At 43.1% G+C, this 1,153,433-nt stretch overlaps 6 protein-coding genes and 1 long non-coding RNA gene across 30 annotated transcripts in view; 4 read left to right on the forward strand and 3 right to left on the reverse strand.

The window, feature by feature from the left end:
• Positions 1-3,136: 3,136 nt before the first annotated feature.
• Positions 3,137-64,127, forward strand: ABCA12 (ATP binding cassette subfamily A member 12). Its single transcript, XM_069021454.1, has 52 exons — positions 3,137-3,159; positions 3,351-3,439; positions 4,472-4,581; positions 5,314-5,499; positions 6,343-6,521; positions 9,472-9,584; positions 10,672-10,768; positions 10,897-15,045; positions 15,663-15,778; positions 16,411-16,517; positions 17,976-18,229; positions 18,343-18,455; positions 18,894-19,018; positions 19,823-19,996; positions 20,885-21,049; positions 22,064-22,265; positions 22,853-22,992; positions 23,551-23,670; positions 24,805-24,895; positions 26,222-26,401; positions 27,306-27,612; positions 29,589-29,703; positions 31,010-31,339; positions 32,217-32,286; positions 32,387-32,521; positions 33,202-33,357; positions 34,088-34,265; positions 35,775-35,993; positions 36,637-36,833; positions 37,448-37,608; positions 38,362-38,586; positions 39,382-39,520; positions 40,825-41,077; positions 42,151-42,237; positions 43,044-43,137; positions 44,642-44,769; positions 45,650-45,737; positions 46,195-46,300; positions 49,721-49,775; positions 50,504-50,681; positions 52,447-52,562; positions 53,340-53,499; positions 54,767-55,035; positions 55,639-55,849; positions 57,401-57,510; positions 58,085-58,229; positions 58,341-58,475; positions 59,705-59,808; positions 60,057-60,149; positions 60,597-60,702; positions 61,342-61,479; positions 62,694-64,127. Exons 1-52 carry the CDS (start codon positions 3,137-3,139, stop codon positions 62,811-62,813), a joined length of 11,661 nt encoding a protein of 3,886 aa, XP_068877555.1. The 3' UTR covers positions 62,814-64,127.
• Positions 64,128-67,327: 3,200 nt separating this feature from the next.
• On the reverse strand, positions 67,328-68,237 carry LOC138113617 (uncharacterized). The gene is made up of 3 exons (XR_011152289.1): positions 68,094-68,237; positions 67,786-67,992; positions 67,328-67,688 (listed from the first exon to the last, which is right to left on the reverse strand). It is a non-coding gene; the product is annotated as an uncharacterized lncRNA (long non-coding RNA).
• Positions 68,238-78,852: 10,615 nt separating this feature from the next.
• BARD1 (BRCA1 associated RING domain 1) lies at positions 78,853-119,999 on the forward strand. Of its 2 annotated transcripts, XM_069021762.1 has the most exons (11): positions 78,853-79,129; positions 79,237-79,293; positions 82,647-82,792; positions 89,471-90,465; positions 97,864-97,944; positions 98,632-98,804; positions 105,924-106,032; positions 107,563-107,698; positions 108,598-108,690; positions 117,788-117,885; positions 118,586-119,999. In XM_069021762.1, exons 1-11 carry the CDS (start codon positions 78,975-78,977, stop codon positions 118,913-118,915), a joined length of 2,373 nt encoding a protein of 790 aa, XP_068877863.1. In that variant the 5' UTR covers positions 78,853-78,974; the 3' UTR covers positions 118,916-119,999. The 2 variants fall into 2 exon arrangements, with proteins under 2 accessions (XP_068877863.1, XP_068877864.1); XM_069021763.1 differs by lacking the exons at positions 78,853-79,129; positions 79,237-79,293 and adding an exon at positions 80,262-80,277 and having other exon boundaries at positions 118,586-119,997.
• Positions 120,000-138,014: 18,015 nt separating this feature from the next.
• On the reverse strand, positions 138,015-186,290 carry VWC2L (von Willebrand factor C domain containing 2 like). 2 transcript variants are annotated; one of them, XM_069021774.1, is made up of 4 exons: positions 185,897-186,290; positions 183,317-183,783; positions 166,436-166,565; positions 138,015-140,036 (listed from the first exon to the last, which is right to left on the reverse strand). In XM_069021774.1, exons 2-4 carry the CDS (start codon positions 183,725-183,727, stop codon positions 139,888-139,890), a joined length of 690 nt encoding a protein of 229 aa, XP_068877875.1. In that variant the 5' UTR covers positions 183,728-183,783; positions 185,897-186,290; the 3' UTR covers positions 138,015-139,887. The 2 variants fall into 2 exon arrangements, with proteins under 2 accessions (XP_068877875.1, XP_068877876.1); XM_069021775.1 differs by lacking the exon at positions 166,436-166,565 and having other exon boundaries at positions 139,920-140,036.
• Positions 186,291-187,028: 738 nt separating this feature from the next.
• On the reverse strand, positions 187,029-568,296 carry SPAG16 (sperm associated antigen 16). 9 transcript variants are annotated; one of them, XM_069021764.1, is made up of 16 exons: positions 547,215-547,509; positions 544,408-544,439; positions 543,877-543,975; positions 539,172-539,299; positions 534,947-535,084; positions 528,329-528,436; positions 526,933-527,050; positions 525,501-525,570; positions 520,424-520,572; positions 495,540-495,670; positions 378,016-378,159; positions 357,618-357,803; positions 335,588-335,714; positions 305,547-305,612; positions 289,940-290,066; positions 187,029-187,495 (listed from the first exon to the last, which is right to left on the reverse strand). In XM_069021764.1, exons 1-16 carry the CDS (start codon positions 547,270-547,272, stop codon positions 187,314-187,316), a joined length of 1,863 nt encoding a protein of 620 aa, XP_068877865.1. In that variant the 5' UTR covers positions 547,273-547,509; the 3' UTR covers positions 187,029-187,313. The 9 variants fall into 9 exon arrangements, with proteins under 9 accessions (XP_068877865.1, XP_068877868.1, XP_068877867.1 ...); XM_069021767.1 differs by lacking the exon at positions 547,215-547,509 and adding an exon at positions 545,279-545,352 and having other exon boundaries at positions 187,030-187,495; positions 544,408-544,481; XM_069021766.1 differs by lacking the exon at positions 547,215-547,509 and adding an exon at positions 545,255-545,291 and having other exon boundaries at positions 187,030-187,495; positions 544,408-544,504.
• A 375-nt stretch (positions 568,297-568,671) lies between these two features.
• IKZF2 (IKAROS family zinc finger 2) lies at positions 568,672-716,234 on the forward strand. Of its 12 annotated transcripts, none has more exons than XM_069021777.1 (10): positions 568,672-568,761; positions 572,885-573,153; positions 573,246-573,622; positions 601,177-601,225; positions 601,943-602,047; positions 659,743-660,009; positions 669,853-670,020; positions 693,195-693,332; positions 700,989-701,132; positions 706,114-716,234. In XM_069021777.1, the coding sequence occupies exons 3-10, from the start codon at positions 573,566-573,568 to the stop codon at positions 706,836-706,838; spliced, it is 1,653 nt and encodes a 550-aa protein (XP_068877878.1). In that variant the 5' UTR covers positions 568,672-568,761; positions 572,885-573,153; positions 573,246-573,565; the 3' UTR covers positions 706,839-716,234. The 12 variants fall into 12 exon arrangements, with proteins under 12 accessions (XP_068877878.1, XP_068877877.1, XP_068877880.1 ...); XM_069021776.1 differs by lacking the exon at positions 568,672-568,761 and adding an exon at positions 570,110-572,647; XM_069021779.1 differs by lacking the exon at positions 568,672-568,761 and having other exon boundaries at positions 572,768-573,153; positions 601,943-602,044.
• Positions 716,235-807,633: 91,399 nt separating this feature from the next.
• The window catches only part of ERBB4 (erb-b2 receptor tyrosine kinase 4), a 574,516-nt gene continuing 228,716 nt past the window's right edge, over positions 807,634-1,153,433 (forward strand). For all 3 annotated transcript variants that reach the window (XM_069021790.1, XM_069021791.1, XM_069021792.1), the window contains exons 1-3: positions 807,634-807,791; positions 1,029,412-1,029,563; positions 1,109,899-1,110,085. In XM_069021790.1, the coding sequence (XP_068877891.1) occupies positions 807,698-807,791; positions 1,029,412-1,029,563; positions 1,109,899-1,110,085 (433 nt within the window). In that variant the 5' untranslated portion in view covers positions 807,634-807,697. The remainder of the gene's footprint in view (positions 807,792-1,029,411; positions 1,029,564-1,109,898; positions 1,110,086-1,153,433) is intronic.

Raw genomic sequence — 1,153,433 nt, forward strand, 5'->3', positions numbered from 1 at the left:
TTTATGGGAGCGTTTGTCTCCGAGAGGAAGAGCAGCCATGAACTCTGCGGGCTGGCAGCAAGCAGCACGGGGCAAGTGGCACATAAAACACTCGAGTGTCTCATTGCTCAGGTCCACTCTCTGTCTGGAGAAACAGGAGACAGGGACACAGAGCTCATCCCTCAGCACTGGCTGCCAGCATCCCAGGTCACCAGGCAGATGGTGCTGGAGCTGCTCTGAGCTGGGCGGTGGTGATGGATTGCTCCTCTGCCTTCCCAGGGCAGCTCTGCACAAAAGGCAAAGGATGTTTGTTGGTCCTGGATCCTCTGCCCCTTCCTGTGGTAAAAGCTGAGACAAAGCCCGGTTTTAACAGCCTGGCTTGGAAATAAAGATTGTGGTGTTGCATAGGAGCCAATCCAACAAGTGTTGGAGAACACATTCTCATGGGTGCTTCAGGTTACTCTGGCCATGTGCCTGCTTTTATTTTACTTCACTTTTTAAAGACAGAATTAGGATATCTTAATCTAAGGGGGGTTTTTGTCATTTCTTGCCTGTTCTTGGATTGTGGAGTGGAGGGGGGAATCTGCAGTTGCTTCAGGACCGACAGGTATCCTATGAACAAATAGCTTGGCTCTTCTTCTTATTAACTGGGACCCTGAACAACTGGGTCTAGTGGAAGGTGTCCCTGCCCATGGCAGGCATGTTGGAACTGGACAACCTTCAAGGTTTCTTCCAAGCCAAACCATTCTATAATTCTATGATTAAATAGCCTGTGATGGCTTTGTCAGTGTTGTGGAGGTGCTTCTAGTGGGATTTGGCAGATGACACTGCCTGGGTGGAGTCAGTGAAAGGACCCTCAGTGAAACTGAGAATCTCTCCTGTCGTTTAGGAAGGGAAAATAGCACATCCTGACAGAAACATATGGCCAAAAAGTGCACGTCCTCATCATCATAATGGCATTTTCTCTCTCTTTCTTCCTCCAGGTTATCTTGCACCCCGAAACCTTCCCAGTGCAGGCTTCTTCCCGTTCCTGCAAACAGTGCTGTGTGATTCCGATGCCAGGTGTAAGGGCACACCATACACACCAGAAGATCTGCTGCCAAGACTCAATGACATCTCATCCCTCAGACTGTAAGGGAATCTGAATATTTCCAGGTGTTAGGAACTGTAAAACAAAGCCTGTTTTGAGGGGGAGGGAGCATCCATGCATGTCTGCATGTATGTACAAGTTTGTCCATGACAGATATACCTCAACTACCTGTTCTAACAGATGTCTGACACTTAGAAAAGAGAATATCAGCTGCAACATGGACACTTCAGAAATAATCACCTTAGGGAAAGCTCTCAGGAATATGTCCACTGATTCAGGCTTGAATCTTCTGCTGAAGAGAATTTTGCTCCCTGAGAAAGCTCTTCAGCTCACCCAGATCAAAGCAAAGGAACATTTTTTTTTTGCATGACTGTGGGTCAGGTCAGTGATAAGACTTGCCCCCAGAGCAGCCCAGAGTGCTGATCTGCCACTGGGAGGGATCAGTTCAGGATGCTTTGGCTGTAAGTCTGGATGTTAGTTCTGGAGCAGCTGCTCTTTGAGCAGGCCCTCCAGGTGCCAGCCAGAACAGGTGTCCTCTCTGGAGGCCGTCAGATGTGTTGGGAAACACACGAAAAAGGAGAAACAACTTTTGCCCACAAAAGCACAGAGATTTGCTGTGTGGAGCTGGCTGGGCATGTTTTGTTGGAATGTCAGTTTGCTGAAATGGAAATGTTCAGCAGGAGCATTTCAATTTCTTGATGTTCCAATTGAAGCCAAGTAACATTTGCTTTGAGGCATGCCAGCCAGGGTGGTTTCTATGCCTTAGCTGCCCAGTTCTGACACACCCCCAGGGAACATGCCATGCTGAGGCCTGGCTGGTTCATGGAGAGCTGAACATCTGGGCATCTCACAATGGCCCTTGTTGCTTGTCTTTGCTCTCAGGTGAGAGGCTGCTCCATAGTGGTTGTGTCAGAGCCTGAAAATCCCTCTTGGCCAGAGCTTGAGAGTCTGAAGAGCTAAAATGGGCCTCACCAGAGAGCACATCAGGCAGGATGGGACATCCTGGGGTTGGTGGCTCCTTAAGGATCCTCCTTAGTGCAGAGAGAGTGTAATTTCCTAGGCCAAGTCAGAATCTCTCCATGGGTGGGAAGGATGACTGAGGATGTGGGCGACTGAAGTTGCGCAAGGTGAATCCTAATCAAATTCAAGGTCACGCAGCAGAAGAGAGGAGGGAAGGCAAAGCCACATGGAGACTGGATGCCTGGATTCACAGCTCCTTTCCTCAGTGTCATTGATTTTTCCTGGGCATGTTAAACAATGGTTCATTTGGGGTATTGAAATGAAGAAATGGGAGCTTCTAGTGCCAAAGCTGGAGGTCTTCCATGGGTTTCAGTAGCTACACATCCTTCTTGCTTTCTGTTTTTTGTTTCTGAAAAGCTGTTTAGGAAATAAGTGGTTTTTCCTGCCAAATGAAAATCAAAGAATTTGGCCAAATTTTAGATCAAGAGTGTGAGTCATTAACAGGCATCTTGACCACTCTTGATGCTCGAAGTTGTCTGTGTGAAGTATCATTATAGATATGTGGCCATACCTACCCTTGTATGGTCAGTGTCAGCCTTACAAGGGAAAACACCTACTGTTAAGTAGCCACAGCAAAACTAGCAGGAGAGACCAGAGTCTAAAACCTCAGGAAAAGATTCCTTGGGAAGGGGAAGGCTCCAGATGAATAGGAGCAGGCTCCCCATGGGTGAGTTTGTCACAAAGTGTTTGAGCTGTGGCCCTTTACTACCTGGATAGATTATTTTGTAATACTCAGCTAATCGAGGCTGTTTTTCTCCTCTCCCATTGTGCAACTTACTGAAGCTCTTGTTAAACTGTTGTATAACTTTCCCTAAAACTGTGTATAACCAGTGGTCAGCAGAGAAAATGGGTGAGGTTCTCACCTTTGATTCTGTTCCTTAGAGGCATTTACCAAAGTGTGCAAGGTGTTACTTGAAATTTCCCTTAATAAAAGGGAAGTCCAAAAGCCAAGCTCAATAACGACTTCTTCCACCCTTTTCTCCTGTAGTGAAATGTTTGGGAAGGATGAACAGGTCCTGTTGCCTGGAAGGATTTCTTGGTAAGGCCATGTACTTTGTAGCCATGGTTCTGTACTTTTGCTTCCCCAAGATACGTGCCAGGCCTCCAGAAGGAACCAGGCTTTTGCATAACCCAGATGTCAACACACCTGCCACGAAATCCAGCCATAGACACATTCTGAGTTAAGGCAGTAAAGTGTAAGTTAAATATAAGAAATTCTGGGAGTTGTTACAGGTGTCTCTTTCATTCTTCTTTCCCTCAGCAAGCACAGGAGCTCATCCAGTGGAGCCAAGGACAGGCAGCCATCATCATGGAGTGTGGAGGGTCCGGAAAGCAGGAATGCTTCACTGGGTAGGTTACTTGCTGCTCTGGGAAGGCTGACCTTTTGAAACTCTCTGGACAGAGCTGCAATTCTTAGAGCACTGCTGAAATGATTCATATGTTTCATAGAGGCACGTGGCCATGGCCACGACATTAGTGTAAATTCTTGGGAACAGCTACAAGTAACTGTCTGTAGAAAAGACGTTGGAATTTGGCCAAGAAACTGGGATTAAAAGGTTGTGCTTCACAGGAGCAATGCAAGATCACAGATTGATTGGACATTAATTAGAGACCTGGCTATTTGTGGAATATTGCCCTTTTACTGCCCACAAATTCTCCATAAACAGCTTATGATTTCTTTTCAAATGTGTTTTTATCCATGGTTATCCAGCAAATAAGTTGTCTTCTGTGCCAGAGTGGATATTTATTGTTGGTGATATTCTCCTCTGATGTGATTCTCTTTCCTGAAGGAACTTTCAGACTGAAAGTTACCATGAAATCATTACAATTATTATTTATTGATGGTAATGGCTGGTACAATCTGCAAGCCATCATGATGGATAGTCCTTTCTGCAGGGAGCTCACGATGAAGTGAATGATTACAGATTTGCATTTGCCTGTTCTGCTCCAGCCATTCACTGTTCCAATTAGCATTCCTGCCAGCACCCTCTGTGGTGCACAGACAGAAAAAGGCTGAATGCAAAAGGGACCAAGTGCAGAGGCGTGGGGGTGGAGGGGGAAGTAAATCAATGAACAGTTATGGGAGCTACTGACTCATGTTGATGCTCAGCAAGGATCTCAGTTCTACGTTTTATTAAAAAAAAAAAATTAAAAATGATAGGTCATGGCCCCATGTAGCAAGTTACAGTGACATCCAGAATGTAATTGTATCAGAAAAAAACCTGAAGTACTTACAGGATGCCACTGGCTGTACCTTTGGAAACAGATTAATAACAATGGTGCACCCAAAGCCGTGTGTAGCTGTCCTCTGCAAGAGTTTTATGTAGCAAAGAGGTTTTAAAAGACATAAGTAAAATACAGTGTTTCAAACTGTTATTGCAGCATTTGGGGATTTGGTATCACATGGAGAGAAAAACCTTCAGAACATTTCATCACCATCCAACTTGACTTCCAGCACCAACATGTTCAACAGGATCCTCAGTTTTGGGAAGGTAAGTCTGTATTTGCATAGTAGCTGAGTGTGAACATTTATGTATCCTCATATTTAAAGAATAAGAAGCTCCAAGTACCAACACACAGCTTTTATTGCTTTAGGATCTCTCCTATTATGTGAATGAGCTTTATTTTGGAAACATAGTGATTGTGGGTGGATTTTTAAGCTTTGTGGAAAGTTTTTTATCCTCTAGGCAGAAACCAGGCAAACCTTGGGACATAATACTATGAAATATAAAATATAGTCACACACAATACCCTGAGATACTTTGTTCAGAACTTGTGTGAGTTAAGGTGTTTGCAGTATATTTTCTTTCTTATGAAATTAAAGATATGATGTCACAGGCTTTGACATTCAGGTATTTATTTGCCCATGACAGTCATGCAGTGGCATCAGAGGCACTGTGTTTATTATGTAGGTATTGAATATTTACAGGATCAATTCCTTTGTGACAGAAATTTGGTACAATGTAATGGACACTTTCAGTGTTTTGGTATCAAGGCCTACGAACACTTATATACACATTTCTCTGTATAATATATGAGGAGTTTGAGAGGATTTAGTGACACTGTTCAGCTGTTAGAATTCTGCCTATGTGTAAGTGCTTGTAACCACAATGCTTTTCACATGTCACTGCTGTCCCTTAAAAAAAGCCTCATCACTGCATTTAAAACCATCCCAAGTACACTGTTGCTTTACAGCTGCCCTGAATGTTTTGTTGTTCTTTCAGAACCAGCCCCAACACTCCACTGCAGGGAATCTCAGGGCCCTGCTGTGTGAGGTCTTGTCACGGTACCTGGCACATCCCGGTGCCACCGGAGGGAGCATGGCAGCCAATATCCACCACACCTTCTGCTTCACCAACTCGTCACTTCTGGAGTCGTTTGCCCAGGAGTTCAGGAGCCAGCTCTCCCAGGTGGGTGCCTGGGACCTTCCCTGGGGACTGCAGCTGGGAGTTGTTCCTTCCCTGGGAACCGCTGCAGCAGTTCAGACACGTCAGGCAGTGTTTGGGAGCTACCGCACGGCCCCTCGTGGGCAGGAGTTGCTCATCTCTGTACCCAAGTGCAAGTAGGGCACAGTGAGGCTGAATTAATTCTTGTGCATGGAGTTAGCCCAAAGACCTCCAAGCTGAGTATGTGGCTTGAAAGCCAAGGATCATCCAGCCATCAGCTCGTGGCCACTGAGGGTTCTCACCACACCTGGGCCTTGCTTCTCCTCTTTGTTTGCCCTGCTGCAGTGACAGGTCAATAGAACAGCATGAGGATGTGGTGTAAATAAGAATGTTTAAAGCTTGGGAAGGCAATAAATTTAATTGTGTATTACCTCAGCTGTATAACTTCATCCAGTGACTCCTGCATCTGATCCAACAATTCATGATTGAAGCAGTAGTTGTCTTTGGAAAGCAATATAATTAAAGCAAATTAATCCTTTAAAGGTGAAGCCTTCTTTTTTTTTTTATTCTTTGCCAAGGTTAGGATTGATATTAATTTTCTTGTATTCCTAGTCTTTGGTTTCTTCAGGACATTGTGAATCGTAGGGCTTGTCTGAACAGAGAATTTATTGTACAACCTGGGGTGGAAGGTAAAGCACAGTCACACTCTCAGTTATTGCCTGTCCTTTGAATGTATTGTTTGCAGACTTGCATGCAAGTGCAGTGCCAGCTGAAAGACATAAAAAGGACCCCCCAGCAGCAAGGCTTGTGGTTATTAAACAATTTCTTCTGGTTCTTAAGTAATTTCATACATTTTTATTTGTTAAGGTGCAGCACAACCCACAGTACCAGGAGACCTTTGTCAACGAAATGGTCTCGTTTCTGACACTCATCTCCCAAGTGCAGAATGACACCTCCCTGTGGCACCTGCTTTTGCTGGCCCCAGATGTGTTCCAGGACAACATGCAACTGCGAGACATAACTGATTTTCTTCAGAATCCAAGCAGGTAAAATAGAGAAAATGGCAGGAGAAGCCCTGAAAGTTGGTGGGTTTGTATATTGGCCTCTAAGGACATCACCTCTCCTCTTGAAGGAAGGGTGTTACCTTAAAAGTGTGATTTGTTTGGGGAATGATGCAGCTCCACACTAATGCATCTCTGAAGGTGTCCGTGGACTGTGAGCAGTGTGTTGTTTTTCAGTGACTCTTGTGTCATTCTTTTAATGGGAACTTGATATAAACTCTTGAGTTTTCTCCCAGCCTGCTTAGAGGCACTGTCATGCCCTTGTGCAGATAAAAAGCTGGTGAGTCACAGCCACTGCCTTTGGTGGAAGAAAAGCCCTCCTGGCTGGGTGAAGAAAGCAGCCGGCTGCTTCTTTCCAGAAAACCTCAGAGCCAAGGTCAGGTTGCTTTGGAACACCTCAGGCACTTCTAGGGGAGCCATAATGTTGTTTTTTAAAACTGACTACCTAATCTGCTGCTGGTTTAATCTTTCAGGACTGGTCCCAAGAGAGCAGAGAGGAGAGGGAGCCTAGTTCTCTAACATATGGGCTTTAACATGTCTGACTTGGAGAAGAAAGTCCCAGTTATGCACTTGCTCAATGGTTATAGTTAACCATCATATATATGATATTATATGATATGATATTTATTATATGTATTATATTTAAGGCACAGCTGGCTTAACTGCATTATTTAACTGTGCTGAAATATTTGATGCACCTAGGACAATACAAATTTCTAAAATAGGCTTAGGCTTGAAATCCCTTTCCTGGTCTGTACTTGGGCTAAACTCTCCCTGATCTCCAGAAGACTTGAATTACTCAAGATTAAGGGACTCTGTTTCAAGTCATCTTCTGGATGTGTGACTGACCCTGCTATAAAATATTCTGGATAGTCCAGTTGTTGCAGCACATGGAGGACACCAAGAAACAGCATTTTCAGACTGCTTTTTGTTTTTATCTTGCATACATGAGTAGTTGGGTAAAGATGTCAAAAGAAGTTGTAGAAACTTTGCCACTTTGATTGCACCCAGGCTTAGAGGGACTCACTTCTGATCACTGGTGTGTTGCCAAGGCACTTAAAAACCTGTACATTTAATATCAAGGTAATTTTCCATGCTGCATTGTGAGACCCATGTGTAAGTTGTAATGTCCTTATCCTTAAAGGAGTCAGTAGCAGTGTGGCAAGAATTGTAATTTCATTCAGAAACGTTTTGTTCATGCTGCTGTTTCAGTCACAGGATTATTGCATTTGTTTGCATTTACTGGCTCCCAGAACCCAGGCTGAGAACCAGCCCTGTTTGAGTGCCCAGGGAGAATTAATATTTGCTGTGCTGCTCTGCTGTGCTCTACAGCTGCAGAACTGGGCGAAGTTGTCATAGGCACGACAAAGAGGCACATAGAATTTCATCACCAGAACTGTGCAGTGCTTTTATGCCTGGCATCTGGCACTGTAAATGCATGAGCAAAGAGTTATTGCACAAATAGTACTTTTAATGATGCTTACAAAAGCACATCTTAGCGAGCCTGGCCACGTCTCTTACTCAGGCAGGACCAAACTCCTAAAGAAGTGCTGCACATGGAATTTTTTTTTTGTGGTAGAAATATGAAGGTATAGAAGAAAAGAACTTTTGCTCGTCGTGGCATCTGTATTAACCAAGTGATAAACACCACCACTGTGAAACAGTAACTTCCAAGTCATGAATCCTATAGAAAGTTTAGCAGCCAGTTTTATTACTCACAAAAACCTGTTTTGCAGACTGATTTTACTAATGTTCCTGTTTGTTGCTGTAAGATAGTTTTTCAGCTAAGCACATAGCTGAGCTTTTTCTCCACAGCCAAAGTCTGCAGAAGTCCTGCAAGACTGAAATAAAAGGGCAGCAACAGCACTTGTTTCCATGTTTGCTGCCTTCTGATCTGCGTGATATGCATCTTCTTTTGGCAGCCTGTGCCTGCCTCCTCCTTGGCTCTGCCATTGCTCAGCTAAATATGTCATTTACAACTGAGCTTCTTCCCCTCTAAGACTCTTACAAGCACATCTGCAGAATGAAAATACTGAGCACCAAGCCTACGAAACCTGCATGGAGACGTTATGTTAAATTAGGAGAGAAGAGATCCCCAGTGCTCTGTCCTCAGTAGCAGCCTGTTCCCACAGATCAGTATGTATTTATTCATGCCACTGACATCAGCCCAGCCAGGTTCTTTATGTATTATGTGCAGAACTTCAGGCAGGTGAGAGAGAGATGGTGCATTTCAGCGACCCCATGCCTACAGTGAAGAGCTACTCTTTATACAGGAGAAGCAAAAGGGACGAATAATCACAGTGAAGTTTTCAGTAACCTGCACACCTGAGCAGGGAGTCCTGTAAATGAGTTCCTCTGTGCTACAATATGCCTGATTATCAGCTTATTCCTTCCTAAGACTGAAAAACATTCCTTGCTTCCCTGTCAGCCCAGCTATTACAGCATAAAAGAGGAAAGAAGGAGAACTGGAAACGGCAACAGTTATTTGTAATTGCTTCTTCCTCCCACAGATGTGTTTCCCCTCGGGATCCCTGCACTCTGTGGAGCCTTGTCTCCTTGGTTCTTGGGTTTTTTAGGAGGAAATTCACCCACATCAGTGAATGACATGGCTGGTGTGTCACCTGGGTGTTTTCTGAGACCTGCTGGCAGAATTTAAGTGGCCTGCAGATTGTACATAACTCTCTGAACAAGTGCACCTAGTGAGTGCCACACGTGTTTGTGCTAATATGCTGCCATGGCCTTCCCATCAAAGCCCCTGGTGTTTGTATCCTGTGCATGATCAAACAAATAATTAAAAATAGGGGCGATGTCTTGTCTGTCAGACATTTTAAGAATGGTAGGCTGTACTCCAGCTGTTTCCTATTAGAACATTTGTTCTATTTCTTCTCATAAACCTGTAACCACAATTCATTTTTCTTTCCCCCCCCGCCTTTAGTGTTGTGCTGGCAGCTCAGAATGTCTCTGCATCTCTTGTGGGTGATGATGGATTCAAAACTGTTCAGAATGGGGCTACAGATTCTCCACATACCCTGAACTGCTTGGAGCAAGGTAAGACTCCTCCATTGAGTCATATCTCTGCTGAAAACCTGTGGTGCTGAGGAGAAGCAAACTGCAGGCTAATAAGTAACCATACAGATTGCACACATTATGCTGAGTTCAGGGCTCAGCGTAATGGATTCTTCTTTCAGCTTTTTACAAATGCGAATAAAATGCCTCATTTCAAATGGAAAGGTAAAAAAGCTTGGTTTTGTCAGTAGACAATGAATTAACATGAGCTTGCAGCCTCAGTGGAAATAGGGAGCAGTAATGTTTTACCTTGATTCGCTTTTTGGGGGGGTGATGTCAAAATCTGCCTCTGGTTGTGGGCTCTGTCAAACTCAGCTTGATGTGTCAAGGCAGGGGGTGGGGCTGGGCTGCAAAACAAGCTTAAATTAGCCCTTCCTTTAAATCCCTGTCCCTTCCAGCAGAGACAGTACTGGATATCCCCCTCTAACTGGGGATCTGTGAACAGGCAGGGGAAAGGAACAGCAGCTAAATGCTACAAGGGACAGATTGGTAATGCTGTCTGTCCTCTACTTGTTTCATGGAGATTGTGGAAGTTGAGGTGGATAAGAAGAAAGATTAGATGTGCAAGTAGGGAAAACATGGAGAAGTAGCTGGTGAGAGGACTGGACACATGGGGATATCAAGATGAGTGTAAATGCTGTGGGAGACATAAATGATGCTGCAGACAGAGCTTATGTGTGAGCAGTAAAAAGCAACCCTAAATGAAGGGAAGGAAACCCTAATAAATACCTGGCCACCTTACCCTGCATTACTGATAGCAAAGTGCTCCTAAAGCAGGAGGAGACCTCTGTTAGCATCCAGATCACAGGAGCAGTGAATTGTTCCTGAGTGATTTTCAGCATGGAAAGTAATTTCTCGGATGCCAGGCAGCATCCCCACTTCCCTTGAAAGGCCAGGAAGAGTTACACCCCAAAAGAACACTCAGATTTGTAACCAGCATATTGTGGTTTGTGGTAGGAGCCTAACTTCGTATGTGCATGTTATCCCAGATAGATTTGCCATTATAGCACTTCTCAGGTACCAAAATTACATGATCTTTACTAATACACTTTTCACATTTTTGTTGTAGATAAAGAAAGCAGTTGGCTGACCAGATCTATTTGTAATTCCTTTGTTCACTGGAAAGACAATCACACTTTAGTATCTGAATTGGAGGAAGTTCTAAGGTGAGACATTAGCTAAAGGGATATTACTAACAGTGTAATTCAAATCTACGATCTTTGCTCTAAATCACCTTACATTTCCACTTGCATTGATTTCATATTCACTAAAACACTTTTTTGTTCCCCTCCAGAAAAATAAGGTCACCAGAGATTGGTGGAAAGCACTCCAAGAGGTCCATTAATTCAGATGATTTAGAAGCCATACAAAAGCATCTACATCGTTTAAAAGGCTTTGAGGAAAAAATGAATAGAAGTGAATTAAAAAGCTTAGATCTATTCAGAAATTTGAAGAATGAAACATTACAGAAATTGTATGCATTTCTTGAACTGGGAATGAATCCACATCATTATTATAAATTAAAGGAACCATATAATAAGGAAATAATTGATGAAATCTATAACTTCACATCACTGCAATTACAGAGTGACTTTAATGGGACTTCCATTTTCAATACAATGACCCAGTGGAAAGAAATTCAGAGGGCTTTAAAATTAGCTACAATGCTTTGGAATCCAGCTCTGCTAAATAATTCTAATTTTAGTACACTGCAGACTAAGGATGCTCTCAAAATGTTGCTCTCCACAAGCATGCCATCACTTCTGGAAGGTGTCAGAGACCGTTTGGGTGGAATGCAAGAAATCCCATCTGTGTTTTCTGATGATCTGCTTGAGCCTGAGTCCTACAGAAACTTCCCAGAGCAGCTCCTAGCTCTCCAGAAGATGTTTTTTAGAATGACAGGCACAAATGTAGGTTATCAGTACCTCCTGCTGCCTGTGTTTGAGCTGATGAGGGCTGTAGAGAAGTCCATGGGTGAGACCTGGTGGGATGAGTTGAACGTCTACTGGCGCATTGGGGAGAAACTGAGATCCATGAAGTGGAATAACACAGCCATTGTTGCCTATGGGCAGTTTTTGGAGGTGTTAAACAGCCATTTGCAAAAGCTGAACAACAATTCAAGTGGTGTCCTCGGTGAGGAATTGGATCAGCTGTCAGAATTTATAACAGCCGTGTTTAAAGAGTTTGGGGAAAGCTCTGGAGTAGCCAATATCTCACAAGTCACTCAAGCTGTCCAAAAGACGTTGGACGTGTTAAAAGACCTACAGCTGCGTTATAATGTCAGTAAATTAAAATCTATAGATCTTTTCTTTAATTTTGACAACAAAACCTTCGAGAGCTTGTCTGAACTTCTGAGAACAGGAATGAAAATCCTTCATTCTACAAGTGCCAGTGAAGGTACCAGTGAAGACATAATTAACCCTATCTATAATTTAACGCATCTTCTACTGCAGGAGTTCAGCCAGTCTCCCTCACAGCACAATACCTCACTACAGGCAAAAATTTGGGAGTTCCTGCATTTAGCCTTGGGTCCTTTCCTTGAGAACAGCAGCAATGGCTATAGGACACTCCAGAATTGCTCCTTTGAAGATGTGCTCCACGTAGCCCTTGAGGTGCTGTTTGAAAATGCCACTCTAAGGGAGTCCTCAGCCAGGAGCCCCTGCAAGCTGCTCTTGGATTCCTTGGGTGTGGAGGGTGGGACAGGGAGCAATGACACCTTTGCCAGGGTGTTCCAGCTGGCCATAACCAACCTGGAACTGTCCCCAGAGTTTGCTGCTGCCTACAAGAACAGCAGGGAGCGCTTTTTCAAGGAGCTGTCGTGCCTCACCCGAGCTCTGCGTTTTTCTCTGAGTTTCCTTTCCAAGTTAAACCTTGTCTCCGAGCTGGGAAACTCCTGGCTCCAGGAGAAGGCGAGAGCTCTGAGTGCAGCCACGGAGGGGCTGGTGCAGGGTGATGCCTCGTGCCCCATCCCAGCCCAGGATGTGGGTGATGTGCTCCCATCCCAGCTTTTGAAGGTGCTCCTTCCTACCCTGCTGAATGACACAGTGCTGAGCTCCCTGAATTTCTCTGACAGCTCAGCAGACTGGGATGGGCTGCCTTTGTTTTCCCATCTGTCACCATCTGCTTCCATGAGGAACAGCAGTCTATACGAGCTGCTGCAAGTGGGCAGAGCTGCCTCCAGCCAGCCCGAGTGGGGACACTTCTCCCGGCTGTGGCATGCCACTGGCAGCCTGCTGACCTCCAAATGGAGCCTAACAGAAGTGGCTGAATATGTGGAACTCCTGCACATTATGAAGAAAGCCCTAATCCTCGTGGACTTTGGGGTAGCTCCTGGAAAAGCATTGGTGCATCAGATCTTTCATAATTCTACTGAAGCAATTAAATCCTCAGATCTGAGTGATTTGTATACTTCATTAAAACTCTTTTTCAGTTCAACTTCTGCCACAGACAGCACACTGGACTTGGAAAGAATATTTCAAGAAATACTTCCTCTGTATGAAGGGGGTGGTGAAGGATTGTTCTACTCTAATCCCTATGGAAAAGAAAATCAAGATATTCTGACTATGGCTGCAGTGATTTGGAACAAGATAATTTTAAACAGGACTCATTTTAGTACAGAGAATGCATGGGAGGTTATCAAAATGATTGCACTCGATGCAATCTCGCTTGAAGACATTGAAAATTATCTCAGCACAAATGAAGAAGTGTCATCATTATTTTCTGACTTCCTGTTGACCCCTGGAACTTCTGAAAATGTTGCAGAACACCTCTTGTCCCTTGAGCAGCTTCTTGGTGCGATGGCAAAGGTGAATACCAGTGATCATTATCTGCTGATCACTTCTTTGTCTAAGCTAATGCAGAAACTCCAGAGTGGCCCTCCTGGAAGGCAGGAAAATGAACTTGGTGCTTTCTGGCATATTGCTGAAGGTCTCCAGTCCTTGAACTGGAATAGTACAGACAGTCTCACTGCCCAGTCACTTCTAGACATGGTAAAAAATCTGCTAAATACCATGCAAAATGACTCCAGTCTTCCTTTCAGTAAGGAACTGAAGCAGCTGCTAAACATTGCATCCTCCATCTTTGAGCTGTATGATGGTGAAGACTCCAGGGGAACCAACATCTCCATGTACTTGCAGGCCATGCAAAGGGGTATCTTAACTTTGAAAGGTTTGCAGAAAAGGTATAACATCGGTGAGCTTGAGACTATCAGCCTGTTACTTGATTCTTACAGTAACCATACCCAGAGACTGATGGAAATGTGGAGAGCAGGAATGAAAGCTCTTCATGACACCAACTTAAACAAAACACTTGAGGAAAAGATGGATGTTGTCTATAATTTCTCTCATTTCCTGCTGCAGGAGTTCAGCCAGTCTCCCTCACAGCACAATACCTCACTACAGGCAAAAATTTGGGAGTTCCTGCATTTAGCCTTGGGTCCTTTCCTTGAGAACAGCAGCAATGGCTATAGGACACTCCAGAATTGCTCCTTTGAAGATGTGCTCCACGTAGCCCTTGAGGTGCTGTTTGAAAATGCCACTCTAAGGGAGTCCTCAGCCAGGAGCCCCTGCAAGCTGCTCTTGGATTCCTTGGGTGTGGAGGGTGGGACAGGGAGCAATGACACCTTTGCCAGGGTGTTCCAGCTGGCCATAACCAACCTGGAACTGTCCCCAGAGTTTGCTGCTGCCTACAAGAACAGCAGGGAGCGCTTTTTCAAGGAGCTGTCGTGCCTCACCCGAGCTCTGCGTTTTTCTCTGAGTTTCCTTTCCAAGTTAAACCTTGTCTCCGAGCTGGGAAACTCCTGGCTCCAGGAGAAGGCGAGAGCTCTGAGTGCAGCCACGGAGGGGCTGGTGCAGGGTGATGCCTCGTGCCCCATCCCAGCCCAGGATGTGGGTGATGTGCTCCCATCCCAGCTTTTGAAGGTGCTCCTTCCTGCCCTGCTGAATGACACAGTGCTGAGCTCCCTGAATTTCTCAGACAGCTCAGCAGACTGGAATAACCTGTCTGTGCTCTCCAGTGTGGCACAGGATGCGCTCCACAACCTGCTGCAGAGACTCCACAGCACCTTCAACCTCACTAAAGGGAGTTACTACACAAGTGTCTGGGATGTGTTTGACAGCTTCCTCAGCACCAAAAGGAATCCAGCCAAAGGAGCTTCCCTTGCAAGGCTGTTGGAGGCAGCGGCAAGCGACTCTGCCAGCAATCTGTCAGCTCTAGAAATCACAGAAGCCACCCTCTACATTCTCAAGGGCCTGAACATCTCTGGCCTGCTAAACGAATTCAATATAAGTTCCAGCTCAGCTTTTCTCTCCAACACAACCAGTTTTGACAGTGTGATTGATATCGTTGCTCATCACTTCATTGTCGTGGCAGAAACCCTTTACAACAAGACCCTGCCTTGGACTCAGAGTGACCACACTCTGTCCCCAACCAGCTTGATCACACGGTGAGTTTGGGTTTTGGGTAGTGCAATTCCATGGATGGATTGTGATTACTGCTCTCATTCTGGCCTGAGAAGTATGGAATTTTCTTCCAGTGGAACAACCTAAGCCTGCAATCACCATAATTTAGGACACGAGGTATAATGTGGGTTAAATTGAAGAAGAGGAAACTTCTCCTTGAGCTGAGCATACAGCTAAAAGTCAGACTTTCAAAATATTTTGTGTGTTGGCACGTATCAATTCACAGCAGATCAGGGTCCTGAAGGACTCTTACCACCAGTGGTAGGCTCTTTGGAAAACCTTCCTTTGTGGGATGACTCTCTAATTTTTGATCCTCGGTCTCTCCTAGGTGTGCCTTTCCATCTATATCATGCATCCATCACATAGATGTGAACCTTTCAAGTGTGTTTTCTTATTTTGAGAGTGAATGACAGCTTTGGGAAATAACAGCAAAAAGAACTGATGGTATAAAACTGGGAGAGTACCCACTTAGGAGAGGTGGCTTTCATCTGGAATTCTTATTTACTCTGCCAAGGAACAGCATCCACAGCTGACATGTTGCTCACTAATATACCTTGTTTTTGAAAGAGAAGCTGATTTAAATTCCTATCTTATTTTTCAGATTTCTGTTTTTAGAATTTGAAAACACCATCTTGCAGGTGACAGCGAATAACAGCTATAACCCTTACCTGATGTGTTTAATAAATGCCACAGAAGCTGGAGACGGGGAATTGACAGGTGATCATGATTTCATTAAAGCTGAGAGGCTTCAGCTGGAACGTGTCCTGCCTGGTTTTTGTCTAATGGTGTGAAGGAATGGTGCTACGTGGTTTTGTCTGCTGGCAATTAACTGGAGCTGTGAGACCTGGGGAAGCCAGACTCGGGTTTTGTTTGAGTTATGTCACACTGCGATTTTAGGTTTCCATCCCAGTCTCTCCAGAAGGCACATCTCCTCCTCTCTGTGTGATGACAGGTTGCTGACACTCAGACAAAGCAATCTTACAAATAGAAACCTCTTTCCCTTCACAGCTTTATGTAGCTGTGAGATGACAACAGTTATTTCTGAGAGTTAACATGGTATTTCACATAGATACTCATCATTTGTGCTTATTGTAACACCTGAGAGGTTTTACCTGTTACCAGGATGGGGTGCATTTCACTAGGAGCAGAGCACCTACTTGAACTGGATTCATTACAGTCCAGATTACAACCTAGGCCGTGCTCTGTGATTTCAGAGGTCCTCAGCCATGGGAGTTTGGTGGAAAGTAGCAATGATCAGTTGGCCTCAGAATAAAAGTGCTGATATTCCCATTTGTGAAGTTTCTGGCATTTTTGTCTGGAATAACTATTGTTTTTTTTCCCCTGCACAGAAAACATCACACTGCTTTTGAAGCAAACTCATCTGAAAAAGAACTCTTTTATGCAAAATAATACCTCTGAGAAACATTCATCCATACCAGAGCTCCTGAAGCTAAAAGTGAGTCTGCTTAAAATGCTGACTTGAAGGACATCCTGCAGTGATACATGAATGTGCAATGGTGGTTTTGAAAACAGCATATGGAAAAAAGTTTTCTTAAAAGAACAGCTGATAAAAACTAGGACTGAAACTCTGTGTTCTGCCTGCTGCCTGTATTTGAAGGTCACCTGTAAACTGGGTTGAGGAACTTGTTCTTTTATCTGTCCCTAGTGAGTGTGCACCCGTTTTTTGGAGGAGGTAGAGGTGTTCCTGTCCTCCTGTGTGCTGGATAGGATGGCTCTGTTTTCCACCAGCCATCCCAGAAGGATGAGCACTGCAGAGATGGCCAGTAGCAGCATATTCCTCAGTGCACCAGTAGTTTTGAAGTTCAGTACATTGAGACTTGCTGAAGCACCTTGCAGAGCTGAGATCATTCTGGGATGCCTCAGCTTCACTTGAGGAGGAGGTAGGGAGGAGTTCTCAAAGGCACAGATAGGGATTAGATGCCTCTGCCCTGCTGAAAATCCACAGAATTGTGAATTCCTGATTGGCAGCTGGAAGCATGACTAACTGGGTTACTGCTGTGCCTAAGGAACTCTACCAACACCAGCGGGGCTGGAGTCAAGTCCCCACATGCTCCCCTAGCCCCAGATGTCTCACAACACCAGAATGGCTTCTGAGATTAAGCACCAGTATTGATTCACTGAGTTCCCTCCCCAGCTTTGGGTTTGGCAATGCCTCGTTTGAATAAAATGCTTCTTAGCCCATACATTCATGACTGCACTAATAGCATGCATGCACTTTAGACTATTGCTCCAGATGAAAAATAGCATTTAAAAGTCCTTTTAGAAAAATACAGCAGTATGCAATGTTGTTGCTGTGTAATATATCTGTAACAATAATATGACGAGCCTCAGTGTGACAGGTACTTAGAAGCATAAACCTGAAAATAATTCTTCCCATAAGAGCCTGATAATGTAAATAATGATGTCAAACAAGAGGGAAGCCCATGATAGCAAAGGACTATAATTTTATATGGGTTGGCAGATGAGGAAGCTCTGAGTTCTGGCCAAGTCTCTTTCCTGTGCTGCAGTAGATGACCAGGTGGTGTTTGAAAGGCTAAACTTGTTGTGCAAGGTAGATTTACTTGGTCTCTGGGAAGATTAATGAGTAAACAGCCAAGTCCAATGGAGTATTGCTATCTGTGTGTGTTGGGCAGGGGAAATGATATGTGAAGGTTTCCAAGGTTTTTTAGATCCAGCCAGGTCTGCCAGAAGGTCACATAATGATTGTTACAAGCTGTTTTTTGGAGACCTTTTGAATGAACTAAATATATATATATTTTAAAATCTTAGTCCTAAAGAGAAACAGAAAGGGACAGCTGGACTCTTCAAAGCTTGCCTTTTGTAATTCCGTCATCTAACCTCAAACCCTGGTGTTTGTGCATTTGTCTTCCTTTTTTCAAAATGTCCTTTGAAGATCTCTCACCTCCGGGGTCTGACAGCCCTTCTGTGTGACTACGAGAGCTTCAAGTCAATCCAGCACCTCTGCCGCCTCCCTGAGGTTCCCTTTGGGGAGCTGTGTGAGCGAGGCCAGTCTCAGGAGCAGCTCCTCCGTGCTGCTGAGCTGAGCAGCCAACTTGTGAGCAACGTACTGAATCACAGGAGGATCTCCCAGGAGCTCCAAAAAGTACTCATTGGGGATGCCACAGACATCCAGGCACAGCTGAAGTGGTGAGGCTCTCCCTCTGTTAGAGTTAGACTCTTTTGGTATTCTGGTTATGAAATGACTCTTGCTTTCTCTTTATATTCTCAGTTTTGTTTGTTATTCTGTTTTTCCAATTCAGGCTTCAAGAAAATGTACCAGAAATTGCTTTCTTTCAAGAGATTCCTCAGTATATGGCTACTTTGAATTCCATGTTGAACGTCACTGAGAGTTTAACAGACTCAAGCAAGCAAGGTACTCTTCTCTATTTTCTTTATGATGTTGGTAAACATCACCACTGGTACCACACTTTCTGCTGGCAATCCCAAGAATTGCCTAGCTGCCAGGAAGAAGTGATATTAATGGAATAACCATACACCATGACCTTGGGATCCTTTATCTGGGGTGCTTCTAGAGCCTGTTCAAGACCACCCTTTGTTTTCTTTACAAAGAAAGCACCAAGTCTTTCAATCTGAGCAAATTTTGCTATCCTGAGACATGGTAGCTCACAAGCCAGACTGTAAAACCTAGGAAATAGTGACTGTATATTCCAAGTTCCTGTTGGAATTTTTCTTATCAGCGGTGAGGTACCACACTTCCATACTTCACATAAAGTCTTCTCTGTGTGCTTGAGATTTGCTGTGTGTCTGGAGAAAGCCATTACATCAATTGCTCTTTGACTGTTTGTTACAGAAAAGTTAAGAGATGTGTTTAAAAATGTGGACCAGCTCAAAGAGGACCTCAGAAACACAACAGGAATGTCCACAGCCAGCATTGATGCTCTTCTGGAAGCATCTTTCCCAGAAAACAGCAGTCAGGTAAGTTTGCTGTTATCCTGTTGGGAGATCTTGTTGCTTTCTACTGCTCAGACCATTAAAGCCAGTGTTTGTTAGTGAATGCAGCTGAGCAGATCACTGGGTGTGTGACAGCACAGATGACCCCACAGGGAGAGACAGCAGAGCACGTTATGGATTGGAATAGCCACCAGGAATGCAGCAGGAGCATCACTGATGTCAGCCCAGCCATTGGAGACCAGGAGCCATATGGTCCCTTTGGCTGCTACTGGCAGCTGGTCGGCAGCCAGGCACTGCCTGGAGAGGGATCTGGAGCAGGGCATGGCTCTCTGGGACACACTAATGGGGGCTGAGCAGGGTCTTCAGTCAGATCCTGGTCACTGAGAAGTTGTCCCAGGCCAGGAGGAAAAGTACATTTGTAACCACAACTTGTGAGGGCACTCAGGGTCCAGAATCATCTCCCAGAATGAGAGATGAGCTTCCCTTTCTCAGCCTCCTGCTCCTGCAAGCAGAGCTCCAGATGCTTTCCCCCTCCCAGCCATCTTGTCTGGACTGGGCCCCAAAGAGCATACTCTTTTCCAAACTTCACATGCATCGGTCAATGAGAAATGGAAGCCACAAAAGCTTTTACTACTGTGCAAGCTGGGTAGTAAAACAGTCCTTAGGATTTGTCCCTGGGAGTGGGAGTAATGGGCAGGCATTTTCTGGTTCTTGGGAGGTTGAAATACAGTGCTGTGGAAGGAACAACAGCAAGGCAAGGTTAATCCACGTGTGGTGGAGCGTGCAGTGCACCCCTAACAAATCTCTCTTCCCTTGCTGCACGCCCAGCTCATCTCTCAGGTGCTGCAGCTGGAGTCCTGCAGCGCCCGTCCCGCTGACCTGCAGCTGCGAGCGGTGGCGCGGGAGCTGTGCAGCCTCCCTCTGCCAGAGAGGACTCGCAGCACCTACATCCTTGGGGTCACCCTGTTGAGACACTTGGACATTTACAATTTCTTGTACAAGGTTAGTGCTGGATTTTTAGAGTGGTTTCTCCATTCTTTGCTGCACGCAGTGGCTGAAAGGTCATAAAATATCATTGCAGTGGCCAGAAGCTACACTGATTTGCACAAGCCAAAGATCAGGCTTTGCTCATGCAGCAATTTTTACTGCATATCCATGCTGTGACAGTGTGGATATAAATGAGAATCCCAGCTGGTGTTAAGCAGCAAACCTCATTTAAAGGCACTCTAAATGCCTCCCTATCTGCTAGTATCCTTTATGTGCTGTCACAACCTCTTGAACACTCCCAGCTGACCCAAAAATAAGGTACTGAGCTAAATTTTTTGATTGCTTGAAAAGGGAAGCCCTGGAAAAAGTCCTGTAAAATACCTTTTCCCTATCTATCTGGAAATACAAAGTTATTAAATGATTCAAATTCCACCCCCCCCAACTACAGAAACAGCATCTAAGAAAACATTCACAGAGACGTGAATACTGAGCATGTATTTAAAAATACAGGAGTGACCCTGGGCAAAAAAAGTTGTTAAATGACAATGCCAGTGAATTTGGGCTCAGGTCAAAAGTCACCCATGGTGTTTGACACCTGTGCTGTGTGAAATGAGAGACTTGATCATATCCCAGCCAGTATCTGACACACATTTCCCAGCTGTAGGTGTTTGGAAACACACTGTTAGATTATGTAATGTTCAGGGCTGTGGCTTGCAAAAGCGCTTGGGGATTTAGGAATACAAATCCCATTCATTTCCCATGGGACACCCACTCTGTAAAGCCTCCTAACTGTTCTGAAAATCCCCCAGTGCTCATGTTTGAGTTAACGCAATATGGGAGTGTACATGCCTGTGCACGCAGATTCCTGCTCATCATAATTGATTTCCTTCCCGACTCTTGCAGATGTTTTTCCCCAAGGAACTTCAGAAACCCATGGACAAGATGTTAGGCCTTCTGACAAAAATGAAATCTTTCAGACACCAGGTTGAATCTGGTGCTGATCCATTACTACAAGCTATTCATTCCCTGAAAAAGCTCCGGCAGTCCAGGAAAATGCCACTGACTAAGGTATGTGTAGTCTGCAGTAATTTCCTACCCTAGAAGCCACAGGTGCATTAAACCATAGATTCTGTTTCAAAGCAACAGTGTTCTGAGAAGAATCTCTGTCAAACTTATCCCTGGAAGTGTTCAAGGCCAGGCTGGATGGGGCTTCTGGAAGGTGTCCCTGCCCATGGCAGGGGGTTGGAATGAGATGAGCTTTGAGGTCCTTTCCAACCCAAACCATTCTGTGATTCTGTGTTGCCTTCCTGGGTGGGTTTTGATTTGGAGCAGTGGGACCATCATATGTTCGTGAGTGGGGAACACGTGCTGTGGGAGGGACACTTGGAGCAAGAATCCTCCTCTTGAAGGAGGGAGGACTTCCAGCAAAATACTGGAAGGATCAGCTGGTGAAAACAACTGGAGAACTGCCCATTAAAGGCAGACTCACCAAAGTCAACAGCAAAAACTTGCTTTAGCTTTAGTGTGCATTAGATCACACCCAAAGCCTCGAGAGTGCCCGAAACATTCAGTACAAACCCATTACTGCTGTGACAGCTGCAGTAACTCCAGGGTGCACTGCCTTCATCCAGCACAGTGTCCAATCCATCTCTGATCCACAGTCGAGGAGAGCACAGATGACAGGAGTTGTTCCTGGTCATCATTCTGCCTGCACATTGCAGAGCCACGTGCAGCCACGGACTGGATGGGGACAGTGATGTGCACATCCATGTGACAAATCCTGTGTTGTAACCCAGGTGTGTGAATGTCACCAGGCACACCTTATAGGGAATTTCTCTGCATGGATTGTAGGCACTTCCACTTTGGCTCTCATACCAGGAAATAAATGTGCCACCTCTGTCATAGCAGAGATTAGCCAAAAAATGCATGATTTCCATGGAAACTTCCTATTTTTGTAGAGGCTAACTTCTCATAAGAAAGCAGTATAAAAATGTTCAGTCCTTGCCTTCTCATTCTGTTATTTCTCTCAGAGTGGGGTGCTTGCAGCATGCAGGATTTGTTTGTGTTTTGTCTTTTCTGCAGGCGTTGTTTAAACCAAACAACTTCCAGATAACACATGGCACATTTAAATCCATGTCAAAAGTCCTCTGCAACCAGGAGATCACACCCCTGTTTTTTGAGTCTTTGCTTCCAGACTTTGGAGAGCCCGTAAGCAACAGTTCTTATGCAGAGGACGCCTATGTCCAAAAGCTGATGAGAAAATACGGGATTCCTCAGGATTCCAGTAAGTCTGGCTTCTCCCTAGGGCACAAACATTTCAGAGCCAAACTCTGCTATTTCCAGACAGATCTAGTGCTGAGCTATTCCCCGTATGTCTCTGAGGGCTGTAAGTACTCATTATTTATGGTAGCTGAAGATCTGCACTGCCCTAATTATTGGTGGTTTATTTCCATAAATGTTCAAAGGGAAACTGCCTGTGCAGCAGACCAGTGCTTGGCACTGCCCTGGCTCCCATTGGTTGATGATCTGGTCCTAGGGCTCGACAGGTCACTGCTTTTTCTTGATGTGTAGTTTTTCTGACTCTACTGACATTATTAGCTCCTCTGAGTTCACAAAACTCCGTTTAACCTTCAAGCAGATAATGTTGGCTCGAACAGCGAGCCTCTTGTTGTCTTGAGTTCAGCAACAGGAGATCTTGGGGGTGGATTGCTTTTGTCAAGATGCATTAGATCAGTCAGTGAAGAGGGCCCTGAAGTCATTCACTGGACACAGCAACAAACTGGACAGATGGGAGAGAAAACACACTGGTAGCTTTCTTGTGTCTGGTCTGTTTGCTCTCTGTGCAATTTGTTTGCTTTTCTCCCCTTGCAGCCCCGTTTTGCTTATCCTTTTACCTGGACCTGGTCAAGACCCCGACCGGAGCTTTGATTTGGTCTTTTTTAAAACCAATGGTGCTTGGGAAGATCCTTTTTACACCAGACACCCCAGAAACTCGAGCAATCATGGGAAAGGTATGGCTCTATTCCAGGACATCAAGATACACCCACTCCAAAGGGTTGTAATTTATCTAGCACAGGCTTGTTTCTCTGGGAAGCAGAGGGCTGCTTTCTCACTGTTTGGAGTATTAATCAAATTATCTTTTTCTACTTGCCTTGCTGGCTATATGAGTCATCTTTTGTCTTTGATTGAATCTTCCCTCCAGAAGCTGCTGTTGGTCTAATATTTCTAGGACAGTTGTTTAGGGCCTTCAGTTTATGAAGTTTCACCCCCGTATTTTCAGCCAGTAGGAGAGATTTGTCTCCCAGGACATATGCTGTAACCAGTGCTCTTCACAAGCAGGCCAATGGTAGAAGGAAAGCTGATACTCAAGACATACTCTAAATATCATCTTTTTAAGTATTGCATAATTCAGTGTGTTAAGGGGCATTTTGCCAAACAGTGAGAGGATGCTAGGAAAAATCCTAAGGAAAACAAATTTGGTCTCAGCTGTTTTATTAATTTATTTATTGGTTAAAATCTGTAAGGTAATGAATAAATGAATCCTTATATGCTGTGGGCTTCTTTTGTAGTCGAATGAAACCCTGGAGCAGATGGCTGATTTAGCCCTGAAGTCCCAGGAGTGGCTGGACCAGTCTCCTGTCATCATGAGTTCACTGACTAAGTTAAACCAGACAGTTCCAGTGATCAAGGTATGACTTCCTACCTTCCCTCTCTCTCTTGCCAGAAGGGAAGTGGGAGGATGGATTTGTTCACTGAAGTAAACTGGGGTTCCAGGGACATCTTAGGTCAGCTGGGGCGACCCTTCTCAGGATGTCCTGGACTTCACAGTTTCTGTGCCTGCCTGTTCCCATAACAGAAATGCTCCTGACTCACCTCTCCCTGCAAATTCTCTTTCTCAAATGAACTGTTTGTAACATGCTCCCTGACCCTGGCCGTGCTGGGGCCTGCTGGAGGGTTAAGATGAGCAAGGAACGCTCTTCAGTTTGCAAATTAACTTTCTGCTTGATGGAGTGATCCAGCCAGCCAAGACCAGGCAAGAAATGACTTTTTCAGAAAATGAAACAGTATCTATAATAAGCATGTAGTTCTGGGTGCACACATAAGAGCTAGGAGATGTTTTGTACCTCAGTGAATGTAAATAAAATTTCTTTTTCCCCCCTCCTAAGGAGCCTAGCCTTGCTTGGATACAGAAAGCAGTAGACTGTAATGTTACACACACTTGTTTCCCATTCTCTCCAGTAAAAATTGTCTCCTTTTCTTACAAAAACGAGATCCCTGAAACCCAAAAGCATTTGCAGGTAATTTTAGGGGCTGGAATTCATTCTAATTTCCATGGCACCAAGAGAAAATCTAGAGCAGAATATGCAAAAGTGAAATTAAATATTCTCTGCTGATTGCACTCATTGGTGGAATAATAAAATATTCAGCCAAACAAAAACCTGTGCTCATCTCCAAGTTAAGTTTTGGTTGCCTGCCCATTGTGCACTGGCTGTGTTCAGGGGACTGAAAGCAGACACAAGGGAAATTTACTTCTAGAATAACTAAAACTATCCATAATTTTCTTGATGGGACTCTAGTGCCTGGTGGAGGCTCAGTAGGCATCCTTTCTTGACTCAAAAAAGCACTAACTTGGACTCAGAGAGCTCTCTATGTCTCTCATTGCTGGCATTTCCCCATCCTGATACAGACTGAAGGGAGTAGGAAGGGGTCTGTACAGATGCTCAGTGAAGGCAGCTGCTCTGTTGTGTTTTAGAACTCACATTGAGTGAGCTCAGGAGACTTCTGGTCAAACTGATGCTTTTTCTTTCTCTGCTTGTTGATAGAATGCCCTGCAGAACCCCTTTGTGCAGGTTTTTATCAAGCTGATGGTGGATCTGGATGCAGCTGAGCTCCTGAGTCAGATAAATGAACTGGGTAAGCGTGTCTGTATGTGCTGCCCTCTTTATGTCTGGGAGCTCCAGAGTCACCCAGCTGCAGCCATCCCCTAGTTGTGCTCTTCCCTGGCCCACGTTGGAGGCTCCAGGGCAAGGCAATCCCAGCTGTGATCCAGAGATCTTCCATGGAAAAGACTCTTAGAGAGCAAAGGGCTGGTGTGAAGAGCTGTTTCTCCTGGGTGTTGAGGGGTAGAGGGATGGGAGGCTCTGCCGCGGTCTGTGGCCACTGGAGGACACTGTTTAGCCGTAATTACGACTTCAAATGAGCTACCTGGGATTCTGCTGGGAAATGTGGAGAGCCCCCTTGCATCGCAGCAAGGTTCAGATGAAAAGTTCTCCAGAGCAGAAAAGCCAGGGATCAGATAAAGATACCCAGGCTGATGGAGCCAGAGGCATCAATGCAGGAGATGCTCTGCTGCAGTTCTCTGGTTGGCTTGCAAGGCCCTTCAAGGTGACATTTGCTGCTGTGCACTGTGAGAATCGCCAGCTAACAGTGGTGGTGGGTACATCCCTGTGAGTGCACAGCGTGGGGATCACAGTCCCTTCCTGCCTGGCCTTGCTGTCCCTACCTGCTTTTGCCATGAGTGGCCAGGCATGTCACCATAAATCTGGACTGTGCCAGCGAAGCCCAGCAGCAGCCAAGAGCGATTATGGTCTGTTGCAGTCATTTACATCCAGTTGGTGATGACCCCTGTGTTATTCATGAGCAGCAGCTCCTGCCTTAACTCCCCATAAAGCCACGGTGCCTGCAGCAGCTGTTCCATATTAGTTACCTTGCATTATGCAGCCACCTTTGAAAGCTGCCAGCAAACAGCAGCATCTTTATTAACTGCAGTATCAGGTTCAGTCCACACATCAGCACAGCACACACAGCTCTGCCTTGATGTGCTTGGATAAAGCACGTCCTCCCCTGAGACACGGCAGCTCAACAGGCGCGTTGATTGCATCCTAAACCAGAGGGTGTGGAAGGAATGGTGAGCACCGTGTGTGAGCCTAAAACCTCAGCAGGTTAGTGGGGACTTCTGATTTGGGACGGCTGTCACATCCCATTGCTGGCATCCTCCCAAAGGCAAACTCACGAGCATATTACAGATGATTAACATAAAAACTGGGTCAACACCATGCCTTCATTGCACTGCTGAGTGCAGAAATGTATTTCACACTTCATGTTTAGTATGCTGGCTTTTGGTTTGTTTTCTTTCCTCCTTTGCAGTGCCACTGTTAGTGTAAAGGGGTGGAACGATGGGGTGGATTTTGTGCCGGGTGTAGTGATGCTGGTGGGTCTGTTTGTGGGGTTTTGCCCTAGATGATATCCGGCTGGAGCTGCAGAACAATGCCGACGTTGTCGATCAGCTGAGCACTTTGGCTGCCCTGGCTGTGAATGTGTCCTCCTGCGTCTCCTTTAACCGCATTCAGGCAGTGCAGGACTTGGATGAAATGGAAGCGGTGGCTAAGGAGCTCTTCCTGAAGAACGAGCTGTTTGCAAGTATGTGACAGTCTCAAATCCCCCTGTCAATTAAATTTAGCCTGATAGGGTGTGGGAATGCAGCAGAAAATATTTGGCTTTTCACCAGTGACTGTTTTGGTCACAGCTCCCACCACACAGCCGTCGATTTGGAGCCAGGGTGTGTGGGACCTGCACACTGAGATCTCCTTTTTATAACTCCTCTTCCCTTACACCTCCACTGTCTGTGGTCAGCTGGTGATTTCTCTTTCTTAAGTCTCAGTTTGAACAAAATCCCACTGCCCCAAGGTGATCTTTGTGCAGCCACTTTCTTTCAGGGTCCCATGGGAAAAGGTGCCTTAATCAAGAAAGGTATCACAGAATCATTCAGGTTGGAAAAGACCTTTAAGATCCTCAAGTCCAAATATGAGACAATTCAATTTATTAGAAGGTCATAAAGCACTTGAGATATTTCAGCCAAGCACTGTAATGTTACACTGGGTCTTCTCAGTCACACTTTTCACATTTGTGGGATTGGATTGTGGGATCAGACTGCAGAGAGGGGTGGAGGGAGCAGGGAATAGGACCTACATTTGTATCATTAATATATCTTAGTATTTAAAGAAGGATCTCAATCAGGATTTACTCATAAGTCCTGTGACCTGTTTGGTTTTATACTTCATAATTGAAGGGTCAATAGAAACTTCTGCTTCTCTTGGAGCTTCAAACCCTGGTAATATTTGTCCTTTCCCATAGAGACAGTTTCCTTTCCTGTTTGTCCTCCATTCTATCATGTCTTTTATATATAGAATAATCAGGAAAAATGTTCTGGATAGAAAAATGTCTGTGAAGAAGCCTTGTAAAAATGAGGAGTTCCTATGTATCTGTGTGTGCTGCTCCTGTGCTGTCAATGCCAAAGGAAAGCCTTTTACCTTTCTTTTCCCAGGTATCATTTTCAAGCTGCCTTCAAGCCCTGGACACTCAGTTCATGGGGGCCTGTCCCTCCCTCCTGTGCTCAACTACACCATCCGAATGAGCAGCAGGATAACCCAAACCACCAACAGGATCCGGGAGCGCATCTGGACCGTGGGCCCGCACAACTCCACCTCCCAGAGCCAGATCTACAGCCGGGCCTTTATTTACATCCAGGACAGCATTGAGAGGGCCATTATTGAACTGCAGACTGGCAAGAAACCAGAGGAAATAGCTGTTCAGGTCCAGGCCATGCCTTACCCCTGCTACAACAAGGATATGTAAGTTTGGGTGGCTTTTGTCTTCATGCTTTGTGTCAGCTCATCTTGTCTGACTGGTGGAGTTCACCAGCTGTGCTGGTTTCCTTAATACCATGCTCACATAGCATAAAAATAATTTAATTCTGTTTGATCAGAGTTTTTTCCCAAGGGAAAAGAGGGAATTTTTGACTCTAAGATGGCCTGTTTAGTTTGCTTGATCTTTTGTTTTCGGTGCTCTGTTGATACCTGGATTGTGATGGTAACTGTAGGTTTTATAGCAGGTAGAACTCCCTGTCCCTGTTTTACTACACATGGAGGGATTGAGGGTTGGCAGGACTTGGGTTAAGTACGAGTCCTGGCTTGTTCTGCAGGTGTTCACATGCAGACAATGCAGCAGAACTTAGAAAATGGATTTATTGGGAAAAAAGGATCCCTAGGTTTATGAGCTTTATGGTGGCCAAACTGAGTGGAAAACACACAGGGAAGGGATTTCAGTGTCCATCAGGGAGCACTGGAGGATGTTCTGCAAGAAGTATTGGTAGGTGTGGGGGTCACTCTGCCCTGATTGAGGGTCTCTGTTGGAGCAAAAGGACAGGCTGGACCTAGGAGCTTTTTCTACCCAAAAACCTCCATGCCAACTGCATGAGCCAAAAGATTATTTGAGAGCTATAAGATATCAACTTAGAAGCCATAGTGGACCTGTTAATCTCCTGTGTCAGCTGTCATTTAAGAGAGCTGGGGACCTATAACCTCTCCTCGGGGCAGCAGCATGTGAGGTGCCTGCCAGGACACAGGCAGGAAGCATCCAAACCCAGTTCTGCAGCAAATTCCTGGATTATTGCTGAGAGAGAGTTTTGTACAGTGATTAACTGGCTGCTGGAGGCACTTACTCCAGTGCTGTCTGCTCTTTTTTGTTCTTGGGCTGCTGGGAAAACCACTTGCTTTTGGGTTTCCCTCCCCACCCCGGGTTCAGAGGGACACGTTTGCTCAATTATTAAAATACCTCAAGGCTTTGGATTTGTATCCAGCAGAAGTCATCACAAAATGCCTGCTTATTGGTTGTTATTGCACAGTTATCACCTTGTAGAGAAAAAGATATATATATATATATACACACCAGCACACAAAAAGTGTTGGGATATGCTGAATTTTTAGGAGCCTGAAAGACCTTTTCCTGATTCTTTAAAAATAAGGCTTCATTTGCATGGAAGCACTGGTTTATAGGAAGTTTTCAGCTTTACAGGTAAAAAAAAATTAAAAACAAATACAATGTTAATTTCTCACTGTTATTGTTAAATATTAATGTTACATTAAAGATTTTACAGGAATAACATCGATTATGGGTTTTAAGCCAGGCTTAGAAATTAAGAAGAAAAGGACAAGCCCTGCAGATGCAATGAAGGGAATCTCCTGCTATAAAAACTTGCTTTCCATGGCAAAAGGAGAAAATTATTGTTGGCCATTGTTATTTTTTTTTCTTCACACATTTGGCACTGGAAGAAGGTTTTAATTAAAGTGAGGAGCCAGGAAATGTGACCTGGATGTGCAGTACCTGTCCTGTGGGGTGGTAGGACAGACAATCTGTAGGAAAGCACCCATATCCAGACTCCAACACCAGGAATTATGGCCTGACAACGAAATTGGGCCATTCTATCTGTGAACAGAACTGGGAATTATGGCTGGTTGCTGTGATGTTTCCAAATGGAATGCAGCCCATCACAGAGCCAGGAGATGCCACTGCCAGTGGTGCTGCTGAGCAGGGAAATCCCTCTGCAACTTGAAAAAAGATTCTGAGCAGTCAGGAGTTTGATGAGTAGAAAATCCAATGCAATGGCAAAGGAGCCTTTTTTTGTAATTATTAATTTTACTCCACATTTTGAAATATAAGCATGTCTTTTCTTGTGCCAGAGTATTGTTCTGAAAAATATATTCTTGTATAAAGCCTTAATCCCCAGAACATTTTGTATTCAGCTAAAGCCTGCTTTTGCCTTTTACAGGTTCTTAACCAGCGTGACATACTCTCTTCCATTTGCTCTGATGGCTGCCTGGGTGCTGTTTATAGCTGATTTTGTTAAAACACTTGTTCAGGAGAAAGATCTGAGGCTTTATGAGGTATGGGGAAACTTCCTGGGGCGTGCAGAATTATAAACAGATTTTCCTTATTAGTGGCTAGTGTGTCTGATGTTCAGTATTAAATGGAGCAAAACAAGCATTAAGGAAAATATTCCAGATACCTTTTGTTTGACCTGCAGTGTGTGAATTCTGACATTGTAACCAAGCTCAAAGCCATGGAAATGCAGGGTGTTTGCCTTTCAAGTGGAGGGAATATTGCTTTGCAGTGCTGAACACAGGAAACATGGGCACCTCACAAAATTACAGGGTTTCTGAAGATTTAAAGCTCTCTAAAAATTGACTTTGAGTCATACCTACTGGGGACAAAGACATGAAAAGTGACTTATTTCCTATCCTTGAAGTTATTATACTTAATATTTCAGAAGGTGCTACATATTACATCAGCTCCTCTGAAATGAAGTTCTTCATTCAGGTTGCCTGTTGGAAAAGAAATGACATTGAGACATTGGGAATTTATTAAATTAACTCAGGTTTTCAGTGTGATCACTGTCAACAGAGATGAACAGCAAAGAACTTTTGTCAAACTAAGCTTCAGCAAGTAACAAGAGCTTTGAGCAGATTTGTTTTTTATCCAACACCATGGAAACAAATACTGATTCACCAAAAACGTTTCCAAGAAAGGACATTCTGACCTGTGATGAGGTGGAAAATGAGTGAGCCCCTGGCAGCCCCTTACTCTAATTTAGGCAACCATTTTCACTGTCTCCAAGGACCAGGGCATCAGTAATCTTTTTAGCTGTGTAATAATCCACAAGAAGACACCAGCATCTGTAATTTTTCTGGGTTTACCAATACAAATTTACAGTCTTATGCATGTATGGGGAATTAATCATCAGCTAATATAAATTAATATTTCTTCCTTGTAACCATAGTAATTTAGCTATTATTTGGTGTCTTGGGCTTGTGTGAGAAAGGTCTGGTTTCAAAGAAATTTGAGAGCTTTTGCGCTTAAGCCACTGGATCAATTATCATTATTTAAAGAAATAAGCAAAATGCTTTAGAAAAGTTACCAATTTAAGGCCAGAAGCTGCTTTGCAGCTTGTGGGCTGTGACACTTGATCCTTGCAGGTCCTCTCTGTGCTGTTCTTTTCCAACAGACTGCTTTGCAAACCTTGGGCATTCCTGAAATGGGAATGCGTGGTTTGTCCCTGGATAGAATGAGCATGGTCTGGTTGCAGGCCCTGTCCAGAAGCTGGAAAAAGAAATCATTCAATAACAGCAGAAAGATCTCTTCATTTCTCTCAAATGCCAGCTGTGATTGTTTTCCTCACCTTCCTCTCTGCAGTACATGAAGATGATGGGTGTCAACGCCAGCAGCCATTTCATCGCCTGGTTCATCGAGTGTGCCATCTTCCTGCTGATTACTGTCACCTTCCTCATTGTTGTTCTAAAAGTGGGGGAGATCCTTCCCAAAACAGACACAGCACTCCTGTTCCTGTACCTGATGGACTACAGCCTGTCCATCATAGCCATGAGCTACTTCATCAGCGTTTTCTTCAACAACACCAACATTGCGGCCTTGGTGGGCAGCCTCGTGTACATCCTCACCTTCTTCCCCTTCATCGTGCTGCTCGTCATCGAGAACCACTTGAGCTTCTCTGTCAAGAGCCTCCTGGTGAGTTCTGCTTCTTCATATTTCCAGGCATTGTGTGGAGGCAGGGACTTCAGTACACTCCAGCTCTTATTGTATCTCCTGTCCTAAATATACGGGAATTTGGTGCCTTTCTGAATTCCATCAGTGGGTGTTGACAGGCATGGCAGGAGAGTTGGCCAGGGCCTGTTTGAGGGACACCTGGAATTAGCTGTGTCCTGTGACTGAAGGCACTACTTGTGGAATTTTAGTGAGTTCCCACCTGCCAGCTGAATCACAGTAGTTTGAGCTATGTACTTTCCCCTTTGGAATTGCAAAGGAAAATGGGAAAATTCACCCACTGTGAAAAAACAGGCTGTCTCAGTAAGAGTTTTGGTAACAGGGCTGGGTCTGCTTATTGCTGCCTCAGATCATCCTTTGGCTTCCTGCATCTCAAATTCCTACCCATGGGAATAGATGTAAAGCCTTGTTTCTTACCAAGGGGCAGAGTAGGTAGGCGTTAGGTTCCAGAAGCCAGACCTGTTTTCTTTGAGTCACCAAATTCAGGAAATGACATCTGTTAATGCAAATGCTAAAATAATTAACCACATGGCTCCATGAGGTAATTCTCAAGCACTGTTGTATTTCAAAAGCCTGAAATAAAGCCCTGTATGAGGGAGGAAGATGCGTCCTGGGTGTAGAAGCAAAAGAAAGTCAAGCTCTAAGGAGACATTTCAGCCTCTCACCAGGTAGCATTTCCCATCACAGGCCTGGTCCAGTGCTCCTTGACTGCTGGGAAAAAAACCAAACCAAACACTTATTTTTCTGGCTATTGGAATAAGCCAGTGATTGGTTGACTGACCCGACTTCTCTTTGAGACTAATTCATATGTTCCTTGTTTTCAATTTTGTTTATTCCCCAGAGTCTGTTGTCTCCAACTGCCTTCAGTTATGCAAGTCAGTACATTGCTCGCTACGAGGCACAGGGCATAGGTGAGTTTATTGCAGACAAAGCCAGGCTTTGAGCTCTCCTGGGGTGACATTTCACTGGCTGAGATGGATTCTGATTGTATTTCTCAATTCCTCTCTGCAGGTCTGCAGTGGGACAACATGTACAAGTCCCCAATGATTGGAGACAACACTTCCTTTGGCTGGATGTGCTGGCTCATTCTGATAGACTCCTTCATTTACTTCATCCTGGGGTGGTACATAAGGAATGTTTTCCCAGGTAAGGATGCAAAGCATTGAGGGTGGTGTTGTAGCATCTTTTTTGGGGAACAACGAACACAGAGCTGGCTGATTCAGTGGCTCAGGCAGTGAGACAGTGCACACACTCTGTCCCAGACCAAAGGGAGCATGACTTTGTGGGTGTCTGAGCCTATTAATGGCACTGAGAGAGAGCAGTGCACGGGAGAATTAGGGTTTCTCAGCCTATCACATGGGTAGGTAGATCTCCTGAAGAAGCTGAAGCCAAGGACACAGGAGGGTGTGATTGCAGTCTGGTGGGCGAGTGAGAGCGGAGCATGTTAGCCTGCATTTGTCAGCTGAGTGATTTCGAGCTGTGTTACTTACATCATTTGGTTTCAAAAAGTAATTCCTGCCTTGGGCAAGAGCCAGTACATTTGTCTTTTGCTTTTCTTCCCCACCTAATGAAGCAGTCCACGGGCATACAGAAATCTACCCAGTGGAAAATGTAAAGTTCTTCTGCCCTCCAGCTATGGAGTTACTCGGAATAACAAACTAGCGAGTGCTTCCTATTGTGCCAATCAGAAAACTCCCTACCAAGTCCTGGTAGTATATGAGCATATCAAGAGATCTCTGCAAAGTTAATTTTTGCTATTCTGAGTGCACCCCAGCAGTGACACTTCCTGAGGAACAGATAGCTGAACGAGACTCCTGTTCCTGCAGGTAGATACGGCATGGCTGCTCCCTGGTACTTCCCACTGCTTCCATCTTACTGGATCGAATACAACAGCTACCTGCCCTTCTGGGATGAGAAACAGAGAGGCCTGCTCTTCTCCAAGCTGATGTTAAGGAAAGAAGTCACCCTCCCCAATAAGATATGTATGTGGATACTAGATGGGGTAGCAATAATAACTTATATTTTGGGTAAACAAAGCCAAATTTGTAAAGGGGCACCATACATAGAAAACACCATTGATCCTTACTTTGAAGCACAGGAAAAATGGAAAACTGGTATTCACATGAATGGAGATTTGGCTCTTTAAATTATATTTATTCTTCCTATTTGTTGTGGAGAGTCAGTACTGATTTTCACATGAATATTCGTGTGTGTTGTAGTTGGGCAGCTACCTTCCATGCCTGTCTCTCTGTGTAGAAATACTTTTGTTTGGGCAAGCAGATACAGGCTTCCACTTGGCAAAGGGCACGTGTGCTTCTTTGCTTTAAATGTTTAGCCAGTAAAATATTGAGATCACACACAAAAGTTTGCTGGTTCCACATAACTGAAAATAACTCAGTAGTTTTGCTGCACGTCCTCTAATTTTCTGTGCTTGTTTAGTATAAATAAAGGTAGGTGCTCTGAAACACCTAAATATGAGACCTTTTCAGAAGTGATTAATGCCTGTTGTCAGGAGTTATTAGAAGCTGCAGAAGTAAAAAGGAGAAATCCCAGAGAGCTCAAAATGATACGGAGCCGGTGACATGTTCTCAACATTCCTAGCTGAAAGGCACCTGCTTTTGCTGTATTTTGGTTTTCTCTGGGATGAGAAAAGTAGCACAACACCTGCTGCACTGCAGGAACTGTCCCTGACCCTTCTCTTTGGTGTCAAAGGTGCCCCCCACCCTCACGTGGAACCGGAACCCACTGACCTCACCTTGGGAGTCTCCCTCCACGGCATAACAAAGGTTTATGGATCCAAAGCTGCAGTGGACAACCTCAGCCTCAACTTTTATGAAGGGAATATCACTTCCCTGCTGGGACACAATGGAGCTGGGAAAACCACAACCATGTGTGTATCCTTTAAAGCAGCTCTTTTTTATTGTGTGGGGTGTGATTGGGTGAGCAAGAGGGCAAGTGGGGCTGTGCAGCAGTGGGAGACTGAGGAAGGTGCTTCACTAGGCCAAATCCCTCATGTAAGTTTGATCTTGTTCAGGGGTGACCTCGGGAGTTCCTTCATCTGTTAGAATTCTTTAGGCTCCAGAAAGTCCTTTTCTCCTTAGGAACATGCTTTTTAATCTGGTGAGATACCTGGGATACACAGCACAGCAACTGTTCAGGTGTTTTGTTCCATGGCCTGGGGTTAGGATGTTCTGGAAGCTGTGGGGAGCTCATGCACACACCAAAGCTGAAGTGATACTAGCAAGAAAAATAAAGATAGACTTCAGCTGTACAGGCTCATGTGTTGTCTGGGCTGGAGTGGCAGGGGATTAATGCATTGGCCTTTCAGCCTTGCTGTTTATAAATTATTATTTGACTTGTTAGATAACAGCACTAACACAGACCTGTAGAACTTGATTTCTCCACTGATATATATGTGCATATCTCTGAGAGCAATATTAAGCTGATAAATAGAAGCCTCAGAAGAGCCAAAACCAGTAAGACAGATGTGTGCTTCACCTCAGCTTATTATCAATTCACCTCATATTCTGTTTGCAAAGTGTAGCAAAGGTGATATGCAGGAAAGTATAAAACCTTCTTGAAACTTAACACAGGCTTCAAATCCTGAGTAAGGTCACAAGTTACTGCTTTTTAATGATGGTTAAAAGTCCCAGGAGAGAGGAAAACTCAGTGAAGGTGAAGGGCGGTCTGAGATGCATCTTTTCCCTTGAGTCCCTGCAGGACAGCACCAAAAATGAGCTGTAATGTGCAAGTCATTATTCTGAGCAGAGGGAGTTTGACTCAGCTGTTGCTTGGTGGGTGATTATTTCCTTGAACTAGATGAAAGTGCTGCCCACTGTGAGGTGTCTCATCCAGAAGTCCTCTCCTATTTCTCATGAATAATGGCAGTGAAATCAGGTTTCCACGCTCTGCTGTGGTTAGTCAGATGAAGAGGTGGTTTTCAGTCTCAGCTGTGGTTACAATATGAGGCTGTCTGGGTGCTGCAGGCAAACCTCAAAGAATAAAGAGTAACTGCAGTATACGAATTCCCAGTAATTAAGCTGGAAGTCAAGGGCATTCCTGAGTATTGACGTGTGGGATATGCAGTGGTCTGACCTAGGGAGAGGGGGGCTGAAGAAGATAAAAGTACAGGTGAGGAGTAGCCAGGGTGAGCTTGGAGCTTGCCCTTGCAATCCCACAGAGGGGAACAAGGATGTCCATGGATGTTAATTGGCCTCTGCTCTGCCAGAGCACGGCTGGGCAGCAGGACACACAGTGGGCAGTGGTGTCTGGCTGGAAGGAGTGGGAGGGTGACACAAGGAAACCTTGGAAGTGGTGACAGCTACAGGGCCACATGAAAAAAACTACCCATGGCTTTCTCCTTTTTCTAACTTCCCCTTTGTGTTTATTTTTCCTTCAGATCGATTTTGACGGGGTTGTTCCCTACCTCGTCAGGCACAATCTTCGTGTATGGCAAAGACATCAGGACTGACCAGGAGGTGATCAGGAAGAACATGGGGGTGTGCATGCAGCACAACGTGCTCTTCAACTACCTCACCACCAAGGAGCACCTGCTGCTCTATGGCTACATCAAAGTCCCTCACTGCAGCAAACACGAGCTCTATGAAGAAGTGAAGAGGTATAAAAACAGCAGCTTGGGAGAAGGGAGAGAGGGCTGTCAAAATTGTTGTCTGGTGGTGCCAGTGCCCCTGCAAAGCTCAAAGTCATGGATTGGAGGACTTGTTGCAGCTTCAGCTTAGGGTTCAAATGGTGCCTTGCTCTGACTAGAGGAATATATTGATACCTATGGCTGTAAGAAAACAATATCTCTTCTCCAGGGGGTTTACAAGCTGCTGTGGCAATTATTTGGAGATGAATTTATAGGCCTAAGGGTCTACTCCTTGCTGCTTTACAGTTTTCCCCGGAAAGAGATTTAATCAACCAGTCAGAAAGATGATGTTGGCTTTATTGGTTTTGCAGAAAAATGAAGCAGCCAGAACATCCCAGGGAGTTTGGATCTTGGTGTCTCAGTTGATGGGGTTGAGCCTTTAACCTTGACTTGTCAGATGAAAGCTTTGAAAACATCCTCAAAAATGTTTTAAATTAAAATCCCAACGACTGAGCTGCAGGGTGACTCTACAGTGTGACCACTCAGCAGAGCAGTCCATACTTGAGCAGTTTTTCATTTGCAGTTACAGTTTTTCTGGGTATTTTCAGATTTCCTGCTTGGAAAAGATGCCTGAAGGACAACTTTTGGGGGTTGTTTTCCCTCTGTTTTCCAGGACTTTGAAGGAGACTGGGCTTTACAGCCATCGTCACAAGCTGGCTGGCACCCTCTCCGGGGGGATGAAGAGGAAGTTATCCATAGCTATTGCTCTCCTGGGGGGATCCAGGGTGGTGATTCTGGATGAACCAACCACAGGGGTGGATCCGTGCTCCCGGAGGAGTATTTGGGAAATTATCTCCAAGAATAAGAAAGGTACTGTGATGAGAGGAGATGTTGCCCAGAGGCAAAGGTGATTCGTGTCACTTTTGCAAAGATGGTACCAGTGGCTTTGAACCGGGGGTTTCGGAGGCCACAGAGAAAAAATTGTGGGAGCCTGGGATTTTGCAGGTCCAGAGGGTGCATCCTGGTTGGTTTCTGTAAATTCAAAGTGCCATTTGAAAAATAACTTTACCATAGTACACAGCTATTTACAATATTGTAAAATTCATCTCTTGTTGCCTTTCATCCAATTTCACTAATAATTACCAAAAAATGCAGTCGATTTTCACCTGATACTCTGTGTCCTCTCATTCAGCAAGGCTTTCACCTGTCTCACTGTTGAGATAAGGACAGATCTGACCAGAATGTGATAAAGAAAATTGTCATAAACATTCATGGTGTTGGTTTAACAATGTGGACTTACTTGCCATGGACTGATCCAGAACAAGGGGAAGCTCTGGAACCCCTGCAATTATATTGATGATATCATTGTGTGGGGAAATAGAGGAAGAAGTTTTTGAGAAAGGAAAGAAAAGAACCCAAATCCTTCTAAAATCCAGTTTTGCCATAAAACCACATGTTCATTCTGTGGTGACTGTGTTTTCCAGGCAGAACCATCATTCTCTCCACACATCACCTGGATGAAGCAGAAGTTCTGAGCGACCGGATCGCCTTCCTAGAGCATGGAGGGCTCAAGTGTTGTGGCTCACCATTCTACCTCAAGGAAACCTTTGGGGATGGCTACCACCTGACACTCACAAAAAAGAAGGTTTGTGTCTGAGCTGGTCCTAGAGCTCCTGGCAGCTCTGTCTCCAAGGGAGTCATCAAGGCTGGGTGAGGGATGTATTGGCAGGAGCTGAGTGACCTCCATGGCCTTCTGAAAACAGGAATGTCAGTGCTCTGCTTTGTGGAAAAAGAACAGGGTTTCCTTGAAGGGTTAAAGCAAGGCTGGGTGCAGAGTGTGAACTCTGGAGTTCAGAGGAATAAAGCAGATGGAAGGAGCTCCTCCGTGGTGTCTGGCCTGAGGCAAAGTGTTCTGCTTGCAAGGAGTGGGGAACTCTGCCCTTGACAGCATTTATTGCAGTGCTGTTGGTAGTCCCATGAGAGATCAGCCTCTCTTCCAGAGTGCTAGCACTGGAGACACAGAAAATGAAAAAAGACCCATGAGTAAGCCCCGTTTTTTATGGGAAAAAGAGTGAGTTTGTGCTGGCAGCCAAGTTCAGCTCTCTGGTGGCCAGGCTTTTTCTCTGTTGTAATACAAACTTCTAGGTAGGGCAAAGTGGTTGATTCAGCCCAACCTGGTGAGGTTTTGGATGGACCAAGACAGGACAGTGTCACGTATCCCTTCTTCAAGGGCAAAAAACACAGTTTCACCTGCTTTTGATGTTTACACTGACATGTTGGATAGCTGGACTGAAATCACCATTTATGCTCTGGGACAGGATTTGGGCTACATCCTGCAGGAGGAAGGTTGACCTCGCAACCTTTTCAGTGACCACAGAACGTTTTGTTCCTCTTTCAGAACATGATAGAGGAATGTGACACCACAGCAGTGACTTCCTTGATTCAGTCCTATCTCCCAGAGGCTTATCTCAAGGAGGATATTGGTGGAGAGCTCGTGTATGTGCTTCCCCCCTTCAAGTCGACAGTGTCAGGGGCCTACCAGGCCCTTCTCAGAGCCCTGGACACCAGCTTGAATGATCTCCACCTGGGTTGCTACGGGATTTCCAACACAACTGTGGAAGAGGTATGAGCTCAGGAGCTGCTGGATTTACTGAAATGTCACAGAGATTATTTTCACAGCACTGTGTGGCTCTGCTCTCTGGGCATGTTAGGAATTACGTGAGGGGTTCAGGCAGGGAAGAAGGGCTTACACTTAGGTACACACAAATGTGTAGATGTATCCAGAAATCTATACATATACTAATACACAGTCTCACCTTGCTGACAGCCTTTTGATGTTTTACCCAGAAAATGAGGCACTGGAGACAGACTAAGGAGAGAATAACACAGGCACCTTTCTGCCCAAGGGAAATCTCTGGTCAAATAAACACATTTAATTGCATCAGAAGTAAAAAGTAAATGATGAGCAGTGATGATGCTTGTCTTGCTGAAAGGAGGGAGGGAGGTTGTTACCTTCCTGCTCAGAATTTCTTGCTTTCTTTTAAGGTGCTTTCCTAAGGCAGCAAGAATAAGTTGTACATCGTGTCCCCCATGCAGCTTGGGTGCCATGGCTGCACACTCCCAGCAATGGAGGCAGTGGGATTGTCAGGAGCTAGAGGGTGAATATTCCAAGGAAACAGGTTTGAGTTTCCACTGCTGCAGCAGAACAGAGACAGGAGGTGACAAGGAGCTGGGCAACAATTTTATACTGAAAAAAAAGTGAATTTCTCTCACGGAGCACAAAGGGAATAGAAAGAGGATTATAGTGCATAAGTGCTGCACCAACTACAGCTACAAAGCAGGAGAGTGGATTCTGGTAATTGTTTTGGTAAATGGTGTCATTTGGACAAATTTTCCCCCATATTTTCTTGCTCCATAGGTGTTCCTCAATCTGACAAAAGAGCTAGTGAAGGACCAGCAAGAAGATGCTGCACTGCCCCATCAGCTGCCTGGAGTCAGTGGTCACACTGGTGGTGACGAAATGTCTCTGAGCACAGACACCTTCACAGAAAGAGACGGTACTCAATCACCTACAGGGTTTATTCCAGATTTACTGCAGATGCAAATGCTGACAGATGGACTGATTTGAGTTCCCCATCTTCTTTCTTTGTTGAAAAGCACATTTCACCCAGCCAGGAATCACAAACCCTATAAATCACTGGAAATACAGCACTCATCGGTCATTTAGATCCCTTGGTTTGGAATAGTCTGAATCACAGGATAAATTGCTAAAGGGGTTTTGTTTGCATCTGCCTTCCTTTAAATTGATCCAGGTTTTAATCTAATCAAATACAGCGCGTGGGTGAAAATGTGTACTCTGAAAGTAATTGCCCTAATAGATGCAGAGGATTATTTCTCCATAACTACTAGAATTGGAAAGAAACTTTCCAATCCCTTTGTCTGTTGGAAAAGCAGCACAGCTCTGAGCTGGGTCCTCCTTGCTGCTTTTTGCTGTGCCCCAGACATTGCAGTTTGGCAAAGGAGCCCAAGCGACCAGGCGGTGGGGTAAATTCTCATTCAGAAGAGAACCAAGCTACACCACTATCCCTGAGGGCCAGAGACCTGCCAAAGGTGGCCCAACCCAGAAATGAGAAGTGCCTGGCTGCAATGCTTTCTTGGGTTAGAAACATTGCTTTGTACTTGCAAACATACTGTTTATAGTTAGGGAGGCATCCCAGGGACAACAGAGAGGTGTTTGTGTACTTCTCAAAGCTGACCTGCACTGTAAATGTTACTGTAAACAGTCACTCATGTAGAGAAGTGTTTTATTTCATCCTTAAAAAAAGGCTGAAAAGGATTTGCTTCATGGTATATTATATGGGCTAATATTTCATAAAGAAGAATAGGTGGCACAGGATTTGGCTCTGCTTTTAGTATACCACAAAACCCGTCCATGCAAGAGGTCCAGTGGCTTGTGCTTGTTTCCTTATTTTTTTATTTATTTGTCTGAGGACCTGCTTTGTAAATTATGCAAGATTTCAGCTTGCAAATCTAAAAGAAAAATATGTTTCCTCTGTAGGCTGCAGCTGGGTAGGTAGGATGTAGATAACTTACTTCATATCTGGAAGCCTGTGTTCCTCTTGCAAGGTCTCACACTGAAAGTCCCTACACATACACATTTGAAATTTAACAGAAGAAACTGGTGTTACATGAGCTTATGGCTGGAGTCCTGTCCCAGATCCTTTGTTCCACCTTAGTAGTCTTGATTTGCCATCTGTATAGGTGTGCAGGAAGTGAAATAACCTCCCAGAGTGCTCTAACCATGGCTTGCCTTCACGGCACAAATGCTGAGCCATGACCAAATGCCGTCCTTTGTGCCCAGACCAGCTCCTGATCAGGTCCAAGAGCCTGCGGGGTTTGCCGCTGCTGCTGAAGAAAACCTCAGCGCTGTTCATCAAGAGGTCCCACCACACCCGCCGGGACGTGCGCGGCTTCATCGCCCAGGTCATCCTCCCTGTGCTCTTCGTGATGGCTGCCATGGGCCTGGGGACACTGAGGACCAAGGAGACCGAGTACCCCGAGCTGCTGCTGTCCCCCTCGCTGTACGGCACAGCCGACCAGGCAGACTTCTTTGGGTGAGAGCTGCTCCTTGGGACCCTGACTCCTACACGTAGGACACGTAGTTCTATTGTGCAGACAACACAGAGAAACCATGTTCCTAAGGGATCTCTGAGGAGATGGCTTGGCTCCGACCAGAAAGCCTCAGAAAAACAACATTTTTTGTTGTGTGAGGAATTTTGAAGTGTGTGAGGAATACTCTTGGTGTTTCCCATTGGAGCCCTCCAGCCCTATAACAGCCATAGGGATTTTCTTAATATATACATATCTACTCCTCCCCCAGTGTGAAATGAGGTAGCCATGTGTGTTACCTCCAACATTACAACTCTGAGATCAAATTCTGTCCATCTTGTGAGCATTGCCCAGCTCTCTGTCAGTGCAGGATGTGCTTTCCTGGCCAGGGCCTGCTGGTCCAAGGCACACAGGCAATTGGGGCTTTTCCAGTGTGATTAGGGTGTCTGAATTATTTGATTCTCCTTAAAAATCCTGTTACCAAAAGGATTATGATTTGTATCACTTGGTTTTCATTTTGTGAACCTCTTTCTTTCTCCAGTGATTCTCAACTCTAAAGCCATCTGCTCTAGGTGTTCTTCCCAGGATTCCTGATGCCTTTCCCTTTCAGTCCTGCTAGATGAGGGAATGAGCCAGAGCTGCATGTCCAAGTCCTCTGTTCCTAATGTTCCCTGCTTCTCCTGGTAGATCATTGCTGGAGAGATGGGGCAGAACCAAGGACAATCTTTCTGAATGGTCAAAACCAAGTAGATGTCACAGATGAGAGAGTTGATTGAGACAGGGCTGCAAGCAGTGCCTGAAAATTGCAGTAGATTTGTTTTCCTCAGAAAAAGAATTTTGATTGTCCAAAAGTATCTAGAGGCAGCAAATCCCTGGAGTAGCTGAGGTTATGAGGACTCCTTTTAAACCTGTGGGACTGTCCTCATGTACTGCGTGTCCTTCGGTGCGGCTTCCACAAATACTCAATTATTTAACATCTTAAATCCTGTTTGATTCAAAGACAGTTTTCCTCCTCACAGTGGTAGTGGAAGTTCTTTGAACCGTTTCCTGTTTTCTGTTTTTCTTTGTTCATTCTTAGGAATTTTAATGAAACCACAGCTGGTTTAGTTGCTTCGATGCTGGCTTTCCCTGGGACAGATAACACGTGCATGAACGAAAGCAATTCGTAAGTAGTTCTTGGGGTTTTTTCCACTTAAGCTCCAAACCTGCAGGACAACTGGCATGACACTATTAGCCATTAGACCTTAATAACCATCTTTGATCATCTGCAGAATTCTCATGCATTGGACTCCTGCATTATTAGCAGTGATAAGGAAGCAGCTTTGGTGGTGGCAGGATGCCAGGATGAAAACAAGCAATTCTCCTCTCTGGGAAGTGGTCCTTGCCACCCCAGTAATTCCAATTATAACGTGAGCCCTCACAGCAAGTCCTCAGCACAGCCTTTATTAGCTCTATCTAAAAGCTGTGCCATGAGGGCTGGTTTGTTTTGGGCTTTGCAGATAAATTCTCAGGGAATTGGTGGTAAAATCCTGGGCAGACTTGAATGCTTGTGCAGGCAAATATTTATCCTGAGTGTTTGCAGTGACTGCCCAGGCAATACAGCCCATCACAGGAGTGCCCAGGGATTGCCACAACAATAGCCCTTATTTCTGGGCTGGTTTCAGATGCTTTTGACCTATGAGTGCCTATTCCTTGCACTGTCTACTGGAGGAATGAAGTGGTGCCTGGATTCCATCTGGTCAGCTGAGTGAATCCAGGCACAGGGAGCAGCAGGGAGGGCTCTGTGCCAGAGGGCATGGGAGGCAGCAGGAGGCTGGGGATTCCCTAAACCACCCAGAGCTGACAAGAAGGTCTGCTTTCCTGCTGAAGCTGCTCAACTGCCAGCCTTGCTGTCATTAAACATGACAGCAATTAGCTTCGCTTGCACACCTGAGCACAGAGAGCCTCAGAGGAAAATGTGTTCCTTTTCAGGCAGTGTTTAACAGAGGACATGCTTGGCCAGTGGATTACCAGTGGAAACCAGAGAACCAAGTATTCTGCCTGCAACTGCACAGATGGCATCCAGGTAACTTGGATAAACCCAAAAGTGAGCAGGCTTGGGGGATAACTGAGGGCCTTGTTTGTTGGGAGAGGTTTTATGGGCTGGCATGATGCTAACTCAGTGTTCCAAGTCCTCCTATCTCTTTTTGGCCTTGTTGAATTTGTACACTGGATAACCACTCTCTGCACCAGTTTGGGGATACGAAAGGAAACAGCATCCTCAGAAGATTCACACTCTAACATCCCTGCCTTGCTCCCCGTGGTAGGAAGAGGTTTAATGGTGGTTTTGAGGGTTGTATGATTGTCCCTTTTGACAGAGGTGAGCATGTGTTCAAGAGGAAGATTCCACTTTATACAAGCACTGTCACTGTATAAGAACACAGCTATTTTTGCTGCTTGCACTTCAGAATTCGACTTTATGCAAAGTCTAGAACTGCTCCTTGTTCTAAATATTAATGATTAACAATATTAATTATTTGCATTACAGTGGTACCTACAGAGCCAGATGTGGGCACTGCTTAGTGTCTTTGCATGCACACAGGGAAAAGGCAGATTCTGCCCCAAGGGTGTTAGAGTTTTACAGTTCAGTTTGGGGTTGAGCTCTCCTCCCTCCAGTGCTGTTCACCTGTCCTCAGCTTTTTTTCCATAGCAAATAAACTAATAGCCCAATGTGATGCCATTTTAACATATGTACTTAGTTGAATGTTTCTAGTCATTCTTTAACATGCAGCTATTTTGTGCAGTTTTCTGGACATACACTTAATTTCACATCACTGAAAGCATTGGCATAATTTCTCTAGTAAGTTGGGATAATGTTCAAAGCTGATTCTCACCTCTAGCAGGCACAGGCAGGTGTTCCTCAGCATGGAGGAAGCTGTTTTGTGTATTCAGATGAACAGATCCACAGTGGGGGAGTCCAGGGCTTTTGTTATGGATGAGCTGAAGGAAGCAGCCAACATGCTGTCTGGGAGAACACTTCAACCTCATGGAACAGTGATGTGACTTTGGCCCTCAGCATGTTAAATTATATATTCAGGACTGATTCAAGGTTTCTCTGAAGCCCAGGAAAACATTTCCAGTGACTGACAGTAAAGCAGAAATGTAAGAGTGTAGCTGCTGTGAAATGGAAGATGAGAGTTTGAGGCCACCACAGAGTTTTCTGCTCTGTGAGTTGTTTTGCCCTCTGCAGTTGTCAGTGCAGTCACTCTGTTAAGTAGGATCAGCCTTAATTCAGCCAAAATCTTCCTCCGTAGCATGAAGCACGTTTCAAGGTCCCACTGATGCCAGTAGAGCCGAAGGGTAGATTTAAGCAGAGGTTGTTTTTAAGCACCTCCCAGGATGTGTTGGGGACAGTGTGCAGGGATGTGTGCTGTGGTGTCCCTGCACCCTGGCTTGGGAAGGAGCAGCCTCTGCAGCAATGAGCCTCAGGACCAGAATGCTGTCATTGCCTGCTCTTGATCTTGTCCTGATGTGGTAGTTTTTAGTTAAAACACAAACACTAAAGTTTTTCTTCATTTGTCTCCCCTCAGACATGTCCACAGACAAACTATACACCCCCTCACAGAAGGACCTTCTCCACAAGGACACTTTACAACCTGACAGGGCACAATGTGGAGACCTACATCCTGGCAACCACCAAAGACTTCCTGCAGAAACGGTACGGCACAAACTCGCCTCCCTCTCCTCTGAATGGCACTGGGAGCAACGCAGGACATCCTACACCTGTCACATCCCCTCTGCCTGAAGAGGTGGCAGTGCCATAGGGGTTTAGGGCCTGGTGAAAGGAGCTGAAGTGTCCTGCAATCATGGATAAAAGATAAAGGCTCGTGCAAGTGCTCTGCTTGATCATAGCAGAGATAGCCTGGGGATAACGTGTCAATCATCTGGCATGTTGGGGCTGGATCTGCAGACAAGCCTTTGTCTGACTCAGAAGTCTTGAAAAAGAGGAAAATCTGACACAGCCTGTCATGAAGTAAACCCTGGGGAGAGATTTTCCTCCAGGTTTGATTCTCTGAAGAGTCTCAGCGTGTGCTTCACTTGAAGGAGCGCATCCATTCCAGTGAGAGCAGAGTCTGAGCATTTTCTTGTGCCACGGGGCTCTCAGAGCTGTTGGAGGGTCTGGGCTCTGCCAGGCAGCTGCGCAGCAAGGCTTGGGGCAGAGGTAGCCTGCCCCTAAGGCTGGCAGGAAATGTGTTCATCTGCCACTGATGAACTGAACTGCTCATCTCCTGGGTCAGAAGCAGCATCTCACCCTTGAGTGGCAGGCACACAGCTCAGGAGCCCACACAGCTCCAGGATCTTGCTCAAAAGGAGGTTTTCAGCACAGTTTTGTGACAGTGTTGCCAAGCTCCTGTTTCTCTTTTTTCCCCCCAAACAGCCAGCTGCAGCAGTGGTGGCTTGGCCCCACACTGGGATAAGCTCTCTGAAGTCAGGCTGGAATTCCCTGGCATGGCAGTGGCACATTGACATGGCCCATCCAAGGGAATCAGAGCTTTGGGATGAGGGTAGCAGTGCATTTCCCTCTGGTTTTCACTTAGGTATGGTGGCTGGAGCTTCGGGCTGCCTTTGACAGCAGATCTGCAGTTTGACATCAGGCCAGTGCCCCCCAACAGAACACTGACTAAGGTAACCAACCTCCACCTGCTCATCCTGGCATGGGAAGTGTGGGACTCGGGAGAAGCCATGCTGAATTCATGGATATTCCAGAAAAGAAAGCAAAACCCCCTGAAATCTTCAGCTTGGCATGACAGGGATGACTTGCAGTTCATTTCCATTTCTCTCTCCATTCTTCTTTATTGGTCTCACTTCTCTTGCTAGCAGGAGGCAATTTTTCTGCTGTCATAATTTTATTATACAGAGGTGAAAAGATCAATTAGTAGCACCTTTATCTCATGAGGGAATGTAGGTACCATAACGAGGGCTGGCTGGTGCATTCTGATATGCCAGTTTCTCTGGTTCTGCTCTGTGAAAATGTTGTAAAGCACCAGAGCTGAAATCTGAGGTAGTTTGCACAAGTGAAGCAGGACAAACCAACACGTCAGTAACAACTCCCAAATTGTTTCAATTTCTCAATTGTGTGCAGGTGTGGTACAATCCTGAGGGTTATCACAGCCTCCCAGCCTATCTCAACAGCTTGAACAACTTCATTCTTCGAGCCAACTTGCCAAAAAATGAGACCTCCAGATATGGTAAGTGTCCCTTTACATAAGCAGATAACTTCTCCCCTTTGGAGGGATATCCTGGTTCTGCTGAAATCAATGACAACACTTATCTTGACTTCAATGAGGCCATTTCTTTATTCACTGTTCTGCAATTCCTTTCAAAACAGAATTGAAAAGCATGAATAAATCACCAAGTTCATTAGTCTTAGTCAGAGGCTCAGGGGAGCTGGACAGAGAGGACCCCAGCTCCTACGTAAAACGCTTCATCCAGGAAATGCCAGCAGTTGGTGTTTGATTTATTGCCTCTCATGTGGCACAGGAAGAGCTGTCTCTTGATAGGTGCCCATTAGTTATGCAGAGAAGAGCTCCTCTAGGTCATCTCTGGGGGTGGGTTAGATTAGGAAATTTTAATGTCACCCTTCTGCTGAGAGCAGCCCGGGGTGTGTGGGCATGAGTGTGTTTGGGTTTGAGTGAGAGTGGGGAGAGCGAGATTAATAAGAAACATAATTTTCAACTGTATTTTCCCTCTGACACATGACATACAGAGATCCAAGGAGTGCTGATGGCCCATTTGGGGTCCTCATAGCTTCTCCTTGATAACGTACTGCAGCATCCCAAATTCCTGCTGGTAAACCAGGGCACCCTGCCTTTCCCTTGGCAGTTTAGCCTCTTTCGAAGTGCAGTGTGGGCACAGTCTGTATGTGTGTCTGTCTCCAGAGAGGGCCAGGGTGCAGAGAGAGATTGATACTGAGAAATCTTATACAGGGATTTTTGGGCTGTGCTCTGCCAAGAGCAGCAATTGTGTGCAGAAACGCCCTCCTGATTGACTTCCTTGGACAAGCGGTGCCCTTCCAGCCATGTCCTGGTCAGGCCTAGCCCTGCTCACCTCAGAGGGCTGCTGCCCCTGGTGACACAGGGACAGGTGGCAGTGTCTCTTGGCTCATAGGACATGTCTGAATTGAGCTATAATGGAACCAGGCATGTGGCCTGAAGCTTTGAGTGTGACACCCTGAATTCAAGCAGCAGCAGATGCCGATCACAAGTGGCCCCGGCGTGTCTCTTCCTACCTCACACCACTGCACCAAGACTCCCCTCCCAGCCAGCTCAGCTCACAGAGAGTGACACCAGAGCCTTGTCCTGGCCACCCCCTCAAACAGGCCCTGGCTGTCCCCTCTGGGGTTTGCAGTGTGCCCTCAGCTCACACATCACAGAGCTGCAGCCCGGCTGCCAAGATAGGAGACCCCAACCAGGCACTTCCAGCAGCAGGAACATCCCAGAGCAGCTGAATTATTCAGCAGTGAAGCTCCTTGCTCTGTCTCTGTATTCCCAACACATGCTGTAGCAAGAGCAAAGACAGGAAGCTCATGTGAACAGCCAGAAAGTTTTCATGGGGAAAGTTTTATACCAGCAAAACAGCAATTTTCAGAGGGAAAGAATAGCAGCAGTTTTTGTTCTGTCTGTCCCCCCGCTTATGTGTTTTTGGAAAGAAATGCTTAGTAGTAAATGACCAGACAGATAATTCTCTGCTTCCCACTAATCATCCAAGCCAGAGAAGGGGAGAAATAGAATGAATGGATGAGGCTGGTTCCCCCGAGGCAGAGTAAATCCAGTCTGAAATACAGCTGAAGGGACGTTCTGTGGGGTGTGCTCCCAGCAGCTCAATCGAGTTGTTGCTGTGACAAATAAATGACGGTTTAAGAACCATTGAAGTGGCCAGATAAAAGTGTGTTGTCACTTCAGCAGTCAGAAAGAGGTGCCAGTTCTGCTTTAGAGGTTTGACTTAGGGTATATTTTTAAAAAAAATACATAAAAAGCTTTTTACCCTGCCACTAAGCTAGTCATAATAGCTTTTGACTTATGTATATTGTGCTTTTTCTTCTCTTAATCCCAGCTAACAAAAAAGGAGAAAGCATTGAAATGGAAATTTTGTCTTCTAGCCTAAGCTCCAGTAAAGGAAAATGGTTTTATAGTGAAGTATTAACAGATTAGACAGTCGGTATCTTTCTTTCTCTCTCTCCCTTTTGGAGAAGGAAAACATTTCCTGGCTGTTTGTATGGCTTTATCAGCAGTCCAAGATTTTAATCCCATTTCTCTCACTGATGACAAGACTGAGGTTTGGTTGGGTTTTTTTTCTCCAAAATAAATTTCCATTGAAATCCTTCCTTTCAAATTCATTTGCTCAGGATAGCATTTGGTCAGCTAAACCCACAGGCTCCTCCCTTCTGATTCCCCTGTCAGAGTGCCCATTCTTAGGGAAAATTACTCAAAATAGTTCTTCATCACATCATTCCTAAAGTCTGGCACCTGGCTATGAGGAGTTTAAATTTCAGAGGTGGCATGTTCTAGAAAATCTCTGCATTTAACAGCAGCTGGAGGTCCCCCAGCACTCCCTGAGGCATTTACTGAGGTGTCAGAATATGAATTGGGAACCTCATTTTTAGGCACATAAACATGGGAACCCTTTCTCAGGCACTGGAGTCTTAGAGACTGGGCTGTTATCCTGGGGGGCCAAGGCAGAGACCTGCCCTGGAGGTTGGAACTGGCCCCCCGTGTTCTTCCTTTTGCTTTTGTGGGCACAGATTGCCTCCAGACATGGCAAAAGCACTGTGGTGAACAATACCAGTGTATTTTGGGCTAGGTGTTCTCCTTGGAAAAGAAGTACTTAAACCACATGTGAAGATACCTGCACATGAGCAGGGAATTTCTCTGCTGCAGTTTGAGCCTGATACAAACTCATTTTTTAATGGATTTTTTTGGAAAACATTGCAGGGGACTTACTTACCAGTGTGGCAATTAGATTTTTGCTAGTAACTTTGAACAAAACACTCTCTTTTTTTGTTTGGTTTTTTTTTTCTAGTTTCTTAAGACAGAATAGTTCAGCATTAACTCACTGCCACTCTGGGGGCAGAAGTGGCTGTAGCTTGCCTGGGTTTCTGCTCTCACCTCCCCAGATCCCTTATGGAGAAAGACATCTATCACAGGCAGGTAGCAGTTGTGGAGAAGGGCAGCAGGGAAAGACTTGTTCCTGGTGATAAAAGAACAAATGGAATAAGGTGGGATCATCAGACAGCAGCTTTGAAACAGAACATATTCATCAGTTTTGAAGGTGTCAGTGCTGAGGAATCTGAGCTGGAATACACAGGCCCACAGGCACGTGCCTGATTTGAGGTGTGGGAAGGGAATGGTGCTGTCAGCCAGACAGATGTAGGAACAAGGCCTATGGTTTGAATTTCAGATCTGCTGTGCAGCCAAGTGAAGTCACAGGAAAAATGAGGATGCTCAAAATTCTGCCCAAGATCATACAGAGATGACAGAGCAGAAACACACTTCTCATCTGCTTTTCTGCTCTTCTCTCTCAGTTTTCTATATTATTTCAATATCAGGAGCTGGTGAAGGAAGCTTTAATTTGGACACATTTTCAATTTTTTTTTTTTCTTTTCCCTGTAGGTATTTTCTTATCAGCTCACCCATATCCTGGAGGACAGAGTCAAGAACAAGTAATGTAAGAGGATTCATTTGGATGATGCCTGAATTTTTTAGCTTTAAAAGGAGCAAGCCAGCTTCTTGGAAACCATAAACCAGTCTAAATTACTGGATGTCTTTCTCTAAGTGATGAAACTGTTCTCACTTGTCTTTGTTCCCTCTATGCATGAATAGTGTCCTGCTTGCCACCAGAGCTGGGGATTCCTGTGAGGGTTTATTTGCAGGATCCCTTGGAGATCTGGAGGTCACAGTTACAGCCTCACACATTAGTGTGCTTGGGCATAATATTATTATTATTATTATTATTATTAATAATAATAATAATAATAATAATAATAATAATGACATCATTTTCCTTTTGGCCCTTCCACTCCATGCTGGGGTCCAGCACTACAGCTCAGTGCTGTGAGTCCCTTTTGCTGGGCATCACTGCCGTCAGCAAAGGGAGCAAAGAAAGAAGGAAGAAATCCTCTACTGTGAGGGTGGTGAGGCCATCCCTGGAAGTGTCCAAGGCCAGGCTGGATGAGGCTTGGAGCAGCTTGGGATAGTGGAAGATGTCTGTGCTCATGGCAGGGGGTGGAAGGGGATGGGCTTTGAGGTCCTTTCTAGTCTCAAACCAGTTCAGGATTATAAAGATGCTGGCCCAGAATCAGGACCTTGTTGCTTCTAAGCTCTGACCAATCCTCCCGGTGAGGGAAATCTGCCACTCTCACTCACCAAATGCATCTTTCTCCCCTTCTCTCCCAGGCTCAACAGCTTACTGGACATCATAGTGTCAATGTCTGTTTTGGTGGGCTACTCCATCACCACAGCAAGCTTTGTGCTCTACATGGTCAAGGAGCACCAAACAAAAGCCAAGCAGCTGCAGCACATTTCAGGCATTGGGATGACAACCTACTGGGTGACCAACTTCGTTTATGATCTGGTAAATAATTCACATTCCTAAATGCACCAGGAGGAGCATCACACAGCACGGGGGGAAAAGACATTCTTTATTTAGAGTTGGTTGCCTAGACTTCTTATTGCTATCAAGAGTGTTCTGTAGTAATTGTTCTCCAAGGCACTGGGGACGATTAAATGTGAACTGCAACACTGGATTCTGCTAAGCAGAGGCATTCCTGCTCTCTGGAGTGTATGCAAAGCACCCGGCACATTTATATGGGAGCAGGCTGCAGCTTGATTTCCATTCCAGCAGCCAGCTGCTCCTCTGACAGCTTGCAGGGCTGGATCTGCTGTCACCCAGGCTCCACAAATCAGGGGTGAGGCTTCGGGGCTCAAGGCTACAGCCAGTCTGGGAACCCTGGCTGGGACAGCAGCAGGCATCCCACAGCTGACACAACCCTGCTGGGCAAAACCCCATCACTGGCTTGAATGCTGTCTGTAAGATTCTATGTTCTAAAGTTTTTAAGCCAAGGAAGGCTACAAATGCAGCCCTGTAGGACCTGAGCAGGTTCCTTTTCACAGTGCTGTATAGATGTACCTTGTTGAGCTCCCAGCACTGTGCTGCATTCCCTGGCATGGGCGTGTCCTCGTTGCCCCTGAAGTTGTTTCCTCCTGGTGCAGAGCGTTAATGGAAATCGTTGTTGGAAAGCACTGCTGAGCCAAGAGGACAAATGTTTGCAGTGTCTGCAGGCTGAAGTGCTTTGTGTCTCCTGCATTCCCTGTGTGCAGGGTGTCAGACCCTCACACAGGGAATGGGCAGTGCAGCCAAGCGCAGCTCCTGAGCCTGGCATTGCCAGCTGGGCTGCAGTGCTGACCAGCTCCACCTATCCCACACATTTCTGTTGATGCAGATCTGCAAGAACCTAAAATCCCAGTGATTCTATCACTTCCTGGAAACAGGAAATCTTCATTTGGGTGACCAGTCCCCAACTAAGGGCTGAAATCCCATGGGGAATGTGAGCCAGAAGTGCCTGCCTGGAGGGGCTGATGTGGGCAGGCAGCAGCACAAGGATCCCCTGCCCTGCAGGAGGGGCTGGGAGGGGTCCCAAGGCAGCAGCACAAGGATCCCCTGCTCTGCAGGAGGGGCTGGAAGGGGTCCCAAGGCAGCGTGGCCGCAGCCTGGCTCAGCAGTGCAGCCCTGAGCTGCAGCACAGCAGGGAGGGTGGAGCAGGCCTGTGCCTGCCTCCCTGATCCAGGCCCTCACTCCAGCACTGCCTATTTGTAAGTCAGCCTGTGGAAAAATCCCCGGAGTCCTTGCACAGTCAGTATTCAGCAGGCTGAAACTAATCCAGAGCTCTCAGCAACTTGATATTTCTCAGTGAATCCCTGCCAGTAAATTCTGCTAAATCCCAGCACTGGGGAAGAGAGGAGCTCTCCAGGCAGACGTTTGGTAGGTCTCTGGCTTGACTCAACACTATAAAGACTAGATTTACAGGGCACAATGAAGTGGTCTGACTGCAAGGCTAACAGAAAACCCAAAGGCATATTTTTCATTCACAACCTTTTTTTAAGGTACTTTCTGCCCACAGTCCTCAATGCTGAGGCTTTGCCTACTCAAAGAGGCTTTGTGGGAATTCATCTGCAAGCCTGGGGAGGACTGAAAGCCCACCTGTGTTTGGTTTCCCTTAGAAAAACCAAGCTGCATTTGTGGGACCAGATTCAGTCCTGGTGTTGGTGCTTCTGTATCGTTGTAGGAAAGTGTTTCAGAACTGTTGTCCTAGTAACATCTTTTTAATATCATTTTGCAGGTACTTTTTATGGTCCCTATTGGACTCTCAGTGGGAGTTATTTCAGCCTTCCAGATCCCAGCTTTCTGCAACAACAGTAACTTAGTGGCAGTATTTCTTCTGCTGTTACTGTTCGGGTAAGTGTGGGGCTTAGTTATTTAAATATCACTGCACAGGGTAAGGCACTGGATTTTGCAGGCTGCTGGAGTCTGAGATCCAGGGGGGGATACATGGACTTTTCCCTTCAACACTCACTCCACAAACATGGATTAAGTTGCTCCTTCCAGGGGCAGGGAGGTAAATCCCAAAGCTGGGGAAGAGAGCTGTTGTTGTTCCTGCTTTATTCAAAGCAAACCCTACTTGAGAATATGGAAGTATTCAAGGTCCCAGCAACAGCTCAAGCTGTAAGCAAATGCTTGCTGACCTATTGCAAAGTTCAAGAACATTTTAATATCAGAAAGCAAAATAAACAGCAGTAGCATAATTCAGGAAAACTTCGACAAACTCCCCCTGGTTTTGAATCCTCCAGGTCCAGTCTCTTTGTTTCAGGTGGGGTTCTGTGTTCAAAGTATGTATCATAAACCTTTTCTCCAAATTCTAACAGACACAAAGGCATTTTTCCTTTCTTTAAGCTCTGTAATGTGGAAATGTAGTTACATGCCAAAACAGAGCTGTTATGTTATGTTATATTCCAATCCTGGAAGTGTTCAAAGCCAAGTTGGACAGGGCTTGGAGCAACCTGACCTAATGGAAGGTGTCCCTGTCCATGGCAGGGGGTGGAATGGGATGGGCTTTAAGATCTCTTCCAACTCATAGCATCCAATGATTCTATGTTGTCTGATGTCTTCAGTGGTTTGTTTTCAAAGTAGCCCTTTGAGTTACCATGGTTTTCTCTGCACTGTTGGTATGTATAGATATGCATCATTTTCCTGGATGTACCTGCTGGCTGGATTTTTCAAGGAAACAGGGATGGCCTTCATTGTTTACGTCTGTGTTAACTTGTTCTTCGGCATCAACACCATTATCACTCACTCGGTTGTGTTCCTGCTCTCCCAGGAAAAGGCCACAGACCAGGTAGGAGCCCCACTAATACTGACCCTGTGGTGACACAGCAGGAGGCTTCTTGTGGGCTTGGTGGCTTTGATCAGGTCCATAGCAGCTGGACACAGTCACAGGATTTCACGGGGTTCCCTACACACAGGACATGAATCACGTATGGAGCTTGCTTGTCTGTAAATCTGCACCCCCAGCAAAGAAGGAAACAGTGGTGGCAGAGGGGAGAACATGAAAGAGAGGGAGAAAACTGAGGACCCTCTTTATAACCACCCTGGTGATGGAAGATGAAGGGCAGGAGGTGGGTGGAGATGTTTGATAGAAAGTTGTTGATGAACACTTCAAACCATTGCTGAGTTCTCACAGCACGAACTGTGGGGAGTGACAGCTGAATGTCACTGCCCTGAGTCTGACATGTGCTGCAGTAAGCCCAGCACCAGCTGTCTGTCATCCAGGTCTGTAATGCAGTCATCTTCTCCCTGCAAGGATGACAACCCAGAGACAGTGATGATTCCCTAAAGTAAAGCCTTCTCTTAAACGGAGATCTCCCTGGGAATGGCTGGGATTAAATGCATGCCTTACACTTAGATTTCTTTTTTTATGGAGGGCAATTACAATAGCTGGGTTGCATTTTTCTCTCTATCTGGACAGAGTTTGTTCAGCAGCCCCTTGGGTTTTAGGGATATGCAATTATGATCACCTTTCATCCCTCTGTGCCCCAGTGGCAGGGAGTCAGTTTCTTTCCATGCTAATTTAGTGCCTCTCCAGTTTGCTTTGTGCACTAATCCTTTCTTCTGCTAGAAATGTACCAGAGTTCTTTACTGTGAGACCGTGCACTGGGCTGTTCTGCTGTGAACTAGCTGGAAAAGCCCTTCCATGTCTAGAAAAGCCAAATCTTGTGTTTTATGGAGCTGTTTGTCCAAGGAGAACAGACAGGACAGTGCTCCAGGGGAGCAGGCTGTGCTGGACAGATTTGGGGGGCACAGTGGCAGAACTCAGCTCTGGCTCATGGGCAGGTTCTGGGTGCTGGAGCAGCAGCAGGGACCATCCTGGGAGCTGGCTGTGTTTACTATGGGTGATCACAACCTCAGAGCTGCCTGTTGACTTTTATGACCTTGTGCCTGTGAAACGAGCTGTCTCCAGAGCTCTTTGCTCTCAATTTATCTCTGCTCTGAGACACAGGCAAATCCCAATGTAATTGTTACACTTCAGTCCCACAGTAAACCCTTTGAATTTATTCCATGAATAAAAGCAGTGACTGACTGTGCTGCTCTTTGTTTTTTTCCAGGGTTTGCGTGATCTTGCTGAAAATTTAAGGCATGTGTTCCTTCTGTTCCCACAATTTTGCTTTGGCTACGGCTTGATCGAACTGTCACAGGATCAGGCACTGCTGGGCTTCTTAAAAGCCTATGGAGTGGATTACCCTGACAAAACCTTTGAGCTGGACAAGACCACGTCCAAGCTGTTGGCCATGTTCATCCAGGGCACCGTGTTCTTTGCCATTCGTCTCACAGTTCACGACAGGATGATTCAGAGAGTCTGGAACAACGTCCTGGAGTAAGTAACATCTGGAGCCTTGCAGGGGAAGCAGCCCCAGCCAGAGCTCCGTGGTTGCATTCCGGGCTCCCGCACCATCATTGTCAATTATGAAGCCCATCAATTTCCAGGACAATTTGTGAATATGGAGTGAGTTTTCTCTGGCAGGAGTCCCAGTAATCAGAGTATTAACTAACAGAGGTGTAGTTTACAGAGTCCCCTGGCAGTCGGTGCTGGCTGGGACTGCAGCCCTGGGCTCAGGGTTTGGTGGGCGGGTGCTCAGCTGTTGGTCGGGGGCAGTCATTCCACTGGCAACCTCCTCTGTTTGGCTCTCCCCGTCTCCTCTGCCCTGGGTGCACACAGAGAGGAGTGAGAACATTCCTGTCACCTTCGTTAGGGGCTTGTCCACAAGGCAGGACCTGCTCCAGCCCAGAATATTTGCTGAAAAAGAGGGAAAAACAATAGGCAGGAAGAGACCCCTGGGTGGAGCAAATACCAGGAGAGAATAGAAGCTGTATATCTGAGTATTTTGTGCATGCCCTGGGGTCTCACAGAAGGCTCCCTGGGATCTATCCCAACTGCTGGCTGTTGCTGGAGGGTAAGTCCCTCTCTGCCCTCCCCCAGGTTCCTGTTTGACAGAGTCCATGGCAAAGCCTCCCTCCTGCCACCCGCAGCCACAGAGGACGGGGATGTCCAGGCAGAGAGGATCCGGGTGGAGTCTGGCAAAGCTGACTTCGATGTGGTGCAGCTCCAGAACCTGACCAAGATCTACCACCTCCCTCACAAACGCATCACAGCAGTGAAAAACATCAGCCTCGGGATCCCTGCTGGGGAGGTGAGCGAGGGGAGAAGGCTGTGGGCACCTTCCAGTCTCATTGTCATCTTCTGTAGTGGTTTGTTCTGCTCTGGCCTCTTCCTTCCTTTGCCCCATTTATTGATTCTTGCAGTTACAGCAGTGACAAGAGGCTCCTGGTAGATTTGGGACACCAACTGACAGTTTGAAGGCCCTAGAAAGAGGGAAGGTGGATGGGAATTGATGGAGCTGTATTCAGAGCAAAATGTCTGCATGCTCTGTCTGCACAGTGCAGTCTTGGGGGGGGTCACTGGGGATCACCAGGTGGTGAATGAAGACAGCAGAATGTGTCCAGCTGAAATTATTCACCTGAATTGCACGGGAGATGGTGAGTCAGGCTTATCTGCTTGTGTTTCCCATCAGGGGAAGACAAGTCACTTCAGCTGAAAACACATTTTCATGAATCAGGACCTAAAATTAACTCCAAAGAAAAAAACATTCTTTGGTCATGTCAGTGCAGTTGCCTCCCTGAGAAGCGAAAAGACAGGAGTAAACAGAGCACCTCTGAGATCCAGAGGAAACTGGATACCAGATTCTACCTCATGCTGTGCACCTGACTTGTGGGGAAGCTTGGACTTAATCCTTGGCACCTGGTTTATTGTAATTGCCTGGATCCCACTGAGATGAAATGATGTAGGGTGCTGGGCTGGACAGCATCCTCATGTGGAGACTGGTGCTGGTCTTTATGGCAGAGGATTTTTTCTAAGCCAGGACTGGCATTGAGGTCTCTGACTTCTGGCAAAATTCACCCTGATGCTGGTGGGATTTAGGGCACCATTCCCCACCTGTCAGCAGAAGCTGTGGCCCTGAACTGCAGACTGTGCACAGATTCTGTCCCTGTATGGACCAAGGTGGGGAAGAGCCATGGATTGCTGTGCATCTGCAGCGGGCCCAGCACAGGAGGACTCTCACGTCAGCTGGTCTGTACTAATGAGAGCAAAATAACAATTTTAATTAAATAATAATTTAAAATTATCAGCACAATGGTGATGACTGATGCAACACACAACTGCCTATCTCCAACCTTAGCGATAAAATGTGGATTTTACCATGAGATACTGGAACTGCACTACAGGGAGCCGGTTCTTCCTCTTACTAATGGAGACCTTTAGTGACATTATGGGACAAAAACCTTGTGTTGCATTAAGGCTTTACCAGTGCCAGCCCAAACCTCACTCACCCCATTCCCATGAGCAGCTCTGTCCCTGCCAAGGGGAGGCTTTGCACAAATGAGCCAATGGGGATTTGGCCTGAGCTCCTGCAGGAACGTACCTCACAGTAAAAGGAATGACTCTACTGGAGGCACATCCTTGATTCTTCACCATATTAAACAAATGGTCCTAATATAAGCTGGAGTATATTGCACCATAAACAACCTCCATTATAACACTGGGATGTGCTGAGTTCCTCTGGCAATTCATCTTGCTCAAGGGGCTGGACAAAGAAGGGACAAGGTGCACTGAGCACCCATCTCAGAGCAATATTTCTGCATTACAAGTACAGCACTCTTTCATTCTGACTTTTCTTTCCCAGTGCTTTGGCTTGCTTGGTGTGAACGGAGCTGGAAAGACAACAATCTTTAAGATGCTGACGGGGGACATCGGAGCATCCAGCGGAAGGCTGCGGGTCCAGGATCATTCTGGGTATGGTGGATGTGATTTCCAGGGAAGCAAATCAACCTGAGAAAAGTTTTTAAGGCTGGGTGGCAAAGGAGAAGAAATGTAAAAGTCTGAAATAAAACATTCAAACCAGAGCAAAAATAAACAAGGTGGGGAATTCGTCCTTTGAAAGTGGCATGGTTGCTTCCTAGGGGGTTGCATTTTGCTCCTGGATCTCTGCTGTTCTCAGAGGTGTTTCTTCCACTTCAGTCCATTGCAAATAGAATCAGGCTCAGATCCTCAGCAGTGTGATCCCACTTCTGAGCTAGACCTGGAGACCAGTAGGGCTCACCTCAAAGCTTTCTTTAACAGGTGTAGGCCTGGTGGCAGCTGTGCCATCTGAGGTGCTGGCAGTAACTGGAGAGCTACATACTGGACACACAGCCTCTGCAGAACTGGGGCCCTGAAAGCTGGAGCTCTGCAGATCCACTGCATTTTCCTTCAAGGGCTGGGGAAGGGGGTAGGAAATAGGAGAAAGGGATTTTTCTCCCTCCTGTTGATTCCAGGGTGCGCTTGCAATTCAGTGTCTCTATACTGATGTGCCAACTTCCTTACACAGGTCCTTGAATGACATCAGTGAGGCCCACTGGTCACTCTTTGGCTACTGTCCTCAAGAAGATGCCTTGGATGACCTGCTGACAGTGGAAGAGCACATGTATTACTATGCTCGGCTGCACGGCATCCCAGAGGGGGACATCAAGGGAGTGAGTAACAAGGGCTTGGCTTGCATCCTTTTTGTAATTTGGAGCCTTTAAATGAGTCTTTCAATAGATAGATGTATGGTAATCCATGGCTGGACAACTCTTGCTCCCTAGGTTGTACTCCAGCTCCTCCACCGGCTGAACCTGATGGCCTACAAGGACAGAGTCACCTCTATGTGCAGTTATGGCACCAACAGGAAACTGTCAACTGCTCTGGCTCTCATTGGGAATCCATCCATTCTGCTGCTGGTGAGAAATGGGGGCCTTGGTGGGGGAAGAGGGGCAGGTCTTTGGGCTGGCAGGAGAACTTGGACAGTCTCACAAAACCTCCTCAGGCACAGCTTACAGGACACTCCCCACATGCCCGTGCTTGGCCTGACAACAGAAACCATCACAGGAAAGTTTAGGTTCCAGCAAACACTCATATTTTCTTTAAGGGCGTAAGAGAGTGGCAAATCTTTCAGTTTCTCTGATAGCATCTTCCAGAGGTCAAAAATAGACTCTTTTTTTGCCAATTAAACTCTCCTAGTTCCCAGCTCTATCTTGTTTGATAACTCTATCAACTAACCTGCACAGCCTTGCAAGAAAAGCAGCATCTAAGGCTCCAAAACTGTAGGAGAGCAAAGGGGCCACTTCCCTCAGGATTAGAACATAACTGCTTTTCTAGGTTTGGCTTCCTGTCTTGTCTTTCACTTTGAATTTCCAGTTCTTCCATGGGCTTACACCATTGCTAAAACATACCTTTTTGTGAAGTTTTCCCACTTGCTATGATGCCTTAGGTTTTAACTTTTATATTTTTCAAATCCTGTACTGCCTAGTGTATAACTCTGAAGTTTCTTGTAGCCTGTTAACTTCTGCTCTCTCAAATAACAAAGCTTCTCTGGGCCTGCTCTTCAAGGACCCAGACCATCCTAGGCCCAAAAAGTATAAACCAAAAACCCACTAAAGGGGGGGGCAAGCTGAGGGGAATTACATCATTAAACTGAAGCTTTGATTAGAGAATTTATGCTGATATGCAAATGAACCAAACTTACAAAACTGTGAAGAACTCGTGACCTGTTGCCCATCTTGGGGTCCTTCCTGGCAGTAGCCTCTAGCTCCCCAGGGTGTGCCTTTGAAGGCCTTTCAAATAAATACCGACCTTTATTCCCTTATTCTTGTCAAGCTTCTGTTTTTAGGAGGCCTCTCAAGGCATCAGCTCTGTATTGAAGGTGTGCAGAGCTCTATGAGCACGGTTCCCAATATTAAGCTGGATACCTAGTGGACATAAATATCCCTTGTCCCAACTTGTATCAAGCCCAGCACTGCTGCCTTTACTTCTGATCACCTGCTGGTGCTCCAGCTGCTTTTGTGAGATAAAAAATCTCAATAAAAAGAGGAGGAGGTGGGGGAATTCCCTCTATACTAACTGCTGCCTGAGCCCAGGCTTGTTTACTTTTTAAGTGCAAATTTCCAATCAGTCCTGTCTTTCCCAATAGGATGAACCGAGCTCTGGAATGGACCCGAATGCCAAACGCCACCTTTGGAAAATCATCAGTGAGGAAGTGCAGAACAAATGCTCAGTGATACTCACATCTCACAGGTAGGGCTGGGCTGGCTCTGCCTCCTATTTTGGGGTCAGCAGAGGTGTGAAGAGCCCATCCCTCACACCCCCCACTGGTCCTGGCACAGTTTCAGGGCACCGAGCTGTGACAGGTTTGGGTTGTGGCTGAATGTGGTGTCCACAGAGACCCACAACACTTTAGGGAAGATCAGTGATGTTCTCCAGTTACTTAACTATTTTTTATACCTTCTCAATGGCTTATTAGAGTTTCTGGGTTGGTTTTGTAGCATGGAGGAGTGTGAAGCCCTCTGTACCAGGCTGGCCATCATGGTGAACGGGAGTTTCCAGTGCATTGGCTCTCTGCAGCACATCAAGAGCAGGTCAGTAAAATGAACCTATTTCACTTTTACTGAACAGTCTCTGGAGTTACTGACCTACAGCTTTGAGTGCTCAGAACATGAGACCTGTGTCATCAAAACAATGACTTTTCCTGGTTTATGTCCCTTATTCACCACTGAAATTCTGTGTTAACTAATGCACTTTCTACTCCCTCACAGCCTGTCTTCCCAGAATGTGTCCCCGAAAGTAATCTGTTGACTGCTACAAATGAGAAATGCATATTAGGGTTGAGCTTTGGTTCTGTTAGTTATAACAATAGCTCAGCTTCTTATTAAGTTTCACTCCAGGTTAACAACCCTGACCCCATTCAAGCTGCACCATGCCTGGATTAGATTTCCCCAAAGAGCCTGTGCAGCACTCGCAAAGGAGTTTCTTCATCAGATTTTCTCTTTTCTACAGTGCTAATGGTGATTTTCTTTTTCCCCTAGATTTGGAAGAGGATTCACTGTGAAGATGCACTTAAACAGCAGCACGGTTTGCACTGAGATGCTGACAGAGTTCATGAAGTCACATTTCCCAAATACATGCCTGAAGGTAAGCAGGGCAAATGCTTTCAGGAGAGGCTTTCAAAATCCCTTCAAACTGACCAAGAAAATCTCTGCAAGGTGGACATCTTATAACATGCTGTGCACACAGACCTGAGCTCTCAGAGTCATACTTGTCACTGCCTTCAGCTACACTGTCTGAGGGCTGGAGCACTCCTGTTCCTTGGTGGCTGAAGTAACATCAGCCAAAAAGCTGCAGTGGCCCTGCAAGGCAGCTGTTAGGTGACCCCCTGCCCTGGGAATGCCCTTCCCGCTGAAGGCTGGAATGCATGGAGACCCACTTCAGGTTCAGTGGGAATGAGATGCTTCCAGTGCTTCCAGTAACTGAGTAATTGTAAAACCAGAGTAACTGAGTCACAAATCCCCTCCATTGTCTGTAACCCAATCTCTGCATGAATCAAAACTGCACACTTGGAGCTGGAAAATGCCATGGCCACCCTGGATCTTCCAGCCTTGCAGTTTAGTTGTCCTCTCCCATTCACAAACCCCCACAAGAACTCCCAGTGGGGAAACACTACCAGACAGTGTCATTCAGAAGACACCACAGCCCCTGCTCCTTCCTCCTCCCATGGTCCAGCTGTTGGATCTGTTGGCTCTTGGCTTTCCCCCACCACTCCTGTCCCCACAGGATCGGCATTTCAACATGGTGGAGTACCACGTCCCAGTCTCTGCGGGAGGAGTAGCGAATATATTTGATCTCCTGGAAGGCAGCAAAGCAGCCTTCAACATCAGGCACTTCTCTGTGAGTCAGACAACATTGGAGGAGGTAAGGAATTAAAATGTGAGGCCATTCATTTAAAACTGCTAACGGGAGCAGACTGATGGTTGCACATAATGGACTGCTGCACACAATAGACTACAGTTTGAAAGGGATTTCCATCTATATTCCTCTTGGGGGTACTTTATCAGTGCTGCTGCCTCCAGGTACCTCTGCTGGTGCTAGGGAAACACACCGAGAAAGCTGCCTGGAGCATAAAGGATCTGTTCTTCCCTCTGTCACTGCTGATTTCAGCAGCCTCGTGGGTGTGGGTGAAGGGCAGGGCTATGAATCACCCCCAAGTCCAGGGCTAGGATTTATACCGGTACTGAAAATATGCTCAATTTCACTTTTTGGGTTGGAAGTTCATTTAGCATTACTCCAAACTTAGCTTTGGGGTTCATTCCATTTTCCCTTGGAAGAATATTCCCACTGGCAACAAAATCTTGTAGGGAGCACATCAGCCGAAGGGATTGCCACAAGGACTATCCAGAAGAAATCACCCTGTTCAGCATCAGCACCTGGAATATTAGGTTGGTCCCAGAGAGAGGAGCAGAGCTGCAGCCCTGTAGTGCTATGGATTGTGACACAGCAGTCTGGGAGGAGAGTTCCTCAGTGCTGTTTCATTGAGGGGCAGTGGTTGTGAGAGAAACAGGCGGGCAAAGCTCAGGAAGCCCCAGCTCAGGTTTTGTGGGAGGACAGCTCGGATTTTTGAATATGCAAATATGATTGCGGGGAGTGTTCTGGTAAGAATCCTTTCTGTATTCATTAGCTGCTGTTGAAAGGAAGGCTGTTACATGTGATTTTATACACCTCTCTCTACACTCTGCAGTTGTGCGTGCACAGATGTCAATTACACAGAGACAGATGGGTTTATGAAGTAATAACAGGACTGTATTACAGTGGGATCGAAATGAGTCACTGCATGGGCATTGCCTCGCTGGTGCCTCGGGAACCTGAGCTGCAGGACAATTAGGTTCTGTGCAGGAATGTCTGCCTTCGGGTCCCGGGTGTCGATTCTGCAGGACAGGAGTGCACATCCATTTATTTACATTAGCCCATAGAAGCCCAACAATTTGCAATTCTCAAATTCAGCGTGAATCCATCCCTGAGCGCGCTCTCCAGGCTCACAGTCAAATGAACAGCCATGCCTTTTTCATATTCATTCATATCATAAATTATTTATGCTGTCACATACTGAGTGTTTTCCTTTAAACTTCTAGGTTTTCATCAACTTTGCTAAAGATCAAGCAGATCCCGACGGCACGGATGCAGGCCCTGATGTGACACTGGACAGCTCTGACACAAGCAGCCAAGCTAGCACCATAAGCTCCATCTATTGAAGGGATCCACCCACACAGGATCATAGAATCTGGGGAAAAGACCTGACAGCCCCTCCAACCCTGTTTTCAGTGATTTTAGGGTGATGAGGATAAGCAGTCCCGTTTTCTTAAAGTATTTTGTTTTTTGATATGCACTTAATTTGTCACTAGGAACATGGTAGGTGTTTGAGACTTGCACTTGGTTACAAATCAGATTGGTCTTTCCACTGGTTCTTTTCCCCCCCCAGTTCTTGTTTTATGATCACTGTAATAGCTGTGAGGATTTAGGTAACAGCACCTGCTGCTCGTGGCCGTTTGTTTACAGCAGACATGGCTGTGCTGGAGCAGAGGAGCTGTGGGCAGTGCAGGGTGTTTGACCACAAAGCAGCCCCTGGCTGCAGAGGAAAAACCACGCTCCACTTCCTGCTCAGCAAGACTTCCTGGGTGACTGAGTGAAAGTGGCTCAGTTTTGACAGGCTCCCCCCTGGGGAGATGGGGCTGGTGGCCTTGCCCCTCCTCACAGGGGGTTGTGAGGGAGTAGGTGTTCCATACTGACAGTCGCAAAGGCCACTGCTGGGGGCCACCTTTGGTAATGACATAGAGCTTATCTGGTTATGTCAGGACAAATATAACGATTTTAAACGTTAGTGCTTCCAGTGGTTTTGGTTTGTTCCTGTAGCTTATTCCAGCTCTGTGTAACTCCTCAAGTGAGTCCTCTGGTCCCAGGCAGTTCCTGGCTCCTGGTACCCAGTGGAAGATGATTCCCCCACAAGCCCCTTTCTCCTTCTGGCTGGAGTTCAGGGCTGCTCGGGTATAGCCAAGGAGTGGTACAGGGCAGGTCTGTTGGTTGAATGCTCTGACAAGAAGAAGCTCTCTGCTTCCTAAGATTGTATTTCCCTGAGCACAGCAGAAGCAAGGAGCATCTCCCTTGCTCATAAACCCTCTATCTCCAGCAGCTCTGCCTCTTTGTGTCCTCTGCAGTGACCTTCCTCCTCAACCCCACATGCTGGCTGCCCCTGTGACTCCGGAGCTGTGTTTTCCCACATAACAAGGCATCATTAGCTCCTGCTTCAAAGACTCTGCCTGCTGGCTTTAAAGGAGTTCTCTGCCCACCTCTGAGAGCAGCCCCCAGCAGCTGAGTTCAGCACACCACCACACACATCCTGCTCTCCTCCCCCAGAATGATTAATAGATAGAATAGTTTAATATGATTCTTTATTATATGTATCAGCATAAGGGCCCAAAGACTCGGGTTTGGGTCAGGGCACTGATGTACATTCAAGCACAAAATGAACTTAAACTCTGAGCTCAATAAACTTGCTGTTGCTGGTAAAAGAGATTGCAGATAAAGCCTTACCTTGTGAGACCTGGGGTGGCCCATACAACTTGCCTGGGTTCACCTACACAATTCCAGCCAGGTGGTTTCTTTTCCCTTTTTTTTTTTTTTTTTTTTTTGCCTTCTCCCAAAACTAATTTGAGTCAAAGGAGCCTTTGATGAAAGCTTCAATGACAGATCTTTCTTACCCGGATCATGAGTTTGACTAGGTCAGCTCCTATGTGATGCCAAGGTTTGCTGAGAAAATCGTGCAAGGAATAAGTACTTTGTGAAATCCCAAACACCCTTGATATCCAGTGGGATACTGAAGTTCAAGGTTTAGCTGCTGCAAGGAGGTCACATCCTCTCCTCGGTGTTGGTGTAAACTTCTTACTGATAGCAGGAGGAGTTTTATTATGGATTGAAAGTATTATTGAGCTTTGAATTATGCCTCAACCTGCTGACTGTAATTAAAACTGGGATTCAGCTTCTTTCCAGAACACATTTGACACCTGCAGTTTATAAGTAACTGAAAAAGCTGCCCAGACATCCATTGTAGCTTCTATTATTATGTCTCCAGCTCTGCAAAAGCTCTTTTTTCTCATTTTCATTGCACATCTTACACAGATCACAGTATAAAATTAAGCTTTTCTCTAATGGAGGGCTTGTGCTCCCTGCAAAGGACTCGGAGCATGAATGCCAATGATTTAAATGCAGCCTTGTAATACCAATCAGAGTATTATTTTATTATGTCGATGGCTTTGCAACTGCCAGTGAAAGATGGATCTCCAGACTCTGTCCAGATGTACTTTACATGTAATTGAGGGAGACTGATACAAAACTATTCTTTTGTCCCTTTAGAGCCTACTAATCAAACAGGAAAAAAAAAAAAAGGGAAGTGATTCATTGGAATACTTCATTAAGTTGCAATTTAATTGTGTGAAATAGAGTTTTGAGGGGAAAAAAAAGCAAAAAGCATCCTTTGAATTTCCACCCAATTCTGGCATTAATAGAAACATCTGCTCCATGTGAAATGTGTCACGGCCATGATACATGCTCCCCGCTCTCACTTGCAGGTAAAAATAAACCATCTGCTACTGCAATCAAGGCTGTGGGTATTGGTCCAAGCAATCCAGAGTTTATATCCTGGGGGGAATTTAACTGAGGCCCGTGGAGAAGCAGTTACAACTGTTTGGGGGCTTGAAGCATCTGGCAAGGAGGTTGTATATAACGTCACCAGTGGCTGAATTACCTTTTGTGCTGCATTACAAACATCCCCATTCCCTGCAGAGCCTCAGATTCATCCTGTCCCTTTTGGAGGTAGGACATGCTCCAAGCTCAATTCCAAGGCAAAAATCTTGGAAGCCAGTACTCTCCTGCCTCTGAACACCAGCTCCATGCCTCTCATCACCTCTTGGTCGCCCTGAGAAGGTTCCAGGGGTGGCCAGGAACATGGAGCACTGACTGAGAAACCACTGATAAGAATCTGAAAGGTTTTGAGCAGGGTCTACAGGGCAGGAGAAGGATGGGGTCACTCCTCCATCCTCACCCGTGGTTGTAGTAGTGGGTGCCCCCCACTGTCAGCCCTCTCTGAATCCGCTCAGAAATGTTGGCTTTATATGACTCTGCTTTCAAAATGAGCCACCAAGCTGCCTCCTTCCTCTGGCCTGAGCAGGGAGCTGAGATTGCTGCCCCTCGAGCACTGCGTACCACAGCACATCACCTCTCCAGGAGCCAGAGATGAGTGCTGCAGTCCAGGGGAAACAAACTTCTCATCTTCCTCCTTTAATGCACCCTCGCCTCCGTCACCCCAGTAGCCCTCCTGGAGGCAGCAGTGCCAGGGTGAGCCCTTCCAGCGCGGCCACACGGCCCCGGTGTGTTAATTGGAACGGGCTCGCCCCGGCTTCATTTAAAATGCTCTGGCACATCACACACACACGGGAGAGGCAGTGCAGGCACTAAACAGGGACAGGGAGTCAAGGAGGAATTTCAGAATTAGTTGTGTGCATCGCAAGGCTGATTGAAGGCAGGTTTGTAATTGGAGCTGTGGACTTGGAGACAATGATTCAAATCTCCATCCTGGCTCTCCTTCATTTATCACTCTGTGTTGTTGATGAGAGCACGGTGCTGTTCCAGCCTGATCCTTGCTTAGCTTCTCTCTCCGTGCAAATAGCCACTGAGGGTTGGCTTTGCAGGATCAGAAAGGGTCTGGCAGGGGCTGAGGAAAACTGTCCAGAGGAGCCAGTGTTAAGTAAAATATTGCAAATATAAATTCAAGGTCTCTAATGGGATTTTTTGGTCCTTTCATGAGAGCTGCAGGAGTGGTTTTGTTACTGGGTCAGTTCAGAAAACATGTTTACGGTCAAATTAACACATCCAGGTAAACAAAATTCAGTGACTAGTAAAGCTCAGGAGCTGGTGGTGCCCACAGACCTGCAGCTTGTGAGGAGTCACTCCTGGGATCCAGAAATTGCAGGATCCAGCCTCCTAACAGGCTCAGTATGGGGCTCTAGGCTGTTGTAGGAGCTTCAGCTTCCTTCCATTGCTGCAGCTTCACTGAAGCTGCTGTGAGGGTTTTTGGCTTTTTACAAGCCAAGAAAAATATCTGTCTCTTCACTTAATAGGGGAAGGGTTATTTTGTGAGCTGGTGGAGAAAGAAAAATGGGTTTTGGATGGCAACAGCACATAGTATGATTTTACTCTTCTTTTTTTGCGGACAACAGCTGTGATCTTGCATAGCTCTAACAAAGTATCAACAGCATATTAAAACTGAGCACAACACAGAAAAGCAGCAGTGGGGAATGACAAAAAAAAAGTTGAATTCACCAGAATTATTATTCCATGGCAGTATTTAAATTTAAAAAAATCACTCTAATTAATTTAGTTGTTCAGGGAGAGGATGGAGAGAAGGAAGATGGCTGTAAAATAATAAGAGCAACATTAGTAAGGGACACAGCCAGCGCTTGCTGTTGGCTCTGCTCCTCATGCTACTCACATACACAGCAGTGGGAAGGAGGGAGCATGATGGGGAGCAGACAGGGGAGTGCAGCCCTTTTTGGGCCAGACCAGACTCCTGAAAATATCTGCAGAATGCACAAGATCGCCCCAGGGAGTATCAGAGTTCTGGGACTGGAGGCTGCCCCACATCATGGTACAATCCTGCGGCACCTGGATGCTGGCCCATGCCAGAATGGGAGAGTCCCACTGGTTGAGCCTGGGATGAAGGACACAGATCCTTGGGCCTGCAACCCATGGAGCAACACTTGGAACCAGTCCCCTCTCCCAAGTGCTCATCCTGGGGGGTGCAGCCCCCACTTCATTGCTCACTGCTGCTGGAGGGCACTTCTGGAAACAAGGCCTTCGCCAGGGAGAGCAATCCTGAGGGCCCCGTGCCGGGGGTGAGACAAGTAGATGGCAGCACTCCCATGAGCTGTAGGGCTCAAAGCAACAATCCCACCATCTCCCCAGCCTCCAGAGTAATGGAGGTACTTCAGTTTTAAGCAGTGAGTCTTTCAGTAGACCAGCATGTTGGGTAGAAATGAAGCATCTCTTAGAAAGAGGTCAGGTCTTCACTGACTTCACTGACAAAGAAAAAAACAAAGGACGGCCACGACAATTTATGGTGACGCACATGAGATGAAATCCAGGTGAAGACAGGGTAATAATTGAGGCTCTTACCTCCATTAGCAGGTCAAGGTGAACTCTCAGCCCTCTATTCTCCATGTTCTGGCTGCCAGCTGAAGAGTTTTTGCCCAGCCCTCTCCTTGAGTGTGCACTGCCTGTTTCCCAGCCAGAGACAAAAAAATTGAAGCACATCCAGTGTGTGACAGGGAGAAGGAAGGAGGATGATCTGCCTCTCCATAACCAGACCCAGCTGGGTTATTCCTGCACAAGACAGCAATGAATTTAAGTTAAAATGATACCAACCAGATTGAAATGCAATTAAAGGAGTTCCCTTAGGGTTGCACATCCAATTAGTAACGTACCTTTAATTACACCAGTGCAGTTTCAAACAGACACGTGCTGAGAGAGCCATCAGCACAGAGCTGAAGCCTGCCTGGTGACCCATATCCGTGGGGCCCCAGAGGAGTTACACGTGGGTTTGGCATCACCAAGAGTGGCCTGCTCCTTCCCTGGGGAAGAGCTTCGGGGGTGGCCCAGCCTGGCCTGGAAGCAAGGCAGAGGAGAAACACAAAAAACCTTTTTCAGCTGTGTAAGAGCAGTTTTCTCCAACAGACAATTGCTGGAAAACAATTAAGATCCAGGTGCTTCTAAAAGGTAAGAATTTTTCACACTTTTTTTGTACATGACATTTCCCTCTTGCGTTGCCAGAACGTGCCCTGCCTCCAAGAACCGTGAAAGTTAAAGCACTGGAGTTGACTTTGATATGAAAACTCATTAAAAATTAAAAATGCAAACATTAAGAATTGCTAGAAACACCAGAGCACTTCCAGATGTCCCTCAGCCATCTCTGTGGAGTTACATGAGGTAAAAGAACTCAAAATACCTCCCCACCTTTAACCTTGAGCATAATGCCAGCCCCAAAGCAGCCAGATGCAGTGGCTGTGAGTCTGGAGTATGGTCTTTGGTCTGGAGCATGGTCCTTGGTCTGGAGCCTTAGTTGAAGTCCCTGTCAAAGCCTGTAGTCAGGCTGCTCTGGACAGCAGCAGGCTGTGCAACCATGCCTTGCTCCCCCAGGTTCTTGTTTAAAATCCTGTCTAAGAAAAAAGCTGAAGGAGACTCTCCTTTGCCCACTGAAGCCTGAGGGCTGGCGTGTGTCAATAACCCAGGTACCCCATTTTAATGCAAACTCGCATCACCTTGCACCACACCGCACCCCAGGATCAGTTCAGAGAGGTGCATGAAGCAGGTGCTTCATCCATCTTCACAAGCTCCTCCTCAGTGTTTCTTTAAGTACCTTCAACGTCAGTAAAGTGAGCAAAAGTTGAGACCAAAGGCTTAATCACATTAACAATTATAATCATTCCCATCCATCACCACAAAGCAGCTGCGGTGCCGCTGAATCCGTTCTGCTCCAGGAACCCGGGGAATCAGAGCCGTACCTGATCAGCCAGACAAGGGCAGCTCCAGGCTTGCTATAAAAAGGAAGAGAGCACTTGCTCAGCCTGACTCCTTTATTCATTGTTTTTATGAGCCTTCAGAGCCTCCCCAGAAATTATTAAAGCCTCTCCAAGGAGCGCAGAGCTGCAAAGGGAGCGTTTCCTCCTGGGCTGGTGCTCACACTGTGATAACGCCCTCCTGGGCTTGGGCAGTGAGGCCTCTCCTTTCACCTGCTTCCTGCAACTTCAGCATTTGACCATCCTCATTACAGACTCAGCAAGTGGCTTTTTTCCCCCCATAATCAGCTCTTTGCCACACATGAGTGGATGGCAGCAAAGGCAAAGCTGGGATGTTTGTTATAAACCACCCTGGCTGTCTGTTTGAGGGAGCCTCCTGCTCCTCGGGGTCGGGTTATAAACTGGGATGTGCGAAATTGGGCAGGATTAGGGAATACCATGATATTGCAGCAATGGGGACCTTCACTGGGAGGATTTGGGCTGAAGACCAGGCAGTGTACAAGCATGTGCAACCTTTAAAGGTCCTAGAGCTAGAGCTGGGCCCCCAGACTCCTGCAAGGGTGGAGATGTTTGAGGAGGAACGGGATACTTTACTCCGTGCCTGCTGCCCTGCCTTCCCTGACAGTAGGGTAGCAGAGCAGAGGGATGCAGCTTCAGACCGAGTTCATATTTCAGCCATTCCAGAAATCCCATGTGCCAGAACAACATAACTGTGCCGGCCGACAGGAAAATGTCATTACTGGGTGAGTGTCAGTGACCCGTGAGAGCAAAAAACCTTCACAGCTCCCTTGGAGAGTCTGGATGTTATAGGGGTTATTTTTCCACTGTGAATATCCTCCATGGGGTGATTTCAGGGCTTGGAATCAGCTCGTATATGATACTAATATAGTGCCCCTGTGAATAATATAGCACCGCTTCTCCTGTCAAGTGAAATGGGAGAGGCAAGTGTCCCCCCAGGACTGCGAAGTTTCTGTATTACTCACCAGCCTCATCCTGATAAATCAAAGCTGCTGTGTTGTACTTCCCTCCCACCCCCTTTGGCATTTTTGAGCTCTGGCTCAAGGCAGGGTGAGCTGGCTTGGGCTGTGTAAGGGAGCACTCCGGCCTATGTGGCTATGTAAGTCCTTGAAATCACCTTAGGATGTGGGAAGCTGTTTTCCCATCCACCCAGGCTGTGACATGCAGAGGTGCTCAGCACCCATCTAGTGAAAACAGGAGGGTCTGTGCCAGGGCTTTCCCATCCCCATGGGCCTGTTTGCAGAGCGGGGCAGGAAAAAGGAGCCTGTCCAAAGGGTTTGGATGGCTCAAGGCTGGGGCGTCCCAGGAGCAGGATGGGGCAGTGTGGGTGCAGGGCTGGGGATGTGTGCTGGCTCTGGGAGTGCAGGGGAGCTCACAAACCATCCTGCTTCCCTCAGAGATGGATCAAGAGGATGGATTATAGGAAAACCAGAGCACAAAAATAGGGGTTGTGCTTTCGGCATGGTACATTTGAGTGACAGACCCTGATAACCCAGAGGGGAGGGTGCAATGGTGTCATCCAGTGTAATGGTTTGGCTCTCTTCCCTGCAGAGGCTGGAGAAGCCAGACTGCTCCCAGGCCAAAGGGAAACAGCCCCCATGGCTCACGGGTCAGACCACTGTTTCTTCTGGAAGTTTAGAGCAATCCTATTTGTGGATTAAAATGCAGCTGCCGAGGCTGCTCGTACAGGATTTACGACGTGGCCTCAAAATACAGGGGAGAAGGAAAGCTGAACTCTCCTTTGATGTTTGCAAGTGTAAACTGCAGACCTGAGCTGAACACACTGTAAATAAGGACCATTAATCATCAGCTAAGTGCCGTGCAGTTGCTGTTATTTATTATAACAACATAAATCATCAGGACCTGCTATCATGTTAATTTGGATTTAGTATGGATTAGTATGGAAAAAAGAATATCCTCACCTATTTACAAAATACATAGCTTTACTTGTAAACACATACAGATGTGCTGTGGCTTTTGTTCCGTAGTTTCCTCCAGCTAGGAAGCAAGTCAGGAAAATGCTCTGGGAGCTCTGTATGTGAGGGATTGCCAACAGTTCAGGCCAGGCTGCAGCCCAACAAAATCTGTCTTGTGATGACACAGTAAATCAGCACTGAGGGGGAAGCAAGACCAGGAGGTGTTGGACCTGTTTTGCCACCCCCAGCCCTCCTTCCAGCCCTGTGCGGGGCACAGTGCTGGCACTTCCCACCTGCTGCATTGCATCCATGGATCTCAGCAGTAATTCCACGGGTTTCCTTATTTTTTTATCTGCAGCTCAGCTCTGGCTTTCACACTGAAGAAGCACCAGGCGTGGGTTTTGTGGGATGCTGGAGCCTGCTGCTCCTGCCTTTGGAAGGAAGGCTTAGCAGGGAAGGAGCATTTTATTTTAAAGTAAGGGAGCATTACCCACATATTTCATATTCTCCAGAAATGCCAGCTGTACTCCTTGCTGGTATATTATGTTTTCCCCCTGATTTGACTTTATTCAGGCTCAAAGGTGGGGCTGAGACATTCATGCACCAGAGCAAGGCTGGCAGGACACCAACGTGACCGTACCTGGTGTTTTGGGTGTGGAGCTCATGCCATACTGGCTCCAACCCTCTCCACAGATAATTTCTAAATTTGGTGGTGACACAGCTTCACTGCCCAGGGATCCTCACCTTGATGCTTGGGCACAGCATCTGTCTCTGCCCTCAAACACTCAGGTGTAGCTGGGGGGGTCTGCTCTAGCACTCAAAATAACTTGAATTTTTTTAAGTTGTTAAGAAATCAACAATTTCTACAAAATCAACAACAAATTTCTTCCCAAAGTCAGTCCACAATCCTGGTTATCTGCTTTATCCTGGTGGAACTGGAGGTGCTGAGCGCTGACTGAGGGCATGGAGATCCCTGACCAACCTCATGGAGGTCACCAGTGCTGCTTTAGCTGGCGGTTAGTCCTGATTAAGAAATAGGCCTTGATATCTGGGAAACAATTATGGTTTGCATTTTTAAAATGTAACTGGAAGGGAAATAAAAAGGATTTGATTTTTTAGGGTGGCCCAAAGATTTCCCTTAGACTTGAAGCTGCAATGATACATTTAAAAACAGTCACAGGTAAAAAGAACAAAAGCAATGTTGCACCTGCACTTTGACTCCAACGGGTCCAAACCCGCAAGTAATTGCCTTTAATGGTCTCTGTCATTTTTAACCTGTGTTTTGTGAGTGCCAGATGAACAGACATCAGACCAGGGTGAATTTCTCCAAGCACTGAGCCAGAGCTGAGGTTTGCATAAATTAAAACTGGGTTAATTATAATAACTCTAGCACAATAGGGATAGTATAATAAGATTAATTAGGGGAGGGCTAATAAGAGGGTTCAAGAACCTGCACCCAGGTTCTTCAGCCATTTCCTTGGACTTGTATCCCACTCAACTCAAGGACAACCCAACATTTAAAAGCTGCTGCAGAGCCCTGACAGTGTTTTCCCGGAGCATCCAGGCTCGCCTCACACCGACCATATGTCTGTCTCTGTCTGCTAGCAGATTGCACCAAATATTTTCCTTTTTTATGGTGGCTGAGCAAACAAACACCATCTGTGGGGCTCGCCGAGGGAAATCCTGGCCCCCTCAGTGCCAACGGGAAGGCAGCCACACATGTCCATGGGGCTGACACTTCTGACATCCACAGCCTGAGACAAGAACTTCCCTCTGCTCCTCCTCTATGCCCATCCGCACAGTTGAGTCAGGACCTGGCATTTTGCAAGCAGATTTAAACTCAGATTTTATTAAAGAAAAGTTGGGTCCCATCAAAGCAGACTGCCTAGCCTGACCCAGGTTAGTGGGACTGCCTTGTAGCTGGAAGAAGGCGAGAAGGCTGTTTTTTTGGTTGGCTCTGTCTTGGATGTATCCATCCTGCCAAGGGCTTTGGGCATTTTCCAGCCATGCTGAAATCCCTCAAATCCCAGGACTGATGGGGATCTTTGGTCTTGTTTGATCTGCTTAAAGCCAGAGTTCTGGTAGGGCAGGTGATGGGGGATGCAAATTATTCCCTGCTCAAACCTCATTTCCTTTGGTAGTTAAAGCTCTAGGGGGCACCACTTGGTAGGGAGGGTCTGTGCCATCCATCAGTGCACCCCAGCACTGGAGCAGGGGAGCATCAGCAGTCAGTGCAGCAAAGGTGTGAACGTGGTCCCCGGCTGGGCACAGGGTTTTCTCATGTTTCGCTGTTCTCTGTTACTTGTCTTTCTGCAGGAAATCCCTTTTCTGGTCAAATCAGAAGGGTAATTTAAATTTTGTAAAATCCCCCACAGTTTTGACCCATGTGGGTATTGACAGAGATCAGCTGCCGGGCAGGTGGAAATTACCTGTCACCTCTGCTGCTTTTCCGCTTGTGCTTCTGCAGCGCTGGGTCCAGAGCTTGTGCTCTGACCAAATCTTTTCTACAAGTGCCCTTTGGATTTAGCAATTCGCACGGTGAAAGCAGAACCAATGAACCACAGGCTTCTCTGCTGCTGCCTTTAATTAAAAATGCCATGTCTAACACCAGCAGATGTTCCTGCTATCGAGACTCGAGGAATAATTTAATGCCATGTAATGCAATGCTGACTGTGCTGCTTAGTCAGAAAGTGTAATAGACTTTTTTATTATTATTATTATTTCCTTTTGGGGATCAAATCCCTCAGTATCTGAAATCTCAAAACTTGGTAGTCTAACAGCCCTAATCAATTACTGCACTGAATGATCTCAGCAGCCCCATGTCTGTCAAACCAGTGCTGCAGCCCACGATGCCTCTGCGACCGCGGTGAGCTCACAGGGCTTTGGGTGTGGAGCAAAACTGGCCTCAGAGGGGTGGCCTGAGGAGCAAATGAAGCCTCAGTTAAAGCCTTTGATTCAGACATTTGGGGAGAGAGGGAATTCAAAGATGAGGCTGTACCTCCTCCAATCTTTTCTTTAGTCTTCTGATGAAGAGGATCCATCCTGTCGCTTTCTGTGGGTGCTCAGCACGTCGAGCTGAGCACCCCTTCCTGGCAGCGTGCAGTGGTTTCAGAATGTGCTCTGTATTCAGGTGGATGAGAGCAGAGGAATCCCTCGTCACAGAGCTTTGGCTCTTTTAACCCCTGGGAAAACAACTGATTTACAAAACTCAATGGAACTGCTTCTCTCTGCATGCTCCTTCCTGTTACACAATGAATCACGTAATAATTGTATATTTGTTGAGAAACAGCTGGGGAACTTCACTAAATGAATAAAATATCAGGTAGCAATGTATTTCCATAAAGAAGTCTTTACCAGATGGGCAATTCTTTGAAACGAAGCACGAGGTCAACTAGGATTTTTTACCTTCCTCGTCAGCCAGGCAGCTGAGCCATCCTTCAGCACGGGTTTGGCTCCAGAGGTTGGCATTGTTTGGAAATCACATTTCCAGTCCAGCACGGTGAGGATGAGCCTTGCCTCAGCGGGGCACAGAGCTGCTGATTCATGCACGCACCAAACGCCTCTGCCTCACTATATCACACCACTGCTGAAACCCTTTTACTGGCTCTCTGTCATGTGACAAATATATTTTAAAGTGTGCGGGCCTTATACTGCCTGGAATGGCTTTACTTGTACTTTAAATACTGCATAAACCAAATTTAGAGATATATTTCTTGCTTCCCTCTGTTCCCCACATCACTTTTTTTGCTTCTGACTGTCCAATTGGTTGCAGTAATTCACTGCTGAAGAAGACATTTCTTAGATTTCCAAGAGCGCCAGCTCCTTAACCTTTATAAAATTAAGGAGAATGAATCATTTGTGACTTTTACATCTTTCTTGAACGCAAGTATTTGTTAGATGCAGGCTGCCCAGGGCAGTGCTTTGCTTCAGTTTAACTTAGTTGTAAATGTTTGTAAATTCCCACATAATGTCTCAGCACAATGGAAACTATGCGAGCATCCGTGGATTTATTGAGAGAGACACCAACCATATTTCAGCTGGAGGAAAGGAAGAGGAGGCACTTATCTGGTTTACTGTCCTATACAGTATATATCGGCATCTCATATTTTGTGAACATAAATGCCAGGTTGACTCAAGAGATCTATGGATCAAGTGTTGTTTGTAACCTGCTCTGAGTGCTTCAAATTGTGTTAAAGTTTCATCTCAGCAGTGAGGCCTTTTGCCATCTTTCAGGATCCCTGGTGCACTGGGAGATGCTGGGAGCTGGGTTTTTGGAGCAGAGGATTAGCACACAACAGCCAAGTAAGAGGGAGTAGGATGTTAAGGTTGCACCTGGCAACTCTTCATTTCTAAGGGAAAAATGACAGGCTTAGCTTATTTTGTGAGTTTATCCTGATTCTGGCAACGTGAGGAGCAGGTCCCCGCCCCAGCTCCATCCCCTGCAGCCCAAGGAAAGGGGTGAGGGTGCCTTGTCCAGCTGTGTCCCTTACTGTCATCCCCCTCCTGCATCCAGCTGTGCTGGTGCATGCACACAGGATGGGAAGAGGCACCGTGGGACATGCCAGTCCCCCAGCTTGCAGGGCTTGGGGACAAGGTCCTCTTCGGGCAGCACAGGCCCAGGGCACCTGTGCCTGCCCCTTTCCCTCCCCCAAGACAGGCAAGGAGGATGCTGTGCCCTGAAGCAGCTCGCTGCAGTCACCCTGACAGACACACATCCGAGCTCCGCCTGCTGTCCGCGAGCATCCGACACCTCCACGTGTCCCTTACAAGGTGTGCTTTTAACACAAAGGGGTTTTTGTTGCACTTCCACGCTCGCCTCCGTGGCTGCTGTTCTTTCCCCAGCGCCGCTTCCCTGGCGGATCCGCGCCGCCGGGGGTGCCGGGCTGTCGGCAGAGGGGACACCGCGCCGTGTTATTAACGCAGCGGGGCTTGCCTGAGCTCCAGCGAACAACAGCCCATTACAGAGACACAGCCACACTTTTCACAGCGGGATCCGGGCGCGCTGATGCAGCTCCTGCACTGTCGACGGCAGCAAACAGCCCCGCTCTCTGCGCCGGGGAAACGAGGCGTGTGAGGATCGGGGGGCCGGCACCCATCCCGCCCTGGCTCTGGTTCTGTGACGACAGTGTCAGCTTCAAAGGCTGCTGTTTGACTTTCCAGCCCCTCCATGGACTCCTCTCTCACCGACAGGGATTAGGAGTTATCATGAATGCAGAGAGCACGATGCTGCTTCACCTTGTGATGTGTCAGCTTGCCCCAGACAACAGCAGCAAATGTCCTCAGATCCAAAGAGCTGAGAGATTTCACAATTCCACATCCCGTGTGGAGCTCGCTTCCCTGCACCTCTGGCTCATATTAGTGAAAAAGATAAATATTTAGCCTTCCATAAGTAAAGAAAAAAAAATTCACAATCTAAACCATCCCTGGCGTTCAGGAATCATGGCGGGAACCAGCTATGAAAGCAGAGGAGTGTGACACTTGAAAACTGGAGAACCACCTTCTTAGAAGACATTAATAACTTATTAAGAAATACCTCCAGCCCTGATTTAACACCCATTTAAGTAGAACTCCCTCTGTCTAGATAAGGTAAGGCTGGGACACCCCCTGATGTCTGTTTCCTATGACTATCACCAACCAAATTTTGCAGCTCCATGCTGCCATGTTGTTTTATGATGAAGTTCTCTCAAAGAATAACTTGCTCACTTTAATCATGTTTTGTCCGAGATTTATGGCTTGATGCTTATTCACTGGCGGAGCTTCTCCACGTGAAATGTCAGTAAGCCTGTTATAAATTGCTCCTGGCATTCCTGCTCTATCTTTTACTTGGCCAGGAGTATTTCTACCTGAAAGTGATAAATTCCTGCTATAACTGCTTTATGTGCTCCAGTAATTACACTATAGAGGGATGGCGGGGGCTGCATCTCTGTGGAGGTACCGCCTAAAAAACATCAACCTGCAAAAGTGGGAGATTGGGCTGAAGCCTGGGGTGCTGCAGGACACACAGGCTGAGGGAAAATCCACCCTGGAAACCCGAAATAATGGTGACTGGTTAGGTATCTCTGTCAGAGGAAGCTGAGGAATGGGCAGAAGAGAGGGGGAAGAAAATGAAATGTTTAAAGTCAGGGTGGAATAGCATTGGCATGGGGCAGGTGACGTGCCTGGGCTGGGTGCCAGATGTGAGGGGTGGGTGCCCTCAGCACCACGATGTCGTGCCCACCCACCTGTCTCAGGCCCTGTTTGCATAGGGGATATTTATGCAGTGTTAGACATGTTTGTCATAGATACACAAACACTGGAAAGACGCATGTAGGAGCATCAGGTTTGGGTATGTGATAGATTTGGATGCTGTTGTGGTATCGAGATGGGCTGAGACCAACAGCACGAGGTTCAACAAGGCCAAGTGGGTCCTGCACTTTGGCCTCAGTAATGCCCTGCAGCTCCAGGCTGGGGCAGAGGGGCTGGAAAGCTGGGAAAAGGTCTGGGGATGCCAGTGGCAGTGGCTGAACATAAGCCCAGGTAGGCAAAAAGGCCAATGGCACCTGGCCTGTATCAGGAATAGTGTGGCCACGGGACCAGGGAAGTGATTTTTCCCCCATGCTGGCCACTGGTGAGGCCACACCTCAAGCGTTTGTGTCTGGTTCTGGGCACTTCAGGACACCATGGACATTGAGAGGCTGGAGCAGATCAAAAGAAGGGCAGTGGATCTGGGGGAGGGTCTGGAGCACCAGGAATGGCTGAGGGAGTTGGGGGCGCTCAGCCTGGAGAAAAGGAGGCTCACAGGACACATTCTGGCTCTGCACAGCTCCCTGACAGGAGGGGGCAACCAGGGGGTTCAGGCTCTGCTCCCAGGGAACAAGGGATGGGACAAGAGGAAATGGTTTCAAGCTGCACCAGGGGAGGTTCAGGTTGGACATCAGAAGAATTTCTTCACGTGATTAGACATTGGGAGGGGCTGCCCAGGGAGATGGTGGAGTCGCTGTGCCTGGAGGTGTTCAAGGAATGACTGGACGTGGCACTCAGTGCTCCGCTCTGGTTTACACAGTGGGGATCGGTTACAGGTTGAACTCGATGGTCTCAGAGGTCTTTTCCACCTGTGTGGAAAATCACGCTGTGAAAAGCCAGTGTGCATAAAGGAGACAGGCAGTCCTGCAACTTTATTCAAATAAAGGGGGAGAGTCCACTGGCATATACCCGCGTGGGGTTTCAGATGGACGCAGCCTCCTTTTATCCTGAACTCCTGGCCATATGTTGCCCTTTTCCTTTCCCCGTCAGCTGAGGTACTAGGAAGGTACAGCCTTTCCAAAGAGGCTACTACATATTCTCCGTTGAACACGTACGGCCATTTGCCCCTAAAGTTTGGAAGTTCAGATGCTCTGGGTTCTGCAATAGGCTTGTGCAGACCCATTTCTCCTGTTACCCTAACATTCAGAAGTTTAAACTGTCTGGGTTCTGTAACAAACTTGGGCAGTTTGATGCTCCTAGAGACAAAAAGACCCATTTTTCCTCAAGACTCTGAAGCCATTTTTTCAGACCTAGTCGTTCTTGAAGACATTAACAGCCTATTTTTCCTATCATTACTGAAGACCCCCACCCATCGAGTCGTACGTGAAGACGTTAGCACCCGTTTTTCGTACCACACCCTAACTGACCCTGTGTTTCTGGGATCTCCGCCCGGAATTTCGCCCAGCCCGCCCCTTCCCCAGCCCGCCCCTCACGGGCGGCCCCGCCCCGCTCCCGGAGCGCGGGAAACGCTGAGGGCGGGGAGCGCGCGCGCGGCTCCGGCGCCTGCGCGGTGGCGGCGGGCGGGGGATTCGGAGCGGCGGCGGGAAGCGCTAAGGAGCTGCTGAGGGAAGCGATGAGGGAGGCGCTGCGCGGACGCTCGGGCAACCAGCCGGCCCCGGGCAGCCCCCTACGCTCGGCCGCCCCCTCCATGGCGCCGCCCGGGCACCCCTGGCCCCACACCCGCGCCGCGCTGGGGCGGCTGGAGAGGGCGCTGAGCTGCTCCCGCTGGTAATGGATGTCCTCCTTCCCCCTTCCCCCCGCCGTTTTCCCCCACGCCTCCTGCCGTATGGCCGCGCGTGTTAAAAGTGCCGCGTTTCTCCTTCCTCTGCCCACAGCGCCGGCGTCCTGCGGGAGCCCGTGTCCCTGGGGCAGTGCGAGCACGTCTTCTGCCTGTAAGTACCGGGGCTCGCCCGCCCGCCGCCCCCCTCGCCGCCGTGCTGTGGAGACAGGACAGGGAAGTGGGCACCGGTGGTGCCTTCTGGCCCTCCGGGGGACTGAGGGGGAGAGGAAAGCGGGAGCTGCTGTTCCCCTGTGGGTCTCCTCCCGGAATGCTGATTTAGGCTTCAGGATGCTGGCCAGGTGTGAAGGGAACCCTCGGTCTGATGGAGGGAATTGTCCGCTTGTAGTGGCGTAGAATTCCAGAACAACTTGCAGTTCTCATCATCCTCAACTCCTTTCTCTTTCTCCTCACATGAAGAAAAAAGAGCAGCTTGCAAAGGTGTTTCCTGTTTCCAAGGGGCTTTTTCTCTGCCCCAGAGGGTTGGGTGGTGCTTGTTGGTTTGGCCTTCTACCAAGACTTAGCTCCTTCAGATCTGCATCTGTTCCTGTTTTCATGCACATCCAAACACGTTGGGATAGGGAGGATTACCTCTGCTTAGAGTTGGTCAAATAATCTGAGTGCTTCAAAAAACTGACTTAAATTAGAAACATTCGGCCAACAGGGCACTTCAGAGGGGGTGGTGGTCACGTCGCCTGTCGTAGGACAACTCACTGCATCGTCAATACAGGCAGAGACTGAAATGTTTGTGCCCCAGAATCGCATGTGGGTGAGGTGGTGGAAGCTTTTGGCTGCCCTGTGTGTCACTGCTCTTCACGGCATGCACATGCAAACAGGGGGAGTTAAAAGGTCTGCTCCGTGTTTTAAACAGTTTCTCTGCACAGCACAGGTGTAAGCAGTCTGATAAAATCCCACTTTTGTTAGGGTGGAGAGGAGGGATACTTTCTAACCTCTGCTTGTAAGCCAGCATAGATACTCAGCTTTGCTTCCTGTTAATCTACAAGTCAATATGTCAATAAAAGTTGAGGAAAACCCTCCCCTCTCCCTGTCTTCAGCTGCACTTACCTCATAGGAGTTTACAGTGGTGAAGGCCTGAAGGGTAAAATACAAGCAGACTATTTCCTTGCTTTTTATTAAGGAGTAACTGATTATGGGACAGATGCCCTCAGCATCTCTGCCCCTAGTATGGATGTATTCAAAGATGCACAAATGATTTATTTCTCTCCAGACATGTGTGTTCTTTCCCAGCTGTGGCCATTAATTGCTGTAGAAGATTCTTGAAGAGGGAGCTTTTACATGGGCACACAGGGATGGGACAAGGGGGAATGGCTTCAAATTGAAAGAGATAAGGTTTACATTGGATATTAGAAAGAAAATCTTCCCTGTGAGAGAGTATGAGGCCCTGGCACAGGTTGCCCAGAGAAATGGCTGCCCCATCCCTGGAAGTGTCCAAGGCCAGGTTGGACGGGGCTTGGAGCAACCTGGGATAGTGGAGGTGCCCCTGCCCATGGCAGGAGGTGGAATGAGATGGGCTTTAAAGTCCCCCTTCCAAGCTGAACCACTCTATGATTCTGCTGTCTAAAGGAATTTTTAAAATTCTTTGTTTCATTGATATGACCTGTCTACAGATTACTTGGTTAAATATCTCCGAGGAGCTTGTACAAGTTATTTATAACTATGAACATGTGGCTTAATAAATGTAATTGTTTGGGTGTTGGGCATCTGAGGCCTTCTGGTTTTATTTTGGATAACCCCTGGTGTATTCTAGGTGGTAGGTTTCAAATACCCAGTTTGTTGAAGTTTTGTGGGGTTTTTAAGAAAAATTTTCCACACATCAAGAAGACAATGCAGTTTGTATTGATGAGGCTGGAAAGAATAGCTAACAGTAGCTATGAGCACTCATTAGCAGCTATTTCTTGCTCCAGAAAAATGAGTTCATTTGCTATTATCTGAGTTATTGTTGTGCTTGATCTTTTCTTCTTTGTATGCCTGACCTTTTAGCAGCATTTCATCTGTCCTTTGATGACTGAGTCTTGGGCAGTGGCTATTTTTTAAAATAAACCTAAGGAAATTCAGATTAATTTGTTTAGAAGCAAATTAGGTAGGGCACGGAGCCAGTCTGCAGTACTCTGATGTGGAGTGATTCTGGTCCCCTGCTGAAGACAGACGTTTATTAACACACCCGGGGAGGGTTGGGGCAAATGGCTGGAGCTGGCTTCTGAAGTGAAATATGTGAAACTAATGAACTGCAGTACTCAGGTCACACATGAAACAACTGGTTCTCCCTCACCATGGTTTTGTTATGGACAGGGATATTTATCAAGATCAGTTTCTGCAGTTTTGTCAGAGTAGCTGTGCTAGGTTACCTGCAGTCATTATCAGTTGACTACAAAACCCCAACAGCTACATGTAATTAAGACACATGTTGTGGTATAAAAGCCATTCTGCATTTCCTTTGCAGTGCTATTTACAGGGGTGGGAAACCTGAGGCCAGCTTCCCTAGAGGAGACCTGGTTGGCCCTTCCCTTTGCTCCAAGTGATTTGTCAATATCTAGAATACGTTGGAGCCAAGAGCTGTGCTTCAGTCTCTCAAACACAGCAGTGCCTCAGCCACGAGGGCCTTTGCCTGTTTAAAGCACAAAACACACCTAGGCAGCAATTTTTACATGAGTAGTGAGACTTTGGAAATTAATTCACTGTTGGCCATGTGAAACTATAACCTGTATTTAATAGGATAGATTGGAGACGAGACGTAACAATGGCCCTTGAATGTTGCAGCTCAGGTGGCAAATCATAAGGTCTTCTCACTGGCCTAATCAAAAGAATAAAAGACTTTAGGCTGATATGGGGACAGTAGTATTACTGAGTAAATCTGTTTCCCCACCCATCCCACCATGATCATCTGACATAAATGCTCTGAAAGACAGCAGTGACAAAATACTTGGAGCACCTAGAGATCCTCATGGGACTTTATAGAGAGACGTGTTCACACAGGCGAAACTTCTTCACAGCATCAAGCAAATTTTAACTAGGAGAAAGTGGAAATGATGGTTTACTATGGGTTGGCTTTCTGGCACTTGTTTAAAAATGGAAGGCTGCCGAATAGCAGGTGTGTAGAAACGTATAGTTTTAACTGTTTGAGCCTAGTTGTTACTTGGAGACAAACATCAGTGGAGCTTTTGAAAATTTGGGTCAGCCTGTGAGTGTGGAAGTCACGAGGCACCCTGTTTTTCATGACAGTGTCCTGACGAGGCTCTGGAAGTGGGTTGCTTAATGATGTTCGGCTTGTCACTTGCCATGATAGATATGTCCTGTCCTGCATTTGTGACTAACTCGTGTGGGCTTTACAACAGCGGTTTGTCAGTGCTAAAATAAGAGATTCTCGCTGAGCGCTTGGCTGGGAAACGGTTGATGGGCGGGTACAGTAGAAAACTTACACTGGATAATGATTTTCCATTTGCCTTTCAGATCCTGTGTGGGTGACTGTGTTGGCACTGAGTGCCCCGTGTGCCACATGCCAGCCTGGGTGCAGGACGCACAGATCAACCGGCAGCTGGATAACATGATCCAGCTCTGCAGCAAGCTGCGGCAGCTCCTGGGCGCCGACGCCTCAGGTGAGACTCACCTGGATCCCTGGTGGCTGCAGAGTCCAGGCTGCTCCATTCCATCTCCCAGGCTTTACAGGGAATGAGCAGTGCAGCCCTGCTTAAAATTCCGAGAGGCTGTTCCAAATCATGTTTGGAAAATTTGATTTGAAGAGAACTGTCTGTATGGATTGCTCGTTCTTTGAATCTGTTTTACTAAGAAATCCGCATGAGCGGGTTAGTCCATAATTCATTAGAATCCGTCTTCCAAAATTAGATGAAAGTGGGAGAGATTGCCAAGTCACGTGGCACAAACCAGGGGCACAGGTTGTCATATCCTATGGGAGCCCTAGTGTGTAATGTTCTGCATTGTGTTAGGGGGGCCCTATTAAAGAATTAATGCAGATCTTCTCCTGCCTCTTGGGTTTCTGTGCACTGAGTCGTGCCTGCTGTCCCAGTAATTTTCAGTTTAGGGTTTTTGCACATGGGAAAGATTATCTATGGTCCTTGCCTAAAAGGGGAAGGAAGCAAGTCTTAATTAATTTATTTTCTGGTCCCTAACAATCAGCTAGTCTACTGCAGTGAAGCTTTGTCATTGCTGACTGTGCTAGAAGATTGCAGAGAATGTACTCTGGGAATTCATCTCTATCAAATTTTAGGCTGTTTGTCAAAGTAGGAAAAACTGTAGTGAAATAAGCGTAGGTGATTGTGTGTATCTTCTGCAAGCTCAGAGAGGAGCATTTATGTAACACCAAGTTTTAGAAAACATTCATTTAGTTGTCAGATACAGAATAGGTAACTTTTCCTTCATTGTTGATTCCTAATATGTTTGTCTAAATTAAAGATTCTTTTTCTATGTCTAATCCCATCAGCACCTTCATTCACTTATGGAATAGTTCTTTATTGACACCAAAATGCATTTAAAGTGAGGAGGCTGGAAGCCTGTGTCCAAATGTAAAGGAATGCATTTTATATAGATATAAAATCTTATGGTGATTAAATCTTCTGGAGCATAGAAAACAGATGATGGCTTAAATAGGATTTCAGGGAAAGATTTTAAGTGATGAAGGCTTTTAAAAGCACACTTGGAGGAGAATCATTCTGAGAGGAACTATTTGTGATGCTATAAATAAAGCATTTAAAATACAACATGGGAGCATTATTGACACTGTTTAGATGTTTTGGAGAACTCTTAGAGATGGATTAATTCTTAAAAAAAATTGGTCTGATGTTTAACTGTACTAAAAATTGAATAACACATTTAATCCCATAGTTCTTCTAAAATAAAGTCTTCATGGTGTGGCTAGGCTGCAGAACTAAATGAGGTTCTTTTTATCATCCCTTGTTCTGACTTAAAGGCAGACACAAAATAGAAGTTTACAAGAGTGTTTTATATTAAATGATTCGGGAGGTGCCTTTCTGTCACTTGTAATCTTTACAGTGTGCTAAGGATTAGTACAGTGGCCTTTTGGATGTTTGATACTGAGGTTGGGAGAAAAACCTCCTGAGCTGGTAACAGTTCACTCTCAGGAATGGCTTGAATTTGTAAGTAAATGAGCACACCTCTAAGAACAACCAATTATGTGTTGAAAAGGAAGAAAAAAAGTATGGTTGAAAATCACAGGATATTGTAGCTTTAGAGATTTTGAGAGCCGTTTCTTCAGGTTGTTTTGTCCCTCATCTCTGGCAAATCCGTCACCTCCCGTAGATGTCTGGATACATTAAGTTCTGCCTTGAACTTAACGTACCCAAAGTGAAATATGTTTGAGTTTGGAGAATCGTGGGTTCTCTTCTCTTGTTAAGGACTTTCTTTCGTGTTCCTACAGCACTGTACTTCTGTCAACAATATTTTCTTCTGTTTTGTGTTAGAAGGTCAGAAATAGTACTTTATGTTCAAGTAAAGGAAATAGACCGAAAAATCAATCTTTCAGTGCAGGAAAGGAAGAGAAGCAGTTGAAAAAAAGAATATTTCCATATATTTGTTTTATGTCCCTTTTGCATATTTGCTGTGTATGCCTTGTTTTGAGACAGTTGTGGCTTCTCTTAAGTCTTCTGTTTGAGATCCTTGTTGACACTGAAATTTCTAAGTGCATCCTACTGCTCATTGTTTTAGTCTCTGACAGAGCTAGTGCATGCAGCAAGTTGTGTGTTTTTCTTTTAAAAAGCCCCACAGAACTGCTGTGACTGAAAAGGATAGGGTTAAGCTCACACTGAATATTTCAAATACAAAATCTCTGTACCCTGAGGTTCCACAGTAGACATGAGAGGGATCTCACTTTGTATTCCACTGGGATAGGAATAGCTTTTGCCAAACAGCATGTGTATTGTAAGAAGCAGCAGCAAATAATTCAGGAAAGACTGCACAAAATAGCTAATACTTCCCTTTTAAATTAGAGGGAAACACAGCAAATGACACTCCTGGGGTGACTGAAAATGAATTGACAGGCAACAAACCTGAAACTGGCTAGAAAATGCAAATTATAGGTGGAAAATTCAAGCTATAGGTAGGAAATGCTGAGCCTCCAAATTAATTCACTTGTTAGAGATTTTATATCCTTAGTCCATGGCAAGGTAAGGAGAGCTGCCTGACCTTTTCCTGCCCTGTGTTGCACCTTCCTAAGGGTGATGGGAAGCTGGCTGGAAGGCACCAGAGATGGGGATGTCTGCAGCTCAAGCTCTTTAGCTCTAACGTTGCAGTCCAAGACATCTTGAGAACTGATGATGGGGTTCACGGGTGGGTAATTAGTAAGAGCTTGTTGAATCATGGGCATAGTGTATATAAAACACGAGAGATGTTGATTTACGGTGATCATTTTGAAGGAAGTTCTAAATACTTAGGCAGACTTTCCTGTGTAATGTTCTTTAAAAAGAAGAGATTGCTGTAAATTTTCAGAACCATCACCAACCATTTACAGTCAATTTTACCTTATTCTTTGTAGAAATCTGCTTCACTCCTAACACATCAAACAGAAAGTCTTCCTCCCCTCTCATGCAGAGCTACACCTCGCAGGTGTTGGTCAAAGCTTCCTAAGCTCATGCTGATGCTGGTGGACAGTCAGAGAGATCAACTTTCAATCAGCCTTTCTAGTATCATGACTTTGTTTCACATTTACTGGACAAAAAGATGTTGAACTCCTGTTTTAACAGATAACACAGCATTTCATGGTTGCTGTGACATTTTTCGTAATATCTAAAGGTGAGGTTTTGAATAGCTGGAATTTCTCCCTTTCCCCCTCAGTGTTGAATACTTAACTTGCAAAATAATCATTCTTCAGTGAAGGCCCTAATGTTGCACAGATGGTACCAAAGCGCTTCCCTTTGATTTTTAATAAGGGACTAGTTTGTCAAAGAGATTTCTCAACTTCTGTTCTGAAACCCGTAATAGAGAATAATTTGAAAGGCACACAATGTGCATCATTATATTCCTTTGATGCAGATTAATGATAGCTAAACCACATTTCCTAATTGCTCCTTTTTTTCCCCCTGCACTAGCCTGCTATTGCACTACAGCAGAATTTGGAGAGGGAGCTCTAGTTGCAAGGCACTGACTATCTCCTAGTATTTTAGTGTATTTTCAACCCTTTTGACACTTAAGAAATCCAGCTCTATTAAATGTCAGCATTGAGAAACTTGGGCTTATTATGTGCAAATAACTCTAATTTAGAAATAATTCAGTTACTATATCGTGTATCTGAATGTTACATTTAATAGGTAATGGAGACTAAATTTACTGCATTTATTATAGGCTGGTTCTATTACTGTTATTGTGGATGCTCTTTATGCCATTGCAGCTGTTTAAAATCTAGGATTAGTAAGGCATGCTCTACTGATTCACCTTGTCTAAATACATCTCTAAAAATTTTTGGGAGGACACTTATGTATTAAAAAGATAATTAAATCAAAATCATAATAGTGTTTTTTTTCAATCCTGTTGAGATCTGAGCTCTGGCTTGAAACTCGGAGACAGCAGAGAATTCATTTGGATTGATTTTATTGTCAGCAATTTTCTCTGAAGGTACTTTAACTGAATGAACTTAGCCACCAGATAATAGCCTCTTTATATAAATTAACATTTACATATTAAACCATAAGAACTTCCTTTCAGCTTCTTGGCACTGGGTCTCCCCTCTTTCTTTCTCCCTCTCACAGCTCTCGGTCCATCAAAAGATTCGATTTTCAGGAAAGGTGGATTGGCCATTTGTCCAGATTACTTTTGCTCCCTGCCTTGTACACTTCAGAAACGGAGGAGGGGGTAGCAGAATCTAAGAAAAACCAGAAAATGAATAAAAATGCAGTTTCCTCCCCAGCAGGCTGTGGAGATGCCCTGGGTGTGCAGGACTGGCCTCTGGATGGGGTGGGTCTCCTTGTCAGGATACGGGGATCTTTTAATCATGTCCACGAGTGCCTCCCTGTTCTAAAACGTGCAACATGCTCTTTTACACCTCAAGTCGTTGCAGGTGAGGAAAAATAATCCTGGGAAAGTATTTATTTGGCACGTTGTTACACTTTCAGCAGTGTTTTAATAACCTGACTAGTAAGTCCCTGCTGAGCAACCAATTATGAACAGATCAGTTCAGGAAGCCTCGTGGTGGATTTTTTGCAGGCTTTCCTGCTGCCAGAAGTGGTACATCCAGTGTAAATGCTTCATGGTGTTATGCTGCTTCAGATCATACTTCTGAAGGACAGTGCCTTTGATTGAATTTGTCACTTGGACTTTAAAGTCTTGCTGTGCTATACACATCAAAAAGAATTCTGGCCATCATAAAATTGTTGTACAAATTACTTCTGCAAGCCGATTTTATTCTTTCTCTTTACTTGGGGATGACTGATAGTTTTAGCAAGGTAAATATTTTAGAAGGAAATCTGCTAGTTTGTGTAAACACTGAAGGCAAGGCAAGTAAATAGTAACTTGTGTTTTATATTTTGCATCTGTTTGCAATCAAGCTCCTGCTTTTTTTAGATGTTATTGTCAGAATGAGTTTGGATACGATCTCAAGGCTAGCTAGTTCTGAGATTTTGGTCTCAATTTCAGTGTTTTTTTTCTTGTTTGCACCAAGCCCAGCCTTAAAGGAAAACCAAATAGCTGCAGTTCTGTACTTGATGATTATCTTTAGATGCCTAAATGATTGATTAACTAGCCTCAAGCTGTATTCTTAATGACACTTTTGGTCTGATGGCTTACATATTCCTCTAGCTAAATCTAATATGTAACATGATTTAATTCAAGGGGTAAGTAGGGTAATTGAATCAAGACTAAGGAAACATTTAACTTTGCAATATTGCTTTAAAAGAAATCTGTGAATGTCTGTTTAATTGTTGAATTACACTCTCTTTTAAGTGGAGTTTCAAATGCTTTTTTTATGACTAAGGGATTGGAACCAGTGTGTTTGCTGCTGAGAGTTTATCCCAGCTTGCTGTGAAAAACGGGCTGTAGTTACTAACACCAAAAATAAAAGAGAAGGTATGCAGAAAATAAATTATCCATAGAAAGTTAATGCTCTGAAATGAAAGTGATAGATTGTTGCAGTGAGTGTCTGTCACTTTTAATAATTGAGACTTTGTATAGTTTATTCCAAGAATGCTTAAAACCCTCCCCTCCCTTCTAATCTTGGTCTTAGTGCTGCTTCAAAAAAAAAATAGAAATAACAAAATTCATATTGGTTTTGTGTTTGCTTGCTATAAATCACCAAGACTTTTGTGAGTGGTAGTCCCTGAGGTATGAGGCAACAGAAGGAATGAGTTGTGCATTTACTTTGGAGGACTTGTCCAAATAACCTAAAATACCTTGGGTTCCCATGAAGGAATTGGTACAAAATCTGCTATAGTTCTTTTGTGTCAAAAGACCTGTCAAATTAAATTAGTGTCTAACTTTGAGGTCACTTTATACTCCTTAATTTATTCTTAAGCCATTGAGGACAGTATTTATAGTCCTTGTTCTCACCTGTTATTTCATGTGCTGGGAGTACAGGATATTCCTCCATCATCTTGCTCATTGATTTGTAATGTGATGTACGAATTGATTTATAAAATTGCTCCACTGCATATTTTTAAAGAAATGTTTGAGATCATCAGAATGCTTAGCTTCCTTGAAATTATTTACTACCAAGGGGTAAAGGATCAAATGACAGGACATGATTTCTTACAGATTTTCTATATATTCCTCTGATTCATCTGCTGTATCTGTGGAATCAGTCAAGATTTCTCAGCAATGCTCAACATTTTTATAAGGATATTATTTTTGCTTGCTTACAGCTATTCTTCCTTTTCATCTTCAGATGAACTGTAATATCTCTTTAGAAAATTGTTGTGCTCTTTTGTGTATTCACATGCCTCTTTGTTAAACCTATTTCCAAGGAAAACTCAGTGCGAGAACCAACTTCTGTCCTTTTCTGACCTGGCCGGAACTCTTCTGTGCACGTGCTGTGTTGTGAACCCAGACTGCTGAGGAATTTCTCTGCCAGGATGCTCACTTGCCTGATGGATAGCTGTAGCTGCACTGGGATCTCTGAACTCCAGAGTGGCATGTGACCTTGCCAGGTCTTTTAAAGTCACTACATGTGTCTTCTCAGAAGGAATGAAAGCACTCATAGATTGTATTTAGTAACACTTCATCAGTTACTGCAGTTACTGTTAAGATTTTTTTTTTTTGCTTTGTGAGGTTGTGAAGAGTACTCCATAATTTTTTTTACTCTTCCCTGATGCACTTAGATTCAGCAGAAGATACATCCACACCGACTGACTCAGACTTGGGAAAAAAGAGCAAGAAGGAACAGATAAAAATGTGGTTCAGCCCAAGAAGCAGGAAGATTCGATGTGTTGTGAAGAGGAGTCAGGCTGAGACTAAAAGCAATGACCTTGGTCAAGACACATCTTCAGTTTATGATTTCTTTCCTTCCCCTCCTCACGAGAAGCCCTCCAAGCCGACAAAGAGACCAACCCAGAGACAGAGGAAGAAGATGAAAAAGAAACATCTAGCAGACATTAACAAAGAGTGGAGCTTAGAGAAACCTGAGCAGAAAGGAGTCGAGGAGAAGACTCCCAAGGAAAAGTGTGTGACCATCTGCAGTCAGCCAGTAGTGCTGTGCACTCCAGAACCAGAGAGTCCTGAAGAAAGACCTCAGCAGGAGTCTGTAAAGGAAGCTGACTCCAGCAACAATACAGGAGGTATGGAAGTTCTACCACAGGCAGAATCCCCAGAGAAGAAAGATAATGGTGAGGTTGTGTGCTCTGCACGAGATAGCAAGGAAAAATATTGTGCTGCAGAGACAACACCCTCAATAGAAAAAGCAGTTATGCCTTTGAAACGTGGAAGGCAGCAATCCAGACATCAGGGTACTCCTCAGTCTAAAAGAGCAAGAAGTGAGAGGGACGTTCCTGGGAAGTCAGGCAGGCAGGCCGATGGCTTGGAGGAGTCACTGCAGGGCTCCCCCATCTCCCCAGTGACTGAACACCAGCCACCAGTTCAGATTTCTTCCTCTGCATCCAATCTCACTGACACTGGAATGAAGACAAGAAGATCTGCAGCCCTTCAAGTGATAAACAGTCCTTCACTTTCAGAATCTCCCTCTACCCCATCCACTTCCAAGACTTGCAGCCAAGTAGCAACACCACTCAGTCCTTCTGTGTTGAAATCCCCTGGTGGCAACACAATTGCCAGAAGGAATTACAAGGGAGAGACTTTGCTCCATGTTGCTTCCATCAAGGTAGGACCATCATCTTCTAGTTCAGCTTTAAACAGAAGTTTACGAAGACAATGTTGTTTTAAAAATATTCTGGAAACCAGTTACTTTAGAACACTGTGTTTTGGGGAGGGAAATCTCATTTTGTGATCTTTTTCTTCTAGGTTTATTGGGAAGTTTCCAATCTGATTCTCTGATTTCATAAAGAAATGGCTGTTGGAATGATCAAAGATGATTATACTTGGAAACTCAAAGCATTACAGTTTCAGTTATACCTGTGAGTTCTAGGAAGTGATAAGCATTTAAATGTTTTGGCCTTGTGTGCCAGAAAGCTGTCTCTGATTTGTCATAAGGAGTTTAGGAACGGTTTCAGATCTCTGATCTTGATCAGTTCAGTCTGAGCTGGTAACTCAGCCAGGACAAGATCTGAGTTATCTACATAACGATAACTGTGAGACATTATTTAACTATTATGTAAGCTTGGATCCACCACCTGATGCAAGTGTTGGCTCAAGGGGAGTGAGGTGCTGCACCCTGTGATTCCCATGCTGAGCCCTATGCTCTGAAGGAAAGGGACAGAGCTGGGATGTTCTCAGTTTTATGTAAGGTCAGTGTTAGTCATGGAATGACACCTAACACTCATTATGTTATTATCTTAACCGGTTCCTGGTGTGGTAGAACTTCATGGCTTTGCTCTTTGCAGGGGCTGTCCTTGCCCATTGCTTTGTAAAAGCTGGGTAAAACATGTCCCACTCATCAGATGCACTCATGGCAGCTCCCTTCTGAGAGGTCATTTCAAAGAGTTTGTGGTCTGGCAATTTAAATGCACTTTGTGCTAAATCATAAAATACAAATGCTGTGTGATTAATAAACTGCATATACTGGAAGCATTGATTGCTCTATAAGCACCTGACATTTATACAGCACTTCTCCCTGGTGAGACAGAGGCTGTTCTTGATAAATAACTGTGTCCTCTTTCAAAGGCATTCTAATAAGCCACTCCTGCTGCACAAGACCTTTTTAAATGGAAGTGTCAGCTGAGCTGAGTCGAGTTCAAATCTCGTATTTGATGTCATTAATATGGAATTAGGGGGGAGAAAATGAAATGTTGTCCTCACAGGACTCAAGAGCTTTGAAGGAGGGGGTCTCCTGTTACTTCTCGTCCTAAGTCCCACATGTTCCTCTTTATTAGAACACTGTTTACAAATTACCCTTCTGTGATTTTCTGGGGATTTGTAATGAATACAGTCGTGACTGACTGGTTCTGAAAAAAATGGATCTGCCTTGGCAAGTTTACACACAGGTACGGTTTCCAGCAATATGCCTGATGCTTCTTCGGAACGCAGGTATTTCATCTAAGAAAACAGCACCCCTGCAGCTTGTTGAGATGTGGAGTATTGGCATATTGGTGATATGCCAATAAGGTGGTTTTTCATTGCAAAGCATTTTGAAAATAAATGAGGAAAAATTAAACAGTTCATGCTGTAGGCAGAAAGGATAAACATGTTTTGATTATCGAAGTTCAGTGGTGTTGCTGGCACTCCTTACTGGTGTTGGTACAGCCAAAAAAAAGCTGACTTCCAGCTGGAGTGTGGGCAGTGGGATGGGCTTTTTCAGTCCTGTGTGTGAATTCCTTTTGGTGTTGTCTTCTGATGTTTATAATTATTGAGCTAAAATGGGAAATGGCTTCTGTTCCTCATTAGTTCTGCTGTGGTTTTTATCCAGCAGCTCCATATTCATTGAGGTGCTCATTAGCAAAGGCTTGTGTAGCTAGGTAGGGCTTCAGGGTGATCCCAAAGTTTGCTTTGAAATGGAACTAAAATAACACGAGGGAAGTGATCTCTCGGTTATGATCTTTTAACTTGCAGGAACCCTGTATGGAGCTGATAAAAGTATTTTCTCAGACTGGTCTTGAAAGTACCAGGCTTTATGCCCTTTGTATATTCTCAATGTGGGGTTTAGATTTGTTGGGTTGGGTTTTTGTTGTGGCTTTTTGTGTTGTTTTTTTTTTTTTCCAAATTAGTTCTGGGTTTTTTTTTCTGTTTCTGAAAGACGCATTTCTCTTCCAGTTTTGTTTTATAGGCAGGTTTTTTTTCTTGTTATTTTCACAGCCAATAATGTTTTTCCATGTGTGTAAAGGGAAACAGACTTGTAGCTGCCACCCTCCCCCAAAGTAAAATGAAGTCTTAATTCTGTGGGACTTCATTAATTATAAAAATAAATCTGTATTATTTTCATTTGCTGTTAGGGTCTAATACCCAGATTTTAATTGAAGCTAATTGAATTCTCCCTTTTTTCTTATTTAAAATAGATTATGCCCAATGTTAGCAGGCATGAAGAGTGTTGTGCTGTTTCTAATGATTCTGAAGGATTGAGCCCATTTACTACTACTCCTAGTAGTTATTATTTTACTGAAATCAAAATGGTTCTCAAGAAAGGTTCTAGTGTGGATGAACCTAATGCTGAGTTAAACTAATAAATGAAAATAAATGTGACTCTTCTTGTAGCAAACAGCAGATGTGTTTATCTTCACAGTCATTAAAGGTAAAATCCTAATTAGTTAAGATACAAAATGTGACCTATTCAACTCTGAGTATTCCAGACTAGTGGAAAATTGCCCAATCAACAGCCCTTCCACACGGGAGTTTTTTACAGTAAGAGAGCAAATTGTTCACAGGACCAGCTCTTCCGTGGCAATTAAATCACAGCACAGCGCCACTTAACGAGTTTGTGTGGAGTCCTAAATCTTCTGTGGAGAGAAGAACCCCCCAGTTCCTTGGCACTGCATTTCAGGTCTGGGTAGTGCCTGTGCTTCTCCTGCTTTGCCAAGGGAGGTGATGGGGCAGAGCACAGTGGGATTGTGCCACTATGGATTCCAGGGAGAGGGACAGAGAACTGCAGCACAGAAGGGTGTCAGAGGATCTTGGCAGCAGCTGCACTGTTACAGGGAGTGGGTGGGAAAGAGCTGGGAGAAGGCTTGTTCATGCTTCAAGTTAGAGGGAAATGGGGAGTTGCTCCTGCTCTGAGGAAAGAAGAATTTGCCTCTATGCAGAGCATCTACTTAGTTTGAAGAGAGAGATGGTGTATTGGGACCAGATTTGGTTACGTCCTGTCCCAGGTACCCTTTAGTTTTGACAGCTCAGGATGGCTTTCCCTCCTTGCTGTCACTCTAAGGAGGGCTCACAGAAAGGCTTCACCCATGGCTAGCCTGCTGTGCTGGACTCTTCATGGTCTTTATAATTAACAGAGTAAAATAACTGTGAGATAATTCCTTGAGCCCGTGAGAGTGCTCCTTTTACTGCTTTATTACCAGTTAATGACACATTAGGAAGGAGAGCAGAGAAGATGTTGTGGTTTTGTGAGCATGTGATGGCCAACATCATGGCTTTTAAATCTTGTTTTCAGGTGTCTGACCTAGTCAGCTGAGACCTTCCTGCTTTTGGTACTGGATCTTTTGTGTGCCATGGTTGAGAGCTGTGTCACAGAAGAACATCTCCCCTCCTGGAGAAATGAGGTCAAGGCAAATATGAAATAGTGCAATAGTTTCAAATGCAGGACTTGAGAATATGGAAACTGGCCATGAGTCAAAGCAATCCATCTTCCGAAGTGCTGATTTGGAAGCTTGGAAACAAATTACCGTTGCTTTTTCAATAATGCTTGGTTGTTACTTGTCTTGTTTCTGAGGCAGGTTAACTTCTTGCATGTTTTCTCTTTATTGAAGGTTAAGCATAGTTTCTTGTATGTTTGTTATTAGGGAGCGGTCTGCTGTGTAGGGAATTAATTTGGAGGATTTTGAGGTGAGGAACTTGCAGGTTCCTGGAAAGAGTTCACAATTCCTGTAAAACACTTTAATTCATATTTGTCCTCCCTGACCATTTATGAGTTGTAAATAATCTAGTTCCCCCCCAGCTTAAATGAGCAAATGTCATTGTGTTTGAAAGGTGGCTTTTTTGGTTCATTTGCTTGACCTAAAGACTGAAGTGGCCTGATTAAATTTGTAAATGAAGGAGCAAGTATTTGGTTGAAGGGGTACAGGTTTTTAGCTTCATCTTCATGTCCTGTCCTAATTCTTTGCATCTCTCTCTTAACTGGTAGAATAGGTTTTCTTGTAGAATATGTTCACATTTATTTAATAATTTGACTTTTTCGGTGAAAAATGCCTTGATTAATGGAAATTGTAAAAGGCAAAATGAAAAAAAAAACCTGTAAAATGCGACTGAAAGGACACGTGCAGTTCTTAACCATATGTAATAAAATCAGGACTTGAGGGAGAAGGAAAAGAAAAACCCAACAGCCTTGTGTAAGCCAAGCAGAGGTAGTTTTCTGGGCTTGAGCCAGCCGTGGCTGCAGGAACTAAATTCTCATTGGGAGGAGGAAGTGCTTGTAAAGCCGAGTAAATGCTCTTCCCTGTCTAAGCTACTGCCGGCTCCAGGTCTGCCAACAGATGGCCCCAGCGCTTTTCCTGCTTCTCTGGTTTCCCGAGCTCCCGTGAGCTGCCTTGCCGAGGAAGAGCAAACCCATGGCTTTACTGTCTTGTCACTACAGCTGAGCTTTGTTATGAGCATGAAATGTCCTGAGCTTTGTTTGTTCCGAATGGATAATTCTGCATTCTGCAGTAGCTCCTGCCTCTTCAAGAGCTGGATGTAATCCTTCATTGATAATTAGATTTCAAAATAAACACTTGCCTGTGAATTCTTAATGGTAGGAGCATTTTTCTAGCTGGTGTTTGCCTTGTTCTCCTTTTCTGAACAAGAAGTGTTTCCACTTAACACTTCCCCTCTGTTGCTGCAGACAGCCAAGAGGGTCTCTCCTTGTGTCACTTGGTTATAGCTTCTTAGTGGAGACTGGTGATTTTCCTGCTGCATCAAGTAAACTCAAGGAACTAAATGTACAAAATTAATTTCGGCATTAGTCAAAGCACATGTTTATGCAGCATGTTGGAATTAGTCATTCCATACTAACAGGTGTAGTTTCTTCTGCTCTCTTGTGGAGGAAACACATGGAATTGACATATTTGTGTCTGGGACTTGCACCTATGTGGTGCTTACTCTTTCTTGTTTAGAGTTTAGCTAAGCATTTATAAGCTTATAAATGTTAGTAATTCCATCAACTTTGATAGAAGTGGCCAATGTAAAAAAGAAAACACACTTTTTTTTTTTACCCTTGGATCACAGTTATTTGGCTTGACTTGTCATCTAAACCTGTTATCAGCCTCTGGAAAATCCAGTCCAAAGCTCAGAGGCACCTATGGTTGGATGTGATGATCTTATAGGTCTTTTCTAACCAAAATGATTCTGTGATTGTGGTCCTGCTTGCAGGAGGGACTTGGTAATGTGCCTGTTAATGATCTGCGACTTGAAATTGAGTCTTCTGCTTTTTTTAGCTAAATGTTCACGTTATGGTGACTGACTGAAGAGCCTCTGAGGACACAAAAGGCACATTCTCCTGGCTGTTTTGTTAAAATCTCTTTTGTAATCCTGATTGGCAGCGCCCATCCAGTCACTGCGCAGCTCATGACAGCTTTCCCTCCTTGCTGTCACTCTCAGTGCTCAGTACTGGTTGTAGGGAGCAGGTTCCATTTACAGATGACATGATGACAATATTTATCTTCTGTAAGCAGCAAAACACCAATTTTCTAATTCTGACGTGGGCCTGGATTTAAGTCAGTGGATGTTGTCAGTCCTGGTGTCCACACCATCAACGTTTCCTTTGATAAAGCCACAGTGATGTTTTACAAATCAATGCTAACATAACTGATCTGAAAGGCTGTGATAGTATCTGATGCCCACACAAATTATTAGCTGTGCTTCCTGCTTTAAAGCAGTACTCCTGAAATGTCAAACCCTTGCAGTACATGTTTGCAAACTGAACTTTAAATGATAAGCTCAGCTCTCGCTCATTATAGATAATTGTGTGTTCTCTCTGTTGGGAAGGATCTTTATGCTGAACGCTGTCTTGGCTGCCTCTGAATAACTCCTCAGGTTTGATGTATGTCTGTTACCTTGCAACCATAAAGAATATGCTGCTGCTAGAATCCTTTAATTGCTTTGAAAGGTAACATTTTGCTGGGACATCCAGGTTGTGAATATAATGCATGAAATTTATCTCTGATGTGTTAATTTCCTTGATGGTTGTAAAGCCAGTGAGTCTCAGCATTATTTCAGTGAATTTTGAGTTTACTGTTGTTGCTTGCTGGATTTATTTTTGCAGAGCAGTCTGTCTTAACATATTTTCTAACTTAAAGAGTGAAGATTAAAGCTGTTTTGTTTTTTCAAAGTGCTTCTTGGTAACAAAATCGGATTAAGTTTGTTTTTATTGTATTTAAAGCTTAATTTAATATTCTCTTACCTTTTCTAAGGCATGCTGTGAGTAGTACCTAGAAATTCCTTGACTTTCCACAACTTAAGGCATTGAACTTGATGTATATAATGGATTAAATTTCTCTCCTTCAGATCTTTTTTTGTATTGTATATTTGGCCTTGACAAGAGCTACATACCAGTTTGTATATTTGTATCTTCATTTGGGATCACAGTACCCTGGCCTAGGCAAAGTGTCAGCAGTTGTCTTGAAACACTTGATTTTGCCTAAAATAATAAGAATTGAGGCCTGCACTGCAGAGATCTCCTTGCCTCAGCTTCCACAGCTGAGCTCCTTACCTATTTATAGCTGCATCTGGATATGCTCCAATCTTATTACCAACTTTGCTTTTCAGGGTGTCAAAACCTCTGATTCGCAAATTCTGCCCTTCTGCTTCCTTTGCCTCATCTCTATTCAGCCTCTTTTCTGTAGCCTCTTCATCAGTTTCTACCCTTTCCACACCTCCTTGCTTACAGTAAAAACTGAATATAGCATTTTTCCAAAAAGCAAATTAAAATTGTTTGGTAGATAACTGTCAGAGAAAGTGTCAGTGAGATTCAACATAAAGTAGTAATTGCAGTGTTAAATAAAACTCTTTTCCTTTCATGGAAAACCAATTTCTAGAAGCTTGTCAGGCTTATTAATTTATTTTACCTATGTTTTCAGTCAGTTATTTAGATTAGCTTGAAAAAAATCCAGTCTGAAGGATGAGGAAATTCTCAATAAGTGTTCTTGTCTTTAATCCTTGCAGTTGACTGTAGTGGACAGATTGCAATTAGCACAAACTTTTCCATTTATTTTGAATTAACTCTGTTACATGCATTGTTTTTGTCTAGAAATATGTAATTGTGTAAAATGTGTGGGTGGTTCTAAATGAGCAGCAATGATTAAGTGTGGTCTCCAGATCAGTTGAGCTTTTGTTATCATGACAATATCTACATGGAAGGCTTGTATCATTACATTTTTATTGCAGCTAAATTTTTAATTGGGCATCTCTCAAGTTTGTGTTGTATCTGTGTATTTTCTTCATTACTTTCTCATGACTATGGCTTTTTCCTATGTAGGGTGACTTAGCAGCTGTGGAGGAGCTGCTGAAAAACGGGGCAGATCCCAATGTCAAAGATAATGCTGGCTGGACACCACTGGTGAGTGCTGAAGGCTTCTTTCATCTGTCTGCTAATCAGATTTCACTTCATCCCTCCTTTCCTCTCCCATATTTTAGTTCCCTTCACGCACATTTAGGTGACAGAGAATTATGCAAAGTGAAGAAGTGATGATAAACAAGGTTAAAAGAATTCATTAGCAAGCACTGACCTGCCCAGGTGTAATTCTCCTTTGCTGGGGTGTAGGGCAGGCGATGAAATCGATCAGCCTGTGACTCTGCAAATGCAGAAAATACAGCTACGATAACTTGAAAATGATGAATTCCAAACAATGTTTGTATTTAATGGGTTCCTAATGTCCTCAGTGGTTTGGAAATATATCAAGTAGTGGAGTGAAAAAATTGCTCACTAGAATTACAGAAAATAAACAAAAGGTTCTTTTCAACCATGACTTCTTCCTCTCCTGCAGAATACTCCTGATAGCCTGTAATGTGGGGGGTTTTGTTCCCTGTAGTCTAATTTGCACACAGTTGGCCTTTATTCAGTTCTTCTCAGGGCTTTTTGTTAGTGCTGGGTTCCCAGTAATTCCTGTCAGGAGTGTAATGCAGTAGCCTTGCATCATCTTCCCTGGCCATCTGCAGAGTGCTGGAAAGTGGAACTGCCGTGAGAGGAGTCCTTCTGTGAATTCTGTTTCACCTGAGTTTCCCCGCCGTGCCTTTTCCCCCCCAGCACGAGGCGTGTAACCACGGGCACCGGGAGGTGGTGGAGCTGCTGCTGCAGCACCGGGCGCTGGTGAACACCACGGGCTACCAGAACGACTCCCCGCTCCACGACGCTGCCAGGAACGGGCACGTGGCCATCGTGGAGCTGCTGCTCCTGCACGGCGCCTCCCAGGATGCAGTGTGAGTACATGGGGAATCTTGCTGGCATTAACCACAGCTACAACATCCAGAGTGGATGTTAAGTGAGTATGAAGCAGAGCTAGTAATAAATGTGATTGGTATGAAGTGAGGGGGTGGGTGTTAAATGTGTGCTCTGCTGTGCTTATATCTTCTTTTTCCAGGTAGGTGTTTCTTTTCCATTTGGCTTTGTCCTAAGCTTTTCTCAGGACGCCTGAGTCATAGATAGCTGGAGTACTGGAGACTCTACTAGGAAAGTAACAACATATGCTCACCCTAATCTTACACTTTCCTGTTGGCATCTTGTTATAGCTGCTGTCAGCTCTAAGATGCTGAGCTAGATGAGTTTGGAACTGCTACAGCTGTTTTTTGTCTCGTTACTTTTACTACACTACTTGCTAGCAGAAGGCATTTTGCTCCAGTCTCTTCGCTTTTCACAAATGGCATAGACACAGGCGGAGATTTGGGAATTCTCATTTTTGCCTTTTTTGATCAAAGCACTAATCCCTGGTACACCTTTTAATTTAAAAAAAAAATAAAGCAAAAAAGCTAAGTAATATTTTCAGTTGACTCTTCTATACAGTTAAGTCTCCTGAAGATTTTGACATTTGTGTATAGGAGGTGCTAAATCTTTCAGTCTGTGAATAACCCTGCAGCCTATTAGTATTTCAGACACTAAATGTAATTCTAGGTGTTGTATTGTTGTTGTGCCAGGGCCTGTGTGTATAAATTTGAGTCCAGTTCAAGTTGTCAGTAGATGTGTGTGTATGGTAACACAACAGGATGAAGTCTAGCATGATACAAGTTTCCTTGGCAGCCACATGAAGAAGCATAAACAAGTTCAGCTTAATCACTTCAGCTCTCAATATTCACACTCTTGGAAGCATACAGAATTAAGGTGCTTTGTGGGAAAGCATAGGGTTTTCATAAAGTCCTAATCTTGAATATATTAGAGTTTAAAAAACAACAAGAAAAAGCCAAAACAAATCAACAAGCTCTCAAGACTTCAGCATGAAAAAGTAAAAGAAGGATCAATTTTGTCTTCACTTTGTTCTTGAGCAACAGAGACCCGTGCACCTGGAAAAGCTGACAGCTTCAGAGATTTTTAAGCCTTTTGTATATGAGGAACTGGTGGTGTCATGCTTATCATTTGTTTGTCTGGTGTTTGAAAGCATATCACAGTCAACAGCTTTGCTGCAAGGTTGTGACAGGGTTTCAGCTCTGGTGGGTTTGCACAGCCCAGGCTCCAAATGTCAGCAGTGGACTCTGCAGGTCTCCTGTTAGCCTTGGTCTCTGCTGCATGTGCTCACACAAACAGAGTGAAGCTGAACCTCTTTCAGCTCATTCTACATGAGCAAACATGGCTCTGTTGAAACAGAAGCTTTTTAATCAGGGAAGGAGAGATTTATGTAAACCTTAAGCCCTGCTTTAACTTTTCACTGACTGTAGATAATGTTTAGTAAAAGTCTCTGAGAACAAATTTAGCTGCCATTAATCTTTGTGTGATTTGTCTGACAAAAGCAACCATGGGTGCTGTGGCACAAATTCAGTCCTGTCCATCCCTCCTGTAAGAACTGAGGCTTCCAGATCTTCTGTAGGCTCTCTATCTCTGGTTGAAATGCCGCTGTGTGTGTTGATGGAAAGGGGTTGGGGTTTCCCCTCCCCTATTTTTACAGAGAGGATTAGAGCCACAGAGAAATAGATGTACAAGCAAAGTGTTCAGGCTTGAATAGTAAGACACTGCTGACCTATTCCAAGCACTGTCAAGAAACGATGGAAACAGGAACAGTGTGTGTGAGACTCCTAAGAATGCCTCGTGCCTCCCTTCCCTCCTGTGCCCTCATAGCTTCCAGCAATGAATTGTGCTGTGATCTTTCCCTGGATCATGACTTTGCAAATCTTACAGGGTGTTTTTGCTGCCACTGCCTCTGGTAGCTGTGGTCCTAATAAAGCAGTGGTTGGATTTGCCTAGGTAAGCGGACTCGAATCTTCTTTTGTGTAGAAGGTTTAGTTAATTCTTTCTTCCTAGTGGATGCAGCTACTCTTATAATGGAGTCCCATCTGACAAGAAGCTTGTTTTTCTTCAGTGACATTTTTTCCTAGATCCCTGAAATCAGCAGACCACAGTTTTAAAAACAGGAGATGAGAACAGGCTGATCACTTAAAATGGTGCAATTATAGTTCATTTCATTATGGCTAATTATAATTGGTGTCTTTGTACTTAATGCTCACCTTCACATTATTATTTTAGGGTCTTAACAGTAGAAATTGAAGCAGTGATGAGTAGAACTTACAGCTCTTCTCCAAGGTTTATTTTCCTGGAGTGCCTTAACTTGAGAGGTGTTCAGTATGTGAGCTAAGACTATACCAAACCAATTTTGTCAAATGGATAAATTGGTCTAATTTTAGTTCACTTTTTTTTTTCTTTTTGGTGTTTAAAACCCTTTCTAGTCCTTTTGTAGGCTCTTCAGGCCTATTCTCAATGAATTAACTTTCAGCCAAGGAGAGGGCCCTCCTTAATGTGATGGGATAAAGTGATTCTTCTTTATCTTACCGGAGCGGGGAGGAAGGTTTGATTAGTTCGCTGTGGTTACTTAAGTGTTTTACTTTAGCTAAGCTAAGTAAAATGTGAACATGACAAATGTGTTCAAATGTTACTTGGGACACCATGAAATATGTAGCATGAAGCCTCACAGAAGTGACTGATGTCTTGCTGCTGTCTTAGCAGTAGAATTAACTCAGTTTTGTGTCTTAATATCCCTTGTGTGTTGGAGAGTTAATCTACTGGAATAAAAACAGAGCTTGCATTGAACAGCCTGCTTAGAGCAGTAGTTTCGAAATTTAGCATGATACTCAATTGTGCCAGATGAAATATATTTTAAAGTTGTGCAGTAATGACTAACAGCAGGTCCAAAGGCAGGTAAGACCCACTGGTCTGTGGAGGGATGTAGGATATGTCTGGAAGCAAATACAGCTGGTTCCTGAGGGACCTCAGTGGGTGAGGTACAACCCTATCCAAAGAGCTGAGACTTTGCAGTTTTGGATTTAGATATCAGATATTCACAAACCCATCAAGTGCATCTCATTCCAAGTGCCTTTCAGGCTATGTTTTTGTCCTTTCATGTTAACTCATAGTGCATTAAGAAATAGCTCTATATAACAGGAAGCAGCCACGTATCTTTTGGACCAAGCAAAAACAGATAAGGGCTTCCTCTTTTGGCAGAAAGTAATCCTGGGATTTCCTAATTCCTTGGCAAATTTTTTTTTTTTTTTTTGAAATCTCTGAGATTTAATAGTTGTGGCACTTCATTTGTCCACAACTTCATTGAAGTTTTCACTGACTGGGAGAGATACAAACTACAGACGAAAAATATTATATGGACCAGTGGACCTATTAATTGTCCTACTGGTCCTGTTAATTTTTTAAAGTTAATCTCCTACACATAACTAATTTTTATTTTTATGGCTTTTTAAAACGTGCTTGAATTCTGTCTTTTTTCCTTGCTTCACAGCAAGCCAAGTGATTTGAAAAATTAGATCTCTGCATTTGCAATTTCACAGTACTTCCTAAATGCTTTCACTCAAATGGGCTGCCTTTCCAGTTCTTCATGCACAGTAAGTTCAGCATTAGTAAAAACTGTCATCTTGCTCTATTTTTTTAGGTGTAGTTGTGAGTCTGACTGAACAAACCTGTGGGAATGCTTGGGGGTGGGTAGACCATGGTCCTCAATCATGAATGGCACAGGGACAAAAATGATTATAACCCGCAGTCATTCCAGGAGGCATTGGACCCATGAGTCTGATATCTTTTTGTCTGCTTGTTCTGAGTCAAGATAGTGCAGGTCTTTGCTGTCTAAGTGCAAGACACTGGTAGCTGTGGTCCTAATAAAGCAGTGGTTGGATTTGCCTAGGTAAGTGGACTCGAATCTTCTCGAATCTTCTTCAAGACAGTATGTTGAACTTGCTGCTGACAGCAGGTTAATTAAAACCCTGGCTCTATTTGGATATCTCAGATGGTCTTCCTGGCTACACAGATTAGGTTTTCTCCCCTCTGTCAGGTTCAGGAAAGGTTTCTATTTAGCACATTCTCAAAATCCAGGTGCTGCCTGGAGAGCCCTGAGCCACTCAGATTTCCAGGTGGGAGTGAGTGGCTACTGCACTGAGACCTGGCTGCAGGATTTCCATTCAATACTGAACTCTTTTGTGGGGCTGGGGCAAAACTTGGTTTATGGAGCAGCTTAAAACTCCTGATTACAAAGAATTACAAAGTATTATCTCGTGGAAAGTCATACTCAGAAGATTTGGTTGAGTTGCTCTTCACTGGGCTCATCTTTGTTCTCAGCACAGCCATCCTAGTCTTGGATTGGATTTCTTCCAGCTGTAACAGTCCTCTGCTGACTATTCAGTACCTTGATGGCTAATAGATGGCTGCTTGCACCCAAGGGTACATCTGACTCTTGAATGTTTTAAAAAAGCTTCCAGAAAGCCCACTTGCATTCTGGTAGAAAGAAGGATGCCTTGGAGACCTTGTATTCCAGCTTAAGCACCTCACTGATTTCTCTCTAGCAGAAACAGTTGTGTCTGCCTGCTGAGTGTGGAACTCATCATGTGCACTGGACCCTTTCCCAACAAACCCAGATTTGTAGGAGGAGCACACAGAGTTATTGGTATTTCTGAAAACACTCTTTGTGTGTTAGGGTGGACGAAATGTGCATGTCTAATTTGGTTTTGCATATTGGATTAAAATTCATCTTTTACTCGGAACAAGGTGGATGATTTCCCTTGTTCAGCTGGTTTGGATAAAGATGGATGTGGGCACCATTGGCCTAAAGCTTCTGTTTCCCATTCCTCTGCCTTACTTAAAAACTACAAATACAGTTTTTATCCTTTCTCTTTGAAAAGTAAATTACAACACTATCCTACTTAAAAATCTGTTGTTAGGTTGTGTTCCTTGTACTTTTTTTTTATGTAAACCCTCTTTTCCCCTGTTTCAGCTACATTTGCTCACTCTCCTTAAGCTCAACAATCTGCTTAGTTGCAAATATTCAAAACTTTTAAACCGTCTCTTGTGCTGGTGTTCCTTTTTCAGACCTCAGCTCCCAAGTTTGTCACAACTTAACTGTGCCACCTTAGCATGCTATAAATAGCCCTTCATTCTTCAATGCTGCCTAATGATGGGACAGCATATCACAATGGTCTAGTAAGAAGCAACTGAAACAAGCTTAAAACTGTAAGAAAAAATTGCAAGTGAATACAGAAGGGGTAGCTGGAGCTCTTATTTATACAGTTTAATTGGCAAAAGATTTTCTATATTTAACTGGGATGGTCTATATATTTATCTATGGTAAATATTCATGAGGTTTTTTTCCAACAGTCAAGAATCTCACTGTGCCTTTGGAGGGAAAAGCAGTCCCAAATCTCTACTACTGACATGCAGTGATTTCCTCCCTCTGCTTAGCTCTCAGTGAAAGGTCAGCCAACTAGCCTCAAAGTGATTTTTAGTGTGTGTGATTATATATATATATATATCTCCCCTCTCTGGATGCATTGTTCAAAGGAACTTTATCTTGCAGCAGTTTGAGTCGAATGTTGGCCTTATTTCAAGGAAGGGCAAGAGCCACCCTGATGATGCATGACAAAGCAGGAACAGCATGACAATATTTAATGGGCTGCAACTCCCAGGACTGGGCAGAGATTTAACCAATTATCTTTTAGTCTGCAGAGTTTTTCTGTCTTATCCCTGCACCATGCTCATTAGTAGCATGGAAGAGCTTGGGATTTGTAATAGTGTAAAATACCATCCTGGACTCTTCTGTGGGGGATTTTTGTGGATTGTTGTTTTCCTAAGGGGCTGTGCTAGTGAGCAGTGCTCAGCCAGTGGCACAGAAGGGTGCTGAGGTCAGACATCCCTTTCAGCTTAGTGCTGGCCAAAGCCCCCCAGTTAAGTCAGAGTGGAGACTTAATAATTTGAGCTTCTCTTTGGGCTGGATTGGGTTATGGCCTCATGTGGAATTACCTGTAAAGCTTCCTGGATTCCTACTTTGCACAGGAATTCGTGGCTGAGTGAGCGCTCTTCAAAGCTGCAGTGGTTTTGTGACCTCTTTAAATGTTTCATTGTTTGATGACTAAGCTTGCCAGATTTCAGACACTGAGTCAGGGCTTTGTTCTCGGTGACAAGCTTCCCCTCCATAACGAGCTCTTATTGTGCCTTTGGAGAGCCAGAGCTAAGTGTGTTGGGGAGAAGAGGATCAGCTGCAACAGCCATTAATCTCAAAAAGGGCAAAGCAAGCAGAATATTCCCCAGAGTGCTGGTAGAAGCTCCTGTTTGCTGATGGCAATTATACCTGTTCTGCAATTTCAGGCTTCCCTCCCCTCACTACTGTCCTGCAGCAGCAAAGTTGTGTGAAGAAGGAATTGAAGCCATGGCTGAGCTTGATGTGTTTATAGCAAATCACCTCTGTCTGAGGAGTGCTAAAAGAGGAAATCAGTCTTGAAGCACAACTAATAACTATGAGGTGCCACATACAATCAATAGTTTTCGACAGAATTGGCAAACTGACTAAAATCTGACTGAATTGGCTATAATGTGCTGTTGTGTGGAACAGCACACTGAGGGAAAATGAGATGCATACTCAGATTTTGGAAGTGCAGGGGAGCCGGGGTTCCCAAGTAGGAAGCAGATAGCTTTTTCTGTAAAAGCACAGCCACATCAAGCTCCCATGTTTAATACACTACGGAGAATCTTCTGACATGTCTTTTATGCCAAACGGATAAGCCAAAAATACATTTTTTGGTTACATGACTGCAATGAAAGATTAAAACTGAAATTTCTGGGTCTTGCAAATGATATCAAAGTGCATCTTGAAACAGTTTAACAAGGATGTGGTTTATTTAACTGAACATTCTGCTCTGAACATCCCTTACTCCTCAGCTGAATGCAACAGCTTGTAATTCTGTATCCATCTGTCTTGGATGCAATTCTTACTTTAAGCTTTGTGCTTTTAGCTGAAATTACATATTAATAAGAAAGTGGGAGGGAAAGCTACCCAACTAATATGCATGGTTAGTTAAGAATCAAGTCACATTTTATTTACTTAAACCCATCTGTGCTTGTTTTGCCAGTAATATATTTGGTCTGCGGCCTGTGGACTATGCAGAAAGTGAAAAGATGAAATCTGTGCTAATGTCACCAGTGAAGAATGAATCATTTTCACTTAACCAGCCCTCTGAGGTAAATGTCTGTGTGGGTTTGTTTTTGTGTTTTGCTTTTTAACAAAAAAAACAGGCCATGTGTTCTTCGTTGAAGTATTGAAGGCTTGGCTGTAAGTACGGTACGTCACCTGCTTTACAGGGAGATTTAAAATAGGCTGGGAAACTGTCTTGGACAGTATTTCTAGGATGTATGTGGAGCACTGACAAGCTATGAAGTTCTGTGTTAGAGCTTTATCTGGGAAAACAAAGGATATTTCTTGTAATGTGGTTTTATTATAGGAGAACAAGCCTGTGCTATTCCTCAAGTATCACTGCTTGAACTTTACTATTGGTGTTGTTTTTCTGCATACCTAAATTTGTTCTACTTACCAAACTGTCTGCAAGCAGCAGCAGTCTTTGTTCCAGGTGCTTTTTGTGTCCCCTTAAAAGGCTGTTCTACCATCGTCCTTTGTCCAACAATGAAAGTACCAGCTCAGCAGCTGAAAATAACTTTTGGGAGATTGTTTTGGGTTTGGTTTTTTTTTTTCCTCCTCTTTTGGACAAAGACTTCTCAGGACTTGTATCCAGAATCAGGTACTCAGACCTAACAAGTTACTGCATTATGAAATGCTTTGTGCTTCCTAATGAATGAGGATTAAGCTGACATGGTTGATAGAAGCAGCCCTAATCTACTCCAGCCTATGTAGCCTGCTATAATCCCTCCTCATTGAGGGCACAATATACCCAGTGGCCAAAAGTAAACTGTTGCAGCTAAACCAGGACTAATGTGGCTGTTCCTCCTACCTGTAGCAAATGTGAGATGTAGCTCTTCTGTGTCAAACCATTTTGGTATTTGCATTTGCTTTGGGGTGAGAGTGTGTGCCAGGGGATGGCTGCTGGCTCACTTGGATGATTTGATCCAGAGCCTGAGGCTGTTGGGTAACTGGATCCTAAAGATGTCTGTGCTATGGAATCTGGAGTATTTAGGAAAATCCAGGAGCTAAAGTATCCTACCCTTGTGAGCATAAAGCTCCTCTTACTTTGCATTAGTACTATCTGCATCAAAAACCCCACTTAAGCATTCATTGCTTACAGGGCAGAGTATTAGGGATCTTGACTAAAAGGAAATGCAGATATTAATTATAAAGGTTGCTCAATACCATATCTGTTGTTAATACTTTGCTAGAAGTAGGTGGTTTTACTACTTAATTAGGAAATTTTTTCTCTTTCAACACTGCAGTCTGCCAAGCTGTATACATGGTGTTCAGCCAGCTCTATGTGTGCACCTCAGTGTATTTAGAAAGCACCAGAAAGGGCAAGGGAGGAAAAACTGATCCCTGAGGTGTTTTGGTACCTTGCATAAGCTAAATGAAGTACCTCTAATGTGAAGCTTTTTTCCTGTGGAGCTGATTTGTTACAGGGAGATTTATTCATGGACCCTGTCCACTAAGCTTGCCATGAATTGTGTTTCAAAATGCTTATTCTTGAAAAAGAAAGCTGTCCAGTAAGTAAGTTGCTTTCCTTATGTTCCCAAACATTCAGCTTATTGCAGAATTTTCTGTTCACGCAGGCACTGAGCTCCAGCCAGCCAAGAAATGGACCTCTTGGTGTACTGGGGAGCAATCTTAGTGCAGAGCAGCAGAAATTGCTGAACAAATTAGCAACAGTCCTGAAGGCCCAGAGGTGCACTGAATTTAACAGCAGAGGTATGGAGTCTTGTTGAAATGTCTCTGTCCAAATATAAGTAATTACAGTTCTGCACTTTATCCGTTAAGATACTACCTGCAACAGGGTTTTTTATCACTCCTGGGAAGTGCAGTTTCTGAAATCCCTGAGTTGTAGCTATAGTGGAGTGATGGTGTGTTTTGCATGTAAACACATATAAAGCTTGTCTGTCTACTAAGTTTCTGGGGGAGCCACAGTTTGGCAGTTTATTGTCTGTTATTTAAAATCCCAAAGGCTCCTCAGAGACCTCTTTTCTTTACACCTCTTTTACCAACTTTAAGGTCTTTGCTCTGTGTGAGACATCCTGTAAAGTTTATACTCTCCAGAAGTGAGCCTTGGGCAAATGGTGCCTTGAGAAAAGAGCATGGCATTGACTAAAAGTTGACATGTCTTCTCACATGCTACCCTCCTTCAGACTTTGTTCTTCATTAAATTGGTGAAGCCAGACTATGGGGTTTGGTTGAGTTCTTTTCCCCTCTTTGAGAACAGGAACATTATCTTAATCCCTCGTTAGTTTTTCTTTGGAGTGCTTGGGAACAAAATGCTAAGGTAATTTCCCCCTACCATCTTTCACTTCTGGGTTACTACTCCAGAATTTTAAGTGGAGTTGTGTTAGCTCATCTGAAGATTTAAGTGTTAGCGTAGAACTATAAAACCATCCCTTTTTCACAGCAAGTGTATGTTGAAACCCACAAAATTTCTAATAGCTCTTCTACTAACTCAGATCATAGTGTCAAAAATCACCTACTTGCGCTGGAAAGAGTGGCTGATAAATTATTATAGTCTGGTTATTCTTTAAATAATGATTGATTGCTTTTCAGCCAGGCATGGTCCTGATTTTCCTGTGCTTTTAGTCTTACTGATGTAATCTTTCTCCTAGTAACTCATCTTGTTATCCCCGAAGTTCCGATGCCAAGTACTGTCAAATGCATGATGGCTGTTCTGACTGGATGTTGGGTCCTCAAGTTTGAGTGTAAGTATAAAATATGTGGGATTCCTTGGGGTTTTTAACCAGAAATTGTAGATGGGATTCCAAGGAAACTTTTTTTTTTTTTTAAACTGCCCTAATATCAATGCTATCTTAACACAAAGTGCAAGGGATTGTTTTCAAATCTCGTGAACAGCCAGAAATTTAACTGAATGTATTTAATTAAATGTAGCTACTACTTCCTTGGTAAATGAGTGCATTTCATTGTTAGGTGTGTTGGATAGGTCACAGTCTAAGTATCAGTAGGGAGTGAATTTCTTCCTTGCTACGTTAAGACTGATTTGGAAGATTATGGAAGGTATGCTGGGAGACAAGGAAAGATTTTATTGAATTCTAGGATTTGTTATGAGCAGTTTGCATTGAAATTGAGAGGAGACTTTGGCTTGTTTGGGATATATGCTCCAGGCCTGTAGGAAGTAAGCTTATGTTTACATACAAGCAGAGATCTATTGAAGGTTGTAACTTCTAACCCAAGTTAGTATGCAAGTCATCTTTCATGCAGTCTGTAATTAATGTTTATAACAGTGCATGCTTTTTTATACAGCTGTTCTGTGGACTTAGACCCTAAATTTTGATTTTTTAATTTATTCTTTCGGATGTATTTCTTAGTATGTGCTTTCACAGTAGTTGCAAAACCCATCTTCTTCCCCTTGACCTTTATGGCTAAGTCCCTTTAGCTAATAAGTACACTACAAATGAGTTAATTACCCGTGGAAAACTCACAGACAGATTTCATCCCAGTTTTCCACTGTGTGACTAAACATCAGAACATAAGGATTCTTTAATGATCTGGGTTTTCTGCTCACTAATGTTCACGAAGACACTGTGCAAAGCCTCAGAAGGTGCAAACTAAAGCACAGCATCAGGTTGAACACTGGACTCAGGGTGTTCATTTGGCTTCCAGACAGTTTGTTCCATGCTGGTTTTTTTAAGACTGAATACAGTGTTTCTGTGGTGAATCCCTTGGCAGGTGCTTGGCTTCACTCAGCCCAGAAGGTTTGCATGTGTTCTCTCCTACATGCTGCCTTTATTTCATTTCATCTCCCTGCTAGTCAGATGCTTAGAAAACTTCTGAGTGGAAGGGAGATTTCATTAGTGAGACCTGAATTTAAATCTTCATGGAAGAACTTTTATGTTTAGAAGTGATTGGAAAAGAAAAAAAGAATTAATGAAATAGTCTGGGGGTTATTCAGGGAATATTTTTATGGGTTTTTTTCGCAGCTGTGTTTTATTTTATGTTGTTGGTACTGATTAGTACAATCCTGACTGCTAATGCTCCCAGCTTAGTAAGCAACATACTACTTAAAAGCGAGTGATTCTCCTCCCTAGTGGGAAATGTTAGCAATAACTCATGGGGTCTGATGCAGCTAAGTGCCTATAATTAACAGCACCACTCCATCTGTTCCCACCAGTCTGTTATCAGTCTTCTTCAGAGTCATTACAAGTTAAAGATTGTTATAACAAATAATGGGACTCCTGCTGATGGAACATTTGTCTAGGAAAAAGAGGTCCTTGCTTTTCTTTTCCATTTCCATTTATCGTGGCTTTTTGACTTCAATTTGGATAAGTTTCCTTAAATGTGATGCAAATAAACTTCCAGAAGTATGTGCATGTTCTGGTTATATAATAAATTTAAGAAGTTGTTTACGGTTCACTGTTCTAAACCATTCACTTAAAGTGAATTCATGTTGAAAAAATTCACTAAAATATTTGAAAAAACAAAGCTCAGTGAGGCACTTAATGAAATGCTGACTATGCATAAATGAGTGTGAATTTTTTTTTTACTACAAGGTAAACTGCATTTGACTGTTATCCCTAAAGTTGTATTTATAGCCTACACATTATACCACTTCTTAAAGAAACATCACAAGCTTGCAAAAACAGTATTTCATTTGAGAGTCTCTTATGTTAACTCTTTTGTTACAGCAGGCTGGGAATCTGTTTCTCTCATAAAAAGCAGTTTTCTTCTCTTGGATGATTCTAGGATACTCCTGTTTCCATGTGTCTGTACACACAGCTACAGCATCCATTAGTATTGGTAGAAAGGTAATGTGGAATTTTCCAGCAGAGTTTGAGCTGAGTCTTGGAGAGCCAAGATTCAAGTACATATCCTCAGTTTTGGGGTTCCCTTTTGTCTTCAGGTGGGAGATTAGGATGAAAGGATGTCATCACTGAGCAATAGTAGATCTTCACAGAAGAAAAATTGCATGTTACCAGTTGCTTTTCCACCTTTTCTGTAAATGACACAGTGTCAGCAGTGCATCCACTTCCCAGGCACCAGAGAATTGAATTGAGGCAGTGTTGTCACTGTGCTCCTTGCCCTTGGCCATATCTTTCACTGGTTTCATTATTTTATTGCCTTTATTATTTCTGGGATGGTAATAGGGCACGAAGTGGCGAGTCATTATCCTTCTGCGAGTGGGCTGAGACAAAGATTCAAGTACCACTGTATTTCCTCTAAGCTTTATGTGGAGCATAGAACAGTGTAATTAAAACCAGCAGAAGTCTTTAATAGCTTTTCAGCTTGCTTTTTTCTTAAAAGTTACTGTCATCTGTTAAAGCAGGGAATGAAAAATGATCTCGGTAACGATATGCATTGAAACAAGCTTGTGTCAGTCCTGGCAGTGAAGTGTCTGGCAGAATTCTAAGCATCTGATTGCTCATTCCTTCCTCTGCTTTGCTTACCTGGAGCAGCAATGATTCAGCTCTGATCATTATAAGGAGGCAGAAAAAACTGCTTTTCCTGTAAGGACTCGCAACTACAGGGAGTTGACTGGAAGAGCTAGAGGACTGCATGACTGACATTTCAAGGTGAAAACATCTTTTTGAATTTTCTGTGCCCATCCTTGTTTAGGCTGTTAGAGCAGAGGAGTGCAAAGCTGCTTGAGCTGACTGCTCCTCAGGCTGGACTGTCTCTCTTTCATGCATAAAGATCTTGTAGGTAACTGGCTGATTCTCAGCAAAGCCCTCCCTCCTTAAAACACCCCAAATTTTTGATCACTGGAGTTTACGTTCTTTTTGCACTTGGAAACTTACTTCAGCTGCCTCCTGCAAAAGGACTCATAGCTCTGAGAGGCTTTAGAACTCTCCAAAGTGCAGGCTCTGGTTGTCTTGGGTGTGCAGCTGAGGGCAGTGCTTCAAACCAGCAGGGGCTGAACTTCTGCACTCCCACAGTGTCTGCACCTGCTGGAAAGGAGCTCACAGTTTTACACTGTGCTGGGGTTTGCAGAGGAGAAAATGGGCGTGAGAATATCTTGAATGTGGTGTCTGCTGAGATTGGAAATAGGTTGGTTTGAAATAAGGTCTAGAAGAAAAGGAAAGCTTGGTGTTTCCAAAGCTCCCTCCATTCTGTGTCATCCAGGTACTCAGTTTTTCATATTTGTGGCAGTCCTTTGTTCTAGCTCACTTCTGGTTTGGAGAAAACATTGCATTATGGAAGCCCTTTGTAAGGAAGAGGATGGGAAATACAACCTCATTCATTAAAAAGCCTGTGATGGGATCCAGAGGATGAGCACTCCTGGTGGAATTTAACCTGCCCTTAGGATGGGCTACCTTCAGACACTTTGATCACTCTAGGAAACAGCTGTGGCCAGTAGGGTTTCTTTCCAAAGAAAATATGACACCTGAGGCTTCAAGAGAAGGAATGATTTTCATATCACATGCTCCCAGCTTCTGGGAATGTTTCAGGACTTCCTAAGCATCTGTTCCATTGTGTTCAATAAATGTCACCTGGATTAACTTGTAAACTACCATTCTTAAGTAGATTCACTTCAGTCTCTGCAGATCTTGTGTCATTTCCATGTGATGAAAAAACAGGCTGCTTTTGTTTCACCAATGAGATCTTTACCTCATGCCATGAAAATCTGTGAATCTGAAGTCACTCTATAAGCATGTAAGAGATAGTATAAAAATTCTTTCCTGTGCTGTAGCAGAGGCCAATAATGCTGTTTATGAAAACAAATTGAAGCCAGCCATGCCAAATTCCCCTAAAGCTTTCTCTCAGTCCAGATTTCTTCCTTCTCTAGGAAAACAAAATCTTTACTTAATTTGCATGTAAGTTTTAAAACCCCCAATGCAGACTGAGCTAAGGAAGTATCAGTTGCAGACTCTACTAGATCTTGGACGTGTAGTATTTCATCTTCTTTGTTGCTATCATGTATTCCTAAATTACCTTCAGCCATTTTAAGGGATTTTTGGGACTAACCTCTGCTCTTTGCTTTATTAATGCAAATCCAACAAAACTCCACTAAGGCTAATTGAGTTACTGAGAGATACCCCTGGGTATCTGTGGGTGATTACAACTTGTTCTTGGCAACCAGGTTCTTTTTGTACTTCATTCTCTTCAAATTGTTTTTGCTGATGCAGTTAGTTTCATTACAAACCAATAAGACTTACATGAATAAGGATTAGAGGGCTCTGATCTTAAATTTTGCAAATAATGATTTCTTTTATTTCCAGTACTAGCAGCTGCACTTGTATCAAAGGTCAATTAGAGTGGACACCCTGTTAACCTGCTTGCTCCTTAGATCTGGAAGGTGAGAAGGCAGGGGCAGCTGCTCAGTGAGGTAATAAGGATCAGTGTAAGTAGGGATGCTTTACTGATCTTGTTAATGAGGGGGAAAAATGAGCGGTGCTCTGCTTGCCAAGTGTGGTGGCACCAAGCTAAATGAGGACGCATTAAGCTAAAACTTCTTTCTGCCACGTTTTCTAGGGACTTTAATGCAGGCCTGGGTTTTGCTAAAATTTGGTGCAAATGACCTTGTTTATACGTAAAACTTGCAAGTTTGAAATCAGCTCTTCAAGAGGCTCTGAGGCTTGTGATGTTCTGTATTTCTAGGGCAGAACTCTGCATGACCCCTGTGCCCATGGGATCTGGCCCCACAATGGTGTTGTGTCAGGCCAGCTTCATTCATCAGTGCTTGCACACTGAAGTTGGCACTGCAAGGCAGCTCTAGTCCATGAGAATTGAAATGCCATTTGCCTTCATACAAGTCCTGCCCTTTATTGATCCAACTACTGAGATTAAACTAAAGGGCCATTAACACATGGTTGTAATAATCACCCTCTTCTCTTCAAGGAAGAGAACGTGGATAAACCTGAACAACCTCACATTTAGATGGTCCAAACTTATCGGCAGTAGTATTAGGGAATAAGTCAAGATTGGCTGAGACCCTGTGCAAGTTGAATTGGTCTTATTTTAGAACAGAACAGACTCGATTTTTAGTCAGGCTTGCTGGTCAAGAAAGCACAGACTGCAAATGTGTGGAGGAAAAGAACACAACCCTAATCTCCACCTCCTCCTAAAACTACAGGTGTCTTCTCAAAAGACAGTTAGGTTCCCTTCCATTTTAGGAGACCTTCTTTAGGGCTGTCCTTGTCCTTCTGAGATTCAGTCCTGTTCTGAACATTTTTTTGCATAAGTACTTAAGGTGTCCATCTCAGTTTCAGAAGGGAGATGGTGTCCTGATCATTTTTTAAATTAGGATAATAGCAATTATTTTTCAGTCCATTCATTTGACCAGTGCCTTGGCATCAAGTCCTCACTGGTGGCTTTTCAATATAGTGTTAAAGAAATGAGTCTGATCTCAGGACTTTTGGGAGTCAATTAAACATGGCTTCTATTTGAAATCAAAGGGAGATTTTTACTTAAGTGATATAATGTCAAAAGAGCTTCTGGAAAAGTCCCTGTAGAAGTAGCAGACTGATACACCTGTGGGTAAAGTATGGAGTTTTATTTCCTTTTATACATTATCTTAATCAGTATGATACTCAGTTGGGTGAAGAGACCATTAAAAGGGAACTGTCTTGTTATCCAGCCACTTATACACATTAGCAGCTTTAAAGTGAATAATGCCTGCTGAAGGAAGTGACCTGGGCTATACTGAATGGACTCAGCTTAGCACTCAGTTTTCACAGAAACTAAAATCCCTAGCAGTGGAAAAAAAAAAAACAGGTTGGAATGGCCTGCAGTGTGTTCTAATCTTCTGTTTGTATCCCTGCTCTCAAGTGTGAAATTGGGATATTATTGTTTTAAGCACAAGATCATTTTGTGGTGGTCGATACCATCTCCTGGAAGAATGGTAAAACTTGGCAATTCCTGCTGCTTCCAAATGACACCATAACACAGCCAGAGCTGATTATGCTGTCTTTGAGAACCTCACTTGTCCTATTTCATCCATTAGGATTCACTGCACCTGAAAATGATAATGGAGATTTAGAGACCTAGAAGCAAGTGGTGGCTTGACACTACATTTTGTGTGGAGAGGGGGGAAAACAAACAGGAAAATAATCTTTTGTTAAAACAAATGAATAATGAATTAGGTAGAAAAACAGCTTAAGCCCTCTCTCATTTTATCTCAAATATGAGAACAGGGGCATGTTTCCCTTTTGTTTCTTTTTTTGTTATGATATTTGACTTCTTTAATGCAAACTTTGTAGCATGCAGGAGTAGTTGAACAGAAAGGAGCCACTTGGCAACAAATCAGTCTGAACAAAATCTGCAGTCAAAGGACATACTGGTATCCATCACTTAGAGTATTTTGCTTTCCTTCCTCTAGTCAGGAATCCTTCCTCCATGGATAGATAATCCTTGACTGTTCACCTCAGTGTTGTAAGCACCTTCCCCAAACACTGCTTGCTACTGCATCAGTTTTTCTGGCCCATGTGTCAGAGCAAATTCTCCTTCTAGATCTTGTGTGAAAAGTATGTTCATTAATTGAAAACGTACTATTTTTCCATCACCAAAAAACCCCAGAGAGTCTGTTGCTCCATGAAGGGGTGTGTGTGTGTGTGTGTGTGTGTAGGCCTAACAGTGTAGCCTTTTAAAATATTTATGTCAAGGGAAAATACCTGGGCACTGAGAATGCATGCTCTTGGGTTTTTATGCAATGTGGAAAACATAGCTTTTGTGTCACAAACCTGTTAAGACACAGATTTGGCCTGTTTCTAGCTGAGAAAGGAAAGTTAAAATTAATGAGAATGCTGATCATGCAGACACTTGGCTGTTTGCATGCTTCCAGTTTCTCCAGGAAACAGATGTCTGTCTTGTGATTCTTGTGGGCACAGTGAAAACAGGACACAGGTGGATGAGTCTCTCTTCTGGCCCTGTTGGAGGATTATAATTACGTGTGACAAGGAACTTTGGGGCTTTCAGGCACCTTGGAGGACCTGGCAGTGTGAAATGGACTGATGTATGTATGTGAAGCAGACCTCACTGATTTTGCATTCTATGACATCAACACTCCACTAACATTAGTCACTTCCCTGACTTCATTTTTTTTTTTTTCCAGGCAAGCAGCAATTCAAAAAGACATTGTAGTCTTTTGTATTCATTCAATCTTTTATTACTTTTGTATCACATTTGCTTCATTTACTGATGCTGGCACTGGATGCTCAATTTGTGATGTACTTACTGTATAAAAACCTCATCTCTGTAGTGAAAGTCCTTGAAATCGAGCTTTTGATGGTGGATTGAAATAAAGCATGCTCTTAATGAAAGGACAGTTCTATTCTTGAGATTAAATGAGACTTCTTCCTTTATTGTAAGTGGCATCCATTAATATCTGTATTTCCTTGGAGGGAAAGGATAGCAGTGTAAGTTAGAGGCACATGGACGCAGGAAGTCTTGTTGAATTGTGGTGATTTAAAATAAATAAATAAAATGTGAAATAGCTTTTAGATTTATTTTTGAGTTATGAGTACTGAAATTAAGTTATCAGTATTCATAGCTGTTATCAATAATGAATATGTGAGTTGCCTTTCTGGAAAATCCATGACTAGGTTTGCCCTTCTAGTTCATGTTAATTTTCCTTGAAGGAATGAACAAGTGCAAATAATCAATCTGATACTTGTACAGGGAGGGAGATATTTGCTGCAATATTCAGCCAGTAGTAATTTTCTGTAGGGGTTTATCTTTTTTGATGTAAGCACTTTGAAGGACTCCTACTACCCAAAATGTGAATTCCCATTGCATTTTGTGAGTTTGTATGAACTGACAGCAAATTACTGAGAGTTTCTTTCAAGATCTCTCTGGATTAGATATTCCTGTCCATTGGCTACTTACTGCCATGGCATCCAAGTACCTTTGTCAGTTATATTTCTCTTCATAGCCTTGGACTTCCTTCCTTTTTAGGGTCAATCCCCCACATTTCTCTTTTGATTTTGTTCAGTTTATATTTTTTATGTACTGTGGGTTTCCTATTTTCCCAGTTGCCTGAATTAGAAACACTGTACAAGGAGTGAGGTGCTAGAAAAGTTACAGCCTCAGCCACATTGTAAATCCTTGTGCAACCGTTTTCAAAATCAGCTTTGCAAACTTTTTCCTGGGTAATTCTTATTAATGACTGCAATGTACATGCAGGCAAAATGTTCCATCCTTGAATGGGTGACCACAGCAATTCCTCTCCCCCGAGTGAGGTCAGGCAGTACGCTTTATGGACGTTAGCAATGCATTACCATCAGTGCATTCTCCATTGGAAAAAATAACTGGCCTTAAAACAAGGTAAAAACATGTTGACTCTAAAAGACAATCTCATTATGCAGCAGTGCTAACAGAAATGAATGCCACTGTTAAACCCCAGCATAAATCTCCAGTTCGTGCTGATCCTGGAGACCTTGAAATCCCATCTGATTTGTTATTTGAGGCCGTAGCTGCTCAGAAGCAGCTTTGTGCTTGCCTTGTAATTGCTCTTCATCAGGCAATTGTGTCCATTTCATAACTGCCGTGTTGGCTCTGCATGCTGGCTTTGAGCTTCCCAACGATCAGCAGTTTGACATTTGACATTAAGTGGTTGACCTTTAGAGGGTAAGAGGAAGAGCTAATAATTTCTGGTGTTTATAGCACTGATTTTAGTGCTATATTACTTCTCTCCATCTCACTTTGCATCTTCAGGCACTGTTGTAAATTTTTTCGGGTTTTAAAAGCAAATTGCTAAAGCACACAAGCTTTGGTGCTGTGTGGATGTAATGTCTTGCGCTGTAATAATTTTGTCTTAGCGCAGCTCTTGATTCCCTAAAATGACATGCACGCCTCTCTTGAAGCCTGGGGTCTCTAATTTTTGCCTCCTTATTGTGGTTTTTGTAGGGGTACAAGCCTGTCTGCAGAGCTCTGTTCGAGAACAAGAAGAGAAGTACGAAGTCCAAGGTGGCCCCCAGCGAGGGCGGCTCAACCGGGAGCAGCTGGTGGGTTTTATTGCTCCAGACAGCCTGGATTAATGACCTGGGGCTTGGGCAGCTCTGCCCTTTGCCACACGCAAAGGTGCAGGAGATGTAAAATTTTAATGTGGTCTTGTACAGAAATTTGATTATGTGCAAGGTGATCCAAAGAGCCGTGAACACCCATAAAGCTGTCATTTTTCTCCATTAGTGGAGATGTTGCTGTAACCTTGTCAGGGGAACACTGTATTGCACTCACTGTATTACACCTGATGGCACAGGAAGTGATGTGCTTCTGCCTTCTCTGCTCAGCTTTAGAACACAGTTTGGAAAGTTGAAAGAAAAATGTTTTTATTACTATTTGTTTCCATTTAGGGCCACTTTTATATTTAACTGGGTTCATTCCTGGTTACTTGCTGGATTACACTGGAGAATTTATTAACTTCATTGTAACAGTAGCTGTAAATTTTCCTAACTCATAGTTCAAACCCCATTGTGCTGGAAAGTATTTAAACAGAAGCGAGGATTTACCACATAAACAAGCTTTTCTTGGTTGCATACTTACCCTTAGAACTTTGCATGTTACTGTTCTAGTGTCCAGTGGTGCTTATTTTAAATTGTAGGCGTTTTGTATGCTCTTGATTTTTCCTTTCCACTTTCTTCCTCTCTGTTCAGTTCTGAAGTCCTGTATTTATGCTTGTTTGTTTTTTTTTTTTCCCCCACATAGCTGCCTAAGTTGTTTGATGGATGCTACTTCTATTTTTTGGGATCTTTCAAACATCACCAGAAGAGTGATCTGCTGGAGCTGGTGAAAGCAGCAGGAGGCCAGGTCCTGGTTAGGCAGCCCAAACCAGACAGTGATGTGACACAGACCATCAACACAGTGGCCTACCATGCAGAGCCCACCTCTGACCAGAGGCTCTGCACCCAATATGTCATCTATGACGTGGCTTCCAAGTTCCAGCCGGAGAAGATCCGGCAGGGCAAGGTGTGGATGGCCCCCTCCAGCTGGCTCATAGACTGTGTGATGTCATTTCAGCTCCTGCCTGTGAAGTGAATATCAAATAGCAGCATCTCGAGAGCAAGGCTTTAAAATGGGCTGAATCTTGAGCAGCTGGGACACGCTGGCAAATGCTGCTCTGAAGCTGTGATTTGGATTCAGGAGAGCTTTGAGCATTTAAGTGAGTGACTAAGATAACTGATATGCTGGAATAAATGAATGTACAATGGAGGAGAGGATTGTAAAGTGTGCCTTGGCTTATTTAGTATGTTTTATTTTTGCACCAAACTTAATAAATGCTTAATAAATCCCTGACTTAATAGATCACTGACTTTTTGTAACTGGGATTTTGCAAAATGAAACCTTTTACTTTCTTGATTTGAACCAGCCCTTTGTAGGCAATTGAGCATGACCCCTTTTATGTTGTGTTTAACATCCATGGATAAAGATCTACTGTATTTATCAAGATTTCCCAGGCCAGAATGTGTATTTTTTAAAAAAAGGACTCCATGCATTTGACCCTGTGCCGACATGTCAGGTGATATGTGACATTTATTATAACTTCTTACAACTGAATTTTGCTGGAAATTTTTGGCATGGGATAAGTCTTGGAGAAATCAGAGTTAAATTAATGGCCTGAACTCATCTGGAAGTAGACAATTTGAGAACACTGTATTTAAAAATCTTGGTCCAAAATTTACTTATTTGTAAAACGGTGAATGCTTTACTCACTTCTGTCCTCATTCATGTTTGTAAATGTGTAGCTAGAATTCAGTTCTATTTTCTGAAGGCTTTGAAGCATCAGGTTCCATATTAAATTATTATAATAAATATTTTTGTAAATTTGGATGGTTGCTCTCATGGCTACTTTAAAGAAAAAAAAATAGTGATCACGAAAGAATTAGGCTTCACTTTGCACAGCTAGCTACACTGGATCAATATTTGATTATTTCATATTTATTACAATATTTCTCATAATGGCTCAGAAGTTATTGTCAGAATCTTACTTCCTTACTCTGTGCTCTTGTGTAATGTTTTGTATCTTAGTTTGTGAATTTGTAATTGAAAAATGGTGTCTTGGAATAATACACAATAAGAATGATGGTTGTGGGATAGAACAAAAGTTGTGTGTGTTTGTTTTTGTATTGTTTGTAATAAGGAAAGCTTTGTGTGCAGTAAGTTGGGAGCATCTGTTGCATGAGCTTGGCTGCAGAATAAGTGCATGTCCCATACATATCTCAACAGGTAAATGGAAGTGCTTTTCTGTGAGCTCAGTACAGCTGTGGAGATGGTGTACCACACCCAAGAGCTGCTTTGGCAGAGGAAGAGAGCTGTTTTCTGTAACCATTGCTGCTGGAGGTGCTGTGCTCTGTAGAACTCTTAGAACTGTACACAGCAGGTAGAACAGGTACAGTTTTCAATAGCATCTGCTGGATTTGAGTAGCTGGGGTATCTTGATCTATCACTTATGCTAGACTGAGTGATTGCTCTTCAGTAAATGCAGGGCTCATTAATTAGTGGAACAGCCCCTGGGATAAATGTGGTTTGGAGTTTTGTGCAGATAAACACTGGCAGAGAATGAGGTACCAAGTCGATACCGCATGGGCTTGGGCATTTGTCTTAACAGTTATGGCACATTTTAACTTGGCATTTCACAGTACATCAATCTACCTAATGCAGTGTTCTTTGCAAAAGTAGCAGTGAATCTCTGCAAAATTCTTAAGAATGGAGATTTTCTGCCCTGTATCAGAAAGAAATTCGACCCATCAGTAATGCTGCTCTGTGTCCTAAAGTAGAGGCAGCACTTTTACAGATTTAGCCATTGTTCTTGGCAGATGCAAAGAAACTCAAGTTAGAAAATTGCTATGAATGTTTTGGGTTTTTTTTAAGCCAAAACAGTTTTTCTGAACCTCGTCCGTGTTCCCTTGAATCCAGTTGTGTTATCAAGCAGCATTTCTCTCCAGTCACATTAAGAATCACTCCATATCATACTGAGGAGAGATCCTTACCCAAGATTAACTCTGGCCCATCTGCTTCAGGTCTCTGCAGGAATTCAGAGTGTGATCAGCTTAAGTAGATGTAGCCTTGAAGAGCCTCACAGTAGACTTGGATGCCAGAGATACAGCAGGTGCCAAACACTACTGAAGCACTGCAAGTACACAAAACTTAGAGGTCAGTGACACAGAGGCTGCGTAATTTGCTCTTGCTCATTGTTGAAAGGAGAGGGATAGCACTTGATAAAAGAGCCTTGTAGTAAGCATAGATCAAGTGCCTTAATCCACTGGATGGATTTTGGCTCCTGAAAGCAAGGCTCTAAACTCCTGAGGCATGTGGTCCTGTGGCATGGGTGTAGGGATCGTTTTTCACTGTCTCTTCTAGTCCAAAACCCAGGCAGGGTGCACTAAAGGAAAGTACTAGGAGGCAGGCTGAAAATGGAAGAGGTATTTCAGGAAGTGTGAGAGACTTGTGGCCCTGATGGCCATAGTAGTCTGGCTTAGTCAGAAGCCGTGAGTAGATGAGTTTATCAAAGAAAATCTTTTAAAAGGTAATAAAGAACCTTAGCTGTAACATGTATTTATAGTGGTATTCTCCTGATAACCTGCATATACTTAATGTGCACAGATGATTGGGGCATCTCATAGAAATATATTTTGGGTTGGAAGGGACTTTAAAGATTATCTAGTGGTCATTACCTCATGTGAGGAGATAGAATTCCAAGACTTGCATTCCAGATTATAAATGTTTTTATTGCTCTTGATCAAAAATACTGTGAATCACAGAATGGCTTGGGCTGGGAGGGACCCTAAAGCTCATCTCATCCCACCTCCTGCCATGGGCAGGGACACCTTCCACTATCCCAGGCTGCTCCACGGCCTGTCCAGCCTGGCCTTGGACACTTCAGGGATGGGGCAGCCACAGCTTCTCTGGGCAACCTGTGCCAGGGCTTCATGCCCCTCACAGGCAAGAAGTTCTTCTTCAGGTTAATGATTTTCAAGCATCTTCCCTTGAAAATGATCTGTTACTCATAATTAATTAGTTCATTTGGGACACCTGATAACACCTTCAATAGCAAAGTCTGGGGTTCAGTGACAGCATCAGTTTAATACCGCTAATAGTTAACAGAAGGTAACATTTTTAGTAAATACTGTGAGATCTTTTTGAGTGATGTTTTCAATATTTCTGCAAGTGGTTCAGGGAAACAACAGGCAACCAAGTAGTACCAAGCAGCAGTAGCTGCTTTTGCTCTCAAATCAGAGATGGCATAGCTGGGAGGTGCTGTGGCTCTGTTGTCTCACAGCCCTCTTGTAATGATAACAAGCACAGGAGTGTCCAAAGGTGCATCTCTCTGGTAAAAGAGATGTCAGCAAATGCTGGCACCTACACCGCCTTTAGGGGGATAAAGCCCCTCTCTTATGTGCTGTCCTAAGCTCTTGACCTGAGGTTGAGCCTGACTGGCTCTATTAGGCCCAACATGGTTATCCCTGATCAGCCTGGGCAAGGCTCATGGAAGGAGCGAGTGACTGAAGGGAATTCAAGGAAGGCAATAATTCTAGGCAGGGGATTGAAGCTGGTTCTATTTCCTCCAGAAGTCCAGTGTCTTAAGACCAAACTTACTCTGGAGCAGTTATTTTGTGTGGCAGTCTTCCAGGAGAATTGGGTCTTGGCTAATGAAATTCCTGCACACATTCTGCTCAGGACAAAGCTGTCTGCATGGAAGCTGCAGCCTGGTAGGACTGCACATTGGTGTGGGTTATTTGGGGGAAATGTATAAACACAGGGATCATCTGGTCCCCCTGCCTGTGCTTGCTGTGCTGCTTCCAACTCCTGTGGGCTAGCTTTGCTGCCAGCATGGCAGAGGGAAGGGAAACATCAGCTCTTCACTGCCAGCCCTGTGGTGCTGACAGAGCTGCTGGGCAGGAACTGTTCTGGCCTGGCCTGCCCTGTCCATTGGGTGAACTACCAGCAAAGTCTGGGTAGCAGCATCTTGGCATCTTGTTGAGGTCAAGTCTGTGAAACACAGTAGAACAAAGCTTTTCCTTTCTCCTCCTTAGGCTATTTTGTACCTCAGTGCTGGAAGATCACCTGGAAATGGGGTGGATTTGATGTCACATTCATTGGTATTAATTGGTTTGGTCCCATGACCTTTTTCTGCCATTACTCCCATAAGAAGTTTGATGGAAAGGTTTGAATCTTTGATACCTACGGGGACTGCTTTGTGTTTAGAGAGCCAACAAAGCAGGCTTAAATACCAGCTTAAAAACTACAGCAAGAGGTCTTTGGACAGCCAGATAGTATTGGCTTGGAAATGGGCAGCAGTGTCTCAATGGAACAAATGAAGATTCAGTTGTTTTTAATAGCAGTGCAGCATGTTCTATCTTTTCAGACTTGTTTGATTTAAATTAATGGTAGTTTAACTAGTGTTAAATTGCCCTTAAAAGCAGAAGAACATTTTGTGTGTAATCAGATAGAAGAAGGGGAGGAAGCTTCCCCACCTTTATTTATTTTTTTTCCTTTTTTTCCTACGGAGAAAATACACTTTGTGTGCTTCAATTTAATTCCTGGCAGGAGGTCTGGTCTGATGAAGTAGCAGAGAGCCGTCAGCTCCCGCTGCGTGTGTGAGACCCTGCTGTCGTTCCCTGCTCTGAGATGCTGAGGCCGCGGGGTGGCTGCTGCGCAGGGCTTGTTGTGCAGCAGGAATTGGGATGGCTGGCTCCAGCGGGTGTGGGAAGAGCTCTGCTCCACAGCTGGGAGGAGCTACAGAGCAGCACCGGCCGTGGCTGCCTTACAGTGCCTGCCCTGGGTGTCCAAGGGTGTCCCAAGGGTGTCCCAGAGGCCGGGAGGCTCCTTCCCTGTTGGGCACAGCTGGCAAGCACAGCTCTAGAGTTCTGAGCTCCCTTCGGGGCTGTGCCTGCCCAGTGACGGTCACTGCAGCAGTAGTGGCTCTGCCAGCAGAGCGGTGCTGCCGCGGGGGCTGCACCAGAGCAGGGCTTCCCTCCACAAGCCCCGCAGCTAAACAGGGTACCCAGTGATAAAAGGGTTAAAATGGGGATTAAGAAATGGAATGTGAAGCAGCAGCTAAGCTGGCTGTCTTGCTCAGCTTGCTGAACTGATAAAAATTTACTTATTTCTTCAGCTAGTGTGGGGCTGGGTTAATTTCCTGCTAGTTTGGTGAACTGCTAATTCTCAGAAGAGCCGGACTCTTTGGTGGCGGGAGCAGGGGTGAGGCTGCCTCTTATGCTGGCTCAATTGCAACAGGAAGGCCCCTGAACTGAGGTTTTTGGATTGCCATGCACAACTGTGTGCTTCCCAATCACCTTAGGGGGGTCCCAGTCTCTGCAGGGTTTGTGCTGAGTGCTACTGGCAGCCTGACCAGGGAAATGGTTTTCTCCTGCTCTGCTGGAAGTGTCAGCTTTGAACAGCTGGTGCCAGGAGAAACCCAGATCAGCTATAGTTTGGGTCTAGCTGGAATTCATGGTCTAGCAAAATTTAATTCTGCAGCATAAAAGATCTAAAAGAACGTTTAAAAAAAAAAGTGGGCCTTTTAATTGAATTAAATATTAATATGGATAATGCAATCAATGCTTTATTGATTGCATTAGCCACAATAATGTTTAATTCAATAAGTCTGCAGTGCTGGATCTTTTTCTCCTCTTGTGCAGCAGGGGAATGCCATATGCTCTGCCTGGCTGTGTCCCTCAGGCTTGTTCTAGGAGAGCAGGACATGATAGGATTGGGAGAGGGCAAGGGAGCCAGGCTGTGCTCTGGATTGAACTGCTTTGTGTGCCCTCAGATTGGCTGTGTAAAGCCAGGGTCACCTGCATGGCTGGATTCAAACCAGCTACTCTTAGTGGCATGCATCATTTTTAAAGCCCTCCCACAAACAATATTGTTATTCATGCAAATACTGCCCCTGACCCCTGTGTGCTTTGCTTCTGGAGCCCATGCCCGATGCAATGCTTCATTCCTGCTCTCAGCAGTTGAGTCCCAGCAGCTTGTGTCTGTTAGAATGGGAAGATTTTCTACCCTAAGCTCACTAACGTGCTTCTGAAGAGGTGCCAGGTTCTGGTTTTAAACCCAGCCAAGCTTGAACAATTTTATCTGTGGTTGTAGGCAGAAGGCTTTTATTAAATTAAAGTCACAGTTTTGTTTAACTGCAAAATTGGAGGCAGATGTTCTCTCCAGCTCAGTCCGCTCACAGTACAAGGTTTCTGGTCTCTGGTTCTTTTCTCGCTGTGTACCTGTTGCACAAGGTGTGGTAAAAACATCTGGGAAGAGCCTGGAATAAACATTGGGGGGTTTTCCACTGAGGGCTTTTTGTTGCCTCTTTCAAGAGTGCTTGATGAAAGAGACCTTGACTCAATAAGGAGAGATGGAGTTCGAATTAGCCTACACAGAATTAGCAGCTGCTGCAGTGTCTGGGGCTCAGAAGTAGCCTGTCCCTACCTAGGCTCAGGTCTTGGAAGCTACAGATTTGGTGTCCCAGCCATCAGCAGCACACCAGCCTTGCCCACGGAGCTGGCTGGGTGTTTGGGCCTACCCTGCACCCTGGGACAGCATGAGACACGCAGGCTTTTAGCAATCTCTGTGGCCACTGAGGAGATCCTCACCAACAGGCAGAGAAAGTGGGGGGGGAGAAAGGGTCAGGATTTGATTTGGTCTTGTTGCATTCCATTTACATTTGTCAAATCCCAGGAAAAGCCCATAACCTTGCTCCTTACAGGGCCCGTGTGTTTCAGTATGAAGCCTTATTAGTGTGCAGGGAATGTGGGTGCAGAAAGGATGGGCACAGTGAGCTCAGCTGCAGTCAGCCATCCATCAGGACCAGGTTTGGACACAGCCTTGTATTTTCCCTTGGTTTTGAGAGCCTGCAGTCAGGTGATCTAAGGAGGATTTGGACTGAAAGACAGGCTGTGAATGCAAAATGCATTTGTAGCTCCCAAACTCACCTGTAAATGAGTAAGTGACCAGATGCAGCAGCTCCTGCTGTGGTTGAGCTGCTGCAGTTGTGGCACACTAAGATCCACAAGTTGGAAGGAGCCACAGTTCCTACTGAAGGCCAGGCAAGGCAGTTCTGGCTCTGGATCAGTCTCTGGATGGCACCACAGTGATCTGTTAAATTGGGGATGGCGCTTGCACTACAGGCATGAGCAGTAACATTTGACCACGGTAGGTAAACATACCTGAGTGCAGCAGGGAGAGAGGCTCTAAGCAGGCCTGGAGATGTGCTGCCTAGTCCCACACATAATTAATGCACATTAATGTAACTATTTCAACTGTCTTTGTGTATTAAATGACGATATTCACTTCTGGTCTCATTCTTTCCCTTTTTCCCTCACATCACTGAAGGAAAAACACTTGAGTCTTGACAATTCTAAAGCAGAACACACAGCAAGTGAAGAAATCCTCAAATAAAGGCATTTAAGGCTGTTTTGTCTCTCCATTGCCATGGTCATCCTCACCTTCTCTGTTCCTGCTCTATGCTGTGTCCAGGCTGCTCCTGGTATTTCTTTCATCTTCAAACAGATGATCTTAAAAAAAGATAATTTTGTACCTGCTGGAGGAGGGAAATCATTGTTTTGGTGCTGCCTAGGTCAGCACAAGAACTTGGGAAGGAGCTCATGTGTTGCACTGCCCATCAGCATTTGTGTGGCAGTGGAAGAGGTTTTATACAGGGGTTTCACAGCTCTGCTCTTGGGATGAGCAACAAAATTCCCCTGCTAAGGGGCAGCTGCAAACTCACTCTCTGAATCATCCCCTCTCCAGACCCTATTTTGCAGGGTTTCTCTGCCCAAAGCAGATTGGAGAGCTCTCTTTGATCATCTTGCAACCACCTTTGCATGGGTCCCTGCTGTGCCCACTTCAGGATTTTAGACTCATTCCCTGCATTACAGCAGTTCCACAGTCGGGTTCCCAAGTGTTTCCCTCTAATGCATTTTGCATTAGTAGCTAGTATCAGGAAATCTAGTACCAAAAGGTTAATGTACATCCATTAGTCCTCTTTCCCCCCTTCTTTATGTGCTAGTAGAAGACAACCAATTTCATTAAATACATTAGGTCTGGAAAGGGTCTGGAAGCACTTGAAATTCTGTATGTGCAGAGCTGTGGGGCTATTAATATTGTCTTGTCTAAGCACTGTGGGTGAAGTGGGATTTGCAGATGTTGAATGATACCTTTCAGGTGTTTTCCAGCCTCCACAACCTTTCTCCTCCTCTTAAAAAGAGTTGGGGTTTTTGAGACCTTCTCAATTGCTTGCTTGGCATCTCCTCCTTCTGTGTGCTCTCTCAGCTGTGGGCAGGATAAAGGAGGAGGGATGTCAGGGAAGTTGGGATGGTTGTGTGGGCAGCTGAGCTGGCTTGGACAGCCAGACTGTTCCTCCAGCTGCAGCAAGTGGTTTTCTCCCTCCTCCCCCTGAAGCCAGCATGACAATTTCTGTCCCACTAATTAGAGTGAAGCTGAACCCTGTGAGTATCTCATTGCATTCTCTGACCTGCATTTTAGACAAGGTCAAGCTGTTTCAGTGAAAAAAATCTATTACTCTAACAATCCCAAGCGGCAAGTGGGAGGGCTGGAGGGGGACTGGCTGTTTTGCCTCCTAATGTGTTTATGATTTGAGGAGCTTGCCACATTCTTTAACTGAAACCTTATGTTTAGCACAGCAGACCTTTGAAAGTCAGTAATTTGGGTTGTGATGCTGTAATGTCCCCTGTCTCTGTGTATATTGGGTTTTCTCAGCAAGGCTTTGGGAGCAGGAGAAGCTGCTGGAAGCCCCCCCCAGCAAGGAGCAGCAGAGACAGCGTGTGATGCACTGATTGCAGCCCCCATTCCCTGGCCCCCTTTGCTGCTGGGGGAGAGGAGGTAGACAAAAAAAGTATCTCTACTGAAGGCTCAGTGACACGAAGATTTTTAGGTGAAATGGGGGCATCCAAAGCAGGGTGCATGAGCAGCTCTGGGTGTTCGAGTTCAAACGTAGCAGAATCATGGCCGAAAGAAAAGAAAAAAAAAATCTCATGGGCTTTAATTTCACTTAATGAGAAACCATTCACAGTGTTCCATTTCTGATCCATATCTTTCCATTCCTATTCTAATGGTAATTACTGTAGCAGTTTATTAACAAAGAAATCATTTGATAGCTTTCACATGATCCCATACTTCAAGTATCTAACAACCTATTGATTCGATAGCTTGGCAGCACTCCTGATTGAGGAGCTGGAGTTAGATTTTTTTTAAGCACTTTGATCATCTCACATGCAAAGGATAATTATTTTTCTGGTTGAAACATAGGCTGGATTGCAGAATGATGGAGTCTGCAGCACGTCCTTGTGTGAGATCCCTGCTGTACCCACAGTCAGAACAAGCAATGTCTGTGCTCTTATAGAGGGCTGGATTTCTGATCCCTGAGTCACTGCAATCAGGTGTGCAACACACCTGCAGAGAGGTAATTGCAATATTTGTCACTGCTGAGTGTAATTATGCTGCCTAGAGAGCTGTGGATTCCCCACGCCTGGAAGTGTCCAAGGCCAGCTTGCATGAGGCTTGGAGCAACCTGGTCTAGGGGAAGGTGTCCCTGCCCATGGCAGAGGGTGGAACAAGATGGGCTTTCAGTTCCCTTTCAGCCCAAACAATTCTATGGTGATTCTTTGATATCTTTACGGAGGGTTTTGTGTTGCACCTGTATGCCCTGCTCTCCTGGGCCCAGGTGCTGCATGGAACAGGTTTTGCAGTGACAATGCATTTTGGTAGCCCTCGCTCATGCTGCAGGCTCATGGCACTGCTGGGTCATTCTCTCCCCTCTGCTCTCACTTTCTGGATGGTTCCTCACTCTTTCAAGATGAGTGGGGAAGTTTCCCTGGACAGCAGATCACACTGGGAAAGAAGACCAGGACACTGCAGGAGCTCCTGGAGGGCTGTGCAATTTGTGAGGGGGGAGTCTGCCCGAGCACACAAGCCCAGAACCGTGGTCCAGTCCCTCAGAGACAACCAGCAGCCAATCTGCCACTGTACAAATAAGGTTGTGTTTCTGGGAGCAGTGTGTGGCATAGGCTGCTTGTGCACGTTGCTGTCATGCTTTTTGAGGACTTCTTGAGATTGTTCCAAATTTTATTGGAAGCCAATGTGGGAACTGTGTTTCTGCTGTTTGATGGGGAAGCTTGCCTAGAAAGAGGCCCAGCTAATTCAGCAGGTAGATTTGGACCAAATGCCTTTAGTCACATCATGAGCCCTTCTGAAAGGAATGAGGGGAACAAAATACATGGAAGCAATTTGCTGGAAGTTTTCTCATGCAGGTTTGAAAAGAACAGAAACATTTGACCTCCAAGAGGAGAACCTGCCACCTGTGTCCTCTCAGGGCATTTTATGCACATGACCCAGATGGGTCCCTGAACTGGCTGGTTAATAATTCACATACTTCTGGAGCAGCCTGGATTGATCATGCAATGCCCAGGTGACTCTACAACCTGTTGGGAATAAGGTGCTGGGAGAACTTGAATTACATGTTGGTCATTTTCTCATCTCATATATCACAGACTGAAAGCTTTATGACTTCAGAGCTTACTGTATTAATTTTATGCATGAGTGCTTTATTTTTGCCATATGAGATATATCACTGGCTTACTAGAGCAAAATATCATTAGACCTGGAAGAGGATTTGGTCACTTAAACTTTGTCACCAAGGATCATTGCACACAGATTATGTAGGGCTGTACTGTGCCATTTCTCATGTGTTTATTAAGTGATTATAAATATCCAACTGCGTGCCTTCAGGGACAGTTGAGATCTGTGACTGCAGTAACATTTCATTTAGAAAGGTGGCACACAAGCAGTGATTTGTGCCTTGGCAGGGCCCATCAAAGGGTTTGCCTGGTGAGAAGGTCTGTTCCACCATAGGGAGCTCTCCACTGTTTTTAAGGATCAGTCATAGGTTGGACTCGATGGTCTCAGAGGTCCTTTCCAACCAAAATGATTCTGTGATCCTGTTACTATTGTGCATTTTCTGACATCCTGGTGACTGGCCAGGACCCTGAGGCACCCAGCCTGCAGCCCATGCCAGAGCCCTAGAGTTAATCACATTGAAGTACTTTGGCTGCCTTGTTTTCCTCCATCTCAGTTCAGGATGTCAGTCTTGAAAACACCACAAAACAAGCCTACAGTGTTCATCGTTTCAATAATAATGAGTGGAATTTTAATATGAACCCATAAAATATAGTTGTTCACCCTGAACATTCAAACCACTTCTGCAGAAGCCATTTACTGGCATGAGGTGATAGGGCAAGGGGTGGTGGCTTCAAACTGACAGAGGGCAGGTTTAGATGAGAGTCAGGAAGAAATTCTTTTCTGGTGAGGCCCTGGCACAGGTTGCCCAGAGAAGAAGCTGTGGCTGCCCCATCCCTGGAAGTGTCCAAGGCCACTGGGATGGGGCTTGGAGCAAGGTGGGCTAATGGAAGGTGTCCCTGCCCATGGCAGGGGGTGGAACAAGATGGGTTTTAAGGTCCCTTCCAAGCCAGGCCATTCCATTTCCCAGAGTCCGAAGCTGTGCGGGACCACAGCTGTCCAGCCCAGAGCTCTTCCACTCCTCCGTCACCAAGACCAAAGAGCAGCCCACATCTCCAGACTTCTCTTTCCATTTGCTGCCAAGACTCCCAGCAACCTGATGCCTTGAGCCAGGTTTTCCAAAGCACTCTGGCCTCTTCACTCACTGCAGTAGGTTTTATTTTCCACAAAAATTAACTTGTAAAGCATTTGCAGGAGAGCTGGTAAAGGCTGGGCCTATTTGGAAATGGATGCTTCTTTAGGTCCCTTCTTTTCATGTAAAATTTTATATTAAAATGTTTCCTGCTGGGCATGTAAAGCACAACCTGGAAATGTAGCTGTTCTCCATTTCTGGATTTCCGCTTACAAGTGGACAACTCAGGCCCACCTTTGATTCAGTGATCCACAGAAGAAGAAACAAACCTGCTATCTGCCTCTTAAAAGTTAATTAATGCTTCCATGATTCACTAATGAAAAAGACAGAAATGAGAAATAGGTGAGCAGTAAAGAGCTGCATAAATTCACCAACAAAGCTGAAGCCTGCAATTGTGTTCTGAGCCTGAAAACATGAAGAAATGGGGTTAAAATGATTTGTGACCAGGAGAAGGAAGAATTTCCTTCTGTTACACGACTTCATGTAACTTTTATTAGTTTGATGATGTACAGAGGGACTATTTCTCTTGGAAATGGCTTTTTGGTTAACATTTAATTTTCCTCCCCAAAGTTAGCTCTCTTGCAGTGATATGAAACACAGCTTCCTGTGATTTCCTAGCCCCCAGCTTTATTAACAGCACTTGCTGTCATTGCAAATGATCTATTTCAGGCCAGGCCATAAAGCTCTTGTCTTGCAGGTGAGCGAGCCCTTGCCCTTTATCGCGCAGCATTTCCACAGCGGGGCAAGGATGAAAAATTGGTTAATAAAAAATAGCAAGAATAAAACTCATAATAGGTTGCATTGATAGTTGCATCACTTTAATACTGGCTGCTTCTCTTCAGGAATCTGAGGCTGTGCACTAATTTAGTATCACTAAATTGCCCTGGTATTTGGCGTGATCTGTCCCGATATTGCACTTCCAGCCGTTGTCACTTTGGTATTACTCAGTGCACCCAAATAACACCTGGAAAAGTACCAAGGTCACTTCTACTTGTAAAAAGCACAGGTTTCCAGGGTCTTAGAGGTGGTGCAGATTACCTGGCAGTGGATTAAGATACATTTATCACCAAATAGATATGAGAAAATCAGATGGAGCGGCCTCTTGCCATGGGAATAATTTCCTGTGGGGAATGGAGCTTTTAAGATCATGTCTTGGGAATGGGGAGAGATTCCTGGTGTTGTTGGTGCTGAATGTAGCATCTTCTCATGAGGCCAGTTTTTACCCCTGCATTCTCTCCCAGGAGTAGGTTCTGGTCCAAATTTCTGTTCGTTTGAAGGGAATGTGGCTCAGTTGTTCTTTTCACATTTTCTAGCCTGCTTGGTTTCTCTTTCAGAGGTAACAGAAAGGCTGTGATGCCTCACGGCTTCCCTCCTGTGCTGTTGCCCACTGGTGGCCCCTGCACATGGAGGCTGCAGAATCTTTGCTATGTGTTATGTTCTACAGGTGTTTTTATTCTCAAAAGAGTGGTTTTAGTCTCAAAAGCTAAAGCCAAATGCCCTTGTTGGGTAACACTACTTGAAGAGTGTGTCTGACAAAATGACAGAACCAGTCTGTGATGTGGGTGGATTTCTCAAGGCCTCTCTGTGCCCTGCTCAAGGTTAGAGCTGCAATGGGCCAAGCCTGGGCAGTGGCACTTCCCTTGCTGGGGCAACTCCTTCAGAGGATGCTTCAGTGGTCAGGAATTCAGGTGTGCATCCACCTAAACTTCTATTTCTATGTGGACCTAACCTGCAGGATCTTGTCTCCCACTTGGGAATTTCTTATTTCTGCTCTTAACATGATTTCACAGAAAAAAAATCCTGTATTTCTGCTCCAAGGCATCACACACTCATAGGTAACAGACAAACACTGGGGGGGAGTTTTGGCCTAGGAAATGATGGCTTTGGTGATCCACTTTCTCAAATCCAGAAGGATGCAGAGAGGTGGGACTGCAAATGGTGCTTTGGTCCCCACGCGAGACCAGCCTTGGATCTTCTCAGAAGCACCCAAGAGGAGCAGGCAGGGAAACTCCGTGGTCTCATGGCATTTGTGCCATGATTTTAAGGATTGTCTTTCCCTAAGTGCCTCCTGTTCCCTTGCCTGAGGCACCTGTGCTTCCTTCCATTTATTATTTTTCTTGCTGCTGACAAAAGCAGTGGGATTTAGGATGTTTTTTAGGAGGGCTTAAATATCCCATGGAGCTTCAGAGCATGATAACAAACACACTTTATGATCCAGGCACGTCTCCATCTGCTTTCCTTTGACCCTGGCGGGGCAGGGAGGGGCAGTGCTGCTGTTGGTTTGGAAATGCAATTAGCCCACGTGCGCAGGCCCGCGGCCAGCCGGGAGGATAACCTTGAATCCAGGCAAAGTTAGGGGAAATTTAAAGCCATCTGCAGCTCCAATGGGTCCCCACACGCCCCTTTGGCTCACAGCTTCTATTCGTGCCAATAAAGTGCGAGGAGATCCGCGATACAATGGGAAATTGCTTCTTTGGGTAGCACAGTATCTTGACTTAGAAGTGCTTTAACCTTGGCCTCATGCTTCCTGCGGGGCCTGTTTGCTGTGCTGCACAAGTGCCGACACCAGCCAGGAACGTATAGGATTTTCCATCTGAGTAAAATTAAACCCCGAAACCTTTACCATCCTCTCGATGCCAGACATGCTCTACCTGCATTAAGTTGAGCTTAATGGACTGCAAAATGAGCCTTTCAGCATGTATGGGAGTGGATTATTTGCAGGAGAGTAACTTCCTCACATTTTTATCTCTTCCCTTTCCCAAAGCTTTTGTCCTTTGGAAAAAAAAAAAAAGAGAAAAGGCAAATACAGCCAAATTATAGGAAGAGAGTCGGGCCCTAGGAAGTCCAGAAAACTGTTTGGGCAAGGCAGAGGGTGCATCCACCAAGTCGGGTAAGTAATGAAAAGAGCAATGACCACTGCTCCCAGTCTCTTAAACAAAACTGATGTTCATTAGCCAAGTTCTTGGTGGCAGTGTTGGGGATGGTACAAACATTCCAGGCCACACTTTTCAGCACGCCAGCTGAACTCCTCCCCCTGGCTTTATTGCAGCCTTTCCCAAAGTCCTCCAGGGTAGGACCTGAGGCTGCAAAAGACAGAGCCTGCTGGTGGTGGGATGCTCCTGTCTGCAGTCTCCACTCATCATCTCACTCTGTTGCACCAGGGGTGGTGGTTTTACACTGAGGAGGGTCAGTTTATGCTGGATATAAGGAAGATGGTTTTTGCACAGGTTGACCAGAGAGGTAGTGGCTGCCCCATCCCTGGAAACATTCAAGGCCAGGTTGGATGGAGCTCTGAGGAGCTTGGTCTAATGGAAAGTGTCCCTGTGCATTGCAGGGGGGTTGGATTAGATGGACTTTAAAGGTCCCTTCCAACCCACACTATTCTGTGAGTCCATGACCATCACACACCATTCGGAAAGACAATATAAAGCCTGGTGAGCCCCCTTTTTCATCTGCTTCCTTGGAGTTTTGCCTTCCAGATTCACAAGATTTTTTTCCCAGACTCCCTAGGCTTGGATTTGGCTGTTTCTCCAAATACAGAGCCAAGCCACTGCTGGAATACCCAAAGAGACAATCCCTATGGGCAACAGGATAATCCCTATGCACAACCAGGAGGGAGAGTGGGCTGGTGGTTTCTCTTCAAGCTTTCATGGGTTATCACTGTCAGGAGAACAGCAGTGTGGAACATTGTGTGTTTAATGACCAAAAGTACCTTCACTGTGTCCTTCCTGGTGCCAGATGCCTTACAGTCTAAATTAGGATCTTTAATAGTGGCATTAATTATTACTGAAATCCTGCTTTGTCCCACTGAAACAAGTCTAATAGCTCACACTCATTCTTCCTCTCTCCCCGTCCTTTCCCCAGATCACTGTCTGCTGTATCTGATGCCAGCATCAGAAAGGCTCCTTTCACCTGACTGGTTGGGGCACCAGCATGGGGTGATGTGCAGAAAAGGTCAGGCACAGGTCCCAGTGCCAGGACTGCTCTGTGAGCTGAGGATCAGGAAGGCTGTGTTGGGAAGGATGCCCTGAAACTGTCAGAGGGTGTCACTTGGTGCTACCATACCCATGCTCTTGCCTTCTTTTGTGGGAAGCCCAGTGCCAAGAAAATACCAGCTCACAGCTCCCAGGGATGCAGATAACTAACTGAAATAATTAATTAATTAAATGCAGACATTTAATTAATGTCCCTGTGAGGGAGGTGAGGCCCTGGCACAGGGTGCCCAGAGCAGCTGTGGCTGCCCCATCCCTGGAAGTGTCCAAGGCCAGGTTGGACACTGGGGCCTGGAGCAACCTGGTCTGGTGGAAGGTGTCCCTGCCCATGGCAGGGGGTGGGATGGGATAATTTCTAAGGTCCCTTCCAACCCATGCCATTCCCTGATTCTATGAAATAGTGGCCCCAGGGGAGCCAGCATAGCCAGAGGACAAGAACTCCTGAGAAAGGAGAGGCTTTGTCTGTCTCTTGAGCAGCCATGGATAAGACCCAGCTGCCTGCCCAAAAGATGAGGCCACCTCTGCAGATGGGTGCAACCATCACCTGTCCTGTCCCCAGGGACGAGACCAGTCAGTTCTGGCAGGGACACCATTTCCTTCTGTGCCATCCCAAAGGAGCCTAGCTTAGCTTTCTGGTTGGGTTTTGTTTTTCCTTCTGATTTCCTAGAGCATAATTATCCCTTTGTCTGTGTGGGGCTGAGTGCGGGCATGAACTGGCATCTTCTGAGAGCAGAGCTCTTTTAGGTAATGGAGTTAGTAATGGTAAAAAGATTCTCTTAAAAAAAAAAGGAACTATACCTGCAAATACAAATAAATCCATATGGTATATTAGATGGTCATTTAAAGGTTCCAACCCAAACCATTCTAACATCCTAAATATATAAATACAGGCACCTCCTTTCCATGCCTTCCATCCCCTGTGTTTTAAAAGCTAAGCTTCCACACCGCAAGGAAGGTGGATTCTTGATAAATTTTTCATTTTCTCTATTGACTTGCTATTACAAACCCATGTCCTTTTGCTATGTAAAGGGCATTCATTTGCCATATACCCCCATGGGCCCTCTCTCCCCTTTAACAACCACCAAAGAGAAACACTTTATTGCTCTTGCTGTGCTGGAATCCTGGAATTTGCTCTTTGCTTTCACCTCTAGCAGAGCTGTGGCTGGATAGGGGTTGCTGCAGTGGATTTGGCATCCAGGGGATGGTCACCAGGGCACTCAGCTCACTATTGCCACAGAAGCCGTTATCTGCTGCTGCCTCAGGAGCACTGGTAGGATGGAGAGTACCCAAAATTCAGGATTTTCCCAGTCTTAGCCTGGTTTGGAGTGTGCTTTGCAGCTTCCTGGGGGAGAAAGACATTGCCCTGCTGTGCTCCGGAGCTGAGTCAGTCCCCCTGGGGTGTGCAGGAAATAATTCTGTAATTATAAAACAATCTTGACTAATGGCATATTAATGAGGAGAGGGAAAGGTGATGCTCCTGGGATGGGCTTCCCCACTGCTAGGAGGAGGAGGAGGGAGCTGTACACAGCTGCTGCATTTGGGGGGCAAAAGATGGCATCACATCAGGGAGGCTTGGGTGTACCAACCCCAAGAGGAAGGGCTTTTTCTGACTCTGGGTCTGTTTCTTCTGCAAAATTCACTGTTGCTCCTGTTGAAGGTGTTGCCTCTGAGCTGTCTCCTCTCTGACCTGCTCTTTTGCTCCAGTTCAAGTCCTTTTGGCTCCTTTTGATTTTCTAGCCACATTTCCTAGGCTGTCCCATTTCTATCTCCCCTCATTTTTCCAACCCATAACTCTACCTTCCCCTACTTTCTGCCCTACCAAGCCCCCTGCTCTTCTCTACCCCTCAGCATCTTCCCTCACCTTTATCCACCTTCTCCATCTCCCACAAGTACCTGTTGTATTTTCAGGAGTGCTAGCCCGGGGGCATGGGGAGGATGGTGTCCACGGAGGAGGTCGTGCTCCCCCATCTGATAACACATGTATCAGGCACCTTTCCCTTTAGCTAGCAGCCTCTGGAAACCCAAGATGAACCTTTCAACAAGATTAAAGAGATGGTATTAATTGCTATCGATCACGGGTCAACAAATTAAATTGCATCTGCAACTGCATCTCTGAGAGGTCTAAATGAGAAGAGTAGTTAATGGGTCTGGCTGGCCCAGAGCTGTGATTAATTAAAAGCAGAAATGAACTACAACATTTAAAAAAAAAAAAAAAAAAGAAGAGAGATTATTGGGATGAGGATGAAATTCTGTAGGGTATTTGGAGAGCGCCTGATGGGATTTCAGCTCTGGATCCACCCTGGCCTGACAGAGGCTGATGGGAAGTGGAGCTGGTGGCAATGATTTTTGGGGCTACTGGCACCCCAGTGCTGTGGAAACACTGCCCACCTATGACTGGCAACTCTTCCACACCAGCAGTGCAAGTTTTCTTAGAAAATGATCTGTGCCCTTCGCTTCTCCCTGTGGTCCCAGACCGTGTCCCACTGATGCCTTGGTGCCTGGGGAGAGCTGTGGGATCCCTCAGTGGGACTGTGTCTCACACTGCTGGATTTGGGGGAATCAGACCCCTTCTACAGTCTGAGCCATGGAGACCTTGCAGACACATCCATGATGGGATCTGCAGGGCTTTCCCTCATGTGACCCAGAGCTTGCTCCAGCTCCCTGTGCAGGGTCAAGGGGTCCCCCTCCATCTGCCTTTTCCCCATTTGGTTTTAGACACAGTGCCCTGAAAGAGTGAAGGGCAAAAACCCGAGCATTCCCATGTTCCTCAGCAACCCCACTGCTCTTCCCATGCCAATCCAGCATCACAGCATCCCAGTGGCAGCTGGGGGAAAAGTACTCCTGGGTGGGAATAAGGGCGCTACTGTGACTCCTTGGGAAATAATGAAGTAGCACAGCACGGAATGGAGATGGTGCTTAATTAATAATGAAGAAAATAATAATACGTGGCACATATAGTGCTGTACTTGTTCCAAGCACTGTACAAACATTAACTACAGTAATTAAGCTGTAATTAATTAGAGTAACTACTAATCAGTGTAAATAATGATGCATCTGGAGGTACCAAATGGGGTTTGTGAACTGAAAGCAAATTTCCATGTTCAGGAAATGGCATCAAATATAAAATGGCACCAGTAAAAGGCAAAAGCAGATGGAGGTTAAAGTGAGAGACCATGGCAGCTCCCCAAATGGGAATCCTGGTTTGGCACAGCAAAGCTGGTGTACTGAGTTACTGCTGAGACACTCCATGAGCAACCCATCCCATCCATGGGATTCTCATGGCCACTTCCAGGCTCCAAGCCTGCTCTTCCCACCCCAGCTGCACTCACCAATGCTGTGAAGAGACAGGGACTGGAGCAAGGGAGGAGATAGGGAACTGGGAGCTTGAGGGGCTGATGATCAGCAGAGTAAAATACACCACAAATATATAATTTTGGGGTTTTTTTGCTGGTTCACACACTTTATATTTAACAAAATAATTTTTTAATAATATAGTCTTTTACACATCAAATATTGTTTCTAGGACCCCTCCCTTTCATTTTTACAGATTTTCTTTTTTTCTCACTAGTTTCAGGCACACTATTGTTTGAAAGTTTTGAAACTGGATAGTCATTGACAGGCAACAGCTTACGAAGAAATGTGGCGATGACATCTCTAATGGTACCAGCTCGGCCTGCAGGGAGCCAATGCTCAGCCACAGGACAGCAGTTGCTGTGCTAAGTGCTCCTCCCACCCCTGCCCTCCAGGAAAACACCAAAACAGGGAAGAAATAAAAGTATAAAGGCAACAGTGTGTATAAACTGAGCCTGATGTGCTGATCTGCTTCGGTGAGGATGCTGTGGGGAGGATCTGCTGCTGTCGCTGTCGAGAGCAGGTGCTGGACTGGAGTCTGAACTCTGAACAAAAGAAGCACCACCACCCTCATGGCCTTGACCAAAAAGCAGGGAACCAAGCGTGGACAGTGATGGGAAAGGCCCCTGCCCTCGCCTGCGCAGACAGGGCAGGGAGATGACATTGGTGGCTTTTCTTTCACAGTATCGCTTGGAAACCGCAGCCTGAGAAAGCAGGAGGTACCAGTGCTGGAAAGCCAAATGGGGACCCTTGGCTGCTGGGGTCCATGGGGACCTCTGCTCTGACAGGCAGGCACAGAGAGCAGCTGCTCTCTGCTGGGTGCAGCCCAGCCCTGCTGCACCGTGGCTTGCTTTATCCCCGGCTGTGTGGATGCTCCCAGGGAGAGCCAGGGCAGCTCCCTCCCGCTGTAGCAAAGGGTCTTACCTGCCAGCTGAGCCACTTTAGTACTGCCACAGCCGTGGGACATTCCTGGAAACCTCCAGAGTGGGGTGATCCCATATTTTAACCGTGACCTGCTGTTGCTGAAGGCAATGGAACACTGCCCTTGGCTCCAGCGAGAGCAGCCTCGGGATGGGACAAGGCAGGTGAGCACACATGCTCAGCCCAAGAAACAGGAACAGGTGGGGCCCTCTTCCCTCTGCTCCACCACTGCTGCCCCAGCCAGGAATCACACACAGACAAACCAGGTCAGATGTTGCTTTCATGGAGCACCTTCTGGTTGGCTGCCCCAGCCTGCCCATGCACCTGCTGTGGGCTCTGCTCCCATCAAGGTCACGGTGACTGTGTAGGTGTCTTCAACTTTATTGTCCCCACTCAGTGGAGAAAGTGTAACACAGATACAGCTTTGTGTCTTGGCTGTCCAGTCTATACCTGTGCATCTACCTCAGTCCTGCTGCAGGTTACATTCCAGTTGGGTTTTTTTTTAGCCCCCCATCCCTTTCAGTTTCTACCTCCCTCCTGTCCTTAGTGCCACCTGCGCTTACAGACACAATAAAAATGCTCCATCTATTGCTCCACTCATAGCTGTATTGTCCCGATGATCCCAGCTTAAGAAGAGGCTTAAAAAAAAAAAATCACAATAGCAAAAAACCCTCAAATAAATAAATGTGAAAAACCCCACGATCCACACTGTAGAAAGTGAGAGCAGTGAATCGATCGGTGCCTCGGAGGCATTGCCAGGCCAAGAACGTGCGCGGGCCGTTTTCCTGCTGTCCTCCCCCAGTCCGAGCAGCGCGTCCCCACCAAGCACTGGCGATTACAACAGCACAGCAGGCACCTGCACCCCCGGTACGGAGCAACTAAAGCGGGAGAGGAGCTGCAGGGGGCACAGGGAGACCCTTCCCCACAGGTACCGATCTCTGCTTGTGTGGCACCCTCGCAGGGCTTGCTGGTGACCCTGCTGCAGCTGGCGGGAGGTCGGACGCGTGGGCAGCATTGAAGCCGTTCCTTTGTCACCATCACCGTCATCACCATCACCATGAGTGGGTTGTTGGCCGGGGGTGCTGCTACAGAGCCTGCTTGCCCTGGCACTCGCGCTTGGAGCACTGCGCCGGCTTCCACCAGTCCCCGTTGTGGCAGTGGCAGATGTTGCAGTCGTCCACCTTCACCTCGATGCCCGCGGGAATTATCGTGGTGCCCGCAAAGCAGTTGGGACCTGTGGAAACACACGGGGGTGACAGGATAAATACTCTGTGTTTGGATTGGGGGCAGCAGCTCTGCTCTAAGCCTGGGACAGGTAGGCCAGCCCCTTGCTGTGCTCTGGCCACGCCACCACTGCTGCCGAAATCTGCAGCGATGCTCCCACCTTGCTCAGTGCTGAGCCTTGGACCCACGGCAATCCCTTCTCTCATATTTTGGTTGCCCTCAGGCACTAAAGGGAAAAAAAAAACCTTGAAACTTTCCTCTCTGTTTCTGCACCCAGCCCCTAGAACAAATGGCATTTGCACTCAGCTTTTTCTGCTTGGCTGACCACTAATTTAGTACCTCTTTCTCCTTAAATTTTGGCTGCAAGATGGACAAGACCGCAAGGACAAGCATGAGGACACAGCCCAGCCTTCACTGCTCCAGCCTGGTGAGCCTGTAGGGAGCTGCAGGGGCTGGAGCCAGTTCATCCCCTAGGGCCATTGGCAGTCATGCTCCAACACCACATAACCCCAAGAACCTCCACCAGCTTGGAGCTATTAACCATAAATGATTTATTGCATCACCTCTCAAATAAGCTTTCTGATAAAAGCTGGGGTTTTTTCCTCAAAGATAATTCCTTTAATCTGCTTATTATTGCTTTGGGTCCTTTTTTTTTTGGCTTTATTACACAATATCAAAGCTGAGCAGCAAGTCAGCAAGGATCTTATTTCCCAGTCACAGAATGGTCGGGTTGGAAGGGATCTTAAAGCCCTTTCCTCCTCATAAAAGCCCCACAAATATCCACTGCCCATCTGTCCCTCTGCAAGCTCTCTCCTCTTTCCCTCCTACTCCTCCACCGCTTAGTGCCAGGAATTAATGTCAGAGCCAGCAGCACACACAGAAAATTCAAGGCACTCGCATTGGTGGCATTGGGGAAGCATAAAGACATTTGAGAAGTGTTTAATGGCTCGAGTGCTGCTCCGAAATGCTGGCCACTGGTTTTAATCTATGCCTCCAGTGCACGAGGTGCATTCCAAAGGCGAGAGCATGTACAGACATGGAATTATGGGCAAGTTGTTCCTTAAGTCTCTATGAGGCTGGAAAAGGCTGAGCTGTAGCCAGCCCAGTGCCAGGCTGCGATGTTTTATAGTCTCAGAGAGCTATTTATGAGTGCCCTGGCTTCAGTAAGATGCTCCTCAGGACCCTTTGTTGAACAGGCCACAGGTTTGGCAGGGTTGGGCTTACCCAGACAATTCAGGGTGCCTGAGTGTTGTGTTTCAACACTCTCCCACCTTCATTAAGGGCCACTTCAAATGTGGCTCTACAGCAACATTCCACATCCATCTTCATGAGGCCACAACAGAAGGGCCTGAGAAAGATGCCTTGGATGGCTCCTGTACAGAATTTGGGGTGACAGGGTGTACCCCAGGGCTGCTGCTTCCTTCCATGGGCAGCTTCCATGGGCAGCACCTGGGAAGGCAGGCTGCAGCACTGGGAAAGGTCTGTGCCGCTCCATGCTGCCTCCTCCTTGGCCTAGCCAGCACGTGAATTCCATCAAGATTCCAGGAAGAAGCAGGCTTTTGCTCCAGACAAGGAGATTCAACTGCACTTGTTGAGCCAGAGCACAGGTGACACAGGGCTGCTGGCAGTGGAGGAGCCTTGGGAGTGGGGATGTTTTAAGGCTGCTTTGAGCTGGGCTTTGAGCTGGACAAGCTCCAAAGAGCCCCTCCAACCTCAGCCATTCCAAACTGCAAAGAACTTTAAAGCCAGGAGCTACCAGCCAAGAGTATGAACAGCCAAATCCTACATAAGCACATGTGGTATCTGTGTTTTTCCTTGCAGGCATGAGCCTGTTTTGGTCATGGGCGGCTGAAGACTTCCCAAGTTGACGTCTTGAATACACCTTCCTGGTTCAAAAGGCTGTGATCCCAACTGTGGTATGTCTCTGGCAACCCACTGAAGTTGTCACACTTTCCCAGAGTCTTTGAGTCCCTGTGCTGCCTGTGCCACTGCCTGTGCTCTTCACTGCTGGTTTAATTCTCTGTTTCCTGGAGCCCGGAGGGTGGGGGTGTGTTACGAGCCAGCGTGGGCCTTGCTGTCAGGTCATCTGCTGCTGTTAAATGCCCAGGGTTCAAATGCCATGGAAATTCCTGTAACTGCAGCTAGCTGTATTGGAAGTTGAAGTAAATGCCTGGGATGGCACTGTTAATGGGATACTCTGACTGCCTGCTGATGTCAGGAATGCCCAGGGTGGGCAGCCTCCACACAACAGCCTGCTCTGTGCTCCCAGAGCAAACAAAACCCTTTTCATTGTACTATAAACAAGAAGCTTCCTCTGGAGATGAGGGTGGCAAGGAAAAGGGATGATAATCTTCCCTTTTGTTGTCCTGCCCGTTAAGCACCTCATTTGAGAGGCCAGTGCTGCCTCGACACCCACACATGTCTCCAGACACAGCTTTCTCCAGATTTATAGCACTGCCAGCCCATTCCGGGGGCTGAGAACAGGTGGGAGGCTGGCAGTGAGTGGCGCCAGCAGATTTGCTCACTCACAGGTGAGTCACCTTCGCCTTCCAGACAGGGTTTGGGGACCCAACACCTCCCTCATGGGATTTTGGCACCCCAGTGGTGCAGGGATCATGATCAACCACGAGTGGTGGTGTTGGGACTGGCTGATAGGGTGCTGCCAACTGGGCAAAAGCTTCTTTTTCCTTCTTCCTGCTTATCTGTCCATTCCTTGGCTGCCCTTCCTCCTCCCAGCAACCCCAGGTCTCTTCTCCCTCCTGAGCTCCCCCAGGGGGTCATATGGAAAAAAAAATAAATCAGCAAATACCCCTCATTAATGTCCCTGTCCCAGGACAGGGAGGAGCAGAAAGCAGATACTGTGATGAAAAGAGGAGACAGATGAGGGGCATGTGCTAAAAACATCACTTGTGCCTCTGAGGTCCAGGTTGGAGAGGGGATCCCTTATTCTGGGGACAGCAGCACAGCAACGTCCCTGCCCCGGCCAAGGACACGGGGAAACTCTGCAAATCTGTAATTAAACACTAATGATCTGCTCCTCTGTAATTAAACACTAATGATCTGCACCCCTGATTCCTGTTGAGCCTGGAAGGACCTGGCAAGCACCTCTGTGTCTAACAGAAAATCCTTGGGATACTGCCACCACCCCAAAGGAGCTGGGCAAGGGAAAGGGGGAAAATGACAGCTATTTGGGATAAATCCCAGGGACTGCCAAACCAGCCCTCACTGGAGCAGCACCGAGCATCCCTGGGCTGGCCAGGATCACCTGGGCACACCCAAGGAAGGAGCTGTAGTCAGAGGCTGAACCGAGGGAAAAGTCACAGCAATTGGGTTTGTTTTCTATGTTCTTGGCTTTTAGCAAAATGGAGGAAAACATGGCTTGAGGCTCTACTGACATCTGCCCTCCTGTGGGATGTTCTGCCTCTCTCCTGTCAGGCTTTAGTACTTTTAATTTGGGCCAACATTGTCACTGCTCTGGACCTTTTATTTCCCAGCACTCTCTCAAAATAGCCCTCTCTGCACTGCCTGAGTGAAATGTTTCTCTCGCTCACCACAGTGAGCTGGATGGAGCTTTACTGCATCCTCCCTCTCTCACTGCTATCCCCATCCCTATAGAAACATGGATTTCTAACGGAAGGCAAAATTTCCACACTGCATTTGTGATAATTCAACTTAAATTCCCATTGCTTGAAATCCAGTTTTCCAGCACAATCACTATCAACCAGCCTCTCCCCCACCCCTTTTTTTTCCTCATTTAAACTTCTGCCACCTTCACACTGGAAAAGTGGATCCTGTTTGTCCAAACTGGGATGCAGTCAGCATCGCACCCGTGGCGGAGGCATGAGAGAGGCACTCAGAGAGGGACCCTGCACTGCTGGAATTGAGGTGAAAATATGCTCCAGCCAAGTGGCATTTTCTGTGCCATGGCACCAGTCACCAGGGAGTTTTCCAGAAGCTTTGGGATTTATAGAGCTGGCAGCTCCTGGTGGAGATAACCTCCATCACCAGGGGATCTGCATGGCTGTGCCATGTGCATTGGAGGGGCTGCAGCCCCTAAAGCCACAACCAGAGCCCACAGCAAGAAACCCAAGTCCTATTGTTTTTGCTCTGCAGCAGAATTAAACAGACTCTTTTAAATTTTCTAATATTCTTTTTCCCTCCCAACATTTCAAGAGCTCAGGGCCCCACCCAGTGCTGAGCTTTTCCCACCGCAGCTGCTTGGAGGAACTGGATGAGACCAGGGTCTGCCAAATCAATGCCAAAACAAGCCCCCAGAGAATGACACAGAACAGCAATGTGGGGTTTTTAAATTGTTATTCTAAGGAAGATGCTGCTCGGAAACATTTGATGACATGTCAAGCACATCAGGTTACTTATGATAATAGCAGCAGGAACAAGAAGCTGCTTTGGGCAAGGGCTGTCGTCCTGCTCTTGGTAAAAGCATCTTAAACCATGACTGTGATGATAACAGGACACTAATCACCCTTTTTCCCTGCTCAGGGAGACTGATGGGAGAAGTTTGCTGCTCCCACAGACAGTGTAATTGTGAGATTTGCTTTGCTTAACATAGTTAATACTCATAAAAGCCCACAGCACTCCAGGCTGTTTGCTAGAACAGCTGTGAAGATTTTTATGGAGATATATTAGGGACATTCAGATGCTGGTTTGATGGGAGAGATGTAAAAAAATCATATTTTGTTTGTTGTTTGGGGAGAATGACAGAAAATTCTGCAACCATCTGCTGAAGATCAGGTACTTGGATGATGCCCCTGCTCCACTGCACCCCTGTTCTGGAGGGAATTTGGGGGTCAGGCTCTCCCCAACACCATGAGCTGATGCCTTGGAGCCACTCGGTGCTGAACAGCAGCGTCCCCCCAGCTCCTTGTGACTGCTCAGATGGGTTTTACTGAACTCAGCAGCTCTGCCCGTGGCTTTCAGCAGCTCTGAATTTAGCTTTGTGTGTGCAGAGAAGCAATAAAAGGAAATCAAATGTTAATCAAACAGCAAGCACGGATCACTTCAGGCCAACTGTGATATTCAGATGTGCCCTGAATAGCATCTTGCCCCAGACAAAGCTCATCATCTCCAGCAGAACTTCTCATTGTGCAACCTCTGATTTCAGCAAGAGTGGTAGTTTCCCCTCAGTTAAATATGTCTCCTGCCACTTCTTTGAGAGCCTCCCCATCCCTTTAGGAAATATTAAAGCTGACTCCAGGAGAATTTAACTTATTCAGTCAATGGATTCCATCAAGGAGAGAGGTGCTGATGGCTACGCTTATCTGCCTAGTTAAGACAGCTGCTAAACAGCAGCTCAATTCAGCAGCCATCCTTCAGGCTCCCAAGTGGTGTGCCCCACAATTAAAGTTGCAAGGGCTAAGTGGAAAACGGTGGTATTTCCTGACAGTATTTAGGAATGGATACATCCTGAAACATCCCCGTGGACACTCACTCAGCTGAATGAGGCTCAATGACTTTGCTTTTGGAGCTTGACCATGAAAACAACTGGGCATGGGGATTTTCTGCTGGCAGTGTGTGTTGGCACCTGGGAGAGGTCTGTTTTGTGGAGACATGCAGAGGAAGATCTGCCTACCCACTGGGAAGACACTTGGCCATGCTTGGTAGAAACACCTCCCCCAGGCTTCACATGACCATCCCACACCACAAGCCATGCAGTCTCCAGCACTGGTGTCTGGTGCTGAAACAACCCCTTGCAAAGCAGCAACCAAATGAGGATGACACTTGGAATCCACACAAGGATGCTCATGGATCCCCAACAGAGAAAGAGGAAAAACACAGCAGAATCCCCAGGCTCTGTCACAGAGGCAAGAAATTGCCCATTGCCTGCATCTTGGGACTTTTTCCATGTCCAGGCTGAACTCTGTGCTCAGAAGGGAAGGAAACCCAGCATCTTGTTTTTAATGATGGCCTCTGTTTCTGGAGGTTAACACCATTCCTCTCTGCTGATCCTGCAGGATCTTTTCAAATGTTCATTTAGCTCTGCCAATGCTGTTTATGTGATCACTTCAGATTGCAAGAAAAGAGCTCAATTTGTGGCTTTAATTAATGAGTTGGGGAGGGAAGAAGTCTTATTTTCAGCGCCTGGTATGGAGAGTGCCAGCCCCCCTCTCTGGGGGAAGGAGGAGGCAGTGGGTGAAACTGGAGGTGAGACATAAAGAAATCAGGTGGAGATGCTGAACTTTGGCTTGCTGAAAATTAAATTTGGCAATGCTCTGCAGGGGCAGCTGAAAGAAAACAACCCTTGAGCTTTATTGTGTTAGAAAGAGGCCAGAGCTGGAGATCCTGGCTCGGAGCATGGCTGAAGCCTGAGGGTGCACTGGAAATGGGGCTGCCATGACCCCGCGATGTGGAGCGGTGAGTTCACACCCTGTGAACTCGCCCAGCTCTGGTCCCTGTCTGCCACTTCTCAGTGGTGGCAGGGGGGACAGCACTGTGCTGTGGCTCTGCTGCTCCCTGCTCCTGCAGGTGATGTCCATGTCCTCCAGCCGCCGGCGGACAAAGCTCCTCCCAGTACGAACACCAGGGGAAAAGAACCCCCTGGACTCCAAAGTGCACCCAAACACCCAGACTGCACAGAGACTCCTGCAGGGCTGCAGATGGGACTGCTTCAGGTCTGTGTCCCCATCCCAATCACTACCAAGTCTGGAAGCCCCTTCTCAGCCTGCTCACTCCCTCAGGCAGCAGAGAGCTCTCTTGTGATGCAGAGGCTGCATCAATGCATCATCTGCCCCTTCAATAACATCTGGATGCTGCTCCATTTTCAGGAGGAACTAGGAACTGAATCTACCAACCCACACCAGCCCAAGTGCCACAAATTAAACCTCCCTCTAGAGGGCCAGTGGTGGCTCCAGCAGCCTTCCAACCCCCTGCCATTTAAAAGCTCAGGGATTGCTCTCTCCCCCTTTTTGGACTGCTGTTGATATTTTAAAAAACCAAAAGGAAATCTTGTCGTCTGTCAGTTTAACACCATTTCCCCTTGTCCTTTCAGTCTGTGGCTCCCAGCTGTGGTAACAAGTGTCTCCTCCTCGAGGTGACCCCAAGATGGAAGGTTCACTCTTCCTTTGCCACTTTGTCTAGCCACCCACGGAGAGATGGCACCTCCAATAAATGCCCTCAGTTTATTCTGTAAAATGTTGCAAAATTAGAGCCTCTTCTCTTCTAATTTGTGGACAAACCCTCTGGCTCTGGCTAATGACTCCTGGAGTCATCTGGTGGTACCTTCTAGACATCCATCAGCTTTCAATTGTGTGCACCACTGCCCCAAAGTATTACTCTCCTCTGAAGCTGATCTGCAGCTCTTTTCCACACTTCCTGCATTTTTCACTGCTCACAAGACAATGTTAACAGCCCTTCTCAAGTACTGCCTATTTACGGGAGAGATTTTTCCAGCCATAATTCACATTATTGGGTGCCTGAAGATGCCTAAAAGTTATTTAATCTCTGCATTAGAAAACAGATATGTATCTGCAGTATCCTTGTCCAAATTAAATCCAAGCTGCTCACTCCAAGCCAGCCCTCCATCATTAGAAGGAATGCATTAAAAAGGTGAGGGGGAGGTGAAAAGCTCAATTCAGGGCAATGGGAGCTGTTCCACTGATTTCTGCCAGCGATGCAGCTGCACAATAAAGGAATTACAACACACCAGCAGCTCCCACCCAGCCCAGTGGGACAGGGATCTCCTGGTGGCCCCACATCCCCTCCTGGCTCTTCTCACACCGAGATGGTCACATCATCCAGGCTTTGCTCAGGCAATCCCAAGTATCTGCTGCCTTGGAGTCTAATGAATGCAGGGGCTCCACTCGAGTTCCCTAAATTATGAGCTGGCACCCAGTGACAGAGACTGATTTAGGCCTCACTGTTTTGCACCACAGTTAGAAAAATACTGATGGCTCGTTATCCGTCTTAATCAGCAGCAGCAAACAAATGAGGGACAGGGAGACATCCAGAAGGGAACACACCGCATTACTCCTCCTTATTGATAGCACAGTTACTTAATTTGATGTGGAGACATAACTTCAGGCATCACTAAATACTGGAGCAGGGATGGTTTGGTGCAGGGAAGATCTATGGGTGCAATTTAAAAGCCGTCTGTTTGGGAGCGGTGACGTCCATGGGCGCCGATACCGATCCGAGCTCCGCAGACAGGCCGGACACCATCCCTCACCAAGACAAATGATGACAGTGGCCCTTCCACAGCTACAATGTACCAGCTGAAAATTACAGCCCCACTCCACTCTTCATCCTCTGTGCTTGTGGGATGAGCAGGACAACAGGGAACCAAGCCCAAGGTTGAGCAGAGTCCCACAATGGTCTGGGTTGGAAGGGACTTTAAAGCTCATCCAGCTCCACCCTCTGCCATGGACAGGGACACCTTCTGCTGGACCAGACTGCTCCAAGCCCCATCCAACCTGGCCTTGGACAATTCCAGGGATGGAGCAGCCGCAGCTTCCAATCTCTGATGGCTTCTGCATGGTCATGTCCAACCTGCCCTTCCCTGGGCACTGCCCGTGCCAGGGCAGCAGAGCTCTGGATCGGACCTTTGGCACAGCTCACTCGGGGAAGGCAGCATGGAAATGGTGGAGGCAAAGCTCATGATCTGGGCACACTGCAGAAACATGTACGGTTCCCACTGCTTTAAATGATGGTATCTGCCTCCCCACGTGGACATTCTCCCCAGTCCTGTGCACCCAGCCCCTCTGTTTCTGATCCCAAGTGCACCAAAATCAAAACTGGGAGCATATCCCAATGCACTGTGAGCTCCCTGCAAAACCTCCAGCCCCAGTTTGCCCATTTTACCAGGTTTCTAACCCATTTGTGGCTTATGGACTGTTGGCCCGCAGGGTTAGGCATTGCTGCAGGGCAAATTAATAGATATCGAATTCATAACCCTTTATTCACTCTGCTGACTCAAACACCCAAATGGAGGCAGCCCTGAAGTGAAACCAAGTAGGTTTCACCTAGCTGGAGGAGCCAGCACATGGATCAGCTCCCAGACAGCAGAAGAGCAACTCCCTCCCAGGGCTTCAGACTCAGCTGTAAATTCAGGGCTTTCCCCCTCCTTTTGGTGTAAAATGCAGGTTGGCATTTTCAAAGTGACCTATGGGATTTACATACCAAATTCCTCTTCATTTTAAAAGGATCTATGTGTGCAAATACCTTGATCAGCACTGGAAAGTTTAGCAAGTTTTGCAAAGGCAAAGGGCCCAGCATTGCACAGGCAGGAACTGTGCATCCAAAGCAGGTTTTCTGAATCAGATTTTACTGTGCACACTCTGGGCTGGAGAAGAAAAACAGGAACACCTCAAAGCCAGCAGTAACCATCTATTAAGGGAGAAATGTGTCTTTCAACATTTACCTGAGCAAACAAACAGAATTTGCTCTTAAAAGTCTTTTTGCAGACAGCGTAAAGCTCTGGGAGCACACCATAGATTTTTTTTCTTAAATACATGTAGATTGTAATTGTGGGCAATGAAAGCTACTCAGAGGTAATTTTAACCTTTCAGGTAAGTAAAAGGCTTTCAGAAAGTTGTCTAAATAGGTATTTCCCAAAATGAATTCCAACAGTGCTGAAGGCACATTCATTTTTTTAATGGTTCAAACATGGCAAATTAGGTGAGGTGTTTCTTTCTGAGCTGGTATCAAATTGATTAATTTAAAATAAATCAGTTAATAAAACTACCATTAAACTACTGCATCAATTAACAATGTTATCAGTAAAATCAACAGCCAAAGGGAGGAAAAGTTGGACCTTTCAGAGACTAAACCTTTAAGTGAAGAAAAAAAACCAAAATGCCTGTACAATGTGCTGTTGTGTTTGTGCTGCCTTCACCTCGCTGGAACAACGCATGCCACGGGACAGGCTCAGTCCCAGTGACTGTGCCCTTGTGTCCAGTATTTCCCAAAAAAGGAACTGGGATGCAGAGCAACAAACTCATCCAGGGACTTGGCTGGGTGTTCAGCCTGCAGCGGTCTGGGCACCTCCCAGGGACACTCCCACAGGCAGCTACAGCTCCTGGTCCATGCAGGCGTGGGAGGACACCCTAATCTAGGGAAGTACAGGCCCAAACAGCCCCTGGATGCCAAAGCACCAGGCCTGTGGTCCCTGCCCAGGTATCCCCATTCAAAGGCAAAGGTTAACAACGAAAGAATAACAAGCAGGACTTTTTCTCTGGGTCTTGTGAGCTTTTAGCCAACTTATTCACCTATTGGTTGCGCTTCATGTGAAAATATAATGATTTTTATGGCCCACTTTAACATTTTTATATCTTTTTTTCTTCAGAGAAAAAACCCCACATTTGGTGTAAGAATTAAAACAGTATTTCATGCTTAACTGCAATCACAGATGATGTATGGAAGAGAGCTGGCTGCATGTCAACTCAATATAAAGCCAGAATTGAATCTAACTTGGTCACTACAGCTGTGGGATGTTTTATGGGGTGAGGGGATTTTTTCAGATCAGTCATAAATGAAATGGAAACTATGACTGGGCTCATTTTGTATCAAACAGGAACAAAAAAATGCAGGGAAGAACCAGGATTGCTACACATTTGTCTGAGTTGTTCCTTTAGAGGTGGAGTGTGCTGCAGACCCAGCGCAGCGCCGGACGATGCTGCAGGGGCGATGGGTGCCCGCTGGCACACAGCCCCTACCAAGGGAATGGGGTTCTCCTGAGCTGTGGGAACCACATGCTCGGGATCAACCTCCAGCTCCTGTCTGGAAAACAGCTTCACTGCAGTCCAGATCCCCGTGGGATGGGGTCAATTGATGGAAAAATGCCCTCACGCCTTTCTGCCATCGTGGCATGAAGGTGATGCTTTGAGGGCAGCAGCACAGTCCCACTTGTGTTTCCCACCTGGTGACAGATTTTTCTGATCACAGCTTTGAATGTGGGATTGTGTTAGAAATGGGATTTTAGAGCAAAGATAAAACTTTCCCTGGAAGGAAGGAGCTGCTGTGGAAACCAGTTCTTCCTGCTCTGCTCTTGGCTTGTGTTTGAGTTGTTGGTTTTCTGCTGCTGACTTTGAGCAGAACCCATCTCCTGCTGCCTTTACCACCATTCCCATCTCCCTGGCCTCCCCAGTCTCCACCACTATTCCCATCCTCCTGGCCTCTGTGATGATGGACACAGAAATGATGGCCATGGGCAGGTAAGACCCAAGTGAAAGGGGAATTTAATGTCAAAAATCTAAGTCAGTCAGCAAAGGTTTCCCTTCCATTCAAAGGATGGATCTTCTGGAGGGTGTTTAACAGTATCAGCCTTTGGATTTGCCTGTTTTCATCCCTATAAATTTAGGTCAGGCTGCAGTGGCAAAGCTCCCATTTCTATGCAAATCCATACAAATGATTGATTACCTGCAGAAAGGGAATAACTGCAATGGCAGAAACACAACTTCTTAGTTTATGTGGGGAATTTAATCACCTGCCTGTGGCACAGAAAAGGAAAATCAGGAAAACATCTTTTCTGACCCCACCCCAACCATTAAGCCTGATGTTAGAGAGACAGGATGTGGCACTGTTGTGCCAAAATCTGCATCTCCTGAGGAAAGAGGAGGAGGAGGAGCAGGGGATGGAACAGGCAGGGCAGGATGGGTGAATGGATCTTGAGGGTAGAGAGCAAAGCACTGCACATGGGGTAGAGCAAAGCACTGCAAGGATGGGCACACCTCGGTCTGATGGACACAAGAGACAAGCAGAGGTTGGTGCTTCTGGAACAAAGAGGCTCCTGAACACTTCTGCTGGGACCTGTCCTGATTTCTCCAGCAGCTGCAGAAGCAGCTGCAATCCATGTTTTGTCCCAGGTTTTGCTCTTCCTATTCCACTACCTGAATTTAACAGTATCCATGGCATTTCCAGGATGCTTTCAGATGGTGCTGTGAGAAGGAAGATGAGCGGTGCAGGTTTTGCATGGGAACAGTTGCATTTAATGAAATCATCCAATGGAAAAAGGATGGTCCTTTCCTGTGCTAGGGATTCTGGGTGTCACCACAAAAGGCATAACCACAGTGCACGTGGGCTTTATACTCTGGCAGATGTGGTATTGTGCTGATGTGCTGGGACAGGACAGTTATTCTGTGAGGTAACAGCTGGGAATGATGAAAGGCTGGAGAAAAATTATGGTGGATATACATAGTTCTGCATCCTTCCTGGCCAAACTTCCCAAATGCTTCCTTATCCCTCACTCTGCATCTGGTTATTACTTAATTCCTGGATGAAACTCTTGCTCACCCTCTGGTCTCAGTGGCACCACAGGATCTGAAGGGCTCACAATCTGTTATCCTCACACAGTCCCCTGGGACAGGGAAGTGTGCTGGGGAAACTGAGGCACAGAGGCAGTGGGGACTCCTGAGAGGATGCAGGTTATTCAAACTAAACCCAGCAGAAAACTATTCAACTTGCAGCAACAGGAAGGTTTGAGGCTGCAAACTGCCTTCTCAAGTGTGATGGGAATTGGTTCACACCTTATTGGCAGAGGGAAGGAACTGTGGGAAAGAATGGCAAAGTGATGGACAATGACTTCCAAAAGTTCCCCATTTCTGAGTGTTCCCACACTCTTCAGCTAGTATTCCCTGCCTTGTTTTTCCTGCATTCATTTTGTGCTTTAGAAATCTTTTTTAAAGCCAGAAGGGAGATTTAGACATTAGAACAAGCTACTGACCTGATACGAGTTAATGATTTTATAAAACCCCTAAAAAATGCTTTACTTTAAAAGATTGATGTTTCTTATTGTATTTTTTCAATGCCAATTAATTACTTAATTCATTAGCAATGTAACACAAGAATAGTCTTTGAAAATCTGCTGCTTTGTGTAGATGCCTTTAATTATGGATAATTAAATACTGTGGAAGGACCTGATTATACCTCTGAGCATTTTCTAATCTGGAAAATGAAACACACTCCTGTACTCCTGAACACATAAAACAAAAGCTGAGCTCAACAGCCACAGGAAGTAAAAAAAAAAATGGGAAAACAAACACCCCAAAAGCCAGAACCACCCCAAACCCTGCAACTAACAGAGACTGGGAATTCCTGGGGAGGCTCAAAGGCTTCGTGCACGCCCTGATACAGGGTTGGACCCAGACCCTGCCTTGTTGGGGATATGAGGGGGGCCCACGTGTGCTCAACGTGGAGCTGCTGCAGCCAGCAAGCAAACATGGGCCCAGCGAACAGAACTCCCTGTTAACACTTGCTGAAGCTGGGAACAGATTTCCAGATGCCCTTGTACGTATGGCAGCAATGGCCAAAACTGCCAAAAAGAGCAAAGCACTCTCCAAACGTAATCACAGCTGACCCTGGAAGAGGAAAATCTGCCAGTGGCAGAAGTTACGCTGTTGGTTTCCTTCTGTCTCAGAGTTTTAGCCCCAGGAGAAAGCCTGGGAAATGCTTGTTTTGAAGACAGCATTGCCCCAGTGCCTCTGAGAGAGATCCCCTCCCTGACTCTTACTTTGTGTCCTTCCTCCCTGGGCCATGAAATGATTGCCAGACTCAGGGAATAAACTCTCTTGTCTTTATTTATTTCTCAGCTGCCAAATTCTGGGAGAAAAATTAGGACAGGTCTTGTAAAACGTTAGGGGCCGGATGACATGAGGGGGACAAATGTATGTCTGGCACAGATTGGAGACACTAAAAGAAGGAAAATGTCACCCCTAACACGTGGGCTGCCTGCCTGCCTTAAGTCAAAGCAGCAATGTGGCATGTTGCTACTGCATCCTTGCCCATGGCAAGGGCTGGAACTGGATGATCTTTAAGGTCCCTTCCAACCCAAACTGTTCTGTGATGATTTGTGGGTACTGCTGTCCAGGTGTGGGATGGTGCCCTGCCCCAGAGATCCCCTCCTAGGGTGCACTGCCAAAATCCTCGACATAGCAACTGATTTCAGCAGAGAAATGCAGAAACTCTGTGGACGTGCAGTGAAATGCACAAAGAGACACTGCAGCACACGGGACACGTGGCAGACCTGTAGCAGTGCAGGCAGCTCCAGCCACTCTGACCACTGGAGATCTCACCGACACCAAAGTGCAGTCCGCAGGCACCGAGATCTAAAGCAGCTCCCTCGTGGTGAGGGTGAGAACCCACAATCCCGCAGTTCTATGATTTACATCTTTCCCTATGACTGGTTCATGTTTCCCCCCCCGCCCAGTTCTACATATATGTATATTCATTTTCCCTAGTTAATATGTATTAGCTCTAGAAAATGCTGTGTACGCGACACCCCATTGGCTCCTTCCCCAAGTCCCTCCCATGTTATTCCCGTTGGTTCCTTCACTGCTACCCCGCCTACTTGTCCTTATCTCATTGGCTGGAATCCCTTTCCCCGCCTTCCCTATCCCCACTATAGAATCCCCTGGACCCTGTCAAATACTCGGCTTTGTCCCTGTCCCTTCACGGGAATAAATCTCACCGTGGAATGCATATGGGGAGTCCCCTCTCTTCTTCTTCTTCCCCTCCGCCTGCGTGCCCTCACAGCTGCCTCAGAGGAGATTGCTCCCTCGGGTGAGGAGCTCTTCCCCTCCTTTGTGTGTGCCGCCTTCCAGAGGGGCTGCAGCCTGGACCTCCGGGCTCCTCTTTGTTGGCACGCTGGGTGCAAAGCCCCTCACAGACCCTCTGCTGCTTCCACCTCACCAGCTGGGGAAGTTTGTGACACGATGAGCTTACGTGGGGAATTTTTTTTAGTTTTTTTTCTCAAAAGAATTAGTGGAAAACAAAAAGCCAGTGATGTCTTGCTGACCCCCACTGCCGTGACCCATTAATGCACACAGTGATGAGAACCCTTGGGCTGGCCCCACCTCGGAGCCAACATTCAACGAGCCCATGTGATCCCTGGGTTACTGCAGCCTTCCCTGTGCCAACACTTCTGTACCAGAGCACTGTGTCTAGAAAGCCCAGACCTGAGTCAGGAGCAAAACACACACATTTCCTCGCACTTTGAGCCTCACCTCCACATCTGGCAAACCCTACTGCAGCAAGGAAAAGCTTTCACACAGAGCTTTGGAATGCTGGTGCATCCATGGGTGGAAGAGCCCAGCCTGCTTGGCGCAGGCTGTCCCAGGCAGTCTGACAGTGCCTTCAGCATCCCACGTGAACCTGTCAAGCACCAACACTGCCACTGCTCTTAATTAGCTGATGCTCTCCTTTCATCTCTGGCTACTTTAACCCTCGGTTAGAAGAGGAGCTTGGGCACATGAACCCAAGAGGGAGAGCGCAGGCAGCACTTCCCTGAGATGGAGAAAACGAGCAGAGGAGAAGGGGCAGTGCACACTGCAAAAACACTATGCACACAACACAGGAGCAAGGAAGGCCCTGGGTGTTTTTTGCTGGGGGCTTGAAATGCCTTCCGTGGAGGCCATCCCCCTTTCAGCAGCTCTCCTCCAGCCTTTAGATCCATAGATACAAGTTAGGCTAAATCTGCAATGAAAAGTAGCCACCTTTATTTCCGGGGTTGACCCAACTGGGAAACCCAAATAAGCACTTGGGCAGGTGTGTCTCTCCAGTCTGGGTGAAACTGTCCAAGAAGGGGCTTATACAGGCACAGGAACTGGCCCTGACTCTTTTGCATGTGAAACCTTCACTGTCGAGCTCTTAGGATGGATGAGAGAGTGGGCAGATCCTCAGCTGCACACCAAGCATGGATGTTTCCCTCGGAGCAAGGCAGTCAGGCCCGTTAACACCAGCCTCAGGAACTGGATCACAGCGTATTCACTCTCTGGGGAGGGTATGATGTAGCCCAGACAAAAAGTGGTTTCTGTACAAAACACAGCAAATATATCTAATTGTTGCTATCGTGGGCAGGTTTTCATTTTTATCACAGTTTCCCACTTAATTTCCGATTTAACAATTACAGTTTGACGTTGCCTGTAATAAATTTCTTTTTTGTTTGGCACAGCTTGAGAAGTTAACCAGAAATTCCCTCTTGCCGCGTTCCTTGTAGCACAGAGAGGGTCCCGGAGCCTGGCGGGCACCAAGTGAAGAAAAGCGAGCTAAATGCCCTCCTCCGCAGCCGCTGCCCCGGCCCGTGACCCCGCGGGAAGGGCTGCGAGAGACGCGCCCCGGGAAGGGTCCGCGCACAGCGCGGCCGCTGCTCCCGGCGGGATCGGGGATGACGCAGGCCGGGCAAGCGATGATCCTCATGCGGGAGGAGCCCCTCGGACGTCAGCGGGGGGAGATGAGTCACAGACCAGCGAGCGAGGCTGTGCTGGGAGGAGACCCAGCGGCGGCTCAGCCTCAGGAAAGCGGAGCCTTTGGCAAACTGGGCTGGCTGCGCCCGAGCGGCTGCCGGGGATCGGTCACTGCCTGGGTGTTGTAGCCCTTCCTGTACGTGGTGAGAGCTTCCAGGGATGCGGCAGCTGCAGCTTCTCCGGGCGGTCTGTGCCAGGGCCTCCCCACCCTCACAGGGAAGAATTTCTTCCGAATGTCTAACCCTGCTCTCTGTCAGTGGGAAGCCATTCCCCCTTGCCCTGTCACTCCAGCCCTTTGTAAATAGTCCCTTTCCATTTTTCTTGTCAGCTTCCGTCAATCCTGGACGCGGTTACTTACCCAGTTGAGAGGGAGAGCCAAGAAGGAAGGACATTTCCCATCACAGTCGGAGCTATTTCTCCTATTCCTCTCCCACTCATATGGGGAAAAAAGGTCAAAGGTGTGAACACTTTCTGGTTTTAGTAAAAATCAGAGCAGGCTGTCTGAAATAATAGGGCAAAAAGCCCCTTCGATTCTGTCTTCTCCACTGAAATATTCCAAAGTATAAAATAAAGGTCTACATCTAAAACCATGTCATGCCTTCTACCCTCACAGATTTGAGGGAGTTTGTTCTGAAAGCATTAAATAGGGCATCTCATCACTTCCAGCTTTTTCCCAACCCTTTTTAATGTACAAACAGTGAGTTTGCTTTAACTGGCCTTTTTCCCACGGAGGTTTCAGTGAGTCAGCATTTTCTGACCAACACATTCCCATCTTCTTCAAATACTTTCAGGTGGCTGCAGTGAAAAAGTCTGAGCTTTGTCAGGCTGGGGAGAATGTTGTGTGCTCATCTTCACACAGATCCACTGCTCTCAGCAGATCCCCAGGCACGACATCAACGCTTCTCTTTTTCGTACATCAGCTCCTGCTCCATTTATTCTAACAAACTGCTTCCCTACCAGCACTACCTGGCACAAAACATTTGTAACTGGGACAAATTGTGTTTTACTTGGTGTAAAATGAGTTACACCAGTTGGCATCCATCGTGGGACCAGTCCATAACTACTCCTTTTTCTTTGAACTCCTCAGGGAATTCCTTGAGGGGATTATGATTTCAGAAGCAGGTACAAGTGGAAAATGGACATCCTGGAGTTCACCTCCAATTATAAAGTGCTGATAGGGTCCATGGGCGACTCCTCTGCCCAGTCTCTTTCCTTGAGCTGCATCAACACAGACAGAGCTGCAAAGAACTGACTGAGGCCAACCCCACCAGCCACAGCAAAGAAAGCAACATCCTCTCCTCGTTCCCATCAGGCTTTTATTTCCTCATGACCAAGCCTAAGCTCTTCTGCCTTGGTAGTAATTCAGATCAACTCTGCAGAAGGGTTTTTGAAACACGAACAAGGGGAGCAAGAAAGAAACCCCTGCAGCAGCCAAGCTCTTTGCAGCCTGTGCTGCAGGGATGGAGCCAAGGGAAGGCTCGTGCTGCAGGAGCAGTGCCCTGGTGCTGGGCTTGGTGACCTGCACTGAGAGCTGAAAGCGTCTGCGCAAAGCCAGCGTGTGAAGAGAGGCAGCTGAGAGTGAGGGAGTGGGCCAAGGGGGTGGAAGGAAATGGATGCTGATGTTTGTGGACAGAAGAGCACCTTGCACAACAGGGAGTTATGGGATGGCTGGCACTGTCCCAGCCTCTCCCTGTCCTACAGAAACCTCCCACAGGCAGCACAGTTCCACCACTGTCACACAGCAGCACCACTGCCACCCATGAACCATGTCCTTGCACCCTCACCTGGTTGTACTGCACCAAATTATGGCTCCCTCTGACAAACGGCTCCATCAGAATTGCATTTATTTTTGTTCTGCCCAGGTGATGCACTTCACCAGCAAATCAGGGAGAGAGATGAAGAAAACACACCTTCAACCCACTTTCTAGTCTCTCCAGCCAAAGTGATGGGTGAGTTGGCAAGTGATAGGCTGGGGTTGTGTATGGCCACACAGTAACACCCAGGCTGAGGTTCCTGCCCTGCTGTCCTTCACAGAGCTGTGCCCGTGTGGGAGGGACAGAAGGCTGCCCTGAAATGCAGCACCCTGCCAAAGGAGAGGGGATGGAGATGTAGGAAAGGTGGAGGGAAGGAAAGGAAGCAGGAGAAGAAAACTTCTAAGCGCCTTTTCTTAATTCTAAGTGTTCTCAGACTTGCTTAGCTCTAATCTTTAATTCATATTTTCATTAGAGTCTCTTTGCTCTATAAAGTCTGCATTTCATGTAAAAGGAGCAGCTCAAACATAAATTATTTGACATAAGTCAACCCCTTGTTAAAATCCTCTACTCTACATACGTGTAGGCTCCAATAAAGAAGCATTAAACATTCATTAAATTAGAAATACATGAAGACAGTGTCTGCCCCTCTTCTCATACAGATATGCTTCATAATCCCAACCTTCTAGAGCAGCCAAAGCAAACCCTCTCTAATCCTTTCAGAAACCCTGACCATGCAAAACACCCCAGCCTCCTGCAATGTGCCACTGAGCCACCCAGAGGCATCAGCAGGTCAGATCCTCAGCTGGAGTAAGTCAGAGTAAAACAATGCTGTGTGTTACACCAAGTGACACCGACACAGGATTTGGCTGTAGGCTTCTGTTGCAGCAAAGTGGTTTACAGCAATGTCACTGGATCATAATGTCACTTTTGGTATTTTAAAGTCACACCAAGAATCAGGTGGGGAACAGCAACACGATGCCTGCTTTAATTTCAGTAGTGCCCAGGCTCCTTGTGTTCTGCAAAGGAACCTGGCTTCCCAACCTGAATCTAGGAACTCTTCCCCTCCAAAAAACCCCTAACCCGCCCCTTCTCTGCAAGATACTACCATGGTGATAGTGAATCTTGAACTACCACTCTCACATGCCAGTGCACACAAACTTCAGCAACATTTCCCCAAGGGAAAACAATCACTATGAGCAAAAGCTTCTTGATAAATATTTCTGAGTTTGAAGAGTAATGAAGGTAAAGTGTTTCCCACATCTCTGAGAGCCGTGTCCGCTGAAAGAGAGCTTTGGAGCTGGTCCCATCCCACAAATGGCTTCTCATGATCCTCCCTGACCCTTCTCTTCAGGGTGCTTGTTACATTCATTTGAACTCTGCTTCATTTGCACGGAAGCATGGTTAGGACCTGGGGTACAAATTCAGGAGCTTTCAGCTCCTGCCTGGCCTTCAGCAGTTGGGCAGAGCCTTTTCCTGTCGTGTTTAATTTGTGAATTATCCCTTTCTTGCTTGCTGGGCAGAGGCAGAGCACACAGGCTCGGGAAGCAGCAGGTGACCTGTGCAGGTGAACATGCTGGGTTCAGGGGCTGCTGTCCCACTGGCTCCAGGCTGCAGCTCCCTGGGCACGGAGCTCTTCCAGCAGCATCCCTGTCACTGCACAGCCCAGCACCCCGGTTTTGTGCGGGCACTGAGCTGTGGGATGGAGCTGATCACATTAAGTGCTGCTCAGTTCAGGGCTTTTTTGTTCTCTAAAGGCTTTTCCTCCCCCTTGTTGCTCTCAGTCTCACTTCATCTGAAACATTAGGAGGTGGCAGATTCAACTCAGCTCTCCCTGATGCTGTCCAGCACCAGGATGGCTGATTTTGCAAGTTTTAACTTTTCCAAAGCTTTTCACTGTTATAGAGGCCTCTTCCAACAGCTGTGACCATGGGGAGCAGATCGGTCTTGACTCAGCAGGGCATTTAAGCATCTGGATAATCCAAGTGCTGGAGATTTCCCAAGCAATGGAGGATCTAACTCTTGACAGATGCTTGCATGTCTAATAATTCTCACTGGCAAGTTCAGCATCTACGTGCCTTTAACCCCTTGGCCTGAAGCGATCAGAGGGACGAGCTCCACTGAAAATCAGTTTCAGGGAAATGGCTTCTCACGGAACAGTAAAGCACAAGTACTGGAGTATTTTGTCAGCTTGGTGTCTGCCTGGCCCAAATACACCTTCTTTTCAGTCTTGATCTTCTACCAGCTTTCAAATCAATCCTTTCTTTCCTCTGCTGGTAATCACATCACTGCTTTAATCGAGCTAATAGGGCACCACAGTTCACACTCCTGCTGGTCATCACAGAGAACATTATCCAGTCCTTCCCGTGGCCCCTTGGGCTGACACCTGAAGGGAATGGTGGCCGTGGGGGTGACCAGGTGCCCCAAAAGTTGGCTGCCATCAGTAATTCACAGCCATGGAGGGTGAGGTGGCTACACTATGCTACTGCCTTCAGCTGCCAGGACCTGGGGAGAGGATGGTGGAGTCCAGCAAAATCCGGCATGGGCAACACTTCTTCTCCTTGGCTGGGCACATTCCCTTGCATCTGCACAACCAACCAGCACATTGCATAGACTGTGACTGAAGGGGGTTTAAGTGCAATCTTAAAATCTGGCCATTTCAGGAATTTCTGAAATAAATTAGAAATGGAATTTTATTTAGTCGTTGGTTTGGGTTTTTATTTTTTCTAAAGGGATCTCTCCATGGCTCCAAATCACTGTTTTCCACAAAGTAAATGAATATGAAGTCTTCTCTCATCCTCTTGCCACATTTTCTGTGTCATCTTTATCCTCCAACAGTTGTATATAATCAAATGGCAGACAAAACTTCCTGTCCCCAAATCCTTCCCTCTTTTTTTCCTCAAACTTTTAGTAATTTTTTTCCATGCTTCCTTGTCTTTTTTGTCACTGATCAAGTTGGAAGCAGAAGCTTTCCAAAACAATGACCTGGAGCTTCAGCGATCCACATCTTGCAGATAAATAACAAGCTATATTTATGCAATAAAGCACTGGCACTGGATTATTCCATATTAAAATCTTGGCACTTTTCAAGACAGTGATAATTTGGAACAACAGAGACCACGTGGGGAAGGGTTTTTGTCAGCATTGGTTACCAACACGCACTGTTAATCCACTACCTTCACCTGAAAGAATTTATATTGAGATGGAGCCTTTTGTCCTGCAAAATCCCAAAGGGTTTTGCAAAATGAGCAGCTCCCACTGCCCTCCCAGGGCAGTACCTGGGCAGTGGCTTGGCTGCATCCCTGGTTGGGAAGGAAGAGCCCCCTGCTCCATGACTGCATCACCAGTGCCTCCTTCTGTGGCACCCACACGTTCCTGCCCTGTTCATGGACCAACTCTGAACTGGCTGGGCAGGACAGGAATAGCCTGGCCCATGTCCAGACACCAACTGCCCCACTGCCCATGGCACAGCTTTTCCAAAGGGACACCCCCTGGGGACTCCCAAAAATCTCCCACTTAGAAAAAAATGCATTTCTTCACAGCACTTGCTAAGAAAAGGCAGCCTCAAAGGTCTGCCCCCGGGTGTTGTTCTACACAGAGACATGGAAAACTCACTCAGGGACATGTGCAACACCGATTTGTTTGCCAAAGGAAAGGTTTCAAGGGGCTGGGAAAATCCTTGGGGGTTTCCTGAGCACGCAGTGTTACAGCAGGATCAGGCTGGGGTGCAGAATGCTTATTTCAAATTAACTCCAACAGAGAAATAATGAGCAACGAGTTTTTATTTCAGTAAATTAAGAGAGAAGCTTAGGGAAAATACGGGTTTATATGCACGGAAATAAATTATTATTTACTGACTTTTGTGCTCATGCCCTCAAATATGAAGACATTTGTAGGGATTTATTAATATTTATAGCACATTATAATAAATACCCACAAGAGCTTTGCCTGAAGACACGCTATTTTAGCAATGTAAAATCTGTTGAAGGTCAAAGGGATCTTTTACTTGTGTGTGGATGGCAGGATCAGCCTCTTTACTTGGAAATCTGTATCAACTGTGATAATTTAAAACTTTAATTAAAGACTCAGTGACAGATTATCTACGAAATGTCTTCCTCCTGCCCAGTATTCCATCACGAGTGTCTCCAGAAGCCCAGGCTGAGTAAGCACACTCGCCAGGAAATATTTCACTGTGGACATGTTAGCTTTTATCTGCCTCATTGGGTAACAAATTCTTTTGTTGAGGATTGGCGACAACAAAAATTAAATTAGAGTCAAAACCAGACCCCAACCCAAAAATTTATAGTATTTGCTTAGTTCATACCTCAAGAAAATGAAACACAGGGAATTTCTCCCTCTGTGCACTGCAGTAGGTGAGAGTTGCTTGGAGTTGGCAAAGCAGAGGAACCCATTTAAGCTGGATCACAGATTAAACCAGATTAAGCCATGTGAGGGATGACACACGGGGGATGCCCCCCCTCCCAGCATCCCGCACTGTTCCCAGACCGCATCCAAAGGGTTGAAGGAAATGGGAAGAGCAACCTCCAAGTGATGCATAGAAAGGGAGCTAAAACACACACATCCCACCAATAGCAGGGCTCACCCCACAGCAGTGGGTGGGTTTATGGGGAGGGACAAGCAGAGGTCTGGGAACGAAGAGTGCAGGGTCAGGAGAGAAGGGCCCAGTAACACCACACAGGCACCTCGACAGCCCTGGCCACAGGAGCATGCGGACCTCACTGGGAATATTTGCCCGGAAAGGCTCCGGCACAGGTGGAGTGGGTGGATGTTGTCACTGAGCTGCAGCAGAACCTGAGGCAGGAGGGACACAATGGTGGCACCACGAGCTGGACTCTACCAGTGACAGGCAACTTTGAGATCCCGCAGAGGAGAGAGTTAACAACAGTGACACACTTTTGTGTGTCTGGAGAAGTCACAGTGAGTGGAAATAACAACTCGGGGCCATAATTCTGTGGTCTGTCACTACCAGGAAACGTGAAATCCAGTGACCTTTCATTTCTGTGACAGAAATGCTGCACAGCACCTGGAGCCATCGCCCTTAAAATCCACTCTGACAAATTGGATGATAGGACACGAAGGAGAAAACGTCCTCTCCCTCCCTCACCCCTAAATCTGAGCCTCCCAGTGAAGTCCGCATGCTCCGTGTGGAATGTGGTATCCCTTGCCAGGAACAGCCAGCCTTGCATGAGCTGCTGTGTTTAGTGAAGCACGAGATAACAATTTCATTTCTATAGCCAAGAAGGAACAAATCTCCAAAGCCATTTGTTCACACTGCTCTTAAATGATGGGAGGGAAATCGGTATTGGCTTTCTATGAATCTTCCGGTCAGGAATGTTAAAATCAATGGATTTTTGCATTATCACAGAATCATAGAATTCCAGACTGGTTTGGGTTGTAAGGGATCTTAAAGCTCATCCCTTTCCACCCCCTGCCATGGGCAGGGACACCTTCCACTATCCCAGGCTGCTCCAAGTCCCATCCAACCTGGCCTTGGACACTTCCAGGGATGGGGCAGCCACAGCTTCTCTGTGCAGTCTGTTCCAGTGCTCACCAAAACCCAGCACTTCTGTTCTTGGCAAAATGTAATTAATAGAGTTATGAAAATCTACCTGACTGTATGGAAAGAAAATTATTCTCTCATTAATAGCAGCAACAGCTAAACAAGCAGGCAAGCCATGCTCCTAGCAGAGTACAGCAAATGATGCAGGGCTGTGTTTTACCTAAAATGAGGATTTTCCTTACCAAAATTTTAAGGTGTAGCTTTTGAGTTGAGGATTTGCACCACAGAGATTAACTTCCCCCCCAACAACGTATCCCTTGAGCTCTTCTGTTTGTCAGTCTGAAATTATGACCACAGGGACTAAAATCTTTTCATCACACCAGAACATGGCACTGTGTCTTCACCACTTTGACAGAAAACAAAAGCTACTGAATGGAAGGAAAAAACAAAATAAATTTTAAAAGGGGCGTTTCAGTCATTTAAGTGGGTCTGTCAGCTTGTGTTATCTTCATGCATTTGTGAAACTGAGCTTTAAATGACTGGCTGAAGTGGAGAGCTGAAAGACAAAACTTTGGTCTCAAGACAAACACAGAGCTGAAAACACTGTGCTCCTTATTCATTAGGATGTGTCAGAGAGATTCAATGGGAAGAGACACAGGAATGGCTGCTACTTCCACTTGAATCTCCCAAACTGTAAGAGAAAGGTGAATGGTGTGTGCCACACTCAGCACATCCAAGAGCAGTGACAAACCCTGATCATCAGATTCCCCACGACACAGGAGACTGCCCTGGTGCCTACTAATTCCTATCACTGTGGGAATTACTTCATTACATTTGTGAAGGACGCAGCCAAAACTGCAAGCTTGGGCCAACTATAAGCCAGCCAGCCCCAGCTGCAGCAGGAGGAGCAGAAAGCCCTTCCAGCTGAGGGGTCTCCATCCCTACAGCCAGGCTGGGACACCAGGAGGGGTTCAGCTCCCCCCGCAGCACCCCCATGCAGATGTGCTCCTCAATCCCGAGGGAACAGCCACAACCCTCCACTGGCTGAGCTGTGCTGTGAGCCACAGAGACCAGGATCGCCAAAGCACTCCCTGCTCTGAAAGGGATGGTGAGAAATACACCCCTGCCTAAAACGGGTTTCAGCTGCAGAGCTTTATGTGTATCCCCAACAGACGAGTGAAGAGAGGAGGGGGGAGATTTGGTACAACCATGGATGAAGCCTCCTGGCTTCTCCATGAGGGTTCCAATCACTTCACTGTGTTCCACAGTCCGTTCAGCAAGCAGCCTTCCTTCTGTCGTCCTGTCCTTGTCCCCACCAGCAGGAGCTGCTCTTTCCCTTTCCCCCTTGTGTTGTGGGAACAAAGATGCTTCTCAGCCCTGGTCACCAGGGATGTCGGGGACTGCAACACAGAAGGTAACCAAGCCCCAAAGTGGGAATGTGGTTCTTGGGGGAATTGTTCAATGGTGGTGAAGAGCTGGGAGGAAAATCCAGCAGCTCCTGGACCTTTGTGAAGGCCCCTCTGAGACTGCACTCCTGGGAAGCATGAGGGATGCTCATGGGTTGGATTCATGTGATGCAAACCAGATGGGATGTGCTGCCACTTGTAAATGAGGGGATCTGGGATGGTGCCCTACATGCGATGGGAACACAGAGGCCACACACACTCCAGAGGTGTTTGCTGGGGTGGGAATGAGTCTGAGCTTGGTGACAGGCCCGGTGACAGCCAGTGGTACCCCCGAGTCACCAACCCAGGACACCGATCTTGGTGAGTGTGATGGGAAACCTCACACCCCAGCACAGCGGGCTGTACACAAAGGTGATGCGCAGAGCTGGTAACACACCCCTCCTCTGAACTTTGTCAATAAAAACAAACCAATGAGACTTCCTATGTACATTTTCTGCTTTCCATAGAAACACAAAACTCAATGAGAATCTGACAAAGTATTTTTGAACCAAAATACAGATACAAACCTCAGGATTTCAAGTAATATTGATGGCATAATTTTCCGAACATTTTTTAATTTTTCAAGTTCCTTCAGTAAAAATATTTTATGTTTCCAATTCTGTGCCTTTACTCTGTCTTAAAGAGCAGAAAATGTCTTGAAAATGTTATTTCTTTACCAACATTTTCATTTAGGTACAAAAGCAACCATTACTCTTATCCAGCAGTGGTGATGTATGTGAGAGCAAATATACACGGATAGTGAATTCTAAACACGAGGAGATGAATCCAAGTAGCCATTTCTTACATGTTCAGAAAGCTGTGAAGAGGTTTATGTGCAGCTGCCTTACCTTTTAATCTGTCTTCACATCAGAGACATATGTGAGTACAGGCTGTGGTACAAGACCAGGGAGACCTTTTTGGAAACAGATTTATTTTCCAAAGAGGTACTTTTGGTCATTGCAAAACATTTCTTGGAAGTATTGATGAATCTACTAATTCAGACTCTAATTCATGAAATCACCTCAGCAGGACAATGAGGGCCAGAGCTACACACCGACTCCAGCACACAGCTAATGATGTTCTGGGCTTGGTGGGCATCTTACTGGCCACAGAAAAAGTTCTGCTATTGATTTTGGTGAGTTTTCCCTTGGTCTTAGATAATAACCATTGGTTTCTTACTGTAGGGACAATGACCCTCTCTTTTCTCATGTATTTGAGTCTCTGTTAGACTAATTTTGAGAAAAAAGCAGAGACATGAAACAATAATCACTGATATCAGGACTCAAGCCTATAAAACCTTTGTCAAGTCGGCCATTCCATCTGCTTCAAGTAGAAGACACAGGCCAGGAAGGGCAGCTTTAATTTTTACCCCATAACTGAAGCACCAGGAGAAAGACCAGCCCCAACGCCAGCCCGTGCAGATGGAACCAAACCTCAGTAACAGCATTTCAATAAAATGTTTCCTTTATATCTCTGTTAAAGCCAACACAGTTCTTTCTTACCATTTTTGCAGACAGGACAACACTGCTCTGGTTCATAGACTGGGTTGACACACTCGGGGACTGCGCAGTCTGCTACAACACAGTGAACTTCATTGCTGGGCTCGCAGCGACACCATTCGCATGGCGAGGGCTAGGAACAAATCTCAAATTAGCCCATTGCCTCCCGCAGCTCACAAGTTTGCAACATTCCCATCTTGCCACAAGATAAACACATCAGCGTTCAATACCCCCTGACGGAGTCATTCATCATGGGTGATACAAGTTAACCTCTGGCACGAGAGAGCACCAGCTGAAGTATGCAACCACAACATCACAAAAACCAGCGAGCGTCAGCCTTGTTTTCCCACACAGAGTGAGGGGTCCTTTAGGGCCTTAGGTCCCTTTGCCAAAAAAGCTGAGCTGCAGTCACTAGGTTGTACCTTTCTCTACCCATCTGTTTTATGTTACACATCTGGCCAGAAGAAGAGCAGGATTCGTGGAAGGTCACGAGTGGTGGTTCATTCCAGGAAGGAAGGACAGGCTGATTTTCCAGGCCATACCCATCTCTCATGCAGACCACCACTGCCAGCCACCCCCAAGCTGTTGGAAAGGGGCTGCTGGGATGGCCTGTCCATCCCCCAGCCTCCTGGGGTACTTTCATTCCCACTCTTCAGGGCAGAGGGGAATAGGGTTGGTCTTGGAGGGGCAAACCCATTTTATTCTGTGTTTGTGCAGCACCTGCATCAGGGGTCTGTGAACACTCCCATAACACAACCATGAGATCTCAACCTGGCCCCTCTTGTGCTTGCTTCAACAAGGCTTGTGAGCAACAGGCTCACATAAAATACGTAAATAATTAAGAGACTGAGTAATTCTGCTGAGTAAGGGAATTCTGGATTAAAGCACCCAGCTAAATGGTTTTGTTTCAGCACCATCAATTCAGCCAGGAATCTCTCTATCCACCTCCAAATTGCACAGTTGTTACTGTCTCAACCTTTAAAAAGCTGCGAAAATCTGTTGAAAACATAGAAAGGTCAGTGTTTTAAGGTTCCCAGTGACTTATGAGTGTGCAAGCATCATGAAAGCATGGCAACTGAGCTAAGAAAGCAGAGTAAGAGGAGAATTGAAAGGAAAGTAACTTCCTTTCAGTACCAGCAGGTTCGATATGTAACTCCCAATTTCTCAGCATCCATCACTAACATTTCAATGAGTAAATGTAGGTATCGGAAAAAAATTCTGGTTTATGTGAACCTGCAGCTGTGGGAATTCCTCAAAATTAAAGAATTAAGTGGGATGCAAAGAAAGAAAGATTCATCCTGATGTGTTTCAGACCCCAGTGATAGGTCACTCATTTCTACAAGACAGATACAACCTGCGAGCCCTGGTTCTGGTGTGTAAAAAGCTTTTCAGTTCACCTCCAAGAAGCTCTGTGTGTCTTGAGTCTAGTAATTTATTCCCAGGAAATTCGTTTCTACCTTAAAATGCACTAATTAAACCTTCCCTTGCTTTGTCTCAGCATCTGCAGTCTATAATTCCCATCACCTCTCATTTGCTCACGGCTTTGGCAATTTAGATAAAATCAGCACTCCTTGAGCAAGGGAAGAAGTGTGTGGAGGTGGAATTCCTCTCTCTAATTATCGTTCCTCTTTCAATCCTGCTTTGATTTCTGTCTGAAGCACCAGGAATCTAAATCTAAATTTGACTGACATTTCTTATTCAAGGCTATTTAATAAGAAGAAACAATACAAAAGAAAATAGACAGAGATATTTGCTGAGGGATCAATAAGAAAATTGCTGCTTTGTTTTTACTCATTTTAATCACTAATTACATGAGCAGCAGAACTAGATCTTGTGATTTGTGGAAGCTTTCACTGGTGTCTCCTCCAGGGCTTGCACCCATCCTCACTACCCCAGTGGCTGCAACGCTAAGAAATAGGTGATGCTTTTCCAGGGCTGCAGCCCAATCTACAGCTCAACGAGGATCAGCACAAGCAGAAGCTGCCCCTGAATGACTCTGCGACTGAGCGAATGAGACATGACACACACATCTTCTGCCTCAGCGTTGGTGGTGCAGCCTGAAAATGACACTGTAATAAACCAGGATGTTGCCTGACGCTGGGAGCAGCTTTCCAAGCAGGAAGAGCTGCACACCATCAGAGAAGGAAAGCACACCCCGGCGGAACACGGAGCGAGCAGCCACCAATGAAAAGGCTGCTTTGGCATGAGCCAGACCTTTCTCTGCCACCTCCTCCTCCCCGCTGTATCAAGGTCAAGCCACTTGGTCTTGCCACCAGGATCTTCCTCTATCTGACCACTCAGCTCACTCGTCAGTGCTGCTTACCATGGGGGACTCCAGCCCTCCTGTCCACTTGGTTTATGAGTGTCTTGCCACTTTCTTCCATGGGATGTGCTTTGGGATGCAATCTGCAAATCCCTGCCCATTCAGAAAGGACTTTGCCCCAAGCACACTGATTGAGCATTTTGAAACTGTGGTCTGTAGGCTCTGCATCTGAGCTATTCTTTCCCTGGTGCTACCCTTCTTGTGGAAAAACTATGGGACACTGGCCAAAAAGTCCTCTATCTACTGGTACAGGCAGCAGGAAGACCAAGCAGCAAAATGACAAATTGGGAACCAATGAAGAACAGGGAACCAGCAGAAAATCTCCTGAAGTTTTGTCTCCTGTTTCCTGATTTATCCCCCATGAAAGAGGGGTGGTTTACACTTTCATGGTCACTGAAGTTCAAACAACAGTTCCAGAAAAGGAACTCTCATCCCTATTGAAGGAGGATACTGAAAAAATACATCAGGTTTTCTGGAGCAGGAAGGAGAGAGGACACCGTCCTGTAGGACAGTGCAAATGCTTTATCCATGTCCCTTAAACTGATGTTCTGGAAACAGTGCTAAGATTAAAGGATCACAAAAGGTGGTAATTTATTCACTCCCCTGTCCAAGGCAGAATAATCTCTTAGAAAACTCTCTAGGGAAGGATTTATTAGCCAGGATTTCAAGAGCTGTTGGTGAAGAAACATTCTTCTGACCCTTGCCCAAAAGAAAAGGGTGCTCATGATGCCCAGCCACAACATGGATACACGTCTGCACCATTCCATAGTCCTGTACTGCTCAAGGTATGATTCCAGAAATGGCTCTATCAGGAGCAAACTGGGTCCTTCTGCAGAAGGATCAGTCAGCAGAGCAGTTTGACTTGGCCAAACCAGTGCAAAGCACTGAAATTCTTTTTACCCCATCTCTACTTCTAAAGGGGCTGAGAGCGCTGACCCTAAGAGCCAGTGGGGTAATACGTTCTTGGATGTTGTTGTCAGTGTAGTGGCTAAGTCAAGGCAAGCTGGTGGGAAGCAGATGTGGCCAACATCTATCCACCACTCAAGGGCTTTTAACAGCAGCTGAAATGGGACACAGAGCACGAAGGACCTTCTCAGTCTCAGCACTGACCCTGATGCCCCTCTCCTTCAGCCAGTCAGTTCAAAGAGACCGGAGCAGCACAACCCATTCCTAACCACCCCTGAGATCACAGCCCAATTTCTTGTTCTCTTCTGTTCTACTGATCTCAAGGAGGACTGCGAGCCCCCTGCTCCTGTGTGGGATGGCCCCATCACACAGCTCAGTACGGCCAGAGGAGGGAGCTAGCATTCGTTCTGCTGTGTGGCTGGAAAACCTGAGTCTCAGGTGCTGTCAAACGGGAAACATCTGCCATCAGCAGAGTTTGCTAACAAAGAAAGAAGGAAGGAAAATTAGAACAGAGAATAGAAAATACACACGGCTAATAAAGATTTTATGTGTGTGAGCACATAATGATAAACTTGACAGATGATATAAACAAACACATGAAAAAGGCAGCAAAGGAAACAGAATGAAAAACAAGGTACACCCTGGGCAGGGGAAATCGGGAAGCCAAACAGGATATGGGTGCCCTACCTCCTAATCTTCACTCTCACACCCATACACACCAGCTCTGCATTGCTTTCACCCTCTTTTTGGAAGCAAATGCCAGCACACGTAGGAACTATGACTGCTAACATCATCCAGCTACTCCTCTCAGTGATAAAGCTACTCTTCTCTTACAGGGTTGGGCACCAAGTGGGTCCTTCTTTAGTCAGCTACAAGGTTCCAAAAACACACAGAAATTTCATACCTCTGAGAGGTCTATTTTGTGAGCAGGCCCTCAAGTCCTCTAAAAGGACTGGTGGACAGCCAGAGAGATCGCTTGATCTAACAATTCTTGAGGAAATGGCCTACAAACCTGATTATCCCCAAACCTAAGGGAAGGGTGGAGAAAAGAAAATTAAAATCTGGATACAGAACTCAACGTTTAAATCTACTCTTTTATGCTTTTCTACAGCAGAAGAGATCTGAATCAAACATTGTTTTTAGACCAAGGCAGCTGGTACAATCACACTAATAACTGACACACAAAACTTCAAGATTTTTGGCAAGATCTTGCAAGAAGCTTCTGCAAGAAGCACCTCAGTCATCTCATTTAGTCATAGGAATTCTCTTGTTGCAAGTACTTACTGCACCTCATCTTCATATTTCTCCCTTAGCTCATGCCTTGCCCACAACTACAGCACCTAAGCCACCTCTCTGCTGCCCTGAACATGTGAAAGGCTTTCCTGTAACATGTACATTGCCCTGCAAACACTCATCACAGAGTGGGGAATATTCTCCCTGAGAGAATGGAGGAAGTGTATCTGTATCTATAAACCATCCTTTTGCAGCCCTCCTCCTGCCTGCCTGCAATCAGGATTTCTCTGTGTGTATGTCTGCTTGTCCGTCACTCTGAGCTGCTTCTACACAAACAACTCTGGAGAGGGGGAAAGGGAGGGATTTACCTAAGACAAACTAAAAACCCTGAAGATGACATCTGACTGACACTTTTTCTTCACCTGTCTGTTCTGTCAATCAATAAGAACCAGTTTTCCTCACTTTTTTGTTCTGCTGCCACACTGACAAGGCTAACTAGTTTTCATGTCACCCAGGCTCAGGAGATGTCTCAGACCAAGTTTCAAGGCTGCAGATCCCTGTGATCAGTTGGGATTCTTCCAGCTGGCTTCACTCATATTTGGGGTTTGACACTCATACCCCTCCAGGAGCTGAGAAAATGCTGCTCATTTTCCAAGCAGCCTTCCAAGACTAAAGTGCTATTTGGCACCTGAGTATTTCAAGAGCCAGTGGATCTTGCATCAATAAAACTGACTGTACAGAGACCTGTTACTCCTGGAGACTTTCCACTCCATGAATTTAGATGCCAGCTCCTCCAGGCATGTTTAGCACAGCCATTTCCTAACACTTTGGACCTCTCCTCACTTTTACAAGAAAAGGCCTTGAATTGTGTGGCATTTTCTTTGTACCTGGGTTTTCAGCCTCATGGAAGAAGGTTTACATCTTTGCGGGAGCCAGGCTGCTCAAAGCCTGAGATCCAGTTATCAGGATTTGTTGCGCTGCTCTCTTCCCCTTCCTTCCTACAGTTAAGCCTGAAAAGGGTTTTTGTACAAGCATGTCCCATAATCCCATCCTGGAAGGCTTCATCTCATTGACAAGGTCCCATGAAGTGGTATGTAAGGACCATATTCTCTTGCTGCCTGACACACAACAGCCCTTCACCAGTCACACACAGCTCTACCAGACAGGTAGAGAGCAATACAGACTTCACAACTATTGTATCATGGAATCCTGGACTTTTCTTTTGGGGAATGAAGTAGAAAAGCTACATGTAAGGGTTTACAACCATCTAATCATGTTGCAATGCACCTACTGATCATCTTGCAGGGGCTGTCCAAGTCAGGGGAAGACAATCCAAGTATTTCCACTGAATTGAGTATACCTGGTTTTGGGGCCTTTTCAGAGTCACAGGTGAATTTACAACATGGTCAGAATGACTGGAGAAATCTGCTTGGTTGACTGGCACTTGAAGAGGGGTATAAGCACAAAATTAAGCCAGTGGGCTTGTTAGAATTCTGAGTCCTGGGGAAACCCAAGGAGCCATCACATCAGAGCAAAGGCAGAGGAGATGCCGGGACTCTTGGTACCACTGCAAACCAAATCAAGCATGCCAGCTCCCAGCTCCTTCAAACACCAAAAAGGACATGGTGTGTAAGGATGTGCCTCTTCTAGGTGATACTGCAAAGGGAAAAAAATGCTTCTCATGGCAGTTTTACTGAATATGGAGTTGAAATGCTTTCTCCCCCTTCGAGAACACATTAGAAAAAGAAGTGCCAACCCCTTAAAAACGAGGTGCCAGCCTCTGCATTTCTGCTGATGCCAAGGTGGCTTGGGATGCAATGGATCTCACCTGGCACTTCTGCACACCCTGCCATAGATTCAGATCCGCGAGCTGTATCCACACACACCTCCTGCCTACACGTCCGGATGTGTCCCATCCCCTGCAAGTGCTGGGCTCCAAGGAAAGGAAAACTGAAAACCATCGCTGCTGTCAATCTCTCCCTCTTTTAGTTTCCAAGAGACTTGCAGAGATAATCCCCTCAGACAGGCTGGACTGATGGCATCCTGCTCAATGCAGACAAAACAGCAGGAAAAGCAGAGCGATGCAGAGTGACGTCTGTCAAATTGGGCACTTACATCTTAAGAGGAGCTGTAACTTTTAATGATACTAAGGACAATGGCAATTCTGATGGAAATTATCTCTGTAGCTACAGTTTCCGGTGGGGAATGTATTGGCAGGAAGCAAGAAAGGAAAGAAAGTTTCAAAGAACCTGATGAATAAATTTGGAGGCAAAAACGGCTTCCGCATTACGGCTGAGGTGGGAAGTCATAAACCAGGGGAGAGGAATAAAAAAGGAACTGGGATAGCATTCATCAGAGATACTCCTGGAGGAGAAATTAGAATCATTTTCATTGTTATTGAAATTGCCTGTGATCTCAGGCAGATTAGCAGAAGATTGCAGGAAAATTCAGAGAGCTTTCAGCTGAGAAATTTTGCAGGTGCCAAACTTGTGGAGAAGGAGCTGGTGAACAAGTCCCACCTGAAGAAAAGACTGAAACCTGCCCACTTCTCTTTTGGGCTGCTCACTTGGCTTTCACTATTAGCAGCACATAAATAACCATCTAATTTGTGTTAAAAGTTTGGTAAATGGCACTTCTGTATGTGCCAATACAAAAACTTGCAAAGGGCAAAACTTTCTCTCATTTTTGTCACTTACTTAATAAAATAAAAATCATCCAGCCAGCTAGTGGAGATACAGTATCAATTATAGTACAGAAACTGTAACCACTTGGATTTTCCATAGGTGGAAAGTTGCTCAAATAAACAATCTGTTGAGTAATCATAGACAAGCACACTCACTGAAAACACCATCAGGTTGCAAATGACTTTGCAACAGGAAAAAACTACTAAGTCATTAGATAATTTATCTGCAATGAAAAAATTGGAGCTGTATCCTACTTATATGGAGCACTAGCAATACAAATGAACTTTGCCATCCAAAAATTGAAAAATGCTTGCACCACACTGCAGATTGGCTAAACCAAGGACCTGGCTTTCAAGAAGCAGAAGAATCAGATGCTGAAATCCTGTTTTTAACGGAGCCCTCAACACACACACAAATATTACTAACATAAAAGTCTTTCCATATGCTGGTGACCAGGCTTGGATTCTGGAGATGGAAAGGCAGAGGGATGCTCTAATCACCCCAGATCGTGTATTCCTCTCCTCCCCTCATTCCCAGGCCATGCCTGTCCACAACCAGAAACAACATTATCCTTGCCATTCTTTTGTAAACATTCCTGGGGTACTCTACAGATCAGTAAGGCAGGCAACGGGCACAAAAGATGTGCCTCATCCTGGGTATGCTGAGCCCACATCTGATGAGTCAGGATTGTGACGGCTTTAGGAGCTTTTTACTCATAGATTTGATCTGTGCCACACAATTTGATGAGTTTAAAAGGCTCCTGGAACCATGTCTGGATCTGAAGAGTGACTCCTCCATTAGCTGATGAGAGAGACAACCTTGAGCCAAGTGCTGGCCCCTTTTCCACCATAGCCCTGTATCTGCAATCTCGTGGTTGCTTTTCTCTCCCAAGAGCAGTAGCAAAGCTCTCTGTAAAACATGACTTTGCACTTCTTCCATAAGAACTCTCTCTTTGCTTTGATATAGGTCTCATTTTATTCCTTACAATAGTTGCACCTCACCTACCCTGGGGCTGAGAGGACTGGAGCTCTCTATCACTTTGGTGATAATTTTTATGACTAGATTACAATAGTTTTTAGTTCAGACATGCCCAGTGCCCAGGGAAGGGGACTCCTTCTGAAAGGTTACGGATATGACAGAGGGGACTGTGGCTCCAACGTGCGAAGCGCAGCCCTGTTCAGACACAGACAAAATGTCTGTGTGTGCTTCATATTTGTTAAGCTCCTTTTAATGTCAGCAGGGAAAGTGAGCCCAGCTGGCAGCTTTCTGCTCTCCACTCCCTCCTAGTTGGCTTTTGCAATGAAGGAGCTGTATGTAGCAGAAAGCCTCCAGGAGCAGGGAGAAAGGAACCGAGGACCCGGTCAGAAAGGTGATCCCTTTTACATGTGTTTTCCCTATACCTGAGTCTGCTTTTTCCTCCTTTGTCCACAATGAGAGATGGGAGAAGGTGGCGAGATCAGCTCTGGGTATTGATAAAACACTGAATTTCTATTATGGAGGTAGGTATAACACAATCAGTCATCACTGGGGAGATTTGGACCTTGGTCCCATTCCTTCTCCTCTGTTTCCCACCTGGCTTGTCAGATAGCCACAATACTGGCCAGGCTACAGATTTACAACGGTGATGGACTGTTTTACTCACAAGATACCCAGGTGATGGCTATTCAGCCCAGCTGAACACAAACCTTGAGCCACTGTGCTTTGCTCCAAGACAAGCTCCACACTCAGGCAGCTGGAAATCAGCAGGGTGATGGACTGGTGGGCGACTCCTGGCTGGAGCAGCAGCCAAGGGCACATGGGAGCTCCTCCTGCCCCACACCACAGACTGCAGTGCTCCATCACCCTCAGCTTTGGCCTTGCCTGTGGTGTTGCACCTCTCGTGCCCTAAGGGAAGCTGCTCCCTGGTACTACAGCAGGAGCTCCTGCATCCCCCTGGCATCCCAACATGCTGCCTCCTTCCCCTTGGAGGAGCAGCTCCCTCTTGAACGCTTGCCTCAGCTCAGCAGCACGCAAACTCCACAGAGAAGTATCTCACTGGTACTAAACTTCACACCAATGCAACATCCCAGTGCATCACTTGGGATCCACAGAGATGCAGCAGTTCAGGGCAGCAGAGAACCTGCAGCTCTTTACAAGCTGGCACCAAGGAGAAGGCATTTTCCAAATCATCCTGTCTGCCCCTTGCATCCAGTGCCTCATGCCAATGCTTAAACCCTCAGGAGAGGAGCCAGCAAGGTCTGGAAGGTTTCTGTCCCTCAGGGGATGTCATCATTTGGTTATGAGCACAAGCTGGGAAGGATGTGAACTGAAAATAGGTTTGAATGGGTTATCTGTGATGAAAAAATACACTGGGGTCTGCTTACACAGGGAGCACACTGGGCTAACCCTCAGTCAGAAAGGTTTTGTTGACTGGGATGACCACAGTTAGCAGACTGAAAGATTCCCTGCTTTCAGGACCTGTTTCAAACCCTATTGCTTCTCCAAGCATACTGATTTTACTGTAATTCCCAAAGATTTACCTCTGAAATTACCACAGAACAGAGTAAAGAAGTCTCACGTATCCTTATTTTGCAAGTAGACTGAGCATTGTCACTACATAACTTATCTAATTACAGTTTTTAAAACAGTAACTAGAATAATTGGCTGATTGAGCATTATTTCTAATGAATACAATTCTGCATAGAGCACATTCCAGTGGCAACAACACATACCTGCACTTCCCCACGCTCTGGTAGGAAACAGTTTCCTAAAACCTTCTCACCAATGAGCTGTGAATGTTTCTAAAGATGACATCCTTCTTCCTAAGCTGATGACCTGAGGATCACCTGCTCACCAGCCCCACAGAAACACCCAGAGTGACAGAGATGAACAGTTTAGGAGAGCTAAGGGATGAGCAGTTCTCTCCTTGGCCACACTAAGCATTATCTGGCACAATAATAAAGCCTCAGACTTGATTTTACCACTCTTGGAAGGATTTGGTAACACCTGCACATCCTACATATTCTATTTTCTTAACAGCAAGGCTCCAGCAGCAATGGAGGGAGGGCAGGGGAAGTGCCAGAGCTTCTCCTCTGGCTGTGCACAGATATCCCCTCTCCTTTGGTAGCTCCCTGGCCAGCCTCTACTCTAGAAGCAAGCAGAGCTCATGGGCTGTTTCCTAGAGTGAATAACTGAAAGCCCAGCCACAGCTCTGGCAGTACAAATGCTGGGCACACATTAATTCCTGTGTCATATTTACTGGAAAAATACCAATCCTTTGGGATTGCACGTACAGGCTGAATTCTGCACTGGGCTGCTGCCCCGTGACTAAAACAGGGGGCTTGTGCTCAGTTCCTGCTGATTCTGAATTGTGGGGATGCTCAAGTTTTGGGTCTCACCCACTTCAGCACCACTGAGCTCTGAGCTTTTGGGGCCTCCCATGTATTGCTGTGATCCAGGGTGTGGATGGTATCTTTTCAGCTTTATACCGGCTAGCGCTTGTATTTCAATGCCTTAGAAAGCCTCGAGCAGCCCAGAGAGGCAGCACAGGCGATCTAGCACCTTAATAGCTCTAAAATCGGTACCTGTATCAGCTGCAGAGCAAATACCATCAGCAGAAGCAAAGAGGGAGAAATATAGCTCCCTGCCCGCTCAATTCCCTGCAGTTAGAAGCCTTAAGAAAGAGAGAGACAACCACAGATGTTCACAGGAAGATAGCTGAGCTGAGAGAGGGCGGAGCCTCCCCTCGACTATCCTTTATTCGGAGAAGAGGGAAGGGGAGGACCTGGGGTGAGTGGCCAATCAGACACTGCTGAAGAGTTTGAGTTACATTTGGTTTTGCCCGCGCTTCGAACAAAGGAGCTCGGAGCACGTGGCCGGAGCACGTGTCTTTGGGAGGGGGAGGGGAAGTTCAGAACAGGCAGCAACACCAGGGAAGAAAATTCCATGGATTTTTTTAGCCGAATTCTGAATAAAGCCCATCTTCTTTCACCTACTGTAATGACATATTTGCATAATGTGATATATATGTTACAAAATCAGTAGCTAAGTACATAGCATAATTTTTAAAACAGGTTTCACTATAGATCAATATGTGACAGACCTATCTATTTTAGTATGTTTTCTTGCTACCAATTATGACAGAAATACAGTAAGTCAGTAATTTTAGATTCCTTTGCATAGACATTGTCACTGTAATTTTGCCAGGAGGAAGATAATAAATCATACTTTTCCATCTGACTGATGTTCTGTTTCCCCTGTCCGATTTCAATGGCTGTATGCTATCTTCAGAACTGGCATTGTTCATGCCTCCTTTTATTAAAGCACAGGCACGTTATTGAATTTCTTTTGTATTATGATTTTCTAGCCATATGTGAAATTGCAGAACACACAAGAAGAAGAAGGGAAAAAAAAAAAAGAAAAAGCCCCACTTGTTTGAGTCATAGTAGAAAAAAATGCTGCTGCACACATCTAGGAGAGAAAAATGCCAATATTAAAACAGAGGCCACGTGCTGGCCCTCTCCACCCAGGGCTGCCACACTCTTGTTTCTCACCTAAGAGCACCACCCCATCAGTAACACTCTGGAACATCTCAAGTGCTCCATTCATATTTGATAAGCTTGCACTCCTAGGCTGGGTACCTGGTGGTCTGAGCCAGGCTGTTGTTTATACCACTTAGTTTCTATTTCTGGCATAGTTCTGGGGGTGGGGAATCACTTTTTGCTTTCACTGCCTTCTTTTCTCCAGCATCAGGATGGACACACTGAGATTCAGGGGAGATCTGCTGGGATAGCAGCTGCATACCTGCCTGCATGTGCCTTTTGATGAGAGGCCTTGCTTTGTTCAGTTATATTCAGATAATTGCATTAATAAAACATTTTAAAGAGCATTAACAAAGGAGAAGGAGGTACCACTACTCTGAAGTAAAGGTTTCCATAATGAGCTGAGAATTAGTGTATGGTAATGCTGTGCTTATACAGTCCCTCATATATTTTGGCTTCTGATTACACCCTGAAGAACCCTGCTAGAGCTGTGTCCCCACTGTGCAGAGCACTGCTCGAGAAGACATAAAGTCAGCAAGATACAAAAACCATCACGGAAGGATTACAGGTGATTTGTGGACAAAACAAAGCAATGAACTTAAGATATAGTGGCAGGGAACAGGGGAAAGAAAAATAAAGCAAAACTTTAGCAACAAAATCCTGGCTTTTTTCAAGTCAGCAGAGATTTTGCCCTAGAAGCAAAAATTTCACCCTTCCTGCTTTTTTGTCGTTTTTTTTTTTTTTTTTCTCAGTGTGGAGGAAAAGGCAAGGGCAAGAGCAAGGGCTGTTTTCCCATCTCTCCACACTTGTGCTGATGCAAAGGACAAATATTTGGGCATCATCTAGGGGCTTTTTCAGTGAGGATAGGTTTGGGAGGAGCAAAGGTGGGAGAGGACAAGAAATTGGAGAAGTCATTGGGAAGGGCAGGCAAATAAAGTCAGCAGCAGAGGACAATCACTGGCAGAGCCAATGGCTGGATTAAATTGCTGCTCTGTGCTTGGCAGAAAGGAGGACAGCCACTGAAGAGCACCCGAAAGATGTCCAGAGTGTTTCCCAAGTCCAAGTTCACAACTGCAGGGTGAAGCTGCTCTTCTCACTGGAACATCATCAGGAAGGCCAAAACCTCTTGTGTTCCCACCCAAAGGATAACTCACCCACTGTTCTGCCAGGCCAACACAGATATTTTAGTATCTGTGCTTAGGAAATTTCTGCCACTGCCTTGGAGGAGGATGGCACCATGCTCACCCTCCTGCAGGGACAGGGAACAGTTCCTGCCTGTCAGTCTAACATGGAAACAATATATCAAGATGTCAGCTTGACAATCTCTTGTGAGCTGACCATTTATCTCCCAGCAATGGCATTTTGCTACATACCCAGAGGTCTGCAGAAGGTTATTCTGGATGTGCCTCTGTTGGGTGATAAGAGACCTAGGAAGTTTCAGAGCTGATTATGGACTTTCCAAACTGACAGCCCAATCCTCTTCCAGTGGCTCCTCACAAATACACCGTAACCACTCCATAATTCCACTTCCCAAAGATGTGTGCTTTTCTCAGCAAGTCGTGCAAGAGAGCAAAAACTAATCAGCACTTAGTGACTTAATCTTGCCTCAGTGACATTTGCAGGATTTCTCCCATCAGCTGCCAATGAACATCCGTCACACTGGTGGAACACTGTCTCCTTAACTTTACATCAGCTGCTGGCTGGGAACATTCATTTAAGACACAACCATGTGTACTTAAAATAACCAAGACCAATCTCTATTTGCTTGTTTTGTCTCTCACAACCTCCCCAAAGATCTCTGCTCCTACAGGTGAGTGCAGAGCACTCAGAACTCAGACTTTACCCTCCAGGACTGAAATCAAAGCAAGGATGATGCATGGGAGAAAAAACAGCTGCCAAGTGACCTCGAGAGTTCCTGCCAAATCCCTCTGGGGAAAACAGCCTGGGACTTCCAACATCCTTCACACCTTCCCTGCAGCCACCACAGCTGCCTCCACCCCTGCCCTGAGAGGGGCCAGTGGGAACCTGAGCGATCCCATTAGAGTCCAACAAAGAGAAAAGCAGAAAACAGGATGGGAAAGAGAGAGAGGGATCCCAGCAAAACCCACCAGACCTACCCTCTCTCCTGCCCACAGGTATCAAAATCCTGACCACAGGGTATCAATCTGTATTTTAGACACATTTGAATCACACCATGATTAACATTAGAGAGACTGTGCTGGCCTCTCCTGCAGGGGTTTCCAGGTGGGACCACAGTCTCAGCCAAAGCTGGGGAAAAGCCCCACTGAAACCAGGGGGTGAGGCAGGCTCTCTATGGGCAGCTGGGGCCCCAAACCCACCAACATCTCCCAGGACCCATAACAGACCTATGAAGATGCTACATGGGTTACTAAGCCATCTGTCAAGGGACACAAAATTTTACAAAAGGATACAAGAAAAACTCTTAATGGGTTTAGATTTACAACTGAACTTCAGTTCAGCATTTCAGCTGTACATGTTAATGATTGAGGGCACAAGTATAAATATTTGGACAGCTGTCTAAGCTACATGGCTTGTTGTCATGTTTGTGTTTTGTGCTTATGACTGTTATGACTCAAAAAATCAGAGGTACAAAATCTGTTCACTAGAAGAAAGCTAAATATTCAAGAAATGGGCCTTTGTAACTACTCCTTTACCCTGAGAGCATCACAGTTACTGCCAGTGATAAGAAAAAAAGATTAAATCACATCTGGATTTCTCACCCCAAACCTAAGAAAAAATCTAGAAACAATACAGGTAAATTCACCCAACTGGAAGCCTCTCATAGATTTTGATATCCTAGAAAAAAAAATCCAAGAGAAAAAAATTAATCCCAATTTGTGAAAGATCAGGCAGCTGAAATTTCTACAAGATGAGTCATTCCTGGCACACACACACAGACACACACTTGCAGAAGATTTTTAAATAGAGGCTAATTTCAGCTGAAACTCAGCAGTGACAAGCACTTCTATAGATGACGATTTGGAATCTACATACCAGCAAAAGTAAATCAAGTGGGTGAAAGGGTTCTGAGACCACATAAAACAGTGCCTCTGTTTCCACTGAAAGCAGCCCGGGTTTGAGTCAGAACAGCCTCTCGTCTTTGACTTCAGTGTGTGTACAACGGATGTCAGAAAGTTTGCAGACCTTATAAATTCAACGGGATGAGGGAAGGGAAGAACTCAGACCCTGTAAAACCTATAAACTGCTCAGGATTTCATCTCCAGGGATAGCAGGTAAAATATTCTGTTGAAATAAACAACAAAATGGTTGGGTGCCTCATAAAGTCAAGACTTCAGAGCAGCAGCTTCCTCAATCTTGAAGTTCTGTCTTTCCTATAGAATTTATAAAGTTATAGTTCACAGCTGCTTCTTTTTTTCCCACCAAACACCCCTGGGAATGTTCTTCCATTGTCTGACTCTCCTACAGTACTTTGAGTAAAAAAGCAATTCACTGTTTATTCTAGGTAAACACAGAGATTTCGAAACATTGGTTTCTGCCCTATTCCACAACATATTGAGCTCTCAGCAAAACACAGGTCTAGGTCAAAAGTTTGACTGTCAGCTAAATTAAGTGTGAAGGATCTGTTCTGGACAGAAGGTTACTGTGTGTGAGAGTGGTGTGACACCACCTACTTTGTGCTTCTCAGAGGGTACTGGAACTTTGCTTGCCACACAATACCCCAAGTATTTGAATACAGCAAGCAATGAACCAGATGGCTCCTAACCTCTCCAATAGCCTTCCCCCTTTGTATTCTGCTTCCCTAGAGTTTAAGCTGTTATCAGGATGAAATTATTTCTTTCAGGAAAAGTGATTACTACTTTTCCCCTTGATTCACATGCAAGAGACTTTAATGACACTGAAATCCCTTCAAAGAGTCCTTACAAATTTCTGCTTCCTAAAAACACGTCCTTGTACCTCTCACATAAAAACATGACCACCTAGGTGGGATATCTCACCACCTGACAACACAGCAGTCAAAATGGGACCACTGAAATGTGATCATGGGATGAACTTGGGCTAGGCCTTCTCAGGAGAAGAAGAAACTTATCTGAACAGTTCACAAGATCAGCATCTTCACATCCCTCAGAGAAGCAAAGCAGGTTGATCAGGGTGGCCCCCAGGGAGATGTTCCTCATACATTTGCTTTACCTTGTTTGTGACATTAAACTGTCTCGTCCCGACTCAGTGGCTGCAGTTTCAGATGGACAGAAAAAGATAAACATACACCACACATGATAGAAGAAAGGAACTACTAGCTGCTACCTTCCCTGAAAATGACAATTTCTGTGAAACAGGGAATTGCCGCCTATGTTACCAAGAACTGGTGAAGTGCACAGACTTATATGAAATTATTTTCATTGCAGGAAAGACAATAAACTGGCCAAGTGTATAATAAGATCAGGCACACAGCCATGAACAGTTATAGGCTGTTGTCAATTATGGAGGTTCAACTCTTAAAGCCACGTGAGCTGAAGAACAAACTTGTGTACCTACAGCTTTTCCAGCCCCTGTTCTTCATTGTGAAATGCTGTTTTTCTTAGCAGAATTGAAAGCACGGGATCAAACTCATTAGAATGAGAACTGCAGGTTGTGTAATGGTTTTGGAAAATACCATCTTGTTTTTAAGATCTATTTCAGGATTTGTTTATGACATTCCTTACATGAACTCAACCATTACAATGAAACCCCACGCTTCTCATTGCCTGAGATGCTCATCTGCCTAGGAGTTCATCTTCTCCATTCTAGACAGCCTTATCACAGTTGAAATGAAAAAATTAAATAGAGTTTACCATCTACTTATTTGCATGCTCATACAGTTATGAGTAACAACTCTCAGCACTGTGCCATCAATATTTTGTTATCCAAATTGCAAAAGGGGTTCTTAAAAAGCACTCAGTACTGGTTTACACACCCTTGGGTAGTCCAGCATGATCCATGCTATGAGCAAAGGAGGCAGATGGAGAGGACTGGCAATTCCCACAGGGGCTTTTGACTGACCACTGGCCCTCAGGGAGTGCACGTAAGGGGTAGGTGACAGCTTTTACATGAGCCAGATCTGCATCACAGCTAAAAATGACTTCAACGTCAGCATTCATCAATGGCAGTAAGCAAATACTGAGTGCCTTTGAGAGCTCCCAACAAAAATACAATTCCTAAAGCATACTAATCATGAAATACTGAAGAAAGGGTTCCATACCTTAAATTCCTCCAAGATTTTGTAATTTTTCCCATGATATTCACAAAAGTTTTTCACTTCTTTGCATTCTGGACAGCATCCATTGTGTTCCACTTTTGTGCACTTTGGGTGGATTTTAGGGCATTCTGGTTGATCGCAAACAGGTCCATCCTCAGTACAGACACAGGGACAGTTGGAATGTCCTGGGAAAAAGCGTTCTCCCAGTTTGTACACAAAGCCACTGTCATCCACACAGCCCTTCCCCCGGTAATCATCAAAGATCAGATTGTCATTACTGGAGGTCTGGTCCCCTTCATCAGCAGGGTAGTCTTCATGATTGATGGCAGCTGGAGTGACCAAACCAGGGAGCACAAACAGAAGTATCCAGGCTTCATGGATATGAAGAGCCATCCCCCTCCTCAGCTTCTCCATGGGACCTTAATGCCAGATACAAATAGTTGCTTCCATAGGGAGACCAGTGTTGTGGTCTGAAAACAAACAGTTTTAAGTGAGAATGAACTCAAAATTCAAGGAATATTGACTTGTAAAGGTAATTGTTTCAATCAGCACCGAAAATAAATACGAGTTTTTAAACGGCACAGACAGCTATCACTGTTTCACTTGAATTAAACCTCTTCTTAACTATTGCTAAAGAGAACAAAACATGTGAAATACCTAAATTAGACACACACGCCTGGACGCGTATGACCACAAAATATCTCTGAAGGAATGGTGGCTCACAGAATCATCTAATTTCTACTTTCCTCATTTTTGCAGTTGTGTTTTTGGATGTACCAGAAATTAAACCAGCTGCCTGAAATTGCATGATGATAGGCAGCTCGGAGGGTTTTGAAGCCAAGTTTAAGAATGGTCTAAACCTCCTGTGGTGGCCACTGTTCCTTAGTGCTACGTATGGAGCACAGCCCACTTCATTAAACCGAGGTGGGAAACCTGAGCTGAAAAAAGAGTTAAACATAATCTGTTGTCAGAACTGTGTCTGATCTGAAAGATGGTGCTGAGTTAAACTTGGGCTGTGAGAGGTGGAATACTACAGAATCTTATTTACAGCATTTCTGAAGACAGACTTCCTGGGCTACCAACACAGCCCAGCCTGCAGCAGGTACATTTAATCCCGACAGAAGCAAAGATGCAATTCACTTTCTCCATTATTCAGCATTTCAGTAATTCCCAGCAAAAAACGTGGAGCGCAGGATGTTAAATGCCTGCATAATGCATGGAGCCGCTGAAATGTGCCTGCCTGATTAAGCTGGAGCCTTTCTAAAACTTTGGGAGCGATGCAGCACGGCCTGACCTTCGGTGAGCTGTGCTGAAGCGGTGGAGCCCGGGAGGGAGAGGGGCTTTGGGTGACCCACCCCCGGGAGAGTCGACGCCAGGAGAAGGCTCCGTGCCGGTGTCTTGGGAGCACTTCTGGCTGCCCACGGTGCCACATCACTGCCACCAACCTGCCCACACACCAGCCAACAGCCAGTGCAACCCTGGCAGCAAACTGGTTTCTGACCTCTCTTAAAAAACCTGGGCAAAGTATTACAGGAAACTTTTAAATGAGATGAAATATCAGCATTACATGGACTGCAGAACTACGGAGGTAGATCCTGGCACAAATCAAAGAAAAAAGGAACGTTGGGGTGTGTGTGCCATCCCTTCTTTTCCTCCATTCCCAGAGCATGCACACACAGGCACACAGAGTCTACACAAACATGCATTAACATACACACGCAGGCAAACACGCACTCCCCCGCACCCCTCGGGGAGACATTTTTTATATATTGGCATTTTTGGTGGACTGCAGATGTTCAGCAATTAATTCTCCCTTAATTGAAGCAAAAAAGCAGCAGCAGGAGGAGAAAGCTTTAATCCCAGAGAAGCGGCTAAGGGATCCTGTTGACAAAGCAGTTTTTCCGAAGCCACAACAGAGGGAGACACCGGATATTACACAAGCTTTATCAAATTCGAAAAGATATCTTCTTAATTGAAGTACTAGCTGTGTTTCCATCACAAGGACTATGCACCCTCTTGTTACTCCTATCAGCAGTATCTACTGTAACATGCTGTTCAGAAATCCAGCGATTCATGCAGATACGGCTGCTTTACATATCTACAGAGCAGAGAATCTCCCCACCTAACGCTACAGGTAGGTTGCAACACTGCAGATTTGTGGGCATTTAGGGTAAAAAAAAAAAAAAAGCAGCAAACAAAGTAATTCATATCTGAGGAAATGTGAAACAATTTTGAGAATCTGTTGGATTTTGATGAAGAAGCTCTCGAAACAAACGTGTGTGTCTATATACGTATACAAAAGTTCTCCCCAGATCATAAATAAGAGCACTAGATTTTGCTACAGCAGCTGAGATGTCCCACAGCAACTCACAGACACTCGGCTCGATCCTGGAAATGAGACAGACTGCAGACGTCTTGCACGGACACATTTCAACAAGTAAACAAATGCTGCTTGGCTCAGAATTAGTTTATATCTTGAACTTTCTCATAATTTCTCATCCTGAGAGAGGCCAGGATCGTAGGTAAGTCTCTGAAACGTTTCCATCCGCCTTCCCTCACCCCAAGTAAATAATTCACACCTACCTGATCAGGCTGGATGTGAAAGCTGAGACAGGTCACAGGCCAACATGGACTGAAAGGTCAGAAACAGATCAGTGAAAGCAGTTCCTCCTAATCACGTTTTCGGTGTTGACTCACGGACAATCCCTTTTCCTCCACCTCCCATCGCAAAACAGGGGAGCGCGGCAGCCCAGCAACCACAACATGAGAACTGAGCTTTAACCCGCCGCCGAGGATTCAGAGGGAGCAGGATTCAGGCGGTCCGGAGACTGCGATGCCGCGCAGAAACCCCGGTGCCAGCAGCAGAGTCATCGCGGCGAACTTGGGCTGCATCTCCTCAGGTCTCGGGGCGGGCGGGGGAGAGAAAACAACCCATCCCTGTCCCCTCCCTGTGCCCAGCGGATCTCCTGCGGCTCCAGCTTCGCCTCGGCGGGGGAAGGGGGGGAGCGATCGCGGGTTAGGCGGGAAGCAGGCGGGGGAGGGCGGGCGGAGGAGCCCCGCGCCCGGCGGGCGGGCAGCCCCCGCGCCCCTCCGGGGACTCCCCGGCCCGGGCGTCGGCCATGCCCGCGCCGCGCAGCTCCGCGCTCCCTGCCTGCTCTTATTGGGATTAATTTTTTTTTTTTTTGGGGGGGGTGGTGGTAAAAAAAAAAAAAAGAGAGAAGAGCCGGGGGAAAAATCCAAAAAATAATGCAGGGCGGGGCGCCCCCGCCCCGGCCGCTGCTCCGCCTGCCGCTGGTTGGGGCGACGGCTCTCCTCAGAGCTGCCCCTCAGATCCACCGGCTCCCGTCAGATGCACTGGCTGGGGCTGCCGTCAGCGCGGCTTTCCTCAGCCCGCTTCCCCTCAGATCCACCGGCTGGGGCTCCCTTCAGCCCAGCTCCTCTCGGCCCCGCGCCCCCCTTAGATCCACCGGCTGGGGCTCCCCTCAGCCCGGCTCCCCTCGGATCCACGGGTTGGAGCTCCTCTCAGCCCGGTTCCCCTCGGATCCGCGGGTTGGCGCTTCCCTCAGCCCCTCCGCGCTCTCCAGCTCCGGCTCATCGCCGCTGCCCTGGTGGTGTCCGGGAAAACATTCCCCATGGCCGCACTGTGGAAACTTCGCCTCATCTTCCTACAGGGCTCCGCCGGGGAAGGGGCGCCCCGGCTCCTGTGGCTCGTGCTGCGCTACATTAAAAATCAATCTCCTTGCAATTCGGCTGCGCTGGCATTAGGCGTCATTGTAAAGCTGTTTCTCCAGAAACCACCAAAAGAGAGATTCTTGGTGTTGGGGAAAACACGGTGACAACAGAAAGAGGGAGAAATTGAGGGGTTTATTTGGATAAAATGCTAAATAATGCTCCGTTTGGGCAAATATTCCCCGAACAGTGCAAACACAAGCTATGAACCTATAAGCCGGCGTTGCTGTTGTCGAACCGCTCTTGTGGAAGGCGATGAAGGCCACGTGTGTCACTGTGCTCGGGTCCAGAGGCAAACCCTGCCATCGGTGCCTGCGGAGAGCAGGTGATCCTGGCCATGGAAGCGCACGCAGCGCACCTCGACCCTGGGGCCTTGCAGGACGGAGAGCTGGCCCACGGCCAGGCACAGCACCTTGACGGAGGCCTCGCTGCTGGCCAGAGCCACCAGGCCACCTGAAACACAGAGCAAAGGCATCGAGGTTGGCAAAGGCTACACAAGAGAGCAGTGCTGGAAGTTTTGAGATGGTGGCTTTAAAGCCACACGTGTGTCTACTCCTGTTTCCTGAGATAAATTAACAGAAAGTTGGACAGATCAGTCACAATGAGATTGGATTTTGGAGCGATTAAGCCAGTCTGCAGACCTCATGTTCTCCTCACAAGGAGCCTGGCTATTTTGATAGAATCACAGAATCTGCTGAGTTGGAAGGGATCCACAAGTATCATCGAATCCAACTCCTGGCCCTGCACAGAACACCCCAAGGGTCACACCATGTGCTCAAGAATGTTGTCCAAATGCTTCTTGACTTCTTGTCAGGTTTGGTGCTGTGACCATTCCCTGGGGAGCCTGTGCTAGTGCCCAACCACCCTATGGAGGAAGAACCTTTTCCTAATATCGAACCTAAACCTCCCCTGACACAGCTCCAGACCATTCCCTCAGGTCCTGTCACTGGTCTCCACAGAGCAGAGATCAGCAGAGATCCTCTTCTCCTCACAAAGAAGTTGCAGACCGCGATGAGTCTCCCCTCAGTCTCCTCCAGCTGAACAGACCAGATGCCCTCACCCACTCCTCACACAGCTTCCCCTCAAAGCCCTTCAGCATCTTTGTTGCCCTTTGGATGCTCTCTGATAGCTTAATAAATCTTTTATGTTACAGTAACCAAAACCGCACACAATACTCAAGGCGGGGCTGCCCCAGTGCAGACCAGAGCAGGACAATCCCTGATATCCGGATACAATTATTCAGGGACAGATTCTGACACACAACTGAACACCAGAGGAGTAGATGCTCTCCTAATACCTGGAGGTATCAACATCAGACCATGTTTTTGATGAAGATGTGAGTTTTCAGGTGAATTTCCAGAAGGTCAGGCATCTAACTGAACCAAGTGCTTGCTCCCTTATATCCTTATGGAAAAAAATGACTATAATTAAATCCTTAGTATAGAACAGGGTTTAAGAGTAGAAAAAATAAAGGAAAACCTAAAAAAGATTCTAAGGAGTTCTCAGTTTCCATGTGCTTTTTTGCAAATCAAATGGACTCAGTTTTCAACACTCCTAAGGAAGCAGGATGTGTTTATAAGTTTATTATTATTCCTGCTTAAATAAAAGCAGAGGTAATAGCTGGTGATATGTTTGAAGCGCCTCTTACTTACCCAGCCTCCAGATAAAGATTGTCCTTTAGAAATTAACTATAATAATCATGAGTTTCACATACAAAAAAACCAAAAAAAACAAAACAAAACAAAAAATCAATACATTCATTTCAAAGCTGATGTGGCCCTAACAACAACGGGATCACTGTACTGTCAGTCGTGATCTTGTTCAAACACCTTTTTCTATTTGGAGCAAGTTCAATATAGCCTCCAAATGATTACAGCTTTTCTTACATATCGAGATTTTCTCTCTGAAAGCAAAGACATCACCAGCAGAAGAATAATTAATATTGACACTGACAAAGTCAACCTGGCACCAAGGTCATCATTTTTTGGGAAGATGATGAAAAACAGGAGATATTTTACTATTTTTAATAACTCAGGTGATTCACCAAATAGCCAGTGGGAACATACTGCCCAACACACATGAGCATGGAGGAATTTATCTGTTTTAACAATTTAGGGCCCTGGATGTGCCTATGTGATGTACAGTTTATCCAGGGAATATATTGTCCCTCCGTTCAAACTAGGTCATAACAATGATGTTCTCTGTTCTGCTCATGAAGATCTGATGGCTTCATTTCTCCATTTATCAAAAGAAACACGTAGTCTAAAACAGCTTACAAATGCACCAAGAATATTTAACCACAACTTATGCTTAGTGTGGTCATGGATATTTGTGTAAGAAGGCAACTAGGAAGTAGAGCTAACCATGATAAATATGCTCTATTTGCAAACCTTTATAACTACCCGGCTTCTTCATCTAGAACAAAGCCTGACACAGCAAAGATCTGTAGGATGGATTAGAGTGTCCAAAGCAGCAGATGTGAATATTTATTATAAACTCCCCTCCAGCAAGTCTTTGCTGACAGAAGCATTGCATATAGATTGCACTTGCAGCGAGACTCTCCAGGCAATCGCTGGATGACTTCTCCAGGAGCCAAACAAATGCCATTTCTCCAGCAGCCCTGACACCACAACAGCTGGGCAGGGGGTTAATGTCACTTCCATCTTCTCAAAACCACTGATGAACCCAGTTGTTACAGAGAGGGACAGGCAGGAGAAAAGGTTTGGACAGCTGCAGTCCACTTCCAGAAAGTAAGGGCAGGACAGAGTGACAACTGAGACAAAGCTTCAGCTCGTTCACTCTCTGGGTTGAGCAGGGCAGGGGCAGACCCCCACCCTGCATTTTTCTAAATGCTTTGCTAGGTAAGTCACATGCTTGAAGCAAAACCAGAGCACTCATCCTGTCAGTCCATGCCAGTATTCCAACAGTCCTGGGAAATGACAAAGCCAACAGGAAGATAGAGAGGGTCAATAAAAAACAACCAGCTAGGAGGTGCAGCAGTAAACTGCACTGCCTTCATTGCTAGCGCTCACTGGGGAAAGGATGGAGGTGCTCTAGGCAGCCCTGGTGAAGAATGATTCATTTCAGAGGAATTTCTCCCTGAGTTAGGATGTGTTACTATCGCTGACCACGAGTACAGCCACTTCCTGGCTCAGGAGCAGCAGGATGCGCAGGCAGATGCATGTGAGGGGGAATGCACAAAATGACAACATCTCATTTCTGTCACCCTTTATGTCAGCACTGATCTATGGGCTCATAACAATTTGCTCATTATAATGTAAATTTACTCCCTCCTTCCTTCCAAAAGGAGATGTTTCATTTTGGGAAGAGGGAACAAATTGTGTTTTATTGCTCTTTCAAAATGTTCTCCAATTAGGAAAGCAAACAAAAACTACTACATAATTGTGATGCAAAGCTGTATTTTAATGAAGGATACTTACTTGTCACTAACAAAGGCACTTTGATATAACACTGGAAGAAGATAAAAGCCAGAAGATAGGTTGTTCTTCATACCTTTGACCCAGCTGTCAGGTGGGGCTGGTCTGTGCAAACCCACTGAACCCAGCAGTTAGGCTGATTTGCATTGGAATGAACAGATTCTGCTTAGAAGATGCAAAGTCTCCAAGACCTTGACCTCTAGATCTCCCAGCCTCTAGATCTCCAGCTCACAAGGCTCCCAGAACCTGCTTTGGATCTGTTGGTGCACTTGGCAACACGGGGAGCTTACGGGGAGCTTACGGGGAGCTTTGCTCTGGCTGGCCCCATGCCAACCCTGAGCTCAGCCTTCTTCCTCAACCTGGCAGACAAGGAGTGATGACAAAGCACATTGCCACCACAAAGAGACCCTACAGTAGCAGCCTTTGTACTAATCACAGCTGAGTTGCTGTTGCCCATTGCTAGAACACAAGTACTAATTTTTCTGATGTACCCCTATTATGTCCTTAGAATAACATAAGCTCTGACCATCTGGCCACTTGCTTCAAATAGGATGCAGTGAGTTGGAAAAGGTAAAGAAAGGTAGCAAAGCCAATTAAAGGTACAAACAACTTCTGTGCAAGGAATCCTTATGAGGGATGACAACTTAGCTGAGAAAAAACTATTTGTGCACTAAAATGTATTTGGCTGATGGTGCTTACTCCATATGTAAACCTCAGGCTTCCGTCCTTCCTGGGACCCACAGAGAAATGTGGAGCCAAGCCAGACCCCAAACTACCCCCCAGGGGATGGTGAAACACAGGGTTTCCATGAAAATGCTCATCTGAATCCCATTTCAGCCAGGAGCTGCAGGGCAGCCAGAATCTGCAATCTCTAGACAGTCACCTTCTTGGACCAGACTGAATTTACTCTGAGGAATCACTGCACTTTCAGTTCCCTTTTTTTCCCCAGCACTGGAGTTAAGTACTGCTGCAGGTTTCCAGTCCCAGTGTCCTACAAAAAAAAGCTCTGTTCTTGTCTCCAGACTGGCAATGCTCTTGGATTTTGGCATTGATTAATGACAAATGCAGTGCAGTTGTTTGGGTTGGAAACACGTTTGTACTTAGAACAATAAAAATCATCCATGCCCTTCTAGAAGAACTATTCATGCTACTAAAACTGTATCTCTACATTTTTTTTGAGACCAGAACTGAACCCTAAAATCATTTAGTACCTCAGAGATAGTAGTATTTTAATTTTTTTTTTTTTTTTTTTTTTTTTTTTTTTTTTTTTTTTTTTACTTTTAGGACACATAGCCCACTCTGGAGAAAATGAATTATCTTGTTTGAAAATCTGTTCTTGTAAATTTTCCAAATGTACATAAAGTTATGGGCTTGATAAGGGCCATAGCCATAAAGTGCCAAAAGCGGGAATCTAGCAAAGAACTCACCAAATTTACTGGAGTGTCTGCACTGACCTAAACGTGAACTTAAAAGCAAAGTTCTTGCATCCAGTGAGGCTCGGTTGTGTTGGATATAAGTAAGCATCCTGCTTCTTCTCATCTGCAAGGAACTTTGTGTACCTACACCACTGTGTAAATCCTAAAGAACCAAAGGCCCTCCTGTGAATACAGTATGAAATCCATCTCCTAATTTGAACTGGTGGATAAATTTAAAATAGTGCAGGCGTGTTGAAGCAATCTAATTTGTTACTGCATTTCTTCAAAAGACAGAACTAGACAAGATTAATTTGCTGGGTTGATGGCTCCAAATTACTTGGGGTAAAAGGAACAAAACCTGTACTTGTCAAAAGACAGTTTGACAATTTATATTTCATAAGAGCCTAAGAGAAATCACAGCCACGATTACTGTCTTTGTACAATGAATTTTGAGTGAAACCTTGCCAGGACCACGCTACATACTGCTTTACATGTCCAAAAAGCTGGAAACTGTGACATCTTTGGAGCAAACCACCACCACTCCTCACTGGTGAGCCCTTTTATATGCCCATTAAAGCATTTAACTTTTCTTTGGGCAAATTAATTTACTAATTCTGTAACATTCCATTATCAAAATACTCTGAAAAGTTCTGGTTTAGCCTGCCAGTACTTCATGTTTCTGGAGTAGTCTAGCAGCTTCAGTGCTAATAAAATAGTGTTGTAACCAAAGTCACAAACTCCACAGCTCCCCAGGCACATCAGGCTGAGACATTCTTCCTGATAACTGGCACTGTTTGCTTGCTTCCAGTAACATTTTCCATAGACTCAGCAACTCAGGCCACCTCTTCTTCTCCAGCAGAACAAGGACAGTGACAGATCAAAACCTCTCTTCACTGCTCCAGCAGCTCCTCCTCTCACAGACAACAGAGTAGTCGAGGAGCAGGATTTGGGCAGTTGCTTCTAGTAACAGTACAGCAGTTACTTTAGACTTCCTTGAAAATAATTCCGATGTGATCGCTTCCCCAATTTAAAAATTAATTGCACTGCCTAACTGTAAGCAAAGCATCCACCTTCAAAGACAAACCCAGCTACTTCTGGGTTTAAATAAAAAAAAAAAAACCTTGTGTGGCTTGAAGAAATTCTGTTTATCAGAACTGCATGAAACCATTCCTGATGGCAGAGATGAAATAACATATCAAAGAAAGAAAGCAAGAAAAGCTTTGATCAATAGGGAAATGGTTTTTATACACATCAGAACCAATTTAAAGAATTCTCTAGGATCAATTTGGATAGACAGAAATGCTTCTCAGCATTTATTACCTGTGGAGGGAATATTGATCCCATCCATTGATTTCTCCTATGCATGTAGAGCAGCATCTGCTTTTGTTGTGTGGGTTTTTTCCAAAGAGAGATGACCCAAAGTGGAAGGTATCAAGAAACTACTTGTATTTTAAGGACTTACATTAATGGTTCAACCAATGTCATTACTCAGAACTTTTAAACTCTGTTCAAGAATTGTCAGAATGTAATTTACCTTAATTTTGGTACATGATTGTTAGTCAATGGAATATATTTTAGAAGTGGGTTTTTTTGAACCTTACTTACCAAAGGCTGCCAGTTCCTTACGTAACACATTGCATCAAACATGTTTTCTCTCCTGTTCCCTTTTCAAAAGAATGTCTCTTCATAATAATGTTTTAAATTGCACAGCCCTAATGGATTACATTCCCTCTGAATTAAGGTCTTTTGTCATTATTGGAGTTGCAACCATTTGCATCATCATCAGGATCCCTCAGCCTGAAGTCTCCTATGAACTGGGCACCTCTCAGGTGAGGTGTGAAAGGTAAAAATACCCAGTCCCTCTGTACAGTAGTCTGGCTAACACTTAGTTAATGTGCTTGGCTACATAAAAGTAGATGGAATATTTACAAGGGCTGCAAACTATGATTGCAGTGGCTGTAGATAAAATTCTTCATTACTGTCACACTAAGCAGAACATTATTTACCAGGCAACTGATTTCAACATATGATAGATGGCGGACAGTTGTTTTTTGTTCTATAAACAGCTTTCAGCAAATATAACAACTATTTCTTGTACACTACGTTTTGCTTAGGAATGCACGTTTTAGATGTTATTATAAGTCCTCTGTTCTCAAGTGTGAGTAAAACCTCCTAAATATTCTCGTGGAAATAATGGTGGCCCCCCTCCTCCCTTTGTCTTCACACTCTAGATCTTTCAAGGGAGAGGGCATAGAAGAATAATCTTGAGCAGTTTGTAATTCACTTGCAGCAATTCACTAAATATTCTCAGTAATGGAGGCCAAAAGGCAAGATGGGAAAGAGAGGAGATGTCCAAGAATCTGCTGATACAGATGTTTAATAGACTGCTACCAAAATAAAATCCTTTTGCCATTCTCTCTAGTGACTTTTTTTCTTTCCCCCTTCTCAGAAGTATTTAAATAGACATAGATTTGGCAAAGTATATTAGGGAAAATTAGCTCATCTCAGAGTGCACTTAAGCTCGTGACTCACCTTATGCATGTGAAGTCATTCAACTCAGTGCAATCATGTGCTCAAATGAGGCAGGATCAGGGCATCACAAAGAGTCACTACTGCAACAAGGACTTACAGCACAAGATCTTAGAATGAGCCAACTCACTTCTGTTTGGCTTTCAGCAGGACAGCAACAGTCAGGCCTCCTAAACAGGAAGGCAGCTTTTCAGGCTGAGTACGGCCATATAGTACAGGTGTCCTAGATCCAAGGATCGTGAAAAGGTATAACAAGAAAGTCAGTGCAGAGAAGCTTCTCAGACAAATTATGCAATAGACATTTACAGAGGTAAAAAGCGATTCAGAAAGCGATTCTCCTGGAACACAGAAAAACCTCAAATTACCCAAAGAGTGTGTTAGCAGAAATTCAATTCACATCTTTAAAAATCAGCATGTAGACATTTGGCCTGGCTGATAACTGAGTGTGGAGAGGGATGTGGCCTGATGCACTTCCCTCCGAAGTGTAAAGGCGTGGAGTAATGTCTGGCTGATGGAAAAAGAGGACTTCTCTTAACTTCCTGCTCTGTGGAACTGTGACCTAGATGAAGGGGCATTATTCCCAGAGCTTAAACAGATCTCAGAACTTGACAAATCCTTTTTCAAGCAAGAAATCACCAGAAAGTTACTCTGAGCAAAGAAAGCATTTATCTGATAGAAGAAAATCCTTTATAGAAAAGAACTTTAATCCTTTTTATAAGGATTTCTAGACTCAGACCATTACTGTAAAGCTCCCTTTCAGCTGGACTTGAGCTTGTTTATATTACATTTTAGTTGGCCTTTTTGGTAGCATTTTGGATTTTTAAAGTAGTTTCAAAACAAAGCAAAAAGTATTAAAGCAGAAACTTTTGAAGCAGAGTCTTCAAGATGTTAAAACCTTTCTGGATGTGTTAATGAGGCATGTTGAATATATTAAAAATAATGTATTGAGAATAAAAGGAAAATACCTTCTGTCTAGGACTGGATTTTTGAAATGAAAATGTCTGTCAAAGAAGAATATTTTTATGCATATAATAGGAAGGCACTTGTCTAGCTCTCAGTGTTACCTAGAATACCTGTATGTGGGCACATGTGTAGGTCTGTGTTTCCAAGGGAATCTACCTTGAGGTAAAAAATGGATGAGGAAGAACCAAGCCATCCTGGCAAAAATCCTTGGATTGCTACCGAGTGCGGGACCTCGGGCCCACCCAGCTGTTCTGAAATCAAAAATTCTGAAAGGCAGCATTTGGTTTTTAAATCACCAGTAAAGGGGAGGTGTTGAGTGACACTGCATCCACAGGGAGCTGCCAGGAGCCCCGGCAGGGCAGTAACAGGTTGGCTGAGAAACTCCCGAGAAGGTGACATCAGTACTGGAGCTGCTGCAGTTGTGCTTGTGCTGCCCAGGGCAACAACATGACAAAAATGTCACATTTTAAGAAAGCAACAGAGGAAAAGAGGAAAGATCAGTATCATCTGATGCTCTTCAAAAAGGAATAAATCACCATAAAATTATCTGCAGGAGTTGCCAAGCTGAACCTCTGCTTGCAAAGGAAGTTTCTGAAAGACTTTTTATGTGATGGCAAATGCTCCAGAGCATGGTTACAGTTCACATTCAGATCTTGTTCTGAAGAACAAGCTTTCCTCTTCTGTTAAACTTACATATTGGAAGCAGCATGCCAAGTACTGTACTGCACTGCAAGTAACACTATCTCCAGGACACATTAGCTGTTTTCTTGGTGTTTGAAGAGTCACACTTACAATAAATAAAAACTTTCATTAAGACAAATAATACTTACTGATGAGAAAATGAGAAAAATTAAGTCACAGCAAATTTCTGCCACCACAAATTGAAAATTATTCTAGTTTCTGCTACAGGTGAGGTCCCTGAATACAGATTTGGGTGCAAAAACATGCTTTGCTCTGAATTTCTTACTTGGCTGCAGGTGTATGTGTTTTAGGCATTGCTATATCTCACTTTTAATAATTCAGTGAAGGTGAGTGGTGTATAGAGATGAAAAATTTCAGGTGTGCAGGAACATAGCTCTGACTAATGGAAACACTGGTTTAAAAACATTCAGAGAATAGAAGATAACCTTTGTATTAATGCTCTGCTCCTTCTCCTTTCCCCACTTTGAGATGCCTGCAGTCATTCAGTTAAAGCCTCCCTGATCCTCCTCCCTTTCTCAAGTGGTAAGATGGATATGCTTGTGTTACAGAAGATGAGACTGGGATGTGAACACTGATTTATTTTTCCCTTGGACAGCATATGCATCATCCTTTCCATTAACTCTAAGGGAATGACCAGATGTGTAATCGCTTTTTGACACGGAGTGGGATTCATTTCATCTGACCTTGCCATCCCACAGTGGATTCAGTTCATCCAGGCTCCTCCTGCAGCTACCAGGGAGGAAAAATTCCCTTTTCCCAGGAGCTCCCTGCCTCTCTGGGACAGCAGGTGGCACGCTCTGTGTGCTGACTACAGAAGGATCTCCACAGCTCCTTCTCAGACAGCTCAAGCAGGGTGACACTCAATCCCATGCAGGACTTCCAAGCAGGCACCTCAAAGACATTTTTAAAGAAAATTCCCTAACTTGCACTGCTGGCAGACATGTAAACCTGAGCATCTGCAAATGAACCTAGACACCTGTATCCATCCAGGGGCTTAAATACCATCAAAAGCCAGACTTACATAGGCAATGACCTCTATTAAACCCAAGTCTTAATCATTTGGTGCAACTCTCATGCTGTGGCAACAATCCATAATTTCAGTAGCATTTGATAGCAAAGCAGATCGTGTGCATCGTCAACATTTTGTAACCCTATTAACTCTGAGATAATGGACTTGTCTCTGCTATATTTCTAAGCTTATTGGAATGGACTGTAATTAGCACTTTCTTTTCTTTATACAAATCTCTTGACCCCCAGAGCCAGTTCTTACACCACAGCTAATAACTGCTGCAGGTGATCAAAGCCTGAAATGGAGGTGGACGCAGACCTCGAAGCCAAACTTCAGTTTCTTTCCAGAGTTTAAGCAGGAGTCATGAAAAATACTGCTTCAGAGAAAAAGCACTTTTGAGGGAAAGTAATATTTATTTTGCCTTGCCTCAAAATGTCCTGCTTAAGTGTTTTACCTCTGAATATGCTCCTTAAAGAGGTTCAGTGTTGTTACGAGCCCAGATGAGAGCAGCTCTGGCTAAACATTGTGTATTCCTAATGCTTTTTGCACTCATCAGTCTTTCCTAGCAAATAAGATCAGAAAACACTTCTGTTTTGTCCTTAAAGCTAGTTTCTTGTTAGCATTATTATTTCAAGCTTAGATGATGATCTAATGTACGTGGATTCTGGTTTCTGTCAAGCCAAGCCCTTTGCTACGCTCCTGGGAGATGGAGGCTCATGTGGTGTGGGCCCTGCTGAGGTGGCTGGAAAGCCAGGCTTGGCTTGTGCTGTGTGTGCCTCCAGCTTAGCCTGAGGTTCCCCTCCTGACTGCGCTGTATCTCATCTGTTGTAGCTGTCTGGGCTTCTTCTCTGGTGACTGGAAAGAGATGAGTGGGATAAAATGTGCCGTGCATGTCCCTACTCTCTGTTTACTCCATGACTAGCTTGAACAAATTATCTCATTTTTAGGGAGTCAAATAGATGGGGCTCAATGCCACCCTTAATCTCAAACTTCAGCTCTCCCAACTCAAGTTGGGGTTTTTTTGTTTGTTTGTAAAACTTCCAGGATAAAAAAAATTGGAGATTTTAAATCTTAATCAGTGCAGCCTTCAGATGTTGCCTACACTGTCACGATGATACCAACATTGCAGAGTGACTTTTATCTTTCTTCCACATTACAACTAAATAGTATTTCACCATGGTAGTAAAACCAGACAGACAGACACACAGGAAGACTCTGAAAACAAAACAAAAACCCAGAAGTAGAAAACTGGGCTTAATAAAATCTTCTCCAAGTACAAGCTCCAAGAGTCTCCCTTTAACTTAAACATGTTATTGTCAACAGTGGCATCTCTGTTCGGCTGTTCCCTTAACTAAACATTCCTATTACTGTCATTCCTTGGGCTGTCATATTCACTGCTGTGACAGCACAAACACTGTGCTGTAAAATCTGTCAGAGAGGCCAGTTGATTTCCTACATCTTCTGACACTTGCAGGTCTTTAATATCAGGCTGTCAGAACACCTAAGAGAAAGGCGGGTGCTTCCCTGTTCGGGGTTGTTACTGTGACTACCATCACACATACTTTAATCATTAGCCTTATACTACTGTGAAATCCTGACTTTTATGCCCTTGGAGTCCCATGCCAGAAAATGCTGTTGGTATAAATCTATCGTAGAGGTTAGCTGGCTCACTTACCCATGGAGTTCTGTACATAAAATGAAGCCTTTATGTTTTACAAAGCTTATATAGTGTTTTCTTAAACTGTCTTCTGTGAGATTTTTTGTTGGTTTTTTTTTTTTCAGAGGGGAGCTGTAGTAGGTGTAACAATTACTCAGTGATAGGCGTAGGTGAAACTCAGCTGCTTAAAATAAACCTCTCTGTGCCAGGACCCTTTTGTCTTTAGGTGTACTCATGGAGCAGATGAGCTTGGTGGGCAGTGAGTTTTCTGTAATGCAAAACTCTTTTGATTCAATATTAAAATGAAACTGAGAGAAGAACAAGAGTAAATCAGACCAGAACAGTCCCTGGTCTTCAACTGCTTATGGCACTCCCTTCACAAGGAGGAGAGCATCTGTAATCCTGCTCCTGCTTGGCTGTTGTCCCCAGTGACAGTGAACAAAGTGCTCCTGGGCAAATAATTATCCTGGGATAGGCCTTTTTGTATCTCTCCTGTTCTAGCATTCCACTTGGATGCAAAGAAAAATAAATGAAGAGCTGTTAAAGAAGATTTTATAGCCCCCAGATCAGGGTGCTGCTGATAGGTAGAAGTCTCTGCTACTAGCAGCAGTCCAATTGATCACACGGTGTGACAGAAGCCACACGGTCGATGGATTTAGGAAACCCCATTCCAAGAACAAAGAGTGTGATAAGCAAAGCATGTACTTCCAGGTGGTATGAGTCAGGTAAGCCACCAGGAACCATAGATGAATGTTGTGTAGCTTTAAGTGACTGTATTGATGCTCCCAGAGTTTCTGCTCACAGAGAGGAGAACAAAAATTTAGGTCTTTAGTGCTTTAATTGCCAAAGAACATTTGCTGCAGGAACCTAATAACTTTTTAATGTGTGAATCCATGAACAGCCTGCAAGAGCATTACTGGAGAATCAACAGAGTTGTGGCTGAGGCAGAGGTAGGACAAGTTTGGAGATCAGTTCCAATAAGTGCCTTGCTGCCTGACAGCACAGTTCATTTAATTTCCCTGGGCCTCAGCTCCCCATCCACAACAGAAACCTGCATCACCACTTTGTTCAGCTCCTCTCTTTAGGCTGACTGGGGTGGGAACTCGTACAGCTTGTCCATTCTTAAAAAAATCATAAAGAATCACAGAATGGGTTAGGTTGGAAGAGACCTCAGAAGCGATGTAAGGCAGCAGCAGATCTGCTGGCTCTGTGTGCACACAAGGCATTGACTGAACCTTGGGGGATAACACACAGTATCACCCCCCTGGATACAAAATCCCCTCACCTGTCCTCAGGGAATGGCCAAACCGAGCAGGGAGTGTGGGCTGGCTGCTCCTGCTGCCTGGAATGGATGCTGCTGTCGGGGTAACAAACGCCGTCTGTCATCGCGGTATTTATGACACTAATGCTGAACCGCTGGACAGCATCCAATAAAAATCTATGGTGAGGTAATGGGACGGAGCTAGAGAGTGCTGAAAAGGAATCCCCAGCTAATACAGCTCTGATGGCTTTGAGTATACACAGAATATCTTGTCATACTACAGCTAAGTGATAGTTAAATAAACAACAAAGGTAATTGTAGGGTACTTCAGTCACTTTGCAGATTTATGGTGCTTTGAAGGCAGCTCCTTGCAGTGGTCTCTGCCAAGGTTTTCATCAGGGTTAATGCTTTTGACTCCTGTACTTTAAGTGTCTGAAAGATATGAATTGTGTTTCACTTGCTGTCCTGGACTGACTGGGACATTGCTGCTTTTATTCACAGCCAAAAAATATTTTTAATTCTTTATGGATTATTCATCCCTTGCCTGAGAAGCCAGCATAGGTCAAGTCTGAATGAGTTTGTCTCAGACCTTGCAGACTTGCTGCTCTTTCAAGCCTAAGTCTATGACGTGCAACGGTTTCCAAAATTAAAATGTCCTGTTAGACCCAAGTAGTTTCTGATATATTAGATTAAGATACAAAATCTAACTGCAAACCCCTTGAACTGTGTTCCTTTTCCTTGAACTTGCCATTTGCAATCTTACTGATTGCTTGGACACGTTAGTTGCTCTTTCCTGTGCTCACAGAGCCCGTTACACACGAAAATTGTGGAGGTAGGGCTTTGTAAGTCCAATCTATCCCTTTCCTAGGACTGCATAAGCATGGGTAGATTAAATTATTCTCATTTAAATCCAGGTTTCCGAAGCAACCCTGTCAAATAGAGGCATCCACCTTTTTCATCTGCTGGATTACTCTGGCTAATACGTAGGCTGTCATGGTCTCCAAAAGAAGGAAGACTGCAGTTCTCCTCCACCACTGTATTATCTTTTCTCATTGCTTTTATATTTTGGCAAACCTACAGTGATAGGAGGTAATACTAGCTTGTAAGGTCTGAGAAGAATTGAATGCAAATCCCAATGCACAGCTTTCATATCTAAATATGTAATTTTCTGCAACCTCCCTGTCTCCTCCTGATTTACCCAAAAAGCTGGTGAATACTTTGCTGTTCTCCCTTTCTTTGGAAACATATGCTGTGCTCTAATAGCTCTTTTCCTTCTCCAGCAATAATTTTCCTTCTTCTTGTACTGGAGCTCAGCACCTTCCTGCAGATGTTGTTCTCAGTCTAGCCTGATTCTTCTATGTCCTCTTCTGCATCACTCCAGTTCTTTAATTCATGCTCCTCATTCCTCACTTTCTCACCTGTGCCTCAGGTAGTCCCATGGCCATCCATCCATCCATCCATCCATCCATCCATCCATCCATCCATCCATCCAGATAACACATCCTTTCTCTGCTTCCAGCTCCACACTAAGCCTGCTCTTTTCCTGACACATTTCCAACTTGAAGAACTGGTTTGAAGGTTTTTTTGTGAGTTGCATGTTCTTTTGACAACTTCCAAATAACATCTTTGTCATTTAGCTTCCTAACCAGCATATCAATGCAGCCAGGCTCCTGTAACTCCTGGATTACTAAATCATGTACATGACTGTTCTGATGAGACAAAAAAAGGATAGTACAGAAAACCACTTGCAAAGTCCATCCTCCACCCAGAATTTAAATGCCTTCTGTATTATTCTTAATTGGAAGTTGCTTATTACTACTGTCCTGACATAGTCCTGTGAGGAATTACAGGAATTAACCTGAGCTATTTAAATGCACAATTTTCGTTGTCAGAACACAAGCCTTACTCTCGCAGTGCCATGTGTTTTGGGCCAGCACAGACCCAGGCCCTGCCCAAGAAAATCTTTGGCCACATGGTGGGACAGGATTATCAGCCACGTCTCAAGAAAGAAACCTCAGCCTTTGTATTTCTTCTCATTAATACACAAAGAATTCAAACAGTGATCTGAGGGCAGAATCCCAGGATCTTACTTTGTGTACAAGGAAGTTGTGGGTTACGTTGTGTTCCTCCTTATTGGGAGAGCCTTTGTTTCAAATATGACCTTGTACTCCTGTGATTCTATTTCCCTGGATAAAGATCTCTTTCATCTGTATGCTCCAGGTGAATGGATGATTGCCTAATAGTGTTAATGTTTGTTATTAACTTTTAATAACCTCTATGATTCAATTAATTTGACATTTCCATTAGACAATTGTGTCTGTTCTTTCTTTCCACTGTGAGTCCAGATATGCCTTTGAGTTAAAGCTGCAATTTTATGCAGCTTCAATAAATGACATTTGTTTTAAAACGGGGCTCCCATCTGGTTCTAGAGTTTCTCAAAGCTGGAAATGCTCGATTGAATTTCTGATTGCAGCAACTACTGACAGAAAAACCAGGCTCCACTTCCATATCCAACCTCTCTGAATCCCATTATCTATCTATCTATCTATCTATCTATCTATCTATCTATCTATCTATCTATCTATCTGTTTCTCCAAAGGTTTGATTCAGATTCAGCCCCTGATTTCTTCATGTAATACATTTGCCATGGAGTTGGTTTGGTTTCACAGGGGCTTTAGCAACATAACCAAAGCAACCATGCCAGGCTGCATAAATGGAATTTCAGCAAGTACTTCTGAACAGAACCTCTTCCCCAAATTGTTTTTCTGTAATTGAAAAATGTCTTTCAAATGGAACCACTTAGCATAGCTCTGAACTCTATCCAGGATGGTCATAAACTGCTGCTCACAGGCTAAGGGCCAAGATTTTAACATCAGATACAAATGCAGTAGCAGATGCCAATACTGCCAACACCAAAATTTGGCCTGATGAGCTCCATTTTCAAGGGTTTGTTTCTTTGTTCTCATTTCTGCTTGCAAAATCAAGGAGTGCAATGAAAGCAGAGCTCAAATGAAATATTCTTTGGGAAAACTCAGCATGAAAACTCTTTCCAAGCCAGGCTTCTGGTCTGCCTCAATCTTATCCCAAATAACCTAAATAGCTTGTGATGGAGCCTTCTCCAGAATTTCATATTCTTTATGAGCAATAAGCAGGCCAAAAGCCTCAGTATCAGCTTCAATTCTTTTCATCAAAACATCCCAGACATACATAGTTTCAGCACTTCTTCCCTGATGTCTGTAGTGAATCACCTTTAGCTTCTGCCTGTACCCTTCAATGGTCTCCATTCCCCAGCTACACCAATTCAAACTTCTTTCTCCAAAGACATCTTATTCCTTTAGGTATTTTATCTTCTCCATTCCACCTGTTTACCTTTCAATGTCTCATTTCCTGATTCACCCAGCAGTCTTTACACCCAAAAGTTCCACAACCCAAATATTGACACTGTCTTCAAAAACATGGAAGACTTGAACAAGATCAACTGAAACCACTGATGTCAAATTTCCTCAATCTGAAACCTGTTCAGCAGGGTTCCTTCTGCTCCAGCAAAGGCACCTGCACTTTAACGTTCTTCATACCCTTGGTAATGGCTGTTGAGAGAACAGCCTTTCAAGGGACTGACTGCAAATTCAGACATCTGAACAGCACATACACTGCAGTGGCTTCACAGGTAGAGATGTGTCAGCAGTGAGTCAAGAAGGCACGAGAGAGGGGAAAAATGCCTCTTGTATCAAACAGATCGTTCTTGTTTTATCCCAACACCTCTGTAGGCAGCCACCATGCCACCATCTTTACCTTCACTCCATCCTCATTACTGGAGTACAACTCAGGCTTTCACAATTACTTGGGGCACCGAAGGCTCAGCTTCTGCTGAAAGCTGTTTCCATTTGGCATCCAGCCCTCGATTACATTTCTGGTTAATACCCCTAGTGCACTAAGAACTGCCCCAATTCCATTTCACAAGCAATGATTAATTGGAAAGATGAACCACTGGCCTGTCCTAGACAACAAACAAACAAAGGACTTTGGTGCCTTGCAGCTGGTAATCAAGTAGGAAAGAAATGGAAGTTTTAAAAAGGGATCCAGCCCCAGGAAAATCCTAGCTTCTGTATTTACTGCAGCTGTTCCTGAGCTAGTATGTCTGGGATAACAAGGAAGAGAAGTCCAGCAGACAGATGATAATGACTAGAAATAATTTGGTATTATCTGCTTCTCTATCCCTACTGGTGGAGTAGTTTGTTTCTTACAATTTTGGTTTTGCACCACAAGAAATAATGGGAAAATTAGTGATTAAATCTGAGGTCTTAAAGACATGAAGTATTTGTAATAATGTCATAGGTTAGCAAGCATAGTCCCGGAAGGGATGTCCTTGCTCAGGGGTGCTTACAGCTTCCTCTGGGACCTGACAGAACCTATCAGCAGCCAGTTTGAATATGGACAATTCTTTAAGCCACTTAAAGTTGTGACCGCCTCTGTGATCCACACTTAAGAATAGCAAACCCCGGGGCAGAGCCTCTCTGTCTCGTTTCCAGTGCTGAGACAGGTGGCTGTGGGGCCCATGCGGGGGCCAGCGGGCCCAGCCCAGGCCCTGCTCGGGCCAGGCCGGGCTGGGCCACGGCCATCCTGGAGTCGATGGGCCCTGTTCCACACGCAGAACCCCCCTGCCCCCTCCTCCCCCCACATCCCTGCTCTGTGCAGACGGAGCGTCCCGGCTCCCCCTCTCCAGTGCGGCCAAGATTCAGCTGAAGCTGCCCTGCTGTCCAGCAAAAGATCATGTGACCAACAGCGATAAGCAGCATTCCAGCTGCAAGGCCTAGGTGAGATTAACCCTTTTAGTGCTGTGAAGAGCTGAAAACCTGAGGGAGAAGAAAGAGGAGATGCTTAAAGCTGAAATTCTGTTGTAAAGCTATGATGTATCAGAGTACCCGTTGTAATTCCATGAAGGCATGGGGGGTGGAGCGTTCAACTCGTACTTGTGAGCAAAAGCACCTGCGCTGAGATAGACAGATGCTGACGCAGCTGTAATTTCATGAGAAGTTTGAACAGGGAGAGATGGAAGCGATGAGGACTTGTGCTCCAAACGGGAAAGGAGAAAACCTCAGTTCCTAGAGATGCTCCCAGAGATAGTCCTAAAGATGAAGATGAGGAAGACCCTTTGCTCCCAGGGAAGGAGAAGGGCCTCTGTTCTTAGAGATGAAATGCTCCCAGAGATGGGTGAAGAGAACTTTTGTTTCTGAACGGCTCAACCTTAAAATTGTACCCCAAAAACCTTTCAAGAGTGGACCCTTGAAAGCAGTTGCGGGAAAAGCTGCAAGTCGGGGAAGGGACTCACATGCAAGCAGAGAACCAACCCGGGTGGCTGTCTTGTTGTGAAAATGTTTTCACAGCATGGGCAAGAGAGACTCCTCTTCCTAAATGGACTGAACAAGGTTATTATGGAAGTGGTAAACAGACTGAACATCTCAAGGGTTGTCTTTTTACATTGTCACTTGGAGAAGGGAGAAAGGTGGGGGGAGGAGAAGTGTTCTGAACGTGTGGTATGATTTTTTTTTTCCCCCGTATTTTAGGTCTGTTAATAAACTTCTTTATATTCTTTCAAGTTTGGTGCCTGCTTTGCGTTTCTCCTAATTCTTATCTCACAGAAGGTAAACAGTAATGAGTATTTTGGACCAAACCACTACAAATAACTAGTATGAGAAAATCATTTAACTCTTAGAATCTCCTGATTAACATATAATTCATGTGATTCTTTTTATTGTTAAAAATACAGTTTAATTTAAAGATAATCTTCTAATCCACTGTATTAAAAAGCAATTATGGCAAGAGCGCATTAACTAAGAATCAGTTGGGCATCCCAGAGACACAACAGATCCAGGACTTTATTAGAACACACTCATGTGGAGGTGACTGAACAACTGGGAAGGCATCACTTAATCCACTTAATTATTTAATGCAACAGGATTTAATTTGCTAATGAAATTAATGAAATCCTTGGATACTGAAAACAGGCTGGCTTATGCACGCCCACCATGGCATCACGGATACTCCTCCCTCTGTTTGCAGACACTGCAGGGGTGAGGGGGTGGTGTGCAGCATCAACATTGAGAAAGCCTTCCCAGAAACCTTTAGGAATTTAGAATTCCACTTTAGGAATTTAGAAACTGAGATGCAGAAGGAAGAAGCATCTGTAATCAAGCCATCCTGTGCACAACACCACAGAGCTTCTGCATGCACCTCTGGCCTGTGTGGGATACACAGATACATTTAAAGAAGGGTGGGATCCTTAAGTGTAAAGTTTTAGACAGAAGGGTGGAATCTCTTAATTAAAGAAACCACGAAAAAAAAACCAAAAGAGAAGTGCACACAGACTGAACTCCATTGTTTTGGATGCTAAAGAGAGATTCTACTTAAAAATTAAAATCACATTTTCCCTTAGTACCCAAATATCAATAATTCAAATACTTAAGTCAGCGAAAACGGTAGAGTATTGGATCTGCATGAACAGAAGAAGTCAATGGCACATTCAGGATTAGAACTTGAATCTGTTTCTCAGAACATCTCCTTTTGAAATTCTCTTTGTGCTACATGGATCAGTTCCCATCACTCTGGCTGCCTCAATAGGATGTGTAGAGTAAGACTTTAATTCCCCTGAAAGACCCAGGCATATTACAAATTGTTAGCATCCTCCACTGTCTGTATATGAAATTCACATACCTATTTGTCTTCTGCACAACTGTATTTCAATCTTGATTTCATTGGTAACTTGTACTGTATTTGGATTAATTATTAAGTGAAAATGAACATCATTATGTGTGGCAAAGATGAAAAGCTTATCAATGGAGAAGTAGAATTCCCTTGTTGAGGGAATTGTAGTCACTGCCTCTCTGAGTGTATTATGAATGCACACATGATTAACTGAAGTTTTTCACCTGTATCTCAGGTAAACCAATGCCCCTCTTTGCTATATTCAAGCTGCAAGCTTTAGGTGCTCTGAAAACAGATTATGGCCCCTGCAGCTTTATATTATTTATTGATATTAGCTGCATCTTGGTAATCTGCCCCATGCAAAGAGAGAAGCTTCCTTATTTCAAAGTCAGATTTATGTGGACAGCTGATTCCAGACTGTTTAAAAGTCTGGCTAGGTTTGAAATATGACAGTACTTAAAAGAAATCCAGCCTGAGTAGATATTTGTTTGTGTATAGTAATGATTGTTTCTTAAACTTCAACTTACCGTGGTTTTATGGCAAAGGCAAGCACAGAAACCTGAAACTATCTCAGATTAACCTGGTTTTAATTGGACTAGCTCACTCACTTGTGAAAAAATGAAATACAGGCAATATTAAAAAAATAAACCATAATTAAGTGAGTTGAGGCTACATAGGGGCTGGGCAGGAAACAGCAAGAAGAGAGGCAGGAATACAATGGGAAAAATCCCTTACTGGATGAAACCACTATTTCTTTCTTGGTGGATGCCCCACAACATTGTGGCTATGAACACTGTTGACACCAAAGGATGTCAAAAAAATTAAGCAAATAAACAAGAAAAAAGAGAAAGAGTATTTGATGATAAGTGTTTGTAGGAGGAGGAACGACTGACTGGCTTGAAACAACCAGGTGGGAAGAGGAGGAAGAACAGGGCAAGCTCTGTGTAGGTGGACCCAAAATGGACCCCAAGTTCTTGGTACAATCTGTTTTGCTGTCTCTGGGACTCACTGGGTGGGGAGCGTGGTTAGTGAAAATAAGAATGTCATTGATTACTGCGTTTGTATTTTTAATGGTGTAGCTGCTGTCCATTGTGATCACCCATCACATCTCTTCCCTTTCTTCCCTCTTTTCTTCCTCTGTCCTCTGTGTGAAAATCACCACCATGGAAGAAGATTTGGAGTGAGCAGCAGCAGAAGAGGAATTATGGAGTGTCTGAGCCATGGGGTGGTATCAGACTGAAATGTTGCTGGTTCATGGCTCAAATCAGCCACTTGCAGAAGCAGAGGCTGCTCTGCTGACCATGTGCCTGGGAACAGTCCAGGGAATGTGCCACAGGGAAAGAGAGGAGAAAGATACAAATGACAGTCCCTGGAATCACCCATGGGGGACAGAGCACTGGGAATCCTCCAAAGACAATGGATAATTCCCACTCCCTTGCATTTCTGGAGTGGAATGAGAAACTTCATTTCTGCTGATAGGTCCTAAGCATTATAAAAGCAGCTAAACAGAATTTCCAGAGTTAGGAAAAGCAGCTTCCCAAGTAAGCACAATGATATCCTGAGATGAACTGTGAATGGGTTTGCCATATGTTCTTGCCATTACTTCATGAGTCAGCATTCCTGTTTCCCTCCCATCTCTTCCCATTTCAAGACAAAACAAAGCTAAGGCAATGTTGTGAACACATCTGACTTGCTTGAAGAACAGAGGTTTTCTCAGCCTGTTTGTGTGTGACTGAACTCGAGCTGCATTTCTGTTGCTCCGTTTGCACAGTCTGGGGCCAAGCTGGGCGTTTCTCAGTAAGAGTTACTCATTTAGCAGAACAGGTAATTCACTGATGAGCTGAACTGTTCAGGCAAATTCTCTGCACTAGCCAGGCTTTTGCTTCTCATATGCACATGCAGCTGATCTGTTACTCTTTGCAATGCACACATGAATCTTTCCCTGCATTCTCACCAACGGCTGGATTCCAAAATTTTGACATCAGAGGCAAATACCAAAATCGAATCCTCCAAGTCAGCTCGCTCTGTTCCCACTACTGTTGAGCTCCAGATTTCTGATCTTAGAACCTGAAGGAGAATAAATGTATGGTTTGTATTTGATTTATTTCTATGTTATTAAATTTTGCTTGTGCTTCACCCAGGTACAAGCAACAGCGTGAGCTTATTTCATGCCACAATGGATCATGTCTTCAGAAGTCGTTATTCCCATTGGAAATACTGCAGTTGCTTGCAGGCATGGGAGCATATGATATTCATGACTCCAGATTCTGTGATGGGAATGAAATTCATAGTAAGCTGGTAATTACATCTGGTCCTATCTGTGAAGATACAGGTGCTCAGAGACAAGCATGTCAATACTCTGTGTTTATATTTTTGCAAGATAGGAGAAATTCAATTTTATTCAGCTTTTTCCGAGTGACTTTCTGCAACTATGTATCAGCAGAACTTTTTTCACTTTTTATTTTAAAGATAAATTGCTTGGTGCACTATCAAGGATACTTAGAATTTAAGAATAGAACCTATTAGGCTGTCACTCTTCCAGAGACACAGACCTTCAAGAGTCTGAAGAAGTAGTCTTCATGTGACAGTATAATAAGGATGTCAGGCCCCCTCCCTCCTCCCCCAGTCTTCTTGAATGACACTTTCCCCAGCAGGGAAAATTAATACACTTCAAAAGTTATAACATGCCAGAAAACACACATCAGCCATCAGCATGATTTTCTAAAATGAAGCAGTGTGGAAACCACATTCTTAATCAACTTTCATGAACCAGCTCTCTTCCTTTACTAAAAAAAAAAAAAAAAAAAAAAAATTAAAAAAAAGCAGCTTCATAATGCTTTCAGTGTGTAGCATTAGATTTGCTAGTGAAGTGTGGAATATTTTTCTTCTTATGTTATTAAATTTCAAAGACACACTCCTTAGGGCTTGTCTTAAGTCTGTCATCTGTGCTGCAAGTAAAGACTCTTAACAGCTGGACAGCTCCATCCCTGCCCTTGGATCCCACCAGCAAATCCATCCAAGTGGCTGCCCCTCTCCTCGATGCAGCCATTCAGCAGCGTGCCAGGAGTGCTGCCATTTCATCTCAGCTCAGCTGGCCCCTGGCCCCTCTGCGAGGTGTCAGTGTCACTTTGCAAGGAGGGGACGTGCACCTGGGGGTCCCTCAGTGGGGCTGGATCACAGCCAGGAGAGGCTGGTGCCTCACAAGGGGTGGAAAACAGAAGAAAAGCCAGGGAATTTAACTACGGCAAAATAATCAGAGGAAAGAAAAGAGAACAAATACAGAGAAAAAGGAAATGAATATAAATAAGAGGAAGATGACAAAGGATTAAGGAATATGAATCAAGAAAATATTATGTCAACTGGAAAAGCAAACATGCTAGGAAAATAAATTCAGATAAGAGGAAACAATATGAAACAAACCCAGCAGATTCAACTATAAAATAAGAAGCAAGGTATCATTATTGATGTTCTCCTCTCTGCCAGAACGTTTTGTACCTTTCTTCTAAGGGTGTGCCGAGAGCTGTGTGTGCAGAGAGCTGTGTGTGCAGAGAGCTGTGTGTGCAGTGCTGCCCATCAGCAGGAAACGAGACAAACATGAGCTCTGGGAGAAGAGTGTACGACTTTGTGAAGGTGGGAGGCTTCACTTTCTGGTACTTCTTACAACCTCAGCAGAACTTCAAGGTACAGAGCAAGCTGAAAACAGATGTCCTTGACAACAATTCATGGCAACAAAAAGGGAACATATGCAAAGCCCCTTGGTGTTCATGTCACTGACCTGCCGGTGGTCAGGGAAATATTAAAACTATCTGTCAAACCATTTCCCCCATTAGCATCAAACATGTGATGGAGAATCAAAAATGAGTTAGGAAATCCATGAGCAATGCAAGAGTCCAGAATTATATCCAGGGCATGCAATGCAAGAGCTGAATGCACGTTGTGAGTCTTGCAAGTGAAATGGGAAGGTCTAGAATGGTGTTAAAGTAAATATAAATCTGAGTTGCAATGTCCCAGAGCCAACCCAGCAGAACAAGATGACTGCAGCATCCCCTAAGGACTTTAAAATCCCAGAGACTGAAGCAGGGCTGTCACTTACACACGTTTCAGAAGAACTGATCAGTCACAGGGAAAACAAACACTGGCTTTGCACCGTGTTTGCCACTGAGGAGGCAACTGGTGGTCGGCAGCAGTTTACAGCACTGCCAGTTTCCTGATTAGCTCCCTTAGAAATAAAACAAGCAGAGATGACAGATGATGATGTCCCTATCACTGAGCAATAGCTTTTGCTACACAAATCATGTTATTTTCTGTTTAGAGGAGGCAGCGTGGTTATATCATTAAAGGAATTGCTGACAGCTTCTGCTATTAATGCTCCCAAATGTGCCTCCTGCCATCTGTGATGGGCAAACGATAGAAGCAGGCAATGATTGGCTTCCTGAACTACATTTAATGAAAAAGCAGATTTTTTTGAAGCACAGATCTGTTTCTTAGTGGCCCTTAAGAAAGCTCTTGATATGAGTCGTCTGCTTTGTAAAGTGTGGTAATTTCACAGGGAAGAGCCACAAATTTAAGGAGTACGTAAGTTTGCACTTAGGAATGTATTTTCATTCTAAGCAAGTTTGGTGGGAATTGCCTTTGCTGTCAGGACAGTAAACCAGAACCAGGGGGGTTTGGCAACCTGACTCTGAGGCAATGCTGTGTCAGTTTGTACAGTCTCTGTTCATTTTGCTATAACTGCAGCTATGGGGGGCACTGCTGGGGTTAAACATTTTGATTAATTTTCTTTTCTTTTGCAACGTCAGTGTGTTTTTTTGGTTTTTTTGTTTCCTAGAGGGATGTGTTAGTCAACCAAGTTGGGGCTACGATGGCAGTCCCAGATTTCTTGCATCAGCTGTTGAAAAATTTCAATGGATCATCTTGAAAAACAGAGCAAGCTGCAAAATGGCTTGGTTGGTTTGTGGGTTTTTCTAATAAATCAACAGAACCCAACTGACTTAATGCTTGATGATTACTCTGAGCATTTCTGCAAGCACAATGGAAAGGAAAAACCCATACAGGACTGAATTTCACCAACTGGTCAAGTGCTAGCAAATGTGGCTTTGCTGGCAGGCAAGTTAGGTCTCCAATTTATCCTACATAATAAACATATATTACCTTTTTATTCAAAACTGAAATTATAATCTACTTCTGAATAGAAAAGTTTCTCAGCTCTCTAATATACAGTCCACTAAATACACAGACCTTATAAAGCTTTGTAAGGATCATAATGAGGTTCTAGACATGCTAAAAATTGAAACCTTCTGTTGCAGCATTGCAAGCTGGATTTGCATCTGCTTCGGCTGTTCTCAGAACAAGCATTAAAGAAACTTGCCCTGGAATAGAAATAGATGAATGTCAAACTTTTCTTAAATAAAAAGAAAGTGAAGATGAAAAAGTTGTCCATTTTTTCCCCTTCTCAAGTAAACAATGCAAATAGAAATATTTTTCTCTGCTTATGATGGAAGGATAAAAACATCGCGTTAGGGTCAAGTACAGGACACAGAAGTGAACTGCTGATGTTGCAGGAAATCCTGCATCATCAGTTGCAGCAGCCAGCACTCAAAAGACAGACCTTTTCTTGAATTACATTATGCTATTCATTTTTCCAAGAAAAGTTAGGGGGGTGAGACTTGCTATGAAAAAAACCCTGTAAGCTGTAAACAGTTTCTGTACTGATACACTCTGACCCAGGAAAGAGCAGAAAACAAGGTGGGTGAGGGGCAGAAAAGGCAGCACAGCTGTAAATGTTGCTTGAATCAAGCTCAATCTACAGTTCTACCACAGCATTTGCATACCATGTTATTTTCATCATGAGTAATTACTGAGAAAGAAAAGCAACTCATGGTGGGATAAGAAGTGTAATAAAGAAATCAGTAAAACCATCAGGTGATGTCTATTAAGACCAGATTTAAGAGGGTCATTCTTTTAATTTTAATATTGCCAGCATAAAAAATAATTTAATGCAACAGAGCCCAGCTTTTATTTAGGCAGTTACCCTACTGGATTAATATCATAGTAAAAAAAAAAAAAAAAAAGGAAGGTCAATATCTGTATTTAACATTTCTAGTGCCGTATTAATTTAAGAGTGCTCGTGCTCAGCCCATCTTGGGGGAGGGGAAGAATCTCTGGGACAGATCTTTGATTTCAGGATCCAGTCATAGGATCCCAGAAGGGGTTGGGTTGGAAAGGACCTTAAAGCTCATCTCATTCCACCCACTGCCATTGCCAGGACACCTCCCACTGTACCAGCTTGCTCCAAACCCTGTCCAACCTGGCAGCAGGATAAGAGACGTCTTGTGCTGTCCCAGAAGGATCCTTGAGCTTGGAGCCTCATCCCAGAGACTCAGTGATGAGCACATGTCATCCCATCCCATGTCCATGTGCAGAGACTCAGTTCTTCCATCAGCACACTTCTGATCTTCAGCAGTGTCACACCAGGGTAATTAAGGAGGAGAATCCACCCCTGATCCCTCTCTCGTGTGTGTCTCAGCTCTCATCTGGAGCCTCACAGACAGGAATCAGAAAGCCAAGGGTTTCCTCCCAAGGAAGAAAAGGCAAAGTGCTGCTGCACAGCCAGTGCTTTGTCATTAGATCCTCCTTACAACCACCAGAAGTGGCAGAGGAGATAAGAGAAGGGAGAGATCAAGTTCCTGCATATTCTCCTTCATTTACATTAAGTAACTTTGTATCTGAGCAGAAAGCTGGCTGCAGAATACTCGAGGAAAAATCAGTGGAAGGCAGATTTGCTCACAGTTCTCATCTCGGTGTCCTTTTGCACACAAAATTCCCATTAACTTGTGCATTTGAAACAGCATTCTACACAAATTTGCCTAGCATCCTCAATGTATATTGATTTAGATACCAGAACAAAAAACCAGTCAGTCACTGCATACTGCTCTGTGAAGACACCTCAAAAACACAACCAAAATTCTCTTTTAATTTGATATTTGAAATTTTGTGTCCACACTGGGAGAGTGGGAGATTTCGAGGGAATTTTGAACTACTACTACTTCCAGGTAGATAGGGGGTGGGACTAAATGATATTTAAGGTCCCTTCCAACCCAAACCATTCTGTGATTCTGTGATCCTGCCATCCATCCAAATATTACAGGGAAGAGCTGGGTCTGTGATAGCTGCAGATCAAGGAGGCTGTGCAAGAGCTGTCATTCCCAAGAGATTTATGTCCTGTAGTGCCCTGGCAGCAGCTGCTGTGGTCGCTGACAGGATCTACTGGGGAGGGATGTGGGTGCCTTTTCCTTCTGCTGGGGCACTGCACAGACTTGTCAGGTGCTCCAAAGCCTCTGCAGGAAGCTGCCAGACAGAAGATTGGTTCTTATTCAAATGGGCATAAACCCCACGTGGAGACAGAGAGAAAAACGTGGCCAGAGAAGACATGTACAGGGTAAATAATTAAGAAAGCACAATGCTGAGAATATGAAGCTTTGGAGAAAGCAGCAGAAATCCATGTGCTCATTGGAATGAGAAATGTGACATTTAAATGGCTCACAAAGTTTCTAGGAGCAGTCAAGGCAGGCGTGCTGTTACAGTGTTTAAGGGATTTCAGCCCTTGTGCTTCAGGCCATAAGGCAGTGGCACCTGCCTGAGGCTGGCCAGAACCATGTTCCCCCCTGCCACATTATTGCTGAATTGTCCATTATAGGGGTTTTAAAGCATTTTCTGAAGCATCTGCTCTTGGCTCCTGTCAAAGGCAAGGCACTTTAGCAACTCCAGATGAACCATTGCTCTGATGTGTTATGACAATTTCTCTATTCCTACAAATGCCTAGATTAAACTCCATTTTCATTTCAGCTAAATGGTTCACTTTACAAAAATAGCTCCTGGAAATACTTGGCGGAAAAAAGAGAGGACAGTCACCTGAATATCTTGCCACTATGATAATTAAAATGTAGTATCAAGGGCTTTGCCTAGAAATTATTTTAATCAGAATTGTATTATACTGTGCAGTGTAATGGTAGGCCATAGATACTCCCAGTCAATTGACAACCCATCACGGTGGATGCAGGAGCTTAGTTTGATGCCTGTTTAGTTACTCTGTGGCACACTGTGACAAACCCTCTGAAAGGTGAACCTGGATTGCAGCAGTCCTTGAAAGTAAAGAAAACATTAACTAGAAAGCCGGGACGAATTTAGCAAGGCTGACAGTGCCAAAAGAGTTCCTTGCAAGAACAATGAAAAATTATCCCTGGGGTTTAAGCTAAAAAAGGGCACTGAATGATTTCCGAAAAAGTGGAAACTCTTTTGATTTTAAATCCTTGTAAAGCAAAGTCAAGTTGAAGCTGTCACTGTAATCTGAATGGAAGTTTCATTTCAAATCCCTCACAGCCTATAATGTTCTGATTTTAAAGGTTAAACAAGCAGTAGAAGCACAAGTTTATTAACCCTTGTCTTCCCCTCTCCCAAACCCCAAACCAACTAAACATAAGCCAGCCTAACTAGCTGGAGGCCAAATTTAACTTGGTTGCTGACAGCTGGTGGAAACACTGTAGAGCAAGAAAACAGGAGCTCTACCAAAATGAAAAATGATGTCTAAGAAGATTTAGTTCATCTTAAACTCCTGGCATCAGCTGCTTCATAAAGGAGAGAGAGAGAGAGAGAAGGAAAAGTTCTCTTTGGAGCACTTTAACAGACACGAACATAAGGAAAATGTCTTGTTCCTCTTTCCCAGTCTGATTTGTCAGAATGAACAATTCCCAATCCAAATCAATCTCCTCCTTACACTTTATCAAAATACTTTGTTTTACAACATGCTGGCTAAGATCATTTACAGCTCTCCTGAGTCCTTTTTTCCCCCTACAAAACCTGGGAGATACATCTCTCTTCCCTCCAGAAGAGGGAGGACTTATGCTAATTAAATTGATTCCCCTTTACAATGGGGGAATGTTCTTCTCTGCTGTTGTTTTCATTACAGTATTACAAGCTCTCCTCTTCTACACAAAGCAAGAAACACAAATGAACACAAATTACCTTTTCCATGTACGTGAGAATTGCCAGGCAGCAGGGATAAAGATCCACAGGGTTGGAAAGACACACAGGACATATAGAGAGGGAGGAGGAAATATTTCACTATAAGTAAGGGTATAAAAATTCTCAGTATGTGACTGTTTTTATGGGCTCCCAGCGAAGGAATGGCTTCCAAGAAGCTATCCAGAAGTGAAAAGTTAAGCATCACTGTATCAAGATATACCTGTTATTGCTCTGGGTTTATTATTTACTTCCCTGACAGCTGCCACTCTCTTTTATCAAGGCAGCCACTCACTGGCAGGCAGCCTCTCTCTTGATTTACATCATCTCTAAATCTGTGTCACATGGAGCTGAATGACAGCTTCACATCTATTACCAACCTGACCCATTTCCCTCTTCTGCAGAGGAAGGGCCATACAATAAGGGGAACGTCACAAAACTACTGCTCTTCAGCCCTGAGAAAGGAATGAAGCTTTTCTCAGAGAGCTGAGGGTCAACATGGCATCCATCCAAGGCAGATCTTCTGCTCAAGGAGATTCATGGGTTTGTCATCAAAAAAGGAAGGCAAATTGACTTGCTCTGGTCCGAATCTTTCCCCCCAGGTGCTCTCCCTAAGGAATGCACCAGGAATCACTGCATAAAAAGAAATGACCTCTGCAAGACATCTCAGTTTTGGACAAGAAAATGTTGGGTGGTTCTGCATGAAGTTTGCTCAAGTTGCTTATCTAAAGCTCTGGGCACCTTCAGCATCCCAGTCTAAATAACCAGAAACCACAGCCACAACTGAAGGGCCAACAGCATAGAAATACTTCCCAGAAGACTTCAACACTCTTCATTCCAGCTGAGAACTCTGAAAAATATGTTGGTTTAAGCTGGCTAACACTGGAAAATCAAATCCTAAGGAATGAAAGTGTTGATACATGATGTCTCAATAGGGTTCCAGGTTCAAAACTAAACTTTTGAGTGGATTTGTGTTGGGACAGAAAGCAATGTGACACATGGGAGAGTGAAGCACTCCACTTTTGTTGCAGACAACCAGCAAGAGGCAAGAGGCAGAAGACAGAATTATCAACACCATCTTGGCAATTCAAGAAAAAATACCTCAAAGGGGATCCCCAGTATTTTAAGCTCCACTGAGAATATGTTGGAAATCTCATTACATCAAGCCTTTAAGATCCTGTGATATATCCATAGTTAAGCCCCGTGTTTGCCACTGGGGAAGCACAGCTACAGCACTGAGGGGTTCTGTGTCTGTAACTGTTTGTAATTAGGGAGTTTTTGTATAGAACAGAGATTTTCTGCGTTTTTTGACCAAGCTGACCAGAACAGCAATGGGAGTAAGAGAAAGGAGCACAACTTCACAAATCTATGAGGAGGAAAAGTGATGCCAACAGCCGTAACCTGACTGAAAGGAGCAATCACATAGCCCTGGAGGCAAGAGAGAAGCCTCAGGATGTGTCAGGAGGCCTGAAGCCAAGGTGCCCTTGCATCTGTCACATGCATTCCCCTCGTGTGAATCTGCTCCAAAATGTCCTTCAGCAGAAGTAACTTATCTGGTACTGAGGACACCCCTTCGCTCTTATTGCTGCAAAAACATTTCCATTAGAAATGCAAAGCCGATGTCAAAAACCAGTTATTTACATCACAAGAAGCAATTCCACACCATTTGAAATTTTCTGTCCGCATTTTGTCTTATGTCCTGGAATTGAAGCTGTTAAATTAGGTTAGAATCCTGTCCACTGACTGCAGAACTACTCACAATTTAATGTCCCTAATAACATTAAGAGTGCAGCAGGATCCTTCCAAAAGGGTAGGATGATCTATTAGCATTTCAAGTGTGTTTTCAGGCAGGGTGACTGATAATAATATAAACAAATTCTATAAAGTATGGGTACTTTTGATTATTTACTGAAACCTGAAAACAGAACCACTGCTTCACCAAAGGTACAGTTTAGGCTGTTCAGGAGACTTCTGCAGGATTTATTAGAGATGAAATTAAAAATATTATATCAGGAAATGTAAACTCTTGGGAACACACTCTTCTGAAATAGAAGGATACAACTCTTCCAAGGGATGTCTGAAGTGCCTTTTTTGGTGCACTGTTTGTAAGGCTCTTGCATAAGTATAAAACCAGAACAACTTTTTCTGCCTTTTAAGATGTTTCTATGCCAGAGTAACCCCACAGGTGAAGCCACGTGCATTTAAAAGGCTGCTGTGTGTTGGAATCAATGTGCACAGTAAATATTAAAGAACAGTGAAAATGAGTTGGGAGTTAGCATGAGATATAGGTAGAAGTTTTTAAATTAGTTGGTTCTAGGAGTTACAGCCCATCAAGAGAAAATAAGCAGAAGAGCACCATGTAGTTAGATGTAGGATGAGGACTAAGCACAGGTTTTACTTTTCATGTGGTCTCAAACACTCCTATTTAAAGTACATGAAAAAATCCGTCCATGTCTTATCACTTGCAACAGAAAACAAAATCCACGGCTCCACTTCAAGACGGAAATTACATATGTGAAAATTTGTTTTTCCATAAATGACTCCTAAAATGTTTGAAACAATCAATCATCTCCCTTTTTTCAGCTATTTCCACCTCCTTTTAATGTTTTAGTTAGTTATCTTAGCAATAATTGGGTTTTTTTAACCCAGGCTGAGGAAGAGTCCAGGATTGATGAATTTAAGAAGTTTTTCTGGCTCTGCTGGCAGCCCTCAGGCCCCACTGAGGGCAGAAGGGGATGAGCAGGCAGTCAGGAGTGATAACCCTTCTCCTATGACCTCCAGTTTTCCTGACAGACAAAACACCTCACAGAGTTGTAAGATAAAGGTGTGGGATGATTTTTGAGGCCACAAAGACTCTGGAAGTCATTTTTATATTCTTTATAATGGTATAAAAAAGGGACAGTAGCAATACTAGCGCTATGAAATGACTTTGTGAAGAATCTCCCCTGATCTTCACACTCCAGACTCTGTCACAAGCACAAGTCTAATGTTTTCATTCATCATCTCAGCCTAGATAAAAATGATCCTTTTTTTGAGGAGCTTATTGTCTTTGGATTACTTCTTCTAAACACAGAGCCTTATCTCTTCAAGGTGGATGCCTGGCTCAACCATGACCTTGTCAATCTCATTAAGTCTTGAATGAATTTTCTCAAATTTTCTTATCAATCAAGGTAATTGTTTCTTGCAGGAAATCCAATCTTCTGTTAACCACATCATTACCTTGTGATCGAAGTCCTCAAACTCTGTGTAAGCTGGAATCACTCAAATTACCCAAGAGAGAAGCCTAAATTCATAAAAATCTCCACAGGTCATTTCCATTTCAGCAACTATTCCAGAGTTTGTCAAGTATCTTGAAATATTTCTAAGAATTAAAAGTACTTTCACATCACAGTTTTACATCAGGCTTTAGAGTCATAAAAGATGACACTATCCTTGTAAAAGCTGTGTAAGATGAAAACAGGAAAAGAAGGAATTAAAAAAAAACCTCTAGAAGAAGGGGATTTTTACCAGGGATCTGAAGACTAAAGTAGATAAAAGCCTAAGAATACAAGAGAAGTCACACAGATGGGGCAAAAGGTCCTTTTAACCTAAAGCCTCCCTACCTGGGAGAGAGTGTAAGAACAGGAATGCAGTGATCCCTCCTCAGAGCAGCTCCCTGGCCATCAGCAGCTTTCCTGAGCCAGGGCAGCCCTGTTAGATTTAACAGCCCACACTGGATTTTTCTGTTGTGATTCCACCCAGCTGATTTGAACCTACAGAAGCTTTTAGCACATGCAGTATCTCCATCTCTACTTTAGCCACGAGTGGCTTGGATGCTGCACTACTTCAGGCCACAGATGAAACACTTAACTTTGAAATACAGGAATATAATTAAGAAGGAAGGTTTGGGGACGGCAGGAAGCAAGTAAAGAAACTTGCTCTTCTGTTGATACAGATCACAGACACATTTACCAAGAGGTACCCTACTTTCAGAGACACTGCATGTGTTTTTTTCCTACCAACTCAACAGCAAGTGCTGGGGAGACTGGTGTTGTGTGCTTATAATTGAGCTTCTATGAATCAAAAATATTTATTTCACAGGCAAAAATAAGTAAGTGCTTCCAGTACCAATTAATATTTTTTATTTTCAATTACAGCTCTGATCTTTATTTTCAGTATTTGAGAAGAGATATATTAATACAGAGATTTGTCCTATCCTCTCTCCTAAGGATCTAGGCAGGCATCCTTGTCCTATTGAGTTGGTGGGAATGTCATCATTGCCTTCAGTTCAGCCAAGATACCTGCTAATGGTGTGTGAATCTGTTTCAAGTCCCTGAAGAAAACCACTAAATTCCTACTCATGTGCAAATCTCATGTGATTAAGCACACAAACAAATGTATGCTTTAAGTAAATCCCATAATAGCTTTATGTAGATATGGTCTTTCTACAAACTTTAATGTAAGAAAATATGCAATCCAGCCAGCCTCCTGAATGCCTCCCAGTTCATCCAGTCAACAGGGACACGGGTGCTGGGGGCACTGATGTTCTCTATGGAGGAACAATTCATACTCATTCATAAAACTGTTTGGGCAATACTGAGTTCCGACACAGAGCTGCCACAGACACACTTCCAGAGGATGTGAGAAGCCACTGCCTGGAGGCATCTCTGTCCAGAAGGACTGGGCATTTACATGCTGAGCAGAGGCATCCACAGCCTGGAGACAATGTGGGATTTAGCTGGTTCGGGAGAATTACAACCTCGAGTTTTCTGGAAAAGACTCAGAACAGACCTATGACAGACCTGGGAGCTAAGGCAGATCTGGGACCTAAAGCAGATTGAGGAGCTAAGGCAGATTGGGGAAGTTAGGGAAAATCTGGGAGCTAAGGAACAAAGGCAGACTGAGGAGCTAAGGCTGATCTGGGAACTAAGGCAGGCCTGGGAGCTAAGGCAGGTCTGGGAGCTAAGGCAGATTGAGGAGCTAAGGCTGACCTGGGAACTAAGGCTGACCTGAAAGCTAAGGCAGATTGAGGAGCTAAGGCAGACCTGGGAGCTAAGGCTGACTTAGGAGCTAAGGCAGACCTGGGAGCTAAGGCTGACCTGGAAGCTAAGGCAGACCTGGGAGCTAAGGCTGACCTGGGAGCTAAGGCTGACCTGGGAGCTAAGGCAGACTGAGGAGCTAAGGCAGACCTGGGAGCTAAGGCTGACTTGGGAGCTAAGGCAGACCTGGGAGCTAAGGCTGACCTGGGAGCTAAGGCTGACCTGGAAGCTAAGGCAGACTGAGGAGCTAAGGCTGACCTGGGAGCTAAGGCTGACCTGGAAGCTAAGGCAGACTGAGGAGCTAAGGCGGACCTGGGAGCTAAGGCTGACCTGGAAGCTAAGGCAGACCTGGGAGCTAAGGCTGACCTGGAAGCTAAGGCAGACCTGGAAGCTAAGGCAGACCTGGGAGCTAAGGCTGACCTGAGAGCTAAGGCTGACCTGGAAGCCAAGGCAGATTGAGGAGCTAAGGTAGGCCTGGGAGCTAAGGCAGGCCTGGAAGCTAAGGCAGATTGAGGAGCTAAGGCAGGCCTGGAAGCTAAGGCAGGCCTGGGAGCTAAGGCAGATTGAGGAGCTAAGGCAGGCCTGGGAGCTAAGGCAGATTGAGGAGCTAAGGCAGATTGAGGAGCTAAGGCAGACTCTCGTGGTGTGAAGTGGGAAGGTATTTTCCCTCTTGTGAGGCCCATCTGGAACAACACTTGTCCAGTGCCTAGGGCCACTCCACATCACCAGTGGGATCTCAGCACACCCAGATCCAGACCCCAGCTCCACTCTGGAAAGCTGCTGCATTGTGATTACAGTCAGAGTCGTGGTATTTCCTTCCCCTTCCCCCTGCAGCAACCTCAGGCTGTGGCTGAAACAGAATAATGACTTTTATGAAGGCTTTTGTAGACAGATCACTGAGGAGAACGGTTTTCACCAGAGAATTGCAGCTCTGTGCCCAAGGACACAGGAACAAGAAAATGACTGTGATAGTACCTTACAGTTCACCTTAGACAAACACAAGGAGCACGAGGAACCCAAGGACACAGGCAGGAGACACACGAGTGAGTGACACAGAGTCACCAGCCACTTTATTTTCCCTTTCACCTGACCTTTTATATCTCCTGCTCTGTTCTCATAAGGAAAATAAATGCTGGATATCCAGATAGCCTGCACTTGCACAATGACTATATTTAAGCCTGAAAAAGATTTTGGTCTGACTGCAAAATTTCAAGACATGTTTTGCATTAAAAATAAGACAAAGGCAACCAGAAGGTTTTCAGCTTTTCAGAGGCAGAATTCAGTGCCCATCTAAGGCAGGAAAGGAAGACTTTCCACTTGCAAACTCCAAGGCAGCTCTGCAGAACCTGGGGAGTCCTTACAGGATTAATTTCAAAACTATTAACCATGAGGAGCCAATCATTGGCAATAAACTAAACCTGAGATAAACAGCAGACGGAAAAATCTGAATAAAGATCCCAAAATGCAATAAAGCAGCAGCTTCTCTTTTAAGTGGAAGGAAAGGATGATGTGGGTGCATAAGTGCCCTGAAGAAGGCTGCAGAAATGAGTATGTCTAGACTTAAAGCTGCCTGTTCAGAGAAAGATTCCCAAATTATTGTTACATAGAAGATACTCACAAAAGGAGCTTCGTGCATCTCTCTCCCCTCTGTGTCTCGCTGAAGGTGAGAGCTGGGCCTCTCCTGAGCACACAGTTCTGAGCTCGGGGCGTTGGATGGCATCCAGCAAACCCCATCTCCCTCCACCAGCCTAAAGAGGGATTGAAGAGAGCCTGGCCTCCCAAACCCAGCTTATTATATGGAGTGGAAGCCTATAAAAGCTCCTTCTGGGGATGCTTAATCCAGTCTGACAGGCATCTCACATGCCTGCAATAATGACAGGATCTCAAGAAATGACATTATTATACAGTGAGAGCTTTATTTTATCAGTTTTTATTAGCCCAGTCTAAGAGCTGGTATCCCCCCAGGGACCTCAATCAATGATCAGGTTCTATTCAGCACCAAAGTGTATTTTTACATAGCGAGTAGGATCCCAATAAGCTGTCACACCATTTCTGTGTGCTAAGAACATACTGCTGACATTTGAGATTGGTTTATTAATATCTTAATTTTTTAAAACTCCTATAGCAGTGTGTTTACAGATGCAGAATTCAACTTTTGCTTTAATTATTGATGAACACTGTTGCTACTTTTGTGTCTCATATTTTTGGATTATAGAAGTCAAGCATTAAAAATATTCACTTGAAATTTCCTTTTTCTAATGCTTAATGTTCTTTGTCTGTAGGTATGGAATTACCTGTAAAGCTAATTCCAAAGTAAAACTAATTATAAAATTATTGCTAAATAAATGATTGCATCTTTGTTGCTCATGCATCGTATAATTAATACCATGATGTGATCTAACATATTAAGGAAATAAGAATTTGCCATCAGCAGGCTGAAAGAAATTTGTTTATTAGTTTACTGTGATTCAATTTATGAGAATGTGCTTCAGTGATCTTTGCAAAAGAACTTTAATTGGAAATGAGTATCACAATCTATTTACCACACCACTAAACCCAGTCTGCTACAGTTCATTTAAACTACACCTGCTACTTAATTTTCCAGTAAGAGAAAAACTTTGAATTAATACAATAAGGAGCAGTTAGAAAGCAGGCCCAGTATGCTGCTGTTGCAATCAGGGTGTTGCTTGTGTGCCCTTATGAAATTCTGTGAGGAGCTGTGTGCAGAGTTTGCCTCAGAGCCTGGATTCAGCCACTGTGCACTTGGCTACTTTCAACGTGCAGAGTCTGTGCCTGCAAGGTCTGAAATCCACACCCAGTGTGCACATTCAGAAAAAATATTTCCATGCTTGGGACCATGGATGCTGCTGCCCTAAAGCAAGGGCAAAAAACCCAAACCAGCTTTTTCCATCTATGTGATCTCTGGACAGTTAAACTGGGGAGCAACCTCATGCCTTCCTAGAGAGGAGAGTCAAGGAAGAAGACAGAGTGTAATACCCTCATGGCCTAATCCCTACATTTAAGCAAGAGTCAGAGCAGTCCTGAAGGTCTTGGAGTCACTGGAAACTGCATTAGTTGGGAGCTTTTCCCAAGGACATACACTTTTGGTGGGCAAGGGGTCCCTTTTAGGTGGCTGACCAGGGATGAAGAATGAGCTGGGTCGGTGTATTGTGATAACACTGCCAGGGAATTGAGGAGAGCAGCCCCTCCTGCCAACAGATGGGGGGAAAATGCCTTGCCAGGTTCACCTGGCTCAAGGCAGGTCTAAGCCACAGCACCCCAGGGCTCAGCTCAGCAAGAACCCCCCACCTGGGCTAGGACTGGGAGGTTTTTCCCCCCCGTAACCATCACATGAGCAGCCCCCATCCCCCTTTTCCCACTTGTCAGTCAGTTCCGTGCAGTGCTCTTATTTACTCTTGATTTAGTGAAGTTCCTCAACAGTGAGCCTGCTAAAAACACATATATATCCTGATGTAACATGTTTATCCTGAGTAAAGAACAGGACTGCAGTGCAATGCTGTAGTTTCCTTCATAAAGCCATTTCCATTTTAACATGACTAATTACTAGGGTTCTTTTAACATGATTACCCTTTGTGTAATGCTTTAAGAGATTCTGAAAAATTAATTCTTTCACAGGTTATACTCACATCATTATAATTTTTTATTAAAGATGTTTTGTGGGATCAACTTCTGACCCTGCATTGTGGAAAAATGGAAGGCATTAACTACTGCAGAGTTATCACAGATTTATCACATCAAGGAAAGCTGGTATTGCACAGCCTCAGTGGGAGCTTTGCCCTCTGGCTAGTCACACTGCCTCTGACACAATTATTTTTTTCTTCTAGAAACACTGATTTGTCAAAATTGAAACTTCTCTTCCAAATGAAGAGATTTCAGGTGATTTTCCAGACCTGGAAAAATGTTGGAAAAAATTTAGGAATTGCTGGAATGTTCCTTCTGATTTCTTTGTGGTGAGAAATGTTAAAGGGAGGTTTGCATAAAACTGCTTTTCATTTTGAAATTTAATTTCATGTCTATTTCCAAAAAGGCGAACTATAAAATGAAAAAGAATAAAGATTGTAAGGAGATACTTTGAAAATATCATAAAAGTAAATATTTCACTGCCACATGATTTTTTCCCCTGCTCTCTGTGAATGTATGAAGACTGTCAGATCACCTTTAACTCAAGTGGGGATACCCTGGAAGTGTCCAAGGCCAGCTTGGACAGTACTTGGAGCAAGCTGGGATAGTGGAAGGCATCCCTGCCCATGGCAGGGGGTGGAACTGGGTGGGCTTTGAGGTCCCTTCCAACCCCAACCATCCTGTGATTCTGGGATATTCTTACAGGAAGGGGTGGATGGTTTCCACTGAACCTTGCCTCTGTCCTGTGGCTTTTCAGGGAGTGCAGGAAGGGCAGGAGTGCTGCCAGCAGAGCCAGGCACTTGCGAGGGCTGGGATGTGCTGAGGATGGAGCAGCTCCGTGATGAGTTGCGCCAGTGCTCCCCCGCATCAGAGATGAAGGAAAGCCCTTTGCCAGGGCCCATTTCCCCCTGACTTTGTGCATGGGCTATGAGTTGGACTGTTGCATTACTTTTCCTGCTCTTCAGTTGTTCCCTGCTGGCTTGTGAAAGTATGATTAATATTCTTCAGGAGTCTGTTATTAATTCTTCATTACAGTGTAGTCGCACAAAAGGCAAGGGGAATATTATGTCTGGCTTGTTGCACCTCACCAACCATTTCAATAAATATCTTAAAGAACAGAGGGTGTGCAGAGAATGAAGAGTACCAGGGACTGCTTACATTTTCCACTGCAAAACAGATCACCAATCTGTCTGTTTTAATAAAAAAATAGTACAGAGCAGAGTTAAATCATAGAGTTGCATAGAGTTGGAAGTACAGTAGTGTGAATGTGCCTTAATATATTCAGCACTGAGATGGATATGTATTATATATGTTATTTATTTTAGCTGCACAAAGGCAAAAAGGTGGCTTTTATATGCTATACTGTTCTAATAAATATCGTGGTTCCAAAACTAAATTATGAACAGCATTAAAAATGAAGTGCACCCAAAACATACAACCTGTACATAAAGAATATCCTATGGGGAGAAAAAGGGCGAAAAGAATTCACCAGTGAATAAATACAGCACAGCATAATTACAGGCTCCTGTGTTTCCCAGCCAGGGTACAATCATACAGTTTACTCTAAAGTCTTCTAATAGCCTCTGGGTACATACTGCATTTAGGAGAAAGCTTTCTGTTGTGAGCTCTTTTCCCTCCCTGCCTGGCCCTCCATGCTCTTTAAACATACTTTTGGGAAAAAGTCTGCACTTGAAAGGGGATGGAGCAGATTCTGGGAGAAATAATTGGCTTTTCTGAAGTTCTAATTTTGACCATTCTCCCTTTCTCAGATCCTCCCAAGTCCGAATTCCACTGACACTCATAGCTATTTTTCACTTGACTCTGACTGACCTTGGACCACATATGTTTTTTGCTACGTCCAAAATTTAATTATTTATTTATTATCTTTCCCTGGCTATTAAAAAGAGGAAAATATTAATAATTAATTTATTCTAAGCTGTCACCTTACTATTTTTAGTTAAGGCAATTTAGCAAATCAGTCCCTTTAAAGACACTGTACTACCATGGTGATCCAATATGTGATCACACACATTTAGTGCCACGTGGGCCCCCTTCCCCCCATTTTCTACCTCCTGGTGACACAGGAAGAGCAAGGATACAAAGGACCAATTCTGCAAAGTTCTAATTGTTATTCCCAACTTTTAGGGAGGAATAATTCGGAAGTAATGTGACATTCTGAGTGCAGCTCTATCTGTTAATGCCAATTAATTAGGGTTTCAGCTATTCCACCATCAAGCCCAATGAGAGCAGGTCCTGTTAATATTTTCCCTGCAGTTCACAGATATTCCCAAAACCACTGTCAGTTTTGGGAGGTATGTAAGCATTTATAAACACTACTTCAACTCTTTATTTTGAGACTTCTACGACACAGGAAAAAATCATATTGGAAATCCAGTCAGAAAGATCTTTTATAGAGATTATTGACTTTAAAAAGACCCAAATAGAGTATTTTAAATCCATTTGTCATTGATACAAATGGATTTCCCTTTTTCTTGCTTTGATCAATGGGAATTTGGTAGTTTGTGAGGGAGTTAAGCTTTCCAAAGCTCTCCAAAGGCAAAAAAAAAAAAAAAAAAAAAAAGCTGCTACAGGTTGTGTTTGTGGAGGCACCAACTGGCAAGAATGATAAAATGTGACTGATTTCCTAAAGCATGAAATCAAAGCTTGCTTTGTTCAGAGCATTAGCACATTTTCTTTTGACTGTGTATTTATTATAGAAGGTGCACTTTAAAAAAAAGGATAGATAGAATAAAGCTATTGGAATTGAGATCATGGGGATACTGAATCAAACCCAGGTTCACCCAGTTAACCACTAACAGAGGTTTGTATTAAGATACATTTTAAAGCAGTCTTGGGATCTGAAAATAAACTGTCTAGATAATAATCTGAATGGGCTCAAGAATACTGTTATTTTTTTATGAATGCAGGCAGAGTGGCTCATTCCAAGTGCAGGACTGGCCATGGATAAAGCCAGTTTGCTCCCCTGACAGAAGTGGATTACAGAGGACACACATTCTAATGAGAAGTGCTGCAGATGAACACTCCTGAGGTGACAATGAGACGAGAGCTTGCTCTCCAAACCCCACTCTCTCTCCCAACCCCTCTCCCTCCCTGTGCCTTGGCACTCCTAAGAGCTCTCAATCCCTCTTTTCTGTTAAGTACTTGCTGTCTCATTTCCCTCCTGCTCATCCTTTTCCTACCTCAGCTCCTCTTTGTTCCCTTAGCAGCGGATTAAACGTTTCCCTCAACAACCAACCTCATCTCCAAACATGACCTTCAGTTTTTGCCATCCCTCCCGTGGCATCCTGGCAGCTCCAAGTGCTGCCTTCAGAGGAGGTGCAGCATTGCAGTGTTTATTGATGCACAATTTCCTGTGCCCAGGGAAGCAGCACAGCCAGGCTGAACCAGGACAAGGGGAAAGGGTCCTTCCAGAAGGAACAAGACACCCCAACTTCTCCTTCCAGGCTCTTGCCATCATATTACTTTGCCATGGAAGGTAAAAGCTCAGGATTAAACTGTGCAAACATGAACAATGGCCATGGACTACTCCCGAACATGCAAGTATCTATGTAATACATCATCTTAAACAAGTCCTCAATCTTCATGAGCACATCTGAGAACTCTTCCAGTCTCACATCTCAAAGGTGAGGTACATCTCACCCCACATGACCTACCTACAGGTTATATGTCCAGGTTTTACTTGGGTTTTTTTTAAAACAATTTTGGGATGAGATGAGTAATTATTCAGAAAATAGCTCTTTATCTCTCCAGAGACCACATGGGGAGCAACTTCCAGATGATTAGAGTCAGCTGAGATGGAATCTTTCACAGACAGATGAACAAATTGTATGAAGCAGAAAGATTTAATGGAATATTTTGCCTGATTCTCAACTGAAACATGTTAATTGGCTATTATTTGCAAACCTCTGAATTGTTTAAATGTAGCTAAATAACAGAATGTAGTTAGAGAAGCAATTTCTGTTTTACTTTGAAGCACTGATGTTCATTTGGTAAATTCTGCAGAAGTCAGACATAAGTTGGAACTGTCTCTTAACATAAAGATACACCTTTAATACTGTTCTTTCCCACAAGATGTATGGTTCACAGGAAAGATTTCTTTTGTTAGCAATAACCAGTTCAGTCTTAAATGACTGATCCTCATACCACAGAATAACCTCTTCACATTCAATGTAACAGGCAAACCCAGCAGAGAAAAATACTGAGGAAATGTAGTTACAGCTGACATGAAAATATAAAAGAGATCCAACAATATAAAATAAGCAATAGAGCTTTGATAAAGGAGTGTGGTGAACACAATTCAGAAATATTCATTCATCAGATAGGTCTGGAGGAATCTGCAGTGACATTCTGAATTTGGATTAACTGCACAGGTTTTGATCTTGCTACTTCACCCAGGATATTTACCAGAGAAGGTTTCCATATAACTCAAATGAGCACATAGGATAGAGAAAGAGTAAGAAAATTCTGATTGAAAAATCAAATGTGAACGGATACACAGGCTATGAAAGTTTGGATTGATATTGCATATCCTGGGTCTGAAAAGATGTAACTTAGAGATTCAAACAAACTCCAGCTACAGCTCATCTGCAGGAATATGCTGAATTTGTTACTTTACTCATACTGAGATAACAGTCTTCTTTTACAAAAGTCCCTCTTAAATTAATGAGTCTGCTCCAGAGGTAACAACATCACACCAGTGTTCCTCCTGAGGAGATACAAACACATCACAGATGTCTGGTACAGATAATCCCCACTATCTGCAGTGCACAGTGGTGAGCACTGGTCATCCTGATATTGATCCTTGGTTAGATGACAGATGCAGATGACAGATGCATGTCAATGACAGATTACCATGACATGCCAAAGTGGAATTAGTGTTCTCATGAAATCAAAGTAGCTAAAAAAGCTACTTTGCTTGGATTAAACATTGATATGCCTTGACATCTTAAAGATTTACTGCATGTTTATTGAAATCAAACTCCCCACACAAACAGAGGTAAGTTCTGAACAAGGGAAGCCTCTTCTCTGTCAGGCCAGCCAGAAACACTTCACCTTTTGGAGTATGAGAACACTACTGCAGAGTATTTCTTGAACTCTGAACTTATTTCTTTTGCACTGATCATTACAATTCCCCACTCAGGAACATGTTGCAAAGGATCTGCTCTTCTCCTCTTTTTTTGGGGGGACAACCTTAAACACAGAAGAAATCCTCTGTAGAATGGCTCATCAGGGATTTCAGAGCAACTCACTGCACTGATCACAGGCAGGATTCCCTGGTCATGATCTTCCTCTCCTGCTTCCAACACATCAGGCCTGAGAAAGATGCCTTTGATCACAGGCTAAATCATAGAACGGTTTGGGTAGGAAGAGACTCTAAAGCCCATCTTGTTCTACCCCCTGCCATGGCTCCCACTACCCCAGGTTGTTCCAAGCCCTGTCCAACCTGGCCTTGAACACTTCCAGGGATGGAGAATCCACAGCTTCTCTGGGCAACCTGTGCCACGGCCTCACCACCCTCAAATGGGGATACACACACAAGTGAAGGAGTATCAATGCTCTTTTCAAAGTTCCTCATGCAACTTCATCTGGAATACTGTAAACTGTAGTTTAACAGCTTAGTCTAAGTGCAATAGCTGGTAAATCCAAGAGGAAGATCTAAGAAATGAGGAGCTTGGAAGATGTAATGTAGCAGATCCAAACTAGGGAGGATGAGTCTGATGTGATAATGAAAGCTGCAAGAGAAAATGTGATGTTTTAAGTGAAAGAATTTAAGTGAAAGTATGAATTGACCAATTATGAATAAATGTAGCCTAGAAATGAAAAGCATTAGACACATGAAGACTTTAAACAACCTTCCAGTACAAATCATGGGGAGCAAAAAGAAAAAAAAAGCGGAATTTTTGTTCTAAAAAGAGCTTGAAACTTTATGCTTGAGGAACAAAACCATCTGTGATTGCTACCCTAAGAATGACAACACAATATCTGTGGTTTAGGACATCAATTGATTTTCAGTGGGAGTCAAGGTGAAACCAGTCCACTAAACAAACCTCTGAAGAGTAGAGAATGATGGAGCACAGGAAAGGTCAGTCTGTTCCAAGAAGGTGGGAAGCATTACAGCCTCTTTCAGAGGCCAGCTGAACCTAGTGGTTTTCCAATCCTTTCAGTGGAATATGAAACCCTCAGTATGGCATTCAGCTTTTCACTCACACGTGTTTAGGCAGTTCTCAGTGACTGAGAATTGCCAGGCACACCAGGAGTCACTTGCCACTCAGCCTTTCTAAAGGTCAGTAAGTCAATGGATCTAACATTTAGAGACGTGTTTTACCCTTTCTACATTCCTGTTAACTTCCACAGAGTAGCAACAGGCAAGATTGCTGCAAACCTCCCTCCTTTGGTTAATTTATCTGCAGAAAGACTTAGAAAAACTTGCAATACCAAAAGCATTTCATTTGACAGCGAGAGGCAATGGACACAGACATTATATGCAGAGAAGATGGAAAGGCAAATAGGAAGGGAAAGACATGAAATAGAAATGTTTTGGTAATAAATGCCAGCCTACCTGAATTGGAAGGCAATGAAAAGAAAAAGCAGATTTAAAAAAGATGCAAATAAAAATATTTTGAATTGCTAAAGATATTGTTTTCTCTTTGAAATAACTGTTTTATCATACACGTTAAAATGTGTGATTTGCTTCATTAATCACACTCATTTCCCTTCCAGAGGTAGGCATATGATCACAACTTGTTCCGCAGGACTGAGATAAAAAGGTTGAGCTTTTATTTTCCTTGATTTGAATGTTCATTCTGACTACTGTGAAAAACATTTCCACCCCAAAAAGTTTAAATGCTTTGTATCTGAATGCACAGGCTGCAATAGCCAGCAGCATCTTTTGCCTATCTGTAGTTGCAATTCCAAATACCCTTTCTCTCTTGGGAAAGAGAGATCAGTGGTTTATTACTCTACAGGTTACCAAGAATAAAGGCTCTGATTCTAGATTTTTTGGCTTGGAGAGAGCAAAACCAGCTGCAGCATGAGTTAAAAGGGGAATAAGAAGAGCAAAACCCAAGGCAGGCCCACAGAAATGCTTTTAGTTAAAACAACATTTACTAATGGAGGGATTAATGAGGACTCAAAAATCCCCTTCTGGACAAACTGAATGGAGCCCAGCATTAAGGGTCAGAAACCACAGGGACATTACTTACTGAATTATCAAAGGAAAGGAATGGCAGGTCATTCTAACAAAGAAACTGAGAAAGGTAAAGTTCAGCAATTCTACAGTTTAAATGCTTCTCCCTAAGATGCATTAAGTGAAATTCATTTAATATGAAGAAAGCTTCTGAATTTATGGGTAGAATTTGTCTTTGTGTAGCTCCCAAGGAGAAAAGGCAAGCAAGATCGCACTGAATAACAATCAAGATGAGAAGGGGAGAATTTTCAAGACAAAAGAAGTCGGTGGAGGCCTGACTGGAAAAGGGGGTTATTCTCTCTGCAAACAAGAACTCTGGATGAACAACAGGCAGAGCTTCAAAATATTTCTCAGTCAATGTTAGTCAATCTAGCCAGAACTGTTTTTACAAAGGCAAATGAGTTTAGTGGTATTTATCACTGCAAGTACTGCTTGAGTGTGAAATTACACAGGATTCATTAAAACTGTGCTCTTGGGCAGGTGTTTTTCCTGGGAACTAAAAGGAGACAAGATAAATCTTCAACAAAAAAAAGAAGAAAAAAACCTCTACAAAACTAAGAAACAGAAGTCAGATTCACAGCTGGTATAGCCTGGAAGGATTCTTTGTCTTCCCACTGAGGACACACTTGCCCAATGAGAGCAGTGCCCTTCTTTTTCTCACCTATTCATCATTTCTACTTTCCTCCAGTCCTCGTTTCATTCCACTGCAGAAATAAGCAGAAGAGAAAGGGAGAAAAAGGTACTTGTCTCTCTCAAGTTTTCCCATTGTTCCCTACCCATCAGCCACAAAGCCAACGCTACTGGACTGTTTTTGGATTTTACTTTTTTCCACAAATGATATCCCAGTAGCAAAATCCCCACTTTCCACAGGAAGAATGTTTGTGACAAGCCCCTGGCAGAGCTGCAGCTGGGACACAGCTCCTGGCTCAGCACAGGAATTACCTCCACACAGCAGCCATGGGTCATGTACACTGAGCACGACCTGCCTGCTGAGGCAAGGGCTCTTTCTTGGTGTGTTCAAAAAATCCCAACCTGGATCTCCAGCCCTTGCACAACAGTAGACATGCTCTGGAGTTACACAAATATCAACTCTCCAAGGAAGAAAACGACACAGAAAAACAGGACACAGCTTTTCAGCATGAGAAAACTGAAATTCACATCTCCGAATCAAGTGACCTCAGCTGAGGTTCTTGTTTATTGTTTTAAATGTCTTTCTTTGAAAGGTCAAGCCTGCATGTACCTGATTTCTTCAGTATCAGCTACAGCATCCCTTGGGTTGTGTATATTTAGTCCTGCAAAGCAGAGGTGACACCCTCTTTGCCACTTGTTTCCAGAAGTCAGATGAGCTCTAAGCTCAAAGGGTGAGCTCTAGAGCTCCTAAACCAAGAGGAAGTGTTCTTATTAGCACTGGGTGTAATGAACCTGCATTTTAGTAAACTCCAGCTAAGCCTTATAGTCATTTTGCCTGACTAAATTTCTTCTCTTCCCTCTGATAATTTGTGTGTCTGCCTGCTTCTCTAAAAGCTCCAGGTGCAACATTTTATTTATGTTAACTTAAACTGCTGTTTAAAGGAAAAGGATAGGATTGGAATGTTCACAAATGGGAACAGTCTTCTCAAATATCTCCACCCTCTGTGCCACAAGGGTTTGTGTGCACTTAGAGCATTTTTCTCATTAAACACCAAGTGTTGGAGCAATATAGAATGCTGCTGACATTTTTCTAATGCACTGTTGCTCTGGAATACAGCTTTTTATTCCACTGGAGCTCAAGTGGCTGGGTGCATGTGAATAATTAAAAAAAGTAGCAGCAAAACAAATTTACCTAGGTTTGCTGGGGGAAAAAAGAATCCTGCAATTTAGCAGGCCAAGAGGAAAGAGAAACATGGCCATCCAAACTCAAGGAAAGTCCAAGGCAGTAACTGGATCACAACAACAACATCAGATCATATCTGATAACATATGACCTGGTTTGGGAGAGCTCCATCTGCATCTCCAAACACGTAGTGGCACTGACCTTCACCAGCATCCCTTCATCCCCTTCGTTGAGTTTTCATCCATTCTGCACACACGGGAGCCCTCAGCCCCAAGGAGAGCTGCTCCCTCCATTACAGAGAGTGTTTCTCTGTCCAATTGCTGTTACACAATACATGAAGATGAAAGGCAGAAAACCAACCTCGGTCCTTCACCCCCCCCTCAAAAGCTGCCATGTCCTCTCTACCTTTCTCTGGGACCAAATTTAAATTCTTAAAATAGCTCAGAAACATCTCCTGTGTAGCAACAGAACACTCTTAAGTCCTTATGCAACGTGAACACCCAGTAACCCATGGGTAGAGCAAATAACCCAAGACTTTTAATGTAATAATCTGAAGAGCTTCTCAGAATTCATTCTGGTGAAAAAAATGTTGTTTGTTATCTAGGAATGGCCACATTATTCTAGTTCTTATGATCAGCATATATGAAAAGCAGTGCCAAGTGCACAGAAACCAGCTGTTCAGGGGTATTCCTGCCAGAAACAGCTGCTTGTGTTGATCCAGTTGTATTTCCTGAGCACTGGTATCAGTCACACTCGGTTCAAACTCACCCCTTCCCAAGTTTCTCTTTACTGAGGCACACATTGGGCTAAAAGAGTGGTTATCTGATAGGGGAGAAATGAAGACACGGGGCCAGAAGGGTAGTGTGGAAGATAATCGATATTCTCAGTGCAGGCAGTCACACTAAATGCAGATGATATGCACTATATGATCCCATTGACGGGCTGCGGGCCGCTCGGGGGCACGCTGGATTCACTCCTCTCGACGGTCAGACATGGATTATCGTTATTGCTGCTTATTTTGCAGCCCACAAATAGTGAGCTAAGCCCTTCAGAGGAGTGCAAAGATATAGGCCCCATATCCCAGGAGCTGTGTTAATTCATGGAATAAAACCCGGGGCTTAGGAACTCGCCTTACTCTCCTGCACACTGACCGAGTTCAGCTTTCACTGCTTCTAAACTAGAGAAGTGAAGGGGGATATGAAAGAATAATTCAGATTGTTACAGCGTGAAGGCCTAAGGCAATTAATGCTTCAATCGACAAAGTACTGCGTGCATTTCCCTAACAACCAGAGATATGCTAATTTAGGGAAGGGAAAAAAACCCACAAACACAATGACTTCTAAAATTTGAACCTGAGAAGTTCAGACACAAAAATATTAAAACTTTTAAATGGCACATTTATATGCAGGCATGGCAAGATGTTTGTCTCCTTCATTTGCATGCACACGTCTGGGAGAGACAGGTACAGCCTCCCCACTGAGACCTGGCTCGAGGACACAGCTCACCCTCCCTGAATCTGGCTCCTCCCCGCAGAAGCAGAGGTGCACAGTAATTTCCTGCTGCCCCTCAGAGGCCAAATCATCGCTCTTACAAGAGAGTGGCTCCTTCACTCCAGCAAGAATTGTACACAGCTGTAGACTGTTTATCCTTTTCCACAAAGGATTTAACATCATGATCAGGAGATCTTCCTGGAGAATTGCAGGAAGCATCTGGGATAACTCACGTGCACCTGCCACTGTTACTAGCTTTAAGTACCCACGTACCCATCTCCTAGGTCAGCAAGTATGTCTGAGTAAACATAGTTGTTTTTTTGCCAGGAAGTAAATGCAGTTATTGTGCATCTGATTCAGGAAGGACTTCCCACACCTGCAACAGGTTGGCAGTCGAACAGTAGCTACACATGTACCATTCCCTCTAGGAAAAGAATACACTGGGAGAGCACTAACTGTAGTTACCTGGGAATGCTCAGTCCCAGTTTCTGCTCCCAGCAGCTCCGAAGCTGCACACAGCACTAGGCTGCTGTGCACAGTGGCCCCAAGCCCAGGCTGTCAGTGCTGGTAGAACAACAGCTAGTCCAGATATTCATATTTCCAGATTTATTGTGCATCACACACATACCTGTGAGGCTGCAACAGGGGAACGGCACTCAAGAGTCACAAGGCTGAGAGCATTACCTTGACAGAGAGTCTTTTTTCATTTGTTCAGCAGACACAACCTTTGTACTGCCAAGGGGGAGCTTCTGAGGGGATCTACGATGCTACCCCATAAACGACCTGTGATCCAAACCCTGTCCCTTCACTGCTCAGCGTCACTGATGGGGCAACTGTCCAACGAAACACAGAAATCAGCAGAACACGACACAGATATTCAATGCATGTCAGTGAAACGTGACAGTTCTGAGGGGGGTTTGCTACTGCAGACAGCTTGTGCTATTACATTATTATTCTCTTTAGCTGTGACAGACCAGACAGAGGGCTGCCTTGACTGGCCTGAATTTGCCAGTGTCCTCTGTAACATCATGGGAGCTCATCAGCTCCACACACAAACATCTTTGATCCTCCTCCCTTGCAGTCTGCACACGTGGCACAGCCATCCTCAATTACTTTGTGAAACACCACATTGTCTTTTTCATCCTTCTCCTAGACCTACCTATTCCAAAATTACTGCAAGAAAATGATTAATAATAACATTTACAATATCAGGGAAAAAAACCTGATATATTTGCATGATATTTTTCTCATACAGACATTAAACAGCTGCTTTTCTGAAGAAATAGCAGGAACACAACAGGATTTAATTCACTTGGAGTGTAGAGCTGTCTGCAATAATCACAAAATAAAGACCTGCCAATGGAGAAATCATTTAAGGCATCTTGAAGAAACATAAAACATAAGACACTAACAGCAATATCCTGCACATATGGTTTTCTTGAGTTTTATTCCTGTGCACAGGTTATAGATGGCTTTTCAAAATTAAAAGCAATAACAGAGCTTCTCAATAAATCACAATACAGAAGTTGCTGGTGAACACATTATGGCAAAATCTGTCTTGATTTCAGCAAATAACTTCTCCTAGGAGTTCTTGCACTAAGCCTCTCTCTTATGGATATATACATATATATATATACACTTTCTATACTATACTATACCCCAGTGGTATATATTAGACTGTACTTCTTCCACTCCCATACTTCACACGTCTCCTGTTTATGCTTATATAAATCCTGGGGCTTACATAAGTTCTTGGGAAGAAAGAAGAGGCCTGTGTGGATTCCAGCAGCATGATGCCAATGCTGACTGCAGCCTGTGACACAAACACCACCTGGCTGTTCCTGGGGCAGGGATGCAGCAATTTTCTGCCCTTCAGAAGATGCTTTCAGCTCTTACACTGGACTTTGTTTTGCATCAACCTGCAGGAAATTACAACTTCAGCTCTTTCTTGTCAGATCCCCTCTGAGCCGATACGAATTCAAGGTTCGGATTTCTTAAACTGTGTCATTCTTCCTGAAAAACTGCTTGACAGTGACCCTAAGAAGAAAAATGTATTTCCCACTATGCAGTGCCACATTTCTCTTTTTATTAATCACTTCTTGATCTTAATAATACAAAAAGTAGTGTCAGAACAGCTGACAACTTCCACAGCTTTGGCACGGATGTTACTCAGATGATGAAAGACCTGTCCAGTGGCAACACCTGAAAGGTTCAATATATTGTATTTCCACAAATCCTGCAGACTTCGTGAAAAACCCACTGTCCACAGTGTAACCAGAGCTCCCATTAAACCTCACAGATTCTTCTGATTCCTCTCTTTTAAGGAACTGCAATTTTCAGAAGTTGTCACATGTGTTTCAAAGTTTAGGAGAGAATAAACTGGCCTGAATGCTTCCTTTTAATTTTAATTAAATTCAAGCTTCTATCTACTTACATTTTCTTTAAAAATGCATTAAAATATGAATTAAATATATGCATTATTACTCATCAAATTGTTTATCCCTGTACTGGTTTTATATATACACACAGGTTAAATATTCATGTGCTCCTTCTCCCTTTCAGAATATCATAACTCTTAGTTCCCTACTCTCCTGCACTGGTGTTTCCACTTGCACTGTAGAAGTTGAAGATCATTTAGGTAAAAGCAGCCCTAGGGACCTCTGCCTAAAAGCTCCAAATTAAGTGGGTTTTTTCCTATATTAGTAGTGGAGAGCTGTCCATATGCTTACGTTAAGCCTGACAGATCTTTGATTACCCCTTAGCTTGTAGTTATGCAGCTCTAATGCAGTTTAGATACATTCCATAGTTGTTAATGGCTCGACACACTGAGACCTTGAAGAATAACAGCCAAGGTTATTTAGTAACGTAACACAGTAAAATAAAATAGACTTCACCATGTGTGCAAAAGTAGTAAATGCTTTGCTGATTTCAAGGCATATGTTTCTTTAAAGTTCTCAGAACATAAATGATTTAACTGCTACAAACACAAAATCACAAGCCAAATTTACTGCAAACTTCGCAAGCTGCAATAAATAGGTGAAGGCATAAATTGCTGGCAATTAGGAGTTTACTGAAGAGGGTATTTTAGGGGAATTGCGCTGATTCAGAGAAATGAAATGCAAATCTCTGGTGCTTACATGCACAGGGCACTGCACCTGTGCCCAGGCTGAAGAACAGCATCAGCAAGTCCTGTCCAACACCCAGAGCCGAGGGTGCTGGAGCACAGCAGGGAAACCCTGGACACGCTGATGTTAGTTATTAGGAGCTGCGTTTGTGTGGCACCTCTGAGGTCCTCCCACGCTGCATTCATAAAACAAAACCACACAAGCCAAAACTGTGCTGATTGCACCAGTTCTGCTTCCAGCTGCAGACCTGAGGCACTGGCAAACTGGGAATGGCAGCTGGGTGCTGGGAGTCCTTTACTCAGAGAGTATCCCACTGCCTCCGTGTGTCCTGTGTTAATTCATGGAATAAAACCCGGGGCTTAGGAACTCGCCTTACTCTCCCGCACACTGACCGAGTTCAGCTTTCACTGCTTCTAAACTAGAGAACTGAAGGGGGATATGAAAGAATAATTCAGATTGTTACAGCGTGAAGGCCTAAGGCACTGCAGGATGACAGTGGTTACCTGAAGGAATGCCCAGCACTGCAAGGAGTGCCGGGCTACAGCTGAATTAGGAGCATCATTTCAGCTCCTGGAGATTTACACGGCCCAGTGAGGGTGTTCATGGATGGGCATGGATCAAAATGTCCTGTGTGTTAGGAAACCTCGAGATCTACTGAGTTACTTCTCAACGAATGTATTCAGATTTTAACAAATCCTTGTGGAGTAGTATAAGCTGTGGCCAAGGGTTGGGGGCTTTAGTGAGATACCTCTGCCAGGATCACAGTGCCGCTTCCGTAGGGGCACGCTGGAACTGAGGGGTGATGACTTACAAGCCAAAGGGAATCACAGAATCCCAGAATCGTTAGGGCTGGAAGGGACCTCTGGAAATCATCTAGTTCAATCCCAAGTCCAATACAGGAGGGAAGGAGCAACACTTGAAGGTCTACAGTGCACAGCACACAGGAATCCTACACAGACTCAGTGGAGCTAACACACAAATGGAACACGGTAGCTGTCCCAGCCTTGGCAGGCAGGAATGCCAACCCCTTACCCTGCCAGCCCTGTCAGCAGTCCTGGTCTCAGGACAGGCATACTTCAAATCCCAAATTGCTGTGCAAGTGGCAGATGAACTTCCTTACAGAATCACACAACCTCCTGGGTTGGGAGGCACACACAAAGATCACTGAGTCCTACTCCCAGCCCTGCTCAGACACTCCAGGAGTCACACACTGTGCCTGAGACTGTCGTCCAAACGCTCCTGGACCTCTGGTGGCCTTGGGGCTGTGACCGTTCCCTAGTCAGTGCCCAACCACCCTCTGGGGGAAGAACCTTTCCCTAATATCCAACTTAAACCTCCCCAGCACAACTTCAGGCCATTCCCTCAGGTCCTGTCACTGGTCCCCACAGTGAAGAGATCAGTGTCTGCCCCTCCTCTTCCCCTCGTGAGGAAGTCTGCGATGAGTCTCCCCTCAGTCTCCTCCAGCTGAACAAACCAAGTGGCCTCAGCTATTCCTCACGTGGCTTCCTCTCAAAGCCCTTCACCATCCTCATGGCCTCCTTTGGATGCTCTCTGATAGCTTAATGTTGTTCTTATGTTGCAGTCACCAAAACTGCACACAACACTCGAGGTGAGGCCAGCCCAGAGAAGAGCACCTCTCCCTCACCTGGCCAGCCATGCTGATGTGTCCTAGAAGTTGCCTTTACCAAAATCTAAGCCATGAGAAGCCTTTTTCTTTCTGTTCCAAGTACGTGGTTGATAAGCCAGGACTGCACTTAGCATCCAGTTGTTGGTGTTCATGACTGCTTGAGCCTCTGTGCTGTGCATGCAACATTCTCTGCCCTCAGAGCAAGGGGGGTTCGTCGGCCACTGGCAGGAAGAATAACTATTGTTGGGATTCAGTCTATAGCTAAAATAAGCTGCAACACAAGCCAGGCTCAAGGGAAATCCATTCAATGAGCAGCTTGAACAAATCTATGTTCAATTAATGTAGCTTTTCAAACACTGTGACAGTGTTTGTGCTCTGAGAAGATAGTTAAGACATTGCTGCCACCAATCATTACGGCTGTTCTCCTTCCTCTCGGGAAGCAGTGTCAGTCCAGGAAGGGAGCACAATTAGCAGTAACAAGAGAGTATGTGGGGGAGTGCAGGATGAAAGGCAAAACTGAAATTGCTGTTGAGGCATTCCTTCGGAGAAAAGGAACTTATGAAGAGAGAATGAGGACACAGAGGTGAAAGATGGAAAAAGGAAGGAATGATGAAACCTTCAGAAAGAAGAGGAGGTGGCGAAGGGAAAAGAAAGAGGAAAAAATATGGAGGGAAATCAAACAGAACATGGAACTTGAAGAAGGAAAAACGTTATTCTGTGATCCATGGTCTTAATGTTGAGTTGTTTTAGGTAGATTTGTGTATCCTGTTGCATTGCCCTACCCTCCTTGCCCCAACTGCCCACCTATGCCATTTGGTCAGCACAGATGAGAAACAGAACCAAGGCACAGAATGGATATTACTGAACAGCCATTTTCTGCCAGACATAATGTGCCAGGACTGAACTCTGCTCCATTTTCCTTGATGCACTACTCACACTCTCTGTCCTGTCCCCAGACACTTGTTTTCACAAAACCTTAGGGAGTTTGCCCTCTCAAACTGTGCTGCCCCTCCCTCTGCTTTAGCTGCAATTAGCAAACAGGTTCCAGGTTATTAAAGGAGGATTGACAAACACACAGAGGGTGTGACAGATGGACTAATTATATAAACCTTATTTCCTTAGGTATCCAGGCTGAAAAAAGGACAAACCATGAGCAACGCGAATCATACTGGGAGCAAAGAGAAAGTGTGTGGGTAGGTGGCTGAAGGGATGTGGGAGCAGGGGATTACGAGAAGAAAGAAATTGCTGTAAGGGAGTTGAAAGGGATGGGAATGAGCAATAGAAAGTGGTGATGTTACTGGAAGGGGTCTGGAGTTACGTGTCAGGAAAGGCAGCTGGTTTTGAAAGGAAAGTGTGTTACCTGGAGCTGTAAAGATGCTCTGTAACAACAGGAGAGCCCTGGGAGAAAGAGTTTGCTGGGAACGTGATCCAGGAAGTAATAAAGGGAGCACAAGAAGTTGGAGGATGAGGTAAAGGACAGAGAAGCTGTAAATAACTGTTGAAGTCTTCAAGGGATGAAGAAAAAATGAAGAATAGAATAGATCTCTCCTTTGTGCAAAGTGAGAGTCACCAAATTTGATGTTGCTATGGTGATTTAGACCACCTGAGGACCCAGGTTCAACTGTTTAGGCAATGCATATAATTATTCTTTTTATTTTCACAAATAAGTACTTTCAGCCTCTTGCTTATATATAATGTGTTTTATAATTCAGAATTCTGCCACAGTTTGACAGCCGGCTGATGTACTTGCATCACCAAAAGTAGTAGCAGCCTTGACTGGAAAGGTGCAAGTAAGAAGTGTGTTATGAAACAAAGGCCCTTTACAACTTAAATAGTATCTGAAAAAAAAAAAGTGGTTAATTGAACAGATAAGTATAAAAGAGAAGTAAAGTCTTTAGAAGATTGGTTTCATTTGAAAATTAAAGAAGGGACAGTAACAAAGGCTAGTGCTTCAAGGCTGACAGAAAGCTATGTTATCCTCCATAGACAGCAGGGATCCATGAATCCAGCATTACTACAAACTTCTCCTACAACTTCTGATAAGTTATTTAAACCCCTATGCTTCTGTTTCGCAACTTGCATAATTGCTGGAACTAAACTTACCCTAAGGATGCATTTTGAGACTTCAGTAATAATTCCTAAGTGCTTTGAAAAGTGCTACATCATGTAAGTGAGGAATGTAATTATTAAAATTGTGCTTCAGAAATCATCACTAACAAGGGTTTGTTCTATAGCTAAAACTGCACCAAAGACATTATTAGCTTGCAAATCACAGAGCTCCCATCGACACAGGAGAGCAGCAGTGACAGAGCTGTGCTGCAAGGGGAGGGTAGGGACACCCAGCATGAAACCAGAGGAGCCATTGCTGGGCTGAGCTGGAACAGGGGGCACTGCTGGGCAGGGGCAGTGTGGCCATGCTGAGGTGTCACGGGCTTGGTGCCTCTTCTGGGACCTCACAGTCACAGTTACTCTGTTCTGAGGTGGTGTTTCTAGAAGAGGAATTTGCATCAGTTTAGAGTTCTGGGACTCCTTCCTTTGCATGGATGTTGCTTTGGTACAGCTTTGTATGATTGAAAAAGTAAGATGTGATATTCACATGAAAAACCTGTCAGGATGCATTTCAGAAGACAGCCTGAGACAATATAGAGAGGGAGCTTTATTTAGGAACAATGAGGAGTGTATGTAAAATTTAGCAGAAATGTCATGTGAAAAGCAAGCCTGCCTCCACCCCACTTTGCAGAGAAAGTAATTAAGCTAAGGCTATTAGAAAACGTGCCATTGTCTTAGAGAACACCGTTAGTTTCCTGTAAACTCTAAATACTCTGAAATCCTAGGAAAGCTGCTTGTGAGCTGGAACAGCTCTACACAAGTTGTTACCTGTCTCTAACATGCTTGTCCCACATGCAGGACAAATGTTCCTGTAATCTGGTATCAGCTTTATGTAAACACTGAGGTGACGGACTGTGCAATACAATGAGGTTACTCGATGCCACGAGCGCCTGCTAATGTGAAAAGCTTGTTAGCTGTCTAGCTGTCTGGCAATGCTTAACCAGCTTTGTCTACCAGCTCAGACAGAAAAATCATCACCTTTCCAAAAAAAATTTAAGAAGAGAAAAGGCAATGTCTTCTGCAATAGATAAGTAATGATTGTCTCTCAAGATTTTATTTAAAAAACCCAGTATTTTGAAGCATCAAAAGTGTGTTATACAAAGGTTAAGCTTCAAACTTGGCCCAATCTTTTTTAAACTTCTTTCATACCCAAGTAGGGCAAAGAGAGTATTTTGGAAAATAATAATGAAAAGATTTAAAATCCTTCCTCTGGTCTGCAAGTTTCATCAACAAGAACAGATGCAACTAAGCCTGAGTTGTATTTGTAGGGCACATATTACGTATGCATGAACTGAAAAGCTCACCAAGACACATGACAGTGCTGAGCCAGCTGAAGGGTAAAAGTTGATTCTGAATCCAGACATAGTTAAAAATCTAAGTTTTCCCACCTTCTATGAAAGGTGTTATGAGCATCCTTCAACTCAAAAGCTGAAGTTGTTGGTTCAGCACTCTGCAGTGCAGTACGTGCCAAACCTTCACAGCCAGGATGCCTCCTGAGGGACATGCATCGCTCTGCCTAAGAACCAGTGCCTTAGACCACGTATTCCTGCAGACAAGACAGTTATATCCTTGATTTACCTGTTCCAGGACAGCTTTTTGGAGCAAATGACAAATACTTGCCCTGTGTTCATAAATCTGATCTGAGTTTACTCCAATTGGTCACAATGGAAGTACATAAACTGCTTCATTTAACCATGATGTATTGAACACAGCCACGATACAAAGCCAATTTGGTGGTGTTCCACAAACTACTTATTTACCTGTGGTATAGATAAAAATGGGACACTCTACAGAGACTCACTGCTGCTGTTGGGACACTTCTACCCCCTTCAAGAACGAGCCTACTGACTAAGGTGAAACATAAACTAAAGAGGAGATACAGAATGGACTGTGAACACAGTGACTGGAATTAGGTTGAAGTTTTACTTTCACAGAATCATAGAGTAACTTGAGTTGGAAGAAACCCAAAAAGATCATTGAGTCCAACCCCTGGCCCTGCACCGACACCCAACAATCCTGCCCTATGCCTGAGTGTTGTCCAAATGCTCCTGGAGCTCTGGCAGCCATGGGGCCATGACCTGGGGAGCCTGTAATTCAAGACCTGGAACGCTTCTGTCTCAGACAAACCAGCACCCATTCCTCATCACTGCTTGTTTTTGGCAGTGATGTCCCTTACAAAGCCATAAAGATCAAGCACTTCTGCACAAGAAATTATCTGAAGCCTCTATTTTTTGTGCAGAGACAAGTCTTGAGGGTTAGTGGGAAGAAACAAAAGCTGATTTCAGGGTGTATTTTAGATAAAATACATCAGTATTCAGTAACTCAGAACAGCTCCTCTTGCCTCAGCCTAGGCCACAGCTCCACTGATGAGGCTCTGCCCTGGTCTAATGCTGGCTGGGCTCTGTGCCCACTGTGTCACTCCAGTGGCTCCATGCCTCCCTTTAAATCTCATACCACCTCCCTGTCCCTTCCCACCTGCCCCAGCTGCTGCCCCTCAGCCTCTCCATGCACTGCACAGCACACCAGGGCATCAGCACTGGTTGAGCATCAGAGCATAATGCCAGAACACTACTAAGGAAGGTGCATAAATAGTTGGCAAGTTTGGCCAAATGCTCTCTCATAGTGCCCCTTCACAGAATCTTTCAGGATTTGATAAGACATCTTTAAAGCTAGATAGTTAAGTTTAAAATAAAAAGCATTCATTGTGTTCTGGAAAAAACAAGGCATGTGAAAGTCACTGCAATCAATCCGAACTCCTTCCTGTTAAAATCTAACCCTGTCTTACAGCTTTGTTTTGTTATTTTTGTCAGATCCCCAGATTCATCTTGCAATAATGTGCTCTCTCCCCAGAGAGCGAGTCAGTGCCTTTCATCAGCAACAGACTTCCAGAAGTTCCACTTAGCTCACAAAGCAAACACAATGTTTGGCATAATATTTCAGAAAGGTCATACTGTGCTTCCTAACTTAATGGCCATTTATATTGCTTTACAATGTTCAGATTCACACTCCGCTATCAACAGGAGCCACGCCATCTAAAAATAAATGCTTAAAAGCTAAAAAAAAAAAAAAATGCCCTAGATACCTGGGTTTGGAAATGTTTTCTGCTTATCTGAAGACAAGTTCGGATGCCCTTCTTGAGTCCTTTAACTCCAGGGCAGGTCCACTGAAAACAGCAGGATTGATGCTGAGGCTGTTACTCACAGATAGTGCCACAGGTTCCAAAATACCCATCATCACCCTCACATGATGTCTTGGGGTGACTTTATGATGCTGTATCCCATATCGCTGTTCTATGCCCAGAAATTAATTTTGTGCCTTTCTATGCCTTTAAACTGAGCCTGAGAGGGGGGAGAGGAGAAACCGAGCAAACTCTTCAAAGCAGTTTTGCAGTTTGTTTTCATGTTTCAAGGACTCAGAGATAGGGATGGTTCTCTGTGTTCAGCTGCAGCAGAAGGAGCAGAGGGAAGCACCCTGCTTGCTTTCTTTTCCAGCCAGCTTTCGGCCAGTTTTCAGCTCCTTTTCCTCCAGAGAGTTGAACTTTGTTTTCCTGGGACTCCGATTTTTTCCCTTCTTCTCTGCTGGACAGTTCCAACATCAGAATACATTGGGAGGACCTTCCACCGAGGCCTTGGCCCTGGAGGTGGGCCCACCACCCCATCCCAGCTCCAAGGAGAGGGAGAGAGAGACTACAGAAGGACTGAAATTTTCCCAGGTTTCTCTCAGCAGAGCAAGAGGTTTGATTATTTAGCATTATTATCCTTTTCCTGTGTGTTTGTTAAATAAATAGTTTTTATCTCTTTCACTTTCCTTCAAGGAAAATTCATTTTTCCCCGAACCTGGTAAGGGAAGGCTGGTTGTAACCTGCCTTCTCTCAGAGGATATACTTCCAAATTTGCCCAAACTGGCACACATGACCACCAGCAGAGGATCTACTCACAAAACCTGAATTGAGTTTTTGTTTTCACAACTCCCCATTGAAAGAAGGAAAGGGTATCAATGCCACAGGACAGTGATGCAGAGAGAAATCTAAAGCACACCTATGCCATGTGCCACATGCCAGAACTGCCCTGCACAGACAGGAACTGGTTCCAATCCACACGTCTGAACACCACACCACTTCCATACAGGCTCTAAAGCTGGCACAGGTACCTGGGCACAAACAGTTTAAACACTGACATTTCCCACCTCACAGTGTTTACTTTACCTGTAGTATTGGCAGTGACTCCCTATCCTTCGGGAGGGAATCACTCCAAATGCCACTGACTCAATTTTTGCTTCCTAATTTGCATTGCTCGTACATATTTCACTTTACTGCCTTTCAAGCTCCGCCAAATCTTTGAAAATTGCAGTGTGCCAAAATTGTAGGCAATCCACAGTGACAATTTCACAGGTCTGGGGATCCTCCCTTGTTCATTTGTTTCCAGTTATTCAAACTACAGGTTTTCACTCACTTGCATATGAAGATAAAGCAATCCAATTATTTCAAATATGCACATTCACCATTAGGCTTTCCAGGGGATGTTAAAAACCCCCTCTATTTTATGAAGAAGTACAATATAAAGCTGTGAATTGGCACATCAATACCACAGTAGATCAGAAAAGGGCACCCAAAATGAAAAAGCATAATTTTTCTCTTTTTATATGCTATGCTACGTAATTGTCAGTTATTTTAAAAACCTCCATTTACCACCAAAAGATGATAAAGGTTAGATTAATGCAAAAGTGTTATTGTGAGTCCATATTGTAATTAGCAATGCCCAAATTTACCCTGCCATTCCGTTACTTCTGTATTTCTTATCTCCTATGAAGCCTGAACTTTGGTTTTGCTGATATCACAATGGATTCTGTATGAAATCTGTGTTAGATTTAACATGTTTTACTCTAATTTCAGGTCTCCATTTTCCTTACCATAATTACAGAATGGTGATGAAGGAATGCATACAAAAGGCTATGAGAACATTTATCCTAAATCCGGAAGCAACAGGAGCCATGTGGAATTTTTCTGCTGGAGGTGCACTCGTGACCATGAGACAGATCTCAGGCAGCTCCACTCAGCATTTTTCCCTCTGCATCACTATTCAGACTTCCTTAATTTCTGACACTTTGATCTCCCCTAAAAACATAGTCTGAATTTAATGACAGCCAAATCTGCCAGGGGGATTTGACTTCCAAAGGCTTTCTCAGGTGGTGGCTCCCTCCTCACACTACATCAAGAGCCATTCCATTAACTTGGTCTGCACAGCACTGGGGGTGGAAGACAAAACTGGAACTGTTTCTCCTCCTTCCTCTAAACAGCAGTGGTAAAAACCACAACAAATTTCTCCAAGGGTTGTTCTTCCAGAGAGAGAAGGGACAGCAGTTGCCCCACCACTGGCTGTGCAGTGACTGGGTGATGTTCTACTCAAAACACAGACTGTCTGCCCTGAGACAGAACAAATAAGTATTTTCAAATAAAATAACCTTTTCCCTGCTATGAACAAAGAGACAAACACTGAAACATTCCCAAGTTAGTTGCACAAATCAGGGAAGTAACAGTTGTGCTAAATTATTTCATCCCATAAATTCTCTTCCTTCGGGCACAAACTACTTTCAGTATTTACGATTTAAATAACTAGATTATATTTTTCCATGAACAGTGAGAATAAACTAGAAATTAGATGCATGGCCATCCCCTGTCACATTTTTGCAGATCCATAATGAAACATTTGAGAAGTTGTATTCGCTGCCTCTGATCACAGTTGTTCTGTTCATTAGTGACACGTTCACAAGTAAACTCTCAGTCACACTGCCAATTAAATCTACTTACTTGTGTTTGGGAGCTAATTAATAGCAAATTAACGTTCTGAATTCCATGCATATTTCTAATCCATACATTAAATTTATCTCATGGCTGGCATTTCAGAAGAATTTTTTGTTAAATTATTTTCATCTAGCAAAGGAAGCTACTAAAATGGCCTTTGTGCTTCATTTCATGGTGGCACTGAAAGGCATCCTTCAGGATATTTTGCCAAATATTTTCAAGGAACACTTTCTCCCTCCTCATATTTGTAGTAGCTGTCTACACTGCACTAGCATTAATAGAAGTGTTGTCAAAAACTGGAAAAATAACCCCTTCAAGTTCCTAATTCATCTCACCCTTGCCTGTTCCACTCATGGGCTGGTGTTTCTCCTTTCCACCTCCCAGGCTGCCAGATGTGATAAAAGGAAGCCAAATGAAATCACCTATGCATCAGATAAATAGCTGTACCTAAGACAGATTTTTTGTTTGTCCTATTAAAACATTTACATGGTAAAAATGAATTAAAACAGTTACTCTTGACATGCAAGAGTAAAAACAAGTTGAAGAACAGCTCCGGAAAAAACAAAAAAGGGTCATAATTATGTGTCAGGCTTTCATGCTAATTAATTGATAGACCCCTTGTTCCCCAAGCTTTCTGCTCACCAGTATTTTTCCATATTTTTTTACAGATATTTAGCTAGTTCCTTCATCAGTTTGCTTCTATATTGTTGTGGGCTATGTAATATTTCCAGGTCCAGGCTGAGGTCCAGGTTCCAGCCGGCCGTGGGTCCCTGAGATATCTCACCAAGGAGCACATGGTGACTCCCTTTTGTGAGGGGAAATTCTGCAGCAGGGCCAAGCTAACTGTGCCATTTTCCTTGCCCAAGAAAAGCAAGGGCCATGCAGGAATTGGCTGCTGGAAACAGGGAGAATCCAAAGTGGGGCCTGGTGAAATTAGTGGTGAAAGGTGCTTTTTTGACTTGGTGCTGAACTGTACATGGGGGCAGTGACTGAGCTACAGACCCAAGCCATACTGATGGCAGAGCAGCCTAATTAGGCTGATTAGTGCTGGGACTTCCTCAAGGACAGAGCCAAAGTTTACACAGTTACTTCTGTGTCAGCAGCACACAAGGAAGGAAGACTGCCATCCTCCAGATCAAACCAGTAAGGCTGCAGGGCTCTGGGTGCATTCCCCTCCTCGTGCATCTCAACTGGAACAGAAGTCAACAGCCCAAAGCTGTCTCACTGAATCTCTAGGACCACGGACTTCAGAGGAGTTGGAAGAGACACGAGACCTCCAGTGACCACAATATCCAATCCAAGATTGCAAATTGCTTGTTCAGGAGCACATCATGATTTCAGAAGTCAGGAGGAAGAACAAGGAGCCACTAGAAATGAAACATAATCAATCCTTTTTTGATAACAGCTATTTGAAAGAACGGTTGAGGTCAGCTGTAAAATATAACTGCAATTGTACAGCTGAGCCTGTAAAATCACCCTCTGCTAATACAGCTATGGCAGCTTACACTGAGCAGCCTGTGCCATGGAGCTTATGGAAACATTACATTTGCTTAAAATTCCTCTCTGTTTCCTGAGGATGACACTCAGAAGGATGTCTGGAGGGAGTGTCTATATGTACTGCACGGTTCTGAGTCACCAGGCAGCTCTGTGATATAATTGTCTATGTAACTCTAATGGTGACCTGCTGAATAGAGGCTAGAACCAGACAGGAACCATCAAATTACTAGCAATTCTGAAATAAAATGTGTTTGAAGTGGGTTTGTGGTGACCAGATCCTTTAGGAATGCTCCACTGCATGTTATCCTGTCAGAAGACATGACAAAAAAAGAGATCACAAATCTCTGAAATAAGGAGATTACAAATCTCTGTAGTTTCTTCCACTATCACTTTAAAATAATGCTTCATCTGATCTTCCAACTATATTTAAATTAATTAAAACACATTTATCACCACATGTTCTCTGAAGTACTTGGGGATTCAAAGTCAGTTTTTCTTGCTCTATCAAATATCCTGGTTTTCTAAGTGGGTAGGACGTGACCTATAAATTACCATGATGAATAACTTTGTGAGTAAGAACGTGGGTCAGTTTTTCATTAAAATTAAAAGGTCCTCATTCTCTGTTGTCAGATTCTCAAGTGCTGCTGCAAAGGGAAACAAAGAGCTGTCAAACAGAGTGATGATATTTTACACCCAGTTTGCCCTGCTGTAAGGAACACGTCATGTTACAGGACACTGCGTAGGCACAACCATTACACTCTGATTTCAAGGACAGCAAGTAAATTCTGATTTATTCATGGAGAAGAAATTTCTTGCTGGTTGAAACTTGCTTCCCTGAACACACAGGGTCAATGTACCACTTAATTCCTATATAAATCTTCTGAAGATGAAAAAATTTCAGGCAGCACAATCTTGTATCATTTCTGGCAGTCTGAAGGAAAACCAGCATTACTGGAAAATCCTTCTTCCCATCCAAGGGTTTTGAAAGTCAGAGGAATGTGAGCAGGCTGTCAAGTTATGGAGACTGCAGGTGAAAGACAGATTTTTAGGGTATTTTTGAAAATGCAGCAATGAAGCCTCCTGGCATTATTGTGCATTTTATACAGACAGAAACTACCAAGAGTACAAGATGCAGCTGAGAACCCTTAAAGAAACAGTTGAAGGTAACCCAAAAAAAAAGTTCAGAAGCAGCTTGAATAGTCTCAGGACACAAGTTCACAAGTTCAAATTTTAACTTTTCAGGATGGGGACAGTTGCTTCCAAGCAAAGTGCTGGTGGATGCCATGTAGGAAGAGAGAAATTGCTTACACACCAAGAACCAAGTGCCTCAATGAACCTGTACGGAGAACAGAAATACATTTCTCTAAAATATGGTAATGGGCATTTGTAAGAATCATGAAGGAGTAAAGCTCCACTGGAGACATGGTGTTTTTCCATTTGTACTGGCACCTCTCTGGTCTGCACATGCCCTCACTCCTAGATGGCAGGAGGCACTGGAGGGAACTCTCTGCCCTGCCAAGGGGTTGCTTTAATGCTCAGAAAGGTGCTGGAAGGGACAGCAGGGCTCTGCTCTTGCCATCCCTGTCACAGACAGGAGGCACCTATGCATCTCCAGCCAACCTGCCTCTTCTCCAAAGCAGTCAGCTCCCACTTGAGAAGGGAATGGATCTGACAGGGCTGACATTTTCCATCTAAGCCAGTTTTCTGATGGCAAACTCTTGTCCTAGAAAGAGAGCTGTCACCTACACAATGTCTCCCAAACTCTGAGGCCAGGAGGGAACCACAGGTGAGGCTCTGCAGCTCAGCTCCACAGTCAGCTCTGCCAGCAGATGCTTTTTGAATTTGGTGGTTTATTTACTGATTTATAACAGTGCCCTTCACAGAGATTTTCAGGATTGTATAAAGCAGAACAAAGAAATGCTCCAAGTGTCTCATCTCAAGCGAGCAGGTAGAAGGAATTTCTAATGTTTGACCTTAAACATATTGAAAGTATAATATGGTTTCATCTGTTTTCTCAAGTGAGCAAAACATCTATACCAAGAAACTGCAGAGAACATAAACAGAACATGAAGTGAATTACCTGGCCTGAAAAATAAGGCTTTGGGCAAAGATGTGAACATTAATCAGCACACAAAGATAAGGAATGAGCCAACAAATGAGGAGTTTTCACTAGAAATAATGAAAATTTGTCTTCTAATCATGCTTTTGTGCTAAAAGGGAGCTAAGGAAGCCTCCTGAATAAAGATGTGAGAAAGATGGATGGCAGAGAAATATATCAGATATGTTACTGAACTCTGAACAGGTCAAAATAGGTAATGAACAACACAAAAACATAATACAGACATACTGTAAATAATAAAAAATACCACATCTAGAATCACATAGAATGATAATTTACATAAAGCACACTGTGACAAAAATCATAATCAGATATGTGAAGGCAAAAAAATGAATCAGTTTCTTATTGGTTGAATTCATGCAGCTTTAAACAGTAAATTACTTAGAAGCACCTTATAATGATTTTATATTCTCCCTAAAAACATGGGGTGGTTCAGCCCAACAGCAGCCAGAAGAGCAAAACAGGATGTTCAGAACAGTATTGTCAGGCAGCCCCAAGCTTTGACACTCAGTAGGATTTGCACAGGTGTATTCCCCGTGCCAAAGGTGAGATCCAATTGCCCAACCCATACCCTATTGTCTCTGCAAACCCACACAAGATCCAAGGTTGTACAACGTCCCCCAGAGAAAAGGAACTCTGTGTGTTACTGGTGGGAACGTGAGCGCTGGAGAGGCTGTTGAGAAGGGGAGGAGTGTGCAGCCTCTGATTCAGTGAAGATGGCTGAGGTGTCCCTGGTGATGCTGGTTGAAGGTGTTTCCCCAGGGCAGCCCAGGGGATCCATCCTGATCTGCAGGAAGGCACAACTTGGCAGCGCCAGGAGCTCAGCAAACAAACGCAAGTGAACAAGGTGTTGTCTCTTTTATCCTTTAAAGAAAAAAGGGAACAGCCTCCCTCCTCAAGGACAGGCATCAGCCCCCCAAGCACATGAATTTCAGCTCTGTGGATTTCAGAGACCTGAAATACAAGTTCTCAGAGACACAATGTGACTCTTTTGAACCTACACGCTCCATCTTACTACAAAGATATGTTTTTAAAGAGAGGATTTTATAGTGAGCAGCAAAGCATAATAATGATTAATCCCCTGATTGCCAGCAAGTGCCCTGAACAGCTTTTACTCTGCAGACAGTGACATTCTCTTGCTAAAGTGAAAACACAGTGGCATTTCAAGTTAAAAAAAACAACGTTCACTGAAATAGAAAAAGCAGTAGCTGGCACTGAGAGTAACAAATGAGAAGGTCAGCTGAACAGACACAAACAGTACAGAACATAGATGCAACGTACCGTGTGCAGGATTCATTCTAGCAGTATTGATAAAGCTTACATTAGCTCAACAAAAAGAAAAATGTATTACATTGCATTACATTACATTTTTTGATTAAATGCAAATAACTCTTAACCAGCATCTTCTAGCAGGGTTGCTAATGGAAATGCATTAATTAATGCTGGACACCTATTATTTTGTTCTGGTTTGAAGAGTCACTGTTATTTGCAGTTCTGTTATCCAGAAGAACACCTGTAATTTTCAGAAAACCCAATCAAAGCTTCATAATAGAGTTTTAAACTGTGATTCAGCGAAGACTCATATGCTTAAAGTCCTATCAGAATAAAATCCGAAGTAAGCACCCATCAAATCTTGTTGTAGGGATGAAACAACAAAAAAAAAATACACCTCCTTTCCCTTTATCTGATGTATCTATCTGAAATCAAGGAGAGCCACTGCTCCTTCCGTGCACTTCCCGAGGGTTTATGGCACTCCTGACAGGTAAGTCAAGCTCAGGCTGGGAGTTAAGGCAGGTCTTGAGCTTTGCTCAGCCTGCATATATTGCTGTGTGCTTGGAGGTTTGTAAATAAGGTGACAGTGGCCTGGCCCTAAAGGCCAAATTCAGCTCAAAATAGATAACCAACATCTGTAGAAAAAAGGCTGTGAAGAGCAAAAACTACACCTATGCAAAATCTGTGTACACAGAGATGCAGGTATGCAGGAGTGTTAAGTGATCAAAATGAGGGAAGGAATGTACAAATTAAAGATTTTCTCTAGGCTGCGGCAGCAACCCACAGCTACAATTGTTTTCTGATAATAAACAGAAATACAAGTCAAATTTGTATCAAAACAGTAGTTGCTGAAACAATTTTTTAGACTTTTTAAAGTCAGGCTTTATCTTGTAAAGAAAATTTGTAAATGATGAGAAATACAGTAGCTGGACCAAACTCCTGGCTCCCTACACCAAGCTCACTTTGTGTAGATATAAAACAAGCAAAGAAAATGGGAAATGCTTTGGATTCTTGTGAAATAAATTCAACTTCCAAACATTTTCTGATGGTTTGTTTTTTAAAAAAATCATTATGGGAGAGAGAGCAGAAGACAGAATAATGATGATATTTATGCAATAGGAATCAAACAAATCTACAGATTTTAAAATGAAGCTTATCTCTCAAGATAAACTAAGACTGGTTAAACACAATGCTGACTAGGAAACAAGCAGTATTTTTTGCTTCACTGAATTTGAAAAGCTTTTGGAAAAAGACATCTGATCCTCACCAAACTTTCACGAGATGGAAAAAGTAGCTGCAATTTGCACATTCAGTTATTTCTGTCCACTGAAGGAAGATTAGATAATTGTAATATTCAAACAGATCCCATACTGACTGACTCTTCCATCTGGGAGCACTACCTGGATGCAGCCACGTGAAGGAATCTTGCCCAGTATCAAGTTTCCCAGCTGGAGTCTCACAGGCACAGCAGCACCCTGGGAGAGCGAGTGGCTCCAGAGCAGGAAGGGGACATGGAAGGGGTTCCTTGGGCTCACACACTGGGGTGCTGGACTTGGGGCACATTGCACATATGTGATGAAAAAATGAAAAAATCACCACGAGAATGGCACAGGCAGAGGCCAACAACACTCAACTGGAAAACAGGCAGAACAGACAGAAGAGGCCACTTTGTGATCACCCAAACCAAGGCTCTTTCTCCAAAGCAAGGCTTTGGATGCAGCCACACACTTACACAAAACCTACCCCAGCAGGGAGCTAGGTTATAATGCACCACACTTTCTGTTTGTTTGTTTGTTTGCTCTTAGAAGAGTCTGACTAATTGCATGGATTTGGGGAGGCTGGTGCCCTTGCACAGCACACAAAAAGATCCTGTCTGCTCTAAGCAATGTACATCCTCCTCCCAAAAGGAATGGGCGGTGTGTGCTCTCCTTCTGTGCAGATGTATCCTCAGAAAGAACCCCTGGTAGCTTATACATAAAGGATATATTGGTAATTAAAGGTTTGTCATAAAAAGCTTTGATACACCTGAAGGGAACTGGAATGTATCTGGATTAAACCAGTGAAATAAGCTGGTCAAACACCTTTGAAAGTATATTTGGACAGAAACAGTTTATTATAAGGTTGGTGTTTTCACACAATGAGGGGCTCTGCTGTCCTGCTGTAGGAGCCACAGTGAACAAAATATTTTTAATTAGGGATTTGTGTTTTGTTTTTAAAAGCACAAACCTTAGAAATAAACATTTTCACCCATATACTTGACATTACCTAAAATCAAAATGGAACAGGAGTGAATCAGCCCTCATCACACATCATACAAGTTCAAAAGCCCCTGAAAACCTGGAGTGCAGGGAAAACTGAGCACTGTATGGAGTGGCTTTACCATCACAACAATAGAGACTCCACCCTTTTGTGAAAAGACTACTGCTTTTTTTTTTGACCAAAAGAAAACTTTGACTAAAGATAAACTTTACCTGTATTCCTGTAAGGTACCAAATTAACTGCTACAGGGGGAAATTATTAAGCTCAAAAATATTGGAATGAGCACCAAAACATACTTCAAAAAAACCCCCAAACAAACTGGCTGAAGGGGATGAAATAAGATGTGGTAAAAGAGAAATGATCAAATGGGGAGAAGCTTATTAATGCAATACCTCCAGGACTGGTCCCAAGACTCATTTTATTTAGCATCTTCATCAGTTATCTTGGCATGAAATAGAAGAACCAAACTAATTAAACATTAATAGCACAAAGTTAGATGGCAGTGACCATCCTAATGAGGATCCCAATCAAATAGAAGAGCTGGATGGCATTAAGGACTGAAGAAACAAAACCCACATAAATTATGACAGTAAGAAGTGTAAGGTCCTGTCCTGGAGATTAATACAAATTTCTGCTATAAACTGAGGGCACGGGAGGTGTGTTGGACAGGGCAGTGTGATGGAACCCAAGGAGATATTCAGGGAGCTGGAAGACTGGTTCTTTAGTGTGGGGGACATCAGGGAACTGGAGAGATGATCTTATTAGAGATCTTATTTCAACACCCTCGTTATGCATCCCCACAGAGCAAAGCTGGCAGAGGGTACCACTGCTCAGTGAACTTCTGCTGAACACTCAATACCTATGAGGAGAGAAGGGCCAACACACACAGGAGAAAAAGAGGTGCTTCAGGATTGGAACTCAGAATAAAATTTTCAGCTTTTCAGGGACTAAAGTTCCAAACTAGTCTTTTAAATGTTAATAATTTTTAAGGCCAGTTCTGTAAAAAAAGGATTAGCTGCCATGTTTGCCTGCAGTTACAGAGCAGTGAACATGCTCACCCAGGAGAGCTGCCTTTTGCTTCTACATTCTCTGTTCCTAATGGCCAAAACCAGCTCAGTAACACAGATGGTGCTTCATTTCTCCTGCCAAGCCTTGATCTGAACTTACAGATCTCAGAGATCTCAGTCAGGGACAAAGGGAATGCAGCCCATACCCTGTCCCACGGTGCTCTATTTCATCTCCAGCAGCACTGTGGGTTGTAACTCTCTTGGGAGACCTCTCAGAAACTGGTTAAAATAAGGCAAGCATTTTCTATTTTTCTGAGTATTTTGGCAGTTGTCTTCATGTGATTTCCCATAATATTTGAGTGAAGGTTTTTTGAAGCCTTCATAAAATCCAAGCATGCATTACAAGAAATTACTAAGTTTACGACCTGACATTATGTCATGTAATTACGTATTAATGTAATTTTTAAAAAGACAATTTTTCTTCTGATTGCAGCAGAAATGCTGCCACACATATAAATCCAGCAAAGCTGTGTCTTGCTCTGGAATATATTAGTGTACAAGAGTGGACTTTTTTCTCTGACTTTGAGAAGTGAGCCCCTGCTCGGCACTTGCTGTTCTCACAGAGGCTGCTCAGCATTCTGGGCAGTGGAGAGGGTTACCCATGTCACCAGAAAATGTTACACAGCAGCCTCTGAGACATTCCCAGCTCCACAGGTTCACTGATGGTTTAGTGACTGGAATCCAACAGCAGTTTTGTTGTACAGCGTGGAAAGAAACCTACCCAAGCATGGAGCTTTTCAAAAAAGATTTCAGATGCACTGTTTCAAATATACATTTTGGTGATGGAACCATGCATTTTAAGTGGTCTAGTTTTAGCTTCTCTTTACCAGAAACTCTTAAAGAAAACTTAGCTTTCATCATTCATTCTTGTCAGTTCTTGGTGTTCATAAGCAAAATGAAAGACATGAAATAGTGTTTAGTAATAACAAGTAAACATTATCATTTTAGCTTTTCTGTTGATTTATCAAGAATTTTTGCCTTATTTGCCACTAGGCAGTGAGTGTTCACTGATCTGTTATGGAGACAGAATTATTAAAATTGTCCTGACCTTATTTCCCCATTTATGAATGGCTATTCCCTAAAATTACACTAAAATACTCCAAACTTGGCTTTTATATATCAGAAGAGAGCAAGGCAAATCTTCAAAATGCTGAGTAATGCCTTTGCTCCATCGATCTTTTACTCTGTCAAAATACAAACTTTTTACTCCACCACATTTCCATGCCATATACAGCAATTACGAGGTGACTGAGAGAAGGGAGCCTGGCAGGTTGTGCTCCTGTGCAGTCTCCAGATTTTAATGGGGCTGACGAGCCTCAAGGACTCTCCTGCTGCAACGGGGGTGTTGTTCTGCACAGTATTTCCACAATGCAGTATTTCTGCAAATATTTCCACATAATGCTTAAAAAAAAGAAAGAAGCAGCAAGGAGAAAAGGCAGAAAGCTGCAGAGAGCTTAAGGGCAAAGTATAAATCTCACTGGATATTTGCCAGTAAGTGTTTATTTATTTGAACTGGCACATGCAGAACTGTCTAGTCCTTCCTTATCTATGCAATGATACAAAATCTAAACTCCCTTGCCATTGCATCGGGCAGTGATACAGGCCCAGCATCGTCGCCGACACGGAGCTGCTTGAGCCCTGGCCCTGCCTGATGGGGAGTGGCCCGAGGCACTGCAGGATGCATGGCTGGAGTTCCTGCCGTGATTCTGTTATCTCACCAAGGAAAATGGACTGCAAAAGGCTCGGACAAAAGCACTGTTACAACTACTCATTGATGGGAAATCTCAGCTTCTGTCAGCTCCTTACTTTGAATCTTTCTGTTCCCGTTCCTCTTCACAAGTGCTGCAGCATCCACAGAGACCTGGGTGTACCCAGAGTAAGACCCAGTTGTGCCTGGTGGCACAGCTCAGAGAGCAGCAGCTCTGGAGCTCTGAATCCATCTGCAGCACCCCGTTCAGTGCTCAGCTTTCAGGAAATGCTGGCCTGGGAGTGCTGGACTCCTGGGCTGGGCTCCCAGTCCTCTCCTGGGAAAACAGCATCACCCTACAGTGCAGTCACAATTCACCCCGAGCATTTTGCTTTTTCTGTAATTTCAGGGAAGATGATATGACACGAATTCCTCATCTCATTGGCCTCATTTGCCATCTTTTTAGCAGAAAGAGAACTAACACAGCATGTTCCATCTGCTGCCATGAATCATGAGCTTCCACTGGCTGCAGATGGGTCTGGGGCCAGGCAGCATTAATACAAGGCAGCAGCCCTCCAGCCGGAGCTCTGGGAGCTGAAGTGATCTAGCCACTCGAGATGTCTTTTCAATAGCTCCTGGAAAGCCAGCGGGCATTTCAGATCCTCAGAATGCAGGGCTGGAGGGATGCTTAAGAGGTCATCCCTCTTTCTGCCATCTCAAGGCAAGATCAACTTTACTGCAACTCTTCATGACAGATCTTTGGTCTTGGAGCTGTAAAAGGCTGGAGCTCCCTCCCACAGCTCTTCTCAGAACTGTTTTTCAGCAATAGTTAAGGTTAATAGTTAAGGTTAATAGTAAAGGTTAAGTTAATAGTTAATTTCTTCTTAGAAATTCACTTACATGAAGAAGCTTGCACCTCCGAAGACTTAGGAAAAGACAGAGGTACTTAATTCACGACAACACAAATGCTGCAGACAAAGCTGGTGAGGGGAACTTGAGCTTGAGATGTCAGAGGGCCATTACTATCCTGACCCTTACAGCTATAATTCCTACTCTTTCTCATGGTAAAAAGCCCCAAGTGAATTTTTCATTCATGGCCTTCCTGCTTCTTAAACTGGTAAAAAGAGAGATCTTTCTCTGATAAAGTCAGATCAATATCTAACAGAAGAATTGCTGGAAACATATTTTTTGTGTTTCGGAAGATTACAATGCAGACTGGAATAATTTACATTACAATTACCTGCCCTGTTGCTGGAGAGAAGAGCTGCAGAAAGCACAGTGCAGGGAAACATGGGAGTCCCCATGCTGAGTGTGAGCAATCCGTAAGGAGTTACTGGGGAGGGCTGGGAATGCCCAGCTGCAGCAGCGTGTGCTAAAAATAGAGCACTCTGGAATGGGGGAAAGGAGAAACACAGCAACCAAAACTCACGTCCACATTTTTCATTTTTCTGTCTTACCCGAAAAGGTAATCTGCACAAACAAAAGGGAAGATGTGATCTCATCCCCTCAGACCCTGCCAGCCGGGGAGGGACACCCAGCTGGTTCATTAGTTCTGTTACAGCTGGTGTTGTATAACCTTGGCCAAGTCACCTGCACCTGTTCCTCTGACCACCTTCCTTTGTATTGTTTACTTAGATTATGCAGTTTAGGTTCCTAAAGGCACTTGGGGCACCTAAAGCCTCCGTGGACACATTTTCAAGCCCAACATGTTAGGCACTATCTTTCACACCATGCACAGCCCAGCTTTGATCTCATCTGCCACACGTCACTCCTGATTCCAAAATTACCATCACAGCTCAGCTCTGAGCTCTTCTGTTCTACATATGAACATCAACCACAGGGCCCTGCAGGAGTTAACAAGTGAATTCACTTCTTTCATATACTCACAAATGTTGGGATAAGGATTCAAACAGAAGGAAGAGCAGATTGAGGATCCATGTCACAAAACCACTGTATGAAATCATACCCACAACAATGACAGCTTGACTTTAACTGTAAATTTCATACAGAAGAAAATGTATGGAAACATCAGTTATTCTGAGAACAGAAACCTCCTCCAGTATTTGCTGCTCAGCAGAGCAGGCTCAGGACACCTTGACTTTCCTGAGCTTTAGCAGCCTCATGTGGCCACGTCCAGAGCAAGGGGACCAAGGGGAAATTCTGGACAGTTAAAAGGACGCTCCAACTTGGACCAGGAGCTGAGCAGCTGCAAACATGCTCAGAGTCACAAAATAGATTTTTTTCTTACGAAAACAGAGGCTGAAAGGTGACCTTAGTGCATGTGTGAGCTTACACACAGCAGCCAAGGGAGCTCCTCAGCCTTATTAGATAAAGGTACCATCAACTCCATCCTCTGGAAGCTTGAGAAACTCGGTTCTCTAAAAGCTGCAGTCTCATGGTGGTGTGTTCTTAAATGCTGGTGGTGCACCACCTGAATTTTTTAGATGCTTTGCAGAAGAACTCCTGGGAAAAACCCTTGTGTCTGTAATACACTGCTGTGGTCACATGCTGGGCACAGGATGATCTATCTCCTGATGCCTCAAGACCTCTTTAAAAATGTTAATATTTTTTATTATTTCTGTGTTTCTATAGGGGCTCTTCTGGCCTCAGAAGATCGAATCTGCCCTAGCTGAGCATCGCTGCGGTGTCCTTATCCCATCCCTGAATAGAGGCCAATGAATAACATGCCCCATTTGGCAAGTGCTTTCTCAAGTGTAAATAAGTGCATTTTTAAAAGGCCCCTCCCCACTCCTTCTTACAAAAATAAACCAAACTCACCATATTAACTGATAAACTGTGTACTAAAGTACTGACAAACCCCAGCAATAAATAATAAAAGCACAATTCTGCATTTTAAAAGAAGTCTTGCAGCAGAAAGAGAGGTTATTTCTTTAGCTCCCAAGAAGAACAAGGATAAAACAGCAATAACATTGTGCACTATGTTTTAAAACCTTGGTGAGGTCAGGAGGAAAGGCTTTGTAAGAGTTCAAATTATTACATGCTATAGTATAAGTTCTATAGGGATTGAAATGCTCATGTCTTTTTAAGCACTTACATCCTTCAGGTAATTTTTCTATTACATGCAGTAAAGAAAAAAGTACCCAGACACATGTTTTCCTTGCTCATGTTAAGGAATTTCTGGAAAAAAATCAAAGCCTGTATTCTGGGTTTTTCTTATACATCTTGTACATTTAGGGGGAAAAAAACCCCAAATCAAAATGAGCAGTAAATATAGTAATTAAAAGCAGATCTTTGAAATAAAAGATGTTGATAATCTGCAGTGAGTTTGGGTGAGGGTCTCCAAGACCAAGGGCTGGAGCACTTGCTCAGGGAGGTGGTGGATGGTGGACGGGAGACAGAAGAACAACAGGCATAAACTGAAACAAGAGGTTTACACTGGGTAACAGGCAACTTTTGCACAATGAGGAAATGAGGAGAGCTGAGCAGTGGAAGTGGCTGCCCAGAGAGGATGCACACTCTCCATGCTTGGAGGTTTTCAGGAGCAAGTTGGATAAAGCCCCCAGTGGTCTGACATCGTATCTGCCCCTGCTTTGGGCAGAAGGGCAACTAGAGACCTCCTGCAGTGTCTCCCAGTCTGAGCTGCTTTATGATCCTCCCTTCCCCACAGTGCTCAAGGGAATTCTGAGGACGATGGGAAAGCAACCAGGTATATGAGCTAGTAGAGAAGAAGAAAGAGGGATGAGAAATCTTTCCCTGTCATTCTTCAAGGTGACCCTTCTGCAGTTTCATATGTAACATTTTGGACATTGTCTGCTATGAAAGCAGAACAATTTGCAGTGTAATCAGGGCAAAAAGGATGTGATAAAATTGCTTTCCCAAAGCAAACAACTCATTCACATAGAAACAGGTGCTATATTTGAAAGGGACGTAGGAAGAGGTGGATATGAAACTTTAGATCTCTGAGCATCAGGTAAAAGAGCAAACATTCTCTGGTGCTGGTCTTGCAGCACTGAGTTCTCTGAACAGAAAACAAGAAGCTCCAAAACCGCAGGCTCTGCATCTCAAGAGCTGTTCCAGTGAGATTCTAATCCCTTCCTGAACAGGATGAGATGAAAAAATAAAACTTCAAGGATTTCAAAGTGGGTTTATAGTCAATCCCTGCTCAGTCAGATGTGCGCCTTTCCAATGGTGAAGGTACTGTTCCAATAATTTATTTGAGACTTTCCTCAAGGAACTCAATTTTAGGGGGAGGTAATTCATGTTTAATTCAGAGAATTAAGAGGCACAGAGAAACTTGGCCAATACATAGAGGTTTTTTTAAAATTCTCTGTATTCCCTGATGTAGAGACAATTTATGATTCTGTTAGGGTTGTCTTTGAGAGAAGGAAAAACATTGGATTTAAATAAGACTTCAGATTCAAGAAAAAAAAAAACAACAAACATTTGGAGAGATCACTTCAAATGAAGGCGTCTCCAGTGTTAAGGCAGACTCCCATCTTGTACAAACCCACACCAATAACACAAACCATCAGAGACCCTGACATCAAACAGGCACAGCAACAGATTCAATTGATGGAACTACTCCTGCAGCCTTGAAATGGTGCTGTGGCTGGATCCTCTAATTACTGCAAGCTGATTGTTGCAATCCTCACATCAAAACTTCATTTTCTCTCTCACTTCAAAAGTTTCCAAAATCCACGGGAGCTTCTGCTTTGCCCTACATATAGAAAGGGCCTTCACCAGGAGGAAATCTCAGTTTCAGGCACAGAGATTTCAAAGTAAATGGAAGTTTAAGAGATCTGTGTGCCCATCCCTATGGGCCCGAGGCAGGGACACAGGCTGTTTGGAGAAATAGCTTTTTGGGGGATACACTGAGCTGCAGGAAAGGTACTTCACTCTGGGAAGATAGACAGCAAAGGGCTGTAATTAAGTCAGGTTTTAGGAGAACAAACAGAATTTAAAACAGTGGAAAGACAGAAATGGCAATGTCACAGCTGGGGGGTTTCCATCCCTGATGTGTCCCATAATCTGTGTCTGCACAATGTCTCTAAGAAATCTAACCTACAAAAGTGCTAGCACTGAGGAAAAAATTCTTAACATATAAAAACCCCTGTCCTCTGCACTCAGTACAGAGATATTTAATATTAGTGAGTGTGGAAAGGAGATGTCAGCTGGCAGAACAAAATCTATCTGTATTAATAAACACCTCAATAGAAATCTGCCTTCAGGCTTGTTACACAAACTTGAGGATGAAAAAACTTATTCACAGTTCTTGGGATGATTTTCCACTTTTCTTTCTATTAAGGTACACATTTGCAGTGTATAAAATTATGGTTATGAAAGAATATTGTGGGAATTCAAAATACATTCTAGTTTAAATATGGAAAAATGGTTAGTGGAACATTTAAGAACAAGGCTTGTATCATACTGCACAGATTAAGATTCACCAATATCTCCAGACAAATTACATTAAGAACCAGCATTTCCATCAGAAAGAAGAAGTTACAGAAACTATTTGCCTTTGGAGACTGATTCTGGTGTTTTTCTTATCTTAAAGTCAGGTCCCTATTAAGTCTTTGGATTTACTGTGAATGTGTCCTAAATCTTGGGAAATGCCAATATTTTCCCCCCTTTCTTTCCCATTTATTGCAGCATACTTCTGCTTTCTGTCAGCCTCCATAATTGGTGGAAAGTAAGAGAAAAGCCCAGCATGGTGCTGAATCAATCTAATAGTGAGTTACAGTGATTGCTGGAGGATCTGAACTCCTGCAGGGAACGGGCTGGATCTTCGCAGAAGGCAGTAATCTTTTATTTTGCCCTCAGGGGCTTGGGAGGAACCTGTGCACCCATGGAAGGGGTAACACTTAGCACAGCTCAGCACAGAACCCCAGGTGCCCGTGCCAGGTCCAGGGGCTGCCGTGGCACACAAGGTAAGCAGGTGGTTTTGAGGGATTTCTACAACTTCTTCCTTTTAATATGCACCAGACCTTTTAATTCCATGCTTTTAGCCAGCTAACTTCCATCTTTGCTGAATAAGGAATTAGAGGGAGGTAACCTGCCCAGGATAAGCTTCTGCTGTGTACTATTAATAGAGCAGAGGAACCACTCTGAGCTTCAAGCTCAGAGCCCAAATCCACTCTCACCCCACAGTGGCTTAGACAGTATTTAAACTTTGCAGGGCACAGACATACATTAACACCAGGGCTGAGAAAAAAGAAACCACCTGAAAGGTTTCCCTTTGGAGTTACCATTCAGTTACTGATAAGTGTGAGTTCCTTTTTTGGTGCTCTATTCACACTTTTTAAATAGCATTTGTTTGGTTTGCTACCTGTTGTCATACATTCCTACTGAAGAGGAAAACTAAGCAAATCATAGAGTGAACAAAAAAAAAAGATAACAGCTTGAGAATTCTAGCAAGAAAGGATGTAATTCCATCTAGTAAGATGCACTTAAAATTTAAAAGCAAACCGAACAAATTTATAGCTATATAGATACACATCATCTAAATAAAACATATCAGTTCAATTATTCTTGCTTAAGTTCAATCACCCTATCCACACATTTTAAAAATAACATGAAACAATGCTTACTAAGCCATCTGAAATATATCCTTGGATGTGAATTTAAACTTTTGAAGCAATTTATATAAAATTCAGATTTAACTCCTTTAGGAAAATACATTAATGAATTTTATGCTCATTTAAGACAGACACTTTCTTCCTGATAGATTCAAGTGCTAAACAGAAATTTGTTTAGATGATTTCAAGCATTATTGCTCTCTAATAGTAATGCAGCAGCAAAGGAATAAATAAAATGAAGTAAGTTCTTCCTATGGAATTCACTTAAACAACAATATTCTGAAGTTACCCTCAATTCTACTTAAAAAGCAGGGTGAACTTGTTAATTTCTTTTAGAAGCAAAGCAAAAGGTACTTATCAAAATGATGCAAATCAATCAGGAAGCTCTGCCTGTGCCTCTATTTCATGAGCTGTTGCATTAATATATACAATCATAGAATCCTTTAGGTTGTAAAAGCCCTCTCAGATCATCGAGTCCAACTCTTAACCTAATACTGCCAAGCCCACCACTAAGCCACTTCCTTAAGCACCACATGCACATTCTTTGAACACTTCCAGGACTGATGACCCCACCACTTCCCTGGGCAGCCTGTTCCACTGCTTGACCACCCTTTCAGTGAAGGAATTTTTCCTGATATCCAGTCTATATTCCAGCAGAGTTGTTCCTTGTGCTGACTGGCCAGGCTTTGATTGGATTCCACACCCTCTCTGTGTTTGTCAAAGCAAAGGGAGACTGGAGCCCCAGTCCATCAGGGAATGCACAGAAATCCCTGCCACAAGAGGTGGGGAGCCAGCAGCTCCCCATGCATCTTACTGAGCCTCCAGGGATCCAACTTGGCCTCCCCTGCCTGAATAACACCAGGCTTTCCTTTTTCTAAGCATAACCGGGTATTTTGCTCCAGTCACTTCTACTCCCCAGACTTGGACAACCCGAGGAAAGTGTTTTATATTTGAAGACCCTTTGTCAGTTCATCTGTAGCTCTCCCTTTCAGCAGAGATCTGTGAATATAAACAGCCATTTGATGCAAAAGTCTCCCATTCGACCCAACACACAAACCTATACAAGCTCATTATTTTTAGCATAAAATAAATCTATTCCCTCCACCTGGAGTTGGAGAGCCTCCCACTCATGCTTTGAGAACAAAATATGACAGGGAGGGAAGAAAAGAGCTGATGTATTACACTTTACTCAGTCCAAATCGAAAGCCTACACGCCCTAATGGCATTTTGGTTTCCGAATGAGTTCTTTGAATAATATTCCCTTCCCCTCTTTCCATTAGAATATCCAGAAATTAATAATTTAGTCTAGTCATACTGTAGGCCACATGAGTGGTAACTTCTGAATAAAACAATAACCATTCATACCCACACTTAAATTGCTGGAAGGCTTTTGAGGCTCAGTGCCAAATAACTCACCCATCTCAAGCGTTTGGGACTTTGGAAAAGCAGCTGCAGCCCAGTCAGCATTAGCTTCAGTTTAGGAGTTCAGGTTTAATTTGTTATGTTGACTTGTGTGAGACTTTATATGCACAGGGAAAGGGATGCCCAGAGAAAGAACATGTCCATGGCTTCTACAGCTCAGTGGAGCTGCCCTGGGACTTCTCGTATTGCGATGTTACACGGTCCCTGGGCTCTGACCCTCTGTCAGCCTTTCAGGAAGATCTACGATCAGGATGCTCCTGTCAGGCAATGCAGTATCCTGACAGGATCACCATGTCTGGGAATCCTGCATTTAAGAGATTCATCCAAGTCTGTGCCAGGATCCAACGTTTACAGGGATCACCAGTATGTCTTGCAATCAGGGTATACAGTAGATGAAAGGGAAGGGGAAAAAAAGAGGAAGAAAGACAAAATGTTTCTGTAGGGCACATCAGTGTAGAAAACTCAAGATCTACATTGGTGATCCATATATTGCCAGGTCAATTCCCTATGAGCTGGGGCTCAAAGGTTACAAACCATGGGGGCACAAGTACAATTGTGGAGGCTCAACCCGTTCACCCGAGAGGGTTTAACCATCAGTGGTGAAGGTCTAACCCTCTGTGGTGAAGGTTTAGCACCTTAGTGGTGAAAGTTTAGCACCTCAGTGGTGAAAGCTTAACGCCTCAGCGGTGTCCTTGGAGCCAGGGAAATCTGCTTAGCACTGATGGCCTCACCTCTGCCGGCACCTTCCCTCTGCTGTTGCCTCTGCTCCTCTGGCTTGATATTAATTAAATTCTCCACTTTAGCATGCTGGCTTGGAATACAGGCAGGGCTTAGTGACTGTAATTCCAGACTCCAACTGTGACATTAGCACTGCAACATGCACAGAGCACATCCAGAATTAAAAAGGCTGCTTCCCCCTCGTTTAAATGATGAGATGAGAAGGATTCAGCTGCCTCAGACACGGGTGTACCAGAAGCAGGGGCTTATGGCACTGAGAAGGAGTCTGTTACATGCCTGTTATATGCTTTCAGCTTCTCAAAAGCATTACTTCAATTTTGCCATTTACTTCCACTATTCTCTTCCTACTTATTCCCAAAGCCAATTAAAATGCAAACAGGAGATTCTAAAGGCTTCAGTTTGATAACAGGCAGCAAGACAAGCAAGGCATAGGACAGCACTGAAATATGTCTTTTTAAGGCAAGCATATATATAGAAATAATTGGATTCCTAAAGGCTCACAATTGCAAGCGTTGCCTCTTATTGTCCATTAAACCAATTGACATCCTGCATTTGTTATTGCAAAAGTGTGATTCTGATTTCATGAAGAGTGCTAAACACACTCTGTTTGCTCTAATGAAAGCTGTGGAGTTTTATTCTGAAGTACACCTGAACCTCATAGCATGTAAGAGAGCCAATGGATTTCTCAAAGCCAGCACGGTAAATGCCAGCCTTGGAGAAGTTAAACTCTCAATTTTTTCTTTAGTGAGGTTGGAATTTCATGCCAAACACATAACGTGTTATTAAGCTTTTAGTAGTTATAATAAAAGAGTTAAAGAATTTAATCTCAACTTTTCAAAAGAGACGATGGGAAGAAGATGCTGGAGCTCATCAGATTTGCAGTGAGAGGCTTCGCACTGAACATCCTCAGGAAATCCCTGCCTTACCCTACAGTTGATTTCTGAATTTAGCATCATCTGGTTTTCCAGTTTATATGTTCAATTCAAATTGTTTCCCCTGGCTATGGCTGCTGTCAGGTGATGTAGATAACACAATCTTTAAGCCCACCCATAAGGCAGTGCCCAGTCCACCTTACAACCCCCTGTTTCTGCCCCTTCTCTTACACCACATCCATGCTTAGGGGGCCAACAGCAGAGGAACTTAAGCATCCCCCCCCCCACCTTTTTGTTTGTAGGGCTAGTTTTCTGTAGAATTAGCTCCCTGAACTTCATTGAGATGTCAGGTAAGAGCAGAGACAGCTCAAGGAGGCAGAAGGGAAGCACGACAAGGTCCCAGGGGAGCAGAGGAAACAGGAGGGCAGAATCGCCTCCCCCAGTTACAATTAGCCACTAAACTTCACTTTCTTGTCAGACCACGTGCTGCCTGTGGCCACAAAGGATTAAGCTTTCCCTCACATCTGATGGTATAATTTCCAGTTTATTTATCCCAGAAGCAAGCATGCTGCCAACACAAGTGTTGGTTCTGCTCTCCTGCCTGCTCCCAGGAACGCGTTGCTGCTCCGCTCCTTTCTGTCAGCTCAAACATCACTGTGACTGTGCTGAGACCTGAAGTGGGAAACAAATACAGCTGAAAAGTACCTTCCATTGCTCAGAGTGGGTTTTGTCTGAAGTGGTTCCCTGGTTGGAGCAGCACTGTGAACTTCTCCCAGAGCAGAAGAGTCCGTGGAGCTCCAGCTGGGTTCCAAGAGCTGAAAGTTGACCCTTCCAAACTAGGAAAGGCAAGGTAGCTCACAGAACATAGCACAACATGCATCCAGCCCAGGGAATAGCTTAGGAATGAAGTTCCACTGATGAGAAATTAGAATTACACACCAGTCAGGTATGGTTATAGATCCAACTCCAAATTTAAAAACATAAATTAATACTAAAAAGACACACATTTTTTATACTTATTAATTTTCTATTACTTATTCCAACATGAATATTTCCACATCTATAGCATGATAAATGAACATCTTTTAAGTCTTCCTACAAGGAAGATTTCCGTTTTCAGCTCCTTCAGATAGTACCTTCTAGAGAATGGTTCAAGTGCCATGTTTTTATTACCACTAAATGCAGAATAAGTCATTCTTCCAGTTGACATAACTATGTCACAAAGAGAAGCAAGAGCAAAAATGTGTCTGTTTCTTCTTTAATGGTTAAAAAAAAAAAATTCCACTTTTGTTGCAGATCCTGGAATAACTCAGGAGAAGCTGAAGAGCACTTAACATACACCTCGTGGTCTTGAACACTAATAACTTCAACAAAGGGCTGATAGTGAAATTGCTTTTCACCTCAAGGTAAAAAGACAAAAACCTGTGTTAGGGGATTGAGGATTTACCCAACAGAAAACAAAGTATCTCAATTAAAAATTTGAATTACTTTTTTTTTTAAGCAAATGAACAGAGAAAATAGTGTCAGAATTCATGTCTAACAGTTTTATCCTCAGTTCTGGATCTCTTAATTTATTTACTTAAACTTATTGCGTTGAGTATTTTACACACAAACATAGAGAAAATAATGAAACGTAAAGGTTAAAAGATAGAAATCAGCCCCACAAATGATCAGCCCTCAAATAATGAGCAAAGAAAAACGCAGAGACCAAGTTCACCATCGTAATCCCTCTGCTCTGGGCCACTCCTGTCAAGTTCTGAATGCAGGCTGAGCATCTCACTTCCTTCACTGAAGTGGCATCACATAGAGAAAAAGCATCTTTAAAAATTCTACTAATTTGAGGCCACAAACAGGAAAATGTCTTAATCGTAATTTTATAGCAGACTTTTATGTCAGTACATATTTTTTTAGATGCCTTAAACTGCTAATTTCCACAAATTAACATGCCTGGGTCTCTTTTAATAGTAAACATAACTTTGCATTTCCTGCTCGTAATGCTTGGCTTTAGCATAATTACAGTATGTTCCTGGTTTTCAGCCCCATGAGGATCCCCCCTCACTGCTCTCTCCCCAGCCACGCTCTGCTCAACAGAGTTTTGTATCAACAGAGGCACAAAATGAACCTGCAAAATTTACTCAGAGATTTGCTGCGTGCAGAACACTTGCACATGTATATGCAAACTCACATTTGCATACTCCAAATGCCTGCTGTTGCCTGCAAACATGTTTTATTTTGGCATGCTATGGCTGTACATGTAAATTCCCTTCCAGCATCAATTACCTACTCCCCCACAGTCGATATGTCCCTTTTCCTAAAACAATCTATTTCAGACTCTATATTACTTTGCTTTCCTGTAAGTCAATAAATACTGCCACATTCCCCTACAGAAATGCCTTTGCCCAATTCTTTTTATGGATTCTGTCAATTCTGTGCTGGTCCCTGTTTTCTTTCCTAAATCTTCAGCTTGCTCTCCTTTTGCCCAGACCCTGCTTTTGCTCTCTCCATGCAGAGAAAGAGAAGCAGCTCTACCAGTTCTGCTGCCCTGCTCCTCACCTGTCTGACCCAGAGGCACCTACTGTTCCCTTTGCTAAAGAAACAGCATCCCCAAAAGGTTTCAAAAGGATTCAATAGGATCCAGGTAAGGGACTGTGACTAGGACTTGATAGGCCTAAATTTACTTTTAATTTTCCCCCATGTACAAAGCCTATTTGCCTAATTTAATGTTTTTCAGCTATCTTTAATGTGCAAATACTTTCCACAGTGAATATGCAATATATAAAAAACAATCAGAAACTCTCACTCTGAAGTTGGGCTATTTATTTCCTTCCTGAAAACTCAACTGAGTGAAGTCAGGTTAATTGCCTCTAAGTCACTATGAATAATGTTGCAGAGCCTTGCACTGACAGTCACACCATTCTTCTGCCGGTTGTGTATCCCAGAGCTATTTCAATGGCTAACTGTAATTCATTTTGGCTGCTTGATCTGCATGTAAAGATAAAAGCTGGTAGCAAACTTCCTTTAGCTTCCCTCTGGTTCTCCTTAACTTTCTACCCAGTAGGGGTAATTCTGGAGATGTTACAAGCTCCAAAATAAAGGAAGTCTTTGCTGCCCTTACTGTATTCCCTGCACATTGCCATCATTCATGGTGGCAGCAGCCGTCCGTTGGCTCATTATGTTGAACTAATCTTGCTACCTGATATTCTTTTCACCAATCAATCTGTCGATTACAGCCAGTTTAAATCGTAGCCATAAACAGGATTCTGAGGTTTTTCGAAGGACAATGGAATCTGAATTAATTAGCATCCAGCAGAGGAAAACCAAAATCCTCCTTCAAATAGAACTGAGAAACCTCAGAGCCCACAAGGACACCGTTTATGGAGCGGTGGATGGGCCCTCACACACTTGCAGATCAGGAGAGCGTGGCATCCTCAGCTCCCAGACAGCTCCCAGGCTACAGAGGAGCTAATTCCCACACAGGAATTTATTAATTACACCTTGAAACTCTACCAAGTTAGCCTGTTATTGATGCCAGCACTCAGACTGTGCTCATGCATAACTCATCTTTACAACTTACAAGCATGAAGATTTGAAGCTTCTGTCAGAAGTAATTCCAGGTTACACTTACTAGTCTATCACACACACCTCACAGAGGCAAAAACTCTCCCAGTCTGACATTTACATGGATAACCTGGGGAAATTCATATAAAAAGGGGAGAAAAAATATACCTATTTTCTTCAAACTGTCTTTACAGTATTGTTCCACAGTTGACAACATAGCAAAAGAGGAGGTATAGATTGGATATTGGGAAGGAATTCTTCCCTGTGAGGGTGGTGAGGCCCTGGCACAGGATGCCCAGAGAAGCTGTGGCTGCCCCATCCCTGGAAGTGTCCAAGGGCAGGTTGGACAGGGCTTGGAGCAACCTGGGGTAGTAGAAGGTGTCCCTGCCCATGGCAGGGGGTGGAGCTGGATGAGCTTTAAGGTCCCTTCCAATCCAAACCCTTCTGTGATTCTATGATTAACCAATTCTCACAGAGGGAATGCCTTTCAGAGAATGCTAATATACATCACCTTTGAAAAAGAGGTAAAATCCCCATGAGACATTCTTTACATGGCTGGCATTTAAAGAAATAACAATAATAATTCTTGCTTTTATGGACAACAGCAACATTTGCAGTCCAAGAAACCATAAATGTCCTGTAACAGATGATGATCACCTCACTGACATGACAAATAAGAGGCATTTAGTTTTTAATGGCTTTCGTAATTTCTTTTTTCCTTATGAGAGCACCACTTTGTGTAAATGTAAGACTAAAATGTATTTCAGTCTTCAGTACTTGGAAGCAAGTTCAAACATTATTATTCTACATTAGCTTCATTTGTCAATTTGATGACTAAAGACCTACTGGCCAGATGCAAATGCTGCTTCCTAATCTTGATCCATCACGCACAGCAGCCGTGGGATGTCATTCCCCACGAAGGAGGATGAATCAGGAGAGCCGTTCCGTAAGGGAAGGGGCAGAGATAAACCAGATGTATTCATTAGCTGGAGCAAGTTCTGGTTTCCTTGTGAGAACATTTAGTTACAGTGAAAAACCCCAACCAAAGTACCCCAGGTGCAAGATAAGCCCTGTCAGAAGTGCAGGGTTTCCCAGTCAGAAGGTGCTGGCACTGGCCTTGGCTCTGTGTGTTGAGGAGCTCTTTGCCCTTCACCAGCCACATGTGAACAGTCTGGAGAAGTCAACATGAATTTGATGCTTTACTGGATCAAGGGCAGGAAATGTAATATACTTTACTTCTCATTTCCATCATGTGTGCATAAGATGATATCCTCAAATTCAGGCATACATAAAATAATTAACTTCTTTTTCTTCAAGTAAGCATCAGGTGAAAATAGTGAGATGTGTTAAGGGTTTGCTAATTGATGATATATTGCCTTAAATTAATTTTCTACTATTAATGTTACTTAATGGAATTTCATATTTCTTATTTGAAAAATGAGGGTCAAAGGAAGCAATGATGAGAGACAATTACAATTACCACTTAGGACCATTAATATGTAAATATATGTGTAAGTTAAGATTGTTAATTAAAGTTTCATAATTGCTGGGTATTTTTGAAGTTAGAGCCTAATAGGTTCTGCCATTATTCGTGTCTGCTTTATGCATACAGTGTCAATGATTCTTACTCTTAACATACCATGAATAACAGCATGGCATTTATTTTATTAACTGATACGGCCATTAATGTCTCATTATGCCATTCAAACATTTTATTCCTTTCTAAAAATACAACTTGTTAAAAAATTATATCCCTTACACACCTTCATGCATCAGCTCATCAGTCAACCCCAAGAACATCCAGTGGGTAGATCTCTCCATAATCATCCAGTGAGGTTTTTCCTACCAACTTTAAAACACAGATATTTTTAAAAGGTCAAGATAGAAAATGGACTTGATTCAAAGATCCCCAGCTACAGCAATCCAAAAATCAAGAGAAGTCTATCAAATGTCAAGAGAAACTGGAAAAGACTTTGAGAAATCATTTCTGCAATACTTCTCATTTATGCCATGTGTACACAAGAGAAATATTTAATCAGTTCTAATTCAATGATATTTCACAAATTTCATCTTATTTCAAACAAGTAAAGTATGAACAATGAGAATTTCCTCAGTTATGGGGGTTTTTTTCATGAATTTTACACCTTTACCGAAAAATTTGAAAGCAACACTGTTCTTCAAAAAATATAATCCTAAATTATGGCCTGTATTACACAGACCATGAAAATAAAAATCAGAAATAAAACACTGCAGCCTACTTATAATCCCAGAGCATTATTCACTTTAATTTAAAATAAAGTATGTGTTCTCGGAAGAATGCCATGCATCCGTCTCACAGAAGTGTGAAAAAATGATGATGGATGTAGGAATTCTTTTATATATGATTTGAAGAAATTTTTGAAAATATGGGGGTTTTTTTCCTTAAGGTACATATCTAGTGCAAATATTCAGTGTCTCACAGTAAAATAACAGTTTTCAGTTTCCAAAAGTGCAAGGAATTTTCAGTTCTAAGCAAATTTGATAAGATATAACCAAACTAAAATCATTAAGATCTTCCTTTGCCTTGCCTTGCATGATTTAAATTAATGCTTGATTTAAATTAATGCCTGATAGTTTTAGGAAGGCATCAAATAAAATCAAACACTACCATCAGATGAAGCAACTTTCTTTGGCATGTATAAAGACATTTATGTAAACTATCCTCAAGCACATCCTAAGCATAAATAACTGTGTTGATAACTTGCTGCAACAACCTAAAAAGAATCTCCTTTTATGTCTGCATTCTCTCTTCTGCTGCAAATGGAAGAAATGTTTTGGGCCCATGAAGAAGCAGCTCCCTTTCCAATATGCCTTTACTCTGTAATAAGTATGATGTGGCCTTTCTGTAGACAATTCACTCATGTCACTACAGAAGATATGAAAAATAAATCAAGCCCAATATCTGAGCCATCTGTAATAAAGTTTTAACTACTGATTCCAGAGATATTTTCCTCATAAATTGACTCACCGTACAATTGGGATTGCTCCAAGCCTTTAAGGCTTTATCTGCTAACTGTTTGGAAATAGAGACGATAACTCTCCATAGCTGATAGAGCCAAGCAGTTAAAAAGTGGTTTAGACAGTATCTTCAAAGGCCTTGACAGAGAATCCCATAATACTCTACATTTCTTTAGCTGTGATCTATTCTTAAATATAAACCTCTCCTTTAATCCATGCTTTGGACTGCTGGAATCACTGGATGGGTTGGAAAAGGTATTTTGTTACAGCTAAACAGCTGAAGAATACTATGCCCAAATTCCTAGAGAGATGGAGAACTCTGTGTAAAATCCCAGAATCCCAGAATCATTAAGGTTGGAAAAGCCCTCCAAGGTCATTGAGTCCAACCTGTGACTGATCCCCACCTTGTCACCCAGCCCAGAGCACTGAGTGCCACATCCAGGAGATCCTTGGACACCACCAGGGATGGGGACTCCAACACTTCCTGGGCAGCCTCTTCCAATGCCTGACAACCCCATCTGGGAAGAAATTCTTACTTACCTAAAACACAGCTAGCCACTGTTTACAACAAAGAGAATAAATATTAGGTAAAAAGTTCATCCTCGCAAGTGACACAAAAACTCTCTTTTCACCTTGGCAATGAAGACTGGAAGTTCATGGAAAGTCTCTGCTAGGAAATGCTGGGGTGGGAAGCCTGAAGTGTAAGGAAAGTTTTGGTGGTCAGAATGGAATTACCTATCTGGGAAGAAAGAAGCATTCTCCCAAGCACCTGAACCACTAAAGTTGGTTGGGAAGTCACTGTTAGAAGTGAGATGAATTCACAAATTTCAGTTCCACAGAAGCTGACAAGGAGAAAACCCACCCTCATTCTAAATCTGTAATTCAAAACTTGAAATCAAGTCCAGATTTCTTTGAAGGGGCTAATTGAATTTGCTCCTTTTTTGACTTGACCTAATTTATTTTTTATTTGCTGTGTCACTAAAGTTTATGTAAAGAATTTACAGTTTGATAATTAAATCAGAAGTCAGAACTCCTTAGAAATTTTTTTGTTCTAAGAATTCTAAAGCAATTTACAGAAGTTCAATAGAGTAGGAAGAAGATCAGGCCACCAAATGAAAGAAATGCAAATGATCTTCAAAAGCTGGCCTCCCCCCATCTTATCTTTGAGAGTGGATAAATCCACTTTGATACCAGGATTTAATAAAGAGATCAAAAAAGTCCACATGCTTAGATCTGACATTATTCAGGCAATATTGTTGCTGAAGTAGTTCTGAGGATGGAACCTCAGCCAGGGAATGCACATCATTAGCTCTACATTTGCAGAACTCCTGGGACTGAGGGACATAGGGAAACACAAAGTTTGGAGCTCCTGAATTCCTCTTTCTTTTTTAAGAATAAGTTTTACAATAAAAGAAGTTTAGACCCCACAAAAAGCAAACAGCCTTTCCACATGATCAATTAGATATAAAATAACCTATACCTTAGGTTTGACAAGAGATGGTCTGAGGGTCTCCAGATGAAAATAAAGAAGTGGGAGGGGAAAGATAAACAGGAGACAAGACACTGAGCAACTGTGATTCAAAGGTATGTGCACATGGCTTGCAAGCATTTGTACTCATTATGAAATCAGAAGAGAACAAACTCTTTTAATTTTAATGCTAAGTCCAGCATTTGTCTTGCAAATGTTCTACAACAACACACTGAAAATATTCATTCTACAGTTTCTTATACAGGAAAGAGAGAGAATAAACAGGAAGAACATTCTTGAATAATAAAATGTCGGGGTCTGGTGGGAATTCTTCACATAAGATCTATTCTTCTTTAGGGAACAGGTGTAGATGTAAACAGATGGGCTTATATAAGTACAACTGGCAGCTCCACAGATAGCTGCTTTCTTTTCTATATGATTTTTCAGACTCCCCAGGGTATTTAGGACCACTCTGCTTAATTATTCTTAACATTTTGCCCATTTCATATACTCACAATATAATGTGCAAATATAAAAATAACTTAAGCAAACTGCAGTTTAAATCTCAATAGAAACAATACATTTTATTCCAACAAAACATTTAAAGAGGGAACTGCCTATTTTATGAATGTTAGTCCATCTGTTCGCAATAGCTCCTTTGGAAGTATTTGTTTTGCTTAGAAATACCCAAACTGATTATGTATGTGGCAGTAGATGGGCTGAGCTGTGTTTGCTGCTTTTAAATCACTGAGCATATGAAGGTGTTTTTACTTTTGTTGGGCCAGGACAACAGAAGACATGAAATGCTTGAATCCTAGACCAGAGCACCTCCTCTGTGAAATCAGGCTGAGAAATTTGGGGCTATTCAGAAGAGAAAGCTGTGTGGAGACCTCAGAACCCCTTTCAGTATCTGAAGGGGCTACAGGGAAGCTGGATAAGGACTCTGTGTCAGGAACTGGAGTGGCAGGACAAGGAGGGATGGGTTCAAACCAACAGAGAGTAGGTTTAGATTGGATATTAGGAAGAAATTCTTCCCTGTGAGGGTGGTGAGGCCCTGGCACAGGTTGCCCACAGAAGCTGTGGCTGCCCCTGCATCCCTGGAAGCGTCCAAGACCAGGCTGGATGGGGCTTGGAGCCACCTGAGACAGTGGAAGGTGTCCCTGCCCATGGCAGGGTTTGGAATCAGATGACCTTTAAGGTCCCAACCCAAACCAGTGTGTGATTCAGTGATTCTGTGTTCCTCTTCTGGGGAGGCTGTACCCACCGGTGTGTTTCCATGGTGATGGCCACGCTGTACTGAGGTACAGTTCTCCTCCACCAATGGAAAGAGAAGAACAATTCAGACCACACAAGAGAGAAGCCCAGTGCAGGACACTTTGAATTCATGCACACATGGTGCAACAGCACAGGTGACAGAATCACACAAGTGTAATTTGACCGGGAGCATGGGATCTATCATTTCCTAGGGGCACGATCCTAACAGCCACTCTTCCAAATCTTTACACAAAGACCATCCCCACACACCTACAGGTAATTTATGGAAATAAAATTTCTGGAAATAAAACCTACTTGTCCAGCCTTTAGTACATCATTCCAAAGAGCCCAAACAGACTGAGAAGACGACTGTTAAGTGCAAAACTGTGCAGAGCCACAGGACCATAACCCACACATACTTGTACACAAGGTGGATGTCAGCTCTGTGTTATGGGTGTGATTGTGCTCTCAGCTACGGAGCAACCCAATCTGTGTCATTTTGGATTCCCTAAATTATTCATTCACCTCAGTACTACTCAAACTTATAATCATAGAGAACATTAGGACAAATCACAGAAGTGAACATTGAATGTAAGAGCTTTTACAGCAGCAAAAAGAAAGTAACAACAGAAAACAAATGAGCAAGGAATGAAAGTAATTATTTTAAAATATGTACCAGAGCCTTGGTTAGTGTAAGAGTTGGAAGCAGGCAGTCCCAGGAGCCCTTGGGCCAGCAGCAGGCATGTGCAGAGATTTAAACTCTCCAGGCTCTCACTGAAGCTGTGTTTGGAAAACTTCACAGAGCCGGGATGAGTGTGCTAACCAACCCCTACCAGACAGAGCAGCCTGCTGCAGGTTCAGGCTGCATCTTCCCAGCTGGGTGCCCTGCAGTGAGACAGGAGATGCCCTACACACACAGCACAGTGCCTGCTGGAAGGGGCTGGCTTGGTTGGATTACAGAACAGCCACCCAGGGCATGCTGCAGTTTCACAGAAGTGAAGAAGGGGAGGTCACAGGCTCAGACTTCTCTTCCCTTGAAAGGACCAAAATTGAGACTCAAGGCATCCTCCACCTTGGCCCATGAAGTCCAAGGTTGCCACAGAGAACCTGCTGCCCAAGGTATACGATGCCATGAGGATGCTCAGCACTTCCCAGCAAAGAGCGTCAGCCTTCTCTCCAAATATCATGTGTACCTGCCAGCTAAGGCTGTGGGCAATATTTCAGGGGAGCATCTTTTTTTCATTAGCTGAGGGGTTCTGAATGAGGTGATGCTTAATAATTTCTGTGGGCTTGGCTCTTCTTATTGATTTCCTTTCCCATTTTCTTTCCCTATGATTTGCTCCAGTGCCAGGGAAGAAGTGTTCATTATACTCAATAACCTTGTGTTCACTATGCCTGCACTATCCCAGCAACTATCAGAGTTGTCTAGCAATTTACTCAAATAAATGTGTTAATTAATAAATAAAAATTATCAGAATATTCCATCAATCACAATACCTGCATCATAAAGCTCAGCAGTCCCAGATTCAACCACTCCACATCAGATGCAGGAGCTGGAACAGGAAGGTTGTGAGTTTCTCAAGCCAGGTTGTTCATTCATTCCTGGCATTTGGAGCTGCTCAGGGAAGAAGGTGGAGGAGCCCCTCAGCCACAGTGCTGAGCGAGGCCAGCACTGGCACAGACCTGCCTTGCTTGGGGTTTGACTCAGAGGCTTCATCTGCTTAAATTAAGCCCATTATTTTGCTGGTCCATCAGCCAATGACTCCTAATTGTGCCAGTGCCTAAACTTAGCTTGCAAGCACAGCTAAAACACTAATCATTAATTTCAGTCACTTATGAACACCTGTTTTGCTACCAGATATATTCCAAATGCCACTCAGGCTGACTGGCTAGGGCAAGGAATTGAAGGAAAAAGAATACACAATAGAAAATAAACCCCCTCAATACTGGACACAAAATGGAGAGGGATATTTCCACTGATGTAAGGAAAGACCCATTTGGCCAAATACACATAATTGTGTATCAGAGTATTAAGTAGCCAGTTGTGACTGCAGTCTGGAACACAGAAAGGGATGATCCTGAATAAAAGGCTGTTATCAACTACTACTACTACAGTTCTGGAAAGGAAGCCAGGGAAGGCAATGGATTTAACAGACTATGTTTTAAGTTACTCTTTTTTTCATGGACTGCAGAGGAAAATTCTCAGTTTCAGTGAACCTTGCACTCCAGGGACAGTGTTAACAATTTAACCCCTAATTTTAACATCCAACTTCATATGTGTATCAGCTGAGCAACCAAAACACTTTCTTTTATAGAGACAGATGTCTTTGTTTGAAGGAATTGCTGACTCATTCCTTTAGTGGGAATAGCCATCCATCCCTTTAAATATGAGGTCATGCAAAGTAAGCCATGTAGCAATAGCTTAAATCCCTCTCGTCTGTGATGGATTCCACCTTGTTCCAACCATCCCCAAGCAGCTGCAATCCCACCAGGCAGAGCAGTGCAGAGAGCTGACTGCTTTTGTAACTCCTGAGATGCACCCTGGACAGGCTGGCTTGGCTTCTTAACAGGAAACAGAAGTCCAAAATCTTAGAATGAGGTGATTAAATATTTGTCAGAAGCAGAAAGTATTCATAATAAAACATTAAGTACGAAATTAACTTAAATTGCCTTTGAAGCAACTGCTTAACCTGGTCCAAGGAGCAGAGGAATGGAAGGTGGCAAATGTGACGGCAACTTCTGAAAAGAGCCTGAGAAACTGCCAGCTGGTACCTGGGATTTATTTACAGGTCTAATAAACTCAGTTGTATAATAAGGAACAGATTTAGCTGATACATGGAGAAATGCAATACCACAGTGAGGAGTTATCACAGCTGTTACAGCACAAACCACAGATCAGAAATTGGCTCTTTGATGGTGCTGAGAAGCACAGGTGTAAGGGTGACCTGACTGACATAAGATACTTGAATTCCCAACAGTTTTGATGACCAAAGTTGGGAGGGGGAAAAATGGAATCTTTCCAATAAGACAGTGAGAAAAATACAGATTACCAGAAGAATGTGACATTTATTCTGGGACCTATGCTAGTCAGCACATCAATAATTTCTTTTTCTTAAAGGATGTGAAGGGGAACACTGAGAATATAAAATTATTCATGTTTTTCAAGACAACAGCACATTTCACACAGTGACTGAAGAATCTCAAGATGCTACTGGATTAAGTAATAGAAAGGCAGATGAAACTGAATTCTGATAAACATTGAATGATTCAAACAAACAAAAGTATTCTTAATTATACAAATCCAGTGACAGACAGTAAACTAGCCTTTGTCATTCAGGACAGAGATCTCACAGCCACCACGGATACTTCTTTGAAAACATCAGCTTGTTATAATGTCAAGATTTAAGACTGGGGGGAGAAGAACCCAAAAGTTAGAGAAGAAAATCAAAAAACCTCATTAGGCCTCTATTTAAAACCCTGATTTAAGCACATCTTGGAAACATCATACCAAACTCATCCCTCTTCTCCACTTTTAAAAGAAGTACCCAAAATAAGATTTACAGAAGGGCAACAAATGAAGAAAGAGGAGGAATGGCTTATGTATTCAGAAGATTAAATAGACACAGACCCTTCAGCTCCACAAAGAGAGCAGGAAGACATGCCAGCAGGAAGAGGCTGAACAAGGAACAATTATTCAATAATTCCCATAGTATGAGAATCAGAATGTATCATTAAGAGATTTAAAGCAGAGGCAGGGAGGTGCTTCCTCATGGCTATGGGATCTGTTGGAAATACAAAGAAGTGCCAAAGCAGAAGTTTACCAGAGCAGAGATCCATGAACACTGAAGTGCGTGAGGACCCAGTTCTGGGAGCCCAGATCCACAGGAGAGGGGCAGGGAAACTGCAGCATCTCCTCACTCTGGGTTTATCTGTTTGCCCTCAGCATCACCTCCTGCCCAGTGCCAGAGCTGGGACACTGCCACAGCAGACCAGAACTGCTCTGCTTTTGATCTTCTGTGTTTCCAGGCAGGTCACTGAGGTATTGCACACATACTCACTTGCAATATAAAATGTGAAAGGAAGAAATGATGTTTGACATGAAGCCAGTATTAAAGAATTCACTGTCATCACCACCTCTTTGGCTTTATTCTAGAAGGGTAAAAAAGGGATTAAGATAGTTCCTTTTTTCACTCAATTTAGTTTAGGAAGACTGAAAGTAAGGAGATTTAACCCTACTCCCCAAGAGCATCCTATCTCCAAGAGATAGCATCTCTACATAAAAGGTATTTTCATGAGTTGAAAGACAGGCAAATAAATAAAGGAAGTTCATTCCAGAGGAAAAACCCCCAGAATAAACAAACAGCTCAAATATGCAAGTCAGGCATTGGAGGCTGTTTATAAAACTTCTTTCTATGCTTATTTTCCCATTCATCATTATGTATAATATTTTGCCACAGAAAAAGAACGGGAATTAAAATACTTTCTTTAGTCGCCCAAAAGTTTCAATACAAAAACTCTTTCTGCCCAGGAAATGACCATGGGCTTGCTGGTGGGAGCCTTTACAAAAGGACAGGCAATATTTATGAGCAGTTTGAAGGTTTCCTAGTGAATATCCATCTGGAAAAAGTGGATGTGCAAGCTTTGCACTCTTTCTCTCTCTCTCATTCCTAGGTCAGTTATCTAATCCTAAAATTACATCCAATTTTCTCTGAGGAATAGCTCTGCATAAGTGTAAGTTAAATGCCTCAAAGGCACCTAAATCAGGATTTTCTTAGTAGTGGAACAGCCTTAAAACAAATTTAAATCATGCTTTCATGACAAAGGGGATTTTGTCTCAGGCTTCAAATTCCTTTCAAGGAAATGGGTTTATTTTGTACCCATGCAGTCTTGATAAAAGGAGGCTGCACATCCTGTGGTGGGAGCAATTGGTAGCATTTTTCCTTTTCAGCAAAGACGCTGCCAGGCAACTGCAGAGATGCCCTGAACTTTGTCTCGCTCACCTTCCTCCACCTGCACCTTGAAATGCAAGCAGGACTCCCAGATTGGCCCATAGAAAATAACAAGCACTGCTAGGACATCTGTATGGAGATTATATTGTTAATCAATACATTTTGCATAGCCCCATGGATCACTTGTTATTGATGATTATGCATTTTAGCTCCTGTGACAATTTGTCGATGAAATAAAAATAAAAAAAGGCTAAGGACAGCATACTTTTAAGTCAAAGATGATCTCTTTCTTGAAAAGAGGTGCCACTTTCCAAGCTCTGAAAAGACCTAGCTCATGAATATATTCCATTTACCAAGTGGAAGAACTGTTCAAGGAATCAAAACTTTCTTGGTAATCACAATACAGGTATCTGCAGGTGAATAATTTTATTTTAGACTTTGGTTGCTTTTAAAAATGAATGTTGGAAAAGGAGCAAGTTTGCTAAAAAGGTAAGTTTTGAGTTATTGAAAGTGTGTTATTCGAACTCAGCACAGACAGGCATAGTTTCTACCTCCACAAAGAAGAAAGTGAAATGCTGGTTATGGACAGTTTTAAAGATTTCTTTTTTTTTTACGAAACTGTCTGACATTTCATTTCCAAGTTTTAATCCAAAATATGAAATACTTTGCTTTTTAGGAGGGAAAAGAACAGTGGGTGAACAGACCAAATCCCCTAAATTATCCTTAAGTTTGAAACAACATACTTGAGTTATTTAGGCAGTCACAAGAACGACTTCTTTCTCCAAAGCATCCCAGCCCCTATGGACTCCTCCTTCTCTCTAAGTGTTTGCTTCCCTTAAACAGAACTGTCCAGTTCTTTGTTTTCCTAAGGGTGTTTTCTACACTCCCAACACAATTCTGCCCACAAAGCTCCCAGCTAACTAATGATTCTTGATTACTGATGAACTTACGTTTAATTTCGGCAGTGACAAAGGTGCAAATGGCTGTCCCCCTGCAGATTCCCCGACCTATCCAGTCCTTGGCAGAGAATGCCACAGCCACTCCATCTTCCATATTTACCACATAGAAAGGACACACAAATACTAAAGCAATATTCCAAAAATCCCTTTCTTTTATTACAGGATATGAATGATGAATGCAGTATTGACCCACTCTTTACATACAGATGCTGTAGTCAAAACACAGGACCTGGAGAGCTGTCGATATCTAAAAGGAGCTTTCATGGAAGAAAGGCTGTGATGACTTTCAGAGGTCCTTCGTCCCTGACTGTCTGCAGGAGTAAGTTAATCAGGAGATGAAGCTCTTGTATCTAAGCCAGGCTTGGGATGGAGCTGTGCAGTCTGAGTGAAAGCAAGGAGTTCTATTCTATCACTGTAAATACATTCAAAGGAGGAATCTGCTAATTGCAGTATTCTGTGAGCTGAAATTAATATAAACAATAAATATAAAATCGAATCCATGAATCTGGTAAAGTTATAAAAGCAAGAGATGAGATGTTAAATACATTATTATTTTAAGACCTGTGCCTAGTTAAAATGAGATTAGAAAAAAGCCAACTTCTTGCAAGCCATTTTTATTCAGTTTGTGGATAGCTGCTGGAGAATCAAAATTTTGGTCAGTTATGCCCCACTTGGGATGCATAAAGCTCCAGTTTTCAGCTCCTGTTAGTTTAATTCAATGATGGCAAAAATCATGTGGACATTCCCTTCATTTACTCTTGGAACAAACAATTTGCTCATCACCATCTTTTGGCTGTCTGCCTGAACTGCTGAAACTGTTGCTTCTCCTTGAAGAATAATATTTAACCAGTCAGATAATAACCCAGTCAACCTGGGGTCCTCAAAAAAACCCCTATCAGGTCAATATATTGCTCTAATGAGGAACAACCCTGGCTTCCAGAACATTGTTTTGACATGGGGTGTCTGCAGTCAAGGGAGATGGGAATATTCAGGACTACAGCCTGTACTTGAAAAAGGCTGGCTCTATTAAATAGCTGTCCATCTCCTGGCACTCCAGGGAAGGAAGCATGCCCCTCTAACAAAGATGAAGGGAATATCAATGGGGCTAATCTCTTCAAAGTGCTCGGCGCTCAAAGCAATCGCCTGCAGTAGCACAGTCCCCACCCTCATTAGCTCAGCAAACACAGCCAGAGACAAAACACTATCTGCAACCAGGGCAGAAAATGTAAAATGCAGGGGTTCCAAGCCACCTCCCTTTCCTTTCCAAAGGACAAATATTTCATACATTTAAAATTATGTCTGTACTGAAAATAAAGTCGTATATTTTAAGAATCCCTTTCCTTTCCCTTCCAGCACATTTAAATATTGTGGTGTTTGCTAGTATTGAAAAATGGTTATGACACAACAGAAATACTGCACAGCACAACTCTTCTCCTGATCAACAAAGGGGGAAAATTCATTGCCAGCTTTTTCCCTTTGGCAAACTGCAACAGTCAGAAATAAGGAGTGATAGTTTTATACCCCCACGAAACCAGGAGACAAAACGATCTGTCAATCAGCTTGTATTTGTGTAAGTCCAATCTACCCATTGCCTACAAATTAAAGAATTTTTACGGTCAGGAAAACAGATGTTGTGAATGAGAAAAAATGGCATACAACAGCAGAGAGGGAAGGAGTGAGAATTATGAGACAAGGAATTACTGTTGAATAATTCAGTCTTCCAGCACATCCTTTTATTCCCATGATGACCATAGGAGTAATTAAGGATGGTCAACAGACGCTGTAAGCACTCCTCAGGGAAAGAGGCTGACAGGGACATCTTGTTGATGCGACTTCCCAGGCTAAGCAGCATGATCAGGGCTGGAAAATAGGTCATGGGTTGTGTAAACCGACTCACACCACGCTGGAATCTCTCCAGGGAGCTCACTAATGGATTCACCAGTGCAAACACATGGGCTGGGCAGGCTACCTAGGGACAAAACATCAATAATGGGGCAGTGTCGAAGAGCACACAGTTGGGGCAACAGCATTTGCTCTGCCAAAGCAGGGATTTCAGCTTGAGGCACAAAGGACAAAACCTTTTTCCCAGTGTGGCTGAGGTGGACCAGCCCACCAGTACTCCCTCTATCCAAGGTATCACTTTTGAAAATCTTTGGCTTGTATAAAAACACCGTGATCAACAAATGGATCTGAAAGTTTATCTCCCACCCATCAGTTTAAAGTTGGGATGCACATTCAGACATGGATCAAACATGTATCACAGGCTTTAAAAAGAAGTTTTATAAAGGGATACTCAAGTTCAGACTGAAGAGAAATACAAAAAGAGAGGGATGGAAAAGACAAAGGAGAAATGGAGAGCCATCACTGCTTGAAACTTGCCAGTGTAAAGCAAAAGGCCTGACTTTGGTGGTCAGCCCTCTCCCCTTTTGGAAGGAAGGGGAGTGTTCCCTGACTACTATTTGGCCAGTTTCTGCTGGGGACAGAGGAGGCACACACAGATCAGACACACAGCCCTGACACAGCACTTGAACATGAGCTGAAGCCAAGAAGAAAGTGAAGATGAACTAAAAGTGCTGATTACCAAATAATAAATGGGGAAGTAAGATATGCAGGTGGCTGCATTTGTGCTCATTAAGCAAAACCTGTGAGAATGTGGATCAATTATATTTAAAAGAAACAGACCATGTGAATCTTTGGTTTGTACAGAAAAGGGTGTGTAGGGATGCAGGGAAAACACCCAGATCTTGGGAGTGCTGACCATAGCAAAGCAAACGGTTCTGAACAGACATGAAGCAATTACTGATGGGAGCAAGGACAGGAACAAGTGATGTACCAGTACAAATGGACCTGAGAAAAGCCTGAATGAGAAGCAAAGCAGGCAGCAAAATAAGTCTCAATTCTCTATGTAAAGAGCAAACATTTCCAAGACTTGAAAGATGTGCTCCAAAACCAGGGCTTGGTCACCTTGCTGTCCTGTCAGGAGGAGCTATAGCACCGTAGCAAGTCTGAACTGATTAGCAACCAGAACTGGGAGTTATCTGAGTGAAAAGGCAAGTGCCAGGACAAATCCAAAGAATTATACTCCTCCTTGCATCCCCTGTTGTTGAACCAAAGGAACTGGGATAATGGGGCACAGCCCGCAGTGAAAACAAGGCAAGAAGAAACCAGGAAGGGGGAAGGAGACGTGTTTGGCTCATGCTGAGACTGGGGAAGGGGGAGAAAAAGCACTTACTTTGACAATTGTTTAATTCTTCATGTGTTGTTTTTTCTCAATTCCCAGAATCAGAAGGTTGTGTTAATTGGCAAGAACTTCAATCAAGTAAAAATTACCCAAGTTGAGGCTGGATTGCCTGTGACAGCATATACATAGTCAGAATTGAGGCAGGAACTCAGGCATTGAACCACAAGGGGAAAAGCACCCTAAGGAATCAATTGATGTTATCAAGTAATCTGCCTTGGAGATTAAAGAACACAGAGCAATAAAGTGTTGTAATGAAAAAAGCTTTTGAGTCAGAAATGGGAGGCATAGGGAAAAACACACATTAATGTCAGCACATAATTGCTCTATGTGGACAAAATCAGATGTCTCTAAAAAGATTACTGCTAAATTCTGTGCTAGAGGATTCTTCTCCCGTCAAGCGTGACTTTAACTGTAATCAAAAGGGAGACAAATACAAACAGCAAGTTCCAGAAGCTGCAAAACAAGCGGGATAAAGGGTAAAGATCTTGTCATGCTCCAGTTCTATTCATACGACGCCACAGTGGCAATAGTCACCTCCTGAGATCTGCAAGCTGCAGGTGCACCCACTGCCAATTCAGCCTCTCACTCCAAGATACACTGTAGGCTTCCCAGCAAAGGAGAGCTTCTTCCATCCTAGCAAACTCTCCACCCTACCAAGATGAAGCTTTATCTCCTCAGTGCCACTTGAGGGGTATCAATTAACCAAAAATGTGAAGGAAAGGAGGAAAGAAGGAGAAAGGACAGACACCTGGCTCTGTCATCTTAACACCAGCTTGTCTTTGCAGTCAATACACCAACCAAAAATTGAGGAAATTAAAGACAAAACTGAGAGGGCACCCCACTGCAAGATCGATTTGCAAGGACTACATCTGCCAGTTCTGTTCTGAGCACATAAATTGTTACCAGATTAGGGATGTGAAAACTGTAATTTTGGAACTTTACCTGATGTCTCAATATCAGTGGAAATTCTAACCATCTGAGCTCTAACGTCCATGCCCCCATCCCTATGGGGATTGCTTGTGGCTTTAACATTATCAGTTATAGTCCACATAATGTCAAGTGCAAATATTAACAATGCTCCAGCAATGACATCCCAGAAATCCTGTCAATAATTCTGTGTTCAGTAAAAGGGTGGGTAATGAAGAGAAGAGAATTCGTCTCTGCTATTTCACACCAAAAACAACTGCAGAGGAACAGCAAACAACTGCCACCCATTGGACCATTGTCCGTCTCGTGATAATGGTCCTGGGTGATGTCATGTGATGTGTAATTAAGCAAATCAAGCTTGCTTTTAGAGATCAACACTGAGCAGTTGCCCTGACCCCACCGTGGCTGACAGTGGTACCATCTGTTCACTGTCACTGTGTCTCCTGCATCCCTAGAATTGTTGTCTCCTAAAATAAACCACTTGTATCACAAGATAATCTTGATCCTGCCATTTCTCAACTTTCACATTCATTTACAGCTTTTATATTCTTTTAAACTACTTTTCCTCAGAGTAAGACATGCACCTCTAGCCTTTGGGGATGGTCAGAGGTATGGTAAGGTTATTTGTTCATGCTGAGAGCAACACAGCCCAGTGTGGATGGAAGCAGCTTAAATGTTAACACCTCATTGTATCTCCAGAGCTCAGAATAAAGCAGTGCATTTTTCCAAATATTATTTGCTTGCCCTCAGCCTTACTGTAACTGCTCTTGATTTTGGATTATTGCTGTGAAGTGGGGCTTGTTCGGTTTGTTTGTTTTAATGTGCTGTGATAACAAATAAATACATCATAGCATATACGATGGAATCTTCTGCACCTTCTCTTACATATGCAATGCTGTGTTATGATTAATCTTATTTACATTTTCTAAACAGCAACTGGAAACACAAAAGGTGATGACAAGAGGGTGCTCCAGGGATGCATGAATGCTACCCAGGAATATATGCACATGGAGATGCTGGTTAACTTGTACATAAAAAAGTAAAAGTGAATTTAGTTTAAGAATCAGTTATGCTGTGGTCCATGTTGCAGAGTAACTCTGGTCAGGCATTCACAACATGCAGAATTCAAAGGACATGTTATTTGTGTACAATATCAGAAAAATTTCTGATATTGAACACAATATTGAAGAGCATTACCCCCAGTAGGCTGAGTCCCAGGCAGGTCCATCACCACCTCTCACTGAAAGATCATGAGCTTGTTTCAGAAAGAGCAGGGCAAAGCAGAAAATCCCCATGAAGTGCAATGGTAATTACTAACGTAGTTATTTTCTCCCCATTCACAAGTATGGAAAAGTCCACCTTTCAGCTGAGCTAAAGAGAAGCTGAGGCAGAGTGCAGCTAAAGCAGAAAGATTCATACACAACTTTTGTCACTAACATCCGAGTGTGGCTCTGATAAAGCAGGAAATGGCTTTAGACTGCTATTTAACTAACAATGCTGGTCAGGCATTTAGGCCCCGAAGAGCAATCGGATCACTGGAGCCAGCAAGGCCCATCCCCAAAAATGCCATCGGGAGAGTCCCAGTAACTCACAAACTCCTCCTTTGGGAAGCACCTCCTACCTGGTGCATGTCATACCCACAAAGGTAGCAGCACTTAGAAACAAAAGGTAAGATGTGCTTGTCTACACTACATTTGCAAAAATAATTACTTGAAAACAATACAAAGGAAAGCAAAACAAATTCTTCCATTAGCCGGGGCCTTCTTATCTCCGACCTCAATCTCGTTTGCTGATACCACCAAACTTTTCATAAACCTCTTCTATCATTATTAGCTTTAATTTAAATAATTATTGGGCAGAAGAAGAAAACCTGCTCAACCATGGCTCTCTAATCTAGTAATTAAATCCACCTGTAAGAGCTGAACAATTTGTGTCTCTGACCATTAATGCAGTCAAGTATTTTGCACTGGCTGGTGTAACATCAGCTGGAGACACTGAGGTAAACAGCTGGAAATTGAGCCATGTTGTGATAAGGAAAATCAACCCAAGCTGCTCCACCGGCAGAGGTCCTGACTGAGGCAGATGTCCCATTCCCAACAGGCTGTTAAACACAGGATATATTTTATCTAGTCTATCCCTCTTGCAGCAGGTACTGCATGTCTCAGCCAGGTATTTGCCTATCTTCAGCCAGCTGGAATTCCACCCTGTTGCATTCTGCCTCTCTGTGATCATCCACCCCAATTTGATATCTCTGTTGTGTGGTGACTCCTGCAGAGAAAATTCTGGATTTTGTCCAAGGGATGGAAAAATGTGCCCATTTAGATTACCTGAAGCTGATAACCTTTCTAATGGAAAGTTCCCATCTGGCAGAAACACTGCAACTGCATTTTTCAGGGATGTGGTTCCTCTGCAAATGGCCCAACATTATACACCAGAAACTAAGATGCAAAACTTCTTCAAAACCTCCTGAACAAAAAAATGAGCTCTTATTCCAAATTACACACATAAATACAATAGTGGTTAAACTTGTCTTTGGGAAACTGTCCAAAAATGGACAGTGTCAATGCATTTTTTCTCCCTTGGAAAATGAAAGTACTTTATTTAATGATACAGCAGAGAGATCCATGAAATCACTACACAAATAATATGGAATTTGATGTGAAGTTTTCTGCCAAGTGACTCAATATATTGATTCTATGCATTCCACAGTATGTAGGTCATTATGACAAAACACCATCCTATTATTTCTCTTTAATGATTCCTTATTATCTCTCATATTCTATCAAAGATTTATGTTTTATGAACATATAATGCAAATGTATACTTATTTTTCAATGTGCCTATATATATTATGTTATATATTACTGCATTATATCATGTTACACTAGCTTTGAGTAAAACCATTTCCTAAGATAGGATCTAATTCTGTGCTGCAACATGAATGCTTGTCTGTGCTTTGGAAATGAAGATTGTTTTAAAACAAAAATGTTTTAGAATAGCTCCTCTTCAAATGAAAATGCAGTGTGCACTCATGGTATTGCTGACATGGTAGTACATGGTTGATGATGAAAAATAACTGGTCAATTCAGTTCCTGGTGCCTAGTAAGCCACCCTGTCAGCACAATGAAATTCTGAGGCAATTATAAGAGGACTTTGTAAGACTGGTTATGAAATGCAACTCCGGAATTAGCAAATAAAAGAACAAACAGTAATGGAGAATAAACATCACTGGAACACAGGCACTCTCACTAAGCTTTTTACCCGCAATGATCACTTCTGTATTTGATGTAATACTGTTGCAATTAATTGTATTCTTTGTTATCGTGCATTTTTCATTTTATATAAATGGAGCAGCAGTCCAGTTTGGCAGTTTAGCCCACAGAAAACAAATGTATTGATCACTGGCACAACCAGGCATTTCTTCGAAATTAACACATCTGCATTGCTTTACACATGTTATCTGGCTTCAGGACTAGAGAGAGATAAGAGATTTCAAAACAAACCTCAAACCTTGTCTTAGGGGGGGAAAAGTTGTTTTAGAACCCTACCAGAGCGATCAAAGGCGACCTGGTTGGCAGGATGGGGACCTGCATCGATGGATAGAATAGGGACCAACTTCCGCATGTCCCAGAGCTTCATCACGCCGGAGGAGTCACAGGAAGCAATCGTATCCCCCTGCCAAAGATGGAAACAAAATCAAGGCATTGCTCTGTACTTCTGCCAACATCAAAGCCTCTGGTACAGGGCTGGGCAGCCAGACACAGCAACTGTATTTAACTAAACAAATAAATAAGCTGTTAAGTGTGAGGTTATCACAGCCTCTTATCAGCTCTGTTGGCTTGAATAGCCACAAGACAACATGACTTCTAATGAGACCAGTTCAGGAGAAACTGCAAGTACAGAAAGAGAAAAGAGGTCATCTTGAATTCTGATACCAGTGTCCCCTAAGAATATGCCTTGTGGGTCTTTTCTTCTCACGCAGCCACAGGATTGGCCCTTTAGCCCTGATTTGAAATTTCTCTACTCCTGTTTTCCATGTGAAGCATAAGATGAGAGCAGAACAGACACTCCTTCCCTGCCGTGTTTTCCGGAGCCACCCTAAGGGCAACTCCCCATTCACTTAAGAGTTGCACTGGATGATCCTTCTGGGTCCTTCCAGCTCAAAATATTCTGTGATTCTGTGAGAAACTCCCTCCTTTCAGTGAGCCAGAAGCATGCAGGGACTATGCACGGAAAGACAGCAGGACCATGTTCCCCATGCCTCTGCTAAATATTAACTAAAACAAACAAACAAACAAACAAAAAAAACCCCCAACCCTAAAAAGAGTTCTTTTAACATGTAACATATAAATAAATGCAAAAATCAAAGAAGACAGGGTAAAGGATGCCCAAACATAACTTTTTTTAGCTAATTCCTCCCACTAGAACAGAATGAACCACCCAGCTACCCATGTAGAAACATTTATTTTTCATTTTAACCTCCTAAATAAAGATTCAAATCCCTAAAGCAGCTCAGCTGGTGTGCACTCAGTCATCAACGTCTTTTCCAATTTATGCCAGTGCAAGATTAGATTAAAGAATATTGTTTGGAAGGGGAATCACAATGGTATGGGACTGAAAATTAGGTGAAACACGGGTCAGATACTGCATCCATGATTTTAAAAAAAATTTGATTTATTTTTTTATATCTTCCACATAAATAGTACCTACAATAATATGTGTGGTGTTTTCTAGCAAATAGAGGATTTAAGATCTTAAAATATCCATCAGCTTCTCAACTAGAAACTAATGGCTTGCAAAACACTGCCCTGGTGTAAGTATAATGAAATCTTTGGGTTAATTTGGAGGAGATCTAAATGTCAAAACTCCATTCTAGCTTGTTACAGGGACTAATACAGAGTTAACACCAAGAAACAAAGTAATCATTGCTTGGAGAATTCAGCAGCCAGGCTCTCAGCACCTGCTGTTTTGCAGAAAAATGTCAGTAACCAGAACTACACCCTGCCCAATACAGTGGTGCTGAGCATCATGGCTCTGCCAAACTGTCTCACCACCTGTGCCCACTGAATTCCCCTTCACTTCATCTGGCTCCTCCCAGCAAATTCAGCCTGTACAAAGGATGAGGGCAGGCAGGCTGGTCGGGAAACAAACAACAAAAAACTCCAAAATAAAACAACTACACTCCAAATTGTTGTATGGCTTGAATTGGATCTCAAGAAAGCAAATTTTTAATGGGTAGGAAAAAAACCCCCATCATCATGGATATAAGACTTGAAGAGTCATCAAATTCAGTCCCTTACTCTTACAAGCAGTGTTTTCATACACTTGCTGTGTTACAAGTACTAAATTCCACATTAACAGCAATTCCCCCATCCACCCCATGCTGCTGATCTAAAGCAGCCCATGAGTACAATAGGAGTATAAAACTCCTTGTTCACACGCAATCTGTATGCTTTAGGTTAAATACAAGTGGGTTTTTGCAGCAAAACTCCTCCCTTCTTGCCTGTCCCTGATGCATTTTGATTAGTGTGCCATCCACATCCCACCTGAACACTATTTTCTTGGACTATAAAAAATCAGTTCTTCCTTCTCTCCCCCCCACCCTTTCCAGATAGCATTGAGCCTGGATTAACTACGCACGTACCCATTGCTGATGTGTATAAAGCAACTCCTGCCAAACTGATCACCAATTTAGGAATGATCTGACTTTCAGAGGAGTTAGAGATGCACATCTCAGCTGAGCAGAGGTGTTGGTGGAGCTGGCACACAGGAGTAATTACAGACTGGGATGTCTCCTTTCCTTAGGTCATTACCTATCACTCCAGTAAAGAGAAGAGGAAATGAGTATGTGTGTACAAAGATCCCTCCATTCCCCAGCATAAATACTTGGCTTCTGGACCAGCTCTTCACACTTCACTAGCCTCTCTCTTTCCACCTTCTTCTGCAATGATTTTATCCATCTCCATCAATGGCCCACTTAGGACATCACCAGCATCCTTTATACCTGTTATTTCATGTCCTTTAATATGACTTTGATACATGATTGCATTTTACTCTGGATTTCTTTCTATCCAGAGAGACATTTTAACAAAAAATTTGGAGTGTGAGTGTGTGAGTGGTATTTTTGGTTTGGTTTAGAGCATGTGTACCTTCACACTTGTTTTGTATGTGCTCAGTACACTTCAGTTCAATAAATGCTGCTTAATTACAGCTTTGGTAGCTCAGCAGTTCTGACCCAGATCAATGGCCAGCCCACCTGGGTGAGACTGGACATAATCCACTCAGGGTAGTTACACAAGACACTCCCAGTGGGTGCTCTCTGACTCCTCCTTGTGTCATCTACAGTTGCACCCATGGATTTTCAATATGACATTTCTCTTTTAAGTAACAGCATGGCCCAGCTGATAGATCATAACAGCACTGAGAATGCATCCCTGGAACAGGTATTATGCAAACATTGATCAGAGACAGTCCCTGCTGCAAAGTGACTGAGACTGTAGAGCTGACTTTGACCTTCCACTGGCCCTGACTCGGGGATCGTTACTAGTGGCATAATTTTCAGGAAAACACTCTAATGTATGACAGGTTTTCCCTTCTATTCATTAATTTTGCTGCAGTAGCCAGCACACCATAAGAAAAGACCCATTCCCCACTTTCTCGCAACCTTGCCACCCCATTTTCTGCCATGTTTATTTTCCCCCATTGCTACTACAGACCCCTAAGGTAAACAAACCTCCTCTCTGGCAGGAATTTGTGTAAAATCCAACTGTTTGTAGGTGCCAGATACACTGAACCACCCTAACTCGTTCTGGGCTCAGGTAGTCAGAGCCTGGTGCTAATAACACCAAGGTTGTGCTTCAATCCCTGCATAGGCCACTCACTGAAGAGCTGATCCTTGTTGGTCCCTTCCAATCCAGATTATTCTGTGATTTGGTGATTTGTGGCCACACCAGAAAGGATGAACCCCTGATCCTTGAATAGCAGTGCTAGAGAAACCTGCTCTGGCAGTACCACCCCATGTGCCACATCCTGGGTGACCTAGAGAAGATGCTCCTGCTCCAAAGGGTTGGGACATTCTCTTAATGGCAAATATCAACCAGTTCTTGCTGTCACAAGTCTGCAGACGTTTTAACAATTTCCTCCCAGAGGCCTGGTAAAATGTAACACCCAGCAGTGTATTTGGCCTGATTTCTGTGATTAGACAGCACACCTCATCTGGAAACAGAAGGAAGAAAACACAGGGTTCTGGTGGCAACATGTCAACACACACAAACAAGTATTTGATCAGCCTCGACACACTCTGCCCACAGACTTATTACTAAATGCATTAATTATCACTGATCCCAAGGCAGCTGCTACACTAAGAACATCACATAATGATTTTGTTAGTGAGCTGGCTATCACACTTCATCACTCCTTCATTCTATTCCACACCTTATCCAAATCAAGTGAGCTGGAGATGGGGGATAACAACTTTTCAATAGGAAGAAATAAACCAGGAATGTAACCAAGCTGAAAGATTATTTGGAGCTACACACCATTCAAAGAAAAATAAAAGGATAAGTCATATGTTAAATGAACTCATTTCCATCTGGCCATGGGCCATTTTCAAAAGCTTTTAAGGCGGAATCACTTTGAATTCTCCTGTGAGCTTTTGGCTTTTTCATCCCTGTTTACAGTTATTATTTTAGTCATTCATAGAAGAACCCCCTGCCTTGCTCATGGTTTTCTTCTTCTTGTTTCTTGCCACACTAAAGTCTTTTTTACAATGTGTTTTGGATGCTGTATTTTACTGAACAGCATGGTGGACCATCCAGGCTTGACTGATTTCCTACATATAAAAGGAGGAGACAATGAGTCGCAAGGAGAAGAGAAGCAGAATCTGCAAAAGCAGATTCCCCTTGTTCTGATTTGCATTTACACCACATTTGCTGCTGCTCAACCCGGTTCCATTAGCTCCTTTAATGAGAGAGCATGATTCTATAAAGCTGGTCAGACTTGCTGCCTACTCTACAGAATCACGCTGGTACTGTTTCAGGTGTGCACGCTGGAGTAATTGAAGAATTTATACAAGGATTCAATTAGTTTGCATTCAAAGACTGGCTCTGTTCCAGGCTCCACTTAAAGGACTTTGCAAGTCCTTTAATTGCCTTCACAGTTCCACTCTCCACTCTTTACCTTCCTGCCAACTTAATGAACAGCTTTATATTCCAGAATACCTCCCATTAAAATGGACACGCTCAGCTCCATATACATCACAATCCCAATCTCAACTGGCACTTGCAAACAAACCAAATAATTGTTACATCAGAAATTAACAAATTTATTTAGTTTCCAGGAAGTTTTTAAAATCGATTTCCTTCTGCTCTTTTTTAAAAAAATATGTTTTTTCTTCTGAATATTAATGATTAGCAGTGGGACTAATCACCAGGTACACTTTAGGTAAATATTCCCTGAAAACTGCTGTTTCACACCAGTGAGAAGGATAAAAATCTCTGTAATGATGTCTCTTGCTTATAAACACACCGCTGGATTTATTGCTGGAAGATCAATAATACATGAACCACATGAAGTTGCTTTATCTAATTTAGACTGCAGTAAACTCCTCCCATGAGTATCCTCTTTACAGTTTATTTCTGAAGGCAGGTCAGTCATTGTTTCATCACCTTTTGCACATATTTTTAAACAGGTAAAATAGTGACTGAGCAGCAACTCATTTTCACTAGGACAAGTTCACTGCTTTGCAATCCTTTCTTTTCAGGACAGATGCAGCTGGATGAGGTGTATTTTAGGGGACTCCTACAACAACTTTGACATTTTCATCAGCCCAAGCGGCAACCCCTTGGCAGATCCAAGGTATGACCCTTCCCAGCTAGAAAGAAGCTTGATTACTTCCCCTTTCCACTCCTGGGAATCTGGCTGAGCTCTGGCATGACAAAGGGTGGATGAGTTTCTTACTGCTTTCACCAGTCTCATTCCCAGTCTCTGAACCCAGCAATAGGAGTTTGTTCTGTGTACACAAAGCTGGTGGGAACCCCTCGCCATTAAGTGCCAGGAGGCAAAGTGGCCACATGAGGAGCAGCTGCCTCAAACGCAGAGGCTCCAATAATCTGCATTTCTAAGGTGCTCCCTGTGGGACACATCCTAAATCACTTAACTGTACCCCCATTTTATACCCATTCAAGTGAATGTTATTAAGAGGAGTCATTACCTCCCACATTTACAGCGTGAAGCACATCAGAAACCTGAGGAGAGTTATTACCTCAAGCCTTGTTGCAATGCAAAAACTAGATACACTCAATAAAAATAATGACACACAGAGGCAAGGCATTCAGAGCCCTGTCCCTGTGCTACCCCATCCCACTTTGGAGCAGCAGTGAGCAGGGGTAGAGGGATCCCAAGAGAATCCAGGTAGGGGTGGGTGAATCTGCTGTAGTGGTTACAGGGAAAAAGACTTTAATGTCCAATTAATCCAAATGAATTATGTAAAATATGATAAAGATGGAGGAAAAAATATGCAGATGCAGTCCATTATTAGACTAATGACTAATCAATCACCACCCATTTTTGAAACATCATGCTTAAATCATCCCAGTTTCAAATGAAAATAGCATCTTCTTAGAAAGACATGGAATCACTTAGCCTGGCAAAAGTACAGAGCGACACTGATTACACTTTCAAAGTACAGTGGTCTATTTTTAACAATTATTTTCATCAAGAGTGGGGGAAAGCAGTGATTAAGGGTTATTAACAGGCAGAGCCAGCGCTTTCCCATCTGCTTTTTTCCTACCTTTGTCCTTTTATAGTTTTGAGATCTGCATTGTGATCAAAGTTGCAAAGGACCATTTTTATTTCAGAGCAACTGAAAACCCAGAGCTCATTAAACTGGGGTTTGGCCCTCACACCCAGTGACATTTTTTACAGCTTTGAATAGACAGGAACTGGTGAGACACCAGCTCTTGTGGGGGAAAGGAGAATCCAAGGTATGGATGCAAAAACAATTATCTCAAAGCTTCATTGTTTGCTCCTACAGAACTCCTCCAACTTTCTTAGCAGTGGTCAATGAACAGCTGATTTTGCACTGAGTAGAACTGGTGAAACTTGACCCAAGAAGGTGGCTCTTGTTGCTTTCAGAGCATATGGAGACTCAGAACATCCCTTGTGTCCTCCAAAGGAGGAGCTCCACTAAAAGTAATCCATGGCAATGGCAGAACTTTGTTGCAGCAGAGTTTCCAATTCTACTGGCTTTCAAAATAATCCATGGATCACGGGTCTCTAGTTAGTGTACATGCACTCTGCAGGCTTTCCTCTTGCTGCGTGAAATGGGGGGAATCTCTCTTCCCTTTGTCACATCAAGTAGCAGGAAGTGCCTGGTGGTGTGTTTGAGGAGCACAACACATGCTAGGATTGCAGAAACCCTTTGCATAAATTTACATAAGAAACCACTGCACTCCCTGCAGAGTTACTGCTCACAGTAGTTGACATTGCACTTGAAACAGTGCTGCAAAGGGAGCAATAGCTTTTACAGAGAAGCTTAAAATAATCAATTTTGTTTTTTCCTTTCTAACCATCAAAGAAGAGTCTGAATTCTGGGAGCTGTGCAGTGAGAGGAGGTGAATGATAATTGCCATTACTGCCTCTTCTCTGCATTTTTGAGAGACACCATGACTGAAGTGAAGTTAGGGCCATCATTACCTGATTAGACACTCCTGAGAGCAATAAGCATAAAAAATTCCTGGGCTACACCGTGTTTGTGCACAGGGATTTTATCGTCATTCAGTTCCAAATGTGAAAAACTCGGTACTATTCACTGCAGTAATGTTAAAATACAGATGTAATACTTACTTTCTTAAATTCATAAATTAGAATTAGTGGCAAGAGATCTATTGCTGAAATGAAAAACAGTTCATTTTAAAATGCAGAACATCTAAGTCACTGAAAGAAAATGAGTGTCAGTAAAGTACATGTGCTTTTTTTAAAGAGAAACCACCAAAGGAACATGTAAAATCATGGAATCATTTAGGTTGAAACAGACCTCTAAGATCATCGAGTCCAACACAATATTTGGCTCTTTATCTTGTCTTTGGGTGTTTAGTAAGGGGAACCAAATGCATAAAGAAAAAATATCAACAATATTAGAAATCTATTCACAGAAGCTTACCCAATTCTTAACTCCAGTAAGTGTAAGAATCTTTCTCACAGTTTCAGTGTATTTCAGGTGAAAGAATGATCAGACAAAGCAGACTTGACTGGGGAAAAAAAATAATTTAATTTACGTAGAAGACCAAAGGAATGGTTAACAGGCTCAAAACAACCAGGTGGGAAGTGGGGGGGTAACAAGATAAGCTCCGTCTCCTTCTTCTCAAGATATACTGTAAGCCAGACTGTAAAATTCCAGTCAATGCCTTCTGAAGTGCCTTGTTGTGACTGGGTAAGTTAAAGTTTGTGAAGTGCCCTCTCAGTCTAGCTGTTGTTTTAAAATTTGCCAAGTACCTTATTCTACCTTAATGTTCTAAAGTTTGCAAGTCAAAGTTTGTTATTGCACCTCCTGAGAATTTTGTTGTTTCTCCCATGCACTGCCCAGATTAAATCCAACCACCTTTCACTGAGCCCATGGAGCGGGACAGAACATTAAACCCTCACCGTCCCCACTGCCCTCAAAGCCCTCACGGTCCCCATTGCTCTCACAGACCCCACAGCCTTCACCACCCCACAGCCCTCACAGCCCCCACTGCTCTCACAGACCCCACAGCCTTCACCACCCCACAGCCCTCACAGCCCCCACAGCCCCCATAGCCCTCACAGTCCCTACAGGCCCACATCCACCACAGCCCTCACAGACCCCACAGCCCTCAAAGCCTTCATAGCCCTCATAGCCTTGACAGCCCTCACAGCCCCCACAGTCCCTACAGGCCCACACCCACCACAGCCATCATAGATGACACAGCCCCCACAGCCTTCACAGCCCCCACAGCCCCCACAGGCCACACAGCCCTCAGAGCCCCCCCTCAGTCCTCGCAGCCCCCACGGCCTTCACTGACCTCAGAGTTCTCACAGACCCCACAGCCCTCTGTAGGAGACCAGAGAGATGACTGACTGGCTCAAAACAACCAGGATGGCCACTGCTCCATGCCCCCATCCCCTTGAGTCTTAGTCAGCCTCTGTGTCACACCAAAATGGCAGTGGCCGACCTATGGCCTGCCCCAAATGGCAGTGACTGACCCATGGCCTGGCCCAAAATGGCAGCAGCTGATCCATGGCCTGCTGAGAACCCTGAAATGGCCATGACTGACCCACGGCCTGCCCTGAAATGGCGCTGTCTGTCCACATGGCAACCCTTGGCCCGCAAACCCAGTACAGCACCAAAACAATCTGCATTCCTACCCCTGATGGCCTTCAGCTGCACGTTCTCAATTATTTTCAGATTAAATCAGTCTGATATTCAAGTACCTTCTAACAGTGATATTTATTCAACCACAGATTAATTGCATTTTCATAACAGAGAAGCCTTTCCAAAGTTGGTTCTACTTTCATGCTTGCATAAATTCATTTTAAATCCAGCTTGGTATTCTATAAAGCCACATCCTTTGCACCACAGATACAGCACTGTCCTAGGCATGCTGCTTCCCTTTGGCCATGATTTGATAAGCAGTAAAGGTTCAAGAGTCCTCTTACCAAATACAAACCACTGGTGTAAACTAATCCCATTTTTCTACCCAAGTTTAGTTTAAGCCCTTTTGAAGAGACAGCTTTGCACAAACATTGCTGGAAGAGCTGTTCCCTGTCTGTTGGTAACCAATGCAAACCCAATAGCACCTATTTTAAGAGGTGTCCAGGCTAATGCAATGTGAGCCCCCACCAACACCTGCCCAGAAAGAACTGGGAGCACTGGGAGAGCTGGCAGGGAGCAGACCCAGTGCGAGCAGTGATGTCTAGAACCCTGGCCTCACAGCTCAATGGTTCCCAGTCCAGGCAGTGACAGCAATGGCAGAGCAGGCAACACTCTCACCGTTTGTCAAAAACGTGACTGTCACATGAGAGAGTCACAAGGTAGAAGGTGGGGATGCTGTGCTGCTTTCTCATGTGTTTTAAAACATAATTTCCCGTGAAATGCCACAAAGAGAGGCAGGTTGGACTGTACTGCACATGGCAAGCTGCATTTTAAAGACTCTGGGTGGATCTTTGCATTCTGATTTTGTTTGTTTTGCAAAAGATGAGTTTAAGAAACAGCTGTTAAAAAATGAGTTATGCAGGGGTCTGGACCCACGGTGTACATCTGCCACAGGAAAGGCTGGCATTCTGGGCCAGGAGATGCAATTTAAAAAAAATCCTCATTCCATAGGATACACAAATTAATTCTTCTCCTCTAAGAAAGAAGGGCAAAGTTTTCCACAGTGCTTGTGGTTCTGCATGCTAAACAGTGCTTGCTTCATGTACTGTATACACAGAGGGTCACATTCACTGCAGAACACAGAAATAAGCAAACAAAATCACATTAAAGGAGATAATCTCTGTTTCTTTTAGTTAGCAGCAAACGGACATAACAATATGTTTATATTTGTAAATAGGAAGTCTGAAAACAGAAAAGAAAATACTGTATAGTCAGTTATTATCACTTTCTGCTGAGGATCTTTCAAGGGCCAATCTGACCTAGAATACACAGGGCTTTTAAAGTTACTCAAACTGAAGTTATGTCAAAGCCATCTAAAATGATGTCACATTTTTTCTTCTTGGGCTCTACAGAGCGGTCTGAATCCAAATGTCAGTATATTACCCCAAATTTTTATCATGAAGAGTTGAGACAAAGCTTCATCATATGCAAATATTTAAACAAGAGCAAAATCTGATTAAAAGCTTCAATTAGAAAAGCTAAATATTTAAATATTTCATTTACTGCTGGTTCAAAACAAATGAATGAGACAGCGTGATGGCAGACACCTGCCTTGCTTCCTACCCCACATTCCACATCTACCATCATCGTGTGGATTTCTTCCCAATATCCAGTCTAACCCTACTGTCAGTTTGAAGCCATTCCCTCTTGTCCTGTCACTCCAGGCTTTTGTGTCTCTCCATCTTTCCTGCAGGCTCCCTTCAGCTACTGAATTTCTTGATGGTACTGAATTAATTTCTTGATGGGTTTGAAATACTCTCCTAGAACCTGCCATGAGGAAGAGCAAAAGAAGGTCTTCTAAAATCTAAGTTTCCCCACATTTGTTTGAGTCAATTTTATAAGATACTTCATGGTTTACTGTGAGTCCCTGCATGGTGACAACAAAGAGCACCAGAAGGGGTTGTAGAAAAAGAACTAAAAATCAACGCTGTGGTACATCATACAATCCCAGAATATCCTGGGTTGGAAGGGACCCACAAGGCTCATCAAAGTCCAACTCCTGGCCTGCACAGGACAGCCCCAAATCCCACCCTGTGCCTGAGATCGTTGTCCAAACAAAAGAGGGATACAAACCCTGAGGATGGAGGAGAGAGGTCCTGTGGCAGAATGAGCTCATCTCACATCTCATAATGCAAAGGCTTGAAACAAAAGAAGGTGGATTTTCTTGAGCTGTGATTATTTTTAGAGTTAGTAAACTTGACAGGATTGGGTTCAAAATCTTCAAACAGGTTTATGTTTATTTATATATAATGTATTTATATATGTTAGAGAGAACAGAAAAAACAGGTAATGCCAACTTTTCCAAGGCAACTTGTGCCTTGATTAAACAAACTGCTAGACTAAGAGATTTTTTAATGATTTTTTCCCCAGAAGAAATTATAACTGGGATTTAGATCCAAAAATAACCCAGGAAGACAAAACAAACAGAGAGTGAAGGAACTGCATTTTGTCTGAATTAGGAGTGCAGAGGCAAACTCCAGCAGCAGCTGGTGCATTTACTGACACCTAAGGTTTCTCAGCCACCATCATCTGCTGCACGTGGCTTTTCTCTGCCCTTGGCTTATTGAGGTGTGTGACACCTATTACAAAGTTTTTCTTTGCAAATGATCTCTGATGGGAAGCCTGAAATGGTGATGGGAAACGGAATGATACAAACAAGGTGTGACATTTAAAAATCAGTCCTGGATTTGTTTTTTTTTGATCCCACTGAAGGGCCTTGGCTGTGAGACTGTCTCTTTTCTCAAGGACACAGGGATACAGCAACTCGGGAGAGCCACCCCCTTCCAAATCAATGCATCCTGAATTTCCTTGGCCTTCAACAGTTAAATAAGTCCCTACATATTGCAGCTTCCTCACAGTAAGATCTGGAGGAATATTTTTAGTTCTAGGCTATCTGCTAGACATATTTATCCAGACTTCTACATTAAGAGTATCAGGGTTGGAGAGCAAAAATATTCAAACTGATCAAAATAAAGATGGATTGACCCAATTCTACTCGAGTAGCCTCAGAACGTGTTATCTGGTCTGCATATAATGTGTAAAGCAGGCCCAGTGCTAACTGCAGGGTCTGTGGGTAACACAGGGAGGATGGCCAAGGGAAGGGAGCACTCCAGGAAACTTCCAAAACTAGGGAATAACATGACTATGTCAGAGAATGGATGTAGAAGTGAATTCCAGCACAATTTCCAGAGAGTTTCCCTATTATCAGAAAGAGCTGTTTGCCAACAAATGAAATGGGGGTATTTTGACACAGATTTTATTCCTTGCCACGACAGAGAGATGGAATCAAATTTTTTTTTACTTCTAACAATGTTTAATGGCCTGAAATGGTTAAGTAATGATAATAAAATCTGTATTTTAAATGTAATTCAGTTCTGTAATTATATTTCTTATGCATGGAGACAGAAATAAACTAGAGGAAGAACCTATTAGCCCTTTTGCATGTATAATTGAACACACTTGATATTACTGGGTAACCTTTGTAAGCAACTGGCTTTGAGTTTATGCAAAGAGGTGAACACTTAGAATACATAAATAACAATAAGAGCAGATAGGTTTTTGATTTTGTATTCTGTTCTTTTCTTGTTTGTGTCTGTTAGATGCAGTCAGACATCCCTGGCTTTATCTGGCTATCCATAGAAACATCTGAGAGATCTGATTTTTGCATCATTTGGGTGCAGTAATGAATAAGAACTGACATCAAATATCAATATTATTGGCCCAGCTAAATGGTAGCTGACATGCAACTGGACTGCTGAGGAGGTAAACAAAATTGAAATTTTGTTTTTGTTTAAAAACTGTCTGACATTATTTGCCCTTCAGTAAATCAATGGAAGAATGACCTAGATGCTGCTTGCATTTTGGCTTGGGGAGGTAAAACTGGGCAGTTGCTCTCAAGCATATTTTTATAGTCTTTTAGGTTTTCCTAATATAACCAGTAATTCTAAAAATACTTCTTTTTGTTTTAGGGAAACTTCCTAACCTCTGTAATGACTCCTAAACCTGCAGATATGACACAAACACAGCATGGCAGACTCTTGGCATACTTTTATTTGGACACAAATGCATATATACACACACATAAGGGAGCAAACGTTGTTCTACTTTAAATTCACGACTCAACCAAGCATCTGTAGTCTTTATACTTCATTAGCATAGGTGATTTACCATTGCAAAGGAGCTACAGAGCTTACCTGAAAGGCTGTTTGGGCCATACCCCAGTGCAAAATAAATATCTGAAACATTTTTCTCTACAAAGTTGCTGTGTTATGGGAATGTGGGATTAAAAGGGATGGTAACAATAACTTTTAGGAAGAAAGATCCATTTTTCTAGGTCCTCAATTCAAAAGCAGCTATGTGAGTTTTGCTCAAATTTTCTCAAATGTTCCACAGGCAGAGAACCAGCTCGAAAAACTGCAAGATTTAAATGCTGCTGGAAGTATTATCTGTTAAGTCCTGACATAATCACAAGGGCAGAAGTTTCTCCAGGGCACTGTGACTCCTGTGTCCCAGCAAGGCAGGACCCAACAAATGGGTACATTCCAGGTGCCAAGCTGGCAGCTCTATTCCATAGAGAATAGGCTAATTAGGGAATCGCAGCACTAATGAGTTCTGGCTTCAAGCCTTGCCCACTTAACAAAAAAACCATTAACTACAGTTTCAGAAGCATGGTGTAGTAAATAACTCAGATTTAATCAGTTTCACAGAGCTTAATGAGGATTTATTCAATTTTTATAAATGCATTATTCTTTTTTAGCTTCTTCTTCACACAATACTCTTCCCTAAAAGTGTCCCTTAATATTTGGTATTCTGATCTAACTAGAAAATTTGTTCCTTGTTCTTGTGTAATCAGAATTTCATGTTCTTTCTGAACTCCTTTTGGCACCAAGCAGCCCGAGACAGGATTACCACAAGCCCACTGAAGTGATGTAGGAGCCACTCAAACTGACCTATGTCCAAGCAGAAAATAGAGGGAATCCCTTGGGATCTCTCACCATTACAGCTCTGCACCCACACAGTACGACTCTGTAGGGAACACTTCTCACAAAGCATGGGATGTGCAGATCCATGACATTAGGATAGAAAAAAATATAACAAAAAAACCCATCTAAGTAGGGTTTTTTCAGCAATCAGCCTTCAGTTTTGTCATTGCAGACTTCCTGGACCAGGTATAACCATTAGGCTGGACACTCTGGAAGTAATGCTGCAACTTTGTCCAAACAGTCCATGATCAATGTGCAAAATCTTTTCCATGAAAGTATTGTTGAAAATATGACTGTTTCTATAAAAACATTTTTTCCTCATAAAATATGCTTTTTTTAACAAAAATATTGATGCTCAAAACACCTTAATCAGCTTGCTTAGGGTGGAATACTTTAATTTTTTGGTGAGCAAGCAGTGGAGTGTACAAAAATAGTTCTCAAAGTCTATATTTGGCTGAAATATAGCACTTGCTTTGCTAGCCAGCCAGTGGGACAACTGTTATGTGTACAACTCAGGGCCACTACTTAAATTTTTTCAGTAGTAGAGTTAACTTACACAACTGCAATCACAGCTTCTGAAGTTATATTCCTCCCTCATTTTGATCAATGCTGCACCAAATGTTTCCATTTTCACTAATTCAATCACTGAGAATGTCAACCAATGATTCTAGTCTAGAGTTAATGCCAACTGTAATATTCCTTACCAAAACAACCTTATCTGGAAGGTTATCAGCACGTGGTCTTTCAGCTTCCTGTTAATCATTATAGGTCACATGAGGCCCTTTGTAAATTAATACCACTTTAAAGACAGTGCTGTGGTATCTCTACAGTATTTCCCTCACCACTCTTGCTCCTGTTAAATACTCTTTGTTCCCCACCACAGTGTCTCAGAGCACTGAGAGGCAGGCTGTGCCTGTCAAATACAGATAGATGCACATGGCCAAGAAAGAATTAAGATGTCTTGGGAATTCCTATTCCCCTCCCTGACATCAGCTTATCCCACACCTTCTGCTGTTCCAGCCCCTGGGGTTTGCCCTACAAACACACAGGGCTGGCAGAGCAGTTGGCAAAGCAGCAGCTGATACTGAGCAAGAAGAGAATATTCAGGATCTCCTGCAGGAAAAATTAGTACCTTGCTCTGCCTGTAATGAAAGTGTCAGTGGGAGCACAGGGAGCAAGAACACCACAAAGTTATTTTTCAGGAAAGATGGTCTCTGAGAGAAAAGGCTGCTAGCAGCAGCAGAAACCAGCACATGCCTCAGCACTTCCACACCAGTTTTAAAGAGCAGTGTGGCCAGGAGAGCTGCACAAATCATACATCACAAACACTTGGGTCATTTCAGAGTATTTCATACAGCCTCTAAGAACCATTCAGGAGAAATTCCTCCCCTTCCAAAGTTACCAGTCATTCAGACAGCAGTCTGTCACCAATCCCAGTCAAAATGATTCCTTTTAGACAATGACTATAAACTAACAAGCCAGGGAAAAGACCTAACAGCAAATTTCATTTAAATAAAGTAACTAAATGAACCCAACAGAAGAGAATGGCTTAGACATCATGCACTGATCAAAGGAGGGAGAACCAAGGAGGGGGCAGCTCTATTGTGGCAGGCACTGGAGCTCTGGTCTGGCTGGCAGGTGGAGACACTCTGAGCCACCACTGATTTTGAATCCAGCCCCAGAGGTCTCTGTGTCACCAAGGAGCAGGACAGAACAGGCCAGAGCAAGGAACGTGATGGTTAACAGGGGAAACAAAAGAGAAAATTCACATGCAGGACGTACCTTCTTGTTGAATGTAGCATGATTACAGGAATGCACGTGACCCTGGAACGTGTAAACACGGAGACCCTAGGTATGAAACAAAAAGAGAGCATTTAAATACGTTACAGCAATATAAATTATTCTGTAGCCTTGGTGTAAACAGAAGGACCTTGATTTTATGGCTGTGTGAAAATCAAGACACATTGTGTGCTAAAAAGCCAGCTCCTGGTTGCTAGAACAGGAACACATTTCTCACCATTACTAAGGATGGATCTCCTTACTTCACGTAATAGCCACCAGAAAAGGTGCATTCAAATATCACCAGGCAAAGCCATCTCCCTGGCTGGAGGGCTGGAATTAGAAGGTGTAATTGCTCCTTCCAAAAGACTGAGCTCTTGCTCTCAGGCAGTGAGTCAGGACATGTCTCTTGATACTCCACACACAGCATTAAAGGCTTCCTTAAGGAATCACAGGCATGAAATCCAAGTTAATTATCTTTTGTCATCTCCCACATTAGGCCATAACTGACCTACATAGTGCAGCAACATATGTCAGATGTCATCACTGATACGTAGCTTGTTCTCCCAGTACAGGAGCCATCCAACCACAGTATCTCCTGCTAAAAAACCTGAATTTTTCAGGATGGCAAGACAGGGTACTTAAAAGAGATGCCCTTCTCTGTTTTCATAGCAACCACTGGCTTCATGGGTTAAAAAATACTTCCTATTAAAAGTGAAGCCCAGCTCTGAGCAGTGTAATCCTATGCTGAAGAACAAATTTTCCCTCTAAGAAAGCATTTTATTAACACTGCAATTGAAAGACAGTTTGTTGCATTTTTCTGGAGAGTTGAAAAGACCCAAACACAAAATCTGAAATTCCACTACTCATCCTGGTCTTGAATCAGTCTCGCAGGAGCAGGGTTAACATAGGTTAACCATACCTCTGTCATGCTTTTAGAGTTTATATCATCAGCTTAGTCCCATTTTTATTTTCCTGATTTAAAAAAAAAAAAATCCCTCCTACTCTGACATAAGAAATTTGAATTCTCTTTTTCACTGACAAAACCTCCTACATTTTATCATCAGCATTAGCAGCATATTCTCAGTGTTTGCAACATGCCCTTTCAGAAAGTAGTTTATGAGTTTTGACCACAAAGTAATTCTGGAGGGACAGTCCTCGATAATGGTCTGTGGTTCACATTATATCTCTGAACCACTTAGGAGAACTCAGCCCAACAAAGCAGCAGTTGAAGGGGATTACATTGTTGTTGTAAATATCTCAGGGGTTAAGAGCAAGGAGGGAAAGGAGCTATTGAGGCTGAAGAGCAGTGTTGATGCAGGAAAATACGGGGATTCATTATCTGCAGATAAATTCCAGTGGAAAAGCAGAAGACAGTTCTCAAACACTGAGATACAAAAACTTACTCCAAGTAGTGGGGATAAAAAAATTCTCATTACTGTAAGAAGCTGCTTGAAAAGCCTGGAAATAAATGACCTTCTCCTGCATGTGATCTTTTGCCTACACTTGGAGACCAAGGAGGCTCTTTCCAGTCTTGGTCATATGGCATTAGAATACGAATCTCTCATAAAGCCTAGCACTTAATGCTGCACAGAATTCATTTTGTTTAAAAAAAAAAAGTCACCAAAAAATGTCACCCAAAAAAGGGAGCAGGCAACTTTGGCAAGTGCCATTTTGTATCTCATTGTATTTTTCATTTACCCTTCTGTGTTGAAGTAATTTCTGCTCCAAGGCCACATATGCTCTTGTGACTACACTAGGAAATTGGTATTACTCCCATAAAAGGATTGCAAGGCAACAAGAGAAAAAAAAGGCTCTGAACTATCAAAAGCTCTATATTTAAAGAGCACACCATCCACTTAAAGCATAAAAAGGTTGCCAGAGCACAGTTCTTGAGTCCTCCACAGTTTATAACAGAGTTACAAGGGGAAATAGTGCTAAAAACTCACTCTAAACCCCTATATATTTTAAAGTTAGATATTAGATATAGGGTGGATATCAGAGAAAGGTTCTTCCCCCAGAGGGTGCTGGGGCACTCAACAGGCTCCCCAGGGAATGGGCATGGCCCCAAGGCAGCCAGAGCCCAAGGAGTATCTGGAAACTCTTCTCAGGGACATGGTAGGAGTGCTGGGGTGTCTGTACAGGGCCAGCAGCTGGATTGATGATCCCAACGGGTCCCTTCCAGCTTGGCAAATTCTGTGATTCTATGATTTCTAAGTAATAAAATATGAACCAATAAATGCTCATAAAAGTAAAACTTAAACGATTGCTATTCAATTATAAATTCACTGCTGGAATAGAAATGTGATTACACAAAATTCCCTAAGACTGACAGGCAAATTAACTTGATAAAGATAACAGGATAGGAGACAAAGATAACCAAACACACATAAGCAGTCTAGCAAGAAAAAATGTCAAGGACATAAGATGTACCTTGTGGGCCAGCAGCGATATCGACTGCGCCCAGCCCATGGTAACAAACCAAGAGTCGGTGCCTGTTTTGCATGTAAAAAGTAGCCCTTGTAAAAAACTGCTGCTGCTCAGCTGGGTGTAGTATTTACCCTCAGACACTCTCAGATACCAATACACACACAGTAACCTTTCCACAAACACAGAAAATGCATGCTCTACCAAACCAGTGGAAAAAAGAAAACCACATGGATGCTGCACAAAATGGACGTCAACTTTCAGCTTTCCCTCCGTAAGTCAATTCAGTATAAGCCCTCTGAAAAGGATTTTAATAAAAGTAATAATAATGATAATAAAAGTGAGACAAAGAGACAAAGGCAATAGTTCTGCAAAGTGTTTCTCAATACTATCGAAACTTAATTTTCAAACTGCCACTTTATTTTTATTCAATGCACAGCTCGGGTTTTCTTTACCAACACCAGGAAATCTGAGTTTTGCAGACATAAAAACAAAACTGGAAAGCTATTGCTGAGCTGTAATAGCTCCAGCAAGAAACAAATAATAATAGATATTCTGTGGATCACAATTCAAGTTAGCACTGAGTTTTCAGCACCAGGAGCTCAGCAGTAAGTTAATGAAATCACTTTTGCACATGCATTCTGTTTTTCAAGCTTTAATCACAAAATAATCCACTATAGCACCACCAGTGCTTCATGCAGTGTGGAACTGAACAGGGTGCCCACAAGCACCTGGGTGCATCTGCCATTTCAATTAATTTCTTTAAGGTTCAAGTTGAGCAAGAGCAAACATTTGGGACTTGTACCACAAGGAAAAGAGCAGGGGAAAAAGAAGGAGATTGACATTAGGGCAGTTTTTTCCTAGGGCAGAATTACGGTCCTTTGCTGTACCCTGAAGGTCTCACTGACCATCACCCCTCACAGAGGGAACAATCACGAACTGAGAGCAGGAGAAGCAACAAAACATCAGAGCAGAACTCTGAAGCTGGAAAAAGGCCCATTTCCCCCACCTTTAACCCTTGGGGTCTATCCAGTCTCACTGCATGTCACACTCCAGCAGTATAAATCATGGAAAATACATTATTATTGTCAACTGGATCTTGACTGAAATATTAATGGAGGAAGTCGGAGTTCCATTCCCTCCTTGAGCTATTGCCCCATTACATTAATAACCATACATTCTTCCTCTGCAGGAAACACACAGATAACAGCCACATTCAAAGAAAACAAAATATGAAGTGTTCTGCACTGCTGAGGTTTTGGGGTTTTTTAATTATTATTCACACATGCACACACACATATAATTTTCCAGTCTGAAATCCAGAAATTAACATTAGAATCAGTGGTTAGAAACACCCTGGCATTATTCTATGGAGCCTATCAACCTCTCACCTTCCACTGAACACAGGCATTAATTGCCTGCCTTGGACTGGAGCTACCTAAAAGACTCCTGAGAGAGAAAACATTCCTTTGCTAAAATGAAATGTGGTATTGTGGAAAAGCAGCCTGATCTTCGGAGCTATGGATCTGTGAACAGTAATCTCCTGCTGCAAAAGTAGTTAAACAAGGTTTCTAAATTCAAATTATGTTTTTGTTCCTACTTTCACAGGATAAAACCCCAAGATTCTGCTGTAAATCCTCCCTATTGTGTATCCACATAGATATAGGAATAGCAGAGTAAGACAAGACAGGCTAAAGACAATCATAATTAATTTGCTTCTTTGCATTGTAATAATTAAGTTCAACCTTTATGTAAGACAGCAGCTGAATCTTCCTATACTTATTTTAATTACCATTTCAGCAGCAACAAAATAGAACTCCCAAACTTAACAAGCCATACTGCAAGCACCTCTGGAGAAAACACATAGCCAAAATCGGTAGAGTGTCGTTTGGAAGCGACTCACGTTTCTCAAACTCTGCTCTTTTGGTTTTCTTTCTGGATTTTGAATGCCTTGCTATACATGAACATCTGACACGAACAAACTTACTTTGCAAGTCCAGAATCAAGATAACAAATCCATTAGATCAAGCTGGGTGTAATATCCTAGTTACAATAGGTAATTATCTTTATGAGTTTGATACGAGTGTTTAGACAACAACATTTGAGTATGAGATTTATCTAAACACTGTTCAGATAGGAGATTTATTTGTAATTTCTTGGTTCATTTAGAAATTAACTCTAAGAAATAATGTTCATTCAGAAAGACTAAACTAAGAAAAGTGTTCAAACCATGAAGCACTCAGCTGTGGAAATGTTCACCTCATTCTCTTTATTAAAAACAAACAAAACCTCCCAACAGTTCTTCATGAAAGGTTTAATTGTATTTAGGGGAAAATGAAAGTTCTGAGCTTACATAGCTAGAACTTTCTCAGCAAATCAAACAGTGTAATGCTTTAGAAGCTCCCTTGGCTGGACCTGAACTTTTCCAAAAGCAAGGAATGTTCAGTGTACTGTGATTTCTGCCTACAGACTCACTGGGAAGCTCTAACCCTCCTCTCAATCTTCCTTGCTGGAGTTGTCCAAGGGCTTCCGTTTTCACAGCAAAGTGCAAAACTAAAAGTGTGCATCCTTCTCATTCCCATGCCTTATTCACAACGTGGTCTGCCAGCACTGGAGAGCTCCACAGGGAATGTGGCAGATCCAGCAGAGCTGTGGCTCTGCCATCCCTCCGTGCTGCAGGGAATCATTGCCTGTGTCATTGCCATGAAGTGGGTGCATGGAGACATCAAAAGGGACTTGGATCCCTTCACAAGAGAAAAAGGTAATTTTTAGGAGAGAGAAAACTCATTTTCATGGGATGTGATGGGTAAGCACAAAAACTGGAGGAAAGAGCCCCTTCTACTTTTGCAAGACGTCTCCACTCTTTCCTAGCCCACACCAACCCTATGAGGTTCAACAAGGGAAAGTGCACCTGGGGATGGGGCAGCCCTGGGTGTATGGACAGACTGGGGAATGAGATGCTGGAAAGCAGCACCACAGAAAGGGACCTGGTCCATGGCCAGCTGGATCTGAGTCAGCAGTGACCCGGAGCCAGGAGGGACATCCCTGTCCTGGGGGATCAGGCCCAGCATGGCCAGGCAGGCCCGGGAGGGGATTGTCCCACTCTGCTCTGGGCTGGGGCAGCCTCGCCTCGAGTGCTGGGGGCAGTTTTGGGTGCCACAATATAAGAAAGATATTAAGCTGTCAGAAAGCATCCAAAGGAGGGCAACAAAGATGGTGAAGGGCCGTGAGGGAAAGCCATGTGAGGAGTGGCTGAGGGCACCTGGTCTGTTCAGCTGGAGGAGACCGAGGGGAGACTCATCGGGGTCTGCAATGTGAGGAGAAGAGGAGGGGCAGACACTGATCTCTGCTCTGTGGGGACCAGTGACGGGACCCAATGGAATGGCCTGAAGTTGTGCCAGGGAGATTTGGGTTGGATATTTGGGGAAGGTCGTTCCCCCAGCAGGTGCTGGGGCACTGAGCAGGCTCCCCAGAGAACAGTCATGGCCCCAAGGCTGCCAGAGCTTCAGGAGTGTTTGGACAATGCTCTCAGGGACAGGGTGGGATTGTTGGAGTGTCTGTGCAGGGCCAGGAGCTGGATTGATGATCCCAGTGGGTCCCTTCTAGCTCAGGATATTCTGTGTTTCTGTATTAACTCATTCCAGCAGTCCCCTGCAAGCCCCAGGCTCTGTGTGTCCACCCTCAGGCCAGCCTTGCTTGCAGCCAGGGCCGCTCTCCATCTGCCCCATCCTGTCCCATCCAGAGGGCTCCACTCCCAGAAGGGCAGAACCACATCCATCTCCCAGTTCCACTCGGAGGCTTCACGGGCACAGCAGTGCAGTGTCTGAGCAGTGAGCACTGAGCAAATCTGGAGAACAGTTTTACCATCTGTCAGCACAGGGTTTACTCAAGAAACTCGAGCACAGAACCTTCAGTGCAAAGTTTGCTTCTGTTCTCCTTGCTTGGAATAGACCCTGAGGGGAGGAATCACACAGAAAAGGTTTCTCTATGTTAGACCAGGGCATTACTAAGATGTTTTGTAATCCCTTCTCTGGGGAATAAAATTAACTTGCCACCATTTGTGTGCTCTGTTACATGGGAATTCATAGAGGCAGGTGGATGCACCAAAACGGAAGTACATCAGCTGATAGACTCTTTTTTTTTAAAAAAACCACTTTACTCACTACATCCTCCCAAAGAAACAAAAAAGAATTTTGAACCTCTTTAAAATGCATGAACTTCTATAACAACTTTCATACTGTGAAACATTAAAAACTCAAGAGGCAGCATTTTTCTAAATCTGGTAGGTAATAAAAACTAGAAAGAGAGCTCTGCCTGCCAGCTAAGCCCAACACCATGCTTTTCATCACAGTGCAGCCTTCCTTTCACTTCACAGTTCGTAACACCTGCTATTAAATATATCAAAAAAACTTAATTAACCTTGCTCTGGAATACCCCTGAATTACCTCATTTGTGTAGGTCTGAACTTTCACCTGAATGTAGTATTAATATACCTTTTGCACTGATGATGCAGGCATATTCATTTGTCTTAACTGGGATATGAAATATGTTTCTAGGCCAAGACCTTGTGTGCTAAATGTGTTCAAAGTGAACCTCTAAGGCTCTCCTAAAAAACCTAAAAAACAGGAGTTTATAGTAGAAATGCTGACAGATTATATTCTTGCCAGCATAATATAACCTGACTCAAAGATAAATGTTTCATGAATTAAAAAAGTTGAAAAAAGCTCCTCTGTTCAGCTTTGTTCTCGAGATGAAAGTGAATTATCTTTTTGTCTTTTACTGACACTTGGATTTTTGTACTGCAGTCTGCGGAAAACTGTAACCACAGGCAGTATTTAAACAGACATGACCGTGTGGGATTCTCTCCTCACTCAACTCCTGTAAGAGACATCAAACTTCCAGCTGCATAAGGAGGAACAAAGGTCTTATGGGAAGCAGATCCTTTCCTGTACCTGCTTCTGTGAGAAGAGAGAAATGTCACCTCCAGTTGATGAGATCACACACGAGCACAGTCCCACCTGCACGGCCCCGACAGGCCAGCCAGGGAGGGCAGGGAGAAATGCCTTTGCTGGACCCATCATTCCTCTACAAGAAAATAAACAGTAAAAAGAAATGCCTCTAAGATATGGAAATTCTTTCAGTGAGAGCAGAGCTGTGTATTACTGCCCTGGTTGGTATTAGCAGATGGGTTCATTAGCAGAAGCTGCTGTGTTGTCCTAAGGATCCGTAAGGCAGCTGAACAGACACCACCCTGCCAGCACCAGAAAAGCCAAATTCCATAACTGCATTCCTCCTATCCTGCATAACTCCAGGAGTTTCAATGTTCCAGGGAGGGAACACTCAGCAGTGCATGGGCAGGGATGGCCAGGGAAATCCTGCTGTGAGTAATGTGCTGGAGCTTGTGAGTTGCAGATTAACCCAGGAACTATGCAGCAGTTTCAATTAACTTGGCATTCCATTGCTTTGCAAAACAGAGCAGCAGTTTTCAGGACAGCAATGGCTGAATGACAGGAACCTGGTAGGGCTGTCTAACATTAAACACCACGAGCTCTATTACTTTAATGTAAAAAAGATCAAAAAGATGAATTATAAATGAGCAGAAGTTTCTGGTGGAATATAACTGGAAAAGTTATGAGTGTAGCGCAAGCATAGAAAAAATACAAAATCATTTCTGTTGGCTTTGAAAATTAAATTATATGAAGGCAGAATAAAACAATGAATACATAATTTAATTATATATAAGAAAAAGTGAGAGCACTACATGTGGGAAATAATTTCCTCCTTATCTATGAGAATAGAGAGAATATGAGAAGTTGTGTATGAGTCTGAAGGGCTTTCGTGCTCTAAAAAACTGAAGTTAAATTTTGGCCAAAATGCCAAATTTTTGCCTTCTGTGAATTCCTATCAGAACAATGGAATTTTTTTTCATAGCAGCAGAAAGGAAAAACTAAGTGGCTTTAACTGGAAAAGACAGTATAGAGACAAAAGCAGGTACATACACAACCATGTTTATCAAGTAAGACAAGCTGGCCCAAATGTTTAAAAAAAAAAGGAAAAAGAAAAAGTTAAAGGATTTCTTCCCTTCAAAGAGTCAGCATAAATCAAGAGTAAGCCAGTAAGATCAAAGTTCTTACTTGTCTGACAGCCATTGGGAGAGGGTTTACTTCTATTGGAATAAAAATTTGTAAGCCTGCTGCATTCACGGTGTGAATTTTGTTCTGGCAGTCACAATACACCAAATGCATCTCAGTCAGATTTCAAATGGCAGAAGCACAGCAAAAAATACCGAAATAAGAACAACAAAAAAGGGCAAACCTAACAGAACATGGCTGCAGTTCTCCTCCACCAACCAACACTGCTGATCAGCTCTGCAAAGGCAGGCTCTTCTTTGATCTCTGTTTCTCCATTAACCAACAGCAAGGGAATGACCTCCCCAACAACGGGGCTTGGCAAAGAAACCAGGATCTAAATGGAAGTGGAAAGCACACCACTTGCTCACCATGATCTGCTTTTCCCAACTAATGCTGCTTTGGCGATAACAGGACTGTTGACCTGAATAACCAGAGAAGAGAATCCAGACTATTTGGCTAGAAAAGTTATTCATTGGAAAAAGAAGTCACTGCAAGAAAAAATAAAAAAAAGAAAAAAAGTGACTGTGTAATTTTTAAAAAGTCTTTAGATATCAAAATTAAAATGAAAGAATCACCTGTGGAAGAGGAGAAAACATTGCAATCAGCTCTTACGAATACACTGTCCACAGATTCTCTACACCAGATCCTGCTTACACCATCTACAGATTCTGAGTGAAAGGAGAAAAAGGATTGTAAAAGCCCATCAAAAATATTCCTAACCTTCTGCAATTTCAAATTCAGAATTTTGTACGTATTTGAAACCAAATTCATGCCAACATTTTCAACAGTAGGATTTCCTAGAGAAAAAAGAAAGTATTGCTGGAAGGTCTGGGTAGTGAGGGGAGTAGTTCTATTTCTTAGTTAGTCTGCTGGACATCTAAGCTTTATTTTTCATCATAGTGCTGCTCCCAGTAAAAACCTGTATTCAGTCCTGATACAAATGGAATTAGGCAAAACACCAATTTTGAAAATCCTACCTGCTTTAAAGAGTTTATTGGTCACTCCACAGCATAATTATTTTAATCATTAAAAATATACTCTAGTGGTTTAGCTTTGTTAAGTGTATTAATGTTCCCCAATAAACTTAATGACTGAAAAGACATAGGAATAAATATAGTTTTAATCCATTAATACTGACACCAGAACTGGTGACTGGACTCTTGGGACCAGAGCATGCAACTATTTATGTCACGTTCAAACAAGCAGGAGTAGAGAATTGAAACCTGAAAATCTTTACTGGGAATACCCCACAACAAAACAGGTGTCATTAAAAAGTTATACATATGTACATAAATACATAATCCTTCATGTGCAAGAAGCTGTCAAAAATCAAAAAAACCTGAAAAAAATCATTCCAAAGCAACGTGAAATTTTCCCAGAATGCTTTTATCAGGGATGATAACAACATTTAGCAACTTAGAAGCAAGAGCTCTTCACCTGTTTTAGCACCTTTTTCCCAAGATATTCACATCCTGGCAAAAGATTGCAGTGATATTGAAGAGAGGCAAAACTCCTGGAGGCCTTTTCTGAGGCCTCTTGTAAAATTACGCCATGATTACATTACCTCTTAAATTAAAAAAAGTTTCTCACAAAGTTCAGCCTGTCAGAGTTGCCAGGATTAGATCTGGGACCAAATGTATTATGACTGAGCTCAACGCTGTATAAATATTAGATCCATTATTCAAACAGCTCACAGGACACTGCCAGCTTGATTTTACAGTCACAAAATCTCCCCGTGAAATCTTTGCCCTAGGATTTTCCCCAGGAAAGGAAGGGCTGTGGCATGGGCCCTTGTCTGAGCAGCAAGGAAATGTAAACAGCAGGGTCCCACTAAAGGAGCCTCAGACAAAAGAATTCCAGCCTTGGGGTTGGTGAGTTATTAACAGCAGCTGGCTCTGTAATTGTCGGTGAAATAATCTCATTGACACATACAAGTTAGGAAATAGAGGGCTCATTAACAAAGCCTCCAGCCTTTATTAGATCATATAAATAACCAAGAGTGCCTGCAAAAGATCGATTACAGCCTTTAAACGTTTACTGAATCAGTGTTTAATTAAGACAATTTTAATATGCAAATCAAGCCTAATTATCATCATTTGTTAATGTTAGTCTGCCTGAGCTCTAAACAACTACAGCTGCAAATATGGTAACGCCATCATATTTCTCCTGCTTTTTCTTCCCCTATGAAGAACTGCAGAGGAAACGATCGAGTTGCACTCCCGGTGTGTATGAATGCTTTCAACACCACATTTCCATCTACTGTTTGAAGGTCAAAAAAGTGCTCAGCATAGCATAAAATGGAGTGGAAATGTTATGCATTTCTTCACCCACTATTTTGCAGAGAGCTTTAATGAATGTATTTCCTACCCCAACTCCTCTGGGAGCTTCTTTTCCTGAAAATCTGCCCTTGTTCCATGCAGCAATTGAATGGGTGGGTTTCTAACACAGACCTTTGTCACTCAGAAGCTGATATTGGGACTTTTTTCCCTTCCTGTTTCCTCTGCCCTGGGAATGATAACCTTCCTGTGCCAAGAAGCTGTAGCATCATGGCAAAGCCCCTGGAAAATAAAGCGTGAAGCAACCAAGAGAACAGCACAGCCCTCAGCATTGTCATGGCAGGAGCAGCGCAGGAGCAGCCAGGGAGAATAACAAATGTCTGCGTTCTGATTCTCGAAGAAGTAAAATTAAAGCCTCAAAACCCCCAGGAATTTGTTTTGGGAAAGAGGGTGGGGCAGCTGCAATACAATCCTGGTAGAAATCATTCCCTTCTCCCAGCACTGCTGCTCTCCTGATGCCACAATGAGCTGTACAGATTAAAATGAAGGAAGGGAACCACTCCCTGCTGGGCACTATTGATTTGTTGTTGAATGCTTACACTGGCAGCGGGGGAAATATGAAACATTCCTGTTTGCAACATTTCACAATATAGAAAGTCACTTCTTTGTTTTCCTTTGCCATTATGTTTTCTCTCCTCACATTCCTGCCGCTTTGGAGCCTGTAGCTGCCAAGCCCTTAGCTGGTTGAGGGCAAAAGGAAAGCTTTCTGCTCTTACTTCTGTAATATATTCCGTATTTTTAAGGAAAAGAAGTCCTCACGGAAGGGAAAAAAGGACATGCAGTTACAAAAGGCCATGAGTCTTTCAAGACAGAATGAATAAAAATGTAATAATCAGAGGAGAAATGAAATACAAGAGACAACTTGAAAAGCCCCCAGTTCAAACGGGAGCCGAATGGCTTTCACCAGCATCTGGACTGACTGGTGGATGAAACATTTGGGTACATCTGGGTAGAGACCTGTCAGGCAGTCACCTCCCAGCTCCTTTTTGAAAAGTCTTCTCTGCAGGCAGCCTTGGAGAACAGGGCATGTCCAATAAAATCTGGGCATGTTATTGCCCACACAGCAAGTCCACACAGAAGTTGGGTCAGGCTAGGACACAAATTTGGGCTGGGGGACAAACCCTTAAGCAGGAGGAGCCCCTGGCCTGTGTGAACTGCAGGCAATGAAGAGCCAAGGCTCGAGAAGTGGCTCCAAGACAGAAGCAGGTGCATTCCCTGCATTTCCTGTGTGTGGCCATGGGCAACTGTGCAGGGGCACGGGGCTCCCACACGGACTAACAACAGTGGTGGGAGCTGTGGGTGCTTCTGGTGAATACCTGAACCTGAGGAAACCACAGGAATTTGAAGTGAATCATGTGAGGAAGAGCCTGCAAAGTTTAGTCTTCTAAGGTTCTCCACCAGCTGTTATAAAAGATGTTGACACTTTCCTATCCTTCATTAGGGAAAATGGCCAGCATTTTTAGAGCTGGAATTCCAGTGGAACTGTGTGTAACGAGTAAAACAAGTACACTTTCAGGAAATACCTGCAAATCCAAGAGCAGGGAAGAAAGACTGGAAATCAAGTGCAAGCTTGGGCACATGTAATAGGCTTAGTGGAGAAGTTCCATGCTCAGACACAGAAAACATACACTTGCACCGTGGAGCTATTCCACCAGGACTAGGGCAGGGAAGGGAAAACCAGAGAAGCACTTCACAAGTTCAGTTCATTCAGACATTCACTCAGCACTGCAGTGCTGCCTTGGCTGGTTTTGCCCAGGGGATGTTTCCCTAAGAGTCACCAGCCCTGATGTGTCTCAAGCACACAAGAACTGATAGGATTCATGGCAAAGAGTTCTCATCTTCCTGGTCACCTTCAGGCTACTCAGTAACACTGGACAAGAGACCATCCTTTCTGTCCCAGCTGCAACTTCCTAGACCATGGGAAGGAAATGCTGTGCCCTGGTACACACACCTGCTCCAGTTTTCCCATCCAGTTACACACAAAACCAGCTACAAGTGAGGAAAGTTTTCTTACAGAACAGTTACTCTGCTGTCCCCACTACGATTTCCTGTTCTCCAGTCTAAACTTGCTATTCATATCAAAAATACATGGAATGCACTTTGACATCATGTATGGTCCCATTATTAGCAGTCGGATGTCCATCCACTTTGTAGCCTGTTAAAGGTGATGGAAAGTTAACAACATTCCCAAACTCCCCCCTCTCTCAGCAAGATGAAACAGTTCCTGAGTCAGACGTGGAGCTGACAAGTTCCTAAGATACACAGACATATCTCAAAGTTGCTATTACGGTCAAAACCCAAAGAGTTTTAAAAATTAATTCAGAAAAGAAATGATCTGCATTAGACATGCACATCAACTCTGCTCCATAGCAATGGTCAGGCATCTTCCAAATTAAATGGTACTTCTTATGCAGAGATCTTCTCTGGGTTCAGTCATTTGAACATCCAAGTTCAAGAACACTGTTACAAGAATTGTCATAAATAAAAAGCACTACTTCAACAGCATTTACAGCCTGAACAGGTTAAGCCTCTCTTGAAGTCTGACTCTCCAATGACAGTGGAATCGGTGCCCATTTTGCAATGTGGAGCAAAGGAAGTCCACTGGCATATGTGGCTGAAAGCTGTGGGAGGAACCCTGACACTGCATTCAAGCAGGGCAGGGCAAGGCAACCCCAGGTTTCATTCCATCCCTCACACAGTGAGCACTCAGCTCCATTCTTGGACTATTTACATGTGCTTTGCAGATGAACATTTTCAACACATGATTTTGATTAGCAAAGAATGAAGTACAACCTAAACGTTGTCTTTTCAGAAGGCAAAGGCAAAAAATTATCTTTTTTAAATGACAAGTGCCTTCTTTGATAAAATGTTTTCATTTGGGTTTGATTACAACCCCCAAACATACTATTTTCATTTTTGCTCATTCTCCTTTCTTGTCTCCCTCATCACTAGGGTCAGCACACACAGTTTTCTCCTGATCTGAGAAGTAAAGCTCTTTCATTAATTTTATTGGTTTTATACTTATTCAATTTAAGTCAGAGCTTTCCTGATTACTGAAAGACAGACAAGTCTTTTTTCTTAAATTAGAAAAAATTTAACATAACAAAAATATTTAACAGAAAGAAGCTCAAAAGGAAAGCACATAAAGCCCTTTAAAAATGCACACGACCTGTAAATTGCATTCCAGTTCTGTAAATTTTCATATCAAATTCTAAAATCTCATGGTGTTGCATGGTACAAGACAAGATGGCACAAGAAGCTCTGTGCTACGAGACACCATATTCTGTTCATTTTCTCTTCAGTGAACTGAACTGCAGATAAATGACCCAGAAACCAGCAGGAAATGAGGACATATCACCAATATGAATATTATTTGTTAGAAGACGTAACTCTCTTAACAATACCTGACCCGTGACTAATTTCAGGGGGTCAAGGTGATCTTTGCCCTCCACTGTGTAGGGTATTATTCTTCTCCAGAGAAGTTCAGAGGTTAATGAATAAAGTGCCAGCAAAGAAGAAATGAAACTAAGCAAGAAAATGCTTGTTCTTGGTCTCTGCTATAAATAATGCTCTCATTAAAATTCTGCCTTGGAAGAAAGGCAAGTCCATTAGTCTAGAAGCTAATTTTTACTGGCTCCTTAGATGTATGCATATTAAAAATTCAGCGTTTATAATTGCCAGCCATCAACCACCTAGTCAGTGCTGTTCTTGGAGTTTTTAATTATTTACTTCATTTGCATAGACACTCCAATTTATGATCAACCATTTGGTTATCAAGGGACAGTTTTAGTAATTCCTTTTTTGCATTTTTATTTATTCCCTCTGTATCCCCAGCTGAGAGGACCTTTGCCAAGGTAGGTGGCAGTGGGATGGGCTCATCCCCAGCCTCCCGACCTACCTCATGGCCAGGTTCCATGGACACCTGCTGAACACCTGTATCCCACCTTGGAACATCACAGCAGGGTAAAAGGACAGCCCTCCTACCCAATGCCTTCACCTCCTCTTCCTCAGCTCTTGCTGAAGGCCCTCTCCTGGTTCCTTGGCCCCAGAAGAGGAGGGAGGAGCTCACACCTGGGAATGCGCTCCCTCTTTGCTGCAGGTGCTCTGGCATGTTGTCCTAAAGCTGTTCTCCTTTGGGATTTCAGTCTGGGGCTCTGTTCCTTCCTCTGCTCCCTGAGGATACAACTGCTGTGACACGTCCTCCAGTCCTGCCCTCCCTCGGGACCAGCAGCCTCTGCTGGTCCTGCTCCTAAGCAGACACTCCATGTTTCCCCTCAAAATGCTGCCTGCCCAGTGCCTTGGGCACACAAAAAGGAGAGAAACCCTTGGGAGTTCTCCAGTGGCACAGGAGCTCACCCCAAGCATGTGCCCTGGGCAGTCCAGCTGCAACTCCTGCTGCCAACACAGTCTCCAGGTGGACACTGTCCCCTCAGGGACCACCAGTCCAGGGGCAGCACTGAGTCCCGAAAAGCCACCCAATTTTTGGTTAATCCTGAAAAAACAACTGAGTTACTGAACTCAAGATATGCTGTCTGTCGTCAGCATTCCCTGGTGGGCTCCAGCAGCAATGGGAATGATTGATTTTCCATCCTGGTATCCCTGTGTCCTCCCTGGGCACCATGGCTGGCGGCTTTTTGCAGACAGGATACCACGCAGCAAATGTGATGGGAGGGAGCAGCCCTGCCTGGCAGGAAGGGAATTGATTACCAATCCCTCTTTTTGCCAGGAACCATTTCTTTGCTGCAATTCATACTTTTCAACAGCCAGCCTCCAGAAGGCTTTGGGGGAAGCGAGGGCAATGACACCAGAGATTACAAATCAATCACTATTATACAGCCTTTTATTTGGTAGAAGCTTCTGAGCAGAAAACAGATACCAAAAATATATAATATATCCCAATTTTCTGCTAGCTGTTTCCTTTCCTTAAGCTCTTTTATGCCCTGTTTTTCTCTTGACACCACTGCTTACTTTGCTTTCACATCCATCTTTACTACTTATTTTTCATTTATCCTTCATTTTATCTTTCTATCATCTTTCTCCCTCTTAACCTACACCATCCATAGTTATCTGGGAGGGAAGTATAACATGATTTATCTACTCTACACTGTCATCTTCCCTCCTGTTCCATCCCACATCCCTCTCAAAAGATTTGGCACAGTAGGATCCATGCAATAAGGAGAAACTTCTGGCATGAAATGGGGCACCCCTCGCTTGTGGGACACTTCTCACCAGGGCAGGAATTTTATGAGGGCCACTACAGGTGCAGGCAGAAGAAACCAGAACACATGGTTACTCCAGAGCTGGGAACAGTCCTGAGCACCCAGCACCCAGCTCTGATTTTACTCACATTTCATCTTTCTCTCATGATTTAATTTGTGTCCTGTTATTAACAGAAGTGTTGTCAACAAGTATTGACAATGTGGGAAATAGACCTCTGCTAACAATAAACCTGGCATAGGAACAGGTCAGTTTAAATAAATCAGTTGACACAAATCTGGTAAAATAATACCAGCAGTGCTGAAAAACACCTTTTGGAAAGTTTAGGCTTACTGAATCAAAGCAATTTTCTGTTCTAAAATATTAGTAAGCTAAGACTTAAGTATATTGTTAGAAACTGAAAAACAGATCAAAATTGTCAAAGGGGAATATCCAAAATTCTGTAGATACTACAGCCTGGTTTTGCAGAACACAGGTTTCCTCCAAGAATTGATACACAGGAAGTTTTAAACCTATTGACTTTTCTTGCTAATCCAATCATCCCAATCTTGCAGATGGCAGGACACAGCTCATGGGGGGTCGCAAGTGCCCGGGTGACACAGTTCATACACCTAATACAAGATATGGGATCCAAGCTCTGTTTCTACAGCTATTCTAGGATAAAATTGTTGACAGAACCAGTCAGCCATCACTGGGCTGCCCAGGCCCTTGGCAGCAGAGCAGCTGCTTTGCCAGGCACTGCACACTCTGAGCTCTGAGCTCTGCCCACCCCAGAAATCCTTCCTGGGCACCTGCACTGAACCCTCCCTGCTCCCCCCAGGGCATGGAGAAAATTTCCACTGGGATGCTACCCTGAATGTGAGAGAAGCTTGCAAATAAAGATGTTTCCACAGAAATAATTGGGTCAATCAGGTTTTTATGATTAAATTCTCTTCCATCAGATAATTTTCAAACAATGTTAAGAGTGATTTTGTGTTTAGGTCTGTAACATATCCTTAGCCTCTATAATTATTTGGAAAACTATATTGTGTTTACTGTATTGATTCAACTATTGGAAATCTTGAGATTGCCACTAAATATTTCTTTTTATTAGGCCATTTTTGAAGCTGAATATTGCTAAAAATAAATAGCAGGCAATTATTTTAATACCTTCTTACTGCACATTACTTATGAAGATTGTTCTAAATTGCTAAAGACAGAACCAATTTATCTAAATAGAGTTATTTAACACCAGTATGGATTAACTTTATATAGTCAGGTAGGCAGGAACCATGGAACTCTTTCCTTTCCTGGTCTTAAATTAAGGAAAAGAGGGCTGCTCCAGAACAAGTCAAAATATTGACTTTTATACCAGAAAGATGTCCTCCATCTCTGAAACTTTGGTGATGCTCATAGAGCAGTTTGGTACTATTCAGAAAGTTTATATTTTATATATATATATAATATAAGCACCATTTGCAATCCATGTTACCTGCACCTAAAGAATTGATCATTTCCTCTAAGCTCATATACACAAGGGAGGAAGATTTACAGAAATGGAAAACAATTTTTTTTTTTTTTTTTTTTTTTTTTTTTTTTTTTTTTTTTTTGTCTGTGGATGCTGGCAGAAAGCCACTGTTTTTCTGAATGCTTTTTATGCCCCTGTGTTCAGCAGATGTTTATCTAAATAATTTAAATCTGTCTTTTCTGTTTCAGACACATTTAGTATTAAGGAATGATCCCTGAGTAACAGCATACATTAAAAGTTAATTAAGAGGAAGTTAAAGAAGAAAGAATTATTTTTTTCATATCCCCAGTAGACATTTATTTCATTTTGGCAGGTTAAAAAATGAGAAAATTTGGAATAAGGAGTGAAAACTGGCAATGCGTATTTTTTGGGGAAAGCTTTATTATCCATTTCCTTACATGCTAATTAGGGAATGCAATCCTCTTGCAAATGTTGAGTGAGTAAGAAATGTAAATTGCTCCATTAATTTGTTTAATAACCAAACTCTCAAAAGTGGTAAGTCAGACAGCAGATGGGGGCTGTCCCCACAAACCCAGCCCATTTCTGAACATTACACCAGTACACACAATTTACTGCCTTCTTACTTATCATCAGTGCCACGTAATGTCTTTATTGTTTTAGATTTAATACACATATTTACTCTTGACTACTTGTAAGTGTTTCTGGGGAGCAAAATATCTCTAGAAAAGGTGTGCAGCCCCATACTCCTAGACACACACTTTTGCAGGTGAGTGTTCAGCAGTTATTTACAGCAAGTCACACTCCCCTGGAAACACCAGGGTCTAAATTAAAAGCATTATGTGCATTTTCCTCCAGAAAAAGAGTACTTCTTGGATTTAAAAAAAAATGAAAATGAATACTCTGTAAATTCATAGCTCTTGCAAACTCCATTTGCTAGATTAGAGAAAGACAGGTTTTAGACGGACCCAATTTCACCAAAAAATCTGCCCCTAAACCAAAATTATTCAAATATGTTACACATTTTTTCCCAGAATAAAACCGCTTAACATTTTTCCCTCACAGTATCTTGCATTGTCTATCCCATTTTCTATGAACCTGACTTTTTATAAACTCCAATTACACTCATACAAATAAAACTGACACTTATTTGTACTTTTACTGGGTCAAATAAATTCTACCTGCATTTCCAAATGCAGTGAGTTTCAAACTCAACTTTCCATCTGAACCAGTAAAACCAGTTGCATGGCACTACTGGATGGAGCTGGGAAGTGGGACAGCTTTGGCACACGTCCTGACCACTCCTGCACTTCCATAACTTTTTTCCTCAAGCAACTCTTTGTTGCTTTTGCACAAATCTCATATAAACCAGGAGAGATTTAAATCAGAAGTAGGCCTTGGCACAGCTGTATCAACATCCACCACTGAGTAACCTCCTTTCCTGTGGTTTGCTCTCAGTGCAGAATTGGGCCATTGATGCTGGACCATTGTCACCAGCAGGGGAAGATCATACACACAGGCTTTGTCACATTGCTGAATTCTGCTTCCTGCCTACCAGCTTTGTCCCAGTGCTTCCAATATGAGTGAGATGTCTTATTTCTGAAAGATTATTGCTTCTCAATAAAACGTTTTCTGAGGGGAAAGAAACAATCAGCTGAGTAAGGGACTGGCATGTAAAATACTATCATTTGCAAAACACTGGCCTGAAACCCACTTGGAGGCAGAGAAGCTGGGCTTGAGCCACAGAAGAGGGAAAACAGGAATGCAATAATCACATATTTATTTTTAGAGAAAATGAGAAGCTAAATAAACTGTAAAACCAGTCTTTACCGGTAATTCCTTTCTGTCCTGAAAACCCCGCTGAGCAGAGTGGGAACAGCCAGTTCCCAGGGGATCAACTGGTGGTACCTTTTTGGCAGCTCCTCATTCTGCCTGTGTTGGTGCCAGGACACTTTGAGTCCTAAAACAATTCATTTCAGTAGTGCCACAGTGAACCACTGCCAGGAATCTGAACTTGAGAGACAATGACGCTGCTGCTGAAGATATTTTTCTACTCTAGGTCTGAAATCACCCTGCAATCAAGAGGGGCTCTGGGACTGCTCTCCTGAAAAGAAGCTCACAGACCTCAGCCTGCCAGGAAAGCAGGACACAAACCATCCAAATATAACATTTGAGAGGGGATTAGTGCACTCACAGTTGGATTTGTCATGGGATGGTGTGGGACACTGGAATTTACGGCAGGGATGAGCAATTGCATGCTGACTGCCTTGATAAATGTGTGTCTTTGAGGTATGTCTAATTGTTCCAAGAAAATCAAGGAGATGCCAGTACACACAGGAGGCGAAAACACGCAGAAGAAATTCTGTGAGCAATCCCAGGGTACTCAGAGGAGAAGCCTGTCCTCAGCTGAAGAGCCTGGCAAATGTCACCATGCAAGAAAACCTGGCTGTCAACTGCAATGACACAGCAAGTCACACCTCTGACTGGAACATTGTCTCCTTGATGGGAAATTCCAGATGGGCCCAGTGATGGAGACAGATGTCTTTCCATTGCTCACATAAATTTCAGCATCCAATTAGCATTAGGATTCTTTGCTGCTGAGGGAGGCACACTCGGGGCTCTCAGGATACCAGAAGGGACAGCTCTCCAGAGTCACTTCTAGCTCTGACAACCTCACAGTTTCAATGCCATGACATCACCTCATCTGCAAGGCAGCAAACCCACATGTGCTCCCATTTCTAGGGGCAATATGAAATCCTGTCAGGATTGTCTCCTGGAACACTTTTAAATACAACTGTACAACACAAATGCTCCTCGTTGGGTCTCCTCTCCTGCAGCCCATGCCAATGTCTTCCAATCCACATTGATACTGTTCAATACCTGAAGCTCCTTCTCAGGACATCTGTCATATTCTTCATCCCACCTCCACCATTTTAGCAACCAGGTCTGTCTCTCATTTGCATCAAATTAATCCTTTCTACAGAACAACCCCAAAAAACACGAGTGGAGAAAAAGACTCCAGAAAGAGAGAACTGAACGTGCTGTATTTTAGCATATCAGTTGAAACATCATGATGATCCTTGGAGGTCCCTTCCAACTCAGCATATTCCATGATCTGCAGGTTGTTATTACAGCATACCAATAAGGCAGGACTCCCTTTTTAATGTGCTTTTCTCATGCCCAACACTGCAGTCCAAGGGTGACAGGAGAGATGGAAGAGAGGTGAAGTGATATGGTGAGGTGCTATGCCTTCCACTCACATGCAAATCCCTGGGATTGTGAGGAAGACACAAAGCACCTCCCAGATTCCCTATCAGTATTTTAATAGACCAACCAGGCTGCCCCTTAACATAAAATATCCTCAACTACTAAGCATGCTTCTAAATGGGGCAGATGAATTCAGCTGTAATCAAAGGGCTGCATTTTGGCCTTGGACCATAGCATGTGAACACCTCCCCGTGCTGTTGCCTGCAGGGTGTTGGAGCACAGAACTGTTGAACACCTGTGAGTGCCTGGCAGTTCCCTGTACATTAAATATGCACCACAAAAATTCCATCCTAAGGGCAACGTTTGAAGTGTGAATTCCCACTGCAAACCTTCACCATCCATCAGCGCTGCATGGGGTGCTCTACCCAAAACCAGTTTGGCAGCCTACAGCTTTTCCTTCAAAACCAGGGCCTACAGCTATTCTGCACATGACAAAACTGGCTACTTAAGCTTTCTTGAAGCAACAAGAAAATATTTTTATGCAAATACCTTACAAGGTCTGAAATTCCATTTGTCTGAACACAACACAGCTGAAGTCAACCCAAAGGTCTGCCTGCTTCTCAGTTCAAGCCATTTCCCAGGCAGTATCTTGTTGCTCTTACGAAAAGGACGTGAAGTCCAAAGCAGCCACCCCATAAGGCTGTGGGGAGCCAGAGTGGGAATAAATGTATCCACAAGCAGTTATAGAAGGGAATAATCTATACAAACACATCGAGTCATCACCAATACTTTGATTCAGTTTTTACCAAAATGAAAACCTAGTCATTGAAAATATCTTACTTACTTCACATTATTGTTAGAAGAAAGGAAATTGATTTGTAAGGTTTGGAGTTTGTTTGGGTTTTAATAACTCTTCTTGAGAATGTGAAGCCACAGTCACCATGGCCTTTAACTTCACAGACTAACAGATTTATCTATTTCTCTTACAACCTGAACTGCACAGGAATTTCCCCCCCACTGCCTCATCAAGAAGGGGATTTGGTTTAGAGCAGATGTGTTGAAGCAGAATCCAACTGCAGCCAGCACAACAATCACTACCCAAAGCAACAGTGTTAAGTGGTCTTTTGAAATTTTTCTGGCAAACACCTTCGTGCTGCCCTCCCTGCCACTGTTCACACCTGTAAACATCCATGGACCAACCTGACTGGCTTCTAAACCCTTACTTCTCATGCCTATAAAAATAATTATAAAAATAAATGCTCACTGTAGTACAAAGCATTGTTTATGATATTAAACATTAACATAATATTTCCAGTGAAATTCTGTGCTCTTTGGCTGAAGTTTCTGGCTTCTGCCCTGGGCTCTCAGCTGTCCAGAATAGAAACATGCTCTCTATCTTCTACTGCACTTCACACACCAGAGGCCTGGTCTGGAAGAGATGTGTTAATATAATACCAACTAAGTAAATTTAGCCATTATTTTAAATTAATTTAGGTATTGTGTGGTCAGTGGTCATCTGGTAGAAACATTATTACACACATGCACACACCAAATTGCTTTTTTGCTAATGACTCATTTGTTTTATTCCTGCCTCTTTAAAAAAGGCGATTAAGTTGAAAATGACCTTTTCAAGATCGTACTTGTGGACCAATCTTTTCATTTTTAATTACTTACTTTGGTTTAATTGTTACATTAGGAACTATTAAGAAATCAGCCAGCTTCATAATCAATAATTTAATTAGAGTTTTAGGACCAAGAAGTCAATGCAAATGTTATTCTGCAGCCAGGCCTTTCCCAAAGCCTTTGAAAGAACTTTATTCCCATTTTGTTTCAAAGTGACATTGGCGACATAGAAATTAAATTCATCCTTACTGCAGTATATCCTGCCCACACATTATGGATGGACACAGGCAGCTGGTAAGAAGTTCAGATTCAGGTCAATCTGCTCCCTGCCCAGGCAGGAGCACAACCTGCTTCCCTCACTCCATTTCCCTCATTTTCATTTCATCCTGCATTCCCCGAGACCTCGCGCCAGGATCCACACAGTGTTTACTGGAACCCATGGCCAGACTTCCAGTATGTTAGATTTATCCATTTATAGCTCTCTGATTACTACTGATACTCTAAAACAAGCAGCAAGTGAAAACAGATGATATCTGCCTCAATGGGTGGTGAAGTGTGCCCCCCTTCCCTCCACTGCTTCCCTCCGCCCGCCCTTCCCTTCGAAGTTTGCGACCTGTCAGTGCCAGTGACCCATCACAGGGAGCTGCCAGTGCAGTGGGAAATGCAGGGCCTGCTGCCTGGAATGCAGGTGTCCCTCATTTGTCATTACAGACACGTGGATCACATGGCTCCATCACTCCACAGTTCCTTGCCCAGCAGCAACCCTCTGGCTGACTGCTGGGAACACCTCCCCATCATCTATTCTGGAGATCGAGGGAAACAGCACAGGGATGAAAGGGAGCCTTGAACCACAGCAGCAGCTTTGGTGAAAGGCACTGAGCCCTGCAGGGCTGCAGCAGAGGAGGCAATCCGTGTGCTGGGAGCTTTGGGAGCAGGGCAGCAAACAGGGATTCCAAGACAGGCATGGCTATGCCTTGCTAGGGATGGATCACAGGGCTGCTCCAGCCCAGGGAAAGGCAGTGACGTGAGGAAGGAGCCAAGACACCAGTAAGTTAACGCCAGGCTGGGCTGGACTGCAAGGAGCCTGGTCTGGAGGGTGCAAACTTTGGAGGAAACTCCTGCAGAGCCCCCAGGGAAACCAGGACTGCACAGGAAGGAAAGCATCCAGCTGCAGAGGATCCTGGGGCTCTTGGAACTGGCTCGCCAGGGAATGGTCACAGCCCCAAGGCTGCCAGAGCTCTAGGAGTGTTTGGACAATGCTCTCAGGGACAGGGTGGGATTGCTGGGGCTGGTGTTGGCAGAGCCAGGAGTTGGACTGGATGGTCCTCATGGGTCCCTTCCATCTCAGCAGATTCTGTGACTCTCCAGCAGCAGCTTAAGTGACTGTGAATATCATGATGGAAGGCGTTACTTTAATCTGACCTCATTGCCATTTATACATTTCACATGATTGCAAGTCAAGCTGGTGATTTAATCTTTAACACAAGAACTGTCCTGTCTTCTCAAAGACTTCCCCTTGAAATTAAAAATGTAGCTTTTCTATGTTGTTGGGACAAGACAGAGGAAGACAACTCGTTAATGGGCTGAATTCCCACTGGCAAAAGGACTCTGACATCCACTGAACAGGACTGGGCATATCAGTGAATAGGAACAGCTTAATAAAACACTTATAACCTTTTAAGGGCCACTAATTCACCTGGAGCTTTAGAATCATGGAATCATTTAGGCTGGAAAAGACCTTCATGATCATCAAGTCCAACTGTTGAGCTCTGCAGAACAACCTGATCTAAAAGGTTTAGTCTAATTTAAACCTAGTTGAACAGGGGGAGAAAGCCTGTGGGATCAGCTGATGATACAGTTTGTTAAACTGTTGATTTAATGGTTTGATTTTGAAGACAAGACAAAGGAGGAACTTTTCCAAAGGAAAGGCATAGTTCCAGTCTGAGGGTGATCCTGGGGACAGCAGCCACAGAGTTTGAAGCACAGTGGTTTTCCTAACTCTCAGGAAGAAGAAAAACCCACAACAAAACAAGAACATCAGATATTTTCTTGCTTGCATCTGAGTCAACTGACCCAGGGTGCACTTCTGTGTTCATTATTTGAAATATTTTATTTCAATCTGCCTTTTTTACTGAAGTTGTTTTGATACAAAGTCTGAATGTAGCATTTTTAAGAACTACAGTGACCAAATCAAGCTTTTTTCCCCCAATTATTTTTCATTATTAGAAAGAGATCTTGACTTTTTTCCTCAGCCATATTTCTGGTTTTGAAAAAACTGGCAGTAACTCTCTAGGAAAGTGTCCCAAACAGATTTAACATAAACCTTTTAAAGTTTTACTTTTGTGATACTACTTCTGGGAGAAAACATAATCTGTATTCACAACTATTTGTTCTTGATTTCATATTTCACTGTGACTCAAATTCCTTTTCATGTTTAGACAGGGAGTTTTAAAATATGAACCCATAATTTACAAATGCACAGAATCAGGAACACAGAATTTGTTACACTTCATGCCAGGAACTGGACTTATCCTTGCACATCCCTTATTTACAGCAAAATAACTCAATTGCACTGGGAGATTTGCATGGAAGAGCTCTTTGTCTCCAGTACTGACAACTTCAATCTTTGACCTACTTTTGAAGAGGATTGATTTGGACCTTAAACTGCCTGTCAGATGTTTTTTAAATGACCCATCCTGTCTATCCACTCAGCTCATGAATTCATTCCTCAGGAGTTCAAAAGAGTTCAAATAAAACTGACAAATCCAATACTCTGAGGAGATTCTGACTGATAATTTTGTGTTAAGGTGTTTAACTTGGGGAAAAATCAACTGGAATAGGCCAAAAAGTATAAAGACAACCAGACTGATTTTCAGAATCACTCCCTTTTGGCTGCTCAGTGCTTTTCTTACACACCTGATCCTTAAATACTCTGTCATTTTTCCTGAATTTGCTTCATGAATGCCCATTCCAAAGGGACACAGGCACAGAACCCCCCACCACAGACAGGCAGAATCCTTGCAGAGATCTGAGTGTTCCCATGTGCCTTAAGTCTACTGACAAAAAGGTTCTGACAAAATCCATATTGAAAAACAAAACATCTACAAGCTAATTTATATTTCACGGGAAGGAACAAAACTACAGTGAGGTATGTCAGGGAATTACTAATTTAAAAATTACTCAATAGTGATAAACACTGGAAAATAAGTGGTCTAAAAGATAATCTCATTAGAAGAAAATAAATAAAAAAGGTTATCTAAGGAAATGATAAATTTGGAACAATTTCCCTGAATTTAACCAGAAGTTAAGCAGCTTTGAGCTACAACAGGAACCACAGCACGGCTGTCCCAGGCTGAAGGCATCACAGGGTGGGAGAGGATGGGCTGTATTGTGAAGGAGAAAATTGCAAGGCTGCAGCTTAGATCAGCATCCTTGTAATTATTCTACATCCATATGAAACACACAGGCAGCCAAGTGCTCATCATTAAAATGCTGCAGCACAGCTGGAAACCTCAGCCAACAGCTCAGAAACTGCCCTGTGCATGGATTTATTTATTCTCTGTTAGGACATGGAGTGCAAAGCCCTTAGAAATGGCCATTGTCCTCAAATGACCCACATGCCTTCAGCCAGAGCTTTTACAAAGGCAAAAATGCAAATGCCCACCTCCAAATTCTTGGGGTTTACTCTGCTATTTCTTTGGATGCACAGATGGATCATTTTGGGACCTCTGTGGGGCGGATCATGAAAAGCCAAGGAGAACAGAGCAGGCAGAACCTCGATTTAACACTCTCAGAATGTGGTGCTGGGCTTGCTGAGTGTTGCTGCTTCACCTACCAGGTGGGACATCCATTTGGGTTTCCCTGCTGTTTCCCACAGACCTAAATGTGTGGGAACTCTATCAAACTCAGCTAATGTTCAAGAGCCATTAGCAGACCTTGATAAGCAGATGCTGGAGCACAGAAGCTGCAATTTATTAGCAACTACTGCTCTAAAAAGGGCTGTGTCTGAGAACCTCTTTTATCCAATGCCACATTTGAAGACAAAATGCTGCCCTACAGAAGCCCCCAGCAGCCTCTCCCTCTTTTCCCTGACTGCTTCTTCCTAATGAATTCCTCCGGGTGTGGTGCAGCCCTAGAGCCCCAGCCTGCCCTGCTGTATGGAGTGTGGTGCCCCACACTCAGGAACCATTCCCAGGGGCTGAGAGATCCAGTTTCTCCAGAGCCATGCACAGATCTCCCTGCAGGAGCCTGAAAGGAGGCTCTGCCTGCATTCCCACTGCCCTCTCTCGCCCTGGAGCACGGGAAACTGTGGGAGTCTCTGAGGAGGAAAATGGCCAGAGCCAGGTTATCACTGGGAGCCTCTTGCTGCTGTTCAGGCAGGATTTTGGGCAATTTCATTCTGTTTTTTCCCTTTTTCCTACGAGATTGGTGCCTGCATTATTCATCAAGGAGCTTCTAACTTTTGATTCTGCTGTTCAGCCCACAAATTACTGACAAGGACACAATGTGATGTGCAGAGCCAGAACTGGCATCTGGTCACTGTTCTGCTGCGCTGCTTTACCCCTGCTCAAGTCATCTTTGACCCAAATATGAAAACGTTGACATCTTGATGCCTTCCTGCCTGAATGTCAGAGGTATTAGTTTGATAGTGGGGTGGGAATGGGGTCCTTTTATTTGTGTTATGCAACAATCTTCTGCAAAAGGAATGCAGAAAAAACAGGTCTTAACTTAAATCACTGAGCTGCTCTGCATAAAGAAACATATCCCAGATAACTGAAATACTAATTTGAATATCAGTGAGCAGTAGAGACCAAAATGGACAAGAATTATCAAACACTATCTCAAATGCTTGTTATTTCACAAAATTGAATAGAAAAAGAGCATTGTATGACTGTGACTTTTTACAGAGCTCTGTGTGTGCTGAACTTTGTTCACAAGAACAGGGTCACTGACGTGAATGGGCCTGTCCCGTTAAGGACACACAGAATTCTTCCCAAATCCTTGCTGGACACAATTCTCAGGGCATTACTACTGGAAGCTGCCTTTTAAATTGCAGTCTCTCCACAACATTTTCAAAAATGAAATATCCAGTTATAGAACCTGACATTTCAAAAGTCAGAAAGCAGATGAGATAGTTACTAAATCAATATGTTTCAAACATGTAGAATGAAAAATGTGAGTCTTTCTTTCCCCCCTTCTATTTAATTATTTAAGTGTATAAATATTTGGTATCTCATCTGTCTGAAAAAAGAGCAGAGGTTCAGCCTGGCTCAAATGGTGTTGAGACAGATGTGAGCAGCCCCAAGCAATGGCTCCTGAGGCTGTGGGAGATGCAGAGGAGTGGCAGGTCCCTCATCGTGGGAGGAATTAACCCAGGCAGGGGAACTTGTACTCAGGGGGGCACGGGCTCTTTTGCACCTCTCACATTCATCACTGGACACACCTTGCAATTCACAGTGGAGATGCTTTCCCTGATGTGTTGGCAAGGAAATGTTCTGGTGAAAAGCCAGAACATGCTTGCCTTTCTATGAAACTGGCACAAAGAGGAATAAATTCTGCAGCTTATCTTGGCACCAGAGCCATCAGCTTCACTGGCAAGAAATTCCCAGCAGTGAACTGCAGCCTGGGTCTCCACATCTGATCTCCTGCATATCTGGCACAGCACGAGCGTGGTTCCTGCCCAAATCCAACACCAAACCCGTCATTCTCCCTCAGTGTTTGGAAAGAGCCACAAGTGCAATTCATCTTTCTCTGGTCTCATTTTCCTATAGGGAACGTATCTTAGGTTTAAAATAAGAGTCATTATGATGCAGATTTTTTTTTTAACCACTGGATGGATCTCACTTTCTGTTACCCAGGAAAAAAAAAAAGAGGAAAAAGTAATGCCCTGCATTTCCAAAGTCTGCAGGCTGCATTAGAGTTCAGGCTTAGTAATTACAAAGATTTATGTCCCATCCTGCCCCAAATGCAGAGCTCATTGTCCATTCAACTTACACTGCTCTGACTTACAGTTCTCTGTATCCATTATCCTTAATAATAAAGAGCTGACTGCACTTAATGATTGAAGAGCAAGATGTGATTAGCAATAGGAATCTGATTTATGAGAAAACAAACCTGAGCGTGGTTTTCATGTTTCATTAAAAGTATCTTAAATGTACTCCTTAATGCTAATTGATCTCACAGAGGTGAGAAAATACTCTATTCCCAATTAATGGGACCAAATAATTCATCTTCTTTCTGGAGGGAACATTTAATATCATTCAGCATTTAGAGGGAGGTGGAATCTTCACAGGGATTTCACCACCTCAAGTGATGTTTCACTGTGGGCATTTATCCCAAATCTGCAAGATTTCCCACTGAACATGGAAAAAATTCAACAGCATAAATACACAACAAAATGCCATATACAACATTTTCTTTTCACAAAAGGTCTTTCCTATCTCAGCAAAATTACTCAAACTTGAATAACAATATTGGTGAGAAAATATAGAGGCTTTTTCCTTATGTTTGTCAAAGGAAAACTCCTTGATGACTCTGTTAATTTACTATGAGCAGGAGATTACCGAGATATTTGCAAGATAAAGTTCCTTGCAGGATTTATTGAAAACAAAACAAAGCAGAAATCTATTTTTCCATTAAGCATTTCACTTTTGTTTGTATTTCAATACTTTTTCCCCTCTTTTTGAATTATTCATATTTGGGTATCAAATATTCCTGCAAACCAATGCATTTAGGGATAATGAGTCTTGACTAGTTTCATTTTAACTCATTGTGCTTTCTGACCAGGATTATTATTATATTATTATTATTATTATTATTATTATTATTATTATTATTATTATTATTATTATTATATGACCTTCTGTTAAGTCTGTTTCTATGATCCATAAATAGAAATTGCCTAATGAGCATCTCAAGTACTCCACCGTCATTTCCATGGCAGTTTTTCCGACCCTGTGTTTGTATATCTCTGATGACAACACCATTTAATCCACAGCAATAGCTCTGCCTGCTTCCTCTCAAATCCCTTCCATGAATACAGCCCTCTTCCTTCACTCGAGGCTGGAGTCTTGTACCTTTACACTGCCTGAGAAATGCAGAGTGGCTGTAACACCAACTGAAGGAACAATTTGAGAACTTCTAAAGTTGCTCCATACCAGAGAAACAGCAATAATGATTAGATTTTCTGATGACAGAGGAAAAAAATTCCTCTTGCCTTGTTCTCACATTCTACTCGAAGAGGATTTGCATATTTGGTGTGCAAAGCAGCAGGGACAAATACACTCTCCAGTGTACTCAATGCATTTTTACCCATTCCAAAGAAAAAAGGTAGAGAACAGCAAAGGAAGAGACGCAGAATTTCTGTCACTACCTACAGTGATTTATTACGGAGAAAATAACACATATTCCCTGAGGAATCAGCAGAGTTCAGGAGGAGGGAAGATCCCTTCTGGAGGAAGTGCTATACGGTGTCATTTTTGGTCAATGTTAGTGAATTAACACATTGTGTTAGTGAATATTTTACTGCCACATCACCCTTACTTTCTGTTCTGATTTCACACTGGGTTTCATTCTCCTCATGCCCCAGACGTCACTATTTGCCTGAATTCAAGGAAGACCAAGGCAAAGCCTGCTTACCATTCTGACATCCCAGAGAGACAAGGTCTTGTCAGCAGAGCTGGTGAGCGCGGTGCTGGAGAAGGGCAGGAACTCGATGCTGTTGACTGACTCCTTGTGGCCACGCAGGGTGTATCTGCACCTCTCACTGCAGAAGAGAACAGGAATGCAGCACCCGCCACGCAGGGCAATATGAACAACAGACAACTTTAAGGTAAATGAAGAACACATTTCATGCATCTCCCCAGCTACTCTCTAGAAAAATGAACATTGACAGTGGTTCCTCATGCGAGCACTGCACCACGGAGACAGTTACAAAACCCAACCCATTGCTGTTTGCTTCCCAGTAACGAAAGCTGGAGCAGGAAGGTACAAAGAAATGAGAGGTGAGTTTTAAAAGACTGAATCCTAAGCAGCAACAATGAAAGCACAACTTTGTGTTCCCTGGGTGCATCCTCAAAAACCTTGTTGATGCAGAACTAAAAGGGAACGTGGATGAAAAGGTAGGATACCATTTCCTTTTTAAGGATATCAAATTCCTTCTTTTCAAAGGGTCTGAGAGATCTATTGGACTGTGCCCACGTGCACCCTAAAGAAAGCCAGTGAGTGCTGGCAACCTGGTTTTCCTCTCAAGCTCTGTGAAAAGGCTTAGAGAAAGCAAGTGATGCCTGGGAGCTCTTCACTGAGGGTGAACTCTTGTCCCTGTGGATACCCAAAACCCTCTTCACTGAAGGAGAGGTCTCTGGCTATGGATGAACCACAGCACTGGCCATTGTAAGCTCCAAATTCTTAAAGCAGAGGTGAGGGAACAGAGGTTCACTCCAACAGTCGAGGTGTTCATCATGAAGTGACAACAGCTCAGATGGAATTACCTGTGAAGTGGTTCTGAAAGTTCTTTCAAGGCTGAGGACAGCCAGCCACTACACCTTCTCCCAGATGAGCAGCTGTGGAGTACCACTGGAGAGCTTCTGGGTTGGCCTTCTCACCTCTTTGCTTTGTTTTCTTTGAATGAGTTAATTTCTGAGAACACTACTGGTCCTTCTCAGCTGAGGGGACGGATCTGATATAGATGGACCTCAAGACAGGAAGCTTTTCCCATTGTAGGAAACTGGACACAACCACAATGACACTGCTGTGGAGAATCAGTTCTCTCACCAAACAGCCTGACCATGGCTGTACAGCTGTAATCTCATGGAAGCTTTCTGGGTTTTGCTTTGCCTTCTATGTACATACCAGAGCAGAATATTCATTACCGAGGAGAGGGAAGAGCCCAAGGATGCCTCATCCAGACAACACAGAAGGTAACAGACAAATCTGGGATTACTTAAACTCAGCAGACTGGCAAAGGCTTAACTCCTTCAGGAGCATGTCAATAGGGGGGACAATTGAAATGATCCAGGATCCATTGCTCATTATTATTCAAGGATATCAATCCATGATTTCTTTAGATATACGTAAAATGTAAATGTGCAGTATTTGTATTGTTATATCCTGTGAAAACACACGGATATGGGAGCATACTGTGGAAAAAACGAATCAATGTAAACTCAGTAGCAGTTTTATCCTCTTTGTTCAGCTGAGTCAAAAATAGTATGAAAAAGTAAAAGCCAACAACTCATCATAAATTACTGCAGCTTTCAGCGACAGCTCAGAATTTTATTCCTTGCTCATGTGATTCTGACAGTAGAAACACACCTCCCCTGAGCTGGCTGCTGAATATATCACTGGGGCTTGCAAATTAGATTACTGGGTGGCTCTTAACAGAGAAATTTCTTACAATATTTATTAAGGAAGCTGTCAGCAGGGGGGAATTAAAGATGTGATTTTTCTTCCATTTTTTTCCCTGCCTATATGTCCCCAGAAGGCTCTCAGAGCTCTTGCAGGTTCTTTATCACCAACACAGGAGAGCAGTGTCTGCAGTGAGGTGCAGGCCAGGAGAGCTACAAGGTTTGGATGGACACTCCCTTGAGCACGGATCTAACACAGGGACTCCTCAGATCTGTTTTAGTGCCTCTCCATTTCCCAGACTGGAATGATATCCTGTGCTGAACACCATGCCTGTCCCCACAAAGGGAGAGCAGAAGGGAGATAAGCAGCTTCTGACGAGAAATATTATCCAGGAAATAGATTTCAAAGAAATATTAGATTCCACTGGCATCATTTTACAGAATCTATGTTTTTCTATTATAAGTAATACATTATACCACCCAGTGTTATCTGTTATGTAGCCTACATGTGTTATTTTATCACAAGGACTCATTTTAAACTAGACATAAAGTGTTTGGCTGTTGGAACTCGGTGCACAAGGTATCTGATATTCACGATCACTTGATATACGACAGTAAAATAACTTCAATAACATAATTCTTTTGTCTCACAGTCTCATGGCAATGTTTTACACCACAAAATATGCCTTTTCCATCTCAGATATTACACTTTTATGTGTGCCTAGGTATGCCATTTTTTAACGGTGCCCAATGATTTCCTGTTTGCCTGTTCCACTGTAGAGGCTCTGAGCTGAACAGTTTCTGAGAAGCAAAATCCTGCTGCATTTTTTGGTGGGCACTCAGCGTTTTTGAAAACACAGACAGCTTTCCATACCACAGTGTGAGAGTGGTTCCATTGGAAGAAAGGGGATATTTTCCTGTAATAACAGGGTGTGTCTCTGCCCTCTTCAAAGGCTGGGGGAGAACAATGTCTTCAACCTGCTTGACCGGGCCTGGGGTGAAAGAACACAGGAAAAGGAAGGAAGGTAAAGGAAAAAAAAAGGTATTTTGTTTGTCAGGCACTGATGAAAGATCTGGACCATCTCAGGCAGCCAGGCTGCAAGAACAGGCTTGTGAGAGATTAATTAGGTGCCAAAACAGGAAGGCCCATTCAGCATCCCTTAGCAAGGTGAAAATGGACTAAAGTGATGGACCATGACAGCAGCAGAAGGGAAGGAAATGATTTGCACTTTTCCATCAGGAACACAAACACCCAGCCCTGATGCAGCCTCTCTCCTTCCCACTTCCCTATCACTGCACACTGATGAGCTCTGGCTCTTGAGATCTCATTTACCACTCTGGTAACTGACTGACTGAATATTGCTGAGAACCTTCCCCCAGTGCTACATAAAATAAACTCATCTTTCCTTCCAGCTGAGACATAATTTCGGCAAGATCGTCTTGTACCAGCTATCTTCTCTTTGGAAAGGGCAACTATTTATCTAGATGTTCTTTTTCCACAAAAAAATAAGTTGATATGAAGGGTAGAGTATCACCCTGTTTTTTCATGGAAGCTCATGTTTCTACCCTTGGTACAAGTTTATCTACATTAGAATAAATCTGTAGCTGCATTCACTGTCTGAGGGTTTTTCTCATTATGAGCACAGAGCCTCATGGCTATAAGCCTCACAACCTCTGAGTATCCTCGTTCCAACGACAAAGGGGATCATGTATGAACAGCAGGTTAGACACTTGCACAACTCTTGATGCCTCAAGAGGCTCTCAGTAAATGATGCCACAGGAGAAATGCTGCTCAGTAGCTCAGTATTTTGCAGACTGGATTCTAAACCTCACTCAAGACACCAGTCCAACCCTCATCCTTTCCCTGTGTTAGTACAGGACTAATTATCCTCAGTGTTCTCTTTTTCTCTGCAGAATCAATTCCTCTCCCTTAAATTCAGGTGAGGTAATGATGTCCCATCAATCAATCAATCAATCAATCAGCCTTCATTCTACTGCACCAGGTTTGGATGTTTCCTAAGAGTTTCCAACAAACATGGACAGATACTTATCTAGAAGCACACCTATTCCAGGAATGGTGATTCAATTAGCCATACCAATATTGATATCATTATCTTAACAGATTGGAAAGATTTTTAGAGACTTATTTTTTGAAAACCACATTCTGCAATGGTTCATTCAAATTCAGTAAAACTGCATTGAAAACAGAAGATATGAAACATTTCCACTTACATAAGACATCCATGAATATTCCCAGGCTCTGCACTAATTTAAAACACCAGCCAAAAAATGCACCAGTCAGATATTCCATTGGCTGTGCAGAAATTAAAAGGAAATACAGGTAGTGGGTAGATTCCTCTTTCCCTGCATACTTTGCCAGTAAAACTCAGGAAGAGCAGAGCAGTGCCCAGCCTGCCCTCACTTCCAGACACGCAGCAAACCATAGCCACGAGGCAGATGTGATGTGGCCAATTCTTCTGCTACTTAAGTGTTTCAAAAAACCACCCCACGCATGCATGCTGGCAATCCTATGGAATCAGGATGTTTTCACCCCCTTTCTTGGAATTTTTTTTTAAGCATGTGGGTTCTATGTCAGCTCTAGTTGGAAAAATTGGGGCAGGGTGGCACCATTTCAGTGAGTACTTAGGTAGTCATAATTAGTTATTTTATTTCTGTGCCATATTGAATCTCAGTTCAAGCATGGTAATTAAAAGTACCTACAGAGCCAATCAAAATTAATGAGATTTTGAGCTTGCTCTTTGGAGTCCATGCCTCTCCCAACCACCCTTTTCCAGGCTTTCAGAGGAATTCAATAAATGCACAGACATTCCCAAACTGTACTATCTTTCCCAAAAACTGCTCTCTCAAATCATCCCATGGAGGGAACACTAAACTAAACTCTCTCTCATGTCTATTGAGAATCATTCTCCTGTGTGACCTGCAATCACAATTTTCAGGGTAAGTTACACCAGAAAGTGACCTGCTGGGAAGGTGGACACAGCATTTCTGAGGAAGATTTGTAAGGACACACCACAACCAGCCTCCAGTGCTCTTATTGGGCTGTAATTGTAACAGTGAAAAGGAGAATCCTTTTAACAAAACCAAATTCTATCACTTTCTCATCATAAGGCTCTACCTCCAAAATGGGTTGAAATTCGGCATACGACTTTCCCAGCCAAGATCAATGGCCAAGGATAGCAAATGGGCTGGCTTAAGACATTAAAATGCCAGCTTGGTTTATGCTGTTATAAATGCATCCTATCATGTCTTTACATTTTATGACCTCTATTTTATTTCTAGGTAGCTTCACATATGACACATCCAATTATTCATGTCAAGAATGTAAAACCACCAGTATTTCAGTAAAAAAGTGCCTGCCATCATTTATGACAGTGATTTTTTTTTGACCCATTATTTCACTAAATGTAACACATTTTCTGAGACATTGACATGTGAGGACACTTACTCTGTAAAGTACATTTGTCTCTGAAAAGATACATGACAGTATGATGCTGTCAATATGAAACACTTTGTTCAATTATTACTTATCTTCAATAAAATGGAGCTCTCTTCCAATTGTGAACATTCATTTGTGCCCTCTTTCAAACCAGCGTTTGACACTTGGAAAAAGCAGTGCTAAAGATGTTACTGCAGTTTCTGTGACAATGCAAACATTTCTCCTCCAGTATTTAGAAACATTTAGAAAGAAAATACAAATTTAATCCTTTTCTGTGTAATTTATCTTCATATTTAGCACCTGTGGAACGTTTTAATCTCTGCAATCTGAGTGCTCTGCAAAACAAGGAGCAATCCCCTGATTGAAACAAAGCTCCGAGTCAGGGTTTCTCTGGCAAGGGTCAATTTGCAGAGCTACTCATGAGTTACTCAATCTGGTGAAATCTGGTGTCAGATAATTTTAATTTTTACACTTTTTAAGTTCACTCTGAGCAGAAGCAGGATTAAGTATTAAACCCTGCTGTCATCACTCCCATCAGGGGCTGCTTTGAGCTCGGGCACGAAGGGCTGAACCGCCCAGGCACCGTGAGCATGTCCCACCCCTGCTGGAAGCAGCACGAGCTGTGCCACTGATGTCAGGAGGAGCAGGATTAGATCCAGGTCTATCACCACAGGAGCCTGACAGCTCACACTTTGCTCTGGTGCACAGTAAATTGAGCATGTAAAAGGAAACTGATCTCTGAAGGGGGATGGATTTAACTGGTAAGTACAAGGGGGCGATTTTTCCCCTTCCTCTGTCCTTGTCTTCCTCCTTCTGCCAAAAGCAAAGCAAAAGCTTCCCAACTAGGAAGGCTGAGCCAAGGAAGAAAGAATCCCAATGATATAAATGTTTTATTAGTGTTTTCTAGGTATATAAACAAACATTACTCATCTGACTCAGCACGTTTGTAAGTCTGCTATAAAATCCTGTAACATCCTTTTCTCAGACCTCCTTGAAAACAGTTGTACTGTTAAAACACAGAGGTTCTGAATAGGATCAAATTGTGTCCTTCCACGGACAGGACATAAGTCAACGTCAGCAGTTACATTTTTGTCTTGCTTGGTAAGTTTTGAAAGGCTGCAGCAGTTTATTTTTGAGTGCAGATTTCCTCTCTGAGATCAAGCAAGGCTCTTTTCCCCTCCGTTTACGGCAGCCAAACTGAGCACGGCAGCTTTCCTCTAACACCAGTTTGTAAAGACTCAACACAACCCTCAGCAGCCCTGCCTCAGCTCCTGCTGAAAACAGCAATAAAAGCCACCAGGATTTAGCAGGCAAAGAGATTCCACCTGCTGCAAGAGGCAACTGCAGTCCCAACCCTCTCCTGGCCCTGCTGGTGTAAGGAACACCCTGAGCTTTGTGCTCACACAGGATGCACCTACACCTCCAGGTACCCCCCCAGTCTGCTCCAAATTTGTCTCACACATATTGCAAACCCCACTTTCAGCAAAGCTCTAAGAGAAGACTGAAAGGCAGTGCCTGGGCATGACAGTCCTTAAATGTGGGTCTTGTTTGATGAGGTGTGAGCACACCGAGTGCTCCCAGCCCAGCCCAGCCCCACGCACTGTGGGGTTCACTCTTGAGAGCACCTCAGGAGTGTTAAAGCCTTCCCACAGCAGGGAGGTGGCCCAAAGCACTTCAGTGTGGCCATAAGCTTGTCTCATCCTTCCCTTCCCTCTCCACATGCTCCCACTCTGTGATGCTCCCTCCACACCCTCCTCCTACTCCTGAGGCATTTGTGTGCTGTTAACAAGATACTCTGTCAACAGCAACACCCAAACAGGACAGGAAAGCTATTTTATTGTGTTGGAAATTCATTTCATCTCCAGGGACCTTGCCTCCTTACATATTTTGCTGTTCTAAAAATTACTTCGTCCCATTTCTATAACTTGAAAGAGCCTCTTTGGCAAATAATACACAGAAAGGGAAAATTGAACGTACCTGAGAACAAAAAAATACAAAAAAGCACACGCAGAACAGAAAAAGAGGGCAATGCATTACGTTAAATGAAGTCTGATAGCTTGAACTTCAGATTCAGTAAGGTCTAATAGTGAGGGACATTTGGCAAAATTCCCCTAATAAATTTATAATTAACCAGCAGAAAGCAATGCTCCAGTCAGATTTCTCTTCTGCAGTGAAATTAGGTAACAGCCAAATAACCACAGTACTTGAAAGAGAGTTCTGTGAATGCAGGAGAAAGGCTGCAAAACTTCATGCCTTACCTTTGGGATTAGAGTGCTTATTTGCCTCAATTCCTGATAATTTATGTAACACAGTATGTATTACTGGAAAAGTAGCCAATTATAACACTGTATTTATTTTTCTGGCAGAGCTCTAATGTGTGTATTTAAGCAGAAGCTGTGTGTTTATTGAGCCTGTGGAAACTCCCACTACCAGGCAGACACTGATCAGTACACAAAGATGCAGCACTGAGTTAAAAAATACTGTCAGAGAAAAAAGCCCAAAGTTTTGACACCATCATTCGTTGCTGTGGTGTTGGACACTGACCTGGCTGCCTGATGCCAGCCTGGGAAATAACCTTATTTTTTTACCATGTTTCTGTATCAAATGCACAGAGATAGTGGTAGGGTGGGCTTTACAGAACAAAGACTCTCCCTGGTGCCATGGCTGGCTAGAACTCTCTGGCACAAACAGACAAAAAAAGAAATATAATCAATTGCCTTTTGGTGCTTGATTGATTCCAAAACTACTCAAACTCAGGATCTATTTTGATAAACATTGAGAATACTAAATATGATTGACAATAGCTTTTTATGTTTTTGTGAGTGAAAAGCTGAAGTTACTGAATTAATAATATTCTACTTAGGCTTTCATTAGAAGGTGTGAAAACTTTGCCAATAATCTGTCTCCTTTTTTATTGGCTTGAAACATGAATAATGAATCTGCTCATTATTACACTGAAGATTCAGCCTCTTAATGTCTTACATTTGTTTGAACAAATGGAGTGTTCCATGAGAAGTATTATTGTTTGTATTATTTTCTGATTCCAGATAAAGGGGTTTTGGTGTAAAGCTTTAATTTTTTTAAAAGGAAAGAGAAAACAGTAAGACATAAAATCTCTACTTAAGAATGGTTTATGGTCTTTTTGTAAGATTGTAATATATTCTTCATTCCCTTGTACTATGTAGGCTTGGCTGTACCTTTAAAATCTCACTGTTCAACACGTGATTGTTGGCAGCACAGAGCATGTTCCAGCTCATGGTGAGAGCTGTTGCAAAAGCTCACTTTCCACTGAAATTGGGCTCTAAATAAATTCTGATAACTTATTTCAGCAACTTTAGTTTGAAGAGAAGTGTTAACTTACAATCCAAATTTTTCAGAAGTGACATGCATTTTCATATGTTTCGAATTTGGGTTATGTTTCATTTGACAAGGATTGCTCTTCCCCAAGGTTAGAGTTAGGTCAATAAAAATTACTTTGAAAGTCATGGAATTGAAGAAGATTTAGGCTTTTATATCCAAAATGTAGATCTGAAGTGCCTTTTTCACCAGCTTGGGCAAAACAGACCAAGTTGTTTACAAGGTCTTGCTTGTAACCGTGTGTAAAAGAGTTGTGTCAGGGAATGATCCAAAGTAATCCTGATTAAATTAGCAATTCTCACCCCAGCAGCCAGTCAGCAATGATACATTTGTTAACACTAATGGGAATGTTCTGGGCATTCCCAGAACACCTGTAACACACCAGTGGGCTTTGGACCCACACTGGGACCCACTCTGAGCACCATGCAGGAGCACACACCCTACATTCCGTATTTCAAAATTCAGGTTTCCTCTGCCTCAGGAAAATCACCACCCACGTATCAAACCATCCGTTTGTGGCTATGGCTTCTAACTTTTCCATCAAGTGTATCTGCATGCAGAACATAAATTCCATCAGCCAAAGGAAAAGCTTTGTGCAGCCCAGTGCTCCCAGCACTCAGAGCAACAGGATCTGAAGTGGTTCCCATCCAGGGTCAGCTCTTGTATTTCTATTATTGAATAAAATGCTGCTGCAGTCCTTTGGCCAGGAACTAGAACACAAACTTCTCCGCCTTCAAAATGCCTGTGTCTCCCTTGCAACATATGGAAAGCAGAGCCATCTATCTCAGAATTCCTAACTTCAGTCCAGGAGCAAGGTGCACTCGGGTTCAGAAAGGTAAGTGGTGATTCTTAGATTATTTTTCGACTCTTACCCTTGCTAAACACTTTCTGCAAATTAAGTTTCTTCAGGGGATTTTTTTGTTGGACAGGTGAAGACAGGAGCACCAGGAATCATTTACTGAAGAGCAGAGCCTTGTTTTATGAAACAATTATCTCCTCCCCCCTCCAGGCACAGGGGTACGAGCTAATCAGATCAGCACAGGCTCAGTAATCATGAAATAGCTGTAACCCATTTAAGCAGACAATAAACAGTGCAGGACAAGGAGTGTGCTTGCTGCTCAGCAGTTCTGCCACTGGAGAAGCAAAGCCTCTCCCCAGTGACAGTGGGTTCTCCTCAATTCCCATCAGCTGACATCAGCATGGAGCTCCCGGCCTGTTCACGCTGCGTATGAAGCTGCCATGATCTTATTATTTGTGTCTTGTTTTCTTTAATTACAAAAATCTTTACCTGTAAAATTACTGCCTTTTCGGGTAACCCTGAACAAGTAAACGCAGATGTCTCAATCCCTCCTTGCTTCTGAAAGACAACAGCACATGTGCTTTGATACATCACTGTCAAGTGATTTAACTTTTTCTGTCCATATATTAAGGCTTATGTGAGAACTATTCAAAAAGCTTATTTTACAGTTGTAGGCTTTTGCTGTTCAAATAAAATATTCTGGAGAAGAGGAGCCATCTAAACTCCACATTCAGATCCCCTTTATGGTGCATTCCAACCACCCTGAAGAATTTCTTTGTTATTTCTTTCATTCTCTTCCTTGTCATCATTTATTTCACTCTTCTACACAACCGTGTTAATAAATAAAGAATATGGCATTATATGCACAACTACTGACTGGTGAGACGTAACACAGAAAATAACAAATGTGACAATGAAAAACAAAATATGAAGTATCTTTATGCCAGAAGACCAGGTAAACTTACTACGTTATGCTGAAACACACATATTCTTTGGAGTCCCAGCATTTTACTGTGAGGTTCATCTGATCTATTTCTTCTGACAACTCACAGACAATGTAAGAAATAATTGGTTTTTACAGGAGTTTGAGTCTGTAACAGTGGATAACAGCACACTTTAAAAAAATGCCACTCCTGTAACACTAACCCCTAAAATACCTTGCCAAAGCCTACAAGTTCATCCCATAAAGCTCCATCATATAATATTCTCTACAAATTTACATATTTAAGATGAGATTTCCAAACTGCCTGGACAAGGCAGAGTCTGAGATTCCTACAGCTGCTGGGTGCCCGAATAATGGGATTTTCCTGGGTGACACTGTGGCCGTGCAAACATATCTTCAAACAACCCTTGGGGCTCTTTGAATGATCCAACTCTGTGTGAATTAAATGAAGGGTTAGGGTGGAGCAGCTTCTGGGGGAGAACTTTGTTCTGTGCAGCCACCAGAGTAAGGGAGCAGCTGATGAGGAGAACAAGAAGTGGCTCTCAGGATTCTGTTTGCCAGGAGTTGCATTAAATTGCCCGATGGATGACCCAGGTCTGCACTTTTTCTAGCACAAAATTCTTGTCTTTCTTTAAAAAAAAAAAAAAATCCACTGTTTGAAAACTACCAACAAAAGGGAAAAACTGAAACAAGAACTATACAGGAGGCCAGCAGAATAAATCTAGAGATCTCAACTACATCTATACAGTTACCATAAAACTAACTCAAATCAGCTTTCAGCTCTCCAAAAAACCACCAAACCCAAATCCAGCAAACCCCCTGTGCTCCAAAAAAACCCCAAAACAAACCAAAAGCCCACCATTATTTTACCTTAGGATCCACTTGCTGGTCTAGCTTTATAGTGATGAAATTCTATAGAGGATAGAGAAGGCAGTACTGGCACGTCATCACTTAATTCCCCCACCTTTTAAATTTTTATTGTTTACTAATTTAGTAAGTTTTAATTTATTTTTAATATATTTCTATTATGTCTTTAATCCCAACCCTTATGCAGGAAGACTCCTGCAAGCAGCATGGGTAACTCCCACGTAAAGGGAGTTCTGCCAGCTCTGCCTGCCCTGAGCATCCCCTACAAACGCACTGGGCTCCAAAACCACCCCCACACCACCAATGACCCTACCAGGAGCTGGCTTACTGCTTTCTGACATAGAAAACAAAATGCCTTTACCAAAGAAGTCAGATAAAGAAACACCTACAATCTCAAATTCAAAAATGCAATGACAAGTGAAAGTTGGAGGCCCCACTTTTATTACTGTTGTATTGCAAACCAGGAACTTTAGTCCTTGTTTTTTTTCAATTTTTTTTTCTTTTTTCTTAAAAGGAACAGTCAGTTGCAATAGTGCAGGGAACCACGAGAACCTGGGCCAGTCCTGTGTACTGTAAATTAGCATGGAGTTACACAGAATATTAATGGATGGGTTTAATCTGCAGCATGCAGATTCACTGCATAAAAAGCACTGTGACTCTTGTCGGATGTTAGTTTATTTTCTTCCACATTTTAAATTTACTGAAACTTCTTGAGACCTATTAAAGAAACAAATCCTTTTTGAAAACAGTACAACAAGGCTGAGATGCAATAAATATAAGCACTTAAATATTAAAGTGAGGAAAATGAATTTCAGTGTGCTTTCAAATTGGTTTTCTTCAGTGCAGACTTTCTTTATTTGTCCAAATAAAATGGATTTGAGTGGGTGGCAGCTTTAAGGAGTTATGCAGCACTATTCAATGGCTTTGTGAACTTGGGAAGGTATATGAATAATGGATTTGCTGTGCTCTTAGACACAGAGCCACAACAAAAACAGTGTCATTGGAGGTTCTCTAACAAGCAGCTGCTGGAGTGAAGAATAAAGAGCCTGGTCCACCCACTGAAGCTACAGGTGCGGGAATGTTTGTTCAGATCAGTGACTGAACACAGAATGGGAAAAGCTAAATTCCCAAGGATACCTCCCACCACTTTGATCTACTACTTTCTCACCATTTTTAGATTGTGCACCACCCCCGCTCTCCCCAAACAGAGCTGGAAAAGGGCTGGATTTCCCTTTGCCAGCAGCTGGAGGAAAAGATTCACTTGAAACACATGCACAAAATATAAGCGTAGTGATTTAGTCTCCTCCTTTCCTAGCTGTGAACAGTTTGGTTTACATTCCTTTTTGTTCTAACTTTCCCTGTTAGCAGTGTGATTTTATATCAATGTAATTACACCTGTCTCATCCCAGTGTGCACCCAAAATAAGTGTCATTGGATGAGAAGAGTATCCACTGCTCTCCAGGGGAAGAGAGGCCTTTGCAAATCACTCCTAAAATCTTCAGCTGCACATAGCAAAGCTCAGTTTGCAATTGTTGAAGGTGCTGAATATGCAATCAAAGTACTGTCAAGCCATGACTGATAACCTGATATGGATCACTTAGAAGGCTGACACACTCAGAATTAGGTTTTCATCAATCGCCAGTGCCAGCTGCTAACTTCACTCCTAGTATTGCACAGTGTCCCCAAACCCTCATTTCAGTCTTAACCTTCCAAAATCAGCGAAGATCTGCATTACTATGAAACAAAACCTGATATTAAAACAAACAAACAAACAAACAAAAACTAAAGAAGGGGCTTTTTAAGGGGCAGAATGTAACTGCAGAAGACCACACACAGTATTTTTTCTTTTTTCTTCAAATTTCAGAGCAGGGATACAAGTCTGACTCCAACTATGTTCCCAGCGTGCAGCAAACTCGTGTGCCCTTTATGGCACCGAAACACTCCACGACCGTCTGCTCTGTATTAAATAATTCACAAATATCATTGACATTTTACTGCAGCCTCCATATGAAGATTCCATTATCTAGAATGTTTGTGTTGGTGACAGAAATATGCTTGAAAGAGACACTAAAATATAAAGAAATTCACTGGGTTTGCATCAAGTGGATAATTCCAATACATATTTAATAGGTTTCCCACAGACACACATGCCTTTACAGGCTCTGAGTTCAGTAAATAGATGCATAAAAATTGTCTTGCAGATGGTGAATTGATTCCTAGCTGGGAAAGATATCGGTCAGCCTACAACAAGATTTTTGTGTGATGATGTGTCTCAATTCGCATCAGAAAACCTACAAATATCAAAGTGCAGAAGGGAAATTGCCAACATTTTTGTTTGCTTCATCCTGATCTTTGCCTCCATCAAGGCAAAACCCCTCCCTTATTTTCCTGGGAAGTGTCAGAGTGGTTGTGTCTGCTGTATACACAGGCTTAACCACTTGGATCATGTGGGAACAGACTTTATAGCTCTAAGTCTGCTTGAGGATTTGGAGATGTGTCTCAAAGAATAACCCACACAGGGCACCAAAGAAGCTGTGTTACCTGTACCAGGTCCAACCACTTAGGGAAATGTAAAGACTGAGGAGAGAAACAAGCCCCAAATTTTTGAAAGCTGCCACAGACAAAAGAAATCATTACTGGGCTGAAAACAGTATTTATCCACATTTTAAGGAGGTACAAACACAATTCAGTGTCTTCCAATGTCAATAAGAGACACAGGGCACATTTTTTTATGTAAGAATTAATTGTTAGAGGACTAAGATGTGACTTGTTTTCGTTTTCCAGCTGAGGCTAATCAAAGATGAATAGAGTTTGCTCTAACAGGATACACAACTGGAGTTCCAGCACTTGAGAGAGAAAATGATCTTGTGTAACATCTGAACCCTTAAAAGAAAACAATAAAAAGGAAGAAAAATAAACCCCAAAAGCATCACAGACAGACACAGACACACACACATATCTGAAGACTGCCTGGAGCCAGAGGACAAGAACTGAAAAAATTCCAAGAGGAATTTACATGTTAAGGCATCCACTACAGCAGACTTTTACTTTGAAATCAAATGACCGACTCATCTAATTCCAAACCAGGAGACATCAGCAGCTAAAAATAGTTCACATTCAGGTGGATATGTGGCTATGCCTGTCAGAGTATTGTTACTTATAAATAGTAAGATGTATTCGTGTTCATTTTAGTTCACTGGGAGACAAGCAGGGAAACAACCTGCAATTACCTGTGCTGCAGCACATGGGGATTTTGGGTGACAGTGCTCCACTTGAACGTGGACCACAGACTGTGTGTGTAACATTTGCTCTAACTGGTACTGACAGGATATGGGTGTGATGATGGAAATACATCATTTTAATGAGCTGTTGTCTTCACTGAGTTCTGTAATAATATCTGACAGTTTTCACTGCTCTATGAATTGCTCTGTTGGTACAATTCATTTTTGGTTTGGTGGAGATACTGTAAGTCAGTATTTCCAGGAAAACAGCTTAGGTAAAGAAAAGCCTGCCAGTAATGAGTGAATGTAATGTGAGGGAGAAAGAAAACAACTGGATAATGAGCCTGGATATGGAGTAGAAAACTATACTCTGACTTACATTGTGCAGAATGCCTGCAGTGTTGATCCTCTGCATTTGAGTTCTGAACGCAGGAGAGTGGAAACACCCTGTCCAGATCTGACTAACATTTTGCAGAAGCCATGGTTACAGGACCTGCACAGTTACAAATTAAGACAAAGAATTCATCTTGGCACATTGTCAAAGAGAGAAAAAAAGCAGCGCCTGAGCCTCCTCCAGTGCACATAATCCAAGTGGACTCAGCTTTGCAGACCTGCCAGCTGCTCTGGTTAGGATTTGGTGGAAGGAAGCCTCAGTTTTACCTCCCTCATTCCTCCTGCTCCTGAAGCACCTGCCAGGGAATCGAGGAGGTGTTTGGACAAGGGAGGGACACCAAGCACAAAGGTGTTCAACTTCAGAGGAGCACATTTCCTTACCAGCTCAAATAAAGCTTCCTGCTGTCCAACAGGAGCCTCTCAGCCAACGACACAGAATTTAGGGAGTCTGGGCTAAAGGAGGACAGCTAGAACATAAAAACCCACTAACAATTGCATCTAGTATGTTTTTTCCAAGCCATATTGGATGCTGAAATAATGGAAGCAGGGAAACTTCTGAGATCAGAAAATGAGACACCCATTTATGTAAATCAAGTGCAACTTTCTCCACTATCTTTCCATAAAAGAAATACTATGTAGCTAACTCTGGTAGAGTTCGGGTAAGCCTACCTAGAAATATCTGCAGAACTCAGACACTTTAGAAAGCAGCTCCATTTTCAGCCTCAGTTTTTTAAAAAATAAAGTAGTAACTTGATTTTTTCCCCCTCCATTAATCAAAAACTGCTGTGCAGTTCAAGACCAGCAGAAGAAATCAGAAAGCAAAGCACTTACATTTCTGTGTGTTTAATGCTTTAGGAAAAAACGGAAAAATATTCTGAATTTTAAAAAAAATTATCACTTTAACTACTAAGATCTTCAAATATGTTTCCTGTGCACAGGCTAAATTGCCACAGATGGTTCCAGTAAAAGCCAGAGAGAACATGGATTTATCTAGACCAGTAGCCAACAGCCACCAGTACAAATATTTCAGCAGACGTCACACAACTCCTGTCATGTTTTACAGAGTCATTAATAATCACATAAACATCTATTTCTCATGGATCTGTATTATTACTGAAAATCCAATTCTGATTTTAGTTCCTCTCACCCAGTAGGAAGATTTGAAGAAAACTTAATTTTGCCATATTGTTGATGTCCCCAAGGAATGGAAAGTCAGGGGTTTAATGATGGCTTCAGTAGTAACTCACCCTGTGGCCTCGAGTAAAGCCCTTCCCCTCTTTGTTTACTTTCACCAGATGTAAATAATGGTATGGCTTGCCCAGCTTAGGCATTCCATGGCAATCAGCTAAGATTCTTCTGGCCTTTGGGACCTGCAATTTCTCATTACTGAGGCATGTTGCCTCATACTAAATCCACAATTTGATTTAAGTTTACAACATGGAGTTCAAGCTACACGTCCTGTAAAGTTTTGTACTTCAAGCTTCATCTTGTCCAGGATTCTGTTGATTTAGCCATATCTTCCCCTTAACTGAATAGCTCTGCTTTGAATGTAATTTTTTCCCTGATAATTCGCATTTTCAAATTGATTTTTTACAACTGGCTCTCTGGGAATTGTAACAACTAGGTTTTAGACTTTCCTGATCCTGAAAAATGTGTTATGGAATTGTAGCATAATTATAAATTTGGAGACTTGGGCATAGGCCTGGCTTTGATTTGAAGGATTAATAGCAGCTTGTCTCTGCAGTGCTCCTTGGAGGATTCCAAAGGGAATTCTCCTTTATCAAAATGGCAAGCATTTCCTGCTGTGCTGTCAGGAGAGACATTACAAACTACCCAAAAATGGTCCTTCCACATTTCCTCTGAGTTCTTCTACCTGCCTTCTAATTTCCTGGAGGACATTTGTCTTCTCTGAAAATAGATTAGCTCCACTTTTACTGGAATCAATTAAACATGGGATCTGGCCAGAAGAGCTTGTGGCTTCTGTCCCACTGAGCAGCCAGTCAGACAAGCGTAACCTCAAATGGGGTATTTGGACAAGGACTGGCTATGCACACTCATCCTGATTCAAAATGTGAAAATATAGCTCCATTCTGAGACTAGAAAAATCTCTGAGTTCCTTCAGAGGAGATTTTACAGGATCCTGATACGGATGCATTTGGTGTGGTGAAAAAGCCCTACAAATCTGAGAGTAAATATTGCATTTCAAAGCTGTCCATCACCTAAGGGAAAAGGAAGAAAAAGAAACAAGAGTATGAATGTCAAGGATGGCAGGAGAAGCCAGGCTAAACCCTGGGATCTGATGATACAAAGCAAAGAGTTTGACCAGTCCACTTGGCAACTCCAGGAACATTAAATTATTAATTTAGTGAAACTAGAGAAAAAACTACTCCACCCCAAAGTATAACTGCAGTTTAAAATCAGCTTAACCATGCCTTGCAGTACACACACTCAAGATGTGTATTAATAAAACACATGCAGTATTTGCATGGTGTCATTCCATGGTGTCACTCCAAGGAAAGCTGTAGCTGACGAGGGACTTCTAATTAAACAAAATCCATCCCTGCTTGATTTCTTTAAATACTAACCCTAAATTTTCCAAAATTAAATGCTTCTTATGAGAAGAAACAAAACTATAAACAGCAGTTACCAAGTGGAGAGAAGTCACAACACGAGATAAGAATTTTAATAGAGGCTTAGGAGCAAAAGAAGGAATTATTTATATAAACTAGTAATTAACGTCAGACACATCTGACACTTGGGCAAAGAAGTGAAAATGTCCACTTGTTGCAAAGAAGCAAAAGGTGTCAGCAATTTTTTTTGTGTATTTGAAAATAAGTAAAAGAATATATTAACACCTCAGTAACAGGACACTATCCTAGAGGTACAGGAGAATTAACAATAATCACAATTAGTTACTTCTAAAATTGGCACCTGAACAAATGCACCAACGAAAACTAGAAATGACTGAAGATTGAGGTAAATACATGTTTTAAATTTTTAAAATAAAATTTGATTATGGGAGAAATTTCCGTGAGTAGACAAAAATTGCCCTGTTAATGGAAAAGGAAAACAAATGAGTGATGGATCATGGAACAGCAACCAGAAACAGCTCCAATTCACAAACACTTCCTCACCCTGGGCTCTGCTGCAGGACAGCACAATTGCATTTCTTGGTGGCCTAATTCCACATATTTTGTACTAGTGAAAGAAAGTAGAGAAAAATGGAGAACTGCTCAATGAGCACAGAATGATCAACTGGAGAAAACCAATTCTGACTGTTCTGACTGCTGCAAACAATTTCTCAAGCTCAAAACAACGTTTGCCTTTAACATTCAGTGTAGAGCATATGTTTGCAAAGCTAAACAAGCGCCTGTGTTTACATGAGATATATGATGCTCAGTTTGATTTGCATATCAGAGATCAGGCTGTAAATCTCTGATGATATTTACCACTGGATAATTAAAATTAATCCTGCCAAAATGACTTTGACAGTGTTGAATTTATGGTTTGAGAAAATACCCCTGCAACTGCCTGCTGAGCTAGAACATAACTGGCTGTATATTTTCAACCTGAGCTATGCTACTGAATAAGATCCTGGTCACAAATTACAAACCTCTCCCTTTCTTCTCCAATTTCCTATTTCCATAATCATTAAGAAGTGGGGATAATTTTGAAGGTACAAGATATGCCCGTTTTGCTGTTTTGTTTTTGGTTTAAAGTTTTCTAGCCATGGCAGGCACATGAGTTACTTTTCTTCCCTGCACTCCCCTTCCCGATGTTATACCGTTTTCTTTTTCATTTCCTTTAAAAGCAACCAATTCCCCCAGCAAAGAAAGCATCAGGAAGTTCCAACTCCAGAACTCAGACTCCCTCAAGTCCTTCAGTAGCTTGGATCATGGCTGTGTCTCAGCATGTGTCTGTGTTTCCAGGGAGAAGGAAGTGGCTTGGATTTTCGTTTGTTTGCTTTCTGTTTTATTTCTTAAACTCAGATTGTATCTTTAAATAGAAGGCACCTAACTTGTCCAGAAGAACATTGTTTACTAAAAGCTACCTCATATTATCCTCCTGGTAGAAATGTCATTTGTGGCTTGATACATGACTGAAACTTCCAGTATACACAGAAGAAAAACATTTGTGAATAATAAAAAACCCCAAACAGAACAAAAACCCCAGGCATAATTTCATGTTCTAATAAAATAAAATTCAAATAAGGCAGAATTTTCTTATCATTGGCAAAGAATTATGTAATTTATCAAAACTGCTGGCAACATTTTCCTATTGAAGAGATGTTGCATCTTGTATTCTTTGGACTCCAATAACAGATTTGATGACTGTGCAAATTGCATCTTGGATTTTGGTGCTAAAAGATAGCAAATAGCCTCCCCAGCTTCTTGACACCAAGCTTACAACTACGGAGAATGATGTATATTTTTCAAATGCAACATTTATAGAAAAGTATGTTTCTAATGTATAAAAATGGCCTTTTTGAAAGCTGGAAATAAGAAGATAACTGTCATCCACTACAGAAATGGATGTATTTTTATTTATAGCATTTATTTACAACATATCTCTTTCAGAGAGGTGGCAGTGATAGCTTTGATATCCTTCTTGCTTTTCTTCCCCTACAATCTGCTGCTTTCCAGGCCCATTCAATTTGAAAGCAGGCATCCATCCAAATATGTAATATTAAGGAAGAAAGACAGCTCTCATTTATAAAATCTTAATTCCTTGTTAGTGGAAAGAATAAAACCACTAGATTAACTGTGATCACTGATTATTATCCTCCCACAAAGACGTTATCTTGGGCTCTGTCCCCTGCTCAGAGCTTGTGGCACCTGGAGAGGGAGAACGCTGACGATGGCACCTGGATGAGCACCTGTTCTGCAGGGGTGGGGAGAAAAATAACTTTCCAAGCATCCTAAACCACGGAAAGCCTGCTCCACATTCCTATTGTCACACAGCCCCAGGCTGGCAGGGCGGCTGAGGAGGGCACACATTCCTGGGGTGCCCAGCCCAGTTGGCCAAGCTTGTGGCACATTTACAGGGGACACCCTGAAACAGCTGGATTAGTGCTGCAAACTCGGCCAGGTAGCTCAGCAATCAGCACTGCCAAGCCCAAGCTCACTGCAGGCTCTTTTGTAGCACAGCTCCAAATATAACAGCAGCAATTTAACAAGCCAGTGGAAACCACCAGCTCATTCATCTGTCCATAGCCTTCCCTTATTTCCAAATCTTGCCGTACATCCTGCACAGGCTGATTTTCCACTTGAATGAGCCAGCACGGGCACAATGCCCAACTGCAGCTGAGTGTTCTGCAGAACCAGGATGGATTAAGCTTGAAACAGCCACATCTTGTCACCAAACCCATTATAGAGAAGTTCTTCAAATGTCTGTCATTTCTGCAGTCCTCCTTTCATACGACATACAGCTCTACAAGCTCACCTGAACCGACCGCAGCAGAACTCACCTGGCCTTTGCACTGAGGCAGTGCAGCAGCACCCAGCACATGGCTTTTACTGGCAACACATCAAAAACCCAGCAGTGAGAACTCCCAAGAGGGCTTTTTTTTCCTACTCTGAATACACCTTATTTTAATCAGACTATGTCACATTTTTATGCCACTTCCTGCTGCCTTTAGCCACTGAGATTTTGCATAATTTTTGACGTTTCAATAATTCTACATGGATAGTCAGCCTTTCACATCATGGCTGGGATGTTACTCTCTTATTTTCACATCCAAAGCACAGCTCAGATAGACTGGAGGCAGAAATGGGAGTTGGTGATGAGTGTGAGTGGGAGGCACCATGGGTTGGTGGTGAAGGTTTGCTTTGATTCCTCTGACTACAAAAGCTTCCTCAGTAGGGAAGGCATTTTCAAATGTCTAAACAAACCTTTGTCTATGCAAATTCAAACCCATTCTGACATCAAATTAAAGCTATTCTTAGTATTATTTCTTAAAGGTCATGAATATGCCAGAAAAGATGATCAAAGCATTAAAAATCTACAACAGGTTAAGAAAAGAGGCAACAATACGTTAGATTTCTGCTGTTCATGTTCAAGGAAAACACTGACCATTAATGCTTATTACTGCGATGGTGGAAGCATCATCTGTTCTCAGAACTGGCTGACAATTTCTGTTCTAAAACCCACCACTCTGCTGGCTTGAACTTTGTCAAACCTTAACTAGTTTTTTTTTTTAGCCAAAATAATTTGGAATAATTCATGAAAGGATAGGTTAGTTATCCCATTTTGAAAACAATATTTTGAGTATCATTTAATGCTTCCTCAATTCATGGTTTGAAAGCAAAACTGGAAATCCAATACAGTTTTAATTAACTCTCAGTGAAATCTGGATGAATTACAACAGTTTGAAAAGTCTCCACTAAGGGCTCACTGCAATTGCAGCAGGCTGGGAGGGATTTAGGAAAAAGGAACGAAAGATGAAATTTTCCCTTGCTTTTTGAGTGAAGCTTCTTCCCCTGCAGTGGCCAACAATCTTGAAGGAGTATTTCATCTCATTCAAATGCAAGGGAAGAAAAAGAAATGGAAAAATCCATTAGGACTGGATAATAAAGAACCAGGGAAAACACCTATAGGAGTCTGTGGACGGATGACATCCAGCTGTTAAAAATCAGACCTAGTACAGTACAGTAATTCAGGAGTCTAGAGGAGATAGTTTGAAAAGAGATAAATCCATCCAATTTCTTTAAGGTGTTAAGTTAATCAAAACTGAAGACAACTGGAGAGAGTTAAGGAACTAATTAATAAGTAAACACAAATTCACTGATATTCTAAAAGCACCTTCATAAAAATGCACTTGCCTGGATAATAAAGAAGGTATATGATGATTTATTAATCAGGAGTCACCTTGCTGAAACACAGATAATGACTAAAATAAATTTCCACTTGGCTAACCTTAAACTGGGTTGTGTACTTACGAGCTTGACACAGTATATAGAAAACTTACTGAAAGTCTTATTCAGTTACTTATTCAAATTACATATTGAAGTTCCACGAAGCTCTTACCTTAAAAAAAGCCAGCAATGAAGAATAACGGATGCCAAGTGAAAGCAAATACTTCCATTTTGGCACTGTGCTAATTGAAGTCCTTCCCAGCTCCCTGTTTAGTAAAGCCTTTATCTAGTAATCCCATCAGAGGCAGTTTTTTCCAGCATTGCCTTTAATTTCCCTGTGTTCTCCGAGTGAACTCCACGAATCGACAGGGAGCTAAAACACAACGCTGGTTATTAATGAAGGTATCAATTAGTGAACACAGAGCCTCCATACCTGTTAACATCCCAGATCTTGCTGGTGCCATCCATGGAGGCAGAGGCCACGAAGTCCCCGCAGGAGTGCCAGAAGCAGGCCCGCACAGCGCGGGAATGGCCCCGCAGCGTCAGGATGCAGCCGCGCCTGGACAGGTCCCAGATCCGCACCGTGGTGTCACCGCTCGATGTCACCAGCTGGGTGCCACTGCTCAAGGAACAAGAAACAGGTTTGAGCCAGGAGAGAGGTGAGGAATTTTCAAGCAAAATAATTTAACTCTGTTTAGAAAGACGGGTTAAGTTGCAGTTGTTGATTTTCCCTTAAAATACACATGAACAAAAGGAACCTTTGGAAACATTCATATTTTTACTGTGCACAGTTTTCCGACACATTATAGATGAAGTGTCCATGTATTAATACTCTATCAAAGGAAAAGGAGATAGGAAGTAGCTATCCCCCACACGAAAGTAAATACAGCTTTCAAATAAATTCCTACTTTTTGTAGCCTATTATGAGCTCATCAATAAAATAACGTAAGCCCAGAGGACTGCTTTCAAAATACACTAAGATAGATTAAGGGAAGAGTATTTTCTAATTTCCCAAATTCATACCATTTTCAACATATAATTTATTTTTAAAAAGCATCCTAATTTTGTTTTTTCTAAATCTGTATAAACACTTCAACACATTCACCATCTCTTGGGGTCATTGATACATTACATAAATGAAACATACAGAGTTCAGCTCAGATTTTTTTTGCCAAATCTCAGATATAAACTAGTATAATTCTGTTTCCTTTAAGCATGGACATATGGCTTCAGACTAAGAGTCCATCTGTAACATTTTATATAACTAGTAGGGAATTCTTAATAAAATAATAAGAAAAAGCATGTGGACTGATTCTCATATTAAACCCTCCCAGACCTAGCCTGTGGCTCAGGATTTCTTTGTGCTCAAGAAGAATCCATGGATTTTTTTTTCCCCTAAGAGTAATTGATTTTTGAACATATGCAAACCTTTGGCACTCGCAATCTCTTATGTCAATGAATTCCAAAATTTAATTATGCCTTGTGTGAAAAGCTCTTCTGGGGTCTTAAATACCTTACTTCATTTCATTTCATGCTTCTAATTCTACTACTGTGATTAAAAGCAAACACTGAGTACACCTTCACCATGTCTAAGTGTGCCACCAGCCGTGGTGGGACAGGGCCCTGTCCTGTTCCACTGCCAGGATGAAGACCCCGACTCATTCCTTTTGCAGAGGTGATTCCAGCCCTTGGAGCACATTTCCCATCTCTCTCAGCACCCTTTCAGCTGAAAGGGAAGGAACAGGTACCCAAGGAAGGTATGCAGTGGCACTGTTTCCTGGTTTATTCTCTGTTCTTTCAATTTAATTACCATCTTTGGCACTACTGTAGAGAAATTTTCAGCAAACTGGCCACAGTAGCTGCAAGATTTCCTTCCTCAGTACTGATAATTAGACACATTCTTACCTATTATCAGTTCTTATCTCAGGACCATTTCTTCCCATGTGTTTTACTTTGTGTTCACCTGCACAGATTTTCAGCTGCTGCTTCACATCAAGTCAATTGTTGAGACTGGAATCTTTTCCTGTCCTTCTTCACATGCTCCTTTTCACTGCCCTGGCTAATTAGCAAACTCATCCACCTCATTCCCTTCCCCAATTTCCAAGATCATCTTAATAACTCAGGTCCCAGCACAGATCCCTGTGGGACTCAGAAATTAATTTCTCCATTCTGAAAGTGGCATTTGATTCCTATCCTTTTTTTATTCAGGACAGTTCTGCTTCCTTGGGAGTTTTTGTCAAATGACCTCAAGAAGAATTTGCTGAAAATCCAAGTGTAGGAAGTTCATGAATCTCCCTTGATCAAATGTTCAATAAGCCCTTCAGAGAATTCCCAACCGATTTCTGAGGCTTAATTTCCAAAGCCATGCTCACAGCTCCCAGGGCTTCACTGCCATAAATGTATCCATGTATCCTGTAATTTGGCTTCCTAATATAATTCCTGTCAAGCTATGAAAATTAGATGAATCCATCTAGAATGCCTTCATCCTAAACTCTTTTAAAATATTGAAAAAATTGATGCAGCCCTCCTAGGAATAAGGGAGGTTTTCATTTTCTAAGCAAAAATTTGTTTCAATTGTTTTCATACTAAACAAAACCAAACCAAACCAAAAAAAAACCCACAGGAAAAATACTTGGGGATAACACACAAAAATACAGGTCAAAAATAGTTGAGCTGTAGGTTTTCAGACCAATTTCTGCCATTATCTGAACAACACCAATAAGATGACCTTGCCTTTGGGACCCAATAAACTCTTTTATTTGAATAAGGGCAAAGGTCCTATCACAGGCAGTGGAAATCCTTCTAGCAAATCTCTGGATATAAAATTGTGGGGACTGAAAACAGCTCAAGGGTTGATCCTAAGCACTATTGTAAAACTTCAAGTAAGAGTACACTCAGAGATATTTAATTCACTGCTGCAGTTTATTAAAAAAAAAAGGTCTGAGACCTGTGGTGTCAACCCTTTTATTTTATATTCTCCCTTTCCTCCTTTTCCAATAGATGTCCACCAAATTGCTTGGTAAAAGTTGCTACTACGACAGCTTGAAATATGTGCATCATTTACCTGATAGATCTTAAGGGGGAGCTTGCCACTATGAAAGATCACCTACCCAAGTTTTTGACTATTTTTAACACTTGTGGTTTAGGTTGCTATTTTTTGTGAAAATATCATTATAATATTCATTAAGGCAGTTACACCCCCATGCCTAAGACAAAGATCTGAGAGATTAATCTCTCAACATTTTTTTATAACATTGCACAGGTATAATTCTGAAGCTTTTGTCACATATACCAGAGCATAAAGGCTTGAAGTCTGAGTAGGGGTTTGGAGGAGACCCTAATTTTGTTGAGCTGTCAGGAATAAATGTGCTTCTGTTAACGAAACACTTACACTTTTAATAAGCCAGATCTCACTTCTGGAGATAGATAAAATTAGAGAAATGACAAATTATCACAGCCCTTATACATTTATGAAATAAGAGCTTAAAATAAATTCAGAGTCAGGTATAAAGTGGGACTGATGAAATCTGCAATTGATTCAGAGGGAAACATTCACTGCCACTGTTGTGAATCACAAAAAGAGATTTATGGCTTATGCATTTTTTAATATATAATCCCCAAAATGCTACATGAAGAACTGGTTCCTTGGGCTGAATTTCAAGAATACACCATCCAGGCAGTGATGAAAATCTTTCAGAAAACAGATATGAGCAGGAAGGTAGTTCAAATGGATTCAATTTGGCAATCTGCAGCAGGGGAAGGAGTTACAAGTGAGGTTTAGCACTCCTTACAGATCAAAGGAGAAAAAATAGTGGAGATTGGAAACAAAAGAGCATCAGGAAACAGTTTTGAGGGAGAGAATGACAGCAGAAGTAAGGGCAAAAATACTCAGGAACAGAGGGACCCAGTGCCCCAGTCCCCTGCAAAACAAGTTTCCTCATAACTCCCTGTGCATAAAAAAGCATCAGGTCATTAAAGGAAGGGGATCTGCAATTATCCATGTAAGAACTTAACACCAGCATTTCTGGGAAGCACAAGTGGTGCTGGTGGGAATGCTGGCTGTCAGGGCTGCTTCAGCACAGGGGCTGCACTCTGTGCTCAGGGAACTCTCGGCACACACGAGGGAGGATTCAGACCAGACACACACATAATGAACAGGAAAGTGCTGTGTCAAGCCAAGTCAGACATCTAAATCAAAATGCTGCTGTTAAGAAAAAGCCCTATCTACTTAATAGCTGATCAATAATGACACACTTTGTCTGATTTGCAGCATTTTTCAGTCCTGGGAGATAAAAAGAAACACACCAAATTCTGAGGTAATGTTTTGTTACCCACAGCTGCAACATTTTTTTTTACCGTGCTATTTTTCCTTGTAAGAGCATGTGGGGGGAAGAAACAAGTATATCAGAAAAAGCAACTGTTTTTAATGATTTATGCTGTCAGTTTAACCATGTATGGTACCCACACAGTCCTCTATCATATGACTGATTTTCAAACAAAATGCATGCTGGTTATGATATTAAAAACATGAAATTTGACATTGGAACCTCCGCCTTAATTCTCAGCAGCTATATACATAAACTCCATTTGAATTCAAGACTGATCACTAACAGGGAAAGCTCCAACAAATCCTGTGCAGTGTGCATATATCTAACTCAGAGGAGAATAAAACACCTTAATTGTTTTTTAACGAACACATCAAAGAACTACGCAAGATATTAGGAGACAAGAAAAAGGTAAATCCTATCTTGTTCTGTCACTTCAAACACATTCACATAAATGCAAATAACTTTGCCAGCTTCTAGAAATATGGGGCTTTTCTAAAGAAGCAGCACCTTTGTGCATGGTGCTCTGTGGATCCCAGTCAGTTGGGTTTGTATGGTCTTGTTTGGTTTGGTTTGGGGTGATTTCTGTTTAAACTTTCTAGGAGACCAAAGGACTACATGGGATGAAACATGCCTGCATTGATTAAAGTATTCTTACAGAAGAATCTTTTCAAAGTTCTAGGCAATGGAGAGCCCATGGCACCTGTAACCCCTGTTCTCCCTCTATGGATAGACCATTTTTTAAACATTAAATGCACGTAAAGTTCTACCTTTCAGCTGATTTCTGGTATTCCTAATTTATACTGTAAACCTGCTCTTCCAGGAACACTTAAGAGTGGAAAAACTTTGGAAACATTAATTCCACCTTCCACAAAAAGGGATGGAACATTAACTTCTCAAGCCTTAAACCTTTCCTCCCTCATATTCTAAACACACACACACACATTTCCTTTCATTACACATTCCTGCTCCTTCCAGCTTCACTGTTCTCACTACAAGACACCTCTCCATTAACATTTCCCAAGGTGTAGACACGTTAATAGTTAAGACTTATATTCAGCAACAACATGAGCCTTTGGCACAGAGTCACTTCACAGCATTTCAGGAGTCTGACTGCCTTTGTGGAGTGCCAGTCAAGTGAAGGCAACAGCTACACTGAGAGTGCTCCCCTGTAAATGTGTCACTCCTAACGCAAACAGCCCAAGCAGCTTCAAGTACTGCTCCTGGTTCAAATATTTCAGGACAGTAGACTTAGATCTGAATCTCAAGCTGCTCCAGGGGATTGATTGCTCAGGTTCCCTCTGAAGACCCTGTGGACACTGAGGTAGAAAAGCTCTTCTACTCTATGACATCAGCTGCCAAGCAGGACCACGCATCCCATCCTTCAACATTTACAAGGATTGTCATATTGAATTAAGCAAAATAAATAAATCTATCTGTATCATTAGCTCTGTGATAAACCCCAGAGAGGGAGCCTCCATGCCATCTCCAGGTATGGAGACATCTCCTGTCCAGGGCTCCACCACCCTCCATGGAATGAAGTTCTTCCTCATGTTGAGAGGGAATTTGTGTTTTAGTTTATGGCCATTGTTTTCCTGTCGCTGGGCACTGCTGAAGTGTCCGGCAGCACCCTCTGACACCCACCTTTGAGATATTTATATGTGTTGATGAGATCAACACACACACACACAGATATAAATACACAAATTATATAAAATATATATTATTGTATCTATTATGTATTATATGCATTTTTTATATATATTATTTCTATAGGGCTGTGGACACAGCCAGTGTTCTGCATACAAACTGAGACACAGCTCCTTCCCTCAGACAACTCCAGCCCAAACCAAAAGGTGGTGAGCAAAGCCTTACACACAGTGCTGGCCAACAACAGTTCTCAAAGCAAAACCAAGCCAAACACAACTTGTGTTCAAGTTGTTTATCCTAAAAGAGTTGCAGCAAGAGGCAGCTTCTAACTGGAGCTTAAACAACACAAGCATCAGCAACGTAACAGCAAATTTTAAATATATGGTCCAAAACATTACAGGGGTAAGCTCTTTCACCATGACAACTGAAAATCATTTTTAAATCAATATTCCAATCAGTTAATTGGAAAAATGATGTCTCTTTTATTTACCTCTATTCATGCAACTATTCTAAAGCAAAATTCTAAAAGCCTCTATGTTATTTGCAATATCAGCACAGGCTGACAGTAGGCACAGTAAAGTACAAGGGAAGAACTGCAAATCCTGCTAAAGTTTACTTGAATTTTGCTGACATTTTATGCTAGGTCAAAGAGGAAAGAAAAAGAAAGAAAATGCCTAGGAAAAAAAGTTGTTCCATGAAGAACAGAACTAATGAACACCAAATACCTATGGAAGCATCTTTTGCCTACTTCTTTCATCATCTTAGCTGTTGATAAAATAAATACATCAAGAATTGACTGATCTGTTAGACTTCTGTCTTCCAATTTTTGCCAGATTTACCCTGCAAGTTAAAAGTTACCAGAGGCAGTGGAAGAGAGCAGAAGGAACATGTGCAAGGGAGTTGGGAGAAATACATCCTTGTAAACTTCATTTACTTGGAAACAAGGTTAAAAGCAGGGATCCAGACAACTCCACTTAGGAAAGTAGACATCTACTAATGGAGTCCCACCTTTGGTTATGAGAGCTGTATTTAAACACTCCATTTTCCAGTTGGTACTGAGAACAATGTAAGGGATGGAAATGCCAAACATCAGTTCAGCTCTGCAGTCATTGCAACTCTTCTTTGTTCTCCTACGTTGTCACTGCTCCTCATTTTCCTCTCACCAGAGAAGGTGAAAATTGGGATGAATTTTAAAAATGCTGGAGTCAGTTTATTATTTAAAAGATCTCCATTAAAATGATTGAAAAGAAAACAGGTGATTTTCTGCCTCACCAGGCAGGATGCTTGCACAGTTCCTTTATAAAGGATGATGTGGATCCAACTCTCTGTGGGTCCAAAGGAAGATGGGACAAAGATTTGGAAGAGGAATACACCAAGGATTACATGGAAACAGCATCTGGCTCAAGATACTTTGAAGTAAGGTGTAGAGTCCAGCGGGGAGCTAAGACCAAGCCTCACAAATGCCTTTCCTATTCTTAGCCATTCTGAGGCATCTGCTGGTACTCACTGCTGGGAACAGGATGTTGGTCCAGAAAAATCTGGCACGGGGAGCCACCCTTATGTTCTTAGTTTGTGTTTGAACAAAACACTCAGCAGCAAAGGTTTTGTTTCGAAGATTTTGTAACCTTGAAACAGACTTGAGATATGGTTCACTTTTTTGTTGCTGCAGTTCTGAGCCTCATTAATTATTTACAATGACACTTCTTATTAGGAACCTCAAGGGTTTTTTTTGGATCTATGGTTCATTTTGGGTGTTGCTTTAATTATCCTGGTGGACTATGTGTCTAAGACCCATTTTATGTAGTAATTGTAATATGTTTCATCCCTCAGAATAATCTTAAGCCCAATTTTACTCACTTTAATAATAGACATGAAATGTTCATTTATACAGGTGATGCCAGAATACTCAGCAGTAGAAATATAAAAATACCTTCTCTCATTTATCATCAAAGGTAAGGAGAAAAATAAATTAAATTTCAAAAATGCAAAATCAATTATAAACTGACATTCTACAAGCTAAGGAAGCAGTTCCAAAGGCAGGAAGCAAGGCGGTAACCAGCAGATGGTGGATGGCACATGGCTTTTTGTCAGAGAGGAAAAATGCAACCATCCTGCAAAATCCTTTGCCATAAGGCTGTTGGCTGGAAATCCTCAGAATCCTGTCAATGTGTACTATGCCAAGTGCAAAACTTGAGGTGATTTTTCACTCTGCATTACCTAATTGTGAGACCTTTCTGTGATGTTTCCTGCTCATACATTGACCTGTGTCAGGAGAAGTGTTTCCCCTTGTGCTGCCTGGCTGGCAGCTGGCTGTGACAACAAGGGCAAACAGGAAAGCAAGCTTTTGGCACCAAACTGCTCCTGGATAGACAGACACCAGGACTGGGCACCACAAAAGCAGTAAACTTTTGTTTTAATGAAGTTCACCTTCTCGATGAAAACTTCCTTGAGGCCACTTCCCACTTCAATGGTGACAGTTTCACATGTGCAAACATTTAAACACAACATGCTCCTAACCAGAAAGAGTCCTGGTGTGGTATATATGAACTCCAAGGTAACATTCAAGCCATTTATTAACAAGTTTCAACTTAGCAAGTCCTCCATACTTTAAATCATCTTCCCTTTCTGAACTGAGTACTGCTAGCAGAAGCTGCCGTGTCTGACCACACAAATCCACAGAGAAATCCTGTTTCACCTGAGGCCTTTCCCACTGCTCTTACCTGCACATCTTCCTGTGCTCAAGTACTCCTTTTTTTCCAAGGTTTTGGCCCACACAAACACAGCCTTTAGTTCTACATTCAGGATCATGATAATGATTTTTAGTCATTTTGTTAGAATGATTTCTTGTTATTTTCCAGATTGCTCCAATGCAGGTTACAAACCACAAAGACCCCACTCAGGCATGCCCCATTCAAATCCAGTAGCTGAGCTTGGTACCCCCCAAAAAATATTGAGTGTGGTCCTATTCACTGCAGGCTAGACTCTTTAATGTATAAAAAATGGGTTAGCTGCCACCCAGTATCATGTAATTAGAGGTGGTTAAATGAGAATCTAAAATGATTTAGGCTCCTGGTAGAAAGCAGTTTTTAGTATTTGTAAAATTGGCTTTTAGAAGGCTTGGGAAGTGTACCAGGTAAGGAATACAAATGAAAGGACAAACTAGTTACAATACTTGGAGATTAGATGTAGCAAAATATGTGTCAGCAAGACAGCAGGGCACTACAGAATGCAGGGCTCTAGGCAAAAATTAGACAGCAATGAATTACCTTTTAACAATTATTTTGCATTGAAAAAAATGATGCCTTTTCTAAAAGCTTCCTGCCAATGCGTATCTAGCACCCCACAGCAAAATCAGACACCTGTTTAGCAAGGGGTAGGAGCATCCTGGCCTCCAGCTCGGAGCAGGGAGCTTGTGGGAGCCTGGCCAGTGATATCTCCAACAATTATGAAGGCTTCTTATGCTGAAGGCAAACAGTGTTCCTGGGTCCAGTTGTGCCACCTTCCTGTAGCCTACTGCCAAATAAATTTTCCTCCATTAACCTCATGAGAAATAACTATTTTACCTGAAATCAAATATAATGAGCAAACATTGCAAAACTACCGTATTTTCCAGAAATGAGATCCATTCTGTCCCATTCCAACACCTTTTCTCAAGCGACCCAGTGTAAGTTAAAGTCTTTCTATACACTGCTAAATTTTTAAAATAATGTATTTAGCCCACATAAAATCATGCATAGTACCAATCAATATCCCTGACATACATTAAACAGTGTGCCATTACAGTGTGATACTTCATCTCAACACCCACCCCATCCAGCTGGGTCATTTTTCCTCCATTGGAATGACTCCAAATCCTCAAATTTTAATGAAGGGCTGTTGAAGTAGTTTGGAAGGAGTTCAGATACATGAATTCCATGTACAGAAAAGATTTATGACCTATATTAACAGCAATAATCCTGTGTCTCAGTTCCTCTGAAAGGCAAAGTTGTGGCTCAGTCATTTTAAATCCATTATCATCCCCCAACGGTGGTCCAGTGATGTCTAATCACAATCAATAGCCAGTAAAAGACCACAGTCATTAATCCCATTTGCATGTTTGTACAAAGCATCATTTTTAAGCTGCATATTCATGTGCAGAGAGAGTTCAGTGAGTGCACAGAGATTTTGCAGCCTGGGAAGTTCTGCACTGGGATTTGAGCATTCCCAGGCCCCTGGAAGGATATTTAACTTGCACTGTGTAATGATCCTGACAGTGAAGGCCAAGAAAACACACAGGACATTGCATGAGCCCAGTGTTTGTACTTGGGGCAAGGGATGGACTCACTGAGCCATGCCCTGGGGGAGGGAGTGAGTTAATGGAGACAGTGATCAATCACAATCTAACTTCAAGAGGGGAGGAGGAATGGAAATGCTGAATATGAGCAGAATCCTGGGCTGGTACAAAAGAAAACAGAATAGCAAAGTGAATATAAATTTCCACCCTTTCTGTGAAAGGCTTTGCATGAAAACTGAACTTTCATCCACGAGGCCATGCAGCCTAAACACTGACTGCTCAAGAGCTGTGGGACACCAGAAAACCCTTCAAACCCAACAACTCTCAGAGGTGATCTAAACCATGGACACAAACACAACACGGCAGCCTTCTCCCTCTGTTCCCCATTTCTTTCATATACACACTACTCAGATGCAAAGGAAGTAACTACCACAAACTAAGAACTTGGTTCCACATCCATGTCCCTCAGCAAACAAGTCCTGATCCTCATTCCCAGCAGGACAACTTCTCCTGCTACCTGTGCATGGCAACTGTTTTTACCTGGAATTCCCCAGATTACTGCAGCCACACAGCTTGAGGGGAAACAAAAACACAATAAATGACTGTGATTCATACCTGGAGTTTGTGTTCCAGACAAAATCTTGTAAACACTCTAAATATTTGGGGGTTATTTCCAATTCAAATATCTTAGATATTGCCTCAATTGAATTGCCATTCTCTAGTCAACTCTAACACTAATGTTTGTTATTTTAACAGCTGCACTTTAGGAAAGGCTCATTTTAGCAATATAACAAACCCAGATATCGCCTCAGCCACTCCACTAGAACCCTTGCAGCAGACTTGAGGGAAAATACAATTGCCTTTATTGCACAGAAGAAAGCAATAATGAACCAAGGATGTTAAAGGCATCAAGATTATAATTGCACTCAGAGAAACATAACACAAGAGATTCTATTAAGAGAGATGTTTTGACGTGTATAACGACTCTGAACAGAGTGAGAGCAACACGTTCAGGATCAGAGCAGTGAACTGAGACTCCCCAGCCCTGGAGAGATGGCAGCTCCCTCTGCAACTCCAGCTCCCCGGCACAAAATGCTGATGAAGCCAGAAGAAAACCTAAACTATTCAAAATCTGAACCCACCACAGTAAACAACAGTTTTTTCTCACAGCCTAAATAAATGATCAGCAAAACTGAACTGCTTCTGGTGACTCCCAGGCAGCAAGAGCTGCAGGAACTGAAAATGAGGGAGATGTGCAGGAAGAGAAACCAAGAACTCCTTGTAGAGCAGAGAAATTTCTGCAATACTTTCAGAGAACAAACTCAAGGCTTCACTGAAGCTGAACTAATAGGTTTAGAAATATCCCGTTTTATTGATACTCTATAAAGAGATTTCAACTGCCTATTCCTCCACCCTTTCTCTATCAAAGTGGTTATCAGAGAGAAATTTCTTTCTTTCTTTCAAGTAAACACCAAATCTAATTACCCACACAGCTGATCAGAAAGTTTCCTTGCAATTTCTAAGTCAAAACAATTACATCAAAATAGTGATTCTGAATAACTAAATAAACTTTTGTCAGAAAGAGAAAGATTAAACTTGACACCTGTTTTGTGAAATTGATAATCACAGTGTTTTTTCAAGCTGATACCAGATTGGTTTAAAGCTCCCCAAATTAAATATGTCTGTTTTCAGGTCTAAAATTCAGATAATGGGAGAATGTAGCACACAAGATCATCACTTAAGAAAAATATAATTTCTATGTAAGCTAAGAATTCAGTACGTTTGAAAACCTTACCTTATAGGCAAGCATAACATATAAATGATAAATCATGGAGATAAGGTAATTAAATAATAAATTAAATAATACTACACAAAGACTAGCTAACTTTTTATCCCCATTAGGATTTCTACTGTATCCAAGGTCACACATTGTGGGTATGAAGATTGAGGCATTTTTTAAAGAGCCTTTAAAGAGATGTTTTGCACCTGTGATGGAGGGGCTGCAAATTAATCAGTAGAAATGGCATTAGTTTATCAACAGGTTTTCAACCATGGATGTTGAAGTTCAGTGTGTGTGTAAAGCCACCTGTGAAAGCACCTACAGAGTGCTTTCAGCAAAGGGCAGCATTTTATTACAATGGATTTTCTTCCTGTAGTTATTTCAAATACACATTTGAATTGCTCAATAGGAGGACTGCAGCTCCTGCCAACCGCTTCCTCCCTCTCCTCTCTCCAACTGTCCTCAGCACTTCTCTCTCCAGCTGCTTGCTGAATTATTGTAATGGAGATATTATTAGTGAATCACTAACTCAGAGTGGTCAGTATTTCCACCAACTAAGAAATACAAGCCGAAGGTAGTTTTTCATCAAAGCCTGGTCATTCTGGCTGAAAAGTGAAGCCTATTCAGTAACCACACTATAGAATTGCACACTGTTTGCTTTCTAAAATCAATATAATGATAGACTCTTAAGGTTCCATGCAATAGGAACATTTTTTGATCTCTCTATTGACAGGGGAAACTACTTCTTTCAAGCAGAGGTAACATCCTTAGAGAACACTAATGGAGAACATAATTAATGGCCTAATTATGAAATGTTTCTGAAGGCAAACCTTCTAGACGGCACGTGGGCTGCCACTGCAACCACTTCAGAGCCAGAAGATGAGAAGCACTGGGGTAAAGCAGACAGCTGAGGGTTTGGCAACAAAGAAAATCTCCAGAAGTTTGGACATCTGGGAACCCCAGTCGGTGTGAGGAAATTCTCCTCAGCATGGCAGGAATCGCAGAAAAAAAGGCAACTTCTGGATAACAAATCAGGATCTAAATCTGTAGAAAGTTACAGTTGTTATCAGTCCATATTTCCAAAAGCATGTTGCAGAACTGAGCTCTCTAAAGAAAATTAAAATGAGATACACACTCTTTTTTCTTGAAATAGATACCAATAGTTAACAGAGCTCTCTGAAATGAAAACATACTTTATGTATATATTTACATCTCAAAAGCCCACAGAGAATAACCAACAGTTCTACGTGCCAGAAGAGATTAGTATGGGTAGAAACATTTGGCTTGTAGGAGTGGGTGGAAGGGGAAAAATTTTAATCAAATCCATTACCTGGTTATTGATTTCTCTTTGCCAGACTGATCCTGTAGAATACTTATAAAGCCTTTGACATTGAGACGTTTGGCCAAAGATATTGGATTAGACTAAGCAAAGCTGAGCTTCTCATGTAATCTCTCATATTTCATTTATATGTGATTTATTCCTTTGTCCAGCAGAGGCTTTTTATTGATAAAAATAATGAGATTGAGAATCCCAAAGGAAATCTAATGCCCACCCAAACATATTTGTGAGGTAAAAATAGTAGGCTTTGTAAGCTTGAGAGAATGATGTTAAGACTGCTTCCTTGTATAAAAAATATGAAGCTTATCAAAGATTTTGAAATAAATAAAGCTATTTTTGAAATTAAAATTTTGCTATACTTGAAAACACCACGCACACAGTGAACACTGTACACAGGGGAACTGAATGAAAGACTTCTGAAATAGTTCTTTTCCTTGCAGAATAAATGAATACAACTTTTTTTCTTTTGACTCCTGTATTAGCTCAGTTTGATAAAACACCTTAACAGCTGCTAAATATGATGTGTTACATAAAGCCAGTTAGATGACTGAAAATTAATTGTGCCACTCAAAAGAAGTTTCTTACCACTGGCAAATTTAATATGTAATCTGGTAACTAAAGGCTTTATTGAACTACACAGGAATTCAACATCCTCTAAAAAATTAAATCATTACGCCTTTTCACTAAATAAGTGTTCAAAAGTCCTAAGTAGAACATACAGACTCTCTCATGTTTCTTTCATAGCTATCAATAGTAGTAAAAGCATAAATAAAACTCATTTGTTTCTGCAGTGAGGCCTGAATTAGGTTTTAAAGACTATTTCAAGGAACAAAACAAAATAATTCTATTCCACTGATAGCCAACAGAGGCCTTCATGATTAACACGAGTCTTACAACTCTTTTTTTATGTTAATGCTTAGAGGGGAGTTGGTGGCTTTCGAGTCTCAGCCTCGTTTAATGTATAGTGTGAAGCTCAGCATTTACAACTCCAAAGGCAGCAGAAAAAGTGTTCTGTAGCTCAGTGTCCATGGACCTTTTATTACCAGTAATCTCCAAATCCCTTCTCTGGGAGGACTGTTGGTCTGGCTGGCTCAGTGGCCAGGCAGAGGGTGAAGGCTGACATTCTCCTTCTCCTCCTCCCTGGCTCCCAGGTGAGCACAGCAGCTCCCTGAGCAGCCTCACCCACTGAGTTCTGCCTTGCTTCAGCTCCTCGCTCTCCAGATGAAAGTTGCAATTAATGGAACCCTCTAATCTAAACACTGACTGAGATAAAACCACTTCCAAGATTTCTGTGCTGTCCATAATGAATCCAGCAGTTTCCAGAATATGCAGACAGAACACATCCCTGTGATGTGCTGCACATCTCCTGCCCACCTGTGCTCAGTATTCGACTCCTCTAGAGGTACCTGACCAGCTGGAAGTGCATTGCAGAGCCATACAGTGCCTGCACAGTGAATTATCTGGGAGGCCCAGGGCCTGTGTAACTTTTGTAGGATTGGGCAGTAATCCCACAAAAGCACACACAGCTCTAATGCCACCAGAAAAACAATGTGGAGCACGGCAAACAGGAGGGCCCCTGAGCATATCACTGCGGAAACTTTTCCATAACAGGATTTGAAACAGTCCCTGACAAAGCTGAATTTCCAGCCTGCTCCTTCCTCGATATCTCCAGGAGCTTCCTTTGATCCTGCTGGTTTACATGTACAGTGTCACCTTGGTGTGACTGCTGACCCAGCCTGGGCAGGGGCTCTAATGGATGGGTGATACCAAAACCCAGCACTTTAAAATCACTGACTCCAAACCTTTACTCATTTCTTCCTGTGGACAGATTTTTTACAGAGCCCAGAAGTATATGTGAAGGTCTCTAATAAGAAAGAGCCTGCAGTAGTGTAGTCAAATCCCACTGCTCAATGTTAAATTACAGTTTCTGTGCAGACAAATGCTGCTGCATTTCACTAAAACAAACATCAGATTGTAGCAACATCTTGTAGATCCTGGAATCGTAACTGCAGCAGTGACTGTTTGTTCTGTAAGTCCCCCTAGTTTCACCAACTAACTACAGCATCAAATCTTGGAAGCCAGTGCATTAAACAAAATGGCGTAATAGATAATTCCTGCTTCTTCTCATAGAAATAAAAATGAATCTAGGACTGGCATTAGGAATTACTAAAGTATGAGGAGAAATATATTTGATGTTAGTAGAATTTTTTATATTATCTTGCTACTGTGACTAAAGAACCTACTCTTCTCAGTATGGCATCAAGTGCTTTACATTTGCTGAGGCTTCGTGGGCCCTGTTCCATATTAGTTATTCAAAAAATATTATTTGCAATTTGTAACAAGAAAGCAGTCACTTATCATTAGTAGCAGATTTTGTGTGACTCTCTTCATACCATGCAGCTGTTTCTCACCACACACTGATACCTGAGGAGATTATGATTGTCAAGAAGATTGGTGTGGATTGATGCATCTGCACCTCCCAGGACTGGGACCCTCCTCAGCAGCACAGTCTGTGGGGAGCCAAGAGCAGCAGAGGTGGGGGATGAATAAAGAAGCACACCTTGTAATTCACCTTGATAATCAAAGCACTTTGGGCTCTCAAACTACAAAAGCATGTCCACTGAGAAATTCTGCAGTGGTGCCTGGACCTGCCAAGCTGTCAAGTCTGATTTTTGCTCCTCAATGTTTCCCTCCATGCACCGAGTCCTGTGAGACGCAGCGAGCAAGGAGCAGTGTCAGCCTGTGCCTGCTGCCTCAGAACATCTGAGCCTGGCTGGATCAAACCCAGCTGCCTCTCCTTTCTGGGACTGCCTTCCCTCCTGAATTTTGGCCCTTGGTTCCATCACTCCTCAGAAGTTTCTTCACACCCTCCCTCCCTTCCTCAATTAACTGTTCTTTTCAGTCTATCCTTTTTCACACAAAGTCATCTCTGGATAGCTTCTTCACAAATGATAAGATAAAAAAAGAAATTAAAGTAATATAAAAAATAAAATTAGGGACTTACCTGAGTAAGAATTAATTTCAGTTTCAAAGTTTATTCTGACTTCAATTCTGCTCGGGAATTTGCTTTTCAAAAAGATTTTATAAAAACTTTTCTAAGAGTTTTTGCATGATGAGAAAATAATTTCCACTCTGATCAAGTCTTACATACACAATTCCATATTTATCAGTCACTGCTCTTGAAAACTTTGGGCAAATATCATTATCCTGGTCCCTTTTCCCCACACTGGATTGTCAGTAACGTTTTGTACTTGGTCTTGAGAGGCCAGCACAATGCTCAGTCACCCACAGCCTGATCCCATGTGCTACAGAATTCCCCTAAAAGCTTCTTGTGTGAATTCAAGCCCACCTGGAGTTGCCATCCAATCTCTCTCCAATTCCTCATACCCATCCTCAATATATTCTGCAAATTCTCTCTCTACAAGGTTGTCTTTCTCCTCTATCCATGCACAGGCTTCCAACTGAGTAACATCACCTCCTTCAGCTTCAAGAAACACCACCCAGGAAGAACATGGGTTGTTCTTTCAGTCCAACACCTCATCTTTCTCTTGCTTCCCCTCACTGGCACATTTTTCTGGGGTATCAAACATGACATGCCTTTATTTGCATGCTTGATGCATGAATCTACTTATTCTATCTCTTCTTTAATTTCTTTTATTAATTACTGAGGAGGCAATACCTGCCTCCAGGTTTTCCAATAGCAATAGAACTTACAGAAAATCCACACAGTAAAGGTAATTGCTGTAGCAATTGTTATATAATAATAAATTGGTAACAGTTTTGATTTCTTTCCTCAGTAACTGTGGGAGTTGCAATAGCAATAGAAAGGACAGCAGAAGCTCTGCCTCTTTCTTAGGGGAACAGGGCATTACAAAGGACTTGACAATGTGACAACTTTCAGAGCAAGTTTTAAATAGCTTTTAGAACCTACAGTTTGTACTTCAATTCAGAAATTCATTGTATTCCACAGAACCAGACAATGTTTGCATGAAAAAGGCTACAAACATTTTAGAAGAGTTGACTTGATTAATATTTATGAATATATTAAGGACATTACATGCAGGGCAAGAATACAGTATTTTACTGCTCACTGGGATTTTATCAGACATTAACACACACCTCGGCTATGCTGCAGAGCTTGATTCTTAAGCCACCCAGGAAGGTTAGTAACAAAGATAAATAAATCTAGTACATGCCATGAAATATCTTAGTGCAATTACAGTATGGTCCTTAAAGGTACAGCATTAACATCCTCAGCTTATTCTGGAAACTGGCAGAAGATACAGATTTTTGTCTGTTATTTCAACTATTTGAGTCACTTGGCACCCACAGGTGCACTACAACAGCTCTTCCCCAGCTCTCCAGATTCTGACCACGAAGTCTCTGTGTATGACTGTGACAGGGGACATTCTGACTCCCTCATTCCTTCACATCTAGAAAAGGCAAGCTGAAAAATATTAAATTTTTCAACAGTGACAGAAGCTTGAAACAGCTAATTCATCTGCAAAGCAGTGTTCAGCCAGACCAGAGTAAAAACACTGTTTGTTTTTGAAGTTTGACCAGGTGTCACCTGAGTTTCAAAGAAGGAAGCACTGTTCTCCTCCCTCCTCCCAGCTGCTGCATGCTGCAGATGACAGGACCTGTTTGAAGTTTTATTTTAAAAGCTTAAGGCAGTGTTTTACTCTCAGATCTGCAGAGAGCTGCTCTGCTCTCCTCACATGCACAAAGCCAGGCTGCTGCCCTTCATCTCCTGTCCTGGGAGGCACTGCAGGGAGAACACATGGGGCATTGGACCCTTCGTGCCAACCCAGGAGTGACACAGTGGCAGCCTCAGAGCCTCAGCACACTCTCACCTCACCCTGCTTTGATCACAAGTGAAAGAGAGGTGGCTTTCAGCAAAAAATCATTGTGGAATGAAGCACCTTGTCAGTGGGGGGAGGAAAACTCCTCCATCCAACAACTCTTTGCCCCTAAGGCTCCATGATGATCCTTAAGGACACTGCAGTACATCAGTACTGAGAAAGCTTCAAAGGACAATCCTCATTTCTGTAACATCTGGTCCAGAGCCTAAAACACACATTTACCTTCTTATTGCTACTTCCTAGAACCACATTCTCTCATGGCTCTTGGAGACACTGAGGACATGTAAACCCAACAGCACCTTAGCTCCAAGTTTCTACATCTTCCCAGCTACCAGTGAGACTGGCAGCTTTACCCCTGTTTACACGGTGGTGGCACAGAGACAACCATGAGAAGGACCCTTGCTCAAATAATACTCTGTGAGCACATAAAACCCCAGATTTCTGGGATTTTAAGTCACTTGCATGTGCAGAAGCATCAGGTAAATGCACATCACAGCTCTACAGTGGATTCTCCTCAAATCATTAGTGCCTGGCTGTCAGGGTGTGTGTGGGTTATCGTATGATGCTGTACCAAGATGATCTGACAGCAAACTCGTGTGTGGCTGCATGCAGAACACTTCTCACACCAGCAGTGGAGATTGCTCTAGACCTGATTTTGCACAGAGAGAAGAAACACAGTGGACAAATGATCTCACAGAGGACAAACATGAAAAACTGTAGAACTCTGGAAGTTCTACCCAGATCACCATTTAATAGCCCAGTGGCACAAAAACATTTTTCTTTTCCACTTCTGGGGTGAACATCATTTTAAATCTTTAATGGGAACAAAACTAGAGGTTATCTACATTTGATTCCAGAAAAAGAACAAAAAATCTGTTAAGACTCTTCATTTTTACTTAATTGGTTTTACTTCCGGAAAAAACAGATAGATGAGTCTCATATCCCCAAAAAAACCAACCCCAAAACCAAACAAAAAAACCCCAAAAAACTATGATTAAATGTATTCTGCCACATTATATATTTTATGCAGTAACAGAAGACAATATTTTAACAGCACTGCTTTTGAATCACTCCAGAGCATTCAGCAGGAGTCAATTTATACTGCAAGAGAATAATGATGTACCTCAACTCATTTTAATTTCAATAATTGAATGAGAAATAGGAAAGCCTATTGAAAGGACTGTATTCTGGTCAAAGACTAATGAGAAAATAGTTTTGAGTCTCTGAGTCAGCGGGTGTCATGGTAACAATGCATTATCGAAATCTGATTAGTATGCCCAGCAGCTTTATAAATGATAACATGCTCTTCTAATTGTATTTCCCTTTCTTCCCCTGTGCTAAGTTTTATATTCACAACAGGTAAGAGGTAAAGGCAGCATTCTGTTTATCTGCAAGTTTAAACCGTGTCCCCCGCTCACAAACTGAAATCTGTCATGCAGCAATAGACAAATTTTCCTACCACCTTAAAACAAGAAGCTGAGCCTTCCATTTCCCTCCTCCTGTATTATATGAAATGATTTAAGTTAAATATTATCCTCTTCTTTTAAGTGTAATTATTTCTAAGGACATACACATGAAAAAGAGAACACTGTGAAACACAAGCTTCTTAAGAAAAAGCCTGTTTCTCATAGGAGAAAGTGATGCAAGAGAAGAGTAAGTGCATGTTTAATTCATCCCAGAAAGCGTGACTCCTTGTTCTTGAGGTTTTGAAAAGAAGGAGGGGATTTTCTTGTGTTTAGATGACTGTGTGTGCCTTTGGTAGCTCATTACAAACTCAGAAATCAGGAGGAACCATGAAATTAAATAGGATACATTTCCTCCTCATGAAGAAGAGAGCTAATATTGCTTCATAAAATAAACACAATGAAAATACAAGGTTGAAGGCTTAATAATGCTCCTTTTATAACTGAGCCTCAGGTGAATAGCCTGGCAGACCTTTATTATATTAACAGTAAAGAACTCTATTTAAACTGCTGCCTCACAAATCTGATGCAAAGTAATTTCAACATATAGAAGCTCAGCCTTATCAAATGGATTTTAGTTTTGAGAGTAAAATGGTGTCCTATTTTTCAACAGAAAGGCCAAAAAATCTAATCCATGTTTGCCCTATTTCCATGACCCTTGTAACTTAAATATTTAATTTTTATTTTCAGTGTTCACTTTCATTTATTAATTCAGCTTCAAATCCATATGATGAAAGAGCAGGAAAGCTCATATTCTTATTCTCTAGGTACTCCAAATACTCTTAGTCATATGACAAATAATGCCTAATACAAGAAGTCAACTTTTCCGTATTATTAATAATGGGACTGTGTTTGCCATAGTGCACCAACAGGGAGAAAATGAATACAGCAAGACCTGAAAAGCTTATTACTCCTTGTTATGTGCACTGGCACGGGGACAGAGTTTAAGATGTACAAAATACTAAAAGCAATCAGTCTTAAGTCAACACTGTGAAAGGCAGAGGAACATTTTATCTACACGTTTGGGAGTTCAGCAGGGAGTGCGGGGCCCCCTGAGAACAGAGAGGCAGCAGAGCAGCCCAGCGAATGAAGGAGCTCCAGGAGGGAGCAGGGCCGGTTCAGGGACTCTGGGCACTGACCTGGGCCTGAAGCAGCAGCCTGAGAGCCAATCCGTGTGACCTTCCCCTGTCATGAGGATGTTCCCATCAGGGAAGCCCCACGTCTTCCACAGGCGGTCATCGCCGCCAGTGAGCACGATGTTTTTTCGGGGGTGTAAAGCCAAGCTGCAGGAAAAAAGAAAGGCAGGTTATGTTCTGTACCAGTTCCATTTTCTCTGAAATACGTAAGATCCATTTAACTCAGGGCAACAGCCCCAGGAGTCTGATTCTGGATGGACTGAGCAAGCGGTGATGTTTTCTAAGCTCAAGAGAATTCAAAACACATGCTGTGGAGATGAGGAGCTGCTGCTGCTGCTGAAGAAAACAGAACAGGACTGATTTCTGTGAAACTGGAATTGTTTTCACAGTCTCCTGAAGTTCCAGTGAACAGTCAAAAAATGCTTTGAAATACTTTGTTAGGTTATGTTCTAACAAACATGCAACAGGGTAACAAGCTGCACCAATGTGATTAACTTTCCCACTTATCCAAAATAATTTCAAAAAGCACTGGTGTCAGCCTGCCCCCACTTATGCCCACAGGTGTAAAGTCTCCTACCACTGTGAAATAACTCAAATGATAATTACAGTCCAGGAGCTACAGTTGTTGCCAGCACTTTAGAGCCCATTCACTGGGACTAGGTCAGAAAATCCGTTTCAATTCTGTACTCAAGATGTGTTCCATGTTTTCATTTTTTAATATGCAGCACGCTGCGATGTAATAGAAATCACAGACTTAACACACCCCTAGACTGAAAACTCAGTTTATTTTTGATTTAGCAACTGCAGTGCAGCTTAAAATGGATCCAGGGAAGAAAATCAATCTGTTGGAAAGATAACAAGTAGTGTATTTCATATGGATTTGGTTATTTGATTTAAATCATTGTAATGCCTTACTATTTGTTGAACATCAAAAAGTTCTAGTAGTTGACTTTAGTCCCAGGAGTGGATTATTTAGACAGATTAAATCTGGAGTTCAGAATCAAAATGCAATAATGGGGAAAGGAATCACAACCTGTGTGTGCACCTATTTCAGCTGTGCATCAGAGCCAACAGCTTGGAGAGAAAAACGCTTATTAAAGCAGAATGAGAGGAGAGAGAGACAATGCTAAGCACCCAAATGGGAAGAAAAGAGAGGACTTAGAAGGCACAATGTCATAAAAATCTCTTTTTTTTATTAGTACCTTTCTCCTACACTCAAATTATTTCATAAAATTCCTAAACCAGAACCACAGCATCTACTATATAGGGAAAAATAATTCCCTCTATCAAATCCATGCTAAAAATATATTTATGTCAACTAGAATTTCATCAGAAAACATCTATTCTTGCAGTTTAATGCCCAGCCTAGGAAGATTCCTACAGACTCATCAGTTGAATCCATCTGCTCGAGTGAGGAGCCTGGGATTTACTCATTCTCTAGTTTCTTAGAAAAAAATGCTTTCTATCTTTTCCTAAAGAGGATAAACTTCCTCTGCATTAATAGGAAAAAAGAGAAGGAGGGAATGATGCTATTTAAATTCTGCAGAAATACACAGAGAGCAGTTGTATCACTTAGATTGGCCACAACAGATATCTAGAAGAGCAAGGGGGGAATAGAGATAAAAGGAGAGAACTAAAGGCTGAGAGGAGGTACCAGTGGCCTGCAAATTACAGGATGAGAAGAGCTGTCCCAGAATCCCTCTGCTACGGAGACCTCTGAAGCACCAACAACCCCATTGCTGCTATCTGCCTATGAATACAGCTGACATTATTCTCTTACCCTGCTTCAGATGGTTCAGATCCCCTCCAGTTTTTCAGCTCATAGTGGGGGCTGTTGTGAAGCCTTTCCATTAGCACACTTAGATTCTGCCTAAAGATCTGCCTTCTCAGTTCCAAGGTGCATTATACAGCCTCAGATAACCTTCAGTTCACCTTTCATGCAGAGAAAATTTAACCTGGTGGCTTTCTCTAGACACTGACTCTCCTCCCAAATAACCCTTATGCCCTGGCCAGGCTGCAGCTGTGCTCTCATCCATCCTGCCTCAGCTCCCAGGAACATTCTGCCTACCCTCAACCCTTCCAACACACTTCCAGTCCAACTTCTGAAATGCTCAAAATTCTGCAGTGACCAGACATTCCTTCTGGAGCTTTGAGAAAATCCATATGGAAGAAAATATCCTGCTATCCGTATGAAGGCTGCAAATTTCTTTTTCACAGTCTTTCCTTTTAATTGCAGAGCTTTTGTAAGATGCTGCTGCTGTCCAATGTTTTTCTTCCTCAATGCCATTTTTACAGGCACACAGTGAACACCATTTAATTAACAGCAAATTTGTGATACGACTGCTGTTGAGCTGCTTCTGAGAAAGGGAAGCCCATTCATCCAAAAGGCATTCTATATGCAACATTAATTAGGCACCCTTGTCTTCATTTCTGGCAATCCAGCATTGTATAGATTTTTGCTTCATCTCTGTTCACAGAGTCTAATTATTTCCAGCACAGAAGACTTTGGGTGGATTGGAATGGAAATCAATAATGGAACATGTGTGATAGGAACATTCGTTTTCTCCTCCTCCTCCTCCTCCTTTGGGATAAAGTGGGATCAGTGGAGACTCAGCCAAGAAAAAAACCAAACCCAACAAAAAACCCTCTCAGAGATTTGCTGCTGTTGAGTATATAAATACCCTTGTTTACACAACTCACTCTGGCATTATAAGACATTCTCATCTCTTCAGCACTTGCCATGGTAGATATATAGTACTCCCAGTAATTTGCTTTCAAAACAATCATCGATTATTTTAATTTATTTTGCCTGAGCCATAAATAAAAATACAGTATCTTCAGATGCAAAATACTTTCAGTCTCAGCACATTCCACACTTGACCACTTCACACACATAAAAACCAACCTTCAGGTCAAAAAGTGCTGCACCCAAAGCTGCCTGGGGAACCTTAGCTGGGTGTTTAGTACAGCCAATAACCTGAGAGAGGGCAGATCTCAGACCTATGTGAAGGAAAACTTCCTGGCAACAGGGTTTCTGAAACACTGGAACCAATGTGCCATGATCAGCCTGTTCTCCTGGCTCTTAGCACACCCTCAGGTATTACCCAGGTAGATGGTTTCCATCATGGTTAGGAGAAGGAACTGGTCATTCCACACAGAAAACTGACAGTGCTTGTAAGTGAAAGAAAAATCTGACCTAAATTGTCTCAAAATTAGGCACTCAGAGAATGAAAAACACAAAATTAATTACCAATTTAGTACTCCTAAATGACTTATCCAGCCTCACCCAGTTTCTCTGTGCCAGAAACAAAGACAAAATCCACTTTTCTATGGTTTCACATATAGGAGTTATACAGAAAAGTATGTTCTCAATATAGACAGCATTCAGCTGCCAAATTCTAATACAGCATTGTACTCAATATTGCTTGTGATACATAATTTTTAGAACTTCATGATTTGATCAAATTTATTTGCATTCCCGGGTACTGGCAAAGACGTTTGTTGCTAATGCCAGTAGCTGCTTTCAGACCAGAAAGCTCTCTGCTGCATTTCTTGCTCCAAAATATGAGAGCAGCAGAGTTCCTCCAAGATTAAAAAAAAACCCAAATGCATTTTTCCTAGTGACAGAAACATTTCAGCCAAGATTTTCTTACACAAAAAATCAGCCTTACTCACCATACCTAGCACAGGAAATCTGGGGCTGAGCAATTACATTTGGGTGAAGTTACAACTGGCTGAAAACCTTGGTTTTATAACTGTTGGGAAATTGCTGATATTTCTTTCTTTGCCATCAGGGCGGGTTTTGGAAGCAAGGACATGACATGCACTGAATTCCAGAGGATGGATACTGGTTACAGCCTCAGACAAGAACAAATCTATATAAATAAGAAAGCATCAACAGCCCTGCTGAAATCAGTGATATTGTTCACATGCACACACTCAGTTATATTGCTGGACTGCACCCTAAAAATCTACAGAGCTTGTAAGAGCCGAAATTTTATTCCAGGCCCAATTTTGCTGGACCTGAGCCAGTTGTGCTGAGACAAAGGACAAATTAACCAAAGCATTAGGAACAGTTCCTGTGGCAATGGATGTGTGAACTGCACAACCTAACCACGTTTTCCCACCTCTGAGTTGCCACCCAGCTGCCGCCCAGCTTGGTCCCAGGAACAGCTGCTGGGTGTGTGTGGGATGGCCACTGCTCCCTCACCCCCCCACACGCCAAGAATCTCATTGCAAACAGGGGCAACCTATACATTTATCAGGGTAAACAAGTAGGGCCCACACAACGAAAATCAGATCAAGGGAAGGCCCATTTTCACCTCATGGTGGACTGAGGGGTGGCAGTGGCACTCATGGAAATTCCCTCGCTTCCAGAGGGGAAAGGGAGTGACAGTAAACACAGAGGTTGCCCTTTTGCTGCAGCACATCCCTTATTTCCCTCCTTACCTACATGAGGGTGGATGGGGACGAGGAAAACCAAGGCAAACAGCAGCACTCCGAGGGCAGCAGGGGCAGCTCCAGCCGCTGCCCACACAGACCCACAGAGCCCCTCGGCCACAGCAAGAGGCCTTGGGGAAAACAAAGACCAAAGACAGGACACAAACTGCCAGACAAATGCTTTCAGCTAAGATTAACCTGCCAATAAATTAAAACTAAACATATCGCAACAGCCTAATCAATCATTTTGCCTGCTACAACTCACCCTAACATGCCTTCTTGCCTTCTTTGAACATCATCTCTAATATAGTCATTTCTATATAGTCATTTGTACCTTTTTTATCCTGGCTTGAGTTACCTGGTCTCATCTGACAGCATTCTTCAGTAATAATTATAACTCTGACATTTAATTCAGGGTTTTATTATGCAACCGTAGCATAACTGAATAGCTTGCGTTCCTGTTCGAGGTCTTAAAATTTATCTTTTCTTGACAAAATGGAAGAGGGGAATAATGCTTTCAGTAAAGAAAATAAGAGCTAAAACAGACCAAAAAAAAAAAAAAGGATAAAGCAAAAAAAAAAAAAAAACACAAACCATAAAAGAACATAAGAAGGGGAAAATACTCAGAGCACAAAGCTCCTATCTTTTGTTTCATTTATGTAAATGCCCGTCTGGAAGTCAGTGATAGATCTCAGTCACAGCAATGCTTAAAAAACTCTATCCTGTCTGGTGAAATTCCTGGCTGCTTCCCAAGCTCCTATGACTCAGGATTTAGGAGGGAGAAAACTTGCTAGAATCTCAGCGTACCTGAAGTTAACCTTCTAGACTGCCCAGCAGACCTTGGTGCACCCTAGAAAATAATGAGAAAACAGTTTTCCAGAGACTTGAACTTCTACCTCTAGAGACCAAGCAACTTCCTCATTCACAGTCGAGTTTATGTACTTATTCTAGTCCCCAGGCACACAGAATCTTCACTCTCAGCTTTAGAGCAGCAGCAAACATATTTATTTCTCTGAAGTGGAATAAATACACACACTTTCTAACTTGGTGAACCCAGTTCCCCTCTCAAAAAGAAACAACTTCAGGAAGTGGACACTCCGTACAATATACAGTGCCTCCAAAAATAATTGTATTCAACACATCACTGTAAGTCCCTGATACAGACACAGTAGTGATAAATTCAGAACATCCATTTTGTGGTGTTCTCTGATCACTCCCTGTTTATCCACTCCATGTGCAATTACCAAAATGCATTAATTTGTATTAACTGAGTGTTGTAACCTAACCAGGTTTTACTGTATTAGATCTGACTGTGTACATGCTCTGCCAATATAAATTCATTTTCTTCGTAACAACAAAGTTTGGCCCTGGATCAAATCTGAGAAAAAGTCAAAACTATCCTGTTGATCTGCATGTGTTTTCAGAGGTCTCATCCTTTGAAGACACATGCATATTCCTGAATTGTGCAGTACTAGGAGCACTGCTGATTTCACAGCATATTAACTTAAAAACATCCATAGTCCTGTTCAAGATTGAGTCCTTAACAAGATTGGGGCAAGGAGATTTTTCTAGAACCTATGTAATAACATGCAAAGTGTTTCTGCCATTATAGTCTCATGTACTGTGAACCTCTGCAACTTAACATTAAGCCTCTTCTCTAGAATGCCTGTAAATAACAACAGACATGAATCTAAATTACTTCTTAGAGAATCTTTACTTATTCATTCCTTTTATTGTGCTTACAAGGTTGTTGATAATAACTGCTGGCCAAAGGGAAAAAAAAAATCACTTGGTCTTCAGCATCAGCTGTTACACATTACAGAAACAGCTCCTTTCTAACCTGCCTTAAGCCAGAGCAGCAGGCAAGGAACAAACTACCTTCCTCCACACACAGAACCACTGTTTATTTTCAGTGCAAAATTTGGGGAGGTTGGCTTGTTTTTTAAATTTATTTAAATTGTCATAAAGTTTAGATGCTGACAAAGCTGTGAACAGAACAACAGACAGATCAAATAGCTGGAGTATTTTTGGTAAGACAGGGTGCTATTAAAGAAACCAACTACTCAGGAGTTGCCTGCTGTGACTGTAGCTCTTATTTAGTATGTATTTGAATCAATTTTTCAAGCTTAGTCAACTTATTAGGTAAGCAGCATACTTTAGGGAGAAATAATTGAGCCAAAAGCAAAAAGAATAAGAGCAGCAACAAACAAGTAGATGCAATTAAAAAGTTAAAACATTGACATCCTTTCCTAATATCTTTCCTCTGGAGTGAAAGCTGCACTTTTGTGCCTGAAATGATTTATGCCATGATTCACACTGCCCGTCACTCACCTTTTACTACCCCTTTATGAAAAATGCTACATCACTTCTTTTAGGGAAAGGCAGCCCCACAGGAGTATTAAATCACAGCATCCAAAATAGCACTGTAACGAGATTAGTGCAGACCTGCAGCCTCTGGAAGCCAGCTCTGGAAGGGATCGCAGCTCTCAGGACAACTCTCCAGAGCAGCAGGGGAGAGGCACGGAAAACCAGGGTCAGACCACGGGCAAAGCTTGGCAGAGGAAGTGCCCTGGGTTTTCACACTGCATCTCTGCTTGTGAAGCACTTCACAGGCAGAGAAGCAAAGGGAAAGGCAATGTTGGCCAACTTGGCTAAAACTTTCCCTACCCAATAGGCCACTGTTGCCTCCTTTTTTGTCCTGTGCATTAGGTACCTGTTGGGTACAGAGATAACTGGCTGGGCTTCCTCTGGAATGAAAGAGACTGCTTTTCTAAAAGACTATTCTAGCCTGACCAGCTTGAAAAGATGCAGATTGCTTTCACAAAAGCTTCTACCTGTGGCCTGGTTTGAATTAGTTTCCATCATTACTGTTAGCAATTCCCAGTCTTCTGTTGCATGGCAGCTTTTTCACAGATGATTAGGAGCAGTGTTGTGGTATAAAAGGGTTGGAAGAGAAAGTACTTGAAGCTTGCCAGTTGGTAAATTTTGTTAAATTATCAAGGTCGATAAAGGAAAATATTAAAAAATATAATTTGTAATTAGAGCATCAAACTAACTCAGATTTCTAAATTAATAAGAAACCAAAGCATTGCCTTTTCAAGGTCAGTTTCCTGCCAGTGTTCCTTTCTCGCCTTTGGAGGCAGAGAAGGGCTTAAAGCTCTGTGCTTTATTTCACTGTCGTAATGCTGAAAAATGCTTCCATCAACAGAATTAATGGAAACTCTTGTGGGAAGAAAGTTACATAAATAAATAGTTTCTTCACAGTTAGGACTAAGAGGCAAAGTCAGTAGCTATGAATCACATTCTTCTTCTGGTGATCTCTGTAACCAGGTGCATGTGCATGAGAGAGAAATGGATTTTGGGTTCAGAAATTCTCTAGTCCCACAATCCCAAGTTGTAGCTGCAGCTCCATAAGGCTCTGTTGAGTCTCCCCCATAGGGGTGTGCAGCTTTTCCCACTAAAAGTGGCCATTCCACATTTCCAGGACATTTCCAGAGAAAAAAATTTCAAGCTATTTATTCTACTCCCATCTCCTGCACAGACTTACAGACACATGTGCTATGTGGCACAGCATCACCTACCCACCTTGGGCTGAGGAGGGTACACCCAGCACAGATGTGTATAACTTCTCCTTGAAAAGTAGGTTCTACAACACCTCTAAGGTGGCTTTTTCTGGGGTTCAGGCTTCAAAAAGTGTTTTGTAAACACAACCCTCATCACTGTGAGTACAAATAGCAAAAATTTAACTTAATTCTTCACTCAGGAATATGGAGAAAATGTCCCTCTCCCTTTTGCCTTAAAATCTTTATATATCAGAGGGTTGTTACTAACATTGTCTTAACTTAGGCAAACTCAATTCTCTAAGTGATGCCATTTTCCAGAGGCTTTTTAGAAGCCATAACCAAACATGGATACGCCATGTCAACTCAGACCTCACCAGCCATAATTTGGAGTAATTACCCAACATTACAGACACAGCATCCCTCTTCACACATTCCAGAATTACATGTTCTTAGTTTGTAACAGCAGTGTACTGTAAACCTTGTTACCTGTTGTTCCTCTTAACAGGTATTGCCTGTCTTGAATTTGTGTATCTAAATTATTTCTCCTAAATATATCATGTGGCACTTCACTTAATTTGAGTTCATCTCACTGATTTCAGACCATCTCTGCAATCTGCCAAGTTTATTTTGAATTCTGATCTGATACAGAAAAGCATTTTCAGATCCTCACAGCTTGGTGTCATCTGCATACTTTATAAGCTATTCTGTATTCAGACCTCCTCACTGCTAATGAAAACACTGAACGGAACTGATTTCCTAAGCAAATTCCCAAACTGAAATGCAGCCCTTGGAGTTCAACCAAGAGGCTCCTGGCCCAAGCCATTAAACTGGTTTGTACTAAAACTCACCCTTTAGAAAGGAACACAATACATTTTAAAACCCTAAATACAAGAAAAGCCACAGTTTCCTCTGCTAAATTGTTGTGATAGTTAATTATCCTGGTTTATTTTTGTAGAATTTTACTTTAAAATCAGGCCAGCTGCATATTACACTGTAGTTACTACATCCGAGAAAATATCCATAGGAAACACTGACTTAGAGAATTATAGCCTGACTCTTCCATATTCTGCCGTTTCATTCCTTAGAACTCCTATGGATTCACCTTCACAGGCAGTAAGAGGTTAAGAATTTCTGAATATTTGGTGTGACTTCAACAAAGCAATGCTGTTTTAGGAGAATAAAGTCATATTGTTGTTTGCAGTTCCTGGCTCTGCTATGGAATTATGTACAATCACTCACAGAAAGTTATTATCATCCTGGGCAAAGCCAAGCCCTTGGAGACCGTGGAATTTCTAGAATGTTTGCTACACAATATTTGGCGTATCTGGCAAATTCTCTTCCCATCTTTCCTCCCCATTTGGTGTCCGTAGGCATTACACGGAAGAAAGTAGAAAGCAAAGCTCTTCAAAACTGGAAAACAACCTTAGAGGGGCCCAGATCCACATAACTTTATGAAAACTAGAAACAGGTCTCAGAATTTCCTTCAACTTCCAGCATGCACAGCGAAAAAGAAGTTGGAATAGAAGAAATGAGAGACTCATTTTCTGGGATACTCATAGAAAGAAAAAAAAATGCTGAAGACATATTCCAAGTGTTACTTAGAGATTTACATTTTGACAAAGCCCTGAAAATATTCCTTGTAATGAACACTGACCACACACAGAACAATCTTCATGGTTGACTCTCCCAGCTGCCACATATTCCTTTACCTCTTCCTAGACCCAAAAATTACAACACACCAGCCCCTGGAAATGCTTAAGGTAGTTCTAGCCTTTATAAAGATGCATTAAAGAAGACTGACAGAAGAGTTTGGATTAATAAAAACACATACATATTAAAAATGACTGCTGATACTCATGAGTTTCTGTGATACATATGGGAGTTTTATAGCCAAGTTGCAGGAGTTACCTGAAAGGAGTTACCTGAAAGGTATCTTCATTCTGTTTAAAATGTAATGTTTTTCATGACTTACTGATATCTACAAAACAACCCCCTGAAGACTCAAAGTCATGCAAGCTACAAATTTTCAATTCCAAGCATATTTGGAATAAAACGCCTTTTCCCGAGTCATATCCAAATGAAAATGATGGGATTCCAGATTTCAATTTTTCACCTTTGTTAGCATTTTCACCATCTGCTGCCATTGGCACCATCTCCTGCCATTTACAGACCCCAGATTCATGTTCCAAAGTGGTTCTAAATCTTAGGATGGTCCCAGCAACCTAAATGTTCTGCTGCGCCATGGATTTAGCCTATTTAGCAGCTGGGCTGCTGCCAGCCAAGAATCATTAAGTATCCAGAGCTGGGACCCACCAGGATCATGGAGTCCAACCCTGGCCTTGCCCAGGACACCCCAACAATCCCACCCTGTGCCTGAGAGCGGTGTCCAAATGCTCCTGGAGCTCTGGCAGCCTTGGGGTCAGGACCATTCCCTGGGGAGCCTGGGCAGTGCCCAACCACCACCTCTTCCTAACATCCAGCCTGAACTTCCCCTGGCAGAGCTTCATAAACCTCCTGGAACACACAATTGCACAGTACCAAGACTTCCCAACCCTTCACACGACCATTTTGCTCAGTGGTGTTGTCTGTGCTGAACATCCAAACTCCTGCAAAGATGATGTTTATTAAAACCAGAGGACCACGCACACAACTGAGAAGCTACAGCAATATTAACCTCAAGGGCTGCCATTTATCCTGCTTCCAAATTAGTCTTCATTCATTTCACATGGGGCTATAGAGAGGGATAAAGATCAGTCTCAACAAATACATACTTTTAGAACAAAATACAGTCCTGCTTCCAGAGCAGGAAAAAGAGGGACAAAGTTGCTGTGAGACTTCAAGTCATCACTCCCATGGAAAGAAATGTAGAGCCCATTTATAAACAGATGTATGGTTTTCTCATATCCTGTGGGAGACTCAAAAAAGCTGAAAACATCTCAGTTTCATTTTGCCGCCACCACCACTTTGTGTCCCACTGCGTGTGCATCACGTGCCTGTTTATGGAAGAGAAAAAGCCCATATTCCTAAATTCTGGTCTGGAGACAAATACTAGCCCACAGAAAGTGAAGGACCTCTGAGAATCTGGCCAAATACTACCAAAACCCTACACAGTAACATGTCTAAAGTAATTTTTTTACACATTTAAGCATTAGTGTTTCATTTAAGATGCCAGAGAGCTATGAATGAGAAGAGGGGTGCCTGCTTATTTTTGACACGAGAGAGATTAGACTTACAGAAAATGATGTTGTTAGGCCATCTATTCTAAAAAAAAGCTAATGATGTCTTCCAGAAAGAGATGGATGAACTGGGGCACTGCAGCTTGCACCAGTCAGTCAACAAGGTCTCATGGACAGAGCTGCAAGATTTGCTTCTGATAAGGCACAGGTATGAAGCACAACTCAAATAAGAGTTTCCTTTTGAGGGTAAGCACATCTGCATTGCTGCATGTCTCTACCAAGGCAGTGGCTATTTAGTGACCAGGATCTGGCATGCTGGGGGTGGAAGGTCGCCAACAGCTGCTGCAGAGATGAAATCTCTGGATGAAATGTTGGGATGACCACTGATTACCTGCACAGGTGATGACAAACCTGTGAACTTTCCAGCAGTACCTCTCCAGCACAATATCAACAGAAAGACCATAAAAGTTGTTTGTTGGGCTTTTTTTCTCTTTAAGTACAAGCTCAAGTCACTCTAAACTCAAAATATCGGAATATTCTCTACCACTAAAGATAACCCCTTTGTAGTAACTAAAACCCAGCAACCTAAAAGCCAATCCTTAATCAGCTTTACCAAAATAGCTGATCAAGTGTAGTTGCACGTGGCTCTCTCACACATTCTAATTTTAACATCTGTATAACACCATTCACATCTGACCAATATACACTGCAGACCAAATCCCCCATCACGTCTATTAGAGCTCACTATTACTGCAAAATTAAGAACTGCTAGGATGTAGAGAGCAACAGAACTCCATAGTCTATTTGTCATTGGAAAAACAATCATCAATATGGTAATTGCAGAAGTGCAAAATGCACTTTAAAGACCAATGCGGGTAATTTTTTTATTCCATGGAGTAGGAAAACTAATGAGGGACATCTTAGATTAGTTTAGGGTAATCCTAAAAGCAGTAAATTAATGCCTACGATGTAAGTACTTTAAAGTAGATTGCCTAAAGTGAAAAACAGACAAGATTCCACTCTAATGTTACAGATGCAGAAACACAAGAATTTAAATCACCATTAAATGGACTATTTTTATTACCATCAATTACTCCAATTTGGCAGAATACTTCACATCACATTAACTCCAATTTTAATATGATCCATTTTCTAATTAAAAAAAAATCTATGGTTTTGGGTTTTTTTTAAAAACCACAAATAATAATGTCCACTGAATGGAAACACAGGGTTTTAGGAGAGCCACTTTATAAAGCTGTAGTCATCTAAAAGGAGCCTTGTCTGTTCCCCCAGCATGTGGAGTTAAAAGGGCAGGAATCTCAGCATGAACGGCTTAAGCTCTGTATCTTCAAGTGGCAACAGTACAGACAAAAAGTGCCCAGAGAGCTGGAGCAGAGTCTGGGCAGTCCTTGGTGTGCCAGGGTTCTCCTGCTTGGCTCCCAAAGCGTGGGGGAGAGGCACCTGAGCTCTCCCTGGAATTTGTAACGCCAGAAAGGACACACTGAACTCCTTTGTTCCACAGGCCACACCAAAAACATATAAAGGAACCTCCAGAGCAGCTCCAGGGCTCAGTTTTGCAAACCTACGTGGCTTGGAAAAAGAACCAATTCTCACAGTTCTGTGCTGTCACACAGCCACACCTGTAACATGCAGCATCTGCCCTGGAACGTGCTCCTCTCCAGGTCTGCTCCAACACACTCATTTTCATCCACCAGCATCATTTATGAACGATCTTCAAGGTCCCCTCCAACCCTAACCTCTGTCTGATTCTCTGATTCCAGTTCCAAAGTGGCCAGCAAGAAGCACACTTTCAAAGGGCTGCTTGGGATTTCTTTACCACCAAGAGATTTCTCCACATCCCATCACATTATTTTCTTTTGCATGTAACAGGGATAGAGTTTCGCAGTGTTCACGCTTGAATCCTCCCAGCCAGGTGTTAAAGTTAACGTAATCAATAGAAATCCTTTCTTCATTTAATGAGGCTTGTACAGAGAATTGCTTAGAAGAAAAAAAAATACCATTAAAGTTCATGGGAATTTGGACTGACTTAGTATTTCAGCATATAGCACTGTGCAAACAGTTGCTTAATGTGCTTGATTCTCCCTCTGTAAATGCCACTGATCAGCTGTGTGTGTCTTCCAGCACCAAAAAAAGGAAACAATACCCCATGTCCTATTCCATGAAATAGCTGCACTTCCAGTAATAAAATAGGGATTTATAGAAACATCTACTTTAAACTGTTTTTAAAGCTTCTAAAATATATCTGGTCTAGTTTATTTTACCCTTGCAAACACCTACAAATAAATGCACTCTGGCCATTAAGGCTTTACAAGTAAGAAAATGCAGAAGGCAGCTGTACCAAAATATGTCAGTCTGTTAAACCACACCTAAAATCTCTCTTAAAAATAATAAATAAAGCAGATATTATGTGTGTACATGAGTATAAAACAGCAGAGCTTTATAATGCTCTATTTAATACTTAATCCTGCACATATAACAAGCTGAATAGAGGTATTTGGGCTCTTCCTACAAATCCAAGTGTTCCAAACATGAGCAAATATGGAAGAACATGGATAATTGAGGGGGATACAGAAATGGAGCGTCACTATGCTACTCTAAAGTATGATCCTGAATTGTGCTTTAACTTTTGACTGTAAGTAAGCCAAAAGCTTAAGTTGGCCCCACAATTAGCCCGACAAAGCAGAGCTGGACATCGAACTACACCAATTTATTTTGATGTCAGTAGGATTAATTACATCCTTCAGCTTAACTACTGCCTTGTGTACTTGTCACTTGTGCAGAGAGCAGTTGATATCCACCCTACCACTCAGGAACCCCCATCCCCAGCTTCCTTCTGTCCAGGGAGAAGATATTCCAGGTGTTGTCTGAGTCATACACTGTGAAGAAAAAAAGAGACATTTTAAGAACCTGGAAAATCATTCATCTTGCCCTTGTTATTCTGTGTGTTTATATATTAGCAGAGCTTGCTACTGCAGCTGGCCTTCATATTTCTATATAATAAAGTAGAATATTGAGAACAAGTATCTGCGTAATTAGCGTATCAATCATGTCGCTCTTTAATATAAACCAAGTATTAACTCACTTCTCCATAGATCCTCTCACTGTAACTAACACAAATTATTAACAGCTAACCACAAGCACAAAAAAAAATGCAGGAAGCCACTGGAGGTACAGAAATTGCAGCAGTTATGGCTCAGGGAGCACCCACAGGAGTGCCCCTCCCAGCCCAGGTGTGGCAGGGAATTTGCCTAGCATTTCTCACAGGCACACTAAAAAATTTAAATCTCTTTGTTCATATCCACACTGCACACAAACTATATAAATGTATTTTTCACAATACTTATAGCCAGAGACAGCAATAGAAGACCATCCTTCCAGTTTTTCCCTGAACTATGTAGTGACCTTGTTTAGAGGCCATAAGAACCTCAAGAGAATTACTGTAAAACCAAAAACTGGATACCATGCTGAGACAAATCCCTCTGAACACTACAGCACAGATATCTCTTCCCTAAGGGACATTACAATCTTAAATGTCATTTTCTTACTTTTCTTTCCAAAAACAACCATAAACCATCTCCCTCTTTCTGTATCCATTACAGCAAATAAAAATTTGAATTTCAAGGAAATTGAGGAGCCAGCTCATGAGAAACCATGCAACTTTCCCCCCTGGATCAGAGTATGATCAATTCACCAAACTTCCCTGTCACATGGAGGTGACACAGCTCATCCTACAGGATTCAAGCAAGTACATTGACCCATTCCCCTCTGTACGTTTGAAAGAGCTTTCTACTGCATTCAGCTTTTAACTCTAAATGCAACACTTTCTAAAATTTTGCTAAGGTTTTTAGCTCTTAGAAAATTTTATGCCTACATGTGACTCAAAGGACACACTGGACATGTCTTTCTTTTCCTTTTATACCTGCTACCGTCCCCTGATCACTAAGCTATGGAACCATATTTTTCTTCTTCTCAAAATATATTGTAAGGTAGACCAAAAATGCAGTGCCATCCAGTCAGCTATACAGAAAAAGAATGGAAAAATTCAGTTTCTAAGAAAAGCATAAATACTTCTTTGAGAGAAGGAAGGTGAAATCGTTTCTATTGATTCAGCCAGCATGATTTAGCCAAATATCCTTCCAAAACTTATTTATACTAGGAGGATGACAAGTGATTAAACTCTTCCCCTTGAAGCATTTATCTGCAATAGCCAATCAAGCTCAGTGGCTCTGGGTGCACAGGTACAGAATCCCCTCCCTCCCTTCCCATGTGCCATGGCAGAGTCCTGGAGCTGGCTGTGGCCCTGGCATGTGCAGGTGAATTTGGGACTCCAGGCCTTTTCCAGGTGCAGGCACCTGGTTTGGTTCACTCCACAGGGGAAAGTCAGGACCATTTTTAACATTTCAATGCCCTTGATGTTGAATTAAGCAGCTACTTCTCTGCCTGAGAGATGTTAAAGCCATCTGGGGGTTCAAGGAAAGCGATTCCAGCTTGCCTGAGCTTCTGCTCCTTGTGTCATTCCCCAAAACCAAACCAAACAAATGAGTGCAGCTGAGCACACTGAGCACTTCCAGGGGCACTGGAGACACGAGCCATCCCTGCTGGCACTCTGGGCTTACCTCAGACTTCCACAGCTCTGCATGGCATATTAGGGCAGGGAGACACAAGGAGGAGCAGGAATGCTGGTGCAGAAGCAGTGGTAAAAGGCTGGTTGGCTTAAGGGATCCTTATCCACCATTGCACAGGAAAAATTAGCATCGATTTGTATTCATTGGGAATCCTACCCTGGATCAAACATTCCTGCCAGTCAGCAGCAGCTGCTGTGCAGTTCCCATGTCAGTGCAGTCCAATGCAGCTGGCTGAGGGCAAGGGGAGGTGGCCACTGCAGGAGGGGCACCGGGAGAATGGGGCACCAGGAGTGGCACTCGGGTGGGCACACGAGAGAGAAACAGAGTTCATGCCTAGAGAGAAAAAGGAACCAGGGAGAGAAAGGATGAGGTGGGGGCAGCAAGTTTTCACTGTAATGAGATTCCAAGGCTGTGAGCCAGGGGGCTGCAGTTCACGGGCATCACAAATACACACCGGGAGCAAAGGATGAGCTGTAAGGACCTGGCAGGGCTCATCCTGAGGCTGCTCCCTGTCCTTCCAGGTGTTGAGGCTGCTGTAAGGCATGAGTTGCCTTCACCAACTTCCTCAAGGATGTGTCAAAAAGCAAATCAGTAAGTGCAGGATAATGTACAAAGAAGCTCCTATCGCTGAAAAAAGGAGCACAGGTAAAGCAGCAGTAGGAAATTCCCTTTCAACGGGCCAAATTCCACCCAAGCAACAACCCCACAGGTGCACAAGCAATCACCAGATGGCAGGATTTGCCTACTAAACTCAGAACTATTCCCACACCTCCCAAAGGCAGCAAGGGAGTGGGTAACACCCAGCTTGCTCACCTACCTACCACAGTTAACAGGCAGGGACAGAAGAGAGGCCAGAAAGGAACAAACTAGAGATGCAGCCTGTGCTATCATTGCTGCTAACACACCTTTAGCTCAGTAACTTTTGTCTATTGATCTTCATTTTTCTCCTCCCTGAGGGCTTCTAGATCATGCTTCCATGGAAGGAGTGAAGCAGGAATATATAACATATATAACACAAATCAATTTCCAAAATACTTACATTTTTTATCCTTTTCAGATGTGCAAAGAAATCAGTAGTGAAATATTTTATATTTTTACCTCGGATTGGTTGTCAGAGATTCTAAAAAGCCTCCTAATGCAGTTTTGCAAGCCAGGTCTTTTCTGCTGTTTGCCTTCAAATTATCAAATGATGAAGGGGTTGGCTGGTTGGTTTACAATTCCCTTTGAAGTGAAAAGGCTCAGCATAAAGAATCCTATGAATAAAAAATGCTGCAGTTTCCCTCTGCCATTTTACTGTATGGATCAAACATTTTTCACGTTTTCCCATGTCCTAATGGCTAAGCTGGGAAGAAATGTTGGAGAGTAAGAGTTTTCTGCACCATACCCCAAAGGGTCAGAGTGGTGAAACATTCTTTTTCCAATGACTCTGTGATGCAGAAGTGGCAGCTACAACACACATCAGGGCAGAGAAGACAAAGTACATTCCAAATCCAGAATGAAATCTGCGTGCAATCAATGCAGAAAGGACACACTGACAGATGCTCGAGCAGAGAGTCTCTGTAAGATAAGGAATGTGAAAAGGGCATTCATTCAAATAAACAAAACCATGACAGCTCTCTTTATACAAGAAAGAATTGAGGAACAGGTAGGCCTAACAGAAAAACATTGGAAAGTTGGAATCATGTTTCACAGCAATTGACACACGTGATAAACGAGCCCAGGAGGGAAAGACCTCAGAATGAGAAACAGGGCTCTGTCTGCTGTGCTCTGACACTGCTGCAGCAGCTCATAACTCTGATTAAATGATCTGGTATGTATATGCACATATACACACCATACCCACCCAAGGAACAATCTATTTTCTAGCAAGCCTTGCCTGAATCCAGGCAAAACACAGCACCAGTGTTCAGTTCAGCCACCAACACCAGCCTCAGCAAGCCCAGAGAGCTGCCCTCCTCTTGTCTCAGCTCTACACTTGTTCTGCCATGTCCTTCAGGGGAAAGAATTAAAATATGTCAGTTGTGCATACAGTGCAGCTTGTTACAATCTCACCATTCTAAACACATGAATACTCTTCAAATTGACATGTTTCTGTCAGAGAAAAAGAAAGAGAAATGTGGAGTTTTGGATTCTGCATTGGAATATTTCTTTTAGCAAGGTGCATACACACATATGGGTCATTTCCAGCCCCTAAAGGGCCTCCTGGGCATTTTTTCCTCATCATTTATTGATTCCTGATATGTGATCACTGACACAGTTAAGCCAGGGCTTGACAAAGGTGTCACAGAGATCCTGACACACAAACTCCCTCGACACTACTTAGAGGAAACAGTTTGACTACACGTGACATGCTGGGAGAGTATTCCCTGCAGGCTGAAGATGAGGAAGAGAATGCAGAAGGCTGTGTAACCACACAGCATAGTGGTAGCAGAACTCTGCAGGGCAAGAAACCTGCTGTGTCACACGAAATCTGCTACACTGGTGAGAAACATCCTCGTATTTCACACCAGTTAGACACAGTTCCTTCTGGCCAGTGCTTGGAGGTTTCCAGTGCCAGGCTTCCTGCAACTGGCTATGGCAGGAGAGAACAGACCCACAGCATCTCCAGTTTCTTGTTAATTTGTAAACTTCTAAAAAAATTCAGTTGCAAGTTGGACAGGAGACGTTTAACATACAGAAATTTGTGTTTTAAAACTATTCCCCAGTACCTAGAGCTATGCGCTGGTGTCCTAAATATTCAATAAATATATAAAAAACCTCAAATGCTTAATTTCCACAAAACTTACTTCTCAGCTTAACACAGTAAATTTTCATTAATTTTTTCCCCTAGGTTAATATGAAACAAATTACATTTCAGAAAATGTTAATGGAATTTCCCTACAGTTTCTCTCTTATGTACTTATACCTGCAAATGCTTAAATATTATAAAAATATAGAAGTAGGGCGAGACAATGGACAATTTATTCTATTGTAAGCACAGTACTGCGTAGGATGGATTGAAAACATGAGAGGAAAAAAAATCCTAACTGAAAGGTCTGGCTGCAACAGTTTGTTCTGTCCTTAAAAGAATCCTGAGAGCAATGAAAGCATTAGATGGAGCAGCACCAGGGAACAAATGGGTGGGGATGTGAGGTTCAGTGGAGAGGAACAAGTGGTATCAGGTACAGAAATCAGGTCAGGAAGACAAGAGAAATAAAGTTTGGGGTGATTCATCTATAGCAGGGTAAGCAGAAAACGTCAGTGACAGCAAATCAAGAAGCCCAGCTGACATTCACTGCCATAAAGGGGTAACAGTACAGGACTTCACATTACACTTGCACAGGATCTGCTGCTGTTCTTCCAAACATCAGGATAAACACTACTGAGTCAAGGCACCCTTCCAAATCAGCTCTATGTGTTGTGAGCATACTGTTACGCATTTTTAAATGTCTCTGTTTTGACATATCCACCCACAAGGACCATTTCTAGCAGACAGTTCAATGAAATAGTAATGCAAGTATTTACAAATGCACATTGTGCTCCTTTCTGACACTGATTCCAAAGGAAAAAGATCCCCATTTCCACTGGTGATTCCCACAGGACAGTCAGCAGCAGAGCTGCCTCAGCCCATTCCCCCAGTCCATCTCCCAAGTGCAAGGCTGCAGATCAAATTCACACTGGTGTCAGGCTTCCAGAAGGATTCTTCCCTGTATGCATCAATGGCAGAGGATCCAGCAGCATTTCACATGGCCAGGATGAGGAGTCTTCTGCTAAAGGGGTAGGTCCCAAGGGAATGTGTAGGATTCTGTTGTAAATGGCACCTATTTTCCCTGGTATTCCAGGAGGCAGAATTTCCTGTAAGGATCCCTAAGGGGCAGCACAGCTCCACAAAAATGCAACCCATGTTTTACAGGGATCACACACTTTTCATTCTGAACCTCAAGTGCCAGGCAATTCCTAGAAAGCTGCTGCTATGGTTCCCATCGACAAAGTAAGGTTTGAGAACCTCCACGTGTTTCCACATTCAGAGAGGGAGGAGTTTAGAAATCCAGTGTCAGCCCAGGCTTTTACAGTAAAGGACAATCAGTTTTTCCATCTGAGCCTCTGCAGGTCAGGGCAAACCTCCTCTATTTGTACAGCCAGAAGTGAGAGATATGGTCAATAAAGCAGGACAAAAAATTATGTGGTCCAAGGGTTCTCCCAAGTTCAAGGGCTCGGATCAGCAGCATCAAGTCCAGCTGGCATGGAGTTAGAAGGGCACTCCCAGGGTTAGTGCTGGGGCTGAGGCTGTTTACCATCTTTTAGGAAAGACAATCATATGATTAATATCTTATCTGGAAAACAGTACTAACACTAAACCAGAACATTTCTGTAAGTTTTCTGCTAACTAAAATAAGAATTATGGGAATCCAATTCTCACTTCATTGCAAACCAGAAGCCACTTCACTGGTTTTAGATTCTGATGCCAGTACTCATAAAAGGAAAGCTCCATCAATTCAAGAGCTGTTACCTTCCAGAAAGACAAAGCTTCTAATAACTTTCTCAGGGTGTAAAGTATGATGATGACTCCAGTGTTTTCTTGATGGCCAAACTTCAGTCACCCTTAAGAAACAATTGAGACCATTTCCTCAAACTCACTTAGAGCAACATATAGGATAGGACATGGTTATCACAGCTCTTCACTTTCCCTGCCTCACCACATCCCTTCATGTTGGTGTACTGTTAATGACTCAGGCAAAGGAACTGCAGCCACTCCCTGTGTAAAAATGGCATTTCCAGCTCACTGAGAAACCACCCAACTGCTATAAATTTAGGTTTCATCTTGGCTAATGGTTGCTTGGCAGGTGGTTTGTCTTAAAGTAAAAAAACTATGTCCCTCCTGCTCCTTGTTTCACTCAGAGTAGAACGTTCTTGGTACCCCAGACTTCACTGAGGGAGGGTCTCTCCCTGCAAAGTGATGCACAAAGTGCAAAACTACTCAGGGTTGTTGGTGTATCTGTTCATTGATGTTTGCACACAGAGCCACATTCACTGCTTTCAAAACCAGGACTGGTCCTGTATACAACAACAAAACCTAATAGACTCAGAAAGCAGAATTCTCACTGGAGCTTTATTTTCAGTTCTGATATTCTGGTTCCCCCTACAAGCACCCACATTTCAATAGTGAATGTATTGCAGGCAGAACACATTTTACAATTCAAAGAGATGGGCCTGGAACCTGCTTCCATTTCAAAGAAAAAAGGCACAAGTAAATTGATTGTCAAGCAAAATCATTTTACTGATGTAGAAAACAAAACTACTTAAATTTTTATTTCCTTTTTGTGTGGTCTGTAGAGAGAATCCATGAAAGAGAAAGGTATTTTAAGAAAGAATGAATTAGCATAGTTTACAAAAGCCAATTAAACTATTGAAAAACACTCAGCATGCCACATTTTAAAGAAACTGTGTTAATTCATTAAGAGAAAGCTACTGGCTTATTTATGGTTCAATTCCCTTCCCTTTATACTGGGGTATTTTCTGTCTTTCATAACACTGACACATAAATGACATGAGGTTTATTTCTGACCTAAAATAACACAACTCAAGTAGGACACTGCACTTTTGTATGGCAGAAAAGAAAAACATGTATTCAGAAGCTTCACACCTACAAATGTTAACACTTCTTACACCACCTTATTCAAATAAAATTATGGATTACAAGTGCTATGGTCTGTTTCATTAATATTGAAGTTCAGCTAAATTCATCAGACTTTCGGAGGTATCTCAAAATGGTAAATAAAAATTATACTCCATCATAATGGAAATAACTTGCAAGATATAATTACACAGGATGTGGATGGAGTATGGAATCATACCATGCCATGGGCAGGGGTGCCACTCAGTGATTAGGGTTAAAAAGACTTTGTGCTGCTTTCAACCATCACCCTTACAATAGTGTGGCTGAGCCTTGGCTAAATCTAAATAAAAATCTTTGGAGATAAATTTGTGAGTCTTCTCAAATGACTATAAAGAAACACAGGGTGTGAAATTGTGCCTCAGCTCCCACTGACTACACTGCAATCAGAATTTCCTTCCAACTGCATCTGGTTAGGGACTGGGTAGTTCTGATTTTTTAAAACTTTGAATTAAATCCTAATCCTTTAAGAACTTGATTCATACAGGTGATGATTTTGTTCTTACAAATATTTATTAGCACAAATCTTCCTGCTCACATAGATAATCCCCTCAGGTTCAGAACCAGAAACAAATATGCTGTACTAAGGGAAAAAGAGGGGAAAAGTCTGCAAAAAGAACGAACAAAAGATGGTCACAAATACTCACAGAGGCAATGGGAACAGAGGAGAGTTTGGTGAAAACAAAAGAGCAGAACACAAGTGCTGGAGGGAAGAGATGAAAGCCTGGAATCCCTGCAGAATAGGTGACACAGCCCCAAGAGTGGGACAAAAGGGCACCTCTGACAGCAGTGATTTCCTGAGACAACAAACTGGGAGAGTGTGAATGAGATGAAGGGAAACCAGGAAGGTGGAGGTTTAAATCTGGGCAAGTCTGAGTATTGGAGACCCTTAAACACTGAAAACCATCAGCAACCCTTTGTCAATAAAGAGGAAAGAGGACAGAGTAAAGGAACAGAATATGAAACACAAGATGCCAAGACTGGAAATAAAAGTGGAAGAGTAATGTAAGATTAACTAAAAAAAAAGCCAAACCCAAGCTTGTATTTAATATAATTAAAAACATAATCATTTTCTGATAGATACTGATGCCATGAAGATATTTTGCCTTTTCTTTCATACCCCTGTTGTACCTTTTTACAACTTCTGTATTCCTAGTGCTTTTTGCCTACATTCTTGGACTTGTTTGTCAAGCTAAGAGACTAAACATTTTAGAAGCTTTGTAGCTAGGGATCAGTGTGCCCCAGACCCCAGGGTCCTCTCCAGAACACATTCTGTAAACTAAGATAGAACCATCCAGGGGAAGGCTCCTTGGGGAGGGGGGCTCACTTGAGCCTCTCATTGGGGAATCTTTGATAGATATGCTAATTAGTAAGACCTATAATGTTATAGGTCTTTTGGGGTGGGCATTTGGCGTGGTGCATTTCAATGCATATGACCTGGCCATGTGCACCTAAGGATCCTTAAAATAAATACCAAGGTAAAATCCTTTTTTCCCTTCTAACCGTGTTTGACTCCTGATTTTAAGACCAGGAAAAGGCATCACTACAGGCTCTTCATCTGAGTCTGTGAGAGTTAAAACAATTCACATCACAATGCCAGTACCACAAGGAGCAATCTTGAACTGGGATGAGCAAAGCCATACACTATCATTTCCACCTCTAATTTCTCTGTTTTCCAACACAGTTATAAACCCCTGAAACACTACTGAAACACTACCTAGGTTCTGGTCATGGGTATGACAAAGCAAAAAATAGACATGAATCCTGTTCTGAGGTCCTGCTTTTCCAGCAGGCAGGTATCAAACAGACATACGTGGAAGAACGTAAATGTTTTAAGTTAATTATGTCCTATGGATGGTATTTCAGAAGAGATCTCAGTAACAAAAAACCAAACCAAACCAAATAAATAAATAAATAAATAAATAAATAAGGACGGGCTCAGTAAGACTCAGAATATTTGGTTACCAGAGAAATGCAAGGTTATGTGTTACAGTGCAAGGAAAACTTACTTAGATACTTCAAGGAAAACATGAAAATTATCAAAAGGCAACTAAATGCTACAGTATAGACTACCTATATTTAAATCCTTGTCTGATATAGATTGAAGACAACAATAAAATTAAGACTTTCCAGTCAATGTTTAAGTGTTTCAGTCAATCAGGTTAAAACTGGAGCCTTGTTTTTCTCCCCTGTGACTCCTAAGTATCTTGTTAGATGCCATTACCAGCTAGTTAATAGCAGCACTTCAAGTGGATGACAAAATTAATTCTTAGTAGAATGAAAAATGGCAGCTATTTCATTATAAAATGTACAAGCAGTGTCACACCCAAGTATGAGCCCTCTGGATGGCCAGGATGTTCAGATCCTGACCCACCTCTGGATGGCTGGATCAATTCTACATCCCTGCCCTGCCAGCAGCACAGCACACCTGGGACAAATCAGTGCCTGGGGGCACATGAGATTAGCAGCCACTGAACCCATTACTCTGTAATGAAACAGGTTGGTCATTGTGTTCAGCCACATGAATCTGAGTCCTACCCTGTTCCACACCATTCCTGGTATTCCCAGTCAAGCATCTCCCAGTGGGTGCCATATAAACATGTATAAACAATCTAAACATGGAGTATTTCAGAAATGAAAAAGGACAAACCTGTCTTCTGGAAGTGCCAAGGCAAACAGAGATGCAGCTACATTACAGCCATTGCAGAGGGTACCTTGCTGTGGTGGGCACAGACCTCCTAAGTGGAAAAGGGTGATAATGAGGAACAGGGGGATAGGGAGGAGAAATGGGAACTGGTTGCTTAGAAAGCACAAAGTATGAGCTGCCCATGTTCCCTGTGATACCCAAGGTTAATTAAAAGAGGGGCACAGAGTTAGTACCGGGACATGCAGCTTCTAGAGTGTGATTGCTAAACTGGGAGCTCCAGCTTGATTTCACAGACTTTTGATTTCACAGCATAATCTGAGTTGAAAGGGACCCACAAGGATCATCCAGGGATGAACCCATGGCCCATCCAGGGACTGCAGCCACAACCCTGGCATTCTTAGCACCAGGCTCCGACCAAGCCAATCTCAGTTTTTCCACCTGGAAAATAGTCATCAGAACTGTCTCAAGTTTTTTAAAGTTCCATGAGCTCCATGCTGGGGGCTAAGAAAGTTCAGTGAGATCTGGGTCTCAACCATGGTATTCTGAAAAATATATATATGTATATTAAATCCTACAGCAGTTGTATCTCCTCCTTCAGAGTGCAAAGTTATCGTTGAAATCTTGTTATTCCAAATTGACTTGGCAAGTACAAAATTTGACAATTCTTCCTCGTATATCCACGGGGCACAAGAGATAATCTCAAAGCAAAACCTTTGAAGCAGGTTTATTAAGATGCTACGTATTCCAACTGCTAATAAGCTAATGAGAAAAAAAATTACTTAAAAATATTTTTTTCTATAGCAGAAATTAGTGATAAAAGCGCCCAAAGGAACAACATCACATTCATCACGATGCAACAACAGCCACACACTGGGATGAACACGGCTTGGAGGCTCAAGTGTTTATAGAGCTGTGTGTCGATTGAGGAAAGGCTTCCCAATGCAGTCTCCTTCCCACAACATAGGCAGAGTTATAGCTTTGCTTAGAGCCAAACTGTCATAAAATAGTTCATCCTAACACACAACCATTTGGCGACAGAATTACGGCTTGTTCCAGACCACAGCATAAGAAAAGAGCATCAACTTCTCACCGGGAGACTGCTGAATCAATCTTACATTTTACACCTGAGCTGTCTGGCTTTAATTAGAGCCTTGCAGTACCTCAACATTGCTGCTAACAGCAGTATTACCAGCAAACAGGTACTGATATTACAGGGCCTGGAAAAATCCCACTATTTACTCTTTCTAACTCATCCTGATGCAGGACATATGTGATTTAATCAGCATGGAAGAGACAATTTTCACTGAGAGGCAGCAATCAGTTACTGCTCACTCAGACACAGAATGTCACAGGCCTGAGTTTGTTCCCAACTTTTTGTTCTTCCCTGAAGAGCTGGAAGAGATTTGTGCTTTTCAAAGAAATGATCATCAATTCTTTATAAAATAATTACAAACAACTCCTTATAGGATAATTACCATCTCACTTCTCTCCTCAGTGCTTTCAGCAATACTTACTTTCTGAAATGCACATTCTAAATGTGACTGGTGTTGAGAGGTGACATTTCTGAGGGGCCCATCCTCAAATACCTTCAACAGTTTAATTTGCAAAATCATGGCTTTGAAATCCTCTCCCAGCTGTCACTACCTCAAACCGGATATTAATCACCAGCTTTAAAAAGAAAACATGTCATTCATCTAAATAAAGCAGCATTTTGTAAATAATTAATAAGGAAATTAATAGCAGAGTGACAACAGTAGCAGAGAACTTCCTGATTTATTTTCCTTCAAACCCATCCACCTTTCAAGCAAAGCCTAAGTAGCGGTGCCATGCTATTAGCTTAATAATACTTAGGTTAATATTTGTACTAAGCCTCAGAATCTTCCACTGTAAACATGGCTTTGCCTAAATCTGCAACAAGTTCATAATCTCCTCTTGATAAACCTGACTCCAGAGTTCTTATTAGGGCTCTATAACACATTTCTTTTACTCATGATTACTGTGCCTACTCAAAAAAATCCAGGTGCAATCTCCCCTTTCTCCAAGTGTTTTTTGTGTAAATGGCTAATGTAAAGGAACCCTTTAAACCCAGCATCATCTACTGACGATTTTAACAGGGGCCTGATTAACTTTACCACAGCTGACACCATGCATCTGTCAGTAACAGAATATTAACAAGGGTGGAAGCCGTGTAATTAAAAGGAAAGGGAACACACCTGCTGTAACACCCAAATACTGCTGGCTGCACATTAGCATTTCAACATACTCCTGGCTCCAAGTCTGTAAGGTCAATTTTATGTAGGATGGGCTTCAAGTTCCTTTGCCACTCATGACAACCACAACTAAATATTCACGTCAAACAGTCCTTGAATTTCTCTAGGCTTATGGTCAAAGCAGGTCAATCACATCCCTTTTTGTAGACAAGTTCTTCTCCTGAATAACCATTAATTTTTGAATATTAAAAGTGAGGTTTCCTTGGGTTTTGTGTTTTGCTGACATAAGAGAACCAAAGCCACAAGTTTCAGTCATACACCTGGATGCCATTCTGCCTTTTTTATATGAAAAGTACTACTGTAAAGATGATGGTCCCACTGCTGCTGGCTTCGGGCTGAGCCACAGCAAAGCCCTTTTTGTCTGGCTCCACAGAGAGGAACAGCATAAGGAAGTCTCATGTCAAGCAGGAGTGATGACAGAACAGAAAGAAAAATCTTTTGGTTTTAAGGAAAAACCTGAGGAGATAGTGGAGGAAAGGTCCTTGGGCTTTTACATCGGTGTAAAGAAAAATACTTCTTTTTTGGTGGAAACTGGACATGGTTTATTCATCTTACCAGCTCACTCCAGCCAACGTTTACAACAGCACCACACTGCAGGAAGTAAGCACACATGAAAATGAAAATTTAAACAAGTGGGATCCGAGTAAAGGGCTAAAGACAAAGTAGTGAAATAACATTACTGTTCTTTAGCATAAAACCCTCACTATGTTACCAGACTCAAAGCATGCACTCCTGCAGGAAACAGACAGATAAATAACAAGAAAATAAAGAAATATTCTGAATGAATGTTCCACTCAGCTCTCACTCTTACTTAGGAGAGTCGAGAAAGTCACAGGTAATAATCATTCCACTCATATTTCAATACACAGGGAGAAAATCAGACTCTTTGTTGTTTACAGAACATTCTAGATTTCTCAGGGATAATGACTGTCAAATTTTAGTTGGACAAACTGCAGTAAACTTGCAGGAAGAACTGAAATTTGCACAGCAAAAAAAACCCCCAAAACAACAATCTAGGTTTTTTTCTTTAGGTTTTCAATAGTAATAATTATAATGATTTATTGCTGAATATAAAACCTTTGTACCTCTTGTGCTGCAACATATACTTAAATTAATGTGAAACCTACATTCACCTTTCCCTTCACCTGCCCTTCTCATTTAAAAAGCAAAGATAGCATTGGAAATCCATCCTAATAATGACACATTAATTATCATATCAAGAATCCTATTTTGGCCCCAGTATCACTGACTTTGTGCAGACCACAAATTAACACTCCCAGACTGCAATTTCTCATCTCCCAGCCTGTTCCTGTGTGTATATAATTTTAAATCCAGACCAAATTCCACCGTGTAACTTTGGCCACAAAGGAATACAGAAACTGAAAGAGATGGAAACAATTGACTATCACTTAGCAGCCAGCAATCCGCCAGCTCAACAGTCTGGTTTGCAAATAGGCATAAAACAGCACATAAAAATCATAGTAAGCTTTTGACTTCAGAGACATTAGCTTTCATCCTTTCTGATACAAATAAAGGGAATCACAGAATGATTTGGGCTGGAAGGGATCTTAAAGCTCATCCAATTCCACCCCTCCCCTGGGCAGGGACACCTTCCACCAGACCAGGTTGCTCCAAGCCCCGTCCAGCCTGGCCTTGGACACTTCCAAGGATCCAGGGTTAGCCACAGCTTCTCTGGGCAACCTGTGCCAGGGTCTCACCACCCTCACAGGAAAGAATCCCATCTCAATATTCCATCTATCCCTGACCTCTGGCAGTTTGAAGCCATTCCCTGTGTCCTGTCCCTCCATCCCTTGTCCCAAGTCCCTCTCCAGCTCTCCTGGAGCCTCTTTAGGCACTAGAAGGGCTCTACAGTGTCCCTGGAGCCTTCTCTCCTCCAGATGAACACCCCCAGCTGTCCCAGCCTGGCTCCAGAGCAGAGAGGCTCCAGCTCACTGACCAATTCCATATCCTAATGTTGGGAGCCCCAGGGCTGGAGGCAGCTCTGTAGATGGGGTCTCACCTGAGCGGGACAGAGGGACAGAATCCCCCCTCCCCTGCTGCCCGCACTGTGGGATCAGCCCAGGCCATGTCTGGTTTCTGGGCTGTGAGTGCAGCTCATGTCCAGCCTTTCACCCAGCACACCCCCAGGTCCTTCCCAGATATGAGCACTGTTTAAGGGACAGGCCAAAATTAGTCCTCAGTCAAATCAACTAATAATTTGCTTATGTATAATAATTTGCTTTGTATAAGCAGTAGTTACAACTATTACTAGTATATGGTAGTAATACTGTTATAAGATTTCTCCTGAATTGCTACTTGCAAGGAATAACAGAATTATTCCAGGAGGAGCAACTCCATTCTTGGAGTGAGTCCTGGGCTTGTGTACAGATAAAATTTGGATCTCCTTGATTGAATTATAAAAACCCCAGTACCACTCTGCAGCTCTGAGAGGTGTTTTTTCTGCTTTCCTGCTGCCGAGGGAACGCTCCATCAGATGCTCTGAGGCATACAAATTGCTACACGCTGCAGCAAATGGACCTTGTTCAAAACCTGCCATTGAAAGAAACACTCCAGAGCAGAATGGAAAAATTTAGCTTTGATCAAAGCCTTTAACAGACATCATCTTTAATGTGGTCACTCGGGTGAGCAGAGCTTTCTGTGGTGCTCATCCTGGGATTTATTTGTGCATACCCTGCACACACCTGTGACCTTTGGTATTTGACACTTCTCTTTCTCCCCTTGCAATTTCAGTTTCAATTTCCTAATCCTCCCTCTTTTTTTAAGAGCACACAAACTGCTTCTCAATTATGTTTTTCCTTTTATGGAGGGGTGTGATGCTTTTATTATTTTTAGGGGTATTATTCTTCTTATTATTCTCTCTCTCCAGAGAGCATCACAGATATTACCTCGTGTGGATCTCTCCCCGGTGTACAGCCTACAACAGTACTAAGAGTGTAAATAGAAGTATCTGACCTCTTTTCACACTGAGGAGCCAGCAGTCTTCTGTTTTGTCCTGTTTCACTTGAAAAGGAAAACATTATTGCTTAAAAGTCCAGCTCCTTCTTGCTTACTGTAATGGCTCTCACTTCCTCAGATCCAGCTCTGTTGGATCCCATCACACCAAGGAACACTCCTAGCTGTAGACATCTTTTACACATAGTTTTTTCTTCTTCTTCTCTAACTCTGTATAGCACTGTGCCTTTTTCATTAAGTTTCAGAAAATACATCATTTCTATTCTGACTTTTTAGGGGAACAATATGAACATAAACGACACATATCCTTAATGACATCAAAAGCAATCTAAAATCCTCAGTGAAAAATCTTTCTAGCCAGGACTAGAGGAAGCCTGTTATGTGCTGACCTTCACTGATATCCTTTTGAAATGTCCACATGGTTGCAGCTGCCGTGGTTTCTTTTATGGGCCAACAATCTTGTCTGATTAAGTGTTAACCCTTCTCATTACTTTTGGAAGGCAATATTTCTCCAAGGGTTGTTACTTTAAATGAACATTTGAGTTTCTGTCTTTTAAAGGCTGTTATTTGCTACATCCCTTTTCTGTACTTAGAACAGAAGATCCCTTTAACTCCTTTAATCTCCTTGTTAGCCATACCCATCTGTCCTTGCAAGAATCTCACAGGGCAGCAAGGAACACAGCTGGCAATTGGAAACCAACCAGTGATTAGCTTCAAAGTCACATTTTAGCATCCTCAGCTTGAGAGAAAACACAGCTTTTCACCCTTGACTTTTGAAACTTACTTTAATTCTGACAACACTGGAAACTGTGATTATACTAAAAACATCTAAAAACTTGAAATTAATTTTCAGGTATGTATTAAGAGGGGTGCTAGCCCAAAGAGAATCTCCAATTAGAAATGAGTTTCTGAAGGGAACACACAGCCATGGGTGGACAACAGGAGGCAGGAGCACATTACACAGGCAAACTCAAAACAGGAGTTTTCCTGGTATTCATCTCATTGCAAACAAGAAAAAAGAAAGTGTCCTGGCACAGCACCCACTACTTAATTTAGCAACACCAACACTTTCAGATTCATTCCTACTGACCCACAAAACTTGCTAATATAGACAGAGGCACCAAAACTGAGCTGAATCCACTGGCTTTGCTTGCTTGCAGTTCAGAGTATCCTCACCTGCACTACAGGTTATGTTTTAGATAAAAAATGGCATGTTGCATCAGGCCATATCAGTCACAAGGAGAAAGCTCCACACTGGTAAAAAGAAAGCAGAAACAGCAGAGCAGCATGGAACCCCTCTGCAATTGTGACACTCAGTGCTCCTGAGAGGGCTCAAGCCACTGAGGGGGAGGTATTTATCAGGCAGCAAAGAAGTTAAACACCAAGGAAAGAGACTTTTGTCCCCAAGAAGTCTGTGGTGGGGAGGCTGAGCTGAGTGAAGGACTCGGTGCATAATCCAGGCAACAGGAGAGAAAGGCATGGATTGGAATTTACTAATTAGGGAGCAGCTGATGTGGTTGGACCCCCAGAGTGCCAGCCTGGACCAGAGCACCAGAAGCCACCCTGGGTGGCCAGGGCTGGCAAGGGACCCGGCACAACACGAGGAGACTCGGGATCCTGCTCTCTGCTGAGAGGGCAAATACAGGCAGCCAAGTGTGAGAAAACAGGAATAACATGGAGGCATGTACAGCACATTCAGCACAAGTTCATGCACTGTGTGCTTGAGTTTGTACTTGCCACATGCTTTGCACCCTAAGGACTTTTATACTAAAACAATGAGCTTGTCATGTTTTGTCTTGATGTTTTCTTAATAAATGCATAACTAGGTGAAGCACTCTACTGATTCCACGGTTCCAACACAGCAGCAAATTCCCTGTAAACTGATGAATCCCCAAGAATGAGCGAAGTTTGCCTCTACTTCCCCACTGCCTCACAAGAATCAAGCTGTTAAGCAAAGACCAAACCCCTTGAAGATGTGCAAATTCCCAGTCAGTCAGGCAGCCAGTTGTATTTTGGCTTAGGACAAGCCAGCACAAACTCTGGGATGGTTTACAAACAACATACAACTATATGAACATGAGTGAAAACCTATTTAACATGATGCTTATCTAGCAATTACTTCTCTTCCAACCTTGGAGTGAAAGTGATATATAAATTGAAGTATCTTCAATGCTTCTTTTCCCTCCGCAGGATTACTCAAAAAGCTGTTGAATACACTGTATGAATTCTACAGAATTTAACTAAACAATAAGATAAAGCAAGATGTGAAGAAAAAACAGGCACTGACATTCAAAATAAGAAGTAGTAATGTACTCAGCTGAAGAAATTACACCAGAAAGTACTATGGGCTTGGTAGTTGGACTCTTGGCTTGCACTACAACATCCTAAATTGGATGGTGCAGACACTGAAAGATCTGAATGATGATGATGCTACTTCAAACCCACCTACAGAGAAATAATTCTGAAAGCAGAAATACTGATAGCACTTGTACTTGGAGAAACTTACTAAAGCCAAACAGCTGTGCTCCTTGAAAAAGATCCTCCCTTCACTCAGATACACTGAAATATTCAGAACTGCACAAATTAGATTACAAAATTAATTGAAGTACAAATGCAAATGAAGGAATAATATGCTGATACAGTTACCAGCAATTTGCAAAGCTTCAGCTGTGAGCTGTATACACAGAGGAAAGATGTTCTTTGCCCTGTTTTTCTGCTGATGCCCTTACTGAGATTTGTCTTTATATACACATTGTTAGATTTGATCAGTTGCTAAGTAATGAAATAAATTTAACTTCTTTTTTTTTTCTTCTTAGCATCACAGAAAGCTTTTAGAAATACACCTTGTAACAGCACTACTGTGGCCAGCAGGACCAGGGCGATGCCCATGCCCTGTGCTGGGCACTGCTGAGGCACCTCCCATCGTGCATCCAGTTCTGGGCTCCTGAACTCAGGAAGGACATTGAGGGGCTGGAGTACGTCCAGGGAAGGATCTGTGAAAGGGGCTGGAGCACCAGGAGCAGCTGAGGGAGTTCAGAAAAGGAGGCTCAGAGGGGACCTTCTCACTCTCTACAACTCCCTGACAGGAGGGTGCAGCCAGATGGGGGTCAGTTGGGGTCTGCTCCCAAATAACAAGCAGCAGGATGAGAGGAAATGTCCTCTTTCCTATATTAGGGAAGATTCCTTCACTGAAGGGTGCCTGGCAAGGGGTGGAATCGCCATCCCTGCAAGTCTTTAAAAGATGAGCAGATGTGCAGCTCCCCTGTCCCATGCGATTCCATAACACATTGTTTTCAAGAGCCTCAGCTGCAAATTCCCACCTGAGCAACTTTGGACATCCAGAAAGATGATGGAAATGCATCAAGCCAGGCAAGGAATCAGTTTGTAGCTTCAAGTGTCTCTGAACACTGAGATTCCTGACTCCATAAAAGTGAGAGTTGGTGTATATTCATCATACAAGTTACCTGGAAACCGTCACTGATCACTTCAGGAGCTTGTTCTACCTGCCCGAGCCAGCACTGAAACACTGACTGATGGGTCAGTAAGTGCTTTTTATTGACTACTACTATTGTACATTCTTCCCATGACCTCCAGCTCTACAGTACCTATATGGAATATAAAATAGTGCGTTTTGTCACTATTTCAATTGAATATAAGCATGTCTTCCTGAAAACTAAAAAAAAAAAAACAAACCCAAATCTAAAACTGACAGCTAGAAGGATATTTAGGATAACAAGGCAGAAATCTACAGATAGGATATTCACAAAAAAATGATAATAATAAAAAAAAGTTCCAAATTTCTTACTCCACAGGTTTTTGGACTTTCTACTTCAGGATTCAAAATCAATACTCCAATAAACACCACAAAGCCTATGAGACTGAAGTCATCATTCTATGGCTCGAGCATAGGTTTTATTTTGTAATTTCATAGATGCTTTGCAACTTGCTGAGAGGTTCATGTTCTTATCATGGAAGAAATAAATTCATCCAGCTAGCTGAGTTTCCATCACAGTATCTGGGTGAAGTACTATTAAATCTGAGCTCAAGAGAAAGGTAATGATTATTTGTAAGACACTAGACCAGTGATCATCTTTACTAAGCAAAGCAGATACATCAGAAATATGTCCTGAAATATGGCAGGGAACAAGCAGGTCTTGTATTCCAGCTACAATCCACCTTTAGCACAGGTCTCATCACTCTGAGATAAGGCACTGGAGCAGCTTGATGCTGTGAAGGTTCCAGTATCCAAGTGCAATTATTAATGGCCTCTATGGCTGTCCACCACTGGAGCTGTCTGGAATAGTGGAGCTCAGCAGTAGCACACAGGCTGTGACCCACTGTGGTGCATTCCATGATTCCACGTTTTCCACAGGACCTGCATGACTCCTGCTGACCTTGCAGAGGTTTAGGATTTCAAGATCAAAGAGCTGTTGATGCTCACAGAAGCACCTGCAAGAGCAGCATGATTTATATGGAGAATGCTGGGGGTGCAGGGGGAGGAGGTACAAGAGACACTGATGCTGCATCTGGAGCGGCCTCCATTGATGAGCTTTTGCAAGACTAACTATCCCTTCACTGTTATTCCATGTTGGAAGTTTTGTTGGTTTCTTTAGTGCTTCTGCTTCCTGCAGTTTGAGGAAATGTACCCTCCCTTGTCTCCTTACCTCTCCCAGACTACAGAGACAACACTTCTCACAGAATCATGGAATGGGTCAGGCTGGAAGGGACCACACTGACTCCTCTGGTCCCACCTCCCTGCTCAGACAGGGTCATCCCAGAGCACAGGGCACAGAATTGTGTCCAGACACGTCTGGATTATCCCCAGTGAGGGAGACTCCACAGCCTCTCTGGACAATCTGGTCACTGCTCAGTCACTGCACAGGAAACAAATTCTGTCTCATGTTCAGGTGGAACTCCTGGGCATGAGTTCTCATGTGACATTTTCAACACAGGCACTTACAACTGCAGTGCTGAGAAAGCTGCTTCCCTCCCAAGAGGAAAGGGCTCTGAAGGAAAAGGATCAATTCCTATAATGCCTTCTGCATGGAAAGATTCACTGGGATAAATTATGCCACTTTATAGCAGAGAGTAGAAGTCTGGAGAAAGGCAAACTACCCAAAATGCCCAGAGAGTCTAGAAATATTTAACTAAGATACCTCCATTTACTGTACAACTATTTTAAGCATCACTGGGAAAATTTAATAACATCTTACAGTAAACCAACAGAAACCCAGACATTTTGATCATTAAACTGTCTGCAACATTCACTCTGTGATCTTGACATTACGATTAAGAAGGAAAATACTTAAGTTTTTGTTTAGCACTTATGAGGCTGAGAACACAAACATCACAAAAGGAAGATCCTGTGAGAACTCGATTTCCATATTCAATTTGCTGCAGTGAGATCACCAAAGTCCAACACTTCCATTAAAAACTGAAAGCTATTCCTGCATAACCAGAGACAAAACCTCCACCATGGGAATCAGCTGGGACATCTGCAAGGTTTGGAAGCAGGACGAGAGCTGCAATTTGCATTTACAAGGGAAAAAAAGCATCTTTCCCTTACTTTGATGTGCTAAGTGAGAAGTTAACAAGACAGTCACTTCAAAGATATCTTATTTCACTGAAGGACCCTCAATTATGCTCTCCACTGGACAAGGATTCCTCATCCCAGAAATCTCAAGTTATTGGGTGGCACAACTTCAAGGCCATCTGTGCTCAGAAAAACCACAGAGCCCTTCGTGTGAAAAAAAACCCAACGAAGACAAACATGTTGCCCATGGAATAGATCCTGTAATATGTGTTTTTCCTCCTCTATTTAATGCACTCTTTTGCATCTGTAGGTTTCTGTAGAGAACAAGACACTTTTTTTACTACTGCTGTTGCAGTTTATTTCATGGTTATTAAATGGATGCAGCACTTGGGGACAAGGTTCGGTGGTGGCCTTGGCAGTGCTGTGTCAAGGGTTGGAGTGATGATCCTTAAGGCCTTTTCTAACCTGAATGATTCGATGATTCTATTTAAAACTTACAAGATACAGTTAATTTAACCTCACAGACTGAGTAGAGCATAGAAACCATGTGCTACATGGTTTCCCTAATTTTTTTTTCTCCTGTGGTCAGGGAAGCCAAGGGAATCCATGGGCCAGTTCTAAGGAGTCACAAAAAAAGTCTGAAAATTACAGTTTTGGGAAAGGAAAAGCAGAGTTATACAACTGCACCCTAAGGGATAAACATTAAGAGGTGACATAAATCTCATTTTTTAATTTGTAAAGAACACAAAATGTTGAAAGCAGACTCTAAAAGGTCTTTTTTAAAAAACATAAAAACCAGCCCAAATGCCAAGTTTGGCGTGGTGAGTTCTGTTACACACTACATCCATAATTCAAATATCTCATGAGTAAACATTTTGCCTATTCACCTCAAAAAACTACTTTTCACCCAGGTAGGAGTCCTGAAATTATTCATTCAGACTGAAATGTGGGTTTTCAGACAGAATTCTTTTTGAGGAAACAATAAGAACATTTTAGTTAGAATCATAAAATCATTAAGGTTGGAAAAGCCTTTTAATATCATCAAGCCTAAACACCAACCCAGCACCACCACGTTCATCACTAAACCATGTCCCCAGGCACCACATCCATGTGTTTTTGGTCTCTTCCAGGGATCACTTCCCCTTCCAACACTTCACAAACCTTTCCATGAAAATTATTTTCCCTAATATCCAATCTAAATCTAAACTAGCTTACAGCTCATCTAATAATTATTTACAAAGCTAACAGAATAAAAATGGTTTTAGAAAATCTTAAAATAACTGAATTTTGATTTAAAAAGGTTGTATTATTAATTATTGCTTTAGCCTTTACTCACACAAGTAAATGCAAGAACAGGAAATAATTTGTTCTTATAAAATAAAAGGGGATTTATTAACATCTTTTCAGGATTCTTCCACATTCCAGACTTCCTTAAAAACAAAACCCAAGAGACTAAGCCTGATCTTTACAGCAAGACATTTTTCCTGGAAGCAATTTCTATATTCCTAGATACTATAATGGGAAAGGTAAAAATGTTCTTTATGTCTTTGTTTTAAAACCCCCCATTTTTCAAGCAGCACGTATTTCTTTTACTCTAAGAAGTGAGGAAAACTTGTAACGAAGTTTGTAAGAAAACCAGCTGTAAAAATAAAACAAATTTCACCTGCTCTGCAACGGGCTATTTTTCATTTTCAGCACTATGTACTAATGTAAGTCTACATGCTGTAATTTAACTAGCAACAAGTTTTACATCAATCTGACAGCCTTATTGGCCTCTGTGGAAAAGGGAAACAAGGAGGAGGCAGCTAACAGAATGTATTCAAGCTTCCTGCATCTCTCCCCTGTCTTTTCAAACTTCATCTTTGTGTTGAAAGGGCCTCTGGACTTGTAAGAAAATCTCGTTAACTCTTTATAGCTTATCACTCATTAATTGTGTCCATTCAAAAGCCTTTTTTAAATTAGTCAAGTTCTTAATCGAATGCTCTGGTTTTAGAAAAACTAGTAGAATAACCAGGATGACAGGTTCTTCTCCTCATGTAATCTCATTTTGCTCTGTTCTGATAGTAAGAAAACAAGTACAAACCTGATAAAAGAAAATGGACAAGGGAACTTCCTGCTCATAGATTAGTTTCTTTGTTAATTTGTATAAAACAAACAGCTGCTTCATTGACTTTTACAGGCAAACTCAGATGCAATGCTATAGGCTGTTTTCTGCTGGTAGCTAAATAACAGAAAAAAAGCATTTTGATTGCCAGGAAAAAGAACCCCACCACGGGGTCATTGTAAAGTGCAAGCCTGAAAGTGAAAACCTGTAAAAATTCAGTCTTGGGATTAGCTCCCAGGAAAAAAGGTTAGTTGACTTACCACGCCAGCCAATTGTCTTTATATAGCAACAATTTCCCCAGAATTGCTAAAGGTAGGGAGTTTTTAATATGAAAAATTACAAAAAATAACAATTTTCAGTATTTGCAGCAGGTTGTTTCTCTAGTTTTGTCTCTCCATTCAATCAACCCGACAGGTCTTTGGGATGTATTACAACTTTCAGGGATACTGTGTCATCCACTGGGATAGCACAGACCAGCCAAGTCCAGATTAAATTCCCAGCCCACCTCTGGAATGATGAGGACCTCCATAGCTGTTCATCACCAGACACATTTTCATGGCCTCAGTTCATTCAGGACTTACAGCATTTATTTTAATTTTACTTCCAAAGAAACAGACCATATTTCTTACACATACAAGAAGAGGAGAACTATGTCTAAAATATGACAATCCCAGAAATGAAAACAAAAAGCTATTTTCAGGCTAATAGTAATAGAATCTCTGAAATCACGTTCACAAAAGCTAAGCAGAAGTGCTAGCCAGCTAGAGAGCAGAGACAAAATACAACCTTAACTCCTTTAACTGAGTGGTGCAGGAAAACAAACTATAAACACAAATGTAAGAGCTGTCGTGAATTGTCATAGCTCCATTAATTTTCACTTTCCACCTGAAAATGTTCTTACCCTGATGCTTAGATATGAATATCTGCTTTGTCTCTCTTCTGCTGAATTTAAAGTAGCTGTGCTGCTAGTTCAGGCATTAAAGTTAATGTAAATTTACTTATTCTCATTTGATCTGTGAAAAATGAGTGTAAGCTTCTATACTACAATGCCAATCTGTTTTGGGCTTGTTTGCTTTTTAAAAAATGTAACTATAATGCAACACTTTGCAAATTCCTGAGCTCTCCCTTTTCTTACAAATAAAAGAGGCACCACCTGAATTAAACATCCTGCTGGAAAACCCTGATGTCTGTTACAACACAGGGAACATACAGCTTTCAATCAGTGGGTTATGAAGACAATTAAGCAAAAATAGTGAACCTTCAACCTTCAAGTTCATCATGAAGAAAGCCTCAGATTACTTAGTAAGGCAGATTATGCCAGACAAAGAAAGTAAGATGATCAGCATTAATTTGATTATTAAGACCTTGTTATTTAGAAGGAATGTGAAGCAGCCACACAGCCTGTGATGGATTGATGAAAAATATAACAAGTGGAGTGTTACTGCTTTAAAGAAAACCTGTTAGAGTGAAAAATGATCCCACCATTCTACTCTCACAGAGGAAAATAAAATACATCTTCCCCGTCTTCACCACAGTGCCTGTGGTGAAATGAAAACGTGCTACCCGTGCAGTGTCCAAAGAATAGAACAGTCATTTTTAAATATTAAAACTCATTACTGATCATAACCAAATGGATTCTTCAAATTTAGTCTTAATAAAAATACTACTGCCCATAATGCCTGAATGTACTGGCAAACCAGTGTTGGCAAAGCACTGGTACTGCTCTGCTCAAAGAGCCACATAACCTCTATCCTATTTCTGACTGCTGCCAGGAGTGGGTGTCCAGGGGAGAATGGGAACTGTTAGCCCCCAGCTGTCAGGCACTGGCACCTCAGAGACTTCCTGAGCTGGATACACATTCTGGGAACTCCAGAAACCTCTGTTTCACGAGCATTGTCTGATCTCCTCTTGAGCCTCTGCAAATAGCCACAATACAAGAATGATCAGTCTTTTATGTTTGCTTTCAACATGCCTCTGGTTTAATTTCATCCCTTCTACTTCTTCTGTTAGAAGAGACAGCAAAAAAGAATCAAACCAATCCTTCTCCCCCAAAAAAACCACCAACAAAACCAAACCAACCAACCAAAAACAACACCAACAAAAAAATTTAACAAAACAAAAATGCCACTGAAAAAGCCCCCAAGCCCTCTTCAGTCCTCTTAATGAATTCTAGAGCCACCTGTATTTCAGGCTGAAAACCCCTGGCTTACATGGTTGTTCCACATAAAGCAGCATTTGACCAGCCCTGTTGCTCCTCTCTGGGCAGCTTATGGATCCAATGGATTGTCCTGGAGGTGTGGGGACCAAAACTGTACAAACTAATTCCAGCTGTTGGCAAAGCATGGATGTATCCAGTGATGTCACTGCTTTATCCTCTATTCCTTTATTAAGAATTCTTCATGTTTGATTTACATTTTTTTACCACCAGAAAGTGTTGAGCTGATGTTGTCACACAGCCCCTTATCACAATCTCAAAAACATTACTCTGAGCAGTAACGGCCAGCTCAGAGCTCAGAGTTCCTACCTGAAGTCCTGAAGTACTGAGGAAAATTAAGGAAGACATTATGCATCACAATTCATAATTAAGCTGCTTTGGATCCAGTTTTTGAGTCAATATGAGCTGATCTTGGTGACTCAGTACTATTCCTTTCCTCCATTTATTCTTTACTCCCAAACAACATAATCTCCAAGGAGACATTTAGACTTGAGACAGATCTTATGCTAAATCCCTCACAAGGAAGGATTCCTATGTGAGGACTATATGGACACAGGTAAAAGTAATTATCACAACAAAATTATTCTTGTTAGGAAGGGTGAGGAGGCCCTGGCACAGGTTGCCCAGAAAAGCTGTGGCTGCCCCTGGATCCTTGGAAGTGTTCAAGGCCAGCTTGGACAGGGCTTGGAGCAGCCTGGGATAGTGGAAGGTGTCCCTGCCCCGAGGGTGGGACTGGATGGGCTTTAAGGCCGTGTTCCTTGTCTCATTACCTATATATCATATCTAGTATTGGCTTTCTTGTTCTTAAGTGACCTTGCCAGCTTCCCAAAGCCACGGGCACAGTCTGCCTACACAACCAGGGTTTGCAATTGCTTCCCATTCACAGATCTCTGTGCAATTTAATTGCAGCAGGTGATTTTATTTCTAGTATGTTATCATCTTCTTTTTAACAATTATGCCTAAAACCCATTAAAGTGTATTTGAAAAGAGAAAAGAAAACCTATGAGGTATTACTGATAATGGTTTAAATATCTGCAGTGCCTTAATAGCATTAAAAATCCCAATAAAAGAGGACAGTAAAAAGTAAGTTCTTGGCCTTATCTTATTAAAAAGATTAGACAAATGCTGCACAGATGAAAAACTAAAGAGATATTTATGCAAGGATATGTGAAAAAGTCTCAAAGCCACAAGATTAAGAAATTAAATTTGAAGGGAGAGAGTAGGGGTGTTTGAGAAAGCATGAAAGCATAAAGAAAGAAATACTGGGAACAGAACAGTTAGGAAAACTTCCTAGAGAACTAGAGGAAATTGAGGTAGACTCCCAGCTATATAAGAGATGTCTCAACAGCTTTATAGATGAAAAGAGCATGAAATCACTCATTGGTAACTTGAAGCAAACAAAAATTCTACTCCAATGAGCCCAACGGAGTCAGATAAAGATGATCCCATCAGGAGCGGAGCAGCCCCTTTCCGGTTATGGCAAGGAAGGCAATTAAATAATCAAAGTGTAACTTTGAAAATGCAGGATGCCTTTCTGTGCACAGCTGAAGGTAGTGAGAGCTAGAAAGAATCTAAATGGAAGCCAGGAAAAAATAACACTGAGGATAACCATTGTAGATGATGGGACAGATAATGGTGACACTACAACTGAGCAGAAGAATTCATAACTGAACATGCCTGGATAACAAACATCACTGGCCGTGGATGGTAATATGCTGAAGGCGGGATAAGAAGTGAGGGACATGAGAGAGTTTTTCAGGGGAGATACAGAGCTCTGCTTTGCCTTTGTTATCAGCAGCTGTCAGGCCTGAAGTGCTGGAGATGCGAGATGAAATACACGCCTGAACAGAGGCAAAAAAACCCCGGGCTGACAAACAGATTTGCAACTCATCTGCTTAAAAATAGCACCTGATCTTGTCTGAGGAGACGAGGTCACCCAGTGATCTGATTCACAGAGATAAGACAGTCAAAAGCAACACAGCATTCCTACAAACTACAGAAAGAGCAAGGAAAATACCTACAAAAATGAAGATACAAGGAGGTGGGACAGTAACTGCAGAGACAGGGGACTGTGCAATAACAAGAGACTAGAAACTATGATAGAAGGGTGAAGGACTGATCAGCTTTACCTATGAGAAAGCATGGGTCAAAGGCTGCAATCTTTGATCAAAACATCTTATTTTAGGCTTGCTGAAGTACTTTCTGTTGTTAAAAACAGAAGGAAACCAAACTATGGTGCACTTTGGAGTAAATTTGAGGAACACAATATATTTTTAGACTATATTAATATGGAGGGGAAGTCAAAAAAAAAAAAAAAAGGAGAAATGTGGACTAAGTCTCAATGAGAAAAGGAAGAAGCTGGACAGGATGAAGAGATGAATCTGAGCAGTGAGTGGCTAAACCTTAAAGAAAACTAGCAGCAGTAGCTGTTCCCGAGAAAAGACAGGAAAAAGAAATCTCCTCCAGTGAGCTGTAAAAGAAAATAGATGCAGAGGGAGACCCTGGCACTCAGCTGGGTTTGGCAGGCTGATGGAAGCACATAAACCATAAATGAAGTACTTGACTGTGAAGGAAGAATAACAAAAATTGAAATGAAGGGATTAGGGAGTCTGTATGTTAAGAATACAAACTCACCTGTATAAGGAAAACAGCGGTGCTGGCACACCAGTGCCAGTCAGGAGCCTGAGGGAGAAGGGTTACACAGCAGGAAGAAAGGAGGAGAAACCAGAGTTAACAGTATTGGATACCAAATCATTGAAGGTACTGGGCAAGGTGAGGCAGAAGGAACTATGAGACACCCTGAAATTAAAAAAGATTAGTGAGTCACTAAAAGATACTCTGTACATTATAAATTAGGGAGAGGAATAATTCTGAAAAATGTGAATCATGAAGAGAAATCTCTCAGAGCAAGCAGGTGAAACCATGAAAGAATCTGCTGCATGTGAAAAATCCAAATTACAAGGTCAATCAAGGAAGGTTGGAGCAAAGGGCTAAATACCAAGGAGTCAAGATGAGGGACTAAGGACTCATATGGAAGCTAAAAACTTGGTGGGTCCTCAGATGATGTCCCAAGTGCCCTCTGGAGATGTACATCAAGATTTCTACATCAGAAATGGGGAGAGCCCAAGAACAGCCTCAAATCAGAGTGGCTCTCACTTCATCAGCCTACAAGAGGCAAAACAATCAATGTCCCTCACTAAAGAGTCTTCTTTGTCTTTAGGAATATGCAAGAACTCGTGTGCTAGTCCTGGCATGGCTGATGAAATTAGGGAAGCTGTGCAGTTTACACGAGGCAACGTCCAGCTCTTTGTCTCCAAACTCATTGTCCTGTCATTCAGTTGTTCACTTTCCTGCTCAAATCATGTGTCCTGTCCTGGACTGCAAAATGAGCCTTCTTCCTTCTTCAGAGTGAAATGTATTGTTGGTCCCAAACACATTCTGCTAGGAATAATGAACCTGGAATTTACAGGTGTTTTCCAATCCCAGAATGGCCTGGGTTGGAAGGGATCTTAAAGCTCATCCAGCTCCATCTCCTGCCATGGGCAGGGACACCTTCCACTATCCCAGCTTGCTCCAAGCCCCATCCAACCTGGCCTGGAACACTTCCAGGGATCCAGGGGCAGCCACAGCTTCTCTGGGCAACCTGTGCCAGGGCCTCAGCACCCCCACAGGGAAGAATTCCTTCCCAATATCCCATCTAACCCTGTCCTCTGTCAATTTGAAGCTGTTACCCCTTGTTCTAACACTACAGTCCCTGAACTGAATGTATTTTCTCATTACCAAAGCAAGATTTATTACAATAGCACTTCATTAGCAAGTTTAGAGAAGAAATGCAGCATTGCAAGTCAGAAAGCCCTAAGCTCAAGATCCTTCAGCCATTCTCTTGAATGTCTTTGTGACTTATTAGTCCAAATTCCCAAACCACACTGGGCCACACCACATCCTTACTGAGTTACCTACAAGTTTTCTTGAGGAATAGTCCCATAAAAATCAATAATCCCTATGAAGTAAGATGTATTCAGCCTGAAAAGGGGCCAAATAATATTACAATACCTGTATTAGTATCCTACTGCAGTCCCCTTGCACCAGTGGGATACCAAATAAAGTTTAAGAACAAATGTGGTTTTAAATACCTGATTGCTTGTAATTCCAACCCGAAACCCATCAGGTTAGTGATAGCTCTTGTGGAGCAATTCAGGGAAAACTTTCTATTATTGGTTCTAAAATGAATTCAAATTCACACTGGTATTGAAAGATAACTTCTCTATCACACTTTTCTTACTTGGTAACAGACAATCTCTCTTACCACTATCTTTTAAAGAATTTTTTAAAATTAGCCTCTTGGATGATTTGCTGTAAGCTGATACACCATTTTTATATCCTCCAGGAATAAAATCTAAAAAAATCTCTTGGATTTTTCTCCCATTTCACTAAATGGATAAAGCTCATCCCTGAGGTCCACAAACAACAGCATTTAAAAGGAGTGATGAATAGCTTGATAAATAAAACTTTAATCAAAAAACAGAAGCTGTAGATTTACACTGGTGTAAATGAACTTCATCAGTCACTCCCAGAATTGTTGTTTAAATCACTTATCTATAGAGCAAGGCCATACTAATCTACACTAACAAGTAGGAGAATAATTGAGGTCTTGGTGGCTGTTTAAACTGTATTTACAGCTGTTCTGCATGACTAGAGCAGTAGAAAACAAGTGGTGCACACCAGCTAATCTGCCTCATTCATTCCTTCTTTATTTTGACCACTGTAATTTGTTTCACAACATTTCTGCTTTAACATAATTCTGTAGTGAATGTGATACAGAATGCTCCATCGAGTCACTAAAGTCATCTGGAATCTGAGCCCTGGGTACAGCATCCTGCTGGTGAGCAGTGGGAGGAGAGGGCACATTTCCTCTATGGAATTTTATGTGTAATTACAACGTGCGAGGATTAGCAAGGGACAGGCACACAAAGCTCCGCAGCTCCTGGGGGTTTCTTCCAGCTTCTCCAGGTTTTGTTTCCATCAAGTCAAGCCTGCTTCCCTTCCAGCATCCTGCTTTTCTACCCTACTTGTGGTCTGCTCACTTAAAATAAAAAACTGCTGCGAATCTACTAGACATTCTGGTTTTCTTTCTTTTTATTACAGCAGTGGTACTCTATATTTAAAATCAGTTAAGCGCTGCCTGCCTTCTGTTCACCAGCAGGGCTTCTCCTCTGAGACTACTGCTAAACTCCCTCAGTAAAGCAACTGGCTCCAAGAACATATGGGAACAGGGTATTGAGCACTACCTCTCTCTCTCTCTCTCTTTGAAGTCCACTGGAGCAATCAGCACTATTTACTCATGTTTGCTCTGCTCTGGAGCCAGGCTGGGACAGCTGGGGGTGTCCAGGCTGGAGAAGAGAAAGCTCTAGGGAGAACTTAGAGCCCCTCCAGTACCTAAAGGGGCTCCAGGAGAGCTGGAGAGGGGGCCTGGGATGGAATGACAGGACAAGGGGGAATGGTTTCAAACTGCCAGAGGACAGGGTTAGATGGGATATTAGGAAGGAATTCTTCCCTTGTGGGGGTGCTGAGGCCCTGGCACAGGGTGCCCACAGCAGCTGTGGCTGCCCCTGGATCCTTGGAAGTGTCCCAGGCCAGGCTGGACAGGGCTTGGAGCAACCTGGTCTGGTGGAAGGTGTCCCTGACCAGGGCAGGTCCCTTTAAGGTCCCTTCCATGATTTTACCACTGTCTTCTGCTCAGTATCAACTGCCCTGCAAAGACCTTCTCACTGCAGTACCAGAGCAAGGAAGTACATGATTATCACATGTAACTATGCCAAGGCTTTCTTCTTATTCCTATGACAGCAGAAGTCATGAGACTTACCTGGATACTGTTTTCTTACAGACTCCTCTTTTACAGGTGGCAAAGAAATTCCCATCACATTTAAACTCTTTGAGGTGAAAAATGAAAATGTATCACTATGAAAAAAGAATCCTTCCATAATGCTTTGGGTATTAAGTGATCAAGACATTCAGATCAAATTACTTCCATCTCTTACAAAAAATTGTACAGACGGCTGATGCTTTCCCTGCCCTGACCAAATGCACACTACAGCTGTGTAAAGAAAGACAGTGAAATCAGAGGGAAGCTGCAAAATTAAATAAACCAAATGACATAACTGAAATGACATACTACAATTAACCTTGTTGAAAGTTATCACATACCTTATAAAAAAACCTTTTGGTTATAATTTCAATGATTTGGAAATTGTTTTGTTGAAATACCAACGCTCCATTTAACAATAAATTACTAACTTACTTGGGAAGCACTAAGAGATTTTTTCAAAGCAGGTTTTATTATTGATTAATGGAAAGTTCTGCTCAAAACTGATGTGGTAATACAGTCCAGAGACCTGGCTACTGGCAAACTGCTGTGTAAAGACAAACACTGCATCCTAATGGCTTCAAAAGGAAGGAGTATTCTCAGAACTGTGATTACAGAATCAGGGCCTACAACACTCCCAGTTGTTTTCAGTGAAATAGTACAACATTTCTAATGGCTGCATGATGTAAAATGGCATTCTATATTTATATTTTAATAAAGTGGTATGTTAATTAATCTTTTATTGTACTTTTTTTCCTTCCTTTTCCCCCTCTACCTCCCTTTTTAAAAATTCATGGCTTTATTCTTCATATATTCTAAGCAGCTCTGCAGTCAAAGTTTTATAATTATTACCAAACAGTTACAAGAGATGTCTTCTGGTTTAAGTACAGCATAAAGCCAGGCAATTTCAGATGCTATCTTATGGCAAACAGTATGAAAAAAAAAATTCCTTTTAAATATGCACTAGTATATATGAATGGAAATTCTAGGGAGTTTAAAGCTGCTGGGTTAGTGACCTGGATGAGCAGCACACTCTGTGTATCAGAGATGCAAATCCTGTGCAACAGCTGTGCTTCTTTGGGAGGTTTTCAATAGCAACCCCATAGCAGAAATTAAATCCCAAAGATATTTAGAGGCATCTGTGGCCACACTTGGCAGACTGGCAGTGGCAGTATCCATATGGCTCCCCATAGGTCTGGCAGTACCAACTTTTCCCACACAAACACCTCCCGTCCCCAGCTCTCCTCAGTTCTGCACCAAAGATTACAAAAACCCTCTACAGGGAACTTGACTTACACTCATCCAGAAGTCTGTGGGGTATTTCACACACTCCTCTTGCACTAAGCAGTGGAAGAAGCAAAGTGAGCCCAGCCTGGCTGAAGCCCAGCTTAGCCCTGACCCCTTGAAACACCAAGTGCAATTTGTTTTGGTGCCTGCTGGAAAAGAAGCGATTTCTCATCTTCTTTTGTTCCAAAGACCTTTACAGCAGGCCAGTAATTTCTTCCAACTGTAGTTTAATTGTAACTGGAGCTCAAGGTAATTGAGGGCCTAATCTTTAATAAAACTGGGGTGTTTGAGGTTGTGCTGCTGGTAAAGCACTACCTACCAATTTAAAAAACAAGTTCCACACGGAGCTGATAAATCAGAATTTTGTGGGCTAGATTATCACTTGACAGCTGCAAAGACTTCACTTTCAAAATAATTATTTAAGTGTAACACCAACATATGTTTCCTGGTAACGAAGCAAGAATTATGAGGAGATGAATCAAAAATGCTGCATAATTAAATAACTCACCTCCCTAACAGAAGAGACAGGGAGGTGGAAGAGAGAAAAGCCCATTATTAACAGTTGTTGTAGGTACATTGGAATAGCAAGCAAGCAGAAATTGCTGTGCTATTTTAAGTCTGTAAATTAAAAAAAAAAAAAAAAATCATTACTCTCAGGTTATCATTTTGCCTACTCTCCTGTAGGTTGCTGAAAACCAGTAATAAACCACTGCCAAAGCATTTCAGCAAAGTTTGAAGTGTAAACTGTAATAGCCATGCTGAACATTAATGTGGAAATATTTAACTGAAGACACCTTTTGCCCCTCTTCACTTCTAGTCCATTGAGATCTCCAGGTTCTGGCAGACACTACAAATATATCCCATTAATTGTACACATCATGACATATTGCAATAATAATAATTCTCTGTCCTTCCCCCAACATCCCCACTGCCGTTTCAGCAAGCTCTGTACTCTTGACAAGAAAGTTCTTATGAAAAATGCACTGATCTTTTTTTCTCTCTTTTCTAATTGCTTTAAAAAATGTGAGGTGGCTTAATATTAAGTATACACACAATAGAAATTATTATCTAGATGTCAAGCTGAAACCACAGCTTTCCAGAGAGCAGTAACAGAGAGACATTGTACAAGACCAGAATAGATCAGTCCATTCTCTCTGGTATCCTGAGCTCCATTTAACCTTTTGGTTCCATTGGCATATGAGCAACATTCCAGCAAAGAAACTGCACAGTTTACTGGCATTTTGACATTTCCTGCCTGTTTTCTCCAGCCTGGAATTGCTGACCACTGTGCATGGAGAGCATCCATGGTCAGACTGTTGGGTTGGGGAGATCAGCATGGAGTCAGGGACAGGATTTTACTGCCTTATACAAACAAAAAAGGAAAAATGGCCCAGAGAGTTATAATGCCTTTGACCTGTAACCCTGTTACATCTTTAATCACTCAAGACAACCCAGTTGGGTGTTGAAAACTTCCAAGGATAGAGACTGACAGGTTCTCCGGACATTCTGTCCCAGTGCTTGGCTGCCCTAGAGGGTATAAAAAGTCTCTCCTTACAACCAGCCTTCGACCTCCAACTACAGAGGTGTTCTTCATGGCCTGTATGAGGGAATGCTTTAACACAAAAACACATGAATGCTTTCTCCCTGGTTCACAGGCCAAAATATACTTTGTTGGCTGGGACCTCAAGACCCAGGTTTCCAATTACTTCCATAGGGGTTTCAAAGGGAAAAATTCCATGCTCAAGAGCAGAATATAACTGGAAATTGCTAACTCTATTTGACATTACCATCACAATTACAGTTCATGCACTGTAGCTAGTCAATTCTCTCAGCTAAATTACTTCATCTTATTTACTAATCATCTGGAGTAGGATTCAGGATTTTATGATGATGGCAAAATGGAGATACAAGTGTGTCATTAACTCTGCCTCCATTTCTACATGCTTTTGATGAAGCATGCTCGAATATGGAAGAAAAAAATGAACTTGGCAACAGACTTGATTAAAAAAATCCTAGGCATTAAATTACTAAATTGCTACAAAAAAAGAGAGATGGATTTTAAACTAAACACTTTCAAGGTTCATAATGTTACCCTCTCGTGGAGATGTTATTTCCTATACTTCATGGAAATGTTTGAACATTTTACACGGAACACACATAGTGCAGACAACAGCTAAGAAAGAAACCCAGAAGAGGAAAGGGTGGTACTGCCTGTCCGAGCTGGAAAAGTTCAGGCTGTGCTGACATTCATTTCTCTACGATGGCCTCCCCCCAGAATGTCTCATTGCTCCCTGTAAGCACCATCCATGCATCCTGCACACCTGGATTCTCTCCACTGAGCACCATCTCTGCCCTTTTCATTTCCCTGTGATACATCTCCACAATTCTGCCTTTGTATCGCTCCCAATTCCAACTGTGTCAGGCTTTCACTCACTTTGAAAAAATATGAAGAAAATGAGTTAAAAACGTCAATACAAATTTATGGAGGTGGCACTGCAATGTCAAATCAAGAATATGGTATCAAGATGAAATACAACAGTGTCAGGATAAATGTACCAAGCTGACAGCACAAAGTCAAAATGGAGCAATGTCAATGCGGATCTACAGAAACAACATTCATCTGTCAAAACAAAATCATGTCATTACACATTAAAGAATAGCTTAAATAAACTGAAAAGCATACCTACTTGTTCAGATTAGCAAATTCCACCCACACTCTCTTCCCAGCAGGGAAAAAAATACAAGTGTTTGGCAGATGTGGGGAAGTAAATACTGTGATGGGACTTAATACTTCAAACCCAGTTAGACTGGGAGCAGAAAAGCCTGATTGTGCAAGGAAACTTCCAAGTGAGGACCAACAACCAGTAGTGAAAGAGGTAAAGTGATCACCAAGGAATGACCCCAGCAGGAGCAGTGACTATTCGCACAGGAGCAAGCTCAGCCACCAACTCATTTGCAGCTCTTCACTTTCATGCAGCTGAGGCAGAGGAAAGGCTGGGAGAAATGGCCTTGTTCAGAGTGGAAAAGAGAAGCTTTGGGGTGACCTAATTGTGGCCTTCCAGTACCGGAAGAGAGCTTGCAAGAAAGATGGGCACTTTGGATAAGGACCTGGAGTCACAGGACAAGGGGGAATGGCTTCAAACTGCCAGAGGGCAGGGTTATATTGGACTGGGAAGAAATTCTCCCCTGTGAGGGGGGTGAGGCCCTGGCACAGGGTGCCCTGAGAAGCTGTGGCTGCCCCATCCCTGGACGTGTCCAAGGCCAGGCTGGATGGGGCTTGGAGCAACCTGGGATAGCGGAAGGTGTCCCTGCCCACAGCAAGGAGTGAAACAAGATGAGTTTTAAGGTCTCTTCCAACCCAGGCCATTCCATGGCTATGTGTTTCCATGTCTATGCATTTCCTGACCTGTTACAGCTCAGTCCCAAACATGCCATATCTTTCCTTCTTTTCCTGATTAGTGTTGCCCCTCCTCGTCACTTACTATGAAGTGGACACTGTGTAGCCCACAACAAAATGTCTTAAGAAACCCCTCACAGCCACAGACCTGCACTAATCCTATTCCTGGGACTAAGGTCCTCATTAAACAAAATGTCAGTCACTATTTTAAAGCTGTGTCTTGAACTCAGGGCTGCTAATTTTAAACTGCACACAGCTAAACTCGCAGCTGTTTCTCAGAATTAACAGATTATATGATGCCACTTGATCAGATACAAAAACCCCCACTTTTAAAGTAGCTTTCCCAATGCTAACAGCTGTATCCATCAACACATCTTCACATCTTCAAAAGTGGAGATGAAACTATCAACATTAGGAGCATATGTGCAGAAACAAATGCATTAATCAAATTCTTTGGAAGGGACGATTTTGTGTCTGGGTGTCTAGGTTTCTAGTGAATTAGAAAAGAAAATAATGCAAACATGAAAAATGCATTCTCTCTTCCCTGCCATAGCTTTAGTATAGAAGGGAACTATGATCAGTGGAAAACTGTAAATAAAATAATCACACTTAAGGAAAAGATTTCCTATTACTAAGGGGATAAAAATAGATAAATACCACATATCATTTAGGAATGCCTAACATTGGTGCTTACTCCAGTCTTCGGGAAACCAGTGCAAGTATTCATGTATGGTTCTAGCCAGGAAGAACTTGTACTGCAATGTACCGTCTTTCATTTGGCACTTCCCCGAAATAACTTTCTGGCAAACTAGGTTTTTATTTTCTATTAAAAAACCTTAAAAATAGAGAGAGGAAAATAACCCACATCAGGAGAACAAAAGGTCAATTGGTTTTTCCCTGAGGAAGCTCCACGCACAGAAGTCACTGAGTGCCACATTCACCAGATGAGACACTGGCTGGTGTGTTAAATGTAGGGACACCTCGGTGAAGGCCACACCCCCACAAGCTGAGAGGTAAATGCATGTTGTGTAGCTTTGCTGCAGAGCACACCACTTAACCAAGCATAACCCTTACCCCTGTCCATGGCCCTGTTTTCTGACTGCAGCTGTTAAGGACTCGCACAAACACCTGCACTACTCAGCTGTCTCCAGTGGAAGTGTTACTAATTTTGTTCTGGTCAATATTTAACTGGATTCTCAACCTGAGACTGTGAACACACAGTAGAAACGTATCCCCTCACACAACCTTTCAGAGTAGTGAATGGTAATTTAGGAGCAGGTATGAAGTGACTGAGGCTGAACTCTGCTGTGCCATTTCTGAGGCAGGACAAACCAAGATTCTCCACAGGGCTGGATACAGCCCTAGAGATTAACACTCAGTCTTCCCTTCCTCAAAACATCAGAGATTTGAAGTGGAAGTAAAGTGTGATTTGGATTCTCTCTTTGGAAGGGCTGCCTCAAGAGTTTTCTCAAGCAGCATTGATATGAATCATGCTACGTTCCTTTAATAAGGCAGCATTATTCCTTCCTCCTCTATTAACTTAATCCAAAAGGATTAAGTTAATAGAAAATTCATTATCATATTCTAACAGGGAATACTTAAAATCTCCTGGCCAGGTAAGAAAAGGTGTACAAACAGAATATTTTGCAAGCACAAGTCCATACATCCTCTGCCAACTGAACCATGAGCACAGAGCAAACAAGAAGGCTCTTCTGAGGCTGACTGTTCCTTTGATTATCTACCCCTCTGTTGATGAAACATCACTGGGGATAATTTATTTTGTGAATTCTTTCAGACACTACTTGACTGAGTGCTACACATAACCAAAGACAAGGTAACTTATTTTATAAAATATGGGATTTTTCTTCCTCCTTTATAACACTCTCTTTTTAAGTAACAATATTCAGCTCTCACCCAACTTCCTCCCTGATTTTGGGACAGAGATGAGGTTTTCACCACAAAAGCACAGAAAGCACTTCCATGACATGGAAGTAGGAACAATGCACATACACAAACACATGCTGTTGAGACCCAGAAATCCTGTTTTCACATGCCCTTTCTGATAGAGAGGATAGCAAAGCCACAAGCTTGGCTCCAAATACATTCCTTTGCTTTGCCTGAAGTTGGGGTTATTATCCAGCCCATCCCACCTACAAACCCAAAAATTACCTCCCAGGGTATGCCATGTCCTAAGCCTGTTCATTGTGCTGGATCTCCAGACTCCAGGGAAGTCATTACAATCACCACTTTGTGCAGGGGATTGCTGGAGTTCAGTGACTCCGTAAGACACAGGACCAGAAGCTTCCCCCAGCTGGTATCAATCCTCAGACCCTGAAATCTTTCCTGAGAGGAAACTGCAGTTCCCCCCCCACCATGGCCTGCATCTTCTAGGGCTGGATTTTGGTGCACAGCATTCCTGGTAGCTATTATGAAGAATGATAATATTAAATTTCCAGAACTGTTGGCTCCCAAAGCTAAAACTGCCCATAAATTTTAGTGTTACACCAGATGTTAATACACACATTCACATTATCTAAACCATTACTTATAAAATAATCTGGCTGGAAAGATTTCTCTGTGTTTGCCAGTTCAAGGATACAGGATGTCAGGCTAACCAAGCAGCTCTGATTCATGCAGAGCCTTTGCAGTTTGCCTTGATATGACACTGTGAAACAGCTATTTAATACCTTAAAGTTACATATTACTGGAATTCTGCCCACGTGTAGCAAGCACAAAAGTAAAGAGGCTGCTACTTAGACTCAGGAAGGTATTTGTAATTAAGTTGTGCTTAAAGACTAATTCAAACTAGCTCAAGCTGCCATGTCTGCTTTTTCTCTATGTCAGCCCGTGGATGGCCCAATTACACCAGGTAGCCCAGTTTGCAAGGGGCTGTGGAAACAAGTAAGAAAGAACCCCCATCTTCAGGTTCTGAAAAGACACAAAAGACTTTGTGCAGAGAGAAGGAAGAAGCAGCAGCAAGATGAACATCGTGTGCATAATAAGCAATTCCCCCAGTGCTACCAACACAGCTACTGAGAGGAATTACGATGAGCTCTTCCACACAAGTCAAGAGCTAAGCACTGAAAGGAAAGAAAATGCCTCTCCTTCAAAAAGGAATGCTCGTATTTGCTGAGAAAAATGTATTTTTTCATTTTATCCCAGCTTCTCGAACTCTAAACACACCATGGAAGCAATATCAATTCAGCAAAGTGCTGATGAAAGGCAGGAAAAATCCTTCATGGATTTTCAGTTGTCTCTCCCTGCCTTGCCCACTCAGTTCCTCGGTGCCCTGCCTACCTGCTGAATCACTCTGGAGCCAATCTGCACTTCCACAGCAGCTCAGCTGGCTTTCACTTCACAGTGAATTCCATAAACTTGGATTTCTCCTCAGAAAGAGTTCATCTAAAATCCTGAAATACTGACATCCTTCATGGATCATAATTTCACTTTATTTCTTAACTCCAAACTGCATGATCATGGTGTCGCCACATAAATCATAACTACCAGAATTCCACTTGAGAAATAGGGAAGAGTGCTGAATTTAAATTCCTGTATTGCAAATCATTCAAAGAGTTTAACTCCAGATCCAACAGTGGTGGGCTCTCTTTTCCAATGTAAAAGAAAAAGGTACAGCTATGAAATTTAAAGAGAATTTTTCTAAGATAACGGCCACTCTAAGATTTATAATGGTTTGTACAATAAATATTTGTTCATATGAATATCTCCATTAACCCAAGCCAAACTGCCACTTCCCAAATTCATTTACCAATGCATCCAGCCCAAATTCACAACGTTTAGCTGACTTTGAATGTAGATTTTTGTACTTAGTCTCCCTCTTGAGGCAGCTGTGCTGCTGAAACAAGCCTGAGCTTCTGCATGACCACGTGTTCCTCACAAAAATAGATTGGCAAGGAAGGAGGAAAGGACCCTCCAGGGAAGGCCTCAGCTGTGCCTAAACCTGCCCCAGTGATGGGAAGCACTGGAAGGACTCCCAGGCCATGAAGATGGGCAGTGGGGTGGCACCAAGGGGGGAGGAAAGAAAGAGGCTTCTGTGCTGTTGACAATTTATAAATCAACTCCAAATTCAGGACTTCCAAATGAGGAAGACAGCAAACTGAATAGATCACTACCAAAACTAGAGTGAAAGAACCCTGTATTCATATTGTATACTGAAAAATACTGCCACACACTCCCAAGGTGTCACTGTGCTTCATCTGCCTCACTGCAATGCTTTGGGTTGGAAGGGACCTTGAAGACCATCCAGTTCCACCCCCTGCCATGAGCAGGGACACCTTCCATTAGTCAGGTTGCTCCAAGCCCCATCCAAACTGGCCTTGTACATCAAGCATTATTTATTTAAATCCTGGAATTTCTCCTGGACAACTAATACAGGGGCAATAGAGGACTGGTCTGCCACCAGGTCTCCTGCATAGTTCACAGACACATCAAAAATATCTTTAGGGAGGTTTATATCACAATAAACCACCTGCTAAATAGCCCATACAACAAAAGAACTGACTTCAGCTCTTGATAACATAGTATCAAAAAGGCTTAAACTGCAGCAGTTTTTTTTTACTTGTACTTGATACAAGAAAAACAATTAAATTACACTGCTCTTAATAAAGAACATCTGCACATTTTGTTATCATGACTGATAGGAGCCTCTCATTTAAAGTGTTACTGCTTCTCCTCTCATTAAGATCAAGTTCAGACTCTGCAGAACTGCCAGCTCTGTAAAACGCTTTACACAGGGGAGGAAACAAAATATGAGAGGCCAACTGTTCATAAGATAATGTCTTCACATTGTGCTTTAGCTGTCTACAGTAATTAGGAGAACTTTGATATGTATCTCACATTTGGGTGACTTGCTTTCAGTTCTGCAGTGGTGTGAACAACTACATAGATATGAAAAGTGCAAGTCAGTTATAATCATTTAAAAATGTGTTAACTGCTGTAAAAAAACTAGCCTGTGGTTTATTTGTCATATGAAGTGCTGGGGTGTTGATGTTTAAAATTACAGCCTGAAGTTATAAGAAGTCCAGCTGAAACCATTTTCTTGACTGGGAGATTTATCCTGGACTATGTAGTAATGATTCTGGACTAAGCGTCAGTGACCCTAGACTAACACATAGTTTAAAAACTGCAACGCAATACAGTGAGTTAACATCACTTAAACCACATCACCTAGATTTTAATGCCTTCTTCAGTACACCATAAAAGGTTCCTGAGAAATGCCTCAACTCCCTGCAAACAGGCCAGGGTTACTCTGCTGAGTGTGCAAGAAGAGTGGAAGTTGGAATCGTTACTGGTTGGGTTCCAGTGCTCACCTGAGCCCAAGCACTACTTATGAGATGCCAGATATCCAGGAGGACTGGTAGAAGCCATGCACTCCATTATCTGCCATGTCTGGTTATTGCAGAGCAGCTCTGGCCAAAATCTGACACACTAACACAAAACACACAATCTCACACCATCTGTGGCCCATTTATATTTATTATCCACATTTAAACTGCACACTCAACACAGGTGAGCACACTAAGACTGTCCATGCTCAGAGGAGTTATCAGACACTCAGCAATTCAGCTGAAATGCCAGTATTTGAGAGCCAGAATTAAGCCAATGTAAACATTAAGATAGTTGGGTGGGGCTTGGGGCAATCTGGTCTAGTGGAAGGTGTCCCTGCCCTTGTCAAAACAAGGTGGTCTTTAAGGTCCCTCCCAACCAAAACCTGCCTGTGATACTACACACTGGAAGTATGGACAGTTTTGAGAGAAATGAAATGACAAATACATTTTAAAGCCAACATTCTACTGTTAAAGGAGATCCCTTATCTTATTACTTGCTTTGAAGAAATGGGACCCAAGTGAGTAAAGCACAGTGGATCTGGGAGATGCTGCTCCTAAGAGCTTGGAGCTTTAGTCACTGAAGTCTCTGTGCCTGCTAGAAACCCTGGCAAGCATTAAATGATGTTTACATATTCCACTGGAAGATAAGGTAATGTCAATACAAAACTGAGGTAACTTTCAAAGATCATGCAAACGATCATGAAACTCATTAATAATCTTTTAAAGTCTAGGCAAAGTCTCTATATTTTAAGTGATTAAAAGATGAGCAAGAACTTGGTTTTGCAACACCTCAGAAATCAATTAGCTTGCAAGGAGATTATGTCAATGATGAATATTGTTAATATATTTATTTGGCCTACAGATTATCTCTGTATAGTCTTATGTAAAAATGACCATAAAAAGGAACCCGAACACTGTAGAAATGTACCCACATGTACCAGACATTACTCTGGACACTGAAACCTGCAAACCTGGACCTGAAAAAGTATGGTGTCAGAGGCATAGTTATGTCAAAGTAAATTATGCCCTCAGAGTGAAGGCACTGAGAGGTCACAGGACTGACAGACAGAATGCTGGCAGCAGGGTCACGAACAGCAATCAGAGTCATAAATCCTTGTCATGGACATCAACCTCTGGAACACTGAACGAGATCTTTTTAAGTAACAGTTTTACACTTAATTAGCAGAGTAATTAGAAGCAAAAATCTATGAAAATTTAATATTTCGAATTTATGGTTTTTAAGTTGTCCTTCATGCCTGCACTACCTGTTGCCACTCTCTGCTCTCCTTAGCTGTACTTTGCCAGCTCTTTTTGGCTTAAGCAATACATAAAACAGGGAGAGGCTGAAGAACTAAGTGCACAGATTGCAACATCCTAAAAACATCCAGGAGAGCTTACAAATAAAGAGGCAGAGCTAGAAATAAACCATGGAATGAAAACCTAAGCCCCTTGTGTTGGCAGTAGAACATTGCCCATACAGAGCTTTTACAAATATTTGTGTGTGTCAGCATCACACTTAGCTTGAAACACTCAGTTTATTAATTCTCTTCTAAGCTAAGTGTATGTGTGCACACAGGGACAACCACATGGGCTTAATGACCTCAACAAGCCTGGCTTACAGGCAAGCTCTAGGCCAGCACAGGGCTCTCACTGTCAGGTTTGCAAAGGTTTTCCTGCTTCACTACCTGCTTTAATGGGGCAATAGTACTGCCAGGGTCTTACCAGGCTTCATAACACAGAGATTATTCCCTTACTAAATCAATGCTGTCATGGCATCAGTGTCCTGATTAAACCACTAAAGAACATGTTCATCCTTTCAAATCAGAGAAACACAACCCATCAACATACCAGTTACGAGATATTGCACACGGGCTAGATACCAACAGACACGCTTTCAAGAGCTGTTAAATAGGAAATAAAGTGAAAATAAAAGAGTTACACTATCTGAGACAGACTATGGCATGTAGCAACAGATCCTTACTGCTTTTTTACATCTTTAACCCACATGAGCCCATGTTCCTGCTCTTGCAAACCCGCTCCTCTCCAATCCTGCTCCCTGCCCAAGCACAAGCACCAACCTCACTCTGCTCCTTCAGAGGCTCCTTTTTCCTCAGCTGATCATTAGGTCAGGCTGGATGGGGCTTGGAACAACCTGGTCGAGTGGACTCAGACTATTCTGAGTATTCCAAGACCCAAAATGCACCACAAGAATAGCTGGTGAAAACACTGGATAAAGAGGCATTCTCTTTGACATATTAAAACCACTAAGAAAACAGCCAACCCCCCAGATGTAATACAGATACACAGCTGATGGATCCATGGCTTCAGCATAATTCAGGGCTTTTAGGATGTTCTCCCAACCATTTCTAGGTATACCTTATGCCAGAATCAGCCAGTACTTTCTGAGAACACAGCAGCCCCATTTTTACTTTTCCACCCCAAGTCCTCCTTCTGTATAAACCTTGTTTGGTATAAGATCTGTACAGGACACCAGGGGCAGTGAACTCTCCTGTGTTAAAACAACTGAACTCCATTTGACTGGGCTGATTTTAATCTCCATCAGCCTTCAGACCCAGTTCACAGTGCAGCTGTACTAAAGGAGTGTGAGGGCAGTGAAGAGGCTGGAAAAAGGGACTGAGAAAGAAATAAGAGGTTTGTTCCTTTTGGCAGCCAACACCAGTTAATACTTCCCTAAGCTGCCCCCAGGCACTGGGATCCTCGTATTTTGCCCAAGGTTTTTGCTTGTTTGTATTTTATGTTTTTAACTGAAGTTACCTACCTTGGATTTTTGGAAGATCACTGGTTTATTTTTTTCCCCCCAAAGCTTTTCCTTCTATTTATGTCGTTCTGCCTTTGAACAATGATATATGTATACAAGAAGAGAGAAGAAGAGAGAATGCTTTTCAAGAAAGGAAATATTCACAGTCCATTACAACAATGAGGTTGAGGCCATTTAATTCACCCCACCTGCTTTCTTTGAGATGTTCATTTTTGCAGAAAGGAGAATTTGGACAGATAACAGGCTTTCAGAAGATTTCTTGGTACACTAATAATTCTAAAATTTCCTCAAACCGCAAATTTGATGTACATGTTTCATGGGACATAACAGAGAGGCTCTTCAAATGTTGTCTTCCAGAAATGAAAATGAATAAAAGCACTGAGAAAATAGCTGTGAGATCTGAGAGTGAGGTGCAAAAACCACCAAGACACTGAGGACTCAATCCAGCATCAAACCCCTGTATCTGATCTTGTCCCATCACGACAACATAAATAGATTACTGCTGTTCAATCAGTCCTCTGAAAATTGCTTCCCTCCACAGCTTTTGTACTATCTTTTAGCAGCACAGTTTTTAGGGGTCTGGTGCCACAAGAAAACTTCTAAAGTTTCTTGTTTTTTTGCAGCAGGGCATTTCAGAAACAAGCCTGAAAGCGGAAAGGGGCACCTGGATTTGCAGATGTCCTGGCCTCACCCAGCACCACAAAAGGATCATCTCTGGAGCAGAAATTACTCATTTCACCTAAGAGGTGGACATGACTTTTTCCTGCTAAGAAGCAGGTTCTGTAGTGTCAGCACTATGCTGCCAAATTATGACAAGTAAATCAACTGCAAATAAATGCCTCCACAATCCTTCCAGTTGAGAGTGTGAACCAAGCCACGTTACAGTATTAAAATATAAGTTATATTCATCAGTACAGAGAAAGAAATAAAAAACTTTCTATTCTCAAGTGTGATCCTGCAGAAGTTGCTGCTTGGAAAGCGACTTTCCAGTAAATCCATTCATCAAAATTCCAAACCAGCATGAATTTTTTTTTTTTTTCAGAGAATAGTTCTGCATCAGGACACCCCCAATTCCCTTCCAGTATAAAGATATTTTTATATTCTACACATGCAAGATGCTGGGAATTATGGAGTACAGTAAAGCTGCCCTATAAACTCTTACCTTAGGTGTGGTTTGGATTTGGATGGCTCAGGGCAAAGGCATTATACCAAAAATGAAAAAACCCCCCATGATTTGTAACAAAGGATGCTTTTAGCAGATACAGATTGAACTCAGCAAAGTGCATACATGTGGACAGCAAAAATACCAAGTTACCTAGAAATACCTCCACATGCTGACCTCAGCCTGCCAGGAGTATGCAGTGTAAAGGCCAGGAGCAGGAAGCTGAAGAACAAGCAGCCCTCCAGTGCAGCAGGCTTAGCAGGATTTAGCTTTTGCTCAAGCACATTTTCCTACTCTGCAGGAGGATAGTAGGTAATTGCTGTCTACATAATAATTAACAAACCCCTCCTTCCTGTTCTTCATCAATATAGAAAAAGACCCACTGCCAGCTCAAAGGAGGTAGGACTCCTGGAACAGCCACAGCAGATGACACTTTAGTTAGTGGTGGCACTAAGGAGGATGAAAACCCCTGTGCAGGCACAGGAAGGCCCTGACAGGCTGGATTATACCTTTCTTTCCCACACCTTTCTCACCCTAACCTAACGCAGTGGGTTCTTTGGATCAATCTGTTTGGAGATACCTCCCTTTATCCCAAGCCCTGGCAGCAGTGGGGGTTCCACAAAACCTATTCCTAATCACTTAATGAGCCTTGTTCCTGCAGCCCTGTTTAATTTCTCCAGAATACACCTCCTAGCAACCAACACCACCACAAGGATTTTACCTGTGCACCTTCTGGAGCTCTCATTAATTTATATTTCATATTTCTGTTAAACAATTGCCCTCTCACACCCTTCCTGTAAAGCTGTTTTATGGGTATAAAAGATAAGGTGCCAGATTCCAAAAATTATGGCTGTGTAATGTTTCATCATCACATAGCTACAGTTCCTGATAAATATCTTTTTTCCCTAGGAGATTTTAAGTGATAATAATATTTGGCACTTACATACTACTTTACATCTTGAAAGCACTGTACAAACGTGTACCTAATTAGTCTTCTCAATTTCTCCATGAAAATAAAACCTACAAGGAATTAAGATTATCAATAATCATTACTCTATTTATTTGTTAAATCCTGATGGCCTACTTGGCCCTGAGCATGAAGAAAAATCTATCTGCCTCAAGGACTTCACAATCTGAACTGGGAAGAACCTGTTGAAGAACTGCCAAAGGCACATATTATATTGACAGTAGAATTTGCCCCCACCCCCCCCAAAATTCAGATGAAATCAAAAACCAAAGTCAATTTTCTGATGGAAAAATCAAGTAATTTCCACACTAAAACAAAAAATGTAACTCCCAAACCTTAAAGTTTGTACTGGAAACAAGAACAGCAGGGCCACTGGGTGCTCTATTTCACATGACATACGACCATTCAGGGAACACAGTAAATGCATAAATTCGATTTAAAAAAGAAAAAAAAAAACCAAACAAATCCCACTAACAAAGAAGACAAACCTTATCCAAGGTCCTGAAAAATCAGGCATCAAAATAACCAAGGCTCTCTGATAGTTTTATTTACAAACTTGGTTATTGTTTTTATTTTATTTTTCTAACAAATGCTGATGCAACACAGAGGGTGTTTTATTAGTACTATCACAGGACCTTCTCCTGGGGCTGGATGAGAACCAAATACTGCACCTCTCAGCAACCTTTAATGCAGTAGCTGCATGCACACTAAATTAGACACCACAGTTTCAGGAATCCATCTGAAACCAGGATAAGTAATTCTCAAACTTGCAGGCATCATGTGAGACATTTATGCATCAGAGTTAAAATTTATACTCTGTGTTTTGTTTGCTAAACCTTATAAATGAAACAGATTTGTGCCATTCACACAAGCAGCATGAAGTGTCAGACCTCCTCTCTGTACAAGGATTGTAACAACAGAGGAAAAATAATGGGATCTCCTTCCTGGAAAAGTCAATATTCCAGCCTCAGGTGGGGAACAGGGCTGGAGGAGAAGTATCATTTACAGGCAGATGAGATGCAGAGCTCCACATCAGGGTGGAATTATCCCACTCTAGAAGTCAATGAATGATCTCTTTGGGGCACATCCCTGCAGCTGTTCAGCTGAACATTTCAGAACAGATTTCCAGAGTTCAGCCTAAAGAAAATTTCCAGGAGCTAAATCCTAACAAAAAAAATCCAGCTTTATTACCATTTGTTATCTTCCCACTTCTGCTGATATTTGAATCCTAGTGATTTCAAGTGAAAGCTAACCCGAAGACACAAATTCATCTGAATGGCACATAGCTGAGTATCCCACACCCTCCCTGAGAGGATTTGCCAGTGACAACAAGGTGGGATATTAATTTAGGAACTGCAGCCTGTGCTGCTCTAATACCTATCCCTATCACTGGGACAAATGCATTCCAACATATCACTTTAATATCTAGTCTGAACACGGCCTTGGGAGAGTAAGAAAATAGAGAGAAGATTATGTGCCCTCAGGAGGAAAACCAGGACCACAGTAAAACCAGAAGTGTGTATTTTGAGTCACCATCCCTGGAGGGAATTAAAGGTGTGCAGACGTGGCACTCGGGGACATGGTTTAGTGGTGGGCTTGGCAGCATTGGGTTAATGGTTGGATTTGATCTTAAGGGTCTTTTCCAGCCCAAATGATTCTACAACTCAATGATTCTGTATTTCTTGAAAATAAAAAAAACCAAACCCAAGTCATCAGAAAAAACTGCAAAATAATGGAAACTTCCAAATGAGATATAGTAGCCTCCTAGAGCACAGAGTCCTAAGGCACACCAGCATGTTTTATCTGAAGGCAAGTTTCCTAACAGCTATCACAGTTCACCATCTCCTGCAAAATACTTTGTACATTTTTCCCCATGTTAAAAATCCTGAGAGATGTAACAGATTGAAATAGCTTAAGCTAATATTTAAAAATTGATTATTAATTTCCTAATGAAATCACTGAGCTCTTAAATTTGTTCTGCTCTGCCTCTTCCAAAACACATAATGAAAAGAAAGCAGCACCATCTGAAACAGTGGGTTAGCTTAAAACAGCAATTGTCACTTTCCTTCATATGACAGGTTCACTTATACAAAAACAACTGATGTGTTCTCAAAGTAAAATAGCACTTAAGAAAATAGCAGGACAGCCCTTGTACACAAAAAGTAATTTGAGCTAAGCACAGGCAACTATTGAGAAGAAAATGGTAACTGTTTAATAAATATTCCTCTCAGATTAACAGTTTCCTACTTATTTCCATTTTGTAGCTTGAATATGGTGATTCACTACTAAAGAATTTAATTTAAATATTACTACTGGATTAATTCAAAAGAACCAACCCTAGAATTACTTGTGAAGAGAGTTAATACAAAAGTTCAAGGGATACCAATTCTTTTGTTGTGTGTGAATCATCACACAAGCTGAGCTAAATTGAAAATACTACTTCAAGTAGTTTGACTTTGATCTCAGTAAAACCAGCTAGGCCTCAGACATGGAATTTCATTGAGAAAAAGCTTCCACTTGCAACACCAAGTTCAATGGACCTCTGGGATGTAGGGAGTTGATCCCATTATGTTCTTATGTGATCTGCAGAGAGGGTTTTGCAGGCACTATTTTAATTACTAAACTTGGAAGACATAGAGAATTTCCCGTGGAAGCTGATGAAGAGGAAAAATTCCCCTCTTCTCATAGCATAGGAAAGGGATTGTAGGAGACAGAGAGGCCTCCTCTCCACAGGAGAGATTTAGGAAGAAATTAGACCACTGAATTGGCCTAGCTTCAGGTTAATCACTTCACCAGTGACCTTCCAAAGTACACAGCAGGGAGGGTGGGTTGGCAGTTCTCTTTCCTGCTCCTGCAAATCCATTTCCCACATTGCTTGGCTGCAGTTCCACTATGCCAGTGCAACGTCTTGCCAACCATGAGGAACTTCAGTAGCTTAGCAGTTTTCATCAGGAGATGGATAATCTTCCTCTCTTAACCCACAGTGGTGGTTAAATTGGATCCTAACATGATGCTGTGGGTATAACTCCATAGAAAGGGTAAAACAAAAGAATTTTGTCTTCAGAAAAGGTTACTAAGACCACCCCTCTATTGGAGACTGCAGAGAAAAGCCAGTGTCTTCCATCCCATGGAGAATATCAACCTTCCAGTTTCAGCTGCAAGGCTGCAGCAGAAGATTCTCACCCTCCTTATCCTATCAACCCCTTCTGCTCCCTAAATCTTAACACAGCACTGCATGGCAGGTGTCTGGAATTCTTTCTTGTGGTTTTAATCCAGGCAAACACAACAGATCCCGATTTAGAAGCCTTCCTAAGTCTCATAATACCCTGCCTGATAACTGAACAGGAAACCTCAGCCACCACGGACAAACTGAGCACTGAAAACCAATGCCTGGTACTAAAGTGGGTCACAGACTTCTCTCTTCCACTTAGGAACTCTCCTCTCCACCTACACATTGTAGGGCAGTAACTGATACTTCAAACTCGGGCATTTTCTGCACTGTAGCTTTAAACATCACTAATGCCTCCTTCCTCTCAACATGGTGCAGGGAACGACAGGAGGATGGAGAGGTTTGGGGTTTGAGAAGGATAAAAGTGGAGGTGGCATCACAAAGCCCTTGAGGTATTTGTGATCCTTGTATGGTCATGTCCTCATTGACACCCAGCTCCAAAGGAAATCCCCCAAGTCATGTAGGCTGGACAACCATTCCTCTTCAAAAGGATCCATTTTCCTTGAGATTTCCTCATGACATGACTCAGGCAGGTCCACAGAGGTGTGGAAACCAGACCTTCTGCTGGAAGGGTTAACTGCCTTCAACAGAAGTGTGCTGATTTACATCAACTTGGAATCTGCAGTCTCAGTTAAGGGCTGTTTTTCCTCTTTGTTACAAAAGTAAAAAACAGAGAGAGACAGAGAAAATCAGATCCTGCTTCTAAAAATTCAGTATGCAATACATCTACTTGGACACAGACTCAGGCTTTTATTTCCCCAAACAATAATAGTTTAAAACATCCCAGCTACACCAAGCAGATACATTGGCACATACTGTTCATAACTTTCAGTTCTTCCTCACTCTGTCCTCCTGACACTGTTTCTCCTAACTCATTATTTCAGATCTAAAATAATGTTGGAAACCCTTCTGAACATAGCAAGCACCCTTTGCTGCATCTGTAGAGGACAAGATATTTTAAATAATAATAAAACAAAGAAATCCTCAGTTCAACAGAGGAGGCACATCAACTGATGGAGGAGGAAGAGGAGTAAGCAAAGCTATCTGGGTCTAAAAGGCATTTAATTTGATTTCTTTAGTCCTACCATTTCTTGCATATAGACTATGTAGACTACACAGAAACATTTAGACTTAAGGCTGGTGTGGACATATGGCTCTGGGAATCTAAAATGTAGGTTGGCACCTCAGCTTTATCCTGGGGAGGCAGTTCCACGCAGAAACTGTTTCTTCAAGGCAGTTCTGAGAAGGGAAGCAAAGGATATTTCTGTTGCTGCTAAGCTTGGAACCACCACCACATTCAAAGAAATAACAAAGGACATGACATTCCCATTTCCTGTGCAGCAGTCTACCTCTCCTAGACATTTTCCAAGTACTAACACATGCCCTTGGGAGTGTGGACACAGGCACATAAAAATGTAACTCCTATGACATTAAGAAATAAACCAAAAAAATGCTCCCAGCTTTTATTTAGTGAGTAAGACACATTACTTGAGGTATCTATGGGAGAGAGAGCTAAGAAAATAGCTCATTCATTATTTAAATTGGGGAATGAAGTCAGAGAGGTTTTATTAATGTTCAAAGAAGTGAAAAGCCAGAATCTCCTTATGCAGACTGTATCTGTCTAAATCCTGTTTACAGCACAGACATTTGACAACACTTTTGAAGTTCTAAATTATTTCTGTAGTGTAGCAGCACTTTGGGTAATTTTTTTTCCCCTTATGTATTAAAAACAATCATGAAAATATCCTTCCAAGGTCACTTTACCCAATTCCTCATATAAGATAAAATGACAAGTCCATAAATCATTGTAACAGTGAAGTATTGTAAAGTATATCTTGAGTTCAGTACCACAACTTGCAGTGAATCATCTTCAATCAATTAACAGATTACCTTAATTCAACAAAATCCAATACCTGCACTTTCCTGATTAATACCTTTTACACATCTAGAGTTCTGGTAATTACATACAGAAATTAAAGATGGATTGTACATTCGTGGATACAGAATGCAAGGGCCTGTGTGACTGGCAGAAATCTCCCTTAAAGAGAGAATTGTCATAGCCGGACTTGTGCGTATTATATACAAAATTAGGATTCCTGATTCACCTGGATTCATCGTGGCCTAAATGCTGTCAGAATAAAAGGCTTAGCATCAAGATTTCTAAAATACAGACATGCTGGGCATATATTAGCATGTTGTCACAGGTTTCTGTCTGGGATAGGGCACTGCAATGCAAACATCCCTACATCTTTGCTGACCTGCCCAGCAGTCCAATGGGATTCGTTTGGAGGCACCAATTTTAGCAGAAACCGCTAAAATTCAACCCAAAGAGCAGCTGCCTCCACCAGCTCAGGACAGATGATGGGTTCTGCCAAACAAACTGAGCACTCACACACATCTTGGGATGAGAAAGAGCTGGAGCCTCCTGCTGGAGTGACTGCTGCACTTTAGAGCCAGTTCTATGCCAAAGCCTTCCAAGTGCTAAGGATGAACCTGACTGCTGCCCAGGAAAGGAAACAATGGCTGTAAATTCTCCAAGGAAGTGCCAATTAGCCCAGCCTGAAGATGGCATGATGAGAGCTGAAAGCATCCAAGTGTTTAGGGCAGGAGAGCCAGAAGCAAGATGAACACATGGAAGTGGAAAGTCCAGGCAGCAGGAGAAGAGAGGGAGCTGGCAGAGAGCAGGAGGGGAGCACTCGGAGCTGCCCGTGCCAGAGGATGAAGACACACACAGATGAGCCTTTGTCCTGCAGCAACAGAGCCCTGACTTGAACTGAGTGGACTTCCATTTGTGGACTGATTAAATCCCACTACAATGAAATTCAGGAAAACTCAGCAGCACTCAGAGAATGATCCAGCAGACTGGAAATGACAGCTCTGCCTGACACTGGACCTTTCAATGCTGGGCAGCAGCAGGAGTTGGGGCACTGGAAAACACTGCTATAATGGCAGCGCTACGTGTAAAGGCTGGGGCCAGTTTTAAACTTGATTGTACAATCAGGGACTTTGCTTTGGCAGATTAGAGTCCAGAAGAGCTGCAGTGTAAAGGATTCATGGTAGGGTACCCAAGAAAATGGGCACCAATCAAACACTTACCCCAATCTAAAGTTCACACTGCTGGTATTCGAACCACCCTCTTCCACACAGGCTTCCTTCAGTGTACCCAAGCCAGCAATCACTGGAGGCAAGGCACATGTATTTCTAGTTATCTCTGACTAAAGCCATACATTTAACTGGTGAAAGCATAGTAATTTGAAACTATACACCAAAATACACAAGAATTGCTACAGAGTGAACACACAGAGGGCTAAACAGACCTGGGGAAACTCCAGCTCGTGCATCTCAGGTATTTCACGGCAAAAATCCTTCAGTGTTACTAAGATTCAGAACAGAGGGCAGATTCAAGATAACATTAACATGGACAGGAGCTCAAATTTACCAGAAAAAACCCAAACTAGAGATTTAGACAAAAAACTTCAGTGTACCTCCGAAGTTAATGAGAAGGATAAAACCAAGGTTATAGAGTGTACTACAGAAACTATTTTCTTCACTCTCATGCATGCAAATGTTTTTCTTGGGCAAGTAACTGACTTCCAAGTAAACACAGTCTACCAAAATAAACAGAATTTTTCTAATTGATTAGACTTTCAGATTTTCCACATTTTCCTACCCCAACAAAACTCGCATTAACAAGGCAATGTACTATCAAAATAGCCATATCAATATTAATAACATGAAAATGAAAAGGAAATTTAACATTCTAAAGTCTTAGAATTATCTAATCAGTAAGTAAAATTCTATTATCCTGCTTTAATGAAGATATTATACACTCATTTTCCTTGGATGCACACAATCCTAATTACTGCATGCATGGGTGAGCCCTGGAACTATTTTTAATAGACGTTAGTATATGTATTGGTTCCCCACAGGCAATAGCATATTAATAAAAAAGCCACCTCCCATCAGCAGAAAAAGAAAAGTAGAGATAGAAGCTATTGAAACAAAACAAAGCAACTCTGAAGACAGAATTTTAACAGAACTTAAATCTAATTCTTTTTTCTAAGCCCCTTGGGAATATTACCATCACAGACCTTTTCTAATTTAGCTACCAAAGTGTATAAACTCCACTCTTGGCAAATGCTACTCATATGACAGGTTCAAGTCTTTTAAGCCACTCCTTATTCTTGGAAATACATAATTTTTTCAATTTCTGAGGAGCTTCACAAACTTACAAACTGAGACAACTGCAAGGCAGTTGGTAAAATACGACATCAGTTTCTTTAACACCTGCAAAGCAACTCGGACAGGATCTTACAGAACACTTTATGCCTTTACATCTTCTGTTGAAACAGCCACCAAGAGGAGTAGGTGATTAAAGGCCATTATTCACATTATTACTATTTAAAGGAAAGCCAGCAGGAATTACAGCACTGAACCCCTCAGCAGAGTATATATAATAGACTGCTATCATTCTATACATAGGGACGTGGCAGTAAGTCAATTGTATATTGAGAAGTATGCAGAATATGTATTTATACACACATGGAAGCACAAAGATGTAAACAGTGTCAGCAAAAGTCTCCCAGCTCAGCCCCAGATGAGGAATTCTGCTGGCTTCAAAGGCACAGGAGCAGCAGGCACGACTGACCTCATACCAGAGCTGAAAGGGGATGCAAGAAAAAACCAAAGCAAGTGCAAGGCTGTCTTTCCTTCCCATGTTCCCTCTGGTTTACAAAGGAACTCTCCACACAGATATGAGAGCGATGGTTTTCAAAGGCAGTCAGGAATGTGGAGTGAAAGCTCTGCAGACAGGCTTACAGATCTGGCAGAATAAGTCATCAAAGGTTTCAGTCCCGGTGACATCTGCGTAGTTCTTCCGCCTCTTCTACCCTGAGTTGTGTCACCTCGCTCCGTGCGTGCTGAGCTGTGTATTCATTCCAGTGCCTTGCTGGCTGTGTCAGACCTCTCCTGGTTACTGCTGGTCTCTGAAAGCACAGCTTATTCCCTGGCTCTCTCCAATAATAGATTTAACACTTATCCATCACACTTTTAACATCCTTTAGAACCTCTTTAGGGAGCTCGGATATTTAACTCTCTGGATCCCGATTTTAAAATGTCGAAGTACAGGTTACACCTAGTTTAAATCTGTGTTAAAGAAACTTAATTGTTAAAACACAGAAAGACTTAAAGAATAAATAACATTGACTTTACATAGCGCAGTTGTACAACATCTCACATGGGCCACAGGAACTCTGTAACACATTCGATGTCTCCAGTCCACAAGAGGACACCGAGCGATCAAAGGGATGGAGCACCTCTCCTATGAGGAAAGGCTGGGAGAACTGGGACTGTTCAGACTGGGGAAGAAAAGGCTTTGGGATGAACTAATCGGGGCCTCCTAGTGCCTAAAAGGAGCCCACAGGAAAAATGGAGAGACTATTTAGAAAGGCCTGGAGTGACAGGACAAGGAGGAATAGTGGGAAGGAACTGTCCCCTGTGTGGGTGGGGAGGCCCTGGCACAAGGTTGCCCAGAGAAGCTGTGGCTGCCCCACCCCTGGAAGTGTCCAAGGCCAGGTTAAACAGAGCTTGGAGCAACCTGGGAGAGGGGAAGGTGTCCCTGTGAGATTTAAGGTCTCTTCTTAAGGTCCCTTCTTTGGACCTTTTAAGGTCCCAAACCATTCCAGGATTCTATATCCTTGTAGTTACATAACAGGTAGATAATAAAATAAAAGTTACTAATAAAAACCTGTAAGTCAAGCATAATTTTTTATATGAACAGCAAATCTAGTTGAGAAATATACAGAGCAGAAATAAACTTCTAAGCCTCCCTGCTCCTCACTTTCCAAGTAGACTCTACCCCACATTTTTCACAATGCTTGTGAGTTAGAACTCTTTTAACACCAGCCCCCACTTCACTTCTCTGCTACCACATTACAAGAGTCTTGCAAGCTTAGGTACTGTTTTGTTAGATGCAGAGTAGTTTACATGTGGGTAATTTATCATTTAATTACTCAGTAATAATTGGAAAAAGATCAAATGATTTCTCCCTTTATAGATCAGATAATTAATGGTTATTTCTATGGTAATTTGTCAAGGCACAGCTGGAAGAATTAGACAACTATTCAGCTGAAGTGCACATAATCATTTTAGCATTAACATAATCTGAGTGATACAAGTATTTCTGCAATTATACACAGCTCCAAGAGCCCTCACCCCTCATCTACAAGGACCTAAGTGAGTACACATTTTTTAAGCTGTCCCAGTAGGCACATGGAGGGAGGGGAGGGGTTAGCAGTTTAGCAAACCAGAAAATAAGTAAAACTAATCCTGTAATATATTATTGCATTTGAAAATTGAAACTGCAGTTCTGCAGGAAGGGGAGAAGGGCAGACTGCAGAACTGGTGAGCTGTGGGGGCTCAAGAGCACCTCAGGCTCCAACGTGTGGATCAGTAGATCTTCCGCAGCGGGAGGGTTTTTCTTCTACTACACGTAAGTCTTGAAAAGAAAGCCTTCTGTCTATTCATGTTTGTGACAAATGTATTTGGCAGAAAGATAAATTCTATGAATTCCTCCCTTGGTTCATTTTATCTTCTTTTTTGTTGCTGTTGTTTTTAACTGCACTGTCTACTTAGCAGAATAGATTTAAAAAGAGAGGTGCATTTGTTTGCTCTGCTCTGCCAAAGACAAATATATTCAGGCAACAAGAAGTTACCTTCAGGTAAATAAAATTTTTTAAAAAAGAAACAAAGAAAGACAACACCAGAATCATGAAAACTACAAACACAAACTGAATGCAAGATTCCAGCCTAGTCACGTAAACCCAGTAAACTCAGCTCAGTTCTGCCCAGGCCACAAACACACAGGTCAAAACACATAAAAACCATACTGTCAAAACTACTGTCACACTTCTCCATACATCCCTGCTGAATATATGGCTTTTATAGTCACAGTTCGATTCATTTTGAAACTACTTTCTAGAAAGCTGAAGATTATTATTCATGTTTCTCATGCAACAAGATTCCCAGTATTCCACTACGAACAGAGGAGAAAGGCTGCATATTCAAACTCAGTTTTACAGGAGTGAACTTACAGCACCAAACCTTGGACTTTGCCCTTGCAGAGAATTCAGTAAAGTCCTGCAAAAGGTCAGCGTTGATCTCTTAAGTTTGTCCTGGAACAACAAGCCAGGTACGAGCATCAGATGCATTTAAACTCCACCTAAATACATTATTTACAACTTTCTGCTACTGTAAGCAGTGAGATGCAGAATTCACCAGTTCATCTTCTGTGAACTGCACTCCAGCAATCAACTTCTACCTTTCTTTCTTTCTTACCAGTCATTTCTCTTCATTAAAAACATGCAAGAGATATGATTAAGAGTTTGTGTATGAACTAGACAATGTACAAGAAAAAGCTGAGTAAAACAATTATGTTGCCTTTTCACTTTTACAGAGGCCCAGATAAATGGTTGTAATTTGATCTTCAAAATGAGCATCCCATTTTTAAAAAGGGAAGAGTTATAATAATTTAATTTTTTATGCATGAAAAGCAATTCATACTGGCACAATATCAGTACAAACCGGTCATCAGTATCCTAAATCTATACAAGCTCCTGTACCGGTGTCTGTTTATAATACTAGTAATTTAGAATACAGCAGGCCACTTACACTTCTAAAGTGTGTAAATAAAAACCTGTCAAGCAAAAAACACCAAGTTAAAAAACAAATCCACTCACATTACGCAATTCCTCAGGCCCTTCACAAGCAAAGGCATTTTATCAAAACAACAATGATCACTATATTGCTTTTCCATGCACATTTGCAGCAGAACTACAGAGGAAAGACCTCCTGAGTGCTGAATGCCAGCTGCTGGATTTGTGGGAATCCAAGGGCCACTTGGACCACCAGATCTGTCAAGAACAGACACAGCCCTAAGGTCCCCCCATCCTGTTTTCATTTCACCAGGATTAGAGGCTTTCAGCCCCATTCCTACAGACTCTTATCTAAGTGAGTACAATTAAATACACACTGGGAAGATTTTATGAAACAACTTCAGGATGTGTTTGAATGCCACACTATGTAAAAAACTTAAACCAGAACCTGCTAGTCAGAGAAATTTCAAAGGAACTGGATGAGGGAAGACAGACACTGGGTTGTACTAGTCATTCCTCTCATAAATGAAAGAGATCACCATAAGAATATTTTTTCCTTCTTTCCTGGAGCCCCAGCTCTGTAAATTCTCATTCAGAGTAGAGCAAGGCCCATTAAAAGAAACAAGACTGAGGAAATGTTCCACAGAATCACAGGCCACGGGAGGCTGGACAGGAACTACTGGAAGTCACCAACACCCCCTGCTCAAGCAGGGCCAGCTGACCAGGACCATCTCCAGAAGGCTTTTGAAAAATCCCTGAGGATGGAGACTACACAATCTCTGTAGGAAACCAAGCACTGGTCACCCTCACAATTGAAAAAGATTTCCTTAAGTGTTTATCCCTTGTCCTGGGTTAGTCCGTTGAACAGCCCCACAAAAACAGGATCAATGGAAGATAAACAGAAAGAGACAAGTAGGACCTTCCTCTGTCACCAGCAGAGAGCTACTAAATTGCCTCTTAACATCTGTGAAAATAAAGCTTGGAAATGGATCAGATGAGAAGAGAAAGTATCACTTATACAGCATTAAAATCTCTTAAAATATATATAAAATACCAGTTAAATAAATCTGAGGAGGAGGAACCCATACTGAACAGGGAAAAAAGGAAAAAAATGGTAAAATGCACTATGCAATGGATAGCTAAAAAGTTAGTCTCACAAAAGGAGACTGACTTATTTAACTAGATCAATCAAATGAAGGAGATATGAATGCTTACAGTGTTATGTGGATTAAATTATAAAAGCAAGACAACAACACTGCGAAAACAATCATGGCTATCTCTCATGATTAAACCTGAAATCTGAAAGACTGACGAATAACAGCCATGAAAGGTTTTATACATTAATTGGACTTAAAATTGAAAAGACAAACCCCTGTTTTTTGAAGGAAATGAATTGCTCAGATGCAACAGAGATGTACCAAACTGTGGGTGCCTGTGCTGATCAATTTCTCTCCCTCTACTGTTCCTCACCATAAGACAGCTTTTTGAATGTGATTACCATTCCATGGTAAGGCTGCAGTCCTGAATGCCTGAATGCCTGATACCCCTAAGTGAAACATTCAGTGAGATCCACTGCTCTTTCTCTCCTTGCTGAATAATGTGTTCTCTGTGCACTCAGAGAGAGTGAGATCAGATACTCCTTCCACAGAACTCAGCATCCAATTACCAAAAAGAACAAGGACTGGAGTCCAGGCTTCTCTCCAACATTAATCTCTCGAGATAACAGCAGCTGTGGGAAAAGCAACAAGGGAAAACGTGGGGATCTGAAGCAGCTTCTTTTCACAAAGGAGAGAGCTGGAATTTCCTTGAGGTTGTAAACTTCAAGGTTCAGTGTATCTTTTGTAAATGGGTGTATTCTGCAGTAGAACTGCAGACCTAGTGTGCTGTAAAGCATGCTAAGTTCTTTGGGGAACAGAGTTACACAAATATAAAACTTGTCCACTAGCAGGATAGGCCTGGATGTTGTTGGCATGTTCGGCTGAAGCCATCAGATTTAGGAGATGGGGGTACAAACATAGAATTGTGAAGGTTCACCAACATCATGTCCTAAAAAAGCTTAACTAGTAGACACAGAAGTAACTCCACAGCATTGCTGAAAATTTTCTAAATAAAAAAAATACACAGCTAACACCAAATCTAAGTTCATTTTATCTACTATCACTGAATATAAATAAATTCATTCCTTTTGTAAGCCAATTGCTGAGCAATACCAGAGAGCTTACTCTTACAAGTGTACACCTAAGTAATTCTTTAGACAATATTTAAGCATTACATGACACACAGTTAATGAGATTGTATTTCCATGGAAAACTCCTCAAATTTTATTTAGCTTGCAAATCCCCCTTTTTTTTTTTAATAGAAGAAGGAGCCAACAAATCAAGAAATTCAGCATTCACTTGCAAACCTTTTGTGGTTCCTTTCATTGTAAAAGGAGAGTGAATTCCTAGTGTCTAGATACCAGCATCACATTAATTTTGTGGGGATCAGAGACTTGTACCAAACTTCCACAAATCCTCCAGACACTTTATCAACACAAGGCAGGCACCCAGAAGAACTCTCATCAAGCACGCCGGTGAGATAACAGACCTGCACAGGCTGGTCAAGCAGAACTGATGCAACTTGAGAGCCTTATTTAATCCTAGCTCTACCAGAGTTAGACATTCAACAGCTCAAATAGCTCCTGGCTGAGGCTGCAGTTTTGCACGGCTGGCTTTCACCTCCTTGCCTCATACTTCAGATGAAATATGAAGTCCTGATGCACGAGAACATCAAGAAAACCTGACTCCAGCCTGGCTGAGAGAAGTTAGGTCCAACACATCAGTATGTGGATTTGCCTGCTGAAACAGAACTGGAATACTTTTGGAAGGTAGAAGTGGATCTATCACAGAATTTATGGATGATGTGATAATCTGATCAGCACAAAATACTGATCTCAGTCGCCTCATCCTCCCAAAGCTAAAAATAATAACGATTACACATAATTCAAGTGAAATGTTTCCCAAACTGTGGTAGCTTGACAGGAAATGAGCATTTCCCATTCAATAATGAATGGCTGGGTACCTCACTCCCTGTCAGAGAAAACATGCCTTCATGGAAATATTAAGCAGTTCTTTGGATCCATTTAAACTCCTAATTGATTTTCCTTGCTCAGTAAGAGCTGTAAAAGACGATCCATTCATCCATGCCTGAACTTGCTGAGAGTGTCACAAACAGAACAGCTCTTGCTTCGGCAGTGAGACCTCCAGAGTTCAGCAATCTTTCTCAAAACCTGTTTTAGTCAGGAGGGATTAATTCTGTGGGACTCAACCCTGAACTTCAGAATACCTAATTTTTCTGTATCCGAAGGAAAGCTATCCCCTGGGAACTCCACTTGTGCAGCCAGTTAGCTGACAAACTTCTTTTTCATTCTAATAACCCATCATTAAATGCGAGATGGAATATTTCATATAGTACTTTGTATCCAAAATGCAGAGCTCACCAGATGCCCCCTCATCCTGCCTAAGTTAAATATCCATTTTTCTCCAGAGTAAATCATAGAAACAAGCTCAAAGATTGCCAAAGGTTTGCCTTTTTCATACTAACCAAGGGAAAGAATCAGAGACATTCTGAATCCTAATAAAATATTTGTTCATTAAATTCCACTTGCAGGGTAACTTCTATTTAACCTAAAATAAAGCTGTTATTGCAGATACCTTAATGACTTCATCTGCACAGTACTTATGATGCAAAAAAATAAAATTTCCTCCCTCATTTTCAGCTCTTCCACAGAGAACTGCAGTTTGGGTATTTTAGGGTGAATGCTTTTCCCTTAAAGTATTTAGTGAATCCTGTTTCCTGACATGGAAAGATTTCTTAGTTTTATTTATATCCTAACTGTGAGAACTCAGGAAAATTACCAAGTTCGTTAAGCTCGCACACTTTCTGTGTATTAATTAGGTTTTCCGCTTGGTTTGAGGATTTAAAACACGAGCATGTTCCACAGCAAAAACACAGTGTCAAATTAGTGTGTTTAAGACTTGCAGTCAGTATCAATTATAGGATATGAGAACTAACAGCATCTTTATTAATATATTAATGTACTCTGATGCATTAATGTATTTTGATGGAAAACTATCAAAGGCCTGAACTGATTCATGTAGCTTTCAAATACAGCCTCAAGCTCACTTTGAAATTTGAATAAAGAACTTGTAGGAGGCTTCCTGGACTGATGAACAGTACTTTTTCATTTCTGTGGTCAAGTTCAGGGGGATCTGTTGCTCTCAGAATGACTGAATAACTGACAATCATAACTGAGCTTGAAAGGAGACCTTGGAGACCATTCCAGCCCAAGCCTCTGCTCACAGCAGAGTCATCCAGAAAAGAATGCTCAGGGCATTTTCTGTCACATACTGAGTATCTCCAAAGTCCATGGGGACTCTGCAGCCTCTCTGGGCCACCACCTCAACATGCAAAGGTTTCAACTGATTGCCTTCTATTTCCACTTGCAGCCAGGTTCCCAAGCCTGTCTGTAATTCAACTCAGCTGCCTTTTTTAACAGTTTCTGCCACAACTCAATTCATATCCTATTGCTGATTTTCAGTGCAATAAGGTAAATTTGGTCAAAGTTTCTTCTGTAGTGCTTGTGAAATTAGAGTATGTTGGGCTCATATCAGTAAGTCTTAGATATGTATTTAGCCTCAGAACAATGGTATTTATCATCAGATATAGCCTAGAAACTGCCACAACTTGGAAACACCAGTTAATTAGCAGAAAGACTTCACACAGTAACCCTGAGCACTGTCAGAGCCCATATTTCAACACAGCCAAGTACCAAAATGAAACGTTTTAAATGCCTGCTGACCCTCAGAGCTGCCATTTTCCCCACCTCCATGTTAAAAACCCCAATGATAGAAGTCTCTTTCTTTTGCACCTTCACAATGAAGCAACTAATACAAGAACTTACACAAATAATTTACACAGTATCCATGCCTATTAATGCAATCTCTATCTAAACCCCAGTCAGTTAAAATGGCTCTTCAAAGTAATTTAAGATTTTCTGCCCTTCCTCCAGATCTGCGGGTTGGAAACCAAGCCAAAACTTTTTAAAACCCTATCTGTCAATCATCTTTAAAAAATAAAGCATCTGGAGATTTTGCTGTACCTATTACCACCATCTGGGTCAAAATGAAGTCCTCCATCAGCTTCTGAACTGCAAAGCATTCAAAGAAATCTCTTGGTTCACTATTAGGGACACCAAGTTCTGCAGTTCACAAAGAATATTTCAATAGTCACTGTGAAGCATAAGGAATTGGACAAGTAACCCTAATTTTCATGAAAATATAGATGATAACTTTGTCAAAACAGTTCCAGTGCAGTAACTAATATAGAAGTTGAAAGCCTAATTTGTAATATGCTTTCACTGCATATTAAAAAAGCCAGTCTTTCAAACAAAACACTTTTTCTTATAAATCATACTTTCAAACATTCAGAATGTTTTATATAGCAGCGCAAACATCCCATGGTAATATTGCATTCCTGTAGCAAGCTAAGTATTTCATCAATAAAAATCACAGAACTTTATCTCAAATTTCATTACACTTAAATGTCTCAACATATTGAATTTGTCTACAGAAATATTCCTCCAATCTCCACTCCTTGCATTCAACTAGAAGCACTGTCCTTCAAGTGCTGACTTTCCTGCAATAAAAAGAGATTTTATTTCTCCCTTACTTTGCTTCCTTGCAGTACATCAGGGCAGGAGACAATAGGTATGCTGCTATAATTTGATTTTTGTTTGATTCACAGCATACTTAGGTCAGATGTTGAAAGCTCAAAAGTAAGGACACATTAGAAAGTTGACAATCCTATTTTTAAATCTCTCCTGTGAGCGTTGTACTTCTCCCTAGACATACTGCAGTCTGCATTAAAAATAAATGTATTTGGACTACAAAGACAACAATCCTGGCTTGGTAGAAAACTCCTTGGTATGAGTCTTTCTTTCCTGACAGGTAAATGCCTTCAAACTTTCATCAGCAAATGAAGCAAGAGCAGTGCAAAGTCTCCCATTTGTGCAGAGAACGGCTCAGCCTCTCCATTCTGTTTGCTCGCATGTTCTGTAAAGAGATCTATATTATACCTCAAACAGAATTTGTAACTCTGTCTGGAGAGAACTGTTTTTTTTTATACAGACACATGCTAGGGAAAGCAAAAGGCATTGTATTCCAGTTGCAGTTAAGAATGCTTTGGGCAACTATCGTCCTCATAATATCATTTCATAAACTAAAAAAAAGAACAGAAAAGAAATCTGAGTACCACAAAAACCCCAAGCCAAAACACCTAAACCTCAACCACCCCCACCCCAGACAGAGAAAAAGATAACAGCCAGATAGAAGGCAGGATGGTTAGTTTTATCTGCAAGCAGGTAAATTAAACAGCTTGAAATCAAATTATTTTTATGCAACTGTATTGCAAAGCTTCATATGGCCACGCACCAATGCACATCAGCTACTCTGAGGCACAGAAGATTCAATACTGGACACTGACCAGGACTGGGATCATAATACACAGTTTAATTACACAGATTACACAGAACCATGTAGGACTCAATCTCACCAGCCACAGATGTACGAACCACACTTGGACTTCAAGGAAAAGACAAACCAATGTGCCTCAATTTAGTGGCTTGTGACTCTTCTTTAAAAAGTCATAATTTGGAATTAAATATAAACTTAAGCATGAACCTTGCCACTTCAAGACAGTGATGACCAGACTCAGATCAAGTTAATTTTTTTGAACACTATGCCTCAATTAATGCAGCAGAAACCTTAGACCTTTATGCAGAACAGAAAAAACCCAACCACCTTTTTCAGGGACCACAATGAACCTTGTGTCTCTCAGAACAGCTTCTCCAAATTCCAAAAGTAAAAGCAGCCATGTTTCAGAGATCCTGATTTGAGTTGTAGCAAATACTTTGCATTAAAGCAAAGCAGTCTTTCTGAACTCTTACCTCCTAATTCTCAACAAACATGCTGCTGTACAACTACAAATGAAGAAAGGTAAAATATTAAGACAAGATGGAATGGAAGAAGTTTCCTGTTCTGCATTCCTCCCTACCCAGCAGATGTTAGGCATTACGTGAAGGAGAAGAGCAAATGAAACAAGTAATCCAATAAAAAGTGGAAAGTCCTGTGGCAATTCACACAAAATTCTTCTGGTTCTGCCATCTAAAAGTTATTTTATCGACTCCTTCAGCATTCTGTGTTAAATGTAAAGGAAATCTCAAATCACTAAGACCATTCAGGCTCTAAAAAAGCACAACAAAATCACAACAGAACTACTGAGGAGTGATCAAGGCAGCTCCCTGCAACCTTGTACATACAATAGATGAACACAGCCAACAATGACAATCTCTCCTTGCCTGGAGGCTTTCCAGCCTCACACCTCGCTTATTTTCTAAGTTGTATTGGGAAATGAGACCCCTCTGTGACAATTACTCCCTGCAGAGAGTTATTGAAACAGAACAGTGTTTGAGAAACTCAATTATAAAGCAACAACAGTTATATTTATATTGCACCCATTGATTACTTTGCAAACCGATGAACTTTGGCTGCTGAAAAGCACCACCACTGAAGCCATTCAAAATGATATAACAGACCCTAAAATACTGCATATTCTTCCTTCTTACTACACAGAAGGACAAAGAACAGATACAAAATTAAAAGCAGGAAGTGATCCTATTTTTAAATCACTGACACAATCACTAATATCAGACATACATGAGCAACTGTATTCCCATTAGCCAAGATACTCAGAAACAGGTGAGAAAATAATACCCAATTACTTAAATATCCTTCATAGTTGAGGGGGTGAGAGGATTTAATCAGGTGAATCACACAGTAGCACTATAAACCATCGATTAAAATGAGTCTCAGTGATCAGAGGTACTTAAGGAAAATATCTCTTCCCTGACATGCCCTAAGTGGATCATGGGAAAGGCGACAGTGCCTGTCTGAACACAGCCTGGAAAAAAGGCCAGAGGATGAAACAGCTTCTCAGTGATTCTGAGAAACCCTGCTCTCTTCTGAAGGCACAGCTATATAACTGAACTTGAAAAAATATTGTTCTCATCACTGAGCCTTTTGGGCTGGGTTTGTTTCCCCCTTTGCTTTTGCTACCCCAAGAAAGATCTGTATCTTGTAGCAGGTGAAAATGGCATTAAAGTTTATGATCTCAAGTAGATAGAGAACAAGACTAAAAAAGAAAAAGGGTGAAAGATTTTCTTTATGCTACCCTTTTAAAGAGATCCTACTCCTGCTGTATGCACATTGGCATTTTCTTTCTTATTTGAAGAAATAACCACTGCTAATTTAGTACTTCCTCATTTCAGAACCTGCCAATTAAAATAATGCAAGTTATTACTTTAAGTTTACAGCAAACAGCTGTAGGCACTTAGAGTTCTTAAAAACACTCCACACAGGTATTAATAGCAGAAGTTTCCATTAGGTTAACCTCATGCCACCATTCACATAGAGAATTAATAAATGCACCAGGAAATTCCTAACCACTTGTATTTTGCAGACATAAATAGCATAACAAGTGACACTTTATCTTGAACCACCCTAACACAGGACTCTCAGCAGAAAGTTCATTTCAGTCAAAAGCACTGACTGAAATGTAAATTTTGAAACACTAAGTACAAGAATTTTGTATTTTAAATCTATTCCAGCCATGTAGAATGACTGGAATATTTGCTGCAGAACAGTTACAGCACTATGACTGTTCCACTTGGCTCAATGTGTTCCAAAAACAAAAAGACCCTCAAGATCCCTTTGATACTGCACAATATTATTAAGTGCTTAATTCTAAATATGCACCAGTGTGAGTATCTGCAGGTAAAAAGTGACCAAGGAATTAAATAAAGTGATCAGTTTTGGACAAGGGGTTGGAAAAAATATTGGATGAACAGAGTACATTATTCAAAAAAGAAGAAAACAAACCCACAAAAAAACCCCCCAAAACACAAACAGAAACAAACAAACCACACCCAAACCCCACCAAATTAATTAAAGTTGTTAAAAATAAATTATTAAACACTACATATATATACATATATATATGTATTAAGTAATGCATATTTAATAAAGACTTTTAAAGTTTGAGAAAAGAAAAAGCCTTTTGGCAATGTTTTGGGGTATAGGACACCAAAAGTACTTTCCTGGGGAGGGTGGGTGGACACAGTTAAACAAAATCAGTTTATTCCCAATGTATACACAATAAAATGGATCTTTTTAATTGGGAATTTTTTCTCTTTTAAAAGAAAAAATTGGAAACTCATTCTGAAGATCTATCAAAGAAATCATGACAAAGTTACCAGATGGATGCAAAAATATACATGTATACATTATGATGGATTTCTAGATCTGTGTCCAAACTAAACAATCATTTTGTATCCTGAAAATAAAACATTGGCACCTTATCTTGTTAAATGCAAAAAAGCTGTTGTAGTCACTATATTTCTTCCAGCAAAGCCTGTCACATTTCATTAAACAATATCATACCATGATACGCTCAGTAATAAAAAAGCAATAAAACTTCATAGCTTAATTTCTTCTGGGAAAGACACTCCTGATTTATGTAGCCTTCCCTACAAAAAAGTGACACCTAATGGAGCACACAATTGATGTACATTTGATGGCCAAAGATGGCCAAATTGTTTGGTTTTAAGAAGAGCTTATTTGTGTAAGGCTGTATCTTAAAATCATCAGTTTCCTTAAGACCAAGAGTTCCAGAAGGTTGAAAAGCAATTTTTTTTGTGCAAATAAAGGATATCATGAATCTTAAATATAAATCTTGTTGTGGGATTTTGTTTGTGGTTCAAGCTTTTGTTTTTTAATAACACTCCATTAAACAACTTAATAGACATGAGGAAAGTTGAATCCACAAATATGTTCTGACTCTTTTTCTACACACAGCCAAAATATAAATGCACGAGGTCCAAAACAAACCCTACTGACCAGCAACACCTCAATTACTTGTGTCTTTCATACTTCTCTGCATAATTACCATTTTATTACCATTTTTAAAGAACATTTTTGAAGTACTGGATTTCTAAACTATAATCCCAAATATGGAGCTAAGTCTGAAACAATCTTCATAGAAATAGAAAATACTTTATAAAACATCAAAGTGGACTTGAAATCCACCCCATTAAAAACAGGCTGAGTGATTTCAGAATGAAAATCTGCTATCAGTTTTGCTATTACAAGCATTTCCTTTTTTGTTGAAAAAAAAAACCCCAGTAAAATGGGAAAATCTGACACAAAGGAAAACAGGTAAATTCATCCCTTTTGTCCTTGACAGACAATCACGAAATTACTTGGGCTAGAAGGAACCTTAAAACTCACCTTATTCTACCCCCTGCCATGGGCAGGGACACCTTCCACTATCCCAGGCTGCTCCAAAGCCCCATCCAACCTGGCCTTGGACACTTCCAGGGATGGGGCAGCCACAGCTTCTCTGGGCACCCTGTGCCAGGGCCTCAGCACCCTCACAGAGAAGGTTCTCTTCCCAATATCCAATACTCCTCTAACACCTGATCTTTCTAATATCTAATCTTGTCCCTTTACCATGTCCAGTCCCATCAGGATTTGTGGGACACAGCAGGGCTGCTAAGAAGCAGACCATGGAATTCTGGAACCTGACAGCCTGTGGGCCCAGGGGAGGAACCTTTTGGTGTATTGTTCTTGGAGTCAATCACTTTTTCTGAACAAAATTTCAGTCTGACTTTCAAATACAGCTGGAAACTGCCAAAATCAGTGGTTGTGGGAAGAGGAGGAGAACAGACAGTATGGACCAAGGCACAATACCCCCTAAGCCTTTTTCCCAAAGGCTACAGATCAGTCATCTCTCATGGGATTTGTCTTAATGATCTGGAAAAGTAGGAAACTGCTGGGATTGTGTACTTACACTGAAGGTCTAAGTCTGCTTTAAGTGGAAAACAATACTGAGCAACCTTAGAAAAGAAAGATCTGCTGCAATTCCGTAAGTGAATGCCTAATGTAGCACTTAGTGTTCTCTCCCCAGGCATTCCAAAAAGCCTACATCCCAATCAAGCCTTTTTGCTTCAAACTGTGATGAAAACATTTTTGAAGATGTCACCAAAAAAATGGAAAATATTAAAAGCATCAAAAAGTTGCAGTTAAGTAACTTACATGTATTTTAGTCATTATTGCTGTTATAATCTCACCATCCCAGCTTTCTGGGTAGTTCTTTGAGCACATTAAGCACCCGATTAGAGGAGATGCAGATGCTTTCTATTTCAAAGGCATTTCAGGGAAGGACTGGAACAACATTTAGAAATCTTTCTGAAAAAGAGATTTTTTTTTTCCCCCCAATTTGAGAAAAGCAGATTTCTCAATTTGAGAAGAGCAAAATATTAACAAAAGGTATTGGAGAAAGAAAGAACTGCAGTCATGTGATAAACCTGCTTTATTCTTAACACAGATCTGGTACTTCAGTCTGTATTGATTTTAATGAAATTCTCAGTCTTTAAGGTGCCAGAAACAAAAATGTGAAACACTGATGAGTTCAGACTATAGATTATCAATACAAGTGCAATGCTCATCTTCCTTGAATGTTTCTTAACGTAGGAAAATTCTAGCAGTATTTTACTTGTTTATTATCATGGGGGTTGTATAAAGATGTAGCTAAAAGGTACATAACTAAAAAGTCCATTGCAAAAATAGTCTTTAATCAGAAGCAAAACGTAGAAGCTCACTCTACTTTTGCTGTAGAAATTCTTTTTTCCAAGCTCTCCCACAAAAAAAAAAGCCACTCATTTTTAGTGAAAAGCTCTGAATTCTGATAGTTGATGCATCACCCAGAGTCACTGATACAAGATAAAAGAATCAGAAAATACATCAATAAATACCATAGATCAAAAACTACAATTACAGCAACTACTTTAAACAGCTCACTGCACCTCTGGACCAGTCACCATACTCTTTAAATAATTTGGAAGTGCATCATGCAGGAATGTTTAGAACTAAATCAATTTGGCCACACATGTAATAGGTGGATATTTTTGCTTAAAAGAGTGTTCTGGTATCACTACAAGCACAGATTGCTACCCACCACACTGGTTGTGCAGCTGTAAGATCCTGCTGTCTGGATACTACATTTCACCTGGGAAATTTTGGAAATACATACCTCAGGCACAGTGAGTGCCAGAGAATGAAAGCATGGCTACAGCAATACTTTCTAACTTCCATTTTCTAACATCTTCTCATTGTGTGGTGAACAGAGTAGAAGGAGATTCATATTCCACAGTGCAAAGAAAAAAAACTGAACTCAAAACAACCCTGAATTGAAATTACTGAAGTAGCAAAATTGAGCATCAAAGGCTAAATGTGCCCACAACTCCCTTTCAGGTTTCATGCACATAACGACAGTTTTCAAGAACAGAACCACTTGGTTCTTCCAGCTGGACTTTGCTCAATCATCAAGTGATTAATCAGTATTTAATCTGCATAATGAAAGGAATGAAAGTTACTCCTGTTATTATTAGTCATATTAATAAACTCCAGTAGCACCCCCCAGTGAAGACAAAATTAAAGTCTTCAGTTATGGGGTTTTTGGGGTATTCTCACAGCACTTTTACTGACAACATTTCAGTCTTTCAGAACCAGTAAGTAATTCTCTCAGCCCCAAAATCTCATGAGCAAAACATGAACATTTTAAAAGAGTCGCAAGAAGATTCCAAAGTGTTTAAGTGAGGAGCTGTAGGACCCAACCTGCCCAAACCCTCCCCGTCACAGATATTCACACCTGGCTCCAGGGACACCCACTCTCACCAAGGGCTCACCCTAGAACTGGGCATCTCCTAAACCCAAAGTGTGCATTTTGGAGCAAGGGAAACAGTCTGCATTGTCCCACAACTGCCACAAGCAAATTCCTGCAGAAATGCCACGCATGGACCATCTCTGCTCCTAACTCTTTCCAATACTCTTAACAGAGAAAGCACAAGTATTTTCACTTCTGTGCATTTGTGCAATACTTCTGTAAGCAAGTATCAAAGAAAAACTTTGACTGAGGTGTTCTTAATCATTTAAAGAACATTTATTAGCATTATTATTTTATTTTAAAATACTGTTTTCACTGTTTTTCTCAGGAGCAGTACTAGTTAACAAGGATAAATGTCCACACTGCAAAGTGCAATGTTTGCTTGTCAATCACCTATTCAGATGAAAAAGAGGGATTTTCCAGTATTCTGGTAGTACACAACTATCAGAACTCACTATATACTCCTTAACTTTAGCAAAAAAACAGAGTATAGGTTTTCAGTTTTACAAAACTTGGTCACTATCATGTTATTTTTCAAAGCAAATTTGTGCTTACCATAGGCAAGATACCATATGATAAAAACAAATTCCTGTGCTCTGCTGCAGCCGAGACATCCTTCCCTTAGTGTAACCCTGAAGACAGGTAATGTTGAAAAAAATTAATAATAGAAATCCTTATCAAGAGGGACATCAGCTTCACCAGTTCTTGCAGATTTTCTCTCTACTGCACACCTGGGCTGGGTCAAACACAGCCACTTGTTTGGTGTTCCTCCCACTGCACATTAATCCAAGACAGGCAGCAGTTCATACTCCAGTGAAGCCAACATCTCACAGTCCCTATTGCTTCCCATCCTAGTCAGTGCCATTTCTTCTGACAAGCTATTAATAAACATTAATTTTGTTACTACAAAGCATCTGAATACTATTCAGTGAGCAAGAAAAAAAAAGTCAGTTTTACTGTGCCCTTTTGGAAAGTGCTACTTGACAGTGATTATATTTTGAACTGAGAATTATCTCTTCTTGGAGATAATATAGTGTCAGTTCCCACAGCCCCACACAGACAAGGAAGTGTGGGGGCTTTTACTCTACCAACTTACAATCAAGACCAAGTAAATTATAGGGCAAAGAAAAGCTCCTGAAGACAAAACTTAAAAGCAGTGAAAGCACTATGGCACTCAGAAAGGAGTAGCCCCAAATTCAAGTCAATTCCTTGCCTAAGAATGAATGCAACAAGGCAGGCAGGAATTCTGCCCAGGCACTGCAGAACTATCAAATGATGACAAGGAAATTTGACACTTCCTTAATTGCACAGAACATCTGCCCAGTAGAGAACAGACAACCAAGCTTCATGATTCCTGGCTGCTCTGTATCCTGTACACTGAGGAATGCCTTGAGATCATCCTAATCAATGCCAAATTGTGTAATACACAGCCCAGCTTTGCTTCATCTGAAACAAGAGAGTTACAGCAAGACTCAGGATGCCAAGTATCACCTCTGAATTCTCACCTCTGCCCCTAGAAACGGGGATCTTGGCAGAATTAACTACCTAAGAACTCTTGGTATGTCACGAACAATTTTTTTTGCACTAACAAAAAATCCACTTTTTTCCTAATAATACAGCCATGTACCTACATGCAGACAATCAAATGGGTTGGGACCACCTCCTTGGCCTCAGAGAGTTAAATTTGCCATGTGCAGGGATGTGGCACTCTGGGTAGGGTCGACAACAACCCATCCTGACATGAAGAAAGCCTACAAGAAAGATGGAGAAACACTATTTACAAGGGTCTGGAGTGACACGTGGGAAGGGCTTCCCACTGCCACAGGGCAGGGTTAGATGGCATACTGGGAAGAAATTCTTTTCCCTGTGAGGGAGGTGAGGCCCTGGCACAGGATGCCCAGAGAAGCTGTGGCTGCCCCATCCCTGGAAGTGTTCAAGGTCAGGTTGGATGGGGCTTGGAGCAACCTGGGATAGTGGAAGGTGTCCCTGCCCATGGCAGGAGGTGGAACAGGATGGGCTTCAAGATCCCTTCCAACCCAAACCATTCTATGGTTCTGTGATTTTAGTTCATGGTTCCCTTGATACTCCTTCCACTGCTTTACCTCAAAATAATTTGTTTCCATCAGTGTGTTGATGTCCAGCACTGTTGAAAACATTAGCATTCATTTTCACCGAACACACTGTTATGATTACTCAGATCACTGGGATCTCCCTCCCCTTTGTGCCCGTGACTGCTGCTGAGAAACTGCACCGAACAAGCTCACCCTTAATAGAGAAAACCCTCTTTAAAAAGGCTTCTTTCAAGACCTTTCTGTCCCTTTGAAGAGCTGAAATTGCTCACCACCACCATTCAAGATGTATTACCCATCCCACACACAAAGAACACACAAAATGCTGAATATCAGGGAACAGAACTACAGCCACCACACTGGAGCCATCAGCAAAGCAATCACTCCCTTGCTGCCTTCCAGATTATAACTAAACATTGCTATTAAACAGCTGTCATTTAACTTAATCAAAACACTAGATGCCAAAAGAATGAGGAAACGATGAAAATAATTTCCAATCACTTCCTAATCTGGCAGTGAAGAGCAAACCAATGCATCTTTGTGGAGATTGACACCTGATACCATTTGCTTCCAGGCAATTACTATTTAATGAAGCACAAAACCACAATGATGGAACACACCCGGGTGATTGCAAAGTACATTTTCAATATCATTATTGAATAATTAACGCTAAGATGACTTACAGAACAATTTCAGCCTGAGGAAACAAAGGTAACCAGGACTTTCAATAACACAATGCCTGCTTGGGGCATAATAATGATGGATTGGCTTTGCTCCAGTGATCAGCGTTTAACCAGCATTCCTCATCCCCCAGTAACTCTCAAACACACTTTCCTGGGAAGCTCTGATTGCCAAGGGATGCACTGACACGCCTGCTGACATTATTTATCACTTCACAGTTAGGAGACTAAAATTATACTAACACCCTAATTAACAGGATGGTGTTCAAAGCCCTGTTGTAGATATAAATTTTAAGAATTTATCACAGAATCCAAGAAAAGAATACAATTCTTGCTTAAACGTTTTGCCAAATATTAATTGTGATCTCAATTTTCCCTTTCATTTCTAGCTCTTTTAAGTTGCCAAGATATCTATCTTTACAGCAAGATAAAACCCCAAACCAGTAGCCCCCCATTAAGTGACATCCATGGTCCTCCACAACTACCTCTTCATTCCATTAGCCAAACTTCTGACAGCATCCACATAGAGAGTTTGTAAAGTGAACCCAAAAAGTGAATAAAATGTCAGGTTTGATATATTTTAAAACGCAAACCTGCATTTCTTTTAAGTCAATTGACACTACACAGACTTGCCTGTCTATCTGTCTTTGTCTAACTTTTTCCAGCTGGATAAACCCAATTGCTATTAAAGTTGACAAAAGACAATGATATTATTAATGAAAGCAGCTACATGATGTTAGACTTTTATTACAGGCTCCTAGTGAACTTCAATTAATTGCATGGCTGCTATGCCTAAAAAGGCTGCTGAGGGAAAGGAGGCTTCAGGGGTGGGGGGAAGGAGGTATTTTTAACTTCTCACTCTGAGGTGCTCAATCCATCATTTTCCTCCTCAATTTTAAATAAAATATTGCTTCAGAAAAGCCCTCTTTAGATTAGCTGTATGGTTTTTTTTTTCCTCTAAGCACAACCTATATTAAACCACACATCTGTATTTGCCTTTGTAGACAGCTTCTGATACAACACAGGTTCATATCCTGTCTCTGCTGCTGTGGTATTTGGTTAACTGATGCCATTTTAGCTGAACAGAACACAGAAATAGCAATGCCATCACAGCCCCCTGCCTAGGACCCTTTGTCCTGCCCTGCTGCTCTCCCTCCTCCACCCAAACCCAGCCTGTGCAGCTGAGGGAAACGTCTCCAAGGACTCCAAAGGATTCGACTCCCTCCCTGGCTTTCTGACCACTTTCTCTTGATCTGAAACTGCAAATACCTTGTTAGCAATAGAGATGCAAATGAGAGCTGGGCTTGACTGAGCTGTTCATAAACTATCAATAATTCACACTCTAACCCAGAGAGGCAGCAGGGATACCTCGCTATGAATGCTTTCCACACACTGAGCTTTGTGCTTCCCATGAACCCCTACAAGCAGGCATGGAAATGGAATTAGTTGTTGCACTTCATTAGACTCTTCATTACTGCCAGACTCAAACCCAAGTGCCCTTTGAAACAGCTGCCCTTCTGTCCCAGCTTTGAGACTCAGCACGAGATGCCCAGGACAAACCCCAGCTTTGCCCAGCACAGGGGTGACATGCCTTTATAAGCAGTTCAGTTCCTGACCTGCACAAGCTTGCTGTCTCTCAGCAAAACTAAAGTAAAGGCTGAAGAAACTCCAGTTGGTTTTCTGGTCACCCTTTGTAAAAAGTGTCCCAGTTATTCCACCTCATAACATTAACTCCAATTTTTTCTTAATTACAGTAAAGCAGGGAAGCTTCAGTCACTTCCCAAAGCTCTATTTCCTCCTTCACTTCACCTCACGGGTAGGTTTTGCTTATTCAGAAAACTTTGGCTGAATTTTGCTTTTTCTGCCACTATGTTCTAATCCCTCATGATCCTGCCATGACCTCACACCATCTTCTCAATTGTATTATTAGAAGAATTTTACATTTGTATTATCTTTGATTGTTTCAGGCCTCAACCAATTTATTGATAGAAATACAGGTTCTGCCCCAAATGAGCAAGTCATTAACTCTGGCTTTCCTTTTCTATCTCTTTTAATATTCATTCATAATAAATCACTTAGAGAAGGCCTTTTCTCCCTCACAGTATTTTCATGATGGTCCTGCTGAAAGGAGTATAAAAAGGTATTACAAACATCCCCAAATGCAAAACTGTGCTGTCTCTTGGGCTTCCTGCTTAACTTGTTTACTGTTCTCTCCTCTGCACCCTTCATTTTAATTGATTTCTCTATTTTTAGGAACAGGTAAGAGGCAGCAGTCCAGAGTTCTGTACGTGTCTTTTGCCATCATATGCATTTATGCAGCTGTATTAGTTTCTGTTCCTGGGCTAAATATCTCTAACTGGTTTTAATTATTCTTGCAAAAAAGCTCCAAAACATCAACTAAACTTTTCAGTGGATAATCCCCAAACTGGCAACACAAACTGGAAGTCAGCAGCAGGTTGGTCCTGCATTGAAGACAAGAGATTTCAGACTGAAGCCTTCAGGAGTCCTTAAGAAAATATTTTTTCAAATGCCTTAGAAATGCATTGAAATATTTAAACTGTGGATGAAGTCTAGAAAAATAAAGGTCTCTCTGCATGTTTGACAGCCAACAGCTTTCAAATTTTGATTTATCTCTCTGCTTTCAGAGACCCATAGGAGCACTCACAGCACACAGTGACATGAGCAGCTCTTTTTTTTTTTTTTTAATGAAGTGTTTTCCTAATTTCCTCTTGACTCTCCCATTTATGCCAGAAATGCTGCTCCAGTCAGACAGAAAGCACAAAACCCAAGGCACCTAACAAGGACAGCTCTACCCTCTTACTGATTTTATTATTCACTGCAAACCCAGCTGGAAATAGCAAAGTTATTGACATGTTCCAGCAGGAGCTTCTGCACACACTCCCCCAACAGTTCCCAGCATCAGAATTCCCAGAATTTTCACTTTTGCCTATATTTTTCATTAAAAAATCACTAGTAAATTGCAGTGTTGCCATGGCAAGCAGGTAATGTTTAGCAAAAATGCCAAGACAAAAAATATTGTTTCTCATGTCTTTAACTAGCATTTTGAGCTTGTTGTTCCATGAGAGTTTCCTCCCTTAACTTTGCAATCTTGGGACTTCGCAGAGAATGGCAGCTCTAATTTTGGACAGTTTGAGCCAGCACACTTCATCCTGAGCATCTTAAAGTCGAAAAAGCCAATACTGGAAATGGAATAAGCAATTGATTTGGCTGGCTTTTAATACTGACTCACATTAAATACTCCCATATTCACACTTCCTATCACAAACCTATTTCCAGTCCATAATACAGAGCACTCAACTAGGTGTATCACCATAGCTAGAGCAGGCATCAGAAATTCAATCTGGATCCAATAAGCAATGGAATGTAAAACTTCCCGTAATCTACAGAAAGAACAGTTTCCAGCCTCCTCACTGGACATGATTTTGATATTTCAGAGACAATTTTTAAGGGCATTTAACTGCATTTTTTGAGGAAGGATCCTGAGCAACCTGATATAACTTCAAAACTGGATTTTCTAGAACAGGTTGGACTGAACAACCTCTTTAGTCCTTTCTAGTCTAAATTATTCTGTGATTCAGTAACACCATCATGGCCACAACAGAGGGCCTTTGGATAGCAATAACCACATTTTTTACATAAACTGGGTGAAATTGAACATTATAAACATGGTTATTTTCTTACACAGGTAAGCTTTATTAATTTTACTGCATGCACAGCTGCTCTTTATTATTTCTCTGTGCTTCCTTAAAACAGGCTATCTACTTAATGAACTAAAAACAACATTAAAAGCACCTCAAAATAAAATATTTCATTCTAGTAATTGAGAAAAACAAAACCTTTCCAAGCCACAATTTGCAGTTATTACACCTTAAAATTCAGACACATTAAATTATGAACTTTACCCTCTTCTTAACAAAGCTGCAATACACAGAACACTTGAATAGAGTATCACATTTGGTCCTCCAATTTTATTAGCTTTTGGAAATGTGAATTTTACATATTACACATATACTTACATCACACCAGCACTCCTTGCATAGTAAAAGTAGCTTTCATAATCAGCTTTGTGATGAGTGATTCTGTGTCCTGAGCTGTTCCAATGGAATGCAGGGAGAACAGAAAGCATTGCCACAAAGTCATCTTTGTGCACTTTTGGATTTGATTATGGAAAGTCTTCATGACTGTTGGATGAGGACAGCACACTGCAGAAATGTCGGTAAAAGTTTTCAAACTGTCCGAATTGCAGTGTTAATAAATGTTAGCAAAGTTCTACATTCTGGTGGGCTACATTCAATTTCTTGTTAAACAAGCATTATATTACTGGGAGGAAGCCATCCTTTTGCAATAAGTAGTGGAAGACACATCAACCGTCTATTAAAGGATAAAAGAGGAAATGAATTACTGAAGGTCTTTTAAATCACTTGTGTGCCATTTTGATGCATTCAATGTGGTACTTACTTTAAATTCTTTATTTCATAAAGTACAGGAAGTTCATGATTTAAAACAAATTTCCTAAGAGACTGATTTGCTCCTTTTCCTCTGACCCATTTCAGGATTAAAAGCAGCAAAGCTGTAGGATCATAAAAGGATGTGTTATCTGAAACTTGGTACCTTTGCATATCCTTTACATTAAATGAATTCATTAGTGAAATTTCTATTCACAATCACAAATATACTTTGCTTAACAGTTGTAATGACTGCAGGATTGAATGAATGGATTTTAAAAATTGGCACTTAATAAAAATTCCAAGTGTTCCCTAAGGTCCACAACATTACTGAACACAGATTTACTCAGAAAAGACTCATTAAGAAATATTATATATTCTATAGGCAATTTGTTAATCCATTTAAAAGTGCACACATACGTAGGTATCAGTTTGCCAAAAATCCCTCTTTTCATCTTGCTTTGGGGAGTTTCATTTTCAGAAAAGACAGAAATCGGCATCTCTTTCCTGCCAGTATAGCACTTGAGCTGACGATTAGTGGAAATCAAACTTATGCAAGAATACTTTAAAAACTAATTTATTGAGCTGTAAAAGAGTGTTTTACCTATCTCAGACTGCGATTTCATTATTTCAGATTTCATAAAATTACAATCAGAACACCATCCTTCTCAAAGGTGGCCACAGTGCTCTCTAACAATAAACTTCTGCATTAACCCTCCATAAAACTTTGAAATATACTTTTAAGGAAAGGGCAGATACTTTTTTATTCGATTCAGTTACTAAAGTAGTTACTAAGACAGACTGAAAATGTGCTAAACTGTAACAGCCTGTTCAGAGGCAATTCCAGGGGGAACTAGAGAAGAGGGGAACTAGAGAAGCAGCCTTACTTCCCCCTCTTCAGTCACACACCTTGAAATGTGCTGGTATTTAGAATATAAACCAGCTCCACACTGGTACTGCATCAGTCAACTTTCATATTCCATTCATCAGAAAACTCCCACCAAAAAAAAACCAAAACAAACCCAACAAAAACAAACAAACAAAAATATCCATAAGCATCTATGATGAGAAACAGATGAAAGAACAAGCTCCAGGAGGTACAGCAAGGAAAAACCTCTGCCTTTGACCCAGCCAAGAATTCTGCTTATTCAATTCCTCAATAGTATTTTATTTGGGGGGGTTTTTTTACCCTCAAAATCATATAAACAGTATTAATTATTATTGCCATTCCTCTGTTTTCATTAGGTTTTCATTAATTGCTTTTTTGGAGTCCAAAATACCACTTGAAAAAAGAACAACTGTATTTTACCATGTATACCTTAATGCTCTCAAAATTTACTGCACATCTTAATTTATTGTACTTTCTACAGAAAACTTGGGGGTTTTTAAAGAAATATTAATGGCCATTGCAGAACAGGAGAAAATACTGAATCCTGGAGTGTAAATTAAATTGATTCTCCAACATGTTCAAGACTAGTGGCACACCAGCTCCAACGGTGAAAGCAGAATTCCAACTCCAGCTTGTGCTTCAAAAGCCAGATGAATGTTTGCTGCCTTTGCCTACTCTTCACTACTGAAATAATCATAAAATCATCATAAAATGATTACCAAATTACCAATGCTGACTTGCTGCTGATAACTGCAGGTTACTGACAGCTACACATTAGTAACATAAAGGTAAATGTATCTTGTTTTCATTATTTTATTTTTACATCTGAAACTCTTGAAAGTGTTCCTATAATTGAAATCAAGTATCTTCTCCCACAGCAAAAAAATTTAACAAGTGTGTGACTAATAAAAGCCAAATACACATCCCTAGCATTCATTTTAATGTTTAAATTATTTCAAGAGTGTGAAGTTGTTTATACCTTCTTACATCAATATATATAGAATCCTGAGCTTCTGCATACACCAAATTCTTGCTACTTAGCTGAAAACATGAGATATGTAAATTTAAACAAAATTAAAACAAAAAAATACACATGAAAGCCAAGACCAATTAACTTCTCAGCACTGACTGAAGTGACATTTTTCAGTTCATTTATCCATAGCCTGCCAAATTAAACCCGTAAGTCATGGTCACTGGAAACACCTGTTATTCAAGTACAGCATTTCCCAGCCCTTGTAGCCTCTTTATGTTCTCAGCTCAAGACACTTGTGTAGAGGCTAATAGGAAATCACTTTATTTTACAATTTAAGAGGAAGTAAAAGAGAAAATGTTTTCAGTTACTTCACTCTAATGATACAAAAGTGCAGATGCATTGAAAACTACAAAGCTTCTGAACTGAGAGAATTGTTCCTGACAACTGGGGAACACTCAGAGCTTCACAAAAATACTTGCTTGGGACACCACAGTGAATTCACAAGTTCCCTTAAAATATGGTTAAAAAATGCATCTTGTACAAACCAAATTACCTCTGCCTTGCCTTGCCTCCCCCTCCCCAGCCTCACCTCTCCTGCTACCCTCAGAACTGAACTCCTGACTTTGAAGGTGAAAAAAGGAAAGTCCTTAAACCTCACTATGACCATGAAAATTTTGCTGGCACTGATGAAAATCTATAAAATAAAAAAAAAAAAGGAGCAGACAGATGCTGCTACAAGTGAAACTACAGGTGCAAAACATAAGCCGTTTTCTTAGCATGAAAATATTATAAATTCACCTGCCACTGGGTCAGGATGTAGAGCTGATCAATAAATAACTCAGATTTTGCAAGCCAACTTGTGAGCAGGCACTGCTTTTCCACAGGTGCAGGCTTTGCTGGTTACAGCACTGTACTCGGGAATCAAGGACTTCACCTGCTGTAATTTGCTTATCAGATAGAAAAGCAATGAAAATTAAAAAGGAACTGGCCTGATGGAATAAAACACAAGAAGAAAATTGAAAACATGATACCACTGTTGCAGAATTCAAGAGACTTCCACTCATGTGGGGTCGTTCTGCCCTGAAAAGAGGAGCTACAGAATAGAGGATAGAGTAGATACAGATGGCAATTAAAGCAGGACAAAGATTCCATTTTTAAGCCATTTTTAAGTCTGTGGGGCACTATTACCAATGACAGCACAGAGTAACACAGATTTGAAATGAGCTTTGCCATTTTCAAAAATTACCCCCCTGGGCCCAGTTCTGAGGTAAGAAAAACACCAGTGATGAAGAAACAGAAAAAGAAGGTGCAGCTATACTACTGCAAAGAAAAAACTCTATCTTTGGATCTAGTTCCTAAGGAGAAGCTCTGCTCTATACACCCAATTTCCTCCCATGAGAAAGCAATGGAATACCCATGGAGAATAACAAGTGACAAAAGCAACTTTTAACAGTAAAGTTTTACAACACAATTTCTATAAACCAGCTGTTGAAACTGCAGGAGCAGATTTGTGTGGTGCTAGTAGTTACAAGCACTGCTGTTGTTCCAGAACAGATAAAGCCACCTCAGCCCAGCCAAGCTGTATTTTTACTTTTCAAGACCCAAAAGACCAAGAACAGAGCAGCTACTCCCTGTCTGCTCTCCCTGATTGCTCTGTGCACACATGGCCCTGGCCAGAGGAGCATCCCAAGGGCTATGCTGGTACCAGACAGCACTCAGGGCTGCCTCACCCTCAATCCCTGTGGTCTTGCACCAGACAGGGGATAGAGATGCAGCTTTAAGCCATCATCTATTACCCAGAAATCCTCACATTTCTGAGTTTTGGCAACAACTGCCATTCATAGATCAAACTCTCCCAGGACATCAGTCTGTCCAACTCTTTTACCATTGCCATGAAGGCATCACTGTACTACACAACGCAGCACAACACCCAGTTTTATTCACACATCATCATTCAAAAGCTGCACAAAAATAAGTCAAGATTCTAATTGATTTTCTGTCAATACAGAACAGCCTAAGTGTTTTGTACTGAGTCAAGGTCACTACTCTTTTGTCAAAAATTATGTGAAGAATAGTAATTTGCTCATAATTATTACACACATGGAGTTACAGAACTGAATTTAGAGAACTGGCATGTTCAACATACAGATGAACTCTCATCATGCCATTTCTTTCCTTAAAACAAGTGTTCTCTAATCAAATAAGCCCTTAAAGCATACTTAAAGTGAACTAAGCAACGCTACTTTAGGACTCCAGGAAGGATTACATGGGTCTACACATAAAACCTCCAGACAACATTTTAATGTACACACATCAGCATGAAAGAAAGAAAATACTTTCACCCTGGGACAGTTACATTCCTCAAGCGATGTTCCTCAAGATCACTGTTTCAAGCTGACATTTTACACCTTGTAGTAATTTTGCAGGTACTCAGGCTTTTTAACTACAGACAAGTGTAACACCAGCAAAACCACCACTCACTTTCACTAAACTCTCTGGTGTTCAGAACTTGGGCTCTGGATCACCAGCAACTCCCAAGCTACCTCCATTAGGCCACGCTGCAGGTGTGTCCACATCTCACCTCCCTGGTTCTCATTTCTAAAGGAGCAACAGAACAAACAGCTTTGGGTTGAAAGGAAATTGCTGACACCTTGTGCAAATGGATTTCCACTGGTTTGCTTAATCCTAATGAGTGGAACAACTTTGGAAGTGATAGCTGGAAAACTACTTCCAGTCAAACATCTAAGCACCACTAAAGCATTAATGCATGTTTTGCCACATTTAGTAATGATCACTTTTTCAAAAGTCGGCCTTTAGTCTGGAAGGAACATTTGTATACCATGCCAGGTCCACAAGTGCCTTTGTGTCTGTCTGATCTATACAACTGTAGCATAGCCTAACATTTGGATCTAACTCAGCTGGATCTCATAGATACAAGAAGAGCAACACTAAAATTTTCATATCTGAAAGATTAGGTAGTCTGGGCATATTATTATAAGCAAGCAAGAAAGGCTGCCTTAAAAATCCATAGAAAGCAACCTTAAATATAGCAGCAAATACAGCAAAACACCCCCCCCCCCCCCCGCTTCTGAACCTCGGCAGCCATACTAAAAGTGGAGAGCAAAAGGGAGGATAAAACCTTGTTCCCCCACCTCCTTGGAAAACTAAGTGTCAGTCTGAGAAGGAAATCAGCTTAAAGGTGCTTTTTCTAACCAGCCTTCACCTAGTTTTTTTATTATTCTACAGCACACACCAGATTTTGCCACCTTTATTCCTCACACATTGAAATGCCTCAGATACAGAGCTGGGGCTGGAGTAACAGCAGTGACTTTTGTCGAGTTATTACCGATTAACGTGCCTACTTCTAAGGAATGTTCATGTTCCCTTCCCTCTTTAATTGGTGTCTTTTTCGTCAGAACATTTAATCTCTGGCCCTTCAGAGTGGTTGTACATGGCTTTATCATCCACTGTTAAGTAATTCCATTCCATGCACTTTCCACTGTTAGGATTGTTCAAAACCAGAAATTTCATCTTTTATGTGACCTTAGCAGATGCGCTTTGGTTATTATTCCCTTAAGCCTTTGAATGTAAAGCACACTCAGGCTCATTTTCATCACTCACCTTTGCAGCAGCTGAAGTGACAGGCTGCTCTTTTAATCCCACAAAAGGCCTTTTTCATGTTTTTTATAGACAAAGTCCATGGCACTGACCAAGAAACAAGACTGAAGGAAGAAGCAGGGCTGCCGATCCCCCCGATGGAGTTCCTGTGCTCTGCAGGACCAGGAACTCTGGCTCTGGAGGTCGGGGTTCCCAGCAGGAAAGCCCTGCAGGGCTGACAATTCTGGATGCTGTTTCATGCCACAGGCCTGCTGTACCCTAAATTTTAGTGTACAAATTTCTTCTTCCCTGGCTCACTGCTACCAAAAGATTGTTAAATGCTAACAGCTTGAAGTATGACTCAGCTTGGCTTTTTTTTGGTTTAATTTAAAATAAAATCAAGTCGTTGAGTCACCTCAAGGTAGGTGAAAATAATTACATTTCGCAGCTGATAAAACCCTCATGGTAATTGAATCCAATTTTCAAGAAAATATTAATGCCACAGATGCTGTATTTATGTTGTAACACCAAAACCTTCAAATACATCTTTATAAGTTCCAGTTTATAGTGTTCCTGCAGTTTTTACTTACTGCATAAAATTTAAAGAATGTTGCATGATGTGAAGGTATGGAAAGGAAACCACATCTCTTCTGTAAGTGAATGCCCATAAATTCAAAATACCCATTTCAACAGTTAGGAGATGTCAAATGGAAGCTTCAGAAAATTCCAGCTCAAGTCCCTGAAGTAACTGGAAATTAGATGCACTGGTACTGAAATGCAGATTTTGCACATTTACAGCAAAATCCATCATTTCAGATGTAAGCTCTGAAGACATCCAAGATAGAGCCACACATGCTGTAGATTTTGAGCCAGCAACTCTGATTAGTTCTCAATCCTAGACACAAGACAGCAAAGGGAGCTAGAAAGAAATTATTTTCAAAACTAAACTTCCACAAGGTATCACTTGACTTTCCTAGTACAGCAACACAATTTTTTACCATGGCACAAGAAACAGAAATACCTGATTTTTTAAAAAACTAACCCTGAGTGGGTCAACCTGGCATGCTCTGCCAAAAACTAAAAAAGCCAACATGACATGCTTTTCATCAAAATACATCAATAGAAGCATTCACAGGTACAGGGCAGAAACTGCTAAAGTTCTTGAAGGTAGGTCACCTTTACTCGCTGGAATTTAGTAAATTGTTTCCTTTCTATTACTTTAAAGTTCTACTTCAGAAAGCTTATAAAAATTCCTGTATTTGAAACATAAAGATACCATTACTTCCAATAAGAATGTGGTACCTGTGAAAACACAAGCCCTTCCAGGAGCAGAGGAATATACAAAGACCCGTTCCCTACAAATACTAATCTTGTCATTGACTGAAAAGTGACTCCAGTTCCTTCCAATGTTTCTGACAGCAATAAAAATCACTTAATCCCATGGATCCTCCAGCATCAATAAATGTGGGATTCACAGACCAACCTCTCCCTATTTATGCACTTTACATCATCTCTTTTTTCTCACTAATCTCATTTTTAGGTGGCCACTGATTTATAAAGTGAGTGCAGTAACAAATATGTGTAAGTATCACACACATCAAATAATTTCCTAAGTCTCTATTTCTCTGGGAAATAAAATTAATAAGTATGAATACTGCCAACAGAATCCTATTACTCATCATGAACAAGTTTCTTTCACCTTCCCTCCCAGCTTCTTTCCTTCACTGCTTTCTTGATGGGGGAAGGAAGCCCTTCATAAGGTAAGGCCACACTGCAGAGTAGTGGAAGATCTGTTCATGCTCCATTCCCCAAGTTTAAGAGAAACACAGAAAACCACACTTCAGCTATAAGAAATGTATTGTGAATTAAGACCAGACTGTGACTTCAATTTAATGCAATTACTCCTTAATTTAATATCCCCTAATCATTATTGCTCTGGGGCTTTTGCCTGTGACTCCATTAATTCTTCCCATCCTATTCTGCTTGGAGTGAACTGAGCAAGGCCATGCTAATGGAGAAGTTGCAATTATTTATTTTGTGCATTTCCTGCTGACTGAGTTTATTGCACCATGCAAGAAATGTCAACGGGTTTGAATAAAATACTGATAATGGCAGGACATAAAGAAAGAAGAGACTGCAGTGCCATCATTTGTCATTGAGGTTTTGCCTTTTGGGTGAGCAGAAAGGCATTAAGCTGTTAAGTGAAAGCATGGCATTACTGAAACCTATCTTCAATTTTCAACCAGAATTGGATGATTTTTCCATTAGTGAAGTATTCCAAATTCCATTTAATTTACTTAACTGTGAAATGTATACAGTCAAGTTCTTACTGTTCAATCCAGCAACAGCTGTCAAAAAAGGTCATTATAAACATGTTAAAAAAATTTGAATGCACAGAGGTTTACATGAGAAATAAGTGATTTCTCTAAAAAAAACTAAATTACACTGTATTTTTTGTATGACTGTGTTATTTAAACACCAGCACTACAAAGAATAATTAATGAAGGAAAGGGTCACACTGCCAAGCTCTGCAGGACCTTTATCCATGTTCTGTAAAACAGTATGAATGAAAACAGAATTTTAAAAAGCAGTTAAAAGGTAAATAAATTTTCACATATCCACTTACTAGCATATGAAATTCATCATCTGAAGCCTAAGGTAACAGTGCTGCAATAGAGTCATGGGACTGGGTCACTCTCTGAGAAGTCATGGGGTTTACAACACACCAGTGTTCTGGCAATCTGCTCCAAACTGCAATTACACTGATTTTTGAGTGCTAGGGAGCACTGCTGGGGTTTATACTCAGTAGCCTTTATGAAACACATCAATACATCAACATAATCTTATAAAACTCAAAAGCCTCCAACCTAGAAAAGGTAAAGCAAACTCACCCCAACACCTTCACAGATTAAAACACAACATGAATTCATAAGAAAGTAAAAAATGTTTACACACATGGAAGGAAAAGAAGAAAAAAAATACATAAAATGTTTAAAGAAATCAATAGAGCAAAAAAGCAAAAGCCAAAGGAGATGTCAGCTCAACATGAAAGACTGCTAAAGTGTCAAATGCAGGTCTGAATTTCAAGCACAGTGAAGAGCCCTTAGCTAAAGTGAATTGCTGGCAGAAGTGCTCTCTGGTTCTACAAACAAAAGTCAATACTAAAATAATAGATTTTAAAAGCAAACAGGAGAAATAAAGACCACAAACATTCTCCTGGTTTTGAATGGCTCTCCATAGCAGATTTCTTTTGTTAGTTGCATTTGTTGTTGATTTTTTACTAAAGAAAAGGATTCTCCTGTATTTGGTCACATATTCAGTCACACAAAGTAAGACTTAAACCAACAAGAAGGGAAGAAACCCAAGGTAATTCCCTGAAGCTTGTCATAGCATTATAAGACTCACCAACACTGGAATTGGCTTACTGCAAATAATCTCTGGTATTTAAAGAGTTTATAGGTTATAAGTGAGAGAGCAATTCCTAGAGGATTGCATATTCCCAATATTCCTGCTGACTGATAGAACAAACTCTTCTGCTTCTTAAAGCTGCTGTCACCATCTCAAAAGTAACAGGGACCTGCAAGAGGTCTCCAGGTACAAAACTCGGGATTACTTACATTTTAATGAACTTACATATCAGTGTGTATTACAATGCCTTTATCAAACATTTTTCTCCTCCAAACAAACACTCCCATTATATGGGCAAGATATTCCTTGCAGAAAGTCTGTATAAATCAGAAAGCAAAACCTAACGTCTGTACAGCCTAAGCCATCTTGTTAACAGGTATTTTATCACCTGAATTTTGTGAGCTTTTCCATTTTCTCAGGACAAGAAGCTGAGATTTCTGAACTCATGTACCTTTCGTGCCACTTAATTCACATGAGCTCCTAAATGCCTTGAACATCCAATTTTTACAATGAAAGACCTTTCATCTACCATCCAATCACCGTCCACTAACACTGTTCTATTACTTTCAAATGCAATAAGAAGTGTAAGACACTCTGTGGGGCTTGTAACAGCATAGAATGAAAACCGTATTAAAGCTGCTGCCTTTTGACCCAGAAAAAAGTACCCCTTGATTGTCCCTTTCACGTTGGTTAAGAACTGTCAGTCAGTCACTCAGCAAAAGAACACATCACTCAGAAAGCAGCAGGTTTTTGAGACTTGCAAAAGGGTTGGAAACGTGAATTTCACAGCAAATTAACATCTTAAATCAAGCTTAAGACTGGGGTCATTATTTTGAAATCCTTCACTCGACTCAAAGGTTCTGCTGATGGTATGAGTGGGTCACAAAATCAAAGTTAACACACAAATTAAATTCTAAATTTGGCAATAAAAGCTAGACCACAGTTCTAAATTAAAGGAGTAATGAGTGTTACTGACAGCACCCGAGAGGAGCCTCATGTGACTTCATTCCCACAAACGTAGCGTTTGCTGAGCTATCTTTTGCCTAGAAAGGATAACTTTCAAACTGAAAGCATCCATCAATGTGTGCTCTAAAGCATAGCAAAAAAAAATAATTTCAAAGGCAGAAAGGCCACAGCAAAGAGCAACTCCCAGTGTAAAATTAATGCTGAGGTGCTCAAAATCCCCTCAAACCTCTCTCTGTTTTTAATAAGGTGCTTATACTGGCTATGGGCACCTATAGCTCTGCTCCTTGTCCTTCTCTGAGGAACAGCACCATGCTGTCTCAGAACTGGTCTGACCTCAGCAACAGAAGCACTTGATCACAAAGGAAGGATGTGGGTAAATGAAACTCTTCAAGTTCCTCTACCTGTTCAACAGTAGCTTCCCCCAAACAGGACAGACCCAACAAAAACAAGCCAACCAACCAAGCCCACAAAACCCCTAAGCAAACAGAAAAGGCCATAGAAAGAGGTTTTACCCAACAGAAAAGTCATCAGCAGGTCGAAAGGCAGAAAGAAGAGGGGTGAGTATCTTCAAAGGTCATTCTGAGTTAGACTAGAATGGACTGAAGTGCATGACACATATCCCATACAAAAACTGGAGTCGTCAGGAATGAAAACCAAACCACCTCTGCAGACTACAAACAGCAAGACTCAGCTAAAAACTTCCATATCACATTCACTTCTACACACAGAGTAGAAGACTAGGAGAACTGATATATCAGCTTGACAATGTTGTAAGATGTGCCTCACAGCACTGCTCAGATAAGGTCTGTGTGTCAAAAATCTGAGCTTACACTACACAACAGATTTCTCCAAAGACAACAGCAATGAGCTACTGGAAGTGATGAGAGCACAGATCAAGGCACAATTACAGTAATGGGGATCGTTTTAAAGATCACATCAACAATTCACAATCTATTTAATCACATAAACCCAGACAGGGTCAGGCTGGAAGGGACCACACTGGCTCATCTGGTCCCACCTCCCTGCTCCAACAGGGTCATCCCAGAGCCCACAGCACAGGATCATGTCCAGATGGGTCTTCCAGGGCCTCTCTGGTCTCTGTTTCACTGTTCAGTCAGTGCACAGGAAAGACATTCTGTCCCCTGTCCAGGCAGAACTTCCTGAGCATCAGTTCCTGCCCATTCATTCCTCTTGTGCTTGCTGGGCCCCACAGAGCAGAGCATTTCTGGAGCCTCCTCTGGCCCTGCTCCAGAAGCTCCACGTCCCTCCTGTCCTGAAGAGCCCAGAGCAGGACACAGAACTCCAGAGGTGCCTCCCAGGGCTGAGGAGAGGGGCAAGATCACTCCCTGACCTGCTGGCAATGCTCTTCCTCATGCACCCCAGGACTGCTGAATTGATGGCTGGTAAAGAAAACTAATTCATGCTATGGTTCAAACCAAGCACCTTCCTGCAAAGACATTGATTCAACACAGAGGTCAAAGAAATCTACACCGTTAAATTTCCTAAAAGTGAGGGGGAAAAAACTCAGTTCTCCCAAGCCAACATAGACCCAGTTTCGTGGTTAAAACACCTCCAGTGTCAGTGTGCTCAAAACCAGGGCAGATCCTTACCTGTGAGTAAGGTATGAAGGCTCCCAGATGTACAGATAGGGGCAAGACAACTCTTCAAGTGATTCATGGAATGCTTCTCTTCTTGGGAAAATTGTTCCTCTTTGTCTTTATTTTGAAATGTTCCCCTCCCACTTAGTTATTTCTAAATCTTCATGTTATCTAAAAATTCTTTAATTTATATATTTTGCATAATAAGGGGGGAAAAGTATAAATGGGTGGTTTATCTTTAGCATGCCTCTTGTGAATTTCTGTCCTTCTCACACCAACAGATAATGTCTAAGCTAGTAAACTTCGGCATAATTTAAAATAGCACTCATCTCCAAAGTCTTGCAGATCTCCAGCATTTAGAATGCTATTCTTCAGGGAACCCATTAATTTTCACAAAAAGGTCTCAAAAGGCTGTATTAATTAACAGATCCAAGTAATCTACAAAAACTGAAATACTGCCAAACCACTCTGCACGTACTCCCAGCTCATTAAAAATGCCAAAATCCTCAGTTTAACATTAAATAATTCCCACAGGACTTACAAAAAAGCTTACACAAGTATGGTATTTAAAAATCATTTTAAATGCTAGGGAAATTTACTATGATTTATTATCACAATTACACATAATAAACCTTTCAGAGCTATGGCTCTAACGTAAGCTATAACTGTTACTGTGTGATAAAGTGCTCCATCAGTATGTCCTTTCCATATGGACTTTGTGCTCCCATTCCCTCCTTCCCTGCTTTTTAGAGAGCATTTTGTTCAATCTGTCTAAATTACTACAGAAACAGAGTCAACCTTACACCATGACTGATCTAAAGAGGATGAAGAGCTGAAGAAGTGATATTAAAGGATGATAAAATCCAACCCTAAGGAGATGAGGAAGCAAACAAGGGCAAGTAGTGCGTTGTTTAAACATTGTTGAGGACGCTCATGGATTAGAAATTATTTGTAAAGACTTGGCACCTACTGTTTAACTCATCAAAAAATGCCCTCAGAAAGTTTCAGCGACTGTCCAGGTTATGCCACCACAGTCCCATCTTTGTTCTACTCAATCTGTACCAACTGACATATTTTATTCTGTCTTCTCCTCCTTTGTCCTTCTCCCCACCTGCCTCCAAGCACAACCCAGCTCCATTTGTGTCCAAAGTCCCCAACTGCAAGGTCAGAGAATTCTAAGCTCAAGGCAAAATTCAGGCACAAAACCTGGAGACTTAAAATCCTTGAATACTCTCACAACATTACATTCAACTTTCTATTTCTTGGACTCTCTTGTGACCTCACTTTTCTATAAAGTATTTGCAGTACCTCTTTATCTACCTTTGAAAAGTCTTTGTGTTTGTCCTTTCCCCAAATGTACACTTCAACTTGCATAATGGAACTATAATGGCAGAAGTGCAGACCTTGGCACAGATACTCACATGAAAAGCATGTTGAAGCACTTCATTGTCTGGTAAGTTTAAAGCCCACAGAGTATCACACCTGTTGGAGTGCTCCATTATGTCAGGAACGACACACATTGTGCTGTACAATATGGAATACCTCAAATGCCTGAACCATCCACCACAGTGGTTTTTGATATATAACCACATGCAACACAAAATGGGGTTGAAGGACATTTCGGTATCAAAGGCACCAATTTTCATGTAAGCAATGCTAACCCATGTGTCATTATTAGCTAGTGAATTAAAGTCAGTCCCCAAAAACTATTAAAGCAAGCATTACTGCTTCATTTTTTGAGGCACACTGAGTTCCATGGATGTTTCCTTGCCACTAGATCAGGATACAGCATTAAAACAACGTATTTTGTTTTTATTTTTGCCCTGAATGCTCAGAAACACAGGGAAGTCAGTTTTAGACAGAAAACTCTCCCTCATCTCAGTGGCCATCAATCTTCCTTCATTTACTGTTGTCTCATTTGTCCTTCCCCTGCCACTGTCTCTCTCCTGAGAGGTAACTGATCCATTTAAGCACTGTTCACAGCACAGAAAGAATTTTTTGGCCTCCCTGCCTCCCACAAATGCCAGCCAGGAACGATGCAATTACTACTGTGGAGTATCTAAAGGATGCTACATAATTCCCATCTCTGGAAGTGTCCAAGGCCAGGTTGGACAGGGCTTGGAGCAACCTGGGATAGTGGAAGGTTCCCTGTCCATGGCAGGGGTTGGAACAAGATGGGCTTTAAGGTCCCTTCCAACCCAAACCATTCTGTGATTCTATGATATGAATCTAGCTTGAAAAACCACAGAAAACTACACTAGAAAAATTTCCCATCATGTAAAATAAGTAGTGCTGCTCATTTCTGCCTGATGGTACTTTTGCTTTTGAAAGTAGTGACATAAATATGCACATATTTTACTAAGACATTTGTATAAGAAGACCATGTTAAAATAGCAGTACTTGGAGAAGCACTATAGCATTTGGCAGTATCAATTCCCGTAAAGGTTTACTGAACATCTTACAGTTGTCTTAGAAGTTGATTTACAGTTGGTTAACAGAATTATGAGGCTTGATTTCCCAGTACTTTCAATCCATAACTCAAACATAAGAAAAACCAAACAAATACCAAACAGAAGCATGGGGACTTCATTGATTTTAAGTTTAAAAACTCAAACATATTTCAATTCAAAGAAGCTCAAAAAGAAACTGCAACTACTCTACAAAAGAGATCAATAAATAAATCTGAATGGGTTCATTTGCTGGGGTTACACGAGGGATACCACACACCATTTAATAGCAATTTCATTCTATCAAAATCCAGCATTGCCACAATGAGCAGGAAAACAAGGGAAGCAACACACTGACCCTAACCCACATTACCCAAACACCAAGAACAAAAGACAAAATTTTAACTGGTAGCAAAACACCAACTGCTAACACCCTAGAAGAGGGTGTTAAAAAACAATCAGCATTCATACACCCACAAAATAATTTAGAATTATGGAATCATTAGTGTTGAAAAGACCTCTAAGATCAAGTCCAACATCAACCCAGCACTGTCAAGGCCACCACTACACCATGTCTCCATGTACCACACCCACACATCTTTTAAAGGGAGATAGTGATGGTGTGGGATGGTGACTCCACCAGTTCTCTGTCCACTGCATGGCAACCTTTCAATAAAGGAAGTTCCCCTCACAGCAAAGCACAAGTTTGCTCTTTTTAATACAAGAAATTAGTGAAAAGTATTCAAAATAACCTCTATTTCCGAATGAATTTTAAAATCAGAATATTAAAAAAAAGCAAGATAAAAAACTGTCTGCAGCTATATGGACAACTATAAACTATAAATTTTAATAAAACAAACTTGTTTTGTTTTGGACACCCTGTGCCTAAAACATGCCATTTCACACACAGATGGTTTTATTTTTAAGGGAAAAAACAAACCCAAACAAATATCAACAGAAGCTCAGTCTGGAAATAGCCCTGATAAATGTAGAAACAGTTTCCAGCGTTGCAGTCCATTACCTTCCATGACTCTGAGCTCTCACAAGGAAACAAGGATGATCACAACCTTAGACAGATGTTCACCTGGGTGACGTTTTTATTTCAAATGCCAACATTTACATCCCAGAGCCTGGGAATTGCAATCTCCATCAGTTTTGTTTTGATTATAAATTAGAGTTATAAATCTAATTGTTTTGAAACAAGGAAAGAAAGAGATCCAAGAAAATCTGACAAGTATTATTCTAGCATTTAGTATCAATTAGTGTAAAATCAAAATCAAGACGTTCTTTTGTCTGGCTTGACAGAAGCAGCTTGTAATTCACTTACCTCATCTGTTCTAAACTGATAATAGAAAAATCTTAACATGCATTTAATGATTTAGTTTAAGACTGAAGTGAAAACTCCACAGATTTTCAAATTTTAGCAACATCTACAATTGGGATGAAGTTCTCAGAAAATGCTGAGCATCCCCAAGGAAACGTAGTCATTTTGTCTGAGTCTCTACAGGAGAACTGGTCTCTTCTGCAATATGGATGTTTGTTTATACACTTGCAGAGCAGCTGCTGAAAGCTGGATCTGAATTGGAATTTGAGCACTTACATGATATAGAAAGTTTGTCCCTGAAGTTGAGCACAGCCCCTGAAAATTTGTGCATTAGTGAAAATATTCAAGTAACATTATTGCTGCCATACATCTGCTCCCTTTCATAGCTCCCAAATCCCTAGTTAGGGATCCCTTACTCCTTAGCTGATCTGCAGAGAACTTAGTGCAGGCAGAAAACCACAAACCAACATGATCTAATTATGGTGCTCACATGGTTTTACACCAGTCCTAATTAATTATAACAGCAGCAATTAAAGTCTATCCAGTAAATAAACCCATAACCATAGATCACCACTGCCGTGCATCTTCCAGCAGCTCCTAAGGACTTGCTCCAGAGCACAAGGACACACCCTCCTGGCATCCAGGAGGAACAGAACAAAAGCACCACTACAGACATTGCACAGCCTCTTGGTTTTATGGCATCTCCATCAAAACCAAGGGTTAAAACTCTGTCACTGAATTCTTGGTACTGGTATGCCATTCCAAGCTCTGTTAACTATAGCAAGAAATAGGTATCCTGGCCTAAAATACTGCTAGAGAAATGAGTATCAGGTACAGAAGTGAAGCTACTGGAAAGTTTTTTTTAAATAAAGGCAGACATTGGCAAAGCACTCCAAATATACAGGATTTTCTATTGCTTGATTTCTTGACCAATTCTATTTGGACATTTTTTTGTGCTGGAAATTCTCCAGGGAGACAGTTCTGAAAGATTAAGAACTGAAATCACAAGTAGAGGAACATGGAGGGAATTGTGGTAGGAACAGGCCAACAAACCTCTAAAATTCAGCTTCAGCATTTCAAGGGAAACCCACGGGAATTCACTCTCTTCCCATGGGACTTGAACATGCTTTTCAACATTTTCAAAACTTCACCTTTCAAACTGAGTTCAAGTTTTACTTTTTCTGTCAATCCTGTCATTTGCATAGCTCCAAGTGTGTCACTACTGACGTTTTCAGAATTTACCATGAAGAAAATACTGAAATCAGAATGGAATAAACTGGAAATCATCACTAGGAGGGTCAGTATCATTCTTGTAGTTTTCACAGGTATTTCTCCTTATTGCTCTTTTGTACTTAGGAACTTTTATTCAACAATGCAGCAAGTCTGTCCACAACCTAATAATTCCTTTCCTTCTGGCCAGCTGTGCAGTTACTCACTCAAACAAGAGTAAATTCACCTACTTTCTTCTTTAAATTTCTTACATTTGTCTTGCTTTCTTTCAGAGACACTGCAGCTACTATAGTTCAAGTACTACGCTCACTTTAATAATTGAAAATCTCACTTAAAAATATTTATATAGCAAAAAATCAACAGAGGATTTTTTTTTTTAAACTGCAGCTATTAACATCCTGGAAGATAAAGCACTGATATGAGATTTCCCAAACCACAGGGATTAGGAAATAGAGCTACACAAATGGAAACTGCCACCTTTATGAACCTCTGTGTTAGTGTTCTATCTCTAAATCACTGCAACCATAAATACCCGAAACCTTCAGTAATTTTACATCTGGGTTATGGAACTGGTCTACAAACGAGTGGCAGGTGATTTCAGTTTCCATTACCCCAGACAATAAAGAATCATTAGTACAGCAGGTTTGTAATACATGCACAACTTATCATAGGCCAGACTGAGAATAAGGGAAGATCACAAGCATTAATAGGTCAATTTACAATTTCTACAAGATAGTATCAATCAAAGAATGAAAAGTGCCTTATGGTATTAATTGCAATGTATTAAATGCTTTGGCAAATAAAATTTCTCATTAAAACACAGCAAGAGCAACCTTACATATTCCTTCAAATGATTTTTGGACATTATGCATTATTCTTGTATTTATGTAAGTTACTTCTATTTAGAATATCTTTTCAATTTGGCCTTATATTTTTATTAGGTTCCTCTTCCTTTTTCTCTACCACAACATATTATGCCCTGAACACTCTCTGGTTCTCAGAAAAACCACTCCACAATGCTCCTCACCCTCCCAGAAAACGAACTACTTATCTATGGGCTAATTGTATACATACCTTGCTGTGACTGCTTACAAACGCTACTTTGTAAAAAATTTACTTTTCCCAAAGATATGTATTTCTTTATGTGTAAAAATTCATTGCTAAATACCAAAAAATGTAAAAACTGGTGTATGAAATCAAAACCATCCTAAAGAAAGCATTTTTTTCTTGACAAATAATAGTTCTGAATGTGTGTTAAATATACAATGAAAATGTAAATGGCTTTTCAATTTACAAGAAAAATTCAGTATTGCAACTTCAATGAGGATCTTTTTGTGGATAATTATTTAGAATTGTATCAGAGTGAAAGAAGTGTCATAACATGTATTAGTCACCTTCTAGAAATCCTAAAGTTTAGCCTTTTTCCTTTCTATAAAAATAAAACATTTACAAAACCTCCCATATTAATTCCCTCATGCAAATTAATATCTTTTTAAAGCTCACAAATATACTTCATTTCAAGAAAATCTCAACATCTTGTTGACACTTAATGAGATATCTTTACAAGCTAACTTATTTTCAAACTGTCTTTAGTTAGCATATCAGCCCATGTGACAAGTGTCAAAACCATTTCTTTTATTTTTGCTAAAATACTTCTGTTCAGGATAGAATTACAGAATTATAGAACATCCTGAGTTGGATGAGACCCACCAGGATCCTCCAGCCCAGCTCCTGGCCCTGCCCAGGACACCCCAACAATCCCACCCTGAGAGCATTGCTCACGTCAATTAAATACTGAGGTTTCACTGCATTTGGAGTCCAGAATAGTCAGATCACCACAGGGTGATTGCTTTCAGTTAAACACGTATCAGAAAATTACTAACCCAATCTCTTCAACCCTTTTCTGTCTACAGACTATTGGGAATAACAAGAAAAAGCCAAGCAATTTAGCAGAGCTGACAGTGTCCAGGCATCTCACCTTTTGCTCTATGGAGAATACACAAAAGCCTCAATAAAGTTACAACCATATCTTTTTACAATTATTTTTTTTGCAAACAAGTACTTCTTCTGCAAAATCTGCTCAATAACTATGAAGAGAGCTAGTAAAAAGAAAATATATTGTATGCCTTCCCTCTGTTGACCCTGCCTAAAAATTGTCCTTTTTTCCCGGTAAAGATGCTCGTTCACTAATAAAATTACAGAGATACCCAGCTCTTTTCATGTGTGCACCATAAAAACACAACATGCCCTGAGATTATCCCTCAGATTAATGGTGCTAGGGGTTCAAAGTGCCTGTTCCAGCCACAGCCAAGGCCTTCCCTCAGGAGCCATTGCTCGTGGCCAGAGCTGCACACAGAGCTAATGAGAAACAGAAAGGCTTCTAAAGTCTCTGACACCCCAAAGCTTTAGAGATGAACAGGAAAGCACATTTACCAGGGAAACAGCCCGTGGGGGAAGAGGGAAAGGTGGAGCCAAGGGAACCATTCACTTCTCTTCTTATTGCTCTGTTAGACAGAAAAAGCTCCAAAGGAGGATGAGAGGGTCGGAGCCAGGAGCTCTGCATTCCTACTGCCACAGCAGAAAGGCCTCTCAGAGCTTATCCAAGTGTGATCCACACAGTTCTCACTGATTATTCACGGCAAGCTCACTTTTCCTCTCTATTAAACTGCATTACAGGGAGCTAAACTACATCTGACATTTTCCTCTTGAGTGCTCCCTCCACATAAACTGTGCCCAAGCTGAGCCTGTACAATAAGTCCATGGAACAATCTCTCCATTACAACATGGGCCTTAATGCAGACAGAAGTTAAGAACTTGATTGGCATAGAAAACAGTGATACTCTTGACATCGAGGGTCAAAGCACTGAACTGTGACTCAGAAGACATGAATTTAATTTCTGGATCTTCCACTCAGGCAATCTTGCAGGAATGATTTCACAATGATGCCTCACAGGACTGCTGGCGACATAAGGACATGCACGAGGCTGGCAGGGCACACACACAGTGTATTCTTCCCAACCTCTGCAAGTGATGTGGAGTGTACCCACACTTGCAGGCTTTAGAGTTATTTGTCACTTGTTCTTTGCAGAAGGGTAAGAACTTCATGAGCAGTTTAAACATACATTCATACTACTCATAAAGGCCAGTCATGGGGGGAAAAAAGGCATTAATGCAAGAATTTTTCAAAGGAAAGTACCTGAATTTTCTATATTGCAAAGAGAGATATAAAAATTTTATTAACAACATTAATTTGATGCTAAAATACTTGACAGGCTTACCTGGGAAAGTTAAGTGTTTAAAACATCACAAAAAACCCTTACTGCAAGTGTACAGACTGATGTGCCAGAGTGACCCAGGCTGAGCTGCTGGGTTTTTTCCCTTGTGTCATGGAAAATGCACCAAGTGACTTGTTAATTTTACATTTAACCATCTCTAACATTAGCTTCTTCAAATATATTCAAAGGCTGATCAAATGGAGAGATGAAAATAAAACATGAGAATTAGGAATTTCTTGTCATATATACAAGGAGAGAAAGATTAACTCAAGCTTCTACTCATATTGCTTTTATTTTTGAAAAGCCACAGAACTTGAATATTTCAAAAGACCCCAAATTGAGTATTTGAATATTTCAGCACACATAAAAATCTAATCCTGCAACTCACTGTCTACACTTCTTCAGCAGATGTGAAAATTAATAGCACATATATACTTGTGTTATTAGATTTAATTTATACACACTAATTTATGGGCACCTTTCAGCATCCTCTCTTCAATATTTGTTCACACTGATGGATGAGATCTGCCCCTGAGCCTTCTCTTCTCCTGGCTGAAAAGCCCCAGCTCTCGCTGACTTTCCTCATACAAGAGATGCCTGTATGTCATATTCCTTTAAAAGCAGGTATAATTTCTGTAGGAAAATTAAGCAGCAGCTCATGTTGCTAATGCAAATCTCCAATTCACTCTGGCTACTCATGCAAGAAATCAGCACATGATGGCACAATTAAAAAGTTTTACTGTTAATGGGAAAATGTAATTTCATTTAAAAAATCTTTTCTAATGCCCTAGGAGGCAAGAAGAGGATTTAAATAATTAGTAAGGATTTTTTTACCTCAGTAAATTCTTCAACAGGAAATCTCCTCATGAACTTTGGACTTTGAATCCTCTTTCCTGCCTTGTGTTACACAAGGTCACAAAGATTAATATGACTGATCGCCTCTTGGTAGACAGACCCTATTTTGCTTGGCATTGTTCAGACACAGAATCAAATGACATTACTTCACCAGCTCTAAGGCAACAGAGAGATGGAAACAAATGGGCAAAACACAAGAAAAAGGGAGAGAACATTTGTCAGTCTGACAGGCAGCAGCCTCAGCAAACCATCAGGGTGACTGTTGTCAGAACTCTACAGGTATCACAGAGAAGTATATCAAGGGTAGTGACAAGACAGACCATGACAAAGCTGCTCTGAGATGTTAATGCAGAGCTCTTGGCAAATAGGAGCAGCAACAAAAAGAACTATCAAGATGTTTGCTTGAAAGTCATCTATGCTACTTTTGCTACTTCATTTACACACAACACAATTTCAATGTCCTGCTCTTCCCACAAGTAACTCTTAAGAAAGCCAGAGTTTGGGAATGAAAAAGGAAACCGGGAGCTATGTCTAGAAAGGACCAAAACATAGCACAGAGCAGGTGTGAAATCTGACTGAGAGAACAGAACACCTTGTTCTTCCCACACTGCCAACTTCCCTGTGCCCTGCTGGGGTTCCTCCCCCCTGCCATGTGGTCCTGGGAGAGGGGCCCCGGGGTAGAGGCAGGATATATGGGGCTTCCCTACTCCCTGGTCAACCTCGTTCCCCCTTGGCTGTTTTGTGTTCCCCTGCTCAGGAAGGACCCTCTGGTCCTGTGATTGTTCAGTTCCTGGCCAAGTCACCGACCAGACAGCTGGAAAAATAAACATCTCTGAAAATATCTACCAAGAATCAGTCCATATAATCTTTTCCACGAGCCTCGTTGTCTGATACATGTGTTGCAAGAATCCCCACTACAACAGTGCCCCACCACCTTACCAAGTAAATGGAAAACCTGGAACTCTGAAAGACAGTGCACACCAATACCAACCATTTTACAGCAAACTTCAGGCTATAATCTATTTCAAAAGAATTTCCTCATGTCAACACTCAAAGGACTCTCTTCCCTTCAAAGCTGGCTCCTCTGTGTGTTGTGGATGTGCATCCTGCTCAAGTGTTAAGGAGAAAAAGTGGTAAATGTGAACTAAAGAGGGAGAGTCCAAGGTTCTGCAGTACTTTCTTACCTCCATCTCTTGGCACAAGGCTCTACAAGCTTGTACCTTTAATTGCAATTACACGATTTTATGCTGCAAGTCAATTTGCATGGTTCCCAAGGAGATAAGTTTTCAAAATCTTCTCTGGAATCCACTGATAAAAAATTGGGGAAACTAGTATAGTAAGATAGAATGATGAATTAAACCCTATTGAAAAGTTATCTTTTACTTGGCCAATCAGGAAAAGCAAGATAATCACTAAACATTTTGTATTTGCTTTTCTTTACTATTATCTCCACATTCTGATTTTTATTGTGCTTAGGCAGAGCATCAGCAATTTTCTATCTTTTTCTTTTACAAACTATCAAATAAGGATAAAGGATTTGAGAACATCAGGTTACATGTAAACAAGAACAACATACATTTCCTATTTATGCAAGTACACTTAGTAGGTAAAAGATCCATTTAAAACATAGAATCATAGAATCTCTATGTTTGGAAAAGACCTCTAAAGATCAGCAAGTCCAACCCAGCTCCACTGTGGTTCATCACTACTCCATGTCCCCAAGTGCTACATCAACACTCCTTTTGAACACTTCCAGGGACACTTCCAGTGATACTACCACTGCCCTGGGCAACCTGTGCCAGTGCCTGACCACCCTGTCAGTGAACAAATTTTTCCTAATACCTAATGCAAACATCTCCTGGCACCGATATTAGGCCATATATTTACAAACTCTATGGCACTTCTGATTGTGAGTAATTGCATCAAAGCAGAGACCGCCAGTGATAAACAGGAAATAAGATTTAAATGGAGGAGTGTAACCTCCAGTTGGGGGGGGGGGGGCAGGAGGCAGGAAAGAAGGCAGGCAGGAAGGAAGGCAGGCAGGCAGGAAGGCAGGCAGGAAGGCAGGCAGGAAGGCAGGCAGGCAGGCAGGCAGGCAGGCAGGCAGGCAGGAAGGCAGGAAGGCAGGAAGGCAGGAAGGCAGGAAGGCAGGCAGGAAGGCAGGCAGGCAGGCAGGAAGGCAGGAAGGCAGGCAGGAAGGCAGGCAGGAAGGCAGGCAGGAAGGCAGGAAGGCAGGCAGGCAGGCAGGCAGGAAGGCAGGAAGGCAGGCAGGAAGGCAGGCAGGCAGGCAGGAAGGCAGGCAGGAAGGCAGGCAGGAAGGCAGGCAGGAAGGCAGGCAGGCAGGCAGGCAGGCAGGCAGGAAGGCAGGAAGGCAGGAAGGCAGGAAGGCAGGCAGGAAGGCAGGCAGGCAGGCAGGAAGGCAGGAAGGCAGGAAGGCAGGCAGGAAGGCAGGCAGGAAGGCAGGCAGGAAGGCAGGCAGGCAGGCAGGCAGGCAGGAAGGCAGGAAGGCAGGAAGGCAGGAAGGCAGGCAGGAAGGCAGGCAGGCAGGCAGGCAGGCAGGCAGGCAGGCAGGAAGGCAGGCAGGCAGGCAGGAAGGCAGGAAGGCAGGCAGGAAGGCAGGCAGGCAGGCAGGAAGGCAGGAAGGCAGGCAGGAAGGCAGGCAGGGAGGCAGGCAGGGAGGCAGGCAGGGAGGCAGGCAGGGAGGCAGGCAGGGAGGAAGGCAGGGAGGAAGGCAGGGAGGCAAGACCATGACATCTTAAAAAATTACCAAAAAAGGCAAGATGATTACTGCTTATTTTTTCAGTTTCATCTTGGGTAATCATCTCTCCACAATAATATCTGGCATTTTCCTGGTTTCCAATGCTGTGCTAAACATTCAAAATGCACTGAACACTGTTTGTGTGTGCATCTTTCTCTTCCCAAGTGAAGACAAGATAAACCACGACTGATGTAGCACTGCATGTGGTGACTGCAGAGGTACTTTCTGTGGGAAACCATACAAAAGGTTACAGCAAAGATGCAGAAAGCAAGTGAGGGGAAAGTGGACAAGTAAGATTAGGAAGATCCTTTAGCCACTGTAGATCTTATTACCGTGCTTCTTGTAGGCACAGTAAGATTCACCAGGATATTAAAAAGGACACTGGAGCAATGTGAATTTAATGCAGAAAAAGGAATGCCCATGTGATGATTTGAAAAGTGGGAATCATTCTGCTTAGCAGCAAATAAACATGGTTTCCTAAGGGTTTTTCCTCCCCCTCCACCAACATGCATTTCAATGAATACTGATGAAGGTCTGAAGAACTAATCTATGTGAGCTTGTGTAAACTGTGAATTTGGATTTGCAGGTGCTCCAGTTCCTAAGGAAATGTTAAAGAACCCAGTAATACCCATACACAAACCAGATTCTGTTCTGTCCTTCTGATATACTCATTCTGGTGAGAAAAATCTGATCTCGTAAGTCAACAGAATGTTTTCCATCTATCCTATGAACTACAAGAAAAAATTAATTTTCATCGAGTGCATATGGATTTTCCCTTGTGTCTGTAAACTCAGACAGACAATTATAGTTACCAGAAATACATTTAGTGAAAGTTCAGAATTTCTTTAGCTGGGCTATTTTTACTTAATTCCCTACACAGATAATTTAATCTGAGTCATTCTTCTCTGAAAAATCTTGATTAATGCATTTAATAACCTCTTGGAAAACCAGATTCAGAACTGAATAGCTGCTGTGTCAAACTAAAAACCCAGGCTCTGTGTGCATTACCTGTGTGCCTTGAGACTGGATCCTATAGCAATTAATAAGGTATTTTGCAGCTCTTCCCCCAAAAAATTTGCAACTTCTCTTTTCTCTGAGTTCTCAGTCACCTGCAGCCACCACAGTCCTAAAAGTGACCCTTTCTTCAACAGAAATCTGTTCTCTTGAAACACATGGGAGCCTCAGGACTTCCTGAGTCTGTTGTTCTTCTGTCAAACTTGCTTGAAATTGAGTAGGGTGTTAAAAAAAATACTCGTAGGAAACACTGTCAAAAAAAGGCAAAGCAGGCTATCACAGAACCTTTAGCATTAACAAGAAAAACAAGACAGACTCTCTTTTCCATCACTTAAAAAGGCTGATTTGAAGTAGCAGTATTCAGATAGGAAAAAAAATTTTGTTAACTGAAATATGTTTTAAGTGTGTTTTTTTCAGACATAGAAAAATGTGTAGAAACTGCCCCCCCCCATACACAGAGACTTTTTAAAGCAAAGTTCAATTGGTTTGTTTACATTGTTTCAACCACACCTTAAAGTTCTTTTATTCTTTACTTACTTTTTATACAACCACATTTTTAAAAGAAGCATTTTAGTTAATTTCAGAGCATTATCCCAGACTCTCATTTTCTTTAAAGGAACATCTTTACATGAAAGTCAATGTCATATTTTCAGTATATAAAATTAAATACACATCCTCTCTGGCAGCTTCCTTTCAGTGTAGTTGCTGTTTCTCCAAGCAAGTTCTGAAGTGTTTCCAAATAAGTTTAAAGACATCCAATTTATTTTCATTTTAGAAAATTGCTTACTGAAGTGGCACTGTGTCCTTAAGGTGTGATATCCAGCTATCAATTGCAAACTATACTTAGAATTTCCCAGCACATTAAGTATCTCTGCTAGCAATAACTAGAAGCACTGGATATAAGGATCTACAGAAATGATATAAAACTATAATTCAAGAAAGATAAAGAAAACAAGGAATAGTTTTACATGACCATATTTACCTGTTGTTGTTCAGCTACAAAATAATGGAAAAACTTTGCTAGAGATGTCCTTTCCTGACTAGATCAGAGCTTCTGATACTTTCAATTACATATTAAATAGTTTAAGATTCACAAGTAGTTTGTAACAACATTCAGAAGTACTTTGCATTCCAAACTGGGCTTTCTCTACAGGTAGAGGCAGACTTAACAAGGCAAACAGTAACAAGGGAATGATGACTTGAGCCTTGCCTTCTGCAGCCTGTGATACATGAACAGCACGTGCTGCTGCAGCCTGGAAGGGTCACAGTTGGATATTTATTCCAGCTGATTCACCAAAAATCTTCCCCAGTGTGGAAGTGTCTTCCTTCTCCAGACTGGTTTTCTTTCTGGTTTGTATTTTTTTAAACACACACTATTCATGAACCTGGTGTCCTTCAGAGAAGCCAAAGAACCAACGAATATTTGGGTGGATTTGCTACTGCCTCCTCCGAGTAGCAGCACAGAGACACCAGTTGCAAGCTCTCTTTCATACTTAGACCAATATGACAATACAATTTGGGAAAAAGTTATGCAAAACCAGAAAAAAATCCAAAATTGAGCATCTGGGAGACTAAGCAGAATCTTGTTCAGGGAGGCCAAAGCTCACAGCACTATGGTGGTTCTTTACCACAAAATATGGGCAGTGACCAAAAGCAAGTGTCTGCAACCTTTGCACTACAATTATTAAATGTGTAAAGATTTTTTTAAAATTAATTTTAAAATGTATTTCAAGCTAGTCAACGTGTCAGAATTGTCAGAACTTTGCTATGAACTTTTACTTTTTTTTTAAAATATTTTTAGGTTTGTTCTTCCTCAGCTGCAGCTATCAAGCCCGGAAATGTCATTGCTTACAAGCCAATCTAAATTTAAACTCTTCTGATTTTTGACCCAGGGGAATAAACTGCAATCAAATACAAATTACAAAAATATTCAGCACTATAATTCAGTTTCCTGGAACCCGAGTTTACACTCATCTCTGGTTTCTGTTTTTGTATCTATTAACCAAATCCCATCCTTCCCACATAAAAGACGAATCTCAATCTGTAAACAGTTCTGCCCAGGGGTTTTACTGTATTTATGCTCCCGCTGCATGTCATGATCAGTTCTTCCACTTTCACATCCTTCAGAGAGGAAGTCCCCCTGACTGCTGCCAGTAATTTTTCAGATATTTACTTACAACAAATGCTTCTCAATGACCTGCTGAAAAATCAAACTCCACACGTACATATAAAATTAATGTACTGTTCATGGTTCCTACCAGCTCACTGCAAAGTTGTGCACCTTCACAACGCTGCTCAGTTGATACTGTCCAGATTTCAGGGGTTGAGTGTGTTCCTTAGCATGCTCAAAGTCTGGGGTCCCTTCAGGATCAACAGGAAACTCTGAATCCTGCAGAAAACCAAAATCATTAATTCTCAGAAATGCTGCATAACTTCACGCAATGTATCTCTTACATTACTATTTTGAAAAAATAAATTTATCTTATTTTTCCACTCTGTTTTTTCTCCTCTATTCAATTTTCATATTTTTTTTCATTGCTGCTGTCCTGATTTTATTAATTTTGCATACATATTGTTAAAGCTGACTGCAGGCAGAACAATTGAACATTAATAATTAGTTCTTTTCAAATTATATTCCTCCTATTTAACATAACTGGCCTGATGTAAAACACAGGACTAGAACTGGGAAGGAAGGTTTGTATCAATCCCCTCTGCAAGACTACTGGTATGGGTTATTTTCCATTTTTCCATGACCTATTTGTTTTCTATCCCTATTTTCCATGGGAGGTTAGCTCCATGAGTTGCATCCAGAGGCAAAGCTGCTGTATTCTTCAAAACACCTTTCTTGTAAGTATAATGCCAATAAAAAGTCAAAATATGTGTAGCTAATCTTGCAGCCCCATTTTTCATTGGTGTGGTCTAAGATATTTCCTAAGATTAATCAGCAGATTAGGAGGTTTATTACTAAATCTAATTAACCAAGCTAAATAGCTTTATTTAAAATAGACTGTCATTAGAGAATGTAAGGATGGTAACTGTGCACAATATATTTTAAGGACTGCACCAGTCATTACAGAACCACTTCCCAAGACACCACAGTTGGCTGAAGACCCACCTGATGGTTTCTGTTTGCAACATTTTAGGACATCCTACTGTGAGAAGCTTTAAAGGAGACTGAAACCGTGGTACTCTTTAAAATGCCCACCAAACACAAAGATTAAGGAGGGAATAAAATCACCATATTTTAATCTGAAAACGCACACACCCAGCAGGGATAACCACTAAGTCTTTCTAGTATTTGTTTGCACTAAACTTGATAGCAGCCATCCTGTTTCCTGATAATTTGTAGGAATGTGCATACAGCAAAGTTCACAACTACAAAGTAGCAAAAGAATATCTGTTTGTCTTCCATTTCAGAAGCTCTACCCACTGCATTGTCCTACAAGGGTGCTAGTAACCCAAGCCAAATTTATGAAGATCGTTAAGCTAATGACTTAATGATCAGTGTGAGCACATCTATTCCAGACCCAAGACCTGGAAGATATTTTCAGTGGACTGTGGCTTCAATCACAGGCACAGCCTAAAAACAACCACTCCAAAATCCATGGAACAGTAGGGACTTTCAATATTGACTAGTATCAGACAACAGTCTTTCCTCTCTGACTGGGAAGGAAGACAGAATCTGAAAATCATGGAGAGCAAATGATCAAAATCGTCCTTTGCTTAACACAGATACTAGCAAAATCTGGAACATTCAGAATTAGGAAATAAGTATGTCAAGTACAAATACATAAAGAATAAAGATTAAAGTAATCTGGCATTGTTAATCCAGCTAGGAATGTGTTTGTGGCTAAAGTTCTGCATTTTTATACAACTGTATATCAAGTTCTGATTGTGTCTCAGCCATAATATTCTTGAAGGTCTCTGAAGCCAGTTTCAAGAAAAATCCATAGGTTTTCCAAATTTAGGAACAATTAAGATAAGTCTGCAGTATTTATTATACACACACACCAAGAAGATGAGTAAAGATATTAACTAAAGGTAAGTATAGTCCCAGTATGTGTGCAACTCTTAGAAAGCTTTCTGTACTCCTTGTCCTACAAAATTCTACCTTTCAAGATTTACAAGTTTGAACAACTAGGATTATAACTTAAAGGCAGAGAATCAGCACGCTTTTTGCAAATTGTTCTCATTCACTTCATGGAACACAAGCAATTAGTAAATGCTACCAGACCTACTCATTTCAGAGTGAAACAAGCCTAGGAAAGACAACGCTCTCTGAATAGAAGTGACAGAAAGTCTTGCATTTTTCAGTAAGAAAAAATCCCCAGATACTACTTCAGGAGATAGTGCTGTAAACGATTGCTGTAACATTCAAAAAATAAAGTACAAAGAGAATAATATAAAAATATTAGGTTTTCTATAACTCTATTGTGAGGATCTGAAATATTTCTGAAACTGTAGCTTTTCCACCCTCTGCAGTGGTAATCCTGTGTTCAACTAGAGCAGGAGACTTGGCCTCAGTTGAGATAATTCATACCTATGGTTCCCACCAGCGTGAACAGTGGTATCACTTGTCATGGCCAGATGAAATGCTGATTTCAGCAGCTCCCCAGCACACACCATGTAGAAGTCACAGTGTGACTTTTTCCCCAGATACAAATATTCCTCACTGGGGAATAAATGGGGTATTTTTGTCCTAAAAACTTGCTAGAACAGAAGTGTTCAATAAGGCTTATATGAAGACATCTCCTCTCCCCTAACAAATTTCGGTAACCAAGCTTCATTATTTAATCCTTATTCTATTACTTCCAATTGCTAAATCCTAAGGGTAGAAGAGAATCCATTACACAAGATGAGACCTTGCATAACTAGGCTTGTGAAACTTTTGCAAGCATTGACTGCAAAGTCTGAGGGTCTTTCAGCATTGGCAAGGGCCATGTGCAAGCCAAAATTCAGGGAAATATCCTGAGTGCTAAGGAGCCAAAGCAATATCCTGGGGTTTTGTTCACTCCTTTTCCTGCTATGTACGAGACATTTGTTCTACGACAAAAAATAAAAACCTACCAAGCTTCTCTCTCACATCCATATAAAAGAGGCAGTACTGCCCTTCCTGCCTGTGACATTAAATATCCTATTACTCTATCACCAAAGGCAAGGAACAGAACATTCAAAAGAGTGTCCTAGGAAGGATCTCCGTGAACCAAAACCTTTCTGAATGCAAGTGCTCAGTCACTGACAATGGTAAGTGGTACCTGGTCCCTGACCAAACGGTCCCTTTGACAGTTCGCTCCCCCTGTTATCTAAAATTACAGCTGCAGCAATCAGACACTCATAAAAAGTTGCCATGACTCTTGGGCCATTTACACACAGCATTTCCACAGCTGTCTAAAATATCAGAAGACAGAAGGCTACAGAAGTCAGGATTGTGTGAAGTCATAAAGGCATTTCATGCCTTAAGACCTCACCTGTTCATATACAAAAAACAAACCAGAAGAGAAGAGCTTGCCTTTCTTTTGTTTGGGATTTTTTGGTTGTTTTTTTTCCCCTTTTAATTTAAGAGCCTGAACCATAAGAGGATTCAGTGATTTACCCCAGATCAAGCTAAATTTCTATAGGACAGCTTGTAAACTGAACTCCTATCCTCTGAGTCTCAAACCATTTCTCAATTTTCCCTTATAGGATAAAAAAAACTCATCTTGATGCAAACTGTCAAGCAATTAAGAAAATTTACCCTTAAAGCTATTAGAAATATCACATTTCTGTCCTGTCCTGAATTTTTCCAGTAAGACTGCCTTTTCTATTCCAACAGCAGGGCTCTTCAGAGCAAGTCTACAGCTTTCTTTTTCCTCGAGAAAGACACAAGAGACTCATTTGTCAAAACATACAGAAGGCAATGAATAGATAAGTGGAACTGATCTAAATCATCTCACAGCTGAGAAAAATGTAGTAGAGTTTAATAGAAAACATCCAAATCAGTTTGTCTAAATCACAGCTTGGCCTTGTCTATATCATTATTACAGCTAGTGTTAAGTTTCTCCTTACTCAGATGTTAAAAACTGAAGTCAATCGAAGCAGCAGCTTCAATCCATAACCATGAACAAGCTCAAACCTTGCTACTTTAATTCTGAAAGAAAAGAGTGCAATCTTAAGTGAGGCAAAGCCCATCAGACAACAAATTAGTGATTCAAAGTCTTCCAGTGAGGGAGGAGAAGGAGCAACCTTTTCTTTTTGCAAAAATTAATGACCATTATCATCAGCAGCTCCAATCTGAAAGCTGTCAAGGTCATTCTACAACTGCAGTTCAGACATGCACAAGGAGCCCAGTCACAGGTGCTGGTGTATCCATACATTCAATTTAAAAAGCAAATACTAGACATTTATTCAGGAATGGGAAGTAATGAAAATTTAATTCCTCTTAGGGCACAGCTACTGTCTATGTCCAAGACTCAGAAAGACAGCCTAACTTGTATCACTAAATAGTTTCAAGGAAATATTCTGTTCTCAATTCTCACCCAAGAGTCAGCATTGTCTCTTATTCTGTAGTTAGAAAGAGTACTGCACTAATAACTGATAGCTGTACTGACATACCACTGAAATTCTCTTTTTATTCAAAGTTACAGAGAATGTTAGTAATTGTTTGCTTATTCTTCCTGAAAAATCTGATACACTTACATTATGGAGAACATGTTTTGTCTATTTTCATTTTAAACATGTTTCAATATATTAAAATTTCCATATTTTAGTTTTTAAATATCAAAGCAGTCCCACGGAAATCAGTTGGTGTACTCAGAAACTACTTATTAAATACACAGTTTTCACAACAGGGCTTGAGTTTTACACTCAGTTTTTGTCCCAACTTTCAAAACCACTTAAGGATTACTAAGAATCCATACATTCAAAAAGGGAAAATAAACAAGGCATTCCTAAAACACAAACATATAAATAAGAATGAAAATACTCTTGGCTGTAATTGCTGACAATGAATGAATCTTGCTCCTCAGACTACCAGAAATAAAGTGTATCAAATAAGAAAAAACACTTAAGCAGCAAACTGTAGTATGAGATTTTCAAACCCCATTTTACTTTTTGTTGACTATACTTAAAATTATTTAAAGTTTCAAAGTAAATTAAGAAAGAGTCAAATCTGTTCCTGTTTACCTCTTTCCTCAAGAAAATCCTGACAGTCTGTTCTCTGAGTAGCTCAGCTTTGGGGCACTAGAGGTAGGTGGCTTCAGAAGGAACCAAATGCTAAGCAAGAAAGTATTAAATTAATATTAAAAGTTTTGCTGCAACAGTGACAGAAAATAGACATCTAATATAGTAGCTGAGCATGATTTTACTTTGTTTTCATATTTTCTCCAGTTGAAGGGACAGGGTATCCTTTTCTAGCAGAGTATGAAAGAAATGAAGGTATTTAGTGCACCCACTGAGGATAATGCATCAGTGAAATAGTCAGTAGGCACTGTTGTACAATTAATACTGAAACAACTCCATTTCAAAATGCTCCAGGTGTCTATAGTAACCATAATACAACACATTTGCACATTATTTTACTATGTTAATCATGACCACAATTATTCTATAAGCATCTGAAATGTAAGGAAAGGAAGTTGAAAGCAATAGCAGGAGAGTGTAGTAAAACTTTTATTGCCTGCTCCATCTTGCTTGGCTTGCTAATAAAAATCCATAAAACTCGGCTACAAAGGTTGTGGCCACATAACTCCTCCTTATTCAGTTTATAACCCTGACAGTTTTTCCTTTTTTAATAAAATAAACATGAAGATAATATGTAATAGGTAGTAAAAGCCTGATTAATTAAAAAAGTAATGGTAAAACTGTTCTGTCTTCAAACTCAGGGCTAGTGTAGCTCCTCAGACAGTTTGTGAACTGGTGCTAACAGTAAATTTGCACTTGAAATTGCTCCTGACAATGTCAGTTTTAAGGCTCTCCCACATCAAGTCAAGCCATTGCCTATGCAATAAAAAAATAGAAAGCTCTACTACTCGATATCTAACTGTGCCACAGACACTTAATCACTTTTGGACAAGAGCTCTCATTAGCACTCATGGATAAATACACTGCAATTATTTCCTACTATCAAAAGGATAAACTTAAAGCTGCTGCACTTCACTAGTTTTGTTTCTTTTACTGCAGCTGTTAAAACCAGATTTGATTAGCCAGATATGATTAATAATCAGAGAGGTTTGAAAAAGTAAGAGGAAGATAACAATTATAGAAAGATTCATCACTGAAATGCAACAGCCTTCTTCCAGTTTACAGCACTAGGGCTTGTTTAACTTTATCACCACTATTTCAGAAAGTAACAGTATAAAATGAAAAAACTTACTCTATGCCAAGCATACTGCCCAACACTACAGAAATAAAAGTACTGCAATGTTTTAGCTTCTGCTAAAACTTTTAACACTTCCTCGCAATTGCCCAAGTAAATCACATTTCTCAGTTTAAAGCAACACAGCTGTGGCTGATGCTGTAAAGGATGAACACAACACTCCAGTGTGGGGACTGGAACATAATCTGTGCACTGGAGGCAGCTGCCCAGTGAGCTGCACGGCTGCCCAGAGGACTGAGAGCTTGGAGTCATAGGACAAGCCTGGAAGTATCCAAGGCCAGGCTGGATGGGTCTTGGGGCAACCTGGGATAGTGGAAGGTGTCCCTGCCCATGGCAGGGGGTAGAATGAGATGAGCTCTAAGATCCCTTCCAACCCAAACCATTCTGGGACTCTGTGACCAGAGAAACACAAAACAGCTCCTTGAGCCTTGCTCAAGACTGACCGTAGAACAAGGAGTAGGTTTAAGATGCTCTGCACTCACAGAGAGTGGAAGACAAATCCTTAAGCTTTATAAACATGAACAGGTAATTTCTCCAGAGAAGGAACAATCCTTAAAAAACCTCCCACATTCCTTGAGGACCTGTTCTATGTTCAAAAGGATATCTATGCTGTGCAGAAATACCCCATGCAGCCTTCTTCCAACACTTCTACCATCCCAGCTACATCATCACCATCAGTATTTTAACTCCTTCTTTTGATTACTCCTCTCTGTCACTGCAAATTGCATGACCAACAGTCTCTGAAGAGACAACAAGGTGAATGAAGAGTCACAGTAAATTATTCCAGAACATGAATGTACATTAATTCTGAGTGCTAAGTTCAGCTACAGTCTCAAGAAAGTGATATAATGATCATCCAACTTTTAATTTACTACTCCCTCACGGTGGGAATTGAGCTTAACATGTACAATTGAAATTAATTTCTTTATTTAAAATTATTACAACTCTAAGACACAAAGTCTATACTGGTACTGATATGCCCAGATTTTACATATCTACTTCTGGTTACCATTAACAGCAGTTATGAATATAAGTTTATCACATGTGAAAGAATAAATTCAGTATTATTTTACTGGTGGTAATTTCCAGTGTGTTGCCCTGATTCTTGTCATCATCTCATCACCCCATCATAACAACAGCACATGTTCCTGTTTGTTTTTCAAAACAGTATTATATGTCTCACAGATAATTAAACAATATGTTCATACAACAGAGATGTACACACAGCTATGTATATAACTTAATCTTGCATAAACAACTGCAAACACTGTTACAAAACTCAGCTTGATCATTTCCCAAGGAGAAGTAAAAGAACATCTAGGAACATGGTTAAATAAATTATCATGATATGAGGCATGCAATCGATTTTCATGGCTTTTTTCTAAGTCACAAATAACCAAATGCTATTCCCAAAGACGTTCCCTATCCCTTCCTTTAACAGGTTTATGTTTGAAAAGCAACTACATTTATGATCAATGTTAAAATAAACAACAGTGCAATAAAATATAGAAACCTCTTCCAATTATAATTTTATTTTGTAGATTTAAATTTTGATTATGGTGCAATTAAACGTCAGCAATATTTTAAGCTACAGCAGCACATTCTGCATATGCCACACAATTCATCACGTTAAAGAGGCAATGCTGATTAAATGACAGACATCAAGCTACTTCAGTTTTCTGACATACTCCAAAATATGTTGTGATATTGTCTTTTTTTATATATATTTTTTAATTTTCATAGCGATTAATATGAATTTCTCTACCACAGAAGTATCCTTCTGTAGAATCAACTAAAAAATCTAGATGCTTTCTTGATTTTCTCCAAGCAAACTTCAGTACAAGCAATACAAGACTATCCATTCACCTACAGATGTTCCAGAGGACAGCTCATCTGCATTCATTTTGATTTTATCCCTAGAATACGTACTGTGAAAGACTGTGGCAGAACTCTTTTTTTTTAATGATTTATTTTGACATGATCTCACCTGCACTTCTAACAAGAAAAAAGTATCTGCTCCCAAAGGCTCTCCCTACCATTAGTAATATCCAAACATAGATGCTAGAGGTGCAAGTTCTGTATTTTGCCATTCTTTCATTAACTTCCCAAATATTAACAAACAAGTTTTGTTTTTCCTCAAATTACTATTCTGCTTCTCAGGCACTGTCAGAAAGCTCAGAAACTGTGTGTACATTCTCAGTAGCCTGGATACACTTAATTTCTGCCAAGGCCAAAGCACCCGCTGTAATCATCTCAATAACTGTTATAAGGCACACAGGGTTTACAGAGGTCCATACATCACTACAATGAACTGGTAAACACATTCAGCAGCCATTAGTTATTGATTTATTTGCAATTATGCGTTACAGTTGCCATCCACGTTCCTCCCCCTTGGCAGTTCATCATCCTGACTCCATTTCAGGACAGCCAGTAACCATTATCCCAAGCTCCACATAATGAGAAATAATGAAAACAAAGCTGTAAGAGTACTCTGACATGCAGGTACAAAGCTCTCAGCTTGTCAATACTGCAGAGGAACTGATTCTTTATAATAAAGAGCTAATTAATTGATTACTGGACTTGTAAGCAATAAGTACTTTATCAAACAGTGATAGAGCTGGTGATCTATCACTGAATCACCATAAATATTTTCAGCACTGCAGGAAGTGGATACAACAGAATATGAAAGAGATACTGCCAGGCTGACTTCACAAACATGCCAGCAGTGAAACTGAAACTGCTAAAAAGTGCCTTAAGGTGTGAGGAAGTCAGTCTGCTCTAGATCCAGCAAGGCAGATTATGAAACCAGACCCAAAATTTCTGTAATTGTTTCTGGACCACATAAAACCCAGGCCTCTCCACATCCTTGAATTACATTTCTACTTTAGCTAGACACAACTTTAAAAAAATCCATTATTTAGAAATTGTCGGTTTTTGCAAGACTGAAGGATTGACTGTAACTGCCAGTGCATTTGTGAAATGCCTAACTACATTCTCTATTAAAAAGCAACTCTATTTCTAACCCAGAATGTCTTTAGATTCAATTTCCATCTACTAAATTCTATTCTGCTTCTATCTGCTAAGTAAACACTGCTATTAAGAGTACATTTTGTCCCCTTTGTCACAGGCAATGATGAAGAATGCCCTAAATAAGCCTGTTCCATCAAAGATTACCCTGCTCATTATAGGGGGGTTGAACTAAATGGCCTTTAAAGGTCCCTTCAAAGCCAAACTATTCTATGATTCTCTGAACTTTAAAAGTAATAGTAAAAAAGTATATTTTTACTTTTATTTCGTTTACCAAGTGATCCAGACTTCCCCTCCTCATTTTCCTGGTCTCTTCATGGAATAAAACCTCACCAGTGTGTCACTTGATAAATTTACCAGTAACTCTAAATCAAACACAAATCAGATTTTTGAGATTCTTTTTTTCCTCCAAGTCACATATAAAAACGCTGAATAGTTTATTATTAAAAAAAAAAAATCTCTGAATAATTTGATTATTCTCCATTTAAGGCTTCATGTCAGACTTGAACATATTAGTAACATTATTTACACTGATTTTGTACAATTCCACAACTGTATCTTCCACAATCATAGGATAATTTGCATTAATATTAGTACTAATTATATATAGTTTTCAGTTCTCCCTATTATTTTGTTTCTCCATTTCTTGAGTCATGTTTTACTTTTAAATACAGTCTTGAAAGTAACCACAGATTCCTGGCACAATCACGCTGAGACAATTTCTCACAACAGGAGACGAAAAAACAGAGTTAAGTTTATCACCACCTGACTCCCAAGTTACAAAACTGAAACACTGAGCTTTCAAGTGGGATAGCAGAAACTACAAGATTTTATTCAATTCTTGAAACCTAGTCCATGTACTCTCAATAGAACAGCAATTTGTTCATGTGGGTTAGGACATATGGCATGGGGACCTAAAATGAATTTTACTCTGAAAACCAGCATTTTTTTACCCAATTGATCTGTTCTTTTTCTGTATTCAAAATCATATATCCTTAGTAAGAAAGTAAGTAGTGGGTTTATTGCTTTTTTATTACCATTAGCCCCTCAAACCCACACAATTCTCAGATGGGGCTATTTTGTCTTTTTTTTGGTCTCTCTCCAAACCTGTTCATACACAGCAGTTCCCTGCTCCATCCTCTCTGGCCAAGTCAGAGGGAAATTCTGAAACCAATTCTCCCCAGCCGTCCATCCATGGACAGATTCAAGACAACTTGCAATTTCATTCTAAATTGAGGCACTTGGCCACTGCCATAACAGCTACAAAGCTTTTATTGGAGATGTCAAATTTCACTCACCAGTAGCTACAGCACAGGATGAGTGTGAAGAACATGCTTTATTAATTTTTAAGACTGCTATGTATCAATATTTCTATGTGGACTCACAGAGCGATGGGACAGTCAGGATGGAGACACAAGTGGGTAAAACCCCACAGCATTCATTGACCACAGTTTTGAGCCTGATGCTTGAAGAGACACCACCAGAAGTCTACAACAGAAAGGGACATAGCCCAACAACACCCCAAAAAAATTGACCATTTGTCTGATCACAGGCTGCACCCACCCATTCTAATTCATTACTAGAGATAACTCTGGATAAAAATTGTTTTAGGAAAACTAAAGACCATCTGGAGGTAAGAGGAATGAGATGCTAGTGGGAAGAAGCAGCCTTAGAAGCAAACACTCCAAGGAATTCTGCAGCAGACCACACAGGGCCTAGCAGCACACAAAATCAGTTGAAAGAAAAATCAAACAAGTAAATGGTGAGAAGAGGGCATGTCTCCCACCTTTTTAGGAAAGCACCCTTTCAATTTATTTTAACTATCCTTATATCTTAAATTATTACTTTTGTTTCCTCCATCTAATCCTCTAGCAAAGGCTTTTTCTTTAACCTTCCCAATTCTTGAGAACCTACAGAGGCTCAAATCCTCCCTTGATCCCTGATTCCCTGCCCATACAATTATGGCTAAGTGCCCTTTGAATGTGCCTGAGCAGGGAGGACTCTCACTTATCCACTGCAATAACACACACAGAAATGTAATTAATTCTAAATCTGAATTTCACTCCAACTTGTACTGCATGAAATAACCTATTTTAGTAAATGTCCAGCTCCTGCCTCATCTTCTTGGCACCCTTCTCTGTGACTTTAGTAAAAGCTTCAGGATAACAAGCCACCTTAACACATTTCTCTTTAGAGCAAACCCAAGTGGACAGGAGTAGGCAAATTACATTTCCCTTGTCAACGTTCTCCCTGTATGAGAAATCCTATCATTCTTCGCTTATTTCACAACACACAAATTCCACTACCCCTTTCCACTCACAAATTAACTTGCCTTTTTTCCCCTCTACTTTCTGTCCTCTAAAATTCTAAATCATCATCTTCTCTCCCCTTATTTATCATCTATAATCTGTATCATTGCCTCATTCTTTCTTTACTTGCAGTTCACAGTCACCTGAGATGTTCTTGCCAAACTTTCACTCTGACTTCCTTTCCAGCTTCCATGCATTCCTAGGTACTTATATGCTATGTGCAAAATTCTGTGGAACATAAGTATTCCAGTTATGCACAAAGAGACTAACCTGCACTGCCACCTTTCCCATTTTCAGTCCCACTCCCACTAACATGCATTTCAAAGTGTTCTGCCTCACCTGCAGTTCTTTCTTTTATCTTTCATTTCTACCCTCAGCTGTCACATCAACACCTCATTTGTTGTTCCTGTGCTTCTGCCTCCCCTCTGCAGGTATTGAAGGCAGTATTTGGCAAGAGTAAAACTGGAAAACCATCATCACATTTTCTACTCAAAGGAACTGCAGTTACTGAAAGTATTTAAAGTTGCTTTTAAACAATTACTTTCCTATGTGATCACAACCATTACTGCACATCAGATACAAGGCCTGTAATGTTTAAGCCATAAACTGCACCACTCCCTTTGTACTTGCCCTGAAGGAAATCCTAATAAAGTCTCCAACTTCCAGTTCCTAACTAAAATTCAGTAATACTCTGCCTGCAGACCAGGCTGAGAATTTGACTGGAATTACACTGGCAATTTCTCAGATATTAAAGATCTTTTTTTTTTTTGTGCTATGGAAGAAAACAGAGGGCGCATTCATGACTTCAGTTCAACTACATAAACTAATGCTCCCAAACACATCAGACATCATTCCTCTCAATTTCTATTATTCCCACAATTAAAGGCAAACATCTCTTTTCAGGAGTGGAAAAAAACTTACATTTAATATACACCGGGTAATTCATTTCAAAAAAGGGATTATGGCATCTCTGACCATTCTCTCAGGATTATATTCTGACCAATAGCTCCTTAAAACTATTTTATTTACTCAGAACAAAAACATTTAAAATAAAACACATTTTAAAATTAAGAAACCTCTTATAAAAATACCTATTCTACATTCAATTACTAACACACCATCCAGAAAGACTATCAAGACTAAAATTCTTCTAGTTCTTTCCCTGGTACCAAGTCTTAACACTGAAAGTCAGACATGTTACTGCACTGAGGGGAACCTATAGTGAAATGCAAGGAGTTTGATGCCTCTTTTGAGTCAGAAACTATTAAAATATATATATATATATATATATATATATATATATATATATATATAAATGTTGCAAGAGCATAATTAATAGAGGTTGCTTAATCACATTTGAAAAGTGGGGTCCTAACTCTACATTTCTATGCTTAAATTAAGCTATGTTGGATTTTTTTCATCCAAGATATTACTGCTAATACAAACTCACACTATTTGTGTGTGCCTGCAACCTCAGGACTGCTTAGCCACATTTTTGGAGGCTTCTCTCAAACTGATGTATACAGTCTCTCCAAAAATTTCCTTTTCTAACTCAGAATCCGAAGAAAATGTAAAGAACAAAGCAAAAGATGCATTCCTATAATCACAGAAAATCAAAATCACTTGAAAATTTCAGGGTTTTTTCCTCTTAATTTAAGGATTAAAACATTTCAGTTGTAACACTGCACAAAGGATGTGGGGATGAAACGGCACAGATTGACCTGGATATTTCCTGAGGGCTGGGGGGGGAAGAAACAACCACAAAGAGCAGACTTCAAAGTAACAGCTGAGAGCAGCAGTTCAAATTTCTACAGAAAACACACTGCATGGAAGGTCTAAATATATAACCAACTTTTTTGCACTGAAACCTACTGTATATATATATATATATTTACATATATATATGTATATGTATTTGCAGCTTGCATGCACACTTCAGCAGAAAGGTAAAATGCACCTATTCACAGAGCAGTAAGTATTTACCACAGCAGTAGAATTACAGCTTTCTCAAACCCAAACCCCGCAAACACAGCCTTACTGTATTTATTACCTGAGAAGGACTGGAGAAAACCCTTCAACACAATATTCAGAGGATAACTGTAGAAGAAACACAAAGTATGAAAGTCCTCTGTAGAGGCAGACAAATTCTGACCATTGTTCAATAAGCCTACATTACTGAACTTATTAATTCCTCTACAATTCCAGCAGCATTCTGTCTCAGATGTAGAAAGGCTGTGAGGATTCTGTAAGAATCATCACAAACTTGAAATTTCTCCCAGAAATTGTCATCTACTCTGGAGTGAATGGGAAAAGATTTCATGGAACATGCTGATCTAAGAGCCAGCAGATCCTGTGTCTCACACATGCTAATGCAGATCCAGCTGCCCCAGCTTCAGATGGCACTGAAGATGGATTTGAACCCATGGCCATCCTACCCACCTCATCATCCCAGAAGAAAACAAGTACCACCAGAAAAATGGATTCTCTTCTGCAAAGAATGAAAGGGGAAGGGAGAAAAGAAAATAGGGACAGGAAATTGGAACCTTGTCATTGGCAACAAGACATCAGATCTGTTTAACTGATTATTATGATACTAATTACCAGAGAAAATTAACCTTTACAGTGCAACAGTATGTAAGGATAGCTGACTCTAAACAGAAGCTTGCTATTTACGCTTAGAAAATTTATCAGACAATAATATCAACCCAATCTCATCGTATAAACCTTAAATTCTCAAAGGCATTTAAGGCATCTAATGTCCCTTCCAACTCAAACCACTCAATGATTCCATGACCTATTCCTACTAACTTCAATGACAGGGAACCTGGACACCTTTGCACAGCTTGAAATACTTATCACTGCTAAATGTATGGACCTATTTTGAGAAAAAAACCTGAAAGGTTAAAACCCCTTGGTAAATGGCCTTCAGGGATTGAGTGCACAGCTGTAAGAAGCCAATGCAGACTACAAGTACATCAACCTCTCACAGGCACAAATGCATGTAGCTAAAAATAATAGCCAAATTAGAGTTGATACTGACTCACCAGAAAGACATCACTAATAAAATCAAATCTCAGCTGCGCCATGACTGGAACAATCCAATGACATACTAAAGTGATGTGCAAATACATTTGGCTGCAAAGAGGGACAAAAAGGTTACCCTTTTCTTGTTTCCTCTCATTACCTTTGTTGCAATAATTTACTTCTGACAGGAAATTCACAATGAATCAATTCAATTAGTAAAAATATCTTTAAAAGTAAAAATCCAGGATTTGTAATGCCAGGAACAACACTGATGGCTCCAAATCTCTATTTTAAAAGCTTTCCTAATGTTTATAAATTATTTAAAAACCCAAACTTTCTATTACAAAGAAACAGAAAAGAACCACCTCAAAAGGTATAAAACGTGAGCCAGTCTGGAGCCTTGCAGAGTAGCTGACACAGCTGATAAGAACAGTCCCCTGCACAGGTGTTGGCATGTTCTGATTAAGCTCCCAGTCCCAGCCTTGGCACAGCCAGCCTCTTTTACTGCTACTGAGGCTCTCTACTCACACGCATTACCAGATGGTGGCTGGAAGCTTACTCGGTGTGTATCCTGACAAAAACAGAAATAAACTACACAGCTTGGAAAGAGCTCCTTGCTATGACTCCCAGACCAAAAATCAGTTAACTTAGCACCAAGGTTAACAATGTATGTGAGTGTATTAGCTTGTGCAGCTGTTTTTAAAAACAACAAATCAAGTATCAAATACAACACAGGACCTTTCCAATTATCCTTAAGTGTGCTCCAAATATTGTCAGCCTTCCCCCTCTCATTCTTTTTATAAACTGTGTAATAAGATACTTAATTAGTACATAATAGGCTGTCTTCCATTAAAACAGAACAAAACTCTATAAATAAACAATTATGCCAACAAAGCCCTGTCAGCTTCTCTTCATTGTTATTTCCCAAATTATTTTAGCCTGGATGGATTTTCAAGATCAAAGCAAGCCTGCACACACTGTTCTTCAAAGCTTTGGTGGCAGGCAGGAATTGGTCATGAACTATGAGTTTGCAAAACAGAACAGAACCTGGAGGGGCAGGATCAGAGCAAGGGAAGTTTAGTCAACAACAGAACAGGAGCAGTAGAATAAAGAGCTGCCAAAGCCTTCTAGCCTGAACTGAAGAGAGTATCTCTTTGCAATTACTATTGTTTGGACAAAACGAATTGCTCAACGAGTGACCGTACATCAAAAAATCTGGGTAAAATGTACTCAGAATGAGGATTCCTCTCCCAAAGGATTTTTTAAAAGTAAAGATTCCTCCTATTTCATCTCTATCTTAATTACTATTTTTCTCATTTGCATTATTGAAAAACCACGGACAATATCTTCCCATTAACCAACCCTGTGATCTATGTCAAAACATATAATTGGGGTATTCTCTCTAAGTATTACATTACCATGGCTGTGTGCTGCTCTTTGATTATTTATCTGCTGCATTCAAGCCAGGGCATGTACATCTTATAGCACAGAACAATTTCTACACCAAGTGTGAAGGAGGCCTGCCAATTCCTCTGCTACTGCTAACATCCTTTCCAGACTAAGATGTCACAACTACATGCATTGTTCCTACATTACCTACAAAAGTTAAGTAATCTAAACAGACTGTTTAAAAAATTATAATTATTATGCACCAGAAGTGTGGAAATACAGTGTAGATATTTTCACATTAACAAGTACCACTGGTAAACTAAATTTTTTTAATGACTAAATATTTTTAAAATACTATGAACTGTGATTTTGCATAGTGATTTTTTTCTTATCTCTTTTTTTTTGTGGGAATGAACTCTTCAGAGATTTACATCACAGCAAATCTCAGTTTTTGCTGAACTGCTTCAAGAGAACAATTTCTTCGCAGGTGCTACAGAAACATGGGGAAGGTTTTTTCTCTACCACGAGTGAAGCATTCCTGCAAAAATAGAAACGGCTTCAGATTTCTAGTAAATTATGAATGGCTGATTGGCTGATCTGCTTTGGTTAATTTAAGGTATATAGCACATTTTCTGAACTATATATACACGGTAAAAACTTGGAAACAATAAATAGAGAACTGTGGTGTAAAACATACAAAAGAAATGCAAACTGAAACTGTCCACTGAGTATCTGGTGCTCTGCTGTCACTTCAGCATGGTCTAGCCTTTGTTCTAAGTAACAGAATTCTCTAACTAGGCTTTCAAACTCATGTGTTCAAATTTTGTAATTCAGCACCTTAGCTGAAAGGATTTAGAGAATTTACAAAGAGAGCAGAAGTAGGAAAGAGAAGGGGAGCTGCCAGGGAGGAGAGAGGACTTTGGAAACAGGAAAAAAAGCACTCTTTTAAATGAGCTGTGAAAACACTTGACTCATTCTGTTTTCAGCCCCCAAAACCAACCTTGGAGATCACGGCCAAACTCCACAGTAAGATATTCAACTGCACTATGAAAAGATTCCTAATGTGTCCACAAAATTGTTTAGCAGTTGTGCTTTACAAAGTGGTTGCATGTAGTGGAAACAAATTGAGTTGCCTTCATTATCTGAGCATCACATGAATTATTTCTGTTCTTCTGGTGTAAAACCCCACCTGTACAGACATTCCAGGCTGGGTTCCAGCAGAAATCTGCCCAGCCTCAGCCTCCCTGCTGACAGAGGTTGCACTTCGCTTACTGCATGTAAGAGCAGGTAAGATCAACTAATCCATGATTACACAACAACTAGTTTTAATCATGATCAAACCTGTCAGGCCTAGATTCAAACTGGAAATCCAATTACAAAAAGACCTGTGACCCATTAACATCATCCTCATGGTATGTGACACTCCAATGAAACAGTGTCACATTTTCTGGAGGAAATGCTCTGATTATTAATTCATAAATTGTTTGGAGTAAAGGACTTAGTATTTTATTTCATTTCCTTGTATTCAAACAGAAACAATTAAGATTTTACTTTCTACTCCCAGAAGTGCTGTTTGAATATACAAGACAAACAACCCTGAACACTGTGAGCAGTGCCAGAGCTCTCAGGGTATGTTAGAGATTTGTTACCATGAAAACTAAACGCTAATGTTGAATTTCATTTTCCTTAAAGTGATGTTGACATATGCAAAGGCTTTGTTTAAATATTGGAAAAAAAGATTGAAACACCAAAATCCATAACTTACTACAGAATAGTTAATTTAAAATATAAATACCACAGTCAGCACCTGAGCCTCTCCCTCCAGATTTCAGGGGTCTAAGCACTTATTTCATATTTCAATAACATTTCACTAATTTGAAAGAGATCTAGTTTTATCCATGAATAACTTTAGCTGAACTACATTAAAATGGAAAAAAAAACAAAACAAAAAACCCAATTAGTATTAAGTTTGGCCTTATTTAATCTACTTTTTTTGTGTAAGCATATCAAGCAGTAGTTCATATATTACCTTTTTAGCCACACCAAGCTAAGGTTAACCACCAAATTGTAGACTGCAAATACTTCTGGAAGAATACTCCTTTAAAAATAGTGGTGATTATTTACCCAGTTCAAATACAATTACCGTTCTGAATATTGTGAGTTGAAGTTGTGTATCAATTACAAGGAACACTTCTATGTGTCTTATCAATACCCAAAACCAACAAGCAGATCACTGATTTGTTGTATTGAAAACTAAAACTCAGTATACAGCGTTCCTAAATTAATACAAAAATCTTCCCAACTCTCGCATCATAAATTTTTCATTATGAAACAGACCTTGAAAAAAATAGAGGAATTATAATTGGAAATAGACTTCTGTGGAACTTTTTCCTCTCACACAAGAAAAAGCCCTTTGTAAAAACCACTGACATTTTTCAAGTGAAATGAAGTTTGCACCAATAACACTGTAACTAAGGTACCCAACACTCACTACTCATGCCTTGTGTAGTGCATTCTACTGCTAGTTAGTGCCTCTCCTTCCTTGAAAGAAATGGGGATCTTGGCAGAAGTTTAACATTCCAAAGAGCATTGGAATTGCACAGTTAGAGACATTGCATTGGCAGAATTCCCTTCGGGCGCTGTAAGCACCAAACATCTGTTCCTGAACAAACAAGCACAACTAAACCATTCTCCTCCTCTTCCCCCCACAACTCCCAAACGGCTTCCAAGAGAAATGTTAAGGTCTGTGACACTTTAATGAAAGGGAAAACAAAGTGTTAGTCGTGAGTTAATGAAATTGCTCAATCATGGTCTCAAAGGCCAACACTGCTGACGTGACCAACAGCTGTGCAAGCACCATCCCACCTCCTGCTGTGGCTGTTTTGTAGGGAGCCTCTGGTGCTCCTGGAAAGTTCTCTCTTAACTCAGGCAAAGTCAAATCCTATCCTGCAGCCCAACATGAACGAGGGTAAGCACTGCAGGAACTCTGAGGGATAAAGGAAACCCTCATGCACAACACAATTCCTAACTCTCTCCATTTGTCTGTCCCGAGGAAGACAGCAACAGCTATTTGTAAAAGCAAAGAAAGCCAAACATTTCAAAGCCTTTATGTCGTTTCTTTTATATCTATTACATCTTCTCTGCAAAGAGAACTCAAAGGTTTTTTCTTCAATTCAATACAGTTTCAGTACATCCCTCTTCCAGGAAATCAAAGCATTTGCATATAAAAACCAGTAATTTCATTATCAGCAGTTTTTGCAAGTGACTATAGCACGAGTGAGATTCATGGTCTCACTGAAGACAGCCTGTTACTCTAAAATCTGTCATTATTGACACTCAAATACAGAAAGAAATAGATGAATATGCAAAGCCTATGTACAATTAGAATTAGGATCAAATGCATCTTACTTCCCAACAGCTTTCTGCATTGGTTCTCAGTCTTTGGGACCTGTTACTTTATTTTTCTCGGCAGCATGCATTGATTCAAAATAAGCCTTGTTCTTTAGCATAAAGAAAACCCTCTGGATGCTCTGTGAGGTAATTTTGTGAAGTACCAATGGCTTTAAGAATCAATCTACTACTAAAAATGCAAGGCATTGCATGTCTCGATTCAACAAAGCTGCAAACGTAGATGGACAATTATATAATAAGTTGTCTTTTATAATCTGGTCTTGCAACTGCAGGAATATTTCCTCTACAGCTTTATTTGTAGCTAACATTCTTAAGCATTTTCTCATTTCCTTCATGTAGACCTGAAATCTTTAAACATGTTTGAGAAAATCCTAAAACTAAAGCCATCATCACGTTATCTATTACATTACAGAATATAATAGACAAGTTTTTTAAAAAACATGAATTTCACCTAAAAAGCAGCTTTTTCTTTTTACCATTTCCAAGTCCATAGCAAAAGCGTTTTTTAAAAAATACAGAATTGCCTAACAAAAAATGTAATTCTTTTAAATTGAATTCCATCAAAACCAACTAAAGGACACATTTTAGATTACACACAGTTAATCTTGGATCATACTCTTAACATTGGAGTCACAGAACATTAATCCTGTAAGTAAAAGGAAAGAAGCATCATATTCTAAGGATATACATTTTCTTTGCTGCTTAACACCCACTGTACTCTCAATGATTCTTATTGAATTTGTACTTTATTACTACTTGTTCTAAGAAGTTGTTTTGTAATTTGGGATTTGCTTTTGGTTTTATTTCTGGGGTTTTTTAACAGAATTCTTTTCTATTTTAAGGATGCATGCTGTCTCCCCTTAGGGTTCTTTTCTGTAGACTACCCAATTTCACTTTTCACCTTTTCTTTGACAGTTTCATAGACTTCTAATCATTCTTACTGCTCTGGTGTAGATGCTCCACTTGTCTCCTGAAGAGCTGTGATCAGACTGCACACAAAACCACAGCCAAAGCCACATGCCATGTGAAATTAGCAAGAGGAATATTCCACGTGGTCCAGGCCATATTCCTGGTTTACACTGCAGCACAATGTTCAGCTATTCCACCATATTATGCGGTTTTCAACTCATGTTAAGCTTGTTTTACACAACATACCCTAGGGCCTAGTCTAATTAAAAGCCAATGATCAACTCTTTCTAATCTTTTTGATCTCTATTTTTTCATTGGATCATTTTTTAAAGGTAGAGTTTTGTACCTCTTCTTACATTGTCTGTTATTTTTTTTAGATCAATTCTCCAATAGGTCAGGTTTGGAATTCCACTCCTGTCCTCAGCTGCACTTGCTGTTCCAGCCCCACCAAACCCAGGCCACTTGGTCTGCAAGTTCTGTCAGCTTATTTTCTGTTCTATTTTCCAGATCATTAAGGACAATACATCACTGCAAAAAAGCCTCTTCAGTATATCTGCATGCTCCCACTCTATTTTCCATTAATTTAGAAAAAATTATGTCAGGCCAAATTTCCACAGTTGTTCACGGGAATTAATCTGTGAGACAGTATCCAAAGCCTTTTTAAAATCTAAGTGCACTTGCATCTTATCCATGGTACCTCCTATCCTTCCATGGATGCAATACAGACTGGATTGAAACATTTTTCCTTGCAAATCCATTTTCCCAGTTACTTCTTTCCCTGGTTTCTTGCAGATATCAAGTAAAATTTCAGTTATACACTGCCATCTTCCTTAGGAATGTAAGTTATACTGTCTAGTCTATGATTTCTTGGCCTATATTTTTTATCTCATTTGAAACACAGACATTGTATTTTCCTTTCTCTAGGCTGCAGTCTTATATTTGGGTAACTTGTATTAATTTTCTTAGCTCAGTGTCTGGAGTTTTATTGTCCCAGGGAAGGACTGTAGAAATAAGCATTCCCAGTATTATCTGTCAGTCACCCACTCTCTTCTGAATATCAAATCAGTGCTTTCTTACCCACATTATTACAAACACAAAGTGATTGTCTGTTTCATTTATGACCCCTCCTAACTACTTTGGGGCCATCTTTCCAATTCTGTCCCCAATACACCTGTGCTAATTTATATTCAAACTCAATAATCTGATTAAGTAATCACTTGGTCTCATCTTCCCTTCTGCTTGAAAGCACAGAAACAGCAGTTCTTGTAAATTTTGTACTCTTTTTTCCATAGAACTGAGGAGAAACCTCAGTGTAATACATGTACCCATGTGATACTTCAACCCAAAGTCTTATTAATTACAAAAGCCATATCTGTATGATCACTGGATTTTACTTCTCTATTTTTAATATACACAATGGCCATAATTGCAAAATCTGTTCCACAGAAACAGATAATTCCTCAACTCCAGAAATGTCCAACACACCTTTAGATAAAGTTTTACACCAAGTAAAACTGCAGAAATTTAAATTGGGTTGTAATATATGTAGAAATCTAATTTAGTGAACATAAAGAAGCTGCAATTGTCCTGCTAATAACTTATAAAAGCAATCAAACATAGAATGTATTCTGAAAGGAACCTGAGAGAATAAAAATAGGAAAGTTTTCAAGAGGATAATGAAATTCACATTATCAAAGGTTCTCTACAATTTTAATGACCTGTGAGTGCATTTTAATTAATTTAAATGTTTAAAATAGTACTCTATGCACATTCTTAATCTAGGACTATTTATGCTATTGATACTGGCTTATTAAGGGCCAGATATGTAAATAGTTTAGACTAATTGTCTGTTACTACAACTTGAGTCTCATAACAAAGATTGTAAAATCAGGATAATGCATTCTCTTAGAACAAAAATCCAGTTGCTTTCTCACTCACTGTTTCAGTGATAAACTTCACATCAAAGGAACCCTGTGTTTTAAATTATGTGTCAGCTTTTACAGGATATTGCAATAACACAATATATGTCTGTCCTTGAAGTAAATGTTCTAGCTCAACTATGAATCATATTTGCATCCACTTAAAACCACAGGCATTTGTTAGATCACTATTTAGCTACCAGACACAGAAGAGATGTTAAATCATTTCCATCTCCATAGTTCACTGCTATGTAACAGTACAGTTAATACAAACATTTATAATTTTATCTCAAGGATACAATCTCATGACAATATAGTGGCTTTTTACTGAATGAGATATAATCCAAATGCCTGAACTTTTGAATTGCATAATGCGTTCACTCTGAACTTTTGTAAGCTTTAAATGTTCATTTACATTTGCTGAAACAGGCTTGACAATACTAACAGTGAATTTTACCTAGATTTTTCGTATCTTCTGTTCTCTTTTTCTCTATTTTGTTGTAAATGCACATGCAAATACAGGATTTTAATTACATTTATTTCTTCTATATATTCCTCCCCTGAACTCCATGGAACTGACCAAATTCATGCTCTAACTCCTACTTCCTTTGTGGTATAAAGAGAATTTAAATGAATCATAATCTCAGTAAGTATAAATTAATTTTACCCTTCCCAATAAAACATTTAAAGTATTATTTTCATTATTGTAAAGGAGAACAAGACTGACTCATGGAACGCTTTTCGGTAGATGTTCATGTTCACTCATGTTGAATCACTGTAAGAAAGAATGTAAGTCACACAACACACAGCAGAACTTAAAAGATCTTTTGATATAGGTCAGAGGAGATGAGACACCACACAAGCTTGACTCCAAGTATCACAGAAATCGACCTAAGGAAGAAGGCAAGGCTCTCATTTATACCTCATCCTTTTGATGGAAACAAACACTTAGACACCTAAACACTTGAATAAGAACACAGTATTTTAATTAAATACTTTGGATTAGAACTGTAGTTCAGTAAGTGTGCACTACAGGACAGAGCTCTGCCTCTTCTGTTTTAAAGAATTTTAACTCACCTCTTTGCACTCTACACATTCATCATTCCCTCTGCCTTTTATTTCTAACATCCTAAGCAGTAATTCACATGCACTATCCAAGCTGGAATCCTTTATTAGGGGAAAGGAAATATTTAGAAATAATGGATCCAGGAAATGTGAAGTGAAAAAGAACTATAGCATCTCTTCCAACAATGGAACTAATCTCACACCTACAGTTTTAGATTATTGCTCAGCCATGGAAAATTCTAGTACATTCAAACACACTCATATTTTCTGATGCCTTATTTCTGGAACTAATCCAGTTTCTAATTAATTGATTAAGTAAAGACATCAGGGCCTCTGGTGGGACTCATTTGGGAAACATAAGATCTGTAGAAACACAGATGCTTGCCAGAACCAGTCAACTAACTGTGCTCATGAATTTCAAAGAACAGGAGCCAGACAGGCCCACTAACTGTGCAGAGTTTATATTCTGGGGGTGAAGCATAACTCTACTGAAGTTTTCCATAAAAATCTTGATGACTTCAGTAGAAACAGAAACACAAAAATGATTGCTTCTTGGATTATGGAATTTTATCTGTTCACAAGTCAAAATGAAGAGAGGAGATACCTGTGAGAGTCTAGCATGGAAGTTTTTAACCACTGAATGAAAAACAGGGGAAGTGGAGGTGGACCGACTGGCACGTGCCTCAGGTACTAACAGGTGTGAGGACAGAAAGGAGGAGTATTTGCTGTATATGGTGATAAATGTTTCAGTAAGCAATAGAAGAGATACAGACAGGTATAGATATAGATTAGATATAGATATAGAGGGCTTAGGAGCAGAAAAAAGAATGAAAACAGAACTAAAATGGTATGTTTGTCTGTGGAGAGGTGAACTGCCAAAGTCAAACAGAAGAAATGCTCTTGCAAAGCCAGGCAGAAACCTACAAAAAGTTAATTAACATGGATATATTATTGTGGGGACAGGGAGAAGAAAGACTGAGGCCACTTTTGACTATATCATCATCAAATAAAGCTTTTTCCTTCTCAAAAAACACAGTTTAAACTCTAACTGTAGTTCTCAAACAAAAATAGACCAGTGTAACAGTTTTAGGAGCTTATGAAATTTTATATATTACAATGTTTACTCTGATTTGGAAAAACAAAGAGCATTGTTATGTAGTCCCAAAATGCAACCTCAATAAATAAAATAATTGGAATAAAGTAAACATTCTTTTTCATAATTAAAAAAAACCTCAATAATTGATTTTGATTTTTCGCAACCTCCAAACTGAAGCAGTAACACACCTCTCGTATACTCAGGTTCAGAAGCTCTGACTATTACAAAATTACCATTTTTTTTCCCCTTAGTCTTGCATATGTTTTCCCTCTTAGACCCAGCTGGAACAGTCTGAAATGCTGGGAAAGTTTGTAAGCATTATGGAACAGATCAGGATTTCTCAAGTTACAAAAGAAACACAACAGAGCAAGAAGCAATTACAGCCAGTGCTCCTCCTCTGCTAGGTGATTACACTGGATTCTCAAAAAGTAGACTGCTAGCTTCAATTAATCAGAGTTCCTGTAATTCCCTGAAAATTTAATTGCAATAGAAACTCGTATTAAAAATAAAAATCTTGTTACCTACCTGTCCTATTTACTTCAACTAAGCAGGATGTCTTTTAATCCCATTGGACAGGTGTCTTTCACCACAGCTTAGTATAAAGAGGATTGATACTGTACAGCTGGAAAGAGCACTTTACCTTTAGATCTCTCTTGCCCTTTTTCTCCACATCTTCGGCTGGATCACATGAAGAGCTTGCAACAACAAGGAACTTTTGCTGCCTGGCTTCCCGAAGAGCTTTCTGGGTGGGACCTTCAAACCCTTTCTTCCTTGTACAATCATGGCCTACTTTAAAATAAAACCAACAAAAATACCATCAGAACACTTTTTATTTACTCTTCTGGAAGCTATCTCCTTACTTAACATTAGCCAGACATGTGAAATTCTCCAAGAAACACCACTTTAATTAAAAAGATATTCAGGTTACTGTGCCATCCATAAAAAGTATTCCAGGGCTACATGTATCTCTGCTCCACGAATAATTTCATCTTATCTAAAAGGCACCCTAGACCTGGCCCCAAAAATGCAATAGTCTTGCAGTACAGGGAGAGTCACAGGGAAATGGATGCATTCTTTTGCATCCCTCAGAGCCAGAGGAAACATCAGCTCACTCCATCCTAACCAGTATCCACCACCAATGCAATATTCTGATTTAAAGCCCACAATCCTTTTGTTTCCCTGCACTTTCTGCCAACCCACCTTTCAAACAAGGAATTACTGATAAATAGGTAACTCAGCAAAGAAATCCTAAGCAGGTAACACAGCTTTAAACCATCAAAGGTTGAAAGGAATAGGAGAAGAAGTACAGCACACATGGACTGTAGCACAATGCATCTGCCATGACCTGGAAGAAAGGACACTGCTCTCTGACAGCCTTTGCACTGGCAGCTTACACAAATCCAAACACAGTCCTTTGTGATCCCTGTATCTTGTTGCAGTGCTCTGTTGGATGTACATGGGTCTGCATGAAAAACAAAGTAATACTGATTTCCAACAGGATTTGGGCACTTACATCCCTCCAGTTCTTTGAAAAAAAATCTCTGATCAAAAAAAACATTATACAGCTAAAATCCAGACTGAAACAAATGTACTTCACATTACCCACTGCTAAATGATTGCTCTTATAAAATGGTTTTATTAAGACCTTTACACCAAAATGCAAACCTGATTACTTAAAGCAGGGGAAAAGCCCCAAATACTCCCTCTACTCTTGAGACAAAAAAAGTCAGATCAAGCAAACACAAAACCTTCCTGCATACCCAGTCTGAGTACAACTGGAACTGGTGGAAAGAACTGTGCCTGGATTAAAAATACTCACAATTTTAAAAATTGAAGCTACTGTCACAGATATCCTGAATAACAACTTTCTCTGAGGAACAGCAAGCAGCAAAATTGGTTTATATGCCTAACACCTTTACTCACTCAGTAACTGTTATCCACTAGCATGTTGCTCACAGAGCATTTGGTTTGTTGGTCCTTTTGAGATACACATACCTGTTAAGCAACAGTGTTATGACAGTTCCAGAGCTTTAAGTCAGCAACTATTAAAAAAGGAAAGAACGAGTTCCAAAGAACTGTTGCACTGAGATGTCAACAGCTTAGGTTTAAAGATTTGCCATTCTGACTGCATTGCACATGGAATGGGCACAACCAGACTCAGGTACTTCAACTGGTGCATTTTAAATTTCTTTCTGCATGACCTTCTAACTGCAGTCGCATCAGATCAAGGAAAGGAAAAGCACAGTTAACAGTCTTAGCAATGAGTTAATTCAACCATGAGTAAAGAAACTCATTAAGTTCAACTTTTGAATATAATTGGGTAATAAATAAATAGCTGTTGTTTTTAGAAAATACAAGAAGAGTACTGAGCAAGGAGCAGTTTTATAATGTGTTTAGAGCCAGCTGCTATAGCACTGTTCGCTTAGGTTTATAAGCAAGCCACAATCAACACTGCTTAATTCCTGCAGGCAAAAGGGGTCTTTTTTCAGAGCACCACTTAACACTGTGTTTTGATCCATAAGGAAGAGAGCAAGCATTGTGAATATACACCAATCCCCTAAATAAAATATCAGCTCTCTCTCTTTGATAATTAGGTTCCTCTATGTATGATCTTGCTACCATATCAGGAAGGACCAGATTTAAAACACAACCAGTTTTTCAAGTAATCTCCTTAAAAAAAAAAATCCATTACTTTTTAAAAAGCAATCTGAACTCAAAACACAATAATTTTTCAGAGATTATTTCTGAGTGGGCATCAGAGAGAGAGAACCAGCCCACAGTATGACCAAGTCCTAACAATAATTGCTAATTAGTTCTCAAACAAATTTTTTCCTCTCCAACTACTACATGTCCTTCATATCAATTTGAAACAAGCAGGGCAAGAATTAGGAAATAAAAACTTAGGTTTCTTTAGGTGTCTTAAAAATTATTAGAAGCTCTTCTCTTGAAGGATTTCTGTACAAAGCTGAACAGCAGCCTGACAGTGAGACAGCAAAAAACTGCTAGTAAATAAATTACACACTCTGTATTCTGGATGCTATCTTCAATTGTTTGAAATGCAGCAGGCTGAAAGCTCCTACATCAAATGCCTGAGTAATAAAGTCCAGAATAGTTGCCCTAAAATTAACATTAAGTACCGTTAGTTTTTTCTACCTAGCTGCCAGATACAAATTTACAATGCAAACTCATGGTGAATACGAAGAGGTTCCCCTTTGTTCTTTATTGTGCACTCTATGACTCAAAAAACAGCAACCCCAAACTAAAACCAAACCCACGATCACTGAATGGTTTGGGTTGCAAGGTGCCTTAAAGCCCATGCAGTTCCACCCCCCTGCCATGAACAGGGACACCTTCCACTATCCCAGGTTGCTCCAAGCCTCATCCAACCTGGCCTTGGACACTTCCAGGGATGGGGCAGCCACAGCTGCTCTGGGCACCCTGTGCCAGGGCCTCAGGACCCTCACAGGGAAGAATTTCCTTCTAGTGTCTAATTTAAACCTTCTCTCTCTCAGCTTAAAGCCATTCCCCCTTGTCCTGTCACTACATGCCCTTGTAAAAAGTTCCCCTCCCACTTTCTTGAAGTGGATGATGTGCAGAACCTCACAGTTCAGCAAATCCAAAACTAATTAAAAGCCACTCTCAGTGCCCTCTATCCAAGCCAGCATTCCAGGTGTTCCACGGTCAAGTCAGGCTGTGGGACAAATGCAGCCTCAGGAGCAGTGAAGGGCAATGCCCTGCTGCTGGGTAGAGCCCTTCTCCTTCCTTCAGGCTCTGCACTGCAGTGAAAGCAGACACCTGGCCAGGAGAGGCAGCTCAGCTTGGCCAAGGATCACTTCCCACTCTGGCTGTGCATTGTCCTCTAACTCAAAAATCCCAATGCACAGAAGTCAGCCCAGAAGACTGAGAAGTGCAGCTGGAAGTCTCCTTATAGCCCAGATTTCCAACTCCAACAACACTGGTTCCTTCCAAACTAAAAATCTGAATTTTGAGAATAATGAAGCAAACATTTCTCCAGTATCCATGCACTGCTTGTTTCTCAGGGCTGTACTCATACTCTCAGGAATGAGAAATCAAGAGGGAACAGAATATGATCACCTTTCAAGAGGCAGCAGAAAATATTTTAAAAAGATACAATATTACCCACTGAGACATGAGTATGCCCTACAGAGGGCAATAAAAATTATGTAGCATTAGAGGACAAAGCACTGAAACAAAATGAATTGAAATACTGATTAATTTATGATACCCAAGGTATGAAGCAAATTAAGACTTGTAGAAGCATGTGGGTGGCTGATGAGCTTAATTTGTGTTGGAGAGACTGACAAGGGGTTTTTTATATAATTATTTATCAAATGGCTCCCTTGCTTGTCACTTCTTGGTATTACAAAGTGCTCTCAAGATTTCTGGAGAATAAACAAGACTGAACAGCCAGAGAATGGTTTTTAGAATCAAACTACAAATGAAAGTATGTTTAACATGAAAAGGAGACAGATGGGGCATCCACACTGTAAAACACGAGCACGGGGAAGATCCCACACATATCCTTAAACCAGAGTGTATCTTAATAGGAAAGGAAGGCAATGCGTCCTAGCCTCTTCACTCAACTACAAACACAAAAAAAAAAAAACCCCAAATACATTTATGTGGCTACTGTTCTTTTTCCCAGACTCGTTTTCAAGAGGAACTTTACACAATGGAAAAAATGCCACGAACGTGGGAACTAATGAAGCTTGATTGTCAAAGGCTGGCGTAGCTCAGTGGCTTTTTACCTGGGGTATGTTACCAGTGCCAAAGGAGATTTAGGCTTTAACACGCTAAAAAAACCAAACAACAAAAGAACCCCAAAACCACAAAACAAACAGATACTGAAATTGCCATAATTGGAACAAATTCTTCACCTGGAAGTTGTATAATATTTGTAGGATTCTCTAATTTCAAGTAAACAGTTATCTCTGATGGGAATCCTGCTCATGACTAAGGCAGGTGCAACATCCCCTTCACATGTGACTACTCTGTTGTCAGAGGATGGAGCTCACCATTTCCCTTTTGCACCATCTCACTTTCAAGAGAATTTAAGAAACCTGGTTTCTATGAAACTGATCTTACTATCAAATGTAGCTGCAAGTGAAAAATAGGTTCAAAATTACTATGGGATTGATGCTCTCAGAGAATGTGACAGCATGAGCTTCACTGACTTAAGAAAGCAGAGGTGCAAGGGTTTTCCTGACAGAGGTAGAAAAAATAATGCAAAAATTACAGAGGGAAGTAGTGTGGTACCATACAGATACTATTCCAGCAGCTATTATATCATCTTAGCAATCTTCTGTAAAAATGAAAGTCTGGATTTCATAATACCAGTATTTTCAAAATGTTTGCAGACCACACTGTATGCTTTCTGAAGGGTGAGCGGAGAAAGAACACATGCACACAGACAAAAAACGGAGTTATCAGCAGATACAGTAACAAATCAGTCACAAAATAGATTTCTATTCCAAGTTACTCACATATTCCATATTGCCTGCAGCAGTCTCACTCTCCTTAGTGAATACACTTCAGAATAAAATATTCAAATGATAAAACTGCTGCTCAGACACCAGGTCAGCTGATAAAACATAGTGCAAGTATTTTTGATTTACTGTTACACCAGATATTGAGATGCATCACAACAATAAAAAAAATACACAAACAGTCTGAGCCCGATGATGGGAATATTTTACCTTTTGTCTCAGGAATCTGCTTAGTATATCCGAACTCTAAACTTTCTAATGCAGCCTGCAAACCTGTAACCTAATTTTAAAAAGAGGAAAGAACAAGAGGAAGCAACATGAAAACATTACTTTGGAAGTGTCAGTTCACAACATGCAGCATTCATACTGGTGTACTTCATAAATTCCATCTATAATTTTTTTACTTTTGATTATTGTCTCTAAGTTATGAACATAACTCCTAATTCAAGATTTTGGAAAGACCCAGAGCAACAATGCAATAAAAGGCAAGCCACCCAGAATCTCTCAAAACACTTCTACAACTCTGTTAAAACAATGCAGACATACAGAATACCAGGGTTCTGACTACACCAACAACTTTTAGCAACTGCTGTCACTGCACTGATCTTGATTTTAATGGCACAATGTGACTTACAGCTTTGTCATAACAAAATGTCACAAAATAATGATGTTATGCATTACAAAAAACTCATTGCTCTGGAACGAGTACAGTTCATAACTGCAGAGGTCCTACATATATATATGTCCCTGAAATTTCACAGCATTGGAACTGCTCCATGTTTTGTACTCCTGATTCAGCATAACTCCATATGGGCAGTAAACTCCCATTTTCTGTAGGGCATTTTGTTTTCCTTATTGAAATTTCAAACATATAATCCTCAGTGTTTTATAAGTAAGCCCTGAGGTGACCTGAGAAAAACTGGAGGCAGAGGAAAGGAGGAAATGAGAGATGAAGACTGTCAGAAGACAGTGTGAGCACGGTAAATTCCTTTCATTTTACCCACATATAATTGATGCTACTGCTGAAATGCACTTGGGTAGGGTTTTGTCTTTTTGTTTTCCTACTTCTTTTCTTAAACACATGCAAGGTAATTTTCTGTCTATCATCCCTCCTACCTGTGCTCATACTGCTTTCTGCCAAAGGGGCAGAATATCTTGTATACATCACGTAAGATTAGAGGAGTAAAGATACTATTCAAATATTCCACTCAAGACATAAAACTGTCTCTGATCTCTTCATGTATTTTTTTCTAAACTAGCAGGTCATTCCTGGATATATTTAGGAAAAAATATAACAATAAACAGTAATAAAGGAAGTTAAAATAAGCAATTTCCAAAGGCATAGATGGAAGCATGGGAAATCTGTGTGAATATCCTACCCTTCCTTAAGCTGTTGGCACTGAAGGTGTACCAGGGTCTGCACATTGCTGACTCCTGTAGAGCAGCATTGAGCATTACACACTGACAAATATTACTATGTGGCACCAAGTTTCACTGCTAATTCACCTAATCACAAAACTCAAAAATATTCTGCTTCAGGCTACTGCATAAGTGAGTTGCTTTACCAGAAATACCCTATGTAGTAAACAAAGTAAAAACCAGGAGCATTCCTTACAGCTGTGCAAGTTCACCACAGTTTTACCTGCCCCATTGCTTTGTCTCTCTCCAAACTGGTTAACATTTTCTGTGTCAGCGTATTCTGGTATTTTTCTGACAGCTCCTTCAGCACTGGTTCATAGGATGCATAATGTGCCTTCAGCCTGTGAGCAAGAGGAGTAAAAATGATTCCTCACAGACAAGTTAAATCAGAGATTTATATCTGCATAACTTTTTCCCTCCACAAACAAACAAGTAAAATTACCAAAAGGTCAACACAGTGGAGACAGCAAAGCTGTTCAGTATGTAACCAACCAACTGGAATATCATAAGGAAAGAGGAAAAAAAATAAAAGTCAGATGAATGAGTAAGAAGATTCATAGCTTGTTTGGTCACATCTTAAAACAATCCATCCAGTTTTGTCCTGTTCTTAATCCTTCATACACATACTGCATGTTAATTTTGGCTAATTCGTCTTCTTACACAGGGATTGTACTTCACCGGAAGGAAGAGAACTACAGCTGTTATCTGACTACCAAATAAGATCCTCATCTGGAAAAAACAGTCACAATATGATCATGATTTCTTTCTTCACTACACATTACACTGAGAATACTTAAGCACTTTAATTCTTCAGACAACCTAAGACTCAGACATGTAATCTCTCAAGAGAAACACATGACACCAACAGCTCCAGAAGCACTGCATCCTGCAAAACGCTGAGTCACAAAGCACAAATCTGTGCAGTGCTCTCCTCCATGAGCATGTGTGCATTCCAAGAGTGAGGCTGTAGAACACGGAGCTGCTATTACATGCACTGATTGGTAACAATACCAACAAAACTCAGGGAATTCATGGAGCTGCAGATGTAAGCCTCTCCTCAGTGTTATGTTAAAACAAGTGCTGGCATAAATATGTACAAAGAAGAGATTCTGAACTCGGCTCCCATCTAGAAATTACGTTACTATAAGTCAGCAGCAATGGACTAGTTTGGGCTTATCTGCAACCAAAGCAACATAGCAAGTTTCTTACTGAAGTTCAAGATTACAGAAAATGCCAACTATGAGAATCAGGAATGTAAAGGTTCTGAATTTGGTGTGACACCAGTTACCCTTAAAATGGGCAAAGGTTCTAAACAGAAATCACTACCTATTTATGGCAAAATATCTGGGTAGAAAAAAAATCTCATTATTGTTTCCAACTATTAGAAATACTGTGTATTCATTAATGCCATACTGCATCATAGAAAATTCACCAAAAACAAATCACTGGAAATTCTTTGACCTGTGTGGCACAATGGTCACATAGAGCTGCTGTTTACCAGGACATAACTAAAGGCAGCTAGACTCACTTCAGATTCCATAGTGTTATCTCATTATCAGGCAACAATTAAAAACATTATATTTAATGCTACATGTATAGCAACTAAAATTATTTTGTACCTTTTCATATCACAAATCAGCCTGTTTTTCTCCTGCACCACTCGCTTATGATGCATTCGGTGGAAGTCTCGTTCTTTCTGCATTTTTAGGAGAGCCTGTTCTGTTTTACTGTGTGCAAAAACAGAAAATGCATGGCAGTTAGTCTCCTCCTGTGAACTGCATCAAGGTATGCTGAACACATATGGAATTAATTTTCAGATATGTACATGCCTACTGTATCTAAGCTGGAAGTTCTTAGTAGTACAACCTGTGCTTGAGAATATGTACTTTTGAGGCCTTTTTGCTGCCAGCTGAGGTGCAAAACCATGGGCACTTTTCCTCTTCCCTCAGATACTTTAGACAGAATCTGTAAGAATTCTGGCATCATAAATCTCAGAGCTGAGGTCAATTTTATGTTAAGCACAAGGAGTTTCATGGAGGTACAAAAACCAATCCTCTTGTCTGAAATTCTGTGTAAAAGATTGATAATACTGATAATATACTGAAAATGCTGATTTTTTTTTTTTAAATATTTACATCACATCTGTATTGTTGCCTTGCAAATTAATTTGGAGAGTGTTCAAAAAAAAAAGTTGGGCCAGAAATATTTTAGGCTGTCTTCAATCATGTTTGTAACTTGTCCCCAGGTGTTCCCTGGATGTGAGAGCAGGCAGCAAAAGGACTCCATTTCAAAATTAATTGTAAACATACTGATAACCTGTTATTCTCTGAGTGCATTCTACACACAGCCATGGGACACCCTGAGAAGCTCTGCTGTGGATACAAAAATGCTGCTAGCAAGAATTTTCTTGCTTCTTTCTAAGCTCGTGGGATACTTTTCTCTCTCACAAAGAGATTAGCAGAAGTTCTATAAACTATGAACACCTATGACCTTGTAGAACTATGGTTATGGTACAGCAGAAAAATATTTTGACAGTGGATGTTTAGGATTTCTAGCCAATCCACCCAGAGGGTGGCTGATCCTTTGTCCAATTAGACTATGAAGAATAAGTCTATAAAAGAGTTTATAAGATAATTAAACAAATCAATCTTGCTGCACAATTCCAGCCTGCTGGATCTTCTCTGTCCTCCCTACGGCTGCAGGATACAGTAATATTTGGTGACCCTGACGTGATCTGCGCTGTGACGTGATCCCGCATGCTGAGAGCCAAGCCACATTTCTCTGGAGCTACACTGTTTCCATCCCCACCCCGGACCGGGATGTCCGATGGGACTGAGAAAATGGTGAACAGTGGTTTAAAAACCAAAAACCAGTGCTGTGCTAATGGTCTGGGAAGGTGTTTTCAGTACAACGCACACCTCCATTCCTGAGAGCTCACTTTGTGAGTTACTAGACTGGGCTGCCCTGCATGGCATTTCCCTGGGCAGAGACACTAAGATTCTTGCTTCTTTCTAAGCCCGTGGGATACTTTTCTCTCTCACAAAGAGATTAGCAGAAGTTCTATAAACTATGAACACCTATGACCTTGTAGAACTATGGTTATGGTACAGCAGAAAAATATTTTGACAATGGATGTTTAGGATTTCTAGCCAATCCACCCAGGGGGTGGCTGATCCTTTGTCCAACTAGACTATGAAGAAAAAGTCTATAAAAGAGTTTGTAAGATAATTAAATAAATCAATCTTGCTGCACAATTCCTGCCTGTTGGATCTTCTCTCTCCTCCTCCCTAAGGCTGAAGGATACAGTAATACTCTGCTCCATAAACTTAAAAAGAAAATACTCTGCATATATTCAGTACATTTTCTCCTTGCCTTTACTGATATGGGTTTGGCAGTGAAGATTAGTAGATGAATTGTTTAATTGCAAAGGAAGCTTGAAATTACCTTGCACTGAAATCAGATATTTGCTTCTTGCAGAAATAAAGCTCATTTCCTCTGCAAGAGGAGCTGAAGAATGAGGTAAAACCAAAATGAAAACTGAGTATGCCAAAATCAGAGCTCCAGGAAGAAGATCCGTAACTGCCAGTGCATTATATTTAATAATTTAAAATACCAATAATTTACTAATACAAATTATTTATATTTGTTGTATATGCAAGCACTCCGTTTGTTACCTACACAAACTACCATACTGACACATGTACATTTGTATGCGAATTGGTGCTTGCAGCAGAGGCCTGAAGGAGAGCCCAGTGAATTAATGCCAGCAGCTCTCAGTGAAAGCTGGCAGGGCCATGGAACCAGGCAGGGCTGCCCCTCCCACTGGAGCCCCAGGCACGCACATCACGCTGTGTGCGCAAACACCACGAGCTGGGAAACAGAGAAACTCGGGATATTGGTATGGGATACAAAGCCCACATTAATTATTCTGGCTCAGGCTTCTACAAACATTTGAGAGGTAAATGAATCAGTGGTCTCAGGACAGTTCTGGGAAACAACTCTCTCATGACACCACACTCAAAATCTGACTTGCCATAAAGACCTTGAATGCAAACCCTGGCCCTTCAGAGCTCAGCAGATGGCTTGTTCTGAGCATAAAAAATGTTTCTACAGCCATAGAAAAGCCAATATTCATTTCTTTAAGGGAAGATATATGTCAAAGTCTGCAGGTCTCTCCATTTACACTTTTCTCAAGCAAGTACGTCTGTTAGAATAGCAGAATAGGACAGGGTGCAACAAACCTAAGTAGGGATTTTCAGAGTCGAGTTACATGCCCTGATCACACTGAATTTAGGTGGGACTACATCCCCCAAGATGCTGCAAGTTGTAGCCCTAACATTTTAATTGAAATAAAGACAGTTTTAGAAAACATGTACTTTCAGGCTTTTACTTTATCTAGTTCACATGGCTCTTAGCAGCAAAGATGCTAAATGCACCATGTAATTAAAGAGCTGCATTTAAATATCGTGCACAACACAAAAAGTGTGCACTTTATTTTTTTCCATGGGGTAAGTGGAAAAATATGTGCAGGAATAGATTTTGGTACAGAAAGACGAGATGAACTAAGAATTTTGTTGCTAATGTTGTCACTAACAAAAATAATAAATATGACTTCCAGGATTACTTTATATTTTGACCATTACTTTGGCTGTAAGCTGGGTGTGTATTTGTGAGCATGCTTCCAAAAGGGACAGAGGGGTACCTGCAAATGTTTACACTTCCTAACTGATGCTGTGAACTCAACTACAAACCTCAGGCAAAAGCTTGACATAACTTTCATTCTATCTACATAAGAAACCCCTAAACATTTGAAGAGCTTTTAAATACCACAGTTCACAGTCCCCGTGACCAACACCATCTTAAACCTGAAACAACATTTTTCTGACTGCATGTTTAAATAAATAGGCAACAGACAGAATCTGGCCATAGGAAAACACAAAAATAGCTGGTATTCAAACTATTTTATATCATCAAATAGGAAGAGTTTAACATGCCTATGAAATTGCAATCTATTTTCAATTCAGAAAAATGTTACTAGAACATTAAGTGACCAGACACTACTGAAGACGATGAAAGAGAATTAACTAGTCTTGTTTAACAGTTAACAATTTTCAGTGGTTTTTTACGAATTTTTCCTGCATATTGGAAGGAAAGCCCATGCTTCCATTAGGGAAGCAATCAGCAGGTAACAACATCCCTTAGCAACCAACTGGGGCTCAACTGTAGCCTTCAAGATAAAAGAAGGGAAGCACATTTGAGGTACCCTTTAACTACAGTCACATGGCAAACCAATGTAAAATTAGTTTTGCTTTCTATCACCACACAATGGTCATTTTTAGAAATCATTTAAATAAAGATTAGTAGTGTGTCTAAACCTTAAGGTAATAACTATATTTAGCTTTGGAGTAAAAGGATTATGCCGATATTTATTTCTTTTAATGTCTGCAGAGACATCAAGATGCCTTCAGACATTGCACAAGCTATAAAAAATACATGCTCACTATACAGAGGAAATACAGCTAACTGTAATTTTCTCTTTAAACACAGAAACACCACAGTGAAATCTAACCAACAGCCTGCAATCTACTCGATCTGCCCCCCTGCTTGCATGCAATCATGTAAATACTGTATTAAAATACCCAAAATACAATTACAGTTAGCTTCTAGACACTAAATGTCTTCCACCAATTGCTAAACAACATTAAAGTAGGAGGTAATTGGTTTACAGTCATTTATCCTGGGCCCCCATACTGCGTAAGTCCCAAATAACATCTCTTTTCTGCAAGATGGCCATCAGGACTACCAAGCTCAGAAATACCAAATGTAATTAAAAGCTTTCCTCAAACACATTTCACAGCACTGTAGCTCTCAATCAATGCTTTCTGGCTAATCCACAGAGCAAAACACAGGACTTTCCTTGCTCCCACACCCTTGCTTTCTAACCAGCCAAATCAGCATTTCTCCAGTGCTCTCAGGCATTCTGCTTTCTGAGTCATTCCTTCTGAAAACCTGAAAACTCACATTGTCCTCCAGGTAATTTTAGCTCCTGCTGGAATATTTACTTTACTACAGCAAAGGCAGTGGTTCAAGTTACTGAATATATGAACAAGAAAAAATGCTGTTAACAGTCACTACACTAAATGGATTTAGTATAAACTATTATGACCAGGGTTTATCCAAAAGACATAAAAGAACACTGTAGCCCGTGTAAGTACAGCAAAAATGCTCAGTTTCACACATTTCAATTATTTCAGAAACAGTACTGCTTTAATTCATAGATTATTCAAAACAATTTACATGAACTGAATGTCACAAATGCTGAACTTTTAACATTAGTACCAGTGAAATCTTTGAAAGCTATTTGAAATGAAAAGGCTGAAAAATGCAGTAGTGACAAACTACTGTTAGCACAGACTTACACCTGCCTATACTGCATTCCAGCAATAGCTGAGAGACTGTGGAAATAAAGCTCTCCCTTCAAGTGGACAAACGTGGGGGTCTGGTTTCAGCAGTGTTTTAACAAGGCACGCGTGGAGTACCTGCAGCATGTAACAGGCAATGCCAGTGAATAAGATGTGGTCACACAGAATTCGTGTCACACAGAACTGCCCTGAATCTCAGTGCCCTCTCTGGAACACCAAACCAGTGATGTGACCCATTTGTTTGCCACCAGAGTGTTGCTACTTTAGGTTCCAACAAACACCAGAGTGTGAAAAAGCGTGCTGGGACTTTTGCTTAACAGAGAGCCTGTAGCAACCCAATATACTGGCACTCTTTTCCCTCTCCTGCTTGCTCCCTGTTGCACATTATCATGTCATCTTTCAGACTTCTACTCAGACAGCTGCTATAAAAACTTTTCTGGCACCCCATGGAGTAAAAAGATGTTCTTAATGAAAAAAACCCAGCTTATTCAGACCATGGTGAAATGAGTTTGAGCTTTATATTGTTAAATAATCATGTAGCAATACAATGAACCCAGGAAAACTCTTACCAAGTCATAATCCACTCAGATTATTTTGTTACAGCATGTTCTGCTACATACAGGGGGTGAAGAGGGGAAGGAAGAGAGAAAAGAGGTGGGGAAAAAAGAAAATAAAGCTCATTGAAATTACTACTGTCAAGGATAAATTTCATGAGGGCCACATTTTGTCCTTCCTTCTTTTACTTTGCATCGCTGCTTCTTACTCTCCCCCACTCATATGAGACACAATCTTTGAGTACCCATTGTCCAAAGAAGCTGCAGATTAAAAAAGGAAATGTTTTCTCTATGGTCTGTCTCCCAGTGCATCGTTATATTTAGACTATGCAATATCTGACTTGACTGTTGCCACTGTTTATTAAACTACTTGACTGTGGCAAATTAATTCCTTAATTTAAAATGTAATAAATCATTAAAATCAGAAAATAATTTAATTACCATTATCAGCAGAAATTATTATTAAACATCTGAATAGGATTTTTTTCACAGAAAGGAACAACCTAAATGAAAATTAGCAACTTGAGCAATTCTGAGGAAAATCAAAGAGATGGAATTAACTTTACAGCTCCATGTTTTAAAACCACACACTGGCAAATCTGAAGTGAGTGCATCATTAAGTCTCACGGTACATTCTCAATGAATAACACGTGTGCAAACACACCATTCTCCAGAAAACGCCACGTGACGTGCAGTTCATTACCACATCTCTCCATTTTATAGGCTAAATATTTTAACTCTCATGACTCAAGTTCTGCAGGCTTGTGAAATAAACTACCACAACGTACACGAGTGTAATCAATGATGGTAATTTACACTGACACACCATTACCACTAAGCCCAGAGTGACAGATTCTTTGTAATTAAAAAAATGAAGAATAAATGTATAGTGATTTTTTTCCCCTATGTTGAAGGTTTGTGGTAGCTGTAATTTATAGAACTGTAATACAAAATGCACATAACGATTTATTTTTTAGTTCTACATATTAGACTCACATGATTCTCTGTAGTAATTTGTTATGATTAAGGGATATTGAAAATTATTTTTAGCCTAGTAAATACAAATAAAAGAAATTAAGATTTACGTTTCTAACAGAACTCAGAGAAACTTGAACTTTAATTATAAATGTCATCTAGAAGTAAAAGTCTGTGCAGCCAGCATAAAAAACAGGAACTTACATTTTTCACTAAGTACTTGGGTTTACTTTATCTGGCCATCTACTACCATATATAAAAGCTTCAAGAAAACCAAGTAACATACTCAACAGAGCGTTTGTAGTTCTCCAAATCTTTCTTCAAGCTCAGATTCTCAGTCTCGAGTTGCTGGTTGCGGGTGTACACGTCTGGAACCAGCCCAGCGTCGTCAACGGTGAGCACACCTCTCTCAATGAGTTCGTACCTGGTAGAAAAGAAACAGATTGATTTTATTTATTTTATTCCATGTTTCCATTTCCTCACTTCACTCATGTTTTCCTTCTCATGCTACCATTTACCTAAACAAGAATCACAGTGGTATTTATCATCTTGAAGAATTTACCTTCTATGATCATTAAGAATTCACAGCACACTGTTCTATTCTACTGCTTTTCATTCTAAAATGTGTATTGCTCATAATAGTCAACACATAGAACATAGTCCTTCATAGTGAACAATTTTCTTCCTTCCTTTCTTCTAAATAGCTTGATTAAATGGCAGAAACAAATATTCTTGTTCAAATAGCATTTGTATATACTCAGTCCTTTTTATCTCACATGCTCAAATATATCAAGATTTTTTTTTCTGAGGACCCAAATAAGCTGCAGATAATAAGGATGAATGATTCTGAGCCATCTTCAACAAGGAATACAGAGCTCACCTAGGGAAATTTCTTAATTCCTTCCTGTTTATTTTCCCTATCCTTACTTAATTGTATTTACCAATATTTATTTACCTATTTTACCAGCCCTGAGAACACTTGATTCTGTGATGTAGAAGGCTGAAGGTTGTTTTAGTTAAATACTTGCACAGACTGACTTGGATTTTAAGAAGAATGTGAAGCAGCCTGGAATGCTGGGTAGCATCCCAGGAACCTCTACAGCCCCAGTAATAACATCTACTCATTCAGTATCCTATTTTAGGACTACCCACCTTTTGGTGCTTTGTCAGTAAAACCTAAGAATACAGTATAGACAGAAGAGTGAGACCTCAGCCATGACATCAGCTCACCAGAAGCTGAATGGACTTGTAACTAACTTAAATCAGCTAAAAACCATAACCCCACAAGCACCTTCCCTGATGGGAAGATGTTCTGGGTGGGAGCTCCCTAGAAGGCGAGATATGAACATTATTTGCCTTTTCAGGTGAAAAATATATTGAATCTGTGCACTGTTTTGTTTCCAAGTAATAGGGAAGCATGAAAAGAACAGAAGTAAATAGAAATACAAATTATAATAAACACTATCTCCCACACATAGATACAAGCAGCAGATCTGAAACCTGAAGACAGTAATCACCAATATCATTCATCAGTAATCATGTTGCAGAAACAAAAAAGCATTTTCTCAAATAAAAGCAACCTTTGCTGAACATCATCCAAAAAACTTAAGGGGAATGTTAGTAGCTCTGTCCAAATGACCTCCTACAGTCAGCTATGTATTTGCATTCTGAGGATATTTCTTGGAATACTCATCCCTATGAATTAAGCTGTCACATTCACCACCAGTAGATGAAAGGTTTTTGAAAAATTCATCTGAACATGTCCACAATAAAATTCATTCTATCATCACTTTGTTTTCTTAAGTAAATTACTGTAAGAACAGGCTTTAACACTAAGAAAGAAGCTTAGGGATTTTTTTCTTTCCTCCAAACAGTGACTGATGTACAAATACAATTCCTATCAAAAATATTGCAAATAAGGGGACCTTGATGGCAGAAAATGACAACTCTGTGTGCTCCTTTACTTGCTGGAAGTGTTTCTCCACTGAATGCCCTAACTACACTTCATGAAAACCATCAAACATCTGCACAGACTCATCAAACATGGATAACTGATGAACCTCAACTCCAGCAGAGCTAAAAAACTCTGAAAGACAATTTGCATGAAACACAATTAATACCAATAAATCCACTACACCCTTTTCTAAGAACAGTACTAAAGATTAATGTTTTTGTACATGTAGCAGAAATTGAAAACCACACAACAAATTGCACTGAGAAATCTCATTATCTCTCATCAACCTGGTCCTGTAAATCTCATAGACCTCCTCCATACTGAGCTGACTGCCAAAGAGCCGCTCTTCTCAATTCTTTCATTACAGATGGAAATTAAATTAGTTCCATGCACACACAGGTATTTACTAAGCTTTTCAGACCTACTGAGTTGTAATTCTTAAATCACTATTAAAAATTAACCAAGAATCTGGAAACCTAAGGAACAGATGGTTAACTATGATTTTGCCATCAAAGCCCAGTGCAGACAGACTGAAAAAAATAAAATATTATTATATATTTTACATTATAGCTCCTAGAAACTGAATTCCAAAGGAATCAATTTGCAGAGATGCTCTGCAATAAACTGATAGCTCAGGATGACCTGGGCTCTTGGGCATTAGGAGGGAAGAGACTGGCAGATGCAGGAATTTACAGCTGATCAGCCTCTGCACTTCATACTTAAAAGCTGTCAATCCAGTATCTTCAATAAACAACAAAAGTGCTATCAAATCTTGTATAGCAAATGGATGGAAAATTTAATGGAAAATTAGATATTAAAAAAATAATTTAACTGTAAAGTTCGTTAAAGTATAATTGGAATAAAAGTTTTATGTGTAAAAACCCCTAAATAATTAAAGGAAAAAAATCACTACAACTGCTATAAAATTATTCATTACTTCATTGAAAAATAAGGGGTTTGGCATAAAATAAACCATAATCAAATCACGGCATTTTATACAGCTGGATAGAATAACAGTGTTTTCCCAAACTCCAAAATAAACACAGATAATTTGGTCCAATTTAAGTGACCTTTAGATCTCAGACAGACAATAATTTCAAAGCCAGCCTTTTGATAAATTTTCTCTACGTTAATTAATTTCTCATTTTAAATTCCATTAGTACTTGGATCACCACAGCATGAGAGCAAGAGTGTCGTCCCAATACATAATGAGGAACCCGAGTACACTAATCTGCTCTCACTTTCATTAATATTGTAAATTATCCATTTCAAACCAACATGAAACATTTTGAAATAAGGTATTAATGCAGAAAGTCTCTATACAGTAAGATTAGATACTGACATGCTGAGCTCATTTGTAAAGCTACTGAAATTAAAAGTACTACTTACAGAGAAAAAATATATGTACAGCTAAGAATTTAAAAGATAGGGCCTGTTAAATCCTGCACTTTCTGTTAAAAAGCAATCTGAATTTTGCCACTGATATAAATTCAGACTCTAAGTGCTTCAAAGAAAGCCATAGCTTCATAAAAAGGTCGCTATTTATATCTGTCTAGTGTTAATTATCTTTTAGCATAAAAACTATTAGACTTCAAACTTAATGCTATTCATATCAGTTCTGTTGTTGAGAAAGAATACAGAACTGTAGTGCTCCTTCTCCAAGGAATCATTTAAGTCCATCGTTATGCTATCAAAAAGCAGATCATTATTCATTCCAAAGGCAATGCCTGATTGATGAGTAAGACCAGAGCTTTGCAAATGACAGCACAGATTCCACACCTGAGAATACTTCTAAGAAAATTTAAAAGCTTCAATGCTTTTGTATGAAAAAGTAAAATGTTCCTAACTTCTTCTAATTTTCAAATTTTGCAATTTCACATTATGCAATTTTATTTAAAAAAAACCCTCTGAACTTCTCACATTTAAAACTGAGAACAAGGTTAATTAAACAGGGGTGTTTCCACTTTTCAGAACTTCTCCAACATAACCTGCTTATTCAAAGCAAGCCTGTAACTTCATGTATTTCAACAGAACTTTATGGCAAGTGTCATCTTTTGCTCCAAAGTAATTCAGCTCTCCTCCAAAGCTTTGCAGAATTCCTAACATATAGTTTTTAATCAATATTTTTAAAAGTATACATCCTGAAGGATGTATGAAGAGAGTGGTGTATTTAATCAAAGCTGCACCTTTAAACTTCTGCATAAAGCATGGACAAAATCCCTGCAATCTACAAAAGATTTGGAAAAAGAAGATAGCAACAGCTCAAGAGTTTATTCTTCTGATTACTGTATAAGCTAAATCTTAAAAAATAAAAACCATACATATTTACTAACTGCTGTACCAAAAATTACAAAGTAATAAATATTCTGATTATTCTATTTAAACAGGGGTTTGCATCCTCATTCTCACCAGGAATGTATTGTTTGTTAAAAAACGACATATTTAAGAATGACTTGTACTCAGGAGAGTATTCTGAAAAAATACCTTGAAATACCAAAAATACTTGAATCCTGAGCACCTAATTCCCAAAGTAACATGGTCACTTAAATTATTTTACCATTCAGTCTGGAAGCAGTCAAGGGTTCTAGACATTCCCAGTCTGTCCAGGAAATTGCAGAAGAAGTCATCCATTGCTTCACGTACTTCTGAAACTGATTTCCCAGAAGTCAGAATCGACTGCGAAGCCTGAAATTAAATTTTGATAACTGTTCAACTTACAAGAGAAATGCCATTATCATACTTTCTATTTCTAAAGTCATCTGAAGTCACACCTACTAGAGTACCGCTGAATGTTTCCCTTGTCTTTACCCATCACATGTGTAACCAGTGATCCTTCTAATGGCAAGGTTTGTGAAAGGTTGTAAAGAAATAACTCAAACCCCACCTTATTTAAGCAGGTATTCCAAACCTGATACCATCTGGTAGAGACTTGAAAGTATTAAAACTGATGGACCATCTTTTTAACCAGAGAGAAAAAGGAGTCCTTACCTAATGAAAAATGTAGCAGTCCAAGGTGCCAGTATGGCTTGTATGCTTTTTGTAATGGTGCATGCAGTGGAGGGACAGACAGAATCTCATCTCCATCACCTGATCCCTCAGGAATAAGCCTCACAAAGATCAAGTGTCCCTTTCCTTTCAGCATGCTCTGAAGGAAGCTGCCAGACAACACTGCTACAAGTGTTAGCAGAAGACAGATGGTGCACCAGGGCTTCATGTACAGCTCCCCCAGTGCCACCCAGACAGACAGCTCTGCAGAGAAGGTCAGCTCATGGGGCAAGCACATTGCCAAATGAAGAATAAAAACAGAACAGAGCAATCCTACTACAGAGAAAAATAAAAAAACCCTTTCACAGCTTTCTGATGCAATGCAAATCTCTTCCCTGCACCCAACTCCATTCAGCCCACTCAGCTCACAGTTCAGTGTTTAGCTCTCCTACAGAGAATTCAACATGCAAGAAGGTATGGAAAAAAAAGGAAAATACCCAGACTGAGACTAGTCCCCCCAAAAAAGCATTTAAAGACAATGAGATGAGAGAGACTGCCACAACTCAGCAGCCAAGGAGGTGGCCTTATTTCACTCAGATATCAATATTGCAGTGACTTGACATACCTAAATATGAGGGTCTTGGCTTTTGGGAACTCCACACGGGCACAGTGCCACAATGGACCTGCTAACAATGCATGACAAGCTACTGCACTGCACATGCATCTTGGCGAAAGATTATAAAAATACCACAAAACTGAAAAAAACCCACTGAGAGATTTATTAAGCCATGCTAAAGACTGTGACTGCAAATCATTTCCTCCACCCATTTATTAAAGAATCTTTAAGGCCAGGGATTTCTGATAACTCCATTCATTTATGGCTTATTCATGCCCTTAGTGGCAGCTCTCTCACCACAAGTGCATAAATTACCTGGAGATAAAGGCATTTCTCTCAATAAAATAAAAACACTGGAAAAATCTCTTGGCCATTTTGTGTAACACAGAAAATGTTGTCTTCAATCCAAGCAGCCTACCTAATATAACCAGAAAGAATTGCACATGTCTGATGGAGGCCATGTAACAAGGCTTTATGACTAACACAATATGCCAAGTGCAATGCAATATTTAGCACATTTTCATTACTAGAGCTCCAGTACATCAGGCAGGTCTATTTTCTAATTGTGATAATGCAGGAACCAAAGGGTACACGGGCAGACATGCAGCTGCATCCCTTGGCTTGCTTCTTTCTTTACTCCAAGTGAGGCAAACATCTAATATTGTTGCTTGTAGTTTTCCAAACACATCTATAAAGCCAGTCTTCGGAAGAAGTGACACAGCTTGATTCCCTCAATAAATGGAAATATGATAGGAATTCATTTCATCTGTGCAGAAAATAATTTATTAGCGAGATGCCAGCTCTGAGCATCATTCCAGGAACCAAAGCTCGAGCAGGGAACAATCTAGGGAGAAATTAATCCAGTCTAACAGGCACAGAATCACAAGGGGGCCTCGGGAAATCAGAACTGAATTCCCAGCTCTTTCCCGGCTTTGGGAGTGATATTAGGCCAGCCACTTGCCTCAGCTTCATTGTAACCATGGATGACTACCAGTAGAATAGCATAACAAGAATTTTGTTGTAAGCATTTGCTTGTTTGGAAATGAAGACAATACCATCAAATTAACATGATGCAAACAGACATCCTATAGCAGTTCTACAGACAAAACCATCTTATTAAAAGAGTCTGACCATGGAGTCAAAAGAAATTCATTATCTGCTTTGTTAAGTATTTTTTTGTGTTAATTAAAATACTCAAAACACTGTGGGTGTAAAGATTATAAATATAGCCAGTAAAATAAATTAATTTCTAAGAGCTTAACCTTAGGAACTTCCACAACACTCCTGAGAATTTCCGTCCTTGCAAGAATTTCTGTCCAATGAAGAAATATAAACACCAAATAAATTCATAATTTCTCTAGAAAACAAGGTAAAATGTTCTTGAAAAAAGGGAAATCAAGGATTTTAACGTGTTCAAACAAACTGAAAATCAAGCATACCTAAATTGCAAGATTACTGAATATCAATGTTACTTTAGATTATAATTTAAAATATTAAGAAGACAAAGAACCTTGAAGGAAAGTCTAAGAGCTGTAACTACTGAAGAAAGTTTTTCAGCCAGCTTTCATTTGTGTGTGGGTTTCCAGTTCTGCATCCTTTACTTACGGTCCCTATCAGCTGGATCATTTCTTCCATATGCAGAATACTTTTTGCTTGTGTTGAAAAATAATTTATATTACCTAAAAATGTCTCAGAAAAGAAGAAAACCAGAAAAAAAAAAAAAAAGAGAGAGATGTGCTTATGAAGGACAAATGATGTTACTCAGCTTAGAAACTCTGGATAGTTTTAGTATCTGCAGTTGGAAAATACCAAATTTGTAATTTTTTTTTGATGATCACTGATCTGTGCCTTTTCTATATAATTTATCCAACATAAAGATTTGCACCTAGCATTGAAATGAAACTTTTAACATGGGATTATGTACACAAGTAAACAGCAAGTTTAGCAGCAAATACACACTATCACTTGAAACTATCATCCAGGATATGGTTATTACATAAGTTAATTTATTTTAACCAAGATTACAAGCTAATAATTTTTAAAAATGGGCCAATTATTTATCATGTGAAGAAAACAACCTTCTACTTTGCTTCCCAGCTCAGAGTTTGGATGTTGATTCAATATTAATTTACAGGAAGCACTGCTTCTAACTCAGGTCACCAGAAGCACATGGCTTTTGCAGGGAATAAGTATCAAACAATCGAGTCTGTGCACCTCACAAATATACAGTAAATCGTTATGAAAGCTGTCAGGGAACTAGCAAGTATATTAGAACATTTCTCTATCCATGTCTTTCTGTCCAAAGGCTGAAAATATTACTTCAGTTTCAAAATTATGGAAAAAATGAAGCCTCCAAGTAACAAATCAAGCAGAAAGAAGGCAGACAACTCTTAGCATAAGCTTAAAATCAAAGAGAATTTGAGTTTAAGCACACATTCTCTGCCAGTTCTAAGGAAAGGTAACAGTTTCTTCAGTTTGATTAACTGGGATAGACATTAACATACTGTCTCCTACCACTCCAAGTTCAACAATCAATGAAGAGGTAAAAGATTATTTAAGTACAGCACTGTCAAAAGATCCATAGGTTAAAAATATTCTCCCCTTTTTCACTCTATTTTAACATCAACTCCCCCAGTAAAACAATCATAACCTCAGCTATCCCTAAGGAACAAGAAGAATTTCCACTACTTCCTTAGCATTAAGCATTTGCCATCTCAAACACTTCTGTGATCTCTCACTTAAATTTCTGGCATATTCAATTTTAATACACATAAAGCCCTGGTACTGTCAGTTTCCACTCAAAGTTTGATCTAAAATACAAAACTGATCTGTTGATAAGCACAAGTGCAGAAGAAAATGCATATTTTCCCTCCATTTCGAGGTTAAGTATCATTCACATCATCTTTTCACTATTAATCATTTACTTTTGCAAAACAAAGACTATGACTGTACCCTTCTGATGAGGCTACAAGATAGTGTTGATGTTGGAAAAACAGCAGGGAAAAGCACTTTTCCATTAGATTGTTAAAAACATGTAAATTCAGGTAAATCCTATTTTGAAAAATGCAATACAACAATACTATTGTGTAACTCTAAGCTATTACACAACTGCTTTGAAAATAAACTGTAAATGTAAGCAATGTCAAAACTAATGGCGTGGAATGATTGATAATTTCATGAATATTTTAGTTTACCATAGTGTAACAGTCCATTCTTTATTTTCAATATATGAACAATCCCTTTTAGCAAAGTACTCAAACACAACCTTTTGTGGGTGTTAAGCACATGCAATTTCTTTCCTGTGCCAGGGATCACACTCTCATTTAATCTGCTCAGATAAAGAACAAACTCTAAAATATTGATGCATTGCAATAATATTAATATATTTTAAATAATCTAGCTAAATGTTTGCTATGTGTGTTTGAAATATCAGGTTGTTTACAGAACATGAAATGAACACAAATTAAAGGAAAATGAAACCGAGGAAACATAAATTGTCTTTTCACTATGGCATATGTTTACTCCTAGAACCTTGTAAGAAAACAAGAGACAATCTTTCCCACACAAATATTTCATAATTAGTATAAATTATTGTGTGTAAATTTCAAGCCACTAATGCCAACTGAATTAGAGACTCTTAGAATGTTTAGGAAGCTCTTACTGAAATTTGGGCATCTTCAGTCTGCTCTTGAATACTCTGCAACACTTTGGACAGATCGTCATCATCTTCTTGAAGGCTGAACTCATCATCTGTTGAAATCTAAATGAAATTATGTAAAGTTTGGTATCAACACATTTTATACATCTTTCTTTCACAATACAACTGTTCCCACTCCCATTACAACTGCTGAAAATAATCCCCTCCTTGTTAAAATACCATTTTGCCATATTTAAATAGAAATCGTATTACTGAAATATTTTTATAAATAAGCTGAAATATCTAAATAGATGTTTTATCTAAATAGAAATACTTATACCTTTAAAAAAGTATTTAATATTCAAATAAAGGTAATACACAACAATTCAACTAACACTAAATCTTCTCATTAATAGATATGCCCTCTATTATCACTTTAAAGAAGGAGATTCATGTCATTTCTCCTAGGATGTCTACGTGACTGATGAAGTAAAAAGAATGAAACATGAACACTATACCAAAATATATCAGAAGATTATCAATTTAGTAAGTTACCTCCTCATACTGATAATCATCTTTACAGTCATCTGTTATGGTCATGTCGGCAGGTTTAGTTAAGTCTGAAACAGCTGGTGCACGTGAGGAGTTCCAACTTAGAAAAAATCATCATAAAATAACCATCTATAAATCTGTTATCACCACCTCCACCCTTCTTCTTTTTGACTCAAGACTTTCAACTTTCAAGGTTTCCTTCAGCCTCGAGGTGAACAAGCCCAGTTCGGTGCACAGAGACAGAATTTAGGTTTAAGTTTTTACAGCAGGTTTGATCACCATTAAAAACTGACTCATCAGACCTCAGAAGCCAAGCACTAATTCCAAATTAAATCAGCAGCTAAACTGTGCTCTCAGCCAACCAGTTTTGAGAGGGGTCTTTTTGCACTAGGATTTCCATAACTAGCTTCATGCTCTCAGAAAACAGCATTTTTTTAGCAAATTCAGATGTATGAGTTCAAACAGGAACACCTGAGGTCAAACCCTGAACACCACAGGGCCATTTACCAGAGCAGATACAAATGCCTTAGTAATCACAACACAGTTACAATAAAAAGATGAGGAACTTTCAAAACACAAGAATTCATTTGGAAATTATCTACAGTTCCTTGAAATGCTTTAGAGTCAAACTTTTGATTAAACATAACTACAAACAAGTCCAAAATGAAAGCCAAATAAACATCTTTTCATCCACTAGCCTCACAACCCATGAAAGAATAATGAAATGGTTTTAGCAGATGCTGTTGACAGTTTCCCTAGAAAATCAGTTAGCCTACAAGTGACCCATGTAAATAAACCAGGAATTAACTACCAAAGAAAAGAAAAGCTGGAAATTCAGTACTTCACACACAGAGAAGAAGAAAAAAACCCCAACCATTTTCCAGCTTTGCATCAAGTTGCCCAAATCTGAATTATTCTCCTAAAACCAGGCCTTTTGCCACAGTTTTCACAGCACAGTATACATGTAAAAGTAAAAAATACAGGTAAAAGTATCATCTGCATTCAAGACCACAGCATCAGAAAAACTCAGACAAATTGTATCCATCTGGAAGACTAACAGCTGAACACCATAACCCCCTGATAAGTAATAAACTTTCAAAAACTGGGGATTATTTTCTTCAATTCTCTATTGACCTGACTGTCCTTGTGATCCACTATGGTCTAAACTAGTGTGTCATTGCAAACACTATGCCCAGACTAAATTATTACTTAAAAAATCCTGCAGTTTTCCTTATTATTTTTTTTTCTTCCAACTAGGTGCACTATAAAACAGATAAATTGATTTTTAAAACTACAGTATTTCTCAACAGTGTTAAATCTGCTAAGGCAGTGCTTTCATAAGCACACCACGCTGAAAACAGCTGTGCAGATTCACTAAGGCAGAAATTGAGGCACGAGCTGGAAAATGACATTCCTCCACATTTTTAAATTGGCTTTATATTGCCTTACAATTTAATTCCAGCAAGGCAGGAAAAATTAAGGTATGGTAGGGTCTATGACACTAAAGTATGATTGTTTAGCCTCTAAAAGCATAAAAAAAGCTTCATTTGCAGCTCACAGCTAGAAAAGAGAACAGGTACAGCTCATCTGACCTAGTGACAAAAGTAGAATTTGGGTCATCTGACCAAAAAATTACACATTTAAAAGCCATAAACTTCCAATATAATTTGCTACAATTAAAATGTGGAAAGAACTGGGTGAGGTTTTTTGCTCTAAACCCACAGCAAAGTTAAGTCTAGGTTATGTATCACAACCCTTATACTCGGTCATACTCAGTACAAACCAAAAGCCATGACTATCCCAGCAGTTATTCTGCAGTGGGAAATTAAAGGAGCACCTTTTCCAGCAGCACATTGGGACTGTGAGTCTTAATAACAAACCTTGTCACTCCTCCATAGGTATTCAGCATTTACTGCTCAAAAGCTAACACAGGAGAGGTGACAAGAGCCTTTCCTGCCAGGATTTTAACTCTTGCTCAGGCTGCCCCACCAGCAGTGAAGGATTCAATTCCCCCCTCTTTTCCAAGGGGCACTCAGGAACCCCGACCTTCAGCCAGGAGAGCAAACACCACATTACAGTGAGCAAGACCGCACTGCCTCTACAGGGCCAAAACCCCCCGTCGTATTCACGGAATTGCTTAGGTTGAGGAAGACCTCTAAGACCAGCTAACATAGCACCACATCCGTGCTCAGTGCTAAACGACGTCCTCGAGTGCCATATCCACACAGGGCTTTTTAACACCTCCAGGGATGGTGTGGCCACTGCTTCCCTGGGCAGCCTGTTCCATTGCTTGGCCACCCATTAAACGAAGAATTTTTTCCTGGTATCTCAACCTCCCCTGGAACAGCTTGAGGCTGTTCCCTCTCATCCTGTCCCTGTTCCCTGGGAGCAGAGCCCGGATTCCCCCCGGCTGCCCCCTCCTGTCAGGGAGTTCTGCAGAGCCAGAATGTCTCCTTCTGAGCCTCTTCTGCAGGCTGAGCCCCTTTCCCAGCTCCCTCAGCTGCTCCTGGTGCTCCAGCCCCTTCCCCAGCTCCGCTGCCCTTCTCTGGACAGGCTTCAGCCGCTTTTCAGTCTCGAGGGCCAACAACCCACAAAAAGAACAAACAAGTCTGGGGGATTTTTGACTTTCCCCCCCTACTCTCAACGCTGCCCTCGCCCCACCCGACCCCCGCTCCAGCAGGTGCCGGGGCCGCCTCGAGTGAGGCCGGAGGAGCGCTGAGGAGACGGAGCCCTGAGGCGGGGAACCGGCACCCGCAGCCGAGCAGGGGGACGAGGATGGAGGGGGAAAGACTGGGGAGGAAGAAGGATACTCTGCAGGCTGAACGCCGCCCCAGAGACCGCAGCCGCCGCCGCCTCCTCCTCCGCCATGGCCGCGGCGTTGCCGGGGGCGACCTCTCGCGAGGAGAAGCACCCGCGCCGTGGCGGGAAGAGACCCGGCTTTAATTTAACTTAAATGAATTTAGTTTTAATTCAATTCAGTTTAAAGTAATTCAGCGTTTGTAACTCGAGGCGAAGCTCCTCGCGCATTTGGGAGCGGTGCCGTGAGGAGCGCGGTGTAAGGGCGAGGAGTCTCCCGATGTTTCCAGGGCGTCCCCTCAGGGCCGGCACCTGAGGCTCCTCCGCTAAACACACACCGCCCTTCCTGAAATGGAAGGAAAAACAGCAGGAAATGAGACGGGAAACCCCTTCAAACTCCTAAGAACGGACTAATTTCCTCCGCAGATGGAACATTTTTGTAGCTGGAAACTAAGTCCTGTGAGACTTATTGCTTAAATCCCTTCAGAACCCAAACTCTCCTATGTGATTCTATATTCGCGTTTAAAAGCAGGAGTTTTCCCGGGCAAAAGTTTGGGAGAGTAACTTATATTTGTGGAGAACACACGTCATGGTTCCTAGGAGTTTGAAATAAAGTTTCAGGACTCGACAGAAAAATTTCTGTTGCTTTTTCTTATTTTAAAGCAAGCTTAGTGGTCCCAGTCCTAAATTTCCATTGAGTTAAGGAGCTTTACAGAACTCAGAATCAGTGCTTGAATTAATGTAAAATAACAGAAAATAAGTGCCCAAAGTATCGGGGGGGGGGGGGGGGAAGAAGTAGTCCAAAAAGTGCTAATAGTTGGGTTGAAAGGAGAGGCAGTAGTTTTGCTTGCAGGGTTAACAAAGAAAAGCTAAGCATTGAAATACAGCCTGAAGATCGGAGAAGATGTAAGTGGAGGAAACTAAATTATATCATTCAATTAAGAATTTAGCCTGAAGAAATACAGTCCTGCAAGAGGACCTGATGCCTGTGAAACTATTGGTTTAGCACTTTGCAGAGACTGTCACACAAGATTGCCATTCCTCTCCCATGGCAGACACATTCTTGAGAAATGACAAGTACTTTGGCACTGTCAAAGTCTCCAAATTGTAATAAAAGAACAGTGTTTTGGCACGAGATTGTCACAACACTGCGAAGGTGACAAAAACTGTTGTATTCCCTCAAATTCTGTCAAACACTGTTGTTGAGTTTAATACATGTCAGAGCTTGAACTCAGCTGGTTTCAAGAGGTAGAGAGCAAATGCTGACATACCTTTCTTGATCTTTGATGGCTGGGGTTTTTTTCCCCTTCAGATTGTGACCAGAACAATGTTCTTTCATCATATCCAACCCAACAGAGGCATCCTGAACTCCAGCAGAGTATCTCAAAAAAGAATAAGCAGAAGTGACATCATAAAGCACAACGTCCACCACTCAGCACTCCTAAACTGCAGATTGAAAAGGGGATAGCGCAGTTGGGATGGCTACAAATGAAGGCATCATTCTCTTAGGGAAGTTTCCAATTCCACCACAAATCACAGAGCAAGTGTAACTTTATGTCATACAGGCAACCACAGCTGATTAATCTAAGCTAATACCACTCAGCTCTCCAGCAACGTTTGCTGGTAGCCTTTACACAAAGAGTTGAACAAACAATATGCTGAGCAATACCCTTCTCTGAGTTCTCTCTCTCTGAGAGAGGCCTAACTTCTCCCTACAAATTTTTCATAGGACTTCTCTATCTCACTAAACTATGGAAATATATGGCATTCACAATTGAAGAAGACTGATGAAAGCTTAAAAAGGGCTCAGAAGGGTACTTCGAGGAAGATTATGATTAGAAAACAATTAATAGTGAAGGACAAAAGGATCTCAGTCTTCTTGGTTTATTAAAGGAATCATTAAAGAGCTTTGATCCATGTCAGCGGGTAATGGATTTGGTAAGAAAGGCTATGTGAAGATAGAACCATATCAAGAGAGTATATCTAGGTTAGATATTAGGAAGAAATTCTTCCCTGTGAGGATGGTGAGGTCCTGGCGCAGGTTGCCCAGAGAAGCTGTGGCTGCCCCATCCCTGGAAGTGTCCAAGGCCAGGTTGGACAGGGCTTGGAACGACCTGTGATAGTGGAAGGTGTCCCTGCCCATGGCAAGGGGGAGGACTGGATGAGCTTTAAGGTCTCTTCCAACCTAAACCATTTTGGGGTTCTATAATTTCCAATAATACTGAAAATTAGCTAAAAGTAAGTCATAACTAAAAGCAAAGAGCAATTTTTTTTAGCAAATCCAACTGATTTCAAGTATCCAGAAGGATTTTAAGAACCACGGAGTTCTTTTTTAGAAATTACATTCCCCATGCAGATACCAGCTAGTTCAGGACATCTTAGGGCTCCCATTTTCAAAAGTCAGATATGGTCAGTGCACATTCTATGAAAAAAAGTTGAAGCAAAAAGATAACCATTTCTACCATATATGGAGGTTTGCCAGTACTGTAAAGGACCCATGGAGTTTATCTGATTACTTTTAAATAAAAGTCAATTGGTCAAAGATTGTTATTTCCCAAAGATTTAAAGCTTTGTTTGGAAACAGTGTTTGGTCGGCAACTTCTGAACTCTTTTTGTCATCCCACTGTGACCATATAAATGGCCTCATCATACTGACATTTTCCTTCAAAAGGCAAAACAAGCAAACCAGTTTCTCTCTACCTTGTTCAGAGCCACCTGCCATAAATACTTTGTATTTGATTATTGCTAAGCTGAATTCCAAGCACCCAATTCACCCTGGTTTATAGCCTCATAACAGTCTGGGTTATAAATGATTATCATCTCCCAAATAGCAGCAACCAGTGCTGTTACTGTATCCCATAACTTCTCGTGAGAAAGACATGGAAGCAGCATCTGCTGTAGCTTGAGCATTTCATTAGACAGGCTGTTTGCTTTTCTCACAGAGCAAAGACTGAGGCATGTACCTTGGCCAGATCTATCAGGCAGATAGATCAGCCAGACAAGGTAGAGGATTTGAAAGAGATCATTTATGAAAACTGGACAAACTGGAATGCTCCAGAAGCATTTCCTGTGCTCCCAATCCCTAAGGGCCACCTTTATTACCACCACCTGAAAGATTGAGAGATTCTCCTTGCATTCAGAGCAAAATATCCCCTCCTGCTGAATTCAACAATCACAGTGACCACAATTTTGACAAGTTGAGTTAAAAAAAACCAGAACAACCATGTGAGCTACTTTCAGTGACTTTCCCTCCCCTGCAGGAACACATCCAAAAGGTTCAGTATATGCACTTCATCATAGCAGACAAGCAGCCAACAAAGAATTATCTGCCCCACTGACTTTCACACACCCATTTCTAATTGTTCTTCAACGCAGCTTTTGGGGAGAAAGGACAAGGCAATGTCAGCAACTGAGCTTTCTGAATGAGCACAAAGCATGGCCAGGAACACTCTAACTATCACGATGATAGCCAAGAGGCCATTGTCCACACGGTCATGGTGGAGCACGGGACCACAGCTGGAAGCCAGAACGAGCTGGCAAACATCTTGTTCCAACTTCTGCTGTGCCATCTGGCTTCCAGTGAGGTGACTGACGTTAAATGTATTTTCTCTGTATTACCATCTGGCAGCTGCTTGTACAACAACAGAGTAACATGCAGAATTTGGCTAAGAGTTATCCCAAGAATCACATCAAGGATACTTGTAACACAGACTCTGAAATGGAAAAAGCTTACAAGGAAAGTTTTGTTAGCTGCGGGCATTACAGGCACAGACTATTGCAGGTGGGTAAGAGGGAGTGGGAATTATATATCCCTATGTTTTTCATGTGTTTATTTTACAGAGTTCCCATAGAAGTTTCTACAGGGAAGGAAGGGACATGCACGCAGGTTTCCTAAGGACCCAAATATTGTATCCAGTGAAATGTCTGTTCTTGAGAAACATCAGCACATTTGCCATGCTGTAGTAACACAATCACTATCCCAACTTTAGAAAAGCAGGACTTTTCTTTTCTTGCTGTAATGTTGTATGCCAAAGGTACTTCTGAAAAAGGAAGGAGATTTAAGGGGTTGATCAGTACAAACACAGTCTCAAAAATATGCTACTTTAACAGAAATTTCCTCTAAAAATATCAGGATTGCCAAATGCAGTGTAACTACAGTGTAATAATAGCTGTAATGCCAGGTCGTCTTTATAAAGGTCCCATTTGCAAAGTGTAGGGTCCATAGTAACCTTGCTGAGCTTTAAATGTAACAGAATAGGGTGCTTCAAAAAACAGAGTAGGATTTTTAATAAATATGATCCCATGATAGCTTAAATCAATCAGCGTTCTACTTTACCTCCTGCTGTGCACTCCTGCTTTTTCCCTTGCTCCTACGTTGGTGCTCATATGATTCTCAAATAATTTAAACCTGAAAAAGCTAGTCCAGATGAAATTTAAAAAAAATAATAAAGGTGGGGGACTGTTAGCTTTTTTCTATTTGGTTACCTTTTTTTTTTTTTTTATGAGGAAAAGTAACACTAAAATACTAGAGGTTTGGCATTCAGAGTTAAGCTGAAGTGACTAAAAGTATTTTGTCTCTACTCTGTAAGAAGAACATTAAATATATAAGGCTCTGCTATGTTTCCAGGTATTTCTATAGATTAGATGTAGAGTACACTAAGTCTCTTAAAAAGGGATTTGAGTGGCGATCATTTGAAAACAAAAAACGTCTGTTTTCCAATGCATCAGCAGTTCTGCTGATGGTCATTCTCCTAAGCATTTTATTGAAGCCCAATGAGCATTAGGTGGAATACTAGTTACACTATTTAATCACCTAATGCAAAAGATTGCTTGCTTTAATAAATTTCAAAAATCCAGTCTGATTTCTGGCTTTGATCTCACACAGCTCTTTCACAGGAAACAAAGAGACAATAATCTGCTCAAAACCCAACAATATAAGTGCAAACAGAAGTATGAAGAGTTTTGACTGCACTTAGAGAAAAAATTGAGAGTCAACAGTCAAGCATTTTGTCAATAATACAGCAAAGAGATCAGTACAACATGAGCACAGGGCACGGCTCTGTGGAGTGCAGTTTTCCCACTGCAGACCCTGGCAGGGTAATATATATAGTCCAGTCTGTACACTGTGATGTATAATAGAAGAGTTATCCTATCCTCACTCATGCTGCTCTTGCCAAGAACTACGGCCTCCACACCTCTGGCTGGTGTTGCCCTTGAAAATGATCAGGAGCATTGGACAGACCGATTATGTTGGCTCTCCCTGTTATAAATTTAGGAGCATTTCTGCATCACAGATAGAATAAATTGTGCTAAAAGACAAGAGAGGTGCCATATAGTACCTTTTTTATTTTAGAAGTGTAGACTGAGCAGTTAGAGCAGTTCTCTCCAAACTCCAGTTTTACAAACACAAGTATTTATACAGCTTATAGGGACTAATGATCATTGCTTCCTGATAATTAGAGGCTTTTCCCTTAGTATGTTCTTCTCCTCTTGGAAATTAAGTTTAGTTAATATGCTCTTCAGGGCAACTGTGACCACAACGCAGCTTATACACTTCTACTACAAGCTAAGAAAAAAATTAACTCCATGTGGCTGTTGTAAAAGGAAAAGCCACTACCCTTAGCACAAAAGACCAGAGAAAACAAAGGGCTGTATTTTTTCCTAGTCTGTACTTAGCAAGAGAGGCAAGAATTGAGACACCACCATGTCAGAAAACACGAGCCAAAGGACAAGCAACACAAAAGCTTACAGAAACTCTTCTTTTTTCTTATTTTACCATGCTTCCAAGGGCTTCACTACTTGTTACCCAAGTGATGCATCTTCCCATTGGAATTCTAAGTCTCATAGTAATAATTAGCACATGCCAGAGTCATTTTAGGTGGTTTCCTGCTCATTTTTTTGGTTTTTGGAGATCATGTATGTACATGCTCACATTAAAACCAGACATGACAAAGTTTTCTCTGTCAAAATCAGATTAAAAATTTACATAAAGGAATACATCTACCAAAACCATAAATTATTCAAAAGGATTGGGTGCTTCAACAAAATTTTCTCCTTGCACCCAATCCTGTCTTTATCTGTATGTTAGTAAGATAGAGGGCAGTCTCCTTCACTTTTTTTCCTTCTTGTTGCCCCAAAAACACTTGCCTGCTCTTTGCTGCTTTCCTTGCTTGGGCTCATTCCTTCCTTTTTTGCTCTAGCTTTCCCTATTCTGACCAACCATTTCAATTTCTGTTTTTAGCAACTTTGACAACCCTTGGCTATTTCTTCAACCTGTGTTTTCAGAGATAGGCCTAAAATAAACTGCTTTTTCTTGTTCTAAAAGAACCAGGAAATTATACCAAGAAAATGGTCCAAGAGGTCACAGAATTTGGTGCAAAATAGGCAAAGAGTAGCAGGGGACTTGTAACCAAAAGCAACGTTTGCTAGCAGAGCTTTTAGCCAAGCCTTTTCTCATCTGCTTAAAGTTTGTTGCCTTGATGAGAGAGAGACCAAGCATGGAATTTTAAGTTTCTCTGGCATTTTGGGGGTTTTTATTGCAGTGTCATTTTTTTCACATAGAGAATATGAAAATATAAGTATTTCAAATTGTCTACCTCTAATCTGTCTTAGCTCTGCTGAGAGTGGCAATGTGTACCGGTTTCTCTAGATTAATGTGTAATGAGGACTGCCCTGTCTTTATGTCCATCTCTTTGCTTTGCTATTATTGACAGAAATATAGAACTTTGGGCAACAAGTCTATAAAAATGAGCCATTTTGAATAATTTCTTAGAAAAACCTAAACTCTTCTGTATCCAATACTGATTGCCCTTTGTGGTGTGAATGAAGCATTTCATGGCTTCCATTTTCACATGCCTCTGATGAAAGCAATAGTACAATATTGGCACCCTATACCTAAATGTCAAAGCTTTGCTTTGTGAGGTTTTTAATATTTTGTTTAAATATTGAAGTGCCACAAAATTGAAATCTGGAAATGCTATGTTTAAGTTCTTTCCTTTTACCTTCATACTGCTTATAGCACAGCCATAACTTTTGCTGTCAAGCCATTTGCGCATTTTTGTATAGAATAGAGTGAGCAAATATTGGTAATTCAGCTTCTCAAACTAGACCTAAATCTTGGGCACCCTGTGTTGCATTTGAAGGTGCCCAAAGAGGTTTGAAATGGACTAGCTCACACACTGGAAGCTTACCTTAATATAAATTCTTCTTATATTTATACTTCAGGTGTGTTCCCAGTAACTTAGAGCCAAATCTAAAGAGGCCTGCAGGAACACAGGAACCTGAACCCAAGAGGCTTTCACTGACTCTGAATCCTTAAAATCGGCTCTGCCAACTTATCCCCTTTCTGAAAATGGCAATTGCAGTGCCCGTGTCCAGGAGAGACTTTCTGCTTCTGGGCCCCCACTGGTCTCCAGTCCACCTCCTGAAACCAGGGCTGAGGGACCCAAGCCCCCAAGCAGGATGTCCTTTCAGATAAACTCTTTCCAGTGCTGTTTAGAGCAGAGGAAGCAGCTCCTTGCTCCGTGTTGATTTCTGTCTTCCCCTCCCGAGGCTGTGAGCTGTCCAAAACAGGCATTTACAAGGCAGTGCTGATTCCTCTCCACTCAGGCACAGAGAGAAATGTAGCCCTACTTTTAATAGCAGCTTACTCCACTGGAAGTTAAGATGATATAGCTATTTAAGGAATACAAAATTTATCCATTTAAATTAACCTGACTTTAAAACAAATACATCCCTGTAAAGGCATTTCTGACCCTTTAAAATATACAGCTGAGTTCAGAAGAGAAAATTCAGAATTTCCTCACCTAAATTCACCTTTAAACTTCTGAACACTTATTCAAACATTACTGGGACATAATGTATCTTCACAGGCCAGCATGACCCTCCGTTTGACCATCTTTTCTTTCACACAAGAACCTCATCTCACCTTGCTGGGCTTTGTAGGGTTGATCACTCTTGGTATGGTTCTGTTCAGAAGTGACTGTTCAGTGCCAGCTAGGTAAGGTGTGGTTCCCTATCTACTGCCCTTCCCCAGTTCAAATCCAACATCAAAGCATAGCTCCTTATAGTCCATTTCTTTTGGCAGTGAGAAATCTAAAATAAAGCATGGAGAGAAAAGCAAAATATGTGGGAGTAACCTATCCATATCCCTTTTGACAATTCCATCAGAGATGTGCAATTTTCACTTCACATTCTTTATCAAGTGTTTTAAAGCACAGCTAACATTAAACCTTTACAAGCTAGGGACTACAAATCAGTTATGTCTGAACATACCACAGGTGGCTATAGTTGCAATTCCCACTCTTGCAGAAGGCAAGATCTCTTGCTTGAGAAAAAAAATAAATCAACCAAACAACCAAAAACCAATGAAAAACAAGCCCCAAAAAACCAAAACCAAGCCAACCTTATGGACAAAAGCATCTTTACACATGAAGTTGGGGTTCTGAGTGAGCCAGAATTTTTGAAGGAGTACCTATTTATCCAGACCCCAATTCCGTCTCCCTCTCTCCATCCCTCTGTTCAGGAGGGAGCATGCCTGTATGGCACAAAAAATGCAAAGCACATGTGTGTCTTCAGCTGCCCTGGGAGACTTCACATGATGTCAGACCCCTGGTGAGCCATCAGCTGGAGCACTTCTGAGCCTGGACAGCCTTTCTTTTGCACTTCAGTTGGCAAGGCAGAGCATCTTGCCAAGTCTTCACCCTCCTTACCTCCTTAGCCCATGCTGGGTGATTTCACAGTGAGCCACCAATTACTCAGACTGGCATGCGGTCAGGTCATGTGTCAGATACATTTATCTCATTTAGAAGCAGAAGATTCTCCGATGAATAATTCAGAAAGAAATAATCACCTTCATGGTCCATTTTCCCAACCCCAGGCTCTGTCTCTAACAAGCACCTGCTGAACCTAGCGAGACATGTCAACTACAGAAGGAGCAATTTAAAAATCATTGTGTACACATGCAGACATCACCCCATGATTTTACTTACTGCTAAAGGCAAACAGCAATCTGTTGGCCCAACCCTCAGTGAAATCACGTAAGGTTTTCCTATCAACTTAAAATGGAGCTGGACTGAATCTAATAATCTGCACTCATAAAGTCCATCGTTCACAGGGAAAATGATCTGCCTTTTGGAAGCTACTTGTTATTTTCTACTCACCAGCCTCAAGGCACACTGGTTTCTACAAAGCATATAAAAATAGCAATACACTATGATATTGCCCAGCAAATCTAAGGCTAAAGGAAGTAAAGTTATGTCAGCAATGTTTCCTTGATCCCTCCTTTTTTAAATGAGATTTGCCATACTTCATAAATCCATGGCTAAGTCTGTTATCTCCTCATTGGTGCATGAATCTCAATTATAAAACTATTAAGATGGTGCAGAGAACCCATTTCTTCATCTGTGTAATATCCCATGGGTTACCTTACTTCGTGCAAACAAATCAGCAGAAATTTTGCTAATTAGATTACACAGGATAAAGATAATTTGTGCTAAATAGCAACTCTGATGAACCCATTCCCCCAGTGTGTTTTCTCACGCTGAGAATGGCTGGTGAGATCAGTGTGATTGTGACGTCCAGCCCAAATCCCAATATCTGAAGGAAGATGTACAGGAGCAAACACCAGTCCATTTTTTTTTTTTTCTAACTACATCAGCTAGTCCAATTCAAAAATATTATCATTCCTCCCAAACTGTGTGTGAAGAACAGCAATTTTAAACACAGGAGGAATGCAGGAATAACCTCTAAACTTCGCACACTAAATTATGTTGCAGACAAAATAGACCTAGAGATTTTGCCTTTACAGCAAGAGGCACAACAGAGGATTGGTTTTCTGTTTGACTCTAAGCTGCCTAACTGGACATTTTCAGACTTGACATCTCACTTGCTTCAATTTCCAGAATCCACCACGAGACTCCCTGAAGGAAACTGGGCTCAGAGCAGGATGGCACCTGAACTGAACAAAATCTGCCGGCATCTCCAGCTGCAACCCTGTCCGTACTGTCATTCACCTGTGAGATGAAGGTGAGTGCCCTCCAGCCAACTGGAGCTATTCCCAGTAAGCCCAAGTGAAGAGTTCAGTCTGTATATGAAAAGTCTTATGACCATTAAACACTTTGCCTGTTCCATCATTACACAGAACACAATGCTTAATGAGCTTTTCATTATCACTCCCATTACTGTAAATTAATATTAACAAGTAGCAATGATTCTCAGTGTTGATGAAATTGGTCCCCTTATCTGGGTATGATAACAATACCCATACACACAGACCAAAAGCCTCACTGTGAAAATCCAGAATGAACTGGAACTGGGAGCTGGAAACCAGTTCTGGGTCCAGGGTCATAGATGGACTTTGTAAAGTCAGCCAAAGCCTCAGTGTCTGAGTGTTTATTCTTGCACATATATGTAAATGTAGATCTCAGTTCTGCAGTTTTAGTCCACCTTGGAGTTACCAAGCATGATGGCATTTCATTGCCAATATAATTTTATAGAGGCACTGGTTGTTAGGATACAGCTTTGTTCACCACAGTTAACCATACTGTCTCAATTCATCATGCACCCACCAGACCATAAATCTGCTAATTAAAGAGAGACACATCTCCAGCTACAGTATTTGGACAGCACTTTCCTCCCAGGCATGGATTCAGTGATGTTTCTCTCACTGCACTGTGTCAGCTTGATGCTGTCACTGGTCACAGCTAATTAGGACTGAGTGAGCTGTGCTATTGTAGCTCTAAAATGCTGATGTTATAAGCAGCTCATACCCAGCACAGGAGGCTGAGAGGAGCCTCCTGAAGGCACAGCAGTCTCCATAGCAGCCTCACTGCTTCCCTGACCACAGTCACTGCTTTATACATCCCCCTTAGAGTTGTCCAGTACAAAAGACGAAGCCCAACTTGGACCAGGCTCAGATGGTTTCAATTCCAAGACTCATACCCATCTTCTGCAAAGTGCAGTGGATCAGATATGAAAACTTGGTAGGACAGGAGGTCTCTATCTGAACCTTACAGAAGGGGCCATTTGACTTGGTCACCATTAAGCCATGTACCATTATCAGTGCTGAAGGCCTGTATGAGGACTTCAGCTCTGCCCATAAAAGTTCCCTGCTTTTCTGTAATTATATCAGTGATAATAAGAGCCCTTAATGGGGATATTTATAATCTTTGTCCCATCCATCCTCTTTACTCCTTACCCATTACCACATAAAGATCCTTACTTCTGCACAGGGAATTTATATTCCAACCATGTCAGTTCCTCTAATAGTGCATTGTCTGATCCTTTATTAGAGGGAAAATTCAAGATCTGTTAAATTCAAGGAAAAGATCCTATGGGTGTCAATGGTCTTTGTATTAGAACCCCATGAAAACTTTTTCCTCCTGACAAAGCCGAGTAAATTTCCACAGACCAAGAATTATTGAGGGAACCTGTTAATACTGAAAAATCAGACATTTACAATTCCTTCCCCTTCCATCCTCTCAGGTGTTGGCACATCAACTTTTCCCCTGTGGCAGTGATAAACCCTGGCAGTAAGAACATGTGCATGTTGTCTACAGCCGAAGGACTTCTACAAAAGTCAGGTCATTTCAAAACTTCTCCAGGCATCCCAGAATGTCCTCTTATTGAGCAGCAAAAATTATTCTTTTTTAATATTTGAAAACTTTTAAACTAAAAAGCACTTTTAAATTATCAGATATTTGGGCCTTGAGTGAGGCCATCTTGCAAGCTCACAACTTCCATTCATTGTGATGTTTCCCCAAGGATGTGTTGTGCTACCCAGTTTCTCTCCCAACCAGCAACTTCACAAATTGACAAACTATAAGAAGGGCTTCTTCTACAGAACAAAGAATCGATAGCTGTCTACTTGGATAGCCTCAAAAAGTGCTTAACTTTTAATTGAATGCTGGAAAAGAAAATGCAAAGCACAAGAGCTCAAAACAGCATGAAGCCTGCATAATTATCTTTCTCCTTGCAGTTCCTCATGTGGGCTGGAGACTAATTAAACACATGTGCAGGCTACAAAATGATTTGCACAGATACATCTTTTGTCAGTTTGCAGGGGGACGTAAGCAGAAGGAGAGTACCAGCAAGGAGCAGGAGCCACAGCCAGCTGTCTGATACTGTCATTTTCACCCATACCTTTGCTTTAATTTCAACCATCTAGAGAAAAGACAAATTAGATTTTGCATCTGCTTTGCAAAGAGACAAATAAAGTTTAAGACAACGGTGAACTCGGGCTTCTAGAGTGGTATAAACACATACAGAAGTTTTAAAGCATTTTGATGCTGACTTCATGCACTGTAAGGATGTATTTTCATTATAAAGCTACCTTCCCTAACATGACCCATTGTATAACACAGAAATAAATTAAAATTAGCATTTTTCTTCCTTCTGGTGCAGAAACACAAAACCAAGTAAAGCTTTTAATCTTAAAATTCCTTCTTTACCTTTTATCATGTTAACAAACATGATAAAACATCCATTAAAAAACATACCTTTTTTTTTAATGTAATACTTTTCAATGTAATACTTTTGTAAAGTATTTCTCCAACATACAAGCACTATCTCCCTCTTCTCCCTCCTTTCTAGAAGAAAAAATATTTCAGCCTGTTCACCAGGGCCTTAAATCATGTCTTTTTTCACATCCAAAATAAAAGCACCTGCCCAGGCTGGCTCTCAGCTGGTAGGATTGAATTAGAGCCCAGCAACCATTGCCCTAATAGGAGGCAATATTATTAACTTTAATTCATTCACATCAGCATTGATCAGAAGCAGTTTCTGAGTACCAGGAAGATGCTGGGATGTCAGTACATGGCACTCAAGGCCAGTGTAATTACCACAGAAATGAAGGATGCTGTGATCAGTCCAAACAGTTGCGTGTAATTATAATGGAAAGTTCTGATCTTCTGTGAATTTCACCCCGTGTGCACTCTGTGAAGGCTCTCACATCCAAAGGCTTGTGGTTTCTGTCAGTCTGCAGTCCCCAAAAAATTGTCAGCTACTCCATAAACTGTAGCTGGCAAGTACATTTTTAAGGTGATGATGAAAATCTTCAAATGATATTTCCCACCAGTGAAGCACCGCAGGGCAAGATAAAGAAGACAGCACTGCTTGTAAATGGTGCTGCTCCAGGGCGTGCATACTAAAATGAAACTTTCAGATATGGCAGCAGAATGTGGCTCTGGCAGTGTAGTTCAATGCCACTCTAGGATCCCAAGAGCTCTGGTGGAGCGAGACTGGAAGACTTTGGATGTGTCAGTCTCTCTAAAAGCCATTAAACTTTTAGACACCCACAAGTCTAAAATCCCCCCAGCAGAGGGATGCCTTCCTCAAAATGTTTGCTATGAGAGGAGCTGTGGTGGAAGTTAGGATGGGTAAAGTCTTCCAAGATAAATGATCCTTTCTCATCTTTACCATCATTTGCACTCCATTTTAAAACCTCCAACGTAACTAAATGCACCACTGAATCCTGTCTCCTGTTCTCCTTCATTTTGCCACTCCTCTTCTTCTGCCGCACATTCCCTTTCTCTCTCCGTGCCTGGGGAAGCACAGAAGGGGTTGTGGGAACAACAGCATAGGTGTATGACTGGTTTCTTTCGCTCTCACTCAAATGCTCTCTGGATGAAGCTCCTTTCATCAGCATCACTGCCCCACACCCCAGCAGGAACTTTCTGTTACCAAACTCCTTCTCTCCCCTTTCCAAGCCACTGAAAGCAGGAGGGGGCAGCGGTGACAAGAAGGCTGGCTGCTCACACGTGTCCTCACCGTGGCAAACACCGCGCTCAGATTCAGCTCAGCGAATGCCAGCTAAATACATGAGAGCTGCCTGAGGCCACTTCAGGCCATAAACTATTCCAGAGCTGTCCGGGAGTAGTTCTAATTTGAGGTGTCCCCAAGCACAGTTTTCCCTGAGCGGTCCCCCGCGTGCCCAGCCTTTATATCGGCTCCCATGGGATGCACAGCTCCTGCGAGCGCATCCGGGGCCGCCGCCAGTCCCCATAGCGCGGCCAATGCTGCCACCCTAATGCAAAGCAAAGAATAATCTGCAGAGAGAAGAGCCTCTGTCCCTGTCCCTGCACTGAGTGCCCACAGGGAACCAAGCTGAGGGCATGGCTGGAGGGTATTTTGTCCGCTCGTTTGCAGAGATTTAAGAATAGGCATCAGCAGCCCCCTGCAAGGCACGGGAGTTCCTCGGAAAGGCATCCCAGGCTGGGGAAAGGGATGCACAGTGCTAGAGGTAGAGTCCTGGCTGATGGGGAGCACGGAGAAGAGAGGCCACTCACCCTTCTCAGCCCTTGAGTGGCCAAACGAAGAATTATTAATTTCTTATATGCTCTTTCTCACAGTAAAAAGGTGTGAAAAATCGTTGAAGAGAAAACTTCAAAGCACATCTGGCAGAGCATTAAACTGATGGGGAAAGACCAGTGTCATTTTTATCCATCCTAAATCATTAGGTAACATGATTTTTTTGTTTAAAAAAAAAAAAAAAGCCTAAAAATATGCAGAATAGCTGAAATAAATGCTGCTGCCTATTAGTTGAGTATTTCGTCTCCCTGAGTGTCTCGGTAATTGGTGCCCGGAGCAGCGGGGAGGCACAAGGCAATGCTGACATCTACTGTCGGCAGCCCCGAACCGCCCGCACCTCCCGCCCGCAGCCGCACCAGCTCCCGGGAATCCCGGCTCTAGCTGGGGCCGAGCACACGCATCAATAAACCAAGGAAATATAACCCCGGCCATGATGTTACAACCCCAGAGAACGAATGATCTGAAGCGCAAATATTTATAGAAGGGTGTCTTGCACTGCTCTCAATTTTGTTACTGGGCTAAGGCACCTTCAAAGTACATCTTCTCAGAGCAGGTAAACATTTGCTTTCTTTAGGACATCCACAGGACTTTGGAGCATTAATTCTCTCCCCCTTCTGGATATATTTTCTCCATTAAGCTTTACACTGTTCCTTTCATCCAATTAGTACTAAAATCTTCCCTTTTTTTCATCATGGCGCAGATAGAAAACATGTTTTATTCCCTGCAGAAAGAAAGAATAAACTGCCAAAAAAAGCCCTGAAGATTACAAATGAAGCTTATAAAGGTGTTTGTACTTCTGCTACAGTGCTTGAACGCTGTGTCTGTAGTAACAAGTGACATCCAGGAATCCCTTGGATTGTACCTTACAGGAACCACCAATGGGGGGAGGAATAAACCTTGGAGCTGCAAACCGACTGCAATACTGAGAGGCACTGGGAATTAATAGAAGCAGAGAAATTGTGTATGGCTGTGCATCTGTTAGGGAGAATAAGCAGCACCCACCCCTTCCATGCACAGCAAAGCAGGCAAAGTGGCTTTCAGCTATGTGTCAAAAGGTTGTAAAAGTTTATTGCAAGATGAGCTATTCCTGCTTATATCTTAGTGGAGCAGTCTAATTAGAAGCAATTAATTTACTTATAAAGTGGTATTACAACCATTCCTGCTGGCATCTTCTCGACTCACTGTGCACAACAAGCAGCTATTGTTGCAGAGTAGGACGGACATTGGAAAAGATCCCGCTATTTGTGACATAGCTCATCAAAAGTCACTTGAAAATGAAAGAGGCTTTGGGCTTGTCTTTCCTCCCCCATCCTTATCCATATTCTGTGCTGGTATGCATGAGGCCCAGCTGGGGTGCATTGGCACAAAACTCTGTAAGATCAACACCCCACGAGCATTTTAACTAAAATACAAGGTGTATTTGAACAGGGGTGGTGGCTTTCCTGCCTCTCTGGGGAGGAGGGCAGTAGCTGGGCTGGTCAGAATTTGTCTGATGGAAGGGTTCATCAAGAGAAACTCCTCAGATGGCTGGTAACAGCAGTGGGGCTCTCTGGTATGCTGGAAAGCTTGAGCTAACCCCCTTCTGTTGCTCAATTTGGGCTCAAATCTCTTTCCTGCTTCCTCTTGTGTTGGTTAATTTAGAGGAGTAGCATTTTCTCCTTGCTTTAACAATGTTGTATTCCCTTGAATAAGAAAGGGGGGAACCTTGGAAAAAAGCTCCTCCTTTTCAAGATGGAAAAGTGGAATCTAGCTACACTCTTTCCTCATGTTTATGTTCTAACACCATCTGCCTCTTGCAATGTGTTTGCTGTATACATGTGCTGCAAAGACTTGTTTGTTTGTTGGATGAGCGGGGTCACGGTGCTGTCAGTATCCCAGCTGTATCTTCCTGGTTGGTTCTGATTGTCTCCTTGCAGGAGCTCACAGGTTCCCTCTGCACTGGAGTAAAATGGCTTTTGTGTTGATGCTTGTTTTTATTAAGAAAACGTTTGTAGAGCCTCAGTAGGGAGGAGAACTTTGGATTGTGGGTACTGAGCACAAATTGCTCCCATGTAGGTGGGAGGGAGGAGGAGGAAGGACTGCATGAGCCAGCAAGGTGGGGGACAGGAGCCTGTGGGATCCTGGTGGCCACGGACCACCCTCTGCCACCCCTCAGCAATGGGGACCTGAGCTGACCCCTTATCATGTTGGCAGAAGCACTTTGGGGATACAGGGTCTGAACGGTTCCCAGGAAGCTCCAGCCCTTTCCCTGCAGCACAGGAGGTCTCACCTGCAACCCCTAGTTGAGGGAGGCTATGGCCTATGTGGAAAAGCTGTTTTGAGGGAGATGCCGTGCTTTATAACACAGTAACAAAATAAAACATCTCTGTGTCTAAAGGGAAAGAAGAAAGCACTGTTCTTGTGCCCTGGCTCAGAGCATTCAGCCCTACCTGCATGCCAGGGCACTAAAACCAGCAGAGCAGAGACCAGGGCTGGCTGCTCTGGGGCAGGGACCCCCTTGGGGTTTGGGGGGTGCTCACATCTGGCACCTTCCAGCTTAAGGAGAGTTGGAGGGAGCTATTTTGAAGCAACAATCTAATCCCACTCTCTTTTTTTGCAGTGTATGAGGTAATGAACATCTTTAGTGCTTAAAGGTGCTGTGAGAAGCTGCAGGGCATGTGTGAATGCCAACATTTTATGGAAGGGGGGGTTTTACTGCCAGCAGACTTTAAAAAAAATCCCTGCAGTTTATATTAATAAGACTGGATGTTATTGCATGTCAGGAGTTATTGTGATTTATAAAGTACTTCTTACGTGGTGTGTAATGAAAACCCTTGGCTTTCAGTGCCAGTCACTAACGGGACATGATAGTAGCTTTATCTGCAATAGCCAACTTGACCTGGAACCTTCTATCACTTTTAATGATGCTTTAGTGCTGCCTTTGCTTTCACCTGAGTTTAGGGTAGTGTCAACTTCCATAAAGTGAAAAAATAGCAGAATCCTTTTAGAAAAAAAAAAAAAAAAAACTGTTAAGAGGGAGAACTGCATAGGTTGGTATTAATATCCCAAACAGCCCTGCTCCCTCAGTGCAGGCCCTCATTGTGCAGTGCTGCAGAGTTGGTCCTTTAATAACATGCTCTGTCTGCTCTTCCCAAGCCTCTCATTCAGGGCTATTACTCTTCTCTTAAGAATTTCACACGTCTTAGAGATGACAAAAACATAACAGGGGGAAAAGGGGTGGAGATGAGTTTAAGTAGATGGGTGGGTTCACAGCTAGGAAATTGTTCCTGACTGTGCTTCTCAAAAAAAACCCCAAACAATGGTATTAAAACTCCCACAAACCTGTATTTTACACCAAAAGTGTATTGCTGTGGGTGGAGAAGAGACTCTTTCAGAAGGAGATTCCTAAGGACCATGCTGTATTATTCTTTGCCCCAAAAGCATGTGTGTATATATATAAATTTTAAGAAGCAACAGGCACAGGGCTCCTTTGCTACTTCTCTGTTGAGCTGTCCTTTAAAAGATTAGGTAAGGTGTGGGTACAGGTTGATAGCTGGGCATCACCATCCTGTCATAACACAACCCAGTACAGAACTTCTGACCTGTGCATCATCTTCACAACATGAGTTGTTTATTTTAGCATCCCCAGCACTGTAGCAAGTGGGAATTCCTGGAAAGGCAAAGAGCTTGGCAAACTCCCTGGGTGGGGAAAGGTGTCAGAAATGGCTCCAGCCTGAACAAAGCCCAGGACCCACTAACACTGCTCTGGCTCCATAGGGCAGCAGGGGGAGGTTTAATTAATTATGTAATTAATCCAAAGCATCTAATGTAGCCTGCTGGGCTAAATGCACCAAAGTTGCTGGGAATCTCCCTGCAGAGCTGTGTTTTTTCGCTGTGCATGTGGATGTAGGGCTGCAGGCACAGCAGAATCCCTGCCCTTGCCTCTCCCAAGTCCACTGGGGCAGCCTGTGAGCTGGCTGCTGGAAACAAGTGCAATAGTAGAAAAGAGCTTCCCACCTAGGGGGCTGAAAAAATTCTCATAAATACCCAGAAATGTGGTCATTTTTGGCAGTGAAGATGGGTGATGTCACTTGATCTGGTTTGGACCTTTTGTCACCGAGCAAGGCTGGTCCCATCCTGCCTCACTGAGCATGGAAAAAGCTCCTATCAGGCCCTTGCTGGATTTTCACACCTACAAAACCCCATGAGCTATTTTGCTGGCAGCTGGGACATGTGGGAGGGCTGGAAAAACCTGTCTGAAAGGAATTGCTACTGGATAAATTGTAATTGTACTTGGCAATCCAGTCTTTTAGGCTGTGCTTTCTTTATAACTTTGTGCTTTCTTTATAACAAAACACAAGATTAGGTCCAAGGCAGAAATGTGATGTAAAAGGAAAATAAAGATAAAATACACTTAACTTTGGGTGATGAATGCCATCCTCCTTTGAGATGCAAAGCCATAGCAGGAAAATGGCAAGGAATAGTCTTCTATAGAATCAATGTAGCAGCCACCAGAGCCAAGTACAAAGGATGGTACAATTGCCTTAGAAAATGGCAAATATTTTACAGAGAGCCTCCCTCTGAAATGCAGGTGGAGAATGACCACAGATGCTTCCAGGAGACTTAATTGTCCTTGCCAGCAAGGCTCATTATCCATACATAAACATATGTGCTGCCTCTCAACAGCAAAGTGCAGTTTTTTCAAGAGAGTATTTTAAATCTGAACTGCTTGAATGTCAAATTGGTTCAGTCTGGCTTCATTTTAATTACAGCAGCCCTTGGCTCATGCTGGGGGATGAGGGAAGATGTGTTACTTCTGTAGGCAAAGGAAGATATGTTTGCAAAATTACTGCCTATAAAACTTTGTTCTGTCTTTCAGCGTCACCACAAGAGTGAGATTGGAGGTCAGCAGTGACCCTTAGTGCCTGTTCCGGTGGGGTTTTGCTCTGGGCCTCAGCCAGGGCTACCTTCTTAAGAGAATGCTGCCTCTTGTTGATGGAAACTACAGAAAGTGAGAGCTGGACCTCGGGTCTGTTGCCCTACAGCACCTGCAGTCCCTTGTACCAGAGCAGGCACATGGAAAACACAGCCAGGTTGGACCAATAATGGCGTTTAATCCTGGTTCTGCGTTTGTGTGAGGCACTAGAGATCAGAGCCCTAGGGAAGCAGGCAATTTCCTGCAGGTATTTAACAAGGTGTGGCAGGAAAATGAGGAGAGGGCAGTACCTCTGGAGGCAGAATTAGCAATGAAGGGGTTTTCTCCCCTCAGGCCCCATTTATAACCACCTCACTGGTGATGAAGGTGAGGCGCAGGTACTTCAAAGCATGTGTAATGTTGGGAGTGGGCTCAGAAAGAGCTGCCTTTGAAGTGTGTTGAGAATAGTGGGTTGGGTATGGGACAAGAGGGGTGTCCTGACAAGTGGAACAATTTGGATGGAAGGAGAGAGAGGATTTTTTTTTTTTCCCTAAGCTATTGTATCAGTGCTACCCTGTTCCCATCTCCTCAGCTTGGCCAGACTTCTCAAATAATAGTTAACTGTGGTAGCAATCAAACTGCTGGATATTCTTGTGGGTGAAGTAGAACTGAAAGGTGCCAGGACACAGGTGCTGTCAGATGGTGCTGGATGAGAAGGAGGATCACAGTAGGATAGTGTTCACTCTCCTGGGAATGAATCACGAGCAGGAGTGAACCAAACCCATTTCAGCAAGCTGGGCTTGGCTGGGGAACAATACCCCCAGCTTTCAGAGCTCAGCAATCCTGCTCTTCACAGAAAATGAAATAAAATCACTGTGGTCACTTTACATGTACCCCAGCCCTTGGTGAAGGACCCTGGGGGTCCCAACGCTGCAGCTCAGCAGCATGAAGGGACATTGCTGCCACACAACCTCTGCTGTCTCCCCAAAGCCTGAGCACAGTCTGTGAGTTTTATTTATTTTTATTTCCTAGGCCTGAAACAGATGCTCGGGACAGCACAGATGCCTGTCAGTGTGAGATGCATCCTTGCATGGGCTTCTCCCATGAGTAGGATTGCAGACTTTACAAACATTAGTGTTGGGGTGTGTTCCTTCTTCAAACAGCCAACTCATTACATTTAAATGTGAGTTTTGGGGGATGCTGAAAGCCTTTTAGAAGTAACTTTGTGCAGTAAACTTAGTAGCAAAACCTTTGAGAGTGCAGGAATGGAGACTCAATGCCTGCAGCAATTCTCTTTAAGCTCATACCATTTGTGAATAAAGGTTAATAATGTTTGAAACTCTTAAAACTCAGTTCAGTCTACCATCCTTAGGCAAAACAAACCAAATCACTACCAAAAAACCAACCCCCCCTTAAGTATTAATTCAGGAAAACAAGTAGCAGGTTTTGTCCCTTCCACTATCAAGAGCAGCAAACCAAAGTGTACAATCCAGCCCGGGCATTAAAACTGTAACCAACAAAGCCAAATTATAACTGTCCAAGCAGTAACAGATTAAAAACATAAAGACCTGACAGTCCATCCTCCTCCCCAGCTCTGTTCTTGCCGGTGTCACAGTATTTAGGGCTCTCATTCTTGCTGTTTCCAGCTAAAGGTGTGCAGCTTCCACTTCTTTCTACCTCCCTAATACCATGAGCTTTTACTCACAAGACAAGAGTTTTCCAACTCCAATGGCACATTTAGAAAACAAGGTGTTTTTCCCAGATGGAGGCTGAAACCCCAAACACAAGCAGTGATAATACCTTGAATCCACTGCAGAAGAAGTGATCACAAAAACACCCAACGTGTTTCTAGTTCACTCCTCGTTAGTACGTCCTGAAAAACATCACAAACCCACAAAAAGAGTCCTCTATATGAGGCAAGGAATATCTGAGCCCTGCTGGCTAATTCCTGCTCTTATGAAGGAGTGATGACTGCAGCCTCACAGCACAGCTGTAGCTGAAAAGAATTTGGAGGGGGACAAGAGGAGCACCTGAGGTTGAGGAGTACTGTCAATGTCTTGCCCTTGTTCAGATTCCAAAACTCCCAGGATACAGGCTTTTGCCCTGTATTCAAGATTTATAAGCCAAACCTTGCAGAAACTAAGTCAATGATTTAAAAAAATATCACCCCAAACTGGGAGTTTTCATTGATCTGTTTGTTTTCCCTCTGGGTCTTTGAGCCTGCTGACTGTTGCTGAACCAGGGTTTTCCACAACCATGAGAGGTACACATTTGCCTCTAAAAAAACCCTCTGAAATCACTTGGGATGCTGACAAAATGCCTGGTGTTGGAGAGGCTTTGGGATCTGGCTGCAACTGAAGGTGGGTGCATTAACAGCTTTCAATTACCATCAGCTGCAGCCTGACGTGTGGGGTTTGTTAAGAGAGCAGTGGCTTTGGTTTAAGAGTCCCCTGTACCCCACTTTGGTGTGTCCTGAGTGAAGGAGGGAGAAGTTTGAGTTTGTGGCTGTAAAGGTGTTTGATGGGTTCTGTTGTGTTTATCCTTTGGGCAACTGGGAGGTCTGTTCTCCTGTGTTGGTGTTGCAAGCCTGGCACTGAGTGTAACTTGGGGCTGCTGCCCACAGCACGTGGGGTCTGTCTCTTACAACGTGACCCAAGTCCTAACTTCATCTTCTAGGAGTGAATAGTGTGTAAATAAGGACAACAATACTCCTTGTTTGTGTTTGTTTGGCTTTTCCTCTTGCCTTGCTTGTTTCTAAAGAGATGACACCGTAGATATGATTCCACAAACTTGTCTCCTGTGCTCAGCTTTCTGCAGCAGAGCACTTGCAGAGCCCAATCTCAGAGCAGTCCCAGTCCTGGTAGGAAAGCCTCACTTGTGTTAAAGATCATTGAAGATGGTAACTCTTCCCCAGCCTTGAGCTGGGGTGATTGACCTGAGGAGTTCACTCGGAGCCTCTGAAATGACTCGAGTCTGCCACTGTGTGTAGATCAAAGGGAGCAGCTCTCTGTGGGGTGGTAGGGCCTATCAGGATGTCAACAGATAAACTGGACTGCTGGCCAAACTGTCAGACCTTGTGCCAGAACTCAGGTGGGTGACAACCAGGCACTGCTATTATTATGGAAAACATCAATCTGAGATTATATCCCCCTGGCCCTGTTCCCCCAGGTGCTGTACACACCAGAAGTGTGGTACTTGGAGGCTCTTTCTGCTTAAGCAAGGCTACATGGGAAGGAAGGCAATTGCTCCAGGTTATGTGACAGCCCAGGGCGGAGCTAGGGCTGGACATGGCCTATGCCAGCTCTCCTAGCAGAGCTTGAGTGTAGCTCCTGCAACAGGAACAGCTGTAAAAATAACCTATAGTTTCTCTTTTCACCTCTTCTTGGTCACTTTTCCATTTCCCAGGGGACTTTGGTTGCCCAGAGAAGCTGTGGCTGCCCCATCCCTGGAAGTGTCCAAGGCCAGGCTGGATGGGGCTTGGAGCAACCTGGGATAGTGGAGGTGCCCCTGCCCATGGCAGGGGTGGAATGAGATGGGCTTTAAGGTCCCTTCCCACCCAAACCATTCTGGTATTCTCTGGTGTTAGTGCAGGTGGGGCAAGCTGGCTCCAACATTTGGTCTCATCCCTCCCTGTGTGCCTGCTGCTCCCCTGCTCCCCTCCCACACACCTTCCTGGGGAGCACAGGCTGCAGCCTCTTCCAGGTGTGCTGCCTGAAAGGCCTTTGCCCATGTCTTGCATACAAATTGCTGCCATTGAGGGGTACTTTTTCCCCTTAGCTGAATTATTGCGAGAATTTCAATTTAGTAAGAGAAGAGCCCTGAAAGTGTTAGCTCTGTGTCCAGGGAGAGAGATTGCTGCTTTTAAGGTTTTCCGGGAAAGTGCAGGGGGCAGAAGGAAAGCCCATGCACCCGAGGCCAGCAGCTGGCACAACAGCCTTCTGCTTGGCTCCTCTCTGCCATTTTTGGAATGCTCAGGTGCTGTTTCAGGGCATACCAACAAATTTTTCACTGCCAGCAAGCCTGCAAGGAAAGGCTGCTCTGCGTGGGTGATTATTTTATTTTCTTGCCTTTTTTTTTTCTTTCCCACCCCAGCCAGAGCCTTGGCACAACTTCTGGCTCTCCTACGTTGCCATCTGACAGCAGCATACGCCTTGTGTGGTGCTTGGCACCCGCAGAAGGGCACCTTGGGCATGGCTTTGGGTGAGGAATGGTGAAGCCTCTGCCCTGCCTTAGGGATGCAGCAGCCCTGGATTCATGTGTGATACCCCACCTGGGGCTTCTTCCCCCTGGGCCCTAACCAGAAGCTCCTCTCTTCAGAGGAGAGAGCAGGAAAAGGAAAACCAAAATTCAGGTTTCTGCAAGATGCACCGTGCATGCACCAGCTTGCTTTCAGTGGCTGCAGAGGGATACCAGCGTTGTTTTACCTCTTATTTTTGAGACCAGGCAGAGCTCACTCCGTATTTATCATTGCAAATGCATAACATCCAGCTCTTCTCTTAAAGAAATTGCTTTAAAATAATCTACTTTTTTCTTTTCTTTTTAACTGACAGAGGCTCTTTTGTCACTCAAACATACTTGTTTGTTAGCTGCATGCATGTGTACTTCTGAATTTGCTTTGAGGGCTGTGATAATCCTTAAATCTGCTTTTAAGCCAGTCTGGTCTCCCCATCCTGTCTGCTGTGGGCAGCTTGTGGCAGCCTGGAGTTTAAACGGCTGGGGGCACTCAGGGATGGGCCATTACCACATTTAAATGTTTCTCCTAAATGCTAGGAAAGGCCTCAGCAGGGGGAAAAAAAATATTTGCATGCTTAATTAACTGACCAAGATAATTAATACATGCCCAACTGAAGGCCTGCAGGGAGGGTACCAGAGTCAATGGATCCAGCTGTTATTTAACAGTTCCAAAGCTTTGCTGCTTTAGTAAGGTTAGGAATGTAGTGGGCTAATGTCTCCTGGAGCTGAAATATTTGGAAAAAGCCATCCCAACTCTGCTAGACCATCAGGAATCAGTGGATTTTTTACTCCTGGCCAGAGGATGCTGCCTGCATGGGGCAGAGCTTGTTCCTGCCTGGCCCCACATGCCTGGGGCAGTGGATGGGGATGCTGAGCTTCTCCAGGTAGGTGCCTTTAGAAAAGTGCTGCTGGCTCAGGATCTGCCAAGCCTTCCCTGTGGGTAGACTGGAGGTGAAAAACAAGCAGGTTTGTTCCACACTGAACATGCCCACGTCTTGTCACACAAACGTGCAGCACGGATGAAAACAAAAAACAAGCTACAGATGGACACTGGCAACCTGTCGCTAAGCACAAGCCTCTAAATTCAAAATAAACATAATGCAGCAGCTCAGTGCGGTCTCAATGGGATCCACGAATCTCCATGATGGATATTGTAATGTCCTGATCCTTGTTTGTACCTGGTCATAAAGTCTTGTGTTGGTTATTGGCTCTGTAGGGGAGTGTCTGAGTGCCGGTGAGGTAGAAGGCCCTTGGGAATTCCTGGAAGCTTGGCCACAATTGGCTCCTGAAGGTGCCTGGATCTGTCCTGAGACTTGCAGATGCTGCTTAGGTCATTCAAGAGAAGTTTCTCCAATCTTAGTAGACACTTATAACAAAGATACCACAAATTCAAGGGCCTTCAAATGGATTATTCCCATGCCTGTGTCCCCCTGCTGTTCAGTTTTTCCATAATGCCTCTCCTTGGCCTCTGTTGCTGCAGGTGACACCTCCTGCTTGCCCTGTCCCACAAGTATGCCCAGAGATGAGGCAGCTCTCCCCAGGAGGTCTGACAGGCTGCACACAACAGAAACAACCAAAGAAAACCAGGCAAACGTTGTTTTCCTTGTTTCTGGAGGGCAGGAGCTGAGGCAGCAAAGGCATTTCTCTAGAGCTGCAGCTCCTCTGGGCTGCTTCCCATGCAAAAGTTTTTCTGGAGGCACTTGAGATTTAATTCCATCTGCCAAGACTTTTTTCTCCTACCCAAGGAGATAAGAGCAGCTGCACTTGGCCAGACCCGAGGCTCCCTCTTGCCTGGTATTTTGTCTTTGGCTGAGAACAGAGGTGGCTGGGGAGGCAAAAGCAGGCTTGTTTCCTCACCTGACCTCCCCATCAGCCACACATCACCTGCCCATGGCTGCCAGAGTACCAAAAAACCCAGTGCCCACCTCTCTTTGGAAAGGGCTCCCAAATGGGCCCAGGAAAATCAAGGGTCAAATAGCTGTGGTGGAGGCCCTGTGAAGCTCACTGAGTTCTGTAAGTAATTGTGTGGCACGTGGATCTGTGTGTAATTAACTGAAGTGAAACACATGCTCTTCCAGTCTCACATGCTGTGGTTGAGACAGAAATGAAGACGTGAAGATGACCATCAAAATGAATTACTTCTCTATTAGCAAGGCTCAGAAACGTCTCTCAGCTGTGTAATTAATTTTAATTGTGAGTGAGTGACTCCTGTCAGGGCCTCAACTGAGATACTGCATCTCTCTCCCACAGGGAAGACCATAACTAGTCATTTACAGGAAGGTCTATGGAGAGTGAAGATCTTTTCCTTTCACGTTTGAAAATGTTCCAGCTGATGGAAATAGAGAAGGTCCTGCTGAGAATGTCCCTCTTCACTGAGGGACTGAAGGGGTCTCTGTGCATCAGCGAGAGGCACAATGTCTGGTACTTGGGTTTGCACAAGAGAGAGAAAACAGAATTAATGCTCTGGTCCCACGGACTTTTTTTCCTCAAAGGCCGTGACTGACACCAGCCATCCCCTGGTGAGATGTGAGGACCTTGTAGATGTCCACGCTTCTTCACATGCACCTCACTTGGATCAGCTGGGTTTAATCCCCTATCTCTGCTCCTTTAGGTGGTGTGTAGCCTCCAGCTATGCCAGGGAGTCTCTTGAATACAGTAACACATGCACAGAGAGCACGTTACAGCAGAGGGAGGAGCAGAGGCCACAGAAGGACTTTACTCTGTTCTTCTCACTGCCTGGAAGTTGCTGAAATTCCTGGACAAAGACAGCAGCAGCTGGATGGCTTTCCCTGCCATTAAAAGATGCATTGTTTCTGGTCTCCCCAGCATCACCGGGGATGCTCTGAGGTCTTCATCAGACGAGTTATCCATGGCTAAGCCCGGTGAAGGAGATGCTCACGAGTGCAGCACAGCTGCACATGGGGTCAGGGAATGCCAGGATGGGAAACTTGGAGCAAGGCAGGTCCTGCACTCTTTGTTGTCAAGCAGGTAAAACTTTCTGTGTGACACAATTTTTAGCTATTTGCGTAGTAATTTAAGGTATAATGTGTTTAAAAGGTCGAAGTGCTAAAGCACAAAGACTTATAAAGTATAACCTGTATAATTACCCTTATGTAGAAAATATTTACACTGTCTTAGCTTTCGTTTGCTGCTGAAATACTTTCTAGTGGCATGGGAAAAAACCCAAAACCCGAAGCCAAACTATGCTCTGTTTTAATTGCAGCCTGGCTTTTGATCAGATGTGAATTTTGAAGGAAAAAAAAAAAGAGGAGGAGAGAGAAAAATGTGGCTTTGTGTGTATTCTGTGTTACATTATTATTCAATGAGCCTTAAACCACAAAAGCTCCTACTGGAAGATTCATTATCGCATTAAGTACGAGATAGGGAGGGGATGCCTCGCTGGCAGCCGCAGACAATATGTTGCTTTTTTACTTTGTTTGGGTTGATCCCCCCCTCCCCTCCGGGGGCTGTGTGTTCGAGATAAACAGTTTAAGACACAGTTGGATGGGGGGGGGGGGGGGGGGGGGGGGGGGAAGAAACGCAACAAAAAAAAAAAAAAAAAGAAAAAAAAAAAGAAAGGCAGACGCAGGCAAGTGACCGCAGTGCAAAGCGCTGCTCCGGCAGGCTGCGGGTTTCTAACGGCTCCCTCCGACTTCAAACACCTCCCCAGCCTGCAGAGAGCCCTCGCCCTGCGGCTGCCAGCCTGCCAGGCACCGCCCGAGAGAGACCCCGCAGCCCGGCATCCCCCGCAGCCCGGCATCCCCCGTTCCCCCGGAGCTGCGCTCTCCAGCCCCGCACCGGCTATCCCCGCTCTCTCTGCTCCTTTGCAATGTTGTTTTCTGGCCCCTGGCGCTTTCCTGTCGTGCCCTCTGAAAGCTTCTCTTTCTTCCCCCGAGGCGCTGCGGGGTGACGGGGTGGCAATGGTCCCGCTCTGTCAGGGAAAGGACCTTCTGGAAACAACCAAAAATATCTGCAGAGCACCCAGATCTCCTAGTTGCAAGATGGGGAGAGAAGTGTTTTCCTTCCTTAATCACTGATTTACAGTGGCTCAGCTTGTGGGTGACCAATCTGAGCCAGAAGTGGGGAAAAAAAAGAGCGGAGATTTTGGAAAAGGCTCAACACCTGTCTTCTGACAGGAGGCAGGTTTCAGGCATATCTTATGGGATGCTCACTAATGAATAGCCTGGCAAGCAGGGTTTCTTTTTAAATAACAGTGTAGGCCGTCTTCTCATACTGATGGTACACTTAAAAAAGAAGATATTAAAGCCCATTTATTCTGCTTTGAAAGCTAAAATCCTTGCGACAGAGGCCTGGCTTGGATTGTTCTTTTGGTTACAAACCCCATTCTTCCTGCGAGGGAATTCTGCAGTTTCAAGACTGACTGGTTCCCTAATTTGTGTCTTTAAAAAAAACAAAACCAAAGATACATCACTTGCACATTATATTTTATTGATGTTACTGTAAAATACATATTTGCTTGCATTCCTAATTGGGGAAGCACAGATGGCAGTGGCTTCTGCTGGAGTGATACGGTCTTTAAAATATCTGGTAACATTACAACAAAGTGTAGTCATTAAAATAAGTGTCTGTGTATGCTGCAGGATTTTCATCCTTAGGAGCAAGGCTCTCCCCTGTTTTAAGGAGGGAAGGCTTGGTTTAACCCATCCCTGGGCTGGTACCTGGAATGGTGGAATAAATCCAGCACAGTGGGATAAATCAGGCATGGTTCAACTGACCTCTTGCTTAAAGGCAAATTTATTCTTTCTGCATGAAGGTATTCATAACGGGGTGATGTGTCCACAGGGTCTGGAGTTGGTAGAAGTCATGGATACTTTTATGTTAGTGTCGTGCGTGCAACAGAAGGGTAGCTGAGGAGCAGCCACTGCCTCCTGGAAAATCCACTGGTGCTTAGGGTGTCTTGAGGGCTTGGCCCTTGGAAGAATATTGCTGTTCTGGAAGGAAAAATAAGAAAAATTAAGAGGAAAAAAAAAAAGGTAGCATTGGATGAAGGTTGTTCATCTTCAGAAGACTTATTTTAATTTTCTTATCCAAATCAAACTGTTGTGAGCAACCACAGAGCAAGTGAGCAGCATTTTCCAGAGCACTTGCAATGTGCTGGCAGCAAGCAGTGAGCACGGGTGGGGAGGGAGGGAGAAGTTGTTTCATTTTAAAAGCAGCTTTGTGGTGAAGCCACCGCCATCAGGTGTCCTCTGTGCTTTGACATGCTCTTGTCCCCTGCTGCAGCTTTGCACTGTCACCTCGGCCCTTCGGTTTGGGTACACCTCTGCAGCATCACCAGTGCCCTGACACCTTCCCTTGCGTCAGGAGGGTTGAAATGCCAACAGCTCACGGGGAACTGGGGTTTCCTTAGCTCTGCTTTCAACAGCTGCACTCCAGCCGAGCGTTCCCGGGCATTCCTGGCGTTAGGAGTTTTGCACTCTCTGCAGAGGCTCATCCTGTGCTTGGATTCTCATCGCAGCAGCCTCATCCTGCTCGGCCACACACCCAGAGCCATCAGCTCCTTTGCTGTTAATTAGCAGCCTTAACCACCCAGCTGGCAGAGCCCTGCGGTTACCAGGGCCTCCCTGTTGTGGTTTGCTATGGAAATTAAGGTTGGCTGTAAAAACCCAGGCCTTTGGCACAAGAGGCAGTGAGCAACATGATAGCAAGGTATGGAAACCATCTATTCCTGACCTCCCCTGCCTGCTTTGTTCCCTTTTGCTAGAGGGGAAAATGTTGCCATGGGATGGTATAGGATGGCTATAGGGTCATTGTGTGCCTTCTCATGGCAAGCTTGCCCTTCGTTTGGTTGGAGCAGGATTGAATAAGCCACAAGGAATGCCATGGATGTAAATATGTCTCATTGTTTAATACAAAGTGTGATTCACTGATGAGTCATTTTGGGCTTTTCCCCCTATTTGTGTGTTGAATTTAACAGGTGTGTGAAGATTTGGGGGAGAGGGAGAAAGGCAGGCAGGTGAAGCCCTGGGGAAGGGTTTCCCTTGTGGCAGCAGAGCTTCCTGATGAACAGATCAAGAGCAACTTAGGGGTGTGCTGGGTGAGAGGCTGGACATGAGCCGGCCATGTGCACTCACAGCCCCGAAACCAAACATGTCCTGGGCTCATCCCACAGCGTGGGCAGCAGGGGAGGGGAGATTCTGTCCCTCTGCCCCCAGTTTCCAGCACTTGGGCATGGGAAAGGCGGGAGAGCTGACCCACTCTAAGCTTCGAGCAAGCTGTTGATACCCTGCTAAGAAAGAGTCAGTCGGGGAAGAAGATTTCCCTGGCTCTCCACTCCCCAAGGCAGCATTCCCCCGGGGGCAGCGAAGAAGGACGGGGTGTTTTTGGGGAACGCTCCAGCAGCGGTGCCGTGTGTTCCAAATGGAGCAGGTCAGCAGTGCTGGCTCTGTCTAAGGTATCAATGCACCTCCAGCCAGAGCAGGCGCTGGGGGAGGAGGCTGGGAGGGAGGGGAGTGAGGTACCAGCTGTGTTATTAAGCCTGATCCCAAACCCTTTGAAGTCAATAGAAAAATTATCCTCGACTTTGATACACTTTGGATTGTGCCTTTTAAGTCATGAGAAAGACATTCCTGTTATTAAACCAGCAGCAGAATGCTACTGTTGGTTACATATGCTTTTATTTTTTAATGGCAATGCTAGGTTTAGCCTTGGGCACTATCTGAGACTCATAAATAACCCATGTCAAGTGTAACACACCTACTGAACAGCCACAGAAGACAGAGGACTTGGCTGTTTATCTCCCTGCATTTTTCAGTAACGAGCCACGAGTACGTTAGGAGGGGTAGATGTCCTCTAGCATTCATTAATAAAGCATCCCTAAACAGCCAGGCTTCTCCTTGATCATGCAGGGCTAATGCGATAAATATCTTCTTTCCACGCTCTCCTGACAACTGAAAGGCAGGAATGCAGTCTAACTTACAATGTCAGTTGGGCAGGAATATGACAGGGCTGATTTCTTGTTCACATCTGTCATGTCGAGGTCCGGCACCCACTCGCTGCCGGGCAGCGGAAGCAGAGCAGGGAGACTTTCTGGGAAAGCATTCCCAGTACAGCACTGGAGTCACCTCTCGTGGTTATGGCATAGGTGAAACCCCATGGGAAAAACGTTCCAAGGTCACAGTGGATGGGGATTGGAACAACCTGGTCTACTGGAAGCTGTCCCTGCCCATGGCAGGGGGTGGAACAAGATGAGCTTTAAGGTCCCTTCCAAACAGATCTGTTCTAAGATTCTATGATAAATTCAGGATCACTTCAAAATATTACTTCATAGGCACCCACAGGGCTGTGTATGCAAGCCCCAGCCTGCTTGGGCAGTGAGGGGCAATTGTTGAAGGTCAGAATAGCTTGGGGAGCACCAATTGCTCTCAGGAGTCAAAACAGGCCGAAAGCATCTGAATTTGTTCACCACTGTGTTTTATATGAAAAAAAAAGTGGTTTGGTTTCTTTTTCCCAATGGCCCATTCCAGCTGAAAGGCCTTATGTGAATATACATTACTGAGCTCTATATATATGTGTGTGTGTGTGTAAATTTATATTACTGATACATATATATATGTAAATATATACTGATAATCTGTAGATACCAGCCATGCAGCCATTGACCTACAGCACCAGTGTGTCCCACAGCTGCCATGGAGAGGCATTGGTGGCAGAGAATTGCACCAGAGACTTAAGTTAGACCTTTGCATCACTTGCAACACAGCAGTCCTTGAAAGCCCTAGATGTGTGTGAGCTTGTAAGTAACGTGTCCCACCTCTTTCCCAGCATGCAGGTATCTCACCTGAGCCCTCCTGGTTTTGGAGGGGACAGGACAGACTCCCCTGCCACAAGTGCTGTGTACAGGTATTTTCTTTCTCTCCCCCAGTCCCGTGTTGTTACTTCTTCTCTTCCTTCTCACCTTTGCCCCGTGCTAATGACCAAGGAAGGCTGAATTCCTGAATGGCCTGGCTGCTCCAAGGCTGACCCAGATAAGGTCAGCTCTCTCCCCACCGTGTTCTTGTGCTGATTTAACTGCATGGCAAATCCAGGGCTTCCTGCTCAGGAAGTTTGAGATGTTTGGTGGGGAACAGATCTGTGATGGGCTGTGTTTGCACAGCAGGAATGCTGGGGATGCCTGGTCTAGAGCAGCCTCAAACACTGAGCCAAAGCCAGTTTGCTTCTAAGCCATTTAACCCTTTAGAAGGAGAAAAAAGAAGTAAAGGAGGTCAACCATGAAAGAGAATTTAATAATTGCAGCTCATACATAAATATTTGCTGCTTCTCCCAAGTGCATGATTCCTTTAGTTTCTCTTGTTAAAGAGGACTACCCGTGGGACACTTGGTTTAAAAATATTTCTGTTTCCAAAGCCTTTTAAGGACCTATATAGTCTGTATTGCTGTGGGGGAGGGTCAGGGAGAGGGGCCAGAAGGCGCCTGGATAGGCAGAAGCAGCTCTTCGACATTTCCTCTATTCCCTGGGTCAGGGTGCAGAGGAGACCCCCCCTCCCTGCATGAAGTTGTTACCTGTTTCCTTCCCCTCCCTGCCTCCTGGCCTGGCAGGAGCCAGAGCAGCAAGCCAAGGTCTCTAGGCTTTTTTACCCCTTCCTAAGCAGCTTTCTCCTGGCAGCAGCCCCGTGCCATCCTCAGGGTAGCAAAATTCACAGAGGAGCCCAGTGAAATAGCATCCTGGGAACTGGGCGTGTATTTCCAGGCAGCCCTGCTGCAGCAAGGGTGGGCTGAAGGACAGAGCTCAGGCTACAGTTCTTTCCTTGTGTATGAACTGGGCTACGGGAGCCCAAACAGGAGGGAGCAGACAGGGCTGTGGGCAGGAAGCTGCTGTAGGGGAGTGTGGATTAATCCCCCTCCTTAACCCCTCTTTAGATGATCACAGGCTGGAGGGTATTTTAAAAGAAGGTAAAAAGAAGACACTTCACTGCTTTATCCCCATGGCTTTGGATTTTCAAAGGAATTTGAGTATCCAGAAAGATTTTTACTCTACACAGGCCACATATTCTCAGCAGTCTCCTTTTCTTATCCCATCTTTTCATCTCCCTGATCTCTTTCTCCCCATAGCTGAGCCACATCTGGCTTTCCTGAAAGCAAAGCCTCAAAGAAACCCCATACAGTTCAAGCATTCAACCTATTCCAGCACTCATTTTCCCCCACAGAGGTTCAGACGTGCAAGGACAGTGTTCTGCAGCAGAAAACCTTGGAGTAAAAGTGTTAATTGCTGAAGGCTTGGGGTTTGGTTTTGCTAACCACAAGTGCAAGTGGAAACAGCCTCATAGGATACAGTTGCGCTGAGAGCTGGCAGGTGTTAAATAGCACCCGCAGGGCTCCAGCATCCTCCGGCTGCTGGGCTTTGTGGTGGTTTCTGACTAATAGGCGCCAGCTTCACTTCTACCTTTGAGGAGCCTTGGCAGATACTCACTGAACCACCCCCAGGGCTCAAGTCATGCGGAGTTAAAACCTCATTCAAACCCTGGGAGGCGCAGTCCATCCCACAAACATGTATCAAATGGGGCTGCTCCAGCGTCTTAAAAGCAGCTTTCCACTCTCTTGCGTGTGGGCAGAAACCCCAAATCCTTATGACATCTATATGAAACTGCCTCTTTCATGTCGAGCAGTTTCCATCCAGGTCATTGAACTGAAATTTTATTTTGATTTACCAAGTGTACTTGAGGTTAGTTTCTTAAAGGGCAGGAGATGGTTGAACAAAGCCATCAAGAAGCAATCACGAGTTGGTTGTTTCCCCTTTCAGAAAACAGGTCTTTCTCAAAGACTATTTAAACATCTCCCTTCTCCCCCCAGCCTCCTCTTTCCACCTCCTGATTTTTTTCATGGGTAGGAACAAAAGTCTTGGTGAAATGCAGCCTTGCTGTATTTCCAGCACCAGGAGCCCCTGTGGGACACCTGCACCTGTAGTGGTTGGGAGAGCCAAAGCCTGGCCCTGCTCTGGTTTTACAGCACAGGGCTGCTGGCTCCGGCACACACCTGATCCTGTGTCTAAGCTTTGCACATCTGTGATCCTGTGTGTGCAATAGGGCTTTTTTAATACAAGAAGTTGGTTATTGGACCTTTCAAGATCAGGAATGTTCCAAGTTTCCCTTTTAACTTCTAAAAAAAATAGTGCCAGCTGGGAAGTTCCTGGTTTTCCCAAATACCACGCATTTTACTTGTATGAAGAGGGTTTGAAATGAGAGCTTTTTCTAGCCCTTGTGCTTCCACCTGGAATGCCAAGTGTGGTGTGTGCCAGGAGCCCAAACTGGAAGGGTAGCCAGGGCCAAAAACCGAAGATGGATTTTCAGGTGGGTTCAGGGAGACCCAGCCCTCCCAGCCCTAGTGCTGACAGCACTGCTCCCAACGCAGTCAAACCAGCATTAAATCTAGGACAGCTCTCTGGGGTGGAGATCCCCCATTCCCCTGGCACACTGCAGAGGAGACGAGGCCGAGGCTCTCCCAGTGCCTGTACAGAGGCCATGGTGCCATGAGCAAGGAAGTGGCTGTGTGCTCCTTCTGCCTGCCTTAGATACAAACCCAATTCATTCAGTGCAGCTTTTCCCACCCAGCGCCTCCTCCTGCCCTGTGTATCTCTTCTCCTGCACACCTGCCTCTCTCTCTTGTGGCTTGGCTTCCTTGCTCTGCCCACAGGAAGGGCCCAGGGGACACCCCAGCCGTGTGGCATCTCCCTTTCCCCCTCTCCCCCAGCTCCCACCCACCTGGGTGCCCTGGCAGCGTTTTGGCCACATTTGACAGAGGGGTAACCACTGTCAGAACAAGCAGCACCCTCGGTTTCCACTACTGGGAGCAGGTGGAGGGGGAGGGGAGGCACCCACAGATGGGGTCTGCTCCCTACCAGCACATCTGGAGCCACAGCTGCCGATTGGAGTTGGCTCAAATAGAGGTGGCTCTTCTTTGCAGAGGAAGCTTTGCTGGGGGGAGAGAGTGAGAAACAAAGGAAGTGCAAGAAATGCACAGAAGCTTGGAGAGGGTGACAAGGGGGAGTGTGTGCAGCTGGAGCAGGGCAGGAGGTGCAGCCAACATCTCTGCAGCCAGGCTGGCTGGCCCCGAGCTCTGGGTAGCTGGTAGCTCACCCAGCCCTCTGCTTTCGAAGGACCCTCTGAGATCTGTTTTTCATGCCCAGTATGCTCCCCCAGACTGGTGTTGGGCAAACATTCTGCAGGATGTGACACAGGCAGTTCTGCAGGAACCTTTCCCAAATCTTGACAATTCCCTCCTCCCTCTCCCTGCCCTTGGTTGTGCCTCTTTGATGCTGCAGCACTCAAACTCTTCCTTGGGGTGTTGGAGCCTGAATCCCATAGGAATTCCAGGCTGCACATCTCGGACCCCTTCCCCATGGCCTTTCCCAGACAGTGGGGATGTGCAGTACACCCCATGGGGAACTTGTCCTTTGGCCCAGCAGTGGGTGATTCAGCATCAGTGCTGCATGGCCCAGCCAAACTCATCTTCTAAACAAAATGAGACTCTTAAAATGCCATGGGAGGGGTAGAAGGGAGTATTTTCTATGAGCTGTTAATAAAGCATTTTTGCATTGGTGTATTTTCTTTTTTTTTTTTTTAATATAAAACTATAATCTGAGGCCTGGGTTTTATCAGAATGTCCCTTATTGCACACCTGGCAAGAGGGAGGAAAAGAGATTTATTTATTTTTTTAACCTGCAGAACATAAAGGAACTAAAACATCCCTGCAGATCTTAAAATCCTTGATACTTCTGCATTCCCTCAGAAGCTGAAAATGAGCAGAGTTTAATTTTAAAGCCCTCGTTCTGTGCCTTTGAAACAAACATTCTCTTCCTTCTGATAAATGATTAAAGTACCAGCAATTTATTTTTTAAAGGAAAAGACCACAGGAATTTCTGAGCTCCACACCCCAACTCAGATATAAATTTTTCCTTGCTGAGATGATGTTCCTGTACTTTACTCACCATACACTTCCCACCCTAGTAACACAGGGAACAAAAAGGTGCTGCCCCAAAATAATAAATGCAATGACAAAGAAATGGTGGCTTTAGTAAAGTTATGCTTGATAAGCTACTTTCCAATGGTGATGTTCTGGTGCTGAATTCAGTAACAGGGAGTTTGGTTTTTCAGGGTTTTTTTGTATGTGTGTGTGCACACTTTGGCTTTTAAAAAGGTTATTACAACCAATGTTATGGACAATCTTGAAGGTGTAAGATTTTATTCTTTCTCTGCCACCACGGATAATGAAGTTTTATCAACTCCCTTTTATTATAGTAATCTAAAACTGTATCCTGTAATAGGGTCATAAACATTTAATGGAACAGAATGCTGTATGAATAAAAAAAGAGAAAAACAGGCTTTAGGGTGGACAAATGGAGAACGAAAGGGAACCCAAGTAGCTCAGGTGTCTCTAGTCCAGAGCCTCAGTAAATAGGGCTTCTCCATGCTCATCCCGGGGCCAATGTGTAGCCTGGGCATCTCTTGCTTCATTCCCACCAGTGGGATTTTCCCCTGGGTTTAAACTTTACCATGCCCAAAGTGAGGTGCTGAAACGCTGCCCTGATCTTTATCATTTCTCTATTTTTTTTCCCCCCTATCATTTAAACTCTTTCTGGTTTGTTCTGCAGTGACTTTTGAAGTATTGTTTCATTGTGTAACTAAAGCGAGGGGCTGCTAATTGCTGTGACTCCATGAGCAGCACAAATGCTGCCCAGCTGCCGCTCCCGGTGCTTTCAAAGAGCAGCTGAACAGTGCTGGGCCATGGCAGTTACAATCACTCTGCAATGACAATAGGAAAAACTGATAATAAACATCAAACTCGTCTGCCTTTTACCACAGAGAACAGAAAGTTCAAGTGTGGTGGAAAGTTTTGGGGGTTGTTGTGTAGATTACCCCTCGCTTGCTGGCTCTGTAACCTTTACTGGGGAAAGTTTGCAGGCTGGGGAAGAGGGCAGGCATCCCACGCCTCCCCAGGTTTGAGAGGGGAGCTTGGGACCCTGCCTGGGGGTTTTGAGGTTGGTGAAGAGCTTGGGAAGGATGGATGCCGTACACAGGGGGATCTGGAGAGCACTGGGAGCTGAGGTAGTGGAAAGATGTCGAGTGTGTTTTGCTCTGGAAGGGTTCCAAGAGATCCCCTGCAAACACATGCAACTGCACAGGCAACTTCTGCAGTTCATCATCTGCTCCTGGTCCTTCAAAAAAGCACACCTAAAAATATCCATTGTTAATTTTGGGTAGCCATCCTCCCCAAGGTGTATATGTGTCAATGTTAAGGTGTATCCTCTGCTGAGAAGTAGCTGATATTACACAAACTAATAACCTGGCCTGTTATCAAAGCATGATAAGGTGGCATGTGCCACGCCAAAATTGGCTTACAGCACCCTAAAACAAATAGGCATAGGTAGGCAAACAAAAAAATGGCCAGAAATATGATAATTCCTTGTGTACAAGGGCCACTTGCTGGGAATGGCTCATGCTCAGCCACGTGAACCTGAGTTTGTGTGTGGGGGTAAAAGAGAAAAAAAGGGGGTAAAAGAGAGAAAAAGTTATCTGGAACACCCTGGTGTTTGTGAGTAGCCTTGATTTCATTTGGTAAATACTGTGGTTAAAAAATCACTGATTGCTGGAAATTTGATCAGGGTAAGCAAATAATATTATTCTGTAGTTATTCTCCACGTGTTCTCCTTTCACAGAGCTTTTGCTGGGTACTTCTTGTTTCTGTCCTCTCTTCCCTCTGTTGCCATGCCTGCAGCTATGGATCAACAGCAAGAATAAAGATTATAACTAGCTGAAATTTTTTTAGTAATTTTTTAATATGAAATTTGAATTAAAAAAGAGAAAGAAAAAAGCCAGTTCACTATCTGCCATTCACCAACCTGTTTTTTTATTCTTGAGAACACTGAAGACCCAAAATCATGAAATATGTTTCCAAAAGTAGCAAACTTTAGTTCAGGTGGACATTTTTCAAGTTTAACTGGCAGAAATGAAAATGGGGAAAAACCCCAACAGTTCAGGGTTTTGATGGAAAAGATTCCACCAAATTGCACATTTTTGTATCTCTCAAGGTATATTGTAAAGGACATGCCTTCACTACAGTAAACTTGCAGAGCTGGTTGGTTTTCTTCTGCTTCTCCTACTCAGGACTAATGATCGTGACAAATTTATAGTAGTTCATACTAAAGCCTGACTTTTCCCCTTTTTTTTTGATCTTAGTGGAGTAAGTTTTGGCCCAAAAGGACTAATGTGATGGAGAGAGAGATACAATTGAAATTTTATTCTCCATCTACACAGGTTTTCCTTCAAGTCTGTTGTAGGTGGGCTTTTTGTCCCCCCGCTTTGTTTTAGTGAAAATGGGGAACATCGTTGTGGAAAGAGAAGGTTTAAAAATAACACAGGATCTGGAAGCTGCCTTACATAAAGTACATAAATTATCAGAGCCAGCTTTCAAAATGTGCCTGTGCAAGTGTTACACTCAGACACATTTCCAAAAGTAAACTGGAGTGGTTGTAAGATAAATGGTGCCCCAGAGAAAAGCAATAAATAGCCCAGGCACGTGCTTGCTGTGCCTCGGCTCTGTGCTCCCATTATTTATGGAAAGGTAGAACTCGAGCTGCAGTTCCAGAAAACCCTTTGATCAGCGTATTTATTTTTCTAATAACCTTTAAAAACAATATTAAACCACTCAAAACACAAGAGTCATTGCAAGATTGGAAATTGGCGATGGATTTTAAATATGCATGAAGGGCAAAAAATTGGGATGAGTGCAGCTTCCCTTTAAGTCTCTCCCTGATAGCTGTGATGCTACAAAAAATTCTTAGAGTACTGGAAACCAGCTCTTTTCTGCACTTTATCTTGCTCTTTCTTCTCTGTCCTTGCTTCTTGTACATGTGGATTATAACAGCCTTCAGCCCTTCTGTTCTGTGATGGTCATGGGAGACTCTTGCAGGAAACATTAAGTCCTGTAACTATTAATATGTGTGGGAAGGTAAATTTAAACTGGAGGAGGCACTCATGGAGCTCATTCAACTTCTGGATGAAAAAAAGGGCTAAATTCAAATGAAGATATTGGTTTAAGTACTCTGTTGAATTGAGACCTAAACATGAAAATTGAAAGGAAAAAATCTATGTATTTCATGCCACCGAAAGGAACACTGAAAGAACAGGACAAAAAACCCCAGCCACATCTGCAGTACTTCGTTATCAAAGTAAAAGACAAGCCTTTGTCTCACAACAAAGATGGTAAAATGATGGAAATTCTGCTTTTGAGTCTATAAACAAGGTTGCATTAAAAACACTGCTAACACTGGCTCCTGGGATTTTCTCTCTGAATTCATACCACTTATAGAAAGTATCTGGATTATACTGGATGTCTGGATCTCTGTGTAGATTTTGAGCTATCCCAGTAAAGGTTTGGGAAGTCAGCAGGGCTGAACCCTCAGCCAGCATGTGAGTGCATATAAACACACAGTAACCCATGGGATAGGGGACACGGGATATGGGATATGGGATATGGGATATGGGATATGGGATATGGGATATGGGATATGGGATATGGGATATGGGATATGGGATTAGTCTTTATCCAGCAGCACTGACTGGCTGGGGACTGTTTCCATGCAGGTGTGATCCCAGTGAAATACATGGATAGGTGACTTTGGAGGGTCTCCATATTGTCCCTCTCTGAGGGACGTCTCAGCATCCAAACCTTCAGATGTTTCAATGTCAGTTTGTTGAGGGCTCCCATGTGCATATCCCAAGTGGAGGAAATTATCCCTCTTTGTGGACTTTGAAGAAGCAAATACTCAGGAGGGTGATGGGGTGGGTCCTTTTTCAGAAATTGCTTTGAGAAGTGAAATTTGAAAGCTAAACAGCACGAGGTTCATCTATAGAAACAATTCTCTCCCCCAGGAATCCCACTATATAGAGACAAATGTAGTCTGAATAAGGAAAAGAATTTTCAAACAGAAGTCAGCAGAGAAAGTGCATCATTTGTATGGGCATGAATCAGGGTGGGGACTTACCTGTATCCTCACAACCCTATGATTACCTTACCACCCTGAAAATCCCAGGACTCTTTACTGAACATCTTTTTTTCCCCTTCCCTGTTTAACATAAAAAGCAATTTATGGAATAAATCGTTCTGATGTTATGCATTTTTGCATGCCTGAAATCATGGCTAAGCTTTAAGCAGGGAAAATCAATAAATGATGCGTTGCTGTCAGCCATTTATACGGCAGCTTGGTATTATTTTAATGTGTTCTTGCTACAGGAAGAAGGCAGGGGGGCCGTATCTGCTGCTGCAGTTTGGTGTGAAGTGTTACCCTCTCTCTGGACAGAGCACAGGGAGCCCAGTTCCCCCCAGTGCAGCTGCAGGGCATCCCCTCTGTCCCACTGGTGGCTGCCACCCCTGGGCAATGGTGACATCGGGGGATGAACATGCTGCTTGTTCTCCAAGGAACCACCTCAACCTTTGGCCATGAGGCTGCATGTAGTTTGGGATAAACTGTAATTCAGCCAAGACCAGAAACTGAAGTGAGACACGATAAAGAATGTTTGTACTGCGAGGGACAGGCTGGCACTTTCTGTAGTAACTCAGCTGAAGCCGCCGACCTTTCCTGCTATGTCTGAGCTTGGGTGGGACTGTCCCTCCCACTCCTTCCTCACTGCTCCCAAACGCTGGGGCAGGCAGAGCATCTCTGCGTGCTCACAAAGAGCACCACACAGCCCTGGGCCAAGGAGTTTTGTCTTGTTTGTCCATCAGGGACCTCTGTGAAAGGTTAATGATGCAGACCCAGGACTTGGAAAGTCCGGATGGTATCTTCCTCCCTTGTAATAGTGATGGATACGTGGCAATGAGCGTTCCTAAAGTCTTTGGGATGCTCCCCCTGATGGCACTGTCCAGGGATGTTTGTGCTCTCCCTAAGGACTCCCAGCCTCCACATCTGTCCTGAGGTCAGGCTGCGGCCAAGAGGAATTTGCTGAAGCTGAAGTGGATATATATAGCACTAGGGAAATACAGAGCAACTCTGTGCCTCTCGCTTAGAGAGGTAGCTGTCACATGTTGTCTTCAACTTATTAATTAACCCACTATGAAACATCATCAAATAAACTTGTAACTTCATCAAGTTCCTCTAAGACAATGGATGGGGTTGTTTTGGTTGCCTGGAGAAGTTAAAAGCTAAAAGGAGAACTGTAAAATCAAGTCAGAGTATTAATTTCTGTGAGGGATTAAAAAAAAAAATTAAAATATTAGAGTAGCTTGTGATGATCTGAAAGTGTTCAGAAAAAGGGAGCACAGTTTACCCCAGTTTCCTTTTTCCCTTGAGGTTGATCCAGCTCCAGCACAGGCAGGAAGAGTGTGCATGGATGAAGCTGCTCAGTGTTAAAAAAACCTCTTCCCAGTTTAACGCTGTAAGTTACCCTGTCTGGAAGCTGTGATAAGAAACAGGACAGTGTTGTCGAGATACCATGCTTTAAATTTTGAATAATGTACTACCAGGATGTTTAAAATAGCTAAAGTGCAAACTGATCACACAGGCATAAAAGCTGTGCTGGTTACATAAAATATAATAATGTACCCTTCAGCTCAGTGACATGTTCCATGTAGGAAATTATGTACTATATGAAATCAGTAACATACAAGAGAGCGGAGAAGAGTTTCAAAGCCCAGACGGGAGCAAGGAGTAATAGCAGAGAGTAGAACATGATGATATATGACCCAAGGAGGAAATAAGACTTAGATTGAATCTTGGGAAAAATTGAAGTTCTCCATGAGAAGATAAATATAATCTAAAACAAAGATATTTGGTAGGAAGGAACTACTTAAAAGGCAATCCCATTGGAAGTGCCTAAGTGATAGCAAATCAGATATGAACACGGGATGCAATTGAAAAATAGATGTCTAAATGCCAGTGCAATTCTGGCCTGTGCTGTGACAGGGAGGCAGGAGGAGACACTTCCTCACACAACACACAGGTGACAGCACTTGGTAGGAAACATTATCTTTGGGAGCCTTGATAATAACACTCCAGTGACTGGAGTGTGAGGAGGAGAGAGGATTCTGCAGGGAAATTTGGGATGTGTTAGAGACAGACCTGTGCCAGAACAGAACTGAGCAAGTCTGGCCGAGTGGCCACCGGCACATGGATGGGCGCTTGCAAAGAGCTGATGCAGAGAAGTGTGGTGGACCGTGGGCACAGCAGGTCTGCCAAGGATCAAATGAAACGTCTGCTTGTATTTCAGGTGAAAATATGGTCAGTTAAGCTGGTCCAGCTTGGAGCAGAAAGGGATGGGAGCCCTGACATTTGTCATGTAGAAGGCGTTTTTACAAATGATTCGCTAAGGAGGCAAAGGGAGCCCAAGCGTACCATCATGTGTCATCCCACTTTGTGGCAGGGGGGTTTTGGGGCACTGACAAAGCTGAGGTCATGCACTGTAAGGAAGAAGGGCTGAGATGAGCCGCAAGGTCGGTCCACCTCTCCTTTGTCCTGCTCTGCCCTGAAACCAGGACTGCTCGGTAGCTCAAAATGTTTCAAGTACTGGGGGTGGCCAGTGGGTGTCAGTTTTGCTCTATGAAGCAGCTGATGGAGCTTCCCTTATCTAAAGTAAGAAACCACCTTTTAAAGGAGGCAGTGGGAAAAAAACATTCCCATGGAGAAATATGAGGTCAGCCCCACAGCTTGGCATTCCGTTTTTCATAGCTCTGTCTACTTTAAGAGCAGTCACAGACAGTAATTCTTAGACAAGTCAGTTTTCCTCTTTCGGTATCTCTGATTTTAGGGCAATGACAACTAAATGAGGGTTTTCAACAGAGCTCTTTTGTCTTACAAAAGAGGAAGCCACCACCTACAGCCAGACAAATGCTTAATTTTAAAGGGTCATATGTGTAAATGTGCCAAAGTCTCACATGAGCCTTCTTGCATAACCTCACTGGAGGGTTGGGATTTTGTTGCCAGCCAATTAAGCCAACTCAGTACAGTGCAGAAATCACTTAAAGATCAAGTCAACATTAAGGACCTGTAGCTAGTTTAGATAAAATTTCCACAGAAAACACTGTCTGATTTTAAGGATCTTTTTCAACAGCTATTTTTAATGAAACTTCAGAGCTGAATGTAAAATTATACCTTTGTTGAATTAAAAACCAGCCCAACAAACCAGCAGCAAGCCACTAGGAAAAGCATTTGACTTTGTAATGCAAGGATTAAGCTGAGACCTTGGACTTCTATAGGACTTCATAATCCGCTCTGTGAGTGTTTGGCATGAGGAAGTCTTGTTCTGAGAGTAACACTCTTTAGTACTGCATGGATGCCATAAACCCACAAAAGTAACGAGGAGAATAATTTTTAAAACAAAGATGATGATAACATCTTAAAAAGTTTTTCTATTTGTGTCCTTGTTCATAATACTGAAAATGGGCAGCTTTTATTTTTTACTTTTGTAGATTTTAGATTTTCAGATTTTCAGAGTCTTTTCAGCTGAGGTCAGTAGGAGAAATCTGTTCATGTTAGTGGTATAAGCTCAGGCCTGTGCATTAAGAAAAGATACCTGATAAAGTAGTATCTTCTTTAGCTATCATTCCACCACTCAAAATTTTATTTGGGAGAATCCCTTAAGTTGCTAATAAATAGAAAGAAACATTTCTTCTTCCACATCTCAGAAGAAAATGACCGCATATGTAGCCAGGAGCAAAAGATTGTCTCTTTAATATAGAGACCAAATGATGTGTCCATTGATTTAAATCCCCAAAGGAGAACTAAAAAATACAAACACCTCCCTCTTAAAAACAAAAAAAATGAACAGGAAAAAGGAGGCATTTTCAAACCACAAGAATGAAGTTATGTTTTCTTTGCTTGCACAGTTACGTGCAGGTAATGTCTGGATATAGAGAAATGTTATTCCTTTCCTGAAGTAAAATAAGAATAATAAATAAAACTTTGGAAAATGAAGAGGTCTTATACCACCAAAAGAATCAGTCTCCTAAAAAGGACTGTGGAGCACTCCATCAGCTCTGCTACTGGAGTGAGACAGAGCAAAGCTTTGCAATAAAAATTAACATGCAGCTTTAAAAGGCTGTGGTCTCACATTGTTTCATGCAGTGCTAAGAGGAGCATAAAAAGATGCTAATGTTTTATTTTTATGATCTAAATTGTTATTTGCGGTTAATCAAAGTTAACCTAGCTCTGCTTTATAAGCTGATTATGTGGCCAGTTAATTTCAGGTGTCTCTTTTCATAATCAAGCCCCAGGACACTTCTAGGATGACACTTTGTTTATGGGCACAAAGGAGGCCTATAAACTCCTTTTTAAAATATCCCTCTTGCCCACTGGCTTGGCTCCATCATAGCTGCATCCAAGTCCCTGCCCCTGAGGTGTTGCTGATTCCCAACACAGTTGACAGAGGAGAAGCAGTACCACCAGCTTTATTTTCTCAGTGAAGAAGAGAAGTATGGACAGGGATATTCACCCCCTGTAAGGAACTAATTTAGCCAGCTGGTATCTGCAGCCTCCCTCTGTAGTCACTGGAGAAAGAAATGCTCCTCTGGAGAGTGACTACAAGCAGGAATCTAATTTGGTGCTTGGAGCTGCAAAATGGACACATCAGTCTTTTCCATGGACTCTAGAAGCAGATGAGGAGTAGGAGGCTAAGCAAGGTGCCTATGGCAGAATAGCCCTTGTCAAGGGAGAGGGAAATTAATAACCTCCTCCAAAGCAAGGCACTGAAAGTCACCCACAATCCAGGCCCCAGGCTGTCCTGCACCTCTAAGTGTCAGCAGTGTCAGCCTTTGGCTCAGCTGTGCCGCTTCTGGAGGTGGAGGGCTGGGCGTTTTTGTTTTCTCAGACTATTTTACGTTCTGACTTCATTACCCATGAGACTCATGACCCACCGTTTCTGCAGGGATCTGAAAACTGGTTTGTATGACAGCTTTTCCCCCCAGTGCTCAATGCAGATGTGATCCTTCACACTGCACTGCTCCCTCTGAGTCCACGCCTGGTGCTGAACAGCTCGGAGGGGACTGACTAATCCCTGACCTGAGACTGCTGAGCCTACCCCCTGGATCAGGTCATGTTGCAGAGCCACACACCTGCAGGAGTTGTTGTCAGGCTGAAAGATGCTTTACCTGTTCAGTCCCTGACATCCACAGAAACCAGTTTTAACAACCCAGCCTCTTCGTAGCTCACTACAAGCACTGGCTTGATACTGGAAAAGCAGAGAAGGAGGAGGAACGAGAAGTAATGAGGGTAAAGTACATTCCCGTAGATTCGTGCCGACTTTTCTGTAGCTATGCACACTGAGCAGGGGTGGTGTTGTTTTTGGAAATGTGGTGAGTGAGGACTGAAATGATGAAACAGGACATCCTTCAGGTGCTTTGAAGAAAGGCCCTGCAACCACCCAAGTAGAATCAGGGAAAAAAGCCTGTTTGACTTGCAGAGAGATCTGCAAGCTCCTGCAAAGTAAGGTGTGATGTGAGCTCAACACACCAGTTATACCCCTCCCACACAGCACTGCTCTTCCAGCAAAGGAGGAGGGGGACACCTAACTAATGGAGATGTGGCACTTGGGGACATGGGTTGGTGGTGGGCCTGGCACTGCTGGGGCAACAGCTGGACTAGATGATCTTAGAGGTCTCTTGCAACCTAAACAATTTGATGATTTTTTTACCAACTCCTGGAAGCAAGAGTGTGCACAGTCAGTGAGGCTACCTCACTGCATGGTAAGGTCAGCTATTACTGTCCTTGTTCCATATTGTTCAGAGTTCGAGGTGGGTTGGCACTAACACACCCAAATGACCCTGATCAGCCTCAGCTAGGGCCTTCACCCATGCTCCTACCATGGGTCCGGAGCTCATTTAAGCTTAGCCTCAGAGTCTGGGCTTTGTTTCAGGAGGGCTGGTTTCCTGCATGGCCATAGCTGTGCCCCTGGCACCATGCTGATCCTGACCTGCAGACTGACTTCTTGGCTTGACCTCTGAGCTGCCTCATTGGCACAGCTTTGCCTGAAGATCAGAGTTCTTGGTTAGACTGGCCATCACCTCTGGCCTGGGGGCTGTGGGATAGTCCCGGGGCTGCTGAGGCTCCTGCCAAGCTAGCCTGGGGTACCCCTGTGGCTCCTGGGCCCTGGGAAGCCACTGGCCAGTGCTGTGCACTTACAGGCAGGCTGGATTCTATGAGAACATGTCCTTGCCAAGCTTAAAGAGCTGTAGTAGAAACTCTTTTCAAGTGCAGATATGCAGGCATTGGGTGGTTGTATCTAGTCTGTACTTCCCCCGGCATGAATAGAGCAGGCTGAACCCAGCAGGTCAGTGTTGGAAGCCTTACAAGACTCGCTCCCACGATGTTCACAGCCTAATTTGGTAGAAGTCTTCTGTGTTGTAGAAGCCCTTCCAAACCCAAAGGGCAACTTTTGACCTTTCGATACTCAACCTTCATGGTAATCTTGTCATAGAGAAGTGGAAGAACTCCATTCCCACCAAATTTTCAGCTGTTGCAAAGCTGTGAGCCTGGTCATTTGTCACTGAATGTTTGCAATACTCAACATAATTGACACCTGTAATTTTGCCAAATTTTAGCTTGAGTAACAGCTGTCTCTCTGCCTAAATACCTCCAGCAGCTCCAGTAATTTAAATAGATTCAGCACACTTCTGTATTGGCTGCTTCATGAGCTTCATAATTCTGTGGTGTTCCCTGTGCAGTATGGGATGTATAGAACTCTGTTGGTACTGTGTTTTCCAGCCATAAGCAGAGCAAGAGTTAATTCTTATTTTTGTTGAAGTACTAAGTGGGAAGCTAGGTCATGCATAAATCCTCATTGTGCTAGGTGCTGTACAAGCAACGAATAAAAATGATCCCAGGCTCAAGGATTCTCTGTTAGTAGCTTGTGTCATAATTAAATTTTGTTAGGACACTTTAGAATTTCCCTTCCTCATAAATGAAATATCCATATACATTTATATCTCCATAATAAAAGACAAAATCTGTACACTTTTATTGTGGATGATAAAAAAGAAAATATAATACTATTTTCCAAGTAACTTGGATATAGCAATTGGAATATGTGGGGGTGAGGGAAAATATCTGTTTCTTGTATATGTCTGTATAAAGTTGTCCACTTTATAGAGAAAGGAAAAAGTATTTGTTGTGAAAATAGTCTCACACGGAGCACACTGAATTCAGGTGGAGACCACAGAGCAGGAGCTGGTGCCCTTTTAAGAATCAAATATTGTGTCTTCATGAATAAAGCTCTGACAGTAAAGATAAGAGAAGAAAATACAGCAACCATGTGATATATTAGCAGAATGTTTTACAAAGTCCCCCACAAAGCATCCGCTGCACTTGAAAAGCCTAACCAGCCCAAGTGAGAAACTATTCACAAATTTAGTATTCAGATTACATACTCTGCCTTTTCAACTGCTCTCTGTACAATGAATGCCTGTACAACTACAGTAACAGACACAGATCTACAGTTTCTGTGGCCTTTGAGCTATTATGAGTATTATTCCTCTCCATAAATTACATCTGCATGTCCTGAAAATACCAACTGTTTTAATAGGAATTAATCTATAGGCATTTATCTTGGTGAAATACAAGGGGTACAGTATGTTGTGTTCCTTTTAAAATTAATAGAGTATGCTCTGAAGGTATTCAAGGATGTTCATTATTTTCTTTATAGGTCTATTTATTGATACATACAAGCATAAAACAGTGCTTCATTGTAGGGAAGAGGAGGAGATGGAATAACAAATAGATTAGTGCTTATATAGTTTTTAGATTGCCCAAAGCACAGTTAAGTAAAGAAAGGTCTGTATTTGTCCTCTTCAAAGTATATTGGGACTAGATCCAGTTTGTCTTCAAAGTGCCCCTTCTGTGGGAAGGGAAGAGAGGGCTCAGTCTAACAGCAAGAGAGCCGATGCAGGGGTCTGCTGCTCCATCGTGTTCAGTTGCTGTCTGAGGCAACAGTGTGGCACATAAGTCTTTTTAAATTTGCTACGTATATGCAAGTCTGGAGCTTATGCTGTGCGAGCTACTTTTTATGTGAATACCCAATAGAAGGTTTTGGGAGTGAACTCCTAGAGCACCTTGACCTTATACAGGCATATAAAAAAGGGGAATTAGAAACTTTAGACCAGAATTTACATAAAAAGCATGATGGTGGTTTTGAATAATAATTCTCACACATGTGCACGTGCATATACACACATATATATGGGTTAAATGTTTAAATATTTAGCTGAAAACAGGCTGAGCCCATAAAATCTATCAAAGCACACTGCTGTCAAATGATGAGAAATTAAACTCTCCTGTGAGACCGGGGAGCTCTGTTATCTCCGGCACACAGGAGGGGAACTAAGACTCAGGGAGACTGAGCAAGTGCCAAGGAGGACATGACAGCTCTTGAGTAGGTGGCTGTTGGCACAGCCTGTGATCCCAGGGACACCCGGACTTGTGTGGCAGAACACTGTCCCAGGGCAGGCAGGGCTGAGGTCCTGTACATGGCAATGGAAAGGTGCTCCCAGGAGCTCCAGGAATAGCTTTCAGACGTGTGCCAGAGTGACTTCTGTAATGTGGTAGAGCTTCCTGGCAAAGCTGAGAACTGCTCTTGGGACACTGCTCGGCAGAAGAAAAGCTCTCATTGCGTTAATTGCTGTGTTTTAGAAATGCAGAACTGAAACGTAGGGCAATGATGGCTTGGCCAAAATCACACGGAGGACCTCTGATCGTTGTTGGATCTGAATCCTGCTCTCTTGATCCCCAAGCCATCACTTGGTCCTCAAGATCACCACAGCAGCTCTGCTGAGTTGGTTGATGTAAATTACTGTGGAGCTCTTGCTACAGCCCGGAGCCAAGTTCTGCCTTGAAACCAATGATTCAGCCCTGTGTTGCTGTAGTGAGGATATGCTCATCTCTGCAGCCCTTGGAGTCAGCAAGCTGATTTACAAAGCCAAGTCCTGTCACTTTATTCCCTGCCCCTTACTTTTCCCTTGGTCACTCCTCCTTGTTTTCACAGCTTCATTTGGTTTCGAAACCTTGCGGAGCAGCAGGATTAAAAAATCAGAAAATATTTACTGTAGAGGATGGGTCTGGCTTTTCCCATCGGCTTCCATGGCTCAAGCAGGTTCCAGCAGCTTTGGGAGAAAAGCTGTTAGCTATTAAGTTATTACCTGTAAGGAGAGCCAGCTGGAAGCTTTCAGTTTTCAACATTTTGATGAAAAGCACCATAAAAATCTCGACAACAAGACTTGTAGCATTTCAATGACATGTTTTGCATTTGTCTCTGCTTTTAATGGTCTGTAAAAGTGATCAAAGGTCTCAAAATGCTGCCGAGACCCACATCTCAGGAATTTTGACCCCCCCAAAATGCAGGGGGAAGGGGGGTGGGGGGCAGAAACAAAAGTGTGTGCTGAGTGAATTCATTTGGACAGCTTTTGGGAAGTCACTTTCCATCTGGAGGAGAGTGTCCACAAGGAGAGTTATTCCGGCATAAACTGTTACGGGATAATTACCCAGCTCCAGCTATGCCAGTCTATTTTCTGGCATAGGCAAGCCAAGTCTAGTTGTTGATACGTAGGCGTGGGAAACATGAAGTCCGCTTTCTAGGCTCAGTTCTGAGTGCTCTCTCCGGCCAGTCCTCTGACCTTTCTGCCTCCTTCCTATGCAAAATGAGAAAAGTTAAACCCACTTCACAGATGTGGCATAATGACTAATTGGCTCAAATTTGTGGTTCTGGGGAGAGAGCTGTCAATTAACTTCACTTGGGCTGGCTGAATCATTTAGTGTCTTTTCCAAAGTGGGGTTTGTCTCCCTCTCTCAGGGTTGGGTGGCTCTGCTGCAATTCTACAAAACAGAATCTCATTTGATGTGACATGGCAGTGCTAATAAAACCTGGGGTTTACCTTGTCTCTAGCAACAGTATTGTGTTTGTGTGTACTGAGAGCAAGAGTTAAGGCTTTTGCTTCAAGATTTTGTAGTTAAGATTTTGCCTCAAAGCAAATTTTTCCAGTACCTAGAGCCTTTGATACACAAAGAATGTGGGTGTGTGGTGATAGAGGTACTTCCATCAGTGCACGTCTGAAACTCGGTGGCAAAATGCACGTTGCCCTCCTCTGGTACCAATGAAAATCAAGGATAACTCTTCCATTATTGCCATCAGTTGCTCTATTGGGTCAAAAAACTCAAGGGTGTATGGGCAGCCTGAATCCCGATGCTTTCTAGCGCTTGCTTGCTTAATTTTGCAAATTGAAATTTCATAATGTCCACGCATATCATGCATGATAGACACAACGTCAGCTTCTTAATGAGCCGTGAACTCTCATGCCCAATGATGGCATTACCAGGGACACAAACACCCAGCAATTCAAAGAGAAGAGAGCAGAACAATGCTGTTGCACCTGATCCAGGACCTGTGGAAAGCAGGGAAAACTTCTGTGAGGAAGCACATCAAACATTCACCCTCAGACAAGTGGGGTGGGGGATAGGTTTGGGTCAAGTCCCTGAGTGGGTCTGGTTCCTCTCTGTGGGGAGGTTCACTCACTGTAGGAAATACTTGGAGCTGTTCCTTCAGCTTTGGCTGTAGGGCAGCGCAAGGATTCCCCTCAGGACAATAATGCTGATTTTTCCGCTTTTCCCAGCACACCGACTTCTCGGGAACGGGGTGGAATAGCACGTAGAGATGTTTCTTGCACCGGGGCCGTCTCTAAGCAGAAACTCCGATCATATTGGCCGGGAACGCTTAATTAACAAGCCCGGCCGCCCCCCGGCCGGTTATAAATAGAAGTGCTGAATCATGATTCCACCGGTACCTCCGCCGGCCGGCGGGAGCCCCTGGGCGGCGGCTGCCGGAGGGGTGCGAGGAGCGCCCGCCGCGAGGCCGCCCTGAGGGGCCGCGGCCGTGCCCTGAGGGCGCGCGCGCCCGCCCGCCCGCGTGAGGCGCGGGGCGCGCACTGTGGCGGCGGCGGCGGCGGCCACACTTGTCCTGTAATCGATTGCCGAGCGCGCTGAGCGGCCTCGCGCCGGCTGCGGGCACCCGCCCCCCGCCGCGCCGGCCCCGCCGGGGCTGAGGCGCCGCGGGGCGGGAAAGGGTCTGAAGAGGGGAGCGAGAGTGTGAGTGCGTGTGACTTGAGTGTGAGTGTGAGAGGGACTGAGCGTCTGCGGGAGTGTGAGAGTGTGTGTGTGTGAAGGACTGAGTGCGAGTGAGGGAGCGAGTGTGTCCGTGTGGGGGACTTTGAGGGAGGAACTGAGTGTGAGGGAGCGAGTGAGTGCGTGTGTGTGTGTGTGTGTGTGAAGGACTGAGTGTGAGTGAGGGAGTGAGACTGCGAGGGGCTGACTGTGAGTGAGGGAGACAGTGTGAGTCCGTGTGAGGGGGGGACTGAGTGTGAGGGAGTGAATGAGTGCGTGTGGGTTTGAGCCTGAGGGAGGGATAGTGTGTGTCTGAGGGAGTGTGTGTCAAGGAGGCGTGTATGTGTGTGAGGGAGGGAGAGTGTGTGAGGGAGTGCGCGTATCTGTGCGGGAGGAGGGAGTGTGCGTGTGTGAGGGAGTGCGAGTATCTGTGTGTGAGGGAGGGAAGGGAGTGTGTGAAGGAGGGAACGAATGAGTGTGTGTCTGTGTGTGTGTCTGTGGGAGGGAGGGAGGGAGGGAGGGAGGCAGAGCGGCCGCCGCCGCCGCCGGATCGGTTTCTCGGGGTTTGACCAGCTGTCCCAGGCTAACCCTCTGCTCTCTGAAGATGGAGGAAGTAAAAACAGGATTACCCTTAGCTACGGCTCCTCCGCCGCCTTAGTCCCCCCACAGCCAACTGCCGTGCACAAACACACCTCCACTGGGCAGAGGGAGCCGACACTAATAAACACACAAACAAAAGGGGGATGGAACTGACTCACTGCCTGCGCGGCTGAGGTAAATCTGCGCCTGGCTTCTTATTATTTCTTTCTTTTTCTTTCTCCCCTCCCTTCCTCCCCTCCTCTCCTCTCCCTCCCCGGTCCCCCTTTTCCCGGCGGGAGGAGGGACAGCTCCGTTCCGGGGCCGGCGGGACGCGGGGCTCGGTCCGTCCGTGCAGGTCTGTGTGTGCGGAGGGTCCCCGAGCCGAGCGCGGCTGTGCAGCATCCCCGCGGGCGCCGATGACTTGTTGCTGTTAGCCCAAAATATAAAAAATAATTTAAAAAAAATCCAACCAAACAAAAAACCCCCCACCAAGGCCAAAATAAGCAGGGGCCGAAGCCGCGGCGGCTCTCGCCGGTCCGTTACCCAGCCCGGCCCCGCTGCCATTTCCCTCAGCGCCCGCCGCCACCTGTGCGCCCCCGGGGGGCTGCGGCCTGCGGCGGGGAGAAGGGGGGAAAGGGAATTAAATGACAAGCGAGGCAGGACTTCCATGACTTTGACAGGTTGTGGCAGGGGCGGGGAGAGGCAGGGATGAGGCGCGGAGCCCGGCGTCGCCCAGGGCCGGAGCGGCGCTCCGGGGAAGTTGGCCCGGGTTTGCTGCGCGGGGTGTGAGTGAGCCCGCCGGGCCCCCTCACCCCATCCCGCCCCGCATCCCCTCTTCCCATCCCGCCCCGCATTCCCTCCGCTCCCCCCGATCCCGTGGAATCCGTAAGGAACCGGTGGATCAAGTTTTCCCCTCTCTCTCTCTCTCTCCCTCCGCGCTAGTTAATCGCATTGCTGTAGCACCGGCTGACCTCCCTCCCTCTCCCTCCCTCCCTCTCCTTTTTTTTTTTTTTTTTTTCTTCATCTTTCTTCAAAGTATGTGCCATTCCTGAGCGAGTTTCCCCGCCGGCTCATCCCGGAGCTTCCCGGCTCCGCATGCCCCACCTGTAAGTGCCGGGGGCGGGTTTCTGTCCCTTATCCCTTTCCCCCTCCCCGTCTCTCTTTCCCTCATTTTCTCCCCCCGCCTTTAAAAAACCATTTCCTAAAACTTTCTCCATCTTTCTGTGTCTTCAGCTCGAGCAAAACTCTCTCCCTCCATTCGTTATGGGAGGGAGGCTCAGCAGCTGGGATTTGCCATCACCAGCCTAAAAATTTAGGTGACCAAACTTTTTCTTTTCCCTGTCTTCTTCCTCTTCCTCTCCCCCCTGAAGAAATAAAAAAAAAATCATCCCGTGTTTTAATTTAGGTTATGGATGTTTCTGTGTTTCTTTTTTGTCTTCCTTTCTTTTCCTCCTCCCTTCCTTCCCTTTCTTTCCTTCCACTTCATTGGCTGGGATGTTCTTTCCCTGTTGCTTCTGATGTTTCTTTCTTTTTCTCAGTGTATGCCTGCCTACCTGGACTAGGGGGAAGATAAGGTAATTTTGAAGGGCTTGAGGAAGTGGCTTACCTGTTCTGAAAACTTTTTTGGGTTTTTTTTTAGATTTCTTTTTAAGAGTTGTGAAAATCAGTAATTGAAGAGAGTTTGGTAGCAGCTGGGCAGGTTGAAATTTAAGTGTTATGTGCTGAATGCCTTGGGAATTTGATCTGCTTTATACCAAAGAAGAGCACAGAGAAAAGTATTTATTTATTGGGGGAAAGGCGGGGAGCGGGGGGGGGGGGAAGGAAAGAGGGTTAAGGGAGGGGGAGGGAAGTGGTTTTGGAGACAAGAAGTGAAGCTGCCTGTTTTCCAGTAAGTAATGGAGAAATTCCAGGAGCCAGGGCTAAATATACTTGGCGATCAATACAGAAATGGCTCATTGTGAATAATTTAGCTGCCTGGTGCAGTGAGAGTTTTGAAACTAAAGGCAAAAAAGAGGCCATGGAGGGAGAGAGGAAATAAAATTCTCCTCTGGTCATGTCAGATTCTTAACTTTTCCACTTAAAAGAACATAGTTATGATTATTGATCTCTCCTTTTTTTTTTTTTCCCCCCCCACAATATATATCAAATGATAGCTAGGGGGTGTCATTCTATACAGTTACTTGGGTTTCGGGAAAGTAATAGCTTGTTCTGTGTCAGCAAAGTGCTTCCAGAAACTTTAAGATTGCTTCACACCACAAAATGCATGATCTGGGAGTATGAAATGTGATGTTTGGACCTGTACTGTGGCAGATAAATAGGGTTAGAGTGAACAGGTGTGTGTACAGGTGTGTGAGTGTGTGTGCACACAGGGGTGTGAGACAAAGCTGGAAAAACTCTGTCCAAGGGGAATGGACATGGGAGGATTTATTTTGTTTAGACCAGGAGAGAGTCTCTTGTAGTGCATGTGAAAAGAGCAATTGTTAGTTGTATCCATATCCTCAAAGTCTGCTCTGGCTGCAGATAGAACAGATAATTGATAAAGCATTACCATCACAGCTTGAACAAACAAGCGAAAAGTCAGGGAAAAACTCTCCGATGAGGCAAAAATGTGAATGGGGCACAGAGAGAGAGGTATGGTCAGACCAGGATAATCCAGGTGCCACCTGCCCAGGAGGCAGCTGCATGTCTGCTCGCATAATTTACAGGAAGAGTTCAGTGATTTGCAAACCAGCACATGCAGTGCACTTGTGTGTTTCTCTAAGCAGTGGTTGCAACAGCAATAAAATGGGCAACTACTTAGGGCTTTAAGTAAGTTTAATCGTTTAATGGTTGATACTGACAGGCGTCTCTGAGAGTGTACTTTTCTGCCTTGCAGCACTGCACTTTGACTATGGAAGCAGAGACTGTTGATGGATATATTACATGTAAGTAGTCATTTTGTTTGATTATTCTGAATTACTTTTGTTTTCCTACTCTCCTTTGTATAATGCAGACACCTGAAAATTTAGCTTCCTTGTGTACAGTGTTTGCATTGACACTGAATTAGTAGCATTTAAATATAAACTCTCTCTATGACTGAGAAATGCATGGGGATGGGTGCATGGGTATCTCTAGGTTTAAATATTTGCTGAGGGTGAATGAACTTCGCAAATGAGAGAGAGTTCGTCTCCAGAAATTCAAACTGCAGCCAAAAACTTTTTGTGCCTTTCCATACGTATTTCTCTTGTTTTCTGTGTGGGGGGTTGTGTAAGGGCTCTGTTTAGCTGTCTGTTCACCCAGAGCTTTGGGGGGGGAAGCTCTGTATGGTGAATTACTATTACAGTCTTCCCCTGCCCAGCCTGGATTCTCTGTCTGCTAATGGAAAAGTAATCCTAACTTAAAACCAAGCAGCTGGGACAAGATTTGCCACAGGAGTGTGTGTAAAAGACTAGTGACAGTAGGTTTGAGGGGGCTCTTAAAATCAGCCAAATGTTTACTTGGGGCCACTGAGAGTCCAGATTTTACAGGCTCTGGAAGACCCCACCAGTAAAGGAGGGAAGGGCAGGGGCGAGGGGAGCGAACAGGTTGTGGTTCTTAGTCTTTATGTATCTCTGCTGAAGAAGGGGATAAAAACTTACGGGGCACCTGTGTTGTGCTCACAGGTGACAATGACTATTCGCCTGAAAGGGAGCACTGCGGCATGGCCATCGACCTCACCTCCAGCACTCCCAATGGGCAGCACACCTCCCCCTGTCACATGGCAGGTAGTAAGTCTCCTCTTAAGCCTGTTTGTCTCTAGCTGAGGGTTGGGTTGGTGTGGTCCTCCTGGTCCTTGGTTTGCTTACCAGGTCTTAGCCACTGCTGTTGGCATTGCTAATAACAGAGGAGGACAGGAGAGATTGTCTTTTTTTTGGTTCTTGTTCGTGCTGGTGTCTCATCTGAACATGAATGGGATTACTAGTCTGAACTATCCCAAGGTGGCATTTGAGAGCTGGTCCTTACCTGCTCCAGGTAGGAAAACACTAGGCTTGACATGTGCTGGTTTTGTTTCCTCAGGTTTTTAAATCCAAATGGAAACGTTGTTATTGATATTATTACTATTACTTAGTTTGCTTCCTGAAACAGCTTGAAGTACCTTTATTTGAAAACAAACAAATTTTATTTACAAAACTATAGTTGAGTATAACAAACTGAAAGGAGTTCAGTTTAGAATGTTGGGTAGAAACTGAGAGTTCTGTGAGTCTGCAAAGTGAGGGTGTCAAGAGCTGATAATATTTATATAATTAATTCTCCTGTTATATATGGGAGGTGGATAAACGTAGTTAACACAATTTTGTAAAAGCGACAACCTTCATTTTCTGCGTGTGAGTGCCCTACCTTGTTTAAGTGTTGGTTGCAGTGTTAACATCAAGATACTTACCTTAATGAAACCTCTGTACTTATAATCCAGAAAAAATTTAGTGTGCTTTGCTTCCGACATACTTACAGAGTGTTCCTCTCTGTCTGGTACTAATTTTCTTTCTGGTTTGTGTGTACTACAGGTACATATTTATCTATTTAAACTGAGGGTTAGTGTAATGCCCAACTGAAATCTGTGAAAGAAAGAGAGAGCTTTTAGGGTCGCTTGCTTAAAAATGCACAGTGTATTGCTTTCGGAGTCTTTCTGAGAAAAAGATGTTACTTTCCTTTAAGAATTTTGTCCTCTTGCAAATTATGGATAAAGAGCAGTTTTATGAGCCTTTAAGCTGAGGGTTATTATGAAGATCTCTCAATTATATACATGTTGCTGGAGAATATGATTTCTAATACCGTGGACTGAACTTTATATGACAACCACTCGTAATTCAGCATCTTTAGACAATTCCAATTGTGCTGCACTGGGATTCTGATCTACTTTATTATGTTGTAAAAGTTTTACTACTCACTTTCTTCATTTTCTTTGTTTCCTTTTTATTAATGGGAAGGCTTCATTGGAAGGGAAAAAAATATCTGTGTTTTAAATCTTCTTTATAATCTAGACTGAAAACCAAAGTCAAATTAGGAATAAAAAGATCTAGAATGAAGTCATGCAAAAGCCTTTAACACACTCAGTATTTTCATGTCCATTGTGTTAACATTTTCAATGGTTTTTAAGCTTCATTAGGTCTTTGCAACGTATATGTATCTGCAGTCTTGGTGGTGTTTTTTGGTCTCTCACAGGTGTCTCAAATGCTTTCATCGCCGCTGCTTGGTGTCAAAGATGTGCTGCTGTTGAAAAATTAAGGGCTCTGCCTGTGTTTCCTAAGCCAAACAAAACTCAAGCTTCTTAAATTTATTGTAATTATTTACTCTTTGCAGGCTTAGGATTGTTTTGCAGAGAGGTGACTTGTGCTGCCTTAAACATGGAAGATATTGGTCAGAGGTTGTCGGCTTTTGTGGCAGCTGTTACATTGGTTCATTTAAGGCTTTTGGCCAAATCTTGAATCTGGCATGTGTAGGCTAAATCGCCCGGCTGTGCTTTAGAGCCTTCTGCCTGTTTTGTGGGGCACAGGAAATCCTTTTAAAAGTTTGGTAACCCAGGGGCCTGCACCTTTTTTTTTTTTTTTTTGGTAACTCTTTTGGGGTTTTTTTGTATTTTAAAAGGAAAGATAGAGGTGGAATAGCAGTATTTTGTATAAATTTAGTAGCTCCCAGTGGATTGATCCATCATCCATTGTTTTAAGTAGAGGCAGTGGCTGTGTTCTATTTCAGATTGGTTTGATTTCCAGTGGGTTGCTGCAGATTAAGTGATGTTGGCTGCCATTACAGCAGAGCCCAGGGCATGTCATTCTGGCTGGGTAGGACTTGGGAATGGAGGAGGTGATACAGGGAGCAGACCCCAAGTATTTCGCTCCCGGATTGGTTGACAGTCATTGCCAGAATCGCATGACCCTCTTTGGCTGTGTGCTCTGGATGTGCACCTGCAAGGTAGGGATCGAAGTTTTGACCTTTGTTCTTCTTGCATTCCATTGAATTGTTTTGAACCACAGCTCTTAATTTAGTTGGAATTTGTGTCTGGCTCAAAAGGAGAAACACCAAAAGAAGGAAATTTCTTGGATCTGTGCTGAAATGACTGAGTAGTGCTCTCCCAGCAACAGCAAAATTATGTGCTGGGTAAAGAGTTTTCTACATTCATTAGCCCCTGGCAATCTGTGTTAGTAGTTCTGTCTGGATTACTGATGTTTTCAGGTTCTGTTCCAAAAGGGTTTGGGTTGAATTTTTTGGCTTCTGCATCCTTTAACCTGTTATCAATTTCAAGTATCTAGATGGTATTTGTAGGTTATGGATGGGGATGACACTCAATTTTCCTTGCGAATGAGGTGATCCTGAAAGATGAATCACACTAAATCACCTGTCATAGCTAACTGATGATCTTACATATACCTGCCTTTAGCAGAACACTGCATGTGTGTTGGCAGATGCTCTGTTCTAAAATACTTCATTGTAGTTTTATGTAAGCAAAGATTTAAAATACATATAAATAGTCAATCCGAATAGGTTGATAGATCATCTCACTTTTCTCTACAGCAAAAGATGAATTAGTGTTACACCTGCTGAGTACAGATGATATATTTACATAGCCCCAAATCTGGAAGTCCAGGTTTTCTTTTGATCTTCTGTAGGAAAACTCTTACAAAGGCTGACACCCAGAGCTGGGTGTCAAAGGCTTACTCAATTAACTTTGTGTTGATACTAGAGAGTTCCCTGCATGGCCCTAAGCCCCCCCATAGACCCCACCGAGTTCAAGGGAGTCTGTCTTGTTCCCATCCGTGAATGTTGAACTGGGCTATAAGTGATCAGAAACCTCCGAATAGGAGCTGGCATGCTAATTAAAGGCTAATGGGGAATCCTTATAAAAGAGGCTTTAAAAAGAAATAATTCTTAGTCACCTCCCCATAATACCACACTGAGTTCTTACTACAGTTATTAGAGAAATTTTTTTCCCTGTGGGTTAAAATGGACTTAGAGGAATGCCTGCTTTAGAAACTGCAGGGGCACAGTTGTTCAATTAGTTGACTCAATCATTGCTTTGTATAGGATGAAGGACACTTCTCTAAGATCACTGGCCTGGTGTCATAGGGAAAATAGTAGCAGCAGCTATTAGCATCTGACAGTCAGCAACAAAGGCAATTTCCTCTTAAATTAGAGACCTGACAGTGGGTGTCCCAGTTACCTTTCTTATCTTTGCTTTCATAGACAAAAGGAGCCCTTAAACAAAACAGAGTCAGAACAATCATAAATATCAAACCCAACATCTGATGTTTGAGACCGATTAAAATTGTGGTACACTTTCAAGAGGTGTTTATTGTAGCTTGAAGTGTTAGTAAGTTACGAGAATTAATTCATTAAGAGAATAAGCCATGTCGGCTGACTCTGCTGCTGAAAATAATGAGGCAGTTGCATTTTCTCCGTGGTAGGGAATGATTGTGCTGTCTGATGAGATCACTAATTGGGACAGCAGCACTAAGTGGGAATGATTTCAGCAGTGGTGTTTAAAGAAAACTTGGGCAAGGTTTTATTATAATGTAGCCAATACTATATTCCCAGTGATCAGGGCGGACTATCAGTTGCACTTTTGTTTTTTTGTGGCATCAGAGCCCCAAATCTTTCATGATCACTTTAATTTTTCAAGCCTGAATTGTCATACGACTCCTGTTTTGTCATAGTTGTGTAGTCCTGAGCAGAGAGTTACATGTACCGCAGCTGTATCGGCACATCTGTAGGGATAAAGAAATGTCATTTTGGAACCCGACTGTTGGAATGAAACCGCGTGAAGTTAAAGTTGCTCCGTGCCTCAGCTCCGCAGCAAACAAGCCTTGTCACCACCAGAATTTACTGGCAGGCACGTGAGGCTGAACTTTGCACTGGGATTCTTTTCTGGCTCAGTATGTATTATAGACTTTTTAGTAGGATGAGGTGATGGAGGCTGAACCTCTGCAGGAGGCTTTTCTTTAGGGAGGGTGGTTGAAGCTGGCCAGGCTGGGCTGCAGAGGGGGACTTCACTAATACTTTGAGGCAGTCACTCCCCTGACTTAGGCACTGGGGCATGAAGAATTCTGGCAGCCGAACTGCTGTGCTCTGAACTGGGGATTCAGGTCTCCATTGCTTCCAAATATCTTGGAAAGTGCTAAAAACTCAGACCTGATCACCTCGAGATGCTGGGGAATCTTCTTTCCTCAGCAGCATTTAAGGAGTATGGTAGGCAGCGTTTATTAGTCTGGGTATCTCCTGCCTTGGTGCAGAGAGGTGGACTTTTGACAGTTGCTTGAGATGTCCTCCAGTCCTTTGTGTCTGACTTTGCTGTCTTGACGCTTTGATGTTTTAGAGCTCAGCTATGGAATTGCACGATGATGCCCAACACAGATGTACCTGTGGTTTTGCAGGTTGAAGGACAGTGAAGATGGACTTTGCCAAGATGAGCTCAGACATGAGGGATGAGCTCAATAAAGTGTGGCAGGGAACTATAAGAAGTGAGCTCCTTTGACACTTAAAAGAGCACGGTCTTTGCTTCAGTCTTTTATCCTCAGACTTCCTGAGAATTGCCAGGGCAGTAGTAGTTATCGAAGTTTTAGCCAATGCATTTAGCTTTCTTGGAGTTTGAGAAGAAAAAGTATTAAATGGAAAGGTGATCATCAGGATTTTAACAGAAAGAGAGGTTTTCCACACCTAAGAAACCAAAGCTCTGTAAAGTAGTGTTACACTGTGTGTTTCTTGAAAAAAACCCAACCCAAACAGAAGAAAGGGTTACCTGGAAATTAAACGTTTCCTGGGATGTACCTTGAATTGTTGTAGGTTTATCCACATCAGCTCAGATTTTTCACTGGTGTAGTTAAAATCATTAAATAGTTCCTCTGCTACAAACTCTGTATGTAAACCAACACAGAGTGGCCACTGAAATGAGTTGGTGTTTGCGTATCTGTAGCTCACACTGCAGTGGTGAAGGGCTCCCATGTACTTTTCCTATCTTCTGTCACAGTCCTGGCATTCCCTATGGAGTCAAATACTCTGCTGCAAAAACATTCCTCCCTCTCAGTGAGTGTTATAACGAGGGTGGAGTGAAATGATCAGTTAATCTCATTAAAGAGGTTTTTATTCATTCTGATGGAAGTCTCTCGAGAGGTCATCTGCCAGGGCTTTGTTGCAACACACACCTTTCTTAGGAAGCTTCTGTTATTCTCTTGGACTGTCAGGTTCAGTTAACTTTCCCTGGTACACACCCTGTTACAACACTGTGCTCTTGCTAGCTTTGTAGTCAGCAAGTTTTCAGTGTTTGCTTCTGGAATTTCAGTTCCTTTTCTCAGACATGCCAACAAAGAGAGCAATCCTCATCTTCCATGAAATAGGACACTTTGATAGCAGCTGGATGACAAGATACCTGTTGGAGAGTGTTCTGTCTTTCCCATATCTGAATCTGAGGGAAGGTGCTACTCCTGTTGAAGTCGATGGGTATCTTCTCCCAGAAAACTGGGTCAAAGGCTTGTTTCCAGTTCCTGTGAGCCACAGGCTCTGTGTAGTCCTTCAGCTAAGTGACGATTTGCAGGTTGGCAGGACTAAGTTTTACAGGTGGAAATGCAGTGTAACCTTTGTGCAGTACTGAGGGGGAGCAGTGCTAGTCCTTCCAGTGCCAAGAGGGAGGATGCACCTTGAAGGAGTGATGCTCTTCTATCTGGGAGGAAAAGGCAGAGCTTCCTTTTCTGCTTTTTGCTTCAGTAATCCTGGTGAATGAAACCCCTTGGAGAACCCACCTTGAAACAGGTCTGTAGAAAATTGAAGAGAAGGCTGCTGCTCTGTGTAGTAAGATCACCTGTTGCCAGCCTGGGTGAGGAGTCTGTGCCACATCGTGTTGTCCCTTGTCTAGGGTGGTGGATGCTTGTCTGGAGTCTGGGCAGCTGATTGCTGCATCCCAGTGGATGGAAGCAGAGCTGGATTATCACTGAGAAGCAATGAACATGACAGATACGGCTCTGGGCTACGTGACCAGCGGCCCAGTTTTTCTCCAAACTCTGGTCATTGTAGGGGAGTCCCTCCATGTTTCTGTGCTTTTTTTCCCCCCTCTTGTCTTTTATTTTCTGAATCACAGAAGCCATAGATCACTTAGGATGGAGGCTTGTATGGTACATGTTAGCCTTTGTGAAAAGTAGGATTTTTTTAAAATATCTTCTTTGCTATGGGGTTATTTTGCATTTAATTTTTGCAACCCTGCAATGAGATGCATTCAGAAGTACATTAATACCAGTGCAGCTTATTTCCTGTCCTGCACAGGAATAATTGTGGTAGTCCTAAAATACCCTGTTGTGGTGTGATTACATTAGAGCAACCATGGAATTTTAACTCTTCCCACACCACTGAGCATTACAAGGTCTGTGTGTGGACAAGCCCCTATTCACACTGCCCAGCAAAATGTGCCCTTGGTCCGGAGCCAGGTCTACATTACCGGCTTCTACTGGCACTGCTGTGTCAGCCTGTGGCTTTGAAGAACTGTAATCCCTCACAGGCAGAGAGATGCTGGCAGAAGCTCCTGCTCTGAGCATAGCCCTGGCTGGCAGGGTCACCTGCAAGTGCTGTTACAGGTGTTACATGGGAAAGTACCGTAAAACAGCAGACACTGTTCCTGGAAAAGCATGGAGTTGATTGATCCCCCTCATTTCTGTGCTGATAGGTCATGCCAACTTCTGTGAATTACAATGTCTTTTCTGGGTTTTTTAACTGACTTTTGCTTTCTCTCTGCCTCTTATTTTTCAAAAAAATCCTTCCAGTTTGGGGGTTTATTGCTGTAACACTGTGTGGCATTGTACCACAGAGGTAGTGGGCTCTGTGTGCATTGTATGAGCTTCTTTAGCTCATGGTTGCTCTGTGTTTGTCCTGTCCAGAGAGGTCACAGGGCTCTTGGTCTTCCCTTTGTGAAGCTCAGGTTGGTGGTCGGATCCCCGTGTCCTCTCAGGTGTGGGGGGAGGTCAGTCCTGGGGCCAAACCATGCACACTACCAGTGTGGATGGTGTGAATGTCTGTGTCTATCAGCTGGTAGTGAGTGAAAAAGTTAGTGGAGTTCTCCTACACCAGTAGGAGCCCCTCTTCTTAGCAGGCTGTGGGTTTTACACAAGGAATGAGCCAAGGAATCTGATTCACTGCAGACCTGTCTGCTCTCCCCACCGTGGTGTCATGTTACTTGGAGAAGCTGCACAGACTGGTTTTTTCCAGCCTCTTTTCCTGCTGTGGTATTGGTACCACCTGTGAGGTTGCTCTGGGCACAGGTGTAATCACTGCAGTAGGGGAGAGAGAAGGGGAAGATTAGTGTGAGTATTCAAGTCCCTGCCGTGTCTCTGGCCCGGAGAAGGCCTTTGGAGGACTCGGTGCTACCCTGAAACTTTGTGCAGTGTGGATAAAAGACCCGGCCACATCTTGGTGCTGCTGTTGTCAGGCCCTTTGTCCTGGGGGTTGGACGTCTCAAATGTTTTTCAAAGGAAGTAGGAGATCCTGAAGTACAGAAAATCCATTCACCTTGTTGCCTGTCCCACCTATCATCTTTGTTTCTTATGAATCTTCTTACGAATCTTTTTCTTACGAATGTGAGGAGGTACGGCGGGCTGTGTTTCCTCTCCAGCTAATGGAAGATCTGGGCAGGGCTTACGAGAGAGATGCTCCGTTGGCAGTTAAACCGCATACATGAGAAGGCTTGACATTCCGATGGGCAGATTTTCTTGTTTGTCCCCTCTGTTCCTCCACTTCAACAAAACAAGTGTTAGACTAAAGATATCTGTGCTGTGACCTTCAGCACCAGGCTGAAGTTTTCTCAGCTTCTTTTTAGTGATGTTTTCCTTGCATTTCCCCCCAGCCTCTAAAACATCCTAGTTCCATCAGAAGAAAGTGATGTTGTTCTGGTTTTTCTCAAGGGGCATGTGTTCCCTCAGTCCATGAAAATTATGTTGGTGAGTGGCACAGAAAGCTGGCTGGAGAACCCTGTGATAGCTCAAGTCCATGGTGATTTTTCTCATAATTACTCTCTGATTTGGGAATACCTGTGTGCAGTTCTATGAGAATTCACACCTGATCTTTCCTAGACGTCAGCTCAGCTTTTGGACATTTTATGATTCCCTTTGTAAGCAAAGTTTCTCTTTTAGGTAATGATCTAGCCATAAAACACAAACTGAGAGAGTTTTTGGTAACTTTATCTGTGCATCATTTAAACTTCAGCAGTGTGAATTAAACACCTATTTTAGTCCAAGTAGCAGGAAACAGGAGGGCGTGAATTCCCTTGTTTTGAAAATGAAAGAAGTTGCTTCTTTCTGTATGAAAACAGCAAGTCTTTTTACACAGAAGAGGCATGAGGTCTATTCTTTTGAGGAAGAGTAACTGTACTCTTAAAGTTGTGGATGGTTTAAAAGTTTCCAGGAAAGAGGGGCAGTAGACTGAAGACCTTGTTCTGGTTAGCAGCCAGGTCTGTGATAGAGGGAGACAGTTCAGGCAAAAGAATGAAATGGCGTTTGGTTTTTAATCTTATTTCTTGAGAAATTGATATCCTGCAGGGTTTGCCTTGTTGAGATAACAGCCCCTGAAGGAGAATAAATCTTATTAATTAGCAGTTTTGCATACTGCTTTTAATTGTCCATTCCTAGGTACAGGCTTTGTATTGCACATGCGCTGTTGTGGTAAGGGGCCTCTCTCCTGCATCCCTGGAGAGTCTGCAGGGATCTGGCACCAGTGCAGAGTCTGCCTGAGTACAGAAATATTTCAGAATACACCATTGGGCCTTAAATTTACTCAGTGCCTTAATCCTCATCACCTTTCAGATTTAGACATGTCCTAAATGTAGTTGTGAGTAATAGTTTTACGGTTTAATCTCCCAAAATTGGGTCAACCTTACCAGTTGTTTTGACCTTGTTACCAGCACAGGTAGTTCCTGGGTGAGTCTAATACATCTCCAGGCAGCTGTGTGAAACAATCTGGGGCATCAGCTTTACTTGAAACCCCCTGTTTGAAATTTTCCCCCTGGCTTAAATACACAGGCCTCTCTCTCTATCACTGTAGGATATTATCCTTTGGATAATCTATTCTTCTAGAGAGTAATATAAGACTATCTCCTTGTTATATTTATGCTTTTTCAGTTTTAATAGCTTCACAAAGGATACCAGTTAAAGAGATACAAATGAGTGGATAAAATTTTAGGCAGAAGAGGTGGAGAAAAAGTAGGGAAATTAATCTTAGTAAGAATTCAGCTCTTATAGGTGGGAGGCAGCTTCATAATTTGTACATGTGACTACAAATTGTCAGAGTATAGGTAGCTCTCAAGAGTTCAGAAGAATGATGTTCTAGTTGTATATTTAAGGGTCAAGTAGTATATGACGTTAGCAGACTGTGAGAGCTCTGTGAGTTTATTTTTGGCCTTCTTTTAAATTTGTATTCTACGAATTGCAAAATTTATTTTGCCAAAATCCCATGTACTTATATGTGAATCCCAGAGTGTTCTCATAGTCTAAATGCTGTGACCCATCAGCTGCCCCCAAATTACCTAATATCAAGTAGAGAAGGTTGACAGCCAAAGAAAAAGGTAGGAAAATGTGTCCAGCCCTGGTTTCTGACAAGCCTGTACATGTGCAATGCAATAATACATATGGAAGGCACTTAGAGAGGGTTTCGGTCACATACAACAGAGAAGTACAGGCTTGAAAAATACTAGGAAAGTGCAATTCTTATGAAATGAGGAAGCCAGAAAGAGGAGAGAGAGGTATGTGAATTGTGCCTCGGCTGAAGGAAAAACTATTAAGCGCCGCCCTTTTCAAATGTCAAATGCATGGGAAAAAGTTGTTGGAAGCCAGTGTCTGCTAAGTTTGCTGCTTGCAAAACCTACTTTTTTGTGAGATGTTTGTGCAAAATCACCTCTCTGGTCTGCCTGTGAGACCAGACATGACTCAGGCTATCAGCATGTAACATGGCTTCAGGTCGCTGTCTTACTGCTCTTGCTCTAAAATGCTGTAAGGAAGTGTTTGCTTTTTTTCTCACTTTTAGAGTGCTTCATTCATTTAATGTCATTAGCGCTATTGTTACTTAAATTTACCTTCTGACTGGTAGCCATTAAATATTAATAGAGAAATCGATAGTAGTGAGATTTTTGCTCAAGTAAATATATATCACATATGTACTCAAAACCAAAGCAAACTGCAGTGCATTCCAGGAAATAATCTATAGTGCTGCTCTGTAATGTTCTTCCTCATCTTCATGTCAGGTTGTTTTATCTGTGTCCCAGCTCAGCCATTCCTGCCCCAGAACCCTGGCTGTTCTTCTTAACAGCCTAGAACAACAGAGCCTTAGGAAAAGAGTAGAAGTGTTTTCACTGTAGAAATGTGAGTGATAATTGCTGTATAATTATCCAAGGTTCCTTAATGACTGGATACAGGGAGATCCTTAGGTTTGATGTTGCGTCTGGTAGACAGCACCCCAGCCAGAGACTGCTGTGCTAGAAGAAGAGAATGGCATGGGCTGGAGGCAAACCCAGCCCTTGCCAGCATTTGGCAAGGGGAAAGTATTTTTGAGAGAAGGTGGTGATGTGGCAACGGAAGATGATGGTTTAAAACCATTTAAAATCAATGCCTGATAACAAAAAAAAATAGGACTGGGCTTAAAATGGCTTTGGAGCCAGGCTTAAGTTCGTTGGAGGGGAATAGTCAAAGGTATGAGATAGATGGCACAGCCGACATGCACAGGGCAGTTTATTCTCCATTTTGGGTCTCTGCAGCATTTTCCTGTGCAACTATAGATGGAATAAATCTTTGTAGACCATCAAAGAGATGACCCTAATCAATTGTTCTGGCCAGGTGTTTTGGAAGAAGGAAAGCTTCCTTATGAGTCAGTAATGAAATTTCAATTTATAATTACGACTGTAGTTTATAATAATAATTCTAATTATAAATATAAACAGTTTAACCTACTATAATGTAAAATGGTAACATTTGCTGAGCTTTGGCTGCTTTCAGATGGTGAAAATGTGCTGGTGGTTGTTGGCTGGGATTCAGAAACATTTGTCAAAATTTTGTGTGCTATGTGAACAACAAAATTTTGTGTGGATTAAGCAATTATTAATTCTCTCCCATTATCCGTCAGATAAAACTACAACTAACTCATTAACCAAAATTAATTGTAAATAAAGCCGATCTGTTGTTGAGGAAACTAGTTAGAGCGGTAATTGGGTAATGATGATGCATTTAATTTCAAACTGCAGATTTAAAAGCTACTCTTTTTGGCAGTGATAGCGCAAGGTGTTCTGAAATGAAGCAGGGTGCTTGTCACTGTCATTGTCCTCTTAATTAATGCCACCAGGACTGCCTGTGTTTTGAATCTAATTAGTGTGTCCTGCAGAGCACTTGGAAATGTCCTGATTCTGCTCACATTGAAGCCAGTGGTTAAACTGTTTTGTTACCTCTATGACCAGGAGGGTAACACAGGAGGCCCTGTGGAAGTGGTGGTGTAGGACATGGCCCACTGCTGGGTTTCCACGTGCAGCAGCACATCCTCATGCCTGAGCTCTGGGAATAGTGGCTGTGCTTTGGGATTTGCTACTGACTTGCCATGGAGATAAATCTGGAGTTTCAGGCCAACAAAACTGAATTGTGACTCAACGTTTTAAAAATGATTGAGTGAGTAATTTTCCATGCAGTTTCATTACAGTATATTTTGCCCCAAGGATTATTTACTGTAGAGTAACTTCCAGCATGTTTTTGCTGCTATTTGTAACATTGAGTTTTAATAAGAAAGGACTTGTTTAAATAGGATAATGTTTTTACCCCAAATTGCCCAGTTCTAATGGTAAAATTAGCATAACAAATAAAATCAGCAGTTGTACCTGTTAGCCTACATGCACAATTTCTTGATTATTTTTAAAGCTGATTTTAGAATGTATTAAATGCTATTATGAAATGAGCACAGTTTGTTTGATTTTAGCCAACTACCATTTCAATCATTAACAATGAAATAGGCATTGGGAACAGAATATATCATTCAGGAGGGCCAGCAAGTTGATCAGAGGGATGAAGCACCTCTGCTATGAAGAGAGGCTGAGAGAATTGGAATTGTTCAGACTGGAGAAGAGGAGACTGTGGGGTGACCTAATTGTGGCGAGAAAGATGGAGAGAGACTATTTACAAGGGCCTGGAGTGACAGGGGGAATGGCTTCCCACTGCCAGAGAGCAGGGTTAGATTGAATATTAGGAAGAAATTCCTGACTGTGAGGGTGGTGAGGCCCTGGCACAGGCTGCCCAGAGAAGCTGTGGCTTCCCCATCCCTGGAAGTGTTCCAAGGCCAGGTTGGACAGGGCTTGGAACAACCTGTGATAGTGAAAGGTCTCCCTGCCCATGGCAGGGGGTGGGATGGGCTTTAAGGTCTCTTCCCACCCAAACTGTTCTATGATTCTCCTTGTCCTGTCATTTGTAATCACTCTACTGATTTTTTTTTTTTTTTCCTTCTGACTTGGTTTAGAGGGAATTACAGAACTGAAGCATCGACTTAATCTTTAATATTCCTACTTACCAGACTTGAAGGGAATATAGAATAGATACATTTTACCTATTTTATTTTTAACTTTTTCTCTGTGAGTTTTTTTTTCTCTTGTGCTTCCTGGTCCATGGGGAGAAAAACCCTACGAGCATGTTTTAGTTACATCACTAATATTAGAACTGAGTAATCGGGTGGCTTTGGCAGCAGTCTCGTTTATAAATTGTTGGTGAGCAGATGGCTCACCAAGTTGGCATGCCAGCTCCAAACTTTCACAATCATGAGTCAAGTTTTAAATCGCAAGATTGCCTTACATACCATGAGCTTTTTGGTTGGTTTTTTTTTTAATGTGTGTTTGTTTAATAAATGTAATTCTTGATGGATCGTCTCATTCCTGAGCTGTGTTTTGCACTGAAGCATATCTTTTCAGGAGTCTCTGGCTTTGGGAATGCCTTTTTTTTCTTGATTTAATGAAAATGGAGACTTTTTTAGTCACTTATCTGAAAATCTTGCTGCTAAGAAAAACTAATAAATGTCAGTGTAAGGGACATAAAAGTGAGACTTGTCAATCCTGGCTATGTCAAACAGTTCAAATGATTGAGATCATTCACAAATGAACTTAAAGCAACTTTTGGTTTGTATGCACAAATAGTTTTTAGGAATAATTTGCTGGTATTTGTTATCATGGATATGCAGATCTGTGCCAATTTGTTTGTTTCCTGAGTGCACGGCTTGAGTCATTAGGCAGCATCGAGTACAAATGTTACGTTTTGAAATGCAAGAGTGAATATTTTCTGTAAGCAAAATGTAGCAATAAGGAAACTGGGCCAAGCAGGAGTGCTCAGACATTCTCCCTGTGAACACAGTGAAGTTCCAAAAGGGTCAAATCTTGATCCACTTGAGAATTTGGACTAACATTACTGGAAGAGTTTCTGCTTTTTTCTTTTTCTTTTTCCTTTTTAAGCTATTCCTTTAAGTAAAATTAATATGGTATATGTGGGTTATAATTCATTGTGGGACCTGTTATGGAATGATAATTAGACCTTATTTCTAAATGATTCCACACAAAGTGTGCTGTTGTAAATGCTAAACAACTGTGTTTCATCCATAATCATGTAATTGGTGTGTGCAGCTAATTAGTGTGTGTTCAATTTAGGCCCAGATTTTTTGGAAATGTCTCCTGTTCTGGTCCTGATTTAGCAAAGCTCTTAAACAGATGATTAACTTCCATTGGCTTTAATAGGACTTAAGCACATTCTTAATCAGGGCCATTGTGTCAAATCATGTCTCTTGGTGACAATCAGAACAACCTGCCAGAGCCGTAGTAAAAATATCTGTAGGTCCTTCTTAAATTTGGATTAATCATTTCTTTAATTTGTGAAGCGTTTTGTTTCAGAATTTCAAACTCTGTGTAGGTATCTCTCTCTCTCTCTCTCTCTCTCTCTTTAAGCAAATGGTTATTGTCACAATCTAATTGTATGTGTAAAGTTTAAAGATTTTAACTAGCTTGGCAGGCTGTTTACATCAAATCTGTTCAATACACCTTTGAGATGGAGAAAAAGAAAATAGGCATCTGAGAGTGCCTCACTGGAATATAAATGTCAGTGCTGATAGATATCTATGATAGAAAATTTGTGTGGGAGTAATAATTTGGTAATAAAATAGGTCAAATTAATTTTTATGCTGAAGGGGATACCTTACAATAACCATTTTGTAATTTTATGTTTGACAGTTTGCTCTGCATTATGTGGATAGGTGGAGCTGAGATAATGTAATCCATTTCCAGTTGTAAACAAGATTGCTTTAAGAGCTGCAGTAGTAAGATGCATGTTGGCTGACTTTAAGCTGAAAGGTAATTGCCTCTGAATATTAATGTGCATGTGGGGATTTTGTTTTTAATTCTGGGATTTCATCTTTGCCCTATAGCAGCTCTGAAGAGGCCCTTGTTTTCCCAAACCCCACTTTGCTGCTAATTGAAGCTGATGGCAAGTGTTGAATTTTGGGTCCTTTGCTTTTATTTTATGTGGCCTGTGTACCTTGGAGAATGCTGCTTTCATTGGCTGTTATTTTTTTGTTAACCACCTTTTGAGTTGAGGATTTTTGGAGATGCTCTTGCTGTCCTACAGCAGCTTTGAGTAGTTCCCGGGATGGAGGAGAAAGGATGGAATTGTAGGTTATGGAAAAGGGGAGAAGTTGCTTCACTAATTGAATTGGAGCCTCTTAGAGAAATGAGAGTTATGGTGCTGATCCTGTGCTCTGTAGCTGGCAAGCTTTCTCATGAGTAATTTAGGACCTATCCAAAGCCCACTGCACTTTGTGGGAGATAATTCCACACACTTGTGGAGCAGACCTCTATCATGGGGGCAAGTTGTAGGTAGTGACAGGCATAGTCTGGGGAAACATCAACAGACTGCATTTGTATTTGAAGTTGTTTTAGGCATGGAAGGCTACAGCCAGATTACAAGCAAGCTGTACCTCAGCTTTCCATTTAAATTCCAGCCCTGGGCTTGTTCAAGCTGTTCCATTACCCAGTGCTTACAGCGAGGCTCTGCACAGGGAACGGCAGGACTGGTGTTGAGCAGGGTGTAACAGCAGCTCTGCTCTGGACCAAACTGCAGCTGAACAGTGCCACAGGAGCCTGGAAATGTGTTGCGTGCAGGGCTTTAACCTGCCCATGTTTTGATGGCGCTGGGTGTGTGGGCTGTCATTAGGGTGTGTTAGGACTGTTTAAAGGTGTTACAACTGGCAGGTGCCCCAGATGCTCTTCTAGCCGAGATGACTGTTCCTAAGGCAAGCGTTCAAAGCAGAGTTCAGCATTCCTTGTTCTCTGTGTCAATGCCAGCATTTTTTCTGAAAAAAAACCCCAACAAAACAACCAAATAACAAAAAGGGGTATTTTTAGCTTGGATCGATTTGCTGATCCAGTTTAGTGCACGGTCTCACACAGTGAGAGGGTGGTGTCTGAGCAGGGATGGGAGCTCCTAGCTCTTCTTCTGTTTCTGCAGAGGCGAAGGTACTCTGAGCTGTGCTGGCAGCTGGCACAGGTCATCAACTGTGTGGTCAACAAGGCAGCCAGTTGGCTTTTCTGCTGCCTCTGACCCGGTGCAAGGGGTGGTTGCCTCCTGCAGAGGGATGGGGCCAGCAGCTCGGAGTGCTGGGTTCACAACCAGCCCTCGCAGCTTGCCTTTAGCTCACAGCTCACATTTGGGCTCTAACCTCATATAACACCTTTAGTTAAACAGTGGTGGTGGTGTGAGTGGGAACCACTGAACAGAGACAGACTTGAATCTTCCATGCTCCTGCACCTTCCACAAACTTTGGGGTATTGAGGTTTTTGGTTCAGAATGATTTTTAAATTTCCATAGTGCCCCATCTCCAGTGATTTGGTCTGACACGGAGTCTTGGTGGTATTTCAGTCATTTTTGCAACATGATACTGCTTTGTAGCAAAGCTGTTCTATGGATGCCTTTGCTAAAAAATTACTTAGCTACAGAAACATTTGACTGTAGGCTGGTAAGCAGAAAAAGTGAGGGTGTGTGGGTTTGTGAATGTATGTTGCCCATTAAGGAGTCTCTCTCAATGCTGGGTGCTTCATTACAATGAGAAATATAACATAAAAGAATTCTAATAACTAGTTAACTTGTTCACTAATGGATCAGGCGTTGTCTTAAGGGCAATAGTTTAATAGAGTCCGTTTAATGAAAGTTGACTGGAGGTATGTCCTGTGGCTATTACAAACTTTGTTTTATAATAGCATGTATTTTTCAGTAGCTCCTTGCCATGCTATAATGTGGTTGGAGTGGGAGAAATTAGAAAACTGACCATTTCCCGGCAGATAGCGATAAGTTTCTACTCAGTCAGAATGCTCTATACAGATAGGTTTATAATTATTATCCTAAGATTGATGTTTTTGGGGGGGAGTGTAAATTTGTGCAGCAGTAATCCATTAAGAAATCAATAATCATTCCATCCTGAAATGCAGTTTCTCTGCAACATTATAAATACACACCAAAGATTTGAAACTCTGCTGGTTTCCCCTTCTCCACCCCCCTCCTGCTTCCCTGAACTCCAAGTTCAATGCCCTTTGTGTTGGAGAAGCAGTTATGTGGTGGGACTCTTCTGTCGGGAAAGACAAGGGTGGTAGTATTAGCAGGATCCTGAGAGACAGTAACACTTTTGAGTGTGATCTCTGCTTTGCCACCAAAAGTACCCTTTTTATCTTGGGGAAATTCCCCCTCTCCTCTGCCAGGGTTTCCTCCCTGGTAGACGGGGATGGTGAAAATTCATGTCTTGCTCCTCTGTAGAGAACTGTGGAGAGGAAGTATTATAGAAGTGCTAAGTCGTTGTATGTGTACATTTCCTTTTCCTCACTCCTCCTTGTTCAGACTTGGTTCTTCATGTAACAGTTCAGAGGTTTGGCTATCAGAGACCAGAACATCCTGCAGAACTTCCCTTTTTGCTCTGAATTCTCTCCAGCTGGGCAAACACATTTTTGAATTGCTGCTATAAGTTATTCCCTGATCTAGAGAGCTGGAAACCTACTTTATCTCAGAGTGAAGGTGATTATAACTGATAAATAGTAGCTGAGTGAGGAAGAGTGAGAGTATTATTTATGCTTCTTTGTGGAGGAATAATTATATGGATTGAGATGCTGGGTCATCCTGATTTTGATCTTGCAAGGAAAATTGTGGATGGAGCAGGGAGATGCTATTGCTGTAGCAAGTCACAAAACATGGAGTACTTCTAATATTACATTTCCATGTCTTTTATTTTCACTATTCCTCTACTTTGTTTTTGTTAGAGCTGGTTGAAAAATAATTTCTTATTTAAAAAAATCTCCTTTTTCCATTTCAGTTTAAATTACTATTATTTTTATCCAGCTCTGCTGTTGGTTAAAAAAAGGGGCATTTCTTAATGGCAGAGTTGTGTTTTACACCCATGATAGTTGTTCAGGCCTAATTTCCCTCTTTTCCTCTGTCCCAAAAAAAGCATGCTTGGCTTGGTGTGGGTAACTCAGATATGCCTTTTCCTCCTCTGGGAACATTGTCATCCAATGCATGGACAGTCAGCAGCCTCTTCAGCTTTGAGAGGGAGAAAAAACAGTCTTTATCACATCTTTGCTTTTGAGATTTGAGAATCTCAGGTTATGTCCAGAGGTCTAATGGGTGTGAAGTGTGAGTTTTGGCTATGGTTTGGTGTACGTGTGCCTTGGCTTATTTTGGAATACCCACATGGGTAGAATCATACATGTATTTTAGTGTTTGCTGACAGGGAGTGTGGGTGAGCTGGTGATGAACAGAACTGGACACTGAGAAGCCAAACACTGATTCTCACCTCTGTAGTTGCTCTAGAATAGTCCAAGGCTGTTGTCGTGGTAAATTCTCTCACTGTGACCCTGTGTGGAAAGAGCTTTCACACATGGCTTGACTGTGGGGACACTTGCCTTCCACTGGTTCTCACTGGAGAGTGCAAAGTTGGATGCTAATAGGAAAAGACCCAGATGTCAGCAAAAGAAAGATCTTGTCGATTGTGTTCAGTAGATTTTCATTCAGCATTGACTTCTTGTCTGGTGAATTTGATTTTTTTTTTTCTTTAAGGCCGTGAACCCCATACTGGGTACTTTCTATCCATAAGGAATACTTCTTCATTTACCTAAAACTGTCCCTCTCTTGCTCAGACGCTGGTAGCATATGAGTTTAGCAAGGACTGACACTTTGTGGGTTTTGACTCTTCTTAATTCAGTACCTTGTAACTGGCTTCACTTCTTTGGTCTTCATACTGATTAATGGCTTTTATACATCACTGACTCTTAATTTTGAAAATCTCTTTTTTCTTTTTCTCCTCTGCGATCAACTTGTGATACAGATGCAGCAGCTGATTGACAGCTGATTTTTCTGCAATGATTTGCTGAAGAGTTCATGCAAATGACATGTGGCTTTTCAGCGACGTAGGAAGACTTTATCACATCTTTTTCTTTTACCCATTACCTTTTTTTTCCAGTGGTTTGCAGAACAGTGAGTGCTAAAAGCCCAGTATCAGCTCACAGGATGCCGAGTTTAACTGATAGGGCTTTATTAGCTCTCGGTTGCATTTGTCTTTACTTCACAAGTCTCTATTTAGAATTACCTGTAAGTGGTTATTTTCCAGTGTGGTTTTCAAAGACAAACCACTTTTTTTCTTATTGTTGTTGCTGCTGGTTTTTTTAACTACTAAAAGCTCATCACCATGCATATAACTCTTATGTGTCCACTGATGGCTTGAGTGACAAGTTACAGAAATTGGTGTAAGTGGCTTTTCAGAAAGAAAATTCTTCAAAGAGAAATATTTAACAAACCGAACAATTAAGAGATGCCATCTCAATCAATAAGTTAGAGTTAATTGGCTGTGTACAAAGCATTTTTAAACAACTTCCCTGAAGAGCCTGTGTATTGAGCTTAGAGTGCCTTTCTAGTGAGGCTATTTTCAAAGCCTGGTTTCGTCTAAAAAGTGCTCACTTTCAATATTCTTTTTTTCTGATTTCCAGACTGAATGCCATCTTCCATTGTAGCTATGGGTCTCACTAAGTGAATTTAAGACTATTTCATAACATCTTTTCATTTCTTCCTTTGTGTATGTGTGCCCTCCTAGGAGTATCCCATGTTCTAGTGACTGCAAACTGCTGGTCTAAAAAACAGTCAGCAGCTGCTCTCAGCCTGTGGGCAATTACAGCACTGCTGTATTCAGGTGTCTGTGTCACCTCATTTTTCTGTTTCTGTTAACTTTATCAAAATGCAACACATTGACCACAAGCCCCGTGTTGGGACCAACGGTCTTAAACTGATAGTTCAGCTTCATGCTTGTAGAGGTGTCATAAACCCTACTGGAATTAAAAGGAAAAAAGGACTCCAAAACCCCTTATTAGTACTGTCAGGTTATGGATACGTTTCCAAAAGGGTATTTCATGCCAAGCCTTCAAAACCCTCTTTAATGATGAACAGGCGTCATTCTCTGAACTTTCAGAGACTGGAGGTGGGAGAAGAGCTTCCTCTCTCTTTTAAGCAAGAGCCACCTGTCTCTTTGGAATGCCTCCCTTGGGATGTTGTAGGGCTGACTTAGAGACAGCAGAGGTTGCTAGCCCATTTATTTCCGAGTGGATCAGGAGTACATGCAGTTGGACATTTGGAGAGATGGTCCAAGTGACTTGATCAATAGCACACGGTGAGACAGTGACCAAGCCGCACACACGCTGAAACGCCTGTCTTCCAGTTATGAGTTCATTTCACCAGACCAGTGTTTCTTGCTTTGTGGGTTGTGTAGAACTGTTAAATGTGTTTAATGAAGCTCCCTCCCTATTTGTTTTCCTCCACCCAAATGGGGGAGTCAAGGTAAATGGTAAGAAGGGAAGAAATCACTAGCATAAAATCTGTAGAACTGAGTAATTCAAAGCAAAATACTTTCTTAATGCTTTTCCTGGGAATTGTTCTTCTCTTTCGACCCACCAAAGGTCCTCACTGTGATTTGTAAGCTGGAGGACTGTGATTCTGGGTAATAGTCCTCAAATAATTCGAGCAATGCTGCATTCAAATGAAGAAATGTTAATAGATCTTATTCAGGCTGATTCTCCCTTGTGCGGTTGGGTAAAGGAGTGGGGAGTAAATCATTGAGTAGGTACATCTTCCATTCAGCAGGAACTGCACATGATGGGATTATTAGTATTTCTAAACTAAAGCCCCTGACAGATCTTTGGATGCTTAAAGCTGTTGTGATGCTTTACCAGATGGTTCAGAAACTCAGACTGGAATATCTCATTGGCTGGTGCTGAACAATGACATTTCAAACCCACACGTTTGTTTGGATTTTAATTTTCAGGAGGATTAAAGCTTTTTGGGATATGGGCTGTCTCTTTCCATATATATGCTCAGCACCTTATGTAGTTTAGTTGCTTTTGCAGTGTCTTTATAATTAATCATATTACTTATTACAGAGTATTTGGAACTGTTGCACATTTTTAGCCATGTGGTCCAGCAAAGTGCAGACAGGGATAAGTGTGCAAGTTGTCGCCTCATTTAATGCATTGAGTGTGATAACTGTGACTGCTTTGTCTTGTATCTGGTAATTGTGTGAGCAGGTGATTATGCTGAAATGTGCCACTTTTGATTCTGTATCCCTCTGTTCTTTTCACTTCTCAAATCTGAAGCCTCAGTCCTGTCAATACTAATGTGTTTGCATAACTTGTACTCAGTGCGGTGTTGATGCTTATTCCTGTTAGAGGTTGAACTGTTCAGTCCTGACTCTACTAAATACATTGAATGAGACCCCACTGCTCTGGGGAGAAGATCAAAGGAAACTGGTTGGGTTTTATTCCCTTGAAGTCCCACAACATTTTGAAAACAGGCTGGAGTGTCCCTCTGGCAAAATCTAATATATTTTTAGGGCCTTCCAGATTCAGTCCTGCCTGGCTGCCAACATGCTTGTCCTGGTTAAAACTGGGATCTTTCTGCTACTTCTGAACTGCCTTGGAGCAGGAATGGGAGTATTACTATTCAATTCCCTTCTTAATTCCTTAGGGCAAAGATTGCTGTTTCGTTGTGTGCAGATAATATCAGGTAGAGGTAGGTTACTGTGTGAAAATGTGCACAGATCATTTTGGGAGCAGGGGAAGGATTTGAGCTTAGTGTTTGAGGAATGGAGAACTTGTTTATAATGCTTGTTTAAACGACAGTGTTAATGTACCTTCTAGAAAGCAGTGAACCAGGATGCTTTGTTGACAAGTCTGGGAGGTTTGGCCTTTTTTTGTCCCTCTCTTACCCCTGACAACTCAGTTAAGAGAATAACATCGGTGGGAAAAGAGTTCAGTTATGTTGAGAAGAAAAAGGGCATTTGACATAATTATTTTTATGCGTTAGACTGGTACATTCTATCCCACTGTTCTCCATATGATTCATTCTATTTGTGCATGACTGTTGCACAGTATTAAATAATGTGCCTTTCTTTTTTTCTGTTAAAGAAGTATTTCCCTAGCTTGTCTCAAAAAGCTGACACATGTTCATTCTTCACTCAGGGAGTTCTGCATCTGTTGACGCTTCAGACATAATCAGTTTAGATTTCAGCAGCTGATTAGTGCTCACCTCTAACCAAACTCAGAAGCTGTTCCTCCAAATGGTAACAAATAATATCCTAATTAGTCCTCTGCATAACGATAGCAGGGGCCTTAGCTGAAAGCTACTGCTCTCGGAGGCCTTTCTGTTCTAGTCCACTGGCTTTACAGACTGTTGGATCAGCATTTATGCTGAGCTTTTATTCCCCCTGCCTTAAAATGCCTTGCAGAGCAATTAATTATGCACCTGAAGATAGGCATTAGGCACGCAACAGTATTCCACACACAGTTATGAACGTTTCATTAGAGCCAGTTAATTTATGTGTGATTATGAAAGCAAGAGCAGGAATGCTGGGCAGGACTCCAGGATTATCCTACAGCGCCTGTAGCCGGTGTGTGTCCCTGTGAAGCTGTTTGACCTGGCCCGCTGATGCAGCCGAGCGCGGCTCATGCTGCCTTAAATACTGGCTCAAAGCAGGAGCCCACTGAGCGCGCGGAGCAGCGGCTGAGGGGAGGAGGACAGCGTGGAGAGCGACTCCTCTCTGCTCCAGCGACTGGCTGGTTGTGACAGCACCAAGTTTTACCAGGAAGTTTTATATGGCTTTATGCATTTCTGAGTCTGATTAGCTAGTTAGCAAAACATGCCCATCCCTGTCCATTAAACTCTGTGTACTTCCTCTTAGCTAACACTTATTTTGCACAAGCCTGGGGATTTTTTTTTTTTAATAAATCAATGTCTACAGAGGCATAATTTAATAAGTGCCACTCACAGGGATGGCACAGTAGCCACTGGCATCTTTCAGAACAAAAGTCATGTGAGCAGCTATAGCTGGATTAGTGTGACCTCAATAGTACTGAGAATTGAGGAAAGGAAAGAAAAGAGAGAGGATGAGGGGGAAAATGCCTTAAGATGCCTTCAGGAAGCTGTGCAACTAAAGTTGTCCAAAGGCAGGCTGAGCAAGCTGAATACCAGAGTACATAAATATCCGTTAGTTTAAAAAGGAAGTTTTAAAATGTCAGTTGGATTTTCGGGTGCGATTCAATAACTTTTTAAAACCTTGATTAACTTTGAAATTGAGAGGGTCTATTTTAAAACATAAATCAACAGTAACATGAAAAATAATTTAAATAACAGCAAAAGTGCTGCTTAAATATTTGCTGCTGAAATGTTAGAGTGTCTAGCTACTAAAATTGGGGATGTCACAAAATCAGCACCTAAAAGCAGAGCTTGTTGCTGAAAGTGCTTTATTACTGTAGTTGTTGCTTTTTCTGTTGGTACGGGGATATTTTCTTCAGTTTATTCAGAGTTCAGTCAAGTGGGTAAGACGGCTAGTAGGTGGAAAAGCAGAAAGATTTGTTCTCCTCTGCAAGCTGGTGAATAAAAACTGGTTTGAGAGGTTGAGGCCAATTCCATTTTGCATTCAGGATAAGGTTGACATGAGTAATGAATTTAAAAATAATTTAGAAAATGAAGCTGTTAATTATCTTTAATGTATTAACATGTAAAACAAATGTGTGAATAAATGAATGTTAAGCTTTTTAGAAAAGTGCGCAGTCTATCCCCTGAGGTAATAAAAAGTGCCTAATCTACTATAAAGCTTCCATTTATTTGCAAAATCACTGGTCTCTGTGGCTAATAGCTTTTGTTTAGAAAACAGCTGAGAAGTCCAAATACAAGATTAGCTACAATATTTAAATGGAAGTTTCCCGGTTGCTTTATTAAACTCCAACTTCAAAAGATGATTACATCACTTGATTAGGAATTGATTCACCATGTCTTCCTCTTTAATAAAATATATTTATCTTGGAAACAAGGACTAGAGTATAGCTAATCTATGTGCATTTTGGTACTGTAGCTGGTATGCTTTCCTGAGAAAGTTGTTAGCTTAACTGAGATAGAAACTGATACAACTTTTTTAAAGTGCATAAGAAGTTGTCTAAATGGAAGATTGTGAAAGGCTATAAAAGATAAGTCTACAAGAAGATGGCAAGCTCCTTCAGTCTCAAAACAGATTTGTTTCAAATATTCATTAAGGAATTGCCATTAAAAATGGGGAGGTACTGATGTCTCTTCCAATTCACACCAAAGGACAATATCAATGTGAAAAAATCAGAGAACTGTACAGGAAGAGTTGCCACATTTGGGCTGGAACAATGAAAATGAGATGAAATGTGGGAGTGTGTGGTGCAGGGTCGGAGGCCAGGGACTGAATTTTTGCTGAAACCTGCATGCCTGGAAATGACAGAGGAGGAAAAAGCTGGGTTTAGGTGACATGAGATGTCTCTCGGGCAGCAGCATGATAAAGTTACGAAAACGGTGCGTGCCATGACGTGATCTTGCAGGTGAAGTGTTTCCAGTGGAGAAGGGAAATGTTGATGCTGTTTTACCAGCCTGAGAAGCAGGGTAGCTTGGCCCACACAGAGGTCTTTGTTTCAGCCGCGAGACATCTTCCATTTCAGGAGCTCCTTTTTCAGACTAGTCTGGGAATCTCTTCTCTATGTCAGGAAACGAAAGTCTGTTCTGCCGCATCCAGTCCCCCTGGTAAATTAAACCTCTTGAAAGGGCGTGGGATTGGGCCCATTGAGCAGTACAGGAAGGGGTAAATACCAGGCAGAGTGGCAAGTTATTTAAACTTACAAAATTGTCATGAGAAGCTGCAGACTAGGAATGAAACAGAGTTACCCTTTTGCTTCTGCCAGAATGTGGGCAGGAGTCTGACACATTTCTGAATGGGATCATATGGCACGATAGCCTGATGGCGGAGGGCTGAGAGTCATGTAGGGCAATGAGGCACCTTTTACCTCTTTAGGGGTCACCAGTTGTGTGCTTGTCTGAGCCTTAAGCAATGCCTTCCTCATCTTCTCAAATTCTCACTCCAAGGCTGGTGGCAGCCCCTCTACTCTGAAGTCCAAGCCAAGGCCTGCAAAGGCTGTACACATTCACCAACACTCCCTTTTCATGGGCCACGGTGCAGTTGTGCAGCAGCAGCAATGTCTTTTCTGTGTTCTTTTTGTGACTTTGTGCAACTCTAGCATGAGTTTGCTACCCTGTTGATTGGCATGATCTTCAGTAGGAAAACCAAGATTTTTCTGGGCAACACCTATGCTAGGCCTATAGCAAGCAAGCAGTTGCCTACAGGAAGCCCTGGATACATGAAGGCATGGTTATGAACTCCCTTTAGCTGGATGAGCTGTTCTGTATTTTACTACAGAGCTGGGGGAGCTTGGAGTTAGTGAGGACTAAAAGTTTGTTTCTCTTTTCATTTGCTGTGCCACAAGGCAGCGTAAAAATGAAAGTCTTCGGACTTCGGTGTTTCAGATGAATGAGTAGCAGCAGCAATCAACGCTCGGACCTATGTCTGAAGCACTGGAGGTTTAACTCTCCCTTGGCCAACTGAAATTCTCATGGCTATGAGAATTTTGGCTGAGCCACATACTATTTTTCATAAAACCTACTGCAAGTTTTGTGTAAATATGCTGGCAAGTTTGCTTTGATTTTTATGGAAGATGTTTGTACACATCAAAACGCCTCAGCTGGTGCCAAATTTTCTTTTTGGTGTAAAGTGCCATAAGTATAGGTCTAATAAGGGCTTCTGATTTGGAGCATCTGATATTCTAATTTATTAACTGTTGGTTTAGGGTTTTTTTAAAATGTGCAATAATTTTTATTTAATGTAAAGCTCCATAATAAAACTTCAGTTTGTTTCTTTTCCCATGGGCTTATCATAAGAAGAGAACAAATGCCATTCTTCTGTAATATGGTTGAAATAACGAATTCACTCCAATGATCAAAATTCAGTTTGGTCATTCCTTCACTATGAATTCTGTCAGACAAACAAGGTATGCTGCCCAGGTAGAAGATGTGACGAGATTAATTAGAGCTGGCTACCTGGAATTTTCGGACAGTAGTTATTAGAAAGAATAAGTTTTCATGTCTGAGATCTGTAAATGTGCCTGTTAATGCCAAAACAGTCTGGGATATATTTTCAAAGCACTGTTCACTAATCCTGTTAACAAATAATGGGATTTGTGCATGTACCTCCCATGAGCTGCTTTGAAAACATACCTTTAAGTGTCAAAAATTTTCTCGACGCACATTTAAAACTTACTGAATTCTGTAAGTGCTAAGAGTAGGAATTTGCCAATGCTCTCAGCTTTGATCACATCTGAGATACATACTGGAAGGAACTACTACAAGTGACTTTTTTGGTATATATGGCCTAGAAAAGCTGGGTTTTTCTAGCAGATGTATTTCTGTAGGAACATCTATCTATAGTGCTGTTCGGGAGAGGCCATTCCAACCACCCTTACCTCAAGATACCTTGTCTGTCAGACCCAAACAATATGGACTTGTTCATGCCTATGCACTGAATATTATTTGGTGGTTTGGTGGGTTTTTGAGGGTGTAAGATCCACCACAGATTAGTACGTGCTCACCCTAAGATGGGTTCTTGGAATGTGATAATTCATTATCTCATGGATAGTGTGACAAATGGGGATCAGTCCTTGCAAATTCATTCCTGTGTTTACACCTATTTTGGCTGCTGGGTTACTATCACTGCAAGGGCTGCTTGGCAAGAGGAAGGAAAAGTTTGGTTGAAAACTATTGCTGACTTTTTACCTGTTTCCTTGAAATGGAAGACGGAACATCATGTATCTTTTTTCTTTTTATCAAGGAATTTGTTTCCTGGAGGCAGTCTGAAAAATGGCATCTGGGATCCATGTGTGCAAACTGACTGATGTGTAAGGAAGCGTCCTGTAAATATCGCATTAGCAATACTGGGAAGACCTGATGGGTTCAGGTTTTTCTGTGCCCACAACCTGCTATAAAGCTGGAAGAAAGTAAAACAGTTGAGTTGAGAAAGATGTATTTAAAAGCCAGGAAGCAGAGAAGTGTCTTCTTTTGTTCTCTTGGTAGTTCTGCTGAATAATCACTTTGGAAGCAGCTGTGACACATTAAAGGAGCTCATGATTGCCATTTAGATATGGGATATTTTGAGAGACCAAGGGCTTTCCTAATATTTTGCTGGATATAGCATATGCTGTATGATAAGAATGGTAAATTTTCTGGTTTTCTGAAACCCTCTCAGTGATCTGTAGCATTTGAGGTTCTTAGCTCAGTGCAAATGAGCAAAGTTGATGTTTTTTGTCTGCTTGATGGTGGTGTAACTAGCAAAATTGAGGACATTTTAGGGAAAGGAGGCGGTCTTCGGAATAATTTTGTTTTTCACGTTTCTGAAAGGAGTATCAGGTGGCCTATGCTCACTGTCTTTTATTCCTTCTGAGCTCCTGGGTCTGGAATTTTTGCTGTTGGCTGGCTTTTCAGCATCAGCTGGTCCAACACAAACCACTAGATCCAGGAGCTTAGGTGGATTCATCCCAGGACTGCTATTTAGTAAGTCTGCTCTAAGCTCAGTTAAAAACTTCAGATTTCTTCTCCAAGTTACATTTGCCTGAGTTAACCAGGCATTGAAACAAATCTGTGTACTTCTGTTCTTTTTACACTGCTGCTTCATTTCTGGACCTTTTACCCCTGTGAAACAGTTGGCGTGTGAACGATGTCTGTCCCTCCTGTACTGATAAAAAAACTCAAAAAGGTCTCCTCAAAATTGTCTCTTCTGCTGGGAATCAACCTGCCTCCTTCAGTTGTTCTTGAAAATATATAGGATTTGGTGTTTGGCATTTCTGTGATTGTTTTTCATTGGACTGTTTCTGAAATAGTAATAATATAGTCTTGAGAAAGTGAATTGGGATTTATACAAGTTAATCAATATTAGCAAATGTCTTGGCTCTGATTTTGGAAGCACACTAAAAGCAGTGTGGGCAGAAGTGGGGGGAGATTCTGTCCCTCTGCCCCCCTCTGGTGAGACCCCACCTGCAGAGCTGCCTCTAACCCTAGGGCCCAGCACAGGAAGAACATGGACCTGTTGGAGCTAGTCCAGAGGAGGCCACCGAGATGATCAGAGGAATGGAGCAGCTCTGCTGTGAGGAAAGGCTGACTGAACTGGGATTGTTCAGCCTGGAAAAGAAAAAGTTCCAGGTGATCTAGTTTTAGCCTTCCAGTACTAGAAGGGAGGTGACAAGGAAGATGGAGAGAGACTGTTTACAAGCACCTGGGAATGGCTTCAAATTGACAGAGGGCAGAGTTAGATGGGGATATTGGGAAGCAGTTCTTCCCTGTAAGGGTGGTGAGGCCCTGGCACAGGTTGCCCAGAGAAGCTGTGGCTGCCCCATCCCTGGAAGTGTTCCAGGCCAGGTTGGATGGAGCTTGGAGCAAATTGGTCTAGTGGAAGGTGTCCCTGCCCATGGCAGGGGGTAGGAACCACATGGTCTTTAAGGTCCCTTCCAACACAAGCTATTCTTCGAACATTTGTGTGCTTGTGTACCTTTGAGTAATACTCTCCTCGTTCCCCAGGGGTCTGAAGACACTAGCAAGCCCCTTGGGCTGTTACCAGGTTTGAGTGTGTACCTAAGAGCCTTGTTGAATGAAGCTTTCTAGATGGATTAACCCCATACTTTGCTTCTTTACTGGTTCCCATGTGTGGAACTGGCATTTCTCAGCCACATTTCTGCCATGATCCCTAGTTATGAATGGGGGAGCCTCACTGACCATAGTCGTGGATGAGGCAACTGTCTCAGTTTCCTTAAGCCTCATCTTAAACTTGGCTAGACTTTTGTCCTCCTCTTCTCTTCAGCTTTTCTGTAACTGTTTCAGTTTCCAGAGCAAACGTCTTTACATGGTCTTGTGACCCATGTAAACGCAGCCTCATCTGGGTTTTTTGCTTTGTCTGATGGGCTGAGTTGTGGTTTTGAGCACTTGTGCACACTAACCCCCGAGCATGAGCAGTGTAGGCACACATGGCTCTAAACTGATGAAGCTATTTCAGGCTCACATCTATCAAACATCACTTGACATACAATGGCTTCGTTCCTTCACTGATCTAGTCATCTTCCAATTTAATTTCATTACTTTGCTTTTTAGCAACTGTAAAATGATGTGCAAATGTTATACACTGAAACATGGTGAGGAGAGAGTGGACCACAACCACATTTTGGCCTTGCTATACTTCTGTCAAACACATAAATAGACAAGAAGAGCCTTTATAAGTTAATAATTACCTATATATTTTTAAATAGAGGTTTAAACTGCCTTCTGGAGTCATCTTGTTATTTCATTCCAGCCTGAAGTATTTTCACTTTTGGTACCCTTTGGCTCCTGCCCTTATCTCTGTTTACTGCATAGGCTCCTTCTTAGATCTTCTTCCAGGACTTTCACCTTAGCTGTTCCTGTCTGGTGCAGAATCTTCTGCTTTTTAGCACTCTGAGTATGCAACATCCTGCGAAATTCCTTCATGTCACTGCAGTACCATCCCTGGGAATTCCAGAGGCTTTGCTAAGCATGACCTCTTCTGCCTCAGTCCAGCTGCCGCAGTCTTAAGCACATTGCTGTCCACATTATGCTAGCGTTTCATTCCTGTGGCATGCAGTTTCCAAAACGTTCCCACCACAGTTCATTTTCTGCATTAGGGCTAGTATTGTTACCTCTTATCTTTTTACTGGATATAAAGTGATAGTAATCTGAAGGCCTTTCTAGTATAATTCACTGGAAATTAAGTCTGTCTCGTAGAAATTTTGGTATGGGGTCATTTTTGTGACAACATCATTCTTGTGATAGATGAGAGTTAAGCTCCTTTCTGTACAGTAGGTCATATTCCTTGTAAAAGTTTGACATGAATAAAAAAGATTTTAGGGGTTTGTTATTCATGGGTATGCAAGTTTGTGGCATTCCTTCTTTTTTTCTTCTTTTTTTTTTTTTTTTGGATGGTATTATCTGAAAACAACGTAATAGGCTTATTTCTGGTTTGCAGAGAAGGCATTTTTAGTGCAAGCTGATAGTGAGCCAAAGTCTCTGAAACCTTAAAGTTGTGGTTAGCAGACAGCCAGTCTAGGAAATTAGGTCACCATTACCTCACTATTCTGTGTTTTCGTTTTTTGGGTTTTTTTTAATTCTGTAGTATATCCTGTAGTTGACACTGCTGCTGTCTTACCAGTGACACACAAGATGGATCAGATCCCAAGCTGGCAGCAGGAAGGGGGCCGAAGGCAGAGTCTGAGGCTTCAGAGGGGTGAATTCAGAGTGTGAAATTGGTGCCAGGAGTGAAGAGCAGTGGGGGATGGCTGTCTTATTCGGGAAGAAAGGTCTGGGCACAAACTGATCTTTGACACTGTAGGATAGTCAGTGTCGGGTCTGGGGATCTGGGCGTTAACAGAGCTCAAGGCTGGAGTTGCTGCCCTGAGGACTGTGGCTCGGCAGGGAGGCCAGGCATGATCCTGGTCCTTGGGGAGGCAGCTGTAGGTGCCCCTCCTGCCTGAGTGGGTATTTGCCCCTGCGCTCTCAGCTGTCACAGCCTCCACTGCAGCAGAATCATCCCTGTGTGGGTTGGTGGGATGAGGTGGGAGCCAAAGTAACTTGAAAACCCATACCTATTTATATAAATATAAAAAAAATTTGATTTTTCTTCTCTTAGAAATGCTATTAGCGGAGTCTGGGAGTAGCTGAAAGCTTCATCCCCATCTGTTACTCTATGCATGGCTCTTCTAAGGTGTGACCTTATCAAAACTGGAATCAAAACACACAGTAAAACTCAAGGCAGGCTTGATCTAGTTGAGATTCCCTTCAGTAGACCATGGCGATGGGGAACAATGGATGTTCATTCTTTCCTTAAGTATGGTTTTATCAGCAATTAGTATGTAAAAATAGTGCTTACTGGCTTCAGGATCCTTCCCCCTGCTTTAAATTTGTATTTGCTCACTTAACCTAAAAATAAGGATGGTTTCGACTCCAACTCTAGTAGTGACTGAGCCAGTGGAGTCACGGCAGCCACGTTAGAACAGGTATTTGTTCCTTGTCAGTGGGATTATTTGTTAAGGTCCAGCTGCAGATCTTTTACTGTTGAGTTTTCTTCACAGGCCAGCAGGAGAACAGTTTAATGTTTGATTAGTATTCCAGGCCTGGGGAAAAAAACCTTTCAGAGAAAGCTGACATATCATTATACAGGGCTGGATTTTTTTGATTGCATTTCAGGTGCGCTTTCTGTGCTTTGGGAGGGCTTTCATGAGTCAGTGGGAATATTGCGACTAACTTGGTCAGGATATGTTGTAGGGAGAAAAGAGACTGGAAAGGGGACAGAGAGAGATCCAGTGGGCAGACTTTGTACTTGTCTCTAAGCCCCAGACTCCAGCAGAGCAGCAGATGACTTGAGCAGATCAAGGCAAAACTGGTATCTCCCCTCTTAACCTGAGTCTCTCAGCCTGCACTTACTGCCTAGGGAGAATGTTCAACCTTGCAGGTTTGGGGTTTTTGGGAGGTGTGGTTGTTTTGGGGGACGCAGTTCCTGATGCAATTTGAAAGGTGGGAACTGTAATTTGTATTTTGTTGAATTAACTTGCAGGATTTTAATACATTCTACAGCATCAGCCTTTTTTTCTTTTTTTCCCCCCCTTTTTTTTCTCCCCCCTTCCTTCACCTGTGACAGCTTCAGTTTACAGACTCTATTCTTCTTGTGGAAATTTTATTGTGTGACCGTTTCCTTGTTTAGTAATACAGTGGCTTGGGAGGAAGCAACTTTATACTTTTGATCTAATTTTAAAGCCTCAGAATAGGTCATTCACTCCTCCAAACAATTTCTGAAGATTTTCAAATAAGGCATAACTTGATTTAGAAGGTGAGGAGTAAAGTGTCAGAGCCAAAACTTTGAAGGAGCTTTTATGTGTAACCTTATTGGGATTTTTAATGGGCTAAATACAGCACTGTAGGCAGAAGCTGTAAGCTGAGAAGCCCTCCGTCTCAGCAGATCCTTGGGGATATGCCCTTGGGAGGGTTTCAGACTGCAGGAAAATGTGGAAAAACAAGAAGATTGCTCTGCAGGGATGGACATAATGTAGGGAGAGGTTGGGAAAGATAAATCCTTCTGGCCCCCTTCATTATGAGAGTAAAACGACACTTTTGGCTAGAAGCCAGTGAAACCTGGGAGATCTAGGATGGTGCAGACAGGACTAGCAACAAGTTTTGTCAGGGAATGGATTGGATGAGTGCAGATCTGCCTCAGTTCTGTGGTTTTTGTTCTGATTACAGAGCATTAACCCCTCAGTTCCTGCTGCTTTCCAGAAGCAGAAACATGGCCAAGCCACTCAACCCCTCAGAGCAGATGGGAAAAAAACTGCAGTGGATTTTAATTAAACTTGGAAAAACAAGCGGAGGTAGAGGAATGCTGTGACAGGAGGTGTAGGATTGCTGGAGGAGCATGTTGTTGTGATGCTGACCCGATGATACAGAGGTTAACAGCCATCCCGTCTTCCCCACGCAATCAAAATTCAGCAGCAGTGTGGAGAGGGAGGGGGCTGCCAGGCAGATTGGCTTTCTCACAAGGAGCATTAAAACAAACAAACAGAAAATGTATTTTTTATCGAAAGAAACTGAAAACTATTTTCAGCAAGAAATGCTGCACTCCGTTGTCCTGACGGGTGATTTTGATTTAAAAATTTGACATTTTGGTTTCACCTGTGTTGGCCCACCAAGGTATGGCTGAGACGGTGTTTTCAAGGAGACAGGAAAAATGCCAGTGATCTTGAAAGCCTTAACTCTTAAATTAAATAAGGTGCAGCACCTTTCTTATTTCTGTAGAAACTCATTTTTCTGTAACCACTAATTTATCAGGCCTATGATAGGCACAAAGTTTGACTTTGAAATTAGAGTTCAGGGGCTAGTTTTTCAAAAGCTTTCGGGGTTATTCTGCTCCCCTCAGAGTCTATCTACAGTGTGGTCAGAGATGTGGACGCAGCTTCTGGGCTGGCTCTAAGTGAGCTGGTGTGTACAGGCAGGGAGGGCCAGCAGTGCTCAGGTTTTGGGTATTGACCCTCCCAGCCCAGGGCAGCCCTAGCACTGTGGCCCTGCCCTGGCACCCACGAGAGCAAAGAAGCAACAGATGCTGCTCAGAGGAAACCTGCAGGCTGAACATGCTCAGGGGCCTGTGGGCACTTGCACAATTCCATGATCTTTAGGGGATGGTATTTAATTTTTTTTTTATGGGAGTTGCATGTAAACATGAAAGGGTAGAATTTTGACCTGTAAATAGGATCTATTTGGGAATCAGCCTTTTCCAGAGCTGTATAATGATAGTTTTCATTTCTTCAGTTAGAAAAAAATGAGGGACACAATCCTAAAAAGGCTCGCATGGAGGCTTTATTTTAGGATTCACCAAGTACTGAAATAAACCTGTAACTTCAGGACTCTGAAGTTCAGTATGCTCTTTTGGAGAGCCTCTGACCATTGAGTGTTTCACCTGGGAATTTTTGTGCTAACTGCTTTAAGTCTAGCCATGACATCTTTTTGTTTCCAGAGCCTACAATTTAGTTTCAAGTCCAGCTTTGTAAAGCCAGGAGTTAGCAAGGGGCATTACTATATAATGATATGAGGTAGAGCTGTCAGGTTTATTAAGATGTCCTATTTCTAACGAGGAGGAATTAGCTGTTGTGTTTTAGAATAGGAGGTCAGAATGATGAAAACACCCACGAAAGATAACTCTGAACAGCCTGATGTCATTGAAGCTTTCAGCAACCAAAACCCCTAGAAAATACACTTTACAAGATTTAAGGACACCAGGCATTTAATTTTGCATCCCTTGGGGTTTTGCACTGGCAATGCCCTAAGGAATGATACCATTGATAAAGTTGGGGTTTTTTTCATGAAACTTATAAATAATCTTTTGGTGCACAGGAGGCAAAATATGGGGAAAGGGTGCTGAGATGTTAGCTGGTGTAGTACCAGGGAATCATGAATTAAATCCAAATTGCCTTGTGTCTGAAGGCTTCTGAGGGCACTGGGGAAACGTGAAAGGTGTTGCTGTTTGCAGTCTTCACACTTAGCACCTTAGCTCCAATTCTAATTTTATGCACTTACTTCGCTTGTTTTCAAACATTATCAGGCTCTACTGTTCCCAGGATGCTGGTTATAAATCACACGAAACGTTTGAATCCTTGAGGTCCTTTTCTCTATGACTATTCCTCCTCTGGGGTATGAAGTACATGAGTGTTATCTGCCCACCTGGAGGAGATCTGAGAAGTGCTGTGGTCTGCAGGAATGAGAGCTGGGTTGGACGGCAGGAGGTGATGAAATCTACTTCTGGCTCACAGGACAGACTTAAGCTACTTCACCTTTCTGTTTCATTTTTTCTCCTCAAGGAAGTAAAGGGGGAAGAATGTTTCTCTGCCTGCCTCCAGGATGGGTGTTGGGCAGACAGTTGATTAAATCCCACCTGAATACAGGGCAGGAGTGTCCTTCAGAGGCTGTTAATAGTGGCCTGGTACAACCACAGTGGTCTTTCTGTGTTTTCCATGTGGTTGCTCTGTGCAGTGTGTGTGTGTGTGATATGTACCTTCTGCGTTCCTGATATGTTTACCTGTGGCTCTGGAGAAGGAGATGTAGCAAAGGTCAGCCAGCTCTGTGCATTTTCACACAGAGGTCTCCAACCCCTGGGTTTCTGGTGGGGTGCCCTGGTGCTCTGAGGATGCTTCCATGGTTCAACATGGTCAAAAGCCGTGTGTCCACTGAACACCAAAAAGTCACTTACAGGAATCCTGGCTCTTGCTTTTGGCTTTTCTTCTGCAGTTTTACTTTATGAGCACCTTTCCTCCAGTTGGGGGAAAGGCTGGCAAGCAAACACCCTCTCACCTGCCAGCAAGGACCACACCTTGGCCTTCCTGAGAGTCATAGCAGTCAATAATTTATTGCAGGGAATACAAATCTGTTTTCCAGCTCTGCTCAGGCAGCAACCAAAGAACTCAAACCAATTGATGATAATGCCTGTTAGAGTAACCTCTGACCTGAGAGCAGCCGTTCATAATAAAAGCCATCTAGTCTTTTTTTTTTTTCTATTTTTTTTTTAATTTCTTAAGTAGCACAGAAAACCTGTTGGTCCTTCAGTTTTGCTGTAGGAAGAAGTGATTGTTTTTCCATCCCTCAGATCAGGACCCCGGCTCGCATGGTGTTGCCATGGTGGTGTTCCATTCCTGGCAACAGGGGAAGGATAGGACCCTCATCCCTTGCCTGCTTGTTCTCATGTCCTTGCTACCACAGGCTGTGCATTCCTGTCCTTCTGGTTGAGTTGTGTGACCAGGCTGGGCTTCAAAAATCGAATGAAAACCTGGAGCTGTGAAAAGCCAAGAGTTCAAAAGCTAAAACACAGTATTTTCTGCAAGAGGATTTTTCAGTTTTCCAGTCTTTATGTTGCTGCTCTTGTTTAGAACATAGCCAGTACATCTCTCTTGACCAGTAACTAGCTTTTAAAAATATTACTTAGTAAGAATCTTTTAAATTGAAGAAAGTGATTTTTCTCCATTACTTAAAAAAAGCCCTAGGAAATATCCAAGCATGTGTTTTTTTAGGATCTTTTCTTTTCTCTGTCTTTTTCTTTTTTTTTTTTTTTTTTCCCCTTTCAGCAAACCTGTAGGGTTTCTTTTCTGTTTCAGTTCATAGGTCTTTGAGAAGATTGCTTCTTTCAGGGTGGGTGGGGAACTGTGTGAGTCAGCCTGCAAGACTTCAGCCCTAGCAATACTTGTGGAGGGAGGAGGAATTCCAGCTTCTGTTAATCCACTCTTTTCCAGCAGTATGCTCTCATGCACACTCATAACCTGGGATTAAACCTGGCCTTGCTCAGTGTCCTGGCTGGAAGCTTGATGGGAAGGAAGGGTTTGCATGATGGATGACCAAGTGCAGCCATGTGTCCTGGCATTTTCAGGGCAGATCACAACATGCCTGTAATGAGTCCTGAGTTAATTACCATGTTCACACCATCAGAGCTCAGGCCTGTCCCCAGAAGAGCCTGTAATGTAATGTGCCTGTTGTTTACAAGGCAGTGAAACAAACTGATCAGAAACCTTTGAGCTCCCTGCCCTGTCTTCCGTGGAGTGAGCGTCAGCGCTTTAGGGAAAGTAACAGCCAACAACCTGTGGCTTCTGTGCAGGCATGGACAAGAGAAGCTCTGTGGGGGTAGAGAGGTCAGACCAGGAGATCCTAGCAATCTCTCCTCATCCCAACGTGTCCAAATCCTGCCATTCTCTGGACTGCTTTAACCATCCTATCCCCTTCATTAGTGGTGGTTTTCCTTTTGCTGTTTCACAGGGACTTAACAGTAGATTCTGCTATGCTGTACGATGCTCTTCGTGAATGCTTGTAAACGTGTTGTAAAGTCGTAGTACATGAAAGCTTTCATACATTAGTGTAGAGGTTTGGTCTGTCTGTCCATGTCTTTCCCCTCCTGCTGTTTTTCTGTAGTTGTTTCTGTCATGGGAGTGGGGGAAAGAAAAGGGCTGGTTTTTGCCACTCTAGAGCAGAAGAGTGGCTCTTGGGCATTATAAACCAGCATCATTGGAAGGATTTTGTCTGTATGTGGAAGACAAGTGCATGTTATCGTTCCTTCTTCCCAGCCTGATTTTGTATTCCTTTTTCCAAGAATCAATAAAGTAATTAAGATAAGTACAGGAATTTCTTCTCTCATAAATTAATCTGTAAAAGAGAATTTTGTATAAGCAATTCCAGTAACATAAAACACTCTTGACTAAAACTTTCTCAAAGCCAGACAAGGCCTATAATATTGTCAGAACATGACTTGAACATCACGTGTAAAACATGGAAATGAAGGCATGGGCAAACCATGTACTTTTAGGATTTTTGAAGGACCAAAATAAGCAAGAAAGTAGAACAGAGGGGGTGGTGGGCCATCTGAGCATCCCCCCCTAAAGCTGGGGAGGCATAGCAATATAGTCCAGCTTTACTTGTTATCTGACAATAATGACTTGCTCTGAAGATGATTAAGGACCATTGGTCTTAATAATAAATGGTTTCAGCTGAAATGGCTGATAAAAGATTTTACAGCTTCTGTGGAAGGATCTGTGAAGTTCTGCCCTGAATAGTGCCATCCATGTAGAGTTCATTTCAAGGAATTTCAGCCTTGCAGGGGTGAGAGATCTAGTCCAAACTAGTTATTTTATCTTGTACTATAGGCTTCTCCAGAAAATATCATCTCAGAGAACAGGTGGGAGGAAGTTATTTGCCCTCTGGAGGTGCTTATTTCTTTGGATTGTCTTCACAGGGAACCTAGGCAGTGCTAGCAGGGACTTGGATAACTAGCTGTTAGATCTGTAAAACTAGGTGGCATAAATTTGCCCTTGCAGCAGTAAATGGTGAAGTGATGGTTAAACTCCCCATGGGGAAGGACCAAGACAGATGGGAATGTGCGCCCAAAACTGTTCTGGAATTTGAGTATGGGGAGGACACCTCTCATGTTGGTTACTTTAAATGCAGTGGTTGTTTTGATATATGTGCTCATAACAGTAAGGATCTTTGTAGCAGCATCCAGGGTGCTGTCTGCTAGTGGAACTCTTGTGCTCTAGAGTGAGGAATTTGGTTAAATATACACACCACCAGATGATTATGTATGAGATTAAACTGGGGATAAAAATGACAGACTTCTCTCCGTTTGCTCAAATAACAGAGATATAGTGAGTGCTGTACAAGCTTGATAGTACTTTTTATTCCTTCTGGTATTACTGTGGTACCTGGAATCCTTACCAAGGAGCAAAGTCCTGAGAATTATTTATGGAACTTCATAAATATGAAACACTTTCACTTTCCTCTGCTTATTTTGCTGATATGACAAACTAACCAACCCCACTGAAACATTAACACTGCTTATGCAACGCTTCACTCAGGCTTATTCCTCCTCTGTCTCCCATTGCCCATCATTCTGATTACTTAGTCTGTGGACTTCATGGAGTTTTGTGTGACTTATGGAATGGGGAAAAGGGTCTCAGTCTGGAAAGTACTTAGATTTACATCATGGTGAGAATTATGTCAAGGGTCTTCCTTGTTCTCAGGTGGAAGAACACCTCCCTGAGTAGGAGGTGTGCCAGCTTTCATCTCCTTGTGGAAGTGACTGGACCAGCATCACACCCTTGGTTAGAACAGATACTCATCTGCAGCTGAACTGAGTCACAGGAGCTTTAGGCTTTGAGGCTTCAGCGCCTGCCTCTGGACCTGTCCTTGGCAGCACTGCTGCTTCACAAAGGGCTGGCTTCTCTCAAGGAGCCTTTGTGGGTTAAGATCCAATTTAGCATTTGCGAGGTTGTCACAAGTGATAGCACAGCCTGACAAACAGCATAGTGAATAAAAGGATGCAGTTTCCCTACTGCAGTTCTCTGCCCTAGATGAGGTGCAGAGTCCAATTTTGAAGTTACTAGGTCCGAAGCTTCTTTTGATCACTCACCTGTCAATACAGAAAAACTGAAGGTAGCAGGATGTAGGCGATGTGTAAGACCTGCCACTGCCAAGTCTGGGCTTGTGAGTGCTGGTCCTGAGTGTGAATGGTAAAGAGCTTGCTTTATTTTAGCTCATAATAGTGTCCTGCTTTCTGCTGCCCATAGCTATTGGGGTTTTTTTTAAGTGGAATTTTGGCTGAAAACACGAAAAGTTTGAATAAATACTGAAATACGAGGCCATTCTGTTCTCTTTAGTGCATTCCCCACTATCACTGTTGTATCTCCAGATACGTAATATTTATTGCAGGCTAATCAGCCCTTTCCTTCCCCCATGCCCCCTAATCCATCCAACCACGTCCAGACTGCTACAGTTCTGAAGTTTTCTGTTATTATTTGGTTTGTTGGTTTTGGGGGCTTTTTTTTTGAAATATGGACAAGTCCATATTCTCAGTAACAAATGCCCTGACAGCCAGCCAACACAAGTATAGAGCCCTGCCTACTAGTTATTTATAATTTCTTGTAAACTATTTTTTACAACGTTCCCTCACTAGATCCACAGTTTAGAGAGCAACTGGGTGTTAATCCAGTGAGCAGAAAGGGTGCAGAGAAGCTGCTGCAGCCTTTGACCAGCAAGGAGCAGTCCTGATAGCATCTGTTGTGCAAGGATAAGGACTGGAAATGACAAGGCCAGTTTTGGAACAACGGTATCCGTGTTTCTCTACCCTTGAGGACGAGGAGGACAAGTGCCTACATGTGTTGGATTTTGTTAGCTGGATCCAGTTGCTGTGTTGAGTTAATGAAGGTCATGCTATTCTGTGGAATGCTGGGAAAGCAGGAGAAGCTGAAACCGAGCTGGCCCATCCCCAGGCAAACTGGTTTTAACCAGGAAAAAGTCAGAGAATGCGAAGAAACTTCTTGTACATCACCTCAGGCGGTTATGTATTCTGTTTCCTAGTTACATTTTTTTTTCCTGGTATCAATTCCAAAACAAACAAATGGAGAGAGAGAGAGAGAAGGGAGAAAGAGAAAAGCATTCCTTAAAATAACCCTTTAACATCTTGGGCCAAATTCTCTTCTCCTCAGGCCTGAAGATGCAGCCTGTCTGTGCTGATATTGGTATGGAGCACCCCAGATCTGTGCTGCAGTGGTTGTAAAATGAAACACTGATCCCTCTTTCTTCATTGAGAAGTAGTGTCATAGAACTGTGGCACATCTCTAGGCACCACAGTAAGTAACAGCATAGATGAGTAGACAGTGCAGGTACAGACCTCCTGACAGATCTTCCTTCTGTCTCACCTTTTCCTTACACTGGGTAAAACAGCACTGGGCAGGAAGAGACCCTGGCACTGTACAGGATCTGTAGGCACAAGCTTTGATGTTCTAGCAGTAGCTTGGGTATTTAGAAGTAGTTGTTCAGCTCTAGTGTTTCATATTGGGCTTACTGGGAGAAATGACACGGTCAAAGGGCTGTTCCCAGAGTGCTGCAGTTTGCTGCCCTGCCTTGGGAATGCTGAAACCTCGGGCTCCAGGACTGACTGCACATTTTCACTTCACTGGGGCATTTGCATTGCATGATTGTCATACTGCAATGCTTGAATAAACCTTCTTTTTTTGTCTGTGGGTGAGCACATCCACTTCCACTCCTACTCTGTGTTATTCTAGTCTTTCAGCTAACTTTTGCGTCCAAAAAGTTAGGGAGTTGATGATGCCCCACTTTGGAACTGACCATTTGATCTGCTTGAGAGCAAAAGTAGAAGACATTTCTCAACTTCCCTGCACCGCTGCCCTCTGTGTCATCCTGTTTCGAGCTCCTCTATACAGCTCTTAAAGTGCTATATAAGGTTCTGAAAAGTATCACGTTGCTTGGCTGGGTGCTGGAGGCAGGAGGGCACGCAGTCTCTTTGGCGTGCTCCAGCAGCCAGTGGAAACAAGGGTAAGCCAGCTCGTGTACATCTTAGCTTTGGCAGGGATGATCAGAGCCGTAGCTCAGCAAGAAATCAGCATTCCCTCTGCAAGTGAAAGGTCAGGAATGCAGAAAGCTCACTGCCTTTTTAAGAAGGTTGAAAGTTTTGAAAGTTTGCCCTCCATTTTTTTTTCCAAAAAGAGAACAAGTAGGAGGATAACAGTCCCATTTTCTGGTGTGTGTTTGGCTGAGAATGTGTCATCTAATCTGTTTAAGAAATGGTCACATGTAATATTTTGAAAAATTGGTAACCTCTGGGTCAAATCCATTCCATTCAGCCCTGCTGTTTGCTTGATGATTGACCAGTGGCCAGGGATGTTTGGTATCCAGCTGACATCCATGTCCTTTCCTAAATTCTCCCGCCAACAATTAAATGTACAGTAGAAACAAAAGCTATCAGCAGATATTTCCTCATTAAAACCTGTGCTGCTGGGCTCAGGGCAGACTGATGAGTTCAGGCTGCTGTGATGTTTTTCAATCAAGGACATCCAAACCCAAGCTAAGAAAAGAGCAGAGCTTCACCAGCAGCAGCACATGTGTCTGCCTTTGTGTGTGTGTGTACCTCTTCTATCCAAAAACACTGGCACAAATGCACTGTTATCAGTCTTGCTGTGAGAGTGGGTGGGAAACTATTCAGAGCAGCTTTTTCCCACTGGAAGCGTTTGGTGTCTAGAAATCAAAGCTCTCTGCAGATGTGTGTGAGTCTTGATGAGATCTAAATTGAGAATCCTAAAATCCAGATGGAATTTGTGATGAAAACAGATGCGTGATCAACACCCTTGCCAGCTTAGAAGGCAGAGGCTGCAGCAGCACCACGGAGAGCTTGGGCTCCGTCAGCCTGAGTAAGTGCTCAGAGTGTCTGGCAGACACCAAAGGGAAGTAGAGGTTCTTCCTTCCACCTGAATCGAGGTCTGCTTCATCTTCAAGACTTTCACAATGTCAGCCTTGATACTTTCTGTTCATGCAACCCCTCTTTAAAGCTGGCTCTCATTGTGTTGTTTATAGAGCATAAAATGGATTGAATAGAGATATTTGATAAGATTTTGTTACCTGTCTCTTCAAGAAGGTGCTACTTTAGCAGATGTTGTTTCTTCTTCTTTCCAAATTACTGTTAATTACCTATTTTGCCTTAAATCAACATCCAGATTCTGCATGCTTTAATCAATGGATTCTCTTTGCAATATAAGAAAAAACTACTGTAGTGACACTAGATAATTTCCCTTCTTAGTATGGTATCCAGCCATACTTTTAACATTGGAAATGAGTCATGGCATCAACAGCATGTGATGTGGTCTTTGTGAAAGACATCTCAACTGGCGTGGGGTCATATTATAAGGCATCAGCCTTAGAAATTTCTTCCCATTCACTCGAACAATTTCTCTTTTGTGCAAACATATGCAAAGTCCTGCCTGCCTTTCTCTTCCTTGCAGCCTGTGTTAAATTTCAGTTGTCACTTGGATTTATGTTCCAAGCTTTTCTTCATCAAATTTGTTGAACCCAACAGTAGATAATTTAAAGGCTGTACAGAGATATTTTTTCTGAAGGGCTCATAAAAGAGGCAGACTGCTACTTCTAGCTTGAGCCAAAATATATGGAGTGAAGATTGTGCAAGTTTCTTTGCAAGCAGATGTATCTTGTCCGTGACAGAGAAGGCACTGGCTTTACAAATGCTGGGAGTCCTGTAAGCACTCGATGTCACCCTGAATTAGGATTTGTTTCTGCTTTCATTGACTTCAGCGCATGAACATTAATCTCCAACTTTAATCAATTTATTGTCTCTGAACCCCCATAAGATAAAGAATTACAACCTCTATTTTGTAGATGAACTGAGTTGCAAAGAGATTTAGATTCCTGTTTAAACATGTGTTTAGGCACCTAAGGATGCAACTAGATGCCAAGTAAGATTTATGAAAGTGTCTTAACTGATCTTGGGTGGAAGTCTGGAGCCCAGAGAAGTGAAGAGGTTTATAAATTCGGCAAGGTACTGGAGTATCTATAGCAGTCTTGTACTGACTTCCCTGGTCTCACCTGTGTCTGGGAGCAGAGCTAGAGCCGAACCCAGGGTTGTACCAGGTAGACAGGAAGTGCAGTAGGAGAGGAAAGCTGGGTCCTTGAAGAGCCTCTGCCCTGTGCTTGGGGACAGCGCTGCTCACAGAGACACACACAGCCTTTCTGTTTGTTCCCAGCCTTGTCATTCCATTGGCTTCCCCCTTCCCACCTCAGGGTAATTTTCAGATGAATTGTTTCCAGGCACAGCAGAGGGTGCAGCTTCAGGACCATGGAGGTGTAGTGGCTGCAGAGCTCCTTTGTCCCTGTTGTGCCTGGGCAGCCAGTAAAGGCTTCTGAATTAGCCATCTGTGCTGAAGAACGGGATAGGAGGCTTAGCTGTGTCACTCTCCAAAATATTATGTAATTGTCATGGTATAGTTAAGGATGTACAGATGTTTCAAATGTTTGCCTTTTTATTTCTTTAATTAAAAAAATATTTATTTAAATATTTCAGAATATTCAGAAGTTCTTTAATTTAAATGAGTTCAATGCTTTCTTATCTCCTGATGTGAAAGACTGACCTGATACTCGTTTGCATCCTTAGAGCCTGCTGGGAACGAGCTTGTTGTGAAAACCACTAGGTGGAAATGACAAATAATAAATTTGTTGAAAAAGGCAGCTTGTAAGCAGGACCAGAATGAAGTTTGAGTCAAGTTAGATGAAAATGTTGGGGGAGAAAAAGCTTCAGCAACACTGAAATGGCTTTTGATGTTCGAAAGTAGAAAACATTTCCATGTTTGTTTCAAAATTATGTATTTCAGCTCACAACGGCCAGCACTTGAAAGGGGGAGGTGACACAACTTCAGAAACGTTTTATTTTCATTTTGCCCAAACAAATGTCTTGAGTCAACTCAAATGATTTTCATAGCAAATGAAAAACTTCTGTTTGTTTGACCCATATGATTATTTCTTTGTGTTTGGTAGTCACTGCAAAAACTGTTTTCTTTATGTCTCCTACCAGAACTGAAAGTTGGAGACTGGAATATTCCACCTCCATGTGTGTGGGGTGCAGCTGCCTCAAATAAATCTCCAAGCTTTAAACATCTTAGGCTCTGCCTCACGGTAGATGCTTTATTCTTACTCTAGAGTGAGAATCCCCTGTTGATGGTATCTTTAAGGAAGCCGCTGATCCCAAAGCCCCAGGCCGGAAACCTGGCAACAGAGTAGTAACAAGGCATTGTTATATGAGCAAGTCACTTTCTGCAAAGAGTCTTTAGCATATATGCAGGAATAAAGGTGGTTATGAATGTTCCAGAGCTTTTTAAAGGAAGTCAGTGGATTCACTGTGCACTTGTAAGCAGATAAATGAAGCATGGCACGGGATATATAAAGTTATATGTCCCACCTGGGAGCACACACACTGCCTTCCTGAACCCCTCAGATCAGATGTGGCACAGGAGTAGTTGAATCTAACACGGCTGTGACCATAGCCTTCACAACTAGAACTGTGCAGGTACATACACTTGATGAGAATGTGACAAGGGAAAACTGAATATAAAGTCTGCTAGACAGCCAATAAATTTGCTTTATATCTTTATCTTTTCCTTGCTCGGCAATTATTTCAGCAGGTGCTGAACTACTTTCTGCCTGCTGTAAACGAGGGGAGTCAAACGACCTGCTGTAAATTCTTGATATTTCCTGTACTTATGAGAAGACATAATCATCTGAAGAACTTGTATATTTAGTGTGGATTAAGGTGATTTTTAAAATAATGCTTTTTTTTTTTTTTTTAAAGCCCAGGATTGGTCATAACTAGTGTTAGGTTGCTTAGTACTATATAACTGAGATGTGTTCATATTGTCACCAAATAGGTAACAATCTATTTTTTAAATAGTAGGGTAGAGTTGCTGCTCAGGTCCTTCCACATTATTTGTTGTAATTCAGTAGCCAGTTAATGACAGCATATTGCTATTAGGTTATAGCCCTCCTGGGTTATGGTTTTTAGAACTGTAAAGCAAGAGTTTCAGGGTTTCAGGGGTTGATTACAGAGAGGTTTATTGTTCTTTCTTACACTTGAATCTTCTAGGTAAGTTAAAACAGCCAAGTAGGAGACCTGGAATAGCAATGATGTGCAGTTAAACACTGAAAAATCTCTACCTCTTCTACAGAGTAGAGCTATGAAAGTATTGCTTATTGTACATTAGTATTCTGTATTTGTTACCTGCAGAGCTACTAGAGGCAGTAGTTTGAGCCGGCTGTACCATTTGTGACTTCATGCTACAGTGTTTTCGCTTGCCTGCACAGTTGACCCAATCCTGTATGTCATCAGGGAGGAGATGTTTAACTTGTGACACTGCTAATCCTTTCCTGAAGGCTTTTCGTTCTTCCTGCACGTTGTCCTTTCATTGCTTTTGTGAGCTAGAACATGCTTGCTCAGCCCACTGATGAATTCATGTAATTATCTATGGATGTACCAAAGTCCTGTTGACTTTAACATTAAAGATCAGTGATTGCTTAAGTATTGCACTGAATCAGGACCCCCTAGGCATTTTCACATGCACAGGCTAACTTGGGAATTGGTGCACTGTATTGTAGTCCTCCACTGCTGGAATGGAGAGCAGGCTGGGGACACTCCTGCGTCACTGGCTGCACACGGGGACAACCGGGAGCACAGCAGCCAACAGGGTGCTCGTCTCTCCTAGGAAAACGTGCAGTCCACACAAGAGGGATACATGGAAACAAACTGTGATGTTAGACAAGGTTTGGAGTATGTATTTGGTTAATCCAGTTCTAGAAAGTTGGTCTGTGTGTAGTGGGAGTTACACAAAGGCTCATGTCCCTGCAAGGAATCTGCATCCTGGTGCCACTCTGTGTGTAGTGTGTACCTCTGCAGAAACTCCCTTTGCAGGAGCTCTGGGGTACAGAGTCCTTCCTGGCTCAGCCAAGTTCTCATGCAAGGGTAGGGGTGATTTTTATGTGCCCCTCAAAAATGTACTTGTCTCCATATTTCTATTTTGCTGATATAAATGCAGCTAATGAATGTGTTTGTGATAGTGCTGTGTTATACAGAGAATGTTTCAGTACAGTCAAGCCTGAAGAGTCTGGACTGAGCTTGGTATTTGGAGGCATCAAGCCTTCAGAGAACATGATTGTCCTCAGCTGGAATGACTGGCATTCCTGGGAATCACATCTTAGTTACAAAAAACCTTAGGTCTCCAGTTCATATTTTGTTCCAACCCAGTAGACACATTATATATTCCCTGTAGGGGCTCATTTGTGATCCTTTCTGATACAGTTTGCACTCGCAGTAGTGCTTGCCCTTTAACAGGAGGGGAGGTGTTGCTGTTAGAGCAGTTCCAGGCTGGGCTTCTGCTGTGGCATTGCTTTCCCAGGCTGGTGATGGAGGAGTGGACCTTTGCTTTCTCCATCCCTTCAGAAGCCATCCGTGCTGCTTTGATATTCTGCCAGCTGAGGGAGGGAAGAGCCATTTATAAATATTTCTGGTAATACAGTAAGTACTCGCACATGTTTTGCTCACTCATTTTCCGTATCCAGAAATCTATCCGACCAGAATCAGTTCACTCTCTTTTATTAGCAGAAATAGATCCACAACAATTAAAATTGATTTAAAAAAAAAAAAAAAAAAAAAGGAAAGAAAAAAAGAGAAGCAGCAGCAAGCACATCATATTGACTGTGTGTATATTCACACTGGCTTCCAATCCATGGATAATTACCCCTCAGAGATTGTGTGCTATGTACAGTATGATGATGGAATTATGCACTTTAAAGCGCTTTAGTGAGCCTCTTAGGATGCCAATTTCTTTCCCCTTTTCTTTCTTTTTTTTTTTTCTTCTTTTCATTGCAACGAATAATGATTTTTAAATGCACATGACCTGTCCTCAAAACCAAAGTAAGGCACGTCAGTGATGTTTTGTCTCTGGGTCTGACTTTTCTTGAACTGACACAGTAGAAGTGTACCCATGAGATGAAGTTGCATGGTCAGGGGATCTCTTGGGATTGCTGATCCTCATTAGTGAGGGGAAAGGCAAGTGGAACTTAAAAGTTACTCATTCGGCTTGGCGGCAGGTACCCAAATTGCAATTCCTGCAAGGAAGGAGAGCTTGAAAGAGGCTGTGGGTACAAATCCATAAGAAAACAGGCTTTGTTATTGTGGCTGATTGTGGATCACCTGACCTGAACACTAAGAACCAGGGGTGGTGGTTTCTCTGACCTCTTTGTCAGAGCCAGTTCAACTGTTTTGATTTGCAGTTTCATACACACTCACAAAATTAAATATTGTCTATACATTTCAGCCTAACTTGTTTTTGGCAAAGTGATAAGCAAGTGAAAAACAGGGCCTCATCGTAGGAAGTGTCAAGCCATCTTAATTTTAGGCAGAAATACCAGCTCCTCCTAGAGGAAAAGAGCCAGTCCGTAAATAGCTCCCAACAGATCCTTTACCCAAGCAGACAAAAGGGTGTGACGTGCAGGAGTTGCTGCTAATGCCAAATTTCATCTTTCCACTGGGAATGTGTCACCTGGGTTTGAGTTTGTCTAAGGTGTAACTTGGTGTTCAGGCAGGATTGTTCATTGATACTCAGTGAACAGCTCCCCAGATCCTTTGCAGCTCTTGGGAGAACATCTCCAAAGGCACTGCCAAAGGAGTTGAAAGGGGAGGTACCTACTGAAACACAGCCATGAGGACTGAGGTTGCAGGGCTGCTGGACTCCTTGTTCAGGGACTGTGGCTGCATTTACAGATTTTTATCTTTTGTTGACATCTTTAATAAGTGTTTGGTAACAGCAAGTGGTGCTGCATCCTGTTCCACCAGCCAGGACCAGTGAGCTCTTGTGTTAAAGGGAGGGTTCCCAAACACAACTTATTGCCCAAAAAGAGTATTTTTAACTGGGACTATAGCAGCTGTGAGGTCCCCACAGCTGCCCCACTCCTGTTCAAGGATGGATGAAGGCAGGCCTGGAAGTGCTCCCAGGAGTAGGTTGGTGTGTACAAGCCAGCCCTCTCCTGCCATCCCACCTTTCTCAGGGCCCTGTGTCCCAGGAGGTGCAGTGTCCCTGCTGTCCCCCTGTAACCCAGGCTGCAGAAGCAAGAACTCTTTCCGCCACCTATCAGAGCCTGTGTGCGGGAGTGGTTGGACTGTAGCTCCCATGGAGTAGCTGAGTTTATGGAACATGTTTGGGAAAAGATACTGAGGAAGTATCAGATGCTTCAGTGTACGCAGCTCTTACGTCTCTTAACTTCCTGGCTCCTCTGGATAATGGTGAATGGTGCTCAAAGCCACTCACAGCACCTTTCTGTGTGGTTGGTGATGGCCTCAGCTCCTCAGCAGCCTGACCTGTTCCAGCTCAGCATTCAGTCCTGCAGTCTCTGCTCTGTCTGAGCACAGCAGTCTGTGAGGGATCTCCTCAGGGCTCCTGGGTGCTCTGGTGAAAATGGGGTGGGGGCTTTCTCTGTCAGTGGGCAATAGGAGAAAATGTGTCTGTTTGTGTCCCTATTGTTATTGTTTTAATCTAACTTGGGGAGTCATTCCTTACTCGTTAGAGATGTAAATTTTAGGTACCTAATGATGTGTTTTACTTGTCAACTCTCTCCAGTCCCTTTCTTCCATGATCCCACCACCCTCTTCCCTTCTCCTTCCCTTAAATATGTGTAGATGATGAATAGCAAATCTTCTCATAGAATTCTTCAGGAATATTTAGTGTAGGGTTTTGCTTTTGTTTGCTTTTCTGGTGACTTGGAGATGGCATGGTGAGAAAAGAAACATGTGAGCTAAACCTGTTGGTTTGAACATTGTGTCAGAAAATATCCATAAATTGCAAGTTACTACACAGATGTATAGATTTAATGAGACTGTGTAATGCCATTTATTTATGCTAAAGAATCTGACACATACGGTACTGAAAAAAGTTAATACTCTAAGAGTTATTTTATATTTTTCCATTGCCATCTGTCACTGCCTACATAATAATGATACAGGTGAAAGCCTAGCACTGCTTTAAAAAAAAATCAGAATGAATAGTCATTTAAATGTCTTGCTGCTTTAATAGCTGGTGTGTTTTAAATTGTGGGAAGGAGGCAACAGAGATACCCTCCCCCCATCTTTAGTATATTAAAATTTGGGTTTAAACAGATTTGGATTCTTGAAGTGACTTATGAAAATTGAAAATGATTATAAACTCTACTGTCCTTTAAATTTGGGAAAGCTGAGGGACTAAACCAGATGCTGCCATTCTTATAACATACCATAAGTGGCTCTTGGAGTAGCCCTTTCATGTTCATCTTCAGATGTGGGTGAATTTTTGTGCTCTAAGTTCTGCCTTAATGGGCTGAACTCAGTACTGCTGGGGTCTCTGAACTGTGAGCAGGTATTTCCAGGTCCCTAAATCCTTGTCCTTATTTGCCATCTCAAATAATTAAAAAAGAAAAACACAAACAAGGAAGGACATACAAATTTTTTTTTTTAGCTGCCTCAGGTAAAAATACATGTCTCAAAGCAGCACCATGCTGGCAGAAGTCAGCATTTACAAAGATACTGGCTTTTAAGAGTTCTCCTTCAACATTGTGTAGTCAAATTGTGTTTAGGCAAAGCTGCTTTCCCTTTTATTTCTTTTAGTCACGCAGGAGTCCAGCCCAGCAGTGACTGTGAGGTACATGGGGAGAAGTCCCTGCGCTCGGGCGTTTGCAGTGATCCAGGGCTGCAAATGGACCTGGGGAGCTGCCCGTTGCTTTGCAGCAGCCACCTGCCTCCCAGGGTGCAGACAAGGCTTTGGCTCAAACAAATAAATGAAACAGGTTTTGTTGTTCATCTCCTTTTTACAATATAGTGACAAAGACAGAAAATATTTTTGTGGCAGGTGCTTATCCTACAATTTTCCATGGGTTGATGAGTTGGGGAGGTGCCTTATTTAGAGGAGGAGGACATGGCTAGGTCAGGTTGCATTAAGATGATTTAGAGTTTATATAATGAGAAATAGATAAAACTTTTCCTGAAAGCTGTGAATGATGATGTGTAACTTGGTAATGAAAACCTTTCACTGATATAAGATAATGTCTTTAATGGTAAAAATGCCAGAAAATGAAGCAAAATCCAAACCCAGAGAAGTGATTCCATTGGCTTCAAACAATTTCTGCAGGTGTATTTTCAAATATAGTGCAGATCCCTAATGGAAAGTTCCTTATAAATGAAATAATTATTACTGTTATAGTTACTACCCTTTGCGTATGCTGGAAAGCATTTTAGGAAGTCCTGCACTTTTTAAGAAGCAGAGATGACAATGAGTGAGCAATAAGGTTTTGGTCTCTTCAAATGGATGTTATCAATCACTTTATTTTTGTTTATAAGGGATGATCCATATATAGCCATAGTTTGTCAGCATTCTACATTACAAACTTCTAGTTTTGGTACCATATAGAGCTCTCAGCAGCCTCTTAGCAAATCCACTTGGGGTGAATGTTGTGTCACTTCTCAATGAGTGTATGTTTCTTCTGCTCCCTTATTAGAATCTGAACCGGGCTTAAAAATAAAAAAGTGTTCATGGTTTAATGTTTTGAGAGACAGAGTGTTTCACTACAGGACTGAGCCTTTATTTTTCCTCCGCTCTCTGCTTTTCCATGTGCATCAGAAATAGCTCTACTGAAGTAAAAAAGAGCTGTGGTAGGAGAGGAGGCTGACAGTATTTAACGTACATGTTAGAGACAGTAAGAGACTCGCTTTAGGTCGGCAAGGGAAAGGCCGTGGGAGACCACCCACAGCACCGAACCTGCCTCTTGCACTGCACAGCGACTGTGACGTGAACTTCACAATGGAAAGGGCCCTGGAGAACACCTGCTGAGCACCACCACCCCAGCATCACCTGCCCCTTGGAAACAAGCAGGAAATCGTTCACGCTAAGGCAGAAAGTCCCAGTGGCTGCGGTGTGCGGGAGGAGAGAGCGGGGGAGCACAAGGGCTGGGCAGGTCTTGTGTGAAGTCAGAGTTTGCCAGATGACATTTGTCCAGAAAACTGTGTCTCGTGCAACAGCAAAAGGAGAGGAAAAAGAAAAATCCTGCTGCCTCTCACCCTATCAAAACAGGAAAAAAAACCAAGAGTAGCAGAACAAATAAAGATATATCCACCAATTGCTCCTAGTTTGACCTTAGGGAAAAATCCATGAGTCCAAGACTATCATCTGAGTTAGCTTGGGCATCTGTAGAGGGGACAGCGGCTAGGAGCAGAGACCTGCTGTGTTCCCTCATCTTGCGTAGGGGTCAGGTTTGGTCCTGCAAAAGGATAGGGGGAATGGGAAAGGGAAACCGTTCCTTGCACCTATTGGGAATTGGTATTATGTTAAGCACAGTATTTGTTGCACCATAATTACTTTGTAAGTACAGGCAAAAAGGGAGGGGGAGGCTGGGTCATCAGGAGTACTTTTCCTACCCTGGGATATGAATACATGACTCGCTTGTGTAAGTGCCACTTGCGTAGATGCATTTGTGGGTGAAATTTGGCCTGAGGTCTTTCTGGAGAGGAATCTTGCGACACTGAGCAATCATATATATTCAATTAGGAGTTCGTACTCTTGCCAGATGGAAGTATGCAGCATGGGTGACTTGTGGAGAGCAAACAGTCATGCCTGAAGGCTGGGCATCTGGGGTAGATTCTGGTCTAGATACTGCCATCCTTACTTACACCAAGGCACCCCTTACTCAATGTCCCAGCTTTTGGACTTCAGCAGGAATTTCACTGAATGTGACCTTGTGGGAGACTGGAAGGATTGCTGGCTCAAAACATTTCTAGAATGCGTGTCATTGAAACCATCAAAATTGGGCCCCATGATAGAAACGAGATCTCAGCTCTTAATGCTGCTCTTGCTGGGATGCTGCTTGCTTAAATCAGAGCCCTTCCAACTGTAGCTGTGGTATTTTCAGCTTCATATCTGCATGAGCTTGTATGGCCATTTGAGCATGAAAGTTGTTCCACAGGTTTCAGTGCTGTGGTCTTCATTCCTTGTGTCTGGACCTGGAGAGCTGGGTTGGGAGAAGCCACCTGGTGATTTAGAACCATTGCTGCTGAAAGCATGCGGTGACATCTGGGGTGCTGCTCCACATGAGCCAAAGCTGGTTGTTGTGATGGCACAGTATGCCTGGTCAGGGGCATGATCCAGCTTAAAAGGATTGATTTTTCTTAGGAAGATCAGTTTTCAACCAGATTGGTGTAGCACCCAGTTTCATGAGCAGTGGTGCCAGTATAAAAGATGGAAGGGGTGGGGATTGAGGGAGGATGGTAACCACAGTTTGTGTCAGCTAAAACCTGACTGAAGCTTGGCTTAGCTATGCAACAGCATCCTAATTTAAACTAAACTTGGGTGTAACAGACCTGTTAGTCTACACTTACTGCATACACCACCTCCAGAAGATATGAAATAAGTCTTCTGTTGCATTTAGTGAGAGTTTAAATTGACTTCAGAGGTAGCAGGCTTAAACTGAGATTCTTCAATGTGAAAACTAAAAATTTCTAAGGATCCCTAAATAAGCCGATCAGTTCTCACTGAATTTCTGGCGCATTAACCACCTCCTTGTGGGCTTGAAGAATCCCGTTTGTGGCATGCAGAAGAGAACTCGGCATGAAGTTTCTAAAACATTCCTTTCTCCTTTTATTAGTTGTGAACTATTTGGTTTGATTTAACTGTTCTGAATGGAGAGAGCCCTGCGGAGGTCACTCATGACAAGATGGTATCACCATCTAAGATTCTCCCTGTCTCGGTGGCCAAAAGCTAAATCTTTGGAGCTTGCAATAAACAAACTTGACACCCAGCATTGAGAACGTCCATGATAGGACGTTTTGGTACTTGAGTCGAGGAAAGAGTTGAGTAATTTCCCTCTTTTGCAGGTGACATTCGCCCTCATTTGTTCCATCCAGATTCAGCTTTGCTTCTCTCTAAGCCTCCAGAAAGCTTCAATCTACTGTGAAAGCAAAACTGCCTCCCTTGAAATACACCTTCCTAACCCTCAATTGAAACATCTTCCATTTCAGTGTTGGTAGGACAGTGTAGTCCCCAGGTGCCATTGAAGAGACATCTTCCTTTCTCCTGAGCAGCAGATGCGCTCAGGAGACCTTACTGTGTATTCCTCAGCATCACAGCTTTGGAGTGATACCTGCTCCTCAGGAGAAGGGGTGACCCGTTCGTTTCTCAGAAACTAAACAGTATTTGCTAAAGCTATTTGCTTTTTAATGTCAACCTGTTAGCTGAGTACTTTGTGGCTATGAGGTGACAACAGAGCCGATTCCATGCCCGGTTCTGCCACTGCTTGGCTGGTGTTCTCACCCCTTGTGTGTTTGCCTTTTTAAAAAGGGAGGCCTTGCTGGTGCTCCCTTGTTTACATATTTAATAGCTCACAATCAAGCTGAAATGAACTTGTAAAGTGTCATTAACTAAGACCCAAATTCTACCAGCAACAAGAAACTCAAAGATTAAGTTTTCTTTCACCCAAGACTATTTTGTACTATTCCGGGAGGAAAGTATGTTTGAACATGCATTAAAGTCTCACTACACTTCTGGAGTGATGTAAACACCCTCTTGAAGGACCCATTTTGCTACCCGAGTGCTCTCAGACTGAACAAGAGCCAGCGATCATTGTTTCCAACTTCTGGCATTCCTTACCTTGAACTTTCGAAATCCATCAAGACAGAAGAGTTCTCCCCCTACTCCTTTAATTTTCGTCTTACGAAACACTCATAGGTTTGCTATTCCAGTTCTTAAAATTAACTGTATTAACTCACCCTTGCTCTGAGTGCTTTTGTCAGTGTAGAAACAGGGAGTTTAATAATATAGGGACATACCACCTCCAGGGCTTGTGATGTGTAAGAATTGGGTTCAAATCCTGTTAGAAACTGAGTTATTTTCTATTTGTCTGTAGCTGCCAATTAGCAATGTCATTAATCCACTGCCTAGAAGAAGTGCGTGATTAAAATAGACGGTGTCACTGACCGCTGACAAGATGATATGCACAAGGCTGTGCTGTAGCTGCCTGTCATTGTGCTGCTGTAGTTAGGGCTCAGCCTCATTTTCCAGAGGGAGGTAACAATTTCGTAATATCTTTGCATCCGGGTGTAAAGACAGACTCATCATCTGGGCTTTGAATGATGCTTTTTGTTGTGTTCTGGACAGGGAACATGGAGCAGACCCTGGGATTGCTGTTGCCTTACCTGGCACCCACTCTCAGGCCACTTTGGTTAGAGAATGCATTGTGTCTGTGAACGTCCTTCGCTCTGTTCGCCCACGGAGCCATCCAAGGCTCCTCGGGGGTGGCAGGTTTGAATTTTGCCTCCTCAAGGATGAGCATCTGAGGCTGGGCCAAAGTTTTGTTTCCTGCTGGCGAGAGAAGAACGATGGGGGAAGAGGCGTGGGAGGCCTTGAGGGGTCTGGCTTGATTTGCTGCTGCTCCGGGGGCAGCAGGAAGGGGCTGGTGGTGCATGGCTGCTGCCAGGAAAGGCCGGCCTCCAGCTGGAGACCACAAACCCTCGGTGACAGTGGCCAGCCTGGCTTTCCAAGGCCACAGATAAAATAAGCATTGACCTAGGACAGCAGACAGTGGAGGAGACAGAGGGGCACAGTCCTTCTGCCTTCTCCCTGGTGTGTTGAACAGGAGGAATTTTGTTCCTCAGTGGAAATTGGACTCTTGTTTGCTTGCTTAAGAAAAAGATGTCCAGTGCTTTAATTTACGCTCCGCCTGGGGATCAAACCTCTCAGCAAGACCAGAAGGGGTTTTTTCCCCCAGATCTCACTTTTGAGGGAAAAACTTCTGTGACAGAGGATGAAATACCAGGAATAGTTTTTTTAGGTGGACCTTCCAGCTTCTGGTTTGTAGCCACACTAATTTGTGGGTGAAGGGAATATTTTTGTACTGAAAAGTTCCCAAGAAACCGTTAGCCAGGGAGTTGGAGTTTAATTGGCACTTACGAGACATTAACAATAATTGTATTCAACTTGGCCACTCAGGATAAAGTGTGATTCAGGATGAGCTGGTTGGTGTGCTGAACAAAAAGCAAAAAAAAACCCCACCAAACCCAAAAAAATAAAAATGAAAAAGAAAAAGAAAACAACATTAATGTATGGAGTTGCAAATATGTGCCATTAGCTTCGTATTCACAGGTAGAAGCTTTTGTGGTCCTTGTCTTTTGTTTTTCCCCACAAGATATTCTGCTGGACTGGAAAAAGTAGAAGGAACATGTATTAACTGGAGGGAAATTATTTTACTTCAAGTTCATGCTTTTTCAGTGAGCTGGATTACAATTTTATCCCTGCTATCTCTTTTGCTGTCTTTTTTTGTTTAGGAATGTCCCAAAAACTTTAAAAAACCCTCAACAAAATCCATTTATTTATTTATGCTTTTACCAAGCACGTGAACAAGAAAGGCAGGGGAACACAGGGTGAAATTTGATGTGGAGCCTTGTGTATGATGCAGGATAGCCATCAACATCCCTTGAACATTTCTTTTGCCTTTGAAGCAGAGATCATTGTGCTTCCTGAGTGCTGTAGGTGAAAACAAAGACAGTGTCACTGCTAAATGATTGCAGCTTCCGAGGCTGGCTGAGAACAGAGAAAACAAACTGTATGCAATTTAAGCGCCTGTTTGTATGCAAGCTACCACACAGCCTAATATATACACCCGTATGATGTAAGGCAGTGGAGATGACCTGATTAGCAAAGCCCTCGCAACAAGCAGAGGAGATCCCTGCTCCCCTCCTTGGAGACCTGCGGTTGGTCCCAGCTGGAGGAAACCTTTCTGGAGCTACCAGAGGGTTTCTGAAAATGGCAGTGGCAGTGCTCTGTGTGCATGAAGGTGAGGGAAGGAGAAAGAGCAAACCGCCTGCACAGCTCCATAGAATAGCTGGGATGTTTTGAAGGATGCAGCGTGAATTCCTTGGGCTTTGTGAGCTCCGTGTGCCGGGGTTGCAGAGCTCTGTGTGTGTGTGGGGAGGCTGTGCTTTAGCAAACGGCTCGCGCCGTTTGGTTGTGCTGCTTATCCTGTTGGATGAAAGCATCATTCAGCAGAAAGAAGTGCTAGGGGAAGGAAGATAAAGTAAGTGGTCTTCCCGTTTGTAAGCTCTCACAGCCTTGTTCTCCTGTGTGCTGAGCAGGCAGAGCTCCACAGCTGTGAATGGGAAGTTGTGGTGCTCAGCACTAATTGCACTCAAGTGTTTATTATTCCAAATCAGAGAAACAGACAAAAACTTATATATGTGAGAAGACGCGTAAGATCCAAGACTTTCTCTCTTGTGAGTACACGTAGATATGCACAACTGGGATGTGGCTTTTGGATATTTTGTGCAGTACTGTGCCAGGACAGCACGCTGGCTCGTGGCAGCAACCTGGGCTTTTAGGTGAGGAGCACAGGGCAGTATTTCTGGCTCTGCTGTAGCTACTTGTGTGGCCGAGTGTATTAAATCCTGCTCCTAAAGCCAGCAAACCATTTCTTCGGGCTTCATTCTCAGACTTGCTGAATACCCCAAAAGGCTGCTATTATTACAGGGAACTGCCATTCCTTAACTCTGAAAGTGGGCTGTCTGTAAATCACCAGTGTGTGCTTTCCATGGGGAGGTGGATCTGGGACCTCAGCTCTCTCTGTCAGCCCACGGAGCTGCCAGAGCTCCTGCTCTTCCTCCTTTCTGCTCAGCCCCACCACAAGGGTAGATCCTCCCGGTCAGAAGGCTGTTGGCTGTGCCACTTGGGCTCGGCACCAGGGCAGGATGGCTTCCCATGGCTTCTCTTGCTGCTATGGTGGGGCCAGTCCCCTCCTGCTCCCCATGCAAACTGCCTTCTCTTGACTTGTTTCTACTCCAGGGTACTACGTGGAGCCATGTCCTGGCTGACCTCTCAGTGTGGGCTGTTTTTTACTCTTTCAAGAACAATAAATGCATCTCTGTGGCAACAAAAATATTAATTCCCTATTATAAGCGATGCACTCAAATATTTTGTAGTTACAGACCATTTGAATGGCAGTACCTGTGCTGATACCGGTCTGCTGTGATCTGATCCAGCAGTGTCCTTGCTCTGGATGGGCTTTGCCGTAATAGTACTTTTTTTCATTCCTTAGCTCCCATTAATGCCTTGATGAGTAGTGAAAGATGTTTCAACAGTTTTATGATTAAAAAGAAGCATCTAACCATTGCTTGGTCTCTGGTGCCTTTACCCTGTTCATTATGCTTTCCCCGGGAGTAACAGCAGTGATTTAGAGTTGCAACGTCAACATCAGTCTCTGAACCCTGTGTTTTCTGGGAAGGGGAAGAAAGGAGGATGAAGGAAGAAGTCTAAATAGTAGGGTTTTTTCTGCTGACATTTCCAGGCCAGCTGTTTGAAACTCTCAGTGATGCCTCACAATGTTTACTTATAACTCTGTCATTGGCTTCCTGGGTGGGCACCCCTTGGCAGTTGCTAATGAGCACATCTGGCCAGAATTAGGTGACATCGGGCAGGCCCAGGGCACAGATTTGTGCTCCAGATCCGCTGCTGTCACTGGCACTCGTGCCAATGGCCTTAGTACAGAGGTCAAAGACTGCTTAGATATGGAGGCTGAATCACCTCCTTGTTAAACCCCTCAGCAGGATCAAGGCTTAGGGAAGCAGACACGTGGGCTTGCCTTCTGGCTGACACTGTGGATGGAGGCTGTGATTCTGGGATGGGCCTTTCGACAGGTTGGACCAATTCTTGAGGCATCAAAATGGGGGCATCTGGTCATTAAAACACCCCTGCACTGACACCCCTTTGTGGAAAAGCCTGGTACATTTGTTTCCTTTAAAGGCTTGCTGATCCCACAAGCTCTCGATGGTTAGAGGAGGTTTATTCTGTCACCTGAGGATCACAGAAATCAGCAGTGAGCCTGTCTCACCAGGCAAATGTGAAAGATCTTCAACTGCACGTATTTCACTTGCAAATACAAATAATCCAGCAGTGTAGAATTCACTGCAGCCCTGTTTGCCTTGGCAATGTCCCATTGACGTGAATCAGAAGGTGGGAGCAAAAAAGCACTGGAGGCTCGTCCAGAGACTGGTCTCCCCTCCATCGGGGAACCTGTCCATGCAGGCAGGGTGATTTGGAGATTACTGGCACAGCCCACAAGCCTGGCTTCACTAGATCTTTGCATTTGGAACAATCCTGCTTTGTTTCCTTGTGCTGTGCCTTTGGGAACCCTGCCTCTCGGGGCACTGGGCAGGAGAGGCCTGGAAGGAGCAACTCTGGCTTTGTCCTTTGCTCCTGTGGCTTTGGCTCTTTGAGAAGAACGTAACTCTCGTGGTTCAAGTTGAGAAGCAGGAGGTCAGTTCTTAATCCTGCTGCATCTCTGCAACTTTTGGCAGTTGTCTGGATCGCGCTGTACCTGAGTTCTTCAGCTTTAAAATAGGGATAGAAATTAGGAATTGAAAAAAAACCTCAAACCAAGGGCTTAAAGAAATAAGCGGTTTTAACTTGTGATGCCATCACCACCATGAGGCTCTCATGATGGTTTGAGCTTCAAGGCTGTGATGTAATACTGATAACAGTAAAAAGTTTATCATGTTGTTAGTTGGGAACTTAGAAAATACATGGGTTTAATTTTAATTTTTTAATTTTATTTTTTTATTTCAGCAAATTCAGTAAAGCTAGAAATGCAAAGTGATGAGGAATTTGACAGGAAGCCCCTGATTCATGAAGATATTATCAGAGCTCACGATGAAGGAAGCAGCCTGGAAGAGCCCTTCATTGGGAGTAACGAGATGGTGGATAACAGAAAGATCCAGGAGCTATCAAGCGAGGGAGGAATCCGGCTTCCGAATGGTAAACTGAAATGTGACGTCTGTGGCATGGTTTGCATTGGGCCCAATGTGCTAATGGTACATAAAAGGAGCCACACTGGTAAGCAGCTGAAAGAAAATCTGTGGCAATGTTGATGTTACCTGACAACTCTTCTCTTTTCCCTTTTCATTCTTGGGTAGCAGGAGGCTGGGGACGGGAAAAATGGGCTTTGTTGGTTTTTGTTTCTGTTCCTGCTTTCCCCATTCTGGTGATGCTCTCTTGCTGGCAAGCATAGTGCTTCCTTTACTTGGATTTCCAGCCTTTTGTTCTTAAAAACAGCACAAAAGTCTGGAAATAGCTTTTCTTACTCTTCTTGACTGGAGCAAGATGGTGGGAGTCATTCTCTGGCATGGAGGGGGCAGGGTGGGTGGGTCGTGTTGCTCGTGTGTGTGCATGTGCAAAGCTTTTGAACCTTTAAGGGGAGTCTTAGATGTTCTTCCATTGGAGGTGCTCACAGGTGGACAAGACCAGCAGCTTCCTGGGGATCTCACACTTCTTTTGGAAGTGGCTGGGCCTGGGATGAGCAAACCCTGCAGGGGACACTCATTACCCAGTGATCCTGATGCCAGGGTGGGGTTGCTGCTCACTGTGTAACAGCTCCCTCAGGGAAACCTCAGCTGAACCACCCACCTGGCTTCCCCGCACCATCTCAACACCATTCTGGAGGTAGCTTTCAGTGCTCAGTCTCTCCCAGCAGTTGTATTTTTACTACCATTTGGAGTCCCAAACAGCTTATCAGTCTTGTGGATTTGAGAATTTAAGAGGCAGAGGGAACCTCTGCAATATGCTGATTGGGTGGGTCTTTGTGGATTGAAAAACGAGGCCTTGAGCTTAAACCAGGGTATTTCAGGGGATTTATGGCTAATATGGTAAAATGGTGTGCCCAGGAAGCTGATACTCACTCCCCTGTGCTGCCCGCTCCTCAGGTGGGAGCAATAGTCACCTCCAACAGAAGTACAGGTGCTGGCAGAAGATGATGCTCTCTTGTCTTGCAGTGGTCTACCTTTGATACAAAAAAGCACTTAAGCTTGTGCTTAACTTTTATGAGATTTAAGCACACGTAAGTCACCTGAAGGGCTTCAGTATAAGCTTAACTTCAGATACACACTTAAATCTTACAAAGGTTAAGCACAAGTTCGTGTGGTGGAGCCTCAGCGGGTGTTTGTTCTTCATATTATTTGGACAAAGTGAAAGATATTTTGCTTTTTATCTTTGCTATTATTTAATGGGGTGAGAGACTCACATTGACTGAGATCTGTGAGGATATAAAAAGAAAAGTGGAGTTTTAGAGTAGAGTAAGAAAGACTGTGTAATCCCTTTGTAAACCTGGTAGTTTGCAGTCAGGTAGTGTGCTCTTGATGGGCAAGAGATCAATAGAATTTCTGTACAGAGGAATAATAAATATATATTGCATAGTTAATCTCCTGTATATAAGTTGTATTGATAATAACTTGACCTAAGTGTGTAATGCAAAGCATGGCAGTATCGTTTATGGTGCACTCATGATTTTAGACAGGAGTTATGAGAGGGCAAGAGCATTAGCTGGAGAATCAAAATCTTGATTAGCAATTTGACGTGCTATTACTAGAAGAGGGAAAGAGAAATAAGTGCCAGACTGAGTCTCCAGCTTTCAACCTTCTGAAAAGTTTTTGCTGGTGCCTGCATGTATCTGAGCATATGTATTGTAGGTGCATCAGAGTCCACGTATTTGAACTCGAGCAGCTAAACGAGCTGTGCTAAATTTAGATTTAGGTACTTAATTAAATGGTCTACATTTCTGAGATACTGAATAGCTGGTGCATCTTTTAAATACAGGCAAGCTGCCTTTTTCACGTTAAAGAAGATGTGTAAATTCAAAGCGAACGGAACAAAATCTCATCTGCGTGCGGGCGAGACGGCCGTCTGCGGGTGCATGGGCAGCAGTTGCATAACTGGTAGCTTTTTCCTTCAGGCTACTGCTGGTTCCTTAGAGAGCTCTGACTCTTTTCCCATCAGAGCAGAGGAGCTGGGATGTACTGTTCTATACAGATGATTTCAAGCATATAGAAATGGCATTTCTTTTAATGTGCAGCTCGGTGCTCTGTTCTCAGTAAACCAGTTGGCAAATTTTGCAGAGGATTTTTTTTTCCCTCCACTTTGTTTGTTTGTTTTCTAATACATGCTGCTACTTTGCTGTCCACAACAGAAGGAGAAGTTTGCTTGGATTTCCACATCCTGGATTTTAAGGAGTATTTTTAACATACTGGTATCTATCTTGTAAAGTGCAGTATTTTAAAATATATTGCCACTTCCTCAGCAGCGGGGTGTGATGGGCTGGCCTCAGCTCTGGAATGAGCCCTGACCTGTGGGTAGTCTGGTTTTGCAGCCCAAGGGAATGGTGGAGAGAAGGGAGGTTGTTCCTAGTGAGTGGAAAGGGATGACATTCTTTATCAGCTAATCCAACTGGCATGTACATCCCTACCTCTCAAAGCCAATTTAAGTATGTTTTGGGAGCTGAATCCTGCTTTACTCTCCTCTTTAACTGCACACAACCAAAACATGATCTGGCCAGTTGTTTGCATTGGCAAAAACTGAAGTCCTTTTTCCTTCCCTGAAAACCTGTCAGCATTTTATGTAAATCACCAAAATGCTGTGGTCCATAGCAGAGGCTGTAATTTGTGTGGGTGCTGGGATGAGTGCAGCTTTCCTTGCACCAGGGATCCAGGCTTGGCAGGAAGCTGTGCCGTAGGCCCTGGCTGTGCTATGCACAGAGAGGGCCACGCTTTCCTCCAGCCATTATTCCTCTGTTCCTGAAGAGCAGTTGTCTTCCCTGCCACATTATGGTAGTTCAGTCAGACAGATGCAGGGAGGGGGAAAATAATCTGTGCCATGGATGAGGCCGGAGTAGATGAGCTCAGTGTCCCATGTCTGATCCTGCTGTGCAGTCACCCCTTCCTGTGATAGACCAAGCTGGGGATTGCCCATTCATCCCTCAGATCGTGGTCCAAGTGATGCTCTGGTCTGTGGCACTTCCATCGCAGGGCCCGTGGCACTGCTGATTCTGCCAAACGCAGCGTTTCTCTGAAAAACTGCTAATTGAGGTGAAGTGTTTCTGTAATCTGCCTGGGCACCAGGAGAAGGCCTTTCTATTTATTTGTCATTGCTGACAGAAAATAAGTAAAATGCTTGGTGTAGGAATCAAGCATGATGCAGTCCCTGCATTAGTGAGTAGGGTAAACCCCTCCCTCATGTGCCACATCCTTGAGTCAGGAAAATAGCATGAGTTGGATTTATTTTCCTCCTTTCCCATACTGTGTTCTTTGGGTCCTAATTTCCTACTCCACAGCATGTTCCTCAAGTTGCAGGATCTCTATCAATTTTTTGTTACTGCAGGAGATGACTCAGTCATAGAATATTGCCATTGGATAGTCCAGGGATTTGTGCTTGGGGATGTAGAGGGAAGGGGAAAAGGAGAAGAGGCCAATAATCCAGGTTTTCTGAGATAATGAGAAGGAATCTCTGTGATTTCTCACTTCTTTATGCTTTCTGCTGTGGGCCTGAATTAAAATTTCCTTGCTCCTTGTTTCTGGTAAAGCAGGAACCATGTTCTGCTATAGCTGTGTTGATGCTTCTATGCTCTGTGAGGTCCACGTGTTGTTCTCCCTTTTCCTGTGAATTGTGACCTTTGTTTGTATATTTTTTTCTCTGCTGTAACATCCCATCCCTTATCTAGTCTATTGCTAGATTTTGAAATGCTTTTTATTTCTAAGGGAGGGCTGGCATCATAGAGTCATGGAATGGTTTGGGTTGGAAGGGACCTTAAAACTCATCCTGTTTTACCCCGTGCCATGGGCAGGGACACCTTCCAGTATCCCAGGTTACTCCAAGCCCTGTCCAACCTGGGCTTGGACACCTCTGGGGATTGGGCTTCCACAACTTCTCATCCTCACTGTTTTATAAAACGCAGAGGTTAAATGCTTTCTCTGTGTGGATGCAGCAGCACAGTGGCAAAGCACAGCCTGGGCAGAGGCGATGGGGATGTCTGCCTTGCCCCACTCCTACTCTGGCCTGCTGGTAGGTTACTTTCAGGCTGTTTTTGGGGTGTTAACTGCAGGACGGTCTCAATCATTGCTTGGACTCCACAAGCATTTTGGTACCATAAGTCAGTGAAATGAGTTATGTACCCATGAGAGAAATGTTCAAGTTCCGGTTTAGCACCCACAGCATTATAACTGAACACGTGCAACCCTGGAACTCTGAATGCAATTTAATTTTTTTTTTCATGAAGAGTTCAAGTTTTTAGGTCAGAAATAATAAATGAGGAAAAACCCGGTTGTGCTGTTCCATATAAAAGACCTGTATGCCTAAGCAGCTAACCAGGAGCAAATTTAAACAAACAGTCATATTAGCACATTGTGATAAACTCCACTGGACTGCCTCTCTCATTTTGCTAGCAGAAAGGGTTTTCTTGGTTTAATTTCTAATTTGTAACCTAGTGCAGCCTTCCTGTCTCTTGCAATGTTAATAGATTTGGCACTGAATCAAAAATTGTGGGGCTAAATTTCTGAAAGTCCAGTTTTCTACTTAGGTTCTGAAGTCTAACTTTCTGAAAAGTCTTCTTTTTTCCTATTTAAGCATGAGGAAGGGGAGCTAAGATTTCTGAAATTGCTCTGGGCAGAAGGGTATGCTTTACTTGCAGTACTCAGTTACTAAACTCTTCTGATAGTTTTGCCAAGTTCACTTAAATGATTTTTCTGTTGTAAGAATGCAGTCATAAATTTGTGCAGAGGACAATTCTGCAGAGGAAATCACCCAGGATTTCCTAGGAATTTTTCATGAGAGATTTGTCACTACTGTTTCACGATAACTTGCTCTATCTGGAAGCAGGTTTTTCCCAACAAAAAACCCTACTAAAATCACTGATTTCACATGGTGTGCAGGCTGTTGAGTGAATCCGATAGCACAGTAAGGAGGTATGCAGACTACTTATGGTCCCTGGAATAACAAACAGAGAAATGGAGCAAAGTCTGCTGCTCTGTGTCTCGCTGGGGTAAAGGCAGGTTGGAGCTCACTGCTGTCACTGTGTTAGGAGCACTGCTGATAATTCCCTTGTGTTCCTGGGACAGAGCAGAATCAGAGCAGTTGCAGCATCTGGTAAATCAGAGAAATGTTTAATTTTAACGAAATGAATGTTAACAAAAAGCCTATTGTGGAAGGGTGAAAATCTGTATTATTAGTAAGAGCAAATACTTTCTGATGGCAGCATGGGCACAGTAATTTTGTGTTAAGAGGCTGGAAAGAAAAAATCCCATTTGAGAAGTACTTAAGCTATACTTTGCATATCAAAAGTATCTGCCACACAAAAAAGGTTGAGTTCCCAGATATACATTTAACCAGGAGAGATGTTGAAGTCCCTCTGGACCTGGTTTTTATGTAGCAGGACTGCTGCTGTTGGAATATCCTGACTGTGTTATTGAGAACCAGTGCATTAATTTGTGAGTCACTCCCCCTTTTGTTTCAAAGGGACAAATGTTACCAACCAAGGGTTAGGAAAATCTAAGTCTCCTTGGTTGCCAGGTCTGTGGGCTCCACATCCTCAGTCAAATTTCTGTTTTAATACAGAAAATATGTCAGCTTTGCAGCAAAAATATCACTGTTTTGCACTGGTGTGAGATTCGAAGAAGATTAACTCATACTGAAACTTCTGCACAGCACTTCCGTGCCAAGGCGGGAAAGGAGTGCTATTGTGCAGGGAAGCTTCCAATTAAGCAGAAAAAGGAGTTGGTTTGCTTTTTGAAACAACATTTGACATCTGTGAAATCTATTAGTAGGAAGTTCATCGGTTCATTTGCCTGGTTTCAGTTTGTATCAGCCAGCCAGCACTCGTAGCTTGTGCAGTGAAGTCTCCAACCAGCTGTCATGTATTAAAGATACTGTAAAAGAAAGGCCCATGTCTTGCTTGTCCTGGCTTCAGGGGTCCACTTCACCATTTGTCTCAGGATTTGTTTACACAAGAGCAAGTGAACCTGTGTGCTTCAGATACTGGTGTAACTCAAGAGCAGTAATATTTCTTTACTATTATTTGTTATTATTTTTCCTGGAGGAGACATAGCAGTAATGGGTGCATGTTAAGCAATGAAATGTGAGGTTTCAGCAGTATTTTACTGTACTTTAGAGGTAAATATTGAAATAATACCTTTTAATTAATACTTTATTTAGCTGTGAAATGATAAAACTCTATGGGTGTATTTATTTATTAATTTAATTATTCCCTGGCACAAGACCCTCTTACAAAGCCTTTAGGAAATATAATACTTGGCACTCTGTCTTACCTTGCTTTGTCCATTCCTGAAGTAACTTAGATAATTAAATTCCTTCAGCTGGAGAGCAAGGCCTTTGAGGCATTCCTGGTTTTGTCTGGCTTTACACTCTAAATCTGGAGTTGAAAAGTAACATCTTTTTTGTTTAGTTGGCTCTCCCTCCCCCTCTTGCCACTCTGAAAGTCTGAGGGAGGGTTTTCTGCCCTGGTTTAGGTCAATAATAGAGAAGAGCTTTAATACTTAAAGTAGATTCAAAGTATTTTGCAGTTACGTTGCAGTCACATAGTTTCCAGTGCTGAAAAGCACAAAACTTGCTTAGTTGCCTTTCATCAGAGTTCTTATTTTAATGAATCACTGTAAGTACATAGAGTCAGGCAGTAAATGCATGGCTGTAAGTGGAGGGGAAGCACACCGTGCTTATAATTGTCATTACCCTCTCGGAGTCCCGTGTGCCACCTTTAATAGGTCCGTAGTTCCCGGTATGTCTGTGTTGCCATCACCCCCAAAAACATTTTAAACACAGTCAGGGAGCCTCATGTAGAGAAAAGATGCATTTAAAGACTTCTTGTGAGTGGATGTTTAGTTTGAAGTATGATTTCAGCTTATGGATAAAAACTCTGCGTTTTCACAGAAAAGTAAGGGAGGTGAATAAGGATGTCGAGGTAGTTACTTCGTTACTGGGAAGCAATAATTCTGGAGAACAGTTTACAAACTTACCAGGAAAAGGCAGCAGGAGAAATAATTGGAACACAGTCTTCTCAAGGCATTGAGGTGATAAAGGCTTGTTTGCTAGTATTTGGAGTGGGCATCAGACAGCACAGTTCTTGGAAAACCAACAGAATCTTCTTGCTATTCAGTCGTTACTTCTCTTTGTGCACCCTTCTATTGGATAATGGCCTCCAGATTAGCTGTGCTAAATGTAAAAGCTGCTAATCAATAGCACGAAGGTGTGACCAAAATTGCATCCCACAAGCCTGCAGCTTAAACAAGGAGCTGGAATCGAGTGATTGGACAGGAGTGTAACAAACACATCAAAGCAGCTATTTACCCGGAATGAAGCCAGTAGGAGAAATGAATTCAGGCTGGCTTTAAATAGATACAAAGGTTATTTAAGGTAAAATGTGCTATTGGAGCGGATTCTGTCTGTTGCAAGAGAGGAGCAGACTACGGGTGATTTTGTGGTGAGTGTTTTCATGTCGTCTTTGCTATCAAACTGTGGTGCAGTGACTATTTGAATTCCTGACTGAAAGCTTTCAGCATCTCTAGAGCAGCCAGTTTTCGGAGGAGTAATACCTGCTCATATATGGCCTCCAAAATGTCAGAGATAAGTGGGTGATGTAGTGGGTAAAACACAGTAACTGCATAATTTTAAATACAGCAGGAGTAGAAGGAAAGACTTTAGACTTGGTAAGAAATGTGCTACCTTCTTTCATGTTGTCATCCTGAAACTGAAGATATCATTCCAGAACACTCAGAAACGTGTCAAAGGAAAGGGTTTTGCCTGTTTTCTCAGACAGCGAAAGCAAAACATAAAAGAAAAAAAAAACCCCATGTATTTTTCTACTGCAGTCTCTTTACATATCTCTGTTATGGACATTTTGAAATGATATAAAAGAAGATAATGGCTAATCAGATCCTTTAAGTATAGTGTGGGAGTTTGAAAGGGAAACCACAAACTCTTTATCAATTCTAATGAGCTCGTGTTCAGTGTATTGGAAGAAGAGCCTTATGCCGTGATTTTTTTTTGTTTATTATTACTCCATAATGTTCCTGGTGAGATTTTAGGAATCTTAGTATCTCTTTGAGTACCTCTGCGGCGGCCTTAGATGTGATTTTCATCTCCCATGTGCGAAATAAAAGTTGCAGACTATGGCATACCTTGTGCTGCCCTCCTGGCAGCATTGCAGTCCTGGCAGTGATTTGAGCCACTGACTCAAGAATTGCTTGTGGACATCTGTAAGAGCTCTCTCCCTCCCTCTCCTTCCATTTGAATCTCCAGATGTATTTTGGACTTCACCCTAGACAGACACATGAACTGCTTCGATACAAATGTAGCATTCATTTTGTCCAGCAAGGGAGTAATTGTTTTAAAGCAATTGTAAAAGGCTTTGAAGAGATGTGAAAGATCACAGAACGTGTTTGTTTTTCACAAGATCTGTGCTTCAGTCCACTGAATTCAAACTCAGAAGGTCCCAGCAGGATTTGGCCAAGATTCCGTAATAGGTGATACACTAAAAAGTGTGGATGAGGTCGCTTACATCTGAAATCTGATGATCAAGACCTTGTTGAGCTGGGGCCCTACTTGGTGTAAACATTGGGTAGTGCTTTAAATAGGAAGAGAGTCGATTTAAATTAGGTATATATGGAAGAAGTTCTTCCCTGTGAGGGAGGATGAGGCCCTGGCACAGGTTACCCAGAGATGCTGTGTCTGCCCCATTCCTGAAAGTGTCCAAGGCCAGGTTAGATGGGATTTGGAGCAATCTGGGATAGTGGAAGGTGTCCCTGCCCATGGCAGGGGGTGGAGCTAGATGGGCTTTAAGGTCTCTTCCAACCCAAACCATTCTGGGATTCTGTGATCTAAAGTCCTGATGCCGTAAAGCGCTTGGACAAGTGGCCAGCACAAGTATATGCTCGTGTTCAATTGATTTGCTCAGCAGGACATAAGCAGGTGATTAGAGCTGACTGCCTGCCTGAGACTGCTGGAACAGTCTGACTGTCCTCAACAAATGTTGATATAGCGTATGGTTTTGATAATGTTCCAGAAAACCTGTGTGAGCTCATCAGGGGGTTTTCCTCTAAATAATAATTTTTTTTTAAAAGGTAGGGGTTTTTTTATGGGCCCAATCCCCACTGTCTTAAGGCAAATATGAAGGCTTAGCATAAAAATAAGCTTTGGATGTGTGTGTGAGAGTGTGTGAACACATGGGAGGAAGTGATAGGATAAGGTGTAGGGTTTCTCTTACTTTTTCATCAAACCAGTTTTTTAATTTGTTTTTTGTGGAGTGCAAATTTGCTTGTTTCACTGTTTAATGGTGTAAGATTTTTCTCAAGTTTCAGTACTGCCCAGAGCTTGCAGCCCTGATCCTCACTCGCATGCATTCCCTCCATGTCCCTCTAGCAATGCAAAGCAACCTTTAAAAAGTGCTGTCTGTCAAAATATAACGCAAGCAACAGGTTTGGTTTGAACCAAAGGCCTTAACACCTTTGCTAAGGTCCAATTGTTAATGATCAGTTCTAAATACCCGCATGGATTGGACCTATACTAAAAATAAGTGCAAAACCATAGAAGTAAATACTGCAAAACCACAACTATGGATCTAAATTTTCAGCAGAGCTCATCTTTTATAAAGGATAGAAGCTCTGAGGTGAAGAACTTTCAAGAAAACCAAGGAAGCATTGATCACCTCAAGGAAAGAGCCTCAAATCACTATTGGAGGCTTTGCCCATTGTGCAAAAGAAACGGCCTCTGACTTTAGAAGTGCCGTGTGATGGTGGTGGTGGGGGCTGTACCCATGTGCAATGGTGCTGGTACAGAGTGGGAAAGTGGCCTCTGTGCATCCTCCGATGTGTGTTGACAGCTCTCTCCCTTCCCCTTCCCTTCCAGGTGAACGCCCCTTCCACTGTAACCAATGTGGAGCTTCTTTTACCCAGAAGGGGAACCTGCTGAGGCACATCAAGTTGCACTCTGGGGAGAAACCGTTCAAATGTCCCTTCTGTAGCTACGCCTGCCGGCGGAGGGACGCCCTCACAGGACACCTCAGGACACACTCTGGTGAGCCCACCTTGGCTTCTCCTCACACTTCTTCCTTCCTTTATCACTACCGTCCCAGTGCAGCAGGTAGTGAGAATAAAGTGTAGCTCTGGGTCTGTACCATCCTCTTCAGAGAGTGCAGCTCTCAGCTTTGGGAAAGCCTTGATGTGAATCAGAAAAGTTGTGGTTCAGCCACACCTCTCCTTTTGTGTAACTGAGCTCTTCAGCTGATGCTATCGAATTTCTCTCTCAGTGTCTCCTTGGGTGTATCCCGGCTTCAATGGCAGATTGTTTTGACACTCTGGGCCCCAAAGTGCTGTGAAATTCCAAAGATCACAAAGAATAACTGTGGGCTCTTGGAAGCAGGCTTTGCAGTTCATACCCATTTCTTCATCTAATAAATGCCATATGCTGGTTGAGTTCAAACTTGTTCATCTTTCAAAGCCCTCTAAATTGCATTTTTGATTCAGTTAGATCTTGCTGTTAAGTCCTAGCTCATGGCAGCCACAACACTCACCCTAGAGCTTGAAGGTGGTCAAGAGAGATTGGGTTTCTCTTGCCTTGTTAAGTGATAGGACCATGTCTGTATCAAGTCTATTTGATATAGTTTCTTGATAAGTTGTCAAGAAGTACCTGTCTCATAGCTGTGTGCTGGTAGTCGTGTTGGAGCCCCAGTGATCGGGATCAGCTGTGGTTTTAGTCCCTGTCCCTGCACCAAGAGGCTGCATTCTGCCCACTTGCTCATCTGTGTAGGACTCCTGAGTAAGATCTTAACTTGTTGTGTTTGTATCTCCTGAACGTTCAACTTGTGTGTTCGAGCCATTTATAAGAGGCTATGTTTCATTGTTCAATGAGCAGAGATAATTGGACTGGTTGCAAGTGACAGCATTACAGATTAACTTCTTTGAGGTGTTAGTGAATGTGTGACTCCTGAAACACAGTGGTGGAAGTGCAACTGCAGGCAGAAATCCTGCTTGAATTTCCTGACTCTTTATATGTATTTCTTCTACAGAATCAACCTCACTTTAGTAGGAGTTTCTGTTTTAGGAGCATTGAGTTGGTCTTAGGACATAGAGTTGCTCTGCCATTTCCAAGAATAGGAAAGGGTAAGCTAGTAAGCTTCTTCAAGTAGACTTGGGAGTATGCAGGAAGCTTGATGTAAAATGCTGACAGAAAGCTTGAACTTCCAAGAGAGTAGTAGAGTTGGGACTAGGCTGGGAGAGAATTGCTTGAGCTGGATTTGATTTTAAAGTCAGTAGGGAAAATGTCTGTGGAATGGTGAGCTGCAATTTTCACACATCTGACAATAACTGTAGTTTCAACTGTAAATTTCAAAAGAAAACAGAACACAATACAAATGTTGACAATTAAAACAAAAAGGGAGTTGGGACAAAAAATATCCCACATTACCAAACACAAACATTGCAGTTCAAGACCTTTTCACGATATGAATATAGATTTTGCTACCTAGATACTGCCATTGATAGAGATTGTTCTTCCTGTGTGAAGAGCACATGGCTAATGGTTCTGTGTTTTGCGTGAGGATGAAATGTAAAGATGTGGGATTTTCAGAAGGCACCTAAGCTGCTTAGCACAAGTTCCACTGGAGCTCCTTCCCTAACTGACTTAGCCATGTCCAGCTCTGCTCAGTTTGTTGTTTTAGGCTTTGTTTTCAGTGGAGAAAGTGTCACCCCTCTAAGCACTCAGATCCAGCAGCTTTCAGCAGAGGGCCAGCAGAAACAGACAAGTGCTCCCACAAAACTGTCCAAGGCAATTCGTAGAGTAGCGCTCACAGGTGAAGAGCTGAAACCTGGATTATTGCCCTAAAACCTGGCATCCCCCTGCATGAAGGTGAAGTTCCACTCTGGCCGTGGGCAGGGAAGTTAAGGTGTCTGTCCCTGCCATATAAACAAGCTGGGTTGGCTTATGCACACCTGGATCATGGAAAAGATGGGTAGATGCCCCCCTAGGGACTTTAAACAGTTTCATATCAGTGTGCTATACAAGCATTCTGTGCTTTCATAAAGCACACATCAAAGTCTGTAAGTAGGCCTGGAAGGTAGAGCAGATCCAGCAGCTGCAGCAAAGGTCTTTTCCAACCTGAATGATTCTATGATTCTGTCAATGTTTACATCTTCTGCTGTTTCTGAGCAGAAAAGAGGATATTGGCTAATATATACAAAGAAGAGGTTGAAAACTGTTTTGAAACTTGAAGCCAGTTTCAATCTGGTACACTTAGTGTCTAAATTGAGGTGAGTCTGAATATATTTTTGTTAGAGGAAAGCTTGTCAGATAAGATCAGATCCTCAGCTGATGGAGATTGGAATTACATCCCCTAAGTAAGGGAAGTACTTCTGTTTTGTAGCAGATGAGAATCTGGTGCATGGTTTCATAAATGCAACACCGATTCCCTTTTTTTTTAAATGTATGTATGTATATTCTTTTCCTCCTTAAATAAGAGAGTGCTATTAATAATAAAATAAAATACCGAAGCAAAACCCCTTAATCTTTTCTCCTTCCCAAGAAGGTTTAAACTACTATGGAAGGCAATTTATGCAATAAAGGAATTGAAGAATTCTGTTTTATCTCTTTTTTTTTCCTCTCAGTTAATTTGATTTGTGGATTTGAGAGCACTTTGCTTGTGTCACCACTTAGTGACATCGTCTCACTGCTACTTTTTAGTCAGTTCTTCCTGTGCTTAGTGCAGTTTTCATACAGTACAACAGGAAAGGTAAAAAAATAATGAAATACAGATGCAAACAGAAATTAGCAGAAGCTTCTCTGAGATCTCCGAAATAGCTGATACTTACTAGTAACTTTAAAATAATTACATTTTTTTTCTTTGGATTGATGTTTGTTCATGCTTTTTAAATATTATTTCCTGTTGATTTGAAAATGTTTCTAAGCATCACAGTCTACATTTTGCCTTATCTTCTTGTGCAGAATAATATCTTACTGTGTAAGTGTTCCCAGGCTGAGTGGTTAACAAAATATTGCTTCACATCTGTCATGCTGCTACTGCTGTTTAGCCCTAAATAATTAAGGACTTATCTTGCAGTGATTTACTCCTGCGATTATTTACCTTTTACGGACATACGGAGTTCTGATGAACTTTATGTCTATATTTTCCTCCCACATGCAGCTGCTTTGGTTTCAGGAATATAATGATGCCTTCAGGACATCAGTGGGATAATGCCTGGGGAGAGTTCATGCGCAGACTTACACTAAGAGTGGGCATGTACCTCAAGGTACTTACAGGACTTTCAGGTGTTTTTTTCAGAATTAACTCCATAGTTCCACACCCCAAGTAATAGAAGAGAGGTACAGAGACGGCTTCCAGGATGGGAATGTAAGGACAGGCTGTGGAGTGCTGGGACAGAAGTTTGTAGCCCCCTCCTGCAAGATGCATTGGCCAAATCAGCAGGGATTGGCCTGGATTTTGCTGTTTTAAAGGAAAAAACATCCGGGCAAAGCAATCTGCTGATGGCATTTACAGAGTACCTGCTATCTCACCCTGAGACATGCCTGTCTTCTCAGTCCTCTCTGGACTTGCACAAGGCAATGGCAAAGACAAACTATATGAGAGAAATTCCGCTGTAGACAGTTAATGAACAACCCCAGAAGTTTTAAGGGAGGCAGCTGAATCTGACAGGTCAATCTGATGGTTAAAGCCGTCCAGATGTTGACCTCCATACTTTGAAAGGTATGACAGCTTGATGCTGTTTTACCCCAAAAAGCCAGGCATCCTCAGGTGGGCACATAAACTTAGCAGTTATGTTTTGGCATGGATTTCTCTTGTGTCTAAAATGGAGCTGAGTCAGCCCTCCCCTCATAATGCTGTTGTAAACATAAATGCTCCAACAGTGCTTGAAAAAGTTAAGGCTGCACTGATGAGCAATCTGGAAGAGTCCAGAGCAAACACAGGCACCTCAGTTTTCAGAGCAGGGCTTGGGCAGTAAGTCAGAAATGAGGGATGGGATCACATGCTAAGGAGAAGACAAAAGATGGAATAGGTTTTGACTAAGTGAGAATCATTCATCCATTGCACTAAGTAAGGATGGTCCTGTGTGCAGATTGTTTAGTGCTTAAAAGACTGTCTCGTCGCGTGTCCACACAAACTGTCGACATGAACATTAATTCTGGAGTTTCCTGATTTTTCTTTTTATTTGGCAGCTTCAGTCATGTTCATTACTGTGGGAGTATGTAAATGTTATTCATATAAGAAAGCAGTTTTACTGTCTGTTTCTTCCTTAAAAAGTGGGTAGTCAGATTATTATTTTTTCACAGAAGATTGTCCTCACAATACATTTTAAGATTTGTTTCAAAGCTACTGCTTTTCTGCTTAGAAAGTGTCCCCTCCAAACAGTTTTTTTGCTTTTAAGAAATACTTATTTTTCTTCCCCCTCTTTCTCCTGCATTGCTGCTGCATTTTGTTTGTTTCTGTCCAGCTCTTCAATAGCACTGAACTAATGGTACCCCTTTATTGGCAAAAGAAAAGCAGAAAGCTTTTGTTTTGAAAAGAAAGGCTTAGACAAAACTCCCAAAAGCACAATCTTAGCAAACCATGTACAGTGTGCAAGATAAAAGGCACGTATAATTAAAAAGGAAAATGCCCTGTTCATGGGAACTCTTTCCATGTTTGTTGGTTAGCAAGTCCATCTTTCTCAACCTGGGTGGCAGTGGGCCATCCGAGGTGTCCACACGCCTGGGGTTGAATGGCAGACCTGAGGAGTGCTATCTGTGTGTGCAGCTATGCTCAGAGGTAGAAGGAACTTGTTCCCTAATCCTGATGACATGCCTGCCTCAATATGTGTTTGGGAGAGTCCCACTTCTGAGTGGCTCCGTTTGGCTGAAAAATTGGATGAACAAGCTCTGGAATACACTGTGCTGTGTGTGAGTTCCCAGCTGTCAAAAGCCAGTGAGAATTACTGAAACAGTGGCAAGGATGGTTATTAAGAATAATGAAGTCAATATTTTAAACTGCTCTTTTTCATCTTGGGGGAACTTTTGCCGCTATTAACATCTCCACTCTTAAAAGGCCCAGTATCTGCTCTGTAACCGTGTTTTTGAGAATGGGAATGTCATAATTAGTTGAATCTTGTGATCTGAAGTTCTCATTACACTCTGTACTGGACTGACTCAAACACTGTGAATGGGGAAAAAAATTAAAAGCGGACACATAGGATACTGTCTGTGAAAAATCAAATGTGTATGTGAAGAGGCAAGGGGCTATTTTGCATACAAATCCCATTTCTCCAAATAGGTTAGCAAACAGCATCTTCCCTCAGTTGTGATGAGCTGGTGGGTATTTATTCTGTTGATCTGATACTTAGAGCTCAATTTAATCAGGCAGAGCTGCTCTTCCTCTCAGGTTTTCTTATGCTGTTTCAGTTAAACTCAGTGGAATTACCCTCGTCACAAAATCATTTGGGGTTTTTCTTATCGGGCTGCGGGTTCCAAACCGCTGTGAGCATGTGTGCAATCCTGCAGCAGCTCTGCTTCTCATTAGTGCTTCCAGCACCTAGAGGCCTTCACTCCGTGCTGGAGAGTCTAAAATCTCTGCTATTCTGCTTTCCATTTATTTGTGTGTGCATTTTTAGAAGGTAAGCTCAAAATGTGTACAGGGGTAGGAGTTTGCTATGCCAGGGCTTCATCCCCTGGGGATCCTTGTTTAAAATTTAATCCTCTGTGGAGCCCTCTTGTATCCCATGCTTTGCTAAAGCCCCACCTGGACTTGGAGTGGAGGGGTCATCTTCATCTCCAGAGCACTGCTGTGATAAATACTGATATCTGCTATATGGAAAGATTATCTTTTATGTTCAGAATTATCTCAGTATAGAATCTTGGTCTTTTCTACAGAGCATTATTACCATGGAGAAATCATTAATCAAAGAAATCTTTGATTTAAAGATGCTGTAGGATCTTGATCATTCCAGCAAAAGTACATTTGATCTTTGTTTTCAGGGGAACTTTTGAAAAGATATGGTTCCACCCAAAGCAAGGAGTGTTCACTTTTATATTTTGGACTTTAAAAGTCTTGAAATTCCATAAAGATTCCCTCCTATCTGCTGCAGTTTAGGAATCAGTCTTTAACTGTTTAATGCAGGAAGTCTGCTTCTGACAGATAAAGCAGAGACATGGAAGGAGTGGTCCTGGCAAGCAATGGTAGATGGGCTGTGTACCAACCTCATGAATCCCTCTCTCTCTTAGGGTTGGGTATCAGCTTTTCTACTCTTTCCCCCCGCTCCTGTCTGGAGTGTGTGATTGAGATAGCAGGAGCAGATGCCCTGCAGCTCCCTGTCTCTTGTGGTGCCCCGGTGCAAGCAGGACGTGTCTGTTCTTTTAGTGCCTGGGGGCTCCCTGTATATTGGCTGCATAGGGAAAGACTCCCCCCTCTCCTAAAGATGAGAGATGCCAACACCATGGGAGCATTCTCATTCTTAATGTCAGTTCACAGTGAGATTAGCAGGTGCTAAGATTTATCCTGGTGTCTGTGAGACTGGTCTGGTCCCTCCTGCTGCCTCTCTCAGTGGACCATGGCTTCGCTATGTCTCTGCCAGGTCTACCAGCAAGTCCTCTGCAGTGCTTGGAGGTTACAAGGTTCTTGTTTAGGCAGCATCACCACGGTGTAGGATTCACATGGGGTCATCCCTCATTAGTTGTGACTGGTTCGTTCCTGATTAAATACTCGTGCAAGAATGGAAGTTTGTCTTTGGGATGAAACCGCTGACATCAGTTTTCTGTGTGTCTCCCATCTCCCCTCCATGTTAGCAATTCACATCCTGGCATCATTACCCAGATTCTGTCCCTCTCTGTGTTGCCTCAGGCCACATGGAACGCAAGAAAGCACCTGGTCCTGCTCTTCTGGGCTACAATTTGGAGAGCACACAGGCCCCTCTCCACTGCTGGGTGCTGCCAGTTCCTAGGCCAGCCTTCCTGTTCTGGAGCAGCAAATAAGACAGTGACTTTCTTTTTCCTCTGGGCTTTTATTCTGTCACAGTGCTATATGTGGGATTTCACTGGCATCAAAAAAGCATGAATGTGGTAAGATTTCTGCATATAGAGCAGCAGTGCTTCTAAACACCAGGCCTAACCTGTTTTTTAAACATCCAGAGAGACTGTTTCTGTTGCCTCCCTAGGGAGACAGTTCCACTTCCCATCTGCTTTTTATAGCTGTGACTCTCATCCTGATATTTAACCTTAACTATTCTTTCTTTTGGTGCAGATTATTGCTCTTTTTAGCACTGTCTTTTGTGACTGTGAGTAATTCCTGTGCTCAGTTTACACTATGATAGACTGTAGTCATATGTCTAGCATTGATTCCATTCTAGTCTGTCTTTATTTTCCAATCCTCTCGTCTCTTTTTTATTACTAATTTTGAATGTTTTTGCTACTCTTATTCACTCGTTTATGAGGGACCTAAATTGCAAAGTCATTTGATGCTTTGGAAACCGGGACCGGTACAAATGCAGACCCCTTAACCTTATCTCTGACTTAGCTGCCTGCTAGTAAAATGGAAATAAAGAGCACTTCTCCACCTAGTTGAGATGGTGAGAGGGCAGCACGTGGGAACCACGGCCAGGCACACACGTATTGCTGCAATGAAGGTCATGTAAGTACATCGTAGAGTACTCGGTGCTGCTGGTGCCCCAGCTGCACAGCGCTCTACGTGATCTCCTTAGTTTTACTTAGCCTTTGTGCAGTAGTGAAATGAGATAATTACAAAGTGGAAGGAATAATAACTTTGTATTGTTACCATAACCACTGAGGTATTAGACCCTGATACCAATGTGATTATCTCAGACACAATAGTAAGGTGATTATTAATAATACTAAAGGACTTACTACTTAGCCTGCAATTTTTGTGTCATTTCTTTAAAAACCCCTATCTATTCCATCAGCCCCAAGCCTGTGTGAAGTGGGTATGAGCTGTTGCCTCCTTGTTATCTGTTTTTTTCAGTGATGAGGAAATGAAACAGGAAAACCCCCATGAGACCCAATTTGCAAATTGAGGGACCTAAGCACCTAGGTAGCTTTGTGTGCATCACTTGTCTTTCTGCACCAGAACTGCTGTGGACAGGCTGGCAGGTGGGGCTCGAGAAGCTCAGGAATTTAAAGATCTGTAGTTCTTTGCTCGTTTCAGTTCCAGCTAGAGAAGCCTTGTTTTGCTTGTCACCAGGGATTGTTTCAGAAATCTGGTATTTTTAGGCACAAGTTGGCACATGTACATACAAACCCAGGATTTAAGGTGCAGGTGTTGCGTGTGCAGGGAATTGGGTGTCTCATTGCATTAGGATAAGCTTGCAGGACACAATGCAGCCAGGAGCCCTCCTGCTCCAGAGCCAGCCACCAAAGTATCTGCAGTGGGTTTTGCAGACAGACTCAAGAGGTCACAGAGAACTTTTTTGTGCAATTGAGATGCAAACATGGTTTTGACTTGACCAAGCCACATCTCAACAAAGCCAAGACCATTTCTTGCACATACTCTGAGCAGCAAATACCACAGCAGCTCTAAAGAGGAAACAAATGTTGGGTTCATTTTTCCCCTGAGAAAATTATTTTCAAGGGCAAAAAGCTTCTGCATATCATCTCTGGGGAAAGGAGACCCAACATTTGGAGCTGGCCTTTGTCAGCTCTTGAAGAAGTTTGTGAAACTTTCAGCTTGAGAATGTTTCAGCTTGGAACCCAGCAGTGGTGTGAGGCCTTCTTTCATTGATATCTCAGAGCTGTGTTATGGGGCAGTGTGAAATGGAGAACCGCCCCTGACATTTTTGACAGCATATGTTTTAAGGTGTAAGAGAGGTATTTTTGCCATCTGAAAAGGAAGCCAAGAGAAACTAAAGGGGGACAAAAATAACCCATAACCCACGCCACAGCAGAGTTGAGGAAAGCTGCTACTGATACCATTCTCCCAAGCTCTCAGCAGCCTGTAATTATGAATTGGCTTACAGCTAAGATATTGATGGATATCACTCAAGAAGGAAAATGAGAATGTCTAGATTTTTTTACAGTGAACCTGTACTGAACTCTAGGTGACTTTCCTCCTATTTATAACCCTGTGTGAAGTTCAAGGAAACTTGTCCTGGAGGTTTCCCATGAGAGGGAACTGTGTTTTTACCTGACTAAAGCTCTCTGGATATTTTCCCATTTTTTATTTGATCTAAGTGTGAACTTTCTCCACCCTCTGCCCCTCCTTCCTTTCTGGAGTGGTTAGAGAGGTTGATTGCAGCCAGGATTACACAAGAGATGCCAGTTGCACACATGTTTTGCATAACTGTGCTGTGTTGATTTCAGACAGGGTGCCCCAAGTTCCTTCCCTGCCTTGCAACAGCGAATCAAGATCTCTATCTTCATTCCTGAAGCTGGAGAAATGCTGGTGAGGCCCTGGGTATTGAACTTTTGACAAAGAGCACCTGGTTTGGATACTGCCCAGCCACACAGAGCTATCCCTTTGGAAGAGCCTCTACTTACAGGTTGTTTGGGCTCTTTGTATCAAAGGTGCTAGAGTTGTTCTGCCTCTGGGAAGTGCTGCAAGTGATGAGCGCTGGCTGCTCTGTGTTAAAGGAATGTGCCCCTGAAGCGCATGTCCTTTTCTTCTATTCCTGCAAGAGGCATAAATGTTCTTATGTGCTCTGAGACAGTCAAGGACCTCTCTTGGTGACTTTCCTGACTGGAAAATTAAGACAGGCTCATCCCAGTGTTCATTTTGGGGCTAGTTCAGTGTGGCTTTTGTCTTTAGAAGCAATGAGGTCTGCTTGATTTCAGTGAGAATTAGGGGCTTTGTCAGCCTAAGCCTTAGCCTGTGTTCTGGTTCCTTTTGCCAGGAATTAGGTACTTTCTCCCTTCTGCCTCATTTATTTGGAGTGCAAGTCAAGACCAAACTGCATTGGGCTTTGAGCAACCTGGTCTAGTGAAAGGTGTCCCTGCCCATGGTACGAGGGTTGAAACGAGATGATTTTCCATCCCAAACCATTCTATGATTTTGTGGCAGCAGCACAGGGTCCCCCTCAGCCAACCAGAAGTGGGGCTGTTCCTAACAGGGGCTGCCTTCTGGGATAGAGCTGGCCTCAAAGGTAGCCAGAGCCCAGGTGATTTAAGGGCTTCAAGGTCTTTCTAAAAAATAAATCACATGCAAAAAACACACTGCAGATAATCCGATGTTGAGGTTTTTATATAGAGAAGTGACATGGGCCATAGACTTTCTCTCACTTGGATACCCTTCATGTGCCTGCATTTTGCTTGTTTCCTTGGAGACAGTGTCTTGTCTGAGAGCAGTTAGCCTTGGCTAGGAAAGGCCTGACATTTCTGGTTTGTGGGATAAAGCTGTGCTGATGAATTTTCCAACAACCACAGAGGCAGGATTTGGTACAAACATAAGCAGTTCTGAATAGGGTTATCATGTGGCCATCTCTAATACCCCTCTGGGGACACCACTGGAAAGTCCCTGGTGTGAGAGCAGGGTTCAAAGATCCTCGAGGAGAGCCCAGCGATCCCTGTCCCTCGGGTATCAGAAACGTTTGAGAAATTTCTCCCTTCTCTTTCCTTCTTCCAAAGAGCTGAGTCAGCTGGACTGGCATGTCTGGAACTCTGTGGCACCGGAGCAGGCAGGCTGCCAGCAGCATTACACACCGCATCCAAAGGAACACGTCACTCCTCTCTCTCTCCTTTTTTTTCCCTTTGCAATCCCCACCCTCTCCCTTTTATTTTTCCTTGTTGATCCGTGTAGGTGAGTCAGAGAAACCTGCTCATCCACAGCCTGTTCCTTCTTGCCAAATCCTGGAGCAGCACTCCCAGTTCTTGTTGGGTGTCAGGAATAGGTTATGAAAACAAAAACTAATACAGTCAGTGTACTGGGTACGGAGCCCATAGTGTAAATGCAGACTGAATGTGCCACTTAGAATGTCTTCCTAACAGAAGGAATCTCTTTTATACGAGACACGTTATTCTGTGGTTCATATGTAATATTAGTTTTATTCCTATAAAACACCAGGATGGAACAGGGAAATTATTTAAGGCATAAGTTGGAGAACATTTAGGGAGAAAATCCATCTTAATTCCACTGAATTTTGAAACAACGGAAGAGTGGAAAATTTCCAGTAGGAAAATAGGTGGTTTACGGAAGTGGTTTTGGCTGATGTTTTGGTATCAATTGTAGTTTTACTAATCTGAAGAAATTCCATGGATATTGCCACAATTCTTCAGAGTTTACACTATTGATGAGTTTCTGGCCCCAGTAATTAAAACATTGCGAATCTGGATTCCCATATCAAATAAGAGTGCAAGGTGATAAATTGTCCTTTTTATTTACCTTACAATATTTATTTCACGAGTGGGAAGGGAGTGAGTGAGCAAACATGCAAGTTAACTTCTCCTCTTTGGTCAGCTGACTCTAGGAGCTGGGAGCTGAAGGAAAGCACAGTGTGGTGTCTGACTTGGGGTGAAACTGCAGGTGTCGGTAATGCTGTGGGGTAAGGAGTATCTCTCTATCCATAGCTACATTTCCATCAGGCAGCATCAAAGCCTTGTTTTTGGCATCTTGTGTTGGAATGAAGCCGTTCAGCTGCAAAGAACAGATCATTCACCAGGAAAAGTGCTTTGTTGGACTTTTACGTGCCATAGTAAAATGTCTGTGTTAGCTATATTGTGAAAAATGTATCCATTATGTTCACATGGTCTTCTACAAGCAGTGTGTTTGTTCCAAAGGCTAAAAATGAGCCAACTTTGAGAGGCTGCAAGTACAGTTCTGGTTGAGAAGCACAAGATTTCTGCCTTGATCAGCATGGAGTGCTGGAGTACAGGCCCTGGGACAGGATCACACCTTGGTGAAGAGAAGGGAAAGGCTATTTTGTGTCAGGTGATAGGTAACTCTTGGTGAGATACAGTTATTTCTCAGAGTTCAAGCCCAAGACAAGAGGAGAGGAAGGTTTGCTGCCCAGCCACCTTCAGCTGGGGAGGAACCCAGAAGGCCAACAAAAAGGGACTTGACAAAGGCAAGACATCAGTGTCACAGGTGAGAATGAACCCAGATGTTCTAAATTCCCATCTGCTGACTCAGTTACAAGACTTTCCACACAAATTAAAAGAGTAGATGTAAGAAAATGATAAAGATTTTTTTTTCTTCCGGGTATTGAGGAACAAGAAAATTTACATCCTTTCACTCTTGATTCAGACTTCTGGGTGAAATCACCTATTTCAAAGAGCCTAGTGGAACCTTCAGTATGACTTTTTTTTTTTTTTTTTTTTTTTCCATCAGGGAATGTAGTTAAATATATTCAGAGTTTCCTTAATTCCCTGCTTTTACAGGAAACATTTTTAAAGTATTTCTGGATGCTTAGAGAGCTATATTCTGTTGTCCAGCTTTTCTGTCTTTACTTTCAGCCTAAGCAGTTGCTTTTTCTTCCCTTCTTTTCTTTTTCTTCCTTTTGGTTTAATTTCACACCCATATTTAATTCCCTTTCATTTTGTCTACCTCCCTTTCAGTCACAATTAGCCTCTGAATCTATCCAGGACTTGTAGTTCAAAGCTAATTGCACCAAAAAGGAAACATCCTAAACCCCCAAATCTTTCCTTCCTCCCTCCCTTTCTAGTCATTCTCTTTACTAAACAAACCTAAAAAATCCTAGGTATTAAGAAGTATTCTGAAATTGTTGTTGTTTATTTTTTGTATTGAAACAAACAAGCAACCATCCCCTCCAAACAAACGAAAAAACCCCACACAAACCCAAAACAACAAAAATCACAAAAAACAAAACAAAACAAAACCAAACAAAAAAAACAAAGAAACCAAAACAACTAGGAAAAATATTGAGAGTAACAGGAATTGCAGAATTCTATTACCTAGAAAAGATTAATGTAGCTTCAATAGGAGACCTAGACACTTGATGTAGAGGTTTGTGCTAGAGCAGAAGCTGTCCAGTATCTCAGATTCCTCTCTTAAAGTTCCCCATCATCCTTTAAAAGATGATGTTAACCTTTACTGTTAACTTTGTTGTGCTGAGAATTGTTTTTGTACAAAATGGTCATGACTTCCTCCTGCCAAATACTGCAGTTAATTTTGAACATGGAGCGGTAAAGACCACTGGTGTCGGTGAGAAAAGTCCCACCTTTGTTTTGAGCTGCTCTGCATCGTTGGCAATAAACACACGTGTTGTGAGGCAGAGAGCTAGAGGAGGGGATGGGAAGGCTGCACAGGTGGAAGGAGGCAGTCAGCTCTCTGCTGTTTGACCTCATTTGACACTGGTGCAAGACATGGCAAAACCACATGCCTGAACAGCAGATGGGGGTAACACGGAGGCATGGGCCACACTACTTCCTGGGCAGTTAGAAAAGTGTGAATAACAACTTTCATGTCCCAAAGGAGCCCATTAGTTTCACAGCCTGACCTGCTTTTGGAAGCAAGATTCCCTTCACTGTTGGCCTTGATCAAAATAAGTGAAAACTCCCAACATCAGTGGTTGGGAAAAGAAGAGGAGCTGTCAGTATTACTCTTCCCAAGTTGCTGTTATCTTTGTGACAGCTTGGTCTTAATAGTCTGTTTCCAAAACTTTGTTTCTGACAGTGACAAGAAAAGGGAAAACTTACAGGAAGGGAGTGTGTTCTTCTTACCTGCTAATACAAGACATAAAACTGAAAGATGCCAGGTGCTAAAAGATGCTTTTTCTTACACAGGAGCATGTAGTGGGAACAGGGGAACTCATTGCCATGGGATGAGAAGAAATGAGTTAAGGGCTTGCTCAGTGATTTTATGCAGGAGAAAACTTACCTAGTGTTATAGTGAAAGCTTAACATGGTGTGTTCTCTCTATCTCCTGTTGTTTATATAGTATAGGATACCTGGTAGCACTTTGTTTGGCACTGCCTGCTCCAAATAATTCTTCTATTCTGTTAGCTTTATAATGCTCTGGGACTTCTGCAGGATATGCAGAGGGGCTGCACTTGGAATAAATGCAAACTGCACACAGCTGATATGAACTGGCTTCAGGATATTGCTTCCATAGACAAATCTGGCCCAACATCTACATTTGTTTTACCCAAAGAGGAAACAAAAACCCCCAAACAAAAGCACTTGTGGAGGGAGTGTTTGTCCAGCAGCATTCCTGATCTGCACCGAGGTACCCACACCCTGCGCTGCCCCTGGGAGCTGTTCCTCCCCACCTGCAGTTGGAGCTCGGCTTGCGATGGCACGTGGATCTCCAGGCACCTCCTGACATTCCTGCTGAGCTGTGGCACTGACAGGGAGTGGACAGGACAGGGCAGAGAGGAACAACATCCAACCTAAACTTGTTTTCATTTTACCTGCTCACTCTGTTGTTGGGGCAGGGTTAAAATGAAGAGAAGCCAACGAGCACATTTTGGAAGATTTGCCTTGTGAACTAATTAACACTCCACTTATCAAGTCAACTTTATATAATGTTAAAGGTCTGAAGTGGAGTGGAAAGTACAGCACTGGTACACAGAGTTAAGCTTTAAGCTCTTTCTTCAGCCCGTTCCCACCCACATCCAGATAGCGTGGAGACATTGCAGGGTGGAGGCTCCTTTCCAGAGTCACCTGTTGTGTTCCTTGGAGGGCCTCTATCCCTTTAAAAGTAAGTGATGGTAAACCTGGCTGCTTTTGTCACTTTGAAACCATCCAGGTGATAAAACACCAGTTATTTTATGGACTTCCTGGTTTGTGTTAGTTCATCTCAGCATCAGAGTGCAATCTAAACAGAGTCCTTTTCTAATATTATTGAAGCATTTCAGAATCCATGTAGAATTCCTGGGAACCCCACCAGTGCTGGGGCTCTAGACCTTCTGGGACATGTTGGCGTGAGACTTGGACAGTTGCATTCAGGTCAGTGGCCTCGCAGCATTAAGTGCAGAACATGTACACTTGAAATTTTCAAATATATGTGGGGAGGGAAATCAGAATGCTTCACTGGCATTAATGTAAACTAAAAATTGAGTGTCAGGTTCCTTTAGCCAGGTGTGAATGAAGGAAACAGTTAAACCCTGAGAAATTCATGAGGAGAGCTTCTATGTAGTGCAATGTATGTTTCTTGCAACATAGAATTGGAGCACGTACCCATGAATTTCATCTCTTTCAAAACTAAATGCAACATTATTGTCCCTATCAGTGTTCTCCTTGATTTGGTGCTTAATTTATTTGCATGTTTTCACATAGGTACAATTTCCTTTGTTTTTCACACATACACAGATACAACATACAAACCTGCAAAGTGAACGGTCTTCCGTGCTGCACAAAGGAGAAAAATGGAGTGTAAAATTCTTGCTTTTTCTATTTTAATGGGTGCTGCAGGATTGTGGCAGGAGCCATGTGACTATCTGGACAATTTGGAAGATTTCAGTAATTCTGTGACTGTGCCAGTGAAACAGGAGTGAATTTGTTTGTTTGTTTGTTTGTTAAACTTCTGGCACAAAAAGGGCACCTATTTATTTATAACCCTGGTGACAGATTGAAACATTGTTTTATCTGTAAAATTCTGCAGATCAGTAAATGAATCATATTATATAACACAGCCACCAGTAGCTGCAAAATAAATTGAAACACCTATTAAAGTAATAACAGGCTGCAGGTAGAACCTCTTGAAGGTACAGATAAGGACCCAACCCCTTAGATGCTGTACCTGAGCACTGATATTTACAGATTTACTCTAGATTCTGGCTGTGTGGTTACTATAGACAGGATATGGATAGGGAAAGTTTCTCTTGACTAGTGCATTTACTTCTAGCCAAGCTGTAGCATGGATGAAGTCCTCAGGGTTTATGTGTAAGCTGGTGTTTAGCACTGCTTGCTGTGGAATATCGAGGGAGAACTGAACACTGGTACAGTACTCACTGCTTGCTGCTTATTTGACAGTGCTGTAAACAACTGGCAGGTAGATACAGGTGTCAAGCTGCTGGTCTGTGCCCTGGAGGTGTTTATAGGAGAGGCAGGCGTGTCTAGAAAACACCGGGGTTGGAGGTGCGATGTTTTGCTGTTGTTTCACTGAGTGCTGATGTACCACAAGGACCCAGCTGTGTTTCGCTGCCAGCTGTAATAGGACATGGTAGCTGTTGACAGAAATCACTTATCATTGACTACCACTGGGCGAAAAGTCAGGACAAGATGTTTTTCATTTGCTGAGAACCCCACAAAACGTTGTGGCTGTTGAACAGCCACATACGTATCAATAGGCAATTGATAATAATGTTGAATCGGAGGCATTGGGCCACGAGGTCATGAAGTCAGTCGAGTGCTCAATTGTGAGCTCCAAGTCAAGAAAGTACCAGTTGCCCAAAGACCTGTTTGTAGGCTTCTCCTCTTGTACTGCTGCAGTTTGAGTTTTGAACCTTTTGAGGTGTCCAGAAACCTCATTAAGCGCAAATCTACTTCTGTGATCTCCTCTACTGCATGATCTAGTGAGCCAGCCTTTTACCATATGGCCTCATGAACCCTAATACATGGCCCAAAATATGTTAATCTAAAAGGTCCTTGTAAAATGGAGACATCAGAATTCTGTGAGGTCCAGAAATATATCTGCATCCCTTGAAACATACTGCAGATATTACTGCCTGCTCTTGGACTGGGAAGATAGAAAGAAAAAATTAATGTGAAGTTTTCATAATGTGACTAGAGATTTTGTTCTTTTTGAAAATCAGATTGCTTTAGGATGTCGCAGGTTGGGCCCTCAGGAGAGGATGCACTTGACACTGGGTGTCTCCAGTCCGTGTGTTTGTGTGCTCTAGCAGCCTGAAGCTTTATTTTAGATGTTTACATGTTGTGACTACTGCATGCAGGTTGTCTTGGACAATCTTGGGCTGGGTGTGGAACTTGACCTTATTTCTGAACTCCAGTATATACAGGTATTCTGTGTGTGTGTGTGTGTGTGTGCAATCTCACAGGCAAAAAAAAAAAAAAAAAAGGCAGTGCATCAAAGAGCCCCCATGAATTTCAATTAACACATTTACAGTCATTAAGCACAGCAGTGAGATACAGCTTCGGAGTGGGAGGCAGTTCCCTTTGCAAAGCTACGTGCTGCTCAGAGCCAGCATGGGCTTAGGTCTCACTCTAATTTTTTTTGTGATTAGTTCGTTCAGGGGTCTGTTATTCATGTAAATATTTTTGTGTGTGAGGCTTTGAGCCAGGCAGCTCTAGACAAGCCGAGGTGCACTGTTTAATTACAGTAGCGAGGCACAGCCGCCCTGTTGCGTCTCCACGGCCTCAGCCCTCCTGCTGGAGCCTCAGCTCTGCCACAGCCTTCTGTGGCTCTCACAACTGCATCCCTGGCATGGGGAACTGGAGGTGAGAAGGACAACAGCAGCTGTTATAGCTACCTTTCTGCAACTATTGCACCCTCTCTTTTTTGTCCCATGTGGGGTAAAGGTCGCCAAGCTCAGGGTGTTTGACATCCCCCTGTGCTCACTCTTTCCCAATCTGAAAGGACTCCATGTAGCACATAGCCTTACAATGCCACATGTTGTTTTATTTCTGATTTGATTTTCTTATTGTTCCTCTGCTCTGTGCCATCCTAAGTATCTCCTCCTGCTCTTTAATGTTCACTCCCATATCTAATATAATCACAGTGTATTATTAAGTCCTTAATTTCTCAGTAGAGGTACCGGTGCTATTTTTCTGTGTCTCCCTACTTGTGAGTGCTCCACAAAATTAGCCTCTGTGCATCTGGCAAAGTGCACGAGTTCATTTACATGCTGTGAAGAAGGGAATTATTACCTTAATCATAAGTATGAATAATTGAAGCCCAGGAAATCGGAATAACTTGCCTGCAGTCACAAATTTGTAGTGTAACCAAGAGTTGAACCCTACGCTCCCTAGTCCCAACCCAACGCCTTAATCACATCTCCTACCTCTGTGTTAAAGCTGATTGTGCTCTGATAAGTCCCATTCAAGGCAAAGGGCTGCCTTGTAGGCAATGTGTGACTGCAGAACAGTTCCCTTCACTCAGGCACATTTCAGTTTTAGGGAAGAAAATTAGTGAGTTAATAAAGTGTATGGTTATGATGGGGGACTCCACAGGCTCACTGATATGTTGAGATGCTCAAATGCATCCAGAAAAGGGCAACAAGGCTGGTGGAGGGTCTAAAACACGAGACCTAGGAGAAGCGGTTGAAAGTGCTGGAGTTGTTTAGCCTGGAGAAAAGGAGGCACAAGGGAGACCTTATCACTCTCTAGAACTCCCTGAAAGGAGGCTGTAGTCAGTTAGAGATTGGTCTCTTCTCTCAGGCAACCACTGACAGGATGAGAGGACACAGCCTTAAACTGTGCCAGAGGAAGTTCAGGCTGGACATCAGGAAAAATTTCTTCATGGAAAGAGTGATTGGGCATTGGAATGGGCTGCCAAGAGAGGTGGTGGAATCACTGTCCCTGGAGGTGTTTAAAGAAAGACTGGACGTGGCATTCGGTGCCATGGTTTAGTTGATAAGGTGGTGTTAGGTCATAGGTTGGACTTGATGATCTCAAAGGTCTTTTCAACCTCGTTCATTCTGTGATTCTGTGAAGTATCAGCTCAAAGGAACATTTTAACTTCAACACTGCTTCAGAAAGATTCAGTCAGAGAGTGCTGATGTTTGCTCCAGCTCCAGATTGCTAGGGGCTGAGCAGGAGTTCAAATTTTACAGAAGTAAGTCCCACTCAGTGTGCTGCTGTCAGAGGGTCTCTTGGTCAAAAGTAGCTACATTAGATGGCCATACAGTGCAAAAATCCTGGCTGGCTCCAGTCTGGCTAGGGCAATAGAGCAAAAGGAAAGGAAATCTGAGGCAAAGCCTCTGTTCCTTGGACTGAACCGGCCCACATCACACGGGCAGCAATGCCCGGCCCTGCCTGAGCAGGAGGTGTGAGTGCTCGAGCTGTGGCCAGGACCTGGGACATGAGCAAATGGACAGGGAGGAATTCTGCATTGCATTGCTGCAGAGGACAATGTGCTGCCCAAAACAGGGAGTATTGTCTCAGTGCTCTTATGGGAGGCAGGATTTTAGCTCACTAAAGTGCACTGTAGCCCTGAACCCGTTCCATAAGCCTGTCTCACTTTATATGCTTGTGGCAAGGTGGTACCTGGGATGCCTTGTTGTTTCCCTTTGACTTACTTTATATTCTGCTATGCACTCGCATCTCTTTTGAGAGCAAAATGCTGTGTGAATGCCTTGCGGGCTCTTTCTCTGTCACTGACCTTTTTTTATGACTTTAAAGAAGTTTCCCTAGGCCCAAGTCTGCTTTCTGTCTTGAATATTGACCTTAGAGTTACACCATCTCATTGTCACTGCATGCAGACTTCTCAGCTATCAAAGTTCACCCACAGGACTCAAAGTATTCCTAACTCAGAAACACTTTGCTTTTATGTCCTCCTCCTCTTTCCCCTCCTCCCTCCACATGAGCATTTTAATTTCACAAGCAAAATACGTTTTGCTGTGAATTTCGACGAGTGGTTCACCTGTTTCCAGGGTAAAAATTGTACTTCAAATTTAAATGTCTTTTTCACTGTGACTGTCATAATATTTTCCATTTGAGGCTGAGATTCCACTGTGGGTTTTCTGTGCCATGTTGTCATCTGTCCAAATCTGAGCTTAAATGCGTGGAAATTCTGACATTTCAGTAAGAAATATAAAACGGGTTTTTTTATGTTCTTCAAGTTAGCTGTTTCATAGGTGTGGCCACTGGGTTTTGCCCAGCGCTCTGGTCTTTCCCAGTTCAACAACAGAGCGAAGATTTCTTAAGTTTTTGGGCTTGTTTGCATTGACTGTGCCATGTCATTTTTGTGAGAATAAAGTGATGGTGATTCTTTATCTGACTGTTGATCCTGAAGGGGTGATATGGTAATAATGACCCCCAAACCAGGGATTTCCAACCTGACTTTGCTTGGCAAGCGGTGGTTGCGTGTGATGCCGAATGTGGTGTCTGTGTACGTGAGGATCTTGGAGAAGGCAGCTTCAAATCAAGCAAACTTGGAGCAGTTTCACAGTGGAGATCGCTCCGTGATGGAAAGACCTGTCTTTAGTGGGGGTTTTGAGAGGGGTTTGGTAGGTGTAGTGCTGTTGGACTCCTTACCCTCAAGTCAGTGCTCTGTAGACAGAGACCACTTCTGCCTAGTAGTGTCAGCTACACGTTTCGGGGGCAAATTTTGAATATCACTGTTTACCTGGAGTATTTGACAAAGGCTGAAACCTTTTTTGTCAGTCATGTGGTTTCGTGTCGGGTTGTTATGTGGAACAAAGTATGCTGCTGAGATTATCACCGAAATTGAATTCTCTAAAAGGCTTTTGCAGCTTTCTGTCAGGTAATATGAAATACATAGAAATGTACACCCACTGGCAACATTCACTTCCATATTTTTTTTTGTCATTAACTTCTTTGAGAATACAAGGGGATATTTGCAGCTATTTCAGTGGCTTGACATTTGTCACAATGATACAATTTCTAAAATCTAGACTGTAGCTGCTGCCTCAGCTCACTGAACCTCTTACCAAACAGCCTGTGAGAATTGCTGGTGACACAAACTCCTGCTATCAAAACTGATTCCATTGTGGTCTGACCTGATCATTTGCTCTTTTACACAAGTCACAGTCACTCTGTGTAATTTTATAGTGTAAATCAGATTTTACACCTGTGGAGCTATGATGTGATTGCATCTCTAGAGCCAGGGGGTACAGAGTTGGAAAACAAACCCATGGGAGCTGTGCTTGATCCTACTCAACTGTCGCTCACAAACTTCATTCTTTGCAGTTGTGTATTAAACAACATGACTAACATTTGCTACATGTTGTTTATTCTCTTATCTTCTCCCCAGAGAAGGGAACGTGTGTGTTGGGACTATTTCTTTCCTTGAGGAATTATGTTCCTCAAATCCCATATTGCCTGTAGAAATCATGTCTTTATTATTAACTTTTATCATCTCAATTAACCTTCACATTTGATGGAATTTGGGTAGCTGACCATCTGAGATATCACTGGAAAAGCTGTGCCATGTTGTATGTGAATAGTTACTGAAATGGTTGCAATGCAGGGAGCAACCATTTGAAGAGGTCTAATGAAACCTCTTTTTTGATTGTTAATTATTAATTTTTTATAATATGAGCTTGCAGCAGAATATTTCTCTCTGTGTTAAATGATAATAATTTAATTAATTGTAGCTGCCTAAAATAGCTGCAAGCAATCCCCCCTTTTCCTTGTGTCTTACGGTTTATCTAAGTTGCTTGATAGCTTCATGTAGCCAAACTGGGTGGGCTAATTCAGCCCTGCTTCAGCTCAGTTAACATAATTTGTTCCATTGCACTGGATTTTTTTATTAGACACCACATTAGCTTCTAATGAAGGTGTCAGATTGACAGACATTGATGCCATCTAGATGCACGATGAAGCATTGTAACGGTGATTATAGAAGTCTTTCCATCCTGGGGAGCCTCTGGTGTGTTTTCCTAAAGGTGCCTCCAGAATGAGCTGGCTGGTTTATGTTTAAGAGCTGAGGCTTGATCCAGATCGTTCACATCAAGGGCAATTATTCTGGGAATGATAATGAGTCTCATGCTGGGCCTCCACTGAGAATTCCATTACCAGCTTCAGTTAAGGGAACAGTGTAAGCAAGTGAGCAAACTAAAATAAAGGCCACAACAACTCTTTGGTCTAAGACACACTTTCTTGAGGGTAAGCCTTACCTCTAAATAAAGAAATCCACAGTTTGGATACTTATTAAAAACAGGGGTTTCTTTTCCTTGGTGGAAAACTTGTTCCACTGAAGTGCGCACAAGAACTTTTTGGGAAAACCCGAAGCTTTCTGCAAGCATGTTTTCACCAAATCCCTTTTTTCTGAGACAGAAACATTTGAAAATCTTGGACCAGCTCTGATACCACAGGCTCAGGCTTTTTCTTCTTCTATTATAGGATGTGGCATGAGGGCCCAGAGAGTTGTCCCGACTCAGGGTTTTCATATTTGAGCCCTCTGCCCAGCTCATTCTTGGCTGTGCCTGTCCCCCCACAGCTTCCCTGCGTTTTCCCATCCCAGTGGTGATGGGGCAGTTTGGCTGCAATTAGTACAGCTCAGATTTCATTAAGTAAATGACTGTGAAAGGCTTTCAATATTGGGACAAACCCAACAGAAACATGTAGATTACCCAACAGAGGATGTTCTCAATTTCTTTGGCCAGAAACTAAAATTCTTACCTAAGATTTTCAAAACTCTAGAAGAAGTTTGACCTTCCCCTTCCCTCAGCCAGCTCTGAAGTTTGCAGCCGATGGTGTTTTACTAGACTTGCAGCACTGACTTAATAGCTCTTTAGTTATTAGAGGATAAATGTTCATGTTCTACAAGTTTAAATTATATTAAAAGCCTTTATTAGCACCACTTGGCAAAATATCTTTTGGCTAGCTTTCTGGCCTTGGGCTAGGCCATTCTTGTGGTTTCTTAATGACATACTATGAAATTGATATAATTTATGAGAATTTGGTGCCAGGTTTTGCGTGTATTAAGAAGCATTTGCCGTTCGTGCTTAATGCTGCTGAGCAAAATGAAAAACATTAAAAACTTGAGTTATGTCTTGCATTCATCTGGCTTGATTTTCATTGTGCATGGCCTTTGGTATTTTTATGTATATATATTTATATTGTGTTCTTTTTAATATTATCTGGTCTCTGAATTACTGGTGGTTGTTCAGTTCTGGCATGTAACAGTGCTGTTACCAAAGTTACTTTCTATTTATTTTCCAACCCTCCTTGAGTAATTTTGGCAAAGTTTTCTCAATGAAAGAGCTCCTCTGAGCCACGCAATGGGTTTCCCCACAGTTGGGAGAAGAATTAGGCCACTGGGGCAGCTCATTTTTGTGAAGGCAACTGTTTGTGCCATGGGCCAAAGGCCTCAGAAATTTCTTTCCCACGAGACTTGGTGACGCTCAGGCAGTGCTGGGGTGTGATTCAGCTGGTTGGTATTTTCCCCCTCTCGGCATCTGTTTATTTGCTTTGCCACCAAGGCCGCCTCCTTTCCCTTCTGCTGATACAGTGTTAGTGTGAAAAACGGATGGGGCAAAGCACCCAGCGGGTGGGAGGAGGCATGTGCGGTGGGAAAATAGGGCTGGGAGAAAGGTCTGGGGCTTGAGTAACCTTTCTTAGGTGTCTTTCCATCACAAGAGTTGTTTGTGGCAGAGGTGTGAGCTTTGCTGAATGCAGAAGCCAGCTGCCGTGGATCTGACTCGATGCTCTCATTCTTTCCGCAGTGGGGAAGCCTCACAAGTGCAACTACTGCGGCCGGAGCTACAAGCAGCGCAGTTCTCTGGAGGAGCACAAGGAACGCTGCCACAACTATCTGCAGAATGTCAGTCTGGAGGCTGCTGGGCAGGTCATGAGTCACCATGGTGGGTGCAAGCCGCCTCCTGAGCTCCCTTGGACTTGGAGCATCTTGTGCGGGTGTTTCTCCCATCTCTTTCTTCCTTCCTTTTGTCTCTGCATGACTTCCCTCTTAGAGATTGCTTACACTCAGAGAGGAAAAGATGGGCTTAAATCCTCACTCTGTCCAGTTTAACAGCCCTATTTGTGCTTATTTTGTTTAAGTCAGTATTTCTCTTTTTAGTAGGTGTACATATGCAGACATGAAAATAAAGCCAAGTCACCTGTTCACAGTTACCCAAAAAGTCCTATCATAGAATCATAGAATGGTTTGGGTTGGAAGAGACCTTAAAGACGCTCCAGTTCCACCCCCTGCCATGGGCAGGGACACTTTCCACCACATCTGGTTGCTCCAAGCCCCATCCAGTCTGGCCTTGGACACCTCCAGGGGTGGAGCAGCCACAGCTTCTCTGGGCAACCTGTGCCAGGGCCTCACCACCCTCAAAGGGGGGAATTTCTTCCCAATATCCCATCTATGCCTGCCATCTGGCAGTAAGAGGGCATTCTCCTTTGTCCTGTCCCTCCATCCCTTGTCCCAAGTCCCTCTCCAGCTCTCCTGGAGCCCCGTTAGGCAGTGGAAGGGCTCTGAGGTCTCCCTGGAGCCTTCTCTTCTTCAGGTGAGCACTCCCAGCTCTCCCATCCTGGCTCCAGAGCAGAGAGGCTCCAGCCCTTGGAGCATCTCCATGGCCTCCTCTGGATTTGCTCCAGCAGCTCCATGTCCTTCTTATGTTGGGGGTTGAAGCCATGTATAAAATGTCTGATTCCCCTCCCCTTCCTTTCTGATAGTGAGTGATAATTAGAAAAGATAAGGATGGCAGAGGTATTCAGAAGTCATTATTTCTACCCTCTGTAATATTATCTTACCCCTTCAAAAAAGGGAGGGATGGATGTAAAAATCTCTAGAGCAGAATGGAATTCAGTAGTGTTGTAGAAAGTAATTATAACCAAAAAAATGTTTGTATGCATTTACATTTGCTAGTATTAATATGTTAACTAACACTGCATGTGTTAATATACATAAGGACTGAAGATTGCCAAATAGATTGTTGAAAGCAAGAAATGTCAAACTCTGTGAATTTGTTTTCAGAAATTTCTGGAGCTATTAGTATGGATAATGAGCATAATGTCTCAGACTGCAGGGTTGAAGGCTTATCTGTAACAGTAAATGCTAAATGTAAGCTGTCCAAAAATGGTTATAATTTTATTCAAAATTAGTGGCTCACAAACTCTTCTAAAAGTGAACTTCTTTTAGCTTTTCAAAGTTGTCGTTAGATGTTTGGTACTTGAAGTGTTTAAATTTTTTTACTATTCAGAAAATTATGAAAACGGTACGTTTTCCATTTTGATTTAAAATTACCATATACCTACAAATACACTAAAAAGTTAGGTTGTGGATAAACAAAAACACAAAAGAACATTTCCACTTTTTTTTTTCCATTTTGCTTATCGTGGTTGAGTGGAGTCATATGGCTTAGTCTGGAAATTATTTCTATAAAATCATTTCTAAAAACCTGAAAATGCAAGCTGAAATAAAATCTATTCAGCATTGCTAATATAGGCTATATTTTGGTGAAAAAAATCTCCAAAATTTTTAAAATAGTACTTTCCCATGATCAGTTTAAACCTACAAAGGCACACTAGACATTTTTAGTATGTTGCCAAAATATTCATACAGATCTATTAAGCAATTGCTCTCTTTCTAGACACCTGGGAGACTAAAATCAACATTTAAAATGTCATTGATGATTTTAAAGATATTGAACTGAATGATTTATCTGCCTGAGGTGTCTTTTTTCTGGTAAAAGTCTGAGAAAAGGCAGATTTCAGGGCTTTGCTCTTTGGAGGGACCTGTTGTGGGCTTGGTCAGTCAGGTAGGAGTTGAACCACTGAGTTAATTCTCAATGAAATACACACTCCTCGTACAACAAGGGCATGCCTGTCTTGTTAACCAGGGAGGGATGCCTTCAGTCAGCCTTTCCTAAGGGAATAACAGGAAGCTGCCTATAGCTGTGACAGCCAGGATGTTTGAGATCCTGCTGTGGAGGAGCTTCCCTAATGCCGCTCAGTGTCTGGGTTTATTACACAGTTATTTATTAAAATAAAAAATTAAAATAATTAAACTTTCTGAGGAAATCTAAAGCTTTTTCTAAGCTGCTTAATGCCATGACAAGAAGGGTAAGTCCTTAACCTTGTCTACCCAAAGAAGCTGCAGTGGTTGACCTTGCATTGATTTTTCTACCACCTGAAGTTAAACCAGTGCAAACCCCATGTGGACAGTTCTTTTATTTACAGCCTGACTGACTTTGCTTGGGCTTAAAATAGAAGTGTTCACACAACCGCTTCACTTTTCTCAACAAAATTAGCTTAAAACAGCACTTTGAATTCAACTAGTGCCTCTTTCTCCTCCGGGCAAATATGTGTGTGCCTCCCCTGGTGAATGTTTAAGGGGATGTTTGATCCACTGTCTTCATTTAGTTGTTTAGTGAGGGCACAGCGAGGACAGGCAGCGACAGGGAGCTCCAGATTCAACCGGGACCAGTAGGAAATCTCAGCTCACATCCCAGCATCACTCACCCCCGTGAGGCTCAGCATGAGGGTCCTGAGCACCAGCCTGTAGAGGTCTGCAGCTTTTTCCTGGGACTGTAAAGACACCAGGGAAGAGTACAAAAATGATTACTCAGCTTAACGTTAGGCCTTATACTAACCCAGAAAAAACTGTATTAAAAAAATTGTATTAAAATTGTATTGATTTCCTTCTCTCCCATGTCACACATGGAAATTACATTCCTGAGGATGACACAGTGTGCTTTGGAGACTTTTATTTTGCATCCTGTTGGGGTTGAGCTTTCCTGACTCTCTTTCCAAATACTTGGTGTTTTGTTTTTGCTGGGCATTTTGAAGCCTTGAAGTGCATTTTGGTGTGACTGCTGCTCACAATTTCACCCTTTCACACAGAACAGGGAGAGGTGGGGATTTTCTACCAGCATCCTGCTCCTCCTGCTTTAACAACACCAGCATTGGCCAACACTAAACATTGATCCAAATTATTTCTGCATAAACTAATTGTTCCAGAAAACTGGAAGCAGCCCCTAGAGGGTTTGGATTTTTTTCAGGCATTGTGCTCAAGCCCATCCGTTTACAGACATGCTACAGACATCTACTTTGGTGTTCTCAATTATCTCTGTCTTGCAGATGGCTAGATCACCTGACTGAAGCCACAAGGGGAAGCAAGAGAGGAGGAAGGAGGGCTAATTTTGTGGGATGGGTAGGAATGTACAAGTCTCTGGGTCTCGCTCTGTCCTCTTGCAGGGTGCCGGTTGCTTGTTGAGCTGCCCCTCCTTGTGTTCCTGATCCTTGCTCAGCAGGACAGATGCTGCAAGAGAGATCCCATGATTTTGTTGTTGAAAATTTTCAGCTAAGCAGCACCGGCTCTGGAAAGAGAAATTAGTCTGCAGTCTCCTAGCTAGCAGTCTGTTGGGGGTGACAAAAGGGACAGTCCCTGAATGCCAAGAACATGACCTTTGCAGGAAAGAACAGGGAGAAATGTTGAAGGTTAGCTGTGGGTTGTACCCAGTTATGCCTTCTTCTCCACTGCCACAAAGCCAAAAGTCCAGAGAAATTCTTCCAGGGAAATGGAGAAGCGTCCTCTTTTCAGGACAAGGAGAAAGAAGCCTATCCCTAGGCTGTGCGAGGCTCAAAGGCCAGCTCCACATAAAACACACAATGGCCTTGTGTCTTTCCCTCTTACATAGTTGCTTAAAACGTCGTTAAAATGCTGGTCCCACAGGACACTTCACACCAGGGTCCATGGGAATATTTCCTGTCATTTCTCTGTGCACACACACTTCTTTTAAATAGCAATATTGTGAGCTTCAGAGAGGAAATTGAGGTTGATGGAGTAATACTAATTTATACCAGCTGAGACTTAGCCCAGTGTCTGGTGTCTGCACACAAAAGTATTTATCAGCAAAACACACACTGGGTAATTTTTTTACTTCTCTTTTTTCCCCTCTTCTTTCCTCACTGGAACAGCATAAACTTTTTTTAATAGTTCATGTGGTTTCCTACAAATTAAGAAGTAAAAAGTTAAAGATAATCACTTTGAGTACTATGATTGAAAGACTGGTGTCTTCAGGAAAAGAAAGACTCTTCTGAAGACGATCCAAGTTTGTCAATTGAGAGTTTAGGCTCAGAAACACCACTTTGTGTTAACTGCAATTGAGATTGTTGACAGTGTCAGAGGTGGTGAACTCTTGCATGGACAATCCAGGAGCGCACTCTGATAGCTGATGAAGAGCATCCCTGAACAGAAACATACTCAAGTATGGGCTTTTCTTGGGCTGGAAGCTTGATTTTTAGAATAAGAAAGTATTCCTGAGCTGAGACTGTAAATGCTCAGCGTAAAATGAGTTGCTGTATCTGAGCTAGTTATATCCTGTCAGCTGTTCTTTGGTTGCTCTCACTACCAAGGTAATGAAGTAGGATGTACTACAACAAAGAAGGAATTGCATTTACTGCTGAGTAAATGTGTACACGAGTGTCTACCACAGAGCAGCTGATTGTTCAGAACTGGTAGTTGTGTGTGATCTATTTGGTTCCCCCTTTCTTATTTTGTTTTTTCTAAAACAAAAAAATAATAATGGAGGGTGGGCTATGTATCCTTTATTTGTATGGTTTTTAAATTGAAATGAAAAGGAATTTATCTAGCTTTGTCGATGTGATATTTAACTTAACTCTTTGGGTTTCTAAAATGTGATGTCTTATCTGTTTGGTCCAGTTTTGCCTGCCATTTCAATTGTTTCAGAAACTAGACTATTTCCTTCTTTCCCTTCTCCCAGGAAATCTGCGTAACAAAACACACTCTGGTAACGTATTTCCATCATAAGACAAATATTGGTGTGGTTCAGTGATTCTGTTGCAAAAGAGCCATGCCCTGCTTTATAGATTTGGATTCTGAGGTGGGAAAAAGTACCTTCAGCATGAAAGAAAAGAAAATGCTTTTATTGTTGATGATTTTAGTTTTAAAATGAGTCCAAGCAGGATTTTTGCCTGACTTAGAGAAGAGCAGATGTCTTTTTTAGCACTATTCATTTTTCATGGAAGAAAGGTTTCAAATTCTGTGTAGGAAATTTTACACACATATGCCCAGCAGCAGAATTATTTAATTATTACTTAATTGTTATAAGACCATATGAATGTCACTACATTTGGGGCTTATTCAGATGGCTTTCAGAGTAATCAGGAGCTTTAAACTGCTTCAGGATGCCTTGAGCAGGTGTTCCTAGGAGGGATTGAGAGCCCCCTGCACCTTGCTAGGACCACACCACCAGCCTTGTGTGTCCTGTGCAGCAAGGGCTGAAATCCTTCAAGTGGCATCCAGGTGGATGTGGCCCATGGCAGTCACATCCCAGGATTCACACGGTGTGTGCGTGTGCGCGCATGCAACCACTGAGCTTGGGTAAGCCAAAAAGGACAGTCAGATGCCAGCTCCCAGTGAAAATCAGCAGACATAATCTTTCCTTTCTTCCCAAATCTCCTTGGTAAATACTTGAGTAGTGCAGATAGCTCCTGACCAAGCACGGTATTTAATTAACCTTAAAACTTTACCCTTAGCTATTAAAGTATTCCAAGCCTCCCAGTCTACACTGGGCATTAATTAGGTCACTTGAACACTGCATCCCATTTTGTTGCAACATTAGATTCATTTCATATTTATGCTTTTTTTTCCCTCCCTTTCAGTGATGCCAGCAGGACTGCCTTGTAAATGAGAAACTATTGTGTTTCTCAGGGGGAGCATCCTGTACAAATAAAAAAGCAGCAGAGTAAATCACTTTATAACATATGGTAGATTCTAAGCCTCAAAGTACTCAGCTTTCCATAGCAGCAGAGGCACAAATGGAATCAAATGAATAAATTGCCATGTTTTCTTATTATGGATGTCTGAATTGAGAAGTTCACCTGAGCAGATACTCTGTTTTGTAATTGCCTGGTATTTGCTCTTCCTTACTAGAAAGAAGGCAGAGACAAGGCTTTTATCACCCCATTTTTTGTATATTATGTGCTAGCAAACATCTGTGTTTAGGAACAGGGGGTAGATTATTCCATGTCAGGATCCTGAAGGTAGTGCAGTTACATGGGAGGAAAGTGGGCTGGTGGTGTTCATTTATGGCACTGTCTGGGAGAAGGTGTCTGTGACACAAAAGGCTGCCATGGTGAGAGACCGGAGGAGGGCTGGCAGAACATGAGGGTGCCAGTCCTTCTCTGCCACCTCTGCAATATCCAGCACTTCACTGGGAGCCTGATCTAAGACAGGGAATACAATGGGTTCCTCTCAGCTTACAAGCTGTAGGAACTCTGTGCCAGATCACCGCAGTTTCTGTTTTTCTGCCATCCATTCTTTATACTCCAACCATCCCATTAGCACATGGACTGCTGGCTGATCCTGCTCTGGTTTTTCTTGCTTCCTTCCAAAGATGAATGCAGGACAATTAGGCCTGGTATCAAACTCATAGCAGCAGAGCAGAGCTATGCACTTGATATGTATTGCAAATGACTGGGACTCTCCAGGCCTGATCCACAGTCTGGTACCACTGACCCTTGGTGATTATAAGAGGATGCTCAACAAAACCAAAGTACTTTGTAGGTACTTAAGAATGGCTATATCAGCAAGTGACATAAACTCCTGTGCAAGTGGCTCACTGCCCTGGTCAGAAGCCTGTGCAATTCCTACATTTGAGCTGTAGCACCTTATTCCCTAAACCAGCAAATGACAAAGAGTGAAATGAGTAAAGACAGAAGAAGTTGCTGATTTTTTATTTTTGTCTCAAATACAATGTATGAGCATTCCCCTGATGTAGTTAGCGCAGGAATGCTCCCTGCTGATCCCAATGATGTGAAGTAAGTTGCAGAAAACCTCTATTCGCAGACTGTTAGATCTGTGCTTGAGGGGATAAAATATTAATCAAAAAATGGGTAGTTTCTGTGTCTGATTCTGAAGGGAATTTCCATGTGATGTTAATCCTGTAATTCCAGTATAGTGTCTGTTGATTTTACAGTCTCATTACAGTGTGAAGAGAGGAAATATGCTTTAGCAAACTCATCCTTCATTTGAGAACCCTTTGTCTCATGGAACACACAGCCAGGCCCAGCAAACACAACTCATCAATGGCTTGTGTGATTTTTAATCATTGAGATTAGTGCAAAAATATAATAAGAGTAATTATGCTGTATGATAAGTGTGAAGGGAATACACAAAGAATGATAACTAAAGATTTACATTGGTGACAGGTGACCGTGTTGAAGAGAGAATAACACAAAATGTCACCTACAGAATGAGTTTCAAAAGTGTCCCCTCCTCGCTGGCGATCTTGAGTGTCCAGAACAAAACAAGTCCTTTTATAAATGCTTAAAATTGGGTTTCTGCTAAATAAGATGTTCCTGAGGAGAGATGTTTTGTGAATGTGGCTCTGCTTACAGGTGATTGCTGTCTTGATGCCCAAAGCGTTCTCACACCTTGCTTTATGTTGTGTTGCATTTGTTGCACAGTCAGCAGGGCTCAAATGATTTGTGTTGTCTGTGAAGTGTAGACCAGACCTGTCTGATAACCATTTTTTGGTTTTATGTAGTACCTGCTCTGGAAGATTGTAAGGAACAAGAGCCTGTGATGGACAACAATATTTCTGTGGTGCCTTTTGAGAGACCTGCTGTTATAGAGAAGCTGACAAGCAACATGGGAAAGCGTAAAAGCTCCACCCCACAGAAGTTTGTGGGTAAGCTGGAACTGAGCCTTTTATTCTTTTTAGTGCATGGGTATAGGTAACATGCTATTGTAACAGCCAGAAGAACAAGGGCAGAAGTAGCAGTCTCACAACTTGGTTCTGATACGACAATGGAGGTGGTTAAATCACAGCAAGAAATCATGATAATTATTGAGTTCATTTTACCAGTCCAGAGAATTCAAAAGTGAAGTCCACTGCCATGTAAATGCCTTAGAAAACTTTGAGCTTTTTACTTAATGCTGGGTTTTTTTGTGGTTTTTCTTAAACTTTTCTCTAGCCCTTTTGAGATTTAGACTTGTCATCTTCCCTCTCCTTGCTCCAGAAAAACAAAAACAAGCTAAGACTCTCGTATAATTATCTGTCTCCATATGTGTTAAAAAAAACAAACAACAAGTATCTGAAGACTTCTAATTTGTATTAAATTTCTGACACTTGGCAACAACTGGTCTGATAATACTGGCATGAGGAAGTAAATCACATCCCTTGTGTTGGAAGAAGTTCTTGCTCCAAGTGCAGCACCTTGCGCACAGTAAACTTATTAATGCATGAATATGAAACAGCGTTGGGTGGCTTTTGGTTACTAGATTTAGAATCCTAGGTCAAGAATTCATATTTTGCTTTGAGTTTTGACACATTAAAATTATTCAGCTTATAACAGGTGACAGTATGGAGAATTTTACTTGGTTTGAGCTGTAACTTAAAACTGCTTTTTACTGCTACTGAAGCAATGCAAAACTTCTCAGGAGGGAAGCTGGAACAGAGAATTGTTTGGGGTGTCAGACTCTGCAGTCACATAATAGGCATTTTCCATGCTCACTCCCTGGAAGGGCAGTCACACAGAACTTACGGGTGTCTCATTTTGCCCACACTAAGGACATTTACAGAGAGGATCAGAGGACTGTAAGCAATTAGCACAGCCATTTAGAAAAGTTGTTGCCCCTCAGCTAAATGCAGATTCAGATGGATTTGTTAAATCACCCCTGAAGGTGGCTGTAAGTAACCTACATGGTTTGGAATAGCAGGGGGCCAGCAGTGTGCAGCAGCTCACCTGGGGGGACTGACACACTGACCTCGCTGCTCTTGGTCACCTGGCCATTCCCAAATACCAGTGCTGAGCCAAGGTTAGGTCAGCAATGATCCATCCCACATGAGGAATGCTGGGAGACATCAGTATTTCCTACATTGTTATAGTTTTAGACCAGAAAGGTGATTTTACTTGTCCACTCACGCACCATTGACCATATGTTGTTCTTGTGTTCAGAGGTAAATGTACTGATTGGAAATTCTTGCCTGAGAGATGCTGTACCACATTATTATTCTCTTCAGCAGGTTAGACTATTTTGTTGTTAGATAAATCTGTTTTTTTCTATAGGTATAACATGTCATTATCCATATGTAGGAAAAAAAGTACCCCCTTTCATATTTACCATATCTTATTTTTCTGATCTTTAGTGGCATCACAGTGTTTAGAATAACAACAGTCTTCACTTGGCTGCCTTTCTTTTTTTTTTTTTTCCCCTTCACCATGACCTCACTTTTCTTCCCTTTTTCTCCCCAATTAAATATTGTTCAACTCTATCAGGAAGAATGTGTAATGGTTCTCTTGCTTGCAGGAAATTTTCCTGTGTATACTGCAAGCGTGGCACCTATCCAAAACAACTTAATGGTGTTTATCAGAAGGTCATGTAAGCATAAGCTAAAATCTTTGCATGCTGCATCTATCAATGCTTTACTGCTCTTTCTGATCAACAATCTCCAAGGGACCGTGGTTATGGACCACAGGCTCTCTGGCTGAATTTTCAGGAGGAAAGGAAGCAGCGTACAGCAAATAGAATGAATTCATTTTTGCGTGAGAGATTTGGTTATCTATCTGATATTGAGGTACTACTCTTACCAAACCAGTTTAAATAGTGGAGACAGAAAGTACAATTTGTGATGTGCAGGAGTGTGAGTACTTCTTTTTGCCCCTTGTTCAATAAGAGAGAGGCAGACACCAGTTAAATTAAAAGCAGCTGTCTTCAGGCTGGTCACGTGAAGCAGATTCACGTATTTTCAGCTGGAATTTGGAGCTTACTCTTAGAATGTCACTGAGGTTAAGAACTGGCAGGATGCAAAAGGAGACATTTATGTGGCTTACGATAAGACCATGGTTGTTAGAGTAAGAATTAAAAATACACGGGCGTCTCAGAACAGATGAAGATCAGCCGGCTGCCAAATTACAGTCAGCTTCTGGTTAATGGGGGTCAGGGAGAAACTTCCCCAGGGGGAAATGCTGGAACAGCTTTCTCCAAGATTTCTTGCAGCTTTCTCCCAAGTGTCCAGCATTGCAGCTGCTTTAGATACTTGATGAGATGGACTACAGGTATCACAGGACAGCTGTGTCTGTGTGCTTTGATCTAGCTTCAAATACCTGTTTCGGGGTTTATTTGAATGTCATATGGCCAGAGGGGAGAATGTTTTTTCTTCTACTTCACTAATGTAGGGCAAGGATAAATAGAATTGGAGCATAGTTTTAATAAAAATTCAGAATGATTGGTATGATTAGCTGGTTTTAAGTAGAATTGGCTAAAGAGGAATTTAATTTGGAAACCACGTTGTACTGGTCTATTGGACTGTTTATTGGTTACTTCTGAGCTCTGTGTTTTACGCCCTCTCCCTCCCATGTTATCATTTATTTTACTTTTTTATGTCACACTCCATTTCTCAGGCTCTGACATCTTTGGAACTGGTTCATAATTAAAGGAATAAATAATTCAGGTCACTGGCAATTTACAGCTTTCTTTGCTGTCTGTGCTGGAGTAACTAAACATGGATGATGAAAGGAATCAAAATAAGGTTTGCATCATTTATCCAAGTAGCCCATAAAGGATGGGTAATATTTCTTGATCTATAAAGCCTACAAAGGACTGACAGGGTGTTTGGCAGCTGGATCAGACCGTCACCAGATCCATTTCTTTATCCAAACACAAGAACGACACAGGTGGCCCGAGCAGGTGACAGGCACCAGTGGGCACCAGACACACTTGCCTCCTGGAGCTGTCCTCCAGTCCCACTTTGCCCCCACTTGGGAAGGAGCTGCTCTCTTTCATGGGAGGCTGGAGCCACGTCCTGTTACAGAGCTGTCCATCCTGTCTGTGGCAGCACAGCCATCACGGACATTGCCAGACCACAGCAAAACACTGAAAAAAGGATGTTTGATGGCAAGATTCATCCACAGGTCACGTTAGATTACTGGACCAGCATTGAGTACACAGCGTGAGGTACACAAACCTGGTATGGTGTCCAGCCATGTGAACAGTATTGCTGAAGACAGTAGGAATATTCATGTGCACTACTTTAAACTTACATTTAATTACCTTGCTAATCAGGGCTACGTTCCCCGGCAGAAGTGATGCATCATCTCTAAGGATAACATGGTTGTTCTCTATGCATCACTTTAGAATAAGTTACACTAAATAGAATGAACTATTATAGTCAAAAATAAAATGCTGAGTGATAGCTGTGTTGAAATGTACTAATGCAGTTTGGAAGAGATCTGGGATTACAGTTCTGTTTCTAATAGTGATTTATATACATTGTGTTCCAAGAAATTTTGGCAAAAGGTGATAGAAGAAGATTCTTGAGTAATTTAATTCTTGAGTAGCCAAACCACTTGTAAGTAGTGACTCCTTGAATTTAACTTACCCTACTGGAAAAAAGTCTGGTTTTATGCAACAAGGAAGTGAAGTAGCAAAGACAATGAAAACCAACCAAAATTATTTATCAGACTTCATAAAATCAGCTTTAAAATTTAGCTATCAACAACTAGCTAATTGCATGTGTGAACACATAGCAGCATGTGTATCTTGTATCATATGCATATAACCTTTCCTGTTTAAAAAGAAGTTATTCCATGAGCTTGACTTGTCCTAATACTCCAAAACCATCACTGGAAAAGCAGTGCTGCTGAGCTGAGCCCTGGTGTAAGCAGTGGTCAATTTGTTCACCCCCAAGGAGAGCTGTGATGCACAACATGCCCTGTGACTGCCATAATGTACCAGCATGTGGTTCTGCTTTTTCACATCTGTCATGCCATTGATGTAAAAATGTTACAAGGATGTGAGTTTGGATTCACACAGTGATGAATCAGCCAGCTTCAGCATCATTATATATTTATTTATCCCGTGTCAATGAAAGGCGCTTCTGCCTTTTACCAAGTGAAACTAAGCTATGCACATGGTTTCTCTATTTGTTTTCTTGCCTAAGTCGACACTGGGAAGGGAGGGGTGTGTGTATGTCTTTTTTTCTCAGTCCAAAAAGGATAGAATCTTTTATTTTGAGGGGGGGAAACTGCAAAGGTCAGCCTCCACTGCTCCTGTAAATGCCTTCATTCTTCATTCTTGGCCACATGCTGTTATTTAATGTTTGGGTTTTTTCCTGCTGGTTAAAGGATTTACATATTGTGGCTCTAAAGGTACCACCATAACAAGCCCCCTGTACCTGTTGTTTAGGTTTCTCACTGTGCAGCCCTGTTGTAAGGTAGGTGTGAGGAACCTCAGATTGTGGGGGACATGTGAAATGGTCCCTTGAATTTTGGGGAGAGTATGTCCAATGACATACTCTGTCCAAACTTCAGTGACCTCAGTATTTCAATCCATTATCTACCAGTTAACATGTATTTCCTAACTTGAAGTATGGGCACAGTCAGGCCCAGTGGAAAGTTTGGAATTGCTCTGGAAGTTACTGCAGCCACATGTTTCACCTGGAATAAATAAAATAACCAGAAAGAAAGCTCTTGGTGAGATTACTGTTTTACCCATCTCAGGACAGGAACTTTTTTGGAGGTCAGTAAAAAGGTAGAAGGAGATTAACTTTAGACTCTGGAATAATTTCACCCCAAGTCAGAGGCTTTCTTTCCCTCCCCACCCCTTTTACAGTGAAACACTGCAGTGATTATGTTGATTTTGCTCATGCATTTGCTCTTATCTCTTAGGTGAAAAGTTCATGAGATTTGGCTATCCAGATATCTCCTTTGATATGAACCTAAACTATGAGAAGGAGGCTGAGCTGATGCAGTCTCACATGATGGACCAAGCCATCACCAATGCAATCACCTACCTTGGAGCTGAGGCACTTCACCCCCTGATGCAGCACACACCGAGCACAATTGCAGAGGTGGCCCCGGTCATCAGCTCAGCTTACGCTCAGGTCTATCATCCCAGCAGGATAGAGAGGCCTATCAGCAGGGAAACAGCCGACAGCCACGAGAACAACATGGATGGCCCCATCTCCCTCATCAGACCAAAGAGTCGAATCCAGGATAGAGAGGGCTCCCCCAGCAATAGCTGCCTGGATTCTACTGACTCAGACAGCAGCCACGACGACCGCCAGTCCTACCCAGGAAACGCTGCCTTAACCCCCAAGATAAAGCCAAACCCGGCTTATGTGAAGGAGGAGGCCAAGCCTTTGGATGTCACAAAAGCTTCTAAGGGCTCTTTAAAGGATATGTACAAGGTGATCAATGGAGAAGGGGAGCAGATTAGGGCTTTCAAGTGCGAGCACTGTCGCGTCCTCTTCCTGGACCATGTCATGTACACCATCCACATGGGCTGCCATGGCTACCGGGACCCGCTGGAGTGCAACATCTGTGGCTACCGGAGCCAGGACCGCTATGAGTTCTCGTCGCACATAGTCCGGGGGGAGCACACATTCCGCTAGGCCTTCTCATCCAAAGGGGACTCGTATGAAGTAGAAGAACTGCACATGAAGAAATACTGCACTTACAATCCCACTTTTCCTCAGACATTGAGACGCCTATTTTGTTGTTGTTGCTGTTGTTGTTGTTGCTGTTGTTTAATTATTATTATTAACCTTATTTTTTGTGGACCCAACCTCATTTGCTCTGCCCAGCTTAAGAGTGGAAAGAAGGAAGGGAATGGATAAAAGAGGGTTTTGTTGTGGCCATCACTTTTTGGGGAGTGACCTGCCTTTCTTTCTGTGGGAATTGGAAGGCAGTCTGTGTCCGTCTCTTGTACACCGGGTCCTCTTTTGGGATATCGCTCAACCCTGTCAGGTGCTTTCAAGTCCCAACAAGATGCCACTCATTTACAATTTCAGAGGAATAGGTAGAAACATTTCAGAGGAGAGCCTTTTTCTGATGTGTAGATACAGTGCGAGCTTTCGGTGGCTGGAGGAAAGGGGGGGAACATTGTTCAGCAGAATGAACAATTATTTTTAAAGAAAAACTGTTAGGGAGTTAGGAGCATGAATCAAAGTCAATATTCCTTTCAAAATTACTTTCAAGGGTGAGGTGTTTTCCTGGGTTCAGTGTGTATTGCCCCTCTAGAATGTAAATAAAAAAAAAAAAAAAAGATATATATGTCTTAACACTGTACCACATTACAGCATTTTAGTTTCTTAAGTCTGAGGGCCTTCTGTGGTAAGTCTGAGGCTTTGTGTTTTTATTTTCCTTAACTTATGAAGCACCTTCTTTTAGAATTGTTGATACTCTGTTACTCCATGCCTATGTGTTGTCTCACTGGCTTCTTAGAGACCCTTGTGGGCCTTACTTCTTTAGTTGTACCCTAAGTTTTAAGAAAGAGCATTTAGAAATAACATTTAATCTTGCTTCTAGGACAATAAGTGGCCTAGGAGTGGGTGAGAGTCTGTAGTTTACTCAAGAGGTTCTGCTGCTCTTCTGAAATACTTTTGGTTTAAAATTACGAATTTAAAAATGACAAAAGTACTAGTAGCAAATATAGGTATATATAGATATATAGTTATGTAAATACTTTCTCATTCTACTATCACAGTGTTAACCTCTTGGCAACAGCCTAAACTAAGACTTGCAGCTGGGAAAGTATTAGGAGCCGGATCCTTGGCCAGCATTAACCCTCTTGGCTCCATTGAATTTAATGGAACTGCTCCAACTACTTCAGCTACATCAGGATCTGAACCTCGACTGTTTTTTCTCTTGTTGACTTCTTACTTGCTAATTTGCTGAACCACTGATGTCCTTTTGTTTGTAAGTCATCAATTCTGCTTAATTTAGGGGTGGAAGTGTTAGCAGGTTTTGCTGGATAGCCTTGGCTCATGGCGAGCACAGAAGCCCGGCAAACCAACAGGTCACATACGACCTTCTCTACTTCTTCAGAAAGTGATAAGTGGAGATGTAAGTGCTGTGTATTGATTTGGACTTGGAAGATTTCATTTTTATTCCTAATTTATTAATTTCCCTGTAGGAAAAGCAAATGGAGAAACACACTCCAGAGAGAGTCCTTGATCTACAGACTGGACAAGAAAACAAATCCACTGATCTGTTTTGTTTCCTTTCTCTCTCTCTCTCAGTAAATAACAAAGCCAGCAACCACCCAGCAAGTTGCATCAGTAAAAACTGGGCTTAAACCTACAGGACAGATTGCCATTGAAACCCAACTGTTTGTACCAATCACAATTGAAATGTTGTTGTTTGGCAACAAGAGCACAGCTTGAGAATGGAAAGATCTGCATGGGTTTAACCCCCTCCTCACGCATGGTCTCCGTGCGCTTGGGGAGACCTTTTCCAAAGGATAAAGTTACTAAAGTATAAAAGAGAGAGCAAGATCAGGCCATAATGAATTCCCATCTGCTCTCTCCAATCTGTGCACTTGATGCATATGCCAGTTTGCTGTTCGTTTTGAGGGTACTGGGTTTTTTTCTTCTTCTCTTCCTAGACCTGGAGCATTTGAAAGTAGGAGCTGAGTGGTATTGATTGAAATCTTTTTATGGTGACATTCTTGGCAGCTAGAACCTGTGTTTAGAAAGAATACAGTAGATCATGGCCAGATTACCTGATGACTGCTTCCCAGCACTGCAATGCTATTAAGTAGGAGCTGGTAAAGTCTTGCAGTAGCCTATTAATTATAATACAATATGGAGAGAAATGTCATCTTGTGTAATGTGAGACCTATCAAGGCTGGGAATATGCAGGCTTTGGAGAGACAGATTTAAAGATCTATTCCCAACATTGTTCTTAATGTCGTTGGGTTCCTCCCCCTCCTTCTTTCTTCACCCTAATGTAGAGGAAACTGGGGCAAATGAACCAGTGCTGTCCTCCGGACCATTCTCATTGTCTTGTGCCTGGTGCAGTCAAAGGAGTTTGTGCAGGAGAAAAGCAGGGAGGTGCTGGAGGGCATCGCTTTTATTCCGTGTGGCTGATTCTCTGCAGTTAGGGAGGTGGGCTTAGGAGGCGGCCAGCCATGCTTTGTGTCAGGATGTGCCTGGAAATTCAGAAAAGAAAGAAAAAAGTGCTTGTGATTTGCTGAGGCAGGAAAGGTCTTTTAAGAACACGGTGGAGAGGGAATGGTTCTTGGGCCTCAGGGTTGCTGGGCTTGCCTGGGCCTCCAGAAAAACACGTGCCCAAGCCAGAGAAAAGGTTGCCGGCAAATCCGTTCAGTCTCTGGGGGCAACACTCCGTTCTCCCCTCTGTGGTCAGTGAAAAAACATGGGCTGTGGTTTCTTGGAATAGTTAGCACTAGGGAAAAAGTGTTTAAAATTTCTGCCTTTGTTTGGGAAAGCACCAGAATACGGGAAAGGTAGAGAATCTCTTGTGTATCCACAAATCAGTTGGCTGCAATTACATCTGCAGTTGGTTAGTGTGCCCTTCGGTTCACTGATGACTCACTGATACCTCCAGTAGGGTGTATTCTGTAGATGTTTAACGGATCAGATGGGGAGGCCCACTGATTTTGGACCTGGCTTCAGTTAAATCCAGCATCTTGATCTAATGGTAGCAGGCGAGATCTGTATGTCCCGGTGTCACGGGCACAGGGGCGGGGGAGGCACTGGGGAGTTATCTTACAGAAACTACATTTTTTGGAGAGGAAGAAACTTGAGGGGTCACATTAATTTTTATTATCCATGTCCTTTTCTAAACATTCACTGAAGATTTTCATCCTAAAGTTAGGAAAAGAAGAAAGATTAAATTCTAGTTCAAATTTTGAACAAAATTTTGGATTAACATGTACTTTAGAATTCAGTTCCTAGTGAAAAATATTTGAGAGCTTTATGTAATGCAGTTTGTCCCTTCACAAAAGTGAGCAAAATGGGGCAGCAGAGATTTCTTTGGGTGTTTTTTCTTGCTTGCTCTCTGCAAGAAGTGGATTTCTAAGAAAAGCTCTTGAGTTTCGTCGAGTTCATTAGTCATTCATAGTGTACTAGGAATTTCGGTAGCTAATCCTTGGCCTCCAAATCCGTTTGTTCTGAGTATTTGCTGCTGGAAATTGAACCTGGCTGATTTTTATTGCACTCTTCTGAAATTCTTGGAATCAGGTTTCCGGTTAAAAACATGCATTTGCAAATTTAGAATTGGCTTCCTGTGAGCATTCCCCATTTTCATTAAAAAGAAAAAAAAAAAAAACGAAACCATTTCTGTGCACATCCCTGCCAGTAAACCCTTTTGCTTCTTTTACATCAAAAATGGCAATATTCTGACTCAGTTTAGAGGATTAGAAGCCTATTAATTAAAATAGAAGTGTGACTGCTTATTCTGCTCTTGGTGTGATCCATATCCTTGGAGCAAAGGGCATTATCTATATATCTGCAGTTATGACTGATGAATTTTACAGCCACCTCTCTTTGTAATCAGTTAGGAGTGCACATCAAAATATATTGCATTTTTCAGTAAAGCCTGCTCTTTACTCAGTAACTTATGGGATTAAAACAATTTTATTCTCCTTAAAAAGTGCTTTCATCTGTGATGTGATGTGAAAGGTGTCTAGGCATTAACGTGTAGTGGTCTGTAGTAGAGGGGAAGATTCTAAATGGGTTAATTGGCCTGATTTTCAGTGATACTGGTTTCTACAATGTGAGGACCCAGTTCACAAAGTAGCCAGTGGACCTAAAGTATTTTTACTGCAAGGTGAAGAAATTCTCAATTGCCAGAGTTTCCAAATTTCTTTCTGTTTACAAGGGCTTCCCTAAATTTTTGCTGTCAGGCAGGAGGTCGGTAATGAAACCCAACCCTTCAAAGCTGGGCTTTCATGGGACATTATTACTCTTTCCCAGGTCCTGAGCTAGCTTGTTCTGATTTGAAAGAAGCCAGACAACAGACACTTCTTCCTCTAGAAAGGAACTTTGGAGATAATTGCAGCAAAGGTGCTTATTTCAGCCAAGGGCAAGAGCTACAGTAATACAGTTCCTTCGCTGGACAAATTCCTTTCCTTAACTCTTGCTGTGCTTTATAATGTAATGAGGGGGGAGGAGGGAGACTGCCAGAGTCACCTAAAGTTAGTGTGGGATTTTAGGAAAGAGTGATGAAATTGGCTTTTCTGCTAGTAATTCACCTCTTAGCTTGGCTTAGTAGCATTTAAAAACAAAAATGGATGGCCTGTGGTCTGGGACAGCTGGAGAGCTTGAGAAAGTATATTTATATATATATATGGTATTGTGTAGTTAGGTATATGCTTTATTGTATATGTGCCTTTTCCAAATGCATTTTGGGAGATCTTGATGTCGTTCATGATATCCTACCAGACCCTTTCAGAATGCACGACGAAATCCAACCCAAAGGAAACATCCCTTCTCCTGCTTAGCACCCTCCTTGGCAGCTTGACCCAGAGAGAGGACCTTGTTGGTACTTTGCTGTGAGATTTTCTGGAGTCAGCTGGCTTTTAGGAGTGGGAAGGGCTGAAAATTACCCTAGCCAAGTGCATTCCAGCTATCCAGCCAGAGCTGGTCTGTAGCTGGTCCCAGGGAGCACGGCATTCCCAGCACGATGCCAAGACTTGCTGTGGGAGCCCCCAGCTGCACCGTGCCCTATGGAGAGCCAGAGAAGCGTCTCCTGTTTTCTCCCTCTCAGCGCTTTAAGTAAAGCACCCTTGGAAATGGACTTTGCTCTGCTTTAAAGTTCCCACTTAGGAATGGGAGCAGACTTTAAAGCACTTGCTTCAACCTGGAAAAACAAATGTTGCAGGTCCTTTGGAAGTGGTTTGCAAGTTTGCCTGTCATGCTGCTGCCACCCCAGGAACTGGCACAGAGACGAGAGAAGCCCATCAGTAGGTGTTCAGGGGGTTCATGAGCTGGAACACTGTGGTGACGAGCACAGTGCTGGTTCTGGGACTTTCTCAGTGGGTTGGTGACCTGGTTTCAGGTGCAGTTGTTCCCACTGTGGGGCTGCAGAGCTGAGTGTGCCAGCACAGCCAAGGCAGGAGGGCCACCATGGGCAAGGTGGCTGGGCCAGCAGGCTTTGGGCAGACCCTGAGTCCAGCAACAGCCCAGAGCCACCCCCTTAGCACCGCTCTGCTGGGCCCAGGCCACGGCAGCCACAGAGGGGTGGTGAGGGGAGCAACCAGGTAGAAAAGAGCTAGAATTTGCTTTGTAGTAAATAGATTGCCTTTTATCCCATTGATGTGTTCTGAGGTATAAGCAAAGGAGAACATCACTGGTTCCCAACTTAGTTTCCAATTTGACCTCCTACATCTGAAAGAGTGGGTCGTGTCCTTCTCCTACCTGGCTCTGAAATGAGCAGAGGACAGTCAGGAGGAGGTGTGGGCTCAGGCTTTGCCATGCTGCGTGCTTAACAGGCCAAGAAAACAATAAAACCAGTCTCTGTTTAATTCACCCACCTTCCCAGTTGATCATGCAGATTCCTGGTTCCTGTTCGCTTCCAGCCTTTGGAAAGGTGGTTATCAGTATGCTCACTTGGGTCCTCATCTTTGAAGATAACTTCCCATGCTCTCTCCTTCAGTACAAACTTCTCCTTTTCATCTTGGGGCCTAATTAATCGGTGGACAGAAATGACCTTTTCAGCAGAGACCTGCATTGTTGTAGTAAAACGAATATCTTTTACAGTTGCAAAAAAAGAAAAACAAAACAAAAAAAACTGTGATATTTTCACTAGCAGTATTTCACCAGAGTGAATGACAGTGAAGAATCAGATTATGTCTTGAGAGGGGCTGGTACTACGTGGACCCTGTTGGGAGAAAGGGAGCAGCCTGGCCCAAAGCTGGGGCCGATGCTTCCTTCCCACAGCAAGTGTTGGTTTAGGTAACTGCACTGCAGCCCAGGAAAGCATTTGAGCACCATCAGCCTCGTGCCATCCCTTTGGCTGGATCTGGAAGTGCACAGGAGCTTTGCAGCTGACTGTGTGTGTTTGGTCTCTCCCGTTACCTGTGAGATCAGGGCCAGTGGGTGCAGCACAGCAGCTCTGGGCAGGCCTCGGTTGCAGCGCTGAAGGCGCCTTCCCTTATTTTGTGTAGCAGCCTTAATCCCTGGGTACCAGCAGCCTCTGCTCTGTATCACCAGGCTGGATAAAGGACGGATGCCTCCCGCAAGGCATGGGGGGAGCACGGCTCCTTACGGGCACAACGGGGCCAGTTTGCAGTAAATCGGGCCATTTAGTTTTACCTCAAGTGACATCGAGTAAGAAAAGCTTCTTGCAGGGGTGGAGGTCACTGAATCCCTACTATGCACTTACTGGGATTTGACATTGCTTACTGGAAATGGATGTTCATTCCTGAACACACTGTAACAAGGGAAGGACTTTTTTTGGTTGTTTTTGTAGTCATTCAGATTCTGAAACTGTGATCAATTATTTGACAAATTGTCAAGTGTCCTCAGAGCTTGAACACATTCACTTCCTCACCAGGTAGCAGTCTCCTCTGGCTTTCTGTGCTTGTCTCTTTCCCCCTTTTCCTTCTTGGAGCTTTAAGTCTGGGCCTGCTCTTATCTCCTGTAGCTTTGGGCTGTCTAGGGGTTTGGGGGGTTGTTTTTTGGGTTTTTTTTGTTCATTGGCTGTACAGTCTGTTTACATATTTTTGTACTCAAGTGTAGTTTTTTATTAAAAACAGGAAAAAAGAAAAAAAAGATAGTTGATTTGAGAAAAAAAATTAAGGTACGTACTCTTTGTAACACTTTAAAGATCTAGGGTACCTTTGAGATGACTCTAAAGTGATGTAATTATAATACTGTATTTTTGCCTTCCTTTTTAGTTGGTTTTATTTTCTGGTTGTTTTGTTTTGGTTTTTTTTTCCTAAAATGTATATCTTTTTATGAGAAACTGGAAACTTTTAATGCAAATGTTTAGAAAGATTTAAAATTGTAAAGTAAAAAAAAAAAAAAAGGTCATATAATTTTTTTTTCCTGTTGGAAGAAAATGCTTTAAGAAAAGTTTTACTACTGTTGTATTCCAGGGTGGGGGTTACCAACCCCAAATTTGCTTCTTATGCTTCATTCTTGGATTCTGCTTTCTAAACATGATCATTGCAGAGATGGATGATTTGCTTATATTAATTCTAAAAACAAAAGTCACCAACAAAAACACGGTTTTGGGTTATTTTTCTGTTCAAGTGCAATACTTACCCTGACATCTTATTAATGTACAGTGGTTTCTGTGTTCCTTCCTCAGTCCACACAAGTCAGTGAAACAAAATGCTCTACTCTAAATGCATTTAAAGATATGGTTCAAGTAAACTGATTTTGATTGACAAAAGATGAGAAACTGTAAATTAAGGCTAAAGCCCATAATTTACCTCCTGCTTATCGTTGGCATTGAAACACATCCACATCCAGAATTAAGGACATACCTGTTCTTGACTCTTCCTTCCTCTTGTCTGCTAATTGCAGCTTTCTTTTTTAAGAAAAGCACTTAATATTGATGTTCATTAAAAATGACAAAAAATAAAAAGATCTTTTGGTCTGATCCAAAACCCATTCAGTGGAGACTCCTGTTGACTTTGAGGATGGATTTTGGATTAGGCCTAATCTCTTAGCTAGGGCAAAACTGCTGTTTACTCTAATGGGAGAGATTTGCCTGCATAAGAATTACAGGACGCGTGTCCTTTATCTACCTGAGAGACCAGAAAAGCTTCTTTAGAGTTGTCCTTGTCTTATATAAGTTTAGACAGGACTTGTTTTACATATCATACATATTTATATATAGTGTATTTTTATTGCCTTCCCTCCCGCCCCCCAGTAGACTGAAGCCGCTGTTCTGTAAATATGTATTTAGGTACATAATAAAAAAGGAATGAAATCCCATTGAGGTTTCTTGGAAAGGCAGTTCCTGCGCATGCACAGTAGCCACTTACATCTTTTAAATTTGTATTTAAGAGATTTCTTTGTAATAATAACAAAGGAGAGGAGGCTCTTTTCCCTTCTGATTGATTGCCAAAATCATTGCCCAGCCCCTGGTGTTTGAGGTGAAGAAGAACACATTCGGTGGGCGACTGTGGCGGTGCCGCTGGGTCTCACTCCTTGGGCCAAATTCTGGGCACCTCCCGTGGGGGCTCGGCTCCTGCTGCTCCCGGGGGCCGTGCTGAGCAGCGGGACCCGGGCACGGCCCGGCCGGGGAGCGGAGCTTCGGGCTGTGGGTGTGACCCCTTTGTCACCGCATCTTCCCTGGCTGCTCCGGAGCTGCACTCTGCCCTCCTCAGTGCTCTTTGCCTGATGACAGCCGGGCAACTAACCTGGGAAATGACCCCTTTTTTCTCCCAGGCAAAGAATTTTCAGTTCTGTGATAGATCTTCTGAGCTCAAATTGAGGAATCTTAAATTAAAAAAAAAAAAAAAAAAAAAAAATTAAAAATACGACATCCCACTTTACTCAAAAAGCCAGTGAAGACACTGGGAATTGTCCCACTTCTTTATGTGCTCATTGGAAGGTGCTATTATAAAAGGAGTTCAGAAACAATCCCCTTGACAGTGGTGCATGTGAGCAACCCTAATGTAAACCTGTATCCCCCAGCTAAAAGAGTTTTGCCGCTATAGACTGAACTATGGGACTTGTTGTTACATTTATTTTCTTCTTAGCATACATGCATACATATGGTTGCACATCTGTATGTGTGTGCTCTGTACCTGTGTGAGTGTTGTACAGCCATGTGAGAGTGGGAGTCCGTGTGTGCGTGTGTGTATAAATAAAAGAAGCTGCAGAAACTTTGTAATACTTTGTGAAAAGGATTATATTATAAAGGTTTGTACTGTCTTGAGTGCACAGCTACTGGAATAAATGTAGGGAATCTCAGGAACAAGTATATAATTTGTCCAAGAATTATTTCTTCTCTGAAGTGTAAGTGCAGTTTTTAATTCTGTATATTATTTAATATTTTACCAATAAAAATAAACTTCTGACACGAAAGGGTTTTCCATTCAAGCTTTCTGGAGACGTTGGTGTATGCGTACACTTTTCTTTCTTGCAGCAGGAAATGCAGGTGGTGGTTTGGCACTTCCCAGGAATCCCATTTCCACCTGCTCACAAACCCTGTTATTTAACTAGAGAGACTGAGTGTGTTATGAGTTGGGGTTCTGAGCATGGGCTATGAGACGGGGGAGTGGGGCACAGATGTGCTTTTAATATTCATTGGAGCTAAAGAAATACCTTCCATCAGCTTCAGCATCAGCGAGAGAAGCGTTTGTGAAGGTCCTACTGTGTCAAATGGTGGCATCGGTCACCTGCCAATTGTTCTGTCATGTTTTTGTAATGAATTAGTGGCCTAAGATTTTTCTGGAAACACTTGGACTGCACACACCTTTGAACCCTTCCCTCAGCACTGGTTTTTGGCTGAGTTCCCTCTGTCATATCCAGAGGTGATGTTCCCAGTAGGGATTTATTTGGCATTTCACATTGCCTAACTTGTCCTTCCTTTCATAACACAGCTATCGACCTGGTAGCATTTGCAGTACAAACTCTTCAGAATAAAAGGAAGATCTCATGAAGCTTCATAAATTGTTTGTTGTTTGTTTTACGAATCTCTTGTAAATTCTTGGTTAAAGATTAACCAGCCTCTCCCCATAATAAAAGTGTTCATCGTTCACGACAATGGAAATTCCTTAAGATATCATCTGAATAAAAGTTAATCTTCCTGTAAGTCATGTTTGATGTATGTTGTCTCCAAGAAATGCTTCTGTTCAATGAGCAGAATTTCCCCTGATTTCTTTCACACAGGACTGCTGGATTACTGATTTTACTTCAGAAAAACCTCAAAATTCAGCTAATGGGACAGTCTGAATCTTTAGTGCATGGAGGAGAAATCCCATTGTGCCATTGTAGGACAGAAATGACTGGTTTGATGGACTCGGGGTCCTGTGCCAAAACTTACTGGAGATGGTGATGCTCTTTTCATCAACTTCAGCTAAGGGTCTGAGGGTTGAGGGGGGAGTTCATAGGCAGAAATTAAATGACTTGATAATCCTTAGGACTGCTGAGTCATTTTCAGGGGTGAGACTGTGTGTAGCTTCATGTCATTAAGGAAGAGGCTCTCAGAAATCTCCTGGCCTTGATTCAGGACCAGTGTGGTGGTGTGCCTGTGTCTGGGCAAGAGCCACACCACGGGGTGCCATTGCCTTTTCCTTTAGATCACCTTGTCAGCAGCTGCAAGCAAAGGACAGGTTGACCTCACCCGTTCAACTCTTACCGAGGCAACAGGGAACCGTGTCTGACCCCTCCTCTGCGTGGCTTTTGCTGGGAAACCCTTACTGTGTTGAAAACAGCTTTTCCCCTCTTCATAGCAACAGATGCCTAAAAATCACTCCAGTGACCAGTGTTGGTAACACCCAGTCTTCCTTTGGTCTATGGGAGGCCAGTGGTTTAAAAATATTTAATGATTTTCTTTGTTGCTGCATCAAATCATGTACGTGCAGTGGCCTTAGAACTGCAGCATCGCCCTTCACATTGATAACTGGGTCAATCTTGTAGCCAGGTAAGCGTCGTATTTCTGACCTGCCAGTCCAGCCCTGCATTCTGCTGGTGGCCTTCTCCAGCTTTACCAAAACCAGTATCATTTTCCCTTAATAAAGGTTAAGCCTTGGTTTCTGGCTTTGGCTTCTATAGCGCTAATATTTCTATTTTTATGCAGTACTTTCAAGAACTTACTGGAGTTTCTTCTGAGGCTGGGTTTGTTTTTAAAATGTGGTGAATCAAAACACGTTTTCCTCCATCTCTGTGCTCGAATGTCAAGTCCCAGCCCTGCCGTGAATCATTTCCCACCACGACACTGCGGAATATATAACAGAGCCCTTGTTAATGGGAGACAACGGCAGGGCCTCAAAATCCCATTATGGAACTCGCAGTAATCGAGGTACTAAAAATAAATTTTGCTTGGAATGCAGTTTGAACATGCTTGGGTTGTTTTTTCCTTTCTTTTTAGTCGATCCTAATGTAGTTAGTCCTCAATAAACCCAGCTTTACCCTTGTGCCCTTCAGTGCTTATTTTTGTCTCTTCTGGGTGCATCATATAAACATTGTCATAACTTCCAGCATGCAATTATAAGTGTTTGTTTTGGGTTTTTCACAGCAGAGTACCTCAGGAGCCACAATGACTTCTGGATTCAATGAGATTTGAGTTGAAAGGATTACTGTGTAAGTACAGAGTCACATAAAATTTTAGACTAAGAATGAAAGCTCTATTCAAAGGAATATACTTGTGAAATAGCCTTTGTGTTTCCTGTTAATTCCTGGTACAAAGATTAGGGATGGAGTTCCAGAGTATGATATTTTCCAGGGATTTCTGTCAGTGGAGAAACTGAGCCCTTGTAATGAGACTATAGAAGTGCTCAATATTATCTCATTATTTTTCATTAATCCGCGCACACCAGCCCGCCTCCACACGCTGTAATTCCATGTTACCACCCATGTTCCTACATTAAAATAGGAACAGATTATTCAAGACTCCCACACAAATCGTGAACCTCTATCCCTTCTGATCTGTCACCGGCCATCCCTGAGACGGAGGAGCCTCTTCCCTAGGCAAGGAGTCATCTTTAAACCTGGCAACCCAGCCCTTCAGAGCTAAATGCCTATTTTTATTCCTGGCAAATCCTCCTGTGGTATCCAACATCCAAGCCTGGATGAAACTACCCTGTCAGAACTGATTTTTAACAGAAAATTGCTTTTCAATGAACCCATTCTCTATGGAAAGTGTATGCTCTTCACAGATTTGGGAGGATTTGGGGATTTTTTCCCTTAATAAGAAAGCCTGAAACTCTAAACCCTCGGAAGGTTTCTGTGTTATTTTGTTTGGTTTCAAGAGGAAATACTTCCCTGCCCTCAACTTCTGTTTTCATATCAGTTCAAATAATGTCAAGACACTCTTTGCCTCTCTTTCCCATTATTTTTGTTACTTTTCCTGTTTCAGGCTGCCTGCGTGTAGTTGATAGGGTGTGGTGAGGAATGTAAATTATTATTTTCATGTAGGTGTGGTAGCTATTCAGTTGTAAATCCTGTTTTCAATCCTTCTGTCTATTTTATTTGTGATCTGTAATATTGATTTGTCTTCAGAGCAGAGAACGCTGCAATCTATCAGGAGCAGGGACATTTTATTCCTTGCTAAAGTAATTGAAAGCACTTCCAGAAACCTGCAAGATGGGAAAAAAAGAGATCTTCCTTGAAGCCTTTTTTTTTCTTCCTCTTTGAAATGAGTTGAGGAATTTGTTTCTGCGGTTGATTTGTTTTTATCAGTTAGTTGCAAAATCTGACCAGCCTCGCCTTTCAAACCCGTCTCCCATGATAATCTGCCACTGGCTGTCTCTTGATAACCGACTTTAAAAAACGAGTTAAAAGGTTTGCGTCTGAACGCGACTCGGGATGGTGGAGGAGCGGGGCTGAGCTACAACAGGCAGCTCTGCAGTTGCTGTTGGAGTCAAGCAAAGCTGTCAAGCTGTTCCCAGTTCCACACAAGCCGTAGCAGCCGTGCCTGAATCACAGCTGTATTTTCCCACAAGCTGTGAGGGCCTTTTGGCAGCCGCAGGCAGCGGGACCGCAGATGCTCTGGCTCTCCAAAGCCCTTCCAGCTGGTCCCGCCTTGGGAAGGATGAGCTGCTGGGTCAGGCAATAGGGGGTGCCTCACCCGTGGGACCAGACCCTCCGTGCTACAGATCTGTGTGGCCTGAGCAGCCTGGTGGGAGCTAAGCTGAGTTGCCCAGTGTCTCTTCAAGACGCCAGTGCTGCTCTGAGCCCCTGGGGCTGCTGTGTGTGTGCTCCTCTGGCTGTGCCCTCCTCTGTGCCCAGCCCCTCCTGTGGACCTGTCCTGGTGACAGCTATTCTAGCCAAAACCATCTTTACAGCATCTGCCTGTGTTAGTGCAGCTTGGCTTCTAGCTGTCAGTTCAGTCTATCTCATGTTTGGATACATCTGGAACCTAGGAGTACCATCGCTGCTGATTTTTTTTTTTTAATTATTTATTTTTTATGGCTACCTTTAGGCCTGTAGCATCCTTGTGCCTGAGGCTGTGACTAGTAACAGTTGATGGTCTCCAGGAAAACTGAGGTTTAGGTGTCACATGCTGCACACTCAAAGCTGATGGCCCGTTTTGGCCACCGTGCTATGAAAGGCCTTGAATACAGTTGTCCTTGGATAGCTCTGCGTATTGTTCTTTATCAAAGAGATCTTTTGAAGGCTGACTTTGAAAACAACCCATGTCCTTGCAGCTTGAAAAGCTTCTCCTTTCCCTGAAGTGGCAGAAATGTGCAGTGTTTGGGCACAGGTTGCATTTCCCAAGCAGTGAGTGCATGGTTGGGATGTCTGCAGTACATACCAAGTGCTATGCTGCTGCTCCATGGCCATGAGGAGGCATTCAAAGTGCTTTTTCTTGGGATTTCTTTTTAAAAATTAATTCCTTCAGTCAAGTGTTCTCTTTATTTGCCTTCAACTTTCCTCCCCATTTCTTCCAGTAAGAAAACAGAAGTTGTCAGTAGACATTAGGACACAGCAAGATTTAAGTCAATGCGGGTTAATACTGATTATTTGCATGATGTTTGTTTCTAGAAGCCCTTCCGAGGTGGTGTTCTAGCACTGAGCAAAAATAAGTCCTGGCTACCACTAATGTGTTTAGCATCTAATTATAAAAAGGAACCAAGTTTCCTCTCATTTTCAGAAGTCCAAAGATCTTTCTGTAATGCTCCTTTCCTTTATTTGCCCAAGCCTGAATATCAGACTTGCAGACAGTATTCCAGTAACTGTCCCTCTGACACTTTGCTGCTTCTTGAGACTGTTCCCTCTGTAGTTCCATATGGCTGTACACAGAGATAGATCTCCTTGTGTCCCCAGAGTGCCTCCACAGGATTTGTGGAGCAGTGAGCTGAGCTCACAGCAGTGCCCTGCCCATGTGCCCTGTGGTGGCTGAGCTCTGAGCCTTGGCTCCATACCTGCCCCATCCCTTTCAGGACAGAGCCCGCTGCCCATAACCATGGCTGGGATCACTGGGCCTTGGGTGCCGGATCTGAAGCTGAGATGTGCTGAAACACATGCTGGTTAAATGAGTCCAGCTGCCCAACAGATCCAGATGGCTTTGGATAACTGACATCCTGATCTTCATCAGATCTGCCTCATCTGTGAACGTTACTGGCTCTGTTTCTCTGGGGTTTTTTGTTAGATCTTTTGATAAGAGATTCAATTATCTGGATCTAAACCAGATCTGCATTGCTCAAAACACTGCAGCTGGATGATGTCCTAGGAGTAGGTCCTACTGAAACCTCACTGGTACAAAGATGGGCTTAGATCCTTTTAATATGTGAGCACTGATTTTTTTGTTTTCTCCAAAAATGAAAGAGGGGGAAAGCAGTAACAGTGTCAACTGGATATCAGTTTTGCCCTGGTCATATCTGCTGGACAGGAAATTTCTAAGCTGAAGCTGGTGTGATGCACCCCGTACAAGACACTTCAGCTTCTCTTAGGAGACAATTTTATGTAAGAGGAAACATAAAGGACTTTCTGGGTTTGATATAGACTCAGTTCGAGAAGAAACCCTAAGCTCTTAAGGTTTTAAAGATAACATCGCTGGCCAGTTTGTTCAGCCTCATAGGAAATTGCTGATACTCTAGTGGTCTCTGGCTCACCTGTCCTGCCAAATTCAGATGACTGTAGGACTGCTCACACACTTCATTTCAATGTATAAATTACTGCATTGCCACGACTTCTTTGAGACCCAGGCTGTCAACAGAGAAACCTCTGCTGTTACACCAGGCCGATCTGTGCATGTCTAGGTGAGGCTGAATAAACCACAGATGACCTCTGATGTAATTTTACTTTTAGTCATTTGCCCCATTCCACTGCCAGGCTTACACACAGCCAGAATCCCTAACCCAGAGATTCTTCTAAAGGGAAAATAATGGTGGAATAAGGCAAATGGGGATTTTTACAGCACAGTAGTTCTCACAGCCCTGCCCTGACAGGGCACCCTCTAATTCATCATTCCCAGGGCCTTTGCACTGCTTGGCTTATCCCTGAGCAGAGGGTTTAGTGCAAGGCACTGCGTGTCTGTGTCGGGAGGAATTTGGGCAGGAGTATTCCACAACAGCTATTTTGGGCTGTTTCCCCACATCGAGAAGCTCTAGTGCTTATCTCAATGGAACGAAAGTCAAGCCTGTTCTTCTAGATAAAATGCTTTCCCCTCCAACTGCCTGATGCCTTATCTCTGGTCTTGCAGCTTCACCCTAACCCCTCTCCTGACCCACTTAACTTTCTGCTTTCAGCAGAGCTGGGGTGGGGGCAGGGAGACTTGATTAATGAATAATATTCACTTTCTTCTAATGCGAAAAACTCTTCAAGTGGTCCATGCTCACATAATTAGGAGAGAAATCTCTATTCTTAATCAGCTGATAAATTATCTAAGGGCAGATCTTTAAGAATGTATTTCAGGTAGCTTTGGTTCACATAAGTTATTGGGTTTTAAGCATTTTTCAGAATCTCCTGACAAAGAAAAGAACTTTAATGATATCATTTGACACTTGTCACCTTGCTTTCTTTGCCTGTTTAAAAAACAAACCAAGACTGTGTTATCTCTTTTCTATATCCAAAATAATTTCTAGGAAATCAATATTTTTGCAAGCATAGCAATAAGCTAGTGCTTGCTTTTTTGAGCTTCAAAAATTAGGTAAGGACTGAATACAGGCAGTTAGAGCAGTGAATGTGTTGTCTCTTACATTCCCTTTTCAGCAGCAGGTACAGCCAAGGCAAGCTTGTTTGTTAATTTATTTGGAATTAGGCTGATACTTTTAAGCCATTTCCTAGTGAATGATTATCTATCAAAATGTTTTTATCAGCTGGAACTGGGTGATGTTCATTCCGATAGTTTCTTGGAGAGCCAGCGTGTGTGTAGTTATTAAGCAGAATTCAGTCTGGTTTCCTGTTTGAATATTAATTTTTTTGATTGCCTCCATTCTTTACAGTGTGGCAGGGACTGCTCAGGAAACGCTCTTCTCCCTGAATCTGTGTGCAAAGAAGTCCATTGGTGTGAACAATCCTGTTCTTTTGTTGCCACTGGACGGTCTGGTGAAACAAGGAGGGGTGTGAGTAGGATTGTTAAATGTGGGGACTCTGGACCTTCCAGGATGGAGTTCTGCAGAGGACACCATGGCCACTGCAGCTGCAAACATGATTGGGAAGTGGGACTGACGTAAGGGCCTTCCCAGTTTAAGGCACTGGTGAGTGCCTTAGAGAGGCAGAGCCCTGCCGAGGTACAGGTGACCAGACACAGGCTTGATTTTATAGTTTCAGCTCCAAGGAGAGGAAGAAAGGGGTGTGATCACATCCACATCCAAGGGTTGTCCCTGGATTCTGCTATGGGGAAATGGCAAAAGTAGCAAACAAATCAGTTAATGGAAGTCTTCACAGAGCACACAGCCTCTTGTGTTCTTGCCTTTGCCTTCATTGCTGCCACTCTGTGAGGTGCCACGGTCACACCTGCTGCTGCCCAAGGACAATTTTACCACATCACCTCTGGTTTTTGAATTTTTTTCCATGCATTCATTCATAGGTGGAGAGGAAGAGTGAAGCCTGCCTTTCCTAGCCTGTGTGGAGCTATGATTTCACTGTGCTGGCATATTGAGTTGCAGCCATGTGTCACAGATCTTTTGCTTGTCATCTCCCATGTTCTCACTATTCCCTGTCACTTTAAAATTAATTCATTGCTAATCACTTACTCCACCCAGATGATACCCATATTCTTGTACTTGCAAGGCACCACCTGATGCTTCGTTTGGGGAGAATGGAGGGAGGGACAAACAAAGGCTGACAATTGCAGTGTGAACCAGTAGAATTAATTTGTCCCACATGCAAAATTTAATTTGAACAGTATGAATAATGAAGCTCTTTGGTCAGAGCACTGCTTCTCCAGTGCAGTTTTTCTATACAAGGGGACAGAAAGACAAAGGAGTGAGATCTTCCTTTCCAACTTTGTGTGGGATACTGCACTCCCAGCTCTTGGTGGATGACTGGGGGAAATTGGCATTAATCATGGTTATATTCAAGGATAACCATCTTCTTGGTGCCATTGCCTAAGTCACTTCTGGTAGAATCACAGAATCATGGCATGTTTTAGGTTGGAAGGGACCTTAAAGCTCATCCAGCTCCACCCCCTGCCATGGGCAGGGAGACCTTTCACTATCACAGGTTGTTCCAAGCCCTGTCCAACCTGGCCTTGGACACTTCCAGGGATGGGCAGCCACAGCTTCTCTGGGCATCCTGTGCCAGGGCCTCACCCCCTGAGTAAAGAATTCCTTTCTACCATCTAATCTAAAGCTCTCCTCTTTTAGTTTGAATCATTTACCCTTGTCCTACCACTATCTGCCCGTGTAAAAAGTCACTCTCCCTCTTTTTTACAGCTGTGCTCTGAGTCAGGCAGGACTTTTCTGAGTCACGGAATGTTTGAGGTTGGCAGAAACCTCGAAAGATCACCTGGGACAAATCCATCCTCAAGCAGGGCCTCCTAGGGCGGGTTGCCCGCGGTTTTGAATGCCTCCGAGCGTGGAGTCACTGCCACCTCCCTGACAGCCCGTGCCGGCGTGTGACCACCCTCACAGCTGCAGGCTCGTTTTTTCTGGTGCAGAGCTGCCGGCGGCGTTGGGAAACAGGATGCCCGCGTGGAGCAGGGCGGGTAAGATCAGGGCAGAGCTCCCTCCCTCCCTCCCTCCCCGCTCGGCCCCTGGGCTCCGCTCCCTGCGCTCAGCCCGTGCGGCGACGACGCGGAGCCGCCTCATCTGCCGGCCCCCAGCAAGGAAGCCTCAAACCACGGCTGGGAACATTCTGAAACACATTTTTGTGGCCCCAGAGGAAACATCGTAGGGGAAGAATAGGCCCTTGTAGCTGTGAACCAGCGATGACAAGATAAAGGCACCCAGCTCATCCTCTGTACCTGTCTAATAGCGCAACAGCAACGAATTTCAATCCCTTCGTTTCAGGATGTGGTGGGACAGGGACATTTCCCTTTCGCAGCTCTCCTCGCTATTTTGTTTCCTAGTGTAATGTATATGCACACCTATTTTTTAATGTGTGTATATGTAGGGGGTCTGTATGTGCACATAGAGAAGTGGGACATGCTAAAATGGTGATTTTTGGTGCAGTTTGAGGAAACACAGCCATGAAAGTCGGCAGAAGGATCGCTACTGTGTCGTGTGGTTCATCTCAGATACTGTTTAGAGCCCAGAGCTTTGCTGGGCTTGGTTGACATTTGACCTCAAGCCAAATACCTTTGTACCAGAGCATCTTCCTCTTCCTCTGTTCACAGGAGGCCTTATGCTCGAAGAGACGTTCCAGAAAAACATGAGAGTTACAAGGTGCCCAGAGAATGCAAAGTGTGGTGCAGGAGGGGTTCTTCAGGTGGCAACTTGGGTTGATCTGGTGAGTGATCAGGTAATTGGCGGCTGGTCTCTGCCATCCTCCTTGAAACAAGGGACTAAATGTTAAATGTCTGTGGAGAACAGAAGGAAGGGAAGCCAGAAAATCCCCCACAGCTGGAATGAGATCATATAAAAAGCTGCAGAATTCCAAATGAAATTGATTCACTTTACTCCCAAATAAGCACCTGAATCAGTATGAATCAATACAAATGGCATCCATAAATGTATCTCGCTTTGTTCCAGTTTAACATCTATTTTCAGAAGGTTCTCAGAAAGCATTTTGGTACACCAATGCATGAAATACTGCTGTCAGATAAATTCAGATTATCCTGGATAAGGGTATTATATCACAGAATGAAAACAGGCAGCAGAGATATGAAAGCAAAGAAACTGTTAGTGCTGATTGCTTGGGAAATGTCAAAAAAGGTGATTTGAGAAGTGGTGGTGTTCAAATCCCAGCACACACTTACATTTGTATTGCTGCTGTTTGCCCTGAACTCCTGCAGCACTGGCAGAGACAGCTCAGTCTCCAGCAACACCAAATAATACTATTTTGTTCAATTTTGTGAATTTTACCAATAAATAAGAAGTATGGCTTGGGTTTTTTTTCAGAACTTAGTAATCTCTGGCACATCTGGCACTACTTCTGTTTTGAAAAAGGTAGTATCGTTACCCAAATTGTAATGACTCCTGAGTTCTTTGAAACCCAATTGCCGAGTATGTTAATCTGGCTTTTAAGATGTTTTTTAACATGAATTGGTTTTGGTGCATGTTTCTACCCAATTTGCAATGTGTGCCACCCAAAAAACATGAAGTTAACATGAAAACCAACCAAAAGCTGGAGTAATGAAAAGGTCAAATACATTATTAAGCATTAAAATTCTGAGAAGTCCCTGTTGTGCAGGAGATCGTAACAAGAAGAGGAAACAGCACAACATGAGCAATCTCTTGTGATAAAGATCTGGTGAGCAGAGAAGAGCAGAGGAAGTGGAGCATGTGTGATGATTCCTGTTACAGGACGTGGCCCTCCTCCTCCTCCCCATCAGGTGGTGTGCTCAGGGCTTTGGCTGAAATATTCTGGAATTTGGTTAAACGCTAGAAATAATGTTATGTTTTTGTTCATTTCATCAAGCGAAGGGGAACCTTTGTTTTCATAATTCTAGAAAGGCAGAATGAGGCTGAAGTTGTCCCATCCCAGTAAAGAGATCCTCTGGGTCTCAGTGCACCTCAGATCTGACCTGGAAGGAGATGGTGCCACGTGTGCAGGGTCACTGTCTCTGTATGTGATGGTGCCTCATGTGTAACTCAGACACCTCTGTCCTGAGACCTGGGGTGGGTCTCACTGCCCCATTTTGACACCAAACAGGTACCCGATTGCTAGTGACAAGTAGGACTACAACAAAGAGTCTTTTTAGGCTTTTGTGAAAAACTGTAAAGGTTTTGAAGCTTCTGTTGCCGTTTTCAAGCTTCTGTAAAGCTTGACCAGGTTTGCAGTATCGAGGTGCACCATGTAAGGGATGAGCAAAAGTTGGTTAAATGACCTCAAATATAAAGAAATAAATTATTGTTCTTGTCACTCAGTATAACCTGCTGTGTACCTCCACCAGGAAGGCTTCTTATTTGTGCCTCTTAACCATTACCCTCTGCTTTTACCGGCAGGTAAAGCCGGTGAAAAGGGGAGGGTGCCGGGTGTTCCCCGTGTCCCTCCGGGCCTCAGCTGTCGCTCATCCTGTAGCATCCGGATGCCGAGTCTCAGAGGATGAGAGGGAGAGGGCATCTCTTGGGATACTCCGCCCCAGAGTGGCCCTGGGTACAGCTCTGCCGCCAAGTGAGTCACAGGATGTGCTCCTCCGATGAGGGCACTGACCGGGGCAGGAGCAGGATGGTTTTCCCCGTGCCTGCAGGTGCTGGGATTGCTGCTGGGGTCTTGCAGCCCTGCCGAAATGCAGAGCAGCAGAGGGGGCATCGGTGTTTCCTGGTTTTATCCCTAGTGTGGGCACAGGAAGACAAAAGAAGAGGATTGAGGAGAGGCGGCAAGCAGTCAGATTTCCCAAACTCTCTGAACAGCCGTGGGTGATGAACAGCTGGGAGCGCTCAGGCAGACGGGGTGGGGTTTGCTAATTCAGCCATGCACCCGGGGGGTGAGGAGAGGTGATGGCATGGAAATGTGTCATGAAAGTACTGAGGACAGCGAGGAGCCGGGGGAAAAACCTGCTCTGCGCCCGGAGAGGACAGGCAGCACGTCATCCATTGCATTTGGGAAGCGCTGCTACATCCACAGAGATGCAGGCACCAGCCAGGAGCCCACATTGGCTCAGAGGAGTTTTTGGCATGAGTAAGGTCACCCGAAAACTTGATTGACCAAAAAATAAAAGGTGAAAAAAGTGACTCCACCACCTTCACTCCCCACACAAGTTTAATCTAGCTCCACTAGTAAGTTAGAAGCACAGAAACACAGACCTGAAATGGACTGTAGGAGACAAGCAGTGTAAGAACACCACACAGAGACAACAAGTTTAACTGTCATGGTAAAAAAAAAAAGCTTAAATCAGGGTAATATTTATTCAAGTCTTCATGCAGATCATATTCAGGGGAGATTTAGTGTGCAGGGGGGCTGAGACCCATCTCACCCTGTCCTGGCTCAGGTGGAGACAGTAAATTCTGGCAGTGTGTGGTTCATCTCCCCAACACCCTGAAGGATGCTCTGGTCTCCTTTGTGTCTCCCCATCAAGCCCCAGCAAAGGGTGCTGCTACAGGGCAAGAGGGGCAAATCACCCACCCGGCCCCAGGGTTTGTGTTAGAGCCAGGAGGCACAAGGGTTGGGACAGCACAAACCGGTGCTTTCGGGCGCTGTCTTGCTAATTAGTCAGCACTCATCAAGATAACTAGTGAAATAATTTTGCAGATTGTATCAGACTAGTTTGTGGTTGGCTCAAAGTGCTGCTTTATTCTACAGATACAGAAATATGCAGCATTTTTAAAAGGCCGGACTTTTAAAAAGCATTGACTTAGGAGCTTTCATTTTCCCGATCACCCCAGAAGGAAAAAGAAAAGCCAAACAAAAACCTAATCAGTGCCTGTTGATTTGCTTCCTTCCATGGCTTTATTTCTCCTTTTTGCTTGCTACCTGGTGTTTTCCCTGTCTTTTGAGATTCCTGTGAAGAAGCAAAAGGGGCAATGAAACTTTGGCAATGCAGTATTTTCCAGCTACATCTACGCTTTGTTGTGTTGAGATGAAAAGGTAAAACTTAAATCCAACCCTGAGGTGTTCCAGTTTCAGGCCTCCAAATAAAGTTCCAACCCTCCTGCAAGCACGCTAGGACAGAAACTGCCTTGCTTTGTGTGTAGGTAGCAAAGAAATGATCCTTTGCCGGCCGTACGATGGGAACCCCTCAGCTGATGCTGTTCTACCCATCATGCAGCTGGTTTGAAGATCCCTGGGATTTATCCTCGGGGGAAAAAAAAAAAAAAAAGTAATCTTTCAAAAAATAAAGAGCTTGCTTTTACCTCCTTCTGATGCCTTTCTGACAAGGGCTGCTTTTAGGTCAAGAACCTGCCTCTGTTTTCAGGCAGAAGCTTCTCAGGCAGGATTTTCAATTTTTTTTAATTTTAACTTTTTTTGCCCTCCCACCCCCATGGATGAATGATTGGCCTAATTCAGGAACACTAAAATTACTACTCTTCTCTCTGAGCCCGAGAAACACACCAGTAATTTCTCACGGAATATGCTTTGTGACAGAAGAACCGCGTCCCCTCCCAAATGTATCCTTACGTAAAGAGCAGCTTAGCTCGTGTTTATTGCTCCATCAGACTGGCGGCTGTATGGAAACGCCTGGCGTGTTTGTTTGTGTGGCGGTGGTTAATGCTCATTAGCAGGGAGACTAATGGCACTGCCTGGAGCCAGGCAAAGTGCGAGGCACTCGCTGCCTCAATTTCCCCAGCTGGATTTGGCAAGCGCGGGCGGCGCTGAACCTGCGGCACCCCTGCTGCTCCTCCTGCCTGTGCGAGCCCGTGCCGAGCCCCGGGGTGGCTTTGGAACGGCATCTCCCTGCTCCAAAGGCTCTGGGGACTGGGTGGGCTGCTGCTCTCCAAGGGGTAGTGATGGAGCCGTCCCAGCAGTCCCACTCCACCTGCGTTTCCTCTGGTTTTCCAAGCCGTGATCCCCTCTGCTGTCGGCTGCTCCTCCCAGGCACCCCCTGCTCCGTTTTCTTCAGGCTTTGCTGGCTGATTTCTCCCCTAGTCCCCTTTTTTTTTTCCACTCAGAGGGTTATCTCTGTGCGACAGCGAATGGGAAACTGAGGTATCTGGCTGCAGAGTGTGTCATGTGAAATATGTCAACGGTGCTGTAGCACTAAACTATGAGAAAATATCACCAGATTGACAGCTCAGAGGGAGATCAGGGTGCTGATAACTCTCTTCTCTCTCCGAGCAGGAGAGGTGGGCCAGGGCTAAAAATATCTGACGCAGCACAAGGGGCAATATGGGTTTCCCCAACTCATTTGTGTCCCAGGCCCTTAGAGAAAAGGTTCAGTTAGGGAGAAAGGTGAGAAGCACTGCTTAAGTTTGATTCTTGTGGATAAACACGATTTAGTTGTCCAGAATCAGCTTCCTCCCCCCCCCCAAAAAAAAATGGTACCTGTGAAGTTGAAGTGTCTGTTGAGCTGGCCCGTATCTATCAGTAAGCATGAGAATGGCTGCAGTCAGAGGTGTCTGCAGAGACAATGGCCAGGGGATGTGCCTTATCCAAGGCACTGGATCCCAGCTCTGACAGCTATGAAATCACCTTGTCAGCTGGGCTGGGTGGGGGAAACGCAGAACAGACCCTGCAAGGGAGATAATATTTTAAGTGGTTATCCAGGAAGGAGTCAGGCTCCAAATGGAGTCACTCATTTCTAATGTTAGCATTTTATTAGCGTTGTCTTTTTGGGCTTAGCAAGATTCAAAGTCTCTCTTGTGGCAGGAGTGATGGCAGGTGTGTATGGCCAAGGCTGGGGTCTGACTTTGGAGGTAAAATACAGTGTGGTGCTCCCTGCCATGGCTGGAGACTTCCCAAGGATGCTGGGGGACATGACTGAGGAAGGGCCCGGACAAGGGACACCAGTGTAGTGTCTTAGTGGAGAGAGAGCTGTGCATCACTTGGAACCAAGGGAAAGATTTTCTTCAAGATCCCATGGGAGGAGAAGAGCCAAGGGGGGTTCTTCATTGAGGTTTTGGGTGCTGCAGTTTAGGCTGGGGACAGAGGATGTGGATGTGGCAGGGAAGCTGCTGTGACTATGCTGAAGAGGCCAAGCTTTGGTCCAGACATGTGCAGAAAACCAGGGCTGGGTAAATGTCAAGCTGGTAAAACAAAAAACCAATTTAAGATAAGGTGATAGGTCCTGGGGGATGTGGCTGGGGATTCTGCCACTGGTGGAGCATCTGGCTTTAAGTCTCTTGGGATAAAATCCATTGCACTTTCCCCTTGTAGAGAAAGGAAGATCTAGAGTCCATCAACACAGGGTCTGCTGGCTGGTCACACACAAATGAGGTCTGAAGAGCAGTGTCCTCAAAGTTTTAGTGAAGCAGGTGGTTAAAATGGGGAGTGTTCATCAGCAGGGCTTATGGCATCCATAGGGCATTTCCATTCCAGCCTCCACAGGGTGCTCCTCTGAGAAGCTGTGGCTGGGATGTACAAGAGTGTCAGACGGACTTGGGCACCAGAGTGTCACTCATTTTTCAACAGCTTTGGGCTTCTCAGCCTTCTGCAAACATTGACATTGTTTGTCTGGATGATGACTGCATATGTTCAAGTTACCATGACAGATAACCGAGTCTCACCGAGGGATGGTGGATCCACAGGAAAAGTAGCCTTTTCTCCTGGATGAGAGTCTCAAGGGACAATTTCACTCTGCAGAAAAGATGCACCTCATCTTCAGACAGAGGCTGAAATTAGGTCCCATGTTTGGTAAAAAATACTTTAACCAATGAGATACTGAATGAAAGCTTTTGGATTTGCTTTTCCTTCTCCTTTTTTTTTTTTGTTTTTAAAAGGAGAAATTCTTCAGTGCTCAAGTTCTTGATTTGAAAGATGAGAGTGCTGCACTGAGGAGTGAATGCAGAGTCATGGGGAGGTGAGATGAGACACCTCCATTCTCTTCATTCAGTGATGGTTTCCCAGTCCTCTGGTTGAGCTGGGCCCACAGTGTGATGCTTAAAATGATCTTGTCTTGAGATGTGCAGCTCTTCCTACCTGTTCACAGCCCAGGGAACACTCCATCCTCACCACAGCTTACTGCTGTGGGGATCAGCCTTTTGGGAGCTCTGGTAAGTCTCAAGGCTGCAGCCCTTCAGCCTCTTTTCAAGAGCCTAACCTTGCAAAGTCAATTAAAGCGTAGCCACGGCCTCTGAGAGCCTTTGGACTCACACTGATATAAAACAGATCCATAAGAACTGAGGCACTGAAAAAAATGTAATAGCACTCATTCTGGAAAAAGAGCTGATTTATTTTAACTTGACTTAATACATTTTCTTATTCTAGCTTAAGAGCATCCAGAAAAGTTCTTCTAGTCAATCTTCAAGCGTCAACAAGCTGTTTTTCTTGGTCTCACAAACTCATCTTTGAAATGGGAATAACTTAGTCTCCCATATGGTGTTGAAAGCTACTTCATAGCGGAAATCTCCTGTATATTCATACAAAATTGTAGGGGAGCAGGTGGAAATTATCTGGCAATTAAAGTTAGTGCTATGGAGCTAGGACTTGGAATGGCATAGCCAATCTATTCAAAGACCTCATCTCCTACTGTCAGCAGTTGGTTATGTGACTGTTCATTGTGCTGCTCCTCATGGGGGAAAAAGCCCTTGAGGAGATGGCAAAAGATTTCAGCTGATTTCTGATAACTGTGTTTGAGCTGATGATGACATTTATCTGAAAGGAAATGGTTAAAAGCAGGTCTTTAGCAGCTCTGGCTCTGACATCGTTCTGCAGACTTATTGGGGTACTAACGAAGAAAAGTAGCTTTCTGTGAATGCAGGAAGTGGCCTCCAATAAAGTTTGCAAATTTCACAGAAAAACGGACATAAAAAGGTCAAGACTCTCCTCAGCCATTTTATCTAATTTTATTTTGAGCAGTAGATTTCTCTACTCACTTAAAATACTCAGATCTGAGCAATAGCCAGGATGGTTCCCACCATCCCAAGGGGAAGTGTTCACGGCCCTCTTGCAGCAGCAGTCCAGGTTTATCCCTCACCATTTTTCAGAATTTCTCAGTATTGTCTTGACTGTTCGTAGCTGTTCATTAGATCACTAGATCTTCCCCCATTGCAGGAATTACAAATTTGAGGTGGTTTTTTTTGTTTGTTTCTCTGGCTTTTTTCAATTTATGCAGAACTCTCCTACCTCCCTCAAAGGGTTTGCTCAAACTTTCAAAATTTGACTGGAAGACCTGATGAACTATTTTACCTCCAGAGTGCATGACTTGTAGGGAGGTATGGGCATGTATAAACAGCAGTTTTGGCTGAAAATTGAAGTATTGTTTCAAATATGTATAAAAATGAAGCACAGCACTTCATGGAGACACTGTCAATGGAGAGGCAGATTTGCAGCCTGTTTCTTTTAGACACTGCTCCTGTTTCAATTTCCCTGTGATGTTAAGGTGAGGAGCATTGTGGCATTTCTGCAAAATCTCTGCTGTGCAGAGAGAATCCCAGTTCCCTGTGAAGCAGATGCTCAGGTGACATTCCAGAGCTGTTGAGGGCCTGGTGCTCAGGGAGCTTTCTCCATCCTGCTGAGGCCAGGATGTGAGCAGGGAATTCAGCGCTTGGCATGAGCAGTCTTGGAAGAGGGGAGAGTTTAGCTGCCTTAAAATTAAGCAATCAAAATTAAAAGGAAGCACAACTGATCTCAGCTGGAATTTGGTGCATTTTAAATACGGGATGGTGTTTTTTTGAAACCTGCCTAAGAGTTTGCTAATGCCCCTGATTTATTATGGAGGCTGAGAGAAACAGCTTTGCACAGCAGGATAAGCGTGCTTTTGACTTCGTTCCAGGTATGACAGTAGCTGAGAGCCACCAAAAGTAGGAAGAAAATAGCTGCCAACAGTTCTGTCTAACTTGGATGATCCTGATTCTCTTCTTGCTCTGTCAAACCCTGCTCACTGAGTCCTTTCTGATGGAATTGGGGACAGAATGTCCTTTCGAGAGCAGCTTTTGTTTCTATCAGCATTTAACTGTACTTTCTTTGTAGGATATGCAGAGCCTTGGAAAGAGAACTCTCTCCTCTGCCTTCCTGTGCTTCTCCAAGAGGGAATGCTGGGTACTGAGCACAGAGAGCGCACAGAATGGAAAGAGGTTGGACCTCCAAGTTTCACAGTACGCCAGCAGACAGCAGCAATATCCAGAGACAATATTCAGGAAGGCTTTTTTGAGGAAGAAGATTTGCCATTGGAAGTTACTGAAGAAATATTGTCTCCTGCTCCTGGCTACGGCAAGTGGAATTAGCAGATCAATCCTTTTCTTCCCTTCTCCCTGAAGAGGACAGTGAGAAGCCAGGTAAGCCTTCACCAAACCTTGGCAAGGAAATACCTGAGCTGGGGAAATTAGCTAGAAAATCATGCTGCAAAATGTGGAATATTAGACTACGGGATTCTGGTCTGAAATAAACCCAGAAGCAGAGCTCTGGAGGTTTTGTGACACTGAAAATGAATATTTGTGCAATGTTTGTGATGGGGATGATGTGCAGTCATAGTGTTTTGTTTCACATGCTCATGTGCCACTGCAACTTGAGCTTTATGGAGCTTTTTCTCTTCTTCTGGGAGGAATACCTTCCCAGAGAGGTAAAGGACACGTACCTATTTGGATGACCAAATAGGTAACGTGGTGTATAAAACAAGATCGAAAAATATTATGTTTTTGCTGGAAAAATACAAACTTCAGGCATTTGGGCATTTTCCTCATACTTTTACAAAACTTGGAAGCAAATGGTTAAAAGTTGACTAAAAATATTTACCTCTAGCCACAGATTAGGCAAAATGTCTAATTTTTTGCCTTTTTTCCCCATCATGCTGTTTAAACCTGCTAAGAAATTCGTTTTGCAAATGTTTTCATGCATAATTTGAGTTGTACACAAGGGGTTTTTTTCTTCTAATATGTAAAATAATTGGATTTTGTGCAAAGTTCTATGTTTGAAGCTAGTCATACATGTAACTGATGGGTATGAAATTTGAAGGAGGATTCCGGTCATTCTTTGAGGGTAAAGATGCCACAGTTTGGATAAGCTCCGTTCATGTACTTTGTCTGCTGCAGCTTTTGCTCTGTCCTTTGAATTTCCAGGACACCACCTTTATCTGAAGGCTTATGCTGAAACTTTGAACAAGCAGTCCACAATTTTGAAGGAGAGGATGAGGGCTTTTTGCCTTACTTGAGGAATTTGATCTTGAACTGAAGACCATAGCCTTTAAAAACCTGGAGTGGTGATGTCTGTCTTTCAGAAATCTGTGCAGGTGTGTAACTCATTACTTTTGTACCCAAAGGCATTTCTCCATATGTTTATTCACTAAGACTTAAAAATTCCACACTGGAATGCAATAATATTGCTTAAGGAAACTGGAGATAGCCTTGCCTTGAAATCCTGTCCCCTCATTGCTACAAGTGCCTGAAGGCATGTGCACTACCTGCCCTTAGTCATAAGCTATATAATTATAAGCTGTAGGCAGTTACAAGTAGCCATAAACTACTTGGAGACACTGAAAACTATGGAGGTGGAAAGGATTAAAAGTTTCAGGAGGGGCTGGGCAGAAAGAGGAGTCCATGCTTTGGTCCACGTCTGCCCTGGCACACACGGACGTGCCAGAGGGGAAGAGAGAGCTGGAAGAGAAGCCGCGGCTGGGTGTGAGGCTGGGGCCTCGGGGCGCTGCTGCCCTGGCCCCAGGCTGCTGCCCGGCTTTGCAGGCTCCAACTCATTTGCTGCTCTTTGAAGGTTTGTGTTTGCTTCGGAGGGAATTTTTCAAGGCAGTGCAGAGTGTAAGGGCTGCTGGTTTCCACTGCTAAGGAGAGGAGCAGTGTGTTTGTTCACCAGCTGCTGACAGCTCTGTCTCAGGGCAAAGAGGGAGGGGGACAAGACGTGTGAGTTTGGGTCATGAATCTGTTTCAAGACTACCCTGCCTTGGCCAGCAGTTTCTGTAGCTTTATACCACGTGTATAGTGTGTGAAGGGGTGGGGGTGGCGGGGAGGGGATTTTTTCCTCTCCTCCACAGCAAAATCCATCAGTCCCAAGCTCCTTTCCCCTCCAAAAATCCTTGTGCTCCACTCACCTGCCCTGCTCCAGGCGTGTGGCTTCTGGCACTTCCCAGTCCCTTGCTGTTTCTTCCTCTGCACCTTTTCAAGTTTGGGACATAGGTCTCTTCTTTCCCTCCCCTCCTTTCCTGTGGTGGATTCATCCCAATTCAAACCTGGAGCTTGAGGCATCACCGAGGTGGGCACAAGGAAGCTGAGCTCATAGACACTGTGGGTCACATTGGGCTGCCTGGCAAATCTGGGACACTGCACTGTGCTGGCTGGCAGGGAGGAGGGGAGAGGTGATAAATGAGTCCCAAGAAATGCTGTTCTGGGTGCACAATAAGTGCCACAGGGCTGCAGAGTAGATCTGAAAACATAAGCACTGGATACATGCAAGGCGTCTCTCCCGGGGCTGGGGGCAGCTCCTTGCTCTCCAGCAGCCCAGGAGCAGCTGGGGAAGATGGAGTAGTCACAGTCATTATTTTATGGCATGTCAGTAAAACTCCTGTGGGAAGAGACATGCAGGCTGCCCAGCTTTTCACCCATCAATGCCCTTAAAAACACAACATCCTCTTCTGAGGCCCTAGCAGCAGGGCCTGTGCACCCTTTCAGGTGTTTGTCATTGGCCTTGAAGATGTAAATTGGCAGTAACTGAGATTTTTTTTCCCTGAGGTTAGAAGTGTTTTGTCCACTCTAAATTAAGACAGGTTTTGTCTGGGTGGTATCTGACACACAGCTTGCCACTTGCTAAATCTGAAATTAAGATGCTTGGACCAAAACAAAATCCCCTTTATTAAGATATTTTAGCACTGTTGTCTTCTGTAGGATACTGAATAGAAGCTGCTATTTAAAGGTACTTTAGTGGGAAGCATCCATGGATGCTGATGGCAGCTCTCTCCGCTATCTGCTTATAGGATGCAGACATTCTTGTTCAGCTTCTAGACACTACATCTGTTTGTTAAACTTAAAGACTGAGTTTTTCTCAAGCTTTTTCAGTCTGACTCACATTGCTCAGGGATCATGGTGCAAATACTGTTTCTTTTGTGTAAGATCAGTACAGTCAGGCCATGTGGTCTGGCTGTGCTCTGAACCGAGTGGTCACAGTGTTCATCCCTGAGTGTCACTATCTCATGCAGAGATGGATTAGGCTCCTTTGGGTTTTGGTGGTGACAGTCCATGCTACCCAATGGCCACAAGGCTTGTGCAGAAATGTTTCTCTGATACAGGCCTAACCACACTTTTAAGGAGAATTCGAGGTTTGCAGTTCACACTCGATGTTGCTTGCTTATTTTCAAATGCAGCATTTCAGCACAAAGAGGAGACCCTTAATATGAAAAAACTCAAATGCCAGTGAATGAAACAGTGGATCTGACCCAGATTTCTGGCCAGAAACTCTGATCAGAGTGAAGTAGCTACTCTGAAGTTCCTCCTCTCCAATTAGGAAGATGTCAGCTAGTGCACGGCTAAGCAGAAGTCTGGTAAACATAGGGATGTTTTTATTAAACAGCTTTGGGATGCAGAAGTATTTACACTGACCTTGTTTTTCAACTCTTCAGAGGGCCAAGGAGAAAGCTGGAGGTTCTGTAGGAAGTAAAGCTCCTTCATTATATTGCTTCCCATCTGTCGGGTTAGTTTTTAGGGTCTATATGTATTCATCTGTCAGGGAGCACTGGGGATTTCACAGGCAGGAAACTTTATCAGGGAAGTTTCTCAGAGCGCTGCTGTATGGCATAGACAGGAGCTCAGTGCCAGGTGAGGGGGCTGCTGGGGGGCCAGCAAGCTCACCCCAGTTCTGTGCTGCACCACAGAGCACAGAGCTGTCACTGCTGTGTCCAGAGCACAGATGGAAGGGTCAGGGGCATGAAGTGGGATTTCATGTTCATGTGCAGGGAAATCAAAGCCTTTGTGCTGCATGAGGAAGGAGAAGTGAGGTGAGCTCTCCCCTCAGTGTCTATGGTGATAGCTTCCCACAAACACCATCTACAGTTGTGATTCTCTGCAGTGGTGGGGAGGATGACAGGCAGTCAGTACCCTGGTGGTGTCACCAGTGGGACCGTGCCCTAAGCCTGGATAAAGGGTTTGATTTCCCCAAGCACTTGAGAGACGCATCATTCCCACTTCAACCCTATGATAACTTAAGGGGATGTTTCCTATTTTCGTTTTTGGTACCCAATAACATTTTCAATGAGTTAAAACAGGAGCACCCACCACATCTGAAACGCAGAGTGCCACATGTCCACAGCCACCACAGGGGTGTGAGTCAGATCCTGACAGGATCAGGAGGGCAGAAGGCTGTGAGGAGCAACCTGGGCTCCCAAATCTGATGTGGCACTAAGCAGGACGACTTGCAAGAGGTGAGGTGACACCAGGCTTGACAAGCAAGTGCCTGGTGGTTCGTGTGTGCTTTAATGGAGCTATTTATAACCTTTTGGAAAATGTAATTAAAAGTGAAATCACCCATTTGACATATGGTTTATTGGTCCCATCTAATTAAAGTATCCCTAGGAGAAAAGTGCTGCGGTGAGTGCAGGTGGGATCCCAGTGAAATCCTGCTCCTGAAATGCCTTCCAGGGCATGTGCAGACCAGTGGGAAGAAAGATATATAAAGATAATAAGGGAATAAAGATAAATAAGACTGGCTGCAGGAAATGGGTGGAATGATTTCCTGTTACACCCAGCGTGCTTCTCCTCATTGCCACCCCCAGTGAGTGGAGGCAGGATCAGGGTAGTGCTGCGCTCGTGATGTGACCCTTGAGCCATTCTTGGAGCCAGCAAACGTGCTTTGTCACCCTTCTGCTCAAAGGACAGTGACCTCTGCGTGCTGCAGTGTTCTTGACCTCTTTTATTGAAGGATCTTGAAATGAAGGCAATGCTGAGTCCTTTAGCAGGAGACCTATGTAAGTTAGGAAGTAGCCTCCTAAAACCCAAAAATCATGTGCATCCCGTTCTATAGCTTTACCTACTCACACTGGAATACATTATAGGCATTTAAAGGAACAGTAAAGCACATGGTGTGAAGCCATGGAAATCATCTCCATCAGCCTTTTCCTCAACACCCTTTGCCTACTTGGGCACAAATGCCATGGTGTTGCAACAGGGGAGCTGGGCATCACTAGAACAAACTTATTTTTACTTCACTATTGCCCTCACAGGGTTTTTTTCTGCTCTGCCAGTGTTTCATCTAACAGCTGGCTCCAGATAATTTATGGAACATGGAAGACTTCTGCTCCTGTTGGAAAGCTTGGGTTTGTTTAGGTGGCTGCAGCCACTTGGCATGAGTGAAAACCTTGCTAAAGCAGAAGACAAGCAACTTTTCTTGCCTGGGTCATGAGTTACAGGGCAGTGTTGGCCTCACCAAGGAACAAGGGGTTTGTTAGCTCTTAAAGGCCTAGAGAGTTATTCCATTTGGCACAATGATGGTCTGTGCCCATCTTCTTAGAGGCAAAGCAGTCGTGGCATCTCATCCTCCAGTACCAAGCCATGTTTAGCCTTTGCCATGGCTCTTTCCAGTTCTCCATGGGCAGGCTGCTCTAGACTAAAGCAAAGCTTGGAAGGAGGTTCCTTCCCCGAGCTGGAGCGTGAGGGAGGGCTCTGCGAAGCTGCCGTAGCGGAGCAGGGAGAGCTCTCCCCGTGCCTGCTGCAGAGCCGGGCTCCCGGCATCCCCCTCTATGAACCCCTGCTCTCACACCTGTTCTCGCTCTCGCACCTCCGGCGCTCCGGAGACTCTTCTTGCACCTCCCACAAGTGCACATGCTTGTGCTCCAAGAGCCTCCCTGGATTTCGGACCTTCGTGTGATCGGAATGAATTAGACTTGGCTGAGGGATGGGATGATTGCAGACCTGTCACTTCACAGTATGTTCCTGTTACAGCCCACACTCGTGTCTGCTAGTATTTTAAAGTAAACTTTAATTAGCATTTTCCCAAGAGTGTGAATAAATTGTTTTATTGTTGTTTTGGGGTTGGTTTTGTTTTAAGGAAAAGAGTGTTTACTCACCAAGGACATGTTTCCAAACTCTCCATCCGCACGAGTCCTGGTTTTTATGATATCTCATCACATATCACTGTAAAGCTCTGCGTGGGGCTGGTGGTGGGAGCAGGGTTTCTCAGTGGTGGGGTAAGACGTGCCGTGGAGGCACATGCAAGTGCTGGAGTATTTTTGAGTCATGTTGGAGCAATGCTGTCAGACTCCTGATGGCCACGTGTCACCCATTTACTAGCAAACTATTCCAGGGGAGTTTCTCCAGTCTAAGTAAAGCTGTGTCTGCCTTGGTTTGGTTTCCTTTGGGCTCAGCTTGGGCTCAGTGACCTCAAAACTCCTAATTAACTTCTGTCTGACAGAATCCAGTGGCACTGGACAGATCTCCCATTCTTGTAAATAACATCTGAGATGCTCTTTGCCAGGAACCCTGAGCAGGTTTTCCAGCCCCCAGTCCGGGAAGGGTGAAGCAGGTACATACCGTGGTCCAGAGATCTGCTCACAGGCAGCAAAGGGAGGGGAAGGACATTTTGTACGTGGCTGAATTCCTGCAGAATTACTTTACTGCTGAAAATAAGCACACTAATAATGTGTGAAGGTTTCTATCCACCCCACCCATTTAGTAGATGGAATTTGTGAAAGTGGTGGAATGAGCTATGGTGGAGTAGGGGATGAGCTACAGACCTGTTCATCCTCTTTGTGGGGAGACCGTAAAGGAAGGGCTGGGAAATCGGGCTGGGGCTGAGGTGTTACCTGTGAGCACTGGCACAGACTGGGATCCCCACCCCCTCCCACCTGTTTTAAAAGGTGCTGTGTGATGTAAAGGTGAGGAAGGTAAACCCAACTGCCTGGAATACTAGAGGCAGGGAGAAGTAAACTAGCAGCTGGGGAAAAAAAAGAGTAAATTTAAAAGCCTGGGTGGTAAGGAAAAATTTTTGGAGGGAAGAAGCTGTTGCCTTGGGTGAGCTGTGAGGACTCCATGGGCTTTTGCATTGCAGGAAAACACACTTGAGCAAATGTGCTGGTATGAAGTGCTCAGGCACAGAGATTGACTCCTTTTAGTTTCACCCATGCATGGCTTTGGTTCCACCCATCTTGTTTAAACAAATATACTTGGTGGGGATGAGGCAAGGAAAATCCTGTTCTCCGCTTGTGTTTCTTCTTCCCTCTGCTCCTCCAGCAGGGACACTCAAAACACAGATGGAGATCAAGGCGTTAGGTTTTAACAGATCCAAATCAATTTGATGTGTCCTTAAAAAATCCCACAGTCATTTCCAGTGGCATCGGCAGAGCTGCTAACAGCTGAGCATGTGCCCAGTCACTTGTTGCTGCATGTACTGGTTTTCTCATAATGAAACCATTCTTTCTCTGTCATGTAAAGACTCTAAGTGTGGCTTTTTGGTGACAGCAACACAGGACCATCTTTAGAAGTTACAAAGTGTGTTATCTGGAGTATCACCATGGGAGCAGCAAAACTGGGTTGTCATCTTGTGCTTCTAAATGACCTGTTCCCAGTTGCCTGGTGAGACCTCTGTCAGTGAGTGCCACATGAAAAGGCTCTGTGCAGGTGATCAAAAAAAGGATAATGGATAATGGATAATGGATAATGCCTGGGAATCAAAACACCCGAGTCTCTGACCTGTCAGTAGTGAAAATGGCCTACTCGGGCCCTTCCAGCAGTTCTCCAGAAGGCACAATCTACTTACCAAAGGAAAACCCTCTGCCTACTGGGAAGGACTGGGAAGGAGCTGCCCCCCATTGCTTCCTAAGATGAGATGGGAGATGCAAGAGAACTGGCAGCCCATGCTGCACTTACCCACTGGTGTGTGGCAGCGTCCTCATTTGTGTGAAAATACATATTTGGTGACTCGCAAAATCCCAAGTGGCTTCAAAATAGGAAGGATTATACTTTTTATGCCACTTTTGCTTTATTCCTTCCTCCAGGGTCTCATAGAAGTGATGGTGGGAACAGACCTCTGTAATCCAACCTCCCATCTGGAGCAGGACTGTCTCCGATACCAGATCACGTCAGATGGGGCTTTGGCTGCCCAGAGCCTGATCACTGCTGTGGGTGGGGATGTCACCACTTTCTGAGTGACCTGTTCCAGCTCTGTCTACCCTCCTAGTCCAATTTTTCTTTGTAATATCCAATCTGAACCTCATAAGCCACAATATGTGACCATTGTCCTTACCTGGCAATACCAAGAGGAGTGGCCCTGTCGTCATCGCAACTCCCCTTCAAATCCAGTGGGCAGGAGCCTGTAGAATTTCCCTTTTCTACTGGTTTTGTGTTCTGGAATCACTCCTTTTACTCCTTGGCATTGCTACTGAAGGAGAAAGGGATTTTCTGTGGCCATGATCTCCCCAGCTGGGGATGAGCAGTGCCAGACTCAAGCCCTGAGGGAAGGGTGGGAATCTCCAACCCATGCAAAGCCATAGGGCAAACTGGTTCTTTGAAGAAGAGTTCATTTGCTTTTTCCTGGGGCTTATTCTTCCAAAATTGAAGAGAGAGAATTCAGAAGTTATTGACATCAGTGTTCAGTATAAAAGATTATAAGGAACTGAGCTCTGATGCACATTCCAGGTCTTTCCTATTATCTTACCCTTCTACTGACTCACCTGGTCTGGTTGCTGTGTGTTGCTCCATCCTGGGGAAAGCAAAGCACACATTGCTCACCTTTCCTGTGACCTCTCTGATGCCACACCTTTGTTGGATGACACCAACAAAAACAGCACAGAGAATTCCCAAAAGGGTGAGGACTCCTTAATCCCTTCAGAAAACCAACCTGATACTTCGCGGGTGGGTCCCTGCTAGTCTCAGGGTAAATTAACATCTCCTTCCTCATCCACAGTTCTCAACTTTTCTGATCACACTCAGTGCAAGGGCCAATCCCATGTGCCTCTGGCCCCTCTTACCCCCTTGTTTGCAGAGGTGGTGCTTCATGGGGACAAAAATCTCACCCTTTTAACATCCCAGCTGTCTTCTCTCTTCCTAATTCCACATGTGGCTGTCTAATCCTGGGTCAAGTTCTGCCTGTAAGCCAGCAAGACAGTCCCCTCATGACCACTGGCTTAGCTCAGCTGACAGTTTTGCTGCTTCTCCAGTGATTTCCCTCAATGTTTTCCACAACTCTGTTTCTCTCTGGACTGAATTCTTTGTCTATTTATTTAGCATCTTTCTTCCATCCTGTGTTTTGCGCAGACACATCACCATGGTACCGAGGTTCCCTGTGGTCAGTATTAGATATTAATCATTGAGATATAGGAGAATGTGTCTCCATTTTCACAGGAAAAGGATAAAAGGATTCAATTGTCCATGTAATCTGATGGTCTGTGGTTGAGACCAGACTCACGAATCCCATTCTTGTCTAGCCAGACCCTCCTTTCCATTTGGGGCTTCAAGAAAGACACCTTCCATAGGTCAGACCCCAATCCATATGTTAAGAAATCTTGACATTTTCCTGCCTTCCCTGGATTTGTAAGGTTGTGATTTATCAAGCAAGAACATAGCAAACCAACACCTTGTTCTACAGCCTCACTGCAGGGATGATTCATATGGGCTGCTGATAGCATCTGACACTGCATTTTGGCTGCTCTTCTGGAAATAGTGAGCCCTTTATGGATATCTGGTCATTAGATGATGAATTTTTGTTTGCTCCCACCTGAGCTTATATCAGGCTCAGGTGCCACACATCTTCATTAATCCTCTTAGCCCTGATTTGGTTACACCTTGTTACCTGAAAGAAAGGAATTTGATAATGCACCGATGAAATGAGCTGCAGTGATCTGACATTCAAACCCAGAAACAAAAACCACTCTCTCGACTTGCTTGGAGAAAACCCACATCAATGACTCTGGCAGTTGTATTTACCTGGTGCAGTCCTGAACCATCCCAAGGCTGGGACATGTGCTGGGCAGTGCCAGTGTGGTTGCTGGGATGGACTGGGGTCACACAGAGGGGCATCCATGGGCTGGGTGGGGCTGTGGCAATGCTGAAGAGCAAAGTCTCCATTACACAAAACCCACAAAATCTGATTGAGTTCAGCTAAGCACATTCTGTAAACTTGGGCTTGTTTAATGAAGAAAAAAAGAAGGAAAGGAAAGGAAAAAAAGAAGGAACCTGCTGGAAAGGAGGGGTTTCCAGAGTTCCTGCCATGTTACTGCCTGCATTCCTGTGCCATGAGAGCAGTCATGCCTGGAAATGCTCACTTTGGTTGGTTTTCCCCAGCCTTTGCTTCTTGCTCATGTCCAGCAATTTGTGCTGTACAACAATGCTCTCCTCTCCAGTTCCTGCCTTCAAGTGGGAACTGGGGTCCCCACAGTAAGCTGGGAATAGCTGGCTGTATGCCCATGCCAGAGCAGAGGGAAAGGGCCCTGCTGAAGCCCTGAGTTTCCAACACCCATGGCTCCTGTCTCTTTTCCCAGCGCTGCTGGAGCGTCCCTTCCCTGAGCTCGGAAAGCTGCGACCGCAGCATCCAGAGCTGCTCTCCCCAAGGCTGGAGAGCAGAGGATAAGGAGAGCATGGCTGTGCTGTTGTCCACCTTGGCACCTTTGAGGGGGGAGATTAAAATAGACACAGGAATGGATTAGGTGTCAGAAAAACGTCTAATTATGGCTTATGAAATTACCAGCTCAGTGGCTTACAAATGAAAATGTGGAGAGGAGCCCTGCATCAGTGTAGTCTCCAGCTTATCCCTGAAAGCCTCACTCCAGAGAACAGGGAAGGGGGCAAACCCACCAGAGCAGTCCTCCATGGCTGTGGAAGATGCAGACAACCCAGATCCCCTCTGGGAGCACTGGGTGCCCTGTGTTCCTGAGGGTCAGGAAAGGACACACAGCAAAATTCCCTACATGGATCCTTTCTGCCCTTGGCACACAGTGGTCGGGGCTGTGCCTTCATGTGCAGCACCTCAAGGATTTCAGAGAGAGGCCTTTACCCCTCCAAATTTGATGGCTTAATAGTTATGGCTTGCTTATGGTTTAAGGACATATAATGATTTAATACTTCTCACTTTCAACAATTTTCCATGAGAGGCAGGGAAGACAGTAAATACATTTTGCTCTCAGCTTCGAGCATGGTGGATTCTATAGTACAGCAGCTGTTTGTTTGTAGCCTGCATGATAAAGCCTGTCCCAGCACTGTCTCTCAAGGCATGGCAAGGCCAAGATGTGAATCCCCAGTAGGTAATTACCTGCTTGTCCAAAGGAACTGGGAATTTCTGGTGGATTTTATGTGCATGTGAAATGCATATGCACAAAAAGGAATTCACTCAGGTTTTTCCCAGAAATCTCCTTAAACCTTTCAGAATAAGTGAAACTTCGGTGCAACAACAGGAAAAATGCAACTTTTTAAAACTTTCTGCAAGGTAGCCAAAACCTGTCCTTTTACAACAGCCACATCCTTAATTGTTGGAGAGCCTGTATCCCTCTGTCTTGGTAACTAATATCCCATCCCTGGTATTTTGTATCCATCTTCCCAGCTGCACAGAAGCCAATGCTGCTTCTGAGTCTGAGGGCCAAACCATGGATCAGCTTGACTTGGTATCATACAGACCAGACATGCAATGGCTTTTCCTCATCATGACTCATGAAAATGGGTGTGCCCTCAACTTCTTTTGGAGCACTTAGCTGGAATAACTCAAATGGAGAGGGAACACCTTATACCTTGCCATGTGTGCTTGTGCTGCTCTTGCACAGCCCCGGTGGAGACCCAGGATTCTCGTCCTGCCTTAGAGAGATCCTGGGCACAACGTTGCACAAGGGGAGTTGCTCAAACTGGGCTAAGTTTTATAGGAAATAGTGCTTGGTCATTTTGTGTATTGATATGCAACCCTGGGTTTCAAATCTCTCTCCTTTGATTTTTTTTTTTTCTAATCTGTGCAAACCTGAGGAGTGTTTTTCTCAGCTTTTCTACACTATTTCCTATAATGCCTTAATTTTGTAACCAAGATGAAGTTCTCCTAGAGAAAATCCCTGAGCTCCTAGGGTAGGTACTAACCTGGACCACTACCAACCCCCACAGTAGCCAGTCAGAAGATCTCAGTAACTCTGGGAGCAATGTTTTGTAGGGGTGGATGAATAAGGGTACAAGGCTCTCTGACAGAGCCGGTTCGTGTCACCACGACACCTGAGATGGCTGGGGATGTGCGCACACACAAAACTCACAGGCTTGGACTTGTCTGGCTACTACTTTAACTCCATATTCATACAAATTTGTAGGTTTTCAAAGTGCCACATCCAAGCCCTTCTGGATCATAGAAACAGAATATCTTGTGTTGGAAGGGGCCCTCAAGGATTAGAGGAGTCCTGACTCTGATGTGGTGAATAATGAAGCCACCATGAAGCTGAGATTTCACAGGACTCTCCCAGAAATACAGCTCATCAGATTGTCCTTTGGTGCAAAGTTGGGGGGAGGCGGGGGGGACTTTCACTAAAAATTACCCTTTCCATGTGCACATCTGCCTTCTACCCCAGATCTTGGGATTTATTATCAGGCTACTGACAACCAAGCTGTGCTGGCTGAAAACCAAAGTATTTTTTGTGCAAAAAGCATTAGCATTTCCCATGGGAACTGTGGTTTTCCAGTACCTTCTGCTTCCATTCTCCTTTCAGGACCAGCTTTTGTTGCAACCTGCAGCTCCCAGGGTGTGCTCCCAGCTTTCCCAAACAGAGTGGCTGTGCTAAGCTAGGAAAGTCTTTAGCTTTCGAGGTCTTATGAATTTGGGTGAAAAAAACTTAGGCTGCAAAACAAAATGTGGAAAAAATAAAGGCCTTGAGGGACAAAACCTGAAGCCCAGTAGCACATTTTTAAGTCATGGTATTTTGCTGAAAAATATTTTTCTCCTGTGTGAAACTCTGATAAAACCAAAATTGTGTATCAGCACTTTCTGGAGGAAAATACCTTTTCCTTCTATTTTCAGTCTAGTCTACTCTTATAACAAGAAGGACGTTTTCACAGTAGTTGGCTTATGTAGGATTTTAACAACCCGACTAAATGAATCAAAAGCAACTTTTTAAATTTCAATTTTTTAAAATGTAATATTTTTTTAGTTTATTTGTTGCCTCAGTAGTGGTTTTCTGGTATTAACTGAGTTTTGTAAATTATAGCACCTCTGCTGACATACAGATAATTGGGTGTATGCTAGTCCGCCTAAGAAGAAAATGGGCTTTTTTTTCAGTTGCAAAGTTCCTCTTGGAGTCAGAAAACAATGCGCCCAGCTATGCCAATCCATGGAAATCACTGGTTGTGTTTATCCAGCAATTAAAGGGGGATTACAGCCGCCTCAGAGCTCGGCATCCCGTCCCCTCCCCTGCACACACCGGGAGCCTCAAAGCCACATTGTTCCCTGTAGCCGTCAGCGCCAGCCCGGGGACAAGGCGGGCCGTGAGGATGGGAAAGGGTAGGTTCTGCCAGGGAGCGGGATTACAAAAAAATAACAAACAGCAAAAACAAAGGGAAAAGGGTGGGGGAAGGAATGATAGTTATGTTTTCTTCTTCCAGAGGTTTTTCCATAGCCATCCTTGGTGCAGGGCAGCAGGAAGGAAAACGTCCCTTCCAAGCCCACCGTGGCAATCATCCTCCGGGGGAAGTGCTGGGCGAGCTCCCCTGCTGGGCGGGCAGGGCTTGTCCTGGTCCTGGGAGCGCTGATTTAGCGGGAAGGGCTCCCTTTGGAGGTGGCATCCCCAAGGCCAGGGCTGCTGCTCCGCTCAGAGGTGCGGGCAAGCCGGGCGCGGGGGGTGGGATGAACCAGAGGCGAACGTGTGTCCCTGTGAGCGGGATCCCTGTGGCACCGAGCGTCTCTGGGAGCGGGATGCCCGGGGCTCCGTGCGGCAGGATGGCCACCAGCGGAGCCGGATTCCTGCTCCCCATGGAAACAGCCTCCCGTAGCGCCCATCCCTGCCCAGACAGCCCTAATCCTCCCTCTGCAGTCACCCTGAGAAGCCTCCGGCTCTCTTATCACTAAGGATCTTTTTTTGGCAAATATTTACAAGAGGCTGCATTGCAGAGGGGGCAGTGAGCCAAGGAGGGTGGTGGGGAACCACAGTGCGGAGAAGGTGCTGGCAGGGACAGAGCGGGGGTCATGGTGTGGCCTTGGGATCCCTGCAGCGTGTCCCCTGTCACCCTCCTGTGCTGGGGAGACGTGGCCACGCTCCCACAGGCTGCAGAGGGAAGCGGAGGACGAGGGACAAGGTGCTGGGGACGAGGGCAACGCACACATAGTGCCACCGAGTTTTGACAGAGTGACTCCAAGTGTAGGACTGTGGGAAAAGCGCGAGTAACCGATGAGGGATGGATGATCCCACTAGGAGCATTGTGGACAGACCAGGAGAGCCCAAATGGGTCAGGAGGTGCTTCCTGCCCAGCCTCTCCATCGGCGGGGCTACAGCTCCAGCCCCCGGAGCTCCCTTGCTCCCAGGGCTCAGAGCTTCGTCGCCACGTTTGCAGCTGAAATTCGTGTGGAAACCCGTGCCTGCCCCACCCACAGGGACACACAAGGTTTGGACAATCTCTGCAAAAAACGGAGATCTGCAAAGGAATTGAAAAAGAAAACAACACTGCCGAAAAAATTAAACCCAACCCCTCCAAAACAGGCTTTGGGAAAGTAAAGGGTTCTGTCCCCACTCTTGGTTTGACCTTGGTCGTGGCCGCAGATGCACCAAACCCGAGTGCCTCACTCCTAAAGATGACAGCACCTAGGGCCAGAAATACCTGTGGACACAGATGTAAGGTTACTTTTTCTTTCTTTTCCCTTCTGCAGTGTGGAGCCAGGAATTCCTTATGGAGGAAAGATGAATGCAAAAGCTGAAGGGGCTTTGTTACCCTGCTAATGGTATGTAAAATAAATGGGGGCCTGAGAAGCATTGAGGTGGGAGCAATAATTAGCCCATGTGATAACATCCCACTCCCTGGGCAGGCAGCATCCAGAGCATCTGTGGAAATGAGTTGGTGCAACATAGTGCAAGAAATTATACCTGGAGCCTTTTGCAGCCTTTGTTGGCTTTTTCCATCTCCCTGTTTGGCTCTTCTGCACTGTAACCTGGCCAGTGCCAAAGGAGATGTGCCTTCACTTGTGCAATGGCAGGGGGCAGATCAAGGGCCATTGAGTTTTGGATTGGTTCTGAAGTCCTTTTGCACACACATGGAGTCATGGATTCGTTTGTGTTGGAAGAGACCTCTAGAGAGCATCTAGTCCAATACCATCTTCAACCAGACCAGGCTGCTCAGAGCCCAGTCCAACCTGACCAAGAATGTTTTCAAGGATGGGACATCCATCACCACTCTGGGCCATCCCCTCTCCCTTGTTACAACACGGTAGTGCTGGTTACAGAGGTAACACTTGCTGTCAACACGCCTGGCAAAGAACAGACTCCATCTTTTCCTTGGGTTTTGCCTCAGCTTTGTCTCTCCTCCCTGCGGCAGCCGGCACTGCCCAGAAGACTGCGTGGCTTGCAGGGGCATCTAGTGGCTGAATGCTGCAGGAGTGATCCGGGCGATGCAGTGGTTCCCGTGCCCTCCTCTGACACCAGCCCTCTCCTACACAGGGGGCTGTCCTGCAGCAGCAGCTGGAGAAATGCTGCCAGTAATCTGGAGTAAAAGATGCCCCTCTCACCCTTTCCTCTAGCCCTTCCCAAAATACCTGTTCTGAAGAAGAAGCACAACTTTGCAGGTGGTATCAGTCCTCCTTCTGCTGAACATGTGGCACTAATGCTTAGTGACAGTGGCATCCCTGCACACATCGCTGTGGCTTCCTGGGTGCCAACAGCAGTTTGGAGGGGGTCTGTACTACTCCACAAGTTTTGGTCATGTGGTTTATTTAGCTCAGGTGTATCTCAGCTTAAAAAGACCAAAGAAATCTCAGAATTGGGTGGGAAGGAAGAAAAACCGTCCTGAGCTGTTTTGCAGAGCCAAAATTTCTTAGTGTGGTACAGGTGACCAGAACCAAATCTGCTGCTGCCCAGGGTGATGTGGCACAGCCCAGCCTCAGGAATGGGAGGGGATGGGGAGGAGCTGGGGACACTGCAGTGACATCAAGCACTGCTTTCACTGTCTTTAATCTTCAGAGGATGATACTTGTGTCAAAAACTCCCTGAAAGTAAAAGTGCAGTATGGCTTATTGGAGGCTGATAAACAAGGCTCTTTTGTAAGGCCCCGTGACTCATGTCTCCTGGATTTTATAGGAAAATGCACATAAAAGCAATTACTGGGGTGTGAATTATTTAGTTTCTTAATGGCCTGACAGCTTTGACAGCTCCTAGCTTGTTATCTATCACAAACCCTCTTGATCTTCCAACTTTAACATGACTTTTAATTATGCTTTCGTAAGAGTAAAAGGACAGACAATCTGCAGTCTGGTTACCATTCAGTCAAACTTATTTAAACAAAAAGGAAAATTTTTCCTCCTAGTGAGTAAAAAGGGTGATTTGGATGTGTAGGGAGTTTTAAATGTATGTCTGAAGAGATAGCTAAAAACAACTGCACAGATAGTTTAGAGTTTGTTCCTTGTATGACTGCAGGATGGAAAAAGGAAAAAAAATTGAATTTAGAATTTAAAATTTAAAAAATCCTTTGATGATCACAAGCCTCTGATCCCAATACCTTTGCAATGTGTCTTGCTGTGGGGACAGTAAACTGCACTACCTCACCCAGACCTTTTTTCTTTCCAAAACCTGGGCTTGCCCTCCTGGTCCATTGTTCATCTGAGCCCCATGGCCCATGTTCCTCCTGCTCAGCCCCTGGTCCAAGAGCAATGTCATCCCACACCATCCAGCCAAAAGCCTGCAGGTATTAGAGATTATGGAGAACTTGGCAGCAATGGTGATGGACATCACATACACTGAGAGATATGAGCTGGAAATACAGTGTTAAGCAAAGTTAGGAAGGTAACACCAAAATTACAGTAAAAAACACAAGGAACAAAGTTACAAAATAAGTTTTTGATGTTTTTCCAGATCAGCCATCAAACAGTTGGGAGGGACCAGGGTTTTAGGGATGTTTGTACAACCTATTTTCTTCCTCCCTGTGTATGTGCATTGAAACACATTCCTTAATGTGAACATCATATATTCATTTTTCTATATGACCTATTATAAGCAACTCTTATTGGAAAAGAACAGCATATATGACCAGAAGGGCTCTGGAGTTGCAGAGATATTAAATAGATCCCATACATCAGTTGTTTGTTGGTCTGTCCGGTGACAGGCTGCTGTTTATCTTTTGATAAAAGAGCGTGTTAGGGAAATGCCTCTCTCAACTGCATTTCTATGGAAAATGTTTTTGTAGAGGGAAAATACAAGGAAAAGGTAAGATGAGAAAAGGAAAAAAAGAAAAAAAGTAACTTGAGAAATTCAGGGGCAATAAATCACCACACCAGATGGTATTCATCTGCGAATGCTGTGCAGAGCTATCAATTTAAAAAAATTGCACGGGAGTGTGCCATTAGAATGCAGACATAATATCTGCCCAGTTTCTTTGTGGTGCCTGGGCAGGTACGAGGTGACTTGGTTCTACCTGCCCACATCTCCAGATGTCTTCAAGAGTCCACTTGGCATCCCCACTGCAGCCTCGGAAAATTTGACTCAGTGGGTTATGTGTCTGTTTACTAACTAATTCTTAATTGCAGCAAGGAAGTGCAATTGAGTGTATTCTGAATAATATCCTTGAAATCCAAGAGATTGATTTGCAATGATCTTTCTGCCAAATGAGACTCCTGCAGAGGAAAATGCTTTGTGTTGAGCTCACGTGCCTTTCATCCTGGGTTTTAGAGGGCTTTTGGATGCGTTGACCCTGTGTACAAGGAGACAGCTTGTGATCTACCTACACGTGGTTCTGAAGGCCAGCAAGGAAATTTCATACTGCTGTCAATGTGTGATCCAGCAGTGTGTGATCCAGCAGAGGCTGCTCTTGCTGTCAGGACCACTCTACACACTATCCTGCCCATCCTGAGTGGGGCTCTACAGGTAATTCCCCTGGCTGGGGTACCCTGGGTGGGAAAAATTATGGCTTAATCCAGTCTTGGGTATGCAGCACAGAGCATCACCATGAGTGAGCATTCCCAGCTGGCTGGAGGGAGCTGCTCACACTCCCAGAGAAACATGCCAATTAAGGACCAAGCTGTAAAATACTGAGGGGGTGCACTCAGTGTGCCAGCTCTGAGGAAAAAACCACAGCTTTACCTAATTTAGGATTTTTAGCAATTCTTTGAAAGCAAAATTATGGTCATAATGGAATGCAGGACAATATGTGGAAAAAGGTAGCAGGTTGATTACAAAGCTCACGTTGAGAGCTTTGGAAATTGCAGCCTGAACAAACTGGGAGGTCAGTGACATTAAGCAAGCCCCCTTGAATCCTATTTCCACTCTTCCTTGCCTGGAGGGTAAATTCTGTATAAGTGTGAAGCTATGGCAGGTACACATAAAACAGCACTCGTTTGGTTTGGTGATGAGCGACACGGTTCTGCTGCCTCTTAAGCTTTGGTAAAGAAAGGGAAAATAAAGGCAGCCATGGATGTGGTGGTGCACAGGAATTCCTGCTCCTGGCAGCTGGAGCTCCCTGCCGTGGTGGTGACAGGGCTTCATAAGTGGCCTGAGAAATGGGGCCTTGGGGACCAAGGCTGGCAGGGAGGAAGTGAGGAGCAGTGTGAGCCTGTGGGATGTTAGATGAGCTGGGTAAACTCTTTGTATTGGCTTGTAATTGGAAAAATATTTCCCCTCTTTAAGATTAAAGTGAGAGATGCTGGCTGTGAGTCCTGCTTAGAATATATTCAGAGTGTGGGTACCTTTTTCTTATAGTTAATAAAGAAAAGAAAATGTTGTTTCATTCTCTAGTCTGAAAATTATGATTTGTAAAGAAAAGAAAATTGATTTAAAGGCCACAGAAACAAATTGAGGGGTCAATTTTGATTTTAATTCCAACAATTAATTAAAGAACTCTTCTGGAGAGGTTTGTAAAATGAATATTGATCTCAGATATCAGGCACTCTGCAGTCATGTCTCCGTCCTGGTTTAAATCCTCCCATTTTGATTAATGGATGTGGTTTAGCAACAGCAGAGCTCCATGACGGGGCAGCTCAGCAGCGCCATGCCAGGACTCATCCCAGGAGCACAGAGCTCATCCTGACAGCAGAGGTGGCACATTTTAGCAGTGTGAGCCACACCAGTGTCATGTTCAGTGGGTGCTCTGGTGGCCAGGTGTCATCTCTTGCTGTCCTGCCCCAGCTCAGCCTCCTGGCTTCTAGTAAACATCCACCTGAACAATATTTTTATTTGTACAGCAGTGCAAAATGAACTAAGGTCTGCATTATTGGGAAGGCAAGAACACATTTGATACTGGAAGAAGCAGGAATAGTTGGTGGCCACTTGGAAGGGCCCGGAGCACGTTTGATAGGAAGGGCTGAGGCAGATGGGACTGTTCATCATGGAGAAAAGGAAGCTCCAGGTGGCCTACAACTCTCTACAACTCCCTGCAAGGAGGCTGTAGTGACCTGGGGGGTCGGTCTCTTGTCCTGTGTGACATGAGGAGATGGCCTCAGGTTGCACCAAGGGAGGTTTGGATCAGATATTAGAAAATATCTCTTCTCCCAAAGGGCTGTTGAGCATTGCAATGGGCTGCCCAGGTGAGTGGTGGAGTCACCATCCCTGGAGGAATCTGGAGGATGTGGCACTTGGGGTCATGGGTTAGTGCTGGGATAACAGCTGCACGTGATGATCTTAGAGGTCCTTTCCGAATGTAATGATTCTATGATTTTAAAGGAGAATTATCTGTAGGATTGCCAAAATTTCATCAAGTTTTTGAGTTGTTTTGGTCACTTGGGTTGGGATTCCCTCACAGGCTGGGGTCTGTCGCCACCAGGTACCTCTGATGGCTGAAGAAGAGATGCTCAGTGTAGGTGCAGGAGGCAGAAAGGCTCCTCCTGGTACCTGCTGATGGCTCTGTTTCCTTTGGGTGTCCTGTTCCACAGGATAGGCACTGCAATGGGCAGGAGTACAGCCTTTACTCTCTGAGGAATATGCCTTTTCCTGCCAAGATCTCATCCTATCCTGTGGTAATAAAAAGGAAAATCCTGAAATACTTACAGAAAACTGAAAAAAAATTAATAAATAAAATTATCTCATAGGTGACATTTTCTCTTTCATTCTCTTTTCTTTATTCTCTCTTTTCTTCCCACTCCTTATGAACACTTGTTTTAAGCCATCAGATTTCAGAGGCGTGAAGATGGGGTGAAGGACATGGTTCTGTTTCCAACCTCTGCTGTGCCATAAACAGAAAAATTTACGAAGGGTTAATCTGAGCAGCTGCCCATAGCACTCCACCAGTTTCCCTTCTTCTTGCAGATGCCCTTTTTACCAACTACAAAGCACACATTTCTTCAGCTGAGCGACACAAGTTTGCCAGGAAAATCACCTCTGTCCAGGGAAAGTTTGGTGATACGAAAACCACCTCAATATTTGCAATCCTGCTGTGACAACAAATGGATTTCTAGTGTCACCTGGACCTAAACCAAGTAGGATCAGCTTTACCAACATTACTGAATGTATAAGCCTGGGAAGTGAATTTCCAGCCTCAGAAAATATTTCTCTCTTCTCAATATCAGTCATGTTCACTTTTTGTGGGAGGGTGATCAGATGAACAGGTGAGAGTTATTTAGCATAACTTTAAGAGATCAGGTGTAATTCTAGTCACAATGTAGCATGAAAAACAAAAATCAACGTTGGGAATTGCTGCGTGGCAGAAAAAGTATCCCTGACAATGAAATACAGCTGATATTTAGTATCTTATTGTTTTATTTACTGCTGCCTTTACAGCACACCCAGCTAGTTAGCCAACTACTTATAAAACATATTTAATGTTCGGAGACACTCAGTACAGCTATAAAATGATTTTAAGGGCAAGCAAACATCATGTTTTAATGACTACACACACACTTGAGTTCCCTCTGGAAAAAAAAACCAAATAAACCCCCACTTTCTGAGGAGACTCAATTGTCTCATCCTGAGTTTTGTAGATGAGCTACACAGCTCGAACTGGTTGACTTCCCGGCACTTGAAGGGAACCATTTAAAAGGATAAACTTGGAGAGATCAATACCCCTTACATACTGTAAGTGATGCAGCACCAAGTACTCAAGGGCTGTTAAAAACTCTGTCATGAACAACTGCTCAGAAATCAAACAAGAAGGAAAAAAACCCCTACACAGTGGTTTTAGGGACTTAGCCCCATTTTGTTGCATGGGGGTTTTACCTGTGCAGCTGGGGGCTGGTGGTAATCTTTCAGGCAGGTTTTCCTCAGGTTTTATTCTCAGTTTATATGAGTTGGAAGGAAGATGATATCAGATGGAAAGGCTGTGAGCAGGCAGAGATGGGAAGAGGCACCTGCATGTGTGTTTATCCGTTTGTGGAAATGGGGAATCCAGAGGCCAGCAGGCTCAGCAGTCCCTGGGTGCAGGTAATTGAAAGTGAGTGCTGAAAGCACCCGCTCCTGTTTCATGCTCCAAGGGTTAATACTCTTCTGGGGCACTTAAGACAAAGCTCCTTTGAGAGCCCCACATGATAGTTCCTGCCTATCCCTCAGCCATTACTTTGTTTCTCCTTTCAGTAAATTCTGATTTTTTAGGACAGGGTGTTTTTTTTTCCCTGGCAAACTCATGCTGGCTCACCCTTCGCATATTATATTCATCAAGAGGCTCTACTGCATTCCCTAAGGATCTGTGCTTTTTCCTGGTAGTGTGAGGAGGGACTGGGAGCCTTGGGAGAACCATTAGTTCATTTTGAAAGGATTGATGTGGATCTGGCCTTCTTCCAGTGCCTCCACTGTAGAAATTATAATTTATCATTGAAAAGCACACATTATTTTTGTTAGCAGATCAGCTACTTCAGTCTCAGTTCCTTCAACTTTTCTGGATGGGTGCCATGGAAACCCAAATGATTTATTTTAATTTAGAGGTTGGGATTGAACAAGCACCTCTTCATTGCTCTCTGTACATCTCCATCAGCTCTGGGCCCAGCACAGAGCAACCCAGCCCTGACACCCAGGCAGAAGGGATGGTAGGCTCCAGCCAGGGAATAGAGGGACAGGTACCTTCCAACCCAAGCCATTCCAGGATTGTGTTGGCTGCTGAACTTGAGTGGCCAATGGCAATGGCAGCAAGCTGAGTTTGGGCTGGAGGCAGAGCCTGGCTTGCTGTTGCCTTCACTCTTTCCTGGAGTGCAGTGGGTTTCTGAACTGGAAGCAGGAAGGGCAAGAGAGACCTCTCCTTCCCCATGCTGCAATTATGAGCATGTTCATTTATTTGGACACACATCAGAGCAGCTGGAAAATGTTCCTTTGCACTGGGAATTCTGCTGTCATGGCAAGGTGCAGCCCATGTCCCCATATCTGGATGGCTCACTGTGAAGGTGATGTTAAAGACCAGGTCCTAAACTTGTTTCCCATTATTTAAAAAACTCCTGCTTTGGGGCACTTTTTGCTGTGCATGGAAATAGAAACAAGAAGAGACACTGAATACTCACCAGCGCCTTCTCTGTAAACCCTTCCTCTTCACTGATCTTCACAGATATTTTATTCCCCAGCTGCCCCAGACATTTTATTCATCTCAGTAGAAGAATCTCAGCAGAATTATTGCAATGAAAGAGGCATTGACTCTGAGCTGACCTGTGGCATGTAGGAACACTCCATATGCTACACCAGTGAATTTATAAACCAGAGCAATGCAGCAGGTGTGCTGCTGCCTCTCCTCTGCATGTACCTGTGGGCAGGTAACGTGTAGCACTTGTGATGCTGCCTTATGTTAACAGCAGGGTGGCCAAATAATACAGGACAGCAAACTTTCTCTCCTGTGATTATTTTGCTGGTGCAGACACCAAGACTGAGACATTTAAAGGAGAAGATACAGTACCCTGAGGCTGAACATAAAATATTTATATGAAGAGGCCGTGGACTAATAAATTTCAGTTATAAATGTTTACAGCTGAAGGTAGTAATAAATAACCTTCCAAAAGCAATATTTCAATTTGCACTTATTGTACTTTACTACATGTTGTATTTTCAGGAAACAATAATAATTATAACAGGACATGGAATTAGCTCATGTTTAATGAATGATTACCCAGTTTAGTTGTGATTGTTATAACATCAGGGAACAATAAAAATTGGGAAGTGTTGTTTATTCTGGAGAGAGATGGGACTGTTTCTCCATGTATACATGCAACTAATGCACAATCTGTTCATTAAATTGTGACTGAGGTGGGTACACTTTAATAAATTTGTCAGATGACTCTCCAGCTTCAGCTGTGCAGGCTTCACATGGTCTTTAACAACAGAGGGTTAAAGCCAGGATGAAATTTAATCTTCAGTGACCTCAATGTCCATCTCCTACTGATTTGCAAGAACAGAAGCTAGAAATCATCACTGGTCATTCTACTCCTTCCCCCTGGTGTTCACTGCCCCCAGCCTGGCTGCTCTCTCCTCATTTCTTAGGGCAATACTGTTGTCATCTTTAACCTGTGTGTGCCTTGTAGCTTTGCTTCGAGTTGTGACCTTGCAATTAAATGCTTGGGATGGGTCTAAAAGAGAAATACCTTACCTGGTGACACGGATGGAAATGCTGTGTTGACATCTCTGTTGGGCTGATTCAGCCTTGACTGGTGCAAGTGGAGTGGTTTATACTGCCTAAAAATGAGTCACTCAGTGCACAGAAAGCACCTGCTAATAAAGCTGATTGTCTGTCTCATCTTGTGGTGACAACAGCTGTCTTGTGACAGGGACCAGCAAGCTCTGTCCAGAAGGGGAGAGCTCCTGGGAGAGCTCTGTCTGGCACATCAACCTCAGACAGGGAGGGAGATAATAGTTACAAATAACTGGATATTGCCTTGGCATGCAGGCTGCAGGACTCTTATCTAACCCAAACCTCTGACAGATAGGCTTCACCTTGTGTTAGGAGTGGCAGCTGTACAAAACTATTAAGTACAATCCCAGTTCCTGTGAGCAATGCAGAGACAGGGAGAGGCTTCTATGAAAGATAATTTCACACAATCATGGAATATTTTGAGTTGGAAGGGGCTCATAAAGATCATCAAGTTCAACTCCTAACTGAATGGCCCACGCAGAAACCAAACCCACAACCCTGACATTACTAGCACCACGCTCTGGCCAGTGGCTATTTACCTCACCCTTGTCACAGGGAGCTGTGGTTCTCCTAGGGGGCTTCTTGCTTGCTGCTGACTGTGGCCAGCCCTCTCCAGTGGTGCCTGCTTGGCTTTCACTCGGCAGGCAGCTCTCATGTGGCTGAACATGATAAGATGACATCTCTCTTCTCTAATGTTTTTTATATCCTTCAAATGAGTGTCTGCTGTCTAGTTACACACTGTGTTAATTTTTCTCTTCTGTTTCTTTTTTGTCCTTCCTCTGTGTCTTTCTGCCTTTCTCTAGCCCACGTCTCTGTGGAAAAAAAGACGGACCTTGGCAGATGTGTTCCTGGCCTTTCCCAGAGAGGACATGATGTACTGCAAGGATAGATGGGAGCTGCAGCCAGGCTGAGCCATGGTGCAAGATGCCTCCAAAGCCCTCTCAGAGATAGGTCTCAGAGATGTTTTGGCCAGTCTGGTATTCAGGATACCCCTGGAATACGGAGATGCCTGAGAGGTGATGCCTTAGATGAGAAGCACCTCTCTAATATCAGGGCATGAGTCTTTGTGGTAGTGCTGCCACTGTGCTGGTTTAAAGATGTGGGTGCGACGAGGAGTGCAAGGACCAGACAGTGAGTTGAACAGGCTGCCACAGCCAGCAGGAGGAAACAGAGGAGCCTTGGGCCTTGCAAGCAGAGATCAGAAACTGCTTGTCAATAAAACCTGCACCTCTCAGTGCTAAGTGCAAGCTGAATTCCTCCATGTCTGGTAAGATGAGCTGAGAGAAAACAGGATGGGCACAAATACAGGAGTGAGCTGAGGGGCAACATGGGAGAGGAGGCTGTCTCCTTAGGGAAGGGTGACAGCAATTCTTAATCTTTGTACTGGACAACTTGACAACTTTATACTGTTCTTTCCAGTTAATAAATGTAAGGAGTGTTTCCCAGGCACTGTCTATAGCCACTTGGCAGGTGTTGGACTGCTGCACCTGCTCTTTTTGAGATTTACATCCATGGGAAAGCTGTCCGGAGATGGGAAGGGGCAGTGCTGGAAAAATGTTGAGACAGAGTTCACTTTTCGTAGATTCTCCCTGGTCTAACATGCTTGGTGAGCTTCCTTGAGAAATCCTTTTCTTTTCTTTTCTAAGTGGGTACGAGAAGGCTGCCAAATTTCCCCCTCATAGTTTGCATCTCCCCTCGTAACTCCCTGAGATAAGTTTAGCCGGGAAACCAAACCAGTTGGGTTGGCTCTGGGGGGAAGGCAACCCATCTGGAGGCTTTGATCTCCACTGCAATGCTTGGAATGTGCAAGAGGCAGAAAAAAGAGAACTGGGCAAATATTTGAAGGCCCTCTGTGACAGCTCCCTTTAGCAAGCACTTCACCCAGAAGCCCTTTGGAGAGCTTTCAGCTGCGTTGTCTCTGGAGTGGCCCTTAAATGGGCAGGGGAAGACAGCAAAGGCAAGACTGAAAGTAAGAGTGTGGCTGCTAAGGAAGCACAGTGTTTGCATACTCCCCTCCACACTTCTGGGTAAGCTCTTGTACGAGGTTGTGACCCTTGCACCCAAAAATCGTATTTCAGACAAATTTTTCCTGTTAAGAAAGCAGGAGTGTTTCCCAAGGCACGTGGGCAGCTCTGCTGCTCTTGAAGTCAGGAGTGGAGCTGGACATTCCTGTGTGTTGGCACCTTGGAGTAGATGCGAGATCATGTGCTCCACACCTGCCCTCAGGAAATGCATCACTTTGGGCTCTTGCTCACCTGCTTTGCAGGAGCTTCATGCAGGACAGCCAGACAGATAGAAAAATGGGCAAAAATGATGAAAATATTCGTACATATTAAGGTTCCCATTAATTATTGAATTACCAATTCACTTACTGAAGAATAATTATTAATATTTATAGCATCCAGATTGCTGATGATAGATTAACTGTGATGGCATAATTTAGCAAATATTTTAAAAATAAAACATTTAACAAATAACATTTCCACCATTTTTCCATCTTAAAAAAAGTGTGAAGGCCTCATGAATATATGCAGTCCTTTCTGATCTTAAAGCATGCTTTTGAATATTTTATTATTGTTATGGATTGCTTTATTGCAGATTTTATCCTCAGGTTGTTTCCCAATGAACTTCTACACTCCAAGGCAGAAAGAAACCTATGTCAAAATAAGCTTATGGTAACAGCACTATAAATCCACTGTGTAAGTACAGTAGTAAGTAAATGCATTATATGGCTCTATTTCTTTCTACTGATTTCTCTGTCTGAAGTCTCTGTAGAAGAGTGATTGATGTATATGAAAACCATTTAGCACATATTAAACCAGGGAGTTAAGTATTATTTTAAAATTTCCAAGATCCATTGGTCCAAATTTATGTCAGAATCTCCTGAAAGGTTACATTGGCCCATGTTTTGCAGTATTCATTTGTAATTGTAAAAGTTCCTATGTAATATTGCAGTAAAATCTAACATATATATGGGTGCCAAAATGCAAAATTTCACAAATTTCTGAAACAAAACGACAAGGGATATTTGCAGTTTTTCCGAAATGTCGGATTTGTAAAGGCTTGTTTGGGCTTCTTTGTTGAAAATGATTTGTTTGTATTTTTATCCCTAAAGGGTTTATTTTATTGGAAAAAGTGGTTTTGGGGCAGATATTTCTACCTGATCTTACAACAAACCTATGCCTGCCATGTTCTTAAGGCAGGAACTCTTCCACCAGATGTTTGCTGTGAGTGATATTGTAATGTTTTCTCAAAAGTACTTAACTGCAGTTCATCAGGAAAAATGATTCCTTGGCTTCCTTCACAATAACGTCATGTCAAAAATAGACGTGAGATCTCGTTATTTATATTGCTGAAGTACTGAATGGCCTTGCCTAAGAACAGACTGTTCCTGCATCAGGAGCGATGCTGGGAGATGGGCTTTCACTGAAGAACCAGCTCTTGAAGGAGATGAGGCAGATGAGGAAGAGGCGACAAATGGAGCATCCTAAAACTGCTGCACAGAAGTGATGGTGGAATATCAGTGGCAATCCTGAGCCATTTTCCAGAGAACAGCATCATTTTCTGCTCATTCACCTCTCCTCCCCATCCTTCCTCTCTGGCAGCTGGGATTGGCCTAGGACATGCTCCTGGTGACAAGAGGTAGAAAATTCCTACTTTGCTTCAGTGTTTGTACTGAGAAATGAGCTTATTCAGATCTAGAAATGTCCCGGGCTGTGCCTTGTAGCTCAGCTGAAGATGAGCTGATAGGGAATGGGGATGACTAAATTTATTCAGTCAGTGGGTGGACATTCCTGTCTTGCAAACCATGATGACTGATCCATCATGAAAAGTTGGGCTATCAGATTGCTATTTAGCGAATACAAATGGAAAAATCCTCTTGTACATCTGAAAAGATGCCTCTCTGCAAGGTGTGAGGGTCCAGCTGGCCCACCTGCCCATGGGATTGCTTTAGTTACCTCTTCATAGGCATGGCTAGTGAGGCTGGTGCTTTAGGAAGTCTTCCACCCTGAAGTGCAGAAAGGAAGCTGGTTTGCAGGTTCATTTTACTTACATGTGTCTATTGTGATTTATTTATTCAGGGTAAAAAAAAAAGAAACAAAAAAAAAGTGAAAATGCACAGTTTTTCCAAAGTATCAGAATACGTTGCTAATTTCTTTGTTAGTGCCCTTTTCGGGGTGCATGTGCCACTCTATGTGACTGCTCTGGACTTCAATTTCTTCTGCCCAGGGTCATTTTGCTGCTGTAATCTCCCTGCCATTTTTTTTCCTGGGCAATGGGTAGAGTTTGCAAATAATATTTTCTTGCCTAAAAGACAAGGTGATGCTTCTTTAGTAGCTGCTATTCTGTGAGTGTATCTGAGGGCTTTGTCATCAAGCAAGCTCTCTTTGGGATTCTGCTTCCTCGGGTGCATCAGAGGCTATTTCTTAGCATGAAGTAATTGGAGGCAAGGCAGTTTTACAGCAGGAGGCAGGGGGCTGCTCGCTAATCGCAGCCTTCTCCCTGCTCGAGTGCTGTGCCTGCTGACAAAGCCCTCCTTGCTGGAGGCACTTGTGTTTGGTGGGGCAAATCAGGTCACTGGGATCTGCAGCTGCCTCGTGGCTAAAGCAATCAGCTGGAGCTCCAGGAGACAGGAGTCAGGACAGCACTGACTGTGGGGGAATGTGGGCACCCTGCGAGGGGGAGGTGGCCATTATCTGCCCACCTGGCAGAGTTCGGGGGTGGGAGCTGCTCTGGCAGGCTGCTCATTTGCAAATAGATGCTTGTGCTCATCCAGGTGAGAAGAGGGAATGGGAGATATCTTCTCTGGAGCAAGAGGCTTTGCCAGCAGTTTGTGCTCCACATGAAGGGAGGTGAACTTTCACAGTGTCCCAAGCACCAGCAGAGAGGAAACAGAACTGTGCAAGGCTGTCTTGTGTCCCATGGACAGCACCAGTGTTCCTCACACCACTGAGCATTTTGGAAACACCTCTGAATGACCAGGGTGGTGTTTTCAAGTTTGTTTACCGATGAGTGTAAATGTAAATTGAGGTTTTCATTGTACAGGATATAAGTGAAACTCAGATGTGATGCACTGTCTGAAAAGCCTGTCCTATTTATCTCCCTCTGCAGTTCAGGTCATGGTGATCTTCCAAAAGCAAAGCTCTTCTCATTCACACATGTAGAGTTTGAAGCTGCTGCTGGTGTCAGGCACAGGACTAGGATGGGTCTGTGTCATGCAAAGAGATTGTTTTCTGGGCAGATACAGTTTCTCCAAAGAGACAGCAGTTCCCTTCCTCATCTTTGTCACCACAGCTGGAAGCCAAAATAGATTATTTCATTTTTTCTTAGGTTCCTGCAAAGGAGATTCAAGTGGAGCTTCACTTGGTGGGACTTCAGTCTCATTTTAGGTTTTCCATGGAGAACCTGCTGGATTTATCCTGCTTCCCCACTCACACAAAGGTCATCAGTTCAGCACTAGGGCGTGGCTGATGGATGGAGATGTCATTCAAGATGTGCAGCTCCTCAAAGGCTGCTGCTCAGGGGCAGATGCATGGCAAAACAGCAGTTTCCTTTGGAAATGGGGGAATGGGGACAGGCGAAAATGGTGGCAGTGACATAGCAGGCTTTGTACCTGTTCTTATTCTCAAAGTTAAAATCTACCGTCCTTGCAGGAGGAGCAACGCAGGACTGAGCAGTGCCTTATCCCTTACTGGTGGAGTCACACCTGGTGAGAAGAACCATCAAGAAAATGGTTTTCCTGGCAGATGGCTTGGCCAGCCAGCAGGGATTACAAACCTCTCTGGGAACCTTTTCTTTATGGCTAGTGAGAAGGTGATATTGCTTGTGACAGCGCAGAAAGATTGGCTGAAATAAAATAAAGAGGTTTCCATGGTGATCCCTTCATATTGCAGTAAATTTTCATCTTGCAGTCAGCTGGGTTGTACTCCTTCCCCCAGAGGAAGAGTCCTCAGCTCCCCCTGCATTATTAGTTCCTACTGGTGCTAAGGGAAGGCTGGCAGGCCCTGAGTAGAGCCACTGACATGGACAGCTCTGTGGTGGCCTAATTAATTATCCTAAAGAGGTCAGACTGCCCAGACAGCCTGCAGGTGCTTTAGAAAAAAGGAATAGATATAAAGATGTAGCTGTGTCTAAAGGTAACAGAGGAAGGAAATAGGTTTCTTCTCATGGTACAGGTGGGGAAAGAACCATAGTCAAATTGGGTGACTGCCCCAAAACCAGAGCCCAGGTGCTGTTAGAGGAGGGAATTGAATATCTAATTCCCAGACTCTGGCATGGAAGACATCTTTTCTCCTGAGGGTAATACCAGAGAAGGCACTGACCTGCAGAGGGCTGGCAGGGAATGGAAGCTCTTTGCAAGATTGCCTATGGGAGTACCACAAAGGGAAGAGGCAAGGGATCCTCCCAGGCTGTGGCTAACAGGGGTGAAAACTGACCAGTAAAAGAGTGACCTTTCATTTCAGGAGATGAGGAAAGCCCTCCAGCTGTCGAAGGCAATGACTCACAGGTTTCCTGTAAGTGTGATGTCTCCTGCCGTGCTGCAGAAATGAGCAGTCGCAAGACGTGTCTCACTGTGGGTAGGCTCAGCGAGACTTTCCCGGCTTGTTCCTGGGATGACGGCATCTTTCCATCTGCATCTGAACTTGAGAGTCATGCACACAGTGCTAGTCAAGCTTTGCCACCCAAAACATGCTTAATATGAAAAGCGTTTCCCTAAGAAGGTGTGTCATTTAATGCAAATGAATGCTGCCTTAAGATCATGTTAATTTCTGCTACAGAGCAAATCTCCTCTATCTGCTTCATGCATCACAAAGCCAAAATAACCCTGACCTACCCATGGCCACACTCAAACCTCCGTGCCTTTGGACTGTTGTTGTATACAATTCATAATAGGCTGGAGACTTGAGGAGCAAAGAGGGACGTGCGGGAGGGATGCTCTGATTGTGGCTATCTGCAATGGTCCAGGGTGTGTGGGGACTGTTGGGAGAGCAGAATGTCTGTGGGGATGAGGGGACCTTTGGGAGAGCAGAATGTGGGGATGAGCTGCTCCTAAATATCAAAATTGCTGGGGTCAGCCACCCGCTCCTGTTCTGCTGGGAACTCATCACAGAGAATGATAAAATGAGGCCTTTGAAGACATTCTCCTTATTTCTCCTGAAGTTATTATTTCTTCCAGCACTTGGGAAAGGTTTTTTGTCTTTTGGGAGGACCTAGGACAAAAGGGAGTTTTGGTGGGGAAAGGAACAGGCATGAAGTTGCCACTCTGAGCAAGAAAGTCATCCCATTTCCTGCCATTGCCAGTGCAAACTGGGGTTCAACCCTTTAGCATGGTAACTGCAGCAGGGCAGCTATAGAAGCCTGTTTGGCAGCCAGCTTTTAATGTGCAAGCAATGAGGTTCTTATTACTATGTTAACGAAAAGCTGTGATTCTTTCTGTAAAGGAAGGAGCTGTTAAAAAGAAAACAAACAAAAAACCCAACAAAAATCCCAAAACAAACAAACAAAAACAAACAAACAAAAGAGACCACAAGCTGACCAACTCTGCAGGGAGAGGTTGAGAAAGTCTCACTAATAATAAATAAAAAGACATGCAAAAAAAAATAGAAGACATACATTGGAGGCAGTGCTGTTGAACTGCAGTGCCTCAGGTCCCAGGTAATCTGCTTGGGGTGATCGTCCTCATCTCCCCAGGAGTGACACGTGGGTATGACCAGGGTAAATTTGCTTTGCAAATCTACCTTTGTGTCTTTGGATTATCTTTATTTACTCAAGAATTTTAGAGGTAATGTGGAGGAATATTCATGGTTCTATTAGTTAAAAATCTCCTTTTCTTGTTAACATCATTTCGGCATGTCATTCAAGGTAAGCACCTAAAGCAGATATTTTGGGGATTAGAAATGCATTTTTTTCCTTTGCTTTGAAATAGTTTCTCTCAAAGTTAGGTATTTAGTTGCCTACCTTTGCCAAAGAAGCCTTGTAATTCTCCCCCACCATTCAGTTTTATTCCCAGCAGAAAGGTTCATCATACATTTCTTTTTTTTGAAGCTAAAGGAAACTCCTTTCAGTAGGATTTTTTACCTTGGACCAGTCCTGCCTCACATCTGCTGCTTGTTCAGCTTACCCTGGACAGCCTAACAACCTCAGCATGTTGCACCTTGTCAACAGGATTTTCCATCAAAGACCACAGGCATATTTAGGGAAGACTCAAAGGCTTCTCAAAGCATAGAAGGAGGGAAAGAGAACCATTGACAGCACAGTCATATGCACTGAAATTGCATAAAATGGTGACTTCAGATCTCAAAACTATCTTTGTCTACATGGCCAAAAGCTTCAGCTTTTCTACCAGCAACACTTGCTGGGGATGGACTAGAGCTCTGTTTCACCTGTTCTGCAGGTCACAGACACTGCACTGCTCCCTGTGGGATCCATCCAGCAGAAAGCACTAGGAACATGATCAGAAATCTCCTTGAGGCAGGCAGCCAACTCCAACAGCATGGCAGCTGCAGGAATTTGTTACTCTTTATTAAAAAGAAACGGGGAAAGTTTTTTTTACAGTTCATGTTTGTTAAAAAGCGTGCAAGCACCTCATTAACTCCAATGGTGTGGTATTTTTGGCTGGTTGCATTGCTGAGCATGTGTTAAGCTCTGATGAAGTGCAAGAAATTACCTTTGTAACAGCAGTGGTGTCTTCTGAATGCAGTTATCACCTCCCCAGCGCTGATAAGGTGTGAAAAATGATCTTCCCATCTACAGTTGTGTCAACTGAATGCAATTAGCACCTCTACATGTGTTTAAAATCATGACCGCAGGTTATAAGTTTGCAATACATTAGCACTTAGTCCCATCTTTGTGAATTGAGGGGAAAAAATCTCAGAAAAACTGGTGCAATGAATACAATTAAGTACCATTAACATTCCATTAACTATTTTTAATGAAGGAAATCCAGCCTCAAAAGAATGAACGATAGGTATGGGACTTTCCTTAGCCCAGGACAGGAGTTGCCTGCTATATAGACATGTGTCAGCGGAAAGTCTCTTTACTCCTGCTAGACCTTGGTTAAACAGCTCTGTTAAGCTGGAGTGGACAAGCCAGGCTTTTCCCTTTGTTCTTAGGCTAGAGGCACACCAGGATGCTGCACAGAGTGCAGGATGGCCGTCTTAAAATGCTGCCTTCTATGAAGGGAAAAAAGAGAGAGGAAGAGGCAGAAAAAAAACCCAGTAGGTAGTTTTTCGTTTGGTGCTAGTAGCCAAGTCCCAGTGTATTGATCATTTATTACATCCTTCTCAGGGTATTAATCTCTAACTGCACTAAAAGAGAGTCTATGTCTCTGTATGGAAGTCTCTCCTTGGCGAAATAATTACTGCCAGCTGCCTCCAAATTTCTTTTCCTGCTGTTTTCCTTCCAAGTTTGACTGACTAAAACTTATATGAAGGCTCAGTGTGACTTACTCAAGAGTTTCAGTAGCTTTTTTTATGCAAACATGGCATGCATACAGACTGGTCATCTTCAGACATCAAATACTTACACTTTTCATAGGAGTAATTGAAAGGTGCAAATAAGAATCAGTGCAGACACACCCCTCAACGGGACTGAAAGATATGCTTTGGTGATGTGAATGAGTCCAGACCAGTCTCTGTGCTTGGACTTGTCCAGTGGTCTTTGCCCAAAGCCATACTTTTCAAGGAGTCCTTCTGAAATCACTGGCAATGCTCCACAACAGTGACAGTCCCCATGCTGGGGCTTGGGATGGAAGCTGGATGCAACAGCATCAGCTTCTCTACCTCACCTCTATTCATTTTTAAAAAGCTATTGATTTTTCACTTTCCAGATGGATCTGGAACAGCTGTGACTTTTTTTTAAATTTTATTTTTAAATTTTGTTTTCATTTTTTCACTAAATTTGTAATTGAAAGGGACAGATCCTCATCTGGAACACCGGACAGTGGATGTACAGGGCTTCTCCCATTGCTGGCAGCAGTCCCAAGCTGACACAGACCCTGGGTGCTGTTAGGGTAGAAGAAAACCCCATGGCCAAGCTCGTTTCTCCCCCTACATAACACAGGACATAAAGCTTTACTCAGTGATCCCTGCACAGAGCCAAATAACTTGTGGCTGAGCTAGGGCATATCTTTGAGAAAAACATACTCAATCTCACTGCAATCTACTATTGACCTTCCCTTGTTTTCTGTGATTTCCAAAATGCAGGGCAGTCTGAACAGCAATAACTGCTCTGAGAATGATGAGCATCTGCAGAGAGTTCTCTGAGAGTGATATTGTCCTGGTTCTCAACCAAAATCCAGTCCAGTGAAGCAAGAGAGCTTGGCTGTCTAAGTCAGTGGATCAGTGGTTAGGTCTGGCTGGTGTTGGCTCTGCTGGTGGTGCCTTTGACTTTCCGGTTATATGAAATCTACAGGTCCCAGCATGAAAATTGTCTGTTGGGGATTCACACCTGTACTTTCTCTTTTATTAAATCATGTCTTTCAGTAGTTTCCTTACTGCATGGGGATAAATGCCTCTCTGCTATGTATTGTCCACATGTAGTGATACCCAGCAGTGGCTCAACCCTATTTTTCACTGGCCTGGCATTGCTGTGAGCTGCAACATCAATCTGCTCCTTTTCTCAGGGCAGTTCCTGCTGGCTCCAGGCTCTAGGAGTCACTCTGGTTGCCGCAGTGAGAGCTGCCAGTGGGAAATAGCATCCAAACAAGGTTGCACCCTGTAGGCAGTGCAGAGCAAAGATCCTGCTGGCTGTGGTGGAATCTGAGGGACAAAGGGGCTGTGCTGAGTGGTTGCCTCCTCTCTGAAAGGCACTGCAACGTGGTGGTCACCAAAGCGGGTCAGGGAGGAATGAATCTGTTTCAAGGAAAATTCTTAAAGCTGGAGGTGCGAAGAGACAAATCAGCATTATTAGGAGTAAGTGGATTTGGGGCTGTGGCAGCCCCTCGCCTGGAGCCCATGTGTCCTGCGGTGCTGCTCGGATGTGCCAGGAGGACATGGCGCTGACAGCCATCCATTCTGGAAATTAAATTCCACTCCCTCAGCCGGCCTGGGCTGCGGCCCACGCTCCCGACGGAGGATTGCTGATTGTGCACATTGCTGTGGGCTGAGTCCCAAACCTATGAGATCAGCCAGAGAGGATTCAGCAGGCCTGGGAAGGAGCTGGGTACTCCAGGAATGGGGTTCAGCTCACGCATCTCCAGCTGTGGACATGAGGAGTGGGATGAAACTGAGGCCCGCCCTTGGCTGCTGGAGGGCTGCAGATCAGCCTATAAACCATAGGATGTTGTGGGATGCAGGAGCTGATCCTAATGTCCTATGGCTGTGAGCAGGACAGGACAGGTAGTATTTCCGTGGAGCCTGCCTGGCTTCCTTTTTTCTTCATCCCAGCCTTTCAAAAAGGACTGAACTAATGGATCCCAAGGATCTTGTTGAAGCATGGGAGGGGGCTGCAATCAGCCACAAGGTGAAGTGTCCCTTCCTGAGCCGAGGTGCAAATCCCCATTACAATATCCTACCTCTGTGAGCTGAGGTCCAGGTATCTGGAAAGAGAAGAGGAAAAGGTGGCCAGTTAACTGAGGCTGGGAGAGTACTTCTGTGTCAGCAGGGTCTGATGGGACCTTCTGGCCCTAGAAGCAGAAAATTCCAAAACCAAAAAGCATGATCCTAGCTTGTGACTCCTGCTGGGTTTTCCAGTGGTACACTGGGGAAAAACAGTTCATTTAGGTTAATTGCACAATGCAGATATTTATAAAACTGTATCTATTTAAACAGAGGAATGTGCCTTTTCCCGATGAGGTCTCTGAAAAACAGCAGTGTGTCACTTGACCCAGGCCTTTAACTGGAACCGTCTTGGCAATTTAATGAAATTAAATGGCTGAACTGTGGGGAGTTCATTAGTAAGTAATCCAAAGGCTAAAGCTCTGTGAGCTAGTTCAGCTCTCAAATGCTTATTTGTGTTTGCCAGATCCAGTAAAGTGAAACCCCTTAATAGGTGCTGGCAGTGCTTGTAACACACTCTCCTCTGGTCTGGAGACCGTCATACAGGCACTGGCGTGATTTCATATTTCTACATGAGTTTCTTCATAAAAAGCACCTCCAGGACAGCCACAGGGTCCCCTGTGTGTCACTGGGCAGGCTCAGGTGGCTTTGCAGAGGCACTTCTGCTCTTGATGCCATGAACCTCTTGCTTCTGGCAAAGCAAGTAAGGGAATCTCATTTCTTTCCAAAAAAGCTTTCAGAGGTGGCTGCTGCTGCCAGCAGTGCAGTGCTGAACCTGAGAGGGACTCTGGCTTCCTTGTCATGCTGGGCCATGGCTGGGATTATGGGCTGTTTTATTTCCTGTCATTTGCCCAAGGGTGGGGACCAGGGATGTAAAGCGCCTCTGGGATTCTGGCAAATTGTTAAAAAGGATGCTGAATTGCTGCTTATTTCCTGTGAGTGGGGATTTAGAGGAGTGAGGAGGGTATGGATCTTCCTCCTGCTGTGTAAAGGACTTCTGGGTTTTCAGAAGTGAATGTGCTAAAGTTTCACTCTTTAATTCACCAGATATAAGCAAGATTTACAAATAAGTGAACTGTGGCACCACTGAAAGCTTGGCAGAGAGTTCACTAAAGGATGCTTGAGATAGTCAAAGGAACAGCCTGACTCCAAGATACCTGAATTTATTTTTCATCCAAATCCTGTGCTGGCCCTTAGGGCTCATCCACAATGAAAGCCCTCAGGGAAGGCTCTCTACCCCACATCCTAGGAGCAGCACATAGTTTTTAAAAAACTATTTAAATCCTCTTGGTGTGAATTTGGTACAAGTCCAACACCATCACGTGATCAAGCTCTTGGGCTGAAGCTGAAGGGCTGTGGATTAGATCCACACAGGAAAATTTCCCTGACCTGACATCCTAGGAAAAAATGGAGTTTTCATTAATGAACTCCATTTTGTGGGAAAATTCTTGCTGGGATTTACTGTAGCTGCCACACAAGATCTTTTAAAAGTAAATAATGCCATCGGACAGGTGCTTCTGCCAAAGAAATTGAACACTGAAAGTATGAATATTATAGAAGGTACAACCATCAACCTGAGCAACAGATATCCCAAATATTGTCAGATCTGCAGTGGTATCAGCAGTGCAGTTTTTGTCCTGGAGTGTGCAAAATGCCTCCAGAATCAAATAGATTTTGAAAGGACGGTCCCTGCCACACATGCAGGAGGGCTGTGTCTGGTTATTTACAGCACAACACTGCATTCCCAAAGGAGCTTGTGCTACATCAGGCATTGCCAAATGGAACTTCCAGGTCTTAAATTTACACCATGGAAAAAGACTGGAGACTTTATCCAGACCTAGGATGTGAAAGGTCTTGTGGCAGCTACAGGAGATTTTAATTTCAGTTGAAGCCCTTGTAACAATCCTGTCTTGTCTTCTCTTCTGTGGGCTTGGGCCAGCTGCTGACCTTTGCAGGTACCTCTTCTTCTCCTCCTGGCTCAATGAAGTTCAGAGGCTGATAAAAAGATAGAATTAGCCACAGCTCTAAAAATCTCCATTTCCAGTGTGGTGCTGCAAAGAGCACTGATGTGCCCCTCCCCAGTGGTGCCGCACGACCATGGGCTTGCAGTGGGGTTTTATTCCTAAGTGCTCCTTTCCATATGAAACAGCATCCCAGCAATCACATCCAAGGAGTCTTTCTATGTTGGGAGTCCTGCTCTCAAGGTCCAGGCAGGACAAAGTCCACACACAACCCAGCTCATGTCTCAATGTGCTGCTGCAACCTGCGTGTCCAGGCTGCGTCCATGGCACAGGAGGAGCCACGGACACTTGTTCAAACACGGGGACAAGTGGCGAGAGCAGAACACGGGTACCTCCCTCCCAGGATGGTGTTTTAGCAAGAGAAACCTGTCCAGAACTGTCAGAGGAGGTGTGGAGTGCTCCCTGGGAAACAAGCTGGAGCACTCACGCTGGGGTTTGGGTGGGAAAGGTGGTGCTATTCCCAGCGAGGGAAGCAGGGCAGGAGGGACAAAAGTAGCACAGCAACGACATCTTGTGCTGCACAGCGATTGCTGCATGTGCCTGCCAGGAGAGTAGAGTGCTGCTACTGGGAAGGCCTTTGTCCCCCTGCCCAGCTGTGGGAAGCCCCCTGTCCCCCTGGTGTTCCTACTGGGAGCGTGGGAGCCGATAGACAGGGAAAAACTTTTTCCACAGCCAGAGTCAAAGCAGGATTTTGGCAGCAGCAGACAGGGAGTGGGAGTGAAAAGGCTACAGAGGAAAGTTCTGCATACTGCACTCTCTTTTTCCTTTTGTGTTTCACTATGGCATTGCTGCAAAGCACCAGAATGTCCCCTGAGTGCTCTGTGGAAACCCATGCCTCATTCATCTGCAGATATCCACAGATATCAGGTACACCAGCAACATTTCATTTTCTTTTTGCAAGAAGTTTGTTCGTGCAAATATTCTGTCATACCTGAAGATCACTGTGGCTGAAGACCTGCTTTGAAGAGATAGACCAGCACTTTATCCCAAACAAGGGCAGTAGTACCCATCCCTCACCACTTTGACCACACCAAAATTACTCCAGACTTGCACCCTGGGACTCAAAATTCAAAGTTTCTAGTGGAGAGGCAGCAGCAAAGTCTGAGAGCAGGTTGGGTTGCTGCCTCACCACTGCCTAAGAGAAGCTTCTGTGAGGTGCCAGCCCAGCCCACCAAATGGACAGTTCTTTTTGAGACCCTTCAGCTGTAACCATGGTTGGATTGTGATCATTTTTATACTGAATTCATGCCAAATCAGCCAGTGTTGGAACAGTGGTGGATGAATTTCTTTTTGAAGCTTTGTCTTTGCCCACACCAATGCCTCCTTGCAGAGCTTGCAAGAGGAAGGTCATGCTCCAAGATGTGTCAGAAATAAAGGAAAACCTTTGCCTGAAATCCTGCAGCATCCAACTGCTGTGCTGAAGGTAACCATGAGCAGAAAGCAGGTCCTGCCTGGCCTGTGCTGCATTATGTCTCTGGGGAGGATTTTTGGAGACGCCTGCAGCACGTAGCAGCAGAATGGCTGCCCAAAGTCAATGAGACTTTGTTCAGAACAGCCTCGGGTGCTTTTGAAAGGCTTGGCCTCTTGTGTGCTTTTTTTAAGACTTGTAAATTATAGTTAATTCCTGTGGCTTAGGTGTATTAGTTAATAGAGCCCGGGATTACATTCCTGTCCTCCTTAGGATCCCAGCTAGACAGCCTGGATTGAAGGGTTGACAGGAATCAGGAGCAGCAGCTCCTGCCTTCAACTTCAGTGTCCCATTCCCCAAGCCTGAAGGGACAGGTCTGCTCGCTGCAGCTGGGACAGAGCTCCTCCACAAGAACTGAAATTCGTCCAACATAAGTTATTGGGGAACAAAACAAAGTCAACTGAGCTGTGTTCATCATCCTCCAGGTCACCTCCAGCTGAGAAACGGGGCTACTGGCAGGGCATCTCTGCAGGAAGAAAAGGAGCAGCTGTGGTTTTAAGTGGTTTGTGATGCCAGCTTCTCTCTTTCATGTGGAAATGGAGGTTTCTCTTGCACCCAGACTGAAAGGAAAGCCAGGCCACCTGCCCAAAGAACCACCGTGCCATTATGTGGCTGTGAGGGTTTTCTCACTGACTTCAGTTTGGGTTTTTTTTAGAGAATATCAGTCCTTCCCATGTTGTTCATAGATCATCAGAAAGAAGCACCCCCCCTAAATGAGTTGAAAACCTGACAGGTTCCTATCTGACCTGTTACTCACTTTGGAGCAACTTCTGAAAATGGCTGTGGCTGTTGAACCAGCTGCAAGGCTTAATCTGCTCCATCATTGGGTTTTCCAAACTCTTCTGATCAGAAGCAGCTTGTTGCCTCCCATAGTCAAGGCTGTTGGCTTTAGGGGCATATTAAATAATCTTGGCCTGTAGGTCAGGCAGGTAAAACATGGTCTGCAGGAAATAATAGAGGACTTGAGGATATGGGAGGTATGTGATAAAAGTATTTTCAGAAAAGTCACTGGTTTTGTCCAAAAAACAGTGTCAGAGCTCCAAGAATCATAGACAAGGGCTGGTGTTTTTATCTGGATGCTTGTGCAGCACCTTGCCTGTGGAGCCATCAGATTCCTTGATTTTTGTTGTGGTGTTGGGCTTTGGTGCTGGACTGCATCAGAAAGAAGACACAGTTGTGCCTGTCCTCTGGGTCTGATGGGAATGTTCATCTCCCAGAGGCCATTTTCAGTATTGTGACAGCACATCTCAATTCTGCTGAGATTTCACAGAAAAAAACCCCTCAGAAAAACCTCATCTGCTTTGATATCTTCTCAGGCAGGTGGAAAATGAAGACCAGGGTTGTCGTCTTTGTGTGTAATGCAATAACAATTATATTCAGAAATATATCCAGGTGGTTTGCTGTTCTAAATCTTCCTCTGCTGGACTGGAAAAAGGTCTGTATAATTTAATTTGTATTATCTTGGGAAGCTCAGAGTAAAAGGTGCTGAGCAGAAGACAAGGAGCTCCTATGTCCTGGCTCCTATGTCTGTCCTGGGTCGTAAATCAACTCTTTGAGGTGAGTATTTAGCTCTGTGGGCCTTTCCAAGCATGGTTGTCACAGCCCTGAAGGTGACAATGTGTTATGGAGCTGTAAGTCAGCACTGGGATCAGACCCTGGTTCGGAAACTTTTTTGGAGGCTGCCTGACCCACTGCCTTGGCCAAAGCAGAGGGAGAGCAATGGTCATGGCTGCACCCTTCTCTCTTGGTGTTCACTGAGGATGTTTGAGAAGCTGTGGCTGCTCCATCCCTGGAAATATCCAAGGTCAGGCTGGACAGGGCTTGGAGCAACCTGGAGTAGTGGAAGGTGTCCCTGCCCATGGCAGGGGGTGGAACTGGATGGGCTTTCAGGTGCCTTCCAACCCAAACCATTCTGGGACTTTTTTGCTCACCCCAGAAAGTGGTCTGGGTGAAATCATATCAGGGCTGCAGCATGTCAAAGATTAGCTGTGTCACCTTCTCTTTCCGAATCTCTGCACACAGAAAGCCCAGCTGCTGGTGGATCAGGAAACAGTGATTCATAGTAGAAATAGCACTGAGAAGAAGCTGATACTGTGTCTTCACTCTGCCCACACTGAGGGATAAAACCTTTCCACTGAAACTGGGAAGGACAGCTGGATTGCTCTTAGTCATCTCCAGTGGCTGTGTGGATGGGGGCGAGGATGGGTGATAGGTGTAATTCTTTCCTTTCCTTCTTTTTAATTATTTTTCTTTTTCCCTTGCACCTGCAGATTGAAGTGTCTGCAGTGTTTTTGCTTACAGCAGCTCAAGGACCACCTCAGAACAGTGCTGGGAGGTCCACAAGTGCTGGGGTCAAGAGGGAAATAAATGAATGAAGACAGGAGAGCAAGAAGTAAACCTGTGAGTAAGTGCACAGAGCATTGTGGAACAAAAAGGGGCTTGGCTGACCTTGGCATGCTTGTTGAGGAGATGCCTATCTGGGTGCAGTGTAAAAAACTTGCCAGGCGAAGTGCTTGTGAACTATTTTAAGGTGGTGGTGGCATTGTTCATCTTACAAATATAACTGAAGTGTGAAACCCCTTGTGAATTTTTAATCTCTTAAAATAGATCTTTAGGTGCTGTGTTTTCTGCTAATAGATGCACAAAATGGTGTTGTGTTAACATATCAGCTTATATCAAAGAGAGGTTGTCTGTTGAGTACAGCATTTGTGCAACAGCTGGTGGTACGATTTTTGTGAACAAAGAGGAGCCTTGTGTCTGTATGAAACCACTCGGTCATTTTCTGGGCTGACTTGAACTCTTTGGCTGATTTCTGTCCCATCTCGTGGTTCCTCCAGGCCTTATGAGAAGATGTCGGCTGAAGGAACACTCCCCACAGTGAGTCCCCAGGGAGGGACCAGCTCCTGGTACAAGTTCACCTTTTATTAGTGTCCACCACTTTCAGCAGCACATCAAAGCAGAGAAAAGGAGATTTCAGTAATTTTGCTGCTTGTGGAACTGACCACTGAGCTGTTTGTACAACTGCACGGGAGGACAAACCCACTCACAGCCTCTCTGTGCTGAGTGCCATCTATAAAAAGATCTTGACAGCCTCTCCTGTGAAAAGCTCTCACACCTCCCCTCTGCAGCATGCTTTTGATGCTTGAGCAGGTGGGTAGTCCTCAGGCCACTGAAGTGCCTTTCCTTTGTCTTCCATGCCGCTCTGCTCCTGTCCGCCCGCCCATGCATGGCTCTGTGGAGGTGGAGGAGGACTCCCTGGAAGTGTCTGGAGCCCTCACTCTCAGGGAGCAGGAACAAGGAGGTGCTTGAGGGGCCCTTTTTTTGCTTGAATGCTACAGGCTTGTCAGCTGTAGATAATCGGTAGATCCTCAGATTTCTGGGAAAAGGAAGAAAATATTTAGCACTGAAACTAAGCTTGGGCCAGATCCTCCATCCTTCCCTAGGCAGGAGTTCAAGAGCATTCCCTTGTCTGCTCCTCAGCTCCTAACCCCCTACCTCATATTTGACTGATATAAAGGAAGCATCATCCTTTGGTGCAATGGGATCACAGAAAACTAACGAGCCATGAAATTATTTTCCTTCTTTCCCAGATAAATCCCTTGTTGTAAATGAAATAGTTTACCCATTTAACTACAGGTGAATCAATGTCTGTGTCAGTCTACTGTTAATAAGGAGGGAGATTATCCAGGACAAACTTGCAGACTTCTTGGGTCTCTCTTGCTAACGATGAAGTAATGTTCTTCACAAGTTGTGTAACCACCGAGATCCTAGGGAAGCTGGGAAAGGAGCACAGCATCAGCAGCTATCAGGATGGAGTGATATCCCCATACTTTGAGTTCTCATGCACAAAAAGAAGTTTCCATGCCAAAGAAACTTGGGGTTTAGCATAGGATCAAGTTGTCCATACTGGTAGACCTCGGAGCAGGTGGAGAGACAGCAATCCTGAGCCAGCTGGAGCAACCCCTGGCTGGGCTCTCCCCCTCTGGACAGGGTATCCTTCCAGGGGCTGTGCTGAGTGACCCTGCACAGGGAGCTTTGCATTTGTGAATCTCCCCAGCAAAATCTGAAATTGCATCCACCCTATAGCAAATGCAATCAAGTATAACTAAGCCAACCGAAAGACAGGACTCATCCAGATTTTCACTGAATTGTCTTTTCAAAATGCTTTTGAAGCACTGTTTGTTTTACACCGTGGATATAAATTCTTTTTCAAAGGGCTTGAGGCATGGTGAGAGTTTTATCCCCATGCTTTATCCCCTGAGAAGGCTTGACTATGTGATGAGTAAGTGATGGGAAATTTAATAGTAAGAAGAGAAAGACTTGATCTCCTCAGACTGCTGAGTGCAGGGCTGCCCAGTGCCAACTTCAGGAGTCACTGAAGGTTGGATGGGGCTTGGAGGAACCTGGTCTAGTGGAAGGTGTCCCTGCCCATGGCAGGGGGATGGAACAAGGTGGTCTTCAAGGTCCGTTCCAACCCAAATAATTCTGTGACTCTGTGAGAGCCAATTTGAGTCACAACAGGCCAGGAGAGGTCTGAGTGCAGGAATATAACATGAACTTGCTACTTCCATGAACCCTGATGCTTGCAGTCATCTTCTGCTCTCTTCGTTAGGACCCTGTTAATATCTGACCAGTCAGAATCACAGGAAAAAAAGATTGGTTTGGACTGGAAGGGACCTTAAATATAGTCTCGTTCCACCCCCCTGCCATGGGCAGGGACAAGTCCTTCCACAAGATCAAATTGCTCTAAGCCTCGGCTAACCTGGGTTTGGACACTTCCAGGGATGGGGCATCCACAGCTTTCCTGGGCAACCTGTGCCTTGCTGCCCTCACAGTAAACAATTTTTTCCTAATATCTAATTTAAATATACTCTTTTTCAATTTGAACCCATTCCCCCTTGTCCTGTCAATACAGGCTCTTGTAAATAGTCTTGCCCCATTTTTCCTTTAAGTTCTCTTCAGGAACTGGAAGGCCACAATTAGGTCACCCCTGTAATGCCCTGTCCTGCTCGGTGGGTTCAGGGGAAAGTGGTTTGATTTACTCTGGGCAGTGTTGGGAGGAACAAAAAAATTCTCAGAGTATTCAAGAGTGTCATGCTCACAAGAAACAGGATGCTGAAATCATCAGGGCCTTCTCAGGGGTTAGCCACTCCCTCTCTGCTGAGGCAAAATCTGTCAGATCAAACATCTACCAGGGATGGATCCAAAGAAGGCTCCTCAACCCTCCCCAGCCACATGGTGTTTCTCACTCTCATCATCATCATCGTCAATCTTCTTCTTGCTGTAAGCTTAAACCCCTTGATACTTCCACCGTTCACGAGCATCTTGAAAATATAATTTCCTTCCTGTCAACAGCAGTGGTTTCTATATTGTCTCCTCTTCCTCTGGTCTGATCTTTCACTCTCTTCTCCTGGGTCCTGTTTTCTGGACACGTGTTCTTGCCTGTGCTCTTCTGCAGTCCATATCTTTGCCTTAAAGTCAATGCAGCACTTATCCAAGGACTGCTTTGTTTCTTAATGATGACATTTAAGCTGCAGTAATCCTGCAAGGGCTTTTTCTACCTCGTATCAAATGCAAATTGTTCAAATTTTGATCCTCTTGTTAGAACCAGCCTCCTCTTTCACAAAATCTGGAGTCAGCATGAGAGATTGAAGTTAAGCAGCACTTTTCCTATTACCTAAGACATTTTTACTTTGGACTGGGAGTAGAATTAGTTCTGCAGTTATCACTAAAATAATGTAATCTTTCTGCCTTACTTAGCAAAAAATACGTGATTAGTCCTCTAAAAACTGGCCAAGTGCTTATAACTCACGGTCATGGTTGACAGAGTTCAGATCTAACTGTAACAAACTGCAGTGAAAACCCTGCCCCACTGCCTCTGACTGCTTTCAGATCATTCCCCTCATCTCCGATTTAATTTGATCTAAATGTAGCTCACTGGCAAATGACAACTCGTAGCTAGGTGGTGTTCAAAGTCTAATTGCTCCACAGTTTTCTCAGTACTTCAGAATTTCTTAATTGTATTAGCCAGGGTGAGAATAATTGCTGCTTTCATATCCTTGAAACTTCTCATACAAAAGAAGCTTATGCAAGAATCTGCTCATTCTCTCCAATAAATGATCTCTCTGTTATTACAGAGAATGTTTTGGGGGACTGCTGGGAAGCATTCCACCACACCATTATGTACTTGAACAAAACCTGAAACTTGCAGGTACAAGACTAAATTATAGTCTGGGGCAATCATCAGAACACACTTTGGGTTTGGTTGGGGTTTTTTTTTTGTTTTTGTTTTTTTTTTCTCTTTTTTTTCTTTTTTTTTTTCCTGGAAGTTGCTCTTTCAGAAGAAGAACAAGCCCCAAACCTAGAAATAACACTGTAGTTTGTGTTTGGGGATCTTCTGGGTGGGGGAAATCTGCTATTTACAGGTCACTGGTGCTCTGACATTGCTGGTCACAGATGCTGATGTGGAACTCCTAGTCTGTGCCAGTCACCGTCCTTATTTTTCCTTTGTTCATGAAATCCTTGATCAGGGACCATTTCTCTCCCTGGTTTGTACATCTTCAGGATCTTGAGCTGTATGCAAGGCTTCTAGATGCCTCGGTATTGTAGCTGTGTGCTTGTGCCTCAAGTGCAATAAAGCCACTCAGGCAGGGAATTAGACGTAATGTTCTTCCTTAAACGCCAGCAATTAGGCATAAACATATGCATGCACAATAAAATGCCATATATCCCTTCTGAGGCTACGACTACCATTAGAAAAAGAAAAGAGAACCATGTATTTCCTAACATGCCAATTGGATAGACTTAGTGTGAGAAGAAGATATTCAGTGAGTCAAACACTTAATCCAAGAAGCAAGTTGTACACAAACTGCTGATAAGGTAGACAAATTTCACACCCTGTTCTGGGGAAAATATTATATTTCATGGTGCTTTACAGATGATGACAAATCCTATTAAAATCCTGAAAAAAAAGTATACAAGTTAAACGTGGATATTTAAAATGATCCATGTTTTTGGATGCACAGAAAGAACTAAAATGGGCATTTCTTAGGAATAACAGCAAGTGCCAGAGAGGTTTTACACAGGGTCTTGGGCAAAGAAGTAATCTGATTATAGCTACAGGACCAATTTCTCTTGCACCACATGAAATAATGCTCAGAAATAGTCCAAGTACTTCTTCCAGTTGCTAGACAAACTCAGAGGATAAATAGGATGGAGACTCTAATGGTGAGGTTTGAAGGACTGCAAGAATATCAAACCTTTCAAGTTTGCTCCAGGGCTGTAAATCAAGGTGGGTTATGCCATCATTCTGAGGCAGCCAAGCTATAATTTAGGAGCTTTTTCCAGTTACTGTGACTGGCTGACGTACAATGGCAGGAGCTTTGCAGAGGTTTAAATGATTGCTTTTTAAGACCAGATGCCAGAGCTGTCGCTGCAGAGCTACACCATGGAGCAGACCAGAATGTGCTGTATCCCATGTCCATCCCATCTGGACTGAGGCAGATCCACACTCACTGGTACCCAGCAGCTGTGCCTTCTGTGTCAGTTTTGCTACAGATACTTCCAAATCCTCCATCTGGATTCTGTCTCTCCAGGACTAGATAGGTCTCAAAGTAGCTCTAAAGGTCTGGGTAGCAATGAGAAATCAACATTCCTGGCAGTTAGTGCCACGTAGTTGCCCAAGAGAGAAGCTCTGATCCTGAGGGACAGAGCTTCGTTGAGGCCACAGCAAACATTTTTGGGAACCTTTCTAATGCTTTTTGACAACCAAGTGATGTGAAGCAAGAAATTCTCCTCTAAGAGTGTGGCATGCTTTGGCTGGGAGTACAAACATGGACCCAATCCAGCCATGCCCCATTTCCTTGCTATAAACCAGGTAATGCTGAATTCCTGAATCAGTCTGTTCTTGTTAGCTGTAGTGCTTAGAGAAAACAGAACATATTCCAGGGTATGATTCCTAGTGGTGTGACAAAGACCCAAGCAGATGAACTCGAGGGCTCTATCTGCCATGGATCCAGGACAACCTGGTTTCTCATAGGCTCATCCTGCTCCTTGGCACCTCAGCATGCTCCTAAGTCCAACTAGGTGTCATTTCTTTCCTGTGACCTAATATGAAACCAGTAGTCTGCAGTAATTTGTCTTGGAAACTTAATGCCAACCTATTTACTGAACTTCAATAAGGACCATCATTTCTTCATGAGAGTTAAGTACTGGGAGGTGCTAAAATGGTCATAAGTGACCTTCTCTGGTGAAGGATGACAAATGATCAGCTTGTGGGGACTGTGTTGGTTATCAAACACCCAGAAATATTTGAGGGGGAAATTGCCTCCAAACACAGATTAGTTCACTAAAAATAGCACCAGGAATGACTCTAATGTCAGATGGAGTGAAATGATGTAAAAACCAAAGCCTTTTTGAGAATCTATTACAAGGGATGTATGGGATGCTGCTATAATAGTCATTTGTATGGTTGCCTGCCAGCAGGTCCATATATTTGTTACCTACAAAGACTGTCCACACTCTTGGAGGGAAAAATATTTGTTCTCAAATTCTGACAAGATAGGTTATCCATTTCAGGTGGAGGGACTCTGAAAGGAGAATTATATTCCCAGTTGCTCCTTCTGTGAGGTTTCATGTGCCATGTTGAATTTGACAGTGGGAAGAGGACACAAGGTTTTCAATTTGACTGTTAGGGTTTGGACATGAAATTCTGGTTGAACCCAAGGAGATGAGACAGGCAAGCTTACACGTGTAGCTCCAGGAGGGTGGGAAAGACAGCCTGGAAGAACTAGAAAATCACCCCTGGAAATGGAGACTTGAAACAACTTTCAGAAGTGATAGTTGCTATTCAGGTGTGAAAATGTATGACTACAGTGAGGATGCACTTTTTGGATTAATATTTTCAGCTAAAAACTAGCTCAATGATGAGTGTCAGGAGAAAGCACCATGATGTGGTTCCCAAGTCTGTGAACACACACTTAACATGCCTCCTCTACACGAGGAGTAAAAGAAGATCAAGGTTGGCATGAAGTAGCAAAAAAACCAGCATGTGCCTTTAGTCAGGGGAGCTGCTGTCATCATTATCAAATAGAAAATCCTAGGAACTGGTTTTGCTCTCAGGACATACAGTGTTTGTTCTTATAAACATGCTCAGAAACATGTTTTAAGGTGTTCATATAAAGTGAAAGGGGCAACTGTGGGGGAAACTGCAAACCCACTTCAGAAATCTTACTCCTGCTTTCCGAGAGAGCTGAGTGCAAAGTGGGACAAGAGGAGATTTGTGGCTAATTTGGGGTCCAAATATGTGCTCAGGAGCAAAGGCTGGTAAAATTTTCTGGCATTCACTGACTCAGTAGCAATGCACAAGGTTTATGGAAAACCCCATTCACTGTGCATTTTTCTGGCAAACAGAAAGTATGGGTTAATTTTCCTGGGAATGAGACCCTAAATTTTCTGTGGCATTTCCCTGTAAGTATTGAGAAGTTTCTCAGGTGCAGCCACCTGCTGGAGAGACACCCCTCTCTCCCCACTAAGGAGGATAAGAGTTGTTTATGTGATTTAAATGGGTTACAGCTGCCTTCCCTTCCAGGTATTTGGAAAAATCACATCCTCCCACCAGGAGCATTCCCGAGCCCCTCGCAGAACTGCTGGAGAGTTTCTGGGAGCCCAAAGCAGGGCTCACAGCCTTCTCATTGAAATCTCTCATGCTGAAGAAGCTGGGTTTGCCATTCATCACCTCTGCCATTTCAGCGAATGACATTCTCAAGGGTTTCTTCTTTTAGCCTTCTCTTTTAATAGCATTTTTCTTACACTACCAGAGGTACTTTCTGTTCCCCATTAAATCTCCTAAAGTCTCCATTCTCCCCAGGGTGAAACAAGGAACCCAGTGGTGCTGCAGGAGGCTTCACATGGTCCTTACTGACCTGGCATGCAACAAGATGTGTGGATGTGGCACTTGGAGACATGGTTTAGTGGTGGACCTGGCAGTGCTGGACTCAACGATCCCAAGGGTCTCTGCCAATCTAAATGATCCTGTGATCCTAAGATGATGTGAGACCTCTGGAAGGAGAAGAGGGAAGGCCAGGACTCCTGACTGAGAGCTGGTTGCAGGTGAAAGTGATTTGAAAATTACCTGATGGGAAATATCATGTGTGGATAAAAGGAGCAGGTGGGGTTGTTTATTCTTAGATGTCTGTGTGAGTTGGGGACCTTTCCTTGGTTGTGACCTCAGGCTTTCTGTCTTTTTTGTATATGATCCTCTGAAATGTTTGTCCTTCAGCTCTTGAATTTTTGCCCTCCCATAGGGGCCCCTTCAGCAGAAGTGGATGAGCTGATACAGACCTGGCTTTTCCTGGCAGCCTGCTCAGAAGATGCAGCTGTGGAAGAGGAAACATCTCCTTACCTTGTACAAGATCTTTCTTATGCTATGGGGATACAGACTTCTCTTCTGTTTCTTGTCAGCCTCATAGACAGGCAGAAATGGTGTGGTGTGGCTTGATGCTGTTGAGGGGACCGAGCCCAAACCAGCTTTTACAGAGACACCCCAGTGAGGCTTCCAGGAGGACTGGGAACTTGTGGATACGAGCACCGTGAGTGCCTGTTCACACTGCTGTGATTTGTGGTGTGTTGCAACACTTTCTGGAAGTGTTTAGATAACTTAATGGTCCCTTTATAGCATCTGAGGGGACAGGATTTGACACACCTTAGTCAGCGCTTTGACGAGAATGTTTGTGTTTAATTAACTGCTCTACAGTAATGGGTGTGAGGCTGTGGAAGGCTGAGCATCAGGGATAGGAGCAATGTTGTCCAAGTCCAGAAATGCAGAAGGACATTATGAGTTTAACGGGGCATGAAATTATCCTTTCTGTTTTCTTCAAAGTTAATTGTAGTTCACAACATAGTCTGACAAAACCCTGTCAGAAACCCAAAACCATTTGCCTTCACTGTAGGACTCTGATGTGTAGCTCTGAGAACTGTTAGCAAATTGCTTGTCCCAGACACCAAAAGGCCCAAAGACTGCTCCCTCTTCCTCAGAAGAGTTACAGATCCAGATGGAGAACCTAGAACATGCTGAATTTGTTTTCTGAATTTGCTAGTGCCAGTGATGTGGGAAATGAGAAACTTCATGGCTCTCTTAGAGCTGACAAATGATAGTTGGTAGTAAATTGATGGATGACAATATGATGCTCTAAGGAGTTGGTTTTAATCCTTCCCAGGGAGGCAAGCTTTGGGCCTGGGTTCCTGGGCTGCTTGGGGCATACAAGTGTGAGCATGGGACAAGGATATTGCTCCAAATCCTGAACAGACTTCTGTGTCTGCATCCTCGTTTTGTCCCATTCAAATGGTTGAAAATTTGCTCAAACACAGAACCGCTTCAGCATAAAATTGTTTATGTTCAAGAAGTCTTAAAATTTACACGATCACATGAATGTTTGAAAGTCTGGTAGTAGGGTGAGTGATAAACGAGTGAACAGAAATTCCCCGAGTCCAAACAGTAGCAGAATCTCAGACTCTTGCAGTCATTTTGTGACTGAATATAAAGCAAATAAAAAACTTTCAAAATACTGACTTTTACCTCAGACTTGTAAACTGTCCTATTCCCACCCCATTTTAAGCCCACACCAGTGTTCCTGACTCAGCATCCTTTACCTCTGCTGCCTTCTCTGTGTCATTGGTGGGAGGTTCTTCAGCAGAGAGGTTTAATGACTGGAAGATTTATTTCTTTTGGTACTGTGCAGATGAAAAATTGGCTGCTCATCCAGTGTTATGTAGGTGTGGCTCAGTGGCAAGTGACCCTTTTCTGAAGTTCTGCCACAAAGAGTGATGCTGTTGAAAGTGATAGAAAGGGGAAGAAACTATAAAGCTAAAATATAAACATAAAACACTAGCAAATATGTGGCAGTTGGCTGTATTTACACCTGTTAATGACTTTATATAGATGGAATGCAGGTTCTTCTTCACCGAAGAATCCATGCATTCCATCTTCTATGAAGTAATTGAGAACCAGCCCTGTGAGTCTCAGTAATTTTTCTGTCACTGGTTTCTTGGGGACCAGGCAAGAAGGCAAATACTTTCTATTTGTTGGAGACTGTAGTTGAATCATGAACAACACTTTAAAAGGAGGGAGTGAAACCCTGGGGCTGATCTACCTGTGACTGATTTCTGTCTGCCTCTGATAGGAAGGCCTTGGCAGCTCATATTTCTTCTATGCTTTTGTGGTCTCCAAACAAGGAGACTTTTTTATGAACAATGTCTTTAGACAACGGTGGGATGGGCTCTTGATCAGTTGTATCCTGTCCCAACTAGCCTGACTATAAGGAAAAGTATGAGGAGTGAATAGCCTGCAGTACACAGATCTGTTCTACTCTGCCTGGTAGCAGCAGCTGCAAACCAAAGGTTCATGGCTGATGTCTCATTCACAAGACTTGACAGGTTTGGGTGCTTCTGCTTTGGAGTGTGAAAGGCTGCCACAGTCACAGTTTTCCTTTGGCACCTCTTTGTTCTGATGGGGTGTTTTTTGATGTCATCAGGAGCTGTGGCCATGGCAAACCACACACCCAGTGCTGACAAGTGCTCCCGGCACAGTTTAAAAATAAACTTGCTGTGGATTGTTAAACTCTTGAGGTGTCTGTCTGCTGGCTCTCCTTTCTCTCCCAGTAAGCTGACTTGGCTTTTCAACAGAGACTAAATTTCACCACAACAAATTAATGTTTTGTCCTGTGCTATAAAGTTGATTTATGGTTGATTGTTTGATTTGTTGCTTCCAGCCAATCAACAGTTGAAATGTCAATTTGTATTACCTTTTCTTCCAACCTATATTACCAGTGACCCTCTGAGCCATTGTTAAAGTAGCAGAACAAAAGACATCTGGGAGAGATCTCCAGTCACCTGCTGTGACAGTGGGACACTGGGCTCTGAAAGCTATGATCCACCATGCTTTCCATCTCTTTCTCTGGAGAGCACTTCAATGTGTGAAAAGGTTTTAAAATAAAAAGTTGTGCTTCACATTAAAAAAGGAGGAAATTCCTGTTTCCTTGCTTGTGCTCCATCCTGTTGGTCCTGGGTCTGCCTTGACAGATGCTTTCCTCCCTGAAAATCTCCCTGCTAATTGTGAGTAGCAGATGCCAATCTTCCTCAGCACATATTGGGATGTAATGTAGCCTACAGTGATTAGATTTACTTTGACTTGTTCATACCACACTGATTTAACACATGGATTCTTCAGGCTGAGGCGACACTAATGACTTTTCAGCATTTGGGATAGGATGGATCATTAGATGGTCACTGATAGTTTCATTTTGGTTTTGGATTTTTTTTTTTTTTTATTTCAGGAAATAGACCAGAAAATTGTATTTTTTTATTGCATTTTGCTCAGGCTTTGTCTAAAAATAAGACATAAATGTAGCATTGTATTTGGCTGTGTTATTATTTGAAGTGCAAAGGTCCTTGGTTTATTCTTCTAGAAGGCAGCTTAGCCTTAGATTTTATTTCAAATATGAGTGTATCCCCTTCCTTTTAGTAAAGTTTTCTAGTTTTCCAGGCTTGCTTGGAATCCGTGCGGCCTTTGCAATGCTTCGTTTATGAACAGCGACATAACAAGATTAATACTGACCTTTCTCTAGCAAAGGCACCCCCTACCTTTCCCTCAAGGCCAATAGGGTGCTGTTGAGTACAGCTACCACCTCATACTTGGAATTCCTTATTGACTGTAATACATAGGTAGGCTGGAGTAAAAAAAAAAGGGGGATTTACTTATTTTGTGGAGCACAATTTCTCATTCAATGAACACATGCAAAGTGAGATAGAGCATATACATAAACTGATGGACAAAAGATAACACAAAAACTACCTTTAAAGTTTGCAGATGGTGTTCATCTTTCACTATATTTGTTGGTTGTTTCAGTTGCTTCACTTTTTCTGATGTATGAGTGCTCTGAAGGGCAAAGGAAAACATGCTGCTGTCCAGCAGTGAGTGCCTGTGCAGGTCAAAGAGGGAGTTGAGAGGATGCTCTCCTTCAGCCCTGTGCTGGGGAAAGAATGGGAGCAAAGGGGATTTGGGGAGAGAAGCAGAAAAGTGATACATCACAGACAGGACCACCTGGAAGGCAAGGGGAACTCCTAATTCCTTCAGTTATTGCTGTCTCAGGAGTTTGCATGGGCTAATTCAAACCTGTTTGTGCTAATGTAAATGATTCTTTTTTTTAGAAATGCTTTGCACACACAAATTGTGTGTGCACAAGGAGTAGGGGTAGGAATGCATTTTAAACTATGTAACATAATGTTAATCTGACACTGAGATGGCAATGGAATAAAATAACCCTGGGTACAATTTTTCTTAATAGATTGATTTGAGAAATTTTTGACTTCTCTAATACAAACCTAAACAAAAGGTGACATGAACCAAATGTTGAAGATATCGCCTTTAGTTCATGTTGTAAATATGTTTGAACCCATTTTGTTTCCTGAACTTAAAAGCAGTTTAAGAGCTCAGTAAAATTGTTTCTGACAAAATTATGAAGCTTTTTCTAATAGCTAAAAAAAAACATTTTTCCAATTTCTTTTTCAGGTAAAAACCCTCATGAATGTTACACAGTGTAGAAAAAGCAAGGTTTCAAAGAAATGGGTGTGTTTCCTTCTGTATATTAAAACTTCTTGGCTAGGTCTGTTAGCAGCTCTTAGCAAACACAGGAATATATTATATTATATTATATTATATTATATTATATTATATTATATTATATTATATTATATTATATTATATTATATTATATTATATTATATTATATTATATTATATTATATTATATTATATTATATTATATTATATATATCATATATCATATCATATACCATATATCATATCATATATCATATCATATATCATATCACATATCATCTCAACACTATTGATAATACTGGCAGGTACTTTTGGTATCCTGCACAGGTTTGACTCAGCTCTTCTTTAAACTAATGTTTCTGGGCATAAACAAACTGGGGAGAAGGGAAAGTTCGACTTCCTTTTGGGCACCTGAGAGAAGGAGAGGTTTGCTGCTGTTCAGATGGGGCTTTGGTACTGCAGGCGCATTACACTGTTTATTTATTTATTTGTTTATTTATTGTAACCTCTGCATTCCCAGTGACTGGAAATCTCTGTAAGTGTTGGTAAAACACTGACATCTAGTGCCTAGAACAAAGCAGCCAAACATGCTCCGAGACTCCAGCTTTGGGCCTCCTGAGCTGGGCTTAACTGCTCAATAATATTATGGACTACAGTATATTATGGGTATTATATTAAAATGGACGTGACATATTTGGAGCCATCTAGACTGACATGCTCTTGTGCCATTGCTAATCACACCTTTCTCCAGGAGATAAAAGGAGAAGTTGAGCTAAACACCTGCTGACAGAAGCAACTCCTTCAAGTGAACTATCTCACCATGGCTTTCAGTACTTCCCTATCTCCCCTGAAAAAAGGTCTCCTGATCCCTTTTGGAGTGTCTTTTGTCTTTTTTGTAGCAGTCTCATGTTGGTGGTCCAGAGGGAGCCTACAGATCCCTGGTGAGCCATCAGAGGTTTCCCTTCTCAATTTCCAGCTGATGGACTCCTGCTGTCAGCAGAGCTGCAGAATAAGTTACTTAACATTCTATGCCTTTATTAATATAGGGGTCCTTAGAATTATTTATTTCCTTCTGTTTATGATGTTCTATCTTAATGATGACTTTCAGAAAATGCTTTCAAAGAATCTCAAAGACCCCCAGTGCCCAAGGACAAAAACTTAAAAGGAATTAGCAATTCCTGGCAACTGGATTCCTCTCTCTGGCTTCATTCTTTAGGCTGCCCTTCAACACAAAAAACCCCAACCAACTAAACAAAAACCCAACCAAAAACCCCAAAACCACAACAAAACAAACCCTTAAACATGGTTATCCCTCTAGACTTGATCATTTTTTTTCCCCACTACAAGGAATGAAGTCTGTGCAAAGTCTGCTTAAAACACTATTCTTGTCAAGTGGATTTTTTAAACTTCTTACTTTCCCATTTCTTACGCTTCTTTTTGCTGTCTTCTTAAGCCAGGGCTGCCTACTGATTTTTAACTGGCATTTAAAATTATTATTATTTGTGGTAGTAATTTCTAGGCCATTATGAAAATAATGGAAGAAAGCTCTGGTTTGCTTTGCTACCACTGCCCCCTCATGCCCTTAGCTCCAGTCTCCTTTTATTAATGCTTAATCAGAGCTTTTGTTCAGTCATTCTGCAAGATGAATAGTGCAGACATGCACAGCTAAGGCCACCAATGGGGAGCAAAAATGCAGTGGGTGCTGCAGGGCTCATTTCTGTAGGTCAGGCTTTGGTGACTGGACTAGTTAAAAACACATTATTCTGCCCCTGCAAGAACCCCAGATCACAAAGAAAGCATTTGAAGTTCGCATTCAGACTGATAATGTACCAACTTAAATGTCTTTAAACAAAGAAAAAAGCCCAAATCAACTCCAAACAAAAAATATTTGTCAGGAATTTCCATGTGCAGAAACCAGCGAGGCAAATATTAACTTGTGTTATTTCTACAGGTGACTGGTGTTTTCAGGTACAAAAATGAATGAAGCCAAGTTGGTTTGGGGTAGATGCTTTCCTAAAAAAAAGGTTTGTCAGACTTCACGGATGCAACACTACAGAGATTCTTCACTTTGCTCCTGCCATACTGTGCTGATGGGACAGGAGAAGCAGAAATGCAAGCCCATAGCACAGGATGGGAGTCACAGTGAGTGGGCTATTAAAACATGTATATGTACCAATAGTTGGCTCTTCTTATTTCTCCAGAGGAGATAGTTAAGCCTTTAAATCAGCTAAGAAACCAGCTCAACAGTGTGGAATAATTATAGGTCATTTCTTGCTCATTTTTATATAATCCATTAAGTATCTCCTAGATTTATCTTCCTCTCTCTGCTGTTATCTGTCATTTGCAGTTTCTAGTCTAAATAACTATATTTATGGGATTAGCCAGCAGATGGGCTGATGAGATTTGGTATCTGGGATCTAAACTCAGGATTTCTTTCAATCTACCATGAATAACCCATTTTGTATTTATTTTGCATGTCTTGTCTAAATGAAAGAGTATGTTCTAGATACTTTTGTTTTATTCTGGCTACTAAAATATAGGAATTACAGAATGAAGTTCTATGCCAGCCTGTCTTTTAGGAAACCTGAAATCTTATCTGAGTTATTAAAGTTTAACAGCTAGTGGGGGGAGAGAAGTAATTACTTCCCATAACATCTTTCTCTATCAAGAATTTCGTTGTAACATTGATGCAAAATTATTCCACTGGCATTATGAACTGCCATGTAATGTCTGATAATGACACCTCTTACTACCACAGAGAAACCTTTGTTATGACTTAGATTACACATTCATATCCTGCACCAAAAATGAAGATGAATATAATGAAAGTAGATAGCTAATATATCAAGGAGGCATTTGAGTTGAGAATTATAATTTTTTAAATACATATGTGAGAATGTGAAATAAATTAGATTTTTGTCTCGCTAAAAAGGGCCAAAACTCAATTGTCTGCAATGGCATTTTACCCATTTCCCATCAATAGGAACAGTGTTAGCAAAGCTCAGATTTCCTTTTGGCTTCACTGTTGGCTCTTTAGTGAATTTTTTGACATGGCTGCTGGTGATTTTCCTTATGCCATTTCTTTTGACAGGACAGGAAAAGCCTGAAGTTGGGTTTTGCCCTTCCTCTTTCAAACTTAGTTTAAAGTCTCCCTTCATCCTTTGCTTTTCCACCCTTCCTCATACCACAGTGTTCAGTTACATTCTTCTGGAATAAAGCCTAGCCAGGTATGGGTAGGATGGAAGTGAAGAGGTTCCCAGGAAATGTTTTGCTGTTGGAAAATATGGGCTTTGTTTAAATCCAACACAATGAACTAATGTAGATGTAATCTACAGATCAGATGCAAATTTTTATTTGTTACTTGTTCATGCTGATGTTGAAAAGCTTGGCTTGAACTTTCTGTAATTTAGTTTTGACTTTGTGCTTCCTTTTGTTTTAACCTTTAGTGTAGGATGTTGCAAAAATTTCATAACATAGGGAAATAGGATTTTATGTATAAAATGTCAGCTTTTTAATGAAAGAAATAATTTGGTATTTTTGAATAAGACTATGTTGTGACCTTTTTTGTCCCTTTGGGCCTTTGATTTATCTTTAAATGCTATATTCTTGGGATGGAGAGTTAATTTCTGACTTTTTGTGGTGAACCACACTTATATGGGAGCTGAATTCTTTTAAGGGAATTCAAATACATCACGTTTAAATTCCTCAGCTTTTCAGACTCAAAGCAGCTTCTGCCTCTGTCACCTACAGCCTGAATTGCTTTTAAAAAAATTTTAAATTATTATTATTTTTTTTTTAAGTGGCAGCAATCATATTACAGCAAGGCTGTTTGCCTTGCCAAAAAATTCACTAATGCCCATCAGCAGGGACAGGTTCCTGACACACGTGGTGGTTTTGCTGATGGTATTTCAAGTGACCCTTGTAATCACTGAGCATCAACTGGCAGTGAAGTTTCATCATTAAACTTTAACTTTGCTCATTTGGGGTTTTAATTGTGCTTTGAAACGTTTGATGGCTTGGCTGACCTTTCTCTGGGTTAACTGAAGACTGAGATTTGTCTGCCAGGAGGGTACGGCTGAGGAAACCTTGGAGCACAGCACTTGATTGGTGTCACTGAGACAGCATGGTCTGGTTTCTCTAGGGTTAGAAATGCCTCTGAACTTTTTATAGGCTTTAACTGGAGCTATAGAAAAAGGAAATGCAGGGAATGCCAAGAATTTTACAAAGAGTAGGTGGTGAGTATAAATTGAAGAGCCACTTACATTAAACACAGGGATTGGACACTATAATGCCTTTTTGTACTTCTAAAGCATTTCTAACCCTTCCTTTCCCCATGGGAAATCTCCCAGGGGAGTGGTGAATTTCCCTGCTAGTGGGAAAGTCCAGCATTGCCATCTCCCTGAGGCTGCATTCCTGCTGCCATGCAGATGGGAGCCCTGTTCCCAGGGCAAGGCAAGGGCACACCAGCTAGGACTGGGGCAAGGTCTTTTCTGAAAATTATTACAGTTTGCAAAATCCCCCTCTCCTGACCTGAAGCTATTTTGGAGATCTGCAGTTTTCACCAAAACTAGCAATTTTATCTTTTTTCTTTAGGTCTGATTCAATACTACATAGAGGGACAGATGAGTGCAGATATTGCATGTGTAGACTTTCTCCTGCCCCTATGAATACTCTTGATTTCCATGCTGGCCTTATGGCTCTGTGCTGACATTTGTTCTGCCAGTCCCTGTGGAACCTGGCACTGTGTCCTGAACCACCCGCCCCTCATCTCTGTGTAATTAGTCTCAGAGCTGTGAGACAGGAACCTTTCCTGGCCATGTTTGTGCAGGAGGCCAAGGGCAGTATCAAACTCTGAAGGTAAGCAGTGGGGCAGGCACGTGAATTCAGGCTGAAGGATGATTTGGGGCAGTGTGACTGATTAACGGGGGCTTATTTCAGGGGGCTGCAGTACCTACGTGTCACACCAAAGAGACAAACCATCCTTTGGGGTGCTGCTCTTCAAACCTCCTTTCTTGATGACAAAAGGGAATTTGGTGCCTGAAAACAAGTCCTCTGCAGTAAGGCTGCACAGGCTCATCCCAGGCTAGCTGCATACCAGGCTGCAGGGAGTGTCCATATTCCCACTGTGAGCGCTCTCATTAGCAGGACCTGTGGATCAGACCCTGGTGGGGAGGACAGAGTGAGGAAGAAGACAAGGGCCAGTTTCTTTCCAGCGTGTGGGAGAGGGGAAAACCCTTTGGTGGTGGGAACGACATTGACAGCCAGGGATGTGGCACATTTTGGCAGAGATCATGAAATCAACTACTAAATCAACCAGCATCTTACTGGGGCTCCCCAACAGTCCCACTCTCAGCATAGTATCCCCATGCATTTAAAGTCCTGTCCCCTTGGCTGATACCTTGTTAAATATCGGCCTCCTGCAATAACATTTTACCTTGTAATTGTAATCCCAGAGCATGCAAAATAAATACCAAGATGAATATAGTCGATTACCTTACCTTCATCCTTCAGAGCATTGAGTTAACCCCAGCCACTGAATAATTGCACCTTCAAAATAGGTTTTGTTGGAAGAAGCAAGAGCGGAAGGACTCTGCAGCCAGCAGAGATCAAGACTGGTTGCCTCTGTAAAATCATTTCAAGCTTCTTGGCCTGAGACTACGTCATTAGCTTGTGTCAGTGATTAATTTGAGAAGTATATATTCAGTAACAGACTATTTATTTTACAAAGTTTAGTCCATAATCTATTTACTTGCCACTGCCAGCATATCACACAGTAGCATTGCAGCTAATACTGAACAAAACCCTGAGCAGTGCAGCATCCCCTTTTGACTTCTTCACTCGCCATTTATTTTTCTTACCAGGGTAAGGCCTGGAGATCTTGATCTCTTAGCAAACACATGCTGGTAATTTTTCCTGCTTTGCTAGGCCTTGGTCCTCAGCCCACTGGTGATGCTCAGTTGAGATATGGTTTAAGCACCATCCAGTCAGAACCACTGAGGAGCAGGACAGTGATGGCAGCTGAGGAGAAAAGGAACAGGGCTGGAGGCCACAAGTCAGCGAGAGGAAGGTAAATGTTGAGGGTCAAAGTTGTTCAGTGAGATGCAGATCAGGAGAAAACTTGAGTGGATAGACTGAAACTTTCTGGGTTATTGTTAGGCTGTCAGAACGCAAGTGTAGCTCACATTTGTACCTGCCAGTTGTATTTTCAGCTCAGGAGCATGAGCTCTGCAACAGAAGTGGATGCCTTGTCCATTTTTAGTAGCATTAGTAGCATCTTGCTTTTTTTTGCCGGGGGGGGTGGGGAGGGAGGGCAGATAAAAATGCTTGAGGTGCCCAGGGTGTGTGAATTCAAGAACTGCTTATTCAGAAGAGAGTTGCAGGACTGGACCTCAGCAGGCACAGCTTCCTGCAGGGGATGCAAGAGGCTGATGTCCAGTACATGTAAACTGAAAACGCCCCATTTGGTACAGGCACAGTTGATATGCCTGGGCCAGAGTTATGTGCATGAGCTGAACAGAAGAGCAACCCTCCCGCCCTCTGTGGCACAGCCAAAGTAGGGTTTGGACCCTGTGCAGTGTGGGGTGTGGGGGAAGGAGGGATGAGAAATGCCCTGGGGACCTCTTACCCCTTCTTAGTGCCAAGCTGAAGGGACAGGGAGACCATTCTTCTTTATTTCCCTCCATCCCAGCTGTGTCTGCTGCCTACACACACTGAGCCATCCTCAAGGGTCCTGGGGCAGTACCCAGCTCAGCTTTTCCAAGTGTCTGCAGCAGCAAACCTGCTGCCTTGCCAGCTATCGAGGACACCTGCTCTGAGAAATTTACCTGGGCTTAGAGCTGACTCGATGTTACCAATGGAAATTTTTCCATATTAGGAAGGAAAACCATCTCTTTCCAGTTTGTGTGACGAAGTCGAAACAAGGAGAATGCAAGGTGTCATCAGCAGTCGATGTGGTGATGTGCTCTTCTGGGATTTTCATGTGGGTGTAAACCTGGTGTGAAGGTGGCATCACTCAGCTCGGCGTGGACGCAGAGTGTAGCCAGGGCTGAGTAATCAGCTCCCCCTCTGATTCCATGTCCCCGTGCGTCAGTGATAAGTGGCTGCAGGGCAGGAATCCAACCCACCTATCTATCCCAGGTCCAGCCTGACAGCGTCTGAAGGGTGCGGGTGGCTGGATCCCTGCAGCGCTCTGCCCCCGTGGAAAACAGGGTGCACCCCCAGCGATGTCAGAGCTGTAGCGGGGGGAAACCCCGTGATTTTTGGCAAGAGTTGGCTGTGCGGCCCCGCAAACGCTGGCTTTTGGCAGCAGCGGAGCCGTGAGGGGGCGGTGTTGGACCGCGGGAGCGGCAGCCTTGGGGGGGCAGCGCTGGCGGCACCGGGCCCCGGCGGGCTCCGCAGCGTTTTTGCTACACTTTGGGGTGTTCGAGCCTTGGTATTTTGCAACAGGGATTAGTTGCAACAAACTCTCCCTGCTGTCATTCTTTTTCTTTCTTTTTTTCTTCCCCCCCCCCCCCCCTTTCTCCTTTTCTTTTGAGTTCTTTCCCAGACCTTCCAACAGTGTTCATGGAACACCCCAGAGCTGGAAGGTGACTCTTTGTCAGCTGAACATCTCTGGAATCACAGGTGGGCAGGCGGCGCAGCCAAGATCTCTGTGATGCCCCACAACACGCCACATGTTCCTGAGCTGACTCCCAGCCAAACCTCAGCATCATGGCCACCTCTGCCACGTGCTTGCTGAGATGACCTTCTGGCTATCAAGGCCAGGAGGAGAGGTTACACCACAGGTTTTCCCTGGCTTGAAGAGAATAAAAAGCCCCATTGGTGACAGCAACCTAAACAGGTAAAAATGTGTCGGGTTATTTTGCCTTGCACAATGCAAAGCTGCCCCTTTCCCTACACTGCTTTATCATTTTTCATGGTTCCAAATTATCTTTTGTTTCCCAACCCCCCAAACTTTCTCTAGATGCAAACTATTGCACCTGCATGAGTGTGGTAGTGAGCTGCCTTCACCTTTATCTGCTGCTGTTGGACAGATGAACCCACACTACAAGAGGGTGCTTGCAGATTATTATCTTTGTTCCGTGAAAATTTGCCTATCAGTAGAAGTGGCATCTGGAGATGGGAAAGCAGAGCTTCAGGTACTCCACCTTCCTTTCACCAGCTCAACAAGGAGATAGATTTCACTTCTGCTATGCTAGCAAAGCCACCAGTTTTTGATTCCTACTCTGTATGCTGTATGACAAGGATAGGAGCGGGGGGGTGAGGGGGGGAAGGAAAGTTTTGAGGGACCAGCTCTGCCCCTTGCAGTTATAGAAGGGATGCCTACCAAGGGGGGTGGAAGGAGAGGTCTTCCCAAGGCAGACAATATGATCATCTCTCTCTCTCACATAGAATCAGTGGGTTGTTAATGTTCGAGCCAGCCTCTTATTTCACTGCAGTTGTCTGCATTGTCAAGGCTTTCCTTAATACATCAAAAACCTGAAGGACTAAACAGCCCCAACAATGGCTGGAACAGGAGTTATTCCTGATCTAAAGCATAGCCTGCTGAGGGCCACTCTTTCTGTGATACTTGTGAGGCTAAGCAAAGTGAATATCCAACACAAGATGATTTTTTTCCCTTTGTGCTCCCTTAGGTTAAAGTTTTCAGAGAAAAAGGATTACCTCTGGGACTGAATCTTCCTTTTGAGCTGATGGATGCATTGCAGGCTCTGTTCCCTTTGCACCCTCAGCTTCCCCCAAAAGAGGAGACATGTGGGAGCCAAAAAACCAACCATTGGCAGCCCTGTGTTGTGTGAGATATTTCATTTACAAAGGCAGGGACATTTGTACCACCATCTTCCCTTGATGGCTCCCTTGCTCTGCAGGTAGAGCTCAGCACAGAGGTCATTAGGAAGACTAACATGAGTATCTTGTGAAGATCAGGAGGCTGTTCTGAAGAAAGTCCCTTCCAGCACTGTATTTTACAGTGGTCCAATTGGCTGGCAGGCAGCTTGTTTTACCTGGTTGCTTGGTTGCTTTGATCTTTAATAACTCTAGTAAATACCTAAGAAGAAGAAATTAGTTCACCTGTTCCACATAGTGAAAAAAAAAAAAATCCAACCCAAATTGAACAGTACCTGTCTGTCTCTCTGTGTCAGTGATGCTAAACTGGAGTTTCAGTGGGAGAGGGTTTAGCCCTGGACAGGTTTTCCAGGTTAATTGAAAGAACGTGGTGATATCTGAAATGCTACTTGCTCCATGTGCTCATGGCTTTGTTAGGCATGGAGATCAACAGAAGTGCATAGGTAACTTACCTCTTTACAGCTGAGCCTGTGAAGAGAGGATGGGCTAGTTTAATGGCTCTCTCTTTTTATTGAAATCCCTCTTTGTTGGGTATCCTCCGGTTTACAGTGACTAATACCTTTCCATAAGATATCTCTCAATCAACAGAGACAACTATGTTTACAGGGCAACATTTTTCACCTGCTTGTCAGCACGTCAAAAAGTACCAAAACACACAATCTCCCCTGAATCCCACAGCAAATCATTCATTTTTTAAAACATCATCTACTGCCAGTAATGGTGTTGCAGATGGGTTAAGACAGCCATGCTTCTGCTTCATACCTACGGAGAGAGGAGAACTTAGAGCACCTACCTGAGAGGTGCCACCATTTAGGAGGGAGACCCTTCTCAGCACTGTTTTGCTGTTTGGGTTTTTTTCCTCGCAGTTAACTGTAGATACACTCGAAAAGGAAAACAAAAAAAAAGCCAGTGGACTATTAACAACTCGGTTTAACGTTGACAATGGCACTTTGCAGTGGGAGTGTAACCTGCTTAATGTTCCAGAGCAGAACAGCCCATCAGCTCACATCCCTTTCATCGGCAGCAGTGGCAATGCTTCCCCCAGAAGTTAAAGCCTTGTGTCTCATTTCTGAGAGGGGCTTATTCATAAAAAGGGAGGGAAAATTGATTGTCCAATCCACAGAAGGAAAAAACACACAAGGGGATAAATTATGAGAATTAAGATGGGCAGACAGATTTCTACATCTCGTGTATGTAAAAATCTGTGCCTGGTAGACTTGAGCTGTGTCATTTTAGATACATTTCTCCAACCCACATAAATATTTCTGTCCATTGGAAAAGAAGGAAATTTCATTTTTCATCAAAGCTCTACAGTGATCTCGTTATTAAAAACAGAGGGAAAAGATGTATCAGGAAGGCAAAGCAGTTGCTGCCACATAGTTGTTTTCAATAATCCAGTGAGTCACTACACAGAAGAGCCTTTCATTCCTCCCTGTGGTTCAGACTAAATTGTTTATTAAAATTTTGGTGCGTTATTTAAAATTAAAAAAAAAAAAAAAAAGGAAATTGTACCTTTTTATTTTAAAGACTGTTGCAATAAAAATTCAGATTATTCAAGTTTATCAAGTGCATTTTATAAGGCAGTAACCACAGCAATTTTTTCCTCATACCACAAGATATTCCCTGGCTTTTCCATCTCATTCATAGTCATACATAAGGAGGCTGTTTACAAGGCATTGCTACAGGGAGCAAAAATATTATAGAAATGAAAATTTGATCCAACCAATGGCTGGAATTGTAATGAAAGACCTAAGCGGAAGGTAAACAGCAGCTTAATGTAATACTTTAAATGCAATTCTTGAAAAGTGATGTACAATAGCTACAAAGGGGATCTGTACTTCAGATCTTCACCCATGCAGAGGTGTGGAATAGAAACTAATTACACATGTAGCTATAATGCACACTGAGCAGCCAGAACAGACAAGTACAAATATTTAAGATATTTCACTTTTTAAAATCACAAGGTCGTGAACTTGCATTTTGTTTTTGTTTCTTTTTCCCCAGGAAATTGGACAGGAGGCTGGCTGAAAGTATACCAGAGCTCTACAGGGATTTCTTGTGCTTTTTCAAGAAAGGATTTGCTGTGTTCTAGAATGTGTAAATATTGTTTGGGGCTTGTTTTGTTTTTTATCTCAAATGCTTGCCAAGGCAATTGAACCGTACAAACATAATTAGCCAGGGGCTGAACATTTAATCTTAAATTCTGAGTCTTCATTAAGTCTTAATTTAAACCTTAGGAGGGAAGCTTGCAACCATTCCTGTTCATAAGGATGGATGGAATTTGTGGCAGGTTTTTATGGCAGAAGCAGGAAATCACTCAAATGGGGAAAGCTCAGAAAATTGTGCTGAAGCCAGTAAGTAGTCAAGTGGTTGTGCCATGGATAATGGGACAAGATCTGGATTCAAGTCACCTTTTGTGTGGTCAAAGCAGGTCAGGCTGGGCAGGGCTTTGGGCAACCTGATCCGGTGGAAGGTGTCTGTGTCCATGGGGTTAGGATCAGATGGGCTTCCAGGTCCCTTCCAACCAAAACCATTCCGTGGCTAGGAATTTAAGAAGGTGGTGTGGGAGAACTGGAATGCTTGTGGGTTGAAAAAACAAGAGCTTTCCCCTTTGCATGCAAGTTACACCAAATCAGGATGGGGTGTTTGGGAGTAGTTTTTTTTTCCATGGGTGATCTTTCCATTGGTGATCTTCCAATGGCATTGTTATTTTTACCTGAAAAAGGGACAATTTCTGAATTTGGATCCATTTCAGTCTATCAAGATAAAATAAACTGCTACTGCCTTTTATTTTTATCTCAATTTACTGAGAAAAATTTCTATACTAGGCATGATAGGGAGAAAAAAACTGGAGGGAGAAAAATTAAATGAAACAAATACTTATATTCCCTTCTACAAGCACTTTTATGAGCTGGGAAGTCATGGAGAAATGTGAAGGTGCTGTGATTTCTCCTACATCTTCCTTTCCCCTTTTTCAGTGATAAGAACTATCAGGTGACATCTTTGTGAGGAACATGCCAGACCCTCTGCACATGGAATGAAGTCCAAAAAGCAGTAGAATTAATTCCTGTGACTTTTCATGCCAAATCTGTTCTCTTGTTCAGTGTTGTCAGGGGGGTGAGACCTTTGTCATAATTTGAAGTAGCCTGATTGCCAAATATCCAGAAAAGCAGTAACGGAGGTTAAAAATAAATACGAAAATCTATTGAAAACCTAAATAGCAAGATTTATATAGTACCTAGTACTTGCTGAAATTTTTTTTTCTAGTGCATGCTTTTAAAAATAATAAAAACAAAGAAAAAGTAGTGCAAGAAGAGAACATTCACCTTGCAAATGGCTGGATTCCAGGAAAAAAAAAAAAAAGGGGCAAAAAAGGGAAAATTTGGGTGGAGATTTGTGTGGCTGCCTGCAGACAAGGCGACCCGCTGGCCTCCTGCCTGCTCCTGGCCTGCCAGCGGAAGTTTTGCCCTTGGCTTGGCAGCAGCACCCTGAAATCCTGCTCGGCTTCAGTGCCATGGTGCCCGGTGGGCTCTGGCTCTGGGGAAGGCAGGAGGAGGTGTCCTGCATGGAAAAGCACCCCCATGTGAGCCACCTGCCAAGCAGGCCCCCAGATACCACCTCAGCCCCATTGCTTCTGCTTTTGCCACTTGGATGAGGACAGGTGACTTCAATAAGTTTATAACAAGTTCTAAATCCTCTTTGGTGCAATTTGCTAAGTTACTGAGTGCTTCCACTCACCTCAGCAGCTTCACAACTCCTACAGCTACATGGAAAATTTAGAATTAATAGAACTATTTAACATGGGAACAATGACCTGGAAGGATCTGACTGGTGCAGTTCCTACAAATCAACACAGTATGAGCTTGTAAGCAAATGGGCTGGTCCCCTGTGAGCTACCGAACATCTTGTCCTGGGCACGTTAACAGCAAAGCTTGAAATAACGGTGACTTTTGGAAACCAATTTTGATAACCAGACTCTATTTGTAAGGTATTTTGAGCTAATAAAGCTACTGTGGTCCTGGGAGTGCCCTTTTCCTTGAGCACAATGGGAAACTCTTCTTGTCAGGATTGCTATAGAAACAATGAATTATCAGGCAAACGGGACCATCCGGCAAATTGTGCCAGACCGGGGATGTGTGCTGATAACGCAGCAGTGTTAATTTTCTCTATTTTGTTATAAGCAGAGCTTGCACTGCCTATAGAAATGTAAAGAGGCAGGTGAGCTGGAATGTCTATTATTTATAGACACAGTTTGTGCTGTATAAATGAATTTTTCATAGGAAGACTTTTTACAAAAAAAAGGCTTCAGAAACTGCTTCGTAAATAATTATGACTGGGAGCTTCAAATGTGCTTCGAAGAATGGGTGGATACCTTTTAGTCCCCCTTAAAATTTTTCAGATGCAACCTTGAACATGTTGTAAAGAGTGGGGTGTTTTGACCATGTGGGAGATACCCCAACCCCATTATTGTCAGCCTTTAGCAAAATAATGCTGAACCGCAGCTTGTATTGCCTTCTGTCATCTTGCAAAACTGAGTCACCCATAAGCAAATGCAAATATTATCAGTATGTTGATGTGCTTGTATTGTATGGCTTGAGAAGTCAGCACCAGACTGAAGTATGATCCAACGACGACAAGAAGAAAGAAGCAGGAACTCCTCTGGTATCAAATGGATAACCTCTATATATTCTTTACTGCATTTTGCTCAATGCCACTTGGGAGGACGTTTCTCTATTTTTAAAAAGAAGACATGAAATATGGCAGGAAATCATTGACCTTAGAGGAGTTTGGCTTCAGATGTGAGACACACCACCAGGATCATGGAGAAGGTAGGGGAGAGGTGGGAAAGAAGGATGAGTGAGAGAGGCCTAGGCAAGAGAATGCTGTACTTGGATGTCATATATGAGTTGGGGAGAAAACAAAAACGCCCATGTATTTGCATGTGGGTGATGGGAAAAATACTGCATCTTCTACTGGGCTCAATGAGGGTGGTGAGGCACTGGCACACGTTTCCCAGAGAGGTGGTGGATGCCCCAGCCCTGTAAACATTCAGCATCAGGTTGGATGGGCTTCTGAGCAATCTGGTCATGTTGAAAGTGCCCCTGCTCATTGCAGGGGGCTTGAAAGGAGCTTTAAATCCAACCTAAACTATTCTATGATTCTGTGAAATGTAAGTGAGGCTCTTGGAAAAGCAGGTTGCCAAGAAGTTTGGTATATACAGGAGGACCAAAAAAAAAAAAAAAAAAAAAAAAAATGATACCATAATTCAGAGTGGACCACATAACCTGTTGTAGGACTCTTATAATAACTGAGAGTATATTTAAATCCTTTTGCTATGAATGAAACATAAACACTACTAAAACCCAAGTATGGTGTAAAATGTTTTCTTGAGATCAGTCTTTGGTTCCAGAAAATACAATTATGAAGCCTGTGTTGTATTGGCTGCTGCTGAAATTTTGTCTTTATAAGATATGTTTTTTCTGTTATCTAATTGGCTGGCTTCTTTCAGGTTCCCAGAGTACTCTTTGTGCTCCAGGGGAATTTTTGTTACTCCTCAAACAATAATTCTGGAAAAAAAAAATATACACAAGAAAAGACAAACTGGTGCATTGCACTACCCCACAATGGGCCCAGTGTTGATGCTGGATTAACTGTCCCCGGTGAATGGCTGAGCTCACATCTCTCTGCCTGCCTGGAGCTCCACTCTGCTCTGCCTCTGAGGTTATGATATCATCTCTGAAGTCCTGCAAACACAGCTGAGCTCTACACTGCTCCCATTGTAGGTCCCACTTCTAAAAACGTGGAGCTGGGGATCTCAGCCAAGCAGCAGAGCATCTCTGCAGAAGATGGAGGATGTGGGGACACCACTTTCTCCCCACAGATGTTCACACAGTTATCTGCAAAGGCCATGTACTTCCAAAGGGCTGCTCACTTGGCTGCGCGCATATAGAGCCTATATTTACCGTTCTGCTTCTCCAGGTGTGAAGTGAAAAGCCTGCACCTATAAAGAAACCCACATAATTGTCTTGACATCAATTTGAGGTGGGCAAGTTGGAATTTCCAAGGGTCTCAGCTGTCTGCAGTTGAGAAGTCATCTTCTTCTTGCACAAGCTTTCTTCTTGTATGGGCTTTTGGCTACTCATCATGTGTGAGTGAGGCTGTGCTGGCAGACAAGAGGATACCCAAGTGAATATTTCTCTCACACCAAGTGTTTGTATTTGTTTCAGGGCTGCAACTCATTGCTGGCCCACTCTCTGCAGAGATGCCTCCTTCCAGCTTCATGCACTCTGGCACGTGTTGCCTAATGGACCACGGCTTCTCATTCAGCTGGGCTGACAGGGAGCATCTCTGTCACCACAGCTGACACACGCTTGCTTTGTTAAATGACATAAGATGCTGCAGTGCAAGGCACAAGTTCTCCCATGCTTTCAGCTAAACAATTTACTACTGTGCTGCATATATCCTTCTCTGGCCCAGCGAGCGGGAGGGACCCAGAGCTGGTTATGCATGTCCCAGTTTGGCCAGCTCTGTCCCCCTTGACGTTGCAAGGAGCAGTGGAAACGAAGTGATGTGTTGACCTAATGCCCTACATGTAGGGCATTCAAACCTACGCTGCCTGACAGCTCTCAAACTGCCTGATGAGGTTTAGCCCCATGTGGCACCTTCTGCTCTGCTACATCGCAGCTTCTCCAACCCTCCTGCCTCTGCACCATCCCGGGAGTAAGCAAAGCCAGGGTTTTGGAATGTGTGTTTCTGGCTGCAGAGTGCAGTATTTTCTGCACATCAAATGCTCATCAGCAACTGGGAACACAACCAAGGAGGTTGGGGAGGAGAGGAGGGAACCACACTTGATCCCACAGAAACCACAAACCTAATTTCACACTGAAGGCAATTAGCCAGGCACTCATTTGGTTAGGGTGGCTGTGCCACTTTGTAAAACATGACCTTTTAATGAGCTGGGGTTTAGATTTGGGAGGTGGATCTGAGTTTCTGCTAGTCTACACTGGCAAAGGAAAACCACCAGCAGTTAATTACCATCAGGAGAGGGGAGCAGGGGTGAAGTAGCCCTCAAAATCATCTCTGTGAACTTCCAAGTCCTGCTTTGCATGACAGGATCATGTCCCTGACCCCATGCCATCAGACTCAGCCTCCCCCTCAAAGCCACCAGGATGCTGCAGCATCCTTGGCTGGGCAGTGCTGACTCAGGCACACGGTCCTGTGCCCACTCCCTGGCACTGCTGTCCCCCAGATATTTCACTACTAGATATAAAAATCCCTGAGTTAGCCACTTGCGGCTGTGCTCCCTGCAAGGGGAAGCAGTAAAAGGCTGATTTATGCTCTGAACCACAAAAGCCTTTTATTGCTGCTTTTTTTTTTTAATATAACTGTCTTGCCCTTAAATGTCTAATCCCTTTCTAACAGTCTTGTGGAAGTGGCAGGGCTCTCCATGGGTTAAAGACACTGTTTTTCAAGAGGATCAAGTTGTCCAGCAGGTCCCCAAAGCCCCTCAAAGCCCCTGGCACAGCCAGTTCTCCTGTCAGCAAGGGAAGAGGGCAGCAGTAAGATATGTGCTGCTGGCATGGTCCACCACATTCTCCCAGCCCTCGGCTTTCTGGGGTTGTTGGAGAGTTATTCCATCACTTGGAGTCTTGGGCACTGCTGCTCCTTCAGGGGAGAATAAAAGCCCCAAGCTCATCTAACAGAAACAGGGATTTAGGAGTTTGACTCCAGGCATATACATTTAAAGACATTGCCCAATTATTTCTTCATTTTTATTAATTACTGTTAGTCATTTATGGCCCCTTTTAAATTAAACTTCTCAAGAAAAATATTGCTTTAGAAAAAAAATAAGAAAAGTAATTTCATGAACAATTAGCAAAAGCTACAGCTGCACCATAAAAGAGAAATACTGGGGGGAGGGGAAGGAATATTTCAAATTGACCAGGAATATTTCAAATGCAAGTTGTCGGATGGATGGAAAGCCAGCTGAGATCCTAAGGAAGGGGTGATGCGGGAGAGGGGCAATTCAGGTAGGAGAAAGTACACAGTGTGGCATTGCTGGGTTCATTGTCAGGCCTGCTGTTAATTACTGGCTTTATTAATGATTTGGAAATGATGAGAAGTGTTAATTACATCAGAAAATGATGGTACATTGGGAAGAGCTGAAAGCAGAGGTGAGAGCAGAAGAAAGAGCAGCAAGAGAGGCAGGAAGGGCTGAGGGGTGTAAGAGGGATTTGATTTCATTCAGGCTCTGGGGACTTTTCTACAGTTTTCCCCAGTAAAAGAGCACCAATAATGTTTGTGGACATGGAGGGGGCCCACAGAGGCTGGACAGGAAGGTTTGGTTTGAAGCAAGAACCATTGGGACCCCTCCTGTCACCCTCAAGGGAGGAACAGAGACTTGCCTGCAGTGTACGGCAGGCAGAGTCCCTGCACAACAAAACTGAGCGGCGTGGAGGGGCAGCTGACTTCAGAAGACCCTAGACTGTATAGCAGAGTGTGTTTAAAAGAAAACTGTGTAAAGGTAATACATTGCTCTGCCTGCTGTGCAGCTGAACTGAAGGAAGGGGGAAAACAAAACCCACATTAATTTAGAAATTGGATCTAATGATCATCTTGAGAAGTTAGAGGACAAAATCAAGGGAGTGAGCTGCTGCAAGCTGTTAAGGAGGAAACCCTCTGCCCACCGGATGCCAGTGTTGCCCAACATTAAATCACGTGGAGAAAACTCCTCTGGCAAGAGAATATTTGGTGCTTAAAGACACCCATCACTCCAGCTACCCAAACACCACCACATTCAGCAACACACTTGCAACTTACTTGGTGGCACAGTTAAATACTTGCAACTCATCATTCTGGAGGTAGGCAAAGGTGACAAAGCCAAGGACGAAGCACTGTGTAAAATTTTACTTTTACTGAGCGGGCCCTAAAGAGGCCCAAGCAGAGTTTTATTGCACGGCTCCTCGAGCTGACAGCCTCCATTAACCATCAGTTAATACTGCAGCGTCAAAGCAAACCGGGAGTCACGGCCCTGTGCTGTTAGAAAGTGTCCTTCATCCCAGCAAAAGACCTCGGGGTGAGAATATTTTGCATGAAGAGCCACCAGTGTAAGAGCTGAGCCTCTCGGCTCTGCATTGCAGTCGGCGTGTCGTGTGCCATCCCTCCATGCTGCAAATAAATCTACAATTTCTCAGCTGGGTGCCTTTGGAAGCCACACACTAATACGCTTATACAGGAAGAGAGACCAGACAAGGTTCAAATAAAGAGCTCATGTAATAAATAAACATGAGGTCAGTATGGGAACAGCAATTATTGCTTTGTATGACAAGATTTGCATAGCAAACATTTGTGATTAATGTACAGCCGGCATCAGGTAAGGAGCCTTCACTATCGTTGCTCCATCTGCACCTTCCAATCTAGAAGGTGCAGCAGCTCCAGCCAGAGCAATTAGTCACTGTTTACTGAGAGGCAGATCGAGCAAAATTTTTCTAGTTCAATATTTGAGCGAGTTTTGTCTCACAACCTCTCATTGGATCCATTTCTGCGCCAGGCAGGGATCAGGCTTCTTTCCTGGGGCTGGCAAGGAGGGACAATCAGCACTGCTGCTGATCTGCTCAGCAAGGGCATGGGCTGGCTCCCAGCCTCTCCTGCTGGCCTCACCCAGGTGATTTTCTCAGGGAAAACCCTAAGGAAGAGGCTGAAGACCCTGAATATCAGGGTTCTGCTTCCTGACTGCCTTTTCTTTCACCTGCCTCTGCCTGCCAGTGAACTGCCCCATTGCCACTGCTGATGTCGGCAGTGGGATGCAGCACCGAGGGCAATGAAACCTCCTTCTTCACAGCCTCCTTTCTGCAGAGCCTGGCTAATTCGTTCCAGCTAAACTTTCAGCTCTTTGGAGAAAGAGACATAATCCGACTTGAAATACTATCTTGATTTGGGGATTTTTTTTTTTTTTTTTAAAAGGCATGCAAGCCTCTGGCTTCTCTGGAAAGGAGGCAGTTTGGCTGGAGGGACTGGGGTTATTCTTCTGAGGTAAATTCCTATGGGAAAACCATTCCATTGGAGCTGGTTAGAGGGAAGGCACTTGCTGCTGCGTTCTTCCACTTAATCTGCTTGGAGGTGCCAGGGAAACCTGTTAGTGTCACTAGGAAGTCACTCCAAGAAGTATTGCACAGAACAGCTGGAAAGGCAACAGGAGAGTTCCTTCAGGTTGATGAGATCCAGAAGGGCTCGATTGGGGTGAGCAGGCTTCAAAACCTAGGGCACACATTTTGGGGACATGAAGCGAAGAATTGAAGGTACTCTTCTCTTGTGCACTTGCTGAGTTCAGTTACAACTGAGAATGCCAATCAACTCATCAAGAGTGATAAATGGCAGCTGCTGTCTCACACCTGTGATGAGATGTTGAGATTTTCAGTCCCTGTCTTGCCAAGACAAGTCTTGATGAGATGCCGGTCCCCTGGATCCATTAGAGAGGACATGTGTGTCAGCATTTCACCCTTGTGCTTGGGTGGGTGGTAGTCAAGGGGATGCTGGGCTGATGCTTGCAGGACCCTGGCACTGCAGCTGTCCCCACCTGAGAGCATCTAGGAGGTGCCACCAACCCGGCAGGGGACATCAAGATGGGGGGTGCATTGGTGGGAGATGCCATCACACCTCTGTGCCTCACAGAGGTGCAGGCAGGCTGGAAAACGTGGCTCTCATCAGCTACTTCAGCACCAAGTCCACCTACCACCACATTGAAGAGTGATCTCCAAGGTGCCACCAACCTGCCCTCTTGCCCTTAAAACTTCTCACCCTCCTTTCCAGCCCTTCCACCCTAAAGCTTCCCAACTGCCTCGGCTGAGCACTGGGAAGCCCTATACTCACCTCGGCGCTGAGAGTGCAGGCGGGGTGCTCTTGTCTTTGCATGTGGGGCTGTGCGCATTCACGGAGGTGGGTTCTTCGGGGCAGAACCCAGGGAGGAGGGTGATATGCCATGTCCTTGTCCGAATCAGGTGTGGGGGGGAGGTCCCACAGCGGAGCTGGGCGCGCTTCGCGCTGCGCACGATGCTCTTCGCACTTCAGCTGCGGCCGCCGCTGGGACGGGCTCAGCCCGCTCTGGGGCCGCCGCTATTTCGGGGGGCTGTGTCGGGAGGTGTCCCTGTGCCCCCCGGAGCAGGGTCGCTCCCCGTTCCGCCTCACGGGACAGCAAAGTTCCCTCGGGGCCCCGGTCCCGCCGGTGTTTCCGCAGCCCCACCTCACGCCGGGGGTGCCCGGGGCGCGCACCTGCCCCTCAGGCTGGGCGGGGCAGGGAGAAAGCGCGGGAACGGCTCGCGCAGGCAAGCGCGCGCGGCTCCGCAGGTGCGGAGCGTTCGTGTGGGAAGGGGGGGGCGCGGGGCGGTCCCGCGCGGCGCCGGCCCCCGCCCGCCCCCTCGCTCCGTCCCGCCGCTCCTCCTCCCTCACCCCCCTCGCTCCTTCCTCCTCCTCTTCCTCGTCGTGCTCCCGCCGCTCCGCTCCGCGCGTGCTGGCGGCGCAGCGGCCCGGCAGCGGCGCGGCCGCCCCGTCGGCGCCGCGGCGCGCCCGCGGAGGGGCGGCGCTGGGGGCGGCGGCTCGGCGGCGGCAACTTTTGGGAGCCGGCGGCGGCAGCGCGGAGGCTGCGCGGGGGATGGCGGCGCTGAGGCAGCGGCGGCGCTGAGGCAGCGGCGGCGGCGGCGCGATGCCGGCGGTGGCCGGGGGGCTGCTGTGGTGGAGCTGCTGCGTGCTGGCGGCGGCGGCCGGGGCCCCGCGGGCCGCCGCGGCGGCGCAGGCAGGTGGGTGAGCGGCCGGGTCCGCCGGGAGCGGCCGGAGCGGCGCGGCACGGCCGGCGGAGCGGCGCCTTCCCGACAACTTCTCTGTGTCCCGGTGCCCAGCGTGGGGTGCGGGAGTTCGTGCGGGTCCCGCGGAGCGGCGGCGGCCAGAGGGCGACAGTCCCCCGCGGGAAGCGGAGCGGAGCCGGCGGTCGCGGATCGCCCGCGCAGCAGCGCTCCGTGTCCCCGCTCGCTGTCCCCGCCCGGCCCCGGGGCCGCCCTTGCCGCCGGAGCCCCGGCCGGGCGCCGTGCGTGTCCCCGCAGGTGCCGCTGCCGCCCCGACGGGGCTGCGCTCCCGAACTTCGCATCGCGGCGCGCCGGGCGGAGAGGCGGCGTTGGTCCCCCGTACACCTGTGCGTTCATGTGCTCGGCGTGTCCCAACCTCGCAGCGTAAACACCGGGCCGAGGTGTTTGCGCACGGGGGAGGGCGAGCAGGCGGCTTGGAAGTTAATTCTGGAAAAGGCGCTTTTTCATCCGCCAGGGTCTGCTCGGAATTTTTAACTTTCTGGAGGAAAACTTGCAGCGTTGGCTTGAATTTTGTTTTCCCGTTGGCATCCGAGCAGCGCTTTCCGCCGCCGTAGTACGAGCTGTGCCGGTTCAGTCGCCCGGGGAGGGCACGGGGATCGCCCCCCGCTGCATCGCCCCTTTGCTGTGAATAAAACATTAAAAGGAAATCTTCAGTCTTTGTAACTTTGCTTTTTTTTTTTTTTTTTTTTCCCTTTCCCTCCCCGGTGATGCAAAATTTATGCTGTTTGGGCGGTATTGGTGCAACAGCTCCTCGTTCTCACAATTTAGTTTATATTTTGGGGCTTTATGTAACAGAGAGAAAGAAGGATACGTTTGGTGAGAAGCGAAAGGAGCGTATCCTGGCTTTGCCCGCCTGATTGGGCTTTGGAGGCGGTTTTTGATCTTGGGGCACAGTTTACTTTTTCGCTGTGTGATTGTTTCCTAACTCTCGAAATCGGGAGGGGTGAAATGCTGGGCTGCTGCTTTCTCTTATGTGTTCTCTTCCTGCGGTTTGAATCGGTAAATCCCCACTGAAGAAGAATGGCACTCCTCGTTTCACAGGCGCTGCTTCGCTGTACCTTTTTGCTCGCCTCCCTGTTTACACGCAGTCTGACTGTTCGCCTCACTTGATACTTCTCTGTCTCGCACTTTTCCCGTAGCCTGCCCCGGTTTTGGGCAGCAGCTATCCCCACTGGGATGCTCCTGTGCTCTCCAGCAATCCTTCCCACCGCTCGGACCGGGCTGTTGGCGTGGACGATCACAAAGACGCTCCATTGCTGGATTTATACCCCAGTGAAAATGAAAAGCATCGGTCCAGGGTTGCTCGCCTGCCTTCCTGTCGTCTCTGGGGAAGCCTCCTGGATCTGTGCTGCTGAAAAGCCTCTGTGCAAAACAGAAAATCCGTTTATTAAAATAGCAGGGTTGGAGTGACATTTCATATTTGAAGGGGTTTAGGTACTGCTGTGGGCACTGGCAGCTAGGGATGATTGAGTCTTGCTACTTGGTGCTTGCGGAAATAGCAAGGCAGGCTGGACAGGGAGACGTGATTTGCAAGTATTTAGGACCCCCCAGAATTTGGCCTCTCTTGGCTTTTGGGGGCATTAGGATGGGGCTCTGGCTGCCGCCCTCATTTTCAGTGCATCGAGAGAGATGGTGATGCCTTAGCTCATGCAAGCTAGCTGTTGGCCAAACTTTTGATTTCATTCTCCTGTGTGTGTTTGTTAAGATGTAAATATGTAAACACATTGGGGTTTTCTGATTTCTTCTGTCTCCGTGCTTGGGCATATAATGTTTGCATTGCACAGCTCAGTGGGGGTCACGTGAGCCAAACAGCTTGGGCTGTTACCTGGAAGCTGGCGAGTCTTTGTTCTGCTTGAAAATAGCTGATAAATTAACTCCATTTTCTGATATGTGGGGTTGGTGAGTTGTTAAATAATTACAGCCAAATTAACTTAGTCCTGTTTGAAGTATTCAGCTGCTCTGAGAATAACTGTACGTCAAATATTTTTGCAGGTTTTTTTTTTATTTCCCAGTGAGAAGCGCGTTCAGGCTGATGTATGGGCAGGCTTTAATTTCATGCCTTTACTGCTCTCTGGGCCATGTCGGATGGGACATGCCACACGCCTTCAGAGAGATGCAGCTCCTCTCCTTTGCAACAGCCCTCCTTGGCACCTCTCCCGTTTATTTCGCCACGATGTCTATTTGATGGTTAAAATTAGGCTGAGCTCTGAGTGCCTTTGCAAAAGCATGATAAATATTGACTGGGAGTTTCAGCCTGCAGCAGCCATCAGACGGCCTGGCCCCTGCATGGGGGTCATCCCGTCTGGGCCTTTTTACCAAAGGGGAGCGGGTGCTGTTGTGGGCTCAGCAAGCCTCTTGGGAGTCCCTCCAGTGCCCTGCAGCCCTTCACGGCTGGTGTGGGGGTTTGCGGGGACATCTCTGCATGGTAGGCAGGGCAGCCTGCTGCTGTCCCTGTGTGTCCCCTGAGGGCACTGGGAGGCAGTGCTGCTGTAGGGCAGAGGAGACTGTTTCTGGCCCTGCTCTTGGGGGCATCCCCAGGGATCCTGGGGCAGCTCCAGCACGGGATTGCACCATGCAGGCTCTGTGCCTGCACCTGCCCTGCCGAGACCGGCACTGCTGAGTGCCCCAGTGACTGAGTTGTGACTTCGTTTTTAAAAAAAGAGACGGTAATTGATGTTTATGTGTATGGAATTTGGCACTAGGAGCTGTGCTTGTAATTAACATGAAAACAGTAATAATAAGGACCTGAAATACATGCCTTATGAGTAAAGCAAATGAGACTTGGCAGTAGCAGCTCACGAAGGGAGAAGCTTTTCTTCTAAGCCTGCACGGTAGTGAAGTGGGATGGGTAGCAGAGAAAGTCACATTGGGTCCATGGCAGCACAGGGCCCAGCTCCCTGTGGGTGCTCCAGGCTGAGTCCCAAGTGCTGCCTTCAACTCCTGACCTTAATGCCAAGCTGTTCTGAAATGTGCCCTCAGTTTTCTAACAGGGCATTAGCCACATGCCTTAATTGAATTCAGTGTTTTATTTAGTTTTCAGGGGATTTTAGTTTAGTTGGGTTTTTTCTGTTTGGTTTTTTAGTTAAATTTAAGCAAACCACAGCAAGTTTCAAATCACAGCGTTTCTGGAAGCACAGCCTGTCATCCAGAGCGCACACATCTTCCAAAGGCTTTTCGGAGAAACCTTTCTATGAGTCCCTGGCCAGAGCTGGGGAGCTGCTGGGGTGGGTGCTGTGCATTTGCTGGGCGGTGGTGGTGGGGCGTGCGGGGTGGGCAGCCCGCAGCCTGGCTCTGGGAGCATCTCTAGGTGGCAGCAGCCCCCAGGAGCTCCCGACAGCAGGACGAACAGCCCGGAGTTGGGGCTGTGATTTCCCAGGCTCTGGCCCTCCTGCTCAGCTCTCCTCCACACCCCTTTCTCAGGCCGAGGAGCAGCTTTTCAGGTGGCTAGCGGGGAATCAGCCATCCCTGGAGTCCTGTCCCCACCTCCTGTGCCCTTGTGTGCGTGACAGGGGAGGTGTAAGAGCACACTGGGAGAGTGACCCAGACACTGAAGTGCTTAATGTGAGCAACGAAAGGAGCTCAGGCAACTTATTCTGGAGGACTCGATAAGATAACCAGTAAGTCTGTACCAGAGTGATGACTGGGTACTGAAGGTGAATGAGTTCAAACTAGGAATAAAGTGCTTGGTCCTAATAGTGTAGGAATTGTTGTGACAAGCTAGGAAAGAAAATAGAAGATACATGGTCACTCAGCACCATGGGCTCACATCAGGTGGTCCTTCTGCAATACATATACTTGCTCAAAAAGATGATGTAGCCCATAGGTTTCTTTTTTCTGTTTTTTGCATGGCAACAACTCCTGTCCTGATTTCCTTAGGACAGTAAGGGTGAGCCAGTACATGGTGGTTGGTGTGGGGAAATAGGATGGTTCCCTTGAAGCTTCTGAACTTCATGTCCTGCCTGTGCAGTTGGGGTTTAGTGCTGTGCAACCAGGCATTTATGCTGTTAAAACCACTGGCAAGCGATCGCAGCTCAGTGGAAACAGCTAAGCCAGGTCTGCCCTTATGGACTCTATACACTCTCAGTGCACTGAGGCAATTTTGCTGGGAAAGGAGAGGGGGCTTGTTCCTGGGATTTGGTTTTTACTGTAGCAGGAGCGAAGGCAGGAGTGAGTGAGTGCAGCTGGGCTGTTTCCCGTGAATCACTTGTGTGCTGACAAGTCCTCGCGGTGTGCAATGGGCTCTGATTTTCACCGACTTAAAGGTTTTGCATTTGCAAACAAGTGCAGGCTGCTGGTGGATTTTATGTGTTCCCACGTTGCCAAAGCTGAATTATCCCATGAGAGTACTGTAAACTGCCAGAAAGATTCATCATTTCAGCAACTTTAGTTAATGTTTGTTTAGCGACTTCTTGCTTTGGAGGAGCAGTTTAAGCTGTGCTCAGTGGCAGTTCCCTTGTGATGAGCTGTGTGTCCACGTGATAAATGGTCTCATTTCTACTGTCCGCTACCTCTGCTGGGCATATGGGCACATGCCAAGCCTCCTGAAGTCTTTGAACAGCTGCTGCTATATATATCTCCTTATTTTCTTTTTTTTCCCAACCTGCCAGGGAAACTTGTCCTTCTTCCCGCTTTGCATAAAGGGTGTGCAAAGTCCAGGGCAGATGAATATTTGCTTGTGCATCAGTGATTCGTGAGGGTCTGATGTTCGCTGATGTTTGGGCAGGAAAGTCAATAATTCAAACTGCAGGAGCACATACTGGTCATACCATAAGCTTGTGCTGAATACCAAGAATATAAATATATATCTGAGGAATATAAATTCGTACTGCAAAGAGTAATCAAAAAAAATTTTTATTTTCTGGTGGTAACTGCTTTTTGTTTCCATGCCTGAAGCCTATAAATTCTTGCTCTTGACAAAGGAGGAGGTGGGAAAATCAAGTAAATAAATGGCAAAGTAAGCCTCAAACTTTTAGCGGATACAGTTCTTTTTGAACTATAAAAAAATGATCAGTCATTGTATAGTGTTCCTATAAAGTCCTTTTTAGTGACTTCTAAGATTATACTCATTTTATGTTCAGTTCCTTTCTCTCCCGATGGCTGTGCAGCTACACGTACAATAGCTGAATGGGCATTTATAACTTGATCTTTCTTAATCTCCTAATAAGTCAGCAGTCCAGCGTGGGCTCTTGTCACGTGGTAACACGCTCCTGTGTCTCATCACCAGCTGCTGTTGAGCTTACAGAAATACAGAGTGTGCAGAAATCTTCCAAAATCCTATTGGGGACCAGCCTGAGCTCAGAGCAGTGCCAGCTGTGGTACCAGGGTCTGAGCTGCTCCATGGCAGGCAGGTCTCCCTCCTAGGCCGTGTTCCCAGAGGAACTGAGGAGGAAATTGGGCTGTGGGACATGCTGCTGACGGGCTTTAAATTTATGTGGAGACACTACTGTGGTACTGCAAGGCATTATGTGACCCTTTGCCAACAACTGCTTGACTAAACTCCCTAATAAATGTCTATTAAGAATTGTGATACCTGACCTCTCTCTTTTACTCACCCCTCCTGATTGTGATTCATGTAGGAAATGGATTGTGCCAGAGGGAGGTTGAAGAAAAAAGCTTGCATGCTGTTAGAAGAAAAATCAAAAACCCCTTCTGAGCAAAATTGGAAAAGTTTACGTAAAAGTTGGAAAAGCCTGAAACTGTGAAACAGTGATGCAGCCTTGGCTGTAGCATTGCTGCAAGAGCAGGACGCTCTTGTGTCCCGGGTTGGTGACAATACACTGGATAAAGCTCTGAAACCTATCCCTGTCTTACTGGCTTTAGCTGTGGCTTGGCTTTTTCTTCTCCACTGAGTAGCTCCAAATGGTGCTTCCGTCCCTTTGTCTCCTGTTTTCCCAAGAAAGCCTCTCCTATGCGGCAGGCACCTCTTGGTTGCTGCTGCTTGCTGAGGTCCCTGAGCAGATACTGCAGATGTGCTTGCATGCTTTGCATTTCAGCATGTGCTTAAATAACCTTGGTGTGCAGAGCTGAACCTGCAGGGAAGAGATTTGTGGTGGGGTTTTGCTTGTTTGAAGCCCTGCGAGCTGCTGAGGACCTTCTCCTGTGGATGTGGCTCCCGTGGCGGGAGCTGGTACAGCCACGTTGGAGCTGCTTTGGTGCACGCACAGGAAGAAAAACCATTACACTTAACTTGATACATATCCTAATGTTCAATTTCCATTAATTGAAATTACGTTGAAATATTGAACATTTTAAGCATAAAAGTTTATGTACCGTGGTTAGTATGCTAATGGAATATTTTAGTAGTCTTTTAAGGTTAATGTCGCAGCCAGATGCAACGATAAGCATTTGTTCCTAAGAATTATTTTGCTTTAACCCCTTTTCCAAGACTGTCCGTATTCTGGTGAATGTTCATCGGCTGCACTGTGGCTGCCAGCCAGCTGTCATTTTAAGGTGGTCTTTTTTTCATCCAATCCACTATGCAAAGTTGAATTGTAGTTATTTTTGCTCATTATCTTTGGCAGTAAAAATGTATTTATCTAAATTTAAATTGCTGTTTGCTGAGGATATGTGACAGTATTTAGAATTCAGTATTATTTTATTATCGCTTTGAAAGGATAAAAAAAAGCTCATTTATTTCAAGAGATATTTCTGCAAGCATGTAAAAATACCAATGAAGTAGCTAACGTTTTCCAGTTGTTGTTGACTTCAAATTTAGCAACCATTGTCCCTGTTGATATATTTGATGCTCTAAAAATGTACTTGCCATTAAGTAGGAAGCTGAAGTGATTGGTAGGCAGATAATATTCTTCAGTAGCTATTAATAATGCTCAGAGGACATACGCATTGGAGCGTATGGAAAAAGCCATGGAATTGTGTAGGATGGGGGCAAAAATAATGCATGTAGCTGTTTGATTTGAAAGCAATCCTTATGTACCGCAGTGGCTGCTGCCTGAATTAGTGCATTGTGAACGGGAGAAACTGATATGCAAACAGAATGGTGTGTAGCTAATTTTGTTTAGAAAATTGAGGTTTGATCCCTCCTATTTCACTTCTTCCATGAGCTGACTCAGACCCAGTGAAGTGTGTGGGGACCCCATTCTGCAGGGGGCTTTGGTGGTGGAAGCTGGGAGTTGTTCCTCCCAGAGCCAGCTTAGCTCATGGGAACAAGGGAATTAATATTCCATTAAGAGAAAATGGAAATTTTCAAAACAAATAAAAAGTCATTGCCACTCTTCTCTGTTCCTTTGTTCCTTTAGCCACAGGAGGACTTCTGTGCCAGCACTGAGTTTCTCCCTGGATTTCTCGGCACAGATTATTTCTTTGTCTCCTGGATTTTCTAACTGCTCTTAAAATCATGCATGTTTTAAACTGCTGCCAGCTCACACAGCTAGGCAGCCCTGGTGTCACCCGGGGCTGCACTGTGTATTGGGAAGATCATATTAGAAAAATGTGGAATTATTAGAGCCTATAAATAGTGGTGATAACTTGTACAGCATTTATGTTGCCCTCGTGCTGCATAACACACTGAAGTCCTGGGCTAGGTTTGTTTCTAGTGTTGCTTCACGTGTCGCTGTGAAACTTCATTATATCACGATATAACAAGCAGCTGCTGTGTAAGTAATGTGGTGCCTGCAGCACAGGTGGGGGTTCTTTCTGGAGCAGCCAACAACTGTACTGATGCTTCACATTTTCCCTGGCTTGGTCCAGCTTCTTAGAAAGGAAACAAAATCAGGTCTGTGCTAAATGTTTCTGGCTGCCCAAGGGTTTTGGTGGTCAGCTTGAACCTTTAATAAAATTGCTAATAAAAGATTATTTAAGAAGCTTTTACTTCCTTGTGGTAGCCAAAGATTGGGGACAGGAGGAGATTGCTGCCTTTTTTTTCTTCTGTTTTTGGAAGATTAGCAAACAGATTCACACAGTGTTATTTGCTGCAAATTTCTTCGTGCTAATTTTAATCCCAAAATCTTGGCTTGTGAGAACCTCAGTCTTCACAAAAAGAAGTTAAAAAACATCTTTAGCTGCTCTGCCTGCGGAGAAAAGTCAAAACCCATGTAGCTTTAGAAATGGGGGAAAAATTCCAATGATTGTTTTTATAAGCCATATTTTTTAAATCCTTTGTAATATTTTACACAGGGGCTGGTTGAATTATGGTTTTGCAATATTGCTGGTGGAATTGGAGATGGAAACATGGGTTCATTAAGTCTTAATAGCTTTGGTCCAATTGCTGCCATGACACGTGGTTAAGGCATTAAAATATGTGGGCTATGCCTCCTGCTACAGTACAGCAATTACTGGGTAGGTGTCCTTTGATACTGGAAAACAATCTTGCCAGACTGTTGCTGTTAATTTGAATAATCCCACTCTTGCTGAAGGCCCATGGAAATGAGACAAAACATTGCAAATAGTGGCTTTCTCCAAATAAAGGCTACAGAGTGTGTGTGATTTCTGTAGGTCCTGTCTGTCCCAGATGGATCCTGTCCTTGTGGGCGTAAACCTTCTGCTCTAACACTCTGTACCTTGGGTTTTTCCTGTGTTAGAAGTGTCCAAGTTGTTCCAGGCTATGTGAGAATTGCTGTGACACTTGTTTCCTTTTGGTTTTTTTGGATCTAGTCTGACTGGTTTTTTTCAGTGATGTGACAGAATGACACCAGCTCCTGGTACATTCCTGACATCAGTGTTTGGGAGTCCATCTTTTTTGGCACACTGATGACCGGGTCCTTGTGTTGGGTAGCCCTGTCAGGTTTAGATTTGTTTGTGTTGCCTTCTGGGGCCAGTGTAATGTCCTGAGCTTTAATGATACTGGCATTTCCCTTGGGCACAGATGGTGTTTAAGTATTTTACGAGACAGTGCTGCTGCAGGCTGGTGGAGGATGAGCACTGGAGCAATGCCAGCAGGGAGGAGGGATGCACTGCTACCTGGGTTGCTGCTCCTTGATTTGGGTAGTGCTGATGTGAGCCAAAGTGCCAGGGTTTCTTGGGATCCCAGCTGACTCTTGCACAAGATCACCAAAGCTCATCTTACGTGTGTTTCTTAAACCAGCAGTTGATTAAATTCTCTGAGAACTAGTATGAACTGCAGCATGCCTGTTTTTCTAGGAGTATGTGGAATAAACTGCCTGTTTATTTGGTGGCACAGTCTGAGGTTTATTCTGGCAGGTAAAAGAAAGCTTTCCTTGGGAGTCAAGTGCTACAACAACATTATGTTGAGTGCTACAACAACATAATTCTTGGATCACACAAGCCTGACTTAGTAATATTAAGGAGGGTATATCTGGGTGCCACGCAACACAGGACTTTAGTGTCATGTGGAGATGTGATAAAGAAAACCATCAGTGGCAGGCTCCAAAGTATCAGGGAAGGACAGAGGAGCAAAGGCCACCTCAGATCCTCTGTGGTCTATGTATAGTTGTGGTGGATGAAATACAGGCCTGAGGGAATTGGAGTTGCTTTTCCCTGAGTCTCTGAGGGAATTGGAGTTGTTTTTCCCTGGATCTCTGCAAGTGTCTGTGGCTCAGGGACTGTGATAGGTCTTTCCACTGACACGCATCCTGATGGAGGTGGCAGTGACTCCCTCAGTGGTAGTCTTTGTTTTTAACACTCTACTTAATTTCTTTCCCACCAAGTTTGGGTTTCTAGCAATATGATTACTTATGGATTTGTAAGTCAGAAATAGCTTGGTAATTGCTATATTGCTTTGCCCCCAGTAGCAACAAGCATCTTAAATTTAATGCATCATCCACACAGAAAATTGATATTTGGCCAAAACTCGCAGGCTCTGACAGCTAATCTTAAAGAGCTTTTGCTTGACATGTAAAATAGAGACTTGTGGTTGACATGCACAAGCAAATTGACGGTATTTAGGATTATTCTATAAAAGAAAAATACTCCTTACGATTGGCTGAAAATAGTTGAGGGTGATTAAATTTAGATAGAAACCTCTCCCTAGAGGTCAGCAATGCAAAGGCCTGGGACACCAACCGCTTGGATTGTGTGCAAAAAACCCTGCATCATCTCATAATTCAAAGCTGGATTTTGTGTTATCTTCAGGATTTGTCTGATGAAACTGTACTCATGAGCTGCTGACCAGCTTGCTAAGAATAGGTTTCCTTTAATGTGCTTTTACTTTGATTTTCCTCTCTAGAAATACATCCTGAGTAGCAAGAAAGCCCCAGAAGTCTTTCACTGAAAGAATTACAGTAAGGAACTTTCTGGTGCTTCTGATGAAGATACCTGGCATGTTTGTACAGATATTTTGGCTTTCAGTTGCAATTTAAGGACTAGAAGTTTTAGCAGGGAAACTTGTGGCTCAGTTTGATGGCCATGTACTGCATTATGCCGGGGTTACATGATGCTGTTTTTTGGGTAAATACACATTTCAGCATGTTTTTTCAATATTTGGTTTAGCGTCAGTAGGTCTGGATGACTGGGCTTCAAAACTACTCAATATCTATTTATTAAATAGAGCATTTGTGTTCAACAGAAAATGTAAGACCCAATTTCAAAATTAGGCCCACGCAATTATGCAATCAGGTAATTGTGCGTGTAATTGCATGCACAAATGGTCAGTTAGATGTGTAACTGTCCATTTGCATGCAAAATTAACCTGTTTTGCAAATTGGGCTTGGAATATTCATGGTAGAAAACATGGCTTTCTGGAGATGGCTGTGTTGTCACACCCTTCCATTGGTGTCTTCCTTTTATGAGACTGGTGTGGTTTAGTCTTAACCTCAGTGTTAGAAACAAGCTCTTGAGTAAGTCCAGCACCTTTGGACTCTGCTTTTGATGTGCTCCAGATCTGTGACAACTGTTGAAAAGATTGTGAGGGGAATGTGTGTTACACTCATGCATGTATTAATTTAAGAACTAATAACACGTGCACAACTGAATTACTCTGGAATTTACTGTTTTGATGACATTTAATGTGATGCTATTACAGTGGCAAAAGAAAATTGATTTGTATATTTTTATATGTGTGTTTTGATATACACTTCAGAGTTACTTCTTTTTTGCCTTTTTTAATCTGGTGTGCTGTCAAAACACTTCAATGAAAGAGTTCAAAGCAGCAGCTGAGGAATCTGTAGAAATACAGTCATCACTTTGCAGTTAGTGCAAGCACTTGTTCCTCTGGCACGATCCCTTGGTGCTTGCATGGGCAAGACTTTAGGTCTCTCTGTTGCCACTCCATGTTTGAACATCAATTCTCCTTTTCCTCAAAACCCAGAATAATTGTGTAACTGGCTCAACATGTGTAGGCTTTAACCCCCAGAGAGAGGTGGTGGTGATTTGTTATCAAAATTTGGTGGTGTTTCTGGGGAGGGAGTGTTTGTGTCTTTAGAGGAAGGTGTGTGCTTCTGCTTCTCTCCAGACTGGGATGCAGGAAATACTTTTGTTCAAGTTGTTCTCATAGAGCAGGGAGCCATGCTGCCACCCATGGCATCATTTGATTGTGCCCATTTTAGGGCTCAGTGTGGCACTTTCTCATGCCTGAGAAGTTAAATTCGGCAGAAATCTTCAGTTGTTGTTGTCTTTGACCTCAGAGTTTTGAAACTGAATAGCTGAAACCACAGGCTAGGCAAAGCCTTCAGGCCTGACCTGGGGCAGCGGGGAGGGGAGCATGGGGGAGCATTATAAATTCAATCTCTCTCTTATTTTAAGTGCTTTGGATGGAGTTTTTCCTTGCAGCTTCACAGTGTTGTGGGGCCCTGCCTGTGTGGATGCTGCCGTGCAAAGTGCCCACTGCTGCTGTGTAGGTGGGTTGAGAAGAAAAAGGGGTTTCTCACATGCCCTTCATCATTACAAGCTGGCCCTTTGAGCCAAATCCTGCAGCTTTTCCCTGAGAATCAGTGGGCTAAAGTGGTTATCTGCACATCAGGTCAGTGCTTCCCAGCTGCTAGTGGTCCGAGTGTGGATGCAGCGTGCTCCTTCTGGCCTGCATGGTAGCTCTGCTCCTGCTGCTGTGCTGCTCCCTCCCAGCGAGGGATTTTCTGCCAGGAGTCACCCAGTGCGCATGTGGGGAGGATGCTCTCACTGAAGGGCGAGGTGGCACCTTGGTTTCATGCTGGGTTGTCTTCCCAAAGCGATGGTACGCTGAGCCCGAGAAGGATTAAGCAGGAGCATATTAAGGTCATTTTTTATTCCTGAGCTAGAGGTTTATGTCCTCTATGCATATTAATTTCACAGCTTGGGATATGGTAGAAAGGAGAGCAAATAAGAGTACAAGTGTGCTGGGTAGCCTTGGCAATTGAGCTGGAAGAGAGAGCAAAAACTGACAAGCTGCTTTTCCTTTCCATGCTGCATTAGCATGAATGCTGTAAGAACAGTGGAAAGATCCAAGCCCAAAACTCCAAAATTACTGGCATTATATTATAATTTTGTTTATGCCTGTGTGGCATTTAATTCATTTTGGCTGGTGTTTGTGGAGGTTATGGGGAGAAAGAACAGAGAGTTGCAGGTTGCTGTATGCAAAACTAAAATCATGTTTTATATGCTTATAAACCAGAGGTTGCAAAACTCTTCCTTGCGCCTTTCCAGTAGCTTTGATGAGGGTTACACCCACAGAGGGTGAGGGAGATGGTGTCAAAAAAGCATAGTTCATAGTTGACCTGCAGCCAAAAACACAGGTGGAGGATTGCCCCTGAAATGGTGTTTGAAAGAGGCAACCAGGAATGGGAGTGGTGTCAGAGCACAGGAGGCTTCTTGAGCTCTGTCCTGGCAGCTTTGATAAATTTAAAGTCCTTTGCCTTTTTGTGGGATGCACAGGCAATCTTTTCTAATTCCAGTGTGGGTGAATGCATTTTCTTTATTCTTCTGTGTAGGACCCATTAGCATTTGGGGAGGGTGGGAGCTGGATAGGGGATTTGTGGGCAGGAGCTGCTGGTTCTGTGGTGTTAACTGTGGGGTTGGCCTTGCATTTAGGCCAGAACATTTAGATATTGCTGGGAAAGTTTTTGTGGCCATTGGTGACCACCTCCTTTCCTTTCTGCTGTGGGAGCCCTGAGGACTGGGAAACACGGTCTTGAAGACTTGTAAGCTCTCCAAAGCCATGGATTTCTAGTCCATGGTATCAGTTCAGCTTCATGAGATGGACAGCCTTCTCAGTAAAGGTATAAATCCATGAAGCATTCCGGGATAAGGGATAAAATAATGCGCTGTGGAAATTATAGCACTAATTATATTAGCACAGAGGAGCTAATAGCTCTCCTTGCTCCATAGCAACTGCTGTGCTTTGTTACAGGTACTGCTGTGGGAAAAGGCAGATGAAAGGGTTAAAGCATGTTACCTGGGAGGATGCTGGACCTGCTCTCTTCCCAGTCTTGTACTGGTGCTTAAAGCACTGTGGGGTCTGTGGGTTGGCAGGCTTGACCCCACGGTGGGAGTGGGGAGTGAAAGCCAGTCCCACAGGGAGCTTGCAAAGCCTTTTTACAGTCGTGTTTGGGTCACTCTGCCTCCTCCTGAGTCACCACTGCAGCTTCCACAGCCTCCGGTACAGACCAGTTTATCTCTTAATCTGGCCATGTAATAAAATATTATGGGTGAATTAGAAGATGTTTTTATTAGGGCAGTTTTGGCTTACTGGGAGCAATCTAAAAATAGACTGTGGATATTCTTGATCTTTAGAGACATTAGCCTGTCTTTAAAAAACAAGTAAGGATTGAGGTATTTTATACACAGCTCTCAGAGCTCTATGAAAAAAAAGCAGACTACAAAGCACAGCACAGGAAAATTGATTCATCATCAATTTATTGCGTGGAGCTCTAGGCGAACTCATCTCAAGACAGAACAGAGATCTATAAAATCTTTTCATCTGAAACTATGAATTAAATTGGGAGGAACTGCTGATGAGAGGCCAGAGCCAACTCTTAAACCAGACATTTTTTTGAGAATGGGTCTTCTGCTGCAGCAAGATCTTCACCAGCCAGGGATGTGGAGCTCAATTCTTACAACCTGGTTTCTCTCCTTACAGTGAATCTGGCTTATGCAGAAGCAAGCCTGCCATATTCCCCCTGTTCTCCCCACCCTTGATTTCAGTATAATTTTTCCTTTCTTCATCAGTGTGTCTTGTTAATCTTGCACTTTCTTTTCCTGACATGTTCTTCTTTTCTTCTATTGCGTGTGCGGATTCTTTAAACCTCCTACTAACAAGGAAACTTGCCTTTTTCAGCTGGAAGCCTCTGAAAACAAGCTGATGCATCTCCATTGTCAGATCACTATATAAATAAATAAAACCTCTTCGTATATTCCCTTCAAAGAAGCGAGTGAGACAATGCTCAAGAACTCCTGCCTGGTTTTTGTTTTTTTTTTTTTTTTTTTTTGCACTGGGGGAAGCTGTGTTATGTCAGCGACCTGTAATAAATCGCACTGCAATGAGAAACGACAGGCTTATTCACCTTGCATCCATGCAGAAACAACTAAGCTCTCTTCCCATGCCATGGGAAAAAAGAAAAAAAAAAAGGTGAGGAAGAAGGGAATTAAAGAAAAGAATTGACCTTGGCTTGCAGTTGCTCTGGTACTAGCAGGGAGCAGTTTACCAGTGAGACACTCAAGTTTCAGGGTTGCACTGCCTGTGTTACTGCAAACTGTGCAGCCCAGAGTGCATGAAGTACGGCCTGTGTCTTCCTCCTGCTGCCTGGAAGTGTAGTTAGCCAAGCTCTTAGTTGGCAAAATACAGTGGTTTGGAAGGCTGAAGTGTTTTAACAGGGGATAGGGAGGGAAGAAAGAAGGGCTTACACAATAATGAGGTGCAGTATAGTCAGACCACTTCTCTGCAATTGGTTATGTTTTCATCTCCTGGATTCGTCAGAATTTATGGTGATGTTAAGGTAATTTGGAGGCTTTGTTTCAAGTAAGGGTATATGCTAAATAAAAGGGGGAAAATGTAAAAGGCCTTTAAGAATACTGGTTGAAAGCAGATTGAAGGAAATGTACTTTTGTACATCTTTCTGTTTGTAACACTTGATGTTAAATCTGTGGATGGTTTTCTTCATTGCTTTCTCATTGGAGTGTTTGATTTTTGAAGTTTGTAAAGCATCTACCAAAAAAAATTACTTTTATAGAGTTATTATGTGCTGGTTTTATATCAGCAGGTGCCTGCCCTTTCCCTGTGTGGACTCTCCATCTGTTCGTCTGTGTGCTGGGATAGCCAGAAAGTTTATAGGGATTGGGAACAGGAAGCTGCACTGGCTTTGGGGTGCTGTAGGTCTGGATACATCACCCCACATGCCCTCTCCTGGTAGCTTTCCATGGGAGCTGCTCATCCTGCTGTAACAGCCTGGCTTTGCTGTGGGATCCAGCAGGTTGGGATGACTAAACCCCTCCTTGGCTTTGCCTGGGAAAGGCGAATGGCAGCTGTCACACTCTTTTAGCATCAGGCTACTGCTGAGCACAGTGCTGGTGTTACTTTTAGTGCATCTGTGTATCTGCCTGTATGGGGCTGCGCAAGCCTGTGTTGGAGACATGGGAGAAGAGCTCTTGCCTGCAAACGTGTGGTTTCCCATGACAGGGTGAGGAAGGTGGAAGGATGCAGCAGGAAGAGGGTAACAGGGGAGAGAATATGCAAACCAGTTTTGTTTGGTTGTGGTTTGAGGTTTTTTTTGTGTTTTTTGTTTGTTTTGTTTGGTGGTTTTTTTTTAGGGGCCCTTTCAGGCAAGCCTCACTTGCCCAACATCATCATCTGCTGGGGTCATCCTGCAGTAAATACAGTTGTTGGCCCTGCCCCTTGCTGAGTAGGGGAGATGTCAGTGAAATTGCATTCAGTTATCTCCCCCAGCAGTGTGCCTGGTCAAGGCTCCTTGTGGTACGAAAATGCAGGTCTTGTAGTAGGAAAACCTCACTTCCCACTTTTGGGAAGAGTTCTGGTCCCTGTGAGCTTGTCAGAAGAAATACATGTGCGTTCCATTGGTGGCTGCATCCCTTGGTGAAGTACATCCTGCTCACGTAGTGGTGCCACGTCCCCTAAAACCACACAAAACCCCCTGCTGGGATTTTGCGTGTGCTGCCCAGCCACATCCTTTCCCACTGGCAAGGAGCAGAGATGCTCCCTGGGAAGGAGTTGGCACCATCCCAAACTTCAGCGGGAGTAGCAGTGACACAGGGTGGTCTAGTGAAAAGTGGGGGAGCAGGATACAAGACATGCTGGTGGCACTGCTCCAGAGAGGCTTTGGGACAGAAATGCAGGGAGGAAAAGAGCTTTTTTTGTATTTAAGCCTCAATATGGAAAGAGTGGGACACTTAACCCTTTCCTTCTGTACTTTCCAAGATCCTGGGAAGATGAGCAGTAAAAGCAGTTGTCATGATGCTTCTATTTCTTTGTGGGACAAAATTTTCCTGTAGCTGTTTCTTTATTATAAATTAATTTGATATTCAATGTATAAGCAGTAAAAATAATTAAGTCATTGAGTATTCCTGCAGATACTCTGTGTACTTCTGAAAGTATTTTGTTACATTTCAGCATTAATTGATGGATTCTTACAATAAGTTATCACTTGGATTGCCTCTCATTTCTTTCTACTGAGTATTTCTCTTCTTTAATGTAGGGTGCCTCACAGTTGTAGTTAAATGGTTAATGTGACACTTGAAACATCGTGCAGTGTAATTTGCAGGGGGAGAAGAATAAATACACATATACACTGCTGGCATGATGCTGCCTGCCCTGTGTCTGTGACCAGGTTTGGGTTGGGGCGAGGGTCATTGTTTTCTGTCTCACCTTGGGGCCTGAGAAGAAGATGCCCATATTGTGCTGAACTCACCTGGATATGAAGATGGCTGTTTCTCTGTCCTTGACTTCGTGGCTGGGCAGCCTCTCTGGGTAGCTCTTCTCTTCTGCCTAGTTAGACCTGTGGTAAATTCAGCATCAGGTTGGGCAGTTGAACTTGGCCCAGTAGTGCCAGGATTTGGAGCACTTACACAGATGTAACCTGCTTTACAGCCATCCAAAATCTACTTTCTGAAGGAACTTGGTGAAAAATGAATAGGAGAGGTTCTTTGTCTGCCCATTTATTTTTTTTTCTATACTGTGTTTTTAGCAGGTCAAACTGCTTTGTTTCATTATCTAACTATTCTTTCCAGTGTCTCATTGTTAAGCTTTTGTTAATTAACATTTAATGACTGGGTTATGATGGAACCATGGGAGTCTTATCTGAAGGCAAAGCAATTGGCAAACGGATTCATTATGATCCGAGCAACCCTAATGAATGTCAAATTAATTCATAATAATGTGACACTAAAATGTTAGGCATATTGTTAATAATTATAGATGCGCTTTTACCTTATCCACTTTCAGTATTATTGCTTTTTTGCTATGTGTGCCAGAGAGCCAGCTTTCCACTACCTATCTTTTTACACCAATAATTCCAGTCTTCTTTAGCTGCAAATAGCTTAATTATCTATTTGTCTCTTTCACAGTAATTAGATACAGCATAAAAACCAGGAAGTTGATGTAAATAAATATAATTTATTTTGGAGATTCTGTAACTGTGGGTTGTTACATAAAAGTGACAATGTAAGGAATGAGGATGGTCTGTTGCTGTCTTTCATGGGAGAAAGGGGAGGAGAAGTATGTCAAACATTGCCACACTTGTGATTAATACTATTTCTATGGTTAGTTATTACAGTTATTTGAGAACACAGAATGATTTATTTTAAATTAAATTATATATTTGATCCTTGGTTTTAACACAAAATGCCTAAAACCAGTTTGCCATGTTAAACCCAGCTCTGAGTTTTCTAGCTTGTCTTTTATGGCTTTGCAGCCATCTTTATTTCGTTGAATCAGTTTTCTTGCACTTTCAGAATAGGAATTCTTGAAAAAAATTTGAAAACTAAAATCACTGTCCTAATGTCTGTGAGCTATAGTGGTGGCAGGTGGGAGGGTAGCAGGCAGATTTTGGTAAGGTGAGATAGGACAGTGTAGTCTGTCAGGCAGCTTTATTGCCTAAAAAATATCCATTGCACTGTGCTTCAGGATTCAAAGGTATTTATTAATACTTGCTCACCTATCCAGAACACTTCAGTGTTCTCCTTCCCCTGGTCACAAAATACTTGCAGTGAGGCAGCAAGCATGTAAAAATTTGCCATGTAAAAATTTGATGGAGATCTCATGTCCGTGTTTCCCAGCACTGCTTGCCCTACCTGCCTTAGGACTTGAAGCCTGGGGGATGTTGCTGGAACAGGAAGAAAAATAAAATTAAAAACTTCTATAAAGTGGAATTTCAACCTGGCTAGAATGAGCATAAAGTTACCGAGGGCCTTTGTGGGTGTCTGTGCATGGTTCAGGCTTCACTGTCATCACGGATCTCACACTTTGCTCTGCTTATGGGTCAGTGTGGATATGCAGCTTAGGTTGAACTGGCGGTGGTACTGGGGCATGCCATGGTCCAGTGCATCTCACTGAAGGAGTAGTGTCCCAGCATGGTTTTGTCTGGCTAAATAAAGTGGTTTTGGAGCAGAAGGCATCGCCCTTGGGTTGTGCTGCTGTGCCACAGCCACCCTCCTTTGCCGAGAGCAGCAGGGCTGGTTTCTGCTCAGCCCAGCTTCTGCTTTTAAATCCTACCAAGAGCAAAAGGGTTTGTTCTTTTGTTCAGAAGAAAAAAAAACTGAATGCTTTTTCTGTTGGTGGAAAATAGTGATCAATAATAATTAACTTGCACCATCTTATTTCTTTTCCCTCTGTGAGGAGCGCCTTACTATTGTTTTTGCAGAGCCGCAGGAGGTGCAGTGGTGCTGCTTCCTGCTCCAACAGTTCTTCCCTCTTAAGGCTGTGGCAACATAACCTCTGCCAAGAAGGTGGCTGTGAAATCCCTTGAGTTACAGGTGCTGTGAGGCAGCCCTTTGGAGGGGTGTTTCTATTTTATCTTCTCTTTTCCCTGCTGCAAACAGCAGCGTGGAAGCGAGAAGGAAGGCTTCCGTGGGCTGCGCCTCCAAAGGTCATATAACACTTTATGTTTTCTCCGACATGACACAGCGTGACAGAACAAAGTATTTATCTTGTGTACTTGTCAGCTTCGTTCTGCTAGCTCCAAAATGATGAAATACTACCGAATATGCTGCTGCTTGTTTCCTTTAGGGACTTGTGCTGATTTGTTTAAAGTGTCGTCTGCACCCAGTAAATGCTTCATTTATTACAGCTGACACCTGAAAAATATCTGAGGGAAATATATCAGGGCATCACACGTATATTGTTTTCCTGATTTGCTGTTGTTTACTTATGTCTTAACACAAAAGCAGTCCCCTAATGATTTGTTATGTTTTTTGAGGGTGCACCTGTGTGTGTGTGCCTTTTGAACTGCTGTGGTGGGGTTTCTGGAGACGCGCTCCAGTTCTGTGACAAAAATGCGTTTTGACTCCTGATGGGGTCAGCTTAACTCTTAATTATCGCGGTGAGTCATTAATGAGCTCTCGCCTCAGGAACTTTGTACAGCCTCTCCTCAAACTTTTCCCATTACTTGTTCTGATGCTTAAGCGAAAATAAAAATAGATCTCTTGTAAAAGGGGTGGGTGGGGAAGTGAACGTTTGAGATGGTTATGTGACCCTTGTAATGGTAATATTTGATGCAAAGGCTTTCAGATATAACTCTCAGTATCATATTAGGCTTCATGGGTGATTTAAAATTTTTTTTTTGTTTTACATGAAGTATTTCTCATTGTCCCTGAAGAATAATGTGAAATCAAAATTCGTCTCTCAGCAAAACAATCAGTGTAAAAATAACAAACATCAAAGAGAGAGGGAAGCAGTTTGCTCACAGTTCTAATTGCTAACATTATCATGTGTCAAAGTGAAGAATTAAAATGTGACTCTAACTTCCTAAAAGTGCACTTGCTGTGAGTTCAAAGGCTGTGTGAGGTTGAAGGTGTGTGGTTGTGTGGGCTAGCAGGGCTACAGACAGTACTTGGACCTCCTGCAGCTCACTGATGAGAGCAAATAGGACCTTTGGGCATGTAGAGGAGCCCCTCTGACTGCTGCTTCAGCAGCACAGCTTTGCTTGGGCTTAGAAAATGCACAGCACAAAGTGTCTGCAATTTCCTGTGTCCTTCCCTGTGTGCAGGACATTTCTACAGTCAGTGTACAGCATATGTGTGCACCTAAGCAACACCCCAGTGCTGTGTGTGGGCATGGGAAGTGATGGGGTCTGGATTTTGGATGCTTTATGGTATTGAGCCCTGGCCCTTTAGCCATTTGCACAAGGTGTGCTACAGAGGCTGTGCATTCACTGGAAAAATGCAAATCTAGGAGAAATAAGTGTATTTATAGGTTTTCCTACCCCTAGGTAAATAAGCAGTACTGGGGAAAGAAGGCCTTTTCTGTATGATGGGAAGTTGTAAATGGCAAATATATTGCGTGCTTTAATGTTGTTTTGTTTTACAGCCATTGTAACAATTTTACTTAGCGAAATTAGATTCCGTGCTTGAGTAGCATCCTTGTTTTAATTTACTGTGGTGTGCCTTCTGCTCGGTGCATACAGGTTGGATAGGAGGAAGGGTCCCACTCCTCAGCTGTGTTTTCTCACTGTGACTCTGGACAGGGCAGCTGAAGAAGTCTTTGCAGTGATGCTCTAAGCTGGTCCTAGGGTTTACTGTCACCTCCCTGTGCCAGCCACTTTTTCCCTGCCTTGGTTCCCACTCCTTTCTCTGTTTTCTTCTTATGGAAAGGATTTTTGGATGCAAGGACTGTTTTTTCCCCCATGTGGCTGTGCACAGTGGCATCTGGATTTTAGTTTGAGGTGGGAGCATTCGGGAGACAGTTGCCATGATGGTTATACAAGGATAAGTCTCATGAAAGTGGAGCTGAGGAGCTGAGCTGCTGTATTATCTCTGCATTATGGTGAGCAGTGTTTGTTGCAGTTTTCTGCTGGGCAGCGTGATGTGCGTGCCTATGGTGGTCCTTCAGGTGCTCCTTGTCTGTGTTTGCTTCCAGAGGTGTGAAAAAGTGGGGTTTGACAGGTAGATGCTGAAGTGGCCAAATTTCTACCCCAGATGGGGGAATTTGGCATGAGTGGGAATTGCCAAAGGGAAGCAGGTGATGCAGCCCTGATGCAGCCTTCTGATCTGACATAAAGCAGGGGTGGTATTTCTGTCCCCTGTTCTAGATGGGCCAAGCAGAGCTTGTTCCTTACTCCCACAAAAGTCTGGTTAATCACAGTGAATTAAGAAGCTACCCTAAGTGTGGGGCTGCCTTTGTCATATGTGAGGCTGAACATCTTCCTGGACTGGAGGACCTGAGTGCCCCCACAAGAAGGATGAATGCTTGCTTGAGGCAATGAGAACTGAGGGTGCTGGTTCCATTAAATTGAATGTGCTGGGAAGATCCATCACCGGTAAGCTACTGGTTTTATGCTCAAGGAAGTTTGGCTGCATCTCTGTCTTATCTCTTTTAAATAGAAATTGCCTCTCATCGCAGAGAGAGCTTCAGTGAGGTGGTGAAGTGTCCTCTGTGTAAAGGAAAACTCCTTAAAGACTAATTGGTGTCAGTCATTTCTATGCTGATATTTCACTGCTACTAATTTAGCAAACAGATGGTGGTCCATATTATGGCCTGTGAGTTGGGCTTTTTCCCTGGGCGAAATTATTACCTCCCTGGATTTCAATTAGGAGAGATTGCCAGTTACCTGGAGTGGTTTTCCTTTTAATTATGCACCTATTAGGGCAGGTAGGTAGCCAGCCTAGGGGAAGAAGCAGAGAATTCAGTGGCATGAGCAAATCCTTATTAGGAAAAACACATAAAACCAAACCAAAACTGAAAAGCCATACTATGGGAAAGTGGAGGAGGTGCACAACAGGGTAGCATGATGCACAAGCCTTTTTTCTGCTACTGTGAGCATTGATAAATAGCTTTGAAATGCCTGTTTGGCAGGTTGTGGCACATAGGTGGCTGTAGCACAGGGGAGGAAAGGTGAGGTCTGGAAGATGCTGTCAGCAGGCTGTATGCTTATTTTTAGCTCAGCAGAGTTCACTGGTTGAAGGAGACAAGCCAGAAGGAAAGGCAGCCCCGGAGCAACCTGCAGGAGCCTGCTGTCTCCATGTGCTGGTGCAGGTGAGGGCAGATGTTTGCTTAATGCCAAAGAGAAGCAACACGCAGCACTGACAGATTTATGAAGTCTCTGATTTTCATCTTGTTTCCTATCCCAGCTAATAACAGTCCAGGCAATGAAAAGATACTTCTCTCATAATTATCAACATCGCATTTTCCCTTTGAGTCTCGCGTTTAAATCATCAGGTCTCCTCTTCATCTGAATTGTTTCCTCAAGCTTATCTTCCTCTGTGGATCAGGCTTTTATTGTATTTAGTTTTGACGAGACTGTTCATCTTCCCTCTGCTCTGCTGCTACCCAAACCTGTTTCCTCATTGTCCTCAAGGAGCAGGGAAGGAGATGAAAGAGGCTTTGGGCTTGAATTAGCCAGTGATGAAGTTTGGTGTCCTTTGGGATGGAGACATTAATGCAGCATCATGAAATATGAGGTCTGTTTTCACTTTGGGTGACTCTGATAATGTAAGAACACAGTTAATCATATTTGGCTCTGCAGAGGGTATCTAACTGGGAAAAACACCTGCCCTGAAGGTGGCAGGAGTATGTGAGAGGAGCAACGAAATGGAAGGAGGAGCTCTAGCGGCACAGGCTGCTTGTGTAGGAGGATGCAGCACTGCTTGGGGCAGCCCTAATTGATGTTGAAAATGTCATGTCATAGATTCTCTGTTTGTTGCTATGTGCAGCCCTTGACTATGCCCCTTCTTTAAGAGTCTTCCCCAGCTGAGCAAAAACTGTTACTTGGTGCAGTTTGTGGCCTATTAAAAAGCAGCCCTTTGTTGCTGAAGTGCAAGATTGGGTTTGAGCTTTGTTTGGCTTTATGTTGTGAAATAGGGGAGCCCCTCGAACTCTCCACTTAGTCAAAAGCAGTTGCTTTGCTTACTTGAGTAGGTAATTCAGGCCCAAAATAATTACCCTATATTTATTAGCATGTTAAAATGCCTTTAATTGGGTTTTGGTGCAGTATCTTCAGTCTTTTGACTTGAAAGTTTTTTCTCAGTCATAATTTAGCAGTCAATCCTTTGGTGTGGTGTTACAGCTCTGCAGATTATGTGTGGAGGTAATTAAGTAATAACGATTGAGGTGCAGGGTATTTCCTTGGGATTAATGACTGTCTAGGAGGAGTTGATGGCCCAAGGTGTAGCCAAGGGCCATTAACACCAGCCAACTAATAATTGTAAGAAAATGCCATGTGCCAAGGTCATTACTGCTATTAGAAGTTGAGGGCAATGAGGAGGTAGGTGTGGGGGGAGATGAAGTAACATAGGAAGTATATGGATTTTGGAAAATGTAATATGGTCTTAATGGGTATCTGCATGATGTACTTGTTGATTAGCCAGTCTGCTCCTTCCCTCCATTCCTCACTGTTCTGTCCAAAGCTTAATGGCGAGGATCAGGGTGAGCAAGGATGATGCTTTTCTTGTCTGGTGCCCTTTTTCTTAATGGTGCCTCATATTTTGTCCACTTTAGGGGACACTTTATGCATATTACTAGTGTCATTTTTTTCTTCCTCCTTTAAGGGGAAGTTTTCAAAACCCAGCCTAGCAGCAACCAGAAGCATTGAGAATATCTTGGCTCAGTGGGATGAGATGCTGATTTGTGAATAGGAGGGAGAAGAGTGGTGCTTTTGAAAAACCTACATATTGGGCGAGTGCAAATGCTATAGTGTGTCAAAGCACTTGGTTTTGTAGCAAAGGGACTGTGTTTCAAAGCTGAAGTGCAGCTACAGTGTGGCAAACTGCATTTTGGGGATTTGGTGGACAGCTAAACTTAACTGCCCCCCAAAGGCTGTAGGATATAAAGATAAATCTTCAGATAATTGCAGTGTATATATTAAGTTAGAGGCTTAAGAGGTTGGATTCACACAACTTGGATTCTTGTTGTTCCTTGATTTCAGTTACAAACTTAAAATTTATGGCAGAGGAAGAGACCTGTTTTGCACAGATTTTTTTCTTTAGCTTAATATTCCCAGCATCAGAGGAGTAGGACTTTTGTTTACATGAGGCTGTTGTACATCGAGTTTTCTCAGTGCTCTTGCCCTCCAAGGTAGGCTCTGATAAGAGTAGTTGTCTTTTTCTCAGTCCCAATATATCACTGATCTCCAGCAGCTGGCACCTGGATTTCTGCTTTTAAGGGTTCAGAGCTGTAGGACCCGAATATCCCAAGCTGGCAATGCTGGAGGCAGTTTGGAGGAGCCTTTTCCTGAGCGGTGGATCTCTCATGGTTGGAAGCATTCAACCATCTTTATCTTGACATAGTGGTTTGTAGGAATGAGTAACTAAAAAAAAAGAAAAAAAAGTGGAAGTGGAGGGCTGCAAGAAAACTCATCAGAGGGATCCATCTCATCTGGTGAAGGAGGGAAATAGATATGTTGGTATCCATGGTGTAAACAGCTGATTACTTCCCTGCCAAGCTCTGATCTTTGCTGGAGCAGAGTGCTTGCCGCTGCTTAAAAATGAGATCCAGGATGCCTCTTCCAGTTGATTTCCCTGTTATTAATCACTGGGAAACCTGCCTATTCTATGTTTTCTCATTTGCCTGAAGTTCAGAAGGAATGATTCTTTTAGAGGTAGGACTTCAATGTGTCCTTTTAAAGGGGATTTGATTGAAAAAAATTATGATGGGGTCCAAGCAGTCTTGGAATAGTTGAGCATCCTCCCATCCTTGGGAGAGGCTCCCAGCAGCTCAGGTGAGCAGCAATGCAAAAAGCAGCTTTGGGAAACTTCCCGTTGCTGGCATCTTTCTACAGTCTCTGGTCATGCCCCAAAATAGGTGTGTCTGGCTAATGAAATGGGTTTCTTTTTAGGTAGGTGTTTTTTATTTTAATTCTTTTGTTCAGATATTTAGGAAAAGTTTTGAATAGAGTGGGGGACAGATGCGATTGAAAAATCATGTTTTTCTTAACTTTGTAATTTTCTTGCATATAACTGTAATCTTAATAATGATAAATAATCTGTTAAAAGCAATTATGGCCTGAATAATAATCCTAACTAATAAACAGAATGTACTGTGTAATTTTGGTTGTTTTCAGCCATCTGGCTCCAGTCTTACTAATTGACTTAAAGCATAGCAACAATGTCAGCAACATACAGTGTTCAGTTCGGCTGAAGTTCCTGAGCAGGCATTCCTTACAGAAATCTACTTTTTTTTTTTTTGAATAAAAAATAAATCAATACATCAAAATTATTACTAGCACTATTACAGCAGCACAGATCATGAATCCATCAGTACTGTCTTCCACTGAGCTCAAAAAAACTTTATTTATAATGATTTGATCGTGTATGGTTTTATTATTTTCTAGTAAAACTGCAACTGAAAGACTTTGAATGTATCCAGGGATCTAAATTCATGCTGGCACTTAGTTCTGAAGCTGCCAGAATTTAAATGCTTTCAGTGTTGGCTGGACTTAAGGTGTCTCTTAAAACTCAAGCTCTCCCTTTGGTTGGTTGCTATTCACAGTTTGGGTTTTTTTATTTGTTTAATGCCCATCATTGCTGAAATTTCCAAGGTTTTCACTGAAGGCTTTTAGACCCCTCAGTTTAATTGGTCAAAATGAAGCCATGTGCCCATCTCTGGTTTTTCAGATGTAATAGTTCGCCAGCTTGGAGCTAGTTTTTTTTTTTTTTTTTCCTTACGTACTGCAGAGGTGACTTTTTCCTATTTTTTCTAGCCAAAACCACAGCATAGTGACTTTGTGGCTAGTTTGGCTCAGTCTGGGTGCTTGCAGTCTGTTAAATTACTTTGATAAAGTAGCTATGACAGTGCCAGCCCCCAGTTTCACCACTCAACACCTATCCCTGGGAATTAGGGTGCCTGCATCTTTGCAGTGGGTGGGCTTTTGTGGGGCAGGGAGTTAGTGAGGGGAGAGTTGACTACTGAGGTGGGATCAGACAGTGGCTGCCCTGATGGAGTTTTTGGGTCTGTTTTGTTCAAAGCAGTGGTGGCAAAGCTTTGGTGGGCCTTGGGAGCAGAGCAGGGGTCCCTGTTGGTCACAAGCCAGTCCTTCACATCACCCTGTCCTCCCCTTTCATCTGAGTCATGGCTGCCCTGTCAAGTGTCTGTTCTTGGGGAGGACATGGATAATTGCCTGGATTTGCATAATGAAGCAAATAGCCTGGTTTGCCATTCCAGCAACTGGCATTTTCTGCATAGTTGGCTACATTTGATTATGCCATTTGGACAGTTCCAAGACTTACACACTCTTAGAGCAATTTAAGTAGTTTCAAGGTGTGGGAAGATATGAATTGTAATTTCAGCCCTCAATTTTGTGGTATAAAGCTGTGGTTAAAGGAATTACATGGCATATTGACTAATTACTTACTTATTTTCACCTGTGTTACTGAGTATAATCATAGCTGCTCTCAATTACCGTCCCCTGTCCCTTCACATGTATCATCAGACAACATTCACCTGTTTGAGGAGTTGGATTTGTTGCAGGCTTTTGGTAAATAATGATGTGAAGAGTTAGTGAGAAAGAAATGCAATTTCTGTGAGGTCTGGTAAGGATGCAAGGGTAAAGACTTGAAGTTCAGAGGGAGCTCTGCAGTCAGATCTATGTTTTTAGATGTCTGTTTATGGGTCTAGATGAATTGGTGACTAATCCTGAACTTTGCAGCCTTCTGAATGGGAGCAAAGAGCTCCTTCGGTTTAAGCAAAGCCTTTGGGTCAAAGCCATGTGTGGGACGTATGCCAAAAACTGGGGTGAAAGTTGTCTCATTTTGGGCTGAGGCAATAAGATCCTCCCTGGCAGTATTTTTAGATGGCTTCTGAGTGAACCTGTCCTCCTTGCTGTGCAAATAAGGTTGGACTCCATTCAACATCTATTCTGGGTTTCGTGGAGGTTTTTTTGGTTGGGTTTTGTTGTTGTTTTTTTTTGGGTTGTTTGTTTGTTGTTGTTTTTTTTTAGCAAGGTCTGCCAAATTATTCCCTGTTTGAGGAGCAGACTTTATTGGTGTGTTTCTGATCAGTGTAAAACCAGAGATCTGCTGGGAATACTCTTATTAAAGTAAATATATATATATTTTTTTTTTTAAACAAGAAGCTGTATTTGCAGCATGGGGCACTCGGTCTGTGTCTCATAGTGCCTGACAGGGACATGTGAAAGCCCTCGCTTAGGCTGATTGCCTTCATGATATGCTCGATCTGAGTTAACTTGTTTTCTGTACCCTCTACCATTTCATTTTGTAGTAGCAAATAAAGCTCGGATGTGGTAAATGTAATGTCTGCTGCTGCTTGATAATACAGGCCAGTGAATAAATGAACTTCCTCTGATATTCCGTATTTTCTCCTAATAAACAGAAATGCTGTGGTGGGATTGCGTGTGAGTGACTTGGAATTACTTATCTCTACCTTCTCTCCTTAAAGTTGTTTTTCTCATGCACTTGCATGTTTTCAGTTTGCCAAGAAAATAGCTTTGGACATGAGATTTAGGATTGGTGATTTAAAGCACAATCAGGGTACTCCCCACATGATTGTTGAGTTGGGGTCTGTGATTCTGCAGTGTTTCAGAGTTAGAGAATTTCGGGAATGAAGTCGTATGGCTAATTGAATCTTTTGAAACTAAAAATAAAGGAAAATATTTAGGAATTTTCTGTGTTGGAGAGCAAACAGAGTAGCAACAACAGCTTTTTAGATGGTTCTTGGTTGTGTACTGCTTCTTATAATTTTCAGTTGTTTTCCAAACACGTATTTTTAAAAAATGTTGGTGTGGGAGGCAATAGGGAGGCAGAAACTGTGAAGATCTTGGTGCATTAAAACCCAGTCATCCTCCAGATGGGTGCTTTCCCATTTGCTGCGTGGGGAGGTCTGGGAGCAGGGCCTTCGCTTGCCCCGAGTCCGACAGGAAGCGGAGCAGTGCCCGGCAGTGCAGATTTCCAGTTGGCAGAAGGGGGAATTGGAATGATGCATTGGCATCACACCTTGGTAACACATTCTCCGTGCTGATGCTGCAGCACTCCCGTGCTTTCCATGGCATGGGCTGGGGTCCCTGCTCACCCACCTTGGTGCTGTGAGCCCCTCAGAGAACCCTTGGCACCTGCTGTCTTGGACCTTTGCCAGAGCAAAGAGCAGCAACGTTCGTCATGGGCGCATAACTGACAACAGGATTTGGGGAGGAACCTTTTGGGATTAATGCTAAAAATATTCAGGTAACCATCTGAGTGCTTGAAGTAGTTTGTTTTTTTTTTTTTCCCCAGGGATGGTGAGGAAGGAGATGAAGACTCCTCATCTGTTTGCTGTCCTCATAGCACAGCCTGGCTGCTGAATAGCTGAGTGACAGGCAATCTGGCCTATCCATATGACCATATTGTTTTCCTCCCCTAATTAGCCTGGTTCTTACTGTGCTGATGAGGAAACAGATGCACTGAGCAGCAAATTACCTTCATCTTGCCTCCGCACAAAAAAGACATAGCATTTAATTGACTCATTTGATCTCCGGCAATTCAAAGCAAGTAAAGTGGAAATATTTAAAAGTGGCACTTCATTTCTGAGTAGGGGGAAGTATGTTGGGAGTACACATACGTGCATTTGTGTATGCTTGTAGTTTTACAGTGTCAAATGTGACAGTGATGGTGAGGCTTGTGGTATCGCTCTTTATGTCTTTAAAGAGAGGCACAAGCAAAAACAGTGAAAAAGTACCCTGTTGCTTCCTTTGTCAACAGCAAAATATTTGCATACTTAACTGCACCAATATTTCTCTACAGATCCTTGGCTGTGAATGTTCCTTTTCTGTGCAGCATGGCATGCTGCACATATGGGCAGCTGAAATGCCTCATTCCTGCATCCCTGAGCTCCTGCCTGGGCACTGGCCACAATGCAGGGGTCCCCCATTGCCCCTGTTTTCTCTGCTCAGGTTTTCCTGCATTTACACAGATATATATATATATATATATATATATATATATATATATATTTCCCTATTGGTTTTTCTTATGTTGTTTTTTTTTTTCCTTTTTTTGCTTGTTTTCCTTTGTTTCTAATGCAAATATGTATGGGTATATATATATATGTATATATATTTCCCTATTGGTTTTTCTTATATTGTTTTTTTTTTTCCTTTTTTTGCTTGTTTTCCTTTGTTTCTAATATGTATGGGTACATTTTGAAGGTGCTTCTCAGGGGATTGAGGAGAGCTCTTACTGGCTGTGTGTAGCCTGACATGTGCCCCAGACTGGTGTGGGTGCAGTACCCAGCCACTTCCTTGCAGCCCTTGGGGTTACTGGGAAGCTCTCAGCATAGATGCATGCTGCACAATCCAAAAATCCCGTGTGGACAAATAGGATGTGTGAGGCACAATGCAGTCTAGCCTTGAAGATGGGGGAGAAACTTGTCTTCTACTTGATCTCCTGTGTGCATTTATGTCTTGGGTCCCCAGGGTGAAAGTCATCTGGTCAAGGTGAACAGTCACTCTCTGAATTTACCAACTCTGTGTGGCTGGATTTCTTTCATGGCATCTTAATCCTTCAAGAGGTGGTTTCTCTTGCAACTCGTCACAGTGAATGCTCTGCAAAAAGGAAATTGTTACCATGCAGACATTGTGTTGGCATTACCATGCCATCCCCTGTGTTGGGACACTGTATCTTAGCAGATCCTAAGGGATGTTTAAGGTGCAGGTATTCCTTCTCCTTTGCCTCTGACCTAATGTGGCCTTCACCATATATGATTACATCACATGGATTTGCCCCTCTGCTGCACTTCAGAGAAAGCTGTCACCAAGTCTGCTTCTGTTTCCATTTAACTCTCGAGTGTTTAAGAGGTAGCATAAATAATAGTACCCTGCATGCTACCAGGGCTTCTATGGGTGTTACTCATGTCAGATTGTACTTCTCAGATGGGGGATTTCTTTTTTTAGAAATACAATTAGGATTTAGAATACAATTTAGAAATACTAAACTTCCTCTTTAAATGACTAAAACTCCATATTTATACTGGCAAGATGATCACCAAAACGTGTTCAGGCAGTACCAACTTCATTCTGTGGACTGCATCTCATCTGCTTCTTCCCATTTCCTAAGCTTTCCACAATCTGCATTTGTTACAAATGCCTGTTCAATAGATTGCTATTGCTGGTGGCTTTGAGATGGCTTTCAAATACCTTTTGGTACTTGCTTTACAGTTCTGCTTAATGTTTTCGTCCGGTTTATAAAATGCAAGTTGAAAGAAAACGTCTGGATTAAGTGAGCCAGTTGGTTCAGGAGAGCTCCTGAGTGTGCAACAGCCCAAAAGTGCAGTGCTAGTTCAGTAAGCAAAGTGGCCATGCTGTAAAGAAAGGCAGATGTAATTAGAGGAGATGTTTTGGATCCACTTTGGATTACACATGCTGGATTTGCCATGGTAAGAATCCTGACATATCTATTACCTTGGTGATCTTTTTTTTTTTTTTTTTTTTTTTTTTTGCAGCCATGAGGTAAGGGATATTTTTTGTAATGAAAATTAGATGTGCTTATTCTATTTTACTTGGGCACAAACCTTCCAGGGGAAAGAAGTAGGAGCAGGTAGTAGAGTCAAATACCTGTAAGTAGGTGTATTTTTCAAGCTTTTTTTCCTCTCTGATTATATGATGCTGAATTTCTTACACCTTAACAAATAAAGTAGAAATAAACTTTCACAAAAAGCAGAAACTATAAAGGCAAAGACAAAGATACCTGTAAAACAGGGATATTGGAACCATCATTTGAATTACTGATACAGTTAAGTGGCACCTTTTTACCTAGTGTGGTATTACTCTCATTTATGTAATTATCTGTTGCTTTTAACATTGCATGTGCTAGAACAGAACTGATTAACTGAAAAGTGCATCTGCCATTGAGTCAGACTGCTATGTTTGTGATGAGCTCTTCAGATTTTAACTAATTTGCTGGAGCAAAAGTTCTGCAGTTCATAGTATTAGTTATGTATTCTGGGTGAGAGACCATTTGACATGCAGTTGGTGCATTATTCACCTGTGTGCTTACTATGCATTCTTGTGAGAAAATTGAGAGTCAATGAAAGGACAACTCATGTCTACTAGTATAGGTTATTTTGGATTGTTTAATTTTAATTATTATTTTTGAGTGTCTGTGTTGTGCAGAGTGTCCAAGGCTCAGGACTCCTGCTCTGGGGTGATATGCATAGCACAGCAGGGGCTGTGCTGCCCTCACAGAAGGGGGATGTGTAGGGGCAGCCCATGCTGCCATGTCCTGCCTGGATGATGAAACAGCTTCCACAGGGTGCCATCCCACACCTGTGAATGTTTATGGATAGTCACAGTGTAAGTGGGAAACACAGACATCCCCTTCTAAAGTGGAGGGGGCTGGATTGTTTAGGCTGTTCAGTGGGTGGTGTGCACTGTTGCTGCTTTCCAGGTGTAGTTGCAAAGCACTCAAAAAGCAAATCTTGAAAAGCACAGGCACTGCTTGGGCCATGGGGCATGGGCGAGTCAGGAATGGAGCAAAAGTTAAAAGGAGCTGCCTTGCTAGTCCTGCCTAAAGAAATCTATAAAGCTCCTGTGGGTTTGAGCTGAGGAGGGGTGATCGTCTGGGCTGGTGTGAGGCTCCAGACAGGAATCAGAGCTGGGCTTGGAGTGTTGCTCTGGGACAGCATCTCTTGGCAGCTGGGGCTCTTGTGCCTGAGAGGTGTTTTGCAGCAGGTCTGAATGTGGCTGAAGGTCTGGACTCTTGCTCAAAAAAATCTGGAAGGTGCTGGGGGGATGCAGTGGGAAACGTGTATCTACAGGCACCGAGTGTTACCTGGGGGGCAGTCCGTGAAGCCTGGAAGACATGAAAATTTACTTTGCTCCTGTCTTTTTCAAGATACAGTCAGGAATGGATGGTTTTGGGCTTGTTTTGAGTGGGGTTTTTGTTTGTTTGTTTTGTCGTGGGTTTTTTTGTTGCTTTTGTTTGTTTTCATTCTTGTTCTGCTTGGGCTGTCCTTGCTGACAGATAAATACATCTTGCCATTTCTAGGCAAGATAATTCTTTGGAAATCTGCAAACTCGGGGCTGAGATTCCAGACCAAATGAGCCCTTGAAATGTCTCTGGTACCTGAGTACATGGAAATCTGTCCTGATGCAAGCAGAGTGTCAAAGACACTGGGGCAATGCAGGAGGCAGGTGCTGGTACTCGGTGCCTGGCTGGGTCTGGAGCTGTATGGGCAGGCAGAGTGAGCCTCCTGCAGGGGATCAGAAAAACGTTTGGGAGCATCACTCCTAAGTTTGTTTTACGTTTGTCTTTACTGTCTTTCTGCTCCTCAGCCCAGGATGAAGGAGTGCCCTCAGCATCCGAAGTGACTGATTTGTTGAAAAGCACCCAGAAGTGTATGCTCCCCTCCTGTCAGGATAGATGTACAAAGGAAGAAGATTAAGAAGTTGTTTAACAATGTAACAAAACAATGAAAAAAAGCATTAAGAGCAGCGGGAAAAAGCCATTAGTCTGCAAAGAAGAGTAGTAATTTTAAAATGCGGTAAAAAGGATCGGCTTTTGTGTGCAGCAGTCACCGCTCAGGGACTTTCAGGCGTTACTGACAGTACGTAATTGAGGACCCGTTTTGGTTCTCTCCTGCTTGAGGTTTTGAGTGTTGATAGACAAGTATTTATGCATGTGCTGCACCACTGTGTCGGTCATCTCATCACAGAGTGGAAAATTAATTGTTCCACCGTGGAGAAGATCTGAATGCCAAATGCCTTCCTCCTTCCCCTGCCTCCCCACTTTTCTTCTTTCAATATTTAGCCAAGGCAGCTGAGCTTTAATCTAAGATTTCCCCATGTCTTTGCATACATCATAGAGGGACTGTAATTCCATAAACTAGAATAGGTCTCAAGTAATCACCTTTTGAACTCAGTGGTGAAGCTAATAGAATGAAACTTGCTGGGAAAGACACAAAATAATTTAGTTTGTGTCTGTTAGGGTGTCAAAGTGTGGCTATTGTAACAAAGCTTCCTCTCCTACCCCCCTTTTTTATTCCCATGACTACAGTTTACGTATTTTTAAAGTATAATTAACAGGAGAGCCAGAAAATATGCTTTCTTTTTTGGTGCTGGAAGTGGCTAATTGTTATTTGTCAAGATAACAGGATTTTAGGAACAGTGAGATAAATACTGTATGTTTTGTGGGGGACATACCAAATGCATTTCCAAAGTGATCCAAAGGTGTGGCTCTCAGGGGCTTAGGGAGTGGTGAGGCTCCAGTAGGAGCATGGAAAGATGGGGGAGACCTGGCTTAGAATTTTGTCTCATTTCAAGAAATTGGTGAGGGGTTTCCCCTCTCCAAAAGGAAGTCTCTCCTTTGCACTTTGCCTCATGACTTTTGCCAAACTGGGATAAAAATGAGGTTTCCTTGTGCTTGCAAAGTGTTTTGAGATTTTTAGGTGAAACTCTTCATAACCCAAGTAGTACATGTTACAATTGTGGTCTAAGCTATAAGGCTTGTGGTCCTTACTTGAATACAATGCCTTTGATTTACTGGGAGCTGGATCCAGGAAAAAAATGCACGGTGTTTTGTGTGGCTCACATTTCTCAGTGCTTTATCCAAGAGAAAAAATGTATAAAACTACTGAAATGCTCTTTTACTTAACTGATTGGGAGCTCCTGGTACATGCAGATCTGTCCTGGTGCTAACTGCTTTGGGGAAACCTTCAGGGATCAAAGCACCCCAGAGCATGAGGTGTTTTCAACTGTGTTGTTGGGGCTCTAAATGCTAGTTCAGAGAATTGAGGAGAGCGAGTTACTCGTGATTCTTCCTGCTGGCAAGGGAGATAACCGGTAGCTATTGTCAGTGCCTGTGGTAAATTGCAGTGTTTGGAGTTGGTAATTTCACAGGACTATGGCAAGGACAGGTTTCTATCTGGAGGCAGCAAGAGGTAAATCCTCTCCCAGGGTGCTCAGCTGGAGCTGGCTGCAGCCAGGGCTTCCCTGCCGGCATTCCTTCCTGTCCAGCTGAAGCATTTTCACTCTCAGTTCATTTTCTCTCCTCTTTTAACTGCTAAGTAGATGTAATTTTGGTGACTGCCTGAACATTACGGTGTGCACAGGAAAACTGGATGCACGATCCATCTTGCATTGGCTGCAATGTGTGTCTGCCGTGTGCAAGGTGCTTGGAGGTGGCGTGCACCTTCAGGCTATTAGCAGCAGAATATAGACCAAGTCTGCCAAGGAAGTGGTTATTTCATTAATTTGAAATAACTGTCTCTCCCAGCATCTGGCTTGCTGAGTGATTTCTGTGTTTGCAGGGGTCCCAGGCCCCTCACAGTGGGTGCTGCTGCATGTTTGCTTGTTTGCCTTCCAGCATTTTGGTCCCCTGCACCTTCTCTCAATAGCACTTTTCTTTGCGGCATGAAAGCTTTGCATAGTAAGGACCTCACAACACAAGAATGAGTGTTACTTCCTTTTCTTTCTTCCTTTTTTCCCCTCTCCCCATTCTGCTCTCTGCATCCACAGTTTTTGCTCTGTGCTGCTAGGCCAGAAGCTCCTTTGTTGTGTCAATAGGACTGACTGAGCCAGGGGGCTGTAGCCCTCTTTTACCCATGACGGCTCAGTAGGAATATGTGTGTTTGCCTGTATCCCTTTCTTTTTTCCTCCTATTATCCTGTCAGAGTAATTAGTGTGGCTTTATGGCTGAAATTGGTGAAGAGAGGAACAGTGAAATCTGTCTGCACTGAAGTGCAACAGAGGCTTTCATTAACCTTATAGTTGAGGAAAAAATCAAAATTAAATAAGTCATGCACAGTAAGGAATGACACAATTTGCTGCCCCTTTCATTTGTGCAGGACAGGAGGCTGCAGGGAGGCTGAACCCTGTGTCTTCTCATGCATCTCTAATCCTCAGCAATTTGGGGCTGCAAGGGAGGGGGCTGCACCTCGTGCTCCTATTTCCCTCTCTCCCACCACAAATCTCTATTTCCTCTCCCAAATATGAATTTGCAAAAGTTTCAGTTCAAAGTGATGCACAGGAAGCTGTTTTCAAATACTGTATGGAAAGCTTGGTGTTGTGTTAAAATGCATGTTTAGGGAAAAAAACTAAAGTTAGCATGAGAATGGACTTTGGGAAGATTTTGTCTCACTCTGTTCCTCTGTGTCTGAGAACTCATTCCTGCATGCATGCCAGCTTTTCCCTTATTGGTACCCCTGGATTTGAATACCAGTGTAATATCCAGTTGACTTTATGCTTAGATAATTTTCTTGTAAAATACTCCATTTTCATTAGCTTTCTTAGTAGACTTTTTTTTTCCATGTGGAGTTTCATGTAATAATAATTGGACATGAGCTGAACAAATGTAAGTCAGCAGTTTTCAGCTTATAGAGTATATTTTTTTCTTTTATTTTATTTTTTTGACAGATGAGATGCTTTTTGATGAGAAGTGGTGAGTTGGATGCTAAAGGTGGTGAGTGTTCAGCTCCTGTATTTTTGTGGCCTTGAATAAATTAGTGTCAAAGATCTGTTCATTCACTCAGGCTGGTTATATCTGTTATATCTAGAGCTGGTCAAACTTTTTCACATTAATAACTTTCCACTAAGATTATGTTTGGTGTAAGTCAAAGTTCTCTAGAAGAAAACTGCTCTTCTTGTGTTTTTATTTTTATTTTTTGCTCCTAACAGCCAAGTTTTCACACTGCCTTAGCTTAAAAGAAACTGTTAATTCTCTCCCCCCTCCCCTTCTCATCCCGCTTCTCTGTATCTTTCTTTTTACATGGAAATGAAATGAAACTTTTAAGATCTTGAAATGGTCATCCAGATGTTTTGCAAAACTGGGAAGCAAGTGGTCTTTGAAAGCAAGCTGAAACTGAGTAGGCACCTTTTCAAAATGGAGAAAAAAATACATGTGTGCTTGTAAATGGAAATTCCATGTGAGAAATCAGGCTTTGGAAAAGGATCCTTTCTTCTTGCTCTGCATTTTGTGTATGGAAATACTCTGCAAGAAATCTCAAATACTCTGGCTGGTTTGTGTTTGGCAGTGAGGGAATAAATGAGCAGGACTGAATCTGTGGCACTGCTGAAAGGTGGAGAGGAGATGATCCTGCTCTGCCCCTTGTAGCCCCCCAGGCAGGAAAAGGTGATGCAATGCTTCCTCCATAAGGCAAATCAAGGCAAGTTCATTTTGGGGAGCAAAATCTTCTTTCAGTGAGTCCCACCGAGCAGACTCTGCTGTGGGAATACTGCTGGTGGCTCCTCTGGCCATGTGCCACTTGTGGCTGCCTGGACCTGGTGCTGGTCCCATGAAATCGGGAGTAACCAGGTGAATACAGTTACATCACTGCCCGTGACGAGGGAGGATAGTCATGCAGCCTGTGGTCCAGATTACACATTTCATATGTTCTTTGGAGCTTAATACCTCATATGTTTGAGCAAACAACTGCAATTCTAACCCAGAATGACTTGGTTTGAGGTGTGTTTTTAATAAGATGATTGAAATGCCATGAGAATAGAATGCAGTTTTTGTAAACAGGACTTGGAGTATTTGAGTGCTTACATTTTGCTTTAAAATCTCCTTGTTTGTTCATTATCCAGGGGCATATCTCTGGACAGACTGTGTGGGGTTGTATACAATTTTCAGTACTTCCCTTTTAAATGAGAACTTTTATAAAAGAACAGGAGTTATTACAGCCCTAACTCTGTTCGTAGTTAGAGAAAAAAGTAAATAAAAAGTCTAACAACTGCCATCAGTCTGTAGGAGCTGGAATGAGAAGAGCTAACGATCGCTATCCAAGTGATAAATGGGGGAACCATCTGAGAGAGCTTTGGCAACAAGAGAAGACAGATGAAGGCAAAATGGCTCCTCTCTGCCTGCCTTTTGTTCTTTGAGGACTATTATGATTGAAGCTTATTTAGCAATCTAGCTCCTAACCTGGGCTTAAATGATGTTGTGAGTGAACTGGTACACAGTAATAAATTAGAGCAATTAGTAACTACATATCGCTTTTTAATTATGGAAGTGGTGTGCCCACGTGGAAAGGGAGAACTCGGTTTCAGGGCTGAGCATGTACCTGTGGGAAACACATGTTGGGGTTTCTTCACTGAGGGTCCTACCGTCTCCAGTGGATGGACTATGTATCATTGTCCGTGGGATTGGGATGCAGGACGTTGGAGAGTAGCCTGTGTGGAGCACTCATGCTAGAAGGTGGCTGAAAGGATCAAAATGGGATTTAGGGAGTTCATTTTGGGAACAATTTTGATCAGATCTGAGTGCATTTGATTTGCTGTTTTTAAACTGTTTTGGATGGTTCAATTAATGACAATCCTTCTGGGGAAAAGCATTGTTCTTTTAATGCCAGACCGGCCCAGTTCAACAATCAGGCAAGGACCAGGCTCTCTAGACGCACCTTAGGAAACTGCCATGGTACGTAAGATGGTGCTTAAAGTTCGTATTAAGTACTTGAACATGGAAATATGAGCTTACGTGTGTGTAAAAAGCTTTGTGGGATTGGGCTGCAAGCAGAAGAGGGACATGCCTTTTTCTTTGTGCTTCTGGAAAGGTCACTGACTCGGTGGGATCCTGCCCTCACAGAAACTATGGCTCTTTCCTTTGTCAGATTTACCTGGAGCAGTGTTCCTGGAAGCAGGAGGGTCAGGTAAGATGCAGTGGCAGGCTGCCTGGTCTTGTCAGTAGCAGTGAGGGCTGCAGCCATCTGGGGGGAGAGCTGTGAGCTGTCTCACCCGCTTTGTCAGCGGCTGGAAATGGCCTCGTCCAGGCCACCTTGCTGCTGCCTCCAGTATGAGGTGTCATTGGTGCGTGGCCTTTATGGGGCTCGGTTCCCAGCTGCTCCACCCCTTAGGATGTAAAGCCAAGTGCCTGGGGTCTCACTGTCATCCTCTGGTTTGTAAACTGTGCTGACGCTTTTCCCTTGCTCCCAGAGCATGTAAAACTTTAATCCTGGAGAAGACACGAGTGTGACGTTTTTAAACTGGTGAGAGTGAAACTCACTCAGTTACTCACATATTTGCAGAAGGGGGTGCAGGGGAGACCTGTGTAATTTTGTGCATCTGTAGGAGTGAGGACTTGAAGCAGATTTTGTCTGGCTGTTTTTTACCCATTTTACATTGCAACTTCTAAGCTTATGTACTGTGCTGCCATGCTGAGCCATAAGATTTGGAGCTGTACAGGAAAAGCCCTTGTGCTCCTCTTCTTGTATCATTGGGGCTGAAAATAGCAAAGCAAATTTGTCATATGGGAGCAGCCAGGTTTCGTTCCCACTTTTTTATCATGTGAGGAGAGCATATGCTAAACAGTTGTACACCGTTTTTGTGTTCCTGCATAGCAGGTGCAGCAGGAAGGGAGGTTTGGGCCATGGTGGTGTCAGAAAGAAGGATGTGAAGAAAAAGTAAAAGTGATTGCATTCTAAGAATAAATCTTACCTCCTGCTTTCTGAGAAGATAAAAGGCTTATATAAATAAGGTAGGCAATGAAGTTTAACTAAGAAATGGAGTACCAAATTAAAAATGCGAGTGCCAGCTCACTCAATACAGTGTCAGCCCTTCTGATAATGTACTGGTCTCTTGAACTTAGAATTGATTAATCAGTCAACTATTAATTTCTTAAGCAAGCAGTTATATACTGGCAGGAGGAAGTATAGTGGGGTTTGATACTGTACATCAGATAATTAACTATACATTCATATAGTGATATGTAGGCTACAATTCTATAAAACCACTGATAGTAAGGATCATAAGTGTTAATTAGTTGACATCAATTTATTCTATTAAATTCTATAGCTGCTGCTTTAATTGAAGTGACTCATTTCCTTAGGTAAGCCTTAGTGCTGTGCTACTCTCCTGTCACAGTTCCCAATTTAGAAGTAGCTCAGTCTCACAAGATTGGCAGTGATTTGCTGTTGTGCTCAAAGTAGGTATTTTGATGACTTCCATAGAAAAGAAAAGAGAAAAAATTGGTGTAAAGGGAATTTTTAGAGTTATTGGTTAATACTGTATAGTTTGGTCTCCAGCACCCTTACCAAAAGTGCTCAAGCTGCTGTGGGGGGGAACATTTTGGGTACTGACCATAGCCTTGGATCTTGTTTCCTTAGACTTTTTTTTTGTAGGTGCAGCAAACTTCTTTGAAAGCCGTTCATCAGCTCCTCGTCCCTTGTGTCACCTGAGAGTGTAAGGGATGTGCCATCCACCCTGCTGGCTTTGGACGCCTCTACGTTCACAGAGGTTCAAAGGAGTGGAGAATTAGGTTTTTTCTGTTGTTGGGCATAGTAAATTAGCAAAAGGACTTGTTTTTTACCTCCTTTCAGATTTCACAGGTACTTGGTGAAGCCTTGTGGTAGCCTTGGTGGCTTTCAAGTCTAGTTTATAAGAAGCATTGGAGATGCAGCGAGTGTCTGTGCTGTTTACTAACTTCAGAGATAAAAGTGCTTGGCAGATGGGATCTCTGAACCGTTCACAAATTCCCATTGTGCTTCAGGGGACTCAGCCTGCTTAGTCTGGTGTCACATCCCGGAATTAGGCATAGGATGCACTGCACCATCTTTGTGATTTTAGGGGGAGTCATGCTTAACAAAAATATCTCATTTTGTTACCAGAATGAACTTGTGCAAATAGGCAATTGATTGCCACATCAGCTTAGATGGTGCATTTACTAACCAGTTTTGGTGATAGACAGTAAATTCCCTTCCTTCCCAGTTTTCTTCAGGAAAGGCCTGAAGTCCTATCTGGAGCTAATCTTTTGCAATGTTCTGTAATGAGTTGACTCCTCTGTTTTCTTCGAATTTCTTACCACCCTGTTTTGGAAACCACTGCAGAATCTGAAGGTATTCTGTAGAAATGGCATCGACCCTGCTGTTGGCATTTGTGACATTGCAGTGCCCTAGAGCACGGATGAGTTCTTCACCCTTCAACCAAGAGGATGAGTTCCCTGCCTGAAACTTGGGTGTCATAAAAACAGATTCATGTCTGAGAAGGGTTGCAAGGAGGCACCAAGAAGGGGATAGTCAATTTGATCAACAAAACAGGTAAAGCTTTGGGGGAAAGCCCCAATACTGAAGACCATGAGAGCTTGGCAACCTCCTTGAGGAGCAGGTGAGTAAGTGGCTGGCTGGAGAAGGGAGTGAGGGCAGGTGGGCATAGCTGAACACTGGTTAGGGGAGTAAGAGGACTGCACAAGGAAAGACTTTGATGCTTGAGTAGGTCTGGACAGCAAGAGGGTAAGGTGCTGCTAGAAGGAAGGAGCCATAAGCCTATGGGAACTTATATTGTTCACATTTATTAACTCAAAATTACTAAAAATCTGTGAATAATCAGGTGTATACATCTGCATCAGGGACGACATTATGTGGACATAACCTTTCTGGCCGAATAGGTTGTGTATATATTGGTAAGTTGCAATCCCATAGTGTTTTTTCCTGTCCTGTGGTGTCCTCCTTGGCACTCCAGCCAGAGGTGGGCTGCTCCCACTTCCCTCCAGTGGTAGGAGGCAGCTGGTGAGCGGTGCTGAGTGTGGTTCTCTGCAGCCCTTTTGGGATCGAGGCCTTCGGTGTGAGCAATTACCTCCTTAAGGGGGATGTTGTGAGACTCTTAAATTAGAGGCATCTTATTAGCCACACATCATGTGCCAAGCATTTGCTATAAAAAGGTGCACCTTGCTGCTAAGACTGAGTGATTAATTTGCAAGCCAGCAAGTTGTTAGATTGTGCTAACAATTACCATATTTGATAGATTAAAGCCCTCACGAGGGTATCGGTTACCTTGGGAGCTTATTTACAGTTCCTGATCTGTGGCAGGCAAAGAATTCGTGGTGTGACAATGACTGTATCATGTCTCAGTGATCCCGTCACATTTAAAAATAATGTCCAAGCTGAAAATTCTGAAAATTTTGCCTGTTTGTTATGCGGGGACTCAGCCCTTTCCATTTTGAAACTTGGCTTCTTCCTACAAGAAGCCATCAGCCAGATGTATGTCTCTGTGGAGAACTTTCCTCCTGTGAAAATAAAATTAAGAATCCAGGAAACTTGTGTTTTGCCCTGGAATGAAAATGTTACCTTTTAGACTCGAACTGTATATATACAGTGACCATCAGTTTATTTTTGTGTGTGTGTAAGCTGTATGTAACTTATAGTTTGCACAAGAAGCTAAAGTTTCTCTTGTTGGAGTCCCTTCAGTTTGGCACCAAAAGTGTTTAATTATTTAGGCAGAGAAAGAACACAATTGACTTTATGGTCCAGTGATCTTAAAGTTTCACATTCTTCAAGGCACAGGTGAAAACAATTGATAATGATGGTGGCAAAGACAAGGAGAAAGTCACTGCCTCAGCTCTTTTTCTGATCAGAAATCATGTCCCATAAAGTGACAATGAAATTCTCATGGTATTCTTTTCTTTGCAAACTGATATCCATCCAACCAAGAGCCGTTGCTCTCTCCAGGAGTCGGTGTGAGCATCGAAACTGATGTTAACAGCCCTCCTCTGCAGCAGTGGCACCTGGGAAGACAAAAATAGATGTCCCCCAAAACACCCATCCCTTCAGGAGATTTTTGACCTGCATCCTTGCTTATGTAAAGTTTTTCATACCTTTTGTCTCTCTCTTTTCCAAGTGGTTTTATTCATTCTGACTTGTGATCAGGCCCTGTTTTAATAACTCCTGAGCTGCTGTTGTCCCCGCAGAGCAGAGAGGAGGACTTTGCACGTCAGAAACCTTCAGCGGTGGGCAGCACACAAAAGGTCATCGTCCAGCTGGTGAGATTCATGGGCCCTGGGCAGCCAGGCTGCTTCCCTCCTCCTCATTCCCTGCATACCTCTGTGCCCATGTCATTGCTGGGCACTCTCCCTCTCTCCTCTTCTTGTGTTACCACTATTATTTTTTTGAATGTCAAAAAGAACGATGGTAACTTCCTCCTGTAAAAAAGTTTCGGGGAAGAGCAGTGCTGTGAACTCTGGCAGCCCAGGCGATGCACAGGGAACAACGTCGCCCTTTGTTCTGCTCTCCCTTTTGGGCATCCACAGCGCATCCAGCCCTGGAAACCCAGCTCTGTCCCGGGGACACAGGGCAGGCACGAGGACGTGGCACGCTGTGCCAGCTTGGTGCTTGCAAAGGCTGGCATGTCCCTTGGCATCCTGGTGATGTGGCACTTGGGATAGCACCGCATCATCTGCACAGATTTAGTAGCTGTGGGGCTCAGATGAGTCGCTTTGGGGGTTTTTTTGTTATTTGTTTGCTGTTTTGGGGCAGTCCTGCAGCCCAGTTAGATTTAACAAGATGATTTATAGCCATTTAGTCTCTGTCATCATCATATCGATTCTGCAATCATCACTAAGAGATCTCTATTACTATCTCTTTCTCTTGGCTTTGGGTAAATTTTCTGCCTTCTGTTTCAGGTAAAGCCAGTAGGAGCTGACAAAAATGCTTTGAAATTATGTTAAAAGAACACAGCTGGTATAAATAGATTTTACTTTGATGTATCTGATCTGATTTGTATTACCTGAGGATCAGGCCTTAACTGTTTGTTTAACTCTTACTTTTGTTAAAAAACAGTACTCAGCAGTGAATTCCTTTTCGTTCTCAGAACCATCTCCAGCTCAAGGTCTGAGGTAAGTGATTGGCACTATGCCACAAAGGTGGCTCAGGTCACAGTGGTTTGGGGCTGACCAGAAGAATGGTACGACCATGTTAGCAAAAATAGCAGAGTGCCTGGTGGCATCTAATGCAAAACTGAACGAGTTCTCAATGAAACTCAGCATTTCAGTTGGAAAGGTTGGTTTCTTAGGGAGTGCTCATAGTCAAAATATTTTGAACAGATCAGCCTGCAGTCTTTTTCCTTTCTGTGTAGGCATGGGTTTTCTCCAAGGAGGACTGCCTGGTCTGTGAGAAAACCAGGTGCCTGACACATCAGTAAGACCTGCCATGAATGATTTGTGCGGAAACCAAGAGGAAAATTGCCTAGAACAGGAAAGGAAATGGAAAATGGTGTGGGCGTTTTTTTGGTGACAAGATACAGAGTGAAGGTAAAAGAAGACAAGACTGCTGTTATTGCTGAGGTTTAGCATTAACTACTTATTAGAAGTTAATTAATAGGGCAATGTTATTGCTAGTAAATTGCTAGTAGCTAACAAAAATCTGGGCACAAGCACTAATTTTTCTTCCTTGCATCTGAACCCTCTGGTGGTGGTACAGACTTTGCTTGTGTGTTGTGGCCATCGAGAGTAGTTAAGGGAAGAAAGGTGGAGATACAGTCAGAGTTTGGACATAAGAGATGCCTGCAGAGGGAAGTGTCATACAGATTTAGGTATTAAAAAAAATTTAAGGTAATCAGTCTAGACACAGAAGTGAAAGAGAGGCTATAACCTCAATGGCCATATGCTACAAAAAACAAGCAGGAGGAGGATCAGTGTAGTGCAATATAAACTGCAAACCCTCTCCACTGGGCTTAGCAGGACTTAAAATAAACGGGAAGATAATAGTGCAGCAAGTACAACAGAAGAGAAAAATACTCCAGCACTGCTGAAGAGGTCAGCGTCTGCTTTAAAAGCTGTGATGAGCAATGCCTCACTTTCTGTAACCATGATCTGGGGTCCTTGGTTTGTGCCAGGACACAGCACAGAGTGTGTGTACGAGCTGCTGAACTGAGACAGGAGAGGAGGAGCATGTAAAATCCCTCAGCAATGACATGAGGGGATGCTCGTATTTCCCACAAAGGAGAAACACTGAAAGAAAAAAAGGCTGTGGCTTGATGTCCGGGGGTTTCCTATTGCAATTACGTGTGCCTCAGTTTCCCCACCTGTAAAATTATTGTAAGGGCTTCTTCAGGAAACGTGTTTGGAGATAATTTCTATAAAAAGCTGCCATAAGGCTTGAGGAGATACCTGGCCGTGCCCTGGAAACACTTGGGAGTTAAGCAAATGTCCTCTTGAAAATGAAGCCAAATTTCCATGCCTTCAGGAAAGTGGTTGTGTCTTTCCTTAAAAGATGGCATTTCTATTAATTCTCCACAAGGGACATGAGTGTTTGTAGCATTAATGGAATTGTCTGTCTGAGGAGGAAATGTAGGACTGTTAGTCATGGACTCTTTTTTTATTCTGCGTTTGCTTTGGTCCTTGATTGTTACATCGATATTTAGCATTTGTCTTAAGTTCATTTTAGTTCTGTCTCATTACGTGTACTTGTTACTTGCGCTGCTGCTGATTTGAAAAGCACTCCCAAAATCATGGGGATTTTTCTGGCTTTGTACCATTCTTTGAATTACGTGTTCTACAAGTTTTTCATGCATCACAGACTAGTTTTTTTTTTTGGCTGTAAGTCAGAATAATGTTCCTGCAGATGATGAGAGTTCACTTTTTCACCCATTTGCTTGTCTCCCAAATGCAGCAAGAAGCTTTTTTGTTGAGTGCTTGATTCCATCCTCCTACACTCTTCTGGCTTAAAAAAGGGCAATTACTCAAAATTCATACTTACGTTGTCACCTGTAGACAAGGCATCTGTGGTGCCTGGTGTGAGCTGCTCCATACTGTCTGACAGGCTGGTCTGCACCAAAGCTGGGATGGGGAATTGCCTGGGCTGGGAAGGAGCCCATAGGTGGACCAGGCTGCAGCACACTGAGACAGTGCCACAGCTGTGCATGTGTGTGTGTGTACAGGCAGCAGTTGTGTGTGGGTGTGTACATACAAAACTGGGGGCTTGTGCATGTGCAGGTTTGTGGGATCCTCTGCAAAAGCCTGTCTGGAAACCCCTGTGAGGCCTTCTAGACCTGCTGGCACTGAAGCTTCCCACTGCACTGATTGCCAGAGTTCTTCTTTGGGATTGGGAAAGGTAGGATATTAAACAGTGAATAGTACATCCAGTGTGCCCAGAAGGCTCAGAAGTCATGGTCTGCAGTCCATGTCTGCAAGAGCCAGTGCTGGCTGTTTGGGGAAGCTTTTCTCCTGAAGGCACTTTGGGTTTTACTTGCTGCAGCTTTGGTTCACCTCTTCCAGCTGCTCTGAACTAGAGGTCAGTGCACACCCTGAAGCACAAGAGTTTGTATTTCTTGTAAAGCTTTTAATCATCGCAGTGGTAACCCTAGTTGGTCTCCTTTTAATTTGTGAATTATTCACACGTAGTAGAAAAGGCAAAATGTGTTGAATGAGTTTTTAATGATTAATGGTTTTGTCTGGATTTATTGCTGGTGAAGATGCAGTTGTAAGGGTGGTATTTTATATTTTGGCTGACATATAAAAGCAAAGAAGAGCCAATTTTTTTTTTTTAATTTAATTGAAAGTTCAGAATGTCTGTCTCTTTATTGGCTTTATTTTTAGGGATATAGACGAAGCAGATTGTAAATTGTGAGTAATTTAATTTTAATTAGTTCTACTAAAAGCTTTATTACTCTTTCCTTTTCTCTTTCTATGAAAGTGATAGCAAGGCAAATATTTGTGATCCTGAGTGCTGTAAGAAGGTGCTGTTTTTCAGACCTCCTGGCACAGCTTGTCAGCATCTCTAAAATTCTTTGTAATCCCAAAAGCCTGCACTTCTGAAATACTCAGCTCTGCCCAGAAAAGCTCTGACAAATGGTATCGGTGCCAGGGAGTGGGCTGAGGTTACTAAAGAATTTGTTGTTATGGTTATTTTAGCGAGTGAGTTGCTTGTTTGTTTGGTTTTTTTCCCCCCCTCAAGAAGCTTGTTAGATATAGATTAGCAGTATCTGTTATCTGTAGGCTTTGAAGTTGTTCTTACCTAAAAATGAAGGAACTAAAAGAAACAGCCAAACAATCAAAAACCTGAAAAAAAGAAAAGAAAAACAAAACCAAGAAATCCCCAACCCAGTGTAAGAGTTACCACTGCCTGTTCTGTAGCACCCTGAAGCAGAATGTTGTTGCTCTCCCAGCTGGTCAAAGCCCTGCTGATGGAGGGTGGGGGAGATTGTAAACCCTTTGGGCAGTACTGGGGAGTGCACCACTTGCTCCTCTCCTTCATCTCCTTTCATGAGGTTAAAATTTTGAACATCATCCATCATGGGACATCCTGCCTAAACCTCCCATTGCTGTTGTTTTATGCAGAAATTAATTTGCATTATACTAGAAAAACGGGGTGCAAATTAATTCAGAAAGGAAATGGCTTTTAAAGTTGCAAGACATGGTGATCCGTGCTGGTCAGTGGACTGGTTCAGCTGGCTTGTGGAAGCCTTCTCTGGTAAAGTCCTTCCAAACAGTTGCCTTTTTCCTGGATCTTGGTGCATTTCCTCAGTGTTGCCTCCATTGCTGCTGGACCACAGCAGGGACCAGGAATGTGCCTGGGAGCTGGTGCTGGTTGCTGGAGGGCATCAGTGGTGCCTTTCCCAGGGGGCAGGGACAAATGTGCAGTTTTACCTGAGCCTGCTGTGGCCCTCAGCTCTCTCTGCCCAAGATTTCCAGCTTGCCTTGCGGTTTTGTGCTATATTTGGGTTAACCAGTGGATGCTATCAGATGTCCTTGCCACTGGAGAGCTGCTGGGCTCGGCAGGAGAGCTGCTGCAAGGTGAGGAGTTACCTCATTTGTCACTGCTGCCCTCCAGGGCGATGGAACGTGCTCCCGAGGCAGCCCCAGAGATGGGAGGGACCCTCCCGAGGTGCTGCCCTTGGCTGGGCAGCCACGTGTGTCCTTTTGCCGGTTAATGGCTTCTGCTGGCCCTCCTGCTCTTGTCCTGGCTTTGTCGGACTCTTGCTGTGCCTTTCTGAGGGAAAAGTTTGTTCAGGGCAGGTTTCTGTGTCCAAGTGACCTGTTGTGCATCCCGACATTTGGATCTCCATGATTGCTGTGGAAGTGTTGTGTCACTAAGAGGGACATTTGGCTTTTGTTGCTGCTGCTGCTATTTACTTGTAGTGGCAACACAGCCAGTCTGTCTCTCTCACACTGTTGTTGTTTGTCCCAGAAACTAATTTTATTTTCCTTTTTGAAAAATATTTGAAGCTCTTGTCTGGCCCAGTCTGGCCTCCCTGGGCTCCCATCTTTATAAACAGCACCAAAACACACCCCCAGCTGACCACTTGTGTGCCACGGACTTGGTTGCATAGCATAAAAATGCAGCTCAGCTGAGTGACACGATGACTTTCGAAAAGCAAGGAGGGGGGGGGAAAAATTCCAAACGAGATTCTCTCAGGTAATCTCACAATGAGGCAATACAAGTGCTAATTACTGCTCTGGGTGACAGGTGGAATTATCCAAGTGTAATGCTGCTTTCAGGTTGAAAAAAGAAAAAAGGACTATATTTACAAAAAATAAGGTATTTAACACTCAGCAGGGTGCATCTTGGCTAGCATTGCAATGCACCTATTAAATTTTTAGTGCCAGATTATTATTCACAGCCAGGGTACAGAAGTTGTGGAGCAGCATAACCCAAGCAACAATTATTAATTAATCAGGTGTTGAAAGTGCCTAAAGAGAGCAGTAGGCAAATGATAAGAGCCTCCCTGGGATACAATATACTTTTTTTTTTTTCTTTTTCCAGATTGCAAATTAGTTAAAGCGTGTATCATAATGTGATGTCCCCTTAGCAGATATTGCATCCATTATTCTTGCTACTGATATTAATAAACCCATTGATGAACACCCTCATTCTGTACGCTGTTCCCAAAAATGATTTGCAATTGTAAAACCTTTTAACTCTGCAACTGTTTGTACTGAAAGGCAACTTTGGGAGATACTGTAAATTATTTTGACAGATTTGAAAATGCTGTTTATATCCATTAGTTGCTACAAATGCCAGGGTGCTGTGATTTAACTGCTTCATTCTTCCTTACTGGAAGAAGATGTGTTAGATAAATTTTGAAGTTGGTAAAGATTGAGGTAAAACTTCCTGTAAGAAAAAAACCACGATGAAGTATGTATGGAGTTTTAGTTTTCTCCCAGGGATATCAATTAAGTTTCCCTCTGGGGAGGGACTGGTGGGTCTCTGGAGCATCCTGCAAGAGCATGCAGTTCCAGGGAGGGGAGAGATGTCATTCCCATGGGGATGATGGAGGGGTGGGAGAGCCAAGCCAGGGCTGCCAGAGCTTGGCATACAAGGTGCATTATAAATGCCATCACTTGGCAGGATTATTTTTGCAAAAATGAATCAGATCTTTCAAGCTTCCCAGACTGGAGTGAGAAACTATGTGTTAGAGCTTATTAGCACATCTTAAATGATCATTTTTGGTGTCACACTGGCTCTGTATAGCTCATCATTTTCAGTGTAATTAGTTTGCTTTCAGGGAGCTCTAATACATATGCATTTGAGTGGCTTGACCTGCCTGTCTTTCTGCCTGTCTTTCTGCCTGTCTTTCTGCCTGTCTTTCTGCCTGTTTGTCTGTCTTTTTTACCACTGGATCAAGAGTATATGTAGGAAGATGGGGGAAAACCAGGACACTGAGGGAGAAAGTCCTGTTGCTGAAGAACAAAGCAGTATCTTTGCAAGGATACATTAAATAGCAGCAGCAGCACTGCTGAGGCAGAACACAGTGCTATTACCACTCTCGCTGGGCACCAGTCGGGGAGTTTATGACTGTGTGTCATCCCTGTGGCCTGCACAGCCGTTCCCCTTGCTGGAGGGGACACGAGTTTGCAGGCAAGGCATGAAATGATCCCACCAAGTAAAAAGATGCCTTTTTCCCCCCCATCTTTTTGTGGCCACAGTTATGAGGGGGCAGCTCTGTGTGGGGAGGGATAACCCCATAATTAAGTGCTTCCCATCACAGAGCTGGGGACTCTTTTCTGCCTGCCTTACCTATTAAAGTGGAACTTGGTGATTAATTCCTGCCTGAAAAAGGGCTCCCTGGTGTTCTTCCTGGTACAAAGTCAGCATAATAGCTGCTGCTCAGCTGGTCTTCTTAGCTCATGGCATTGGGATTGAAAACTGGAGATAGGGCAGTATTTCTGCCCTATAGTTGCTGGTTTGGATGATGAACCCCTGCTGATGCTCAGTTCTTGTTTTGCTTCCTTCCTGCAGCTCTTTTGGGAAACTTGGGTCCTTTGGTGTGTGTCACAACTTGGGAAGGCAAATGTGGACCTTTCGTGGTGCAATTCTTCAAGCATTTTCTTGTGATACGTGAAATTTAGTAGGGAAACCTCCTGTGCAGAGCTGGAAGCAGGCTGGGTAACACATTTGGTGTATCGTGAGTCAATTTTTGGAGCCTTGTCATGGATTGGATGGTATTTGGAGCTGAGGAACTGTCTGGCTGTTTCATAACTGGGTATTCTTCGTGGGGGCCTTGGGAATGGCAATATGATCAATGGTCATATCTTCACCATTCAGCTGTCATTCTTGCTTTTCATTTGCAAATGAAGATGTGGGTAACCTGCTTTTTAACATATGGCCCATTAGCTACCTCCTGCTATTCAGATGGTAATGTAGTGGACCAGTGGTGATTTAGCACTCTGACTTGTAGGGAAAGTAACAGATTGTTTACGCTGGTAATTACGCTCATTTCCATATCAATTCCTCCTTCTAGACCAATGCCTTAAAATAAAAAACTTATGGCAGTACTTACCCAGACCGGTTAAAGGAGAAAAGCCTTGTGTTTGTCTTGGGTACTGCCTTGAATTGTTGAGGAACCAGACAAGGGGAGAAAAGGCTCTTGGCAGATAAATCATGTATTTAAGTCTTAGGGTGAAAAATCCCAGCAGGAGCGATGGAAGTGAGGAGCTTGAGGCTGAAAAAAAAGAATGACTTTGAAGGGTTAATCAGAAAACACTGTTCTAGATTGCTAGCAGATAAACGTCAGCAGGGGACTCTGGGGATCTATCTATTTTTAATATGGACAGGGTTCTGGCCTTCTGACTTCCCTGGAGTGGCAGCTATTCCTACCAGTTGAGTATCTGAACAATTGAAATGAATTATTTGTTTTGTAGCCATACCAGGAGCATCTAACATCTTCCTGCTGTGCTTGGTAGTCAACAAGAGCTTGCCATCAAAACACAAATAGTTGTTTTGTTTGGATTTTTTAAAGGTTTGAATGGCAGGTGGTTTTGCCCATTGCTGGAGTTCTAGATGTGAAGCTGGCAGTGATAGGTGGCTCATGAAGAACACACTTGGTGCTGCTCTTTGGGCAGAGACTGTCAGAAGAGAGGTTGTCAGAGTAGGTGCTTCAAAGAGGTCAACATGAGCTGACGATTGACAACATTAGTCCATCCAACCCTTTCCCCTCTTGAATGCTGTGACATGTGAAGTTAGTGAAGGTGCTGAGCTCATGAATTAATCAGACTCATGTCAGCATGGCAGTGACAGATGGGACTGATGGGACAGAGGGCACAGTCTGCCCTCAGAGGTACACCAAGACTGCTGCTGAATATCAACACATTGACTGCACATTGCCAGCTCATGTACTGCTCCCAAAACTTTGTTATATTCATTTGTTTGGTGTTTTTTTTTTTTTTTTTTTCTTCTGACCAGGCCAACACGTGGCAGGTCTCAGCCTGAGCACTGTTCTTGGATGGATGTTGAGTGTTCACATGGGAAAGGTGAATGGGGAAGAGCGTGAATAGAGCAGCAAGAATGACTGGGAGCTTGGGGGACAAGGTATTTGGTGATTGCTGGTTGTTTAGCTTACAGAGAAGGTAGACCTGGTGACAGCTTTGAGGTGGCAGGTTGCTGCAGAGAGAAGGAGATACCCACATCAGGCAGGATAAAGAGATGCAACCTGGAGCAGCAGCAAGAGATCATCAAGTTACATACTAGGAAATGCATTCTGTTGGAAGGAGTGGGGTCATGTGGGAGACCCTGTGCTGCATAGGCCCTTCAGATACTTAGCTTTAGGCTTGTAGACACTGCTGGTCCTTCCAGGTCTATCTTACTCTGTGTGTTCTCGATATTTTAAGCTTAGAAGGGAATACCACAAAGAAATGTGCATGTTTATTTTGGGGAGTTGGTTAATGGTGTGAAAACAGAGATCTTTGCAGAATTTTGGTATTAAAATTGCGCTCAATTACACAGCAGTGCTTCCAGCAGCTGAGAAAAGGTGATGCAGCAAACTGGAGGGGCGAGTTGGTAACAGACCAAGAAAGGATCCCAATATTAAGAGCAATGAAAGAGGAATTGAGCTGGGGAGCAGGACACGTCCCAGGTTTGCTCTGAGCAAAGAACCACGTGGAGTTTTGCAGCACTTCATGCACAGGACACCATGTGCTTGCTTGTGCACGAGCTGCCAGGCAGGAAACTACCCGTGTCTTGTCAGTGAAGCTGGCAGCAGTGCAGGAAAATTCACCATTATTTAACAGCAGTCGGTTGCAAATGAAACAAAGAAGCAAACAGTGACAAAATGGGCCCCCCCCAAACCACAAACAGAATGTGCAGCTCAAATTGGAACTGATGGGCAGACCTGCTGCTGGGCAGGAGTTATGGGTAGGTAAGGTACAAGAGGCACAGATTGTGGCTGTTCAATTAGTTTCCTGAAGATCCCAGCTTGTCTTTACTATAGGTTGATATTTATTACATTGTTTTTATGCAAAATATAAAAATTACATATGTATATTCCAATGTGATGGGCGCATTATATTTGAAATGAAAACGATCTAGAAGAGAAATAACAGAGAACCAATAGATATTACAGGACAGCTATTACAATTATTGTAAATGCTGTGCAGAGCCTTTTCCTTTTCTTCCACATTTGGCTTCACAGCCATTTTCGGGAATGGAAGACAATTACTCGGGCTGAATGCTATTGTGAATAGAATAAAGACACTTGGTTATTAAGAAATCCAATATACTACAGTTGAAATATCAATAAGCATTTGTCCTGTGGTATAATGACACACGGGTATATTTTTGAAGACATGTACAGAAATGTTGCTTGGCATTGCAAAGACCAGGAGGAGGTTTTATTTTGTTAAGCACTCCAAGATGTGCAGCATCCATCAGCAAGTTTTCTGTAGGAGAGTATCTGATCAGGTGTGGAGCTTGTAGAACACTTTTCCTCAAGGTACTGGAGTGTGTAACACAAATTTTTTGGACATTAGCACATTTTTGTTTTGAATAATACCTGTTGAGGAGCTGTCATGTCTGATCTGAAAGGTGTGAGACTGAACCAGGCTGGGTATAAAACTCATCTTCGTAGTGTGGTTTGGGGTGATGGTTGATGTGTGGAGTGTAGGGCATGGGGGTTGCTTTAGCAAGTTGATGTGATGCTGGGTGAAGAGTTGTAGATTCTTGTTTTATCTCCTCTTAAACAGGTGAATTTGAAGTTGTTGTTTCCCAGAACTGGGAAAGGGCTTTATATAAAAGGTTCCATTAACTACAGCTAATTAGGTAAATATCCAGCCTGCAAATGCTGATGCTGCCTTGCACTATAAATTTTGAGGTCTAAAACAGAGGGGGGGAATTAAATGCATTCCTTAAAAGGAGGTGCTGAATAAACATAAGTCTTACTTATCAGGAGCTGATAGTTGATTAGTTTTTCTAAGAAATATTTTTCCACCTGTTAGTATACAGTGTTTATTCGAGAAAAAAAAAGACAGCTAAAGATTTGGTTCTAGGAATATCTGGACAATGCATTCTGTGGTAGCAGGATGCTGGAGAAAGTTTAATTAAATAATTGTGCCAAAGAAGAAAAGGCAAATTGCACCATTTAATAAAAATAAAGACAGGTGATGAAAAAGTCCAAAATGACAGCATGAACAGCTGCAGGCTGCCATGGAGAGCTGGTGCTAACTTACAGCATGAAGATGCACTGAGGCATCTCACCTAGCATTTACTCTGACAGCTTTCACTTTCCTTCATCCCTGTCTCAACTCTGCTACTAAAAGCTTTCCCGTAGTTACTGCTCAACTTATCTCGCCTTTCTGGAAGAAACCCTTCTTCTCAGTTTGAGACAAGGTTAGGAGGAAAACGCTCTGGAAGGAACGTCTCCCCCAAAGACAGGTTTCAGCACTCCCTCCCCCACCAATACGAAAGGAATTTCTTGGAGGAAAGTGAATAAAACTGTTTATTTAACAAACAAAGTGCTGCCAGGGCACAGGAAAAATGAATAACTGTTAAAATATTAAACCTCCTCAATGCAGAGAAAGCTGGTGGATTTAGAGTTCCCTCTGTAGCTGGCTGGGCCCCTCCCGAGGTCCGAGGCCGGGATGTGGCGTCTCCGCAGCCTCCCTGCCGGTCCATGGGGTCTGATGATCTGGTTCTTGAATCACAGCTAGGCCAGCAGTTCCAGAAGAAGAAGAAGTAATTACCGGAGGATTTTGGTGTGCTGGTATGCAGTCCTGGGAAAAAACCTCTTGCCTCAGCTCACAAGCTGGCTAGCAGCAGGAAAAAAACTCTCTCCTGCTGCAAGCAGAGCCGAGCAATACGGGGGAGTGTGTGAGTCCTTGAACACAAACCGCGCTGAGGAGTTCGCCTGGCTTCTCTGCCCCGCTCTCCTGGACCCAGCTTAAAGCTATGGCACCCATTTCTGGGGATAAAGCAGACAACAGGGAAATACAGTGTTTTCATAAGATCACCCCAAGACACCCTTTGCTTCAGTTCCTTGTTAAAAGTGGCTGATTATAAATACCTTAATGATAAGAATTTTTAAACAGCTTGGTACCCTGAATGTCTGTGTTCTCAAGACACACAGATTTTATAGTGGAAAATGTGCAGTTAAGAAGAGGAAAGAATCAGTATCTCAATGGAAAGCACAGTTTACGTGTAATAAAACCTGTGTATTCCGTCGCCTTCTCTCCTCTCACTCCTGTGGAGCAGCCTGGCAGTAAGAACTCACCTTCATGTGCATTTTCCCCCCTGTCATCTGTAGTAGCCAAATGTGATTCAAAAGTCACCTCAGTTTCAATAATCAGGCACTTGCTAGAGAGGAACCCTTGGAGCTTTTTTCAGGCCGGTTTGTGCATTTCTGTGCACATTTAATGGGTCTATGTACAAACACCTTCAAAAAAGTGCATTTTAATTATTAGCTTGTACTTCTGTAACCCTTCTGCAGACATCAGGAATGAGGATATTATGTGTTCAGTCCCATCAGATACTGAAGAAGAGATTAAATCAGGTTTAATAATCCATGAATTGCCGTAGTGTCTTTGTGCCTTTGCATTGCTTGCCATGCTCTTCTCAGGCCAAGGCCGGATGCCTGGCTGTGGCTGAGTGGAGGGCAGGCTCAGTGCCAGCCAGCAGGGCCTTTTCAGAGCCAGGAGAGGAAGAAGACGAGGTACCTTTGGAGCTACTTTGGCTGTTTAAGCTGCAAACAGAGCTCCCAAAGCCATGCACAGCTCTTAGTGCCTCCAGGTAGGTCCCTCCAATATCATCATGTGAGAATTACAAAGGTTTTTCCTGTTAGCACAAGCAGTGCTGTATTTTTTTTTCTCCTGCAGCATTACTTTCCCTGCAGTAAAATCTTATCGGGACTATTCCAAGCACTGTGTGGACCAAAGGAACCCCAAACAAACCCAGCTTATGATTTCTGGTGGGAATCAGCGAAACTCAGAATGCCAATATGCTGATTTTTATCTTGGGCATTAAAGATACTGGAGAATGCTGCTAAAAAGCACTCTTCTCCTGCCATAACTTAGGAGCTGCGTGTATTTCCACTGCAACTGTGCACCCTGACTGGAGCTGTCTGGGAAGGGAGGCTCAAGGTTCACTGTTTGCAACCACGTTCTTCCCTATCAGCCAAGCTCGAAGGGACGAAGCTTTTTTTTTTTTTTTTTGGTACCGAAGGTGTAACACCAGTGAGCATCCAAAATTGGCAGTTTTTGTTCCGGAGCCAATACCAGGGTGGGTTGTTGGGCCCTTTGCCTTTAGACAGTGGATTGTGCTTGCCCAGTACTGGAAAACAGTGTTGTAATGGGTTGAGTGGGATATTTTTAAGCCCGTTGCATAGTGCACTTGGCAGGTGTTTTCCTGCTGTTACATGGGTTTGTATTCCTCAACCTAACAGCTAATTTTAAGACTGCTGACCACATCTGAGAGGCAGTAAAATGGAAAAACAAATATTCGACATGAAATACTACCTGCTCTGCTACTGAAACTCTTTCCCAACACAGATTTTCTAATTTTTGGGTTTTCCATGTCAGACCTTTCAGTGCTTTTGGTTTAGAGCTTGTTATGTTCCTTTTTTAGGAGCCAAATATTTTTAACTAAACCTGAACTATTATGTTTTTTCCCCTCTGTTTTATGAGAGTGCTTTTCCAGGATGAAAGGCTCACTGGAAATTTTTATTCAAGTACCTATATTTTATGGTAAATTAATACCTGCTGTAAGTTCCTTGCAGGTATTTATATAATCTCTATCAACAAACGATTTTGGTATTTTTCCTGCTTTTAGCTTCATGCATGTAGATACTTCTGCTTGGAGATTCGAAGAGATATGTGAAACTTGAAGGGAGGTTGAGGTTGAAGAGGAGTGTTCCCTTGGCAGAGGGTCTGCCAGGAGCCTGACCTTCTGTAGAGGGTTTTGCTCAGGAAAAATGACTGTTCAGACAGAGCCAGAGGTCACTCTCAGCTTGTGGAGCTTCCTTCAGGCCATAGCTTTTGGCCGCTTTGTTTTAAAACTCATTTTTCTAAAATGGAGCAAAACAGGCACATGGGAGAACGGGGTGAGCACAGGGAAGGTTTGTCAGCAGCAGGGCAGCCACATAAAACCCTGCATCCCGGCTGTTCGCTGTGGCATCACAGCATCCCTGGGCATCAGTGTAAATCCATTCAGTATGCTTCTCGCTTCCCAGCCTTATAAAGTCGTTGGAAAATGAAGTGAAAAATGGTGCACTGATTTCTAGTAACTTTACTCTGCGGGAACCAATTTGGAAGCATTTGAGTGCACATTTGCAGGAGGATTTGAGCATGAGCGCCGCAAGGTCTCCAGCAGTACATTTCCTTTTAGACACTGTAATTGGAGTCCTGAAATTTCTTTAAACGCTTTATTTTAGAAATAGCTGAGGGTTTGGAATGAAGTCATATAAAGTTATGGCAGCACTTCATGATTTTAGGAGACTTTTAGCCTGCCAAATTGGAATGCTGGTATCGGTAGGCGTGAGCCTCTTGCTGGCTGTGGCAGTAATCACGGCTGCTCTAAATCACAGCTGTTGGTGAGAGCAGTACCAAATGAGAAAGTGGGGCTTTATGACCTTTTGCGAACAGGATGGTGAACGTGTCGCTTAGGAAGTTTAACAAAACAGCCCCTTAAGAAAGGGTGCTTCATTGGTGACATTTTATGTGAGCAGATTTCATTAGTGAACTTGACTGCTGGTGGCTCAGGGTAACTCACCACGTTCTACGTAGAACTGAGTTTCCCAGATGTGGGTGTTTTCTGCCTTACATCTTCCTTTCTTATTTATGTAGCTGTGAGTGCAGGAAAGCAGGGCATAAAGAGCTGGATGTTCGTCAGTCTCTGCATCCCACTTTGTGACTCTTATTACCTTTAAGTGCTGGTTTCTTTTAACCACTGCTTTCTTTTTTGTTTGCTGATGGAGAATTATTATTTGCAGATCATTTGCCCTGATGTGGGCACCCCACCCACTGCTGCAGGCTGAAACTCACTCTCAGGACTAGAATTGATATCAGTTCCCTGGGAGGTACCAGGGCAGATCTCAGCACCAAAGAGTACCTTCATGTCTTCGGGTAAACATAAAGTAAAACCTTCATGTTCAGCTGTCATTTATACTTCTAGCAGTAATTTAAGGTCTTCATAAATTGACAACCCCCCAGTGGAACCAAATCTTTGTAGACAGCAAATGAATGAGTGAAACGTATCAGTCGCATCCCTTGGTTGGGCTTCATGGGGAGCAGAACAGCAAAGAAAATGAAGTGAAGACCCAAGCTCCTGTGTGAGCTCCCTCCCACAGGTGTATTTGTATCCAGAGGGAATTCTTTTCTCTACAGGACCAGAAAACCAGAAATCAAATCTGAGAGAAAGAATCAGCAGCTGAAATATGTTTTCAATAAAGCAAAAAAGCAAAGATACCATTTTAACCCAGAGGGTCATTCTGACTCTATCTTTCTGCTTTTAAAATGTGTTTAGGTCTCTAATAACTTTGCAAGCCTGTGCGCAGCTATAAATCTGTCTCTGCACTGTACTCTGGTAGCAGGCTTGGTTTTCCTTCTGTGCCATGGCTTTGGCAAACACGATGCCTATGTCCCTGTAGTTCTTATTCTACTGGCATGCAGGGGAGTATTCAGAGCACTAGCACAGTTGGAGGGCAGATCCTTCCAGTGGCCCTCATGTGCATATGCCAGTTTGGATCACAGTCTCTCTTTGGGGCAAGAATCCTAAATTTCCTTTCCAGGGAGTAAAGTCTAGTGCTCCACTTCAGGTGTGCACCAAATGCACTGTCTGAGAGACCCAAGAATCTGAACCAGTCCTGCAGGCACTGCTAGTGCACACATAGAGACCAAGACCCTGTTTGATGGCCTCATGGACCGCTCTGGACCCTCCCTCTAAAACTAACCAGTTCTGGTAGTACATAGTTTTGACACACTGATCTGCCCCTTCCCTTGCATCAAATGACTTTCATGTGTGGGCATAATCTCTACTGTCCAGGTTGGTCTTGGCAGGTTCCAGTTATTGTGCTTCCCTGCCACATTGTCTGTTTAGCAGAATAAAAAGAATGGTGAGGAGAAAAATAAAGCTCAGCATCTGTCCTGCCTCACATCTGTTTTACAAGGCAAAATTGTCTGTGTATACTGTTAGAATTTTTTGGTATTATTATAAATATAAATATAATAAAGCATTTGGAACCAGGCAAGGTTTTATCTGGAGGAGCCTTCTCTCTCTCCCAGGCGGCATTGGGCCAATGAGCTGTCACAGGGAAAGGAAACATCAACATTTTGTAACAAAAACTCTTCAGAACCTTTGTTCCAAAAAAAAAAAAAAAAAAAAATTAGGTTAATTTGACATAGTTGTCTTGATCCAGGATATATGCCCTGTGTCTGGCTGGCTGGCTGCAGCACTTGGAATTTGAGAGCACCAGATTCATGATCCAGTTCACACATCCTCTTATTGTTTATATCCGGGGAGTTTTAAGTTGTGTGGCTGAAATTTTTTTATTGATGAAAGTTTCTGCTGCCAGGGTTACCCACAGTGGAAGAAATCAAATCTGAATTACACTTGACATCTTTTAAAAGTTGCCAGGAGGGTGCCTCAACACATCGTAATATTTATGAAGTATTTTATTTCATGTCAGTGCTGTGGTTGATATTCTGTGCATGTCTTTTTTTTTCCCCCCCTTTGTACACACCACTTGCTTTGCTGGTCAAAATGAAAATGATAGAAATACATTTCTGTAGCCCAAGTGACTTCAGGAACTTGTAAAGCCATTGAAATTAGGAAAGCAAAGCCTACTTAACTCTGACCTTCCCCTTCTTCAAGAAAAAAAAAATCATTTTTCTGTATGTATTGGATTTTGAATGAAAGCTAAGATACTTGTCCTTCAGGCTTTGAGTGTTGAGTACTGGGGGGAATGTTCCCCCTTCTCCCAGGGGACATTTGGGAGTGAGTGACCCACTGCTTCCCATGGTCTTTTTCACAGACTTTTCTGAGTCTGAATTACCTGTTTACTTTGTCCAGAGGTGCCAGTGTTGGCTCAAGCCCCTTCCTATACCTCTGTTGGTTTCAGCAGAATTTAGTCTGTGTCAATTTTAATCTCTAACGACCTTGTGAAGTCATTCATGCATTAACTCTGCTCCTCCTCCAACATAAATCTCCTGTCCAGCTTTGTGGGTAAGGAGGGAAGGAGCGCAGTGCACAGTGCTCATTTAAAATGAGCAGATGCCCTTGGGCTGAGGCTTTGGATCCTGGCCTGGTGCTGGGAAGCATTAGAGGAAGAAATTCCCAGTCCTTTTGTGTGAGGGTGCAGTTGCACTGCTGGTTTGAGGATGTGCCTTCAGACACTGAGTCATCTGCCCACATCTGATGCAGGACCCTGCCTGGAGAGCATCACACTCTTTAGACCCCTGAAAAGGTCTTTGCATTCTTTATTGTTGTTGTTCCTTACATGTTTCTTCCTTCTAGTAGCCTATATCTTCAGTGTTTGTCAAATACAGAACAGGGCTAGCTTTTCCTGACTCAAACCTCCAGCTGGTTATATTTGTTTCAGAAATCTGGTGTCCAAAGCGTAGGAGCCAGGGCTGGTGGAGGGATGTTGATTCTGCTCTGCAGCTTGTCTTTAGACATTAAACAAGATTTCAGAGTTGGAAAGGAAATGCAGTATTTTAAAACTGTATGGAATAGCCAGCACTGAAAAAATAATTTGAAAATAATGAATCATCTCGTATGTATAAACAGAATGGCATTGAATAAAATAAATAGAAATATAATTCAATTAATATACATGTCTAAATATAATGACAGAGTTGAAACACAGCTGCTCTGTGCTTATTGAACAGACATGTTTTGACAGTATTGAAGTGAAAAAGCAGAAGTAATTATCCTGTATTTTTACCCATTACACTTTCGCTGAAAATTTTCTATTTCATTTAAATACTCCTATTTGGGTGAAGGGACATTTTGCAGTATATACAATCCTTGCTGAAAAAATAATTCCAAAACACTAGTAGGATATTAGGCATTTTTGGCATGTTACAATTCCTGCCCCAGATAGAATAAACCTGTGCAGGATAACCAGTGAGACTGTGCTGTTGTAAAACATAAAATACAATTATCATTTTATCAACGGTGTCTTCTCAGGTTGCAACAAGTGTTAGACCTAAATTAAGACGTAGCCGAATAGTTGTGTTTTGGAGACCTCTGGATAGGGATCTAATGCAATAGGGATCAAGATTCTCACCTATCTCTTCATTACTGCTCCTAATTTTAGAAGAAGTTTGAGTGTGTTGAGAAGTCCAGCCGTTTCTCAGTAAGGAATGTAATCACAGAATCTCAGAATGGTTTGGGTTGGAAGTCACCTTCAAAGACTATAGTCTAGCTCCTCTGCAATGAGCAGGGACGTGAGAGTTGCTCAGAGCCCTGCCCAATCTGACTTTGGATGTGTCCAGGGATGGGGCACCCACCACCTCTCTGGGATACCTGTGCCAGTGTTTTACCACTCTCATTGTACCAAAAAAAAATAATTCTGGTCCAGCTAGTGCTGGTGCATCCTCAGCTGGCAGAGCTGGTGCTGATGAGTTCTGGAAAAGGACAGCACATAGCAGCACATTTCAGCTTCCCCTTCAGTTCAGAGTACAAAGGAATTTCTGAGCTCCAGGGGTTAAGCCTGGAAGTAATCCTACTGGCAGTCCCTTAGTGAGCTGCCAGTGGGAAACCCTGCTATGCTAATAGGATTGGACTTTCTTTTAAGCCTGACTTTCATGGGATCAGTTGATGATAGTGAGTTAGAAAACTGGTTGTTTTGCAGAGTCAATAAATGGTGCCAGTGTTGCATGATTTTGTTCCAAACGTCTCGTTAGTGCCCTGAGCAAACAACGCAACTTCCGGTCCTGATATTTAGTGGCAGCCAGGACCCATGGATAACCCAGTATGTTCTCCTCTTAATATATCAGAGGAATAAAAAAACCATGGGGAATGTATGAAATTATGCTGTCAGAGTTGGATTAACCTGACTGGAGGCAGCTTTTGAATGGAACATAATAAATTAAAGCTCTGATTGCATTCAGTGATACTCGCCTTTCATGGCCACTCATTTTGGGGAAGAACCATTGGAGGACTCCCAACATGCCAAGGAGTTTGTGTTCAAGCACCTTTCATACTGCAGATTTCCATGGCATAGCTGCCTGTGAGTTAAACGTGTATGCCCATGTATACAGGTTCCATTTTACTGGTGAGAAGCAAATACCACAGATAAGTATTAAATTTTCTTGTTCCTGTTCTTTTCTTCTTTGTTTCTGTTTCGTAAGTGCTTTTACTCAGAGTTTGTATTGAAACGCAGGAGATGCTGAGTTTTTCTTCGGACTTCGGTTTATTTTTTCTTATCTGTGGTACAGCTGCACGGAATGTGCCTCTAAGTTAACAAGGTGGAAAATGGCCCCGAGTTCTACCTTCCAAGGTCTTTTAAATCCCTAACTGTCCAATTATGGATTTCCAACTAATTTATTTTTATTTATAATCCAGTAATTAATCATTCATGTTCCGCACTGCGGGTTTTTTGAACCAATACCAGATCACCCAGGCTTGTGAAGAAGGAAGAAGAAAGATGAAGAACTAACCTACACCCAAAATCCTCCATCTCATTACATATATATACTATATCCCAAACCTAAATTTTCTGAATCCAGGGTTCTGGCAGATACGTGCATGCTGATGGTGCAGGCCAGGAGATGAGACATCCACTGCCTTGAGCATCTGGTGATGTCAGGGTTCAGACCTATCCTGAAAAGGTCCTGATGGGTGCATTACATGAAAAGCAGTATTTGAAGGCTACTTTTGAAGTCTTAAGGGCTTGATACTCTTAGTCCTTCCTAAATAGTACTGATAGTGCTACATATTTGAAACTATAGCATAGAAACCTACAGATATCATATAAGTTGTTCAGTAGAGAAAATCCACCGTCCCTGCAGTTAGGCTTTCGCCATCCCAGTCATTATGCATCCTGTTGTCATCCCTTTGCAGCCCTCAGGGGTTTGAATTCCTGTTTTGTTTAGTTTAATAGGTACATCATCCTGTGAGTACTGTCACTTTTTGCGTGGTGGGTGGTGATGTGCTCTGTGATATATATGAGAATGCTTCAATAGAAAGAAAAAAGTCTCTGTACATGAGCATTAATTGCTATCAGAGCCTCATGGCTTGGCCCAAGTCATTCCTGAACAGGCACACATTTGTTTGCTCTGCTTAGGCACTAGTGAGATGCTTTAGTATCTGTCATTAATAGCAAAGGAAAATAGTTGGTTTAACTGGGGGAGAAAGCAACAGTGGAGGATGAAGGTCCAAGAGCAGTTGCCAAATTTCTTTCAACCAAATTGGCTGCTAGTGTGTGCTGTGAATGAAGAAAATTGAGAACGGCAGCTAAGGCTTAACTAATGCAATCCTATTTGGGGCTGCAAACTAAGGCTTTGGCCTCTGTCCACGGGATCTGACCTTTCCATTGTGGATTGAAAGCTAAAATGATGGCTGGATTCAGTTTGACTAAGAAGGTACGAGGAGAGTTAGACAGAAGCAGAAACCTTGGCCAGGTGTTGCTGAAAGTGCAATTTGTTTAATGCTGGAAAACCAAAAAGCTCTGTCTTCATCTGCAGGTGTCATTTAGGAGCAGACTGAACAAAATCCTTCGGGATTTCAGAGAGTGATGGTGTCCATCCAATGCCACTGGCATGCTGGGCTGTTAAATAATCCTCAGCCCTGCCGGCCTTGGGAGTTATTAACCATTGTCACAACTTGCCTCCAACTCTGTCTCTTGGGGCATCTTTTTCCCATTTGCAGTTATTCATATGAAGAGCTCTTGGGTCTCATCCAGTATTAGCTCTTTGTTTTCCCCTTTGTTGGATGCCCAGGGAAAGGCTCTCTAAGAGGGGTCTTTCTTTGCTGCATTCACAGGCCAGTCTTGGCTGACTTGCTTGGAAACACACATACCAAATAAGCAAGCCCAGCTGTTCCCTTAAAGCAAGTGACAGTGACATCACTGCTGCTGCAGCAAAGATCTGATAAAACTAATCGGTGATCTGCAGCACACAGGTACAAGCACACATCTGCAAACGTGCTGGTACAGCCTCCTGGGGGTGATTGTGCAATCCCCAAACCTGCTGAGACCAGAGGGCAGGATGGAACACCTTGGGGAAAGAGGTGGCAATAATTCTGTGAGCACGCCTTAGGTGGGCTGTGCTGTGTCTCTCCAGGTTGGGGTATCACGTGCACAGTAACATCAGAGGTGCTGTGGCTGGCCTCGGTTCTGCTGCTGGGTCTGAAACAGCAGCATAGCTGACCTGAAACAATGTAGGGGTTGGCTTTAGCAAAATATCTATGTTTTTTGGGTGCTTTTCTACTCCAATTTTTTTTGGTTTTTTTTACAAGGCTAAGAAAATCAGAAAATCTGGAGTTGTTTTAGAGTATTGCTCATAAAAATTGTTATAAGAGCCTTATGACTGTAAACACAAAAGCAATTAATAACGGGAATCTCTGTTAGATCCTTGCTCTAGCCAAAGCCTGAAATTGTCAAATGCAATGGCAATTAAAATATTAAAGCCAGCTTTCTCTTTTTCTTTTCTTTAATCTTTCAGTGAGATTTTACATAGTCCACTACTGTCCTATCCACTGGATGTCTTTTAATGCTGTGTATGTGAGGCTTTGGGGAGGTACAGGCAGTAAATACTTTGCTTTTCTATCAATAACATTGAGAAAGTGGTTTCCTTATCTAGTGACAGCAGACTGCTATTTTAGTGGCACTTAGGTTGCCAAGAATCTCCCTGGCTTGTTAGGGATGAGCTGTCAGGCCATGAGCAGTTGTCTCCTTATTGGAGGAGGTCCTTCCATGGATCTGCCTATGCTGGTGTTGATGTTCCCAGGCCGTGTGATGAGCTCCATGGCACGGTTGGGTAGCAGCTGGGAAGGCGTCTCCATCAACACAAAGAATTAGGGAAGAAGAATTTCCCTATATGTGGCAACAGAGTAAGCAAAATTTATAAATAGAAGACATCCTGCTTGTAGTGAAAATCCATCTGCATATTCAGCAACACAGCATCGTGTTCAGAGAGGATGAAACATCTCCTTTCTTGGAAATTTTTGCCCTACAATACATCATTTGCATTGGCTTTCCACCGTGCTGAGCTTCACAGCCATGGCAGGTGCCTCTGGCAGCCTGTAGAGCCCCATGGCATTCCTGCAGAAACAGGATGGAAGACAATTTCAGTTTTGTGGGAGTGGTGACCAGCAGCTCCAGCGGTGAGACAAACCACTTGAAAATTGAACACTTTCTGACTCAATTGAGCACTCTTTGACTCAGCAGGCTGTTCCTCCCTGCTGGCCCTGCCACACTGGGGGACTTGCCTCGAGAAGAAACCACTGAGGCATTGCAGCCCTGTGATGTGATCTCGATAGGGTTGGGTTTTGGGGGAGTTTTTCTTCTTTTTTTCAAAGAAAACTAACATTTTCCAGTGGGAAAACATACTCTTTTTCTGTCCAGAATGTTTTCCTTTTAAAATCGAAACAGAAGCAAAATGCAATCTGTTCTGACAGGAGTGGGGAGGGAGGGAGGGAGGAAGTATTGGCTGGCTGTATGTGTGCTATTTTTGGTTTAACTCGTGGAAGACGAGTTTCTTGGAGTCTCCTTAGAATCCCTGCACATCATAGGAGGCTCCCCGGTAGAAGAACAAGTGGATGGCAGACCCTGAGTGCCCCTTCAGGGTGGAGGCAATGGAGGGAGAGATGAAAGCAAGAGCAAACACTCTTGGGTCCTTGCTCAAAGAGGAGGGAAGAGCAGTGGGGAAGGCTTCTTCAAGACATATCTGAACTCTTTCTGAGGAAAAGAGGCAAGGCTTTACTTCAAACAGAGTAGTTATGGGTTGCTTTTTTTTTTTTTGCCAATTGCTGTTTCTTTTGAAATTTCTTGTCAGTTTTAAGAATTAAAAATGTAAAAATCTTCAGGCTTACACTTTCTTGTTCTTTTTCCTCAGTGTTTTCTGTTCTTCATTTTCCCAGAGATAAAATTAAGGAATGTTAATAGAAGAATAAAATAACCTTGAAAAACAAAACCAGTAGTTGTGGGTTTTTTTCACATTGAAAACCACAGAAAATTCCCTTTATGCCCCCTTACATTCTAAGATATGATTTCAACAAACTACTCATCATTTCTTAGATCTTACTTTTCACAAGATCACTGTATTTAGAAATAGCATAAGATCATATTGCATTCAGTGCTTCCTGATGTGTCTTGGAATGAGATGTTTGTTTAACTGTACCACACTTCATCTGCTAATTGCTTGGGTTTTTTTCCCTGTATGACTGAATATCTGGGTTTTAAATGGCTGGTAAATACACACACATGCACGTGCACACACAGACACTGGCAGGCCAATCTGCTTGCTACAAACGCACTTTTGTAATGCTTTTCTTTTTTGGTTGTTTGAAAAATCATGTAAGCATAATAGGGATAATTAGCTTTGACTATGAGCAAATCTGGCAATAAAACACATTAGCTACAGCTTTAAATCAACATCTCAGCCTGCAGCCTTAACTCACAGTCCTGGTAAAATCTAATTAAAACTGAAATGATCATCTAGGCATTTGATTTTAATTGTGTGTGCATGTGTATGTTTGGCTATTTGGCCTGCACAACTGATTTTCTTGAAGTAGCTTTCTTGAATTTGCTGAGAGCTGCTTTGAAGCTGATGCCATAATCACAGGGAAAAGACACAAAAACTTTACAGACACAGTTCAAAGCCTTCTGATGGGTGTTCTGAAAAAATAGTCCTATAGGTAGCATGTCTGAGTTGTGTTATTAGATGCTGCCTAAGAATATTAGTTATGCATTGCAAGGAAAATATCCCAGAAACTTGAGCTGAAATGTACAGTAACAGAGCTTCAGCTTTCCCCTACCCTTGAAAGAAGAGCTCTGCGTTGACTCCAGCCATGAAAAAGCATTTGTAATGCAGATTAAATCTGTTCACATGGGGAATTTGTGGGGAATTACAGATGCATGTTACATTCACACTCTGACTTCCTCAGCACTAATTTCACCTTGTAGACCAGCCTTCCACCTCTGGAAAAGCCCGTGGGGGTCAGGCACTGGAGGCACCAGACCTACCCCTGCCATTTGGAAAACCTTGCTGGGCATCTGTCAGCAGCCCCTGTGCCCAATGCCTTTGGAAGAGCACCTAAGGACGACACCTAATGCTCTCCTCCTGGAAATGTCTGTGTTCCCACTGATCTGTTCTGACTGGGAATGTCACCTCAGCTCTCTAATAATAATACCAAGAGAACAAATAAAAACAATGCAAATTGTCTTGTGTACTTCAGGAAGAGTAACCCCTTTGTGATCAGGGGACCCTTCTGGGAGCATGATGGGTCCTTAGGAACTATGGAAATCTCCTGGGGTGTTCCTGGAGACTCTGAAGACAGTGTAGGCTTAAATAGCCTCTGTGGTTGGGATTTATGCAAAATGCAGCTTAAAACAGAAAGCAAGGACATGCCTACTTTGAGGGGGCATCACTGGATTTACGTGAGACTAATGTTGAAGTGTGTTGCTCCCATTTCATTTCCCAGTGCTACCCAAAATAAGCAGAAGAAATTTTTCATGTGCTTTGAAAAACCAATGATGCAGTATTTTAATATGGGGTGTCTACAATGGCTGAGTGCACCCTGAATTGTGCAAGGTGACAAGGCCGAGGCAGTTCTGCAAAACGTGGAAAACCCCTTCGATGTAATGGCCACAATGGTTGAAGATAAGTTTTGTTTGCAGATTCTCACTGATAGTAGTTCATAGGTGTGTGGGAGCCGCTGTGCTGCAAGCAGTGGCTTCAGATGCAGCATGAGCAGAGTATTTGGGAAGGGCAGGCTGTGCTCCTGCTGCACAGAGGTGCTGTGGTAGCAACCCTAACACTGAATGCAAGGTGGTTTTTGTTAGGTGTGGTGAGTGTTGGTTTGTTAGTTTAGTTTTTGATTCATACAGGGCACTTCATTAAGTTATTTATTCCGACAAACTGACAGATTTTAGAAATTTCTCAGGCATCTGTAGTGTGTGGCCCTTCTAGCTGAGGATGTGGGGGCTTTTGCCACTCACTGACTTCATCGTTGGCTCCAACCAAGGTGATCCAGCTTTAGGTCTGCTGGTGAATGGGAGACCAACACAACTGACTGATTTGGCCAAGCCAATTGGGTCTGGCCTGTGATTTCAAGACATGGTGTTGAGCTTGGAGCACGGGCCTCTCTTCTCTAGACTGAGGGTAAGGAAGTTCAGTCTAAATTAAGGGATGAGATAAGGTGGGGTATGGACTGTGCTGGACTCAGCCCTAGAGCTGGTGTTCGGTGCTGCAGAACAGGAGTTTTAAGAAGAAGGACAGGTATGGGGAGAGAGTTTGCTTTAGAGTTAGTGTACCAGGGCAGACTGTTCAGAGTATTTGAGCTGGTGGTGCACCGTGTTCCCCAAAGACATGGTAACTCATTGCCTGAAGTCAGCTCCAACATGAATGCTAATGATTAATGCCTGGAGATCCCAGTGGTCTTGGAAGCAATATAGTTGAGTAAAAGGCAATGGGTTGGATAAAAGGTCTTAAATCAGACTAATGTTGGCAAATGTCACTTGAAAGAGAGGGATTTTGGAGGGGAAAAAAAGAAGAAAAAAGGAAGAGTAATTTAAGAATAAATTCAAAGGAGGGGAAGCAGACATTCCCACAAACTAATAAAATCTCTGCAAATGAGAAAATCAGCCTGCTCAGATTGAAATTTAATCACAGAAAGGATTTCATTGTAACAAGGAGAATTATAATTACCACTCAAGAAAGGAGAGGGCTTTCTGCCTCTCAGCTGGCATGCGGCTGCAGGAGCCTGGTGCTGAGCAGGAGAGATGGTGTCAGGAAGGGAAGGAAGGCCTGCAGCAGTTGTCTTACCAGTAATTAATACAGTCCCTGCCTAAAACTGAACCAGATTCTTTAGAGAGGCAGCTGTGGATGTTGCATGTGTAAGTACCCTGGAAGCATTGCTCTAGGAAGGAGCATCCACGTTGCAGGTGCAGGGCCATCCGGGAATGCTCCTTGTGGGTCTTTGTGGTGCTGCTCTTCCACCCAAGCTCCTACCAAGGCATGACTTGGGAGGCACTTGGGCTGCGGGAAACGCCTGTGGGGTTGTGCCACAGCTGTAGTTACACTTAAGACTCATTTAAGGCCATCTGAAAGGTCAATAAAAACAGAAATGAAGTGTGATATACATACAGAAGCGTTTCTGTGGCCTAAAAAGGAAGTATCAGTGTGCACACCTTGTATTGCCTTTTGAAAATGAGCAGGAGTTGAGATTTTTGTTTTAAGAAAAGATGTTAAAAATCCCACCTGTTCATAGTGCAGCATCACGAATCCTTCCAGGAGCAGGCTGACCATGCCATTGGACTTTCAGCTTTATTTAGAAACAATTACAGCCTCCTCAGAGCTCAAAATATGTCTGTAGTTTCTCTTTAACAAGTCAATATTTTTTCTGTTATTCCCCTGCTGAAGAGGCAGTTGTTCCTTCCCTTGTTTTGTTACAGATGCAATTCAAGCTGGGTTGGTTTGATTGATATGTTCTGTTTCTTTTCTCTATTTATGGCATTGAGCTCCTGGAGTCTCCACTGACTTCATTAGAGTATTTTAGAAAATAAGTATCCTCAGCATTATTTTCTTTCCTTGTCCTAGTGGGGGAAGAAAAAAAGTACAATAGAAAAGCACATACTTTAAAATATAAAACCAAACAGGTAGTTTGGGCATACAATTGAGTGGGGAATGACACCAACAATATTTAAAAAGTTCCCCTTCAGCATTGCATCAACTGCAAGGTTTTTAAAAGAAATTAACGTATTTGACAGCTTTTGACCACATTTGAAAGTGCTGCTGAAGTGCTTGGTGGGCAAGACTCATGTTCTCCTGTTTTAATTTGCTTTTTAAAAAATTATTTTGCATCCACCTCTTTCCTGCTGAATTTTAGAAATGTTGTTTGCTTCATCTCAGATGCTCTCGTGGCTGATCTTGTCAGGAGGAGGGGATGCATTTCAAGTGGCAGGGAGGAGAATTAGCATGTGGCTGTGCCAGCCACCTGACATGGTGCAAGATAAAAAATTAATTGTAACCATTGCTGTCAAAATACATGCAGTCCCACATTCATGGGTGCTCTGGGTCCTTCCCTGAATGTAGTGGGCCACCAGTGGATTGCTTGAAGAAAGTCCCATTAACTTTTGAAATGGTAAGTTTACTGGGAACAGATGTCTTTGTGTCAGCACTGGAAGAGTTAATAAGATTAGGTGAAAGAAAAAAAAAAAAGAAATGAGAACTCTTTAATTGGCCAGAATATGCAGTGCTATGTCTCCAGCTCTCTGTGCCAGCAGAGGCGTTTGGCTAGTGGGAATTAAACAAAGAATTGTGCAAACATTGGGAAGTGTCGCTGAAATTACTCAGCAGTGGTTTTTTTTTTGTCTTTTTTTTTTGGTTTTTTTTGCTACTTTAGGATTAATTTGTAAATTTGCTCTTGATAATCATTTATAAAATAACCATAACCCTGGAATGTTTGAGGTCGTGTCCAGGTAGTGGTTTAAACATGTTGAGCCCGGTAAAATGAAAAGTTAATCAGAATAGAAATATGACTCCTGTAGTATTTAATATTGCTTTGAAAAGGCTGGTTCCAGGGAATTAAAAAAGAGAAGTGAGTCCCTGGTCTTCTGCATTTGTGCCTAGTGCTGCTGCTCTTAGTGAGTTGTACATCTAGGAACTCTCTGAGAACATAAATACTTGATTTTTTTGTTTTGTCTTTAATCTGTGAAAATACTGTCCTTTTCCCTAATTAACTCGACTGTTAAACAAAGAGCAGTGAAACATGCTTTTATGGTGTGTATTTTTACAGCAAAGTATTTAAAGTGGCCTGTTGGATAATTTCATGCTGCATTAAGTTCAGCAAGATCTTTTGGTATGCATCATTTTTACTGCTTCCTATATCTTTGGCCATAAGCTTTTTAATTGCCATGTGAAGAAATATAAAACGAAATTCAATAAGAAATATATTTTTGGGTGGTTGGCTCCATCTGATGCAGTGTTTTTCAGATGATGGAGTGAACCTTGGTTGTGTGTTTTGTTTGGAAATCACTGGGTTGCCTTTAGAGAACTGCCCTTGGCTCAGCAAAGGCTTCAAAAGCTGTTGCAACGTGAAGAGGAGAGGTTTTATTAGGGCAGAAGGTTCTACCTCCAGAACAGAAGAGTGCTCGTAAGTCCAGTGCTCACAGCCATTTGTTAAATCTGTAGGATTTGGGAATGAGCATCCCAATGGCACAGGGAACACACGGCTTAGGGGTTGTCTCTCCCACCTCATTTTCCATCTGGGTCTCACACCCGTAACCCAGATAATTTGTCTTACCCCACAATGCTTTTTGGCTTTCAAAGGCCAAAAGGTATCAGAGGTATCGAAATTATGGTCTTTTTCTAACAAAGCTTTCCTCAAGACCAGCGTGGTTGGGTTTTGAGGAAGCAGCACTTCCAGCAAAGGCAAAAGAAAATGTTTTGCCAAAGAGGGATTCCTGGCATGAGCTAATTTAGAGCTGCAGACTTAAGCTGGGCAGGCCTGGGACACTTTCCTTGGAGGTCTTTTTTAGACTAGACCACTCCATAAATACCTAGAATTACATTTCTAATGCTGACATTCGTGGAGCCTTTATGAATACAAATACTGTGCTCATGAATTGAACAAAGGATAAACTAAAAAATGGAAGCTGATGTCATATGTTTTAAAGAGAAAAAGGAGAATAAAAGGTGAACTGAAGACTTGGTTTCTTCCAGCTCTGAGCTCCATGTCTCCTTATGCCCTTTTCCATGCCTCTGACTGCCTGTGGGTGAAAGCCCCTTCCCAGAGAGCTGCTACCTGATGGGCCAAAGAGAGATGCCCTGAGGTTCACCCACGTGGGTTTTAGGTTGGATTATGGCTCTGGCTTGGTGTTTTGGCATCAAACAGCTTCCACCTCATTTTTGAGATATCTAACTTGATACTTACCCACTTTAAAATTATTTTTAAATATATCCATTTTTAAATAGTAGCTATTCCAAGGATTATTAATATGTCCAGTGTTTTAAATCAGTCCTACAGTACTGAAATTTACCTGTGTATCACTGTTAAACACTACCTATTTGTTAACCGAAGCTGATGTTATATCTGGAAAGCCTTTCCTTTTTGTGATTATTGCAGTGTTTGGTTATAGACTGTCTGGGGATGGACAGACATTGTTCTATTTCCTCCTAGTGGGTTTGTTCTTTGGTTTTTTGTTCATTCTTTAAATTCTATTTCAAGTAGGTGGAATATTCCTTATTTTCTTTCATTATAAAGTAAACACAATTACTGTGATATATCCTCTCCAATTTCTGTTATGACTGTGCTTTGAAACTATAACCTGTTTTTAGCTGAAAATCCTTAGAGGAAGTCTATGGAGCCAGAAAATGCTTTAGTGGGAAAGCGATATGTTTAAATAAACCTTACAGAGATAGTGCTCACCCAGTAGATGAAAATATGAAGTCTGAGGATTGTTGGGCAGAGGAGTAGCTCTGAATCTCTCATTCCTTTCTATCTAAGGTAACCTGATTATCACTGTAATCTCTTTTGTTCTGTCACTTTGAAAAGACAGTATCATCTGTCATTCTATGGGGAAAAAAAACCCAACAAATAATCATTGGCAAAAGCAAATATTCCTTATTAAAGCATTGGTTTAAAAATAAGAGTAATATTCATATAGCCAGAAGCATTCTTTATATATATATTTTTAATATATATATGCATATATATATATATATTAAAAAAAAAAAAAGAAGGCACTGCCTCTTTTGAGCCAAATACATGGGAAAAAGTTTGTGCTTCATATGGTTTCTGCAGGAGATATCTGGGTTGTTGGGTCATTACCTATTAAATGCTTTATTTTCTTAGCAGATGATCTTCTGCAAAGGGGCACTAACACTGCCTGAGCATGTCTAAGCACGTGTGTGCCAGCACATACATTTATCTTCCAGAGAGGGAATTCGACCATGTGTGGGAATAAACCATTGACAAGCACTCAGGAAACAGGAGATATTTTGTTCCACCAGCTAAGGTGTTTATGAAAATAAGATTCAGTTGGGTTAAACAATAAATGAGAGGAATTTAATCATTTTTTGGTTTGTTGGTCCACCCTGAGAAAACTACCCCTAAGTCAGTAATAATAATACGATGTGATAGTGCATTGAACAGGTTGGGTTAACAAAGGATTTCTGTCCTCAACATGACCAAAACCAGCACTGAGTGCCTCTCCTATAACCAAGGGAGCAGAAGCACACAGATACACAGATTATTGTCCTCTGAGAGCATCCAGCCACTGCCAGGCCTCTCCTGATCCTCCTGAGCATCCCTGGGAGCTGGATGCAGTTTTGGGGGGTTGGCGAGGCGTTGGGTTCTGGCTGTGCACGAGGGTGCCCAGTTTGGGAGCGCAGTTTTTTGGCTGATATCGGCCCAGCTGCTGCCCTTGCTGGCAGGCAGGGAGGACACCTGTGTGCCCCTCTGAATGAAGGCAGCCTTCACTCGGGGGGGACGCTGCCGGGGCTGCTGCAACAGCCGTGCCCTGCGCGGAAGCGTGAAGAAAAGGCCGATGCTCTGTGCCACGCGTGCTCGGGCGCATACTAAGGAAGCAACAGGGGAGGAATAAAAGGCACTGGCTCGTTGGCTGGCCTTGCTGCTATTCAGAGCCTGCCCGAATTAGCAAGGCTGGTGTAATCCATTCTTCACACCACAGTAATATGGTAATACTGGAAATACAGGAAGGGAAATCCCAGCCTTGTTAAATTCATGGGAGCTTTTTGTGATGAGATCAGTGGAGCTTTCATCTCGTCTGTTTAGTGTTTGGTAGAAGTAGTTCCTCAGTATCTGAAACTGATTTTGTTGAAGTTAGAGGGTTATTTGTTTAAGAATGCATGACAAAAAAAACCTGTGACTTTCCAGTCTGAAGCAAAACTGGGACAGTTTCTTCTTGGTATTTCACTGCAGTTACAGCTGGTGTGAACTCCTCTGGGCAATGCCTATCAGAGGGAGCTGGAGCACCTGGGAAAGACTTGGAAAATCAATCAAGGCTTCCCTCTGCTCTCTCCTGCTGCCGTTTTCCCTGGCCAGAGGAGGCTTCTCCCATTGGCAAAGGTTCAGTGGCACAGCCCACTGATGTCCAGACGTGATTCGAGCGGCGGCTCCTGTGGCCACATTCAGCCCAGGTGGTTTCAGCTCTGCTCTTAGTGCCTGCCATACATTTGCCCTTGCAGTCTCAGCACACACAGCAAAATCTTCCAGCTGTGGCTGTATCTCACTAACAGTGTCTGAATCTGCTTTTTTCTGTTGATGGAGAGACATTTCCCATCAGACATTTTAAATAAGAATTTACTGTGAGTGATGTCTAGTGATCTCTTAGTAATTTCTTCAAATGCTTAATCATAGCTGTGTCCCTGAATATCTTCTCCATCTCAGCCACAAGACTTTCAAGCTGTGACAACTGCTTCAAGATAAGAGTGGTGTGTATAGAATTTTTGTATTTCTTTTTATAAGAAAAGAATTATATATGTTTGCCTTATGCTTTGTTCCTTGTACTTTCCTACTTAGTGCCATTGGACCTGCAAGTGAACCACTAGACCTCTAAGACAGACCTTTTTTAGATGTTACCTGTTTTTCAAGTCATTACTGTTCTCTCTTTGCATCACCTCAACAGAACCAAAGCATAGCAGAGAGCGATAGTAATCATAATTAAACGAAATCTAACTTACTGGAGCTTAAAAACCAAAGGATACTGTTCCTCAGGGGACAAGGGATTATATAACTGGTTCTGTTTCGACTTGGTGGTCGGTGTCGCTGGAGGTCTCTGTAGGCTGCCGATAATAGTGTCACAAATTTTGCTGGCAGGTGTTGATCTCTCAAGACAGAAAACAAGCTCTCTCTGCCCACCTTTGAGCCTCTGTAGTCCGGAAAATGGCTTTCAGCAACACTCTGGTGAAGCTTTCTTGCTTCATTCAAGCCTGAGCTTCCTGCTTAAACCGACTGCGTAAATGTCTGGATGACTGACTCAAGGGAATGAACTAGCAGGGAAAAATAATTTAAAAATTACAATGAAATATAAATACAATCTTTTTTGACCTGACACTATTTTTTTCACCTTGCTCAGCCATACAGCAATTTCACAGAGTATTTCAGCAAATTAATTCTTCTGTCCTAATGGTGTGCATGGATGCGTGAAGGCGTTTGCCTGTTTGTAATGATATACACCAGTTGCACTTATTTTCTGAAGGAATCCTCCTTACTTGGGAGAGTTTCTTGCCCTCTAGTTCTTACCCCCAGTCCACAGGATTTGGGACTTGGCTGTTCTTTGTGTCTTCGCTGATGGGGACTCACTCCCGGACTAAGTGGGATGTGTTATTTCTGGTGTCTGTTTAAAGAAGAAGAAGAACAACAAAAAAGTCATCTTTCCCAACATCATTGCACTTTAGCCAAATATTTGCATTGCAATTTGCAATGAATTATAAATGAATCAACAATGTGTTATAAATTTAATATTCAAAAATATCCTACATATCACACTACCTTAATTTCCCCCTTTATTCCTAAAGCGTAGGCAGACTGCTAAGATTGGCAGATGCAGAGTGTGAACGAGGTAGTTTCTGAGTCAGTGGGTACAGCTTGAATTCCTTCATGAGGAATGGTGTCCCTCATTTTAAGCTGTCAAAACAGCACTTGATGGAGGCTGCAGTTGCACAAGCACTGTGTGATGTGGAGAGTAGCGTGAGTGTTCGAGCTGCAGACAGAGCTGTGTCTTCCTCCAGGACTGGCTTTTCAGCCAGGGATCACCTCCCTCCTCCCTCACCTGTGGCCTTGCATTAATGTGATGGTCAGTTTGGGTGGCCCCACCTAAGGAGGATGGAGGTGATCTGGTCCAGCCCTGGCCAAAAGTGAGGCCGACATGGGCTTTGCTCAGGGTCCTGCTGATCACTGTGATGAAGGCAGAGATGGGGATGTGTGCAGGTCAGAATGCCTCCTCAGGAGGCATAACAGACACATTATCACTACACTGTGCTGGATAGTTTCCTCACAAAAATGAGCTTGGTTTTTGTGCTCTGTCATAAATGATTGATGGCTTTAGGGTTGTTGGCCAAGGTGTGCAGTGGGGACCTTCGGGCTGGTCCCAGACCTTGCACTGGTATTGTTGATAAGCAGAGGCATGTCGTGAGCTGCAGTGTAGCTCACCAAGGTCACACTCAGGTACTGAGATGTTTGCAGTGTCTGTTTGTGCAATTAAAAACTAGCTGAAGACAAAAATCCTGTACTAATTCCAGTCTCTGCTGGACTACCCCAGAGATCAGTGCTGGGCCTTCTGAACAGTCTGAGATGATGAACTGCTGATCATGTCCTTTTTAAAATCTCCATAGTTAGGTCTTTGTTTACCTAAACAATTCAGCTTCTTTTTAGTGTCTTGTAAGCACAGTCATTAGTTTCTGTGCTTTGCTAAGGGAAGTAAAGCAGCATGTTTTCTGCTTTGTTTTTTAATGCCATTAAGTCCTGCTTGAGAGAAAGGCTGAGACTGAGCTTTAGACTTCGCCCCAGGAAACAGGAAGCTCAGAAACTCTGAATACTGATACTTTTTCTGTTATACAAGTTTATAACTGACATGATTTTTAAGATGTGAAAGTTGTTTTGCTGTGTACTTGGGGAGCAGGAAAATGAAGCTCTTTTTAAGGGGTGCTGGGCTAACACTGACATCACCTGAAAGACTGCGATGGAGGAGCCTGCTCTGGAGTGGAAGTGTCCTGGTGCTGCTCCACAGCAGAGTAGACCTCTGTGTTCCCATGTCCATTTTTTTCCTTATGAATGACACCAGACTGACTAACTCATTCTCATAATTAATCAAAACCATGTTTTGCTGGCATTGTTGCTGAGTTGAATCCCAGTGTAACATTTCCACAGGTCCTGTTAAGTTACTGTGGAAGGATTAAAGCTCATTTAATTGCCCATTTTGTTAGCATGGCAGCTGTTCTAATTTTACCATCTTGTGTCATCCACAAGATCTGCTTTCTGTTCTCAGATACCTGGGTGTCCCAAAAGCTCACATTTTTTAAATGCAGTCAATTCTTGACCTTAAATTTCCATGTGTATAGGAAACCTATACCTCAACAGCTTTAAACCTGGGGAGTGTAACTTAGAACAAGTCTCAAGCCAGAGAGCTTTGAAGGGATGCTCCAGATCAACACCAGGTAACAGGTGTAGTGTAGTAGATACTGATGATTCAAAGGAATCTGCCAACAAGGATCTTTTTGCTGCTGTTACTGCCAGAGCAGCCCTGTACATCACTTTGAAGGACTCTTGGTGACTTTCAGGCAATTTGTGTTATAAGTGAATAGATTTTCCTGCCTGAAACGAGTGACAAATGCTCAATATTCAGTGTTATAAGGAAGCAAACTTCTAGATACATAGAGACTGTTGGATATGTGAAGGGAGCGCTGTAGTGGTCTTCGGGATGGTGAAGAAAATGGCAAATTGAGGGACAAAAGAAAGGATAAACTAATGCAGACTTTATTTTTTTTAAACATTGTTTTCTACAAATGTACATCTTCCCCATGCAGCTTTTAGAGTTCTTGACACACGTGCAGCCATGAAATCAGCAGACAGGCAGCTTTGAACTGTGCAGTAGATGCACAAAGGATAATGATTCATCCAAGCTTTCACTAACCTTGGTAATAAAATACTTCATAGTCAAGAATTTCAAATGGCCAAAGTGTTCTTCAACCTTGTCTGCAATGTACTAATGACAAACTGGCTTTTGTTCAACAAAAGGCATCAGGACTTCTCTTTCCAGCAGCCTTTTTTATTAAAAGGATATGAATGTAGTAGTGATCTTCCTTCATTGTGGCAAGGTCTGAGGTCTTTTCTAGGTCCCTGTTCTGTCTAATGCTGTTTATTTGGTTATCTAGGGTCCTTGGAGGGTATTTCTTAGGAAAAAAATGCTTAAAAACCCATCTGGAACACTAATGTAACTTGTAGCTGTTTTTCTTCTCCATTATAGCAGCTATTATGGGAATTAGCTATCATTTAGATGAATTTTTTTACATACAGAAGAAAGAGTTCTTTTCATTAAATCCCTCCAAGAAGAGACAATCATCATCACAGGGCATTTTTGTGGGGTTTGTTCATGCTCTTGACACTGCACCTTGCAGATACAATGATACAGTGAGAAAGGCATTTTTTCCTGAAGCAGTGTAGGATTTTCCTTCTTCCAGGTTTTAGGCTGGTACCCCATGTTTCTCATTCAAGGTGTGCACTCAGCTTTAGATCCAGCTGAGCAGAAAGAGGTAACTGAGTAGACTTCTTTAGGTCAGAAAGTTCTGTGGTTCCACCCAGCCTTTCAATATTGACTGAAGGAATTGTGGGTTTTACAGCAGAAACACACAGGAATGGTGATTTGTTCTATTCCTCTGCTTCACATGAGGAACTGGTAAGTGCTTCAAGTAAACTTTTAGTTGTCAGCCAGCTCTGTGGCAGGAGGTTTTATCCAGGTTTACTGGGATGTATTTCAGTGGCAGAAAAGGATTGGGAAGACAGGGGAATGCAGTGGTGGTTAAAACATCGCAAAATTTCCTGCCTTAAATTTTCTCCTGCCGCTGCCATCAGTGATCCTTACCCAGTCGTGCCTCTCTCTGAGGGGTTGTTTTGGGGTGGTTGCCACGCTGTGCCACATTTGCAACACTCTGGTGCATTTCTCTCTCCTTGGGTTGAGTTTGGATAGAGAAAACAGTCTTTGTTTTTTGGAGGGCCTGTGCACAGGAGTGTGGCTGGGTGGTGATGGTGTGTGCCTTCACCTTGGCAGCAGAAGTGAGCAAGTCTCTTTGCAGCTGTCGCATTTCCTGAACCTCTCTCTTTGGATTTCCCTGCCAGATGTTTCCCATTCAATCCATATTGGTTTCCATTACCACCTTGAAAGCTGACTTGAGGTGGAAATGACTATTATAATTATATTGTTGACTTTTGCATAAATTAGTGCTATTTTCTCTTAAATTTCCTGCCATTTTGGACAAGTGTAGTTTATCAAAATATAACAGTAGCCATTTGAAAGCGTTGTTTCTGAGTTCATGGCAGGGCTTGTTTTTGTGTCCTTTAAGATGCCTGGCTCCCAGAGCAACATGCTGCTCTTGAGGCAAAAATCTGAGGAATTCCAGGCAGTGCCTGGCAGGAGCAGCCCTTGGCCTGTTCCCCATGGGCATCCTGAGCTGCCCCTCACATCTGTGCTCCTGTGGCTGCCCTGGGCAGGGAAGGAGCAGCAGAGGCTGAGTGGAGGGTGCAGAAAGCAGAGGCACAGCTTTGCGTGGAGTCATCGTTCATGGGAGCCTAATGCCAGTACACAAGAGTTAAATGGAAGTCTGTAAAATCCTTAACACGGCACTAGATGTTCTCTTTAGGAATCACGAAGCATGTAACGTCCTTATGTTCTCCAAAGGGTTTATTTGGCAGCCTGTTAGCATCTCACTGTGACATGACTCAAGGGGGAATAACCAAAATAACAGGATGCGGGGAAAGGAGGCAGCAGTCACCAGATTGGAGTAACAGCTCCAAGCACAGTACCTTTGAACTGATGGCTTTTCTTCCCTTTCCCGGGATGGGTAGCAGGCCTTGATGATCTTGAAGACAACATTGTGCAGGTCAAATGATGATGGGGACTCAAGTAATTTTGCCTTAGTTCTCAGTCACTGCTGGATTCTAGTATGTCTGAGGATGAGCCAGTCCAATGCAGGGTTTGCTCATTCACTTTGGTCTTCCGCAGTTATGCAGATTTTAGGTCCAGAAGTATCTTTGCAGCTAACCAGGAGCATCATGAAGTTGCGAGTATTTCCATCAGTGGGAAAGGAGCTCTGTGCTATAGGTGAAGATGGCTGCTTATGAAGAGGCAGTAAATAATCAGGGTAGGAAAATGAAAGAAAGGGGAGGAACGAAGTAAAGGATTAGGGTGTTCAAGTAGCTGGTAGATTAGTGGGGCACAGTGCATAACTTTGGGTCTTCACTCCTTTGATTTAAAAAACAAACCAGCTTCCAGCTCATCTGTAATATTACTTTTCATCCAGATACCTTTAATCCTACAGTTTCCATTTTCAGAGCAAACAAAGATATGTTTATTTTCCTTATAAGCTCTTTTTCCTATCCTCCATGCGGTATTTTTGAAGCTAATGACTGAGATAGACAGAGAGCAGGAGTAAGTGTGCAAATGGCAACTTGTCAAAGGCAGCTTGGACCCACAGACTGGCACCCCCAGCATCCGGGGGGGCATGCCTGCTTGGTTCCTCGGTTCCAGCATGATCCCTGCACCTCCAGACAAGGGGTCACTGGTGTGTGGTGTGGGCTATCCCAGGCTGTACACTCTTGGACACGCACACACACACACATGTATATATTTATGTTTTACTTAAAAGTGGCTGCTTTGCTATCACTGGAACAATTTTCCCCACAGGTGAGCATCTCACCACATCTGAGCAGTCCCACTATCACACAGTAACTTCCATGTTGTCAATCTACTGGAGTTCCTTTGGGAACCACTCCATTTGGGAAAAGGTGTTGCATTACAGAAAGCCAAGAGAGGAGGCCATGCAGCGGAGCTGTAATCTGAAAAGACTGGCACATGTTTTGTAGAGGAATTCCAGTGAGAAGAAGGCTGTGGGAAACCTTGCAGTGCTTCTGTAATCCTCCTGCTGTTCTCCTTTATTTTAAATGTTTTTTCTTGCTCTCAATTTGCTGTGGATTTGGACTGGGACAGCTTTTCCCTTCTTCCTGCTTCCCAGCTTTTCCTCTCCCCTTCCCAAAAGGAGTTAAGGGGCTGTAGACCTGGAAGGTCCGTGCAGAACATAGGAAAGGACATCATCCCTCTTTTGCTTTTGTAAGCCTTTTCTGTGTCATCTGGGATTTTCAAAGTCTTCATCTTTTAATGTTCCCCAAAATTAATGCAGTGATACAGTGTCTGTGTGCCTAAGTGTATATGTGTGTGTATGCATTTATCTGTGTAAGAATATGAGTACACATAGAACCTGCCCAGTTCCCCAACACATCTGTTGCTGAAAAAAGTGAGAGATGAGCTGTGTCTGAATTCTGCAATATTTAAGAATTCTATACATTATATTATGTTGTATTATTATGTTGTATTATATACACCTGTTGTTCCAGACAGAAATCTCGGATTCATTACTGGAAGAACAAACACCCAGCCATAATCTCTGCAAATACTTAGGTTTGTAGTAGTAATGTTTACAGCACAACAATTAACCAGCCCAATTCCCCCCACTCAATTATTTTATGCAGTGCCTCAGCTGATTTAATCAGCTCCCTTCCTAACAAGTCCGTCCTTTTAAAAACAAATAGATTTCCAGCAGGATCAGATTTTCTTTCCAACTCTTTTTATTGCTGGTTTCTTTAGAGATTATTTAATTGCTGTAAATCTGGTCTTCGTACTTGCCATTCTTGATTATATTGCTACTTAACAAGCTGTATTAAATGCATGAAAAAATCAAATCAGAAAATTGAGCACTAGACAGTAACAAGGAAAACATTTTTTTTTTTCTTCAGTACTGTTGCCACTGATGGGAAGTGTGTGTAATCAAGTTATTTTTGAATTATCTTCAAGCTGGGAGGAAAAGAAAACTTGGTATAATGGATAATTTGAAAGTAACTACACAGAAATGCCACTAAAAATGATGGCTCTTAAGTTGATCTTGTACAGCTCAGTCTCTGCCTCCTCAGCTGAACCATTTCCTTTACCTTGTGCATGCAACAGGAACATGTTCATCTGGAGTCTGTCACAGTGTGGGGGTTTCCAGGTGTTTTGAATGGAGTTAGTGCTGGGGAGGGCATCTCTCCTTGTCTGATCTTGGCAGATCTTCCCCAGACAGAGCAGTTCTGGGTACTGTGCAGAAGATCCAACCCATGGTGGGCACATGGGCTGCTGTGCAGCTGCTGGGGCAAGTTTTGGGTGGTTTCATGATCCTAACAAGTTGCTATACTCCACAAAGAGCTGTGACACATGGATGCAGTAGTGTTCTTCAGTGAGGGAAGCCCTCTCAAACCATGGCACATTCCTAGAATGGAAATCGGGTGCCTCTGAGGCCCAGAAATGAACGTGACCCTGATATGCTTCATTCTGATGTGGCTGAAGGCAGTGGTAAAGCTCTTGGGGCTTCCTTGGTTACATAGTCAGGGCTGGAGAACCCCAGCCTCTTTGGGCAGCTGCTAAATATCAATAGTCTGCTACCATGGTCCTTGTTGTGACCCCTAGTTTCTTTTCTGCAAGGGGAAAGGCCTTGCAGGAGCGGTCAGGGCCTGAGGCTTGCAGACACCTCCCCCGTGGGAAACAGGAGCAAATCCCATGTGCCATGTAGGATGCAGGTGCACAGGAGATGGACAGTGTGGGGCAAAAGTGTTGTTCTCTGTCAGAAATGTGAGTGGCACCATCGGGATGTAATAACTTGCTCACAAGGAAAAGTTTCTTTCTAATGTCCATCATTTAATGGTTGGCTTATGCCCTTGAAGTGAGATGTCTTATATCTGTAATACAGCCACGGTAATTTCGCTCTAAAAGTACCCTATTTGATTAAGAAGCAGCTATGAAGGCAAATATCAAATCTTCAGATGGAGACTTGGCCTGGCAGGAGAGGATGAGAAGTTGCCATTAAGCGAGGCCGGGCCGGGGCGTCCCCTCCGACCAGGGACACAGTGCGGCACGGCCCATTTGTCACAGCAAGGATATAAATTTGTTTTCTAGTACTGACATGTATTTGTCCTTTCCTTTATTGCAGCAATAATTTCTTAAAAATACCTTTCAAAAAAAGATAAAAGGAAGTGTCAAGAGCATGAAAGTTTGATCTTAATTTTGTCCTAACCTTTACAAAATGGATTAAATAACTCCTGCAGGTAACACTAGCAGCCTTTCTCACCTGAGTGTTGATGGCCCATCAAGGTGCTTGTAGAAGGGGAAAGCTCTTCACCTTGTGCTAGTCCTTAGAGCATGAAATATTGGGTGCATTTAAAGAACAAAAAAAGAAAAAGCACGGAAATGTTAAACCAGTTTTGTTGAACTGGAGGTCTCTCTGCCGCCAAGGTAGGGTTTTTTTGACTTGTGAATTTTTATGCTGCTCTGTAAAATACTGAGATGCTCTTGTGCTGATGGTCCAGCATCAAATTATCAGAGAAAGTGGAGGAAGGAAGGTGTTTTCCATCAAAGATCAAGAATGGCTTTTCCCAAAGGTTTATGGCAAAGCCATGTGCCTGGCAGTGTGCTGGCACCTGGGACAGAGCTCTAGGCAGGAGCCTGGGATTTAGAGAGCTCGTGCTGGTGGTTTTATGGAGCAACCTGTGCCTGTGAAACCGTGCCCCTGAAGCAGCTGGACACATTTAAAGCAAAGTGAGAACAATTACACAGTATGGAAATGACCTGGATAAGGTGCTTTTATCCCAGCACACCTGGAGGATGTTTTTGCTCTTCCAGCTAATTGGAGATTATTAAATTCAGGGAGGTGGTAGATGGGTACAAGAATAAGGTGGTTGTTTCTTGGAGTGAACTCCCTTGGGTAAACCAGTGCCTCTTAAAATAAGGCAAAACATTTACATCCTGTGCATGCACCTGATTCACAGGTCCCTCTTGCGGTGTGTCTTCTGTCCCATCTGATTGACCTACAGAGTGGGGAACAAAGCAGGGAGGAGGGGTGCTGTGTTGGGAAGTGAACCATCATATTTATGTTTTCTGAAGCTGCATGGGAGTGAAATCAGGCTGATAGCTGCTGAATTGCTCCAAAAGGACTGGCCTCTCCATTCCTTGGCTGGTGTGTCCTTGGCTGTATGGTCTGCTCCCATTGGAGCGTTTGTGGTCTTGGTGCCATCTCCATCCTGGAAGAAGCCACACAATGCTTCTGGCCCTGTTAAATGGCTACAGCACATTTTGCTGTAATAAACTGGGGTGATGATCTAATGGCGGAGGAGCTGATTTAGCTGCCTTTGCAGGAAAAGAAAGAAGAATTGGTTTTGTTGGTTCTTTTATTTTCTTTCTTTTTAAGGGAAGGAAATGAAATACAAATGCAGTAGAAATTTGAAATACAAATGCAGTATACAAAGGGAGAATGTGTATTTGTTCAGCAGCTTTTTTAGTTCTTCTCTGCCGTGTTTACCCCCCACAAGAAGCCTGTCCCAGCCTGTGAGAGTGCTACTTTAGTAGCAAGAGACAAGAGGCTTGAGATGGAAGTGCATCATGTTCGTTTTTAATAGATAAAAGTAGGACGTCCTGTTGGAAACACCCGGGAAAGAGCATTTTGTGCATTTGTAAAAGTTCTTGGGCAAAATAGCGTGTACCTGGTAAGAGAGCAGAGGCAGCAGTGCTGGGAGTGGCCTTGGGGGACCACTGGGGGTGCAGCAGCTCCAGCTCAGGCTCTGGTTTCTCAGCCTTCCTTCAAGATGCTCCCAGGGATTTCTCTGACTCCTTCACATTAGAATCTCTCTGTATAGTTTAACTGTTCTAAGCATTTTCTGTATAAAAAGTCAAGCCCTGTGTGTGATCCTCTAAATCATTAAAAATGGGTCACTGGGCAGTTTAGCAGGAGCACGAACTGGATTCTCCCCCTTTTCTGTATGTCATCATTCATCTTCACCTGCTTGCCTGCAGAAAAAAAGGCTCCAAATAGCCCTCTGAGCTGTTATGGCTGAAACCTGATGTGTATGGGCACTCAGACACGTGCCACCATGCTGCAGGAGAGGCAAGGCACACGTATGCTCCTACAGCTTCTGTTCAGGATTCAGCAGCATAAAAACCACAAGGAATGATATTTTGAAGCCCTCTATCACTGTGGTGTTCACCCAGTAAAGAGCTGTTTTATTGTTGGCACACAGAAACTGGCAGGCTGTAGGCTGTGATTAAGAATACATTTAATTAATAAATAAATTATTCAAACAAAGGTGCAAAGTGAAGGGAGTGGGCAGAGAGGTAGAGATTGAGGGATGGGTTTATTCAGCCTGGTGACTTCCTGGTGAGTTTTGTGCTGTGGATGTTGTGTTGTACTGAAATGGCTAAAAGTACAACTCAGTGGTGCGTTCAAAGTGCCATTCAGACATTTTTCCTGATCTTGCAGTGGAAGGTTGGTTGGCAGCAGCCATGTGCAGAGGTGTGGGGATGTAGCCATGCAGATCTCACCAAGGAAATGGCTTTTCAGTGGAGCACCTGCAGTGGGCACAGTGGTTGGGGCTCCTTCCCTGTCTCCCTATCTCAATCTGGGAAAGCCCTGTTGTTTTCCAGGGGTGAAGAGCTGTGAGAGGGGAGCAGGAGGAGGTTGGAATCTGCTGTGATGCTTTTACCAGAAGTGGGGAATTGGTCCCAAACGTGGGAAGGCACCAGTCCAGCCACCTCTTCAAGGGAAGCTGGTTTGTCTGTGTGCAGTGAGTGGGGGGAGCCAAATTCATTGCTAACAGGAGTAGGCACAACCCATTGCTGGAATCAATCACTTATTTATGGTGGTGACAGCTTTAAGCCCAAGTTCCCAAGTTCATTTAAACAGCACTCAAATCTTTGACACATTTTAAAATACAGTGAACATGTTCATAGAAAAAAATTACACAAGGAGTCATTAAATGCAGAGAAACAACCTGTGGCTCAGGAGGTTCTGCTCCGTGAGCTGCTAGGGACTGGGGGAGGATTCTTAGAAGTATGGAGAAATGAATGATGGTACCTGCTCCAAACACATCCCTGGTGGACCTTCATCACAACAGGATGAAGCTCGGGTTTGCCATGTGCCCTCTTGCTGCCTTTTGGGCTGGTTTTGGAGCTCTGCGTTCCCCAGACTCACCTCCACACTCCTAAATTCCCTCCCAAAAACCCTTCTTTCAGCAGATTCCTTGCCTGTTATCAGGGGAGTGTTTAGAGCAGCTAAAGATCTCAAGTGCATTGTCTGGGAGACTTTTGATGATAATTAAAGCAGTGTTTTTCAGCCCTCTGCGGCTCTTCCTTAGATTGCTGGAAAATGGGGAAATGGGGAAAATGGCTTGTACCAGCCAAGAAGGAACCCTGGAAATCCATGTTCATTGATCTGGTGTCTGTTATTTCTTTGGCTTGTTCGTGAGTCCTTGTTGGTGGGTGCAGGTACCTGCCTTGTGAAAACCTCCAGGGAGGAGAGAGATTGCCCAATATTTTATTTTTATTTATTTATTTTTACCTTCTGTGCTGAAAAAAAGAAATCATCATTATGTGATGTAATTTAATCATCATAAACATCCTGTGTGTTGATTTAGTAAGTGATGGGGAAGGGCAGTGGGATGTTATCTTTTGGGATTAAAAAGAAAAAAAAAAAGGAGCCAACTGATTTGTCCCATGTACAGTTATGGATGAAGCAGCACAAAATGACATCCAGCTCAAAAGACAGACACAGAGGTCGTGGCTGGTAATCACAGCGACACCAGGATGAATTTTTCTAGACCAGCTGTGAAATTGTGCAGTAAATTACATTGCATGAGATGTATTATTCCCTGGTTTAGTAAATAAGCTTCCTGACGGAGGCCCAGCGAGGCAGCTGCAGGGAGCTGTGCTGAACTTGGGGAGCTGAGTGCTCCAGGAGGTGCTGCCGAGGGCTCCTGTGCTCACACAGCTGCAGTTGTCCTCTTTGATGCCTTTTCCTTTGATCATATCTTCAGTTGGGCGCTTTCCTCCTCTCTTTCCAGCTTATTCAAAGTCTGTTGTGTTGTAAGGCCCTGCATTGCCCGTTTCTGCGGGTGAGCAAGGGCTGCCTGAGCACCACGTGCTGCCCTGTCTGCAACTGTCTCATGGTCAGTGCATGGAGGATGCTTCACTCCCTGATCCCTTCATCTGCCCATGGCACAGCTGATCCCTGCCCAGAGCCACTCTCTGATCCCTTCATCTGCCCATGGCACGGCTGATCCCTGCTTAGAACCGTGGTACTGGTAGTGCTTGGTGCAGGCAGGGTGCTTTTGCCCTGGCTGCTCTGGGCAGACAGAGCTGCTGTTGCTGGCCATGTCTGAGGCTGGATCCTAGGATTATCTTCCTTTTTTAACCTGGGAAGCACAGAGTAACTCTCGAAGAAATTGAACTGAGGCCATCAGGGTCTGACCTCTGGGTAAAAATAAGACAGTTTATTGTGAAAGCAATAATGCAATGAGAAATCCAAAGGCTCAGCTCATGTGTGAAGCTATGGAGTGCATCTGGTGAAAGCTGTTTCCATAGCTGCCAATGCCTGTATCCGTTACCCAAATAAGCACTCAGCACAAGAGTGGCTCTTCCTCCCTCACTGTGCTCAGTGGCACCTTCTTTCTACCTGGAGGGAATGAGTGAGCAATCACCTGTCTGAACCAGGTATGTGCTGCTGTAGGGGTAATCCCTCAGCATATCACCTGCCTAGCAGTAGGTGCTTCCTCCAGGAGCTGAGGAATGATATTACAGCATCTTCAAGAGGTTTAATGACAGCATTAAAAATGTGATCAGTATTTAGTTGACTTAAAATTTCAGTATTCAGTAGTTTTTGATTACATGTAGCAGCTCTCTTCCCCACAGTAGCTGTTAGCATCATTGGCCATGGCATCTTTGTGGTATGGCACTGAAATCTTAGGCTGTAGTTCCTTCTCCAAGTCCTATTTTCAGTGGGATGTCCCCATAAGCAACGAAAATAAATGTACTGATATGTTTATTTGGAGGCTTCTTTAGTAAGGAGGTGTTTAATAAGCACCTACCAAAGGAAGCAAATTGAGTTCCTTGAGTCGCAGCTGGAGCTGGAACTTTTTCTCCCTTGATTATGAAGGAATATAGTCTGCATGGAAGAATTCAGAGCTTACAAAGACATCTGCTTGCTAAATAATATAATTAAAGTAAATACAGCATAATGGGGAGCTACTCCCGTGTTCCTAATGAGCAGAAAGTAGGGTTTGGGTGAGGGAAATGCATCAGCTGGTAGAGGGAAGGAAGAAGGGAAGAAAAAGAAAAGCTATGGGGGGAAGCCAGACAGAAGTGGCCAAGTGAAGGGAGGAGAGGAGAGTGCAAAAGCGAGGAGATGAGGTGCCCTGTGCTGGAGCCTGAAGTGACACAATACCCAGGGGACTGTTTGCTGCCAGAAGAAGATGGTGGTGGTGGTGGAGGTAGCTGGTGATAAACAGCTGAGGGACCAAGTGGTCCCTCAGAACTGGTAGGACACTGTCTCGTGGAGCATCTAGCTGTGTTGCTCAAAGTTTAGAAACTCTTTTTCTCCCTAAGTGCCAGTAAAAAGGGCATTTTTCTTCCTAAGTGACTGGCTTCTTCTTTTCACTATTTTACTAATTTAGAGAGCAGGAAGCCAACTGTTAACAAATCTGTGCACAGTTCCTGTATTTAGTTATGGGAGACAAACTGCTCGTAAGAGCAGCCGAGTGGAAGCCTGTTAGCTGGGCTGGGCTGACCTGCTCTTTGCAAGCCACCGTGTTGGAGCAACCACTTGGGGAGCTCCAGAAGGGCTTTTCTACTCCTTTCAGTGGAGGGCCAGCATGGACATAATGGCACCTTGAGCTCTCATCTCCTGATGATATCTTTCCCCATGGGCAAAGCCCAGGCACTGCTCTTGTCTAATGCCAGGGGAAGAAGGTGCCCCCTTTGCTCCATAACAAAGCCAGTATGGTGTTTGGGAGGGGGTTCCTGTGGGGTCTCATCCCCAGGACTTGGCTGTCTGAATATCCTGGCTGTGCTGTGTGATGGGTGTTGCTTTTGCTACGTGAGCTTTGCTTTCTCTCACTTGGCAGCTGCAGAGCCTACAGTGGGGTCCTTTTCCTTCTTGTAATTATCTGAATGATGGTTTTCAAGAAGTACTCAGAAGTGGTTCCTTTTGGCTTTATGTTTGCACACTGTTCAGCCACAAGGGCAAATCTCTGAGATTTGGAGGAATCTTCAGGCCAAGGGTATTCTTCCTGCTCCAATGTAGACCTGGGCTGTTTTGGCAGAAAAGCATGTTTGGGAGACCCTGGCAAGGCAGACTGTCCTGAGGATAATTTTTCAGGCGCGATGTAAAGAATCTCTGCTCAGATAATAAACCCCACATGTGTTTGCCTGCAAGCCTGGCACTGCCAGTTTGATCCTCGTCGTCTCCAGTGTTGTGCCCAGATGGAATTAAAGCCAGCAGTAATTTACCTCACTGCAGCAGTGGCATGTCCCCTGTGATCCCAAAGAGGCAGCTCTCGCTGCTGAGGGACGGTGCCTTGCGTTGCTGTGGAGAGTGAAGCGTGGAGAGGCCACCACTTGGGGCTGCTGCAGGAGATGCAGCATGGCAGGGATTGTTCATCTGTTTTCTTTACCTTCCACAGACAAATCACAGCAGAGAAAAGCGTGAATGGGGCTTGGTCTTATTCCCTTACTGCGCTGCACCTCCTACAAAGCATTGTGTGTTTATGTTATTCCTCACCTCTTCATTGGGAAACCACTGTGGGGGTTAAGTGTTCTGCCAGCTGGGAGGAAAAGTTGGGTGAGGTGATAATGCCAGAACAAGGAGCCTGGTTTTATGGAAAACAGGCAATAACTGTCTTTATCTTTTATACATCACTGCATGAACCTTTCATCTACTCTGCTCCAAGGAAGATTTTACCATCTAATACTCTGTTACCAAATACATTTTCAATGCAAGCTGAAATTACATATTTTCTTACTTACTATACGTTACTGGAATTTTTGTATGTCTGGTTGCATGGAGTGCTCTGCTGTTTCATGGGCAGAGCATTGACATATGTGTTCTCTTGCAACAGCAGTGTGCAGGTATCACATACAGAAATCTTTCAAGTGAAGCTCCCCTGTGAACTTCCAGTATGAAAGGCAAAATGGCATCCAACTATCATTCAAAACATCTAATAGGGGATGTTTTGAGTTTTGTCTGCTTCTTGAACTGGTATGAGATGGAAAGTTTCACAAGGCCATCCTCTTGTCTCCTATGCCTATGTGATTTTTGAGCTAGTCAGACCAATGTAGGAGCAAGCAGAGGTATCTGTATTTACCTTGCTCACAAAATAGCCCCACTGCCAGATAGCATCCTGGCATTCCTGGCTGCTGCATTCCTCACTGCTGTGTGTTGCTGGTTCCTAAGAGGAATAAGCCTGAGAAATCAAGAAATGGAAGCTTTTCTTACGCGTCTTTGATTGCACAGACCACAAATTGAATAAATTCCCAATTAGTATATTCCTGCATTGAAACCTTTGTGTGAGGAACTGATTTATTTGCTGCTTAAACATGCAGAGCAGTAACATATGTGAAAACACATGCAGGAAGTGTAAGGTGCAGGTTTTGTCTTGTTTATATATTTTTTAATGGGGTTATTTGCCCTCATAATGGAGAACATTTGTTTGTGTGGTGTTCTGATAGCTCTGTGAGCTTCATGGGGAAAACAATTTGCCTTTGGGGACAAATGTCTAAAGATAAATTAATTTTTCAGGGTGTTCATACCTGAGTCACAGAAGGGTGGAAATTCAGCACACTCCCCCCAAAATCCCCCTGTGTGAAGTCAGCTGTCTGCTGCAGAGGTGGGGAAGAAGCAGTATTTTGCAAATCTTCAGCAAGGAGGTCTCCAAGCCTCTGGTGCTCACTTTATTAAATGACAGCCTTGCAAACCATCTAGACTTTCTGTAGGTATTGGCTTTGTAGAATAGGTGCCCTTTTTTGTTTTTTTTACTTTCTCTTTGTGTGTGTGTGTGTGTGCATTTTACAGAAAAATGGTGGGGATGGTTCCGACTGGGGCAGGCAAAGTGGAGGATAAGCCAGCAGCAATGGCTCTGCATGTCCACGCTGTGTTAGAAACACTTTTTCTCACCTCTGCAGGATTTTCCAATGCTCTTCAAAAAGCTAAGTTTGGGAAAAAGTGACACAACAGCAATTTAAGGACTGCCGGAGGTTTTCAGTGGCATAGAGCATTGCTGTGAAGTGACGTATGGAGACAAACACTGGTCCTGGAGCCAGTCTAAATTTATCACTGTGTCACAACAGATAGTTAAATTTAAATGTGTGTCCAGCACTTGCCATTTCAGTAGGTTGCAATCAGCTTGAATTGATATTACCCGAATAAATCAAAGAGCTGAATAGCACATCCTTTTCTGATACGGCAGTGCAGTGCACATTATCTGAGGGTGAAAGGAGTTGGTGCAGCTCTGACAGTGTTATTGTAACCCAGCTCAACACTACAGAATAAAAGAACCAATTTTGGTATATTCTGGACTCCTCCAAATGGAAAGTGCTTGCCACTGCAGTGTCCAAGCTGGCAAATTACTGTGGTTGCTTGTACAGGGATGGATGTACAGTCTGTGGAATGGCTACATGCCATTCCTCGGCCCAGGCTGGCCCTGTTCACATGGCTGTGAGTAGGGCATTCTGCATTGGAGTTAAAAGTTACAGCCAGTTTTATGTGGCTGCATTTGGTCTTGGGACAAGTCAGCCCTGGGCAGCATGCTGCAGTTAGGCTTCCTTGTGATTCATCTGTGCTTTTTCCTAGGGAGAAGTTTCTTCTTGTCACTATTCCAGGTCACATTACATCTGGAGTGTGTTTTTCTGCTGTGGTGCTGCCTCAAGGTACCTGTACTCAGTTTCTTTGAGCTGAAACTCCACTGGATGATGTGCTCCAAATCCCTGTTAAAGCTCTCCAGTTGCTGAGAAACCTTTAATCTGCAGGATTGGGTTGGATCTGGTCTGCTCAGAAATTCCCAAATGCATGTGCTGTGGGTGTTGGGGCCTGGGTGCTGCTCTGTTTCATTTTTCAGGTCCCTTGGCAGTGCTGAGCTCCCTTAGCTGACATGGGTGCAGGGAAAGGTGCCTGGAGCTGGGCACCGTACATGTGGGAGGAAAGGAGTGACTCCTGTTGTCTCTGCTCTTCCTGTGCTGGGGTATTTCCATCCAGTGGGATATAAAATGTCGGAAGAGGGAGGAGATCTCCTTGCATGCTGTTCACTGGACAGCCTTTTACTGCCTGACTTCCTCTCTGCTCATTGCTGCTCTCTGACATCCTGGGAAAACCTCCATACTAAATCCACCTGATCTGATTTTATCTGGGGGAAACAAACTGCTTCCCATCTTACAGCTCCATCAGCTTTGTAAAGTCTTTCTTTTTGCTCAAGTTCAGTTCTTCTTACAGACATGTTGAGAGATAATCACATCCCTGCTTTTCTCTCTTCTTTTCAACCCACCATGAACCTTCTGCTGCTGTCCTGCCTCATTTGTTTCTTCCTCAGATTCTCCTCATTAAATAAATTTCAGCCAGAATGTCCTGTCAGATGAACAGTAAATTAATATATTGTAGCCCAAACTTCAAAAAGGAAAAAAGAATTTAATTGCAATGACTCGTGTTCTTATCTCACCATGGTCAGTGATAAAATGGCTATTGACTTAATTGGGGACAAGGCACTGCTCCCCCTAATTTTGTGTTGCTTCTTTATTATCATTAGTAACTTCCTTTCCCCAATTTGTGTGGCGAGCAGTCGTGCCAGTTGGCCAAAACCTTCCCTCTTTGTTGGTATAATGGTTAGGGGGGTTTTGTGGCTGTAGGCCAGCAACCTCCCCGACTGAGCTGGTACAGGGAAGTACCACTTCCAGAAACTGCAGTATAAGATAGGAAATAACCTACCAAATGGCTGTAAAATGCATTCATTTAGCTCTGACATTTTTTTGTTAAGTTTGGAAGAGAAAGCATATGGAGATTATCTTTCTGGTTTATATATTGAAATACAGGAGCTCAGGGGCAGAATTGTAAATGGTGCAGTTATGAGTTTATTTTGCAACTCATCGGTATGTTTCCTTACCTTGTTATATGGCTGCTTCTAGGAATCAAATATTTAAGTTTGCATTGCACTGCTTTTGATGTCTGGAAGCCTTTGGTTTTTTTAGATGATGCTTTACATCAGGTTTACAGCTCTCCTGGTAGTTTAAAGGAAAGGGAGAATGTGATCTCATGACTCTCAACAAGACCTTAAAACTATGATGCTCTCTTTTCCTGGAGGACAAGATATATTCTGGTCATCTACAAGCTTATGTTTTTCAGTGACAGCAGCTTTTGGTGTTGTCTGGAAAGCAAGGCTACTTGCTTTGATGGAGAGAGGGTTTCTGTCCTCCTTGACTTCAGGAGAAAGAAAGAAAAGAGCACTTCTTCTTTCTCCTTCAGCATATACATGGTGTCATTATACAATAAACATGTTATTCCCTTTTTCTCCCGAAACACCTTTTCCTTTCAGTCACTTCATGCTGTGGGAGCATTTCTGGCACTACACACTGCTGCATCTTTGTTCTGCAGACAACAGTGAACCAGAGGCAACACTGGGGCTCGATTTGAAGCTCTTCGCTGGGAAAAGAAAAAGCCGAGTGTTACACTTGTATTTTAATGTGTGAGGCACGATCTAAAGCACATCACAGACTGGATTTTTGTTTGTTGTTTGCCAGTCGTACATCCTAGCTTTGTCATGTTCCCGTGATCTGATGCAGTAGAAATGAGTAATTTCTGTATCGGGAGGGCTTTTGCTCTAGCACCTCATTACCTGCCAGGAATGTCTTAACGCCTCTTGTGCCATTTCTGGTTTTCCAAGTGTGATGACCAGCTTTCTGCATTTCAGGGCATCAGAGGTCAACCTGTGCTAAGCCATGTGACATGCCACTGCCAGGGGATACAGAGTCCCCCCTGTTCTGGCTGAATCTGGCTCCAGCAGAAGACAGGTGCTTGCCTGCACCTCCTGGGTTTGCTCTGCACCTGAGGCATCAGGAGCCGGTTGATGTCTTCGTGGCCTATTTGCCACCCTGAGACTAAGCCAAAGGAGGGAGAGGAAATTAATAAATGTTAATATATGCTGGTTTAATTGAGAAGCGCTGTTTTCATCAACTGCTGTTTGAAGAACAGGCTTAAGTATGTTTGTAAGCCCAAACAAATGTTGGCTTTTTAAAGCTGTTGCACAAATACAGGGATCTTGCTGCCACTAAAGAGGTTTAGAGCTATGAGCCCAGACTCTATGGATGAATAATGTGGCTGGGATTCAGTAAAGCCTATTAAAGATAATATTTTTCTATTCAGTAGCTTAAGCCAAGCTTAAGCCAAGTCAGCCTTCAAATCCTGACTTACTCACCGTATTTTGTGTGTCGTTCCAGCACCACAGCACTCAGCATTCTGTGTTATTTGGAACAAGCAGAAGTGATCTCCATCTCATTCTTGTTTTCAAGAGCATGATTGTGTTTTTCCTCCAGACCTTTCAAAGGCTTTACCTCTGGTTGAGGAGAAGAAAGAGATTGTTGTGCTGCTGACAGAGTTCTGCTGTTTCTACTGTTCTTCTCACCATCTCCAAGGCAGAAGAGTCTTGGGGCAATGATTGTGACATGGGGGAGTAGGACCCCTAAAAGCAAAAGTGAGACTTGTGTTCAAAAATATTTGAGAAAAGTCGTTTTGCTTTCTTAGGGAAACCAGCTGAGACATCCTAGCATCCTGAGGCTCAAGTGACATTTGCCTTAGAAACATTTTTAAAATTGTTTTTAGGTGAAATGAAGGTCATTTCTGTAAATTAATTACACTTGAGACTTGGAGAGCAATGCAATTTAAAAGTTATAAACCAGAGCAGCCTTTCCAGATTAGTGGAAAAGTCTGAAGGCTGCAGACCTGTTTTCTAAATGTAGTCATGGTTACTTGGCTTCTGTCTTACAGAAAAGTTTGTGCCTAATCCACGAGGCAGGTAGGAAAGATAAGACCTATTGACTACAATGAGTAGCTGGAAGACCTTGAATAAGTATGCTTGGGAAAGGATGCATATTAATAAATACACATGACTTCAGTAGGTGAGTTCATGCACAGCAATGTGCATCACTGCCTTTCTCTGCATGCAGACCCAAAATAGCGTTGTTTTGTCAGAGGTGTGGTGCTCCAGGTATAAGAATTAGGATGTCCTTGAGTTCAAAGTAAATTCCCTGCTTGCAGGCAGGTTCTGGTTGATTAATTCTTGTGTTTCCTATGGAAATGGCCCTTTCATTATTTCATCGATACCAAAATTAAAGCACAGCCCCTACTCAATAGCAAGAACAATGAACTCATTGTGACACAGCATAAAGCATTGACCTTTCTGAAGCAGAACAGCACATCCAGATCTGTAATATTAGGCACAGCTTGCTGATTGTGCTGTCCGAGATCTCTGCAAACTGGGTTTCTCTAACTGAGATAACCCTGGAAAAACAGCCCATCCTGTGGCCCTGCTGTCCCCAGGAGAGGAGACAGGCACCCCTTGTCGCAGGGAGAATGCTTGAGGCAATGCATACATTTGTGTGGTGCCTTGCACCCTCCTCCCTGCCTGAGCCAGGGTTTATTTTACGCTGCTCGGGGCTCAGTGGCGAGTGAAAACCTTTGAGGGCTGAAGCGGATCATTGAGGGCAGGCTGGGCCTGCGCTGACACGGGCTCTGTGTGCGCACAGACCGCTATTGATTTGGGCGGCACAGATGCCGATTCACGGGGAAGGGGCTGGCCAACAGCACCCCTGGCTGGGGATTGTGCAGGGAACAACTTCCCCTACGGAAAAATGGGCCACTAGAAAGGCATTTGTGTATCAAACCCCAGCTGAGGGGCAGGGGAACGGAAACCCGAGTATGGGGACTTTCTTGTTTTAAAAGTGTGCAAGAAGGGACTTTTTGTGACTCTGGGCAGATTAATTTCACTTTTTTGTTTTTCTTTTCCCCCCACTCCTCTTACTAGTTCATTTATCAACATTAAATCAAAATGCAGGAAGCTGCTGGCTGTGCTCATGCTGTGTCAGGTATTTCAGACAGCCTCAGTTGTGACCAAGAGCCGTTGCAGAAATCTAAACTGGGCAAAGCACCACTGGAATTCAGAGATTAATGGCATTTCCTGAGAAATTTTTGAGTAAATAACCCCATGTGTTTGTTTATTTTTTATCACAAATAGCATCAGGAAACCTGAGAAGATCCATCAACCTCATTTCCTAGGTGCTTTGACATCCAGGCTGCAGAAAAACTAGGAGGTGGAAAAGCAATCAGATATGTATGTTGCTTTTCAGAAAACATCAGTTTTCTTTCTTTAGATACATATTTATGTTAAGTAAATATTCCTTGCACATAAGGCTCATGGGGCCAAAACAAAATATTTCCAAAAAAAGGCAAAAGAACTATTTTCATAGATTCATCATAGGATCAGAGAATGGTCTGGGTTGGAAGAGACCTTAAATATCATCCAGTCCCCCCCCCTGCCATGGGTAGGGACATCTTCCACGATCCCAGGTTGCTCCAAGCCCTGTCCAGCCTGGCCTTGAACACTGCCATGGATGGGGCAGCTCCAGCTTCTCTGGGCAACCTATGCCAGGGCCTGTGCCAGCACTCTCACAGGGAAGGATTTCTTTCCTATAGCTGATCTAAACCTGCTCTCTGTCAGTTTGAAGCGATTCCCCTCTGTCCTGTCACTCCATGCTCTTGAAAAAGTCCCCCCTTGGCTTTATTGTAGCACCCTGTAGGTACTGGAAGGTGCTGTAAGGATATTTGAGATGGTTTGCTCATGTTTGTAGATAACCAAAAGCCACAATGCTCAGGTATTAGTTTTGGTGTAAGAAGAGGTAAGAGGCTGGGAATGGCTTCTGTAAAGGCACAGGGAGAATTTCATTTCACTGCCTAAGGGTGATGGGGAATGGAGAGAAGTTGCTGCCTTAGGAAGGTGCTGACCATGCCTCCAGCAGTAGAAAGGATGCACAGGACCAGCTGGAGAAGGTTGGATTTGCATTGCTGACTGCCCACAACATTCCAAGTCCAGAGAACAGGAAAGTAAGCACTGGCATAAATGAAACAAACAGGACAGTGTGGACCCTTGAACGGAAAGGTAGTTAAAATTTGGAGGCTGGGAAGGATCATTTCCATCTAGGGCTGCCCAGAGAGCCTGTGGTGTCTGCTGGGCAGGGGTGGTGGTCAGATGGGGGTGAGGGAGGAAAGGCAGCGCTCTTGGGAGGAGTTTCAGGAAAGCAGAGCAGTGTGCAGTATTTGAGGGCTTGGGAAAGAGAGAAGTGAACATTAGGACTATAAAACTCGATGCCTTCTATGAGCCGCCTGCCACAAGTGCTCTGCGGAGAGCTGTGATGGTTATTTTCCCCGTCTGCTTTTTAATTTATTGTACCAGAAGCAGGAAGGCAATGCCCAAAGTCTAATGCAAAATAAAACAGAGCAGTTTTTGATTGTGTTGCACAGTCAAGTGGAAAAATGAGATAACTGGGACTCCCGTTTAAGGCCCATCTGAGCCAAACCCAAGAGGAGCCTGGCTCCAGGTTGTGTGGTGGAGCCACTGGAGCTGCCTTCAGGAGGGGAGCCAAGTGAGGTCGCTCAGCAGCCTCCGACAAGGAGTGCTGATCAGGAAAAGTGAACTTTTTGTTGGCTTAAGAGTGGCTGTGCTGTTTTGAATGTACCTTAAGTGTCTGAAATTCAGCTGCTTGTGATGGGCAGAGTCAATACAGCCTGGGATCATATGAGATTCGTGGTGCTGCTGTCAGAGGTGTTACCTAGGCAAAGAAAAATTGGCAGATGGAATACTGGATTCTTTTGGAAAGGTTGGTAGAAAAAAATATTCCTGTGTTTTTTTCCTTCCTCCAGGACTGAATTAGTCAGGATGCCTGGGAAATAAAACTGAGTCATGGTGTTTACTCTCCGTGAAAAGTAATGCTCTCTTTTCCCCTCCCTGAGGTTATGTTTTTGCAAAGGCCAGTGCGTGAGCATTGCTCGCTCCTTTGGTCCCGGGGGCGTGGGAATGTGCCAGCAGGAATGGCTAGAGGAGATGGGAGCTGTTCTTCCCTCTGATGGCCTCCCATTGTGCTGCACCCATGGCATCCAAGTGGGGAAAGCAGGATGGAAAGAGAAACTGCTGTTTGTGGCGGCTCCTGTTAGACTTGGAGTAACATGCTTTATTTATTGATTTTACTGAAGAAATAGTCAGAAACAGAAGGCAAAGAAATACCGTCTTCCCAAAAGTTAGAGATGCCTGGATCTGTCACTGGGAAACCAGCTGTGCTCTTGGAGAGGCTTCTGTCAGGAAAGCCCAGCCCAGCCCAGCCCAGCCACCCACACTCTGGTATTCTGGAGAGTGGCAGCACATCCCTGTTCACGAGGCAGTGCTGCATTGAGGTCTAAAACCTCGCTCAGACATGAAAAATCATTTGGAAGTTGACCGGCATCAGCAACACCTTGGGAGTTGTGTTAAATTCATCATTAAGAGGTGGCATCAGACAGGGACATTTGGAAGGATTTTTTTATAAGAGAAGTGGTACAATTACCGTAAATGAAGTCAGAACAAGGGCATGGTGCCCTGGCAAGGACTGGAGCATTTGCGGAGTTCTGACTCCCAAGAAGTTCTGGGCCCATGAGCTCCTGGAGAGAAACAGGGTGCTGTGCAAGGGGGGCTTCTGACTGCCATGGGCATTTGTAGGTCAGCCATGTGCTCTCCTTGCAGGAATCTTCCTCTGTCCCCAGGTTAAATTGGTGCCAAGCTGTCTGCAGCACGTCTTGGCCTCTCACATGTTGTGCAGCATTACTTTAGTCTCTGGAGAAACATGGGAACAAAATGCTGTGTTTCTCCTGAATTCTCCCTGAAAAAGTTATCCCTTCCTCCTTGGCAAGTCAGCTTGCAGAGATGCCGAATCCCAAGCAGTGTGAGGCAGGTATTCCCCAGAGATTGACACTTTTGAGTATTGCTCCTATTCTGAGCATCCAAATGCAGAGAAACCCGAACATATTATGCAACTGCTGACCTTGATCGGGTTCAAAATTATCTTAAACATTAAACAGTAACAAGCATGACTTCTATTGTGGGAAGTACTTCATGTGGCATTCAAGCATGATTGCTGTAGTCTGGGGTCTGTGTTTGATTTTGTTATGCTTCAAGTTTTCCCACTTAATTTATCAAAATGACATGCAGCTCTGGGGGGCAGCTTTGTGGTATATGATTGACTAAATAATGCTCTGCATTTCTGAAGGGCTTTTAAAGTTACTGCTTTCACACCAGGTGTATTTGTTGTTCTAATGCAGGTCACTTCCTTTTCTGGTTGTGCTATCCTCCAAGTGGAGCCCAGTAGAAATAGTTTCTAACGACATAAAGTGGATTGCAGGGTTGGATAGCAGTGTCTGAAGAGGGTTGTTTTCTTACCCAAATGCTATTCAGCCAGTTGTTCTCTTTCCTTTTGACACACACATCCATTTTCAGACGCCATGAACAGATTAAATGGTGAATTTTGGTAAGAGGTTTGGAGGCAGCCGTCATTTTGTGAAGTGGCTGCAGGCATTGTAATATCCTTCTCACTTGATTTGAAATTCACACATTGCTTTCGGTAGAGAACAAAATAACTTTTTAGACCTTTTAAGTATTACTCATGGCACAGTAATTTTAATTGTTGTCAGTTCCTGGCTACTAATGAAAGAACATGAAATTTGAGTGTCCTATATATTTGTATTCCAGAACAGTGCTGAGGAGGAAGGGTTGAAGAGGAGATGGAGCCTGGGCGGTTCTGATTAGCGCAGCAAACCGAGGACGCTGATGCTGTTTCAGGATGGGGCTCATTTCTTTTCTTTCCAGGGAACATTGGCATTTCTAGTTCATTAAGTTCCAAAATAGGATTTTAGGTAGAAATTCCAGTTTTTGACAAGTCATTTGTCTTTACACCTAGGAAAAGACTGGTTTCTTATTGTATTAGGGAATTTGGCAGGAGTGTATTCTCCTTCCCCAGTCATTCATAGTTGTTGCTGCACTTTGCTCGGTGATGATACAGTTGTATGTAGGGATTTCTTCCTTCCAAAACCTTTTTTTTCTAATCTTTTTCTAGCAGCACACCTCAAAAGAGAATGATTATTTCGAGAATGTGCCAAGGGTTAGGTAAGGACTGAGAGGAGTAAGAAAGAGAAGAGGCATCTCAGGAATAAAGTAGATTTTATTGGGGGAAGAAAGTGGAGAACAGGTTCAACGATGTGGAGAAGTGGAGGTGCCTGAGCCACAGATGCTTTTTTTCTTTAAAGTAAAACTCAGACCGTGGCTTAGGTCACGTTGTGTGTTATGTGATCTGTTGGCCAGCGCTGGCTGCGTACCTTGGAAGGTTGACACAGCTTGATGACTGGGTGAACAGCTGTATTACTGTAACCATTTCTATTTTAGAAAAGCTAATGAAGCATTTGTGAAGGCCTGAGAACAAGGTTGAGAGGAGAGGCTATTCACGCCAAGCGATGCACTGAACAATACAGGAGCTCAGGGTATAGGGACACGCTGCTTTCAAACCTGACCCAGAGCCGAAATGAAGTGCTGAGAGTGCTTGGCCCTGGAATGTGATTGTTTGGGTTTGGAGGTCTGTGGTCATGGGTAAGGTAACTTGGAAGTGAGACAAGGTGATGCAATACCATCCCTGCCTGAGTGAGTATGTCCTTCCCATGTTTTGGAGCCTCAGCACACGTACAAACCCAGAGTCACTGTCACTTTCAAACAAATACGCTTACTATCGGCAACAGAAAAATACAAGCTCCGAAGGAACTGTGGGAATAGCTCTTGCAGACAGTGCATGGGGATTTAAGCTGGCTCCAGCTGACATTAATAGGAGGGGTGTAGTAATTCTTTTCATCCCTTCTCTTAATTGCAGATGCTTTTTGAGATGTCTTGATGAAGATTTTTGCAAATCTCTCGAGGGTGACATCTGGTCCGGGTAGGAGGCTCTAAAATTGTAGGTTTTCTTTACTGCCAGTGTGCCCTCTGTGGAAACTGCCGAATCTTCCTTGCTTAGTCGAAAATGGGAAGTTTTAATTCAGTGAGTGTGGGATTGGCGATGTAATTGGAGGAGCCGTACCTTGCACCAGTCACACAAAGGTCTCTGACCACTTTCAAGCAAACTTTTCAGTCTCTGGGCCTGTTGTAAGTCTAAAAGTCAGTGCCCTGTGACATGCTCCACTTTGGCTCCTGTGGCATTTGTACTGTCTGCAGCTGCTGTAGGAGATTAGATTGTGTGTGACTCAAGTGGAAGTGGGGCTGATCTGACAATAAATATGTATTTTAAGTGTAGCTGTTGCATTGCATTAATGTTGTTTATCTTGTGATGGTAGCCATGCATTGGCACATGACATGAGCGATATTAATGATGTGGAAAAGGCAGGGCTTTTTAAGGGGCCATGCTGGTGCAAAGTCAAGCGTAGTGTAATTAGAGTAGTATCTGGTCTGCTGATAAAATAAAGGCAGCTAATTGCCAACACTTTTGTTTTCTTCGTCTTTCTTACTTATCAAAGATTTTTCTCAGCTTGGTGAATGTATCCCTTTCAGGATAAGGTAACGTGTGAAAGCATTTTCAAGATTAATTTTCACTTACTCTCAGGAGAATTGGGGAAGATAAAACAACCATGTGTGTTTCCATTATTTTTTTGGCTAAATTTTCTCACTGGGCTTTTTCTGAGATGCAGAAGCTGTAGGTAACAAACCATGCAGCACATTGTACAAAGCTAGCCTCTTCCCACGGACAAGGCCCATTAGGAAATTTTCAGCTATCATTTATTGAGACAGGAAGTATGTTCTCCTTTTGCAGTAATTTATTGGCTGACTTATAAGGGTTGCTAGTTAAATTAGTTGGAGTGGGAGGACTGAAAAATGGGGATGAACAAGCAGCCAACTGAAAAGCCAGCCCTTCTCGCATGAGCCATGGTCCATACCTTTTTCCAAGCAGGAACATTAGTAAGAGTCAGTTATTTCTGTTGGTTTTCTTTCATCTTGTTGGAAGCCACATGGTTCCTGTTCCACTCCACACGCTCTGATGAGATTCCTGAATCCTCTCCTAGTTAAATAAAAATTTTGAAGTCGGTTAATGTTTTAATAGGGAAGATTTATAAGCTTGGGTTTGGAATCTCTTTAGAGGGATGCATTTAGTAAGCTAAAGAAATAATTATTATGTATAAATATGTACTGTTATGTGGATATCCATGAGTTTGTGAAGTCCATTTCTGTGGAAATAACCTGGCATTGTTAGTGTCTTCCTCAAAGATTCATGCCAAGGTTCTTTTATTTATTAAATATTTTTCTTTTATTTATAAAAAAAAGATTATAAGATTCTTGCCAGCCTGTATCACATTTAAGTCTGTTAAATCCCCTGTATCTCTCAGAGACAGAATACCAGAGGCTTGGAGGAAAGTGTTAAACTTGTGAAGCTGACGTAAAAGATAATATGGCCATAGGCTTCACCCTGAGCTCTAATAGTGAGAGACTGCCTTTCCCACCAAGGTTTACAGTTTAATATCACTCCTGAGACGTGCTGTCATTAACCATGACTTTGGAACCTAATCCTGTGTCTTGTTCTATCTTAGGGACACTTTGAGGGCTCACAGTGTTTATAGTCTGGAAACCAGAAGTTACATGGCATCATGGATATTGCAGTTGCTTCAGTGCATTAATTCTCCTGCTGTGTGAGCTGCAGTGAGACAAGGCAGAGCTCCTTCACTTGTACTGCACTGCTACTCTATGAAACACCAGAAAAACTGAGTAGAGCCTGCTCAGGATTACTAAACTTGGGAAAAAATTACCCTACTTTTAATAGATTCTAATTAATTTGTTTCTGGAGGATGCAAAGTTTTGTCAGCTCCTTCTGTTATCTTACAGTGCCAAAGAAAATGATGTTGACTCCATGGTAGTCCGTCCTTTATATTTTCTTCATAAGAGCCTGTGTACATTTTGCCCATTGTAAGCACTGCTGACCCACTGTATTCACCAAAGAAAGTAAGAAGGGTCACAGAGCACTGTGGAGTGGTATTTTCTGAGTTTGTGGAGCCCACACTGCAAACGTCATTAATATCTTTGAGTGCAAGAACAGTAAGAGCAAGGATCAAGTCATTTTGGAGGGTAAAGCAGTTTTGAAGTTATGAAGACAACTTGCTAGGAGGCAAAAGAAGGGCAGAAGCTTAAAGGATTTGAAAATGGAGTTTAAGCTTCCACCCACTGTGGTTTGAGGACTTTTCTTGGGGAGGTAGCAGCCTCAGGTGATGGCACCCCTCCTTCTTCCTCTCCCCTGGAGAAGCTGTGCTTGTCCATGAGTGTTGGGTCTGTGCTTCTGGGTCTAAGTCAAAACTGAAATTCAATTTACAGTCCCAACGTAACTGAATAGGAGAGGCTGAAAAGCAAACCCTGGGTAGAGCTGAATGGAACTTTTGCATGTGGGATGTGTAGTTCTGCAGTGTTTAGTAATAATACAACAGGATGGAAATGAAAAATAACCAGCTTGTGTAGGCTAGCACCTGTGACAGCTGAAGTTTTGCTCTGGTCATGAGATGATCACCGTGTAGCAGGCCTTAACTCCAGTTTCCTAAGTCTGTAATTCCTAAGCAATTGTAACTGTCAAGGGAGCTCAGTGTAAGCTGTTGCATAAACCCTTGTAACACGGCTGGCAAAGACAGTGACAATGGATGCTGGAAGCGGAAGGGATGTCTGACTGTGGCATCCCATATTTATATCTGCTTCAAACCTCTTATTAACCTTCCCATAATGGATCATTTGCGTTTCTTATTCAGGAATGCACTTGGGCTTGTCTCAGCTTTGAGTGTATTTGCAAATCTGGCTGAACCGTGTGGGAATTAACTGTTGCTGAGCTGCGTGCCCAGCTGAGACCTGGATTCAAGGGCCATTCTTTTTGATCCACAAGTTTCTGTTCCAGGGTCAGCTGTCATGATGTGATGTCTTTGACTCCCATCCACAGCAAACACCCTCTATCCCAGTACTGGTCTACCAGACTTGTCCCAGGTGCTCTGGCTTTTCTCTCAGCTCGAAGAGGCTGTGGCCTTCCAAGAGAAAGGTGGTTTTCCTTAGTCTTGGATCTTAGTGGTGCCAGGGAGGAGCCCTCACTGTGTGAAAGACCACAAACTTTTGCTTTTGGCTGCCATCCGTGAAAATTTAAATTTACATATTTAATAAAAACAAAATTATATTGATATTTATTATTTTTATTAGCCATACATTTCTATTATATATTTTAATTCATAATTATTATATGTATATTTGTTTTATATATTTATATAATTTATATATTTACATATTTTATATATTTATATTTATGCACACATGCATACATGCTTTGTACACATATTGATTTACACATGCTCATCTACATAAGCGTACATATATATATATACGTATATACATATATATACATATATATTGTTGTTATTTGCTGAACATCACTTCCTTATTATGTTTCTGTGCACATGGACTAGAAATGTCTACTTCAGGAGGTATCTTCCTGAAGAGGATTAACATACAGAGGCCATAAATTATATAAAAAGTGTTTGTTGTTAAACTGTGATAAACTTAGCCACAGGGAAGCAGCTGGCACTTTATTGCCAATGAGTTCCTTTGTGTTCCCCTTAAGCTCCAGCCAGACAACGGCACATTTATAACTTTTTAAAAATTAAATGTGGAGTAGAAAGAGCCATGTTGGATTTGAGATGTGAGGCACTCCGGTGGGATTGCTCCAGAGTCACGCAGCTGGTTATGCATCCAGTGAAAGCCTTTCTTCCTCCTTTCGTGGCTGATGAAACTGAGGGCAGTGGTAGAAATAAAAGCAGAACTTGAAGAATCCTGTTTCTTTGCTATCTGTCAGCAATTAAATAGAAAACAAACCCCAGCAAATGAAACCAACTTGCCTCGAACTGTATGTTTGCTATGGAACAACTTCATGAACAGGTTTTTCTCTCTTTCTGGAGGGAAGGCACTCAGTTTGAAGTCTCAAGGCTCAAGTAATTTTTCTCTGCAGTGAGAAATGGCAGGCAATGCAGTAGCCTTCAAAACATGTGAGTAACACCAGCTCTGTGTCAGAAAGCCATATAGCTGAAATGGTTCAGCCAAAGTACCTGGAGTCACAGTGCATACAAAATGTGCTTGGTCACAACTCACGTTTTATAGGTGAGTAAAAAGAATGGAGCTCTCTCTGAAGGGTTTTAAAGGCTGGTGGAGTCAGTTACTGACAAGTTGTCTTGGTACTACTACGGCAAGTCTGGAAAGTGTCTCTGGAAGGGGTGAGTGTCCTGGTTTCTGCTGGGATGGGGTTCATCATCTTAGTTGCTGGTATAGTGCTGTGTTTTGGATTTAGAGTGAGAGTAACTCATCCTAAAACTGATGCTTTAGTTATTGCTGAGCAGTTCCTACATGAAATCAAGGTCTTTTTCAGCCTCTCATGCTGCCCTGCTAGTGAGTAGACTGGGGGGAGCAAGGAGCTGGAAGGAGACAGGACAACAGACCCAAGGGATATCCCACACCATAAGGTGCCATGCTCAGTGTACAAACCAGGAGGAAAGCTGGCCAAGGCCGCTGCGTGGGAAATGGTTGGGCATTGGTCAGCAAGTGGTGGACAATTGCATTGTGCAACATTTGTTTTGTATATTCTTAGTATTTTATCTTTATTGTTATTATTTTCCCTGTCCTATTAAACTTTATCTCAGCCTACGAATTTTACCTTTTTCCCCCCAGTTCTCTGTGCCACCCCACTGTGGGGCAGAGTGAGTGAGCAGCTGTGTGGTATTTAACTACCTGCCATCTACACGGGTCAGTGACTCTGTATTGAAATGCATTTGCATCTTGACCAGCTGTGAATGAATTCATAACTGTGAATGGGAAGTGTGATGTAGGAAAGGTTATCCTGAAGGCATGTTTAAGGAGAATGGGCATGAGCAGTGAATTGAGGGTTTCTGCATTATGAGGCAGCGTTGCCTTTTCTTTGAACAGCACTGTGGTGGTGGTGGTGGAAGTGTTTATATTTCAAAAAATCGGAGCTGTCACCTGATGGGGAGCAGAAGGCTGTCCAGTTTTCTCCTCAGTTCTTGCAAACTGTTGTACTGTGTAATCCCTTCTGTAAAATTTACTGTGCCTTGCCTTAGAGTGCTAGGTTGCCCCTTCTGTTTTTCCTCTTGCTCAGGGAGGACAGGTGTGGGAGGTTAAGAAACTCTCATTGCCAATCTGAGGTGCCTACATTGCCCGCATTGCTCTTGCTCTGGTGGCAGCATTGTATCAAACAAGTTCCGTCTGGGGGCTTTTGTTTCTTTGTTTTGTGGAAATTTATTCAATCTCCTTGGTAATGTATATGTAGGAAACAACTAAATGCCCTCTTAAACTTTATTTTCTGAATCTAAATAAGTTCAGTGCCTGAGTCTACCCACAGAAAGTGGGCTCTGTGTTTACTTTGCACACCTGTTGCTCAGCTTTCTCTGCTTGAAACCGTCTGTGTGAAGGAGGTTGCTGTGGCTCCCTCACCAGGCACTGACAGAGGTCTTTCTCCACCTCTGGAGAGACCCTGCTTGCAAAACTGCCCAGCTGCCTTATGGTATTTTCACAAAAAAATCAACAAAACCCAGCCAACTGACTGAAACCAAAACCCCACAGCAACAAAACAACGACGACAAAACCCCCAAACCAGAACAAAACCAAAAAAAATCCCAAACAAACAACATCCTTAAAACAAACAAAAACCCCCAAGTAACCCCTGCTTCTTCACTTCTTCCATGCGATTTTGTCTTGCTTTCTCACTGTGTTCTCCTGTGCAGCAAATTTACTCCTCCAATCAGTTTCTAATTTCCTGGGTTGTTTTTTACTTTTTTTTGGTGCCACACATGTATTTTTCTTGTGTGAAACCTGCACATAAGTGTCTGCAGGTCTTGAATTGTCCATGCTACCTCTCTGCTGTTACAGCCTTATTCCCACTGGCTGAACTCCAGCACTGTTCCCAACAACTTCTCTAGTCTTTTTACCATTTTGATGCTACTCTTCAAGGTGTACTTCGTGCATTATTTCTGTCAGGTATTTACTCAGTATGCATCCTATAGATCCTGTATCCTTTCATGTTTGTTTCCTCAATGCTGTAATCTTTTTTTCTCCTGTAGTGCTTGGTTATAGTTAGAAAGAAATTGAGCAAAATAATCAGATCTTAAAAAATGTCAGTTCTGCTTTCTGAAGAATCAAAACTTCTTGGGCCTAAGCCCTGTTTTTCTTGCTCTCCTGTTCCACCACTTAAGCTCATCTCCCCACTCTAGCAGAGCTCAAAGGCAGGAGGGTGCCTTCACCTTCCACTCTTGATGTACAGCCACCACCTGAACACACCAGCAATCTTCAAGCAGCAGAATAGCCAACCAGGCAGGAACCTGCTGATGTTCATCCACACCAAAGGAATACAGAATGGGAAAAGAACGAATTCCAAGGAAGCCCCTTGGTGATTTTGTTGTTGTTGTTGTTCTCTGCATTTTAACTTCTCAGCAGGGATACTGGCTTTTTGCATTCCTGCCTGGAAGCTGGCAAACCCACACTGGTAGTTTAGTTTTCTGTTTGAGAGCCCCTCTGAGCCGGAGAGGAGCCCTACAAATCTTGCAGATACCATCCTCGAGGCATATGTAGCTCTGTGTCTGAATTGATTTCAAACTGCCATCCATAATCTGGATAATAATCTACTATTCACAATTAGATGTAGTTCCAATTTCTTGAATGCTCAAGCAATCATTTTCTTTGGTAATTGAGTTCCCCATAGAATTCCGCTATTCTGATCTCCTGCTCGGAAAACTAAGCATATTAATTTGAAAAGCTGCATCAGTGCCTGGCCAGGACAATGGCAGCAGAATAATTGCAAAGAAATCTCTTACAACAGGTTTATTTTCATCTAATAAAGCTTCCCCTGGTGGTTGTGCTGCATGCCATGAATATGATACAATTCTAAGGTCTGCCATGTGTGTGCTTGCATGGGCAGCTGGGTTTAATTCTAACATTCCAAGATACCTTTGTTATAATTTTTTTAAGTGTTTAAAGATCAATTTTAAAAGTATTTACCATTCTATCTTTCTTTTAATTTTGGGTAAGGGAAAGGGTTTGAGAGGAGAAATGACTCCTTCTGTCTGCAGGGTTTATGCATATATAGTACACATTTACGCACTGGAATTAAAGTTATGTTCCAGTCTGTAAATGGAGATGAGGTTGAGTTCTACTGGATGCAGGGCAAACAATTAATAAGGGACTAGAGGCCTTTATGAAGAGCTTATAACTCAGCAAGGCAACAAAGGAGAGCAGAAAACAGAGGTGCAGAGGGATGACTGCCCCCAGTGTCAGGAGCCTCAGCCCTCCATGTCAGTGTGATCGGGATTTGGTACCAGTGAGTATAAGCCTTGATGCAGCTTGTCAGTGATCACCTTGTCTGGTTTATAGTTTGACTAGGAAATGTAGGTCTAATTCTGCGGTCTAGGGTGCTGTCGAATACCCTTTCTTCTCCCAGGGGGTTTGCCAATGGGGAATGTCCGGTTATGTTCAGACCAAGTAGCAGATGCCATTTCATGAGAAATGTGTCTAGAGAATGGTCTTCAAACATTATTAATTAGTGCTGTTGAGCTCTGGGCTGGAAATTGGTGAATGCTGGGCCTACTGTGTTTCAGGTTTCATGGAGTTACTCTCCATACTTATGATGAGGATGATGATGGTTATTGTTTGTTGTTTCACCTACTGGCGTATTTTGTGAATTGAATGCTTAAATAAGAGAAGATGTGAAGAAGCTTAAATAATTATGAGGTGATAGCAGGATCCCTCATACGGAGGTGGAGTTCATGCTTGTCTTGTATTTCTAGATAGAACTTCTGTTTTCTCCCATAACAGGGTCAAGTGGCATAGTCTGGCATTTTCAGAGGGTCTGTGTGGCCGACTCCTGTTGAACTGGATTGTGTGAATACCTCCGTCTTGAGATCTTTCCTTCCTTCTTCCTTGAGAGCTTTCCTTCCTTGTGTATTTGGTAGTTTGATGGACTTAATGAGGTCCAAGGATGCCATACTAGGCATGCCTCGAATCAGCATAAGAGAAAAACCATCAGAAATATGTCCCGCCCTGAGGCTGAAGTATTCTAGGGATGCAGTGTTAGTTATGAATGAAGGATCTTTCCTTTTCAGACTTGCTGCGCCCCCCACTTTCCATAAAGGATAGCACAATCTGTAGATGAATGCCTCCATAAATATTCAGTGTATGTCAACAGTTTCAGAGCACAGTAGTGGTAGGTTTTTGTTATTGACAAGTAGTTGCTGTAGAGTTTTTACACAGTAATCCTACAGCTGCACCATTTCATACAGAACTTTTACTTCCTGGCAATCAGATGAGTGATGTTTCAGATGTCAGATTTTCAAAGGAAAACTGGAAATGAAAAGCCCTGTTCAGAACCTCTCCTTTCGTCTGCCACTAATAGTGATCAGCTAAAACTATTTCAAGAAAGTCTTATTTTCCTAGTGAAAATGTTAAGAAATGCCAAAGAAAGATCTTCCTTATAATCTTTGCTTTATATGAATATATAAAACCAAGGAAAATACAATGTATGTACCAAGCCACAACTTTGCTGTTACATTTCCACTTGCTAAGTTGGCTTCATGGGATGTAATGACAAGAGGCTGAATATTAAGACACTTTTTTTCTGCATTGGTCAGTGAAGCCACTCTCAGTTTCTGCATTGCCTCCCTTCTGCCAGACATAAATATCCTTGGCAAAAGCACATTTATTATATAAATACAAAAAACAACCCACCCCTGGCATATTTATTTTCTTTTTCCTGTCTCAGTTTATTGGATAGTTGAAAAAGCTACCTGTGCCTGCCCAGGTATGTGTATAGATGTGGAATATAAGTGTTTAACTATTATTGAAGGTGGCATTTTATGTAAAGCAGAGGGTAAGCTGCAGCAGCCAAGCTTCTCTTTTTGCCAGTGGGTTTTCCCTAGTTCCTGCTGTCAGCAATGCCGATGTTTTCCTTGGTATGTTCCACATCTCCTTCCTATTGGTGTATATGATCCATTGCTACCAATCTTTACAAAATAATTTTGTGGGAGTACTTACAGTTTTCCCTGCAGCAGCACCTTCAGCTTCCCTTCTTGCCCACTACTTCTCTATCAATTAACCTCTTGCATGGCGTAATTCTGTTCTGTGTGAATTGTTGTGCACACCTGTGCAACGTGCACCTGTTTGTGTTTTTGACTCACTAGTGATCTCAAAACCCAGTGAGTGTGGAGCAGTTCTCCTAATGTAGCCCTCATGCTGGAATGGGAGTTGGCATCCTGTTTGGAGAAACTGCATTTGCTTTTATGTGATGGACTCCTGTGGCTCTATCCCCAAATTAATGGAGAAATGAAAAGGTTTGCACATTCTGGATTTGTGGAATCAGAGGGGATGATAGGTTAAGGAAAATTTACATTCCTTTCATCCCCTCTCTGATACATTGGTCCCCAGAGAGTAGATGAGCTGTCCTTAGGGCTGGCAGCAGCATTCTTTCAAAGAAAAACCCTTCTGTCTTGTTCTTAGAAGCGAGACAAAGCATGTCATGTAGGAAAGGGCATGACTGAGGGGGGGAAGAACAAATTACATGTGCTGAAATAAAGGTACTAACAAGTTCAATCAGGCCAGCCAAGAATTCCTTGATGTCATCTATGGTTGTCTCAGGCCTCTGTATAAAACATGTGAACTTAGCAATGAACTGTGGATTTCAGTTGGGTGTTTGGTTTTTTGCAGGATTTTTTTCCCTTTCTGTTTTCTCTTTTTTTAACACAGTGGTGGTGCTTTTTATAGCAAACACCAGAAACTGTGTATGTACCCTACACCAACAGAATATACTTGTTAATATATTTTGGCATTCAGAAATAATCTGTGTCAAGTATTGAGTATCTGCTTTCCACTCTGCTGGCAAATCCAAGGAAATGGCAAGGCATTGGAGAAGCATTGATTTTCAGCGTATGTCATTAGAATTGCATTATAAAGCTTGGCACCTGGTCTGTCTTAATCCATCTTTTCACATCCTTTGGAGGAGAGAGAGAGATGAGTGCTGTCAAACCACCAAGTGTTCAAAGCTCCCACATCTGAGCGCTGGAGTGCTGGGGCATAGCTGTTCTTCCCAGCTCGGATCCATGATCAAAAGCGAATTGAGATGCCATCCTTCCAGCCATCTGCTGACTTTGGCATCTGCTGGGGTGAAGGATGGCCATGGAGATGTGTCTTCTCTCACTCCTTGTATGACAGGGAGTGCCATCGAGCTCCCTAACGACAGGTAGCTGTTGATTTAGCTGACTGTTCGCTTTCCATTTCCTACCAGTCGGCACTCTAAGTGTGATGGAAAGAAATGCAGCAGTAAACCTGAAGGACAGGGTCGGGTAGGGGTTGAAAGAATGCTCATTACTCTTAAAAATTTGCTTGTTTTGCTTTGGCTAAATGGGTTCTAGGGGGATGAATCTTGCAGGATTTAAGGAGGTAAATCCTGGTGGCTGCTCTTGTTCTCACGATGCTGCCTGGAGTGAAGTGTGCAAACATAACCTGTTCAATTTTCTGAGGCGACTCAGGGGGTTTAAAATCAGGTTAGTTTCAGATTTGTTCTTTTTGTTTGCATTAGAAGTTTTTCCACTTCCAGTCTTGTGTTTTACAGCTGTTCCTTAGAGGTCTGATGCTTTCAGTCGTGTCTTGCTCAATTTGTAGTTGTGTATTCATCTTTTCCAGCTTGAAGAGGTATAATGTGTCATTTCTGCCAGCATTTGTCTGCCTTACCTAAGACAGTAACTCAGACTCAGTGCTCATTACAGATCCACCTTCTCAGTGGCAAGTACCTAAGGATCAGTGAGATCCTGCACTGACAAGACTCCTGGCTATGATGTGTCAAATACTGACAATATAAATATGACCTTTACATGTGTGTGTGGATGAACACACACCTTATCTATGTACATCTAGAGATATGTAGGATAAATGAAGGGATGATCAAAAAGTAAAAATCAACTAACCAAATGTGTCTTGCAAGGGACCTAATAATAAAGAGGCAACAAGCTGTCCCTAATTAGACCAGATGACATGGTAACCTTAATTTTTAACACTCCTTGACTCTGTAGATCCTCAGCAGTTGTAAGCTGAAGTTAATGCAAAGACACAGAGCTTTTGTATCAGTATATAAATTAGAGCTAGGAGTTTCTGGAATGCCAGAGTTAAAGAAGGCATATTCAAGCTGTTGGTAGCTTGAAAAATAATAATGCCTGGAGCTATACAACCTGTTAAACATCAACAGCCACTTTCAAACCAAAAAGAAAAATATCCTGCTCTTCATTAGAGAGGCCAAGATGGAATGCTGAATGAAAAATTAATTTTTTACGGGTATTTTTAAAGATAAACCATCTGGGTCTGAACTCGTTCCTGACACTTAAAAATTACCCTATTTTTGTCAAGATAAACTCGTTGCTCAGTTCCTGTCCATCAGCTGACACTACATACTCCAAACAGGGAATTTCTTTCAGCGCTTTATTGACAAACCACTTTTATCCAAATGTCAGGGGCAGTGTGGGTGCAGTTCTGGGCAAGAGTGATGGGGAACGTGCTCACAGTCACTGGGGACTCTGAGGTAAATTTGATGGAAATCTTGTCTCGGCATGAGTGAGAGTTACCAGCAGCTTGTGTACACTGAGAAGGAGAAATCTAATGATGGGAGAAAGAGAGTGAGGTGGGAGTTGGAGTAAGTATTTACTTGCTGCAGGTACACAGTGGTTGAATCCAGTGAAAGGGTAACTTTGGGGATTGTGGATGTTTGTCACAGCAGGCCAGCCAGCTGTTTTCCATCCACAGAAGGGGGGTTGGTGTCTGAGTCACGTTTTCCTCAAAGGTGAGGCGTGGTGAATTTTAAATGCAGACGTTTGCTGAGCAAGGCTGTGAGCGCAGTGTTTGTCAACAGATTTTGCTTGTTGAAAAAATGGTCATGACAGTAATAATAGGACTTGAAGACCTAACTAAAGAAGTTGGATGCTAAAATATACATAGAGGCCTCGGGGGACTTTGCATCTCTTGTAGAAGCTGAGCCCAGCTGGTTTGTGCTGTTTGAGAGTCGATTCAGTTTGTTGCTGACCAGTGTACACAAGTGGCACTATGTTAGCAGGGTTAAATGCTGTTTCCTAGGGCTGGGGCTAAGTATAGACCTGAGCTTAATTTGACATCAGGACGCAGGGCTGTGATCAGCTTGGCCAGAGGCTGCCTGCTCTTATGCAGGCTGCAGGTTGGAGAAGACCTTGGGGTTGGTCTCTCACTTGTGTGATGGTTGTACCTTGCCAGACTGGGCTGCGCCAGCACCGGGTAATATGGATAATCCTTTCTTCTCTTGGTCACGTGGAAAAATGGCATTTGGATTGGTCTTATGTTGCCCCAATATCTGTTTAAATGTTCGTGGCTTATGAACAATTAGAGCTTCAGTGGGAGTGGATCATACTGAGTTCTTCCTTGTTGTACCAGATCAGCTTTATCACAGATGTAGGGTCATATATTTGCACTGCAGTATTTTATGTAAGTGCACCTTTTCTCTTCTAGAGGGCTTGGGTAGCTGTTTTTGAAAGATGTGGAAAAATATAGCAGGAGGCATTTGAAAAAGAAATTGGTAGTGAATTTAGACACCAGACAATGGGAGTTCAGAGGTAGCACACAGCCTTTTTCAGAAAAGTGTGTTTCCGTCAGTAGGTTTCACACCCAAACTGAAGCCACCCAAAATAACTAGATACTGAAAATGTAAATCTTGTTATTAATCTCAAAAGCTGTGAAACGTAATCATCTCATCGAGAGTTATGGCCCTTAACAGCTCCATCTAAGACTGCATTATTAGCTGAATAGTCTCATTTTGCTGGACATTTAACCTTATATACACATAATTTATGATGGATTACTTTAACAAGTTTTAAAACTTCCAGAGTAGAACAGGGGTTGTGATCCCAATCCTGACTGTGAACAAGCTTTATTCCAATTTGCTCTGCCTCCCTTTCCATTGTGCCAGTGTTTCGTGGCAGTTCACAATACCTGAAAAAAGCCAGCAGTGTGCTTGGATAGAGTAGCAAGGTGGTGTGTGACTGTCTCCCTGCTGGCAAAGGGAATAATCTGTGCTCGGTGCTCATCCCACACAGGCCCAGGGCCTCAGATCCACATCAGACCTGGAGCTCATCTCAGTTATGCAGTTGCCTGCAGACTGGGGTGGCCTTGATTGTTTTGATTGTCCTTGAAATACTCTGTGGTTTCGTGCACATGTGTGATTCTTTTGGTAGCTCTCGCTGTTGGAAGGCAGCTGTCTTTTGATATGCAGGAAGTATTCAGATAGGTGAACAGACAAGGAAAAACAGGGTGTAGTGGTGGTGGGAGGGAGGAAACACTCAAATGGAATCACTCTGCTGTGGTCCCAGCAAGGAAATTTCATTTCTGGCAGTACTGCTTTGCATTGACTCCAGCTACAATCTGAGGCCTCTTGCCATGAAGAAAGTAGTTTTTGTGGCAGTGGGTACCTCAATATCCAGCCTATTCTCTTCCCCAAAATGCCCATTTTCTCATGGGCATGCATGACTGGGTCCTGTGACAGAGCTGTAAGTCTGCAAGAACACCTCCAGCCATAAGTAACCCCTCAAAAACCTGTAAGAAATTAACTCAGATTTTCTATCTAACTTGGATCATTAATTAATTCTATCTCTGCCCCCATTACACAATTAGAAATATTGCCAGTGTCCAAATGTGCGATTACTACATCTGTTAGGAAAGGGAGGAAACAAAAGAATTAATGTTGATGATAATTTATACTGACACTCCAAGGATGGGGAAAGCACTCAAGGCACTGAAGACCTGGCTGGAGCTTTCAGCTGAGCATTTGGAACAATCTAATGATTTGGACATTGTTCTTCTGTCTTATCCTATTGTTTTTCCTCTACCCCCTGCCACCTGGTGACTCAAAAGTCTTTTAAAGCACACTAGTGTACCGTCCACACATCAACACTGCAAAATGTTCCAGGGCTTTAGAAAGACTTGGTTAGCAGGGAGGTCTTTCAATAGAAATATATAAATCTGTAACTTCTAAAAAATTATATATTTTTCTTATTTAGCTTTTTGAAGGACCTTACAAGGTTCTTCATGTAGCACACTGTGTTAGTGTCACTGTGCCTGCTGAGTGAGAATAGTTTTCTATCTCTTTTCCTTCTTGCCTCTTCTGCATGGCAAAAGGGACTGGTGCTTAGGGAGAGGAGGCAGCCTGGACTCTCCTACAGCATCTCCCTCTACCCACAGTTGTTTTGAGGGTGTGAGGTCCCCGCCTACCTATTGTCCATGAGTTGTCCTGCACCTTTTGAGTCCCCTGGCATTGCCTGTCTCCCCAGCCCTGTGCCAGCAGCAAGTCTGAGGTGTTCACCCCCTCCTGTGCAAATTTTTTTATCTCTTCTAAATCAGTCTTCTCCTAATTTTACCAGTTCCTCCTACTTCTTGTTCTGCAGCACTTGGCAAACTGCACTTCTTTAAGCTTATCCACTGCATCTATGTTTTTGCAAACCTTAGAACTGCAAACTCTTCAGCTTTGTGCCCCCAAACTGGACAGTCTGGATCCTTGGGCAAGGTGGCAGCTACATCCCCTTATGGTGTTCCTTGGCTTTGCTTAAGAACTGCAGCCTTCCCAAGACTGGCACTGCCCACAGGATGGGGACATGCCAAGGACCTGTGAAGCGGCAGAGCAACACCTGTCCTTCTCACAGTATCCCTCCAGATGATTCACAGCATTTTGTTGATTCTTTTTGTGGAGGCCACTGCACAATGAGCCAATGATTTCAGACAGCTGTCAGTGAGGACTCCAGGATCTGAAGCTGTGACACTCATGAGTTCAGCATTACATAGGCAGGGTTTGGGTTATTATCCCTGCATGTATTACCTCTAAGCTTATCTAGTGAGGCTCAGCTGCCTTCTCCTTGCTTGCTCACTTGGCTTTTTGACTTTCTGCTGGTGTTCTTCACCATTGCTGTGGCATTGAGTACCCCCGTTGGTTTAGTTTCACCTGCAGGCTCTGAGATTTCACTGTTTCTCCTTTCTCCAGGCCTGTAATGAAGGTACTGAATGAAATCCTCATGAATATGTACCCCTGGGGGACCCTGGTGCTGGCTTTTCTTGATCCCCAAACCTTTTGCTTTCTAACCAGCTTTTAGTCCATAAAAGAGACTTTTCTTCAGGCCCATGACAGCTTAGTTTCTTTAATAATCTTTTGCATGGGCTTTGTCAAAAGCTTTTTGAAAATCCAATTATTCTGAAAATCTCTTCTGTTCACACACCAATTGACTATGTTGTATGACTCCAGGTTATTGAGGCAGGATTTCCCTTTGTAGAAGACATGCTAGTTCTTTTTCAGTGAGGTCTTTCTTATCCATATGACCAGGGGGTTTATTCTTCATGATAAGCTCTACCTGAGCAGGGTTGGCAATGGGACTTGGTGATCTCCAGCTCTCAGGACCCTGACTTGGGCCATTTTGCTGCAAAGGCACTCCTGGTCCTTCTGGGGGTGGTAGAAGTGACTCAGCTGCTGTGAGGGGCAGTAAGGTGGTCCTGTCACTGGGAAGCTGCCTTGGGGGCAGTGCCCAGGTCTCCTCAAGAAGTGTTTTCAGCTCAAAAATGGTGAGAAGGAGGTTTGAGTCCTCTGGTGCTGCCAGACTTGCAGGTGAAGTTTATGTTTCATGGTGGATTCCTGGGCATGGTGGATTCCCGTGGGTGCTCACCACTGCCTCAGCAACAACCACCAAAATGTCGGGATACAACCAGGACCCTCCACCGCCTTTGGGAGCACTGATAGAGATTTCTGTATCTCTTTCAGGTGTGTTCTTTGTCCTTTTTCTTCTGTTTCCCCTGTGAAAGAGCCACTCAGGGCGATGGGATCTCAGAGGAAATGGTGGCCATGCCTCCAGCTGGCTGCACCCTCACCTCAGGGATGGGCTGCTCTGAAGGGATCAGCAGGGCCCTAGCCTGCACGAAATGTCACCTTGGAGCCCCCTTCTCCTAAAGGGGAACATCACTGCTGCCACATGTCGCTGTCCCACAAAGGACCCCTGGACGTTTTTGGCACTTTTGAGGGGCACTTCTTCCTTGAGAAGAAGAGAGTGGCCATGGGTGGTCCATGGGCTGGGGAGCTCTGAGGGACTGGGTTTGGAACAGGCAGAGCTGGAGCTCAGTAACAAAACCACATGTGTTTATGCATTGGGGAAAGAAACTTGTGAATCCGTTCCAGAAATCATATGTGGAGCAAATTAGGAAAAAGAAAGAAAAATTCAAGATATTTGGGAAAAAGAAACTGTGTCTCTACGTAGTTCTTCCTGTGGTTCCAGGAAACATGGGGTGCATGCAGAGCAGAAGCCACAGTGTCCCTGAAACTTCCTGGAGGCTCCACTGGAGCACCATCAGCTCTTTAGTGTGATGGTTGTCAGAAAAGAAGTCAAATGTGGCAGGTCTCACATGTTAGCAGCTCTACAGATGCTACTGTGAACATGATGTCCTGGCAAAACCATGTGATTAACGCTGCTTAACACACTGCCACATAGAGAAATGCAAGTTGAAAAAGCATTAAAATGATGTTGTTATTAATGCTAACAACACTGCTATTCTGTTAATAGCAGTGGGTGGTGACTCCTGAGATTTCTTATGAGTTAAGCTCATGCACAGTTGGTATGAGAAGGTGCAGTGTGGGTAGATTTGCTGTGCTGCTCCCTTGCAGTCTTCTAAAAATTTGGTAAGCAGAGGAAGGATTTGTGTAGACCCTGGAGAGCAGGTGCCTGTTGTTCTGTTGCAGGCAGAGCATTTTGTTACCCTCCCATTAGTGATGGCTCCTGGCACTGTGTTGGGCTGTGTGTGTTGTCCCTAATGCCACGCCTGTGGACTTTGTGGCCATGGTTGGAGAACCTGCCTGCAGTCGTGCCTGTGCCCCCTGGCCTTTGTCTTAATGAGCAACTCTCCCTTTTCAACCTGGGAGTTGGGGGGGGTGGGGGAAATCTTCATGATTAAAGATGCTGTGCTTTCTTTTTGATTTCTTCTTATCAATAACTCCTCACGATGCTGTGGCAATACATATTCCCTATGAAACATTAATAGCTACAGGCTTCCCATTACTGAGGCAGCCTTCTGATGCCCTAACAGGGGAGCCACGTCCCAGCTGGCAGGCAATGGAGCTGCAAGTCAGGATCAAGGTATTCCCCTGGATGCAGAGGATGGCTGGCCCTCTCATGTTCTTGCACTTAATTCAGCACAGCAGTGCCACACATGCTTTTAAAACTAGACCACAACTTTAATAAGCAGTATCATGGATCCTTCACGAGTCAGCTTGTGCATCAAATCCTTTTCTTGCTCCTTTAGTGAGTTTAGTTAAAGTTGTCCTTGTAAGGAGCCTGTCCAATTTCAGGAGGTGATGGAGGGTTTTGTACCATGCTGGCCTCTGCAGAATATGCCAGGCTGTGATTCTGGCCATGCTGGAGACTGTGACAAGCTTTGCATTGATTCGAGTAGGGGCAGGATGTTGCCTGCTGACATGTTCATACAAACTAGTGTGCTGGCTCATAGTTCATTGGTGCCTTTTGGTTTATGTGCATGTTCTTTGCCACGGGATATACTGATACCTGCATTAAATCAACCACGTTGGCTTGTCAGTCGATGGTGCTGCACTGTGCCTGCTCGAAAGGTAAGTTGTTGCTGCACTGACTTGGCTGGAGTACTTGTTATGTAAGTGAGTTTGCTACGTGCATAGCTGTAGTTAAACTTACCGGGCTAGATTTCATTGGGATAGCTTTCTTTTTTCCTTCCTTTTCTTGATTTTTTTCTGGAAAATCTGCAGTCAAATGGTGAGATAAATGGGAATATTGACGCTACGGAATACTTGTCTCAAACTCTAGCAGATCAAAGCTTTCCAGGCCCTCCTTCTTCCTTTTGAAACTGAGCCTGAAATTGATCTGCAAAGCTTGTTTCCTAAAATTGGAACAAAGATGGGGTATCTTTATTCAAACTGAAATTCTGATCCATAAAAATGTTCTTAATTTTAGATGGAATTTCATTGATTTTTGTATGGCAAAGTCCCAGTTGGTTCAGCAGTAAGTTGATGGATGAAATGCAACTGAGGGAAGGTAGACAAAACTCTAGGTTTTCAAGAACCAAGAAAATGTTTTCCCCCTTGCTGGTGCCTGTTTCCTTGTTCCCATGGTGATGGCTATTAGTGGATGGACCACCTCTGAAGTGGTAGCACTAGCCAAGCTGTATACTATATGCTGCAAGTCCAGAGGAATTTGGTAATAAATTTTCAAAAGTGTCTGCAATTTCTGGTGGCCAGCTGGAGCCACTGGAAGAAGATTTTCTTTGCAGTGTCCTGAAAGGAGATTCCTTTAATGCTTGTTTAATTCAGGCATTCCAAACTTGCCTACTTTAGATCTTACAGATGATGTAAGCTTGCAAACAGACATATTTGATGTGTTAAGTTTTGTTTTGTTTTGGTTTATTTTTGAATTCTCTTGTAAAGAGGCAGGTTTTGGGGGAAGTTAGTCAAAAGGAGGAATAATTTAGAGCAGATGTTTTGCACATCTATAGCTGTATGTGCTTCTAGACAGTGGCTGTTTTAGAAAGGAAGCATTTTATCAACAAATCTACAATCTGTCAAACACAACTGACTGCTGGAGAGTCTGTCAGGAACAGCAATTTGACAACTGAGATGGACTTGCTGCATCTGTTGAGAGCAGCTCCTTCTGTCAAAGGGGTAAGGAAATATTTAGGCATTGGTTAACATACAGAAATAGGGGATTTTTTCTTGAAATCCTGGAGTACATATGCTCAAATTTAGAACAGTCTTCATGTTCTGCAATATCTGCACCCCTCCTCCTCAAATCTCCTGGCAGGTTGAAGAGCTGCATGTGGTGAATTAAGCACAGGCTCTTGTTTGTTTGTTTGTTTGTTTCTAGAGGATCCGATCCAAGAGAATCCTGGTTTCTTAATGAGTGTCCATGGGGAAAAGGAATGTCATGGCTTTTTAGTTTCAGCCTGAAATTGGATAAAATGTTGACTTCCTTAATGCATGATTAATATTTTTTATTAATGAAGAAAACAAACAAACAAAGTGAACTAAACGTGGTACCCCATAGCTGCAGCTGGCATTTTCAGTGCAGCAGGAGCAGGGCTGAGCTGGCCATGTGGGAAATGCTTTTTGTGTAGTGGAAAGAAATCTGCCCTGCAGAGTTAGACCCAGGCAGGCGCACACACATCCCCTCACATGCTGTCTCTGCTCTGGGCTGGCAGGAGGCAGGGCTCTGATGGATGCTTGCCTTGCTGGAGAAGTCGGTCGTGGATGCCCCTCACCCGTTTCATTATTTAATTACACAGCAATCTGAATGCTGGGCAGTAAAACTGCATTTTCACCCAGAGCTGATTTCCATTTAGTCTGTCATGTTAATAGTGAAATAAATTGCTCTAATTGCCCGCAACTTCATCAAATTCATATTTCTTCCTTTTTTATTGAATATTTATTAAACTTCATGTCATGTCTTGCTTGGTTGGTAAAAGTAGTCCAGTCTCTGCATAACATTATGCTTTAAAATGCAGGGTGTCACATTTTCCCTCTTCCTCTTGAATTTTAATTTAGATTGTCAAGTTTTGCATTCATGTTCATATTAATCATGCAATTTGAAGAAAGAAGAACCAGGCTGCAAAGCATCCTTGTCTCTACATCAGCTCTGGTTCTGCTGAGCCTCTTGTTTAAAGGAAGAAGCTCCGTTGGGGCCAAACCTGAGGCTGGTGTGAATTTTCCTGGCAGAGAGGTCTGCTCTTGGTGTGCATGGACTGGGAGTGGGAGTTTTTTTGCAAAGATTCAGTTTAAATTCGTGAAGTGCTCTTCCCCTTTGAGCTGTGTGTGTTCACATACTTTTCAACTGCAGCCATGAATGGTCAAGTGGTGTGTGTGGGGCAAAAAGCAGCAACAATTGAATTTTAGTAATAGAATTCCGCTGTTAGTGTTTCCCATTCCTATTCAAAGTATCTCTTAGTTAGTCACTGACTCTTACTTACTCTTAGATAGTTTTCTCTGACAATCTTTGTGCTTGGATTTTTTTTTTTCCCCATTTCTTGAAGGTAATTTCTGGACATCACATTCACGGGGAACATGTAACAGAAGTAAAAATGAAAGGCTCCAAAATCATATGGTAAAGAAAAAAAATAATGAAAAGACTAAACAGTATTTTCAGGGATTGATATTTATTTCCCCATATTTCATTATTTTTGAGGCAGTTTGACGGTTTTATTTATTTCTGAGTGATTGAGTTGCATACTGTGTGTATTTGTGAGATTGACTTGGAATCCTCTAGGTAGTACCATACTTAATACATAATGCTAAGCAACATGCAGAATTCTTCCAAAGATTTAAGAATTCAGATGGGGTCAGATATTTACGGGCAATTTTAGGTACCTTAATTCCAATTAAGTATTTGCCCGAGGAGGAAGGTAAATCACCTCAGCTCTTGTGAGAGTGGTGAAGAAACATTGCAGTGGTTAGAGCATCATTTGGCTGCTTTGTAAAGTACCTTTGTTTTTTTAGCTCCTCTGGAGTTTTTCTGTTTGGGTAAGGGGCCTCTGACCTCAGAGGGTGAGAGCACTTCTCTACCTCTTAGATCTTTGTCAGTGAGTGCTCACCAGCTCCTCTTCCATGCACTGATCATCTGGTTCTGGGAGCAATCCTCTGGTTCTGTCCAGTGCCTCAGATGGTGCCCATCAACAGTGTTAGTGCTGCTGGGCCGGTGGTGGCCATGCAGGGACATCTTCCTTCCCCTGCTTGCCTTCGTAGAAGATCTTGGAGCCAATTGTAAAAGCAGTTGCATTTTTATTCTTTAGATAAATTGTTGTGTTCAAATGCATACTTAGATCACTATAGTTTGCCTCCCTTGTCAGCTCTGTCTGTTTCAAAATTCACAGGAGGTAAAATTCAGCCTGTTCAGACTCTAAGGAAGGTGGTTTCATGCCAAATGATCTTTTTTCCAAGTGCCTGTAGGTTTAAATTGCTGCATAGTCTCTTCCTTTTTTCCTGCTCTGCCATTTATCTGTTGAAAACATGTCCCTTAAAAACTGTGATTAACTACCTCTTTCTTTGGTTTTTCTATTCGTTGGTTGTTTTGTTTTTTTTTTTTCTCCTCCCCTCCCCAAGCTTTTAACCACACCAACTGGTATTATTTATGGATATAATTAAAATATGGTACATTCACAAAATGCTGAATTGGGAATGTATCTGCATTTAAAAAATACATAAAGAAATTAACCAGGCTATTGATCAACCCAAGTGGCAAATGCACTGAAGAGGGTTTAACTCTGTGTCAAATGCTTCTGTCAGAAAAACTCCAGTGGAATTGTATATAATGGTTTTGTGCACCATTCATAGTCAGTGGTGGTGTTACAATGATACAGACTTGCTGAAGGAGTCCTAGGCCTATTTAATTAAAAGAAAATAAGAAAGAAAAAAAGTTTAAAGTATGATTTGTATTCCAACTAAAGAAATGAACGTGTAAGTACTTATCAACAGGCACAGCTTTTGTGTTTATTCATCCGAGGACTGGAAGCACATATTTTAGCATCTGAATGATTATAAATATGTTTACTAGCTATCAGAATCAGAGCTGTTTAATTTGAAAATGCCAATTCATATTCAGATGTGTTTTGCTTTTCACTACTAGTATTAGTTATCCTGTTCAGCATTCACAGTTATGGCATTCATCATTTTTGGCTCACAACATATTGAGATGTAACTGAGGATGGGTGTCAGAGAGGTTAAGGGACATGTTGTGTGTTTTGATTACTTTTATGTCAATGTGTCTTGTCAGAAGGACTGAATGGAGACATTAAGAATACATGCAGTGTTACCCTCTGCATCAGAAAAGCAGCACTTTTTAGTTTTTCTTGTTTCAAGTGGTGTACTTGTCCAAGGAAAATACGAGGTACAAAGTCATTAAATAAGCCTGACTCAATTAAAAATGATTGGCGCCTGCCTTGAAATGCCATCTTCAAAACACACCTTTTGTAGCTGGAACAAAGCAGTTGATGATCATGGTCTCGGTACCTACCAGGGCACACTTGTGTGATGCTGCATTCGTTTCCTATGCTGTCTCTTCCAACATGACAAAATGTTCATTTGCTGCTTATCCCCATTTTTTCTCCTTTTTAAAGTGCCTTTTTAAGATGTCTTTCCCGAAAGTTCATCCAGATGGGACCTTACATCAACAAAAAAATAAAAGGGGAAAAGGAAAGAGCAGGTCAGCAAGGAGGTCTGCCCAATGCTCCCAGGTTCTGGACTGAGTCCTGACAGGCTTTGAGAGCAGTCTCTGGTCCTGTAACCATTCCATTGAAAACAGTGGCTGGGAAACCCCTTCCTCATTTAGCACGGGTGGATTTTGCTGTAAGACCTGTTCATAAGCTACACTCTCATTTTCAAAAGTTAGTAAAATACTGTATTTTAAAAAGGTCTGTTTGGGGTATAATTCCATCTTTCCTTCCTGTCTCTGTCCTATCTGATCTTCCCTTTTTTCTTCCTAACCCCTGTAACAGATACTATAATGGGTGTAATAATGGATACAAGGGTGTAATACTAATAATGTTTAGCAGCTCACTTTCTCCAAAGCCCTCAGCTTGCCTCACAAACCAGAGCACAAATTGCACTCAGATGGCTGCACAGTGATTTGTGAACATCACTTTTCGTTTCAGCAGCTCTGTGCTGGCTTCTGAGCCGGAGGGTCTTGGCAGTTCCTGTCACTCTGGTGCTGATTTTTCCTGGGTTTTGGGCCTGCTGAAGTTGTAAGAATTCATGCCAGTGTTTGTGAAGTCTACCATGGGCTACCTTTTCAGAACGGAAGGACAGCTGGAAAACAAACTCTCCCAGAGATTTCATTGGACTCTGAAGAGTCACTCAAAATGCTTTGTTAGCAACCGTGAAGACCTGCTGATGTGTCATGGATGTCCTTGATGACTTACAATAATAAAATACAAGCTAAATATAGGGGTTTTTTTGTCAGGCTCTTCTGCCTGTTTGGAAGGTTTATTTTGTCCCTCTAGTTCTTTCCATGGGAGCATTCTGCTGCCAAGTGGTGTGCTCATTGTTCTCTGCAGGCTTACTCTGGTAGTGCCCTACTTGCTAGGTATGGCAAAGTTTTTCTGCACCACAGACAGACCTTTGCTGTTCTTCCACTCCTTTCCTGGTAGTCCTTTCCAAGTCTTTGACCATTTTTTTTCTTGATGACTGATTCTTCTCTTGAAATCTTCCATTGCTGATAATACAATTCCATTGCTAATGCAGCAATGGTGACTGCTTTAGTCTGCAGAAGTGTACAGAGTTCTCCTCCATACATGAGACCTGGGTCTCACTCAAACCCCTAAAGCAGGGCTTCAGATTAAATTCAAGTTTTCCTTATATTGATGTTCTGTCTAGAATTGCCTATCATGTTTCCAAACTCCTCCTAGTTTCTTGCAGGTCTGGGAGATTATTCAAGTGATGCATGTTCTTCCGCTGTACATCCACTCACAGGATGGGGAAACAAAATAATGGGACTATTTTCCTTTTGCGTAGTGAAAATTCTGTAGCTCTATAATTTTTCTTCTTCATAAGTTTGTTCTTACCTGAGTTGTGCATTAATCATTTTGTTTTCCAGTGTATAATATCTTCCCTCAGGAGATTTCTCCCTTCTCCCCATCCCTGCCTTGCATACACTGTGGTTTTGTGTTCTGTGTGATGCCAGCAGAAGCTGAAGGCAAATACTATTAATTTGAAATCAGGGCATGCTGTGCCAAGGCAGGGGTGGGAGGGTGGTTCCAATACGTTTGTTTTTGAAAAAAATAGGGCTGTCTTGGGAAGTGTTATTATCATGCAGTTGTCTTAGAGACTCTTTGGGGTTCACGTTTTCAAGTGCCTGGTGGTTAATAGATGGTTCCTAGGGGGGAATGTCCAAAAGCACTTGACATCCCAGAGCTCCTGTTGGGAACAACTGTGGTCATGGAGGGTGACCCCTGCTGTGCTAGGCAGGAAGATCACCAGGGCTGTCTGTTGTTGCCTTGGGTATAGGATATGTTAACCTCCTGCTGCAACATCTGTCTGGTGACATTTGGGGAGATGGTTGATTTGATGTAAAGCTCCGCATGGGATAATCCATTTAAATTACCATAACTGCAGCAGTGGTCTAAGTCCACTGGAGTCAAAGCAAATTGTTTGTCCATTATAAGTCTCGCTAATTGCTGTAATTTTGATACAGCAAGAAGTATGCAAATTCAGTAATTTTTGAAGAACCCTCGAGGTGAGTGAAGAGCTTACTGGGGGAAGGGAAGCCTTCAACGTAGTGATGGATTTAATTCACAAGAATTATTTTTTTGCCAACAAAGCTGTCGATATATTTTGCAAGTTCCATCTGTCCTTTTAAAATCATATTCAAACAGTGTTGCAGTGGTGATTCCCCAGAAACCTGTTTCCTGTCAGTTAACAGGAAAATTGCCTGTAATGTTGGGGTTTAGCTACCTCCTCAGGTAAACCTGGTAGCTGGACTTAGTTAGTGTGTGAGTAGTCACAAATACTCCAACACCTGAATGTGGAGACATCTACAAAGTATGTGCTCTATTTGTTTTGTAGGCAGGGGATCCTCAGCGCTTTCTGAAGATTGATCCTTTTTCTCTGTGTGGGTTTAAGTAGCAGAAGTGGCTGCTACTATTGGAAAAAATAATTTTCTTTGATATTGCCACTTGAAAGGAAAGTTTCAGTATTGAGCTTAGTTATTCCCCACTTCATTTACTCTTTTTTTTGATAGAAAATATGGGAGGAAAGTATTCAGCATTTTTAGAGAGATACTTGTGTTCTTCTGCCAGATACAGAGGCGTGAAAGAAAGCATTATGCATAACAAGATATTCTCAGGAGATCTGTTTAGCAGAAGGGCACAGTGTTAGATGTAATTTGTTTACTGACAGAGTTTCCAACAATGGTGCAATGGACCAGGAAACATCACTAAAGTAATGAGTCCTTTCCTTTTTTAAAGTGATTATGTTTGAATAGTGCAAATTAACCTGCTTTTTGAAGCTGCTGCTTAGGTGAAACAATTTGCTGATGAAAAGGCATCCCCCAACTGGCTCCAGCAGCTGATGTGGCTAAAAGGTGCAGAGGCCATGCATGCATAGGAGAAAAGCTGTTTTCTGCAAATCAAATGCAAGTAGCAACGAGGCTGATCTAATCTAGGACCTACTGTGTGAAGTTGTGGGGCCAAGAACAAAGGCGTTATATTGTGTGTAAAGAATCTGCTGTAAATAAAGTTAGCTTGGCTGAAGAGCAGCGTAACTCTGGGGGAAGGCAAGGGGTTATCCAAAGACTGCCCAATCTCCTCACACAGCACAAATGTCTGTCAGCTAAGCCTGCTCAGTGGTGCCCAAGTCGGGTGTTCCTGCAGCCCACTCTTCATCCTGGTGGCTTGTGAGAGATTGGGCACAGATATTATAGGGGATGTGATCTGACAATAATGCAGGGTCATTATTGCTGTGTCACAAACAGCATCTCTCATAGCGGGCAATAATCAGCCGCGATCTGAGCTCTCCAATCGCTCGGGATCCTGCGGAGCATATGAAATTAATAAGGGAATGTTTGGCATGTTTTAGGCAGATGCTATTGGTTATTCCTGCCTGATGAAAGCAGAGGGGCACATTTATAGCATTTCCAGCCAACTGGATTGTGAACTCTCCGTAATGGCCTCTTTCCTTTCACGTCATGTGGTTTTTGTTCATAGCGAATGCAAGAACCATGTGCTCATCTGAAAGTGAACACAAAAGGAGTATTTGGCTGTCCAGTGCAAAAAGTCATATGGGAGATTTCCATATGCCCTGCTGAGAATTAGGCTCAAGTATCAGTGGGAACTCAGTGCCCAGCTGCCATTTATGTCTGCATTTAAAAGAAGTTTTTCCATAGAAGCAGTGCTTTATAGTAGATTACTCTAACACTTTTTAATTTGGTCAAGTGAAGGTTCTTCTGAAGGAGCAGTCTGGTTTGTCCTCATCACAAATCATTACAACATGATCTGGGCATATAGTTTTGATTTCCTTAAATACTGGAGTTGGGCTTGAATGACTGAAACAAGCATACAGTGTTATCTGATGCACTTGAGACTCCTGACAGATAAATAATTCAGCCCTTCAACACAATGTTTTGTTAGAAATTAGTGTGCCTACTGGGTATAAAGCAAAGATGTGCCATTCATTCAACGCAGACACCTCCCTGGGGTTATTGACTATCCTCAAGTGAGATTTGCTCGCTTGAAATGATCACCTTTTTCAGAAAAACACATTTACTTTAATGGCATTCAGTATCACTTGCTTGGCTGTTTTGGTGACTGTTTCCATTTCAGTGATTAATGCTGTTAATAACTATAATCAGAATTCTTTTTAATGCCATCTTCTGGTAAAACTAGTACCACTAGTACTTTTTTTTCCATTGTTAAATGCATTTTCTGTATAAAAATCATATGCATACCTATTTCTTTCCAAAATAGAGCAAAGCTACCCAGGATTAATACCCACTACAGCTTTTGCTTCAGTGATAGAAAAGCCAAATATGAATGTGCCCCTTTTTCCTTCTCTTAGCTGAGTTACACATGAAAAACCAGAAAGTACATGTCAACCTCATGCAAAAGAACCTTTAAAAAATGTTCTGCTTCAGGCTCAATCCAGTTTCTTCCACCTCCTGGCACATGGAAGATGTTGATGACCTCTCAGCAACCTCTGGAGTGTTCCACGATGTTTAACTCTCAATTAAAGACTTTGTGTTTGCCAGCAGATGATGTTCTCACAGATTTCCCTGTGTTTGGCCTAGGTAGGGAATACCAGACAGCATCATGATGTTCTGCTCTGGAACGATTTTTGGCAGGAGGTGTTGCAAGGCCATATGGATTTTACCTTTTGTAAACTCATCCCTAATCCCATTCCTCCTGTTTCATTTTTGCAATTGTATTATTAGCTGGCAGAGAACTGGGAATTAGGAATTAGATCTGTGAGAAAAACAGGAAGCTGTCAGAATAAGCACAGGAAGACAGAAAGATGGATTGAAAGTGCCTGTTCAGTAGTTCACTGCCCAGTCCAACACTTACTGTGGTTCTGATGTGAATAGATCAAGCACAGGTGTAAAAAATAAAATTAAAGAAAAATAGTATGACATTTCCATGACTAGTTAATAGATTTTACTTTTGTTGCACTCATGTCTCTGACTTTCCCTCCGTCTTACCTTTCGATAAGAAAATCTTCTCAAGAATTGTTGTTTTCTGAATTTCCTACTCCTTACTCTCAAGTCTGTGATAGAGAGTTTTGGGGTTTCTTTGGTTGCTTTGGTTTGGTTGTTTTGTTTTCCTTTCTTCTTTTGTTTTTTTTTTGTTTTTTTTTTTCTTTCATGGCCCTGCAATTTAGAAATACTTACTAGAAATACTTAGGAATGGTTAACTCAATGAAAGTAACTTATTTTGCAGAAGAGAGTTTCACAGAGGCTACAAAGCACTGTTTTGTTCACAGATAGACAGTGGAGGACAACAATGAATTATGGATGCAATGGATACCTGGAAAATTACCCTTGCTTCTTTTCCTAGTGGTGATGATGCTTTTGAAAAGCACCAGTTAAGTGTAATAAGGATTTTGTCTTCATATTTTTCTTGCAATACAAGTACTGGGAAATGTTCACAGATACTGGTGTAATAATTTCCAGGGGTTAAAACCCCTCTCCATTCAGACTTCTGAATTTAACACTCAGGTGAATGCAGATGCAGTTGAGCTGGAAAGGGGCTTTAAAGGAATCTTCCTCTTGTCTTTTTTCTTCTCACCAAAATGACAAAAAGTGCATTTATGGATCTGTTGTGAAAATTTGAGATTTCACTGTGGAAGTTGTCTCTCCAGAGTTCTTCCCCCAGCTTCACCCTCTTTCCCCGTGAAACCCCAACTCCCCACAGGAGCTGGAATGTCCTTGTGCAGATGATGCAGAAGATGGTTGCAAATCTTCTTCAAGTTGTAAATGTGAGGGGCTTTTCCCTCTGCTTGGGCAACAGAGAGTGCCTGGCCTGTGGTTCTGTGTCCCAGAAAAAACGTGATCAAAATCAACAGGTGTTTATTGTACCTGAAAGTTTTCTTTTTTTTTTTAAGCACCAGCATACTGTATTTATTTTGATGTAAGCTAACTTGCTTCTCTCAAGAGATACCAAAGCTTCTTCCAGTTACTGATCCTACTTCTCTTTAGCAGTAGCTCATGGCAAAGAACCGTAAAAGTGGTATCTTACAACAATCTGCAGTAGAGTTGTTTGGTTTCCATGGATCTAAGGAAAATGCCTGTGCTCGAGTTTGATCACTTCTCACTGCTGTGTGCAGAAAGACAGCGAGGATTAGGGAAACAGTTACACAAAACACATCAAACTGTTTCTTGCTGTTAAAAGACAAACTTAAGTAGTACTGCAAACGTACATTTGAACTCCTTTGTGTTGTTCCCTTATTTGAAAGGGGAAAGAGATGACGCTGTACTATCAACAAATTAAACCAAAAATAAAGAAAAAAAGACAGATTAGCTAACCAGTCAGATACTCATACTTTCAATTTAAGGATCAGGGTTTTGTCCTACATTTTGTGGCACTGTCAATTGCAAGGACAATGCCATAAAATGTAGCTCATTCTGCGTTTAAATGCTGTTTGGGTATCTCTCTAAAGTACCATGCATGGCAGTTGAAAACGTAGCAGTGTCTTGTTCCTCTACCCCAGTCAGCAGCTGTTTATCAGGAGACTCTTCTAGAAACTGATTTCAGTGTTTGGCATTCCCTTCTTTTTTGTTTGCATTGGCATTCCAAGCGAATCCATGGGTACAGCATTTGTCTGTTCTGAAGGATCTGTGCATCATATTACAGATTATGCCATTTCTGTGCTAGGAACTGGGCAGAAGGTAGTGATCACACACTGTAACATGGCAGTGAGAGATATGTGCAAACCCACATCTGGCTCCAGAGGCTGGGATTTGTTGAGAGGCTGCTGTGAAGGGAGAGGATGTTTCTGCATGCCATGCTCTTAGTTATTTGTAGGCATCTGCACCAGCTGTGCCTGGACTCCAGGCAGAGGCTGGGCTGCTGTCTAAAGATGCTTTCAGCAACTGGTGGTAGTGATTGACCTCTGCTGGCCCCACTTGCTGAGCTCTTCCATGGTGCTTTCTAACCTGCATGGACTAAGGACTCATAGAAGAACATGATGGAGCCTGTGGAGCTCTGTTACCTGAGTCTTGCAGCTGTCCAGGAGGTGAGTCCAGCCAACTCACTGACAGCTGTTCCACCAAAACACGAGTTGTGAGAAGGCAGCATGTGAGTCTTTGATTCTAAACCAGAGAGATGGAAAAATACTAAACCCAGTCTCTCAGAAGTGAGACAAATAGCATAATGAAATCTATTATAATTTGTTTTGCCATGGGTGCTTCTTTGTTTTTTGTCCCAAGTAGTTAAACACAATACCAAATGGAACTGCTGAATACTTTCCTGTGTGGCAGTAAACTGTGGAACTGTCACTTGGGGAGTTGTTCGGGCTGTTTTGGGTCTTTAAGTTTGTAGCTAATGACCTCCGTAGTGGTCATGCCACCAAATGTCACACTCAAAAGGCTGGAAGTCAATGAAGCATCCGGGCCACTCAATATATCAGTGTTTAATTGACAGTGTGCAAGACCTGCTTGTGATTTATAGCCCGATAAAGGGACACACTTTTTATGTTCTGCCAACACAATTGGCAGAATATTTTAGGCACAGATGGCACATTAGCCTTGGACAGCTGGTTCCCTCTCTGCTGTCACATCCTAGGACCATCTAACTAATACTGTCACACATGACCCGGTTCACTGCGTAACCGAGAGGGGTTCTCACGCGTGGCTTCGTGTCAGCCTGAAGGCACATGAAAATCAATCTGCTAAAAGACTGCCTCAAAGAGCTTTCCAAGACTTAGCACCCCACCATGCCCTTCTGGCTGTTCACTTGCTGACCTCTCTTCAGCTGCGTGAGCATAACCAAAGAGTTTGTTTCTGGTTGTGCAGTGTGCACATGTGCAGCCTGCAGAGTGTGGTTCTCTCCTTGCAGTGTCCTCTACTCTGCAGCTGCACAAATGTGGATTTAAAAACACAAAAAGGCAAGAGGCAAAACACACATACGTAGCATGAATCTCTTTAAAGCCAGGGAACAAGTAGGGATCGCTGAAAGGTGGCTGTTTTGAAAGGTGTATCTTTAATATCTAGTAAAAAAAAAAAAAAAACAACATGGTAGAGAGACAGTATATAGTGGCAGTATAAATTATGTGTAGATTATAGTGAGGATAGAAAGAACAAAGGACGAAGTAAAACTTCAAATGCCTTTGGAAAGAAAAAAAATCCAACCCTAAATGTTTTCTAGAACACAGTCAGGCAGGAAAGGTCTGAGGTGGAAAGCTGAAAGCTATGTTTGTTGATAGATGAAACACATTTTTGAGATCAGAAACTTAGTATTTCAAGGTATGATCCAAATAAAAATAAAACATAATTTCTTGCTGTTCTATCAGAGCTTCACTGACTTTGTTGCAAACTGCTGTGTGGAAAGCCTTTAAAATGTATTTTGGTTTAAAACATCAGATACAGAGTCCAAGAAGAGGTGATGGGATTAGTATGGGCTTTTATTGATGCCAAGGAATTAGACCAGAAAAACTGGAGGTTTGTATTTGTGTTTAAAGACATAATTATAATATGGCAGGATACAATTTGTCACAGGAACAACGGTCTTGGATTGTGGAGAGGTAACCAACCAGGAACTGGGAGAGAGGAAACATCACCCTGCCAGGGGAGCACTGGGAAAATATCCACTTGCCTTATCCCTGATCTCTTCTGTCAGCAAAGTTTCACTGTCTGTGCCTGGAGAGCAGCTTGGTTTGTCTTGGAGCGGGGAACATGTCGATGTCTCTGTGCAACATGACTCTCACGACATCCAGGGGATGACAGGGACAGTGTTTTGATCCCAGTCACATCTTGCAGAATTTCCTAACTGGAGCCCCAGATTGTCTAGGTGTTACTTATAGAAGTTTTGTGCTGTTTTGGGGGTTAATGATAACAAAAGGTGGACTGAAGAACCATTCAAGTTCAGTTATTTTTCAAATTAGAACTAAGGTAAAGGCTTTGCTTTGGATTTTTATTACAATATTATCTGCTGTTTTCATTAGTGTTTGCCCCCAAAGGTGAGAATTTCATTGGGTTTAGTGGAGAAAGCTGCCTGACCATATAATGAAATTCTTCATTTAACATTACATGGAAGCAGATAATAGTAGTTGAGCTCTGTTTTAAACAAAATCAGCATTAAAGTTTCTATCTCCAGGATGCAAAGCAGACTCAAGACATCTCTCTGAGCTGTATATTAAATGCCTCTGTAGAACTGCTATAGATGTTACAGGCTTTCATTTTCATGGATTCTGGAATACTTCAGCGTGGAATGTGTAGCTCTGGGTTTGAGACCATGGTGTCAAATTTCATTTGAACTGGAGTCACTTGCAGGTGACATGTAAAAGTGGCTTTTAAATTTGCTTTTGGAGGCACTGGAATAGATTTGTAAGATTTCCAGTGTACTGTGTGTTGTGTGTATTACTTGACTGACCTACTGTCTCTGAAGAACATTTTTGAAGGCTGTGTCAGAGTCAGGCAACCTTTGAAAGACTTTGTGCTGTAGTAACACAGTGAAGTACATCACACTGATTTAGTATCCCAAGGGATTTGATAATCTGTAATTAACAAATTAGTGCCAATCACCAGCCTGTTTGGACATTAATGATCGATTAGCATTGGGACTGACACTGATGTGCTCCAGAGTCCTGGTCTTTCCTTTAGCAGATGAGGACCTTTGTGCAGCAGAGGATGACAATCTGCCATGGTCTCAGTACCATGAGGAGAGCTGTCAACCCCAGGTAGGAATTAAGAAGTAATTGGTTGTTCCCAAGCTGAGCAGGTGACCATGGGGGCTGGGGGAGCCAGCCTGAGGCAGGTGGCTCACCTGGCAATCCTGGCTTGAGGGTGTTTGAGTCACCTGGGCATCCTGCAAGTGGAATGACCTTCCCTCTCATTTGTTCTTTCCTTTTCACTTCTGCCTGTTTCCTGCAGTATAAAGAGTGGGGAAGTTCTGATCAGCTCGATGCATCGAATGTGAGCTGTAACTTCAAGTCAGGGCATTATCTAAAACTAAAGCATATGTGGCAAAGAAATTTGCACTGTGTCACAGAAAGGCAGGTTTGTACCATACACCTGGAGACGTTAACCTGCTTTTTGTGTTCTTGGCTTCAAATTTAGGCAACGGGTAAAGTAAGCATGGACATGGATAAAAAAACCATCTATTTGAGCTTGTTTGATTATTTATAATGGTGAAATAAAAAAAATTTAACGACAATGAAAACTACATATTGAATTTGGTCTAATTATATAAGGTACTTCTGACTGCATATGAGCCATTGGCTAAATTATTAGCATATGGGTACACTTCAGTGTGCTTACTGGCATGCTAGTCATTGTTTCATCCTTTCAGATCATCTGTGTAATGGCAGAGATTGTGAAAGCCCTCGTCCTAAGATTTTATTCAGTAAAGGAGCTGTGCTTGATAAGATAAGGCATTATGGTTGATAAAAACCATGCAACTCAATGAGTACATGACAGTACCAATGTCTTAAATGCTTGAGCACAAGTGGATGAGTAATGGAATATCCATTCAGTGTCCAAGGAAAAGTTTACCTAATTTTTAAGAGCGGGTTGTTTTCTGGTGCTTTGAATTTCCTAGTGCCTGTTAGTTATCTATGTGAATGTTCTTATCTCTTGCTGCTTCTGACTTGGAGGTTTTGCTACAGGGTGAGACGAGTGTTGACTGATGGAACCAGTTCTCCCAGATTACTCTGGCAGGAGCAGTGTTGCTGTTTGGGCTTTGCACTTGTTGAGCAAGACTTGTCTATAAATTGGTGTCGTTTGAGACTCCAGGTTGCTGCCAGTATCCAGCACCAAGCATCCATATGATTCCAAAAAGAGCACTTGTTCACTTAGTGCTGTTTTAGACTGACAGGGAGGACTGATGAGGCAGCTGGAGGTTGTGCAGGTGGTGGGCTCTGACATATTTCAAAATATTGCTGCTGTTTTGGCCTAACGGGGGAAATGAGCATGACCAGGTTGGGCTTGGCACTCTGGGAATGTCCTGGGTTGCCCTGTGTGAGCTGGGAAGATTTCCTGAGGAAAAACTCAGTCAAGAGTTGACTCCATCTGAGCTGTTAAGGTTTTTGGCAAAATGAAGATTGTATTTTGAATGAAAGTTCACTCCAGCTGAAATTTGAAAACCTTACTGATCTCCCCCATGAGTTTCATGCAGACTTTTCTTTCCTCATGTTGTGGTAGTTAGCTTAGGATAAAGAGGGATGTGTCAGAGTTTGTTTTGTTACAGTTGGACACTTTACCCAAGTATTCTTCTCAAACAAAAAATGAAGTGAAATCCAGTGTAGACGTAGAACAACTCATAACAACTTTAAATCACTGCTCTAATTAGTGAGCACTTCCTGGGGACTCATTAGAATTATAAAAGCATTATTGTTCGTTATGCAGTGGCTGGAACATGTCGAGTTTTGGGCAGTTCAACAATATTACCTTGAAGAAAAGAGTCTGCAGCCTTTAAGAATTTTCTGTGGTTTGTGAGAAAGCACAAATTGCAATGTCCTAGAAATCCTTTATGAATTGGGCCTTATGTTCGCTCTTATGAATGAGGAGGGGTTTTGAGTTTATGTGCCACAGTCTAATAGGTATATAGTGACTGCTTAATGGGATTTACATTTGCTCAAACAAAATTAGGTTGGTAAAAGACAATGCAACATGCTGTAATGTAAATGGGACTGACTGCAGAATTAAATGTTTGTGGAAACAGGGCAGCAGATCTATCAAGAGCTAATTAGACAGAGAGTTCAGAGACAGACTTGGGAGTAAACAGCACCGACAAAGAGAGAGGGAGAGCAAGAAAGAGAGAAAATGGAGTCTTTGTGCAACGATGAAAAGGAATTATAAACAAGGTTATTTAAATTGGAAGGTCTGATGGGGCCTATCCCGTGAGAAGGGCTTAGTCTTATCCGAACCTGTTGATTAACACAAGTTGAATGGCAACTTTGATAACCCCTTTTATGTGCAAATAGTTCCTCTTTGTTGCAGTTTGCTATTCATGGTATCTTCCTCTCCTACACTTTCTCATCACAGCATAATGTTTCCATTTGAGCCTTTCTCTCAGGCACCAGTTTAAAAACAAGACTTTGGCCAAAATATTTCCAGCAGCGAGAGAAAGCCTCGAGAGCAGCACCAGGGCAGACAAGAGTTTAGGTATTTCCTGTTCCCTGCAGGAGTGTACGCATGGGAGAAAGGGACCCCTGCAGAGAGGCACCAGGTGAAAATGATGCTGTGGAATAAGGGCAGACTGGATGAAGTTGGCATGTAAAGGATGCTGCTTGCCTGCCATGCCATCAGCTGTGGTGTCCTCGCCATTATTGCACCATTTGGCACACCCACTGCCTTTTGTAGGCTCCTATTGTCACATGAAGGAAGCAATATTTGTTTGAATAAAACCCCGTGTATATTTAGCTGACAAAGCTTAGTCCCTGAATTTAGCAGGAACGGGATTTGATCAAAATAAATTTGTTATAAGGAAACTTGCAAAATCATTAATAAATCAATTGCTGAGGTATTAAATGATTTTTGTTTAGTCTTCATAACTTCTTCCTTCAAACGTAGCTTAAGAAATTCTCTGGAATTAAGAAATTCTGCATAAGAAATAACATGGTGACTGTGTAATTTTATATTTATAGAACTAATAATATATATTATTTTTATTCAGGGCAGGCCACAGCATTTCCCTTATTACTGTCTCTGGCAAATCCCAATTTGGGTTTGATTATGTTGTTTTTTTTTTTGTTGTTTTTTTTTTTTTGTCTCTGAGCTGTAAATAGATGGGCCTTGCTGTATTTTGCTGATGGGTGTTGCACGATGATGTTTGTACTGGGAAGGGATCAGAAAAACCCTTGTGCTTTTGATTTGTTTTTTTTTTTAATGGGAGAATTGTCCTTTCTATTTTAACAGCAGAGCTGTGATTATAGGCATGTAAGAGTTGGGATGAGAAGCTGTGCTGGTTTCTCTTAACAGAAAGTGTCATTTTTCAGAGGGAGCCATAAAGCCTTGCTGCGAGGGGCTGGTGAAGCAGGAAGAAGGGAGTGCCATGTCTAAGGGCCTTCCCTGAAATTTGAGCTCAAATTTCTGTCTGAAACCAAATCCACTGACTCTGAAAGCCAGATCAGATAGGAACAGCTCTCTGTGTGAAGTGTCTGACAACGCAACTGTAGTTTCAAAAGAAATACACCAAGTCTTGTCTTATTTGCTCAGAGATGCTGAGTCTGGTAGGGAGTATGATTTTATCTCTTAGGGAGTGTTCTGTGATGAAAGACATCTGGGCTTGTGCCAGGAAGATGGAGCCCGTGCTGGGTCCTGGAGCTGTGGGATAGGGAAGGTGGCTCTCGCCATGCAGACCTGGCTCAGGGCTACTCCAGCAAATCTTCCTGCATTCTCATTTTTGAAGTAACTTGTGCTTTTTTTGGGATGCTGAAAATCCATGCTGCTTAGAGGTTATTCCTTTCACTGAAATAATACTCCTGCAAGGATTGAAATAATGTGGGGTTTTGGTTTTGGTTTGCTTTTCTGTTTCATCTATGAAGAGGCATTCCCCAGGAAAAAAAAAAAACCTGGCCTGGGTGTAGTAGTTACCCATCAGAAATCAATTACATTTTTCTTTTCTGCTTGCTTAGTGTTCTTACAAGTGTAGGTCACAGTTTCTTTGCCTTCATCAGAGCAGCATCCTTGTGTTTGACAAGGTCTGTGGGAAACCATTGACTTTCATGTTTGTTTGATTACAGTTTAAAAATGAAAGCTCTGCATTTTGGCACTGACAACAAAAGCACAGGGATGTTTTGGATCCCCTTTCTTTGGTGTTTCATGCAAAGAGGAAGGGTGAGCAGGTGTGTTTGAGAGGTTTTTGTCAGGGAGTAGCTGGGGTGTGAACTGATGGCCAAGGAAGAGGACCTGCTGGGGAAAGGTCTCTGCAGTAGGGCAGTCAGGGGGCACTTCTTCCAAGTCCTCAGGCAATACCCTCTGAAGAAACTTTATTTAGGGAAGGATGCCCATGCTCGAGTTGCAGCAGGGAAGAATTTGCAGGTAAGAAGCCAAAACTTGCTGTGTGGTGAATCTGAGAGGTCTCTTGCTGTAATAATAATAATAATAGATTATAATAGCAGGCAGCAGCAGTTGTGCACGGTAAATGGCAGAAGCCTTAGCATATGTTATTACTTTGCTGGTAACTGTCACCAAGCTTGTGATTGAATGCAGAAGGATAAAACCACACACCCTTTTACCTTGTTTCAGTCTCACTAGAGCCTTTGATGAATCATTTTCTTGTTTCTTGGGTTTCAGCTGAAGAATATAAAGCAGCAACTCAAAATGTCTGAGGGTATTTCACTACAACTACCCATACAGACCCCAAATAGATCTGCTATTGTTCTATGGGAAAAAACAGATAAAAAAATTAGTGCTAAAGAATTATGGTTTGGTGGTTTTCCTTCCTGACTTTTAGGAAGAGTTTCCAATGACAGCTTCTCCAAAACAATGACCATTCTGAACTTGGTGAAGTGAATCCTTTGCTTGCTTACCCTCTGCTAGCACTGGGTTCATTTCATTCTGTGAAATGGAAACAGAGGTGTTGTTTTGGCAGGGAGGTGCCAGTTTGAGGTCTTGGGTCCAGTTTTGCATATAGTCAGTGTCTGCAGTCACAGTCACTGGCTGTTGCAGGCTGCAGGGGACTCTCAATTTATTTTATTATAGTACTTTGAGGTTTTATATGGATTTTTTTCCTGTAGGAAGTTAATATTTGTCCTAAAATTTCATCCTCCTCATTTTTTGTACTTTTAGAACATAATAAAATGCATAAAATCATCTTAATTTTGTTAATTTTGTGCTGTTACATACACTGTATGATTTTAGTGCAGAGGTGTTCTTCCAACGTGAGATTGCTGTTTCATGTACAAGTTTCATTTCATTTCACGGTAGGAGAATTTTGAAGACTAAGAGTGAATTCTTGGATGTAAAACCCTGCCCCTTTGAAAAATCTGCCCCCTCTGAATTTCAACTTCATAAGGCTGTGCTGAAAGCCTGGGTGGCTCTGCTGTTTTCTTCCGTGGTGTTCTAGTAATACAAAAGTGTATTGATTGATTACAGTTGCCAGATGCGACTACTGTACGGGAGTACTGTGGTTTAAAATTTCAGGTGTAAGCAGATTTTAGTCCATGCTGCTCATTTCCCCCCCAGCTTGTCCCTCGTCCGCCCCCTCCCACCCTGCATCCTTGCCTGCTCCCTCACGTGATAAATAACACTGTCTCATCAAGGTCAGTCGGAAAGGCCCTTTTTACATATCTCATAAATTTTAGCCAGGTGCCACCGATGTGAGATTAATGTAATGGCACTCCAGCAAGCACTCAGGCTTGTCTTAATTATGCTAAGGTTGCCGGTTCACCGTTTCTCTTCATCTGTCTCCCGCTTTAGGGAACACTAAACACTATGTCATTAGATTGTCTGTTCCACAACATTGGCCCTTTGCATTTACAAAGTCATCAGATGGCTTATGACCTAGCTTTTCTAAGATATTAAATTAAATAAATAGAGAAAACAAAAAATTAGGCAGAAAAGGAGCCTGTTCGTGGAAGGAGGGCAGAAGGAGAGAGGCAAGGGGGTATAAATGCATGTGCTTTCATGTCTGGCTGCAATGGAAAGGGCTGCAAGCTTGGGGGCTTTTCGTGTTCTACTGTTTTATTTTGTTTTTCCTTTGGAATTTAAAAATCCTCTACTGCAGTGTTTGGGGAAGCAGTTGAGAAGGGGCCCCCTGAGGCTCAAACCAACCTTGGACGTTTCTTCCCTGAGCTCTGGGAAGGGGACACAGGATAGCACAGTGAGTCCCTGAGCTCTGGCAAGGGGACAGAAGAGAGCAGGGTCCCTGAGCTCTGAAAGGGGACAGAGGATAGCAGTCCCATGGCAGTGAGCCAGTGGTGGCTTTGCATCCTGCCAGGATAAAGCTCCTGTTGAGGCAGGGAACCATTTCCTCCTACATCTGGGACAGTATGAGTAATATTTCTTGGACATTTGTTCCTTTCCATCTGCAGGCGCTGTTCAGCAGCCTGGAAAAGGCTGACCTTGATTTTTATTTTATTTTTTTTGTGCTTTATGGCCACAATGAAAGACACTTCTGTTTCTAGTCTGAGCGTCCCCTGCTGGCTTTCCAGGGAGGAGAATTTAGAGATAACCAGATAGGACTATCTGATGCACCAGTTTTAATTTCTGTGAAAATAAATGCTTCAAAAGGGCCTGAACAGTGCTTGTGTTGGAGCTGCTTGGTGGCTGTACCCAGTTTGGGGCAGTCTGAAACTTTCCCATGAGAAAAGAGAAATCGGGTGTCTGATATATTCAGTAGCCTCTCTGCAATGTGCTAAGATTACTCTTGCTCACTCTTGCTTTCTCCAGCAGTTCCTGGAAATTAACGTGGGTATTGCAGATGAGACAAGTTTTTCTGTTGATTTGCATGCTCTGAATACGTCAGGTCTTAATTTCTGCAACCAAGGCTAAATTAGAGCTTTGTGCTCTCTTTACTACCTAGTACTTCTAAAAATATTTTAAAAAGAAAAGAAAAAGTATTTTTCACAAAGGAGGGCCTTATGTGAGGCACAGAAAGCCAAGCAGAGCAAAGCAGTCATGCTCTGAATAGCACACAGGGCCCACTCTCTTCCAAGCTCACTAAGCCAAGGGAAAGGACCCAATGAAGAGGTAATGAGAACAATCTAATTTTTTATCAGTGTTGTACACAAAGCTGCTGACTTACAGCTGCCTCTGTGTGCAGGGACTTCTGAACCAACATCTCCCTCTCTGCCTGGATTTCCTGAGCCACCACTGGCACTACAGGACCCCGAGGTCCCTGCCTTGGTTTCCCTGCTCTTGGTAATTGATGCCACAGCCACACCTAACACGGGGTGTTTTCCTACTGGGAGGGGAAGCACAGATGGTGCACACCCGACCTTTTAAAAATCAAGTGCAAAAGTTTAATTTTTTAAATATATCAAAACTAATCTATTCAGTCCAAAACGAAAATTGCTGAAGACTTTCCTATAGAGACTGTGTATCATTGCTGGTTGCTCCATCAGCTGCTGGTGGCTCCAAGGCACAGATCTGTCACCTGATGTCAAAGCATCAGGTCAATAAAGTAGACATGGGATGTTAGCAATTACCAGGAACACAGCAGTTAACTGCTGTCGTTTTATTAACATAATTTTGTTAAGTTTTTTGTAGCCAATAGACTTTCTATAGTCAACTATCCATGGAATATTTATTTTTTAACCCCCAAATATTGTTTTAAATTCAACTGCAGTGTATGTGTAAGCAACTTAGTTGAAAGTGTTTTGAAAATAGTGTTATCACCTCTGTTCAGGTTCAGTCTCTGCCAGTGTAATTCCAGTGGTAGCTTGTGTCTGCAGTAGAGTTTGCTGGTTGTTCCCAGACATGGTAACTGGAAATGTGCTATCCAGTAATGATCTGTGCTGGTGCATTGTCACAGCATTATAGTGACAATAACTCCTGTCACCATAGTAGGAAGCAGACCTATGACCTCCTCTAAAATGTCTGTGAGAGAAACGTAGCTAGGATGAACCCAGTCCTAATGGCACATTTCAGAGCATGGAAGGTCTTGCAGTACCAACTTCTCTTAATGGGACAAGATTTATTTTATAAAGTGATTTATTAATCTGAAATTAATATGCTTATACACAGCTTGAATTTTAGCTTTGTTTTGCTTGTCTACTAGACAAAAAGAAATGCCACTTCCTTGGTTTTGTGAGTAACATTTTTGCAAAAACATTTTAGGAGTGGGTTTAGGTGACTGTGTTCTGTTAAGTGTTCCCACAGAAACCAGACCACCGTGCCTGACCACTAGAAATGAGAGCAGGATATATTGTTCTCCTCAAAACTCTCTTGACTTTACTGCAGGGACTGTTGACCAGCATGTGAACATCCATCCTGATGGCCCTTGGAGGAAGGCTGAAGCAAAACCATTGACTTTGTTACCTGACCTACCTGTATTTCTCAGAAGTAAAGGAAAAAGCTAGGGAATGTAGATGTAAAATGAAATAGTGCATTGCCTTGTTTTGGTACAAAGTGAAATGTTTAACAATCAAGTGGCAAATGCAGTGGGGACAGATGTGCTTTTAAAACTCCATTATTTTTCACTGAAGTTTTTCAGTCTTAGGGGGGTTTTGTGTTTACTCAACTAATTTATTACTTTGATTGAGCGCAGTAATTGCATGTTTAACTGAAGAAAATTGCTTCATTTAAACTAAAGTTTTATCTCTGTGTCAAAAAGCTTGTGAGCAGACTGGGTGCATCTGGCTCTTGTCTTTGCCCTGGCTGGATTTTTCAGAGCTCCTTGCCCTAGTGAACAGGAACTGCTCTCCTTGCTACCCAAGACCTTGGGGATAATGCCAACTTCTTTTCTGGTACCACATCCTTCTTGCAAAAGGGAGACTGGGAGAAAACATCGGTGGAGAACCTACCTAAATGTTTGCTGCAGACCATGTGCATTTTTTGGCCTTTGGAATGAAAGATGCATGTCTTGAGGAAAAGGGTGGGGTAAAAGGAAAGATGTGGAAAGGCTGCCAGCTCCAAGTCTTTTGAGCCATGAGACAATTTTGGAAATGCTTTGTTCACTTAGAGGGTGCTGGAGTTAAAAAATGAAAATTGCTTTTGCAGCAAAGTGCACCATAAGGTCTGCAGGGACAGATTAGCACTTTGGCTCTGTGTGCCTTATATAGTAAATGCTGCCTCAGTGGTTACTCTGAGATAGGATATGAAGGTGAGAAAAGTTAAGAATTGCTCGAGCCCCTGTGATTCACAGTTACCATCACATTAAAATATGGGGAAGCACTGGTTTTACTTAATTGGCAAAGACAGCAATGGATCAATCAGGCAGTTTAGTGCAGGGGTTTTGTGTTGAATGGCTTGGAACTTTGTGAGCTATTTCTCTGCAGCTGTGACATGAGGAGCTTCATTTTTCCCTGATAAGATGCATTTAGTCAAAAGTGTCTGGATGATGGCCTGCTTTGATCCTTGTTGTACATGGGCGAAAGGAAGGGCGGGGGGGTTAATTTTGAACAGGCTGGAGAGGAGCAGAGGCAGCAGGGTTTTATCTGTGAATGCAAAATGGTGCATCTGTTATGGGCAGAGGTGGCACTGAGTGGTCTCCAGAGGCTGAGGATTAATTCACCCTGGTACTGAAAATAAACCCTCAGCCCATGAACAACTTGATAATCCCAAATCAGGGCCACAGGATCACTGTTAACTTCCTTGAGAAGATCAGAATTGCCGTTCTTGGCATATGATGCATTTATTTATTTATTTGTGTTTGTTTTAGGGCTGCCTCAAACACACCTGTGACTTGGATAGGAATTTTGCACTCATCTTAGAAGCATTGTTTATGTCTTTTCTGTGAGCTATTTGTCTTCATCCCTGGTAACACAAATCTGATTTCCCTTGTAATCCTAAAGCAAGAGATGGCTAAGAAATACCTATCAGAAGGCAAATCCACTTCAAGATATTCATTATTTGGTTTAGGCTGGGAAGTAGAGAGGGTAAACTTGGCAAGAGAGCCAAGTGCTAGAACAGTTTCCTTCTTGGGGCACTGGAAGAGGCATCCCGGAAGGTTTCTGTGAGTTAGAAAATGAGGCAGATTGTGTAGCTTGATGATCTGCCGTGCCAGGGACTTGCCCAGAGGACTTGAGGGCCATCAACCCAACTTGAACCATCTACTGTGAGCTGGGAAGGTGTCTTTTGATTTTGTGCAAGTTATTAATGCAAATGCAGGTTATTCTTGGTGCGAGTTATCCGTGGTCCACATGTTTCAGATGGTCTAACAAGCCTCTTCTCTTCTCCTCCGTTGTCTTCTCACTTCCTTGAGCTGAGGTGCAAGCACGGGCATGAGCAGGAGCCAAATCTTGGACATGATGTGGAGTCAATGACCCACAGAGCCTCTGAGAGATGTAACTGTAGGAGAGGTGTTTGATTAGACACCCTGTATGCCAGAGAGATTTGTGTCCACCCACTTCAGTCTGCAGGTTGACAGAGGAAAAGGGAATTTCTGTGCATGCAGCAAGGTCATGGACGTTTGAGAAAACTGGGCAGCTGTGGGTCATTTCCCTGAGCAGCCCTGAGCTAGGGCAAAGCCTGCTTGTTGAAGAAGAAAATGAATCCTATAAATGAGTTTGATACTATTAGCAGAGAGAGCATCAAAACGTATATGCTGAAGAGGAAAAGATCATGGCTGGATTTGCTGTCTTAACTGTAGTGTTTCCTACACTACACACAAAAACATCTTTTTCAGTAGGGAATATCCTTTAACAAAGATATCAGGAATAAGACACAAACCAAATATATACATTTATATGTCAAAAGAAAAAAATCCTTCTAATGCTTATTTACACTCTGTGTATGCTGGGTGGGCCATGTTTATGGGCTGTCTCTTGCAGATTTTAGTGCCATAGAGACAAGCAGTCTCTGCTCAGGAATAGAATTTCTTGCATCTTCCAGGTCACAAAGGCAGTGACTCAATATATGTTAACAATAATGAAAACCCATACAGGGTAAAATGATGGTATGAGCAAAATGTTGTCTGGAACATGCTGAAATAGGTAAATTTTTAGCAAAAGAGACCCGTCCCCTTGCAATTTTCTTCCTCTCACATTTTAGTGTGTGCCTATTTCACCAAGTTTAATGAGTCCAGTTGCTGCCAGTTTGGCCAAGTCTCTGGCTTGTGCTTCATTGGCCAAATATGTGTCAAAAGTAAAGCTTGACAGAGATCTTGTCACAAGAGGGCCTTCTCGTGAGGGCATGTAGTGATAAGACTAAAAGGGGGAATAGGCCTTAAGCTGAAGGAGGGCAGCTTTAGGTGAGATTATTAGGATGAAATTCTTTACTGTCAGGTTGGTGAGGCCTTGGAACAGGTTTCCCAGGGAGGTTCTGGCCTTCCCATCCCTGGAAGTGTCCAAGGCCAGGTTGGATGGAACTCTGAGCAACCTGGTCTAGTGAAAGGTGTCTGTGCCTGTGGTGGGGGGGGTTGTAAGTGGATGATGTCTAAGGTCCCTTCCAACCCAAACCATTCTATGATTAAATGCCTAAAGTTTTGCTGTAGTGGACTTGTGATGTGGAGATGTATAAGGTGAATATATCAAACACCTGCCTGGGGAGACAGAGGTTTGTTTCCTTAAATACTGAAGAAAAGTTATTGGTACTGTGTTCTTGCCAACTTTATCCCAGTTAAATATTTGCCTCTCGTTTTAGAGAGTTTGTGTTTGCCTGCAGCTGCAGAAAAGGAAGGGAATTACTTAATTTAAACGAACATTTTGTTTTAAACTATAAATAGGAAGTCATTCTTGTTTCTCACTCCTTTAATCAACTTTTTATTAGTCTTATTTTGACATTTGTGTTGGAATTAATGTGATTGGCAGCAGAATCCAATAAATGAGAATTTCAGAGGTGTTTCTGTGCCACTAAATGAACCTTTGCCTGCAGTTTGACTTGGCAGCACTTGTAGAGTTCTGCATCAGCTGGATTTTATTGTGTGGGGAAATAGATAATCAAAAAGGGAATCGTACGTGCCTGCAAATTAAACATTTTGCTCAGAGTGCTCACTCGTGGTTGAGCAGCAGTGTAATGTCAGGGAGGGAGGGTGGGGGAGCGCCAGCCCAGCACTAAATGCCTCGTCGTACAAAAGCACAATGCCAAATGTTCAACAACGCACTTGTGTCAAAACAAATCAGATCATAAGCAGCACCAGCTTGCTTTGCTTTGTTTGCAGGGAACTTCTCATCCCTGCCTCGTGATGAATGGTGCTGATAAGCACAGGGGGAGTTGCTGTATATAGCTAATGTCTGCTTTAATACCTCTTTGAATATTAATTTCCTAGCAGAGATGTTCCTTACATTTAGCCCTTTGCATGCCTTCCAGAATAAGTTGTGATACCGCTACACTAAGGCTGTAATTGATTTAATTGTGCCAGTGTATGATTTTTATTTTTGCTTGTTGCATTCATAAGGCTTTGCACTGTGCAGAAAATGGCAGCCTCCAGATGTGGACATGACCTCTCTTGTGCTGGCCCAGGAGTTTCAAAATCAGTGGGTTGCACTCTGCTTCTTGGATATAGAGCCAGTCCTACTGAAGCACTCAATGCTAATTTGTCTGAATATTGATAATATGTTGGGAGAAATCATCCCCTCTCACTCCCCTGCCTCAATAGACCTATTGATCTTTTTGCTGTGTTTCTGTAATTTATAGAACTGGGTCTGATGGTTAAAGAAAATTATCTATTGAGCAAGCTAATTTTCAGTGTTATGTTTTTAATACTATGAGGGAGTGTAAGCAACGTAAAGCTACCGTGTTTCTCAGTTGTGTGGTGGGACATGGCATAAGCCCTGTACCCAGTTTTAATAACTTAGAGGTATTTGGCTGAGTCACAGTTCCTGAAAACAAACAATATTTAAATTTTATTGAAGAACTCCAGTGATCCTTGCTGCTGTCATATTTGGAACACTGTGTTCTGGTAAAATGCGGATCATTGTTGTTGTTGCAGCTTTCCCCAGGACAGGACCAGAATGGATGACTCACTGGTTTAAGCTGGCAACAGTCAGTCTGTAACCAGAAGTTTTTGCTTTATTTCTGGGGGACAGTACTTTTCCTAAAGACCCCACTTTTGCAGTTACCTTCCAGAGTAACTTGATGCTTTTCTCTGTGACAGGTGGGTTGGGAAACAGTGATGTAACCTCCTGCAAACTTCTGGTCTGGAATATTTGTGTGCTGGAAACTGGTACCACCGTCCCTGTTTTGGGACAGGATGAGGAGCTTTGTGCTGTTGAAGTAAAGGAGGATTCAAATGTAGAGCACAAGAGTGCTTTGAGGTAATTGTGAGGCTTCAAGAGGTGCTGCAGGGGTAAAAGTACTTGGCTGCAGAGTGCTGTCCTGGCCTCCTGCTCTTCACATTGACATATTGCCTTCCTGGGGGCAACCCTGCTGGAGGAAAGATATGTGAGATTTATTAGTAGGGTTGGTCCCACAGCATTCACTGAACCATCTGAACCAGGGCTGATGATTCAACAAATGATGCCAGGGCGGTTTTTTGATTATTCCATTAATCGAGTGGATGGAAGGTGTGTAATGGAACAAATACACCCCACAAACCTTATTAAAAGAGCTTTAGGGTGGTGCTGGTGAGCATTTGGAAAACATCTGAGGAACTGCACTGAGCATGTACCTTTAAGTTTGCCTTTTTTCAGATGCTCTGTGAGGCGGTGTCCAACTTTGTGTTCATTTCTCCTGAAAAACGTTTTCCTGGGGCAGGCTCTGATTCAGCAAGGCATTTAGTGCTGTCGATGAGACATCAGTGTATGCATGTGTCTGCTTGAAGAGGGACACAAACATCCTGGTGACACTCAGCCTGCTTACACAGGGTCTGTGATGGAGAACGTGGGGATAAGGGCTGTTTCCTCATTTATTTACATGGGCTGTCTGTACACATATACACACATGCTCTTCTATTCCTCCATCAGGTATCCAAAATAAACTGTCTTAATCCTTCATCGAGCCTAGACTGGAGGCATCTCCTGAGAGTTACTAGGAAGACTTGATCAGGTACATGGGAGCTGGTTTTGATGGTGGTTTTGCTCATCACTTTGCCACGATGAGCACTCTTCACAATGGGTGAAGCAAAATAAAGTAACAAAACATATGTCATGGCTTACCTTCAATAGTATCATTTATATAAAAAAACCCAAAGCAACAAAACACATCCCAGCACTATTCTAGCCAGTATTTCAATCACATATGAGGCAGGAGGACTGAACACTATTTTTCTTACTGCCTTTTTTTCTTTCAGCTTAACAACAAAAGTATAAATGGCAAGCAGCAAATCATAAACTGAAGCTGTGTATCCAAACAAGCAAGAAAAAAGCGTCTCAAGGAAAGCCATAGGTTTGAAATCTGAATTTTCTAAATCATAAATAATGTATTTCATCTGGCTTTTCTGATCAGGGGTTTCAGCTCTAAAGGGCATGCTGGGCAGAGCTGATGGGCAGAACCGAAAAGATTAGACATGTAAATGACATGAGCTGCAAAGAGGATTTCATCTTTTCTAGAAGGCAGGGGGGAATCCTTTATCAAATGTGTAAAATTTCTTTAATAACTAGACCTGGCAGGGAAATGCATGGAGTTCCAGCAGTGATAATCGGTGCTTCAAGTCTCTAGAATAGCCAGTGAACCAAAAGATTTGTGTTTACCTAATTCCTTCAGGACTTGAACATGTGATTGTCATTGCATTCATGCCAAATAAGGGCACATAGAGAGAAAAGAAACCCCAAAATAAAACAATACAAGGGCTGGGTTTTGTCTATAATTCTATTGTTTTTCATGATTTAAGGACTGCTTTTTACAGATAATTTTTAGTGCTAAGTCCATCCAGCCCACCGTCCCACTGCAGGCAGGGATCAGCCTTGGATCCTCTTGGATAGTCCCCAGAAGCTGGTGTTTAGCCCAAAATTTCTTTCTCCCACTATGTTAGCCCAAAATGCATGGAAGCATGTATTTACCTTCTGCATTTGCCACACCCAGTGGCAACCAGTTGAACTGGTATCTGTAGATCAGGGCTTTGAATTTCTCACTTGGAGCTCGTGCTGGTTTTTTATATGCAAACCTTTGCCAGAATTAGTCAAGATGGGCAGACCTATCCTCTGAGGGAGGCTCTGCTCTCTGGATGCTCCAGTACAACATCGGGAAATAGCCCCCCACCATCCCAGGGGGTGCAGGCAAAGAGTGACTCCCTCAGAGTAAAGCTGTGTCCTGTTCTGTGCTTGGATACAGGATTTAGGAGGTGATGTGTTGCTTGCCACGAGCTGTTTTCACCTGAGCACGTGTTTCGCTGGAATGGGTAAATCCCAAGTCGTGCCTATTTTCTATGTTTCTTTGGCCGTGGCTGCTGGTTTTATTGCTCTCCCTTTGGATGAAAGCTGTCTGGGAGCCTCTTGCCTCTGTAGCCCTGTCCCTGGGAGGAGGCTGCTGGAAGAAGTCAAGTCGAGGGAGCCTAATTTTCAAGCTGACCATGCTGCAGCCTTGGCACAAGGTACAACCACCCTTCCTCTCCACTCTGCCAAAATACACTCCTCAGCACAAAGGTTCACACTCCAGCCCTGAGGAGCTGTAGCAGAAGTAATTATCCACTCTCTTTGCTTCTGGGCTTGGGGGCCCTCAGCAAAAGCCATCAGTGAGACAATGTGTGAGCTCTTGTGAGGAGCAAGAAGGTGCTCCGGAAGGGGATCCAGGCTGAGCTGTGGTTGGGCTATTAATCAGGGTATTAATCAGGAATAGTCCGACCTGGAAGCAAGCAGGAGCCCCTGCAGACACTGTGAGAAGCTGGTTTGCTGTGCACAGGGTGGACTAGAGCTCAGATTTAAAGGCAATTTAGAGCTCCACTGACTTGTAAGGTAAAAGGGTGATGTGAGTTTGCTTCATTCCTCCTGTGACTCAGGGATAGTGAGCCAGTGCAGGGGAAATCCGAGCTACCTTCACCCAGGCAGCGTCTTTACGCAAAGTGTGAGGGTAAGCCAGGTCCTTGCAGTGCCTAAGGAAAATACCCTTCTTCAAATGCATCAGGGAGACAAAGTCTTTGTGGTAGGACCAGAAAGCCTGGGTTGGGATGGCTCAAAGGGGAAATTGGATTTTTGTTGCCAGAGAGTGTTTTCTCCAGACTTCAAATAAAATTGTTAAGAGTAGGAAGGTGAGGGAAGATCTGAAGATACTTTGAAAAGGCTTTACGTTGTACTCTACCTGATGTTCCCCTCACTTTGGAGTTGGGAGAACTTGTCATCTTTCCTTCTGGTGGTGTCACAGTATTTATTTTTTTTCTTTCTTGAGGCATACAGAAATAAACCTCAGCAGTGTCTACAAAAGTCCTGGGCTGCCTAATCAATAGTACCTCTGGTCTCCTAAAAACATGAGTAGCTTGGTTTTTAAAAAGTGGCATATTTAAAAGCCAGGCAGTCCTGCATTTCTTGGAGCTGCACAAGGAGTAGGAGCAGCTCGTGGTCGTACTTAATTAGACTGCCTGGGGCTGGGATGGCTAAATGTGATTGTGGTGGATATCAACCTCAGCAGAAGAGTGTCTGCTTTTATCCCCTCTGTAATGGCAGGGAAGGGCCTCGTTGTAACAGGCACAGCACTGCTTCTGGTGAGCCAGCTTGCAAGATTCCATGTCAACTGTTCTTCTGCACCAGACACGTAATGACTTGGGATTTTGCCACCCAATTATGTTACGTGGCAGATTAACCTGGATTTGTGCATTGGAGGCCCCTGGATCTGTGCAGTACTGCGTAACTGTTGCTTTTGTCACTGGTGGAGACTTGAGTTTTAGCTCATTCATCTTCATAATGAATTCTGTTTCACACTTCTTCAGACAAGCACAGATGTAGAAACTAATACCATTAGGGAAGGAGGAGGATCTGGAGGCTGAAGTCTCAGAGAAATAGGGTTTTTACCTCTGGCAGTACATGGAGGGCTTTCATTTTTTAATACCTAGCAAGCAGCTGATGTCCTTGCTACCAAGGAGGAGATGCATCTTGTCCTTCTTCTGCTCTTTCACACAATACCAGATGTCCACTGCTAGCCTGTGAAACATGGCCAGGGTAGGTCTGGTTCTTCACAAAAGCTCAGCTGTTGTGTGAGCAGTGCCTGAGATGGGGACCTGAAAGAGATGGAGCCCTCCGTTACAGCCTCAGTTTTACAGTTTAAAGCAATGGTGGGCGCTGTCCTTTTTGCCCTTTTTTTTTCTTACAGCATTTCAGAAACCCAAGTCTGAAAAAGGAGGATCCTCTGTGTAAAGTGTGTTGGCCTGTGCTGTGAATCAAAAGGCTTGAGCTTTTTTGTGAAATGAGACAAATTGCTGCTGAGCATCTCCAGAGGGCAGCTGCTCTTCCTGGTTTTCAGAGAAATTTTGTTGTAGGAGAGAGTGGTGGGAAGGGCTGGAATAAACTCCTTGTTTACTCTTGGTACATGCTCTCCTTTTGCCCTTCCTAAGCTGCAGCAGAAGCTTGAAGGAGGACAGGAGCTACCAGGAGAGAGGCTACCAAGGCTTTGCAGAGAGCTGGCCATGGCCACCAGCCGTCCCCTCAGAGGTGCCTCCTTGGGAGCACACTTGGATTGGAGCTGCCACGTGGCTGTAGGAAACGCTTCTGCCAGCACTGGCTCTGAGATGGTTTCCGGGAAATCTGGATTTTGATTCAGCTTTTATTGCGCTCTTTGAGTCGTTCATTGATCTGTTTATTTTTATGGCCTGAGACTCCTGTCGCATTGTCTCATCTGGGCTGTATTGCAGGTGTTAGTCCTGATGCTTGATGAGGCAGATTTTTGTTCAGGGGACTGATCCCTTCCTATCAAGTCTTATTACAACCCATTAGTCCCATAGTTAGACTTGAGGCTCTGCAAGGTAGGACTTTATTTGTGTATTTGTGTGTTAGAATGAGGTGTACCTGACACAGAAGAGCCATGATCGTCCATCGTGTGTAGCTATTCCTGCAATGGAAATAACAGTTCCCTTTCTCCTCTTGCATGAGCAAAGACATGCAAAAGTTATACATGGGTGGTCTCTCTGTGCAAAGTAGGAGATGAGTGTCCTGGAGATCCTTGGGTCCGGAGGCTTCTCTCTTCTCTGTATAAGCACTTTGGCCAAGCCGGTTTTGTTATGCTTTTTGTAGTCTTCCAAGCAGCAACATGGAGGAGGAAAAAAAGTAAAATTATGCTTTAAAAGCACAGAACCATGGATGTAAGTCAGAGCACTGATACCCTTCTTACCTCAAGCCAAGTAGCTGCAAGCTGAGGTTTCTGGTTTTGTTTTGGGTTTTTTTTTTGAAAACCAAAATAGCACATTGTAATTGTAGGGATACTATATATGCTGAAAGATAGTCCAGGGGTTTAAGTGTAGCTATTAGCTGCCTCCTTTAAATGAGCCATTTCAGAGTGATAATCTCTCCCTATCAGATCATGATTTTGAGCAATTGGTATCTCTGATATTAGCTTTAACCTTTCCTGTGTAAGCTCATTAAGATGGAGAAAACATACACAGGGGAGACCACATAGAGCTCATCTTTCAGTGAGCAGTCCTTCCTCCTTAGCAAGGGAAACCGCTTAAAAAACCAGTCAATAGAATGGTGTGTTTTTTCCCAGGAGAGCACCATGGAATAAATGAGATTGTAGATTCCTGAAAAAGCATGTCACCGATTGGCTCCGATGCTTCGGTCCGGGTTGTCGATCCCTCAGCAAAACCTGGGGGAGTGGAGTAGGTGAGGGAGAACACAGTAAGGAGGAGCAAGGTGCTTATTGGTGCTGCTGAAAGGATGATTTCTCAGAAAAAACATATGGGGCTTTTGTTGCCTTTGTGCCGTGATCCCTGCAGCAGATCCACTGTTGCTGTTTACATTTCACCCTAATCTGTACGATGTTGATCTAGATGTTTAATGAGTGGATTGGTGTGAAATCAGGCTTTAGGCTCACAGGCAGTGCCTTAGTAAATACAATAAGCAGCCACTCTTCTAGCCTGGAGGGGTTGTTATGAATTTTTTATCACTTATTTTTATCACATACCATTCTGACAGCATTTGGATTTGCAGAAAGAAAATAACCCCAACCCCTCACTTTCCCAAGAAATCTCCATTTCAAATATTTACACAGTGCAACACAGCTACTACCTAATTGTTGGCAAGTACGCCCTTCATGTGATTATGACAGTGGGGGAGAGAGACACTTGAAAAAATCGTTCCAATATTTACTCTGACAGGCGGATAGACCTGATGTGAGAGGAGGGTGTAAGGGAGCCTTGGGAACAGGCATAACCTGCTGACGGCCCACATCAGTCTTTAATTCTTTCTGTTGGCTGAACGCCGGATTTTGAGCAGTGGTGTTTTTGCCATCCCTGTTCTTTAACTATGCTCAAAATGCCTCCTGGAGTAGCAGATGCACCAGTTCTGTGCACCTGTGTCACGGGTTAGCAAGCATGGTCCCGGAAGTGATGTTCTTGCTCAGGGGTGCTTACAGCTTCCTCTGGGACCTGACAGAACCTATCAGCTGGCCAGTTTGAATATGGACAATTCTTTAAGCCACTTAAAGTTGTGACCACCTCTGTGATCCACACTTAAGAATAGCAAACCCCGGGGCAGAGCCTCTCTGTCTCGTTTCCGGTGCTGAGACAGGTGGCTGTGGGGCCCATGCGGGGGCCAGCGGGCCCAGCCCAGGCCCTGCTCGGGCCAGGCCGGGCCGGGCCACGGCCATCCTGGAGCTGATGGGCCCTGATCCACCCACGGACCCCCCCCCCGCCGTGGGCAGCCAGAGCGGCTTGGCTCCCCCCCCCTCCACTGTGATAAGCCACATTCCAGCTGCAAGGCCTAGGTGAGATTAACCCTTTTAGTCCTGTGAAGAGCTGAAAACCTGAGGGAGAAGAAAAAGGAGATGCTTAAAGCTGATATTCTGTTGTAAAGCTATGATGTATCAGAGTACCCGTTGTAATTCCATGAAGGCATGGGGGGTGGAGCGTTCAACTTGTACTTGTGAGCAAAAGCACCTGCGCTGAGATAGGCAGATGCTGACGCAGCTGTAATTTCATGAGAAGTTTGAACAGGGAGAGATGGAAGCGATGAGGACTTGTGCTCCAAACGGGAAAGGAGAAAACCTCAGTTCCTAGAGATGCTCCCAGAGATAGTCCTAGAGGTGAAGGTGAGGAAGACCCTTTGCTCCCAGGGAAGGAGAAGGGCCTCTGTTCTTATAGATGAAATGCTCCCAGAGATGGGTGAAGAGAACTTTTGTTTCTGAACTGCTCAACCTTAAAATTGTACCCCAGAAAACTTCAAGAGTGGACCCTCGAAAGCAGTTGCAGGAAAAGCTGCAAGTTGGGGAAAGGGACTCACATGCGAGCAGAGAGACTCCTCTTCCTAAATGGACTGAACAAAGTTATTTGGAAGTGGGCAGCTGTCTCATTGTGATAATGTGTTCATAGCATGGGCAAGAGAGACTCCTCTTCCTAAATGGACTGAACAAGGTTATTATGGAAGTGGTAAACTGACTGAACGTCTCAAGGGTTTTCTTTTTTACATTGTCACTTGGAGAAGGGAGAAAGGTGGGGGGAGGAGAAGAGTTCTGAAGGTGTGGTATGATTTTTTTTTTCTTCTTTTAGGTCTGTTAATAAACTTCTTTTTATTCTTTCAAGGTTGGTGCCTGCTTTGTGTTTCTCCTAATTCTTATCTCACAGAAGGCAAACAGTAATGAGTATTTTAGACCAAACCACTACACTAAATGGGTGTTTCTGCCTGGTTTCAAACCCGCTACAACCTGCCCCACTAATACTCTTTCAAAACTAGTGTCTTGCTCTTGGTCTCTTGTAAAGACTAAAAACCCACCAGAAGACTGAAAATTAAAAGCAGCCCCTTCTAGATAGCTCTGCTACATCAGGAGGTGAAGCCTTTTTTGTAGGAAAGCTGAGGGAAGCGGAGGCAGCCCAATTCTCCAACTTTTATGATGAGATTACTTGCACTATAGGGACAGATAGTGCTGAGGGCTGTGCTAATACAGCCTTGGAGCATGTGAGTGCTCTGTAAACAGAAGGGGAAGGCAGAGCAGAGAGAAGGGGGTGCCCTGGCTCTCCAGAGCAGAACAGCAGGGGACACCAAGACCCTGTGCTGTCACACGTGGGAAGGGGCTGCCCTGCTAGTGACCACCAGCTTGCAACTCTCCCCTGGGGCCCTGCCCTGTCCCATGGGCTGTTGGTGAGGCTTAGAGGGCTCCAAGTGTACTTAAATGTGTGCCAGGCTGCGGTGGTCCTGTTGTGCTTTTGTCAAAAGTGGGTGTAAAATGCTGAAAATGCCCTTTGCATGGGCATGAACACCTGCTCAAAGGAATGAAGCAACAAGGGGACAAGACTCCAAAACACTTGTACCCAGGTGTGCAAGCAAAGCCTCCTTAGTCTGTGCTGCTTGGTGCTGGTGGGCAGGAGCTGTGGGGCTGGAGTTGCAGTGTCTGCTGCAGCACACACAGACTGGAGAGACAGTGACTCCCTATTAAAAATAGGTAATGGGCCATGACGTCCACTAAATGAGGTCTTGTGATAGTCACAACAAATGCGGTGTTTCAGGCAGATGAACATAATTCTGTCTGTGGGATTAAAAGGAAATGCTGCAAAATTACACAGATGGTTTTCAAGAAGTCATAAAAAGTTAATTGAAACTGGTTTTTTTTTTGTTGTTGTTGTGTTTTATTATTTGTGTGCCATGTTGCCATGGAGCACTGGGTGTGCGGATTAAAAAGGATTTTTGGGAGGTTAGGTAAAGTGGGAAAGGATTTGATGGGACCCACTTATAAAGAGCTCAGGGGAGGTTTCTTCTTGTCGTCTCCTGCAGCTTTCCATGTGCCCAAAAGGAGGATGCTCCTGCTGATCTGTCCTAGTAAGGCCACCTGAGAGGAGACGCAGGAGCACTCCATGCCGCTGCACTCAGGGATGGGGTGGGCAGGGCTGCTGGGGTGCTCAGGGCACTGAGAGAACCTTCTCTCTTCAAGAAAAGAACCCATTTTAAATTGTTGTTTGTTGATTCTTGTCTGGGCAATGCCATTTTGCTTGTGCTGAGGAGCTGGCCAAGCACACAGCCTGCCCTAGCAGCTTGTGTGCAAAGTGACAGTGTCCAGTTTGCCCAGCCGTCTGACTATGAAAAATTAGAGCAGTCCGAGGAACCCTCGGATGCATATGGGCTTTCTCATCCGAGTACTTCAGCCCTTCCAACTGAGCTGCAGGCCTTGGCTTTCAGCCTTCATAGCCAGTTTGGTTCCTTGAAAATTGAGTGTGTGTCACAGATTACAACAGAGCTATGTCTTCCATTGCGAGGAGTTCTTTCCTACCTGCTGCTCCTTGCAGAGCTGGAATCTGAAAGCTTGTGGATGGGTTTCTTCTTCATTGCAGACCTGAGCCCTGATGATGGTTGGAGCCTGTCTGTAGTGTTCACATATTTGGCAGTTTAACAAGTCAAGGGTGGCTTTGGCATTATGGTAAGATAAATGCACAGAGTTCAAAATACAATTTATCACCTGTTTTAAAAATAGCACTGAAGCACCCTGAGATGTGGGATCCTTGTGCAGGAGGAGATGATCTCCATCCCAAACACATCGTGGATTGGTTGGGAGTTGAACCAGAGGCACTGAGTCCAAGCAATTTGGCTAATCCTGGGGGCAAATTCTGCCTGCAGTATTTGGGTGTCTGATGCCTAGGTGGGGGTTTTGGATCCTGGACGCGCTGCAGATGCTCACACAGTGGTCAGTGCCCCATAGCTGTGCTGAGGGGACAGGACGGTTTGTGTGGAGGCTGCCAGCGTCCCATGGGCTACCTTGCCATGCCCTGGCCCCCCTGCATGCTTGGTTCAGGGAGCCCTGTCCCTGAGATATGTGACAGCTTTGTGTTCCACCCCTGTGCTGTGCCAGCACCTTTCCAGCTACCAAAGCACAGGACTCTGAGGGCAGCTATGGGAAAAAATAACTCCAGCTCAGCCAGACCCAATGCACTCCACTACTGACACTGTGAAAGCAGTTAAAAGGATGATTGGGAGAGCAACAGCGTGGGGACAAACTGTGTACACTGAGGGTTAGATGAAGGGGAGTGCCAAAACTTACCACCGACACTTGCTGAGTGGCAAAACTGAGCTAGGGAAATGCACTGTCTGTGTTGGCACCTCCCAGCTGGGGAGGCACTACAGCTATGTTCTTCCTCTCCCAGCACCAGGCAGGCACTGCTCCCGTGGGTTTTGGCACAGACACCTCAGGTGTTCATGGGCTGGGGTGGTTTAGACCTGCAGTGTGGTGCAGATGGGACCTGTGGGCCAGTGATCATCCTGCACCTGTGTCTCAGCCAGAGGTAAAGGTGCAAATAGAGACCCAACCCATGTGCCTGCAGAGCAGGTTGGCAGAGGTGGGCAGCTTCCCTCTGAGCCTCTTTGTAAATGTCAACATCTGAACCAGAGCAGAAATATTGCTTCTGTAGAGATGTTACCAAGGAGGACGGGCTGTGTCTCCATTCAGGCAGGCGGTAAAGACCTCTGCCAGAGTGCTCCTGTGGTCATCAGTGCCATGGGAAAGTTTAGTCCCATCAATGAAACAGCTCCCTCTGCAGAGTCACGTCTTTACTCAGTGTTTCATGGTGACCTCGTGTGTGGTGCTTTTATCCACTCCGTGAATTCTTGTGTGGTATTTAAAGCTTACTTCGTGGGGAGGGATTTTTGGCTCTAAAGACCTGGGTGGGGAAATGTGTTCCAAAGATTTCCAGAGTGTTGCAGCGTTTGATACAGTGTTGGAGAGTTAATTTCTCCTTTTATTGCTTGTCTGGTGTTGCTTTCGCTGTTGTACAGCTGTGGGAAGCACGGCAGAGATTTGCATGGGATTTGTTTGACCCTGCCATGTGATGAGCAGGATCAGGTTTTAGTGGTTTTATCAGCCTGTCAGCATGCATCATTTTCTCTCAGGGGAAATAAGTGATCCGCTTGCCTTCCCTGCTTATTTCACATTTGACTTGATGCTCCCACTGTGGCAAAGATACCCTGAACTCTTTTAATCGTGCTCCTTTGGAGGCAGGGATAAAAGAATGTGTTCTCTGAAGACATTTCCTCTGCCTGTGGGCTAATTGGGGCCAGTGGTGATTTGAAGTAAGCATCCTTGTAAATGAGCCCCTGACCAGGTTTTGCATTTCTGTGTCCCTAGTCTGTCCTTACATTTTATGCATTTTGATCATCAAGATCAAGTCTGAGGCACCACATCTCAGTCACAGCTGTGTTTAAAGCAGCTCTTTTTATCTCTCTAAAGCAAACTCTGCTAACTGTAAGCAGGTAAGGAGGATTAACACTAGTTAGTAATTTGTCTTTTGCTCTTTAATATGCTTGTAGCCCCATGGGGACACACACTGCATCCAGTGCCTCAGAGGAGGCAAAGAGCTGGACAAATAAGGCAGCTGGAGGGCTCAAGTGGGCCTTAGGCAAGAAATAAATCCTTGCCTTTTGCTCAGGTGGCTTCCCTCTGTCCTGGTAGCTTCAAAATCTTCTGCTCCAGCAGCCCTGCAGCAGTTCTGCCGACAACTATTGAAATCTACAGCCAAACAGGAGGCAGAACTGCCCTGCTTTGTCAGAAATTCGTCCTTGAATGTTTCCTGCATCTGTGATGTACCTGGGGGATGTGTTTCAGATTTCCCACTGTAATTTTGTCAAATTTGCCTTATATGAACTGCTTTGAGACTGAAATGGAAGATGTGGCCTTGTCAGGCACCTTGCTTTGTGATTTGTGCTTGTTCCAACCTCAGTCAGTAAGGGAAAACAATAGCATGAAAACACCACACCTGAGTAAAAGTGTATGAAAATGTGGGACCGAACCGTGTCTGCTGTGAAGTGACATCCTGCCGCATGCTGGGACTTGCAAGGCCACTGGAGAGTTTCTCAGACGTTGCCTTGTGCAACCCTTCGAAGGCAGAACGTGATGCAGGAAAAGTGTTCTCACCAAAAATCTTGGGAACTTGACTGAATAAAAGGTTTAATCAAGACTGAAGAGGACTTCAGTGCTCTGAAACACTTGTGTAGTGCTTGGGTGAGTAGGGATAGACTGAAAGAAAGAATGCCTAGGGTTTTTTCTTCCTTGCACGCAGACACTGGCAAAATCAATAGTTCCGTCTTTGCAGTAATTCAGGTGACAGTGTGCATAGTCACAATCAAAACACTTCACATGAAAAACTGGCACTGTTAATAGGAGCTTTTTAAACAGAGCAATTGGCAGCTACCTGCTTGGCTTGAATGAATTTATTAGAATAAATTAGCCATTTTTCTTTGTTTACTCTACTGTCACGTTACAGGTTTACACACAACCTCCTACGTGTTCCTGTGTATTTAAGTTGCATAAAATGGATGTATAGAATCTGCCCCGATTCCTGGCAACTTGAGCAATTAGTTGCAATTTATTGGCAAACAGGAGGCAACTTTCCTGCTTTCCTAGTTAGAACTCAGTTTACTGCCCTGTGTAATGGCACACAGAAGGTGCATCCCTCAGGAGTAATGACTGTCTGGAGACTCCTCATCACTCGGACATCCACTGGTGCTGTCAATCCACTGTGCTTTAGTTGTGTGGAATAAGAACCCTGCACTTGGTCAAACCAAAGAATCCATGGAGCCTTGCTGCCTTTCTCCAAATACTTGCAGAAGGATTTTTGGACCAGGCAGGACAGAATGCATTGGGTTACCCATAAAAAAGGCAAATTTTGTGCTGGCCGTATCTTGCTGCTGCTGCTGGGAAGGGATGTGAACTGGTGGGTTTTTGCAGTGTGCTCTACCAGCACAATTTAGGAGAAGACCCTGCTTCTGTTCACAGTTTTCCTTTACCTTTACAAATCTTGGTGTTTTTTGGGTTTGTTTCTTTTTTTTTTCTTGATGCACTTAAACTTTACCGTCCTCTTTTCAAACAATTATAGTATTTTCTGCTTTCCACTACAGAGCCTTGGCCTCTTGCATAGCAGTGGCTGAGCTGCGAGAATGCTTGAACAGTTGCCAGGAAAGCTCAGCAACATTCAAAAGCAGCACAGAAGACATTATTATGGATTCTGGATGCTTCATTCCACTGTTTTCAGCACTGCTTGATCCTGTTGTTCTGCCATGTTTTTTGGGATGACCCTGTTCTAGCTAAGATATAATGGGATGGTGCTAGAGACCCCGGGAGATTGCAAATGGAACCTTAAACAGCTCAAATGGGCTAATGTGTATTGAAGGAAGAACAGCCAACCAACAGTAATTATCATGAAAGAGCAATTAAGTTGTCTTGGTTCACTGTTGTGGGCCAGTGCTTTTTCAGATGTCAGAACAGGATCTGGGCAGCAACAACCTCAGGTTGTATCACTGTGATAATTTTTCCTCCCTTTGTGCTGTCAACTTTCATTTCAGGCTGTGTCATGTTCAGGCGGGCAGGATGCCTCGTGAAAATCCCTGTCCATGTGCCTTGTTAGTCTCCTTTACAGCTTGTGATTTTTTTGATGGCATCTTCTTAATACACCCTGTAGCACAAGATATCATTTGGTCACTTGGGCACCTTTCTCTGGTGCTTTCCTGGGCAATTCACTGCCATGAGCATTCTGGGCTTCACCTGTGTCACTGGACAATACGTTTAGCTGTCTACCTGTTTGGTTCCCCATCACAGCTGATATTTTTGGGAGGTACATCTTACTGCTACATTTTCTGCTGCAGGTGATGAAGCCCTCCACAGGGTGAGTGGAGCAGGAATGTGGCTGGCTCTGATGTAGCATCTTTGGGGACACTGTACTTGCCCTAACTTATGTTGCTGTAGGGAATGTGCTTGCTGTTGTTTCACCCCTTGAAGCTATAGCTGCTTCTCCTAAAACAAGTAGAGGTTCTCCCTGCACTGGAGAATGTGCACCAATTACAGCTAGTGGTGGGCAATTAGTCTGAATCCAGCAGAAGCTCTGCTGTCACAAATTGCAGCTTAAATTTTATTCCTCTGGTTCTGCTGTCGAAGCTATAATTGGGTCAAACACTTCAGCAAGGGATACACTTCCATTCCCCACATTCCCCTCAGCAAAGCCTCCAGGCCACCAGAGGGGAGCTCCATTCCCCACATCCCCCTCGGCAAAGCCTCCATGCCACCACAGGGGTGCTCCATTCCCCACATCCCCCTTGGCAAAGCCTCCATGCCACCAGAGGGGAGCTCCATTCCCCACATCCCCCTTGGCAAAGCCTCCAGGCCACCAGAGGGGAGCTCCATTCCCCACATCCCCCTTGGCAAAGCCTCCATGCCACCAGAGGGGAGCTCCATTCCCCACATCCCCCTTGGCAAAGCCTCCATGCCACCAGAGGGGAGCTCCATTCCCCACATCCCGCTTGGCAAAGCCTCCGTGCCACATCCCAACGTGCCAGAGAGCAGCTGGTGGCTGCCAAGCCCAGACAGGGCTGGGACTGCATGGCACTGACCAGACGTACTCAGTGTGAATTGGTTTTTTGACAGCCCGAGAAGCAGGAGGGAGAGGATGTAGCACCTGGCCCAGTGTTTTTCAGCTTCTTGTTGTGCGAGATGGCCCTGACAATGTGGAGAGGGCCATCTTTTATGGTTTTACGGTTGTGCTTCTGTGTAATTAGAGCCCACCCCTGTTCTGAAACCTTCATGGGTTTATACAGGCTAAGTGGGAGAGAAGTACAAATTGTTTCCATTTTTCCTGATGGGGGAACTGCGAGATAGAGCAGTGTTTGACCTGCCCACATCACATTGCTGACATTTGGCACAGCTGAGTATTTTGAGCACAGATTTCTTGAATGTCAGGCCAGTGCCCTATAAACACAGGTTGCCTTTTGTTGTTTGCTGGGCACAACTGTGTGGGAGAAGCAATAAAGCCACTCTGTAGGCTGGGCACCGAGGAATGCTGCTCGATTTGCATATGAAAACATTTATCCTAATACTCAGAGCTAACATAGCTACCAGTGAGGGGTTTCCAAGGGCCCAAAGTCTGGCAGAAAGAGGGTCACACCACCCTCTTCAAATGAACTGCTTTAATTTTAATTAAGTCCACTACCTCCTGGGAAGTTGCAAGCTCCCAAATTTCTTAATTGCCTACTGTGCAACTGAAGCTCAATTGTAATGTAGGGCTTGGAGATTTTCCCTTTCCTTCCTAATTGTAAACAGCAGCAGCAGCGAGGAGTGTGTAGAGCAGTTGATGCACTGGCAGTGATAGATGAGCCAGCACAGGGAGACAGGAATAACATGGCAGATTGGCTGTGGTTTTTAGCTGTCTAGGAACGAGGCAGAGGGGGTCTGCCCGCACACCATCTGGATGAGGCAGTGAGAGGTGCTGAGCTTCACGTGAGCACAGGAAGAGGAGGGTGCTTTTCACTCGTCGGAGATCAGAGCTGACACTTGGATGTGTTCAGGGTGCCATCTACCCTGTCTAAATATTTATTTCTTGTGCTGTGCTCAGTCTAATGCAATCAGACTACAGTGTGGAGGGCTGCCATATCCTTTTAGCTCTGAATTTGTCTTGCAGTAACAGGCTCTGCTGCCCCCAAACCACGCGTGCATATTGCAGGTGAGGAGGAAGGCTGGAGCACCAGTTTGCATTGCAGCACCTCGCCTTGCCTCGCTTCCTGCTGTCAATTACATCCGACAGCACTTGCTCCATGCACTACCTTAGGCTTTGTCACTTAACCGAGTTAGTGTGAGCTTGATTCCCTTTTCATTAGGAGGAAGATAAACGAGCCAGCATTATCTCTTGAAATATAAAAATGTAAATGGACTGCTACTGGTATTAGTTTGTTTTACCGTTTCCACTGAACATTGAACAATAATGCACTCTGCATGTTTTCCACATACTCCCCCCAGCTGAAGAGCAGTGTGCTGTGACAATGCCAGTCTGAGAACCTCTCTGCTGAGCAGAAACATGTTCAATTTGAGTGTGCTAACCCTAAATTAAATGATCTATTGTGTGTGCACACCTCCACCCATGCAGAGTCCTGTGAGGGTGGGCTGGCTTAGGAGGAGTTTGGTTCTTTTTTTAAAAATCACTTGAGTCCCTTGAACTTGGGGCACATATGGAGTTGAATTTGTTGAGCTTAACACACCCACTGGTGCCTGTTATCATCAGCCCTACAGAACCTGTGGCCTTGGTCTGCAGAGCTCTCTGTAACAGACTTGTACACTGGTTGCATAAACACACATTGAATAAAGAGGGTGTACAGTGTTTTACTTGAAAGAATGCTTATTCTGCTCATCTCAGCCATGATTGGGATAGTTTCAGTTGGTTCTTTTTTCTTGCAGACTTTTTAATTTTTTTTTTTTTTTTTAATAGAATGGTTAACTTGGACTCACCACCCTGTTGTGTCTGTAGTTCAGACTAAACTGTTTCAGATCAATAACGTGCAGAACAATTTTTCAAGCTTCGCAGCGTGGAAGAGCTAAATCATCAAGGGCTGTTCCTGTAGCTCTGTGTTACTGCAGAATGTGGAGGGGAGAAGTTGCAATACAGTTAAAGAGTGGCTTGACCCCCATGCAAGGAGTTCACTGTTAAGTATTCTGATTTTTTTTTTATATAAGTAAAATTTGCCTCATTTTGGCTTTATAACCCATCCTTAGATCTGCTGTAAACGTTTGATTTAATAAATTTAAAGCAACAATGATGGATAAGAGATACTTCCCAGATCAATAAAGGAATTACAGGACTAATCCCTGAAAAAATTGTTTTGCGTATGTGAATTTACAAATCAATTTTCATCATCTTGTATAATTTGTGTATGACTACATATGTTCACTGTGGGATTTATAGTATTTACTGACTGTGCTGAACATCCTTTTAAGTTGTTCTTACAGTTTAGTGCCAGATAAGTAAAAATGCTTGTGATTTACAGGCACCATTGGCTGAATGAGAACTGGTGAGCCCAGCAAAGAGCAGAGGGGGTGTTGACTGTGGACTTGGTGTGTATTTTGGTAAGGTGTATGAGTCCATGAGTGTTGATAGATGAAGGGCATTAGGTGAAAGATTGTCCCTCTTTCAGCCAACCATTCCCAGGAAACATTTTTGAGAGGCCATGTTGTGTTTTTTTCTCGTCTGAGAGAATAACATCTTTTAAATAGCAGCATAAAGGTAGGTGCCCTGTGTCAGGCAGGGACAGGCACCTGGAGGGGCTCAGACCTAGAGGCTCATGTGCTGCAGCACAGCAGCAGGACAGGCTTGACAAGCTGTGAGGGAACCTTGCTTCCTCATCCTCTGATGAGAATGAGGGTAAGAGACAGTGGAAGCAATAGTAATACTTAATTAAAAGCTACACTATTGTCCCCTGTGTATATTTGCAACTGTGTATAATGTAATTAACATTACTTTAAAGATGCATGGAAAAATACCTGCTCCTCTGGGGACTTGGTAAGCAGCTAAAGGACTTTGTGTGCAATGCCAACTCCTTTCTGAAGTAGTTAAATGGAAAATAGGTGTTGAAGCAGCGCAGGAAGGCTCAGTAGGTTGTATAGCTGCATACACGAAGTGGGTTGTATTTGTCTGAGCTGGGCTGGGGCAGCAGTTTGTATTCCTCTCCCTGTCTTGGATGGTCAGTTGGCCAGGCCAGGTCCCACGGTGCCATGGCACATCTAAAGTCCCCTGGGTGCCAGCCCCATTCCAAGGGAGCCAGAGCAACCCTCTGGCTCCTGCATCCTGCCTTGCTGGTGGCTCTGGGACCACATGGCGAGATGCCCCAACTCTTCCAGTTGTCAGAAGATGGCATAGGAAACTTGGTGGATGCTCTCCCTTATCTTTAGCAAGTAAACTAAAACACAGGATGAAAGAGAGGGAAGGGGGCTGCACAAGAAGCAAGGGAGACTTGCATGCTGCTGCTGCGTGGGCCTCAGGCTCTCAGCGTGGTTTTGACTTTAAGATGTATGGGTGGCACAAGTACAGCACTAACAGACAAGGTCTTCTGTGCTGTCTTTGTGGCTGAAAATTTACTTTACTTCTTTTTGGTAAGTTTATGCAGCTGTACCATTGCTTAGTTCTTACAGAGGCCCTGACCCCGTCACCCCCCCAGCAAACAAACTTTCATGCTCTTAGGGTTTGTAACTAGAGCCCTTTGTATAGATCCCCAAAAAAGGTGTTCTGTTTGAATGCAGGTGTTTTACCACTCCAGTATCTTTCTATTATCTTTGCTTAGTTTACCCCTCAGAGATTGGTTGTAATTCTTTGCTTTGTTTGCATGAGGAATATTAAAAAAAAAAGGTGTTATTCCTAGCTCTGTGTGAGATCGCCCTGTTTATGAAATCACACCAGCTTGAGACACAATTACCAGAAATAATTGCCAAGAATGCTTGGTCTAAAACCAGAACTTTCTAGTTATTGTTTGCAATGCCTTTCACAAATGAAGGTTGGCTATTTAAGGCTGAATATTATGTTTTCGTCCTCAGTTATCAAGCACTGAGACCGTGCACTCCAGTAAGATGTTATTCTTAAGTGGCATTTTGTTTAATTGAAGGAATGAGAGGAGCAAAGTTCTTGGTCCTTCAGGTGATGGGGGCAAAAAATTTGGCAGCCATTTCATCATCATTTCCATCATCCCAGGGAGGTGCCACAGTGAACAAAAAAAAACAAAAACAAAAACAAACCGAACAAACAAACAAGCAAAACAAAAAAAAAAAACACAGCCAGAAAAACCCTGTCCTTTCTGGCAAATAAAAATTTAGAAAATGTGGTTCTGTAGCAGGAAACCTTCTTTAGGTTATTTTTCAGCTACACCTGATGCTGTGCCCCTGTGAAGGATTAACTCTGCTTATCACATGGCAGTGTTGCTTTTGATTCCTTTAGTTTACTTCCCTTCAAAAGCTTAATTTCATGTACAAATGGAGATCTCTCAGATTTTTATCCAAATAAGAAGTAAATGGCTAGAGGCAAGCCAAAATTTTTGGGAATTGTTTTGGAAGAAAATTCTCAGGTTATACTGAAAGGCATAGACACATTCCTCTTTCATCAAAATAGATAGCAGGGCTGCAGGGAGGGATGAGGAATAAGAAATGGAAACTGAAAGAAGGGCTTTGCATTAAACCTGCTCCCTTGAGAGACATGGGACATAGGAGGATGATGCTACTAATCATTGATAGTGGGGAGTCTTGCCTGTTAAATCCATCTGGTCAGATAAAAAACTGGCATTAGCTGAGCATTTGGGGGTGAGTCCTTGCTCTTTGCAGGGGTTGCACACAAAGAGCTGTTTCCTCTGGTAGGATGAACATTGGTGGGTACTGGGGGGCTCTGCTGGGCCCTTGTGCTGGGAAGCTCAGCAAAGGGCTGGATAGTGCCACACTGTGCTCTTGCAGGGGGTTCTGGCAGGCAGTCAGCTGCCTGAAGAGTTCATGGCTTTAATCTCAGTAGCATTTTGTTACTTTTTCCCCCAATGACTGGTCTATGCTTTTATTTTTAGATATGGGTGCTGGTAGGGCCATTTTTCCCACCACTCCCTTCTCTCAGGAAAACCTTTCAGCGTGTCAAAACTATCATTAAAACCAGGGTTGACCATTTCCCTTGGAAGGGAATCTGCCCTGAGCTGTTATTGATGAGAGAAGCAGTCACTGGAAATGTAGGATTTTAGGAGGAATGCTGATGAAAATCAAGAGAAATACTGACTGCCAGAGATGGTTGGGTTGCTTTGCTGCATGCTGGGGAATCTGTCTCCTAGAAAAAGTGGCGAGTTTTGATCCTGCCAGTGCAGGAGCAGTGCTGACATAGTCATTTCATGGTCAGAAAATCTCCTCGCTGTGTAAGGAAAGGTTTGGGTGCTGGAATGATAAAAGTTTCTGTAACTTTAAGCAACCATGAAGCAGAATGGCTGCTTTTGTGTCTTAAATTTATTCCCAAGATACAGCGTATGAGCTCTTTTTTTAACTGTGCAAAATTGTTGTGTAAGCTGTGACTTTGCCATACCCAAGCATCCAGTCTAATATTCAGATGCTGAGTAACTGCAGATTCCCCTGATTCCAGTTTTATTTCCTTTCAAAATCGATGTGATGTTTTGCGTTCCTAAACCCCAAAGTCCAGAAATGCTGTGATTTTAGCTTTGATAAAAAGAAAATTGCAGAATGCAAACATTAAATGTATAAAACAAGTCAAGGAAAACTCTGAAAAAAAAAATATATAAAGACATATATGTTGTGTGCATATATGTATAACACTAATGATTCTGAGGAAGTCCATTCCATGGTGATGCTGATGTGGTTAAATTAAAAGCATTAAAGATGTCACATTTAAAATGCAGTGTCTTCACATTAGAAAAGATATTGTCTTGGATGCCTACAGATGTTCCACTGAGTGCAATTCCAGGTCAGAAGTTCTTTTCCTCTCACAAATACAGTGTAGAGATGTAGCAGGATGTCCTTAAAAACAATTCCTTTGTGGAGAATAACTAACTGAATTTACTGCAGAGAAAACATTACTTACTGTCAGAAATATGGCAGAGCTCTAGACGTGTGCTTTTGGTTACTGAGGTAATTGAGAAAATTAAAGGATGATTCTGTTTGGCATGAAGTGCCCACTCATGCATTGGGCTGGGAGCCTCATGCAGCCTTCTTGGAATTCCCTGGGAAGGGAAGGAGCTGGGGGTCCTGCAGGGCTGAACTCTGAATGCATGTTTTCTTCTGTGTTGTTTTCACTGCAGTTGTTCTGTTTGAAACTGGAGAATCAGTTAACAAGTAATTTATTAACTGGATGGTTTCCTCCACTTTTAAAAGCTTGCTCTATGCCTGTGCACGTCTGGCTCCTGCCAGCTCCGAGTCATTTGTGCATCTTAAAACATGTGAGTAGCTCCCAGAAGTCACGGGCATTGCTCACGTGCTTTGTGAGTTTACAGGACTGACACCTCAAAGAAAACCTGGCTAAATAAGAAACAAGTATCTGAGGCTGACTCCTCTGCCAGGGATCCTGTTACATTGAGTAGGTGCTTTTGATGAATTTTCTTGCAATGTGAGGCTCTAAAAAGTGGAAGGAAAGAGCCAAACTGGTGTGCTCAAAAGCAGCATTTGATTTGGGATAACTCCCGTCTTTGGGATCCGACCTTGGAGCTCCCCTGATCTTATTGTGAACTAAATCTTCAGCCTCGTTAATGTGTATGATCCTCAGGACTGTGAGTCAGTAGCCATTTTTGGAAATGCTGGCTAAAAGAAGAAGGAGATGGGGAAGTAAAAGAAAGAAATGCCAGGAAGAAAGGGAGCAAAAGCTAGCATGAGTAAATAATTTTAGACAGAGATTGAGTAAGTGATGGACAGTTTTCCCTATTTTTATATAAGCTCTTCATCAGTGCAATAACATGACTGGTGTGGCATGGCCTTTAGCTGGAGTGGGCTGGCAGGGAGCCACTGGATCTCACTTGCTTTTTGCTTAGACAGGGCATTGTCAAAGGACACAGCAGCTCCTCGCTGTAAATCTCCCTGCTATTTATGCTTCACCAGCATACGTGAGTCCAGGCAGGACTCATCTTTCATGAGGATTTCTTTATACACTGACCAATAATCCATAGGGTTTGAGCACGGTCTCTTCCCTCTCTAGTCAACATCAAAAGAAGATCCCAGTGTGCTGAATAGGGATTTTTCTCTCTGCTGCTGTGGTTGGGGGTGTAAAGCAGAGCACAGTTCAAAGATCTGCGTTCCTGAAATTGCCTTGTAATGCTTTATTCATATCTTTGATACTGCCTGACAGAAGGCAAATTTATTCATTCTGTTGCCTGGCTGTGATAGAGGGCTTAAGTCCTAGAGTAAGATAAGTAGTTTGCAGAGATGCTGTTTAAAGCCTTTACCTGTTTTTGGGCTGCAGGAGGAGAAAGATGCCACCAGAAGTGGCCCTTTGGAGATCACCCAGCTCGGATTCCTGCTCCAGGGAAGCCCCAGCACCCGAGCGGGCGACTTACGCTGGTTCAATGAGCATCACTGCATGCAGGGATGGGACCCTTCTTCCTGTTGGAAGATAGATATGGTTATCTCCTCTCTGCTACCATAGGGAGCCCCAAAGACACCTCAGTGCCTCTGATAGCCCTCTGGCCCTTCTGTGGGCCACAGCTCCGCTGGCCACTGCATGGTGTTAGCCTGCACCCCCAGGCTGAAACTGGCCCTTGGCTTATCAGACCTCACTAGGTTTCTGATAGACTCTCTCCACAGGTTTATCAGGATCCCTCTAGCGTTGAGTTTCAGCTGTTCCTTAGGTTGTCACCTGCCATGATTTGCAGAGGACACGCTCAGAGTTGGCACCCGTGTTGCTGAGTATGGCCCTGATAATGGTGCAATTTCCTCCTCGTCCTTCACTGCTTGGAGATGGATGTCAGGAGGATGGGCTGCCAAGTGACTCACCCAGTGCTCCCCGTGCCCTCCCTTCCCTAGGGATGGGGAGAACATCAATCCTTCCCAGATGTCAGGAACCTCCCCTGATCACCAGTTTTTCACAGGTGTTTTTCCAATTTTCGGTTTCACAGTTTGGGTTTTTTTGTTGAGTAAGCGATGTGACACATACACAGAGGAGATACTACAAGCTGTAAGGTTTTATGGTGTATCAGGAATGGAAGAAAGCAGATCTAGCTGTTGGCAGCAAGTATTAAAAATGAAGCAGGTTTAGAAGGGATTATTTCTGCCTTTTTATTTGGAGAAATAATCTCTATTTAAAAGTTAGTTACTAATATGCCCCATGACTATACATTTATCTCTACCCCAATAAAGGATTTTATCATTAATACGCATGAATTTTCACTTACGTTATAATCCAATCAAAGGCAAATCTCCCCCTTTAAATGCAAAGTGTTCAGCAGAACACGGACTCTTTGATAGTTCGTTGTTGAGTAAGATGGCTCAAACATAGCAGAGCGAGTTTAATTTTTGCAGTACTCTCTGGTGCAGCAGAAGTTGTCTTTTGCTATGTAATTTGTGTTTTCATATATACATAGTGGAGGGGTGGAAAACACTGAATACACTGGGCAAACTTGGAGGCTGAGGGGTTTGTCGGGTGTGGGGAAGGAACTCTTTGAGGGGCAATGGGTAACAGGGCTGCCGAGGGAAAACAGGCAGACAACAGCTGAGCCAGAGACTTGTGGAGAGGGGAGTGCTCTCTTGCCCTTGATTTGGCTTATCTTTCCCTATGGCTTTTACCCATTAGAAACCAGTACTCAGTTTGCCAGCCTTATTTTTACTTACACTCAGCTGAGTCTTGTTTTTTTTTTTTTTTCAATAAGTGCCAAAGGATTCTAAAACTCACTTGTGCAGTTATGGAGTGGTATTTTTTTCCTCGATGTGACTCTGTTTCTCCCCAGTGTTACAGCTTTTAGCAAGTCAGTAAAATAACTCCAGGATTCACTTAATGACAACCTGAAACTGCTCTTCTCTTTTTCCTGTCATCTGCCACTCTGGCATTTCTGCTGTTTGAATCTTGAAGTGCAGCTGCCAGAACAGACAAAGCTTGTGTGCCCACCCAGTTGGGAAGGTGAGGAAAATGCTGGGAGCAGAGTCTGTCCCAAGCAATAATGTGATACTGCTGTTTCTTACAGTTTCCAGCAGTTCAAATATAGTGTGTGCTCGGACCTGTGTAATGCTTCCCAGTCTCAATTGTGGCTCTTAAAGTGGTGACAGAGGAGAGGAGTAAATGCCACTCAAAGAAATATCTCCTTTTTTTAGGCCCTGACCTAGCCATCCTGGAATTAGGGGAATCCTTGCAGAGTCAGGTTGCAAACTGTTCCTTTCCTGCATTGGCCACTGGTCATGGAAGCCGTGCCAGCATGGGACAGACGTGGCAGCAAATCCACTAGCCCTCTGTGAAGCTCAGGAGGTTACAATTCTACAAAGTGTGGCACTCTAGTGTACTTTAAAACCCTTGGAAACTGAAGGGAAGAGCCGAGTGCTTTGCTCTCAGTCTGCCTAGCGAAGCGCTCAGGGGATCCCTCCACTACTGCTGCTTTGGTAATGGATTTGTATCTTGTACCAAGGCAGGGATGTCCGTCCGTCCATCCATCCATCCATCCATCCATCCATCCATCCATCCATCCATCCATCCATCCATCCATCCCCTCCCATCACACGTCTCGCCATGGTCGCTGCCTCTCCTACGGCGCCCCAAAGCTCCATGCCGGGACTCTTCCAGCAAAACTTGAATCTCATTTTGCCGTGTCTCTTTCTTATTATTCCTTGGGCAGAGGTTTAACACTGGGGTGTCTGTTCCCCCCAGTTTTTGTGGCCTCTTGTGCTGAGCTAGCAGTGTAAGGTCATTTTGGTTTTGTTTATACCTTGGCTTTATCAAGTGGCTGTGTGTTGTCACGGCCTAGTGACTTGGGTGGGACTGGCGTTGCTCGGTCTTACAGGAACCTGATGCAGTATTGGCTGCTCAGGGTGAATAACTGGGTGTCCCATTTACTTCCTGCGTTTAGGGTGTGCCTTACAGCCTCTGGTGCCTAAAGAGGGCAACAGGATGCAAAGCAAACCTTGCCCATAAGCACTTGATTCTTCCTGCAGCTCCTCCCGAGGCTCCTGTGCCTGGAGGAGTGTGGGGGTTGAAGGTCTCCATTCGTACAGAATCACTTGGATTATCTTGGGAAGGAAAAAGAAAAGTAAGTTTCCTGCTAAATCACGAAAGCCCAAAGGTGTGCGCCGAAACGTTCCCAGTGCCACAGAAGCTCTGGGCAGGGATTAGAATTAGGGATTTACCAGGTCACCTAAACCAGTCCTCCTTTTAAATTGCTTGTGCCACGCTGATGCCTCTTGGTTTGCAGCATTCAGAAGGGCCTTGTGGTGAGGGACAGTGACTTTCCAAGAGGTGAGCTGGGCTGAGGTCTGGTGCTATTTTACACAATGGGGTCAAAATTACACACGGGGAGAGCATTTAGAAGAAGGTAAAAATAAACCCGCTAAATATTTGGATAAACCTGTAGCTGCTCAAAATGCTGATGGCTTGATTATTTGCCTTTGTCTAGTTAAATGCTGGTTTTTTAAATCTTTTGCTACCAAATGACTGATCTCAAAGAGGCTTACAGTAAAAAAAAATACATATTTAATTTGGAAAAAGTCTTGCAGGGAGGAATGTATTTTTGCTGGTTTGCACAATAAAAGAGCAAACCACTTTTCATTCTTGCCTGATTTCAAAGACAGAAAATTGTCATTTTGCCATGAAAGGCTGTTTTTGCTGACACAATTGGTAGTTTAGCTGTGCTTTGATTTCCTATTCTAAATATGTTGCAAGATTATAGGGTGCATCCCAAGAAATATTCAGCATTTTTTTTTCCTTTTGAATTGCTTAAAAATTAAGATAATGATTATGAACATGGCATAAGTCTATGCAAGATGTGTTTTGTTTCCCTCTCCTTGACACTCAGTGTGTGCACTCTTGAGATGATATTTTATTACAGGACATCAGTTCCAGGATGATATTTTGAGTATATTAGTAATGAATTCAAAACGAAATGTAAGTCTGGAGTCTCAACTGGTGTAGGTCAATGTCATTCCACTGAAGTCAGTAAAGCCATGCCAGTTTTTCCCAGATGGAGATGTGCCCTATTGTTGTTTTCTCCATCTGTCCATAGCGCAGAGCTGGTTTTGCCACCACAGGTAACATTTTTATGTATATGAGGAATAGAAGAGGGGCTCAGTCATTTAAAATTGTAAGGGAACTCAAAAAGCAGTTTAAATACTTGCCCCTCCAAAACAGACAGAGACAGCTAATCATGATTGTTCCTAAGAAATATTGATATCATCTAATGTATTGATGACTGTGTATTTCCTCATTGCTCCTCACCAATATAGAAGTTTCACCTTGCTATGGAAAACATGACCCATTTCTGCTTCACCTGGGATTTGGTTTGGGACAGGCTGACCCTCTCAGTAGTTTCCCTCAAATCACCTTTCCAGTGAGCACAGGTTGTGCTGCTCAGCATGGCCACACCATTTTTTTTTAATTGAAAAGGTGTTGCTGAGGCAGCAGTGACCACTCTGGTCTCCCTCCTCCCCAGCTGTGAGGACCTATGACAAAGTGGATGCACTGCACATTTTTTACTTTCCCAGTTTCTCAATGAATCAGGAATAAGAATCATTTTACAGATGGAAAACATATTTTTCTTAAATCTTATTTGTACAAATGATGAATCTTTTTTGGTATTTCCAGCATTACCCTTGCAAAGGAAGAAAAGACAGGGACATACATCCAGTAAGGGAGGTTGGGAGCCTGAAAAATGCTGTTGGATTATAACAGGAAATGTAGAGTCAAGGTAGAGGTACTGCCCCACTGGAAATACCTCTGTTACCGTGGCATTAAATTAACCTTGAGGTTTGACAAGTTCATTACATGCAGCTGTTTACATCGGCTTTTTATGAGAGGTTTTATTCAGGGTGAAATCCATAGCTGTACTATTTTTACAGGCAAGGAACCCCTCACGGTGAGGGTTGGGTTTTTTTGCCTACTTATTGATGGCAAATGCTTGCAAAATGTGTTACAGATCGAAAAGTCCAAAAATACAGCTTTTGTTTGTATGGAGTCACTGTTGCAAATGTCACGTTTGCATATTTTGAAATTAAAAATCAATACACCATTACATATCAAGAAAGAATATTTCACAGCATCTGTTGTAAAAAGGTTATGGATTTCCTCATTAGCAGCTGGCTTGGAATAGAGTGAGAAGGAACGGGGCTGTTGGCAGGGCACTTCGGGAATGTGCTGCTGAGCCCGGGGTCTGGAAAACAAACACCCCTCTGCTTTTGGGAGGTTGGTCACGCTGCGAGTTGGTGCCTTGTATATCCCTTCTCAGGCCAAATCAGAACTGCTGCTTCTTGTTGGACAATATGTATCAGGTAGAGGATTAGTATTTTTTCTTGTAAGTAGCTACTGATGGAAATTTTCCAGGACAAAGCTAGAGGAATGAATCTTAAATCCATCAGAAAAAAAAAGCCAAAACAACTGTAAGACAGACTGGGAATGAAAATTATAAAACTTAAAGCCTCTTCCTTTTTTTCTTGTCTTTGTTCAACCAGTCAAGGCAACTTAGTCATAAAAACATTTGCTTTATGTATTTTGCTTTCACAGAGTTTCCCTGTGTGTCAGTGGATGGGCTGGTGCGAGTCTGAATCCTACCTGCAGCTGTTCAGTGTGGTGGATAGAAGGGCATGTTTTTATTAAGAACATACACAAACACCCCTTTTAGCAAAAGAAAACCAGAAATAACTGCTTTCTGGGGAATGAATTACTCTTCTTGAGTCAAAGCCAATGATAATGTATTGAAGTAAGAATTTCCTTGTTGTTGCAAGAGTAATGTTTTTTGGTGGTCAGCATGTAAGATTTGTGCTATGATTCACCTATTCATGTCTTTGATTTTTAGGAACACAAATTTTATATCTGATGTGCCACTAAATACAGATTTGACTAGCCCTAAGTTCCTTGTTGAATGCGTGTCTGTGTGACTAATTCACTGTCTGAGACAGAAGCAAACTGTTCTCTTCATTCATCATAGGGGCTCCTTATTGGCCACCAGTTCCAAGTGATCTCATTTTTGTGCATTTCTTTGAAGTTTCTGGAATGAGCCAATGCATAGAGATATCTCTAGGCTGTGTTGGATTAGGTTAGCTGTTGGACAGATAAGTTTGTAGTGCAGCATCTTCTAGAACTGATCTGGGTCGCAGTCTCACCTTTCTTTCCAACCCCTATGTGTCTTATCAGCCCTCACCAATTTTATGAACTCTTCCAGGACCAGTTGCCTTCTTTTTATATCTGTAGGAGATCATTGTGGAGATGAAATGAGAGAAATGGAAAACCAATTAAATAAAATACTTGGGTACTATCTTGGTGCAACACCCAGGCTTGCAAGTTGAGAACTAGTAGGTTTTAATGTCTTTTATTTCTAAAATTATTTGATGGGACTGTAAGAAAATGTAAGAGTTTGAGCAGTTCATGTCCTTCAGAGGTGTGAGATCTCAGCCTGGGGTATTTTCAGCTTGTTTGCTGGGTTTGGCCCTTGCTTTTGGTCTATGGTCCTCATGCTATGGAGATGTGCTGGTAGCCAAAGGAGCGGGAGCATCTACGCTGTCCTTGGAAATGTGATGGCAGTGAAGCCACATCTTTAGTCTGTACCATAACCACTATCCTACCTTTCTGGGGGGCAGGAGAGGAGGATATAAGCCCAACTCAATCATATACTTCCTTATCAGGCAGTTTCTACCAGTAAATCCCTAAGCTCAGCTGTCACTAGCTTTGTGCTTCCGGAAGATTAAAAAAAATGTACTAAAAAAAAACCCCAAACATGAAAGAACAAGCACACAAATACATTTTTAAAATACACTTTAAAAAAAAAAAAACCCCTAAGTGGAAAAGGTGGATTACTGCTTTTCTGCTGGAAGACAGTAAAAAGCACGGTCACACAAATGCTATTGTCGACGCAGAACCCCCTTGAAGTAAGAGAGTTTGGTGAAATGCAAATGACCATTACTCAAAAAGCTGCTGGAAAGATAAAGTGACTGCGTGTGCTTGGATAGATGGTCGCCGGGTAAAGATCTATTGTGCGGTGAGTCGTGTGGCAATAAAAACAGACAGATAAACGCGGGTCAGCAGAGAAGATAAGACAGGCTATATAGTGCCGAGCCACCTTCTGAGGGAATATATAAAACCAGAAGAGCCTTTGCAACAGATGACATGAAAACTTACAGCACTGGTGTTTTCCACACAACAGCAGCACAAATCTTTTTTTTATTAACTAAGTTGAACTTTAAAATTATGTTATGACCAAAAATCAATAAAGAGAAACTGATTTAAGTTCATCCAAGTGTGAAGGGGTTTATTACCAGTGCTACATCACTCTAATGATGTACTCTTAAAAATTTGGTTTTGTGATATATTACATCTATTATTGCTAAAAGGATAAAACTGCAAAGCAACAGTGGACATTAATAAATCAATTTAAAGAAAAATGGGCAGGTAGCCAGGGGGAAACGAAATCCAATTTGCAGTTTTTAAACACTGTGCAATTGTAATGTATGCAAATGACACCCACGCCAAGGCCCTGGGTTTTCAGTTGCTAATGGGATTCTCTCCTTTTGTTTGTTTGGCCTAGGATAATCCTCCTCGGAAGCTGCACTGTGAGAGTGCGCTGATATGTAATATTTCTGCAGCTAATTTTCTCACTTAACCTTCTAGATAGATTCACACTATAAAAACAGCCCATAGGGCTTTGTTGATCAGGTTGCATGAAGCATTTATCGGAGTTGTTAAAACACAAAACATCTGTCTTCCTGTCTCTGTTTCCATCCTTGTCCTGGTTTTCAAGCGTGTGCCGTGCGGAGAGGTGCTGAAATGGTACTCTCGTTCTGCTCGTTAATACAAGAGTTAAAGTACAACCCGTGCTGCTCTGGTTTTGAACAGTAGCTGGGAAAATGTTTTCAAAAAGATTCCAAAAAATTTCCTTGTTCTCTCCACCTAATTGTAACCAAAAGGTACTAGCAATGGAGTATATTTTTGGCAAAGCAAACTTTGAATTCCTGTTGGGAAGCATTCATTGCTGTGTCCCCTAATGCTGTCTGCTTGTGGTCTGTGCTCTTCACAGAGAATTACAAAAGATCCCACTTTTGCCTGTGACCTTTCTTACTCTAATGGCATCTGACAGTGAAAAATGCAAGGATTTTCAAAGGAGCCTGGGAATTTAATTGGACATCCACCTCTTTAAAGCTCCTTCAGCAAGCCAGGCTTATTTATTTTTATTAATATGCTCGCAAGTCTAGGAGAGAGCAACACAGCCGAAACCAACCCGCGTCCATGATTACAGAGAATTTGTGAAATGCAAAGATTGAAATATGGTGTCGGTGAATAAATGTGCTTTTGTCAGCCCCGCTCTAGAAACTCTTCAATCTGTGTTAAGTCCAGGGGCCTCTTGATTAGGGCACTGATGTAGGGCACAAGTGACACCCTGGCAGTGGCAGCGTCAAGCTCCACATTGATTATTTCCTAACGATTACTGTACCAAGCAGGCTTGAATCCAGGAAGGGAGGAGTGGGGTTTCTACTCTGTTTCTACTCCTTTAGAGGAGATGCTTCGTCCTAGGTGGGTCAGGTCTGTGCTGCTCTCTGGTGCATGTGCTCACCCTGCAGAGCTGGCAAAGATGAGGAGCTGTGGAAATGTATTTGCCCTTTTTTAATGCCCGGGTAGTGAGACAAGTCTGTTGAGTATTTGTGTCTTTATTTGTTATTTGTTGAGTACTGGCCAATATTGTAAGAGGACTGAGTGAAATTAAATTTTTAAGAGGTTGTTTGTGGTTTTTTTTTAATAGCATGTAGTGCTCAAGGAATGTATATTCAGATTAGTTTCTGTAGTGTCCTCCAACTGCTCCCTCTAAGCTCGGGGAAAGCTGAATAAAACATAGATGCTTTTGGAAATTGTTTTCAGCACCAAATAGGACTGGGATCTTTGCTTTCTCTCATGTAATCTTGAGCTTGTTAGCAACCACTTTAACTTCTTGTGTAATCAGTTTTTAATTTCTTTTAAACTTGCACATTGCTAATGTAAAGTACAGACTCTGGGAACAGGAAAGCTAAGATGCTTCTATATTCGGGAATTGGCTCAAGTGATGGTTTTTGATAAGCAGAGGCTCAGGCTACAACAGATCACCTTCAGGAAGCTGGAAGGTAAAGGCAGCCCAGCCGTCAGTGGAGACATGGCACAGCTTTTGCAGGAGGATCACTACAGTGATACTTGAGCGCACATCTTTATTAATATTGAAATGTCAATGGTATTTTTAGACCAGCGTTTATTACCCCTTTGAGCAGGGTGCCTAAATGAATCCAAATGTCTTGATAGATGTCTTTCCTTGGTGCCTGCCCCAGAATAGTTGAGAACCAAACAATAATTACAATCACTTCTATACAGGCAAGAGAATCATAATCTTGGATCTTGCAATTTTCTTCTGTCTTTAGCTATCATATGAGTCTGTCATTCTTGCAAGTTTTAATTTCTGGCATCTGCTTGGCAGGGGTAAATTAGCTTAATTGCTGTTAGATTTTTCAGGAAGTCTTCCAAGCGTTACTCCAGCAGACAAATTGTGTTTGCCTCTCCACAAACAGAAGCAGTGATAGTACGTGTCCCAGAATGTATTACATCCACTTACCGACAATTTCACGGCACCCCTCACAGCCAGAGCACTGACAGAGCTGGAGCTGGAGAGTGGCAGCAAAGTTACCAAGCAGAAAACTTCTCTGTGAGTAATGATCTTCCATGATTATGGAGTCATGGGAGGTGTTTGAATTGATTAAAGTGTGATGGCACCACAGGTGATGTAAGTGCTCGCTCCCTACCATGTTTTCTATCAAAACTTGTCCAGTGAAACACTGGACTGCAGCTTGCAGGCAAGGATGAAAGATGAATGTGGATCCAGTCTTTCCCAAACCTTTGGGATTCTGAAGCTTCTCAGGGGCCCACTAGTGAGAACACAGGAAAGAGTGCAGTGAATGTGTCCACGTAGGAAGAGGCAAACACCCATCCATATACAAGAAATCTGAAGCAAATATTTCTTAACTTCACACAAGTTAAGCTTTTGTGAGGAGGAGTGCTTGTTGCCACTTCAATTCAAATTACTAACATGGGTGGTGGTTTCAAAAAAGGGATCCGAGTCCCCAGATCTTGCTGTGGTCTCAGGCATGGGATAATTGAAGGAGTAACACAAAGGGATGTCGCCACGTGTAGGATTATTTGTGTGCTGCCAATTTTACCTGCTCTGGGAGGATCTAATAAGACAAAGAATGTAAAACTCAAGCCTAATATATATATATTTTTTTTTTTTTTCTTTTTAACACTAAGAGGAAAATAGATCTAAAGAGCATGAGGAAGTAATTTTATTTAACTTGCAGTTTCTGTTTGCCTCTTGTTTTGGCTGGATTGTTTATCCACAAAGGATTCATTTGTTACTCTATTTAATGATGAAAAGCAGTTGGTCATGAGTCTGTTTCATGAAGTATAATAAAAATAAAACCTGTTTCATTCAATGGCATGGACAGGGCTTCAGTATTTTCTCATTCCTCATAATTTAGAGCTTCAGGAAAACACAGTTGAGCTGGGGAGAGTAAGACTTCTGCTATCTCACGTAAAGCTCAACCTTTGCACTTCACCTCATTCAGTGCATCCACAGTCATGTGCTGTGTGGGTTTGCAGCTGATGGATACATTAACTTCCATTTAGTGTTTTGTAAATGCTACAATACAATTTGTACCAATGTCCTGAAAAGATGTATTCTAGGCATTGATTGAGCTTTTTCTGTTTTGTGCATAGTGTTTCTTGTGCTGTGTTTCTTTTGAGCATTATTTTGAGTAAGTCGTGTGATACTGTCTGTCCAACTGCAGTCACCAGAGAGCAAGATATGCTGTGTTCCTCTCCTGATCCACAAGGTTTTCAACTTGTTCTCTTCTGAGACCTGTGTGTGTAACCTTCATTTCAGTGAAAAAAAGGCAGCATTCCTGTTGTCTTGAATGAGGCTACTCTTCATGCCATCTTACAAAGATCCAAATTCCAGGGAACTTAAGTGATTTTGGCTGTGTTAGAGAATCTGTTAAATATCTGTTAGGTTAGTCCTTACTTCATCAGTCCTTCCTCTATAAGCAGAGCCTCTAAAATTGATGATAAAAGGCAAGTATAAAAAATGGTGAGATAATTACCTCGAGCAAGCAAGGAGGAGAGTTGCTCTGCATTATGCAGGACTTTTTCTTGATAAAGACTTCTCTTTTATGTGTTTGTTTCTGCAAGGGCATATTGAGTGAGAATTAGATGGAGCCAGTTTGGCTGGATTTATATTGGCAGTAGATAACAACAGTAGATGAGAAACATGTTTGTCTGGGCCAGAAACCTGGTGTTGCAGAGAACAGTCCAACAATATTCACTGATGTCCAGTTTTCTTGGCATAAACTGGTACAATTCTTTCTTTTGAGATACCTTCTGCTTCCTGTGGTAATTTAGCATGATTGCATAATGATAGCCATTTAGTGTTAACAGACCCTTAAGTTCAAAGTCATTAGCTGCAATGAACTCGAGATGGAGTCAGGATTTATTTAGTCTGCATTCTGCCAAAGCTAGGAGGTAAAACCTAACATCAGTCAAATAAAGCTTTGCCACTTGTCAGATTAAAAACCTGGTGGTTCTGGTTGGTGGGTTTAAACTAGGCTGCTGATTTGGTCACTTCTGAAGGGACATGTCATTTTGTACTTGAGGGATCAGAAAAGCTGTAGATGTCATCCCTCCGAGCCATAAAGCTTTCTTCTGTCTCTCTTACAACCTCTCATAAGTCCTTCAAAAGTTCCTCAAGCTTGTGTAGTTAGAAGTCTCTTTATCTGTCATTTTGTTTGAGTTTAAATACTTTGTGTAGCTGTCAGATTTTCCGCAAAACATTTGGGATGTAAATGTGCTTTTGTAACCTGGCATAGAAGAGACTGGAGTTCCAGTTCCTGGCTTGCTTGATATGACAGAGTTGTAAGAGTTTTTCTTGCCTGGCACTACACAGCTTGTCATTTCCCTAAGAAATTCCCAGGTGTTCAATCTGTGATGTTTCAAGTGAATGTTTGGTCTTTGTTGAAGTAAGTCTGACCAGCCTTAAGCAAAAATGAGGGTCTGCAAGAGGGTAGTTATTCTCCCAGCATTTTGGTGCAGTGGTTTTTTGGTGAATAGGGAAGAAATAAGGAGTGGTGAGTGTACAGCTCCCTGGGAAGACCCAGGTTGGAAGCACCGGGCTCAGGACCTTTGATGGGAAACTCTCAGCACTTGGGCAGCCCTTAAGCACTGACCTCCAGGCTGACTGGTGCTTTCCAGAGTCCCACAGATCAAATCCATTTGCTGTTTTTGGTGCGAGTGCACAAAAGCTTCATCACTGGAATGATCAGAAATGGACTTTTAAGGCACCAAAGAGCAGCACCTGCCGTTGCTTGCCCTGACCCCGTCTCACCTTCTGCCCTCACTCTCAAGTTTTATAGCACAGTAAAGCAGGTGTGCAACATACAGTGCCTGGCTGCTGCTTTAAACATATTAAGATATTTTAAAGAATTTATAGTTATGTCTTTAATTACATTTCCCAGTCCATTGTTAACTAATTTCAAAGCTTGCAAACTGGGAGGATGAGAGCCAGCAGTGTGTTTTCTGCTAGGCCTGGCAATGCAGAAATAGTTTTGGTGTCTAACACACCATGTCTGTTTGCATTTTCCATCTAATTTTTTGTCCCTCCATGTTGAGCAGATGATGCTGGTATCGAAACTGATGTTACTTTTTATTTTTCTTTGGGTTGTAGTGCATTAGAACATCTCTCACAGGAGAGGTGTGTGGGAAGAGTTATTTATACTTGGGAAGAAGTGTACCTTCCCATTTAACCTCTGGTTCTTGAGTTCAGCAGCTCTTTAACTGTAAGATTCAGTAAGTGGGACTGAATGTCACATTTAGCAAGGTAATGTCTGAAGAATGTTGTTGAAAACAAAAAAAAATCGGCAAGAATTGTTGGTTGCTTTTGACCAAAGTCTGTTAACATAGGTGACGTTTTCACTAAAAAGAAGAATAAGTTTAGAAAAGCAAAACAAAGGGCAAATTCTTTAATAATCTACACAAAGTCCCACATGGGATCTGTGTGGGCATTTTACTCCTTTTCATGTGTAGGAAAAAGGCATAAATGATGTCTGTGTGGGTATTTTTTTAACTGGTACTGCATGGCAGGAAAGCAAATATCATTCTGCCTTGATCTTGAGGCTGTGTGATGCCTTGGCATTGAGCCAGAGCCAGTCCTGCCAAAATAACCTGGCTGGGACACCAAAGGCAAGGCCTGCAGCATATCTGGAAAACAAGGACCAGCTCAGAGTTGGGATGATTGAGTGATGAGGACTCTGTGATTGCAAACATCTTGGCACAATTTATGGTTCCTATGTCATCTGTGCTTTTACTGGTTTCTATTACTCTGCTTTCCTTTTGGCTGAGTGGTTGTGGAGACTGAGGTGGACTTGGCGAGGTGGACCAGGGAAATTATCTGTGACCAGACACTGGGCAGGAAGGCTGAGCAAGATGCAAGTCTGGGAGCAGGAGAGCTCCTAGGAAAAGTTTTGTTGGGCAGTTTAGGCTGCTTCTGATGGTATATCTGTGGTAACTCTGCCCTGGCTCGGGTGTAAAACTGGCCTGGGTTTAGTGATCCTGGACAAGGCTTTGTTGTCACCTGAGCTCTGAGTTGCAGAAGTAGCAGCACAACACAGGAACTGTGTGGTGAAGGTTCTCGTGCCTTATCTAATGAGATCTGTGGGTGACAGTTGATTAAATCACATGCCGGGGGAAATAAAAATGTAATAGCTTCCTGTAAACAACATATTCGGTTAATTTAAAATTTTCTCCTAAGATAATCAGTGTTTATTAAAAAAAGACATAGGTTGTTGGCCCCAAGACCTTAGGATTGTGCCGGTGTGTGCTGCGCCATGTCCACAACACCTTCTCTGTGGCTTTGTTGGAGCAACAGAACACAATATATGCTGTTGAGGTATATTAAAAAATCTCCATGATAATATTCTTTTCATAGATGGGCTTAGAAACATGGAATGTATGGCAATAACTGTGCTCTGGTTCTGATTAACAACCAGCAGTCTTGGAAAAATGCTTGGTTGGCATCCGTGCGGGTTTCTGCAGGTCAGCCAGCTCATCTGATACTGAATTGCAAACTCTAAAGGAAACCAGTCCTCAAGTACTGTGCTGTTTATTGATGTAGTACATTTGCTAGTTCAGGAAAACAAAAGCAATGAAGAAATGAGGAAATTCAGGGCTTTATCTCCAAGGATGAGTTTGACACCAGCCGTGTGTCTCATTCGTGCTGTGGTGAACACAAGGCAGAGCCAGTCACATGGTAAGTGTCACTCTTTCCCTGAGAGAGAGAGGGAGAAAGAGAAAGCTCTGGTATGTTAGGAAAAGTGCATGTTTACAGTTTAGTGCCTTCCATTTTTGCCTTGAAGATCACTGGCAGAAGGATGTTTTTAGAGCTGTCCCTTTGTCACATCAGAACCGTGTTCACAAAGCGTACTGCACTGCTGAACCCCACAAGGGAGTTAAGAAAGTCTTGACTATTATTTTATCATTTTTTAGTTTGTCATAACCTTAATGCAATTTGAAACATGTCTCTGTATTTTGTCAGCTATATAAGAACATGTATTTGTCACAAAATCCCATTAATGCAAATACCGTCCCTTTCCAGTTTGATAGAAGGCACTGCCAGCAAACTTCCAATTTGAGTTGTGTTCCTTTTCTATTCCTGTGAATTAGTTAAAATAGAGGAGTTAGCATAATAACTAAATTAGTTATGGTCAATTTATCTGATACCAAAACGAGGTCTGCAATGCTGCAGCTGCTTTGCGGCAAAAACACCAGGAAATTTGGTTGTTGTGTGTTTTGCAGTGAGTTTCCTAACATCGGTGTATTTATTTCTCATTTCCTTAATGGAAATACTTAAATCTGAATGATATGTGTAATAAAAGATCCTGTCTTGCTTCAGAGCTTAGCAAAACAGAGAAAGAAGTCAGTCCGAAAAACTTGGTCCAAACTACTTTTTTGCTCTTGAGAGGTTTGGTCCAAGGACTTTTCAAAACATGACTAGAATCAAAATGAGTACTGTCAACCTCTGTGCTGAGCGGCCATCTCCTGTGTCTTCCACTGTTATTCTGTTCTCAACTATGATTTCATACACTTTAATGGGGGAAAGCAACACACTCTGTTGATTTTTATAATTTTAAGGAAATCTGATGTAGTAGGAGCTGCATGTTGATCAACTGATGATAAAGAGGGGAATTGATCAGCAGCCATGAGGTACTTAAACATTATAACAAGTGAAGAGAGAACTTGTGGAGGAAATCGAGAGTTCTCTTTGTTGTCTCCTTTGATTTGTTTTAATTCTGTCTTCCTGTAGTTGCTTATTTGAGAGTAAAACAAACATTGTAGATGAGACTAGTTTGCTTCAAAATCATACAACCCTGAAAATCTACTTTGTGCATATGGCATAAAAATATTCCCCTTAACACCAGCCTCCATGAGCAATTAGTATTTGCCAATGTGGAGCTCTGATTTTTCAGTTAATTTAATCCCAGAGAGACATTAGGTTTTGTCCATTTCTGTTTGTCTTCATGGGGACAGCAGTGAGTGGCACAGGAGATGCCACAGTGGGCAGCCACTGTTTAAAGGCAGAGCTGGTGCTCTCTGCTACAGCCACAGTGACCCCTGACACCAGTGCAAAGCCACAAAGTGTTTCATGCTCGATTGCTTGATGATTGCCTTTATTCCCTTACTCCAGTCTAGTCTCTGTTTTTAGGTGGCCTCTCAAGGCATCAGTGAAAAGTGTCAACCCACCCAAACTCCTTATTTACTGCAGCTCCAGGAGGGTTGTGTAGCTCATGTTTTTGACACATTTTGAAACTGTAATCTACCGTTTCTGTGTAGGTAATGCATGGTTTTAAAAAATGCTACTTAGTTTGCAATTTACTCAGTCTTGAGGGAAAATAATGGTATTTTTAGATATTCAAACACTTTTGGGCTAGACCCTGCTTTATTTGAAGCTTGTTGAAAAAATACAAGATGGGGCAGTCAGCTAGCAGGGAGTAGGAAGGAGGAGAGAAGTAATTTTTCAGCTTTTGTATGTTTTTGTTAGTAAGAAACCAGTGATTTAACATGACCTAGAATCACATAGCATAAAAACAGATCAAGAAATCTTTTATTGGCTTAGTTATATCGCTTTTGTTGCATTCTTTAGCTGTGCACTTGTACAAAGATTTTGCATTGTGAAATGGAGTTTGAGTGACACTTTTCAGTGGTGTCGTTCAAAAGGGAGAAAATGAGAAATTTTGGAATGTCTTAAAGCACAACAGGCTTCACTGCTGTGAGGGTGGTGACATTGCAACATTGCAACTGCTGGGGAGAGTCCCATTGGTCTCAATGGCCTCTGGATTTCTCATGTGATTTACATAGGGAATCTTAGTGTAAGTGAAATTTATGAATCCATTTCTTAAATTCCCTATCTATTTGGTATCCTGGCAAGTCTTTAAAATGTCATGATGGAAAACAAACACAGGAGTGGTGAAGAGCATCCACGTCTTCTGTTTGTGTTGCTCACTTTCCAGGGTTTCCAGGCTGTCAGAGACTGAAATAGTTCATGCCTCAAACACTGATGTAAAGTTTTGCTCATTCTAACAAACACTGTATGAAGAAGCTACAACCAAAGAAGCCTCCCTGACGATTCCTGACTGGGACTTTGGACTGTAAGTTAAACCACTAAGATTAGATAAAGGGAAAACCCATTCTTTAATCACCTGAAACAAACAAATAAACAAGGAAAAGAATGTCAGCCAAACACAGCAGCCTGCTAAGAATCATCTCTGGCTTGCTTCGGAGTAGGGGAGACCACAGCCCACAGACCCACTTGCTGGGAGCAGGTTTGCACAGATTTCCCCCCCAGCTGAGGTGGGGGGAGGAAGTTTTGGTGTGTTGTAACCTCTGCTCGGAGGCAGTGAACCCATTCTCCCTTACCCAAACTGGCTATGGAACCCCCAACCCCACAGGCCACATCCACGGGACATTCACGTGAGAGGCATAATCCATCCAAGACCCCCCAAAGTGCCCCCCCAGAGTCATTTCTGAAGCCTCGAACCACAGGACTGCACGTGGTGATGCAACAAACCCAAAGTCTGTTGCAAGAGACAATGGCAAACTCCCCCCTCCAGGGAGGTGCCTGGGTTTCCCTACCTAGCCTGAGCGTGTATTAACCCATCGGATTCTGTGCTTTTCAGGGGGACCTTCACCACCAAGAAGATCCTGGAGAGGATCAGTGGAACATCACTGGGATCCACAGTGTGATGATATTTTCTTTATTCCATCTCTGTCACTCTTTCTGTCCCCCCCACCTATTTTCTATTTCTTTCTTTCTTCCTCTCTCTCTCCCCCTCATATTTACTATCAGATAAAACCAATACTGTTGTCACTGGCATATGGTCTTGTTTGCATCTTAATTCAGGCAGGGGCATTTCTAAGAACTTTAAAAACCGCATCATGACACAAGCACAAATATGTTCCTGTATGTTCCTATACTAGATCCCTATAATTTGAAGGAAGATTCAAGGATGAAAAGTGGCAGGGGCCAGAGATTTGGTATTTGTCCTTTCACATACCTGAGACCCTAAAAACTCACAGGACCAGCTGTGTAGCCACCCAGGTGCATGGTGACTGCACAGGAGGGTGCAGTGATGTGCTGGAGCCTTGTGCTTTGCAGACTTTGGTGCATGTCCCGCCTCCAGGAAAGGCTGGGACGGCATTGTGGTGAACAGAGTGCATTTCACTGAGTCCTCCACGGGTGCCGCTTGGTGCTTTCTTGACATAGACTTGTCTAAAAGCAAGTTTGGGGACCTTCTTGAAGAGCAGGGAAGAGAGAGGAGCACCTCTAGGTGTCCATGCTTGGCTGAATCATACTGGCAGCACGTTTTCCCCATCTTGGAAAAGGAGGGAAAGGTGAAGGACGGACCAGTGGACCAGGGGACTTGTAACCACGTGAGCATTTATTGCCTGTTTCGGTTGGTTTCATGTTTCCGTGGCAACATACCCTGTGTGGCTTGAGATCCACGGTGAAATGATACCTGTTGTGTCTGTGAGGGACTGGGAGAAAAATAGGTTTTGTGAAGAAGGTAGAAAATCAGTTATCTTGGGGCACCCTTGGTTCTGAAGTTAGATTACATGACAGACATGCTGCTTTACGGAGGCAGAAACCTGGGGAGTAGCTAGAGTCTGCTAGGGTTGGGTTTTAGTTCAAGGGACACAAGAGGGGAAATGCAGAGCAAAATAATCTCATTGAACTACTTTTTGTATTGGATAAATGAAAGTGCTATTTTTCATGGAGACTATGAAATGAACTGTGATGATTGAGGGCTATGAATGAAGCACTTCTTGTGGAAGAGGATAATATTCAAGGTAGCCTGTATAGAGAAAATGAACATAGTTCTTTGGGGTTGTACTTTCCTTTTCCAACTGCTTGTCTGCTTTTTCCTGCTACTATGAGTCAGTCTATTAAAGGTACCACTGTTTTTACTGCTGAGCAGAAGCTGAAAACCTCAGCACACAGTCCTGAGTTCAGACTGAGCAGTTACTCAGCATCCATTAATTCACCTGCACAAGAGCTGGATTTTGAAAATTGCATGGCTCTCAGCACTTCCCAGACCTCAGATGGCTCTCTGATAATAAGGATTTTTGAAAACAGAACTCTCTTTTCCCGTGCCTAAACAGGCATTTATCTTACCTGAGAATGTTCCAAATGTTTTTTTCCCAGCAGCATGATACTGGAGAAAGTAAAAGCCTGTGCTTGCAATGGGTTCGAGTGGACGAGTGGCTCAGCCGGACAGTGAGGGGAGGTCCTGTTGGTGGCTGAGCTCTCCAGCCCCTGGACTGTGGGATTCTGCACAAGGGGATGAGCCATGAGCCCAGTATTGCAAACCCAGGTAGTTCCAAAATTCCCTGTCTGTAAAGGAGCTTGTGGGGGTGATTGAAACCATTGCAGTCCTGCAGCAGAACTTCTGGATCTGGCCCTGCGCTGAGCTTGGAGCGTGCCTGTCTCTGTGCCACCTCAGCTACCAACCGTGAGCACCTTTCAGTGCTGGAAGGAACACCCTGGGTCCTCCTTGTAACAATATGTTTCTGTAGTATTGGATAAGCCCAACCTACTTCTGCCAGTGGCTGGGACCTCCCCGTGATGTGTTTGGTTCATCTCAGCTCCCTGGAAGTGCCTGGAGGTCATCTTGGCAGTGAGCCTCTCTGCTCCTATCTCTGCCCCATTTGCCTCGTTTTCCATCCTGCAGGACTGTGGATTGTGTGTAAGGTCCTTTGCCTGTCATTGCTCTGCATTCCCAAATACTGAGCTGGCAGACTGGTTGTTCCCCAAAATATTAATCCCTAAATCCCTCCTTATACCACTAAATCTGAAGCAATTACAATTTTTTCCCCTTCTCTGCTAATTATATTCATTTGGAAGCAGACGTAGCAGTCTCCAAGGACCATCCTTTTAATTTCCCTTCCACGTGTAGCAATTAGCTAGAGGTTGTTACTGGCTGAAACAATGAGTGCACTGAACAGGTTGGAGTATAAAGTATAGCAAGGAAGTTGTAGGGCTCTAATGGGTGAATGTGAGGAGTTGTCAGCCAGGGCTTGACATAAACATCTTATTGTCAGGTAATCAAAGCCTGGGGATGTCCATTCCCTGGGACAAACAATGGTGGAATCCTGCTTTATTCAGATTTTAAAGGAAAAATGATTTTTTAAATTTTTTTTTCCCCCTTCACGATGTATTAGATATCAGTCCTGGATTGCCCTAGGGAGACAGGTGTGTGTTTTTTTCGGGGCTGTACAGAGAATTCATATGGTGTAAGTAATTTTTGTGTTGTCTGGACTCTGGACTACTTGGTTTTTCATTGTAAAATGTACATCTCTAGCCTTTTTAATGACTTTTAAAAAAAAGTCTTTATCACTTGGCAGGGATGTAAAAAGTTAATAACAGATTTATAATTTTATTAGCATTTATGCTGCAAGCACTATAGAGTTCCCCAACCCAAGTTTAATGCATCCTTAAAGTCCTTTTTATTAGCTTGTTAATTCCCAGCAGTTCCATTTTATGGAAATACGAATTAAATTTTTTTTCTAGAGGAGAAACTGTGTTTTAGGTCCAGATGATGAAAACACGGAGGTGTGGTTTATCGTTTGGTTGGGTTTTTTTTTTTTTCCCATGGGGAGGGGATGATTCTTCATTTTTATTTCTCCAAAAGTGACTGTTTTATTGTAGCATTACAATTACTTCTGACAGATATAGGTGGCAATACCAGGTGACAAGGAGTGGGCACCTGGTGTCATCCTTTCCAGCAGGGAGCCGTGACCTGGGCAGGCGAGAGCACTGTGTGTGTACTGGGAGGGAATGACAAAAAGCCTCTTGGTGACTCAAACCTGCTCATTCCTTCTGCTTTCTGTCAGACTTGTCCACTTCCAAACACAGGTTGGGTGGGTTTTTCTTCTTTTTATTTCGTAGGTCTGTCTATCAGAGATGAGGTCCCTTTCTGATATGTTTATTTTGATAAATGCCCTTTATGGCATAACAAAAGTCACTGACTGTGACTTTTTCCCACTGAGGATAGGGAATTGTTTAAAAAGCAAAACTAATTTTCTTATTCCACTGGAAAACTGAAAATTAAATTGCTCTGGGGGAGGAGCTGTGCATATATTTCAGTCTGTTCAAACTGTAGTATTATGCCCATGTTACATTTTATTTTTCGTTCATATAATGGACAATATGGTGTAAATTAAAGATGTGTGATGGCTGCTGCACCCTATATAAGCCCTCTTCATTGCTTGTATAGTCATCCATCCGTGACTCCATGTGGGAGCGACAGAATTTGTGGTTATTGTTCTGCTTTGCACATAGCAGGAGCAGACTTGTGCAGTAAAATAGATTTCAATCGTTTCCTGTACCACTAATTGTAATTTCCAGGGCTCCCTCTGTGACAGAGCGAACAAAATGGAGCTTTGAGAAAAACTATCATTAGCCTTGTGGATCAATATGGTTTAGGAAATACAAAACAACTTCAGTTGTTTAAAAATAGGAAGTGCCAGAGGGGGTTCCCACCACCCTGCTGGAGGCAAATCACAGCATTGATCTGTCTGCAGTGTAACTGCAAAATTTGCAGAAAACAGGTGAACCAGGTGGGAATATAAATGGAGCCTCTCTGCAAGCCGTGCCTGCACCGGGTCTGGCCCTTCTGGGGAACCCCCAGCGGAGCAGCTGTAAGTGAGACGGTCGCTTGCTGTCGGAGGAGGAATAGGGAGGGAGCTAATGCCAGCCAGAGGATGCCTCTCCCAGCGTAGCCTTGTTGTAGTTCTCTTTCTATTAATGGTTTCTTTTCATCTCTCTGCCTCTCTCAGATCAGAAGAGTTTCTCAGGGAAGTCACAAGTCAAGTTTCAAGAAATCCACCCATGAGCACAGGACAAGTCATGAAAAGAGAGAAACCCCAGCTGAAATGACACCAGTAGCCTTAGCCCCAGGTCAAGAAAAAATGCCAGAGAAAAAAAAAGACAGTGACCCTTTGACTGTTTAAAATACACGGAGAAATTGTATGGGGCTCAGTAAAATGTTTCTCAGATAATTTGCTTTGAGGTTTCTGAAATAATCTCTGACAGTTTAATCTCTTATTTACTTGTCAAGGTTAAACTTTCTACATCCTGTTATGAAAGACATTTCCCCTTCTCTCCTTGCAAACTTCACCTCCAGAATGACTGTAGGCGTCGGTGCCTCAGCTGGCACGTCCTCCCCGCTTTGATATGAGGGGGAGTTTAGAAATTTGGAGCTGTTTTGGAGCGTGACCGTTCCTGTATGGCAGAGCAGCTGAGGAACCCCAGGAGCTGCCCTGTGGACCTGTGCTGATACCCAGCTGTGCTGGGGGCTGTTAACACTTGTTTGGTGCACTCTTCACGCACAGCGTGGCAAGAGCCCTCCCAAGATCACAGCCATGGCACTCGCCAGGCTTTTCAGGGATTAAGGTCTGTAGCCTTGCTTTCTGGTATTTATTAATGAATGATTTATGAAGGCAAGGCTTAGTCCTCCACTGTTAACTCCAGATTGTGTTACATTCCTTCCCAGCCCACAGGGAGAGTTTTCAGGAAAAATGCAGTGAGGGTAGGGCAGCAGCAGTACTGATTTTGCTGCATGAATTTTGCTCCTGAGAATGAATGTGGACAGCTGTAGGTGTCTAAAGAAATTTGAATCACCTGGGAGGTACTGGGCTCTTGTCTTTTCTTGACGGTAACCCACTGGAACTGAAGTTTCTTTTCTATGTGTCATGTTACTTCCAGGCAAGGACGAATTTTTGTGTGTTTGGCTTGTTCTATTTCTATCTCAGCTTGCCAGTACTGAATCTGCTACTTATTTTAACTGGTATTTTAGCTTGCCAGTAGAATCCCAAATTAAAACATTAGGGTGATGAAAGCCATCTTTGTCTTGACCAAGAATGAAACTGTGGCATCCCAGGACTAAAAAAGTAAATTTCTGTGGGCTGAGCACATGTCTGAGAGAGTTTATTTACTGAAGCAGTGGCTGGCCAGTCCTCTGAACGCAGGATTCCTCCCAGTCTGGTAATGAATATCAAACCAGAGCGTTAAATCAGCTTCTGGGGGAACTATCCTTGTTTGCTGCAAGTCCAACTTGGAAAAGCCTGTTTTCAGGATACTAATTAATGGTTTTCAGTGAGGCTGAAATCAATTACAAATTGCTGTAAAACCCTGATAAGCTCTTTAAAGCAAAAGAGCTGAAATCTAAGTAAGCCTATATACAAAAACTAGATAGGTTGACTTCAATTAGGTTTAAAAGATGCTGAAGTACAATTCTGCTTGAGTACTAAGATAGCATGCCAGGATCTCTCTCTTACAAATGGGTGCCTCTAAGCATGATTTAATCCCAACAGGAGCAGTCCTTTGCAGTAGAACTACTCCCTTTCAGCAGCAGTCTCTGTCCCAGACTGCTGGCAACACTGACTGGTGGCAAGATGTTGCATGTTTGGATGGCTAAAAATCCATAGGAGGAATCCCATTCCTTCTGTTATTAAGATCTCTCTGTATTACTGCATTTTAAGAATCACTAGGCTAAAGATACACAAGTAAGCATGACTGTTTAATCCCTAAGTAATCCCTTTACTGAATCTTTACAGATTATAATAATATATTAGGGGGTTTCTGTGGTTTCTCAAGCCATGCTTAAGTATTGGATTCTCCTGCTATGTGTTCAGAGAGCTCATTGGCATTGGTGCAGTAGAGAATAGCTGAGGGAAATGTTTTTTTTTTCAGTTTAGAATCATTCACTCGGACGTGCCAGGGTTTGCATCTGAAAAACACGTCTTACACAACTGTTCCTTTAAATATGTATAAATTTTTTTTTTGTCATGCGTGCTTTGTCCATGCTGTCAGCACATTTCTGAATACTACAGTATGGTGTTTCAAGAGAAAAAGTCAGACTTTCCTACACCTCTGAAAGCTCCACAGTTAAGTTTTGCATGCCATTCAGGAAGATGCTGTATGTGAGGCAGGACTTCTGTAAATACCAGTGATGTCCCAAAGATCTGGGCTTTTGAAAATGCCTGATGTAAAGACATCTCATCTTGGAGACCCAGTTTTCATAGAGTTGTGTTAAAATATGAAATGGTTACTTTTTCCTGACTTTTTCCTTTGTTAGTGAAGGACAGCCTAATAAATGATTTTCTAAATTTTTTTTCTTTTCTTGTTCTAAAATTTGAATTTTCTCAGTTTGACCAGGGTTTTGCAGAAGAAACAACAAAAACACAGCTTTAGTGCAAGCATGTGGTAGGACACCTTGCTGTCCTGAAGGGATCAACAGCTGAGTCCAAGAGCTGCCCACCCTTAGAGTTACATTGGGGTAGCTAAATTCCTCCTTTCTCTTGAGCAGTCTGTTTCTAGTGCCTGTGATGCAAAACTGCAGCCTTGCAGGGAGGAAATAATAGCCAAGATTAAATGTTTAGAGGCTCCTCTGCAGCTGGGAGGATGGCAGATATTCCTATTGGCAGGCTGATTATTGTAGCAGAGCACTGGAAGAGACAGGCGGTCCTGGTATTATCAGTGATGGCAGAGCATCATCTGAAATATTCAAAGAACAGCTGTGGTGTTTTGGCTGTTGCAATCTTGATTGTGTCAGTATAGATAGATTTCTTTCTGTTTTTCTGGAGAACATAATAGTCAAATGAAACCTGGCTAACTACAGCCTTGGGGCTGAGTCGCTGCGCTCTACCTGAGATGTGATTGCAATTTTTGACAGGAAGACTAATGCGTGTTTTATTGTTGTGTATTTAAATTTGATTTGGGGGTAGAGGGAGAGAACGTTTTATTAAAAAGAGAAGGAGAATAACTTCTTAAAATATTTCCTGTTGCTCCTCAGGCAGGCTGGGGAAGAGAAGACAGGGAGATCAAGGCAGTGCTTTTCTTTTTCAGGGGGTTTGGGTGCCACAGAAGTGCTTCTGTAATAATTCCAACCCAACATAGACACAGATTAAACAAGGCAGTGTAAGTAAGGACTTAAATCAATCCTGGTTCAGCAATTCAATGTGGCTGTAGGTAAGCACTGGCTAAGCTACACCTATATTTTGCAGGAATGTAATTTAAAATCATTATGTTCTCCCATCCAAGCAGCTTGGATCAGATGAAAGGGTGTGGTGATGCTCATCTCTTGCTTATGAGGTTTGTGGCCCTGATGTGTTGTGTTCAGTGACAGCCGTGGTGAAAACCCCTTTGAGCTCCCAATTTCTGAACACACCTGCCCTCCTGGATGGGCAAAGGGAGCCCAAGCTGCTCCTGTGTGCAACAGGGAGTGTGGCACATGTCCCTTCTCACTCTGCCTGACCCTTGGCATGGCATGGTTTTGTGGCTCTGTTCTGCTGCGTGTAGAATAAGGATGTGATTTACCCATGTAAAGTCTTTGATGGGTCTTATTTTTCACAGACTGAGCAGGGGGAGGTTATTTCTCAGAGGTCCAAGATATCTGATGTTGTCAGCATCCAGTGTAGTTGTACCCAAAGCTGAGCTGCTGAATGAGCTGGGAAAATTCATGGGGGTTTTATAGAACAGCTTTTGAATTTGCTTATAGTTCTTTTCTTCTGGAGAGCATCTGGCTTTGGAGAGAAAAGTGGGGTTTAGGGCCTTACATTCTGGAGTAAGTACTTTGCATCAAAGTTACCTATGGAGGATATGCAGTCTGTATATCAGAGACCAGTAAACAGCTCAGGACCCCTCTAGCACAGGATTTTAGAATTGTGATCTGTCATCTTAGGCTGCTTTGTGCATTTTGTGAGAAGGTCCATAAAACACAAGGAAGAGAAGAGGTTTGCTGTTAGCAGACATACATTTTCTGAACACATTTGCAAGGTTTCACTGTGAAATTTCTGGAGCCCAGAAACTGAAAGAATAAATCTGCTCTTTTGGCAGCTCTGTCTTATATTGCAAACCGTTGTGAGAGCCCTGGGCATGGAGAAAAAAAAAATTATATAATAAAAGGGAACAAGGAAAGTGATTCCAGCTTCACGGTTTGGTTTGTATACAGTTGGAAACAGACTGTCTGCCTTGGAAATACACATTTTCAGGAGCTGAACATACGTTGGCACCAGCCAAAATTACAGGAGGATTTTTATTTTTAGGTATGTGAAACTTCTGTAGGTCCAGTAAAAATAAAATAAAAATCCTGTGTGGCATGACAAGATGGGAGCCAGTGTAAACCATCGATGAGCCAGATGTGAGAATGGAAGAAGATGCAGCTTCAGCAACTGACAGCTCAGTTCAGCCACCCCTTGGGTCACCCTCAGGTCTGCAAGAAGCTCTGTCATTCTTGCTTTGGTGATTGCTACAGCAGTGCAGGTGACTGAACTACTCTGTCTGGTCTTGGTGTCTTAGAATTCTTCTTTTTTTTTATGAGAAAAGGTGAATGTGGGTCGGCAGGAGGGGAGCACCTTGTGCTGCACTTGCCATTTCTATTTCACTTTCCAGGATTTTCTCAGGGCAGGGTGACCTTTAGCAGCCTCAAAATGAAGGAGTGTCGAATGATTTTTTCACTTTCTAATTTTTTCATTTTATATATAACACAGGTGTCTAATTAATACAATATTTAAATGGGTAGAGAACTCTCCTAGACATAAGGCAAGTGAAGAGCATGTTCCCAGTTGAGAACTGCTCTGTGGAGTTTGCCGTGGTTGTCAGCTGCTCCTTGTGTCAGTGTGTCCATGTACTGTGGGGGAGCCAGTGGTTAAGGGAGATAACACAGTTTCACTGCTGAAAATCATAGGGAGAGGAGAAATCGAGTGTAAACAACCCTGCAGGCTGTTCCTGTCTGTGCTATGTGGTCCTGCCTGTCCCTACTGTCCTGGTCCAGGTGCTACACTCAGAGTGACAGTGGGAGAAGCTGTGACAGTCATGGATAAGAGCAGTGTAAGCTCGATAGTAAACTGCAAACAGAGAGATGTTTGTGAGTGTATCCAGAATGAAAGGTGAGATTTGATCCAGCTCTCTGCAGATTTGTGTATTCATTATTTCAACTGTTGTAAAATCCTGCAATTCCTCTGTAGATCCTCTTGGACTTAAATTTATTTTACCTGGGCATAAACTAGAGGATTTTTCACCTAAAAAAGCCTCCCAGCAGTAGAGAGTTTCATGGGTAACTGAGAGGGATTCAGGTATTTAGCTGCTCTGAAATCCCAGGGGAGCCCTGTGGGTGTACAGCCTCAGGTGAGCTTTCTGGAGCCTGACTGGAAACTGTCACTCTCCCTAGAGCTGGAGACGTCAGAGAGGTGCCACCTGACAGGTCCAGAAATGAGACTTTACAATCTAATTAGTAGAATTACTTAGTCACCAATTTTTGGGGAAAATAAGTAGATAAATGTTAGGATTATTACTGCAGATGGCAAAAGGGATATCCCAGATCAAGTGTGCTTGCAGATATAATGGTTGAAAAAGAGAAGTGACCCCATTCTGTATTAAATCTGGGTGCTGAGCTGGATCTGACTTCTCCACATCCACCAACTTCAAGCTGCCTGTCTGCTCTTCTCTTCTCTTCACTGCCTGCAGTTGTCAGCTTCTGGCAAAGCTTGTTCAAGTTGCTGTGAATTTTCTTTCTCCCCCCAAAAATTTTAAGTGCCTTATAAACTAAACTGGGGTCTGATGTAATTTGTGTGAAAACTGGATGGGGTAAACGTTCTCCCTAAACACATGTTGTTTGTTTTGTTTGTTGTTTGAAAGCCTGATAGTGGTGTTTTCCTCCAGTCCTTTGTTTTAGAAATTACTATGGATTTTCTTTTGATTTAGGCTGTTGTTAGGGTGGTGTACACTTGGTAGAAGTCTGGTGCTGTGAAAACTCCTCTATAGGGTGTTCCCTGCATTCACCATTTTTCTTGCATAATAGTGATTAATGAATAGCACAACATTAAATTAGTTTTAGGCTTATTAGCAGAGCTGGTCGAGTGCAAAAATATTTAAAGGTGTTATCATCATCATTCAAGAATCAAATGTAGGGCTGTAAATTGAACTTGCATTGTCTTTGGAGTTATGTGCACCTGGAGGGACTGGTTCAACACGAACAGCAGAGGACAGTCTTCCCTTCAGAAGGATACAATGGAAAACACCAGAAAAATGTCTGTTTGGGTTTTTCCCCTTTCCTTTCTTCTCCATCCCTTACCTTGGGAGCCTGCAGGCTCGCAAATGATTGTGGGCTCTAATTGGAAATTGAGTCTCTTGCTTTTAAAATCTTTTCATAAGACTCTCTCCTACTTCATTAAATCATTAAATGAGTTTAGCAGGTATTAGTTTTGAGCTTTATTAATTGTGACTTGTTTTTCATTACGAGATAATTGTCAGTCACGAAACATAACTGCTGTAACATATCTAAGCAGACAAAAGTTTGCAGGAGGCAGGGAGAGAAAAAATGCAGAAAGGTCGCTTGTAAAAAAACTTCTTGAAATAAATCCTTCCTAGAGGTAATTAAGCATTCCTGAAAATACCTTGTTTGGTATGTAAAATCAGCAGCTTAGAAGCTTCAGGACCTCTGGCAGGAATTTGGTGAAGAAAGTGATGCATTTATGGTTTGGGTTGACTGTGGATGTAATCAGTCCTGCCTTCAATGAGAAATATTTCCAATTTCCAAGCAGGGCAGAGATATCCAGCTCCTTGGAGGCTCATTGTATATAGGGGGTGCCACGGGAGATTAAGGCCTTTTTTCAGGCCAGAATTGCTCTTGATTTTCACAGGCTACATAAATTCTGTGTGTTCTGCAGGTCCCCCTCAGCATCCCAAAGTGCCCCCCATGCTGAGGGGTGCAGGAGGGCATCTGAGTGAGTGCCCTGTGGGCTCAGGGGCTCAGTCAGTGCTGTGGCAGAAGTGAGACTGGCACCGAGGAGCACGGGGCCTGCCTGCTCTGCACTGACAAGAGCAGTGCAATTTATCTTGAGCTATTTTCCCAGAACTTCTGGGAAACAAACTATGCATCATTTTAAAGATGCTTTCATGAAACAATTAAGCTGCATTAAATTATTTCTACTTTACTGTGTAGAGCTTCCTCAGCATAGCCAGACCTTGATGCACAACTCCAGGGACTGGAGAACAAATCCAAGCTGCATACCCAGTTTGGAACAAATGCCTGGTAAATACATTTCAAGTTTTTTGGTTTCGCAGTTATTAATCTAAATGTAATTCATCCGTCCACTCAGAAGAAATTACAGTTGTAATGCCAACATTTGCAAGCAGTAGTGAGTGATACTAGTAGCCTCTGAACACCCATTCCTTATTGAAAATAGATTTGCCATTGCCAAGCAATAAGATAAAATCTTTTCTGCAGATGATGGCTTCTGGAATATAAAAAAAAATTTACCGTTTCTGAGAATCCTGAGAATAAAAGATATGTGATCTTTTAAGGGCCGTGTCTTAGAAACGACAGCACTGCTGTGATTCCAGGAACCTGCTATTTCATCTGTTGTTTAATGGGCTAACAGAGTAAAATAATCACCCTGTAATGATTTTGAATGTGTGTGGGTTTCTTTATAGCCTTTCATGGAGACGCAGGCTTCAATTTTGTGCTAGAGAAGCTCCTGATATAAATTGGTAACAGATCAGTAAATCAGGCAGAGCTGCTGGTGGGGGCTGGAGGGCTGGTGCAGAGGACAGGCTGTGGTGGTGGCTGCTCTTTGCCTTCTCTTCCCTCTCCAGCTCTGGGAGCTGGTGGGCAACAGGGAGCTTGTTGACTTTCCAGTGAGGCTGGAGTAAACACGTGCACCATCTCTAAACCAGGCAGCTCAAACTCCTTTTTGAAGCACTCACAGGGGGATTCACCTGGTAAACTCTTTATCTCCTCTTTTTTACTTAAAATGGAGAGATCATGGGTTCTTCATCATGGGAAGATGCTGGGAACATAAATCGTTCCATAGGGCTGTGTGTCTGTCTCAGGGATGCAGCATATCTGTGTCAGAAACCTGTAGAGGTAGAGGGGTATTAGGTCTTGCTATACATAGCCTGAGCAACATGTGAGTTGGAAAAGACTGCGTCTCACTTCAGGCACAGTCCTTGGTAACCATTTTAAAGTTGCTTAAGAGTTGCCACAAGTCAATAAAATCATTTTGAGCTTGTTCAAATGCAGCCAATGAATATTTTTAGGAGACAGGATTTACTTCTCCTTCAGCTAGCTGGTGACAGAAGCTAAGTTACTAGGTTAGGATTTAAAAAAACCCCTTGCTTGTACTCTGTACTCATTCATAAGCAGATGCAGTTTCTTCTTCTTCAGGCTGATACATATCTTTTGCTTACAACCCAAGAAAAGAAATGGATATTCTCCTGTGTGTACTTTGGAAGCTTCTACCACAGATTTCAATTCACTGCACTCAGTGGAGTTCAAGATTGTGCAAAGCCAAACAGCTCTTTTATGGAGTCAATGGAAATGTTGTTTTTTAGGGCTTTTTTATCTAGCATCTTCCTAGGCAAAGTTGTCATTTTCCTCTCTGCTTACAAACTGCACCAGAAGCTGTGTGTTATGTTCTGGAGTTAATCAAAAGGCTGAACTTGATGGAGTTCCTGTCATCATCTTCAGCTCTCCCTAAACGATGAAGGCAGCTGGATTTAACTTAGCAGAGCAAGGAGAAGGAGCAAATACAGTGTTAAGGTTATTTTTGAAAAGATCTGGGCACCTTGGCAGGTGATTTGTTTATAATCACCTTGCAAGAGTGCGAAGTGAGCTATCTGGCTGCAACACTAAAACCATTAGGAAGGAGGATTATTTTAATGAATGCAGGTTGACATGGAGAGCTCTCCGTTCCAGTCTCTCCACACAGCAACTGTGAGGGAACCCCCTGAAATATGTCTGCTTTTGGCTGGCTGTCAAATCCAAAATGAAACACCTGTGTGCAAGATAAATTCATGAAGATGAGTGCTAACTGGTCGTCTGTGGTCCTGACCACCTGCCAGGCTTTGGGAACTTGCAGTTATTTGTGTGTGTGGATATTTATTACCTATTTGTGATTTATTTGTTGTTTCTTTTTTCCTTGGGTCATCTGTGGTAAGGGTCAGGCAGTCTGTGCGTATGTTATTTGTGCATAAGGAGGTGTGGCAGGGAGTGGGAGTTGTATTCACTCTTTGCTTGTTTACCTTTAATCTAGATCCCTCTGCTAATGTTTCAAGCAAGTGCCTGTCGTAGTTTTGGACTTTGCAGCTTCATTTTTTGTCTCAGTGAGCTTGAACTCCCCTTAAAAACCATTCCCTCCAGAGGTACTTGGCTAACCTGGATGGCACTCCTCGACACAGGGGGAAGGATTCAAGGTCAAACTTGATGGTACTACCTCATTTTCTGCTAGTTCCATTAGCATTTGCAAGTGAGACTCTCTGGCGTTTCAGTCTCCGTGCAGAAATATATGGGCTCTCCATGAAGAGAGGATTCCATATGCACTGCTTTTGGTGAAATCTGTTTATCCTCGCAATTGGCCAAGAATAAATAAAACAGCCTTATGGTTCCCATGAGTACACACTATATGCTTCAATTATTGGTGCATTATATTAGGAGCAGATGCTACATTCCCCCATATAAAAGGGAAGAAGATTTCTGAACAGTAAAACCAATTTTTTTGCTTATGCACTGTAATTATCACCATTTCTTAATTTCAAAGGCATCTGTCTGATGCACCCTCATCGTGATATGTTGTGTTACCATTTGCATTACATTTTATTCCTGAAGATAACAGTGACAGTGGTTGTTAAGGTTGGAGGGACGTTTCTGCTCATTTCAAGTACTTTGAACCTTGCCATAGCATGTTTTTTTTCCCCTGAATTGCTTCAGGCATTTCTTCTGGGCAAGTCAAATTGCCAGTTTGCCCTCAAGAGAGCTGGCGTGGATACAGACCTGCTTGCTTAAGTCTGTGTGGTTTGTGCTGCTTGGGAGCTGCCCAGGGCAAGGGGCTGCACAGATAGAGAGCTCTGGCATCTCCAAACATCATCTGATTTGCTTTTGCTTCTCTTAAATAAATTACTACCATGTATTCTGTCTCTGTAAAGCGCTTTGGTCACATGAACCTGTGGACTCACTTGTTCTCAAACTACTCAGCAGAAAGTTTATGGGGTACAGAAAACCCCACAAAAGTGAGATTGGGATGGGCATTTTTGCTGATACTGGATACCTCCTGTAGACTATGGTATGAAATAAAATAGGTAATTTTCAATAGTTTTACCAGGCTTCCTTCCTAAAGGACATAAAACTGGCTTTACTTCAGTGTTTGAGTCCCCAGCTCCAGCTTGCAGCAGGAGTGTTATTTCTCCTCTCATGCAAAGCTGAACTGAGAGCTGCTCTGAAGCTTTGCCCCCCTTTCATTCTAGGCATTATGATGGTAACACCAAAAAAGGGTATTTCAGCTGTCTCAGATTCTTGTACCCATAAAACTTTTCTAGTATATTTCTAGCCTCAGCACACTTCTCCGTGACTTATTCTGGCCCCTAGGAGATCAGCTCTTGGTAATTTTTCACCTGTCTCTGCTGTGAAATCGAATGTATTCCTTACCATGTGATTTTATCCGTGTTGCCTTTTGCAGATTGAACCTTACTGGAATAGGATGGTGTTTTCCCTCCTGTTTAATGCACAACTGCATCCTGTTCTGCATCTGTGAGAGCTGCTGTGACAGAGGCAGCTTGCAGTGGGACAGAACGGGGGCTCGAGCATGTGAGTGGCCCCAGACCCTCCCAAAATTGCCACATAAATTTGGTTTCCCTGAAAAAGCACTTGTGAGTCATTTTTAGGATGTGTTTCACTCTAATTCTTGCCTTCCTGCAGTGTTCAGTCCAGCACAGGAGTCTGGCAAACAGCAGAGCCCTTCTGGGCGACAGGCAGGACTGGGAACAGTAGCAGGCCCTGAGGTGTGTTTATACAGTCGGTCTCGCTTCCTCTTCCCGTGATATATTAACTACTTTGGAAGTTTCCCAGCTGTTTCAGGGGATAAATGATGGCAGTGGGAGCCCATATTTAACCTTCACTGCTCAGGCTGCTTGCTTTGTAGTTGTCGTCTTTTATCTGCCCAGCTATCTGGGAAAGGCTTCAGACGTCTCCCTGCTGCTCCCCCCCTCTGCCTGCTGCAGTGCACATGGAAGGCACAGCCACTCGTGCCTGTGTCCTTCAGAGCTGAGCCTCCGTGCTCTGCATTCGTGGATGCACCGCAGGCTGGAGGCTGGCTCCCCCAGGGAGTTCCCAGAGGCTCCCCCAGCAACGCAGTGCCATCCTTTGGCTCCAAGTTACTTGCTTAGATGTGGCCTGCCACTCGCTTTTGTTGTCAGTTTGTTTTCTTCCAGCTCAAGTAGAGGTGATTTGAGTAGTTTTTCATTATTTCAGTGAATAATGAATAGAGGTGGTTTGGGTAAATAGCAGTGAATGTCAGTGGTGAGATTCCTCACCCTTCTTACTCCCCAAAACGGTTCCAGCCTGGAAAAGTCCTGGCCTAGTGTGGAAGAATTTCAGGTATTAGCTGTGACAGTGTTGCACCAGGCTGCACGGGGAGGCACATGCAGGTATGCTGGGACATCTTGGTGATCCCTCCTTTAGCCCAAATGTTTTTTACCTGGGATTAATTTTTCTGGTTTTCCATGGATAGAAAGGAAAGAATCAGATGAGCTGTCCATGGATAGAAAGGAAAGAATCAGATGAACTGTTTGGGCAGGCTGAACTTGCCTCATCTAAACCCTGGTGGTGACCCTGGGTAGGGCTGTCGCTGAGTGCCATATAAGCATTTATTTTAATTATTGTGGATCTGAAGCTATAAAATACTAAACTATTTGAAAATAAGAGAGGAAAAAAGGGAGTTGTTCTGCATTATTTTGTACCACAAAACTGTCATTGCATATCTTGGTGGACCCTAGAGCCATCAGAGGGCACTTGGGCATGTGGGGTTGGGTGTACAGCCTGCTGCTGGTCTGCTGCTGTTACCCACCTCAAGCAGGGAGCTGGTCTTGACCCTGTCGAAGAGATTGTCATGCTGGGGTGGCTGCAGAGAGGTGAGGGATGCTGTCATGCGCCATCAGTGAAAAGCATGTGACACCTTTTGTCCTTCGCTGTTGTGTGTGACCTGCAGTAATGAGTCACCTGTACAAAATCCAGGGATGAGAGACGCAGGAGAAAGTTATTTTCACACTGGTAGGAAGTTAGCTGTGGAAAAGCCATGAGGGTGTTGGGAGGGGAAGAACAGGCAGCGTGTTCTCCTTCACATTTACAGAAGGAAGAGAAGCAGTTTGGTTACTGTTCCTCTGAGTAAGGCTGTGGAACATTAAAATCTGATTGAAGGTGTCACAGGTGCTATGCAAATAATGTAGATAAAGCACAAGTCCTCAGGATCTCGCAGATAGTATTTGGACAGCAACAAGTAAATAGGAACAAAGGAGACAGAAAAAAAAAGTGGCAGGATTCCAGCAGAGACACATGGGCATAAATGTTTATTTTGACCAGGGGCTTGGTGGCCTTAGGAAGTTGTGTGGCCATAAAACAAACCCATATCCAATAGTCGTTGTAGTCTTTAGCAGTATGTGAGAGTACACAGAGAATTTGAAATTATATTAGGTAAGATTATGTGGCTGGGCAGAGAGAAGGGCTCTGTGGCCACCCAGGGCATCCTCTAGACCTGCTGTTCTGATTTTCTGATGGAAAGTTTTCTAAGAGTATTTTGCTGCAGAATTCCCTGGTTTGTTTGTCTTACGGTTTTACGTACATCTCTGTGACCACCCAAACACTCTCTATAGCTTTAGTGCTGAGTGCTTCTGTCTACTCTCTTTCACCAAGGTACCAGCTCAAGGAGCCACAGGCTGAGATATTCCTACTCTTATGAAGTATGTGTGAACTTCAGGATCATTCAGAAGTTACGGCAATCTTGCACTTTGGTTTTTGTCTGAATCTGTATTTCAGAATGGAAGGGGTTTCTTCACTATGGTTCAAGGATGCTCACCTTTGTTACATTCCCAAAATGAAAATACATGCTGTTCCAAAACAAATTGACTTCTGTCCTTGATGCAGAGATGAGTGAGATACTATTTTCTCATGTCTCTGACTTGGAGGCTGTGGAATTATTGTTGCTGACTGTAAACTGTATCCTTGCCTATAAACGGTGCGGGAGCATTTTGTTTTAAAGTCCAGGAGAGATGGGAGATGTACAGTTTATTCAAGACTAGCATTGGAACCCTGGCTCTGGCAGTTCACAGTGGACATCTGCCAACTAGATAGAGCCTTTTGCTTAATGAAGTTACAGGACAGGCAGTGGGAGCTGTGATTTATGAGGAAATAATGTGAAGCAAACTGGTAGTAGAAAGTTTTTGTGCACTTTGTATTGTATTTGTTCTCAGCCCATCTCCCCTTAGACTCTCAGCAGTGTCTGATAAGGGAAGCTCATCTCTGTGTGACTTGGGGTCTAGGTGTATGACCCAGTCGAGCAGACAATTCAGCTTCAGGCATTGCCCATTCCTAACTACATGAAAAAGATCTTTTCTCCCTCAGTTGGAAACAGAGAAAATAAAGTGCACTTTCAGTTTGGGAGCAAGTTTTGAAAAGCTTATTACCTTATTTGAGCATATTTGGTGTCCAGTCTTCCTTTAAAGTCAAAACCAGCCTCTTTGCATCATCAGTATCCCCAAATCATTTTGATAACCTTGTCTGAGCAATAAAGCAGTTGCAATTGTCTGTTCTTTTCCTTTTCACATGCCCTCCTAAACAGGTGAGAGTTAGCAAGTGCTGCTACATCTCTCCTTGAGTTGTTGGTTTTATTTGACTCCAGAGGGACTTCGGTGGAGGGCACTTGCTCTGCTAATGAGTGGTGCTCAGAAGCCATTTAAGCCCCTTGGAAGCTCAATAGCTGAACAGGTAGCCCCCGCTGACGTCTGCAAAGCTGCTGCTGCTGCGTCCTCCCTGCTGTGCCTGGTGATAAGGCACAGCTTGAATCTTCAAATGCCACTGAGAGGATGATCAATCTCAATCCAGTCCTTACTCTCTCCCCCAGACGACTTCTACTGAGGAAGAGAGAAAAACATAAAAGCTGTGGCTTTAGGGCGTGAGAATTTGGAAGGTGGTGGAGTTAAAAATCAATCATGACCCACAACAAAGGACTTGCAACTTCATCTCAGGCAGTGTTACTGCTGTGCGATCCCAAAAGCAAGTAAAACACCATAAATGCAGACACAAGCAAAGATGAAAACTTTTGTATTCTTATTATTACCCTCAGTGGAGGAAAAACTGCTTATTCTATCCACTTACCAGGCAAACTGAAGTTAAAATAAAATAGGGGGGATCCTACTTACCTGATGTTTGCAGCAATGCTGTGCATACGATATACAGCAGGGAACTGACACAACACAAAGCAAAACCTAACATTAATCCCCAAGAAATGTCTTACAGACCTGAACACAAGATGCTATGGGTTTTATTCAAGGAGGATTTTTTCTGAGGGATACATTTTGGATCTTTTTGGGTTTTTCACTAGTTTCAGTAAATGGATATTTCCAGGAATTCACTTAATTCTGTTGCTTTCCTAAAAGGGAGTAAGACTTAATGTTGTAAGGCTGTTTTGGTTTTTTTTTTCCATTTCAGGAATGTGTTAACACCCAGATTCTCTCAGAGGTCTTTCTTTTGCTGAGATTTTCCGTCACATTTGGAAAACGTTTATACCAGCATAACTCTCTGAGATCTGACCCTGTGAAGCAGATACTTTAAATACAGGATTAAAAATCCCGTATTTTCGTCTGCTTCATGTCAAAATGTATTTCCAGGTAAGCAATGCTTCAATCTGTGGAACTCAGCTCTTTGCACTACCTGAAATCCAGGCAGTGATTAAATGCCTGCCTGGTCCTTAAATACATGGAGAAAGGCTCGGAAGTTTTAAAATTAGTTGTGAATTCTTACAGAGAGGTTAATTTAGTTGATGTTGTTTAAAACATGAAGAGAAACCCTGTTGCTCTTACTGATTGCCAGGCCTCTGAATTAAAGACTTCAAAAGCAGTGCTGAAAATGCTCTTATTTCAGACTTGTGGTGCCTTATGCCTTCCTGACCTTAAAACCATGTTGCCATTTTGCTTTATCATGTGTTCCTCCACTGGCTTTTATTTTCTGCCTCGTTTTGGCACATCCCACATCTTTGGTTATCTGGTATTGAGAATCCCAGTTATCTGTGAACTCTTTCCCAGGTGATGATTTTGTATCTGTGAGTCTCCCCTTTGCAGGAGCTTTCTCTCTTCTCTAGTATTTTTGAGACCTCCTGAATTCAGGGCACTCGAAATTGGGATTTCACCAATGTTTCTCCAGAGGCAGAGGTGAATTTGAGCGGTCGGGGGTCAAGTGTGAGCTTGAATGCAGCACAAAATTTGGCCCCAGGTGAGGTGCTGGCTTTTCACATCCATCCCTGGGCAGAGGGTGAGGCTGCTCTAACACACAGAAGAAGGTCACAGTGATCTGGAGCCACATACCTGAAGACTGAAGGCAAAATTGACAGATACTGTTACACCCAGAAGACACCCAAAATAAAAAAAAAGTGTTGCCAAGGGGTGCTTTCCCCTAAGCTATAGATTCCTTCAGAATCAAGTGATCAAGCAATAGCTGATGGGAAAGAAAGAGAAGATGCCTGAGTTTTCAGTTAAGGTTCTTTTTCATGAAATGCAAAACGTGAAAATCTCTCTTCCTGTTTGCTTTTACACCAGAGCAAAGGCTTAAGGTCTGTTGTGTGCTCCAGGTCTGCTCTTTGCAAGGTGATTTATTTGTGTCGAGTTTGCTGCATGTCTGTAACATCAGGAGCCTGGCTGAGTAAATTAGAACTGAATGAAAAGGGGTTTTTTTTGTCTGGGGCCCAACAAGATAAATTCATCAAACAAAATGAATCTGAATTTTTGCCGGGTAGTGTTGCTTGATATTGCTTCACGTTATTTCTTACTTTATGTATATATCTTACTATATATATATATAAGATTTTTTAAGAGATGTAGCTATTTCTCTGTAGCTGGGAAAAAAAATTTCCCTAAGTTCATACATTTGCTTTTTTTTCCAAGTCCAACCGAACTTTTACAAATAATGGCATTACCTCCAGATCTAGAAATAGGTTCTTGTCTTTTCTTTGAGCTGTCAGTTGCAGAGATTTTATTTCAGGATGATGAAAAAGTACACGTGCTTTCCCCCTGCACACATGCTTTACATCTCTTGTATTGCCTCTCAAATCAAACACTGAAATGCATTTGGAGAATTTCGCAGTGGAAATGCAAACCACAACTTCTGTTGTCAGTTTAATTCTGAGGTTAAAATAGATATTTAATTAATTTCTTCCCTGAAGTTGGGCTTTGAAATGCTGCCCAAATGCAGTGATTCATTTTATCTATTCCGATGTTTTCAGCAACAATGAAACGTGTTGGGGAACCCCTCTGCTAATTTGCCTTTTTATGGTTGAGAATTTCATTGATTTTTGCAATTACAAGGTTGGAAAAATGTGACCAGTGTTTGCACACAACTCGGCAACAGCCTGTAAGAGTGGGAGAGGGACGGAGATGATATGGCACAAAATCAATCCTTTCAGTCACAGTTCACTCCTCTTCCCTGAGACCTGAACACTTGCAGAGGTGCTTCTGGAATTTGCTGAATGGGAGCCCTTGCTCCTGCCAGCACTGCAATTAGCCCAGCAAAAGAAGGGGGCTGCTGGAAGGGTGCTCCCACCCCACAGGGCATCTGTTGGCATCTGTTGGCTCAGGTGCTGTTGTTTGCAGGCTTCTCTCACCTCACGTGGGTGGTTTAGCTCCCAAGAGGGGACAGGTGTGAGTGAGGGGATGTGGCTGTAGGGATGAACCCACTTCTGAGGCACTTGTGGGAGAGCAGGGGCAGAAGGAAAGGTGATAAGGGAGAAGGACAGATAAGGAAGGAGAAGCATTGCCAGGGAAAACCTTGAGAGCAAGGACCAGGCTGCTTCCCTGGTGAATAATCCTCTCCCTGAGGTGCTGTGCTCAGTATTACCGTGTGAACTCGGGGTATCATATGAATATATAACCAGGTAATCCAGGCCCATCAGCAGAAATTATTTACTGAACTGTCAGTAATAAGAAAAGAAATGCTTGCAAGGTCTTCTGTTCCTCTATGAATAATTCTATTTCTGTTTTCCCATCACTTTTGGTGGTGTTCTCCACCAGGTGGTACAGTAAGCACAACAGAAAGGAAATCAAAAAGACAGGACAATCCTCAAGGGTCTGTGTACAACCTTGATGCTTTAATGAAACAAAAGCAATCTGTCTTTAAGAGAAAGATTTTATTTATTCAATTATGTTGGACTGAAATTTGTTAATATCTAATATCCTGTGTGCTGGGAATAGCTAGTGAAGGAGTTGCAGCCCCAGCCTTTTTCCAAATATGATTTCAGGAGTAGTTCTGAGGCTCAAGTACATTTCCTCAAGGAGAAGTAGCATGAGATGAGAAAGAATTCAATCAGTGTTCTTAAACATCTATAAGAAGCCAGCTTTTTGATTTTAATATGAAGTTAGTGCCTTATATTAAATGGCAGAAGAAAATCACAGATAGCCTGCAAATCAGGAAGATCTTTCCTCTGGGAAAGCCCCTGTTTGTTGTCAGGCAGCCTCATTGGTGGCACAGTGCTCTTTGTTGGAAGCAAGTTTCATGGACATGAGAGTAAGGATCGTCCAGTGGCCACAATTCTGGCTCTCAGCCTTTGTTTTCTGCCAAATATTCCTGGTACACTCAAGACTGAGATGTGCAAGTGCTGAGATGTAGTCAGTAGTTTTGGTGTTTTGATAAAAAAAGGCAGGTGCGAGTTGCAAAGTGTGGGGTCCTCCATCGTCCCTTACAGCCACACGACAGGTTACCTTTCCTAAAAGCATTTCATGATTCTCCTGGCTGGTGGCCCAGAATTAGTGGGGGCAGTTTGGGATCTAAGAAAAAGAGATCTAGGAAAAGCAAGGGGTGTTGGAAGAGCACTCGGAAAAAGAGGAGCTGCCTGGTGCGAGTTCAGATTGCATAAACTCTGTTTTTACCATGATGCATTCAGCTTTTGTTATGTGAAAATCCATGTGCTGACAGCATAATGGAAAGAACTTTTGGAGAGAAGCATCAACCTGACAGCAGGGGAGTGTGCACTGGCATCCCAGGTGGTCAGCTCTGTTGGTAAACAGGATGCAAAGAAGATAAAAAAGAAAGTAATTTTGGCACCATCATTTCTACTTCTCCCATTACAAGGAAATTACGAACAAGATGTGTTTTGTAATAAAAAGCGAGTAGTTGTATAATATTCTACAAAGTACCTGAAGGAAGGATCATGATAGAATCAAACTGCCACAGAGAAAAGCAGTTGTGGCTGTGGAAAAATAATTTTGGTGCTTTTCCTACTCGAATACAGGTATGTGGAGGTACATCACAGCATGACAATGAGGTGATACTTGTCATTTGTGTGACAGAGACAAATTAGAATCCAGCCATCTCAGGGTGGGAACGATTTTCTTGAAAATTAATGACTTGATTAGAAGGAGAAATGAAGCTTCTTCAAGGGGACATGCAAATAAAGGAGGAATCACTAAAACTGTCACCTGGTGTTAAACGAACATTACACAAAGAAAGATTGGTGGGATAGTGTGCAAAGACAAATTTGATGTGATATTAATCATGCAGCACCAGTGGGTGCAGAGAGGAGAGGGAGAGGAAGGATTCAACATGGCATTGTGTGTGACTTAGGGAGGTGTTTCCTACTGAAGCAGGGAAGGAGTATCCCATTCCCCAAGGTGGGTATATCCTCTGCACCCCCAGAGTGTGGTACCACACTCAGGTGAGTTTTACAGGCCCTGTATTTTTCTGGGTGGTGCTGCTGCTATCTCCAAAGCCAGTGGAAGAGGTTTGCCTCCTTTCATCTAGAGACAAGGGTCACAGAGAGCCATCAATTGCAGCAAGTGCTTATAGTTCCCCAGTGGCAAATCTGCAGAGCGTGGTGGGTGGGGTGTGTATTGGGGGATTTCTGCCACCTTTCAGGAGGAATGGGGCTGTGCAGAACCAAATCTACAGGGGCAATTTGTTTTGAGTTCAAGCCCGACCGTACCTCCCTAGGGAAGGAACATGAGTGAGGACAAGCAAGGCAGCTAAACCAAAAGTGGTGCTTTTCTTAAGCACAGGATTATTACCTGCATTAATGACTACAGACAAGTAGTATGTTCACAGAAGGCTGTGGTGGGAGCTTGAGGTGTGCTTGAGAGGTTTTCTTAGCTTTCACTGAGTCCAGATGACCTGTGGATATGGAGAGCCACAGGCCTTTCAGCCTGATGTAGGTAACACAATAGGACCCAAAGCTGCTCATCAAACACTGTTTTCTCTCATGCAGCACCACCAGTGGAAAAGAGACTGATATCCAACCCGTTCTCTTAATTATGCCAAATTTGTCAAATGTAAGTTTGATAGAAATCTGTTAAGGTCAAGTGAGGGATCTTGCAGAGGCATAAGAGAAAATAAGTCCAGTGTCATGCTCTAGCTGCACCTGACAAAAGCAGGTGTGAAGATTAGCTGGCAAGCTCATGATGTGGTGATCTCTATTTCCTTGGCTGCTGAACATCAGCACCAGTGGCATTGAGGCAGCCGTGCGCTCTCTGTCTCTGGATGGTGATGCTGGGGACGAGCAGGGTGGATTTGTGCTGCTGGGAAGCAGATTTTTGGCCCATGTATCTGCAGGCTCTGCCAGAAGCCCTGGAACAGTTTTCATACTTTCAGACACATTTTTTCAACAATATGGCTTAGATTTTGTAAATGATGAGGAAGGCGTACATTACTAAGCGTATGATTTTCCTCTGGGAGGCGGGGCTCTGCTCAGGAAGGATTTGTGGCAAGTCTTGGGGCAGGAGCCACTTGCTTTCATTTCCAGTGTTCACCCATGTATTCTTGGTCTACCTAGTTAAGAAAACACCTGTTTTACTGTTGGTAAGTTGTCTGAAACACTTGGTTTTCTGGCTGCATCACATGTGTATCAGAACAATTTCCAAACATACTCCCTCCAGGCCAGGCATTACCACCTGGAATCCCCTCTGCCTGCAACATGGCTGTGATATGTTCTTTTTTTTGCCAGAAAATAAGTGTACTTTGCTGGTCCATACAGGACATTTATTTTCCTGAGATCAAGGTGATGGCTTCCTGCAAAGCCACAAGAAAACTTGTGAAAATCAACATCAACACGTGTGTGCAGTTTTCACACTGAGCGTCATGGGCTGCCTAACTTGCCTTGCACAAATGCCCTCATATGTTCACATTTAGCACACTGGGTGCACATTTCTGTGCTTTTTCATGGCTCTCAAAACATGATCCTGTACAGTCCCTTTGTGCTTCGTTTGCCTTTTTTTACTAAGACGACGCCAGCCTGGCAAAGGCTCTGTTATTAGCAGGTCAATTCATTCTCCAGCTAAGAGTTTCTCTTGATTTCCAGCAGAAAGATTTGAAGCCTCCACCTTTTTGCTGTTGTTTGAAAGTAGTCACTTTGACTGTCTTCTTATTACCCATGTCTATTTAAACATAAATTGCATCTGACTGCGGTGACACTAATTAAGGCAGAGGCACTCAGATGCAGCCCCCCTTGCGGGGAGCATGGCCAATAAACCTGCCGTGACTGGCAGGTGTTTCGACCACTTTAGACAACAGCAATTTCATAAAGTGTCCTTCCCCTTCTCCTTGACAAGGAGGGGACAGCCAGGCCCCCTCTGAGGCATCCGCCACCAGGCAGGGACCAGGTGGCCTCAGGAAGCACAGAGCTGGCACCCAGCTTTTCGAGGCTGTTGCCTCCTGTCTTTTGTAAACAGGGATTTCCACCCCACCCTTTCCTAAAATATGAAAGGATTTTATATTATCTCAGTGGTTTTATAATATCCCAGTGATGTGCTCCTGAGGTGTTTGACCAAATATTATTAAAACTCTCCAAGGGCTAATAGTCCTGGAAGTAGTGCGACGCCTTCCTGTGACATTGAAATAATTTAGTAATTTTACAGTACATTTGAATTTTGGCATTGTTCAGCCGCTCAGTTTCCATTAACTTCGCCTGGAATTTCTTATGTCCGTGCACACAAGCAGAAGTGTCAAGTTTCTCCTTCATGCTCCAAAACGCCACCTGAATCACAATTGTGCTGCAGCTAATTGTTATTAATTAAGCTGTTCCTAGCAGTCCAAGCTGGATTGTGCTTTCTGTGGGTGTAATAAAAAGCGAAGGCATTTAGTAAGCACAGTATTGTGGGGGAAGAACAAGGGAGCCCTGCTTCTGGGAATGTTTCTGCACCCTGTGAGATGCTTTTGGGGAGGGTCTGGGTGTTTTTAAGGATGGGGCCACCAGCTCAGGCTCGTTACCATGAGACGAGCTCTGCTGACCTTGGCTGCCATTTCCCTGTCACAGCCAGGCAGCTCCAAGGACGAATTGCAGCGGGTGAATTTGCGCGGAGCCGCTCCGGCCGCACGTGCTCCTGCATCACTTAAGCACAAGGCCTTGCCCAGAGCCCCCGGCACAAGGCTTGGCCAGGAATCACATGGCAGGTGCCCTGTGCTCCCCCCTCTCTTTTCCCAGGTTCAGCTGAACCGGTTTGTGGAGTGGAGCGAGTGAGAGGAAGGGATTAATGAAGTGGGGACCCTGGGAGCAGCCTCCTCACAGAGGGCCTGTGTTGGGAAAATTGCTTTCTGCCTTTTCTTCTCAGTGAGGCTGCTGAGGAGCGTGCCTGTTGCTCTCTGCCCGGGGAGGAGCAGTGAGGCAGCTGGCATTCGTCTGCCTTCTTCCATGTTTGCTTGTGAAAATAAAGTCAGGTGAGGAGGACTTTGGGCAGAAATGCTGTCATCTTGGTGTGAGAGGCAGCAACATCAAGCTGATTTTGGTCTGTGGGAATGTGTCATCCATGTCTCCAAACAAAAACAGCCTGCCCTCTGTTGTGTCTTCTCTTCTTGTCTCCCTTGCCTTGGATTAAGAACCAGAAAACAGATGATTTTGGCAATCACTGCAGGGTGTTATTTTAACAGTGAGCTAATGGTTACCCTGTGCAGGATAAAGGTGCATATAAATGTCCACTTAAGAGGGCAGGAATAGTCTTGGGACTTCTTCAAGTCCAAAAGGATGGGGAATAGCTTGTGTGCAGACCTTAGAAATAAGCCCAAGGGCACAGTCTGGTGGTTGCTCCAGATTGCTCACTTAAAGCCTTGCTGGAGCAAGCAGGGTGGAAAGGGAATCCCTGAGAGAATCATCACAGGTGGGTGGGGTGGGAGTCTTCTGCCCCATGCTTAGTTCAGAGAGATTTTCTCCTGGCATCGTCTCCACGTGCCACAGAACTGAAGCTTTAATCTGTCCATGGATCTTCCTGGTGCTGCTGCCACTTTTCTGGGGGCAGCTGCTGAGTTTTATAAGGCATTGCATTTCTCTCATCCCAACAAATTCCTTGGCATTTTGCTGTTACATGTCTGTTCTTCTGCTGGTAGTGTTTGCAGAAAAATGACCAAATCTCAGATAGCAGCCTGGGCTGGGACCTGGGAAGTCAATGAGAGGCGTTATGGCTGTTTGCAGGGTAAACCCCCCTCACCCTGCGCTTAATAACTTCCTCCCAGGACTGCTGTATTTGTGGCTCCAGTGATAAACTAGTCCTGCTGTTGCTGAGTGGAGGATTCTAAACTAATGGTGCTTCTGCTCCTGGGATTTACCATTTGGAAGATACTTTATTGCTATCTTGTGACATTTCCCTGCACTTTTATGCTCATTTATATAACTGATTTCTTTGATTTACGGCAGGTTTTCTTCATGTATAACAGTGTCATAAATTGCACAGCCCTCCTTTAAGTGGTTATGAATTTGAGATATTCAGTAAACTATGGCATGGGGGAAAGGGCAGATGCCTTTTGAAGAGGCTTTTGATCCCAATCCCAAACAAAATAACCTGTTCTCTCAAAAGAAATCAAAAGCAAGCATCAAAATAAGTTGGCATAGTCTGTTTCTTGACTGGCCAGCTGGTTGTGGGTTTTTTTAGTGCAAAATGTAAGTTATTCATGTATGATAAAAGAATACATGAGGCCAAACCCATAGAGTGGTGATGTTTGTGTGGCAGTCCCTGGAGCTCTGTTATCCACAGTCTGCAGAGGCTTTCAGAGAAGCAGCAAATTAATGTTGTTCTTTCAAGAAACGTTTTACTTTTTCTTCCCTTTCTCTTTGTAAACCTGCTATTCCAGATGTTGCAATTTATTAAGACCCTCAAACAAGCTCATATTTCCAAGGAGTGTTCAGTGGCCATCAGGGATCCAAAGCCTATCAAAGCCACTGGTCAGACCTGTGAAATAAAGACCTTGGGTTTTGATTTTGTTGGCATCTTGCTTTGTAGAGGAAGAGAAACAGCTCATTTAAAAATTGCTTTCTGAGTTCAGCTGTCAGAGCAGCTTTCTGTTGACCTTTACAAATTGATACCGTCACAATCAATGGACAGAAGTTTAAGGGCAGTCTCTGGGGTGGGGAGGCAGGAATGAACCCAAACATTTATAAAAGATATATGGAGTGCATTTTTAAAAGCCCAACAGAAATAACAGCAAGTATTAACAGGGAGTATATTTGAACGAACTGTTCTGTAAAGAATTTATAATACCTGATTCTAAGAATGGTTAGTTAGAACTCAGCTATTGAGATAGTTTCTGAAAGTATATGTAACTAAAAATAACAAATAAATACGCCTTAGGTTGGTGCAGTGCAGCAATAGGTTGGGTGAGGGAAGCAATTAGAGATGTTGAAGTTGCTTTGCGAGATTCAACTGCACAGTAACTGCATTTGAGGTGCAGTGTGGACCATGCTCCCTCCAGCCTTGGGAAGCAAAACCATTTACAAAGGCTCAGGAGGAATTGAGTGGAGAGGGATAAGCCCAACTTGATTTCAGCTGCTGCCTCACTCATTTTTAAAGAATCAATGAGACACACTGAGAAGCTCCTCAAATGCAAACACACAGTCCTCCCCTCCCAGGTGAAACAGGCAGAAGCTTCAGTGCTGCAGAGTTTGCCCTGAATATTCTGCTCATGTACAGTGGGGTTATCAGCACACCAGGGATGGGCTGTGCAGAAGATGCTGCCCTCACACTGGGCTGCATGTTCTTATGCACAGCATACAGAGGGAAAAAAAGGTTCTTCCCTAGACTTTATTTACTGAAAGTTTGTTTTTCCTGCCTGTAAACTGCTATCTGAAAGCACCTGTTTTAATAAAACATATGGGGTTTATTACTTAGTGCAGCTGTGGGCAGTTAGGCAAATAGAACCTTTGGTGTAAGGATGTCTTGTGTAACAGAGCACATTAATTCTTTGACTTGATGGCCATAACATATACGACCCCTACAGACACCAGGACATGGTCTCTGTTCCTAGCCCAGCATATTTTGGCTCCAGACAAGGTGTGGTGTCTATCTGGGGGTCCAGGCAGCCTCAGCACGGCCCCTGCCTTTCCCTCCAACTGTAATGCCATTCCTCTCATCTGCAGTGCTTCCAAGTCTAAGTAATTACCATTTCAGCCGTCTTACGTGAGCTGGGTTCTCCTGCCTGCTTGACAAGGTTATCGTGTTGCTTGAGAACCTGTTATTTTCATTAATGAAAAATAAACTCCATTCAGTCTCAACTTAATAGATGTGTGTATATTGGCTAAAATAAGGTATTTCTGTCATCACGTTCTCCTGCATTGCACAGTCACCTTGAAGCACTTGGGCAAAACAGCGCCAAAGTGTTGGATCTGTTCTTGCCTGTTAATGGGGACACCCAAACCATGGCTTGGCCCTTTCAAGTGTGTCCCATGAGATATTGGTTTTCTTTAATTCCCAAGTGTTTTTCCAGGGACTGTTTAAGTCCCCCTGCAGTTTTGCCTTGTTGGGTTGCCAGAATTTGGGAAGGCTGTTCTCACCAAAGCAGTTCTTTTCTTTAGGTGTTGAAATTTCACAGTTACTTTAATCATTTTATTAGGTGGTATTTGGGTTATGTGATAATTACTAATGTAATGCGAGAAAGATTTCTGTGGGAGATCTTGGGGAAATACCTTTTACATGTCACAAGTGGCTTGTGCTTAAGCTCTAATGAGGCGCCTCTTGCTGTGTGCTTTAGTGGTGACTAATTACCCGCAGTTACAGTAGAGACATAGAAGCACCTGTCCCACCTACCCGCTCTGAGCTGCATCTCTTACATAAACAATGCTTAGATACTGGTAAGGAGGATCTGAGGGCTTGTGAGCATCTTGCCAATATATTTTCAATATTGTACAGGCAGCGAGGGCTGCAATCCCATTCCCATCACAGCGGCTGCCGGCGCTCCCACCGGATTCCCCGGGCTGAGAACCAGGCGGAAGCTGAACGAACGCGCTCCCCTGTGCACGCACAAACTCCGCGTGTTTGCACAGCGTTAATTAAAATGCATTTAAGTTGAGTGAGTGCTTGCGGTATTTGGGGGCCCTCTGGGGAAGGGAGAAGCGGGGAGGGAGGCAGGCAGACAGGCGGAGGCCTGCAGCTGTCGGGAGCTGTGTGAGTCCCGGCGGAGCAGCAGGAGCTGCCGGGGAGCATGGCCACCACCGCAGCGCCAGGGCAGTGCTGTGTGCCAGCTGAGCACCCTGGAGAGCCCTGCCAGGGTGAAAGAGCCCTTTGTGTCCCAGCAAAGCAGCCTGGTTTGGGAGCTGGGAGATGATTTTGGTCCAACCTCACAGCAGATGTTACTGGCATCCCTTGCCAAATTGATTTTCATTGAAGGCACATGTGCAAAAAACCAGACCAAGTGCCCAGTTCCCCTGCGTTCCCCTGGTGCTTGTGGGTTTGTGCTCCATCATCTTCCCTCCAGTCCTTCCCCTGGTATTGAAAACACAACCCAGATCCTTGTCACTGCTGGGACCTGTAGAGACTTCTGCCACTTTGCTCTGGTAGGGAGCCGGGATACACTGTGGTGCAGTGATAGAGGGAAACAGGCTGCACTGCTGCTGCACTGGAGCAGGACTTGAGAAGAGCGAGGACTGGAAAGCAGGGAGAGCAATATTTGGACGCTCTTGGGCCTTCAGCTTGGCACTTGGAAGAACACGTGGCCTTGCATTAAGGTCATTTATCTGCAGGCTTATTAGTCTTAGAAGGTGGTGGTGGTGGTCTGTACTTTGGTGCTGTAGGGAAGAATTTTGGTTCGTGTCATTAAGAGTTAATCACACACTTAATCTTGGGTGCTGCACTCAAGTGTGTGACTAGTGCAGGAACAGTTTGTAATGTTCTTCAGCAGCAACAGGGAGGGTGATTCCTCTGCATGACAGTTCAGAGCAGCAATGTTTGTGCGGACTAACTTGTGCTCTGGAGTTGATTTCTTTGTGGAGGAAGTGTAGGTCATCTGGAAAAGGAATGCTGGTGATACTTCACTTGTACTTTGAGGCCCAGTTAGGAGCCCAAAATGGAAGCTTGGTAAAAGGAGAAGGTCCTGCCAGTGCTCAGAAGCTGGAGAGCAGAGGAGACCAGTGCTGTATTTCAGAGCTGCTTGAAAACGATTTTGTTGTCTCAAAATGTGGCCTTACCTGAGCTAAGCCAGGTGCTGGGAGCAGAGACCACTCAGATCTTCCTTGGATAGTGTCTGCTAATTGCTTGTTTGGGTTATGTACTTCACTGGGAAGTAGCTTACAAATGCTGAAGATATTTCAGTAAACTAAGTTATTTTTTGCGTCTGGTATGAAAATCCCACAGTCTTCCTAAGCTACCCCACTGCGTAAGTGGCTGTAAAAGAAATATTTTGATTTAAAATGTTTTCCTATCACAACATGCATGCTGGTAATTTGCCAATTTGACCACTGGAGCCACAAGCATCTCCTCAAAGCTATCCCGGTGGGGGTGACGGTCAGCAGCATGGTGCCACGTGTCACCCCCATGTCACCTCCATCCCTCAGATTCCCCACCAGCTTGGAGGCTTATCTGTTGCCTCCTTGTCAGATTGAGTGCTTCCAGATTCACAGCAAGGCCTCAAGGAGAGCCAGATGATAGAGCAGATGGTAGATGACTAATTTGGCAAAGTTAGATGAGTGGAAATTGTTTGCTTTAATTGCTTGTCAAGTCCAGTACCTACATTATAGTTAAGAAGCGACTATTTACCCTCAAATAGAACAAAATGAGGAAAGGAGGAGAGAGTGTGTGTGTGTGTATGTGTGTGTGTTCATGAATAGTAGGGAGAAAAAGTGAAGAAGTACACAGAGAAAAAAATTTGGTACCAAGGCTTGAGGAGGAAGAACCATTGGTAAAACTTCTTGTATTAATTTCTGCCCTTTTTTAGTAGTAGCTGTGTGATACAGGTCCTGCACAACATCAATCCTATTTTGTCCTCTCCAGCTGCTGTGCCGTAATACAGAGGTGACACAACTAAAAGAGAAACAATGCTGGCAATACTGGCATAAAACAAGCTGGTGATGATGGCTTGACGTGGTCAGTACAAGCAAATACCCTTGAAATGTCGCTGTCTAAATCTGGTTGACATTTTGATGGTGTTTTTTGGTTGGTATGAACAGGAAGGCACGAGTGAAATATGCTGTGTAGCATCTACCAAAGGGATTTTGGAGTTTGGCACAAGGAGAGGGTTCCATCAGCTCAGGAAGGTGTTATCACACATAGCTAATCCTTCTTGATGGAGTCGCAATCGCTGTCAGTCACTACTGTGCCCAGCTGTTTCAGTTCATAAAATTGGGAATGAGCTTCCATGTGTAGGTGGCATATGATCAGCCTCTCTTGGAAGTGGGACCATGCTGGTAACACACATCCTTGCAACTTTTCTGGAAGTGCTGGAAAGCTTTTACAATGGCATATGAAATGATAGTTGAGATTTTAGTGACCAAATTTCAGGAAATTAATGATTTTGGTCGCTGGTACTATCCACCCCAGGGACCACTTCTCCATGCCATGGAGAAGAAAGGCTGTGGGGGAAGTGTTTGAGTGCTCTTCTAGTATTGTGGATGAAAGTCTGGATGAAAATGATAGTTAATTTTTAAAATTTGACTTAATGTAGTAGGTGTGGAGAGCTTAACTTGAAACTAAAAATAACTAATATTACAGCTAAAAAGTTAGGAAGAAATTTTTCACTGTGAGGGTGGTAAGGCCCAGAGAAGCTGTGGCTGCCCCATCCCTGGAAGTGTTCAAGGCTGGATGAGGGTTGGAGCAACCTGGTTTAGTGGAAGGTGTCCCTGCCCATGTCATAGGGGTGGAACTTTAAAGGGGATCTTTAAGGTCCCTTCCAACCCAAATTATTTTATGACGCTATAATAGCACTCCCAGGATTGTGTTTCTGGGCCCTTTGGAATTAAGCATGCAGGTACAAGGGATTAAAACTGTAGTGGGGCTGCCATGGAGCAGCCTGTACTGTGTCACCTCATCCCAGTGACATCCTGATGGGCTGGGCAACAGCTGGGGGGCCATGCTGAGCTCTTCTCGTGGCCATGTGGCTGTCCAGGGGTTCATGGCAGTCAGGTTGATTGCATGCAACTGGATTCAAATGGGATGATAATTTTCTAGTGTAGAGCAGACCTTGCGGAAGGAAAACACTTGTGCCAGCTGAGCTTTTAATTAGGAGTACAGAGAAAATTATGCTCTCCTTCATTACAGTCTCCCACCTAGGGAAAGAAAGCTTCCAATTCTAAAGCACTCTCCCAAACCACTGGGTTTACAGGAAAACGGCTGGTGACCTTCAGGAGTGTTTTGCCTTCTCAGGGGAAACATCTGCAAGACTGTAAGTGCAGACAGCCCTTGCTTCATTAGGACGTGCCTAATTGCAAGAAAATTCAGGGCTTTTGCAGCTCATTCAAGGAGAACTGTAAAATAATAATGAAAGGATTAAAAGTGTGTTTCCCCTTCCTGTGTGCCTACATGACAGGGTGCCCAGGCTGTTGCTGGGAGCGTGAAGCAGAAAGAAGTGAATGGGGATTACCGTGGCGTTGCTGGTAATTAGTTGTTCCTTAAGGGGCTTGAGTATTCCCCCCATCTGGGGGTCTTAACAAATTGCCACGAGTGTTTGCAATTATTAATAAACAGTTCTGTTAGCTGCCTTTCAAGAAACCCTGATAATGGTGCTGTCTGTAAAAACACAGCTAATTAAGTGGGAAGTACAGGAGCAGAATGTGTTAGAAAGAGATGATGACTGTTTTTGGGCTCATCTTTTCTGGGGTGAAGGAACGTGGGATTGTCTTTCTATAAAGCCATTCCTGAAGCCAGTGAGTCCAAGAATTTGAGCCTCCTTTGTGTTTTTGGTGCACTTGACAAACTGATTGACAAAGGGAGGTTGTGCTGCCTTCAGGCAGAGGCTGGTGCAGGGCAAATGTACTGCTCTCCTGCATCCTTGCCAAAGGAATAATAGTAAATGTTTTATGATTCAAAGGAAAATATATCCAGATGCTTGAGATAACTCCCTTGGAGTTAGTGAGGAGGGTCTCCCTGCTTCTTTGAGTGTGCTTTGGGAGAGGAGTGTGACACTGGGATTTCAGGTGGGGGTGACCGTGGTGGAGATAATGGATTCCACTCTTCTTAGTACTCCAGATCTGGAAAGGGGTTGAATAAGAAATGAAACAAGTTTATCTCCTTCCAAAAGTTGAGCTGGGAGGATTGTAAAATCCGTTAGCAAGTGTGATTTCTTAATTTAACATATGGATTTATCATCAGCAGAGCAGAGCAAAATAATGGGCTAAAAAGCAGAATCTAATGGACATTTTTAAATGTCTCCATTATTTTCCACCTTTCAGTGGGTGTTTGAATGATTTGGCTATTTTATGAAAAAATGTCAATGGGAAATTAATTTCCAAGTCATGTGCATGAATATTGATGAAAAACAAATTTATTTCAATACAGACTATTATTACTGTTGTAATTGGGGCCATTAGGAGCTGAAACTGTCACTTTAGGTAGCTGGTAATAAGTAAACAACTGAATGTGAAGTCTGAATGTGAAGTCTGAATGTGTGAGTAATGCCTGAAATCCACTTTTATGATGGCCAAGCAGTGCTCTGCTCCAGCACCCACCCAAAATCCCCCATGACTGGGGTGTAGGTGAGAAGTGACCACTGGCTTGTTGCTGTCACTTCTGGTTTGGGACTTCTCAGATGGAAGAGGCATGTCCTTGAGCTTTGGGATAACATTAGTGGTGGGTGACTCTGCACATGAACACTCTGTGAGGTTTGATGTCAGAATGTGGAAAGAGCAGGAATGGCCAAGCACGTTTAGGTGGAGAGATGGGTTTGAGGGGTTCGTGGTATGTCAGTAAATCAGGTCAGACTGGAGCTTCCCCCATAAATGTGGGCAAAATGTAGGGGAAGTCTGATTTGCCTGGGTGTGCATCGATAGAGCACTGGAGGGTTTCCCTCATGGAGATGCCCCTGTAAGGCCTCCCCTGAGAAAGGCAGAGAGTTCGTGACCAGAGATGCTCAACAACGAGAGCAGCTTCAGACTGGAGGCACATCTTAAGCTGCTCCTCTTTGCCTTGTGTTAGAGACAGGGAATGACTATTTTTTATTAATCAGCAGAGGTTCTGCTGCAGGAACAGTTAAAGCACACAATCTTGGGTTTTTTGCTGCTCATTTCTGGGGCTGTATAAAACAACACATCTAACAATATACAGCGAAGTGCTTTGAAGAAGGTTCATGAAATACAGATTATGGTGGTTTTGCATGGCGTGACAAGGAAATACATTTTGTTGTGCTTGTGTTTATGCGTGTATACAGCTGGAACATCCCTGTGAATACATATTATTTTGGCACTTAATTTTAAAGAGCTGCTACAACACATAGATGCCTGTTGCTGTTCCAGGAGAGGAGCAGGAGGTGAGAGGGATATGTTCCTGCTCTGTGTTGAGCTCAGGAACAGAGGTACTGGGAATCTTGTGTGACTCCTGCTCAGCTCCCACTTCACACACAGTTACTTCAGTGATTTTTAACTACCTTGGCAAATCAGACCCAAAACAATTGTTTCTGCCCTGGAGCAGCTGGGAATTGCCTCATATGGCTCAAAATCGGGCATAAAAATTGTTAAGTACCTGTTCACAGCCTGCTTTCTGGGCTGTGTCCCTCCCAGGTTTGGCTCCCTGGTGTCAGTGGGCCAACAGGAGCACCTTTGTGATTGTCCATGGCAGCAGCATTTCTCTCTCATGGCAGGAATGCCTTTTTACCCTTTTAGTTGTTATTTGCCTTAAGAAACCTGTCAAGAGAATCTCTCATTTCTCTGTTTTAAGGGATTCTCTGTGAAGGATGGGAGAAACCGTCCCAGCCCTTCCTCCTGCAAGTGATGAAGGACCTAACCTGCTTTTCTTACATACTGGCATAGTTTCCTCTTTTGTATTTTGAATGTGGTATAATGACTAGGTGCATCAAAAGTATACATTGCAAAGCTGAGACAGAGAGATTAATGACTTACTGTAATAATGGATTATTAATGATCCATTATTATACCCACATTTGCTTTGTGACTTCAGCTTGTTGTGCAGGTCAGAGCTCTCTCCTGCTCTGAGTTCTGTTTCTGCATCACCTTGCACTGCTGGTTGGGTACTGATGGAAAAAAATGTGCACTTCTGCGCTGCTCAATTGATGTAGGATAATCACTTTTGGTATGTGACTTGATTTGAGGCAATCTGTGACCAATTTTTTGTTGTTGTTGAATGAAGATTACCATTCTGGTCAGCACAGAGCTACAAAAGCCAGACGAAGGCCATGCAATGGGTTGGGAGAATTAATGCTGCACAGTCACTTTCCCTGGTTTCCCAAATTTTGTGGTAGAGCAGGCTGGCAGGACCTGGGTTGCACTGCTCTTTTGGCACGGATCAGGCAGGCAGCAAAGGCCCAGGTGTGAGCTGCAACAAGAAGATGTTCTGTGTAACAGAGGATCAGAGGAAACTTCTCTTTTAAAGACAGACATTAAGCACTTGGAATTGCTATGAGATAAATTTAAGGGATCAGCATGATTTATTCTAAATTCGCTTTAAAGGGTTTTTTTATCCAAAAGAATTGATTACTAGCCATATCAAAAACTGGGAATAGTTACAGGAGTGGTTCGACTGTACAAAATTAATCTCAGTCAAATAAAGCTCATAGCCCCGGCTGACATCTGGGCTGGCTTCACCCCTGCCGAATCCTCTTGCAAGAACAGGCTCCAGGTGTTCCTGCCTCCTCACAGCAAACAAGTGGCTGCATTAGCTTTCAGGAAACGTTTAATGGGCGTGCAATGTGGAATATCAGTGTTGCAGTACATAGCTTTATTAGCTGAGCTTCAGGAATTGTTTTCTGAGTTGTGTTGGTCCTTTGCACGGATTGCAAAATGGAATGGAAGGTATTTATTAGTCCTTGGGAGCCATAAGACAGAATAATACTTACCTGGCTGGAAGTATGATCAGTCTTGTAACAGATACTGCTGTATTTAAGGAAGAAACACACAAACCCATTTTGTAATTGGTAAGCGAGAATTTTTAGGTGTCCTGGCAGGCACAGGCATGTGTCTCCCTGAAGGGTTAGCACATTTGTGGGGCAGAGCTCGAGGTTTTTCTGAGTAAAACTCTATACATGACCTAGGATGGGGCTTTGTAATTCAAAAAGAAAGATGTGCCATCTCCTAGTTGCAGTGGTTAATCCTTCCACGTGTTCCCAGTCCACCAGAGCTACATGAGGTCCCAATATGACCGTGTCTTTCCATCTTGGGAATCTCCCAAAATAGCTGTTAAAAATATTGTGAATAAAGTCTTGTTTAGGTATGATTTACTCTAAGTAGTAAGGTTTTACCGGAAAATTTAAAAATTGGAATGTTCATGCTTTTAAGTTAAGCCTCAAAATGAGGCGGTAGTTTCTGTTTTAAAACCTGAGCAAACCAAGCAGTTTTGTTTTTCTTCAACACAGTATAATGAACATACATCAAATATTTCAAGTTTCTTACTGTAGCAAGAAATTTTTTTTTTTTGAATTTTACTTTTACCAGGTCATAGAAAGAAATAATAATCCAGCGTTTCCTATGGTGGGTGGTAGACCCAGTGTGTATTTGGAGAAGCAGGCGTTGCAGTGCCTGTTCAGCTTTGGTCCATGCTCTTAAGCCCCTGGAAACACAATCCAAAAACGATGTGATCAGCCCTTCACCCTGTGAATGGTTTTCAATGAAACCAGCCCGTGCCTGCCCTCCCTGTGGGAGTCATGGTGCAGCAGGAACAGATTTCTGCTGCCATTTCTGGGGCAGAGGGAGTTTCCTTGGGAGAAAACTTTGAGCAGGTCATAGGCTCCTGGCTGCCTCCTGAAGCCCTTTGCCAAGAGGCTGCTGGAAGCTCGAATTGCCCTGGCACAAGAGCAAATAGAGAGACCACAGAGGGAACAGAGATGAGAATTGTTCCCATTTCTATTGAGAAAAAAAAAAGGGGGGGGGGGAGAGGGGTATCGTAAGTAAACAGTAAATAATTGTAGTACTCTGAAACCTAATTACTTTTGGTATTTATAAAAAGAACCTGCATCATTCAAAAGAGTATGTTTTAGCCAGTTCTACTGATTATGCCTCCAGTCATGGAGAGTTTTGTTTGTATTGATCTGACCCAGAAGCAGGAATGGCTCCAGAAATGCCATTCTTGGCAGGCTCCTGTTTTGCATAATATAATGCCCATTTCAGAAGTTTAGATATACCCAGATTAATTTGCTCACGGATAAGAACAACCCACAAGCTGTTGATTAAGAGGAAAAGTAAGTGCATTGAAAAAGACAAACCAAAACCAGCCCAGCCCCACACTTGACCATTTAAGCAGCATTCCTGTCCTGGCAGGCTAAGCAATGTGTGAAAAGCTGATTGTGTAAAATGCTGCTTCTGTGTTTGTTTCTCTCTCTTTTTTTTTTGTCATTGCATGATGCCCGGCAGGCTGATAGACTGGGATTCTGTGGTGGCTTTGAACTGGGCTTCAAAATGTAGAACAGAGCAGTGTAATATTAAAGGGTGTACTTTGAAACCTGTATTAGGATGGTGTTTCCTGGCATATCTCCACTGTGCATTCAGCCTGGGGACTTGTGGAAAGACAGTGTGGTTTTTGCTGTTGTTATTCTCCTATTTAATTGCATAAAGCAACTGGGAAGAGCTGGGGTCTTGAGGAAAGTGATAGGGAAAACAATGTTGGGTATAAGTCTTCTGCTCAGGTTTCTCTTGGCTTGTCCAAAATACTGTTCAGAATAGTGCAAACGTTGAATTGCCCAGGTCAGCTTGGATACACAGGTCCCTCCAGCCTTCTGTCCTTCAGTCCTTGATGGGAGTGCCTCTGCCCAGTGTCTGATTCTGTCACTGGCAGAACTGGTAGGGGTTTACTGAGACGTGGGTTTGACCCTTTAGGTGCTGGGGGCAACCTGCTTGGCCTTTTTCCTGCATTTTTGCCTTTTCAGCCTTTCTGCATTTGGTGGTAAATACCAGTACTTCAGCCCATTTGGTGAGAGGTGTTTACATTGCTGAGATGATCACGGGCTGTATTTCTACCTTCCTATCTCTACTGCTGATATTCAAGTGTGACTTGTGTGACCCAGTCCTGGGAATCATTACAGATTTTTGCAGCAACTCCCTGTATCACTGTGTACAGACGTTATTTCCTTCTGTGCTCCAGTGCTCTCTTCCACCCTGGCCTCATTGTGCTGTGGTTTCTTGCAGTGTGTGCCGGCACCGAGAACAAGCTGAGCTCCCTCTCTGACCTGGAGCAGCAGTACCGGGCCCTGCGCAAGTACTATGAGAACTGCGAGGTAGTGATGGGCAACCTGGAGATCACCAGCATCGAGCACAACAGAGACCTCTCCTTCCTAAGGGTAAGCAGGCTGCTGTTCTCCTTCCCTCTGCTTCTGTGTTTGAGGGAGCAGCGATGGGTGCTGGGCTGGAAAAGACCAAAAGACCAGGCATCTCTCCCAGCAGTTCCACTATGATGCAAGAGGATGAAAAAATGTCAGGGATGTGCAGAGAACAAGAGCAATGTCACTGCTATGACAGGTGCTCTGCGTGTGAGTCATTTAGATTTATCCAGGATGTGGGGGAGAAAGCCGAGACACTGGAAGGTGACGCCTTGCAGGTCTCCCACTTTGTGTTGCCAGCAGGTACAGGGCAGGTTAAGTGGGGTTTAGGAAGGTCAGAGAATCATGCAGATAAGCACTGGAGGACTGGAGAAGCTAATCTTAATAAAATGCTAGATATGGATTGATTGATATACTAAGGGAGGAACTTTGAGTTTGTGGAGCATTTAAGAAAAAGAAAAAAAGTGATTGCTGAATGAACATAAAACCTTCTTCAGCTATGAGACTGGAGCTATGAGCCTAACTGAATCTCCTGCATCCAGGGGAAGTCTGTGGTAGATGAAGGCTGTATTGCTTGTGGGGAGCCTGGGTTGTGCATTCCCTCAGTCCTCTTTACATCAAATTTTGGATTTGTGAAGGAACGTTTCAGTGTGGTTTGCAGATTCCCCGTTGCCATGCTGGCAAGGACAAGAGAGAAGGGTGAACACCGAGTTCAAAGAACTTAAGCCCATCGTTATTTGGCATTTCACATTCTTTATGTTTAAAGAAATATCCCCCTAAAGGCATGATCCAGGTGGGCATCTGAGGATGCTTCAGATGATGTGGCTGTAATACAGAAGGTAGGTCTGAGGGCCAGGGCAGAAAAGGCAGCCCGTGGCAGCATGGTTGCAGTCTGTGCTGTGATTGTACTCTCCATGACACAGATAAGGGTCTACATTGCTCATGTTGCTTGCCTGTACCTCTGAAAAATGCTGATGCCATGTTCCAGGATGCCTGTCTGTGTGTAAGTGGCATGTTCACGTGGCAGGAGCGCTGGAGTTTAAATCCGGCAGCAGGAAGAGGCGGTGGGAGGCAGCCCCAGCTGGTTGGGTTACTCTCACTCATTCTGTTTGCTGGGTCTCGGGTGAGCTGAGTGCTCAATTCCAGTCTGCAAAACTGTGAACTTTACACCACAGATTCTAGCAAAGGCAAAGCCAGCTCTCCAGCAGTGTGTTTAGCTTTGCTTCACATTGAATTTGTTGGGAATTCCACAGCCTTGCCACTCCATACATTGGCATATATTTACTGTAAGTGTACACCAGGCTGCCGAAAGATCTGCAAGCAAAATTCAGCTACCAGACATGTCTGGAGTAAAGTTTGGGGTGCTAATTGCACTCAGACTAACAGATTGCCTGTTAATTTGAGTGACAAATGCCTCGGAAGTAAATGCTATCCATACATTTCACAGTTGTAACAGGTGGGAAAAACACATATGCTTTTGCTCTGAAATAGATACAGCCTTGGTACAGTTGGATCAGCGTTCCCTGACTTGCTGGACAGGTGGCAGATCCTCCTCCTGTGAGGGCAGGATCCCTGCTTTTCTTGGGGCATCTCTGCAGTTTCAGATGGCTCCTGAAACCCCTGACTGGGCCATAGTGCGTGGCTCAAATTCATCACAGACAGTCCTTCCGCTTCAGCTTTTCTTCCTTCTTATGCTGCCTGCTAGGAGGTAGGGAAAACAAATTACTTGGACATTAAGGAATCAGCATTCCTCACAGAGGGCTGCCATAAGCAGCATGAAATATTGGTGGAAAGAAGATAGTAAAATCATCAAATGAGAACAAGAAGGAAAGGTCCTGTTCAGAAAATGGAAGTGGTTTGGTCACCTGTGCTTTTTTGGTGACAGCTACTATCGCTTTTTTATTAGTTTTTATTACTTCTCTTACCTACATCTGCCCCCTCGCAGATGTCTCAGCAAAAAAGCAGAACTTGAAACAAAACTCAGCAAACTGAAAGACCTAGTTAGTATGATAAATTGTAGTCATTAAAGCAGAAAACCAAACAGAAGAGAACATGTTCTCGGTGAGGCAAATAAATAAATAAATGTTGGCACATTTACGCCGATAATTCGACGTTCATTAGTTAGGCAGTATTACCCATTTTATCATATTAAAAATGGTTTTAATGGCCAAATGAAGGTGGCAGATGGGACATAACTAAGAGAAGGGCTGTTTGTCTCTCTCAGACTTGAATATGGTGAACTCGCTGTGCGACACCACGCTCCTTCAGCCTGCTCCAGTGTTTTAGTCTCTGTTGCAGTAATTGCCCTCTTCCTCCACCAAAAACGCTTCAGGTAAATGCTGGTGCAACCCTGGGTTATCTGTGTCCTATGGCTCTGTGTGCCCACCTGCCCTCTCTGTAGTGCTCAGCTTAGCTGGGCAACTTCTTGCTCCAGGACAGAGGCAAGACCCAGTGAGCTGTAGGCATGCTGAGCCTTTTCATTATGCAGTAATAAACAAATAGCATAAATGAATTGAAGTGAAAAAACCCCATAATTTTATTTACCCTGCAGAGGAACATTAAAAGATCAGCATCCCATCTCTCATATTTATTTAGACATTTATTCCCTAAGTAGATTTGCTTTATGTCTGTGAGTTAGCTTTCTGGATATCTGCTGATGAAGACTAAAAGGGGCTGTCTGTCACCTGAATGAAGTGCTGAGCCACTTAAACTTCCAGGCCTGCAGATCATGAGGAGCTTGATTTCTGTAAGGGATTGCACATGCCAGTTGTTTCTTTTCCTGCTGTTCTTATATATGTGCAGAGAAGGAGTACAAATCTTCTGTGTTACTTAAATGTATTTTATTTTGGTTCCTGGTTGTGTTATGGTCTTGGTATTGCTTTCCTGTGAGCAACTGCAGTATGAACTTGTGCTCTGCATGTGCTGCCCTCCAGCTCCGCCAGCTCTATTCCTGCTGCTTGGTGCTTGCTGCTTCCCTGTGCTGTGGCCACAATGGGAGTCATGGCAGAGGAAAGGAGCACTTAGTAGCAGGAAAAATTGTGTCTATGCCTGAGTGTTGGGTTAGGAAAGATGTTTCTGACATCTCTGGGCTGGTAGCTGGCTTGCTTTGTCCTTCTTCTGAGGCTCAGCCTACTCACAGAAAATGTACAAGGGGTTATTCAGTTTTTGAAGTCCTACCTCTGCCAGCTTTGGCAATGAAATGAAGCTGAAGTTAATGCAGCCCATGGCTGCTGCAGTCCTACCTCCCTCTTGCAGCCAAGGCAGGCTCTCCACTGGCATAGGTGCTGCCAAGAGTGTGATTGAACTGAGCAGGACAAATAATTGAGTGGAAAACAGTCCCTCAGAGCTCCCTTGTCCCTGTCGTGTGTCCAGGCTCACCCAGCAAGTCAGCAGTGACAGTGGTAAGGAGTTGGGCCCCACCTCCCACTGCTTCCCAACCCACCAGAATGCTTCACCTAATTGCACAGGCCAGGCTTTTGCACTGGGATTTGCTCCGTGAAACCAGATAAGCTGGTTGAGCTGGTGCATGTCTTGAGTCTCGTCCAGGCGAGAGCTGAGATTTACTTCCCTGCTTTGGACTTCAGAAAAAAACCCCCTTGAGTAAAGCTCAGATTGGTTCATATTGCAGACAACCGTTTGAAGAACAGAAGGGGGAACCTATTTTAGTTGCACTTGGCAGAGCTGACAGTTCCTATTGTGGGCTGTTCTTATTTCTTAATAACATCTCCATATTCAATTTTCAAAATAAAATACACAATTAGTGTATCACAAAACAATCTTCTGCAAGTACTTTAGTTCTGTTAAACACGTTTGGTAAATGAGACTTATCTTTGACTAATCCCATGGCTTTTAGCAATTCATAGTCAGTAAATTGTCTTCTCGTGCCTGGATTTTATTTAACCAATTCAGATTATTTATTTTTAAAGACATGATCAAAGTTCTATGCTATTCTCTGCCATAACTCTCCCATGTGATTATGAAACTCATTTTTAACTACAATCAACAGTCTTCAAAAATTATCTACCGCTGCTTTATGGGTTCTTTTTTCATTTACCTCAGCAGTGTTTGTGTAGCACCTCCAGCCACACTTGCAAGGCAGCTAGCTGACATTTAACAGGGAGGATGTTTCATGGGGGCAGTTTTACACTTATTGCAGAGATGTAGGGCCCCATCTCCGCTCTGTCAGCACACACAGCCCTGTGCTTGGTGAGAACCCCTGCCAGCCCCACCTTAGCCTGTTCCTTGCAGTCACATTTAGACTCTGTGGCAGATGGGATTTGGCCATTTGGGCTTTATATTCTTTGTTATTGGTTGTGTTTAATCTTTGGAGGAACAGACCCCTCTGAGGGGTGAGGACTGCCAGAGAGGCAGGGGAAGAGTTGGGTTGCAAAGCATGCTGCCTGGCCCCATGGCATTTGGAGCTGCTTCTAGTTAAAATAAACCGAAGTGGGGGTTTTTTTTAATGCTTTTTGGTTTTTTGCAGCAAAACAGGGCTAAGCAGACCCTTTTGAAATCTCTGGTGGCAGAGCTGAGAGGAGACGTTGGCACAGAGAGAGTTTGCATCTGAACAGACGTGTTGGGGAGGGGTGTGCAGAGACGGGAGGGCATTGCTTGGCAGAGCAGTGTGATGATGTGTGTGGCTCCTGAAGGCCTGGCAGCACAGCTCTGCATCCCTTCTGCAGCAAAATGGTATCTGACTGCCCAGCTGACAGGCTTCAGTAGGGTCCCTGCTCAATGGAAAGGGCAGTGGAGTACTGTGCCTGTCAGGGGTTCCCAGAAGGACAGGCTGTGGGGGTAGCTGTGTCTCTGTGGAGGCGGATTTTCCCCAGAAATGCTAGGAAAGCATTGCAGTGTGGCCCTACCCCAGAACGGGGATTTTTGGGAGGAGTTTGCTGGGCAAGGCCGCCCTGTAGCATTTGTTATGCAGTGAGTTGCATCACTTGCCAGTGTGTGTTTTGTCCTTGGCTGGCAAGAGGCAAAGGGGCCTCCAGGTAATTACAGACGTGGAAATTGAGTACATGTATGTATGTGTTCGTAATTGCCCTCCCAGGACCTTAGAAAACAAAACATAAACAGCAGCGGTGTGACGGTCAGAGCTGTGCATGCCACACAAATCCACGTGGAAAGAGGACACCTCCAACTTGCTGTGGAACACAAGTGCTGTGCTGGGTGGGTTACAAGAGACCAGTTGCATGCCAGACCACGCTTCTGGCGTAGACAAAATGTTTCACACCGGCTGTGATCATCTGCCAGCTGTGCTGGGTGAACCTGAGCTGAGTTTAAAGTGAGCTGCATCCCAGATTCTGAGGGTGGCGTGGGAGCAAAGGCTAATTGCAGAAAGCATATGTGATACAGCTCTGCTCCAGGAGAATGGCTTCCTCTGCCATTTCCCATTGCTTGTGTAGAAATAGCAGCTTAAAATAATCACAACAGTTTAAACTCCTCCCAAAATGGCTAGGAAGCTTGGATTGCCAAGGAGAGGAATGCCACAGATTTGCATGGTCTTCAAGGCCTGTCCTGTGCTTGGAAGCAGGTATTGAAATGCTGCAGGCACAGTGAGTGGCTAAATACCAGGCACTGTTGTGGTAACTGGTGTTCCCATGGCCCTCATCCCTTTGTGTTGATACCACACTCCACATAGTCCCTAACACAGAGTCACCCAGCTGCATCCCGACCCCACCACTCCCAGAGCCCCCCAGCTGGTAGGGAAAAGGCATCCAGCACTTTCTGACCTAAATGTCTTCAGAGATGTTACATTATTTTTGTGCTTCTGTTTCTTATCCCCCTTGTGTTCTACTGACAGATCACCTGCTTTCCTGTGCTGTCCCAGTGTCCATTACAGGTGTCTGTAGCTCTGCAGGCTGCCCTTAGCAGCCCCTATGTCTCCCTTGAATGCTCAAAATCCCCTTTTTAGCACTGCCTGTCATGGTTGCAACCCATTTCTTGTAGATACAGGACATAGTGCTTCTCATTTTGTGATGAAGAATCTGGTCTGAGCCTCTGCCTGCTGCTGCTGGATGCAACTTGGCAGCTCAGGGACCCTGCTCACACCTCCCCTTCCTTCTCCCCAAAAGGCTGGGTCAATATACAATTAATCCTCAAGCTGAGTTTGCCAAGCTGTAACCAAATACATGGTCATTAGCATATATTATTTAGCAATTATTTTGGGTGGCTTGGTATGAAAGGTGCATTTGAAATAACCAGTTGTGTTTAGGAGGAGAGTAGGTGCTGTGGAAATGTAGAGCTGGGTGCTGTGGAAATGCAGGCTCCTGTTTTGGTGCAGCTATGGACTGTGGAGTGAAGATTTGTGTCTGTGCCTGCTGAGTGCTCTGAGGGTCCCCGGCAAGCATTTTTTTGGGGGAGGTTGCAGTGGAGGATGGCTGCAGATTTCCAGAAGAGCCTGAGTCTGCTGGGGATGGCCCTGGGCTTGTTCCTCACATCCCACCTACTGCAAGGCTGCCCTTGTGAGTGCTGCCAAAGCCACTGGGGCAGTAGCAGCCACATCCCCGTGTCCATGTCCCCATGACTGATGTGCTGTATAAAACTCATGCCATCATTCTCATGGAGTGACGAGTAGGCAGTATCAGTCTGCCCTTTGTTATGCATTCCCCCTTGAAGAGGGAGTTCAGAGAGGCTCCCCTGGCAGAGCTCTTGGTGGACTTGGGGATGGATCCCAACATGGGGCATGTTTTGCCCCTTCTCTGGGCTGGCAGTGGCCAAGAGCTTCCCCAGCTTTCCCACAGCCTTTCTTTCCCTGTGTCTCCTTCGGTAAGGGGGAGCATCCTTCAGCTGTATCATGTGTGGAGAGGAGAGGTCAAGATTTGAAGTCCAGGTTGATTAAGGAGTCTCTTTAAATTGTCTTTTAGCATTTCCCATTCAGCTCCTATTGTATAGCAGGCGCTTCATCTCCAGCTGCTTGGGAAGCCTGTTTGATTCATGTGCAAGGCAGTGGTAGCCACTCTGGAGCAGGAGAGAGATAAAAGAAGCCTGACTTAAATTATTCAGAGTATCCCAGACCCACACACATGCTCGAGATCAACAATATCCTCTTCACTAGCTATCCTGTTTCTGTGGTGGTAGTGCAGCTGCCCTTGGTTAGGCACAGCAGAGCACTGGGGAGATGATGTGGAGTGGCTCCCCCATGCCCAGGGTGTGGACCACTTCTCCCTGTGACGTGAGGTGGAAGTCTGTCCTTCTCACTGGTCCTGCTGAACCTCACAGGCCCCTCTGGCAGCCTTTGGGCCCAGCAGGGGTGCCCAGGTGGGTGTGGGATGCACGGCGTGGGAGTGCTCCTGCTTGCGACAGTGTGCCATTCCACAGTATTCCCCCCACCTTGCTGGGAAATTATGAGGTGCAAGAGGCTTCAGGACCAAAAATATGCCCAGGACATAAGGATCACTGCTCCAGGTGGAGTGTTTCCCAGTTTTGCAGAGGTACCTGCTGGATGGGTGCAGGCTGGAGTCATGTGTGGAGGATGAAAATACAGACCAGGAGTCGAATATTTAACATGAACAAAAATAACTGGTTGGACTTATGGCTCTGTGTAGGATTGTTACTTTTTAAAAATTAAGTACAGACGATCAATTTATTTATTTTCCGATTGTTTAGTGCCTCATCAGAGTCTTTGTTCTGTCCATCCATGAAGGGGTCTGATGCCTGGGTGTCTGAAAAATACGTGTGGCTAATCCAGACTGCAGAAGCTGCTGGGATGAGTGCTATGAAAATGCTGGTAGTTGAGGGGAAGACATTATTAAAAGCAAAACAGTGCAAACCTTCTTAATTAGGTGTTGTTTCTCTTCAAATCTGATCTTCCCTCTAGGCCAGTGAAACCAATTATACCCTTTCTTTCAAACACCTAACATTGTTAATGATCTTACTCTTTAAATGTAAACCTCTCCCCTACCAATGTGATTGGAAATGCTGGCTTTCTACTGAAGCTTAAGAAAAACAAACAGCAGAGTAAAGTTAAACCAGCCAGTGGAAAAAAACCCCAAAACAACTGTGGTTGCAAACACTTCTAAATTATAAATGGGTTTGTTAGCTTGTAAAGCAAATGAGCAGTTTACTCTCAAGCATAGAAAGAAAGGTTATGTGGTGTAAATGGTGAGTGTAATGAGATTTGAAGTCTTAACCCTAGCTAGGAGATGGTATAAACTCCACCATTTCACGCTGTTCACTGACAAGCTTTGCTCAGATGTCATTAAGGCTTATTTATTCTCCTCTTTGCCCACCCACCCTCTCAAATCCTTCAGTGGAACAGAGATGGAAGTGGGGAGCACAGATGAGATATGGAGAGGGATATAGCTACAAATGTAATTGAGGTATAGCAGCCTGTGCCAAGTGGAAGTGTGTAACACTTTCCCTTGAGTAACATTTTTCTGTTTTCCTGAGCATTTAGGCAATACATTGCCAATTTTTCCTCTAACCCTCCCTCCCTCCGATCCCGTTTTATTATGGAATAAAATGAAATTAGACAAACCAACTGCGAGAGAGCTGAGTAATCTTGCGTTGTAATACACTGACTCAGAGTACTGGATCAATGGGCTTGAATTACTGTTAAAATCCATATGCAAAGAAAAGCAAAGTCTTTTGCTGTAAGCTGTGTCAAGGGGTGGAGGAGCAGAGGGACGGATTGAGGCTTAGCCAACAGTTTTTGTGCTAAACTGGATCAATTTTAAAGGTTTCCTCTGTAGATGCCAGCCGTAGGGCTTTTATGGTTCAGAAATGTCAGCACAATTGTGCAGATTGCAGAATTCAGCAACAATGCTCCCACCCCAAACCTGGCCACTAATTACAAATTACAGCCCCACAGTCACTCAGATCCTGTGTGGGTGCCCAGGAAGGCTGGGGCAGAGGGAGGAGTTGGCCTTCCTGAGCATCCTCCTCAAAAATAGCATGTCAAGGGAGCGTTTTCATGGATGTGTGCTGGTGAAAGCTGCTTCATTGTGTGGGGCTGGTTGGAGGAGCTGAGGGACTGGAGCTGGCCAGGGTGTGATAGAGGATGTGTCTTTGTGGGACTGGGGGATTGAGGATGGATTTGCCCACCCCAACACGCAGCCAGCAGGAATATCTCTGCTAACCACACGTGAGCTGGTTCTGAGTGCTGTACCCTGCAGGGTATGAAACCAGGTACCACTGACTTCTCAGGGGAGATGTGCCCAGGGTCATACATCGTCATGGAAAGGTGGAATGGGAAAGGTTTGGTTAAAAAGTCGAGGGTTTAGTTCTATTGAAGGCAGTACTTCCACAGGGTAAGCACAACTGGTCTCATCCACTGGTACTCATGTTTGAAGTTAACTCAAAGGGTAATAGAGTCTGCATGTTATACTGAATAGCATGCAGTGTTTCTTTTCCCCCTTTGGTGGTCATTAGTCCTTCCAGAGGGAAAGAATGAAGTGCTTTGAGGTAACGTCTGAACATAATAAACCTGAAAATGTCAAAAGGCAAGGCAGAAATATCATGCTGATTTTGACAAACCTGCACTGTTTTGTGCAGGAAAAATAATACTGATAGCTTAATGTTGCTCACTGGAGAGTGGTTATACCAAAAATACATTTTGTGAGAGAGTTTATGCTCATGCTTTGAGAAAACAACCTTAATGAGCACAACATGGAGCTGAAACCCTCAAAATTAATGCTGTTCAGTTTGAATATGGTGAGAGATTCGTAGCCAAGCAGTCCAAGATCTTGAATGGTGCCAAGACCCTGATGTTACCACTTATTCTGATTTCTGGTGTTTTGGGATTGACTCAGATCCTAAAGTGCCAGCAAGACAACTGTACAGTATTAGAAATTGGTGTCTAATTCAGGATAACGATGGTCATGGTGGCAGTGTCTGTATATTGCTACCTCCAGACGGGAGCTTGAGACGTGCAACAGGGTTGACTTAAGTTCTGTAAACCAAAAACAACCTCCTGGTGTAATACATACCCTAGGAATAATAAGGACAGTTCACTCTTAAAACAGTGATGCAGAGTGAAGGCCTAAGAAAGCAAAATCCATTCTGAGTATCAGGGAAGCACGGAAGGTGATGAAGGAAAAAGAAAAGGAAACTGCAAACTTGTGTCCCCCCTGCATTTCTGTCCCATTCGTGTGGTGTTCTCATGAGCACACGATACCTTGCCTAAAACAGGGAAATGTATTAAGAACAGCCCTTGCCTGGATCGCTGTGGAAGGGCACTGCAGGAAGGGGTGCAGTGAACTTCAGTTCCAAGTAATTGTCAATGATATGCAAGCAGAGAGAAATAAGGTGAAAATCTTTGCAGATCTTTATGCTGTGTTACAACTACCGTAGAGAGTGGAGACAGCTGCTCAGCTTCAACCTACAGTGTTTTGCTGGTGCTGGTGCAGTCCCAGCTCTCCAACTGGTGCTGGGCCTCCTCCTTGCCCGCCTCCTCTGCCTGTTTTCTTTCCTGAAAAATTCCTGAAACATTTGGAATTGAGGCCAGGTGAGGTCCATCAGTTTAGGCAGTGGGAGCTGACCCCCCTGTGCTGTTAATTAGCTCTGGTGCCCAGCAGCAGTGTGGCCAGAGGTCACGGCAGCGGTGCCCAGTAATGATGGCAGGTGCTGGAACACGGTCCCTTGTCAGTTCATCTTTTCAGTGCCAAAGTAATAATTTGATCTCAGCAGAACAGCTGGTTTTAGACTACAGATTATCCACTCTTTCGTCTCCTCACTGAGCTGCAGAGCTGATTTGTTTCAGCTATAGGTCAATTATGTCCCAAAACAACACTCAGTTCACTTGTATCATGTGAAACAAAGATAAAATGGGTTCAGGCGTTAAGGATAGATCTTGTATTACAGACCCTCTGTCCCTGCACATAAATACCCATCACCAGGGAGTAAGTATTCAGTTATTCCTGGAGCCAGTCATGCTCATTTCATTAGGAGGCAGTGAATTATTTTAGCAGAACAATGCATATATAAGAATAAACTCTGCTTAAAAGGGCATTTATTTCTTGCATTGCCTGTAAGTGTCTCTGGTTGGGGGACACCTTAATCACTCAAAGTGATCAAATGTAAAATCAAATACATCTGCTTAGAGCCTGTTGGGAAGCACTGCATATTGCGTGAGAGGAGATCAGTCCTTGCAAAGCAAGTATTTTAACATGGTCTTTTACTTGATGTTATTGGCCTTTTAAGCAAAAAATTCTCGTGAAATTGAGAACTTCTGCTTCATTTGCAATGAAGACCCCTCACCTTGCAAAGCAATATGGAGTGTGCTCAGCCAGCACATGCCTGGACTATGCTAATGAAACAGCAAAGTCCCAAAATCATGAAATAATGGCATAGCTAGAGGTATTCCTAGTAGGCAAGCCAGCATTTCCGTGGGCAGAGTAGGTCCAGCACATACTAATCTATACCAACATGGACATGTTGGCATCTTTCACAGCAGCCTTGCCATCCTCTGCTTTGGGATCAATTCAGCTTGTGCTGGTGGCTAAATAGAGCTGGCTGCAAGTATTAACCAAGCAAATGCTGGTAGAATGTTAAAATACTGCTTTTGCTTTGGCTTTGTGAGCCTGGTGTTTGACCAAAATGTGTAGTATTTATTTAATAGAAGGGGTAATTAATTAGTGTGCTTTTCCCCTGGTGGATTGCAGGGATGCAGGTGTCACACAGCAGTGATCACTGGAAAGTTCCCCAGTGCACTTCTGTGCCACTGGGGGCAAGTAAACTACCCACCTGTATCTCTGTTTTCTGAAAAAGAGGATTTTTCAGGTGGCATTTGGAAGCTTTCTGCCTCTCTGTAGGCAGAGTGGTGGGAGAGGGGAGCACTGTAAACAGGATTTTACACATCCTGTGTTGGGAGGTGTGGAGCAGCTGTTCCCAAGAGACCTTACAGCACTCAGTATTCCCAGGGCTGGTGTCCTTAGCTCGATCTAGCAAGATGAATTTGAAAATACCAGCTCTGAAAGGGAAACATTTCGAATAAGGTAATCTGCACACATGTGCACAAACACGTTGGAGCCAGCTAAGCCTGCAGCCAGGAGTTATAAAAATCCTATTTATTTAAATGACTTTGAATAGAGTTCACCTACTCCCTGAGATTTCAGTTTAAAAAGAAATCATTCTGGTTGTGTTTCTGCACCTCAGCTCCTCCTGTAAAAGGTCACCTTTCTCCAAATGGGCCTTCAGATTGTGAGGCCTCATCATAGTTTTTCTTAAAAAGTTTCAGTTGTTGGTTAAAGCCCTTGCTGTACCTAAAGTGGTGGGTTGTTCCTTCTGGAAGGAAATTACCTATCTTTTTACATCTAATAAGGGCTGAAATTTTGCTAGATGAAGCAACTGGTGGTTTTACAATGTCTGCTGACTGAACTATCCCTGCAACTCTGAAAAGCCTAAACCCAACAGCTCCTTAAGCGATTTTCAATTTTTCTTTTTCTCTCACAAAATTTTAATGCTCCATCTTGGCATAAATTCATAGTGAATGCAAACATTTTTCAGATCTGCTGCAGACAGCATCCACTGGATGTTAATTTGCCAGAAGGATGAATCCCATTGTGTGTGGTTAGCAGGGACTTCTCAGAAGCAAAAGGAGCTGGCCTTCATCTTGGCTTCAGGAAAGCTCCCAGTAAAGGTTTCTCTTGTTTCCTTAAATAAACATCTCCAGCTCCATCCTCCAGAGGCATCTCGGAGTGCCCCTCTGGGGTTCTCACAAAACAAAAAGGCCTCTTGTCTGATAGTACTTTTAAGAGGCAATGTTTTTTGTTAGCCCTCACATAACTGGCAGGTAATTGGCCATCATCTCGCTCAATACAAGGCTTTGTTTTTATTTGCTTATTTTTTAATTGAGCTAAATGCCTCCTCTGCTTTCCCACTGCCTCTGATCTCTGCTGGGGAGAACAAATCTTAGCAGCCTGGAACATCACACGTTTCTCTGACGGCTTTCGTCTCCCATATGCTCTGGTTCAGTAACAGTTTTGGCTGATGGCTGTGACAGCAAAACACCTTTTTTATTTAAGCTACAGCTTTCTAGAAATACATCTTTGGGCTTAATCAACATAACCTTCAGCGGTTCTTTGAAACCCAGAATCTAAAAGCCATGAATGTCAGAAACACTTTATGGCTTGTGGGAGTCTTTAATGCTTCTGACAGATAAAAGTGGAGGAGGAGGCCATTAAAAAATGCACCACATACAGGCTGGAATGGGATCTTGCTGGTGGTTGGCAGTTATGCCCCTGCATTGGAAAGGAAGGGCTACTGAAAGTAAAGCCTATGACTAAAAGGCAGCATGTGCTCCGCAAGACATCCGTGTTTGTGCTGAGCTTGGGCACCCTTTACTGGCAGAAACAGTCCTCTGCCAAAAGGTCTTTTGGATGTCAGAGCTGTTGGTTTATTATTAGGACAGTACTGTTGTTGTTATTTTTAAGAAGAAGAGGATAAAATGAGAATAAATTACAGTAAAATGTCAGCAACTGCTGAAAGTAGAGTAGCAACAGTGTGTCTCTGGCATTTTTACAGCCAGGCAAGCACACACAGCAGGAATAGTGCCAGCGTGCAATTTCCATCAGCTCCAATTACTACCTTGGCCTGGTTTTAAATATTTAAAGTTTCATGTTTAATTTTGGATGATGTTGAATAACAAGAATCAAAATATGGAAATTCACTAAGGAGTATTGGTCGAAGCAAGTGGGTATCAATAATGTAAGCTGTGTGGGACTGAATGGCCCTGGTTTTCCAAGAGATCTTTTCCATTTCTCTTGTGTTCCCTGTCTAACCGTGATTTATTAAACAATCCTCTGAAGGGATTGTCCTTCTCCACTATCTTTTATTATTGGTGGGAGCCAATTTGAGACTCACTCTGTTGTGCGAGGGACCGGTTCCCTCGTGTGATTGATGAGCCAGATGGGAAGTGATTAGACTTTTACAAGCCCATGCTGCTTGGAACAATATTACCCGGAGAAAAAAAAAGGCTGTTGTTCAAATTTGAGATTCATAGCCTATTACTGCTTCTGAGGTTCTCCTTCCTCCTTTTCCGTGTCTCCTCATTTTTCTGGCTTGCTTTGCACAATCAGGCGAGTGCGTGGAAGAGCGGCCGATGGAAGTAACCGTAGGAGGCAAAGCTGCCAGCTGTTGTGGGCAGCCACACTTTTTTCCTTTATTGTTATTTTTTATGAAGACTGACTGCCATTTGTTCCTGATATGCCTCCCCAGAGGTTTGTCTTCTTCAAAGAGAGGCAATAAACCAGGCAGGCTGTGCAACAAGGCAGGTAGGAGGAACAGGAGGACAGGTAGGACATACGTGCTGCTTCCCTAAGTGCAAGAAGGGGGCAAACCACAGTCCCTTATACTGGGGCTTTCAGTGTGAAACCCATTTGCCCTCTGTCAAAGAGAATTTGCTGGATCACTCCATGGTTTGCATGTGGTGATGGCCAAGTAGACACTTCTGCCACGGATCCCAGCAAACCTTGCATCTGACTGTGCTTAACAGGCAGCTTTGCTCCTGTCTATGTTGGAGTCCTGTCTTTCACCCCAGCCACCCATTCACCTTTAGCACATGGTTGTTTCATCATAAGACCTCTGCTCCTTCTCTTCTCAGTGCCTGGCAGAGTTTCATCCTAGAAATGTAAGGTGGTACATAATCATCTTTGCCTCTAAGATTTCTAAATCAATTCCTCATGTTTTCATTCAGGGATTTTCACCTTGTTACTTTTTTATTTTTAAAGTCTTCCTCAGGAGACCTCTAAAACTTTCCCACTGGAGCAATGGCAAAGTGCAGCCAGACAGCTGAAACACAGGCACTCTACAGCAGCCAGGTATTGCAGTGAGTGGGGAATCCCATTCCCCTGGTACAAGTTAAACGGATTATTCCATTTTAGCTTTAAAAACGCACTCTTTATGCACACACCAAAGCCTCAGGGGACTGTTGCTTGTCAAAGCTGTTCACTGAAAGTTGTCACTGAGGCCAAACTGAGGTGATGCACAGCCCAGAACCTTTGGGGGAAAACATGCTGGAGAGATGAGCACGAGCACTCTTGGCATCTCAGTGGTGGGATTTCATCTTGGTCAGCTGGAGTGGAGCTTGGGGTGTGGGTGCTCTTATTGTGGCATTGAAAGGATGTTTCATGAGTATTGTTCTGCTGTTGATGATAAAGCTTTTGCAATAGGGAAAAAAAAGGTAATGGGTGATGTTTTATGAGAGACCTAATAGTAGATTACAGCACCTGGGTGAGGGCGGTGGCAAAGGAGGATTTGTGACCAAGAGAAGCAAACTTCTATAAAAGCCAGAGCTGTAGGAATATTTGATGCTTCAGCTGAACTGGGAAAGAATTAGAAAAGTCAGTTGGGGTGAGAAATTTTTTTATTTTACTCATCAAACCAAAAGTCCTGCAAAGCGTTTTTTTTTGCAACAAGAGAAATTTTTTTTTGTTCTTCTCCAAGTGCTTAATTTGTTTTAAATAATACATTCTAATAAACTACAGAGCAATAAGGACCTTGATTTTTCCAAGTGTTTTTTCCTTCCCCTTCCCAGGTGGAGCTATTTGCCACACTCAAGATTAATATGCAGTTTACTGTGGTCGACCAAAAATTGGTATTTCCTCCCCCCTTCCCCCCCCCATGCTGATATGTTTATTCTTTGAAAACTTTCTCCAAACTAATAAGAATGGATTTTTCCATGGCATTTTATCAAAGCTGCCTTCTCTTTGCTGGGTTAAAATTTGATGGAAACAAGTTATTCATAAAAATGCAGGTCAGATTTTGTTGTAGTGAAAAGAGCTCTTGCCTCCATAAGAAATGTAATAAATGAAACAAAATGAAGATCACAGAAGTTGTAATAAAATTCATAAATGTGTGTATAATTGAACTTCATTGAAATTATTGTAAAGGGTGCAGTTACATTCTTTAATTATGTACAATTAGCACAGGAACTGCTCAGTCCCTGCCAGAGCCTTTTCTCTTGGATTTACAATAGGTCATGGTAGAGTATTTTTCCCATTACTGTCATGGAGGCAGTAATTGAGCTGGATCTGATCTCCCACATTGACTGGCTTTATCCATAGAAGTATAATTTATTTATGTACAACTAGTTGTCTTTGCCATTTTTAATGGGAGCCTGGAGCAGGCATAGAAGAGATGGCAGAATTTATAGTCCACTAAGGCATTTTTCATCAAGAGTCATCTATGAAACCTGATTTGAGCATATAAAGCGGGAAGAAGATACTTCTGGTAAGTCTTCGAAGTGCTTGTCTTGTGGCCCATGGGCTGGTGATGCCTGGGCAGTGGGGTTAGGGTTTGACTACAAACAAAAGTTTGGGAGTCCTTCTCCAGAAGAATTCAGAGACATATCCAGTCCTTGAAAAAACTGGTGTACTGACCTGGTGGATGCAAGGATTTTGCCTTGCTAAGCATTTCAGTGCATTTGGGGGTTTCTTCCTATTGATCAGCTAAACCCGCTCAATAATATGATAAATAATTTATTTGCTGACACTTGGCCCAGCCTGCTCTCTCTGCACCTCACAGATGTGCGCTGTGAGAGCTGTCTGTGGTAGCTCTGCAGGCAGGGAGGGCAGCCAGAAACAAACACAAAGTTCAGCTGAAGCCTTTCCTGTGAGCTCGGCTGCCTCAGACACGTGCCAAGTGAAGAAGGATGGATCTGCTGCAGAGCCTGGAGAAGGCTTTGGATATTAGGGAGACTGTTGGGTAAGAGGTGCTGTGTGGGGGTACCAGCTCCTGCCTAGGCACAGCAGCTCCCTGTTGTGTTTGAGCTTGTGTCAGATGGGACTTTGGGTTTTAGAAAAGGCCAAAGCACTTGAAGCCTTTCTCTGCCCACCTGTAAACACAGACTTGGTGCAGTTTAACATGCGCACACCGTACCAGGGAGGGTGGTGGGTAAAAGGAGTGACTGCCTCGTGTCTCTGCACCAGGATATCTCTTTGCCTCAGCTGCTTTATGCACCCTCCACCTTGCTCCTAAAACATCAGGCATTGCAGCAGATGGGGCAACAGCACATCAGAATTCAGGATGGCAGTTCCTGGCAGGCGCGGTACCTGTGGATGGGCTGAAGCTGTCTCAGCAAACACTGAGCCAGTGCAAGTTTATTCAAAACTGTTTCCATCAGCGGAAGAGTACATTATTTATGATTCCATTTTCCTCTCTGTTTGGAGAGCATTTATCAAATCAATCAGAGAATTAATTAGGTCATTATTATTTTTTCATTATTTGCCTAAGCCTAGGTGTATTTACCCTACACAAATAGAAAGGCCACCGGTAAATGGGATCAGGAGCTTGAAATAACTATTTCCTTCCCCATACTTCAGGGGAGGAGCCTGAGAGTGGCTCTGCAGTATGACAGCTGGCAATGAAGTTGTGATATATAAGAAGTTATGGGATGCTGTTAAGTGTCATTTGTCATCCATGTCCTGAACGAGATGGGCTCTGGTCTGTGCTGTTGCATGGGCAGAGTCATTTTGGACCCCATTTCACAACTGAAGCACTAAGAAGTTATAAATCAACACACATGAAAGGCCCCAAGCAGCTGTGACCCCCCAGCTTAACCCTTTCGCACAGCTCCCCCTGCATCTTTGTTAGTGTCCCCTCCCACATCTGATGTCACCTCCACCATCTTCTGGTTGTGGCTGGAGCTTCCCAGAGCAATGCCAGCCACCATTCCTCTGGTCTTTCCTCAGAAGCAGTTTGGGTTTTTTATTCAGACCGACTCATCTGATGATTTTGCCAAGATGACACTGGTGGTGAGTGGCCTGGCTAACTACCAGGCATGGGGGCTCGGAGTAGTGGGGACAGTGCTATTCCTGGTGCCACATTTGCCATGGTGGCTGCACCTTCAGTCTCTCAGACTCCATGTCAGCACATGGATTCTGTAGTTTGGGATTTGCTGCTCCCTGACCTGCATGACAGGGAAAGAACATGTTATCTCAGGTGCACAGGGAACTCCCTAGTGGTGGGGGCCACCAAAATGGTGTTTCCCATTTCCCAGTGCACGGGAGCTCCTGGGCCAGGTGCTGTGGTTGGATGAGAGCAGGTGAGGAAAAGGGGGATGGGGAAATTATGGCAGCACTGTGTCAGGTTGACTTAAACTGCTGGACAAAACCCAATGGTTCCAGATGTGTTTCAAGAGCATCCCAAGGTGAGGAGCCAGAATGACTGAGTGTTTTCCAAGACCAAAGCAGGATAAGGGGCGTGCTGGAAATATGACACTGCATGACCCCTGTGCCCACCTTATCTACTTCATGGGGCTTATTTTCAATTGACTGTTGGGTTTTGTTCTTACAGCTGCTTGGAGTGTTAATGAAAAAGCTTTGCAGTGCGATTTTCCTCCAGGTGACCCAGCTATTCTGTAAAGCACTAAGGGCCACTGAACAAAAGTGTATAATGTATAATTAATGCAATAATTGCATAATTTTATTCCCCTTTTCATCAAAGTTGCTGTACACAGTGCATGTATTAAATATGACTACAGTGCTGTTTCCCAAGACAACTGCTGAAGATGAGTTAGAAAGTTCTCAATAGGCTATTCCATTTAAACATTTTCTTTGCAAAATAGATACAGGCTGTGTTGTGAATAAGAATGAGATTAGCTGAAGTCATTAATTAGTATGACTTTTTAAAAAGAAGCTGTAAATGGAATAATTTACCACATACAGCATCTTAATTTTCTTCACTGTGAAATACTTTTTCTCTTTTTGCTGTTTACTCTCTGTTGCTGTTAAAATGTTGCTGTTCAAGGCCCTTCATAAGTTCTGAACTTCGTCTTTGGTGGGTACCCCCTTGGTTTTTTAGCTTATCTCTTTCTCTCCCAGTCATCCTGATCCTAGGTTTTGTACAGATAGAATATTATAATTGTGACTGAACCATCTTTGCCTCCTTCAGACCTTGTCCCTCTGGGAGTTTCCCATCACCAGAGGGTTCAGCTTGGTGACCAGAGCTTGGTGCCCAAGACAGCGAGTTTTGACCTGCAGTTATCTGATAGATTAGAAAAAGAGATTGCAGGGCTGGAGGTCTCTGAAACAAGGAGAGCTCAGTATTGCCATGACTGTCTGTTGGCAAGTGAGCATCATGTAAGTCCTGGCAGCGACCTGGAGACCTGGAATCCTGAAAAGGGATACAGAAGAGCTTTGCATTAATGTGTTGACCCCACGTTTTGTTTGTTTTCCTTATGTAGTTCAGTTTGAAAACTGTTAAAATGCATGTTGTAGGACGATCAAAAAGACCCTTTTCGTTGGGTGGAAGGGGTTAAACTGAAGTTTAAAAAGAAAACTTTTGAGAGGTTGTTTCAGAAAGAAATTCAGAAAGACAAAATTAAGATGGTTTAGTCTCGTAGCTTTTCCCTAGAGCTTGGAGCAATTTGTTTAAACATTGATTTTAAGATTTATTTTCCTACTTTTTTTTTTTTCCAGTGGCTTGATTTTCATTCCTTGTCTGGTGTGCCTGTTAATTTTGCACGCTATCACAAGCCTAATTCTTCTCTGTTTCAAATGAATATCATATAAATTAATTGCCATATGATTACCATGTAATTACATTGTGACTCATGACAGTTTAGACAAAGTATCATAGCTGCATTTTAAGAAGTGATAAATGTTTGACTAATGTGTCAGAAAAATGTAAATATATTGTGATTATTGTGGCACTGTTAAACACATTAATTCTCTCCCTAGTTTCTGCAAGCTGTCAGTCATGCTGTGGCAAAGAGCAGTCAATCCAACTTCCTAAATTTATCTGTGTTTAGGCAACATTTAGCATTTGGGATGGTTTTTGCACCAAAGGCCAGGGAGGAGGGAGATGGCCTGAGTGTCCCTGCAGGATCATGCATGACACTCTGGAGACACCTGTATTTTCCAAGTCAGCTGCTTATTAAATAAATCTATCAAGTTCTATCTTTAGTTGAAAATTAGGAGCTTTTTTCATTTAAGTTGCTATTCAGTAAGTCCTGTGGTCAGTGTAAAGGGGCAAACCCTTTTAACCAGCTGCTGTGAGGTGTCTGGCAGGCTCCTACTGATGGCAAAAACATGTTGAGCACCGAGTTCCTTAAAATAGTGTCTTAGGTTTAAATGTGTCTGAGGTCTTTAAAGGTACTGGGAAACCAAACAGCCAGCCCAAGGAAGCTACTGAAAGCCAGATAGTGGGTGTTTGCTCTCAGTTATGAATACCTTCACCACTGATCTGGCCTTATCACTCAGAGTGAAGTGTCCCAAGCGAGGCAGCAAGATTGCAAAAGAGCACGTTGCTGTTTTTCTGCTTTCTTCCATGCCTGGCTGTCAGCACCGCACAAAAAGCTCAGGATACAGCACGGTTACCCAGACCCCCAGTGATGCAGAGAGCTTCTGGGCTGTTGCAGGGATTTGGGCTGGGAGCTCTCAGGTGCTTATCTTGTCCTCTTCTGCTGCTCTGCCCCTGGTGCTGCCTTTACAGCACGTCCCTGTGTTGCTCGAGGCACTTACCAAGGGTGTAGAAGGGCTTCGCGAGCAGTTCCAGAGTGGGACAGATCTGATCATAGCCCCCCACCTTCTCTCCCCCCACCCTGCCTTGATACTGTGCCCTAGGGATTTGGTTTTGTTTGGATTAGCAGGGTAGTTGCTGATGTTTTTGCCAACTAAATTAAGCAGCCATCAGTTGAAATGATTAATTGAACTGAGCCAACAGGACAATGTCCTCTGCTCATTTAAGGTCCTGCTAGAAGCAGACTAGTAGCAGTTGACAGCAAATAAATAGGCAAATCCATTCAAAACAAAGTAAACTGTGGAGTTGGTGAGGAGAGGAAGGGTGAGGGAGGTATTTCTAGTGTATTTACAGGCTGGAAATTATCAGCCCCGTGGCTTAGGATCCCCTTCCGTGATGCTGAGTGACAACTGAGTGACTCATCCATCTTTGATGGGCTCTGAAAGGCAGGGACTCTGGCTAGCAGGGCTGCAGGGAGCTCCTGAGGATGTAGGCATTTCCCAGCCACCTATTTGCAGCCATCCAGCTGGAAAACAGTGTCCCAATGCCCTATAAACCCACCTCTGGAGAAATTGTTTCTAGTCTGTAGCAGCAGTAAAAATGAAATAAAGTTGCCCAAATTCTGGGAGGTGTGAACTTCAAAAGCCTGTGCAGAGCTTAGTTAAGTTTTAACAGTGTTGAACATGGGCAGTTTCTTTCCCCTTCTTCCTTGTTCTCCTTTATTAGCTGAGGAAAGTGGGGAAGAAAATAAATTGAAGGACTTGGTTAGTGCAATGTGTGACATTAGAAATTACCTTACTAATGAAATCCATGATTAGACCAGTTAGAGAGGTAGGATGGAAATGCTGTGTGTGTAGGTAGTGCATGCTTAGCATACACAACCCCTAAAAACAGAGCTAATAGCCATCAGGGAGGCAAGAAAAAACTGTGTGTTTCCTCTGCTCCAGAGCTCTGGTTTGATGGTCTTTGCTGTGGCCAAAGCCAGGTCACCTTTGTCCTTCTGACTTCAATATTTTTTCTCTACACCTTTGAGAAAAGACATTGCTGTTTCAGTGAGCAGAGTGAAAATGAGCATTTTCTCACTATTGCCAGTCTTTCCTACTAAATCTAAATGGGGTATATAACTTTGGGAAAGCTTAGACCATATCCTGTGATTGATGCCATGGATATGTAACCACAGCTATGCGTGCTTGAGCTATGTACAACAATGGTTTGCTTGAAAATGGGAATATTTATGTGTTTGCAGAGTATATACATGTGAATCCTATGGGATAGCAGCTTATCTGTCCCATCCTTCTAGGACCACTCTTCTCAGCAAATCTCTCATTCAAAAAAACAAAAAAAACCTAAGTATTTTGTGTTTTTGCAAACCTAGAACTGATTTTTTTTTTTTGGTGTTTTGTTTTGTTTTGTTTTTCTTCTCTGAGGGCCAAAAAATAAAACCACTCTTTTCCAGCCAGGTCTTTTCACATTATCCTGTAAGAACACAGAATTACTAACGCTGTGGTAAATGATGTTGAAATGCAAGAAAAAACTGTAAAAGTTAATTCAGTGAGGAGTGCTGGGTAGATTTTTTAACATTGCTATTAGCATGCATGACATGAAAACCACCTACTTGCACTATAGGAAAGACTACAAGTGGCTGACTGAGGAGGAAAATTAAAATCCGGGGCAGTTTTTAACATATCCCTTTGTATAAAACTTGAGTGTTCAGAGTGCACAGCTAAGCATTTTTTACAGTGCTCTTTGAGACACATTTTCTGGCCTGCCACTTCTCAACGCTACTCATTTCTTACCTGGTAGTCCCATTTCTGTGCAAATTTTGTTACTCTTCTCACAGTATGGGTGAGCTGAGAGTCAGAGCAAAGTTTTGCTTGCTGAGCTCTTTGTCCCCAGGAAAGCACGAGCATCATTTTTGTTAGAAGCCCCACGCTGGTGGCAGAGGCCACATTTCTGCTTTGTTTCTCAGGGAGATAGTGTAGCACTTTGGATTCTTCCTCTTGCCTTGCAATATAGGGCACTGTCAGTTCTCTTTTTGTTTTCTACTACTGCAGTTTCAATCACAGGTGTGTGCTGGTATGTTCTCCTTGAAGGCTATTCTGCAGATAGCTGGGGGTTAAGCATCAACAGGCATAAACAAAGATGCTCTGTTGAGAAATAGGATATTCAGGGGCCTCATTTCAGATTGATGATGATGAATGAAAGAAGGGTTACAAAATAGAATAGACCTCGGAGTCTGCTTATCCACAAGAAAATACTTGACACAGTAGAAAAGCAGGGAATTAAAAGTAATTTGCCTACTTCAAGTACTGTACTTCCTGTATGAGAGCTATCAATTGTTTAAATAGAGGTAATTGAAATTATACTGCCTTTTGGCACAACAGGACTTAGTCTAATTTTATCAATTAGGGTATAAACTTGTCAGGAGGAATGCTGATTAGGGCACTTTGGCTGGGTTGTGACGAGGCAGGTTCAAAGAGGTGCCAAGTGCCCAGCTATTGGCTTTATTAAGTGTAATGTTTTGCTTCAAACATGGCCCGAAGGCTTCCAGGTTTAAAGTAAGTCTTGTGGTGTGTGTGCACTTCTGGGAGTCCACACACACTTAATTTGCTCCAGGAGCTCTGGGTAGGAATTCAAGTCTGGAGATGCCAGAAGAAGGTGACCCCACTGTTCTAGTTTCCCTCTCAAGCCTGCAGCATGGCACAGTGCAATTCCTGCAGCACAGTTATTCTTCCTCTCTGGACCTCTGTTTTCCTCTGTGCCTGGGCAATGTCGATGCACACTGAAGTGAATCCTCATATTGCTGCCCTTCCTGATCTTCCATTGCCCAGACTTCTGTCTAGCAAGACTTTTGTCCAAGAGAAGAGGTGGATTTTGAAGACAGGCATTTTCAATGCTTATTTTCCAGATACACTTGTTTGTATGGGAATTGCTGAGGATTTAGGCAGCCTTGTTACGGTGGCTTTGCTGTGCCCTGGCTTAAAACTTGCCCACCTCCAGCTGCCTGTCCCCCTAGCAGAGACCCCTTGGGCTCAGGATGTAGCTACTCTTGTGTTGGTGGCTGTAAAGGGATGACCCTGGCTGGACTCTAGGCACCCACCAAAGCCATTCTTTCACTCCCCTCTGCAGGTGGACAGGAGAGACAAAACAGAACAAAGGGTTCCTGAGCTGAGATAAGGACTGGGAGAGATCACTCACCAAATACCATCACAGGCAAAGCACACTTGAGTTAGAGATATTCATTGAATTTATTACTAACAAAGAGCAGGATAATGAGAAGTAAAATAAAACCTTGAAAACACCTTTCCCCCACCTTCCTTCCTTCCAGCTCTATCTCCTACCCCAGCGGTTTAGGGAGACAGGAATGGGGGTTATGGTCAGTTTATTACCTGTGGTTTCTCCTGCTGCTCAGGGAGAGGAGTCATTTCCCTGCTCCACCGTGGGGTTCCACCCACGGGAGACGGTTCTCTGTGAACTTCTCCACCATGAATCTATCTCACAAGCAACAAAACCCTGCAAACTGCTGCAGTGTGAGTCTACCCCACAGGCAGCAGTTCTCCCAAAACTGCTGCAGTGTGGGCTCCCCTCTCCAAGGGCCTCCCACAGGGTCACAGCATCCTGTCAGGCATCCCCCTGCTCTGGTGTGGGGCTCCTCCACAGGCTGCGGGTGGATCTCTGCATCCCTGTGGATCTCCATGGGCTGCTGGGGTACAGCTGCTTCACCGTGGTCTTCACCACAGGCTGCAGAGGAATCTCAGCTCTGGTGCCTGGAGCACTTCCTCCCCTCCTTCTGCACTGACCTTGGTGTCTGCAGAGTTGTTCTTCTCACATGTTCTCACTCCACTCTTCTCTGGCCACAATTACAACTGTGCCATACCTATTTTTTTCTTTCTTTTTAAAAATGTTATCCCAGAGGCATTACCTCTATTTGTAACTGGCCCAGCCTTGGCCAGCAGCACGTCCATCTTTGGAGCCACCAGGGATTGGCTCTGCCAGACATGAAGGCAGCTTCCAGCAGCTTTTCACAGAAGCCACCCCTGTAGCCCCCCCGCTACCAAAGCCTGGCCATTGAACCCAGAACTGTGTCCAGTGTTTCAGTGCAAACCCAGCTCCGTTGGCAGCTGAGGTTGAGCGCCGCGTTCCCCACCTGGGCCATGTCTGGGCTGGGAGTGCCGGCCCTGTCACCTTCTGCTGACGCTGCTGCTGCAGAGCCATGGCACAGACGGGCTGGCTGGACACGTCCAAAGTCTCAAACCAACACAGCAAGACTCGCAAGGGACCATCTGTCACTGCCCAGAGCCTTTTCCCTCTGAAGGCAGGAGGAATTTAAAAAATCAGAGGAGGTAATTGCTTTAGTTACTCTTCCAGGCTTCTCCCAGCAGTCACTGCTCAGCCCAGCCGTGCTGGCCCTGCATGAGGCCTGGCTTTCTCCAGTGATGGGGGCTCTTGTCTTGCATTTTTGCTTCTTCCTCTGTTTCTCTGGGATCTTTTAATTCCCACACCTGTTCCCCCCACACACCCAGGAAACAGCTGTGTCTTTTGTTCTTGTGGCATCTGCCATGCTGCAGTCACTGGCCCAGTTGCTTTTCCTGTTTATCCCAAAGGAGGGGCAGCATCTGTCCCCACTGGTTTTAGCATTTATTGTCTCCAGACCTCCTGTGGGCCCTGCAGCAGGAGCTGGAAGCTCTGATGTTGGCCAAGGTGTGCTGCCATGCATTGAATGGTGGGGATCGAAAGAACTGCCCAACAGCTGCTTCTTGCTCCAGCTCTGTGCAGCCTCACAGACTGAGAGAACCATGAATTCCTTTGCCTCGGAAAACAGCAATGTCTGACTTGCTGGTGAGGCCTTGATCTAAAGGAAGTCAGGCTTGAGGTGACTATGTCAAGGTGGTTGAGATTTTTTCTGGTTTTTTTTCTGTAAATGTTGAGATTTCTGCTTGATAGGACTATACAGATGTTGATGTGGTGTGAAAAAAATTCCCCTTGCATGGCAGGAGTGAGGAATCCCCCCCCATTTCCCATATTGGTTATTGGAAGGAATTGTGCATGAAGAAATAAACAGGGTCACTGTTGGCAGTTTAACTAACTTTACTCCTCAGTTACAGCTTTACAATAAGAGGTAAAAGCCATTTCAGCTTGTCTCAGGATAAACCACGTGAATATGTACATGTCGTCCTTGAAAACTATAACTTATTTAATCTTGGAATGGGTCTGCCATGGCACTTTCTTGCTTGACCATGGCTCTTGTGAAAGAAATGGTGACATGACCAAGAAACCCAATTAGCAGCTACAGTCCTTCCAGCTAAAGGAAGGAGTTGTAGCCAGGACATAAAAGGAGGAAGAAGTGGCACGAGGATGCATTCCATTTTGCCAGTTTTCACATCTGCTGTAATTGCCAGCTATGCAGGTGAAGCAGAGCAGGTGCAGGTATTGCATCCAGGGTGGAACCCACAAAACCCCAAAAGCTTACTGTTTTATCAAGATTCTTTTAGTATGAATCACAAGAATTGTGTGTTTCCTAATTTTATTGGGTATCTAACAACCTCAGTCCCAAAACTAGCCATATTAACTCCAGCCAATCTAAATACCTTCTAGAACCACAAAAAAGTCCATGTCCTGATTTTGTTTGGATGTATTACAACCCCTGCCCTAATACTGGACACACAAACTCTGTCCAAACTGAATGTTTTCTGGAATTTAGTAAATAGGTGCTGAAGGCTCGATCTGCTGCCAGTATAGTTTAGCTGAGCTTGACTGATGCTGTGCAAGGTTTTATCTGCTAAGCAGCTGGTTTCTTGGTGTTGGCATCCCACAAACACAGCCTTTGGTATGATTTCAGAGGGAACAGACACCCGTGTGCATCTGTGAGTATTGACAGTCTGCACCCAAGTTTTTCCTAAGTGTTGTGTCAAAGGGTTAAGTAAATAGAGGCACATTTAATCCTGCAACCTGTGTATTTGAAGAGATCATCCTTGAAACTACCACCGAGTTCACCAGGAGCAAAATCCACAGCCTTGTGAAATTCAGTGGAAAATTGGCTTCAAGGAGCATTAACTCAGGTTCTCAGTGAATGTCTTTCTTCTTGATTAAGAGAGGGGAAAAAAAAAGGAAAAAGAGCACCTTTAGATACTAAAGTCACTTTTTTACTTTCCCTACAAGTTGGAATTTGTCCACTGCCTGGAATATTTTACTATTGTATTTATTGATACTGAGACAGAACTAGGTTTAGGCTTAATTCTAGGCTCCAGTTGGTTTTTAGAAGGCGATCACATTTGCAGTCCTGAGATTTGTGCATGGCTGTTTCCCCTGCCATGCCTTACAGCTAAACCCCGCTTGCTCAGATGTGGAAATTCTATGGAATTTCACAGTTTCTGTGAAGGAAAAGATCGTTTTCTGCAAAGTCTTTGGCATGATTTCCATGGGAGATGGCAGTGTACTTTCCCCCAACACCCAGGGATGCACGGAGTGGTCATGGCCAGCTCTTGCAGCCTGCTCTGACTTGGCTGTGGGGGCTTTGGAGAGGGGCATTTTTCATCCAGTCCTCCAAGATCCAGTGGAGCCACAGTTCTCCAAATCTGCCAGTGGGGCTGAGAGCCCCAGAATATCAGGCATTGTCTGGTGTACCCAAATGGCAGCTCAGCTGAGCGTTGGAAGTGAGAAGTGGTGCTTTTAAATCATTTGGCTTGTTTTATTAGATCATTCTGAATTAGGTGATCTTAAGAGGAGACTTTTTGCTGCTCCAGGTCTGTTCAGTGTTGGAGGGTCATGTAAAAACACAAAGAACCCTCTGGTTCCCCTCCTTGGAGCCCAGAGCCCCTGCATGGGTGCCTGCTACATCCTCCTCCCACCACGGTGTGGGAGAGACAGGCTCTGCAGCTCCTTTGGAGCTCTGGATTGGACTTACTGTGATACCACGTGTGATAATTTTATTTTAGGCACCACAGTATGGCCATGTGTTATTTTGTAAGAGCAGCACTGTGTCATCCAGCTGGTGGCTTTTTGTTTTGCTTTTTCTTTGCAAAGACAAGTTTAAATCCAGCTTTTACGGTAACGCAGGAGCATCAGCAAAGTGCACCAAGGCAAGATTTGCCCTTCCCATGCCCTGTTCCTCTAAACCACACTGCTAAGGTGTGCAAACTCTGTTTTTCATTAGGAACTAGAAAAATCTGTCTTGTTTTAGCAAAAAAGTATGAAGGAGCTGTTTGCTTGAAGAGAGGTTTAGGCTACCAAAACCTTACTGAGTGTGGGTACAGTGAAGGAAAACAGCATGAAGAAACACTTGTTCCGTCATTTTTTGCATACTTGGTTTTCAGCTCACTTGTGTTAAGCTTTTCAGCTTTTGCATCTGCTATGTCATTTTGCTTTCATTTTTAAAGTGTTCTGTGTACATCTAAACCAACATGAAGATGATCTGTTTTTTTCCTTTTTGTTTCTTTCTAAGGCAATAAGACATCTGGCTGCTCCTAGTGTGAATTATCAAGTCTCATTCTTTTAACCCCCCTCATCACTTTATTTGTAAAGTGCTCACCCGCTGAGATACCAGAGGCCATGTGCAAACAGTTTAAAACAACATTGGGAAATAACTGGCATGGGCAAAAATGATGGGATGCTTTTTAAAGTGGAAAAGCTGTGAGTGCTGATAAAGGCATGTTGAGAATTGGCAGAGACAGAGGTCAGATAAGTCCAGAATCCCTGCAAAGCCCAAAGCTGACCCTTCTTCCAAAAATCAAGTGTAAAGGTCAGTTCTTCCTCCCTGGGTGGTGACCCCAGCAGGCACTGGGATGTGCCCTTAAATCTTCATCTGGATTTGGCCAATGCTGTAAGAAAAGCCACATCCCTGACCATTTGGGAGAGCAGGACCCCAGCATTGCTGGGGGGATGATCACTGCAGGAGGAGACTGGAAAACTTTCAAAAGCTGAGTTTCCATCCCTGGAAGTGTTCAAGGCCAGGCTGGATGGGGCTGGTTTCACTAAACCTGGTTTAGTGAAAGGTGTCCCTGCCCAGGGCAGGAGGTGGGACGAGATGAGCTTTAAGTTTCCTTTCAACCCAAATCCTTCTATAATTCCTCTGGAGGCAGCTAGTGGGGAGTCCTTTGCATGAAAGCACTGGGTGCCTTGGTGTTCAGATCTACCTGGGCCAGCTCCCTGTGCCAGGACAGTCTTTCTGGGAGCTCTGCTAGAAGTGAAATTGTGGTGCTAGAGCCTGGCTGGCTGAGGCACGTATGTTGCTCATGTGAAGTCCTTGGAGGAAGCGTAAGGATTGAGGCTGAGCAAATGAGCTGGCTGGCTCTGTTTGTATGCCACATCTGCCAAATGGCTTTTTTTGGGAAGAGCCTTGCCAAAAAAAAAGCCGAAAACAACACTGTGCTGCCAAGATGTTCAACTTTCTGTGCTTGGCTCCAGCAGATAGAGATATCCAAAAAGACAAAGCTCTGCTGTGATGCTGCTCTTTTCCCTCATTCATGCACGAGGCAGCTTCCAGGTGCCCAGATGTCAGCATGAGCCCATGGCTTCTTTGGGACTAGCATGGATGGAGCGACCTGCATGTGCAGGGATGGGGCATGGGGCAGATCAGAGGATGGGAAGGTATCAGCCCCACGTGCTCCTTTTCAGCAGTTTGTGGTCTTCCAGCACTGTCTTGTGCTTTTGCAGTATCTCTGCAAAGAACCGTGCAGAAAACAAATAGGAACTTTCACGGAAAGTAAGAGGGTGATAAAACAAATAACACATAATTTATATAATTTTAAAATAACTTAAATGCAGGAGAGTTGCCAGTAGATGAAAAGAAATTCCCAAATCTGATCACAGCTTTGAGTGGCTGCAGGAGCTGAGCAGTCTGTCCCTCTGTCCAGGATTAACTCACTTTATCCTGAGCACTGTGGGAAGCAGCACTAGCATCAAAGAGGATAAACACTGGTTTTCCTGGTGTTTTTCCATCTGACAAAGCCTTCAGAGCCTCACACTCAACCCAGAAGTGTTAGGACTAATGCAGGCAGGAGGTGAGCAAACTCCAACCCTTCCTGGGAGCAGATTGCTCGCCTGGAAATCTGTCCCTGCATTGGAGAGTGAAGAGCTGGGGAGGGGGCAGGACTAAGGCAGGTTCAGGGGACGGATGCCAAACACCAACAAGGGTATTATTAGTAGTGAGGTGGATGCAGGTGTTGCAGAGACAGGGAGCCTTCAGCAAAGAATCAAAGCAAATTCCTCTATGCCAACCTTCCATCCTCTGGGTGTTTATTCAGATGCCATACATTTTTTAGTAATCCTCACTGGGATGAATTTAGTCAGGTCTTTCAAGGTTTTCTTGGGTGGAGATGAAGGCAGGCACAGCCATGAGCACTTCAAGGGCAGGTGCCTACAGGAAATGAGAAATTTTGACCAAGTAACAGCTTGAGCCTGAAGTTGAGAAATTTGTCTTTGCTGTGCTAGATGGCAGAAGACTCAATGGGTAGATCTGAAATTGAGGAATTTAATCAACATGGCAAATGACAGGTTTGATTTTAAGCACTTGTCTTTATCTTCAAATGGAAATGAAGGGTTTGTGGAACTAAGAGAGATGGAGAAAAAACCTTGGATAAGGGAGGTGGATGGAGAAAGTCAGTGTTGTTAAGGCATAGACTTCTGGTCAGATGGCAACACCAGGCTCTGCTGTGCTCTGTTGAACTGTGCTGATATTTCTGTGTTACTAAATCAAAACAACTCTTTGATTACAAAGTGTTGATTGAAGAGCAACAGCTGTGACAGGAAGGTGTGGCTGAAAGGAAGTAACAATCCCAGAATGGAAACCAGTCAGCCCAGTGCCACCTAAAACTGATGTGTCTGGTACTTCTGCCAATGCAGGGTCGGGGACATCTCACAACTACATTAAAAGGATTTTAGCCAGGAGAGGGAGGGGGAAGGCTGTACAATAATGTGAGTTGCTTGAACTGATTGGAAATCAAATGGACAATTTTCAGCCTCAAAAATCAGGTGAGAGGACAAAGCAAATGAGTCCTACAAGAGTGACAAATAATCAAGGTAAATGCTGAAGTCTGCACAACATTATCGTGTGCCGTGCAGTGTTTGTTAGATTTCCTAAATGCCATGAGAATTTCCTGGTGCTGCTGTCTAGATTGAGTCAGACTTCTCAAATACTCACAGTGATCTTATTATCTATGCTTTCCTTTAAGGTGCTAAAGGAAAAAAGTGCAAAAATGCTTATGATTTTTTCACTGAGGTATAAAATAAATAAATATGAGGATAAAACAAATTTTGAGGGGTTTAGCCATTTCCTCCCTATTAGCAAGATCCTATGCTATGTCTGGGAAGTGTTTTGAAGAAGTAATTAATAATTCATTTATTTTTTACACAAATATTTCTCTAACACTTTCCTATTCTTGTTAGCTTTTGGAAAACAAACTCAGTTTGAACTTGACAGGAGAGAAGTTGGAAATATTTTAAACAAATTAACTTCTCCTAGGACCTTAACTACCATGCTCTCTCAGAATTGTAAATCAAATCTGTTTGAATAAAGCATATGAGGTCCTTTTTTTAAAATGGAGCAAAAAAAAAAAAAACCCAACCTCTGAAGCAGACCAGAGAAAAAGAAGACAATAGTGCTTGGAAAGCAACCTCTTGGCAAAGAGGAACAAGAGCAGTGGAATAATTTAATTGCTCATCAGCTAATTATACAGTATTATAATGTTAATGTGTCTTCATCATGACAATGTAATAGGTATAGATTGAAGCATATGAAAAAGAAAGTGTTGATGCAGTAATTATAACTAAGAGCAGAGCTGTTAGAGTAATTATAGCGCTTCATCAGGTAATTAACGTATTGTTCAACTTGAGATGGAGAACAAAGAGTGAAGAAGTTAAATATTGAAGGACATGCCTTCCCCGCTCCCCAGCTCCCTGCACTTGCTGCAGGAGGTGATACTCCGTATTGATACTGTTATTTTCTTATTTCCTTGGGCATCTTTCATTGGGGGGGGAGGGGGAGCTGTCAGGGTTCTTGCAGCCAAACAGGCCAGCAGCCTGGAAATAGTTATTTTAAGCTGTTTATGCTGAAGAGCCTCTGGACCCTCCTTGCTGCAGAGGCAGTCAAGGGGCAGATGGGTGTCTGGCACTAAAGGGCAGCAGATGCTGCTGCAAATTGACATGTGGTCAAAGACAGTTACTCAGCACGGGCAGAATTGATGCACAGGAGAAGTCCTGGAGCAAAGTGACCACCTGAAATTGAGGTGGGTTTCCCCTGTCTGCCCAAATGACTGTGGGGTGCCGAGGGCAGTCCTGCCAGGGCACAAACAGTGCCCTGCGCTTGTGGTGCTCCGGTGCCCACCCCTCACTCCTGCTGCCCCAAATCCCTGCAGGAAAGCGGCACTGGCCTGGCTCTCACAGCTCCCAGGCTGGGGGTTCTGTTTATTTGGATCCAATCCAACATGTCCAGCAGTCAGGTCTCCTGTGGGGAAGGTGCTGGGCTGCCCCTGGCACATTCCTGCCTGCAGCCGACAGCATCACTGAGGGGAGCCACTTAAGGACTAATCAGGGGTTTCATACTGATCAGTGTTCCAAAGACAGATGTGAGATCTATCCCACCTGTGAAATTTAACCTAGGCTGTAGGAAAAACCTGCTCAGGATCAAGGAACAGTGCTGGAGAGGGGGGGTGATGTATCTGGGTTTGATTTTTCATTTGCTGGTGAAGCAGACCAAGGGTTGTTTTCAGCTGTGTACAGAACTGATAAGGAAGCCCTTGTGTCTTGGACAGCAAGTACTTGCAACATGAACATTGCTTTTAAATATCCAGTTTTGTGTCTGAAGCCCCCCACAAAAAAATCCCAGGAGTTTCTCTCTGTCTCCCTCATTCCACAGGAGTGCTTTAAGTCACTACACCAGTGCTATAAACATGTGGATGCACTTAACCATGAATATGTACTTCCATCTATATCTGTATCGGCCTGTAAGATCTTATTCCTATCTTGGTGTGCAGATTTTGTCAGAATCAGTAATTTTTGTCAGGGTAGCTCCCAGTCATGTCTACACCTAAAGTATGGCACTAGCACAGGATGGGTTTGTTCCCTGTCCTTGATCCATCAGGACATCTCAGCACTGCTGCCTTTTGCCAGCCTGCAATCTGCATGCCTCCCTGGAGAGCTAATGATACTGGTGGCAGCATTTTTAAATTTTTTGGCTGAACTTCCCTCCTTCACCTCAGCACAGTTTTCTATTGAAAATCAAACCACCTCGCAACTGATTGTCATCGCCAACAGTGTAATTTGTGATGAAATTAGGATAACAGTGGGACTGTTTTGGTGAGTTCATTTAGTGATGTGCTGATTTGCAGGTCAGTTTGGTGCCTTGTTACAATTTATTTAGGTGTTGCATCCCTTTGCAGGCTCTCCAAGTGCAATGTGTAGTCCTATACCCAGCTTAAGTGCTCAGAGTATTTGCTCAGTTAGAATCAAATTGAATGTTAAAATGTTATTTTAAGGTAAATCATGTCATGCAGCAGGACGGAGGATGTCGTTCTTCTGGTGAAAGGTGTGGAAACAGATACTGTATGGTATCAAAAAGGTGGGATCAGTGTAAGAAAATGGGGTTTGGATGAGGTGAGCTGCAAGGAGCTTGGCTGCAAAGGCGGCCAGTGCAGAGCCCTTGGGATCATGAGCTGAAATCACTGAAGTGCAGTAAAAGAGAGCTGAAAGGAAATTATATTGCTGGTAGGGAAGGAAGAAACCCAAAAGAGCAAAGAGAAGTATGATGGCTAAAAGGGCAGAGTTAGATAAGGGCGAGCTGAGTTCTAGGTTAAAAAAAGATGTCCAGGTATCAGAGAGCAGAAGCTTTGGAGCAACCATATGATCTTAAAGGCGAGTGGAATTTCAGGGTGGAGGTTGTTAAATTTATAAGGGGGATTACATGCTGTAATGCCAGCAAGAGCACCTCCCTCCACCTTGATCCCAAGCAACCTAAATACATCCTGCAGACAGTGGCTAAGGGTTTTGGAGGGGGGTAAGAGAGAGGAGCTGGGGCTCTTGTGGCTCTGGTGACCATGCCCTGGGATTATGTGGGTGCTTTAAGCCGACTCTGCCTCAGGAGTGAAGTAAATAAATGTGATTGAAGTCTCTTGTATCCTCATCTGGAATGCTGTAGTTTAGGACCTCGATTCATTATTATGTACAAGCACAGCGTTATTAAGGTCATGAATTAGCAGTACGCTGTGTTTCAGTGAATATGTGCTAACCCAGCCTGAGCATTTCAGTCTGCCTGAGTACAGCTTCAGTTACTCTTCAAAATGAATGAAAAACAGACACCTTTGTATTTTGAACATCCCTGGAAAAAAATATCCTTAAAATACAGTTATAATGACATATCCCGTATGCAACCAATTGTAGGCAAAATGGAATAAAGCTATGGGATCAAAAAAAGCGCATTTTAATACACTTTAATATTTTTCTAGTTTGAATTTGCCATGTTCTGCAGAAAAAACCTTTTATTGAGCAGAATGATATATTAAATTTGGTTGGCCCTTTGCTGTTAGAAGCTGGGGAAATTTGTTCCCTGGTAAAAAGCACATTTCTCTGTCTTGAAAAGATTTAATTGTATTTCCATGAGCACCTCTTGTCACAGGCATGGAAGATGTGTTCTCTTAACAAGTCTGTCTGTTTAGGCTTCAGTGTGTAATATCAATAGCACTCTCAAAAAGTTCCTTTCAGTGAAACAGGAGAGCTTAGTCTGAGTGTGTGGTAATGATGGCTGGACATCGAGTAGTATCTCCTGCTGGATTGTGGCTGACACTGTGCAAATAGCTCAGGACCACCTCAGTGCTGTGTTTCCAGCTCCGGGGAATCTGATTGAAATGGAGCCCCTCAAGAACTGGCACTGCTCATGTCAGCTTGAGGATCTGCTCTTAGCCTGGGGGTCCCAAAATCCTAACAGGGTGAAGCTGCCACAGCACAGCCACTACAGGTGATCCTCTTAATCCACCCACAATGGTTCCTCAGGATTGAGGGGATTCTTTCTGGAGGGTTGAACTTGTTTGGTTTTGAAATACCCATTATTCAACTTCTTTACCTCTGCATTTCTGGTTTTGGGCCAAACCTAGCCCTAGAAATGTGGGAATGCAAATAGGAGAGGTGGTCGCAGGAAACAGCAGGAGCAGCAGAGGAAAGGTGGTTCTCCAGGGGAAGTCAAAGGTGTGCCATGCAGGCTCTAACTCCTTCCCCCCAGGCAAAGCTCCTTCCTGGCCCTGATCACAGGCATAGCTCAGTGCCCCAGACCTGGGTGTTGTATTTAAAGCTTTAAAAGATTTGCTTTTTACCTGAGAATACCCTGATCATCTCTTCAGCTTTGGGATCCTGACTGGAATACTTTCCTAAATGCATGGACTCAATGGTACCTTAGACTGGCAAGAGCAACAGCTACCTGGGCACTGGGATTAATTTTTTAGATAAATTTACCAGGCTTAATTTGGTGGCTTTTGCATCTTTTCATTGTTGGTTATATGTTTGAAGGGGGGGCTGAACAGGATTTTGCAATCCATTTCCTCTCCACCACTTAGTCTTGGAAATATTTTTTATCATTTCTCCATTTCAGTGGTCACCCTTTTATTGTGGTTTTCTTTATTTTGGCTTTGTCCTTGCTAGTGGTAACCACCATGTCCCACGTGGTTCTGGACTGCCTACAAACAGAGTGTGTTGCAGCATCCCTCTGGTATTCACTTGCCCTCTAACCCTCCTAATATTTTGCAGTCTGTTCTAATGCACTTATATCTGGGGTTATGGCCAGGGCTCCCCTGTTCAGAAGTACTTGATTTACATTTGCAAGAGGGAATTGAGCCCCAAGTCAGATACAGTGGCAGATGGGAAGTCCTGCCTGTCTCCTCTCTGGGTAACCTCACAGCCTGCCCCTTGCCCCTTTGGAAAGTGTCATCCAGCATCACCATGGCCTAATACTCATGTCCTCCTCCCCAGCACCATCCACCTTTTTAATTTCTCTTCTTTTTTTGCAAGTCATCCATTCAGATTTCCTGGGAGTGGAAAGGAGAGCTATTGACTGTCTTTTCATGAGCTGTCATGAAGCAGTAAATAGAGGCAAAAGACAAATGCAGCCATATCCAGGGAAAGAAAAATCATAATTAATATCTCACTAGAATAAAGTGTCTTTATAAGGGCAAGAGGGGAAATAAAAGGAGAAAGAAATATTAGCTTGACATATATCAATGTTTTAGCTAGATATATATTCACTGCAGTTGTGACTAGCATGTGATCAACTAATAAGGGAACATAGAGACAGCACAGAAATGAAGCCTGTGAATGAACTGTTAAAGAGTTTCCATCAATTGACAGAGATGAAGATAAATCTTGGATGTCAAAATCGTGGGAGTCATGGAATTGCATTTCCTTGTAGTGGGGATGCTGTGAATACTTGAAGACTGAGTGTTTAACTAACTGGTATTAAAAATGCTATAAATGCAGTGTATTAAGTGTATGTCTGTATCACAATGCAGTGGGTAGCTCTGGTCCTCTTGGGAAGGGTTGCACTTTGCAAAAAAGGGTTGGCATTTATATCAAGAACAAGAGTAACTCCATGTATGGTGGGCTGTGCTGAAGAAGAGATCTCAGCCTTCAGCACGAGTTAAAGGTGAGAAGGCACAGGATACATTCAAAAGCTGAGACATCTGCCCCTAATTTATGTAATCATTTGAAAATGTAGGCCTGAGGCCAAGAACAGATAAATTGCTCAGGCACTACCCAATAAGTTACAGCTGATGTGTGACTACTAGTAATTGTGGGGTCTTTTACAAGATCCATGTCTTGCACAAATACAATTACTGTATTTTACAGCAGTCAGTGCAAATCACACATTTCCATATTGCATACCAACGTGGTATCTGATTAGCACCAAATTCAATTTGTGTTAATAAGCCTAAGGCAAAATTAGCTTGATACACTGTCATTTAGCAGTATTTAGACATGAAAAGCAAGTTGTTTTGTTTTGCTTTGCGTAGGTGTTCTGTAGTACAGCAAACAAGGGGGATCCAGAGTGTTAGCCTGAAAGATTTTTCTCTCTAGGAAAGATGGTGTGTGTTACCAGGGAGGCTGGAGGTGTGAATGTTGACAATACAGAGGGTGTGACAGTCACAAACTTAGACGTCTGAGCTCACAGGAAAGAGCTCAGGTCAAAATAATATGAGAGTATCAATCGAATTTTTCTTAGGAATTTTTCTTAGGAGTCCGAGAAGCTCATGATACAACTCGATCATACATTTCTAAATGCCAGCGGTGGTTGCCTTTGGTGGTGTGTGGGCTTAGGTACTTAAAGCCTAACATGATTTAGGAGATATTATCAGAGTGTAGCCCACAACACAAAGTTGCTACAAGGAGCACTTTCCTGCTCCCGAGCCCTGCAAAATGCTGTCTTTAATTGTACCTGAGAAATCCAATTATGTAAGACATGATAGTTTTGTTTTGCCAAGTCAACTGTTCCCAGCAGGATTAGCCATAGCTGGACCTGTGTCCACTAGTACTGTGTGAAATGGCTTTTAAAAGGGTAACATTAATCCTTTTAGTGGCAATTTTCATATGCAAATCCATTAGGAGTGCACAAATCCCTTGGCTGTTTTTGAACCCTCAAGGTACTGAAGTGCTCCTGTAAGGTTATTTTTTCTTTTTCCTTTGAGCTGCTCCTCCTGATGCTTCCCAGTTCACTGCTCTACCAAGCCTGATATCCTCCCTAATTCTGCTGGGGGGAAAGAAGTATTTCACTGGAGCTGAGTCTTTGCTTGGCTTTTAGGAGCTTGAAGAAGTAACTTTGTGTTGTGTCTCTCTATTTATATATGCATTTAATTGAAGATAACACACTGTTACCCCCATATAAACTGTGAAGTGGCCCAAACTATTTTTTTCCTGTGTAATGAGCACACTGCTCTGCTTGTCTTATTAGATATCTGCTGATTTACACTTGCTAAGGATCCAGCCTGGACCTCCTTCCAGTCAGATGGGTGTGAAACTGCCTGCAGGACCTTGATTGTCAGTAAAAAGCCAATGTTAGCAATTTTCATCAGGCAGCATGGAAATTAATTAGCCCAATTTTATGGAAATTAGCTCATTATAAATAATTTTAGCTGGCCCATTCACAAAGCACTTTACACATTAGGGAGGAAAAAAAAAAAGGAAAAAGGAAAAAGCAAAGCTCTGTGAATTGGATACCGAAAAAACTCTTTCTAAAAACAAATGCTCTTCAGCAGCTGTGCCATTGGCAGGGGAGGGGTGGCACCCGCAGATTGAGCCTCTAGACTGCTTTTTTCCCACTCAGTGCCTGAAAGAGCAGCAGGGAGGGATTTGTTGGGGGCTGCAGATGTCCTTGCAGAGCCTGAGGTTGCACGTTCTGCTCCTGCTACCTTTGGGCTTGGCCGAGGGAGGAGGAGGTGGCAGAGTGGAGATGGACATCTCCCAGGGGTGCTGGTCCTGTGGCTAAGAAGAAATAAAATAGTTCAGACACAAATACATAATTATGGGGGTGAGAGTGGCTCCAGGTGCTGGAGAAGCTCTGCCATGTCCTCCCTTTGACTTTTTAGACTGGAAGCTCTCATGTTGCAAGGAAGGAAGGGCACCTGAGTTCTGAGTGATCTCGTGTATGTGGGTGTCTGTCATGGGCCCAGAAGGTCCCATGGATCAGCTCGGCCCTGTGAAATCTCCAGGCAGTCCAAACCAGACAGTCCTGGGGCTGCTGTGTTTTGATCCCCATCTTTTCTAAGGGTTTCTTGGTTCTGAGGAGTGTCTAGCCAACCTCTGTTTCCTGCTTCAGTTTTTAACCACTTCAGCGCTTTTGTCAAGGGGGATTTTTAATAAAACCTGTCTTCTGACTAGTCATGGAATACACAGGTCATGTAAGGTGACAAACACCTTCACCCTAAGCTTGAGCATTGTCACTTTGCTTGAGGAGTTTTCAAAATTTGCTATCTTCAGGGTGTCTAAGAATTTGCCTGGGGGGGTCATAATTTTCCTCTTGACTTACAGAGCAGCCAGCATGGACTGGTTGTCCTGTGAAAAACGGTTTTTCTTTCTGATAGTGCTCTCTTTCAGACCCAATTTCATTCTTCTCTCAGATCTGTGTGTGGTTTTTTGAACCACTGTCTTCTCTCCCTTTGACAAACAGCATTCTTGAAACGCCTGGAAAGAAGCTGTGGAAAAAGCCTCCTTATCTAGGGAGTGATGTGTCCTGTGTTCCCAGTGAGCCAAATGTGCTCAGGTTCTGCCATTGTTCAGCCACAGACACAGCCTGTCCTGTATTACAGGAGTGGATCAGAGCATCGTGTCTTGGGAGATAGATTCCCATTTGCTTTTTGTATCTCTCTGGGCATTTTCCTGGGAATAATTAGCATCCAGCTGGAGCAGCAACAGGATTTGCTTTCCTTGGGTGTCTGGCATTGCTTGTTTTGCAGGTGGGTGACAGATGGAGGAGCAGAGAACCCTAAAAGGTTCCTTTCTCTACAAAGAGAAGCCCTGTGTGCAGCCTCATGAGCATGTGAGGATGCTCACAAGCGTGTGGCAGCAGCACAAAAGAATCAGTCACTTCTGTAATTCTCAATTTTCTCAACCCCTCTATTTAAGGAATTATGACACAAAATATGTTGTTCATTTTAAAATGAGTTTTAAATAAATTGAAGCTGAAGGAATGTTTTGGAGGTGAGAAAAATCTTTCTGGCAAGTGACATCATCAGAATTATTACTCCTTCACAATTTTCTTAAGCAGCCACTAGAAACAGCTTCTAATCAGGCTCCTTTGGTGTTTAGAGATATCTGTGGATTGATTTTAATTAGATTGGCACCTCTTTGTTAATTCTATAATGTTTGTTTGCTTATAAGTTAAGAGTATTTGGACGCTGTGAAGCTGTTTAACTTCTTCAGTTAAATTTGAATGAATGGGTTCTTAGACATGCTGTTTTCTCTTCTAGTGGAGTTTTACAAGACATAAGTGTGGGCTGGTTTTTTTTGACACCCCAACTGCAAATTGAAGAATCACCCTAGGCATCTCCACTGAATTTACCAACATTACCAAATGAAACATAGGAAATGGCACAGACACAGGAAAATGTCAGTGGTTGGGTCTCTTACAAGATAATTTTTTGGTGGTTATTCCAGAGCAACAGGTTTGTGGTATTAATAAAAATCAAAGGATGCAAAACATATTTACAACGTGTTTCAGAGTCACTAATGCCCACCCTGAGTTTTACCTGGAGCACCCCAGTTCAGCTCTCCATGAGCACCTGCCTGCTGCTGGAGCCTCCTCTGGTCGGGTGGAGGCATTTTTCCAGACTGAGGAAGAGTTTAGACCTTAGTCAGCAGTGAAAATGCTGAACACACATGAACCAAATTGAGGCTGGAAGTTGGGTTTTGCATTCCCTTCTTCCTTTCTTTCTCTGGTGTGAAATTGCTTTACTGGAATAATAGTTGATTATCTCTAATCTGCACCTTTTCTGTTATGTTTTTTGTTGATTTACCTTGATTTGAGTTTGTTTTTCATAGTTAATATGGACTTTAGCCTACTTCCCACAGGTTGTCAGAGCGCTTCCTATGCTGAACCCATTTCTGTCTGATTATCCAAGGGTGCCCCTGATGTGATCCTGATGAAAAGTATGTAGGGGGCTTGTAAATTGAAAAAATGAACTTTGAAACACACCCTCCCTCTTGCCCAAAAATGGAGAGTGTTCTCCATAAAAAGAACATTGAGCAGTGAAATACCATTTGTGCTGTACTGCCTTTATAAATTTGGGCTCAGAAAATGTGACAGGGCATGTTTTATCACTGTGTTATCAGGTCTGCATAATTGTTTCTGCATCATCCTACTGCAGCCAGGCTGAATTTGTTTAAGCCCACCAAAACAAAATAACTTAGGGGAAAAAGCAGGGCCACAGGGAAAGTGCCTGTGGGTTTGCAGCATAGCAGTCACAGTGACTGTGGGAACACAGAATTACCACACAGAGGAACCCTAATTTCCCCTGGGCCCTGAGCAGGGCCCACCCAAGGTGTGGCACAGGAGAGGGGCAAGAAGGGGCTCCCAGAGTGGAGCAGGACAGTCTGTCAGGACACCCGAGGGTCTAAGTCTTACCTCAGGGCTGGTGCACAGTAAAGTTTCCAAAAAGAAGAAGGCTGAGATTTGCATTGGAAACATTGCTCAGGATAAGTTTCCAAAGGACAAAGGAGGGCTGCATCTAGAAATCCCCCAAACACCATAAACGTCTAGTTTGGATTAGGCACTGGGGAGGGGCATCCCCCACACTGGGGATGGTGGGCTCCATCCCAACCAACACTGCACAACCAACCCTCTGTCTCTGTCTGGTGTTTATTTGCCTTCAGCACAAGGTACTGAGAGAACACATATGCTGGAACCAAGCCCAGCACCATGGAGTTATCCATGCTTTACTTCCAGCACCTTTGTGCAGTTACTTTGAATCCTTGGGTTTCAGTCCTTCATCTGGCATTTCTGCCTTTCATCCTAGATCATCTCATCTCTTCTTGATCTCAAATCTGATGACAAAAACAACCCAAATTTTCTCTTCCTGCAACAAGTATTTAATTCAAAGGCTATTTGAAGATCAAGAAAAGAAATTTCACTTTTTGCTGAACTAGTCAGTCCAAGCAGCCAAACAAGGCTCAGTATTTTCTTTTGAAAAGATTGATTATAACAAGCAAGATGATTCTTCTTGGGTGTGATAACTTTGTTTCTTAAATTTGAAAAAAGGCACAAAATAATATCTTGGGTCTAAAAATGTTTGTACAGTATTTGCATGATGACACAGTCCAAAAAGCCCCACCTGAGTATCATTACAGGAAAAAATATTTCAGGACAGGGAGTTCTGCTCTATGGTGTTTCAGCCCACACAGTCCAGGGAGTTGCAGAAACTGTGAGAATGATGAAGCACTGACCCAGAGAAGCTGTGGCTGCCCCATCCCTGGAAGTATCCAAGGCCAGATTGGATGGGGCTCGGAGCAACCTGGGATAGTGGAAGGTGTCGCTGCCCATGGCAGGGGGTGGAACGAGATGATATTTAAGGTCCCCTCCAACCCAAGCCATTCTGTGATGACTCTGTGATTTAGGGTTAGGATGGACAGGTACATCCCCACTGAGGAACATTGGTGGGTGCCTGGCTTAAAACCTCAAAATTTTAGCCAACAGAGTGGTGTTGGTTATGGTTTCTGTATGGCATGCCAAGCAGCAGCAAAGCCTCCTGCCCTAGGGAGCTACTTTTCGAAGTGCCTTTGCCTCCACTTTCGTCTTTCCAGTGGCAGATTTGATTGCACTTCCCTCTGCAACCTTTGCACTGAGCCACCAGCTTGGTATTAGCATAAAAATCCAGCGCAACTGCTCTCCCGTGGAAGCATTTGCATTTGATACCCACCAGCTTTAATATTCTCATACCCCTCTGGTGAAGGAGAGCCCACAGCCAGGATACAAGCCACATATCTTGTGTTTCATGTGGGTTGAGCTCTCCAACATGTTGCTGTTAACAATTTACTTTTAATTAGAGACACAAAATCCTGCAAAAAGGGGCTCTCAGTGCTTTGCTCCTGTAAACTTCAGCTTTGCCTTTAGTGATGATTTCCAAGCCCCTCTCTTTGTGAAATCCCTGTAGCAGTTTTTCCATGTGCTTTTATATCTGAGCAGGAGGTGAGCCCCTTGCCTTGCTAAGAGCAATGCCCGTGGTTCCTGACCTGCAGGCTAAACTGGTTATTCAGTAGAAAATGAGGAAAAGAGGAGTCCGTCTCACCGCAGCCGTATCGAGTGATATAACCGGGTGTGGGACATATATACTCTCTCCTACACGAGGAGATTACCTTAAAGACAGTTGTAATAGTCTGACTTAAACCTCTAAATGCAATTAAATCCGGAGTTAAGCCTGAAGAATTTGACCTGACATTCTGCCTTTGACTCATCCGTTTTTGCGTTTCGGTATTGCAGCGAATGCGCTGTAATGGATCACACACTCCAAAGAGTATGCTGAAAGAGCTGGGGTAAATTAGGGACAGCACATCAGGCTGGATTTTCAGAGTCAACCATCAATTTCCTTTTTGTAATGTGCACTAAGGTCTGACAGCTGAATATGTATTTAATGAGATTTTGAAAACATAGACTTTTGATCTATTAGAACAACATGCCTTGTGAGAAGGTGCCTGTGCTGCTGCATAGCTGAATGCTTTAGGAAAATTAACTCACTTGAAAGCTAAATAAGGCTGAAAACCAGCTTGTTAGAGGGGAGATGCCATCCACTTTGTCCCAAAACATTGCCTCAGCTGAGGGGGAGCCCCAACCTTTTTTAAAGGCTCAGAAATGTTAAATTAACCTCACTCTTCCCATTATTTTTCACTTTATTATGCCATGTAACCTACCAGCCCTTCCATCCAGATGACCCTCAGATGCTGCCTCCCACCTCTTTGGTGGAAGAGCTCTTGATGAAAGCCCAGAAAACGTCAACCTGACGTTAATTTTGACTCCCTTGACCACTCACCACTGCCAGATCAATTCCCTCAGCACAGGCATGTCTGAACGTGTTCCCTCCAGCTGATGGGGCTTTGCAGCTTCATACCTCAGCTCTCTGCTGCTCACAAGAGACTGCTGCATTTCATGGTGTTCTCATAGCTTGGGAATTCGGCCACCAGTTGCCCAAGGGAGGGACTTGCCCTTTGGGTCAGTGTTTCTCCCAGCCTCTACTGCAGTTCAGGTAATAAGTATCATCCAGGAGAAATACAGCACACAGCAAGAAGTGGATGGTTGTTTGGTTCATCTGCCCCTGTCAAAAATACCAGATATATTAAAAAGTATCAGGAGTACCAAAAATCTGTCAAAGATTGCTTGTGAAGAGCTTCTGCTGCAGAAGAGGACGGAGTGATTTAGGTAAGCATCTAAAACACCGAGATTTCTCTGAACTTTGAGCCTTGCTGCAGCTTTCCTGTTATTCCTGTGAATCAGTCTATGTCAGGTTTCAGTAAACTCATCCCTGGTATGAGAGCAGTAGTTTAGGACTGGTTCTTTAAAGGTATAATTAGCCCTGTATGCTGGAGATTTGCAATTATTTCCAAAATCTGGAAGGATCCCAATTACTAACATCCTCCTGTGTGGAAAAGTGTGATAAAGTTGCTCATAGAGCAGTGCCTGGGCTATCAGTTTCCATAAATATTTAGAGGTGCTGGAATAAAGGAGAGTGGGGAGCGAGGTGATGTGCTCTTACTCTATCCCATTTCATGGTTATGATAAGGGCTGGTGTGGCACTTTCACCTGGGAAAATGAGGCAGTGTTGGAGCCATCTGGAGGGATTTCTCTATTAATTTCTGTTGTGCCTTTAGATATCTTTTTCTTTTCTGTGCTTCTGCCTGTGACCGAGCCAGTCGAAATTCATTTACCTTCAGTGACAGTCTGGTACCTAAACAGACACCTGCATCCAGCCTGTTGCAAGTTTTTTTTTAAGCTGCACCAACAAATGGGTTTTTTGGGAAAATAATCAATAGAAGCAATGACGAGCTTCAAGCTGCCCAAATTGTGAGGCAGTAATTGCAAGCAAATGGTAAATCGTGTTGCCCTTCACCTGAAACACTGCCAGCTTAAATAACTCCTGGTGGTTTTCCTCTCTGACTGTTTGTGGATCTTTATGCGTTCTGCTGAGGCTGGGAGAGAGATCTGAGCTGAGAAGTTGGGGAGGGCTGTGAGCAGCCACTTGCCAAGGGACCATCACTACAAGTGGGACAAGTGGGATTTCTCTTGCTTTTTAAAATGTTCCTTCGTCAGGCTTATGTCTTGTGAAACAGTATAAAGCAAGAGCCTAGTAATTGCAGACAAGGTGCAATTTAAAATCTTGTGTTTTCCAAAGGCAGAGAGCTGGGCAGCATAGAAAACAGTCAGAAAAAACACTGTAGAGGTGTCATCTTTTTCTTTCAAGCATGTCTGTCTTGCCTTGGTGGGCAAAAAATATTTACTAAGAGCAATACATTTTATGTATTTCTTAGATCCTGCAAGAGAACAGCAAGTAGTCACAAAAAGGGGGTAAGCTAAAGGCTCAGGGCAGCAGATCAAGCAAGTGCAAGTTCTCTGTTTGCCAAGGATGCACTTGGATGCAGAGCAGTTGGGCAAAGATATCACAGGGTTTCATAGTGCAGGCAGCACTTTCCAATTTTTTTTTTTTTTTTTAATTTGGTACAAAAAGTTTTTCACAGTCCTCAGCTAAAGAGTAGGGAGCAGGTTTCCAATTTTTCCCAGCTACAGGTCTCCCAGAGGTAGCTGGAGGGGTAGAAGGCAGCACCATCAACTGCAGCATAGCTCAGCATCTCCAGAGTAGCTCAGTTATGTGCTTAAAAGCGGATCAAGTGATCTTGGCTTGGGTGAGCAAGATTAAAATAAGGAATACTGGGTGATTTTTCTCCCTCCATATGTTCTCAATGCAATTTTTTTTTTCCCCTTAACAAAGCAGAGGCTTCTAAAACTGCTTCTAGGTTCAGATTTTGGGGTTGTTAAGGAAATACTGCACTTTTCCTTTGAAGGTCTTTGCCTTTCATAATTTTGTGTGTTGTTTCTAACACTGCCATTTCTTGGCCAGCGATGTTTCTGGCAGTGTCCCTTTTTCTCTGGTTGGATATTGCTCTTATCCCTTTAAAACCTTTTTCACACGATGGGGTGAGGAAATTTCCACAATTCCTTATGAAATTGGCATGTTAGAAATTGTAATTCTGGCTAGCAAGAGGCAGGGATCCCAGACATTCCCTTGGCACAAAGTCGCACCGCCTGAACTCAAGCCTGCCTTCCTACCCATAAAGAAATGTCTGTTCAAGGATTTAATATACTTTAACTTAATTTTATAGACTCTGTGATTCGATTTTCGCATTCCTCACTTTCTTGTATGCAAGCCTTGTGTAGGTACAAAAAGGTTTGTTTGTAAATGCTGACAGTGTATCTCTGTATCAGATCCACAGAGAAGCCTCTGTTACAGGGTGTAGGAATAAGTTGGAAATATATTTGCTGGAGAAAGGGGCACTGAAGGGATCTCCAGTCTTTTTTTGAAGTCTCTGTCCCTATAGGTGAGACAAAATCTCTGAAGTATAAAATAGTATAGACAGATTGGAACTTGTGCCAATTGCAGTGATCAGAGGAGGGATTTCAGGGAAATCAGTTTCTATCTGCAAAGTCCAAGTCCCCCCTTGAAAAAAAAAAACCAACAAAACCTTGAAAACTTTACTACTCAAATCTCCACATATTTTAAAGACAAGAAATATAAATAAAACACCTCCCAGCTTTATCCAGTGGGGGTTTTTTCATCTTTTTAAGGTGTCCTGGCCCAAAGTCCGTTTCTAAGGCAGGCAAAATTTTCTTGGAGCGTAATACAAATAGTTATTCAAAAGCCCTCTTTAGCTATGAAAAAATGTTTATTTAAGGTTTTGGGTTTTTTTTTTTTAATAGTTCAAAGTTCTGTAATCCTTGCCTCAAGTTTTGTATCAAATCTGTTGATGGTTTTTTGCAGAGGGTTCTGTGATGTCTGCTTCTGCCACCAATCCTACAGTATTTTGGGAAGGATTTCCTTGTCACTGACACTTTCCCTTTGCCTGGGCAAGTAGTTGAACTGGCTTTGTGTTTGAGTTAAAAGGACCCCAAAAAGTGTTGCAGTTTCATGTACTCTGTAGGTTGAACCTCTTTGCTTGTGGAAAGAGTGTTTGTGTTTGCATTCTGAGCAAACAGTGTGCAAGTCTTCAAGAGGGCCATGGCAAGATTTTAGCCACAACAGAACCCTTCCAGAGCTGGATAAATGGCAGGCAAGGGAAGGCCAGTCCTTTCTAATCTGAGTGCAAGCCAAACTTCTCCAGGGGATCCTGCAAAGTGAGATTATTTACCCTCACATCAGTATTCTGGCAGTTGGAAGTGATCCAGCAAGGTGAAAAGAAAACATTGTGGTGTTTCAGTCAAGGTTTGAACATGGGCACCACAAAAGGCTTTCAGGTCAGTCCCTCCAGAGATAAATGGGATGAGAGACTTGGCCCTTGTTTCACTTGTGTGAAAAGGCCTTGAGACCTAGAGAGTGTATGACTTTAGGCTAGAGATAAAGCTGCCAATGTTCATTGTTAAACTCTTGTAATACATTAACGAGGCCGTAGACAAAATAAAATGCAATTACCCGTGTTTATTTTGCAAGCTAGTGAAGAATTTAGGAGGCTGTGAGAAGTGGCAGTGAATCATGCAAAAGTGTTTGTGGTCAAAATCAAATCTGCTTCTTTCCAAAGAAAAGGGCCTCTACACCTGTCATGGTTTAGCATAGTCTGGGTTTTTAGTTAAAGAGGGCTCCATCAGCCACGGAAGTGATTCTTTGCAGAGAGGTGCTTACAGCTTCCTCTATGACCTGACAGAACCAATCAACCAGCTAGTTTGAATATTGGCAACTTGTTTAAGCCACTTAAGAAACTTGACACGCCTCTGTGATCCACATTTAAGAACGAACAGAGCCCGGGAAAGCTCTCTTGTTTCTGGCTTTCGGACAGGTAACTGGTGGGCCCTGCTCGGTGCGGCATGGCTTGGCTGTGATCTCAGCCACTTCTGCTCGCTGGATACCCGGCTCAGCCCCCTCAGTGCGGGCCGGGCCGGGGGGACACAGCCACCCCGGAGCCGCGCGGCCCTGCTCCACCCGCGGCCCTGCTCCACCCGCGGCCCTGCTCCGTGCGGGCGGCCCCGCGGCTCGGCCGGCGCCTCCCGGTGTGGCTGCTGAAAGAAAATGCTACACGGAAACGAGCTCCGGCCACCACCCGGCAGAAATTAGGTGACCAACAGCGAGAAGCGAATTCCAGCTGCGGGGCCTGGGTGAGATTGACCCTTTTAGTGCTGTAAGATTCTCCAGAACAGATGAAGCCTGCAGACATCAATCCTCTCCCGAGGCAGAGGAAAAGGAAAGGTGAAGGCACGTGAAGAAAACACCATAAAGACACCAAAGTCGGTGAAGAAGGAAGAGCTGAAACCCTGAGGGAGGAGAAAGAGGAGATGCTTCAAACCTAGAAGCTGAAATTCTGTTGTAAAGCTATGGTGATGGACTATGACACATCAGAGTACCCGTTGTAATTTCATGAAAGCATGGGGGGTGGAGCATTCAAACTGTAATTGTGAGCAAAAGCACCTGTGCTGGAATAAGCAAATGTTGAAGTAGCTGTAATTGCTCGAACAGAGAGAGATGAAAGTGATGAGGACCCTTTGCTCCCAGGAAAGAAGAAGACCTCTATTCCTAGAGATGAAGATGCTCCCAGAGATAAGTGCAGAGAACCTTTGTTTCTGAACAGCTCATGCTTAAAATTGTACCCCATTAGCTCAAGATTGGACCCTTGAAAACAGTTGTGGGGAAAGCTGTAAGACGAGAGAAGGGACACTCACATGCGAGCAGAGAACCAACCTGGGTGGCTGTCTTGCTGTGACATTGAAGCCATGAGAGAGCTGTTTCTTGTGGAGATGTCTCTACAGCATGAGCAAGAAAGACTCCTCTCCCTAAGTGAACTGAAAAAAAGATTATTATAGAGGTGGTAAACTGACTGAAAATCTCAAGGGTTGTCTTTTTACGTTGTCAGTGGGAGAAGGGAGAAAGGTGGGGGGAAGAAAAGTGTTCTGAGGGTTTAGTCTGATATTTTTTCCTTTCTTTTAGGTCTGTTAATAAACTTCTTTTATATTCTTTCAAGTTTTATGCCTGTTTAGCTTTCTCCTAATTCTTATCTCACAGAAGGAAAATAAGTAAGTAATGGATATTTTGAACCCAACTGCTACAACACCTTAAGGCAAGACTCAGGAAAGAGCTTTGGTCTGGTGTCAGCAGTGCTTAGGCTGATCCAGATGGGTCTAGGTCAGGACTTGGCGTATGTAATCATAAATCAACACAAATGAACCTAGCTCTGGCTTTTGGGTTATTTTTTGACTGGACCTAATTGTTGGCGCTTGAAGGGGATTTAACCCTGAAGTGAGTGGTGATGTTCAGGAAAGCATGCTCTTTCCCTAAAACTGTAAGAGGGGAGTTGGCATTTGCTGCTCCTGATGGGACCTGCAGCAAAGCTTCAAAAGGTGTGTCCTGGGGAAGTCATTTGTCTCCTGGTTTGGTGTTCTTCTCCAACTGCCTCTCTTGCGGCGCCAAGATAACCTTCAAGTAGCTTGAGTTTGAGGCATGGAGAAGATGATAACACTTAGCATGGATGATGCTCTCAAATCACTCCAAAGAGATTTGGGTTTGGGGAGCCTTTGAATGTTTCTTAAAAGGGTATGACAAGCTAAAGTTGCTCCGGTAGGATTACATGGCTTGAGGGAAGACCACATATATCAAAAGCTTCACAGCACTGGCTTACTTATTGTGTCTTCTATTCAAAGCTTTCTCTGATGAAATTTGGCTTTGAATCCATGCCAGCCTCATAAATCTGGTTGGTGGTGGTTCTCCCCTGCCCCAAAAGTTAAAAATAAAAAATACAAAGACTTTCAAACTGTGCTGTAATGACATGAATAAACAGTCTTTGTGTACTTAATATAAAAAGAAGTTTCTTTTCCCATAGATTAAAAAATAGCCAAAAAGGAAATTCATTGAGTAAATTTCATGCCTTGAAATATTTCAAGGAACTTGCAGGCAGCAAGCATTTCCCCTGTTTGTGCTGGTGACCCTGGCGGTGCCTGAAGGAAATTTTAGTATTGAGAGACATTTTGAAGCATTAAAGAAATACTGTGGACTTAAGCAATAGTCTCTAGTGGATTAAATTGGTAGGACTTCATTCCTACTTGGAGATGGGCCCTATCCCAGAGATTTTGGGAATGTACAGTATGGAGTCATCATAGGCATCTTTAATACTATTCAAAAGTAACATTTTAGTTCTGAGAAGATGTAATACTTTTTTATTCACATGCTTATTTTCCTAGAGAACATGTTTTCTAAAGCAAGAAACCTTGATGCTTAAACCTTACTGCTTAAAGTTACTGCCCTTTGTGAGGCTTCTTGGAATGCTGCACAAAATCCGTCCTCTGGACCAGGGATGCAGCAGATTGTGTAGATTGCCAGGAACTTGTCCAACACCTTTGAATTTTGAACACCATAATTACATGTTATTATCTCTTCTGAATGTATTTGTGTTGCTGTTTCCCATCACTGATCATGCCTGGAGTCTATCTTGTAGATGCATCAACCCTTCATTTCTGCCTGTAGTTTGTGGCTGACCATCCAGCAGAGCTTTCTGACGTCTCTTTAACTCAAGAGCATGTGGGTAAATGTCTTTGGCTTCCAGGACTCAAGTACATGCTTCACTGTGCTAAATAAAGATGAACTCTTAAGTACTTGCTTGTTTAAAGTGATAGTTTTCTAATGTTGTGAGGTTTCCTCTCCTAATGTGGTTAACAAATTGCTGATGGCCAGTTTCATATTCTTCACACACTTCTAATATTTGCAAGAATTTGCCATCTACTGTGCTTTGGAAAAAGGCTATGGGTTGGCAGTGAACTATTCTGAGGGATATTTTTGCAAATAAGTTGTGTTCAATCACAGCGGTCTTTGTACCATCCACATACATTATCCTTAATAATTTCTGTTCTCTTACTGGGGGATTGGAGCTAATTTTTAAAATGGTTTTCATGAGTTACTGAAGACAAATAATGTTTATCTTATGAATCATCAAATGGAGTTTTTGTGCTAAAACTCATGTAACTATTAAATATGCAAATAGTTCTTTTGACATAATTCAAATTCTCACAAAACTTGACTCAATAAATGAAGGTGAATCAAACTTACAGTTATGATTCACAAAATTGCATGTGAACCTCACAATATGTATTTAAACTGTGCCCACTCTTAGGAATAGAAATCACAGAGCCAAGTTGCAAACTGGTTTCCAGAGAGCTGTGACCAGCTTCTCCTGTGCTTCACCCTTCCTGCAGCTCCTGGTTTGGATTCCTGTCTTGGAAATCTGACATTACTCATCAGTTTACCAGAATTTCTGACTATACCTTCAGTGGGAACTCTGTCCTCATGTGGCTTTTATGTAGCTGTGCTGTGGACATTGTGGCTGTGGACATTTTCTGCCACATAAATATGCTGACTTACTGGTGTGGGTGTGTAAAAGGCTGATTCTTTGAGGAATCTGGAATGGGCACAGTCACCACTAGCAGTGCTCCCACTGGATGATTGATCTTGGGCCTCAAATATGAAATTGAATAGCTTTTCAAGTTGCTCCAGTCCTTAACATTTCAGTGACATTCTAGAGCCAGTAAATGTAGATTCAAATACCTTGAATCATCTAGTGCATTACAGACCCTGTGTTGTTGGTTACAAGCTTGTTATTTTTCCACAAAAAGTGCTGTCACAATTAGGTCAAATAAACTTTTTCTGTAAATCAATCTATTAAGCTCCATATTGAAGGGTGACATAAATAAATGCCTGGCATTCACTTGTTGCTGCCTGGTAATATTGAACCTAAATCTTAACATTCAAAGGATGAATAAATTATAGGCATGTTAATTTTATGTTGTTTCCAGCTTGCTGGTAGCGATCCCGTCGTCCTGCACAGCTGTTCTGCCTTTGTCTTGTTCCACCAATAGTGATATTCAGTGCCTCGGCTCATTATCTTCTTTTCAGTCTTTCTCCCTCCAGCCCTGTCTTGGTTTGAAAGACAGGTGTCTGCCAAGGGAGGTTCCCTGCCTTGGAATGGAAAATGGGATCCCCTTCCCTCCAAATTATTAAAACTTTGAAGTTATGGGGCTTTCATGCAAAGATATGGGGAAAGGAACAACAGTTCTTTACGAGCATGTATGTGTGTAACAAAGCAAACGAACAGCAACAACGGCAGCAACAACAAACAAGAACAGAAAACCCAGGGAAGTCTCCTCCTGCTCTTTAAGCCATTTCCCCTCAGGTGCAGTTCCAGTCACAGGCGGCGGGGGCGCTGGCGGCTCCCGGCCGGGCAGGGCGGGTGCGATGGTTCCCCCGGGGCTGCAGGGGGCGCTGTGGCGCGGGCTCGGGGCCCTCACGGTGGCGGCAGCGGGGCCGGGCCGGGCAGTGACGGGCGGCAGCTGGTCGCTACGGGGACGCCCCTCACGCCGGCTCCGGACCGCTCCCCAAACGGCCAGGAAACAAAAAAAAAGAAGAAGCAGACTTGCAGTGCAGGGAAACCGCAGCAGACCGGGACCTCAAGAGTCCGACACACAGGAGTGGCCGCGGCAACGCGTCGCGGGCAGAGGGTCCGGCGAGAGCCGACCCCGGTGTTTCGGCGCCACACGCGCTGGTTCCGAGGGCCGAGCGGCCAGGTTGCAGGGACGTGAGCAAGCAGCTCCTTCACCCCCTGAACCTGGAAACAGGACCAAGCAAAACCCAGCCAAGCCTCTGGGGTATCCCCCTCACCTTTTTCTCCTGGTATTACCCACAACCCACCCCAGCCAGGGCCATTTCAATGGAATGTTGGGACATCTTTTGTTTTCTAATTGCCCCTAATTGTCTCTCAGGCAATGCTGCCCCCGCCCCTGCATTGTCCTTCTTCCAGGTAGCAGATGGATGAAAAATTCACTGAAAAAACCAAACCCAGAACAAGCCCTTTTTAAGTAGTTCAATCTATTTTGACTAGTAGTGCAAAATTTTTTCTTCCTTGTGCACTTGCCTCTTCTGAGATGCACCTTTCCTCTGCCAGTGCATGGAACATCTACAGGGCCCTGGTCTGGGGCTCCCTGGTGACTTCATCAAGAGCTTTTTTGCAGGAGGATGGTGGAGGAAGGCTCAGTAATGGTGATAATGTCTGTATTGGGTACTTACTTGTTTCTGGTGAGGAATCTGTTCACTGGGGAGCTGTGCTAAAGGAGGATGACAGAACATCCATGTGATTGTCCTGGTTCCTTTTTTAGTGCCATTTCTGCTTCGTGGAAGGAGTCTAAATCTGTTCATTTCCCAGAATCTCATTAAAGACTAATTTGGAAAACTGAAAAAGAAAATACCTACTTTGGATCAGTCTACCTACAGTTAAAATAATTGCAGTTGTTTAACTGACCAAAAGCTCTCCATTTCAGGTAGCTCATCGATAGCTTCTGTTTCCATAGGTTCAGCAGTCAGGGTGAAGAAAGAGAGGAGACAAGAAGGGAATTACTGTTCCTCCTGTTATAATAAGGCCTTGATTATTTTTGCGTGAAGCAGATTTTATTTATCTCCTTGAGCATTTCATAGATTTCCTTTTATAAGGTTAGTGGAGGTACTTTTTCATCTTGTCACAGCTCATTCCTCCCACCCTTCTTGGTGTTGATTTTCACTAGCTTCAGGGTCAGTGAGTCCAAGTGGATTTTGTCTTTCAACTCTTTGATCATTCAGTCTTGGCACGGTTATTTTGAGGGTTTGGGGTTTTTTTAATATATTTTAAGTCATCGCCAAATGATTTTGGAGAATGAGCTATTGATGAGCAGCAGAAGACTTCCCCACTACAACCAGTAGCAACATTAAACAAAGCTAAATGCAGCATTGATATTCCTGCCTTTTGGGAAAGTTCTGCTCTTTCAGTGTTTGTGGTAACCCTGATATGGGATGACAAGTTAAAGTATCCAGAAATTTGGCAGAATTAAATGCCCACAGAAATGTATTGGCACTGACAGAGCAGATTGTGCTGGGAGATGTGACAGCACAAGCTCACCACCGTGTTGTCTGAGCTGCAAGCTCAGCTTCGAAATCAGCAAAGCAATAAATCATAAATGCCACGAAGCAACATGTTGGCAAGCTGAGGATGAACTGAACTGAACCAGGTTATTCCACTCAGCTCCTCAGAAATATTTCAATTTGAGCTCAACAGAAATGTTCTTCTTTCCTTCGGGGTTATCAAAATTACTTCAGAAGAAAAAAAAATTCGGAAAAAATAAAATGTTATCAGTTAAATAAACAGATAAAAGGAAGAGAAAGAGGCACTGCTGGGAAGCTGGGCTTGGGTCAGTGGAGCATTTCTGGCTCAAAGCTTGGAATCCATCTCTGTTGCCTTTCCCTCCTTTAGGAAAGCTGTGACTGTCATTTCTGGGCTGAACAACTGTGAAATGGTTGCTGCAGTTGCAGGGTATGAGTTTTTGTCATCATTCTTGTCCTATTTTACATAATCTGTAACAGAGCAGGTATAGATTTCATTCATCCTCATTGTTCAGAGGAACATTTAAGTGGGACTCAAAACTGAGCAGAAACAAGTAAGAAATAGTAGGTGACATCTTCATTCGTTCCCCCATCAGGACAAGAGACAAGCACAGTGCCAGGGTTTTCTATGGCCTCCTGGGGGGGGCAGTGGGAATATTGAAAAAGTCTGAAACTTGTGCAGCAAAAGGCAATGGATTTTCTCTGAAACAGCCTGCTTTCATGGTGGCTTAGTTCAAATGTGCCCAAAATTCTGGGTTATGCCTATCCCAAAACATCAAGTAAATCCTTTGGGCTGTGAATTTCTGTGTAATAGATCAGGGATCACTGACAAAGTCCTCCAAGGCCACTCTTCTGCAAATAACAAGTAGTTTTCAGGAGGAGACAACCTTTTGAAAACATCTGTATGTCCAAGGGAGCTGTTACCAGGTGCTGAACACTGGGCATAAACATAAGGAAGGTTTGAGAAGAGCAGTCAAAGATTTACAGTTCTGTTGAAAGAATGAGCTGGTAGGAAAAGCAATTCCCAGAGCAATTATAATTCACCTTTGGGGTGACCTAAGTTCACAGTGAGGCAAAGACAGCTCTAGATTGTGGCAACAGATAGAAATATATGTGCATTGACAATGAAAAAGTAGCAGCTTGAAAACCAATGTTTACAATATACAAAATTCTATAATAAAAAAGGTTGGTAAGGTAGAACAGTTAAAAAGAAGACATTTGTTCATGAATCTTTCTGATGTCCCCACCACAGGAGCCAGATTTGGTGTTCAGTTTGCTTTGCTTTTAGACATCCTTCTTCATCCTACAGGGCCAGGTCCATGATGTGCCTGGGGTCAGGTTTGGATGGTGTTGTTCAGACCACCTTCTTCAGTGAGTTACTTGCCTTACAAGTGTTCATGGTACGATGCAGAGGAGTTCCCAGGGGTGGGTTCTTGTTGGTTTTCAGTAGTCTGGAAGATTCCTCAGGATGCATGGTTTAGGTGTAGGCTTAGGTAGCAAAGGTTGTGTGGAGACCTCAGAGCAGGCTTCCAATATCTCAAGGGGGCCTGCAAGGCATCCAGAGAGGGAGTCTTCCTCAGCAACTGCAGTGATAGAACAAGGAGTAATGGGTTCAAACTGAAACAGAGGAAATTTAGGTTAGGTATACAGAAGAAATTCTTCCCTGTGAGAGTGAGTGCCGAGGCCCTGGCACAGGTTGCCCACAGAAGCTGTGGCTGCCCTGTCCCTGGAAGTGTCCAAGGCCAGGCTGGACAGGACTTGGAGCAACCTGGAGTAGTGGAAGGTGTCCCTGCACATGGCAGTGGGTTGGAAAAAAATGGGCTTTAAGGTTCCTTCCAATTCAAATCATTCTGTGATTTTAAAGGCTGTAAAATCTGTTCTGCTCCACTTCACGTCTACCAGCAGCAAAATCTCTCTCAGATGCTGCCTCAGAAAAAGATTCTCAAGTGGAAGCCTGACAATCGTTGAGCACCTGCTGCGCCGGGGTCTGTGCCTGTGTTTGACACTGTATTAAGAATTGCCATGTGCTTCTAAAGCAATTTCCTTGCCCAGCATTCCCAGGCTATCTGTGCCCTGGGGTCACTGCATCCCAGGGACAGCCATGGGACTGCCAGCTCCCACAAAATGCCTCTGTGGCTGTTCCTTTGGCAGCACACAGTGTGCAGCCCCCTCTGGCCTGCCCCCGCACATCCATTGGATGTGCAGCTCCCAGCTTCCAAAGGAGCTGGGCTCTGGAGTTCAGCTGGAAGCCGAAGGTTATTTGAGTGGTAATTACGGAGTTCTCTCTGAAATAAGACATGAGGCCCCAGCTACTTTTAGGCCTATAGCAAAAAGTAAGCACTTGACATGAGTTTGCACTGTGTGAGCTCTCTTCAGAGAACCTCTTATGCACTTCACAGGGATGTGTGCTTGAACTGAGGATTTCACTGTGAGAGAGAGGTGTGAGGTGCTGGGAATGGGGAAAAAATTCCTTAATTTTATACAGTGGGTATGATGCTCCCAGTAGGCAAATTATTATAGCTTAAGACTATAATTAAATTAAAATGCAATGTCTTAGCAGTTCCTGGGCAGCGCCTCCATGAAACACCAAACTATTTCTTTCAGAGAGAGGTTGTGTAACTTGCCTGGTGATCACTGGCTAGAGATTCACAAATAGTTTGGGATGATGAAGGAGTGATTGGAAAACCCTGTTTGCAGAGGCACTGGGAGGAGGGGAAAAGATGTGCATCCTCTATGGACAGCCTGAAAAAGGAGCATTGCTGTTTCACCTCTCCTGCCCTAAGGCCATGGCTTCTGAAGGGTACAGAATGACAGCTGGAGGAAAAATTACATATGCTAATTACTCCAAAATTAATTAATTGCTATTAATTATTTTATCATAAAATCAATTAATATTTTACTGCAACTCATTTTTAATTAAAGGAGTCGATAAAAATCAGATAAACTCTAGACATGGCAAAATTATGGCAAAACTCCAAAGTTAATCTCTAATAAGAAATGAAGCCCCAAACAGTTCTGCACAGAGATTGAATTAGTTGTTATTTTTATTAAAAAAAAAGAGCCCACAGCAAAAACATGAAAGCAGAAGCTCCTTTGTGAGGGAGAAGAAAGCTTTTTGTAGTCATGAATGAAGTCGAAAAGGACAGTAGTAGCTATGGGTTTTTTGTAGCTATCTACATATTTCTGAGGTGATTTTCATCTTAATTTGCAGAAAAAAAAAAAAAAGAAGAATCACTGTGTTCCAGTGTTTAGGTTATTGTGCTTAAAGTGATGCTTGAAAGGGAATAGATCTTGAGTACTTCATCACCCCTTGAACAAAAGCACACTTTATATTCTGCACTGCCAGTTAAACAAACTCTCAGTAGTTTTAGTCCTAGTCTTGGAGTAAGGAGGTTTCTAAGGGTAAGAAAGTAAATGGAAAAAAATTGGTTCTATGGAAGTATCTTGGAAGAAATGTGGTTGAAGGGATGGTATGTAATAAATTCTGGGCCAGCTCTTACGGTGACATAACTCAGCACTGCTCTGTTGGCATTCCTGGGGTTCGTGCTGTGCCCATCTGAGAGCCACAGCTGAAAGAGGCTTCTGGGAATTCAGGGACACCAATCGTTCACAATTGGATAATGGCAAGAACAAAACCTGGAGAACGTCAGAGGCATAATTAATCTGCTGCCTTTGCTTTTTGAGTCATTATGTGGGGTATGTGAGTGGGTGGAAGTTTGCATTAGAAAGGAAGATGTTGTACTGCTGTCTAGAAAAGGATCTGGATGTCTGGTGTGTGGCAAAAACATGCAGGTGTTTGGATGCTGGTATCTTATTTTTGGGATTATTTGCTGGCTGGTTAATGATGGCAGCCAGGAGGAATGGATACGGGCTTCCAGAGCATGGGTAGGTTTTGTGGGGAGATGCAGGAGTGCTGTAATGTATGTGCCTAATAGAGAAAAAGTTATCTGGCCTAAATTTTTCAAACTCATGAGCAGAATTTATTGTTTGGGACGTCATTGACTAACGCACAAAGCAATTTGAGTAATGAAAAACTGCTCTTTGTCAAGCAAAAGCAGGAGGCATTGATGGAAAAGCTAATTTATTTACTCTTTTATGGAGAGAACATGCTTTGCTGAAGTTCAAAACTGACTCTGCAGCTATTGATGAGTATTCCTGCGAGTAAAATGGCTAATGAAAGCACTGACACCCTCCCCATGTCTCTCTTTTGAGACTTGAAAGTTGCAGCTTTGCTGCACAGCTGTAAAGGAAGGGCTCACAAGTGTTCATTCTTGTTGTTGTGTGGTAAAAACTTGCATTTTTCAAGTATTAACTGCTAGAAATAACTTGTTTCAGAGCACTGAATGGCTGGAAGGCTGTGGTTATTCCTGGGCCTGTCCTGGCTGTCCCCATCCTTCCCTTGCCCTCAGCAGTCTGCCCTCTCCTAAAGCCCTCTGCCCTCCTGCTACAGCTGTGGCTCTCTCAGAGGATCTTTGATCCACAACATAGGGGCAAGAGAAAATTGGCTCATTTTCCCTCCAGCTGAAGGAACAGGGTCATTGCCATGGCCTACCCTGCACCGCACCTCATCAGCTGTTCTGACACCGTTACGTGTTTATGGGTCCCCATCTGATGTGCTGTTTAGGAGCACTTTGGTTCCTAATTCCTGATTCTAGACACTTGTAAAATTTAGCTATGACCAGGTTTAACACCCACGTGGAATTGCCAGGTGAGTCGTGTACTTCATCTGGCTAAAGTCAAGTCCATCTTCCTCTCTAAAGCTGTGTCCATAACCTGGTTACAACAGGCTGGCTGCCTGAGCATAGGAATGCTGTGTGTATCTGTCAATTTAAGTCAGAATATGAATCAGGAATTTTGCTAGAGCTTGATTGTGAATCAGTGGTTCCACTCTTCTCTGTGCTACAGGTCTGAAATGAGATTTTTAAGCTGCAGCTTTTGCACAAAGCCATTAAATAGGAGATGTTTGGGGTCTGTTTGCTTAAAGGAAGGGAAATGGTGTTTGGAAGATGCAAGGAGAGAAGGGAAGGAGCTGAGATTGGGGCAATTTAGTATCTTTTCTGACGGATTAACCCTCCAATGAATGGGGATTTGAATTCTTACCTGATAAACTCCATCCATATTCTCTTAGACTCTCTGTATCACATCCACGAGCTCTTGTTGATTATAAAGCTTAAGAAGTTCTATATGTGAGAACAAGGATATTGCAGTGTGTGTTAAAATGTATCAGCTTCTTATAAAGGCCGAGAGGTCTTTGAGTAAAAAATGCTAAAAATCTGTCAATCCTTTCTCTTGAAATCAGGGGGCAATTTGCCTGAGAAGACTTTAGGCTAGGGTCCTGTAAAATTAATTTCCCCCTGTACAAACTCCTACGTCCACGTCCAGAAATGGAATGCCAGCTGAACAGTGCTCACACACATACACACACAAGTATGCTGGAATGGCACGAGTGCCTACAGTCTAAACTATGTCAGTCCCACAGACATTTTTGGTGGAAGTGTATCCCAGAAACCCGTGGTGGTTTTGTGCAGACATCTGCCCACGCTGGAAAGCCACACTAATGTTTACTGTGGGGAAAGCCTGTCCGGACTCCCACACACCCTGCAGCGCCAGGCAGTTGACTGAAGGGGATTGAAGGGAAAATATGGGAAAATACCAGTGTAAAACATGCCGTTGTGATTTTAATATTCTATTTCTACTGACCTCCTAAAAATCAAATTGCGACCTGAGCTAACAAGCATGAATTTTAATGATGTGCCTTAAAAACAATAGCAAAACTGTGTTATTTTCATTGCCTTTCTAATTCCACTGATTCGTCTTAGAAAAAAAAAACAAACAAAGCAAATCTCACCCACCCATGTCCCTGTCCCTTTTCCCCTGCCAGGTGTTTTCTTACCCAGGTTGTTTTCATGTCACCTACACAGAAGTCAGTAACATCCCCATGTCTGGGTACTCCAAGATACGCACTTTTTGTAAAAGAAGTGCAATTTTTAAAAGAAAGATATGTCTAGAGCTTTCTCGTTCTGTTTTACACTTCATGGTGTTATCAATGTGTTGTTCCATCATGTTGTGTAGCATGATGTAAGAGAGCAAGAGCAGTTAGGTGCTCACTGTGTACATGGAGAATTTGAAGAGGTGGAGGGAGTTCTGTCTAACATATGGCTGGGCTTCAGTCATGGATTTTTAAAAATTTTTTTCTAATGCTTCACTTTTTGCAAAGGTCAGTCTGTCTGCAGAAAAGTGACATTTCTGAGAGAGACACAATCCGGTAGGCATGTACAGCAAAAATGAAATGCACAGCACACCAAATCCTCCCTCTTAGGGCTCTTGAGTAGACACACTCTGCCTTGAAGATCTCCAAGTCACATTCCTGGTGACAGTGGGTTGCTTCAGAGGAGTCAGGATGCTGCTTGGCATGTGATGAAGCATCCCTTATGCAAGAGTCTCAGGCGTTAGGCAGAATCCTCAGGTGTTAGGCAGAATGTTGCAGAAACAGGCAGAGATGCAATGTTTGGACTGACCATTTAACGAAGGTGGTGATGAAGTACCAGTTCAGCTTCCTGGCTTTCAGACATTTTCTTGCTCTGCTTTCTCGAATGTGTTTGTCTGCCCTGGCCTCCTCCTCCTCCTCCTTGCCTTTGATCGATTTTTCATGAGCTTTGTGCGGAGGGTGACTCCTGTCCAAAACATGAGCACAGCTGTTTACTACTGAGGCCTGTGTGTACTTCCCAGAAGGGTATTTTCTCTATTTCTATAAATCTGGCAGAGCTTCCTTTTATCCATGGCAATATTTGTTAAGAAGATGGAAGATTCTTTAGAGAAAGCAATTGGGGGACATAACCTTTTTCTCCTTATTATCAGAGCTTTATGCAATATGACTTTGAGAGTCTTTATCACAGTTTTCTTCATTTAATCCACTTAGGTTGGAAGGAAGCAACCAGGAGAGGGGCAGGTGCTGCGCAGTATCCCAGGGATACTAGAGAAACCAGAGATTGTCCCAGGAGCAAGACGTCTCCCAGTGCTTTATGTCCCTTCAAAATAATGCTGAGTTTAAGCATAGGGCAACAGGCAGTGGTGCAGGGAGTGGAGGTGATGTGCTGGCTGTTCCTTGGATTTGGGGGAGGGGTTATGACAGGGTGTGGTGCCCAAGGTAGATACTCTTAGGACCTATTTGTTCATCTGGGGTTTAGCCACTGCTTTTGGAGTGTGTGTGATCAAATGGTGGCTCTGGAAAATACCAGCACATTTCCTATAATCCCCAAGATCCTGTGCTTTGCACGTGCATTGCTGTGACTTATGGAAAAGCTGTGAGTGTTGATGCCACAGCCCCTAAGCTGTGGGCCACGGACCTTGGTGGTCACTGGCCTCATTATGGTGGAGGGCATGCTGGTTTTGAATATTAATTACAAACAGGTGAATATTCCCCTGCATTCTGATTCTCCTGTGCCCTTCAGTGGGGCGGCTCAGCAAGGCAGCCTGGCAGGGCTTCTGACCATTTCATGGGGGCTTCTGGTCAGAGCTACCCAGCGAAATGGCTCCATATCTACTGCCTGGTGCTGCCCATGAAGGGATTTCCTTACAGACACCCTCCCATGGGTCTGTTAGTCCCGGGACCAAATGCTGCCCCCCGCCACGTGCCTGGGAACAGTGTGAAAGCAGCAGCAGGAGCTGACAGGCTGTGCTTTGCGCTGGCCCAGACGGCCAGTCTTGGGAGCCGTGCTTATAAAGCACTTCCTAATGAAGGGAAAAGAAGCTGGAGAGTTATTTTCTAAGAATAAAAATCCCTTTATGGTTTTTTTGAAAACTACTTTACACTTTGCACAAATGATCGCCTAGCATCTGGCAGGCTGGGTTTTTGCCATGTGTGGCAGAGGATACAGTTTGTGTAGTTGCAAGCAATCTACTCAAAAAGCTTTTGTGCGGTCCTGGAGCCCAGGAACTTGTTAATTTTGAGCAGTCATTTTCCGCATTTAGCCCATTAGAGACTCTATTTTTGGTGACCTAGTTTGAGCTCTTTAAAAAATAATCAAGCAGCATTTTTCAGATCTGATTTGTAATGGGACTGTGGATTGGTTTTGCAACTTGAAATGAAAGTTAGGGGAGGGGGTAGAACTTTTATCTGCCTGGTCCTTCAGAGCCAACATTTGCAACTGATTTTAGAGGGCCTCTAGGAAGGTTAATCTGACAAGGACTGAGGCTTGGCTTCACCACTTCAAGGGTTATTGTTTGACTTGCTGCTGGGAAAATAATAAAGTAGCCAGGTTTAAATAATACTTTCTGTGCAATAACCTCCAGGAGTGCTAGCAAGTATTACTGGGCATCATCCAAATGCTGTCAGAGCCTGTGGATTTGCCTACTCCCCAGTGTGTAGGATGGGGTTTGGATTGGAGAGGAGCAATTGGAGCACATGCCAAAATGTCTGGCCATGGGTTACATGCTGACTGCCGTGGCAGAGCTGGGGTTGAGGCTCACACACAGAGACCCAGTTTCCGTGCTCTAGCTCAGCTCTGGGGATTAGTACCATGCAGGAGAACTGCCAGCCTCTGCCTGTCTGTGACTGCAGGGGGTCCCTGGGCATGACAGACCTTCAGTTGCTGTGAGAGGAGAGGGATGCTCACAGCTGAGAGTCATCCAGGCCAGGCGATGGCTTTTTCAGGTGCACACTTGGGACAGTTCCAGCGAAACCACAGCAAAGAAAAAAGACCTACAAACAAAGTCTGTTTCTGACTTTATATATGAATTGGTTTTGCATTTTTCTGGCAATTCGAGATTATGTTCCCAAATACCAGCTTGCCTGGAGTGGCGTTGCAGTGGAAACGTACTTTTTTCACTTATTTGTCCTTCATTTTGTCTGGATGCCCCTTTTCTCACTGTCCCAGGAAGCTGCTCGGGGAGCAGACCCCAACTTCAGGCTCCCTCCTGAGACCAGGGAGAACAGCCTGGTGAAGCTGGCATTGCAAGGATGGGCACAGAGTGATCCTCTGCATCCCCATGAAGAGTCCTTGTGATATTTCTAAGGATCTGCAAATTAGAGATTAAATCTGCCAGCTCTGAAGGAAGGGAGAAGACAGCTCCCCCTCTCTAGGAGACACAGCAGTCCCTGGTGTGGAAAGGCTCACAGGTTGTTGAGGTGACTACAGGACAGATGTGCAGCCAGTCATGTGTGGTGGATGTACGCATCTCCTGGCCATTTTCCTTGGAAGATGCTTCACTGGGACACATGGAATTGGAGGAATAGAGCTGAAACGTGCAGAATTACACCAAAGGTTTCGAGCAGCTGTGAAACTCTTGCTTGGGCCAGCTGAGCCCTCTTGTTATTGAGGTTAGAACTGGTTCTTCGTCCCTCTTGATCCCTGCTCAAGGCCAGGTTGTGTGGGGCTGAGTACAGGTCTGGTTTAAATTGGAGTTTCTTCCCATTGGATGCTCTGTGCCTCTGTTTTCTCAGCATAAATATTCTTCCAGGGGCCGCGAATTGTCAAAGATGATAATATAATTCAGTTGACATCAGATTGTTTGTAATTAAAAATGTTTGGCCTATTAGAAATATGAGAATCCTATATTTAATTTATGTTTGATTTTTTTTTAAAAGTAAGAAAATGAGTAATTTACCAGTCTACATTGCCATTTTCCTGTTTCCTGTAGCTCAAAAGTATCTTGATCCAACATACAAGATACGGCAAATGTTCTAAATATTGTTTAATTTTTTTTTTTCTGAGAAAATATGTAAATGCCTGAGAAATTATACTTTGAAAAGTGGCTACTGCAAATTAACAGCATTTCACATGGATCTTACTTTGCATTTTTAATGCCCATAATGTGTGTCCCAAATTACATGATTTGCATTATAAACCAGAGCAGCTCCTGTGTCGCTGCTGCTGTCCAACAGTTGAATAACAAGGCTTTTCTTTCCAAACTGTATAAATACATATTTACCCAAATGATGCAATTTAGGGCTCTGTTACTTACATTTTTCTGGTCGGTCAATCACGCTGACATTTTTAATTGCCAATGCTTTTTAAATGCATCTGAGTAAGTCTGGTGTTTGAGGAATGGAAGTGCCAGGCATAGGCTGGGAGTGATCATTTTGTTATTACACTGACATTTTGGCTCCTGAGTTGTTGCCTTCTCTGTCTCTGCCTTTGGCTTATGGAAAATGTTGAGTTACTGTGTTGTGCCATGTTCAGCAGCAATGGTTTTACCTTTCCCCACTGGGCCCGTGGCACTAAGGGAAGGGTTGGGGGCACCCTGGTTCCTTGGGCCACTCCTGTCCCAGGCTTGATTCTGCAGGTGGGCTCACCCATGTTTCATCAGAACCCAGGATGCTGGAAGCCACTGTCCCTTCACCGCTACACTTAAGGCAGGAGCACCTTTGATGTCCTCGTCCTCCTTGTACTGCCTTGTTCCTCCAGGCTCCTGCTGTCAGAAGCCTCTGGAGAAAGAGTTGGATGATCTCCATTATGTAATCTGCCACCATCAACATTATCGATTGTTCAAAGTCTTAACTTGGGTCATCTACACCTGTCTTCAGTAGTTTTTTGGGAATTCTGATCCTCATTTTCCAAGGAGATTTGATTTAACACAATTCCTGCATCATTAATGTGGTGTCCCCAGTGCTTGAATTTCACTCCAACCTGGTGGTCAGAATCATAAATGAGTGAACTCCTTTGAGTCAGCTCGAGCCAGCACATGTTGACTTCTGGCTCAAATATGAGGAGGGAGCAGGTGAATGGGTGGATAAACTCAGTGTTTCTTTAGTGTTGTCTCCCTTACCCAGACTGGTTCCTGAAGCATCCAAAGGTTGTGTGTACCTCTTACTCAGTGACCTTCCCTTTTGACTGTCACTGGTTTGAACCAGATTTTTCAGGTTCCAGTGCCAGCTTGTTCCAGCAGGGATTGGAAAAATCACAGGGTATATGGCAGGGACCCAAATTCATTGATACCTGATGGGATACTTCTGGACTCCCCACAGAGATTCACTGGAGTTCATCTTCACCACACTGTTAGTCTCAAGACTATTTCCTCCAGGAAGTACTAGGGGAAACCAGCAGCTGTGCTTTTTGTTGCTCACAAACCTGCTGCTCTCCCCCACCTCTGGATATTGAGCAGAGCCCTGCAGCCTCCCCAGCTCTTCTTATCTGTCCCTGTGCCACTCACAGAACAGGTTTGCTGTAGTGGACAAGAGGGGTGATGTAAAGAGGACAGTTTAAATATATTTCACTTAAATGAAATAAACCCTGGATAAAGGTAGGAGTATCTCATAATAAGGCATGATATCTGCTGTTTGAGTCAATGTTGCTCTGTCTGCAGCTTGTGAACTAATGTTCACTGACAAATAGGCTTCAGGAGGAGGGGAAAAGGCCAGTGCCACAAATCTAACCATTGCTGAAATGCCCGGGATCTGAGGATTTTCAGAGAAAAAGAAATGTGATTATGATGAATGATGGAGGCAACAGCACTTTGTGCTGTTCTAATAATACCTAGCCAAGTGAAAAAATCCAATAAATGCCTGTGGTTACCTGGCTGTGCAGGAGCTGTGCTGGTGCCAGCCAGTGTCAAACACAGCCCTTTTAGCCCATGGGGGATCAGGGAGGAGAGATGGTTGATGTATTGGTGGCTCAGGGGATTATTTTCTGTGCAGGAACTGCAGATGCAGGAGTTCTGTCAAGGCATCCACCAAGCACCAGTGCCTCAAGAAGGCTGGTGAAAAGCAGCTGGTTTGTGTTGGTGAGCAGCAGCCTTTCTCTTCCACTCGGAGGTCTGTATGCTTCCCAAAAGGAAGGCAGTACAGTCCTCCTCTGGGTTTTCCAGGAGCTGCCTTGCTGAGCCTCAGGAGAGCTGAAGGTGGTAGGAAGGGAGTTGTCTCTATTCCAGCGGTGAGAAGTGGGGGGTGTGCTGGACAGCACCTCACCTGGGGATTGCCAGGGTAGCTGCCAGCTTCAGGGGATGCTCACCCGTGACATGGCACAAGATCAAAGCAGGTTTTCCAGCACTTTCCTTCTGCACTTGCCTGCGTTATGAAAACAGGCAGATTCTTAGCTCACTCCCTGTGAGCATCAGGGTTTTTTTTCACAAAGAGAAGCAATGTTCTGATTTAAACAACATTTTCCTGGCATCCTATTTCTTGTGCTGACCTCAGTGGAGCAGTGCAGGATGGAGGGAGGGATCTCTCTCCCTGGCTCTCATTTGCTACTTCCATATTACATGGGCCTGACCTTCTTCCCTGATGTACCAGTCCCTGAACCGTGTTTGGTGCCTTGCAGCAGTTCCAGACCTCTGGTAAAAGGCTGTGCACTGTATTTCATGCATATGTGGAAGGCTGTGTCCTTCTGGAGTGTGTAATTAAATCCAGAGCTGCCAAAGTTGAGCCACACCGTGGAGTCACCACGAGTCTCGTCGCTGTTTTCAGGGCTGCAGGAACTGTCCGTGGTGTCCCATACTTTGTCCCCAGGCTGTGTCTGTGGTGTGGTGAGCAGAAGCTTATCTGCTGAGCAAAATGCACAAGTATAGAGGAGCAGAACTGCAAGCTGCATCAGTAGAGCATATGTACACCTCTAAGATGAGGAGAGGGTGGGAATAACAGGAGTGGGATGCTGGAAAATCGGGAATTGAAGATACATAACATAAACAGCTCCTTTGCCAGATGAAAACTCAGCAGGATGATGATAAAGTGCACAATGTTTATTGATATCTGAATGACTATTTGTTTTCAAAAAATGCATTTTTGAACTTAGCATAAATTCAGTTATCTGATTCTAGCACAGCTTACTACATATTAGGAAATATATGGGGTTTTTATAGCCATTTTTCACCTTAGGGAGAAAATAAAAAAAAAGAGAGAGAGACATTTTATTTTAATAGTTCTGACTTCCTAATCTAAGCACTCTTAGGAGCTCGGCTGCAGAGGGGAAAGAAATGGTGGATATTGCCATTTATCCTTTGTTACAGAACACTATCACTTCTCCCTATCTCCATCAGCAGAGCCAGGTAATAATTTACTGCAGTGGACAGCGAGGGATATCAGCTCCAAGCCGCTCCAGTCCAGGTAGTTTGTCATCATGAGCTTTCAAAGAGGTAAATTAAGTTGATTAAGGGAGAAGATCTGTCACGTCAGCGTTTTTGCCCACCTAGAAGGCAGCGCTCCTTCCCTCCCTCCTTATTCCAGCCTGTCTTCCTTGTACTGAGTTTTCTTGTGTATGGAAGTAGTTTTGAAGAGTTGCTTTCTTAGCTGTGCCTCAGAAATAGCAAATGTTATATATATGGAAATGTAAATGATGCTGATGCTGATTAGCCAAGTGTTGTGCTTCGAGGAAAAAAGTTCAATCAGAACATGAAGAGCAGGAAGATTATTTGGCCACTCTGTGCATGATCAGCCCTTCAGCAGCTGCCAGAGAGATTCCTACTAAAGCTTGGGAAAGCAGGGCCTAGGAAAGGCAGCCAGTATCTGTAAAAGATGAACACACATGCCTGGTGTCTACTGTCATTCTGGAAATACTAATGTCTTGACCCATAGCAAAATTTCATCATCCATCCTGATCTGCTTCAGGAGCCTGTTTGGTTGTGACCCAGCACAATGTTTGGTGCTTTGGCTCATGTTTAGTTTTCAGACACCTCAGTGGCTGCCTCAGCTGAAGTCCACGGGCTGTAGCTGACCTTCACATGGTTCTTTGTCCTCCTGCCTGGACCAAGGCCGAGCCTCTGCCAGGGAAGATGGACATCACAGAGGAGGATATGGCTACAGCTGTGATAAGTACAGCAAAGCCTCTGGCCACATCAAAGGGAGTTCCTGGTCTTAACTGTGCACTTCAGGAGCTCTCCTGATTAGTCCTGAGCTTTTTTTCTTCTCTGAAAGGAAAAGATTTCCTTCTTCTTGGCCAATTGCTAATACTGAAATAAACATTCAGTGTTGTTGGTGCAGCTGAAATTAATCCCAGCACAACTTTCCTAGAAGGAAAATACCTGCTGTGAGGAGCCCTGGAAGCAGGCAAATATTTTTGTCTGTCCTCCTGCTCTGTAGCCCTCCCTTCTGTGGGCACACACACAGACACACATGCAACCCCATCAGCAGCTTTATCCAGTCCCATTCCTCGGGTGTCCTGCAGTACGGGAAGGGATGGCTTGCTGGCAAAGACACTTCCAGTTCCTTTAAAGGATATAGCATGAAGATAATTAATTAAAACTATTGGGAGTTCCTGTGAAACAGCCTGTGATTAAACATAAGGATTTCTTGTGGAACAATTAGGTGAATTTGACCTCGGGTATCTCCCCTGACTTCTTGGCTGCTGGTGAGCGATACTGAAATTGTTGGGAGTTCTGTCTGTTTTAATGGATTCAGCTTTAGTTAGGAATCTCATGAAGAACAGCCAAAGCAAAGGACACTTTAATTTGTAGGTGTCCTGTGAGTTAACTTTGACTACAGCAGAAAAGGAAAGTGCAGTTTGCCTTGTTATTGGAAACACTGACATGTGAAGGGACATGAGGATGAGCCTCCAGTGCCTTCCAGATCCTCCTCTCCAGTCTAATACTTGCAGGGAGAGTGGCAAAGGTCGTGACAGTGAAGTTTCTAGAGCAAATGTTATCCCTTAGAGCCAAAGCTGGGTCGAGAGCCAGTTCTTTGTTCCCTGGAGTTTGCTGTGAACTCAGCCATTGGGATTTTTGGGGTTCCATGTTGCCATTGACCCATTCTGATCGATATTCTGGCAAGGGCTGTAGTCATCTCTTTAGACAGAGGAGTGCCTTCTCATAGTTAGGTGCTGGTGAGATGCACTAACTTTGGCTCAGTGCAAGCTGAACGTGAACTGCTGGAAAGGAAAACATGGATAGGCCAGTGCCCCTTCCCTGGAAATGGCAGGATTGATGGGATGAGTAGTGGAGGATGTGCAGATGTTACCATCAGCTCTCTTTTCATGAGTAATTTGAAAGAAATGCTTATATGGAGCAGCAACGTTCAGCTCTTTTCACTAAGCTCTTAGCATTGGCTTGCAGAGATCATGGCTGTTTCTCTGTAACTACTGATAATTTGTGTTTTCCTCTTGACTTTTCAACTTCATTTCAGTTAAGAATTCCATTACACAGCGTAAGGGCGTTGTGTGACACAGACCTTTCCCTTTTTTGGAAAGCTTACAGCCTAAATGCACAAGAGAGGGGAAGAAGACTGGCAGCTTTATGAAGGCAAAGGAAAATCTACTAAATCCTCTCTTGGGGACCAGCGAAGCAGAGAGATGAACTACTGGGCTGGTGGAAGGGGAGCAGAGTCTCTAAAGGAGGAGGAAAGAGAAGAGCTGAGCTTGGCTGTTTTAGTGTACAAAACAAAAGCTTAAATGGTCTTCTAATTGCTGCCAATACCTGGGAGTAGTTTGAGCTAAAGGGTAGTGTCAGCACACATGTAAATGCCAAGTAAAATAAACCCCCTTGGCTTTTGAGAAGGCTTGGGCAGGTGACAGTTCCCTTCTTTCTCAAGCTCTGGTTCAACAGAAGCCAAAGCCCAGAGCTCTTGCAGTGTCAGGTCTTTAACATTCACACCACCAAATGTAATTAAGCTCTGTGAGGGCTGCACCCTGGGTAGAATTTATCTCTTGGTTTGTAATGCTTTAATTTAGTATCAAATATTCATGGACTGGCAGGGTCAAGTAGGGATAGAAAAGTACTGTAACAGGCATAGGCAAAGTAGAATGCTAAAGAAGTCAGCTGAAAGGTCAGTCATCCATGGAAACCCATTAGGAAAAATACTGTAAATAACTTCCTGCATCTGTGAGTCTCAGAGCCACTCCTGCCCCAACCTGTGGGATGTCCAGAGCATGGGGTGTGCCAGATCACACACAGAATTCTAAACAGAATTATATAGTTACATATCCAAACTCTTCCAAATATTGAAGCATGTTCGGTGTGCTCTGCACTGAACAAGTCTGTTGCATCTCATGGGTTTAAGGGACAGAAAAGGCTGGGTTTGAGACATCTTGTGAATATCTATGAAGGATTTTTGTAAGACCAAATGATTTTTTTGGGCATACCCTGCCTGTTTAAGGACATGGTTCGAAGCCTGTAAAATGATGCTTATTGACTTCAAAAGATCAGGATCTACACTGTCCAATTTAATATTCACAAAAACAATTTATTCAACAAATGAAATTACTGAATTGAGAAAAACGAATTGATTTATTCATTCAGGAAGATGTTTATGGGGCCTGAAAGGTGTGTTTGGTGCATCTGGTAGGGGGTTCTCAGGTTGGGAAGATTGGGTTGGGAGGAAGGGCAAACACCTTAGCCCATGGGACCATGCAGGGAAGTAACTGAAATTCAGAGCAGCTGGGAATAAATAATGAACTGGTCAAAGTCCAAGTGTCTCTTTTGTCTGGCACCAGGTGAGAAAAGAGGGAGGAGAAAAATAATGGGTGAGCAGGCCATGGAGCAATGTGGAAAGGAGAGCTGCAACATCTGGAAGTGTGTGGGACTTTAGGAAGTGTGTGGACGCAGGAAGCTGATGCTGAGTACACAGGCTGGATGCTCCCTCTCCAGCAGTAAAATACCCATGGCCTGCTATCTTCTGTTTTCCCAGTTGCCTCTCAAAAGCACTGGTTGCTGCAAGTAGAAGAGAATTGAGTAGAAAGAAAAGTCATTTTGAGCCAGAAATGCCTGCAACCTAAACCTGGTCCTGTTGAAAGCCAATTGAGCTTTCAAGCCAGGCTGGGTGCTGGGAGAATGAGAACTGAGAAAAACCTATCACTTGAGCCAGGACTTCCCCCTTATCTCACAGCAGCATGCAGTGAGGAAACTACCTAAGGACTACATTTTTAGACACCCAAATAATCCAAAGAGAAGAAATTTTGCAGGAATACAGCACACAAACACACTTTTAAAAAGCATATATATGTATCTGTAAATGTGTAAAAAGCCATATATAGCTAAACTCACACACCTATGTCATGCAGAGGTTCTGAAATTTCTGCAAACTCCACAGACTCCAAACTTAATTCTGCAAAATCCTCAGGCACTTTTTAGAGTTAAATTAATACCGATGTAATTAAAATGGTAATACTATTTGTTAAAAAAAGAGTATTTAAATAATTCATTTTCCTATTGGTTCTGTGGAGTGTGCTTAGGTTTAGCAATTATATGCTAAGTAAAAACAGCCTCTCCTGTAATGATTTCATGATAATCTGACCTTTGATGGTCTTGGCTCACAGCAGCTGGCACTTTCTGCAGAGTTTACAGACTGTAAAGTAATTAATATCAATGAAATACCACTGCTGGCCCTTTGATGTATTTGGGTCTTTGAACACTCCCTTTTCTCTCTCTCAAGCATTTTTTTTTTCCTGATGTCCCTGACTCTTGGGAGTCTGGCCACTGGACTGCTCCTGATGAAGGACACATCTCAGCTGAGGGGTGCACTGGTGAGCACCCTCTCTTTAGGGGTTCAGAAGACTTAATTGACAATATGCCAGGCTTAATTTGATTTAATAGCACAGTAATAGCTCTTGAAAAGCTGTCTTTCAGGGAAAGGTAATAAGGGTATTATTAAAAACAGGTGAGGAGAGATGCCCTGGGTTTAGCTTCCTGCATTATTTCATCACTGTCAGTCAGCTCAGAACTCCCTTGAGATTATTCCAGTGTAGTTAATAACATTGTTTCTGTGATGACTTTAATGACTGAGCCTTTCTTCCATCCTTAGCTGCGACAATAACCACTCTGCTTTTTTTCCTTCAACAAGCTATTGTGTGGGGTTCAGCACATTAAGGAACATTTTTAAATATAGAGGTTTCCTCTAATTAAGTTATTGGCAAAAGATTGCTTGTCCAATCATTTGCTGGTGATGAGTACTGAAAGAAATTACATCTGGTACAGAGTATTACACTTTTCCTGCCATGCTTCCCCTAAAAAAAGAACAAAATGATATAAAAATAAGCAGTAAGATTGCAAACTCAGGTACTCAGAAATTAGATAGAGCCAGAATGATGGTTGTCTGGATCTGTCCTTCCCCACTCCTGACCATGAGCTTTTCCTCTTTCTTCTCTTCCTTCTTGCCCCACACCCCATTATTTCCTTTCATAAAATTACTTTTTCTCCACAAGTCTTAATTTTTAACATTTTTAGAATTTTTATGTCAAGGCCAAACATCATCTTCTGCTCTCGTGTCTGGAAAAGAGAGAAAAAATTTTCTCTACAACTTTTCCAACACCCCCCTCCATAAACTCCCCTGTAATTCAAATAAAGATGTTTGTGCACCTTGAGGGAGCCACCGTTTGTTCATTGGTGCAATAATTGCATGTAGGAATAATGGTGTATTTAAGGTGTCTGGCCATTCTGGACATGATTTTAAAAGTTCCTGTTTCCTATAAGATTGTACATCCTGATTGGTTCAGAAAACACACAGAAAATGCAATGAGTGGGAGAGGTTTTTAGCATGCCCCCTTGAAGAAAAGTGGTAGAATTAATGCAGAGGAAAATCTTATTTTAGGGTTAGTGCAGTCATTGCAGATTAAAGGTTGTTTCCCTGCCTGGTGGCACTCTGCATAACCTCAAAAAGTGGAGTTTACATGTATTTCTTAAAGTATACCTCTGGATTTGAAAATCAGATCATTTACTAATTGCTCACATCTTATAAATTATGGATCTATCCTTGAAGGAGATTTTAACAATCTATTAAAGCCTGAATAACAGAGTTATTCTCCATCTTCCAGATAAACAAAACAAAAACACAGCTTTAAAAACAAGAAGCCTCTTCACTTTTTATCTAAATGGAAATAAACCTAATCAAAAGCCAGCGATTAATGAATCTCTTCAGGGTTTCTATTCTTGAAAAGATTAGAGTTAAACAGACTGAAATAGTTTCAATAGGTAGGTGTGATGTTGAGTTCAGATGTTGTATTTATATATGCTCAGCTAGAAATAAGAGTAGCTAAAATCCAATATCTGGATGAAGATTCTCCTCTTCAATGAAACCAGACAAACAGTTAACAACTCCAATATTCACTAATTTCTGTGTGCAAAAATGTCCTAGAGCTCCAATAAAATCAGTCCCTCCCAGGAAATGCTTTTAAAATACTCATTAAAAAGTGGATGTTGCACATATGAAACAAACTGAAAGTGTGTTTTTAGGAAACTATTTTCTTGGGAAAGGAAAGCAAAGCTCTCCAAAAATAAGCAAACTGCTTTTCTAGGATTAGACAGCCAGTTATTTGCTTCTTGCAAAAACGCAGACTGAGAATGTTGAGCTGAAATTTGGCAAGGTTAACACATTTTCACTATGTGTAGTCAGTTCCTGTGTCCAGAAATAGAAACACACTTTTGCTTTCAGGAGTGGCATGGCACCTTCACCTGCAGTTTAAATAGAAAAAATAGAAAAGGCCTGTTGTTCAGCTCCACCTCTGTACCAGATCTCTGGGATGTTTAATTCATTCTGCATCATTCCGAAGAGTGGGAATAACGACAGCCAAGGGCTCCCGTTGCTTCCACAGTAGAGACTGAAGAAATGTTAATAAATGCACTTGATTTATTTGTCTAACTGTAGATTTTCCTGTAACTCATACCAACTAGCCTGGCTGTGTAGTAGGAAAAAAGCAATCCCAATATGTGATGTACAAAGCCTGTCACTCACCATGTATCAAATGAACAAATAAATGTCCCTTGTTCCATTAAATGACCACGGAACATTCCTAGGATCTTCACAGGCACCTTGCTTACCATGGTGTGCAATTCTGGACACCCTGTTAGAGCCTGCACTGCATTTGTTATGGGTACTCTTCCATCTGACTTCTGATCAGACACTTGACCTTTCAAACCCATCGTGGGGAAGGCATCCTTCTCCTCTGCTTTTTGTTCCCTGTGTATTTTGTTCCTCTTTGTCCACGTGCTGTCTCAGGTTGTGTGTAAGCTGGAGAAGCCAGGAGTGCATCTGAGCTGTGAGAGACTGTGAGCATCTATCGTGCTCCTCCTCCTTTTCCTCCATTTTCTTCCCTTGGGAAGACTTGGGAACAGATCCATAGCTTCCTGTGGTGCTCTAGCCAGTCTCATGAGCCAGAAGACCAAGTAAGCAGCCTGCCAACACTTAGTTCAGCTTAGACATGAGCAAAAATATGAGGGGGGTTTATCACAAATAGGGACACAAATAGGGACAGTGAAGAATTGAATGCTCTTTTCTCTTTTGGTACAGGATGCCTTGTTCTGCCAAAATAAATACACCACCTTGGTTCAGCCCACTGACATCTCAGGATGCCTGTGGCAGTGCAGCCAGTGTAAGTGTGACCATGAAGGTTTGACAAGACAGCCCTCACGTTGGCTTTCCCACTGAAAGTGTCCTGAGACCCTCCAATGCACTCGGCTTCTCATGGGCTGTGGCTCTCTGAGGGAAATTGATAAGAAAGGATGTCTTTGCACATGGTTATTACTTTCCTAAAATCCTTCCAGAGTGTTGATATTATTTAGTTTATGAAGTAGCAGTTTGTGCAATTTTATGTTGCCTGGAAAGAAACTAAGATTTACTCGATTGAAGCTCCCGAAAGCAGAGAAAGCAAAAGGCATCAATCTGTGCTGTTGGAAATTCTGTAACTGGGCAGCTATAAGCTGATGTGCTTTGAGTGTCTGCAAAATGCAGCTACTACTGAGCGGCCTGAGTGGTAAAGCATTTTGTAACAGCATAATGCTCTCATTGTAGTCTTTGCAATCTCATTTAGGACTAAGCTTTCCCTTGGGAGATGATACAATAAACTCTCCTGGAAACCACGCTGCAAATACGTTGAAGGCCAATCAGGTATTACAGTGTAATGTCAAAAGTCTTACTGACTGGCTAAACATGTATCTTCCACAGCATTCCTCAGGACAGACAGATGTTAGCTGTGGAGATGGGGTTGTTACAGAGTGCAGACTTTGTCTAGGTCATAATGTTGCTCAACATAAACAGTTTAGGATTTATTAAGTGTGCTCTCAGCCAGCCTGGGCACCTCAAAGTTCTAAGCAGACACTTCTAGGACACTTCTAAGCAGATAACAGAGGAATTATGTTTTAGACTGGAAACAATTAGGAAAACTCACAGATACTGATGTAAGCCTGCTCAGTTTCTCTGTTCAGATGATATTTTTAACTGAAAAGTGGGCAGAGACACATGGAGTAAGCTGACACCTGAGCTTAAGTCAAAGAACTATTAAGCAGGCAGAATACTTGGGTACATCACTGGAAACTGTATTTCAAAACTTGAAAGCAAAAGGGTTGGATGTTTTGGTCCTGTTGTTTGCCTATTTCTACTTAATGTTCTCATTCCCACATTATTTCATTATTTTATTATTTTATTATTTTATTATTTTATTATTATTTTGGTTTTCAAGTCCAAGATTGTTTTCTCATCAGTTCTTTAAAAATTAGTCAAGATACACATTTCAAAGGCTCCCCATGTTTTTGTACATCACCGTTCTTTCCAAATGCCAGGTTTGGACATTGTCCTGCAGTTTAAAGGTTTCTAGACTGGTATTTGTTTTTCTTCCAAGACCTCCCTAGACCCTACTGTAATGAATACTAGCTCAGACACAGCCAAATTTGCCTCATATAAGCAACAGTGTGTTTCCTACATGAAGCTCAGTAAATAACTAACTGCACAGCTAATCCTCCTATTTTAATGTATGAAAAGTCCCACTCTTGGAATAATGCAATGTAAAGACCAGCCATTCAGAAAACAGAGCTTTAGTTCAACAACTCCCCAGGTGGGTTCTGTGCATTATGTAGCAAAATCCTTACAAACTTCCAGTGGCCTTAACAAAAGATGCATCTGACTGACTGCTGCTTTAGAGTTGGGGAAATCGAGTGCTGTGTTCAGTTCACTGATCTGCTGCTCAGGATGTTTTGTAAGCACATTACCAAAGAAGACCAGATGTCTGTGAGGAAAAGAGTATGAGTTAAAGTTCCTACCAGCTGTCATAAATAACTGAATCACAGTTCGATTCTGCAGCACGCAGCAGTGCAGGGCTCCTCAGGTACAGCTCTTAACAAAATTAAATCCAAGCCTTTCCTTTGCCTTTAATACACCATAATGTAAATTGAAAGACTACCAGAGGCTCCTCTTTCTTTATTAACCAATTTGAATAAAAACTGCAACTTTAGTGCTTTAGACAACAATCTTTCTGCAGCTGCCAAGGCAGCTCTAGTTAGGATACACTGCTTGCTTCTGACCAGGCACTAGAAAATGTTTTCTAAAAGCTGTGTTCTGGTATTGATCAGTGTGCTCAAACTTAAGGGATTTTTACTGAAGCTTGCACAGACTACCTGGAAAACCACTGGTGCTCAGGAGGGCTTAACATCACAATTTCACAAGTGTTGATGTAATTAAAGGATGCACAGCGTGGAAGGAGACAAGACATGAGCTTGTGGTGGGACAGAATTCCTCATGTGCATGCCACATGAGCTCTGACATAGTCTCTAAATGGGTTGTCCTCCCAGACAGGAGAAATGTCAGTGTGTGCCACATATTTCTCATGGTATGGATGGAGTTTTGAGAGAAGCTGGCAAAGGCTGGATCCCGTATATACCTGAACTGCTTTGAAAATCTCAGTTTCTCGTGTCATTAGAAATTCATAACCCTCAATGAGCAATGCATGGAACAGCAAATTGAGCTCCATAAATTGCTATTTCCACATTTTGGCTGTTATTGTTTCTCCCAGAGTTAGAACTGCAAGTGATGTAGCTGCTTAGAGACTACTTAATGGTTATTCAGTAAATATTAGTTTTTTAATTGTGACAGTGACAGGTGTGTTGCATTGCATGGGTAAAAATGTATGAATACAAATGAAAATTAATTGATGGTTACCAGCACGTTCACAAACATGCCCAACTGAATTTGTGAACTGATTTAAAGTTAGGCAGGTGTTGACTTTGCTGTATTGTGGGGGTTTTTTTCTGATAATAAAAATTTGTTTCCTCAAAATTTGGCCAGTTGGATGTTGGACAGTTCTCACCAGATACAAATGCATACTTTTTAATTGATAAAAAAGCAAAATGTGAGATACTCTGTTCAAGTCCATTTGAGTTGTGAAAAGTGCTTCCTTTTTTTCATGTTTGTGAATTAAGCACACTTGTTCTTCAGGTGATCCTCCCCTCCTGCACCTATGTTTATTGGTGCTTTCAAGTGAGATTGAAGTAGATCAAAATGTTCTTGGCTTTTATGGAAAAGGGGAAAAACACCCAAAAAGAGAATTAATTGTCAGTGGTCGCACAAGTGTGAGCTGACTGCCGTGGCAGGTTTTTGTCTCTGACTCTCTGCTGGGGCCGTGTCTGGTCAGCTGAGGCAGCAGGGGCTTTACCAGATCAGGTTCAGCGACTGGATAGATGTGTCTGCAGCTGAAATAAACCCCACCATAGAGTTCTCTTCGGTGCCTCTGCCACAGCCCAGCCTTCCTGATGGATGTTAAGAAGCCTTGGTAGTGTTTATGAGAAACATCAGCTTCCCTAATCGTTCATTGATCTGTTGTTCTGGGCGGAATGATGAAGTTTTCGCTGTTATTTTGCTTGGCTTCACTCAGATTCACTTGATTCGAACCAAAGAACGATTTAAGATGGCAGGGAACAATTTTACTCCCATTTACTCCCAGCTGACAGGATAATTCTGGTTTTGCTGTTCGGAGCTTCAAGTACTTCATCTGTGCTCAGCTAATATTAGTTGCAGTTAAGGGAATGGGCTGTCTAGAGCTCGTTTTTACCGTTCATCATCTGAAAAAGAACCTCCGAAAAGAACCCTTTTGCTTTTGGTGTCATTGTGAGTTTCTTTGTCACCCTCTGCAGGACTGCCCATCTTGGGGTGGCCCCCTGGGGCGGGCAGCACCTCCACTTGCTTTGCTCTTATCTCAGGGTAACTATTTTTAGCAACCAAAGAATTGGCTGTGTTGGGGCTCATAGAGTGTGTTAGGAGACTGGTTTATAGAACATGGCTGTTCCTGGGGTGCAGGACACTGCTGGACACAGAGACAGCAAACTGTGGAGTACAGGTGCTCATCTCCTGTCTGAAAATGGAAATAAAGAGCTTTTTTCCTGGTAAATATATCAGAACCCTGTGGTTTGGTGTGTTTTTAAGCAGCTCATGAGGCACTGGATATGTCAAGGATTAATACTTTTTCCTCCCGACACTCCTTTTGTTTCTGCAGGAAGCTTGTCCTTATCCAGGGGCTGATGTTTGACAGGCTCAGTTTCCTTTTTGTCTTTCCTGTGGGACAGACTCATGGGAAATGTGTTTTTGCAAGTACCTGTAGCCCTAGCAGGAGAATCAGACTGGGAGATGCACCTTCTTGGAAACACAGATGGAAGCTGGGAAACAGCTCAGATAGAGCATGAGGATACCTGAGTCCAGGATACCTGCCCAGGAAAGTGTCCAGCCTTGAATTCAAAGGATGAGAGGTTCAAATCAGGCCTGACCTTGGCACGAGGTGCAGGGGAGGAGATCTGGCTGCCTGGTCCCATCTGGCATGAGGATTTGTGAGTCAGTATGGAAGCCAACAGGCATCTTTGCAGTGACTCCAGCAGGGCTAGGAGTGAGCTCTAAGTGGGCAGGTGTCCATTTTCAGTGAGAATCATGTTAAAACTTGCAGTGCCTGCCAAAGTGACAGTGTTGGCCAGGAGTAGCCAAAACTTGAGATGCCTTCTGCATTCCCAGTACATTTTTTCCAAGATGGACCAGACACAAAACACCCTGTAAACCAGAAACCAGTCAGAAACCATCCTGCAAAGCAGGTTATTGTTCTGCATTTTTCATTCCTATTTTCATTCCTATGAATTTAAACCCATAATGAAACTCTGACTTAATGTAACAGACTACTAGATTTGGGTGGTCAGGTGGTTGTTTTGTAGGAAATTAGAAACTCTTCTGGTTTATTTTCATAATTTTGTTTTGCAAGCATGAACATGGCAGGGTTTCCAGCAAATAAATTTGTGTTGCAATATGGTGGAAGCCATGGGACTGCAAAGAACCTTCTGGTTTGTCAAAATACTTGCCATAATTTGTCATTTCAGTTGGTTAATCCAAACAAAGTGCAGGGCTTCTGAGGCAGTTCACAATTATCAGCAACAGAACTTTGTCATTTTCTCTAGTTATTTTTCTGGGTTTTTTGGCGCTTTTTTGGCTTTTTTTTCAAGTTTGGAATGAAGATTTGCTGCTCTGTGTGTGTGTATGATTTCAGTTCTGTGCTGAATTGCAGCTCTTTCAGGTGGAATTGCTGTTTGGCAGTAAGACCTACCCTAAAAATAGAAAATATGGTTGTAAGTGACAGCAATTGGCAGGGAGGACCTGTTCAGATGCAATTTTGGGACTGCTTTTAATTTTTTCCACTCTATTCCAAGTTAAACATCCATTTAAATTAATTAGAGCAATCACAGTATCCCTAGAATATCAGTGGAGAAATTAGAGCGCTGAGTGTAATTTAAGTATTTCCTGAATTCTGAGGAGACACTAGAAAAGCCAGCTTAAAGAAATTTTTGCATATGATGAAAAGCAAATTCCTGACCAAACTGGCTAAGCTGAAATGTCTGAAGGCAAAGAGCTATCATGAAAGTGCTGGAAAGCTTCTGATTATAATGGAATCAGTGTCCCAGGGTATAAGGCAGCTCTACATTTAATACTGAGCTGCTGAACCGTACTTCTCAACCTACCTCCACTCACTGGGTTTTCACCAGAGTCCTGTCAGGACACTGGGCTTTGTTTAGATGCCAAGCAAGTCTGGAAATGGCTCCACAGCTTTTTCAGCAGCTTCAGCTGAGTACAAATGTTTGACTTCAGAAGGACAGCTAGTACCTAGATTTTGTGGCCTAGAAATCATTCCTTATGTACACTGCCACGTGTTAATAACCTTGCAGGCTTTTATAAGCCTAATTAAAAGGCTCGTGCACACTTAAATGTGAAATCACGGCAAAGCGCTGAACCAGCAAAGCAAGATCCTGTCCTTGGTGCTGCAAATCCATTGTTGCCTTTCTTTATTAATGATACAGACACAACACATTGGATTCTCTGCCTGCTGTTGCTTGTCAGGTTGTTTTTATTACATTATCGACTGGAGTCCCCGTCATGTTGGTTATAGTCTGGGCACGTTACTCTGAGCAGAATTTTTCTTTCAGTGTTTTGTTTAAGGTATTGACTTTGCCAAAGGGAAGGAAAAAGTGCATGCAGCCACTTAAGCACACAAGTAGTGGTATCAATTTCTGTCCACTAAATATGCACACGCACTCAAACACACGCCTGTACAGTGGTTGTTGCAGGCATCGGGTTAGGTGAGCTTTGAGAAACAGACTCAAGAGACCCTCTCCAACATGGAGATCCTGTTTCCAGGATCTGGCCAGGAGCATCCTTCAGCCTGTGTCAAGTCCTGCTGAGGATGGTGGGGTCGCTGTGAGTGTTGAAATGACATTTTTCACAGGCATTTGCGTATTTCTAGGCCATTCCTTTCAATTCCTTAGAATGAACTTTATTTTCTAAGGGAGCATATTTCTCTGCTTTTGGGTATTCAGTACTTTTTTCCTGACAACATCTTAGTTCTGTTAATCTTTTGGACTTTGAAAAACTTTTTCTAGTTATTGGGTTTTGGGTTTTTTTTCCCCTTTCCAGCCCAGGCAATCAATTCCTGAATATGAGCAGGAGGGTTATTGAGCAGTTCATCTAAAGCCAATGAAGATTTCAGCCAACTCAAAGCTGCAGCAATCATTTTACTAAAAGTTTGGATAGCAGTTCTGATCGAAGACCTGGATGTATGGGCATGGATGGTTCCAGCACTTCCAGATGAAACTTTGAGATGAATCTTTGCAAATGTTCAGTGATCAGTTCCATTTGAAAGTACACAAAATGAGTGTTAATACATAGATGTGTTGTCTTTATTTCCTCTTCCAAACTGGCCCCGCGTCTCCCATCTGTTCCTGTTTGATGGTGAGCTCTTCCAGAGGTGTTTTCCATGTTGTGTCCCTTCAGTCCCACCCTGAAATACGCTGTACAACACACAGTTACTTGCAGACAGACAATCTCATCTGAACTGTGGCATTGCCCCAGTGGATTCTGTTCATGTACTGCAGAGGCCCTTGACCTGCTCTCTGCTTTGAGTTGTGCAAAATCATCTCTTTGTGAATCCTTAGTACCTTACAGTGAATTTCTGTTTCAGTTTCAATAAACTGAGAAAAATGGCTACCTCTTTATTTTCTACCTTTTAAACAACTATTTCTAGTAAACTCACTAAAATGAAAACAGGAATGTGCTTGAAATCATTAAGTTGAAACAGAATTTGTTTTCCAAAGGTGGTTTGGTTTTTTTTGTCTTGGGTAGTGGCATCTTGTCCTACAGCATCCACTGTCTGGAAGATTCAGGACCATTAAAAATGGACCATATCTGATGTGTTTGTTTAATTTCTGCCTTCCAGTCTATCCGAGAAGTCACGGGCTATGTGTTGGTGGCTTTGAACCAGTTTGAATACCTGCCCCTGGAGAACCTGCGCATCGTTCGTGGGACCAAGCTCTACGAGGAGCGATATGCTCTGGCCATTTTCCTTAACTACAGGAAGGATGGGAACTTTGGACTCAGGGAACTTGGGCTGAGGAACCTGACGGGTAAGTGAAACTTGGAAATGTGGTGGATTAGTTGCAAGAAAAACAAATGAGCTTGTTGAGTATTTCCGCACTGCCCTCAGACACTTGCATTGTGCAGGAGACTGAGGTACCGCAAGAGCCTGGCAGGTGTGTGTTCTCTGAGGGGTTTGTTGGTACATCATTACGGTTTTGGTTCACAAAAGTGCTTCTCTCCATAATGATCAAGGACTGCCCATGAGAGTCATGGCAAGAGCGTATTTGAAACAAAAATAGTTGTTGAAAGGGTATGTGAACTTTCTTCTGTGTGTTGATATCATGAGCATGTTGGTTTCCTTGTGATCCTTGATTACTGCATGTGTGTTTCTTCAGGTGCTGGGTATTTTCTGCCAAGTTACTTTAGCTTTAGCATCCCTGTGCCTCTGTATCTTTGATTTATTTAATTTTAGAAATCCCTTTTCTAAGCAAAAATAGTTCACTGCATATAGTGAGAAAAGTGCTTTTTTTTGAGCCAAAAATGTAAGCAAAGTCCACAGCCTTATGTTTACCTGTAAATTCAGGGCTGGATCATGCTGTGGTGTAAATCAACAATTCATTTCCTCCATCTGAGGATCCAGTCAGTGGTTTGGGAGATTAAAACTTGCTAAATATCAATGGACTGTAACTTAATAAAGAGCAGGCAGTGGCTCTTTTTAGGGAGTTCACTGGAAGTATTTTATTTATACCTGGTTCCTCATCAACTATGATAATTTCTACCCTAAATGTTGGTAATTTTGATGTGGCCTTGTATCTGCTAGTGGCTGAAAGCTGACTGAAAATCACTGACCTGAGCTGGCTGTAGAGGTTGAACCTCAGTATGGAGAGGTGGGAACCTTCTGAACTATATTTAGGCACTGTTCCCTCTCTGCTTTTTTTGTCTCTCAGCATTTAGAGTAGCTTACAGTTCCCTGTTCAGCCTCACCAGGCTGAAAAGCAAGGCTTTCAAAAACAGGAGGGAAAAGAAGGCCTGAAATATTTTACAAAATAAACCAGTTTTGGATGACTCTGATTAGGCTCTTTTCTCTGGTCATATTTTTGACAATTTTCTTTACTGAGACCATCATGCCAATATCAGAGTACATCCCAAAGGTCTCTAAATCCCTGTCATCTACTACTCTTCACTCTGTCACTGTCATAAGCCAATTTCCTCCTCTTTTGTTCCCATATTTCTTCCCACCTTTCTGATATAGGGAGTTCATTGTGACTGTCTGTGCCTTCGCATCATACAGAGCCACAGCATCGGGTGATAACAGCATTATCTCTTTCTTTGTATATGTTTTCTGGTCTTTGAGTCTCAAAACGCCTTCTAAAGACACTAGGCTGGGTGAAACTGAGACAGAGAGGTGAGGTGAGGCCAAGGCCCGAAAATGATGGAAATCTTTCTTCTTGGGTCTGAGGTGGTTCTGCCAGGAGGTGAGAGTTGTACTCTGAGGGCTCATTTGGCCATGGCTTTGCTGCTCAGTACAGTAAAAAAACTTATCTTGTAGGCTTCTGCTCAAATTTTCTTCTTCAACCAGCTTCCCTGTGCCAATTCGCATTTCCTCAGACTCCAGAGATGCCTTCTGGGAGCTGCTGTGACGTGACAGACACAGCACCAAGACTGCCCAGCAAGTAGTTTCATTTTCTTTTTAAGTGTCTTAAAAAAACCTTAGTTCAGCCCGTGAATCTCTCCCAATATGAGATCATCACAGCCACTTCTTCTGATTTAGGTGTTTACAAGGGCCTCTGATGGGATTATTCGACTCAAAATGAATTGTTGTGTATGGAAGAAAAGTGCCCTAATAACACTAGCTTGTCTCCGTGGAGCACTTAAAATAGCTTCTGGGTGCTGAATGTGAGCCAGTGTGTGCTTGAAAATACTCTTAGTGTTTTTTAGATAACATGCCAGGGCCTCATGAGTCTCTCCAGCAGCTGTTCTCTGACCATTCTGTGCACTGGTTAAGATGCACCAGGCTATTTTAACCCACAACCTGCCTCTTGTTGCGCTTGCTCTTCCCAGAGCATATTCATACTTCATTAATTTTCCTGACACATCCTTAGCACTAGTAGCTGCATAAAAATAACTGGTGGATGTGGGAGTTGGTGATGTTGCGAGGCTGTGATGGATCAGCTGTATCTGAACCTATTCTTTAAAAGGTTTACCCCAGAAACCACCGGTGGGCTGCGAAACTAAAGAAGAAGCAGCCCCCATGAGCTCGCATTCTTCAAGTCCACTGCAGATTTCAAGAGACTGGCTTTGAATCATGCATCTCTTCCACCTGAGTAAAATATAACATGGCTTCTGACTTGCATGTGAAGAATTGTCATTCCAGGGCTTATGCCTTGTTCACGGAGGTTTGGGAAACTCTGTTCTTATTTGTGCAGTGCTGGATGATAGGCTCCTGAGGGTATTTCTGCCTAGTACCGCACAATCTACAAACACAAGCCCTACTCCCTGTGTTAAATAAATGAGGAAGCTGCTCTCACCTGCAGATTCTCCTCACACACAGAGTTTCAACCTCCTGTGCTGTACCACTGCAGTATTTTCTGTGTTGTTAACAGCTGTGTTTTTATTGCCAGATATGTCTATCAAGTTTTCATATTTAAATGTAACTTTAAATGCTTGAATTTCCTCCCTTGCACTATAAAAAAATGACAGCTGTGAAGGCAGTTAGTTTTATCTCACACAGAAAACATGATCCAATTCTCACTCATGATGTCTGTCAAACCACAAGGGAGTTTTGTTTGTATAGCTCAGCCCAAGACTATGTCCTAAAATTCATGTGACACTTGCAAAAAATCTTAGCTATAAAAATCCTGTTCTCGCTTGTTATAAAAACTTAGTCAATGGTTCCACAAATGTGTCAAAACCGAGCTGACACTGAGCTAATGAAGTGGCTGCTGCCATCTCAGCTGGACTCATCTCAGTGTGCAGATCCAGCTGCCAAGTAGCCTCACAGTGAAAAGGAGGGTTTGACATCCTGGGTGTATTATTCAGCCTGAGATGAGAAGAGTAAGTGGTGCTGAGGGAGAAGGTGTGCCAGCTTCTTCCAGTCATTGCCCAGGAGCCACTGCGGATCACCAGGCAGTCAGCCTCAGCCTACCCAGTGAAAGGGCACTCACATTTGGAGCACTCCAAACAGAGAGGGAACCTAAATGCTGCATCTCATTACAGCATTTGTCTGCCTGGGTGGGGAAAGAGGGATAACTCACAAGTGCCAGAACCATTTAGGAAGTATCCCATATTTTCCTCTGTGACGATGAATAAGAAAGATCTACAGAAAATTATGTGTCTTTGAGCAGTGACAACCTCATCTTCCCTACTGGCCTTGGGGACAGCAGCTTCCGTGCATCCCTTGAATTATTGAATATATTAGAATGAAGTGGACTTAGCAGTGATAAGTTCAGTAACACAAAAAAGAAACAAACCCACAGCAAAATGTTTAGGGGGTTTCTTTGTTTGTTTTTCAGGAATGCAGGTGAATGATCAATTAAGATAACTGAGGTTCAAGTGAGAAATGGATATTGCAGCTTAAAGGATTTGATCAGTGATAGCCAAACAAAGGAAATCTAATTTGATGAGCAGGACAATCATAAAGAAAGGACCATTTTCACAGGTGTAGAAAGTAAATTTTGTAAAATTGTAAATCTCCCCTTCAACAGATTATTGTAATTGATTTTATATTTTTTAATTTTTTATTAAATTTGGTTTTTATTTTTCTGCAGAGCAAAATTTTCATGTTCAATGGTTATTTCTATAATGTTTTCAGTATTTTTTTTTTCTCCCACAGAAAATCGAAAATGCTAAAGAATACTTTGGAGTGGCATCACTCCTTAAAAAGGTTGCTTTTCGAGCAGTTTTTTGTCTTTTTTCCTTAACAAGCTCATTTACTGTAATTATATTGCAGCTCGGGTTGGAGGGAAGGGCACAGGAGGAGTCAAGTTTTGTTCACTGCGCATTTTTCGGACCTAAAATTCTTTTGGAAATCGTTCCTGGGTGTCTGCGCAGGACCCGAGCAATGGCACATCAGGCATTTTTGCGGCAAGGCCACCCCGTTTTTCCTGCCTTGATCACAAAGGCTGTGCCAGCGAGACCTTTCCTTGGAGCACATGCAGGAGCCAGCGCCGAGTTCCTGGCGCCCAGGGGTGCCTGTGTGTGACACCCGCCGGCTGGCTGGGGCACATTCCCACTTTCCTTAATCGCCGCGGCGGATTCGCGGGATGAGCTGGGAAGGAAGCGATGTGTAACTTGCCTCAGGCTGGCTGTGCAACAGGTGGGCGAGGCATCGCATCTGTAACTTCGGAGAGGGTTGCTAGGATACATGGAGGCGTGAGGAATTGGTTTAAAAATCCCTGCGGTCCCGCTGCGTGCCGGGCTGCCGCAGGAGTTCTCTGTAGGAGAAGCTGCAGCGGCTCTGTGACTGCCCAGGCGGGCTCCTCTCCCATATCCTTGGAGCTGCCCTGCCCACAGAGGCATGGCTATCCCAGCACAGCTTTGTGGCTAGGAGAAACCTAGATCTCCAGTGGGTAGGAGAAAAGGGAGGAACACCTCCTTTCCCGAGGGAAGTACGGTTGTGGAGGATTCTCTGTGTGGTGCCACGGGCCTGGGGGACGTGCAAAGAACCGCCCCTGAGTTCCCCTTGCTCACCCTGTCCTTGTGGAGAGAAGGAAGGAGGCTTGGGGCTGCCCCCAGGGTCAGAAATGCAAGTGTGCCTGCTAGAGCACGTCTGTCTTCTCTCCCCCTGTTAGACTCTTTCCCGAGAAAAAAAATCATCCCGTTCCAGCTGCTGCTCTCCTCAGACATCACAGGTGTGATTTGACAGCCGGGAGAGCCCGGAGACCCATCCCTGGTGGCAGTGGGAGCACGGGCTCGGGCTGCTCCCTGCCACTTGGCATCAATGCCTGGGAATGCTTCCAGGCTCTCCTCAGCTGCAGATGCCGCCCTCAGGAATCCCAGATAAGGGACCTGCAGACTGAGGAGCAACTGCCTCCAGCTGGCAGAAAATTGCTCACAGGTCTTAGCAAGGCAAAAAACTGTGTTTTATACAGCCTGAAATAAATACTGATTTTGAGCCTTGTGAGATTTATATTTATGAGTGTATTTTGTCCAGTAACAAAGGTGGGACATTGGTTTTTAAATTTCAGCACAGCAAGAATTTCGCACAGTGTCTCTGAAGGGTTTGGATATGCTTTTATCATGCTAAATAGTATAACTAATGTCTGTTATTCTTTGTAACTCGTTGATCGACAAATTATGCTCAGTTTTTCTTTATTTCAGAGCACTTCACTGTTTTCAAATCTGTCTTTAGTGTTAGAAATGCGCAACCTTGTTTGGAATGACTATGGCAGGAATTTAAGCAAAAAGCTCATCCAAATAATGATACACTAGTAAATGTTTCTAACTGGAAATGGGATCCCCCATGTGTGCTGGTATTCCCCTGCCCCCCAATGATTTCACATGAACTAGGAATCACATCTATTGCAAATGGTGTAAACCAGCTTATTGAAAGCAATACACAGAATTACTGATGAGTAATACAGTGAGCCTGTAGTGTCAGGCAGCAGGATAACTTCATGTCACACAGCCTCTCCTGCAACAAAACAGGGCTTAAAATCAAGGGGAGGAGAAACCAGGCCAAAAACTTATCTAGTGTAAATTGGCTTACTTGCTTTGACTTCGTAATGAACTGAAATTTAAATTGCCATTTACTTCCTTCAGTGGATAATTTAATTCATACTTTAATTTATAAGTTAACTAGTGCCTAACATCCACTTAAGCCCTTTTAAGGATGTTGTGTACAGGGTGCTCTGCCAGGATTAATACCAGCTAATGACAGCTGACTCAGGGCATGTCTGCACCAGGAGCTCTGGCCAGGGATCCCTGAGCCAGCATCCAGCCTCGCTGGCTTTGGGAATAGTGTTGACCACACCACTTGGGCCCCATGCTTGGGCTGAATAACCCAGCAGATCCTTCCTGTCTTAACTATGGTCTCTGCAAACAGAAGCATGCTTTCCTGGGCTTTCAGAGTCTTAATTATGTGGCTGCTGGGTAAAGAAGGGTCTGCAGGTAAAGACTTGGGTCTAGAGTAGATGGAGGAAGTCCTTCCTAGCCCTGCAGTAATCTCCACATCTGCTGCTTTATTTTGTGAATCTGCTGCTTCATTTTGTGAATCTGCTGCTTCATTTTGTGAATCATACCACTTCTACAACAGAGCCAATAATGCTTGCCTGCTTTAATTAGACCAATTTTGAGGGTGTAATTGAAAATGCTATTCAGAGGGGATCTGGTGTGATGTGGGATTCAACTTTAACACTGTCAAACGTTCGTTTGAATGTCATTAAAAAATGCATCCAGGTATGTTGCCATTGTTACCTGATAATGCCATGTAAAATAATAACACCACTCATTCTATTTTTCCTTGGCAATTTCTCTCTTTTACCTCTCTGCAGTAGTTCTCTCTATCTGTGCATTTTTCAATTATGAAGCAAGAAATTCTCCATGTTCTGAGGTGTGAAACACCCTTTAGTTTTCTGGAAATGTGGGCAATCAAGATAAATCCAGTAATACTGAAGCCTTGTGTTAATGGAGTAGTTTTGCCCGGCTTCCTTGACTCAAGAGCTTCAGCAGCATGGGGACTTCTCTGTCTGCATGCTTTGCAGGGAGTTAAACATCTGAACAGAGTAATCCCTCCGTTTCAATCACACGGGTCAGGAATGGGAGGCATTTCAAAATATCCAACTTTGGCAGACAGATCTGTGCTGAGCTGCACTATAACTTAAGTAAAGTGCAGTAAGCATTACAGTCGGGAAGGATCGTACAGTTTATAGTGACAGCACTGCTGAACAAATAGATACCCCAGCTTCTCACCAGCTTGGGAAAGAAAGGAACAACTGGATTGTTCTCCCCAGCCTAGGCTAAGTCTTGACTAGGTGTTTAGAAATTTAAATCCTTGCTGCTCCAGTAGTATATCTTCTTCAGATGAATGAAAGAAGCATTACTTTCAGTGTTTGTTGTTTGGTTTGGCTTTTTAAAATTTTTTATTTTTTTCCCCCTTTCTCTCTGCAGTCTTCTGAATTCATTGATTTTCTCATTTCCTTCTGACAGGCTACAGCTGACAAGGAATTCTGTGCTTTTGTAAAGTAATTAAAGTCTTGTGTTACATGGGGAATGCAATCTATCAGCACTCCTTGGCCAAAGGCAAGTTGCTGAGCAGGATAGTCCAGTTGTCACTGTCCACAGTGGGGACATGAGCTGTGAGCACTGGTGGGGCAGAGGGACCAGCCTCCAGCCCTGTGGAGCTGCTGACTTCTCGATCAAAATGGCATGAAACTCTAGGGATCAGGTGTCAATTCAGTGCCTTAACTTAAAGCTCAGCAGAGGCATTTCAGTGACCTTGTACACAGGTCGGGAAAACAGCATATGCTCACAGACCTGGATTTAAACCCAAGTCCAAGAGTGAGCTCCTTTTTCTAGCTTTTCTTGCCAGCCTATAGAAATAATGAGTTTGGGTTTAGGTCACCATTCATTGCAAGAAGTCCCACTGAGTTCAAAGAAGGTTGGCTCAGATCCCTAGGTTTACATATTGGAAGTAGTTGGTGTCTCTAGGATATTTTCATGCCTGTTCATTATCATATCATTCACTGCAGTGAGAAATTCCCTAGAAACCCTGTATAGAGGGACTGGAGAGGCCATGAACCAAAAGCTTTCCTTTGCTGCATTTAGCTCCAGGAAAGCCCCTGCAGGCAGGGGAGACAGAGCAGCCCCCAAACACTCGGCACAGGGGTGAGTGTCACGTAGGCTGGCAGAGGGAAAGCTCCAGCGCAGCCTGCTTGTTCCTTGGCTGCACACGAGCCTGTTTCCTGCAGTGTCACAAAGTCTCAGCCTGCCTAGCACAGGGACCAGTCTCACCAAAGCCCCCAGTGGGTATTTGCAGCTTGGGTTGGTCTGCAGCGGCCTCGAGATGTGCGGCAGGGCAGGGCTAGCAGTGAGCAGCAGGTCATTAAGAGATTGTCTGAAACTGAGTTTGATCACACAAGCTTTGTCCACCGGGATGTGAAAGGGAACCACTGCTGTCACGAGGATGTGTTGGGTGTTAGTCTGTGAAAGAAGTTCCAACAGACTGAACCCCTCTGCAGTGCTGCACTGACAAGTCCTGCCTGCAGCGTCCAGGGTGAGGAAAACTCTTGGCAGCTTCCAAATTTGCGCAATGTCCCTGATGGGGAGCAAGGGTTTGCTTCTTTCTGTGACTGGGGAAAGTAAAGGGAACTGACAATAACAATTGTCAATTGACTGACAATTGCAATCGACCCTTTGTGACCTGACTCATGTGCTCCCCACTCCCTGCCCCAGGGGAGTGGAGGTGCTGCCCGGGGTGCATCCAAGGGCAGCAGCTCCAGGCAGCTGGGTGTGGGTGTGCTCTGTAAACAGGGGAAATACGGGAGGCGTCTGCCCTGCCCCTCTTCAAAGACGCCGAGGCAAACCAGAGATGGGCAGGAAAAGGTAACCTCGAGGGCAAATAGAAAGAGAAAATAGAAAGAGAATAGAAAGAGGAAAATAGAAATGCAGCCCTGCAGAAGGGAAATCAGAGTGAACAGAGGTGGGGGAGTGGGAAACAGCCAAGCAGGTGCCCCACGAGGAGCGCTGGAACAGCAGCACTCACCTGGACTGTACCCGCACGGAGGGTGAAGGAGCAGCCGGGCTGTTGGATACAGACCTGCTGGAGTTCTCTGGGACTCCAGACTCCCTAGTCAGTCCCATCTGGCTTCAACCAAGGCAAATGAGCTGTGGTTGGTGTGAAGGGCCAGCGTGAGGGAGTCAGAGCTGGAGGCAGGTAATGTGTGTGGACATGGAGCTGTCTGGGGGCTGCAGGAGCCTTTTGTGCATCGATAGAAACGTGTCTGCGGGCGTGGAGTGGGGGAACAAAGGTATCAGATGAGGAGAACACGCTGGAGGCCTTTTTCTTTGATGTTTGGAAATCCCTCAAGGGGCTGTCTTCTCTGAAACCCCTTTGCCTTGCCTTTTTTTCTTCTTTTCTATTTTTTTTTTCTCCTTGGTGAAACTTTCATAGATGTACTCTCGTTTCTTTAAGGCTTAGAACTGAAAGCACATCCGTCCATCCAGCCCTTGTACAAACGCTGTGCTCACGTTGGAATTCCTCGGGGAGCTGACTTCTGCTTCTGCCCGTCAGAAATAGCAGAGCCACGTGCTTTGGGTTTGAAACCACGGGTACTCTTGACTCGGCGTGGGGGGGGGGGGGAGGGTACAGAAGGAAGGGCAGCATCAAAGACATCCCTGTCTGCCACGCTGCAGAGAGGAGATTGTGGTGTTGCTTCGGGGCTTTTTTTTTTCTGCTGGTGTTTTTTAACTGGTCAGCTGGACATGCATTTAGATTGATGCTACAGGTTGTGAAAACTTTGGGTGCTGGTTCCATCATAAGGAAGGTCAGTCCCCTTCCAAAATGACTCTGGGGTCATACCCAAGGGCAGGATGAGTTTTCGTGGGGAGGTTCAAGATGTTCTTGCCTAAACTGCTGCTCTTACCCTCCAGCCTCATGTGTGTAGACTTCAGTTAGGGCTAGAGGAAGATTCTTAGGGAACTTTTTTAAAAGTGAAAAATGTCTGACAGGGAGGCCTTCTGTGAGAAAGGAATAGTTGGAAAAACAAGGGGGAAAGTGCTGAAAGTGCCAGGCACCACATTTCATTTTTAAATGAAAAGGTATGGCTTATTTAAGAGTTTTTCACGCTTTCTCCTAAAAATTAACTTACATTTTTGATCAAACAAATTATGTTAATTGAACAATAATAATTGAATCTGTTTTAGACTGAATTTTCTTTTACAAAAGCACACTGGTTCCTTTTTGTTAAGCCAAAGCAACATCAAATAAGTGCACCTGAACTAGTGGTGAACTTTAGCTCATGACTTAGTTAATTCCTTGGCTTGAGGGCCCAGGCCAAATCCTGCTGAAATTACTCTTTACTAGCACTGTACAGGAAGCAGAGTGGATGTGTAGCCCAGGAGATGGCTTTCTCATCGCTGGTGGAGTTAACTGAGTTTCCCTTCCATGAAATAGTCATCTTCCCCCTAATATTCTTTACATACCTCAGCCAGTTAAAGATCCATTATCTTGAGCACAGTATTGCAAACACTAGTAAAAAATGTAATGCAGAGGTGAGTCAACCATTAATAATAACAACAAAAAAGTCATAGTGCAGAAAAGGGTAAGGCAAATACAGGGAGGATAAAGGCAAAGCATGTTGTCCCAAATGTGGTCAGTGGGGAAGCTGGGCTGGACACAGCTAAATGTGTCCTAGGCTGTGGAAGGAGCCCACAAGGGCTGATAAAAGATTTCCCTTCATGTTGAATCAATAGGTACAAGCTGTGTTTTGGGAGAGCTGGACATTGAATGGCATTGGCAGACATCCAAAGCCTGGAGTATCCATAGCATGGATATGTCGTGCCAGTCTCACCAGGACCGAGCAGCAATTAACTGTGTTTTATTCTGAAATGGTGATACCATGCTCCCTAATTTTTAAATTCCACCCCCACCCCCGATGCCACTCTTCAGCTGGATGTCAAAGCCCCCATTCCATGGGTTGCCTCTGGCTGGTGTTTGCTCACAGTAAGATGCTCTCTGAAGGGCTGATCCAGGTGTGCTCTGTAGGGCTGCTGTCAGGTGAAGGTGACAGTCCCAAAACACTTCAACAACAGCCGGACTCAGAGGCTCTCCTGCTTTAGAGAGTGCTGGTATATGAGTGAGGCTTGATGTCTTAAAAGCAGGCACAGAGCTAAAATATGCACAGGGTGAGGTTGCAAGGGCAGCATCCTCCTCTTTGTGTGTCAAAGAAGAGCTGAGAGGGATATTTTAATGGCTGTGAATGTGTAACAGCTTAATCCCATGGGTTGTGCAGTTAGCCCTGCACCAGCTCCATAAATCTCACTGCAGCCCCCACCTCATCCAGGAACAAGACTTGTAGATGTTCAGAGCTAGTGGTTTTGATTTAATATTCAGAAGCATTCAGCTTTCCAAATAAAGATAATAGTTTTGCTAGTTGAGAGATTTATTAATATGTTAACATGGCCCTAGTTTTAGCCTTCTATTCCTCCCTTTCTAGAAAAATGTCTTACCACAAACCAGCCTTGAAGTTTGGAAAAGTAATCAAAGCTCTGCTGAGCAAATTTGATGATACTGATGGGTTGAATGAGCTATAACCTCTGCTGGCCTCATTCTGCTCCATTTCCCCTTCAGGCTGATAGCAGTGGCTGGAAGTAAATATTAATCTGCTAATTTACCCTCTAGTATAAATAGAAAAAACTGTTTTGTCAGTGGGCCTATCCAACCTTACTGCTTTGCTTGTGAGGAAGAAGTGGCAGTGCTGCCTGTTTCTCTCCTCAGGGGACTTTCCCTCAGAGATGCATGGAAGGGTTGCTTTCTTCTCTACTTGTGTAGGTGGGTAATTAGAGTCGTAATCTAGGGTTTGAGGATAGCCAACAAAGAAACCTTGCTCGAGTTTAAATAAAATTGCTCCTCAACATGACTTGTTAAATTGAAACAAACCCCACATGAATGTTCTTTTAAATCCATTTACAAGTGGCTTGTATTGATTTAGCCTACTTCAGTAACTCAGATGAGCTAAATTGATGTCTGTGCACTAACTTAAGTACGTTCTCTTGGGATTTCATACCTGCTGAACTGACTTGACTTCAAAACTGATTTCAGTTAAACTAGTGCAAGCTGTGTGTGACACCTTGGGGGAAAAGGTGTCTTTGCCTTGTTAACTGTAGTGCTGGGGTGCCCTACTAACCCTGCCCCTAAATTTGACTTTGAAGTGATAGTACCATTGCCTAAACACCTTAGTAGCATCCTTCCTTCTGAAAGGCAGCTGTTTGAAAAAGACTGTTTAATCCTTTTTTTTCCAAGGTGCTCTGTCCCCTGGTACTTGGAGAAGTGAAGAGAAACAAAAGGCTTGCAGACCTACTTCTCTACCATCCTGCCTAATTCCCCCCAGCCAAACAAGAACAGTTAGGAGCCCTCAAGCAAAGGTTTCTTTCCATTTTCAGACAGTGCCTCTCAGCTTTGGCTGAGCTTGGTGTCTCTTTGTGCCACATACCAGAGTCCCTTCAACCACTAAGCTGACAGGCTCTTTTTATCTCAGCCACCTAGAGCTAATCTGAAGTGCCCAAACTGACACTTGTGGCCAAACCTCTGATTCAGTTGACAGTATGGAAATGAATTGAAGCCTAACCCATCATACTGCTGAGCATGGCAGTGAGGGCCATGGTTTCCCTTTATTCCTTGTGAAGACAAGATGTGGGAGATAGCTCAGGTGTGCCGGTTGCCTCAGATTTGTGAGCTGTTTGTTTATAAATCGTCACTCAGCATTTGAGCTGTGATAGCCGGTGCTGTATAAGCTCTTTGCACCCTAAATGGATTACAGGAGTGTGGTTTGCCTGGTTTTTACATAGGATTACTGGACCTATTACCAAAGTTGAGATGGTGAGACAGTGTTAAACAGCAGCAGCACAATCTCCTCAATAAACACTGAGCTTTCTTTTACTTGTTATGAAAAGTGTTTCTGCATAGACATTTCAAAATCAGGGGCTGTCTTAGGTCACAATTTCGCAAGTAAATGGTAATGTATAGACCTGAGCTACTCCATTCTAGAACATAAGGGTGAGCAGTTTACAGCAGACTCATCTGTAAGCAGCACTTCCCAGTTGCAGCTTGGAAACTCATAGGAGAAGACTGAAAAAAATAGCCCCTGTGCTAAATAGCTCAATGGGATCAAGACAGGAGGCCGCCAGTGGGCCCAGGGAGGTGGGTAAAGCAAGGACAGGGAGACAGAGCAGCTCCTCATGGAGCATCAGTTCTGCACATCCAGAGCTCCCAAGACAGCCAAGTTTCATTTCTGTTTGAAGGTGGAGGTTTGACGGAAGGATTTGAAAGGTCAGTGCGATAACTTGCTGGATGTCCGCATCTTTGAGATACAGCATAGAAGAAAGAACAAAAGATGTTTGAAAATGTATCTGGTGTTTGATGAAAGGTGGCATGACAGTCCTATGGAAGGTGGGAGAATGCATAAATAGTGTATGAGAGAATGATAGGCTCTGGAAGATCCTGAAAGTGAATAAAATTTGCTTTTATTTGATGTGATGAGGAGACATGAGATGCAGGCAGAAGAAAAAAGATTATTTTGAGTGGTGAGCTGGGGAAGTAGTCACACAGTGGAATTTAGAAGGAAACAGAGAAGAGTGAAGTTGCTTCTTAAAAGAGGGATGTTGCCATCAAGACATGAGAAGAGCCTGGACAGGAGCTGAGGATTCAGTGTTAGAAAAAAAAAGGTCGTGTTAGAGAGAACAGAGGTGGCATAAATGTGTCACACAGATTGAGACTCTGAAGAAGAGGTGAAAGGAGAAAGGGCTGCAGGTGGCATTGGCTGAGGCTGAAGGAGGTGCTGAGTTTGTTCTCTGTGACAAGCAGTTGTGGAATATCTGCCTGGCACTTAGAAATGTATTGTCTAGCTCTAATCTGCAGTTGTCATCTCCAGGTGTATCTCCGAGTACCTCCTGGGAGATTTTGTCAGGAATGGTGGATGCTGAGCAGCTGGGGAGGATTGTCCAGCCTCCCCTGCCACTGGAGGCTGTGCTTTCTTATGTCAACACACTGTCATGCTCACAGATGTCACCAGGAAACAAATACTGGCTTTTGTAGCACAGGCCCATTCTGAATGAGAGACATGGATCCCAGAAGGGAGGGTTTCAATAAATGCACAAGGAAGCTGCATCGGTTGAAGTTTAGGTTGTGTTTTTCTTGCTATCACCCTTGGTGTATTATCTAAAGAGATCTATGAGTGATGTGGTAAAACAGGGCTTTTTTAATTATACATCACCCAGCAAACTGATAAGGCAAACAAAGCAGGCAACCGAATAGCACAGGCATGAGCCACTTCAAAATAATAATGTAGCAAGAACAATAGGGGAGTAATTCACAGCTCCCTAAGAAATTTTCTCAGTTCAGAGGGGGTGAGATAGCAAGCAGCTATTGACTGTTTTCCTTTCATGTTTTCCACCTGTCTGCCATGTGATTGGGAAGTATATTACCTGAATCCTTGTGGGAGTTTTCCCAGTATTGTTTTAAAAGCCTTGCTCTGCAAGAAACAATCCTAATAGAAACCAAGATGTGGGTATGAAATGAATACAAGGAATGGAAGGAGAGTGACAACTAATTTAAACTACAGTTTAAATTCTTTATAACTTTCATGACATGTAGATGTGCAGGAGCAGCTCCAGCATTTTCCTAGCCCCTCTGGGGTGCTCTGGCCTGGCACAGGGGTGTGAACTGGCACAAGGGCTGCCTCACAAAGCACCAGGCCAGGGGAGCGGTGGAAGTGGCAACCTCAGCACATGAAGAATTCGGTAATTCTGCAGCCTGAGGGTGCAGGGTGGTTGTGAGCTCTGCCTTGTGCACAGAGCTCAGGGATGGAAATCCCAGCTGCCTCCTGGCTCAGCTGCGCTTGGAGGTGGAGTGAGGGAACCCGGCATGGGCCACAAAGGCTTCCCCAGGCACTGAGCAAACATCTGGGCTGTGGGCCAGGAACATCCCCATGCTACCAAAGTCACAGTGTTCACAGGGCGAGAGCTGAGTGGCCTGAAGCCAGCCCAGAACATTCACTTGATGCCATGATTGCAACACAGGTGTAACCTTTAAGGAAAACAGACATCCTGAAACCGTGACCTGATCCAGAGTTCTGCAGCAATGCACATTTGATCTGCTGTCCAAACCAAGCAGAAGAAAAGAAAGCTCTCCTCACAATCTTGGCTGTTGTCCCTTCAGCCTCACAGTGAGTGAAGGAATCAACCCACAATCAGATTTCTTCTCCTTCAATTTTAGCATCTTTCTTCCTAAAGGAGCATTTACATGCTGGAGAGATTTAGTAGAGATACTCACTGCAAAGGAGTAAGATGGGAAAAAGAAAGTTTTCTGCTTTGTTACTTCTCTGCATATGTCTGTCTGTCTATCCCTTCAGCTTACCAGTTTTCTTCTTGTGGCAGTATCCTAAGGATCACTTTCAAAGGCCAGAGATCTAAAATAATAACCCCTGTTTTCAAAAAGTGGTGACAGCCACATATTTAAAAATAGAGAAGCCTGTAACTCACATTTGTAAGAGTTAGCCATCTAAGAACCTTTTAAACTGGTATGCACTCTAGGAACACAAGCCCAGTTTGGAAAGGGTAGGCCACAATCTTGGAGTCTCAAGTTCCTGTGCTATTCTGAAAAAGAGATTGAACATCTTAAGTTACATAGACAGGTTTGTGAAAGTCAGTTTGAGGATTCTTCTGAAAACCTTAGGTTCTCAAATTTTGTGATGACCCGGAGAATTTCAGCTTCCATTTAAAAACAAATAAATCCATTTCCAGACACCACAAATGCAGAGCAAAAGTGAAAAATATGAATCCTAAATTCTGATAAGCTGGACTGCACATACAAAAAATAACATTGATTATTTTTAACATCTCAGCATTTTTTAGTCATGATGTCTCGTGGGCTGGCCAAGATTCTGGAATGCTGGGGACTGGTTTATCCCACTTTTGTAAAAATAGCACATGTCTAGCAAATGCAAAAAAGCTGAAGAACTTTCCACACCACCTTTTATTGTGTGCTTGCAGGGTGGGATAATGCCATATACTTTTGCTTTACTTTTAGAAGGCCCGTGTTGGGACTTACTGGCAATTGTACAAGTTATTTCTATTTCTGTGAATACAGTGTAGAAGATGAAACTTTCTGTTGCTGGCCACTTTCCAGCCAGCACTATCTGTTTTTTACAGGCTATGTGTGGGAATGGAGTCATAAACAACCTCTTACTTTGGCAAAACCAGAACACTAATCACTTTTGTATTAGCTCCAATAAATCCTGAAAAAGTAAATGTTGTGGATTAAAAAGATAATAATGTGCTAATCCTTTCTGTGGTCACTAACCATTTTAAGCTGTTCCATCTCTCATGCCTGAAGGATAAATCCTCTGGCTCTTGATGAACGGCTAGATAGTGAAATACGTCTGCACATCAAACACCACACTTGTTATCAACAAACACATTTTTCTCACTCCTGCAGATAATTTTTGATCCACTTTTACCTTCAATCCGAGATTTCACTTTTCCTCTACCACCCCACACCCTGGTCCCCTGTCACCAGGACTCCTCACTGATGAGGAGGGGGCCTTACAGAAAGACCTTCCTGAGCTCCGGACTGGTGGTGGGAGTTCAGAGTTGTTTCTGGCAGAAACTCTCCCCTGTGGGAACAAATAGGTGAAATTTCTGTAGGGTCAAAGGGACTGATAGACTTGTAGCACTCTCATCCAGCTTGACCATTTTATAGATCAAGTGAATCAAAAAATTAACACCAGAATTGTTATGGACATGCTCTGACACCCATTAAAATCAGGGAAGAGGTTTTGCAGCGTTAAAGGGGCCATTTCCCTTGGCAACAGAGTTGCCCTGCACTAGAGCCAGAAGGGGGGGCAAGGGAAGCAAAACAGCTGAAGGCTTGGAGGTGCTGCACAGAGTTTTCAAAGTTTATTCCTGTTTTTTAAAAAGTTTTAAAAAATCACAGCTCGAAAGGCTCCTGACTCTAGGAAATGCAGTAGCTGGTTGCAGCAGTTTCAGTTGCACGTGCCAAACTGAGACATAAAGGCAAAAAACATCCTTCAGATCAGTTCCTGTTTCTAATTGCCAATAAATATTTTTAATGGGTGTATCAAACAAAGCCACAGCACGGGCCAGCACAGCCTGTAAGCCAGTTACAGGATTGTTCACATCATACAGCCATCAGCACACTTCTGATTTTTCATGTTTAGCACTGGAAGTGGTGTTTTTCTGTTGCAAAGTGAACATTGTTCCTTGCACAGAAATGCAGGAACCTCATTGTATGTGGAACAAGCAGTTGATTAAAGATTGGAACAGTAATGAATGTATTAAAGTGGAATGTACTTGGGTAATTGATTAATTGGTGCAGTCTAAGCTACTTGCGAAGCATTACATTCACTCTCTGTTAAATCAATTTTTGTATTTTGTCCAAGCCTTGTGACTGAGAGCTGAAAAGCATGAACAGCTATTAAAATCATCCATACTGGTTCTGTGGGAGCTGGGCAGTGCCCAGGATCCCATTTGCAGCCTGTTGCTTGCCGTGGATCTCGCTCTTACATTTCATTAGTATCTCAGGACTGCAGGCAGGTGGAAGATGTAATTAGTTATGCTCTTATCTTCCCACAGCCCACTTTTGCATTTCTCCCACCTTGTTGCTGCATTCTTAAAATGAAAAACCCATGGTCTCATGCAGAAAGAAATGGCACAGTGACATTTTAATTAATGTGTTAGTCGAAGGGAATATAGGATTGTGGTGAGAAACTTCAGCCTGGGGTAGGAGCTACACATTCCGTAGCAACACAAGAATGCCAGAAAGGACTCCACGATCACATTTTAAAATCACAAAGCATTTGAAAGCCACAGACAGATGACTTTGGGGTAACACCAGAGCAACAAGCTCTGCAAAGCAGGACTCTGTTCAGGACTAGCTATTGAGGACCAGGGATCAGAACAATATGGGGATAGGATAGACTTCCAAGAGCCTGCTTTATGAAAAGCTTCAGTTTCCTACTTTTAATAACTGTTTGGCTATTGGTAAAGAATGATATTTTAGCTCCTTTCAGGGCCCAGTGGAAGAAGAGCATACAAGTTAGTGAACTGATGGAGCACCTAAAATGTACAGCAGACTTTGTGCCTTTTGTGGGTTTTCTTCCAGGCTTTTCAAGGTCTGTGCTGCCTTCTGCTGCTCCGTGGCTGTGCCACTTCTCCTCTCATCTAGTGACTGACACAAACAGATCAAACCTCAGTGCAGGCACAGCGTGTGTTCAGAGGATGTTGGGGCAGCCCCTCACTAATTTTGCTCTGTCAAATGTTCTAGAGAGGTGGGAAAGCTCCTGTCCCAGGAACTCTCCTCCCCTGATGTGCTTCTGACCACTGTAAAGAACTGCAGCTCTGTGTGCCATCCTTCTCCCTGGTGACTCTGACCCAGATGGACGTTTCAGGCATCAAATCTGTTCGTCTTTCTCAGTTTGTTGAAAATGATGAGTGAGGCTTTTTAAAACATTTAACCAACAGAAGCTGGAGGAAGGTGGACCTTTTGGTTTGTTCACAGGGCACAGACCCATCCCCAGAGTAACTAGCTTACCCTTGTTTTGTTATTTGCTTAGGAGTATTTCAACAGGCTTTTAGCATAGAGTTTAGAAAAATGCTGAAAGTGAAGCTCTGACATAAAATAGTAATTAGTAAATTAGTAAACTAGTAAAATACTGATTTCCCAGTTAGAGAAGCATATGTATAAACATTTGCAGAATTAGGGCCTAGAGTGTTTTGTTTGCTTCTAAACCCTTCAAGTATGCAGTTGTTTGAATGTGTCTTTCATTTTGATGCCTAAATGTGCCCTTTTAAGAGCCTTCCTTTCAGCTGCTACTTTAAAGAAGGTTTGTCTTTCTCGCTTTTTATTTCTCATACAACCTAAAGCTCTACCAAAACCCAGTGACATTAAACATCAGCTACTGTTGGCATCTGAAAATTAGGGCTTAATTCCCCACCATGAATATTCAGACTTGGAGTCCCTAACACTGTAATATAATAAATGCCAAGGCTGCAGACTGCCTCATTCACTTGCACAGGAGCTCTTTATTATCAGCAAACAGGGTTTTGACAACCACTCTGAGGCAACGCTGCTCTGTATCAAATATCAACAGAATTAGCATGAATTTTCCTGTTAATTGCTGAAGTGCACGGTGCTGTGTGATGGCCAGGGAATGCAGCAGGGAAGTCTGAGCTTTGCCAGTCACTTGCAGTGTAGGATTCAGCTAATGGGAGTTTATTAGCTCCAAGGAACAGCATTTAATGAGCTGCCACCCTTGCGCCAGGCCTGCTTTCCAACTGGTGAATGGTGCCTGCCAGCTCATAAGGGAGGTATGAGAGAGAAAGAGGACATGACAAGAGGTTTCTGGTATTCTTTAAGCAAACCCCCAGAAATCCCAAATGGCAAAGTGGGTGAGCCCTCAATGATCTTTTAGAAATGGAAATAAAAGGTGTATTCCTCTGACTGGCTCTGGGTGAGTTATACTCACAACAGTCTTAACTAAAATGTATGGGAGGGAGATATAAACATCGGTGGTTTTAAGCTCCTGTTTTCTTCATCAGCCTTTGAAAAGTTTATGCATGTGTTGTTCATTAATAGCACCATAAAAAAATGGGTGTTTCCATGGGCAGATACTCTTCTGCCATACTGGGGTAATTGTAAATTAAGATATCAAGTATTCATGTTATGTTGAATGTAATTGGAAAAGAAAAATCCTTGATGGTGTGCTCTTCCTCATTAGTGTGATGCAAATATGCTTAATAGCATCACTGTAAAACATTGATTCTCAACAGTACTTGGTATAACACTGAGTGTAAACTGCTCCTTACTTAGTGCTGCTGTTACTTTGATTTATTCCTATAGGATGGTTGCTAGTCTTGACAGCATACCTGCTTCTCCACTCTCTTAATTGATCATTGTGTTGGTTTATTATTTTAATCAGGACTCTGAGCTGCATTGAAAAATGAAAAGAAGCCCATTTTGCAGAGACAGACAGTCAAATCTCTTACCTCTGGTTTCTTTAGGTGTTTCTCTCTAAGAGTCTCTCTGATACCGTGACACTGATTGGCGAGAACAATTTACCACTAAGGCATAATAAGGGAAAATGTAATAAAATGTCACCAGGCACTGCTCATTTATAGTTGTTTGGCTAAAAAATAGGTTTCATAAAGCTTAGGTGAACTTGGAAATCACCTGAACACATGGCTTCCTGGATTTATGCCTCAATAAGCCTGAATATATGCTCATAGCCACTTCAGAGTGCTGTGCCAATTCTTCTCACCTGCAGTCAAAAATTGTGCAGAGGGTTGCGATCAGTTGTGGCAGGGAGCATCTTCCAGGTGGCAGACACTGGCCTGAGGCCCCAGAGATGTGGCTGCAGGTACAGGCACCCCATTCCTGAATGACCTTTGGCAAGCTGCACCTCTTTACTGTGCTTCCACCCTTGTTTGGCCAATAGAATAAATTTAGCCTACTAGTCACTAAAAGCAAGTTTCCTAGGGGGTGCCTAAGGCAAAGAGGGTACCAGCCTCTTGTGGGCCCTGCCCACCCTCCTGCAGGGCAAGTGTTTAATGACAGTGGTATTTTCCCTTTATGGTACTTCTGAACTCATACTGCCATGCTTATTCCTGCAAGCACGTTCATTAATCAATTACCAAAGCAGCATGAAGAAAATAAATACTGCAGTCTCAAAGGGATTACAAATCCACAAATGGCTCCAAACTAGTTCAGTCCAGTGCTGCGCTGTAGCCCTGCCTAATGTATTTTGATGCTGGTATCTCAGAGTATAGACATCTTCAAAAGAGGGACAAAACTGGCATCCCTACTCAAATAGTCTGCTCAGATTACTGCCATGGAGTCATTTCCTGCATGTCACCAGCGCCGAGCAGTTCACTCTGTCCCAGAATAGCACTGAAGCTGCTCAGAAGAAATTTAAGTCTCTTGCTTGTATTGCAGTTCCAGACACCTGTAGCCCTGTCCTTACCGCTTCCCTTTCCTCCTCTTCTCTGGAAAGGCAGCTCCTCACTCCTGATCCCCTGGAGTGGAATGTTGTCCTGGCTGTGGGAGGAGGTAGGCAGTGGCAGTCCCTGACAGTATTTCTAGGATAAGGAGTGGATAAGGAATTGAGTCCCACCCCAGTATTTCATTATCATTAGTGATTACAGAATTCCTGTTCAAGAAGAGCTTGCTTTTCAACTTTCAGTCGGTATAAAGCAGACGGCTCACACACTTCCAGCCTGGCATTGTGTGGATATTGAGAAGGAAAGGAGTGGTTTTGTGGTCACAGATGTGATTTTCTTCTGATACTGTCTAAAGACAGACTGTTCCTGTGTTTAGTGTAGTAAATCTGTATCTGGTTGCCCACAGCACTTCTGTGTTCAAAGGACTTCCTTGCTTTCAAGATTCCTTGCATCTATTACTTTAAACTTCCCCCTGCCTTTACAGGGTTCTTTATGTTCCAACAGTCTTTGGGACTATGTCCTGACTTACATATGAGCTCCTTAGCTTACAGGTTGCTGTGCTTACAGTTGCCTTCCTTTAGAGAAACCAGTTTGAACTGTGTCAGGTTTTGTGTCAGGAACCTGCTCCCTTGGCAGCAGGAATTGCCTGAATCCAGTTGGAAATCCCTTCCATGAGACCTGGGCTGGGCCGGTTGCCCCAACGCTGCCCCGCCCTCTGGTCCTTTGTTCGAGGCAAGGCAGCTTGTCCTTAATCAGAGTCATGTCTGAGATAAAGCCAAAATAAAATGAAATCAGTTGGCTTTTTCCACTGATTGTGGATGAGACTTTTCATCATTAGTCTGTGATACATTTTAATTTCCAAATTGTTTTACATTTCCCATGACAAAAGAATGATTTAAAGAGAAGATGAGGGATTTCCTTATGCAATATCACATCCTTCAGTGCTCAGCTCCAACAAAATTGTGCACTATTACAGCATGAATCAGGTTAGATGAACATTTGCCCAAAAGAAAGGTTTGTGTCTATGTGCCTGCACACACAACCTAAAGGCACAGGGTTTGCTTTAAAACTCTTTTTTCTTACTGATCATACTTAAATTAAAAAATGTGTATATATTAAAAGCATACATATGTTTGATATGCAGAACATCCCCTGGATTTTTTTTCTGAAAGCCACAGGTATATTGCACACAAGATAAAGACCTGCTCAGAAAGGGTGTCTACGTGAAGTTTCCAAGGCTGAAGTGCCCCACAGCTACCTGATGTCCCCATCACTTTTTCTTGCTGCTATGTTTTTCATCAAATCTCCCTTGAAGAAGCTGATTCCCCTGGTTTTCTGGGTGCTGTGCAGGGCTGGGGTGGGAGCTGTTGGTGGGATGTATCTGGGAATGCATGTGGCACCAGCACTCTGTTCCTGCCAGCCACCCCACATGCCATGAAGCTGTGCCTCGCCTGGTGTTAGGCAGGACTAAGCTTGCAAACCCCACAGTTCAAAAAGGCCTTTGTAAAATGTGATCACAGGAAGGGAAGCATTTATTTGAGACTATTCCTGGAAAGGTATTTTAAATAGTCCTTAAGCATACGGTTCAATTCTATTTAATATGAAGAGCCAGGGGGCAGAGAAGATGGAGTGTTGTAGTCACAGGCTAGGGTTGCTCTCACAACAAACTGAAGGGAGTTGGGTTTAACTGCTTGGCCAAGTGGCACCATGTGAGTTGGACAGGAATTCTGAGAGTGTGAGGCTGGGAGATGCTTCCTTTTGGTTCCCACCTTGGGTGGATGCACTTGTGTGTGTAACTGTACACACAGAACAGCTTGGCTGGAAAAGTGATCCCAGCACTTGACACTGAGCTCGGAAGTGAAATTTCTCAGAACGGCAACCAGCATGACTTGGATAAGCTTTTAAATCATTGAAGATAGATTTGTGTAAGGCTCGCAGCAACATCTAAATTTCAATAGGAGAGTTCATTTAACAGATGAAAACTTTTCCTGATTTCTCAAGTATGCAGTGAAAGACACTATGTCCATACCTGTGTGAGACTATCCCGAGAGGTGCTGGTGTGGTCTGATTGCACTACCTGCAATCCACACCTTAGCTGGTGCTATCACAACATGTGTGTACAAGCCCTTGGTCAGGATACTGCCCTTGATGAATTCGCTGTAGTGCAACTCCACTGAGCGTTAGATTTTAAAGCAGTTAACGCCTTCTGCTTGTAAACAGGGATTACAAACAAATGCCTGGCATTAGAGCCACAGCTTAAATGAACTGCAAAGTTCAATACAGGGTGAGTGGAAGTTCCTGGGGGCTTCAAACACAAGGACGTTTTCCTGCTGCTCTCACAGGTTTATAAGTGAGTGGTGGACCACTGCAATTGGTGTTGCTATGGCATTGTAATAAACTGGGGATTTGATTCCAGGACTCCAACACTGCGAGAGTTGCTGGGGTGCAGACTCAGGGCAGGGCGGGGGCAACGCTTCTGAAATCATGCCACATGGAGATGTTCCTGATCCTTTCATTCCTTTATGGGATTTGCTAAATAATTGCCTTTTTTGATCTAGGAATAGCAGTTACAATTTGCTGCTGGTCAGGGAACAGTTAAGCCTTCCTCCAGGGCTATTTTTAAATGTGGCAACAACTGTCTTCAGTGTTTGTAATCTGTCCAGAAATAGACACCACTTAACAAGAACTCTAAGCAAAGAGAAGAGCCTTTTTCAGGAATTCCCACTCTTCATAGGCATTTCATTTGGAGATCCTTTTCAGCCCAAGGACACTTGTGGCTGCTGGCGGTCAGCTCGGTGACCCTGGTGCTGCCGGAGTGGGCGAGGGCAGCACCTTCCGGAGCACAGGTGGCTCTACAGTGGCTCTGGGAGGGCACAGCACAAACCCACGCTCACAAAACCCAAGGTCTGTGCAGGCCAGGACAGGGAGTTCTTCCAAGGCCAACTGGAGCCAATCCAGCATGGTCCCACTGTGTGGGCATCCCTGCCACTGTGGAGTGTGCGTCTTGCTTGTAGTTTGTGTCTGCATCTTATCACTCATGCTGAGCCTAACCACTTATCAGGCAATTCTAGTGTGAACAGCAGTTTTGTACTTCAGTGGCAGGTCCTGTTAAGTTCAAACCAGCCAGGCCACACTCATTATGTCAGGGAGAAGGGAAAAACATCTCCACAATTATAAGACTTCCCCAGCTTTCTTCCCCGTGCTTCAAAGCAGTTCATTCTTTGGGGGATGCATGGCATTTGCAGAAAAGGCATCTGCCTTCCCAATTCCTCATCACATTGGGTTATTTTTTATATTTCATGTTGAGTGCTGCTGCATTACGTGCAAGCATCAGAAATAGCCTCTGGAAAATGTGTAAGTCAGCAAAGGCCTGGTTCCCTTGGTTAGTGCCTGTGATGGGCAGTGCATCTGCCCACTGCTCACAATAGCTGCCTACCATGGAGGGAAGACCCACACTTCTTGTCTTCTGTATCCCTGTGTCAGTGTCCCACTATGCCCAGGAAGCTGAGCTCTGCACCTCTAATTTTAGGCAACCCAGAAACCTTTTTATGCCTGCAAGGCTGGATTAGGTTTGGGGCTGAGTCTGAAAGTGGAATCAGCTAAGTACAGGAAGGTGCTTGAGTGTAACTGAAACACCATTATTGGAGCTGAAGGGTGTATTTGTACAGCATTCAGGGAGCCTGGCAGGTTTTCAGGCTTCAGACTACAAAAAAACTAAGGTACCCATACATAGGTCCCTGAACAGAATATAAACCTCAACATTACAGGTGTGTTCTTGACTTGCTGAATCCAATGTACATTTTGCCTTAACTTGAGCAGAATAGAGCCCTTTGAGGTGTTATTTTCCCACTGGGAACTGTAAAATTATTATTTTAAAATAGAATAGAAAGCAGCTCAATGTAGGCAAGCCACTGTCATTTGCCAGAGACATTTCTGGCATACCAGCAAGAAGTAGTACTTTAAGCAGGAATTGAAAATGTGGTTTTCTGTTCCAGAGGTTGAAGATTATAGCTGCCTGTGATTTCTGCATCTGATAGTTCTGAGCTGTGAAGGGAACAGTTCATTCTCAGCCAGCTCTGATATGTGAGAATCCTGGGATCTGTTTTAGAATATCCCTGAAAATTAACACCAAAGTTGCAGCACCTTTTGAGCAGTTTGGGAGGTACAGCCAGACTTGAATTACACACCTCATGGGACACAGCAGTGTTTACCAGCACTGTTCTTAGCAGAAAGGCAAAGAAGTCAGTTTGCAAAGTAGGGACTTGCTTTTGATTAAGCAGACTAGTGCATAATAGTAATTTAATGATGAGTTTGTGACAGCATGTTTTTCCCTTATGTTGCCTGTCAGCATTCATCCCAGTGGTTTTTTTTTTAATCACTAGATAAAAGTGAAAAGAATGACCTTCAAAGGAACTGGACTTCAAAACAATATTGTGGGAAGTGCCAGGGACTGATAAGACATCTATGAGTGTAATGCACCTCTGCATTGAGGCTGTGTTTAAGAAAAACAAAATACACAACCCTGCCACAGTTCTCTTGAGGGCAGGAATTCAAAACACAGGTGTGTAATGAAGGTGACAGTGGGTGGCTGGGTGTTGAAAAAGTACAAGAGAAGAAAAATTGAGAGAAAGTACTTAAAAATTTTGATTGTGGCAATAGAAAGGTATAAATTATGTAATTATTTATTTCTTTCATGATAGATAGATAGATAGATAGAGCCCAAAAGAAGTTTTAGCCAAGTATGTAGGTTGAGATGAAAAACTAGCACCCCAAAGGCTGTTAAAGGTAGTTCAGTTCAGCTGCTTGCTGGCTCCAGCCAAAGGACTTAACAAGGACAGGAGAAGTAAGTTGAGATGAAAACATTACTTTTGTTAGGTCAATATGCTACACTATCTGTTTTTAATTAGGCCATGACAGAGAATCTCTGCCTCTCTTGCACTGCTCGTATATTCAAAGATCATCCAGAATATGCTAATGTGAGGCTTTTAGTATCCTTTTAGAGACACATTTAGCATATTAAAAGCATATTCTGAGCATTAACAAGACATACTGAACTGGTGGTTCACAGTCAGCCAGACCTGGAGTTTACTGAGGCCACAGGATGCGCTGTGTCCTGTAACTTACTACTGTGTATACTTTTTAAATTGAAAGCAGGTCACTGTTTTCCTTGCTAATTAAGGCTGGAAGCTTATTCCACTGTGCCCATCTGCTTTAATGTGCTGCTCGATAAAATCTCTTTTCTTAACTGATTTATTCAAAACATGTAAATGTCTCTTAGATTCTTTTCCACCAAGACAATCATGACTAAGTAATCATAAATGGTGAGTTCATAATTTAGCCACTGCTAGTCAGAATTTGGACTTCATAGAAATTCAGGCCAGAGGGAATTGCTATGTCTACTGGACTCTAGCTACTGGGTGTGGAGCCTCCCCCAGTTATTAAGACATTCAGAATTGCAGCAGACTGGGGGATCCTCATTCATTCCTCCTCCTTCCCTGAAAGTAGTCAAGCATTTTCCCTCCTCTCTGAGGGACTGGCATTCCCTTAGGATTCCATGGCTTCTCTGTGCTGCAGCAAGGACTCTGAGCCTCTTTCCATCCTGCTTCATCGCTCTCCAAGAACAGGCCACCTTTGGATGAGCGATGGCTAACAGCAAACCCCTCTGAAAGCAGGAGGAACCCTTGACAGGATGTCCAGGGATGGGAATTATGATATGTAAACAGGAAATATTCCATATCAGAAATGGCAATAGATTTTGTGCAGGTAGATCCCACTCCATTGCATTAATCAGTTTCCTACACACCTCCTCCTGGGGTAACTGTTGTGGACTTGGCCATGAAACCTGGTTTGAGGAAAGTTTGAGGAAACTTGTTATTCACTGACTTCCAGTCCAAATTAGGAAATGGTGAATTTGGATCTCCAGAGGAGCTAGGAAATTAATGGAAGGAAATGCAGAAAAAGAAATTTCTGCTGTTAGAGATGCAGCTGGGGGGGAGGGCAGCAGTCACTGAGCCCAGTGTGCTTCTGTCCCTCTTCATTCCTCAAGTACTTCTGGGCCCTAATGAGCAGATTCTGCCTCCTGTCCTCTGGAAATGCTTTGGGCTTCTTTGAAGGTGTGTCTCCATCCCTTGTGCCTCTGTGACTCTATGTGAAAGATAGTTGTTCCACCTTTTCTTGTTCACACCTCTGAAGGATTGTTTCAAGAGCCAGCTTGGAACAGGACACGAAAAACTGCAGGCATTTTATAGAATTAAGTAATTTCAAAATTACCATAGCAATTTGCATAAATTTCTGGGTAATCACTTTAATACATTTTCAGGCTCCCCAAGGCAATGTTTTAAGGCATGTTACATAGTAAAAGTGGGATGAAACAAATGAATGCTCATGCACGTAGGGCAGGATTTTCCGAAACAGTCAGTGTTGGTGGTGTTCTGGCAGGATTTTGCATCACTGAAGTCCTTGATGAAAATCTCCCCAGATCCCTGCTGAAAGCTCTGCCCACACAGTGGGGCTGCAGAGGTGCTGACCCCAGAGCCCTGCAGGGTATGAGCACAGTCTAGTCAAGAGTTTCCTCTAGAAGCAGTCCATAGACTTCAATGTTATTGTTTGCATGTTTTAGTTTCAAATGCTCAGGCTCTTAGAGGGCTAAGCCTCACGTGACCCCACAGTTTCCAAAGGTCATGTCACTGTGAAGGCTGGGAAGGGTGTGATTTATGCAGTTACATCTCCTACATGAAACAGCCCAAAAAATGGCCATTGATCCATGTGCACTGGCAATGCCTGTCTGATTTTTGAAGGAAGGCTTCCACAGAGGAGCTTTGCCTCAGCCCTGGCCATTTGCTAGGCTGGCTGGTACCTTTTCCCATTCAGAGCACATGGAGTATTCTTGCCTGAATTCCTGTGGTGTTACTGGTCATGTCCAGCATATTTGTCTGCTAGAATGATGAGCCTTTTCCTACCCAGGGTCTCTTCCCTGTGTTGGTGTGGGTGGATTGTGATCAGGCCAGCACTTAGCTCTATTTCAGAAAAGAGAATGGATGGAGATTCAGAAGCCTTTCACAATAAATCCTGATTTCCAGTCATTATGGCTCATTTCTGAACCTTATTCAGTTCATTTTATTCCGATTTTGTCACTGAAACCAGACGCAACACTCCAGGGTGCTGCATTGGGTAGCCATGCTGAGTGCCCCCTTTGCACAGAGCCCTCCTTCTTGATGCTTTGACAGCCCTGGCATTATTGAAACTGTTCCCTGAGCCATCTTATAGGTTGTGTTGACTCTTCAGGTGGCGTTCAGCACTTGGCAGCCCTTATAATTTGCGCTTTCTTTTGGTCATGCCCAAGTTTAGTGTAGCTTTGGCAGGAGGGCAGAGAGGGCTCCATGCAGGTGTCTGTACACTTGGTCAGTGCCTCAAGAAATTGGTATGACTCAAGAAATGCATCATGAGCACTGTAGAGCAGCTCCTCTATGCAAATCTGCTCTGGAACGGATTTTGCTGTGCATCACAAGAGTTACTGAGGATGATCAAAGTCACACTAAGCATTTAGAGCAGACTACAACAATTATTTATTTCATGTGTCAATCTCTTATTGTTCCTTGTTCTAGGCCGTCTTATTTTAAATCGGTACATTTTCAAAATGGTTTCAATGTTCTGTCACTAAAGATTCAGCTTTTTTAGTGAACCATCAAAGAATCAGTTATTGACTGACTTTCTGTCTTGGCAGAAGAAGTGCTTACCTTTCAGCTTCTTCTCTGTATAACAAATCTACTTCATTTTCCCTTTGTTAGGCTTAAGAAGAGTACAGTTTGGTAGGGCCTACTGTGCAGTAAATTCATTTCAAGTCTAAAACTGAGAACACTTTCAACAGGAAAGAAATTTCAAGAGATATACATCTGTGTATGCTCTTTTTCTTTTTTTTTTTTTTCTTTTTTTTTTTCCAAGAATTAGGGAAGGCATGAATTGGCCTCAGCATTATGTTTATTTCTGTTGTAGTTTCAGTAGAAATTTCTGTAATATAAACTTCGTATGCACCCAGACATGCACACACATGGCTTGTACTTTTATGGATACTTACAAGAAATCCTATTTAAGTTTAAAAGTGTTCAGTGTAAAAGCGAAAATGCATTTCTTTAGTGATGGGGAGATCTCATTTGAAATGTGATTTTCTGCTTTTCTTATTTGGGTTAGTTTAAGTCTCATATGCTAGCTATTGAAAAAATCTGTATTTTAGCTTCAGAAGAAATTGAATTCAGCTAATTGAATAATTTCATCTTTTTGTTTATCCATGGAAAAGTTACCACTTTGTGTAGCATTGAATTCAAGATGAGGTTTGCATATTGGTGAGGTGATTCCACCATAGTGATTTGTGCTGGAGAAGTTTTGCTCAAATCCTCCCAGCAGCCCTCCACTAACACCCACAGACACTTTAATTTTTCTTCCAAACAAAATAGAGGAAGTGTGTGTGAGAAATCAGAGAAGTAATTAAAATGGCAAGACATAGGAAGCAATAGACCTCAGCATCATCAAAGCTTTACTTTATAGAATTCTCCAATTTAAGCTGGTGCTTGCAAAGGTATAACACCAAGGTAATTAAACTTGTTTAGTAGTTCGGTCACTTTGCCTGTTATCCTGCTTATTTGGGTGGTATTTTATTAATGATCTCTCAAGGGAAAACTACTGTAGCTGGCAAATTAATGAAATATTAATAACAACTGAAGCAATGTGTGTGTGATTCCACTCTGGAGAAGCCTGACCTGAATGTGCTCTGCACTTCTGTGCTCCGTGAGCAGGAAAGTCAGCACAGAGCCTGCCGTGAGCCCGGTGTCCCCAGGGACGCTCCTGGGTGAGCAGGTGGGGATCCACAGGTAAATCAGAGTCACGGGTGGGCAGTGAAGCAAGATCCACAAACCTGCTGAGCAGAAAAGGCTAAAAATGAGCTAAAAGAGCAAACCCGACAAGACTGGGCCTAAGTGAACAAAACCTCCGTGGAGGTCTGGAGGCAAAGAAATGGGACAGAGCTGTAAACATGATTCCAAGAGGATCTGGCAGGGAAGAGAAAGCAACAGAGAAGCCCATCTTGGTCCTGAGATGACAGAAGCATCCCAGTGCAGCAGATACGCCTGTGAGCACCTTCGCTGATTTTTTAAAAAATCCATCCCCTGTTTCTGTGCAGGGGAGGAGTTGCTGTTCTGCAATAAGTGCCAAATCTCCTTTCCCTGGTTATTTATCACAGGATATCTTTGATTTTGGCCTCTTCTGGTAAGTAGAGGTGAAAGCTATGTCTTGGAGTTCTTTTCCATTGGTAACCTTAGTTTGTTTGCCCTGGTCGTGAGAAACACGTGTAAAGAAACTGCAGTTTTCCTGGAGCAGGCTTGAGGCAGAGGTGTAAAGCAGTAACAGTTAAAATAGCCCAAACAGGGTTTGTGAAACTTGCTAGTTAAAATTTTTGCAAGGCCTCTGGCAAAACAAGAGCTTTTTGGAGTCATTCTACCTTATTAGCTCCTCAACTGTTTATGTACCTCCATGTACTTAAAACACAAACTGTTTAAAAATAACAGCATTGGGAGGATGGCCCAGATTTTTGAAGAATAACAAGTCATTTCCAATTCCTCTGAACCCTTCTCCTCTTTCCCTGAGTGTGCAGCATTTCCTTAGTTTAGAAGCTTTTTGATCATTTCAGAAATTAACATTGCAGAGGGTTCTGAAGGGATGTGCTCATCAAGGAAACCAATTCAGATAACAAAAAGGCACAACTGTTCGTTGTCTCTATCATCATAGGGGAAAAAAGACTCTGCCAGCTGATCAGAGTCCTCCATAGCTGCTGGCTCCCAGATACTGCCTTCTGTCCTTCCCACCCTCCCCTTCCCAGCAGCTCTGTGAGCAAGGGCACCATGGAGATGTTTCCTTGTTCGATGGTGGTGCATGATAGGAAACATGGCACTGGTCACTGCAGAGCCATCTCGGGTTCCATGATAGAAAAACTTCGCTTCCAGCTGGCCAAATTACCTGTAGGTGACAGTCTGAGGAAAGGGGAGGTCAGAGAGGGAATGAATGTGCATGTTCTGGAGGGTTTTTCCCTGCTAGATGGTTAGATAAATGAGGAAGTGAAAGGTGTCATGCAGCCTAGGTTTTCCTTGGGAGACCTTGGGCTCGCACCTTACTTCTGACATGGGTGAGTTATCTCTACTGCTCTTACCTGTTTCTCCATCTGTAAAGCAAACCAGCAGTAATCCTTTCAGGATTTCCCTTTTCTTTTTCAGTGGTGGTACTCGTCTTTGGATTTCCCTTTTCTTTTCCTTGTGCCCACACAAGTTTGGGGTCAAAGGCTGTCCCTCTCTTGGGTTTCCTGTGGTGGCTGAAGTCTTAGGTTGCCCTGTAACCAGAAATAGCCTCAAGGTTGAGTGTTTGGGGTTTTCCCACTTCTGAATATGAAGCCACGAGACAAAAGGCATTTTAGCAAGGGATATATTTGTGCAGGTACTTATGCACACGCTCCCAGTAGCACAGGGAGTGAAGCTGCTGAAAAATAAGCTGTTGCCAGTATGGCCTCTTCACATGTCTTACACCCGAGTGCACACAGCAGTGTTAGTGACTGCTGATGTGGAAATGTTCTTTTAAACCAGGCATTCATAATTAAACTGAGATCAAATACTCAGCCTTCACTCTGGTGCTAATGATGTGCAATATCTCCCTTTTCTTGTATTATTTTTTCATGTTTGTCTGTGTGTGTGTGTATTTTTGCAGCAAGTTGGAAATGATATTTTTAGTCAAGAGGACTAATTAATAATTCATTCATGAATAATGATGAAAGTAGCTGATTAAAATGTATGTCTGGCTTCAAAAGGAATAATCTTCAGAAGTTATAAGTGTTTATAAAGTCCATCTCACCGCCCATCTTCTCTTCCCAGCCTCTGTGCAACAGCTGTTGTTATTCCCATTCACAGGTACCAGGTAGTAATTATACTAGGGAATGGGATCCAAAGTAATAAAGTTGCAGTTACAAAAGGTGGAATATGAGGGAAATCAGCTGCAAACCTTCCTTTAGCCTTGTGTCTCTTGGTTCAGAGGGACAGTCTTGGATGGTGTTTTGCCTACTAGTTCTCAGTGTCTGTATTTCTCTCCTTTACTCTTTCTTTGGAAGGAAAATAAATAAAACCCTGAAAACACAACACAAGGAGAAAAACTAAAAAGAGAAGAGGGATCAAAGTCTTTCATGAATGTAGTGTGTGTAAAACCACCTGCAGGGGCAGATTTGTTATGGTACATTTTTGCAAAAATCATTAACTTGTCATGGCAAAATGGAAAAACTAATAAAACAGCAGTAAAACCAAGTTAAATTCTGAGCCTGGAGGACCAGCTTGTCTAAAAAAAAAGACACTTCTTTTAGGGGTCAGCTCTTACTTTCTCCAATCCTGTGTGACCATGGCCCTTTCCCTTTTAGCCTAGCCCTTTTCCAGACCTCAACATTTCTGTAGTGTTTTGTATTTGACATGTTGAAGAACACTCATTATTACCCTTTCCCCTCTAGATGATCTTTTTTTTATTCTCCATTCTGTTGATGCAGTGGTGGTTGTACATAAAATTATAGCTTATTCCACTGTCCTAGTCCTTTCTGCTACTCTCAGCTTGTATCCTTAGCTCAAAAGTACTTGAAAAAGTTCCAACAAGTTTTTAGGCAGAAGAGCACTTATTGAGGCCTCTTCTGTTGTATCATGTCTTCCTGAGCTGCAAGTCCTTATTTTTTGTTAGTGCGGATATGGTTATTACTCCTTGTGAAACAAAGTCACATTACATGCACAGTTGGCAATGTTCAACTCCTAATAACTCATCTGTGTTTGCATTCTGAACTAAATGACCTGAAAAATTGTGGGTTAAAATGGGAAAGAGAAGGAGGAGAGGGTAGACACATTAGAAAGAAGAGAGGTTCAGGAATGCATTCAAACCTGAGAAATCTTAATTTTCCAGCCCATCTAAAACAGGAAAGCCATTGAAAGTGTAGGACTAGATGTTCATCAAATGCAAACAGACATGGTTCACTGGTTATAAGCGAGCTATGCAAATATCTATCTGCTGAGGATGCAGCCCAACTTTTTTTTTTTAAAAAAAAGGCATTTAGAAACCAAAGGAAACCTAAGAGAGCTGTTTATTTTTAGAAGCTGTGCCAGGTTCACCCCAGGTGAGCAGGAGCAGGACATCAGTGCTGATGCCCTACACCTTTACTGCCCCATTCAGCCAAACCTCTCCATTAGAATTTGCTCCTGCAGGAAGGTACCTGCTGGCATCACTTGTGTTCAGGCTGCTGCCACCACCAACACCCTTTGTGGCTTGGAAGAACTGGACAAGTCACCGTGGAGGCAGTGGTGGCATCTTTTGCTCCTCAGCTTGTGTCTCATATGCTCCATCCTGCCTGGAACTCATTTCTTCCTGGAACTCATTAAAAAACGTGTGGGAAAAGTGGCAGTGAGTAGCACTACAGGCATTTAGTTGGAGTAGTGAAGCATTACAAGTTAGAGTTGCTCTTGTTTATTAATTGGCTTTTTTTTTTTTTCTTTTTGAAATATAAAAACTTCTGTTGGTGAGAGAGCAGCAAGCAGGTAGTGTGATATAATGGCAGAGCTGGTAATGAGTTCAGGAGCCCACAGACATTAACACACACAAAATCTATTGGCCCTCTTTAAAAACAAAGTGTTCTTCGGGGTTTGTTGGTTTTTTTTTGCTAATTTGTGCCCCAGGGGTGAAGCTCCCAAATGTAGTCTTGCAAATGTTAGTTCCACATCCATTGAAATTCCATTGCAAAACTCCCCTTTGCTGCTGAAGGATTAAATGTTACCTCTGCATTTCTGGTTTTAGCCCCTCTGGTGCCATGACATCTATCCTGTGCATTGCATTCTGTGTGTGATGTGACAGGCTGAATGTTTTTTGAAAAAAATTTGGTTTTAATCTATCAGAGCCCTGAAGTGCATTAAAAAAGCTTTTTGAAGAGCTCAGGAGCACGGAAATTTGTTTGCTGTGCTTTGGGGTTTTGTCAGTCCATGTAAAGCAGTTTTCTTTGAACAAGTGACCTTTTTCTTGGTCATTCCACTGTACCATGCTGGCTCTCCTGGTAACACAGAGACAGGGTGGACTCTTCTTCAGGATGAGGAGTCTGAAGCTCCTGAGCTCACCAGGGACCAAAAAGCTGCTTTAGGAGCTGGTGATATTCACATGCACACATAGATTTTGAAATGCTGAGGTGCCATTACTGTGGAAGATGCCCTTCAGCACTGTGGGTGGGAAAGAATTTGGCTATTTTGATTCTGTACCCCAAAATTCTGAAGCAGAGCCTTAACTGATGAAAGCAGCACTTTAGTAAAAGCAGTGGACTAATGATTTACATCCATGGTAGCCACTGTTTTTCTTGCTGGCTTGACCATTTTTATTTTCTTCTTTGATTATCAGGCCTGGCTTTGATCCTCTGGAGCCTCCTGCCCATCTGCTACTCTTCAAACTAGCTGATCTTAGCCTCTGCTAGTTTTTTAGTAAAGATAGTGCTGCTTCAGTTTCCAGCTCTGCTCTGTCTTGGTGTTAGCACCTCTTGCCCTTTAGGCACATTTATTTTCATCTCTTCTTGATCTCTCTGATGGAACAGTCTTGGTTGTTGCCATAGTCCAGCGGTCAGAGATGGTGTTGATCTGTCAGTCTTAACATCTGTCTTAGTTAAAAACCATATTAGTTAAAACTGCAATATAATGCAGTTACTCTTTCTGTGAGAAATAAAGCTTTTGGGGGTGTACCAAAAGAAGGCCTGCCCTTATGGTTTGAAGTGTTTAAAGCAAAACTGAAGCATGCTTTCTATTAAACCAGCTCTTGTGGTTCTCCTTCGATCACACTGCCAGATTTTTCTTTTATTACCTAGAAGCATTTTTTTCTTCTCTTCTTAACTTCTCCATCCTTTTTATTTTCCAAGCTTTGCTTATGTCCAAGCTTCTGCTCAAATCCCCTTCTATCTGGTGGTGATCCATAGGTGGCCATAATCTGGAAAATGCTCCTATTGCTTTGCATTCTTTTAATTATTAATATTTCAGTTGTTAATATTCAATAGTATCTTATTATGCAAAGCTTGTGTCATCCTGAAGAGCCACAGCTTTAGCAGGGTCCAAAGCACCAGAGTTTTCTTCTGAGAAGATAAAAATCTGTGATACTTACTGTCAATAAACTTGTAAGATAAAATTGTATCAGCAAGGGGGCAGAAAAGCAGAAAATTGCAGACTAAGATGTGTGAAAAGCTTACAGAATGGGAGAACTAGTTAATTATTTTTCTAAGATGGGTAGGACAGTGTAAAATCCGCAGGGTGGGTGGCTCATTTCATGTTTGCTTTCTTAACACTTAAAAAGAATAATTGTTTTTAATTGAAAGTGTGACACAAATACTGGTTCCATTGGTTTCATGTAGAAGAGAGAAAACAAAAAGTGATGCGCTCAGCTGTTTCTTCCTGCTTAATTCCTGCATTCAAGATGGAAAAAGTTTTTCACAGAGAGGATGATTGGGCATTGGAACTGGCTGCCAGGGAGGTGGTGGAGTCACTGTCCCTGGAGGTGTTTAAGGACAGCCTGGATGGGGCACTCAATGCCATGGTCTGGTTGACAGGTTGGTGTTGGGTCATAGGTTGGACTCGATGACCTCAAAGCTCAGCTGATTTTTTGATTTTGTGATTCAGGCCTCACTGGAACTCTCTGAGTCAGAGCATTGCCTGGTCACTCTAAAGCAATCAGCACCCAGCCCAGTGGCCAGGAGGTAACTTGGGTAGTGAGGAAAAAAGCATGATACTCATCAAGTGACAAAGATGCTGGGAAAAGAAAGACACGATGCTTTTGTCCGCAGCAATAAATCCCCCAGCTCTGGATTCTTATTATCTGCAAAGGCTGCTGGTGACAGGGTTGTGATGTCCAGCACCAGTTGGCCTGTGGCTCCACATTAGCTGCAATAGGGATCCTAATTGTTTTTTGATAAATCCTTAGGAAGGCTGCCAGAAGTCTTCTGGCATGTGCTAACAACCGGTTTATGGTTCTGCACAAATGTACAAACTCCTGACAGAGGTTAAATGTACTGCATTAGCAATTGTATTCTATTTTATTATATCATGGGAAGAGAGATGTGATGATTTAGTGACGCGCTTGGGAGCAGTTTGAAAATATTGCAAACTTGACAGATGGCAAAAAGATAGCTTAGCAATGTTGCATTATTCCTGTAGTGTTTTAGTTTCTAACACCTTTGCTTGTTCCACGTTAAAACGAAAGCACTAGACCAGCACTTGGCATGACTCTTTGTTGCAGCTTTATCAAAGACACGGTTTCTCACCTGGGAAGGCCTTACCTTCATTTCCATACTAGAAATCACAATATTGTCTTTCCATAACAAACTGGGAGTGCAAGCAAGTCATTCAGCTCCACTGAGTTCAAAGTGCCAGAGGAACCCAACTGCTGCTTGGTTTCTTTGTACTCCACACAGGAGCTGAAATGAAAATGTGGGTGGTGGTGCACAAAGCCAGTTTGCCTCATAGCCCCCGTTCAGAACAGGCCTTCCTACACCTTTTGATGTGGAAGGCTTTGAAGATGTGCTAGGGGAACAGTTGGTCACAAAACCATGTGCTTTCCTGCAGGATCCCACCACAGAAGAGTACTAAATATGCAAGTCTCATTACAAACAGCCTTAAGGTAAAGAAATAAGGAATGGTGAGATCCTGAACTGGCCCCAGTACAACCAGGACAGAAGAGAGACTGGGGCACTCAGCAGGCTGGCTGGTGGTCCTGGTCCAAGTAAGAGCCATTTCAGGGCAACATAGTCCCTTGGATGAGAGTCAGCTGCCATGGGCTCACTCTTGGTCTCTTCTGCCCACGTGGCTCAGCCTGCTGCCCAAAGCAAGGAGGGGAAAGGAGGGGAAGAGGCAGGGTTAAAACTATCCCCAAACTGTTTTGTTCAAGGATTTCTCTCCTTCTGAGACCCGCCACCTACCTGTCCAGTGCAGCTGTGAACATCACAGGCAGAACAGGGGCCAGAGAGAGGATGGTCTGGCCCCCACAATCAACTGTGAGCCTTCAAACTCTTTATTCTCAGATGTGAAACTGGACAAAACTCTTAGCAGATTCCCATTTCTAAAGCTACCGATGTCTATGAGCTGTGTCACCATGCCTACTGTGTCACATTGTGAGATGTGTCATTCATCTTTTTCTTGTTATTTGCACTTAGTCTTGGTTTTGCCAAAAGAAACATCTTCTTTTCTCCCATCTGCAGGGTTTTTTGTACTCTTTGCTTCCCTTTTTAAATTCTTTCCTCTTTCCATCATATGAGGCAATGCTTTTAGTCTTTTCATTCTAAAAAATAAATCCAAAAAAGGAAAAAAACCCCTCCGTGTTTTGAGACTTTGTGTTATACAAACATATTCTTCAGGGCAAGCATATTTTATCCATTAAGGAAGAGAATAACTTTCACACTGCAACTTGAAAGCTGCTGTGGGATGATGGAACAAGTAGTTTCAGATATGGTAAAATCATCCATGTGGAAAACCAAACTGTTAAATGTTCCAGACAAGATAGCTTTTCAAATCCTGGCATGGAGACCAGTAAATATCCAGTAACTCTGTCACCACTTGATACATCAACCTGTTGCCTTAAAGGGCCATTGTGTCACAGAGCTGTCTGATTAAGATATTCTCTATTATTTGAACTGCAGCTGCTTACCAAGGGACTGAAATAAATCAGCACTGGTGGGAATTTCTGAAGCAGCTGAGCTGGTATCTTGGAAGCATTGTGGCACAGAGGAGCTGAAGCTGTGGCCCCCCTGGCCCCAAGTCCAGTGAGCTGAAGCCTGGTCAGGGCGCATGGAGCTGCTGGGAAGTGCCAGGCACTGCAGGGTGCTGGGCGAGGGTCCCCACAGTTACAGCAGTAAGGCAGGATAGCCTCTGTTCTATCTTCATCCTGGCTGCCCAAAGCTCCCGAGGAAAGGTGGCTCAGCTGAGCCATGTAAGAATTGAAAGGAAAGTGTTTGTGGTGGCTGTGCTGATTGTCTTGTCAAATACTTGTTGGGGAGGAAGATTCAGGGGCCCGGAGGGAAAGGTAGTGTTGTGTTGACAGTCAGAGAACCCCTGTGAGCTGTGGTGGGAAGATGGAAGGGGTCTGCTCTAGGGTGTGTTAGATGGGCTCTGGGGAAAATGGAGATTTCCTGCTTTTTTGTTCTTGTGCATATGCCTTATCTTCTGAAAGGCCATGGTGACAGGGAGTGGGAGGTGATACTCTGAAGGTGTTTTGAGTAATGGTGGGGTGTTACAGGGTTTTCTGAGAAGAATGGCTCCGTCTCATTTTCTGCCTGGTGTTTCAGTAGAGTGATGGAGGATTAATCAGATGTGACTCCTCTGGAGGAGATGTGCTTACACTGCTAACTGCAGGGTGGCTGGAGTTACGTCTTCAGCCTTTGGCAGCTCTGTATGAGTTTGCTCTGCTCATGCCCACAGCTGAGTCTGAACTGTCTCTGTTCAGTAACACCGTGTGTCAGAATACATTAGTCCAGGTCTAGCACTTGCTGAAGCACACACAGAGCTCTTGGGGGACTCAGAGCACGGATAAGGCTTGCTTATCTGTATGACAGTAGCACCTATTTAGAAAGGCACTAAACTTTTTAACTAGCTCAAAATGAGCCAGCTTAGCCACCAAGCACAGCCCAGCTGTGCAGCACAGTAAATTACCCCATTTGGAATGCCTGTGTATGTGTGACAGCTTGCCAGCTCCCAGCATCCACGAGCTGGTCTCTTCCCCTTGGCCACCAGCCCTCGGGAGAAGCAGAGGTTTCTGTGCTTGGGGACCAAGGAATCCTTTCTGATGCTGTGTGACAGAGCAAAAGCCTTTTGTCTGCACATCACTGTTCCCTGCAGATGCCTGAGATGGGCATTTGGGAGAGGGTTCAGCTGTGCTTTGCTGAGTGTCTTTGAGAGGCTGCGTGGGTCACGGGTTAAGGCCTTGCATCATGCATCCAAAGGCTGTGGTGCATCCAAAGGCTGTGGTGCATCCAAGGGCTGTGGCTCTGGCAGTGGTGTTCCCACAGCCACTCTGTCTCACTGCCCTTTGTGTCTCCATGCTTTTATTTCACCTGCCTTGTCCATCCTCTGTACCACCTGCCCAGGGCAGAGGCAGTCATGCATACTCTGTGTGCAGGAGTTCTTTGTGGAATGCAGAGGGGGTGATTTTATGCTATCATTGATAATAAACAACATCACAAGATAGCAACAAATTGATTTTTTTAATCATTTCATCTTCTTACCCTACTATTACATGGGATTATTCTGTCTGTTAACCTTTCAAGCTATGGTGCTAATTTGCTTTATTGCTTAAAAACCAATGTGAATTTCCCTCAGGCTGTTCCAGAAATTGCTTGCTTTGTTATCAAAGGATCAACAATTCACTGAAGACATCTGCTTTTTTTTTTCCTCAAGCTGTTTTAAGAAGTATATAGAGATGTGTACAAGGAAGAACTATTGAAATAGTTTAGAAAGTACTGTCCCTCCTGTAACAAGCTGTTCATGGTGCTGTGCAACAGTAGTACCACCCCAAAAGGCTCACTCATCCCTGGAATGGTGTGTTGTCCCAGGCACCAATACAAATCTTGGCACAGAGACTTAAGATTTGTATTTTATTCTCTTTTGTACTATAAAGTGAGCAGGGCCAAGAAAAAGGTGAAAAGGTGCTGAGGGAGATTTCCAGTGAGTGCTGGGTTGATTGGTCGATTTAGTGATGGTGCATGTGAGCGGACGGACTAATGCTCACTGTGACTCCCCTCCTCACAGGTTTTCATCACACAGATGAGAAAGACTAACAGCACAAGCATGAAATGAGGAGTAATAAGTATGTTTGTAGACTGCTGGCTGGTCTGTGGAACTCCCTGCTGCAGTCAGGAGTGTAGCAGGCGTGAGTAATGTTGGTGCTTTCACCTCTATAGTGCTCTTCTGAGCATGAATCTGCTGCAACTCCCCATTGGCAGGAATCCATTTCCCTTAAAATCAGGCACTTCTTTCCAACATTGTGTAACAACAGAAGAGGGGAGGACATAGAAGGAAACCTAGTCTGAGCTGTGTTGACTATTTCCATGCTCCTTTGCTGCTCATGCTTTGTGACTTAAGCTTTTGCATTTGCTTGAGTTTAAGCTCTCAGAGTGCCCCTTTGACTGAAGCTGGGTTGTTTTCCAGATACAGCTGCAGGAGCAGTGTTTTGGGTACAAGCTATTCTTCCTGTCTTTAGATTTATGTTAGACATAGAGTTTTTCTGCCATGAAATCCTACCCAGGGTTCACTGAAGACATGTTGTAATTAGTTCATTTGTTTGACACTACACTTCTAAATGACCTTCTCTGAGAGCGGCAGGGTGCAATTGTCACCTGCTCAGGTCTGCTTTGGTTGTGTTGCTCTTCTCTTTGTTCTCACTCGTCTTTATGATTTAATTGGAATTCAGCAACGACCCTGACGGAAATGAAGAGAAGGATCCAGGCAGGAGAAAGCAAGAAATGTGAAAATGAAGCATAGTATAAAGGAACCTTTTGTAAATTGGATGTCACAGAAGGTGAAATCTAAGCAAGTAGTTTTTCCTGGGAGCATCTGATTTCATTCTTCATCTGCTTACTGAACTTAATGAGTACGACTGTTATTAAGACTGAGGCTATTTTGCATGACCCATTTTGTCTGTCTAGTACCTCTGAGTCATGTAAACATCTCTGCCAGGGATATGGGGCTGTTGGAGACCAGCTTCCAAGGGCATGATGTCAGAACCACCTTTCCCACCTGGACTCTGTGGCCAGAACAACTCATCTGCCTTGACTACTACGCTCCTGCTTCTCATTCAGTGATTTTGGCTGGCAGGGAACTAATCTAGCCCTTATCTCCCTGAAAAATTTAATAAAAATTTGAAATCACTTGTGCTATACAAGTGATCCACCAACCTAATCGAAGAGCCCTAATGAGATTTTCATGTTTCTGACAGACTACTTTACATATGGTTTTCGAAAGTCCATAACCTTCTTCAGTTAAATTAATGGGATATTTAATTTTTTTAATTAAAAAACAATTTCACTATTTTTGCAAGGGAATTTTCAGAAGTAAGAAGTACTTTCCTGTGTTTATAAACCAGGAATAGCCCTTTCCATGTGTGACAGTAATAACCTAGCAGCTGAAAAAGCTAAAATTTTCATCATGGGGAAGGAAGTCAGGCTCTGAGCTATTGGTTTTAGCTATATGGAAGCAGTTTATCAAAGAACTCCTTCTATATTTAGCAGATTTTATATATGTTATGTTTTACATTTATAAACATGCAGGAATATATATATATATATATATATATATATATATATATATATATATATATATGTTGGTTTTTTTAATTCAGATTTTTCCTGCATTTTGCTTGCACTCGCTGCTGATGACTAATACATCTGTGTCAGAAAAAAAACATTCTCCATGTTCTCCATGTATGATTTCAGCTATGAAATGAGAAAAGTGGTTTTATTATGCTCCTTGTAGAGCTATTTGCTTGGAGACCTAAGTCCTCCTTCTGATTCAGTGTCTTTGCATCTTCTGGAACAAACAAAAGGAAAAGAAAAACAGAAGAGAATTACAGAACAGCAGTAGTTTCTTTAACTGGAAGCAATGTACCAATTATTCCATCTGGCTATGTTGACACCTTTTTATAGTTTATTGCTCGTTTGGAAATGATAGTCACAATTCCCTTGTGCAGAATGCTCTAATCCTTCTTGTCAGAAGAGCTGACAAGAAAGCCCAGATCTCACAGGGTTTCAGGGCAGCTCTGGGCTGGGCTGGCTCCTGTATGTCCCTTCCCTGCAGCCAGGACAGAAATGTGTCTGGGAACAGGTTGCCACAGTGGCCCCTGCACCTCCCCAGAAATTGTCAGTGTTATCAAACCAAAATTTTATGTCGATTGGGGCTGATGTTGATGGATTTCTTTCATTTAATTGAGGGAATTGAATCATTGTCAACAAATATTTTAAATTAAGAAAATGAATGTCACCCAAACTTAGCTTTATTTTCAAATACATTGCTCTAGCAGATGGAATAGAAATGCCAATAGTCTCAATTCAAGTTAACAGAACACTTGGTATCATTATTTCAAAAAGAATTATTTCAAAATTGATCTTCCAGTCAGCTTTAACTCCATTAATATGTATTTTTGGGAAAGCTCTAAAACCTTCAGAAATCTCTCCTCCAGTATTCCCAGTTGGTAGTGTGTTATAGTAGACAGCCCAAGAAGAGAAGTGCACTTGTCTCAGCTGGAAGAAGGGGTGTCAGTGGGCCTCTGAGGAGTTGAAAATCTGACTCTGCAGGTTTTGAAGATCCTTGAAGGACACCAAGAGCCTTTAAGGATGCTGATGCTCTGTGCCTGCAAACAGGAGAGAGCAACACTGCTGGAATGGAAGCAGTTTGGTGCTCAGACACAGCTGCTTCACACAGATCCCACTCCCTTCCACGCTGCCAAGCTCCAGTATTCCAGACACTGGATTGTGACAGCTGTCAGTCAAACTCAGCTCAGTGTCAGCTGGCAAAATGCCACTGTACACTGCTGCCTGTAGCACTACAGAATTGTGCCCAATTATCATAAAAGAGCAAATTTAAAGCCACCTCAGTGTCACAGCTTAATTTCTAAAGAAATGGTGTGCAGCAGTGTATGGAGCTACAACAGCTTGGCAAGTTTTTACCTCTGGACCACGGAGCAACCCAAATCATCATGGACTTCTTCATGTATTTGCAGGGGGAATCCCACTCATGCTCTGCTTGTGTCTGTCCAAGCCAGTCCTGAAAACAGGAGGGATGGGAGGAGTGGGGGGAGCAAAGGGGGTGTGTTACTGCCCCTTAGCCCCCCAAAAAGATGCATTTTCTCAAGAAGTTCTGGTTTAAACATTCCCCCAAGAAACATCCATTGGGTTCAAAAATTTCCAGAGAGCTCTGGTGCAAAACAATGTGATTAAATTTCAGAACTCCTTTAAAACTGCAAGATGGGGGGAAATGCTCACAGAGAGGTGCAGGCAGACACATGGATTTGCTTTGGAAATGGAATTCAAGAAGGAACTAGTTTGACAAGTACTTATTAAAGCTATAACTGCAGAATCTAGAATTCTGAAATTAGCTTCCCTGCTCCAGTAGAAATGTCTTTGCTCCCTGTCTTATTTTTCCTTCCTTATGTCTCCACAGGAGTGGTCTTGTGCAGGAATTTCTAACCAGCTATCTCTCACCATGTTTTGTGTATGTTTTGGGCAAAGAGGACTTCAGCCTAGGGATCAGATGATTTACAGAGTGGAAAAATACTGCTTTATAATAAAAGGAGGATATTGAATAAACCCCAGATTTAATACCCAACCTAACAGAACACCCTGATGAATGTAATTGCATTTTAAGCATTCTGATTGAATTTTTGATCCATATTGCATTTGTTTTGCTTGTGAATCTTTTATGGGGGAAAAAAAGTGTCTGGAGATTAAAGGATTACCGAGTTCTTAAGAAGCCAAGGCAGCTGCTAAAGCATCTGAATATTCTTGCCTAAATTTGGTGGGAAAGCTGTATTAATACTTTTTATTCTAGCAAGCCCAAATAGCCCAGGGGAAGGGGGGACAAGGGAGAAGAGCTGTAAGGGACAATTGCTTCTACAGGTGAACAAACTGCAGGGTATTAGCAAGAGCTGGAACAAAACAGTGCCGTAATT

This window comes from Aphelocoma coerulescens, chromosome 7 (assembly GCF_041296385.1).
Source record: "Aphelocoma coerulescens isolate FSJ_1873_10779 chromosome 7, UR_Acoe_1.0, whole genome shotgun sequence".
Taxonomy (NCBI): Eukaryota; Metazoa; Chordata; class Aves; order Passeriformes; family Corvidae; genus Aphelocoma; species Aphelocoma coerulescens.

Coding starts and splice junctions, on each gene's coding strand:
- ABCA12 (XM_069021454.1), top strand. CDS start 3,137: ATGTACTTTGTAGCCATGGTTCT. Junction 53,500..54,766: donor AGGAAAAGGCCACAGACCAG/GTAGGAGCCCCA, acceptor GTTTTTTTCCAG/GGTTTGCGTGATCTTGCTGA. Junction 55,850..57,400: donor TCGGGATCCCTGCTGGGGAG/GTGAGCGAGGGG, acceptor TTTCTTTCCCAG/TGCTTTGGCTTGCTTGGTGT.
- BARD1 (XM_069021762.1), top strand. CDS start 78,975: ATGAGGGAGGCGCTGCGCGGACGCTCGGGCAACCAGCCGGCCCCGGGC. Junction 97,945..98,631: donor ATGCTGGCTGGACACCACTG/GTGAGTGCTGAA, acceptor TTTCCCCCCCAG/CACGAGGCGTGTAACCACGG. Junction 117,886..118,585: donor GGCTCAACCGGGAGCAGCTG/GTGGGTTTTATT, acceptor TCCCCCACATAG/CTGCCTAAGTTGTTTGATGG.
- VWC2L (XM_069021774.1), bottom strand. CDS start 183,727: ATGGAGAAGCTGAGGAGGGGGATGGCTCTTCATATCCATGAAGCCTGG. Junction 166,566..183,316: donor AAATCTTGGAGGAATTTAAG/GTATGGAACCCT, acceptor ATTTGTTCCTAG/CCCTCGCCATGCGAATGGTG. Junction 140,037..166,435: donor TTGTCCTGTCTGCAAAAATG/GTAAGAAAGAAC, acceptor GTGTTTCCACAG/GTCCCAACTGCTTTGCGGGC.
- SPAG16 (XM_069021764.1), bottom strand. CDS start 547,272: ATGGCGGAGGAGGAGGCGGCGGCGGCTGCGGTCTCTGGGGCGGCGTTC. Junction 520,573..525,500: donor GCAGATTCCTGAGACAAAAG/GTAAAATATTCC, acceptor TTTATTTTAAAG/TAGGCCATGATTGTACAAGG. Junction 290,067..305,546: donor ATGCTACATTCAACAAGAAG/GTACGTCCTGCA, acceptor CATCTTTGGCAG/GGGGATACGATTGCTTCCTG.
- IKZF2 (XM_069021777.1), top strand. CDS start 573,566: ATGCCAGGATGGGAAACTTGGAGCAAGGCAGGTCCTGCACTCTTTGTT. Junction 660,010..669,852: donor ACATAAAAGGAGCCACACTG/GTAAGCAGCTGA, acceptor CTTCCCTTCCAG/GTGAACGCCCCTTCCACTGT. Junction 670,021..693,194: donor ACACCTCAGGACACACTCTG/GTGAGCCCACCT, acceptor TTCTTTCCGCAG/TGGGGAAGCCTCACAAGTGC.